Source organism: Sorex fumeus, unplaced genomic scaffold, assembly GCF_029834395.1.
Source record: "Sorex fumeus unplaced genomic scaffold, SorFum_2.1 ptg000240l, whole genome shotgun sequence".
Classification (NCBI taxonomy): Eukaryota; Metazoa; Chordata; class Mammalia; order Eulipotyphla; family Soricidae; genus Sorex; species Sorex fumeus.
The window spans coordinates 4065038-5218470 of record NW_026606297.1 but is presented as its reverse complement, the minus strand read 5'-3'; the positions used below and the strand labels follow the sequence as shown (position 1 = coordinate 5218470).

General features: G+C 36.9%; 1 protein-coding gene, 3 non-coding genes and 1 pseudogene across 6 annotated transcripts; 2 read left to right on the top strand and 3 right to left on the bottom strand.

The window, feature by feature from the left end:
• The first annotated feature begins 353524 nt into the window (after window positions 1-353524).
• Window positions 353525-1137932, top strand: CDH18 (cadherin 18). 3 transcript variants are annotated; one of them, XM_056108952.1, is made up of 12 exons: window positions 353525-353564; window positions 781625-782107; window positions 862952-863246; window positions 890598-890717; window positions 1012783-1012950; window positions 1042317-1042504; window positions 1059606-1059859; window positions 1073008-1073144; window positions 1091438-1091559; window positions 1101216-1101333; window positions 1129040-1129291; window positions 1137425-1137932. In XM_056108952.1, the coding sequence occupies exons 2-12, from the start codon at window positions 781880-781882 to the stop codon at window positions 1137913-1137915; spliced, it is 2373 nt and encodes a 790-aa protein (XP_055964927.1). In that variant the 5' UTR covers window positions 353525-353564; window positions 781625-781879; the 3' UTR covers window positions 1137916-1137932. The 3 variants fall into 3 exon arrangements, with proteins under 3 accessions (XP_055964927.1, XP_055964928.1, XP_055964926.1); XM_056108953.1 differs by lacking the exon at window positions 353525-353564 and adding an exon at window positions 383234-383276; XM_056108951.1 differs by lacking the exon at window positions 353525-353564 and adding an exon at window positions 618480-618709.
• Window positions 372979-373081, bottom strand: LOC130018198 (U6 spliceosomal RNA). Its single transcript, XR_008791502.1, has one exon. It is a non-coding gene; the product is annotated as a U6 spliceosomal RNA (small nuclear RNA).
• On the top strand, window positions 459786-459918 carry LOC130018185 (uncharacterized; annotated as a pseudogene).
• On the bottom strand, window positions 827807-827913 carry LOC130018199 (U6 spliceosomal RNA). The gene has a single exon (XR_008791503.1). It is a non-coding gene; the product is annotated as a U6 spliceosomal RNA (small nuclear RNA).
• LOC130018193 (U6 spliceosomal RNA) lies at window positions 1028480-1028585 on the bottom strand. Its single transcript, XR_008791498.1, has one exon. It is a non-coding gene; the product is annotated as a U6 spliceosomal RNA (small nuclear RNA).
• Window positions 1137933-1153433: the final 15501 nt, after the last annotated feature.

Sequence of the window (1153433 nt, the reverse complement as noted above, 5' to 3'; positions counted from 1 at the left end):
ATTTCTATAATAGATTTCACACTTCAATTTATATCTTATGTAAATATATTCTCATTCAATATTTTAATTCAGTATATCAGTTTATTTTTATTCATATTCTTCCAAACTCAAGGCTGTTAATGGTAAAGTCTATAAAGATAAATAAAACTTCAAATTTCACCTTTACTGACAACCATCTTCTTTTTTAAATATATAGCTCTCCTCTTTCTTTCCAGGGGAACTAAAATAATCTTCTAATAGATAGTCTTTTCTCCATTATTTCAGGTCCCAACTTCCCTTTTTACTTCCATAAATGCATAAATAAGAAAAAACTCTATAGACCCACAGAGATAGTACAGGAGGTAGGGGTGACAATCTAGTCCATCCAAATATATATTAGGTGTGTGATAATATTTAAGCTATCATTATAAGCAGAACAGTGAAATTATTCAATTAACATTAGACACATAGCCTGTGAAGTGAAAGACAAAACATTTTTGTCTCCAGTGATTTGGGTCCCAGATCTTACCTTAAATATAAACTAATAGTTGCTAATCTGTAGCCTTTCTGTATACATAAATTAGTAGCATATTTATTTTTTTATTTATTTATACCAAAAATAAGTTCTAGATTATACTAAAATATTATTTAAAATCACATATAAATGTATAAAATAATTTTGTTTTTACAACAAATGCAATAAAATTATTCACAAGTATGTATAAAACAAGGTTCTCTTTCATGATTGTAACATGTAGAATTTGAAAATAATATAAGAGTAATTCAAGTTCCTTTTAATTGGGAGGAATTCTTGTCTTTGACTATTTGCTTCATTCAGGGGGATCACACCCAGTTATACTCAGGACTTTCTCCTGACTCTGTAATCTGGGATCTTTTCTGTCTCAGAAAACCAGGTTTGGTTCCAAGACCAAACCTGGGAGGATGACATGCACGCAAGTGTCCTCCTCTCTGTACTGCATCTCTGTTCCTACGTACCTAACACTATCAGAAAGAATCCTAAATGGTATTACACTAAAGAGCACTTTTTGAGAATCCATTGTTATGCTTATTAAATCTGTTAGGTAATAATTTCTGAAATATATGATAATCCAAATAAGTAATGTGTCTCTTTTCAATCGTATACAATTAGATTTGACAAATCAATATGATGATTCAAGTAAACGTTATTAAAACAACTTCTTTCATGTAGTGGCCAAGGAAAGGTCACTTTAAAAAAATACCTATGCACCTATGGAGTAGAACAATCTCAGAAGAGAATTTGGAGCCAACATCATGCTGACTTGCCCACTATTTCGGCTCTACTAATTACGGAATAAATCTCCCAGAAGACGTATGCCAAACACTTAAAATTCATGGAAAGGCTGAATCTCGCAGCTGAAAACTCCAGCACACCCTCAAGGGCTAGGGAAGCTGAATTACCACCCTTTGGAAGTCTCAGTGGCTGCACCAACACCCAGGAGAGATCTCAACCCCACTGCTTCACTAATATTCTCTGTAGAGACGACAAATATGAATGTTTTCAGGTATTTTGGTGCCCAAGCTAGAACTCTGGGATCATTTCAGAGTTGGGGTATGGAGCCTCCCCTTACAACCTCTTCTCAAAGACCCAGAAGCCATGACTACCTCCCACAATCTCTGTCATGGCAACTCATTGGCCCAGATCATACGTGGCTGAGGGACACCTCCTATTTTCTCTATGTTGAAATTCCAGTAGTAGCACAGTCAATTAGATGGTAAAGTAACACAGAAGCCAACTCAACTCAACAAATAAAACCAGTAACACAAATGGCTCAACTTGCAACAAACTTAATCAGTTCTTAGACAAGAAATCAACAATCCCCAAGATCAGATACAAAAATTTCCGTATAAAATTTGATTTTGTACAGAATTGATTTTTATACTTTAAATATTGATTTTAATATTGGAGCTTTGTTAGCTAATCAATTTCAACTCTAGATCTGTATCAACAGCTGTATCTTTTATCTACATTAAAATAAGTGAAAAAGAAAGAAAAACTTTGTAAATTTCTTACCCCACTAGAAATTTTCTATCTATCTTAAAACAAAATCTTGTAAACTTCCCATTAATAGTGGGCAGAATCACACTGTTTCTATTCTTAAAATAATAATAACCAAATAGTACTTTCTGAAAAATAATAGATATGTTATTCAACACCATGTGGGCTCTAATTGACCTGGAAAGTGTCACATTTAGTTTGAGTGTTTCAAATATGCACTTACTTCAAATAGCTGCTTTGTAGTTTTGTATATTTTTGGAATTATGGGCACCTTAATATGCTTTTGAATTTGAACAGAATATTTTTAAAAGACTTTTCTCCCCTCTCTCCTTCTTTTGACTGTGGTTGATGATGGTGGTGTTGTAGAGACTGGAAGTCACATAGAGGCCTGACTGTGTTGCTTGTGCATTTGGAGCTGTGTTGTCAACTGAAGATTACACATCAGGTTGTGGTGATCACACAGTCACCCAGTACTTGGGTTTGCACTCTGGAGTTTGTACTCTTGAGTTCTGGTACTCATGCACAGTGTGCATGTCATGGAGTACATAGATAATAAAGAAACAAAAATGAAAACAAAATGGCCTGTTTCTATTTCGCTTCACCTCATCATCCCTGGTCAGGGAGAATCTAACTACCACTTAGATATGGACTTGCATGAAGACTTTGGGAAATTGTAAGTCTCCCCATTTGATTCTAATAGAGAACTAAAACTCAGTGGGCTGAATTTTCACTAAAGGTCATAACCACAGTCTTCTGAGAGAATATGAAAAAAAAGTAATATTAATCACCAAAGTGGACAAATTTCTCTGCGAATAATGATTAATCAAATTGAACAAATAGAACAGAGATTTGGGGAAAAATCATTTTTAGTGAAGAAAAGTGCAAATTGAACAGGAAATAAAATACCTAAAATGTTATTTGAGAAATTCAATAGATCCGACTTTTTCCTGTCATTTAGCAATTAAGTCAGGCATTGGAGCCTTTATGATCCTGTGAAAATGATGTTCAATGATAATTAGATTAAAGTAATTTTTCTCATTTCCTAAAAATGACTTTGTTGCTTAAGTCATGTCAGAAAAATTTCAGTTACTAGAAGAAAAAAAAACTGTTCCCTTGAGCAGGTTAGTAGTAGATGACTAGATTGTCAGGAATTTAAGAGAAAATATTATGTATGAATTATCTATATGACACCATACTTAAGGGTAAAATTGGAGAGGACATAAAATTAAACATAGAATTGTTGAATGACTGAATTAGTCAACTTAAAGTCTGAGTTTATAACTTTGATGCTTTCGAGAATTTCATCATTATGGAGCAAAGGCTGAGTAACAGAAGGCAAAAAATGATGGCTATGAGGTTTGAAGCTAATTTTGAAGTTGATTTTGTAGAGGAGGTAATTCCAAATTCTAAAATATAAATCAAAGAAAAAAAGAAAGAAAAGGCTATTTAGTGGTTCCCTTGCCTGTTTATCTCCTTGTCTTTTGACAAAGACCTAAAAATAAAAATACAACCAATGGTGTGAAATTGTTAGCTTGGAGTCAGAACTGGCTTCAGTTGGAGGCTTAAAGATGTGGATTCATGGAGAGTAGAAACATACCTTTTTTGCTCTAATGAGCCTGACAAATGCCAATTCTGCTGACCAGATTAGATTACAAAGACAAAATGTATGTTAATACATATCTCTAATTAATACATAAATTCACTGAATATTTCATAAACTATAGGATACTTGTTTGCCTCTCTTTTATGTCCTTCAGAGAAAGAAAAAATCGTAATTTCCAAATTCTTGCAACATACTTCTGATTTCAGTCCTCAGAAACACTGAGTATAAAAATCAGGGGTGGAACTTTGTTGATTAAGCAATATAGGGATAAAACAAATCACTGAAATTCAAATTGGCTCTTTCCTAAGGGTATTATACTGCAGTTAATTCCATTGTTTTGCTGCATCATTAGCCTTTTTTTCCAATACCAGGATAATTAGCATAAGAAATACAGAAGCTGTTCAAAAGATTTCTTATTCTACTAAGATTTTCTATACGTCTTAAAACAAAATCCTGTAAACATCCCATTAATATTGTGTGGAAGCATACTGCTTTCTATTCTAAAATAAGTATTCTAGGGGATGGAATGATAGTATGAGGCATACTTACTGTCTAGCCAGGTTCCACCCTCTGAACCTCTTAATATTCCCTGAATCCATTGGGGATGATCCCTGAGCACAGAGCTAAGAGTAAACCCTGAGTTCTGGGTGTGGCCTCGAAGCAGCACCTAATCAAAAACTAAAATAAAATGCTATTCTAAAATTAACTTTTTTTGTTATATTTGTTTATTGAATCACTGTGGGAAAAGTTACAAAGCTTTCAAGCTTAAGTCTCGGCCATACAGTGATCAAATAACTTTCCCTTCACCAGTACTTATTTTTCACCACCAAGAAACCCAATATATCCCTCTCCCACCCCACCCAATGCCTGTGAGGCAGATGATTTCTACTCAACTCTCTCTCTCTACTTTGTAAAATTAGCTTTTTTTTAAGCTATGGACTAAAACATTTTTCATGATTCCAAGATTTAGAAAGTCAAACACTTTTTTATTTAGACTATAATAAAACTCTTGATCATAGATTTTTGTTTGTTTGTTTGTGGGTCACACGTGTGGCATAGGTTACTCTTGAATCTACACCCAGAAATCACTCTGGTGGTACTTGGAGGACAATATAGGTTGCCGCGATCAAACCTGAATGGACTGTGTCCTAGATAGTACATTGACTGTATACTATCTTTCAGGCCTCATCCATTTGATGATTTATTTTTGATGGAGGAAGCAGTAGCAGATGTTGCCTGCTTTATAAAGCATAACAAAACAAATGTATCTAGAAAAACCAAGTGAATTAAGTTTTAAGAGTTCAAGAGCTAACATGTTAAATTATCATTTTTGCCCATATCATACACAGGCACTGTCATTTCCACTCTCTTCTCTCTCCATAGCGGACAGAAAGATTTCGTTTATTTCCTTTAAAAAATTCCTGAAAAATTGAGTAGACATATACTGCAATTTGAAGACACTATTTTAAAAAAGTATGGAATAAAACCAAAACCTAAAAACCAGTGCTAATTGGCATCCAAATATAATATTATAGCAAAGTTTCTATAAGCAGGTGACTAAGTGATCCTGTTACGTTAGGCAAATTACCCAATATTTAGTGTTTGATTTTCTTACCTATATATGGTCAAAATCATAAAACTGCTTCATATTGGCATCGAATTGATATTTTCAAAGTACTTTGAATATCTCAAATCCAGAGAAATCACTACAAAAATATATGTCTAATATGTACTGAAAAGAACATATTGCATTACAATATTTTCCTTTATCCTGTCTGCATTTCTGTATTAATAATAATAATAATATTTTTGCTATCTTTCTGTGCAGTATGAGTGATTGATTTTTATCTATTCATTTTATACACAGATGAGCATGTCAACACTCACTAAATATAGGTCAGTAATGTGTTGAGGATAATGGCTTGTTTAGAATATAAAGCAATGGACTTCTATTCAATAATCTAGAAAGAGTCCAGTAATGGTCACCTCAACAAAGGCAAGTGCACATGTTCCTTTCTCCTATTTATTTATGCAAGAAAATTAGGAACAATCATAGCTTTTTAAAAATAAAATAGTTACTTCGAATGTACATTTGCTTGGTAAAATAATTGAACTATGCAAATACAATTTTATACCTTGAAATCATTTGCTTCAATTCAATTTTATATAGTTGTGTTACTAAGTAACTTTCTACTATTGATATAGCATTATTTTGCTGTTATTGTTATTTGGAGCCATACCCGGACTATTAACTCATCTGTACTCAGTGATGTCTCCGTATGGGACTTGTGGAACCATAGGCAGTACCAGGAAATAAACCGAGGTTGTTCATATAGAAGGCACTTGCTTTATATGCTGTACGTCTCTCTGGTTCTATAAAATAGTTTTATTTCAGAAAGCATATAACCAAGAAAATTCCATAAAGACAAAACTTGGGAAGCATTTTATTGTAACTAGTACTTTACTTGTGTCTTAACTCTAATAATTGGAAAATTACAGACACTCTGGGTATGTAGAAATGGTTTGTCAAATAATCTATAACATATTAGGTCTGTGAAGCTGAAGCTAGATTTTACTTCAAATCAAAACAAGGACAGAGCTTTAACATTAAAAACATCTCAAGATAATACTGATGGCATTTTGATAGTACTAATAAGTTGTTTTGTTCTGAGAAATCACTCTTAAAAGTGTAAAATTTTAATCTCTAGGCATACACTCATGCATAATAAGAATTTGGAAATATTGCTGAGAAACATTCAAAGTCAGCCTTACTTTACATACAGTGAACCTTGGTTATTTGTCAATTCTGGTCTTGTAAATCTTTCTACTAACTAAAATGTATTCATAACCTCCAAATAATTACTCACAGAGTTTTCACATTAATTTGAAGATAAAGCTCAGAAAGGCATAAAGTTACAATTTCTGCAGTTCCATGTTCCTAATGAGGCCATCTGGTTTTCCTTTCAGCTCTCACCCTGTAAACAAATGCCCTTTTCACTATTTAGTGCCATAGCTTCTGGACTTCTGTTAATCATTTTTAAAATTTTAAATAAACACCCAGTCAAAGAGCTAAATTTTTTGTCAAGTGTTCTAAGAAATAAGATGGTTGAGACTAGCATTTTAATGAAAGTGTCTTAAACAAGTTTCTTCAGCTTCTATCATGGTCACACTGAGTTCAATGTTTTTTTCCTATTTTTTTAATTAAAATTTTCGGTTTTTATTCTATAAGGCGGTTTATAATATTTGATTACAGTTAATATTCAAACACCAATTCTACCACCATTAGACCTTCCCACCACCGAATTTGGGAATTTTCTATCCCAAACCCCAATTCCTGTATCAAAGCACACCAAAATAATATACTTTGTATTGTCTGTTATGGAAAGCCGCTGAAAATGCTTCAAAAAATATCCATAGATGAAACAGTGTAATGATTGTTCTATTTTGGCAGAGGCTGTTAAGAAATTCTTCAGACTATCACTAACATGTTGTTAACGTTTGAGCAATGTGAGCTTTCATATATATATAAATATATATATGACTCTATGTATATATGTATATATGCATATATATACACTTGGATGAGCCTCACGCATAAAAGAACTGGCAGAGGAACCCAGGTGTGTGGGACCCGGGGCTGAGATCTCCAAGCCTGCACGGTTTGGGACTGGACCTGCCAGTAACTAGACAGTTACACCCACCAACTGCCGTGTAACTCCAACAACGGCCAGGATCCAGAGATTATCACACTCAGCTCCCGGAAGCGCGCAGCTGCATTTGCGGCCACGTGACATCTTATTATCTCATTCCTACTTTGGACAAACTGGCAGGCTACCAAATGTAACCTGCCCACATGGCAGAGTCTGGCAAACTCCCCGTGGTATACCCAATATGCCAAATACCAGTAACAATGATGGGTCTCATTCTCCTAACCCTGAAAAAGCCTTGAATATGGCACTTTTAAAAAAAATCTCAGGGCTAGGACGAAGAAGACGTTACTGGCACCTGCTTAAGGCAATCGACGAACAACAGGGTGGTCATGATCGTGAATGTGTATATATATCATAGAGGGAAATGTATGTATGTGTGTGTATATATGTATATATATATATTTCTTTTTCCTCTATGATTTGTTGCCTACTATTTGAACCCCATCAAATGTGGTGTGGTACTTATGGAGAATGTGTAGGAAGTGTCTTACGATGTGGGACATGGCAGTGAATGTGGCTGCACAGTCCAGGGATATGTTCCTTCTTACGTAAGGATATACTTGACCATGTGGAGAGTGGTCTTACATGTAGAAGTGGTTGGGTTAAAGAGGTTCTCGGCTGCCGGGACTGGGTTCCTTGGGATGGGGAGGGCTCTCACCCACCCCACTCTGGGACACCCCAAGTGAAACAGCCTGGAGCAGAGTCCGGTAGCATGGCTATCACAGGCATTGTGTTGATCCCTTCCGGGAGAAAAATCTGGGTGATCCAGATGGTGCACAATGAGGTGATTATCTGGCGCCGGAAGAAAGTGGCTTATGGGTGTGACCTCTGTGTTGCTAGACACTCTGAGTTCAATATTAATGAATCAATAGCATTATATATGTACATGTATATATATGTGTGTGTATAAATATATATATGTATATATAAAATATATATTCCCTTTTATTTTGGGGCCACATCTGGCTGTTCTGAAAATTTACTTCTGGATCTATACATAGTGATCACTACTGACAGGTTCTGGGAATTGAACTCAAGTCAGTCATGTGCAAGGCAAATGATTTACCCTCTAACCCCTATAATGAGTTCTAAAGAGAAAAAAATTTAGAACTCCTCTGTACTGATTTGACTGTCAGGAACATCCTCTCTCTATATATATATACATACATATGCATAGATATGCATATATATTTGGCAGAGGGGATATAGCAGAAAGGGATTCAGCAGGGTGATACCATTTCACCGAAACTCTTCAGTGCCACCCTCGAGAACGTCATGCGATGACTGGAATGGGAAGGAATGGGAGTGAAGATAGACGGTTGGCAACTATACCACCTCCGCTTCGCTGATGACATCATTCTTTTAACACTGAACATCAGCCAAGCAGCACAAATGCTGGCCAACTTTGACCATGAGTATGGAAAGGTTGGACTACAGCTGAATCTCAGGAAGACAACGTTTATGAGAAATGGTCTCGTTCCTGATGTTCCATTCACTCTCAATGGGACAAACATCTCCGAATGCAACAGTTGTGGGTACCTAGGTCGAGAAGTCAACATGATGAATGACCTGGCATCTGAATTGTGCAGGAAGAAGAGAGCGGCTTGGAACGCTTTCAAGAACGTCGAAGAAATAGCTAAGAGGAAAAAAAACCTCCTGCTCAGAGCACATTTCTTCGATTCCACTGTTCTTTCTGCATTAACATATGCCTCAGAGACCCGGGCCCTATGAAAATAGGATGAGAACGCTATTCAGGTCTCCCAAAGAGGAATCAAAAGAACTATGCTTGGAGTTTCACACTTTGCTCAAATGAGAGAAAGAATCCAGAGTTCCAACCTCCCTCTACAGTCAAGAATCAGGGACACTGTCTCATTTGCCAAGGTGTCGAAAATCAGATGGGCTTGACTTGTAATGAGATTTGGAAATGACCACTGGACGAGAGCCATTATCAACTGGATTCCACGGGACATCAAAAGATCACATGGCCACCCACTTATGAGATGGTCAGACTTCTTTCTCAAGACCCTAAATGATTGGTTTGAGGCTGTTTGTGTTCCTTGAGCAAGCAGACGCCATTGACCTACCTTAGCATGTGACAGGGACAAATGGAGACTTTACTGATGCCTGTTCTAGCGACTTGATGAGTAACAGGATGTCAAGTGATCAAGTGATCAAGATATATTTGGCATGTGATTGTATTCCAGAAAAAAATAGAAAATACATTAAATGTGTGGATTTACCAGCTGATAATCAATGTAAAATGTATAATGGATAGCAATGATATAAAGGCTAAAAACCAAAATATTTCAAATATTTCAGTCATTTATTCAGGGATAGAAAAGTGTTAGGGAAACCTGATGATCATTATAAAGAGAACGTGTATTCAATTATTTGCATCACGTCTAATAAAACCTATAATGAATATAGGGCTGTCTATTCAAATTAAAACTCCTTATCAGTAAAATACGTCCAACAAAATTGTGTAATTGGTGAAAATACATCTAAGACTGACATTTGAAGTGTATTAACCTTGCAGTTCTTGTAAGAGTGATGCCTCTGTATGCACCAAAATCTACTAATCCTTATTAGTAGGATAAGTAGGTTTTATGCTATGGAATTCCTCTTGGTCAAACTCAGGGAACCACACATGGTTTATGGAATCTAACCAGGGTCAAGCCATTCAGCATAGGCATCTTATTCCCTGTACTCTCTCCAATCCCTGTAATATTTTCTTGATCTGTCCACTTGCTAAATTTTGGAGTTATATATTGCTGTTTGACAGAGAAGAGATGATGTGGGATGCAGAGGTCAACTCATGGCAATATATGCACAACAAAGCAGTTCAATGATAGGCCCCCAGAATGCAGTGCTGTTGTAACCCTGTGGGTTTTAGTCACATCATGTGATAAGCGTTTGAGGACTGGGAGTTCCTCGGGATTGCACTGTTTGATGCTTAAGAGGACGCAACATGCCACAACTAAACCCAAGTCACATGTTCTGAATTTTATTGTATTTCCTAACCCAATTTGAGTAAGTATATTCTAACTAAAATCAAGAAATATTCTACTAAACATTGATTGCTTGATGCCAGGGGTCCGTAGAATTCTCTCTTGCCTGATTTTCTTGTTTCCAGCCACTTTTCTTTCAACCTAACTCTCTTGCCAAACAAAGAGATCTGTTTGTTTGAATTTATTCATTTTTAGTGGATAAGCCAGAATACAGCTTTATTTGAGTACAAGAATGAACATCTGTCTCTCTGTCTTCAGAATTATGCTGCAAATTGCAATTTTATGTAGCTTAGTGATACAAAGATGTGTTTTGATATTTTCATGTATTATTTTCCAATGCGATGTATTCTATGTATTGAGTAATACTTGAGCTAAGAATTATTTTAGAATCAAGATTTCTCATTGAATTAAATAGAAAATCACCCTTACCTATTTTGAGTTTAATTATGTGTAAGTGCTCTGTAGAATGATGACAGAGCAAATTATTTGCTTTCAAATTCAGGAAAAATAAGAAACACTAGTTTATGATATACCCAAGAGAACTTAAATAAATCAGTCCTTTAACAATGAGAATTGTGTTTTCTTTCCACAGATATTTGCTTTTATTTGATGCTGCATGATTTATATTTTAGCCAATATCTGCTTTACTGAACCATTTCTATTGCATTATATATTTGAGAAAGTTAAAAAATACTTTATCCAAGATGTTATAAAATTCATAAATAAATCATGACTAAATATTGCTTCTTAAATAAAATACTAGTTCATATCCATTTACATAGATTTTTGTATATCTGTACATATACAGATATACATATATCTATATACATACTTGAATATTTTGATTGCTTTAAAGTAAAAATTATTCCTGAAATTTGACTTTAAAATATTGTTATATAAAGCTTTCTGTATAAATAAGAATACATATAACTTCAATCTTTCTAATAAGTAGCAGGTCTTAACAATAAGATGGAATTTTAAACTGCTTATTTTTAGTTCTCTAATTTACTCAAGAACTATAATTTAAATTATATGCTATGTAGCAAAAAAAAATCTGAAAGCTTCCTTTCATAGTTTACTTTTAAAAGCTTTTGTTCAGCATTGGAAACCATAATTGACAATTAATACACTCAGAGTGCTATTCTTCAGCCTATAGTCGAATAAGTGGCTTTTTTGTGTGAATCATTATCCATGCACAATTTACTAAAATGTGTGAGGTGGCAAAGGAGATGGGAAAAATGCATATGAGAACACAGGGAGGAAAAGTGCTTTTAGATGACAAATAAATGAGTTCACTTAATCTTTAATTTGTATTTAGGAGACTTCCAAAGTAACTTTGAGACACAATCTATCAAAGGATAAGGGTTATATTTATCCCTTTATAGGGTACTGGATTCTTTCGGTGGCATGAATAAGGATTTAGGTCCATCCGGCAGTGCTCAAGGCTGACTCCGGACTCTGTGTTCAGGGATCATGCTTGGCAGTGCTTAGGGAAACTTATTTGGCTCCAGTATCAAATGGGCACCATTGCATGCAAGCCAAGCACCTTGTAGCCTGGGCAGGTTTCTTAAGTAGAAATTTCATATCATCTTATGGTAGATCCAGTACATTGCAGATGGCAAAATCATAGTTTATATTCAAATTACCTTTCTATCCCTCTTTTAAAGCAAGATGTGGAGTGGAAAAATGTTGTTTTTGTGAAACAAAGCACCTTATATCAAGAAGGATCTTCATACATAGCACATGGAAGATAGGGGAAAATAAAATAGGTTATATGGGTAGTCTACTCAGTGACACATGCCAAAATAATACTGACTCAAATTTATTGTGTTTTTGTTTTAAAAGGGACACATGTGAGGATTTGAGTTTGTTACATAAAATCATCTGGTGCTGGAATGGTGGTACAAGATAAGCCATTTGCCTTGCATGTGATCAACTCAGGGTCAATCCCCACATGCCAGATGGTCCCCAGAGCACCACCAGAAATAATTCCTTAGTATAGGGCTGAAGTAACCACTGATAATTGCAAGAGGTGCCATACAAAAAATATAAAAATGAAATCAACTATATTGTATGTTTGTTTTAATAATGGTTAAATGACTAACATCTATTTGGGTGCACTCAAGTAAGAATTCAAATATATTAGCTAGGGTGATTCAGGATTTGTGGAGCTATGATGAACTACAGAATTCAGGGTTCAAGAAAATATATTTTAGTCAGCAAGGCTCTATTATTTATCATGAATACTTGGATCTTATAAATGAATTCAGTCTTATTTGACAGTTGCATTTTGTAATCTTTCATTGGGTGTGGTCAGTTGAAATTAGGAATTTAATTTCAATATGAAGATATAAATCTCAAGAGTTCCAATGGAAAAAGACAATAGAAATAAAATGTATATTCATGGCTAAATTTACAAATATATTTTCATTCTACCTAATTATCTTTAAATTATAATTATAACTATTAAGTATATATTTTATATGAGTAAAATTTTCTCAGTTGTTAACAGACTATGACTGAAACTGTACCATAAACAGCTTTGTAACTCTCTATCTCACAGTGATCAAATTAAAAAAAAACACTAATTCCACAAGACTTTGAAGAAATAGAATTAACAAGTCTCACAATGGAGATGTTACTGGGCCCGCTTGAGCAAATCGATGAACAACGGGAGGACAGTGCTACAGTGCTTGGATAAAGATTAAATAAACTGATTATACACACACACACACACACACACACACACACATACACGTGCACACACATATCCACACTGTTTCTATAGGATCCAGTGTGACAGTGAAGTGGTTCAGAAATTTGCATGCCATCCTGCCCACTCCTGTATCCTATAAATTCCCTTGAGCACTACGAGGTGATTAGTCAGGAGTAATATTTGAGCATCACCACATGTGCAACAGGCCTCGTCCACCCCACCAAAAAAGTTTATATCATAGGTCTGAGTGATAGTACATCGCCTTGCATGAAACTGATGCGTGTTCCAGAATCCTCTGATTCCTGCCAGAAGTAGTCCCTGAGCACAGAGCCTGGAGTAAATCCAGAGTACCACAAAAGTGGGCCCCAAACAAGACATTTTTATATCATAGGGTTATGAATAATAAATGAATTTTCAGATAGAAAAATTAAAACAAATAATATACATAGAACTTGAGAAGTATTATCTATAGTTTAAAAAATTGCTCCTATATCTCTCTTGAAAAAATTCAGTACAAAAGGAATAGATACATTCTTCTGTATTAAACTTTCTAATTTTCTCATTTGAATGCAGAAACTTTATTTTTTAATATTATGACCATAAACATTTGTTTTATTGTGTGCCTTATATTATTATGATAATCACATTATACTGTTAAAATTAACATTAGATTATGTGTCTAGTAAGTTCCATACAGCGTGAGATTTTATGATTTTGTTTTTGTTTTTCCCCACTAAGCTAAAACACTTATTGACTAGGAGATTAGTGTATCAACCATAATATAAAGTCATAAATGCTACTGGTTTTATTAAATTATAACAGTAAAATTAAATTTTGTTGGTTGTTTGGAAATTGGCTAGAATTGTTTTAAATGTGCTTTATGTAACTGCTTTTAGCTTCTGGATGGAATGTATGCTGATTTTGTTTATAATATATGATTTCACCACCAGTATGAAGCCTAGTCAGTTTAGTAGATAATGTCATTTAATAAATGAAAAAGTAAAAGCACATTTATTCATTATTTTATATAAAAGATTAACACTGAAATCACAACACTGTGTCTTCTCTAGGTGCATGTAATATTTCTTAATGTTCTTGTAATATTTCTGTAAAATGCTTCAATCAACTTTTATCTCATACTTTTCAGAAACTTGTGTATGGTATATAAGCTGATTGTAGAAAGCTTAATAAAATTAAGTTGTGTGATCTGAGTTGTGTGTGCATGTGTGTGTGTCTGTGTGTCTGTGTGTATGTCTGAGTCTCTGTGCATCTGTGTGCATGTCTGCATCCGTGTGTATGACTGTGTGTGTGATTGATAGAAAAAAATTAATATATTTTCTACTCTTACTAGTTACCAGTTTAAATACTTTAAGACCTAGGTATTACAGAAAGAAGTTTTCATAGAATGTCAAGACTTAAAGAAGTTTGCCTTATACTTTAGAATAAAGAACAATTAGACCTATCTACAGTCATAAGGAAGCCTTAAGAAAACAAATTTTCCTATAAACACTTCCCTGAAGATGAATACATTTTTGATATCCATCTTCCATTATATTTCATGTACTTTATACAGTTCAGTTATTTCAATTATAGTTCCTATAATGCCTACACCAGAACTGCAAGGGAAATAATCAGATCCCTTGTATTTAAAGAAAATTACATTCAGATATATTATAAAATTTATAAAGCTCCCACATTAGTAACTTATGGCCCATGAATCAAACACTGAAATTAAAAAAAAAAAACTCTTTCTTCCTCTGACCATAATAAGTTTTTATTTGAGAGTAACTCTCGACACAAATTTTATCATTACTTTGACACTATTTACACCCTATTATTATTTCAATAAAGTGGTAAGTGCACTCTTGCTTTGAAACTTTGTCTAATAGATCTTTTAAAAATATTCATGAACATAATACTATGCTCTAAATCTAGGAACATTTTAGCGATCAGTACTGTGTGGTGATAGTTTTTATATTAAAATGAATGTTTTTAGTATTATAACTAATAGTTTTTTCTTAGTTTATAAGAAAGTGATTATATGAAGTTAACTCTACATTGTCATACAGGGGACAGAGCTCTTTCTTTGTAAACAGTTAACCAGGATTTTATCCCTGGTATCATATTTCGTCCTCTCTAGTAATGATCCCTGAGCGCAGAACAAAGAGTTACCCCTGAGCACTGCCTATTGTAGCCCCAGAACCAAAGCCAAAAAGATCCATATAAATAGAAGCATTTGATCTCATAAAGTGTTCAACAAATTAATTAACTCAGAATAGTAAAATGACTTCAAAGTATCAATAAAAGTAGTATGATAACACAAATGGGATATGTCTATATTTAAATTGTGAACGTTAAGTAACAGGTATTTTAAGTACAGTAATAATTTACATGTTCTGACATAGCTTTTGTGTAATTCACAGTATAGAAAACAAATCCCCCTAGTCATAATTTCATTCAATTTTACTCACATATTCCATTTGAGACACCAACATACTCATGCATAGTGAGTAGTAGAGGTTCATAAATATTTTAAATTAAGTACTATACCCCATTATCTCCTACCTGCACTCAGAAAATATATTTCTTGTTTCATTCATCTTATAAAATGGGAATGTTTTTCAGATTACACAGCATTTATTTCATCCAATTGATGAAAGTTCAAATGATCTTGCATTTATTTTTTAAATGGTTGAATATTATCATTTGCATTTTACTGCCAAAGGTAATAGTGAAAATTGCATAGAACTTGGAAATAATTAGAAATATATGAATTAAAGGAGTTCTATGTCTCTAAATATGGTAATACTATGGTCGCAAACTGCAAAAGAAAATATAATGTTCGCCTATTGCTATTACTAATTTTCTTTATAGCTATAGACTAAATTAGTAAAGTTCCCCTAATATCATTTTATATGAAAAGAGAGTACAAACTGATAGGGAATTTCCTTGCATGAGGCTGACCTGAGTTTGATCCCAAGCAAGATGCAGAATTTTCATTTTTTCATCATCATTTCATCATCCTGTTAATCGTCGATTGCCTTGAGCAGGCCCCAGTAACGTCTCTTTCATCCTAGCCCTGAGATTATATTCACGGCTCTTTAGGAGAATGAGACCCATCATTGTTACTGGTATTTGGCATATTTGGTAGGCCACGGGGAGTTTGCCAGACTCTGCCCTGTGGGCAGGCTACATTCGGATAGCCTGCAAGTTTGTCCCAAGTAGGAATGAGATAATAAGATGTCATAAAAAGATGTCCTGATAAGATGTTGTGCGGTTCCAGGACCTGGATTTTATAGTCTCTGAGTCTTGGCCGCTGATGGGATTACACGGCACCAGGGGGCCAGGTGGTGGGTGTGACCCCCGCCTACTGGAATTTGGAGGATCTGGGTGGAAGATGCTCGACTCCAATCCGAGTAGGCTTGGAGGTCTCGGCCCCGGAACCCGCGTGGCTTTGTCCCTCTGCCAGTACCTTCATGTGTGCGGAGAGTGGTCTCAGCATGGTGGTGGCTGGTCCTGGAGGTCTTCGGCTGCCGTAGCCCTGGCCGGGGCGGGGAGGAAAGCTCAACCCGCTCCCCTCCAAGGGACTCCGGGAAGGAACACCGAGGCGCGGGGGCAGAGACTGCACTGGTCTCGTCCGGGATCTGGATTTTATAGTCTCTGAGTCTTGGCCGCTGATGGGATTACACGGCGCCAGGGGGCCAGGTGGTGGGTGTGACCCCCGCCTACTGGAATTTGGAGGATCTGGGTGGAAGATGCTCGACTCCAATTCGAGTAGGCTTGGAGGTCTCGGCCCCGGAACCCGCGTGGCTTTGTCCCTCTGCCAGTACCTTCAGGTGTGCGGAGAGTGGTCTCAGCATGGTGGTGGCTGGCCCTGGAGGTCTCCGGCTGCCGTAGCCCAATCAAAGCATATAACACCTCAGAAAAGACTTTTGCAGAATTTTGGCAAATGTAAAAACCTTGTGGGTGCAGAACGTCTTCCCCAAGTAGAAAAATAACAATTGAAAAATCCTATGGAACAACATTGCAAATGATATTTAAACAGCAATAACAGAACAACACAAACAGCAATTTGTGGTGCCGATTAAGAAGATCTAGGTAGTTTTGTTTTTGTGCTGCGGACTAAGCGATAGCACAGCGGTAGGGTGTTTGCCTTGCACGCAGTCGGCCCAGCCTAGCGGGGTTCGATTTCTCCACCCCTCTAGGAGAGTCGGGCAAGCTACTGAGAGTATCTCGCCCTCATGGCAAAGCCTGGCAAGCTACCTGTGATGTATTCAATATGCCAAACACAGTAACAACAAGTTTCCAAAATGGAGATGTTAGTAGGCCCGCTTGAGCAAATTGATGAACAACGGGAGGACAGTGACAGTGACAGGTAGTTTTGTATAAATCTTTCAAAACTTATTAAAAAACCTGCTTTCACTTTAAAATGGAAGTCACTGACCCAAGCAGAAAGTTCTAATGATATAAAATTTTGTTGAAATTTTTTCTTCCCTCCTCTTCTATCACTCTTCTTTCTTTGTCTCTACTTCTTTTCTTGTTCTCTTTCTCTATTTCTTTTTCTTCCTCTCTCTCACTTTTCATTCCCCTCTTTCTTTTTTTCTCTTCTTTTTTTCATTACCTGAGGAAGAAAAAATGTTTTCCAGCTTTAAAATTGCCACCCTATCTAATGGGAGAAACATACCAAAGACTGATAAACTGTTGAGGAGCATAAAATTCAACAAAATCTCATAAAATACAGGTCATGGCAGTTTATTCAGAAATATGCGATAACTTGTCATCTAAATGGATTGGTGGAAATTAACATAGTGACTAAAAAATGATCATTTCTAACAAATAGTGTGTGTGCATATGCGCCCACATGCTCACACACAGAAGTGCACACAAACCAAAAAAAAAAAATAATAATAATGAGCACAGTTTTATTTAATATATTAAGCTTGAAGATCAGAACCCTCTTAGTTGCATGTTAAGAAAATGCACTGCCTTTTTCCCCCAAAATCACATAGCATCTCTTAAAGTTTGGGCCATCCGCACTTTCTGAGGCTATTCTTTTGTTTTTAATGCCATCATGAGATCTTTGCACTGTTCCTATTTATTTCAAGACAAATCCAATTTCTAGGCCCCCTTGTCTCATTACAGTATGCAGATCTAATTAATCCTGAGTTCTCGATAGCAGCATGTTCCTCATTCACCCCTGCTCTACTAGGTAATTCTTACACTCTCTCAGCCTCATCCCAAACTTTAAACTCCTCTCCTCCCTCTCTATAAGGAGGATTTCAAAGCTCTACAAGGACTGGGATTCATGCATCACATCAGTAAGTCTGTTTCCTTCAAACTGAAGGCTTAGATTTTATTTTCCTTGAAAAGAAAGATAGGAAAGTAAGTAGGAAAATTGAAAGTGATCTTGTATCTCTGGGTAACATAGATCCGTGATAAGGACATATGCTAAATACCCACATTTCAGATTTTAATAGATTCTATATCACTAACATTGTCATCAAGGGTAAAAAAATAAACGTTGCTTGGCATAATTTTATTTTTAATGGATAAATGATGGCACTTTTGAGATTTGTTGTTATTTAGTTAATATACGCAAAATGATTATAAGACAATTATACTGCTTGCAGTATATGTTATGGCAAGAAATTTAAGTCTCTTTTTTAAGCAAAGGGTACTAAAATCAATGTGTTTAATACAGTCCATTAGGTACTTATGTATTAGAAGTATTTAAGAGAGTATAAAGGAATACCAGCTAAGTGTCTGTTCAAATAGACTTCATGGATAATGAAAATAGATAATGAAGGCACGTCAAGGCAAATAAGTTGAATAAGTAAAATATTTGGGATGTAATATCACTTAGACCTTGGATTACATATGCATGGTGTGACAAATGTAACTTTGATTATGTACAACATGCAATTATACAGATTGAAATTCATAACTGCTTCAAAGTAAGTTTATTTAAAGCATCCTAAAATACAAATGGTTGGATGCTCTATAATACTTTTATAAACACCAGTAAATTTTACTGTCAATTAATTTTCTTTCATCACATGAATCATAGGAGTAAAAACAGAAAAATGATACAACCAAATTTACTGGGAATTATAGAGAATTCTGAATCTTATTTTATAATGGCACTTAATGCCCAGAAACATATATAATGTGTAGATAATTAAATGTGTGAATGAAATTTTAATATTTGTGGTATTTGGAGATTGTTAAGTGATGGAATCCTGAGGTAAACTACACATCTACACCCAGCACCGGAGTGCCTACTTTCCTCCACCGTTGTTCTATGGATGTGTCCAATTCAGGTGAAAAAACATTGGGGTTGGGATGTTGTATAGCTGAAACTCAATCATAAATATTTTTGTGATTCATGGTGATTTAATTAAAATATACATGATTTATTTAAAAAGAAATATTTCAGAATAAACCAAAGTATATACAGAATTCACATTCTGCTAGCAAAAACATACTGATGACAAAAAAAAAAAACTCCGAGTTTTGAGTTTTTATAGACTCAGAGACTATAAAACCCAGCTCCTGGCCGTGAATGCGGCCACACGACATCTTATCATCTCATTCCTACTTTGGACAAACTGGCAGGCTACCGAATGTTACCTGCCCATACAGCAGACTCTGGCAAACTCCCCGTGGTGTACCCAATATGCCAAATACCAGTAACAGTGAAGGGTCTCATTCTCCTAACTCTGAAAGAACCTTGAATATGGCACTTTAAAAAAAAAAATCTCAGGGCTAGAACGAAGGAGACGTTACTGGGGCCTGCTCGAGGCAATCGGCGAGTAACAGGATGGTTGTGATTGTGATTGTGAAAAAAAAACTAAATAAATGTACATTCCATGTTGCTAAAGGAAATGATACCACAAAATAAATTAATTAGTAAACTGAAAAAGGCTAATCACAAGGATTGGAATCATATTTGCAGAGGGAGAACAGGGCAGATTTATTGCTGAATCAGCCCAAGCCAGGTTATATCTCTGGCACTACATAGCCTGTGGGAATTACATAGCATAGCTCTATTTTCTTCCAATAAGTGCAGGTTGTGGCCCTGGGGGACCTATAGGATTTTATAGTAAGACCTAGTGGTCTGCAGCATAGCAGAACCTAAAGAGCATCATATCTATAGGTGGTAGCACTAAGATGCTGGCTCAGTTTTGCCTAGTGTAGCCCTGTTATAACACATGGAACACAGCAAAACCAACACCAACAGGGATGTTGGAAAACAAACCAGATTTCTTTCACAGGTGTATAATTATATAGCCAACAACTTGAATCAATTCTCAAAATATGGGATACTGGGTGAATAAAAAACCATATCCTCCATGTTACAAACCATTATTACACATATGCTACTCTTTGGAATAACAAATTGTATAAATGAAGGAGGGGCTAAGCTAAAGATGGAAGGGGGGCAGAAAAATGGAGTGGATAGATTGTGGTGGGAGGGGCCAGGGTATTTATAACTCTAACAGAGCTATATATGGCTGCCAGAGATAGCACAGGGCTAAGACGCTTTTTTTGCATGCCTCCAACCTTGGTTGGATCTTTGTAAATTTCCCCAAGAATCATTAGTTATAGACACTTCCGACCCCCGGCACAGAGCCAGGAGCACCCCTTGGTGTGGCCAAGCACTCAAATCATACAAACAACTTAAATTTGAACACAGACATGATACAGATGTCAAGGGGCTTGCCATGCATGTGACCGACCCTGCTTCAATCCCCGACACCACCAGGAAAGAAAGACCCCTGAACATAGAACCAGGAGTAGTTTCTGAGCATTTCTGTTACGTCCCCACTGCCGCAACATACACATACACACACTAATAACTATATTAATAAGCATAGAAGATTTGCCTTTGTATTAAAGATTTTATTAACTATTTAAAAATGTTGGCTATCGACCATACCCAATAGTACTCAGGGCATATCCCTGGCTCTGTATACAGGGTCAATCATCACGCTCATGCTCAAGGGACCATATATGATAACAAGAATCACATCAGGCCACTTGCATGCAAGTCAAATGCCTTAAATCTTAATACCTTAAGAAACTTGACTCTTTAGTATCCGTCGTCATGGACTATTTTTCCGTTTATATAAATTCCTTCCTTCACCTTCTTGCTTTTTACAACATTGAACTCCTGCACGTAGTTCTTTTAGTTCAGAGCTAAGTCTTTCATTCCAGAGACACTATTGTAACAATGATGGAGTGCTTAGAGAAAGGAGGAAATAGGTTGTGTGAGAATAGAAAGACTGTTCCCAGAAAAAAAAATATTCTGAGTGGAATGTCCAAAGACATGCACCCAGGATACATAGTTGTTAATATTCTCAAACATTCTCCTCTTGACTAACCCCTTCATCAGAATCTTGCATGCTTTAAGATTGATACAAAATGTTCATCCATTCCCTAGTTAAGAAATGACAAAAAGAAGATTTGCAACTTTTCTGGAATCCCATTGATGGTGACCCCATATTTCAACCTCTCCAAAATTCTTTCCTTTCATCAATTCAAGTTTCTACCAAATTAAATCACTTTTTTACCCCCTGGGGTCCTCTGCTTTCAACCTTGACTATCAGTGGATAAGAACTATAAAATTACACATATATAGCTATAGAACTACTGCTATAAAAACATATTTCTACATGTTTCAAAAACCTACTGTCCATGCATATAAAGGAGAGCAATTTTATTTGTTTAGCTACGATATATTCTCTGTCTTATGTTTATTCTCTTTTTAGTTCTAGAAATTATTGGTATGTTCTCTGATTTCCTCTGGAAGAATTATAACATATGTCCATAAAACAATGTTATTTTTCCTTTTCAAAAGAACATGCAACTTTTATGTTCTTTTGAACTCACAAGCACACATATCATTTCACACAATATATAAAGCATTTGCTTGTGTTTTATATAATGTGGAAAACCTATCTACCACTGAACATTAGGTGCTATATATGCAGTGGGAATTCTGTGGCAACATAGTTTTAAAGGTGAGGATTTTGGGATATATTTTTAGTTGGTGTTGGTACAAAATGTTTAATTTGGTGCCAGTGTGCTTTAATGAATTCTATCCTTTGGTAAAGAAGTAAATAAACTAGGGGCCAACACACAGAGGACATCTTAATTTATTTATATAATAGGAGAAAATATATACACATTTATCTGTAGTTGAGATAATCAATAGGATAGTCAAGAAGAAATTGGAATAGTGAGAGTAATATGGAAACAAGCATCTTAGAGAAGTACAACTTATATATTATGAATCTTTCAGAAAGAAATTATCTTCTATAAATGCCACTTAATATTATTTATAACGCTATCTCTTCTTTTCATTCTTTTACTCAAATATAAACCTATAATATATAACACATCTAGTGATTAGCACTCAGAACTCTAATATATTGTGAGTGTGCATTAGTGAACAGATAAAAAATAATTAAGTGTCCTTTTTTTCTTTTTCTTTACTCATACTATATTAAAAATATAAACTATAAAATTTTAATATACTTGGAAATTCAATGACTTAAATCTATTCAAGTGGAATCATATTATTTTCTAATTCACAAGAAAAAAGAAGTGGTGGTCAAGAGAGACTGCACAAAAGGCTTAACTAATGTGAAGTGGAAAGCCCAGATCTGGTTTTCGGAATTTGCTTGGTCGCTCACCACATCAGGAGAGATTCCAGAACACAGAGCCAGGAGGAACTCCTGAATGCTACTAGGAAGCCTGCCACCCTCTGCCTCAACTTACACACACACACACACACACACACACACACACACACACACACACATGCATTCAAAATAAAATTGCAATATAGTATCTCCAGCATATATAGCTACGGGAAACTAAAATAAAGAACTTCACAAACCATATTTTTCAAAAACATTTACAAGACACTACTAATTTAAATCTGTATTTTTAGGTAAGGACCACAAAATAGTGATCCATAAAAACCATGACATTTTGATGTTAAACACAGAAAATATGCAATAGTAGAAAAATATAGCCACATTTTTCTTTTTTTTTAACAATTTTTTGTGGTACCATCATATTATGGGCTGAGCGATAGCACAGCGGGTAGGGCATTCCTTGCATGCGGCCAACCTGGATTCGATTCCTCCACCCCTCTTGGAGAGCCCAGCAAGTTACGGAGAGTATCCCACCTTCACAGCAGAGCCTGGAAAGCTTCCCATGGCATATTTGATATGCCAAAAACAGTAACAACAAGTCTAACATGGAGCCCTCTTGAGCAAATCAATGAAAAATTGGAAGACAGTACTACAGTGCAGTGCTATCACAATTTTTTAATACTAATAATGAGAGTTTTATGCACACATTGTTCCACATCCACACCCGGCAACAGAGTGCCTACTTTTCTCCACCATTTTTCCATGGATGTGCACAATTCAGGTTCAATCCCAGAACCAAATATGTTCCCCCAAGTTCAACATTATACCTGAGTACAGAATTTGGTGTAAGACAAAAGAGACTTCTGTGAGTGACTTAAAAACAAACAAAAGGAAATTATGATTATCTGTATGCTAAGAAAATATTCTAGTAAAATATTACATTTTAATGTAGCACAGAAGTTAATTAAATTTCTGTACCAAATTATGAAAGTAAAGCAAATGAGACTTTTGTATTTGTTGATTCCTTAAAGTAAGCTCTATTAGTTTTATTGTTTAAAAGCACATGTGACATAATCACATCAATTAAAAAAGAACACTCTATTAGTAATATTTGTTTTTATTTAGTCATCATGGTTTAATTTGAAGTAATGTAACATTCTTGTCTGTTGGTTATTTCTTCCACAAGAATTTGAAGTGGAGAAAGAAACTGATAAATACTAAAAATTATAGGAGTAGCAATCATAGAATAAACAATATTGGAGCATTTGAAGGGCAAAAATGACAGAGGCTTACAAATTTGAGCACTGAAAAAGAAGTCCAGATGTCATAGCAAAGATGGCTTGTGTTATTGAAGAAAACTACTTAACCTTTTTTACTTCACTGAATTATTAAAAAGTTAAGATGACTATTTTAAACTTTACCAAACCACTTTTATAACAAGGTATTTAAAAACTTTAATAATCAGATAATATATCAATTTTAGCTGTCTTAGTGATTGAATAGTATTCATATAGACATAATGAAGAATAGGTCCAGTAGTATTCATATAGGTATAATGAAAAATAGGTCCAGTAGACTTACAACACAATGGATGCTTCTTGAAGCCTAGGGCACATAGAGGAGTCTTGCATATATACGTATGAATGAAATAGCTGGAATGAAAGGATATATATCTACTTTGAATCAGACAATGCTCTCTTAAGAGGCCATTCAGAACATCTTTTCTTATTTCAACACATTGAAAGTTAACAGCCAGCTTAGTTCCCTCCAATTGTGGAAGTAAGAAAAGTGTCCAGACAATGCGACTTGTGTGTGATTTAAAGAAGAGTAATTGACTCCAGTTGTAAGCTACTCACACAAACTGACATGCATGACCTGCTGATGGAAAGAAGGGTGTTAAAGAGAGGTGGAAGGGAAACTTTAAATCACACATTCTTATAGTAACTCGTTTGTCTAGTTTCAAGTTAGCTTTTGTATCTTGCTCTAATAAAATTTAGAAACTAAAAAAACTAAATAAAATAAAATAAAAAACTAAAAAAAGCAGAGAAAAAATAGTTTCTTTTGTTAATATAAAGTTATATAATAAACAAATTCCTCATATATATGTATATATATGCCATTTTTATTTCCCTTCAAAACATTCACAAAACAAGGATATATGTCCTATGATGTACCACGTTAGAAATTTATGGAGGTCCATAGCCTTCATTTTTGGGGAGGGGAATTTGGGCCATACCTGAGTAAGTTAAAGGACAGCAGACTAAATAAATTGTATTCCCTAATTTATTTTAATTCAAATTGTCAATGTGTTCTCAACAGATGTTGGGAGTGAATGTGTTATCTGAATTGAAGTTATAAGATGGAAAAATAAAATTTTGGTAATTTTATAATTGAAAAAGACTTATTATAGAAGCTAGAAAATGCCTAACAGTACAAAATTGCTCTAACAAGGAAGTATTTAGTCTGCAGTAACTACTATGCACCAAGTGAAATATCTACTGCTACACACTCATTGTATAAACACTCTCTCTCTCTCTGGCTTTGTGGTTTGAGAGCAAATTACTTTGTACTCTTATTTTCCATTATTATGACTCTTATGATTTACAAAAAATCACAGAGTATATTACTTAAGCAAAAAAGAATTGATTTTACTGAAATTATGGAAGATAGATGTTCAAGAAAAAGGCATTGGCAGTTTGGTGTCTCTGGAAACTTTTATTGATTTACAAATGGTTTTTGGTGTGCACACTCTTGGTATTTTGTTTTTTGAATAAAGACACTGATTATATAGGATCAGGCCCTACCCTGATTCATTTAAGGATATTTTTGTATTTAAAAAACATATCTCTAAACAAGTTTATTCAAAGATGCTTGGGGTCAAAATCTCCACAGGAAATTTTGATGGGGACATAATTATTCTCATGGCACATTTCAAAAGTGTTGTTCTATTATCTGAAAATTGCAATATATTCAAATTCACATGGCAAAAATTTTTTAAGTTTCAAATGAAACATAGTAGATAAATTGCTTAATGCTATACCAGTGACATAGGAATATTCCATTTTGTTTGTTTTATTATTAACTACAATAATACCTTTATCACAAACTTTATTTTTTGGTTAATTTTAAAATTATATTATCTAGTTCCATGTAATCACCATGTTATTCCATTAATGCTTTTTAAATTATTGCCGGGACACTAAATTTATTCTCATTGTTGATAAGAGAGATTAGGGAAATAAAAAATATTCTTGGGCTGAACACAAAAATGGAAAATATTTCTTAGGTATATATGTAGCTTTGAACCTTAGACTATCACATTTAATTTTGAATTATTTTTCATAGTAAATAATTTTCTATAAACATATAATATGCCTATAGAAAGAGTGAAATTATTATGTAAGACAGAATAACAGACTTTATTTCACAATAATCAAAGAGTGGAAAAAATGATAACTTCTTTTGGAATGAATAAAATTATAAATCATTCCAATTAAATGAAGCTATAATAAGGACTGTCTTATTATATTCATCCAATTGACACTGCAATCTAGCTGGAAATGACACACCTACATTTTCCATTTTTTTTTACCCTGAATAAAACCATTTTTCTTCTATAATAAATGAAAGCTTAAATGTTTTAGGTTAACGGTCTTAATACAATAAAATATCTTTCTTGTTCAACTGCATGCTTGCCGTATATTGAAGAGACTGGACCTGCTCATTATAGTCATTAAGAAATTGGAATTATGTACCCACCTTATCTCAAACTCTGCCAGACATTGTGGTCGAAGTAAAGAAAGCTCTGAAAATCTTTACTCTTCAGGTAAGGGCAGTGTCCTTTAGATAAAATTTTCTCTCCATTTATAGCGTTTTAATAAGAATTTGTGATATGGCTGCACAAATCACGTAATAATCATGGTCACGGTCCTCCCATTGTTAATCGATTTGCTCGAGCGGGCCCAGTAACGTCTCCATTGGAGACTTTGTTGTTACTGTGTTTGGCATATCGAATACGTCATGGGGAGCTTGCCAAGCTTTGCCGTGCAGGTGAGATACTCTCAGTAGCTTGCCAGGCTCTTAGAGAGGGGCGGAGGAATCGAACTTGGGTTGGCTATGTTGGCTGCGTGCAAGGCAAACGCCCTACCCGCTGTGCTATTGCTCCAGACCATTATATTATAAATCAATTATATTACAAATCACGTAAGAGTCAGGAAATATATTCAGAAGTCAGAGAAGTAAAAATTCTTGAATATTTCATAAACATCACTGATATTACAAATTTCCTTTCTTTATTCTTCAAAATACAATGCATTTAATTAGAACAATTGCATATATATGCATATATATGTAATATCACAAACACATGTGCAGAATAAAATTTATTAGTGTATGAAGATTAATGAATATCAAACCTGTAGCAGGAATCTTTAAGGAAAACATCTACTCTAATACTTGTAACATTATTCACAAATCACAAATCACAAATCATCCTGTTATTAGTCGATTGCCTCGAGCAGGTCCCAGTAACGTCTCCTTCATCCTAGCCCTGAGATTATATTCAAGGCTCTTTAGGAGAATGAGACCCATCATTGTAACTGGTATTTGGCATATTGGGTACGCCACGGGGAGTTTGCCAGACTCAGCCGTGTGGGCAGGCTACATTCGGTAGCCTGCCAGTTTGTCAAAGTAACATTATTCATGTAAATTAAATTTAATGTATTATAACATGTCATTGTTACCAAAACACAGTTATTATCAAGCTAAATATTATAAACCTTCTTTGAGGATAATTAACAAAACATCACATTGCAAATTATCTGCCACACAATGGAGTTATTATCATACAAATTCATAAATTTTTAGCACTTCATCAGCTTGTTAAAAATGATGGATACCGTTAGAAATAAACCAATATTAGTAAATAAGATTATTGATTTACACTGTGCACCATTAATAACATAAATAGAACTGGTTAAATAAATGACACACATAAGCTTTGTAGCAAAACATCATTATAATTGAACCAGTATTATTATATACATAAAGCCCCTCCTTTCCAAGAAAAACGTATTTTAAAAAGGATAATATTTTCCTCTCTTTTGAGTCCAAAGTTATGATTATTATAACTGATAGAAAATTAATTAAATAGAATAATAAATCAGTATCTTGTATCTGTCAGGTAAATGTATGTCCTATAAATTCTCCATTCTGGTATGTAGCAATATTTGCACAACTGAAGAAAATTTATGAGGAAATAAAAGAAAATTAGTTCTCTTAAATTTTCAACCTAAAAAAAGTCTTATAAGTATTAAACAGTAATCAAGATTTTGCATGCATTTTCATATATTGTTCTACCTCCTCAATTTATGAAAATTATGTGACGTACTGTAAAAAACAGGAAAAACAAATGAAGGTTATATATGCCTGTTGGGCAAACAAGAATTCATTGCCTTGGAAAATGCACAAAGTCATATTTTCCACAGTAATGAACTCAGAAATTGAAGGAAATACTTAAATAATAAATTATCTTTTAAATAAAGATCTTTTGAAAATACTACTTATATCATCTTTTGAATAATTAAAATTATTTATACTTCATGGTCTGGACCAATAGCATAGCGAGTAGGGCATTTGCCTTGCAAGTGACTGACCCAGATTCAATTCATCCGCCCCTCTTGAAGAGCCGGGAAAGCTAACTGCCTGCACAGTGGAGCCTGGTAAGCTCCACGTGTCATATTCAATATGCCAAAAACAGTAACAAATCTCACAACGGAGATGTTACTGCTGCCCACTCGAGTAAACTGATGAACAGCGGGAAGATGGTACTACGGACAGTGCTATTTATAAATCAAAGAGCTGGATCACTACAATGCAAACAAATGCTAAAACATAAAATTTTTAATTTTTAAAATTGAAAATATATTATTATTTAATTGCATTGTCTATTTGGGATATTGAGGTATAAAAGAGAGAGACCTTGAAACAAATGAGCTTCATTACTGTATACTTTCAAACATTAAAATAGCATTGCTTATGCATAATTAATATTATTTGAAGATAAAAAGACAGATAACAAAAAGAAAAGCATTTGGCATGATTTAAAGTAGTTTTAAATGTGTCAGCTATATTTAGACCTTGTATGTGTGTGCATATATAAATATACCTAAATACATATATTTCTTTTTAATTCTTTATTCAATTACTTTGATGTCTTTAATTTGGTTCTCATTTATCCACTGAGACTGATCTAACAAAATGTCCTCACATCTTCATGTTTCAAATGAATTAGTCTATTTTATAATCTATGTCTGTTTAAAGAACCCCCAAGGGAACCTGTAATGGAATCTAAAAATACCTTTGTGGGAAACACTGACAGAAAAGAGCACGCTAACTTTTTATTCCATAATCATACATCTGTTTCACAGAGTTGTCGTAATCTAGTGCTGCAACTTGGATGATTTAAATAAAAATTAATACTATCAAAATTTGATAACCACAAGTCCTAGCCAATAGCATGGCAAAGTTAGTTTATCTAAAAACTGGGAGGAATGCTTGCATTTTCCATACTAGTTTCTAGCAGATTGTCTGCTACATTAAATGTCCTTCCTTGCATCATCTTCTTCTTGTGGTCTTTTCACACTGTGACAAACTTCCCTCTATTCAGAGACCAGTAAAACTAGATTTGTCCTCATTCTTATGATAGTATCCTAATTTAGTTTTCTTTTTTAATGTCATATTTCCAAACATAGCCACATTCAAAGGTACTAAGGGTTAGTCTTTAATAGTTTTTTGTGAGAACACAATTAAAATTTTAACAGAAAAGTGGAAAATAGTTGAGTATATTTACATTTTAAAAATTTTGAATGGGTCAGTTAGATCATTCCAACAGTTATCATGAACTTATCCAATGAGCAAACCGTTCCTCTCTACTGGAGAGCTTCTCTGTCAGGCCCTAAAAAATGCCTAATTAGGTTCTGTTGAGTAGGAGGGTACTGAGAGGCTTGACTTCATGCCCTCACACTAACCCCAGTGCACTCAGACTCTTCCCCACCTGTAACCTTCCATTTGACCCCCACTGGAGATTCAAAAAAAGGTATTATATTGCAATCCATGTGATTTTTTTAAAAAATTTCTATGTTACTATTTTTATATTCTTTTTTATCTTTGGGGGTCTAGCTAGATGCTTGGGAAATATTGCCTGTCTCCCAGCTAATTGATTCCTAGAGATTCATCAACTTTTTTTAGTGAACATTTCTTAAATACAGATTCCAACAAATTCCAAAGCCATACTCCTAAAGACCTGTTTCTCTATATTCCTTACATGCTTTATCACACTTTATCCCACAGATCAACCAAGGTACAGAGAATGAGGACAATCTCTCAGTATTTGTGACATATTAAAACCCATTAAATTATATAAAAATATTCATAGATAGTTTAACTTGCCCAGTCGTGCCTTTCCCTCAAAAATCCTCTAACACTACATGTTAGGTTTTCCTTATATGCTTGCTACCACCTCCTAAACAAATACTACTTTTTTCTATAACTCAACTTATAAGACATAGCAAGCCCCTTTCTTTTGGTAAACGTGACCAACTTCCTCTCTTACTGCAAAACCATTGAACTTTCTGCAGTCATAAAGGTAAAGGTAAAGGCCCTCCCGTTGATCGTCGATTTGCTCGAGCGGGCCCAGTAACGTCTCCATTGGAGACTTTGTTGTTACTGTGTCTGGCATATCGAATACGTCACGGGGAGCTTGCCAGGCTCTGCCGTGTGGGCGAGATACTCTCGGTAGCTTGCCGGGCTCTCCGAGAGGAGCGGAGGAATCGAACTCGGGTTGGCCATGTTGGCCGCTTGTAAGGCAAATGCCCTACCCGCTGTGCTATCGCTCCAGCTCTCTGCAGTCTGCTATCTGCAGTCATATGAGCAATTTAAAGATCCATCAGGTACAACCAGGACACAGCTGCTGAAAAGATTTACACAACAAATTATCTGCTAAACTCTTCTAAGATTTTTTTGTTCTGTTTTATTTTATTTGCTTTTTGTTGTTTCTGTTGTGTTTGGAGGCCACAGTATGTGGTACTCAGGGCTAATTATTGGCTGAGTTCAGAGGTCACTTTAGGCAGGCTCAGAGGACTCATATTGGTGCTGAGGATGGAACAGGATTGGCCACAAGCTATGGCAACACCCTAATCCCTACTCATTGTACTATCATTCTGGTTCTCCTCTAAGGTTTTTTTTTTAATATATCCATTGGCTTATTTACTTGATTTCTTTTTGTAACTCCATCTTATTTCATCACTGCAGTAGAGTGTTTGCTCCTCCACTTACAAATACTATAATTTTTGACTCATTTTAAAGTTTGCTATCTATAGAGGAAATTTTCTATTTATTCTTTGAAATCAGAAATATAAAAGAAAAGGAATAAAATGAAGACTGAGGGGCTGGAGCGATAGCACAGTGGGTAGGGCATTTGCCTTGCATGTGGCCGACCCGGGTTCGATTCCCAGCATCCCCTATGGTCCCCTGAGTACTGCCAGGAGTAATTCCTGAGTGCATGAGCCAGGAATAACCCCTATGCATTGCCAGGTGTGACCCAAAAAGCAAAAAAAAAAAAAAAGAAGACTGAATGGTAAGAAAGGCTTTAAACTTGATATTAAAGTGTATTAAAAAAATTTAGTAAATATTAAGGTTGAATGCCATGGATAAAAGACAAATTGATATCAAACATAAAATTTAGAATATATTCAACAATATGTGAATAATATTTTTAAATTTAATAGAACAAAATTGCAAAGCAATTATATGGGCTTCTCAATTACTATAATTAGTATATGAGGATAACCATCATATGCAAAAATATACTGTGTTGAAAACAAAATTGTGAAAATATACGGGTCATTTTTGTATATATTTGTAATAAAGATCAAATAATGCAGTGTTATTTGTCGTGCATGCATTTGAAAACATTATTACTCATTTCAGATAAGAGTTAAATATGTGATGGTCAATTTAAGTAAATTTGGGAATAAAAAAATCTTCATATTAGTGATTCATTTTAAGACTTTTTGTTTGTTTTTTTTTTGTTTTTATTTTGCGTTTTGGGTCACACTTGGCGATGCACAGGGGTTACTCCTGGCTTTGCACTCAGTTGTTACTCCTGTTGGTGCTCAGGGAATCATATGGGATGGTTGGTAAACCTCCTGGTACTTATCTTTAAGACTATTTTGAAGGAGACTTGGACACTTATTGTCTACAAAGACATGTATAAATCATTTATAAGGGATAATTCTATTAATTTTGACTCGTTTATGAATTAATGGCCAGTAAAATATTTTAAGAAAATAGTGTATATAGATTTGAAAAAAGTCTATGGCATATCATTACATGAAATATGAAACCCTATGTTAATAGGTTTCTTATTTAGGATAAAACTGAATGAAGATAATATATTATAAGCCAATAAATTATGCACCAAGTAATTTTAATATAAATTATCTTTAATATTCTGACTTGCTGTCATAGTATTTTTATCCTTGATAAAATGTGTATTTTCTAAGCTTTGCATGATTAATATTCATTTTTAGTGAAAAAGTGACTAAATGTTATTTAGTGGACATATATTGAGTGTGGATTTCAATAATATTAAATATTCTAGTTTTCCAAATATCAAAATAAAAAAATACAGTTAGCAAATCATTTTAAAAGATGACTGTAGAAAGTTGAAGTAGAGAAGGGAGAGTGCAATGTGAAGGTAAAATATTCATGAGGCCTTGTATGAATGCTGTCTCTATTCAATGCATATGATCTGATCTTTCCTGAGCAGACCTTATTTCCACGGGCCGACCTTTACCCAGTTTTCACATTCGAGTAAATTGCTATGCTTCTGATACAATCCTTAGGGTCAGGAGGGAAACAGCGAGGGGTTTCCATATGTTCTGGAGTAGACAAATTTATTCAAGCTAGCCAATCCACAGCAAGCATGAGAAATTTAGCTGACTCTATTTCATGTGCCCCCTGAAGGCTTCAACGTGTCCTTCGGCCCCCTTACCTGATGTAATCTCACACAGGGTCTTGAGTTTCATCTATGTGAGTCCTTGTGTACAGACTATGATCAAAAGAACCTTTAATTCATCAGGAAATGTAGTTTATGGGACCGGAGTGATAGTACAGTGGATAGGGCATTTGCCTTGCACATGGCCAACCCGGGTCCAACCCCCAGCATCCCATATGGTCGCCCGAGCACTGCTATGAGTGATTCCTGAGTGCAAAGCCAGAAGTAAACCCTGTGCATTGCTGAGTGTGACACAAAAAGAAAAAAAAAAGAAAATGTTTATAAGTCTCTCTGGTCTCAAATGCACATATATCTTTGTAGAAGGGAAAAATGCCCATCTTAAAATCATCATTATCTATATGTTGAATTATTACACTTTCCTAATGAAAACTAATTTTTTTTTGCTTTTTGCGTCACACCTGGCGATGCACAGGGGTTACTCCTGGCTTTGCACTCAGGAGTTACTCCTGGCGGTGCTCAGGGGGCCATATGGATGCTGGGAATCAAACCCTGGTCGACCGTGTTCAAGGCAAACACCCTACCCGCTGTGCTATCTCTCCAGCCCCAAAATTAATTTTTAAGGGAGTGGGGAACCCAGAAATACTGAGAGGTCACACCTTAGGAATCACTCTAGGTGTTGCTTTGGGTCCTTTATAGAACGTCCTTTACAGTGTGTCTTATCCTATCAACTCCAGTCATAAACGAAACTATCGATGTTCCAAATAAGGACACCACATATTTTTCCAAAAACAAATGACATCTGTAGGCCTTCCCTTAACATTCTCTGTTCAAACATAGAAATCCATTTTTTTTTAAGGGATTTGAGTTTTCACATCTCTTTCACACTTTTAGATATCGAACTACCAGCCCATTTGCCCCAGAGCGAATCACAGAATACCAGTTTTTGGACAAAAGAAAATAAAAAAGTTATTTGCAACAGAATATAGAGCCAAGGGAGATATTGAAAATTCAAAGGCAAGTCCCCCAGGCGGGTCTTTTAACAGCTATTTCTAAAGTAAAGACTCAGAAGGGAGAAGCCGGGAATTGAAGCACCAATAGCACATCCAGAAGCACATTTGCCTGCATACTGCTGAGGGTTCGATACCCGTTTCCCCTAGCCTCCTAGCCCCTGCCAGACTAAAAGATACAAGAAAGACCTAAGACAGCTAAGTGTGGCCCCCAGACAAACAAACAAACAGAAATTAGAAGAGGGATACATTCTCCATTTAAATTATACCTGACATTTGATAGATTTGAGAACCGTGTCTGGCACAGGCAGAGGAGCAGATATGTGTAAAGTGAAGGAAATGGAGAAGTTTATTGGGGTGCGCTCACAGACATAATTCTAGGAACCTCTGATGAATCTGGGGTCCAGTTGCGCCCTGGGAGAGACAAAGGGGGCTTTTAAGTTGTCTTGGGTGGGAAAAGGTGAGAAGGGAACAAAGACCAGTGGAACCCATGTGCTTGGTCTTCCCTTTTATCTGAAGGGGATGGATGTAAGAAAGCAGAGGATGCAGCCTGGTGGCTTCCTGTCGCCAGGTGACCCATAAACCCTGTTTTTTTATGCTGGAAAATCTTTGATTCTGCAAATGTCACTCTTTCATCTGCTGTCCACCATTCAATATGAGCAAACTTTACAACATCTAACTTAATTAGGTTAGGATAGATGTTTGAGAGTCTGTATGCCACAAAACAAGATAATCTAGAAGAAATCGATAAATTCATGGATTCGTATAATCTCTCAAAGCTGAGTCAAGAAGATATAGAGTACCTGAATAGACCTATTCACATCAAGGAAATTGAAACTGTAACCAAAATCTTCCCAAAAACAAAAGCCCAGGTCCAGATGAATTCACTAGCAAATTTTTATGATCATTTAAAGAGGACCTACTGCCACTCCTTCTCAAGCTTTTTCCAGGAAATTGAAAAAACAGAAACTCTCCCAAACAGTTTCTATGAAGCCCATGTCTCTCTAATACCAAAAGGAAACAAAGACACCACAAAAAAAAGAAAACTACAGGCCGATATCCCTGATGAACACGGATGCGAAGATTCTGAACAAAATACTAGCAAAAAGAATTCAACAACTCATCAAAAAGATTATACATCATGATCAAGTGGGATTCATCCCGGGGATGCAAGTATGGTTTAACATTTGGAAATCAATCAACAGAATCCATCATATCAATAAAAGAAAAGATAAAAATCATATGATCATATCAATAGATGCAGAGAAAGCATTTGACAAGATCCAGCACCCATTTATGATAAAAACCCTTGTCAAAATGGGGATAGAGGGGACTTTCCTCAATAAAGTTAAAGCCATCTACCACAAGCTTACAGCAAGCATCATCTTCAATGGGGAAAAACTGGGAGCCTTCCCCCTAAGATCAGGGAGGAGAAAAGGATGCCCACTCTCTCCACTACTGTTCAATATAGTACTGGAATACTTGCAATAGCGATTAGGTAAGAAAAAGATATTAAGGGCATCCAAGTAGGAAAGGAAGAAATCAAGCTCTCACTATTTGCAGATGATATGATACTGTACTTAGAGAACCCTAAAACCTCTACCAAGAAACTCCTAGAAATGATAGCCTTGTATAGTAAAGTTGCAGACTATAAAATCAATACCCATAAGTCCATGGCTTTCCTATACACAAATAGTGAGAAAGAGGAAAATGATATGAAAAGAACAATCCCATTCACAATTGTATGCCAGAAAATCAACTACCTAGGAATTAGTTTAACTAAGGAAGTAAAGGACCTGTACAAAGAAAACTATAAAACCCTTCTTCTTGAAATAAAAGAGGATGCGAGAGAAAGGAAAAATATCCCCTGCTCATGGATTGGGAGAAATAATATTGTCAAAATGGCAATACTTCACATAGCACTATACAAATTCATTGTGATCCCTATTAGGATACCCATGACGTTATTCAAAGAAATGGAGCAAACACTCCTGAAATTTATATGGAACAATAAGCCCCCATGAATAAATAGCTAAAGCAATTCTTGGGAAAAAGAAAATGGGAGGAATTAACCTCCTGAACCGTCAACTCTACCACAAAGCAATAATAATTAAAACAGCATGGTACTGGAACAAAGGCAGAGCTGCAGACCTATGGAACAGGGTTGAATATACTGACATCTCCCCTCAAACATATGATCATCTAATCTTTGATAAAGGGGCAAGAAATGAGAAGTGGAGTAAGGAAAACCTCTTTAACAAATGGTGCTGGCAAAACTAGATGACTACATGCAAAAAACTGGGCTTAGATCTCTGCCTAACACCATGTACAAAAGTAGGATCAAAATGGATCAAAGACCTTAACATCAGACCAGAATCCATAAGGTACATTGAAGACAAAGTTGACAAAACCCTCCATGAGAGTGAAGCTAATGGTATCTTCAAAGATGTTACACCACTGGCTAAGCAAGTGAAAACAGAGATAGACAAATGAAACTATCTTAAACTAAGAAGCTTCTGCACCTCTAAAGAAACAGTGAACAAAATACAAAGAAAGTCTACAGAATGGGAAAGGATATTCTCCAAATACACATCTGAAAGGGGGTTGATATCAAGGATATACAAAGTACTGGTTTAACTCCACAAGAAGAATACATCCAACCCCATCAAAAATGGGGCAACAAAATGAACAAGACTTTCTCAAAGAAGAAATCCGAATGGCTAAAACACACATGAGAAAATGCTCTACATCATTAATCATCAGGGAGATGCAGATCAAAACAACAATGAGATATCATTTCACACCACAGAGACTGGCCCACATTCAAAAGAACAAAAGCAACCTGTGTTGGCGCGGATGTGTCGAGAAAGGGATCCTCTTTCACTGCTGGTGGGAATGGCGACTGGTTCAACCCTTTTGGAAAACAGTATGGACTACTCTCAAAAAAATTAGAAGTTGAGCTCCCATTTGACCCAGCAATACCATTCCTGGGAATATATCCCGGAGAGGCTAAAAAGTATAGTCAAAGTGACATCTGCACTTGTTTGTTCATTGCAGCACTGTTTACAACAGCTAGAATATGGATAAAACCTGAGTGCCCGAGAACAGTTGACTGATTAAAGAAAATTTGGTACATCTACACAATGGAGTACTGTGTAGCAGTTAGAAAAAATGAAGTCATTAAATTTACATACAAGTGGTACTACATGGAAAATATTATGCCAAGTGAAATGAGTCAGAAAGAGAGGCACAGATATAGAACGACTGCATTCATCTGGGTAACATAAAGTAACAAAACAAAGGACTAACACCTGAGAACAGCTGTGATAAATACCAGGTTGTGCACTCCATGGCTTAGAGGCCAGCCGCACACTTTAGGGGTAAAGGGCAGCTCAGATAGAGAAGGGAGCACCAAATAAAGGGTACTGCGAAGATCTGCCCAGGATGGGAGATGCCTGCTGAAAGTAGTCTATGGACTGAACATGATTGCAACCCAATGTCCCTTCTGCAGACCACAGCACCCAAAAGGAGAGATAGAACAAGAGGGAGGTAGGTTGGGATGGGGGATGCGGGGGTGGGAAGGATACTGGGATTGGTGGGGATGGAGAATGGGCACTGGTGGTGGGATGGGTACTCGATCATTGTATAACTGAAACCCAATACAACAACTTGTAAGTCTACAACTGTACCTCATGGTGTTTCACTAATAAAAAAAAATCCCAAATAAATAAGTAGCTCTGTAGCACTGTCATCCCATTGTTCATCGATTTCCTCCAGCAGGCACCAGTAATGTCTCCATTATGAGACTTGTTGTTATTGTTTTTGGCATAACAAATATGTCAAGGAGAGCTTGTCAGGCTTTGCCATGCATGCGGGATATTCTCGGTTGCTTGCTGGGCTCTCTGAGAGAAACAGAGGAATCAAACACGGACAGGCCACGTGCTAGGCAAATGTCCTACCCACTGTGCTATTTCTCCGGCCCTGCTAATAAATAAGTAAAAAAAAAATATGTATATATATATATATATATATATATACTCTAGCCACAAATGATTCAATAACTAGAAATGTATGTATATTATAGGACAAAGATGTGTAAAATTTTATGCATAGAATACGCACTTTACCAAGTTATTTACAATTTTTTGATATATATTTGACTCAGTTTTCTAATTTTTAATATCCATTTTAATCACCACCACTTTTAATTCTTTAGTAGGAGGATATGTACTATATAAAACAAACTGACACTTGTGGATGCAGTGTTGCTGAGGGTTCAAATAAGTAACAATCTTGATCACCATTCTTTCTTTATAGAAAAATCAGGTCATTCAGATAACACAACCCACTTTTTTTACCCCAAATTGAAGTCATTAAAAATTCAATTTGTAAATGTATTCTAATTTATTAAACACAGTATTCAAAGTTAACCACCCTCCTAACACACATCATTCTCTCTAACTCCTAAATAACATAAAAACCGAACACAAAAATAATTTTGACCTCATCCTGCCCTTTCTCAATATTCTTCACAGGTAAAATTTGTATGCAATACAGTTATACCTTGGCACATATGAAAAAAATGAACACATTAAAATCATGAAATCACATTTGCAAATAATGTTGCTTCTCCCTGGCAACTGTTTCCTTACACATTAGAGCAACATTTGACCAGAGGCAGTTTTTAGTCCAAATCTCTGAAGCATACTCCTGCTATTTGCAGTGAGAAAAAGGAGAGAGTAGCTCATTTATCAGTGGCAAAGCAATGAGACTCCAACATGTTTGTTTGAATTACCATTTCTGGGCTTTTTCTACCATTTATTTTATAAAACACAGACATCCAGTTCAGAGAGACCTTATGTTAAAATTCCCTAGCTATGAGTAACAGATGGTAGCTTGTGGGGTGTTTGGGACATGGGAAGTTAATATTTTGTATTTATTCATTTTTGGAGTCCATACATATTTAAGAGACTGCATTTTACAAATTGGCACAAGCAATAATGAATTATTTTAATAACCAGCTTTTATTTTCAAATATATTCTGAGTCATGGACTCAGGGTATCAAAAATACCAAAAACCACATAGCATGCATTTTGTGTACCTATCAATTTAATAAAATGTTCACAAAAATAATTGAGCATTTTCTATGATTTTCAAAGACAAATTTAAAGAATATAAATATGGATTCTAAATTATAGCACAGCGGGTAGGGCGTTCGCCTTACAAGCGGCCAACATGGCCGACCCGAGTTCGATTCCTCCGCCCCTCTCGGAGAGCCCGGCAAGCTACCGAGAGTATTCGATATGCCAAACACAGTAACAACAAAGTCTCCAATGGAGACGTTACTGGGCCCGCTCGAGCAAATCGACGATCAACGGGAGGGCCTTTACCTTTACCTTTATTATAAAATAAAAGGGAATATTTCAAGACATGCATTTAGTGCCTCCTAATTATATTAATAGTTAATGACAAAGACAAAAATACTAAATAGAAATGACAATAAAATCATTAAATATTTATTTTCAAGGACTAGAGAAAGTACCACGCATACGGTATGTGTCTTACATGCAGCCAACCTGGGGTCAAAACTCAGTAGTTCCTCTAGGGTCTTAACCTCAACAAGAATAAGCCCCAAGAACAGCAGCAATGGCCCCAAAACAAGCCAAAAATTGCTTTCAAAATGATACATTCATCAACCTTCATTTGAGGGTTTGTGTGTGTGTGTGTGTGTGTGACTAAAAATTAGCTGTTTATCTTTAGCATCTGTTAACAATCTACCTGTGGATAAGAAGGAAAATAAAGTGTCTTACTGACATTATGTCAAACCACAATTATCTGAACATTTGCACACAGTTAATTTTGTTTGTCTTCACTTAGAAATACATGCTGGGAAGGGATTATTATTATAGTCAGGAATGCTTCATATGCCAAAAGTCCAGAATTATTACCTAAACACTAAATCAACAACTGAAGTATATTTAGAAAGAAAGGTAATGAGGCATCTTAATCATTTTAAGGAAAATATTAGATAATTTTAAGTACCTACTATACATGAGTTGATGAGACAATTTTAATATATTAGATGTTGTCTTCGAATCATGAAGTGTAATACCTACATAATTCTTTTAAAAAGTGAGAGAGAAAAATATGATTGGGGTTCTGTTTCAGCTAATTTTCAGAGTGTGCAAACCCTCGCCCCCCTCCATAGTCTAAGAAGGATTATAACAATTTTGAGCCACTGTGAGATACAGTTATAAAGCTTTCATGTTTGATATTCAGCTATACAACGATCAATCACCCATCCCTCCACCAGTGCAAACTTCTCACCACAATATCCCCATTATCCCTTCCACTTCCATCCCAGTCCTTACGGCAAACAATTTCTCATATTCTCTCTCTCTAGTTTTGGGCGTTATATTTTGCGCGGATATTCCCAACACCATTCATGCTTGCCTTTCAGAGGCAGATGCTAGATCATTTATTTTCCATTGTTCACTTTGCATATCAGGAAAGGTCGCCGCTCACTGCAGTGGAATAGTCCCGATAGCCGCATACCGGAGCCATGCTTATAGAAGCTCATGGTCACCGGGATTCCATCTGAAGGTGGGATTATAACGATTTTAGGCATTAAGTAATATTAAGAGCCATCATCTAATCTAATGTTATCAAAAAGTTGTAGAAAGTATTATTTCAGGAACATTTAAAAAAATAAATATGATATATGTCCACAGTGTGAGAAAATACCCTTGGAAAGCTCTCATAGTCGTTAAGGTTAGTCAGGGTGGAGCAATAGTCCAGGGTGTGGGTTGCTTGACTTGCACTCAGCTGACCTGGGTTGAATCCCAGGCACATAGAGTCAGGCAGAAGCCCTGAGCACTGCCAGGTGTGGCCCAAAACCAAAATGAAAATAATCTAGTTTGGTTAATATTTAATTCTAGCTTTGTGAGCTCTGTGCCTATTGAACTTCTGACCTGCAGAGCAGTGAGAAACTAGGGTTGTATTGGTTGAAGCGATGGACTTCTAGCGATCTGCTAAAGCAACACTGAGAACCAATATATTCACCCCAAAGAGCCCATGTGCTGATGAGAAAAGCTGTGGTATACAGGGAGAAGGGAACAGTACTAAGTTACAAGAAAGGGTGAGTTTGTTGCAGGTAAAGAATGTGAAGTGGGAGGAAGAAAGCTGGCAACCTCGAAAGGCAAGTGTTTGACTCTCCACTCGCTCTGGTCGCCCAGGACATGCCTGGAGTTTTAGAAGTCATGGTGCTTATTTGAAGCATCTGGATGGACAGACTACATCTTCCCAACTCCACATAAAAGCTGGGAAATTGCCTGCCTTCCGCTTGCCATAGTCTGAAAATGAATTACCTCCACTTGGTTTCTTATGGGGAGCAGGAATACTTAGGCTGGAACAAGGAATAGCTCTTTACAGGAAAAACAAAATCAGTCCAGGTCTCTGCTCAGTTCATTGTCCACCAGTGCAGAAAATAATTTCAAGAAAGAGACAAAGGATGAAGTAAAATAAGTCCATGTAGGGATCATGAGAAGAGAAAAAAATATTAGGAAAGCTAACTTCTCCAGAGTGAAGAGAGCCTAATATTCATTCCAAACAGAACCGTGAGCAAATTCTCAGACTAGAGAAGGTGTCCCATAAAGTAAAAGAAGGTTCCTATCTCAGGCAGAGAAGCAGACATCCTCCAAAATGGGGAAGTGGAAGCTTTGCCCTGGCTATATTAGACTTTGTACAGTTTTCACAAATTGCTGCCAATGTCTGTTGCTAGGCTCATAGGCAAAGAGGAGAATTTAGAGCTATTGTTAATATTCTTTCATAATCTAATAATTTCTTCCTCCAATTGCAGCCTTTTTTTCCCAGGGTATCTTGTGGATACTCAAGCCTGAAATGCTGCAACTCAATTTCTGCATCTATGGGAAGGTCCTCAAATGGATTTCCTATTTCTAAAATCTTCTTGCCTTTGGTCTGGTTTTGTCTAGACAATGCTTTACCCATTACCGAGACCTTCCCCGGCCCTTTTAATATTATCAAGCACTTCCTTCTTCTACAACATAAAGAAAACTAGAGATTATCATACTCACTAAATAAATCAACAGAAAAAATATGTGTATTATGGCAAGAAATAAGGCAAGAAAATAGAGAATACCCAATAAAAGCAGACATTTGACTGATGGCAGAACTGGGATTACAAAGATATATGATTGGGAAAGCTGAAATAAATGCTAATATGGACACTCTGGTAGCGAAAAGATTGTTTTTTTCTGTTGTGGTCATACTGTGCCCTTTAAACATATATCTACACTTGAAAACCAATGTTGCAGCACTACAATTTTTATAAAAATTGAAAAGATTGAATTTTCTATTTTTTATCACAAGGACAACAGACCCTATTGCAGTCTCTTTTTCTCTGACTATAAAGTTAAAATATTCTTTTGCCCCTCTCAAGAGAGCCTAACAAGCTGCCAAGAGTATCTTGCCTGGACCTCAAAGCCTGGCAAGCTACCTGTGACTTATCCGATATGCCAAACACACTAACAAGTCTCACAATGGTGACATTACTGGGCCCGCTCGAGGAAATCAATGAACAACGAGAGGACAGTGCTATACATATATAATTTTTATTATTTAAATTCTGCAATCCACAGGTAATTTTTGATGGGAATTCAAATATCATACTATTTAAAAGTTGAAGTTATACCACTAAAAGAAGGCTAGATTCCAGACTAATGTGTGCCAGAATGGTAGGGCAATATAATGTTAATTATCTGTTCAATTGAAAGCAAGACAAAGGCATCATTTGATAGCACAGCAGGTAGCGTGCTTGCCTTACATATGACTGACTTGGGCTTGATGGTGAGCACTTCCCTTGGTCCTGCAAGCATCTCTAGTGTGATCCCTGAGCACAGAGTCACAATAATCCCTGAGCACCACTAAGCATTTCCACCTGCTTTCAGAACCCCCCCCCCAAAAAAAAAAAACCCTAAAAATGATAGTAAACTAAAACTCAATAACAGAAAACTACATTGTCCTTGTACACACACAAAGATAATAGCTCAATTTACCTCAATTTACTCTTCCTCCAAAGCCTAACCCTTACTTTGTTTAGATCCGTACAAACAATGCAGTGTTCCTTGGGGTAGTCGAAGAGAGCATTTTGGTGTTGCTTCTGGCACACATTAGTCTGAAATCCAGCCTTCTAAAGGCAAAATATGTTGCCTTGTCCACCTTCTCTATGAAGCCCTGTACTTGTGCTTTGAGGACATAAATCTACCATCTTGCATCATGCCAGCATATTGCAAGGACTCTCCTTTGATAACCTCTCCAGGGGCAATGGGGTCAGTATTTCAAGGGCATATAATTTACTTTTTTGTATGAGAAGGTTAGTGATTATCTTCAGTAAAGGTTAATTAGCAAAACAAAACAAAACAAACACAAAAACACCTCCACACACAAAAAACAAAACCTTTAGGTTATGTAGTCCAAATAATGTCATAGGTGTTCAACTTAACATTCCAAGGCAATACAGGTATATTTTTTAGTGAGAATGGATGCATTGTTATGAGAAATTGATTACCAATAAAATAAAAATGGAATAAAAAGTGGTGGAATTTGGTCTAAAGTTTGTAATTTATGAACTTCAGCTCTCTATTTTGTGACTTTATCCTGAATGATCTCCGTGCTAGAGCAAAATATATAACATATTTATAGAGCAAATGTATAAAACATGTAATAAATTTATAGATGGTACTGATTTAGTTGAGCTCTTCCCCTACTAAGTCGATAATTTGAAACTGAAGTGCGGTGATAGGAGGGATGGGGATTGTCAATGAGTTTTGGGAGGTCATAATATTATTGACTGTTAAGTGATGGGTGAGAGATTTGCATGGAAATCACAGATACTTGTGAAGCTATAACTATTTATTAGTTTCGAGAAGGTAGTTTTGCCTCCACTAATGTTATATGTCCTCACCTTGAAGGTTCAATTAAGGTCATGATGGTGACCATGTGAAGTGCTCACCATCAAGTCCAAGTTAGTCATGTGTAAGGCAAGTATCCTACCTGCTGTGTGAACATCAAGGTTCACACTTGTCTTTCCTGATTGTCCATTAAAGCCCTCTGCTAGGGGCTGGAACAATAGCACAGTGGGTAGGGCATTTGCCTTGCATGTAGCCAAAGAGTGTTTGATTCCCAGCATTCCATATAGTCCTTGAGCACCGGCAGGGGTAATTCCTAAGTGCAGAGCCAGGAGTAACCCCTGTGCATTGCTGGGTGTGACACAAAAAGAAAAAAAAAGTCCTCTGCTGTGGTCTTGAACTTTCGAATCTTGCTAGGGTGGCAAGGGGTATTTATTCAGGTGGCTGCCCAGCATGTCTCAGTACTAGTTTTTCTTAATTCTCTGGCCACTACCAAGTGTGCATGGGTGAGAACCCTACTGTGCTCTGATCAATTCAGGTGGGACAATGGGGTCAAAAAGAAGTTGCCCTCTGTCTAGGCATGTGCAAGGTGTCAAAAAGGGAGTTTTTTTAGCTGGAGGCTCCTTTATGACACTGATTCCTACCCCTAACCATTCCATTATCAATTTTGACTGGATACCTTTGCTGCAACATTTGAATTGATAAATTCAATAAATTCTACTATCAGGTGCCAACCCTGTCATAACATTCAAACCCAAATGTGATGTGGAATCCCCAATTCTAAAGGAAATCAGTTTAAAGTCCAAGGTTGTATCCTTCCAGGAAACTGCTAAGCGGGAACAGAAGTCCCCGATGAGACGGAATGAAGACTGGAATGTTTTTTCTTTCTTCTGAATGCCCGAGAATGGGAGCTTGCAAAAGCATGCCTTGCGGAAGCTCTCCATGCAGGGTCACCCGCACCCTAGCCGGGGGTTCACAATTCCTTTCTTTTGCTCTAGAGAATTCTTGCTCCACTTCATCTTCTTTCAGAGCTCCTAAGTAAAAACATTTTTTTAGTGCTTATGTTCTGAAGTTCCTCTTTTGTGTGGGTACAGGCAGCAAATATAGAAATGTTGGCAGAGTTCTGAACTTTAAAGTCTCTTTCTGCTGAGGTTGTGCAGATATTTATGAGGTCTTTTTATCCCCTGGGAACTTCACTGCAAAGGTATTCCTATGTTGAGAAGAGGGCTCAGAGCACTCTTCATTGTGGTTTCCTCTTATGGCTCTTCTGCTCTTCACTCACCCAACCAATAGCAGCTATTTGCATTTAAAAAAGTCTCAACTTAAAATTAAAATTTGAGATTGAATCATATACAGCTATTTTTAAAAGAGTAACAAAACATGATTCAAATAAGCTGAATTTATTTTGTTGTAATTTATTCTATTGCCTTTCACAATGAAATCCTATTTAATTCATCGCTCACTGACAGAGAAATGAATGATAGAGGAGGAAAAGGAAGAGATAAAATTTGGTTAACAACACTCTATACTCTATACAAGACAGAAATGTGTGAATTGGAGGATTAAACCTTATTACCTAGATGACGAGCAGAACATATATTTTGGAAAAACTCTGGAGTTGATAAGTTTGATGATTTGTCATTTTATCCAAATCTGTCTATCTTCTATCCTTTAGTTTTGTATTAGAATGTGTAATATCCCCTTATGACAAGTTTGATTCTATACAAAAATAAGCACTGAGCAGAGAATACAGTTTTGGAAAATAAATTTATAGAAAAAATTAAATGGAATTCTGAAGGTTATATCTAAGAAAGTAGCTAAAATGAAGATTGAAGTCGCAGTAGGTTGAATCTGGGGCAGAATACTGGTCACACAGGAAATCCTTATGTTAAACAATACCTTACACTTGGCTACAAGTTGCTTTGCATGCAATTCTTGTAAGGAAAAAAGTACTTACCAAAGGGTTTCTGTGTCTTTTCTTGTTGCGCGTTTTTGAGTATCGTATATTTCCTCTCATTACTAATCTATGTTTAGCATAAGGGAGGAAGGCATTTTAAGGTATATACTAACACAGCTTTAAGATATTACATATATTAAAAATTGAATTAAAAATTTTGGTCACACACAGCAGTGATCACTGCTGAACTCCAGGATCATTCCTGGCAGACTCAGGAAACCATAAGCTTCCAGGAATGGAGCCCGAGTTAGACTAATATCAGGCAAGAGAAGCACCCACTGTACTAGCTCTCCAGCTCAAATTAATTATCATAGATGTAAATATTTCAATTTTCTTGATTCAGATATTTTACCTCTCTTCAACTGAATTTTGACTAATTGCTCTCCTTGATTTAATATCAATGTAATATTAAAAGAAATTTAATATCATTGGCAAAGTCTGAGTCAGTATTTGTTAGTAGCATATAAGAAACACAAAGCACAGAAATCACAATTGAAAGCACAAACATTTACAATTTATGACTTCATGATTTGTTTCACATTTCAAACTGTTTTTGTTATCCTTATTTGCTAGGTAAATAGTATAACACATCAATTTCTCCTTGGTGATGTTCTTTATAGTAATTTAAATTAAAATTTCAGAGAACCATGTACTATATATATTCTCTTTTGCAATAAAATGTGGCATTGAGCATAATTATAAGAATTAATGACCTTGAATTACTATAGCTTTAAATTAAGAAAAACCTGTAAATTATTTTAACTGTAGGATCCAGTTAAAATATTTTGATCGATGAGCCTTTACAAATTGTATTAAAATGTGCAAAAATAATTTTGCCATGTCATATGTTATACAGTCTTCCATTCATGCTTTTATTTTAGAGTTATGTATTAATCATTTAACTCTGATTTGAAGACCGTCTAACTTCAAACTCTCTTGAGTCTTAAAAAAAAAAAGGAAAAGCACTGTAAATTCTTCAAAAATCTCTCCTGTTACTAGGTCAAACTACCCTCTTTGCCTGTGCTACTATGCACTGGTTGAGTTACAAATTACCTCATTTAGCAGTTTAAAAAATACATTTATTATCTTAAAGTTTTCACAGATGACAAGTCTAGCACATTTTGTCCTCCATTCAAAATTTTAAATGGCTCAAATCAAGATGTCAGTGGGGTCATCTCTTTTAAAGATGCAGTACTTTTCCAGACTGGCATGTTTATTGGCATAATTTATTTACTTTTTGCTTATTTTGAAGTTCACCAAGTCATTTTTTTGTTTGCATTTTTTCCTGTTGGATATTAACAGTCCTAAGAGATTACTCATAGTTCTTGCCGTGTGACTTAGAACATAGAAACTCTACAGTCAGAAGAAATTCTCTCTGTTCTGCCACCCAAGACAGTGTATTACAGAACAAACCAGAACAAGACTGGTATTCTCATCTTGTTAAGATTCAGCTTATACTCAAAAAGTTAGGAACGAGTGTCAGGGAAAGGCATCCTGTAATACATCTTAGAATTCTGACTATGCTAATTCCCAACCACTTTTCGGCTTCAAATAGAAACTGACCTTCTCTATCCCCCCACCCAATAATTCCATGTTACAATCTACAACCATAAAACTCATAAAATTGTGAGCATTCATTCTGAACGTTTAGAATTATCACCATGAGAGTAGAATAGTAGTTAACGGATTAAAATTGTTGCATATTCTCTGCTATTTTCTGCCCATGAAATCATTTTTCATGTACTATCCCTTCAAATTTTGGTCTAGATTTATTTTTATATGTTAAATCATATCTTTCATGAAGATATGTACACAACAGCATGAAAACATAGCATTTTCTCTTATTAATGAGTTAAGTTGGAGTCATGAGCCAAAGTAACTGATAAAATGACCGCATAGAAACTCAAAGAGCAACTTTGTATTTCATTCTTAAATTGCCCTCAGAGATTCACCTCATAGATGTTATGTGCTTGAAATTATGAAAATTGGAGGATTGTTCTGACATCCCTCATATTCTGAACATATGTCTTGAATAACGGGTATCACTACAAGAAGATTGATCACTGAAGAAAGAAAACACAGAACCAAGGTCAGAACCAGAGAGCAAGATCCTTCCTTCTGCTGTTTTTACTCTGTAAGCTATTTGACGACGTTACAAATGTAAATCAATCAAGCCAGAATATTTTTATCAGGTATTTTATCAGGTATGATAAATTGTGTTTGACCTACTGGTACCACCCGCTGAATACTTAACTTCATGTATTTCAATAACTTTTCTGATAATCAAACACCTGGGCAACATTTGCAGTTTCTGAGGCTGTCACTTTGGGACATGAATTCATGTTAGCATACACATAAATCATTGCAGCAATCAAGAGGAACTGAAGCAGAGAGCGCTGCTAGCTTTGAAACAGTCGTATCACCAAATACACTAAGGTGATGCATTAATTTAGTCATAACAAATTGGTTCTGCTTGGAGCTTAATGTTGACTATTTCCTTTTTTGCTAAATTCAGCCCCAATTATTGTTCCTAAGAATTAAAACCATAACTGTTCAAGTGAATGGATATGTATCATTAAAATTAAAAAAGAGAAGGTCTGTGAAAATAAATCTGAAGAACACTCAGCAATGAGGTGCTAGCATACTGAAATATCAAATTATTAAAAGTAGGGATGATTATAATTACAGGCTAACGCTGTTCTCTCGCTCTTTCTGTGAACCTTTGAACCATCCATTTCGAAGGACAAGAAATAGTATAGGAAAAGATGGAATAGCATCTTCTTTATTTCATTGATTTTAAAAATGTATTAAAATAATATTGAGATTCTACTTTAGAAGCCTGTTTTCTCTTGGGCATGTATTTCTCTTTTTCTTTCCTCTTACAAACCTCAAAGTTCATTTCTCTTAGTAAAAGTTTTGCTTCACACATACAGTCATTTTGAAACTTTGCATCTTTGGGAAAATACTCTTTTGAAATGAAAAATTTAAGTAATTTTCTAAATAGTAACCTTTACTAGAGTACTGGAAAGAGAGTTGATGTTACAAATATTTTTTTAAAAAAATTAGAGTTCACATCTTCTATTTATACCTTATTTCAATGATATAATTTCAATTTTTTCCATAGTTAGCAATAAAAATATCCACAAAGACACTGTAATGATTAAAATTATTCATCTCTGACTTAATTTCATAATTTTATTTTAAATGATATAACACTGTCAAACACTGTCCTCCCGTTGTTCATCGATTTGCTCGAGCAGGCCCAGTAACATCTCCACTTTGAGACTTGTTGTTACTGTGTTTGGCATATTGAATAGTCATGGGTAGCTTTCCAGGCTCTGCGTGTGGGCGAGATACTCTCGGTAGCTTGCCGGGCTCTCCGAGAGGGGCGGAGGAATCAAACCCGGCTTGGCCGGGTTGGCTGCGCGCAAGGCAAATGCCCTAGTGCTGTGCTATCACTCCATTTATTCTAAAAGGGATTTCTGTTTTTTTTTGAAAGACGTAGTTATTTTCAGTTGCCTTTTTATGTAATTTTTCTGCTCTAATTGTTGTTATTTCAATAAAGAATTATATAAAATTAAATGAAACTGATTATCAAATATAGCATTTAACTTGAGTTAAATGATGAAAAGGAGGGAAGGATCTTCCATAAATAAATTATGCCTTATAGTTTGTACTGGAAATATGTGGTAAACAGGAAACAAAATAATAACAATGACAGCTAATTCTCAGATCCACTCAATTTCTTAGAGATAAAAATAATAGTAAAAATACAATAAAACTACACTCAAATTAGATATGTTTACCGAATCTAGTTATATATTTTTCTTTCTTATATTTTTCTTGAGGACTGTACTTTCTGAGACCCTACATAAAATGTGCAGATGAATAAAGTTAAAAAAGGAAAATTGGCATAATTTCTGGAGATAAAAGGCAGGACAAAAGTCATAATGATAACAAGCTAAGCACAGCTTAGAAGATGCCTTTGCTCTGAGCTCAGAATATACAGAGACAAAATACAAGAGAAAAGCAGTGATTATAATGCATGTCTTTAGATGGTTATAATGCTTATAAGGCTAGTAGGACAGAGACGATAAGCTCTTTAAGGAGAAGCTGTGTTAGAGGTTCTACTTGTAGACAAAATTTAGTGAGAAAGTGACCAGCAGAATTGATAAGCATAGAGTATGCTCACAGATTTCTAGGAACCCAGGGAACATTTAAATCTTTAACATTTAAATATTCTGATGCTACCTTCTATCACAACATTGTGTCTTATTCAATTATGGTTCATCAACTTCAAAACAATTTAGAAAATTATGAGTGAGTTGACCACTCTCTTTTGGAACTTAGATCTTCATCAGAGGAGTCTGGCATATATCACTTAACATAAAAATACAATAGTAATAAATACAGCTAGAAATAAATAGATGTTGAGGAAATTGGAAGACTTAGTCAAGGATCAGGAGAAAAAAGAAATCAGTCATAATTTTGATTTTACAGTCCAAAGGGGATTACATTGAAAAGTTGAAAATCAATCCTTGATTTGAAAATTGGCCATATGAGTTTCTCAAAGAGGAAAGTGTCAGAACAGAGAATGATAATAAATTGACAAAGGAGAAGGTACTTAACTATTCTTTTAAAAAGGAACACAGTCATATACATATATGTGTGTGTATGAATTATAAATACTTTCCGGTAAAAAGGCAAAAGTAAAACCTCTTGGTTTTAAAGTCTATCAAAAATTGTATCCGTTGATGGGAGAAAACAGCAGAAGCAGTTTAATAATAACAAGATTTGCCTACACGGAAAAGTTCCAAATCTCTATAAGACTGAATCTTTATATAACTATTTTGCATTGTTTCTGATATGACGTACTGCTGTGAATCATTATGGTAGCACTGCTTAATGAAATAAATCCATGTTTCATTTTTTAAATATTAACTCTCTGTATTATCTCTTCTTTTTCCTGCTAGAAAAATGATATTTCCCTGCAACAATATGTATGATTAAATTATGATCATCAGGATAAGAAGAGGGCATAGCAACCCCCCTCCCAAAATACACACACACACACACACACACACACACACACCACTCCACCACCCCAAATACTTTCTATTCCATTTCTTCCAAGGTTTTGAATTCAACAAAATCTACTGATAACGAAGCACATAGAGGCCTAAATATGTGTTCAGGTGAAGAACCATGTGAAGGATGAAGGAAAATACAGTATATAGTTGATGTACAGTATATTGTTAATAAAGAAATATAAGGCCCATTGGGTATTAAAAATAAATTTATCCTAAATCCTGTGTCATGGGATACATTAAGCTTATTTTGATACAGGATTGTTCTAAAACATAACTTCATTGTAGACATAGTAAAATATAAATCATCCCTGAAGTAGATGAGTCTATACTGCAAAATGATTATTGATGTCCTTATATAAAGGCAAATATGGAAAATGAGAGTAGGAAGAATATTGGCTAAAGATAGGAGTTTTGATTCAACAAAAATAGCACCAGGAAAAGTAGAAGTCAGAAGCATAAACTCCACTAGCACCTAGGAAAGTGTACATTCGTTTGGAAATTTTATCTAAGACTATTATTCACAAATTTAGCCTATTGCTTAGATAATGTGATGGTGAGTTTCTTGTCAATGTCACTAGGTCCTAGTGCTCAGATATTTAATCAAACATGAATGTACTTCTTGTGAAATCATTTCATGGATGTTGATAGCTATGTCAGATGAATTTGGGTTATTCACATATCAGTTCCTTTATCTTTTTCCAGAAGCTTAGAGGTAAGATAATTGAAAAGTGAAAAGCTGCTGTTAAAAATATCCTTAATTACAAGTATAATTTTTTACTCTTCAGCTATAAATTTTGTAACCCCATTCCCAAAGAGTTATGCAAACAAAATATCTTGGCAAGTATTGACAATTATGGCTTACAGTGATATCTCTCTCAAATTTTATTATTCTTCTTAGTTTAAAATTTTCCCTTGGGGCTGGAGCGATAGCACAGTGGGTAGGGCGTTTGCCTTGCATGCACCAACATGTCTGATCCAAGTTTGATTCCCAGCATCCCAAATGGTACCCCGAGCACCACCAGGAGTAATTCCTGAGTGTATGAGCCAGTAGTAACCCCTGAGCATCGCCGGGTGTGATACAAAAAAAAAAAATGTTTCCCTTAATTCTAAGGACTTCTAATTTCTGAGTAGACAAAGACAAAGTGATTATTTATTTATTTTGGGAGCTATTGGATGTGGGGCTTCTCCCTGCAGTGTTCAGGAAACCGTGACTTCTTCTGGAGGGTTTTTTAAACAATTGGGACCAGTGACTCAATGTAATGCCCTAATTGGATTATTTCTTGAGCTCTGAAGCACAGGGACTACCGAAATCAGCCCGGAGAAACTTAGGGGACCATGTGTTATCAGAAACCAAGCCATAGTTAGCCATAAGCAAATCATTCAACTTTACCTTTTTTTTTTTCTATTTCTTTAGTCAAGAGATAATGTCTCCTGCGCATCATACAGTACCTAGTAATCCTGACGTAATTTATTTATTTATTTCCTTTTATTTGATTGTTTTATAATTGGCTTACCTCCTTCCGTCAGGGTTATTTCACTGTTTTTCTCTTGCTCAATTATACTCAATTGAAAAGCAAATAAGTTAAATTTATGGATAATAGTCTTAGATAAGATGTACATATTCCATACATTTAACAACTAGAAAACAAAGTTGTTAAATATGTAGATATACACCCAGAGTCCCTGGTAGCAAATATAAAAGAATCATGAATAATCTTAGCCCCCACACACTATAAGTCTAAAATTACTAAAATTATGGATGTTCTAGAATTCATTTACAAATAGTCAATATATTTTTGGCTCTTCATGGCATAATGGTTGGTTGCATACAGTTGGATGGGCTGTTGCTCTATTCTTCGATCAGTAGCAGATTTTAATTTCATCTTCAGTAGCTTTAAAAATTGTTGACTGTAGGTTTTATATTGAATTATACATTCACCTTTCACTCTTTAAAGGATTCTTAGTAAAATATAGGGCTGGAGCTATAGCACAGCGGTAGGGAATTTGCCTTGCACGCAGCAAGCATGGCCGATTCGAGTTCGATTCCTCCGCCCCTCTCGGAGAGCCCGGCAAGCTACTGAGAGTATTCGATATGCCAGACACAGTAACAACAAAGTCTCCAATGGAGACGTTACTGGGCCCGCTCGAGCAAATCGATGATCAACGGGAGGGCCTTTACTTTACTTTACTTTAGTAAAATATACTACTCAGAAAGGCCAGAGCAACACTACTGCAAGGTAGGGTTTTTGCTCTCAGTGAGCTGGCAGACCAGGGCTTATCCCTGACATCTCATCCTCCTGGAGCACTAAAGGGAGTAATTACTGAGTACAGAACCAGGAGTAACCCCTGAGCATCACAGGGTATGGTCCCGAAACCATAAAAAAAATTAAAAGTTCTACTTAAAATCCGCCCGTCTCTGAGAGCCCGGCAAGCTACTGAGAGTATCTCGCCTGCACGGCAAAGCCTAGCAAGCTTCCTGTGACATATTTGATATGCCAAACACAGTAACAAGTCTCACAATGGAGATGTTACTGGGCTTGCTTGAGTAAATCGATGAACAACGGGAGGACAGTGACAGTGACAGTGATTACTTAAAAACTGAAACACACTCATTTGCTTCATGTCTGTGTAGTGAGTTTGTGTGTGCGTGCTCTTACATGTATCTATATTTCTACATATGCACTTACATGTGTATGGGTGTGTATGGGTGCATGCATCTAGCAGTTCACAGGGATTGTATATTTTGTCTGAATTCCCTCATCTGTTTCCTTAGATGTTTCCAAAAGTCTTGGCACAATGTTCTCTCAGTCAATTTTTTTCTTTTGTCTTATTCTTAGCAGCCCTAAACCGTCTCTTCCTTAAATGCACATTGTGCTTATTATTTTCTTCCTAGCTTGATAGAAAGTGTTACTCATAGTCCTGATTCTTCTCTTTTTGGTCTGAGTATCGATTTTTCTTCTTACTTCCTTTTCACTCACTCCTCCCAACCAGCACTTAAAACTTCAAATCTCACAAGTCCCTTTTTACATCCTGAAAGCTTGTGCTTTTCCCCTCCACATGTATAATTCAAGAGAAAAATGGGGATATAGAGAGAACTCTCAAAGTGTATTTGAAGGGATTCTTAATAAAATGAATATGATAGCAATGGTACCATCAGCTTGAAGTTCTATAAAACTTCATAACTATTTATTAAGAGAGGCAGAACCATTATTTATTTCGATACAGGATTCTTGCTGCGATGGAAAAACTCTCACTGAGGAATTACTGTAATCTTCTCCAGAAAGCAAACGGAGGAAAAAAAAAAAAAGAAAACTCTGAGTAAACATGTCTTTCAGGGAAAGATTATCCACTTTTCTATAAGATAACAACACGATGCTCTCTTTTTCTATATAATGACACACAGTCAATAAGCATTCCCATAGATATTTAACAATCTCACTGAAGCTTCAGCGCTTCTAATACCTGTGTACAAAGCTACAAATCAATCTGTTGCAACACCAAAATGTTTCTTCCTTCCGGCATACAGAAAGGCCAGAACAGAAAGTGCAGTGTGCATTGAAGTAAATTATTGAAAACACAGACTGCAGCAAAAGCAGCAATAACTGAAGATGAACAATATGCAGAATTCAGTGAAAAGCACACGTAAACTAAGAAGCAGGTGCTTCAGCTGCACTTGAAGCTGACGTTGCATACAGACTACATGGAATGCTCCTCTCTGGAGCAATCTCCTCTAACTACTGTCTGCTTCTTAGTAAGCATCGTGGTCCTATACGCCTTATTTCTGAGTATCAGTTCACTTCTGAGTATTAGTGCAGTTCACAGTAGCTGTGCTCCAGCTGGTAGCTCTAAGCGGAATGTAGGCCATCAGGTGGAGGGGACGAATGGTTTATTTTCTTCCACCTGTAGATTGCTAATCTGATTCCTTTTTTCATTTCAGATCTCCACTGGAATCTACCACATTAAACGGTTTACATATCCCTCCCCAATTCCATGTTATTCTAAGGCATAAAACTTATGGCTTAGGAAAATGGCTGTTATATCCTCATACACTGAAACATTTATCACATCTTTGTAATCATAACTATCTTTTATGCATCCAAGGGTTTCTTATAGAAAAACAGAGCAGGGAACAAGGAACTCATTATCTTTTCTACTCAATTGTGAGGTGTTGAAATTCTTGGAAACTTAGCGAAACATTCTGCAACTTTTGAAGAAGTGTTGCGTTATCTCATTCAGTTCATCCAGTTCAGTTAGATTACTTTTGACTTAGTGTAATACAATGAGTAACAAGGGTTAGAAAGATTTTTCCAGAAGAGGTGCTTTAATTTTCAGTGATCATTTTTGACATTCTGATACCAATACCAGAATTCACTTATAGCTCCAAAATACAACGTAATGGGACTGGAATGATTGTACAGCAGGTAGAGAGATTGTCTTGCTGGGATTGAAATCTCGTTATCTTATTTGATTTCCTCAGTTCCTCTAGAAAAAAATTCCTGAGTGCAGAGTAACAACTGAGCATTGTTGGGTGTGGTCCAAAAAGAAACAAATTAGAACTCAAAATATGTCACAAAATATACACTGTGGTTTATTACAGAACCTTTTAAAAATATAATTATTCTTGCAGAATTCTTATTTGCGAACAATACAATATTAGTATGTGAATGAGCTATTCTAGTAGTTATTTTTTTTTATTTTTAAGAAGAAGGAGTTTTTTTTTTTAATTTTTATTAGTGAGACACCATGAGGTACAGTTGTAGACTTACAAATTTTTGTGCTTGGGTTTCAATTATACGATGATCAAATACCCATCCCTCCACCAGTGCCCATTTCCCACCACTACGGATCCCAGTAACCCTCCCACCCCCCATCCACTCCATCCCACCCTGCCTCTGCGACAAGGAGGTTTATTTATACTTGACCATAGTCAGTGCTTAAAACAGGATATTTTGCTCAGGTGTGACCTCTGCTGATCTCGGAGAACCATGTGCTATTCTAGGGACGGAACCAGGGTCTGAAATATGCAAAACAACTGCCTTACCTCCTGTAATATTTCTCTGGTCCCTACTTTTTAAGAATTTATTGAAAATGTTCTTATTACAGACTCTCTAAGAGAAGGGAGAGTTAGGAAAAATATCAAAGAGGAAACAGAAAAAAATTAGAAAAAATTTAAGTTCGAAAAGACACTCTTTAAATGGAAGCATTTCTTTGCCTCACCTCAGAGTCCCTTGAATTAGGTAACACCCTGAATTAGAGGCACCTAATTCAAGGGGCTACTGAGTCCCTCCATAAGCTGTAATCACTGTGATTCTTGCTAAGAGGATGTGTACAATAAACATATTATATTGCTGATTTCCATGTCCAAATCTCAGAGAAACATACTAGATTGTGTAAAGATAAGTCTAAAAATACATATTTTGGGAGCTGGAGAGATAGCACAGCGGGTATGGGTGTTTGACTTGTGCGTGGCCAACCCAGGTTCGATTCCCAGCATCCCATATGGTCCTCTGAGCACAGCCAGGAGTAACTCCTGAGTGCAGAGCCAGGAGTAACCCCTGTGCATTGCTGGGTGTGATTCAAAAAGCAAAAAAAAAAATGATTTTTAGATATTAATATTCTATACTGCATAGAGATCTAGAAAAGAGGTTTGGGTAAAGTCTCAAGTATGATACGCACCACACCATAGATGTCAGCTGTTACTTTCTATAAAATGAGTTTTATATTCATCTGGATTACATCTCCTACCCTCTCCCTTGGGCTGGAGTGACAGCACAGAGGTAGGGCATTTGTGTAGTACACAGCTGCCAGGCCGAGCCAAGTTCAATTCCTCCACCTCTCTCGGAGAGCCCGGCAAGCTACCAAGAGTATCTCACCCTTTCGGCAAAGCCTGGCAAGCTACCCATGACGTATTCAATATGCCAAACACAGTAACAACAAGTGTCATGATGGAGACATTACTGGGCCCGCTCGAGCATATCAATGAACAATGGGAGGACAGTGACATTGACAGTAGTCCCCTACCTTATACTCAGAAAAGTTCAGTGGTCCCAGTATTTTGCAAACTGTAAGGGGCTGAAATTTTCTTGATGTATCATGTCCTGAAAAGATTATCTCTGTTTAGCCCAAACCTGAGATTTCCCTTTTTCTGAGCTGAATAGAAGTGAATAGGATTCTCAATCACTACACTTTTAGTGTGTCTGCATTGTAAACAAATATGATATTTTTGTGTTTTGAAGGTGGGTTTAATTGTAGTGTAATCTTTTGGGTCGGTCACTTCTATCAACTTCAGATTTTTTTAACCTCACACCTGTCATAGTGTTCACAAAGCTCTATTTTCTACAATACTCCTTACTTAGCTCAACTTAAACTCATTTTCCTAAACATTTCCTTGGATAATCTTAGATCATTTAAGATACAAGTTGACTTAATCTGCGAAAAAAGATCTCTTTCAAAACAAGAAGGTACATCTTGGAGATAATTATTGGTAATTACTTTTAAGTAATAATATTTTCTAATACTTAGTAATATGATTTTCCACTGTATGGGCATTTTCTGGGAAAGAGTCTGGAAGAAGTGAATTTATCTTTCCTCCTAGGTGAATATTTAAAAATGTGAATATTCTTAACTCTATTTGAAAAATGACATTACTTTTCAGTATAAGGTAAAGGTATAAGGTAAAGGCCCTCCCGTTGATCGTCGATTTGCTCGAGCGGGCCCAGTAACGTCTCCATTGGAGACTTTGTTGTTACTGTGTCTGGCATATCGAATACTCTCGGTAGCTTGCCGGGCTCTCCGAGAGGGGCGGAGGAATCGAACTCGGGTCGGCCATGTTGGTTGCTTGTAAGGCGAACGCCCTACCCGCTGTGCTATCGCTTTTCAGTATACATAGATATTTTTAAATAACACAAATGTTTGTCAGTTTTCATGATATCAAACACAATAATATAAACACAGAAAAATAAAAATAAAGGTTTAAATTCATATTTTTCCATTTGCAGAAGTACATTGTTGAGGTTGTTATTGTCCGTGTTTTGGATCCCACCCAGAGATTCTCAGGGACTATCTCTTTCTGATTTCAGGAATTGTTCATGATTGGCCTAGGAGACTATGCGGGGAAACCAGAGCTCAACCTAGGGTCAGCCGCATGCAAGGCAAACAACCTACATGTTGTACTATTGCTCTGGCCCCTGATATAATATCCAACTCCCTTCGATAGCTCAGCTGGTAGAGTGGAGGACTGTAGACTGTCAAAAAAACCTAATTGAATTAAATACTCAATACTAATTGACTGCTCTCAGCAGAGACTTACTTTTATGTAATATTTTTTGTTCTTTAATCTTGAGATTGCGTTCTTCAACCATGAATTTCTATTTCATCCTAGTATTCCCTGCTGTTGCTCTCATTGAGTTTTCCATGTAGATACTCGATATAAATTTATCCCAAATGTAGTAAGAACATTGAAAAACAATTACCAGTGACTGGAAATGGAGAGGACAATAGCTAATCTTTCTATATGTGTTTTACTCATAAGTCATCTTCATCATTATAGCAGATTCTAATTGATCAAAATGCAATATATATAAATATACATATATATATTTCATTTTTAGAAGCAAGATAAATTTCTGATGTAATCTTTTTATGCTTTACAAAAGTCTGACACAAAAGCTTCTAGTCTCATTGCATAGCTTATCACTATAGATTGCTTTTGATTTTTTCTTAACTCTTTTTATTGACTTATCATTGGCTTGCAGTATTATAGAATTTCAGAGATGCACCTTTGAAATTTTATATGTGTACAGGCTGGAGCAATAATAGCACAGCGGATAGGATGTTTGCCTTACACGAGGCTGACTAGGGTCTGATTCCTCCATCCCTCTTGAAGAGCCCGGCAATCTACTGAGAATACCCCCCACACACACACACACACAGCAGAGCCTGGCAAGATCCCTGTGGTGTATTTGGAATGCCAAAAACAGTAACAACAAGTCTCACAATGGAGATGTTATTGGTGCCTGCTGGAGTAAATCAATGATCAAAGGGACAAAAGTGCTACAGAATTCATCACACCCAATATCAAACTTATCATGTCATCTCCCCATCAACAAGAACATTCTAATTTTCCCACCCCAAAACACCTCCTTTCCCTCCATGATTTTCATTGGGAATAGGAGTTTTTGTGGTTGTTGTTTTCTTTTTGTTTTTTCATTTGCTTTAGATACTTCTAAATATTCCACATATGACTGAAACCACCTAGGAACTTGCTTTTCTTTCACTTGCTGATTTACCTCACTCAGCATAGTCCCCTCAATTGTTAACTAGTTTATCTCCAGAAACATGGTTTTATCTGATGAAACATCTTTTAAAATCCCATCAAGTGGATATGTCATGTTTTCAGTCTGTTCAACAAACATTCAGGTTGTTTCTATGGTGTTATGTTATTGCCATTATAAGCAAAGAATATACAAACGTTTTGGAATTAGTGTTTTCATTAGATATCTTCTTAAATAATAGGTTATCTGCTTCTCTCTTTCTTTCTCCCTCTCTCTCAGCTTTAATTTTGGGTAACACAAGTGTTCCTAAGGACTTATGCCAGGCTCTTCACGCAATGATCACTCATGGTGTTCTCAGAGAACAATCTGTGGTGCTTGATATGGAACATAGGTCATCTGTGTGCAAGAAAAGATTCCTGTACTATTGCCCAAGGCTTTCTATGATTCTGTCTTGAATATCTTTGTTGTTTTATTCTACATACTATTTCTTAATTGTTTGAACTCTCATAAATGAGTTTGCATTTATTAAAATAATTTCTAAACAATACTCACTGCCCCTAACAATTAGAAATCCCTGCTGAAATCTATACCAATTGCAAAATTAAAATCCTTTTAATAATGAATATACATGATAATGCACTACCATCACTCTTTATCAAAACTGATTCATAAATTATCTAATATTAAATAATTGATCAATCTCATCAAAACTTAGCATCTATGAACTCTCATTTTTCTTCTCTTCCCATATTAGTACTTTTGTAAAACTCCTCTTACCTTGTTCTGACTCTTGAATTTTTCTCTAAAACATTACAACATTCATATTATTAATAAACATCCTTTTTTTCTCATAAGACTCCATTTTAAAATAGTGTTTCTAGGGGCAATAGCACAGTGTGTAGGGCGTTTGCTTTGCACACGGCCGACCCGGGTCTCAATTCCTAGCATCCCGTATGGTCCCCCGAGCACCGCCAGGAATAATTCTTGAGTACATGAGCCAGGAGTAACTCTTGTGAATTGCCGCGTGTGACACACAATAGATAAATAAGTAAAAATAAATAAAAATAAAATAGTGTTTCTAAACTATGCTAGCTCCATTTTAAAGATTATTTTTAATACGTTTATAAAATTATATGGAAGTGATATAATATCGAAATTTAAAAAAATACATTCACTGTGCTTTTCTCCTCTATCAACAACTCTTATCATAGAATGCAAATTAATACAGATATTTCTCACTTTAGTAATGATCCCTTTGAGTTTACTTCAGGACACTATTCATTATCCTTAAAAGTTGGTAAAGACAAGATTAAATTCAAATTTTCTCCAATTTTTTTACGGTTTAAAAATGTTGGGGTCTCAGTAGCCTGCTTGAGACTTTGACTAAATCCCCTGCCCCTAAAGAAAGAGCTGGCTCTGTTTACAGGGGCCCAGGGTTTTGCTTCAGCACTCCACACATGTAGGCACTCTGATTGTGAACAAGGGGTGTAATAGTTACCATCTGCCTGAGCTAATACACCTGGCCCTGAGAGGGAGAGATGCAAATCATTAACATCTGCATTGAGCTTGACAAGGTAAATGTGATACACGTGGATTTTCCCATGAAATGGATGTATAAAAACCCCTGAGTGAGAGCTAATAAATGGATTGCTGCTTGACCACTAATTTTTCCCCCCTCTGCATGGTTCTTTCTCAGTGGTGTCTGGAGTCCACCTTACGTGGAAGGCCAAGGCAAGAGGCCCTCCCTCTCCTATAGGGAGTTAAGTCCTGCGAGCAGGGGAATCGTCCTCCAGGTTGCAGGGGTTGACTGGCCAGGACACTGACATAACAATATATTTTCTCCTTGAAATCTTACATAATTTATAAATTTGTCAGCCAAGTTAGTATGCTAAATTTCCGACAGCTATTATTTTCCCATATTCATGGTTCTGGATACCAGTGTAGAATTTACTTATATTAATTTTAATTATATAACCCCATAAAGTTATATATATATGAAAATATGCATGGATAAATTTTCATTTTTCATTTCATTTCATCATCCTGTTATTCGTCGATTGCCTCGAGCAGGCCCCAGTAACGTCTCTTTCATCCTAACCCTGAGACTATATTCAAGGCTCTTTAGGAGAATGAGACCCATCATTGTTACTGGTATTTGGCATATTTGGTACGCCACGGGGAGTTTGCCAGATTCTGCCCTGTGGGCAGGCTACATTCGATAGCCTACAAGTTTGTCCAAAGTAGGAATGAGATGATAAGATGTCATAAAAGATGTCCTGATAAGATGTCGCGCGGCCGCGAATGCAGCCGTGCGGTTCCGGGTGATGGATTTTATAGTCTCTGAGTCTTGGCCGTTGATGGAATTACACGGCGCCAGGGGGGCAGGTGGTGGGTGTGACCCCCGCCTACTGGAATTTGGAGGATCTGGGTGGAGGATGCTCGGCCCAAATCTGAGTAGGCTTGGGGATCTCGGCCCCGGAACCCGCGTGGCTTTGTCCCTCTGCCAGTACCTTCATGTGTGCGGAGAGTGGTCTCATCATGGTGGTGGCTGGTCCTGGAGGTCTTTGGCTGCCGGAGCCCTGGTCGGGGCGGGGAGGAATAAATAGATTATGAAATTTGAAATTAGGAGAAGAAATTGATCTGAGTTCTGTTTTTATAATAGACAAGTTATTGAACACAACTATTCTCTCCCATTTTATGAAACTGAATTATGCTAATTTTCTTTTATCAAAGACATACCTTATTATGTTTTTTCTTACTAAAATAAATTTTCTTTTATGATAACAGATACAAAGAGAATCTAAGTTTGTTTTTGTTTTTTGCAGTAGCTGGTAAGAAAACCAATGTGTTAAAGTCCTTCCAGAGAATAACTATAGAGGCTGCATGTTAACCATGTCACTGCTGTCCTTGATATGGGGCAGTGCCATTTTAATGTCAGTGCCAGTTTAAGTTCTGTAGTTACTTCTGTAATTCTGTGGAATAGTGTGAGTATCTAAAAACATTTGATTTTTGGGGGGTCAGAGAGAAAGCAAGGGTGTTGGAGGGGAGGGCAATGGTCTTGCATGTGAATGACCATTGTTTGATCCCTGGAAACACATTGGATCCCTTGAGACTTCCAGGAGCAAACCCTGAGCTCAGCTTCAGGTCTAAGTCCTGAGCCCTATGACTGAAGCTCCAAAACAAAAACCAACATAAAATTCAACATTTTATTTTTCTTTTTAGTTAGTCTGATTAGTTAACTAATTAGTTAACTGATTCTTAGCTTCATGCCATTTCAATTTACAATAATTTCATAGAAATGCTTTACTTGGGGATGGAGTGATAGCACAGAATCTGTTGATACCCCCATATTTATATTTTTGTTTGTACATATTTCAACAGGATTATTGACCTCTCCAAGTTTTCTTTGCTTTGGTTGTAAAATAGGATAAATTTTTTGACCCCTAAGCTCCATAACATTTGCAAAATTAGAATTTCATAAAATTAGAATTTGTTACGGCAGATAGAAATTATTTCTTTTTTTATCATTTAACACATAATATAGCACAAGTGTTATTCTGAAAAAATGTGAGGTTAAAAGGTTTAAACAAATCCAATTATTTTCTCTTCCTTCTGTCTTTTTTTAACCTCCTCTCAGCCCAACAATTTCTTTCTTTTCCTGGTCTTTGCATTTCTATAGTCTGGAGTCAAGGATTTTTTGACTCTTACTATCTTGTTTTCTTGTCATGTTGTTCTATATATCAGAGATAAGTGAGATCATCCAGTATTTGTCCTTTTTCTGACTTTGCTTAATTTCCATCAGTTCCATAAATATCACAGAAGATTATATGAATATCTTATCTTTCTTCTTCTTAAAACACTTAAAAGGTGCCTGATTTTACTGAGACTAGCACACATGAGGCTTACTGAGGCTTAATATGTATCACTTTCTTCTCACTGATTTCTTTTTAGTTATTATGAGTTCCAGAACCTCTCCGGCTTCATTCTTGTCCAATATTCCTTTCTGCAGCTGTGTGTCTATTTCCTCTCCTCTGTTACCTTTTGCTATATGCTTCAAAAAAAAATTCTTCAAGAACTGAAGAGATAGTACAATGGATAATTCTCTGGCCTTGCATATGGCTGTCCCAGGTTCAGTCCCCAGTATCCTGAATGTTCCCCTGATCCCCTTCAGGAGAGATTCTTGAACCAGAGCCAGGAGTAAGACCTGAGTCCTAGTGAGTGTGGACAAGTCCCCTAAATTTAATTTATCTCCGCAATAAGAGTCTCTCTTGAGTTTCCCTCCCTGCGCCGAGCAGAGCCCCAGCAGCCGAAGACCCCAGAACCAGCCACAACCATGCTGAGACCACTCTCCACACGCAAGAAGGTACCAGCAGAGGAACAAAGGCATGCATCTCAAAGGGCTGAGATCTCCAAGCCTGCTCGGATTGGGGCTGAGCATCCTCCACTCAGATCCTCCATCTTCTAGTAGACAAGGGTCACGCCTACCAACTGTCTCTCACCCTCCCCCCCACCCCCGTGCTCTGTAATCCCATCAACAGCCAAGACCCAGAGACTATAAAACCCAGCTCCCGGAAGCACGTGGTCACATTTGCAGCCGCACGGCATCTTATTATCTCGCTCTTACTTTGGACAACCTGGCAGGCTACCAAATGTAACCTACGCACATAGCAGAGTCTGGCAAACTCCCCATATTGTACCCGACATGCCAAATACAGGTAACAATGATGGGTCTTATTCTCCTAACCCTGAAAAAGCCTTGAATATGGCACTTTTTAAAATCTCAGGGCTGGAGTGAAGGAGATGTTACTGGTTCCTGCTTGAGGCAATTGACGAACAACAGGATGATCGTGATCTGGAAATATCATGATCAAGAGATTTTGTTGTCATAGAAGAAATATAATATTATTATATATCTTTTTATGCACATGGTTCTTTAAATCGCTGCTCTAGAAAGCATTGATCATTAATTAGCCTTTGCAATTCGCTTACCTGAGAACTTCTTATCTCAATACCAGCTTGTGAACTCTGAGAAGATTGACTACTACTACAATACACAGGAAAACAACAGAAACAAGAAGCACCTGTTATTTCCTTTACTTAATTACTTTTCTACTACTGAGAATCTAAGACCTGATACAAAGACGCGCTCAATAAATATTTGCTGAACTGAGTCAATTGAGTGAGAACATTTTCCTCTAATAAGTGTTACAACACTTTATAATTTGGACTTTAATTGAGTGTAAGTCTGTGACAGAAGCGACCTGATGGTTTTTGCCATTTTCACTTCCAAGCAGCTTGAAAAATGGTTTTATTTTATGTCTAGATTGAGACCATGATGACTGACCGCCCTCCGGAGTTGAATTTTCACCAGGGAGGGCGTCAACTCTCAGTGAGACACTTAGTCAACATCTTACTGAGAAGACTTTTCTTTCATGAGAGGAGTAGTTAAGCATGTGCATACAATTTACTTTAATGAGCAAAGTAATTCCTTACTAAAAAAAAAGTAAATAAAAGGTTGGTTGACCAAGCAAAGTGAGATGAGATGACTAAAATCGTTCTAATTAGAAACTAAGAGAGGATGCATTATGGAGGAGATCAGGCAGATAGACTCTAAATATCCTTTTTCTTAAAAAAAAAATGATTCCACAAAAGCATGTTGGAATTTTGTGTTTTTTTCAATCTGGTTTTCAATACTTTGTGTAGTGCATTAAAACAACAACAACAACAAACTGTGGGCAGTTACAGCAGTTGAACAGTGACCATGCCACCTTAAGAAGAAAATCTTAACCTTGAAGCAATGAAATCAGGTGTGAAAAGCTTAGTGGACACATTCAGGTGGATCCTTTTGTAGATTCATGCTTTAAAATTGAAAAACATTTTATACTGAATTCTGACTCATATTCCTGTTAAAAAAATATACATCTACAAACATTACCCCTTTCCTGAAGAGAATCTAAGATATATATCATCCTCTTTGGAAGTGAAATGAGTAACTTTAAACTTTGATCAATGCAATGGGGTGTTCTGTAATTGATCTAAGTCCAATAGGAAACTGAAGATATTGATGCCAGTTTAAAAAGCAATGGCCAGGGCATTTGTGTTTCTTCCTAATATTTCTTTAGGTATGCACATGTGAGAGTGTGAATTATAAACCTTGTCACAACTTGTGATAATTGTGCTAATTCATACATGGTGATGGGTAGGATGATGGCTTATTGTACAATTATAAACTAGTATCACCAGACTACAAGGGTGGGTGTGCAAATTATAAAAAAGCAAAAAAAAAAACCTGCCATAACTCTAGACTTGCTTTGAGATTTTTTTGCTCTCTCCAGCCCTACCATTAAAAATATAAAATAATGAAAAATTCTTGGCTGAACTGCTGGCAAAACTCTTATTGTTTGTACCACTCTTGGAAAAGACTCTTGGGACTAGCAGTGGAATTGGAGCTATTGATTGGCTGGTTAAATAGAGGACTATTAGCTTCAGACAGGCTAGATTGATTATACAGCAGCAGCAGGAGCTGAGATTCAGAGCCGAGTGAGCGTCAGGGTAAAACGGAGAGAGAGGGAGAGAGAGAGAGAGAGAGAGACGCAGGTGGAGAGGGAGGCCGAGCACATTCCATAGCGTCGCTGACTGCTCATGCTGATTACCTTGCGTCCTCCCTCCGTCAACAACTTACTGAGGAGCGGTTTCTTGCAGGAGAGCATGTCAGCTTCGAGCCCCAGCAGGAAATAACAGACTTCACCTTGGAATAGTTCATCTCACTCCTGCGTTACTAAGGGGGATTCTGCAAAGAAAACAAAAAATCAAGTCCCCATTTCAGCTCCACTTTGTTCCAGAATTGAACAGAAACAGTTTCATGCCAGGTAAGAAGATTAAATGTTTATCTCTGGCTTCCCTTTATTTATTTGCAGCAAAAAACAAACTGCATCATAGCTTTGCATGCTTTAAAAACTGAGTTTGCAATGACGTGTTAAAGTTAATGCAGTATTCATGCATGTGGATTTAGAAATGTGCGTGTTAATAATAAATATATGTTCTCTTTACCATCAGTTACATATGCTTGATTAAAATATGAGGTTTAAGTTTACATGGTAGAATAATCTATTTGAAGAGGAAAACTAAACATGCACATTAATAGAAGCATTTTGGCAAGAACCTTAAAATATGTTTATATTTGCTGTGGTTAACTGTTAAACAACTTTGGGAAATAAGAATCTATATGGGAAGGACCAACACTGTATTGTCTACTGTCGTATTTCACACATGCATAAGAGCTACTGTAATTTTCAGAGGTTGTTAGTAATCATTTTTATTCCTAAATCTGTCTTTTGATTGTTATCTTAACTCTTCAGCATAAACATGATGCATCTTAAATGCTGTAATAGTACACCTTCATCTTATTGTGGCTAAATTATTCATGACTAGCATTTAAGAAAGTATTAAACTAAAGCAAAAAAAAAGACAGTGTTTAGCTATTCCAGAGTTCAGAATATGATCTGCAGTTGCATGAATTAATGTCTTCAGTGTCTGTATTGGTATATGCTTGTAAAGCACTGTGAATATATAGGAACTTCGCATAGTTTAGAATCCACTGGGAACAGGAGATTGTTTCTTTTTTTTTTTTCTTTTTTGGAGGTAAGCAGTTGGGTGCAGTAGGAATGATGAGTTGGAGCAATGCAGTACTGATGTACTTTGCTGACCTGAGGTTGGTAGGACACAGATGTCAGCTGTAAAGAGACAGCATAGTGATAGACAAAATAAAACAAATCAGCAAAAAACTTGTTTCATCCTTACTGGAACTAACAGAGTTTATAACATTCTCTATGTCATTACTTCTGCTATTCCACCAATAAAGTGATACTTTTTCCTGAGGGCTATTCTAACTGTGCTTTTGAATGAGGTTCCCTGAGTCACTCCTAGACTCAAAAATCAAAGTACCTTGTCTGTGATAAGTCTACAAAACTTTAAAATATTTTACATACATTTAATGTTCCAAATAGGATATTGCCAATATTATTGGGTGGTAATGTAGTTAGAAGTTAGGAATAGTATAGTCTCTGTATGGCTGTTTTTGTGCATTTCATCCTTCTTCTAGTTTAAATATACCTGAATAACTGAAAACCATCATTTTTGCACACTGTTTCTATTGTCTTCAAAATGTGAAATGACGTCTAATGATATGTAACAATATAAATATAATAACATGATATTTTTATTTAACTAGCTTATAGGGAGTGATTGCATTCTATCATTTTTTTAAATTACAGCATGTCAAAAGGTATGTACTAGAGGACATTTTAATATTTTGTTTGAATGAAGGAAATTGAAAAACGTGTGGGGGTGTGTATGCACACAGATACTTATACTTCTCTTGTGAGTATTGGTATCTTATATTATCTAAGTGTTGAGATGCATAAATTACATTAGTTAAGCTAGTTTTACACAACTTTATAAAATTTGTGTGCCTTTAGTTCTCCCATCAGATCATTCATAAAATTTAACACACACCATAAAAGACATAATTAAGTTTTAACTCATCTAATCATTTAAAGATTTTGGTTTTTTAGTATTCAATAATTTTTTCTTTATTTTGTGAATATATCTTATTGATAAGGCAATTTTTTCTTATCTATTATAGGTAACTTTATACATATACAATAAAGAAAACTAATAATCATTTGCATTATGCATTTTTATGAGACCATTTTTAGCATCAACAGATGCAAGCATACCTACTACTTTTATGAGTGTGCCTTTCTCTTAAGAGGACAACACAATATCTCAAACTATGTGCCCCTTTCTCCCAGGACCCATTTTTTGCTTAATTTTCATATTACATTGCTCTTTTGTTGTTATTTTTATCTTACAAATTTTGTTATTACTCTTATGAGGAGTTGGTTTCCTGATCTTAAAATATTTTCTCATGATTGTAAACCAAGCAGATTTTTTTAAAAGTAACTTCATGCTTTCAAACTATGTAATTGATATGTCTCTGAATTCCATATCAGCGCTTTTCAGAAAATATGAAGATGGAAGTCAGGTGGCTGAGTTGTCATGTAATTAACATTAATTCACTTACACAGCAGCAGATATCTATTGCATGGAATCATTTTAGCCATAGTGAACCAACAAGGATTGAGAAAGTATATCCTCTTCTTTTCTAATAGATATCTGCACCATTAGGGGGCTCTTTCTTCCTATGTTATACTAAGTTAACCTAGGTTATGCTGTTTTCTGAAAATAGTTTCCTTATTTTTATATGCTGAGTATTGCTTGAAGTAGCTTTTATTTCTCTTTTTACCCACAAAAGAAACATTTTAGATCAATGAGAATTCTCTGTCTCCATAGAAAAGTGATTTTTCTCTGCTGTGTAAATTTATTCTCTTGAAAAATATTCCTGCATATGAACTGTTTAATCTTTGAAAATGATAATGTTTGGAATACTAAAACATGCAATTTGAGGTAAATTTAAAGATTAAATGTTAAGCAACTAGTATTATAAGAGGTGTTTTTTTTTAAACTTCCTTTACAATCATTTGCAAATATCAGGGAATAGCAAAGAATGAATGAGCGACTCTGGGCTTATATGTAATTTTCTTTCAAGAAAAAAGAACAGCAGGTATATTAAAGAGATGATTAGTTGCTTTCTATAAAACTTACTTGAGGGAGTTAAAAGAAGAATGGTAATACTATTTGTACACACAAAGAAATATATTTTAAAATATAAATAATCACATGATAGGAAGCTTTCTTGATAGTTTCATATACAAAGGGAGATAAAAGACTGATTGTAAAAGAGAAGAGGGTGTTACCTGGATCATTTTTAAAAGTTATGTATATTGAACAGCACTGAAGAATTTCTTATTGAATGGAAACACATTCCTCCCTCTCCACGGCCAGCAAAATATACTCTCTGACTGCAAAACTTGCTTGGGAAATAGTCAATATTTAGTAATGCCTTCATGAAAAAGCAATTAATTTAGTAGTTCTAGATCAAATGACAGTCACTCCAAGGAATGACAAAGAAGTCACATATACCTTTCAAGAGAGATTCTTTTGGGGAAATTGAGGAAAAGAAAAGGATCCTGAGCAAGAAAGTATGGAATGTCCATACTAATTAAATGATTCCATCATCAGTGTAAAAAATAGTTGCTTCATTATTAAAATAGGAAGATGAAAATAGTACAGTCACTTATTTTGCTGATATTTTGAATATAAACATACAGAAGCATTATGCTGTGAAATGTGCAAACCTTGAGATGAAAATGAAAATTCCATAATTTTTGCTAATATTGTGATACTTTAACAAAAACATCTCTAGAATAAGTTAAAATTCTTGAAATATTTTATAATCATTTCATCAAACCTGCTGCATGATTATTCTCACTAATCCTCCTTACCAAGTTACTAAAAACCTACTTTGTGAGAACTAAATATGTTAGAACTATATACCGCGTGCTCCAGAATAACTTGGGAAATGTATTAACTATGAATTATAAATAATATGTTGGACTAAAATTACAAATTCAGAGTCAGAAGATAACTCATTCTGATTGCTTTAAATCCAATAGGCTGACTAATATTTTGCAAGAAATTAGAAAGCATACATCTAAGTATATTTGTAGATCTTGTTTCTATTATTAAGAGTCGAATTGTATACATTATAAAGACAACCTTGGTCCTGTTTATTGTGTGTGTGTGTGTGTGTGTGTGTGTGTGTGTGTGTGTGTGAGTGCCCATGCGCTTATCTGGTGAGAAGAGATTTGAGTTAATTTGGCTATACCTGGTGGTACTCACCACCGGATAAGCATGTTCCTGACAGGGCCCTTAAAGAAGCAAGTGCTGTTTCAGAGATGGAATCAGGATCAGCAATATGCAAGGCAAGCACTTTAGCAGCTATACTGTCTTCCCAGTTCCTACTAACCTTTGAGCTACTATGTGTATTATGGCTGACTGAGAATATCTGCATGAGTATGCATTTATTTTCCCACTATGTATTCAATATCTGACTTAATAAATTAACTTCATTGTAGTTAATCCTTTCCTCATCTCCATATATATATATATATATATACACAGACATGACAATGTATGTATACATATAACACATAAATGTACACTAACATGTGCATATAATATAGGCAATGCATATATAGATCTGACATATTTTTTTTTTTATTATTTATTTATTTATTGAATCACTGTGGGAAAAGTTACAGAGCTTTCGGGTTTAGGTCTCAGTCATGTAGATACCGAACACATTTCCCTTTACCAATACTCATTTTTAACCCCGAACCCCAATAGACCCCCACCTCCCACCCCTCCCAATTCTTGTGAGGCAGATGAGTTCTAGTTAATACTCTATCTACTTTGACTAGATAGATTATTTCGATAGAAGATGCACAACTATTGTTTAGAGCTTACGACCCACCCCCCCCCCCAATCAGACATGCAGATCTGACATATAGATCTGACATATTTTTTATTTGAAAATTTGCTTACCTATTACCTAAGATTGTCCAGAGACAAAACATTATTCTATATGAAAGATCAGGTTGTGTAATAGAACCCTTGCACCTGCTGTTTGCTCACTTATTACTTTAAAGTATAATATGTAGAATTTTGTCACATTATTATTAAGACTCATCGATGAGAATTTGATAGAAAACTATGTATATTTAACTTATAATACAATAATAATATATAAGGAAATAAAAGTAAATGTCTATGGATCTATGGATCTTGGGTTATTCATTCTCAGCCATGATTACAGAAATGAAAATAGAAAATGATACTGCAGAGCACATAGCATATAAAGAGTGACATTCTGAAATAGTCATGGAAAATGGACATCAGACACCCAGGGAGTGTTTTAGTTTTTAAAAAATGGAAAAAGAATTAGATAATTTTTCTACTTGTCCCTAAAGAAATAATATAGACATTTCATACACCACCATCTTCTACTACACTGAAAGTGTCCCTTATTAATTAATATCATCTTGCATTAATGTGGGCTGGAGTGATAGCACAGCGGGTGAGGCGTTTGCTTTGCACACAGCCAATCCAGCCATCCCGAGTTCAATTCCTCTGCCCCTCTCAGAGAGCCCAGCAAGCTACCAAGAGTATCTTGCCCGCACAGCAAAGCCTGGCAAGCTACCCGTGACATATTTGATATGCCAAACACAGTAACAAGTCTCACAATGAAGATGTTACTGGGCCCGCTTGAGCAAATCGATGAACAACGGGAGGACAGTGCTACAGTACTATTGCATCAATGTGGTATAGTTTTGAATGAAAATTATTGATAACAAACTCCTTATTCCAAATAAAATGCAATTCTTTATTTCATATATTCTTTGGATCTTGACTAGGTTTTAATTACTTGCATACAAAGCAGTTTCAATACCCTACAATCTCTGTGCTCCAGTTCTTAATTCTTCCCCTTCCTCTCACCCTCCCTCTGCCCTACTAAATCCCTGATATTTTTAGTTTTCACACTTTTAATAAGAATACCATATAGTTGTAATTATAGAATATGTAATTTCATCAGACTGCCTGTATTAACTCACAAATATGACATTAAATTTTTTATTTATTTTGGACAGAGCAATAGTACATCATGTAGGGCATTTGCTTTGCACACAGCCATTCTGGGTTCAAGTACCAGCACTTCTTGTGCATCCTGAACTCACCAGGAGTCAGCCTGAGTGTGGAGATAGGGTGATCCCTGAGCATCATTGCATGTGGTTCAAAAACAAAAACAAGAAATTATTTCAGATAGTTTGAAGGCTTGATAACTTTCATTGTTGAATAACATCCCATTATGCATATTAATTACGAGGGCAGAGTCTCCTGCCCCTGCGCCAGGCTGTCCTCACCAGGCCCCCTTGGAGGGGGGAGGGTTGAGTTTCCCTCCCCCCCTCCACCCCAAGTGGAGCCCCAGCAGCTGAGGACCTCCGGAGCCAGCCATGACCATGCTGGAACCACTTTCCACATGTCTGGACAGGCCTCATGCGTGAAAGAACTGGCAGAGGAACCCAGGCATGCGGGTCCCAGGACTGAGTTCTCCAAGCCTACTCGGACTGGGACTGGGCCTTCTCTAACCAGACCCCCCCCCCCCATCTTCCAGTAGGTAGGCATCACATCCATCAGCTGCTGCCAGCGCCAGGTTGGTCCCATCAACGGCCAAGATGCAGACACTATAAAATCCAGCTTCCGAAGCGTGACATCTTATTATCTTATTTTTTCCTTTGGAGAAACTGGCAGGCTACCAAAAGTATCCTGCCAGCACGGCAGAGTGTGGCAAACTTCCCGTGTCGTACTCAATATGCCAAATACCAGTAACAATGACGGGTCTCATTCTCCTAATCCTGAAAGAGCATTGAAATGGCTCTTTTAAAATCTGAGGGCTAGGAAGAAGGAGACGTTGCTGGTGCCTGCTCGAGGAAATCGACAAACAACAGGATGCTCATGCTTGTGATACATATTAATTATAATTTGCTTATCGATTTTCTACTTAAGGATTTAGATGTTATCAAGTTTGGTTATCAAAGTTAAATTACTAAACATGTGCAGATTTTATTTTGTGAACATAACTTTTCTAAATATTTGGGTAAGTGAACAGCTCAATTTCTTTTGCATGTTGTAAGGATGTTTAGTTTTGTGAAATTCTACCAAATTGTCTTTCAAAATAACAATATTTTTTTATTTCACATAAATATTGAGTAAAATCTTCTCTTGTCCTACTTTCTTGTCATAATTTGGTATCAGTATTTCAATTTTTAGCTTTTCTAATAAGTATTAGTGTGTTGCTTTTTTTTATGACCACGCCCAAATGTCCTTGAGGATTTTCAGAGACACACTTGCAGTTTTGTGGAGGGCATGAAGGAGTTGGGAATAGTCCCAGGGCCTCACACGCGCAAGGAATGTAAAGTAAGTAAAGTAAAGTAAAGGCCCCTCCCGTTGATCGTCGATTTGCTCGAGCGGGCCCAGTAACGTCTCCATTGGAGACTTTGTTGTTACTGTGTCTGGCATATCGAATACTCTCGGTAGCTTGCCGGGCTCTCCGAGAGGGGCGGAGGAATCGAACTCGGGTCGGCCATGTTGGCCGCTTGTAAGGCGAACGCCCTACCCGCTGTGCTATCGCGCAAGGAATGTACATTACCAAATGAGTCCCATTCCAGGTCTCTTTCTGTCATTTTTGATTGTAAGAGTTGCTTGTGTTATGTTGAGAAGGATTCTGAGACACATAAGGTATCTTCAGAACATAGGCCCCCACTTAATTGGCTTGATTTCCTTATCATTGCTCTCCCTTTTGAGAGTAGGATGCTTGTGGAAAGGCATAGTAATCCAGTTCTTCGACTACAGGTAACTCCTAATGTAGGGGTTCCAATGGAATGGGTGTATAAATTAAACAAAATAACTCAATCTCACATCTGTCAATGTGCAAATAGTAAAATTTCCTATTTTGAAGCACTATTAATTGAATGATGGCTATAATTTAGTCCATTTGGTTCTATGTTGTATCTTCTTGTATTATTGATCACATATCTAGATTCTTATGACAAAAATTAAAAATTCTCAGAAAAAAATTCTTCATAAGCTGACTTCGACCCATTTTTTGATATCATGAATAAATACTCCACCTTCAAACTAAGCAAAATTCCTCCCAATTCTATAAGGGATTTCCCCTTTTTTCTATATTTATTTACAGCATTTGTTCTTTGGTTAGCCTTTACTTTTATTACTAATTTAAATACTACAGATCTTCCCAAGATCCTAATTGAAAATTCTGTAACTATTAATTGTGGAATAGTTTATAGCATTCAAACCTTTATTAGGCTGCCATCACATATCCTCATTTAAAGAATAATCTTTGAAAAGGGAAGGAAAATCCTTTCCACTTATTTTTTTGAGCCCTCGACATGCTATTCAAGAAGAAATGACCAACCTATACCTTAGTATTGTGAGAATGGAAGTGATTTTTGAAAAAGATGCCATGCCAAAATCCTCTTCCATCCTCTCTTTTTTTTTTTCATTTCAAGGTGATTCAATCTAATTGATAGATAGGTTTTGTATTTATTTGCTTGCCTGGAAGTAGATAGCTTCATAATTTGAAATATGTGCCAGTTAACTATTTCCCTTCTACTCATTGATAGCGCACAGTCTGTTGTAAAATCTATTTAAGCAAATTGGTTTAATACATTACATATAGAAAGCTCTATAAATACATATAGAAAGCTCTATGGATAAATACTGCATAATATGACTACATATCCCCTCAGAAAACACAATCTAAACTTAAAGTGAAGGAAATCACTTTAAGGCAGAGAGTGCCAGGTGGAAATTTGTTTATGCTCCCTTTTGGGGCTATTGATTTGAATTTTAAATATGTTCAAATGAGAGTCAAATGATTGAACTATTTTGCTAACATGCTAATTAAATTTTTGAAGGTCTCTTGAAACAATGAACAGATAAAGGTGTCTGTAGCATAAACAAAACCAACAGGCTTTAAAAGATATTTAGAGAGACACTATAAAACAATAGGTAGACAAGTAGCTAAAATGCCATTGTCTTAGGGGCCAGAGAGATAGCAGAGACAATGAAGTGTTTGCCTTTTATGCAGCTCACCTGCTTCAGTCCCAGCATCCAGTGTATTATCCCTCACCTCCCACCCAATCAATCATGAGTGATCCCTGAGCACAGAACCAGAAGTAATCCCTGAGTACTACCAGTATGACCCCTAACCCAAAGTGCCCTTGTCTCTAGATTACTCTCCACTACTTTAAGCATGGATCTTTGTAGTTCCACACTCATCCATACTGTTAATGGACGTATCATCTGAAATGCGTTTCCTGACCTACCTTTAATAATGCATGTGTTTCTCCTATTCTTTTTTTCATAAAGTTTAGTTTGGAGCTGATAGTGGAGGTATCTAGGGTATTATTTCTACAGCCTAGTTATCAAGTGCTTCTATCATAGATCAATATTATAACTTTAACTTCTAGACTGAAGCTAGAAAAATGGCTGATTCCTTGCCAAAAACACTTCTAAACATTGCTCTATATATTTACTATGCATAGAAATTTTAGCCATAGGAACAATATTTTCACCAAGGATGCTAAAAGTTTTCAATTAAATTTCTAAAACCTGATTTTGAAATTAATTTATTAATCGGTAAAGAAGACTAGAGTTAGACTTTGAATTTAGACTTTCTTTCCATAAGGCTATTTTTAGCTTTATGTACAGTAACTATTTTCACCCTACAGAACTTTCCTCTTTGTTTTTGTTTGCCTTGAGTTTTTGCATTTCAATAACAAAGACAACTATGGAATTTACCTTCTAGGGATTATCCAAAGGTTTAGTGGATTTTTGCCAGTGAAAGGGTTGAAAGAATTTCTGAAACCATAGACATGAGACAACAAGGAGAGCATTGATTTTTACATAAAAATGTATCTAAATTTACAGGTGGTTTAAAAACTGCTCTAAACACCTTCTTATCATTCATTGAGTCAATAAGCAAATGTTGCTGGACTGCTAAAATAAGAGTTTATACTGAGCTATTCTTGCAACTAAAAATCAAAGAACAGAAAACAGCTTAAGGGTTCTTCATTGAGGACAACTAAACTTCTGTTTTTCGGTTTTGAGTATATACCTCTTTATTTGTTGACCTCTTTATTGTAAAACATGGGGGCTGCATTTAGGAAACATTTTTACCTTTTCTTTTTTGTTTCATTCCTTATTTCTGGATATGTTCTGCCCAGAAGTTCTAGACAGAGCTTGGTGAAAGAAAGAAAGAAAGGTGGGAAATTTCCTTTGTCTTTTTTCTTCTTTTTAATTTGGAAATATGTTTTCTCTTTATTTTTATTGAATCACTACGAGCTACAGTTACAAAGCTTTTATGTTTGAGTTTCAGTCATGCAATGATCAAATACCCATCCCTCCACCAGTGCACATTCTCCGTGACCACAGTCCTCAGTATATCCCTTCCTTTCCAACCCTCCCCCTGACTCTATGAGATATTTCCTCCATGCTCCTTACTTATGAGCATTATGGTTTGCAATACAGATATTGAGAGGCTATCATATTTGGTCCTTTATCTACTTTCAGCACACATCTCCCATCCTGAGTGAGTCCTCCAACCATCATTGTCTTAGTAATCCCTTCTCTATCACAGCTGCCTTTTCGTATGCTACTCCACGTAGCTCATGGTTACCCTGGGCTCCTCACATCCACAACAGGATTACTGTGATGAAATTTGGTTTACTTTTTCTAGCTGCTTCTAGTCCGCCTAGTGGATTTACTTTGCTCATACCAGCGGGTGACTCTCCACTTTTTAGCACTTTTTCTTTTATGGTGCAACATCTGAGGGGGTTGGGCCACACCCAGTGCTACTCATGGGGACGATATGGGAACCTAGGTTAGCTGCATGAAAAGCCAAAGCCCTGTCCTCTGTGCTATTGCTCCAGCTCTACATTTTTCAGGTTTCTAATGCCTTAAGTAACTATTGGGTCTAGAGAGCACATTGCAGTGAGTATTTGCCTGGCAGCAAGTGCTGATTTGGCTTAGATCCCAGGGCTTAGATCCTAATTGTTCTCTGGACACTACCAGGAGTGATCCCTGACTGAAGAGACAGGATTAAGCCCTAAGTACCACAGCTGGGTGACACTCAGAAAGTCCCCTCCCCACCCCCCAAAAATATCATGAGAAAAAAATGTTTCCAACGTCAATATTTTTTAAGTGGTGGGAAAATTCTTCCATCCAGAGTGTACACTAACCTATTTTTCAAACAATTTTAAAGGCATTTATCTTAATTTGAAAGATTACGGAAAAAATAATAGACGAGAAACATTCCATTTTCCCCAAAGTCAGTTCTTAAGAGTAGCTGCCATCTTTTGCATCTCTAAATTTTTTCTTATCTACTTTTTATCATGCACTTTCAGTATTTGAAGATAAGTGCTCATCTTTGTGTTTAAAACAAGCAAACAAACAAGAAGACAAACAAAAATTTTATGATTTCTGCTTTCCTGACTCTGCAGACAAAAATGAAAAGTTGACCTGAAAGTTGAAAGCAGAGAAATGGAGTGAGAAACCACTGTTGAGTGCAGGAAATTGATTTTATCTTGTCCTTGATCATGAGCGCCTTACCAAATTATTTGCTAATGATAAATGGGACAGAGAAAATCTATAACATTTGGTGGCTTTCATTTAAATAGCCAAACTTGTTTACTTGTGATGACTGGTTTTCTGGCGCAAAACTCTGGAAATCAAGTCTCAACTAACTTCACTATGTTTTTACTGATTACTGTAAGTCTTTAAGGATATGAAGGTTGTTTTAACTATAAACAGGAAATTACAGATAATTTAGAAAAATATATATTCAACATGTTACCCTATATCGTTAGACTGTTACATCAAAGAAAGCTATAGAGCTTCTAAGACCATCTGAGAAAGTTATGGAATTTAGTTCCCTGAATTTTTCCAAGCCTCCCTCAACTGCCATAAGAAATTCCCTTCGTCTGTTTGAAAAAATTATTCTTCACATACTGAAAATCTCCAGATAATTTACCTGAGGATCTAGTCTGGAAAATTTTCTTTTCTCAAGTTTTACTATCTCTTCTGAATTACTTCAAAATATCTTCTTCTGAATTACAATTTGTGTGAGAGCTCTTTTTTTCAGCTCAGCATTTTCTAGATCAAGATGTATGAAATCCAACTTAGAAGAAAATAACAGACTTCAAAATAATTACAAGATATTACTTATCATATCAAAAATAAGTCAGAAGTATATGAAAAAAATGCATTCTAATTAACAACGGACAACAAAATATAATGGAATGCTTGAATTCATCAATAAAGTACATGAAATGGGGATTTTTAAATTTTATTTGTTTGTATGGAGGTGTATAGCACCCACACCTGGTAGGACTCAGAGTTTATTCCTGGCTCTGAACTCTAGGATGATGCCTTGCAGGACTATGGTGGATGTAGGGAGTCAACTTGGGCTAGCTGTTATTCTATAATTCCAACTCCCAAAAGGGAATTATGTACTTAATAGGTTTGATTTCACATCAAAATAGCAGTAGAATTTACTTGGTAGTTTAACTGGACAGTTTTTACAACAGGGCCCTATATTCAAGGAAACTGAGATGCTATAAGTATGTTAGTTATTCTAACTTGCAAAAAATATAAAGGCTTGGAAATGTAAGAACATAGGAGCATATTTATTATGTACCAACTGTCTTTTTACTCTTCTTAACCTCAATTCCAGGTAGTAGAATCATAGCATACTCTTTTCTCGGATTCATTGAAAATTAAATAAAAGGGCAGTATGAGCTTATATTTCAAGGGTCACTTGAAATATTTTGTGATGGTTTCCATTTTAATTCAGACATGCAGGTGTTTTTTTTGTCATTGATTCTTCATCTTTTATTATTGAGGTGAGCTTCCTGATATAACTATATCAAATAGATTCCAGAGGAAATGAAGCCAAGTAGATCTTTATAGGAGCTAAAATGATACACTTGTAAAGTTAACAGTCGGGAACAAAGAACAAATCGGAATGGTTTTCTTCACAGAAGTTATTTACTTTTAGGCAATTGTGCTTATTTTTGTCAATAATCTAGAAATACCAATAACACATTTTATATTTGCCACTAGAAGACAGAATTGAATTTTGACAAAAGAGAATTACCAACTCTCACCCCCCACCCCCAAAGCTAGCTTAAATATCTGAAAGAACTTGATTGACAGCAATGGTAGAATCCTGAGTAAAACCAACTACAATGCAAATGTACATTTGCAATGTACATTGCAAATTTCCCACCATTATTGTTTCAGAAGAACCTACAATCTCTCACAAAGGGGATGATAGAGGAGGAAGCTGAAAACTTACCCACTAGCTCTGGAGTGACATTTATTTCAATTGACCCATAATGATAGCCTGCCAATGCAAGAAACTATGCAGGCCAGACAATGAATGAACTTTTGAACTAAAGTTGAATCACAGCAGGGCCAGTTGTTCTAATAACCCATCTGGGAGTAAAGCCCTAATTGGATAAAGTGAAGTTGAGATACAATAAATTGACTAATGGCAGCATCCTTGCCTTTGGTTGAGGTCTTGAGAGTGCAAAAAAGAGGGGGGAGGGAACGTAGTAAAATTTTATCGTCTCCAAAGTGGCAAGTAAAGGTTCAGGGAAATAGCTCAGGAGTCAAGTACAGGGCTTAGAAGTGCAAAGTCCCCATTTTGATCCTCCGCATCAAATAAGCCTCTGAATATTACCAACCTGTTGCTGCTGGACCCCAGAACTACTGAATTTGAACATCTCCAACTTAGTAGGCCCGAACATTGAACTATCTCACAAAGTTGGCCAAGTATTTACTGAAAGTGAGTCCATGTTTCCTAAGCTCTGTATGGGAGGATCCTCCTAACCCAGAAGGCAAAAGTCACTTAGTATGCAATACTCACGATGCTTCTTCAGTGGGTGGTGCTTTCCCACGTGAGCAAAAGTTTCGAAAGAAATCCATCTAATTTCTCTTTTCGGGTCTGGAAAGGGATCTCAGAATACCTATTATCTGAGTTGGCTCTAAAAGGTGTGTTGTGTATGAAAGAAGTCTGGGCAGAGTAAAAATACTCAGGACGACCATGGAGTGGGAATGGGAGATGAAGGAAAACGTCAGGTATAGAGATTTAGGGTTCTATAGGAATATGGGTAGTATTGGCCTGGAGAAATAAGCACGTTAGTCTAGCATACTATACTTCATGTTTTTGCAGATAAAAAGCATTTATCAAGATCACAAGCTCAGAGTGGTTGGTAGGAAATGGACCTGGGAACACCAGAGGAAGGAAGTTGACACTGGTAGCGGGTTTGGTGATAGAACGTTTTATGACAAAAACTCAACTATGGACAACTTTGCAACGCACAGTGCTTTAACAAAATAAAATTTGCAAAAATGAAAGAAAAAGGAAGTGCCAACGTACATTCATTAAATACAATTTTAATAGCTCCATGATAAAGAAATGCACGTAAGCATAATTATTGAGGTAATGTGATGTGATTTGCCTAAAAGTTATAAGCAGCTATCAAACAATAACTGAAAATACACCATTTCTATCTGGATTATTTTAATAAACATGGAGAAAGGAGGACAAATATTGGTCGAAGAGTGCTGTAGTGTTTTCTCACGCTTAAAATTTCAGCCTGAGTTAGGTTAAAGATCCATTTTGTTCTGGCTAATAGCAAGAGCTTAAGGAGCTCTGTTGGGACCACTACTGTACTAGATCTAATATAAACAAATGAGTTGCCTAAAGCAATAGAACTTCCTCAACATACCAGTTAGCGTTTTGTGCAGGGTAAGCACACTTTAGATCTGTCACAACCAGCTGTTCAATTTAAGCTCTTGACTGGGTATCTGAACTGCAGTAGCAAAAGATTTTCAAACCCAATGAACACTAATTACAAAACTATTCACTAGTTTTTAAGTAGTTTCCTTTTTATTGCATTTATTATTTATTGAAAGGAGTTGAACTATTTCAACCATCAGTTGAAGACATATTAAAAGAAAACATCAGAAACATATCTCGCATATATAAATCTTATGAAACATACTTATTATGCTATGATAGAAGTGATGTCCAAAGTGACTATAAAGCAAGAGAATTGTTTTGTTTAGAATAATTTAATTTATAAATTTTAGTCGTTGTTAAGGTTAGATATCTTCATGTAGGTGTTCCTAAAAAAACTCAATATAAGGAAACATTTTCTGCTGAGAGAATATCACTTTTATCACTAATAGTATTACCCTGGTTTTTAACTGTTTGGTACTTTGTAAAATACAGTAGTATATGTTGCATAGTCACATATGAATTTATTTTAATGCCAATAGTTCATAATGAAAAAATATTATAAAATTCAGGCTTCCTATTTCTATCTCAATTGTATAGTTGGATTTGCGTGTACTGTTCAATGTTCCAAATCAAAGAAGAAATGAGCATACCATGTTTTGTAAACAATATTGCTTTTTAAAGCAGTAGAATTGATGTTATCTGGGAATTTGTTAGAGAGTAGAAATGCACCAGGGACAACTTAATATAAATGTCTTAATAATATTTTCAGCTGATTTATAGTCTTATTTATGATTGAGAAGTTCTAAGCATAATTTTCTATTCTATGATTTAAATTTAATTATGTTACTGATGATATTTTCAAAATTATTATGTATATTTGACTTGAATTTATTTTTGTTAACTACACTTTTCATAATGCATATTATTAAAATACTAATTGTAATATTCTCGCATATATTGCTTAGTAACTGAGGTTACTTTTTTCTAAAATGTTTTCTTAAATATTCACCTCCTGTGATTCTAGAGAGAATCTTTAGACAATATTGAAAAATATCTCTAATATTCCTTCGTGCATAGAAATAAGCATATGGTTCTTTGCCGCCAAGCAATTTTAAAACTCTTGATACTAATTTCTATTTTTTGAATAGGGTTTATTGCGTACATTAATTATTTTAAGTGAAAGATCAATTTCCATCATTTCTTTTGTCCTTTGGATTTGTGAATGTTCAAAGTAGGTCACCTATTTTCTCTCTAGAGCTCCAGGTTTTTTGATTGATTATTTTTTAAAAATTATTAAAAAGCCATGATTTACAAAGTTACTGGTAGATGTGTTTTAGGCATACAGTGATTCAACAATAATCTCTCTGCCTGTGTCAATTTCCCTCTGCCGGATTCCTTTCCCGTCCTAGTTATTATAAGACTATGTCATATCTATTGATAGTTTAATGTAGTCTAATTTTATTATAAAGACTTTAAATATTGTTGTTAAACATTGTATCCCTGTGTGTGCTTAAAGCTGATTTGCCACTTGTACAAGTTTTGACTTCATATCACAGAATTCATAAATAAAAATTGTATTCTTTTGATTAAAAATCCTCAAGGACAGCAAATAGGGCATTTGCCTTGCACGCAGCCAATCCTGGTTCGATTCCCAGCATCCTGTATGGTCCCCTGAGAATTGCCAGGAGTAATTCCTGAGTGCATGAGCCAGGAGTAACCCCTGTGCATCGCCAGGTGTGACCCAGAAAGAAAAAAAAATCCTCAAGGAAACATTTTGATAACAAAAATAAATTAGCAACAAAGATATTACAAAATTAGTATGAGTGAATGATATTCCTATGTAATCCATTTCAACTATAAGCCACTCGGAGGAATCGATTCCTCCGCCCCTCTCGGAGAGCCCGGCAAGCTACCGAGAGTATTCGATATGCCAAACACAGTAACAACAAAGTCTCCAATGGAGACGTTACTGGGCCCGCTCGAGCAAATCGACGATCAACGGGAGGGCCTCTACCTTTACCTTATAAGCCACTAATGTATACGTTAGGTACAAATTTTTATATAAAACAGTTTTCTTTCTTAAAGTTACCTCTGCTGCACATCTTTAGTTCTCCTCTCCCCTAACCCCTTGGGACCTCTACTCATTTTTTTTTTTGCTTTCTTTTGACATAACAACTGCTTGCCATCCATACTTTTGGCATTATCTCTACTTTTTACTTTTTTTTTAACTAATAGCATCTAGGTAAAATCCTGGTGTGTATCTTGGATGTTGTTTCACTTAGTAATACACATTTAATATTGTTTTATTACTGTAATATTTCACTTTTCAGTGTGCTACTGTTTATTTTGTTTTAGGGCCACACCCAACATGCTCAAGGTTTTGCCCAGGCCCTGCAGTCATAGGTCACTCCTAGCAGGGCTTGGTGGACCATTTGCATTGGTGGGGATCAAACTAGGGTTGACTACATACAAGACAAACCTTACTCAGAGTACTAGCTCTCCAGACACCCTCCTATTTCTTTTTTTTTTCTTGATGTAGAAATGACTGAGTCACGTATCTTATATTCAACTTTTGGCAATGATGAGTAAAGCTTTAAACATCTATTTGAAGATATATTATGGATATGGGTCACCTCATTTGGGCAAGTTTTCAGGAAGTTAATCGCTGAATTATATATAAAAGTAGTTTACTCTTGCAGTAAATTTCCAAACTTTCTTCTAAGTTGACTGCAGCGTTCTGTAATTTCTACAGATCATGAAACATTTCTTTAGCTCCACATGCTTGCCAGATTTCAATATTTTTGATAATTTGTATTTGAGTTTGAAGTACTAACATTGTTTTACTTTGCACTCTCTAATAGCCTACTATGTGATGCATCTTTTCTTGGTATATTCTACTTAAGGGCTTTTTGCAGTTTTCTTTGTTGATGTCAATCAAAACGTTGATGTTTGGCTGAGGACAGTTCTCTCACTAGCAGTATTTGGGAGCGCTGGAGTCCTTCCTACTCTACTTGTCCTTCCGTGGGCCTGATTCTTTCAGTGCTCAGTGATTGACCTGTGTTCAGGCCAGAAGTTCTGGGAGCTGCCAGAAACACACCTGGCAGTGCTCAGAGCGTGAGAAGCCATGAGTTGTCTGGGAGCACTCCTGACCTTGTGCCTGAGAAATCTGTACTCTAGTTTTTGCTTTAATCCCCTCCCCCCTTTCCCAATCAAATTGTTTCTCAAGTTATTGAGTTTTAAGAGTCCTTTGCATATTCTTAGCTAAAATTACTTTGTCAAAGAGCCTTTCTATTTTCTACTATGCTACAATTCCTTTTCTCATTCTGTCAATATTGAACATAATTTTAAGATTTCCTTACTCAGCAGATATCCTTTGTGTAGCGATAACAACAATAAAACTGTCTTACCTATTCCAAATTTAGTCTAATTGCAGAGACAGAATTCTTGCAAACTCATCTCAATATCTTGGAAGCATCCAAAGTAATTTTGAATTCTGGACTGTTTCTACCACGGATAATGTGTTAAAGAAACATAGTGGGTGGGAATGGGGCGGAGGGTTAAACGTGGCAGATGAGATCTGTTTACACCTCTCTGTGTTTAAGTTTTCTTTGGCCTAATAGATATTTATTTTCTTTTGTTCTTCAGTGTTTAAAGGTATCTCATGAATACTGAATTGTTACATCAGCACTTAAATATCGAATGCTATTTTATCAAATTCCATTTGGATTAAGATTTCTAAGGACATATAAAGCACCACTGAGAAGATAGATTCTGCATATAAAATGCTCTCTTCGAAAACCTAATGTCATGAATGTCCATTGGAAAATGCAATGTTGTAGGGAGATCCCATTTAAAAATCATGCCTGCCAAACAAAAATTCAGCTGACAGCCCAAGAGGCTGATGGTAGAGAGAATGCTGAATCAGTCCTTGTGTCTCCATGATGACTCCTCACCTGCGTTTAGCAGCTGTTTGTTGCGTGGTTCACTGGAGCAGATGATGCCGAACCACACCACGGGTCAATAGAGTCATTTACAATGATCAACCCTCTGAGTAAAAGAGGTGATGAATCAACCAAAATCCCTTTAGGCAACACATCTAGCAGGGAGATTTTGCACGTTAGGTAGAAACATATAATCAGGTGAATCAGCAACCTGTGTATCTCCCTAATTAATTTTACTGCCTTTGGAGAAAATAAGAAACAAACTTTTAATGCTTTTCTGCTTTAATAGGGATATTGTAAGGTAGGTTTCTACCTCTACAAAAAATAAAATATAAACTATGACCTTACTAGAACCTTTGCAATTATTTCTTGGATTCCATACCTGTTTTCAGTTCAATATTAACTTTTTGTATTTTTCACACTTCCATGTCAATTTGCTATAAGATTAAACTAAAACTATATAATTTATAAATATAAAAATTCATGAGAACTCAGTAAATCCAAAGATTCTGGTTTTCTCTGAGTACATAGTAAAGACCAGGAGTCACATGTTTTATTTACTTTCTATTTTAAAACCTTTTCAATTTCACTGTAACATTGTTATCCTGTTGTTCATCTATTTGCTTGAGCAGGTGTCAGTAACTTTTCCATTTGTCCTAGCGCTGTGATTTTATGGTCTCGTCTTACTCGTCCATCCCAACAGTGCCATATTGGAATCTCCTTCAGGGTCAGGGGAATAAGGCCCTTTATTGTTACTGCTTTTGGCATACCTAATATGCCACAGGTAGCTTGCCAGGCTCTGCCGTGAGGCTGGGATTCTCTTGGTAGCTTGACGGGCTCTCTGAGATGGACAGAGGCTTTTGGAAATACTGGGGAGAAAAAAGGAATGGATTTCCATTTTCTTTTTTTTTTTCCAAATATTTTTTAAATTTTTTTTCTTCCAAGTGGTTTTATGTGTAAACACACAAAAAAAGAGCTGGCAAAGGGATGGTAGCAGTCTATCTCTTCCACCACCTGCGTTTGGTAGTCTCAGGCCATTTCCCCACTCCAGGGAGGTTGATGGTGATGGGCAGGTGAAGGAAATGAGGGCCGGGCTGGTTGGTCTTAGTAGCAGTTTATTACAAGGAAGAAACTTACCTTATGGAAGGCCCAGGATCTCTCAACCACGTACTCTTTTGTTCTCTCAGCTTCTGTCCCCATTCTCTCAGACCTGTCTCTTCAGTTCTCTCAGCACATCACCCCCTAAAGAGCCCTCAAATCTCCTTATATAGATCATGGTACCTCTAAAGGGCGCAATAGAGTGATGTCATCAAAAGGAGTTACAGAAAGAACATTGAGGAGGCAAAACACACATTGCTTTTTTACATCTGCAGGCCAGTAATTTTTTTTTCCCCTTTATTGTATTTTATTTTTTTTTAAAGTTGTAGATTTACAATTTTTTGTGCTTTGGTTTAAATTATACAATGATCAGATACCCATCCCTCCACCAGTGCCCATTTTCCACCACCATGGATAATATCCCTCCCACCCCCATCCCCCCATCCCCCCTGTCTCTGTGGCAGGGCAATCCCCTGTGTTCTCTCTCTCCTTTTGGGTGTTGTGGTCTGCAAAAGAGGCATTGAGTGGCAAACATGTTCAGTCCATAGTCTACTTTCGACATGCATCTCCCCTCCTGGGAGGATCCTCCAAACATCCTTTATTTGGTGCTCCCTTCTCTATCTGAACTGCCCTTTCCTCTAGGATACCCGGCTGGCCTCTAAGTTATGGAGTAATCCTCCTGGTCTGATCTCAGCTATTCTTGGGTATTAATCTCATACTTTGTTACTTTATATCCCCCAGATGAATGCAATCTTTCTATGTCTATCCCTCTCTTTCTGACTCATTTCGCTTAGCATGATACTTTCCATATTGTACCACTTGTATGTAAATTTCATGACTTCATCTTTTCTAAGAGCTACATAGTACTCCATTGTGTAGATGTACCAAAGTTTCTTTAACCAGTCATCTGTTCTTGGGCACTCAGGTTTCTTCCAGTTTCTGGCTATTGTAAAGAGTGCTGCAATGAACAAACAAGTGCAGATGTCACTTCGACTATACCTTTTTGCCTCTCTGGGATATATTCCCAGGAGTGGTATTGCTGGGTCAAATGGGAGCTCAATTTCTAATTTTTTGAGAATCGTCCATACTGTTTTCCAGAAGGGCTGAACCAGTGGACATTCCCACCAACAGTGAAGGAGTGTCCCTTTCTCGCCACATCCACGCCAGCATCGGTTGCTTTTGTTCTTTTGAATGTGGGCTAGTCTCTGAGGTGTGAGATGGTATCTCATTGTGGTTTTGATCTGCATCTCCCTGATGATTAATGATGTAGAGCATTTTCTCATGTGCTTTTTTGCCATTCGGATTTCTTCTTTGAGAAAGTTTCTGTTCATTTCATTGCCCCATTTTTGGATGGGGTTGGATGTTTTCTTCTTGTGGAGTTTAACCAGTATTTTGTATATCCTGGATATCAACCCCTTGTCAGATGTGTATTCGGTGAATATCCTTTCCCATTCTGTAGACTGTCTTTGTATTTTGGTCACTGTTTCTTTGGAGGTGCAGAAGCTTCTTAGTTTAAGATAGTCCCATTTATCTAGCAGGCCAGTAATTTTGACCTCCAGAAAGGAGATACAAAACCAAGACTGAAACCTTTCACAAGCATTTTCACAAGCTACAAGCCCTTGCATCCCAAAGACCAGTCTGCTAGAGCTTGGAATCTATATCTCCAAGACAAGTATCTGAGCTTTGCATCCAAAAGACTAGCCTGCCTAGACCCTGGAATCTTATCACTTAATCACTTAATCCCCGTTATTCATCGATTTATTCGAGCGGGTGCCAGTAACGTCTCCATTCATCCCGGTTGCGTGCTAGCGTAGCCCAATGGTATCTGTTCGTTCTAGGAACATGCAGAGCTTCAAACCGATCATTCAGGGTCTTGATGAAGATGTCTGACCATCTTGTAGGTGGGCGTCCACGTGATTTTTTGATGTCCTGTGGAATCCAATCAGTAATGGCTCTAGTCCAGTGGTTGTCTGTAAACCTCATTACGTGTCCAGCCCATCTGATTTTTGATGTCTTGACTTTTGATGTTTTTGGTGTTTTGATGTTTTGGCTAAGATCAAGTGTAGAGCCTGGAACCTACATCCCAAAAATCAGTCCTGGCTAGCACCTGAGATCTGTGAGAAAAGGAAAACTGCCTCTTACAATATACTGAAATTATTTACTCAAGGCAGTTTGAAGGGGAGAAATGTTCCGCCTCATCCAAACTAGTAAGGACACACGGGAAAGCCGCTTCTAGGACAGATTCTCATTTAGCAGATCAACTCACCCTGGAACGGAATCCCCTGGGTATGTTTCTCCTCTCCTTGTCCAACCAACATATAAGCATACATAATATAAATAATTTTGTACGGACATAATAAGAAATACCTGAAGCTTATAAAATTGCTCTCCTAGGGCCATCTTGATCTCAGACTACAGTACTCAGGCCAGATAGTCTTTCCTTTCCCTGCAGGGTCCTAGTCTCGACATTACTTTTGGATCATGACAGCATTTGTCTATGATCAAACTCCTAACTTATACTTAAGAATCATGGTGCTTTTGCCTGGCCCATCTCAATGCCAGGGTAGCACATAGCTTACCTACTTGCTCTAGTTCCATCCAGTCCCTCGTCGGGACCCTACTTTTGGGGGCGCTAGGAAGTGAGGGTAACTGAGGCTTAAACTGAGAAAGCAAATGCCCAGGAGTGAATAATATTCAAAGCCAGTTTAATCCTAAATTACAAAGCATAATATTAATTGTCTTCCTGTATCTATAGAAAAAGGGCATTGAATTAAACTCTTCAAAAGACATAAGGAGAGGAGAAAGGCAATATTAACTTACAATAAAAGTTCAGTGTCCTAGAAGGATCTGACCTTACAAATTAACAGATTCTGATTGTGGAAAAGCTGATTAACTGGTTGGGGAAGAGAGCATAGAGAAGTGGTTACAGATGAACAAAGTAATGGGAATGACTTGGGAGCACTGTGATGGGTGCAACCTGATAAACCTAAGCTCCTTGTATTCTAACAGTTTTATTTTTTTGTTTTAATTTTTTTATTAGTGAAAAACCATGAAGTACAGTTGTAGACTTACAAATTTTCATGTGTGGGTTTCAGTTATACAATGATCGAGTACCCGTCCCTCCACTAGTGCCCATTCTCCACCACCAATGATCGTAGTAGTCCTACCACCCACATACCCCATTCCCCCACCCCACCGGACCTCTGTGGAAGAGTATTCCCTTTTGCTCGCTCTTTCCTAAGGGTGTTGTAGGTTGCAATAGAGGTTTTGAGTGGCCATTGTGTTTGGTATATAGGCTACTTTCAGCATGCATCTCACATCCTGAGCAAGTCCTCCAAACATCCTTTACTTGGTGTTTCCTTCTCTATCTGAGCTGCCTTTTCCCCAAGCACGTGAGGCCAGCTTCCAAGCACCTGGATCAGACCTCTTGGTACTTATCTCAATTATTCCTGGGTGTTTGACTCCCATTCTGTTCCTTTATATTCCACAATGAGTCTATGTCTGTCCCTCTCTTTCTGACTCATTTCACTTAGCATGATACTTTCCATGTAGAACCACTTGTAAGTAAATTCCATCACTTCATCTTTTCTAACGGCTGTGTAGTGTTCCATTGTGTAGATGTACCAAAGTTTCTTTAGCCAGTCATCTCTTATCAGGTACTCAGGTTTTTTCCAAACTTTGGCTATTGTGAACAGTGCTGCAATGAACATAGAATTACGGATGTCATTTTGACTGTACTTTTTTGCCTCACTGGGATATATTCCCAGGAGTGTTAATGCTGGGTCAAGTGTGACTTCAATTTCTAATTTTTTGAGAATAGTCCATACTGTTTTCCAAAATACCGAACGAGTCAGCATTCCCACCAGCAGTGAAGGAGGGTTCCTTTCTTGCCACATCTGTACCAACACCAGTTGCTTTTGTTCTCTTGAATGTGGGCCAGTCTCTATGGTGTGAGATGAGGTCTCATTGTTGTTTTGATCTGCATCTCCCTGATGACGTAGATCATTTTTTCATGTGCCTTTTTTGCCATCCGGATTTCTTCTTTGAGAAAGTTTCTGTTCATTTTGTCACTCCATTTTTGATGGGGTTGGATATTTTCTTCTTGTGGAGTTCAAACAGTGTTTTGAATATCCTTGATCAACCCTTATTGGATGGGTATTTTGCAAATATCCTTTCCCTTTATGTAGACTGCCTTTGTACTTTTGTCACTTTTTCTTTGGAGGTGCAGAAGCTTCTTAGTTTAAGATAGTCCCATTTGTCTATCTCTGTTTTCACTTGCTTGGCCAGTGGCGTGACATCTTTGAAGATACCATTTGCTTCAATGTCGTGAAGGGTTTTGCAAACCTTGTCTTTGGTGTACATTATGGATTCCTGTCTGATGTTGAGGTCTTTAATCCATTTTGATCTTACTTTTTTGTACCGATGTTAGGCAGAGATCTGAGCCCATTTTTTTGCATTTAGCAATTTTGCCAGCACAAATTGTTAAAGAGGCGTTCCTTTCTCCACTTCACATTTCTTGCTCCCTTATCAAAGACTAGATGATCATATATTTGGGGGCATATGTCAGTATATTCAACCCTGTTCCATTGGTCTGTGGCTCTGCCTTTGTTCCAGTACCATGCTGTTTTAGTTATTACTGCTCTCTAGTGGACTTTGAGGTTGGGGAAGTTTGATTCCTACCATTGTCTTTTTCCCAAGAATTGCTTTAGTTATTTGTGAGGGCTTACTGTTTCATATGAATTTCAGGAGTGTTTGCTCCATTTCTTTAAAGAATGTCATGGGTATCATTATAGGGATCACATTGAATTTGTATAATGGTTTGACGAGTATTGCCATTTTGAGAATATTAATTATCCTGATCCATGAGCAAGGGTATCTTTCCATTTTCTTGAGTCCTCTTTTATTTTCTGAAATAACATTTTGTAGATTTCTTTGTTCAGGTCTTTTACTTCCTTAGTTAAGCTGATTCCTAGGTACTTGATTTTTCTGGGGCACAGTTGTGAATGTGATTGTTTTTTTCATGTCACTTTCTTCTATCTCACAATTTGCATATAGGAAAGCCATGGACTTTTGGGTATTGATTTTATAGCCTGCAACTTTACTATACAAGTCTATTGTTTATGGGTCTCTCTTGGTAGAGGTTTTAGGGTTCTCTAAGGATAGTAACATATCATCTGTGAATAGTGATAAGTTTATTTCTTCCTTTCCTATCTGGATGCCCTTAATATCTTTTTCTTGCCTAACAACTATTGCAAGTACTTCCAGTGCTATATTGAACAGCAGTGGAGAGAGTGGGCATCCTTGTCTAGTCCCTGATCTTAGAGGAAAGGCTCTCAGTTTTTCCCCATTGTGGATGATGCTTGCTGTAAGTGTGTGGTAGATGGCCATAACGATATTGAGGAAAGTCCCCTCTATCCCCATTTTGGCAAGGGTTTTCATCATAAATGGGTGCTGGATCTTAAATTCTTTCTCTGCATCTATTGATATGATTATATGGTTTTTATCTTTTATTTTGTTGATATGATGGATTCTGTTGATTGATTTCTAAATGTTAAATCATCCTTGCTTCCCCGGGATGAATCCCACTTAGTCATGGTGTATGATCTTTTTGATGAGTTGTTGAATTCTTTTTGCCAGTATTTTGTTCAGAATATTCGCATCCTTGTTCATCAGGGATATTGGCCTGTAGTTTTCTTTTTTTTTTTTTGTGGTGTCTTTGTTTCCTTTTGGTATTAGAGAGATATGGGCTTCATAGAAACTGTTTGGGAGAGTTTCTGTTTCTTCAATTTCCTGAAAATGCTTGAGAAGAACTGGAAGTAGTTCCTCTTTAAATGTTTGGAAAAAATTGCTAGTGAATCTATCTGGACCTGGACTTTTGTTTGTGAGAAGACTTTTGATTACAGTTTCAATTTCCTTGATGTTAATAGGTCTATTCAGGTACTCTAGATCTTCTTGATTCAGCCTTGGGAGATTATAGTAATCCAGGAATTTATCCATTTCTTCTAGGTTCTCTAGTTTCGTAGCATAAAGAGTTTCAAAGAAGTCTCTGATGATCTTTTGAATTTCTTCAGTTTCTGTTGTGATATCCCCCTTCTCATTTCTGATTTGGTTTATTAGGCTTCTCTCTCTCTCTCTCTCTCTTTTTCTCTCTCTCTCTCTCTCTCTCTTCTCTCTCTCTCTCTGCGTATTTCTATTGGTTTATCTATCCTGTTTATTTTCTTGAAGAACCAGCTCTTGTTTTCATTGATCTTTAGGATTTTTTTTCGGTTTCCATGTCATTGATTTCTGCTCTAAGTTTTATGATCTCTTTCCTTCTGCCTGATTTGCACTCCTTTTGTTGATCCTTTTCTAATATCTTAAGCTGTGAAGTTGAGTTGTTTATGTGTTCCCTTTCTTCCTTCCTGATAAATGCTTGCAGAGCTATAAATTTTCTCCTTAACATGGCTTTAGCTGCATCCCATAGGTTCTGGTAGCTCATGTCTTCATTCTCATTTGTTTTCAGGTATCTTGATTTCTTCCTTGACTTCCTTCCTGACCTACTCATTGTTCAGCATTGAGTTGTTTAATTTTTAAGTGTTTGATTTGTTTTTCCCTGTCTATGTATGATTCACCTCTATTCTCAGTGCATCATGGTCTGAAAAGATTGTTTGTACTATTTCCATCTTCCTGATTTTATTGAAGTATGTTTTGTGGCCTAGTACATAATCTATTTTGGAAAATATTCCTTTTGCACAGGAGAAGAATGTGGATTATTTCTTTATGGTGTGTAAGTCCCTGTATAGGTCTATAAGCCCTCGCTCTTCTATTTCTTCCTTCAAAGCCAATGTTTCCTTGCTGAGTTTTTTTTCTTGTTGATCTAATCAGAGGTGATAAGGTAATGTTGAACTCTCCAGCTACTATTGTGTTGCTAGCAATGTCCTCCTTAAAATCTGTTAGCAGTTGTTTTAAATATTTAGTTGTTCCCTTATTAGGTGTGTATACATTTAAGAGTGTGATTTCTTCCTGCTGTACTTATCTCTTGATGAATAGAAAATGGCCTTCACTGTTCCTTTCAATCTTTCTCAACCTGAAATCTGTGTTGTCATATACTAGTATGGCCAACCCAGCTTTTTTGAGGGAGCTGTTTGCTGGCAGGATTATTTTCCATTCTTTTAACTTTGAGTCTGTGTTTGCTCTGACTGTTCAGAGGAGTTTCTTTCTTGTAGGCAGCAGAATGTTGAGTTCTGTCTCTGAATCCATTTTGCCACTTTGTGTTTCTTAATTGGCAAATTTGGACCACAGACTTTGAGAGAGATTATTGTTATTGGATTTTGTGTCACCTTTCTGTAAGGGTTTGTTGTGCTTGTAGTTTTGTCTTATCTTATAGTAGCCCCTTTCACCCTTCTTTTAGTTTTGGTTTTGAGTCTATGAAGCTGCTGAGCTGCTGTTTATCCACAAAATAGTGTACCGTTCCTTCGAGTTTGAGTGAGAGTTTAGCTGGATAGAGTATTCTTGGTGAAGCGTTTACTTCAGTGAGTTTTTTCACTACATCCCACCATTGCTTTCAGACTTTAGGGTGTCCTCTGATAGGTCCGCTGTAAATCTGAGGGGTGCTCCATGGTATGTTTTTTCCTTCTTTGACCTTGCAGCTTGCAGTGTTGTGCCTCTATCCGCAGCATCCATCTTTCTAGCTATGATATGACTTGGAGTGTTTTTTCTTAGGGTCTATTTTAGCTGACACCCTTTGGGCTCCTTGGATCTGAATGGCTGCATTGTGCAGCCCTGGGAACTTTTCAGCAACGATTTGTTTAACCTTGGCTTTTTCATTGGTATTTTTTCCCCTGACCTTCTGGTACTCCAATGTTTCTAAAGTTGTTCCTCCTGGAGTTATCTCCTAGGACTCTGATTCACTCTAGAGCTATTTTGAGACCTCTTGCCATTGTTTGTTGTTGCCTCTTGGCTTAGTGCAGCTGATCTTCCAGCTCACTGATTCTGTCTTCAGCTATGGCCATTCTACTGTTGAGGGCACAAACTGAGTTTTTTTTTAAATTTTATCTACTGAATCTTTTGCTACTGAGAGTATACGATATGCCAGACACGGTAACAACAAAGTCTCCAATGGAGACGTTACTGGGCCCGCTCGAGCCAATAGATGATCAACGGGAGGGCCTTTACATTCTTTTACATTTTTACTGAATCTTTTATTCATGACATTTCTGTGCGGAGCTTTCCAATTTCTGCTCTCATTTCTTTCTGTCTTTTCTCGATTGTTTCTTTCATATCCTCCTTTAATTTACTGCCCTCCTTTAATTTACTGGATATTGTCTTACTGTTTCTATTAGTTCATTGAACATCTTCATTACTTCATATCTGAATTCTTTCTCAGAGAGGGTCCCTTAGATATGTAGCACCTAGTGAGGCTTCTGAACTCTTTTCATCATCCTCCCCTTGTGGTGGGGATTTGCGTTGTTTCTTCACGTTGGTATGGAGGTATGGTGACTTGAGATGGTACACGAGATTGTTGGGTATGAGTTAACTACCTGTGGCAGTATGAGCATTGGCCAGCCCAAAATTAGGCCACGCCCACTTCTACAGAGGACATACCCACTTCGGAAGAGGCCATGCCCTCTACAGGTACCTGGTGTGGGGGGACAGTACAACCTGGGGGAGGAAGAAGTTCGGGCACAGCACTGGGGATGAACAGGAAGAGGGCCAGGGATAGTGAGCAACCCAGTGTTGTAGAGGATGCCTGGGGCACAAATTCAGGGAAAGCCAAGTCCCGGGTTTGAATCTGTATTTCCATTTTCAATTTAAACTTCATAAGCATCTATAAAGCAGATGATGTGTTCATGTTTATTTACAAAATGTAATCATAAAATAAATTCAACAGTATCCCTAAAGTTGTTGATTTCATCGATAAACTAATTTAATTATTTTTTATTGTGTGTGAGGGAGTGGAATACACCCACTGATGATCAGAAACTATTTCTACTTCTGTGTTCAAGAGTGATCCCTCATAGGGATGATTTGCAGTGCTGGGATCAATCAAAGGTTGATTTCTACAAGGCAAGTGCCTCTTTTACTATTTCTCTGACTTCCTGAGAGCCGTAAACACCTCATGTTGAATAAAAGTTGTTCAGAGTTAGTCTTTTCTCTAATTACTGCATTTGGTGCAAGTAAGTGCAAGAGTTTTATTTAAATAATATGTCACCAATAATTTTATTTAAATAATATATCACTATTTATCAGGTGACACATACCATATTATTTTTGAAATTACTCTTCCTGCTTATGAAAAGTGATTATTTTCATTTTATATGACATTTTGAAATATATGATATGTGTATTTAATATCTTTTACTAATATTTTAGTTATATCTGTCATTTATTACCAATTAATAATAACACACATTTTTTAGAGTCCAGGAAAAATGATATTATAATATCACTTGATCACTTAACATCCCATTACTCATCCATTTGCTTGAGTGGGCACCAGTAACATCTCCATTTGTCCCTGTCATGTGCTAGTGTAGCCTAATGTCATCTGCTCACTTCAGGAACGCTAAGAGGCTCAAACAGTCCCTTCATGGTCTTGACAAAGAAGTCTGACCAACGCGGCCACGCCATCTTTTTACATCCCGTGGAATCCAGTCAGCAATGGCTCTAGTTCAGCAATCATCTCCAAATCCAATTACCTGTCTAGCCTATCTGATTTCCGACACCTTGGCATCCCTGATTCTCGATCATTGATGGAGGTCAGAACTCCAAATTCCTTCTCTCACTTGAGTGAAGCATGATACTCCAAGCATAGCTCTTTCGATTCCTCTTTGGGAAACCTGAATAGCATTCTCATCCTGTTTTCGTAGGGTCCAGGCATATTACAATATAGACAATTTATATGATCCAGCTTAATCTTAATCATCTTCACATTGGAGAGGAAGGGACTATCCGAATGAGGTAGTACTGTCCCTGAGATAGTATATTTAAATTTAAACAAAGATAATAAGAACAGAACTCCACAATTTTCCTGTATAAACACCATATATATTCATATATATATATCAACAGAAATACATTTAATACTTGATATTGTTAAATAATTTTTATTTAGGCACAATTGTGAATTCCAAAGATAATAAGGTGATGGATTCAAATCTTTCCCTCTAGTGATCTAGTCTAACCATTAAATTACTTTTAGTTTTGCTACCTATGCAACTCATCAATTCAACAAGTATTAGTTAGGGCCCCTTTGGACAAGTTGTTAGGTTATATATAAGGTGAAAACATTTTGGAAATGAACTCTCTCTGCAATTCATAAATATTTCCTTTGGTATAATATAAGCATGTACAAATGCAGAGAATGACAAGCTCCTGGCAGAGCCTGGCAAGCTCCCCATGGTGTATTCTATATGCCAATAACAGTACCAACAAGTCTCACAATGGAGACATTACTGGTGCGCGCTTAAGAAAATCGATGAACAACTGGAGGACAGTGCTACAGTGTAGTGCTATAAATGCAAATAATGCCACCCTAATTAAATCAATATTTAAAGCAACAAATTAAGGCATGATGATTGTTAAGTAAATTGAGTTCAGAGAACAGAGGGATCACTTAGGGTTAATGTAATACAAGAAGACTGTGAAAGGCAAACACTAAGGTGCTCTGTATTAAGCTGCTGTCATCTGGGGTTTCCTGTTCTCTCTCAAAGTTCTATTATTTTAAACAAACACAATTTCTATAGTACTAATCACTGAGAGAACACATTCTTCCTTATAAGTTTTATAATTTCTAGAGAAGCATCAGACATCCTCTGTATGATTATAGTGCTTTGAATCCACTAATATAGCCACCTCTGCTGATGATCACAAAAGCGGAATGTGTGTAATTAAATGTTTAATACTTGGGTCTTATGAATCATTTGAGCCGTTTGTATATATTTAAACCTTCAGTGTTGCAGAGCAAGGCGAGATTATTTATTCCTAAATATTTTGTGTCTTCCCTACACAAGCTGTCTTCCCTTCTAAGACAGCTTATGCTTCCCTTTGAGATACAGTGTTTTATTTATGATATGTGGGGAAACAAAAGACGGTAGGACATTTACAAAGAACCCAGAGAATCAGCGGGTGAGTGTAATATGGGATGAAAGTGTAAGGGAAATAGAGATAACGGTTATTCCATATTTTCTGGCACGAAAATTAGGTAAGTGATTATTTCTCTCTATATAGGTATACCTGTATGGTGATCTGTACATCTATATATACTATATTTATGATATGTGATATGTAGAAATTCCATGTGAAGAAAGGAGACATTTTTGAAATATATTGAAACTGGAATTGATGAATTTCTTCTGAAATATTATGAACTTGTGCTAGACAGAGGAATCAAATGTAAATGTAAATTCAATTTTGGGAATTTGGTCAGACTCTGAAAATTTAGTAAAAAAACAATAATCTATATTTGACATATGTGACCAATATGTTGGCTAATAGCAGCTGAGAACAGAACTTCAAAGAATACCCAATGAAATATCAGATTATGTAGGACTAAAATGCTGTTATTCAAAATGATTGTTAGGAAAGTAGAAGAATATTTAGTCAATAACTAAGTGTCAAAAAAGATCAATTAAAACAATAATTCTGTTACTTATTATCTTTTGACAAATCAGACAAAGAGCTCAGGGCCTGAGAAACCAGAAATCATTCAGATATTTGTTAGTTTCTTCTTTCCAGGAATTTGGGGCAATCATGAAGGATGGATTTAGAATAGTCGAACTATTCACATGGTAGCATGGATTTCCTGGTATGACAGCTGCTTACATTGTCTATTATAAGTTAGCATTTGAAGACATAAAGTTCTGTTTCTGTAGATATCTGGCATTAATAAATGCATACAGTGTAGATTAAATATTTGATTATGGATCTTAATGGTGGCCTGGCAAGTTTCTGGAAGATCTTTGGGACAAACAATTGCTCTTATGCATTTTTTTTTATTTTAATACAACAAGCAACATAAAGAAATAACATATATCATCATATCTGGGCTGGAGCGATACCACAGAGGGTAGGGCATTTGCCTTGAATGCGGCCGATCTGGCCAACCCGAGTTTGATTCCTCTGCCTTCGATTCCTCCACCCCTCTCGGAGAGCCCGGCAAGCTACCGAGAGTATCTTGCCCACTGGGCAAAGCCTGGCAAGCTACCCATGACATATGCGATATGCCAAACACAGTAACAAGTCTCACAATCTTACTGAGCCTGCTCTAGCAAATTGATGAATAATGGGAGGACAGGGACAGAAACAGGAATCATATCTGTGGAATGTATAAAGTATGGCAAATATGTTCATTAGATTTTGTCATAGAAAGGAGACTCTAGAGCCAGAATTCTTGTGAACCTATGGTTCCAGTTGCTGTAAGAATTAAATGAGAAATCAGGGAGCAGAGAGAAGCCCTAAAATATTCATTTTTAGGATTGCAGAGATAGTGAAAGGGATAAAGTAGTTGTTTTTCATTGCAGCTGACCCTGATTCTGTTCCCAGCAACTACATGGTCAGAAAACCACCTCGGGGTTGAGCATAGTGAGGAGTATTTCCTAAGTACAATTGGGTGTAGTCATTCATACATTTAATGGTCACCATCACAGTCCTCCTGTTATTCATCGATTTGCTTGAGTGGGCCCAGTAATGTCATCATCTTGAGACTTGTTACTCTGTTTGGCATATCAAATACGTCACAGGGAGCTTGCCAGGTTTTGCCGTGTGGGTGAGATACTCTCGATAGCTTTCCGGGCTCTCCAAGAGGGGTGAAGGAATTGAACCCGGCTCAGTCGGGCTGGCTGCATGCAATGCAAACACACTACTGCTGTGCTATCGCTACATACATTTAAAAATAATACAAATTAAAAAATCATAGGGCAGGGGGTATGGTGCCACTAGCAGGTCAATCTGTACCTGTGAGGCGAGTGCATCAGCAGCCTGATGGCGCCTTCAGACTTCCAGATACCCCAAAATTGCTGCTATGCCTTTGGCCAGACCCCAAAAACTTGGGACAAAGTTTACCAAGAAACTAAACAGCCAAAAGTTATGTATGTGGGAGACACACCCACAAACCACCTTGGCCTCCTCTATATCATTGGAGTCATGTCCTCTCTGGCTCCTAATCAAGCCGTTTAATGACCAGGATCCCAGAGACTCAGAAAAAAATCTCAAAACCCAACAGCTTTTGGCAGAAATGGGTCCGGTTCCTTCAGTAAGTTATCGGTGCTGGGCCACCCCATGTGGGAATAAGTTTCATGCCTTGGCCTGTGTCCCTGGCGGTCTGGTGGCTGCCATCCTCCAGAGGCCACTGGACAGTCAGGTTTGGTCTTCGTGATGAGACACACAGGGCCTCACGGGTTGGAGGTAGACCCACCCCTCTCCTCCCCACCCCAACGAGACCCCAAGTCGCCGTCCACAAATGTCCTTTCTGGCTCCTGATCAAGCTGCTTAACGGCCATGATCCCAGAGACTCAGGAACAAATCTCAGAACCCAGCATATTTTAGCAGAAATCCCTCTAGATTTAAGTGTTAAAATTTCAGAATTTCAAAATCACATAGCCACTACTACAGCCACATGACACCATGTGTTATTCTTAACCAACAATAGAAAACAAATTGTCTACTGTTGCCTTTTCAGCAGATACTAGTGTTGGTGTAAAATCCAAAATGATAATGATTGGGCTAGTGTCAAATTATTGAATGCAATCAAAGAATAGAGAGAGTAACGTCGAAATCATCTGCCCCACAGGTAGTAGGAGGGTTTGGATGGGGGTGTACTGGAGATTTTGGTGGTGGAGAATGGGTACTGGTGAAGGTACTGGTGTTTCATTGCATGGCCGAGACTTAAACCCTAAAGCTTTGTAATTTCTCTCATGGTGATTCAATAAATAAACAGTATAAAAATGTAAAAACATCATAGGACAGGATCTGTAGAGATAGTACAATGAGTAGGATTCTTTCCTTGCATGCAGTCAGCCAAGTTTCTATCCCCAGTATCACATAAAGTCTTCTGTGCAATACCAAGAGTGATCCCTGAGTACAGTGATCCCTGAGTACAGTGATCCCTGAGTACAGAAACAGGAATAAGCCCTGAACATCACCAGGTGTGTCCCCAAAACAAACGAAAAGAATAAAAGTTAACTTAGTAAGGTAAACTTTTCAAAGATAGGTGTTACATATGAGAAAAACTTGGGTATATTTATATGATGAAGGGAATTTATGGAACAATGTTTGAGAAGTGATGGCCCTTGGGGACATCACCTTTTTTCGTAAAAGAAGTTTTATTAGAACACAGTCACATCTGTTTTACTTTACTGGAGATTGAACACAGGCCTCATTCTTGCAATGTTTATACTTTTCTCTTGAGAAACAAATCTAGCAATGCCTTTGAACTCCAACATCAGAAGTGAATAGTTATGCATAGAGAAGTATGGCCCCCATCAGCCTAAACACTTAAAGTTTATCACTTCACAGAAAGCATTTTCCAAACCATGGTATTCGAGGACATGCACTGTAGCACTGTCCTGTTGTTCATCAATTTGCTCAATCAGTCCCAGTAATGTCTCCATTGTGAGACTTATTATTACTGTGTTTGGCATATTGAATACGTCACGGGTAATTTGCTAGGCTTTGCCATGAGGTCAAGATACTCTTGGTTGCTTGCTGGACTCTCTGATTGGAGCAGTGGAATCGAACCCCCATTGGCCCAGGTCGGCCGCGTGCAAGGCAAATGCCCTGCTGCTGTGCTATTGTTCAAACCCATGATAAAAAATAAATTAAAAAAATAAATAGGTGATAGTTGATGAAGCAAGATTTCCGAAGAGCTGAAATTCTGTAGATCAAACAGTTGCTGTGTTTGTTCTAGTATATTGTGTCCAAATTATATTAGCATTGTAAACTCGTAAATATCTGTGGAAGTAATGAATATATGCATAGCACCCACAGCTTTACTAAAAACTCAGTTGTGCCTTAGGATTGAAATAAAGAATAATAACTGCTGATCCATATATACTTCCATGTGAATTGTGGTACCAAAAATTGTATTGGATATTAGTTATAGTTAAGTGCCCATTTTCAGGGCTGGAGTGATAGCACAGCGGGAAGGGCATTTGCCTTGCACATGGCCAACATAGGTTTGATTCCCAGCATCCCATTGATGTAGGCAGGTAGACAGGGAAGGCCCCCTCCCAACGCAATGAAGAATGGGGGTTTAGGTGTGGTGTTAGGAGAAAGAATGCTGCATCTCTATGTCGATCACACAGGTGGTCTGTGACTCCATGGCCAAGCTCCAAGAGGGCCTTGAGCAGCGCCAATGAGAAAGGAAGGCCTGGGAAAGCTGGTATGAGTCCTGGTTTAACCAGTCTCCTTGGCTACCTTGGAGAAGATGACCATCAGCTCCCGCTGCTCTAGCTCAGCTCAGCATCCTCCTCAAATCCCTCCATGTCCTTCCCCAGGAACACCTCCTAATGGAAGTCCTCGTTGAGGTGCCCATCAAACCCGAGCTTCACCCCGTACAGGTGGTTGGGGGCAGGTTCTCGTGCTCATCTCTGCTGGCTCAGTCCTGAGGAGAAGAGTGGTTGGCAGGCCGTGCAAAGGTGCGCATCAGCAGCCTGAGCTCCAAGAGTCAGAGGCAGCGAGGAGCGGGCTGCTGAGCGGGGCCGGTCTGCATGCCATTGACTGGCTGGGTCCGGCAAGAACTGTGCACCCGCAGTCCCCCTGCAGATGGTGAGTGGCCCAGAGCCACTGTCCAACAATGCCGCTGACACTTCTGGAGAGATGGTTTCACGGCAACCCCGACACCAGGCCGGCCCACTCTGGCCACCGCCATCCTGCTTCCAGGCCGACTAGTTGTCATCCTCTTGCTCTTGGTGACTGTTGGTCCCTGGGTCCTCAACTGCTTTGTGAGCTTTGTTAGGGACGAAATTAACACTGTTCAGTTACTGGTACTAAAACAACAGTATCAGATTTTACAGCCCGCTGAGGGACATTCCTCAGTATGAAGCAGAGAAAGGGAGGAATGTGAGGGACAGGCCCAAAATGGACTACCAGAATTAATTTAGCTTAGCTTAATAGGAACCCGCATTGCAAAATAACTGTTTTTTCTGCCCCTGAACAAGGAATTCAGATACAGGTGCTCTGAGTTGCAAGTCATGAGAAGGGGGGTGGGGTCAGATCAGATAACCCGATGTCTCTCACAAGACACATGTCACAAGATTCAGGACTGCCCTATAAACCAGGACGTTTCTAAGCACTGATCTTTAAACTATAAGCTAAGAAGTGATGTAAACTTAATTGGATTGGTTAGGAAAGTGTCTGTTGTTACAAATCTATTGGCTATGAAATGTGTAGGCTCTGCTGTAATGGCCGGTGAAGGACTATATAAGACCCCTTTGAAGAAATTTGGGGTTTTGCCTGATGGCTTGACCCTGACTAGCCAGCTCAATAAATTTCCTGATTGCTGATTGCATTCCTGCGTGGTCCTTGCTTGCGGTTGGAGATTCAGTGTTGTTCCCTAACACCATTTGGTTCCCTGAGCACCTCCAGGGGTAATTCCTGAGTGCAGAGCCAGGAGTAACCCCTGTGCATCGCCAGGTATGACCCGAAAAAGAAAAAAAATGGCAAGCTACCTGTGACATATTCAATATGCCAAACACAGTAACAACAAGTCTCACAATGGAGACATTACTGGGCTGCTCGAGCAACACACAGCAGGAAAACAGAATTATAACAATATCAGTAAGGATTCAAATATAATAAATATGGGGCTGAAGTGGTAGTGTGTCAGTTAAGAAATTTAACTTTTACGTAGATGACACAGCCGAAGACCTCCAGAACCAGCCACCACCATGCTGAGACCACTCTCCACACGCATGAAGGTACCGGCAGAGGAAAAAAGGCATGCGGGTCCCGGGGCTGAGATCTCCAAGCCTGCTCGGATTGGGGCTGAGCATCCTCCACCCAGATCCTCCAAATTTCAGTAGGCAGGGGTCACACCCACCAACTGGCCCCCTGGCCCCGTGTAATCCCATCAACGGCCAAGACTCAGAGACTATAAAAACCAGCTCCTGGAAGCATGCAACCACATTTGTGGCCACGTGACTTCTTTTTATCTTATTCCTACTTTGGACAAACTGGCAGGGTACTGAATGTAACCTGCCCACACGGCAGAGTCTGGCAAACTCCCCATGGCGTACCCAATATGCCAAATACCAGTAACAATGATGGGTCTCATTCTCCTAACCCTGCAAGAGCCTTGAATATCACACTTTTTAAAAAATCTCAGGGCTAGGACAAAGGAGACGTTACTGGGGCATGCTCGAGGCAATCGATGAGCAACAGGATGGTCATGATCGTGATCATAGATGACACAGATTTAATCCCCAGAATCCATATTACTCTCTCAGCACTGCCAGGTGACATCTCTGAGCATAGAACCAGGAGTAAATCCTATGTACTGCAAGGTATAGCGACAAAAACAAAATAATAATTATAGTGATGGTCATAAAATGACCTAGGATTCCTATCATTAGGTACAAGTGATAACACAACTTCAAATAAGCTAATTCTAATCCAAATTAAGAGTAAAAAAATAAACATGAGATAATAAAGTAAAGTAAAGTAAAGTAAAGGCCCTCCCATTGTTCATCGATTTGCTCGAGCGGGCCCAGTAACGTCTCCATTGGAGACTTTGTTGTTAAGGTGTCTGGCATATCGAATACGTCACGGGGAGCTTGCCAGGCTCTGCCGTGCGGGCGAGATACTCTCGGTAGCTTGCAGGGCTCTCCGAGAGGGGTGGAGGAATCGAACTCGGGTCGGCCATGTTGACTGCGTGCAAGGCAAACGCCCTACCGCTGTGCTATCGCTCCAGCTGATATGAGATAATAGAGGAACACAATATGGCAAAAAATCTCTCAATCTTAGATCACTTAAATCACTTAACTTCCCGTTAGTCGTCGATTTGCTCGAGCGGGCGCCAGTAACGTCTCCATTTGTCCCTGTCGCGTGCTAGTGTAGCCCAATGGCATCTCTTCGCTCCGGGAACATGGAGGGCCTCAAACCGATCGTTCATGATCTTGACAAAGAAGTCTGACCATCTGGTAGGTGGGCGGCCACGCGGTCTCTTGACATCCCGTGGAATCCAATCAGTAACAGCTCTAGTCCAACGGTCGTCTTTAAATCTCATTACGTGACCAGCCCATCTGATTTTCGACACCTTGGCATATGAGACAGCGTCCCTGATCCTTGATCGTCGACGGATGTCAGAACTCCGGATTCGTTCTCTCATTTGAGTGAAACGTGATATTCCAGTAACTACAACTGGTCTCAATCTTAGAAGTGGACAATTTTGCTTCTGTGTTTTATTATGTATGTAAAAATTTTTTTGATATTTTGTTAGATTGGTATCTATAGTAGTCTAAACCATTCCGATAAAAGCTATCAAAATGAAGCTGGATGATCCATTGAAAGAAAAAAATTGAAAATGCGTGGGATATCTTGTTTTTCTCCCAAATAAAGAGGACTGTTAATGATTTTAAGTGAAAATTACAAAGAATAAATATTGTGTACCATTGTGAAATCTATAAAGTTAAGAATTATATTAACAATGAAACTTTATTAAGAAATATTATGTAGCACTTATAATCATAAGGGATAATATATTTCAGAGGCTCTTTTTTTGTAAAAGAATTAACTTTGAGGAATAATTTCAAGGTCATATTGGAATGTTTTCATTAGAGATCATTAGTTTATATAGCCCTATACATGTATTAACACATCAATATAATGCTGCATTAATCATTACTAAATGAACAATTTCTTTAGGAAAACTAGAAAGTGTGATGACCAGAAATACCTGAAGGTACTGTTAAAGAAGAATCTCCTTCTTGAGAAAATGAAATTTCTCAGTGACTAAATCCTTCTGTAAGGGCCTAAGCTGATTATCTGATTGAGGATATTTCTTTGGTTAATTTTTGATCATTTTAGTTGGAGTATAATTTCTATTTTATGAGACAGTTCAATCCTAGCAACATTTGAAATGATCAATATTTATTCTTTAATTATAATTCCCAAATATAAACATGCAGGAAATTCATATAAATTAGTGCAGAGGTGACAATTTTGTCTATTTTGGGGTCTCTGATGGTTAGGTATGGGTCTTTTTGTAATTTTTTCTTAATTTGTAAGCATAACACTGACATGCACTCTATTGCCTGTTATTCTTTAACTTTCAGTGACATACTTTGAAGAAAAATAAGTCAATTAATTTATTCATAGAATGTCATGTTATTTTATGATTCTGCCCTTTAAACATTCACACTTATGGTTCGGATGAAGCTGAGGAATGTTGATTCCTTGTACCATGCATGGTCCCCTGAGCACTGCCAGGAGTGATTCCTAAATAAGTCCTGTGCACTATTCTGTGTGTCCCCAAAACACACATACTCAAAGGCTCTTGTACTAATTACTGGTGCACGATGACCAGTTTTAGCATTTGAAAGCAGCAGGGCATTTAGAGACTTGCTCATATCACTCTGACAATTACACTGTAGATAACAGTGTACAAGAACTAAGATTCTGGGGGAGAAATAATAAGCATCCTGTTAGTGTCAGAGCCAGTGCAGATATACTCCAGGATTGAGACAAAGATCAGCATTAGCAAAAGCTGATAAGCCAAGTAGGGCACTTCTCTCTTTCTGTTTTCATTAAAGTGAGTGGAAATAAAACAGAGGATCAGATCATGGCATAAAATGAAGAAGGGCAATTATAGCCTTAACTAAGAGTAATTAGAACAATTTCTTCCCTGGCAGAGCTGTAAGGTATCAGGTAGAGAGGTACTTAACACTTCTCTTTGCAGAAGTAAAACTGCAGTTAGGTCTATTTTGACACCTTTTTAAAAGTCAGGAGCTGGTTGAGCATCAAAGATCATTCATGAGCAAGCTTATTTCTTTTCTTAACATAAGTCTCTTCAATGAAGGAAAAACTAGAGGTTTGTTTTTAAGGAAGGAAGAAAACGGATTCTATCAAAAATGATATTGTTAGGTTTTACAAACCTCTTCACATATTTTCATGGAAACGTTCATGAAATGAACACTTAAATGTTTGATATAAACTCAATATTTAAATGTTTTTTTTCTCACATTCATTTATTTATTTTTCCGGTGTGCACATATGTAGTCATGTTTGAGTTTCAGTTTTCGCTATAATGACTTACTAGAAACAGGATCTTGAAACAACAGGCATGCATAATCTTATAAAATCAAAATCAAGGTGGCATTCCTCTTGGCAGTCTCTGTGGAGAATTTCATTTCCTCGTGTATTCAACTTTTGTCAAAATGAAGTTTCCTCTGCTATGGGATTGTTGCTCCAGATATGTTGTAAGCTGGTCTGAGTCAGCTGCTATTATCTCCCAAGGAGCCCACATCTTCCTCTCTCTCTGCATCTACCACACAAATCCAAACATCCCAAACCTGTCTTTTCACACTGGGCATCTGCCCTCCCCCTGTTTTCTCTCACTCTCTCTCTTCTTCAGTATTCATAACCTTTATCCCATCTTCAAATTACACTTTCGGCTTAAAGTAACATACGTTCTATTTTCAGACATCCAGATGTTTAAGATAAATCCCCATCGTGACATGGGCCCATCAGTAAATAGAAAAGAGATAGGGTCACTATCTTTATTATTATATTCTGAAGGTTTGGATTCAATTGCACTTCCTAGGTGAGCTCTATCTCTATACCCTCTGCCTTGTTTCTCCCACAGAATGTTGATTAGAAAGGATGTCATCCACAAATTACCTTGCCTTCTGTTTTCTATGAAAATTCAGATAATATGAATTCCCTTTACAAAAAGAGTGAGGAGAAAGAAGTTGGGATTTATTAGATTTGTTTTCTTGATATATTAGGCTGGAGTTATAGCAGAGTGGGTAGGGCATTTGCCTTGCATGTGGCTGACCTGTGTTTGATTCCTCTGTCCCTCTCGGGGAGCCCAGCAAGCTATCAAGAGAATCCCACCCTCATGGCAGAGCCTGGCAAGCTCCTCGTGGAGTATTCGATATGCCAAAAGCAGTAACAACAAGTCTCACAATGGAGACGTTACTGGTGCCCACTCAAGCAAATTGATGAACAATGGGAGGACAGGGCTACATCCTTTGAAGCTTATGTTTATTTTCTCAAAAGACCTGCTCCTTTGAGGCATAAAATATTTGGTACATAAGTACATTTGTATTCAATGAGATGGAGGGTTTTGCCTAAATTTCCTTTCATGTACCTTATGGACTCAGTTCTGATGTTGAGATCTTTAATCCATTTCGATCTGACTTTTCTACGTGGAAGTATAAGGAGAGCTGAGTTCATTTCTTTACATGTAGCTCCTCAGTTTTTCCAGCACGGCTCTTTGAAGAGACTTTCCTTGATTCACTTCATACCTCTTGCTCCCTTATCATAGATTAAATGAACAGTTATTTGAGGGTCTGTGTCAGGATATTAAATTATTTTCCATTGGTCTGCAGGTCAGTTTTTGTTCCAACACCATGCTGTTTTAATTACTACCTCTTTGTAGTACAGTTTAAACTTGGGGAAGGCAATGCCTTTCATCTTTTCTCAAGGATTACTTTGGGTATCTGTGGGAGTTTATTATTCCATAAAAATTTCAGGAAAGTTTACTCTAATTCTTTGAAAAAATTCATGAGTATCCTTATAAGAACTACATTGAATCTGTATGATGTTTTGGGGAGTATTGCCTTTTTGACATTGTTAATATTCCTAATCCACGAGTATGGGGTGCATCTCCATTTCCCCTTTTGCTCTTCCAGTATTTCTTGAAGTGGCATTTTTAGTTTTCTATATAAAGGTCACTTTACCTCCTTAGTTAAGCTAAAGGCATCTTCAAAGATGAAACGCCATTGACCAAGCAAGTAGAAACAAAGAAAAAGAAATGGGATAACATGAAACTAAGAAGCTTCTGAACTTCAAAAGAAATGGTGTCTAAGATACAAGAGGGCCCACAGAATGGGGGAAATTATTTAACTAATACCCACTGAAAAAGAGAGTTAATATCAAAGTTATATAGGACACTGGTCCAACTGTACATGAAGAAAGCATCCAACTCCATAAAAATATGGGCAGAGGGAATGAGCAGAAACTTTCTCAATGAAGAAATGAAAATAGCCAAAAGGTAGATGAAAAATGCTTTAAATCACTAATCATGAGGGAGTTGGAAATTGAAACAACAATGAGATAATATCGTCTATCACAGAGGCATCCAAAGAAACAAGAGGAACCAGTGCTAGTGTGGATGCAGGGAGAAAGGAAATTTCTTCATTGTTGATTTTTCATTACTGACTAGTCCAGTCTTTTTGGAGAACAATATGGACATGTCTCAAATAAACTAGAAGTTAAACTCCCATTTTACTCAATAAAGACACTTCTTGGAATATACCCTATGAGGCAAAACACAAAAACAAAAACAAAAACAAAAAACACACAGATACAGCAGAAACACCATCTGTACAATGTTCATTGCAGCATTATTCATAATAGCAGAATCTGGAAAAAAGTCAAGTGCCTGAGAACAGATAACTGGATGAAGAAACAATGATAATTCTACACAATGGAATACTCTGCAGCCCTTAAGAAGAATCACTGTATCACTGTCATCCTGTTGGTCATCAAATGCCTCGAGCAGGCCCCAGTAACATCTCCTTCGTCCTAGCCCTGAAATTTTAAAAAGTGCCACATTTGAGGCTCTTTCAGGGTCAGGAGAATGAGACCCATCACTGTTACTGGTTTTTGGCATATTGAATATGCCAAGGGGAGTTTGCCAGACTCTGCCATGTGAGCAGGATACTTTTGGTAGTATCTAAGGAGAATAAGGTTATGAAATTTGCTTATAAATAAAAAGGAATGGAGAATATCATGCTGAGTGAAACGCATCAGAAGGAGGACAGAGATAGAAAAACTGCACTCATTCATATATATATATACATATATATGCATACACACATACACACATATATATATATATATATATATATATAGAGAGAGAGAGAGAGAGAGAGAGAGAGAGAGACTTAGATCTAAGGCAAGAGTAAACAGGTTCCAGGAGGACTGGTCAATATTTGGAAGCTTGCCGCAGGAGTGTGTCTGCTGAAGGGAAGTTGGGATAGAGAAGGGATCAGCATGACAACAAAAGGTAAAAGGTAAAGACCCTCCCGTTGATCGTCGATTTGCTCGAGCGGGCCCAGTAACGTCTCCATTGGAGACTTTGTTGTTACTGTGTCTGGCATATCGAATACTCTCGGTAGCTTGCCGGGCTCTCCGAGAGGGGCGGAGGAATTGAACTCGGTCGGCCATGTTGGCCGCTTGGAAGGCAAACACCCTACCTGCTGTGCTATCGCTCCAGCCCAGCATGTTGGAAATAATCATTTTGAACAGGTATTGAGTGTTGAAAGTATGTAAAGGGATGTAACTGATATCCTTTATATATATTGTAAACCTTAAGGCCCAAAATAGGGGCGAGAGGGAGAGGGAGAGGGAGATGAAGAGAGGGAGAGAGGAAGGGAGAGAGAGAGAGAGAGAGAGAGAGAGAGGCCTGTGATAGTGGGTGGATAGGGAAACACAAGGATCATTGATTCATTGATGGTGGGAAAACTACACTGGTGAAGGGACAGGTGTTAAAATATTGTATGACTAAAATCTAATCATGAGTAAAGTAAGTAAAGGCCCTCCCGTTGATCGTTGATTTGCTCGAGCGGGTCCAGTAACGTCTCCATTGGAGACTTTGTTGTTACTGTGTTTGGCATATCGAATACGTCACGGGGAGTTTGCCAGGCTCTGCCGTGCGGGCGAGATACTCTCGGTAGCTTGCCGGGCTCTCCGAGAGGGGTGGAGGAATCGAACTCGGGTCGGCCATGATAGCTGCATGCAAGGCAAATGCCCTACCGCTGTGCTATCGCTCCAGCCCTAATCATGAGAATCTTTGTAAATGTGTTACTGTGATTCAATAATTTTTTTAAAAATAGTGCAGTTGATATCACCATTGCTTTACATGATTCTGACCACCTTGGTTCTATTCTGGGCATCCCATAGGGTTCTTTGGCAAACTCCAAGAGTGAGTTCAAACCTCAGAAGTATACCCTGAGCACTGCTGACTGTGACAGAAAACCCAGTAAAAACATTAAGGATGTTTTGTGTAAGGAACTTTCATACTGGGTTTTATAAACAGATCACCTGTTTTATAAACAGATACTTTCCTTATCTCTTCAGGTCCATGGGAGGCAATCATTGAACCCACCCCCCCCCCCCCGCGCACACACACACACACACACACACACACACACACACACACACACTCCCAACTTTTATTTAAGCTCTGGGAGTTACAAAGTTATTCATTGTTGGGTTTTTGACATACACTGTTCCCTCACCAGTCTCACCACCAGTGCCAACTTCCCTCTACCAGTGTTCCCGGCTTCCCTCTCCTACTCTCCACCCACCCTCAGCCCCCATCTTAACAGGCATCATTGCAGTTGGGTTATTACTGTTTGACTTTGTGATTTGGCTATTATATTTAGCACTAATGTTCTTCACCACTACTGATGTCCCTGCAACTCTGTCACCCCTGCCCCCTCTGCTTTTCATTTATCTCTTCTCTGCTTCCCCTTCAATCTATTTCTTTGGGAGGCAATGACTTTATAATCATTGATTTTTGTCCAGGAGTCTCATTGATCACCCAGTGTATTTTCTAAACAATGCATTTTCTAAACACAGTCTAATTTAAAATGTGCATTTTTCTAACAGTGAATTTTCTAAACATAGTTCAAATCATTGCTACCGGGTACTAGCTGTTATATATAACATATATTCCTCTGTACCCACAGCAGGTAGGGCATTAGCCTTTCACGTAACCGACTGGATTTGATTCCTCCACCCCTCTCAGAGAGCCTGACAAGCTACTGAGAATATCCCTGCAGCAAGGCAGAGCTTGACAAGTTACTCAAGACCTATTCTATATGCCAAAAACAGTAACAACAAGTCTCACAATGGAGATGTTACTGGTGCCCACTCAAGCAAATCCATGAGCAATGGGAGGACAGTGCTACAGTGCTACATATTTATCTGTTAAAACTCCATTTCGTTTCCAAAGCAGTGTATGAAATGCATGTGTTCGGCAGATATTTCTTTGATATTTTTATATTGTAGGACTGTAGCACTGTCCTCTTGTTGTTCATTGATTTGCTTGAGTGGACAACAGTCGCATCTCCATTGTGACACTTGTTGTTACTGTTTTCGGCATTATATTAGCATTATACTAAATTGATTATTTATTTAATTCAATTAATAAATTAACAAAAATAAATTAATAAAAATAAATTTATTTGATTTAATGATTTAATAAAATATCATTATTTAATAAAATAGCATTATATTAAATTGATTAATTTAGAACTAAATTTCAGCTCTAGAGAAAGAGCATTGTTTTCCATATTAGTATTAAGTTTTTAAATTTTAGTTGTTATATTGCTACGGCCATAGTACAGTGGTAGGGCATTTGCCTTGCACGTGGCCCACCCGGATGGCCCAGGTTCCATTCCTCCGCCCCTCTCAAGATCCCGGCAAGCTACCGAAAGTATCTCTCCCACACGGCAAAGCCTGGCAAGCTCCCCGTGATGTATTCAATATGCCAAACACAGTAACAACAAATCTCACAATGGAGATGTTACTGGGCCCTCTTGAGCAAATCAATATTAATATCTAGATACTTATATTATTAAAATCCCAAAGAAATAATGAAAATTTTTATATAATTTATTTAGATTACATAGTTTTAACTCATTTTTCATAAGTGGTAGGGTGCTACTTTTTAAATTTTGTGTTTTGAGTAGCAATTTTTCAAATATAAGTGGTAACACGGCACTGTAGCACTGTCCTCTCGTTCATCGATTTGCTTGAGTGGGCACCAGTAACATCTCCATTGTGAGATTTGTTGTTACTGTGTTTGTCATATCGAATACACCAAGGGGAGCTTGCTAGGCCCTGCCATTCAGGTGGGATACTCTCTGTAACTTGCTCGGCTCTCCAGGCACATGCCAACTTAGGGTACATGACGCCCTAACAATACTCTCAACTCTTCCTCACATTTCCTAAGGAAAATTCCTTATTTGGCTTCTCTCCCTTATTTGTCTCCTTGGGACACCTTTTCTGTGAGAAGAGTCAGTGGGGCCTAGAAAACTTGTGTAGAAGTCAGGATTCTCATGGGTCAGGTCAGGCAAGAACTCCCACTTTTGTGAGTCCTGAACTCCCAAGGGATGGTCCTAGCACATATGGCATCTACCTTTCTGTTTTTCTATACAACCACCACCAGTAAAAAGATGACTTTCATTTGTGACTCCTTTAAATAGTATCATTTAATAGGAAATTATTTTAAACTCCTAATATCTCAATAACAAATTAACTAAAGCAGCCAGCAAGGAAGTAAGCAGAAGAATGAATAGGCGATAAGAGGAATAATATTGTTATTGGTATTTATTATTGTTATAATAATATGCTCGAGCGGGCCCAGTAACGTCTCCATTGGAGACTTTGTTGTTACTGTGTCTGGCATATCGAATACTCTCGGTAGCTTGCCGGGCTCTCCGAGAGGGGCGGAGGAATCGAACTCGGGTCGGCCATGTAGGCCACTTGTAAGGCGAACGCCCTACTGCTGTGCTATCGCTCCAGCTCCAGCTATAATAATATAGCTGCTTATAGTTGATTTTGAGAGCAAATTAATATTGGCCAAATCCTTCTACCAAAACTTAATGATACCAGTGATCTTTCTTCAAAGTGATCAGCATAAATAATCTTACAATTCAGCATACTATTTTATACAATGGGCTGGAGTGATAGCACAGCGGGTAGGGCGGTCGCCTTACAAGCGGCCAACATGGCCGACCCGAGTTCGATTCCTCCGCCCCTCTTGGAGAGCCCGGCAAGCTACCGAGAGTATTCGATATGCCAGACACAGTAACAACAAAGTCTCCAATGGAGAAGTTACTGGGCCCGCTCGAGCAAATCGACGATCAACGGGAGGGCCTTTACCTTTACCTATTTTATACAAAATAAACATTGCCTTCCAAATATTTTGATTCGTTGATAATATTTTATAGTGAACATTAAGGGGTAGATAGTTACAGAAGATTTTGTGATTGCTTGCACACATTAGACACCTATTCAATACCCAACACTGCATGTGGTCCCCTGAGTACTGCAAGGAATGGTCTGTGAGCACTCAGTTGAGAGTAAATTTGAGCATTCTGGTGGGTGTAGCCAAAAAATTAAATAAACGTGAGCTTTACATGAGGAAAACATCAGATAATTTCAAGGAGTTTGTATGTGTTTGAAAAGATCTGAAGATTTATGAAAAAATTACAATTTAGTGGCTTATATTTAGTGTGACAACACTTATTTTTTAGACCTTTCAACTGCTAAAATGTGACTGGAACTGTAATTCCAATTAAAACAGTGGTCTTGCATATGCCAGGCTCTGAGTTTGATCCCTAACACAAAAATTAGGAGCACTATGCTTGGAAATATATATTCACAGCATATTTTGTCTATAACACCTATTACTCCATGCAGAAATTATCTTCCAAAATATTCTTTAATATTTTTCTTAAGTAAACAACATACAGACAATGGAATACAAATGTTATAATTGACAGACAACTTCAATATCTGTAATTATTTTGAAAAAGGTTATTATGTGTTGCTAAGTTTTTGTTTTGATAGATAAAATCTCTCCTGAGAAAGCTTCATGCCAATAGGTGACATCAAATAAGATTGTTTAAAATATATTTTAAGTTACCAGCTCTTTACAGAGCAATAGGTAAGGGATTATTAATAATCTAAGTTAAAAATAAAAAAAATTAATAGTCTTCTACATATTTCAAAAACTGTCACACTGTCCTCCCATTGTTCATCGATTTGCTTGAGTGAGCCCAGTAATGTCTCCATTTTGAGACTTGTTGTTACTATGTTTGGCATATTGAATACTTCATGCGTAGCTTACCAGGCTTTGCCGTGTGGGCGAGATACTCTCGGTAGCTTGCCCGGCTCTCCGAGAAGGGCAGAGGAATCTAACCCTGCTCGACTGGGCTGGCTGTGCACAAGGCAGACGCCCTACCCATGTGCTAGTGCTCCAGCCCAAACATTCACTTTTATTCTTTAATCATAGAGCATATGAGAAATTTCTAAGATGTATTGTTAATTTTATAGTTAATATATACATCATATTTTAATATACACATATTGTTGTCTTAAACTGTAGCCCACTTCACCCTACCTCCGTTATCTTAGATCTGTTGAAAGAGATGGGTTTGGCTATCATTAGGCATAATAAATATATTTGGCTTCCCAAGAAATATAAAAACCAAACACTATCTAAAAGAATAAATATGAAATCATATACTGAAATCTTCCTGAATTCACTTAAAACTTGACATTTATATAATATAAGGTAAAGAATTCTGCCAAATATTATGCCTATTTCACTGTTACAGAAAAACTCAGTTCTCAGTAAATATCAGTTCTTTCTTGGATCTCATAGACTTCATTTTTAAGATACTTGTTTACATGACTTGTCCTTTCATATATCATAATATTCCTTTCATCAATCATTTCTTATTCTGCTTTTTGTTAGAAGTTGGGTCGATGGATAGCTTATGATCCTCAAAGAGTTCATACTGAAGAACCACATGCTTTTTCACCTTGGTTAAAGTTATTTGTCTTTATTTTACTACATTTCCTTAGGCTCTGCTTTGTCTTTTGATAGAAGACGTTTATGAGAATACCTGAGAAACTTCCTTGTCAAACGCAGGCAGAGCGTGACAAAAAGCATAGTCACCAAAGGGTAATACTTTTCTTCCAGTGGTTTACTAATCTTGCAGTCACATAATTGGCCAAGTGGGTATTCTTCAGGCAGCAGAGAATTTAAAACAAACAAAACAGTTCTTCAACATGTCGGTAAAGGACTGATGTCTCTTATTTATTCTAATGCTTTTATCCCCATTCAGCATATTTGAATCTAGCTTACATTTTTAACGTAACCTGCACGCTCTCCCAACAGTGCTGTGTGCTTGTGAATACTTTTCCAATTTGTAAATGTCTCTTTGAATTAGCATCTCTCAGTTTCTAATATGTTTGGCCACAATCAAATCTGGCAGGGCAAAGAAGGAAATAGGTTCCGCAATAAACCTAATCACCTGTGAACTGTAAAGGTTTGCAGATGGTTGGTCTTGATCATGACAATGAGGTATTAACGTGTGTTTATGGAAAATCTGTGAGAAGTCATTTCAGAGATAGTTGAAAGAAAAAATAAGGCAAGATTTTTATTCCAAGTGTACTTACAAAGAAAGCAGAATAACAAATAGCTTTAACCTTTTAATTCCTCTGAAAAAATAGTGCTATCATCAAGGTTAAGTTTCCATTCCTTTTATATTCATTCTGCAAAAAATTTATGTCAAACTAATGGCAAATATTATAGTTATAAAATTGAATTTAAGTATAAATGATTACTTGATTTACTTGTTAGATTTTTATTTCCAAAGTGACAAATGATGAGTAGAAAGCCTAAAGTTTCTAGAGGGCAAAGTTTATGGAAGACAATATTTTAATCCCTTTCCTTTCTGGAATGCATTTTTGAAGTATATATTAGTGACCATGAGAAAATCATGTGGTATTTGAAGACCAGTGAGAGTAAAATATAGAGCAATATTACATCAGGCACATTTATTTCATTTGAAATCATTGTGAAGTCTTCGATTCATGAGAAAAGAACTAAGAGAATTTTAATGTTAAAGGTATGAAGAGACTTCAGATTATCAAATTTTATCTACTATTGGGGGTTGGGTATTGGGCCACAGCCTCTGTATCAAGGTATGCAACTGGCTGTGTGTTCAGGGATTACTCTTGGGGGATCTCAGGGAACAATATGGAATCAAATTAGAACAGGCTGTATGCAAGGCCTTAACCTCTGTAGTATCTCTTTGACCCCAGATAATAAAATTTTAAACCCAGACTTGAGTGAAGTCAATACAAGTACTGGTTAAGTAAAATAATTAGAGTTTAATACAAAACTACTTTCATAGACATGACAGTTGTCTCATTGCTGACTTAAAGATCAAATCATTAACTTTGATTTGAGAAAGCTATTATATTTATTAAACAATTGAAATAGAATATATATCATGGAAAATGTGAAATACAGAAGAATTTTTTTAACTATCACATATATTACTATAAGAAGAATTGTACATACCAATATGAAAAAAATTTATTCCCATTAATGTATGGTGCACATAATGTATATATAGACTGTGCTGTGTTTATCATAAAACTTGTGATAAATATATATGGATAGATTATTGAGAAGTTAGATTATTTATTAAAGCAAATAAGTTTTTTGCCATTGAGAAAACCTACATTTTCATGAATGAATTAATTTTTAAAAGGTTTCTCGAAATAGTCTCTGAGTCTGAGTCTTGGCCGCTGATGGGATTACATGGCGCCAGGGGGCAAGTTGGTGGGTGTGACCCCCGCCTACTGGAATTTGGAGGATCTGGGTGGAGGATGCTCGGCCCAAATCTGAGTAGGCTTGGAGATCTCGGCCCCGGAACCCGCGTGACTTTGTCCCTCTGCCAGTACCTTCATGTGTGCGGAGAGTGGTCTCAGCATGGTGGTGGCTGGTCCTGGAGGTAGTCGGCTGCCGGAGCCCTGGTCAGGGCGGGGAGGAAAGCTCAATCCGCTCCCTCCAAGGGGCCACGGCGAGGAACAGCCAGGCGCGGGGGCAGGAGACTGCACTGTTCTTCCCTCCGGGATCTGGTTTTTATAGTCTCTGAGTCTTGGCCGCTGATGGGATTACACGGTGCCAGGGGGCCAGTTGGTGGGTGTGACCCCCGCCTACTGGAATTTGGAGGATCTGGGTGGAGGATGCTCGACTCCAATCCGAGTAGGCTTGGAGATCTCGGCCCCGGAACCCACATCGCTTTGTCCCTCTGCCGGTACCTTCAGGTGTGCAGAGAGTGGTCTCAGCATGGTGGTTTCTGGTCCTGGAGGTCGTCGGCTGCTGGAGACCTGGTTGGGGTGGAGAGGAAGGCTCAACCCGCTCTCTCCAAGGGGCCACGGCGAGGAACAGCCAGGCGCGGGGGCAGGAGACTGCACTGTTCTCCCTCCGGGATCTGGTTTTTATAGTCTCTGAGTCTTGGCTGCTGATGGGATTACACGGCGCCAGGGGGCCAGTTGGTGGGTGTGACCCCAGACTCAGACTACATCTACACAATGGAGTACTATGTAGCTGTTAGAAAAGATGAAGTCATGAAATTTACATACAAGTGGTACTACATGAAAAGTATCATGCTAAGCGAAATGAGTCAAAAAGAAAGGGATAGACATAGAAAGATTGCATTCATCTCGGGGATATAAAATAACAAAATATGAGATTAATACCCAGGAATAGCTGAGATCAGCACCAGGAGGATTACTCTATAGAGGCCAGCCGGGTGTTCTATGGGAAAGGACAGCTTAGATAGAGAAGGGAGCACCAAATAAAGGGTGTTTGGAGGATCCTCCCAGGAGGGGAGATGCATGTTGAAAGTAGACTATGGACTGAACATGTTTGCCAATCAATGCCTTTTTTACAGACCACAACACCCAAAAGGAGAGAGAGAACAAAAGGGAATTCCCTGCCACAGAGGCAGGTTGGGATGGGGGGGATGGGGGTGGGAGGGATAATATCCATGGTGGTGGAAATGGGCACTGGTGGAGGAGTGGGTGTTTGATCATTGTATAGTCGAGACCCAAGCACAAAAATTTGTGGATCTACAACTGTACCTCATGGTGTTTCACCAATTAAAAAAAAAAAGTAACAAGTGTCACGATGGAGACATTACTGGGCCCGCTCAAGTAAATCGATGAACAATGGGAGAACAGTGACAGTGATTGTGCTTATGTTCACAATATATTTAATTCAGGTTTATAAGCTGCAATGATAAAAAAATAATTTTCAACTGCTGGAGAGATGGTACAGCTAATAAGATGCTTGTCTTGCACACAGCTAACCTGAGTTCAATTCCCAGCATCTCATATGATCCCCTGAGCTCTGTCAAGAGTGATTACTGAGTGCAGAGCCAAAAATAATCCCTGAGCATCACCAACTCTGCCCCTTGCAAATATTTCTCACTGCAAGTATTCGGTGTCAATCTTTAATATATTTCCCATATTTTATCTCATGTCCTTTTAAATGAATAAACAATTGATAATGAATGAAAATACTTTAATGAGTGAAAATAATTAGCATTTATTATTTTGACTACCTCTTTAATTATAGTTATCACTGAAATAATTTAATACTTAATGTTTGCATTGTATTTGCTAATTATTTTACAAAGCAATAGATAGATGCTATGTGTGAACTGAATTTTGAACCATTCAATGACATACTTAATAATATGAAGCTCATTAATGTTAAAATTTGGATTTAAAGTAAACAATGAATTTACACATCACCATTACATTATACACCTAATCATTACTTCTATGATTCTCTTATAGCAGATCATAGCCCGTTCTATGTTTTATTGGCTCAGTTATATTTTACTTTTCCTATTTAACAAAACATTTTTAGGCAAACTCCATGCTGAATCAATAATTGAGATCAAACTTACTGACAAATCGAGTCATCACTTTGAAGTTCTCTGAAAGTTGCAGATTGACTGGAACATAAGCAAAATTATCACAAACTTCTAGGCTTCATTTCATTCAGTTCCAAATGAAGGAAAAACTCAAGGAATGACATCAATGACACTGCTGGGACTTTCAAATCTGCAGTGTCAAAGTTACAGATTTCCTGCCATTTTATGAATTGAATTATAATAATTTCATTCTTGGATTTGAACTTATTTTTGAAAGGTAAATATTTTAAAAATATTCAACATGGAAAGTATCATGCTTAAGTGAGTTGAGTCAGAAAGAGAGGGACAGACATAAATGGGCTGCACTCATTTGTAAAATATAGAGTATCAGAATGGGAGACTAACACCCACGAATAGTAGAAATAAGGACCAGGAGGATTGCTTCACAGCTTGGAAGCCAGCCTTACATGCTGTGGGAAAAGGCAGCTCAGACAGAGAAGGGACCACCAAGTAAAGATGATGCTTGGAGGACCCTCTCCGGATGGGAGATGCGTGCTGAAAGACTGAACTATAGACTATAGACCGAACATGATGGTCACTTAATACTTGCATTGCAGACCACAACACCCTAAAGGAGAGAGAGAGGGTAAAAGAGAATGCATCTGCCACAGAAGTGGGTGGGGTGGGGTTGGGGAGAGATACTGAGAACATGGGTGGTGGAGAACGGACACTGGTGTAGGGATGGGTGCTCGATCATTGTATGACTGAAACATAACCATGAAACTTTGTAAGTCTGTAACTGTACCTCATGGTGATTCGTTAATTTTTAAAGTTAATGAGATAAAACTGAGGAAAATAATGAAAAGCAAGAAAAACAAGATTATATATTATTGATCCTAATTTCCCTTTTCTTTTTGGTTGTAGCTGTTGTTCAGATGACCAGGGGTATGTTTTAAATTGCAGTGAGGACCCTGCTTTGGGTTGCTGTACTGGCCAAGTTTAGATAATGATTGGACTATAAGTCACACTGTGACTATAGTCCAGTGATTATTCGCTTTGTTGTGATGCCTGAGAGCACAATGACTGGGCCACCAAATTTCACTTGGTTCAGGAATGTTCCATGGGATGAAACTCATATACTCACAATAGCATGGTTAGTGGTTTGCTAAAGTTTTACATCTGGGTCCCAAGAATCCTTTCAGTACTGGTGTCATTTTTTTCTCAAGTTTGAACTTTATAATCATACTATCTAATCCAGCAGAGGTATTATCACTAATTGAGTAATAATTCCTAACCCCACTCTAATTGGTTTAAACTTATATTTGAAAATATATTAATAAAAAAGAGAAAAATGATAACACAAATACACTCAGCACAGAAACTAGCTGGTCTCATCCTTGGTGAGTAATGAACATCTCTTGGGCTGGTGAACACAGGCCTTTGATTCTAAAACAACGAAATGGAAGTAAGAACAAGAACCCATGTTGAATTGTCAGCAATGATATAAAGATAATAAAGAGTGGATCACACCTACCATGCCAAAAAGCTGCATCTTTTCCTAGGAAATGGTTACTCACCATTTTATTTTTTCTAAAAGGAGTGAGCTAACTTTTTGGTTTGTTTGTTTAATTGGTGAGTTTAAAGGCCACACCTCTAAGTATTCAGGACTTATTCTTAGCTCTGAACTCAGAGATCACTCCCAGAAGTATTTCAGGGACCGTTTGTGGTAACAGGGATTGAACCCACGTCATTTAAGTGCTTTACTATCTCTCCTCTGGCCTCACAGTTAGTGAACTTTGGTAACTGTCCTGCCAGCACACGCCTCGCCCCAGCACTAAAATGAAGAGGGTCTTCTAAAGTTTTCCCCAACCCAAACCCCAATCCAGGAAAAAAAAAATAAGAAAATCCACTGTCCGCTATCAATTTCTCTCCTCTCATCTTTCATACTTTAACGCTTATGGACATTTATCTAGCTGAATCATTGAAACAAATTCAACATTGTCACATCTGAAATGAGAAAGCTGATACTTAGATGAAAGTAACTTGTCTGAACTCAAATGAAGGGCAGATTAAGGTCTTTAATGAGGACATTTTTGAGTTAAATTGTTTTACTTCCATAAAGAATTTCTTTGCTACTGAGTTTATTCTCTTCTGGTGATTGTGTTCTTTAGGGTGGTAGTAATGGGGGGGGGGATAATTACACGTAACATAGTTATTTAAAATGATTGTATTGGATATGAATATTTAAGTTAGATATTGACAAAGTCAAATTCCTTCCTATGATTTTACAAAATGCCACCCCCCTCCTCTTTAAAATACTCACACAGTCCTATCAAATTTTATTGCCTTCAAATAGAGTAACTAATTCCCCATGACTTCATTATGGAAAACATAGTGTTGTTGTATATAATTCCTAGTTTAAATGAAAAAATAAAACACTTTTTGCTTCTTTTTAAGAACATGATCAATGGCATTTTAGAGGCAGCAAACTAGCATTAATGCCTCAAGAGAATAAACAGTGATCTCATCACTGAGACAATATTAGAAAGGCAGATAGGAATTCAAAAATAATCTAATTTATCTTTAGTTGCATAAATATTTCTTTTAGGGCCTATAGACATCAGGAAAATTTGTCTCCTGTAACTGCATTTCAGATGCTTATAACCAAAGACTTTGATTATCAGGAGATGAAAATGTACATATAGATTTATTGACTCTTAAAATCAGATCAATAAGTAAAAAATTTCTCTGTTTCACAGCTGTATTGATCGTCCATTTCCTCCAAGACGTAATTTTAAATTAGTTCACATGCAATATTCTTTTTCACTTCCACTAAGAAGCTGAAAAGCTGATTTGAGATTCATTTATATTCTGTAAACAAAAATAAAATATATTTCTGTCACTGCTCTCATGCCCAAAGAATGGAAGAATGTGGCGGAGATTAATGGTCATGATTAACTCCCTACAGGTTGTGGTTCCATGCCCCAGTGATTATTCTGTCGTTATTCTGCATGAGACGCCACTAGAACCACATATGCTTTCAGCCACAAATCCAGACAAGACCAAAAGGTCAAGATACTTAGTAGCTTGATATTCCCTCATTCTGGCATGTGTACTCTTGGCAAAAATCATTGCAATTACATAATTATAGTGTTAACATAGATATATTGGTTTATGCAGTGAAGTCTATCACGGAGAGTAATAAACTAAAACCAAGAGATGAAAGCACCATTTCCTTTAATGCATTCAGTTTATCTGCATGAAAAATGGATTGGAAGCTAGCTTTGATCAATTTAATTAGGAGTAGTTTTCAAACCTGCTTTCACTCTGACCCTTCCCCAATCATCTCATTTTAGACCATTCTGTTTTGGAAATTGCAGCTTTTTCACTAATGTACATTTCTTACATTCAAATTTATTGTATATTTTAGGGAAAATGGGGCATTAAGTCTGGCATCATTTTATGTCTTTCTTTCTGTTGGCAAGTCAAATCATATAATTCTGGTCTTTTGGTTAAAAGTCTTGGTATATGTTCTTCACATAAGTGGGATAGTAATAACCTTAAAACTGATAAAACACAAAGAGACAAAGGATTTTTTACTTTATTGGTCATGCATGTCTATTTTATTAAGGGTGTACATATATTTTTAAAATATTCAAATGAATTTCTATTACATATTATTTTTACATTTTTCAAATATACAGATATATTATGCTTACAGTCCACAATTTTGTGTGGCTTTAATTAAATGTAGCCAGATTGTGATGCCACACCAAAGAACTATAAAATATTTCATAAAGAAACTGAACAATTTTTCTCATATGCCCCAGTCATTAAAAATATTTTAATTTTTTTCTCCAGACATTGGGCTGGAGTGATAGCACAGCAGGTAGGACATTTGCCTTGTATGTGGCAGACCCAGGTTCGATTCCTCTATCGCTCTCAGAGAGCCTGGCAAGCTACCGAGAGTATTCTGCCCCCATAGCAGAGCCTGGCAAGGTCCCTGTGGCGTCTTTGATATGCCAGAAACAGTAACAAGTTCCACAATGGAGGTGTTACTGGTGCCCGCTCAAGCAAAAATTGATGAACAGTGAGAGGACAGTGCTACAGTGCTCTAGACATTAAAAAATATCATTAAATATTGTTTTCTTTTTTGTGTGTAATTTTTTGGTGAAAGATTGTACATGCTTGTCATTTTAATTATAATTATTATAATTCAAAATTCTGATTAAAACAGTAAAAAGCAAATATTACCTGTAGAATAAAACACTTTTAGTTTTCACAGTTGTTATAAGGATATCATTTGATACTCATCAATACATTTTATGCTACTTTTAATTCAATTTTAATGCTGGTTGTATAGTTAATATATGCTCTAACGCATATATATATATATATATATATATATATATATGAAACCCTTGCAAACATACGGTATATAAATACACTCTAAACAATTCCTGTAATTAATTTTGCTAGTTATTAGACAAATACTGACTTATAAAACTAACTGAGTATGAAAGTTTAGTATCTGGAATATTCTTTCAATTCTATTCAAAACCTTTACTGGAAAGATGTAATTGCCTTTATAGTGATGCAAACCATTTGAATGCCGTGCTGTGCTGTGCTCTCTACATAAAAACACAATATAGGAAAATCTCAAAATTGCCAAAGACAATTTTTTTGGTCTAGTTTTCTTTTCAAACATGAATATTAATTTGTTAGCAGTACTCATACTGTATTGTCTAAATCCATGAGTTTTTTTCATAGCTGGTGGAATATGGAGTAAATGCCCTCAATAGGTATGTAAAGAAGGAGGAAGTGAGTGGGTGAGTCAGCTAAGAGATCAATAGGGTGTAGCCTTTCCATCATTTTGTTAGTTATAGAGATAGAAAATAAAAATATCACATTGTTCGCAAAAGTCTGAAAATGTGCAACAGTAACATTAAAACACATGTGTGAAAAAATTTAATAGATGGTTTAAACTTAGAGTTATCAACGTTATAGTTTCTAATGAAATCATGTGAAAGAGAAACCAGTGAAATCAACTCAAAGCTGTGCACAAGTAGGTTCTGAGACAGACAAATGGCAAAGTAGAAGAGGAAAGAAGAAAAGGACTAGCAAGTACAACCTTCCATGCATGGGACAGTCGCTCTCCTGACCAACTATGATCTCCTGAAGGTTTAGAATAAAAGCTCCAAATGATGGGTTATTGCAGAAGAAGCTTTAGTATCTCCCTCTCTGTGTCCTTTGTAAGTCTTAGCCCTTATTATGAAAACTATCATATGTCTTTGAGACAGAATCAAATCATAACCAATGGACATTACACATCCTAAACTGCTAAATCCTATCAATTCAACCTTTAACAACATGTTAGTGATCTCTTATAGAAGGGCTTAATGGCCCCTTGATGATATACAGCAATCTTCACACTCTTTCCTCTAATGATCATTTTTTGTAGCATTTTCAATGGTATTTCATAACAAACAATACAAAATGCATTATTTCAGTTCTGCTTTGGGACAGGGATTGGGAATCAGAATGGAAACATACAAAATATGGTGGTGGGAAGCATAATGGTGGTGGGATTGGTTTTGAATATTAAATGTAATCAAATATTGTGAACTAATTCATAAAATAAAAATTAATTTAAATCATATCATTCCGGGCTGGAGCGATTGTACAGTGGGTAGGGCGTTTGCCTTACACTCAGACAACATGGCTGACCCGAGTTCAATTCCTCGCCCCTCTCGGAGAGCCGGCAAGCTACCGAGAGGATCTCACCCACATGGCAAAGCCTGGCAAGCTCCCTGTGATGTATTTGATATGCCAAACACAGTAACAAGTGTCACAATGTTACTGGGCCCGCTCGAGCAAATTGATGAACAATGGGAGGACCGTGACCATGACCATATCATTTCAAATTCTTTTTACTTTATCCATTTTTGTGTGGTCTGTCCTGTCAGTATCCTCTAAGCTCAAAGCCTTCTATGACACTCACTACTTGCTGCAACACTTTGTGGTGGTTTAAATGATCTCAGCTTTATAAAGCTCTTCCTTAAACTATTATATAATCATTTACTGGTCCAACTACTATAGATTTTGCAGAAACAGTACTTCTTTCTGGTTCCCACTCAGATCTACATAATGAAAAACATTCAGAATGTTGATTCTTTGTGAAATGTATCTCAATTTTTCTTTCGGATGCTTTGGGGAAAAGCGAATATATTCATGAAATATTGAAGAGTAGAATAGCAGAACTGTGCCAACAATAGTAAAATGTAAGGGGAGAGCAGAAAAGAGGAGACCTGGGATTCTTTCTGAAAAGATTTTATTGCCAGCAGAATGTTAGAACTAATTTTTCATTTCTTTATTTTTTGCATTTTCACTATTTAATTATTTAAGGTAATTGTTTTATGAATATAACTTCTATATAGATTCAGGATAACAATTTTTAATTTTAATATTATGTTTCTGTTTGATTTATTACTACCAAATATCTACTAGAGTATAGTGTTCAGAATGGTATCTGAATACTTGCAGGGCTACATCTGTCACTGCTGAATATTTTTTATGGTAACAATATATTGAATCCAGGTACATTTTCAATTTATATTAAAAAAATAAAACCCACTCCAATTACAATTTTATATGTAGTCTATAGAATGCTCAGAGGTTACAAAAGCCGCCATTTAACTTGAAAATTAGTTCTAAAGGCATTTTTTTTTCTTTTTGGTTCATACCTGGCGATGCACAGGGGTTGCTCCTGGCTCTGCACTCAGGAGTTACTCCTGTAGGTGCTCAAGGGACCATATGGGATACTGGGAATTGAACCTGGGCCGTATGCAAGGGAAATGCCCTACCTGCTGTGCTATCTCTCCAGGCCCAAAGGCAAAAAAATTAGCAATCATAATAATTATTTGTCTCCCTACTAACAAATCAGTGTACTGTAAGTTTTGCCACCAGTCAAGAATTAATTAAAATTTTTAGCTCTTTACATATCTTACATACTCAGTATAATCTTTCATTTTGGTTTGGTAAATTCATGGCTCACTCCTGACTCTGTGTTCAAACATCTCTCCTAGTGAGGCTGGGGGATCATGTCTGGCATCGGGAATAGAACCCAGACTGCCCACACAAATAAGACAAGTGCCAACGAATAGGATGTTTGCCTTGCACACAGCCCAACCCAGGGTTCTATCCTAGGCATCCTATAAGGTCCTCTGAACAACACTAGGAGTTATTCCTGAGTGCAGAACCAAGAGTAACCCCTGTGCATCACCATGTGTGACAAAGAAAGGAAAAGAAAAGACAAGAAAAAGACAAGTGTCTAACCTCTACTATTTTCCGGATGGTGAACCCAGTTTTCAGCATTTTCTACAAGGAACTTTCATTTTTCCTATGGAAAGCTTGTCTGGCAAGACCCTCATCTGTAATCTCAGGTGATTCTAGGGAGTCGAATTGTTGTATCTTTCCGAGATCCCAGAGCTGTCACCAGAGAGCTTCAGTATGTCATGCTTCATCATCCTCATATCGTTCCCAGGGAGGAGGTTCAGGAGATACATAAACTTTCAGGATATGTTTAAGGACAGAACATGGTCTTTAACCCAGGCAAGGTCCTACAGAAGAAGAATATACTGTGGGTCTAAGGAGTTTATGCTCTTTTCTTTCATATTTTCTTGACTTTGAAAAGCAAGTTATTGATGAGTAACAAGCAACATTATGTTCCATATGAAATCATGGGTTTGAGACCTACACGATTAGATGCTGATAGCCTCAAGAATAATAAGAAATTCGGAGAGATAGTAGAGCCAGTAGGACGTTTGTCTTGCACACAGCCAACCAAGGTTCAATCCCCAGCATCCAATATCGTTTCCTGAGCATCTCCAGAATTAATATCTGTGTGAAGAGTCTGAAGCAACCCCTGAGTATCATCAGGTTGAGAATTACCTGATCATGACCCCAACAATGAAAATAATAATAAGTCAGGATCAAAACTGCTTTCTTTATCATGGATAGTTGTAAAGAAAAAAAAAGAGCTTGCTCATTTTTAATAGCACATATGTTCTGTACATGGAAAATTAAACCAAAAAATTGTGGCATCTTAAAATGCATTAAAAATGCTGTATTTTTGCATATGTTGGTGAAACCTTGTTTTAAAGTGAAGTAAACCAGCCACAAGAAACTCAACTGTCAATGTGCAGAATTTATACTATTTTCTGTCTGCTGATAATACATTGAAGTAAGAAAAATTCGAGTAACCACCATGTAGTTACTTCTATATAACACTACAAGAAAATTAAATCCTAATTTTTTTTTGAGAAATGGGAGTTTTACCGAGAAAAGAAAATATGATCCCTAACTTGACATACATATATGCAACAGTAAATGCTGCACTCTAGGAAATTATTTGTCAGATATAAACCAGGGTTTATGAATATTTAGTATTTATTACAAAAATTATCTTTCTTGTTTTATAAAAATCAATTGTTACTGTAAAATCAACCTAGACATTATAAATGAAGTGCCTATTCATCTTTTGCAGAAATACAATTTGCATGCAATCATCAGATCTTGTGTTAAATCAAATATATCAGTTTTTATATGAAAGTCTGAAACTGAGAAATTAAAAAAATATTTATCATGAAATTTTGACAACATAGACAAAGATGATAAAAATATCAATGCCCTAATCTTTACATTATGCTGAACTTATAGATTATTACCTATTTTTTTAATCAACGTGAGATATTTTTGCAAGCTTTCACGTTTGTGTTTTAATCTTACAAGGATCAAACACCATCACTCTACTAGTGACATTCTCCAATACCACTGTCCCCAGTATATCTCCCCTTTCCAATCCACCCCCTGCCTCCATAGCAGACAATTTCCACCATACTGTCTCTCTACTTGTCTCTCTACTTTTGGGCATTACGGTTTGCAATACAGATACCATGAGGTTATCATGTTTGGTCCTTTATCTTCTTTCAGCACACTTCTCCCATCCTGAATGATTCTACCAACCATCATTGACTTACTGATCTCTTATTTATTCCATTCTTCCTCAGCTCATGAGACAGGCTGTCAACAGTGGATCAATATTCCTGCCTATGTGTCTGTCTACTGCCCTTGGGTGTCAGTCTCATATAATGTTATTTTATATTCCACAAATAAGTTCAGTCATTCTATGTCTGTCTCTCTCTTTCTGACTCATTTCACTTAACATGATACTCTCCATGACCATTCACTTATAAGAAAATTTCATGACTTCATCTCTCTAACAGCTGTGACCTATGCTTTTTTGAGGGTCATATTTAATTTACTGAGTCTTTTGTTCCTCCTTGAATGGGTGTTATATTTGAGACTGTATTATTTAATGTTTATATTTGTGATATTTATGGAGCACTATTTCCCTCACAGAGATATCGAACACATTAGAACAGCATTGTTACTAAAAACAATATTTTGCTTTTCAAAAATAAGTAAATATAAATAATTTTGAAGACAGAAGCATTCAGATGTTATTTATGAATACTAAACTATGGTAAGGCATGATATTAAGTTACTTTTCAATCTGTGAGAAAATATAATATTATTTGGAGAAAGTAATTAAAACACACACCAATACACATACTCACGAATAAATAAAATGCAATACAAGTTACATGGCACCAGAGTTATAGTACATGGGATAGGGTTCTTGCCTTGTACACAGCTAATGGGCTTCAATCCCTGGCATTCTGAAAGGTTCCCTAAGCCCACCAGTAGTGATCTCTGAACCAAGAGCCAATAGTATGCCCTCAGCACCTCTGGGTGTGGCCCAAAACACAAAAGTAATAATAATAAAATTTTTAAAGTTTATAATCTCATATTTTTGTTGCATAAACTAAAACTTTAGTTCCATGGGTGCACATTAATATGTCTGTTGTTCTTTATATTTTTGTCTTAAAAGATATGAATATAAGTTATTAGTTTATTTGGATTATCATTGGTGCCTTCATTGCTTTTGGAAACTCTCTGCTCATTATTTTTGAACAGTCTCCAAGACTTAGAAAAATAGAGGATTTTGCATAGTGTTGTTGAAAGCAGCCCCTGTCTCATGAAACCCATTTCTACACATGAGCATAAGTGGACTTACACATTCTGTGTTGGTGGATTTTTGACAATCCTCTCCTGATAGTTTATGTACTAAAATAATATAAAATTAATAGTTTTTTTAAAAATCAGTAAAAATTGACTTGGGATAAGAAAAGTGCAAAATTTAAAAACATGAAACTGTTCATCTGTTGTATTTAAACACTTTTCAAACTCAGATAAATTAGTCTCTATATAAATCTGTAGATAAGTTAATTTGGAAATTTATACTCATTACTCTTCATAACATGAGTCATGTATACAATGTTTTGAGACTTCAGTTAATGATCTTGATATACACATTGAACTGATAGGGAAGTAGTTATTAATACTTAGGACTAAATATGGAAAGAAATGTGGTCTCCAAGATTATAAACGACGGATAAGATAAAAATAAAATTTCATTTTTAGCCTTGAGTATCATTTTTCACAATAAAGTTTTGCTCAATCCATTGCTAATATTAAAAATGCTGACTTTATACAGGTGGAATTCAGAAATACTTGATCAAAATTTATTTCAGGAGGTCAATTTTTAAATAAAGCTATATAAATTTATGGTCAGACTTCTTAAATACACATTTTTAAGTCGAATCACCCTGAGTTACACAGTCACAAAGTTATTAATGGTTGGATTTAAATTGTACTATGTTCTAAACACAAATGGTTTTATTTTACTATCTCCTGCTGTTTTTGCTAAGGACATTTGTAAACATACTTTTAAAAAGCATTTAGGTTAGGTTTCTTTATTATTCCATAACATATTGTTACCTGTATTTCCACTAAAAAAGTAGATGATGTAAAAGTATTTTTTATAAATTTCTATAAAAATTTTATTGAACAACAAAATTTGTCTTAGTTGATTACTATAATAATTAAAGTATAACGTTCCAAAACTTAAATTCAAATTCCAAAGGGTCAGCACACAGCCTGATATTAGAAGGAATAAAATGCCTGAGAACATGCTTATTTCTCTGCAAAAAAAAATCTTTACACCAATTAAAATGTCAATTCAGTGGATGGCAAAGAATAAGATATAGCAAAATGAATATATGAACTAATCTGCTTCAAGCAACATTTTTCTAGCATTAGTAAAAATTAAAGATTTCAGAAACATAACACTTAGAATGTGAAATGCTGTTGCCAAGATAGTGACTTAAGTAACTGCAAAGAAATGAACACTCCAGTGTATTAAAATGAAGGATTATAAGAATGTTCTCAGTTAAATTCCTACATCATGTGGTTTCATGCCTAGAATAAAGAATGAGGAAAATTGCTACTTCAAAGATGGTAAAAATGCAAGAACTTTGATTCATTGGTTGCATATTAATCACTATTGAGTTAGAAATCATACCCAATGGAATTATTGATATGAGAGTTATTTGATTTTTATTCCTCAGCATTCTTTATAGAAGACTTACAAGTATGTGTACATAAATTAGAAATAAGATTCTTTTAAATCATGAATCATGTTTGTAATGAAAAACACTTCATGAAAGGTTTTCAACTAATCTAAGAACATCTGTTCGGAGAGGGAATTTTTTAGAAAACATTAATTTATTGGTCCTGAAAGGTTTCTGAAAATCGAAAAAATAAGGTGCCGTCTTGCCGTGAGGGAGAAATATAACATTTCAGATTCATCATATGCTTCTACACATCAATATTATTCAACTTTCAAATGAAAGAAGACCCCATCTGTTTCCGTTTGGATAATCTATATTTCATCCTCACCACCATAAATATGTAAGTACTTTTGTTGCTTAAGAACTATGTTTGGGAGCATTGAACTATAATTAAAGTAATGCACATAAAACTTATGTGTTTTTTTAATATTTAACTTCATCCATCTTAGCAAGTCATATTATACCATATCCATTAAATGTCTTTGATTGCAATTTCTGGACAGTCTGAAAATGAAAATAAGGTAGTTATAGACATCAAATGACTTGTAATCCTTATTAGTTAGCTCAAGCTCTATAACAAAACATTATTACTTGCGGGCTTAAGAGATAGTACTTTATCATTTATTAAAACTACAGAACTGGATATGTTGGCAGATTTGTTTTCTTCTGAGGAATCTTACGTGGCTTGCAAATGGCTAGCTTCGTTTCTTCATGTCATCTCCAAGTCTGAGGCCATTTTGGGTAACTTTCAGTATCCACGTTGCCTCTTCTTATAGGAATATTATTTATATCAGATTAGTGTCCATGCTGAAGAACAAAGTTTTGCAAAGTCACCATTTTTAAGGCCTTGTCTTCAGATGTGGTTATACTGACAGAGTTTGGTAGCTGGCATATTCATCACGTGAGTTTAGTGGAAATACAACTTATCCCAGAGCACATCTTGTGTTGGGCTGGAGCGATAGCACAGTGGTAGGGTGTTTGCCTTGCATGCAGTCAATATGGCTGACCCGAGTTCGATTCCTCCACCCCTCTCAGAGAGCCCGGCAAGCTACCGAGAGTATCTAACCCACACGGCAGAGCCTGGCAAACTCCCCGTGATGTTTTCGATATGCCAAACACAGTAACAACAAGTCTCACGATGGAGACGTTACTGGGCCCGCTAGAGCAAATCGATGAACAGCAGGAGGACCGTGACTGTGACATCTTGTGTTATTCTGCTCAACCACACTGATTATGATTGTTTCACTAAAGAAGTTTCATTTCAGTTTTTCTTTTGGTAAAAATGTAACTTGAAATGAATTTAAAAAAATAAATGGTCATGGTGTCTGAACTATGCATGTGTCTGCAACTTATAAGAAGACTGATCTACTCACGCTGACCCCAACCCTGAATGATCTTCTCTCGAAGGTCATCTCAATATATTTGTTATTCTTTTAAATGTCATCGTTTAGCTAGTTGCTATATATTTTAAACTAAATTAGTGCTTTGACAAGGCACTTTTATTTATAAAGTTTTTCATGATTTTGTTTCAGGCACACAATAGATGAGCACCAAACTTTTTGATCACGATAGCTTTATAGTATAGTTTCAAGTTAGCCTAATGGGACAGGCTAATTTCTTATTTTTCAGTATCTTTGCCTATTCCTTGTCTTTTAGAATCCCATACAAGCTTTGTTATTGACTTGAGTAGTGTCTAAGTTTAGTTGTGACTGTATGAAATCTATATAACAATTTAGGCAGGGTTGTCATATTAATAGTATTGATTTTCACAATCCATAAGGATGAAATATTTTTTCCAATTCCTAAAATCTTCCTTTTTTTAGAGACTTAAAATTTACATGGTATATATTTTTTTGTTAGTTGTTTCCTAGTTACTTGATGTTTTTGGATGGTATTTTGAATGGAATAAGCTCTTTGATTGTTTTCTCCTCTGATTCATTTTTTAATAGGAGTTTGATCTATTTTTGTATATTGACTTTAAGTCAGCCATTTTGCAGTATTGGTTTATTGTTTCAAAGAGCAATTTTGGTATAGTCTTTAGGGTGTTCTAGGTATATTATCCTGTCATCTGCAGAATGTCATAATTTTATTTCTGTTCCAGTTTAGGTTCCTTTAATTTATTTTTATTGCCTAATTGCTATAGCAAGGAGCTCTAATATTATATTGAGTAAAGGTGAAGTGGTGAACATCATTCCAATGCCTGTGGGATTATTATAGGTGGACATCTTCATCTTGAGGAACATTCCTTCCAAGCTGTTTTATTGAGGAATTTTTTATGACTGGATGTTGAACCATGTCAAAGTTTTCTCTAAATTAATCATAATTTAGCTGTTATATTGTTCAGCTCCAGAGTGTTGGACGTTTGCCCCATTTACTTTTTGCAGCTAATTTCTGTGTTTGTGGCATTCTTATGTGAGAGGTTATTTTGCATGATTTCTATATTTGTACATTTTTTTATGTTTGACTTATGTTCTATTCTGTAATTTATCCTAGAGAATATTACTTGCTCTCTAAAGAATAATGTGTATGTGGATTTGGAGACATAGTGAACCCTGAACAAATTAATGAATTCTAGTTGTTTAATCTCCTTACTAGAACTCTTGTATCTATACAGATTTTCTCTCTGGTTGATCTCACCAGTGGTAAAACTATTTGTCAAAATCTCCCACTATTGTTGTGTTTCCATCAATATATCTCTTTAGGTTTGTGAGCAGAAACCTTATGAAATTTTAGATCCATTATTTGGTACACATGTTGGTACACATCTTAGTGATTCTTGATTTGTTGTTACCTATTATACTGTTCATCTCTGTTTCTAATTACTTGTCTTTCACTGAATCTATTTTGTCAAATATAATAAAGGTGCTCCAGCTTTTTATTCTTTATGTTCAAAATATTCTAATAATACTGTTTTCCAGAATTTCACTCTGACTCTGTATTAATCCTTTGAGATTAGATGTATTTTCTATAAACAGAAAGTAGGTGGGATGATTTTCATCATTTAATTACTCTATGATTTTTGAGAAAAAGTCTGTTGACATTCAGAAATTATCAAAATAAAAAGTTGTATTGTGATTTTGTTTGTGCGGGGGGTATTAATTATTTTTGTAAATGACCATTTGCTTTTTATAGGAAGTGTTTTCATAATTTTTGTAGAATTACTATAGTTGAAGCAAAGTTTAGAGCTTTTGTATATATGAAAAAGATTTTATCACCCACTTAAATCTAAATGAAAACTGTTCAAGGAAAAGAATTTAGGTAGAAAAATCATTTTTCATTCAATAATTAGAAAAGTTATCTGGCTCTTTTTTTGCTTATGATGATATCTATTGTGTTATTTTTTTTGTGTTATGGCTCTTTTTTTGCTTATGGTGATATCTATTGTGATATCTATCTTTGTTATTTCCCCTGAATATTTGGGGTTTTTCTTCTATCTTGATGCTCTAAGTAGGTTTTTTTTGTCTTAAAGTGCATTAATTTGGTTCTGTGCATGCTGAATTATGTTGATGTGACTTACTACTGTATTACTTAACTCCTTTGATTCCATTTGTATAGAATTTTCAAATTCTGAATCAATTCATCCCTGAGTTGATTGAATTCATCTTTCAGTAATTACTAATTTTCATTGTCATTGAATAAACTGTTGAATTGAAGTCCTCCTCATTGCTCTCAAGATTTGTTTTGAGCTCAAGGATATTTCTGGATTTCTGTCTCTGAATGTCAGTGCAGGTTGATTTTCTTTGTTTCCCATTTACCTTTAGAATTTTGTGGGTGAATTAGAAATATACATATTTATTAAATGTGAATATTGTCACTTTCAAATTTAATGATTATAATGTTTGCTTTGAATTCCCAATTACTTTGTATTTAAAATCGGTGGAAGGAATTTAGTGGTGCTTCCATTGAAAATATTTTTTCTCTGAAATATAATTTTAGTTATTTAAATATTTGTTTTGAATTTATTTCATTTTCTATAGCATCTACATTAAAGAATGAAGGTTTTAGACTTGAATCACTCATTGAACCAATTGAGTTCAATTTCTTTGCCTTTTTTTGTCTTTTTTTCTATTGCCTTCCTATTCTTTGTAGAAAGAAAAGATGGTATACAAAATGATTCTTTAAGTACAGTACAGTATTTTATGATAATATTTGTGTTACATATAGATGCTCATCAGTTGTTTGTTGTCTAATCTCATCCATTCGAAGTTAAATATTAATTATTACTTAGACATTATTCCTAAAACTGCACCAAAATTGATGCCTAAATTCTCTAGTTTTACAATAAAGATCTGCAAAGTGTGTTTAAAATTCTATACATTTTTGACCAGAATATTGTATAGCAGCAAGATCTCCACATAATTTCCTCAAGCATCATTATGTGCAGACCTGATGTCCTCTGAGCTCCCTTAGGTATGGGTCCTAAAGGGCCCTGAGCAACTTCATAGAGACATGGGTGATCCCCAAAACCACAGTCCTGAGGAGCACCAGGAATTGCATCCTCAGTTCCTTATATTGAACTGCTTACCTGATTGCCTTAGGATTGCATGTAGCCCCTGGCCCTTAGGAGCACAATTTAGGGGCCCTTATAAAAAAAATTCCACAAATATTTGATGCATTTCTGTTCTGTCCAAATTATAAAAGTATCGTTTTATATTAAGGTAAAGGTAAAGGTAAAGGCCCTCCCGTTGATCGTCGATTTGCTCGAGCGGGCCCAGTAACGTCCCCATTGGAGACTTTGTTGTTACTGTGTTTGGCATATCGAATACTCTCGGTAGCTTGCCGGGCTCTTCGAGAGGGGCGGAGGAATCGAACTCGGGTCGTCCATGTTGGCCGTGTGTAAGCGAACGCCCTACCCGAAACGGTAATTAATTACACCTAAACAGATTTTCTGGATTTGGCGCCAGGCTGTGGGGTGGGTGAAAGCCCTCCCCACCCCAAGGACTCAGCTCCACTGCTCAATGACCGCCATGCTCCAGGTCACTTTCCGGACTCTCAGGCCAAGCCTCACTCATGAATGAAGTTCCACGGAACCCAGATAATGTGGAACTTTATGACCTTGGAATCTGGATTCAGTGGAACCCGGAACAGAGTTCCTCTGCCTGCTTCCCCCAGTCTCCAGTGACTCAGGGGTGATGCCCATAAACCACACATTGCTGGCACCAGATAATCTCATTGGCCACCCTTCAGAACTCATGGATGCTCCTCCCAGATGGGAGTATAAAAGGACCACGCCACCAAACTCCGTGCCAGGCTGTGGCACAGGTCAGAGTTCTCCCCACCCCAAGGGACTCAGCTTCAGCAGCCAACCTCCACTGCCCAGGCATCTCCATGCTCCAGGCCACTTTTTGGGACTATGCGGCCGCAAAGCACCCACGTGACATATTATAAGATACTTACTGTCCATTTTTGCCTCTTGGAGAGCCTGGCAAGCTACTAAGACTATCCCATCCACTCAGGCAGAGCCTGGCAAGTTCTCCGTGGCATATTCTATATGCCAAATACAGTAACAACAATAGGTCTCATTCCCCTGACCCTGAAAGAGCCTCCGATCATTGGGAAAAGACTATTAAGAAGAGGCTGCTAAAATCTCAGGGCTGGGAGGAAGAGAGACATTACTGGCACCCACTCAAGTAATTCGATGACCAATGGGATGATAGTATAGTGAAATAGATTTTTAAACATACATATATATTATTTGTATGTTTATACTTATATATAAATAATTATATACGTAATTATATATACACAACTCTGAGAATCAATAAAATTTCTAATTGTGTTTCCAGTCTATTGCATTAGAAATCTTTTCGGCAGATAGAAAATACATCAGCATAATATTCTAACTTGATATATATTATGGCTTTTTCCCATAATAATAGTATTAGAATTTCTATTAAAGTTTTTAGTTTATAAGCTAATGGAGGACAGTGAAAATATTATTAGAATTTCTATTAAAGTTTTAGTTTATAAGCTAATGAGAAATGAAATTTAGAAATTAGTGGAAAATGTAACTTTTCTTCATTCTACCTTCTGTGCCCAGCTACTCCCACCAAATCCCTGATGCCCCATCACTTTCTAAATTCCAGTGAACAATAGCTTCTCCTAAAATTGGGCCCAATGTTAACTTTATTACTATAATTGTTCTGATTTTCTGTTTTCTGCTTCATTTGCAATTTTACATTCCCTCAGAAACATGAAAATTGTTTACAGTGAATATCTTCACTAAATTTTTATTTGATTTAGAACCACATTTTATTTTCCCTTATATGCTTATAAAATCCTTTCTAATGTTTTCAATATTACAGAGCTTTTCTAAATTTATTTTACCTCTGTGCATACAGAAAGTCATAAATGAAACAAATTAAGATGTTAATGAAACATTGCCAACAATGAATTTCTCCATAGCTAATTATACTTTTCATTAATGTTCTATGAAATAAACGAATCACATGTCATTATAGAGCTACCATTATGAGAATTGTGAACTTCTTAAATAATCCTTCATAGTTAAATGTATAATTTTATGATGGTATTTAAAAGGCATCCATATGTCAAAAAATTTGATAATCATAACTTTGAGTGGTGTTGAGGCCATTATGTTAAAGACCTAATGACAAATTAACAAAAATGAACATACCAGTCATTAAAGTCACTCAGTGGCTATCAATGTGTATCTTAATATGTTTAATTACATTAATGTCTGTCAATTAGTCAAGCAGCTTAACTTCATCTTTTTTCTAGTTCTGCTGATGATAGAATTACAAATGTTTGTACATGAGGTAGTGATAAAGTCGGCAAACACCCATCAAAAGAAAACATGGAGTATCACTGGCTCCTAAAAATTAGTATCAATTTGGATGAAACTACTAATATTGGTATTGCATATGCCATATTGTCTATTAGTCATTATTTAAATGCATGTAAATTGATTTCAAAGACGAACATTTGTTTAATGCACTGCTGAGTAATATTTTCTAGAACCATTTTATCACTCCGATTTTAACCTTTTAAAGTTGTTCAATGGGTAAGGTTTGGTGCATAATTGATTGAAAGAAATAAATAACATTGGTGGCCATGTTTGTTGTCTCTATACTATTTGTGAAAGATAAATTTTTACTTCCTACCAGTAATATTATCAAAGTATTAGCATGCAATCATTTTCAAGGCATTTATATAATGAAATGTGTGTGATAAAGTACATAGAAAGATAATAGTCACTTAATATGTGTGACCAGTCTATGTGGGGGGCACCAACATTCTTGATATTTATAGAATGCCTGAAAAACAGTTCAAACTAACAAAAGTATTTTAACCCTCTTCTCTCTCTCTCTCTCTCTCTCTCTCTCTCTCTCTCTCTCTCTCTCTCTCTCTCTCTCTGTTTTTACCTTTTACCCCACTCTATGCAGAGTCTTACCCACTGAACTATCCCTCTAGCCTTCATTCGTCACTTTCAAGTTCCATGATGTTCATGATGTTTATTAATCCCATTGTCTTCAGCAATGTATTGTCATACTGGTTTAATATGACTTAGAAACACTATGTTTCTGTTCAGCTGTCATTAAACAAAGGCCTGAACTGCTTGCTTTTTCTCTCTAAATGACTTACTGAAAATAAGTGGCAAGATTTTGACATTTTCTTTAATCTTGAGGTATTTACTGTATATTGATGTGATAACAATAAAAAGGTGATAAACTACCGATCTGGTGCAAGATACATGTGTATTCTCTATGTCCAGTCATTATAATGAAGATTCTGTGATTCTCTTGACATGTGATCCGGAATTCCATTTCCCTCAGTTTGACTCAATTTGCATGTGTTAGTTAAAGTGTCAAGAAATATTTATGGGAAGAATTACATTAGTTGGACATTTTTAAAATGAGTAGCAGGAGATACATTGGAAAGTACATGGGAAATTGGATGAGGGTGAGAGAGAATATTGCTTTAAAAATGCTGAAGAGAGCTGGACATATATAAAGGTAAACAAATTAAATTGCAAAGTATATAAAATTGAAAACTTCCCTGTCTTCTAGAACTGGGAAAATGTTTTAAATTATCATTAGTGAAAATGCTTTATGAAGAGTAAAGCCCTATGTAAGTGCAATTATATTGTGAATGATTCATGAATGCCTCCAGTATATAGTTACATACTAGAGTTTAAATATTAGTTAATTAAAATGCAGCTAGATTTTTCCCTATAATTTTATTTTTTTAAAAATTAAAAGGCCAAGTTAATTTTAATGCAAGGTTTATTATTATACTGATACTGGGAGAGAGAGAGAGAGAGAGAGAGAGAGAGAGAGAGAGAGAGAGAGAGAGAGAGAGAGAGTGTTTGTGTGTGTGTGTCTGTAGAGGCTACTCCTAGTGTGTATTTTAGGGTCCCTCCAGTTGACCACAGATGCCAGGGATCAAACCTGAGGCTCCTTCTTAGAAGACATGTGTTCATGCAATGAAATACCCTCCCTGTTGCATTAGGTTTATAAAGATGGACAAATGTATATGTTCATTTAAACAGTACATACTGTTATAACCATATATTTCAGGACAAAAAATTTTAGTTACCTGAATATCTGTGCTTATGATACATTTGTATTATTTCTACAACTGATGTAATACAGAATGGTGGCAATTGGCTGAAACTTCTATGTCCATTTCTCCCCGTGGGAGGTTACAAATGCACTATGATCAAATTTAACAAGGCAAACCATTTTAATTTTTAAAGTATTGAGTTAATATTCCATGATATTACATATAATTTATATGTGCATCGTAAACAAACCCATTAAAATATTTATTTACACTACATTAATTTCACCACTCTAAGTACAACCCAAGGTGAGTTTTAGAATAGCATTTCAACAGAAAGTGGAATTTTCTTGGTTAAGTCAAGAAAATCACTGATCCGTTGCAGGTTTCAGGAATTGTTTAGTCATTTTCTATTTCTATTTTTGATATAAGACTTTTATGTTACTTTATAACACACGTGAAATAAAACTGAGGTTCTTTATGTACAGTGGCCTCTTAGCATTTAATAAGCAGTTCGGTATTTTTACGTCATCCTAATTTTATTGACATTTAAAGACTGGATCCCAAAAGATAGTAGAGTTGGTAGGACACTCATTAAGTAAGCAGTCAACCCAAATTCAGTTCCCAACACTGCAGATGGTACCCAAGTTCCACCAGGAGTAAAACCTGAGGTGTACACCACAGGTGTGGGTCAAAATAAACAATTTTGCTGCACATATTATTTGTTTAGATGTAACATATAAAGTATACATGTATATATACTTGTATGTGGATGTCACGGTCACGATCACGGTCCTCCCGTTTTTCATCAATTTGCTCGAGTGGGCCCAGTAACGTCTGCATCATGAGACTTTGTTGTTACTGTGTTTGGCATATCGAATACATCACGGGTAGCTTGCCAGGCTCTGCCATGTGGGCGAGATACTCTCGGTAGCTTGCCGGGCTCTCTGAGAGGGGCGGAGGAATCAAACTTGGGTCGGTCATGTTGGCCGCTTGTAAGGCAAATGCCCTACAGCTGTGCTATCGCTCCAACCCTATGTGTGTGTGTGTGTGTGTGTGTGTGTGTGTGTGTGTGTGTGTATAATTTATATATATATATATATAATTTATATATATATAATTTATTTATGTGTGTACAGAAACACGCTCGGGCTGAGCCTCAAGAATGATCCTCTGCCTGCTTTCCCCAGTCTCTGGCGACCCAGGGGTCACACACTTGTGCCACCATCTACCAGTGCCAGATAATCATGAGCTACGCTCCAGAACTCACGCTGCTTCTCCCAGAAGGGAGCATAAAATGAAGCCCCCATAATCATGCCACCAGACTTTGTGCCAGGCTGCTTTAACTTGGGGCACCCCAGAGGGGGGTGGGCAAGAGTCCTCTCCCCCCGAGGGACCGAGCCCTGGCAGCTGACCTCCACTGCCCAACTGCCACCATGCTCCAGGCGGCTTTCCACATACTCAGCCTGAGCCTCACTCATGAGTGAACATATTCCTGACCAGTTTGGCTGTGAAAGTGAAAGCAGCCACTCAACACATCTTAATACACTCCCTATCCATTTTCCATAATTATCCCATCATATTTGATGAGGTTCAGACAGTAGGTAACAAATCATAGAGGGAAATATGTATATATATGTATATATGTGTGTATACACACACTATATATATATATATATATATATATATATGCCTCTCGGAGAGCCTGGCAAGCTACTCATGGCATATTTGATATGTCAAAACAGTAATAATAATAGGTACAATTCCCCTGACCCTGAAAAGAGCCTCCAATATGGCAGCATTAGGAAAGACAAGTAAGGAGAGGCTGCTAAAATCTCAGGGCTGGGATGATTGGAGAAGTTACTGTTGCCTGCTCGAGTAAATTGATGAACAATGGGATGATAGTGACACAGTGATATGTGTGTGCACACAATTTCCATGGCATTGATGTTCAATTTGTGATCCTAACCAAATATATGAAACAATGTATATGGGATTATTGTAAGCAGTTCAAGAATAAAAAGAAAACTATAGATTCAATATTCTGTATGGTACATGTATTTGCAGTAAGGTTGAGCCACTCCAGGGGGGCTCAGGAAATACTCGTGCATCTGTGAACATGAAAGACTTTCTGTCGGTGCTTGGGGCATTATATGTGGTGCAGGTTTAGAGTTATGCAAGGTAAGAACCTTATCTGTTGTAATATCTCTCCATCCATAATGAAACATTTTATCATCTTTAATTACCATCGCCTTCATGTAGGCATTCTTTGTCAAGTTTCTAATTCAATATTCTGTTTAAGACCCAGTAGATCTTAAAAATAAAACTTGTCTGTAGAGGTTGAAATGAGTAAGTGAGGATTATAAAAGTCAGATATATCTATCATTAGAAAATAATTCCAAACCTACCTACCAAATGGGAGGATATAACATTTTTAACATGGAAAACTTTCTAATATCTAGGCAGATAGATACTTATGCAATAATTGAGAAAATTATTTTAAAATAATATAAAATATTATTTATATTATTTTAAAAACACTAAAACTATATTATTGATTTTTATTTTGAAAGTTATTTTCAGAACGTTATAATTTTTAAAGTTATCTAATTTTACTAAAAAAAATAGATTCATAAAGTAGTTTTTATAATGATCTCAATAGAAGAGTTACCTGAAAGTTTTTTTTTTAATTCAATCCATGCATTTTTGGTGAATTCTGCTCATCAATTTTTAATTTCAAAGTAATTCTCATCTAAAGTTTTATATTCATAGTACAAAACATAGATGATGATCTTTATATAACTAAATGTTTTCCAACTATAGTACATAAAATATGTGAACATATTGGATTAGATATTTATTACTCCAGAACTTCACAAATATATAAAATACAAGTTGAATTTAATCACTCTAGTTCTCGAGGTAAATAAATAATTCCATACCTAAAACTACATACATTTTATGTAAGTATCAAATGTAAAGAATGCACTATATCAAAATATCAAACAAACTGCCAGGTATTTGTGGAATTTTTTACTCTAATGGGTAGTGTGTTCTAGGGAAAGTTTTTTAATTCTCACAGACGTGAAGATATTTGTAAGTGGATTTTGGAAAACAAACTTTGGAGATGGATTTATAAATATAGAAGCCATATGTCCTTTAATCTCTCATTTTATTAAATATAATAATTTTATGGTAGTGACTGTTGACAGTGCTTCATCTGATGTTTTCTTTATAAGCTGAAAATGTCCAACATGTCTAATTATTCTCATACAGGAGACATTTGCTATAATAGTTAAGAATATATTGGTGGACGAGAAATGTGTGTAACTTAGAGGTTCTTTGTATTCATGAGACCTATATATGGTCCCTGGCACTACAGAAAAAAAAATTAGATTGCTGTCTGAAATCATCTAAATTAGTATTCTCAAAATGCCTTAAACTATAGTAAATATTACATACGGAGTAAATATTATGTTTTTCTTTATTCAAACAAGTTATGTTTTATATTTCTCAGTTGGATTTTCCAAGTACATTAATAATACATCCTTTAAAAATGAAGATAACCTAGAATTTAGAATTTGTAATAATTTTCTGGCCTAGAGTGATATCACAGCAGGTAGGGCATTTGCCTTGCATGCGGACAACCCAGGTTCAATTCCTCTACCCCTCTGGGAGAGCCCAGCAAGCTACCGAGAGTATGTCGCCCACACAGCAAAGCCTGGCAAGCTCCCGTGACGTATTTGATATGCCAAAAACAGTAACAACAAGTCTCACAATTTGTTGTGAGACGTTATTGGTGCCTGCTCAAGCAAAACAATGAGCAAAAGGAGGCCAATGCTACAATAATTTTCTGAAAATGTGACTTATGTTTAGTTTTCTTTATTTCCCTAACATTCTCTTATTTTGGTTATTTCTGGTTTTGGACAACTTAAGATCTTTCCTCTTTACAGAAGTAATCTATGTTCCCTAATAAAATCTTATAAAAATCTATATCCAACACCGATAAGGTAATTGCTATTAAACTTTAGATGTTTAGTATTTTATCAATTTCCATTGAGAAGATTCAATATTAATGTTAACCTCTTTAAAAATATAGGTAGTTCACTTAGTATGCCAATTAAGCCTATCAATCCTTAGTAAATGCAGTGTCTTTGATACTTTTCTTTTCTGTAGTATAGCCTGGTTGTCCAATATGTGGAGAATTAAATTAGGAAAGTCATATTTATAATGTTTCTATGTATCTTATCTCCATGAAAAATGTCATCATCTGGGCTGGCTCAACACTGATTTGGAAGATCCACAGGAAAGATAGCTCTCTGGGTAACAAAGATTCTCTGCCAGAACTATTACTCGGGGCTCAATTTTTCTCTACAAATGCTTCCACCAAGTAGTTTGACTTCCATGAAAAAATCAAAAGGGCTGAGAAAGGAATCAGAAAATAGTGATATGCTCAGCATTAGGTCTGTCTGGGCTGAAATGCTTCAATTATTATCTACAAGTTAAAGTCAAAAGCAAAGGCAGGTGAAACGCAATGGGAAAACAAAAGTCAAAATGACAAAACCAAAATTTACAATTTGGTGGAAGAAGTCAGTAAATGTTGTATCTTTCATTCAACCTTCTGCTATATGCTGAAGATAGCTGGCATGTGTCCAATGAAAAAAGCCAAATGCATAAAGGTAATTATCAGTTACCTTTCATAAGGTATATAAATAATTATATGTCATAACCAATAATTTCTCACTTATTTGCATAATTCTGTCAGGAATGTTAACATCTCTAGAGTATAAAATAGAGGGGCGCACATTTTATTGTTATAAAAATAAAACTCTGAGTAATTGTTTAATAATCCCCAGGCCTCATTACTCTCTCAATGAAATCTTTTTTTTTTTTTTTGAGAAACCATCCTCAATTGAGAAGCAATTTCAAACCTATGGTCTTTAACTGAATTTTTCAAAAATTCATAGAACTTAAGGAGAAATAAATAGCTGAAATCATTTTGTGTATCTTTCCCCAGATATAATTATGCTTCTCCTCAAATGACCCAGTATTCTAAGGTAACATGTAAGATGAATTCATTCATATTATGTATGCAGTATTTTTCCTATAAGGATTAAATGTATGTCACACAGATTAAGTTCAGTAAATGTTAACCCTTATCTTCATTACTATGAAGGTCAAAGACTAATAGAATAAATATTTAAATACATATAGGCCCATTCGCTTAGTTTTCATCTTCATTAATATCATCGATGTTTAAAACTGCCATTGTGTCATTGGTGAGAAAAATGAACCAAAATTAATATAAATTGTTAGATTAATACTAGTTTATATTCATCAGTTTATGTGGTTTATGTCTGAAATTCCAGGTAAACATACTTCCTTATCACTCAGATTTGGATTAATATAAAATAATTGTTTAAAAAAAACACTGCTATTCTATCATTACTATTTCGATTTTTTTCACCTGTGAATGAATTCTTTTTCTTCCCCAAGACCAGGATTACACTGACCTTTTTCTCATAAAAGTAGAATTTATTCTCATTAAGTTTAATCATGTAGTTAATATTTTCATTAGGGTGCCTATTAAGCTCATATCTGACATTTCTAAGATCACTTAAGGTTCTGAACTTGTCATGAGAAAATGTCATCCATCAAAATGCCCAATACTGTTTTTTTTATACTGGCCTTCAATGATTTTCCTATTTATATTAAGTCACTTGTGAAACATGTTCCACAGACTTGCTTTGGTTATTTCATGTTATTATTGCAAGAGATTCACATTTTTATCCTATGCTTTGTTTGTCAAACATAAAATTCACATCATACTTATAATTAGAATTCAAAATATGTATAATTATTTGTTTTTAGTCTAAATCTTGCATTTATCAAGCAGGTTCTTATTTTAGGATAAAAAAGCATCTATAACAATTGTATTATTTTTTATCATCTCCATTTATCTTGTCGTTAGAATTAAACTATTGAAGAAACATTAACTATAAATTCAGATTTATTGTCCTCTAATGCACTGTGCATCAGAACACTGGGCATCAGATAAGGAGTTAATAAGAAGTATAGCATAGGCAGTATTTTTTAATTGGGAGAGTGTGGTGCTTTTTTCTTTTTTTTTCTTTCAAATAAAATAATTTTATTAGGGGAATATGAATATAAGGCAGAAGAGATATATGTTTTTAACAGAGAATATGAACTGTGAATAAAGACTATTCTGACTTGGCACATGGAAAAATTGCAGAAAATCTGTAGGTTTGGAATGAGATCAGTGAGTCTGTCCAAATGATGCACTGAATACAGACGTTTACCTCTGCCCTTTTCCCAAATTTCTTAGCATAAAATACAGTCATGCCATAAGAATTATTTTCTTCTTTTTGTCACACGTGGCAGTTTTCTGGACTTCCTCCTGGTTTTGTGCTCAGGGAGCACTGCTGTCTTTGCTTGGGGGCAGCTATGTGCAGTGCCAAATGTTATACTGGACTGGGAAGCATGCAAGGCAAGTACCTTATCTCTGAACCATCCTCTGACACTGGATTTTTTGGGGGTAATCATACCCATGGAGACCAGGAGTAACAGCTGGCCATGTTCTTGTAGCCTTATGTAGTAATGGGGCTTTAGACAAGTTGGATTACACACAAGTTAATCACCTTACCTCCTACTCATGGCCTCTGAGGCAGTTGTTTGTCTGTCACATGCAATGGTTCTCAGAGCATAATCCTGGTTTTGTGCTAAGGGATCTCTCTGTGCATCACTCCTGCACCTCTGGTCACAGAACCATACGGAATACGAGGGATTGAACCCAGATACGTTGCAAGAAAATTAAGCTCCCAATTCACTTAACTATTGCTCTAGCCCTCCCAACTTGATGCAGGTTTTTATTGCTACTAATCAACTCTGACTCTTAAAGCACCTTCTTCTACATCATTCTGTGTTGCATAGTCATAAAGTATCCATATACTAAATTTAGGGAAAACAAGTAATCCATTGTACAATGAAATGCTTGTCCTTGGAATAGAGTTATCTAAGAGGTATTATGGGAATTACAGCTGAACATCTTTTAACACTCCATCCTTTATTTCAGATAGCTAGTCCAATCAAAGAGTAGATTAATAATATTTGAGATAGTCTGCTAAAGACTTGTATAAATGTCAGAAAATCTTTTCTCAAATGATATACTCAGTCTGTTCTCTACCTCGGCCAAGCCAATAAATTATTCAAGCTACCAAGTTAATGCTCCATTTTTACTAATACCAAACTGTTATTTGTAATTTAATAATTAAATACAGTTACTATTTAATTAATAAGACATATTTCAATTAATAAGACATTCAATTATTGTTTCAATTAATAAGATACTTATTTCAATTAATAAGATAGTTATTTAGTTAATAAACAGTTTTTTTTCAATTAATAAGATACATAAATCACATCTGTGCAAAACGATGAACACTTTAAGCTCAACTTCTTTATATAATAAATCAAGAAGTTTAAATTTTGTGATTTTATTTTTGCTTTTTGGGTCACATCTGGCGATGTACAGGGGTTATTCCTGGCTCTGCACTCAGCGGTGCTCAGGGAACTATATGGGATACTGGGAATCAAACCCGGGTCGGCTGCGTGCAAGGCAAACACCCTACCCACTGTGCTATCTCTCCAGCCCCAAGTTTTGTGGTCTTGAATTATTTGAAAACTGGGCAGTCCTATTAGGCTATCTTCAATTTTTTAATGTTACCTTCAATTTTTTAATAAGTACCTAGAAGTATCTGTGCTTTTATATTTTGTTAAAACTTGAAAATACATCATGATAAAAAGAGTCAAATTCTTGTCTATAAATAGAAATTTTCAGAGTAGCCTACAGTCTCAGAACATTCATTTAAAATGCAGATAATAGTGCTAGAAAAACAACATTAAAGTTAAGGCACTAGGTAGACTTGCATGCAGCAGGGAATAAACCTGGTCCTTAGTACTGTTTTGGGTTCTGTGAGCACTACCAGGAATGAACCCTGAGCATAGATCCAGGAATAAGACTGAAGAACTGAGGGTAAGACCTAAGTCCCTCACCTTAAATACGCAGGTATTATAAATACACAACAATATTTGGTTCAGCTGTTCCATAAATTTTTAGATCTATTTTTAAATATTTTACTGCTGAACATTGTTTTGGAATCCGATTAAAAATGTAAAGAAATTGATTTTAAGCCTCTTGGCCGTGCTGACATTTCAAATAGGTCTCCGCTGTCAGAATCACATTTGAGAACTGGCAGAAACTACACAAAACCTTAGGAAAGTTATCTCTTTACTGTTGAATTATTACTCCAGAGCAATTGTGTATAGATATATTCAGTTTGCATCACAATATCATTCTGAAATTTTTTTAAAAAATCAACATATAAATTCTATCTTTTCTAGATCTGATTAAATATAAAATGAAATTAGTAACAATATTAATATTTTGAAATGCATGTAATTAAAGAACTAAAAATAAAACACACAAAGTACTAATGTGTTATTGTCAGATGAATGTCACTGTAATTACATATCTGAATTTGATCTAATAAACTAAGCTATGTTGTTTTTCTAACACAGTTGCACAGCAGTAGAAATTCCCATTTCATTGCAGTTGTTTTTGGATAGTCATTTTTCCTAACTGTGCTCTAATATTTGCTTAATGATCCTTTAAATCCATTTACAGCAAGACTTCTGAAGGAAAAGCACATGTTCAAAAATATCTAAGCCTCCCAGTTCCTTTGATAATGAATCGTAAGTTTATTCTCTAGACCAGATGCAAGCCATTATATTTTTTCCCAGGTGTTCAAGGTAATTTATAGGAGAGATGAGTTGCCAAAATTCCTAGGTAACCCTGGCCGATTCATTCCTATAATTACGGTTACTGTCCAGGGAAATTCTAATCTATACAAGATTAGATTTTTATTTCATTGAAATTCAGCATTTATTAGGAGACTATGCAGGATATGACACATTAGTAGCTACTCATTTGCTCCTGAACAACAAAAATAGTTTTTTGTTCCTAAAATTCACATCATAATTGTCTTAATAAATTACATCAAAAGAACTAGGGTTTCAATGCTAGTCGATAAGACATGTGACTAGTGAATTACTAGAGAACAGATTTTAATGTACTTTTCTACAGTACATCAACAATAGCTTATAAATACAGAGCTGAAAAGCATATTTATTAGAATTTTGTAGTGTGTTCAATATGAAAATGTTTATATTCAGCATAACGAAATCGCAGTATTTTTTTTCAAATGTAGCATCTAGAATAAATGTATAAATTAAGACTGAGTTGATGTAATTACATACTCCTTGCAGACTAGCAACTTGAAACCCTTAAAGCTAGTCGTGATGGTCAAACTTTTAGTCTTACAATATATTGCTTAATTTATTCATCAATTTATCTTTAAGTGTTAGGGCTATGGTTAATTTTTGTTAGCTTAAAGCAAGCTGACAAAAAACTAGGAAGAATTTGAAATGAAATTCTAAGTGAGACATCAAATATTGCTGTTAAATCCATGAACCGAACTTGTGTTTGTTACAAAAACATACACATATCCAGACGTTTACAAACATTACACAGCACACAAATTTTTAGGCATTTTACTTGTAGTAATATGGAATAAGAGTGTGGTGTTGGAACATTGTACACATGACACAATATGATTACTACACTGTGAATCATGGTACTTATATAAAGAACAAAAACCAATAGGAATGGACATACCAAAATATTCATACAGTTTACTTTGGCTTCTTAATATAGAATATTAAAAAATTACACCCACCAACTGCCGTGTAACCCCATCAACAGCCAGGATCCAGAGACTATAAAACCAAGCTCCCGGAAGAGAACAAGGCCAAGTCTCCTGCCCCGATGCCTGGCTCTCCTCACCCAGGCCCCTTGGAGGAGGGTGGGTTGAATTTCCCTCTCTGCCCTGAGCAGATCCCCGGCAGTTGAAAACCTCCGGGCCATGCTGAGACCACTCTCCACACACTTGAAGGAGACTCACACATGAAGGAACCGGCAGAGGAACCCAGGTGTGTGTGTGAGATTCGGGGCTGAGATTTCCAAGCCTGCTCAGATCAGGACAAGGCCTCCTCCACCCAGATCCGCGACCTTCCAGTAGCTAGACAGTTACACCCAAAACCAAGCTCCCAGAAGCATGTGGCCGCGAATGCGGACCTGGACCTCTTATTCTCTAATTCTCGCTCTCAGAGAACCTGGCAGGCTATTGAGAGTATAATGCCCGTATATATGCCTAACTGGGAACACCTGTAAAGGTGATTAGAGGCTGCCCCAAAAGCCTCCATCCCTCTCGGAGAGCCCGGCAAGCTACTGAGAGTATCTCACCCACACGGCAGAGCCTGGCAAGCTACCAGCAGCATACTTGATATGCCAAAAACAGTAACAATGATGGTCCTCATTCCCCTGATCCTGAAAGAGCCCCCCAATATGTCACTGGGATACAGTAGCACGTGACAGGGACAAATGGAGAAGTTACTGAGCCTGCGCGAGCAAATCGATGAACAACGGGGTGATAGTGATAGTGATTTTAAAAAAAAATTTAAAAGATTTACACATCTCTTGATTCATTGAATTGTTTACAAATGCAGGATGGGATAGCAACATGAGGGTCCATTGACATATTAATGCATTAATATGTTGTATTTGTCACAATAAAATACTAATCAGCTATATGACAGAGTGATATTATTTGCAGTAACATATATACCTATTGAGATGATCTTTTTCTTTTACTTGTTCACAGTAATTCATTATATTCAATATTCCAACATCAATCCCAGAACCGTTACACCTTCCCACCATCATCACTTCAAAAATTTTCATGACCACCCAAGCCTGCTTCAAAGGCATATGTGTGTGTGTGTGTGTGTATAAATACATACACACACACACACACACACACACACACACATATATATGTCACTGTGACTATCCTCCCATTGTTGATCAATTTGCTCGAGCAGGCCCAGTAACATCTCCATTTTGAGACTTGTTGTTACTGTGTTTGGCATATTGAATACATCACGGGTAGCTTGCCAGGCTTTGCCGTGCAGGCGAGATATTTCCGATAGCATGCTGGGCTCTCCGAGAGTGGCAGGGGAATTGAATCCGGCTCTGTATGGCTGGCTATATATATATATATATATATATATATATATATATATATATATATATATATTGGAGCCTTAGCACAGCAGCCAACATGGCCAACCGAGTTCAATTCCTCCGCCCCTCTCGTAGAGCCCGGCAAGCTACCGAGAGTACCTCACCCGCACGGCAGAGCCTGGCAAGCTACCCGTGACATACTTGATATGCCAGACACAGTAACAACAAAGTCTCCAATGGAGATGTTACTGGGCCTACTCGGGCAAATCGATGAACAATGGGAGGACAGTGGACAGTGACAGTTATATATATATATTGTCACTTGTCACTTCTCATCCTGTTGTTCATCGATTTGCTTGAGTGGGTGCCAGTAACATCTCTATTTGCCCTTGTCGCATGTTAGTATATCCCAGTGGCATATTGGGAGCTTTTTCAGGGTCAGAGGAATGAGGCCTGTTATTGTACTCTTTTTGTCATAACGAGTATGCCACAGGTAGCTTGCCAGTCTCTGCCATACAGGCAGAATGCTCTTGATAGCTTGCTGGGCTCACTGAGAGGGACGGAGGCTTTAGGGGAAACCTCTAATCGCTTTTACAGGTGTTCCCTGGAGGAGGCCCAGCTAAAGTATAAGAAGTCACTCCAGGAAATACGGCATGGCTCTCTTCTGGGAGCTTTATAGTATCTGGATCTTAGCTGTTGATGAGATTACATGGTGCCAGGGGCAGTTTGTGGGTGACTACCAAGCTACTGAAAAACTTGGGGTCTGGGTAGTGGAGATTTAGCCCTAATCTGAGCAGAGCAGGCTTGGATATATATATATATATATATATATATATATATAGTTTCACTAAACTATTGATGTATCTCACATAATTTAACTTCTTCCCCATCGTTACTCAAGGAAATCGATGAACAACGGGAGGACAGTGACAGTGATAGAGTTGGAGTTAAATTTTTAACTATAAAATAAAGATACATCAGATGATGATTTGGGGGTCCAGTGGCATTTCAGCAGTTTGTGGCTCTCGTCTGAGACTTATTTATGAATTCTGGATCATGACTGTTAATCAGCTTATATTCCACCAGAGGCTTTTCATTGGTGTGACCACCAGGCTCCGAAATCACAGGGAGACGTGGGGAGGGCATCCCGACTCTGCATCTGGAGATTTCAGTCACGAAACCTGCATACGTGAGTTGTCGAGCAGATTCATTCTCATGAATGAGGGGTTCGTCCTGAACTTCCGAAGATTGGCATGAGGATGGTAGTGATTGGGTTCTGGAGGTTTTTGGCTGCCGGGACTCTGTTGGGCAGGCGCTGTGCTCCCTCTCCCTCTCAGAGGTGCCACAGTTGAATAAAGATGGGCAGTGAGTGGGGAGATATCTCTGCAGCTTGTGGCTCTCTTCTGAGATATATTTGTCTCTGGAGGAGATGATCTTACGTGCAATGAATCAGCTGAGATAAATGCTATGTGATTTCGCTTATATATATGACTTATAATGTTGCAAAAAATAAGGAAACAAAACAAAAACAAAATTTTAGACTTTAAGAAAAAACACCGATTATCAAATGGGAAAGAAGTTAAATTATATGAGATATGCCAATAATTTAGTGAAACTAGGTTTACAGTGACACTCACAATGCATGTAAAGATTGGCGAGATTAAGGTTCTCTATATCTCGCTCCTATCAGAGAAATAAAGAGTCATGATAAAATCAGTTTGCAAACCATACTGCCAACTTTTTCAAAAGTAATTAATAAAATTCTGTACACCTGAAACATATAAACCAATTTATACTCTAACAAAGTAACTGTAAAATCACAGCAGCAAACTTAGATCTACATTCAAAATCTAACATAGAAGTATATGACTGACATGAGACTGTATTTCAATAGTTCATACCAGAAATGATTTTTGTGAAAAGTCATAAAAACATTCCCTTCTCATGTACTTTTTTTACTATCATATTTTGCTCTGAATTTTGAAAGCTTCCACTTTGGAGAAAGATTTTGAAGTTTGGATCTTGAAATTCTTGCATGTCACATCATGCTGAATGAGCACAGTGAAAAGGCATACTGTGTCAGAAGAAGCATCTTTAAAGGATGTGTGAAAGGCTTCAAGTGCTCTATCTACAATCAAAGTCTTTTGAATATCATTATACTATTGTATATGCATAGGCTTAGTTTTAGCTGCAATTCCATTAATGGCGAAAAGATTGTAAGTGATACAAAAGTATTTCAAAAGACAGATAAATTAAGTATAAATACTTAATTTTATTTGTTAGAATCCTGTTAATATATATATTTTTATAGGCTATATCTTTTGAAATTCCACTAACATTTTGGAATTTGAAAAGGATAAAAACATCCGATTTGCCTGAAAGAAAATTATGACATTTTCAGAAGTGCGAGGTATGAAGAAAGAAATGGTATCCATGGAAATGACAGGCTGGGCAGCCAATCAGAAATTGAGAGATATGTTATCACTAAAGTCAAATTAAAATTCACCAAACAGCTTGAATAGAGATTCTTACAATGTCTTATGCTCAAATTTGGCTTTAGAATCTTAAAGTGAGTTTGAAAATAAATCTATAAAAAATAAACATGTTTTATTTGTTTTTATACTATTGAAACCTAGAATATTGCCAAGGAATACTAGTTAGTTTGTTGTAATGATGTTTAAAAGATGGTGTAAATTTCATAAAGTAATTCCATAGGTACACAGAATTCATAATTTCATATTTATGTCTTCTTACTACCTGAGATATAAAGTCAGCAAGCTTTTTGAAATTTTTCTTAGGCTGTATCTGTCTACATTTTAAAATACTGTCAGCCTTTTGATATATTATGCTTGTATGTAGAGATGTTACAAACATCTACATTCTGAAATCTATCAGATGGAGTATCATATTCAGTTTTCAAAAAATCTCCCATTTATTATCATCTGTAAGACAAATATTTTCTGTTGTGCTACACCTGTGATGACAATTAATATTTTTCATGGCAAATGAATCCTGAAACCTCTTGATATATGTGGCATCAGAAAATATATAAATCCTTTTTCAGTAGGGCTGGAGCAATTGCACAGTGGTAGGGCGTTTGCCTTGCGCGAAACCAACTTGGCCGAGCCGGGTTCGATTCCTCCGCCCCTCTCAGAGAGCCTGGCAAGCTACAGAGAGTATCTCACCCACACGGCAAAGCCTAGCAAGCACCCGTGACATATTCAATATGCCAAACACAGTAACAACAAGTCTCAAAAATGGAGACATTACTGGGTCCACTTGAGCAAATCAATGAACAACGGGAATATAGTGTTTCTTTTCTTATTCAGTATAAGAAGTAGAAAAATTTTGAACTTCTCATTTTGTTTTGGAATTGGTCATGTAGGATAGAGCACAGAACAGGGAGCAGGGCTTTTGCATTGCACAAGGCTGACATGAATTCAGTCCCTGTCACCACGCACTCCTGGGAACCACCAAGAGTGATCCCTGAACACAGAGCAAGAAGTAAGTCCTGATAACAACAGGTGAGAACCCAAACAAACGAAAATGGATAAACTTATAGTAGATAAGTCTATCTGTATCACTGGAGCTGTGGGGACAAATCTCAGAACTACGACGAAACCCTTTATTTCCAAGCATGGTGGTGAGGTGATGGTCCTGTGGTTCCAAGAATACATAATCACTGACGCCAAGAGCACCTTTGTCCCACCGTCTTATCACACGAAGACTGAGTTCCAGATCTCCCACCCTCTTGACCCTCAAGCACAGTGATCTTGGAAGCATGCCCTCTATATCACTACATATGCACCAGGTATACCTCTCAACATGTCATACAGACAATAACTAAATACTGTCTGGAAAATGAATGCCAGATTCTAGGCAAAACAATATTTCACTTTCTGGAAGTGGATATGACAAAGTCAATATAAAATGAATAAGAAGAAAAAATAGCCATGATTCATCTCTTTGCTATTTAGTATCATGGATGTATACAAAGTTTACATATATTTAATTTTGAAATCAACTACAGGAAAAGCAAAACACCTATATCTAATGTAAGCAAGTTTCATTTGTATTAAGGGAAAGAAGAAAGAGAAAGACAGAGGTTTCATATGTAAATTTCTAGTTCACTAAAACTTCTACCAACCAATGTGCCTCTTTCGTAAGTTTTTCTGTATCATCTCTGTAAGAGAGAAGCTTCCAAATGACACTCTAACCAAACACTGGACTAGAGGAACTTTTACTCATCTAACTCAGGCTGGCTGACTCTACTCCTAGACAGAAAGGAAGTGGAATCTTTTTTTTTTCTTTTCATAAGGCTACTGTATAAAGATCAAGGTACTGGAGAGAGAAGTTTCATTTCATAGGAGTCTATTAGTGACATATTAAGAGGAATGAAGGAGAGAATGCCGGTGTACATGGTAATAGATGCATAGATGTGAGGATAGAGGGTGAGACTTTATTCTCAGCCAGTCCAAGAGTGAGTTCATTCACAAGCATGCGACTGAGGAAATGGATTATGATTTGTTTGAGGAGAACAGAGAAAGTAAAGAATGGTATTGGAGAGAATAAGGAAGAAGAAAATAGAGACATTCCTTACCATAAGTGTTATAGAGAATATAAAAATGAAGAAGCATGGTTATATAATTTTATCCAGTCCTCTCCGTGTTCAGCTACTGGACAAGGAGAACGAAGAACTACTTAACTAGATTTGCAACATAGCTATGTGATTAAAATTAAAATGTCGGTGCTGAAGTTGAGAATAAATGCAAGACAATCATTAAAACAGACAACTCTAAAACTTAAAATTGGCTTTGGTATGAAACAGAACTAAAGTTGATGAAGGAAAGTGGGACCAACCAATGTGAAACCCCATGGTAAGAAGGAATATCAGAACGTCCATTTGCAAAAAAGGCCAAAAGTATTCAAAAGAAGTCAGGAAATCAGGCTGACACGGTATGATGAATGAAATCAAGAAAAATTCATGGAAACTCAAAAGCCAAAGTGTGATTAAAGAAATTTATTCATTGAAAGAATGACAATTATCTCAAATTTTGACAGGAAATTGATAAATTGGAAGGGATATGAGACATCAAGAATTGGGAGGAAATAGATGTATCAGTAGATGATATATTAGTAGGAGGTCTAAGTGATAACGTCACAAATAGAATTTGAGCCATATAAAATGAAGAATATATTGGAAAATCAAGGAGGACAAAGAAGAACACAAAACCCCATCTTTCTAACTTCAATGATAAGAGAATTTTTAAACACTTATAAGACACAAAAAATACTCTACCACTTGGGATCCCTGCAGAGGAAATAATCAGTTTTCTCAAAAGAGATTCCAGAATCCATTAGAGTGTAATTGTGAAGGCCATTTTTAGTGAAAACATTGATGAAAGAAATTCTGTGCTGCTAAACCTTCTGTAGAAAACTAGCAGCAATCTCTAAGGAATTAGGAAAAGCATAGGCAAGGACCTTTCATAATTATTTCAATTAAATGTCTGTTTTAGAAATAATCTTTCTTGCAAGCTAAAATTATGTAATGTGTTTTAATTTTCAAGACATCTAAGATTGAATAGAACAAGTAGACTTTTCCAGACAAGTAAGGTTCATGATCTCTAATAACTGTCGTTGGCTCACGACAAACAATCCAATTATTATTGAAAGGCCTGAGGGTCTTTTTATCACTCTATATCCATTTTAATAGCTCTCTCTTTTCATTTTGGAATAATTTTTTTCTCTGATTTATTGCCATATAGTTGCCACCAGTTTTGTTGCATAATCGGTTGTAAAGAAGATATAAAATAATGCATTAATGGGAGATTATAAAATCTTTCTTAATATGACTAATTTCAAATATTTGTGAATTATTGATTCATATAGGCCTAGTACTACTTTTCAGAGGTATAGCATCTCTATTTGCATATTTTAAAATTAAAATTTCTATTTTTGTTATGCTTATTCAATGTTTTTATACCAGACTTATTTTTCTATATACACTTAATTGGATATTTCTTTTTTTTTTGCTTTTTTGGGTCACACCTGGCGATGCACAGGAGTTACTCCTGGTTCATGCACTCAGGAATCACTCCTGGCGGTGTTCAGGGAACCATATGGGATGCTGGGAATCGAACCTGGGTTGGCCGCATGCAAGGCAAACGCCCTACCTGCTGTGCTATTGCTCCAGCCCCTTAATTGGATATTTTGTATATCAATATATCACTGTCATCCTGTTGTTCATCCATTTCCTCTAGCAGGCATCAATAACGTCTCCATTTGTCCTAGCCCTGAAATTTTAGCAAGTGCTACATTGGAGGCTGCTTCAGGGTCAGGGGACTTAGACCCATCATTACTATTGGTTTTTGGCATACTGACTATGTCACGGAGAGCTTGCCATACTCTGCCATGTGGGCAGGATACACTCGGTAGCATGTAGGGTTCACCAAGAGAGAGACTAAGACATGGCCGTGCTTCTGGGAGCTGGATTTTATAGTCCCTGGGTCTTGGCTCTTGATGGGATAACATGGCGCAGGGGGTAGTTGGTGGGTGTAACGTCTAGCTACTGGAAGATGTGGAATCTGGGTGGAGGAGGCCCAGTCCCGATCCGAGCAGGCTTGGAGATCTCTGCCCTGAGTCCCACACACCTGGGTTCGTCTGGCAGTTCCTTCATGCCTGACCCTTGTCTGAACATGTGGAGAGTGGTCTTAAGCTTGGCTGTTGCTGGTGCTGGAGGTCTTCAGCTGCTGGGGCTCTGCTTGGGGTAGAGAGGGAAACTCAACTCGCCCCCCCCCCCCCCCTCCAAGGGACCCCGGTGAGGACAGCCAGGCACGGGGGCAGGAGACTCTGCACTGTTCTATTTCGGGAACTAGGTTTTTATAGTCCCTCGGTCTTGGCCGTTTATGGGATAACACAGTGCCAGGGGCAGTTGGTGTATATTTTGTATATGGCATTAGTAAATTCAATAGTCTCTGAATTATGTTATGCATCTACTTTTTATATATTTAGCCAAATTTTCAAGAAATTTATAAGAAATCTTGTGAAATCACGATGTGACAGATGTTCTAAATCTTGGTTTTGAAATTTTAGGAAATTTTTAAAGGAAACAAAATGAACCTATTTTTACTGGGTATATAAAAATAATTTGAGAATCTTGGGATGAAATATATAAATATATGTTCATGTTTATTATGTGGTTTGAGTTTTGTGTTTTATAGAACAATGTTGGTGCATGTTTAATTATGAAATAGAGAAAAATCTAATGTCTCTGGTAAAATAATTCAAAAAGATTGGAAGATGCAAAAGATGGGCTGAATATTCTAATAAAAGCCGTAAAATGTGTAACTATTTTCTTCTTCCCTTTTAATTAGAACACATTTTATTAATTTTATTCTTTAAATATACTTGATTATGCAAATTTAAGATATAAAACATGTTATTTTATGTCATTTATATTTTAGTATGATCAGCATTGCATCAATAATTATGGGTTCTGATATTGTGTATAATTATTGTTGTTCTTTGAGATTTGCATAATTATGTTCTAGTTTCTTATTAAGTCTAATGGCTGTAATATATAAATTTATCAATACCCTGTGGATTAATCATCTCATGTGCACCACTGTTAATTGTAAGGCTATACCCTTTAACACATGCTTTTATCTTAATTTCTGTCTGATTTACTCTCCTTTTATGAGTTTGAATTTTTTTCATATTTTACTTATAAGGAATCTTATAGTTTCTCTCCTTGCTTCTCTGTCAACCACATCATTTAACACCATGTGCTCAAAGTCTATTCAATATGTCTTAAATGGCAGGATGTTCCTTCTTCCTTAATTTCAAAAATTTGGTTGTTTTTAAGTCACACCTGGTGGTGCTTAGGGATTACTTCTGGCTCTGCACTCAGCAATTACTCCTGGTGATGCTCTGGGAACATTTGGAATGCTAAGGATTGAACCTGGTTCACCTCTGTTCAAGGCAAATGCCCTTGCCATACTATCACTCCAACCTAGAATATTCTTTCTTGGGAATGACAAAATATTACACGAGTATGTAACAACTCTTCTTTAACTATTAACTCACTGATGGGAGTGTAGGATTTTATTTCATCCTATTTTTGCATAACAAGATTCCGATAAGCATGACAGTGCATGTATCTATTTGATAACTTAATTTCATTTTTCTTCTTTAACTTATTTCCATTTTTCTGCTTATATGCAGACTTGGAATTGTCAGATTATATGCTAAAAATATAAGCACATATGTGCATATATATGTATATATATATGTTTAATGAACAAGAAGCTATTTTCCAGTATTTCTTCCTCCAATAGAGAGTGCTTCTTTTCTCCATATCTTTGCCATGTCTCACTACCTTTAATATTCTTGGTGATAACAATATTGACAGGAATAAGGGTATTTTTACTTTTTGTTTTGTTTCGTGGACCATATCCAGCTTTGCTCAAAGACTGACTCCTGGCTCTGTATCTGGGCCTCAGAGGCTACATGGATTGCTGGGGAATGATTCTGGATTAAATGCATAAGAAAAGATCCCTCCCAATGTGCTGTGGCCCAATTTCTTATTTGGATTTTTATTTGTATTTACTTCCAAGTCTACTTATCATCTTTGCATACACCTACTTGACATTTGCTTATGCCTATATTTTGAAATGCTTAATTGCCATTTTTTTCAATGGACTGCTTATGTTTGTTCTATTTTTTTATATGTGTGTGTCACTAAAATATTTTGATATTACCCATTATTTCATATGTGTTTTTTAAAAGTTTCCTCTCCTTCTCAAGATTTCATTTTTAATTCTGTAACTTTTCTTGTTGTGGCATTTTTTTAAAAAGTTTGGTGTATTGTCATTGACATAGGTTAACCATAGTAATGTACTTTGATCTTATCTGCTATGAGATATAACTTTTTAAAACAGAAATTGTGAAACATCATATGTCAAATTAATACAAAGTAAACAGGAAATATTGATAGTAGGATATTCATTCTTCGCCCTAACCCCATAACAAATGTCTAATAATAGACATTATTTTCATTTTTGTTAAATGGCACTAAAATTTAGGCTACTTAGACAAAAAAAATCAGACTATTTTTTCCTTTTTTATGTTGTATAAGTTCACTAAATAACCTTAAAATAATTGTATTGATTTATTGACTAATTCATTCAACAACTTTATACGTCAGTTCATATTGCAGTGGTAATAAAAGGGAAAAGATCTTTTGTTCTATAGACCAAAAGTTTTATATTTCTGAAATACTTGCACATCTTTCTTCCTAATAATTTCACTCTAAATAACTTTACTCCAAATACAGTTTTCCTCACCTGACCACCTGCCATAATCTCTTTGGAAGTTTATCTTCCTGCAGCAACTCATGTCTTCTGTTCATTTTGTACCTATATATCAAATATACAATTCATTTATAATACTTTACATTATGCAGACTCTTGATTTGTAAGTGAAAGGCCAATGTTTAAATTGTAAATGGTATTTTCTCGGGAATGTATGAAAAAGTACTGTTTTTGTATTTTGTTAATGGCTCTTACTTTTGGATCATTATGCTTTTAATGGAGAGGAATCTCTTTCTGTGATTATTTGGTGTCTATAAACATTAAAAGCTTATAAGTATGTATATTGTAAATAAAAATTGTTTTAGAATTAGGGCTGAAAATGCTAACAGTCACTACTATATTATGCACAGTAGTGAGCTTGAATTATATAGGAATTGAACCAGTATTTCAATTAATTCTATTTTCATGCACTTTCATGAACAGTGGTCACTTTTTATACTCTGAATCTATAAAACATAAGCATGCTACCTTTAATTCTGAAAATATCCTCTTCATACTAACCCACTCCCTGTTCTGCAACAAATAAAATTTACCTTTCTTTATTAACCATAATTTTGTAATATTTATGAAGTTCTTATGTGATCACTTTAAGAGTGAAGAAAATGTGAGCAGTTCCTTCATAGCTTCCATTAAGATTAAAATTTGTTATTATAAACATGGTCTTTACCTTAAGTTGAGAACAGATTTGATGAAAGAGCAGAGCTAAGATGTACATTCCTCTAGAAATACTAAAACTCCATTCCTTATGTGACCTGCAATCAGGAAAGACAATTGTATTAAGATTGGAGTAACTGATGATGCATTGCTTCTTCAAGTGAAAAGACACCTTATAACAATGAAATTGCCCTAACACAGCTAGAGCAAGAGAACAGTAAATTGCGACTTATTTTCTCTATAGAATTCATACAAAGGCAAGTTTAGAGGTTGAAGATAGAATAAAAATTCTGACACACGCTATAATGATTAATCCTCATCTTGTATGTGTTTATTTAATGCTTACAAAATAATTTTAGGCTCTAAATGTTTTCTGAAGAATAGTTTCCACTAATAATTTTATATAGTCACAGAAAAGCCAGATATAAATAGCACTGCAAGTCTGCAAGATTTTATTGATTTTCTGATAAAGAACTTCCCAATTTCATAAAACAATAGAAATTATGTACCACACATTGTATTCCTATATTATAAGTGATGCCCTAATAAATCAGTTCATTTACAGTAATTACCTGGAAATGATCTCTCCATTCCTGATAGTCATTAGTCACGGAAAAAGAAAATGACAGGAAAACCAATTGTGCCTAAGTTGGAAGATTTTTTTAAGTGTTTATAGATTTTTAAGGATGATTAGAAAATGGCAACACTGCTTCTACTTCTGGGTAATCAATACTGACACATATTAAAAACTGGAAATATGGTACTCAGGGGCAATGATTTAACACTCCTGCAAGTGTGAATGAAACCATGGTTTTCTGATATTTTTAACAGATGTTGAAACAAAATTGCAGATCTAAAATTAAACATGCATGATAAAATAGTAAATCTAGAGCCTGAAAAAGTGTACAGCAGGTAGGGCTCAACCAGCTCAGAGTTGATGCTTGGAACCCTGTATAGTCCCCCAAGCCCACCGGGAGTGATTCCTTAGTACAGACAGTGAGGCAAACCTTGCTCACAATAAGCTGTGGCCCTCATAACAATAACAAAAAACTAGGAAACTGAAAATGTCCAAAAATGGTAAATCTACCAATTTGGTCTGTTACCTTAATTCAACTTATCTAACGTTCAATTGGCCTACTATTCTACAGTAGTAATTAAATTCTAAGAATCTTCCACTTTTCTAATCCTGTTAGCAATTCTCTCTGTGCCTCTGAGTTGACTATTAAAATTATAACTTTATTAAGAAATCTTCATTTACATAGAATTATATTACACAAGCAAGCAAACAAAATAAGATTCATGTAATGGCAGCAAAACATGCATGCGCATATATATAGTGTTCCAATTGCATGTGAATCTTCTCTAATTATAATGTGACTACCCTTTAATTTGGAGAAGTCTCAAGCAAACTGTTTCTCTTTTTTCTTGCCAGGAACATATATTTTATAATTTTGTCACATGAAAATAGTGATTTTGGGGGGCTACTTAATGTTCATAAAAGCACACCACCAAATCATGGTTAACTTTTTCTGGAAAATGTTTTAACTTCAAAAGAATATGTGTATGCTTATCCAAGTAATTTTAAGCGCTCTATTTTATTTATCATTTACTTATTTAGCCTGTGGGCACAGAGAGCACACCTGGTAGTACTTAGGATTTACTCCTGACTCTGTGCTTAGGGATCATTAAGGCAGTTTCAGGGGACCTTATTGGTTGCCAGGGATCAAACCTGGGTTGGCTGTGGGCAAGACAAATACTCCGCCAGCTGTACTATAATTCTGGACCCATAAACACAGTTTTTAAATGTTGAACCCATGCAAATACATTTAATCGGAGCATGTGACATGGTAAGATGCTATTTTAGAAATACAAACAAAAACATCCTTAAGATTCAAAACAGAGTCTGGGGTCTTAAAAACAGTTGCCAAGGAAACAGAATATTTAGTTACATCTTTAATATCACCCATTTTGACAAATATCTTTCTTTCCTGTCTCAGTATCCTCATCTGTGCAACATGGATTAATTTAGTACCTATTGGATAGAATTATTTTGATAATAAATGAGAATCAAATCATCAAAGAATGCATGCACACAGTTATCATTACTAACTTCTTTTTTTTTTGTTTTTATGTCACACCCGGCGATGCACAAGGGTTATTACTAGCTCTGCACTCAGAAATTACTCCTGGCGGTGCTCGCGGGACCATATAGGATTCTGGGAATCGAACCCGGGTCAGCCGCATGGAAGGCAAACACCCTACCTGCTGTGCTATCCCTCCAGCCCCATTACTAAACTTCTTATTATTGTTTTTGCAGAATTATATCTATTCTTGGGACATATCAAAAAGTCAAGGTTAATTAATTTGCAAGTACTAGATTTTGTTGTAAGGAAAATGTTTTCATTGGAATTTCAAAAGCCAGGATTTTTAATCTCCAGAGTAAAATTTAGTAGATTGAGTATACATATATGTGCATACATATATAAAATATTTACATAGTGTAGTTTATCTGATTGTGAAGATTGTACTAATAAAGCAGAAAGAGCAGGTTTGGAAGTTGAGGAGAGTAAAACCCCGAAAAGAAACAATACCTTGATTTTTATCCAAATAAATATAGGAGAGGTGTTAGCACTGAACAGCTTTGAAAAGTTCCAGAGGAAGTATGTTTTTAACTGTCTTCAGGTTATAATCTCAGTAGATAAATTTTGCTAGAACTTCTTTGACTACGCTATGGAATGGACTATTGCTATTTGAATTAGCATCGATATTACTGAACACTGCCTAGAGATGTAGAGTTATTTTTAAATAATAAACATCTGATCTGAGAACTAGTAGACAGGGAGCTCTCCTTGCATGTGGCTGACCTGGGTTCTGTCCCTATTCCCTATATGTTCCATCCCCTCATATCCACCCTTGCTCTGCTAACTGATTCCTCAGCACAGAGGTAGGAGTAAGTTGGGTATCATTGGGTATGGCCCCACTCTCAATTTCAAAAATAGCAATCTTATAACTAGGAAATGAAGGAAAAGATCACCAAAAATATTTTATTTTTTTCACTTGGTCATCACTTGATCACTTGATCACTTGATATTCTTCCGTTACTCACAAATTTTCTTCAGTGGGCACCAGTAACACCTCGATTTGTCCCTGTCACGTGCTAGTGTAGCCCAATGACCTCTGCTCATTCTAGGAACACAAAGAGCCTCAAACCAATTATTCAGGGTCTTGATGAAGAAGTCTGACCATCTCGTAGGTGGGTGGACACGTGATCCATTGATGTCCCATGGAATCCAGTTGGTAATGACTCTAGTCCAGTGGTTGTCTCCAAATCTCATTACTTGTCCAGCCCATTTGATTTTCAATGCCTTGGCAAAGGAGACAGCGTCCCTGATTCTTGATTGTGGACAGAGGTCAGAACTCTAGATTCTTTCTCTCACTTGAGTGAAGCATGATACTCCAAGCATAGCTGTTTCGATTCCTCTTTGGGAGACCCTAATAGCGTTCTCACACTGTTTTCATAGGGCTCAGATTTCCGAGGCATATGTTAATGCAGGAAGAACAGTGGAATCGAAGAGATGTGCCCAGAGCCAGAGTTTCTTTGTCCTCTTAGCTATTTCTTCGATGCTTTTGAAGGCATTGCAAGCTGCTCTCTTGAGTTGTACAACTCAGGGGCCAGGTCATTCATTATGTGATTTCGTTCCATTGAGAGTGAATGAAACATCAGGAATGAGGCTGTTTCTCATACACTTTGTCTTTACGGGATTCAGCTGTAGTCCAACCTTTCCACACTCATGGTTGAAGTTGACCAGCATTTATGACACGTGGCTAATATTTGATGTTATTAGAATGATGCCATCAGTGAAGCGGAAGTGGTGTAGTTGCCCACTGTCTATCTTTACTCCCATACCTTCCCATTCCAGTTGTCACATAACCTTCTTGAGGGTGGCACTGAAGACTTTCAGTGAAATGGTATCACCCTGCGGAATCCATCTCTTGACATGGATGATCACTTCTTTGTAGAATGGTGAGATTCTTGTAGTGAATCTGTAATACAGCTCACGGAGGATCTTGATGTATTGAGTTTGAAAGCCCTGTTTGACTAGGGCCTCAATGACTGCTTCAGTCTCAACAGAATCAAAAGCCTTCTTTCAACAAGCAATATGTAGGAAAAAAGTAAAACTGCATTTTCAAATATTCCCAAATATGTTGTGATAGCATGAAACAGAAGTTAATATGGCAGAATTACGCTCTTCTCCACGAAGCAACCACACAGAGGAACTGGGAGATCACAGGATGGTCACACTGAGCCCTCAGTGTCCTTGACAAACAGTTTCAAAAGTTTGGTTATATGGTATAGAACTTAGGGTGTTTGACATTAGGAAAACTGCTACCAGTTAAATTATTTATGCTTTTTCATCATATTTTCCATTTTAAGGTATTTTCACCCATTCATATTTATTTTATTTTTCTAACAATTTCAGGATTGTGTTCATTTTCTTAATGTGAAAAACATCAAGTTAATTGGCTGACTCAGATTCGATTCCTCCGTCCCTCTCAGAGAGCCCGGCAAGCTACCAAGAGTATTCCGCCTGCACAGCAGAGCCTGGCAAACTGCTGTGGCGTATTCAATATGCCAAACACAATAACAACAAGTCTCACGACAGAGACGTTACTGGTGCCTGCTTGAGCAAATCGATGAACAGCAGGAGGGCAGTGCTGCTAATACAGTTGGATAGAAAGATGATTTTTTTCCCTTACACTATTATATCTAGTCAGTAATTATATCTTTGGTTAATAACTTATCTATCTATAATTTCACTTCCATTTCCCATTGCAAGTTTATTAGATATAGTCTGCATTTGCAAAATGTGGGCCTCTGGGCTTTTGTATAACTATGTCTTTTTTACAAACTAAAGAAGAGTCTTTCAAGACTGCATATAGTGAATTAGAGATCTACTGATCCATTGGTATGTTTTTAGACTTGGAATACCCTGAGGATTTTAAAGCAATATCCATCATAAACCCAATTATACTTAACTAATTTCATATTTTGACTATACTCTTTAATTTGAAACATAATTATGAAATAGTTAAAACCAGTTGTGTGCCACCTTTATGGCCTTCAGTTACCATCTCTATAACTAAATTAATTTGGATAGCCCGATGTTAGTAATTTTTTTTTAAATTTTTTATTAATGAATCACTGTGGGGTACAGTTACAGACTTACAAAATTTCGTTCTTGCATTTCATTCATACAATGATCGAGTACCCATCCCTCTACCAGTGCCTGTTCTCCACCACCAATGATCCCATTATCCCTCTCATAACCCCCACATACCACACTCCACCTCTGAGGCAGGACATTTTCTTTTGTTCTCTTTCCTTTGGGTGTTGTAGTTTGTGCTACTGGGATTGAGTATCCATTGTGTTTGATGTATAGTCTACACATGGCTGGCATCTACCAACCCGAGCTGGTCCTCCAAATTCCCTCTAGTCGGTGTTCCCTTCTCTATCTGATTTGCCTTTTCCCTCAGCATTTGAGGCCAGCTTCCAAGCCCTGGAGCAAACCTTCTGATCCTTATCTCTTCTATTCTTGGGTGTTAGTCTCCCATTCTGTTACTTTATATTCCATAGATGAGTGCAATCTTTCTATCCCTCTCCCTCTCTTTCTGATTCATTTCACTTAACATGATACTTTCCATGATGATCCATTTATATGCAAATTTCATGACTTCATCTTTTCTAACAGCTGCATAGTATTCCATTGTTTAGATGTACCAAAGTTTCTTTAACCAGCGATCTGTTCTTGTGCACTCAGCAATTCTGCACTTTTGTATAAAATGAAGATACTATTACAATACCTCACTGAGGTTTTATGTTTGTTTTTTCTTTTGTTTTACTTTACACTACACTTTGCTTGGAATTACTCCTGGCTCTGTGCTCACGGATTATGATCGGTGCTGGTCAAAGTCATAGAAATCAACTTGGGTCAGAAAAAATAGAGGCACGTGCCCTCACATGCTATATTATTACTCTAGCCCCTCACCAAATATTGGAAGCACTGGGTAAATTATGCCATAAAAACATTCGAAAAAAGTGCTGGGCACTTAGTAAATGCTCAAACAATTAGCACCCAAAAGTTTGTTCCATTTAATATTGTCTCCTTTCCAAGTCAAAATGGTGAAAATCAGCCTCAAATCGTTCGTTTCTCTTTCTGCAATTACATTGCCCTTCATCTCTCTTTCAGGGTAAAACTTTAAGGTCTTTTTACATAAAATAAGAACTTCAACACTATTTCAATAGTTTGACATTTTGATCTGTTTAAATATGAGTTTCAGTGTTAGAGCAAGAATTCATGGTTTCATTTACCAAATCTGAAATCCAATAGTACTTTGAAGTCACTTGATCTCAGTCTATTGCCACAGTGAAATTATTTCAACTCCTGAAACACTACAAATGTCTTTAAGTTTGCGTAATGTTAGCACATGTACACATAATTCTGCAGAACTTTTTTAAATGTCAAGACATATCAATTTTGCAAATGTCAAACTTGTATTCATAAAAACTCATTTATCTCATAAAATATCCTCCCTTAATTCATAATAAAAGTTATACCATTACTCTTTGCTGCTTTCTTGAGGAGAGAAACACAGCATCTTCTTTCTTCATTAGCTATTCAAATTTTTATTTCAGACATTATCTGTAAATGTAGGCATTATCATGATAAAACCATATACATATTACTCTGTGTTTGCTAAAATTATTCTCATTAGTGATATGTGTATGCATATGTTTCAGTTTTCTTAAATTAGTTTAGACATGATATGCATGACTCATTATTAAAGGTACACTTTTACCATTTATAATCTTGCAAGAATTATTGATATTCAGATTTTTTGCAAATTTTATTTTGTTTACAATCACTTAATCACTTAACTTCCCGTTAGTCGTCGATTTGCTCGAGCGGGCGCCAGTAACGTCTCCATTTGTCCCTGTCGCGTGCTAGTGTAGCCCAATGGCATCTCTTCGCTCCGGGAACATGGAGGGCCTCAAACCGATCGTTCATGACCTTGACAAAGAAGTCTGACCATCTGGTAGGTGGGCGGCCACGCGGTCTCTTGACATCCCGTGGAATCCAATCAGTAACAGCTCTAGTCCAACGGTCGTCTTTAAATCTCATTACGTGACCAGCCCATCTGATTTTCGACACCTTGGCAAATGAGACAGCGTCCCTGATCCTTGATCGTCGACGGATGTCAGAACTCAGGATTCGTTCTCTCATTTGAGTGAAACGTGATATTCCAAGCATAGCTCTTTCTATTCTTCTTTGAGAGACCTGAATGGCGTTCTCATCTTGTTTGCGTAGGGCCCAGGTCTCTGAGGCATATGTTAATGCAGGAAGAACAGTGGAATCAAACAATATTGTAAAATAGTGTTTACAATATTATACTATTATTAATACAAACTGGCATATCCTATAACCACAAGCAAAATATATTTTATTTGAGACTGCTCTATATTAGAGGAATGATTTTCAAATACTGTCAAGTTGAACATCACTTGATCACTTGACTTCCCGTTAATCGTCGATTTGCTCGAGCAGGCCCCAGTAACGTCTCCATTTGTCCTTGTCGTGTGCTAGTGTAGCTGAATGGTGTCTGTTCACTCTTGGAACATGAAGAGCCTCATCATGGTCTTGATGAAGAAGTATGACCATCTGGTAGGTGGGCGGCCTCGAGGTCTTTTAAACATGTATTATTAAAATAATAATAAAATAATTATTAAAAAATAATAAAATTATTAAAATAATAATTTGGTATTGATATTCAAAATATTTTTATTGATATTCAAAATATTTTTATTAGTTGATTTCTTGCTTGACTAAGGAACAGACTCTCCTGATGTGATAAATATCATACAGTTAAAACACTCATTACAGCTTAAATACAAATTCTCTGAAAGTTTCTATCTGTATGTAATCTAAAATCATCTCAATATGATAAATACAGTAACTCATTAGTAACATCTCATATTAGATCATTATTTATAAGGTCCTCAAATTGTTTTGGAAAAATTAGCAAAACGTGCAAATATCAGATTCTGTAGTTAGAAAGAGGAGAATCTAATTGTATCATCTTTGTATTCAGAACTCTTATTACTGCGTGTGTAATGGATAATCTGTCAATCCTCATAATCTATGTCCAAAGCTTCACAATAGTATTTAGTAAATTAAATACTAATTTACCATTTATACAGACTCTCATTGGATTTTCATAATGTTAGATTCAGTTATTTTTCAGATTTTACTTCAGAGCTAATACATGCTGAGGTTATCATTAGTTGAGAAACAGAATATTGGTTAATTATGTTTATTCAAAGAAAATTTGAATAATACTACATAATGATCTTTATAATCTATCTTTATAATCTATCTATTGGTGTATGTGTGTGTATTGTTATACACACACAGAAGCTCCTATATTTTTGAAAGACAAAAGTAAGTTTTAGGCTTAAGTCTTGCTAAAAGTAGAAATGTAGAAGAAATTTTTTTTAAATTTTTATTAGTGAAACCCCATGAGGTACAGTTGTAGACTTACAAATTTTTGTGCTTGGGTTTCAATTATACAATGATCAAATACACATCCCTTCACCAGTGCCCATTCTCCACCACCACGGGTCCCAGTATCCCTCCCACTCTCCATTACCCCATCCTACCCTGCCTCTGTGGCAGGGCATTCCCGTTTGTTCTCTCTATCCTTTTGGGTGTTATGGTCTGCAAGAGAAGTATTGAGTGGCAATCATGTTTGGTCCATAGTCTACTTTCAACATGCATCTCTCATCCTGGGAGGATCCTCCCAACACCCTTTATTTGGTGCTCCCTTCTTTATCTGAGCTGCCCTTTCCCCTAGCATGCCTGGCTGGCCTCTAAGCCATGGAGTAATCCTCCTGGTACTGATCTTGGCTATTCTTGATTATTATCTTCTATTTTGTTACTTTATGTCCCCAAGATGAATGCAATCTTTTTATGTCTGTCTATTCCTCTCTTTCTGACTCATTTCACATAGCATGATACTTTCCATGTAGTACCACTTGTATGTAAATTTCATGACTTCATCTTTTCTAACAGCTACATAGTACTCCACTGTGTAGATGTACCAAAGTTTCTTTAACCAGTCATCTGTTCTTGGGCACTCAGTTTTTTTTCCAGAATCTGGCTATTATAAAGAGAGCTGCGATGAACAAACAAGTGCAGATGTCACTTCAACTATACATTTTTGCCTCTCTGGGATATATTCCCAGGAGTGGTATTGCTGGGTCAAATGGGAGCTCAATTTCTAATTCTTTTAGAATCATCCATACTGTTTTCCAAAAGGGCTGAACCAGTCGGCATTCCCAGCAACAGTGAAGGAGTGTCCCTTTCTCGCCACATCCGCGCCAGCATCGGTTGCTTTTGTTCTTTTGGATGTGGGCCAGTCTCTGAGGTGTGAGATGGTATCTCATTGTGGTTTTGATCTGCATCTCCCTGATGATTAATGATGTAGAGCATTTTCTCATGTGCTTTTTTGCCATTCGGATTTCTTCTTTGAGAAATTTTCTGTCCATTTCATTGCCCCATTTTTTTTTTATGGGATTGGATGTTTTCTTCTTGTGGATTTTAACCAGTATTTTGTATATCCTGGATATCAACCGCTTGTCAGATGTGTAGTCGGCGAATATCCTTTCCCATTCTGTAGACTGTCTTTGTATTTTGGTCACTGTTTCTTTTGAGGTGAAGAAGCTTCTCAGTTTAAGATAGTCCCATTTATCTATCTCTGTTTTCACTTGCTTGGCCAGTGGCCTGACATCTTTGAAGATACCATTAGCTTTAGAAGAAATTTTAAAAGCCTGAAACCATGAAAACAATGGAAAGACATATTATCCTTATGAAAGAAAAATACCAGAAATGTGCAAATATTTATATGTTGCTTAGTGATAATTTTTGCGTCTATATTTTCTCAAAACTCTCCTCTTTAGGTGTTTTATAAAACAAATAAAAATTACCTTTTGTTAATATTTGAAAACCTTTACAATATCAGGTTGATAGTCTGTTATGTGATATAATAGAATATCTTTGCATAATATTTCCAAATATTTAAAAATACGAGAAATGTGTTTGATTTTGTTTACATCTAAAAGTATTTAATAGCTTATGGAACATAATAGAACATGATCTTCAAAATTTCAGAGAAAATATTGCTCAAACATATTCTTAGTGGATCAATATAATTAATCAAATTAATCAATTAAAATAATTTTTAAAAACAATGAAGTATTTAAAGATTAATTATTTCAAGGCCTTGGAAATGTCATGACCTCCAACTCAGACTTGGCACATCTTTAATATCAATTATTAAAGCAAAGTAATGTGTGAAGTGATATAGTTTTTGCTTTTTATTTTAATGTGTATTGGTTTTTATTTATTTGTTTTTTTATCTTTTTCCATCCCCTCTCACAAATTTTGGGGTTCTCATATACTCATAAGACAGTACTCTCAGAAATTAGAAGTAGCCAATGATGATCAGTAGATGCAGCAGAGTGAAATTCAGATTTCAAAGAGTTCCATTCTTTATAAATTGCCTATATTTGAAATTTTTCTTTCTGGAGAAACCTCATTAACAAAACGTACTTGTGTCTGCCCCTGATTCTCTCCAGGTAGAAAAAGACATGTAATCACTGTCTCAATTAGAACTGCCAAAAAAATCCATCACTTGATCACTTGACTTCCCATTAATCGTCGATTTGCTCGAGCGGGTGCCAGTAACGTCTCCATTTGTCCCTGTCGTGTGCTAGTGTAGCCCAATGGCGTCTGTTCGCTCTAGGAACATGAGGAGCCTCAAACCGATCGTTCATGAGCTTGCTGAAGAAGTCTGACCATCTGGTAGGTGGGCAGCCACATGGTCTTTTGACATCCCGTGGAATTCAATCGGTAATAGCTCTAGTCCAGCAGTCATCTCTAAATCTCATTACATGACCAGCCCATCTGATTTTTGACACTTTGGCAAAGAGACAGCATCCCTGATTCTTGATCGTCGATGGAGGTCTGAACTCCGGATTCTTTCTTTCATTTGAGTGAAACGTGATATTCCAAGCATAGCTTTTTCAATTCCTCTTTGGGAGACCCTAATAGCGTTCTCAACCTGTTTGCGGAGGGCCCAGGTCTCTGAGGTGTATATTAATGCAGGAAGAACAGTGGAATCAAAGAGATGTGCCCGGAGCCGGAGGTTCTTCGTCCTCTTAGCTATTTCTTCAACGCTCTTGACGGCGTTCCAAGCTGCTCTCTTCCTCCTGCACCCCTCGGGTGCCAGGTCATTTGTCATGTTGGCTTCTCCACCTAGGTACACATAACTGTTTCATTCGGAGATGTTCGTTCCGTTGAGAGCGAATGGAGCGTCAGGAATGAGGCTGTTTCTCATAAACATTGTCTTCATAAGATTCAACTTATGAAATAGTAGTAGTCCGACCTTTCCACACCCATAGTCGAAGTCAGCCAGCATTTGTGCTGCTTGGCTAATATTTGGTGTTATTAAAACAATGTTCAGGTGTTGCTCCTGGCTATACACTCAGGAATAACTCTGGTGGTGCTTAGAGAACCACATGGGAGGGTGGGAATAAAACCCGGGTTGTCTACATGCAAGGAAAACACCCTCCTTTCTCAACTATCACTCCAGCCCAACAATCAAAGTTTTAAGAGAAAAATATGGGAATTAAAACTCCATACTGGACTTACAAAAAGGTCTGGAAACTTCCTAGGTATTTTTGTGCCTGACTAGAGGAAGTTACAGAAACACAAAACTATAGGCATGGTTAGGAAACAACTGAGAGGACCTGGCTACTTTTACAGCTCACCTGAATGAAGTTAGAAATGAAGGCTATGTCAGAGTCTTAGGTATCTAAAAGCTTTAGAAGTATGTTTTAGCATGCAGTATTTTAGAGATGCATTGCTTTAAGGCACCTAAATGATATTTAACCTAGTCATTGATTGTAGAGGGTTGCATAGCAATAATGACCAAGAACACAGGCTTCTAGAATCCGTTGGAGGAGTAGAAAGTTACTACGGTGGGCAGGACACTTGCCTTGCATGTGCTTGACTCGGGTCAATCCCAGACTCCCCATATGGTCCTGTAAGACCCACCAGGATTTACCACTGAGCACAGAACCAAGAATCAGCCCTCAACACAGTCAGGTGTAACCGCCCCCCCCCCCTCCAAATAAAATAAACAAAAATTTAGTTCAGCAAATAAACTAATCAAGAAGATATCATCCACAAGTAAAACAAGAGTCATTAATAAAATCAAATCCGGTGAGGGTTCAGAGTGTGAGTAAAGTGGATAGGACATTTGCCTTACACAGACCAAATAGAATTGCATGCCAGCATCCCAATGATCCCCCCCAAACGCAGCATGAATGATCCTTTAACAAAGAGCCAGAAATAACCCTTGAGTACTGCTAGGTGTTGTCCCACAAAATTAATAGCACTGTAGCACTGCCTTCCCGTTGTTCATCAATTTGCTTGAGTGGGCACCAGTAACATCTCCGTTGTGAAACTTGTTTCTGTTTTTGGTATATCAAATATGCCACGGGTAGCTTTCCATGCTCTTTTGTGTGGGCGGGATACTCTTGGTAGCTTGTTGGGCTCTCCAAGAGGGACCAGGAATTGGAACCCAGGTCAGCCACGTGCAAGGCAAATGCCCTACCCACTGTGCTATTGCTCCAGTCCCCAAACTTAATAAATGAAATAAAATCAAGGGAAAGAGATGTTATGACTTCTAGTTTCCAAATTATGTTATTAAAATATATTTATAATTAAATCATTTCAGAAATATTTTGAAAAAATGGTTATCTGAGTCAGACTAAGAAATAGTAACGTAAAACCTATACACAGACAAAAAAAAATCTTTGAACTTCCTTTGAGGTATGCATTTGAGAATTACTAAAAATACTTTATCCTAGTTATTACTTCTTCCTATCATTATTATATTTTGATGTTGTTGGGGGGTGCACTCCCAGAAGTGCTAGGTGTTGTTCATAAGAGGGCTACAGAAAGGCAATGCTCAAGATCAAACCCAAGGCCATGAAGATGCAGTGTCCACCTGTGTTATATTCCTCGCCCTGAAAAAACCCTGGAAATCAACCATGAAATGTGTCCACAGAAGACATATCTAACATATTACTAGAAAGAATAAAAGTATCTCATGTGATAAATCATATCAATAAGGACATATAAGAACAAACTAGAAGCTTTTCTATTAAAATCTAGAGCTGAAATTTAAAATTTAATAAAGGAACCCCAACAATGAATGTGTGCTGCAAGAAAAAAGCATCTCTAAATATAAAAAATATATGAATTGCGATTCTACAGCACCACCAGATGTAGTCAAGCTCCCCTCCCTCACAAAAATAAAAGAGAAAATTTATCCATTCACAGAAGCTTGAGGGTTTTAACAAAGTAATATAAGTCAAACGTTAAAAAAAAATGATTTTACATTACACTTGTTTTCAATTTAAAGAACAAAACTCTGACCAACAAAATTATACAAACTATGTAAATAATAACAAACTTTGTAAATAGACCATGGTGTGGTACAAGACATGGGAAACAGAAAAAAGAAAACATGCCATGGATTTTATTCGCAAAAAAAAAATAAAAGATGAGTTTGAAGTATATGAAAATTTCTTTAAAATTGCTTCAGGTAAAAATAAGACTTTTGAGTCCTTTGATTCCAGATGAAAAAAAATACAGAAAAAAATGAATATAGTTTTATTAGGGAATACTATTTTAAAAAACAAAAATATTCAAGTTCTAAATATTTTTTGTCTATTTTTTCTACTTTCACATAAAAACTGGAATCTTGAAATCTTTAAAGCTCCCTTGATTTGATAAGTTGATCTCTTTTGTTTTTTTCCCGCATAACCTATTGGGATTTTGCCGAGTTGCATATTATTTATGTCCTTCCTAGTGCATAGGATTCTGCGTTTTTAACCCTTCATTTTTTGTGTTTAATTTATTTCAATCTTATTGATCAAAATATTTAATATCAACCCCATTGGCAATTTTTTAAATATTGATACAGTTCTGATAACCATACATACTATTGTGCATGCTAAAAGAGTAATACATTTTCTTTACCATCAATAACTAAAGCCTTCACATGACCCCCTCACTCCCAGCCTTTGATAAGCACCATTCTATCCTATTTTCTATAATTTGACTAATTTTGAATCCTCATGAAAGTGGGATAATATCTAAGCACTTATTCTACAATATTAAAGAAAATGTCTTTTAAAAATCTCTTCAATCACATGTAAAGAAAATTGGTAATATCTTTTTATTCTTATGGATATTATGCCCATGGTATTGACCTTGTTAATGGTTCCTTCCTTGTTCATACACATATTTAGGTTAATTTTTTAGACACAATAAACATGTTCCATATTCTTGTATGTCAGCACACCTCAATTAAGTAATTTAACATAAAGGGGGGAAAGTGGAAATTAGAAAAAATCTAATGATAGCACAGTGGCTAGGACATTTGCCTTTCATGAGGCCAACCAGGTTTGATTCCCAGCATCTCATAAGGGCCCCCGGCAGCGCCAGGAGTAATTCCTGAGTGCAGAGCCAGGAGTAACCCCTGTGCATTGCTGGGTGTGACCCAATCACGAATCATGAATCACGACCATCCTGTTATTCGTCGATTGCCTCGAGCAGGCCCCAGTAACGTCTCCTTTATCCTAGCCCTGAGATTTTTAAGAAAGTGCTATATTCAAGGCTCTTTAGGAGAATGAGACCCATCATTGTTACTGGTATTTGGCATATTGGGTACGCCATGGGGAGTTTGCCAGACTCTGCCCTGTGGGCAGGCTACATTCGGTAACTTACCAGTTTGTCCAAAATAGGAATGAGATAATAAGATGTAATAATAAGATGTCGCGAATGCGGCCACAAATGCAGCCACGCGGTTCCAGGAGCTGGGTTTTATAGTCTCTGACACAAAAAGAAAAAATAAAACCTAAATGTATTCATTAAATGACAAGAGTAAATTGCCCTAAATAGAGAGCTAATTGGTGAATTTGACCACACATTGAATTACCTATTATCACATCAAATCCCAATATCCCAGTTACTCCTAATGTCAGTTAAAGTAAAATATATGAAAATTTGTATAGAAGTAATTTATACATATATATACACCTATACGATACTATATTAGATATAATTCTGTACATAATATATAGTCTACTCATCATGTAGCCAAATTTGACACATTGAGACACACATAGGCTTTTATGTGCAAGTAAAATGCCAATTCTTACAAGATATGTAAGTATTCTAGAAAAAAACATTAATTCTTAATGATATCTTTAGCCAAGGCACCTGGTATTCCCCACCCTCTTCCCCACGGTACTGTTTGTGGATTTTGTGCTAAGTGAATGTGTCGTATATAAATACATTATGGATGCAGTATGTGTCTATTTTCCTATTTTTTTCTTTTATAACTGAAGTGGGTGTACTGCTCAAGGGAAAACATTATTAAGTTGTTTCTAGGAGTTCTAGGCAGAGAAAACAAAAATTGCTTCCTAGTAAATATTTTAATGCATAGAAGTTAAGTAAAATGTTGTTGACTACTACAATAACTTAATAGATGATTTTATGCCTTTTATTTAAGTTATTGGGTACCTTAGATATCGTAGAGAAAAATGTATTATATCCATAAAAAATCTAAGAACAGTTAAGGTAATTTATTCTGAATAAATTGCATTATTATGAAGCATTTTATTTTCTTCACTGTGTTTGTTTTTCATCTGGGGAGAGCAGAGGGTACTAGTAGCAGGTATCAGGATGTTCAACTATTCCTCATCCAAAGCCTTAGTGGATCAATATGAGTGTCTGATGATGTGGTATTGGTCACCTCCAATGGTGCTTGAAGGATCAAGTGGTTCCAGGTGGGCAGGGCACATGGAGTGTACCTTAACCCCGTTCTCACTCTCTAACTCCAAGAAACATCATGACTATAATGCCTTAATTGGTAAAGTCTCGCTATTGTAAATAGGAAGTGCTACAACTGAAGGTGTATTCAGGTCTTCAACGTGATATCAAGTGAGAAGATTTGGCTTTTAGGTTTTAGTTCCCAAGGTTTCAGGTAATCTCAAAAGTTACTAAATCATGAGTACAAGTTTCTGTTTCTGTTAAGACTGATTTTACATTTTTTTGGGGTACATTACTGTTCTTTTTTAAAAGTGTCATTGTACATGTGGATTATTACTAATCAATGTTTCTGTCTATCAAAAGAATTTGAGTTTTTATGAATAACTTATATCTGATTCTATGAACAAAGTGTCCTTGATTAGTCTGATTCAGCCCAGTGTGTTCATTCAAAATAAACCTCATTTTGTGCTGATAGAGTAAAGTTTGGGGTTCTGCTTAATGTTCCTTACCAAACAAAACCCATTAAAATTTAAGTATGGCTAAAATTTGCTTTCCCAGATTATTAGCTAAAATTCATTTCAGATCAGAGGTTTTCTAAAACTGTAGACGTTTTTAATATTTAATGCTGCATTTAAGCCAGAGATAGTTCAGCAGATAAGGCACTTGCTTTGCATGTGGCCAACCCAGGTTTGTTCTTGACACCACATATAGGCCCCTGACACCACCGGCATGATCCCTAAGCAGAACCAGGAGTAAGTCCTGAGCATCACTGAACATAATGAGACAAAAAAAAAAAAAAATGAAACAAAACCATACTCACATGCACACATTCATACACACAACCAAAAACACTAATTTGGAAAAAATATTTGCTTATAGAACATTGTTAGAACATGGTAGAAAATAGCTAGGTATAAATCTTGTAACTGATCTCTCAGTCACCTACAAATGAGGGTTTAATAACAAAAGGATTATCTAATCCTAACCCAAGTCTAAAAAAAATAGCTTTCTTTTAGATTTTAATAATTATTAAAATATATTAAATTGAAACCAAATCCATGCTTAGAACCAAAATTCCCTTTACTTTCCCTTTGTTGCTAAAATTAGAGCATATATTTATATTTTACAATTTAGAACACCATTTTGAAACAAACCAGCATGATTTTTTAAAGATTAAAAATATGGAAACGCCCTCTCCTCTCTGGAAAGAAAGATGGTGGCCGCATGGGAGCCTTGTGGAGAGCAGGTATGAGCCGGGGGTGAGGGGGCGACTAAAACCTCATGGGACGGGGGGCGTTCCGGCCCGTCCTTCACGCCCTACCAAGGTCACCAGTTGCCCCCCACAAGCGGCTCTCCGGCATGGCCATGGCCCCAGAAGCACAGAAACCAATCTCTTAATTATCTGACTCTCAGTAGAAATACTTCCAGGGTTAATAAATAAAATAGCAGAAATCCAAAACCATTTAATTCATTTAATTCTTGAAGACATCATTTAATTCTTGAACCCAGCTGTAGAAAGCAAATCGTTTCAGAATGCTTTTTCAGCATGGCTGATTTGGGGAGGGGTAAAGTCTAAATAATAATGGTGCAACTTTTATCGAAACAATGAAGCTAGTCAAAGTAGACAGAGTGTTAACTAGAATTCATCTGCCCCACAGACATTGGGGGGGGGTGTGGGGGGTTATTGGGGTTCTTCGTGGAGAAAAATAAGTATTGGTAAAGGGAAATGTGATGGATATTTGCATGACCGAGACCTAAACCTGAAAGCTTTGTAACTTTTCCCACAGCAATCAATAAATAAATATAAAAAAATGTGTAAAGTTTACTTTTGTTAAATTTGCTTCGTAAAACACTTTATTAATGTTAGAATTCAGAAAAGCATATCAAGACAAACGATACATTAATGGATTCATTAACAATTGTATGGGATGTTTATGTAGCAAATGGCCATGTTATGTTAATATTCCTGTTTTTTATATCTATACACACATTTATATATACATATATATATGCAAGCTTTTTTTTAACCCAAATTTTTCAACTTTCGGGGATGTTTATTGGCTTTCTCCAGTGACATATTCTTATAGATATTGTTAAAATTTACCTCGTGGGGCTGGAGAGATAGCACAGAGGATAGGGCGTTCGCTTTGCACACGGCCGAACCGGGTTCGATACCCAGCATCCCATATGGTCCCCTGAGCACTGCCAGGAGTAACTCCTGAGTGCAGAGCCAGTAGTAACCCCTGTGCATCGCCAGGTGTGACCCAAAAAGCAAAAAAAAAAAACAAAAATTACCTCCTAATCAAAAGAAGAAATTTTTTGTCTTAAAAAATGCAGTATAAAAATAATTTATTGAAGCCAGTTACCAGATATATAGTCTCTAATGAGTAAATTCCTTACATAGTAAAGAATCATTAACACAAATGAAGAGCTTTCCTACTGTATGATCACAGACATAATTTTTAGTAACTGCTAAGAATTAGTGTGTTTCCATCGCAGAATTCAGTTTTAACAAAGTAGCTTTATGATCTAAGAAAGATAACTCCTACAGAAAAAAAACAAGGAGCGATAGCACAGCGGGTAGGGCGTCTGCCTTGCACACAGCCAACATGGCCGACCCGAGTTCGATTCCTCCGCCCCTCTAGGAGAGCCCGGCAAGCTACCGAGAGTATTCGATATGCCAGACACAGTAACAACAAAGTCTCCAATGGAGACGTTACTGGGCCTGCTCGAGCAAATCGACGATCAACGGGAGGGCCTTTACCTTTACCTTTACCTATTACCCTTATAGAAAATAGACAAAGATAACATTTAAACATTTAGTTGTGTTTTGGGTATCACAACCAATTGTGCTCAGGGCTTACTGCACTCACAGATCTCTTATGGCAGAAGAACAATTTGGGAAACAAAAAGTATATTAACTTTTAAAACCTAAAGGTGTAATTCTCTAACTCTTCTCTTTCTAGGGCATTTATCAGGTTATATAATTTTTGCTGAGGGGACCTTATAGGGAGCTGGGAATGGGATCCATGAGGGTCATGTCCACAGGATAATACAGCCCCACCCACTGTAGCATTCCAGGCCTAAATATATTTTTATATTTATTTTTGGTTATTAAAAATTACTTTATATAGAACTATTTGTCAAACTTAAATTTTTATTTAAAATAGACTCGCTTGAATGAATTATTACTAAATCTTTCAGTACTTCTGAGTCCTTTTGTTCTTCTTGCCGCATATATACTCAGTCTCAAGTGAGGGTATGATAATTTTTTAAAATTTCTCCCTCATCTCCCCATCTACAAACATTAAGTTTATCTGAGTGTTCGCTAATTCTAGGTTAGACCCTTAATACAACCTCCTCCTTATATTAAAAAAGCTTGCTAATTTTTCCTCCTGATGTTGTTTTGTTTCATTTAAATTCCTTGTCATAGTCCAGTTAAAGCAGTTGTCAAAAATGCAAATTTGACCAAGTCCTTTCCTTACCTGCACTCTTCAGAGGTTACTCAACTGAGACCAAACCATTAAATTGAATTTAAGATACAGTATGTACCCTACTGTTGCTAATCAAATGCAAGTCCAATGGTCTTCAATTTAGTCTCTATGTAGCATGCTATTTACTTAATTGGGCTAGTCACTGTTTCTTATGATGGAGATAAAAAATAATGAGTGAATTTCCTCCTCTTCCAGCTCATAGTTTTCTTTATACTCCTAGTTTTGTTTGGAAAAAGAAAAATCAACCTACAAAACCTACAACTGGCTGACAGCTGACAAACTCTCCCTAAGTGTAACCATGATATCGAGAGACCTGTGTTTGTCTCAGTCACCAAAGTAACTTCCTTCTAGGTGTGAGACAAAAAATCCAAACCATTTTGCCAGTCCCTGTGTACTGTTACTGGGTCCTATGACACTGCAGCAGACATGAGATCTGTGGTACGAAGTCAGGTATGTGTGTACCAGGACCATTGTGTTCAACTTCCCCCTGAATAATGCGACAAAAAATATGTGTGTGTTTGTGGGTACCACAGCCATAAGTGTGACTCCCAGTAAACACTATAACCAAAATATGTCTAAACACTGTAACCAAAAGAAGTATGGCCTGTTCTGACTACCACACTAATAGTATGAGTATTATATCCAATCAAGTATCGCTACCAATGTCACAATAGGAAAGGGAAGAAGAACAATTTGGGAAACTAAAAGTATATGAACATTTAAAACATGAAGGTGTAGTTCTGTGACTCTCCTTCCTGGGACATGTGTCAGGTTATATAATTTTTGCTAAGGAACGTGAGAAATTATATGACTTCTTTTCCTAGACAGAAGACTAATTTTCAATTGTAATATAATCAGTTAATTTCCAAATCTCTTACTATTCTCCAGAAACCTGAATGTTTCTGGATGTTCAGTAACGTGGACTGAATATTCCTGTCTCCCAATAGTTTGTTTGTGGAAATACTAATCCTCAATGGAATGATATTTGGAGCTGGAGTCACTGGGGAGGATTTTGATTCTGTACAGTCATTTGGGAGGGCTGGAGCGATAGCACAGCGGTAGGGCGTTTGCCTTGCACACAGCCAACAGGGCCGACTCGAGTTCGATTCCTCCGCCCCTCTCCGAGAGCCTGGCAAGCTACAGAGAGTATCTCACCTGCACAGCAGAGAGTATCTCAAGCTACCTGTGACGAACTCGATATGCCAAACACAGTAACAAGTCTCATGATGGAGACATTACTAGGCCTGCTCGAGCAAATCGATGAACAACGGGAGGACTGTGACCGTGACAGTCATTTGAGAGAGAGCTCTGTAATGGGAGGAGACTTTTCAAGAGAGGAAGAGATGCATACACACTCATTCTCACCAAGAATTCAATCAAGCATCTTTTTTGAAGTTATTAGCATATAAAACATAAAGAAAACAAAAAAGTAGATCTTCACAGCTACCACTTTGCAGTAAAATGTTATAGTAGCTTTAATGAACTAAGATGGGAGTGACCTTTCATGGGCCCTACATTATTCCCATGGTCACAAGGGAAAACAAGTACTAGGAGTGTGAAGTTCTGGTTATTGTTTTGTACTTTGTAATGAAGCAAAATATCTTACTCCCAGAGCTTCAGTCTGCTGCCAACCTCAACAAAGTAGAAACTTGCCAGCTAACTTATGATCTAGAGAGTAAGGAGATATTCAAAACTATAATAGTCCTTGATAGCAAATCCTCTTTATGTTCTTGTTCTTCCTATGTTTGGAATAAGACAGAATACATTGCTTCTAAAACTTAACTTGCTTCCAAACTTTACTTCTGAAACTTACATGACAATGGAAATCATCTTTTATTGCTACTGATTTACTATTGTCTATACAAAAGTTCTGAAAAAATAGGAAGATTGCAAGGCAGCTGTGATTCTATTGACTTAAATTATTTATATAAATATCTTCATTGTTCCATCTGAAAGCTACACATGATGTGAATGGGATAGAACTCAACCATTCACATATGAAAATTACAGTGAATAAATATAATAATGGTATAAATAAATAGAAAACAAATTTACCTCTCACAATTGGCGAAAAAATGAAAATCCTAAAATATTGTCAACAAAACTTACACTATAGAAGAAAACTAAAGGTAGAGTCTATATAAAGTAAAATTTCTTTTTAACTAAGAAAATATGAAAATTATACCTCTCAAAGTCAACAAAAATGTTCAGTTTATACAGACCACTCATGAGGCAAAAGTTTATGATTTATTTTTATCATATTTGTCTTGCTTCCAAAAATTTTCTTTTTCATTCTAATATTCTGAATTGATTTCCATATTGAAGAGTATTTTTTATTCTCTCTGATATAATAGTCACTGCTTATTCACATCAAGTTCATTTCTAAGGATTTTGCAATTATTTTTTTCAACTTATTACAAGTTCTATGGACCTTGGATCAATTATTATCTCTACTTTTTAAATGAGTTGATTAAAGTTTAACAGACACGTTAATTTCCATAAGAAGATAGAATCTGATGACTAACACAATGTTGGGTATTGAAAATAAAATTCCTGATTGCAGAATTCAATATTTTACATTAAAAGAAGTAAAAACAAATATGAAGAGATTCTTCCATTAAAATGGTGGGAGTAAGCCAAATGAGCACTTGCTTTAACTCTGTATTCAAGCTAAAGCAAAGAACAATCTCTCTTTATCCAATCTCATATGAAACTTATCATTTATTACATGAGAAAAATAATTATAAGAAATCACAAATTACTGTACTAAACTTATAACCTAAAAGTAGAACACGAGGAGAAATATTCCAAAGGTCACAGACCAGAAAGTATGACAGAATGAAGTACAATTCATTATTCAATCAATTTCAGCAGGAAGAAGTAAAAGGGACCGGGGGACTATATAAATATTACAAGGGTATGACACTTGCCCCACATTCAGGCAACCTGGTACCATATCTGGGAACTAATGTAGTATCCAGAGAAACATCTAGAACGACCTCTAAGTTCAGAGATAGGAATAGCCCTGAAGAATTATCTAGTTTATTTCAACACCCCATCCCTATATCGGTCCCTAAACACACACACACACACACACACACACACACCCCACACGCACGCACGCACGCACGCATGCGCGAAAATGAGGACAGTGAGTAGTGGAAGTAACATTGAGATCGGGCACCTTGATTATGCTGTATTAATCTTTGGAATTAGGATAATGTGATACTGTAGTAAGGAATCTTTCAGCTAATGACACAGATTCTCTTGAATCTAAAGGTATGGCACAAGTATCCTTGGCCATAGCTGGTTTTCTCAAATATGTTTCTGGTTTAGGATGACAGAGTAATCTGTCTAACAAAGATCTGGCCATTTCTTGAATTTCTTAGTCTGCTTATCTGTTATATTAGAATTATCTATATTTATCTATATTTATATTTTGATGCTAATATTTAATAACTCATAGAAATACTGCTCATGTCTCAAAAACTCCTGCTTGCTTCTTTTATGTAATTAATATATTCAAGTAATTATGAATACTTCTTGTCTCATATTTGCTAGATACATTTCACTCTAAAGTAATTTTTATTATAACTTTTTTAGAGAAAAGCAAAATATATTGGCTTTGAAAATGTAAATAGTCTAAAAATAATGCTAAGAATGTGCATCCATGAGCGTTTTTAACATATTGAACATTTTTAACCAGATTTCATCCCCTGATAATATTCACCACTTTTGGAAACCAATTTATATATTGACTTTATATTTTTTATATATTACAAGTGCACTTGCTGTCTCAAACTCTGAATTTTTTTTCTTCAGAGATTCCAAATGATTTCCAATTTTCTACGGAGCAATACCTTAGTACCTTTATAACCTTTGCTTTGAAAGCATTGCAAAATGGTTGCCCTAAATGGAAGAGCTAAAATATCTTTTTACATTGCTTTCTTAGTAAAGTACATAAAGAAATAAATTGAGAGTAATTCATCCAATCAATTATGTTTTATGATCTTATAGATCTTTCATGCTGTAACTTTTGTTGTGCTATAAAAATTTTATCTTCATTGACCCAATTTAGAGAAATAAAAATGTTCCATTTGAAACTTATTAATATTGGAAATATTAAATTTAAAATTAACTTGATAAGTCAAACACAATAACAACAAAGTCTCCAATGGAGACGTTACTGGGCCCGCTCGAGCAAATCAACGGGAGGGCCTTTAACTTGAATTTATATATATTGATATATAGGGGACATTAATTTTACTTTGATCAGTATTATGATTAATTAAATCATAATAATTTAAGGTTCAAAGCATGATAATTTGGTATATATATATTCAAAAATGAGAATAATATATTAATCACCTCATGTAGTTACATTTTATAGTAAGAATATTTAAACTATACTATTTAATGCTATTACTATACTATTACTATTTTATTTAAACAGTCAAATTTTAATTTTAGTCACCCCGTTGTTCATTAGAATCTCAGAATTCATTTATCTTGTGATGTCAACATTTGTTTTCATCAACATAAGCTCTCCGTTCCCCCTAAACTCCTGACACTGAAAATATTTCTTGTTTTTTTATTTAGGACAGTATTTTAGAATCCACAAGTAAGATTTTATATATATATATGTATATATATATGTTCATCATTATAACTAATTTCACTTAGCGAATTGATTTTAAAATCCATTCTGAGAGGACCAAATGGAGAGATTTTCTTCCTTTTCTGTTAGTTCAATACCATCCCATAGTGTGCAATATACCTGTACCACACTGGTTTAAGAAAAACTAACACCCAAGAATAGCCAAGATAAGTACCAGGAGGATTACTCCATGGCTTTGAGGCCAGTCACAAATGCTAGGGGGAAAGGCAGCTCAGATAGAGAAGGGAGCACCAAATAAAGGGTGTTGGGAGGTTCCTTCCAGGATGGGAAAAGCGTGCTGAGAATAGACTATCGAACGAACATGATTGCTGCTCAATGCCTCTTTTGCAAATCACAGCACCCGAAAGGAGAGAGATAACAAAAGGGAATGTCCTGCTACAGAGGCAGGGTGGGATGGGGGGATGGGGGTGGGAGGGATACTGGGATCAGTGGTGGTGGAGAATGGGCACTGGTGGAGGGATGGGTATTGGATCATTGTATAACTGAAACCCAGGGACAAAAATTTGTAAGTCTACAACTGTACCTCATGGTGTCTCACTAATAAAAATGTTTCAAAAAAAGAAAAATAAAGAAAAAGTGCCTCAGGTCCTTGCTCTGCCTTGACTATTACAAATAAGACTATTAAAACTATGGAGACTCAAACGCCTCTTTGAGAAGGTGAAGTCATTTCAACTGGCAATTCTAATTTTAATAAGTGGGTACTTTCATGCTATTTTCCACAGTTGTAACTACAATCAACATTTCCATTCATTCTTTAAATTGCCTGCCTGCAAAGTTAGGTTGAATTTTTATTGTCTCTCCAATACTTTCCTCGGGGCAAATCCAGCTTCAAATGTGTGTGGATTCTCCTAATCCTGTACTGTCCAGACTTTCTGAGTATACTCAATAGTCAAAGGCAAGTATTTGCTTGTGTTCTTAAGAGGTGAAATCAAAGAAATACGTCTAGAAAGTATAGGGTGCAGTGGTGAGGTACTACTTGACCAGTTGAGGGAATACATAGACAATACCTTCAGCAACTCCTTCGTAAACTTCCTGTTGACAGGCATTCTGTTCAACCTGAGGCATGCTGAAGAGACTACAGTACTTTTTGATCCATTCCATTGCAATATGGTTTCCATTTTTAAATACTCACATCACCAGTAAGTTGCTCATGTCGTACCAGATGCAGTTTAAAAAAGAGAAGTGTCTTTTTGGCAGTGGCTTCCACAGCTTGGGAAACAGGGTACATCTATTAACTTAGTGGGGGAAATCACAGGCTCAGATGTTTATTTATTGACTTATATTTGAAAAGTTGTGCACCTAAACAAAATTTATCATGTCGCATGAATTTCAGTTTAATTTTTTTTCTCCATCAGCTCAAGATTTCTTCCCAAGATTCTGAATGGCAAAAGTGAACTCTAATCCTACATTCAGTTAAACAAAACACCAATTCACCAGCTGTTATAGGCTGTGATATATGATATGTACTAAAACATTGATCTAAATATGAACGTGCCCTACTCCCAAACATCTTTCAAACTAGTTTAATAAATAAATATATGGTGGTGATATAGTAATGTGGATAGGAAGCTTGCCTTACATGTGTCAAAATCATATTTTATCCAGAGCACCACTTATGTACACCTGATCAGTACCATGAGGGATATCTGATCACAAAACCAGGAGCAAGGTCTAAGTACTGCTGAGTGTCACTCCAATAACGAACAATAAAAAGAATATAAATATTTTTAGTAACTAAATTTTTAAAAAATAATGTTTCTTTTAGGGCTAACAGGAGTTTAGGCTACACTAATTACACTAAGAACGCAACAGATTTTTACCTTTTGATGATAATTTGCCAATAAATTATTTAGGTTTTACCTGATCATCACATGATTTCATCTCTGTTTGGAGATTCGTAAAATATATCCAATTGTGATATGAAGTATTCCAATGCCAGAAACTCCATCATAAATGAATCTATTGGTGCGGAGAAAGAAAATACCCCATGACTAACTGAGTTTCATCATTCTCCGACAGATTATCTCAAAATCTCATAGTTTATGTCAGAAATTATGTAACCAACTATAAAATAGAATTTTGTCAGAAGTTAAAGATGTTATATGAATAAATGAAGTGATACTGTTTTCAACTCCAGTATGTTTTCAAGTCCTGTATGTTTTTATCACTCTTAACAGAGAGTGATATTTGTTTAGAACTTATTATTAAAACACATATAAACACTATGTAGGAAACAACAGTTCTTACAGATTCTCCAATCTAGCAGAAGATATTGGGATGACCAATAGCTCAATATACTTTTGTTTTCCAACGGTAGCAAATTAAAAATCTTATACAGATGTGCTTTATCTGAATCTAATTCTTACCTATAAAACACAAAATGACTACTCAAATGGATTATTTCAATGCAAAATTATCAGAGAAAAATATAAGAAAATGTCTAAATTAACCTTAATTCTTTCTGAGTTGTATAGGGTTCTATACTTGATATAAAATTCTACTTCCCCTTGGTTATTTGTCTGTTCTCAAATCTGTCATCACGGTATTAAAACAATATATTATTTACTTTTTTACTTATTATTACATGCAAGGCTGTGCTAAGTTTATTTGAGTTGAAGGCTTTATGGGTGAAGGAAGGAAGATTTTTATATCTACTGTTCCAGATGTGGTCATTGAAAGAAACATTAAATGCTATTTGAACCCTTTTCTTAAAGCTGTTTGCAAATTGCTCCCACCCACCAACACTTTCTCAAAGGCTCTTATCTTTGCACCCAAATGGTTCCTTCTGTCTCAAATGACCAGTGATTTATGTCTTTTCCTTTTAGTGAAATGAATCATCTGATTGCTTCCAGGCATTTTTCTATAATCTCCAACAAAAACTGAGTTGTGGGAATTCTTTCTCTTCATGTTACAAATTTCAAAAGTCCTTGGTTTGAGTAAAAATGCTGTGTATGCTTTGTCATAGGAAACCTGTATTTTTTTTTACATTTTTATTAGTGAAACACCATGAGCAAAAGTTACACATTTACAAATTTTTGTTCTTGGGTTTTGATTATACAATAATCAAATGCCCATCCCGCCACCAATGCCCATTTTCCACCATCATGGTTTCCAGTATCCCTCCCAAACCCATCCCCCCATCCCACCCTGCCTCTGTGGCAGGGCATTCCCTTTTGTTCTCTCTCTCCTTTTGGGTGTTGTGAAACCTGTATTTTTTTACTTTTAATTAAATGGTGAAATTTTTCAAATCAAGATAATGTGCAGTGCTTGCAAAACAAGTGTAGCTTAATAATGAGATTACCATAGATTTGATACACAACATTAATTATTTTTTTGTTTTACATTAGCTCTTGATGATTACAGATAAAAATTATTCTAGTATTTATCATGAAGAAATCATTCCAGATACTCACATATTCAGCTTTATTTTCTATATCACTAGTATAATGACCAAGTGTAATATTGTATAGAAATCCCACAAACATTTATACTACAATCAGATATTTTTTGCTCTCTCTCTTTAAAAGAAAAATACAAACTATTAAAATTGATAAGGATTCTAAATAAATTGTAATTTATCTTGTTGCAAGTATAAAACTTGTGGACAGCGAAATTAAAATGGTCAATACTTTATCTTTGAATTAATTTCTCTCCTGAAATATAAATTCTGTCTTATGTAGTGAGTAGATTTATTTAGTGCTTCATAACAGAAGACAAAATTTGATCTTTATCCTAATTAGGGGTTGGAGTGATAGCACAGTGAATAGGGCATCTGCCTTGCAAGCGGCCAACATGAGCGACTAGAGTTCGATTCTTCTGCCCCTCTCGGAGAGCCCGGCAAGCTACTGAGAGTATCTCGCCCCCACGGCAGAGCCTGGCAAGCTCCCCATGACGTATGCAATATGCCAAACACAGTAACATTTGTCACAATGGAGACGTTACTGGGCCCGCTTGAGCAAATCGATGAACAATGGGAGGACAGTGACAGTGACAGTGATCCTAATTAAACATGAATTTTAGGCATGTACATTTACAGGGGAGAGAGAGGAAATTAAAGTGAGAGAAAGAGAAACAGATTTTACAGTCATTGAAAATATCATCTCTAGATCTCAAGCTCAATAATATAACTACTAACATATATATATGATTATGTAATATTGTGATTACAGTAAAAGTTTTAAATTTAGAGACGGATATATGATCATACAATTAACTGACATAAAATAAACAATATAAATGACTAGAATTATGTGAAAAGAAAATATTTAATAATTAATACACATAACCTATAGGGATTATTCTCAATGCTTCTGAATGATAGTCTAAAATATTTATATCATATTTTATAAAAGATAAGGTTTCCATAGATATTTGTCATTATTTTTTATCAAATATATTTGAAACCACAGACACACATACATCAATTGAGCATATTAGGGTGGTCCTAATATATAATATTATGAGAAAAGATAGAGATTCTATATACTATAGCAATAGATTATGTCCTGCCTGATCATGATCTGTGATAATTTGATTTTCCTTATGTACTCTTAAATGTAATTAATAATTGCCAAACATATCATTCTTAATGATTCCTCTTAATTCAAAAGCATGGGGGCCAAGAGACAGTCCAAGCAAGATTCTTGCCTTACGCCGGCCAGCACTGGTTCAATCCCCCAAGCACTACCAGGAAGAATCCCAGAGCACAGAGCTCTGATTAAGGCTGAGTACCACTAGGTATAGCCCCCAAACAACAGCAAAATCAAAAAGAAACTACCTCGCCTCTTAGTTTTGAGGCACTTTAACACATTGCATTCAGTTTGAAGGTATTTTCTTAAAAAAATATGATATAATTGGGAAGCAACAGTAGCTATGTTTTTGACAGAATCGGATTATTTGTCCAATTTACCACCCGGTTCATTATTTATCATATGACATGGATCATCATAGGTATAAAATTTGCTTGTGTGGCTTCTTTCCCCGTAACTGTCAAGAACTGCTATACCAATTAAACCTTGGTAAGCGGCAAGTTCTTGTTCTTAGTTTAGATTTGTTGGTTTGCTTTTCTCGCATTCAGCGTTTGTGAAAAATGACACTTTCAGATGATGTAACTTATTTTTATCCCTTAAATTGCTTTTCTATGTATTTGAGCTCCAAGCACCATATGTCATCTGACTTTGTCATTTGATGTGGCAGAGGATACGAAAGTAAATTATGACCACCATTCAACTTATATTGGAAATGCAAATGTTCAGTCACTTCCATAAAAGAAAGTAAAATTTCCATGATTTTTAGATAATGGATTAGAGGTCTATGTGTTTCGGTTGTTGCTGTTCTGTTCCATTGGATCTCAGTCTTTCCTTCTTTTATGGGTGGTTGTGGGGGATCAATCCTGGAACTGCTCAGGGACATTATACAGTTCTGGGAATGGAATCTGTGTTAGGTCCTACCTGTACTTTCTCTCCAGTCCTAGAGATCTATGTTAGCTTTGTCTGTCTATGCTTCTTGTCATATGTCAAAGGTATTCTCACTTGATTCTGTTTAAAATGTTTAATTATGTAGCACAAGCATGTTCATTGTGACAGTCATCAACAGCTGTTCCTATAAAGCTGTTTATATGATTATCTTCTCTTTACTCAGTGTCTATTTCCAATGGTTTCCAATAATATTAAGTTTATGACCATGGACATTTAATTTATTCTTTCACTTACTCACAAATCCAGGAACACAACCATTACTCTTGGTCTTGAACAATTATGAAGATAGTTCTCTTTTTTTTTTCTTTTAGCATTCATCAGCTCCACTAAAATTTTGCATTGGCTGTTTCTATTCTGGGTGTGGGAGCTGTATTTCTCTTAATACATACATGTAAATTGTTATTTTACTGATAACATGAACCTAGAACGCCCCAGATTTAAAGTCCTTTGATTCAATAGTAACATAATAATTGGTTTTAACAACATTTCTTTCAGCAGTGCCTCCAATTCCTGTATAATAAGAAGATGCAGTTAATTTATGTGTAATCTCTGACCCCAAACAAATATGATGTATCTTTAAATTGATGGAATAATCTTATGTTGATTATCAAAATTTTACCTTATTCTATTTTTGATAAAATATGAATATACTGCTTGAACAAAAAATAAGTACTGTTTGAAATGATTAAGTTTAGTTAATTAACTGAAAATAGTTAAATTGAGTTATCAAGAGTTTTCATACTGTTTCAGTATAAATATTAAATTGTTGATACAAAAAATAAAATCTTGAGATGAGAATTCACATTAAAATATATTTAACATTTTTTCCCTTTTACCAAGGAGTGTTCTATCTTATTTCCCATTATTTCAACACATACTGCTATTCTCACAGTGAAGATTTGGTAAATCTGAATAAAGGAATGAATATTGCTTTAGAAATAAAGTTTGTTGCAGAAATAAATACACTAAAATACAAAACACATTAAATTGTCACAAAAAATCAATCTGTAGAAACACAAAACATATAAAATGTTTTTCACATTATTGTCTTTGATTAAAATCTTGGACACCTAAAAAATATGAAAACTGAAGTTAAATTTTCTAATCTTTTAAATTTTTCTTTATTCCCACTATGTATTTTCTCATTCTTCTCTGCTTTACAGATGTCATCATCCTTCTCTCCTGGTATATAGCACATTTTTACAGTCTGAATTTATTCACTACTAACTTGGTTGTGTCTAAAAAGGTTTAAGGAGAAGTTTTCCTGAGTTCTTGAAGGAATTTGCACTTTGTGATGGCTTAGAAGCAAATGATACAAACCCTTATGGACAATTTTGTAAGGGCCTATCTCACAGTGATTCAATAAAAAAAAATTAAGGTGTTAAAAAAATAACAAAGTAAATAAAATAATTCTAAATTTTACTTTAAAATGAAGGCCCATGAACTAGGAAAACATCTAAAGTCTATGGCATAACAATCTATAGGTTTCCCTAGAAGTTTAGGAACTTCATGAATGATTTCTTATATCTCCCTGTTTATTTCATTTTAAGACAGTGGTTCACATCCTACAAATACAAGAAGTTAGATATAGGTATAAGCTTACTTAGTCCCTAGAATCTTGATAACCGATAAAGTTAATTGCTTGACCATTGTGGAAAAAGAAAGTACTTAATCTATGTATCATAATCTATGTCAATATGAAGCATTATTGTATATGGCATGTTAATATAAACATGCTAATGAAGTTTAGAGCAAATTGAAATATGTCTTGAAAAATAAATAATTGATTTTTAAAATGTCAAGATATATCTTTTATATCTACTATTGTTTTCAGTTATATTTATATTTATCCTATGCCCTAGGACTTACTTAGTTTTATAGCATGACCTTAGCCAGACTGGGTATAATAATACTATGGGAAGTACCTATTGTATGCTTGTGTACACTGGAATGGTCAAATATATGTTTTTATCATCAAGTAATTAATCTGCTTTTCTCTATTCCCTACCACATTTATTCATACTACCATGGAATGTGAATAAAACTTATCTTTAATCAAAAATAAAAATTAGCAAAATTATTTGTCTTGGACATTAAAAAATCTACTATATTTTATTTAAACTAGTTCACTTGCAAAATAACAGTTTCAAATGACACATTTTTCAGCTGATGTAATTCTGATGAAACTGACAAGAGCAGTTCCCCTTGTAAACAAGGGATCGTTACAAATGACAGAAGGAAAATCTGTTATTCCATTTACTCTGAAGTAAAGTCATTCTACCCATGCATTAAAACATTATCTTAGGCATAAATTATCTTTCAGCAGCTGCTTCTTTTAAAATATGAAATACTTTATAGTACAAAAGGAAACATATTAATATTTTCTTAATTGTGTGACACATTTTTAAGAGAATTATCTATTTTCCTGTACTTGATGACATACAGGAGTCAGATAGAGAGAGAGTCCGGGGTTAGGACTCAGGTTTGCATGCCCATGATTTGGATTCGATATGCCAAAACCAGCATTCCCAACTTGCCTTGTCTTCCCAGCACTAAGAGTTCCCTGGAACTCAGGTACCATTGCTGCCAGCACTACATATTTTAAGCAAAATACTGAAGCTCTGACTTGGTTGCCCAATCAATGGTTGGGCAGGATTGATTGTTAGTCTCCTTGAACACAGCTTGGGAGTCTCCTCAAATGAAAAAAGACAGAATAGAGTAATTCAGAAGTGATCCTTTAAGGCCAGGGCAATTGTACAGTGGGGAGAGCATTTGCCTTGCATGCGGCCAACCCGGGTTTGATCTCCAACATCCCTTAAGGTCTCCTGAGTACCACCAGGAGTAATTCAAATAAAAAATATCTTCCTAGAGATCACCTTCAGTTCAACGTTTTAACCTTTATTTTTTTTTCACTTTTTTAAAAATGATTTTAGGGCAACTAAAGAGACTCAATGTAGATTATATAAAAAACTGCAATTGCTTTGTTCACAGGACAAATTTTAGCAAGAAACTGAGGATAGATAGATTTTTCTATAATCTTGGCAACGATGCATGGATTTTTTCAAATTTGTCTATTCTGTATTTAGGTTTATTTATCATGTAATATTTTATCACTTAATATTTAACTTGGATTTTAGTTAGTTAAGTTAGTTGAAGGTACTGGCAGAGGGACAAATCCACACGGGTTCCGGGGCCGAGATCTCCCAGCCTACTCGGATTGGAGTCGAGCATCCTCCACCCAGATCTTCCAAATCCCAGTAGGCGGGGGTCATACCCACCACCTGGCCCCTGGCGCTGTGTAATCCCATCAACGGCCAAGACTCAGAGACTATAAAATCCAGCTCCCGGAAGAGACCAGTGCAGTCAGTCTCCTGCCCCTGCGCCTGGCTGTTCCTCGCTGGGGTCCCATGGAGGGGAGCAGGTTGAGCTTTCCTCCCCGCCCCGACTAGGGCTCCGGCAGCCGAAGACCTCCAAGATCAGCCACCACCATGCTGAGACCACTCTTCGCACACATGAAGGTACTGGCAGAGGGACAAAGCCACGCGGGTTCCGGGGCCAAGACCTCCAAGCCTACTCGAATTGGAGTCGAGCATCCTCCACCCAGATCCTCCAAATTCCAGTAGGCGGGGTCACACCCACCACCTGGCCCCCTGGCGCCGTGTAATCCCATCAACGGCCAAGACTCAGAGACTATAACATCCAACTCCCGGAACCACGCAGCCGCATTTGCGGCCGCGCGACGTCTTATCAGGACATCTTTTTATGACATCTTATTATCTCATTCCTACTTTGGACAAACTTGCAGGCTATCGAATGTAGCCTGCCCACAGGGCAGAGTCTGGCAAACTCCCCGTGGCGTACCAAATATGCCAAATACCAATAACAATGATGGGTCTCATTCTCCTAAAGAGCCTTGAATATAATCTCAGGGCTAGGATGAAAGAGACGTTACTGGGGCCTGCTCCAGGCAATCGACGAATAACAGGATGATGAAATGAAATGAAATGAATATAGTTAACTTAGAAATGAATATTATTTTTATTGTTCAATGAATTCTTTTTTATAAGTTAATTGTCTTCGTTTGTGCTCTAGACGCACAGCTTTCTCCAAAGTTATGCATTTTGAAGTTTATTTTTTCTCACCTATTTGTCATCTTTCAATTCTGACAGAAACTGAAAATAGCATTAAAGTCATACCTTTAAATGGCAAGAAAAATAACCCAGGCAAACTCATCAATAAATAGTATGTATGGGTAGACTCCACACCAGGCTGCTTCCACTCAGGACGCCCCAGAGGGGGGCAGTCAAGAGCCTTCCCCACCCCAAGGGACCCAGCCCTGGCAGCCAACTTTCACTACCCAACTACCGGCATGCTCCAGGCCACTTTCTGGACTATGCAGTCACGCGACACATCATGGGAAACTTTCTAACCATTGTCCATGATTACCACACCATGTTTGATGAAGTTCAGATGGTACGCAACAGAACATTAAGATATATATATATATATATATATATATATATATATATATATCACTTCAGTTAATCACTTAATCCCCGTTATTCATCGATTTACTCAAGTGGGTGCCAGTAACATCTCCATTCATCCCAGTTGCGTGGTAGCATAGCCCAATGGTATCTGTTCATTCTAGGAACATGCAGAGCCTCAAACCGATATATATATATATATGCCTCTTGGAGTCTTGGAGTGCCCAGAAAGCTACCGAGAGTATCCCTCTCTCTTTGGCAGAGCCTGGCAAGCTACCCGTGTCATCATATTCGATATGCCAAAACCAGTAACTATCACGGGTCTCATTCCCCAACCCTAAAAGAGCCTCCAATCATTGCGAAAGATGAGTAAGGAGAGGTTACTAAAATCTCAGGGATGATATAAATAAAGATGTTACTGGCACCCTCTTGAGTAAATTGACAAACAACAGGATGACAGTGATACAGTGACAGTGTAGACATATATAGTATAATTACATCATTGCTTCATGGGCACATTTTATATAAATATATATATATATATGGGCTGGAGCAATAGCACAGCGGTAGGACATTTGCCTTGCGTATGGCAGGCCCAACTGCGCCGGGTTCGATTCCTCCACTCCTCTCGGAGAGCCCAGCAAGCTTCCGAGAGTATATTGTATGCACAGCAACGCCTGGCAAGCTACCCGTGATGTATTTGATATGCCAAACACAGTAACAACACGTCTCACAATGGAGACATTACTGGGCCCGCTCGAGCAAATCGATGAACAATGGGAGGACAGTACTGCCTATATACATACAATTTTGCTCTCAGCATCTTATTTTAGAATTACTGTGTTCTGAAATACATATGAGATATTGTGTCATTTTTGTTTTGTTTCAATTTGATTCGGTTTTGTGGGTCACAACCTGTGGTACTCAGGGCTGACTCCTGGCTGTGCATTCAGGAATCACTTTTAGTGGGCTTAGAGAAACATTTAAGGCAAGCATCTTACCCACTGCCCAATCTCTCTGCCTCTGGTATTGAGTCACTTTTAGCATCAATTATATTTGAAGGTACTAGCCACATTTATTTTCACTGCAACACTATAAAGGGATTAAAAGAATTTAGGTAAGCTGTTGCGTATACACAATGGCTTAATAGTGGGAAGTTTGGTTTCAGTTTCAATTTAAGAATTCATGAATCAAATAGTGCTCACTTTACAGTGCAGAAGGGATAGGAAGGCGAACTTATTCCCACAACAGAACGGAATAATCAATGGAAGCAATTAACAACAAATGTTTCTGGCAAAGTGAAATGTCACTTCCTTTTCTGGAAGTGGAATAAAGTCGCCCCTCCCCCTCTTTCTTCCTCCCACCTAATTATTTATGTTTATTAAACTGTACACAATAGAACCTCAAAGTGCGGGAAATGTGAATTACGTACCATGCATCTATCAAATATTTATGAAATTAAAATATCTGCTTGGTTAGTTTCAGATATTACATTTCTCTATATTCCAGTTAGTTTGAAATACTTTACAGGATCAGGGTATTTCACTAAAATGTAATTTTAACAATAATAGTATGATTGAGAATCATGATAAAAAATATAAAAATATAATATCCAAAATCTATCAAGAACTTTTGCTTGCCAAATATTTCACAATTTCTTGAATTTTATTTATTTTTAAGTTGTTCACAATAATTTATAACAATCACTAGTCCAACAGCAAAACCAGCATCTTTATACCACCCAGTGCCATTATTCTGAATTTTTCCACCACCACACAAACCTGCTTCCAAAGCACATACTAAAGAAGTTATATTACATTGCTTGTTGTGAATAACCTGCTAAAAAATGTCCAAAAAATTTTCCTTAGAGGAAAGTGTGTGAAGAGTGTTTTATATCACCCAGGAAACATTAAGCCCTTGTATGAGTTTACTAACATGTTGTTACAGGTTGTCCTTTGTGATATATAGATATATATATATATTGTGATATATATATTTATATATATGCACATATATTTATGTATACCTATGAATCGAAATAGGTGACCTTCTAAATTATACCCCATCGAATGTGGTATAGTACTCTCGTTACATCAGTGGGGCAGAGTATGAGATATTGCACCAGGAATTCTAAAATTTTAAATAGTTGATACAGCTACAGTTAAAATTTTAACTGTATAGTGACTTTGGTGTGAGGAAGCATAGCCCTGGCAGTTGAGTATCTTAGATTGTGTAGTTGCTATCATTATAGTTCAGAATTCACCCTGATTTTAATTTGCATTGTTTGGGAGTTAGGTGAATGGTAAGTCTGTCTTCTACTAGTGCCCATGCTCAGGGCCCTAGTGGGGAGTGTATGTCCAAGGATTTCCCAACTTGCCTTTCCATGCTTTTGTTGTAGTCCGTGATAGGTTACTGAGCTGTCTAACATTGCAGCATAATCAAATGAAGGCCTGCGTTAGCCATGCTTGAGTCAGGTGATTTGCAAAGCAATGATAGCTTGAAAAGTTAAGGGTACAAGTAAAGAAAACATTTCATTATTAAAGTATTTGGACAAGAAATCTTTGATATCAAACATTATCTTAGTATTATTCATTAATTAATCCTTTGACTCATACAGTCTCTACTTATTAATTTTTGCCCTGGAGATACAAAAACATGAGATAATATTAGTTCTTGACCTCACAGAGGATGAATGAATTTAATAGGCACCGACTTGTTAACCATGGTTCACTCTCAGCTACATTGGATAATAGGAAGTATTGACATTTTTATTTGAATTAACAAAACACTCAGCGACAGATAATAGAGTCCATTCTAGTTGAATTAGGAAAAAAAAATTCTATTATTCCTTTTCAGGTGCCAGGAATTAAACCCAGGGAATTATCTGTGGGAGGCATGTGCTGACCATAAAATCACATTAACATGAACACAAAAATTAACATTTTTGATGGTGTTCATTTTCTTACAAAATTCCCAGGGTTATGTACTGACGATTCCAGTGGCACACCTCCTTTATGACCCAATGGCTCATATGACACACTTAGGCTCATGTAATGTGGTGTTCAGTGGAAAAAGGGTATCATGATCCTGGATTGTTTGCTTCGGCTTTTGAACAACTTGTGTTGTAGCTAAACTGTCCAAGTGCTTCTTATTAAGATCAACGAATATTGTCAGCAACCTAACAATGACAAAAACAAAGCTTCATTACTCACAGGTCCAGAAAAATATCTGGTCCCTGTGGGCTGATGAATCATGAAAGGGAGAATGGAATTCAGCTTCAATTGAGTTTGATAAAGGTGGCATCAAATTTAAGGGCCTATTTCTTTTTTGGTTATTTTAAAGCTATAGTGGGAATTAAAATTTAAGGAAAAGGGAATTGAAATCAAGTGGCCCAAATGATCAACTATCTAAACCAAATATTGAAGTCCTGACTATCTGCAAATAAATGGCAAAAAAGAAAAGATGAATTTGAAATCGTTCATGCACAGTGATGATAAGATATTGGCACGTGATGTTGGTGTGGTGTGGTGACATTGTACCCCTAAAACTTACATGAGTACGTTTTATAGATAATGCTATTTCAATTGGGAACATGTGATATAGGGACAGGAATGAAATCAGTGTAACCTATCTTGCATATCTAATGCGCTGAGTTAGATCCTAGTACCACACACACAATGTGGGTGAGTAGCAGCCAAAAATGTACCTTATCTGAGGGTGAAGAGTAGTACAGAGGGTAGAGCAATTTCCTTGTGTGTGGCCAACCCAGGTTTGATTCTGAGTATCCCATATTGTTCTCCTAATTCCATCAGAAACAATTCCTGAGTAGAGATCCAGGAATACCCCTTGAGCCCAGCCAGGTATAGCCCAAATATCAAAATATCAAAGCAACAAAAATGTGACTTATGTGCTGTATTTCCATTTTCTGTACTAGAAGAAGGAATTTTGCATTTTGTATATAATTGCAAGAACTAGGAAATATAATATCAAGAAAAACATCATGAAAACAGCTTCTCACACAAAGGAAGTGGAAAGTGGCATTCCAAGGTAGAGAGAATCAAATGAGAGTGATTATAGAAATGGTAGAACAGGAGGCGAAGAAGTTGTTCTGAGTTGTTAAAATTTGTATGAGTAACAAAGGACTCAGTTTCTGGGACTAGGATAGTACCAGGGGAGCTGATACTATGATACTGAGAGAAGATGGAAATAATCAGATCTTATCATCTGATGAAGGGTGGGGACGCAACATCTAAATTATAGGAACACAAAAAAGATAATTCACATTATAGAAATAAAGTGACAGGAATCTATGTTGCAATCTGATTCAGAAATATAAGTCTTGTTCAAGGGAAAGAATAATTTTCCTACAGAGTTAGAAACATTCTGGCAGAAATTTTCTATTGGGATTCAACATGTCACTTAGCATAGGACTGATATTATGAGTTGTTGTGTTCCCCCAAATACCTAAAATATGGAAAAAAGATAATATTGGGGAATAAGTTGCATATCATACATGCAGACAACCCTGGTTTGACCCTCAATATTGCATAGCCCCTGAATATGGCTAAGTTCAAATCTGGATGCTCCTGAGGAATAGGAATCCCTAGCATGTGTGTGTGTGTGTGTGTGTGTGTGTGTGTGTATTCTGGCTCAAATTCCTCAGGCTACTACTCCATTGGAATAGCCCTTTAAAAAGTAATTAAAATAGTGGTTCCAAATCTGGAATAACTGCACTCTTATGGGGACAAATTAGAACACAGACAATCCAAACCCCAAGGCAGAAGAAACAAAGGGTAGAAGATCTGTTCCTTAGTAAGAAGGACTGCAGTTTTGCCTTTGTGGGTGGAGGGAGAAGAAGGGGTAGGGGGAACAAGGACAATGATAGAGCAAACACTTTACTCAGGAGCAAAACTAAGTGCTGAAAAGAGCTAACGCAGCATGCATGGTTTTCTCTGAGTCACAGTACTGAAAAACACAACGTCAAAAATGAAGATGCGTGGGAGAAAAATAACAACAAGAAGAAAATGCCTGTCATAGAGAAGGCGGAGGTGCTGGAGAAAAATTGGACGTTAATGGAAGAACTGGATTCTGGTGATGGGACTGTTGTGGAAAGAGTGCATGCCTAAAAACTCCCTCTTAAAGAACTGTAACTTTATCATTTATGGCAATTCAAAAAAGGTTTTAAATGACTATATGTAGATGGGAAGGGATGGAGCGATAGCACAGCGGTAGGGTGTTTGCCTTACAAGTGGCCAACATGGCCAACCCTAATTCGATTCCTCCGCCCCGCTCGGAGAGCCCGGCAAGCTACCGAGAGTATCTCGCCCACAGGGCAGAGCCTGGCAAGCTACGCGTGATGTATTCGATATGCTAAACACAGTAACAACAAGTCTCCTGATGGAGACGTTACTGGGCCCGCTCGAGCAAATCGATGAACAACAGGAGGACTGTGACCATGTAGATGGGAGGTGAACGGGGAATCTTAAGTTTGATCCTCTGGCACTGCAACACCGCTGAGTTCTGCACAGTGGCACTGCATTGTCCCAGTAGCTTTGGGATTCTGGAAACCCATCTCCCAAGGAACTGCTTTGGAGCCTTTCTGTAAGTAATAAGGAAGATGGACAATGCCAGTCAAGGAAAAGGACCTTATAATGAAACCTGCTGAGCCTCTAGATCTGTGAGAGAATGATTTTCTTTTGCGGCTAGCTTGAAGATTTATGGTGGCAGCCCAGAAAATTTTCTTGCTGAGTTTCTCTTCTTAGGGATTCTACAAACATTTGTTACAAGTCTGTACCTACATCCAATGTGTAATAAGCAAATGTTTCTCTGTGCCTACTGCAAGCTCATTAGCTACTCTCCTAACTTTCCTACCTGATTACCAAGTTGTGTATCTTTTTCACTGGCAAATTTGGATTAGGTGCTGAATGAGATCTAGTGGTGGAGAAGAATAATTAGTAGTTTAGGGAAATTAAGTGTGAGTAATTAAGGGACTAGCACCTTAACTAATTACCTCTCTAACCCTCCATCTGTTTCTTGTTCATTGTGGCTCAGTAAACACCCCAAGCATCACGCATGTGCAAGGAAATCAGAGTGTATTTGCAATTGTTGTGTTGTCACAGATTGAGTTCAAGTGCATCTTTATGGTATATACTTAACCTCTGCCATTTTAGTGATTGCAAATTTGAGCATAATACTTTCTTACCTTAAAACTTATCTACTTTCTTTCTAAAAATGAGACAAAAGTCATTACCGGAGTTGATGTGATTAAAAAAAGCAACAGTTTTAAAGATTGTTGCATAGAGCATGCTATTTGAGGATGTTCCTACAAGCTCCCACTTTTTACCATATTGTTCCCAAATGATTTTCATTTAGATTTGGAGTGTTGATTCTATTCTTCAATGTCATATACAATTTAGGTTTTCCACATTTTTAGCATTGGTTTAGAATGCACTGGAATATTAAAAAATATATACCTTGTTTTATCAATAGTATATTACTTCTTCATCAGTCTGAACTGTGAATTACATCTGGGTTCATTCCACATCTGTGATGTTCAAAATACTTAGAGAATAATCTGTGATGCATGGCAGGAACATTTATAAAACATGATATATGTCACACATTTATGCAAACTTTGAGAAATGTGTGCAAACTATTAATATTACCTTTGTCACATAACCATAGAATTTTATTACATGAAAAGTATATAATATTTTTCTTCATGAGCATAATTACCAAATGTTCAACTTTGAGTATGAAATTATAAATTCTAAAACATCTTTTGGTAGCTGGAGCAATAGCTCAGCGGGGAGGGCATTTGCCTTGCACGCAGCCAACCCAGGTTCGATTCCCAGCATCCCATAGGGTTCCCTGAGCACCATCAGGACTGATTCCTGAGTGCAAAGTCAGGAGTAACCCCTGTGCATTGCCAGGTGTGACCCAAAAGAGAAAAAAAAAATACAAACTTGTAACAACATAAGAGACTAACACCCAAGAACAGCTGTGATAAATACCAAGAGGTTCACTCCATGGCTTTGAGGCCAGTTGCACACTCTAGGGGTAAAGGCAGCTCAGATGGAGAAGGGAACACCAAATAAAGGTGCTGGGAAGATCCTCCCAGGATGGGAGATGCATGCTGAATGTAGACTCTAGACCGAACATGATTGCCACCCAATGCCTTTTCTGCAAACCACAGCACCCAAAAGGAGAGAACAAAAGGGAGTGCCCTGCCACAGAGGCAGTACATCATGGGGGATGGGGGGTTGGGAAGGATACTGGGATTGGTGGGGGTGGAGAATGGGCACTGGTGGTGGGATGGGTACTTGATCATTGTATAACTGAAACCCAAGCACAAAAACTTGTAAGTCTACAACTGTATCTCATGGTATTTCGCTAATAAATATAAATAATAAAATAAAACATTTTTTATCTTAAAACCAATACATACCCTGCATTGTGTGCAGTCATTTTTATCTCTAAGAACACTAACCCACATTATTTAAAAGTTTTACAATATTGTGTCTTCTTGGTTATTTTGTCTCTCCATGTAGTTATATGACCTTAAAATGATATTTTAATAAAATTATACTAGGAATGAAAATATTGCAAAAAATTGATGACTTATGTAAGAAATACTTAATTAATATTTTTATGAAACCAGATTTCTTTAAGAAACAGTCTTATTAGAAAATGGCTTTAATGGAAAAAAAATTTTGCTGACTCAGCATAATTATTTCACATAAAGTAAAGTAAAGTAAAGGCCCTCCCGTTGATCATCGATTTGCTCGAGCGGGCCCAGTAACGTCTCCATTGGAGACTTTGTTGTTACTGTGCCTGGCATATCGAATACTCTCAGTAGCTTGCCGGGATCTCCGAGAGGGGCGGAGGAATTGAACTCGGGTCGGCCATGTTGGCTGCGTGCAAGGCAGACGCCCTACCCTCTGTGCTATCGCTCCAGCCCTAATGCTTATTTAATATGATAGAAAATGTTCTCTACACAATGACTGTCTCAACGAGGCCTATAGAATGAACAGTTTCTTTTACTTTTCTACTTGAGTAAGCATCACAGTTATCACACACACACAAACACAGACACACAAAGTTCTAATTATGTTAAATTCTATGCATAATATGATTCATATTGTCCTTCCAGATATGGCCCATTTGTAACTCAGTCCTTTTCATATATCTTACTGGTAGACAAAAAAAATTACATTAACTTTTTGCCTTCCACTCATATTAGTTAGAGTTGTTAGGAATTTCAAAGAAGTTGAAGAAAAGGTGTCAATGCAACATCACACCTAAGGTCTTTCACTTTCTCTGTGACTACAGATATTATTTGTTTATCACTTATTATTATTATTTCCTTATGAAATCACAAAGTTTAATTTCATAAGGAAACCTCTGATATAAGTTGCCAGAGTAACTACTCAAGGAAAAGACGTTCTTCTACCAAAATAGACTGTGCAGTGAGTTCATTCCTGTAACACAAAAGGATTCTATTATTCTCGCCTCTTACTATGCCCCACTTCTCTTAAACAGCAATTGAAAATCCAGAGTGCGGTTACTGATTAAATCCGGTTTACTTCCCATCCTTAAATTGACCCTGCCACCCCCCTTCCCTAGAGAGGAAAAGTTCTTGAATGAAATAGCAGAGAAATTCCACTTGAATGAGAGGCCAGCTTCTACTGGAATTTGAGAAGAAAAAAAGGGTGTCAGGGAATGCAAAGGAAATTATCACAGTCTCCCTGGAGGAGAAAAATTGGATGAGAGCACATTCAGAAGAAGGAAGCAAAGCAATTAGAATGAAACTTTTGTGTTATTTTATACACCGCACTGGAACATCAATATTTTATAAGAATCTCCCTTGGGAAATGATACAAGATTCTGTCTCCACTAAGTAAAATTGTGCACTGCTGCCTTTGAAAAATTTCAAACTGCCATCTCCTTGGTGGAAAAATGACTAAAACTTGTGCTTTGCAAGAAAATTCTTTTTATTTTTCACTACAGCTGAGGAAAAATGTCAAGGAAAAAGAAGTAAGGTATATCAAATAGTACACATCTGTCATCCATATGTTTCTGTGTCATTTCTACCTGTTTCACATTGGATTGGAAAAACATTTTGGAAAATTTGCTGATTAGGACCGGAGTGATAGTGCAAGGAATAAGACACATAGCCTGCATACAGCCGAACTTTGGGCATTGGCATTGAACCACTGGTTGAAATTGGGCGAGAAGTGTGAGAGAGGTCTCCTGAACACTGCTGAGGTGTCCTAAAAATAAAATTCAATGAAAGTTTTATAATTATAAAGGGAGCGACTTTCAACTAATACATTTTCAACTGCTAAGAAAACATGTATATCACTGAAGTATACTTTTCTACTTCTAAAACAGAAGAGTTGCTTGAAAGTGCCACCAGATTTGATTTATGGCTTTGCATCATAACATTAATGATTTTGTAAATTAATTTCATTTTACATGCTTTCTAAAATTAATGGTGCTGTGATGGTACGGGGAATAAAAGAGTTAAAGAACAAAGAATGGAACAAAACAAGGAAAGTAGAAAGGATTATAAAGTAAGAAAGTAAAACGTGTAATTATTCAATAAAATCATATTGAATTGCACTTCAGTTTGAAAATTAGCATTATAACATGTGAGCATTATAACATGTGAGGATAAATTATTTCAAAATTCTCAAATGTATATTTTGTTGTTATAGCTTCAGTTTCCTGTCACACTATGCTTTGTATTATATTCTTGGTCCAATACATATAAATGTTGAGCTTTCCTCCCCGCCCCGACCAGGGCTACGGCAGCCAAAGACCTCCAGGACCAGCCACCACCATGCTGAGACCACTCTCCGCACACATGAAGGTACTGGCAGAGGGACAAAGCCACGCGGGTTCCGGGGCCGAGACCTCCAAGCCTACTCGAATTGGAGTCGAGCATCTTCCACCCAGATCCTCCAAATTCCAGTAGGCGGGGGTAACACCCACCACCTGGCCCCCTGGCGCCGTGTAATCCCATCAGCGGCCAAGACTCAGAGACTTTAAAATCCAGAACCCGGAACCGCGCGGCCGCGCGACATCTTAACAGAACTTTTTTTTTATGTCATCTTATTGTCTTATTCCTACTTTGAACAAACTTGCAGGCTATTGAATGTGGCCTGCCCACAGGGCAGAGTCTGGCAAACTCCCCGTGGCGTACCAAATATGCCAAATACCAGTAACAATGATGGGTCTCATTCTCCTAAATAGCCTTGAATATAATCTCAGGGCAAGGATGAAAGAGACGTTACTGGGGCCTGCTCGAGGCAATCGACGAATAACAGGATGATGAAATGAAATGAAATGAAATACATATAAATATTTATAAGGAAGCCAAGATACTAATATGTGTCAGCATATAAGTATATATTAATACTTTTATATAAATAATACTTGTAAAATATAAGTATAATACTTGTAAAATAGTACTTATAAAATACTTATGTTTATATGAAAACAATAAAAATATATACTATTAATATTAAATTCATCAGCTGGAGCAATAGCATAGAGGGTATGGCGTTTGCCTTGCACGCGGCCAACCCGGGTTTGATTCCTCCGCCCCTCTTTGAGAGCCCGGCAAGCTACAGAGAGTATTCCGCCTGCATGGGAGAGCCTGACAAGCTACTCGTGACATATTTTATATGCCAAAAACAGTAACAACAAGTCTCACAATGGAGACGTTACTGGTGCCCACGCGAGCAAATCGATGAAAGGGAGGACAGTGACAGTGACAGTGATTAAATTCATTATTATGAATTACCTTCATTTATTTTATTTTAAAATGTCACTGGAAGTTTTCTTCTATAGACCTGTTCTAAGTTGAGATGGTATATATTTCTTGTCAACAATAGTCAAATCCCTTCCTACATATTTATTTCGCTGGAACTATTTTTTAATTTGCTCTTACTGATTATAAATGCCAAATCTTTGGAATAAAAGCAGATTAGTTGAGATGGTAGCTTTTGTAATCTGTCTCCTTTATCCAAATACAAATCCATGGTTATTTTGTTGGTGCCATAGATTAATTTTACTGATCTAATGTTTCAAATCAGTTAACATGCTCATTTCCTTTAATAATTTGAATTTAACTTGTATCTCATTAGTATTATGTTCAAGTGTTTTAGAGTTTTTAGATAGTATTTGCCCAAGTAATTGGTATTCATTGTTCTTATTAATATACAGAAAGTCAGTTGAAAGAAAAAATGTAAAATATTTCTGTTCAGGTAACTGTCAATATCGGCATTTAGTGTACTGCACAGTTCTACTTCTGATTTGTCACTGATTTTATGTATCACTAACATCAGTTTTTTCTTTAAATTTTTTTTGTAGGAGTACTGCTATTTATTCAGCCACTGATTAGCTGATTGAATTGGGCATGAACTCCACCTTAATTTTTTTATTTATTTTCTTTTTATATCTATTTATTGAATCACTGTGGGAAAAGTTACTAAGCTTTCAGGTTTAAGTCTCGATAATACAATGATCAAACACCTTTCCCTTCACCAGTACTCATTTTTCACCACCAAGAACCCCAGTATACCGCCCCTCCCACCCCGCCAAATGCCTGTGAGGCAGATGATTTCTACTTAACTCTTCTCTACATTGATTACATTCATTATTTCTACAAAAGATGCACCATTATTATTATTTAGAATTTCCCACAAACAATCAGAATTGCTGAAAAGGCATTGTGAAATATTTTGTTTTCTATAACTGGTTATGAAAATCATATAATTTCACGTCGCCATGATTTTGGATTTCTGCAAAGAGCCGGAAAATTACGAGATTGGTTTCTGTGTGTCTGGTGTTATGTCCGGGCCGGAGAGCCGCTCATGGGGGGTAACTCGTGACCTCGGTAGGGCGTAAAGGACGTGCTGGTACCGCCCCCCTTCCCATTAGACTGCAGTTGCCCTGTTACCACCAGCTCCTACCTGGCTTTCCTATAAGCTCTGAGGTGGTGGCCACCTTGCTGCCAGTTGGGGAAAAGGCGGAAGGGAGCAACACCCTTTCCCTCCTGGGGAGGCATGGCACCGTATTTTGATGCATGGTCTATTCACTTTTCTTCTGCAAGCTGCTGGGCTCTGGATTAAATCCCTTTACCTCTGAAGCCATGGCCATGCCAGCGAGCCACTTGTGGGGGGCAGCTCATGACCTCAGTAGGCCGTGAAGGACGAGCCAGTACCATCCTCCTTCCCATTAGACTGCAGTTGCCCTGTTACCACCGGCTCCTACCTGGCTTTCCTATAAGCTCTGAGGTGGTGGCCACCTTGCTGCCAGTTGGGAAAAAGGCGGAAGGGAGCAACACCCTTTCCCTCCTGGGGAGGCATGGTGCCGTAGTTTAACGCATGGTCCATTCACTTTTCTGCTGCAAGCTGCTGGGTTCTGGATTAAGTCCTTTGCCTCTGAAGCCATGGCCATGCCAGCGAGCCACTTGTCGGGGTCAACTCGTGACCTCGGTAGGGCATGAAGGATGAGCCGGTACTGCCCTCCTTCCCATGAGACTGCAGTTGCCCCGTCATTGCCGACTCATACCTGGCTTTCCAATCAGCTCTGAGCCAGCGGGCACCTTGTATGCAGTCCAGATGCATTTCTGCCAAAGCCACTGGGTTTCAAGATTTGTTTCTGAGTGTCCGGTATAATGGCTGTTAATCAGCTTGATCAGGAGCCAGAGAGGCCATTTGTAGGCTGCGACTCATTGGGATGGGGACAAAGAGTCGGCTCCACCCCCAGGTGGTGAGGCCCTGTGTCTCGTCACTGCAGGCCCAAGCCTAACTGTCCAGTGGCCTCTGCAGGATGGCGGTCACCAAGCCTCCAGGGGAACAGGCCAAGGCACAAAACCTCTTCCCACCTGGAGTGGCCCAGCGCCAGTAACCTACTTCAGGAACAGGACACATTTCTGACAAAAGTCTTTCGGTTCTGAGATTCGTTTTTGAGACTCTGGGATCATGGCCATTAAGCAGTTTGATCAGGAACCACAGAGACCATACCTCCAATTAAATAGCTGAGCCGGAGGTGGTTTGTGGGTGTGTCTCCCACATAGCTAACTTTTGGCCGTTTACTTTCTTGGTAAACTTTGCCCTAAGTTTTTGGGGTCTGGCCAAAGGCACAGCAGCAATTTTGGGGTATCTGGAAGTCTGATGTTGCCATCAGGCTGCTGATGCACTCGCCTCACAGGTACAGATTGATCTGCTGGTGGCACCATACCCCCCCCCATCAGTTATTTTTTGTGGAATAAATTTAAAAAAAAAACTACTGTAATAGCAGAGTGTATTTGACACTGATTGAAATAAAGAAATCTTCAAATTTTGACTGATATATTAAAAGGTCTTTATTGAGAGCAATACATTATTATGTTTTTATTTTATTTTTACTTATTTAGCTTTGGAAGTCTGCGGCCACATCCAGTAGTGTTCAGGGATCATTCCTCATTATTTTCTCATCTTTAGTCTTGGTCTCATTGGCTTCCCCCTACTCGCCACCTAAATTCCTGCTTAATGTATAACCCACGTGTGTTTATTTATATCTGTTTATGAAGATATACATGCATGAATATATAATATATATTCTACAGTCTAACCCTCCTGCCCTTAGCTGTTTTTATTATCTCATCAAATGCACGCCAGTGCCGTTTTAGCAAGATTTAATATAACCAATCATGGAATTGAAATATAGTGTCGTGCATAGGACATTTGCCTTGCCTTGCCTTGCCTGTGGTTGATCCCAGGTTTGATCCCTAGCATTCCATATGCTCTTCCAGAACCATTGGATGTGATCCTTGAGAGCAGAGCCATGGATCAAGTCATGAGTACCACTTGGTGTAGTCCAATGACTAAAGTAAATTAGAATAAAATTAAGTAACCAATCCAAAGTTTGAATCATCTAATTCCTCTTCTCTCACTTACAGTCTTTGTTCCCTCCATGAGTAGGTGTCTAACATGCATTTAGGGGTCAAGTTCGTTCTTCTGAAGCTACTAGCTGCTGAATGAGGGAGTCATGGACTAAGAATCCGTATGCCAACAGGGAGCAAACTGAAGTCAGGAAGGCACTTTAAACACTCTGCTATTTTCCTAACCCCAACCCCTACACTTAATTTTTTTTAGCAACTGTACCATGATCACTTGTGATGAATTTTAACTTCCTTTTCTAACTTAAGCTGAAATATTTAAGGGAATATATATGTTTTTAAAACCCACTCAATTCCTAGCACTATAATTGTATTGTTGTTCTATTTTAGTCTATCAATTCATGAATGTTAGTGCTAACTGGACACTAGTTAAGGCAGTTCAAGCACTAGATACTTGGGAGGGAAGCATGGGGCCCCCTGAGTGTCTGCGAATTTGCTCAGGAGTGCTCTCAGCATATTGCTAAGAGTCAGGGTCACTCAAGTCACTATCAGCAGATCCTGTGGTGCTGAGAATGGAAGAGGTCTCCCGCATGTACAGGAGACCCTCCAGCTCTTTGTGCTATCCCTCTGACCCCCAGCTCATCTTCACATCTGAGAGAAGCATCCAGGATGCAAAAGCAGATGCCAGTATTTCTTTTTGTTTTAGTTTGATTTCAAGTATAGCTCATGTTTCCAATTTTATAAATTTTTTTGAGTTTGTCATGTCACAAATGTGGGGAGGCCATGACAACACAGATTTAATGCATATACACATGTGCACATATGTATCTGCCTAGCATGCATTGGCATGTAAGTCTACACATATGCAGTTAAGTATAAGTCATTTTATGATTATTTAAAGTACATGATGTATTGCTGAAATTATTTAAAATTCTGAAAACTTAAATTTTTAAAATTTTTTTGAGAGTTCTATATTTGTGTCTTGTGGTTTTGTAGGTTACCAAGAGTAGCAACATTAAGTAAAACTAACCCAAATATTTTGTTAGTAATTTTCTATATAAAAATTAAAAACTTTCTATTGACCTACTTACAATTGTGTGGGTGTATGTGTGTGCATGTGTGACTATAACATGCACACACATACACACAGACTCTCCCTTGGATGATATTTATCTGAAGACTCAACAACATCCTGCATGTTAAACTGTTGAAACTTCACACTAGCTAAGTCATGCATGAAAATCTCCAATCTGTGCCTCTTTTTATTTTGGAATGTGTTCCAAAGGAGAAAACCCTCTACATAGGGTCATTGTGCATGTTTAATGTATTCACAACATGAAAAGGGCTTAGGATAGAGGCTACTAGATCTTGAAAACTTAATAAACGTCAGCTCTGATCACTATCATTGTGTAATCATTGTCTGGGAAATGTTGAGATTTGGTGTCTGTCTCTAAATTGGATGCTCCAAGAGTTATTTTGCTAACCTTCAGATTACTAAGGTCACTATGGCCTTTCTTTCTCATCTCCAGAACTCGGATATGGGATGGCACAGGCAATTCACTCTCATTTCAAGTGACTTTGGTACTATAAAGGCAGCTGTGATTCCTTATGTCACTGCACACTCTCCTCAACGTTTCCACCATTTTTTTAAATCTATATATTGAAATCAACCGCACGTTCTTGTTTACTAAAGCAGTAGGTTCTTCTGCTTAGCCTATTTAAAAAAAAAACATGCTGTGATTTTGCCTCATTTATTTAGTTGTGGAATACATTCAAATGAGTTCAGGTTGATAACAATAGGGGTGAGTGTGTGGGAAATATGTTGAAACTGTAAACATATATGGATTTGAATAGTCATCTATTCCATCTGTGCTGAACTAATCTGCTTTTGTTCCAAAGATTTGGCATTTACAATTAGTAAGAGCAAATTAAAAATTAATTCCAGAGAAATAAATATGTAGGAAGGAATTTGACTACTGTTGACAAGAAATGTATACCTCTAGACCTCCAATTATATTTACAATATGTACTTTGGAACAACACATTTAAAGGGCCAGAGCTATAGTACAATGGGTAGGGTGTTTGCCTTGCAAGTCATCAATCAGCATCACATATGGTCCCCTGAGCACCACCTGGAGCAATTCCTGAATATAGTTCATAACCCCTTTAAGCATAACCCCTTAAACATGACTGGCTGCATATCTCCTGAACGTACAAGCATGCACTAAATTAATAAGAATACCCTAAAAACACAGTTAAGTTATGTAATATGCATCATCACTTACAAAGTGTCAGATAGTAATGCTTTAAATAAAATCTCTAATAGTAATAATTCTATATTTTTCCTTTGGTATTAGAGAAACTTTACAAATTTACGCCTGGCATATTAAAAATCAAGTCATTAGTTATTTTAAGATATGAACTATATCTAGTATATGGAACTAAATATATTTGCTTCTCTAGAGTTGTGCAGATATATCACATTTTAGTACAATGCTTACGTTATTGAACATTTTTAATCAATTTTTTGTCTTCCCTCATGCTAACATATACTTTTCCCTTGAATTGTTCACCTTGAATTGTTTACTTATGCATTGGGGTATGCCTCAGATGTTAAGCTTTAATAAGAAATTAATATACTAATAACATTCTTTTATAAAAATGACTTAAGTGTATAGAGTTCTTAATGCTTTTAAAGCCACTATTTCCTATGTACTTGATTTAAAGACTATGCTATCTCAATCTGTCACTAACTTCCTTTTTTAAAAAAATATGAAAAAATGGAATTTTATTTTATTTCCGGATATTAATTTTCATATGTGATATGATCTCTCTGAAATAGACTCTATTAACTGTATCAGCTGCTAAGGCCGTTCCTTAAATTATTAGTTTCCTCCACCATCATTATATATCATGTACTTTCACCAGATATTTTTGTTTCAGATTTTAGGATTTTCTTTGAAATTGTGAAATTATGTTATGGTTTTTTGATACAGTAATATAATTTCTATTTAGAGATGCAATAGAATAAGTTGTTTTCATCAAATCTGATGACAAGTTCTGGTTCTTTTAAGTATTTGTAAATTTACATTTTATGATTATATTAGGCTTTCTTTTCTTTTACAATTTGCTATTTATTTCAGTAAGAACAAGTCCTTATTTTGTTTTATAGTTGTTTATAATTTTAATGATTAATAATTGATGTAATTCAATAAATATCTAGGAAATATAATACATACTTTAAATTATACCGAAGTATTAATTTTGAAAAATTTTATTTGCTCTTTTTGGTCACACTTAGTGATTCTCAGGTATTACTCCTGGTTCTGCACTTATGAGTTATTCCTGAAGGTGCTTGGGGAATCATACGGGATTCCAGGGTTCAAATATGAACCACGTCCAAGACAAATGCCCTACCTGCTGTATTATTGCTTTGGTCCCAAATTGTATCCAATTATTATAATTTCTATCATTTTTAAATAGTAAGTTTCATTATGGGCTGGAGTGATAGCACTGCGGTAGGGCGTTTGCCTTGCACGCAGCCAACATGGCCGACCCGAGTTCGATTCCTCTGCCCCTCTTGGAGAGCCCGGCAAGCTACCGAGAGTATCTCGCCCACACAGCAGAACCTGGCAAGCTCCCCGTGATGTATTTGATATGCCAAACACAGTAACAACAAAGTCTCCAATGGAGACGTTACTGGGCCCGCTTGAGCAAGTTTCATTATATCTCTTTCTATTTGGGCTTTGTGTTTTAATTAAATTAATTCCCCTTGCTTTTTTAAATCAGTTTCAATGAAAATATTTGGAAGAATATGTTTTTTATTCCAACTTGCTTCTATAAAACACATCTATCATTTGTGACATCAGTAAATGAGGGAAACATTAGCCTTGAGCTTTATTTCAGAAGTTGTAATGAAATTTTATTGGAAACTTTAGAAACATTTTTGTTTATTTTTATGTGATTTTTCATCATTATTGATAGTTGATCTTTTCCTTTTAGTTAAACTATTTACAAAACAATCATCCTTATAATTCCTTTTCCTCTCATGTCTTTAAGTTATATCAAGTTGCAATTACCACCATAAATTGATGGAGAAAGTCATGCAGACATTATCTTTACTTTAGAAATTAAATGGTTATCTATATTGACCACAAAATTAAAAAGCAAGAGCCTCATAGCAGTTTTATTAGGAAAAAAAATGAGTACCAGTGAAAGAACATACTGTATTTGAGGTCACTATACAAGACTATCAGGCATTTTTACTTATGTAGGTATATTTTTAAATACAAAAGCAGTCTTTTTTTAAAAAATCAGAGTTTTTCCAGTAATAATTGATGTTATTTCAGAAAATAAGTTGTGTTTACTTAAATTAAAAAATGACATACATATTGAGAGGGAGTCTTGGACATAATTTCTGAGAGATTATGGTTTTCAGTGTCACTTTTGTTCTAGCGTTCTAGTTACATTTTTTTTTATAATTGACTTATTTATTGAATCACTGTGGGAAAAGTTACAAAACTTTCAGGTTTAGTTCTCAGTCATGCAAATATCAAACACCTTTCCCTTTACCAATACTTATTTTTTACCACGAAGAACCCCAATAAAATCCCACCCCCACCCCTCCCAATGCCTGCAAGGCAGATGAATTCTAGTTGACACTCTATCTGCTTTGATTAGATGCATTGTTTCAATAAAAGATGCACCACTATTATTTAGAGTTTACCCTCCCCCCCCACATCAGACATGCTGAGAAAGCATTGTGAAGTGATTCGCTTTCTACAGCTGGGTTCAAGAATTAAATGTTGGTTTTGGGTTTCCGCTATTTTGCTAATTAACCCTGGAAGTATTTCTACTGTGAGTCAGATAATTAAGAGATTGGTTTCTGTGCTCTGGAGTCATGGCCGTGCTTGAGAGCCGCTCGTGGGGGCAACTGGCGGCCTCGGTAGGGCGTGAAGGACGGACGGGAACGCCCCCCTTCCCATGATGTTTTAGTCGCCCCCACGCCCCCGGCTCACACCTGCTCTCCACAAGGCACCCATGTGGTCGCCATCTTCTTTCCAGAGAGGAGAGGGCGAATGGGGCAACACCCTTTCCCCTCCGGCAGACTTGATGGCCTGGATTAACGCGTAGTCCGTTCACTTTTCTGCTCCAAGCTGCTGGGTTCTGCATTAAGTCCTTGTGCTTCTGGGTCTGTGGCCGTGCTGGAGAGCCGCTCCTGGGGGGCAACTGGTGGCCTCGGTAGCGCGTGAAGGATGGACAGGAACGTTCCCCTTCATAAGGTTTTAGTTGCCCCCGCACCCCCGGCTCATACCTGTTCTCCACAAGGCTCCCATGCGGCCGCCATCTTCTTTCCAGAGAGGAGAGGGCCAATGGGGCAACACCCTTTCTCCTCCGGGCAGACATGATGGCCTGGATTAACGCATAGTCCGTTCACTTTTCTGCTCCAAGCTGCTGGGTTCTGCATTAAGTCCTTGTGCTTCTGGGGCTGTGGCCGTGCTCCAAACTTAACTCTGATTTTCAGGGAGAAACGTTGGGTGATTTTCTTCCCATTGATCACTTTGTATATACAGAGAGCCAGGGTGGTCCCGGCAGTTTGGAGGAAAAGTCCTAGTTCCCGCATACTCGAGCTATGCTTGTGGAGGCTTCTGGTCACCGGGATTCCATCTGGGGGAGGCGGGATGTGGCACCTACCCCATCTGGGACTTCCCGGTGATCTCGGCTCTTTTTGGAAGCTGGTGCCTTCTCCGGGAGCTGTGGAGCCAGCCCTCCATGTGGCCCTTCTCTGAGGCTGTATGCTGTAAAGATCTCTAGTTACATTTTTAAACTTTACTGTTTGATTCTCTGGCATGATCCTTATGCTTATAACTTAATGTAATATGAATATATGTATGGTAAATGATTATGTGTAAAACCCTCTAGAATATATTTTCTTGAATGAAGTTTTGAAAATAAATTTCTCATTCGTCCAGATGTATGATTTAAATGGCTCTTTTCAACCAGATACACTGCAAAGTGATCTGATAGCATAAAATCATTTGAATTATATAACGACAACAAAAACTACAGATTTCTTGAGTGTGTGTTACTTTTGTATGCCCTGTCAAAACTTAACAAGCTATCCACTTGATAATAGATGAAATATTGATTTTTATTTTGAAATTCTATGCAAGTCTTCACACCATAAACTAAATAATGCAAGTTATTTATGAATCTGTTTCTGTATCTGAAAATATGAAAGAAAATAGTGTCAGTAGGAAACATTATAGTTACACAATGTACTTCCATTAGCAGCAGTACTTCTGTGGATATTGTGTGACTGTATATTGTACTGTACAAGACATCCCACATTCTCTAAGTAAATGCAGCTATCTGAAGTCCACAAGCATGCAATAGAACCTACCAGGTGTCAAGCCCTGCTCCCAGGGTCATGGAAGAAGGCATACATCCCAGATATATATTCAATCCAGTAAGAAAAGCAACCATGAGCAGACACAGAAAGAGGCTATTCCACATTGAGATTTAACTGTGAAGAAAATGACACAGAGGGCTCAGATGATAAATAAGGTCAAACTAAAAAGTACACTTCTAGTCAATGACAGGTGAATTGCACAGATCTGAAATTTTACAAGGGCCTGTACACAGAATTTAGGGAAAAGGTTTTCAGACATAGGAAAATCCAATGCCAACGTCCTGAGATAAGGCAGAGCTGGGCTTATTATCAAGAAAGACAGCAGAGATAAAGGGAATAATTGAGGTTAAAAAATAAGTAAAAAGGAGTGAGAGAGAGAGACAGAGAGAGAGAGATAACAGTACCAGGTGAACATGGGAAGAAGGCAGTGTCAAAGGAAGAGAGAAGCAGTTTCATTTAGTACAGTGAGATCACATACAGGGTTCGAAGCGAAGAAATAAACTAACCTAATTTATAACCTAATATAGTGCTCTAAGCAATATAAGCAGATGTATTTTCTGTAATGACTTGAAATGTTTAGACAATTTTGGAGAGCATACCTGATTGATATATAATGGAAGCTAAACTTTGAGTTTTCAAGGTAAAGAAAGAAGCAAGTAACTGGGGATTCTGTAGTAAGATCGATCAAATTTGGAGAACAATAAATATTGGGAAAGGACAGAAACAACTCCTTGTTATATGATGTAGTAAATTGAATAGATAGATAGATAGATAGATAGATAGATAGATAGATAGATAGATATCACTGTATCACTGTCATCCCGTTGTTCATCGATTTCCTCAAGCAGGCACCAGTAATGTCTCTATTCGTCCTAGCCCTGAGATTTTAGCAAGTTCCACATTGGAGGCTCTTTCAGGGTGAGGGGAATGAGGCTCATCATTGTTACTGGGTTTTGGCATATCGAATACACCATGGGGAGCTTGCCAGACTCTGCCATGCGGGCAGGATACTCTCAGTAACCTGCCGGGTTCTCTGAAAGCAAGAACTAGACAATAAAAAATCACAGCCACGTGCTTTCAGGAGCTTGGTTTTATAGTCTCTGGATCTGTCTATCTATCTATCTATCTATCTGTCTGTCTGTCTGTCTGTCTGTCTGTCCGTCTGTCTGTCTGTCCGTCCGTCCGTCTGTCTGTCTGTCTATCCGTCCATCTGTGTGTCCGCCCATCCATCCATCCATCCATCCATCCATCCATCCATCATCCATCCATCCATCCATCCTTCTATCTATCTATCTATCTATCTATCTATCTATCTATCTATCTGTCCCTCTGTCTGTCTGTCTGTCTATGTGAGATGGGTGAAAGGCTCATGATCTGAGACATTGAAACTGAGATTCTTCACTAGTCACATTTAGAAATCAAATGGAGGAGAGAGAGAGTGAACTAGAGAGACTTATGAGGCCATCCAGGCATTCATGCAACATTTTTATGAAAAGCACAAGTTTAGATTGAAGGGGGAAACTTTCCAAAACCTACAAGTAAAATAATCCTCAGATACTTATTTAAGCTGTATAAGGTTTCCAGTTCTTGAGTACAACAAATTTGCATGTATTGTACACAAAATATGCGTCTAATTAATATCAATTCAAGACTCTTGAACATTTAGTGAAAATGCTGCTATATTCTACATCAGAATCGGGGAAAAATAGCGTAACATTTGCTCTTCTGGGTCAGAAGCACAGTAGAGTGGGTGAGATGCTTGTCTTGCATACACAGTCAACCTGGATTTGAGCCCAGCAATCCGTGTGGCTTTCCAGAGCAGATTCAGGAGTGATTCCTTAAGATAGAAACAGTATGCATAAAAAAACTATGTTTATAAGAATTAATATTTTCTTATTAATAATTTTTACAAATCTGATTTCCATCGATCTAATAACCCTATAGTGTCAATACAATATATGAATACAATGATCGGTGCAAATATTTAAACAAATATATTATTAATAATGGTGAGCAAATATTTTCTGCAACATTTTTCCACTTAAGCCAATACTACAAAACAGATTTTCTATAGTAAATTCATTTAGGCTATGCATAGGACAAGTTATTTTTTAATCAAACATGGTCAAACACTGTCCTTCCATTGTTTATTGATTTGTTCGAGCAGGCCCAGTAATGTCTCCATTTTGAGACTTGTTGTTACTGGGTTTGGCATATTGAATATGTCACGGGTAACTTGCCAAGATTTACCGTGTGGGCATGATACTCTCGTTAGCTTGCAGGGCTCTCCAAGAGGGGCAGAGGACTCAAATCTGGCTTGGCTGGGCTGGCTGCACGCAAGGCAAATGCCCTGCTGCTGTACTAGAATTAATAATTCTTATATAAAAATAAATTCTTCAGGGCAAAGAGATAATACAGGAGGCAAGGCCAAGCCTAATTGCACCAGGAAGCTGATTCTTATTCAAATAGTGTCACTGATTATGGTTCCCTGAGCACCTGTAGGCGTGTTCTGGTTTTATAGAATCCCTGAGTACATCTGGGTATGACCCAGTGCGTTCCCTTAAATAAACAACTTACTACCAAGTTGCATCATGATGTGTAGCTTAGAATCAGATTTCTGATTTCAGATTTCCCATTTTGGGGTTTAAGTTTTTTTGTTTTATGTTTGCATCTCTTTCTTGGGATTTCAGGTCAATTCAAGTGGGACTGGAGCGATAGCACAGCGGATAGGGCGTTTGCCTTGCACGCCTGTGACCCAGGTTTAATTCCTCCATCCCATTTGGAGAGCCTGGCAAGCTACCAAGAGTATCCTGCCTGCACAGCAGAGCCTGGCAAGTTCCCCATGACGTATTTGATAAGCCAAAAACAGTAACTACAAGTCTCACAATGCAGACGTTACTGGTGCTGCTCAAGCAAATGATGAACAATGGGAGGACAGTGCTACAATGCCCAGTGGTGTTCAGGCCCTACTACGGGCTCTTTGCTCAGTGATCATTCCTGGTAGAACACGGGGCACCATAAATCATGACAGGGATTAAAGTATGTCAACATGCGGAAGGCAGGCATCTTACCCTTCTGCTATCTCTCCAGCCCCAGGGTTACCTGAATTTGATTGTCCCTGCTATACATTTATTGATAATTTTGTTCTCATACTTTTTATCTGTGAGAAAATATTTATATGTCTCAAGCAAATAACTTCGATCTCGTGATCTATTTTTAAAAGATAGAAGAATCTACAGTACTAGATAATTTCAGATATGTAGTTAGAAATCTTTTCTGGGAGCCAAGACTGATATTAAAGTTGTAATATACAATATCCTATATTCTTTTACTTAAAACATGCTAATTTCTGTTAATACAAGTTGCAGTGGAAATGTAGTATCATAGAGACAGAGTGGTGAATTTTCAGTGCTGATATAAGGTAATATTTGAATTAAGATATTTTAATTGAAGCATAGAATTTTTCTTTCCATCATATAATTTAAGTTTTTGAAAATAGTATAGCTGCATGCATCTTTTCACACTTTGATTAGATAAAATTAGGGGTTGAATTTTCTATTCCATTCACCTCCTACTAGCAATTTATCAATTTGGTCTCTTATATTGCCATATTCTGTTTCCCCATTATTATTTTTCATTTATTCTGATCTAAATTCATTTAATAATTTGCTGTCAATTTGTGTCTTTTCAAAAGAAGTTCAACTAATTCAGGAAGGCACTTAATAATGGAACGGCAAATAGAAATACTTTTATATTCATTTATTTAAATTTTAATTTTCTGTTTTCCTGATCTTAGCATTAGTTTTTCCTTCAAACTAAGAGTTCATATCAAATACTTGTATTGTTTTGATAAAAAAAAAAAAGGATGCTGTGATCAGTGAGTTTTGCGTGATTTGTTTAATTGCTTTTCATGCTAGCTTCTATGATTTTCCCTTCTGAGAATCTACTAATCTTCTTTTTATACAAAGCAAGACTCTTGGTTCTCTGCTTCTATGATATTACAGTATTAAAATTGTGTTCTTTTGTTCACTGAACGTGACCATCTTGAGGATTAAGTTTCAGAATAACTTTGTTAATAAATTCTAAATTCTTTCTGAGATAATTAAATTAGTGACTTCAAAAATGAAAATTACTTAGCTGTATATATTTTAAGAAAATAAAGAATATTCTGGCATCACACTAATTTTTCTAATTCATGGGGAATACTAACCAGTAAATATCATAGTGGCTGCTAATTATAATGAATATTGATGCATTTTAGAAGCTAACAGTGTATAAATAGGGTGTATTTTTCAATAGAAACAAACATTCTATTTAAGATTTTTGAAAATTTTAAATAAAAATATAATTTAAGAACTTGACTCAAATGCCTGATTTGTTGACTACTTTAGATATCTGTATTGTAGCATGATAGCAAATAACACTAGGAATATGTATTACTGAACACTGTACTATGACAGGTCATGGTAACATAAGTAGTTAATTTAAATTAATGTATAGCACAGTGGGTAAGGTGTTTGCCTTGCATGCAGCCAACATGGCCGATCTGGGTTTGATTCCTCCGCCCCTCTTGGAGAGCCTGGCAAGCTACCTAGAGTATTTTGCCTGCACGGCAAAGCCTGGCAAACTCCCCATGATGTATTTGATATGCCAAACACAATAATAACAAGTCTCACAATTTGTTGTGAGACGTTACAGGTGCCCACTCGAGCAAATCAATGAACAATGGGAGAACAGTGCTACGGTGCTCTACTAAGTAAAACTTTTTACACAGTTGATATGTGAAATGGTACTCTTTTGGACAGAATTGTTAAAATGCAATGGCAAGCATCCTCACTATTCATTTTACTTGTTCATTTTGATGAAGGGCAAAAAAGTGTTAAAAATGATAAATCTCATTGGTTCTGCTAGAAATATGTCAATATGAAGAAATCATTTCTAAACAGACTTCCATTTGCATCTATAAAACCCTTTAGCACATATATCTATATGAAATAGTTTTAGTTCTGAAAACTACATATTGGTCACTTCCTGAGTAAATTTACTCAAAATATCAAAATGTATATTATGATCAAATAAAAATGTATATTAGTAACAAGTGTTCTCCTTGAAACACAAATTAAATATTTTCCTCTTATCTCTTAGTAATAATTCCAGAATTTTAAATCAGCTAGGCATGTTCCCATTGATATGGAAGCTAGATAAACTATTAATTTAAGTAATGTAAGGATCATTTTGATTAATAATAAAAGTAGCTCTCTTTGTATATTTACTAAATTGTCAGAAGCAGTCATATTTAAACGTCTCACAACAAAACACCCATCCAATTTTTTATAAAACTGTTATGGAATCATGTTATAACATGCCCAGTGCAAGAAAAGAAACGCTGAGGTCGAAATTTAAATTATTTTTAAATGAATTATGAATAATAGTATAGACCTTAAGGTCTATGTGTCACATACAGCTGATCTTAGTTCGGTCCCCAGCACCACCTGGTCATTTGAGCGCTGCTGGGTGTAAGCCCGCAGGCCTCCAAACTCCACCAGATGACTCAGGTAAACCTCAGCTACACAGAGTCTAGACAGCTTATTATTCTCTGATTGTTAATTGAGTCACTAATGTGGTTGGCCCAGCATAGCTGGGAGGGGTCAATGACCATCGGAATTTTGCTTAGAAACAACAATTCCCCCAAATAAGTTGCATGATTATTTTAGACAATTCAGTCATCACAATGACATTTCACGAGGGCATTGTAGCACTGTCCTCCCATTGTTCATCGATTTGCTCAAGCAAGCACCAGCAATGTCTCCATTGTGAGACTTGTTACAGGTTTTGGCATATCGAATAAGCCACGGGGAGCTTGCCAGGCTCTGTCGGGCGGGTGGGATAGTCTTGGTAGATTGCTAGGCTCTCTGCGAGGGATGGCGGAATCAAACCCTGGCCGGCCTAATGCAAGGCAAATACCCTACCCTCTGTGCTAACGCTCCAGCCCCATGAAGGCATTAGGCAAGGAAATGTCTTACATTGTATCTATAGTAACATTTTATGAATAAATTAATATGTCTACTTTAAGTTGCTTTTGCTAAATTATTTAAATTATGAGACTGAAATTTCTATATTAATTAGTCAACAAATACTTGCTTGCTATGACTATTCTGGTAAAAGGTAAAGGTAAAGGCCCTCCCGTTGATCATCGATTTGCTCGAGCGGGCCCAGTAACGTCTCCATTGGAGACTTTGTTGTTACTGTGTCTGGCATATCGAATACTCTCGGTAGCTTGCCGGGCTCTCCGAGAGGGGCGGAGGAATCGAACTCGGGTCGGCCATGTTGGCCGCTTGTAAGGCGAACACCCTACCCGTTGTGCTATTGCTCCAGCCCTAAATAAGAATTATACTAATCAATTACTATTGAGAAAATAATATCATGAGAACTTCCTTTTGATTCTTTGGATAGATGAGTTGCATACCTTTATACCTGAACCACAGAACCAACAAAACTGAAAGCTCATGATCCAAACTACAACCACCAAACTTAGAAATCAAGGAAACAGAGAGGAAACTGTAGATACTGGTAGAGGAAAGTTGACACGGTAATGAAATTGCATGTGTTGGAAAACTAAATGCATAAATCTCAACTATAAAAAATTTTGTCAGTCATAGTGACTCAATGTAATTTTTTTAAATGGAGACATTTTGGTAAATATGCTGAAAATTCAAGTTATCAGATTATAATTTTACTATAAATTTAGTGCAGAATTTTGACCTACCACTACAACATGTGGATCTGAACACTCAGATTTTTGAGTTTGAGATCCTTACAACTAAGTCTATTAAGTTAGCAACTTACTATCACAACAAATCAATGTAGATACTGGCTGAGCAAGATACTACATTTAAATTAAAATAAAAAAATTGAGGGCTCATTTACATCTGTGGTTAGAACACTTTTCATGTTGTAAAGGTCATTTGTTAGTGTGTGCTATATACAATGAAACTTTGAAATACATTGAATTGTTTCATAAGTGAACGATTGAGCAGCTCATAATGAAATATACTTAGAGTGGCAGTGCAAAATAATTACGACTTAAAAATATATAGATTATAAATCATCAAGACGTCAAGATTAAATTATCTAGATTATATGTGATTTGACAACTCCATTTACTTCATTGACTCTTGAAGTCTCTGTGTCATGCTTTATGTCCATCAGATTTACCAGGCTTACATTTATACTTGTATACTTAAGATTAATTACTATATGAATATGATTCTTGAATTTGTATGACCAAAACATTAAATGTTGTCCCTGTATAGTTGAATTTCTTAGAAAAAATATTTGCAACTGTGGCTGTTTGTTTAATCTCTCAGAGTTTTGAAAGGCTTTATTGTAAATGACTATAGAATGAAACATAACAGGAAAAGTTCTAAACTAAAATTGAATGGATTCATTAGTTTTAATTTGGAATGATTCGTTTTCACTCATGACAATGAGTGCAATATTGTAAACTATTCTTTGTAAAAATAAAGGTTATCTATTCTATTTATTCCTAAGAAAAATTAATTGTAGTAGATGAAAATGTATTAGAATAAAAAATCTGTAGTAAAAAACCTGTGTATGTCCTGACCCCATTCCTATGGAGATATATGCTTCTTAGTTTCTCTAGGTTTCAGTAGTTTTATACATAAAAAAATAAAAATAATGTTTACATTATTAAAATAAGTTTCTTTATTTGCACACACACAAAAATCATATTTTAGGAAGTGTTTCCTGTTGAATATAAATATGCCCTAAAAAGTTCCACAAGTAAAATGAAAAAAAACAAAGAACAGGAAAATTGAATTCTTAGAACTTAAGGGACAGAGAAAAATAAATTACATAGTTATAAATGTGCATTCTAATATAAATAGCAATATTATTTATCTCACAAAATTCATCCTCGACAGCCTTGTAAAATGCTATAGTCTGTACTTCAAATACCAGTTTTACTTTCTTTGTTTATTCTTCGGTCCTTTTTAATTTTATCTAATTAAAAAATTAAATCTATTACTGTTCATATAGTAAAACCCATACTGTCCTTTTTTTTTGGAGGGATCTGTAGAAAAGCAAAAAGATCGCATAATATTTGTATACTGCAGTGTTACTCTCCAATGGAGATAATGAACTTTTTAATATAAAGATGTTTTTATTAAATATAAGTACTGCAATTTACAGCAATAAATTGTGCATCATTGTTTTGGAAGGTGACTCATAATAGTCGCCTTGGATTTTATCTAATAGCTATACTTTTACTTGCTATCTAAATATATTGAATATCTGACTTTTTATTACTATCATAATAATTAATAGTTTTTGCTACTCTCTGTCCCTGAAAATTGATGCAGTTTTGCATCACTGCAGAACTTTGAACAGATAGTCATTATAAATGGAGCCGCTTCACACTGAAGAAAGATTGGTTACAGGAAGTGATAAAATGATAGAAAGTTTATAAATTCAAGTTTGTTCCTGTTGTGCATAAGCAGAGGAAGGTTAACAGATAATTCGGGAGTTCTATGCATCAGCATATCATTCCTAACCAGTTTTCTGTGAGGCATTTAAGTGTAGCTATCCTTTACAATGTAAATCAAATTTTTAATGCTATAACTCCCTTTGAATTTATACGAAGTTATTCTACCTACGGACTTTGGTAGTGAAAAGTTAATTATATAATATATATTATATATAACATAATATATAATATATATTTAATATTGAAAGATTGAAAATGAAAAAACTAATAATTATAATAGCATTTATAGTACCATATACTTATGTATTCCATTTATGTGTACACTACTCAGTAATTTTATATAATCTTAGAATTCCATCTATATACACATATTTGCACATACAAACTTGAGATGAAATATAATATTTAGAAAACCATTATTATATCTACTTTAAATATTGTTATTTCTATGAACTTGAGGGAAAAACTGTTGGGGTACTTTTGCCAATAAAGCATAAAAAATAAAAATAAGAGTTTTTATTAACATATAATCTATTTAGAGCTGGAGCGATAGCACAGTAGGTAGGGCATTTGACTTGCATGCAGCCGACAATGGTTCGATTCCTCCGTCCCTCTCAGAGAGCCCAACAAGCTACCGAGAATATCCGATATGCCAAAAACAGTAACAACAATCTCATAATGGAGATGTTACTGGTGCCTTCTTGAGCAAATCCATGAACAATGGGAGGACAGTGCTACAGAGCTATAATCTATTGTGGTTTCATTATTTGTTTATAATGGTAAACTATTGAAGAAATTGGCCCCCTGGCGCCGTGTAATCCCATCAACGGCCAAGACTCAGAGACTATAAAATCCAGCTCCCGGACGAGAACAGTGCAGTCTTCTGCCCCCGTGCCTGGCTGTTCCTCGCCGAGGTCCCTTGGAGGGAAGCGGGTTGAGCTTTCCTCCCCGCCCCGACCAGGGCTCCAGCAGCCGAAGACCTCCAGGACCAGGCACCACCATGCTGAGACCACTCTCTGCACACATGAAGATACTGGCAGAGGGACAAAGTCACGCGGGTTCCGGGGCCGAGATCTCCAAGCCTACTCGGACTGGAGTCGAGCATCTTCCACCCAGATCCTCCAAATCCCAGTAGGTGGGGGTCACACCCACCACCTGGCCCCCTGGCGCCGTGTAATCCCATCAACGGCCAAAACTCAGAGACTATAAAATCCAGCTCCCGGAACCACGCGGCCGTGCAACATCCTGTTATGACATCTTATTATCTCATTCCTACTTTGGACAAACTTGCAGGCTATCGAATGTAGCGTGCCCACAGGGCAGAGTCTGGCAAACTCCCCATGGCGTACCAAATATGCCAAATACCAGTAACAATGATGGGTCTCATTCTCCTAAAGAGCCTTGAATATAATCTCAGGGTTAGGATGAAAGAGACGTTACTGGGGCCTGCTCGAGGCAATCGACGAATAACAGGATATATGAAATCAATTATATCCAAAAATATAAGGCAATTTTTTTGTTATCCTCATGTCTGATATATTATGTAAAATCTTTGTGTATATATTTTCTCATTTATAAGGAGAAGTAGAAACTATATTAGCAATTTATTGCAGGACTTTTGTTATACCCAAAATGGTACTTCTCAGTGCTCTGATTGTAAGTCGCACAAGGAAGATCTGATATGTTATGCATACATACATACATATATATACACATATATGCATATATACATATATAAACACACACAAACTTATTTTTTGATATTGCATACAATTGTTTTATTTTTAATTTTAATTAGTAAAACACCATGAGGTACATGAGGTTGTAGACTCACAAATTTATGTACTTGGGTATCAGTTATACAATGATCAAGTACCCATCCCTCCACCAGTGCCCATTCTCCACCACCATGGGTTCCAACATCCCTCCCACTCCCCATCCCCCCATCCTACCCTGCCTCTGTGGCAGGGCATTCCCTTTTGTTCTCTCTATCCTTTTGGGTGTTATGGTCTGCAGGAGAAGCATTGAGTGGCAATCATGTTTGGTCTATAGTCCACTTTCAGCATGCTTCTCCCATCCTGAGAGGATCCTCCCAACACCCTATATTTGGTGCTCCCTTCTCTATGTTAGCTCCCCTTTCCCCTAGCATGTGTGGCTGACCTCCAAACCATGGAGGCCGGATACTAATCTAGTCCACTCTTGGGTGTTAGTCTCCTATTTTGTTACTTTATGTTCCCCAGATGAATGCAATCTTTTTTTTTATTTACCTCTGATAAAAATAACAATTCTGAGTTAAAGAGCTAGAACAGCATGTAGGGCACTTGCCTTCTATGTGGTTGACCCAGCTTCAATTTCTGTTTGCTCTCACTGGTATCATGCATGTTCCCCCAACCCACAGCAGTAATCTCAGACCAAAGGCCAAGTCCTGAGCACCACCAGGTATGACCCCAAAACAACAAATAGATCAATCAATACAATAAAATAGCATTACCAAATGTAGCTGATTTTTAATTGATTTGAATTTCTATGATCATGTCTCTAATTGGGCAAGACTTACTGATTGGGTGGTAAAACCTCAATAATTTTCCCAATAAGGGGCAATTATATGTTCCTAAAGACAGCATCGATGAGATAGGCAGAGAAACAGATGATCACAACAGATCATATAGGTCCAACAAGAAAAGTAAAAAGTAGTCTGAACACCAATGTCTGTATGCTTTATTACAAAGAATCAGTGAGACTAATTTCACTCTTCTTCTTTTGTTGGAAAATGAATGGGAAGAAAGCAAAGAAAGCCAAAGACTGTTATAGACAGAGCTTTCCTTACCTGAAGTGAATCTGATAATCACAAATCACAAATCACAAAATCACAGAACATCCTGTTATTCGTCGATTGCCTCGAGCAGGCCCCAGTAACGTCTCCTTCATCCTAGCCCTGAGATTATATTCAAGGCTCTTTAGGAGAATGAGACCCATCATTGTTACTGGTATTTGGCATATTGGGTATGCCACGGGAAGTTTGCCAGACTCTGCCGTGAATAATCACAAATATGTGGAAATTAACTTCAAACTATGTATGAAATACTTCTGGAATTGAGTGATATTTTATTTAAATTATTTATTTATTTTAAAATTTTTGTTAGTGAAACACCATGTGATACAGTTGTAGACTTACAAGTTTTTGTGCTTGAATTTCAGTTATACAATGATTGAGTACCCATCCCTCCACCGGTGCCCATTCCCTACCGCCAATGCTCCCAGTATCCCTCCCACTCCCCTATCCCCCCACCCCACCCCACCCCTGTGGCAGGGCAATGAATTGAGTGATATTTTAATGTTTACTTTTACATGACTATTTACATCTATTTCTGTATATTTTTAAATACTTGGAATATTTTATTATGCAATTCAAAACAAATCACAAGATCCACCTTGGAAAAATTTAAGTGCACAAGTTCAATGTACATAGATAGGCATATAATTACCATTTCTCATACCTATAATTGTAGTTATATTTCAACAAAATTTTCCTCTATGTAGCAAGAAAGGTTTTATACATATTTGTGTATGCAAAAGTGAAAAAGTGAGAACTGATTATTTTCTCCATTTCACTAAAATTTCCCGTAGTTGACCTTCCAATTAGCACAGTTTGATGTGAGTTTTTACCTAGTTCTATTATGCACAACCTTGTGAAAGCCACAGTATTTTTCTCTTGTACTAAAAGAGAGTGGAAGCACCAATTTCTTTGTTGTTTCCTCTACAAAAGCAAGACTCTAGTTTGTATTAGGATTCTAAAAAGCCTATTAGCTTTGCCTGAAGCAGTCAAAAACCTCACTCTGATCCTAAGCTGATGTTAAAGATTTGGGGAATTGTTTGATCTTAATCTTTTTGGGAGATATAAGGGCACTGGAGCTCAGGACTCTTATATAAGTATTCAAAACAATTAAGATTTCAAATTTTGCACAAGGGCCTTTACATTTATTCTCTCCTCTAGCTACCCATGACATATTCAATATGCCAAACCCAGTAACAAGTCTCAAAATAAAGACGCTACTGGGCCCGCTCTAGCAAATCGATGAACAATGGGAGAACAGTCCAACACAGTGCTACAGACTTACCATAAGGCATGTGTTAATGGTATTCTCTAGCATATAAATTTCAAGGGCATATAATACAAGAACTTCTGTCATTTTTGAGATATACTGACCAAATATATGTCATCGATATAAACTATATTTTTCTGCTGTCACTGTCACTGTCCTCCCATTGTTCATCGATTTGCTCGAGCGGGCCCAGTAACGTCTCCCTTGGAGACTTTGTTGTTACTGTGTTTGGCATATCGAATACATCACGGGTAGGTTGCAAGGCTCTGCCGTGAGGGCGAGATACTATCGGTAGCATGCTGGGCTCTCCGAGAGGGGCGGAGGATTCGAACTCGGGTTGGCCATGTTGGCTGCGTGCAAGGCAAATGCCCTACCGCTGTGCTATTGCTCCTTTTTTTCTGCTATTTTTTCTATTTTTCTACTTTTTCTCCTCTTTTTCTGCTATTAACTAAAATTAATTAACATTTCATTAATTAAATATTCAATTACATGAGAGAAAGCACAATAGCATTCAATGATAAAATGGTCATGGTTTTTCTATAATAGTAGGGACTTTTAATCATCTAAAACCTTGTTTAACGAAAATAAAGTGATTTCCAGACATTTCAAATAAAACAACTTCCCAAAGAATTTCTATTTAAACTTTCAATTAACTTTCAGTTTAACTTTTATGTACATTGTCTCATCGATCTTAATGAATTGTCTTGGCAGTTTATAATGCTGTCACTGACACTTTGATTTCTGGAATAAAATGTCCTTCACATCATGATTTTTAAAAAATAAAATGAGTTTATTTGAAAAATAAAGGAAGGGAAGGAGGGAGTTAGATTGAGATGCACGCTAAAGAGAGAGCACAAGTTTCCCTAGAACGAATAAAAATTACAAGTATACATGATAAACACAGATACACCAGTAGGCTACTTGCCCCTACTAGAAAAATACATACGAAAATATGAAAGCACACATCTCAAGAGCAGGATGCTGAAGGCATAGGTGCCTCTTCCCTTGTTAAATTAATTTCTATAGTGTTTCTAAACTGGCCTATTCCATTGCTAGGGTGCCTGGCACGTGGGAGAACAGAGAGCAATTCCTTAACTTTTAATATTTTTCCTGTGACCTTTGTTTCAGCTGTGGCCCTGTCCCTCCTGGGGCTCTAGCCTTCTCTCCTCTGAAAATCTCCTAGCACTAGGCCTGGAAATCTGCATCTTAATGCTCCTTGCTCCTTGGAGAGGTTTTTTTGGGGGTCAAAGGCCTCCATGCCTCCAGATGCTGTAGTTTTCAGACAATACTTTTTCTTTTCTTTTTTTTTTTTAATTTTTATTAGTGAAACACCATGAGGTCCAGTTATAGACTTATAAATTTCTGTGCTTGGGTTTCAGTTATACAGTGATCAAGTACCCATCCCTCCACCAGTGCCCATCCTCCACCACCACGGGTCCCAGCATCCCTCCCACCCCCCATCCCCCCCACCCCATCCCACCCTGCCTCTGTGGCAGGGCATTCCCCCTTGTTCTCTCTCTCTTCTTTTGGGTCCTGTGTTTTGCAAGAGAGGCATTGACAATACTTTTTCATTGACAATACTTTTTTCAAGGTGTATTACTTGAGTCACTCTTTCTTCCTGCTTGAAAGAAACTTCCCCCTGTACATTTCACCCCTTAAGCTGTGAGGGATGAGTGGGTCAAGGTCCATCTTCTGGAACTTCCTGCTGACAAAAGGGCTTTCCTTCTGAGGGGAGGGAAGTTTCAAGCTTAGTTTTAATGGGCACAGGTGTAGATTTCTAGCTGGGTTGATGTCTCCAGGATAAAACCATCTCCATAAGATATTGGCAGGCAGATAGAGAGAAAAGGACCTCCAGGACAATTGAATTCCTGTGAAATGATAAAACCACTAGTTCCAAGGCTGCAAAAAGCCTACTTTACAGAAACAGGAACTAAGGCCGAGAAACTTCACCTGGCACTAACAGAGTCAGAGAAGGCTCGACCGCCTCCAGGCATAGCTCCTGCAGGAACAGAGACCAGGAAAGAATCTCAAAGACTATCGATCACTTCCAACTCTACCCCTAGGCAACTGTTTTAGCAACTGAGTTTTACCAAGGTAGAAGCCCCAAGTGGGGGCAGGTTGGAGAAAACCTGTGAGTCACCTTGATCAAAGGAAGGGTGCACATATGCTGTGGGAGCCCATGTGCAGCTTGCACCCATGTACCCAAACACATGTGCCACCCACATCTCCCCCTTTAAGGCATATGCTCTACTGGGGTTCTGTCCACCTTTGGATTAGTCCATGCTCTCTCTTAAGCCCATTGCGCGCTCTCTCTCTTCCTTTCTCGTCCTCCTCGCCCTTACTAAAAACCTCCAAATAAAATCTGTCTTTCCTTCTCTGCCTGTCTACCCCTGAAAGTCCTCTCTGGACCAGGTACCTGAAAACTCTGGGAAAGGCCTAGATCTTTCCTGCAAAGTGCAAGTCCTTGCTCCAACCTGAGTCCATGACTTCCTGAAAAATTGGGAGGTGTGGATTACCTCTTAGGAGAAAAGTATCAAGTGGACGTGAGGTGTGGTTTGATGGCAACCCAGTGGGGCTGGCTATGCAGGGCAGAAGCTCAGGGCTCAGGACCTCATCACAGACATCAGTACTAGCCTTCTCAGAGGCCCAAGGGTGGCAGAGGTTGATGGAGAGAAAAGGACCCTCACTCACCTCTCCACCTCCCAGAACTCACCTGTGAGGGCCTTCGGACTTCACATGTACAGTGTCTAGTGAGAGATTACACAGTAAGTGAATTGAAATGCTGTGCTCAACCCACTGAGGACTTGCGACTATTTTTTTTTTCAAAGAAACCCAACACTGGAAAGTTAAGTTATATCTGTTCACTTTGAATATATTTTGTTGTGCATTTTTTTTGCTTTTTTGGTCACACCGGCGATGCACAGGGGTTACTCCTGGCTCTGCACTCAAATATTACTCCTGGAGGTGCTAAGGGGATGATATGGAATGCTGGGATTCGAACCCCTGTTGACTGCATATAATGAAAATGCCCTCCCCGCTGTGCTACTGCGCTAGCCCCTATAGTGTTTTGTTTTTAAACAACTCCTTTTGCAACAGAAAGTTTGCAAAGAAGGATGCCAAACTGGCCCTAAGAGCCACTTTCTAATTCAAATCTCTGTCTTCTGAGGACAGAGAAAAGACCTCTGTACTCCTCCATTTCTAATCTCCCCTTCAGACTTTCAGACTGACAACTCTGTTATCTAAACAGACATTTCCCTTTCCTCACTGTAGCCAACATACTCATCACTTATTATCTCACAAATGTATTTCCAATATGATTATATTCCATAATAATTTGACATATCAACAAATTTCAATAAATTGCCCTTTAGGAATGAGACAAAAGTGCATTGAAATACAACAGTAAACTAAAAAAAGCACTTGCATCACTTGATCAGTTCGGGATTTTTCTTCATCCATTAAGTTATGAAAGGAACTGGAAACCCAAGACAACATAAAACAGAATTGCTAGATAGTTTGTATTTCAAAAGTTTCTGAGAATCAGTAGCCACTTGTATATGAAGCAGTAGTTTTTAAAGTACATCAATGACTGAAAATGTAACTAGAACTTTGGTTTGAACTTTTTGTCCCCTTAAAAACTGTAATTCTAAATCAGATGATCCAAACAAAAAATTATACAGTAATATTCTCTATCATAATAAAACATTTGAAACTCAAGTATATTTTAGAAATTGATTATGATATAAGGAAAGGCTATTGCAACTTGGTAAATAAAAGTATTATTAAATTAACAAAATTTATATATAAATTTAAGGTAAAGGTAAGGTAAAGGCCCTCCCGTTGATCGTCGATTTGCTCGAGCGGGCCCAGTAACGTCTCCATTGGAGACTTTGTTGTTACTGTGTCTGGCATATCGAATACTCTCGGTAGCTTGCCGGGCTCTCCGAGAGGGGCGGAGGAATCGAACTCGGGTTGGCCATGTTGGCCGCTTGTAAGGCGAACGCCCTACCGCTGTGCTATCGCTCCAGCCCGTATAAATTTAATACATAAAATTCTCATTTCATGTATCAATTTTACAAAATTAATAAACAAAATGTACTCAATTTGCAAATAATAGCGATAGCACAGTGGATAGGTCATTTGCCTTGCAAGAGGCAGACCCAGGTTCAATTCTTCTTTCCCTCTCAGAGAGCCCAGCAAGCTGCCAAGAGTTCCTGCCCGCACTGCAGTGCCTGGCAAGCTCCTGGTGTTGTATTCAATATGCCAAAAACAGTAACAAAAGTCTGACATGGAGACGTTACTGGTGCCCACTAGAGTAAATCAATAAATGAAGGAAGGGCAGTGCTATAATATATATTTATAAAACAAGGGTTTTAGAGGAAAATGCTGACTAACATCTGAAATGAAGCATAGGCTAAACACATTTTCTGGTTTGCATGGGATATTACACTTTATATGTGCAAGCAAATATAATAGAAGAACCTCTTTGTATGGAAAATTAAATTGGTGGAGATTTAAAAAAAGAGGAAGTATTTATTATTGTTGTTCATATCACTTGTATCACTTCTCCTCCCATTGATCTTCGATTTGCTGTAGTGGGTGCCAGTAACGTCTCCATTTGTCCCTGTTGTGTGCTAGTGTAGCCCAATGGCATCTGCTCACTCCAGGAACACGAAGAGCCTTGAACCATTTGTTCAGAGTTTTGACAAAGAAGTCTGACCATCTCGTAAGTGGGGGGCCACACCTCCTTTTGACGTCCTGTGGAATCCAGTCGGTAACAGCTCTAGTCCATCGGTCGTCTCTAAATCACATTACATGTCTGGCCCATCTGATTTCCAATGCCTTGGCAGGCGAGACAGTGTCCCTGATTCTTGATCGTTGCTGGAGGTTGGGACCCCGCATTCCTTCTCTCACTTCAGTGAAATGTGATATTCCAAGCATAGCTCTTTCTATTCTATTTTGGGATACCTTGAATAGCGTTCTCATCCTGTTTTCATATGGCCCAGGTCTCTGAGGCATATGTTAGTGCAGGAAGAATGGTGGAGTTGAAAAGTTTGCCCAGAGCTGGAGGTTCTTTGTCCTCTTAACAACTTCTTCAAAGCTCTTGAAGGTGTTTCATGCCGCTCCCTTCCTCCTGTGCAATTCTGGCGTCAAGTCATTCCTCATGTTGAGTTCTCGACCCAGATACACATAGCTGCTGCATTCGGAGATGTTTGTTCCATTGATAGCAAATGGAACATCAGGGACTAGTTCGTTTCTCATGAACATTGTCTTGGTGACATTCAGCTGCAGTCCAACCTTTCAACACTCATGGCCGAAGTTGGCTAACATTTGTGATAATTGCCTAATTTTTGGTATTATTAGAACGATGTCATCAGCAAAGCAGAGGTGATGTAGTTGCTGACCATCTATCTTGACTCCCATTTCTTCCCAGTCCAGTCATTGCATGACATTCTTGAATGTGGCACAGAAGAGTTTCGGTAAAATGGTATCACCCTGCCAAACCCCTCTCTTTTTTTCTTAAATTTGGAATCAATTTAAAGGTCTTTCAAAATACTTTTTAGTCTCCTCAGACAATAGAAAAGTAATAGCATGTTCTATAGTTTAGGCTTTTAGTATTTTTTTATTAGTGAAACACCATGAGGCACAGTTATAGACTTATAAACTTTTGTGCTTGGGTTTCAGTTATACAATGATCAAGTACCCATCCCTCCACCAGTGCCCATTCTCCACCACCATGGGTCCCAGCATCCCTCCCACCCCCCATCCCCCCATCCCACCCTGCCTCTGTGGCAGAGCATTCCCTTTTGTTCTCTATCTCTCCTTTTGGGTCCTGTGGTTTGCAATAGAGGCATTGATTGCCAATCATGTTTAGTCTATAGTCTACTTTCAGCATGCTTCTCCCACCCTGGGAGGATCCTCCCAACACCCTTTATTTGGTGCTCCCTTCTCTATCTGAACTTCCTTTTCCCCTAGCACATGTGGCTGGCCTCCAAGTCATGGAGCAAAATTCCTGGTACCAATTCAGGCCATTCCTGGGTGTTAGTCTCCCATTTTGTTGCTTTATGTTCCCCAGGTGAATGCAATCTTTCTGTGTCTATCCCATTCTTTCTGACTCATTTCATTTAACATGATACTTTTCATGTAGTACCACTTGTATTTAATTTCATGACTTCATCTTTTCTAACAGCTACATAGTACTCCATTGTGCAAATGTACCAGAGTTTCTTTAACCAGTCATCTGTTCTCGGGCACTCAGGTTTTTTCCAGATTCTGGCTATTGTAAAGAGTGCTGCAATGAACAAACAAGTGCAGATGTCACGTCGAATATACTTTTTTGCCTCTCTGGGATATATTCCCAGGAGTGGTATTTCTGGGTCAAATGGAAGATCAAATTCTAATTTTTTGAGAATCGTCCATACTGTTTTCCAAAAGGGATGAACCAGTCGGCATTCCCACCAACAGTGAAGGAGTGTCCCTTTCTTGCCACATCCGCGCCAGCACCAGTTGCTTTTGTTCTTGTGGATGTGGGCCAGTCTCTGTGGTGTAAAATGATATCTCATTGTTGTTTTGATCTGCATATCCCTGATGATTAGTGATGTAGAGCATTTTCTTATGTACCTTTTTGCCATTCAGATTTCTTCTTTGCGAAAGTTTCTGTTCATTTCATCACTCCATTTTTTGATGGGGTTGGGTGTTTTCTTCGTGTAGAGTTCAACTAGTATCTTGTATATCCTTGTTATCAACCCCTTGTCAGATGTGTATTTGGTGAATATCTTTTCCCATTCGGTAGACTGTCTTTGTATTTTGGCCAGTGTTTCTTTTGAGGTGCAGAAGCTTCTTAGTTTAAGATAGTCCCATTTGTCTATCTCTGTTTTCACTTGCTTGGCTAGTGGCATGTCATCTTTGAAGATACCATTAGCTTCAATATCATGGAGGATTTTGCCAAATTTGTCTTCAATGAACTTTATGAAATCTGGACTGATGTTGAGGTCATTAATCCATTTTGATCTTTCTTTTGTGTATGGCGTTAGCTAGAGATCTGAGCCCACTTTTTTGTGTGTAGCCGTCCAGTTTTGCCAGCACAATTTATTAAAGACGCTTTCCCTGCTCCACTTTACTTTTCTTGACCCCTTATCGAAGATTAGATGATCATATGTTTGGGAGGAGATGTCAGTATATTCAACTCTGTTCCATTGGTCTGCAGTTCTGCCTTTGTTTCAGTACCATGCTGTTTTAATTATTACTTCTTTGTAGTAGAGCTTGAAGTTAGGGAGGTTGATCCCTTCCATTTCCTTTTTCCCAAGCATTGCTTTAGCTATTCGTGGGGGCTTATTGTTCCCTATAAATTTCAGGAGTGTTTGTTCCATTTTTTTCAAACCTCTCTCTTGATGTTGATGATATCTTCATTGTACAATGGCGAGATCCTGGTGGTGAATTTGTAAGACAGCTCACAAAGGATCCTGATGTACTGAGTTTGAATGCCCTGTTTGACTAGGGCTTCAATGAGCACTTCATTCTCAACAGAATCAAAGGCCTTCTTTAAATCGATGAACATTAGCCAGAGTGGCATATGCAACTCCGGAGAAATCTCAATGAGTATGGTCACCGTGCAGATTTGTCCAATCATGTTGAATCCTTTTTGGAACCCGCTTGCTCCCATGGTTGTCCTTCATCTAGTGTTCTGTTCAGGATGACTCAAGTGAACAACTAAATTGTAGACAATGGACTACAATCATTGTTCTTAGTAGTGGGAGAAAAAAAAACAACAGTTCAAATTTGTAATTTTAATGTAACTAGCAGTATACATTCCTGGTAGATGATTTGAAAAACAATAAAGCCAGAACTGTTTCAAGTTGTCACTTTCATTGCTCCAATTTATTATTTGATCTTGAGGACAATAAATGGGCACTGCTACTTTTGCTTCTATCATGACGCAGATCTCTAAGTGGATTTCATTTCACTCTTTTATTTCTTTTATTCTCATTTGCCTTTGTAAGATAGGATGACAGGACCAGAGGTAGGGCCCGATGCAAGCGGCAACCCAGATTTGATCCCTGGCACCCTACATGGGACCCGGGTGCAACAGAATTGATCCTTGAGTTCAGAGCCAGGAATAAGCCTGGAGTGCTGCCAGGTGAACCCACACCTCCCATAAAATATACAACAACAAAAGGATGATTGAGTGGATGGAGGGTCCCTAACACCAAGCAGGGGCTAGAAGATATGAGTTCACCTGATGATTATTGGGCAGCCTGGTAATCACTTGGCATGGCACTATGCATGGCACTAGTGTCTCAGTTACCATGATGCATGAGATGACTGGGGTTGTCCTAGTGGTCCTTGCAGGGGCACACAGGAATGTACCTCAACAATGCTCAGGAAACCACAAAGCTCTGGGATCCACAAGGTGTTGCCTGCATGTGAGGATTTTGCCTTAATACCTCTACTATTTATTTGGTGCAAGTTGATCGTTAATATATACATGTATATGTATATATGTACATATATATATATATATATATATATATAACTATCACTGTCATCCCGTTGTTCATCGATTTGCTTGAGCAGGGGCCAGTAACATTTCCATTCATCCCTCTCACATGCTAGTATAGTCCGATGGCACATTGGGGGCTCTTTCAGGGTCAGGGAAATGAGGACCATTATTGTTACTGTTCTTGGCATAACAAGTACATCATGGTTAGCTTGCTAGGCTCTGCTATATGGGCGGGATACCCTTGGCAGCTTGTTGGACTCTATGAGAGGGATGGAGGTTCATATATATATATATATATATATATATATATATATACATAATTTTATATATAAATCTATAAATCAGAATGAGGCACTACATATATATATATATAGTATCTTACTATGATTTATTCCTTTAAACAAAAATGTATAAGTTTTTTTTTATTTTTTTACTAAGAAAATCAGAATCTTTACTGAATTAGTAATCGATGAGCATTTGACATCACTGTTTTCCAATTCAAGCAAACCAAACACTGTTATGGACCCATAACAGTCCTTAGTGCTGGATTTCAAACTTTACACTGTTGATAAGGAGGGTACGGCGTACTACAAGTAACAGAAGGACATAGGTGGAGAGTCTTAGACAACTTGGTAATGGTGAGGTACAGAAGCTCTGTACATCAAAACCAGAAACATCAACACTATTTTAAGCATGTTATTTAAATGATAATAAGAGTAATGCAACAACAAAAAAAATTGTACCTAATTCACTTGCTCCATAATAACCCATTTCCTTTCTCCTCTTTATATCTTTGACCAAGTATTTCTTAATGCTTATCCAAAAAAAAGACTTTAATTGCCACTTCTCTGATAATGCAGCAGATGATATTGTCTTACAACCAAAGAGACAATTTCTGAATTTTTATATTGCCTAAAAGATTGAGGTATTAGATAGTAATTTGCTAATTACTTCGTTTAATTTCATATCAACATATTTGCTGTTTTGTTCATCTCCTTAACTGGATTAAATTTTGAGATTGAATGAACATTCATAATATGGATTCCATTTTTGCAAAATTTAAGTTTACATTATAAAAATGAATATATTTGCAAGTATTAACATAATATTTCAGTTGACATATTTTTATTTCATTTTGCATGTTTATCTCATTTTTAATTATTCTAATACAAACCTTTTTATAAATCAGAAAAGTGTGCTTAGCACCAGTAATTAGGTGAGGGACTAAAACAATTGCATGCAAACACATTTTTAAAATCACCTTTAAATAAAATAGTACTTTCATTTCTCAATTAAGAATTTTGTAATGAACCTGTACAATGAGCTCAAACCAGTTTCTCTCTTCAAGGCCATTTTCATGCTTTAAATACAGTATATTTTTAAAAAGTAAGTTGAAAATACTTATGGATAGCATGAATTTGCATGTACAAAGATTTTATTCTGCACCAGATAGTGAGCTTATACAGTAGTGAGCATATACATTTCAGCATTCTAAATCTCACAAAATAATTACACAGTATTTAAATAAAGGCATTATTTATTCATCAAATAACCTTTTAAGGTATCTATTATGATTCTAATTTACAAATGAGACCAGAGCTTCCTAATTTTAGATGCATAGAAACTGATTTGAACCCTGATTTATCTTTTTTTAAGAGCTTCAGTGCTGAACAGCAGCACAACTTCCATTCCAAGATTAATTTTTTGCACAATTCCATTCATCCATCAAAATACTATTGCACTGACAAATATATTTTTAAAAGATGCTACATTTTAGATTCCACTATTTCCTTGGTGTTATTTCTTCCCTTATTTTGCAGATATCCACTTTGTACTTTTAGCCATCAATCATTAGAAGCCACAGTCCATCTTTCCCAGAAAGAAAACAATAAAACACTTGAGATACTTTATGGAATTCAGATATTGGAACATTTTGCAATTGAACCATCGTATTACCTTGGTGTTTCAGTATCCATCCAGAAGGCCAATTTTGCTTCAGTGATTGGGGTCACCACCTCAGAGGATGGCTAGTTCCTCCCTCTTTTTTTCCCTTCTTTTCGCATATTGATTCTCAACAGTGTTGATATTCTCATATATATTATAAATTCTATTACTAAAATCCTACACCGACATTTTATTGACTAAAGTTTAATAACTATCTGTAGAATTTGCTCTTTAAAATAAAATTCCACATGCAGGAGTATATGTATTATCAAGGACTCACTAAAGTGATTTCTTTAGTGTATGTTTATATATATTTATGTTTTATACATAATGAAATATATACTGAATATATGTACTCAGGATTTTGTTGAATATATCTCTGATATGTAGAGTTGTTTTTGTTTCGAAATGCCTATGTTACTTGGAGTGAAAGAAAGGTCTGGGAATTTTTTTCTGTGAGTTGATAGTACTTATCTTTGCCATTTGAAAATTCTGTTATAATATAGTAATATCTTATCAGAAATAGAATTTTTTGTTTGCAAATTTTACAAATGATTCTATCTAAAATTACACTATGTGATTCTGTAATATACAGACTATTATACTCTACTGATAGAAGAACTCTAGTTAGGAGAGTAAGTGGTATTAAAAATAAATCTGTACAACAAAATTACCCCAAAATGTACCTAGTACCAAAAAAGCAGTTGTTATTTACACAAAATATTTTACCACTGATCTGTTTTTTTCAGTTCATAAATTCTGATTAAAAAAATTAAGTAATCTTATAAACAAAATCATCAGGCACGCCTCCAGAGTTAATAGCACTTAATAGAAATCTGCTCATATTGAATAATTTTTTTGATGTGGAAAATATCTTACATTAGCTCCACAATACCCATTTGTTAAACGAAGCACTGTTGACACGCAGTCATACTACTGTCATCCAAGAGACATGCCTAGAAGGCTCTTGCTAGCTTAGTATATTGGATGCTGTGAGAAAGCTAAGCTAAGAAGGGTTTCTGTTGTTTTAAGTGTGTTACAGGTCATCTCAGCATCAGTTATTGGATTTTTACGAGAATAGCCTGGAGCTAAAAAGAACACCTACTTATTAAGTAGTGGTACCAACTTAGATCTGCATCTGTGTGGAGACCTAAGCTCCCATAACTGTTGCAGTACCAAATGCTATAGCATACTCTTATTTTTAATTTTACTTATATTTAGATACTATGGCTTATAAAGTTGTTGAAAATTGACTCCAAGCATACAATTTCCTATTGTCAGTCTCACCACCAGTGACTACGTCAATCCACTAATCAGCCCCAAATACCATTCACTTCCTGTCTTTCTACAGACATATTTTTAAGAGCAATTATTGTAGTTTGGATCCTTACAACAGTATTGGCTCTAGATGTTTAGCTAGACACAATTACCTTGCTTCATACCGCAGGTGAATCCAAGGTCGGTAGTTATAGCTCCCGTATTAATTCCAGATAACCTCTTTTAGACTCCATTCTCCATTTCACTGTCCTTTATAGTTTCATTTCTGTAATCCCAGCTAATGGTTGCATGCCTTTTATAACTTTCATTCCCCAAATGTTAAACAATATGCCTCAGAACAGTGAAAACCTTCTGTATACATCTCTGTCCTTCTGACTTCACTCAACAAATCTTCTAGCTCCCTACAAGTTGTAAGAAATTGTGTGATTCCATCATTTCTTGTGACTGCATAGTATTCCATCATGCATGTATACCATAGCTTCATTATCCAGTCTTTTGTTGTTCAACAGCTAGGTAATTTCCATATCCAGACTATTATACTAAGTGCTACATAAACAAAAGTATATATGTATATATACACATATATACATATATATATTCTAATGAATACTTTTTTGTCATGGAAATAGATATCAAGATGTATAATTGATTATAAAAACATTCAAATCATATTTTTTATAAATCTTCATGTTCTATATTGTTTTATTATTAATGACATAAAAATTGAAATTACCCACCTGCATTTAATTTCCAGGATCTTAGGGGTGGGTCTGAGTCTTTGTAAAATTAACTGAACATATTATACATTATTTATAATAAGAACCAATTACATTTCTATGATAAAAAAAGGAAGACAATATAAAGAAAACACCACAATTTTAACCTAATACAGTGTTTCACATTTATAATACTGCAAGAGTGTGACAGGGAGAGGAAGAAAGGGAATGGAAGGAAATAAAATGGATGGGAAGGAAAGGGAAAAATGGGAAGGGAGAAAAGAGAAAGGAAAGGAAAATCTATGATTGAAATGTTAATATATGGTGATTTGTGAGCCTTAATATTAATCTAATACTGAGTCATCACAGCTTGCTTAGTAATTATGCTCTTCACTGGAATTTTTAAATAATATAAATTCTGAATGTTCCTTTTCATATTTTTAATATTTCCATCTATATATTGAAAATATGGAAATGTTATACTCTTAGGTAAACTGCAATTTTCACTGTGGTAACTTCTAACTCAGGTTTGATGTTCTTTTTTGCTCACAGTTAATACATTAGCCAATCTTGAGCATAAAACTCAGTTCCACAAAACTGCTCTTTTTACAAATAGTATCTTCTCGTATTTATTAAACATTTCAATCATGGTGTTAATTTAACATTTTCGTGCTTCCAAATATGAGGAACAGATCTTGATTCATCTAAGTCAAGATTCAACTCTTGACAGCCTATAATTAATTAAAATAAAGGCATATCTTTAATAAGAAAAGTACAACTAAGAGTAATCTTCGGAAAGTCAACTACTGTAGTAAATCTATTTTCTACATTTTTTAAAGAGTGGATTTATACTCAAATGTCTTTGCATAAATAAGGATAAAGCAAATTTACATTGCTGATTTAAATACATGTCCTTTTGCAGAGCATGGGTTTAGGAATCAATTTTTAGTCTTTTTGTTGTTGTTGTTGGGTGGGCTTACTAGGCAGTGCTCCGGTGTTCTTCCTTGATATGACACTTCTCTTGATGCTAGAGTTTGTTCCAGACACTGCTGAAGATTGAACAAGTGTCAGCCATGTGCAAGCAGACACTAAATCTCTACACACTCTCTCCAGCCCCTCAATTTTACATTTTACCCCCCAGTAGGCTGTCAACATCATATTGGCGAACAATCATTTAAAAAAGATGAATGGTGATGACTATCTTCTGTTTTATTGAAGAGGAAACATTGTTCTAATCGGGAGAAAAGAACGTTTGGAAGAGCCAGATTTGGGGGCATTCTGCAAAGTGTGACATTTAGAGAAACACCCATGAAGTCAAGAGCCACCAAAGAACACAGTGAGGGAAGTATTCTAGAACACAGAGGAAAGTCAATGCCTCCCCACCACCCCCCTTAAATTTTAATTAAGCTCAAAGGCAGCCTGTCTTTGTTTTTTTTTTTTTTAAATCACCAGAATGGGTCTTTCATATCTCTGTGCGAGGTGCCTTCTGGTGGACTATGTTTTCACTGACATTAAAATGTAGATTGGATTAAAAAATAAATGAAAAGAGAAAGAGAAATATTTCAAAATAATGATCTTGGTTCGTATTGAGCCAGGAAAATATATGTTATACAAATCCAAATTATCCAGGAGTTGTTCCCGTAGAGGAACCCCAAAGTGAAGACAGACATCATCTTTCTGTCCGCAGCACAGCAGAGTGTGATGCTTTGTACCCAGGTCCGCACTGATCTCTCTAGCATGGGAAGAGCAGTGCTGGAAGCAGGGGCCCTTGAGCACTGCCTGAGAGCATGCACCCCTCCCCAAATATAAGTTGTTTTAAAAACAGAACAAAGTTCCCGAGAATTCTGATAAGCAAGATTTTTTTTCTTAATGTCTTAGTCTCAAACCTCTTGTAAACATTTTTGAGATTTATTTTTGCTCAGCAACGCCAGTCTAAGATTATAAATCGCACTGTAACACTGTCCTCCTGTTGTTCATCAATTTGCTCGAGCAGGCACCAGTAACATCTCCATTGTGAGACTTGTTGTTACTGGTTTTGGCACATCGAATTCGTCTTGGGGAGCTTGCCAGCCTCTGCCATGCAGGAGGAATTCTTTCGATAGCTTGCCAGGCTCTCAAAGAGGGATAGAAGAATCAAACCAGGGTCGGTCTCGTGCAAGGCAAACGCCCTACCCGCTATGCTATTTTAGTTAACTACTACTAGAGACTGTTTTAATTTTGTGCCTCATCTTTTCTTACCAAACAGCATAGTAGATCCTTTAGAATTATCATGCCTAGTGACAAGATTCAAAAACTGCAAAGAGTGCTTAAATTAATTTATAAAAGCATACATTGAAAGAACTGTGTTTGGACTTTGAAGTCAGAATAAATGGGATTAAGATATCCTGGAGAATAGTGCAGTTACAGGGAATTTGCCATATATACAGTGAACTTGAGTAGATCCCTGGCACTCCTTATGGTTCGCCCACCACAAGGACTGATTCCTTAGAACAGAGGTAGGAATAAGCCCTGAGAAGTACTGGGTGTAACCCAAGGGGTGTGGGGGGGGGGGCGGTGACAAAACAAATGTAGAAAACAAAGATGGTAAGGATTACTCACTGAGATTCATGTTACTGCAAGACATTTGAGTAGTGCATGAAACTCATATTGCTATTCAAAACTTATTTTGTTGATTGAGATTTGGTCACAATAGTGTTCAGGACTTGTAGCTCTTTTTTTCAGGAAATGATCCTAGAAAGTTTTAGGAGACCATGTGGACTGCCATGGATCAAACACCGGTCAGACACGTGCAGTAAAAACTCCTTACCTAGTATAATATGTCTATCTCTTTACCCCCAACATATCATTTCATCCATTATATATGTATATATCTTCTGCCAACTGCTAGCTCTAAAAACAATCCCATTCAAGATTGACTTTTTTTTTCTTTGTGTGTATCTGTAGAATTGAGCTCTGTTTAAGATATTGAAGGCAATGACAGGATATGAAGGTGGTAAAGACTCTTAAGTCAGCTGATATTGGTATTTTGAAATGAATTTTAAAAGCGATTAAATGTTGACTCTTTGGGGGGCTGGGCAATGTCTGATATTGCTCAGGGCTATTCTCACTTGATGTTCAGAGGCCACTCCTGGCTCTTGCTCAGAGTTTAGTCCTGCTGCAGTTCCAGAGACCATACAATCCTAGGGATCAAATCAGGGTTATCCATGTGCTAGGCAAACACGTTAGCCGTTATACTAATTCTCTGAGCCCCTAAAATATTAGTTTAAATTTTTCCTTCATATTCATCAGCCCAATAAATAAATCCTTCTTTATAGCACAATTGTAAATAAAATAAAATATTTTTAATCAAGTCACCAGGAGATACACAGTTACCAAGTTGTTCATTATTGGACTTCAGTCACACACTATTACAACACCCATCACTTTACCAGTGCAAATTTTCCAGTATCAATGTTCCAAATTTCCCTCCCTAGTTCTTTTCCTCCTCTTCCTCCTCCTCCTCCTCCTCCTCCTCCTCCTCCTCTTCCTCCTCCTCTTCCTTCTCCTCCTCCTCCTTCTTTTCTTCTTCTTTTCTTCTTCCTCTTTCTCCTTCTCCTCCTCCCTCTCCCTTTCCTCTTTCTCAGCCTTCTTCTTCTTTCTCTTCCCCTCCCTCTCCCCCTCCTGCCTTCCTTCTCCCAGTTCCCTCCCTCCCACCTTCCTCCCCCCACCCTTCTTTCCCTTCTTCCTTCTTCCTTTTTCCTTTGCTCTCATGAACACACTGCATGGTACACTGCATGATACATGGGGAGACAAAATTACTTTGTACAGTTGGCATGATGATAATATCATAGATATGAACTTTTTCTAATCGCATTTTATGCACTATTTCATAAATATCTCAAATTTAGGAATTAATTATTCACCTCTGACTTGTCTGGTTTAAAATTAATTTTACAAATATTTCTTCACTGTATCACTGTCATCCCATTGATGATTGAATTACTCGAGCGGGCACCAGTAATGACTCTATTCCTCCCAGCACTGAGATTTTAGCAGCCTCCTTTACTCATCTTTTCTCAACAACTGGAGGCTCTTTCAGGGTCAGGGGAATGAGACCTATTGTCATTGCTGTTTTTGGCATATTGAATATACCACAGGGAGCTTACCAGGCTCTACCCATGTGGGCTGTATACTCTCTGTAGCTTGCCATGCTATCTGAGAGGCATATGTTTGTATATTTCTCTCTAATAAATATTTCTTAAGCCTCATAATATTATTTTGTAATGTGTATTTAGGGCTATTTAAATGCTTTTAACAGATTATACCAGCTATCAATTATATAATTATGAAACAGCAAATCAGATATTGGTTGATCTGGCCTTACATATCTGGATTTATTTACTTACTCATAATTATATTATTAGTAAAGACATGCAAATAACAGAAAATAACAGAATTCCAAACAGTCTTGGATACTAGATTTTGATTTATTTTATGAGATGTCAGTTTCATAATTTATTATAAAAGTAATGTTTTATTATAAATGTAGAAATGATGAATGTGGAATATTAAAATTGATGAAATTCTAAGGTTATAAATAAAAGGGAAACTAACACTATGAGACAGAAGGAATCATTGAATGTTACTTAACCTTAGTATATTTAAAGTACACAAAGAAAGAATAAAATATGTACAATAGTAATGATGGTAACAACTGGGATCTGGGTATTGTAAAACATTCTGTGCTTATGCCACAGATTATGAAAGGCCCTGGAGGTTTAAGGAACTTGAAACATATAGGATAAAAATGTCTACTGTGAAAGCAGAGTAATTAGAATATTATTTTGATTGGGTCTAATATCTATAGATAATATTTATCCTGGATTCTAGATTGACAGGAATAAAAAAACTACTAAATTGCTTTAGGTATAGGGGTGATGAATTTAATGTAAATTTATAAAATATAAGTTGTTTAAGGGAACTAATTGAGGACTGAACAAATATAGAAAATTATGAGTCTGAATCTTTTTTTAATATCTTCAAATACAATATAGACTTTTATACCTACTTATAATGTCTGTCATTTAAATATTACTGATATGTAGTGCTAAACTTATGTTATTATCTCACTTTGAGCAACAGATTTGAATTTAAAATATCTATCTAAAATTTCTAGAGTATAGTGATATCATGGAAGTCAGTTCCCATTTAACTTGAGAGAAATTAACCCAGGGTAAAAAAAGAAAATTTTTAAAGATGTTAAAATGTGTTATTATTTTTACACCATTTTAATACTAAAAATCAGCAAATATAAATAAATATCAGAAAAGATTATATACTGTCTTATTTATTTTAGCTCATTCAAATCAAATATTTGTTTTTATACAAATATTGGCCATAAAATAAATTACAAATACTGCCTATAAAAATAAATGGATTATATACGTGTCACGTGTAATCATCGCTATCCTGAATTATTAATTGATGTCCAAATGAAATGTTTGGCTTGTTCCAACAATTTGTTACTATAATCTAATGTCTTTTCATTTTATTTTAAAATGTCATTGTGACTTTTAAAAAATTCCAAATATGAGTCAGGGAGATAGCTCATAATGTTAGTGCATATGTCTTCATAAAAAACCCCTAGTTCATTATTGGCACCAGTTGGAAGCATTGCTAAGGGCAATCCTGAGCTGGTAGTGACTCCCTGGCACCACCGGGTCTGGCCAACTCCCCTCCCCAAACTGAAAAACAGAACTCAAATATTTTCTTTGCTCACAAGTACCTTTGTTTCTGGAAGTCATATATTGAATTAGAAGAGATAGCACAGCAGTAGGGCATTTGCCTTGTGCACAGCCAGCCTGGCCATGCCGAGTTCAGTTTCTCTGTCCCTCTCAGAGAGTGGGGTAAGCTACCGAGAGTATCTCACCCACACAGCAAAGCCTGGCAAGCTACCCATGATGTATTCAATACGCCAAACACAGTAACAACAAGTCTCAAAATGAAGACATTACTAGGCCCACTTGAGCAAATCAATAAACACGAGACGATAGTGTTCAGTGTTCATTAGGTATCAATTAAGTGACATGCTTTCAGAAGATAAAAATTTCTGTAATCTTGCAAAGCCAATATTTTCTGTGCCAATTTATTAATTGATTGAAGAAAGTTGTTCCTAACATCTTCCTCATAGAGTTAATAACGTTTGCAAAGCATTTTAGATAGATGACTGTGATTTGGCAAGTGTTCACTACATTCCTGGTTATTAAACACTAGCTACTGACAAAATTGAAGCTCTCCTCATATTTTAATCGTGAGAATTCTAAAATATACTCGCATGCACCTTTTTACTCTTTGGTTTTTTAATCATGTAAGAATCCCCCTGCCAAATCCTATATGTATACTCTGCCTTGTGAAGCCAGTAACTTTTTTCCAAAGGTACCCCCTAAGTTTAAAAAGAATATTCTGTGTTATGCATATATTTTCCACTCTACCAAATCATTTTTCTTTAATAAGCCTGTGTGCATGCTTATGGTTTTTCATCTTATATCTAGCATGACACACTCTTGTCATTCTCTACTCACTGCATTTCTTTGATTTCCACGGCAAGTGCATTTCTATAAAGAGTTCTATCTAGAACTTTTGGTTGAGTGTTGCCCATTTCTGCAAATATCAGTCACACCAATCTAAACAGGCTTCACCCACTGCTTGTCAAAGCATACTTGTCATTTCCCAGCTTGTTAAATTGAAAGATTGCCTTGCATTGTCTCATAATCTAAAAATGCAAATATGTGTTAAGCTCTTCTATTTCACCAGGTGTTCAAGATAATTTATAAGCCACATAATTGGCATCTCAACTGGGAAAGATGTCTCAAAAATAGGAAATATGTACTACAGGAAAGGACAAATGTACAACTGAGCCAATGCATAATTCTATAGGCAAGATCCCAGTCATATTTATTGATTTTACTTTTTCTATTTTAATTCCCTACTCCTTCTAACACCTTTAAACTTTTATTTATTTATTTATTTATTTATTTATTGAATCGCTCCAATAGCACAGCGGGTAGGGCGTTCGCCTTACAAGTGGCCAACATGGCCGACCCGAGTTCGATTCCTCCGCCCCTCTCGGAGGGCCCGGCAAGCTACCAAGAGTATTCGATATGCCAGACACAGTAACAACAAAATCTCCAATGGAGACGTTACTGGGCCCGCTCGAGCAAATCGATGATCAACGGGAGAGCCTTTACCTTTACATTTATTGAATCACTGTGGGAAAAGTTACAAAGCTTTCAGGTTTAGGTCTCAGTCATGCAAATATCAAACACCTTTCCCTTTACCAATACATATTTTTTACCATGAAGAACCCCAATAAAACCCCACACCCCACCGCTCCCAATGCCTGGGAGGCAGATGAATTCTAGTTGACACTCTATCTGCTTTGATTAGATTCATTGTTTCAATAAAAGATGCACCACTATTATTTAGAGTTTACCCCCTCCCCCCAAATCAGACATGCTGAGAAAGCATTGTGGAGTGATTCGCTTTTTACAGCTGGGTTCAAGAATTAAGTGTTGTTTTTGGATTTCCGCTATTTTGCTAATTAACCCTGGAAGTATTTCTACTGTGAGTCAGATAATTAAGAGATTGGTTTCTGTGCTCTGGAGTCGTGGCCGTGCTGGAGAGCCGCTCGTGGGGGGCAACTGGCGGCCTCGGTAGGGCGTGAAGGACGGACAGGAACGCCCCCCTTCCCATGAGGTTTTAGTCGCCCCCACACCCCCGGCTCACACCTGCTCTCCACAAGGCACCCATGTGGCCGCCATCTTCTTTCCAGAGAGGAGAGGGCAAATGGAGCAACACCCTTTCCCCTCTGGGCAGACATGATGGCCTGGATTAGTGCATAGTCTGTTCACTCTTCTGCTCCAAGCTGCTGGGTTCTGCATTAAGTCCATGTGCTTCTGGGGCTGTGGCCGTGCTCCAAACTTAACTCTGATTTTCGGGGAGAAACGTTGGGTGATTTACTTCCCATTGATTACTTTGTATATACAGAGATGTCGCGCTGCCGCATAAGCGGCCGTGCGATTTGGAGGAAAAGTCCTAGTTTCCGCATACTTGAGCTATGCTTGTGGAGGCTTCTGGTCACCGGGGTTCCATCTGGGGGAGGCGGGATGCGGCACCTACCCCATCTGGGTCTTCCAGGTGATCTCGGCTCTTTTTGGAACCTGGTTTCTTCTCCGGGAGCTGTGGAGCCAGCCCTCCATGTGGTCCTTCTTCTTTCTGTATGGCTGTGTGCTGTCACACCTTTAAACTTTTAGACAGTTTTCTTCCTTCTATATGTCACTGAGAGCAATCTCTTGAATAATTATTATTTCACCTTTATCTAGACCAATATGGAGCATGGACTAGTTTTCCAGTCTTCTAGACCTCATAATATCCCCTGCCCTTATCATTCTCCAGACTTTCCTTCACAAAGTTGTCTGAATGATATTTAGAAAATATTCATTCGAGTATATTATTTATAATTATTATGGAAATTAATTGTTGAATGTAAGCTTCATGTGCATCATTTCAGCATTTTATACCTATCACCTTATACAGAAATGAGTACAAGAAGACTCCTTATGAGTGCGTAAGTAAAGTGGTTAATTTAGTTTACTGACATAGTTAAAAATAAGACTATCTATATGATCCCGGAATGATAGAAAAAAAAAACCTCTCATTACTTTGTCTTTTTAGTTTCCTGATCATTTTTCTTAATTGCTTATATAATAACTCTAAAACAAATTTATAATGTCCTATCCTGCATTGAAATAGGAATCAAGTGCATAATTAGATGCAAATATTTTAGTGTTGTACTTGTTAAATTATGATAACTAATGATTATAATTTTTATGATGTTCTGAGACTTTGAATATAAACCTTTTTATACTGTTTTAAAAAGAACAACAGTTACTTATTAGAAACTTAAAAAACTCGGTCACAGTTACAGTCCTCCCATTGTCCATCGATTTGCTCTAGCGGGCCCAGTAACATCTCCATCACGAGACTTTTTGTTACTGTGTTTGACATATCGAATACATCACGCGTAGTTTGCCAGGCTCTGCCGTGCAGGCGAGATGCTCTCGGTAGCTTGCCGGGCTCTCCAAGAGGGGTGGAGGAATCAAACTCGGGTCGGCCATGTTGGCCGCTTGTAAGGCAAACGCCCTTGGATATAGAAAATTCAACATGAAAAGGATATTTTAGTTTTTCATAAATTGTTTTAGTGCATTCATTTGATTCTAAGTCTAACATCTAATAATTTCCAAGGTTCATTAACAACCAGGTGCGTGCATAGCACAAGAAGTTTTCAAAAGCTCTAACCTAAGAGAGGATGGGGGAAATGGAGTTCTGAGTGAAATGTAAAAAAATAACTATCCATTCTGTCATTAATCATCTATTCTAATAATTCCTCCACAGTGAGCTCCTTAACATACCTGGATACATCAGGGTACATAGACGTGGCATTAACCATCTAAAAAAACAGCATAATAATAGTGTGTTTCACAATCACTTAATCACTTAATCACTTAACTTCCCGTTAGTCGTCGATTTGCTCGAGCGGGCGCCAGTAACGTCTCCATTTGTCCCTGTCGCGTGCTAGTGTAGCCCAATGGCATCTCTTCGCTCCGGGAACATGGAGGGCCTCAAACCGATCGTTCATGACCTTGACAAAGAAGTCTGACCATCTGGTAGGTGGGCGGCCACGCGGTCTCTTGACATCCCGTGGAATCCAATCAGTAACAGCTCTAGTCCAACGGTCGTCTTTAAATCTCATTACGTGACCAGCCCATCTGATTTTCGACACCTTGGCAAATGAGACAGCGTCCCTGATCCTTGATCGTCGACGGATGTCAGAACTCCGGATTCGTTCTCTCATTTGAGTGAAACGTGATATTCCAAGCATAGCTCTTTCTATTCTTCTTTGGGAGACCTGAATGGCGTTCTCATCTTGTTTGCGTAGGGCCCAGGTCTCTGAGGCATATGTTAATGCAGGAAGAACAGTGGAATCAAAGAGATGTGCCCAGAGCCAGAGGTTCTTCGTCCTCTTAGCTATTTCTTCGACGTTCTTGAAGGCGTTCCAAGCCGCTCTCTTCCTCCTGCGCAGCTCGGGTGCCAGGTCATTTGTCATGTTGACCTCTCGACCTAGGTACACATAGCTGTTGCATTCGGAGATGGTCGTTCCATTGAGAGCGAATGGGGCGTCAGGAACAAGGCTATTTCTCATAAACATTGTCTTCGTAAGATTCAGCTGTAGTCCTACCTTTCCACACTCACGGTCAAAGTCGGCCAGCATTTGTGCCGCTTGGCTGATGTTTGGTGTTATTAAAACAATGTCATCAGCAAAGCGGAGGTGGTGTAGTTGCCGACCATCTATCTTCACTCCCATTCCTTCCCATTCCAGTCGTCGCATGATGTTCTCGAGGGTGGCACTGAAGAGTTTTGGTGAAATGGTATCACCCTGCCGCACCCCTCTCTTGACATCAACGATCACTTCTTTGTAGAATGGTGAGATCCTGGTAGTGAATCCGCAATACAGCTCACGGAGGATCCTGATGTATTGGGCTTGTATGCCCTGATTGGTTAGGGCTTCAATGACCGCTTCCGTCTCAACAGAATCAAAGGCCTTCTTTAAATCAATGAACGTTAAGCAGAGCGGCATCTTGAACTCCCGAGAAACCTCAATGAGTTTGGTTATCGTGTGGATATGGTCGATGGTGCTGAATCCTTTGCGGAACCCTGCTTGCTCACATGGTTGTCCTTCATCTAGTGTTCTGCCAATCCTATTCAGGATGACTCGAGTGAACAACTTGTAGATGACAGACAATAGGCAGATTGGGCGATAGTTGCCAATGTCATGGATGTCTCCCTTCTTGAACAGTAGTACGGTCCTGCTGGTTTTCCATTGAGATGGAACCTTGCATTCAGACAGGTAGCGAGTGAAGAGCCGAGCCAGTGTATTGATGAGTACTGACGGCAGGTTCTTCAGGTGTTCAGGTCTGACCTTGTCTGGGCCGGGTGCTGTTTGCTTCTTTACTGACGAAATGGCGTGTCGGATTTCGGAAGGGAGAACGTTGGGAACGACATACCCATCCTGTGGAATTTGGTATGTCGGCAAGTGGACATGGCTATCGAAGAGATTTGAGTAGAAGTCATGGATAATCTTCTCCATTGCCGTTCTGGAGGATGTGATGGATCCATCAGGACGTCGGAGGGCAGTCATCTTGGTCTTATAGTTGGCGAAGGACAGGCGGGCGTTACGAATACTTTTCCCGGCTTCTGCCGCATCTACCAGTACTTCTGCTCTTCTCTCTTTGAGGTCTTCCTTGATCGCATCTCTGCACTGCTTTGCAAGCTCGTACGTTAGCTTGCGGTTGCCTGAGGCATGCGCCAAACCACGCTGGCGAATTAGCTCAAGAGTTTTCGAAGATAGGCGACTTTTTGTGGCTATCTCTCTCTTGGCGTTCCTCGCACATTCATGGAGGTGCTGAACCAGTCGATCGTATTCCTCGTCAATGTTGTCAACAATGGCATCTTCCCATGTTGCCGCAATAGTACCAAAGAGTTCCCAGTTGGTGGTCGTTCTGGGAGTTCTCTTTTTGAACTTTGCAGCCCTTTCTCCCCGCTCTGTGAAGTAGAATTTTGCACGAAGGAGACGGTGGTCCGATCCCGTTCGAAATTTTGGGACAACAGCGACATCAGTCAGGCAAAACCGTCGATTGAATATGATGTGGTCTATTTCGTTGTGGAATCGTCCACCGGGAGACTCCCATGTCCATCGTTTAGATTCTGCCTTCTGGAACTGTGAGTTACCATGAATGGTCTTGGTCGACATGATGAACTCAGACAGTCTCTCACCCTGTTCGTTCCATTCTAGGCCATGGGTTCCGATGTGAAGTTCTTCAGCTGATCTTCTCGGTCCTATCTTGGCATTAAAATCACCCACAATGATCTTGTAGAAGGTGTGGTCTTCTTTATAGAATTTCTCTAGCTCCATGTAGAACTTCTCGATTTCTCTTTCATCATAATGAGATGTTGGTGCGTAGACAACGAAGATAGAAACTGCAGGCAGTGAGCCACATCTATTCAAATGTAAACGTCCGATTCGGGTTGTTAGGCATTCGAATGAATCAATGCTCTTGGCCAAGTTTGTGTTGATAAGGACACCGACGCCTCCAACACCTCTTTTATCGCATGTTCCGAGGAACAATTCTTCTCCAGTGTCGAAAATGGCATGGTGAGATTCGTGTCTTCTTGTCTCGGTCAGACCAATGATGTCGTACTTGATCATTCGCGCTTGTACCATCAGGTCCTCGATGGGTGCATCTGATGCTAGCGTACGTGCATTGAAAGTACAGACGATCATTTTTGTCTTCCTTCGTTGTGGCAGCCTAGGTCGGCCTTGAGATTTTGTCGGCCTCTCCTTTCTCATCCTTCTCAGTGCTGCCATGTCGGTGAAGCCTTCAGGGTCAGGTGAATGAGACTAGTTGTAGTTACAAGGGTGTTTCACAATAAATGAAGTAAATGAAAAAACTGGTGTCTGACTTTGAAAGATGCTATTATCTTTAAAGCAAGCAACAGCTTACTGCTGCAGGGATGTCAAGTGGACTATCCCATGGCCTTTTATTGAGATAACATCTTGCATTTGTTTGAGTTTTATCCTTGCTTTTCATCTGGTTGTAATTAATATTGGCCATTGATACTGACATTTGAGAGACAAATGTCAGACTCTTTCTCTCTTTCACCTCTGAGTATAAAAGCCAAAATAAATTGGATTGAATTTAGTCAAAGTTGCATTTCTCTTTTAAAACTTTAGCCATTTTATTCCACGTTAGGGTTTTAAAGACCTGTAAGTTCTAAGTCTCATCCAAATGGTGAAAAAAATCAATTTTGTGGGATTTCTAAAGCAGGTTTTTTTTTTTTTTTTGGTTTCCATAGCAGTCAAGGGCAAGCTGAGAAGAAGGAGGGGGGAAAAAAAAAAGATTTATTTTCAACTTGGTGAAAGCTGAGTCCCAAGATAAAAGAAAAAGCCAAACATAATGAGAAATGGGGAAGTAAAAGAAAGCAAACTCCTATAGGTCTGAGCTGAATGTGACCTTTGTTCTGAAAATTCAGAGTAATAAATTATAAGAGAACATAGGACATCGTCTGTGTCATTGAAGCTCTACCTATTGCTTGACTAGGGATCTGAGTGACAATACACAGATGGAGGGCAATGAATTTATGAAATTTTGTGCCAGCTCCCAGGATAGGACTTGAAATGTACACTAGCTGTTGGCACTAAAATTGGGGCTTTGTTTGCTCTAATGCCAGTACTACACGCTCCCACTCTGCTTTTCATGCCAAAGTTAGATGCTCAGATTTGAAAGCTAAAATTTATCAAGTTTTAGCACAGCCTTTCCCAAGCCAAATCGTAATGGTATAAAAAGTTACTTTTTAAAAAGTCAATTTAAAAGTAGAGCTGCCACATTAAAATAGATTCACACACACACACACATCAAAAATTTTGGATAAAACATTTTCCTGTCAATGGGCTCATTTAAAAAGATACTCGGAAGCCTTTTCTGTCTACTTCTGTTTTTATATTGGGTAGTATGGCACTGTGTCAGTTTTCAGTATTAAATTTAAGGTATGTCTTGTTCTTTGTCCAAGACACTAAGCGTCACACTTGATCTTCAAACATATTTTAACAAAGACATTTTCCTAAAGAAAAACAGGGACCGTATTTATTAAAACAATCTCTAGCAGTTGTATAAATTATGATTCCTTTAAAAGTCACAAGCACAATCTTCAGTTCCATCCTGGGGACACAAGCTTATTTTGAATTTTTTAGCACTGGAGTTTTTGCACATCCTTTTTATTTTTTTCTGTCTTTCATAGTTTTATGGAATCACACTGAGATGCACAGTGACAAAGTTGTTCATGATCGGGTTTCAGTCATACTGTCCCAATACCCATCCCTTCACCAGGCACATTTCACATCATCAATGGCGTCCCCACTTTCCCTCTGGCTACCCCCACCCTTTAGAATATCTTTAGCATATCTTTAATGAGGCAAAGATATGCTAATGTTAAAATAATCTACTACATGGATGATATGTTATTGCTCCACCACAGAATTATTTGCAAACAGCTTTTAAAGATGTGATCCAAGAACTAGAATATTGGGGCTTAAACCTTGTAGAGGATAAAATTCAACTACAGGTTCCTTGGGAGTTTTTGGTCAGATTATTTGGGAAAATAAATCACACTCCAGAAAGTGCAAATCTGCAGAGATGATTTGAAAACTTTGAATGACTCTCAAAAATTGTTAGGCAATATTAACTAGCTGGAGTGATAGCACTGCGGGTAGGGTGTTTTCCTTGCATTTTGTCGACCCAGGTTCAAACCTTCCCTCCCTCTCAGAGAGCCAGGCAAGCTACCGAGAGTATTCTGCGCACACGGCAGAGCCTGGAAAGCTCCCTGTGGCGTTTTAAATATGCCAAAAACAGTTACAAATCTCACAATGGAGACATTGCTGGTGCAACGCTTGAGCAAATCAATGAACAATGGGAGGACAGCGTTACAGATCATGCAGTGCCATCCGCACTTTCCAGCCTGCTTTCTCTTGCTCTCTTGCTCTCTATCTTTGGGACATTATGGTTTGCAGTCCAGTTATTGCAAGGTTATCATGTTTGTGCCTTTACCCCGATTCAACACCCAATTTCCCCCTCCCCCCCATGGTTATCATTTCCAGCTATCATTGTCATAGTGATCTCTTCTTTGTCCTAACTCCCCCCTCCCAACTGCCACTTATGGGAATCTTCCAACCATGGACCATGAGACCTCCTGGCCCTCATTTATACTGTTCTTTGTTCCACACATTATATTTCTGAAGCTGTAAACTCTGTGTCAGCTGTTCTCATTCTCTATTGGATGTAAAAGGAACAATATACTAAATCCCTTTGCCCTTGCTGCATCTCTGACCAATTATGTCTGAAAAGAGAACTTATAGGTTAATGCTTTTTAAAGTTCCCCAGTTGATGCTAATGTATTTAGAATTAGGAAGAGTTTTCTAGTAAAAATATTGTGGAGGCAAGCAAGAACTTCCTGGGGATGTACAATCAAGTCAGAAGTAATAATAAATTACTAATCCTAAAAGAACGGTGGCATATTACACTTCCGGTTCATTCTCTAACTTTCGCAAGATGAGAATAAAGGAAACTATAAAGATTCTCCAGATTTTTTTGTCTTCTTACTACAACTTTGACTAACTTTTAACTAACTCGATATATATACTTCTTATTAGGAACATCAATATTTGCAAATGTGAGTATAGGTTTTACTTGTATGTAGGAGGAAAAATGAAATTGTGACATTTGTCTTCAATACTGTCAATAAACAATTTGCTAAAGAAAAAAATGTAACTTGAAATACTCATCCTTGTTGTACAGAGATTACATAAATTGAAGTCACTTGAGACCTTCCAGAAAAACAATAATAGTGACAGATTTAAGCTACATAGGCTGACAGGACCACCATCTCCTTTGTGCAAAATTCTACTTCACAAAGTGGGGAGAAAGGGCTGCAAAATTTAAGAATGACCACCAACTGGGGGATCTTTGGCACCATTGCGGCAACTGGGGAAGATGACATCATTGACAACATTGATGAGGAATACTATCAACTGGTTCAGCAGCTCCATGATTGTGCAAGGAACTCCAAGAAAGAGATAATCACAAAAAGATGTCTGTCTTCGAAAACTCTTGAGCTCATTCACCAATGTGGGTTGGTGCAAGCCTCAGACAACCACAAGCGAATGTCCGAGCTTACAAAGCAGTGCAAAGAAGCAATAAAGGAAGACCTCAAAGAGAGAAGAGCAGCAGTGCTGACAGATACAGCAGAAGCCTGGAAAAGCATTCACGATGCCCGCCTGTCCTTCGCCAACTACAAGACAAAGATGACTGCCCTACGGCATCCTGATGGATCTATCACATCTTCCAGAAGGGCAATGGTGAAGATTATTCATGACTTCTACTCAGATTTTTTCGATAGCCACGTCCACCTGCCCACATACCAGATTCCGTGGGATGGATATGTTGTTCCTAATGCTCTCCCTTCCGAAACCTGACAAACCATTTCGTCAGTAAAGAAGTAAACAGCACCTAGCCCAGACAAGGTCAGACCATAACACCTGAAGAACCATCAGTACTCATCAGCGCACTGGCTCTGCTCTTTACACACTACCTATCTGAATGCAAAGTTCCGTACCAATGGAAAACCAGCAGGACTGTACTACCATAAAAGAAGGGAGACATCCACAACTTAGTAACTATCACCTGATCTGCCTGTTGTCTGTCGTCTACAAGCTGTTCACTCCAGTCATCATGAATTGGATCGGCAGAACACTAGATGAAGGACAACCAAGCAAGCAATCCAGTTTCTGGAAAGGATTCAGTATTATCGACCATATCCACATGTTAACCAAGCTCATAGAGGTTTCTTGATAGTTCTTGATGCCTCTCTAAATTTCATTGATTTAAAGAAGGCCTTAGATTCTGTTGAGATGGAAGCAGTCATGAAAGCACTAACCAAACAGGGCGTTCAAACTTAATACATCAGATCCTCCGTGAGCTGTATTACGGATTCACTACCAGAATCTCACCATTCTACTAGAAAATGATAAACCATGTCAAGATAGGAGTTTGTCAGGGTGATACCATTTCACTGAAACTCTTCAGTGCCAACTTCGAGAAAGTCATGTGATTACTAGAATGGAAAGGAATGGGAGTGAATATAGATGGTCTGCAACTACACCCCCTCCGCTTCACTGGTGGCACCGTTCTAAAAACACCAAACATTAGCCAAGCGGCACATGCTGACCGACTTCAACTGTGAGTGTGAAAAGGTCAGACTGTAGCTGAATCTCACGAAGACAATGTTTATGAGAAACAATCTCGTTACTGATGTTCCATTCACTGTCAACGGAATGAACATATCCGAATGAAATAGTTATGTGTACCTAGGTCGAGAAGTCAACATGATGAATAACCTGGCACCCTAGTTGCGCAGGAGGAAGAGAACAGCTTGCAACACCTTCAAGATTATTGAAGAAGTAGCTAAGAGGATGAAGAACCTCCTGCTCCGGACACATCTCTTCGATTCCACTGATCTTCCTGCATTAACATATGCCTCAGAGACCCTGAAAACAGAATAAAAATGCTATTTGGGTCTCCCAAAGAAGAATCAGAAGAGCTATGCTTGGAGTATCTCGCTTCACTCAAATGAGAGAGAGAATCCGGAGTTCTAACCTTCCTAGACAATCAAGATTCAGGGACGCTGTCTCCTTTGTCAAGATATCAAAAAATCAGATGGACTGGACACATAATGAGGTTTGGAGATGACCGCTGGACTAGAGCCATTACTGACTGGATTCCATGGGACGTTAAAAGATCACATGGCCACCCACCTAAGAGATGGTCAGATTTCTTCGTCAAGACCCTGAATGATTGGTTTGAGGCTCTTCGTGTTCCTAGAAAGAGCAGACACCACTGGGTTACACTAGCTTGTGACGGGGGCAAATGGAGATATTACTGGCACCCGCTCGAGCAAATTGGTGAGTAACAGAATGTCAAGTGATCAAGTGATCAGGCTGATTGCATTCCCTGTGCCCAGTCTGGGGTGACACCACAGCCAGTATATACTCTGCATGAGCGATCTGCTCCTTTTCCAGAGGTCCATATAACTGCACAACTAGAGGAAGTTTGATCACCTCTTCTTGGATGACCAGTTCCATGGTACAAATGCCACGGAATGCCAAAAAGAGTAATGTGGCCTAGGAAAGACTTGGATGTTCCCTATTTTCATAAACCAGTATTAGATATTAGTTAGGGTACCAATAATATTTTCTTTCACTGGTGTCCAATCCACATGGTCACATCCTATGATGTGCTGTAAGGGCTGGAGTGATAGCACAGCGGGTAGGGTGTTTGCCTTGTGCGTAGCCAGCCTGGCCGAGCTGAGTTCGATTCCTCCGCCCCTCTTGGAGAGCCTGGCAAGCTACCGAGAGTATCTCGCCCGCATGGCAGAGTCTGGCAAGCTCCCCGTGACGTATTCGATATGCCAGACACAGTAACAACAAAGTCTCCAATGGAGGCGTTACTGGACCCGTTCGAGCAAATCAACGAACAACGGGAGGGCCTTTACCTTTTTACCTTTTATAACTTGCGATGGTGGCTATTGACACTATCCAGGGTGCAGGCAAGCTTAACCTCTCCTCCCAGTTATCGATCCTGAGATATTTGAAGTTTAGCCAAGACTGATTATTTTGAACACAAAACTTCACTAGTTTTTCCCCTGGAACTTACTGAATATTCTTTACGGAAAAGCTACTCAGAAGAGTAAGATGATAAAAGCTACTTATTTACAGAGTAGATTGCTCTCATTTTAAGAAAACACCATGCCACATATATTATGAATCTAGCTACTAGACAGTCAAGCTGACTTGAATTTAAGACTTGAGAGATACTAGAAGCCACATAATAATTAGTTAAATAGCAACCTGAGAATAGTGATCTTGAACACCTAAGATATAAGACTAATTTATGATAATGCTTATGTGCCTGCGTCTTCTATTATTGGAAGTATAAAATTGTTCACCTTTAGTTTAAGGAAAATCAGCACTTATAACCATGATCCAAGAAAACTGCATTTTCTAGGAATCTTAACTCATCTGGAAGAAGGAAAAGCTATTTTGTAGCACGTTTTTAGATGCTATTCAAATATTTTTTCTAGTATAATTAAATTAAAACTTCAGCTAAATTATTATGTTGGATAAATTTAATATGTTATATCTTTATATGTCTTATGTATAATTCTACAATGGAGTGATACTCAAAAACAAAATAGATAGAATCCTCCTATTTTCAAAACTATGTGTAGACCTACAACTTAAGTGACATATGCCAAAGTCAAATAATATTCTATTATTTCACACATATGTTGCATGTGAAATAGATAAAAACAACAGTCTGGTAAACTACAATGTTAATTTTTAATATAAGACACCTTTTTGGGAAGGAGATTAGGTAATGGGTAAAGTGAGATGAAAATTAAATTTTATGAAGGATGTAAATGTATTAAAATGAATTTATTGTTTTTAATTTGGTTTTGGTCCACTCCCGGTGGTGCTCAGGGGATGCTCCTGGTTGTGTTGAACAATTGATCAGATCCAGTCACATGCAAGGACTTCACCATACTTCCTTAATCTTTCCAGTTCTCCAAGTTTTGATTTTCATTATGCTTATTATTATGACATTTTACTTGGGCAAAACCTGGCAGTGCTCAAAGGTTTATTTCTGATTCTGTGCTCAGAAATAATATCTGGTGGTGCTTTTGGTGCCCAGAATTTAAACTTAGATCAGCCACTAGGAAGGCAAGTGCTTAATCTCCTAAATTATCTCTTGGGGCTTCACAAAGCTGATTCTTATGTTATGCACATAAATATTGCATAACGTCATAATTCAATTAAAGATTATACAGTGTAGCAAAAATTAATGAATATTTATTGAGAGATTTATTTACTTAATTAATATTTATTATTAGGAACCACTTGATGTATTTAACATCATGTTTTATTATTCTGCAATCCTATAAAATACAATTATTACAGTTAGTATAAAAAGCATTAACAACTGAAAGTACTAGCCAAAGATTACAAGGTATTAAAGTCTTTGAGCGTTAATTTAAAACTAGGCAGTGTGGCTCTAAATTTTACATCAGTGATTTTCACCAGCATGAATTAACTTCATATTCTGGATAATGGAATATTGAGGAATTCTATTGATGGTGGAAAACCTCATAGGACATTATTGTAATAGTGTGACTTAGATGAGGATGCATCATTGAAACAGAAGTGAGTAGAGAGATTTAAGAGATATTTAAAGTGATTGAAAGAGCACGACTTAGTGACCAAGAGGTTTCCTTTGGTAATCAAGAGGAACTCATCAATCACTATTCTTGTTTTCCACCTACTAAAGTCAGATAGTGAGGCTTGATAAAAAAAGAAATGTGATTGAAAAATCATAAATTTTCTTTGGACACAAAATATTTAGGAGCAGATTTTTATAGCACTTAAATATATTTAAGTTAGAAGATTCAAATAAGTTTTAGAGGTTATTATTTTAAATTAATTTATTTTAATTAGAAAACTGTTTTTTACTAAAAGCCTGTGCTAGAAAATAAAGTGAAGCTATGGAAGACAAATAAATTACAGGAAAATAGGAATAAAATATTCATAAAACATAGTATACAACATGTAATCAGATCTCAAAGGAAGGGCACTTATTTTATTATTATTATTATTATTATTATTATTATTATTATTATTTGTGGGGGAATTGGGCCAAACCCAGTGGTGCTCTGGGGTCAATCACTCTATGCTCTACACCAGGAATCACTCCTGGTGGTGGTAAAAAAACCATATTGGGTACCAGGAGCCAAAACTTGCTCAGCTGTGTAAGAGGCTAGGACCTTGCCCATTGTTCTCTCAGAACCCAAAACACTTTGCTAATGGCCTTAGTAGTAAACAAGGAAATATAGCTTCAGCAATGAAAAGCAAATAAAACTACTCATACCTTTCTTATCTGTATTTTGACTTTCTCCATTCACCATTTTTATGAGAAAGTTTAAAATTAAGCTGTTTAGAGCCAGAGAGACATACAGTGGGTAAAGTGAAGGTAAGGCATTTGCTTTGCATGTGGTAGACTGAGTATGGCCTCTTGAGCTGCCCAGAATGATTTCTGAGTACAGAGTCAAGAGTTAGTTCTGAGCATAGCAAAGTATGTCCCCAAAATGAAAATTAAATAAAAACAATTTAAAATAAAACTGGTTTAATCATTTGTTTCGAGTAGACCAAAGTCAAATATTTAAAAAAAATAACTCTGTCCTTACCTAGGATAGACAGGTTCAACATAATTGCATATGATTTTCATGTTTTTTGTTAGAACATACATATTAAATGGAAATCTTTAAATTATTAACAAAATAAAGTATGGCTATTGCAAAAATCTAGTTTAGAATATTATATTAGGGAATAGCACAAGTAATGCATTATAATACTGACCAGAATTTTAAATGATATTTGATGGGAGGGTTATGGAGCATTAATTCAGTGGGCAAATTACTGTGATCAACCAGGGTTAAATTCTTGGCACTCCGTATGGTTTCCTGCACACCAATTAGAGTTATCCTTGAACAAAGAGCCAGGAATAAGTTTTAAGCAATGCTGGGTGTGACCCAACCCCCCATACTCCTTAAAAAAAAAAAGATATTCTGTGGTGCTAGAGAGCTAATGGAAGGGTTAAGTAGTTGCCTTTCACGACATTGTCTCTATTTCTAAATTCGTAATTCTTGTTGGTCCTTTGACACATGTAGGGTTTATTTCTGTGCACTAAGCTAGGAGTAAGCCCTGAACACTGCCGAGTGCGATCCCTAAATAGAAATGAAGTAAAATAAAGTAAAGTAAGTAAAGGCCCTTCCGTTGATCATTGATTTGCTCGAGCGGGCCCAGTAACGTCTCCATTGGAGACTTTGTTGTTACTGTGTCTGGCATATCGAATACTCTCGGTAGCTTGCCGGGCTCTCCGAGAGGGGCGGAGGAATCGAACTCGGGTCGGCCATGTTGGCTGCATGCAAGGCAAATGCCCTACCACTATGAAAAGGGAGAAAATAATAAAAATTGTTTGTTTGTTTTTTCTACTTGGTTTTTCAGTATTAAGTTCAAAACAGAGATTCATGTGTTTTTAATTTAATTTATCTATTTATTGAATCTCTATGAGATACACAGTTACAAAGTTGCTCATAATTTGTTTTTGGTAGGACAATGTATTAGAGTAAAAAACACTAGTAAGTCATTCAGTTTCTTTATAAAGTTCTTGACTTGATGACATTGTTAACTCAAATTTACTGATATTTAAAATTAAGAAGAAAAGAAAGAAGAAAAAACAGGAAGGGATTAAGAAGGAAGCCATGAATGAAAAAGGATTTGTATGGAAGTTTCACTCATGAAAAGAAATATAGCACAATTTGATATCACTGATTTTCTATTAATATTGACATTTATTTACTCTTTAAGTACAGTTCTATTGATAGATGAACACTAAAATGTCTTAATATTTGTTTTAATGATTATGTCTCGAGTAATCCATAGCTATATTTTGAAAATGCTTTGCTTTTGAAAATTTTATATCCCTTTAGATTTTAAATTCCTGGAGTTGAAGGGCTAATAAAAATATGAAGTTGTTGCTTCTTTTTATCAAACAAAACAAATATCTTTCAATTTCAGTAGCTTTATCAATAAAGGTGCCATGTAATAATAATATAACTGTCAAAACAGTCCACTCTACAAATGACAATATCTTGACAGATATAAACATGATATGAGCATGTTTAATCTGCTAATTTTGTCATCTTGGCCCCATGCCTAACTGTTTTAATGGAAGATCAAACCAGGCTTACCCAATTACTTGGATTGAGTGATAAGGGAAATTATACCCAGAACAAGGAGACATTGTATACGCTGTCTTATTTAAAATATTGCCATTTGGCAACTAAGCCCTGAGGCAGAATTCCAACCAAATTGTAAGTAGGAATGATGCCAACGTAACAGATGAGCAGAAGGGTCCAAAGCCAAGAGTTCATGTTCACATATAAAATGTGTTTACTTAGGGCAGGATTCCCAGTTGTAAATCTTCAAATGTGTTCAGAAACACTGTGGCAACATGAAGGAAGTGGCTGCCCCATCTTTAATCCATCTCAAACAAAGATTAACCTTGAATTTATTTTTAGAATTGCAACTTGAACACAAAGGTCTAGTATCAATTTTAGCTGGATAAAGAATTGGTAGTGTTGGGTGCAAGCGTTTAATAGCCCGGACCTTGTATATAGCATGTCAGGTGGTTTACAAGAGCGATGATCACTTCAATAGAATCCAATAAAAATTTTTATATTAATGCAGACAGGTAAATCCATTCTTTATGAATGATAAAGTGATATGCCATAAAGGATGGGTTTGCAAGGAAAATGCTTGCTGATTTTAATATTCTTATGAATCAATAGTTATTTTTGAATATTATTGAGAATTATTACTCAATACTCATATAATTAACCTACATTTGAGTTTACAGGAGAGTGAAAATGAATATTTTAATAGATAAACTGACAACTTCTGAAAGGCACAATTGGAATAAATTGTGAACATTTTATTCTGCTAATAAAATGTATGGTCTCTAAGAGTTTTGGGATTGTTTTTTAATATATAACAGTGGAAGGTTTAAGAGTAAACTGTTGCAAAATCACTGAGTTTAAAGAAAAGGGCCAGTATTTATTTATTTATATATTATATGTAATGAATATACTATAAAACTTGCTGCAATTGACCTTGGCTCCCTAAGGTAGTTAAAACACAGCATGGTGTTCTCTTCACTTTGCAAAGGACAGTACCAACAAAATTCAAGGAATGCTACACATTTAAAGACCACAGTTTATAAAAAAAGGGATGTAAAAATACTTTTGCTGTTTCCATGGTGAAAGCAACTTCACCTCTTAAATGGGGAAAAAAATCCAAAGACTGAAGAAACCAAATATTTGGTTTCATTTTTCATTTCATCATCCTGTTATTCGTTGATTGCCTCGAGCAGGCCCCAGTAAAGTCTCTTTCATCCTAGCCCTGAGATTATATTCAAGGCTCTTTAGGAGAATGAGACCCACCATTGTTACTGGTATTTGGCATATTGGGTACACCACGGGGAGTTTGCCAGACTCTGCCCTGTGGGCAGGCTACAGTCGATAGCCTGCAAGTTTGTCCAAAGTAGGAATGAGATAATAAGATGTCATAAAAAGATGTCCTGATAAGATGTCGTGAGGCCGCATTCGCGGGAGCTGGATTTTATAGTCTCTGAGTCTTGGATGGTGATGGGATTACATGGCGCCAGGGGGCCAGGTGGTGGGTGTGACCCCCGCCTACTGGAATTTGGAGGATCTGGGTGGAGGATGCTCGACTCCAATCCGAGTAGACTGGGAGATCTCAGCCCCGGAACCCGCGTGGATTTGTCCCTCTGCCAGTACCTTCATGTTTGCGGAGAGTGGTCTCAGCATGGTGGTGGCTGGTCCTGGTAATACATATGAAAGTCAATTTAATCTCCAGATTTCTTTTTACTAGTTTGCCTCAACATAACATATAAATCTGTCATATTCTTCTGTTTATGTGTCATATCCAGCTGTGCTCAAAGGTAACTTCCTCTGAGCTCTGAGCTCAGGAATCAATCTTGCTGGACTCTGGGAATCATATGGGTTGCTGGGTATTGAATTCAGGTTGGTTGCATAGAAGGTAAGCTTACTACTTGCTGTACTATCAATTCAGCCCAACATAAGACACAATTCTCATGAGTAACTTTGTGATTTTATTAAATATGAAGAAGTGAGTTTATTATAAGAATATTAAAGAGCATATAATACGCACATAGAACAATATCTGAAAAATGATTAAAATGAAACATCAAGCTGAAAATTAAAATATTGTATTCGCAGTTGTCAATGTTCTGTGTGCATTAAGTTGAGGTCACTAAATATGTCATATTGAAATCTATTTTTATTTTTAAAATAAAGTGTGACTCCTAAGTTTTTAATGCACCTCCCTATGCATCAAACTATCTCCACTCAGATCCCCCATCTTCCAGTAGCTAGAGAGTTAAACTCACCAATTTCTGTGTAACCCGATCAATGGCCAAGATCCAGAGACTATATAACCAAGCTCCTGGAAGACAATTGACCTCTTGTCTAGTTCTTACCCTCAGAAAACCCAGCAGGATACCAAGAATCTCCTGCCCGCATATATATCTGACTGGAAACACCCGTAAAAATGATTTGAGGCTGCCCCAAAAGCCTTCATTCCTCTCAGAGAGCCCGGCAAGCTACCGAGAGTATCCTGCCCACACAACAGATCCTGGAAAGCTACCTGTGGTGTACTCAATATGCCAAAAACAGTAACAATGATGGTCCTCATTCCCCTGATCCTGAGAGCTCCCAATATGCCATCAGGCCACATTAGCACGTGTCAGGAATGAATGGAGACATTACTGGTGTCCACTCGAGCAAATCCATGAACAACGGGGGTGATAGTGATAGTGATGCATTCACTTCAAGAAAATAGTTTATTTCAGAACATTTAAATTGTTTCCATTTTGCACCTTACAAAATTGTATAATTTCTTTGAAAATACAGGTAGAAGCACATCTATGAGTGCTTATTCTGGTTCTGATAATATAATTGGTGTTGTCTGACCAAATACTGCCCATTTTTCAAAATATTCCAAATTATCCTCTGGAAAGTTAGCTAACATAAAAATTTATATTAAAAAGTTACATAAGCGCATGCCAATACCAAAAAAAAAGCACCCAAAACTTGCTATAGTCAGAATTTGAGAAGCAATTGGTAAGTTTTATTTTAAATATCTTTATTTGATCTAAAAATAAATTTGAATGATTTACCCTGGATTTGATTGGTCAGTTTTATATCATCTAAAATATAAACTCAATAGTTCAAGGGTCACTTTATTTGATTTCTATTTCTAGAACTTAAAACAATTTCTGTTGGGGCCGGAGAGATAGCACAGCGGGGAGGGCGTTTGCCTTGCACGCGGCCGACCCGGGTTCAATTCCCAGCATCCCATATGGTACCCTGAGCACCGCCAGAAGTAACTCCTGAGTGCAGAGCCAGGAGTAACCCCTGTGCATAGCCGGGTGTGACCCAAAAAGAAAAAAAATACAATTTCTGTTGCACTGAGTACTCATCTTTAACGTTAGGAACTAATTATTTAACATTCATAAAATGTTAAATAATTATGTTAAATAAAATAATGTTAAATAAAAACTTATTATGTATTTTAATAAGCTTTTTTCTTTATACATTTTTATTTTACAATATTTGCATGTATAATTCATTTTTCCTAATCATTATATACATGTTTATAGTAATGCATATGCCTGTATTTATCCCTAATTTTTATTTTTGAGTATGTTCTATTAAATGGCTTACTCTATTTCTGATTCTGGAGTCATGATTGTGATTCTGCATTTTACCTAAGTTAATGCAACATTATCCATTCTACTTTGTATATATACATGTATATCCACAAACATATATATAAAATTCCAGTTGGAATATTTAACTCATGGCATATTGAATAGATAATTTCATCCTTCATAATTTCTTAATATTATACCATAATGAATCAGTTCCTTTTTCCTAAAATTTAGTTACATATTTTATATCATCTCTATATAACTGTGTTACATGTATGAACATATATTTTAAAATATGTTAATATATATTTTTATTACCTCTATAAAAGTGTGTTAAATTTGTGAATATACAGGTATATGTATGCATCTGTGTATATATATAAAAATCATATGTTAAAATTATCTGAGTAGAAGTCATGAATAATCTTCTCCATTGCCCTTCTGGAAGATGTGATAGATCCATCATGATGTCGGAGGGCAGTCATCTTGGTTTTGTAGTTGGTGAAGGACAGGCGGGCATTACGAATGTTTTTCCCAGCTTCTGCTGCATCTACCAGTACTGCTGCTCTCCTGTTTTTGAGGTCATCCTTGATGGCTTTTCTGCACTGTTTTGCCAGTTCGGACGTTTGCTTGTGGTTGCCTGAGGCACGTGCCACACCACGTTGGTGAATAAGTTCAAGAGTGTTCGAAGAAAGACGGTTTTTTGTGGTTATCTCTCTCTTGGCATTCCTTGCACAATCATGGAGGTGCTGAATCATTCGATCGTATTCCTCATCAATGTTGTCAATGACGGCATCTTCCCATGTTGCCGCAACAGAGCCAAAGAGTTCCCAGTTGGTGGTTGTTCTGGGAGTCCTCTTCTTAAACCCTGCATTCTTTTCTCCTCGTTCTGTGAGGTAGAATTTTGCATGAAGAAGACGGTGGTCTGATCCCGTTTGGAATTTTGGGACAACAGCAACATCGGTTAGGCAAAACCGCCGATTGAATATGATGTGGTCTATTTCATTGTGGAACCGTCCATCGGGAGACTCCCATGTCCAACGTTTAGATTCAGCCTTTTGGAATTGTGAGTTACCATGGAAGGTAACTTCTACTCAGATCTCTTTAATAGCCACATCCACTTGCCCACGTACCACATACCACATGATGGATATGTCGTTCCCAATGTTCTCCCTTCCGAAATCCAACATGCCATCTCGTCGGTAAAGAAACAAAAAGCACCTGGCCCAGACACTATCAGACCTGAACACCTGAAGAACTTACCATCAGTACTCATCAATACATTAGCTCGACTCTTCACACGCTACCTGTCTGAATGCAAGGTTCCATCCCAATGGAAAACCAGCAAGACTGTACTACTATACAAGAAAGGAGACATCCACGACATTGGCAACTATCGCCCAATCTGCCTATTGTCTGTCATCTACAAACTATTCACTCGAGTCATCCTGAATAGGATTAGCAGAACACTAGATGAAGGACAACCATGTGAACAAGCTGGATTCTGAAAAGGATTCAGTACCATTGACCATATCCACACAATAACCAAGCTCATTGAGGTATCTCGGGAGTTCAAGATGCCGCTCTGTCTAACGTTCATTGATTTAAAGAAGGCCTTTGATTCTGTTGAGACGGAAGCGGTCATGGAAGCCCTAGCCAATCAGGGCGTACAAACTCAATACATCAGGATCCTTCGTGAGCTCTATTGCGGATTCACTACCAAGATCTCACCATTCTACAAAGAAGTAATCATCCATATCAAGAGAGGGGTTCGGCAGGGTGATACCATTTCACCAAAACTCTTCAGTGCCACCCTCGAGAACATCATGCGACGACTAGAATGGGAAAACATGGGAGTGAAGATAGATGGTCGGCATCTACACCACCTCCGCTTTGCTGATGACATCGTTCTAATAACACCAAACATCAGCCAAGCGGCACAAATGCTTGCGGACTTTGACCGTGAGTGTGGAAAGGTCGGACTACAGCTGAATCTTACGAAGACAATGTTTATGAGAAACAGCCTTGTTCCTGACGCTCCATTCGCTCTCAACGGATCCACCATCTCCGAATGCAACAGTTATATATACTTAGGTCGAGAAATCAACATGATGAATGACCTGGCACCTGAGTTACGCAGGAGGAAGAGAGCGGCTTGGAATGCCTTCAAGAGCATTGAAGAAATAACTAAAAGGACAAAGAACCTCCAGCTACGAGCACATCTCTTTGATTCCACTATTCTTCCTGCATTAACATATGCCTCAGAGACCTGGACCCTACGAAAACAGGATGAGAACACTATTCGGGTCTCTCAAAGAGGAATCGAAAGAACTATGCTTGGAATATCACGATTCACTCAAATGAGAGATAGAATCCGGAGTTCTGATCTTCGTCAACGCTCAAGAATCAGGGACGCTGTCTCATTTGCCAAGACATCAAAAATCAGATGGGCTGGACATGTAATGAGGTTTACAGACAACCGCTGGACTAGAGCCATTACTGATTGGATTCCATGAGACATCAAAAGATCACGTGGATGCCCACCTATAAGATGGTCAGACTTCTTCGTCAAGACCCTAAATGATCGGTTTGAGGCTCTACATGTTCCTAAAACAAACAGATACCATTGGGCTACGCTAGCACGCAACCGGGATGAATGGAGACGTTACTGGCACCCGCTCGAATAAATCGATGAATAACGGGGATTAAGTGATTAAGTGATAAGTGATGTTAAAATTATAAGTACTTGTAACTGCCTAGATATATTTGACTCATTCTTGTTTGCTTGATGTGAACACTTTTCATTTGAGTTTTAGCTCAATTGATGATGAATTTTCATTCTAATAACAAATTAACCTTCACCCCTGGTTTTTATGTTTAGTTCTTAAATCAGTTGTTCATCACCAGGAGTTATATAGAGGGGTCTAAGTGTTCCCAAGGTGTGTGAAGTGAATGCATGTAAAATTTCAAAAATGGGGTAGAGGTATGAGACTAATGAATCAACTGCTACTTTGAAGAACCACATGTAGACTATAGATTGCCAAAATTTATGCTCAGAAAACTGTTAAAACAATGGTAGAAAACATTTAAATTTATAATAAAATTTGATTCAATTCTTCTTCAACAATATTTCTCCAGACATATTAACCATTTCAATTTCTACATGTATTTTGAGATTTATTTGGGGGGGTTGACTTTTAATTCCTAATTGCTTTTTAAACATAATGCCATGTTTTGATTAGAGAACTAATGCCCTGATAATCCCCTTTTACATATGAAAATATATTTGCAAGTAAAGCCTGTTTTATATTTAGGTAGGGAGTTCGGCTCATATTTGTTTCATGGAAATATTCTTTTTCAAATGCATCTTTACTGAAATTTCTCTTTTGAATCATGATTATTTAAAATGATATGGGTCTTGCGTTTTCATAAGTTTCCATTTGGTCTTGCTTATTTATGATTAAAAATGCTCTGGTGGGCCTGGAGCAATAGCACAGTGGGTAGGGCGTTTGCCTTGCATGCGGCCGACCTGGGTTCGATTCCCAGCATCCCATATGGTCCCCTGAGCACCGCCAGGGGTAATTCCTGAGCACAGAGCCAGGAGGAACCCCTGTGCATTGCCGGGTGTGACCCAAAAAGCAAAAAAAAATGCTCTGGTCCAGGCCATAGTAATGATATAGCAATTAACCTTTTTCCTTGTATGTGGTCAACCTAACTCTGATCTCTGGCACCCCAGATCATTCCGTAAGCTGTGCTGGATGTGTACCCCAAACCCATATATCTAAATAAAACTAAAATGCATAGACCAGAAATGACTTATAGGAATAGACTTGTTGACTATCTACATATATGTAGGCAAAACTACAGCTACATGCATTGAGCTCTAAATACTCAAAATTAACCTATTCCTTTAGGATATTGTCTTCCAGTCAAGAAAATGGATTATAGGCAAACCTTCTCACATAGCAAAAATCATTTTAACAATTATTAACAGGCAGTATGAACTTACCGAAGCCTACTCTAGCAGTCCAAAACAGGATATTCTTGGGAAAGAATAAAATGTCAAGGCAAGCAAGTATAAATCTTATAGGGCCAACACATACCTTTCAGGCAACATTATTGTAATTGAAAGAGAAATAACCTCTAGTTCATGTACAGTTTCACTGAATCCCCATGTGAAATGCAGTCAACAGATGAAAATGACACATTTGAAGAAGCTTCGCCAAGCTTGTTAAGACCAGAGTGCCAAGTTGAGCCTATCATAGACATGCAGTTGCTTGATTGGAGAATGGTGTGTGTGTGTGTGTGTGTGTGTGTGTGTGTGTGTGTGTGTGTGTGTGTGTGTGTGTGTTTGTTGGGTGAGTTTCACAGCCTCCCATATTTTTAAAGCAAATAAGACTGTTTCTCACTTTTTTTTTTAGTGTTTGTTTGGAGGTCACCCCTTGCAGTTCTCAGAACATACTCCTGACTTAGTATTCAGGATCACTTCTGGTTAGACTCCGGGACCATACAGGGTTCCAGGAACCCATGTTGGTCACATGCGAGAGAGATGAGAGCCTTATTTGCTATACTGCCTCACTGTTTCTCAGTACTTTCTAAGGATCTTTAAATAAAAAAATAATTTAATCTTTTGGGTTGGTTTTGAGACTACACTCATTGGTTCTCAGTGTTTCTCCTCACTAAGTGCTCAAAGATCAGCAGTGCTCAGGGGAAATGTGATCTCAGGGATGAACGCTGTGTTTCTGATTTATGAAACATTCCAACAGTACTTTATGAGCTTTCTCCAGCTTCCATTTCTTATATTTACATGATTAATCATGTTACCACCACAAAAATCTGTTATTTATTTGCCCGGGTTGTTTGAAATATAAGCATCAATAGGAAATTAAATGTGCAGAGCATTTGTCTGGGTGAAAGAAAAAGGAACTATGAAGTCTTGAGTACCATTACTAAGGAGATATGAACTCACAAAGACAACACAGAAAGTTCGAGCTAAGAACATTTCAGCAAGCATATTGGATAGTCCATCAGCCAATGTCACCACTTAGAGGACCGTTTACCAGAAATGGTCTTTCTTACCATCATTATCATGAACAGTGCTTGACTGGGAGGAGCTGTGGGAAGTAGAACTCCCATGAAAACTGGTTCTGGATCTCAAAGGTCAGTGATGGAGACTTCTGGTCAATTATGTGGGATATCCAATAAGCTTATAAGCTTTTTGTTATAGTAACCAAGGCATTCGATCCTAAGATTTGTCCTTCCAAAGAGCATATCTGAAGTACGTTTTCTATAGAGAATTTCAAATGCACAGCAGGTAGGGTGTTTGCCTTGCAAGCGGCCAATATGGCCAACCCGAATTCGATTCCTCTGTCCCTCTCGGAGAGCCCATCAAGCTACCCAGAATATCTTGCCTGCATGGCAGAGCCTGGCAATCTATCTGTGACGTATTCGTTATGCCAAAAACAGTAACAACAAAGTCTCACACTAGAGATGTTACTGGGCCAGCTCGAGAAAATCAGGGAACGGGAGGACAGTGATAGTGTACTAAAAGTCAGATTAAAGAGCTCAGTAGTCAAGAGATAGAGTAAATACAATATTACATGATTTCTTGGAGTTTTTTTTTGTTTGTTTTGTTTTGTTTTTAGAGTTACAAAGCTTTCATGTTTGAGATTCAGCCATACAATGATCAAACACCCATCCCTCCACCAGTGCACATTTTCACCAACAATGTCCCCAATATCCCACCCCCACCACCCCACCACCACACATTGTAGTCCTCACCTTGCCTCTATGGCAGACAATTAATAGTATAATAAGACTTTCAACAAGTCTTCCAAAATATTGACAAGACAGATATCCTCCTTTAACAGTTTCTATGAAGCCAGTATTACACTAATAACAAAAGAAGAATGATGTATGACTATAAAAGAAAATTACAGGTTTAATACCACTGATAAACATCACTGCTAAATTCCTCAACAAAATCTTAGAGAACCAAATGCAACAATTTATCACGAGGATTAAGCACCATGATCAAGTAAGATCGATACCAGGGATGCAAGGATGGTTCAATAGATTTAAATTAATGAATTTAGTAGGTAATAGAAACATTTTTCATTTCAAAACTGCTCTTAAGTCCATCTATGATATAGGATATAGTGTGCCTATTTTCTTGGAATGGTTGTGTCATTTAATCTGTTTTATATGAATTATCTTAAAAATTCATATTCTCTTAAATAATGCCAAGGCTTGCCCTGATTTTTTTTCTTTTTGGGTCACGCCCGGCGATGCACAGGGGTTACTCCTGGCCTTGCAATCAGGAATTAACCCTGGTGGTGCTCAGGGGAGCATGTGGGATTCTGGAAATCAAACTCAAGTCAGCAGTGTGTAGGGCAACTGCCCTACTGTGAGATTGCTCCAGCTCTGGCTTGCCCTACTTTAAATGGTTTCTATATTATTTAAGTATTCTTCATAAGAATTACGAAAGTGAAATAGTAAATGATTAGTGAATCAACCAGAGTTCATTTTTTTTCACTTTTTCTCTGTCTTGCTATTTTTCTCTCCATTTTTAGTAACTCAACCATGATACATTCTTCCAAATATAGATATCACTAGATATATTCCTCAGATATGAAAATGAGTAAAATTATACTTCAGTAAAAAGAGGATGATAAGCAACTAACTGCAATATTGATAAACAAATGTATTTTATAAAAACTGTTGAAATAACTAAAATAAAAGGAAATTAATGTTAAGAAATACACCAGGAGTCAGAGCTGGAGTGATAGCACAGCAGGTAGGGCATTTGCCTTGCATGCGGCTGACCTGGATTCAATTCCAGGCATCCCATAGGGTCCCCTGAGCACCGCCAGGAGTAACCCCTGTGCATCACCAGGTGTGACCCAAAAAGAAAAAGCAAAAGAGAAATATACCATGAGTCTTGAAAATGCATTTCAAAAATAAAGCGTAAATAAATCACAATTATTAATATCCATAATGAATTGAGAAAATTACCTAATTCCAGACTGTTGGCCTTTCTCTAGCTGAGAAGCACATACTTTTGGCTTGAGTTTGATTTTTCGTTAAGTGTAATTTAGTCCATGATCGTCGCATATTTTCTTTAATTAAGGAAAACAAGATGCATTCTAAAGTTTGATATACTGCTTAACAAATCATGTTTACATAGAACACAATACTCTCCTCGGTACTGTCTCTCTACTTTGGGGCATTATGTTATACTCAAATTTGCCCACTGCTATTCAAGCCTACCTACCGGGCGCTAGATAATTTATTTTTCATTACTCATTTTGAATATCGTGAGAGCTCACACAGCTGCAAAAGGGGCCGTGTACTTCTGAAATTCTAGATTGTAGGTGGTTGGGTCCTAGAGACATCTCTTTAGGGCACTAATCCATTTTGGTATTCAATTGGGAGTCTCTGGACCAGGGTTATTGGTTGCACTATGATGGCACCCCGAGGCAAATTGTGGGCTTCACAACCAGTCTGCTGCGCAGGTGGGGAGCCCGGGAGGGACAACCCTGCTCCTCTGTCACCAGTGGCCTGGAGATTTAGTTCTGGAACCCTCATACCTGGGCCTTGCATGTGGAAGCTCTTGATCAACGGGTTTCCATCTGGAGTAGACAAGTAGAGTGCCTCTTCTCCATCTGGGGTACCCTGGTGAAGTTCGGCTCGTTATAGGACCTGGAGAGATATTATATGATTAAGTTCATCCACAGTTTGAACAATGTAATCCATCATTTGGATAAATATAACACATATGGTCTAAAAATTGTCAAGAAAAAAAAAGAAGCATGCTCAGTTTAAATCAGATAATGTAAAGAAATGTAGGAGTAAAAGCTCCTTACCTAATTGGTTAGCAAAGTGCCACTATCCACTTTTATGTTACATTTTAAGATACCTCTTTTTAATGTATTATTTATAATGCTTCATTCTTTGCTGAGAATTTCAAACTCTCTCAGAAACTCTTTAAATGACTCTGGAAACTCTCAGGAACAAAGTCTGGGAGCTACTTTCACATCTGACAAGAATGTAGTTAGACTTGCTTTTAAATAAGAATTTCAACACTCCCGCTGATGAAAGGCACAAGTTAAAAGGGCTTCTCCTGGAAAAGAATGATTTTTTTAAAGCGCATTGACCAAGAAACTTTTAAGAACAAGAGACTTCTAATCAGGGTCGTTAGGGGACTGACGCTTTTGGTTTTGTGCCCATTGTTCTGTCCTCTGGGAGGAAGGGAGAGAGGATGCAGAAACTCTTGAGACTCAGATGCTCCAGCAGGTCAGAAAAGACAAATTATAGCTTTGAGTATCTGGGAAAGAGTCATAGAAATATATCCCCCTTGTGAAGGTGGCTATGGCTGATTGTTTTGTGATAAGAAACTCCAGAGGGACTTCCTTGCCAACAGCCTGCAGATTGAGGAGAGAATAGGACGGAGAACTTCTGAGTGACAGCCTGGATTCCTAGTGAACTGGAGAGCCTGTTCTCCTAGAGGAGGCCATGTCTGATCGATTAGGGGAATAAGCAGTCAATAGAATTTAAGATTAATGGACTATATTCAATAGCATTTAAGATTAATGTGCTAGATAATGAAATGTTATCTTCTTATTATTTCCAGGGGACCGATGTTGTCTCATTAACTTGGGGTTCACTTTTCATATAGTTGCATTAAAATAGAATGGAGTATAGCATGCGCTATTGAAATTTAAAACATGAGATGGTCACATATATTTCTTCTTGAATGGCAGCCTCGGAAAAGCCTCATACTGGCAAAATGTAATATTGAACACACATATGTCACCATTTAGAAAGTAACAAAATATAAAAAAGGAAATTAAATTGAAATTGGCTAAAGAAGATGAAATATGGAGACATTTATAACAAGTTCTAGCATGAGTTTATATATTCAGTGAAGACATGTGAAGCCAGGATAAATCACAATATTGTTATTTATGAACACTGAATGTTTAGGAAAAAATTATCAAACTCTGAAACAATCTTATTACTACTTCTGGTATATCCACAGAAGGAAAAAGCCATGGATTTTATATAAGAAGTTTACTTCACATTAGCATTTATAACTAGATGTTTTATGTGCTTTTTTTAATTTTAGAAATTCTAACTGATTATAGCCTAAAATGTTTAGCAATCACAATGCATGTAAAATAAATTGTCAATATCATCAGGATAAGAATATCAATCTCAGATTACTATGTGGAAATTATATTAAATGAAGATTGTAACACACTATATCTCAATTCTATTAAATTGAGATTATGCTCATTTGATCATGTAATACATACAAATGTAGCATTGGCTGGACCCAGATCATCTTGTGAAGTCTGCTGCCAGTTGTGTGGCTTAGGGAGTGCAGGTATACCCCAGGAGTTCATAGATTAATTCTCTCTCTTTACCATGTGTAGACCAGCCAATAGGTCCAACCCTAGAGTCTGGAACTGGGAGTCAAAGCTGGGTGTCAAAAGATTAAGTGTTTCCCTGCCAGTTTCCTCCTGGAAAAGAGGTCTGTAAATGAATATCAAATAGTGTTCCTGAAGAATGTTCTTCATCGGCAGGTTAGCAAGTCCTCACACCTTCTTTCTCTTTCCTTAATGCTTTACCTCCTTTGCATTACCTTCTATTCTTAGTGTGTTTACTTATATTTTAAAACTTTTTTTTCTCTACATAACACAAATTCTCCTTTCCCCACTTTCTGCTCATAGAAGTAAGTGCTCATACGATTTATAAAACACTCACTTATTCAACATTTCCGTCTTTACTGCTTTGTTTTTGTTGTTTTGGGGCCATGCACTTCAATGCTCAGGGCCTTATTCTGATTGATACTGGGGACTCTATGGGGTTCAGGGAATCAAACCTGGTTGCCTGACTACAAAGCAAGTGCCCTACCCACTGTACTATTGCACCAGCTCGCAACGTTTCTTTCTTAGTGTTATTTAACTTCAGGATTTTTCTCTCATTGTTGCAGAAACAAATCATTTCCACCTCTCCCAACTCCCCCTACACACCTATTTCTGTCTAAGTAGTTTTATGATCATAGCTGATATAAACTGAAAGGATTCGTTACATTCCTTCCTACTGGCATTAAGACTTCACTGATTTTCCATGAATAGATCTGCTGTTCTGATGTCCTGCTAATCCATTTTACCACCAGCATTTTCTCTTAAATTGTAATCATCTGCAACACAAAGACTAGCATAGGTGTTTGTCTTGACTACTGGAATCAAGCATTTAGTAGATATTTTTTGTTGTTAATAAACTGTCACTCCATGCTGTCATATCATTTCTTATAAAAGCTGGCTTGAAAAGGAAGTTCCTTGTCAGAAAAATATAATGTATAATTTGCTCAGAGTCATATATTTTTAGCAGATCTAAAGTAACTGGGTGGGGGTTCCTTTCATTCTTGTTCCACGGGGATATGTTTGTGCTCGAGGAAACATTGATAGTACATCACCTCATTCACTGTGCTTAACATTATTATATGTTTTATTTAATCCTTCCTTCTCTAACAAGGTTCTCTGACAGATCTCTAAGCTCCGTGTTTCAACATTTTCATTTCTGGAATAGTTACATGTTAATGACAATAAGTTTATTCATCCACAATTTAATATGTCATGATATAAAATAATATATGAAGGGAAACAGCTGTTAATATATTTTCTTATGATTCTTATTGGCCATTTTTCCTACATACTTTTCTGTTGCTTGGTTACACAGTATAATTCCCATTTGTTTTCTGAACAAATATTTTCTAATATTCCTCTGGATTCTAGGTTCTCCTGGGGAATAAGAATATATCAGTGAAAGGCTGAAAAATTATCGAAAAATTCCCGTTATTTAGTCATCAGATTCAGAAAAATATGTTTATAAACCTAAGTTTAATGATGCAGATAACACATGATGAACTGAATAATAAGTGGCTGTAAGTTTTAGAGAGTGATGGGGGGGGGCAGTGTTTTTATTTCTTTTTTTTAATATTCTCCAAATAATGTTCACAGTGCCCAAGGAATATTTCCTGGGATTGTGGCCATCCTGGCTAGCACTTTTAGTTTGGACCTATGGATGATATGTTGCTAGAATTCTGTAGTCCACTAGTGACCCAGGTCACCCTCTCACACCACCTAGTACCCACTGGTGGTGATCAGAAGGTCATGACATTTTGAAGATCCAAACAGGAATGGGCAGATTGAAATAAAAAAAAAAAAACTTAAGGGGAATAAGAGTGACACATACACTTCTAGATAATGAAAGCTGGAAAACAAAACTGTCAGTCAAAATCTTTTCTGGCATTTGGCATTTGGGCATATTTGAGCAACAGCAGCCTTGCCTAGCAGGGAGTAAGAGCAGCGAGACAGGTTGGAGCAAATAGTCTGGTGTGTAGGGTACTTTTCTTGCATGTGGTTGACAAGGGTTTCATCCCCAGCTCCTCATATGGTCAGCTGAGCCCCAGCAGGAGTGATTCTCTAAGCACAGAGATAAGAGTACGCCAGGAGAACCATCAGGTGTGGCTCAAGGCATAGTAACGACGATGGAGTATCAGAACAAATAAAGTCAGAATCTTAAGGTAGGAAATAGGGCTAATTCAGAGAAGGACTCTATGGTATGAACTGTGGCACTCTGAGTGTGATGATGGAAAGCCAGGGGGGTTGAGTACAGTTATCTACCGATATCTGATCAAGAAACCAAAGAACAAGAGAAACAGTAAGGAAAACATTAGGAAAGCATTATAACCAGAGGCTGGAACAATAGCACAGCGGTAGGGCATTTGCCTTGCACGCAGCCAACATGACCAACCCGAGTTCGATTCCTCTGCCCCTCTCGGAGAGCCCGGCAAGCTACCGAGAGTATCTCGCCCGCACGGCAGAGCCTGGCAAGCTACCCGTGAGTATTCAATATGCCAAACACAGTAACAACAAAGTCTCCAATGGAGACACTACTGGACCCGCTCGAGCAAATCGATGAACAACGGGAGGGCCTTTTTTACCTTTTATAACCAGAGGCAAGGAGAAATAGAAAGGGGGCATTGACCCAGTGACAGTAGAATCGATGACAAAGGCAAATTGTCTTTGTATTTCTAAGATAGAAAATCTATATTATATGTTGAATTTCTTATTGATGAAAGAAAAAGAAGTTCTAGAAATATCTACAATATTTTTGTATCAGGTAAAATGAAAGTTTGGATTTACTCTTTATTAAGATGTAGAAGGAGGTGTGTGTGTGTGTGTGTGTGTGTGTGTGTGTGTGTGTGTGTGTGTGTGTGTGTGCATGTGTGTAGGTCTTGGTAGAGTTTCCTAAATGATAACCTTGGTCCATTTGTTAGCTCTATTAGGTTGTCTAACCTGGACTGCCACATTATTCCTCTCATACAACTTTAGATGTCAGTTTCTGCTATTTTCACATTTTTCTTATCTCTGGAACCATTTCCTCTCTCTCTTCACTGACTGACATCATTCCTCAGCCTTTCCTGCATCAATTGTTACAAGACTTTCTGAATCTATGCAGTGCCTCTCAGTCCCTGACATTAGGTGACTCCTTTTGAATTGCAGAAGCAATCGCATCACTGTTCATCGCAGACATAAAATCTTCCCATTCCTCTCAGCTCCATTTCCTATCTTGGGTCTTAAGATGTCAAAATGTTCCAGTGTCTACTGCACACTCTCTTATTTTAAAATTCACTTGACATCCTAACTCATCATGCAATAAGATGGTATAAATGGCATTTCTTGCAATAAGAGTGACTGACTTCTCCCTTCACTTTCTTTTTTTTAATTTTTATTTTATAAAGTAGTGCATAATATTTCATTATATTTAATATTCAAACACCAACCCCACCACCGTTAAACCTTCCTACTACCATATTTCAGATGTTTCCATCCAGAAACCCAATATTTGCCTTAAAGCAGAACCTAAATAATTTATATTGCATTGTTTGTTATGAAAAAACCTCTGAAAATGCTGTAAAAAGAACTATCCTTAAAGGAAAGACTGTGGAGATTTTTGTATTTCACCCAGGGGCCATTAAGCCCTTCTATAAGAAATCATTTACTTGTTGTTAAAGGTTGAACCTTGTTTGCTGTATAGATAGATAGATAGATAGATAGATAGATAGATATATTCAACATATCAGACATAGTTGACTCCGGAGAAGATCTGGTTCCCTTGAAAAAATCATCCTTTAAGAGGTAAATGGATTTTACATCAGGTATTCGCATTGCTTCATAACATTATAGAAAACATTATTAAACAATAGTTTACTTAAGCCTGACAATCCTTTAACATATTGAGTGCATTTGTGTTTGTATTTGATTTTTGTTTGTATTTTGGATTGGATTTTGCGGTACACCAAGTAGTGATGCTCTGGGTCTACTCCTGCTAGTGTTCTGGAGTAGAGTGTGTCCTGGGGATTAAATGCAAATCAGCTTCGTGTAATTAAAGCACCCTTCCCAATGTGCTACTGCTTCTGCTCTGTTTTCATACTTATTTGCCTCATTTTAATGAAGAAATTATTCTTCCATATCATTAATGAGACAAGAAAAATTACAAATTTGATCCCATATACATATGGGTGTATCCATATACTGAAAAATTTCCTATTACTGTGGCTGTAACTATGTCTCAGACAAATCCTTGTATCTGTTAGATAGTGCTATAACGAAAGATCGTGGCAAATTGTCTTTCTTAACTAATAATCTCACTTATCAAAAGGGATTGTAGACCAAAGTGTTTACCAGAAATCACATTTTACTACAAAAATGATATAAAATGCCTAGTTTAAATACAAAAGATTTAGTTGAAAAGAAATAAAATCAATAACCACATTAGAAATTATGAAAAGACAAACTAGATGACAAATTTGCAAGAGCTGTGAGAGATGGAGATTGTGATAATTATGATATTAAAAATGTAGAGTGATAGCACAACAGTAGAGCATTTGCCTTGCAGTGTTGCCAGCCTGGCCGAGCCAGGTTCAATTCCTCCACTCCTCTAGGATAACCAAGCAAGCTACCCAGAGTATCTTGCCCACAGGGCAAAGCCTGGCAAGCTACCTGTGACGTATTCAATGTGTCAAACACAGTAACAACAAGTCTCACAATGGAGACCTTACTGGGCCCACTTGATCAAACCAGTGAACAATGGGAGGACAGTGCTACAGTGAAATGCAGTTCTATAGTTTTAAATGCTATTAAGACCAAATGTGAAGATATGACCTTAGTCAAAGTTCAGCTTAAACACACTCGCTTAAAAATATAATTCTAAGAATAATTGAAATGAATGTTAGCTGGACATTTAACAAACAAAGAAAAAACAAACAAACTGTCCTCCCGTTGTTCATCTTTTATTATTTTCTTTTTCGGTCACACCTGGTGATGCACAGGGGTTATTCCTGGCTTTGCACTAAGGAATTACTCTTGGTGGTGCTCAGGGAACCATATGGGATGCTGGTAATTAAACCAGAATTGGCCATGTGAAAGGCAAACAACCTACCCACTGTACTATTGCTCCATCCACGAATTTAACAGTCATTGGGGTTGAAGAGATAGTAATTGGCTTGGAAATTTTGACCCCATTGATAACCAAATCTTGGGTTAAGATAATGTACTTGGCTTGTAAGTGGACTAGCTTGGGTTGAAGATATGGTACTTGGTTTGCCAGTGACCAGCTTGATCCCAACATTACGTAAGATCTCCCAGAGAAAATAGCAAGGTGTATGCCCTGAGTGCAACTGGGTGTGCCCCCAAAAAACAAAAAGTAATTGATCTTAGATATAAATTTAGATAATAAAATGCCATTTAAGAACTTGAGTAAGTAATACTAAACTGCAGAACAAGGACTGGAAAACCTCAAAGCTCATTTTTCTAGAGCCCTGTGTTTGATCTGCAGCAATATTGGAAATATTATAGAGAGGGATATTCAATTGGCTTGTCTTCCAACAATTTTTATTTTCTTTTATCTGATCATTTGATTTTTATAGAGCTCATTCAAGGATGTTTTTAGTTTCAAGACAAAACACAATACAATTGGGTACCAAATATACTGAATTGAGAAAAAAATATTTTCAAATACATTACACACACACACACACACACACACACACACACACACACACACAATACCTGAAACTTAAGATTTCATTTTAATGTGTCATTTTACAAGAATGTGGGAAGTTCAGTTCTAACAATTTTTAAATAAAAGGAGGAGAGTGCTTCCATTTTCAGCTAACTTATTATTAAGGAAATTCACTGGTAGTTCTTCCTGGACAATCTACCAAATCCTTTTTGTCTATCTACTAAACACCTCCTAATAAATGTCAAAAGAAATTACTTGATAATTGGTAATTAATGCAGATGAAAGCCACTGGTGTTATGTTATGGAATATCAAATTTTTGACAGCTCTTTCAAAATATATATTTCACACCTTTATAGGTTCAGAGAGGTGAACAACCTTGCAAAAGGTGGCTGTATCACTGTCAGAGTAAAGACAATGAGACATTCTTTTTTGTTTATCTTCTGGTTCTTCAATGAAATCTTGGAGAAACAAACTATGAAAGTAAAGCTAGTGTGGAAATCGTGGAAAACAAAGAAAAAAAGTAAGACAGTAATTCAGCAGAAAGATCAATGTTCATGCTAAAGAACCAAATATATTATTTTTAATTTTAAAATGTATTGGCTGGAGTGATAGCACAGCGGGTAGGGCGTTCGCCTTACAAGCGGCCAACATGGCCGACCCGAGTTCGATTCCTCCGCCCCTCTCGGAGAGCCCGGCAAGCTACCAAGAGTATTCGATATGCCAGACACACAGTAACAACAAAGTCTCCAACGGAGACGTTACTGGGCCCACTCGAGCAAATCGACGATCAACGGGAGGGCCTTTACCTTTACCTTTACCTAAATGCCCCCCAAACCATGTAAATATTAAAAAGAATATATGCTCTACCTTAATTTTTTCACTTATCCTATGCTTAATTATTAGACTTAACTCAAGCTTTGATTATTAATGGGTCAAAATTTCCCAAAGTACATTGTATAGAACATGAACTTATGATATGTCAATATTAATAATATATTCTCATAAAACAGAATCTGGAAAACTCTTGGAAAGCTCATACATCACTTAAGTATTGATTTCCCAAATATACTTTATGATATATTGACCATTCCCCAAAAGAAGAAGGAACTTTAATCATCTGTATTCTTCCTATTTAAGACATGTTAGTAATAGGACTTCTTTGAAAAATGCAAACATTTAATGTAAGGAAACACTAAAACATAATAATTTTACTTTTATAGTGATATATAAATATTGATGTTGTACGATAGACATAAAGTCAAGATATTTATTTATAATTGTGTTTTAAATAATTTTTGCTTTGAGTGATTGGGTACTGCTATTTTACATTATTTTAATGAAAATACATTTGAAAGCTTTGAATTGTTCACAAGTGGTATTAATTTTAACATATCACTAAACAAATATCTGGAATCTATTTTGAATTAAGCAGCATGTGTTATCTGAAATATGCATTTATTAGCATTGCAAAGTGTGTTAACTACTCTGAAATTTTCATAATTATCATTTGATCAAAATTCAAGTCTCACTCTTTTACAGTATTATTTACTATAGCTACTTTGGAGAAGGTTTAGTATATTTGTTTAGTGCAGTATCAATTTTTTCTTTTAGTGTTTTCTTTATGTTCTGTCTAATAGGTAGGTTGATCAAACAGAAACTTTTCTGAGTTGAAAATTTTTAATTGAAGATATTGGAATATCTAAAATTCACTGCAACTTCAAAAGGAAGTAGATCATTAATAACCACTGTATTTATTTCTTTGTCTATTCACATCCTGTTATAAAAATTCAGTGTTTCCAGTGTGTCTTATCTGCTTATCCATTGCTTAATGCATTTATGAATACTGAAGTCCTCAATGATGTTTTCTAGTAGGTTTTTTATTGCGTGTGTGGGTTGTTACTGAAACAGTTTATATTTTTAAAAATAAATGTTCTATCCTAAAAGTTGAATAGCTATTGTCACTATTTCTAAAAATTATAAAATCATCTGACTGAATCTGTCTTTATCAAAAGTATAATTAGAATGTACATAACCCATAGCTATTTAAATATTGATATAAAAGGAAGGTAATCATTTGTGGAATAGTAAGTATAATATATTAACATTCATTCATAAAATATAGTTAAAGAGTATCTAGTCTACTAAACATAGTAGTTCCGATATTATTTTATATGCACTAATTTGTTATCCCAGATGTTCATGTATAGAACTTGAACTTACATTTAATTTTTTTTTAAAACAGCCTACTTTTTATTTTCACTTTCAAAATCAAAATGAAATTGAGCACTTATCTATGAGAATTACTACTATCACTTTTTGAACTAAAGAATTATTCGATAGATTCAGAATTTCCTACATAACTATATTTTCTTTGCTTTTAACATACTAGTATGTAACTAAAGTTAAATGCAAATTTGGAGATTGGTTGTGGTATTAAAATAAAGTTAAATACTGTTCCACTTAACAAATCTATTTTAGAAAATGTAGGTGGCATTATTGAATATGTAAATATTAACTAAATTTCTTATAGAAATTTTGTAAACTCAGGACTTCCATTTGTGTTTGCATGTTTGAACTGTTGGAGGTATTTTAAATATATAAATATGTATTCTGTATTTAGTCTTTAAGGAACCATGAATAAGTATAAAGTGACATCTCAAATAATTGCAATGTTTAGGTAAAGTTCAAAACCTTTTTACTTGGGTGAAATCATACATAGAAATCAAAACTTTGACTCTAGCAAGATACCATAAGAACATATAGAATTAAAAAAGAAGAATGCTTAATAATGTACCTTAACATATGAAATATATATAGTGAAAAATAAGTCAGTATGAAGATGAATAAAATATTCTTTGTGATATATAATAAATCTCGGCAAGCTACCGAGAGTATCCCTCCCGCATGGCAGAACCTGGCAAGCTACCCGTGGTGTATTCAATATGCCAAAAACAGTAACAATTATGGTCCTCATTCCTCTGACCCTGAAGAGCCCCCAATATGCCATCGGGCTACACTAGCACGTGACAGGGACGGATGGAGACATTACTGGCACCCGCTTGAGCAAATCAATGGACAACAGGGTGATAGTGATAGTGATAGTGGTAGATAATGAATCAGCGTGAATAGCACTCAGGAATCTAAAGCAGTGTATTAAACATATTTGTCAGAGCTGAGTGCTGCAAGAATGCTATTAAAAGCATACAATATAAATGGACCTTGAGATAACTGTACTATTGGGAACAGAAGCAGGATTGCAAAGTATGTAATAGACAATTGATTAGCACATATGAACAACTTTCCAGAAGGTTGATTGTAAAAGGATGGAAGAAATAACATGCTAATCAGTTGAGAAAGTAGTTGAATTCCAAATATTTTATTTTCACTTTAAAGATGGGAAGGAAGAGCATGTTTCATGTTGAAGCATTATAATAAGGCCAAGACAAAAGAAAGTAAAATGATAGTACAAATAATCCTCTTCTATTTTTTTTTTTTTTTGCTTTTGGGTCACACCTAGCAATGCACAGGGGTTACTCCTGGCTCTGCACTAGGAATTACTCCTGGGGGTGCTCAGGGAACCATATGGGATTCTGGGAATAGAACCTGGGTTGGCCACGTGCAAGGCAAATGCTCTAGCCACTGTGTTATTGCCCTAGCCCCAATAGTACAAATAATCCTACGAAAACAAATGGATATAAGTTTTCAATGGATAAATTTAGAAACAGAGAAATTTTTGTTTGTTCTGAACCTTATTTTTGTCATTTCAATGTTTCACTAACTGACTATTAATCTATCTATGGCAGACTGTGTAAACGCAATGAGAAATACTTTCAAAAAGTGAGACATTGTCTCAAGTCTATATAATATACTAGAGAATGCAAATACCTTACAAGTTATTGTGAAATGTCATAGTGGCTAAGGGATACTACAGAAAACAAGGAAAAATCTTGATAATTATGAAGGAATATATAAATACTCTTACTCCCAATAGCATATCAAATATGTATGCATACATGGAAAAATGATTCAAAAAAATCTGAAAACTGGATTAACATAGCTTCCAAAACCAAAAAAAATAAAGGAAACAGAGATACAAAGATAAGTTCACACAGCTCTTCATACCCAGATTGTATATAGGAGCCTTGAGTTCAATTCTAATCATCACATTGTATCCTGAGTAGTGCTGGGAGTGAACCCCAGTACTGAAATGAGTAGCCTTTGAGTATCACTAAGTGTTGCCAGAAAAGAAAAATAATAATACAGGTAAAAGACAGATAAATGAGCATTCTAGATGTTGGGTAATTTCTCACTGGGGAGGAAAACTATATCTGCTCTTGCACTGGTAATTGAACCCAGGGATTATTCACAGCATAAATGATACCTTACAACCCAGGATTTGAGGAAATTAAGTTAATATGCATAACATCAAAGAACTGTGGTACCAGTTAGCCCGTCTGCAAACTACACAAATGAATCCAGCAGGGGATTCAAGACTGCAGTGCTTGTTTGAGGATTATTCATAACGGAGGTGAAGGAAGGGCTACCTTGCATTCCGAATAGAAAATAATCCTCTGAGTTGATGTCTGTATTGAAAACACTGGTGAGTTCCTTTTCCTACCTCACATACCTTAAAAATATGAAACTTGCTCCACCTATTTGAAGAATGTCATGCATGGGTATCCTCACAGAGATCGCATTGAATTTGTACAGTGCTTTGGGAAGTATTGCCATTTTGGCAATGTTGATTCTCCCCATCCATAAGTAGGGGATATTTTTCCATTTCCTCGTGTCCTCTTTTATTTCCTGAAGTAGCGTTTTGTAGTTTTCTTTGTACAGGTCCTTTACTTCCTTAGTTAAGCTTATTCCCAGGTTCTTGATTTTCTGGGACATAATTGTGAATAGGATTGTTTTCTTCATGTCACTTTCTTCTCTTTCACTATTTGCATATAGAAAAGCCATGGATTTCTGGGTATTGATTTTATAGCCTGCCACTTTACTATACAAGTCTATTGTTTCTAGGAGTTTCTTGGTAGAGGTTTTAGGGTTCTCTAAGTATAGTATCATATCATCTGCAAATAGTGAGAGCTTGATTTCTTCCTTCCCTACCTGGATGCCCTTAAAGAGCGGGATAGACACAGAAAGATTGCATTCATGTGGGGAACATAAAGCAACAAAATGGGAGGCTAACACCCAGGAGTGGCTGAGATTAGTACCAGGAATTTTGCTCCAAGACTTGGAGGCCAGCCACACGTACTAGGGGGAAAGGAAGCTCAGATAGAGAAGAGAGCACCAAATAAAGGGTGTCGGGAGGATCCTCCCAGGATGGAAGAAGCATGCTGAAGTAGACTATAGACCAAACATGACTGCCACTCAATGCCTCTCTTGCAAACCACAGGACCCAAAAGGAGAGAGAGAAAGAGAGAGAGAGAGAGAGAGAGAGAGAGAGAGAGAGAGAGAGAGAGAGAGAGAGAGAACAAAAGGGAATGCCCTGTCTCAGAGGCAGGGTGGGATGGGGGATGGGGGGTGGGAGGGATGCTAGGACTCGTGGTGGTGGAGGATGGGCGCTGGTGGAGGGATTGGTACTTGATCATTGTATAAGTGAAACCATGTCACTGTCACTGTCCTCCCATTGTTCATCCATCGATTTGCTCGAGCGGGCCCAGTAAAGTCTCCATTTGGAGACTTTGTTGTTACTGTGTTTGGCATATCGAATACATCACGGGTAGCTTGCCAGGCTCTGCCGTGCGGGCGAGATACTCTCGGTAGCTTGCCAAGCTCTCCAAGAGGGGCAGAGGAATCGAACTTGGGTCGGCCATGTTGGCTGCATGCAAGGCAAACACCCTACCGCTATGCTTTCGCTCCAGCCCAAGCACAAAAATTGGTAAGTCTATAACCTCATGGTGTTTCACTAATAAAAAAATATTGAGCTTCCTAGAGTCATGTTGGAACATTCCCTTAGCCTAGGGGAGTGCGGCCAAATTCTGCTTAGCATTTCACCTATTCCTAGAGCTCTGAATCTATACCAAGTCTTGTAGATTCACAAAACTCTTTCTATGATAAATTCAGTCATCATTGCCCAAACTAGTTTGATTGTACTACACAGCCAACTGGAAGAATGGGAAAAAAGAGAAATGTTTCCTGAATGAGAAAACAAAACAAAGCAACATAGAAAGAAATTTAATAAATGGAGATAACAAACTGTTAGAGAGATCAAAGTAACTGCTGAAAACTTGTTCACTGAAATCTGGGGAATAAATAAGAAATATAGTAAGATCAGAATTGGGATAGGAATTTGGTACAGTAGGTAGGGGTAGTTAATATCATGTTGGTGGTTGGAGGATATACTTTTTGAGGTGATCATAATGTTGCAAATACAGTTAATATTGAGAAATGAGTGAACAAAATGTAAATATTTAATTCAAAGATGTGTTCAACATAACCATATAAAGTAAGTACTTTACAGGTTTAATTCATAGAATAAAATGGTTTAAGTGTTGTTCTAAATACAAATTCAGTAAATTAATAGCACTGTAGCACTGTCTTCCCATTGTTTATGCAAATGCTCGAGTGGGTACCATTAACATCTCCATTGTGAGATGGGTTGTTATTCTGTTTTTGGCATATCAAATTGGTCAAGGATAGCATGTCAGGCCTTGCCGGGCGGGCAGGATACTCTCAGTAGCTTGCTGGGCTCTCCAAGAGGGGCAGAGGAATTGAACCTGGGTCAGCCACATGCAAGGCAAATATCATACCTGCTGTACTATCGCTCCAGCCCATAAAATTATTATCAGCTGAAAATTAGTTTTTAACTTTTTAGTAACACCCAATGATGCTCAGGGTTTACTGCTGGGTCTGTACTTGGGAATTACTCCTGATAGTGCTTGAGGAACCATATAGGATGCCACAAATCTAAACCCTGGTCAGCCACATGCAAGGAAAACATCCTACCAGCTGGACTGACAAATTTTCTTATAATTGAGCGAATAGAATATATTAAAATAAATAATCAAAAATTTTAGATATATTCATAGACTAAGAGCTTAGAAATAACTGTATGTGCTAAATTGACTTTGTTTCATTTCAGTAAGTGTCTTTTTTGTTGGCAGATTCTTCCTCTCAGACAAAAAGTGTGTACTTCTGCAAAATAAACTACCTAGTTCCCCTGAAACCCAGCTAATAAAATCAATTATTACACTGTGCTTGATTTCCATAAGAAAATTCTACTTCTTTAGAAGACTGTCATGTCTTCCCCTCTAGACACACATTAACCAGTGTTCAGAGATTTGAAGGTCTCTCCTGGAATTTAAAAATGTTAAAGACTCATATTACAAAGATCACTCAACATCAGGGGTGTATGCAAATCAGTGCAGGGCCCTAGGTTTGATCCTGGACATATGTGGTCCCCCCAGCAAATGTAAGAGTCCATAGAAACCCCAAACAGCCTGACTTTGGTCCTGGTGTCCCATCTCACTACTGGGCCACATTCAATAATTCCAGGCATTGAACTGCCTTGCCTGGTTGGCTGTGTATCTCTGGCAGTAACCTTTAGCCTCCTCGGGCACTGTTTGGGAGGCCTTCTACAAAATTCAAATTAGAATCTGCGAATTTCTCACTCAACATTGAATTGATTTTCTGTCATGCATGTTAAGGGGTTAAGGATTTGACTTTTATTTTTAAATTGATGTAATATATGTAGACACTAGCTAGTTGGTTTTAAGCATGAAATTACCTATCATAGAGTTGTTTCATTGACAAAACTCATAGGGCTGAATGAGGGTCAATGCTGCCACCTTATCTCATTAGCATGTGGCTCTAAAGAGACTATTTGGCATACTCCCCTTTAGTTTATCTGTATCAGAATTTCTATAGAATTTTCCTTTATGAATACTCAGGTGAATTAAAATATTGATCTACAAGTCTAGTAGGTACTTTGAAAGAAAAGTGAATTCTTATACATCTGTTAAATATACATTCTAGAGTTCCTACTGCTTAAAAAAGTTATGAAAAAATATTGAGAATTATTGCTTAATATAGAATTTAGAAAAAAATCGGGAAGCGTGTGGAGGCAGATCATATTTATAAATGCGAAAGATATTAGTTTATTGCAAAACTATATCATTAAAGGTTTTTGAGGGAAAAAAAATTATCTCTGAATTTTAGTCTATCAATTAGCGGAGGTGTGGGAATGTGGATAGTGGGTGTGATTTTTTAATTTAAATTGAGTTAGAAAACATTACTGTCAATGCACCACACTGGATTACCAGCACATGAAGCAAATAAAATGCAACTCCTAGTAAAATCAGTTCATGCACAATTTACTGCTGAGTGCATTCTCATGAAACAGAATGAAATCGCATGCTTTAAAAAAAAAGGCATATGATCTCTTTTTAAAGGCAAATCTGTGCTATTCAGGTGAATTATACATGAAGAATTGAGTTAAGGACTAAAAAAAAAATAGGTATTGAAATTCCATTCACAAATAGCACTCTTATATCTAATTCATAGTTCTATTGACTGGGCACATCCTATGTGTAATACTGGCTTAATGCTCTTCAAGATGTACTGCAAAATTTTATTCTAATGAACACATCTAGGATTTAAGATATGTCATCTCAACGATTATAGCTAATCTTAAAATATGTTAAATTTTCCCATGCTTGACTTGTTTTCAAGTGCTTGATCCTTTCCATTCACCACATGAATTACCTTTAAGTACTTATGCACATCTGAGATTGAATGCAAGACTCTATGACAAAGATCATCGGTGTTATCATTTCAGCCTGCTTTTCTTTTTAACCTGTTCTATTAATACCATGATCCTCATGACCAAAGATCTCTCTCCATTTTCATATTAATTAAAATAATGATTTACCTTTAATGTTTTGGCTTTGCAGTGTTGCAGGGTAATCAAGGTCATGGGAAAGCATATCTCAAATTGTCTCAATTTTTTATTATGCTACATAGTTTAATGCAACACATTTATTTATGAAAACTGTAATTTCAAAGTGTCACAATAAGCAAAACAGAGTCATTAGCATAACTTTGGCAAGCTACTATCTGTCAATTCATTTCATTGTTTGCCTTAGACTCAGTGTAGAATCTCAAATTAATAGCTCAAAAATTTCCAGGTTGTCTTATTTGATTAAAATAGACTAAATGGATTGAGATATTTTATGCAAAAGCCAACTTAACACTTTCCTTAAACATTCGATTTTATCTTGTTCATGTCACAGTGTTGCAATGTCAACTTGTCCCCTGACAAAGAAAGAAATGGAAATTTCAAAAGTGTAGAATATTAGTTGCAAACCCAACTTTCTGCCATATGTTCTTCACAACAAAACATAAATAGATTTTAACTTCATCATATATAATAGTTATAAGAGAGATAATACATGGATTAAAAAATAATTTCCTTTCATGGGATGGGGGATGGGTGTGGGAGGGATACTGGGATCCATGGTGGTGGAAAATGGGCGTTGGTGGAGGGATGGGTACTCGATCATTGTGTAATTGAAACCCAAGCACAAAAATTTGTAAATCTACAACTGTATCTCATAGTGTTTCACTAATAAAAATTAAAAAATAAATATAATTTCCCTTCATGAAGTTAAACTTGGCTTGCTACTCCCACCACACATGGTTCCCTAGGATTATCCATGAGCACAGAGTCATGAGTAATACCCGAGCACTGCTAAAGCATTAAATTACATTGATCATTCTGTATACTTGTCTTCTTTCCCCACCAGGTTTTTGTTCCAAGACGTCCACAGGACTGCTGAGACCATACATAGTACCATGCCGTTTTTATATTTACACATAACTATAGTTAAAGCTTAATTTATAATCAACCAAGATTTACCAATAATAAAATAAATAGCTACAACATAATTATAATACCTGTAAAAAATGCATAAACATGGCTCACTTATCTCTGAAAAAACCTTGTTGTAAGTAATATTTTCTAACTGGATAACAGAAATTCAAGCAAAGCCACCAATTTGGAAACATCAAAGAATGGTAGTGAAGGTTACAGGGAACTCTATCTCATCAATTTCCATCTACTTTTGACAAGCCATATAGGTGGCTTAAATTTTAGTTTTCATTCTCCTTTACAACGGGGAGTGAATAGTTATAGCAATCGTTAGTATTGCTGTGACTAGCAAGTCTTTTTACCGCCTGACTCTGTTGATGTGAACTCAACTCAAACTTTCTATTAGGCTATTAAGGATAGAGCATCATAACCTTCGACTCTTCCTGATACGATCCACCTTCCAAACAGATGTTTGTTTGCTTTCATATATATGCTTCAGTCATGGGAACTTTTGTGTCTGCATCTCTGCAGTCAGGCTCTTAACCACAGATATAACCAGATATACAGATATTGGTATATCTGAGAAAGAATGAAATATGCATCCGATGAATTTTCAAACCCGGATGTGTGAATAGAATGTTTGTTTGAATTGATAAAGGTAGAGATTTATTTCATTGTGTTAAGAATGCATGAAAAAGTTGAGATCCACAATATAGTCAGTGACTTTTTTTTTGTATTCATTTATTTTTCTTTTTGGGTCACACTCGGCAATGCACAGGGGTTACTCCTGGCTCATGCACTCATGAATCACTTCTAGGGGTGCGCGGGGGACCATATGGAATACTGGGAATCGAACTTGGCTCAACCTCATGCAAGGCAAAAGCTCTACCCACTGTGTGCTAAGACTCCAGTCCCGAGTCAGTGACTTTAATAAAATTTGTACTAATGTTGTTGTGTGCATCTATTTCACTTGTACTTTCTCTAAAGGATTGGGAACCATAGGTATGAATCTTTCGAGTACAAATCTAAAGGAAAAAGTTAGAAAGGAATGAAAAGTAGCAATGAAGAGGAAAAGAAAGGAGGGAGATGAGGAAAGGCAATGATACAATTTTTTTAGGAGAAAGGAAACTTGAAAAAAAATTTACAGTAGTCACAGAAAATGATATCAGAGGGTTTTACATTTTGCTTTTGCTATAAAGCTATTTTTATTAAAGTGAGATGGTACTTCTCTCTGAAGGGATGCTTTCTTTATCCCTGAATTTCTGTTTTACTTTTCTTGTTCACATTTGTCCCAATGAAGTGGCAGTAGGTAGCAGGAGGTAGCCGATAGTTAAGGTTAAATATACTAAATCCAAAATATCAACCTGTTCCTAGAGTCTGATATGCTGATTTCATCTAGATTTCCAAAGTATATCGAAGATGGCAGGGGGATCATGGGATTTTGAGTCTTTAGCAGACTAAGGTAACTGTTTCAGAAAGTGGTTCCCTCCTGTACTCTGCTGGGGAAAAGCTCCAGGAAAAAATCTTACTTTAACTTTAGAATACAATTCTACACATAAAGAATTAGTTGCTGAGTGTGTTGAACCTTTTTACCTTGAAAATCGCTTTGATATTTCCATCACAAATGGGTAAGCCAAAAAAAAAAGAAGGAGCAATGAAAAAATTGTGAAACTAACATTCCAGGCTGCTACAATCTACAAACTTCCATCACAAAACTCTATTAAAAATAGAAAAAAAAAAGATAAGTGAAATCAATTTAGGTGATATAAAGAAAGAAACATTACCTGAACTGGACAGTGTCAAAAACTACAAAAAGAAGCATAAGTCTTGAAGTCTTCATACAAATAAGAAAATGAAAGAGAAAAGATGATTGAAAATATCACATTGGCTTGCTTCTGTGGAATTACCTATTTTCTGATGAGAAGGATTGTACATTCAACTGCATCATTTTCAGTCAGCTTCTCTGCATTGGGGAGAAGATTTTCAACTGGAAATCAAAAGGGAAAAAAGTTATTACAGAAGTTCATGTTCTTTTTTATGCTACTGACTTTCGTTCAGATATTTAATAGAACAATACTAGGAGAAATCCCTGAGCACTGAGTTAGGAGTAAGCCCTGAGCACCACTGGGTATGATCACCCATCCTTGACCAAAAAAGTAGATAATTAAAAGATGTGAATATTTTTGACGTAAAACGTTCCACATTCAATATACATGTTTTAGCGAAGATGGTAGATAACTTGTTTTCTTTTTTAAAATTTTTATTAGTGAAAGACCATGAGGTACAGTTGTAGACTTACAAATTTTTGTCCTTGGGTCTCAGTTATCCAATGATTGAATACCCATCCCTCCACCAGTGTCCATTCTCCACCACCAATGATCCCAGTATCCCTCCCACCCTTCCATCCCCCCCATTCCACCCAGCCTCTGTGGCCCTTTTGTTCTCTCTCTCTCTCCTATTGTGTGATGTAGTTTGAAAAAGAGACATTGAGTGGCAGTCATGTTTGGTCTATAGTCTACTTTTAGCATGCATCTTCCATCGTGGGAGGATCCTCCCAACACCCTTTATTTGGTGCTCCCTTCTCTATTCGAGCTACATTTACTGCTAGAGTGTGCGGCTGACCTCCTAGCCCTGGAGTAAACCTTCTGGTACTTTTCTCAGCTATTCATGGGTGTTAGTCTCCTATTTTGATACTTTATGTTCTCCAGATGAATGCAATCTTTCTATGTCTGTCCCTCTCTTTCTGACTCATTTCACTTAGCATGATACTTTTCATGTTGTACCACTTGTATGTAAATTTCATAACCTCATCTTTTCTGACAGCTACATAGAACTCCATTGTGTAGATGTACCAAAGTTTCTTTAACTAGTCATCTGTTATTGGGCACTCAGGTTTTTTCCAGATTCTGGCTATTGTAATCAGTGCTGCAATGAACAAACACGTGCAGATGTCATCTGGACTGTACTTTTTATGCCTCTCTAGGATATATCTCAGGTGTGGTATTGCTGGGTCAAATGAGAGCTCAATTTCTAATTTTTTGAGAATCATCCATACTGTTTTCCAAAACATCTGAACCAGTTGGCATTCCCACCAACAGTGAAGGAGGGTCCCTTTCTTGCCACATCCGTGCCAGCATCTGTTGCTTTTGTTCTTTTGGATATGGGCCTGTCTCTGTGGTGTGAGATGATATCTCATTTTTGTTTTGATATGCATCTCCCTGATGATTAATGATGTAGAGGATTTTCTCGTGTGCATTTTTGCCATTCAGATTTCTTCTTTGAGAAAATTTCTGTTCATTTTGTCGCCCAATTTTTTGATGGGCTTGGATGTTTTATTCCTGTGGAGTTCAACCAGTATTTTGCAATATAGGTTAGGCAAGAAAAAGATATTAAGGCCATTCAAGTATGAAAGGAAGCAATCAAGCTCTCAGGATACACAGATGATGTGATACTATCCTTAGAGAACCCTAAAACCTCTACCAAGAGACTCCTATTAACAATAGACTTATTTAGTAAAGTTGCAGGTTATAAAATCAATACCCAAAAGTCCATGGCTTTCCTATATGCACATAGTGAGAGAGAAGAAAGTCACATGAAATAAACAATCCTACTCACCATTGTGCCCCAGAAAATCAAGTACTTAGGAATCAGCTTAACTAAGGAAGTAAAAGACTTGTACAAAGAAAATTACAAAATGCTACTCCAGGAAATAAAAAGAGAACATGGGAAAATGAAAAGATATACCCTGCTCATGGATTGGGAGAATTAACATTGTCAAAATGGCAATACTTCTCAAAGCATTGTGCAAATTCAATGTGATCCCTATTACAATACCCATGACATTCTTCAAAGTAATGGAGCAAACACTCCTGAAATTATATGGAACAATAAACCCCCACGAATAGCTAAAGAAATTCTTGGAAAAAAGAAAATGGGAGGAATCAACCTCCCTAACTTCAAACTCTACTACAAAGCAGTAATAATTAAAACAGCATGGTACTGGAACAAAGGCAGAGCTGCAGACCAATGGAACAAGGTTGAATATACTGGTATCTCCCCCAAACATATGGTCATCTAATCTTTGATAAGGGAGCAAGAAATGTGAAGTGGATCAAGGAAATCCTCTTTAACAAATTTTGCTGACGAATCTAGACAGCTACATGCCAAAAATGGGCTGAGATCTCTGCCTAACACCATGTACAAAAGTAAGATCAAAGTGGATTAAAGACCTCAACATCAGACCATAATCCATAAGGTACGTTGAAAACAAGGTTGGCAAAACCCTCCATGACACTGAAGTGAAAAATATCTTCAAAGATGTCACACCACTGGCCAAGAAAGTGAAAACAGAGATAGACAAATGGAACTATCTTAAACTAAGAAGTTTCTGCACCTCAAAAGAAACAGTGACCAAAATACAAAGACAGTCTACAGAATGGGAAAGGATATTTGCCCAATACCCATCTGACAAGGGGTTGATATCAAGGATAACTCATTTTAGTTCAAAAATGTTAGCATTATGTGACGAGTGTACTAAGGACTTTTAAGGGCTTGATTGATCTTCCAATTTTTCTGTTTCTGACTTTGAGTTTCTACGTAATAACAAATAAATGATTCCTTCACTGAAATATTTCCTTACAAAAGCAGGTATCTTAAAAGCTTTAAAATGTATGAGTTTCTCTTATCTCAATTTTCGTTTTGACAGCTGTGAGAGTCTTAATTTTCTGTCGTCCTTCATTTTTCCATGTGACTTACCCTCACTGTTTCTACTGTGGGCTTCCTCAAGGTCTTCAATGTATACATGGGGATTCCCATTAGCATAATAGCTAATAATATCTAATCCCAGAGTCTTGCTAGGAGCTCACTACATTTATGGATTATGTATAGATTTTATTTGTGTTGGAGAGATCCAGGACATAAGTGAGTTAAAAATTAAAAGCAAATTATGGTGTGGTTAAGAATAAGACAAAAAGTGAACTCAGAGAGCGCATATCTCATTGACCCATAGTTTCTTAGCAGGCAGCTCCATGAACTGTATGCTTCCATTTCTGCTAAACATAATAATTAAAGAGGAGAATTGTTAGGATCAAATGAAACTTTTCATGAGGAAAACAATACTCCCTAATAAAACTGCAGAATAGAAGGCTGAATGGTATTTTTAATATACAGAATCTTGCATATAAAATGCACTATAGGACAGTCCTCCCTTTGTTCATTGATTTGTTTGAGGGGGCACCAGTAATGTCTCCATTTTGAGACTTGTTACTGTTTTTTGGCATGTTGAATACACCATGGAGAGGTTGCCAGTCTCTGCTGTGTGGGCGGGATACTCTCTGTATCTTACCAGGCTCTGTAAGGGACAGAGGAATCGAACCTGGGTTGGCTGTGTGCAAGGCAAATGCCCGACCCCCTGTGCTATTGCTCCATAGTGGCATATAAAATAGAAAACAGAAATTAGCTGGATGCTGAATTACCCCAGTCTGCAGGAAAAACAAAACAAAAATCCAAAATCACTGGACACTTGTGGATAAGCCAGGTAGTCCTGCATTTCTGGGTGGATAGGAAACATACAGAATTTTAGACTTACGGTTATGTTTTTGGATGTGGTGTTTCATCAGAAACAACTTGATCTTGAATTTAGAAAACTGATCCAAATTGGCTACTTTCTAGCAAGTGCTTTAATCATTACACAATCCCTCTGACCCCCAAACCCCAGCAGCATTAGGAGGATTCTCAGCAAGCAAAAGATACCCATTTGTACGCAGCACTGGCCATGAACATTGCCAGAAGCAGAAACTTGCAAGAGACAAGTGCGTTGGATCTTACAGTTTGCTATCTGGCAGATGTCTTAGTGAGGTGTGGTTCTTCAGAAGCCAACAAAGTTCAGGATGGGATCTGTCATAAAATAATTCCAGGGGATGATGATATGTTTACCTGATTTATCAATTTCAAATGAGAGCTACCAGATTATTTTACGGAGCAATATTAAGTTTTTCCCTAACCTACAGAAAGGGGTCTCGAAAAATCAGACAAGTTCTGTTAAGGAAGCAATTTTATTTTTCAAGCTTTATGTCTATGGCAGTGCAGTTCATCTCTCTAATATTCATACATTCACTACATCCAGACCCATCTCAACAAAGTACTTTCTCTGTGAGAGTGGAAACATATTTTTATTTGCATCTCCAATATTACAGAAAATCAAGATGTATTTAAGGAAAATAGTCTGCAAGTAAAAAATCACTAAGGAAATTTCCCATCAGTCTAGGTTCTGATCCCTAAATATATTAATTTCCATCAACACTAACTCTACTGAAAAGCATGTTCAGATTCTTAGGGAGAAGCAAAGAACATAGAATCATGCTATAATTTTAATAATAAACACCAAAGCATATAAAGATATATTAATGGATTACAACTCCTAACAAAGAAGGCTCTTCAACTGTCCTCAGTAACTATAACGCAATGAGATGCTAATATTGAAATTTGAGTAAATATCACACTCATACACATAGGAAGAATATTATATACATACACATACACATTACTACAATATTACAATATTATATACACATAGGTAAGTAAAGAACATTATATCAAAGATGAAATTTGGAAGAGAAATGATGCATATAAGAAATGGGGTATTTGATCATTGTATAATTCAAACCCAAGCACAAAATTTGTAAGTCTACAACTGTACCTCATGGTGTCTCACTAAATAAAAAAAAATAATTAATTAAAAAAATTTTAAAAATGTAAAAAATATAAAAAAATAAAAAAAGAAATGGTATGAGGAAACAAATGCAAGTATTGAGTATTAAAGTCTGGTTAATTTCTGAATGCATATGGAGCTTTAAAATGCAATCAGTGAGGGCGTTAAAGAGAGTTCAGTGATCAGGGGTACTTGCCTTGTATGCACAGTGATCCAATTGTAAATTTCAGCAATGCATGACCCCAGAGCAACAGTCAGTATTAGCCTAGAGGCACCTAGAAGTCTTGATATGTCCGTGATAGCCTCAAATATGGTGAGGTCCAAGTATGTCCTCATCACTGGTTAGATTATGTAAATATCCATTGATTCTTTGCATCACTAGTGTAAGCCCAGATCCTTCTTAGCACCGTTTAGGACCCCCTAATCAAAATTGGAATCCACATAGATGACAGAGTTGAGCACACGATTGTGTTGGGGTGAATTATTGTTTGGTTTTTACTTGATCATAGAAAACTGAAAAGCAAATCAAATAATGATAAAACAAGTAAGGCTTCATATTGATATGCCTGATTAAGATATATGTCATAATGTAGCAAATGCAATAATAGAAAAGTTTTGTAGAGGAATTCCTAAATTGACTGCTATATGCCTTATTAATGTAAAGGGTAAAATAAATAAAATAAAGAAATTTGAAAAAAGCATAGCAAGTTCCATTGGAAGTTCTAAAGAGAATAGGCAAATTAGTAGTAAGATGAAAAGTAGAGAAGGTTCTAGACTTCACTGTGCTATTTCCAGGGTAGCAGCTGAAACTCTAGAATGACGCTTCTCAAGAGTCCCAAACTTGTGTGTAAAAGAACCCTGAAAAAATTGGCAGAAAATAAATGGAAGAAAATCACTTTATATGCATTTCATTGATTTCTGGTCTTGTTTTGTATCCCTGGAAAATGATTTATTTTATTCTAATTTTATTTAAGAAGTGCTAGTGATTGTGTTAGGAGCATGTAAATAAACTCCCACCTTAGTAGAATTTAGAAAAAGAAAAGATTAAAGATATACATTTTCCCAGACTTCTCTTTCTCATACTGCTCTGAGTATTGTGAGTATTCTGCTTGAATTTTCCACTTCTCACTGAAAGTTTGATTAGCATTTCCCAGATGTCCAATAGTGGTCTACCGAGTGCTAATAGGTGTTAAAATATAAAGCGAATCAACAAAAGTAAAGCTTCAATAATAATAGCACCTCCATGACCAATAAAATTTTGAAGATTGTGTGTTGAAAACTGGTTTCTGTTCCTGAGGTATATTCAATTATTTTAAATGAACCATATTCCATCTTAAGGTCCAATCATAGAATCTGCTTCATAGTGTTTGCCAAAATTATTTGAATATAAATGCATTTGCTTAAATTTTTAGAGTTTTTCTTTGTGAAATTAGAAATTCTCAAAGACTTTTCTGAAGCACTAAATTAGAAATGTGTGTAATCCCATAATTCCTAAAATCAGGTTTCCTTTGTGAGTATGCTTATAAAGTATACAATTCAAAATATTCCACATATCTAACTCTATATATTGCATTATAAGTGAGATATATTATCTAAGATTACCCTGTTGATATATAGATTAAGCATAGATTTATATTAACACATACTCTAAACATGATTCAAAAGTAATTTAAACTAAAACTAGACTTGTTACTTTTTTTGGTTGCTTGGGGCCACACTCAGAAGTATTCGAAGTTTGCTACTACTTCTACCTCAGGGGTAACTCCTGGGGTACATAGGGAAACATAGGGAATGCTGGGTATCAAATCTGGCTTGACTCCATGCAAGGCAAGTATTCTAGAACTTATATAATCCCTCTAAATATGGTTTGTTAATTAAAGAACATATATATCAATGTTATTTCAATTTAGCTGGTGATTGGTTAATTAAATGAATGGATATTATTTTGTATGCATTGATATTAACGACATTAAAATTTAATTTTGATTTATTTTGGAGGGGTTGCTGACACACATGGTGATGAAAAGTCTTACTCTTGGTTCTATGCTCAGGAATCACTCTTGGAGGGCTGGGAAGATCATCTGAGGTGCTGTGGACAGAACATAGATCAGCTATTTGCAAAGCAATTGCCCTGCCTGCTATGATATCTCTTCAGGCTGTTGAAAGTTTAATGATTACAATTTAATTATTGAATACATGATGTCACTCATCCTTTTTAAGAGGCAAAATACAGAAATCGTTATTCTATTGAGATATAGTGAAATCAAAACAAAATATTTAGAGTTTAATATGAAATTTTAAAGATTTATATTATTTTAATACTTTCAATTGTTTTTTTTTCTAGTCAAGGTGCCTTTGAGTGGTTCTTTACACAGCTGTCAGTAAGGTCTTATGCTTCATTTAGAGTTTATTCTGCTCTGAAATTTCTTGAAATTTAAACATATATCTGGACATTTCCTGTATTTTTTCATGGGTCGCAGTTATAGAAGATGGAATTCTAAAATCAAGATAAAAATATTTTAATTGATATAGTAGGATAGAGTATCTCAGACATACAATATCAATAATTAACTGTTTATAGATATAATTATGAATTCTATGGTATAAATATTGTTATATTATTTTTAAGTTGTAGCTGATTTCTGATGTGCCCAGTATGATATTTTTCCTCTTTGTAAAACTCTACATTGAAAGAAGAAAAACATTTTCCAAAAGCTTTATCAGGGCCAGAGAGGTCATAGGAATATCGCTTTGCATGTGGCTGACTCGGGTTCAATCTCTTGAGCATCCTGTATGATTTCCTAGTGTGCCACCAGGAGTTAATTTCTGAGTGCAGAGCCAGGAGTTACCCCCTGAGGGTGGCCGCCAAACCAAAACAATAACAATAAAACTTTATTATGGAAGAAGAAAGCCTTAGATCACAAAAATATATATGTAAGGAAATATGAAATATCATACATATCCTAATGTTCTCTTTTAGGGTGATCACAAATGCATATTCAAAATAACATGCAAAATCTTAAAGTTCAGAAATAAATTCTATTTGTTCTTTCATTCTTCTTTATTCATGCTCTTTCTTCTATTATATTTTCTACTATTATCTTCTTTCTTTTATTTTTCTTCTCTATTTTCCAGGTCCAAATGCACACACAACAGTGTTACAACTACTACCTTCTGAACTTATTATAAAACCAGACTATTCCCTAGTAAATGAAATTTAATAAATTTGACAGATCCAATGAAGAAAACTTTCTTATATTACCACCAGATTTTTCATTAAAATTAAGTAATTATGTGTACTTTATAAATTAAAATGTACTTCTTAAGAAGACAGCACTAGCTAGTTTGGGGATAATACAAATACAATAATATTACAAGATTCCTTTGTAACTACAATGCCGTAATCACTGAGCAAAAAGGTCGTAACTAAATCGGCATTATCAGTTATCTTTTAATATCATGTGTAACTTTTGTCAATGAATATTGCATACATTAAATTTCTCTAATCATATGTAGATCAACTAACATATAAAGCAAAATGAGTAGTCACTTTGAAAATGGAAGATAAAAAGCATGTTACTATTTTGAAAAATATATTACGTCTTAAAGCGGCTATATCAAAAATCGCATATTTTTTTAAAATTTAACGGACACCCTGGAGAATCCCTGTGTTTTGCCAAAGTTGATGCTTTCAGGTCGAATGTTCGAATTTGAGAGAGACCCTCCCGATGCATTTTAATGGTCTCGTTGCAGGCTGAGAGAGAGAGAGATTGCCCAGGAAATCTTGAAAGTACTATTTTGCAGAGGTGCAAAGTCTTAACTAACCCGCAGGGGATGCTGCGCCTGTGAGCCACGGTCTCAGCTCAAAGTACCACCTTGAACCTAAGTCCAGGCCAAGTTTAAACATTCCTTATGACATGCAGTTAACCTCCATCCATGAACTTTCTCATTAGCTAAGCAATGAATCAAGCTGGACCTCCGTGGTCAGCCCGAACAGTTAAAATATTTAACTTGGGAGATGAAGAGAGTCATGTGTGATAGCTACTTAGTTTAAACATTTGCTATTCTGGGGAAATCCTGTCCCCATGTCCTTGGGGTTTGTCCCTCTCCTTCCTACCTATCAGCCGCCACCTGCTTTTCTGCTAACTTTGGGTCATCTCATCCCAGTGCCATGCTTTTCCACATGTTATTTATTCACTAGGCATGTATGTATTCAGACTTTAATATATTGCCAGATACTATCCTCAGCTCTGGGAACAAGAGTCAGGGAAAACAAAGCAAAATAAAAATAAATACAAATTCTGCCCTTGAGGAGATAACATTCTTGCCAGAGGCAAAGATCTAGAATAAACAGATCAACGCCTAAAATGCTGTTAGAGAGTTTTAGTGAAAACTCAGGAGCATATCTCTATGTCCACACTTCGAGAGGGAGTCAGACACAGATTACGGGTGATTGAAATAGTCTCTATAAGGAAATGTTAGCTACTTGAGAGCAGAATTGGGAAAAATATATCAGATCTCAGGATGAAGGTTGTCGGCTCAGAAAATTGCAAGCTGTAAGCTAGGAATAGTCGTTGTATATTAGTTTCAGAAAAACCAAAGGTCATTAACTCTAGTAGAGTGGGTTGGAGAAAGATATTAGATAGTTTTTATGCTAAGTGAGGGCATAAAAGTTAAAGAATCTAGTATTGAGTAAAAATACAAAATGCAGAGCGAGGCAATAAAACAATGTTTTTGTTTTGTTTTGTGTTTTATTGCTAGAAACACTTTTATTAGCAGGGTGACTTCTCAGTAGAATTTATATTGGTGGAAGAGATGATTAAAAAGCTATTGAAATTTGATGGCAGCTTTGGAGGATGGTAGTACTGATGAAGGTTAAAAATAGAAGTTGGAAGGGAATCATCAGAAAGTGTGAGTTGGTAGAAAAAGAGAAGTGATGATTACCTGGGGTTTTGCCAGAAAAAAAATGGATAAGTACTCATATTTTAATAGTGCTCGTTTAATACGCTGTGTAAGCAAATGAGTTTAAAACAATACTCAAATTTGTTCATTTATTGCTATTTTTGTGTTCCCAGACATACCAAAATAATTTCATATCCGCACATTGGTATGCAAAGTTTCTGTGAAATTTTATGACTATGTTTGGATTGGCATGCTTGCTAAAGTTAAATATTACTGTGATTCACATTACTTTGTGAAGTTAACAGTCATTTTCCTTGAAGAATAACATTGTAAAATACTGTTGTTCTTCCTCTATGTTTCTCATCATTTCACTGTAAATTCTCTAGGGACCACTAGATAGTAATTGAATGCTGTATTTGCATATTTGTTAGTAGAATTAAATTTAATATATTCAGGGAAGTTATACAGTGATACAAAGGTAAATTTAAAGCCCATTGATAATGCAGTTTCCATATTTTAAGAGGTTTGACTGGTTTCTTTCTCTCTTATCTTTTATTCTATTGGGGGGTTCATGCCTGGCTCTTTTCAGGAATTATTCTTCACTCCATGCTCTGGTTTCATGTCTAGCTGAGCTTAGTGTACCGCAAGTGATGCTAGGTATCAATTGAACCAGTATCCCCCACATGTAAGGCAAGTACCTTGCTCACTCTACTCTCTACTATAACTACAGCCAAATGTTTTCTAATTTTACATATATCTTGAGAGTAGCTATCTTTTGGTGTCTCCCTTCCCAGGAGGCTGCAGTTGCCCTATCATCGCCGGCTTTTACTGCTCTTACTGGAATGTAAGTTTTGTGGGAATTGGAGTCGCAAGGCCAAATTAGATGGGAAAGTTACATAGAAGGCAACTCAACTCAACAAAAACAATAACACCAAAAGCTCAACTAGCAACAAACAGATTATTAAGTACACTGATAGACTTAACGGCCATGGTAAGATAAGATAATTTCTAAAAATTTTCTTTCGCTCACATATTTTTGATAGTTCTATTTGCTATTTCATTGTAACACACAGTATAATATAAATTATTATGTAGGGGTCAGTTGGGAAAATGGGGACAATAGTCTAGGAAAGGCCACTCTGGTGATGGGAATTGTATTGGAACACCCCATGTCTATTATTTTATTAAATTTATTTATTGAATCACCGTGAGAAAAGATACAAAGCTTTCAGGTTTAAATCTTGGTCATACAATGATCAAACACCCCTCCCCTCACCAGTAATTATTTTTCATCAAGAACCCCAATATAGTCCCTCTCCCATCCTTCCCCATGCCTGTGAAGCAGATGATTTTTACTTAACTCTCTCTCTCTACTTTGATTACATTCATTATTTTGACAAAAGATGCACCATTATTGTTCGGAATTTCCCCCCAACAATCAGAACTTCTGAAGAGGCATTGTGAAATGATTTGTTTTCTATTAGTGCTTATGAAAATCATATGAAGTTGCATGGCCGCTATTACGGCCACACAATTTTGGATTTCTGATATTTTACTAATTAAGTCTGGAGGGATTTCTGCCAAGAGAAGAATAATTATGAAATTGGTTTCTGTGCTTCTGGTGCCATCTCCGTGCTGGAGAGCCGCTTGTGGGGGGCAACTCATGGCCTCAGTTGGGCGTGAAGGATGAGCTGGTTCTGCCCCCCTTCCCATGAGGCTGCAGTTTCCCCATCATTGCCAGCTCTTACCTGGCTTTCCAATAAGCTCTGAGGCGGTGGCCGCCGCACTGCCATGGGAGAAAAAGGCAGAAGAGACAGATACCCTTTCCCTCCTGGGGGAGGGCATGGTGCTGGAGTTTAACGCATAGTCCATTCACATTTCTGCTGCAAGCTGCTGGGCTCTGGATTAAGTTTGTATGCCTCTGATCCCACGGTTGTGCCAGAGAGCTGCTCGTGGGGGGGGGGGGGGCAACTCATGGCCTCGGTTGGGCGTGAAGGAATACCTCATGTCTTTAGCAACTGTATTATGAACAAATTTGTAAACCAGTGTTTAAATAAAGAAACTAAGAAACAAAATAAAAAGAAACAGTAAGAGAACAACGACAACAACAACATTAAACATAGACTTCTTGAAATATTGCAAAAGATAATCTTCTCAATAAATTTTGGGTAGTTTAACAGCCATGATCCCGGAGACACGCAAACACATCTCAGAACCCAGCTACTTTTGGCAGAAATGCCTCTGGACTTCGCATCAGTTTTCTGGTGCTGGGCTACCCCAGGTGGGAAAAGGTGCCATCCCTCTACCTATTCCCCCTGATGGCTCAGTGGGAGCCATTTTACAGAGGCCACTGGACAGTCAGGTATGGGCCAGCAGTGATGAGATACAGGGGGCCTCACGGGATGGTGGTGTAGCCAGCCCTTGTCTGCCTCTGCTGCAATGAGACCCTTAATTGCTGCCCACAAATGGCTCCTCGTGGTACTGATTAAGCTGCTTAACAGCCAGAATCCCAGAGAATGGCAAATGAATCTCAGAACCCAGCAGCTTTTGGCATAAATCCCTCAAGATTTAATTATTAAAATTTTAGAATTCCAAAATCACGTTGATACAAAAACAGGTGTATGGCACCATATTATTTTTAATCAGCAATAGAAAACAAATTGTCTAATGTTGACTTTTCAGCAGGTCTGAGTATTGGGAAAAAATCCCAAATAATAATGGTGGGTCTGGTTTCAAAATATCGAGTATAATCAAAGAAGAAAGAGAGACTTATGTGGAAATAATCTGACACACATACACACACACACACATATATATATATTTTTTTAACATAAAATGCATGAAATCCACCCAGAGAGCCCAGCAAGCTACCGTGAGTATTCAGCCCACACAGCAAAGCCTAGCAAGATACCCATGATGTATTTGATATGCCAAACACAGTAACAACTCTCACAATGGAGACATTACTGGGCCCACTCGAAGCAAATTGTTGAACAATGGCAGGACAGTGACAGTGACAGTAACACCAGTATCTTATAGTTTCCCAAGAACTAGCAGATGTGCCCCCAAAAGAAAACAGAATTATAAATTCAGCACTGCCAATGGCACCCGAAAATTGAAATTAAGTTGAAAATGAGTAAGTTATTCTTCTAAATTGCATGCAAAAATAAAGTAAATAATAAATGTATATAGAAAAATGAAAGATCCCCAATCTGGGATGGCAGTAGCTCAATTTTGCAAGTGTAATTTTTTCTTTATGAGGCCTTCATCTTTCTCCCTTCTGAAGCTCATATTTTCTCTTGAATGTATAAATCTGTCACTTTTTCTCAATAGCTTCTCTCCCCCAACATTCTCTCTCTGTCTCTGCTTCTCTCTATTTCAGTCTCTCAATCTCAATCTCTCCTATATCCTAATGAATGTACTTTAGTTCATACAGAAAAATTAACAGTGAATTCACAGAAAGTAAAAGGAAGTTCTGAAATTGATATGCAAATCTAATATTATTAAATAAACTTAAGAAAGAAGAAAATAAGCTCACCCCCCCACCCAATGACCATGTGCATTCTTACAAAACTGAAAAAGAAACTAACTTAATTTAGCACTGACAGTTTTTATATCAATGGAGTCAAATAATTTCTAGAACAGTGACAAAGTTATTATTAAATATCTTCTTATGGGGCCAAGATGATAGTACTCTGGGTAAGGTGTTTTTCTTGTGAGTTCTTGACCTGGATACAATCATTGACACCACATACTGTACCATGAGACTCACCAGGAGTGATATCTGAGTTCAGTGCCAGGAGGAAATTCTGAGCACCACCAAGTGTGACTCCCCCTAAAATATAAATAGCTTTCTTCTTAGGACAATACTCAATAGGGGCCCTATATGACAATAGTAATTGTTATGTATGTATATAAATTCTGGAAATCTTATATAAACATAGTGTGCATGTTTTAATATAATTAACATATTTTACCATATTGTTTCTATTTTTATCCATTTTTTTTTCTTTTTTTATTGCTGAAACACCATGAGGTACAGTTATAGGCTTACAAATTTTGTGCTTGGGTTTTATCCATTTCTTAAAGTAAGTTATGCTGCATTATAGTGAACACAAATACACCGGTGCTTGAAAGTCCCTAATTCATACTCTATTATATACAAGGCATCTGTGTCTTTGAATATTGACTGTTAGCTAAGAAAATTTGAAAGTTTAGACATAGTGCACATGTGAATAATATATACATGCATTATCATTCACATGTATATAGAGAGAATATATTCAAATATAACATATTTATATATGAACTACATATATAATATTCATGTGTGCATAGATGCTTTCACATTTTTGTATATATATGCATACATATTCATGATATAGTCATGGTATCAGGAAGATTAAGGAAAATTATAATCCTAGACACCCTTCCTCAGTTCATGAATGGGGCAAATGCTAATAACCAAATTGCTACGGTTGGAAAGGTAGTACAGGATTAGGCCTGTATTTACCCCAAATCTGAGCCCAGTTCGATCCTAAGCATAGGCAGATGTTATACTGTACAGCCTTATGAACCTTCAAGATGAACCCAGTGATCACTACATCTACAGGGTTGAGCATGTCAGACTCCTTGCATCCTGATATTTAATCCTGTAGCCCAATTATTGCCCTTTCTTCATCCTCCCCCAAAAATACCCTTTATCATTCACTCAAGTATCCTACAAATCCTAAAATATAAGCATATTATTTCTTTAACTTACAGAGTTCTTTTTTTCTGTTACATCTCCTCGCTTATTATCTAAGTTAAAATATTTTAGTTTACAAACACATACACACATATCGTATTGCTAAAGCCTTTCTCAGAATCTTCTCTTGGGATGTTTCATACTGTTTTCCTGAAAACATTAAGTATGCTCCATTTCATATAATGGACAATTTCAGGACAAATCTAATCATCAGTGATAATTTTTATTCAAGATCTGTGATATGATTTATTTTAAATGTGATTTAGGAACACCAGATATGTGATCAGTAATATGAACAAACTGAGATTATTTAATTTCATAAAATAATGAATGCAAAATTTACTTGGGACTGTCAAAATGAAAAATAGAAAACAAATTGTGTGATCTTGTTCTGCCATTAGTGCTACAGAAAAAGAAGTGTTAGGAAAAGGACAGAGGCTTGATGCCAGAGAGATTGTACAGGGGTTATGGAGTGTTCCTTGCTTCAGCTAACCCCACCTGGAATCCTGGCACTTCATACGGGACCCTGAGTACTGTCTAGAGAGTCCCTGTGTATAGATTCAAGAGTAAGCATGAAGAACTTTTGAGTGTGCCCCCAGGAATCTGCCCTTTGAAAAGGAGAGATGTAACAATTAGACACAATATTGTTTAGTAGAGCAACCTTCTGGACAATGTGAGTAAATAGGAAATGCTTTCCATGACAAATTAAACTTAGTAATATTTAAAATTTATATTATTAGATTTAAAAAGTATTTAAGATGAAAACTTTTCTCAATGAGGTTAAGCAATTAAGTATTATCAGCATAAAATTACTAATATTTGATAAGTATATACTCATGCATCTTAGTCTCCTAAAGCATAGTACGAATTGATCCTTGTGTCAGTATAAATGTATATTTTTGCTCTATTGTTGGGAAGAGTAATAGTGAAACATCAAAGTCAGCAGGGCTAAAGGATTGCACCATGAATGAAAATGTGACCAAGAGGTCATGCCTTCATCCAAATTCATAAACGAACAAACAAAAACTAGTAAATATGCAAAGTCAACTGTCAGGCTGAGTAACTCTGTCTTTTACTTTCCCTCTGCCTTTTTTTGTTTGTTTTGAACATTGATGTTAAAGTAAAATAGCAAAGCACCTTGCCATTCAATAATCAAAACTGTCAGAAAGAATGAAAGTCAAGAACGGGTATCCTGGTGTTATGCTGTTCGATCACACATCAACGATCCAATAATTTACTCTAATGTCAATGTTTTGTATCTTGCTTACTTGAATAGCATGTCACTAGCTGAAAACTGAGTTTTCTCTGTTCTGCTTTTACCTGTGCTAATGGTGTAGTCATTAACTCCCGAGTTGACAGTTATAGCACAGGGAAACAGAATAGTGACAATCAGTTACAGTATGGCATATCTACTCAAAACTTGAGACGCAGCAAGTTGACAGAAACACTCATGAATAAGGGAGAGAAAAGCATTATCCCACCACCTTTTCAGTTTACACGGGACTGTAAATATTTTCCAAAACTTTATAAGGAGAAAAAGACAGCTTAAAAAGAAATGTGAAGTGAATGGACTATGCATTAAACTAAGGCACCATGCCCCCCCCTTCCGGGAGACAAAGGGTATCTGTCTGTTTTGCCTTTTTCCCTCCTGGAAGCGTGGTGGTCGTCACCTCAGAGCTTATTGGAAAGCCAGGTATTAGCTGGCGGTGACAAGGCAACTGCAGCCTCATGGGAAGGGGGGCAAAACCGGCTCGTCCTTCACACCAGAACGAGGCCATGAGTTGCCCCCCCATGAGCGGCTCTCCGGCACAACCATGGCACCAGATGCACAAACACCAATCTCAGAATTATCCGTCTCTTGGCAGAAATGCCTCCAGACTTAATTAGTAAAATATCAGAAATCCAAAACCACAGTTGCGCAACATCATATGGTTTTCATAACCAGCAATAGAAAAATCTTTTCCAGAATCATCGTCACATTTAAATTATCAAGTCAGATGTGTATTTTGATTATATAGTTTTTTCTTAGAATTAAAAAATGTGTATATAGTATATATATAAAATTTTCAAATATATATATTTATTATTATCATGGATAATAAGGGCTGGAGCGATAGCACAGCGGGTAGGGTGTTTGCCTTGCACGCAACCAACATGGCCGACCAGAGTTCAATTCCTCTGCCCCTCTCAGAGAGCCCGGCAAGCTACCGAGAGTATTCGATATGCCAGACACAGTAACAACAAAGTCTCCAATGGAGACGTTACTGGGCCCGCTCAAGCAAATCGATGATCAACGGGAGGACCTTTACTTTATTATTATCATGGATAGTACCAAAGATACAAATTTAATTTTTGACTTCTTTGCTCTTGTTATTCCATTGATGACCCACAATAAGAACTAGGAAAGAAAGATTTCTAGACTATTTAAACAGGCTTGAAGAAGGTGCAGGGGCAGGAATTAATGCACTGTGGAAGGATATCTATTGTCCACTTTAATACCCTCTTATATCCCATAACTATTTTAGCATTTACAATATTTTTCCTTATATAACTGTGTGAGAAAGAATATTATCAGGAAAGTTACCCTGTCATTATTGTTAAATTTTTTTCCTGTGCAGCTAATTCTTGTGAGTACATATACGAGTGTAGTTTAATTTTTATAGCACTTAGTGTTTTATAATTAAAAGCTCTTTAACAAGTATCAATAAAGTACATAAATATCCCATTTTAATTTCTCCTGTTTAAGTGATAACGCAAAAGCAAAGGAAACTTATCACTAGCCTGAGCCATAGCTAGTTTGAGGTAGAGTCCAAGTCTCATCCAACGCAGTGGATTCTTGACAAGCACCCCTAATCCAAATCTCAAGAATTTTATATAGAATTCATAGTTCAGAAGCAATTTATATACTGGTCTATTTGTAACGTCAGCCATAATACAACAGTGATCAGCAATTTGACAATAGTTTCTTCAGTAATAGTAACAGTTTCTAAGGAGGGTACCGTGAACCCTCATGACTGGTCAGACCCAACTGCCCAATTCCTTATCTAGGTAAGTAACTCAACCGGGAGTTTACCAGAAACTGCAAGTCCTGCTCTGGAGAAACAGAAACTGCTTAGTTAGTTGAAATTAAATTTGTTGGGACTTAATTAAATCACATTAGTTGAGACTTAATTTTAGCTGCAGCTTGTCATGGCATCAGTTTTGCCCTCATATAATGAGGCTTCTTTACTTAAGTACTTTCATACTATTTTAAATATTTCTTTAAGTTTTAAACTTATTAAATATCTGCAACTATTTTCCTTTCTGATTTCATTTCCACATACGCCAGGGACCAGCCCTGGGTGAACAGGCCTGACAAAGGTTTCACCGTGAGGCTTAAGAAAAGAGACAGAAAAAAGAGAGGAAACATGGGATGTGGGCTATGAGCCTTTTGGACTAAGATCCCACCTGTCTTCTGCTTACAGTATTTGTTGCTTAGAACCAGTAACTATCAGAAGGTAAACAAGCATTATTTGATTGGATTAGACTTTGTCCTATCTGAGGGCATTGGCTAAACATAAACACAGATGGAAAAGGCTTCTTTACAGGGAAATTCTCAAGTATACCACTGGCCAGATCCCGGACGAGAAAAGTGCAGTCTCTGCCCCCGCGCCTGGGTGTTCCTTCCCGGAGTCCCTTGGAGGGGAGCGGGTTGAGCTTTCCTCCCCGCCCCGGCCAGGGCTACGGCAGCCGGAGACCTCCAGGACCAGCCACCACCATGCTGAGACCACTCTCCGCACACATGAAGGTACTGGCAGAGGGACAAAGCCACGCGGGTTCCGGGGCCGAGACCTCCAAGCCTACTCGATTTGGAGTCGAGCATCTTCCACCCAGATCCTCCAAATTCCAGTAGGCGGGGGTCACACCCACCACCTGGCCCCCTGGCGCCGTGGAATCCCATCAGCGGCCAAGACTCAGAGACTATAAAATCCAGATCCCGGAACCGCGCGGCATCTTATTATCTCATTCCTACTTTGGACAAACTTGCAGGCTTTCGAATGTAACCTGCCCACAGGGCAGAGTCTGGCAAACTCCCCGTGGCCTACCAAATATGCCAAATACCAGTAACAATGATGGGTCTCACTCTCCTAAAGAGCCGTGAATATAATCTTAGGGCTAGGATGAAAGAGACGTTACTGGGGCCTGCTCGAGGCAATCGACGATTAACAGGATGATGAAATGATGAAATGAAATGAAAAAAACCACTGGCCAGAGGCCATACACCCTGGGGATGTTCCGTCACCAGCTCCAGCATTCTGGATTCTGGTCCCCAGTACACATAAATTCTTTAGTAATAGAACTGGAATTCTCATTTGACTTTAGAACCACAACCATTTAAGAGATTTAAAACCTGTAAAGAATTTCCTATGACAAAGTTGAATATCAGTCAAGAAAAACAAAAGTCTTCAGAGGCAAAAGCAAAACGAAAACAACCACCCCTCTGCAAAAAAAGAAAACAAACATCCCAAGTACTTATGAAGGTAGAGAGAAGAAATGTCTTTTCATCCTAATAGGCATTTTATCTAAAAATCCCAGTTCTCAAACACAATCTAAATAAGTCCTTTGCACTGAATTAAATACATGTCATTTATGTTGTTCTTTATATATGCAAAACAAATATATTAATGTTTGTGGATAATGTAGAACTGAAATTCTAGCACAGACTTTCCATTGTTCATTGATTTGCTGGAGCGGACACCAGTAATGTCTCTATTGTGAAACATGTTGTTATTGTTTTTGGCATGTCAAATATATTAGATTTTATCAGTGGTAGGGCTGGAGCGATAGCACAGCGGGTAGGGCGTTCGCCTTACAAGCGGCCAACATGGCCGACCCGAGTTCGATTCCTCCGCCCCTCTCGGAGAGCCCGGCAAGCTACCGAGAGTATTCGATATGCCAGACACAGTAACAACAAAGTCTCCAATGGAGACGTTACTGGGCCCGCTTGAGCAAATCGACGATCAACGGGAGGGCCTTTACCTTTACCTTATCAGTGGTAACTGCCTTAGAGAAGAGTATTTGGTATTAGTATATGTTAAGTAGTTTTCACCAAGTATCCTATTTTTCTTTGGTTAAATCTGAAACATTCACTATTTAGAATGATTTTATGTGAAGGAAAAGGTAATGTTGCTGAGTGTCTTTCTGGCTTCTCTGCCTACGTAATTTTGTCCTCCTACTAGTAGGCTATGTAAATGGACTGCATTGCAAACTGTTGACTTTAGTCCTTTCCGAACTACTGGTTTCCTCACTTTCAACATATGTGGATTAGATAATGTCTTTTCCAGTACTCTTATCTCCTGTGTATTCCTGTTTAGGGTTTTGTTTTCTTGGCAGTGAGAGTAAATCTGCAAAACTCATGATCCACGTCAGATTTCTCACATTGATAAAATATCTGAGACTAAGCTATTATCATATCTATCCTGAACTACTCAACAGGGTATTTAGGAAGAGATTTCCATATGTTCAGTCTCTCCCTTGAGATCCGTTCTCAGTATAAATGCCCAAAATATCACTTTAAAACCTAAATCCATAGAATTACTCTTTTATCCAAATCTCCTTCATAGATTTTTCCTTAAGGAAAACCATTTTCTTAGGGAAACATTTACTGTCATTCCCAAACTCTATCTCCAATCACAGAGCTTCCTTCTCTTCTGTTTTCAAACTTCTCAAGTACCTCCTGCCTCAGGACTCACATGTAAATTAATGACATTGTTTTGCCTGGAATTTATTACTGACTCTCAGGTTTGGAATGGGTTCCAGTTCCAAACAAATCTATGGGACAAAGATAAGGAAACTCGAAAGGATGACTCTTATCTATGTGTTTATTTTCGAAAAGGCTGTGGTACTCTCTCTCTCTCTCTCTCTCTCTCTCTCTCTCTCTCTCTCTCTCTCTCCTCTATCTCTCTCCTCTATCTCTCTCTCTTTCTCTCTCAGAGCCTTTGTTTGGTGATCTCACACTGCTTCCCAACCCAGGGATGGCCAATGGCAATGGGTGGATGAAGGAGAAAACGAGGGCCCAGCTAGTTCATGTCAGGTGCAGTTTTTCCAATCCCATCTCCACTCTCCTCTGTTTCTCCCCTTACTTCTTCCTCTCCCATGCTACTTCATTCTCCTTCTTGATCCTCTTCATTCTACTTCTAACTCTCCTAGCCCACTCTTAGTCTTGGTCAAACCCCAACCCTTGAGGAGTTGTGGCTTACACATAGGCGTGAACACACAATCAACAGAGGTAAAGTCCTTCCCCTCAGGAGAAGCTTCTTCTAGGACAGATTCTCATCCAGCAAGATGATTCTCCCAAGACTGAAATTCCAGTTGTGGTTGTGTTTCTCCTCTCCTTAGTTAAACAAACATACGATCATAAAATTAATCATTTTGTATGGACACAATAAGAGATACATTACGTTTATAGGATTGCTCTCCTGGAGCAAGCTCACTCTCAGACTACAGTCATGGTCACGGTCCTCCCGTTGTTCATGACTTGCTCAAGCGGGCCCAGTAACATCTCCATCATGAGACTTGTTGTTACTGTGTTTGGCATATCGAATACATCACGGTAGCTTGCCAGGCTCTGCCATGTGGGTGAGATACTCTCAGTAGCTTGCTGGGCTCTCCGAGAGGGGCGGAGGAATCAAACTGGGGTTGGCCATGTTTGCTGCGTGCAAGGCAAATGCCCTACCGCTGTGCTATCGCTCCAGCCCCCAGACTACAGTGTTTAGGCCAAATTAGTCTTTCCTATTCCTAGCAGGGTCCTAATCTCATCATTACTTTTTGGATCATGACAGCATTTGTCCATGACCATGCTTATAATGTAGAGTAGTGCTTTGGCCTGGCCCATTTCGATGCCAGGGTATCTCACAGCTTGCCCTGGTCTATTCAGTCCCTTATTAGGACCCTGCTTTTGGGGTAATAAGAACTAAGGGCAACTGAAGCTTAAGTCGAGAAAGCAGATTCCTGGGAGTGAATAATATTCAAAGCCAATTAAATCCCAAGTTACAAAAGCATAATGTTTTAACTGTCTTCCTTTGTCCATACAAAAAGGACATTGCTTTAAACTATTCAAAATATATAAGGAGAGGAGAAAAGCAACATTAGCTTATAATACAAGTTCAGTGTCCTTAGAAGAATCTGATCTTATAAATTAACAGAGTCTGATTAGGGGATAAAGGTGATAGACCAGTTGAGGAAGAGAGCACAGAGAAGTTACAGATAAGCACAGAGGAATCGAGTGAATTGGGAGCACTGTGATGGATGTAATCCGATAAACCTAAGCTCCCTGTAGCAAGGAAAAAAGGACAAACCAATGTTATCCTACATCTAGGTATGTACCTTAAACATTCTTTCCCTGAAGTTTTTATATATTTGTGAAGGATAAATCTGTTGGGGCTTCAAAGACTCGATTACGATCACGATCATCCTGTTGTCTGTTGATTGCCTCGAGCAGGCACCAGTAACGTCTCTGTCTTCCTAGCCCTGAGATTTTAAAAGAGCCATATTCAATGATCTTTTGGGGCTAGGAGAATGAGACTTATAATTGTTACTGGTATTTGGCATATTGAGTAAAACATGGGAAGTTTGCCAGACTCTGCCATGCAGGCAGGATACTTTCAGTAGCCTGTCAGGTTCTCCAAGGTAAAAACAAGATAATAAGATGTTGAGCAGCCGCAAATGCGGCCGCACACTTCCGGGAGCTGGGTTTTATAGTCTCTGGGTCGTGGCCATTGATGGGACCACCTAGCTCCAGCAGTAGCTGGCTGCTGGGTGTAACGCCTACCTACAGGAAGATGGGGGATCTGGGTGGAGAAGGCCCAGTCCCGATCCAAGCAGACTTGGAGATCTCAGCCCCGGGACCCACATCCCTGGGTTCCTCTTCCTGTTCCTTCATGCACGAGGCTTGTCCGGACGTGTGGAGAGTGGTCTCAGCATGGCTGTGACTGGTTTTGGTTGTCTTCAGCTGCCGGGTCTCTGCTTGGGGCAGGGAGGGAAACTCAACCTGCCCCCCCTCTAAGGGGCCCCTGTGAGGACAGCGAGGAACAGGGGCAGGAGACTCTGCAAAGGCTCTGCAAAGGCTTTCTCTCAAAGGCTCAAATTTTTTTTTAAAAAATATATTTTCCATCTTGCTCTTACGTATTCCCATTTTTTTGAAGTAAGATGTTGCAAATAAAAAATTAGCTAATGTTACAAAGAAATATGGCATTGTGGAAAAGAAAGACTTTGTTATGTGAAGGATTACTTGGATCACCAGTTTAAAATTGTAAGATATCATCCACTGTCCACTGTCCACTGTCCTCCCATTGTTCATCGATTTTCTTGAGCGGGCCCAGTAATGTCTCCATTGTGAGACTTGTTGTTACTGTGTTTGGCATATCAAATACGTTATGGGTAGCTTGCCAGGCTTTGCCGATGAATAAGATATCATCATATATTAACTAAATAATTAAGCATGTTTGAACATGTCCACTCATGTTAAATGTTCAAAACCATATATTGGTGGTGGAGGATCATGGACCTTCTAGTGGTTGAGGTGTGTATTAAATTTTTGTATCATTACTATAAACTAAAACACTATTGTAACCATATTGTCTAAACTACCACAAAATACTAACAGCATCTAAGAAGTCTGTTATAAGTATTTTTCAGACCATGGAAATATAATAAGCCCCAAATGATCAAAGTTTATTAGTAACATGCAAATGTGACTCTAATTTTGCATGTTTTAAAATATCTTCCTCTACCTTGACTGCTTTAGACCTCTAATATTGAGAATATAGTGAAAATATAGTTGATATAAAGTAAGAAAAGAATCACTATTTGTCTTTTTGTGTGAGTTCAGTATATCCCAAGTTCACATAGTGTGAGAACAATTTAGGGTCAAGGTCGAAGGGCTCCTACTTATTAGGGAAGAAATCATCCACATATAAGTTCTGTTTCCCTGTTTTATGTTATGGAATTTTAATTTCAAGCTCAAACAAGCAGCAGGACTTGAAGTAATTTTGTGATAGCATCTTGTTAGCTTTGATTAGACCAGAACTACTTAAATTTTAACCAACTTACTACCTCTTTTCACCTGAGAAATTTTTAAACAACCAGGGATAAAAATAACAAGTATACACATCAAACGGTTTTTATAGTAAAGGCTAAACTTTCCCCAATTATTTTTGTGAACTTTAAATCCGGTAGTTAATTACATAGCAAATCATGACCCAGAGTTTATCATATTGAGATTAGACCAAGAGTCTAAATGTAGAAAATTCACATTTCCAAACCTGCTCTAGACAACCTTTTCTGTTTACATTTTGAAATATTGTTGGACCATCTGGCTTTTGCACAAAAACAATGGGTGATGTTACTTAAGCTTTGCCACTTCTGTACTTGATCTTGCATATGAACTTTGCATTGTAGCTTAGAAAGGCAGAAGAAACGAAACATATAAATGAGATGGAATTTAGTGTTTCTATTTTATTTTGTTTTAGTTTTTAGAAAACACTATCAAAACCACACATTTTGTTTTCTTCTCATTGGTCTTGGGCAGGGATCTGTGAAATTGTCCCTGCAGGCACATTTGAAACACCCATAGTTTCGTTGTCTCCCCAATTAGGATTTCATCAATATAGGCATCGTATTTGATTGATTGGAATGATTTTCTTCCTGACATTCCATATCATTCAAGTCTCCAACTAATTTACTGTTGAATCAAAGTGTCTACTCTCTAAACGTACATAGCAATTAGATGGATCAAATCGTCCAATTATTGAAATCTAAATGTGCAAAGAAAGATACAGTAGGCAAACAAAACTCAAAAGATGTTTGCTTCGTGAGTGTGCATTGAATGTGTGACTTTATTGATCAAACAATTGTAAGAATCTTTCTTAACCCTACTACTATGGGGCTGGAACGATAGCACCACGCAGCCAGCCTGGCCAAGGCAGGTTTGATTCCTCCACCCCACTTGGAGAACCCGGCAAGCTACTGAAAGTATCTCGGCCACACTGTAAAGCCTGGCAAGCTACCCGTGACGTATTGGATATGTCAAACACAGTAACAACAAGTCTCACGATGGAGACATTACTGGGCCCGCTCGAGCAAACTGATGAATAACAGGAGGACCGTGACCATGACCGTGACTACTATGGTAGCTGCTACTGCTGCTGCTAACAATTTCTTTCTAGATGATAAATTAAACGTATAAAAAAATGCAAGCACTTGATTATGATCAATACCTTATAAATTTGAGTGGTTTAACAGTCAGCATTTCTAGTGTCACAGTCACAGGGATATACAAATTTTTTTCAAGTCACTCCTTTTCCTACTATTGCTGTTGTTTTTATGATAATGACTCACACATTTAACTTTGATCCTTTGCTGGGGTCATGCTAATTGTTTGTGATGATCTCAGAGAAGTTTGATAGAGAAGGTAGGAGGGGGTGATGTTGCATTCTGGCCTCGTTTTAGTTTCAAAGAGTGTTTTCTAAGTTCAAGTGTGTTCTGTATCTTTTTCTTTACTTCCTACTCCTCATGAGCCAAATTTACTACAAGTCTGAATTAAACTTCAGGAACCAAGGTTCTCCATAATGGACTCTGAATTACTTGATTATACTCATTCTTTCATTTAATCAGCAAGAGATTGAACATGGTCCCCAATATGTGTATTTTGTGATGATAAATAATATATATGCATGGTTATGCTAAAATATTTTGGAAATTAAACATCAGAGACTTAAATAGAAATGTTGGAAAAACGAATTCATATAAATATATATTGTTATAGTGATTTATTTTCTGACACCCCAGTGAAAAATTTTACTATGATTTTCAAACACTTTGAAAAATTTTTTGGGTACTGACTCAGCTCTATCCTGGATGAAAAAGTAAGTATGGTGTGTCTCAAAAGAACCTTCTAGAAGTCAGTACAGTGAAGTGGGTAACCCTCCATCAGAGTTTTAGTTTATCTTGAATCAATTTATTGTCTTACTCTCTTTTATTATCAGCCTCCTAACATAGTCTTCTAATGTTCTTGGATTTTTTTCTTAACAATTTTGTTTTTTCTTTATTTCACAGTGGTAGGGCATTTGCCTTGCGCGCAGCCAGCCTGGCCGAGCCAGGTTTGATTCCTCCACTCCTTTCGGAGAGCCGGGCAAGCTACCAAGAATATCTCGCTGGCAAGGCAAAGCCTGGCAAGCTACCCATGACGTATTCAATATGCCAAACACAGTAACAAGAAGTCTCACAATGGAGACGTTACTTGTCCCACTCGAGCAAATCGATGAAAAAATGGGAGGAAAGTGCTACAGGGCTACAGTGCTTCTTTTTTTAATTTTTCCTTCAGTATTTTGGCTATAGCCAGTTGTACTTAGGAACTACTCCAAACTTGATGCTGGGGGTCAATTTTGACAGTAATCAAGGAACCATGCAAAACTGGCTATCAAATTCTGACCACCTATATATGAAGTAGGTGCTCAATGTCTTGACCTACATTTCAAAAACAGTATATATATATATATATATATATATATATATATATATATCATGGTCACGACCACCCTGTTGTTCGTCGATTGCTCGAGCAGGTGCCAGTAACATCTTCTCCATCCTAGTCCTGAGATTTTTTTTTTAAGTGCCATATTCAAAGCTTTTTCAGGGTTAGGAGAATGAGACCCATCATTGTTACTGGTATTTGGCATATTGGGTATACCACGGGGAGTTTGCCAGACTCTGCTGTGTGGGCAGGTTACATTTGGTAGCCTGACAGTTTGCCCAAAGTAGGAATGAGATGATAAGCTCTCGCTTCCAGGAGCTGAGTGTGATAATCTCTGGATCCTGGCCGTTGTTGGAGTTACACGGCAGTTGGTGGGTGTAACTGTCTAGTTACTGGCAGGTCCAGTCCCAAACCATGCAGGCTTGGAGATCTCAGCCCCGGGTCCCACACACCTGGGTTCCTCTGCCAGTTCTTTTATGCATGAGGCTCATCCAAGTGTGTGGAGAGTGGTCCCAGCATGGCTTTGGCTGGGCCCCGGTGGTCTTCAGCTGTTGGGCCCTGGTGGAGACAGTCAGGCACAGGGTAGGAGACTCTGCCTTGTTCTCTCCCAGGAGCTGAGTGTGATAATCTCTGGATCCTGGCCGTTGTTGGAGTTACATGGCAGTTGGTGGGTGTAACTGTTTAATTACTGGCAGGTCCAGTCCCAAACCGTGCAGGCTTGGAGATCTCAGCCCCGGGTCCCACACACCTGGGTTCCTCTGCCAGTTCTTTTATGCGTGAGGCTCATCCAAGTGTGTGGAGAGTGGTCCCAGCATGGCCTTGGCTGGGCCCCGGAGGTCTTCAGCTGTTGCGCCCTGGTGGAGACAGTCAGGCACAGGGTTATATTTTATTATATATATACATATATAATAAAATGATGTGCGTGGTCTAGAGCAATAGCACAGAGGTTAGGGCTTTTGCCTTGCACGCGATTGACCCGAGTTCTATTCTCAGCATCCGATGTGATCCCCTGAGCACCACCAAGGGTAATTTCTGAGTGCAGAGCCAGGAGTAACCCCTGTACATTGCCAGGTGTGACCCTGCCCCCCCCAAAAAAAAGGAAAAAAGTATATGATGTGTTAATTTGAATCTTGGAGATATAAATTTTATTTTTATAAATATTTTGGAGGAATACTTTGGCAATATCTACATGTAAAAAGATAAAAGACTTCTGAAATGAATTAATCAAAAATTGATTATTTCCATGAAAAAGAGTCATCATAAATGTCGGACTAAGCAAATTTAGAAATGCATTTGGTAAGGACCACATCCATTGCTCTGACATTTCTTAGCTTGTCTATTCTATTTGTTAGACCAAAATTATTTGCATTTTGAGAAGATGCGATCTAAGGAGATTTGATATAGATATTTTATGACTGACCTAATTTTCTTAGTTTTACTTAAAGACATATAAAATATCATTTCTCTCTTTTTCAACATTGGTATCTTAAAACAAGCTCTGTTTATCACCATCTCTTAAAAGTATGTGAATAACTGTCCTCCTAATGACAAGTGTGACAAGATCTTCTGAATAAGAAAAATAGGTCGTTGCCTTACCTTTTGGGGGTTTGCTACCAGAAAATAAATGGGGAAACAGCTGATGTTCAAAAATTTTATTTTCTGTATAGAAAATTGTGGACATACAATTTAATTCATTTGATCACTATATCATTTGACATCCTGTTACTCATCAATTTGCTCTCAAGTGGGCGCCAGTAACAACTCTATCTGTCCCTGTCCCATGCTTGTGTAGTCCAATGGCATCTGCTGGTTCTAGGAACACAAAGAGCCTCAAACCGATCATTCAGGGTCTTGATGAAGAAGACTGACCATCTCATAGGTGAGCAGCCACACGTTCTTTTTACATTCTGCAGAATCCACTCAGTAATGCCTCTAGTCCAGTGGTGGTCTCCAAATCTCATTACATGACCAACCCATCTGATTTTTCGACGCCTTGGCAAAAGAGACAGCATTCCTGATTCTCAATTGTCGATGGAGGTCAGAACTCTAGATTTTTTCTCTCACTTGAGTGAAGCATGATACTCCAAGCATAGCTCTTTTGATTACTCTTGGGTAGACCTGAGTAGCGTTCTCATCCTGTTTTTGTAGGGCCCAGGTCTCTGAGGCGTATGTTAATGCAGGAAGAATGGTGGAATCCAAGAGATATGCCCAAAGCTGGAGGTTCTTCGTCCTCTTAGCTATTTCTTCTACGCTCTTGAAGGCGTTCCAAGTCACTCTCTTCCTCTTGTGCAACTCAGGTGTCAGGTCATTCATCATGTTGAGTTCTCAACCTAGGTACACATAACTATTGCATTCGGACGTGTCTGTTCTGTTGAGAGCAAAGGGAAAGTCAGGAATGAGACTGTGTCTCATAAACATTGTCTTCATGAGATTCAGCTGCAGTCCGACCTTTCCACATTCACGGTCGAAGTTGGCCAGCATTTGTGCCGCTTGGCTAATATTTGGTATTATTAGAACAATGTCATCAGCAAAGTGGAGGTGGTATAGTTACCAACCGTCTATCTTCACTCCCATTTCTTCCCAGTCCAGTCATTGCATGACGTTCTCGAAGGGGGCACTGAAGAGTTTTGGTAAAATGGTATCACCCTGCCAAACCCCTCACTTGACTTTGATGATCACTTCCTTGTAGAATGGCAAGATCCCTGGTGGTGAATCTGTAATACAGTTCATGGAGGATCCTGATGTATTAAGTTTGAATGCCCTATTTGACTAGGCTTCGATGACCATTTCATTCTCAACAGAATCAAAGGCCTTCTTTTAATCAATGAACGTTAGACAGAGCAGCATCTTGAACTCCTGAGAAACCTCACTGAGCTTGGTTATCATGTGGATATGGTCGATCGTGCTGAATCCTTTTCACCTACTGAGATCTCTTTGATAGTATTGTCCACCTGCCCACATACTCAATTCCACAGGATAGATATGTTGTTACCTATGCTCTCCCTTCCGAAATCTGACACGCCATTCCATTGGTAAAGAATCGAACAGCACCCGACCCAGACAAGGTCAGACCCGAATACCTGAAGAACCTGCCATCAGTACTCATCAATACACTCGCTCGCCTCTTCACACACTACATCTGAATGCAAGTTTCCATTCCAGTGGAAAACCAGCAGGACTGTTCTACTGTACAAGAAGGGAGACATCCACAACGTTAGCAACTATCACCCAATCTGCCTGCTGCCTGTTGTCTACAAGCTGTTCACTCGAGTCATCCTCAATAGGATTGGCAGAACACTTGATGAAGGACAACCTTGAGAACAAGACAGGTTCTGAAAAGGATTCAGCACAATTTAATTAATTAATTTATGAATTTATTTTTTTACTTTTGGGTCACACCCAGTAATGCACAGGGCATACTCCTGGCTCATGCACTCAGGAATTACTCCTGACAGTGCTTGGGGGACCATATGGGATGGTGGGAATCGAACCCTGGTTGACCACGTGGAAGGCAAACACCCTACCTGCCTATGCTATTGCTCCAGCCCCTAATTTAAGCAAAAAAAAAGGTATGAGTGACTCTGAAACTCATGCACAGTTCTGTGTGATGAAATTTGTATGAATGATTTTGGGGAATCAAAGGTCTATTGCTCACCAGGGAACTTAAATTTTCCTGCTGGAAACTGAGATTCAATTCTCAGAGCAAGAAAAGACCAGGGACACTGCAACATTATCTTGCATCAGAAGAACGAAATCGCAGATATATTTTGAATTCTCCATTTTATGAAACAGTGAACTATAATTCCTTACAATTGAGTGTTTCTGAAATCACATGAAATAATCTTTTCTGGAAAAATTCCAATTGTAAATAATACATATTTATCCCCCCCCCAAATATGATACTTTTTATGGTAGTTCAAATAAACTATATTCCTTACTATTTTTACAAGTAAGGTTTTCAGGTTTTATATGCCATTTTAATTAAAACATATTTCTTAACCATGTATGAGCATCAGGGTTCCCGAGTTTTTGTTTCATAGGAAAAAGTTTTGAGTCACTAGCACAAGAATTCTGCTAAAATTTTTCAGTGTTTTCTTGAACAAAAATGCATGAGAACTAAGTTTTTTTTTTCTTTGTTTTTGTTGTTTTTAAAACTGTGGCTTTTGCGGACACTTGGTGGCCTTCAATTTAGAAATTCTTGTCCTCTCTTAAAGTTAGTTGTGTCAAGAAGCTTAAACTCATTCCAGTTGTCTAATTTCCATGCAAAACCATATCTGATTTGTAGACAGTTTAACCGTACTTACTCCAGGAAGTCGATCTGTAGTGACATCATAAGCATTTTTCACCTTTAGAATTGTGCCTCCTCTGAATGGACCCATACATTTTCTTCATTTCTTCCTTTCAAATGTTGATAGCTGTTCTGCTGTTTCATCTAACCTGATTTCTGGCCAGCAGTTGTTTTACTCAAACCAGAGAAACTATTACAATCTCTAAGGACAACTCAAAACCTGTCACACATTTCATTATTGTCTACATTGCTTTTATCAACTGGCACGTACATATTAAGTGAATTCTATTCTTTTGCTGTAATTAAAAAGATAAATAAAAGAAACAAAAAGTATTGAAGTTGTGCCCCTTCCTAGGAAAACAGTTTGAAGCTCTTTGTAGCAGTTGGGGTTATGTTTTGGCGCCAGGTTTCCTGAATTTAAATGCATTTTCTGTTGTTTATTGGCTGGACCTCCATGACTCAGCGACATTATATTTCATTTTCTTCATGGTGAGGGAGAATAACCATTAGTTAGGAGAGAAATTACCATAGGAATATGTGAAAATTCATTAAAAGTGCTTAAAATTACAATCTATTAGCATGAAAATGGTATGACGCGAAAAGGAAAATAAAATTATATATATATATATCACCTATCTTTTTTTACTTGTTCTGCTTTATTTACCTCTTTTAAAATATTTTGTCTTCAAAAATTAAAATATTTGCTCATTTTATTCTTAAAAGAAAATTTGCTTCTATCAGCTGATAAAAGTATCAATAAAAATGTAGAATGGAATGGATATAACTAGATATATCAGCCTATTCACCAAATCCTCTATCCATCTCACATGAACATAAGTTCCTAATGTATAATTAGTAATAGTTATTTAAGTAATGTAATCTTTTATATATTTTGTGTTTATATAATTTTAAACGTATTAACTTATCTTGCTGTAAGCAAAGTTGATTAATATTTAATATTTAATAATTATTAAATATTTAATATTTAATATTAATATTTAATAATTATAGAGGGACAAATTTTTATTCAAACTAGGGGAAAATGTAGTGTTCTATAAATTATACCGTAGATGAGAAATGTTTTAAGCAAAAGTATAAATGAATTTAAAATGTTTGAATATCACCAAGGAATAACATATAACATATAAATTATAAATCAGTTGCTTTGAATTTGAGATAGTAATATCATATCTATCAGTAAAAACTTAATGGGAAAGCTGTAAATTAAGTTGAAGTCCAATTAGAAATTTGTCAGGAGATTGATGTATTCCTGTCAGATTCATTTTAAACAAATAACATAATATATATAAATGAATATTCAATATATTTAATTATATGTGTATATGTAGTAGTGTTTAGATTTTTCCAAAGCTCACTTTATCTTGTGATCTTTAAAAAACTGGTGATCATCTACAAAATTATATTAAAATTATTTATTTTCTTACTGTCAAGTGTTCATTGGCAAAATATTTTGTATTCATCACTATGTGAGAAAATAAGATGATAGTCTACATTCAACTTCCTCTCCTAAACCAAAATATCATGATACTAAATTTTGATGTTCACATTAATACAAATAAATGCAAAATTATAAAGCATGTTGTTTTTGTTGATAATCTACTATTATTCTAGTAACTGAGTATATGCAATACCTGAGAAATTTTCATTTCATTATCCAAATAGTAAAGAAAACATAGCTCATAATAACTTTATTTAGAGGACAACTAAAATGTTATGTAAGTTTCAATGATGGATTCAATGATATTCTAGGATATATATATTTTGATGCTTAATTAAATATAAAGGAGGTATAAATAATTTAATAATAGAAATCAGAATACATGGCCAAAGCCTTATAGAAAAAAGTAATAGCTAAGCAGCTAAGCATTTTAGCTGTTAACTAATAAAAATCACTATTGTTTTGAATTTGGGGATTTGTAAGCCTGTTCATTTTGAAATATGCTTTAATGTCCTATTTTAAGTGCATACTAAATAAAATAAAATGTATATAATTTCATAAATAAAAGGTATATAATTTTGTATTTCTGTTAAATTTTATGAAAAATGTATTTTTATAAAAATGATCAATTTAAATTATGCTGAGAACTAAAGTTTCATTTTTTATATTTCAAACATCACCATGTAAAATTTTCAACCTATCATAGCACCTACTAGGCTTACTTGATATTTCTTATGTTTTTAAAATTTACAGTTATTATAATAATGTCAATTAATAGAGATATAGAAAATTAGTCTATTAATATTTCAACTAGACTTTAACTTTAAAACAGTATAGAACATTGGGCTTGAGAAATATAAAATAGTGGACAAGATAGAACAGTGTACTGCATAAGTCCATCCAGATTTGATCATTGCACCTCAAATTGCCCATGACCACTGCCAGGATTTGTCTTTGATCAGTCCTAGTTTATCTTTTGTTCAGGAATCAGTCTAGGAGTAGTCTCTAAGAACCCTTGGTTAGAAACTTTAAACATTAAAAAATAATAACTCAGTAACTTTTTTTAAATTTACTCAAACTATACTTAGAATTTTTTATTACAAATTAAGATTAAGGCCTAAAAAACTGAAAAAAAAAATAAAAAAAAATGAGCTGAAGTTAGGTGAAACATGCTTCAGTTTAAGCAGTTAAGTGTTATCTCTTAAGGAGACACCAAATCAAATCCAGTGAACTGCACTACTGAACACAATATCTTATTTGTATCTTCAATACAATATTGATTTAGAAAACTGTGCACGCTGAAGGTTGTGTGTCCACGTGCTCTCAGCGTGGCTTTATCTCACCTGCACGTTCTGTGCTCTAGAGCCGTTGTGTGTGGATTGGATCGGGACAGTTATTGGCCAAGGGCAGGTGAAGGAAGGAACGTGGGCTGAGCTGGTTGATTGATCAGATGGCTTTTATTCTAGTCTCTCCACGCACCTGCGCCAGTCTCTCTAAGCCTCCCATTCTAGTCTCACACTGCCCCTCATTCCCTTCTTCACTCCCTTCCATTCACCTCTCCGCCCTCCATATCACAGCCTGGGCTCTCTCTCTCTCCCTGTACCTGCTCCTGTATTCTTCTACATTCTTCTCTCTCTGCTTCCCTTGCTATTCTCTCTGCACTCCATCATGTTGCAGTGATTTTTCTCTCATCTCTCCCCTGTTCCCTTGTCTCTCCAACTCCCCAGCAACCTGTGCTGACACAGCACTCAGTCTGGTAGCCAATTCAACATAAGAAAGCCCTTCCTGAGGGCCCACCAGGTTCAAAGGGAACACCACCAAAGAGGTATTCCAAAAATCCTTCCTGACTGCCTCAGGCAAAATACCTCTTAAGGTGCTTTTCTCCTTTCCTCAGTTCAAAAACTCAATCAACATCTTAATACTAGTTATCTTTGTATGGACACAGCAAAAGATACATTGAAGCTTGTAGGACAGCTCTCCTGAGAACATCTTGCCACAGACACAGATTACAGTGCTCAGGCCAGATTAATCATTCCTAATCCGAGTAGGGCCTGAGTCTAGTTATTGCTTTTTGGATCATGACAGAATTTGTCCATGTACAAGCTCTTAACTTATAGTTAAGCATTATGGCACTTTGGCCAGGCCCATCTCAATGCCAGGGAAGCAGGTAGCTTACCACTTGCCCTGGTTTCTTCCAGTCCCCCGTCGGGATCCTGCTTTGGGGGGTGATAGGAAGTAAGGGCAGTTGAGGCTTAGGTCAAGAGAACAGATGCCCAGGAGGAAAATAACACTGAGAGTCACATTTCCAAAGCATAGTATTTACTGTCTTCTTGTGTCCATACAAAAAGGACATTGCTCTGAATAAACTATGCGAAGGACTTAGGGAGAAGAGAAAAACAATATTTACAAGTCAATGAGGAACAAAGAAAGAAGTTACAAATAAACACAGAGGAATGGGATCACTGTGATGGGAGCAACTCAATCAACTAACTGAGGCTATGCAGGAAGGACAAGAGTATTATCCTACATATTGGCATGCTTAAAGCTTTTTTTTCATGATATATAATGATATATAAATTGAATTTGATGTTTTTAAAGGCTCTTGGTGATAAGAGTATTCATATATTTGATAATGTATCAATTTGGGATAGAGAAGAGGGTCAATAATGAATACTGAAATATTTTCTTTACTTAAAGTGGGAGTGGGAGTGACATGGGTCACACTGATACCCTTCAGGTCACTGTCACTGTCACTGTTCTCCCATTGTCCATCAATTTGCTTGAGTGGGCCCAGTAACATTGTGAGACTTGTTACTGTGCTTGGCATATCGAATACATCACGGGGAGCTTGCCAGGCTTTACCGTGCAGGTGAGATACTCTTGGTAGCTTGCTGGGCTCTTTGAGAATGGTGGAGGAATAGAACTCAGGTCAGTCATGTTGACTGCGTGCAAGGCCAACACTCTACCAGCTGTGCTATGGCTCCAGCTCATTTTCTTTACTTATACACCAAAAAAGTTAACATATGTAAGATATAAAAGTGATAGAACTATTTGACTCCAGTGAATTGATAGTTTGCTAAAACTCAAATTATTCATAAACTTCCTGTTCTTTTATTTAACAGTCATCATATTTTAATGAAAATACTTATTGATAGTGTGTAACATGCCACACATAGGGAGATAATTTGCATTAAAGGTTTGAAAGTAGGCATGTATTTAAAAATGTTAAATTGACCTTAAAACACCATAAATCAAAAAACAGGAATTTCCAGTAAATTGATAAGTATTGTTGGGCTTGATAATGCATGTGATTTTGAATGTTCAGATTCAAATTTTATAATATAATATTTTATAATATAAAATCCATCAAACATGGATTTTGTGTGTCTTCAGCTATATTTTATAACAGTATTTGCATAATATAAAATCCATCAAAAGAAATGGTTTTTATGCATTAATTATTCAGGAATTTTTTATTAAAGCCCAATATTTTACAACCATATTTACTCATTTTCTTAAGTATGTCAATTTATTTTCTAAAATTGACTTGAAATATTTTAATGAACTTTCTTCTATTTGCTTTTTATTGGATAAAAAATGTTAAGATTTATTTGCTATGCAAGCTTGAATTCTAAGGCAAAAATGCATTATAATCTTGGCTATTGAACAGCTTCATTTTTTTTTTTTGCAAAACTTTCTCTGTTACATGTTAGCACTATTTCTTCTTCCTTCAGTTCACTCCTCTTCTTTATTAAAAATTATTTGTTCTTTTGAACAGCTTTATTTTTTATTTATTTTTTATTTATTTATTTTACCATTTTATTCATTTTTTTTCTGTCTTCGGAACATTTCTACCAACTCCTTGCACAGCTCTAACTTTATATTTACCTTACAGATCAAATTATTTCATGTCCTAATGTTCAATTAGTTTGAATGTGACCTAATTTGAAAATAGTCTTGTAGATGTAATCAATTTTAGATGATAAATTAAGAAGATAAACCTTAATCTGGTATGCTTGCATAATAACAAGAAAATGAAGATATTGAGAATATAATATAAACAGTTGATGGGCATATGATGACAAATACAAAGAAAGTATAATATTTTTAATATTTTTACAAAGCAAGGAATGCCAAGAATTGTGAGCTATAACACCACGGAGAGCAAGATACGAAGGTTATTCTTTTCTCAAGGGCCTTCAGAAATGGCATGACAATTCACTCCGGGTCATTTAGCATTCAACTTCTATCTATGGCTAAAAACTCTAAGGCAGCCAGTACCTGTTCTTATAATTCACCCCCTGGAAGGGTTCTTTGTGATGACAGCCTGGCCTAAGTTACCAATATAACTTCCACTAATGTCAATACGTCACCAATCAAAATATAGAACCCCTTCAAAAACAACAGCATGGAAAACCGAACTAACTTTAACGACAACTAATTTAAGGCAATCTGGGCTCTTGGATACTATTTTATCCATTTTTTTTGCAGTACTTTTGGTCTTTACTTCTCTACATCAGCTAATTTCTGACCCCCCCAAACCCAGTTAAATTTTGCAAAAATGTTTCCCCAATGTTAAAAATCAATCTGGCAAAGATGGATTCAGTACTGTTCCTTCATCCACAATCGTGCTTTCAATTCACACACAGCTAATTTGAGTGAAAAGCAAAACAAAATGACATCTGTTGGGGAGTTAGTGGGTGGGTGCACATTCTGATCTGCTGAGGCTTTGTGCTAAGAAATAACTATTGGCACACTTGAAAAAACTATAAAGAATATCAGGATAGAACCTGGGTCAGCCTCGTGCAAGACTATCAACCATACTCCCTAGGCTATCAGGCTCCAAAACAACCTCTTCTTATTTTCTCCTTAAAAAAAGTGAGTTCAGGGGTCCAAGCGATAGTACAGTGGGTAGGGCATTTGCCTTGCATGCAGCAAGCCCCGGTTCAATCCCTGGCATCCCAAATGGTTCACCCAGCACTGCCAGGAGTAATTGCTGAGTGCTGAGCCAGGAGTAACCCCTAAGCATCGCTGGTGTGACCCAAGAAGCAAAAAAAAAAGTGAGTTCATTCATATTCTGAAACAACTTCTGTATTTGTATCAGAGCCCTTACCTGGACCTTTGCTGTTGTTTTGGTACTGACTTTAGTGCATGTAAGCTAAGGAAGATGTTTAATAGCTTCACAATGATATTGAAATGAGTGTTCTTAACTGGATGTGATTCCATATCAGAAAGAAAGCAACACTAGAACAGAGAGGAGAGATCAAATTTTTTATAGGAAATAGACTAGAAAAGTCAAGTGAGCTAGAAGAAGTATAAACATTGGAAGACTTTTTAAATGGCTATGATGAAAATGAAGCTTCCTTGAAATCAGTGTTTACCTTGGTAAGTGTCTTAGGACTGTTTTACTTTGAGGACGTAAAACCACAAAGTATCAAAGCTTTCTTTTTCTTTACTTAATCTACTTTGGCTGGGGAGCTCTCAAGTGTTTCTCAGATTGGGGACCATGGTTGGCAATTTTGACGAACCAAGAAGAGGGTTCAAAAGTGGGTTCAGGGACATGGTGCTGCTCAGGGCTGCCCCAGCTGTATGACCAGACGCTTCTGATGTCATAACTGGGAAGGGCCAGTAGCCTCCATGTTGGCACTGAGTGATGCTCCAGAAACCATGTAGTGACCATGTAGTGCCAAAGATTGAACTGAGGTGACAACATGCAAGACATGAACCTTAAGCCCTGCACCAGCTCTTTCGACTCCTACAATTCATTTCTAGGAGGGTTTTATACTGGTGTTTTGTTTCCAGAATGAGGAAATGATTAAAGTTATAAAACACAGTGTCATAGTGGTCATATGACAATAATCTGATAAGTAACATGAAAACAAATGTTATTGCTAATGATAGTTATGCTGATATTGAAACCTGGTATGTACAGCTCTGGTACCAGAGTATACTAGGCGATGATGCGTAATCATTAATAAGAAAGAGGGCAACAAATTGAGACAGAATATAATGTGCTAATTAGATAGAATGTTGATAAAATTAACACACAGCAGATATTGTACTCAAGAAAAATGTTATGACATTGATAAAATAATTTTTATGAAAAAATTCAATTAAAAAAGTTGTTTAAACTGAGAAACTAAAATTGAGTCTATGAAATGTGAAAAAAATCGCACTTTAAAATCTGTCCTAATTGTATTTTCAAATATGTTTTTCACCAATTTCCATTCTGTTCTAATGTAATATATATATATTTAAATAAATCTGAGCTCATATTCATATCGTATTCTGTTATTTTAGAGAAACAGTATACTCTATAAGACTATAAATCTTTTGGTGGTAGTTTCAGATCTCTCCTTAGCACCAGGAGGAATGAACTGAGTGTGAAGTTTGGAAGCAATTACAAAGAACTGATTAGTATGGACAAAGAATCAGTTCAAACACCCATGCCATATTTTTTCCCCACACATTATACACCATGAAAGTAAAGTTACATTTGCTCATACTCTAAAAGATCATTTTCTCCCTCCAATGAATATCTTATTTCCGGGATCAGAGTACAAGGTCTTTCTTTCGTGTAGATCTATTTCTTGCTTTGCTGCTTTCTGTTCTTTATGTGAGTCTGATCGCTGGATATTTGTCTTTTTCTTGACTTCATTCACTTAACATCATGCCCTTTAGTTCCGTCTATCTTGTCATAAAACACAAGATTATCTTTTCTTACTCAACTGAATAATGTCTCATTGCTCAGACAGAAGAGGACTTCACCTAACCCTCTGCCATTGGGCATTTGGCCTGTTTCTGTAACTTGCCTATAGTTAATCAAATTCTAATGAACTTAAGTGTGCATTTATATTTTTGTTCATTTTTTGCTTACATTGGCAGTACTGCTTGTTTATACATAATATTTAAGATCAAAATATCTCTTGGGAAAAAGAATCTCCCAGTGAAAACTATATTGCATCACTAGACAATTTGTTGTTTTGCACTTTTGTGTTGGGACCACACCCAACAACAGTAGCAACTCCTGGCTCTGTGCTCAGAAATTTCTTCTGGAGGGCTTGGAGAACCATATGGGATGCTGGCTCTACACTCAGAAATTTCTTCTGGAGGACTTGGGAGAACCATATGGGATGCTGAAAATCAAACGGGATTGACTGAGTACAAAGCAAGAACCCTACCTGCTGTACTACTGTAATGCGACTCACTGGACAATTTGTTAAAACTTATAAAACTTAAAATTTATATTCGGGTATGAACAATGATTAATTATGGGTCCAGTTTGAACACTATATCCATCTTCAGAGTCCCTGTCTCCAAGCCCTAAGGGGCAAAGCTCCTCTCCCTTTCCCTCTCACCATTCATTTGTGTGAATATGTTGCACATTATGTTGCGTTTGGATCTCATTGTGCATTTTTAGCTTCTACATATAAGAGAGAAAATCGTTATTTGTCATTTTTATTCTGACTGGCTTACAAGTTGCATGATATCCACTAGTTCTATTTATGTTGCTGAAAATTGCGTGATTTTGTTCTTTCTTAAAACTAGATCGTATTCCATTGAGTCTATATGCCACAATTTCTTGATCCATTCACCTGTAGTTAAGCAGGTGAAAACTTGGGTTCTTTCTATATCTTGGCTGCTGTACTAAGTGCAATGGTGAAGATTAGTATGCATATATTCGTTCAGATTCATATTTTTGTGTCTTTTGAGGATAGATAGCAAGAAGTGCTATTGCTAGATCATATGGCAATTCTAATCAACACCCACAGTTGGCGGGAATGGCATCTGTTTTAACATCTATAAAATGCATGCATTTTTTTTAAAGAGCAATTTTTCAGTCTTTGGAACAATACATGGAATTGGAATTCCTAGTTCTTGTGGTAGATCTTTCTTTAAAAATGTTTGGACAGGTGCTCAGCCAATAGTACAGTGGGTAGGGCACGTGCCTTGTATGCAAATGACCTGGGTTCAGTTCCTGGCATGCCATATAGTCCGCCGAATCTTTAATGAGTTATTTCTGAGAGCTGAGTCAGGTATAAGCCCCAGCACTATTGGATGTGGCCCCCAAACAAACAAACAAAAATTTGGCGGGGGAGAAATTTTCAAACTGCTTTAAATTTCTGTAAATGAATTAATCATTTTTTCTCATCCCTTACCCCATCAACAGTGATTTTGAACTTTGTGATATAGGCTTTATATGGTGATGTAGTGTATCATGTTTTTTTTTGAATTGTATTTGTCTAGGGTTTTCACATGTACCACTGTTTTTTTCACATAGCGTGAACAATTAAGGGTAAATAAAATTTGCTGTCAGTGTGCATATTTGTGTGCACATGGTGTGTGTATATTTATGTGTGTGGTGTAAAGCTTTTTTATAGACCTTAAATAATTTAATTTAGATATAAAATATCGATATAGGAATGTTTCCCCTTTTGCCACATAAAAATATTTTTGAATGTTTATTTTTTCCTCTTAAATTTATTTTTAATGGCTTCTCAGGATTTATGCCAAGGCATTTCTCATGCCTTATACCTGGCAGGCTCAAGGGCAATATTGGGGGCTCGATATTTATCCTAATCAGTGGCATGCAAGTCAAGTACTCTGTAATATCTCTCTGGTCCCCTGAACATCCTTTATTTGTTAATAACAAAATTTTAATATAATAATACACCGATTTATGTGATATAAAATTAAAATTGGATTCTGGTACTCTTGACATAAAAATTTTAAAAGTCTAATCATGAGGGGGAAAAGAATCTCCTAGTAACAATCATGTTGCAATGCTGGGCAGAGTTGTTTTATTCTAAATTTAAAGGAAAAAAAATACTGTTTTTATACAAAGGTATTTCACTCCAAGTAAATCTTCTCTACCATATTTTTTTTTACTTGTATATTCACTTTCACAGACATGTTCAAATCCTTATAAGTGATTTCTGTTAGAGTTAAGGATTTCAGTCGTGTGAGAAGATGCAATGCAGTGAGATTCTGCATTTGAATTGGCAGCAGTTCATTCTTGTATTATTGCAAAGTATATTCTTACAGAATCAGAATTTATACCATCACTTTCTATGTTGGTTGCGAGGCATCTGATTCACAGTGACAGGAGAAAAAATGATTCCAGAATATCTGCAGTATATTTTGCTGAGTGTTAACAGCGGGTTCAGATGTTTTATTTCTGACCTTGTGAAATGCTTTCTTGCTTATGCAACATTTTATACATCAAATACGCAAACTGCTGCGAGGACTCCAGCTGGTTGCTCAAGGGTAAATTTGCGAAAACAAATGTGGTTCAGGTCAGTTTCACTGAAGCCATTTTTCTTCTATCATTCCGTGGCATGAGAAATGTATAGTATATTTTATTGTATTTTAAATGTGATAAGACAAGTCACAGTAATGATTTATTTTATGCAAATGCTTTGTAATCTTTACTAGTAAGAAATATTTACTACAACTCAAATCTAGAATATTACAAACCAGACTTATAAAATACTGTTTTTATTATTCTTTCATACTGAAAATTTAGAATTTTTTTGTGTATTTGATTTCTTTTGGTGTGTGTTTATGTGTGTGTGTGTGTGTGTGTGTGTGTGTGTGTGCATAAAAATGTTCTAATTCGGAGTTGAAAATCCAAGTTCTAATTGAAAATTTAAGTATAATCAAGAATGTGAGCTTTTAATGTCTGTGTAATATTTGCAACATTTAGATTACACAAATTGAGAAAATATTTAGAGTGTCAATAAACAAAAAGTTCCTGAATATTTCTGAAATTCAAAAAATTAGATAACAAATTAAATATTATTAGAAACAATGTGAAGAAGTATACTTTTGTATTTAATTTAATTTGTATTAAATATTTAAAAATTTATTCCATCTTTTTCTGTGACTTTCATTCTGAAGTGTGTGACAGATACTATGCTCAATTTTGACTCAGTGATAGTAAATTATAAAGGAATGTTAATTTATTTTAAAAATATTTTTTTTAAAAGTTGACAAGATTTTCTTATTAACAAATTAAAAAGTTATTAGACAATCACAATTTATCTATATAAATTTTCTTATTGACAAAATAAAAAGTTATTAGACAATTACAATTTATTTATATAAGTGTGACAGAGAATCACACTTCACATATGATAAACATAAATTGAACTTTACAGAAATTATAGTTCTCATTAGGCAAGACATAGGATGAGATTTTGATCAACTTATTTTGAAGGAACCATATTCAGTTTAAGTGGGGAAAAATGTCTCTGAAATGACTATAGTCTTACTGTAGTAACTAATTATCAGGGTTTATTACAGGTTGGAACGTTTATGATTAATACTGAGACAGGTGAATGATTTGTGCTTTGTTTGATGCTTAATGGGCAATGTCAAGGTACATATACTGCAAAACATTTTTATGGATGGCCAATATCATCTTAAGTGTCAGTGAGCTGTATCCTGAACTTCATCAGCACGGATGAAGCAAGAGACAGAGAGACCAATGATCCACACTGGTCTCTGAGATTCTTCACACTCTGGTTCCCAAGACAGTAACCATTATTTTGCTGAAAATGTAGTAGATCGATTGTGTCAACACAGTCTTAGGAGATAGTTAATACACACATTTATTTTGAACATTTTCTCATACAACAATGAGAAACTTAGGCTAACTTTCTATAACATGAAGTATCCCCAAATAGTACAGTTTACATTTCATCTATCAGTCATTCTCATTTATATCACATACATTATTTTTAAAATTGAATAGTACACTATTAAAGATTAATTATGCTGGGCCATTTCCTTCCTAGCTTTTTTCCCTACATTTGTTCCATTATACATGAAAATTCTATGAACGTGTTTATAAGTATCTGGTAAGAAAGATACTTTAATTTTCATTTCTTTTGAACTGGTCCCCAGGGTGGGAGTTTTGCACATTTTAACAAACTTTTAATTGTATTAAAGAATAACTCTGCCTCATGGCGTTTCACTAATAAAAATTTAAGGAACAAAATTAAAATTATATCGAGAGCTTATGTCCATCATCTATTTCAACCATAGTTTTTCTCTTCAATAAGTAGGTTTTGTTTTCTGATCTAAATTAAAAAAAATAGAATGTTTTTATTCTTGTACATTCCCAGTAATAATGTAAGAGAATTCTTTTTTTCTATTCATCTTTACCAACAGATACCAGGACACAAACTTTTAGTTTTAGTAATATGGATATAAATATAATTATAGATAATTATTGCTGATATTTGCATGTTATTAAATATTGATATTTCTGGTTCTATGTATATGTATCTTTGGAGTTACTTTCATTTCTATTTATGTTTTGTCAAACTGAGAGGTCCTTTTTTTCTTTAAAAGTTTCTACAAAAGTTATTTTTATATATTTTCATGAGTTCTTCTCTTTTCTTTTTTCTTTAAAGCATGGCACATATGTGCATATGTGGGCAAAAATGTATTTTCAGTGAAGTTTTACTTACCTATTGGTTAAGAATACTATAAAATTTGGATGTGAAAATACAAATTCAGTTGTATGGCTGCAGACTTTATCTGTAAACAAATTTCACCACTAGTTTTTTAAAGTGAGTTTTTACTTTCCGTACTATGAGTCTGTCTGAGTTTTTATTAGTTTATATTTCTTGATCACTTGATCACTTGATATCCCATTACTCATCAATTTGCTCGAGCGGGTGCCAGTGACGTCTCCATTTGTCCCTGTTGCGTGCTAACATAGCCCAATGGCATCTGCTCCTTCTAGGAATATGAACAGCTTCAAACCTTATTCAGGGTCTTGACGAAGAAATCTGAACATCTCATAGGTGGGTGGCCACCCGATCTTTTGACGCAATTAAGTAATTAAGAATTATATTTCTTAATTACATTTTTCTTCATTTATTATTCAATAAAAATTAAACTGGTACCAACTGGACAAAAGTTTTAGGATGAAAATTGTCTTGACATTTATCTGCAGAAAGCATTCTCTAAATGTTTGTTTACCAAAAAAGGTGGTGATTAAGTCATATGCCCTAGCAGTTACTTATCTCACCTATTATCATTCAAAGACAAACTAGAATTTGTTGGTGTTTTTGGCTTTTTCGTTCACACCCTGCAATGTTCAGAAGTTACTCCTGGCTCTGTACTCACGAATTATTCCCATATGTGCTCGGCGGCCGTATGGGATGCCATAAATTGAACCCGGGTCAGCGCATGCAAGGCAAATGCCTTAACTGCTGTATTATCCCTCTGGCCAGGATAAACTAGAATTTATCTCTTACTTACGTCTTTTAATTGTTATATATGTGATTCATAAATTACTTAGAAATATACACTCAATTTTCTAAGTATTGAGCATATTGGGGAAAAAAAGTTCACCCACATCCTGCTATAGGCTAAATCCATATTTTTTTACTTCCAGTAATCTATTAAATCCTTTTCACTTATTTCCTTACTATGCTTATTCCAAATACTCTGTCAAATAGAAATAGTGTATTCCAGGGTATTTTAGAAAATTGCACAAATGCCTCTAAAAAGATCGTTCTATAATATTTTATTTCTCTCTCCGGAAAAGTGAAAACATAGCTGGAATTCACAGTGCAAGGAGATTTTATTGGCCTCAAACTTTTTTTCTCTTCGCTTAGAAATATTATTCTATTAACAAAAAAATGCTCTTTTCTTTGTAAACACTCTGTAAATATTTGCCTTATAAAGAAATATTGGGCTGGAGTGATAGTACAGTAGGTAGGGAGTTTGCCTTGCATATGGCTGACCCAGGTTCAGTTCCTCTGTCCCTCTCAGAGAGCCCAGTAAGCTACCAAGAGTACCTTGCCAACATGCAGAGCCTGGCAAGCTCCACATAGCATATTTGATATGCCAAAAACAGTAACAAGCCTCACAATGGAGATGTTACTGGTACCCACTCAAGCAAATCATTGAACAAGGAGACAATCTTGCTACAGTGCTAAAGAAATAACAATCTAGGGGCTGGAGCTATACCACAGCAGGTAGGGCATTTGCCTTGTATGTGGCCAACCCAGGTTCGATTCCCAGCATCCCATATAGTCCCCTGAGCACCGCCAGGAGTAATTCCTGAGTGCAAAAACCAGGAGTAACTCCTTTGCATTGCTGGGTGTGACTCAAAAAGGAAAGAAAAAAAATATCAGTCTAAAAGAGGGCTAATTAGGGAAAATATATGCATTAATGAAATATATATATGAAGATTAATTTAATAAATTTCCTGTTAATATCCTTTCCCATTCTGTAGACTGACTTTGTATTCTGGTCACTGTTTCCTTTGAGGTGCAGAAGCTTCTTAGTTTAAGATAGTCCCATTTGTTTTATCTCAGTTTCCACTCACTTGGTCAGTGGCATTTTGTCTTTGAGGATACCTTTAGCTTCAATATCATGGAGGGTTTTGCCTATTGCAAAACATAACATAATACTCAAAATGAGAGAGAGAGAGAGAGAGAGAGAGAGAGAGTAGAGAGAGTTAAAGGGGGTGGGGTGGAAAGATGGGGAATGGGGGGATGGGGTGGAGTGGAGGGAGGGATACTGGGAACATTGATGGTGGAGAATAGGCACTGCTGGAGGGATGGGTACAGGATCATTGCATGACTGAAAGTAATCACGAAAGTTTGTAAGTCTCTAACTGTAAATCACGGTGTAGCACTGTAGCACTGTCCTCCCGTTGTTCATCAATTTGCTCAAGCAGGCCCAGTAATGTCTCTATCATTGTGAGACTTGTGATTACTGTGTTTGGCATATCAAATACATCACAGGTAGCTTGCCAGGCTCTCCAGAGGGGCGTAGGAATCGAACTCAGGCCAGCCTGGCCGGCCGCGTTCAAGGCAAATACCCTACCACTGTGCTATCGCTCCAGTCAAATCATGGTGATTCATTAAAAATATTTTAAAAAACAAGTTTCCAGTTAAATATTATGTAATGTAACCAATACTGTATTTCTTTAGGTAAGTTTAAGCTAACAATGACATTGACTAAGATTTAACTGGATTTACTTTGATCTTATCTTTAAGTCACAACAGGCTCCTTTATTTCAACACTCTCCAAATATATCCGCTTATCAATCATTTCTCTATATCGTTCTTCATATCGCTAGCAAATCATTCTTAGGAGAATTAGACATCCCAATAAATTTGTCAGCCACTGAAATGGAGAATTGAGACACTTTTTGATGAATATCTCTAGTACTATCCTTGCTGAGCATACAAATGCCCATAAGATAGACAAAGATGCACTCAAACTGGGTCTTTGTAAAGTCACACATTTTTAATACTGTACATTTTAAGGTTTAAATAAAGTACTCATAAAATTATATTTCATATTTTATAATTAATAGTTAATTCAGAATTTGTTTTTCTGGAAATTTTAAGAGTTGTAGAGAGTTCCATTTTTGATGGTTTTAATGTCTCTTTGATATGATGCACAACAATTAAAATAGATTTATTGACAATTGTTGAAATTATGTCATACAAAAGGACTCAAATCTTAATGGGATTTAAATGATTAGGAATGGTTACTTGTTATTGTTACACTGATGCATGCATAATTTAGGTGAGCATTTAAATATGTACTCCCATCTGATTTTTCTACTTAATACTTGTTATTATTGACTGAAATATTTGCTAACATTCATGTAATGCCTATATTAATGTTCAGAAATTTTACTCTGAGATTTAAAATTAAATTTTATCTTATAAACTATGAAACTTCAATATAGAAATTAATAAATGCACAAGAAACCAGTGTCATCATTGGTGATACATTTAATTGAATCTTGATGGATTCAAGCACAAGAATTAACATATCTGTGATTAGCTGAAAGATTTTTATTAAAAAAATTCTTAATGAACTAGCATTTGTTTATGAGTTTAAATCTTTATATGTATAAAGAAGATGTTAGTTAAGTCTAGACAATGACATTATATGAAATTAGAGTGTCAACGAACTTAAGGAAGAATTATTTTATTTGAATGCATTTTGTGAATTTCATCCCGGACTTTAAATTTATTTGGTAAAAGACATAGTTAATTTTAAAAGATAGGCAATTTTAGGACCTAGCTCTTAGAAAATAAGATTAATATGTACTTGATTTTGTGTAATGCTAATATTTTATTTATATAGTTAGGAAAGGGGCTGGAGCAATAGCATAGCGGGTAGGGCATTTGCCTTGCATGTACCCACCCGACTGACCTGGGTTCAATCCCTCCACCCCTCTCGGAGAGCCCGGCAAGCTACCGAGAGTACCTTGACCACATGGCAAAGCCTGGCATGCTCCCCATGATGTATTCAATATACCAAACACAGTAACAAGTCTCACAAAGGAGACATAACTGGGCCCGCTCAAGCAAATCGATAAACAACAGGAGGACAGTGACAGTGACAGTTAAGAAATGAGCTATGTCCTTTCCTTTATGAAATAGTAAAAGACCATGAAATGAATCATACCTGATAAAAATTATAAAGTTTCCTGATCCAGAATATGGATAATCAGATGGGTAGTTTTATGATTCAATAAGCATGAAAGATAATCAGAAAAAATTAATCATATATGTATAGTAAAACAGAGATTACATTTTAAATACATTTAAAGACATATAGAAAATCAAGAGTATAAGAGGAAGCAGTTGTAGAAATAGGATTTTTAAATATCTCTTTAAAATTAATTTCATCAATTAAAGGTTTATAAGATCAGCATGTATTTAGTAGAAAAAGCAAGAAATACCTGAACATTTGATTTAACTTTTAACATATATATTTAACAAATGGGCTGGAGTGATAGCACAGTGATAGGGCATTTGCCTTGCAGCGTGGCTCAGTCTGGCTGAGCCAGGTTTCATTCCTCTGCCCCTCTCACAGAACCAAGCAAGCTACCGAGAGTATCTCGCCTGCATGGCAAAGTCTGGCAAGCTACCTGTGATGTATTTGATATGCCAGACACAGTAACAACAAGTCTCACAATGGAGACGTTACTGGGCCTGCTCGAGCAAATCGATGAACAATGGGAGGACAGTGCTACAGTGCTATTTAACAAAAAAGAGTCTATGGTCTCTCAGAGGTGAATAGAAGAATGTAAATATTTATAATTATAGGAGATGAAATTTGATAATATATGATAAAAATTGTTTTTCCATGTTCTTATAATATAGCTAAAAAGGAAAATTGGACTAAAATGTGACTTTCTGGGAATAGGATTAGTATATTTATCTTCAGATGGCATGAATACTTCTACTTTCCTAGTTTTAAAATTATCTTACTTATCTTCACTGAAAAGTGAAGAGTCAATTTGACAACAATATTTTGGCAATGTAATTGTTCTAAAACATTTTATGTAGAACATTAAAAAGCTTCATGTTATATTGAAAGCCACCCTTAAACATAGAATTTTCAATCCTTACTTATTTTTTGTTTATTATTCACTGGAATTTCACCTTTACAAATTATAGGAACTCAATACAAAAAAAAGAAAAAATGAAAAATGAAACTGGTTGGCTGTGTTTTTACTTCAAATCCAAAATAAAATCACTATAATATCCTCAGCTAAACAGGAACTTTCTGGAAATGACTACACTTATGGAGTATTATTATTTCAATGGAATCATATTCATGTTAAGAGAAATCCCCATTTCTAATCCTTAGAAATTAATCATGGATAATTTTCATATCCAGAATTATATTGAAATAACTCACTCACTTATCTTTTAAAGTTTTAAAACAAAATATTTGTAAGTGAATACCTTCAACAAAATAATGAAGAACACTAAGTTGGTAATTCATATAACCACTTACATACAGAATCTAAAGACTTCTGTTTAATCTTATTCTGCCGCCTGGCAAGCTCCCCGTGACGTATTCGATATGCCAAACACAGTAACAACAAAGTCTCCAACGGAGACGTTACTGGGCCTGCTCGAGCAATCTTCACTGAGTAAGCAGTAAATTAGTTTCTGTTTAATTAAAGCCTTTTTGTATCTATAGGCTTGTAAGAAAAGTATCTGAAGTCAACGTTTTGAAAATGTATCTAAGAAAGTTCGACTAAGAATCAATTGATAATCTTTCTTTTTTATATTGGTGTATAAGTACACTTTATTAATTTTTAGTGTTATATAGCAATGCATTTAATGACTATATATTATAAACACATAATCCATCTGGTTGGTCTCCACTACAATTGCTTTTTCTGTCTTGGTGAACTTGTATAAATATTTCTGTGGGTAAATAATGAAAATGAATTTTTCTAAATAGTATAATTTTAAAATATATATATATATATAAAGTAAAATTTATGTAATCTTTAGTTAGTCTTTCTAACCCCAGAATTAGTTTATGCTGATTGCATAATTGATATATACAACATAATTTTTTCATTAAATATATGAGCAACCCAAAGACTAATATTTTTTCATAAAATTGTTCACAATAATAGAGTATATTCAATATTCTGACACTAGTCCCACCACCTTTACAACTTCCCACCACCATTATTTTGAATTTTCCTGCCAACACTCAAACCTGCCGAACAGGCAGATGCTAGATAATTTATTTTGTATTGCTTATTATGAATAGCATAATAGAATTCTAAAATTTTATAGAATTAGTGTATGGAGAAATCTCTGCAACGAGATGCTCAGTTCCAGGATTCTTGTATGTGTCTCTGGATCATTACCATTAATGCACTTAAATAGCACCTGGAGGCAGCTTGCAGAGGTGACATCCAGGATCCCATATTGATGGGGAAATGGAAAGGACCAGCCCCTCCCCTATCCATTGAGGCCTGGAGTTTTCAGTCACTGCTCCTGTGTACCTGGGCTTTTCAGTGGGTTCTGAATGTTGGAGGATGCCAGGATTTCTAGGGGGGAGGTGGAGGGACGATGCCTGCTCCCATCTGAGGCATCCCAGTGAAATCAGGCTGGCGCAAGGTTTGAAGACATCTCTGCAGTGAGCTGCTCAGTTCTGAGATTCTTTTGTGTGTCTCCAATGACTAATGTTTTAAGAAAAAAATTTTAGTTAGGATTTGAAGTGTGAAGTACACATTTGTGGCATATTACAAAAAAAAAAATAGTACCCAAGAACAGTAGAAATAAGGACCAGAAGGATTGGTCCATGATTGAAAGCCTGCCTCAGTTGCTGGGGGTAAAGCATTTGGGATAGAGAAGAGACCACTATGACAATGATAGTTGGAAAGGATGGCTCTGGATAAGAATTGTGTCCTGAAGGCACATAAAGGATCAAACATGATAATCTTGAGAGTTTTAGTTTGCAATACCTGCACTGCAAACTGAAATGCCCAAAAGGAGAGGGAGAGAGAATAAAAAAGTGCCTGCCATAGAGGTAGGCTGGGAGGTGGGGGGAAGGTTGGCAGGAGAGAAACTAGGGATATTAATGATAGGAAATGACACTGGTGGAGTGATAGGTGTTGGAACATTGTATGCTTAAAACCCAACCATGAAAAGCTTTGTAAATGTGTATCTCAGTGATTCAAAAAAAATAGCTTTTATAGTAATGGTTTTAAGTGATAAAATTCATATGTTTTGTTCCTGTTTTTTATTTTCTGAGAAAATATTATTTTATAGACTGCATTTATTTTAGGTGAAGAGTTCACACATTATCAAAACAGATATTATGAATTTTTTACCTTAAGTACTAGTAGAGATACTCAATATAAACAGTAGTATACAATTGATCATTTGTCTACATCATTTCTGATATTTCATGTAGTTTTTTTTGTTTGTATTAACTTAAATTATTGATTTACTAATGAAAATCAAAATTAATATCATTTGCATGGAATACTATTTCCTATTCTTTAAAGTGCCCTCCCAGAGCATGTGCACCCGCCCTTTGAACTGTCTCTCAAGCTTGTATTTCTAGTGATTAATATTTTTCAGAATTAAATTCACTTAATGATCATACAAGTGAAAGTGCTATCATAACTATGTTAATGTTTCTCATTAATGGCCAATGCATATCTGATTTACAAATAAGGTAAGAAGGAAAAAAATTTCGAAAACTTAAAATTAAAATATTCTTTTTTTTACATAATCTACATAAAGTCAATATTATCTATACTAAAAATGATTCATGAGATTTTTAAGAAAATAATTTTGCAAGTAAGATGATATTGAAAATATTTCATTCCTCAATTTCTTTATTTTATTTAAGATACATAATTAATCTGAATCAATCTCTCATAACATCACTGTCACTGTCACTGTCCTCCCGTTGTTCATCGATTTGCTCGAGTGGGCCCAGTAATGTCTCCATTGGGACACTTGTTACTGTGTTTTGGCATATCGAATTCTTCACGTGTAGCTTGCCAAGCTTTGCCATGTGGGCGAAATACTCTCGGTAGCTTGCCGGGCTCTCCGAGAGAGGCGGAGGAATCGAACCTGGGTGGGCTGGGTCGGCTGCATGCAAGGCAAATGCCCTACCTGCTGTGCTATCACTCCTGTAAAGAAAAACTTTCCTCACTCCAATATATAGCTATGTATAATAATTTATATTTTTCAGATAACTGAATTTTTAATAGTACACCAAATTTATAGTGATGCTGGGATTTACAATGTGAAACATATATATGGCCTTCACACTTTTCCTTACACAGAGTAATTGATCCCCTTAGAATTTCCTGCACAGTAAGAACAATAAAGACGCTATTTAGTGTTTTAAGAGCTGGAGCGATAGCATAGCGGGTAAGTCATTTGCCTTGCATGTGGCCAACCTGGGTTCAATCCCCCTGCCCCCACCGAGAGCCCGGCAAGCTACCAAGAGTATTTAGCCTGTATGGCAAAGCCTGGGAAGCTCCCCGTGATTTATTCCATATGCCAAAAACAGTAACAACAAGTCCTACAATTTGTTGTGAGATGTTACTGTGCCTGCTTGAGCAAATGGATGATCAATGGGAGGACAGTGCTACAGAGCTACACCAAATTTCAACAGATGAAAAATTTAATTCTATAACATTGTGTGTTCATCAATTGATAAATATAATATTGCTGGTAAGTAGAGATCATTGAACTATTAACACATCATAATATAAAACACACTGGTTAACGTTATTTATTTTTTTATCAGAAATGTCTTTACATATTGGAAGGCCGAGACATTTACATAGTACAGGGGTTCCTGGATTTTCATCGTCAGCATCACTTGGTCCTCTGAGCAACATCTGGTGTAGCCTCAAGGCCTTCAAGCCCCACCAAGTATAGTCCCATGGCTCTGACAGCGTGATACTGGTAGCACATTGCAGAGCAAAAACTGAGCAGCAATGAATGTATCCTTGGCCTTTTGCACTGAATAGCTCGTCGAAATGACCAAGTGATGCAGGGAGTAACATCCAGTAAGAACCACATCGAAGTTCTCCACAAAATTCTAATGATTGGAAATCTGTAGAAATCATAAAATAGAGATAAAGGTTCTCAAATGTATACATTTTGCATAAATTATGGAATCATTAGAAACAAACAATGTCAGTTCTATTCATTGAAGTGTCAGGCTTCTGTTCTCGGTTTAAGGAAATGTTTACTCCAAATAGCCAGACCTCGGGAGCTACAATTTCCAGAGTCTATATACAATTCAAATTATATTCTGTGATTAGATCATCGAGTTCAACCTACAGTTTCCAGCTCAAACCACACATAGCTTTCATGGAGAACAACACTTGTAGCAAAGACAAGAATCACACAGACTATAGACATGCTTCTTCTGTATCTACTATTCTTTCACACACACTATAGAAATTATATTAAGAATGCATACTTATTCATATATATATATATTTATCAAGAATAAATCGTAACTTTACCTTTATTCTGTCCATCTCACCTTCTCTTCCACTATCTCTCTTCTTCTTCCTTTCCTCCTTTCTACTTTATGCCCCCAGCGCCCCCCAGCCCAAATAAGTGCACAGTACTAAATAATACAAATTAACAGTACTATTTGGAGCCCCAGCCTTGATATGTTAGGAATCAAGAGAATAGTATCTACCTTTTCCTATACCATTGTGTCACTATGAAGAGTGAAAGCAATACATGTAAATATGACATCCAATTACTATGAATAGAAAATTAATATGGCATTCTATTATTGACTAGAACAAAATCCTTTCATACCTCAGGCAGGGTTTTGGAAATTTTCATGGGTCTTGAAACCACACTTCAAAAAGTATAGCCTCAAAGCCATTTCCCACACTTAGGAATTTTCAGGGACACAATATAGAAAAAATGAACATAATATCTAACATAACATGTATATACATTTTAAATGAAGAATTCTATACCAAAGCTAATTATGACTCTTTATTAATATATCCTTCTAACCCTATGAAAAAACATTGAAGGGGCTAATTATTGCTTTGTGAGTCTTTCATCACCAGCACTACTAAATCATTGTCATTTAAGCACATAATTAGCGCATCTCATTAGCTAATGAAGATAATGACCATTAAAATTCTTTCCCAATTTATGGTTTTCTCTTTATCACAATTTGGCAATGTCATTTCAGGATAACAACAAAAGTGGCTTACAAATGACCCTTCTTAATGAACCAGCAACACCTTGTATCAAAGAGCAGAGGCTTATTTACTTACTGCACTTCTAATTACTTTATCCTGTCGGTTGTATTGCTGATGACTCCCAAATACAGTCAAACGATCTTATTTATGATTAAATGTTGGAAGCATAAAGCAAAGCTATACAGTGTGACTTTTTGTTTAGCTCTCCTTGTTTACAGTGTAGTTGTGTTAGATTGTAAGTGCTAAATGATGAATAATAATACAAAGAGGCCATAAAAACATTCAATAGGTAAGACCAATTTTAAAATTCTAGATGCTCTATTTGACTTAGTTTTTGAAAATATTAGATTTTAAAATGAAAACTTTTAAGATTCTATATTTTTAATATTCATTGAAAATGCTTGAAAATTGATATCATAGAACAAAATGCAATGTTAGATTACTAACGGCATCTGTAATTAGCTGTAAAAATCAAGAGATTCAATGTTAATCTAATGATACAAGATATCATTTTTACAATGTTGTTACTTCCCTTTCTACTGCTTTGTAAGGTTTCCTCCTAAGATCCAGTGTCTTTTTATATCATTCTTACTTGACTGAATTTGGCTCTATTTATTTGTTGACCTATGACCTCCCTCTTCTTGCTGACGAACAGGTGTCTGTCTCTCTGGCTACCTGAAGTTAATATTTATATCCCAATCATATATGAGAACTTGTTGAATATATATCTTGGAGAAAATATTCTTATGTAACAAAAAAATTACAGAGTGATGACTGATTATCTTTAAGGTACTGCCTACACAGAAGGGGGAATTTAAAGTAACACATATACCAGGAGGTCTGAATCTGCTACCTCACCCCCAAATATTTTAATTATTATAAAAGAAAAGAGTATGTTTGCTCCGGTTCAAGAACCTTCTTTCTCCATCTGTAAGCCTGGGGAAGTAGAGGGACGTATTATTAGCTCCCAACATTCCTGAATTCCAGTAACATGAATGAAACAGGAAAATAGCTATGAAAAATTAATTTTGCTTTTTTCGGCTGCCAGAGCCCTGGTCGGGGCGGGGAGGAAAGCTCAACCCGCTCCCCTCCAAGGGGCCTCGGCGAGGAACAGCCAGGCGCAGGGGCAGAAGACTGCACTGTTCTCGTCCAGGAGCTGGATTTTATAGTCTCTGAGTCTTGGCTGCTGATGGGATTACACGGCGCCAGGGGGCCAGGTGGTGGGTGTGACCCCCGCCTACTGGGATTTGGAGGATCTGGGTGGAGGAAGCTCGACTCCAATCCAAGTAGGCTGGGAGATCTCGGCCCTGGATCCCGCGTGGCTTTGTCTCTCTGCCAGTACCTTCATATGTGTTTAGAGTGGTCTCAGCATGGTGGTGGCTGGTCCTGGAGGTCTTCGGCTGCCCGAGCCCTGGTCGGGGCGGGGAGGAAAGCTCAACCCGCTCCCCTCCAAGGGGCCCCGGGAAGGAACACCCAGGCGCGGGGGCAGAAGACTGCTTTTTTACTCACACCCAGTGATGTGGTTACTCCTGACTCTGCACTCAAGAATTACTCATTGGTTATGCTGCTCAGCGGACCATGTAGGATGTTGAGGATCAAACCAGGGTTGACCGTTTGCAAGGCAAACACCCTCCCCACTGTAGTATCACTCCAGCCTCAGTTATACAGATTTATTTTTTTAACCAGAAAAGGAAAAAATGGTAGCAGGAAAAACTGGCCCGTAACAATTTTGAAATTGGTTGACAAGAACTTGGGAAAAAAGATTTCTTTTTTTTACTTAGATATTTGAGTTAAGAAAAATCATAAGACAGAGGATTATTGTCCTTAAAGAAAAATAGTGATTAAATGCTTAAGCCTTTTGATTTTTCTAAGGTTTGACTGAAAGTCTATATAGGTCACCCTGTATTTTTTATTATATCATAATTTTAGGAACCATTTATGATTTTTATCAATTTTGTACATTTGTATTAATCAGTGGTATTCAAAGCATTCCTTTATGCTTAATTTGTTCATAATTATTCTCAGCAATTATTTTTCTCCTTTAATATTTTATTGTAATTTGTAAGGGAAAACGAGTATATTTGTGCTTAACTAACATATTTACATTGACACTGTCCTTATGAACAGCTTCTAATTCCCACATGTCAAGACCCAGCTCAATTTTTGTCACTATATTACAGGTATCCCTGTTATTCTAGTTTCCAAAACTGTGTTCCTTATCTCCACTTGAACTCTTCCCAGTAGTATCTTTCAAGTTCAGAATTCTAACATTTTATTAAAAGGAATATGGACTTTTTCTCTCATGCTCATTAAATACTTCTAGTCTTCACTAATTTCCAGTTTATATCAACACACATCTGAGTTTCTTTTATGATTTTTATAGTATCACTTTATTTCCATGTACCCACGTCTGTATTTTCTGTCCTCTGTTCCATATTTCAAAGTGGCAGGCTTTTGAACATTGCTTAATTAATGTTTACTTTTAGTTTCATTATACAAAAATCAAGACTTTAACTAATCCTTAATTTCCTATGAGTATCAAGATCAAAATAAAACAAATTTACTTTACTGACTTAGAAGGACGACACAGAGATTTCTAAATTGAAAATAAGTCAACAATCATTTCTTGACAATTCAATGATCCCTGAGGTTTCTGTTTCTCTCTCTAAAAGTCAAGATATCAGGTTAATCGTAATAATAATATTTACTTTAAATTATTTAAATTAAATTGTAGTACTTAAGAAATACTCATGCATGAATTTTGTATTGATAAATAATTCAAAGCTACTATAACCATGTGCATTTTTTCCTGAATAACTTAGTGGACACGTGATGATTGATATCATGTTTGAAATATCCATTTAGAATTTAAACACAACATTTATATAACATTTATATTTATATTTTTATATAAGTTTAAAGTAGTTTTAACATTACACATACTTAGTAGTATTTTCACATAGTGTATTTATTCATTCTGCTCATTGAAATCAGTTAATGTAGTGATCACTGAAATAAATGATGAATCGTGTAGTGAATACAGATAACAAATTGAATAAGTAAATAGTTGATGAGGATATATTCTAGCCTTTCTTCTCCATTGAAAAATTTATAGACGTAATCTATTTATCACATATATGAGTTTTTCATTCCTAAAACTTCTCACTTGGCAGTTTAACTGACAAGTTGCCATCCTAATGCAACATCATCTAAGAACACTTACCTAACATTTATTGTTATAGTCTTCAAGCACTGTAATTTATTTCCTTACTTAAAATAATTAATTTCCTTGAAAAAGTATTCTGTAATATCTTTCTTATATGTTTGAACAATAAAATTTACCATCTACAAAATATTTTAGCTATGTTATTGAATGGATAAACAGAAAATTATACATGCACATATATTATATAAACCTAGTTGCTTTTTATGTTCAGAAATTAATTTGATAAGTAACAATGGTCTATACCAAAATCTGTTATAACTGGATATATTCTCATTAACTTGAGCTTTCAAATGTACTAGCTATTTTGATCACTAGGTGTTCTCTCCCAGAAAAAACAATGTACCTTAATTTATTCTCTAATTTACCATTCAACATTTAGTCTCTATTACATGAATGTTTCTCTAAGGAAGGTATTTCTAGTCTGTTTTTTTTTTAGCTGTTCAACTGTTTTGCTGGTCATATTGTTGTTTTCAGTTCGATTTATCTCTCACTATATGCACACATATATCAATCAATTTATCAGTCACCTTCATATATGTATATGAAGATTCTTTAGTTGTGAAATCTCTCATTACTTAAAAACACACTCAACACACACACACATATCGCTCAGTACATCTAGTCTCATTTTTTGTTTTTGGTTTGGAGGCCACATCTGCTGATGCTCAAAGGTTACTCCTGGCTCTGCACTCAAGAATTAGTTGTGGCTATCTTCAGGAAACCATCTGGGATGCCAAGGAGAGAACTTAGATTAGCTGCATACAAGGAGAGTACACTACCTACCCTACCCACTGGACTATCTCTCCGGCCACTTACATCTTATTCCATAACTAGTCACATTCTTTGTTTTATGAAATGTTAATTTGAAAAGTCATGAATAAATATAAATTTACAAAAAAAATGAATGTATGTATATACGACCTAACCTGAAAGTTAGCCCCTTCCTGCTATTATTCAAAAGTGAATATAATATTCTAACTAATAATATAAGGGAATGAATAAAGTCTGTGCTTGTATGTGTGTGTTTTTACACTCACACACATATATACACTTATATAAAAAATTGTCTTTTATTATATAAACTGTATCATTGCTGACCTCAAAAATAAAACAAAATCACATAACCTCCCCAAAACTTCTAAATCTGTATTAAAGAAAGTTGTAATATTTAAAGTTATTAAATAAAAATAATATGTTCTTATTTTTGACCAAACAGTATTTGATATTAAAAAACTGGAGAGATAATGCAAAATGTTATGCTACTTTTTTTACAACTGAACTCTTGTTAGCATCACTGGAAACGATCTCTTAGAACAGAAGTGCCTTTAACTCTTAGTCTGAAAGTGCTTTTGTCATGATTTCAAATCTGAGCGATAACTCGGCAGAATAAAAGATTCTTGGTAGGAGAGTCATTTCATTCAAGACTTGATCATATGCTTCTATTCCATTTTTGCATTGAAGATTTCATTTGAGAAATCCAAAGTGAGTTTTATGTGGTTCCCTTTATATGTGAGTCTTTGTTTCTTTCTTGCTGCTTTCTGAGTCCATTTTTTTCTTTTGACATTTTTTTACATTGTGGTTTGGAGTTCTTCTGTTTTGGTTTATTTAGTTTGGACCTTTGGATTTTGTGATTAGGACATATAGATACACCTCCTCAGATTAGGGGTGCTCTGCTATTATTTCTTCTGCCATCATGCTTCTTCCCTCTCTCTTTCCTCGCCTGTAATTCTTTTAATGTAGAGTTAATTTATCTTAATGCTACCATAAATATTTCTTTGTTAAGGTAAAGGTAAAGGCCCTCCCGTTGATCGTCGATTTGCTCGAGCGGGCCCAGTAACGTCTCCATTGGAGACTTTGTTGTTACTGTGTTTGGCATATCGAATACTCTCGGTAGCTTGCCGGGCTCTCCGAGTGCATTTAAAAAATCTTTCTTGTTTCTGTGAATTTATTAATGATAAGTGGTGCCTTTTCATCAGGTCAATAGTTTACTTTTTAGCTCCTATTCTACCGTCATTAACTGCTGGCATATTTTTAGCTCGTCTTCTGTAACTGAAACACCTTCATAGCTATTGAAGTGAGCTTTTCCACCTTTGTTTCTCTCAAACATGCTCTGAACTTATTGGTGACCACTTCCCTGATTTCTTCAATTTATTGAACAATGGAAGGATAACTGCTTTAAAGTCTTTCTTGGACAATTTATAAAGTTCCAAAGTCCTTGAGGATTTCCCTGGGCTTTTGTCACCGTCCAACAGTGTCGCTGGATTCTTTTTATTTTATTTTTTTATTATGCCTGGTACTGTAGAAGTGCTGGGGTTGAGTTCTAAGTCCAAACTGACTTGAGCAACTGTCAGCAACTATTCAGGTTGGAGAAACTGAATGGGTGTCTGCCCTTCTAAGTTCGTTTGAGTGTGTTTGACCACTATGGATTTATGATCAGAAGTTCTCTGCAACTGCAAGCTGCAATAGTTGCCAAGATCTAGCTGGCCTGTGCCCTCATGCAGCGTTAAAGGATGCTAGTATCTGGCAAGTGATGTGGAGTCAAATTCTCCCTCCCTGAGAAGCAAGTAGGGGATTAGGTCACACATGACCACTGATATTTCTAGAGTAATTTGGTATTAGGAGTCACTGTGGAGTCCTGTGTCTCAATTCTTTGCCTCAACAGTCAAGCCTAAATTCAGCAGAACTGTGGTAATCTGAGTTAAAATGCTTGATTGTTTCATTGCTCTGAGGCACTGTGTTTAAAATTGCACTTTTTGTTGTTGTTATTGCCAGATACATTAACTCATGTATATCTTCAGGTGCTTAAGTGCTATATTTAAATGGGTTTGAAACCTGACAAAGGGCTTCATTCCTGATACCCCACTACAAGTCTATGGAAAGTTTGCTGTGTTGTTTGCCGTATGAATTTACTTGAACACGGGTTGGTTGTTCACTAGTTTTAAAGATCCTTGGTGGAACTAATCCCAGAATTTAAGCTTTTTTTAAAGTCCAGTGAGAATGATGAGTGAGTTTCATTTAACTTTAGGCAATTGGGCTTCAGATCAGAAATGTCCAACGTACCCAAGTGATTACGTTGAGATGGCTTATCTATCAGTACGACTTGCCTGACTGAAACGTGAGTGGATTGATCAGATACAGTTCTCTTGTTTAGAACTAGCATGTGAACAGGACTGATCTGGCCAGTAATCTATCAAGGGAAGCTGATCAGGGGCAAGTTAACATATTTGGCTCAGCAATTATCAGTGGGACTGAGTCAGTAGCATTGATTAAGCATTTTTTTCAGTCGATCAAGATCTTTCTGAGTTGCAGACCTTATAAGGTTCTTACCTCTATCATTCCCAGGCACCATCAGAGGCAATAGAGATGGCGAGCACTGCTCCCTGCTAGTTCTGAGATTTCTCGCCTTTCGATGAATTCAAAGCACAAAGCTTAGCATCTGTGGGAAGCTTCACATAATACTCCCAACCTCATCTCTACCTCACTTCTCAGTATCATGGGAAGTGCCAGACCGAGGTCTGTTTCCAGATAAGTTTGATCTAAAATGAGGGAGATGCAAATCAATAACAGGATATCATCTTACACCACAGAGACTGGCACACATCAGAAAGAATAAGAACAGCCAGTGCTGGTGTGTATGTGGGGAGAAAGGAACTCATTTATTGGTGGTGGGAATGCTAACTGGTCCAGTATTTTTTGGAAAACAATATGGGGATTCCTAAAGAAATGAAAAACTAGAAATTATGCTTCCATGTGACCCAGCAATATTATTTCATCGAATATACCCCATGGTGCAAAGGCACACAAGCAGAAATTACATCTGCACTCGTATGTTCATTGCAGCATCATTTACAATAGACAGAAACTGAAAACAATCTAAAGGTCTGAGAACAGAAAACTGATTAAAGCAACACTAAAATAGTTCCATACATCTACACAATGGAATACTATGCAGCTGTTAGGAAAAAAATAAAATTGGAAATTCACTTCTAAAATCATGGACATGGAGAATTTTATGCTAGTGAAATAAGTGAGGATGGAGCTATATAGCACAGCGATAGGGCATTTGCCTTGCACATTGCCAGTTAGGCGGCCGACCTGGGTTTGATTCCTCCACTTCTTTCGGAGAGCCCAGCAAGCTACCGAGAGTATCTCGCACGCACGGCAGAGCCTGGCCAGTTAACCGTGACGTATTCGATATGCCAAACACAGTAACAACAAAAGTCTCCAATGGAGACGTTACTGGGCCTGCTTGAGCAAATCGATGAACAATGGGAGGACAATGACAGTGACAGTGACAGAAATAAGTCAGAAGGAGAGGGCCACACATAGATTGACTGCACTCATTGTGAGATAGTAAAAAAACATACTATGAGACTAATGCCCAAGGAAAGTAGAAACAAGGGCCTGGAGGATTAATTAGTCTACAGTTGGAAACCTGCCTCAAAGGCTGCACACAAAGTCATTTGTGATAGAGAAGGAACCGCTCTGACAATGACAGTTAAAAGGAAATGCTCTGCATGGGAGATGTGTGCTTAAATTGGTTAAAGGACCAGACATGATGACCTCTCCTATCAGTATTGCACACCATAATGCCCCAAAGTAGAGAGAGAGTCTGTCAAAGAGGCAGGATAGCTGGGGTGTTGGTGTCAGAAAGGCTACTGAGAATATTATTATGGGAAATTTACACTGGTGGAGGGATGAGTTTTGGAATTTTTTTAAATTTTTTAATGAAATACCATGAGACACAATTACAAACTTACACACTTTTATGATTCCATTTCATTCATGCGATAGTCAGGTACCCATACCTGCACCAGTGCCCTTTCTCCACGACCAATTTTCCCAGCATCCCTTCCACCCCAACTCCATGCACTTGCCAAAGGATTTGTATCTCAAGGTGATTCAGTTAAAAAAAATAATGCTTCTCCAACCTACCATTTTCTATAGATCCTCTATTTTCTATTACTAATAATTTTTATTGAAGTATTACGTATGTGTTAGACAAAATACAATATGTATTTAGTCTCTTATAGCACTAAAACCAATAGTGAGACCTCTATGAAGGATATATTATCTCTTTCTAAATCAGTTGTTGTAGAAGCAGATCAGAGAATATAAATAAAATCACAGAATAAATAACAACTAAAATTTAAGATTTTAATTGGAGACTATGACTAAAAACATCATGCGATAAAGCATAATAAGTTTTATATAACTCAATATTTCACTCTTCCCAAAAGTGACTGTGCTCTCCAGTCTTATTCAGTTTACATAAGTCAGATGCTTGAATTATATAATGGGATTTATATTAGCTGTTTTATGTATTTAAAAGCATGTACATGTTAATACATTAAAAAGTTTTTTATACATTTTATTTTTATTCCTTTCAGGACCCCATCAGAGTAATATATAAGAAAAAACTTTACCACCGAACATTTGCAGAGTGAATTTTAAGGTAAATTATTCTAATTTCTGTTATATTTAAAAGTATTTTGAAAATGTCAAAATTGTTGCCATAGCATTTGTCTTAAAGGTATTTTAAAACCTTATTTATAACTAAGCTATTTGGAAGTTTGGATGAACAATTTTCTAATTTTTTAAAAAGTAATTTGATTAAAAGCTATGTATTCATTATAGTTTCTGATGAATTTTGGAACTCTTTCACTGAAGCACAATTTCCAAATGTCATAGAACCAGTTACAGTACATTGGGACTTGGCTGACATTTATAGGTCTTCTAAAGGTTCTTAAAATAAATTTTGGACTGGAACTATAGTACAGTGGTTAAAACACTTATATTGCATATGGGTAGTCCTGGTTTGATCCTCACTACCTCATATGGTCCCTGGAGTACCATTGAGGTGACCCCAGAGAACAGAATAAGGAGGAAGCAAAGAGTATATCAATTCCTCCTAACCTCATAACTGATTCATGGATAAATATGTCAAATGGTTTACTCACAATGAAATGGTACTCTGTTTTAATATTTTAAAACTTTTTCATACATTTTTGTAGTTGTGATATATATACATATATATAACCAATGTATATGCAGCAAAATCAATTTACTTATCCTTTCACTTACAGTTTTGCCAGCTGTGTATCTCTTCGTCATGAATGCAAACTTTATGTTTTTAACATATCTGAAATGCAAACTTGTATATATAAATGTTTCTGAATATTTATTAAACTTTATTTGAGTAACAGCTTATAGGTGAGATTTATTAAAACAAAGACACTTATATATAAAAATATTTGTAATAACCATAGGTATTAAAAGCAATAACTAAAATAGATGGATTTTGATGAGTGATGTGAAATAACATTGTCTAGCATTAAAGATTTTGAATAATTGAATTTCAATCAAAAACATGAAGTATAAGGAGGCACATATGAATTGAGAAGTGCTGCTTTATTTTGTGTAAAACTTCACACTTTGTCTATAGTTACACTTAGTATTGCTGTTTCAAATAAATGGAGACATTTGAAATTAAAAGCATTTGATACTTTATAATTCAAATTGTATAATATATTGCTTTTTTTGGTAAAACAGCCAGGACCTGAATTTGAATTAGCTCTTGAGATGATATATTTAATTTACAAGCAAATTACCCAATTATATCAAATTGCATTCGTTTTGATTCAAAGTTTCACGTCCAAGAAGTGTTATACTTATTTCCATCATCTTAATGTTTTCTGAGTTCATTCAGACACCATGTCCTTGATTATGTTTGCAACCCTCAGCAAATTTATATAACATAGCTTCAGAAGTTTGTGTTGTAAGATGAATTTCACTTGAAATGACTTTTAGTGTTCAGGAAACTGAAGAAGTAAAATAATCGAGAAATAAAAATTGTGTTATGAAAGATTCTGTGACATATATAAATTAATTATCTTAACATTCAATAAATTAATGACTATAAATAAACAAGATTAACCTAGCTTCACAAATGTACTTTATCATTACAGGACAAGTACGGTGTGTTTATAAAGGTATATGTGTTTGTCAAAATATTTGCATCAATTTTCACACTTCAGGATGTGAATTAAACATGCATAAGTTTGTAACTTAAATATTAATGCATAATTCACTATTGAATATTTATTATGTTTATATATCACTTTACAGTATCCAAGTTGTAGATAATTATAAATAGAATTATATTTAACAGAGACTCATTTGCCTAGGATGTGGGAACTAAATTCTATAATTCAGAAATTATTATGTTACAGTAATTACAAATTTTAGCAGTTACGAGGTTAAAAAGAAAACTTATTTTTTGTGTTAGTCCAAGCTTCAATAACTTCAGGTCAAGTTTAAACAAAGTTGTATGCAATTCAAAAGGTGGAATAAACTGTTAAGCAAGTGTATTTTGATTTAATAAAAAATTGTGAATTTCATGGTGATTTAATTTTAAAAAGAATGCAAACTTAATAAAAACACATTGTTCCAAAGCTAACATTACTTTGAGTAAATAAAGAGAAAAAAATTGAGAATGTTAGAAGAGCATTTTTTTTGTCAATTGCCTCTGCCAGATAAGCAATTTCTTGATTTGGTTTTTGTGCAAAAGTGCTTTTAAATAGACTCTAATAAGGCATTCCTGAAATATATTCTGAAATAATTTTTGTGGGGCTTACATATAAAGACAATATTTCTGTAAAGAATGACAACTTGGGATCAATTTCCTTGAAAAAGGAAATTTTTAATCACATTTTCTAGTATGTTGTTAGCTGTTCTCATATATATATATCTTAAAATATATATATATATATCTGGTTTGCAACATATGTAAGGACTTTTATTTTAGAAAATGTTTATAAGTTAAAATGCTCTAAATTAAAACAAAAACTTCTCCACCACAGTTTTATCAGAAAACAATGATCAGATAATTAAGTTCATCTGAAGTAGACTGATATCAACTTCAGTTGAACTGAATGATTTCTACAACAAAATTTAAAACATACCTCGCTGTTTAATGGATGAAAACAAAAACTAGATGCTTAGTTCTACCATGCATAACTTTTAATTTAGAACAAATCATCTGAAGTTTGAAAATAAAATTTTATTAATTTAAATGAACCAAAGTTAGGTACCTAATTTATACCCATTGTCACTGAAATTTACTCATAGCATTTCAATGAATTGATTGTATTTGTGATTAGAACAAGAGAAAAGTATACCATATAATACTTGCCAATTTTCTAACATTTACTCATATTTTTGCATAAGATGGATTTACATTCTCTTGATTTTTGCTAATATTACCATGAGGCTTGTATTATAAATAATTAGGACATATTGCTTGTAATTACCAGTAGTAATTACAGGCTTTTGTTGGTTTAATTTTGTGTGCCTTTATGTTGTTGCATTTAAAAATCAGTCGTGGATCAGAGAGATAGTACTCTGATTGGGGATTGGGCCACTATTTTGTATGTCCCCAACCCTAGTTTTGTCTCTTGGAATTACATAATGTTCCTCAGAGAAACCAAAGAAGTTCCCGAGTGTATGAGTGTGCCTACCATAGCCACCCAAATTAATTGTATACGTTATTTAATGTGCTGAACAATTATGAAGCCATTAAAAACCCATGATATCACTAAACTTTAATATCCAATATGTTCAGGAAGTGAGTGTCTTTACACTCAAAATACTCCACAATAATAAACATTATTTTACAGAAGACGAATAAAATAAAACCTTTTGGGGTTTAGTAGATTATAACACAACAAATAAATGTAAAATGGGATTAGGTTGTTCCTCATTTATTGTATTTTATCCTTATTACTATAAAGTAATGAGATTTAAAATAATAGAAAACTATTAGCTTGGGTCTTTGGATATAATTATTTGGGATTTACTTGCATGTGGATGTTTAGTTTAAAACTGGTAAAAACTAAGGTTTCCGCTTGCAGTTGCTGAGATGTATATATTTCTGTATTGTAAAGAAGCAATTTAGAAAACAGATATCCAGACCATCCTGTTAGGGAGAAACAGCCCCAAATTCATTCAAGATTTCACTGCTCCTTGTTTGGATGTTATAATTCCAAGCAAGCATAATTTAAGCTTATGTATCTATGATAATTTTTTTCTCAGCCAAGTCTTCTAACCTGGGTAGATTTATAAGCGCATCCTATTCGCTGGAGGATAGGATCAAACGAACAATAAGACAGAGTGTTAATATGTGCTTTAAAATGTCTTGCTCATTTGCCGTTGATAGCAATACTCATGCTGCAGAACATCAAAGATATATCCTTTTTTGCCTCCTTAGAAGTGTCCTATGTTAGCGACACAACTCACTAAAGAAATGACCTGCATTCCATGTGCATTCGATCCATTACTCCTATATTTCAAATCATCCAACTTCTTAACAACTTCATTAAGAAAGCCATTTTAATTCAGTGATGACACACTTGACTTTTAGTTCGCAAAAATCCACAGAAAAATTAGAGTATATTTATAAATGGATAATTATATTTCCTTAAGAGACAAAATTAGTAAATATTAAAAATAAAGTCTTTGAAATGTAATTCTAAAGTAATTGCAAAGTTTCTCAACATTTCTAAATATTCTATTTTCTGTACGTTCTGCATTCTTCCTTTGGTTTTAATTAAAGTTCCTTTTCACTAATTATCTTCTACACTGTACATTTTGCTTTAGAGTATGTAGTATCCAGATACTGTGACAAACTACTAGAATTGACATTTTTTCCCCCAAATTACCTTTGGCTCATCTAGTTGTTTTGTACTCGGCTGTCTTTAGAGTTAATGCTAGCTAATTTTATGAGCACATTGCACTTAACTTACTTCATTTATATCTTGCTTATTCTGCTCCCTATAGTGCTACTTCATTCTCAATGGTGAAAATTTATTAATTGGCTCCAATTCAATGTGTAAACATTAATTGAATTGAACTAAAGAGGCAAAAGTAATGAAAAACTAGATTAATAAAATATGTATCCTAAAAATAAGCAAGCCAAAAGATTTATTAGAAAATAAATGTTTGGTAAGGTGAAGGACCTCATTAACCCCTGACTCAGGACAAATTTTTTGGATTAATGTGTTGTTAGCCTGGATGATTGGGAAGATCTGGGTTGTAAAGGATTGGTCTATAATTGTCACTGATCCATAAATCTGGAAGGAGAAAGTGGAGAAAAAAAATCAGAAGGATGTAGTGATTCATCTGAGTTGAAGAAAACCAGCTCACATATAATGTGCTAGTTAATGTACAGGATCCATGTGATCCGTTCTTCATTAAAGAAATCCTGGATATGCCCTCTTTCTGCACATAAATTATTGGCTGTCCACCATAGGCGAGTTATTGGTAATTGGAGTACATAATTTGACATGAGTTTTAGAATCAACCAATTGTTTTGGCTCTATCTTTTTTTTTGGCTTTATTTTTTGTGGAGGAAGTTAGACACAAAAAATTATGGATCCGTTTTTGATCTTTTGCTTTTAGTCATTAAGAATATGGGGTAGTATAAGATCTTATTCAGAGATTGCATTGTTGAAGAATTATGGTGTTCGGAATTACTGATTTTTGTCTAATAATGGGTTGATGATTAACTTCTTACATTTTTAAAATTTGTATTCTATAAAATATATTTAATACCTATTTCAAATCCTTTTTGAAAATATTTGTGATATTCTTTTTCTTTAAACTCTTTTTCTTTTCTCTGTATAGTTTGCATTAACTACAGAGTGATTGGAAAATCACACTTAGTTATAACTTCTTAAATAGAGGTGCATCTCTAGTTAAAATATACGATCATTGAGGTACACAGATACTCAAACTCACCTGAATAGCTTGTGAACTTTCTCTAAGGAAGTTTAACTAACGCATAAATATTGCTTCATACATTTCTTTTGACTTAATTGCTAAGTATATGATTCTTTATAGAGGTAACCCCAAACAAAAATATTTAGGAAACAGCCACCATTTTGAAATACTGTCATTATCTTTAATACCACTTCTTATAGATCTATAAAAATTCTCCATTATTCCAAATATTGCTGCTTCAACTTCCCCAAATATTTCTATTTTCCATTTAGTCATCAGTTTCTCTTTATAACTCATATTAAGTTTTTTTGTTTTCCTGAGTCTTATAGGAACCAAAACTCGTGAAAATAATGCCTATTAACATAGTAGTCATCAGTTCTTTCTGAATTATGATTCAAAAATGTGGTGAAGATTCAGAGCTTCTTAACAATTTTAAAGAATAATGCAATTAGTGAGGATTTTAGGACTGAGTACTTCTATATTCTACTTTTTATATGTATGTGTGGTTTTGTTTGTGGTTTGATATAAATATATAATGGTTGCCTATTTTTAATCAGATTGTTCAATCCCGCCAGCAATGTTTTATTTACAGTAATGAACTGCTCAAAGCTATGTGAGTTAGTTAATAGACTGGAGGTTCACAATGACTAGGTAAATTAATTCTTAATATTTTCAAATCGTCAAAGAATTATTAAGGAACTCCTACTAGGATAGTAGAAAATTCATACTTAAATTTCATGGCTATAATTTTAGAACATTTGGATCACAATTAGTTTTAATTTACTTTTATAAAACATTTCTGTGACTATGAATTTTATTTTAGCTCAAAAAAACTGATGATCACTTTTGTTTGAATTTAAATCCAGGTATATCTATGGGAATACAAAAATGTTTTATGACCTATTTTGGAACAGATTTACATACTAAAGTAGAATACACTATATGGTAATGTAATTTATTTCAGCATTCTTGAAAAGAGTAGTATCTACATTGTTTTGTAAGAAGGTAAAATGAAGTCTGGGGTAATTTTAAAGTGAGTTCAAATTTTATTTATTATTCCTGTCCTGCAAGGACAAGAAAAGCCATTTGCCAAGCTGAAGGCACATCCTCTAAGAAATTGCCATTTAGCTGTGATTTAATACAGATCTTAGGGACAGGTAAATCACCTGATGTGTACCAGGTCAGAAGATCTTTAAATTTTGAAGTTTCTAGTGAAGCTTCTGCCTTATGTAGTTAGATACAGGCATTAAAAATGTTGTTTAAAAATTTAGTCAGTTATTAGATACTGAGATATGACTCATTTTTCTTTAGGATTTATTTAGGAGATTCAGTAATTTATCATAAATTATGATTTCCTCAGTAATTCCACTGGATTTTGACTTAAAAAGTTGGCTACAGAGAAAAATCCATAGAACTGATAATACATATTTTTTGTTAACTCAATGTTTGATGACAACAAAATAATGACAATTTTAGGAAATTAAATTTATTCTTCTTATTTCAATTCTAAAACTTTAAATACTAAGGGACACATAACAGTCATAGATTTCTGTAAACTTCATTTCTTTATCTTTATTCTAGTCTAGATAAAATTCTTTCAATTTCTTATAATTATATTAATTTCCTAAATCTTCTAATAGCCATCAAAATCTCAGATTTTCCTTATCAATGTTGAAGGAAACAATTTGTCTAAATATATTTTTTGTTGTTCTTTACTATTGATGAGTAGGTAAAGTTATTTTGTGAGTAGCAAGCCTAATGTACTTGAGAATAACTGATGTCTATATTGGAGATATTCTTTTGAACATAAAATGTTAGACATATTCCTGTCCTGTATGTCATATAGTCGATCACCACTTAATTCTAAAACCTTTGTTGTATATTTACTTAGGTCAAACAAAATGAAATTTCAATTGTAATATTCCATTCTTCTTAACATAGGTTGTTACTGGATAACCCCTAAGAGAAGATATTTTATTGTGAATCTAATTTATATGATTTCTGTCATATGTTGATTTTGGATCTTATTAACATATTAACCTAATATCTATATTCTGCTGTTTTGGGCATATCAAATATGCCACAGGTAGCTTGCCAGGCTCTGCTGTGTGGGCGGATACTCTCAGTAGTTTGCTGGGCTCTCCAATGTTGGGAACGATGAGAGGAGAGGCTGTTCAATTCCCAGGGCTGGGACAAATGGAGACATTACTGGCGCCCTCTTGAGCAAGTTGATGGACAACAGGATGGCAGTGATAGTGATGCAGTGATGCAAATTCTGTGTCATGTTTGTTTTTAATTTTTAAATATGAATTTTAATTTTTTGTTTGTTTGTTTTGGTGTTACATCTGACTACACTGGGGCTTTCTCTGCCTCTGGGCTCAGCCTGGCATGATTCTGGGGATTATGTGTGTTGTCAGCCATTGAATCCAAGTTGGCCAGTTGCAACACAAGGCATCATAATCATCTCAGAACCTAAACATGCATAATAATCAGATAGGGATAAAATTTGTGAGTGTCCACTAGTTGGTTCAAGCGTTACTAATTAATTTATTTATTAATTTATTACTATTATTTTTACCCTTATTTGTTACATAATTTTTTACTATAAGGATAATTTAAAGTAATTGCTGATAGAATATGGTTAAAGTTTCTGAGTGTCATTCTTTATCTTTGTGTTATAAAATTTTGTTCATCATCCCAGGTTACAGAGATAAATATAAGTACAGTTTATAGCAATCCCACCTTTCTTATCACCTTATCATGAATTACATAACAATAAATTTTTGAGCTTCAATCTGAAAAATTAATTAGAAAAATATGTGTATGGAATTTGCTATAAATTAATTCATTAAATATACATCTAGAAGTACTTGTCAAATTTATAATCATTTTGAGTAACAATTATGAACTTAACATGGCATTCTAATAGTAATCCATATGTCACCTGTATCATTAGTTGACAACAGTATCAAATTTAGGAACATACATTTGTGTCTTTCATATCTAAGAAAGATAAGTCTCATTGTACTGACACCAAACTTTGTGTCCTCTGACCCCAAAAGGATACCTATACTCATTCCTGGCAACTCCCTTCCTTATCTCTCATCTAACCACCACAGTATTTCGCCAAGCCAAGGGAAAAATTTTGATGGTTTCATTCCATTTTTTTATAATTATTTCTAGTCCACATTTTAGTAATATACCTTAATAACTATCTTGATAGCCCTACTTATTTAAATTAGCATAATTACCTCAAGTACCATCTATTTGTCCCAAAAGGCACAGTCTTAATATATTATTATTATTATTTTGAATTAGAAGAGATTTTATTTGGAGGTTTTTGAAGAGGTGAGAGAAGAGAAAGTGGAAGATAGTGGAGAGTAACGTGCCCAAGAGAGAACTCATGCCTTTTCAAGGGCAGAAAGAACCCCTACACGTATCCAAAGCATGGAAGTACACATGTCAAGAGCAGAGAGGCGGGGTGTTGGGGTCTTCTCCTAGCCTCTGTTCAGCGTGATCCCTCGTCCAGAAAGGGGCTGCTGCTCAGGGTCCTGAGGACAGGGCCAAGATTCCCTCCAGCTAAGGGGAGGGATCCGGGGAAAAGAGCAAACTTTGCCACTGCCTCCTCCAAGAAAGAGAAGTAAGCACAGGAGCATGGTGGGAGTCCTGTGACAGATCCACTTCATTGAGGGACTTCAAGCCTTTATATAGGTTGAGGTGGGTGGTGGGAGAGTGCAACCGGTCATGTACACAGAGTGTTCAGAACATACATATTTCCTTCACCACACACTTGCCAGAAACATCCTGTCCCCGGGTAATGTTGAACTGTGATATGCATTGCAACAGGCTTCCCTACAAAGCAGACCAAAAGGTGTTACTCTCCCAACAATCTTCCCACTGAGTCCAGGGATTAGTGTTACACTTCAAAGAAGGCCAAAGGGGGCTTTTGTCCAAACAGCAGGGGATAGATGTGCTAGGCACCATATGTTCTTGACCACTTGGACACACACAGCACATGGGCTCAGGCAGCATATGCATTATATTTTATTATTGAAGGACAGAATGCCATTCAGTATAGATACCACAGCATATCTTCCACGATTGCTTGGGCCTTTAATTTTGATTTCATATTTATGTCATTCTACATAATCTTTCTAGCAACATATAAACCAGGATCACTATCCAAATTGTATTTTCATGTATTTTGCATAATAGCCTACTATGATATTGAAGGATTAAATAATTCCATTTTTATTTTTTGCGAGTTTGGAGACCATACCTGCTGGTCACCAGAGGCTACTACTAACTAACCGAATGTTGGCTACATGTGAGGTAAGCACTTACCTCTGATACACCATCTGAAGTCTCCAGGTTTACTTTTTTAATGAGTATCATGTTATATTCCACAGAGGTTGTGCTATTTTCCCAACATTCTTCATGATACATTACCTCCGATCTTTTTGATATATTTTCACTGATGTTATATAATATCTTATTTTAGTTTGACTTGCATTTCACTATTAATTATTTATTATCCATATATTTTTTTAAGTGGGCTGGAGGGATAGCACAGTGGGTAGGGCATTTGCCTTGCACGCGGCCGACCCAGGTTCGATTCCTCTGCCCCTCTCAGAGAGCCGGAAAAGCTACTGAGAGTATCTCGCCTGCACTGCAAAGCCTGGTAAGATTCCCATGATGTATTTATATGCCACAAGTCTCACAATGAAGATGTTACTGGTGTCATCTTGAGCAAATTGATGAACAGAAGACAGTGCTACAGTGTTATGGTTCTGTTTTTTTTTTAAGTGGGTCCTCTGTATTTCCTCTTTAAAACTGTTCGATTCAGTTATTTTGCCCATGTTTTGACTAAGTGCATGAATTTTTGTTACTCCCTCAATTCAGAGGGAGTTTTAAAAACAATTTTGAGCACTCGTTCGACATGATCTGTGAATATATTCTTCTAACCTCTATTTTGCTTTATGGTTTTTGGTAATATTTTTTCATTGTATAAATGAATCCTAAGCTGATGCATTCCCATATAATTAGTCTTTATTTGATATCATTTGGCAATAAAGATTAATCTCTCATTTGCCTCTGGTATCATGATTCTGTACGCTACTCTTATTTTGTTTTATGTATTTTATGCTTTTAGATCTAGTACACAAGAATTTCACCTGTTTTGCAGTAATTTTGTATAAGTAAATAATAACCTAAATAGTATATTACTAGACATAAAAAACCAAATTGTTTTTTGGGGGGGAGTTTTGCTAGAACCTTTGAAATTAGAGATTGCAATCACAAATTTCTGAAAATTTTAATGTAGCACTGTAGCACTGTCCTCCCATTGTTCATCAATTTGCTCAGTAATGTCTCCATTGTGAGACTTGTTGTTACTGTGTTTGGCATATCGAATATGTCACAGGGAGCTTGCCAGGCTTTTCCATGCAGGCAAGATACTTCCGATAGCTTGCCGGGCTCTCTGAGAGAGTGGAAGAATAGAACCTGGACCGACTGGGTCAGCCACATGCAAGGCAAACACCCTACCCCTGTGCTATCTATAATTTTTTTTTATCCTATACAAAATGAAGTAGACTGTTGTCTCAACTTTTGCTTTATTTCATACATGCATACATTCATGTTTGGCATATCGAATACGTCACGGGGAACTTGCCAGGCTTTGTCCTGAGGGCGAGATACTCTTGGTAGCTTGCCGGGCTCTCCGAGAGGGGTGGAGGAATCGAACTCAGGTCAGCCATGTTGGCCGCTTTCAAGGCAAACGCCCTGCCGTTGTGCTATCGCTCTAGCCCCCCACATGGTAACAACAAATCTCACGATGGAGATGTTACTGGGCCTGCCTGAGCAAATCAATGGACAACAGGAGGACCGTGACCGTGACAAACATTCATGCATAGCTTCTATATACTTGTTAATTATGAAAAATTTGGAAAGCTAGAGATGTTTGATTTTGTGGGATGTGACAGTAAAACACCTATATATCTTCATCTATAAAATGCTTTCTCAGCCTGTAATACATAACACACACTCTCACACCTTTGTCAAGGATTTAATCAAATTTCTCATCTGCTTTTGCTTCAGACCAAATGCAAAAAATATGTGCTTACAAATGAGTTTTTGTGCCAGAGAATTAAAAGTTCTAATGGGTCTAGTAGTTACAAGCTCAAACCTTAGTTCTGACACTTATGAGCTATTAAGATTAACAAATTCTCAGGGCTGGAGCAATAGTATAGCAGGTAGGGCATTTATTTGCCTTGCACTCAGCCGATCCGGGTTTGATTCCCAGCATCCCAGGTGGTCCCATGAGCACTGCCAGGAGTAATCCCTGTGCATCTCCGGTTGTGGCCCAAAAAGCCAAAAAAAAAAAAAAAAAGATTAATGAAGTCTCAACGAGTCCATTTCGTAGCTGCAACCTCTAAAGCAAAATATTACTTTAAAAATATGAATTTTAATGAACATTTAACAATGCTCATTAAAATAGCTAGGAAATAAAAATAAATAAAATGTCCAGTGATGTGACATGAATGGATAAAGAAGTTGTGGAATGGATGCACAAGGGAATATTATGTAGCAATAATGACAAAAATCATATCATGCTATTTGCTTCGTGTTGATGGAATTGCATGGTATCATGTTATCAAATCAAATCAGAGGAATAAGAACAAACGCTGAATGCTATCTCTTAACTGTGAAATGAAGAGAGAAAACAAGGAAATAGAGAGTAGATGACACTGACAAAATCTTGGCCTAGGGTTACAAAATTTAAGAACAGTGGAAGGAGCGAAGTGGATGTGAAAATCAGAGGTAACAAGAGGAAGCATTAAAAAAGGGAACATGGCCATGGATATATTGGTGATGATAATGATAGTCATGTGCAATAACTTTATATATGGATACCATATACTTGAAAACTATTTTAACCATTCTATCTCAATGACAATGAAATACTTAGAATAAAATATGTCAGAGTCTTGAGCATTTATTGTTCTGAGTACAGTGTGTCTTGGGGTTTTTCTATTTATTTTCTCTGGGGCCCTGAGGTCTCTAGTACCTGAGGGCCTGTATTCTCCAACTCCAGAAAATTCTCATTTAAATTTCTTTAATTATTACTTCTTCATGAAACATATTCCAGTTCTTAAGGAATCTAAGAATACTTACATTCTTCCTATTGATAACTGAAAACAGCTAGACCCAAACAAATGAGGTCACATGAAAAAGGGGCTCTAAGATTCACAGCAGATTTATCCAATGAGAACTATGTGCTACAAGAAAATGGAAGGATGATGTTACTAAATAAATAAACAAATAATAAAACAAAAAACCCTCAATCATTTCGACTGTACTTTTTTGCCTCTCTGGGATATATTCCCAGGAGTGGTATTGCTGAGTCAAATAAGTCTACAACTATAACTCATGGTGTTTCACCAATAAAGAAAAGGCCCTCCCCGTTGATCGTCGATTTGCTCGAGCGGGCCCAGTAACGTCTCCATTGGAGACTTTGTTGTTACTGTGTCTGGCATATCGAATACTCTCAGTAGCTTGCCGGGCTCTCCGAGAGGGGCGGAGGAATCGAACTCGGGTCAGCCATGTTGGCCGCTTGTAAGGTGAACGCCCTACCCGCTGTGCTATTGCTCCAGCCCCAATAAAGAAAAAAAGATTAAAAAATCCTCAATCACATTAACACTCTAGTGAGAATACTCTAGCTAGAAATTCATTCACATTTGAAGAAATAGTACATAGCTTCATGGACAGACAACAATTTAGGGAATACATAGCATTGAAATCAGTCTTGCTAAAAAGGTTCAAGGCGCTTCTTTAAGAGACAAAACAAACTTCTCAGCACTGGCATTATGATGGCATTCACTGATAGTGTATATGGTTAAGAAAAGTTTGGAAAGGTTTCTGTCTATTCCTACCTTACTAAAGGATTTTACATACTCTTCATAATAATGTGTCATATATTCTTAATGTTCTTTGCCTGATAAGTGTTTTATCTCTATAGAAATTTTAATATAATATTCACTTATTGCAGATTTTTAAGCCTTAGCTAATAAATAATATTTTCAAACATAAAACAACCTTCCTTTTCTTAGGATAAAACACATTTATGTTTTGATAGGCATACTCAGATTTTCCATTTAAAATTCTCTTAATTCTTCTAACTCTTACTAAAATTTACTTTTGTAGAATTAATTTATTTCATGTAAATTTAAAAATGTGGTGGCATAGATTATTCATAATATTTACTTTTGGAAAGTTCTGTGCCCATAACAATAAAAGATTATGTATTTTGGAAAAGTATTTTTATCAATTTATTGATTTATGGGGGCTGGAGCGATAGCACAGCAGAAAGGTGTTTGACTTGCACACAGCCAATATGGCCTACTCGAGTTCAATTCCTCCGCCCCTCTCCGAGAGCCCGGCAAGCTACCGAGAGTATCTTGCCCACACGGCAGAGCCTGGCAAGCTACCCGTGATGTACTCGATATGACAAACACAGTAACAAGTCTCATGATGGAGACGTTACTGGGCCCGCTCAAGCAAATCGATGAACAATGGGAAGATCATGACCGTGATTGATTTATGATTCTGTGAGTTTAGGGAAATTAGCCCGATATACCTATATTATATAGATATCACTAACCCTCATTAAAAAAGAACTATCTCATATGTTTTGTAGGAAGGTGCTCTTTTATGTGCTGTGTGTTGGGATGATGTATGGATGAAAAGTATAATTGTACTTCAACAAAATTTATATGTATTTTTAATTACCTATATATTACCATGTTAAGCAAAATAAAGAACCAGCATTGCAAAAGATTTTTTGAGAAGTTATAAAAGTTGATAATGTAAATATCTAACAAAAACATTCTTTATAGCATTTTTGTTGCATGTCGCCCAAATGTGCAAATGAAGTGTAACAAAAATTTTTCTACCTTAAAAATTTCAATAAAAAAGAAGAGGGAAATAAAACATGACTTCCAGTCCCACTGACTAAATTTTTTAATCAGTCTATAATTTCATTGTTACTTCTTATACTAATTAATTTCTGTAGATTGACAAACTTTTTTAAGGTAGTAGATCATAGCTCTTTTTCTCCCCAATAAGTAGCAAGAAATCAAAGTTAGAATTTGAGAATAGAACATTAGCTCACTGAGTACTTAATAGATTACACTTCCTCATCCTTCACTGTGTTAAGCCTCTAGGAATGAAAGACAGCATGAATTTAATGAAGCTTTACAGATGTTAAAGTGGAACCAAGTAGAAAGAGCATAATTAGGGACTATTGTTAGTATTTTGTCTCAGAATTTAGAACATTTAAATTGCTTCTGAACTTGTAAACTAAATTTAAAGATTTCTACATACTTAGTGTAAATTTAAAGCATAAAGGTAGTTACCATATCTTATATGGTAGAGTTAGTAAGCTAATAATTCAGTCAATAGCTATTTTAAACATTTATATATAAAATAATTTTCAAAATAATGTAGAAACACATCCCATAATCATCTTTGACAAATAAAAGTTTGCTTCACTAGAACTATATATAGCTTGAATGAAGAAAATATATTAAGCATATTTTGCACTGCTAAATTTATAAGTGATCACTTGGTTTTAAGTGTTAATGGAAATAAGAGCATAAAATATCCCATCGTTCAAAATTGCAAAAGTTTAATTACATACTGGACACATGTTGTTGCTTTTCCTGAATTTAGTGAGCAGTTTTTCCCTTTATTGTATTTAAATTTACATATAAACACTAAAATTATATTTATTTTATTGGTGTATTTTATAACTTAATTTAGGCTAATTCATATAAATTTTCCTTTAGTAAATTCCTTTTCTTTTTATTTTAACTTAGTTTTACTGAACAATTTTTGTATAATAATAACCATAAGGGGAAAATTAAAACTAGAATATTATCAAGTATCTTTACTTGTTTTATTGAATGCAAAACTTTTATTGTTATAAACATGAAAATATGTACCTATTTAGAACAGAAAATTTGATATGAGATAAATGTACTTGTATGTTGCAAAATGTTATATTTATATATTATAAAATCAAAAAATCATGATAGAAAATAGTTCCTATAAGTAAAAAAACTTTTTTATTCTATTACCTAATGTCATCAATGTCATATCTATCAATATTTTCTTAATAGAGATTTTGTGTGTTTTAGATATTTTATGAATATTTCTTTGAACTTTTCCTAGCTAAGCATATTCATATTTAGATTTGTATAGATTGAAGGCTATGGCAGCAGTTTACAATTTTAATTATCACATTGCATTTAATGTATTCATTTATCATAGTTTTCTCATAGTTCCTTTATTGGGAGGCAATTAAGTGTCTTTGGACTTTGGCTATGAAAAACCAGGTGCTTAAAAAATTTATGTAGTATTTTATGGCTATGAATTTTCATACATTTGTTGGTAATTGCCATGGTTTACAGTAGCTGAGTTGTATAGAAAGCATGTGTTTATATATTTTTCAAGAACTCATGCAATTTGACATTACCACCAGTAGGATATGAGAATTAAACTTCCTTCAATACTTCTCATCATCTGACTTGTGTTTAAAATAGGTATCACTGTCATCCTGTTGTTCATCACTCTCCTCGAGCAGGCACCAGTAATGTCTCCATTCGTCCTAGCCCTGAGATTTTAACAAGTGCCACATTGCAGGCTCTTTCAGGGCTAGGGAAATGAGACCCATCATTGTTAAAACCAAGTGATGAGGGTTTTGGCATATCAAATACACCAGGGGGAGCTTGCCAGACTCTGCTGGGCATGCAGGATACTCTCAGAATCCTGCTGGGTTCTCTGAGAGTGAGAATTAGACAATAAGAAGTTGTGTGGCCGCACTTCCAGGAGCTTGGTCTCATAGTCTCTGGATCTTGGCTGTTGATGGGATTACACAGTGCGGGGGGTAGGGGAGGGGTCAGTTATGGATGTAACTGCCAAGCTTCAGCAAGATGGGGATTCTGGGTGGAGGAGTCCCAGTCCCAATCGAGCAGGCTTGGAGATTTCAGCCCCGGGTCTCACACATCTGGGTTCCTCGGCCGTTTCCTTCATGCATGAGGCTCATTCGAGTGCGTGGAGAGTGGTCTAAAGCATGGCTGTGGCTGAGTTCGGGAGGTCTTGAACTGCCAAGACTGCTCGGAGTGGAGAGGGAAACTTAACCCGCACCCCTCCAAGGGTCCCCAGTGAAGACAGCCAGGTGCAGGGGAAGGAGACTCTATGATGTACTCTTCTAGGAGCTGGGTTTTATGGTCTCTGGAGCTTGGCCCCTGATGGGATTACACAGTGCCAGGAGCAGTTGGTGGGTGTAACACTAACAACCACCAACTATTCCATTATATATTTCAAAAATATAAATACATCTTATCAGGTTACTAGACTTTTTTTAACTTTTGATATGTATCAAATATTTTTCTTACATAAAGTCACATTTAATCTTATCTTGTTCCATATATTTGACTGTTAATTTGGCTATTTTATGCCTTAACTTTTCCTTGCAAATTTTAATTTAGGTTTTGTATTTTTTAACAAAAAGCTTACTGAGATTAAAACCAAATCTATGTTGATTCTTTGCACATTTCACTTTTGTATGCAGACTAGTAAATAAATAGTAAAATATATTCCCTATATATTAATAAAATATATGCATAGTGACCCTTAAAATGCTCTCTCTCTCTATATGTGTATATGTGTATATGTATATTTACATATATTAGTGTGTGTGTGTGTGTGTGTGTGTGTGTGTGTGTGGGTGTGGGTGTGTGTGTTTAGCTCTTGGACCATACCCTGTTATGCTCAAGGCTTTCTCCTGGCTCTGCATTGAGGCATCACTTATGGTGGTGTTTAGGGGAACTATATAGGATGCCAGGTATAGAACCCGGTTCAGTATCATGTAAGATAAGTGCCCTCCTAGTTGTACTCTAGTTATATTACACTAATTTTACATTACTATTTAAAAGAACAGTATATAGGTGAAACAAAATTCCATATTTGAAAATGAATTTTTCACTATAATGATGATCCTGTTAAGTAAATAGTTGATGTAAGCAGATTTTCCCCATCAGCAATTGTTAATACAGTCAACTTTTTCTGAGAAGAAAATTTTAACATATTATACATTCTTGGTATTTTACTTTATTTTTTTTCCCTTCTTAAATTTTTATTAATGAAACACCATGAGGTACAGTTGTAGACTCACAAATTTTTGTGCTTGGGTTTCAGTTATACAATGATCAAATACCCATCCCTCCACCAGTGCCCATTCTCCACCACCACTAATCCCAGTCTTCCTGCCTCCCCCTGTTTTGGAGAGGGGGGTCACACCTAGAAGGGCTCAGGGCTTACTCCTGGTTTTGTGCGCAGTGATTACTCTTGGCAGTGCTCAGTGAACTATATTTTTTGGGAGATAAAACCCCAGGTCAGCAGTATCCAAACCTAGTGACTGACCCACTGTATTAGCTCCCCATCTTGAAAATAATTTATTTGCTGAAAACACGTTTGACGTGTTTTCAGAAAATTTTACAAGACATATTTACAAAATATACAAAATATATTTAGACATTGTCGTCAAATATTAATATGATGTAGAACATATATCCATGTATCACTTGTCACTTGTCACCTGTCATTCTGTTATTCTGTTGTTCATTGATTTACTTGAGAGGGCACCAGTAATGTCTCCATTCATCCCCGTCGCATTATAGTGTAGCCCGATGGCGTATTGGGGGCTCTTTCAGGGTCAGGGGAATGAGACCCTTTTTTGTTACTGTTTTTGGCATATCTAATATGCCACAGGTAGCTTGCCAGTCTCTGCCTCACAGGCGGGATACACTCGATAGCTTGCCAGGCTCTCTGAGAGGGAGAATCTTGCTTTCTTCCTGGAGCTTTGTTTTATAGTCTCTGGATCTTGGCCATGGATGAGATTACATCACGCCGGGGGTGCGGTTTGTGGGTGTGACTCCAAAATACTGGAAAATGGGGGACCGGCAGGCTTGATCTCAGCCCCGGGTCCCGCATACCTGGGTTCCTCTGCCTGTTCCTTCCTGTGTGAGGCTCATCTGAGCATGTGTGAGAGTGGCCTTGAGCATGACTATTGCTGGGTTCTGAAGGTTTTCGGTTGCTGGGACTCTACCCCTGGCGGAGAAGGAGACTCAACCCTCCCCTCTAAGGGGCTGCAGTGAAGACAGCCTGGCATGGGGGCAGAAGGTTCTGCTATGTATACATACATATATTTGTATGGTATTGTATTGATATTTCTTTATATATCTACATACACAGATGAGAAAACTAAAAACAATGAAAGTTTAACATTGTGATAATAGAAAGTTTTACATTGTGAAAATATTAAGAACTACTTTCTTAACTTGGGTGTCCAAAAAAATACAATGTTCTTGGTATCTGAAAAAGGAAGTGTGTTTTTTCATTCTTCTGGAGGTTAGAAGTTAGACCATGGAATTGGTAAGGTTGGTTCTGAAAATGCCACTCTTGTTAGATTTTGATATATTTCTTTCTGGGTCTTGTTCTTACATGACACTTTGCATCTCTCTTTATAAATTCATCTAATCCTAATTTTCTCCCTGAAACTCGATATCCATGTTTAGGAATAGAATTCCACATATCCAGTGGGGCAAGGTCAGAATTTCCTGAGTCAAGTTTTTAAATTTGATTTAGTTTTTTTTTTGTTAACATATGATAGGTTTATTTTCACTTCTACTTAAGGATTCTTAAATTCCTTTGTTATTTTTATGGACTGTATAATGTACCCATTCTAAATAAAATTTCAGAACACTTTATCATAGTTAAAATTGCAAACATAATAGTATCATTTACCTTAAACTATGTTCTCCAAAATAAGTAAAGTAAAAAGTAAAGGCCCTCCCGTTGATCGTCGATTTGCTCGAGCGGGCCCAGTAACGTCTCCATTGGAGATTTTGTTGTTACTGTGTTTGGCATATCGAGTACATCATGGGTGGCTTGCCAGGCTCTGCCGTGTGGGTGAGATACTCTCAGTAGCTTGCTGGGCTCTCCAAGAGGGGCAGAGGAATCGAACTCAAAAAAATATGGAACGCTTCACGAATTTGTATGTCATCCTTGCGCAGGGACCTTGCTAAGGTTCTCTGTATAATTCCCATTTTAGTATATGTGCTGCTGAAGGGCTGGAGTGATAGCACAGCAGTAGGGCATTTGCCTTGCACGCAGCCAACACGGCCGACCCGAGTTTGATTCCTCCGCCCCTCTTGGAGAGCCCGGCAAGCTACCGAGAGTATCTCGCCCGCACGGCAGAGCCTGGCAAGCCACCCGTGATGTATTCAATATGCCAGACACAGTAACAACAAAGTCTCCAATGGAGACATTACTGGGCCCGCTCGAGCAAATCGATGATCAACGGGAGGGCCTTTACCTCCAAAATAAGTCTTTGAATTAATGTAGCAAATACAGCTGAAGACCACTTTCAACTATTGCACAAATAGAATATTATTACTTTTTCTCCTTTATTCTCAGAATGTTTCTCTACTCATGCCATAAAACATATTAATGTGACATATTTTTATCTCAAAAGAGTTTGAGTGAAGGTCAGGACCAAGTAACTTCCAATTTGCATGATGACTTAGAAGAAATAATGTCTTGGTAGTAACAGCAATAGCCATAGCTATGTAGAGATTGTTCAGTCCAGAAAGCTTTAAAATAATTTTGGTGCACATTTTATACAAACAGAAATATATTTAATGTTATATCTGCAAAGCTCAATAGCTGTAATTTAAATTTAATTAGACACTGATTTTCTGTCTGCCCTTTTCCCCAATACATCACACTTTCATTGGTATTATAGTAATGTTTAATTCAAATATGTAGGCCTAAATTATATTTTCTAAAAAAAAATCCACTGCCTGAGGATTCAAGTTCATAAAGTAATGAAACATATAGATCATCTGTGACAGTAAGAAAAATCATCAAGTTCAATTCTAAAATTGCCTTATTTTCTAGTCCCATTTGCAAATGGCAACAATAGAGATTTCTTTTAAAAATTCAGAGATAAAAGACTCAATATTTTAAATAAACTTCATTTAGGTTTTTATTTTTAATTTTGCTACTTAGTCTTAAGGACAGTAAGTTTTTATGTTCTTTGTTCTTATGTTCTTATATTCTTTGAAAGTAAATTCAGAACAAACACTTAGGAGAGTTTAAGGTTTTATTCTGATTGGGCTAACACATTAATGTACTTTCAGTCTTTGTATTGTAGTACCCAATAATTTTTAACAAAATAGATCTATCTATGTGTTTAATAAAGCTGTCACCATAATTTTATTGTATTCACATATAGTGGGCTGAAGTGATAGCACAGTGGGTAGGGCGTTTGCCTTGAAGGCAGCCGGCTGACCCGGGTTCGATTCCTCCATCCCTCTCAGAGAGCATGGCGAGCTACCAAGAATATCCGCCCACACGGCAGAGCCTGGCAAGCTCCCGGTGACATATTTGATATGCCAAACACAGCAACAAGTCTCTCAATGAATACGTTATAGGTGCGCTAATCCATGAACAACGGGAAGACAGTGCTATTCACATATAGTAAAACTAGAGTATTGAAGAATACTGGAACTGGAAAGACAATGCAAGTTGTTCCTTGCTTTCCATGCAGATATCCTGGGTTCAATCCCTCCCATCCCATATGGTCCTCTGAGCACTTCCAGGCATAGTTCCGTAGTGCAGAGCTAGAATTAATCCCTGAACATTGCTGGATGAGCTCCCCCGAACTCCTGCCTGCTCCCCCTACCAAAAAAAAAAAAAACCCTGAAATGTCTTTAGTTGACATTTAAGAAAAAAAAAGCAAAATGATCTCATTCACTCTCAATAACCATTACAGCTTTATAAGCTAGCATGTATCTCATTATTATTTGAAGCCTTTATAATGCTCCTAAACTTGTTTCAAAGCTTTCATTTATTAAATTATCAGGTGATTTGTAAGTTGTTTTGAACTTACTTTCCTTTCCTTTTTCATTTTCAATTGAACCACATGAATTAGAGAGTTATAAATATATCCATTATCTTCAATCTTACAATGTTGCACCACCAGTCCCTTCACAGCTCGCTGTTTACTTCTTCCATAAATATCCCAGTTTTCCTTCCACACTGCAGCCTGCCCCTATCAAAGACTCTTTTCCTCCCTACCATTGTCCTAGTGTTCCCTTCCTTAGCATATCTCCCATTCCTAACCCCAGTGGCAGTCATCCTACTGAAGATCAGCTCTCTTGCTCTTCATTTCTAATAATTTTGGGCATGTTCTATTCCCCTAAATTTCTTTATCTCATATCAGAGAGATCATTCTGTATCTGTTCCTTTCTCTCTCTCTCTCTCTCTCTCTCTCTCTCTCTCTCTCTCTCTCTCTCTCTCTCTCTCTCTCTCTGGCTAACTTCGTTCAAGTTAGTCAAAGGGAGACTTTCAGATCCATTCATGGTACATTCAGATCCATCCATGCTTCAGCAAATGCATGGCTTTATCTTTTATTCTGGTGAGTAATATTCCATTATGTATGTTCCACAGCTTCTTTACCTAGTCCTCTGTTCTTGGGCACCTGGATTGTTTCTGGATTTTGGCTATTGAGAACAGTGCTGCAATGACTATGGGAGTGCTGATGTCTTTTTTGCATTGTGCTTTTGGATGATTAGGGTCTATTCCAAGGAGTAGAATGGCTAGCCTTTCAAATTGTCAATTGATAGTCTTTTAAGGAATAAACATATTGTCTTCCAAAAAACACTGGACTTGTGAATATCCCTCCAGCAGTGAGTTGCGGTCGCTTTTCACCCACATCCTCACTGACACTGGAAATTTTGATTCTTTGTAATGTGTGTAAGTCTTTCTTGTGTAACGTGATATCTCATTATTCTCTGTATTTGCATTGTTCTGATGATGGGTGACATATAACTTATTTTCATAAGCTTTTTGGCTACTTCTATTTCTTGAGAAAGTTTTTTCATATTTTCAATCTATATTTTGAACTTACTTTCTTGAACATTTTATGAAAATGGAAAATCTATCACTAGAGGAAAGAAGATAAAAATGGAATAATGACCAGTTAGAGAAATGAAATGCCTTAAAGTTTAAATTTTAGAGTTCTTTTAAGCTATTAGATTTTTAACATGTATTACTTGGGGGGGGGGGATAACTGGCAGTGATCAGGGGCATTTCCCAGCTCTGTGTTCAGAGGGTCACCCCTGATGATTCTTGGATGACCATGTAGAGCCCAGGGATTGAAATGGTCAGTGACTTGAAGGGCAGGTGTGCTAACCTGTGTTACTTCTCTATTCTTCATGTCATTAGATATATAAAAGTATAACTGAATAACTAAATTTAAAATTTTATATACATAAAAGACTTTTTTCAAGATACAATTTTTAAAAATTTTTATTAGTGGAACACCATGAGGTACAGTTGTAGACTTACAAATTTTTGTGCTTGGGTTTAAGTTATACAATGATCAAATACCCATCCCTCCACCAGTGCCCGTTTCCCACCACCATGGATCCCAGTATCCCTCCAAGCCCCCATCCTCCCATTCCACCCTACCTCTGTGGCAGGGCATTCCCTTTTGTTCTATTCTTTTTTTATTAGTGAAACACCATGAGATACAGTTGTAGACTTATAAACTTTCGTGCTTGGGTTTCAGTTATACAATGATCAAGTACACATTCCTCCACCAGTGCCTATTCTCTACCACCAATGATCCCGGTAGCCCTCCCATCCCCCCACCCTAATCCACCTCCACCCCATCCCGCTTCTGTGGCAGAGCATTCCCTTTTGCTCTCTCTTTCCTTTAGGGTGTTGTGGTTTGCAATAGAGTGGCCATCATGTTCGGTCTATAGTCTATAGTCTACTTTCAGCACACATCTCACATCCTGAGCGAATCCTCCAAAGACCCTTTACTTGGTGTTCCCTTCTTTATCGAGCTGCCTTTTGCCCCAGAATGTGCTGCCAGCTTCCAAGCTGTGGAGTAGACCTCCTGGTTCTTATCTCAACTATTCTTGACCAGGCTGGAGCAATAGCACAGTGGGTAAGACGTTTGCTTGCGTACAGCTGACGGGGTTCAATTTCTCCGTCTCTCTCAGAGAGCCCAGCAAGCTACCCAGAGTATCCCACCTGCATGGCAGAGTGTGGCAAGCTCCACATGACGTATTCAATATTCCAAAACAGTAACAAGTCTCACAATGGAGACATTACTGGCATCAAAGGACAGTGCTATTATCTTGACCAAGAATGAATGGGAATTACATCACATTTACTAATGCCAAGAAAGGAATGACCTGAACTTCAAATCCAAATCATTTGTAGGTAGGACCGTGTGTTGCATACCTGTTGTTAAGTGGATGATGTCTTCACTCTGCATTAGTGGCTGTTTTTGTAGTATAACTTTCTCTGGCTCTTTTTAACTTCCTCATGTATATTTGTATTAGAAGGATATTTTCCCACTGAAACGTAAGGCTTCTTAAATTGCCTATTTTCCCCCTCTATATGTTGAATTAATGAGATACATTTCACAAACTGTTTGCTCTATTATAGTCCATTAAAACAGAATACAATTGAAAATAGAAAAGCTATTCTTAGAAAACCTAGAATCATCAAACTTATCTAATTAAATCAAACAAACAAGAGCAAAATCATTAATCTGTAATTTAAAAATAATAATTAGAATGGAAAATTCTAATGTAATAGTAGTAATAATAGAACACATGCACATAAAATGTATGTACAAAGGACAAGTATACTAAGAAAGATCTAGTAACCGCTATTGATAACTTAAACATTATCAATCAACAGTGATAAATTATAATTTATTTTTCTTTGCAATAAAATAGTTTGGTGAGTAATAAAGTATTCTATTAGAATGCCAGATCTCTAATTTCTGATCTGGAGATTTCATTATGGGTTTGGGTATCAAATGAATGGGCAACATTTAATTTAGAGAATAAATTTAAAATATCTAGTTTGATCCAGACTTATTATTTCTATTTCTTCAATCCTGTTAATTCATTGCTAGGTGGTGACAGCATCTCAGATATCTGGGTTTTAGTCTAGAGGATCTCCCAATGCTTTATACTTCAACTGATAGTCTTCAGTTTTATAAATAGAGTTTTATCATTATACTGTAGGAACATTGCTCTCAATGAATGAGCCATCAGATGTAAGAATTGCAAAGAATTATCACTTAAAGTGAATTTAGATAAAACCCACTAATTCTATTTAGCATGCCTAAAACTATGATATGTTTGACTGAAATACAAAAGAAAAAGAAATTAAATCAGATTCTTACCCTGCAATGCCTGAAAAACAACCAGACTGGATTCTCATTCAGAGCAAACTACTGCAAATAATATGCCTTAATGTTCTGGATTCTACAGAAAATAAATAATGGAAGTAACACTGTAATCATATTATTAATTTACGACTATTCTCTCAAAACAGAATCTGGGACACTATGCAAGGAACAAATAAAAATTACACCAATCTGGGCTCCTTGCCCAGAAGTACAACAACACACACACACACACATAAACACACACACATACAATACAGAACTAAAAAAAATCTTTTCCAAGGAAATCACTATTGGAGAAAATAATAACTTAAAAAAATTCTAAAATAAGAAGGAATATACTTCCATTGAAAACAACAGTAAATCTGTTTGGACTATCAAATTTGCCTATAGTTATGTATATTACTGGCAGATAATATGATGTTACTGAAATAGAACTACAATTTTATAAGAAAAATGAATAATTCCTGAAGACCTCTAAAATCACAAAATTCAATGATTGTAGTTCTCAAATTGCCAGTAATAAAGCGAACATCATTGTGCTTCTGACTTTATCTTCTATATGAAATACTTCCTCTTCTTAAATGGAGTTGCGGGGGACATAGCCCTCGTTTGCTAATCAGAGCCAGTCTATTACTTTAGGGTGAGTTTCTGTAATGTTTGAGACTCTCCAATGAGATTGAATACAAAGTTCTCTAGATGAGGTGGATGCAAAGCCTATAACATAACTCAGATGTTGCATGAACTGTGTCAGGATTGGCTGGGTGGGTGTTCAGGCAGCTGCATGGAGCTCTCCATTTGGACTACTTGATTTATCTTCTACTCCCAATGGACATTGCAGTTAATCATGATATTCACCTCCTTATTACTCTCTCCTTCTACACTATGGCCACAAAAGCAAAGGAAAACTGACACAAAAGTAACTGCAAATCAACCATACTATGAAAAAAATTCACCTGTCAATCATTGTTAAAACAATTTTTAATCCTATAAGAAAAATAATGAGCTACTGGAGGGAACATTTTAAAAAACAGAATGAGATGCAAAATTTGAGGAAAAAAATAATAAAACTAATCAAAGTTGAAAAATACTATGATAAATATTTGACTCCATTAAAACAATATATATATTTGAGAATAATGGGTATTTCAGAATGTGAAGATAAGGGAAGATAGGGACTATATTCAAAGAAGTGCAGCAAACAAAATTTCCCAATCCTAAAAAAAATAACCAAATAGGTTCAGGAAGTTATGAGAATTCCCAAATTTTGTCACCCAAAGTAACATATACCCAAACATATCATAGTTAAATTATTAAAAGTAAATATCAGAGCCGGGTTATTACAGTTGGTATGGTGCTTAACTTGCACGGTCCAATTCTGGTTTGATCCCCGGCATCTCATACAGTCACCCAAGAACTGCCAGGAGTGACCCTGAGGGCAGAGCCAAAAGTAGGTCCTCAGAACTAATGGGTGAAGTTCCAAAAATAAAAAAAAAGTTGAATTAAAAAACACACACACACATATACACATACATACACATTTACACACAAACTTGTGATGGGAGAAAAGTGACTTCCAATTTACCTCTGTCAGATTTTGATGAGATAGTTTATTTATGATTCTATGGCATAGAATGACTGTTCATAGAATGACATGACAAAAAGGTAAAAACACTTTCCATCAAGAATATTTAAATGCTGAAAAAATATTCAAATATTATAGAAAAATAAATGCTTTTCCAAAGAAATTAAAGTTAATAGAGTTTTTCATCAGTAAAGTCGTTCTATAAGTGTTTAGCGTCAGTGAAATAATACAAGGGTAGGATCATTTCCTTGTACACAGCTGAATGTTATTAGTAACCTGGGTTATTTCCCTGGCATCACACATCGCCTCCTGAGCCTACTTTGAGTGAGTGGTCTCTGAAGCCAGAGCCAGAAATAAGTTCCGAGCATAGACCAATGTGCTACAATAACAAAACTGAAAATGTATAAACAAAGAAAATACAAGAAGTATTTAAAATCCCTTTACGTGAAAAGCAAAAACAGCACTAAAGAAGTCTATAAGTAAAAATATGGCAATAGTGATATGGAAATATAAAAAAAGGAAATAAGAAAATGTCAAAATTTATAAAATGAACAGCATAGAGAAACAAGAGGGGGGAAGTCCCAATAGTAGACTTAAATAAAACAAACGACAGAGCAGCAACAAGTCCTATAAATAATCATTTAAGTGGTCTAAGCACCCAAACTGAGACACAGAGTTGCTGGATGGGTGAACGATCTAGGTCAGGAAATAGATACAAGAAGTTATGGGGCTCATGGAGCAATAGCATAGTGGGTAGGGCATTTGCCTTGCATGTGGCCGACCCACGTTCAATTCCCACAGTCCCATTTGGTCCCTTGAGTTCTGCCAGGGGTAATTCCCGAGTGCAGAGCAAGGAGTAACCCCTGTGTATTGCCAGGTGTGATTAAAAAAAAAGTTATTTCCATGAGTTGTCTTCTACAGACGCTATCATCATTACGAGGATCACCACCATCACCAACACATTCCCTCCTCAAAACACAAGCAGACATTTATGGAATAAATCTTGAGGTACAATAACTTGCAAAGACACGACAGTGCGTAAGTGTGAGGAATGCGAGATGTTGCAAAGGTTTTGGCCTGAGTTTTCTGTAAAGATTTGGGCAGACATAGACACTTGGAGTTGAGTATTTTCCTCTTGCACTGATAGTGTTTTACGTCTACTTGAGAAGCAGGTGTACAGAGTAACTGTGTTGAGTGCTTTTCATTCTCTCCCAGTTGCAATGTTAACAAAGATACTGAAGTTCCTTGTTAGCAGGAATCAGTATGGAAATTACTAAAACATGTAAGGGAGATATCATGTAGCCCAGAGCAATACTCCTAGGCATGTTTCCAAGAAGTACAAAAACAAATCCAAAAGGATACCTGCAATGGTACATTCACAACAGCATGTTCACAGTAGCCAAAATAGTGAATGAAACTTATGCTCCTTTGACTAAAGATAAAACTATGTCTAGGGGAATGTAACTTGAGATGATTTTCATGGAGAAAGTTGAAAATGACAGTTACTGGAGGATCTCACCCATAAGTGGAATTTAAACAGCTGAAACAAACAACTAGAAAAAAAAAATTGAAAAATGGAAAACTGACTCCTACCTGGGTGAAACCAAAGCAAATAAAAGGAAGAATTATAAAGGAGGGAAATATAAAGGGTGAGTTAATTGTTGTTCTAGTGGTGGGACAATTGTACTAACATTGGTGATGGGTGTGGTGACTCATAGAAATTGAAAACTATATTTCTGAAATTCTATATATTAACTGGTAATAAATCAGGGAAAAACAAAAGAGAAGGAAAACAATGTGTGGGATTGTAACGTTTTTGTGGACAAAATTGTTAACAGAAGGTGGCACTACCCGAGCCACTTTTGTTCGATGGGCAAAAAGATTTGTATTATGGTGCTTGTCTTTCATCAGCTGCAATCCTTGACACCACATAGAGTCAGCTCATCACCACCAGGGAGCACTTCTGAGCTCAGAACTAGAAAGAGCTCCTGAGCACTGAAATGTATGTTCCCAAGTAAATGCAAAATCAAAAACAACAACAAAATCACAGTCACGGTCCTCCCGCTGTTCATCAATTTATTCTCAAGCGAGCCCAGTAACATCTCCATTGAAGACTTTGTTGTTACTGTGTTTGGCATATTGAGTACTCACAGGTAGCTTGCCAGGCTCTGCCGAGAGTGGGCGAGATACTCTCAGTAGCTTGCCGGGCTCTCCGAGAGGGGCGGAGGAATCGAACTTGGGTTGGCCATGTTGGCTGCATGCAACACAAATGCCCTACCACTGTGCTATCACTCAGTCCAACAACAAAATAAATAAAAGAAAATAAAAGACATTGGAGCCTAATATTTTTAAAAAGTCTTTTAAAAAAGAAAAGTCAAATGTTAAAGACAACTGCAGCATCCACTGATTGTACAAATAATCACTCTGCCCATCAAATCTGATTGAAGAGAATATTTTTAGAAACACACACAGCAGAAAATGAATCATCTTAGTGAAAGTTGAAAACAGCATTTAGAATAAGCTATCACAATTCCAAATGAAAACAAAGTTATATTTTACAAAGTTTTAACTGCACCTTAATGTTGGGTGATTATTATAATTAAAAACAAATGAGCAGTATGCTAACTTCAATGGTACATTGTTTGTTCAATGAAACACTTCTGTATTATTTTTGTCATAGATACACTGATAGAACATTTAGTTCTTAATACAGTTGATGGAAGACTTTTCAACAGTGAAGCAATTATAGTTTTACGGAAAAATCTCAGTTAAAATATAGTGTTCTAAAACATATATATTGTTCTAAAACATACCTTATAAAGTCATCTTAAAAATGTCAGATTTTTAATCAGCTATATTGGATTCTCTATTAAACTGAGAAATCAATATCAAATATACAGATATTATAGTTCCTTAAATAAATAATATGTCATAAGTTGACACCATTTGAAATAACTGTACAATACCATAAACATAATCTTAAACCACCTGCATTACCATAATTATCTAACTTTTCAGGTATTGTCAGTAGAAGAGACATTTGATATGAATTATAAAAACTATAGTTATATCTTGCTGAACAATTATTTTGACATGCAAATATTCTTTGACTTGTGGTGAGGCATTATGCAGAAAACTCCATCAATTATAATTATTGTTCAAATATGTATTTAATATACTTGTTAAAAGACATCATCTCTCAAACACGGTGACTTTTTCTAGACTACTATAAACATGCTTACACATATATAATTTTTTCCCAGTGGGCACAGTCATGTAATACAAACTTATTTTATAATAAATTTTTGAAGATCTCATGTGATTTATTGAACTTTACTGAAAGTGAAAAATAGTCTGTTGAATAGCAACTGTTTACACTCATGATGGTCTGCCATCATTGTCTGGTATCAAGAGAAGATACCAAAATGTATAACTAGCTTGGAGAAAGATCAAAGCTCAAAGTAAGTTTCTTATCTGAAAGTGTATTTTTTCTCCATAAATTGAAAAATTATATATGAAAACTTGTCAAATGTGAGGTCACATGTATATCACAAGTGTGTTAAATACATTTGACACATTTAAATAAATTTCACTCCTACAAACAATTGGAAAGTAGTCATATTTCCTAATTTACAGTAAGTGAGCTATTTGTCCTGTTACAATAATTTCAGTTAAAAATCAACACATTACATTCTTAAATGTGTTCATTATTTAACATGCAATTTAATTTCTTTATTCAGTGAACAAAGTTAATTTTATTTAACAAATATACAAATTTGATATTTAATATGGTATCCAATGTATCTAGAAACTTTATGAAACATAAAGAATATGAATGAAAATGAATAAAATAATACATACCTTGAACACTAAAAAATTACTGAAACATACATATGCTTTTCCAATAAACATGCAATATTATTGAAAGAAATTATTCATTCAACAAAATTTAAAAATATAATACATACTATGCTACATTAATATATGAAGAACTGTAAATAAAAATTAGTATAAATGTATATATACCTGTGATGTAACTGAATACTTTTAATATTTCCAATGAAGTGAAATAGTACTTTACTTAAGACTTTCTTAGATTATTATATTTTCTCTATGAAAAGCTACTTCTTAGACTTCAGATGCTTCAAGTTACCTTTTTTAATCATTGAATTATTTTAAGTTATGTTGTATTTGAGAATATACAATAAAAGTGTGCATGTTATTTCATCAGAGACCTTTTCTTCTTTAGCAAAATATTTTTATTATTTAATTTTTTCCAAAGTTTTTATTTTCTTTGTTTAGTAGTGTTATAAAATGATTAGTGATATAGAATTTCAGTAGTAAAAGATTGCCATGCTTAAACTAGTACATGTAACTGTCATATTCTCTGCTAAAATTCATGGGCTGTCAACCACCAAAAATACTCCTCTTCACTAATTCTTCCAATCAACCAATCAATGCCCCCCATTACTCTGAGTAATCTGAAAGTTAGCTTTGTTGAGTTGTATTTGTAGTAGTCATTTGATCCTATACATATCAATTCTTTGCTTTTTTCATTTTTGTTCCTGTCAAGGAAGGTTTTCTTCGTTTTCTTGATCAGTCTAGTGAAAGATTTGCCAACTATATTGATCTTTTCAGTGACCTAAGTTTTGACTCCATTGCATCATGATTATTTTTCTATTTATTAATTCTGTTTTATCTGTGTGTGTTTCTGTGTGTGTGTGTATGCATTTACGTGTGTGTGTTTGCAAATTCTTGTTTCCTTGACCTGCTAACTTTTGTTTCTTGATTTTCTTTTTTCTCTACTTCCTTTTTTTAAATTAAATAATGTAGGAGCACTGTATTTGTTCAGCCATTGATTCAGCTAATTAAATTGGGTATGAACTCCACTCTCTACTTCTTTTATGTCTAAGTTTAAACTGTGCCTTCTTATTCACTAATGTGGTCCTGGTATTATTATGAATGACTTCCTTCTTAATTTTTCTTTCTCTATATGTATTAAGAAAGAAAATATTATTTCCATATTTATGTGCTTCTCCAGTTAAGTTTCATTTCCCCTTTGATTGTTTTCATTAACTCAAAGTTCATGGTTAGCATGATGCTTAGTCTGCCTATATTGATCTTTTTCTGGTATTCTTTTGTCATTTCCCTTCTGACCTCAAAACATTGTGACCAAGAAGAACGATGCTTCATATGATATGAGTACTCACAAATCTTGTTGAAACTTCTTTGGGACAATGGTTGAGGGAAGTGTACAAAATGCTGAGTACTGGTGTTGATAATCTTCATGCATGAAACCCTACCCATTAACCGTTTTAAAATTCACAGTTCCTAAAGTTTTTGTTTGTTTGTTTTGTTTTTTGGGTCACACCTGGCGATGCACAGGAGTTATTCCTGCCTCTGCACTCAGGAATTACTCCTGGTGGTGCTCAGAGGACCATATGGGATGCTGGGAATCAAATCCAGGTTGGCCGCATGCAAGGCAAACTCCCTACCCACTGTGCTATAACTCCAGCCCATAATATTTATTTTTTTAGAAAACTTTTTTTTATCCTGACATTGAATATATCCTTTAAAATGTTTTATGCTGTATGGAGATGATTGGACATTCATTTGGGAGAGAATAGAAAATTCAGTGCATAACTATAAATACTCTTTGTAGATGAAGTGCTTATGAAAAATCTGTATGTCTGAGAGCAGGAATAAGTGAGCAAGGAAGAGAATAAGAGGGAAAGTGAAATCACAGAATAAATATACAATTGTGTGTTCATGTATTTGAATGGATGTGACACAACAGAGTATTTAGGAGCATTTCTGTTTCCTCAGGAAATGCAGCATAATTATTTCAAAACAAGCACTAACAAATTTAAAACCACAAACATACAATAGAAAAGTTCTGGCAAGATTTATGTCATGAACTGAAGCATTCTTGAATTGAGTTAAGAGAGAAACACTCTTTGTTTTTCAATTAAAAATAATGCATTTCGTAAGGCAGCAAAAGTCATGTGGATAACCTAAATTTAAAATCAAACAATAAATCAACATTAATGATAAGAAGGGAAAGTTATGTTCAGGATTCTGCATAGGTCAAATCCAAGTTTAGGTATAGAAAAGTATGACAACAGAATATTTATATTTTGTTTAAAAGTCTAAAATGATAAATAAAAGTGTTATAATAATGGCCCAAGTACAGCAGGAATTCAAATAAAATAATTCACAGCTACTTTTTAAATAATATAGTCTGCTCTATTACAAAACAATTCTAAGATTTTCTATTATCATGAAAAATAAGAGCCTATTAAATACCTGCAAGAAGCTTGATGATTAAGGACTTGACCTATATTTCCGGAAACATGAGAAAGGCAATATCTACCAAAGTAATTTCATGTGCTCAAAATCAGAACTACATTTGAGGGAATCTGAAAGCCATAAGGCCCTGGCTAAAAAGACCCCTCAATTCATCACGAAAGACAGTATAGAGTTTCTGCAATTACCAGCTGAAGCAGTTCAGGACCAAAAAAAAAAAAGTGCATTGTTTCCTGGAATTAATAGAAAAAGAGAAGCAAATCCTTTTGTGATATAATGGTTTTTCTCATTCAGATATAAGAAGAGAAAGGTTGACTCTAGCTTTTTCATCTGGAAATCACCAGGAGAAAGATTTTCAATACTTAGGCTAGATTGCATTAATTAAATTGGGAGAAAGTAGGGAGTGTGTTTGGACCTCAGTCTGGCTTCACCCTGGAGCCCATTGCCCTTGCTAATATTGCCAATGAAAGGCTTAGTAGTATCATTTCTGATCTACTTGCCAGGTATGATGTTTATTTGCAACGGGAATTTGGCAGAAGGCACCCAGACTAACGCAAACCGATGCCAAAGGAAACCCCTGAATGAGCTTTTCCCCCATTTTAGCTCTACTTAATACTGAATATCTCACCCAGCAATGCAGAGCTAGTGTCCAATGAGATATGACAAGCATAAAGTACGTTCTCTTTAATGTGCCAGATCGTTTCTTCCTATTTAAACCTCTAAAACTTACTCCTCCTTCACACCCAGTGCTCTTTTTATCTTATCCACGCCTGTGTGCTGAGGGCAGAATCTGGTACTCTGCCTCCAATGCACACACTTTTTCAATAAACTGCCTTGAATCTCTTGGCATCTTATTAATTCCTATTGACATTAACATCCAAAGGAACCTGGGCTCTAGTAAAACCACAATGATGGGGGTTTGTTTATAAATTATTATCTCGTTGTTTTTATTTACATTTTTATGATGATAAGGGATGCATATTGATAACCGTGCCTTTTGGGCATTTGTATGTCCTTGAGGAACATTTTGTTCATTTCCCTACCGTTATTTTTTATCACAGAAAAACAAACAAAAAAAACAGTGTTGGAAGGATGTGGGGAAAAGGGATCCTTGATCACTGTGGGGTGGGGAGGTATCAACTGGTTCAACTTGAATATGGAGACAGTAAAGAAGAAATGAAACAAAATTGAGCTTCCATTTGACTCAGCAATTCCATTTTTTTTTTTGCATCTATCCCAACAGTCCTGAAATTCTATTCAGAAGACAAAAAATGACATCCCTCTATTCAGGACACAATATTCACATTATCCGAAACCTGAAAATAAATCACGTCCATGAACAGATGAGTAAATAAACCCTGACCCAGGGCTCAGGGTAATAGTACAGCAGGTAGGGTGTTTGCCTTACACAAAACTGACACAGATTTGATCCTCAGCATCCTATATGGTCCCCTGAGCCCTGCTAGGAATGATCACTGAGTGCAGAGCTTGGAGTAAACCCTGAGCACTGCCAGGTGTTGCCCAAAAAAATCAAATAAAAAAATCAAACAAACAAAAAAACACTATTGTACATATACACAATGGAATACTGCTGTAGACTACTTCCTGTAAGAAGATACTGCGTAGCATTTTTATATTTACATTTTATATTTGTATGTATTTCTTATGCTTTCTATGAGAAAATGCTGTATGGTATTTTCTATAAGAAAAGACAAAATCATGAAATTTGCTGCTATGAAGATGGCTCTGGAGAGTGTCCTGCTGTGTGAAGAGAGAAGTGGAGAGACAATTATAAAATGATTTATCTCATGTCTGGGATATAAAGAAGTGAGGTAGTCACGTAATAGATACCCAAAGGCAAAGAAATGGAGCACTGAGCTCTAGTGAGAAGCTGCCACAGGAGTAGATGGGGCAGATAAGGCATGGAAATAGGACAGAGGCACACTGGGTTAACGGTGGAAGGTAGTGATCTCTGGTGAAGGGCATAGTGCTGGAATAGTTTGTGCAGGAAACCCTGCCATTAAAAAGTATTGTAAGCAATGTTGCCTAAAATAAAATCGTTTAGAACAAAGTTATTTTACATAAATTATATAGTCATGATAAAGCTAAAGGGAGTTTTCATCTTCATTATTTTGTCCTGTGCAAGACTTATATTTAACTTTATTTTAAGTCTCTGAGAATGAGAAAAATAAATCTTAAGAGTAAACTATTGTAAGGAAATTGAATTTATGGGAAAATGACAGAAGAATGTGGCATTATAGTCACTTCTAGGTCACAGTATTAAAGGGATATATCTGAAAGCGAAGCCATTTCCCCCATCAAATCATATTCTTAATTATATTGCTGACAAGCCATGCTACTGAAAAACAAAGTACTGTAGTTCTTGAAAATTGAAATAGGCCAGCCAAGCAGTTTCAGGAACTTTAATATTTTGTTCTCTTTGTAGTCATCTTTCCCTTTGCATCTGTTACTTTTTGCTTCAGTCAAAAATGAAACAAACATTTACATACAGTTTTATTGGGCTGGAGCGATAGCACAGTGGTAGCACGTTTGCCTTGCGAGCAGCCAGCTCTGCCCGTCAAGCCAGGTTCGATTCCTCCGCCCCTCCTGGCAAGCTACAGAGAGTATCTCACCCTCAGACCAAAGCCTGGCAAGCTACACATATGTATTCAATATTCCAAACACAGTAACGACAAGTCCCAAAATGGAGACGTTACTGGGCCCACTGGAGCAAAATCGATGAAGAATGGGAGGACACTGCTACAGTTTTATATTTCTAGAGACTGTATTGCTTAGAAGTTATAGCCAGTGGATCAAACTTTATGGATAGATATCCCAATTCTGTATATGCACAATCTGCATGAATTGGACAAGTTTTGAAGCTGTGATACTAATTATTCTATGAAACGGGGATAATCATCATAAATTTAAAGCACAGAGGTTATGAGGACTCAATGAATTTGCATTGACATACTGTATTTATTATCCAGTCATTTTTCTTTTCAAAGAATTGTGTTTTGGGGATACACTTACCTGTACTCAGGGCTTACTCCTGGTTCTGTGCTCAGGCATTGCTCATGGCAGCCATGATGTCACTATATCAGTTACTGGAGAGCAAATGAAATAATAACTAAAGAGGAATTTTTTTTCAAATATTTAGTAATCATTTAAAGAACCAAGATAAGCGAGATTGTATATGTGTAAGGCACTTGCCTTGTATGCAGCTGATGCCAGTTCTATCTCCAACTCTACATATGGTTCCCCAAGTACTACACAGAGTAATCACAGAGTAGAGTCAGGAGTAAGCCCTGAGCATAGCTGAGAATGGCTTGATGCCCACAATTAAAACAAACAAACAAAAACAACTCAAATATTTGGAAAGTCAAATTGTATTAGTAACTGTGAAGAGAAATAATGGGGGGAGCAAATTTCTATGTATTCAAACTATCACTGTCACTGTCCTCCCATTGTTCATCTTTTTGCTAGAGTAGGCCCAGTAACATTGTGAGACTTGTTACTGTGTTTGGCATATTGAATACATCACAGGTAGCTTGCCAGACATTGCCGTGTGGGTGAGATACTCTCGGTAGCTTGCCGGGCTCTCTGAGAGGGGCAGAGGATTCGAACTTGGGTTGGCCACGTAGGCCGCGTGCAAGAAAAACACCCTACTGGCTATGTTATTGCTCCAGTCCATTCAAACTATATATAACACATATATTAATCTACCCTAGATTTATAGAGCATAATTTTCACTTCTTATTCCTATGAAATGATTTATAAGGTGTCCAATTGTTGGGTACAGCAGGTAGGGCGTTTGCTTGCATATGGCCAAGCCGGGTTCGATTTCCATCATCCCATATGGTCCCCTGAACACTGCCAGGAGCAATTCCTGAGTGCAGAGCCAGGAGTAACCCCTCTGCATTGCCGGTTGTGACCCAAAAAGAAAAAAAATGTGTCCAATTGTTCTTGGAATCAATAACTTAAAATGTATTTTATATTTTAAACATGAAAATTCCTTAAAAATAGGTAAATCTAGATCATAAAATAGCTTGTATTCATCATGTATATTTTTATGACTGATATCAGCTATGCTTTTTCTCTTTTTTGTTTTAATTTTGTTAATGAATCACCATGTGATAGAGTAAGAGTTTTGGAAACTTTCTTGATTATGTTTCAGTCATGGCATGATGAGTACCCATCCATCCACCAGTGCCCATTTTCCACCACCAGTGTTCCCAGTATCTTTCTACTACCCTCCTCACCCCCCCAGCCACTTCTGCCTCCTGGCAGGTGAATTCCTTCTCTCTCTCTCTCTCTCTCTCTCTCTCTCTCTCCCTCTCTCTCTCTCTCTCTCTCTCTCTCGCTCCCCTTTGGTGTTATGGTTCACAATACGGATAAGTGGCCATCATGTTTGGTTCATAGTCTACTTTCAGCACACATCTCCCATGCTGAGCGAGCCCTCCAAGCATAATTTATTTGGTGGTCCCTTCTCTATCTCAGCTACCTTTTCCCCACAGCATGTGAGGCCTGCTTCCAAGCCATGGAGCGATCCTACTGGCCTTTATCTCTGTGATCCTTGGATGTTATTCTCCTATTATGTTACTTTATGTTCCACAAATGAGTGCAGTCATTCTATGACTGTTCCTCTCTCTCTGACTCATTTCACTTAGCATGATGCTCTCCATGTTGAACCATATTTATATACAAATTTCATGACTTCATATTTTCTAATAGCTATATAGAATTCCATTGTATAGATGTACCAAGTTTCTTTTACCAGTCATCTGTTCCTGGGGACTGTTTTTTGCTTCTCCAGATTATGGCTATTGTAAATAGCACTGCAATAAACATGCAAGTGCAGATGTCATTTCTACTGTATGTTTTAGAATCCGGGTATATTCCCAGAAGTATTGCTGGGTCAAATGGGAGCTCAATTCATATTTTTTTTAGAAACGTCCAAATTGCTTTCCAAAAAAGGTTTAACCAGTCTTCCCAACAGAAGTGAAGGAGAGTCCCCTTCTCCCCACATTTATCTTCCCATTTTCTGATGGGATTGAATATTTTCTTCTTGTAGAGTTCAATCAGTGCCTTGCATATCTTTGATATTAACCCCTTATCAGGTGGGTATTGGGTGAATATCCTTTCCCATTCTCTAGACTGTCTTTGTATTCTGGTCACTGTTTCATCTTGAAAGACACCGTTAGCTTCAATCTCATAAAAGGTTTTGACAACCTTTACTTCAATGTATGGTATGGATTCTGGTCTGATGTTGAAGTCTTTAATCAATTTGCATCTGATTTTTGTACATGGTGTTAGGTAGATGTCTGAACTCATTTTTTGTTTTATGTAGCTGTCCAGTTTTGCCAGCACCATTTGTTAAAGAGGCTTTCCTTGCTCCAATTTACTTTTCTTATTCCCTTATCAAAGATTCAGATCACAGATCACACAGATCACAGATCATCCTGTTATTCGTCGATTGCCTCGAGCAGGCCCCAGTAACGTCTCCTTCATCCTAGCCCTGAGATTATATTCAAGGCTCTTTAGGAGAATGAGACCCATCATTGTTACTGGTATTTGGCATATTGGGTACGCCATGGGGAGTTTGCCAGACTCTGCCCTGTGGGCAGGCTACATTCGGTAGCCTGCCAGTTTGTCAAAGTAGGAATGAGATGTCATAATGACTGAATGCGGCCGCGCGGTTCAGGGAGCTGGTTTTTATAGTCTCTGAGTCTTGGCCGCTGATGGGATTACAGGGGGCCAGGGGACCAGTTGGTGGGTGTGACCCCCGCCTACTGAAATTTGGAGGATCTGGGTGGAGGATGCTCGACTCCAATCCGAGTAGGCTTGGAGATCTCGGCCCCAGAACCCACGTGGCTTTGTCCCTCTGCCGGTACCTTCAGGTCTGCGGAGAGTGGTCTCAGCATGGTGGTGGCTGAGATTAATCAAAGATTAGATGATTATATATTTGAGGTTGTGTGTAAGGATATTCAACCCTTTTCCATTGGTCTGCAGCCTAGCCTTTGTTCCAATACCATGCTGTTTTAATTAATACTGCATTGAAGAAGAGTTTGAGGTTGGGGAAGGTGATGCTTCCAAGAATTTTTCCCCAAGAATTTCTTTAGCTATTCATGGGGGTTTGTTGTTCCATATGGATTTCAGGAGTGTTTGATCAATTTCTTTAAAGAATGTCATGGATATCCTTACAGGGATCACATTGAATGCTTTGGGGAATATTGCCATTTTGACAATGTTAATTCTCCTGATCCATGAGCAGGGGAAATCTTTCCATTTCCCCGTGTCCTCTTTTATTTCCTGGAGTAGCGTTTTGTAGTTTTCTTTGTACAGGTCTTTTACGTCCTTAGTTAAGCTGATTCCTAGGTACTTGATTTCCTGAGGCATAATTTTGAACGGCTTTGCTTTTTTCATGTCACTTTCTTCTATCTCATTATTTACATATAGGAAATCCAAGGACTTTTGGGTATTGATTTTATAGCCTACAACTTTACTATATAAGTCTTTTGTTTCCAGGAGTTTCTTGGTAGAGGTGTTAGGGTTCTCTAAGTATAGTATCATATCTTCAAATAGTGAGAACTTGATTTCTTCCTTTCCTACCTGAATAACCTTAATATTTTTTTTCTTGCCTAACCACTATTGCAAATACTTCCAGTACTATATTGAACAGCAGTGGAGAGAGTGGACACCCTTGTCTCATCCCTGATCTCAGAGGGAAGGTTCTTATTTTTTTCCCCATTGAGGGTGATGCTTGCTGTAGGCTTGTGGTAGATGGCTTTGACTATATTGAGGAAAGTCCCTTCTATCCCCATTTTGGCAAGGGTTTTCATCATAAATGGCTGCTGGGTCTTGTCAAATGTTTTCTCTGAATCTATTGATATGATCATACAGTTTTTATCTTTTGTTGATATGATGTATTATATTGATTGATTTCTGAATGTTAAACCATCCTTGCATCCCCAGGAGGAATCCCACTTGGTCGTGGTATATTATCTTTTTGATGAGATGTTGGAGTCTATATACTAATATTTTTTGAGCATCTTCACATCCGGTTTCATCAGGAATATCAGCCTATAATTTTCTTTCTTTCTTTCTTTCTTTCTTTCTTTCTTTCTTTCTTTCTTTCTTCTTTCTTTCTTTCTTTCTTTCTTTCTTTCTTTCTTTCTTTCTTTCTTTCTTTCTTTCTTGTCTCTGTTTACTTTTGGCATTAGGTGATATATGTCTCATAGAAACTGTTTGGGAATGTTTCTGTTTCTCAATTTCCTGGAAAAGCTTGAAAAAATCTGTCAGTAGGTCTTCTTTAAATGTTTGGAAGAATTCGCTAGTGAATCCATCTGGTCCTGGGCTTTTGTTCTTGGGGAAGAATTTTGAATACAGTTTAAATTTCCTTAATAGTAATAGGTTTATTCAGGTATTCCAAATCTTCTTGGTTCAGCCTTGGAAGGTTATAGGAATTCAGTAATTTTTTCCATTTCTTCTAGGTTCTCTTGTTTCATGGCACACAGACTTTTAAAGTAATATCTGATGATCTTTTGGATTTCTTTTCTTTCTTTTGTGATGCCCCCCTTTTCATTTCTGATTTGGTTTAATAGGGTTCTCACTCTCTCTCTCTTTGTGAGTTTTGCTACTGTTTGATGAAATCAGTTGTGTTTAAAAGTTCATTCTGTGTGATCAAAGTAGAGAGAGAGTAATGTGGAAATCATCTGCCTCACAGGTAGGGGGAGGGTGTGGAATGGGGGTATACTGGGGTTTTTGGTGGTAAAGAATGGGCACTGGTGAAGGTAAGGGTGTTTCATTGTATGACCAAGACTTAGACCCGAAAGCTTTGTAACTGCTCTCACAGTGATTCAATAAATAAAATATAAAAAATGAAAAAAAAGTAAGGTGGAGTTTGTGCACAATTCAATCAGCTAATCAGTGACTGAATAAATAACAGTACTCCTAAATTAAAAAAATTAAAAAAATAAAAGTTCATTCGGATATTAAATGAATAGTTGTAATATTTAGTTTTAGAAAACATTAAACTTTTCTATTAGCCTTCAATCATGAATAAGAATATTGAAGGCTAGTAGAAAAGTTGAAATATAGTACTGACAATGATATTAGAGTTTAAATAAAATAATGTTAAAATAAAAAATAACTGCAGGCTAAGGAATAATAATCACTAAGGAAAAGTTAGATATGACCGAATTTCAGTAAAGTGAAAATTCTTTAGACTTTGCTATATAATCACTCACTGGCAAAAAAAAAAGAGACTTTGGTGAGTTTTATACTAAACATTATAGCATAAAATTTAAAAATAAGTGATGATAATTAAAATCAAAACAAAATAAAAGAATGTGTGTAAAATTTGCAACATTACAGATAAAGAAACAAAAAAACATATTTTGATATTTTGTAATTTATTAAAGTGCTTGGGATTCTTGACCTGTTTTGGTTCATGCTTATATTAGCATCTTAGTACTTTTACAGCAGCCCAAGGTCAAAATTTAATAGTACTGTTCATTAAAGAAATGTGCCCAACAGTCTAATAGTAGTAGAATATTGGCTTTCTTACAGAAGTCCCTCTGGTATTTCCCTTGAAATTTAAAATATCCTGGGGCTTCTACTGTTCATTGGCATTTCTGGAAAAAAGTCTGCACTCTGCAAGCCTGTACCAACACTGGGACATCTAAAACCAAATTAATACAATAGCCTCATCATTTTATGCATTCCCAAATAACTAAAGTAATACTGACTTATTTAAAAATAAACACCCTTAATTTAGTATGTAAAATCTAAATCTCTACATTTAGTATGTCTCACCCCTATGTATACGCAAATGTGTTTTAAAGTTTATTTGTTTTGAAGATTGAATTATGTCCAGCAGAAGGTTTATTATTCTGTTAACCTCTTTAATCTAAGATTATACTAGATATGACTTTAAGACATTGGTGAAAGGTCATAGACACAGTGGTGGTGGAGTAACTTTATATATCAATTACATAAAATTTAACACCATTATAACTAGGCTCTCTAAAGTACAATGACAAAAATAATTAGCTGATTCTGATCTGACTTTAAAAGCTGGCTTTGCACAGAGCTTCATCAATAGCACTGTACTGAGATATGAGAGGCTTTGGATAATGGTTGAAGGATCTTGGCATTCTGCCGGTAGGCATGATATAACTACACTGCTAGCTTAAACAATAATGTTGGCACTATTGTAAAATAATAACAATTGCATTACAAAAGAAAATAATAGTGTAGCTGCAGATGTTATCAAGTTAGAGGTGTCAATATAGTGTGTGACTGACTTTCTGATGAGAGGTGAATAGTTTCATATCAGGACACTGGTACACCAGGGCTGGAGCGATAGCACAGCAGTAGGGCATTTGCCTTGCATGTGACCTGCCCGGCCGACCCAGGTTTAATTGCTCCGCCCCTCTTGGAGAGCCCAGGAAGCTACCAAAAGTATCTCGCCCTCACGGCAAAACTTGGGAGGCTCCCCATTACGTATTCGATATGCCAAACACAGTAGTAAGAAGTCTCACAATGGAGCCATTACTGGCATCGTTATTTGCTCGAGCAAATCCATGAACAACAGGAAGACAGTGGTACAGTGCTACACCAGGGTTGGCCACTAGTGATAGAGGCTGAGAATAGTCCATAAAATAAATAAATAAATAAATAAATAAATAATAACTGACAAACATCAGAAGCTGCAGAGGCAAGGGTAAATTCTTTCCCATGGGCTCCAGAAGGAGTCTGGCTCTACTAACACCATGATTCAAGATGCATAGCTTCCATAATTATGAGACAATGCACTTCTGTCTTAAATGGCCAAGTTTGGGGAACTATTTCCAACAACTGAACATGAAACAAGAGTAAAAAATGAATTTAATTATGCTTCCTTTTAATCAACAATTAAAGAGTACTTTCATGACAAATATTATTATATCCAGTTCACAAGAGAGGAGAGGAAATTCTATTAGTCAGACACTAATAAATACATTTAGACCACTGATTTCTTCTAAAATTTGTAGCTTGTAATAAAATGATCAATAAAATATATACCAATTGCTGATTTGAGTTTAATGTTTGATCCATATTATGCCTCAAATATTATATTCTCTTTAGATATATTCTGTCTCCCTGATCCTTAATTGAAAGCAGGAAAAAGGGTGAAGGATTTAATTTACTGCAGATACGAATACGTGCATGTTTGGAGAAATGTCCGATTTATATGTTTAATAATGTTCATCATTAGATTTGTAAAATTAAGTATTTGTTCCTTCAGGACTGCTGAATAAGTTATCTGATCCCAGAATTCTGCTACTACTTTGCATCTTTTAACATCAAATATCCTCTTGTAGATCCAACCTACATGTAATACAGTTTGCTCTCTAAATAGTCGTACAGTTTCGGCCTTTAATAGTTGCCAGAACTAAATGTCATTCCAAAATTTTAAAATTCAGCAATAGCAAATAGCAAGATTGGCTGAATGTTGTAGGACAAAATAACGATCGTTGTCACTGTGAATGATATTTCTCACGGAAATGTTCTGTTTTTTTTTTTCTATAAAATAGCAACCTAAGTCTATTTTCATATAAAGTGTATCTGGTTGGTATTACTGAGCATGTATACAACCCTTAAATTTTAAACCAATGGAAAATTGTTTTCTTAGAAACTCATCTTCCTCGATGCATTTGAATTTATTGTCTAGTATTATTTTCTTTAATTTGCTGCAAATGCTAGACACAGAAGTACTACAAAGTGAAGTAGAAGTGAATGAGTGGGATCTCAATATTTTAGCACAGCGGGTAGGGCGTCTGTCTTGCACGCAGCCAACATGGCCGACCCGAGTTCGATTCCTCCGCCCCTCTCGAAGAGCCCGGCAAGCTACCGAGAGTATTCGATATGCCAGACACAGTAACAACAAAGTCTCCAATGGAGACGTTACTGGGCCTGCTCAAGCAAATCGATGATCAACGGGAGGGCCTTTACTTTACTTTACTTATCCATCACTTACATGGCTTTATTTGGTTTATGTGGCAGCATTTTAGATAACTGTAAAAGTGTGGTAATTCAGAGCATTTTGTGTATGAAGGTACTTGTGAACTGAGTGAAAAGGTTTGTGCACCTGAGGACCTTAAAGAATCTAGAACTCAAACTATATTTACAACTACTTACTACTAATTATTTTCTGACCAGTACTCAATACATATTGAAAATAAACATTTTCTTCTAGAGCTTTGTCTTTTTATAAATTCTATTTAATATGAAATGTTATCTATCAACATAAATATAAACACATATACAAAATCAGATCTAATTTATTGATATGTAGAATATATTACATATATAATTCTGATTTCAGTTAAAAACTCTTCTCTGAGTTGGCATAATTAATTTGATTCTGTCATGACTGATATTTAGTATTTCTTAATATGAAGAGTTAAATAACGGAAAGCTTAGAATCCAATTAAGTTATTCACATTACATTTTTAACTCCCCATATATTATGTGTATGAACTTAGATAAGAACTCGATATCTCTGTGCCTTATTTTCTTTTGTAAAGACAAGAATAAAGACTTTTGCTTTTGAGTAGTTATTTGTGATGAAATATTTATATAAAGAATGCAGAAATTTTGCAGATTAATAAGCATTATAAATGACGTTCAGAATATATTCTGTAATTTTCAAAAAATTTTATGAGTGAAGATCAGAAAGAAAAAAAGTAAGTCACCAAAACCAATCCCAGAAAACAAACTTCTTGATAATCTCTCACTTTTTCTGAAAAAATACAGTCATCTCACATTGCCTCACTTAGAAGATGAACAGATGTTCATATCTCACAGAAAGAAAGCTAAATTTTATGCTGTGTCATAATGATCAAGTGTGTAAAATATACTATTTTAACATATCCCTAAAAATGGTTTCAAATGCCTGAAATTTTAGCAAAGTATTGGAAATATGGACTCTTCAGTTTCTGTATTATTCACAGTTCTCTTTAAAAAGTTAAGTATGAGTGACTCAATATACCCAAAGACCCCCCAAAATTATCAATTACATGTCTAAGGGAATAGTGTATATTTGAACCTCTGGAGAATATTATGATTTGATTTGTAAAATTAGTACAATTAAAAATGATATATGAATGTATGTATACACACATACATGCAAAACATTATCTCACATCAGAAATTAAAGACATAATATTTTGTCATTCCTAGACTTTGGAGTAAAAGCAAATTATTTTAAACATGATGTGTTTGTTTATTGGCTGAAATACACCAAATTTATATACTCAAGCATAGAAATTCCAGAGAATTTATCTATAGAGTCAAGGAATTAGAACATCGTTTATAATTATAAGTAATTATTTGCTTGCATTGATTTTATCTAACAAATGATGCTTCTGGGTGATATAATGTGTAATCTTTTGGATAATTATCTGATTACATTGTTAATAAAATTCTATGACATGCAAAATTGATTATTATACAATAAAATATTCATAACTAAGATGAGGAAAGTAATATCTATGTTAGCTGAGTTTAGACATCGTGGAAGATCATTTTAACAAATAGATACAATACAATTGTATTCAAATAGTTCATAAATTTACATATCTAATTAAAATTCTTAATAACAAAGATAAACAATGGATCATATAAAATAATAGAATTTTCTATTTTACTTAAATCTAAACTGCTCATGAAATGAAGTTTAGTGTCATTTGTGTCTACTTGGCTGTTTTTGAAAGACATTAACATCATTACACTTCTGTATTTTATTTATTTGATAGCCTTTTTAAGCACTATTATGCAATGTATCTACTTATTATGCTAGGTATCTATTTTCTATCATAATCAAGTCTGAAAATCAGATCTGTACAATTAACTGACCGGATCAAGCACATACTTTTAAATTAGCTTGGTGAACATAAAACTTTGAAATGGAATCAGGCCATTTTGACTAGAGGTAACAAATCTAGAGGGAAAAAAATTAGATCAGCCGAAGTTCTGGTGATGAAACACAAATCTGAAATTACCTTTCAGTCTCTTAGGAAAACAAATCCAAGTTATGGTGATGAGAGGGAAAGAAAATTGCCGCTTCACAGCCCAGATCAACGTAAACACCTCTAGTACCAAGGAAAAGTTGAGTATTTCAGAAGTTTTCCTACATTAAGAGTAGTCAAAGGAAAAATTACCATTCCTTTTTTGGCTTCACTTCGACATTTCATAACGTTAGAAAGTATAAATGGAAAACTATATAGAATGCAACAGTAAGCTTCATGCATAGTTTGTGCTCATTCCTTCTGGTTCTTAACGTGAACATCCATAATTCTGTGTTGTTTCTTGTACCAGCCTCTGTCTCTTTGACAATTATTTCATCAGCAACTTTTAATTTGACACGCATACACACCCCTATAATTAAAAAGCAATACAGAAAAGATATGAGTAAATATTGCTGTGAAATTTTATACATTTCATCACCTGTAGTGTTTCATTCTACAGCGTCATTCTGGTTATTTAAATCCTTGGATAACCTAATAGAATATAGAATTCAATTCAATACATAGAAATGATGTTAGAAAAGCTAGAAAGGTAAGGGAGAGGTAATACATACAAATAATGGTATTTAATTATAGCATATAACTTTTAAGGTGTGTTGTGGTTTTTAAACATTAGTTTACTCATTTTGAAAGTACTGAATAAGAGTTTATACACTTCAGCAGCATAAAGAGAGCTATTTTATCACAAATTTTCTCACTGTATTCTTTATTCCTCCATCCATGATTAGTTATTACAGCCATCTAAAGTGCTAATTGATTCAATAAAAAACATCTTAATCCATAAAATGTGCCAGAAAATTTCAGGCATATACTAGGAAAAAATGTGTAAAGTATCCTTATTGAGATCATAGTGAGATATAGATTGAAAACACAAATGTAGCAAGTCCAAAAGGAAAGACTAATAAGGAAATGAAATGGCCAGTGTTAATGAATATGACCCCAGATACTGGCCTATAGAACTAAGCTTTCTAAGACTGGGTCTAGGAGGGGTGGCAGGACTTCTAACGAGTAACGGACAGAAAATGTGTTTAAGGGGATGGTGTGGAATTACTGCATGTCTTGGAGCACTGAGTATGCTAAAACTATGGTGCCTGATGATGATTGAACCAGGTGTCTTAGGACAAAAGTTAGGGGCTGGAGCAACAGTCCAGCAGGTAGAATGTTAGCCTGAGTAAGATACCCAGCATCCCTTTTGGTTCTCCAGCCAGCCAGGGATAATTTCTGAGTGCAGATCCTGGAGAAAAGTATTGTTAAATATCAGGAGAATCAGAAAGTGTATTACTGAGGGATGTGAAGGAAAATTTAAAAGGAGGCTCATGATTTTTAATTGCCAGTTTTCAAAAATAGATGAGAAGTATATGTAAAGAAGGGGGTTTTGACAATCCTTAAAAACCTTTAGGTGGAACTGGCAAGTCTTAGCAGTGAGCTGAGTAGGACATTCCAGGATTGTGGTATAAAATAGGGGATATTCCGTTCCTGAAAACTAAGACAGTTAGCAATAGAGACAGACTAAGGTACTGAAGAGAGAGGAAATAAATCAGATGAATGGATGGCCAAAGGATTTGGAAAGTGACAAAGAACTCACCTTGATGGCTTTACAGAGTTGAAAGTGCCATGTCTTTCACAGACAGGAGGATGTATTTATCAAAGAGAGGGGGTAAAATAAAGATAGACTTGTGAATTTTTGCTTTAATTGCTTTCCAAATGAGAATTTTAACAGAAAATCAAACAAATGCAATAACAGAGTTTGTAAACTTGTTTTAAACTTGGGTCAAATGTCTAAGCAAGGAAATTGAAGCTTCAGAAGAGAAACTTGCAGTGAATTAGTGAAAACTGGATCAAAATGTCATGCCCACAATTTACCATCTGCCTGATTTTAAGCAAGCAATTTAAGCTCTCTGAGGCGGCAGTAAGAAAATAATCATTTCTTTCTCATAGGAAGATGGAAAGTATGCAGTACAGTCCTTGACACACAATAAGTGGTCCATTTAGAAAATTATGATGATGAAGATAATGATGATGGTGGTGCTGATGAAATAGCTAATGATTAAGGAACTGCAACTGTCAACCATGTTGCTAATATAGCAAGAGAAAAATCTAGATCCCAAATGAAACTGATTAGCATAAATTGGTGGTGATCAGTGGGGTGAAGAATGGTCTAATATGCAAACCATTCTTTAATACTTATTTGGCTAGCTAACTTTTAGTTATATGCTTCACTCTTCTGAAACACATTGGCTTTATATCATTTCAAATGGGAATCTGACATTACCATGATCATGTGACATTTTCCATTTCCATTAAATAAACGAAGAATACAAATTGACCACAGAATTAATATCATTTAGTTCAATGGTATTTTAATATATATTATTAGAAAAGTTCTAAGTACAAAATGAAGTTAATAATACAGGGGTACATTGTATTATATAAACTTAATAAGCTCTGATAACCACCGGGGGTGCCCTCCCAAAATAAAATAAAAATAAAGATTTTATTGTTTGACTCTTAGAGTTATGATTTTATTAATGTTTAACCTTTGTATACATAGTATAAGGTAGAGGTACAACTTTATATGTAGGTAGTAAGTTTGGTTAGAAATCTGTTAATTCAAGTTCCAATATATGCATTTTAACTCATTTCAGTTTCTTTTCTATTTGCTTTTTATTTTCTATTCAATTTTAATTTTTCCTTTTATTTAAACTTCAATATGTTTGCCTGGAATAAAATGCATATTTATTGTTCTTTAAACAAACACATTTTAGTTTTCTGTCTTGGTTGTTATTTGTGAGACAAATTCAGACATGCTCACGGGCTAGTCCTATTTCTGTGCTAGGGGCTGATGAGTCATTTCAGGAGGTGCTCAGTGAGCATGTGATGTCAGGGATAGGACTTTTACCCCCTGCATCAAGAATTCATGGTCAGCTCCTTAAACAGTCTCCTTGTTCTCAGGCACTAAATTAATCAATGAGTGTACAATAAATCAGAACGTAAAATTTGCTTCAAGCATGGGATTTGTTATCTCACTGAATAGACAAACGGTGAGCACAATAGTGTGTCTGTGTGTATGTGTGTGTATGTGTGTGGTGTAGAATGTGTAACTTATAAGATGGTTTATGCAATTGAAAAAAATAATGACATTATTTAAAAAATAAAACGATTGGTGGGAAATGCTCTCCTTTGCATACAGTGACAAGAAGCATCTTAGTAAAATTAAGTAATTAATATTTGAGTATAGAGCTTAAGAGTATAGAGCTTAAGCAATTAAGAATGTGTTCAGATAATAGTCATAGAAAGTTCTGAGAGTAAAGATGTCAGGTAAGAATGGAACTTCTGAGGTCCAGTGGAGGGCTCTATGTGATTGAAGTGATCAGAGGAAGAAGTTGGCATGGATAAGACATAGAGAGATCAAGGGGCTGGAGTGATAGCACAGAGGGTAGGGCGTTTGCCTTGCATGCAGACAAACCGAGTTTGATTCCTAGCTTCCTATATGATCCCTTGAGGACCACCAAGACTAATTCCTGAGTGCAGAGCCAAGAGTAACCCCTATGCATTGCCGGGCGTGAACCCCAAAAAGCAAAAAAAAAAAAATACATTGATAGGTCGAAACCCAGAGGTATGTTTTAGTAGTCATAGCAGGGATATTGGCTTTTATTCTTGATGAAATGGACATCTGTGGAGTACACGGTACAATCAAAACCAAACCAAACAAACAAATCTACATTATAATCCCCTCTTTGCTTTCATCAGAACACCTCCATTTCTGTAGCTGAAGCCAGAGGTGTTGGGTAGGGCATTTGCCTTGTATGCAGCTGACCCAGGTTGAACCCCAGTAACCCACAGGAGTCCTGAGCTCCAGCAGGAGTGATCCCTGAGTGCACATGGATGAGCAAGGCCTGAGCACCACAGTTTATGGACAAAACAAAACAAATTTTATTTGTTTCTGCTTTGACACTATGAGTGGTTCCGGAGTGCCGACCCAGTTGCACACCTGAGCACCTCAGTGTATGGCTCAACAAACATACAAAATCATCAGAAAAGATGTGTTGTGAATTTATCGGGTGAATTGGTAAGATTTCACCTCCTAGGCTTGTAGTTAATATAGCTTGCCTAATATGGTGGATTGGGAAAGATAATGTAGGTAGTGAAGGGGACAAGAAGTAACCTGTTTCACTGTGTATTCTGAAGACGGAATTGATGGAGTTTTCTGTTGAATAAGAAATGAAGTGAAAGAAGAAAATTTTTCAAGAAGAGGAGAATCAAAATTTACTTCCAGAATTTAGGATTGATAACACTGTCACTGTCCTCCCGTTGTTCATCGATTAGCTCGAGCAGGCCCAGTAACGTCTCCATTGTGAGACTTCTTGTTACTGTGTTTGGCATACTGAATACTCTCGGTAGCTTGCAGGCTCTCTGAGAGGGGCGGAGGAAGCGAACCTGGCTCGGCCAGGCTGGCTGCATGCAAGGCAAACGCCCTACCGCTGTGCTATCACTCCAGCTAGGATTGGTAAATTGTTGAATAAAGATTGTTTAGTGTATCTTGGAAAATCAAAATGAAAGAAAACGTTTTGCATGACATTGATGGATTTAATTATAACCAGAGTTATAAAATATATTAGTCTTACTCAAATTAGTATAATTTGGAGCTAAATGTAAACTTGTGAGATAGGATCCAATAATTTGGTCACAGGTAAGGAAGAAATAATTTAACAAGACACAAGAATACCATGAAGGTTAAGATGTACAAGAATTCAAAACTCTCTGAAAAGTTTAAGGAATGTAAGACAATTACTCCATTAGAACATAGTTGATCCTGTTTCTAAAATTAAAATGACATTTATTTCTGATGTTGTTATTTTAAAAGAGAAATTATTTGGTGATTTCCCTCAGCAATCAAAAAGAAAGTAAGCGTCTTGAGTAGACCAACTGGTTACTAAAATATAAAAGTTGGTAAGGTAAAAATTGGCAAGGTATGAGTTGCTGAGAGAATTAGAGAGGGTCAGACATAGAACATCATACTTCTTGTTTTTAATATCTGTTTAGACAGAAGCATATAATCTCTCAAATACAGTTGCAGAATGTTAGTTCTCTTTGCCTTAGATTTAGGCAAAATGAGTTTTCTATGTTGCGAAGAAACTAAAAAAAGTATTTTAATCACCAGAGGAGATACCCCCATATTGCATGAAAAACATATAATAAATAAGATATTTATATAATGATTCCATTATTCAAATAAAGGAAGTATCATAGCTCACAATTGATAATATTATGGATACCTGGGCATAAATTTATAATCAAATAATGTTTGGAGGTTCTAGCAGGGGAGCGCAGCTACTCGTATACCCTCGACCGAAGACCGGTCCGTCTCTATCGGGGAAGGCCGTCCTCTTCGACCGAGCGCACAGCTTCGGGAGGGACGCACATGGAGCGGTGAGGGAGGAAGGGGACACCCGCCTAGCCAGCCAGATCAGCCGAATCAACCCTGGCGATCAATGGGGTGACAGATGTCACAGCCAGATCGCCCTCACATCACATGTAATTTTTTCTTTAGTTTTGGGACATCATTGGGTAGAACTTGGAGCTTACAACTCTGTAAGTCATAAGAATGGCTCCTGAGAACAATGACTTATTGTGAGAAGTCATTCTTCAAAGCTGTCATTCCTGGTGGCATGCAGGAACCATGTATGGTATCAGGAATGAAACAGTGTCAACTGCATTCAAGGCAAGTTCCTCCACTGCTGTACCAACGCTCCTTTCCCCATTGTCTAGCCTGGTATATCAGTCCCCATTTGTTAAAACACCTTCATTAAATTTTCACATTTAACTGTGGTCATTTTGTTCTTACTATTTTTGAAGACTGGTGTTGCTCGATAAGGGTTTTCTTAAAATTAAAACCAGGAGATTTTATAAAGTTATCATTGGGTAGTGGAGGTTAGCTGCCAGGCCTGGGTCCCATGGGACAGAACCAACAAAATGAACCCAAACCAAGCAGGAGGAAAGGAATAGGAAAACTCAGCGCAGAAATTAACAAAATAGATTAACAAAATAAACATTTTATTTTATGTTATTTTATTTTATTTTTAGGGCTGGAGCACTAGTACAGCAAGTAGGGTGTTTGCCTTGCATTCTGCCGACCTGGTTTCGATTCCTCTGCCCCTCTCAGAGAGTTGGCAAGCTACCTAGAGTATCTAACCTGCATGACAAAGTCTGGCAAGCTCCCTGTGGTGTATTCTATATGCCAAAAATAGTAACAACAAGTCTCACAATTTGTTGACTTGTTTGGTGCCTGCTAGCAAATCAATGAACAACGGGAGGACGGTGAACAGTGCAATGCTTCCATTTCCATTATCATTTGACCTCATGGAATTAAGAATATTAGTTTACAAATTACACTCAAAGGAAAAAAAAGTACACTTATAAATGTTGGATATTTTTGGCATATCAATCTTTTATTGGGTATTATCACTCTCATTGATATAGAAAATTTAAGAATGGTTTGTTAAGTAAAATGAATATGAAACAAAGTTCAATAAGTCATACAGCTTTTATTTATGCAGGTACTTGGCAAATATCTTTTGAACTGACACAGTCAAGCAAGCATTTTGACAAAAATAGCAGTATTAGATAAACAGCTTTTGGACTCAAAGAATAAGTAGTCAAGTTAAACTGTAATTGTATGCAAATGAATCTTTAAAATGCAAAGTGCTATATAATTAAAGTAATCAGACCTGTGATAAAACAGATGAAGAAATAGCTACTTATTTGGAAGGTGATGTAATGTCAACCAAAACTGCTGTCTTTACCTCTGTTTTTAATTGATAGTATTTTCTCTTTACTATTTTCTTTAGCCTTAATTTCATTCCTTTTCATTTTTATTTGAAAAATATCTTTGCTCTTTGGGTTTAGGACTAGGATGAATTTAAAAGTTAAACTATAATGCATCAATTTACTAAAAGTAAATTATAATGAAAGATTTTGTTAAATAAAATAGAACATTTTTTTTCAAATAGGTTCTATTATTATGCAAATGTTTGGAAAGTAAGTTCTAGAACCATTTCTAAGAGTTCTTTCTATAAGTATGCAAGTTTATTTTGACTTCTAAAACAAAATTACTAATTAAAATAAAGAAACTAAATACCCAGAGTATTTAAACAAGAGTAAGAACCAGAATTAACCTTGTTTAATTTATGAAGCTCTTCATTTCTTTAGACTATGCTATTCAGTACTGTGGTATTAAGAATATTATGCCAAGGAAAGGTTTGCATTTTTATTTCTTCACTCTTATAAACAAAAAAGAAATCAAACAGTGTATGCACATTACTAATACTTTGTGCCTAAAAAGTACAGTATTATCTCTTGGTTTACCTATTTCAAGATCATTATTAATGTGAAAAGTTCAGAGTATGACTTTCACATGTTCATTCTTTTCCTTTATAGATGTAAAAGATTGAAAGACAGTTTAGCAAAGGCTAGTCGCCACATAGAGTATCTTTGCCCTTACTGATGTGACAAGGCTAAAGACAATTACTGCTGTTATGTTTCACCCTTTGTGAAAGGGCAACGTTTCTTCCAAATCTCTCTTACCAAAGAAACCCTTACCTTGATGGGTGTGTACTTGGCCTCCTTAGTCCCAATTCCCCTTTCCATGAGCAATGTAATTCCCTAGGAACGCTTTCTAATCAGTCTCCTCCAGATCAACCCTGTCTCAAGGTCTCACTTAAAGAGAATAAAATCTAAGAGAGTAACTCACAGCAAAACGTGATTTACTTAGTTCTTACTTTTCTTTGGTAAGCTCTAAATATCAATTTTCTAGAAAATATGAGACTAGAATACTTTGCAATTTCTTTGATAATTTTGAATAGTTTAAGAGGTCTGTTAATTGGTTTTACTTTCATCCTAGCAAAATTTTATGGATTTTGACATAATCCTTTCTTGATGTCACAAATCAATCACCAATCATCCTGTTAATCGTCGATTGCCTCGAGCAGGCCCCAGTAACGTCTCTTTCATCCTAGCCCTGAGATTATATTCAAGGCTCTTTAGGAGAATGAGACCCATCATTGTTACTGGTATTTGGCATATTGGGTACGCCACGGGGAGGTTGCCAGACTCTGCCCTGTGGGCAGGCTACATTCGGTAGCCTGCCAGTTTGTCCAAAGTAGGAATGAGATAATAAGATGTCATAATAAGATGTCCCTCTGCCAGTACCTTCATGTGTGCGGAGAGTGGTCTCAGCATGGTGGTGGCTGGTCCTGGAGGTCTCTGGCTGCCGGAGCCCTGGTCGGGGCGGGGAGGAAAGCTCAATCCACTCCCCTCCAAGGGGGCCAGGCGGCGAGGACAGTCAGGCCTGGGGGCAGGAGACTGCACCGTTCTTCTTCCCGGAGCTGGTTTTTATAGTCTCTGAGTCTTGGCTGTTGATGGTATTACACGGTGCCAGGGGGCCAGTTGGTGGGTGTGACCCCCGCCTACTGGAATTTGGAGGATCTGGGTGGAGGATGCTCGGCCCAAATCCGAGTAGGCTTGGAGATCTCGGCCCCGGAACCCGCGTGACTTTGTCCCTCTGCCAGTTCTTGATGTCACCTAACTTAAAAGGACTTTAAAGGGGTTACTTAATCTCTCTCTAAGTTTTATCAACTTTGTTAAATTGAGGCGTGCAGCTAAATTATTTTTAGGACTGGTAAAAATTCCTGGAAAGCTCTTCAGATTTTACATGTTTTAGTAAATATGGGCATTTGCTACCACTGTGGTATTATTTTTTTCCACTAATATACTTATTGAAATCCTCTTCCTCTGGAGTGTATGTATTAAGCACCTCTTTGCAATGACCTACAACTCACCCTGCCATACTTTTGCACATAGCTATTAGTTTCTGTAAGTTTTAAATCATCGCTTTTGCCTTTTGAAGCGGAAATCCACTAGGTCTTATTTGTCCTTTCTCTTGTGAGTGACTGTCAACTCCTTCTTGAAAGATATAATTAATGCTGTTCTGTCCACCAGCAGAGTTATTCGGTTGTAAGAGCACTTGATTTATTGTCTGAAGATCCAGGTTGAAATTTCAGTTCTGTCACTTACTTTTTCTTTGTAATGACTCCAGTTTCGCATGTGGAGAGGATGAAAATATCTGCTCTCCCCACCCTATAGATATTTGGTGTGACTCAAGTCTTAGGAATTGCATTGGAAAGTAAAAATGACAAAGCAGCGGACGACGCTATTTTTTTTTTCCTGCACACCCCTGCTGTTCTTAGATATTTTCACTCACTTTTTTTTGCCACCTGAAGTGTGAGAAAAGCAGGACACTTATTTCTTGAGGAAAAAAAAGTGAAACTCTATTTACACTAATTGTCGAAGGAAGATCTCCTCTCACACCTGCTCTAGGTATTCTATGATATCTTTTGTTGTTATTAATTAGAACTTAAAAGAAGATGCTTCATTTATTTCAATTAGCTAAAAAAAAGGAGAAGAAAGTGGGAACTACTAATTTTTAGAGCAGTAGTGGGATTATAGGTATAGACATATTAATGTTCTACTAATCCTAGTCTTCTTGTCTAACTAAGGGACAAGGGGTGGCAAACAAAACTACAAATTATGATGCTCACAGCATAGTGGAAAACATCCACTTAAGAGTCTGAAGTACAGTCATAGGACCATCAAACACCAGACCTCGCTTCACAACTCAGCATCTCATCAATGAAGACCTGCTTCCTGCAGATCTTTTTTTTTTTTAAGCACATTACATCCTGCTGTCATGAAGCAATCATAAGGTAGGTATGTAGAAAAGAGAAAAATCAGGCATCAATGGAGTACAAATCAGTATATTTAAACATATCAGTCCAATAAAATTAAATTAGTTTATTAATATTCAAAGACTATGGGAACTGAATGGGGTAAAAAGAAAAAAAATGAGGGAAAAGTAATAGGAAAGGTATTTAAAATTGTGATGTCTGAATTTACGTCCCCCAATTGATTTCAGAGACTGAAGCATAAATAATGAAACCCAGAGATTATTAGTCAAAACAAATGCTTAAAATCTGTATCTGTAAACCCCTTCTCAACTCTCAGAAAATCAAGATTATATAAAACTATGCAAGATAGGAAAAACTTTCTTATTGAAGAAGAAACAAAGCTATGAAAACTAAAACAAAAATAGTTATCACAGGCTGTGGGAGAGATGGGAGGGAGGATTAAATAGAGTCCATAAGGTATTTAGGTGACTGAATGTTCTTTGTGTGATACCATAATATTATATGTGTATATATATGTACATATATATGTACGTATATATATAGTTATATAATTATATAATTGTCCAAATTCATATGAAGTGTGACCCCAAGAGTATTTACTGTGCAGTATCTAAACTGGGGTTGATGTTCATAAGTCAATGTAGTTTAATCAGTTGCAATAAATAATTCTGGTGAGAGATCTTGACAGCATGAAAGGCTATGTAAGTGTTGAAGAAAGTGTTATACAAGAAATCTAAGTGCCTTATTCTCATTTCTATCCTAGATAATAATTTACAAAACCCTTTTGTAGCAAAATATCACTAAAGAGAATATCTCAGGTGTTTTGTTCTATTTTGGGAGAGGGTCAGTCTGTTTTCTATTTTGATTACAAGTGATTGACACCCTACTATACTGAAAAATACCATTAAAATTTTAACTGCATCCAAATATAGCCTCAGAGACCTATGCATAAAAGTGTTTCAGGACATATATGTGTATCCTATGAGGTGGTCAAAGGATGTACATTTATCTCTCCAACATGTGAGCAGAGAAAGTAAAACTAGATGCAATGATGCAATAATGTATTGTTCAATTGGCATAGTTTTCTTCAGTACTCATATTTTCATATTAACAATTTGTTCTTGGATTCACAAATGAAAAAAAGAAGGAATAATTTCAAAGCAAGAACAAATCCCCCTCATTGTTATTTTCAGCAGCTTATCGCTAGAATCAAGCACAATAAAGTTAAGTCACAGCTAATATATATTCTCCTTTGTCTTCTTAATGCAACCACTGCTTTTCTTTCTACTAATTTCTATCCGTTTGCAAACAAGTTCTTCATAGAAATAGACTTATGAAACAGATACTCTTATTATTTCAATTTTAAGAAAATAAAAATTTAATACAGTGTGAACTTGAGCTATCTGATCATTATCAAAAGTTCATTATTTGTAATGATATAATTTGGGATGATTTCAAAGTAGCACACAGGGTATCTGGAAGACACTCCAAGGCTATTTATTGAATCAGATAAATGATTCGATTTTAGGGCCCTCAAACTGGATGCTCATAGAATCCTGCAGTACCAGAACCTTATAAGAATGCTTGTGGCTTTCAGGGAAATGTCCAGAAGTACTCACAGGTTACTTGGTGCTAAGAATTGAATCTGGGTCCTATGTGTATGGAGAATGCTGCTAGCCTCTGTGCAACCTCTCCAGTCCAATCTTTATAAAAATTCAAAATTCATTTTTATTAAAATAAGAAATGGAAATACACAAGGTAAAATACTGAAATAAACTCAAGTAATTATTTAAAGGGATGTTTATTATAGTAGCAGAGAAAATATGGTGCTTCTGTAAACATATAAGTTGATATGTTTCTAGGGCACTGCAAATATTCTGCAAATTAACTTACTATCATATTTTCATGCTGGAAAGTTCATTTCCCCCAAATAAGTTAGTCTAATGATTTAGTTAATAGTGATGGAATCACCGAAACAAAGGGACTTTTTAAGTTGTTATTTTAATCATTTCATCACCACGTGGAATACTTATACCTCACTTATAAGTTTACATAAACTGCGAACCACAATAAAATATATTCCAAATACATCCATCACAACATTTTAAATTTACTTCATTTAAAGTTAGGGTATAGAACTTATTAAAATACTCAAAAGGTGCCAATCCATGGTTCACTGTAATCCTATGGGAGAATGATAATACAACTTATTAAAATAATTTTATCTATGAAAAAGTAATAGAGAGTAAATGTATCACTCACACTTTACTTAACAGATGCACTACTTAGAAACATAATTAAAGAAAAAATACTTTGTTGATGAAAATCAGAAAATAGTGGTTGTTTAGTACCTAAGATAAAATTTTTAATTACAACAAAAAAATAATATCAGATATCAGAAAAAATAAATAAAAAATTATATTGATTTTATTTATTAGTTATGGCGATATCTCAAATTGCTTTTTTTCCTCTAACTAAGGGGTTCTTAAGCTGCATCCTCTAATCCTTCTAACATCTCTAGTCTTCCTCTAATTTCTAAGACTCTAATTGTTCATGTTGAGAACTTCCATTCAACAATGAATATTGCTTAAAGAAAAGCCACACATATTCCTAGTCTATATTCACTTTTTAAAATATTCTGCTCAGGTATTCTTTCCCTTCCCTCATATTCTGGGCATTTCTCTTAGGAAACAGGGAAGTTAAGCAGGACTTACTGCAACTCATTTCACAAAAAAACCTCTGCAGACTAATATGTTACACTTAGAATTCTGTCCTTTCAACTAAATGGATCTCAGAGTACTCTAGACACAGTTTCAAAGATGTTTCAAAATGTATACTCCACAGCTGGTTTAGAAATAATAACAATTTAAAAATACAAAAAGAAGCAAACATGTATAGCCTGACAAGGAGGCCACAGAATAGGTACTGATAAGGCAGTCTGCTACTCAGTAAATGTTAAATATTAGCTTCTTGGTGTCTAAACTCAAGAACAGATATTTATACAACGAATGTACATAATTTGATTACTTGATCACTTGACATCCCGTCACTCATCCATTTGCTTAAGCGGGTGCCAGTAATGTCTCCATTCATCTCTGTCACATGCTAGTGTAGCACAATGGCATCTGCTCATTCTAGGAACACGAAGAGCCCCAAACTGGTCATTCAGGGTCTTGACGAAGAAGTCTGACCATCTCACAGGTGGGCAGCCACGCGATCTTTTGACGTCCCGTGGAATCCAGTAAGTAATGGCTCTAGTCCAGCGGTCACCTCCTAATCTCATTACATGTCCAGCCCATCTGATTTTCGACAACTTGGCAAATGAGACAGCATCCCTGATTCTCGATTGTCGACGGAGGTCGAGACTCTGGATTTTTTATCTCACTTGAGTGATGCATGATACTCCAAGCATAGCTCTTTCAATTCCTCTTTGGGAGACCCGACTAGCGTTCTCATCCTGTTTTCGTAGGGTCCAGGTCTCTGAGGCGTATGTTAATGCTGGAAGAACAGTAGAATCAAAGAGATTTGCCAGGAGTGCAGGTTCTTTGTCCTCTTAGCTATTTCTTAGATGTTTGTGAATATACATACAATACAAAAATGAACATACAATACAGAAAAATGTTTGATCAAGATTTATTAATCAAAAAAATTCTCAATATACTTTTATTAACTATGAGTTGAAAAAGCAAGTGACATGCATGTGGTGCATTAATTAAATTGATATTATTCACAAAAGTTCTCCTTTAAGGGAATGGGGGAGTTGGGATACATCCAGTAGTGCTCACTCAAGTGCTCTTTCGGGTTCTGTGCTTGGAAGTGACTTCTGACAGTGCTCAGCAGAACAGATGTGGTACCCAAGATTCAACTGGCATTTTAACTGCTGCAGCTGCATGCAAGATAAGTTCTGTACCTCCAGTACTCTCTCTCTCCGGTTATTGCAGGTCTTCTTTAAAACAAATAAACAAAGCCGAGACATATCCATGTGCGCTTAAAGGCTCATTAATCGAGGGTCCATGCCAGCAATGGGTTCAAGAATGGAGCTTTCATCTCCTAGAGAGAACTTCTGCCAGTTAAACTGTGTCTTTGACCCTCTTGTTCTTTGTAGAAAGGAAATCTAAACCATCACTTAATCACTTAATCACTTAACTTCCCGTTAGTCGTCGATTTGCTCGAGCGGGTGCCAGTAACGTCTCCATTTGTCCCTGTCGCGTGCTAGTGTAGCCCAATGGCATCTGTTCGCTCCGGGAACATGAAGGGCCTCAAACCAATCGTTCATGATCTTGAGGAAGAAGTCTGACCATCTGGAAGGTGGGCGGCCACGCGGTCTTTTGACATCCCGTGGAATCCAGTCGGTAACAGCTCTAGTCCAGCGGTCGTCTTTAAATCTCATTACGTGACCAGCCCATCTGATTTTCAACACCTTGGAAAATGAGACAGCGTCCCTGATCCTTGATCGTCGACGATGTCAGAACTCCGGATTCGTTCTCTCATTTGAGTGAAACGTGATATTCCAAGCATAGCTCTTTCTATTCTTCTTTGGGAGACCTGAATGGCGTTCTCATCCTGTTTGCGTAGGGCCCAGGTCTCTGAGGCATATGTTAATGCAGGAAGAACAGTGGAATCAAAGAGATGTACCCGGAGCAGGAGGTTCTTCGTCCTCTTAGCTATTTCTTCGACGTTCTTGAAGGTGTTCCAAGCCACTGTCTTCCTCCTGCGCAGCTCGGGTGCCAGGTCATTCGTCTTGTTGACCTCTCGACCTAGGTACACATAGCTGTTGCATTCGGAGATGGTCGTTCCATTGAGAGCGAATGGGGCGTCAGGAACAAGGCTGTTTCTCATAAACATTGTCTTCGTGAGATTCAGCTGTAGTCCTACCTTTCCACACTCACGGTCAAAGTCGGCCAGCATTTGTGCCGCTTGGCTGATGTTTGGTGTTATTAAAACAATGTCATCAGCAAAGCGGAGGTGGTGTAGTTGCCGACCATCTATCTTCACTCCCATTCCTTCCCATTCCAGTCGTCGCATGATGTTCTCGAGGGTGGCACTGAAGAGTTTTGGTGAAATGGTATCACCCTGCCGCACCCCTCTCTTGACATCAACGATCACTTCTTTGTAGAATGGTGAGATCCTGGTAGTGAATCTGCAATACAGCTCACGGAGGATCCTGATGTATTGTGCTTGAATGCCCTGATTGGAAAGGAAATCTAAACCATATACAGTTTGTAAGATAAGTTCTATTTTTTGTTTATTTTATCATGTCAATCAATTTGAGCCATATGCCTGAAAATAGTTGCAGTTATATTGGCTAAAGTATTTAACACAAAGATGCGTTCTGCTGGTAGTTTGGCCAAGATATAATTGATTATATAAAAAATGTGTAAATATGGATTAAAATGTGGATTGAAGCATAACCCAAAAGCAATTTACTCTCGAAAGTTTATTGCTCCATACCCAAGTTATTATTTCATGGAACACATTCTTTCCAAAGAGATTTTACAGTGTTTATAGTTGTTACCTTACACATAGCCAATCCCATCACCATTTGGTCCCCGAAGCATAACTAGGGGTGATCTCTGAACACTGAACTCGGAGGAAGCACTGAACACTGCCAAGCATGGCCTATAAACAAAAAGTAAATAAGTGAAACATTGGGCACAAAAAGCAGAATTTAAGTAAATATGCTCTTCAACTGGGTTTCACGGGGCGTCAAAAGAATGCCTGGCCGCCCATCAATTTTAGAAGGTGGTTAGACTTCTTCGTCAAGACCCTGAATGAACGGTTTGATTCTCTTTGTGTTCCTGGGGAAGCAGATGTCACTGGGCTACACTAGCACACGACAGGGATGAATGGAGATGTTACTGGTGTCTGCTAGAGCAAATCGATGAGCAATGGGAGGACAAGAGATACTAGTGATACAAGTGATGTTCTTTAACTTTTCTCTTTGGTTTAAAGCACGGGAGATCCAGATCTGGCTATGCTCAATGCTTACTTCTGGCTCTGTACTCAGATCACTCCTTGTGGGGCTCAAGGACCATTAGTTGAAAAACACCACTAACTTTAAATTTTATTGATAACTTTAATTTAAGTTATCCCTGTTTAAGTGTATGGTTGCAATCATGTTTAAAGTTTATAGTATCGCTGTACAAAGGTAATACATAGCAGCTCTAGAAAAGGACCCCCCCACCACCACTATCTTTATGTCTCCTTCTGGTCCAATTTTCATGCCTTTGGGCTAGAGCGATAGCACAGCAGTAGTGCATTTGCCTTGTGTGTGGCCAGCCCAGCAGAGCCGGGTTCGATTCCTCCGCCCCTCTTCACCAATTAAAGTCAGAAACATAAAATAATAGACTTTTGGTGGCAAGTTTCATAACACGTACATACCAAAATTTAATATAACCCAATATTTAAAAAAGTGAGGGCCGAGGCTTTTTTAAATCTAAATTTATAACAATTTAAAAGTTTAAGTGTTAACTATTGAAATAAACTCTGACAAATATGTATCACAGTAGTTTCCCAAAGACAAATAGAGTGACAGATAATTTATTTCAGAAGTAAACAGTTTCCACAATCGTTGTTTACTCACAAACCATCTGCAATAAATCAAAACTTTTTGTGATGTTTCACTAAAAATTTATAGTACAGATTCATATTCTTGACGAGGTATTATTGTTGAACCTTCCCCAAATCTATTTTATTATTTTTTAAATATTAAAAGCATCACTGTCTTTTAACATTACATATATTTCGGCTACATAACATTACTTATTTTATACATAATGTATCATATATGTATTTTGTCTTGATGCCTATACTCTGTGCACACATATATACAAATAATAGATACAGGTGAGTTAAATCATGTATGAGGCATAGATGAGAGAAATCACTTGAACTCCCGCATGTTAAGGTAAGTTTAAAGATCCTAACTACGGCCTCAGTGGATACTATGCTGACTCTGCTTCTGTTTCAGTTAAGCCAATCAGAAGCAGGAGACCAGGGAGTATGTAGAGGAAGGTCAGTGTTCCACCCAGGACCTGAGCGAGTGCTCTGCTTGTGTCTTTGTCTTTAGACTAGGTATAAACTCCATTAAGAACACAATGATTCCAACTTTGGGCATCCATTCTTTTTCCACTATGCCTAAACAAACACCATTTTCTATATGCACAAGATATGGCTTTTGTTAATGGTGCGAAAGTGCTCTTCTGCTTAATTGTGTATGTCTGTAGATTTTATAAATTTATTCACTCAGTGATTTGTTTATTTTAAATTTTAGTCAGGACAAACACCTTGAATTTATTTTCTTGTCTCTGTAAATGAAATTGTCTCCAAGTAACTCAATAGCTGTCTTCTATCATGTCTGTCATTTTAATCATTCAATATACTAATCCACAAAAGCAAAACCACAAAAAACAAAAACCACAAAAGCTTCTCAATGTTACAGAATTAAAATGGTAGGAAATAGTTTACATAACCATATCACTTTGTAGAAAAACTCTGCAAAAGTGCAGTGTCTTTTCTTATTACATTGTGTTTACATGTATTGGGCTAGAATATATTTAAGAATTATGCTTATTATTATAAAGTTTTAAATTAGCAAGCAATAAAGGAGATTGTTAAAAATATGTTGTCGGGCCAGGAAACTAGAACAAGGATATAGGTGCTTGAACACAAATATCAAACTCCAATTTATGGCGCTCTGATATTCTGCACATGGCCAGGATGGAACCCTGAGCCTAAAGACAGGAGTGAGACCAGAGCATAAAGAGAGGAGTGATTCAAGAGTGCCACTGAGTTTGAATACTCCCGCAAAAACTGTCTTTGTATGTGGTTCAGACTTTTAGATCATTCTTCACTTAGAGGAAAACAAGTTTGATTTCATTCCACTTTTGTTTTAATTTATTATTATATGGTCCTTCTATATGTTAGTTGAGACAGTTTACTACTAAAATCATATCATTTTAAAAGTTTGAGTTTTCAACAAATTCAAATAACAATTTAAAATAAAACATTCTTGTAATACCGAGGAAATATTACAGTGTTTGGGAACACGTACTTCACATGCAGGGAATCCCAGTTTGAGTCTGGTACCATATAGCCTCCTAAGTAGGCTTGGAGAACCTGATCACTGTGTGTCTTTGTTGGCGCCAAGAAGAACCTAGTCCTTGGACCCTAGTATTGAACTCTCCAGCCCAATTGGACAAGTATTGCAGGAAGTCATCCTGGATCCTCTGAGCAAAACTTGGCAGACCCCCAACACACCCACACATAATTATATATATACACATATACAATTTTATTTTATTATTATTAACTAAATTAATTTTTAGAATAGCATCTCTAAATTTTATGTAATCATATAAATAACATATGACAGTTATATTTTATCATAATCCTTATAAGGTAATTTAAATAGAAAATCATGGGACTTTTTTATTTTAGCATTTTATTTAAGTATTATACCTTAGGTTCACATATTTCTAGTAGTATTCAATTTTGTGCGTTAATATATATTTTCCACACACCACAATCACCAAAGTTCTAAAGTCCTCCACTTATATTACTTTTATTTCAACACTTTAATATTTCCTACCCTTCATCTTCTTGCTTGATAATCCGTGTTGTAATAAGAGGCCTAAAAATTCATCATCACTTGACACATGTTCTTGTCTTACTTCTCTATAAAACATAGATCAGTAATAACATCCAGTGTTTGTTCTTCCTAAACCTATTTCACTTAACATGAAAACTGACAATTCTATACAAGTTCCAACAAACTAAAATTTTTATCTTTCCTTAGAGTTGCATATTAATTCAAATACCACTATTTTATATTTTGCTGTTGTTGAACTATTGGGTTAAATAAGTTGGATATTATACTAAGTAAATTGATGAATAGAGATGTGTTTTATATACTAAAACTTAATGTTTTTGTTTTTTGGGCTAAGTGCCAAGGAGAAACTGCGGCTAATGTGGGAGTCTATTTTTACTTTTTCTTGTAAGGAAATTATCCATATTGTTTCCTTTAAAGGTTTAACCAATGGCATTCCCATTCCCATCAACAGTGAAGGAGAATTCCCTTCCAATCACAACCCTGTTAACACACATTTTTCCAGTATTTTGATATGTGCCATTTTTACTGGTGAAAGATAATATCACATTTTCATTTGGATTTTCATTTTCCTGATAATAAAATTGAAAATACTTCCATATTCTTCCTGGAAATCTATATGTTCTCTTCAGAGAATTGTACATCTCATTATCAAGTTTTAGGTAGGCTTATTAGATTTATTATAATTAAGATGTGTGAGTTTATTATATGTCTTGAATATTTGCACATTATCTGAAGTTTAGTGTGAAAATTTTCTTTCACGTTCAGTAAGGTGTGTTTTATTTTACCCTGTGGCTATCTTTTAAAACATTTGAGCAAGTTTGATCACTTTGTTATATATAAAATAAATACAATGAAATAAATATATTATAATAATAATAATATCTTTCGCATATATATACAATTGAATCGCCGTGAGATATATAGTTACAATGTTGTTCATGATTGAGTTTAGGTCATACATTATTTCAGCACCCATTCCTTCATTAGTATATATTTTCCAAAACCAGTGTCCCCAGAGTTCTTCCCTTCTGCTACCCCCTCTGTTGTACCTTCTCAGCCTGCTTCTATGGCAGACACTTTTCTACTCTCTCATTCTCTCTGTCGCTGTCTCTCTGTTTCTGTCTCCGTCTCCCTTCCCCCCTCTCTTTCTCTGCATCAGTTTTTCATTTTAGGCTCCAGTGATTCTTTTGTTAAGTATAATATTAATTTGATTTAGCCCCATTTGTTCATTTTCTTATTTATTGTCAATGGAGCAAAGTCATCAACCTTAAGGTTCACAACCTTAAGATTCGGCCCTTTTCTTCCCTCAATGTATTTCACAATGTCCAATCTAACCTCAAGATTTTATTTCATTTTGATTTAATTTCTTTAATAGTATAATAAGACTTTCAACCTATAAATCTAAAAGTCTTCTAAAATACTGACAAGACATATCCTCCCTAACAGTTTCTATGAAGTCAGTACTACACTAATAACAAAAGAAGAATGATGTATTACTATAAAAGAAAATTACAGGTTTAACATTCCTGATAAACATCACTGCTATATTCCTCAACAAAATCTTAGAGAACCAAATTCAACAATTTATCACGAGGATTAGGCACCATGATCAACTAAGATTGATACCATTGATGCAAGTACGTTTCAATAGATGTAAATTAATGAATTTAGTAGATAATAGAAACATTTTTTATTTCAAAACTGCTCTTAAGTTCATCTATGATAAAGGATATAGTATGCCTATTTTCTTGGAATGGTTGTGTCATGTAATCTATTTTATCTGAATTATCTTGAAAATTCATATTTTCTTAAATAATGCCAAGGCTTAGCCCTGCATTTTTTTTCTTTTTGGGTCACACTGGCAATGCACAGGAGTTACTTCTGGCTTTGCATTCAGGAATTACCCCTGATAGTGCTCAGGAGGGGACCATATGAGATGTTGGGAATTGAACCTGGGTCAGCCGTGTGCAAGGCAACTGCCCACTGTGCGATTGCTCCAGCCCCGCTTGCCCTACTTTAAATGGTTTCTATATTATTCAAGTATTCTTCATAAGAATTACTTAAGTGAAATACTCAATGATACAAACCACTAATCAACCAGAGTTCATTGTTTTCTTTTTCAATTTTTCTCTGTCTTGCTCTTTTTCTCTCCATTTTCAGTAACTCAACCAAGATACATTCTTCCAAATATAGACATAAATATATTCCTCAGATATGAAAATGAGTGAAATTATACTTCAGTAAAAAGAGAATGATAAATAACTAACTGTAATGCTCGAGCTCCAGCGGGCCCAGTAACGTCTCCATTGGAGACTTTGTTGTTACTGTGTCTGGCATATCGAATACTCTCGGTAGCTTGCTGGGCTCTCTGATAGGGGCAGAGGAATCGAACTCGGGTTCGCCATGTTGGCCTCTTGTAAGGCGAATGCCCTACCGCTGTGCTATCGCTCAGGTAGGGCATTTGCCTTGCACGCGGTCGACCCGGGTTCGATTCCCAGCACTCCATATGGTTCCCTGAGCACTGCCAGGAGTAATTCCTGAGTGCAGAGCCAGGAGTAACCCCTGAGAGTCACCGGGTGTGACCCAAAAGAACAACAACAACAAAAAAAAAACTAACTGCAATATTGATAAATAAATGTATTTTATGAAAGCTAATGAAATAACTAAAATGAAAGGAAATTTAGAAATATACCATGTTAAGAAATATAACATGCGTCAGGGCTGGGGCGACAGCACAGCAGGTAGGGCATTTGCCTTGCATGCAGCAGACCCAAATTCAATTCCAGGCATCCCATATGGTCCCCTGAGCACCACCAGGAGTAATTCCTGAGTGCAAAGCTAGGAGTAACACCTGTGCATTGCCAGGTGTGACCCAAAATGAAAAAAAAAAAAAGAATATACCATGAGTCTCTGCCCCCGCGCCTCGGTGTTCCTTCCCGGAGTCCCTTGGAGGGGAGCGGGTTGAGCTTTCCTCCCCGCCCCGGCCAGGGCTACGGCAGCCGGAGACCTCCAGGACCAGCCACCACCATGCTGAGACCACTCTCCGCACACCTGAAGGTACTGGCAGAGGGACAAAGCCACGCGGGTTCCGGGGCCGAGACCTCCAAGCCTACTCGAATTGGAGTCGAGCATCTTCCACCCAGATCCTCCAAATTCCAGTAGGCGGGGGTCACACCCACCACCTGGCCCCCTGGCGCCGTGTAATCCCATCGGCGGCCAAGACTCAGAGACTATAAAATCCAGATCCCGGAACCGCGCGGCCGCGAATACATCTTATTATCTCATTCCTACTTTGGACAAACTTGCAGGCTGTCGAATGTAGCCTGCCCACAGGGCAGAGTCTGGCAAACTCCCCGTGGCCTACCAAATATGCCAAATACCAGTAACAATGATGGGTCTCATTCTCCTAAAGAGCCCTGAATATAATCTCAGGGCTAGGATGAAAGAGACGTTACTGGGGCCTGCTCGAGGCAATCGACGATTAACAGGATGATGAAATGAAAAAATGAAATGAAATGAATACCATGAGTCTTGAAAATGCATTTCAAAAATAAAGTGTAAATACGTTATAATTGTTAATATCTGTAAGAAATTGAGAAAATTACCAAATTCTTGACTGTTAGCCTTTCTCTAGCTAACAGCACATATTCTTGGCTTGAGTTTGATTTTTTGTTAAATGTAATTTAGTTCATGATTGTTGCATATTTTCTTTAATAAAGGAAGACAAGATGCATTCTAAAGTTTGATAAACTGCGTAACAAATCATGTTTACATAGAACACATAATGAAAAAGCATTTTCTTTATTTATTTGATAATTTTTTTCTCTTTTAAATATTTATTTTTTATTAAAGCACCATGATCTACACAGCTATTCACAGTTGGATTTTTGATATATAGTATAGCAGCCCTGATCTGCCACCAGTGTCTCCTCCACTCCACCACTGTTTCCAACTTCCCTCTCGTATAGCCCCCACCTCCCTCCAGCCTGCTTTCCTGACGGGCACCTTTCTGTGTTCAGTTGTTAAGGTTTGGATCTCTTGATTTCAGTGTCATTGTCTCTAAAGTTTGGGTATGTGACTCCATAATTCCTGAATACCACCTTTGTCCGTGGCTCCCTTGTTACGGCCCTGTTCCTTCTCATCTGTCTCTTCTCCACCTTACTTTCACTTTTTCTTTCCTTCTCCTCTGTATAGCCTGGGGCCAAGTTAATCTAGGAAACCCCTTTTCCCTTTATTCTAAATATCCTGTATGAGTGATAAAATCCTGTGTTTATCCATGTCCTTCTGACTTGCTTCCTTTAACGTAATTGTTCCATCTATGTTGCAGTAAGTTGCAAATTTCATCATTTTTTTAGAGACTTGTATTATTCCATTGTGTAATTGTATCACATCTTCATAACCAACTTTATGATATGTTGTACATATTGGTAGATTCTTAGTTTTAGCTACTGGATTGAGTTCTGCAATGAAGAATGTTGTGCTTACGTCCTTTAGAATGAATATTTTTCTGTCTTGGGAATAGATGCCCTAATGTGGAATTGGTGGGTAAAATGGGAGCTCAATTATGAATTTACTGAGTGACCTCCACACTCTTTTCCATAGGGTTTGGACCAGACAACATTTCCAACAGCAGCGATTGAAGGTTCCTTTTTAACCACATGTCCACAAAGAGAAATTGTCCCTGAGATTTTTGATATGTACCATTTTCACTGGTGTAAGATGGTATCACATTGTCACCTTGATTTGCATTTTCCTAATAGTGCCTATCAAATCACTGTTACACTGAAAATGTTAAAAAAAAAGTTTCCTTTCAAAAATTTCTAATGTGCTTTCCATTTTCATTGACCTTATATTTTCTAGACAAACTTTCCCTTAACCAATCCACTTATCTAGCATGGATTTAAATTGCTTGTCAAAACTCTATTTTTCAAATCACTTTTGGTTCAAAGCATGTAAAGACAGCTAAACTCTGAGAAAATTCATTGTTGCATTCCATTTTATTTTATCTATTCACTGGGGAAGAAATCAGGAGGAAGAGAGACATCTGCAAAGGAAAGAATGGAATAAATGAATCTGACATTGCACTCAGAAAGTCAACACCAAAGTGATATAGTAAATGAATAATAGATTTCTATTCTTTAGTTAACTCTAAATTTTAAAAAAACTAGTGCATATTACTCGTTTAGGTAAATAACTAAAACAAGTTATCTTAGTGATAATTGCATTCAGTGTTATTAAAGAATCACATCTAAAATATGGTATTTTAACTCTACACTTTAAAAAATGGTTGTGCTGAGATTAATTTACTCAAAACATTTAGCTATTCAATTTTATCTACCAGAGTGCAGAACTGATAATAGAAGATTAAAAAATCTACTTAGCAACCATTTAAGAAAAACTTGTTAAATTAAACGCAGCTTCCATTGAATAAGAAAACTCTCAGTTCTACATTATAAATTATTATTATCTTTGGTAATGAAAATGTTTCTTTAAGTTAAATAACATGAATATCACAAATTAACAAAGACTTGATGAAATCTATTGGGATTTAAATCTGTACCTGCCTCTCAATATCCCTTTAACCTTCGATAAGTTCTTTAACATTTTAGAACTCAGTCCTGTGAAAACAATTATTATATTGTTAAGCTATTGACCTGCACTTGTGTATCTATTACTCTTTTCAGTAAATTATAACTTTATCATTGTTAGTTTTTTGTTTTTCCTCTTGTTCCTTTAGGGATTCGGGTGTCGGGGCCCCACAGTAACTAACTGCTCAGGTCTTACTCTAGTATCTGTACTCAGGGATCAATCCTGTCAGTGCCAAGGGTACCATATGCAGAACCACATTTGTTTGCATGCAAGACAAGCACATTATTCTCTATGCCATTCCTCCAGCCATCAGCTTTACCTTTTGTTCAAAGTTCAAATGAATAAACCAGTACAAAATTTTCATATTTAAATATTTTTATATTTCATATGCAACATAAATCCTTATATTTAAAAGGGCTAGTCACAAAACTCGATGAAAGCTAGTATTTAGGGTGCATAATAAACTTACAGAATTCAGTAAAAGAAAATAATCAAACCCTATTGAGGGAAAATGATAGAGATAAATGATTATACAAAGAACACATATGTATGGCCAGCACACACATGATAATCATATTTTTCAGAATTATAAAGGAAATGGGGCTGGAGCGATAGCACAGCGGTAGGGCATTTGCCTTGTATGCAGCCAGCCCGGCTGAGCCGGATTTTATTTCTCCACCCCTCTCTGAGAGGCCGGCAAGCTACCGAGAGTATCTCGCCTGCACCGCAAAGCCTGGCAAGCTACCCGTGACATATTCAATATGCCAAACACAGTAACGAGTCTTATGATGGAGACATTATTGGGCCCACTTGAGCAAAATCGATGAACAATGGGAGGACAGTGCAGTGCTATCATAAAGGAAATGCAAATCATAATGTTGAGATATATACCCTACACCTATTAGAGTGTCTACTATCAAATATGCATAAATATCAAATACTTGTGTATATGAGCAAAAAATAAGCAATGATTCATGCTTGATGGTAATATAAATTGTTCTACTCTCTAGGTAAATTAGTAAGGAAACATCTCAAAAATTAAAGATATAATAATAACATAATCTAGCAATCTCATATCTAATCTCCATCCCAAGAATATATGCAAAGAGATATTGCACACACATGACTAAAGCACTATTTACAATTACCAAGATATGTGTACAATAAGGGCCCATTAAGAAATGAGTGAATAGGGGCCATAACAATGGTACAGCAGGTGGAGTGTTAGTGTTGCATTTGGCCATCCATGGGGTTTAACACTTCATCACATATGGTTTCCCAAGGACTGCCAGGAGTAATTCCTGAGTGCAGACCCAAGGAGCCAGGAGTCACACCTAAGTATTGCCGGGTGTGGCCCAACCTCCTCCCCCAAAAAGAAAGAAATGAATAAACAATGAAATTGTGAACAATACACATAATGGAACATGACTCAATGCTAAGATGACATCTTGCATTTTGCCACAACACAGAACTAGAGTGTCATATTAAACAAAGTAAATTAGAAGGATAAACATAAACACTGAATGTTCTCAATCACATTTAAATAGAGAAAACATATGTATGTTTTATGCAAAGAAACAAGAAAAAAAAAGCATCGCCCAATGCAAAACAATCATTACACTCTGAAGACAGAATTGATGTTACCAAGCATGTTTATATGCTAGGGCAAAGAAGGAAAGTGCCTGCCATAAAGGCAGGCTGGTGGTGACTGGTAGTGGGTAACTATAAGGAAAGAGAAACTGGGGACATTGATGGTGGGAAATGTACACTGGTAGAGGGATGGGAGTTGGAACATTGTGTGACTGAAACCTAATCATGAATAGTTTTGTTACAGTGGATCTCACAGTGATTCCAATTTTTAAAAAGGAAGAAAGAAAAGGAATGTGAATGGATATCTGGATAGTGGTGGAGGATGTTAGTGCTGTGATGGTGGGTGCATTATACTCCCCACATTAACAGATACTTTCACCATTCTAAATACCAAATAAAAATCAATTTATAAACAGTAGTTACGTTACCTATTCAAAAAGCTTCTCGAATTAAAGCCAGAAATAACATCAGGGAATTTCTTCTTTATTCTTCTTTTCTTCTTCTTCTTTCTTTCTGTCTTTCTTTCTTTCTTTCTTTCTTTCTTTCTTTCTTTCTTTCATTCATTCTTTCTTCTTCTTTCTTCTTTCCTCTTCCTCTTCTTCTTCTTCCTCTTCTTCCTCTTCCTCTTCCTCTTCCTCTTCCTCTTCCTCTTCCTCTTCCTCTTCTTCTTCTTCTTCTTCTTCTTCTTCTTCTTCTTCTTCTTCTTCTTCTTCTTCTTCTTCTTCTTCTCTTTCTCCTTCTTCTTCCTCTTCTCCTTCTCCTCCCCCTCCCTCTTCCTCCTCCCCTTCCCCCTCCTTACAAGTTCACTTTCATTTTGAGTTCTGTGCTTCCATTTCCATCTGACCTTAGAGTTAATTTTTCTATAGAATGCCTTCAGATTATGAAACAGTGGCCCGAGTCAGGGTATTTACATTTTGGGTTCAAAGAGCTCAATAGTTTCTGGTTTAATTTTAGTTTACTTGACACAATTTGCTTCATTTGTAAAATGGAGCAATGATACCCAAAGGTTTTATGAAGCTGCTAGGAGGATTAAATGAGATTGTTATGTGGAAACATTTTGGAAAAGGATAAAAATACTCCCTGATTGGAAAGTATTATTAAGTTCAAATTTGAAGACTGTGTTGGGGAAAAATGTTAGAATGAAGAGAAATAAGGGTTTTCCGCTGAAATCATCAATTTGAACATAAAACCAAACTTGAAGAAATTAAGCATTTATTTGTATTTATGGGAATAACTTAAGATATTGAATTTATCAGTGAAAATTATAAACACTACTACTGAGCTCAGAGGCATTCTTTTATCCAGTGTAAAATGGGAAAACTATATGCCTGAATATTGGAAGCTTAATAGAAAAACTAAAAATAAGCAAAAATTTATTTATTATAAATTCAATTGATCTTATTCACTAATAATTTAAGGCTGGAGAATTAGTACAGCAGTTAAGGTGGCTGACTTATCGTACCCTATATGACCACCCAGATCTGCTTGGAATAATCCCTAAGTACAGAGTCAGGGTAAGAAGTACAGAGTCAGAGTAAGCCCTGAGCACAGCTGGATGTGACCACAAAACTCAATATCAAAGAACAAAACAAAACAAAAGAGTCCAAAAGTTGTGGGGTCAGAACGCTAGTACAGAGGTTCACAGATCACAGATCACAGATCATCCTGTTATTCGTCGATTGCCTCGAGCAGGCCCCAGTAACGTCTCCTTCATCCTAGCCCTGAGATTATATTCAAGTACAGAGGTTAAGAGCTATATAGAGATGAACCCCAGTTTGATTGTCCCCGGAGCATTTCTGGTATTAAATCCTGACCAAAGACCTGGAAATATCCCCAAACACAGTCCAATGTGGAACAATATCCTCCATCAACCCCATAGGAACAAAATCTAAACGTATGAATAAGGTTAAGTGCCTTTTACTGACAAAGTAAGCACAAATCCTGCTTAAGGAACACTGCGTGCCTGAACATATTCTGACAGGAAAGTCTCACAGTTTGAAATCACAATAAAGGGGGCTGGAGTGATAGCAGAGCAGGTAAGGCATTTGCCTTGTACATGGCCGACCCGGGTTCTATCCCCAGCATCCTATATGTTCCCACGAGCACCACCAGGAGTAATTTCTGAGTGCAAATCCAGGAGTAACCCCTGAGCATCGCCGGGTGTGACCCAAAATTTAAAAAAAAATCACAATGGAACCAGAGAGAGGTCAAGGAAGAAAGGCACTTGCCTTGAATATGGCCAACCTTAGTCCAATCCTCAGCACCATATACCCCTAAGCACTTCAGGAGTGATTTCTGAGCATGAAGCTTGGAGAAAGCCCTGAACACAACTTGTTGTGACTCAAGACAAAAAAGCACAAAAAATATAAACATAAAATTATCGAGAGATGATAGGGATGACAGAACTTTGTAACATACCCTAAACGTTTGCAATATTGAAGCAAAGAGAATGAGTTTCTAACTTCTTTTAAGGACCCTCAAATTGGGAAATATATAAACAGAGTAAATAAAACTCAATTGAATAGAAGTGAGCTGTACCTCTAACTGTTTACTTTTTTAAATAATTTTCTTGTTGACTTCATAACTTGATGCTTTTCTGGCTTTATTCAATAGGAAAATAGAAAATATGCATAGAATATTTGTAGTATATTTGAAAACACTTGAACAATCGTCATGTTCTCTAGGAATGTTCAAATTTTCATAAATAGCCTCCATGCTGCAAAATGGAACATGCTGATACTTAGAACTAAGAATATCCATACAAAGAATGTTCATGAACTAAGAGTACTAAGAATATTCATGAACTAAGAATACTAAGAATGTTTATGAACTGAGAATGTTCAGACTTAGCTTCCATGTTGCAAAATGGTTCAGAAACTACTGTTAAATTAGGATAAGCAGCACAGACAACCATGAAAATTTAAGGAACAACTGTTTATCTTTTAGAACCAGCCAAGCATCTAGTTCAAGTACAGCAAATAGCTGAGCAATATCACATATAATTTAGCCAAATGTATATATAGTTACAAAATCTTACAAACCCATATTGTTTTAAACCAGTGCCTGAAAGTGTTCAAAGGCAAAATTCTTTTCTGTAAAGGACAAGATAGCATGGATGCAGAAATAGTACAGGGAGTAGGGTACGTTCCTGCATGTGGCCAAATGGGTTTTGATCCCCAGGATCCCCCAAGCACCAGCAGGAGTGATTCTGACTGAGTGCAGAACAAGTAGGAATTCCCGAGTGTCACCAGGTGTCACTGTAAAATAGATAGAGAGATAGATAGATAGATAGATAGATAGATACTAGATAGACAGATATAGAGAGAGAGAGAAAGAGAAAGAGAGAGGTCAAGATAGATAATGGTTTTGAATGGCGTATGATTTATTTCTCAACTATTCTGATTTTATTGTTGTTGTAACATGAACATGTAACATGAAAGTAGCCCCAAATAAAATTTAAACAGGTAGATATGGTAATTTTCCTATAAAATTTTATGAATAGATATTGAATTCGAGTTTGATATAATTTCCATAAGCCTTCAAATAATATTTTTCATATAAGAACTCACTCTTGCCTTGCACTGTACTGACCCAGGTTCAATCTGAGGCCCCCCCATAGGGTTTGCTGAGCACCTCTAGGAATTAACCCTTAGCAAAGAGTCTGAAGTAAGCCCCAAGCACCCATTAATATGAAACCAAATCATTTTTTTAAATAAACTAAGCATTAATCTTGGTCTGAAGTATAAAAGTACTATTTTGAACTTAATTTTACCTTTAGGCTGTACTTTTCTGAGCTGTGGTTTAACTAATGAACGTCTCATCAATTTGCTGCGTATCTCTCAGTTCCTAAAATAAAGCTTGTTACTAGAATGAGTCCTTATCTTAATGCCATTGCTACGTCAGCTTTATTTCCATTTCAACTATGCAGTAAATTGTCCTAAGGACTGCCCTAAGATACACCAAGTTAAAATGAGTATTATTTGTCAAGGTATTAGAACAACAACAACAAAAATATATTCTACATAGCATTTTTCAGTTTGTAATTCCATGTTTAGGTAGCACATTTTATTTAAGGAATAGCAAAGGAGGGTAGGTTCTTGCATGTTAGTGGGAAATTGAGTTGAAAATACTATTTAGGTCTAGCAAAATGTACCATTCTCCTGTATGTGTTTGTGTGTGTTTGTGTGTGTATGTGTATTGATGAGTGGAGGAGGGGTGGGCCACACTGGGCTGTACTTAGACTACGTTTGTATGCAAGGCAAAAACTTAAAGCTCTGAGCTCTCTTCCTAGCCCTCCCTTTTTCTTTAAGAAAGATATCTATAAGGGTATCTCTCAAGGTAAATCCCCAAACGCTATAAATTCATAAACAAGTAAATGTATCTTCAGAATAAAAAATTCAGCAGTTCATAGCTCCGTAGATCACAACATAGGTTGTGAACACATAATTTAAATATATTCATATATATAAATGTGTAGGTATACATATCTAGCTTTAGCTCTGTCATTTAATATCAGGAGATACAAGTAAGCAAGTATGTCTTATGAACAAAAACCCAAATATCCACTCATCCAGGAACCTGCTCAGCAGCAGGGTTCCTGCCTAGGGCTGGCATCTAATTAGACCCCCGAGAACGGCCAGTTTTCATCCTTGGTCTGTGGGGAACAGGAACTGAAGCACACGGCACACACCCAAAGTTGAACCGTTCAGGCACCCTCTGCTCACTCATCCAGGTACCCGTCCGACCACAGGGCCCCTTCCTGGAGCCGAGGCACTAACACGGTCACAAGTTATTCTCCCCCTACATATCCCATAGGAATCATAAGTTACCCTCTTAGATGGAACTTTCACTAGGTTAGCTTAACCACCAGAAACACATTAGCCAATAATTCATTAAGGTAAAGGTAAAGGCCCTCCCGTTGATCATCGATTTGCTCGAGCGGGCCCAGTAACGTCTCCATTGGAGACTTTGTTGTTACTGTGTCTGGCATATCGAATACTCTTGGTAGCTTGCTGGGCTCTCCAAGAGGGGCGGAGGAATCGAACTCGGGTCGGCCATGTTGGCCGCTTGTAAGGCGAATGTCAAGTCCATGTCAATTAATTCTGCATCATAAGCTGAATAGTAACAGTGAGTATGAAGGTCTAAACCACACAGGTCAAAATGGTAAAGCAACGCAGAAGCCCACCAAGATTACTTATTGAAGAGGCTAGCCCAGAAGACCCCAACAGTAATGAAGTGCTAGACAACTCTCTGATAAGGAATTTAGAAGGGAGCTACTAAGGATGCTAGGCATCTGAAAGAAACAATGGAATGCAATGCCAATAAAAGACAAGAAGATTTGAAGGTAGAAAGGGGGAAAATGCAAAGAAAATTACAAACAGAAATGTCAGACCTGAAAAACCTGGTAGGCGAATTGAAAAACTCAGTGGAAGGCCTCAGCAGCAGAGTAACAGCTGCTGAGGACAGCATCAGCGAGCTTGAAGATGAAATCCAGAGACTCTTGAGAAAAGAGCAGAAAAATGGAAAAAAGACTCACAATCTGGGAACATATGGCAAGAGAAAATCATGATGAAGCCAAGAGGAGTAACATAAGAATCACTGGAGTCCCAGAGAGACAGAGGAAAACCCTGATGAAGAAGAAACTGTCAAAGACATCATTGCTACAACGTTTCCAGAGCTGAAGAAAACATAGGCCACATTCAAGAGGCCCGTTGGGTACCAGCTAAAAAAAATTTGAATGAAAATACCCCAAGTCATGATCAAGATCATGATCATCCTGTTGTTTGTAGATTGCCTCGAGCAGGCCCCAGTAATATCTCCTTCATCCTAGCCCTGAGATTTTAAAAAGTGCCATATTTAAGGCTCTTTCAAGGTTAAGAGAATGAGGCCCATTATTGTTACTATTTGGCATATTGGGTATTTGGCATATTGGGTACGCCATGGGAAGTTTGCCAGACTCTGCCATGTGGGCAGGTTACATTTGGTAGCCTGTCAGGTTGTCCAAAGTAAGAATGAGATAATATGATGTCGCGCATGCAGCCTCGCGCTTCTGGGAGCTGGGTTTTATAGTCTTTGGGTTTTGGACGTTGATGGGATTACCTGGCAATGGAGGCAGTTGGTGGGTGTGATCCCTGCAGACTGGAAGATGGAGGATCTGGGTGGATGGAGGATGCTCAGTCCCGCACCTGGCTGTCCTCACCAGGGCCCCTTGGAGGGGTGCGGGTTGAGCTTCCCTCCCTGCCCTGAGCAGAGCCCCGGCAGCTGAATACCTCTGGAACAAGCCACAGCCATGGTGAGACCACTCTCCACCCCAAGACACATCCTGATCAAAATTACCAAAACCTTAGATGGAGACAAAATTCAGATAGCAGCAAGATCAAAGAAAGAAATTTCGTATAAAGAAGCATCCTTAAGACTCACAGCCGATTTGTCTGATGAAACCCTCACAACCTGAAAACAGTGGTGGAATATAGTGAAGAAACTCAATGAAATAAATGCTATAACAAAAATACTTTACCCAGCGATATTCTCATTCATAACTGAAGGAACACTACAAATTTTCATAGACAAACAACAGCTCAGGAACTTCATAGACAGGCCCCTCAAATACACCAAATTTTAACAGAAAAGTGGAACAAAATCCCATGACAATAATCTCTCTCACTGGCAATGGACTAAAAGCACCAATTAAAAGACACAGAGAGGCGGAATGGATTAGAAAATTGAACCCAACATTCTGCTGCCTGCAAGAAACACAACTCAACAGTCAGAGCAAACTCAAGCTCAAAGTCAAAGGCTAGAAAACAATTCCTACAAGCAAACAACTCCCATAAAAAAGCTGGGGTAGTCGTCTTAGTATCAGACCACATTGATTTCAGAGAGAAGAAGGTCACAAGAGACAGTGAAGGCCATTTCTTATTGATCAAGGGATCTGTACAACAGGAAAAACTTACAATACTAAATGTATATGCACCTAATGAGGGACCAGCAAAGTACTTAAAACAACTACTCATAGACTTGGAGAGAGACATAGATAGCAAGACAATACTAGTGGGAGAACTCAACACCATGTTATCACCTCTTGATTGATCAATCAGACTCAAGCTTAGCAAGAGCATACTTCATCTCAGGGAAAAAATGGGAAAAAGGGACTTAGTATACATATAGAGGACACTTCATACTCAAAAAGCTGAATACACATTCTTCTCAAGTGTGCATGAAACATTCTCCAAGATAGACCACATGCTGAGCCATAAAACATACCTCCATAAAATTAAGAAGATAGAGATTGTATCAAGGATCTTCTCAGACCACAATGCACTGAAATTAGAAGTAAATAACACACACAAACAGAAAACTAAATTTAATCACCTGGAAATTAAACATCTCACTATCAGACAACGAGTGGCTTAAAAAGGAAATTAAAAAGGAAATCAAAAGATTCCTGGACATACGAAAATGAGGACACAAGTTACCAAAACTTATGGGACACAGCAAAAGCTGTGTTAAGAGGAAAGTTTATAGCTCTACAAGAATTCCTCAGGAAGGAGGAGCGAGCCCACATAAATAGCCTAAACTCACAGCTTAAGAGCTTGGAGAAGGACCAACAAAAGGAGCACAACCCGAACAGGAGGAAGGAAATAATGAAACTCAGAGCAGAGATTAACGAGATGGAAACCCAAAAAATAATCCAAAAGATCAATGAAACCATGAACTGGTTCTTCGAGGAAATTAAGAAGATCGATAAACCTCTAGCAAAACTCTCAAAGAAAGGGAGAGAGAAAACCCTAATAAACCGAATCAGAAATGAAAAGGGGGTCATTACAACAGAAACTACAGAAATTCAAAGGATCCTCAGGGAACACTTTGAGAAACTTTATGCCACAGAACATAAAAACCTAAAGGAAATGTATAAATTCCTAGATTCCTATAGCCTCCCAAGGCTAAACCAAGACCTGGAATACTTGAACAGGCCTATCACCATCAAGGAAATTGAAATGGTAATAAAAAGTATCCCCAAGCACAAAAGTCCTGGCCCAGATAGATTCACTAATGGATTCTTCCAAATCTTTAAAGAGGACTTACTCCCAATCCTCTTTAAGCTTTTCTATGAAATCGAAGTGTCAAAAACACTTCTGAACAGTTTCTATGAAGCATATATCACCCTGATACAAAAAGCAGACAGAGATACCACAAAAAAAAAAAGATTTACAGGCCGATATCCCTGATCAACTTAGATGCAAAGATCCTCAAAAAACTATTAGCAAATATAATCCAAAGACTCATCTAAAAGATCATACACCATGGACAAGTAGAAGTCATCTTAGGGATGCAAGGAAGGTTTAACATTCGGAAATCGATCAACGTAATCCATCATATCAACAAAAGAAAAGATAAAAATCATATGATCATATCAATAGACTCAGAGAAAGCATTTGACAAGATCCAGCACCCATTTATGATGATTTACGGCAAAAATAGGCATTGAAAGAACTTTCTGACATATAGTCAAAGTCATTTACCACAAGCCCACACCAAGTATCATTCTCAATCGAGAAAAACTAAAAGTCTTCCCTCTAAGATTGGGTACAAGACAAGGTTTCCCATTTTCGCGAGTCCCATTTCGGAAGTCCTGGCCATTGCAGTTAGGCAAGAGAAAGGTATTAAAGGAATACAGATAGGGAAGGAAGAGGTCAAACTATCACTATTTGGAGACACTATGATATGATACTATACTTAGAAAACCCTAAAGATTCTACAGAAAAGCTCCTAGAAACAATAGGTCGGTTTAATAAAGTGGCAGGCTACAAAATCAACACCTAAAAGTCCATGGCTTTCCTATATACAAATAACAGAAGAGAAGAAATAGACATTTAAAAAAATCCCATTCACAATAGTACCTCAGAAAATCAAGTACCTCAGAATCAGCTTAACCAAAGTCATGAACTAACTATACAAGGAAAGTTACAAAACATTACTTCAAATAATAAAGTAGGACTCTAGGAAATGGAGACACACCCCTGCTCATGGATAGGGAAGATTAACATTATCAAAATGGCAATACTGCCAAAAGCACTATACAAATTCATTGCGGTCCCAATGAAGATACCCATGACATTTTTCAAAGATGTAGACAAAACACTCCTGAAATTCATATGGAACAATAAACCCCCACGGATAGCTAAAACAATCTTTGGGAAAAAGAAGTTGGTGGCATCACTTTCCCCAACTTCACACTGTACTACAAAGCAATAGTAATTAAGACAGCATGGTACTGGGCTCATAACAGACCTGTAGACCAATGGGACAGAATTGAATATTCTATCACAGACCCACAAATATACGATCACTTTATCTTTGACAAAGGAACAAGAAATATGAAGTAGAACAAGGAAAGCCTCTTCAACAAGTGGTGCTGGAAAAACTGGATAGTTACCTTTAAAAAAATGCACTCTGACTTCTGTCTAATGCCAAGCATAAAAGTCAGATCAAAGTGAATTAAAGACCTCAATATCAGACACAAATCCATAAGGTACAGAGAGGAAAATGTAGGCAGAACTCTCCACGACATTGAAGCTAAAAACATCTAAGGATGAAACAGCACTGACCATGCAAGTGGAAGCAAACATAAACCAATGGGACTAAATCAAACTAAGAAGTTTCTGCACTTTAAAAGAAACAGTGACCAAAAAACAGAAAGTGCCCACAGAATGTGAAAGAATATTTACCCAATATGCATCTGATAAGGGATTAATATTCAGGAAATACAAGACGCTAGTAGAATTTTACAAGAAAAAAACCTCCAACCCCATCAAAAAATGGGGAGAAGAAATGAACAGAAGTTTCCTCAAAAAAGAAATATAAATGGCCAAAAGGCACATGAAAAAATGGCTAGCTCCAAATCGCTAGCCATCAGGGAGATACGAATCAAAACAACAATGAGATATCATCTCACACCACAGACTGGCACACATTCAAAAGAACAAAATCAAATAGTGCTGGCATGGATGTGGGTAAAAAGGGACACTCTGTATACAGTGTTGGTGGGAAAGCCTACTAGTCCATCCATTTTGGAAAACAATTTGGACAGTCCTTCAGAAACTAGAAATTGAACTTCCATATGACTTTGCAATACCACTTAGAACATATCCCGAGGATGCAAAAAACCACAGTAGAAATGACATCTGTACCTAAATGTTCATTGCAGCACTGTTCACAATAGCCAAAATCTGGAAACAACCCAAGTGTCCTAGAACAAATGACTGCTTAAAGAAACTTTGGTACATCTACACAATGGAATACTATGTATCTGTCAGGAGATATGAAGTCATGAACTTTGCTTATAAATGGATAGACATGGAGAGTGTCATGCTAAGTGAAATGAGTCAGAAAGAGAGGGACAGACATAGAAGGACTGCACTCATTTGTGGAGTATAACATAACATAACATGAGGCTGACACCTAAGGACAGTAGATACATGGGACAGATAGATTGCTCCATAGCTGGAAGCCTGCCTCATGAGCAAAGGGGAGAAGGCAGCTGGAACAGAGAAGGGATCACTAAGAAAAAGATGGCTGGAGGAACTGGTCGGGATAGGAGTTGTGTGCAGAAAGTAGATAAAGGACCAAACATGATAACCTCTCAGTGTCTGTATTGCAAACCGTAATGCCCAAAAGTAGAGAGAGATTATGGGGAATCATATCTGCCATGGAGGCAGAGGGAGGGTGGGAAAGGGGGTTTATACCGGGGATATTGGTGGTGGGGAATGTGCACTGGTGGAGGGATGGGTATTTGATCATTGTGTTATTGTAACCCAAACATGAAAGCCTGTAACTATCTCATGGTGATTCAATAAAAATAAAAAAATATATCCCTGAAGAAACATCTTATCTAAAATGGAGAATCAAAATTTGCTTTGAATACTAAAATAAGAGATCTATTATATTTACTGGTAACAACAACTCTCACAATGGAGACATTACTGGTGCCCGCTCGAGCAAATTGATGAACAATGGGAGGACTATCAATATCACTATCACCCCGTTGTTCATCGTTTTGCTCCAGTGGGCACCAGTAACGACTCCATTCATCCCTGTGACATGCTAGTGTAGCCCGATGGCATATCGGGGGCTCTTTCAGGTTCAGGGGAATGAGGACCATCGTTGTTACTGTTTATAGCATACTGAGTATGCCATGGGTAGCTTGCCAGGCTCTGCTGTGTGAGAGGGATACTCTCGGTAGCTTGCCGGGCTCTCTGAGAGGGATGGAGGCTTTTGGGGCAGCCTCTGATCACCTTTACAGGTGTTTCCAGTCAGGCATATATGCAGGCAGGAGACTCTCGGTAGCCTGCTGGGTTCTCTGAGAGCGAGAACTGGACAATAAGAGGTCACGAGACTGTTAATGCGGCCGCACACTTCCAGGATCTTGGTTTTATAGTCTCTGGATCTTGGCTATTGATGGGGTTACACAGCAGTTTTGGGGGATAACTGTCTAGTTACTAGAAGATGGGGGATCTGGGTAGAGGAAGCCCAGTCCCGAATCCAGCAGGCTTGGAGATCTCAGTCCCGGGTCCTGCACACCCGAGTTCCTCTGCCGGTTCCTTCATTCACGAGACCCGTCCTAGTGTGTGAAGAGTGGTCTCAGCATGGCTGTGGCTGGGTCCCAGAGGTCTTCAGCTGCCAGGGCTCTGCTCAGGGTGAGAGGGAAACTCAACCCGCCCCCCTCCAAAGGGCCCCGGTGAGGAATGCCAGGCGCAGGGGCAGGAGGAGAGTGCTACTGAAATAAGAACTGTATAGATCTGAGAAATATTTTATTAACATTCAATTATATATTACAAATCTGTAATTTATAAAAAAAATGACCTCTTAAACTATTAAGATCAGAGACAAGAAGCTGAAATTTGATATGATGGCATGCCTATGATGGCATGTCACAGTGTCATCTATCTGACCCTGAGCATAAAAGATTAGTCAAAGACAATTTCATTAGTAATCTCTCCAATTTTAATAAAAAGATGAAGATTTGGTAGTTGTAATTGATTAAAGCACATATTTTTCACCTTTTTATGAACTGTCTAATATATGAGAATTTTACATTAAATGCTAATAATTCTTTGGGACATTAGGATAAAGCAGTCAACCACAGAATGGCCATCAACTCTTTCTAAGGTCATCTGTACTAAGTGAATGTCACTCAGAACAAATGTTTTTGACTATTACTGCTTGGCAGAGGAGAGAGTAAAATGGAGATTGAGGTAATAAATGTGTGCATGTATATATGTATATGTTTTAAGGCTTCTTATGATATGTTATATGGGAATAAACTACAAATACACTGAACTGTGTTCCACTTAATTTATATTTTGAAACCCTGTACTTCAATGAAACTATATTGAATAAGACATTTAAGGAACCGAATAAACTTAAATGAAGCCATACAAGTGAAAACACTGAATCATTCTCCAAATAAAACATTAAATGTTCAGTAGATATATGAAATAGAATTCAGCGGCCCAGGGTACTAGAAAACTGAAGATAAAAAAAAAATAAAAAGAGGTATCATCCTCACCAAATACCTAAAAAAACGCTGATTATAAAAATGGTAAGAAAAAAGTGTTAGAATGTATATAAATTAGCACCAGGGCAGGCTATTGGTGGGAATGTAAATTGCTATAACCATTATGTAAAGCAGTTTTCACTTTTTTCAATTTTATAGCAGTTATGGCATTTTGTTTTGCATATGGCAAACCCCAGTTTTATCCCCAGCATCCTATATGGTATCCCAGCACCACCAAGAGTAATTTCTGAGCTCAGAGCCAGTAGTAACCCCTGAGCAGTGCCAACGGCTCAAACAAACAGTGTAACTCAAACAAACAAACAAAAAGCATCCAAAATAGGAGGATGGATACACCTCAACAAGCTGGATTGCAGGCCCCACTTTTGGAGACCCAAGGGTGAGTCCCAGGCACTATATGGCCATTCAAACTTCAGACTATGATCGTGATGGCACCCAGAACTGCAGGGCTAAGTAACATTGCATCGGGGCCTATGTCACCACTAGTCTCTATGAATGCCACCAAAATAAAATTAGAAATTTCAAATGATTCATTTATTTCACCCTTGGATATTTACCTGGCATCACAGATATAAAAACACAAATTGAAAGCCTGTGAAACAATTCAGTGGTCAGGGGCACCTGCTATGCATGTGTTCTGAACAAGGCACAATGTGGCACCCAGGTATAAGCAAGTGACAGTGCAGGGGTCCCCAGGCATATGAAAGGTGATCACAGGGTCTCAGCATGGCACACTTTCAGAAGCTCCTCATTATTGGGTCCAATCTTTGAAAAACCAAGTTTTGTTATCTGAGTATCTTGGGTATTGGTCTCCGACCCTATGAACAACTGCTTTAGAGGATTCCCTTCCCCCAAACACACAAATCCAAAGTGATACACAGACACCAATGTGGTTTCAGCATGGTTTTCGGTAGTCAAGGACTGAAAATAAGGGCCGGAGCGATAGCACAGCAGGTAGGATGTTTGCCTTGCACGCGGCTGACCTGGACTTGATCCCCAGCATTCCATATGGTCCTCCCAGCACTGCCAGGAGTAATTACTGAGTGCAGAGCCAGGAGTAACCCCTGAGTTTCACTGGGTGTGACCCGCCCCCAAAAAAGGAAAAAAAGGACTGGAAATAACCTAATTGCCTAGTGAATTATCAATGAATAAAGAAAATATTGTATGCTTGCACCATGGAATGCTGTTAAGCTATAGAACTGATGGAATCTGGCACCAGATAGAAAGTACAAAGGGTGTCGTGCTTGCTTTGCTGATGGCCAGTGCAGGTTTGATCTCAAGCATCTCAGTATTTTAAACGCCGTCAGATATGATCTCAAAGCACAGATACAGAAGTATGCCCTGATCAATGCCAGGTACTGCCCACCCTGTTCCCAAATTAACATAAAGCAATGAAACGTAAGCATTGGGAACAATCCAGGCAGACCTAGAAGGCATAATATGGTATGTGAAATGGGCAGATGGAGAAAAAATGATATGAGCTTACACATATGTGGTGCATATATGCATAGATATATATGTGTGTACATGAATAGGGAGAATATAAACCAGGTAAGGTAAGAAAATAAACATTGGACTGTAAGAGCACTTAAGGACTTTCAGAGAAGTAGAAGTGAAGCAATGAGCATATCAGGACAGTGGACAAATACATGTTAAAGGAGAAAATTGGTCTTGCAGTGTGAACTTATATAGGATACACAGCAATTAACTTAATGCTATAGTACAATGTCTTCAACAAAAATGTAGGAACTTAATAGATAGAAATAGTATCATATTAAGAAAACATGGAGACACCCAAAACCTTTCTTTTCTCAAACACTGAGTAAAGAAGTAAAGTTTACATTAAATTAAAATGGGAGGAGGTCACTGCTTTCCTGGAGCCAGAAAAAGTGCTCATCAAAATCCAAACTTCATGCTTCCTTGATCTTGAACTTCTAACTTCCACAATTATGAGAAATATAAGATCAAGTCCTTTAAGCTACCCAGTCTTTGATGTTCTTTTATCACAACCTAAAGAGGTAAAGATTCAATCTCTCATCTTTTGCTGTCACTAATATATTTTCTTTGCTTTGATGGCCCCCAGATCAGCCAGTATTGGTGCTCATAATAAAATGTAACTTTAGTGACTTTAGCGGATGTGAAGTCAATGTAGGAATGTAGACATTTCCACAATGACTGCAAAGGCTGGAGAAGACTCTATTTGTAGATTGTATAAATACTCAGTGAGTGGCATCTGAAATTGTTCTGAAGGATCTGAATATCACTGATTTCAAAAAAAGCATTCTCAAGAACTGGTTCCATGATTTCTTTCAACCATAACCTAGATTCAGAAAATTCTAGACTTTCAGTGAATGTGCTATTTTTATAAATATCTTTTATCTCCCTTTCCATACTGTTACTAATAATCTGAAGGCCTAGAAATCCATTCAGCTCCTTACCTGGCTTATATGTTTAGGTTATATGAAAACACATGGTCAAAGTTATCTAGGATTTGAGTTGCAAAGGACTGTCAAAACTATAGATGCAAGGTAGTTTGACAGTTGAGTTTTGATTCTAAGGATTCTTGGAGGATGGAATCAACATGGTATCAGTCTCTCCTCTATGTAAATAGGAAAATTGCTACCTTTAATTATGTAATTTAATATTCCTCTTGATTTTATAGTCACTTGTCTAAAAGAAATTTTCATTTGATATGATTTCTAACAGAAATTTTGCTTGATACAATGGCCACAAAGAGAAGCTGGTGTTGGGATAACATGCAACAAATTGCACACAGATTTGTTACTGTTAGTGCTCTAAGGATGTATATTAAATATTCTTATAAGATAAGCAACAATCCAGGATGCTATTCTTTGCAAATTTACCTAGGGAATTCATATAACTGTCTTGATTCCAGCTGCTAACTTCTAGAGAATATTGCCTTATTAAATCTGGTCATGTATGAAAGCCTAAGGGTAATTTTTGAATTAAATAAATCAAACTACAGAAAACTCCTCCTTAGGTATTTTCACAATTAATGTCCAAAAAAAACTCTAACTCTTCAATAACTTCAGTGATAATTTTAAAATAATATATGAATCACTCCACTTCTTTTGTGGAGTGATTTGCACAAATTTGCATCAAATTTCAAATTTATTTAATTTTATTTTGTTTTCCCACATTGAGTAAATTTTCACAAAGTACTGAAATCTTAAAAATCAGGCATTCATGCATGGGATCTAGAGCTTTATGGAGGTATAAACAGCTTTATACACTATTCAGTGTAAGTTCTAGGCTGAGTACTACAATGCTTATTAGATCATAATTTGAAATCTAACAGCCCCAAAGACTTAGAAATGTCCAACTTACACAAATCTAGCAGAAATTATTTCACCTATTGCACGATACAAATGACTCTTACTCATCCAAATGTTATCCCTATTTAAATAAGTTAACATGAATAATTTCATGTTAAATTAATTAACTGTTTGGCAATCTCAACTCCACACGATTTGGGTTTCACAAACAATATTCTCCAGCAAAGTTAACTGGAATAGCATGATGATCTCAATCCAGTACTCATCTTTCTACAACCATCGTGTTTTTATTTATTTATTTATTTATTTATTTATTTATTTATTTGCTTTTCGGGTCACGCCTGGCAATGCACATGAATTACTCCTGGCTCCGCACTCAGGAATTACCCCTGACAGTGCTCAGGGAACCATACAGGATGCTGGGAATCGAACCCGGGTTGGCTGTGTGCAACAAACGCCCTACCTGCTGTGCTATTGCTCTCGCCCCCATCATGTTTTTATTGAGAGAAATTTTACATTTAATTTCATTTATATGAACATTTCATTAGAGTAAGTTTCCCCCCCCACCTCCTTCAGGACTCAGAATTAGCCCTCAGTGTAAAGATAACATTTTTTTATCTTATTTTAACAAGCTTTTGATTTTTTGTGGGAATTGAAATTCAACAGTAGATTATAAGGATTAACCACCTAAAATTGCAATATTCACACTGCAGCCGTAAGAGAAGATTTTATTCTACAAACGGAAGTGCTCTGAAACTCTGCACAGTTTATTTTTGATATTAGATTCTTTAAACAAATCACTATCACCGTCTTCCCAATATGCAGGACAATAAAGGCAATGAGGTTAAAGTTCAGTGTTGAGATTAGAATGTCATAGAGAAATTAATCTTTCTTTGTTCCTGAACTTAATACAAAAAGTTTCTCATAGATGCAAAAGAGTTTTTAGCCCTTAACATTTGATTCTGATCTCTGGATTTTAAATTCTCAGTAATATTTTAAAGACATATTTCTAAATAACTACAATTTTTTTACTCTGTATAGGATTCATAGAAAATTTAATTACTCTGTGTTGTATTTGTAGAATTCTTGGCTATTTTAATGAACTAGTTAAGGGACAAGAGAGATAGTACACCGGGTAAGGTGCTTGCCTTATAAGCTGCCTGCCAGGGTTTGATTCCCGCAACCCATATGGTACTTCCAGAACCCCAGAATGGATCCCTGAGTGCAGAATCAAAGGTAAGCCTCAGATTTCCCTAAGTGCTGCCCCAAAATAAAAGACAGACAAAAAAAAATAAATATTTACTCTTTTGAGATGATAATGTTTATCAGACCACATTCAGTTACTTTCTCAGAGTGATTACAGAGATCCTATCTTTTATCAGTTTATTTCACCGTCACGGTCCTTCCTCCCGTTGTTCATCGATTTGCTTGAGCAGGCCCAGTAACGAATCATGAGACTTGTTGTTATTGTGTTTGGCATATCGAATACATCATGGGTAGCTTGCCAGGCTTTGGCCATGTGGGCAAGATACTCTCGGGAGCTTGCCGGGCTCTCCGAGAGGGGCGGAGGAATCGAACTTGGGTCGGTCAGCCAGGTTGACCGCTTGTAAGGCAAACGCCCTACTGCTGTGCTATCACTCCAGCCCATCAGTTTATTTATTAAATTAAAATATTAATCAATCTCGGGTGGCTGAACGCCACTTGTCCCTCTAAGAAGTTGGGGGACGCCGACCGCTCGGGGGTCGCGTAACTAGTTAGCATGCCAGAGTCTCGTTCGTTATCGGAATTAACCAGACAAATCGCTCCACCAACTAAGAACGGCCATGCACCACCACCCACGGAATCGAGAAAGAGCTATCAATCTGTCAATCCTGTCCGTGTCCGGGCCGGGTGAGGTTTCCCGTGTTGAGTCAAAATTAAGCCGCAGGCTCGAGCGATAGCACAGCGGGTAGGGCGTTCGCCTTACACGCGGCCAACATGGCCGACCCAAGTTCGATTCCTCCGCCCCTCTCGGAGAGCCCGGCAAGCTACCGAGAGTATTTGATATGCCAGACACAGTAACAACAAAGTCTCCAATGGAGACGTTACTGGGCCCGCTCGAGCAAATCGACGATCAACGGGAGGGCCTTTACTTTACTTATTAATCAAGTAAAAAAAAAAAGGCCCTCCCGTTGATTGTCGATTTGCTCGAGCGGGCCCAGTAACGTCTCCATTGGAGACTTTGTTGTTACTGTGTCTGGCATATCGAATACTCTCGGTAGCTTGCCGGGCTCTCCGAGAGGGGCAGAGGAATCGAACTCGGGTCGGCCATGTTGGCTGCGTGTAATGCGAACGCCCTACCCGCTGTGCTATCACTAGCCAAATCAAGTCAATGACTTTAAAAAGTGGACATCTAGATCACATGGCTAATATCTATAGTTAGGAAAATAAAATGAATAAAATCACTTCTTCTGTGACACTGAAAGTATGGTATAATTATTTCAAAAATTATAAGAACTGCACAGAATTGTTTAGGATATAAAACCTTAGGTTCACATGTTGATTACAAGGATTACAATAAGAGCTCCCCATAGAAAATACTCATGGATGCTGATGTTGAAGATCTTACCAATAGTCAGGCATTTTTGTTGCTAAATATTTATAATATGCATATAATCACATAAATATTTATAGATCTTAAAAATCTTATTTAGAAAAACTATGGCCACTAATACATGATAGCTTGTTACCTTGTAACCAGCACCTAAATCAAGAAATATATCTATGGGAAAAATTAATGCTGCTCTTTGCCCATAACAATATATCCCTTCTCCTCTCATATCCACATTTCCATAATTTCAATCAATTCTTGCAATTCCTGTGTTAATGACCATTATAATGTGTGTTGAAGATAATTTTTTTTTTTTTTTGCATTTTGGGTCACACCTGGCAATGCACAGGTGTTACTCCTGGCTCTGCACTCAAGATTCACTCCTGGTGGTGCTCAGGGAACCATATGGGATGCTGGGACTCGAACCCGGGTCGGCCACGTGCAAGGCAAACACCCTACCCACTGTGCTATCTCTCCAGCCCCGGAGATAAAAATTTTAAAAGAAACTGATTTCATTGTTTTGCAATGTTTAGATCCAGTAATCATTTTCTTACATAATGTGAAATATAACTTTCCATTGGGCTGGAGCTTTGCACAGTGGTAGGGCATTTGCCTTGCACACAGCCGACCAGGTTTTCATTCCTCCATCCCTCTCAGAGAGATGTGCAAGCTACTGAGAGATTCCCACCCTCAGGGCAGAGACTGGCAAGATCCCTGTGGTGTAGTCAATATGCCAAAATCAGTAACAACAAGCCTCACAGTGGAGATATTACTGGTGCTCGCTCAAACAAATCAATGAACAACAGGAGGACAGTGCTTTACAGTGCAGTGCAAAGACTGAATCACAGTGCCTAGAACTTTCCGTTAGAGTTAAAATTTGCTGCAGTACCCTTGAAACACACTGTTAGTCCATTATTTTCTCCAGTGTCAGAGTTTCAAGTAACTTAGGAGGTATCGCAAAGACCCACCCAACAATCATATGCAGGTTTAATTTATAGTACTCTTAACATAGTTCTCAAATTAAAGCCCCCAACTATGTCCATGAGGTCACCCATACACAGGTTATAAGTGTCTATTCTTAGCCCTTATTCCATGACTACTGAACTAAAAACACCAATTACAGGATACAGTCATCATTCTAATTTAGCTAACTTCCAATAATTGCACATTCAAATTTTTCTAAAACACTATAGGTGGGCAACGGTTGTTAAAAAGACAGCAGGGATAAGAATAAAATTATTTATAACCTTACAGGTATTTTAATCGTACTGGTATCTTGGTTCTTCCTTCCATCCTTTGTCTTTTATAATGGTTAAAGACTGTTTACAAGATGCCAAAGAAATCCTTAAGCATATGTTAATGGTAAGGTTTAATACTTTGTACAATAGAAACCATCTACCTAGTGGAATAGATTTATTAAAATAAGAAGGGTAATTCTAATTTTCTAAACTTTATTGAAAAATTCATATTCCACAAGCCCTTCTCACATAGCAATTAAAGAGAAAATGTAAGCTATCTTAAGAAAATTCTACAGAAATTACACTGATGAACAACTTCACTCTTTGTTATTCTTACTGTATTTAAATGTAAGAGATTACTAGTAAATTAATATTAGCAATGTTATGTGTCAAACATTTTTATCTCTACACTTAATATTTTTAAAAAATCCCCTAAATGAAGAGACATAAATCCATGTCATACAAATTTAATATTGTTTAAATTACAATTTAAAAACGGGACTATGAAGTTTTAGAGATAAAAGATACTGTTACAGTATAACTTGAAAAAAGAAAACTTTTTATGTGGTCATCTGTTTTGCACTTGTGCTGAGAAGTGTCTAATTTTGTTTATATAAGAATATGAATATTTATATGAAAATATTTGATATGCAAAATAATGTTAAAGTTGAGTAATTTAAGGAGTTCTTAGTTAAATGTGTTTATAGAAATCTGTGATGGGAAAATTACTTTTTTCACTTTGTTGAAGCTGGTAGAGACTATCAGAGATAAATAAAACTTCAGATGAGTATTAGAAGCAGCAAAAAAAAAAAAGAAAAGAAAGGAATAAAAAGAACAACTCCCACCCGAGAACAGATGACTGGTTAAAGAAACTTTGGTACATCTACACAATGGAGTACTATGTCGCTGTTAGAGAAGATGAAGTCATGAAATTTACATACAAGTGGTACAACATGGAAAGTATCATGCTAAGCGAAATGAGACAGAAAGTGAGGGACAGACATGGGAAGATTGCATTCATCTGGGGAACATAAAGTAACAAAATAGGATACTAACACCCAAGAATAGTCGAGATGAGTACCAGGAGGTTCACTCCATGGCTTGGAGGCCAGCTGCACATGCTAGGGGAAAAGACAGCTCAAATAGAAAAGGGAGCACCAAATAAAGGGTGTTGGGAGGATCCTTCCAGGATGGGAGATGCATGCTGAAAGTGGACTATAGACCGAACATGATTGCCACTCAATGCAAACCACATCACCCAAAAGGAGAGAAAGAACAAAGGGGAATGCCCTGCTACAGAGGCAGGGTGGAATGCGGGGAGGAAGGGAGGTAGGAGGGATACTGGGATCAGTGGTTGTGAAAAATGGGCAATGGTGGAGGGATGGGTACTAGATCATTGTATAATTGAAACCCAAACACAAAAATTTGTAAGTCTACAACTGTACCTCATGGTGTTTCGCTAATAAAAATTTAAAAAACAACTTTCCATTTGATGTTTTCTTTTTACTCTGTTAATCGGGAAGAGAGAAGGTTTATAATGGAATTGAGATGGTTTTAAATTTCTATTTCCATGGATGATACTAAGAATTTACCTAGAAGAGTGTAAATTTTAAAAAATTTATAATGACAATTATCTGTGTCAAAATTATAATTTTATTGTGAAATAGACTAAGTGGATTCATATAGATTTGGAGTTCAGATGGACTTAATAAACCATAAAATGATAAAAATTAATAAAATATTAGGCAAAAATGTATATGTAAGATTATAACAATAATTATCATTTTCAGAAATTAACTGAAAGAGCTTATACCTGAATCCACTGTAAGGATACTAGATTGTTTTACAGAAAAAAATAAGTGACTTAATAATTTTATCAGCAGAACACTCTTTGATCCTGTATAATGAGAGAAACGCTGATCTTTAAACTACTGTAGTCAAAGAACTCTAATTCAAGATGTTGGTTGACTCACCTGAGACAATACCAACAATTTTAGTATTAATGAAAACTGAGATCAAGGACATGTAGCTTCACAAAATGACTCAATGAAAAAATGCAGAGGAGAATAATAATACTTAGGTGATAAGATTATCAAGATATAAGTAAACATGGTGATTTTTCACGTTTATTTTTTATTTCCTCATTGATTTAGCTTTTTCCTTTCTTCATTATTACCATACACATGTCTATATGTATATGAATGTTATATTGTTTTATGTACATGTCTATATACTGATTGGGGTATTTTAGCTACTTTTTCCCTTATGTTTCATTCAAGCATCACTATGTGAGCGAGCATCCCTGGAGGCCCTCAGACTCTCATTAGCCCAATATTTAAAGTTCTTCCCTTTGTTATTGGTGTAAAAAGTATTAAGACTTTTTCTAAGTCCTATACAGAAGATGATTAAGAATTTTCTTTAAGGCCTGAGAGATAGTAAAAATGTTATGGTAACAGCTCTTTGAACCCCCAAATTGCAACCACTATTCCAAATATTACCAGGTGTGATCCCTAAACATAGAACAAGACAAGCCTTGAACAACTCTTAGGTGTGGACCCAAACCCTATCCCTACAAAAAGTTCCTAATGATAATTATGAATCAATTCTTTTTAATTATCTTTGGATATATTTTTATGATAACAGCTAAAGCAAATACAGACTCCCATTTCTAATTTCAGTATAACATTACTTATTTATTGTAAAATACATCTAGACATTTTTTCCCAAATAAAAAAATAAATTCTAGGAATAAATGACAAGAATAATGTACACAGTAATACAAAATATAAGGAGTAAATTAAAAATAACATAATGGAAAACAGGAAAAAAACAAGCAAAACCAGAAAGTTTTGATACATGTGACTTTAATATTGACATGCTGTTTTATATTGGTTGTGTATTTATACTAGATACCTTTAACTTTTATTTTAAATGATAAATTATTTTCTGAGGGGGTCACACCCCGTGATTTACAGGGGTTACTCCTGGCTCTGCACTCAGGAATTACTCCTGGCAATGCTTGTGGGACCATATGGGATGCTGGGAATCGAACCCAGGTTAACTGCGTGCATGGCAAATGCCTCACCCGCTGTGCTATCACTCCAGCCCCCCAAATGTTACATACTTTAACTTGTGCCAAGTATATTTTAAAAATTAGACTTATATAATATATAGGGGAAAAACAAAACAACTTATTTAAAACCATATTTTAAAAACTATAAAATTTTAAAATCTCAAACAATAAAATGTTTTCAATTTTAAAATGCTTTTTTCTTTTTAATTTTTTTTTACTTCTGGTTTCTCCTTAATGAATCAATTTATCTTATCTTTAGCAGTGCAATCTAATAATACTTCTAGCTAAACTGAAGGGAATAAAAATGCAATCAGCTTATTTCTGCTTTATAACTGTTGAAATGCCATGTTTTAAACACTGCTTATACTTTTTCTATACTTATGCTTAAAAAGCCAAGCAGAAAATAAGCAATCTTTTTAATACCAAATCCCCAACCACTCCTTCTTTAAATCAACTTATTAAATATACAACATATGCAAATTGAAGCAAAGCTATATTTGTAAATATAATATAATCATTTATGTTTCTCAAAATTAAAAATGAAACAGAAGAATTTTCCCTTTAGCAATGTTTCCAAAGTTATGATTTTATTTCATTTTAGGTGCTTTTAACTTTGTTATAGACTCTATAATGAGTGCTTTTAAAAAGCAAATTTTATAAAAATATGTGCACACTCTTAAAAAGAGAATGAATGAATGAATAAAAGGGGATGAATGAATGAATAGCCTTGTATGTCTGATTTTTTTTAATCAAAGAGGTTAAGAATAGAGATAATGGACTTGGAAATAACAGCAAATAATGCTTATGCAAAAGAAAAAAATCTATTTATATCAGAGTACTAAAAAGCAATCCTCTTGACGATTATGTTTCCAAAAGGAACATTATCACTTGTTTTAAATGAATTATTAAAAAGTAAACTGCCTTTAGAATATGGTATTGTTAGTTAATACATATTTAATTAACTGAAGTTTAAGGAGCTTGCTTTTTTTTATTTCTACCATTTACTATGACTTGCTGTATAGAACATCTACTTTTAGCTAAGTAAATTTTGGTAAATGGCAGCATTTTAATTTTATTTTATTGTTGTTCAGGCATTTATTCATTCAGTGGTTCAAAATATATTCGAGTATCTACACTTAAGAGCTACTTAAAGAGCTACAGAGAGAAGAGTATATATTTAAAGAAGGCTTTCTTTTACAGAGTTTACTTAGAGTGATATCCATAGCAATAAGACAGTGAGTAAAGAAACAGATCAATTAATTTAACATCACATAATAAACTCCAAGTTGGCAAATAGCTGGAGAGTTTCAGTTGAGTGCATTTGTTTAGTATCTTAATGAGAAAGTAAACAAAACACACACACACAAAAAAAAAACAAAAACCAAAAATTCTTGACTGTCAAAAATATCAACAGGTTGACAGGAGAGATATGTGCTGAGAACAGGCTTTGCATGTGGAAGACCCTTGTTTTATGTCTCACCTGACCCTAGAAAGCCATGAGCCACTTTTTATTTTATTTTATTTTATTTTTATTAGTGAGACACCATGAGGTACAGTTGTAGACTTAAAAATTTTTGTTCTTGGGTTTCAATTTTACAATGATCAAATACCCATCCCTCCACCAGTGCCCATTTCCCACTACCACGGATCCCAGTATCCCTCCCACCCCCCATCCCACCCATCCCACCATGCCTCTGTGGCAGGGCATTCCCTTTTGTTCTCTCTCTCTTATTGGGTGTTGTGGTTTGCAAAATAGGCAATGGGTGACAATCATGTTTGGTCTATAGTCTACTTTCAGCATGCTTCTCCCATCCTGGGAGGATCCTCCCAACACCCTTTATTTGGTGCTCCCTTCTCTATCTGAGCTCCCTTTTCCCCCTAGCATGTGTGGCTGGCCTCTAAGCCATGGAGTAAAATTCCTGGTACTAATCTCGGCCATTCTTGGGTGTTAGTCTCCTATTTTGTTAGTTTATGTTCCCCAGATGAATGCAATCTTTCTATGTCTATCCCTTTCTTTCTGAGTCATTTCTCTTAACATGATACTTTGCATGTAGTACCACTTGTATGTAAATTTCATGACTTCATCTTTTCTAACAGCTACATAGTACTCCATTGTGTAGATGTACCAAAGTTTCTTTAACCAGTCATCTGTTCTCGGGCATTCAGGTTTCTTCCAGTTTCTGGCTATTGTAAAGAGTGCTGCAATGAACAAACAAGTGCAGATGTCACTTCGACTATACATTTTTGCCTCTCTGGGATATATTCCCAGGAGTGGTATAGCTGGGTCAAATGGGAGCTCAATTTCTAATTTTTTGAGAATCGTCCATACTGTTTTCCAAAAGGGCTGAACCAGTCGGCATTCCCACCAACAGTGAAGGAGTGTCCCTTTCTCGCCACATCCACGCCAGCACCGGTTGCTTTTGTTCTTGTGGATTTGGGCCAGTCTCTGTGGTGTGAAATGATATCTCATTGTGGTTTTCGTCTGCATCTCCCTGATGATTAATTATGTGGAGCATTTTCTCATGTGCCTTTTAGCCATTCAGATTTCTTGTTTTTGAAAGTTTCTACTCATTTCATCTCCCCATTTTTTCATGGGGTTGGATGTTTTCTTTTTTTGGAGCCATGAGCCACTTTATGCAAAGACAGGATTCACAGTCCAAACATTGCTGAGTGTAGCTCCCCCCCCCCCCAAAAAAAAACTAAGCAAAATACAAGGAAAGCTCTTAAGCTTTCCCAGTACTGCTTGTTAAAGAGGTTTTACTTGCTCATCTTCAAGTTCGTGCTCCCTTTAGATGGGATTTTTAACAAAACATTTTACCAAAAGCCAAACAGATAAACAAAAAGGAGTCTAAAGTTGGATTCTATATAAGGAGTAGCTTAATATTGTTTTCTTTTAAGGATACCCAGATACATAGACTGTCAATGTGCAATTAGAACTATTTTAGAATGCTATAAAAAGCCTGAATATTGGCTAATTTAACAGCAACACCAACTGATAAAAAGGAACCCGCCCCCAAAATGAAACAGTATTATTATTATATATAAACTCTCAAACAAGTGATATAAAGAGTATCTATAATTCATATAGGCAAATTACAGTGAAACTAGACAGTTGTTGAAGGTAGTATAGTAAAATATCTCTGCTTTTATTACTTTTTAATATTTAAGAGACCATATATTATAATTTAAATATACTATTTTATATAATAAACTAAAATAATTTTTTTCTTTCATTTCCTAAAATAAACTATCACATCTTATTCTCTTTATTGATTTTCATTTTAAATATTTCAGGTTTTGCTTCTGTTTTGAGATAATGGTTTGACTCTAACAATCTAACCATCATTTGGCTATAACAAATAAACTGGGTGATTTCAACATTTGATGCAAATTATCTTACAGTTCTTGATGGTAGAAGTCCAGTAGCAAGCTGTTTACAGGAATGGTTCCTTTTGATTATTTGTTTATCTTCTCCAAAACTTTGGATAATATGCTTGTGGTCATTGATAAACCTTACCTTGTATGCCATCAGCCCAATTTCTGTCTTTTTTGCTATAAGGCAACATTGGTGTGCATCTATACGAAAATATCACCCTTTTGAAAGCACATTATTCATATTATATTAATCTCTCTCTAGAGAAACCCAGTTGAACTGGGTTACTTCTATAAGGAGAAAACATTAAATTAAGTCTATATTTGAGTAACTAAAATGAGGACTTTAACAAAAGAAATTTCAGAAGATACAGTTCAACCCAAAACAATCTGCCATCTGGTATCCTAAAATTCATGTCTTTTTCATATGCAAGATATTCATCATATGCCAACTCTCCAATGTAAGAACTCTTTCTCATATCTAAGTTTTAAAAGTGTCATATAAGATCAGGTACAAATGAAATTTAGGGTATGATTCATCCTGAAGCAATGCTGTTCTCCATATGTGAACTTGTAATAGTCTTTCTAGAGTATTTTCATTCAGAAAAACAAAGCTTGAAAGGAAGAAAGAACAATAACAGATCTCAAACAAATTCAAAATATAACATGACATATTTCATTTTATTTAAAATTTTGCAAAAGTATCTTTGAATTGATGGTCCCTTATTTCTTAGATGCTTAAAAGAGGTAGTGAACCCTCTCATACTTTGGATGCATCCCATAACCTTGATCCCAAAGTCCTCAATAACAGTCCTCTTAACCTCAGAAATGAGATGACACTCTTCAGTTCCTTCCAAGAATTTACGTGCATAATAACTCATGCTTGAGTCATTGTTTTCAAAGTGTTTCTTCTTTTGTTCTTCATAATTGTCCCATCTTTGACAGTCCAGTTTGGCAGAATATGAACTTGTAAAAAAAAATTAAATCCTCTTGACTTTTAGCGAAATTCAGAGGGTTCCAGGATATTCTGCATAAATATCCACCATAAATATTTCTTGAATACTTTCACTTCTGTTCCTGACTTCTATGAATATGGATAATTGGATCATGCGTCACATATAGTATCTTTTGAGCAAATACTTGTGTACTTCATAGTAACGATTCAAGAACATACTGTGTGAATAGTTTGAAGTCTTTCAGATTATTCAGTGTCTTTCTTTTAACTCAGTCTTCTTAGTAAATGTATACCTTCAATTATTTTATTACTAGTAACAAGAACACCCAAGCAGTGTTTATACACACTGCATAGAAATTTTCTGTTATGTATTCCAGTCAGTCACTTTTTAGGTCTCAGCAACATCCAGCAAACATCAAACATTTAATGTGACATTGTATTGTTGTATTTTAAGGTTCATCTTTCCAAAACTTTTCAGTACCATTTTCTTTGCTTCCATCTGAAATATCAAAAAATTTATACTTATATTTCTACTGGTACTTTGTTTATGATAATTTAAGTTCTAAGGCAATAGGAGGGTTCTATAGCCATTTTATTCTTTTTGTGTGTGTGCTTTCCCCAGAATCACCTTTAATATTCACATGCTTACAAGCATACTTTTCAAGTCAATCTAGACATTTTCAGAGAATATCCTTAAACATTTTCCAATCCTATTCTGAAACCAAAAAAAAACATTTTTAGGCATTTGTTACAGCAACACACCATGTTTGGCACCAAACTATATAGAGCTTGCTAAAGTTATCTTAGCAATGAACTGCAAATTTAACAGCATCGCCAACATGAATACATTATCACAATTCTACAGGCTAGAAGATCAACAAAAATGTGGCCTCAGCATGTGTTCCTTCTGGGAAATGTGAGGAGCTCTAGACTTTTGCTCTCACTTAGCTTCTGGCTTTATGATATCTCTAGCATCCTGCGGGCATATAAGATATGACCCAGATCTCAGCCTTCACAGACACGTGGCTTTTCTCTCTGCACGTCTTTGTCTGAACATCTTCTTTGTATGTTATATCCTACTCGAGCCCCAAACGATGACTTTATGTTTATCTTGTAAGTGGATTACCATTATGTCACATCCGTAAGTTCACAGCAGGTAACAATATTATGAAGAAAATTCTCTGCATTCATGCTCTCATTACCTTTGGCATAGTCCATTCCACTGTAACAGATCAGATTGTCCTTGATTTTGTTAAAATTCCAAATTACTTGCTTCCTCTTGCACTATGGAATCAGAAAATTTAAAAGAAAAATTTCCAATGATGCTGTATATGTATCTATTCTATAGGTTTCTTACTGTCCGCCACAATGATTCTTTCATGAAAATGTTACTATTTCCTGCATGATATTTTAAAAATTACCTTTCAGTAGGTAAGAGAGATAGTACATGGATAGACACCTGTGTTGCAAGTGGCTGACCCGGGTTTAATTACCAGTGCCGCACCATCTACAACCGGTGTACCACCAGAAGTGAACCCTAAACACATACCTGTAGTATGTTCTGAACACAGATGATGTGGATCAATAAAAAAATTACAATAATTGAAATTACTTTTGAATTTTGCTAGGCTTAATATGCTTACTTACATTGTCCTTTTATGTAATAATTGCCTTTACTAATAACTTTGGAGCAATAACACAGCATCAGGGCATTTGCCTTGTGAGCAGCCGACCTGGCCGAGCCGGGTTCGATTCCTCTGCCCCTCTCGGAGAGCCCAGAAAGCTACCGAGAGTATCTCGCCTGCACGGCAGAGCCTGGCAAGCTACCCGTGATGTATTCAATATGCCAAACACAGTAACAACAAGTCTCACAATGGAGATGTTACTGGGCCCGCTCGAACAAATCAATGAACAATGGGATGACAAGTGCTACAGTGCTACTAATAACTTTAGTGGCATCAAATGATCGTAGATTTTTATCTAAAACCTCCCTTTTTTACAAAACTCTATGTGTCAATTTTCGTCATTAGAAACTTTGCTATTTCCTTCTCTACCTTGTTATATCCCATTTAACTTGTTCCCAAAAGCCATCTGCTGCAACGTCTTTTAAAAATTCAACTCATATCCGGATCTTCAGATTCTTGTAGTTCAAAAGACTGGTAAAGATTTTATCACAAAGTGGTTCCTAATCTGGCATTTCTTACAAAACTTCCACATATCAATTATTTCTCCCTTTTACAATGTGGGTCAACTAATTTTATTCTCAAAGCACTTACATTCTTCCATCTCTATTTTTCTATAAAATATTTCATCAACACATTAACTTATTCTCTATTTAAAAAAATCACAATTTCAACTTCACTCCTTAATGCATTAATAAAATACTAGTTTCGTAATTTTATTCATATGCTATGGTATATTACTTTGAGTATTTTAATATTGTATCTATTTAGCTCCTAATCTGTTACTCCTCACCCCTCCTTATCACCACCATCAGGTCATTTTAATAAAACTTTATGGCCTGAAAGAACAAGGTGCCAGTTAGTTGATGAGGTCCAATTTCCCAATTTTTAATTTTTAATTTCCAATTTTTAAGAGACAAATTTAGTGAGTGATATTTGCTTAAAAGTTCATGTATTATTATTTGTAACTACTAAATTTTAATTTTTATAATGACTAAATGGCGTGTCGGATTTCCGAAATCCGACACACCATTTCGTCGGTAAAGAAACAAACAGCACCCGGCCCAGACAAGGTCAGACCTGAACACCTGAAGAACCTGCCGTCAGTACTCATCAATACACTGGTTCGGCTCTTCACTCGCTACATGTCTGAATGCAAGGTTCCGTCCCAGTGGAAAACCAGCAGGACCGTACTACTGTTCAAGAAGGGAGACATCCATGACATTGGCAACTATCGCCCGATCTGCCTATTGTCTGTCATCTACAAGTTGTTCACTCGAGTCATCCTGAACAAGATTGGCAGAACACTAGATGAAGGACAACCATGCGAGCAAGCCGGGTTCCGCAAAGGATTCAGCACCAATGACCATATCCACACGATAACCAAGCTCATTGAGGTTTCTCCGGAGTTCAAGATGCCGCTCTGCTTAACGTTCATTGATTTAAAGAAGGCCTTTGATTCTGTTGAGATGGAAGCGGTCATGGAAGCCCTAGCCAATCAGGGCATTCAAGCCCAATACATCAGGATCCTCCGTGAGCTGTATTGCGGATTCACTACCAGGATCTCACCATTCTACAAAGAAGTAATCATTGATGTCAAGAGAGGGGTTCGGCAGGATGATACCTTTTCACCGAAACTCTTCAGTGCCACCCCCAAGAACATCATGCGACAGCTAGAATGGGAAGGAATGGGAATGAAGATAGATGGTCAGCAACTACACCACCTCCGCTTCGCTGATGACATTGTTTTAATAACACCAAACATCAGCCAAGCGGCACAAATGCTGGCCGACTTTGACCGTGGAAAGGTAAGACTAGAGCTGAATCTTATGAAGACAATGTTTTTGAGAAACAGCCTTGTTCCTGACGCCCCATTCGCTCTCAATGGAACGACCATCTCCGAATGCAACAGCTATGTGTACTTAGGTCGAGAGGTCAACATGACAAATGACCTGGCACCCGAGCTGCGCAGGAGGAAGAGAGCGGCTTGGAAGGCCTTCAAGAACATTGAAGCAATAGCTAAGAGGACGAAGAACCTCCGGCTCCGGCACATCTCTTCGATTCCACTGTTCTTCCTGCATTAACATATGCCTCAGAGACGTGGGCCCTACGCAAACAGGATGAGAACGCTATTCAGGTCTCCCAAAGAAGAATAGAAAGAGCTATGCTTGCAATATCATGTTTCACTCAAATGAGAGAGAGAATCCGGAGTTCTGACATCCTTCGAAGATCAAGAATCAGGGACGCTGTCTCATTTGCCAAGGTGTCGAAAATCAGATGGGCTGGTCATTTAATGAGATTTAAATACGACCGCTGGACTAGAGCTGTTACGGACTGGATTCCACGGGATGTCAAAAGACCGCGTGGCCGCCCACCTACCAGATGGTCAGACTTCTTTGTCAAGATCATGAAGGATCGGTTTGAGGCCCTTCATGTTCCCGGAGCGAACAGATGCCATTGGGCTACACTAGCACGAGACAGGGACAAATGGAGACGTTACTGGCGCCCGCTCAAGCAAATCGACGACTAACGGGAAGTTAAGTGATTAAGTGATAACGACTAAAAACATGCCTACTTATATTACAATTCCAGGCAGATCAGATTTCTTCTTGATAATTCAGAATTAATTACACTGTAGAAATGTAAATAGAGAGTAAGTGGTAAATAGGTTGTAGATAAGCACATACCAGACATAAGAAAAAGTGATTGCAAATAATCTCAGCATTGAAAATGTGGAAATTTAATGAGTGGCAAAAGGTTGTTACTGAGAGAAAGAACCAGAGTCTAAATTGGAAAACAAGCCAAGTTTTCTGAAAGTTTGGTAAAAAATATCTAAAACTAAGAGATGAGCCCAGTGAGGGATAAAGGAATGAAACATAATTAACCCACTGTAACCCAAGGAAGAGGTATTCTTTCAGTAGTGGCCTGAAGGAGTTGACATTCGTCACTTATATCTTTCAGAGTAAACCTCTGAGGGCTGGAGAGCTAGTATAGCTGGGTATAGCTCTGCACAGCTTTGTACACAGCCTCTCAGTTTGATCCCTGCATCCCACATGGTACTGAATGCAGATCCAGGAGGAAGCCTGAGCACCCTTGTGTGTGGGTCCAAGATGAAATAAAAGGAAACCGAAACAAAAGCAACAACAAAAACAACAACAAAACTAAATAAGCTAAAGCTAGCTGGATTTATTAGGTTCATCACAGATTTGAGGTCATAGAGCACCTGTAACCGCAATATCTGAGAGTTGAGCAAATCCAAGAGACACACTTGAGATGTGTTCATTTGAGTAGAAACTGCTAGAGCCTAAAAGTGGTTGATATGCTTAAGTGGTGATAAGGCAGACTTGCTGAAGGCTGAAATTGGACAAGCATGAAAGTATGGAAAACCTTAGGGGCACAGATAGAGAAAAAAAAACACACTTATGTGACAATTGTCCCAGGGAACTTTAATAGTTTACATGATAAGGATAAGAGAAAAAACTTGAGTTACATATGATAGAGGAATAATAATAATTATTATGTATCTCTCATGATAAAGACTCACTATTTAGGATCAACTATTTTAGCAGAAATCTAGCCTTTCAAGTATAAGAATTCTCAGACCTTCCTAAAGGTAAAGAAACAATAGACTGACAGACAGAAAATAGGCAATGGAGTTCTTCATTACATAGAAAAATATTGAAAATCCTACACCCACTGAAGTTAGTATGAAGGAAATAAAATTATTTCAAACACATTACAGAATGATAAATACTTTAAATATTTAAAAAGTTTCTAAGATTCTATATTAGATAAAAGTGCAAATTTTAGAATGAATCACTTATGGCTCAAGGATAAAATATTTCAGTTGGACCCTGAAAGAGGACAAAAATATGCTATGGCACAAGAAAAGTATTCTTGGTTGACAGTGTCAAGAACTGTATTTAGTGGAGATAACATTCTGGTTATTGGGGTGTGTTAAGAAAATACAAACCAAACTTCAATGCATTTTAGAAAATCAGACATGTGTGCATAAAAAGTATTTAGATATTATTAAGGAAAGTCAGTAAAAGAGAGAAAGTAAATCAAGAGAAAGATTGAGAGCAAGATAACAAGAGCTAGAGTGAGACAAACATACACACAAGCACAGAGAGAGAGAAAGAGAGAAAGAGATAGAGTGAGTGAGAGAGAGAAAGAGAGAGAATTACACACTTATTTAGGTGCCAAGAGCTAGGAAAGAATCCAGAGCCTGGATTACACAGACACAAGCTCATCAATAAACTAGAAAATATTTCTTTTTAAGATTAGACTCATGATATCAAAGGAAGTGACAGTTTTGAAATCTGAATAGCAGGTTGGGGAGATGCATGTCCAGAGATAAGGTAATACTTGATTTGTATTTCTAAGACCACTCAGGGTACATTATTGTTCCCCGGAGTGAAATAGCTTGTAATTTTCTTTTTTTCTCCTCATATTTCCAACTGACGAGAATAGTTTCAACAATTTTATGGCAGTTAATTCTGCTTTAATCAGATTTTACTGAGTCAAGTATCTCCTATCCAGGTACTAAGCATGCCTGACCCTGCTTAACTTCCAAGATCAGAGATTGGGCACTGAGTCAAATGTTAATCTCATGTCTTTAAGGTAGCCTATATAAACCACGTGTCTGGATTTTATCACCTAGCAGGGCCTAGTCATGCTAAGATCCATCCCAGTGGGCTTTTGGATTTTTTTCCCTTTTTGTGTCACATACATTTCTTAGTCAACTAGTCACAGTCACGGTCCTCCCGTTGTTCATCAATTTGCTCGAGCGGGCCCAGTAACGTCTCCATCATGAGACTTGTTGTTACTGTGTTTGGCATATCGAATACATCACGGGGAGCTTGCCAGGCTCTGCCGTGCGGGCAAGATACTCTCGGTAGCTTGCTGGGCTCTCCGAGAGGGGCAGAGGAATCGAACTCGGGTCGGCCATGTTGGCCACTTGTAAGGCGAACGCCCTACCGCTGTGCTATCGTAGTTTAATAGAAAGATCTTAGGATCCAGTTGCTCAGGCCCTACAATCCTGAGGGTGGTGATACAGCAGGGCCACCAATGCTGTAGCTGGGGATATTCAGGGAACCAGAAGGGAGTTTGGGGGACGCAGGGAAAGTACAGTACAGTGGGTAGGGCACTTGCCTTGCACACAGCTAACCTGGGTTCGACGCCGGCAAACTTCACGATGCCCTGAGTTCTCCAGGAGTAATTCTTAAGAACAGAGCCAGATTTTGCACATGAGTACTGCCAGGAGTCAAAAATCTAAAACAAAAAAATAAAAACTAACTTGTTTTAGTCTAATGCCAGGAATGTGCCTTTACCCTTCTACTTTCTTTCTAGCTCCTCAAAAAGTTGCTTTACAGATTTGGGTTATTTATGAAACATAATTTAGGAAAAAGTAAAATGCATCATCGCATCCTATAGATAAGAGAGGCGAAGGATCTAGCAAGCTTTCTAAATATGATCTCTTTTCATCTTCACAGCAATTGTGTTTTTTCTCTGAGACTGGTGTTCAAGGTGATTCTTCACAGCTTATACCAGATGTAACTGAATTAGAGTCCTTGTTTCCTTGTTTCAAATTCAGTTTCCTCAGATGGAAGGGCACACTGATGGCTGTTTTTAGCACAATTCTTCCGTTGGATCACGAGAGAGTTTCTGAAAGTTATTGATCTACTTTTCTATATCAATTTACAGTACTCTTTCTTACATATTTCCCATGGGACAAGTAAAACATAAAACAAATGGGCCATGTCCAAGAATAAATTTCTTTCTTCTTTATCGAGACTGAATTATTCTTCTTGTATTTCTCTTTATTCAGTATCTTCCGCCACTTCCTTAGAACTAAAGGTTTTCTGGATGCATTGTCCTAACACGGTGGATTATCTATTCAGAAAGGAAGGGTGCATTATTTGATTTCTATTTCTACATACAATCCTACAGAGCGACATGCTTGTATTTTTCTGGATGTTGTTAATAAAATAAAATTGAAGTTTTCTCCTCTTGATATCACGAAGGTAAGTTAAAACATGGGACTGATTGGTCAAGGAACAGCACAGTAGCTGAGATGTTTGCTGTCTGTATATGCAGCCGACCCAGATTTTATTCCTTGAGCTGAATCTGATTCCCTGAGAACCTGAGCAGAGTACCTGGAGTAAGACCTGAGCACTATGTCACCTCCAAACCAAAATAAATCAATTAATTTTTTATAACGATCTTGCTTTTTTCTTAGATTTTACTGTGGAAGAAATACACATTTCATAAAACACTGCTTTGCGCAGTGGCAGTATCGTAGCCAATGAGGTTTATCCGAGGCGCGATTATTGCTAATTGAAAACTTTTCCCAACTTGCATGCAATGGAACATAAATGCATGGCAGATTCATAAAGCACACCTCTCTTTTCAGCCTTTATTCATAAGAAGCAAAATAGTATTCTATGTCCTAGATATTTGGGGGGTAAAATGCCTGTAAGCAAGAAGAAAGGAATACTTTAGGAGAACTCTCAGTCTGGGACAAGGATTGGATCCCTGTGCAGAAGAGAAGTAAAGAGGGTGTTAATAGGTAATTTTCTGCAAGGTAGTTAGGATTCGAAGTTTCCCTCAGGACTAACTGGTTTAAATACTACGTCCTCTCAAGCACTGCCCGGAAGCTACCACAGAAAAGAATTTCTCCAGCAAGAACACGACATGGATGTTACAGCACAGCCACTGGCACTATTGATCAGTTTAATGCTTTGAAATAGGACTTGTGAGAGCTCTTTTTGACCATGATTCAAGATTCTAAACTCATCATGGTCCACTGTAATTTTGGGTTCGTTGTTTTGTGTTTGAGTGAAGAATGGACGCCCAGCAATGTTCAGAATTTAATCCTGGTTCTGTGCTCACGGATCACATCTGTAGGTGATGGGCCGTATATGATGCTTGGAATCGAACCCCAGCTGCTACATGCAAGACCAGATGCTTCCCAACTGTGCTCTCTCTCTGACCAACATCCATTCTTTTTGTTTGTTTGTTTATGGAGCGGGGAGGGGTCACGTTAAACCATGCTCAAGGTTTACTCCTGTCTCTGTATTTAGGGATCACAGCTGAGAGGAAAGGGAGGGCCATAGCAGTACTGTGGACTGAACCCTAATGAGTGGTGTGCAAGGCTAGTGCCCTAACAATTGTCCCTTATCTTCCACTCTTGAGTAAACCTCATCCCTTCCTTATACATGTGAATTCCTTCATAATGACTTATTTTCTCACTGTGTAAAAGACTGTTTTAATGTTTTTGTAATATATAATATTTCAAAATATGTAGAACTTTATTTTCATTCAATGAAAAATATAATTCATGTTTTTGGATAGATGCTACTAAATTTTAGCACTTAGTAACATTAGAATTTGAAGAATATAAAATACCCAATAATGACACTTTCTAAAGTTAAATATATTAGAAGAAAAAATTACCTTCTATTCATGTAGAAATAGAGAAATGTCTTCATATTTTATAAGGTATGAAGTGTTTCTAAAATAGCATAATGTCTGCATGTAATAAATGCAAACATGTGTTTTGCATGTATGTAACATCATAATGGTATATCTGCGAAATATATATAACACCATATATGATATTACGTATGTCTATATGATGTCATTTGAAATCTGTAGAATCATCTAAAATTTTGGTCACTGTCACTGTCCTCCCATTGTTCATCAATTTGCTCGAGCGGGCCCAGTAACGTCTCCATTGTGAGACTTCTTGTTACTGTGTTTGACATACAAATATGTCATGGGTAGCTTGCCAGGCTTTGGCATGTGGCGAGATATTCTCAGTAGCTTGCCGGGCTCTCTGAGAGGGACAGAGGGATTGAACCCAGCTGGGCCGAGCCCAAGGCAAACACCCTACCGCTTTGCTAGCGCTCCAGCCCAAAACAGTAAAAATAAATGCTTCAGAGGAATCAATTCAGTGAGACTCACTATAAATTAAGTCATAAAAAGATTATTATTAAGCACAATACAATTCAATATTAATAATCACATAGAAAAACTAGATTTCTCTCACACACTTTTCTGCAATTCAAAAATCCTCTTTGTTTTCTGAATTAAGAGTTTCTTCATGTTTAGGTGAAATACTGACATAGCTACATAGACAGGGAAATACTTACACGGGGATTCCCAAAATTCTGAAATGGAGATGTAGATTATAGAAATTATTCTCCCCATCCCTAAAGCATAAAAACTAGGTCCTTTTGATATGCAGAAAATAGGCCTGATAATAAGATTCTAATGGGGGTCAGCACTTCTCAGAGAAGATCAAACCCCACTCAGCCATGGGATTTCCAAGACTCAGGAGAAGTTTTTGTGAGACTATGAAAGGCCAAAAAACTTGCAAGACTCATCTCCCTTGACAGGTCTCTGATTAAATATTACTCATGATGATGTCGTCAGACAAGGATATTTGGAAACTATCCATATGTAATCCATTCCCTGGAAGCATTTAGGACTGTTTCCATACCATATATTCACTACAATCTCTCTGCCTTGTTCTGTCTCTCTGTCTCTATACATATCTCGTTCTGTGTCTCTCTCTCCCTCCTTCCCACTTTCCCTCCCTCTCTCTCTCTCTCCATATTGTCTATATAATCATATTCGACCTCACTATTCATCTCCTTCTGAAATAAAGTTATATGATTTTAAATGACAAACCTGGGAACCGAGGCAGCTCTCAGGACTGAGTTCCTTGCAAATAGAAATCTCTTGCTCCAATGTGAGTTCAGGGTTCCCCCCAGAACTTGTCTGATGAGGACCACATCCACTGCAATGAAAATCAAAGTCAGATGCAGATTAATGGATGCCTTGTTTGTTTGGTGGTGTGCTTCAATCCACATACACAGTGGCTCGTCTCAAACATCCACAGTCCTAACACCTCGGCACATCCATGAGAACCCAAAATGGGTAGAGTGGGAGGCACACAACATTTTTTTCTGTGGATAAGCTATTCCTTTCCTTGCTCTCCATTTTTCCTATCAATGTCATTTGGGAAACTGAACCGGACTCCGACAGCAGTATCTATTTTATTTTCTATTCATTACCTTATGTTATTCAATAAAAGGCAATGTCTTACATGCCATTCCTAGACAGTCTCTATTATTCCATTAACAGCACTCACATATTATTCTCCCAAGTCTTTAGAAAGACATGCAGAAAAACAGCACGGCAAGTTAAAGAAAAGCGATTTCTTCAACTTTCAAAGGCATAGATCTAATGACTCAGTTTAAACCAGAAGCGTGTAGGTGTTCGCTTTGCTGGTGACAAAGCTGCATATTTATGGAGTGTTCCCTGAAGTTATAAAGCCAGGAACATGTGGAGCAGATTTGTTTGAGATTTTTATACAATGTGGGAAATACAAGGAAATATTTTACCCTTTACACTCCCACTTTTTTTTTTATCCAAAGAAATTCCAATTTTTAGATGTTTCATTGTGGGTGGATTGAGGAATGATAAGTCATGCTGTTTCACAGATTTCTGCTGACAGCAAAGTTACAATAATGACCATGGACACTCTTTTCAGATGGAGTTTAGGGTTTGTAAAAAGTCAGGCATAAACAATGATAGTATTGACCTTTGAAAACATATTTTTGAACCTATCATTCTCGCTGCTTTGTTTAAAATTTTTCAGTTCATTTCATCATCCTGAATATTATGTAGCAGTTTACTAATAGGAGGAAAAAGAAATTCTGCCTTGCTATTCAGCATCTAGTTTTCAATCATTCTGTTTTTTGTCTGATCATCAGAGTTTTCTCCCCATAACTGGAGACCTGCTGAGATGGGTTTTAAGTGCAGGAATGCAATATTAGCTTCAAGTAGCAGGAAGAAAAAAACTGTAGCTTTTTATGAATTTAAAGTCTTTTCTTCTAAGATGCTGATTGCAAGCTAACGGGTAATAATTTTCATCTGGTTGTGTCTTGCACCTGGTTTCTCTCCCCCTTTTCTCATCCTTTTTCTTTGAGGAAAAAAGTTGTTTTGTTGTTGTTGTGGTTTGCTTGGTTTTTTTTTCTATTTCTTAAAAGACTTCTTAATACCACCATACAGATAGAAAAAAAACATTGTAGGCTCACAAAGTTTTCAATAAGAAATATGGTTTAATTAAGAAGCTGTTGACATTAAGATCGCTACTTTTTAAACTAGAAAACAAATATATTTAAAAAAACCCTTCTGAGTTAATTTAATTTCATTTAATCTTCCCTTCAGCATCAATGATTCTTGAGAAGGGTTTCAAAATATTTTACAAATTCAACCAAGTTGCAGTTTATATCCTTGGTAATAAATACTTTTTGAAGTATGATAAAAAAAAAAAACACCTCGGGGGGAAATGTGCAATTTTGCAATTGACTGATGTTCTTTGCTTGTGTCCACAGTGTGCTTTGCCCAGATAAAACATTAAAAAATGTCCAATTGCCCTTCAATTTTCGGTGGAATTATATAGTGTACATGGTGAAAGACTATATCTAGGCTTCTATTCATGAAAGCACAAATGTTGCTTTTCATATGAATCTTGTGAGAATATATCGACACCTAAATGTTTGATATGCAGGAGCACACAGTAGTAATTAAAAATATCTGTCACGTTGTATGCAACAATCCAAAATTGCTATGTGAGAGACAATTTGGAGGAATACCAGTAAAGTAGGTAAATGACGATCAGTTAATGGTGAAACCCAAGGAAAACCAATGTCATGAACACGTTGAATAGAATAGATTCTCTTTGACTGAAAAGCCTGTTTTCTTAAAAATCTAGACTGGATCTCATCCTTTCACAAACTCTAGTTAGAACTCATTAATATCATTCAGACTATTCTTTCTTATGTGAACATATCGGAAAAAAATAGAGTGATTTCAGAAGATATCGTTCTTTTCAAGTGGTTATACTACAGTTAGACTCTAATCTGCTACTACAGTGAAATTAAGTGATAACTTCATGAACTTCTTACACATGTGTAATTCCTTAATGACTATATTTTCTCATAGTTCATGAAAATCTTGCCTTTTATCTCCACACCTCGCCAGTATCTGGCAGAGTAGTGGTTAAGCAAATGAATAAATATACACTAGCAAGCATGTTTTTGTTTGCTGTAAATTAAGGTAAGTTTATAGATAGTTAGGAGAGCCCGGCAAGCTACTGAGAGTATCTCCCCCAAGCGGCAAAGCCTGAGTCACATATTCAATATGCCAAACACATTAACAACAAGTCTCAAAATGGAGACATTACTGGTCCGGCTCAAGCAAATTGATGAACAACGGGAAGACAGTGACAGTGAAAGTGATTATAGATACTATCAATTGCCATATTTTTCCTTATGGGGGACATTGTGTTCTACTGCTCCATATGGTAGCTGTAAATCTCTGTATTTTACCTTTTTATGCATTCACTCATTCATTCAATTCTCACTTATTGCTTTCTAAATAAAGACAGGTGTGTGTGTGTGTGTGTGTGTGTGTGTGTGTGTGTGTGTGTGTACGTATGTGTTTGTATGTGAGAGAGAGTGGGGGAGAGAGAGAGAGTTTAGACAGAGAAAGAAAGGAGAGTGAAAGGTATTTATAGGGTATCTTTCTCGAGTTTTCAGAGTCCAACTTCATGTAAGAGAAGACACAAAAATAAATGCATTTCTAGTGTTAATATTTTGAATGAACTTAAAATATCAGGACAATGTATCAAAAACCCATCATAGATATTATTTAAGAATGTCTTATATTTAAAAAAAAGATTCATATTAGGGTATCAGAGTAAGTAAAGACCAGAGGTAAATGTGACTTAAATTCTGTTTTCAGGATGGAAGCAGAAGCAATGCAAAACAATTTTATTTTTAATCATTAGATATATCAACAATACGAGACATTTCTTTAGGTTTTCATAGCTGCTGCTTGATACTTTATAGGCTCAGAGTGGAAGATATCATAAAAGCAATTTTTTGGAAACTGCAAAAGGACGGACAAACAACCTGTGGCACTGTTCCAAGATCACTAGGATCTATACTTTTATGGAATAATTAAAAATCCTCTACAGGTCTTTTATTGATTTGTTCTTTCAGTAAATCTAAGTGATACGATAGTATGTGAAAGGATAACTTATTATTACTACACTAATAATACTCTGGTGAATGACTGTATGTAGCTAGCTAAAGGTGGCACAGTGAAAAGAATAATTCTGACTAACATAGTCTGAACACATATTTTGCTTTCAGCATTGAATTATGGACTATGAGTTTCAATCCCCAGAACCACATATGGTTTAACAAACACTGCCAGAAGTCATCTCTAAACACAGACACAGTAAGCCCTGAGCTCTGCCCATTTGGCCTCAACTTAAGACTGCACCTCCCCCAGACCCCCACCCAACAAAAAAAGCAGATAAACAAAGAGCTATTTCTCGAACTGGAATCTGAACAGCATATCATGATTCTTTTAGTCTATCAGCATCGTATTTCTCTTTTTCTTTTCCTTTGTTTTGTTTTGTTTTAGTGCCACATTTGGTCATGCTCAGAATTCACTCCTGGCTTTGTGGTCAGGGATGACTCGTGGCAGGGTTTGGGGAACCATATATAGTGTCTGAAAGTGAAGCTTGGTAAGAGGCAGGCAAGGCTGAGGGCCCCCACTGTACTATCCCCCTATCCCTCAACGTTATTTTTCAAACAAATAAACAAACAAACAAACAAAGTGAAACAGTAAGAGATAAAGTCACAACAGGCAAAAGTTTTCCATTTCTCTATTTTAATCTAGTGCACTTTTGTGACTTGCTGAAAGGTACACTGTAGATGGATGACTTTCATTTTTTGCCCTCTTAATTCTTAATAAGTTGATCCTTTCTGGGAATTATTTGCATAAGATAATGAAGTAGGATTACAGAGGAATTAGCAGCAGTACCATTAACATATCCCCACCCCCACACACCTCCTGTGGCCTCACACTTGACATCAGGGGGAGCATTTATTTTCCTTCACTTCAAATTAAAAATCAAAAGCAGCAGGGGGGAATGGTGAGTTTCCAGCATTCTTTAGAAAGTTGAATATATGTACTTTAACTATTTCTATCTAATGAATGAAAGCTACTTTAGTGCATTTCATAAAATGCTTTAAAATTATTGTTGGGTAAAGAATCAAGGGCACAATCATCAGTTAATCAAAAACACTTAAAACATTTAAAATCTCCCAATAATAGTATATCTTATCATTCTGTTCACTGCACTCCTAAACTATCTCCCATTTTGATTTGCATTTACTTCTTCAACATCAATATGTTTTGATATTGTGCTAAATGTTGTTTATAACCTGAAGGTGATTATAAAGTTACAATCTACTTATTACTTAATAGATCTTCAATTTAGAATCAGTGCACTCAAACTATCTGTACTAAAATTAAACAGATGTTATATTATAAAGGTCATAATTTATTGGCATAACTAAACAAAGATTTTTAATAAAACTTCATTAAGAGGAAACTTTCTACCTTCAGACTTTTGAGTGAAACTTTACTTAGATATGATTAGAAAGAATGAAGTTATATTTTATTTTTCTTTGTATGTCTTCCTTGGTGGCTGGAGTGATAGCACAGCAGTAGGACATTTGCCTTGTATGCAGCCAGCCTGGCCAAGCCGGGTTCAATTCCTCCTCCTCCCTCGAGAACCCGGCAAGCTACCGAGAATATATCACCCTCACGGCAAAGCCTGGCAAGCTACCCTTCACATATTCAATATGCCAAACACAGTAACAAGTCTCAAAATGGAGATGTTACTGGGCCCACTCGAGCAAATCGATGAACAATGGAAGGACAATATATGTTTGTTTGTGTTTTTGTCTTCCTTGTTGAGCAAAATAGTTTATTTCAATGAGGTCAAGTAACATAATTATTCTTTATTTGGGGCCACACCTGGAGTTACTCCTGAATCTGAACTTAAGAATCATTTCTAGCAGTCCTTCGGGGACCATATGAGATGCTGGGAATTAAACCCAATTCATCCACATGAAAGACAAGTGCCCTACCCAGTGTACTATCAGACTATTCTTTTTTTCTTCATATATAGCACAAACATATTTTATTTTCTTTTTATTTATAACTCTACTTGGAAAAAATCATACACTGAAATCTCTAGAGGAATTTATGAGTACAAAAATGTCATTCGTCATACATGAGTGTTATGCATGTACATTTAAATGTGAACCATTTGACTGAAAGATAAAATTGAAGAAAACCAAAATCAAATAACATCCCATGTTACCATACTAAGAAATGAATGATTAACTAAAATCCCCAACTGAAAATATAATTCTAAATAACCTGTTTAAAATATTTCGTTTGGGAGTTTTAGAGTTAGTACAGTGTGTAACATGCTTACGTTGAACATGCAAATACTATGTTTAGCACCATCCTTTGAAACCTGAGCTTTGAAAGGAGTGATCCCTGAGCACAGACCCAGAAGTAAGTTCTGAACACTACTGACTGTGGCCCCAAATCTCTCTCTCTCTTTCTCTCTCACTCTCTCGCTCTCTCTTGCTCACTCTCTCTTGCTCTCTCTCTCACTTGCTTTCTTGCTCTATTTCTCTCTATGTATGAGTGTGTATGTGTAGAGATATGTGTATATAGATATATATATTCATATATATAACATATTATATATATGATTGTTAACTCACCGTCTTGGAGCTCATGTTCTACATAGTGGAGCTCCAGATTTGAGCTCCAGGACCATATGGTGGCCCAAGCACCACCAGGAGTGATCCCAGAGCATTAAGCCTAGAGAAGCCCTTGAGTAGCACCAGCTGTGGTCCAAAAACAAAAATAAAGTTTGGAAAATTAACACAGCGGGTCGGGCATCTGCCTTGCACGCAGCCAACATGGCCGACCCAAGTTCGATTCCTCCGCCCCTCTCGGAGAGCCCGGCAAGCTACCAAGAGTATTCGATATGCCAGACACAGTAACAACAAAGTCTCCAATGGAGACGTTACTGGGCCCGCTCGAGCAAATCGATGATCAACGGGAGGGCCTTTTTTAAAATAAATAAATGGTTTTGTTTTTAGGTAAATTTTGACTTTACTTAAAAATCTCCTTTCTCCCTTTGCAAACAGATCCACAAGTATAACTATGTTGCCACTTACCCACACAAATGTACTTTTTTGTTGTTTTTGGGTCACACTGGCTATGCACAGGGGTTACTCCTGACTCCGCACTCAGAAGTTACTACTGCTCAGGGGACCATATGGGATGGTGGAAATCAAACCCGGGTCGGCCGCGTGCAAGGCAAACACCCTACCTGCTGTGCTATTCCTCCAGCCCCTGAGGCTTCATTCTGTCATATGGGGTAGGGAGAAACAAAGAGAGAAAGAAAGAATAAGAAAGAAAGAAAGAAAGAAAGAAAGAAAGAGAGAGAGAGAGAGAGAGAGAGAGAGGGAGGGAGGGAGGGGAGTAAGGAGAGAAAGATAGAAAACAAGTGAAAGAAAAAGCAAAGAGAAAAAATAAACAGAGAAAAGAAAGAAAGAAAGAAAGAAAGAAAGAAAGAAAGAAAGAAAGAAAGAAAGAAGTTGGAAAGAAAGAGAAAGGAAAAAAGAGAAAGGGAGAGAGTGAGGGAGGTGGGAGGGGGGAAGGAAGAAAAGAAGGAGGGCTGGAGCGATAGCACAGCGTAGCACAGCGGGTAGGGCAATTGTCTTACACACAGCCGACCCGGGTTCAATTCCTCTGTCCCTCTTGGCGAGCCCGGCAAACTACGGAGAGTATCCCACCCACAAGGCAGAGCATGGCAAGCTCCACGTGGACCTTAATCCTAACCAGGTGTGGTCCTTGGGTGTAAAGTGAGGAGCAAGCCCTGAACACAAGGTTTAAACCCCAAAATCAGAGATAAAAGTCCTACCTCTAATTGAAACAGCTCACCCCAATTAAATTTTAATTTCCAAAGGTTGCCCTCTTTGAATTGTAGTCATCATTTACCTTCTTCCATTTGTCATGCAACAATGCATGTAAAGTTGTTTTTGTTTGTTTACCAGTTCTCTGCTGTGTTTCAGACAATTATTAATTTCATGGACTTCTAGAGAAGAAATAATTGAGAAAGATAAATTTAAAATTTGTGAGTTGAACTGCTATTGGCGAAATTTTAAAGTTTCTTATTTTTGACTTTCATGATCATAATTCAATGTCAGGTGAATAGTAGAACTGAGAGTTAAAAAGAATGGAAGACAAGGCCTTCTGACCTAATAGCCCAAGATAGGTGAAATTCTTCAAGAATCGAGTGGGCTCAATGAAATTGGGCTCGAGAAGTATTACAGCAGTTAAGACCCTTGCTGTGCAGTAGATTTCACCAGATTTCACCCCCTACATCCCAGAGGACCCCTGAGCATAGCCTAGAGAATTTCCTGAGCGCAGATCCAGGATTAACACCTGAACATCATCGGATATGGTCCTCAAAAACAAATTTTAAAAAAAAGAAAGAAAAAGTAGAAAGTAGAAAATACTGGACACCCTCTATACAGCCTCCGAATCACCCAGTTCAGTACCAAAAAAATGTATCTTCAGTTACTTTTAAGATAGGAAGCTTCTGGGCTTTTTTGGTTGTTTGTTTGTTTTTGTTTTGTAGGTCACACTTGGTGATGCACACGGGTTACTTCTGGCTCATGCACTGAAGAATTACTGGTGGAGGGGCTTGGGGAACCACATGAGATTCTGGGAATCGAACCCGGGTTGGCCGTGTGCAAGGCAAACGCCCTATCTGCTGTGCTATCCCTCCAGCCCCTGAGGCTTCATTCTGTCATATGGGGTAGGGAGAAACAAAGAGACAAAGAAAGAAAAAGAAAGAAAGAAAGAAAGAAAGAAAGAAAGAAAGAAAGAAAGAAAGAGAAAGAGAGAGAGGGAGGGAGGGAGGGAGGGAGGGAGGGAGGGAGGGGAGTAAGGAGAGAAAGATAGAAAACTAGTGAAAGAAAAAGCAAAGAGAAAAAATAAACAGAGATAAGAAAGAAAGAAAGAAAGAAAGAAAGAAAGAAAGAAAGAAAGAAGTTGGAAAGAAAGAGAAAGGAAAAGAGAGAAAGGGAGAGAGTGAGGGAGGTGGGAGGGGGGAAGGAAGAAAAGAAGGAAGGAAGGAAGGAAGGAAGGAAGGAAGGAAGGAAGGAAGGAAGGAAGGAAGAAAGGAAGGAAGGAAGGAAGAAAGGATGGAGGGGTGGAAGGGAGAAAGGGAGAGAGGGAAAGAGGAAGGAAGGAATCCTGCAATGAAGGAGTTGTAACTGACCATCATTTGAATTATGGAGCCATTTATTTCAACTGCATCATGTAGCATCATGTTTTCTTTTCCAGAACAAGATAAACATCAATGGGGGTTTATAGAGTCTCAACATTTACTCATCTATGTAGAACACAAAATGCTTATTTGTCTCTTCAATGCTCCTTTCATTTTCCTTTCCAGAATCTACATCTATCTTATTCCAGGTATCCTAATTCTTTCTCACTAGGCATCTTAGCTTTACCCATTTTTCTTAAAAACAAATCTTTTTCATCATCCTAATAAGCATTTCATATAGTAGTTCTTCCAGGATCCAGGCTACAGAGAGGCTCAGTTTGGTGCTTAAGATGTGGAGATACAGATGTGCGTAGGACGGAGAAGTGCTCAGATTCCCACCCTTCTTCGCAGGAATTAATGCAGATTTCCCGCTGAATTTCCGTAGACATGACTGACACAGTTTTATATCCAAAATATGCATTTGCCTTGGAAAAAATTAGAACTTACTGTATATGAGACATTTTAGTTTACTTACTAGCTTTTCTACTTGATACCTATCAAAATAATTTCTAAACTTTCTGACATCAAATCTGCAATAGATACAATATTTATTTTAATTTCTTAAGGCAAAATGTGCTTATCCCCCACACCCCAAAATTCTCCTACTTCCCAGAGAGAATTCAACTTTCCTGTTGAATTAGTCATTTCTTCATAGTCACCTCACTAAATTATTTTATTTTGCATTTTCTTAAGTGTGTATATCATGGAGTCTCAAGTTCAGGTTTCTTAATTCGTCTTAATCTGTCACATTTTAAAGGTAATTTTATATAAATTCATGATTTTCCTGTTTCCATATTTCTTTTCTCAACTTCTCTGTGAACTGTCCATATTCTTCTAACATTTTACTAGTTCCTGCAGAAATCAATGTTGTAAACGTCGATATTTTACTTAAGTGCTGACTTCTCATATTCTTTTAACAAGAAATCGTCATGAAAACCTTTTCATCATTACTTTCTACCTAACTCTTGAGGTTAGTTTGCCATTGCTAATGTCTTTTAGTGAAATGCTTTGATCAAGAGCTACACGGAAAATTTGATTTTATATCTTTATTATCATGCTTATGTATCATAGCTGAAATCTAAAACCAGTCTCCTCATGGAAATGCAATCATTCTCCCAGAGATAGAAGTGTGAAGTGGTTTGTTGTTTTTGTTTTGTGGAAGGGAGGGAAGTCTCTCATGTTTTGAATTCAAAATGCTTTAAATAAAGTTTGCATATTGAAAGTATGCTTCTTTATGCACAGGGAATACAAAGATAAAGGCTAAAAACTATTGACTGAGAACAAGGCACTCTCAACCTGAGGACATGCTCTATAATTAAATTTCCAAGATTCTAATAAAGGTTACATAGTGGTTTATCATCACTTCAAACAGAAGTTGTAGGCAGGAGTGATAGTAAGTACAGTGGTAAGGCCTTGCATGCATCTGACCCGAGTTCTATTCCCAGCACCTCATATAGTCCCCCAAGTCCACGAGGAATGATTCTCAAGCTCAGAACCAGGAGTAAGCCCTGAGCACCACTGGTTGTTGCCCCAAAATGAAAATAACAGCAAAATAAAATGGGAAGTTGTCTCAATTACTAGAATATGATTAATTTTGACTCACTGTGTTTCAGAATAAAATACAATATTTAATAACATTATTTACTAAGTTAAAATGATGAACTATACATATATACATATACAGCAATGTAATCATCAAAATTTCAGCAGACAAAATATACAGAATATACATATGTGTATGTGGGGAGAGCAAATATGAATAGTTTGCATTAAGAAGAATACTAGTCATGATTTAAAATAAAGCGCTTGCAACATAAATAAAATCTACATATTTATCAATTTGCAGTAGTGGTACTTTCTCATTTAGTGTAACTCAATGTTTAATATTAAATTGATTCACTATCCATTGCCATTTTAATAAATAATGACATGTCTTAAGAAAAGAGACAGTTGAAATTCCACTGAAGTCCTGTATACATCCAAAATCTGTGTGTATACTCTCTCCTTTGCTTGTCAGAATTCACCTTAGGTTGCCAGTGGGCCTGAAGTTAGGGCATACATTTCTTTACTTTTGTTTTTTTCTCCTTGCATAGAGAATTCCATGCTCTCCTTGTAATTAGTCTCCTTCTCCAATAAGACTATTATATATAGATATATGTAAAACTGTATGTGCATATGTTGTATGTGTGTGTTTATATGTGTGTGTGTGTGTATTTGTGTGTGTGCGTGCACACATTTACGGTTAGGTCAAGATTAGAAAAATACATTGTAATGTTTGTCCATTATAAATTTCAGTAAACATTTCATGTAAAATACATTTCCTTTTCGAAGGTGATTTCTCTGACCTTAATCTCTATATCTATGTTTTACTGATTAGAATTCATCTAATCATGAACCATGCTACCCTTAAGCATTGTAATGTAATAAATAGCTGTTATGAAAGTATAGAAATCAGATCCTATCGAAGGAAATTGCTATGTATTTATTATGACTGTTTCTCTTTAGTTTGTTTGTTTGTCCCTAGTGATGCTCAGGACTTACTCCTGGCTCCGCAGTCAAGGATTATCAGATCACTTCTGACTGTCTCTGGAAACTTGTATGTGGTGCAGGGGATTGAACCAAGATCTGCCACTTGGGGGTCACACCCACCACCTGGCCCCCTGGCGCCGTGTAATCCCATCAGCGGCCAAGACTCAGAGACTATAAAATCCAGATCCCAGAACCGCGCGGTCGCATTCACGGCCGCGCGACATCTTATCAGAACTTTTCTTTATGACATCTTATTATCTCATTCCTACTTTGGACAAACTTGCAGGCTATCGAATGTAGCCTGCCCACAGGGCAGAGTCTGGCAAACTCCCCATGGCGTACCAAATATGCCAAATACCAGTAACAATGATGGGTCTCATTCTCCTAATTCATTTCATTTCATTTCATCATCCTGTTAATCGTCGATTGCCTCGAGCAGGCCCCAGTAACGTCTCTTTCATCCTAGCCCTGAGATTATATTCACGGCTCTTTAGGTGTGACCCCCGCCTACTGGAATTTGGAGGATCTGGGTGGAAGATGCTCGACTCCAATTCGAGTAGGCTTGGAGGTCTCGGCCCCGGAACCCGCGTGGCTTTGTCCCTCTGCCAGTACCTTCATGTGTGCGGAGAGTGGTCTCAGCATGGTGGTGGCTGGTCCTGGAGGTCTTCGGCTGCCGTAGCCCTGGTCGGGGCGGGGAGGAAAGCTCAACCCGCTCCCCTCCAAGGGACTCCGGGAAGGAACACCCAGGCGCGGGGGCAGAGACTGCACTGGTCTCGTCCGGGATCTGGATTTTATAGTCTCTGAGTCTTGGCCGCTGATGGGATTACACGGCGCCACATGAAGGTACTGGCAGAGGGACAAAGCCACGCGGGTTCCGGGGCCGAGACCTCCAAGCCTACTCGAATTGGAGTCGAGCATCTTCCACCCAGATCCTCCAAATTCCAGTAGGCGGGGGTCACACCCACCACCTGGCCCCCTGGCGCCGTGTAATCCCATTCTCCTAAAGAGCCATGAATATAATCTCAGGGCTAGGATGAAAGAGACGTTACTGGGACCTGCTCGAGGCAATCGACGATTAGCAGGATGATGAAATGAAATGAAAAAAAATATTCTTTGCTTACTGCAGTGTGTCTTGCCAATAAACCTTCTAGCTGGCATGGTTCTGGAACTATTCTACTTTAAGTGATAAATCAGGCAAGGAAGCTTCCTTCATTGGACTGGTTTGCTATTTCGGGATGATATGCTTCCAACACTTGGATAGACTCAGAGTATCCAAAACAGTTCTAAGGGTAGAAGAAGAATTGTATTTCAGGTCAGTTCATGTGGTTTGGCCATCACTGTGTCATACCCGAATCCAGGCCTTGTAGGTCTGTCAAAACCAGGACTTGTAGGTCTGACCTCCCTATGTTCTTGAGGAAAACAAATTAACTAAGTAAATATATAAATGGTTCCATCAAAACAAATACATATTTTGAAAGAATATATATAATAAGTATTATATGTATGCATATTAGATAAGGCTTCCATTCAATATTAAAATCACAGTAAGACATAAACAACATTATCACCCCAGGAATAAGTTCTTTGATGGTTCTTTACTATTGCTCAAAAAGAGAAGATGGATTAGTACCATATGGTAATAAAACAGAAAAATATGACTGCTATGTAAATGACACTTGTATAGAAATTGTTTTACCAAAAACTTAAGCTTTTTTCTTCACTGTGTAAGCAATTGAATATGGTGAACAAAAATAGATAAATTCTAATTTCTTGGAATTTCTAATACTAAAGTTAGATTGTTGTATCCTTAGCTATAAGAAAAAAATACCCGATACAAAAGCAATACAATATACAATCATATAGTTTTCTATTTGAAGAAAGTATATATGACAGTATGTTCTTCTTATTTATAAATAGACTGTACTGATATAAATAGAAACTTCATTTAAATATGCTCAATACTCAATTTTTTTATAATTTTATTATTATTTTGGGAATAAAGTTAATAAAATATAAAAGCTAAATTAAATGGTTTTAAAAGTTTACATTCAAAACCCAAATAGCCATTGAAGTAATCCTTGAAAAATCTATTTACTTTTTTGTTTATTTGGGTTTTTTTTTTTGGTATTACCCAGAGGTGCTCAGGCATTTCTCCTGGCTTTGCACTTAGGGATCATTCTTGGTGCTGCTCAGGGACCATATAGGGTACTGGACCTTGAATGTGGGCTGACCATGTGCAGCAAGACAACTACCGTACACACTATACTGTTGCTCTAGCCTCTATATTTAATTTTCCTCAAACATTTAACTAAAATATTTTAATCACTAGTGTATAACCTGAGTGTATAAAAGCATACATTTCTATTATTTGGTAAAATTTACTAAGGGGCAGCTCTGATAAGCAAGTGTGGATATATAGCTTATCCAAGATTAACAAGAAAAATTTGGCAAACATTGATAAACACAAAATTATAGTTTCACAGCTAGCACTGTAGCACTGTCCTCCCATTGCTCATAGATTTGCTCGAGCTGGCAACAGTAACGTCTCCATCGTGAGACTTGTTGTTACTATTTTTGGCATATCGAATACGTCATTGGTAGCTTGCCAGTCTTTGCCATGCAGGTAGGATACTCTTGGTAGCTTGCCAGGCTCTCCGAGAGGGATGGAGGAATTGGACCTGGGTAGGCCGCATGAAAGGCAAACACCCTACCCGCTGTGCTATTGTTCCAGCCCATAGTTTCATAGGTATGTTTTCAAATATAAAACCCATGGGGAGAAATGTAGGTAGTTGACATCATTTCGTGGAAAATATGTTATTTTCCCTATGTCTTCCAAAAGGCATCTCTAAAGCAACCCCAAATAAAAAGTGTGAAGATTTAGATGGAATGCAAATTTTTTTGCATGATTTCTCTTTTCCCATACCCCTGCCTGAATAGTATTTAATAGTATTGATATTAAATATCTACATTGTATTTTAATACTGAGAAAGAGACTTAAATGTTCCTTCACTTTCTAAGAAAAACATCCGTTATCTACTGATTTTATCTACTTCACATTTAGGAATACCTAGAAAACATCTTAGCCAAAAGTTTCCTTTGTTTTATTCTAAAAAAAAAAGTTCTTGATCTTCCACAAAGCTCTTAGAAGTCAAAAAGGGCAAAGCAGAAAGGAAGAATCAAGTCTTCAAAAAAAACCAGTTTTTGTTTCTGGAAAAAAATAAAATAGGACAAGCTAATATCAGTATCACTGTCTTCTAAATTACCATACTAAGAAGCAGACACAGAAAACGGTTTCCCAAACTACCCTTCAAAAACAATGGGAACCTGGCTTGAGCTAGGCTTCCATCAAACCATATTATCCCCAAGTGAGTCACATGCAATAGCTCAGCTGGTACAGCCGTGCCCCTCATGCCTTTGTTTCACGCTTTTCCACTGATTTGGTGGCATATTGTGGCAACATTTGTGTCTGCTGTTTGAAATGGAAAAAGCTTTATCAGTACAGCACTGTTGACACTTGAATCTTTTTTTTTTCTTGCCAGTACACATCTTCTGGATTCTGGTGCTTTGCAAATAGACAGTTCTTTGAAATGTGATGACAGGTTTTCTCCCTGATTCTCTGAATCGAAAGGGGGTATGGATCCTGTCCAGTCAAATGATGCCCACCCTTTATTATTCCAGGGCTAGTCTCAAGGACATTCATTAGGTGCCTTATCTCTCACTCCAATGATGGACATTAGACTTCTGTGAGAGCCATGAAGCCACATCTGAGGTATTCAGGATGGAGTAGATAGCAGAGGAAACCACCATCTCTGCTTCATGAAGCTTACAGTCTCAGAAGAAGATGGAAGATGAAATGAGTTCTACTGAATCAACCTTATTCACATCTAATTTACTTTGAGATAGAGGACTCATCTGGGTTCAGTCAAGAGAATAGTCAAGTTGGTCTAAATTGCAAAGCTGCCTAGGTGAAGCAAATCCTGCATGGGACCAGGAGGTGAGTATGGTTTCAGAGACAGTGGTAGGCTGGAGAGTTTGGGCAAGGCTATGGAATCCCTGGACTCAAGTCCAGCTCTTGAGTCAACAGGACTTTAAATTCTATCATTCACCTCTTCCAACACCTAAGAAAGCTTTGACTTATGTTGGAATAAAAGATATAGACACAAAGGTAAGGGGAAATGGGATGCCAGCAGAAATAGAAGAGAGGACATCACCTAAGATTGTTAGGACATTCTAAAACCCAAAATTTTTCTTGTTTCATATTTTACTTGCCATTCTTAATTATAGTTTAATTAATGGAGCACTTAGCACTGTCCTTCTGTTTTTCATCGATTTTCTCGAGCGAGCCCAGTAATGTCTCACAACAAATTTTGAGACTTGTTACTGTTTTTGTCGTATCGAATATGCCACGGGAAGCTTGCCACGCTTTGCCATGCGGTGAAGATACTCTCAGTTGCTTGCTGTTTCAATTAATAGTGTTAATTATTAATTATATTGTACAGTATATTGTAATACTGTACAATAGTGTTCACATTTATGCTTTGTATATAAAATTACTGTACACCACTGCCAGAGCGAGGTGCCCAGAACCTCCATCCTATGACAGGAGGAGGTCTGACATTCTTTTTCTCCCAACTTTTTCTCCATTATTTGTTGACTGACAATTATGATTTTTTTCTGTCTCTGACTTATTTCACTCTGAGTGATACTCTTCAATTCCATCTATTATGCCAAAACTTGCATGACTTATTTTTTTCTTGTAGCTGCATAATATCCCATGATGTATGACACAATTTCTTTATACACTCATCTGTTTTGGACATTTTGGGTTGCTTCCATATTCTGCCATCAGTACTAAGGGCTCTAATAAACCCAAGTCTACATATGTCTTTTCAAATTAATGTTTCTGTGTTTGGGGTTAAATAGGTAGAAGTGGTCTAGCTGTGTCGATAGGAACTCCATTCTTGTTATTTCAGAATATGAAAATTGTTTTCTATAAAGACTGGACCAACAGCAATGAATGAAGGCTCTTTCTTCACTGCAATGTGACAACACGTTTTTTTTAAAGACTTTGTTTTTAGATATGGCATTCTCACTCGCATGAGATTATTCTTCACTGTTATTTTGATTTGTGTTTCCCAAGTGCTAAGAGACAATGAGCGCTTTTTCATATGCTTATGGGCCACTCATACGTCTTATTCATGGAAAGGTTTGTTCATCTCTTCTCCCCATTTTTGATGTAGTTGTTTTGTTCTTCATTTTTGTGAGTGTTTTATAGCTTTCTTAAGTTTTATTTTAAGCACTTTGGCTTGCAAAGCTATTATTGGCAATAGTTTTATATATAAAAATTCAGCATCCCACTTTCTACCATTGTACCTACCTCATTTCACGATCACCCCACTGTTTTTCCCCTGTTCCCCCAGCCCCAGAGAATATCCTTCTGGAAATCAGTTCTCCGGTTCTATTTCCTTTCTGCATCTGTTCTGTGTCTGGTCCTTTTTTTCTGACTAACTTCCCTCAGCATGAGACTCTAGATCTATCCATGGGTTTGCACATTGCATGCTTCTATCTTTTCTTATAACTGGTAAGTATTTAATTATGTAGAAACACTGGCCATTAATGAAGCTCTATATCTGTATGTACTTTATAATTTGTATCTATTACTGCCCATGTTCTCGAGGGCCAGAACAATAGTTCAAATGTGGAGCACGTATAAAGGCCCTGAGCAGTACTGAGTCTCAACCTGTAGAGTACTGCTGGTCAGTATTCTGTTTGAAACACTGCTGGCAGTGGTTTCTAGAAAGAATGAGAAAGAAATCTTAAAATGCTTCAAAGGTCTCAAATGAAACTTAGAATTAGAGTTCAGGAATTGGGTCTTATATCCATTTCAATGGACACTTTCCCAGAAGTACTTAATTTGTACAACCTTATGAAAATAAAATAAGTACCCAGAAGTACTGCCCAGTGGATCTAGTGCCCACTTCTGATGTTTTGCTCAACAATGGTGACCTGAAGGCTTGATAGTACTTAGTAGCTCAGTATATTCTAAGGCTCTATTCAGTGACAGGGGTCAAACTGAGGCCTTGTGCATGCCATGCATAAGCTCTGCAACATCAAACCATCTCTCCAAGTCCCATTAAGTCTATTTGAAGGTGTAATGGGTTATAATTTGCCTTTATAGCTATATAGCTGTTCTATCACTTCCTCATGGAGAGATGGAGAGGTAGCAATCCACTGACTGAGGTTAAAAATTAAAAAAGAAACAGCTTCATACAGATTTCTAATATTATAATTTTAACTTTATTATCCTCTTGTTTTGTTTTTATAAATTTATTTATTGCCACAATAAATTGTTTATTAGAGACAGTTTGTATTTTCCATATGTGTCTGTTGAAGATCCTTTGCCTACTTCCTCTTTGATTTGCGTGACTGCTTTCCATTCCAAATGAAATCCCACATGCTGCCTTTGATAAACACTTTTGGCCAATGATATGTGAGTTGGATTTACTTTTCAAGAGGACATGCTGAAAGCATTTCAAACAAATTGTCTGTTCTGAAGAGCTCGGCATTCAACTATTGCAGAAAGAGAAGACTAAAGAGATAGACATATTTCAATACATTGCTTAACAGCCAACAACTTAACAAGGACTGTTCACAGAACGCCTGTCTGTTCTGAATGGACACATGCCATAGCAAAAGGGAACTGGGATTTATTGAAAAGGCATGTTCTGGAGAATTTTACTCCTGGACTGCTCAATCAGTGTCTTAGTGTAAATGTTGCTTTGTAGTAGTCTGATTGAAATAGACTTAGACACGGGCAAGATTTTATGTTTTATATTATTAACACTGGAAGATTAAAAATTATGTACTGACTAGAGCTCTATTATAGGCAGAAAAAATAGCTCTTTATTGTGGAATGGACATAACTTTTCTGAGGTAGAGGGTACACTTGGAGTACTTGTAGGTATTCTCAGCTCTGTTTAGAGCTTGTTACTGCTATTACTTTAGGGACTATGCTGTGTCAGGTATCAAACTGAGGCATTCCACACACAGAGCATGCATTCGGTTTAATGCGCTACATCTCTAAGCCTCCAAGATGCTCTTAATAAAGATTAAACTTATTTTTGTTTGATATTATTTTTTTAAATTTTATTTTCATAAGGTTGTACACATTAATTGATTACATTTGATATTTCAACACCAATCCCACCACCAATACACCTTCCTACCACGCTTATTTTAAATTTTCCCACAATTGTTCAAGTGTCCTTGCAAGGGAGAAATGCTAGATAATTTATTATTTATTGCTTATTATGAATATCATGAAATCTTCTGTAATTCTAAAATTGTAAATGGTTGGGTTCCAGAGACATCTCTGTAGGGAGCTAAACCATTTTGAGATTCATTTGAAAGTCTCTGAATCTAAGCCTTTGATGCACTGAAATAGCTCCCAGAGGTAGATCATGGGCATGACAGCCAAGACCCCAAGTGAGTGGGGAGATGGGAAGGGATGGCCCATCTCTGCTGCCACCATGTGGCCTGGAGTTTTAGTCCTTGAAACTGTATGCCTGGGTTTTGCATCTGGAAGCGCGTGGTCACCAGGGTTTCATCTGGATTGGGTGGACAGGGCACACCCATATTTGATTGTATTTTTAAAAATATTTTTATTGAAGTACGGAAATTACAATAATGTCAATCACGCTTTCCATAGTTTCATTATTCCAACACTACACCCATCTCAGAACACATGCTTTGAACCAAGCGTGTTGAACCCCTGAATCAAAGGTCCCTCCTACCCCAACACACAACTAAACTCAGTTATGTAGGCAAAAATATTCAGTTCTTATTACTGTTATTTGTTGTTCCTTTACTATGCTTATTTCATATTCTCTCTCTCTCTCTCTCGTGGTTACACCAACACATATAGGTAAATAGAGTTAGTATCTTAGAATTACATCAAACTGAAAGTCAATGATAAATTGACAACCTAATAATAAATATTTACAGACAGGCAAATTTTAGAAATTAATATTATAAATAATTCTGTGCTGGAATATTTTAAGATTTGCACAAAATAGGTAAATCCTACAAGTTTCAGAGCGAATAATATTAAGGAAAACATAAGGAATGAATCTGTAAAAGACTATAGAAATAAAAAGAGAATGTTTTATACTAAGAAAAGGAATATTGGCTTCATGTTAGAAATTATTATAATTCTACTTCATTATCTGCATCAATAAGTAAATATAACCCAAATCTCTATACATGAAAAATATGTGATCGGGTATATAACATTAAATATAAATTAAATATCAAATATGGGGGGAAAGATAGGCAATGTCTTTGCAAGAGAAGGGTTAATATATCTTTAGTAGTCTAGTAGAAGTTAGTCCTAAATATGATGAGCCTTTGTCCTACACAATGCCAAGTGCTGAAGAGTTTATCTTGCTTTTTAAAGAAGCTCCTTTAATGCTTCTTGCAGGACTGATTTCAAAGTTATAAATTCCCTAGTTATAAATTCCCTAAATTCCCTAAGTTCCCTGAAGCTTTGTGTCATCCCTTCAAATCTGAAAAATAGACTAATAGAGGAATTTTTATAACATGTTTATTGCACTGAGTTTCTGTATTATATCCCTCCATTCTCTTCTGGTTGATAGTCTCATTTGATAGATCTGCTGTGAATCTTACTAGCTTTCCTTTGTATGTAAAAGTTCTGAGCATAGAGCCCAAGCACTGCTGGATATGGTGTAAAACAAAACAAAATAACAACAACAACAAATTGGCCTTACTGAAGATTAATCTAATGTCCACACACATATAAGCGATGTGCTAACCACTGAGCTATTTCTCCAGGTTTTACTTATTTAACTATTCATCTTGATTTTTGGGTCACACCTGGCTATGCTCAAGGGTTACTCTGGTTCTACTCTCAGGATTTACTCCTGGCAGTGTCAGGGTACCATATGGTATACCAGGGATCTAACCCTGGTCAATCCTAAGCAAGGCAAATATCCTAGTGGCTGTACTATCACTCCTGCCCCTATTTCTCTGGTTTTGTTGATTATTTTAAGTATTTTTCCATTTTTTTCTATTTAAAATTTATTATTGATGCAATATGTGTTAGTGTTTGAATCATGAATTAATGAATGAATGATCATAATTTTACCTGTATTTTTCTAAGGTACATTCTTTTTATTTTAATCACCATGAGATAGACCTTTAATAATTTCTTCATGATTAGATTTCAGTCATGTATTATTCCAAAACCCATCCCTCCACCAATGTCCCAGGTTCCCTTCCGTCACCCCCACCCCCACAAATGCCAACCCCTACTGGATTCTATGGCAGGCAATTTTTCTTCTCTCTGTCTCTCCTTTTGGCTTTGTGGTTTGGAATATTGATACTGAAATATTATCATGAATATTCCTTTACCTACTTTTAAAACTCAAATCTTGTCCAGGGTGATCATTCCCAGCAATTATTGTCACACTGGTCTCTTCTCTATCTTATCTAAATATTTAAAATATAATTAATACTTTCAAAAAGTGTATAAAATAGTTTTGTGAATAGAAAAAGATGGATAATTTCATCATGAAATAAAGTTTATTTTTAAAAGAACAGCACATTGGGTAAAGTAGGTAGCTTAAATGGTAGCACACATGCTGATATGCCTAACCCGTATGTTTAATTCCTGACACTCATATGGTCCTTAGAGGAGCACTGGAGATAACATGAGCTTATTATGCCCAACTACATAGCACTGCATATCTGGCACAACTTTATTTTGGGTCACATCAAAATGATTATAGCACAATACTTCTGAAGATGTCATTGTTATCTAATTCAGTCTTCGCGAAAATGGCATAAGCTTTGAAATGACTAATGAATGCTCTATCGTGATCTGTTCTTGGAAGGCAGGATTGATAATCTCTACAATCACCTAACCTGTGATTATGTCCTCTCTGAAAAAAGAAAATTGGAAATCAGTGAAAAATAGCATTTTGATGTAATTGAGATTATGTTTATTCACAGAGTGTTTTGTTTTCCTTATGTGCTGCCAGACATCTGGATAAAGACTGAAAATTTGAGCAAAATATTAACATCTTTCCAAGTGTCTAAATGCTGATTGCATTTTATGTTTCACTCCAAATATTTGATGAATTTAGTTTTAGCTAATATATATATATATATATATATATATATATATGCTATTGCCTTTTATAGCTAAAGTTGCTTCTAATTTTAACAAAGTAAAGTTAACATTTTCTATGATTTGGAAAAAGTGCAAATATATGATGGATTGTTGTAAGAGAGAGAATAAAATAGTGTTAACCAATTTCAGTTTTTTTACACTCTTGGTTTTGAGAATAATAAAAGCCATTTTTTCATAATATAAATATTCATTCTTTTTTCAAAATATTAAAAAATTCCCTGTACTATTTGATGAATGACATTCATTACCCCTAAATTAGAAATTCTCAATTGGTAAAATTAAAGATGAAATGAGAAATAATACAAATGATTGCTCACCTTAGCATTATGCAGAATTTTCTTTGAGTCATGATTAGAATAATTAACATTTACATAGTAAAAAAAAGCAAAGAATGTGAATATATCTTTGAACTTGGTTAAATCTTTTAGGATAAAATTCTATTTTCGGGCAGGGGCATACCTTGTTGTACTCTTGTGTACTCATTACTCATACCTGGCTCCATATTCAGAGGCCACACCTGGTTGGTCTTACAGACCTTATGAAGTGTTGTGCATTGGTCCTGGGTTGGTGGCATGCCAGGTAAACATCCTACCAACTCTAGTATTTATTCACCCATTCGAATAAAAATATTTTAGGAAATGTAGAAAATAATGAAAAATAAATTGAAAAATATTCTTATTTCTATATAAAATAAGTGAATATGAAAATTATATTCCTTTGATTGCAAAAATAAGATGAAATGAAATTATGGGTAACAATTATCAGAGAAGCAGCAAACACACAAAAAAAAAACCATAAGAGAAAATATACAATACTAGATCAGCATTGTAGCACTGTAGCACTGTTCTCCCATTGTTCATAGATTTGCTCAAGCAGGCACCAGTAACGTCTCCATTATGAGACTTGTTACTGTTTTTGGCATATTGAATATGCCACGGGGAGTTTGCCAGGCTCTGCTGTGTCGGTGGGACACTCTCAGTAGCTTGCCAAGCTCTCCGAGAGGAACAGAGGAATCAAACCCAGGTTGGCCGCGTGCAAGACAAACGCCCTACTGGCTGTGCTATCACTCCAGTCCTTATAATATCAGAAATACACATTTTGCTATCATAAAAGTCCATATCCCCCGATTTAATATATAAACCACACATCAGAAAATACAGCAATAAATGATCTTTAGATTAAAACTAACTGCGTGTAAAATAATATCTTCCTAAAAGTCAATACAAGACCTTGAAGAGTGATTCTCAGCAATATTTTATTGGTCATCACACATATAACAATTGATCATTTTAAGAGCAATATTTCATTGGCAAGAAACAAAAGATAAAATAGTGCTACAAAATAACACCTTCAAAACTGGATTAAAAGAGGAACAAGAGAGAATGCAGTTAGTAGTGTGCCAACCTTGCACTTGGCCAACTGGTAATGAATACAGGGCAACCAGGAATGCCTTACTTCTTCATTGCCAGTACTGACCCTTGAGTGCACAGCCTGGAGGAAGCCTTGAGCCTTAAGGACTTCATTCCCACCCCCCCACAAAACAATAGATTAAATTAATGCATAACCATGAATAAGAATAGTGTAATTTTTATGTCATAAAAATAGAGCTTTTGGTATAAAAAATATAAATAAAAGTGTTTCTGGTGACCCTGAGGTTGATATTGCAACATTGTAGGCCTATTATGAACATCTTTGTAAATCATGGTGTCTTAATTTTTTTTAAAAAAAGTGATCAAAGGAAATTAGACACAAATACTACCACTTCGGAAAATTTTGCAAAAGATCTTGATAGTGCACGCACAACGTGAAATAAAACTTGAAAATTGGAGACAGTAATAAAGATATCTTCAAGATAATGTAAATGAAATATGAGGATTTTTAGAATTATTTCTGTGTTCTTCTCTTGTTTAGAGATTTGGTGTATAGAAATGGTGTCATTAAATTGTTTGTTGCTCCTTTTCATAATTCGGGACATTTTTTGATTCTGTTCATGTTAGTTGTTTATTCTGATAGGTATCGTTGCTTCTTAGAAAATAATATAATATATATTAGACATTGCTCCTGGATCACTGTCTTAAAATTTAACTACATGTGCTCACAGTCTGAATATATATTTTGCAGCGGTTTTCATTTCTCTACTGTCATTCTATTTCCAAGTTGTGATTAAATATCCAATTTAGTTCTTAATATAGTTTACTTGATTGTTTATTTCAGGACTGCCTGTATAATTATTTTGTATCTACTTCAGTTCTCTGGTCTTCTGGCCAAATTTTATATCCCTTTCAAGAATACTGAGCACACTTTAAGCAATTAATTGAAGTCTATTATTAATAACTTTAATTACAGAATCATATGTGTAACTATTTCTAGTCCCCATTATTCTTTATTTCCTCTGTAATTCTAGAAGTGTTAACTGCATTCAGTGAACTTGTTTTCTGAGGAAATTTTGTTTATTTTATTACTTTTTAATCTCCCTTACTTGTACATAGTAGTCCTTTGCTGTTCTAGAACAACTGGTCATTTAACAGGAATCAAAATTAGCAAGAGTTCTGATGAAAGTAGTTCACTGCATCATGATTAGCCAATGCAGGTAACTCTTGATTGTTTCAGTTTACTTTTTGCTTCGCCATACCTCTTTTTGAATTCTTCACATATAGTGCTACAATTCCAATCATATAAGCAAGATACTATCCTAACCATTGGTATTTAAGTTTTAGTACTTTTTGTGATGATAGTCTTAGTTGAAAGTAATATCACAAACCTGTGCAGTTTGCCATAATATCATTATTGTTAACATGACTTTAAAACAGTGTTATATCCTATCACTTACACTAACTGGTAATATTTCTATAGCTTTATTTTGCTTTCATATTCAAATATCTAGTGATGATAATTGAAAAGAACATAGGGTGCTTTGTTTAATTGTTCTAGCATTTTACTTGGGAAGATAAAAATTTTTATAGCTAATATTTATAGTTGCTTAGCAATATTAATGCCAAATTCTAATTAAAACTATTAAAATGATACACTTTAAGAATATTAATATATATTATTCTAATAAAGTGTCCCAATTTTAATAAACATTCAATAAATTTTAAGTTTTATTTTGTTTTATATGAACTAGCAATGGATTTTAGTTAAAGATTCCCTCATCATTAATAAAACATGACCTGTGCTTCATTTATATTTTAACATTGATCATGTTTCCTTATTTTATCCTTAAATATAAGTATTTTTATTTCAAATTAAATATAAAAAGTTTGTTCTGTGGTTTGATGAGCAAAACGCATCAAATTTCACATCACTTGTTAAAATGTGGTAAGCAAAATAACAAAGCCTGTTATGAATGATTCAGAGCAAGAGAAGGTCTAATGTGAACATTTCCTTAATTTGAATCTGTAAGGTTGGTCATCTGAGAAGCCGGTTCCCTTCAGTAATGGTGTTAGCAAACATGAACTCTCCTGTTTCCTATTTCTGAAACACTTAAAAAGCATCTTAGAGAAATTTTAACATGCCATTTCACCACTCAGACTTTTTCTTTAAAGCATTTTGCCACTTCGCAATTTCAGCTAAATTGTATGGCTTTCCTGACCATCTATTCTTCAGAGATAAAGCTTCCCACTCCACTTTCCTGATTCAGCAAAGTATAAATTCCAAAGTGCAGCGTGGGAAAGAGAATCTGATGCCAGTTTCTAAGGGAGCACAATCTTTCCTTCTACAGCAAGTAGCTTAGTTTGCATCAAGTGGAACCATGTAGAGTGACAATCTATGATTCCTGGGCAGGTGGGCATATGTTTTTCACCTCCTTGAGCGTTTCCAGGTAGTTTTTCATGCCCCCCGTTGAAATGATTCCATGGTATTTTAAACTGATACAGCACCTTGTACTGCAAGAAATGCAATCTTCTTCATAATAAAATCACTTGACAGTGTTTCAATCAAGTAGCAGAATCAATCGTTCCTATACTTAGGGTTCCAAAATTACATGGTGAGGCTTCAAAACAAAACCTACTGATTGGACTCCGAGCTTTCACCTAATCATTGAACGTTCTCTCTTGCTGTATCTTTCCTGGGGGTAGTATTACATGGACTATCACCCAGGTGAAACCTGGATAAATTTCTGTTGAAAAGTTCTATATTTTTTAAGTATCATCCCTATATTTTATTTTATTTTATTTTTGCTTTTTGGGTCACACCCGATGCACAGGGGTTACTCTTGGCTCACGCACTCAAGAATAACTCCTGGCGGTGCTCAGAGGATCATATTGGATGCCGGAAATAGAACCCGGACGGCCGAATGCAAGGCAAATGCCCTACCCGTTGTGATATTACTCCAGTCCTCTATATTTTAAATAAATTAAAAAAAACGAATTGTCTTCCTTCAAAAAAGATAGAGAATACTTATTGATTTATGAGATTCTTTAAAAGATCAACCTAACAAATTAAAGTACCTGGTGAATAAAGAGGTGAATTGCCTGGTTTATAAATTACCTGGTGAATAAACAGGTGAATTACCTGGTGAATAAACAGGTGAATAAATAAATGGTTCTTGATTGATAATTGGAAATTGGTAAGATATAAGAGTTAGTGACTATAAGTTGAAGTAGATCTAGTAGTGCATTAAAAGGATCAAAACTATTAAATAATCAATACTTTGAAGTCATATTTAGGTCATTAAGTGTTTTTTGCATATTAAATTAATTTAAAAATAAGCTTACTTTTGATTTTGTACACACATTATGATCCGTTAACATCTTTTGATTTGGTTTTGTTTTGGGGCCATAGCTGATAGTGCTCAGGACTGACTCCTGACTTGCCATGAGGGATCATTCCAGGCAGCGTTCAGAGGACTTTATAGGGTGTCAGAGATCAATCCTTGGTTGCTGTGTGCAAGTGAAATACCCTACTTATTATAGTGTCGCACCAGACCCAAATCCTTTAATTTTGTGTAATAAAAGTAAATTTGGCATACATTCATGAGTTTGATGGAAGTTCAATCATTTTGCCCATTGTTTTGGATGTGTTTTATTTGCTTTCCATACAAAAGTTCAAATTCATTTTTCAGCACATTGTTAGTTCATTCAGAGTGTGACACACCCCTCATCCTGAACTCTTTGAATGTACTATCCAAGATGAATAATTCTTTAAAAAAAAATTTTATGAAGTCTAACCAAGTCCACCTCTTGTCATTTTAATGGCCATCTTTTTTAAAAAAATATTTTTGTTTTCTTTAAATATTTTAAAAATTATATGACATAAAAATAGTAAAGATTGTATGCAATAAATTAGTTAATATATTATACGTAGAACATTAGAAACTAGTAGAAAAGAATTGTGGCTTTTTTTACAATGATACAGTCTCATTGGTGAACAAATAAACAACAACAAAACAAAAAATAGAAATAATCAAACAGAACTACATCAAACGAGTTGCTTCTTCTCTAAAAAGAATTGAGGGCTAAAATAGAAAGATATTCCACTAATTGTATAGAATATTTGCACATCATGCTTCAGACAAAGGACAAAAGTATAGAAAACACTCTCAAAACTCAATACTAACAACAGTAACAACAGCCTAAGAACTTCAACCAAAATGGGATACATTTCCTCAAAGGGTACATAAAGGTTTTCTGAACAATCATATGAAGAAAATGTTCATGATCATTGATTATCATAGAAATGCAAATCAAAACCATAATGAGAAATCACCTTACACTCTGAGAGTCTGATAACAATGTCTTTTGTGGTACTGTTGTGTGGCCCAGCCTCTTTAGAAAATGGTCTAGAGGTATATCAAACTGTAATAACAGAACATCCTTATGCCCCTATAATTCTATTCATGGGCATCTACTCCAAGAACACAGAACAATAATTCAAAATAATATATGCACAACTATGTCCATCACAGTAGTATTCACAAGAGCCACAATCTAGAAATAACCCAGGTGCCCAACAAGAGGTAAGTAAAAAAAACAAAGACACAAAATGTGTTATCACTCAGCTATAAGTAAAGAGGAAATTCTTTAGTGGGCTGAAACTTGGATAGAATTGAAGTATGTAATATTTAGTAAAGTGTATCAGAAAGAAAAAAAGACAAATAACAGTCAGTTAATCTCTCTCTTATGCAGAAAATGAAGAGAAAAAGCAAGGGATTAGATAATCCTTAATGGAAACAGACTCTTAGATAATGTCTAGCGAACTGCAATCAGAGGATTTTAAGGGGCTCAGAGTTGGACTGAGGGTCTTGATATAGAGGTAAAGTGAATGATACTCTGATGGTGGGCCTGGTATATTTATCACTGCAAATAGAAAACAATAACATAGTGCTGCTCTAAAAAATAATTGAAAATAAAACATGTTGTGGCAAAAAAATAATATTTTAATGATAAGAACACATCAAAGATGTTATAGGTAATGAACTCTAAGTAGTTGAAATATTTAAATTTCAACTAAGATTATTTGTGTCACTGTTATGCTCCAGAAAAATGTATAACTATAAAATTCTATAATTCCAAATATTACTTCTTTGCTTGCCCTTGAAATTAAAAAAAAAAATTTGAAACCCAAGCACAAAAATTTGTAAGTCTACAACTGTACCTCATACTGTCTCATTAATAAAAATTTAAAAAAATAAGTAAATAAAGATTATGGGGAAAAAATTGAGATGAGAATCAGACTCAAATGAGAAAATCTGTAATTTTTTATTTTTATATATTTTACTGTGATTGGAATTATTTTCAAAGTTTGAAAAGATAATTTAAATTAAAATGGGACTATTGTAAATTAAGTTGCTAATTGAATGGGCTTTGGGTCTCTGTATCTTGCAAAAACACTGAAGGAAACATTTATGTAGATTAACTTCAGCTATTTTCTTAATAATGAAACTTTGAAGAATAAGTAAGGGAAACTTCCAATGACAAATTAAACAACTTCACCATCTGCTTTTTGACTGTGTGATTTATATGTAGTTTAGAAAAAGAGATACATGATTCAGGGACCAGAATAGAATTCAAAGATTTTAGTTTATGCTTTATTTTTTTAGAGACAACGAAACAAAAACTATTACTGAATTATTTTTTATATGTTCAGTTTATTATTCAATGATATTCTTCAACGTCAAGAGTATATTTAAGACCAAAAAATTTCTGATTTATTATTCTTTTTTTCTTTCTCAAAAAATCTTTGCATAAAAAGTCTCTTAGATATGGTTAATTGCATACCATAACAATAGTTATATAAAGTTGTTTTCTTGTTTTATATGTATATATTTTTTTCAAAAGTCAAGAGGAGGAACAGATTCAATAAATCTAAATGTGTTGCAGTTTTAGTTTCAATTTTTCTTCTTATGTCTTTGCTGAAAGGAATAGTAGTGAGTCATGAAGAGTAGAATCAGACAGTGGACTAGCCACTAGCATTGTAACGTTGGACAATTTAACAACAGTGATATTTAAAGTAGTTTTTATCGTGTATAGGATTTATGTCATTTTAGTTGTTGCATTGCTTTAAATTATAGCTACAGGTTATAGAAAGCCAATGTAAATAAGAACTTGATGTTAAGGATCTTTATTAACTCACAAAAGAAAAGATTTAAAGGTATATCAGATTCTTCCCTCAAGCCATTCTCTGTTCTGGCCCTGGAGTTTTCCTACTTTCCTCTTCTAGTTCTTGGCTGTGTCCATGCAGACTGGTTTTCTTCAAGGATAGAAGCTTCCTTCCTGCAAGAAACCCTTCCTTGGCCAAATGAGTCCTTAATCCACGTCTAGAAGAAAGAAATAATGTGTGCCTTTGAGGGTTTTCTTTGTAGGACTGAGAAAAATGTTCACAAAGGATCTCAAGCAAAAATATCTCTAGGATTGTGGGGTAGGGTGGGGTTGGGACCAGACCCAGATTTGTTTAGGGTTTATTCCAAGCTCTGTGCTCAGAGGTCAATCCTGGAGGGTTCAGGGGACCTTATGGAAAGTCAAAAATTAAATCCAAATTAGGTGCATGCAAGGCATATGTTCTTCCTCTGTACAATCACTCTGGCCCTCACTGAGGATCAGAATTGAGTGAAATGGCCATATGCCAATGCCTATTACTGAAAGAGAACATAATATCATTATATCATTCATTTATATGTTTTTGTCAGTTCCATCAGCACTGAAGGAGTCAAATGTCCAACAAGTCTAATACAGAGAGCTGTTTTAAGTGGAAATAATCATTAAGACTATAGTTCCTGCTGGAAAACAGGAATTCAAAAGATTAGATGCTCACAGCGAAGGTAGCCATTGTTGATATTTCATAAACTTTGTGGTTTATATAATCTCCATTCCTATTTGCCAACATTATTGTTCCTCTTAGAAGATTCATAGCCTCCCCCATGTTAAATGACCTGGCTGTTATTTCTGGTTTTCAAACTGTAGCCTTCACTAAGTTAAAGTGGCCATTAAATTACTGCTGCAGATTATATGTGCATAACTCTACTTAGGACATCTTCATTCCATGGATTCTAATAGTGAAATGTAGCAGGATTGCAGTTGGGACTCTGTCCTTCATTCTGTGGAGGTATGTAGGTATTTTTGACCTTTGAGGATGTTGCTTCCCAATTTAAACTTGATCAGCTGAAGGCAATCGAGATCATGGCCTGTCCCTTCGGAATGGCATGCACCCATCTCTCAGGACCGACTGACCCATGTTCAACTACTGTTCACAGGGAACCCTACTCCATTTCGGCCTTCAAAGCTCTTGTTTGAAATTGGGCTGTAGTTATAGCACAGTGGGTACAGTATTTGCCTTGCACATGGTCTACCCGGGTTCGATTCCTCCATCCCTCTTGAAGAGCCCGGCAAGCTACTGACAGTATCCCGCCCACACTGCAGAGCATGCCAAGCTCCCCATGACGTGTTTGGTCTGCCAAATGCAATAACAACAACTCTTACAATGGAGACGTTACTGGTGTCCACTCGAGCAAATTTTAGTCTCTAAAGATGAATCTATGCTTATTTTAAGAAATTATCAAAAAAAAAAAAAAAGAAATTATCGCCCTGGCAGCAAGATGGCCACTGCCTCAGAGCTTATTGGAAAGCCAGGTATGAGCTGATGGTGATGGGGCAGCTGTAGCCTCATGGGATGGGGGGGCGATAGCGTCTTGTCCTTCACGCCCAACTGAGGTCATGAGTTGCCCCCCATGATTGGCTCTCTGGCACGGCCATGGCTCCAGAGGTACAAGGACTTAATCCAGAGCCCTGCAGCTTGTGGCAGAAAAGTGAATGAACCATGCGTTAAACTACGGTGCCATGCCTCCCCGGGAGGGAAAGGGTGTCTCTTCCTTTCACCCTTTTCCTCCCCGGTGGCAAGGTGGCTGCCACCTCAGAGCTTATTGGAAAGCCAGGTTAAGCAGGTGGTGATGGGGCAATTGCAGCCTCATGGGATGGGGGGCGGTACTGTCTCATCATTCACACACTACCGAGGTCACGAGTTGCTTCCCACGAGCGGCTTTCCGGCACGGCCATAGCACCAGACACACAAAAACCAATCTCTTAATTATCTGGCTCTTGGCAGAAATCCCTCCAGACTTAATTACTAAAATATCAGAAATCCAAAATCAGGTGGCCGTGGTAGAATCATATGGTTCTCATAACCAGCTAGAGAAAAAAAAATTATTTCACAATGCCTTTTCAGCAGTTCAGATTGTTGGGGGGCGGGGTAATTCTAAACAAGAATTTTGCATCTTTTGTCAAAATAATGAATGAATCAAAATAGAGAGAGGGTTAAGTAGAAATCATCTGCCTCACAGGCATCAGGAGGGGTGGGAGGTGGGGTATATTGGGGTTCTTGGTGGTGAAAAATAATTACTGGTGAAGGGAAGTGCGTTTTATCATTATATGACCAAGACTTAAACCTGAAAACTTTCTAACTTTTCCCACAGTGATTCCATAAATAAACATCACAAAAAAAAGAAAGAAATTTTATGTCCCATTGAAAATATTTGGCTATTAATGAATATTTCTCTAAATGATCTGAAATTATAGCTGGACACAAGTAACAGTGCTTTTTTGTGTGAAATTAAGCAGCATTGCAAAATTATGATTCGACTGCTTGTAAATATGTACTTAAATTTAGTTGATTTTGTAAATTTTGTTTTTGGTTATCTGCTTCTTTACCTGGATTATCAGAGCTAATGTATATATACATATATATGTACATATATATATATATCAAAGCGATAATTTATAATGCCAATCTCTCAGTGCTTGACAAATATGACAAAATACAAAAGGCAGAATATTAAATTCTGTTTCCCATTTAAAAAACTATACATGCACATATCAAATACTGTGTAATTCTCCATGACCAGAGTAAATTGTAAAGTAAAAAATTAAAATGTTGAACTTAATGTGCATACTATTTTTGAATCATGATGAAATTGACATACCAATTAAAAATCATTGAATAAAAAACAGTAATATGAAATCAGAAACAGCATAGTAAAAATTTGTGGTTTTTGCTTTGATGTCTATCGAGAAAAACTTCAAAACATCTTGATGAAGTTAGTAATGAAATATAGTAGCATTGATTAAATCCCAAAATTCTCACTATTTCTATTTAGTAATAAAGTTTTTTTTTTAATGGAAGCTGGGAACTGGGTAGGTTTGGGACCACTCGTGGCTGTGCCAAGGGTGACTCCTGTGTGTGTTCAGGTGTTGTTCCTGATAGTGTTCAAACTACCATAATTTGAATCAGATGTGGCTATAAACACAGTATGATTCTTACCCTTTGTACTATTTCTTCAGCACCTTAATAAGACATTTTATAAATAAGGATTTATCATTTGTCTATTAAAATATTGTCATAGCCCTATATGTTTTCTAAATAAATTAGAATTACTCCTCCCTTCACACCAACATAAACCACCTTTAAGAGTAAAGTTTATTTTTGAAAGTATACTCCTTTTTGTTGGGAGTTCTATCTTTGTCATTTCACACCCTGTAAATCAAAATCCTTAAGGGAACTCAGCCATCTCAGCCCGGGGAAGTGATTTGGAGTGCCCTGAAGTTCATGGAGGGGGTCTATTCTCCCAGCTGCATTGGCACTTTGCTGTGTCATCAATCTCCTTCAGCTGAATAGCACGACAATTTGTCTGGACAGCACTACATAAAAGATAGCAAAAGGTTATTGTTAGGTTATGAAGTTTTTCTGACAAGTGCAATACGCCAAGGTTTATATAGGTGTACAACAAACCTTAAACCTCGGGATTGAATTGTAAAGGAGTCTTCTTTTTTGTTGACAACTTTGATTTTAAATATATAGATTCCAATTTACTCTGAGTTTCAGGGATATAAATTGAGCTACTAAAAATAGGAGGTCCAAACTTCAACAACCAAATGGGAAAAATGTGTCTGTAAAGGTGGAAAGCCTGGGGGTGAAAGGCAGATGGGAAGGAATCTGGGAACACTGATGGGAGAAAAGTTAACCCTGATGGTGGACTGGTGCTGAAATATATATGTAAAACTCAACTATGAGTAACTTTGCAAACCATGTAGCTTTTTTTCTTTTTCCTTCTTGGGTCACACCCAGTGATGCTCAAGGGTTACTCCTGGCTCTGCATTCAGAAATTACTCCTGGTACTAGGGGAACCATATGGGATGCCTGTGATCCACCCTGGGACTGCAGTGTGCAAGACAAATGCCCAACCTGCTTTTCTATTGCTCTGGCCCCAAACCATGTAGCTATAATAAAAGAAAAAAGAAAAAAATGAAAAGATCCTCTAATGCAGTTTAATGGAGCTGAGAATGTGGGGTAAATCTTCTGTGAACTCAATGCTCATGGCAAAAAAACACCAATGCACTCTTTGAGGTAAAAGTCTATCTTGTATGGAATTAGGGGTATTCGTGGTATTTGTTACAAAAATGATTTTTATTTATTTTTTATATGTCAAACACCATGAGGTACAGTTGTAGACTTACAAACTGTTGGGCTTGGGTTTCAGTTATACAATGATTAAGTACACATCCCTCCACTAGTGCCCATTCTCCACCACCAATGACCCCAGTAGCTCTCACACCCTTCCTCCATCCCATCCCATTCCCCCACCTGCCTTTGTGACAGGGAATTCCCTTTTACTCTCTCTTTCCTTTAGAGTGTTGTGGTTTGCAATAGAGGTATTCAGTTGCCGTCGTGTTTGGTCTATAGTCTACTTTCAGCAGGCATCTTGCATCCCGAGTGAGTCCTCCAAACATCCTTAACTTGGCATTCCCTTCTCTATCTGAGCTGCCCTTTCCCCCAGCATGTGCTGCTGGGTTCCATGCCACGGAGCAGATCTGCTGGTACTTATCTCAACTATTATTGGGTGTTTATCTCCCATTCTGTTACTTTATATTCCCCAGATGAGTGCAGTCTTTCTATATCTGTCCCCCTTTCTAGATCATTTCACTTAGCAAGATACTTTCCATGTAGAACCACATGTATAAAAATTTCATGACTTCATCTTTTCTAACAGCTGCAAAGTACTCCATTGTGTAGATGTACCAAAGTTTCTTTAACCAGTCATCTGTTCTCGGACACTCGAATTTTTTTACGAATTTTGGCTTGTGAACCGTGCAGTAATGAACACAGATGGACAGATGTCATTTCGACTGTACTTTTTCATCCATATTGTTTTCCAAAATGGCTGAACCAGTCGGCATCCCTATGAGAAGTGAAGGAGAGTCCCTTTCTCACCACATCTGTGACAACACCCATTGCTTTTGTTCTTTTGGAGGTTGATTCCACATATTTTCTTTTATTCACACAGTCTTTGGTATGAGATGATATTTTCATTGTTTTGATCTGCATCTCCCTGATGATTAGCTATGTAGAGCATTTCCTCATGTGCTTTTTAGTCATTCAGATGTCTTCTTTGACACAGTTTCTGTTCATTTCACCACCCCATTTTTTGATGGGGTTAGATTTTTTTTCTTGTGGAGTTCAACCAGTATTTTTCATGTCCTTGATATCAACCCCTTATTGGAGGGGTATTGGATGAATATTCTTTCCCATTCTGTATGCTCTCTATTTTGGTCACTGTTTCTTTTTAGGTGTAGAAGCTTCTTAGTTTAAGATATCCCATTTGTCTATCTATGTTTTCACTTGCTTGGCCAGTGGTTTGACATCTTTGAAGATACCATTAACTTCAATGTTGTGGAGGTTTTTGCCAACCTTGTCTTCAATGTACCTTATGGAGTTCAGTCTGATGTTGAAGTCTTTACTCCATTTTGATCTTACATTTGTACATGGTGTTAGGTAGAGATATGGTGAGCCCATTTTTTCATGTAGCTGTCCAATATTGCCAGCATCATTTGTGAGAGGCTTTTTTTGCTCCATTTCACATTTATTGCTGCCTTATCAAAAATTGGCTGATCATATATTTGGGGGAGGGGGGATGTCAATATATTCAACCCTGTTCCATTGGTCTGTGGCTCTTACTTTGTTCCAGTACCATGCTGTTTTAATTATTATTGCTTTGTAGTAGAGTTTCAGCTTGGGGAGGTTGATTCCACATATTTTCATTTACTCAAGAATTGGTTTAGCTATTCGTGAGGGCTTATTTTTTCCTATGAATTTCAGGAGTGTTTGCTCCATTTCGTTGAAGAATGTCATCGTTATTGTTATAGGGTTCACATTGAATTTGTACAATGCTTTGGGGTGTATTGCCATTTTGACAATGTTAATTCTCCTGATCCATGAGCACGGGGTATCTTTCCATTTCCTCGTGACCTGTTTTAGTTACTAAAATAGCGTTTTGTTGTTTTCTTAGTATAGGTCTTTCACATCCTTAGTTAAGCTAATTCCTAGGTACTTGATTTTCTGAGACGTGATTGTGAAGGGGATTGTTTTTTTCATGTCACTTTTTCTCTATCATTATTTGCATATAGGAAAGCCATGGTCTTTTGGGTATTGATTTTATAGCCTGCAATTTTACTATACAAGTCTATTGTTTTTAGGAGTTTCTTGGAAGAGGTTTTAGAGTTCTCTAAGTATAGGGTCATATCATCTGCGAATAGTGAGAGGTTGATTTCTTCCTTTCAAACGTGTATGCCTTTAATATCTTTTTCTTGCCTAACCACTATTGCAAGTACTTCCAGTACTTGTTGAGAATCTTCACATCCAAATTCACCCAAATTCATCCTGTAGCTTTCTTTTCTTGTGGTGTCTGTCTTTATTTGCTTTTGGTATTAGAGAGATATGCGCCGCATAGAAATTGTTTGGGAAAGTTTATGTTTCTTCAATTTCCCGGAAAAGCTTGAGAAGAACTGGCAATTGGTTCTCATTAAATGTTTAAAAATTCACTAGTGAATCCATCTGGACCTGGGATTTTGTTTTTTGGAAGACTTTTGATTACAGTTTCAATTTCCTTGATATTAATAGGTATATCAGGTATTCCAGGTATTCTTGGTTCAACTTTTGGAGACTATACGCATCCAGGAGTTTATCCATTTCTTCTAGGTTATCTTGTTTCATGGCATACAGACTTTCAAAGTAGTCTCTGATGATCGTCTGAATTTCTTTGCTTTCCGTTGTGATGTCACCCTTTTCATTTCTGATTCAGTTTATTAGAGTTCTCTCTTTCTCTTTCATTGTGAGTTTTACTAGTGTTTCATCAATTTTGTTTATTTTCTCAGGAACCAGCTCTTGGTTTCATTGATCTTTCAAATTATTTTTGGGTTACCGTGTCATTGATTTCTGCTCTAAATTTTATGATCTTTTTCCTTCTGCCTGGTTTGGCCTCCTTTTGTTGGTCCTTTTCTAAGATTTTGAGCTGTGAAGTCAAGTACTTTATGTGAGCCCTTTCTTCCTTTCTGAGAAAAATGGTTGCAAATCTATAAATTTTCCCCTCAACACGACTTTAGCTGCATCTCACAGGTTCTGGTAGCTCATGTCTTCATTCTCATTTGTTTTCAGGTATATTTTGATTTCTTCCTGGATTTCTTTCCTGACCCACTAATGGTTCAACATTGAATTGTTTAATTTCCAGGTACTTGTTTGGGTTTTCTGTGTCTGTACATGATTAACTTCTATCTTCAATGCATCTTGGTCTGAGAAGATGGTTGATATCTATCTTCCTGATTCTGTTGATGTATGCTTTGTTGCCCAGCACATGATCTATTCTGGAAATGTCCCATGTGAAATGGAAACAAATGTGTATTTTTTGGGAGGGGGATATAAAGTCCTGTATTGATCTACTAGCCCTCTCTCTTAGATTTCTTCCCTCAGAGCCATTATTTACTTGCTGAGTTGTAATCTACTTGATCTATCCAAAGGAGATAAGGCAGTGTTGAAGTCTCCAACTACTACTGTGTTGCTCACAATGTCCTTCTTAAGGTCTGTTAGCAGTTGTCATAGGAATTTGGCTGGTCCCTCATTGGGTGCATATATATTTAGGAGTGTGATTTCTTCTTCCTGTATATATACCTTGATTTATAAAAAATGGCCTTCACTTTCCCTTCTAATCTTTTACAATCTGAAATGTATGTTGGACAATACGAACAAAGGCCACCTCAGTTTTTTGAAGGGGTTGTTTGCTTGAAGGATTTTTTTCCATCCTTTGACTTTAAGTCTCCATTTGTTCTGACTGTTCAGATGTGTTTCTTATAGGCAGCAGAATGTTGGGTTCTGTCTCTGAATCCATTTTGCCACTTTGTGTCTCTTAATTGGTGAATTTAGACCATTGACATTGAGAGAGATTATTGTCATGGAGTTTTGTGTCAACTAAGGATTTGTTGTGCTTTGTAGGGGTTTGTCTTGTCTTATAGTAGCCCCTTTAGCCCTTCTTTTAGGTTTAGTTTTGAGTCTATAAAGTTCCTGAACTGTTGTTTATCCACAAAATAGTGTATTGTTCCTTCAAGTTTGAGTGAGAGTTTAGCCGAATAAAGTATTCTTGGTGAAGCATTCATTTCATAGTTTTTTCACTATATCCCAACATTGCCTTCAGGCTTGAAAAGTTTCCTTTGATAGGTCTGCTTTGAATCGAAGGGGTGCTCCTTTGTATGTGATTTCCTTCTTTGACCTTGCTGCTTGTAGTATTGTGTCTCTATCCGTGGCATCCACCATTTTATCTATGATATGTCTTGGAGTGTTTTGGTTAGGGTCTCTTTTAGCTGGCACCCTTCGGGCTCCCTGAATCTGGATGCCTGCATTCTCCAGATCTGGGAATATTTCAGCAATGATTTCTTTAATTGAGGCCTTTTCATTGGTATTGCTTCCCTGACCTTCCAGTACTCCAAATATTCCAGTGTTGTTACTCTCAAAATCATCCCCTAGGACTCTAATTCTCTCTAGAGCTATTTTAGGTCTCTTCCCATTGTTTCTTGTTGCCTGTAGGCTTCCTGCAGCTCATCTTCTAGCTCACTGATTCTGTCTTCAGCTGTAGCCATTGTACTGTTGAAGGCACACACTGTTTTTTTTCTTCTTTTTTTTTATTTCATCTACTGGATCCTTTATTTGTGACACTTCTGTGTGGATTTTCAATTTCTGCTCTCATTTCTTCCTGTAATTTCTCAATTGTCCAATCCATTGTTTCTTTCATGTCCTCCTTTAATTTACTGGATATCTTTCCAACCATTTCTTTGAGTTCATCGAACATCTTCAATAGTTAAACTTTTAATTCTTTATCAGAGAGCTCACACTCACGAGTAACACGTATTGAAGATTCTGGAATCTTTTCATCGTCCTCTCCTCGTGGTGGGGATTTGCACTGTTTTTTTCATGTTGTTGCGGTGGTATGGAGACTGACATGTGACAGCAGATTATTGGGTATAGGTAAAATAACTTCATCACACTGACCCCAAAATAGGCCATGCCCATTTCTGCGGAGGCAATGCCCACTTCTGCAGAGACCACGCATCCTATGGATACCTGGGAAGGGAGAAAACTGGGTGCGGCATTGGGGACGAACAGGAAGGTGCTCGGGGAGGGTGAGCAGTCCAGGGTCTGAGATGACACCTGTCACCTGGGCGTGGGGGTGGTGGCATCCTAGGTTCGATTATTCACTGACCTCACAAAAATAATTTTAAAAATGCAAGTAATCCATTTTGAATCCATTTTGAAAGGAACTATATTGAGAGGCTGAAGAGATAGAACTAAGGGTAAAGTGGCTGCCCTATGTAACTGTTCCTGGTTCAATTATGGCAACACACACAGTCCCCTGTGAGCCATCAGGAACACAGAGTCAGGAGAAAGTCCCGAACACTGCTGGGCATCGCTCCAAAATAAAAATATAGGGGCCTGTGTTACCTAACCTACTGTGAAATTTTGCAATAATCTATTTTATTGATACAATATTCTGAATATAAAGCACTATAGCACTGTCCTCCCGTTGTTTATCGATTTACTCGACTGGACACCAGTAATGTCTCCGTTTTGAGACTTGTTACTGTTTTTGGCATTTCGAGCATACCACAGGGAGCTTGCCAGACTCTGCTGTGTAGATAGTATACTCAATAGCTTACGGGGGTCTCTCAGAGGGACAGAGGAATTGAAGCCAGTTTGGCCGCATGCAAGGCAAACACCCTACCAGCTATGTAAAGTGGACTACTGTCACCCAGTTCTTCTAGTATTATACTGTAATGGTCTCCTGTTATTCATCAATTTGCTCAAGTGGGCAACAGTAATGTCTCACAACAAATTGTGAGATTTCTTGTTACTATTTTTGGCATATTGAATACATCATGCGTACCTTGCCGGGATCTCCAAGAAGGGCAGAGGAATTGAACCCGGGTCAGCCACCTGCAAGTCAAATGCCCTACCCGCTATGGAAAGTGGACTATTGTCACTCAGTTCTTCTCATAGGTAAATACATTTGAATATGCTCTCAAAAATGTTCTCTCTAAAATATATGTAGGAGAAGAATTTGCATAAGAGCATTATAAAAATATATGAGAACATCAAATGCAATCAAGGATATTTTAGATAACCCAAAATTATGTATAATATCATAGGAATGTCCTACCTTTATGCCAATACTTAGCCTTGCTTTGGCAACCTGAACTATTTTATTTTAGATTGCATTTGAAAAATTCTATTTAGATAAGTACTTAGTGTAAAATAATGTTTTATGAGAATGAAAGTGAGCATATATAGGAATACAATGTTACCTTACCAAATCAAACACCAAAGTGCCAAAGTCCCTCCATAGAGATTTATAGTATTCTTCCATCCACCTTTGGCACACTCCTTGCTACCTATTTGGTATGATCAAGAATGTAGTCGTAGTCTAATATCTTATTTTGTGAAATATTATTCCCTTTCTATATGATAATCACATGTGAAATAATGACATGTAAAATCCAAATACATTATCCTGTATTTGTTTGTCTCCTTTTAAATTGCTTTCTTGAGTTTACTTATATTGTAGAAAAAGGCAAGACTTTATCATTTTCACACCTATTACTCCACTGTGTTTATATACAGAAGTTTAGTTTTTGAATACTTTAAGTTGAGATCTCAAGAAAGGCAAGATCAGTTATGCAGGAATTTTAGAAATTCTGAAGAACATATACCCAAGAGAATCCTTTTATAACTATATATATAAAAGGGTAAATTATATTTTGTAGGCAATAAATATGTGATGCTTTGTAATATAAACCAACGCTAATGTAAAATAAATTACATATATTAAATAAAAAAAGAGTGAATTCATGTTTGAGGAATTTAGGTCTTATTGCTATGCTTTATTCCATACTGAGAGGTAAAGAAGTGTTTACATATATTATTTTTATATATTTAATTCTTTTTGTCTTTGAAAATGGCATGCTGTAAGTTAAAATTTTAATGTAATCTTTATAAAATTTTAAAGAATATATATTTTATAGTGGTTTTTCTAAATTTTCATCACTACAGAGAAACTGTATTGGAAAGGGATAAGAGTTGTAAGAAACATACAGGTTGATTCAAGTCCAGTTTTGAACACTCTATTTCGTTTTTTCTTAAAAATAAATTATTATAAATATTCCCTACCCATTTTCCATAAGAACCACACCACATTTGATGGGGTTCAAATATTAGGTAACAAATCATAGAGAGAAATTTATATAGATAGATAGATAGATAGATAGATGGATGCATATATACATAGTTTCATATATATATGAAAGCTCACATCACTCAACCTCTAACAATCATCATCACTATCATCACTGTCATCCCGTTGTTCTTCAATTTACTCGAGTGGGTGCCAGTAACTCTCTATTCTTCCCAGCCCTGAGATTTTAGTAGCCTCCCCTTACTCATAGTTCCAAATTATTGGAGCACTTTCACGCTCAGGGGAATAAGACCTATTGTAGTTACTAGTTTTGGCATATCAAATATGACATGGGTAGCTTACCAGGCTCTGCCCGTGTAGGTGGGATACTCTCGGTAGCTTGCCAGGCACTCCAAGAGGCAAATATATACATATATATATACACATATATATATATATATATATATTGTGTTTCCTACTCTCTGAACTTCATCAAACATGGTGTGGTATATATAGACAATGGGTAGGAAGTGTCCCATGATGTGGCCGTGCAGTCCGGAAAGTGGCCTGGAGTGTGGCGATAGTTGGGCAGTGGAGGACATCTGCCAGGGATATTAGTGCTATGTTAACAATATGTTAGTGTTATTCTAAATAATATCTCAGTGGCCTCTGCAAAATAGAACAATCTTCATACTATCTCCTCTATGGATACTTTTTTTGTAGCATTTTCAGCAGTTTTCCATAACAGACAATACGAAATATATTATTTTGGTTGTGCTTTGGGAAAGAGCTTAGGTCTTGGGATGGTAACATACCAAATTTGGTGGTGGGAAGATGTAATGGTGGGGTTGGTGTTTGATATTAACTGAAATCAAATGTTGTGAACCACCTTAAAAATTAAATAAATAGAAATTAAAATAAATAAATAAATAATTTAGACTTATTAAGAAATAGGCATGGGAAGTAATACTCTTACATTGTTGTTTAAAATTTTCTTTGGCTTATACTCTAAAGATATAGCCTGAAATTATGTGGGTTATACTCTGCATTGCAGAGTTGTACCATTGTCTAGGGTTTAATTTTCCTTCCATCAACAGTGTCCCTGGACCCAGCATTTAATAAGAAATGCAGTTTATGACTTGTGTATATTACTGATTTGATCCATAGAATCCTAAGTAATGGTCTAGATAGACTAGAAAAGTGAAAAATCAGAGATTTTGCATTCTAGCAAAGCTATCAGAAGTGATTCATTACCTTAGGTTTTTCTTTCCAAAGAATTAAAGTAAGTGTATCTTCTGAATAAGTAAAAATCAAAACTATTAGTATTACTTAACTGATGATAAAAATATTTTCAGATAACACTGTATTTTATCATTTTTCTAAAAGCATGTTAATAGTTATATATACTGTTATATATTAAAATGACTTTGCTATTTAAGTGTTGAAGGAATCATTTAATATACTTTACTAAAGCAATTATATATGGGAGTAAGAAATTAACATGCAGATGCAAAAACTTTGAGTAAAAATGCATTTAAGCATTCCCACATGGGATTATTTTTCCATCATCCTAAATATAAGGGCATTCATATTTCTACTTAATTTTAAGGACATTAATATTTCTACAAACATAACTGTCATGTATTCTAGAAAAAGATATTAGAACATGTATTCTTATTGTTTTGGGGGGTCACTCCCAGTAATGCTCAGGAGTTCTGGCTCTGCACTCAGGAATCACTCCTGGCGGTGCTCAGGGGACAATATGGAATGCTGGGAATCAAACTGGGGTCAGTCACTTCGAAGGCAATCGCCCTACCTGCTGTGCTATTGCTCAAACCCCATAGAACATGTATTCTTATGACTACTTATTACCATCATTTACAATTTATTTTAAATTCAAGTGCTTTATTTTGTGAGCATTAATTTGGAATGTTTCTTTATTATTTGAACTTGGTATTTCAAACAATATTTAGACATTTTATTTAGTTATATTGTCCCAAAAGCCCCAAGCAATTATTTGCAAATCTATACACAAGACAATATTGTTAAGAATGAGTAAATAGAGGGCCAACAATAAGTTTAAAAGTTCTATTATGCAAAAATTTCACCTTGATCTAATTAAAAATTAAAACCATTAAAATAAATTCAAAATTCAGGTCATGTGAATATTATGGATATATAATAATTTAGACATTGCATCAGCAATGCCATCTGAATATAAATCCATAATTTCTGATGTCTGTGTTTCCATGAATAAATTTATTATTTTATATTTTAATCATTTCTGGAAAAGAAATATTTACATCCAATTATCATAATCAGACTACATTTTATTTGTCATTAATTGAATGATTTTATGTTTTGACTTGAATGAGATTTTTCTTTTGAAAGATTTTTCTTTGCAAGCTATATTTATATTATTAAGGTCAAAATTATTTCATAAACAGGAGAACTGAATAAGCAAAAACACATCATTACCTTTAAGGTACCTTCAATGATTCACAAGAACATACATAGTTAAATGTGTTAGAGCTGCAATGTTGTCACTCCTCATCCATCACCAGTGTGTCAATATTCCTCTAACACAGATTAGTGGCCACATTCAGTCTAATTCCCTCTTGCTAACCACAATTCTGTGGTCAAAACCCACATTATTCCTCCCACCCATTACACAGAATCTCTCCTTACTTCATTTCTTCCTATGCTAAATATGAAAGGATATTGTCCTACTGATCTTCACATGCTTGTCAGAAAAAAAAATGAAGCAAAGGGGATTCTTATCAAGTGTTTCTATAGGGCCAAAGGTACCAAAATACCAAAACCAGACTGATGGGACAGAAACAAAAATATAGCAAACACCTAATGAATATTGTTTAAACAAACACGCACTGTCATTACTCATTACTGTTTATGAATATATCATTATTACATACATCATTACTGATTATAGGTAAAATTCAATTAACGGTGTTGGAGATGAGGAGAAACAAGAACCTGCAGGGGCCAGGGTGATAGGTTTCCCAGTGAGCACTTGCCTTGAACATGGTGGATCAAGTTCCATTCTTGGCATCCTGTCTGATCCCCTGAGAACTTCCAGAGAGTAGAGCCAGGAGTATGCCCATCACCAAGTATACATTGCCCCACTCAAAAGGAAAGGGGAAAAAATGCTCACTTTCTGTTGGTGAGAAAATGGTTTATCCAGGCTTTATGGAAAATTGAATGAATATTTGCTAACGAAACTTAAAAATAGATCTTTCATATGGACCATCAATTGCACTCTCTAGTATCTATCTTAGGAACGCATACACATTGATTTGAAGGAAATGCACATCCCTGTAGGTTTGCTGCAGTGCTATTTACAGTAACCAACACATGAAAGCAATCTTTGCAACCAAAGACATAAAAGGGTAAAGTTTTGATGTATGTGAATAGCAAGAATACTACTGAGTTGGAGCTGGAGCGATAGTACAGCAGGTAGGGCGGTTGCCTTGCACGCAGCTGACCCGGGTTCAATCCCTGGCCCTCCAATATGGACCAATCCCATATGGACCTCCAAGCACTGCCAGGAGTTATTACTGAATGCAGAGCCAGAAATAACCCCTGAGCATCGTTGGGTGTGACAAATAAGTCTACATATATATGTATATGTATGTATATGTATATATGCATATATGTTTATATGTATGTATATATGTATATATACACACACTGCCAAAAAATATAGGAAAAGAAGAAATGTGTGTTATCTTGTCTTAGACATTTCTTATAGCGAAACCTCTTTTTTAATACTTTTCTAATATTTTGTGGCAGTGAAAAAAAATTTCACTTCAATATAAACTGAACTAGATGTCACAATCGAATAGTTCAAAAGAATAATACAAATACAAAAACAGGAGCACTCATAATTTACATATATTGATAAAATTTATTCAAAACCAGACAAATAAAATCTATAGTATGACATCGTTTTTATGCATGTAACTATTTCTGTATGTACATATTGCAAAGAAATTCTGTTCAACATTAATGATGATGCCAGAAAAACTGTCCAAAAAGGTTCCTCACGAAAGGTAATTACATTGGTACAGGACGTGATGTGTTTTAATACAAGTGGTCATATTAGTGCAGAAGAGATTGCACAGGAGGTAGGGTGCTTACATTGTATGCATCCTATTAGGGTTTGATCCCCAATATTCCATATGTTCTCCTACCCCAGCTTGCCAGGAGTGATTCCTGAGTGATATTCAGAAGTAACCAACTTGTATGTGACCCCAAAGCAAAAAAACACACAAAAAAGGTCAAATTAGCAAGACATTCACTTGTTCTCAGGATAAATACCTTTTTTCTTTGCCTATAGGTGAGCCTCAAATTAATGAGTTATTTTTTAAAATACTATGGTTCATTTCACATATTTTTAATTTTAAGATTTATTCATTGGTTTTCTCTTTTTCTTCTTATTTACTCATTCCTTTTTTTTTAGTTTGCCACAATAACAGATATTTGATATATGGTCATTATTGTATATTATAAGTAGGTAAAATATTAGCTTGATTTATTAGTATATCTTTTCTTTCCCTTTTATAGACAGCTTCCAGTTTTTTTTCAAAACTGAAAATTTCTATACATCTCAACACTTAGTATTATTCTGATGGCTCAGTAACACTATAAGCAAATTCAGTTTATTCAAAAACAGCTTTTTGGTTAAAATATAGTGAAATTTTTTACTTGGAAATACTTTTAGTTGTTCTACAGATTAAATAAAAATGAGAATTTATTCAGAATATTTTAGTATACACAGATAAATATGGTATTACGTGCTCATCCCCCTCTGGACAAAGAAAAGAACAGAGCAATGGAAACTGATAATATAAATTATCTTTAGAAAAATCAATAAGAAATGTTGGCTCTGTTATAAAATGTTTTTCAAATGGCATAACTTAATATATAGTTACCTAAGAACTTTCTACTCAAATTTCAGAATATGAATGTATATTTTAACTTTAGGGTAGATTTAAATTCAAATGATATTTAAAAAGTTGGGTATTTGAAAACTATGAAATTACAAATTTATCAAATGGGATTCATATCTATTCAATAGTGTTGGAACTCATAGCAGAGGAATTGTATAGATACATTAGTGTTTGAATTCTGCTCTCATTTAAAGTTCTAACTTTAAGTAATATGTTTTTTTTAGTTATTATAGCATTATGAAGTTGATAACTAATGATCCTGAACTGTTGAGAAATACATTTTAATATCCTCAATAATTAGGAAAACACTGAAAGTATGCTTAAGAGCTAATGACAATTTTTGTCATTCTCATATTAGTAAAATTATGCACATCATGTTCTGACCCATCATCTGTAAAACAATAACTAGATGATCTACAATATGGTTTCATTGCAACAGTCTAAAGATACATAAAATGATAAATCTTCCCTGTCAAGATTTTATAGGATTGTGTATTTGACTCAAATTTTAAATATATTTAATAATCATAGATATGAACTTGACAACTTCCCCATTTACTTTAAGAAATTATACAGTTTGAACATAATAAATCATTTATATATATATTTACCAACATAATTCTCTGAATAATGTTTCTTTCAGAACTATTGTAAAATACTAATATAGCATATTTATGGTACATTTTGGGGTAAATTTTGTGAGGAATATGTCTTTTTGGGTAAAGAAAGTCGACTTGAATTTAATCATCTCTTAGTTATCATTGCACTTCTCTTTACCTTTGTCTGGACATTTCTGGATCTCTGTGTCCTCGTTAAACTCATTTACATTGTCACTACAATTAAAATTGAGTTTCTAGAAGTCTTTAATAGGTGTGAATATATAACCTCCCAGTGTATTAAAATTGTCATGCAATTACCTCCCACAGTACTCTCCAAGAAACTGAATGCATTAAGCAATTTTAATCCAAAACATACCATGGAGTGGAATAATCCTATTTTAATTGGGCAAAAGAAACAGGAAGAGAAACTTGTGGAGTGCATAATTCAACACGGTTAACAGCTTTTAAAAGTAGGTTCCTAATATCCATGACCCAGCTGAAGCCTCCATTGTTTTGTAATCTTCCTAGAATATCTTGCTGCCCCATTATTCCCATTCCATATGAAGCTGTAGTGTAGTCCTTGGGACAAAATAACATAGGAACAAGAGTTATGAAAACAGAGAGTATTTTTTGAGTCTGTTATTGTCTGTTTCTTGCATTTATTTGTTGTTGAAAATAACAAGTTAGTTAATAAGAAGATGTATTAGCTATGAGATTATTTTCTGAAAGCCCTTAGCCATAGTGTGGACTCTTGTTGACTAAATTATCTTGGGAGTTATCATATAAAATGTCTTTCAGAAAGAGTGAAACCTAGGACTAATATGCTTAGAGCATATAGAAAACTTGTTTTATAGTTTCCAAAATACAGAGAGAGCCTACAGAGTGAAAAAAAAATTTTACCTAATGCCCATGAGATCAGGGGTTAATATCCAGAATGTACAAGATATTAGTATAATTGTACAAGAAACAAACCTCCAACCCTATCAAAAATAGAGAGAAGAAATGAACAGAAACTTCCTCAAAAAAGAAATACAAATGGCAAAAAGGCCCATGAAAAAATGCTCTATTCTGCTAATCATCAGGGAGATGCAAATAAAAACAACAAGAGATATCATCTCACACCACAGAAACTGACATACATCAAAAAGAACAAGAACAACCAGTGCTGGTGTGGATGCGGGGAGAAAGGGACTCTCTTTCATTGTTTCTGGGAATGCCTACTGGTCCAGCCTTTTTGGAAAACAATATGGGTATTCCTTAAAATACTGGGCTGGAGCGATAGCACAGCGGGGAGGGCGTTTGCCTTGCATGCAGCCAACATGGCCGACCCGAGTTCGATTCCTCCGCCCCTCTTGGAGAGCCCGGCAAGCTACCGAGAGTATTCAATATGCCAGACACAGTAACAACAAAGTCTCCAATGGAGACGTTACTGGGCCCGCTCGAGCAAATCGATGATCAACGGGAGGGCCTTTACTTTACTTACTTAAAATACTAGAAATTGAGCTTCCATACGACCCCAGAATACACTTGGGACTATGTCCCAGGAGTGAAAAAAATCACAGTAGAAATAACATCTGTACCTTTATGCTCATTATGGCACTGTTCACAATAGCCAGAATCTGGAAACAAGCCAAATGCCCAAGAATAGATGATTGGTTAAAGAAACTTTAGTACATCTACACAATGGAATACTATGCAGCTGTTAGGAAAGAGAAAGTCATACAATTTGCTTATAAGTGGATGGTCATGGAGAGTATCATACTAAGTGAAATGAGTCAGAAAGAGAGGGACAAACAGAATGACTGCACTCATTTGTAGAATGTAAAATAACATAATATGAGACTAGCACCCAAGGACAGTAGAGACAAGGGCCGGGAAGATTGCTCCATGGTTGGAATCCCGCCTCATGAGCTGTGGGAGAAGGCAGCTGGGATAGAGGAGGGATTACTAAGACAATGATGGTTGGATGAATCACTTGGATAGGAAGTATGTTCTGAAAGTAGGTAAAGGACCAAACATGATGGCCTCTCACTATCTGTATTGCGAACCATAATACCTATAAGTAGAGAGAGTAAGAGGGAAATTGTCTGCCATAGAGGCATAGGGTGGGGTGGGATGGGGGGGTGACACTGGGGACATTGGTGATGGAAAATGTGCATGAGTAGAGGGATGGGTGTTAAATCATTGTGTGACTGAAACTCACACTTGGAAACTTTGTAACTATGTCATGGCGATTCGATAAAAAAAGAAAAGAAAACTGGATTTCAAGTTGAGCGTGTCACTGCTTGTAGTTTAAGGAAATGCGAAGTCTGTGTGTGTGTGTGTGTGTGTGTGCGTGCATGCAATTTGCAAAATGATCTTAAAATCAAGTTTATCAAATAAATAGTAGTTTCTGGAATACGTCATCAGAAAGCATGAAATAAATCTATGTTTTCTTTATTTTTCTGAATCATTTGCTAAATATTTAGTTTTTTAAAAAATATAATTGCACTGTGTCAGTAGATTAAAATATATTCTCAATGCATATATTTAAGGAATTCTTATATATAAAATGCATATTCTTTCATAAAGAACAAATTTCATTTAATATATTTAAATAACTGAGATGAATTATTTCACTTAAATTCAAATCTCAATTGCAATTTGGTATGTTTATTTGACTTCTTAAAGTTATAATTCTATTATTCTCCATAGAGACAGGATAAATGAGTTTATTAAACTTGTTCACTCCACATTTTAGGGAAGGAGAAAAAGGTATTTAAGTATTACATCATCAATTTAGCAATATCTTTGTTAAAATTAGTATTAACTACTAGACCAATAATTGATAAAGTATTTTGTGATATAATTTTGTGTCATTATTTATCTCACCATTTATTTCCATGAATTATATATTTAGTACTTTAAATAGGTTTATGTGAAAGCATATACGTGTGTTATACAGAATTACTTTCTAGTTTAAAGTTCAATATTTACATTGATTTTGAACAAACTCTTTGTTCTTCTCAATATACTGCAACTATTGTTAGAATGAGGAAGGAATAATCAGACATCAAAATCTTGGTTTAGTCTTTGACTTAGCTTAGTATAGAATTATCCAAAGAGAGTCTCTTATCAGTTTCATGTTCAGATTTACAACATTCATTGCTTCAGTTTGATATTCATCATCACACTTATTTAATATATGTTTAGTCTTTCATTTATGGTCAGCAATTATCTTCTCATTCCCTGGTCCAATAGCTGTTGATTAGTTTCCTATTAAACGATGAATGGCACTTAGTCTTATACTTTGATTAACAGAAACTTAAGTTTTATCTTTTACTCCATTTTATTGGTGAACTTACATTATCCATCATTTCATAGCTCTCCTTAATTTTGCCTGATAGGAATATTCTCTCAGAGGATCTCTTTTATTTCCCATGATCTGCAATACTCTATATTTCAGCACATCTAACATCTTTACCCTGCTCTAATTAACTTCCAAGACAGCAATCCAAGAATCATAAATGCATGTTTTGTAAATTATCCTTTTACTCATCTAACATTGAGGCTAATATAAATGATTTTTATTTACTTCCATAATGTTAGAATTTTTTTTGTTACGTGGCGCTGCTGGGTTGCTTCGCTGAATGATATACGTAGCAAAATATTAACAAATAGGAACAAGAACTATATGTTTTTTATTTGATTGCACCAAGATGAACTTTTATTACATTTTTGGTTCTGTCCTCTTTTATATAAAATATAATATTGAAGTTTCCATTTACACATTGGGGAAGGGGATAATTTGTCATTTGGCCTGACCTGATGGTGCCCCTAGCTTTGTGCTTAAGAATCATTCATTTTTGTGGGGTTCAAGTATATGAGATGCTGGGGATAAAACGCAGGTCAGATTCACATAATGCAAGCACTGTCCCACTGTACTGTCTCTGGCACCTAGTATTGACTTTTTTTTAAAGCAAATAACATATGTTGTACAAAAATTCTAGACTATTTACTTATATCGAAAGCCAGAATGATAGACTTTCTTCAATTATTGATTGTATTTTCTATTGATGGAAGAAAAATAAACAACAAATTTATATCAATGAATGTGAATGTATTTTCAAGTTAAAATTCTAAGATAATTTAATAGGCTAGTTAATGTAGAAGATTGGCTAATGGTAAAATATTGACTCAGCAAGAGTGCTTTCTAAGAAAATAGCAATTAAACCTCCCTTTTTATAAAATGTAGTATGGCTTGGCTTGAAGAGTCAGAATAAGTATCCTAAAAGAAGGCAGAGAATGTCGAAGTATCAAAGCTATGGACAAAGGACAATTGAATAGTGAAAATAATAATCTAATTATTTCTGAATGAGAAAGTAAATGATTAGTATTAAATCCTTTCCTTAAAAAAGTTTTTCGAGGCTGGAAGGATAGCACAGCGGGTAGGGCATTTGCCTTGCACGTGGCTGACCCAGGTTCGATTCCCAGCATCCCATATGGTCTCCTGGGCACTGCCAGGAGTAATTCCTGAGTGCAGAGCCAGGAGTAACACCTGTGCATCACAGGGTCTGACCCAAAAAGCCAAAAAAAGAAAAATTTCAACAATCACTGTCACTGTTACTGTCACTGTCACTGTCCTCCTATTGTTTATTGATTTGTTTGAGTGGACCCAGTAACATCTCCATTGTAAGACTAGTTGTTACTGTGGTTGGCATATCGAATACATCATGGGTAGCTTGCCAGACTTTGCTGTTTGTGTGAGATACTCTCATTAGCTTGCCGGGCTCCCCAAGAGGGGAGAACAATATCAAACACTAAATCTATTATAATGAGAAAAAAATGAGTTGCATTTTAATATATACACAGAAATACGGAAGGGTATATTTATGAGTATTGATTAATCATTTTTTAATTCCAAGCTTATAAGTATTGAAATTATTTTATTTTTATTTATTCCTTATAATGTTTCAGCACCATGCTATCAATCAAATCAATGAGCTACTATTCCAGTCAGTGGTTAGAATGGCAACATTTATTCAATTATGTCCTAGATATTTGAATTGTTTTAATGATTGCTTAGTCACACATTTGTTGATTTGAGATAATCTTGTAATCAACAAATTGATCAGGAAATCAAATTGATTTCCCAAACCCATCTTATCTGCAGTCATATAAATTTGAAATAACTAGTATTTTATATTTGTTTTAAATTGTTAGTTAAAATATATATCCATACTAAATATGCATCTAAAATTCAATGCTAGTAGTCAATTATTATGCATAAAAGAAGAGATATTAATTCTTTTTAATATGCTTTAGGTCTCTCCTTGGGACAAGCAAATATGCAGACAATTCCAAGTCCTTCTCCATTTTTATGCCCATTTTCCTAGCCTTCCTCTGTGGGTATCACCACTATCCTGTTACACTTATTTCTTTTTTGACATTTTCAGCATATAGGTTGCATTCACGAATTGTATATTATGTTAACTTTTAATGTTTGCATCTTGCTCTTTAAATTGTATACTCTTCAATGTTATTTTACTTGAAATATATATATATATACTCTTTAGATATAACTCATTATGTAGATGGAAAATTTAAATGAAATTCGTATAAAGAGAATAATGCCTCAAAATGGGTGTGATCCCTGAGTCACCAGAAACTAGGGAAGTAGGCATAGGAACTCTGTTCCGGGTCCTGTTGAGTCCGGAGTCCAAGATCACAAAGTTCTGCATTATCTGGGTTCTGTGGGATTTCATTCTTTTGTGAAGCTCGGCCTGAGAGTCAAAACAGTGGCCTGGAGTGTGGTGGTGGTTGGGCAGTGGAGGTTGGCTGCTGGTACTGGGTCCCTTGAGGTGGAGAGGGCTGTCACCCGACCCACAGCCTGGCACAGAGTCTGGTGGCATGATTCTGGGAGCCTCCTTTTATACTTAGGTTGGGAGGAGCATCTGTGAGTTCTGGAGGGTGGCCAATGAGATTTTCTGGGGCCGCAGGGTGTGGTTTATGGGTGTGATCCCTGAGTCACCAGAGAATGGGGGAAGAAGGCAGAGAATCTCTGTCCCAGGTCCTGTTGACTCTAGAGTCCAAGTTCACAAAGTTCTGCATTCATAAGCCATACCCATAAGCCACACCCTGCAGGCACCAGATAATCTTCTCATCATCCACCCTCCAGAACTCATGGATGCTCCTTCCAAACGGGAGTATGAAAGGAGGCTCCCAGAACCATGATACCAGACTCCATGTCAGGCTGTGGGGCAGGTGAGAGCCCTCCCTACCCCAAGGGACCCAGCCCTGGCAGCCGACCTCCACAGCCCAACCACCACCACGCTCCAGTCTGCTTTCCAGACACTCAGGCCAAGCCTCACACAAGAATGAAGTCCCACAGAACCCAGACAATGCAGAAATTTGTGACCTTGGACTCTGAACTCAAGGGCACCTGGAACAGAGATCCTCTGCCTGCTTTCCTTAGTCTCTGGTAACTCAGGGGTCACACCCATAAGCCACACCCTTCGGCACCTGATAATCTTCTCATTGTCCACCCTCTGGAAATCAGGATGCTCCTCCCAGATGGGAGTATAAAAGAAGGCCCCCAGAACCATGCCACAAGACTCTGTGCCAGGCTGTGGCGGGTGAGAGCCTTCCCCACCCCAAGGAACCCAGTCCCGGCAGCCGACCTCTACTGCCCAAACACCACCACACTCCAGGTCGCTTTCTGGACTGTGCAGCAGCAAACACTTCCTATTTATTTATGCCTCTCGGAGAGCCTGGAAAATTACCAAGAGTATCCTGCTTGCATGAGCAGAGCCTGGCAAGCTCACCGTGGTGTATTCAATATGCCAAAACCAGTAAAGACAACAGGTCTCATTGCCATGACCCTGAAAGAGCCTTCAATATTTGGGAAAAGACAAGTAAGAAGAGGCTGCTAAAATATCAGGGCTGGGAGGAATAGAGATGCTACTGGTGCCCGCTTGAGTAATTCGACGACCAATGTGAGGACAGTGATGTCTCAAAATAGCATTGTTAAATTATTTTTCAAAATAATAAAATTAAACCTTGCTTTAGAGTGAAATAGAAAATTTTTGATATTACATGATATATATGTCATTGCAATGAAACCAATTTTCCAAGTGAATAGAGGACCTTTTATTATAGTAATTTTTAAAATGTGTGTGAAAAAGAGATTTATATTTCACTGCAGATCAGAGAGTGGACAGGATTTGGAGGTCATAGTATCATTATAAAAATGAACCCACTTTCAGTTTTCCTGATTTCCAAACAATGTCAGTACAGCATTAAAAAAAAAATGAAAAAGAAACACGGAAACAAAAAAGTAAAAAAATCAAAATATGTTGAATCAATGTAGTTTATTCTTATTTATTTAGTAATAAAGTAGTTATATAAAAAGCTTCATAAATATATAATATAGAAATATTTATCATTACTAAGCCCCCTTTCATTTATACTTGGCATAAAATTAATTTTATGCCTTTGATCACTGGAAAAACGACATTTAATTAAAAGCAACTAATGGCCTGAGCAGCCTCGAGACAGTACACAATGATTATAAAATCGTAATTAGTTTGACATTCTAAAGAGTAGACATCATTAAAATATGATCAAGTTTGTCTAAGTGAAATTATTAGTGGCTAGTTTAGTCTGACCATAAGGATCATAGATAAGTGTGTCCCATTCTACATCCATTCTACATACCACATGGGTAGTACTAAAGCATTATGTTCTATTTTGTGTGGGCCACACCCAGTAACATTCCTGACCCACTCCCAGAATTGCTTAGGGAATTTTCCACTTTCAGAGTTCAAACCTGATGCTTCATGTTATAAACATATGTTCCAGCCATTTGAGCTCTCTCCAGAGACCCTATAGAACTGATATGGGGGAGGCGGATTTTTTTCCTTTCTTTGCCTATTTCTTTTTGTTTTGTTTTGTAATTACTTTTTGGGTCACACCCAGCGATAATCAGGGGTTACTCCTGGCTTTACACTCAGGAATCGCTCCTGGCGGTGCTCAGGGTATCATGTGGGATGCTGGGAATCGAACCCAGGTCGGTTGCGTGCAAGGTAACATCCTATGAGGCCAACCCAGTTTGATTCCTCTGTCCCTCTCAGAGAGCCTGGCAAGCTACTGAGAGTATCCAGTCCACACAGAGGAGCCTGGCAAGCTCCCCGTGGCATATTCGATATGCCAGAAGCAATGACAAGTCTGACAATGGAGACGTAACTGGTGACCGCTCAAGCAAATCAATGAACAGGTGCGAGGACAGCGATAGTGATACAGTGTCTATTTGTTTATAATGCTATATTCAAAATACAGATAGAAAACGATTAAGGGGAGGCTGGAGCAATAGTGTAGCAGTTAAACTCATTTGCCTTGCCCACGGCTGACCTGGGTTTAATCTCAGCATGCGATATGATCCCCTGAGCATCACCAAGAGTAATTTCTGAGTGCAGATCTAGGAGTAATCTCTGTGCATCACCCAGTGTGACCCAAAAAGGAAAAAAGGGAAAGAAAAGAAAAAAAAACTATCAAGGATTCCTAAAATTCTTGGAAAGTATTTATTATGGCATCAATAAAATATCAACTTACTTCTCTTTTTTGTTTAAAGAATTAAAAATAATTTTCAAACTGATGTTGTTATGCCATTTTAACCAGGAAGTTTCTAAATGGATTAATCATCACTACTTTTAAATTTAACTCAATGTTCTGTAGTATTGTTACAGCACTTTTAGAAAATAAAATTTAAGGTGGTGTAGAGGTATGGTTACACACACACACACACACACACACACACACACACACACACACACATATCTGAACCACAGAACCTACAGAATTGAAATCCTGATATTCAAAGTAGTATACAAATTTTCCTATCAAAGAGGCAGCTGAACAATGGAAAAGTAACTAGGAAAATTAGAGCAGGAAAGTTGACACTGATGATAGCCTTGATTTTTGAAACTTGCATGCCAGAAACTTAACTATGGATAACTTTGTACATTATTGTCCATTAATATCTTTTTAAAAACTTTAGGGTCAGATTGATAGCTCTGAGCTTAAGGTACTATTTTGCATGCAGTCAACATTTTTCAATTTAGCAGTTCATGGGCTTCAGACTCAAGATAACAAAAACTTCCTGCTGACTCAGGATTTATCATTTATATTTAAATTTGGCCTTTCAAAATTTATTCACGATCCATAGAGGTTTTTGTTAGTAGCTCTAGCCTGGCCAGGATTATAATACAGGTTTTACAGTATTAATCATCATTTTTACATCTTTTATAAAAATGCATAAACTTGGTGCTTGTATAGGGAGAGTGAATACCTGGTGAGCAACTGAACCAAGTTCTATCCCCAGATTGTTTGTCATGGTCCTCTGAGTACCTCTGAGTGCAGTCATGCTGGTCCTGAGAATTAATGAATCTAAATACCATGGCATCTTCTATATGGCTATTAGTCTGGATCTGACATCTAACACAGTGATGCTGGGAATGGCCTCCTATTCCCTGGGAACTGTTTCAGAAATGTCCTCTCTCAAAAACAAACAAAAACTGATAGATGGACCTTCTGTGAAAATTTAATTGAGACGCAGAATTTCCATTGAAAAGTTGATTCTAGTTCATTTCATGTATCTACCTATTCAATACTTTTGAAAAATACATGAATTAATGGTAAGCATTATGTCTTTGGATCTAGTATCTTTTTGTAGATGCTAAGAAATGATGGGCTTGGAAGATAGGAGTTAAGGAGCTTGCATGCACCAAGCCTAGTTCTGTCCACAAAACTCAAATGGTTCCCTCAGCATAGATCCAGGTGAGTCCCAGAGGACTTCCAGGTATGTATGTCATAACCACTGCCCAAAGTAAATTATAAAATAATGAATATATTAGAATGTTTCAGAAAATTTCTGATACCCTTTATTCTATTCAACGTTATGTATTTGTGTTTTTATTTCTTTGGGAGTGGCATGCCTGGTGGTGCTAAAGGGTTACCTCTGGATCTACACTGTGAAACCACTTCTTGTGGTGCTTGTGGACCATATGGGTTGCCTTAGATGGACCCCAGGTCGACTGCATGCAAGGCAAGCACCCTACCCTCTGTACTATCTCTCTGGTTCCTATTTCAAATTTACAAATATCTATCACTCTGTGCAAATTCTTAAAAATATTCTTGTTTTTCTGGATAAAATCAGTTATTATATTTAATAAAACCACTCAGATGACAGATTCCATAAGTTCTATCTTCCTAAGCAAACTTGTATTATATAGTACTGTTTGAGAATTTGTTTATAACAAAGGTATAAAACAAAGTTTTTTTAAATCAATGAAGTTTATTATAAAGACAATTAAAATTAAAGAAGACAGATTTTTCTAATGTTCTGCCAAAAATTTAAAGTTCTAAATGCAGGAAGAATATCATAGATGCTACTAGAACAATAAACGGTATATTTGCTAATTGCTAACAACATTCAGATTGTTAAAGTCAAACTCGATGGCTATTTGTATAAGATCTCATAAAACAGCGACAAGGATTCACACTGGAGGAATTAATATTCTACATTAATCTGTGGAGTCTATGGTTCAGACAGCCCTAGAAGGCTTACATGGACCAACAAATTGCATAGATGCATAAAAAATATCTGAGAGTTCTCTGAAAATTATGCTGACACTGCAATTCTAAAATATATCAACATTTATACTCTCATAAACCAATGTCATAACAATTAATTCATCAATCAAAGTTAATTTTTGTATCTGAATGAGAGTACAGCAGAGGCACTGGCCTTGAGTTTGTCCGATAAGGGTTCAATCCTGACACCATGGTCTCTAAAGCTGCCACAGGTGGGAATATCTCAACTCAGAGGAGGATCCAGCCCTGAGCTCCACCGATTGTGGCCCCCAAACAAAACAGCAGGACAAAAAATGAAGCTCCTTTTGGAATACAAAACTTTCCGTAAATATCAAAATATCAAAACTCCCTATGCAAACATGTAGAATTTTAAAAATTAAATTTAGTGTAGCAGCATTGCATGTCCAAAACATAAAAGACTATTGTAAACTGTGTTACCTCAATAAAATAAAATGACACAGTGAAAAAAATACATCTAAGAATTTCAAAAGAATGCATACATTTCTAGGGGCAATTATGCTGTATTTTTATATCTTGAATGTACAGTTATTTTATAATTTCCAAAGACACTTCCATAGCTTTTATCTCAGTTGGCCCTAACTATAGCCCTATGCTTAAAATTGAGCATCCACAATGTCTTTATTTGAAACAGTTCACCCAGAAACTAAGGATCAGAATTTGATTTATTATTATAAGGTTAATAATAGATTGACCTCCATTGACCAGCCTCTGTCATAAAACAATCCTTTTTTTCCTGGAAAGTGATGTTCAGAATATAGATATGCGAATACCCAATCAATAAAACTGAAAGTTTTTTAAAAATCTAGTCAAGTTACTTGTGAGGTAAAAGTTCAAGTATAAAATTGTACAGTGATTAAACTTGACATAAAATGATATTTTTGCCCATAATAAGCAAACCAAGGTTGTTGACACACGTAACTTATTAAATAAGCAAATGTGTGGATTCTAAAACAACAGCTCAATTAAGTGCAAGAAACACAAGAATCAAATAAGCAAAAGTGGCGAGGACTTTTATTTGACGACTTTTCCTGATAAAGTCAATTCATTGTTTTCAATTTGTCTTAATATGAAATGAAAAAATTGTCATCAGGATTTTGTGTTAGATTCTAAATCAAATAGCTATCTTTCCATCCTGGTTTTCTCAATTTATGAAGTGTTGGGATAATTTATCACTGACACTTCTTGTGTGCAATGCATTTTCTGAAGCTACAAGTCTTAACTGGTGGCAAATGGTGTTTCTTCCAGTAAGACGGTAAGGCTATGTTTAAGTTGTAAATAACCTGCTTAAATCCTAGGTTATGTCATGTTTTTGGTGTAATATATAATATATATAATATATATAATATATATACACACATGGGCTGGAGCGATAGCACAGCGGGTAGGGCGTTCGCCTTACAAGCGGCCAACATGGCCGACCCGAGTTCGATTCCTCCGCCCCTCTCGGAGAGCCTGGCAAGCTACCGAGAGTATTCGATATGCCAGACACAGTAACAATAAAGTCTCCAATGGAGACGTTACTGGGCCCGCTCGAGCAAATCGACGATCAACGGGAGGGCCTATCTCTCTATCTCTATATACACACATATATTATCATATACTATAGCATGAAGCCCCCCCAAAATGAAATGCAGGTATAAATCATGCTTGTAATTTCTTGCAAAGATTTGTCATGTGTATGTGCCAGCATAGATCTTTAATCTAAGAAACATTTCTAGCCATGAGGGGCATGGAGTCTACTTGTGAGGATAAATGTACAAGCTACATGTATTCAATGCTGTCTGGGGAGCAACTCATGCTAGAAGGAAAATGTTTGTGCTACATTTATAAATAAATATATTTCAAAAATAGAAGTGTCTAGATCTTAGAGAGAAAAAAATGTTTCATATACATTTTACTCTGTGCTAACCAGCAGAGTATCCAGTACTTACAAATAACCATTCTATTTGCATTATCTGAAAGGTACCTGAAACAATGATTAAAGGTGTATTTTGACTTAGTGGACCATTCAATTTCTAGCTTTCTAAATTCATGATGGGCAAAAGGAATAGTACAGCAGGTAGAGTGTTTGCCTTGCATGCCTATGACCCTGGTTTGATCCCCAGCATGTCTTATGGTCCCTATGCCAGGAGTAATCCCTGAGTACAGTGCCAGAAGTAAGCACAGAACACCAACAGGTGTGTCCCCAAAACAAACAAATCTAATGAAAGATTATTTTGCTTACAAAATGTAAAATAAATTAAAATCCCACATGGACCATTCAAAAGTGTTCCTTCTTTGTGGTTCATATTAAAGTAGTGGCTGTTCAGAATGTAAATAACTGCATATCATAATAATAAGTAAATAGAGATGAAGAGAATTACTGCTTAGTTCAGAAAAACTCACAATCTGCCGATACAGTTGATAGTTCCTGTCATTGCAGACTTTATAGAGTTTATTATTGTTAATAAAAAATAGGATCATCTGAAAAAGATGAGAAACACATTAAAAAGTAATACTCTGGTTTCTGCTTTTATTCTTATTAGCACCATTGCACTGAGAATGCTATTTGATTTTAATATAATTATATAAATGTTTTATGAGAAATTTATCCAGAGTACCTACAAGATGATTTCCAGGTAAAACAAAACTTTATAAGTGAATGGACTCCAGCAATAACACAGTGGGAAGGGCGTTTGCCTTGCATGCGGCCAACCCGGGTTCGATTCCCAGCATCCCGTATGGTCCCCTGAGCACTGCCAAGGGTAATTCCTGAGCACAGAGCCAGGAGTAACCCCTGTGCATTGCCGGGTGTGACCCCCCCAAAAAAATCTTTATAAGTGAAAAATTCTCATAAAAAGCACCTGTATTTAATATAACTCTTGTTAATTGTATCTTGACTCTTGACATTTGGTACTTGAAAACCATTGCATCAAATACAATTCTTTTTATTTGATGAGAAGAAAAATTCTCGTTGAAGTTCAATGTAATATTTACCATAAAACAGATATATTAGAAATAATTTTTAAAAAATTAAAGAATAAATTGGTGATAAATCAGTTTTTTATTTTTCACAAATTATGTTTCATTATTTTATACTATTTAGTGTAAGGTTTATTTTTTATTGGATAAACTTTGAATAATGGTCAAATGTTACATCTTTTTTGGCAATATCTTTTTAAAGAATAAAAAGCAAAAGGAAATGCCCTGCCACAAAGGTGGGGTGGGGTGGGGGGTGGGAAGGCTACTGGGATCATTGGTGGTGGAGAATGGGCACTGGTAGGGATGAGTACTTGATCTTTGAATAACTGAAACCCAAGCACTAAAGTTTGTAAGTCTACAGTCTACAACTGTACCTCATGGTGTTTAACTAATAAAAAAAATGTTAATCTTGTCTTCCTTTGGACAATTGTCCAAATTAATGGTGGGTCATTTGCCTAAATATAGAATTAAATCAATGCTTTCTTCATTTAGTTACTAGTAGATTATCTAAAAAAGCATAACAAGCCATGAGGTATTTTAGTATTTTATAGCTTGATTATTATACGTAATATTTTTGTAAACTGCAAGTATTGTCACTGATTAAAGTGTCATTAAAATGAATCACATGGCAATTTCTCACCCTGCAATTTCTCAAACTTTCAATTCAGTAGTCATTGAAAGAACCAAGTTGAGACCTCATAGGTGGGTTCAGATTGTATTAGAACTTCATTGGAACAGAACTAATAATATTATAGAATTCCCTATATAACCATTTCTGGGCCTCCATTTTCTCTGACATGGTAGGAAAAATATCAAAACCTAGTTATATTTTGCAAGAACTGCAATTGTAACCATATACTACAGAGTTTGAAAATTCTTGTGATTGAATATCATAGAAAACATTGATATTTAACCTCCTAAAGATCAAAATCATGAACTGAATCCACAGATGTATAATTGTCTATAATGAGTATCAGGTTGAAATCAATGAGTAAATGTCATACTCGTTGATTAAAGGAATTTTTTCTTAGCACTCAGAAGATTATTTATTAAAGCAATACAGTGCCTTATATGTCAAATATGTAAGAAGGATAAAAATAGTTTTAGTTATATGCTGATTTACATTATTTCACCTAAAATCACTTCAATATTCTATTTTAAGATTTTCTAATATTAGTCTAATCAATTCTCATGACACATTAATAATAATAGTTATTGGCAATATTGACAAATATTTTGCTATAGGTGCATCCAAATATACACTTAAATTCACTTAAAACAGGTCTTTTATACAATATAAGATTAGTAAATGCAAAATTAAATATAGATTTAATGCCACTATCTACAGATTATAGATAACTTTCTTTTTAATGCTTATTTTTGTCAGTATCAATTCCTAATAAATATGTCCTAATTTTAAGTTAAAACAAGTTATAGTATTTATCATAAGAAGTCTAACCTTTATCTTTACTTATTACAAATTTGATGTTTTGTATTATAATTATTGAGTCTGAAACAGCTTTGAGATATAATTGACATAAAACATTGCATAAACTTAAGGTGACACCATGTTGATTTGATACTTAGATCTTGTGAAATTATTATCATCACAATCTAAGTTAACACTTGGCATCACATGACATTTTGTGTTAGTGGTGAGAAAATTTAGAAAAAATATTTGGAGACTTGTCAAAGCGTTATGAATCGAGCTTCCATATGTCTCCACAATTTCATTTCTGGGCATCTACCATCAAAGCACAAAAACACTGATGCTGGAGGAACAGAGAGTAGAGAAGGGGCTTGCCTTAAGTGCAGCTGGCCTGGGATTGATCCCTTGTCCTACGTATGGCCAAGTCCTACCAGGAATCAACCCTACGTATCACTGTGTTCGGACCAAAAAAATAACCAAAAACAAGAAACAAACAAAAAATCCAAACACAAAAGAATTAATTAAAAGGAAATACACGCATATATATTTTAACTATTGTTTGTATTAAGCTGGTTCTGGAAACTAACCAAGTATCTGATAACAAGAGGATACAATTTTGTCTCACACAAATATACATGCACATACATACATACATACATACATACACACATAATGGAATTATACACACAATGGAATACCAAATATAATGACGTACTACTCAGTTGTTAGTAAAGTTGCTGCAATGTAGTTGGGCTTGGAGAACATCATTCCAAGTAAAATGAGTCAGAAAGTAAAAAGCACTTAATTGAAAAATTTGGTTTGTATATAAACTAGAGAGAAACAAAGTGAAGGGGTAGACAATCTCTAATCTAATGACAGGATTAATGAAACTGGGAACAGAGCAGGCTAGAGAAGTTGGGGGTAGGCACCCTAGGAAAGGGTGATATGGATCTAACCACAAGGGTAGAGGGCCTGGGGCAGTAGTCCTGAACGTATAGAATTGAGGCTTCAATACTACTTTAAACTGGGACACAGCAATACTAAAAACATTAAAAATGAAAACCAGTGCTCTCCTTAATTTGCATGAATGTGAGACAAGGTTCACCATAATGCCATGATGCATGTTACATTTCTAGAATTTAATTAGTTTATAGCCACAAGTTTGTGCTCTTTATGTCTGATTTATGCCCATTCCAAAAGTCAGTTTTAAATATATGTCCCTTATATGAATAATGCATACAGAATTTTTATTTATCTTGATGACATCGTTTACTTAGTATAATGTCTAAATTCTCTGTTTATATGCCAACAATGGAAGGATAATGTTCCCTTTCATAGCGGAGTAAGAATACATTGCATTTGTGTGTGGATGCCAACAGTGATACATCCTCATGCATAATATCTTTATTCTTTCATCTATTGAGGATATTTCATTATTTTTATGTCTTTTCTTTCATATTACGAATAACATTGAAATTAATATAAGAGATTTGGTATCTCCTCCACTGACTATGTGTCATTTTGTTTGTTTGGGGGAGACACACCTGGCACTGCTCAGTGCTTACTTTTGTCTAATGTAATAAGGGGTCACTGCTGGCAGTGCTTAGTGGACGATACAGGGTGCTAGGGTTTTAATCCAGATTGGCCACCTGCAAGGCAAATGTCCTATCTGCTGTACTGTCACCTAGACCCTCTATCTATCTATCTATCTATCTATCTATCTATCTATCTATCTATCTATCTTTTTAATTTATAATTTTAGTTTTTTGATTTAGGAGTCATACCTGTTGGTGCTCAGGGATTACTCTTGGCTCTGTGGTCAGGGTTAAATTCTGGTGTATCTCCTAGGACTATATTTGGTGCTAAGGGTCAAATCTGGTTAAATTTTGTGCAAAGCAATAAGTCCTATCTGCTGTATTGAATCTCTAACTCTAAAAAATTATATATATACATATATATTATATATTTACACAAATATGCATATATTTAGGCACTGTATTTTACAGTACTGATTATAATATTGTTTTGTGCACACAATATTCTCACAGGAGAGTTTTGTTCCCTTTACCGTTGCTTCAGTGTTGTTGGACCCTCAGGTCCACATTTCTCCTTCCTTCTGCCATGGTCATTTGTTTCAATACCACACTGTTTTGAGTACTATAGATTTATGATATAATTTTAAATGAGTATGGTAGCCACAACTTCTTTTTCCTTAAGATTCATCTGATAATGTGGCATTTTTCAATGACATAGAAACCTACTGTTTATGCCATTTCTGTGAAAAACAGTGTGGCTATTTGAATAGGGATTGTATTAAATCTCTATGGCTTAAATAGTATGGGTGTATTCCTAACATTTATTCTTTTAATCTATGAGTATGGAATGACTTTTGATTCATTTCTATATTTGTCAAAATTTTCATGAAGACATTATTGTTTTCAAAATACTGTTCTTTCATTTTTAATTAATATTTAAAGTATTGCATTCTTTAATATGCAATTTTATTTTATTTTATTAAATCACCATGAGCTACACTTACAAAGCTTTCAAGTTCAAGTTTCAGTCATACAATGATCAAATAACCATTCCTCCGCCACTGTATATTTTCTACCACCAACGTCCCCAGGATCCCTCCTTCCCCCATCTTCTATCTTTACCTGCCTGTATGGAACACAATTTCCAACTTTCTCTCTCTCTCTACTAATGGACATTATGGTTTGCAATACAGATACTGAGAGGCCATTATGTTTGGTCCTTTGCAGTTTTAAAAGGCATTTTTTTCCTGGATAGTTTGTTCTTTTCAAAAGACTATTTATATGAGGAAAGCATGGGGACAACTATTGAGAGAAGTGGACATTCTGGTGATGTGATATGAAACTATAAAGTTATTGGTTTTATAATTTACTGCTTTTTAAAAAATTATTAGTGAAACACCATGAGGTACAGTTGTAGACTTACAACTAGGTTTTCAGTTATACAATGATTGAGTACCTAACCCTCTACCAGTGCCCATTCTCCACCACCACTAATCCCAGTATCTCTCCCACCCCATCTCCCCATCCCACCTTGCCTCTGTGACAGGGCACTCCATTTTGTTCTCTCTCTCCTTTTGGGTGCTGTGGTTTGCAAAAGAGAAATTGAGGGGCAATCATGTTCGGTCTATAGACTACTTTCAACATGATTCTCCCATCCTGGGCGGATCTTCCCTACACTGTTTATTTGGTGCTCCCTTCTCTATCTGAGCTGCCTTTACTCCTAGAGTGTGCAGCTGGCCTCCAACCCATGGAGTAAACGTCCCGGAATTTATTTCTGCTATTCATGGGTGTTAGTCTCCTATTTTGTGACTTTATGTTCCCCAGATGAATACAATCTTTCTATGTCTGTCAGAAATTGAGCTCCTATTTGACCCAGCAATACCACTCCTGGGAATATACCCCAAAGAGGCAAAGTATAGTCAAAGTGACATCTGCACTTGTTTGTTCATTGAAGCTCTGTTTACAATAGCTAGAATCTGGAAAGAACCTGAGTGCCCGAGAACAGATGACTGGTTAAAGTAACTTTGGAACATATACTACATAGAAAGTACCATGCTAAGTGAAATTTACTGCTTTATTTTTAAGGTAACGTTTTTGCTTTTTTTTTTTTCTCTTGCTTTAGGGGCATATTAAACTGTGCTTAGGGCTCACACCTTATTGGATTTGGGGGATCATATATAGTGATAGAAATTAAACCTGGTTCATGTATGTGCAAATCAAATGCCTACCCACTGTACTATCCATATAGCACTTTTTTATATTAATTTTGTAACTATATCTACACTATATATTATAAATTCATCATGACAATATCTATGCTAAACATTTTATAAATTTTATCTCTGTATATGAATTATATATTTTTATATATACTCTATTGATTAGTTCTAATACTTCGCTGTAGTAAAGTTGCTTATATAGAATTCTATGTCAACCAAAAGAATGAATTATAAGGTTTTTATTCCTTTCTGATTTGGTTGCTTTTTCTTTGATTTTCTTTATTTAATTACTCTTGTTTTCATTACTCTTCTTTAAAAAGGTACTTAGAATCGACATCCTGTCTAGTGTTTGATTTTACTTTATTATTTTGAGATTAAAAAGATTTTATTTTATTTTATTTGCCTTTTTAAAAAAATTTTTATTAATGAGACATCATGAGGTACAGTTGTAGACTTACAGATTTTTGTGCTTGGGTTTCAATTATACAATGATCAAATACCCATCCCTCCACCAGTGCCCATTTCCCACCACCACGGGTCCCAGCATCCCTCCCACCCCCCACCCCCGCCATCCCACCCTGCCTCTGTGGCAGGACATTCCGTTTTGTTCTCTCTCTCCTCTTGGGTGTTGCGGTTTGCAAAAGAGGCAATGGGTGACAACAATGCTTAGTCTATAGTCTACTTTCCGCATGCTTCTCCCATCCTGGGAGGATCCTCCCAACACCTTTATTTGGTGTTCCCTACTCTATCTGAGCTCTCTTTCCCCCTAGCATGTGTGGTTGGCCTCCAAGTCATGGAGTAAAATTCCTGGTACTAATCTCGGCCATTCTTGGGTGTTAGTCTCCTATTTTGTTACTTTATGTTCCCCAGATGAATGCAATCTTTCTATGGCTATCCCTCTCTTTCTGACTCTTTTCGCTTAGCATGATACTTTCCGTGTAGTACTGCTTGTACGTAAATTTCATGACTTCATCTTTTCTAACAGCTACATAGGACTCCATTGTGTAGATGTACCAAAGTTTCTTTAACCAGTCCTCTGTCCTCGGGCACTCAGGTTTTTTCCAGCGTCTGATTTTAGAGAAAAGGATTTTATTTTTTCCCTATTGGGTGTGAAGTTAGTTACTGACTTCTCAAAGAGAGTCGTCATAAAGTTAAAAAACATTCTCTCAATGCTCAATTTATTTATTTGGGATTTTTGGGAGCACACCTGGTCGAGTTCATTGTGTTCTGAGTTTCCTCCTCATTCTCCCACAAAGGGATCACTCCTGTACACAGGTTTAGTTCGGTGTCACATGCGGTTCCAAGGGTGAAAATCAGCCTGGTCACATGAAAAGCAAGAAATTTACCTACTCTATCATCTCCCTGGCCTGTTTATTTTTTAATCATATCTGTGTTATTTGTCTCATAAAATTGTTTTTATCTGTGAATTCGGATGATTATGTAACTTTTATTTTTAGATGTTTATATCTGAATATCATTAACAGATATTAAAGCGTGTTTGTAGTTATGGGGAAAAATCCCATTTCAACACAGGCAATAATCCCATTAGCATACTTTAATTAATTTTGTTTTGCTAACTCTGTGTGTGTACGAAGCAAGATAATTTTTATTGAATAGATTTTACTTTCAAAAACATGAGGGTAGAGAAATAAATAGGTGTTCAAGAGAGAACAGAGAATGGAGAAAATAAGGAAGCAAAGATGTTTGTCCAAGGAAAAATATGGGCTTGAAAGAGCAAAAGTTTTGCTAATTTTTTTAATGTTTTTGTATCTCTATCGGCTATATTAAAATGATTTTCTTTCTGTTTACTGTTTTTGTTTGCTTTAAATATCAGGAGAGAGAATAGCACTGTAGCACTGTCCTCCCATTGTTCATCAATTTGCTCCAGCAGGCACCAGTAACGTCTCCATCGTGAGACTTGTTTTTATTGTTTTTGGCATATCGGACATGTCATGGGTGGTTTGCCAGGCTCTGCCATCAGGAGAATGTTGGTCACAAAATTAGTCTGGAGGTGCTCCTTTTGTTTTGTTGTTTGGAAGAATTTGTGGGTTAACGTTGCTTAAGTAATGGGTAAAAAATTACCAGTAACGTATTTGGACTTTCGTTTCTTGTAAAGATTTTTTTTAAAATTTCTGTATATATGCATTACTAGTAGCAATCAGTAAGTTCAGATTTTCTGTTTCTTTGAGTTAATCTTGTTCATTTCTGTGAGTGCATTTTCTCAATCTAAATTGTGCTCTGTATTGTTATGTAATTATTTATAGCAAGTTTCTTTGATCTTTGAATGTGTGGGTTGCAGTTTGAATATCTCCTATTTATTTAAATTACATTTTGTTCTCCTACTTATTTTCCTAAACAACAACTATAACAAATAGCAGTTAATTTCATTGGTCATTTATATTGTTTAACTGAAATTAATTTATTTCTGTTCCGGTCTTTAATCCTCTGGTTCTGTCAAATTTAACCTAAATTCCTCCTTCGTATAGTTACTTGCACTGTACTGCTTAATTGTGAGAGATCATTGTTCCTTAATATAATTATTTTTTAATAGTATAAACTTTTTTCTTCAAACTGCTTTTCCGCACCCTATACGTTTTTATGTATTCTGTAATTTATTTTTATTTATTTCACAATTTTTTTCATTTTCTTTGACTTCTGGTTCATTACTTTAGAGTATAATCTCCAGAGATTGTGGGATTTTCCATTTTTCTTCATTTCTTATACTTTGTATGAGGTAAATATTCTCTAATTTACTAAACCTGATTTGTGGAACAATGTGTGATTTATTTTGGAGAATGTTTTGTGTGTGCATGAGAAGAATGTGTCTACCATTGTACACGCATTTGTCTGCTGATAACCTACACTTCAGAACTTATAGCTTAAGTTTAATATTATCTTATAGATTTTCTGTCTACTAATCTATTCATTGTTGAGAATAAATTAATTCCAATACTATGAAGTTTCATGCTATTACTATTTCTTATTCTGTTACTATATTTAGATGCCATGAGATTTGTGCTATTTACTTTTATAAAAATTTGATATTATAAATATCTTTTTCTAAAATTGTCTAGGTCTTCTTTGGCGGAGCCACATGTGATGTTTGGGAATTATTCCTAGTGCTGAGATCAGGAATTATTCCTAGTGTGTCTTAGGGGAGTATATGATTTGTCATGGATGGAATTTATGTCAGCCTTTACAAAGTAATCTTTGTACCTGCTGTGCTATCTATCCAGGTCTAAATTTTCCAAATATTAGATTAAAAAATCATTTATGATAACTCTTTTTATTTTTTTTCTTTTTGAGTCATACCAGGCGATGCTCAGGGGTTACTCCTGGCTCTGCACTCAGAAATTACTCTTGGAGGTGCTCAGGGGACTATACGGGATGCTGGGAATCGAACCCTGGTGGGCTGCATGCAAGACAAATGCTCTACCCGCTGTGCTATCACTCCAGCCCCACAACATGGTAATTCATTAGAGCTAGGGGAGATTATATAGTTAATATTTTCTAAATTTCTATTATTAAATATTTATCAATATATCACACATAATGATTTGCTTGAGCAGGCCCAGTAACATCTCCATTCTGATACTTGTTGTTACTGTGTTTGGCATGGCGAATACATCACAGGTAGCTTGACAGGCTTTGCCATATGGGAGAGATACTCTTGGTAGCTTGCTGGGTTCTCCAAGAGGGGTGGAGGAATTGAACTTGGGTCAGCCAAGTTGGCTGAGTGCAAGGCAAATTTGTCAAATTCAATCCATTTACTAAATTACTATTCATGGACACAAAAGCCTAGTATATTTTCCTAAGTGTTAAAACCTGAAAATATTTTGATATATCATTATTTTTTTTTTAAATTTTGACTCAAAAATTGACTTCTGAAAAATTTTTGTCAATGATATAATAAACAATTTTATTTAAATATTTATATACTTTCACAGCCATTCATTATATCTTAAATATTATTATGAATAACAACTAAATTATCTTAACAAAGAGAATGAAGCAGAATCAAATACAATTGCCAATTAAATCATATAGGTTTGGCTTAAGTCAGCTTCTTAAAGTTACATGGTCCACTACTCCTCTTTTTGAGAAAAAAAAAAAATCAGCATGTGTCCTAGTAATCTGGACCTTTTCCTTTTTTAAGCAAACAAACAGAAAGTGAACCCAAACTCTATCAAAGGCTGCTACTGGCTCTCCAAATCTTACTTTCCCACCTCCAGGGAACTCTCACCTCCAGTCGTGGGAAACACTAATTAGACTATTACAGTATCTCCTCTAAATTCAAATGCATAATTTAATCACCAATGTAAATGATGTTTAAATTAATGTCTTTTATTAAATGAGTATATTTTGTGTGTGTGTGTGTGTGTGTGTGTGTGTGTGTGTTGGTTTTTAATTTTGGGGTCATACCCAGTGAAGCTCAGGAATTACTCTGCACAAAGTAATCACTCCTGGCTGGGCGCAGGTGAACATTTCTGATCGGGAGATGTAACTGGTGTTGGCTGTGTGCAAGACACGCACATTACCCATTGTACTATTATTCTGTCCCCCTGTATTTTTCTCATAATAAGCTCAGATCTTATGATTTTTCAAAATTTTATAATTTTTATGATGACTTTTATGGCATAGACTGGTCTCTTTGTGTGCTGTGATTTGATTTGTCTGTGGCCATAACTAATAATGCTCACACACTGTTCCCAGCTACTTCAGTGCTTGGAGATCAAACCCAGAGTAAATAGGGTTAGGAAGTGGCCATGATGAACTAGAAAATAAACTGGGCCTCTGAAAGGCAAAGGATGTAGTAAGTTCCCGATTTGGTAGCTTTGCAGAACTAATTAGTTGTTAGTGTAGAATACCAACTGTAGTAATTATTAATGTTTGTTAAACTATAATTTTTAGTTTATTGATAAGAATATCTTAATTTAACAGGAAAAAGATTGTTCTAACAAATCTTTATAATTTTAATTGTAACAGATTTGTGAGATATTTGAGTTGAAGATATTGTGGACCATCTTCATGATCTATTTAACTTCTTAGTAATATTAGTAGACTCATAAAAACCTGAGGATGGACAAATTTAAATGCAAATGCGCACCTCTATGAACTACTTTCCAATTTTTGTCATTTGTATTTGTTATTGTATTCTGACTTTATTTTTGATCTGAATGTTTTATCTTACATTATTATCCTTCAGCCAAGATGAAGAAGTGATACAGGATGTTCTCACAGTGAGAGGAACATACTCAGTCTCTTATGTAGCGGTTAAAATTGCATTAAATGACTGTAATTAGACATCTTCAAATATAATTAGATTTTTTTTATGATTTAAATATAAGTAAGATATTTTTATAATTCTTCATGCTCTGAGTTAATAATACCGCGCACTATCCTGAAAGCTAGCATTCTCTGTCACTGTCACTGTCCTCCCGTTGTTCATTGATTTACTCGAGCGGGCCCAGTAACGTCTCCATTGGAGACTTTGTTGTTACTGTGTCTGGCATATCAAATACGTCACGGGGAGCTTGCCAGGCTCTGCCGTGCGGGCGAGATACTCTCGGTAGCTTGCCGGGCTCTCCGAGAGGAGCAGAGGAATCGAACTCGGGTCGGCCATGTTGGCTGCGTGCAAGGCAAACGCCCTACTGCTGTGCTGTCGCTCCAACCCAGCATTCTCTAAGTATTATTTTTATGGAAGAGAGACTGGTAATACGATTGCATCTACTTCCCTTAGAACATGTATTAAAAGTAATGTGAACACAACCATGTATTTTTTAATATTTAATATTATAATATTCACAGTTGTTTATATATGATGAAACTCAAATTGCTGTATAATACAATTTAAAAAGATGAACATGTGGCCTGAGGCATTTTTTATTTGATGATTTGATTAAATTACAGGTTTTTAAAATTTTAGTTCATTTTTATTAGATATTTAGGTGCCAAAATTTACATAGTTATACTTGGGCTGGAGCGATAGCACAGCGGGTAGGGCGTTCGCCTTACAAGCGGCCAACATGGCCGACCCGAGTTCGATTCCTCCGCCCCTCTCGGAGAGCCCGGCAAGCTACCGAGAGTATTCGATATGCCAGACACAGTAACAACAAAGTCTCCAATGGAGACGTTACTGGGCCCGCTCGAGCAAATCGACGATCAACGGGAGGGCCTTTACCTTTACCTTTTACCTATACTTAGATAAGTTTCAGTTATGCGGTATTCCAACACCTAACCTATGACCATTGTCAACCTCCCCCCCTCCACCAGTCCCAGGTTCCTTCCCATCTGGTAACCTGCCTCCTTGACAAACACATTTTTAAATGAGCTTGTTGTAGGTTGGATTTCATACTTCGAGCATTGGTGGCTCCGCAGTTCAGATCCATTCATATTCTACACCTCTGCTTTCCAGTGTCTCCTGAACCTCCTGTCATCTCCTGTCACCTTCTGTCACATACTGCCCCACCTCCATTCTCCCTGGTTTCATTCCTCCCCTGTGCTACTCATTTCTGTGTTCAAGGGTCAAGGACAACCTTGGGAACCCCTTGGATGTCATGTATTCCTTCTTTTTTTTCTTCTATCTGCCACAAATAAGAGAGGTTCTCTTGTACTTATCCTGGCTTCCATTCTTCTGCTGACTCACTTCAGTGAGCATGGTATCCTTCAGTTCCATCTCAGTTTCACCAAATGAATGAATTCATCACCACTTTCAGCTTCACAGTATCCCATTGTGTATCTCTGCCATGCTTTCATTATCCATTCATCTGTTTTTGTGTATCTAGGTTGATTACCCAACCTAGCTATTATGCTCAGTGCTACCATGAATGATGTTGCACATTGTCCTTTTGAATGAATGTTGTGCACTGGGAGTAAATACCGAGAATTAGAATTTTGGTGTCCTATGGTAACTCCATATTTGCTTTCTGAGGCACTTCCATGCTGTTTTCCATAGGTGTTAAGTCAGACAACGTTCTCACCAGCAGCGAATGATAGTTCCAACACTGATTATTCCCAGTTTCATTAATGTGTGCCATTAATATGGTGTTGGATGAAATCTCATTGGCATATTAATAAGTGATGATGAACAATTTTTAATGTATCACTGACCATCCATCTTCTTAAATGAAGTGTATATTCATTTCTTTCCCCCTTTTTTGATATAGTTTGTGATTTCTTTTGTTTTTGTTGATATTAAAACCTTTTATCTGATTGCTGAGTACAAATATTTTTCCCCATCTGGTAAAAATACAGATTTGTTAGGACAGAGAGATATAAAATAATTTTTAGTCTTATATATCATGGACTTCAAAAATTCTTATTTGAAGTTATAGAATGTCATATAAAGACAGGTAGTCTGACCTGAGAATTAAGATTTTGAAGTATTCTTTCTACTTAATTTGTCTCAAAAATTTATAGGAGGATCCTATTAAATTCTTATCTAAGAAAAATAATGTCTATGGATGTATGCACTTAGGAATTGTTAACATATTTACTAAAACAAAATGAGCTGATACTCTTAAAACATAAATAGGCAAAAATTTAATATCTAGGAAAAAGATTTATTTTTTAAGAAAAAGTTCATCTATTTCTTCCCAATAAAAATATATATGAAAATTCAGAACATATAGAAACCTCTTGACTCTAAATTTAGCAATAAAGCACAACTTTCAGTATGCCAGCCCTACTTAATGTTGGCAAAAAGCCAGTTTCTTTCTCCTCCAGATAGTCCAAGCTATTGCTAATGTTCTCAGAAGCGAGTACTTATACATCCTGTCATCAGAATAAAGGATTTTCTATTTCAGTCAGGTGATAAAAAAGAAAATCTAAATGTCGACTCCAATGCCACGGGATGCCTTCCACAAAGGAACCTGTACGGTACCTCAGTAGGGGATGAGTCACATAATTTTCTAAGTTCACTCAATCCATTTCCTTCAGGAATAGAAACTACATCTCTGATATAGCAATAGCTGAAATTGGGGACATTTTTCAGAGAAGTCAATAAATGAATTAGTTTATGTATTGTATAAATAAGAAAATAGGAATTTAACCAATCTCCCTGTTCATAGGTGCAGAATAAAAGTATATAGTTTTGCTGAAATACAACTGATGCTTTGTACTTTGGAAAAATTTCAAGCATTCTTGCAGAACTCATATCATTTGCATATTGATAAGCTCATCCTTACCAGGCAATCTATCTACTTATCTTACATTTATGAGGTGATGCTATAAAAAATTCAACTGAGAGATTAGGTGTTTTTTGGAATTAAGTAAGTGTGAATTTACAACTTATTTTATATTGCTTCCAAGCTTGAACATGGGGGTATTTCACAAGTAAAGAATATTTTGCTCTTTGGTTTATGTGCCAGTAGTCTTGAACCATTCCCTAAAGGGATTATATTCCCCCATTGAAAAGTTGTTGGAAGTAGATCCCAAATAGACCTAAATAACTTTCTTTTGAATATTTTATAATATTATAGTAGTTTTGATATTGCATGACATAATAATTACTATTATTATAATTGGTTATATAAAATTGCAGTGCATTTGTTCAGAATGTAGGAAAAATGAAATTAGAAAAACATTCTCTTTTCTTTAATGTGTCTATTTACTTACTTATTTTGACAACACTTGGCAGTGCTCAGGCATTACTCCTGCCTCCTAACAGGAGATTTTTCTTGGGGGGGTCTCAACGGACCATATTTCTGGGATCAAGCCTGGGTTGGTGTCATATAAAGCAAGGGCTCTACCCTCTGTATTATTGCTCTTCCCTTCTGGCATCTGTATTTTATAAAGTATAAATGCTGGTGCTACAGAAATTTCTTTCTTTATAAAGATATCGTTGCACAATCCATTGTCAGCATGTCTTATTGTAGGCGGCCTTCTTTTACTCATGATCTAACCTCAGATGCAGTATTAGACATTCAGATTTAGATTTGGACCACCTGACCGTTTAGGGAAGATGCGGTTGATTGGATTGAACAACACACCTATTCAAGTGTGGCAATTTTTAACAGGATTGCTAATACGAAAAATTCAGCAAGGAGGATGACTCCAGGGTTTCCCTAAAACAGCCTGAGAGGGAAATTGAGTTTTCTGGGTTGTAGTCTATCCTGTATTTGAGAAGATGCAGCTGTGTCATGAAAGACAATGAATGACTAACACTCTGAAGATTCCTGAAGTGAGGATGCAGAACCTATAAGAAAGCATGCACTACATGAAATTGGAGGGTTAAAAAGTCAACAGAATCTTCTATCTTTATAGTGAGAAAGACTGAGTAGTAGTGATAGCACAAGAAATAGAGTACTTGCCACTTGTGGCTTACCCAGGTTCAATTCCCAGCACCCGGTATCATCTTCTAAGCACTGTCAATAATGATCCCTAAACACAGAACCAGAAGTAAACCAGTGTCATTCAACTTCCATCTCCAAAATAAATTCATAAATACACAACACTCCTCTTATAAAATTTCTTCCCAAGGAAACAAAATTTTCTTGACTACAAAAAAAAAAATCTTCGTGTCTGCCTAGCCATACAGCCAATAATACTGCCTTAAGAACAAACCAAAATTTTATAATCAAAGGAAGGCTTTGTTAAATGCTTAAGTACCATATACATGGCCATTTGGCCTGGAGTGCTTCCATCCTCAATTTGGTCTCTTACTTCTATTGTTTAACTCTTAAGGACTACATGGCATCATTTTTCCGAGGATGTGCTATGTGTTCAATATTTGGAAAATGTAAAATACCATTGGAAGAAGGCTTGTAATGGAGGATATACACAACCAATATGATGCAGAGGACACAATTCAAATACATGCTCAATAAGTTCTAATACAAAAATATCATCTGAAGAAAGTTTATTTAGGTATTCCACTGTTATTGAAACAGTGGGCTGGAGGAGGAAAAAATTGAATTAAAGGAGAGGAATTTAAATTCACAATTGTTTTAACAACAGGTCTCATAGAAGCTTTTGGGGATGGCAGTGGGGGAAGAAATGTAGCTTAGAATATCTTTCGAAAATTGCTCCAATTTAAATTAAGGGTCCAAACTTTTATTTCTTCCCTTTACTCATTACCATCCAAATAATGTGGGCCTCCTCCAGGGAAGAATAATGACATGGGCCAGATACTGTGTTTATCCAAACACAGTTCCTGGAGAGGAATTAGTCAGAGCTACTGACTGCCCAAGCTCTGAGACTTTGCAAAAGCATACTGAATGGAAATCTGAATGCCAAAGAATACAGTGCAGTATATTAGAACATTGGTGACATTGTAAAATTATATTTGGCTTAGTAGAATCTAACTTATTTAACTTATTCCCTATTTATTTGAAACTTGAGTACAAAGTCCAGAGTGAGATGCTTGAGCAAAGAGTCGGAGGAGGTGAGACAGTGCAAGGAAAACCAGGTGGAATTCCGTGCAGAAGGACAAAGCAAGCCAAGACACACCTAGTTTGATGACGCTAGAACAAGGAACTCTTTGTTAAATCATTTGTTTAAAGTTCTTGGAGTTTGGGTAGGAAGAAATAAAATCAAAGAGGGAATCTTGGCACACAACATCTGGAACAATATAGGCCATGGGGAAAAAAAACTTAGGGTTTTAATTAGACTGAAATCAAGAACATCTAAAAGTCTGGTACGGTATTAATAATAACTTCACTTGAATAGTCATATTATATAATATATAATATTATATAATAATAATAACTAAAAGGACAAAGAACCTCCAGCTACGAGCACATCTCTTTGATTCCACTATTCTTCCTGCATTAACATATGCCTCAGAGACCTGGACCCTACGAAAACAGGATGAGAACACTATTCGGGTCTCTCAAAGAGGAATCGAAAGAACTATGCTTGGAATACCACGATTCACTCAAATGAGAGATAGAATCCGGAGTTCTGATCTTCGTCAACGCTCAAGAATCAGGGACGCTGTCTCATTTGCCAAGACATCAAAAATCAGATGGGCTGGACACGTAATGAGGTTTACAGACAACCGCTGGACTAGAGCCATTACTGATTGGATTCCACGGGACATCAAAAGATCACGTGGACGCCCACCTACAAGATGGTCAGACTTCTTCGTCAAGACCCTGAATGATCGGTTTGAGGCTCTGCATGTTCCTAGAACGAACAGATACCATTGGGCTACGCTAGCACGCAACCGGGATGAATGGAGACGTTACTGGCACCCGCTCGAATAAATCGATGAATAACGGGGATTAAGTGATTAAGTGAAGAAGAATAGTCATTGGAACTGAAGAATCACAACCAAAACACTTGGTAAGAATAGAAGAATTGACAATGATTTAAGAAGTGGTTGCTCTTGGTAATCTGTAATATATTATCGTACCCTGTGTTTATTTTGTAATAAAACCAATGACAGTAGCACTACACTGCAGCACTGTCCTCCTGTTGTTCATCAGTTTGCTCGAGTGGGCACCAATAATGACTCCATTGTGAGACTTGTTACTGTTTTTGGCATATTAAATACACCACTGGGAGCCAGTGACATTACTTCTAGTTTATGTGAAAAAATAAATTCAAGAATGTTATCAAAGATTTCTCTAAGATATTCCACACAAAATACTGAAGAGATATGGCTAGAATTTGCTGATATAGGAAATTCGAGTAATGGGAAGTTTATTTCAGAAAGAGTGGAGTGTTGGTGGGGGGTGAATATCATATTGGCAATTTAAACCAATTGACTGAATGAACTTACGGAGGGAAGATGGGAAATGTGTATAAAACAGAGACAGATAATGATACTAAAGTGTGATCAATTATATATATCTACAAATGCATATATATATATATAATATTTATCTTAATGCATGCTTGAGGAATTCAAAACAGTAGAAAAAAACTTAGTGGACTTAGCTATTTTACTGAATGGCAATCATTTCACTCTTTTCAAAAGATTTTTCTTAAAGATTTTTGGCAGTCTATGTTAGAGAAATTTAGCATTCCTGGGCTGGAGCGATAGCACAGAGGGTAGGGCGTCTGCCTTGCATGCAGCCAACATGGCCGACCCGAGTTCGATTCCTCTGCCCCTCTCGGAGAGCCCGGCAAGCTACCGAGAGTATTCGATATGCCAGACACAGTAACAACAAAGTCTCCAATGGAGATGTTACTGGGCCCGCTCGAGCAAATACACTCATTGTAAGCATAAATGTGGCATTGTTTAAACATTTAATAAGTTTACTCTACTGTATCTCCTTTCAAAATTTTACAATAGCTATTTTTTTCTTTTCCATTCTAGTTAGTAAAAATATAATCCCTAGAGTCTGATTAGAATATGGGACTTTCACATACATTTTTAAATTTTCATTCATCTAGGTACATGTACCAATCCTGGTTCAATCCCCAGCATCACATATAGTCTGCTGAGCAGTACCAGGAGTGATCCCTGAGTCCTGTTTGAATCCCAGATGTACTCCAACCCAATATAGAGAAGATACTATTAATTTATTTTGAATGTCTTCAGGAAAAATATATTAAGAAATTTAATATAAATCCCAAAAAACATTTTTTAGGAACTGTGTATAAATAAATTATATCCCAATTACCAAAATAATGAATTTTGTGAAGGTTGAAGACTTTATACTACATATATGTACATACACATGTATACACACGCAAATATATAGTGTGTGTATGTGAGCACATATGTGTATATATATTATGTGTGTATGCATTAGGTATGCTATGCAATCATCTGGGTTATTATAATTGTGTACATTTTGTATAACATAAAAATAAAATGTATCATATTTGCATAGTAAATAAAGACTTTGGGCTACACCCTAACTATATTCTTCTGATAGTATTCCTTAAGATACATTATTTGAAAATTTTTGTAACCAGATTTGTAACCTACAATGTACGCTTTGATTAAGAATAAGTAAGAGATAAAATAAATTTTATTCCTGGTGCACACTTTAAGTATCATTTTCCTTTCAGTTATGAGATATTATTTCTTGAGGTTTCAGGTAGAAGTATGAAAGCAACTATGACTACTTCCCATTTCCATTTCTATACATCTGAGTAATTTTAAAATATTCATTTGTATATCTTTCTCTTGCTTTCACCCCATCTGAGTCTTGGGCATGAACTTCTTTTTTTTTTTTAACGTAAATATATTTTATTTGGGGGTTTTGGAGAGGAAGAGCATGAGAGAGTAACATACTCAAGAGAGAACACAGGCTTCTCCAAGGGCGAAGAGAGCCCCTACACACATCCTGGCATTAGACACGAAAGCATGAAAGTACACATCTCAAGAGGGGAGAAGCAGGGGACACATGTGCTCGGGCACCACATGTGCTCGGCCACGTGCGCGCAAGCAGCATAGGGGCTCGGGCAGCATATGCGAGGGCATGATCTTCTTGATAAAAACTATTTATAAACCATTGTATCTTTATTTTCAGAATTAGTATTTATTTTTATAGAAGATAGGACGTTGTTATTTTTATCAGCGATCTAGGAGAAAATTTAGAAATCTTTTTCCAACCTGTTCCCTTGCGCTTTCCAATAAAGAACCATACAAATTATATTGCTAGAACATTGAATTTTTAAAGATCTAATGTGAATTTTTTATTCACAAATTATATGTGAATATAAACTCATTTGTGTATATGTATATTTATTGTGTATAAATGTATATACAAATGCATGTATATTTATATACATATATAACTACACATGAATTTATATGTATATTTATATCAATATACATATATATTTGTACTATGTATATAAATGTATTTACATAATATATGTGAAACATATATATGAAATGTCTGTTTTATGAAATATATGAAATGTATGTTTTAACAAAATCATTAGTCAAGAAATGTTTAACTATTTAAAAATATTCAGAAAAAAATTATAGTAGTTGAAATATTATAGAAGATATAGTACCTAAATTGACTGTATAGTCATCGTGATTACATTGAAGAACATCTTATAACACTAGACTCTTTAATGTCACTGCAGAAAAACTTTGAATTCAGTAGGTATGATCATTCATAGGCATTTCAAATTTGAAATTAGTATAATACAGCAGATTAGTATAATACCTTCTTTATTAAGGTAAAAATGTTTTGCCCCCACTATATGAGAAAATATTTTATTTTATTGCAATTAATTATAGTCACACTCTTCTTGTCCGTTAATAGTGAAAATGTGTAATGTATTTTGATCGCATCAGTTTTTCCTAGTTAGTGAGCAAGTGTTGCAAAGTCAAAGTGTATTTTTATTACAAAACTCCATTGCCCTTTTCTGACTCTTGATCTTTTAAATTTATATAGATCACTATAAATTGCAAGAGTGAGCTCTACAGAGCAAAGGCTTTCCTAAAGATAATTCTACCCAAAAAAGAAATATAGACATGGTTTCCAAAGAGATAAATGTCAGACTATGGCCTGACATTCACAGGTTAAAAATAAGCCTGCCTTGGTTAGAATCAGTAATTATGTTGTTATTTTGGATACTATGGGACTATCATTATTCTGCTTAGCTGACATTTCATCCAAAGTACACCTAAATCTTGGTCAACTTAACCTTCTTGTTGACCTTAAGAAAAATAGACAGTAAGCTAAAGCGTCTTAATCCTATCATATCTGTAAGATATTCATATGTATTAGAATAAATGAATATTCAGAATTATGGGAGTTTTTCCTTCATAAAAGTCTATAAAAATAAATGGATCCATGTTGGATAACATTGAGTCGTCCTTGATCATTCAGCAGGGAGCATAGGTTTATTGGGCTACTCCCACAACAGTGCCTTGGAGGCACATCAAATTCCATCAAGCACTAATAATCCTATATCGCTTTCCTCTTTCCTTTATGTCATTTGTATGTTTTTTTCAGCAATGAACTTTTTGTATAGACACAGGAAGACAATTGATGCTATGCTATGTAAGATGGGACTTAATAGACTCCAAATAATATTTATTAGTAGACATGCGTCATTTTTCCTTGTCTTAAACCATAGTTACCCTTACCTCTTAATGCTACCCAAAGGAGGGTCCCAACAAAGGGACTGGATGGACCCAGGGCAAGCTGTAAGCTACCCTGGCAGCAGAAAGTGACAAGCTGAGTGACATAAGAAGCATAATAGTTAAGAGTATGGTCATGGGACAAACTCGTCATGACCCAAAAAGAAGTAACTGAATAAGGACCCTTCTGAGGTTAGGAAAGGCTAATCCGCTCTGAGAACTGTGGTCTGGAATATATAGCAAGAAGTCCCTAGGGAGACTAGTTAAGATTATGACCTTTAAGCTTTTGATAACTGTTACTGTGCTCATACAAAATGACTACAAATATTATAAGAAGAAAATTTACTATGCGTGTTTAAGTGGATTAATAGCTGAGGTAAGGAGAAAGCAAAATATCTTAGATGGAATCTCACCCTTGAGCAGATCTCTTAGTGTTCTAGAATCCTGAATCCTCAAATGAGATTTTGTCCTTGAGTTAATCTCCTAGAACTTCCCCTGAAGGAGTGACATTGCCTCTGTTGTTATGACAATGTTCAACGCCACCTATGGGTACACCCACACTGCATGATTTCTATATAGCTATGCAGTAAGATAAAAGAGGGGACTAGAAAGATAAAGAAAGTTAAGGACTCAGAGGAGACTAGGATGATGAAACTATGATGACTGGGACTATGACCAAAACCGCAACTACAATTATGTTAAGGGAGAGATTGAACTACACTGGGGAGGAGAGAGAAATGAAACTAGCAGCAAGTCTGTGGCCGTTTCTCTGTCCCTCAATCCTTTGTCTGTCTGTCGCCATGGGCCGAACAGGTGAACGGCTCATGGCCACTGAAAGCTCAAGTTCCACATGTGCCTACACCTTCTTTAGAAACTCACACATCCATTTATAGCAAAAATCAAAATGTGAACTAACAGTTTTGTGTACAGAATTCTGTCTTCTAGCAGACGGTAATTATAGCTTTCCAGAAAGAAATCCATGGAACGTGTATAATTGGGAGGGACGGCCACTGAAACTCTTTCTTTTGTAGTATCCAAGTTCTTGAAGTAATAATGGTTAAGACTGCACGGAGTCTTCATAAGGACAAGTTCAGAGAACTGTGTAACAAAATAATCTTTCAGCATTTTAGATATCAAAATTATATGTCTGACAAAAATGCAGAAGAGATCTTAACAAGAAGAAAAATTCCTATGTCCATTTTCACCAAGGGAGAAAGTATCTAACTGTATATACTCTATCTTGGTACTTGGTAAGTGCATTCTAAGCACTATGAATGAAATTTTATACATACATAAAAATACATATGTACATGCAGAATAATGCACTAAATTTTTAATTAAGTCAGTGCACTCAACTTGCTTTCTGCTTTGAATAGGGAAGGGCACTTTGGGCTGAAGCGATAGCCCAGCAAGTAGGACATTTACCTTGCATAGGGCTGACTGGGGTTCAATTCCCAGCATCCCATAAAGTCCCCTGAGCACTGTCAGGAGTAATTCCTGAGTGAAGAGCCAGGAGTGACCTCTGTGCATCATCAGGTGTGACTCAAAATGCAAAAATAAAAAAAAAGGAGAAGAGTAATTTTATTCTATATTTTATACTCATATTTACCATATTTCACAGTTATTTTTCTTCTTGAATTGCATTTTAAACTTTTATTGATTAATATGGATAAATTGTTTTTTGTCCTTCCTGATATTTCTACAGTATCTCTTATTTTAAAGTAATTTTACCATGTCTGTACTCATAGCTTTCTGATCATTTTAGTTGCATTTTTAGATTTCTTTTGGTAAGCATAAAAATAATATTTTCTTTTGTATAATCAAGTGTGAATACATTTTTATTATTCCATAATTAATAATCATACATGATATATGTGCACTGGAGCGATATCACAGCAGGTAAGGTGTTTGCCTTGCACACAGCCAACCTGGCCAACCTGGGTTCGATTCTTCCGCCCCTCTCAGAGAGACCAGCCAGCTACTGAGAGTATCTCTCCTGTACAGCAAAGCCGGGCAAGCTACCCGTGCATATTCAATATGCCAAAAACAGTAACAAGAAGTCCCACAATGGAGACATTACTGGTGCCCACTCGAGCAAATCTGTGAATAATGGGAGCACAACTAACATGAAATTCAGATTAAAGACCATTTTCAGAAATGCTTTGACAACTCCATTTTATTATGTCATAGACCATTTGGGTTATGTTTTCCAATAACATTATACCTATTTTGAATTGAAAAAAATACAGATATGTGGAAATTATTTTATAATTCTGCTTAGAAAATGAACACTGTTGTCATTTATGTTTTTATTTAAAGGACTCTATGACTAAAAAATTAAAGTCCTACAACTAAGAACTTACTGGAGAATAAATGTGTCAGTAATAATTTATGTTGCGTATATTAAGAAAGTAATGGAAAACATAGTTTCTTTGATTTTTCATAACTAGGATCAAAGATGAAAATGACAAACATATGCTTATCAGTTGACAATACTAAAAACATACAAGATAACCAAAATGTAAAACTTGACTTAGACTTAATAACTTAATAAATGTTAATAGTTAACACTTTGAGGCTGAGGGATAGCACAGCTTGCAGAGTGTTTGCCTTGAGTGCAGCTGACCTAGTTTGGATCGCTGGTACCCCTCGAGGTCTCCCACACCCCTATTTGTGATCGCTGAGCAGAGAAGTCCTGAGCAACACAGGGTCTGGCCCAACCCACCTCCATACACACATCTAATAATTAACATTTCTTTGAGTTTGCAATTGTTAATCAATCAGATTATCACTAGTGAGGCTTTTATAATAAAACCCCATCCCTACCGCACCCCTGTCTTCCACCTGAAGAAGGTGCTTTTACTTGGTAGAATTCCTTTGCTATTAACCTTGATCTACCTTTTTTCTGACTATACCAGCCTTTCGTTTGGCTCAACATGTCATAAAGCTGTTTAAACGGCTGGACAAGGGGCTGGAGCAATAGCACAGCGGGTAGGGCGTTTGCCTTGCACGCGGCCGACCTGAGTTCAATTCCCAGCATCCCATATGGTCCCCTGAGCGCCACCAGGAGTGATTCTTGAGTGCAGAGCCAGGAATAACCCCTGTGCATTGCCGGGTGTGACCCAAAAAGCAAAAAAAATAAATAAATAAAAAATAAACGGCTGGACAAGATTCATGAATCTAATCAAGTCAATTAGATCCCCTTCTTTGTATTTCATTTTAGCATTCATAAGACAAAGTGTAGAGAGAAGAGTCAACTCGAGTCCAAATCTGAGTTCTGTCTTTTAATTTGCAAGGAAGTTCTTGCCAAGAAACTTCGACTATGAGACTCATATACCCCTGAGAAATGGGTGATTTAACATCTGTTTCTGGCTAATATTAAAATCCAAATGTGACAAAACTTACAAATAATCTAAAAAGAAATTTGGTATCTAGCACAGAAACTAACATTTATGCCGAATACCACTATTACCAACAAAGAATAGTGAAATAATTAATTTATTGTTATGTTTCTGTCCTCGGTAACTAATGAATTGAAAATATAACAGTTTCAAATCTGGAAAGGAAGCGATTTAAACTTTAGTGTTTATTTTTATCACATTCGATTACTTCAGCCTATGTTTATGAAACCGATTAAGCAAAAATACCATAAAACTTTAGATAATTTCTTGCTAATGAAATAGACATGGGATTATTTTTAATGGTATTTAAAATATCAAGCTATTAGCACATAAGCTGATTTTTACAAGTGTTGAGAAATGTTTTAAAAGTTGAATGCTAACAGTAATGCTAAAAGGGACTGAAAATAAAGTATCAATAAACATCCTTTGTTTTAGATAATGGTTGTGATGAATGCTTTTTAAGCTTAAAATAATAATATCGTGCTGAAACATGCTCAGCGATTTAATAAGGTACTTAGGAAACTGTTTAACTTCAATCTTAACTATATGTAGAAATGGGACTTTTCACATCTGTAAGGTTGACAGTAAATATTTATTTTCTGAGTGATAGTTACCAAGACTGTCTTCTAATTGATTTTCTGTATTGAGTAACAGACTCAAAATCAGTTTGAAGAGACTGTGCTTTTCCTCCTGTAATCATAGATTATCTGAAAGCAAACATTTGCTCACTTGAATGCTACAGTTCTATTCAAATGACTTTGAATCGGGGCTTAGGAGACTGCGAACCCTCACTGTCAGCATGTGTTGTAGTCAACGGTGTCATAAGAGTACCGTATTTCTCTTATTCCTTTCTAGGATTGCCTAACTCACTTTTAAATGCAATACTTTGTTTCAGTATTTAACAATGAAAATAATACTAGAGTTACTTGAAATTGGAGCACTATTTTCATATTTACTAGATATTGGCAAATTATTGTTTCCTATGTAAAACATATATTTCTGATTTTTTGTAAGAAGGCTTGGATGTTCAGGAGTTTATATTGACCATGGAATTGCAGAAACCAGCTCACAGGTATCTGCGTAATTGTTTTTCATTTCTCCCCCACAACAGTTAATTCTATATCCTTCCATTGTGTGTCTCTTTTGTTTCTAACATTACTATTACATTAATCTTATTATCTTATTACAGACACAATTTACAACTCTTTCTCAAATTCTGTTCTATCTTTAGGGACGTTTTCCATTTACTTTTCTTCTTTTTTTTTTTTTCCATTTACTTTTCCTTGAAACAAATTCCCTTGAGTGACTCCTCATTGCTATTTCTTTACCTTCTATTTATTTATTTATTTATTGCTTATTTTGGCTCACACCCAGAAATGCTCAGGGGTTACTCCTGGCTCTGCACTCAGGAATCTTTCCTGGCCATGATCGGGAGACCATATGGGATGCTGGGAATCGAACCCGGATCGGTCTTGTGCAACGCAAACGCCCTACCCACTGTGCTATTGCTCCAGCCCACCTTCTATTTCTTTTTAAGAAGAAAATGTAAGTTATAGTTTCTTTCTTAAAAAAATAAAAAGTTTAACAAAGCTGCACTCAAGAACCACTCTGAATTACAGTAGTCATTTCATCATTATTATGGTCTTTCACCTACTGACCCCGCTTGGAATATGTCTTGATTCTTCCTGACCTTTTTGTTGCTAAAGTTTAGTTTGTTTGGCCCTTTGGACATTTTCCTTTCAGCTCACTGACTTTTCTTTCAGTATCTTTTCTGTGTCTTCTTTAAAATCGACTTCTATTTACAGTTGGTTTCCATATAAGTGGTAATTATATAAAGGTAAAGGTAACGGCCCTCCCGTTGATCATCGATTTGCTCGAGCGGGCCCAGTAACGTCTCCATTGGAGACTTTGTTGTTACTGTGTCTGGCATATCGAATACTCTCGGTAGCTTGCCGGGCTCTCCGAGAGGGGTGGAGGAATCGAACTCGGGTTGGCCATGTTGGCCGCTTGTAAGGCGAACGCCCTACCCGCTGTGCTCTCGCTCCAGCCCAGGATAGTATTAAAAATATTTATAATAGTATATGAAATGACTCCAGTGGAGAAAACTTATTCTGCAGAAACCTACAAATGTTTTGCCATCATGAATTTCTCTGGAGCCTTTAAAATTTATATCATTCTCAAAATGTTCCATGGTTACTCTCTTCAAAGTAGTTTTAAATTCTGACATCTTCTTATGACATCAAGTCACTGTAATTTCTATGCTGGATTTTAAAAGTAGTTTACCAACCTTTCTACCTTTTCTAGTCTCTTTCCTAAATAGTATGTATCCATCGAATAACTAGAGTGATACTTCTATTTTTTAAATGGACCAACTCTCAGTTCTTCTTCAATACAATCACATATTTCATGTGGTATAAACCTAATCAAATCCAGTTTCCTAGGGATCTGGAGTAATTGTGCGCTGGGAAGGGCACTTGCCTTTTATGTGACTGACCAGGATTCAATCCTGGCATCCTACATGGTGCCCTGAATACCACCAGAATTAATTTCTGTGTAAAGAGCCAGGAATAACCCCTGAGTTTCATTAGAAACCCAGTTTCCTTCAAGTGATTTACAATTATAAACTACTCTGGCATTCTAACTACTTGGTATTTCCTGCTTTCCTCTGACCTCTTTGATATTCCGTAAAGATATTAGAACGATTCCATCTTGGCCTCTCCATCTTTTTTTTTCTTAATTTTATATTTATTTGAGGGCTCCACCCTGCTGTGCCCCAGAATTACTCCTGGTTCATCTCTTAGAGATCACTCCTGCCATACTTGCAAATTAAAGGGAGTATCTAGGGGTGAACCCCGGTCAGCAGCATGAAAAACATAAATTACCTGCTTTATTACTATACACAGTCTCCTTCTATAGTCTCATTAACTCTGACTTAATTGTTCTGTACCACGTGATTAGTTCCTTTTTAAGGTTTACTTAATCACTTGATCACTTGACATCCTGTCACTCATCGATTTGCTCAAGCAGGCGCCAGTAACGTTTCCATTCATCCCTGTTGTGTACTAGTGTAGCCAAATAGTGTCTGCTCGTTCTAGGAACACGGACAGCCTCAAACCTATCGTTCAGTGTCTTGACGAAGAAGTCTGACCATCTCGTAAGTGGGCAGCCACGCGATCTTTTGACATCCCATGGACACCAGTTGGTAACAGCTCTAGTCCAGCAGTCGTCTCCAAATCTCATTACGTGTCCAGCCCATCTGATTTTCGATGCCTTGACAAACGAGACAGCATCCCTGTTTATTACCATTAATGGAGGTTAGAACTCCGGATTCTTTCTTTTATTTGAGGGAAGCATGATACTCCAAGCATAGTTCTTTCAATTCCTCTTTGGAAGACCCGAATAGCATTCCCATCCTGTTTTCGTCGGGCCCAGGTCTCTGAGGCATGTGTTAATGCAGGAAGAATAGTAAATTCAAAGAGATGTGCCCGGAGCCAGAGGTTCTTCGTCCTCTTAGCTATTTCTTTGACATTCTTGAAGGTGTTCCAAGCTGCTCTCTTTCTCCTGCACAATTCAGGTGCCAAGTCATTCGTCATGCTGACTTCTCAACCTAGGTACACATAACTTTTGAATTTGAAGATGTTTGTTCCGTTGAGAGCAAATGGAGTGTCAGGAATGAGACCGTTTCTCATAAACATTGTCTTTGTGACATTCAGCTGTAGTCCCACATTTCCACACTCATGGTCGAAGTCGACCAACATTTGTGCCGCTTGGCTAATGCTTGGTGTTATTAAAACAATATCGTCAGCGAAGCAGAGGTGTTGTAGTTGCCGACTATCTATCTTCACTCCCATTTTTTTCCCATTCCAGTCCTCGCAAGGCGTTCTCAAGGGTGGCACTGAAGAGTTTCAGTGAAATGGTATCACCCTGCCAAAACCCTTTCTTAACATGGAAGATCACTTCCTTGTAGAATGATCTACAAGGTTCACTATTCAAATGTATTTTCTTTAGGTGTGATAAACTCAGTAGTACTATCTTAAAATCATCAATATCATTAGCTAGTCTTCTATCTGGAGTTGAATCATTGCAAATGCTATGTATTATTTTTAATTTTTAGGTATTAAAATTTTCCAGACTTCCATAAAACTCTCTTTAAACATATCTCTAAGTTGGACTAAATCAGAAGTAATTTAATGTCTCTTCTAAAGCTATTTATGTCTTAACAGGAGTGATATTATTAGAACAGATAAATTAAGAAGTGCCCAATACAACATCAATCACTTAGAAGAGTATAAGTACAGTGAAGTATGACTCTGAAAAAAAATACTTCAGCTATAATGCTTTGTACTTCACATTTTTTCCAACCCTGACTTATTTTTGACATAAAGTGAACATTTAAGGCAAGGGACAATTCTTTGACCTCTAATACAGCCTTTGCATTTTCACTACTGTACACTTAAATCTGGAATTTAGAAACTATAAAGGCATAAGAGTGGTTTTCCATCAGAACCTTTGATATTATATTTTCTTTTCTATTCTTCCTACTAATGCCTATAGCTGGCATGAGGCAGATATTGATGTGTTCTGACTTGAGGAGAGCTGGGAATCCTACTAATAAATGCTATTGCTTGATCCATTGGGGCTGATGCCTGGAAATACCAGCTATTGTGACTCATTTCATAAAAATATTCTATAAGAGTTCTTCTTTCAAATGGTTTTATCATCATCAACACTATCGCCAGCATCATCATCATCATCATCTTCATATTTCTTGTCTTCATCATTGTCTTGTTTTTTCCTCCAAACCTGAGGTGCTCAGGCCTATAGCAGGGCTATATCATCCCTGATATGTGCTCAAGGATATCTAATGGCAGTATTTGGGGGACCATGTGGGGTGACCAGAATGGAACTTGAATTGAATGAATGCAAGGCAAGTATTTTAATCCCTGTAATAGCTCTCTTTTTTGTCATAGTATTGGCACACAGATTTTGGTTAATACAAGGGAAGGTTTTTTAGAAGGATTCAGTAGATTTAAGGCATTATCATTTTTACATTATTTGGCAGATATCTAGAAACCATTTTTATTTATCTATAAAGTAAGGTTAACATATCTGCATTGGAAAACTGTATAGTATTTGGACCCATGTGGCTAAGACACAGTGAAACAACAACAACACGGTCCTCCCGTTGTTCATCGATTTGCTCGAGCGGGCCCGGTAACGTCTCCACCATGAGACTTGTTGTTACTGTGTTTGGCATATCGAATATGTCACGGGGAGCTTGCCAGGCTCTGCCGTGCGGGCGAGATACTCTCGGTAGCTTGCCAGGCTCTCCGAGTGGGGCGGAGGAATCGAACTCAGGTCGGCAATGTTGACTGCGTGCAAGGCAAACGCCCTACCGAATTGGAAACACAATGTTCACTATTTAAAAAAAAAAATTAGGTTGTGCTGTGTTAGGTTCAGTGGAAAAGCACAGACTCTTCATGTCTAAGGCCCTGGCATGCCAAAATGAATAACAGTACATAACAAATAGAAATTTAGTCATCAGAACTATCATTTCAGTACCTCAAACTAAATACTTGGGTCAATGTGCAGAGACACATGGGTGACATTAAGAACCTGATTCATGAACAATGTGCTTCACCAGTATAAGGGAAAGATTTATGGTTTGGGAATTTATTTCTTTAAAAATAGCACTGTAGCACTATCATCTCATTATTCATCAATTTTCTTGAACGGGCACCAGTAACATCACCATTTTGATGTCTTCATGTTGTTACTGTTTTTGGCATATCGAATACGACCCGGGGACTTTCCAGGCTCTGCACTGTGGGCTGGATACTATCAGTAGCTTGCCAGGCTCTCTGAGAGGGATGGAGGAATCGAACCTGGGTCGGCAGTATGCAAGGCAAAAATGCCCTACCTGCTGTGCTATTGCTCCAGCCCATTTCTTTAAAAAATACTTACATTTTTTCTTTCTCACCTTTCTTCTATTACATGACAGGAAAACTACCACAATATACAATTTGAAGTCACACAGAATTAAATTTTTAAATACAATATTGCTCTCATTTAAGGATGGTATATAGTTAATCAGTATAAATATATAGAGTCCTTCAGAATATAGCAGAAAAGGTTCGTTTTATCAGCACACAGGGTTTCTAACAGGCCAGAACATTAAAGTCAGAGAAGAACAATTGTGCTGTGTTTGGGCCAACACTTCAGAACAAGCTGCTGAAGAAAGGTTTTTGCAGATATCATACCCATTCATTTAGAGATCCCTGGAACAAACCACACACCATATTTATAATAATAAAAAATCTATACACAAGTCAGAGAGAATAGGAGTGAAAGCAGCTGTGGTGCATGTGGCTGACTCCAGCATTATATTTGGTTTCCTGAGCACCAAAGGGCAAGAGTAGTGGAATCACTGGAAATAACCAAGCAGAATATAATAACTATGAAAAGTGAATTTTCTCAGTTATAGAATCTTGTGAGTTGAGCCATTGTCTCTAACTTTTTGTAAAAATAATTGGACCTATTACCCTTTTTTGCAAAATATTATCGAGGAGATAAAGATGCATTATACAATATTGGATTTTCAGGACAAATGCATACATCCAGTCCAAGGTTTTCTTCTTATTTATTAATCACATTTTTAAGGTAGGGGTAGCACACATAGCTTTATTAGAATTAGGTTAAGAAGATATTTTGTATTTTACTTTAAATAGTTAATAAGTCCATGTAATGCTTAAAATCTCTGTTCTCTTTGGTTGAATTAATCTTCTCATTTCTGTTTTGCCTAATTAGCATATGAGAAAAAACTACTTGGGTGAACATGGCATAATTGAGTCAGTCACACTTAGATGGACTATAGAAGGTGAAAAAGATGTACCCGACTCTCCATGTCTCTCATAATTATTCACAGAGCAGGGCTGAAAATAGAATCTTTCTCATTGCCATAAGTCCTCCTCTAAATTAAAAACTCTCCTCAACGTGTGAATCATGCTTTGGCCTCCTGTGTGGTCACCCTCACACCTGGCACAGTGATTAATATATTGACCCGCTTGTTGAAATCAAAAATGAGGAGAGAAGACAGAACTTTAGATTATAAAACATATAATTTTAAATCAGGGTGAACACATACAGTCAAATAGCATGTACTCCCTTATTTACTGTTCTTTATTTTATATACAGAACTAGAGTCTATATGGTCCTTTTAAACAGGTATTTATCATATATATGTATAACAGTAACATGTATTTAGAGACATGAAAAGTTTCTCCAAGATTAATATCTCTCAGTAAAACAGCTTCTATGTTTGAAAAAAACTCATGCAGTTATTTTAGTGACCCACACATTATACATTATATACAATGTATTAATTCATATTTATCTAATATATAACACATATATTATCATATATATTGTACATATATGATGTCTCTAGATGGTCTAGAGATATATGATATATTATCATATATTATGCTATCTATATCGTATCTATGTACATTGTATATAATATAAATATAGATATATCATATATAAGATGTATAATCTTTAGGTAATATATATCATGCATGTATATATTGTACATACATATATTTATGTGTTAGATAAAATATATGGTATCTATACATATTATATAATACTATATACATTTTAGATATATATGAAATACAGATATACTATCTAATTATATATTAGCTAATATATAAATGAATATATATAATGTGCAAAACATATAAATACATTTTAGATAGTTGAATAAGTCACATGTGCACCAAAAATTAAAGTTATATATTTTTTTATTTCTAAGTGGATCCAAGGAAAGAATCTTAACCCTCTTCCTGTTTCATCTTTTTTTTTAATTGTACCACATGGTTCTTAGAATGGAAGCAATTTCCATTGATCACTGTCAAGTGATTTGTGGGAGAATTGAATCTGATCTTGGAGTCCAGAAACCCTCCGCTTGTTGCCAGAATAGATACTTTAGTTTCTGAGTACTGTAGATTTCATCCATAGATGTCATGTTTATAGACAGAGTTCCACAGAACTGTAGACACCTCATGTCATAGTCTTCCTAGCTTAGCTGGAGAAATTGTGATGGAGAGATGCAATTCCTTCCCCAAACTGTCTCATTCAAAGGCCATTATAGCATTACAGCATAGGGAGAATCATGGCATAATGCCTTTACACCCATGTTTATTGAAATTTTATAGGAAAAAAAGTAAATGATTAATATTGTAATGAAGAGACATAGAATGGGAAGAAAGAACAATGGGGAAGAATAAGGATGGAAAATCCCCCCTATAATAAAGAAAGGTGTAGTTTATGGTAGCCTCCGATTTCTGGCTCTCAGAAATTGAGTGTTAGTGCAACGGGTCTAATTCATAACTGTGACGATAGGAGGCCTTGGTTCAATCTGTGGCATTCCTGTATGGTTTTCCTGAGCACCACCAGGAGTGACCTCTAGCATGGAACCAAAACGAGGAGTAGCCAGAAGCACCACCAGATGTGGCATACACACCCTCAAATTTGTGAGTCTCAATCACATTATATTTGAGTCCTTATGAAACTTTGGAATGCTTGCAGTTGTTCTGACAAGATTTTCACTAGCATCAGGAGAACAAAAAGTGCTGCTAAACACCCCAGAATTCAGTGGGAAGCTTCCCAAATCAGTTCTTCGAGCTTAGATGTTAATTAATGGTGTAAGTTACTATTAATAACAGAGAAACTTTTTTTAAAAAGATCTAAATGTTAGAAATAAATAAAGGTTGGTAAGTTATTGACCGCTAATATTGGACATAGTCTGTTGTATTATATTTCGAGAAAATTGGATGTTTATAATCATTGTATACTGGTATTGAATAAACAATAATGTAGTGATTTTACATGAAAGACAAAAAATGTATCCACACATAATTTTCACTTTATGTTTCCATAGCTGAGAATAAGATTATTCTGACTTCCAATATTGAACATCAAGATTTCAGCAAAGGTTTTCCAGGAATAATTCTATATAAGTTATCTGTAGATAATTATATTAAGAGAAAATTCTCCTGAGATGCATAGTTGATAGTTTTACAGTACTCTTAAAAATTAAGTACTTTAATTTAGATGTAATCTATTAATTTATGAGAAAGAAAATTTTTAATATTTGAAAGCTGAAATTATTTGCAAACAAAGTTTAAGTCAATCAGCTTAATTATAAGGTTTTTATTTTATCTGTGGTAAAGTGAATATCTGATTTATGCAAAGAAAAAGTGAATTTTGGCTGGAGTGGAACATATATTTGCTTTAGAACAAGAAAATAGGAAAAGGAATTATGTGCCGTGAACTCTTGCATTGTTCAAGACATCATTTCATTGTAACTGTACACTTGAAATAGTTCCAACTGTCTTCAAAGTGCTGTATATTTCTTCAGGCTGTTTCAATAGATAGGTGCATGTTTTATAATCTTTTTTTCTAAATTACATAAGTGATTTATTGCTAAGTAGTATTTTGCCTACTTGGTTATGTTCAACAGAATTAGTACTATGCTTCTTTTCATCTTCAAAATGTTCTTTAATGTACTGGCATCATATAGCTGACTAATCAGATGAATATTACAACATTATGCCAACAGTTAAGAAAGATTTGCTGTCTGAAACAAAATTATGAGTGTCTCCAAATTTAGAGGGCACTGTAACAATATTAAAGTGCCAAATATAATATCTGGGATGATTTTTTTCCAAACTCTGTCTCATTAACTTCCATGAGAACCAAATTTACAATGTTTCATCAGATGAGTCAAGTATCTTGGGCATTCTTTTTCTTTCAGAAACAAAAGAAAGGAAAGCATATTTTGAAAGTTTTGTTGTTTTCAAAAGCAAATGCTTTGCTGCTGAGTCATCTAATTCTAAGAGAGAATGCTGTGAGATATCAGTGATCTGTGATAAATACCTGATAACATTTAAACTAAAGTTTCCTAAACCTTGAGACTGATTCTACTATTAACTTTTCACATTTGGGTTCCATAATAAGTGACAATATAGTAGTAATAAAAAGTTATTGAATTGAATTGAAAATGTGAATTGAAAATGTGTATTGTGTTCTATTGGTGTACAATGCCATTACAAATCACTAAAGCAATGCAGTATCCCTGTTTTGTGATACTGAAAATTCTGAAAGAGAGTGAGAAAAAATGGAAAGTTTATGTACTCTAAAGATAAAAAGGCAAATAGGTAAGGTAAAAGGTAAAGGCCCTCCCGTTGATCGTCGATTTGCTCGAGCGGGCCCAGTAACGTCTCCATTGGAGACTTTGTTGTTACTGTGTCTGGCATATCGAATACTCTCGGTAGCTTGCCGGGCTCTCCGAGAGGGGTGGAGGAATCGAACTCGGGTCGGCCATGTTGGCCGCTTGTAAGGCGAACGGATGGGGAAAAATCTTGATATTACTCTCAGCTACTTATATAAACTCATCATTTAATAAATTATAATCATATTCTTTAAAATGGAATACTAGGCAAGCACCCCAGGCGTCCTCTAGGACCCTGGATCGCCCAGCATCCCTGAGCCTCTTCCTGCTCTCCCAATTGCTGTGCCTGTCTTCTTCCCCTCCCTGCTGGTACCTACCCCTACAAGAGGTACCTGTGGGGGTGTGGCCTCTTCATAAGTGGGCGTGGTTTTGTTAGAAGTGGGCATGGCCTGCTTTTAGGCCACAGGTAGTTTAGTCATACCAAGAAATCTAGTGTAACATCTCACTCCCCATACCCCTACACCAACATGAAGAAACAACGCAAATTCCCACCACATGGGGAGGATGATGTAAAGAGTACAGAAGACTCAGTACTTTACATGCTACTCACGTAAAGACCTCCCTGAGAAAGAATTCAGATATAAAGTAATGAAGAGGTTCAATGAACTCAATGAAAGACTGAGACAGATATCCAGTAATGTGAGAGAAACAATCGAGAAATTACAGGAAGAAATGAGAGCAAATTGGAAAACTATGCACAGAAATGTCATGAATAAAAGATTCTGTGGATGAAACAAAAAACTCAGTCAGTTCCCTCAACAGTAGAATGGCAACAGCTGAAGACAGAATCAGTGAGCTGGAATATCAGCTGCACCAAGCCAACAGGCAACAACAAACAAAGGCAAAAGACCTCAAAATAGCTCAAGAGCGAATCAGAGTCCTAGGAAATTATTCCAATAGGAACAACATTAGAATAACTGAAGTACCAGAAGGTCAGGGAGACAATCCCAATGAAAAAGCCACGGTCAAACAAATCATTGCTGAAAAACTCCCAGAGCTGGACAATGCAGCCATTCGGATTCAAGGAGACTGAAGGGTGCCAGCTAAAATAGACCCTACCAAAAAGAAGGGACAGTGAAGACTGTTTTCTATTCATCAAGGGATATGTACAACAGGAAGAAATCATACTCTTAATTGTATACACACCTAATTAGGGAACAGCTAAATATTTAAAACAACTGCTAACAGATTTTGAGGAGGACATTCTTAGCAAAACAATAGTAGCTGAAGACTACAACATCTCCTTTTCACCTCTGGATAGATCAACAAGAACAAAACTCAGCAAAGAAACATTGGCTTTAAAGGAAGAAATAGAAGAGAGGGGGCTTATAGACCAATACAGGTCCTTACCCCCCCAAAAGAAAGAATACACATTCTTCTCCAGTGCACACAAAACATTTTCCAAAATAGACCATGTGCTAAGCCACAAAACATACCTCAACAGAGTCAGGGAGATAGAAATAGTATCAACAAACTTTTCAGACCATGATGCACTGAGAATAGAAGTGAATCACACACAGACACGAAGAACCAGATCAAAAACCTGGAAATTAAACAACTCAATGTTGAACAATGATTGGTTCAGGAAGGAAGTCAAGGACGAAATAAAAAGATACCTGGAAACAAATGAGAATGAAGACACAAGCTACCAGAACCTATGGGATGCAGATAAAGCCATGTTAAGGGGAAAATTTATAGCTTTGCAAGCATTTCTCAGGAAGGAAGAAAGGGAACACATAAACAACTTGACTTCACAGCTCAGGATCATAGAAAAGGATCAACAAAAGGAGCTCAAATCAGCAGAAGGAAAGAGATCACAAAACTTAGAGCAGAAATCAACAACATGGAAAGCAAAAAAAAAAAAAATCCAAAAGATTAATGAAACCAAGAGCTGGTTCTTCGATAAAATAAATAAGATAGATAAACCATTAGCAATACTCACAAAGAAGGAGAGAGAACTCTAATAAACCAAATCAGAAAGGAGAAGGGGATATCACAACAGAAAGCAAAGAAATTCAAAAGATCATCAAAGAGTACTTTGAAAGTCTGTATGCCACGAAACAAGAGACCCTAGAAGAGATAATTAAATTCCTGGATTCCTATAATCCCCAAAGGCTGAATCAAGAAGATATAGAGTACTTTAATAGAGCTATTAAGATCAAGGAAATTGAAACTGTATTCAAAAGTCATCCCAAAAACAAAAGTCCATGTCCAGATGGATTCACTAGCGAATTTTCCAAACATTTAAGGAGGATCTATTGCCACTTTTTCTCAAAATTTTCCAGGAAATTCAAGAAATAGAAACTCCCCCAAACAGTTCCTATGAAGCGCATATCTCTCTAATACCAAAAGGAAACAAAGACACCACAAGAAAAGAAAACTACAGGCTGATGAACACGGATGTGAAGATTCTCAACAAAATACTAGCAAATAGAATTAACAATTCATCAAAAAGATCATACACCATGACCAAGTGGGTTTCATCCCGGGGATGCAAGGATGCTTTAACATTTGGAAATCAATCAACATAATCCATCATATAAACAAAAGAAAAGATAAAAACAATATGATCATATCAATAGATGCAGAGAAAGCATTTGACAAGATCCAGCACCTGTTTATGATGAAAACCCTCAGCAAAATGGGTATAGAGGGGGATTTCCTCAATATAGTTAAAGCAATCTATCACAAGCCTACAGCATCATCCTCAATGGAAAAACTGAGAGCCTTCCCTCCAAGATCAGGGACGAGACTAGGATGTCCACTCTCTCCACTGCTGTTCAATATAGTACTGGAGGTACTTGAAATAGTGGTTAGGTAAGAAAAAGATATTAAGGACATTCAGGTAGAAAAGGAAGAAATCAAGCTCTCACTATTCACAGATGATATGATACCATACTTAGAGAACCCTAAAACCTCTACCAGGAAACTTCTAGAAACATTAGACTTGTATAGTAAAGTGCAGGCTATAAAATCAATGCCCAAAAGTCCATGGCTTTCCTATACACAAATAGTGAGAGAGAAGAAAGCGACATGAAAAAAACAACCCCGTTCACAATTGTGCCCCAGAAAATCAAGTACCTAGGAGTCAGAATGAGAGGGACAAACATAGAAAGATTGCATTTATCCGTGGAATATAAAGCAACAAAATAGGAGACTAACACACCCATGAATAGCAGAGATAAGTACCAGGAGGTTTACTCCATGGTTGGAGGCCAGCCGCACATGCTAGGAGAAAAGGCAGCTCAGACAGAGAAGGGAGCACCAAATAGAGGGTGTTGGGAGGATTTTCCCAGGATGGGAGATGCATGGTGAAAATAGACTATAGACCGAACATGATTGCCACTCAATGCCTCTTTTGCAAACCACAACTCCAAACAGGAGAGAACAAAAGGGAATGCCCTGCCACAGAGGCAGGGTGAGATAGGGGGTTTGGGAGGTGGGATGAATACTGGGACCCATGGTGGTGGAAAATGGGCACTGGTGGAGGGATGGGTACTCGATCATTGTATAACTGAAACCCAAGCACCAAAATTTGTAAGTCTATAACTGTACCTCATGGTATTTCACTAAAAAAAATTTTTAAAAATTTGATTAAAAATTTTAATTTTAGACACCATGATTTACAAAATTGTTAATGGTGATGCTTCATGAATAAAACATTTCATACCCATCAAAAATAATGAAATACCATATAGCGGTTAGGAAAAATTCATTTATGAAATTTGCTTAAAAATGGAGGGGCATGGAGAGTATCATGCTGAGTGAAATGAGTCAGAAAGAGAGGGAAAGGTAGAATGATTGCACTCATGTGTGTGATATAAAAAAAAATCATAATATGAGACTAATACCCAAGATAGTAGAAAGAAGACCAGGAGGATTGTCCAGGGTTGGAAACCTGCCTCAAGTGCTGGGGAAGAAGGTGGTTGGGATACAGAAGGGACCATTATGGCAATGATATTTGGAAATGATCTCTCTGGATAAGAACTGTGTGCTGAAAATGAGTAACATATCTCAGTATCTGTATTGTAAATCTCCGAGAAAAAGAGGGAGAGACAGCAGACAGACAAAAAGACAGAGATAGAGAGACAGCGAGAGACACATAGAGACACACAGAGAGAGAGAGAGAGAGGATATGAAAGTGCCTGCCATAGAGAAAGGCTGGGAGTGTGGTGGCAGGACGAAAATTGGGGACATTTCTGGTGGAAAAATGTGCACTGGTGGAGAGATGGAGCATAGTGTGTTGGAACATTGCATAACTGAAACCTGACCATGAACAACTTTGTAATTTAATCTCAAGGTGATTCAATTAAAAAAAAGATATTTGTACAAATACGCTTTTGTAATGAAATAATAAAGTTAAGTATAAAATTATACTACTTTTAAACATCTTTATACTTCACCTCTCTAGTTTTTTAAAAAGTTAATGATATCTTTATGGATGTAAATTAAGTGAACATTAAGTAAGCTGACAGCCTTACTTGTAGTAACTGCTAAATAAAACACATGAAAGGTCTGTAAGCAGTGTGAGACAAATGAACATGAAAAATGAATCAGACCATTTTATGTTTTAAGGATCATTAATATCAAATACTCACACTCTGCCAATTACCCTATTCATTTTGTCTTAAAAGAGGAAGAAATAACCATGTTTATCTGAAGATGATAAGAATGTTCACACCAGGAAACATTGTATCTTGATAACCATTTCTGTGATTCTGTGATTCTGAGAGAATAGTTGTAGAGTATTAGCTATAGGAAATTTTAGAGAGATATTCTCCCGTTTAAGAAACATTCCTTTTGAATAAACAATAAACACCACTCTGATAACTGTTTGTTCATTGAAAGCTAAAGAAAATGTCCTATCTTTAGAATTTTTTTTCAGTATCACCACATTCAAGTCTTTCCTGACACTTCATTGGAATTAAAGATTTCAAATTCCTGGGGCTAGAGCAATTGCACAGGGGGTAGGGTGTTGCCTTCCACGTGGCCACTGGGTTTGATTTCCAGCATTCCATATGGTCCCCCAAGGACTGCCAGGAGTAGTTCCTGAGTGCAGAGCCAGGAGTAACCCCTGAGCATCACCAGGTGTGACCGAAAAAGCAAAAAAAAAAAAAAAATTCAAATTTCTTCCTCATGAGAAATTCCAAAATATTACAAAATTTGTAGTGTTTGATAGCCCTTTTGAAGCCAAACCTGTTTTAGTGGACACAGCATTTCTGTTATGTGAGAAAACCAGTGTACTGGAAGAACCATTTCTTCTTTTCCCTAGGGCTCTTCTCTCCTGCAGATGTGCATCTCGTTAAGTGGTGTTGTTTTTGTGTTATTTAATTGAATCACTGTGAGATACACATTTACACAGTTGTCCATGTTTGAATTTCAGCCCTACAATGTCAAAACACTTGTCCCTTCACCAGTGTACATTTCCCACCACCAATGTCCCCAGTTACATCCTACCATCCTCACCCCGGCAGTGCCTCTATGCCAGACATTTTTCTTTTCTCTCTTCTCTCTCTCTTTTTTCTCTCACTGTCTCTCTCTTTCTGTCTCTGCCTCTCTCTCCTGTGGGGCATTGTGGTTTGTCTGCAGGGACTGAGTTTGTTGTGCATATCCCTTTATATCCTTTCACCACTAGGTTCTAGCTCAGAATGATCATTTTCAACTGTCATTGTCATAGTGGACTCTTGTCTCTCCTAACCGCCCTCTCCCCCCAACTTGTGGCAAGCTTTCAACCATGAACCAGTCCTCATTGATCTCGTTTCTACTATCCTCGGGTATTAGTCTCATACTGTTTTTTTTTTATACCCCATAAATAAAAGTAAGGTAAAGGCCCTCCCGTTGATCGTCGATTTGCTCGAGAGGGCCCAGTAACGTCTCCATTGGAGACTTTGTTGTTACTGTGTCTGGCATATCGAATACTCTCGGTAGCTTGCCGGGCTCTCCGAGAGGGGAGAAGGAATCGAACTCGGGTTGGCCATGTTGGCCGCTTGTAAGGCGAACGCCCTACCCGCTGTGCTATCCCTCCCCATAAATAAATGCAATCATTTTGTGAATGTCCTTCTCCCTATAACTTCTTCCACACAGCATGAAACTTTCCATGTTCATCCATTTATAAGCAAATTTCATGACTTCCTTTTCCATGGTGGCTGCATATTACTCCATTGTGTAATGTATCATTGATTCTTTATTTACTCATCTATTCTCAGGCATACAGGTTGATTCCATATCGTAACTATTGCTAATCACTTAATCACTTAATCACTTAACTTCCCGTTAGTCATCGATTTGCTCGAGTGGGCACCAGTAACGTCTTCATTTGTCCCTGTCGTGTGCTAGTGTAGCCCAATGGCATCTGTTCGCTCTGGGAACATGAAGAGCCTCAAACCGATCGTTCATGATCTTGACGAAGAAGTCTGACCATCTGGTAGGTGGGCAGCCACGCGGTCTTTTGACATCCCATGGAATCCAGTTGGTCACAGCTCTAGTCCAGCGGTCGTCTTTAAATCTCATTACGTGACCAGCCCATCTGATTTTTGACACCTTGGCAAATGAGGCAGCGTCCCTGATTGCTAATAGTGCTACAATAAACATAGGAGTGCAAATGGCTTTTCTGTGTTGTGTTTTGGGGCCCCTAGGTTGTATTCCCAGGAGTGGTATTGCTGGGTCATATAGAAGCTTAATATCAGGTTTTTGAAAAATACCCACATTGTTTTCCAAAAAAGGCTACACCAGTCAAAATTCCCACCAACAATGAATGGTCATCTTTCTCTCTGCATCCACGCCTTCACTAATTGTTCTTTTTTATGTACGCCAGTCTCTGTGGTGTGAGGTGACATATTATTGTTTTTATTTTCATCCCCCTCATAATTTGTGATGTAGAGCATTTTTCAAGGATATCTTCAAAGATGAAACACCACTGACCAAGCAAGTAGAAACAGAGCTAAACAAGTGGAACTGCATTCAACTAAGACTCTTATGCATCATAGAGGAAATAGTGACCAGGATACAAAGACAGCCCATGGGATAGGAAAATGTATTTACCCAATACCTATCTGATAAGAGGTTAATGTCAAAGGAATAGAATACACTGATAAAACTTTGAAAAAAGATCTCAATTCTATTCAATAATGGGGAGAAGAATTGAACAAACCTTTCTCAAAGAATACAAATGACTAAAACGAACATGAAAATAAAATAATCTATTTTGTGTTTTGGTTTAATTTGGTTGTTACTTGCATCTATTTAATTATTTTGGCTTAATTTGGTTTTGTTATATTTTTGTTGTGTTGGTTTTTCTGAGTCAAAGTTCTTCTGCTCCCTCTTACATACTTGAATATTTATTTAAAAAAAACTGCACATTCGCATACCAGTGGCTATTCAAAATATAATGCGGAAGATCTAATTTTTTGAAGGATTCTTATATAGTCTCTTAGAAGTCTTGGGTCAAGGCAGCCCCAAAAGCATAGCATTACTTTCTTCTTTTGTTTTCTTCTCTTTTATGTATTTGTTTAATATATGTCCTGAACAATTTTTGAGGACATTTTTCCTTCCAGGATATATTACCCACATTTTAATTTCAAAATCCAGACATCATATAGACAAGGACTTACAATTTTCCCCTTTGCTAAAGACCATATCTAAATATGTCAATAAATTGTGTACTCTCAATCAGTCAGAACAGGTGGAACTGAAACTTTGGGGCAGACCTAACAATTCTTTTGTTCAACTTTTATTAGTCTACATTTTTCCACTACAGTCACAAAAATTCACCACATTCTAATAATGACTTTATCTAATGCCTTGGTGACTCTCTAACATACTATTTCTTCAAATTGCCAAACTCATTTGGCAGCTCTGAAAACACAACCCAAATAACTAAAACTACAACTGAATTGAAACTACAACTGAAATGAATGTTTATTCAATCATAAACATTTTGCTGGATTATAAAGTGAAGCTCAGGCTCATAACAAGACTGATGAGGGATTGAGAGAGAGGACATAGTGTGTGGTACTGCCCTTGCTCATGGTTGACCAGCCTTTAGCCTAATGACCAGTATGGTCCTCTGAGACCCACCAGAAGTGAGACCTGAGAGAAGATCCAGGAATCAAGCCTGAGCACAGCTGAGTGTGGCCCCAAAGTGAACAAACCGAAAAAAATATTTATTAGGCCAATAAATATTTAATAGGGGAAAGTAGAAAAGGCATTAAGCAAGCTGCTGAGTTTAGTATCTACCTCTGCTTCCTTCACTAAATCACCCTAAATATTACTTAAAATCATTTTCTGAAAGACGTAATGTCTTGTGTTATCTGCCCAACTCCTACCAATAGTGCACATTGTTCAGCACTGTTAAAATGAATGATAGCCAGGCAAGCGTGGCCTAGATTGCAGAGCATGCTGGGAAAGCATCGGTCACTGTAGGCCAGTCCGTTCTGTCATGACAAATCCCCCACTTCCGTGACTAACACTGTACAAATGTCGCAGGATATCTAATATCATGTGTCTAATGTGGGTTGGTCGGGGATATTACTCACTGTAATCACTCACAAGCCAAGGGTCACAGAGGGTACGCCCACATACTCGCCGGATTGCTGAAATAGAAAAGAAAAATAAAATAAGGAAAGGAAAGCTCAATTCCAATCGGGTGATGGATCTTGCACTTTCCATGAGGAAGAAGATATTATGTGGGATTTGTCATATAAAATTGATATCTTCCCTCTTTTGTTATGGAGTTATGGGAAAGCAAATGAGGCTGATCCTCATGTTTTTATTTTGTGTGCTGTATAGAAAATAACTGTATACAATTTTAATTGCATGCTGGAAATTCATACTATATCCATTTTTTTTATGTTCGAGCAGAGTCACAATCCTTTCTCCATTCACACTCCATATTTGCATCCACATACGTGTCTAACACACTTCTGCAATGATAGCAGGCAGCTGCTTCTGCAACCATCTGTTTGACTGCAAGACCTTCTTTACAATTTTATGTAATTTCGGAAAACTGTGTCACTCTTTTATGAAGTTTCTTTTTTTACATGTTATGCCACTCTGAGATCAGGGTATCTGAACATTAATATACGGCAAACTTTTATGCTGCATTTATTTATATTTTCACTAGAATATCATCTATTCACAGGAATAGCTTAGATTTGCAAAGCAAATAATTGATGTTCATTCATGGAATATAATGCCTATTACCCAGGCACCGACATGAATGCATTGAATTATGTAAGCATTATTAATATTAAAAATAGATCGGTACTTATGCGAGCTAAAATATTTTTATACCTGGGTCGCTAAGGGTATGGGAGAGAATGAAGAACTCTTTAAAAGACACATTGCAAAACGTTTTTTTTTTCAAACTTGATATTCAGTTACTCATTCTAACCTCAGCAACAGAATTGCACAAGTAAAAGGAATATGTACAGAACCCTATTACATCTAGAAATCTATAGAATCTGAGCACCAAAGTCACTTTATTGCAGGTAGTAGAATCCTGGATACCTGAACTTCAGTGTTTTTGGAAAACCCTAACTCCATCTCATTTGATACTTCAAATTAATATTGCCATGGTCAAAATATTTTGGTAGAGCTGCACACAATAGCTGTACTCTGATTGACTTAGAAGAACACCTTTACAAATTCTCTGATAATTCTCTACTAATTTCCAATATTCTCTGATATTTATGTACTGAAAGAGAATTTTTATATTAAATATATTTTAGAGAGTGCTTAGCTCCTTGCCATCACTTTGTAAAAGAGGAAATATTTTTTTAAAAAGAGACAGGCACATCTTGTCACCATCAGAAATATTATTGTTCTTCTTTCTGAACCTATAACAGAACATGTACTGAGTGTAAAGTAAAGGCTACTTAATTACCTCTGGAAGGTTATAGGTTTATGTGGGGTCTTTTACATGAATGACATCCAGGGAAAATGTCACATGTGCTCTCTTATCATACTTCAACTTGACATTGGTAATTTCTCAGGATGGGACTTCATTTGGTACAGCTCAACAGAAGTATATCAGAAAATTAACAGGCAGTCAAAATTTAGATAAAACCTTAAGATTTTGCAGCTTAATATTAATATTTTATTTTATCTTGGGAAATTAATCTAGAACTTTCCTGCTCACTTGATAAAGGCTGTATTATCAATTTTTTTTTCTTGAATGTAGGAAACATAGTGTTTTAGAAGATTCTTTGCAGTGAAACAAGATTTTAGAGAAAGGAACATTTCCCAATTCTTAAATATCAATTAATTGTCACATTGGAGTGTGATTCTCTCAAAGGGCATACTTAATCTCTAAGAGCAGATGGATCACATGTTGCTATAAATTGTATAACACTTGCAAAAAAATAATCTTTAGCCCTGGTAAATTTAATTAAACGAAATAGGGAGAAAATTATAGGATTGTACACACACACACACACACACACACACACACACACACACACACGCCTCTTGTCTTAAATTCTTACAGGGAATTTTGCAAATAATACACCATCTGAACTTTGACTTCTTATTTCCCATTTTTATTTATTTATTTCTTTTTTTTTCTTATTAGTGAAACACCATGAGGTACAGTTATAGGCTTACAAATTTTGTGCTTGGGTTTCAGTTATACAATGATCAAGTGCCCATCCCTCCACCAGTGCCCGTCATCCATCACCACGGGTCCCAGCATCCCCCCCACCCCCCATACCCCCCGTCCCTTATTTCCCATTTTTTAATACAGAATTTTGTGGCACTGGGTATCAAAATAAGGGATAGGCAATCCTGTTGCTGAGCCACCTTTTGCCTAAAAAAGGCAAAATGCACTGTTAGGAGATCATTATTCTGCCTATTGCGCTAACCAATTTCTTTTGAGGAGAAGACTGGAGAATTGAGCCACATCTTGTGATTCTCAGGGGCTATTAGTGACTCTGTGCTCAAAAGAGTCTCCTGGGAGTATTCAGGGGACTATGTGTGGTCATAAGGATCAAACCAAGGTGGGCTGCATGAAAGCAGTGCCTTGCCTCCTGAAAAACCTCCTTTTGGACACCCAACATCTTTTTTGTATGTGTGTTTGTTTTTGTCTTGGGGTTGCACTTAGCAGTGCTCAGGACTCCTACCTCTGTGCTCAGGGATCACTTTTGTTGGGACTAGATGGACCATCTGTACTCCCCGGGATGAGCCACGTGCAAGGCGAGCACTCTACCTATTATTATCTCTCTCTCCAAACATTTCCCTTCTTATGAAATGGCTAGAACTTCTTCTTGATCTTCAATGGCTAATTTTATCCCTTCTCTGAAATATCGAGTGTGTCTATTCTTGCTGGATAAAAGCTCAATCTTCATGAGCTCTTTAATAGAAACTGCCATCTGATTCTAGTCATCAGAGTCTTTTCTCCAAACTTAATATATTAGTCTAAAAGCTTTTAGATTTATTTGTTTTTCCTATGTCCTACAGTCATGTTTTCTAAGAATTCAGGAGTGATAATTTCTTTAAAAACACAAATATTTCCCAAAGCTAAGGGCTTATGCTCCCAGTCTAATGCATAAGAAAATTACTCATATTATATGAATTACTATGTATGGTTTTATCCTGCTTATGTTTTTGTCTCTTAATATCAGTCTCCCAAACTCCCCATATATCATATTTCCTACCACAGATACTTTTCATGTGTGTCTATGTTGTGTGTGCATTGATTTTTGTAATAGGAAAACTTTTATCTCTCTGTATTATAGGTAAGAGAAGAATCTTCACCCTCTTCCCCAAATTATATGTCTGCAATTCATATTTAATTACAGATTGCTCCTCTGTAGGACTGTTCATGGATTGAAGAATCGGAAATATTTATTTTCTGCCTTAACTATCCTAATGTTATCCTACAAATATAAGGGAAGAAGGTCAAAGACTCTTCGAGTTGTGGCTCTGGATTTTTTTGGTTTAGCTTTTTATTTGTGAAACACAGGTATTTGCATGAGTATCCTGGATTCCCTCTGCAATTAACGTCACTATCTGCCTTTCCAATTAAAGGAGTTAGAAGTAGGAGCAGAGGGATTAGCTGGGGTGAAACCAAGGTCTCACTTTATGAGGTGTAAGTGAGGTAGTTAGCCAATTCCCCCAGTGCTCTCCGAAATTGCATAAGTTCACTGGGGAATTCTTCCCTCTTTGTTACGTGCCACTTTAGAATTACCAATGCGTTTTATCTGATACCATAAACAGGAACCTGTGATTGCATCAGCACTTTCGAAATAGAATAAGACACGGACATCTTAAACCTTTCATTTTCCAATCCATCTTTTCTTCTCAATAAAGATAGAGAGTCCTTCATCCTCGGGTCATTATTGCCATAGTTTTTCAAGGGCAGCTCCTCTGTTATAAGGAGAAAATTAAATTCAGCATAATTCAGAGTGATCAGAGAAACGAGTGGCTTATAGATTACCAGAGCTATTCAGCTGTAAACAGTTCCTTAAATAAACTTGGAAAGTTAATGCAACAGTATTGTTATGAGATACCTAATGTCTCTTACTGCTTTTCTTGGCCTGTTGTGTAACTTTTAGGAATGAAAACACTCAAAGACTCTCCGATGCTATGCAATAAAGGGAGTGGTGCGCCAATTATATATTTTGGTGTTTTCATATAAGTGATCAGTACTTCCCATTGCTGGAAAAATCAATCTAAGTGCAAATATGATTAATACATCTCCATAAGTTCGCATGTATCTGCAAATCTATGTATCTATGTAAGTAAGGCTTGTTCATAAGAGCAAACAAATAAAAATATGGTTATTTTTCTTATCAAGAATATTTTATAGTAGGGCTAGAGCGATAGCACAGTGGGGAGGACAGTTTCCTTGCACACAGTGATCCCGGGTTCCATTCCCAGCATTCCCAGATCCCCCGAGCATCGCCAGGAGTAATTCCTGAGTGCATGAGAGCCAGGAGTAACCCCTGAGCATTGCCAGGTGTGACCCAAAAAGAAAAAATGTTATTTTCAGTGCATATTTCCCAGTATATCCTCATCTTTCCCACCCTCCCACTGCCTCCATGTGAGACAATTTCCCCCACACTCTCTCTCTCTCATTTTGGACATTATGGTTTGCAATGCAGGTAATGAGAGGTTATCATGTTTGTTCCTTTATCTATTTTTGGCACACCTCTCACATCCAGATTGACTCCTCCAACCATTGTTTTCTTAGTGAACCCTTCTCTATTCCAACTGTCTTCTCCCACCCACTCAGGAGACAGGCTTCCAACTAGGGAGCAATCTTCCTGACCCTTATTATTGTCCTTGGGTGTCAGTCTCGTGTTGTGTTATTATATACTCCACAAATGAATCTGCACCACTTTTAATGGTTATTATATTTGTCACTAAATTCCTTATGTTCTCTGGATACACATTAAGAGCATATTTGCATAACTCAGGCCAACCATTTTCTTCTGTTTACCACCATTTTCCAATCTCACAATGAAGTATAGTCATTCCTGCAGCCCTTCTTTCATACGCTAGGATAATGATTTTCTGTTCAATCTGAGTTCTGGTCTTCATTTATTGATGGGAATTTGCAAAATTATGAAACTGAGATCTATTGCTTATTACGATGCACTGCTCTTCCTTGCATTGCTTTACTGTTTCTGTGTTGCTAGAGAAGACAGACTTAGGGGAACTACCATGTGTACAATTTACTTTGTTCTGAAAATTCCATTCAGAAAGTTTTCCAGGAGTGGGGTTAGATGACAGTCTCCAGGTAGTAACAGCTAAAGAAAGTGACTCATCTTTAGAAATGAAATTAGACTTCTCTAGGGTGGCATCAGCCAGTAGAAGGGTAACTGGTAATACAGGGACCTAGATGTTTCGACACAAACATGCATTAATTTATTGGTGAGTCTTTGCTTGGAATTTCCTCTTGGGCTGGAGAAAATTTTGCCCAGAGGATTATCATATCTCTATTAGAATAAGGATTCATTAAGGCAGTGACAAATAGAGTGCCCCCCTAGAGGGAGAAACCACAAACAAAAATAATTTTATGAAGAAGCTACTAACCGTGTTTATGGAAACAATCAGACTTTTTTTGGTTTGTTTAATTTGGTTTGGGTGCCATACTCAATAATGCTCAGGGATTACTCTTGCTCTGAACTCAGGAATCACGTGTGCCTGGCTTGGGAGACCATATGGGATCCCGGGATTCGTGTCTGGATTGGTGTGGTACACCCTACCCAGTGCACTATGTCTCTGGCCCCCCAAAATCAAACATATTTTAGTAAGGTCAATGACTGCAGAATTAACATAATTATTACTAGAGTTATGCAATAGTACAGCAGGTAGTTTATTTGCCTAACTGGCAGCTGACCCAGACTTAATCCACATCACCCCATATTGTCCCCTGATCCCTGAGAAACCCTGATTCAAAACTAAGCCCTGAACACTGCCAGCTGTAGCAGATAAAACAAAAGAAAATGATTATTAGTTCTGTTTATTTTTGGTTTTTTTTTTCACATACTTTGTTATAAGACAAAGTAAGTAAGTAAGTAGGGACTTTTTTTCTTTTTCTTTTCTTTTCTTTTTTTTTTTTTTCGCTGTTTATAGAGTATCTATTGGCTAGAGCAATACAATGACAAAGGGGTTAAGGCACAAGTCTTGCATGTACTGAACCATTCAATCCCTGACTATAGTTTCTTAATCAACACCTGGAATGATTCCTAAGGACTGTGAGGAGTAAGTTCTGAGCTTCTCTGGCTGTGAACTCAAACGAAGAAAAATTAAAATGTTGTCTTTTCTCTCTCTTTTTTTTCTGCTTAGTGCTGGGACAAGTACATAAAGCATATGTAAAATATATGCCATTATCATCCATTCAAATCTTTAAAAAGTTCCTAAAACGACACTTTATGAGTAGTTTACAATAATGTTTTACTTTTAAACATTGTCTTTGTAAAGCATCGACTTTGAGATGATTTGGATTTTTGAGCAGCTCTAGAAATTCTATGAATTGCTTTTTTATGCAAGAGTTAAAGATACCCTCAAATTTCCATCTTTATTTTGTTGTTTTGGGTTCTTTTGTTTTGTTTTGGGTCCACACCCAGCGGTATTCAGGAGTCACTCTTGGAGGAGCTCTGGGACCCTAAGGCGTGCAGAGGATCAAACCCAGGTCAACCACAGCCCAAGCGCGTGCCCTATCCACTGTACTGTCTCTCAGCCCCAAATTTCCATCTTTAGATATGGCATAAACAATACCAAGCACAGTGAAGACTAAAGTTTCTATACATAATAAGGTTATTATTTTTCTGAGAAATTTTATTGAGATTCTTCGGTTTACAATGCTATTATTAATGACGGCTTTACACAAAAATAATTTCAACATCACACTCATCAACAGTGTAATCCCTCTCTGCCTCTCCCCAGTCCCACAAGACTCCTCCCACTCCCCACATTCAATTGTGTGTGTCACTTCTCCTTTTGGACATTGCCTTTGGACATTTGTTGCTACCATGCTGTGTGTCTTCATGTGTCAAGGTTGTGTTAAGTGCCAGAAAGACAGACCTAGAGACAGACTGCAGTCATGACAGACTACAGCTAATAATACGTTTTGATTAGGCCTGAGTTTCTGTTTCCCAGAAACCAAACTTGCCCAAGGAAGAAACTGCTAGATTGTCTGACTGGTCATGAGGGGTCACTATGTCCATTTTTTTGGAACAACCACAAACTTACTAATTGTTACTATGTCCATTTTTTAGAATAACCAGAAACTGACTGTTATCAAATGTTGACTAATCGCTGACAACTGTTGCTTGATCACTGTTATTATAGTGCTTGTTCAACCTTGGAACCTATATAACTACTTGCATGTGGATGTCGGGGTTGCTAACAAGAGACCACTTTGTGTATGAGAGTGTTGACCCCAGTTAACTGGAATAAAACTCCTTTGCACTTTCATTATTGTCTCTCTGACTCTGTGTCCATTCATGCCATGACTGAAAACCCGGGGACAACAGTCGACCTTCTGTTAGGGAGGAAATCCAAGTAGATCTCAACTCTACATGGATCCTTTACAATCAGGCAGTTTGCCACAATTGGAGGAAAAGAGGAATATATTAGAAGCCAGGGAAAGTGTCAGACTGTTCTTTGGATTGTTGATGTCTCAGTTACAAGAAATGGAGGCAGCTTGGAAGTTCTGAGTATGCATCCAGCTAAAGATTATCAAGTGGCGGGAGGGGGGTGGTTATTATTCCATAGTTCTATATCAATTTTGATGACCAGATTCATTTGTATTTTGAGGTAAATTTTCCCCTACAATCTCCAGATGAGAACTCAAACTACCAGTCCCTTGATTTTACCCTTATCATACTTTGAGCAGAGATCTCAGTCATACCATGAGTCTACTTTTTTCTAAGCAAGAATATTTCTGATTTACAGTCATAACACTTTGAAAAGTTATTACACAACAGAACAAATACAATTGTGTTCTTTATGATGTGGAAATAGTGCTCTCAGAAAGAATACTCTTTGTGAACTCAGCAGTTTTCATTTAAAATTTGTTATTTTGTTTCACAAAGAAGCATGCTAAAATATTAATCATTAGTTCCCTTTACAAATAAATTATAATTGCCAAAAGTTTTATAATTACCTGGAAACTGCCTCATTTTTTATAAGCATCAAAGAACTTTGATAAATTTTCTACAAACTTTGAAATTCAGCCATAATTGAAAAATGAATTCTGAAAATATAAAGCTTTTCTGGAAAGATAGAATGTATTTATTTGACATTTTCTAATAAGAATTTTTTTAAGAAAGAACATTTTTCTTAATTTATAAAAAATGTTTTCACTATATCACTCATGGTAGGACATAATATAACATTTCTAATCCTGATTATTTAGGGTAGCTTTTAGGACAAGGATATTGGCTTTTGACCCCATCAAGATTCTGATACACTTAATAACAAGTGTCTCATTATATAATACTTTTCTGTAACTATTTTTTAATTCATAAAATTTAGATTTATAAATATAAAACATGAATAAATATATTAATTAATATAAATAAGCAAATCATAAAAATCTGGTTTCTCCTATATAACATACTCTATTATTAACAAATTATGCGTCTAAGGGTTATTGCCCAGAGGTTTGAAATTTCAATATCGGATTAAAAATATATTGTTTAGGGGAGGAGTGAGAAATCATTTTTCTCCTAACATCATTTAGATATTTATGACATAATCTGTGTGTCTGTGTCATACAATCAGCAAGACGGACAGGGTGCAACTGATGAGAACCAAACATTTTTTTTTTTTGCTTTTTGGGTCACACCCGGCGATGCTCAGGGGTTACTCCTGGCTCATGCACTCAGGAATTGCTCCTGGCGGTGCTCGGGGGACCATATGGGATGCTGGGAATTGAACCTTTGTCGGCCATGTTGACTGCGTGCAAGGCAAACGCCCTACCCGCTGTGCTATCGCTCCAGCCCCAGAGAATCAAACATTTTCATCATGCACCAGAGTCAGACCATACTATTCTGTTGTCCTTATAAGGTCCTTTGGCTGAAAGTTCTTCATCATTGATTTTGGGCAATGTATGAATGTTTTAAAAAATTCAATAACATAACTCTAGAAAATCAGACGTGCCTTTAATTTAAATTATTATCATTATTAATGAAATAGCAAAATTAATTTTATCATGAAATCACCAAGAACACCATATTTAGTAGCTGTAAAAGTTTGGAATTTACATTCATCTGTATGGAAATATTGTTTGCTATTGACTTAACATTTATATGTCCATTACTATGCTTTTTATACGACATTTATTTTTGCTACCTGATAAAATTCTAGAAATAGTATTCATATACTTGTTCATGAAGATATCTCAAAATATTAGATGTGCTTTATATTCAATTAATATATGCTGGCTAAATAAATTTTATGTATAGTATTATATACAATATGTATAATATATATGATAATCCATACTTGACAAATTCACTGAGAAAGATGTCTTTTGATTCTTTATTTACATTTCAGAGAACTAATGGTGAGAAAAATCTAAACAATTTTTCTGAACAATTTATTAGTGCCCAGCAATCAAATAATTTGTAAAATAATGAGTTGATTGTAGGGTAGATTCAACTGGTCTCAAGCCCCTTCATATATTCTCATATAACAAATATTTTTATTATATTCTTTTATTGTATAAAAGCAAATTGTTTTTATAGTGTATCATTTATTTCTAGGAGATATTTTATTTATTAATATAATCAATTTCTAAACATTAAGAATATTCATTTCTTAATTCCAGGTAAGGTTGCCAATGTAAACAACAAATATTCCACAATTTAAAGAGAACATTTATATGAATATTAAATTTATATAATAATATAGAATAGAAAAAAATGGAAATGGATAGGTATATTTTGTTCTTTGAATCTCTTTTATGAGGGAAGTTGTTGAAAATAAAATTTCTTATTGGACTATCATCTGGTGAGCTTTTAACAAAACTTATTTTGTAGCATAAATTACAATTTGGAAGAAGAACTAGTAATAAATGGGTTGCAATGAAAGGAATTTGAAAAGAAAATTGTGAAATATAAAGAATTTGTTGGGTGGCTAAGTTAGAGATCCCACATGAACATTTTTATTTTGAGTCAGTACTAACAATGGGGGAAATCTGAAGTGATTAAAAGCAAAAGAAAATGGGATTAGGACAAGAAAACTTTATTTTTCTTGTAATTAAGTGATTAGGAGGAAATTATAGTACTTAAAAGTGACCTGGGACTAATCCTGGTACTATTTCTTTTGGGATAAAAACAAAGCTGCATTTGGGAACCATAAAAATGATCAGGTAAGTCCAAATACTAAAATAAAATGATTTACATTTTCCAACTAATCAAATGATGAATCTGTTGTTATTTTAACACTTACGTGTTTTAAAGTATTTTGATCTATTTTATCTGTTTACATGTCATTATCCATGAAGTAGAAACATTACCAATTAATTATTTTAAAATTGTAGAGGTTGAAAACATTTTGTCATATCATTCTTTGAGTGTCCCTGTAAGGGATGGGATACATAATTTCCACAACTTATAAAATTATTTTTCATTTCTTAAAAATCTTGCCATATGTGGGGCTGGAGCAATAGCACAGCGGGTAGGGCATTTGCCTTGCATACGGCCGACCTGAGTTCGATTCCCAGCATCCCATATGGTCCCCTGAGCACTGCCAGGAGTAATTCCTGAGTGCAGAGCCAGGAATATCCCCTGTGCATTGCCAGGTGTGATCCGAAAAGCAAAAAATAATAATAATAATAATAATAATAATAATAATAAAATCCTGCTGCATGCTAAACAGAAGACATAGTCTCTGTCCTTTAGAGATTTACAGTCAAATAGGAATCTAAATGCTAAAAAAAAATTACTCTCTATATGAGATCTATACTTAAGTTTAGAGAAGACAGAATTATCCAAGCAGTAGAGAGGCATGTCCATCACTGCCTCTTATTCTGAAAAAATGTTTATAAATGTCACAAAGACTCTAATCGTGGTCTTATTAGAAAAGTGTTCAGTGAGGGAAAGGAGTGACCAAAGGCATAAAATAAAGATAAAACCCCAATAATAAGACATAACAATGGGTAAGCCAGTTTTTTTGAAAATAGTCAACCCAGGTTTGATCTCAGGCACCCCACAGGTCCCTCAAACTCCACCAGGAGTGATTTCTGAGGCTAAAACAGGAGTAATAAATGAATACATATGGCTGTGCCCCACCACCAAAATAATAAATAAACAAATAAATAAATAAGACAAGCACCAGGGTCCAATAAAATAATTTAGCTTTGAATAATTTTTAATATGTACATTTATGTCGACTTATGATGTCATCATATCCTCATTTATTTATAAAGAATAGGCAATTACTAATACACAAAACTACTTCCTAAACTTGAATCTGGTCCTAGAATAATTTGTTCTGAAGTTTCTATGTGATTTTACACTCTCTATTTTTGTTTGTGCGTTTAGTGTATTACACAGCACTCACACAGAGAAAACATAAGTTCGTATCTTTGCTACAATTTCTTCTTTGCAATAGATTAAGTGTCCATATGTGTGATTCTTTATCTCTGAGGTCTCACTTTCATTCCATTGGTCTAAGGGTTAGCTTCTGTTAGAGTACACAATGATTCAGTTTTGATTACAATAGCTTTATGGTGCATTATCAAGCCAGAAAATATACCAACTGTCCCCATTTGTCCCACAAGAATTTCTTTAGCTATTCATTTTCATTTCATTTCATCATCCTGTTATTCGTCGATTGCCTCGAGCAGGCCCCAGTAACGTCTCCTCATCCTAGCCCTGAGATTATATTCAAGGCTCTTTAGGAGAATGAGACCCATCATTGTTACTGGTATTTGGCATATTTGGTACGCCATGGGGAGTTTGCCAGACTCTGCCCTGTGGGCAGGCTACATTCGATAGCCTGCAAGTTTGTCCAAAGTAGGAATGAGATGATAAGATGTCATAAAAGATGTCCTGATAAGATGTCACGCGGCCGCGAATGCAGTTCTGGGAGCTGGATTTTATAGTCTCTGAGTCTTGGCCGCTGATGGGATTACAGGGCGCCAGGGGGCCAGGTGGTGGGTGTGACCCCCGCCTACTGGAATTTGGAGGATCTGGGTGGAGGATGCTCGACTCCAATCCGAGTAGGCTGGGAGATCTCGGCCCTGGATCCCGCGTGGATTTGTCCCTCTGCCAGTACCTTCATGTGTGCGGAGAGTGGTCTCAGCATGGTGGTGGCTGGTCCTGGAGGTCTTCGGCTGCTGGAGCCCTGGTCGGGGCGGGGAGGAAAGCTCAACCCGCTCCCCTCCAAGGGGCCCCGGTGAGGACAGCCAGGCATGGGGGCAGGAGACTGCACTTTAGCTATTCAGGTAGATTTATTTTTGCATGTGCATTTTAGTAAATTTGATCTAAGTCTTTGTAGAATGTCACCAGAATTTTGAAGATAGGTGTATTGAATCTATATAATGGTTTATGTAAGATAGTCATTTTACTTTTAAGTCTTTCATTCAATAAACACAATATTTTTACATTTCCTAGTGTTTTTTAGTTCTTTTAGTGGTAACACATAGTTTAGACTCTGGTCTTTCACATTCTGTGTTAAGTTGATTCCTAGGTAGTTGATTTCTTTGAACACGATTTTAAACAAAATTAATTTCTGATTTTTTTAAATTTATTGTCTCTGTAAACAAATGCAACAGTTGTGTGTGGGGTTGTATTTTTTTGAAGCCTGCCTCCTCACTTTATTGGCATATGTTGAATAATATTCGGTTGTCCTTGTTCCTCCCACGGGGAATTTGGGTTTATTGAGTTCTTCCCACAACAGTGCTCCTGAGACACATCCAATTCTATCAAACACTAATAAGCCTATATTGCTTTCCTCTTTCCTTTATGTCATTTGCATGGTTTAGCAATGCCCTTTTTTTATAGACACAGGAAGATAGTCGATACTATGCTTTTCCAATATTGGAGTTAATTGACACCAAATAATATTGACTCCTGGGCATCCATCATGTTTACCTTGTATTACACCTTAGTTACCCTTACTTCCCAACACTCCTCAAAGCAAGGTCCCAACAAAAGGACTGGGTGGACCCAGGGCAAGCTACCCTGGCAACAGGAAGGGACAAGCTAAGTGCCATAAGAAGTATAATAGTTAAGAGCATGGTCATAGGACAAACTCTGTCATGACCCAAAAAGAAGTAACTGAATAAGGGCCCTGCTGGGATTAAGAAAGTCTAACCTGGCCTAATTACTGTGGTCTGGAATATATAGGGATAAGTTCCTAGGAAGAGCTAACCTTTAAGTTTAGTATATCTCTTACTGTTTTCATACAAAAAGACTAGAAATATTATAAGAATACATTTACTATGATTGTTTAAATTGATTACTAGCTGAGGAAAGGAGAAAGCAGTATGCCCTAGATGGGGTCTTGCCCTTGAGTGGATCTCCTAGTAATCAGGAGTGCTGAACCCTCAGAGGAGATTTTGTCCTAAGTTAACCTCCTAGAACTTCTCCTCGAGGAGTGACTTTACTTCCGTTTGTTGTTATGACAATGTTCAACCCCACCTATATGTATCCTCACACTTCATGATTTCTATATAACTGTGCTGTATGGGGAAACCTGAAAATAAAAAAAAAAAGATTAGAACTATGACTACTAGACGAGAGCTAAGAACAACTCTGGCAAGGACTATGGGGACGAGGGACAGAGAAGGAGACTAGAGACAAGAGAGATGAGGACTATGAGGACGACTAGGTCTAGGATGATGAAACTACAATGAGTGGGACTACGACTAAGACTACAACTACAATTGTGCCGTAAGGAAGAGATCAGACTACGCTGGGGAGGAGAGAGAAATAAACTGATTACCTGAGACCCTATTTCTCCGGTCCCCCCGGTCCTTCACTTGTCCATGGCTGTGTGCTGGCAAGGGAAATGCTCTAGGCCACCGAACACTGTAGTCCTTGGGCCCCCATCCTTTCCTTGAAATTCACGGGCATATTGCTTCTAAGAATTTTGTAGAGGAGTTTTTAGGGTGACGCTATGTTTATTTCGCTATCTGCAAAAGGTATTATTTCAATTTATTTTCCAATTAGGATGTAGTTCATGTATAAATGCTTTAAAAATTATATATAATTTATGTATAATATATAATATATTGTGGGCTGGAGCGATAGCACAGCGGTAGGGCTTTCGCCTTACAAGTGGCCAACATGGCCGACCCGAGTTCGATTCCTCCGCCCCTCTCGGAGAGCCCGGCAAGCTACCGAGAGTATTCGATATGCCAGACACAGTAACAACAAAGTCTCCAATGGAGATGTTACTGGGCCTGCTCGAGCAAATCGACGATCAACGGGAGGGCCTTTACCTTTACCTTTACCTATAATATATTACATATAAATATATAATATATTTTATTATATAATATATATTTTTAAATATATAATACATAATTTATATATAATATATTATATATAAATATAATATATATATATTCTCAGAATTTATGGGCGTTAAGATGCATACATTCTGCCCGACTCCACTTTCTGGAACTAATTTCCCCAGAGATGTCAAACTGCGAAAAATGCCAGGTACACCGATCTTTATGCTGACAACTCTGGGATATTCCTGGAATTGTGGTAGCAGCTTCCCCACACTCTCTCCCATATTTTGAGAAGATCCATCATCTGTGCTCGAATTCCACAACCACCGCCATGTAAACCTAGCTTTAGAGACACAGTTAAATCTTGTGGGGAAAAAAAAAAATGAAGCAAGCCACAAAACATCATGGGCACATTGGTTTCCTCTCTGAAGACTCCGTAGCATCCCCAGGAGAGGAGCAGACTGGGACTCACTCTGTCAAAGCCCCAACACCCCCCCCATCCCCCCACACACCCAGAGCTGTCACCGTACCACTGGTCAAAGTCTGCTGTCTCTTGACTAACTTCTGCAGAGATGCAAAACTATGGAAAGTCCCACGATACAGGTCTTCAGGCTAAGAAATCTGGAGTTTTTTCAGAGTGAAGAGGAAGCCCCTCCCGTTATCGCAGAAATTTCCCGGAGCCCTAGTATCTCTGCTCATATCCCACCACTAATTACAATGCAAAATCAAATCCCGGTTACATTTCCTGGACTTTCTGAAGTGTTCCACTCCAAATTCTATCATACTGACATCCTAGTAACAACACACCAAATTAGATAAGAAAATAACATAGAAGCCAACTAAGCTCAATAAATAAAAACAAAACACAGAAGGCTCAACTACCAACAACATCTTATTAAACCCTCAGACAGAAACTTAATGACTTCATGGTAAGATATAAAAGTTTTCTCAATTGTTTATTTACTGGGGGTATTTTTTAATCATTTCATAAGCCATTTAATTGCAACAAGTGTATGAAATAAATTATGTTGTACTTGCAAGGTGGCAGGTTTGGGGAGTGGTAGGAAAACTTGGGAAGGGATGATGATTGAGGAAAGTTTACACTGATGGTGGAATTGGTTTTGGAACATTGCATGCCTGTAACAAATGTATCATGAACAACTTTGTAGACCATAGTGTTTAAATAAAGGGGGAAGACACATATGTTATAATCCTCCTGGTTGTCAGAGAATATTTGATAAGGTTCCCTATGCTTCCAGATTACTACCTAATGATGAGTATTCTCCAATAAATAATTTATTAAATAAAATTTTAAAGCAAAAAAAAAGCCAGAGACATTTTACAAGGTTTAAAGAATTATATCGAATTATATTCGATATGCCAGACACAGTAACAACAAAGTCTCCAATGGAGACGTTACTGGGCCCGCTCGAGCAAATCGACGATCAACGGGAGGGACTTTACCTTTTACCTTTACCTAAAGAATTATTAACTTTGCATGTGACTGACACAAGACTTTTCCCCAGACCACTTAGGGTCCCCAGATCACTGCCAGGATTCATCACTCCCCACATCACTGGCTTTTCAACACACATATCAAAGCTTTTTCAGTGTATTTTTGATAACTTAGAGGATACAATCCTCCACTCCCCTCGGAGAGCCCGGCAAGCTACCAAGAGTATCTCGCCTGCAAGGCAAAGCCTGGCGAGCTACCCGTGATTTATTCAATATGCCAAAAACAGTAACAACAAGTCTCACAATTTGTTGTGAGACGTTACTAGTGCCCACTTGAGCAAATCGATGAACAACGGAGGACAGTGCTCCAGTGCTCCAGTGCTAGAAGACACAATACATTAGTTCAGCAGAGGATAATATTCTACATTTGCTCATCTTCTTATTATGAAAAACCAAATTTTGCATATTCTGAAGACTTAGCATTTTTGCTCTCTCATATATATCACGGTTTCAAATCTTTATACAGGTCTATAAAATTTAGTTTTGCTATGCAATTAGGTCATTTGCTTGTTTGGGGAATACAATCAGTGATGCTCAGTGTGTAGTCCTGAATCTAGCAGAATTCCAGGGGTCTAAATGGGGCACTAGTGATCCAACTGGGGTCAGCCACATTCAAGGCAAGCATCTTACCCAAGGTAATATCTATACAGTTCCACCCTTTATTCACAGAGAAACAATCAAGCCAGTACAGCTAACATGACACCGGTTATTTGAATAATTTGGTCAATTCAATTCATTTCCATATCAGGAGATACTTTGATGCAGCATCACCATGTCAACCCAGTTCATTCTTCCTAACACTTATTAAATATGGCATCCCATTTGCAGTTGAAACTCTTGGATAGGAGGAAGTAATATATTATTTCTTAGACAATGAGTCTAGACAAAAACTAGGTAAAAACAAATGTCACAAAAAATTTCTGGAAAAAAATAATTATCTGAAGAGAAAATATTAATGAAGTTTGTATTGTAGACTTCAGGCGATGATGGTTAATGAAAATATTTTGGCAGAAGAGTATTCATGAGATTAAGTTTTTCTAAATATAATTTTGTTTGCCATGTGTGAGAAGCATTGTGAATTTGTTGGTTCAACATTTACTCCAACTGGCACTTTTTCTCTCCAACTGCATCTGTTGGAATATTAAGGATGGGATTCACAAGTGCTTTTGCAATGAGTTACAGGTAAAAGTAGATTTCTCTAATCAGTTTATTAATGAGTGGCTGTGCAGGATTATGTTTGTTAGGGAGACAGGCAGTAATTAATTTTACTAGTCATTTTTCTTTTCCAATTTATAAAGCATTTTTAAAGAATGTATAGTCCATTAATAAACAAGATAAAATATATGTAACTTAAAATGCCTCTTTATAAAACTTTGGCAATTTGACTTTTATTCTTAATTTTATGTTTTTTTTTTAAATATTTGCTTAAATTCATATTTCTCTTTTTAGGTGAAGCAATATTTTAAATTACCAAAGGGGAAATATTGTACTTACAGAGTTACCTAAATAACTCTTCAAATTAACATGGGAGTCTAACTAACATATGTAGAGAAGGCTGTCTTTTAGTTAAGTCATTCGCTTTTAGCCAAGTCCTGTATGTTTATTCCAGACCTTGATTAATTTCCTTTAAATAGTTCTAGTAGGCTCTCTCAAGAACAGATGGTAAATCAGTCATTTAAACAATGTAGAAACACAATCAGGCTTAGATTTTATAAAAGCAATCCACTTTATAATCCATTGGCTGGAAAATTAGCTCCCAGATCTTGCCCACTATTTCCATATTTCTCAGTAAATTATTTCACTAAAACTAGCAAATGAAAAACGTTCATTGTAGCAAAAGCAGGTCCTTGCTAAATAAAAATTCAATGGAGAAGTTGATAGTCTGGACATGATATTACAAAAATCAAATGTTTACAGAACTACTAGTGAGTAGTGGAGGAAGACACTAACAAGAAAAGAATAATGGATGTCCTATGATTACTGCTTCGCAAAAGTAATCCTTTTTCATGCAATGTGTTAAATGTCTTTAGTCTATTGTATCCCTGAAGTGATTATTTTCTGGGTGTAAAATTCCCCTTATACACATAATTTTATGAAGCAAGTGTTTATCAACTGCTGTGTGCATGGATTGTTTTTATTGAAAAAATACGTGAATTTACTCTCAAAGATCTATAAGCAATAATTTGCTATTCACTACAATTTCATTTAGTTTAAATTCCCAGAAATCCCGCAGTATTTTATAATATTATATTAGTATGTATTATCAGTAGTAAGTATGTTTATTTTAGTAGCCATTTCTTTGTGCTAATTTTAAGAAAACGTTGTTTTGCTTTGTGTTTTATACTTCAAGTGTCACAATTATTCTATTTTATTGTCCAGATATAATCAGTATAATATGCTTTGTTTAGTGATATTTTCGTAGTGCTTAGTACCATGAAAATACCAAGGAATTGTTTACCTCTTCAAATTTATTAACAATGCTTTATTTTAGATGACTCAACGGTCTTATAACTTACATGTCATAAATTGCTTTACGTTGGATATAAATATTTCTGTTTAAATATGCACTCAAAGGAAGATGACTCTTTCTCACTTTCAGTGTTTTATTATATTTTTAAATTTACTATATTTATTTTTCCCTGAAATATCATATATATACATATATACGTATATATACATACCCACACATATATATCATACCATAAATTTTCTTGATTCCTCACATCCAAATATTAAAAGCATAATATAAAGTCCTTCAATCTATTTCATATATTAAAAACCGTATTATAGTTATTCATGCAGTACTCAAATAGAAATTCCCTAAGGAATATGCTTTCTCTGTTTGTTCTACTATTGGCAGCAGAAACAATGTTTTTCCTTCTTCTTTTTTATTGTATATCCATGTGACGGAAACTGGAAGCTGTAACTTTACTTAAACTCTTTTCCAGTCATACCTAAGTCTGTCTCAACATGTAGCTGTATAATCAGTGTCCAACAGTAGAGGCGTTAGATGTACAGATGTTTGATGCAGATGCTTAAATTAGTTACTTGTGTTTGTATCCATGTGAAATTGATGTTACTTTGCATTGCCTCAGTTTCAACAATAACTAGAATGAGCACAGTCCTTATTTTGCAATGATAAACAATGCAAAATGTTTAGGAGTATTCCGGAACACTCTGAATATTTTACCTTCTTCTTTCTCAAATCTCTCTAGTTCTAACCTTTGAGCCCGTGACCACTCTTGTCTTAAAATAAATCCTTGAGTCAGTCTCTTTCTTACTGAGATTAACTAATTAAATTGAATTCAGTGATCAGACCTATATCATTTATTTCATGTCTTCTAAAATAGCTAAATGTAAAGTTTAAGCATGACACCTCAGTCTGGTTCTAAAGAAGTGCTCATATCAATAAGATGCCTATGGAAAAAACATGATTTTGTTTGCTATCTTGTTCTACTTTAAAAGGATATTATTTACATTTCAAGACCTACAAAGAATTGCCCATCTCTTATTTTAAGATTAAATAAACAACCATGGGGTTTGTTCACTGTACAAATTACGTTGTTCACTATTCATTGTACAATAAAAACAAGTTACATTAATCACATATGGTATTTTTACCAAACTGCTTGTTTTCCAGTTATTCTTGTAGGCTGAACCAATCCCTGGCCACTAGAAGTGAAATTACTTTTCTCTCTACATTTGAGAGTTATTCTTAGAATAATGTAGTCACTCAAAATCATCTGTCCTCTGGAAAATTTAATGACGTGTTTCATTTAAAAGACATTGTAAACTACACAATTAAAAATTATTTTCATATCAAACTTAACTATGCTCAGAGAACTGTGTGTGGTGCTCAGGTCTCTGGTAGCTTTCTCTTAGACTAAAAAAAAAAACAATTGGATATTCACCTGTGGATTTTGACAGTTTAAGCTTTTTTTTGAACATTTTCTTCTAGCAATGAGTTCACCTTCCACGATTTGCAAGTTTTTCATTGTCAAATTGGATTAGAGTTCACTCAATACTTTAGCCCAATATCAACCACAAACATGTATTTTTTCCTCTATGCCAAAAGAAGTAGAACAGATACCTTAAATAAAACAGAAAATAAATTGTGCTTATATTATGAAAGAGAAGGTAAAGGTAAAGGTAAAGGCCCTCCCGTTGATCGTCGATTTTTCTTGAGCGGGCCCAGTAATGTCTCCATTGGAGACTTTGTTGTTACTGTGTCTGGCATATCGAATACTCTCGGTAGCTTGCCGGGCTCTCCGAGAGGGGCGGAGGAATCGAACTCGGGTCGGCCATGTTGGCCGCTCTTAAAATATAGTTTAAAGAGAAATTTACCTCCCTGGCTCACGATATAAAGCATAATCCTTTTAAGTTGCTAAAATTAATTTTTCAAATAATGCTACAGCTATGTTATATATTTGTACTACATATTTAGTTCTTCAAAAGTAAAATCGGTAACTATACCAATCAAATATATTAGAGATTTTATTTGATTTTTAATAAAAAATCAAGTCGCCAGAGCGATAGCATAGCAGGTAAGGTATTTGCCTTGCACGCAGCCGACCCGGGTTCGATTCCTCCGTCCCTCTCAGAGAGCATGGCAAGCTACCAAGAATATCCCACCCACAGGGCAAAGCCTGGCAAGCTACCTGTGACATACTCGATATGACAAAAACAGTAACAACAAGTCTCACAATGGAGAGATTACTGGCGTCTGCTTGAGCAAATTGATGAACAATGGGAAGACAGTGCTACAGTGCTAATAAAATATCTATTATTTTTCACAAGAAATTTTGAAAATGATTTTTTAAAATTTTGAAACGTGGATTTTTTAAAAAATTTTTATCAAAGAGGCTTGATTTACAGAGTTAATGATCTTAGACAGGTCAACTAGACAGAATATTAGTAAAGAGACAAAAGTCCTAAATGGATATATATTTTTGACTGCTTTTTTCTTTTTTCACAGAGAAAGGAACATGGAACAAGACAGAAAATAAAAAGGCATTGTTATTAATTGTTACAATTATCATATTCTTAAGCTCTTATATTTTTATTTTGCTTCACTGGTAGGCCATGTTAATGTTACTTAGAACCTAAAAACAACTGGTACAGAACCAATTTTACATTTTATGTATATATCTATATATGACAACTAAATTACAATGCAACTTATTCCTCTTGTAATAAAAGTTACATATTATCTTATCACTTAAAATTGAGTGATAAATGGTAATCTTTCTACATCTTCTTTCATACATTCTGACTAAAAATATACAATATTAACCTTTTGTTATAAAATTTTTCCTTTTGAGAAAACCTCAGCCTGAACAGGTAGTGTTCACTAACTCCCCCCATAGTTTAACCATAACCTGGCACATTTCTTTCTTCTTAAAACAATTAATCATTTGATTTCCAAATGTCATCTCTTTCCTTTAAGCCCTTTCTAAGACCTCAGTTCTCTATGATTTCAATAATTCTCACTGTCATTGTCACTGTCCTCCTGTTGTTCATCAATTTGCTTGAGCGGGCCCAGTAACGTCTCCGCTGTGACACTTGTTACTGTGTTTGGCATATAGAATACGTCACAAGTAGCTTGCCAGGCTTTGCTGTGATGGTAAGATACTCCCGGTAGCTTGCTGGGTTCTCGGAGAAGAGCAGAAGAATCGAACCCGGGTTGGCCGGGTCAACCGCATGCAAGGCAAATGCCCTGCCTAATGTGCTATTGCTCCAACCCCAATAATTCTCACCAATGCCAAATTCTTTGCCTTCAAAACAACTACTTGCCAATTTGTCAAACTGTCCATTTTGCTAGTGAAACACAGCCCACAATCTCCAATGTATACTAGATTCTTGCAAAAATTTCTTAAACTGTTCCCATTTAATTGTCTCATTATAAATTGAATTCTTTATTTTGCCCAATATAATGGAGATAATTGACTTGTGAATGTTCCAAACATATTTAGTAAGTATTCATAATGAAAGTGCACTTATTAGTTACTATTTTGAAGTAACATTTTAACTTAACTCTAAATCCTTGTTTGTCTTTTCTACATGCCTGAACATGACATTAGGTTTTTATCTTATCCTAAATCCAGAACCCTGGTAATTTACAGGCTTCCTTTTGGACTCTCATACATGACTGCTTTCCTGTGTCCTTATTATTTGATATTTGGTTCATGCCCTTCAGAGAGTCAGAAATTAGTCACTCCATTTTCAGGAAATATACCAGATCTTATTTTCTCTTATTTTTTTAAGTTTTTGTCATAAATCACCATTTTTTTTCTTTATCAACTTGGAGTCGACAGTAAAGTAGATGTTGGGAAATTAACTAATTGCCTTATAGTGAAATATTTCCTATACCAAATTCTGGACCAGATTTTATAAGCATCATCTACAATTCTTAAAAAATCCATTAGCAAACTTGGTTTATTCTGCTACTGTCCCAATCTACAAAATCCTGTTCTTACTCTTGTTAACTCTTTTATTCCAAGATACATACTGTTTTTTTGATGGTAGGGGGCAGTGGTTGTGGGGGTGAAGCTATCTCATTCCTAGTAAAAGAGGCATCCAGATCCCTTCATTAGAAAAAAATGTCCATATGAGTTATAGAGGAACAATGAACAATGTTACCATAAAAAGAAATTGGAGTCCAGACAAATATCTTTTGTAACCAAATGACCAACAATTAAAAAAAAACATTGTTGCCAATTACTTTACACGTTGTCAATACAACAGGTTATGTAATATCTTTTTTTCTCCCCTGGGTCATTGATGCTGGAATCAACTGCTTATTAATATACCCTACCTCTTCTCAACTGCCCTATCCAGCACCTTCTTAATCTTTTTAAGCATTAAGGGAGAATTTATTCGTAAGAATATGACTGAATCTTACTTTCTCCTGCTTACTGTTTGTGCTTGACTACAAAGACAAATTGTGGCATAGCTGTTGCTGATCAAAACACAGCCCTGGGGGCTGGAATGATAGCACAGCCAGTAGGGCATTTGTCTTGCATGGGGTCCGGTTTGATTCCCAGCATCCCAAACGGTCCCCTGAGCACTGCCAGGAGTAATTCCTGAGTTCATGAGCCAGGAGTAACACCTGTGCAACGCCAGGTGTGACCCCCCCCCCCCAAAAAAAAAGAACACAACCCTGAACTCACATTCACTTGCTGGCCTGAAGAGTTTATACTGTCTTATTCACTTAGAGCATAGCTATCTCATACTTCCTCTTCATGGATGATCACCATATAACTTCTCTGATATGATTTTTTTCATGCTTCACAAATATTAGATATAATTCCTGGAAAAGTTCTCATGTTGATTTTATACCATGCTGACAATAGTTCTCACAATGTAATATTAAATCTCCGACTTTTGCTTTCTTCTCTTCTTGAACATGCTTTCCAAAGCTTGAGAGAGAAAAAACATAGCATTTTTTTCTCATATTCCAAAATAATAGGTGCTCTTAGTCCAGAGTCTTCCCTTGTGGAAATTTTGAAACACAATTGACCATTCGGTAATGGACTTGGCTAATTTCACTGAATTTGAATGAGTGACAGTCTTTCTCATATATCTGGAGAAGTTCCACTCATATCCTCTCTAAGCATGATCGAAATATTGTGAATATTCTGCCGGTGGCATTTTTGTTCAACCACACTGCTATACTTTCTCGAAAATGGCACATTAAGCTGCAGGATATCTATTGACTTAAATAAGTAATCTAAAAATATTTTGGATCTCACCGTAAACTACTTTCCTCACTGCTTACAGCATTTGGGGAAAACATATCAAAAAATACAGTTGGCTGCATAAAACAAAATGACAGTCTAATTTTGGGTCTCAAAATACAGTTATAATAAAGTAGTTACAAAGGGAAATTTTGGTTTCTTTAAGGTTGGTATGTAAAAATGGACTTATAGGCGTGAATTTAAATATCTGGGAGGTATTCTGAGAATCCTTAGTGGTGTCTATATTGAAGTGCATAAGCCTAATTGAGGAAATAATGAAAGAGAATTCTTAATTTCTTTTGATATGGATAGTACCTATGAATAAAATTTCATCATAGAATTATCCAATGAATAGAAATTAAAAAAAATAGTGACTAAGAGACACTGCGAAGAATCTTGATCTTCCCAATGTTCCAAATTGTTCCAATATCAATCTAATAAATTAAGCAGTTTTTTTTTTGAGTTATGATAGAAAACTCATCAGGGCCATAGCTGTGAACTTACTAATATAAGATGTCCTTAGCAAAACATAAAAGAGCCAGCTAGTAGATGTATTGAGAGGTAGGTCACTGAGATATGGGCATTGGACGCATTCTCCATCCTAAGAACGAGCTTACTGACCCATGTGGACTTCCTCAGTCATAGGGTCAGTATAAAAACTTTGTGAATTAATGTGGAGTTGCACGGATATAATGTCTTTGCTTCTTAATAAAGCTCAACTTGTCGAAGTGAACAAATGATTACTTTTATTTTTTATGATTAAGTTATAAGATTAGATAAAACTTTCTCTTTGATTAAAAAGACATTTATTTCTAGTATCATTTCAGAACATTGTAGTCATGCATATATTTTCAAAATTCTCCTCTGGATGTATTATTATGTCATTCATAATAAAACATGGTAAAAATGTTATCTCTGAATTAAATAAAAGCTCTGTTCTCTAAAGATGCAAATATAAATGAATATTATTTGCTAGTTATGGAAAGATTCTTGATAAATAATATTAAAGATGAATATGCCAATGGCTAGAAGTTATTATTTTAGAAAATATCAAAAAAATGTATTAATATAGTTTGATAAAGTTAGTAAATTAAGGTGATCATCTGTATTTCTTAGCCACAAATAATACAGCTCAACTCCTTATGAAGAATTATCCCCAACCCTACTTCCACATAAAGCAATACATTAAGGTTTGATTAATAAAACATCTTTAATGAGACCATTTTTCATTGAACATGTTAGAATAATATTACATTCGGTGATTTTACTAAAAACGTGTTTATTATCTACAGAGTTTTGGAAATTCACTATGGGTTATTATCTTCTTTGTATCTTTTAAGAAAAGTCTCTCTCCTTTTTCTGAAATCAGAGAGCTTTTTCTGAACTTATTTAAAAAGGTGAGGGGAGAGAAAAAGAAAAGTATGTATTTAAGAGAGAACACAGTCTCCTCCAGAGTGAAAATAGGCAAGCACAAAAGCAGAGCTAAGCAAGTGAGTTATTTATTCACGGGAGAACATGGGCTAGAACCATAAGTCTTTGATTAACTTCTAGGGACAATATAAAGATGTAGAATAACACTAGTAATATTTATCTGTTATCCTGCTTCTATCTATTGGACATAAGAAATCTCATATTTTTAGACAGAAAAGTATGGTTTATACCACTGAAAATTCAAAGAATATTAGAACTTAAGTACAGACACAGGTATGAATGACAAAGGAATCTTTGTGACATTAATTTGGTAAGATTGGGTTCAAAATACTCAAATAAGGGCCTAAAGAGAATCTAGAAAGTAAAATTACACTTAAAATTTCCATATGTGTGATTAGACAAAGTATGAACAACGTTTCATCTTTTATTAAAAAACTGGGTTTGGGGATCAGAGCGATAGTACAGCGGGTAGGGCATTGACCTTGCATGTGGCCAATCCCAATTGAATACCCGGCATCCCATATGGTTCCCCGAGCACTGCCAGGAGTAATTCCTGAGTGCAGAGCCAGGAGTAATCCCTGAACATTGGTGAGTTTCATCCAAAAAGCAAACAACAACAACAACAAAACCTGGGGGTTTTTTTTATAGTGTTCAAAGGTGAGTAAATAATTCATAAGCATTATAGTTCTTTTTGCCAAAATTCAGTATCAGTGTGACCAGCATAAAGATAAACCAACCGAACATAAAGGGTGTGACCAGCATAGCGATAAATCGACCAAACATAAACTCAAACAACAAAATATAACCTCAAGCATAATAAAATTGTTAAGTTTAAATTTATAGTATGTTGTTCGTAACGGAGCATACTGAGTGCTGGAGAGAGAGAATAGCAGAGAGATATTCTCTCTATTACCTTGCCTACAGTGGATCAAAGTTTAATCTCCAGCACCACACATGCTTCCCTGAGCCTTGACAGGAGTGAGCCTTGATCACAGGACCAGGAGAAGGTCCTGACCTTTGTATGTGACCCCAAAACAAAGGCAACAACAACACAACATATAGAGTGTCTCCTGTTGTGGAAACAAGGAGCTAAACCCCCAAATTATTATCATGATCTCACCATGAAACAATTGCTCTGCTTTCATATTTTGATAAAAGAAAATAACATTGTCATAATCTGTCACGAAGTATTTAATGTTACGAAACTCCATTGTTTTCCGTCTTGCAGAAATATCATAACAATTTGGCTTCTCTCTCAAGAGAAATTGCATTCATATGTCAGAATCCTATTTTCGTGTCTTGAACAGTTAGTTTCTGATACGGATTAGCCCGTCGCCATTCTGGTTTCATATATCAATCTTTCGTGCCTGTTTAATAGCAGTTTGGTCTTGATTAATAGACTCGGTATTAGTTGATATCAGATTCTGATTTCTGAGTAGGCACAAATAATGGGAGATTTGGGAATCCAGTTAGCAGAGTTAAAGATAACCTTTCAGGAAAATGGATAAGAAAAATGTCATTCTGACATATAGAGCTTTCCATTAACATCTCTCATTGGGTATTAGATTTTCTTTATTTTCTGTTTCATGTTTACAAGTCTGTAACTCATGTATCAATATTAGTACTCTGTGGGCAGATATCATTTATTTTCCACCGCACCTAGCAAATTACTGTAGACACATTGACTACTGAAAATAAAAAAATTAAATTAAGTGTTTGTATAATTTTATTGATATGAATTTGAGCATAGAGCATTATTTTCTTGGCAGAAAACTGTATTTGATATGTACTATCCTTTCACTAGTGAAATCTCTTGTGCGGGAAATTAAAAGCCAGAGGAGTAGGCTATTAACATAAATATAAAATACTTTCAAGATCTTATATTTTCCCTATAGATATTAGTGTAGAACATGAAGAAAAGTTCAGAATTTTAGTTGGAATTTTTTGCAGAATTAGCATTCATGTTAAAGATTGCAGTCATGTACCCTCAAAGAACAGATTGCCTATAACATGCTCTGTTTGTGATGCGTTATTAAAGACCAACATTCATAATTTTTACTTCACATTTATTGATTTTTCTGCTGACAGAACATTGGTAATGTAATAGAATGTTTAGCTTAATTAAAATGGAATATATAAAGCCATTTTATCAGATATTCAGTAGAATACCTCAAGTAACAAACATGAGTGATTTTATCAAAATCGTGTATACTGGTATTGTAATGTTTATATATATATATTTTTTCAAATATTTACTATAATTAAACTTTTGTATCATCTGATCCACAAAGTAAAATATATCACCATGACCGGAAACAATGTGCACATACAGAATTTATAAAAGGTTAAAAATGGGAATTGGTCAAGTTTTGTCTATCAGATTGATGGAATGTAGCAGATATAGAGCCAATCTTTCAGTGGAAAGCCAGCTAATAAACGTTTCCAGCTTTCTGGACCATATGGTTTCTGTCAAAAATACTCTGTTCTATTGTTGTGACATGAAAACAATCACTGACTTCAGTCAAATGGATATGGCTAAGTTCCAATAAATCTTTATTTATGGATACTGAAATTTGTATTTCACACAATTTTCACATTTTACTAGCCTTCTGACTTTGAGTTCTGTTAGCTATTTTAAAAAATATTCTTAACATAACATAAAAAAATTGGGTTGACATAATTGTTTCAGCAAGAAGGACCTTTGGTCTACAAAGACAGAAACACACATTAGTTTCTATTCATTTACACAAAGACCACTCTTTGCAATAATGTCAGTTGATCACTGGACATCCTGTTACTCATCGATTTGTTCTAGCGGGCACCAGTAACGCCTCCATTCATCTCTGTCGTGCACTAGTGTAGGCCAATGGCTTCTGCTCAGTCTAGGAACACGAAGAGCCTCAAACTGATGGTTCAGAGTCAGGATGAAGAAGTCTGACCATGCTGTAGGTGGGTGGCCACTCCATCTTTTGACATCCCGTGGAAACCAGTCAGTAATGGCTCTAGTCCAGCGGTCTTCTCCAAATTGCATTATGTGTCCAGCCCATCTGATCTTCGACGCCTTGGCAAATGAGAGAGCGTCCCAGATTCTTAGCCATCAACGAAGGTCAGAACTCCGGATTCTTTCTCTCATTTGAGTTAAGCATGATACTACAAGCTAGTAGTATCATTTCAGTTCCTCTTTGGGAGACCCGAATAGTGTTCTCATCCTGTTTGCGTAGGGCCTGGGTCTCTGAGGCGTATGTTAATGCAGGAAGAACAGTGGAATCAAAGAGATGTGCTCAGAGCCAGAGGTTCTTCATCCTCTTAGCTATTCCTTCAATGCACTTGAAGGCGTTCCAAGCCACTCTCGTCCTCCTGCGCAACTCAGGTGCCGGGTCATTTGTCATGCTGACTTCTCAACCTAAGTACAGATAACTGTTGCATTTGGAGATGTTCATCCCATTGAGAGTGAGTGGAACGTCAGGAACGAGACCGTTTCTCATAGACATTGTCTTTGTGAGATTCAGCTGTAGTCCGACCTTTCCACACTCAGGGTTGAAGTCAACCAGCATTTGTACTGCTTGGCTAATGTTTGGTGTTATGAGAACGATGTCATCAGTGAAGAAGAGGTGGTGTAATTGCCGACCGTCTATCTTCACTCCCAATTCCTTCCCATTCCAGTTGTTGCATGATCCAGTAAATACAAAGGGTCTCATTCCAGTAATATACCTTACTGAAATGCATTAATTTCTCTGATCTTTGCTACTGTTCTTCTCTGTCATGGTTAATCTCTTTTATTCATATGGTATAATTTTTCCTCCTCTTATTTGTGAGTGATAGCACAGTGCATAGGGCGTTTTCCTTGCACACAGCCAAACCGGCCGACCCAGATTCAATTCCGCCGCCCCTCTCAGAAAGCCTACAAGTTACAGAGAGTATCTCATTCACACCGCAAAGCCTGACAAGCTACCTATGACATATTTGATATGTCAAACACAATAACAACAAGTCTCACAATGGAGACGTTACTGGGCCCGCTTGAGCAAATCGATGAACAATGGGAGGACGGTGCTACAGTGTAGTGCTATTTGTGAGTATAGTTTTATCCTTAATTTTGAGGCATTCTTAAGGATACTTTCCACAAATATTTTGTAGATATCAACAGCACTTTTCTCATGGTCGTATTCAATTTTCAGAAGACCATTTATTTATTTACAAATGCATACATGGAGAGATATCTAAGTTAACATTCTAATGTTAATTACTCAAAGTGAATTTTTAGTATGTGTCTCAAAATGAAATCAGGATTTATTTCATAATCCAATAAAATAAAATGGAATCAGTTGACTATCTAGTGACAAAGAGCTTTGGGAGGTGAGAAGAGCCAGAGAATAAATTCCAAGATTCTCGCTCACTAGGTACAAACCTTATCACCTGAGCTATCTATCCTGCTTGTGACATAGGTCTTTAAGTTCTATTCACTAAGAAACTTTCTAATATAATTTTAATGCTATCAGCTATATCGACCATGCCACCCATTTCTATTCCAATTTATCTTATAACAGAAAATTTTACTTTTTGACCACCTTTACTTACATATTACATATAAGCTATATTTAAATAATTACATCCAAAACCCAGTTAAGTCTAATATAGTCAATTTACTAGAACTTCCCCTTTCCCGAACTGTCTTGTTTCTTTCAGTTACTCAGTTTCAAAGGGAAATAAGTTTTATGCAGTAATTTTATTCTTCTTTGTAATCATGGAAAGGGTATCTAACATCATTGTAAGTCCTGATACTGCTATAAGATGGTAAAACATATTTAAATATTGCTCATGGTCCTGTACCTTATTAAATATTTCACCTGAAAATTGAAACTTTAATTTTCTCACACAAAAATGGTGAAAAAATAATATGTGTCTTATAGGAGCTTTCAAATATGTTGCATTTTTTCTCATCAATTGAAAAATCTCCTTTGGTCTATGCTTTGTGATATTTTGTCATGTTTTTAAAAGAAATTATCTGTTAGAGAATATTCTCTTTATAATATTAGAAATGTTGTCATAGCATTTTCCAAAATATTTGTCATGTATTTAGAAACTAAATTCTTTATTTTGTGAAATAAATAATATCTAAATAGCTTATATTTTAATTCTTAAACACTTAATGTTACTTGAGGAATATTCAATAATAAATATGAAAAATAGAAAATTTAAAGTAAATGCATATTTTGTCAATCTGAACTTTGTCTTTAAATTTTCACTTTAAGATATCTTTAAAGATATCTTTAAGATATCTTTTTCACTTTAAGATATCTTTAATATTACACAAATTAGAAATGTTGTCAAAGTTAAAGAAATATTGGAATTCAGTATGTTTAAATCAAAGAAAATTTTATTCCTCTAAGTGCTATTTCTATTTTTAGTTGTTTTTATAGACGATGTTTTCATACTTATGACCTAAGTCTATTTACTCTCAAATGCTAAATCATAAGCAATTTAACACACTTCGGACTTCTGGCTTCTTCCTCTTATATCCTTTAGTTCTTTAACTCTACGCTTTTCTGTCTTAATTTTTTTTTTTAGTTTCCTAAGTCTAATTGCTATCCATTTATAACCCGCCTTTACAGATATAATGAAATTTATATATCTGTCCAAAATTCATTTTGCCTATCAATCATTGCTTGCTATTTTTGTTTTGTGTTGTATGTCATTTAATTTTGTATTCATTTAGTACAAATCACCATCCCTCATGCATTGAGAGCTTATTAAACAAAAAAATTCATAGTTTTTGTCAACTTCTGGAATCCTTTGTTTTTGAAAATGTTGTTCAAATAACAATATTTCAATCCAAGCCCTAATGATCATTTTCAAACTTGCCTAATTAGATATATAAATGAATTGACAATTTTTAAGTATCTAAACTCCTTGGCACCCTCACTGAGAAATCTTATATAATTTGTGTGGGAAGGCCCAATGTTACTCTCATAATAAGAAAAAATTGACTCGATAATTACTTTGTAAGATCTACTAAGTCTGCAATTTCTTGGCTTCTTATGCCAGTGTTTCCCCTTTTATACTCATTATCCATTGTTTCTATGATGCTAAAAGCCCACCTCTAACCTAACATATGTATATAGTTACCTTGTGAACAACATAGATTTGAATTGTGTGGGTCCACTAAAATATTTGTTTTTCTACCTGTGGTTTCACACTCACTGATTCAAGCAAGCAATTCAGTCTCCATTCATTAGACTGAATCTACAAATACAGAAAATGTGTGAAAATAAGCATGGCCAAATTCATGTGAACTTGTATTAACTACTTGGTTTTACCACCACTAATTCCGGTCTCATTCACGGGGTTATTATTATTTATATACATGTATGGGAATGTTTGTATGTCTACTTAGATATATAGAGATGTGTGTATATGTTTTCTTATAAATGTATAGAAAATATGTGTGCATATGCAAAATATAAATATTGGAACAAAATTTCATTTTCTATGTTTCTCATCACTCCTGTCAGGACTCTGAATATTATATATCTTGCCTGTGAACCCACTGTACACTCACCCCAAACTCAGCAAAACTGTTCTTTAATCCTACTTATAGACCGAAGTTTTTAAATGTTCATCTTTTTCATCTCTAAATGTGTCCTACCATAATTTTATCTATAGTTTCTAGAATTACTTAATCTTCTAATTTTACTTGTATTGGCTTTAGTTCTCTTCAAATACATTGTGATTTTGATAAGGTATTCATAGTTATGAAGCACAGGGGTGAATGAGTGAATAAAACATGCATTTTGTCATATAATTGGGTAAGGAGTTGTCTTCAATATGCTTTTCCCTTTAGAGGGAGTACCAACTATAGTAAATCACTTAATCACTTAATCACTTAATCCCCGTTATTCATCGATTTACTCGAGCAGGTGCCAGTAACGTCTCCATTCATCCCGGTTGCGTGCTAGCGTAGCCCAATGGTATCTGTTCGTTCTAGGAACATGCAGAGCCTCAAACCGATCATTCAGGGTCTTGATGAAGAAGTCTGACCATCTTGTAGGTGGGCGTCCACGTGATCTTTTGATGTCCCGTGGAATCCAATCAGTAATGGCTCTAGTCCAGCGGTTGTCTGTAAATCTCATTACGTGTCCAGCCCATCCGATTTTTGATGTCTTGGCAAATGAGACAGCGTCCCTGATTCTTGAGCGTTGACGAAGATCAGAACTCCGGATTCTATCTCTCATTTGAGTGAATCGTGATATTCCAAGCATAGTTCTTTCGATTTCTCTTTGAGAGACCTTAATAGCGTTCTCATCCTGTTTTCGTAGGGTCCAGGTCTCTGAGGCATATGTTAATGCAGGAAGAATAGTGGAATCAAAGAGATGTGCTCGTAGCTGGAGGTTCTTTGTCCTTTTAGTTATTTCTTCAATGCTCTTGAAGGCATTCCAAGCTGCTCTCTTCCTCCTGCGCAACTCACGTGCCAGGTCATTCATCATGTTGATTTCTCGACCTAGGTATATATATATTCACCATTTATTTACTTTTCTCTAAGTTTTCACTATAGTAAATAGAGAAGTAAATATCTAAATACCCAGAAGACAAGAAGACAATCACAGCCATACTCAAGTACTCAAATACAAGGTTTTTATTCTAAGGGAGTAGTCAGATATGTTTGCTGTACAATAAATAGCCTATAGTTTAGGAGCTGAGTTGAAATCTTTCTGCTAGAGAATGACAGTTGAAGTGTTAATTTGGTGAGAAACAATCCAGCTAGATTCCAGACAGCTTGTGGGTATGCTTATGGCTTAAAATATTTAAGGTCAGAAATAAAAACCTTTATCTGGTACATTGACAACCTGGCAGGCTACCGAGCTCAGCCTGCCCACGCGGCAGAGTCTGGCAAACTCCCCGTGGCATACCCAATATGCCAAATCCCAGTAACAATGATGGGTCTCATTCTCCTAACCCTGAAAGAGCCTTGAATGTGGCACTTTTTATAATCTCAGGGCTAGGATGAAGGAGATGTTACTGGTGCCTGCTCGAGGCAATTGATGAACAACAGGATGATCGTGATCATGATCATGATCTGGTCTATTTATATACTATTGTACAGGTAGAGATTCCATGATACAATATTGTTAATGATGGTTTGTCATGCACCTAATTCCAACCCTGCATCCATCACCAGTGTACTCACCTCCCTTCCCCAGTGAATACCAGACCTCTGCTTTTCAATATCCCTCACCCCAAATCAATTTTATGGATTAGTTCTCCTGTTGTTTTTGGCTTTGTTCCTCTTTGCTATATGTCTTTAAGTCCCATATATGAGAGAGATCATTTTATATCTACCCCTTGATTTCTGCCTGACTTCACTCAGGATGATATTCTTAAGTTCCAACCATATTAATATAAAATTTATGAATTTGTTCTTTCTTAGAGCTTGATAGTATTCTGTTGTGCATGTATACCTCAATTTCTTGATCCATTCATCTGCTTTTGGGTTGTTTGGCTTATGGGTTGTTTCCATATCTTGATTAATTGTACTAAGTACAGCCATGAACAGAAGTGTTCATATATCCTTTAAAATTAATATTTTTATGTTTTAAGACTATATACCAAAATATGAGTCATATGCTAATTCGATTCCAATTTTTGGTCAAATCTCTGTATTGCTTTCCATAGCAGGTCAGTCAGAAAACATTCCCAGCAACAATGGTGAGGTAGTTTTTTTCACCACCTTACCAATACTGACTATTTATAGACTTTTTCACATGTGCTATTATCACTGGCATGCTGTGATAGCTAATTGTTTTGATTTGCATTGCCATAATCTTGAGTAATGATGAGCAATTTTTCATATGCCTCTTGACCATCTGTATTTCTTCTTTGGGAATAAATATTTGTTCATCTCACCCCATTCGAAGATTTGGTGGTTGGAATCTTTGTTGAGTTTTGTATGTGCTTTATGAATCTTGAATATCCAGAATATTTGATCAAAACCAAAAATTTCAGAGTATACCTAGAATTGGAATATGGAAAAAAATGTCAAGAGCATTATATATTGGATTAATGTGGTTTGTTTGGTTATCTTACAAGATAAGCATGCTTTGTTGATTTCTTTCTATTTTAATATTTATTAAGGTGAAACAGATCTATGCTAGAGAAGAGATAGGAAATTGAGAAAACATTATCTTGAAAAACTTAAAAATTAGTTGTGAAATACAGTAAAGTTACTTTAAAAAACTAAATGTCAATTCATGTTTACATGCAACGCGTAAAAATAATGAGGAAATGAAATATTCATGCAACCACTCTGATATATAATAGAGAATGCTTATTTTCATCTTCAACCTATACATACAGATACACAGAAGCTAAATACTGACATTTTAATAGGTTGTGTTTTAATTAAAGATTGCTGTTTTTTGGATGTTTGTGTATGAAGCATGCTTTCACTGTGAAAGCATGCACAAAATAAATTTTAAGGAAAAATGTTGATCATTTGAAATGGTATCAGTACACATTATCTTTCCATATGTAAAAGAAAATTAAAGTTTGGTAGAAGCGACTTTTTTTTTCTTTTTGGGTCACACCCGGTGATGCACAGGAGTTACTCCTGGCTTTGCACTCAGGAATTAACCCTGGCGGTACTAAGGGCACCATATGGGATGCTGGGAATCAAATCCTGTCAGCCGCGTGCAAGGGAAACGCCCTACCCACTGTTCTATTGCTCCAGCCCCAAGAAGCGACATTTATAGTGTCCTAAAATGATTGATTGCTTGATAATTTAAGTGTGAAACGACACAACTTAGAGGATACAAACTTAACATATGAGCGATTTTATGCCCCTCCTATGGGTTCCTTTAAAAATCTTTCCTTCACACACTCATCGTTGTGCTCTACAAGTTCTGTGATTGGCAAACCAATCCCCTTTATCTCTAAACGCTTTGATTTTTGTCATTTGGAATTCTGAAATAGGGAAACTGTGTATCTTCCCTGAACAGACTTTGGATGGCCGCAAAGATTTTTGTCCTGCTTTTCACATATCAGAGAAGCAGATAATCTCAGTAGCACATGATGTCAACAAATGAATCATATGGCTATCAGCCCAAATCACTCTCTGTTTTGTTCTTTTTAAAATGTTTTCTCTTCTTTAGTGTAGTCACTTAAAGCTTAGGAATGTTTAGTAGAATGCAACATATACCCATACATATATTTTGGTAAAATTTTAATAGCAAAGAGAATCTGAATCTATTGTGACAGCTGTTATTTACATGGAATACACTGTATATTAGCTATTAGTATGTGAATTATATAAATTTTCTCTGTCACTGTCACTGTCACTGTCCTCCCATTGTTAATCAATTGGCTCGAGTGGGCACCAGGAATGTCTCACAACAAATTGTGAGACTTGATGTTACTGTTTTTGGCATATTGAATACGTCACAGGGAGCTTGCCAGGCTTTACAGTGCAGGCGAGATACTCTTCATAGCTTGCCCAGCTCTCAGAGAGGGGTGGAGAAATCAAACTCGGGTCAGCCATGTTGGCCACATGTAAGGCAAACACATTACCCACTGTGCTATCGCTCCAGCCCAAACGATCTCATTCAATATATATTGGTCACGACATGTCCAGAAGTTAGGAAAAAGTGACTTACCGAAGTTAACATACCAACTAAATGTAAATTCCCAGAATTTGATTCATTTAGCATCTTTCTAAAAATCTTAGCTTTGGGTTTTTAACCCCACCTCCCATCCCACCCAAAAGAAAATATATAACACAATGGCATATACATTTAATGGGGAAAAATCTCTGCTAAACAATAATTTCATGAGTAAAATCAGAAATAATTAACTAAATTGGACAAATACCATTTTGATACAAAAGTAATAATATTTCTGTATCCTTATTATGCGCAGAGTAAAATTCAAAATATAGCACAGATGTATCATAAATATCTAGAGGATTTTACAAAGGAGAGATACTGGTTTGAGCTGATAATAAAGAAGTTATTGATATCCTATTAATCATAACTAATTAGTAATAAAGTGTTGAACTTGAGGTTTATTTTCACACATCAATGTTTGGACAGTATGTATGAAAATGCCAGTAAATATAAAGTATGTGTGTATGAATACTGGTATCTAGGATAATATTTATGTATTAAAGACAGACATTGACAATTTCTTTTTTTCAGAAAAAATGAGTCACACATAAATATGTTTAAATAGAACTGTTTGAATAGACCTTCGGTACTTTGGGAATAACTGCCTAATTTGTGGTTTAATATTACTACTCTGAGGACCAAATGCAGAGCAGTTCAATCATTTTCAGTCATAACTTTGAGATTCCTCTGAGCCTGATGGGTGATTCTTATAGTCCTCTGTGACTAGAAGTCTCTAGCCAATATAATGGAAGAGACTTGCAGAAAAATTGCTTCAGGATACCACAAGTAATCATCTTGCAGTGTGAAAGAGAAATAATGATAAGACATCCAGAAATATAAGTAAATCACATTCCTTTTGATGTAACTAATCCCTTGAATGCTGATTTAATATAAATGATAAGAAATAATAATTATTTTGTACAAATATTCTAGACAGTGTTTCAAAGACACTATTATTTCTCTTGCTTCTTTTATTTTTTACTGAGCTAAGAATTTCTTTCTATCATTCTCTAAGTAAAAAGTAGTTGAGAATTTTTTATGAATTTATATATTGACCAAAGTTTTCTCTGCAGATAAAAATATAACTGTTAATATATAGCAGCTACCCTTATAATTCTGTGCTCGAGCACATACGCACCTATGAAGTTCTGGTAAGGGAAGGTGATAGAGATTGCATTTCACTTTGAGTACAATCTTTAGTTTCCTTTATGAATATTTATACACGCATACTTGGAAATCCTTTGTAAAGCAAATCTGAATAAGCAAGGAAATGGACAAGTATAGCTAATCACACATTTCCAAACGAAGACCAATTTCCTCAAGTATTAAAATAAAAAGAAAGTATGAGATTTTGCTTAACAATCTTGCATGCTATATAGAATTTGAAAATCTCTAATATATGAGACATTAACTTGGGCTATATATTTTTCACAGTGGCCAAAATTGGTAATGCATTCCTACATTTTCACAGGTCAGATTTTGCCAAGATGAATAATATTTATTAGGTAATGAATAGTTCTACTTACTTAAAATAACATTGAAGTCATAAAACTTAAAATACTGTCAATTTTTGGTCATGTCCTATTGGCTTAGACTCTTCTCTCTTTATTTTTCCTCAAACCCTCATCCTCATTTCATGTTTTCTCTCCTTTTACTCACCTTGACTTCATTTTTGTTCTTATGTAAACTCTTTTATGCTTTCGGAAAATAATCATTTATATAAACCAATTGTTTGTAGATGACACATAAAATTGTCTTCCACTGAGGACTATTTCCTTTGCTGTAGTAATATTTTGTTAAGTGACGCCTGTATAATTCCCCATGAATACTAGCACACGTCCGTCTGAACACTTCCTACACCTACAGTAGTATTTTCATTCCCCTCCTGAGAAATGATATTGCCATTTCCCCTCCAAATCATGTGGCTGAGAACGCTGATTCATTGTTAGCTCATACTTTATGAGTAGTGCTTTATCTAAGTATCTCCAACCTGTAGACCCTTTCCTTCCTGTTCTTATACCCTGCTGGTATAATTTAATAAGCCAAATATATAAATTTTAGATATAGCATCCTTTTCTAGTCTAATTTTTTTTCATTCTTCTTTCAGAGCTCACTAGAGACTGTTATATCCCTTAGGTAATGTAAGTTGGATTATTCTTCCTATACAGCTCATTCTTTTACACAGAAATGTAGTTTCCCCTCTTACCTTCATATCATTATTGAGCAAATAATGTCATTGAGCGAATGACTGGAGCAATAGCAGAGTGGGTAGGGTGTTTGCCTTGTACGCGACCAACCTGGATTCGATTCCTCTGTCCCTCTCGGAGAGTCCGGCAAGCTACCGAGAGTATCCACCTGCACCGCAGAGCCTGCCAAGCTACGATGATGAATTTGATATACCTAAAACTGTAACAAGTTTCACAATGGAGATGGTTCTGTTGCCCGCTCGAGGAAATCGATGAACAATGGGAGGACAGTGCTGCAGTGCTATACCATGCTGGAGGCAGTCACTGCACTTTTATAGTTCACAACTGAAAACTTTAAATCACTGTTCGGGGGTAAGGATGGGGGTGCTCAGAGCTTAAGGGTTTATTTCTGGCATTGAGCTCAGGGATCACTCTTCTGGACACCATACATTGCGCTGGTTATTGAACCCAGGTTGGTTGCAGGAAAGACTCATGAGCACTCTAACAATTGTACTATCTCTTCAACCCCTCAATACAGCATTTTATTCTTAGCGTTTAAGATGCATAATTAAAATTGTTAGATATTCATCCTATATCTTTTGGACATCTGTTAAGTCTGATATACTATGTGCCCATCAGAACAAAACATTTCTTATCCTGGGGTCTGTTCTGATTTTTCCACATCACCTCTAATGTAAAAAAATCTATAAAAAAAATTGACTACAACCTGTTCCCTCACTATGTAGTTTGGTGGAATCTCAATAGCATAAAAGTGAAACATTCATGCCAATTGATGCTCATCATATTTCTGTGATTATTAAAAATACACAAGAGACAATGGTGGAATACTGAGACTATTGTGAATGTGGAAGAGTTTGAAACAGAGGTTAATGGAAAACTGAAGGAATATCAATAAAATTCAGATAAATTTAACTTGGTTTTGTCATTTGATGATACTAATGAATCTGATTAATGAGCATGTTACCTATATAGTTAGTTGCATATGCATCCACATTCATAATGACTCATATTGGTTTGATTGCTTGCTTTGATAATCTCAATATATTAATTTTAGAAAGATAGTATGCATATTTTAAATGTTCAGACTTTTTCCAATTGAGTGTCTGGTCCTTTGTAGTGAGAACAATATCATCCCTCCAAAAATAAATAAGTAAATAAATAAATAACCAAAAAATAAATAAATAACCAACAAAACAAGGTTAGAGCCCAAGCAATACTACAGCAGGTAAGGCATATGCCTTGAACATGGCAAAAACAAATTCCAATCCGGCACCATATATGTTCTCTGACCCCCACTGGAGTGATCAGAGAGTGCAGAGCTAGAAGGAAGCCTTGAGGACCACTGGGTATGCCCATCCTCTCCACCTGCACCAGATTCCAAGGTTAATAGTAGAATTTGATTTTGACAAATGTTTGTAGATGAGTGTATATGAATACGGATGTGTATCTGTCCTCATTTATTTTAAACTTGGCACGGCTGAAAGAATTTTATTGACATATAAGAAATAGTGTCCACATATTTCTCATGAACTTTATAGTTTTGAATTTATTTTAGTAATTTCTGTCTAAATTTTGGTGTTGTGAAGCTTAGCTTAAAGCCAGGAAACTCTTCTTATTTCTTGCAATGGAACCTACATGAATGCCATTCATATAGGATGTTTAGTATGCATTTACTTTATTTTCATCATAGTTTATGTAAGGTGGTTACAATAAAACTAAATTTACAGTATTGATCTATAAAATCACTGCCCTACCCTTAAGTCAAAAACATTCATGGCACTGTCCCTAATTTAATTCAATTCTTTTTTTTTAATTGAATCACGAAGACATACAGTTACAAAGATTTCATGTTTGAGTTTCAGTCATACAATGATAGAATAGCTGTCCCTCCATCAGTGTACATTTTCCACCACCAATATTCCCAGTATCCTCTCCTCATCCCATTCCTCACCTGACTCTGTTGCAGAAAATTTCCCTCCTACTCCCTCTACTTTGGGACGTTATGGTTTGCAATACAGATACTGAAAGGCCATCATGTTCCGTCCTTTATCTACTTTCAACATACATCTCCCATCCCAAGCAATCCCTCCATCTATCACTGACTAATCTCTTCTCTATCCCAGCTGCCTTCTCCCCCAGCTCATAAGGCAGGCTTCCAACCACGGAGCAATCTTCCTGGCCCTTGTCCCCAATCTCCTTGTGAGTCAGTATCATTTATGTTATTTTGTATTCCACAAGTGAGCGTAGTCATTATATGTTTGTTCCTCTCTTTCTGACTCATTTCACTTACATGATACTCTTCCTGTCTGTCCACTTAGTAGCAAATTTCATGACGTCCTCTTTCCCAACGGCTGCATAGTATTCCATTGTGTAGATGTATCAAGGTTTCTGTAATCAATTGTCTTTTCCCAGGCACTCAGCATGTTTCCAGATTCTGGCTATTGTCAACAGTACTGCAATGAACATAAAGGTGCAGATGTCATTTTTACTGTGATTTTTTTTCAGCCCTGTGATATATTCCCAGAAATGGTATTGCTGGGATAAATGAAAGCTCAATTTCTAGTTTTATGAGGAATCCTCATATTGTTTTTCAGAAAGACTGACCAATTGACATTCCCACCAACAATGAAAGAGAGTCCCTTTCTCCCAACATCTGTGCCAGCACTGGTTGTTACTGTTCTTTTTTATGTGTGCCACTCTCTGTGTGGTGATATAATATCTCATGTTGCTTTGATTTGCAGTTCCCTGATGATTAGTGCTGTGAAGCATTTTTTCATGGGCCTTTTGACCACTTGTATTTATTTTTCAGGAAGTTTCTGGTCATTTCGTCTCCACATTTTTTGATGAGGTTGGAGTATACATATTTTTTGTACAGTTCAATCAATGTCTTATATATCCTGGATATTAACTCCTTATATGATGGGTATTGGGTAAATAATTTTTCTCATTCTGTGTGCTCTCTCTATGTTTTCATCACTGTTTCTTTTGAGATGGACAAACTTCTTAGTTTAATGTAGTCCCATTTCTTTATTTTTGTTTCCACTTGCTTGGTCAGTGGTGTTTCATTCTTAAAGATGATTTTAGCTTCAATGTCATGGAGGGTTCTACCTACATTTTCATTCATGTACCTTATGGATTTAGGTCTGACAATGAAGTTTTTAATCCAATTTGGTCTATTTTTTCTCTTTATTCCCTTCACCTTCTTTCTACTGTTTGGATTCTTAGTTTTGTAATTGAAGCTAATAGTTTGTCATTGATTGATATTATTTATTCCTTTGTTTTATTTCTATATATTCCACAGTTGATTTAACCTATATTTTTTCTCTCTCTCTTAACATGATACCCTATGGTTCCACCTACATTGGAGTGAACTTCATGTTTTCATTTTTTCTTAGTTTCATCCTTAGTCTGGCTGCAAACTATATAGCAGATAGGCTGCTTGCCTTGCATGTGGTTGACTCTGATTTTATCTTGGACATACCATATCTTCCCTCAGCCTGCAAGGAGTGATCTCTGAGCATAGAACCAAGAAGAAACCTTGAGGAGAGCTGTCTGTGACACAAGATTAACTAAATCAATCAATCAAACTCCATAGTATTTTATTATGTATATTTAGTATAGCTATCCACTCATACTCATCTGATTTTGGACAATTGGAATATTTCCATATGCTGGCTATGGTACAAGTGCTGCACTGAACATAGGTGTGCATACATATTTCCAAATTAGTAAATTGATGGTTGGGAGTTAGGTGTCAGTAGGTGAAGTCACTGTGTCCTTTGGGAGTTTATTCTTTATACGGAGAGTTTATAAGTATGCCTGGGATACCTTACATTCAAGTTTTAAGGGATTTTTGGTGTTTGTTTTTCTGTTGCTTCCGCTTTTAATTTTTTGTTTGTTTTTAACCATACTTACTGGTACTCAGGGTTACTCCAGGGTTTGCACTTGACACCACTATTCCTGGTGGTACTTTGGGACCATATAAGGTGCCAGAGTACCCAATCTGTGTGTCCTGCATGCAATGCAGATGTCCTATTCACTGTGCAATGGCTCCAGCAACTGTTCCCACGCTTTTTAATATGTGTTGTTATTGTGTGATTGTACATTGTTGCCTGGGTTTGCATTTCCCTCAAAATATGTCACAATGAATACCTCTTTCCTTTTTTTTTCTATTGATTGAGATTATGTGTCTTGAACTACTGTTAAAATGGGTTGTTGTGAATATCATCCCAACACCACTTGCGGAAACAGTGAATCTGCACATCCCTGAATGGAACCCTGTTCCACACCCTCTCAATCCCTCTTCTGCCCCAGCAGCTCAGTCATGAGGATCATTTCTCCCAATAAGCTGCCTTGGGATTTTAGTTGTTACCTTGCTGTGTATCTGTAAATCCTTAAGAATAAGTACCATTTGATATACCTACTTCCCATCTGTAGGTCTCCTTTGTTAGAGTATTTTATTCTCATCTCTCTCCATTTCTTGATGAATTAATTATGTTTTTGTTATTATGTTTGTGTGATTGTTTATGTATCTTGGGTAGTAGCCCTATATTTGATATGTCACGTGCAAATATTTTCCCCTCATTTCATAAGGTGCCTTTTTTATTTAAGCCTGTTTCTTTTCATATGGAAGCATTTTAATTTTATGTAGCCATATTTGTTTATTTTCATTTTTGTTATCTTTGTCACTGGTATTCAGACTCTGAAGTCATCTCTGAGGTTCAAATACTGGAGAATATTTTCTGTCTTCCTCATTGCCTTGTACGGGTTCTGGTCTAATCCTGAAGTATTTATTCCACTTTGAATTAACATTTATTACTAGTGGAAGACACAGTTCCATTTTCATTTTAGTGTATGTGGTGATTCAACTTTTTCCAACTCCATTTACTGGGAAGTCCTTTGTTGCTCTACTTCATGCATCGAGCTCCAATATCATAGTTTAAATGTCCACAAATCTGAGGGATTATTTCTCTGAACTGACACTTTTGATTTTGGATTTGAGAAACGGTCTTAATTTATTGCACCACAGTTTTAAATACTATAGCTTTCTAGTATAGTTAAAGTAAAAATTCAATACTTTCTACCTATTTTCTCAGAAATGCTCAGGGGACAATATGGGATGCTGGGAATCGAAACTGGGTCAACGGCATGCAAGGCAAAAGTCCTACCCTCTGTGATCCAGCCCCTAGACAATAATATTTAAAATATACATTGATTCATTCATGAAAGCAATTTTAATTCAGTATGTTTCTTAGTTAAAATTAAAAGTTAGAGAAATCGACGTAAGCAGAAAATGAAGAATACTTGCAAATGATCCATAAATATTTCGACAATTGCAAAAAATAAAATTTTTAAAAGAAATTATAATGTTTGTCATTAAACAAGCTGATTTTGAAAGAAAACGTTATTTTTAAGATGTTGTGAGATGTCTTTCGTCTTCTCCAAGGAGAAAGAATGTAGTTCTGTGTTTCAAGAAATGCTCATATCTTCACCTTAATAGTTGTGCTTCCAGGGGCCTATCAGGGTGAAAACATCAGAGATATATTGAAAGTTTTATAGAAATGTACATAGACACATTATTTATTATGTCAAAAACTTGTAAAAATGTCTATGTTTGATGCTAGAAAAAATTTTCAACATGATTTTTATTTATATTATGTAATATTTATATTTTATTAAAATTGCTGAATAAAATTTTTTATTGAATACAATCATAAGTATTAGCATTTAAATTGATTTTCTATTAAACTATAACATATAGTATATAGGCACATATAGGTACATAGGCCTATATATAGGCACATATAGTATATAGGTCTATATATAGGCACATATATATGATATATGTATATCAATTTAAAATTTGTATATGCATTAGTTTTCATACTGTCCTAAGACTTTTCTTAGTGAAAGCATTTATAATAGTAATAATTTTTACTGAATGTTACTATCTTCTCTAGTCACATGAATATATGTAATTGTAAAAGGAGGAATTATTTAAATGTTGAACATTAAATAAATTTATAGATTTAAATTATAAAACCATTTGTCTGTTTTTTATCATTCTGGAGCGATAGCACAGCGGGTAGGGCGTTTGCCTGGCACGCGGCAAACATGGCCGACCCGAGTTCGATTCCTCCGCCCCTCTCGGAGAGCCCGGCAAGCTACCGAGAGTATCTCGCCCGCACGGCAGAGCCTGGCAAGCTCCCCGTGACGTATTCGATATGCCAGACACAATAACAACGAAGTCTCCAATGGAGACGTTACTGGGCCCGCTCGAGCAAATCGATGATCAACGGGAGGGCCTTTACCTTTACCTTATACATATTATATATTGCGGTGCTTGGGGGTACCTGTCAGTATTTTCCTTGTGAAGCTCTATAAAAGGTAAACAGATAGAGATGAGAGATTGGAATGTGTGAGTGTTACTACCAGGATAGTACTTAAAAATTATTTCATAATTGGGGCTGGAGCACTAGCACAGCGGGTAGGGTGCTTGTCTTGCACACGGCTGACCTGGGTTCGATTTCCAGCATCCCATATGGTCCCCTGAGCACCGCCAGGGGTAATTCCTGAGTGCAGAGCCAGGAGTAACCCCTGTGCATCGCCATGTGTGACCCAAAAAGCAAAATAAAAATTATTTCATGATAATAATTTTAAAAAGCATAGCATTGTTATAAAGACAGACCTGCAATCCAATGAAATATGGTTGAATAACCTGACTCACACCGTAATATATATATATATATATATATACGTAATCAGTTAATCTTTATTTACATATAAATACACACACATGTAATCAGTTAATCTTTGATAAGGAAGCAAAAAATATGAAGTAGAGCAAGGAAAGCTGCTTTTAACAAGTGGTACAGGGGAAAATGAACCACTTCATGAAAAACAAAACGAAGTCAGACTTCTAACACCATGCACAGAAGTCAGACCAAAATGGAATAAAGACCTCAACATCAAACATCAACATTTCCTCCCTGTATATGGGAGGAAATCTAGTCAAAACCCTTCACAATATTGAAACTAAAGGCATCTTCAGGTATGAACCGCCAATGACCAAGCAAGTGGAAGCAGAGGTAAACAAATAAGACTCCCTTAAACTAAGAAGCTCTACAACTCAAAAGGAACAGTGACCAGGATACAAAGACAGCCTATGGAATAGGAAAGGTTATTCACCCAATATCCTTCTGATAAGGGGATAATATGAAAGAGATACAAAGTACTGATAGAACTTTACAAGAAAAGAACACCCAACCAAATAAACAAAACGTGGAGAAGAAACGGGAAGAAATTCTAAAAGAAGAAATTTGAATGGCCAAAAGGCACATGAAAAAATGTTCTTCAATACTAATCATCAGGGAAATGCAAATCCAAATAACAATGAGATATAGTCTCAGACCACAGAGACTGACACACAAACAAAAGAAAAGAGTAACTAGTAGTGGCACAGGATATGGGGAAAAAGGGACTCTCATTCACTGCTGGTGGGAATGCTGACTGGTCCAGTCTTTTGAAAAACAATATGGTCATTCCTCAAAAAACTAGAAATTGAGCTCCCATTTGACCCAGTGATATCACTTCTGGGCTTATAACATGGAGGCCCAAAACTGTATCACTGTATCACTGTCATCCCATTGTTCTTCGATTTACTCGAGTGGGTGCCAGTAAGTCTTCATTCATCCCAGCCCTGAGTTTAGCAGCCTCTTCTTACTCGTCTTTCCCGACATATTGGAGGCTCTTTCAGGGTCAGGAGAATAAAACCGGTTATTATTACTGTTTTTGGCTTATCGAATATGCCATGGCTAGCTTGCCATGCTCTGCCATGTGGGTAGGATACACTCAGTAGCTTGCCGGGCTCTCCTAAATATATATATACATATATATGTGTATATATATATATATATATATATTTCCTCTATTATTTGTTTTGGGGCCCAAAACACATGGCAAACATGTCATGTGAACTTCTATGTTCAATCGCAGCACTATTCTTAATGTCCAGAATCTGGAAACAACCAAATATCCAGGGACAGATGAAGGGGTAAAGAAATTATGGCACATCTACACAATAAAATACGATGCAGTTCTTAGAGAAAATGAAGTCTTTAAATTGGCCTATAAATGCATGGACATGGACCACATCATGATGAATGAAATGGATCAGAAGAAGAGCGTCAAATATAGAATGACTGCATTTATACACACACACACACACACACACACACACACACACACACACATATATATATATATATATATAATGTTAAAGACTAGCAAGCAGGGACTAGGAGGACTGGTGAACAGTTGCAATCTACCACAAGGGTGTGTGGGGTAGAGGGTAGGTAAGACAGAGAAGGGACCAATATCACAGTAATAGTTGAAAATGATCAAGGTGGACAGGAACTGAGTGGTACAAACCACAATGCCTGAAATTAGAGAGAGAGAGAGAGAGGGAGAGAAGGAAATTATCTATCATCTATCTATCTATCTATCTATCACTGTCACTGTCCTCCCATTGTTCATCAATTCGCTCGAGCGGGCCCAGTAACGTCTCCATTGGAGATTTTGTTGTTACTGTGTCTGGCATATCGAAGACTCTCGGTAGCTTGCGGGGCTCTCTGAGAGGGGCGGAGGAATCGAACTCGTGTCGGCCATGTTGGCTGCGTGCTAGGCAAACGCTCTACCGCTGTGCTATCGCTTATGATAAATATGGAAGTTCACATATTACTTCAAAGAAATTTTTCTATAACTTTTCATGAAATACCTAGAAGTGGGATAACTGGGTAAAATGGAATATATATGGATATATGCATATGTATGTGTATATGAAACATATGATAATTTTCAGAATGCTTTGCAAAATGATTATGTCAGTTAATTTATTTTTTCCACAAGAGCATTAAGATTTCTGTCTATATATTCTCTATCACTTTTTCATAATGGCTTTTATTATAATTTCATTATTGTTTTAAATCGCATTTCAAAGTTAGAAAAGATGAATATCTTTCTACATGTCATCAGTATGTCTTCTTTGCAGGCTAATAAAATTAGACCCTCATTTAAAAATCGGTTTTTTCTTTAATTGCTGAACTTTATGAGTGCTTTGTATATTTTGGGCATTATCTGCACATATACTTTAAGTATATGATGTGAAAAATGTTCCTTTCAGTAGAATATGTTTAAAAATTTCATTTCATATATCTTTCACTGAAACAATTTTTTGTTTCATGTTTTGTTGATTTTTGCTTTTATGCTACTCACAATTGAATCTAAAATCCCCAAGACATCTCTATTGTTGATTTTAAGAAGCATCACTTGATCACTTGACTTCACTTAATCGTCGATTTGCTTGAGCGGGCACCAGTAATGTCTCCATTTGTCCCTATCCCTTGCTAGTGTAGTCCAATGGTGTCTGTTCGCTCTAGGAACCCGATCGTTCATGATCTTGATGAAGAAGTCTGACCATCTGGTAGGTGGGCGGCAACGCGGTCTTTTGACATCCCGTGGAATCCAGTTGGTAACAGCTCTAGTCCAGCGGTCGTCTTGAAATCTCATTACGTGACCAGCCCATTTGATTTTTGATACCTTGGCAAATGAGGCAGCGTCCCTGATTCTTGATCTTTGACAGAGGTCGGAACTCTGGATTCTTTCTCTCGTTTGAGTGAAACGTGATATTCCAAGCATAGCTCTTTCTATTCTTCTTTGGGAGACCTGAATAGTGTTCTCATTCTGTTTGCGTAGGGCCCAGGTCTCTGAGGCATATGTTAATGCAGGAAGAACAGTGGAATCAAAGAGATGTGCCCGGAGCCGGAGGTTCTTCATCCTCTTAGCTATTGCTTCGACGTTCTTGAAGGCGTTCCAAGCTGCTCTCTTCCTCCTGCGCAGCTCGGGTGCCAGGTCATTTGTCATGTTGACCTCTCGACCTAGGTACACATAGCTGTTGCATTCGGAGATGGTCGTTCCATTGAGAGCGAATGGGGCGTCACGAACAAGGCTGTTTCTCATAAACATTGTCTTCGTAAGATTCAGCTGTAGTCCTACCTTTCCACACTCACGGTCAAAATCGGCCAGCATTTGTGCCGCTTTGCTAATGTTTGGTGTTATTAAAACAATGTCATCAGCAAAGCAGAGGTGGTTTAGTTGCCGACCATCTGCCTTCACTCCCATTCCTTCCCATTTCAGTCGTCGCATGATGTTCTCGAGGGTGGCACTGAAGAGTTTTGGTGAAATGGTATCACCCTGCCGAACCCCTCTCTAGATATCAATGGTTACTACTTTGTAGAATGGTGAGATCCTGGTAATGAATCCCTAATAGAGCTCACGGAGGATCCTGATGTATTGAGTTTTAATGCCCTGATTGGCTAGGGCTCCAGTGATCGCTTCCATCTCAACAGAACCAAAGGCCTTCTTTAAATCAATGAACATTAGACAGAGCGGCATCTTGAACTCCCGAGAAACCTCAATGAGCTTGGTTATCGTGTGGATATGGTCGATGGTGCTGAATCCTTTGCGGAACCTGGCTTACTCGCATGGTTGTCCTTCATCTAGTGTTCTGCCAATCTTATTTCATTAATTTAAGAAGCATATGCTTTTATTATTTAAACCCTGACTTTGAAGCATTTAAGCTACTTATTTAATGTGCTTGACATATTAGTTTCTCTAGTTTCATTCCTTTGCATCTGTCTGTGCAGTTTTTTTCCAGAGTCATTTATTAAATATATGGTCTAATTCCATTTTATTCTTTAGTTTATTTTATCCAAAATTATCTGTGCAAACAGCTAGGGTTTATTTATAGGTTTCTATTCTATTCCTTTGATCTGCTTTTATTATAATAACATGCTCTTTTACTTCCTAGGACTTTGTAGTATAGTTTGAAGTAGAGTGTGTGATGACCACATTTGGTTTATTTTTTTCTCAAGATAGATTTGGTTACTTGTTTATTTTCTGTTCAGGATTATTTAGTTTAGGGTTTATATCATATTTTTGTTTTAATATTTCTGGGGACTGTCATTGAGGCTGTTATAAGAAATGCATTGAGTCTATCTATGGATTGAAATAATACACATTTTAATGGCAATAATACTTCCAATTCATGAGCACAAGAAGCTTTCAGTTCTTTTGTTTTGTTTTGTTTGTTTGTTTTTTTGTTTTTTTTTTTGGTCACGCCCGGCGATGCACAGGGGTAACTCCTGGCTCTGTGCTCAGGAATTACCCCTGGCTGTGCTCAGGGGCCCATATGGGATTCTGGGAATCGAACTCGGGTCAGCCCCACATGCAAGGCAAATGTGCTACCTGCTGTGCTATTGCTCCAGCCCCAGCTTTCATTTTTTCAATTCTTCTACTTCAGTTGCTTTGAACAAAATCTTACAGTTAGTTATCCCTGTGCAGATCATTCTCTTAAAGGACTAGAATTAGCTATGATTTACATCAAATCCAATATTCTTGATAAATTATGAATATTTTAGCAATAGATCAATAATGCAACTCCACATCTTGAGTTGTTCGTTCGTTTTAATCACAACTGTTTATATTGACATTCTGATGAGTGACAATGATGCACACTAAAATTATTGTCAATAAAACTCGGTTAATATTTATGAGTTTTAATTCACAAGATAGTCCTCTCTACAATATACTAACAGACTCAATATTTTGAACCCAATGATTCTATTACATTTGTTAGACAAGATAATGCTTAAGTCTTTTCAAATCTTAAAAAGAAATACAAATTTCTTATCCAAACATACCATTTTTTTTAATGTATGAAGTTTCTATAAGTGCCTTCAGTGCTCATAACATTGATGAAAGCAAGATTATGGGAATGTGAGTGGTAGCTCTACATTTTTTATCTTATGTAAAATCCCTCCTCCAGCTAAGAAATTCTAAATTTCTAAACTGGTAAGCTGGTATATTTACCAGGTGCCACTCCAAATAATATTTTTCTACATATCTACTATAATAAAATTATAAGACCTCCAATGATACTGGGCTGGAGCAATAGCACAGTGGGTAAGGCATTTGCCTTGCATGCAGCCGACCCGGGTTCGATTCTTCTGTCCCTCTTGTAGAGCCTGGCAAGCTACTGAGAGTGTCGCACCCACACAGCAGAGCCTGGCAAGCTCCCCGTGGTGTATTCAATATGCCAAAAACAGTAACAGCAAGTCTCACAATGGAGACGTTACTGGTGCCCGCTCGAGTAAATTAAAGAACAATTGGAGGACAGTACTAGAGTGCTACAATGATACTAGATAGATCATTAAAATTAATCGCTTCTATTCTAGACAAACACAGTAACAATTGTCACAATGGAGACATTACTGGGCCCGCTTGAGCAAATCGACGAACAACGAGAGAACAGTGACTGACAGTGATTCTAGTCTATATGTCACGCAAGTGAAAGCCTAAATTGAATTCTACACAGACTTGGATGGTTCAGTTTTGTCTTTCTCTATGGGTCCACTCACTCAAAACTATCAGCTTCTGTCATTCCCAAGTTTCCCATTTAGTTTGGTAATTTCTAATATGTAGACATCAAGTTCAATAAAGTTTTCAGAAATAAGAAAATGTTTATTTTTAATGCATCACTTAATGTTTATATTTTAATTTAGTATTTCATGTAACATTTGGTATTCTAACCAAATCTTCAAAGTTTACTGAAAACATTTCAGATGTTAAAAAATAATTCTGATGTGAAATTTTCACTATATTTATCCAAAATATATATCACTGAAAATTAACGTCCATGAATAACTAAATGTTGCTACATTTTAGAATCCCATGTTCTCATAATTTATAACATAGTAACTCCAAGTTATTAAACATAAATAGAATCTAGAGCGTTTTGATCATGTCAATCATGAATAATGTCCCATTAGATTAAATCATCCACGTTAACTTTACAATTAAATAATTTTAAACACTCTGAAGAAAACTATGCATGTGTTTATATACACATTATATACACATATGTATTTACATAAAATTAGTTCACTCTGAGTAAGGAAGATAGACGTTATTAAAAGGGCTACATATGCAATTAGCTTTAAAATAATCTTGTTACATCTTCATTTTTATGCTTAGGTAATTTCTTAATATTCTGAAATTTTTTGTCAAATAGTCACTGTCACTGTCACTGGCCTCCCGTTGTTCATCAATTTTCTCGAGCGGGCCAGGTAAACATCATAGCTCATCTTTAAGCTTACAATAAAAGATATTATTTTTATATACATTCTCTCTTTTATCTCCTTAATAAAAGTATGAGATCTTTGTCATTAATTACTTGAGCACATAAATAGTTGCAAATTGTGCATTGCTTCCCATTTGCACCAGCTCTTTTTCTTTGCATAAAAAACTATACCACTCTTAAAATGTGATAATTATCATTTTGATAATTATTGCAGTCAAAAAACTCAGGTTTGTATAGTTATCTATCTTCAGCACTAAATTGGAACATGGTGCATCCCTTCATTTTCTTTACAAGCCTCTATTGAAATTTGCAAACATTGTGCAGTCTCCTGAATTTCCAGGGTAAAATTGAGCATGAGATGACATCTAAAGGGACAATTTCCTGAGTCTGTCTCTTAGAGACTGATCACAGTTTAGCATTACAATTTTATCTTTCCAGTCTCTGTATTCTGACCAACATCAATCGTGTGTGAGATGTTTCTCTGTCTCCAGTGAAAATGATTCTTATAACTCTCCCAAAGTAACCTAAGAGACGACTCAGGATCAGAAACGTCCACGTTTTCTATTTCAGGGCTTAGCTCTCTAATAAATTCTGCTGACTGATGCATTGTCCAGTTTGTTGAAGTAATCTTTGACATAAGGAAAATATAACTACCTGCCCACTGCCTGACTTTCCCCAAACAGGATGCTCTGCTATGGTTCATTTACATTCTTTTAACCTGAAAATATAAGACACAGAGTAAATGTATGACAGACTTGCTATTGAAGGGCTAGAGAATGATGACACAGTTTCAAAATATCAAACTTTGGAAGTCACTTTAATTCAATGAACACAGCATCATTGGGTTATGGTGACTCTTGGGGCCCTGAGTCTGAGCATAGTTTCAAAGATACAAGTTCCCCATGCTAAATGGATTTATTTATTTATTTTTAAAAAAACTGGATTGCACTGTGGTTGATGCTGACACATCTCTCTGCATGTTATCCCACTCAGGAACAAGTACCTATTGACTTCCACTCTGTCTGTCCAATAGATGTGTTTATTACTCATGGATCCAGGGAAAAAGCAAAAAGGAAGGTGAGCAAACACTCATTTTGTTTTCAGGTGTGGCCCTGAGGATGTGTGTTGCTAGTGTCTTAGCCAAAGCCACAGCAGCAGACTGGCAAAAACACATTTTAACTTCATTGAGCTAGAAGTAGCCAACAAAATAGAGTTAGGCATCTCTTGAGAATACTCATGTGAACATTTAAAATTAAACTACATGACCTCTTACAGAACAAAAGTAGCTCTTGTTATTTTCTCTCCCCTTAATTTTTCATAACTATCATTTTTAGAGTGCCCCCAGAGCTGCTTCTACGCACACAACATGCCTGAAATGAATTCTGTTCAATGAGAAAGAAATGAGTCAGAACTTATGTTTGGTTACAATACCACGGAAATCTCTTTGAAGTCAGGAGTTGCATGAGAGAATATACAAAATATAATAGAATATTGCCTCATTATCTTGATACTATTGTTTCTGTTCCACTTTGCCCTGAGAATTTAGATTCTGGAGATTTCTAATTTCTAATTGGCTTCTAATAGCTTCTCTATGCCTCCTAACACCTTCATGTGCAATTTCTTCACAATTAGAAATAATTCAAGCACTTGTTTTTCATTGTTGCTGCCGGGTTGATCAGACCCAAATCCCAGACCATATTAAATTCTCCATCATTCACATTACTCAAAGATAGTCAATTATAACTCTAGTTATAAAGACAAAAAATATAGCATTGCTATGCTGTCCTTCAAGATTCATTGCAATACCACTTACCTCATCTTTTCAATCTCTTTGCCCTTTCTTGAGGCATGGAGAAAAGAGACCAATGATGAAGAATTAACTAGCGAGTATGAAAATTCACAGCAGATCAGGTGCAATTGCACAGATTTTCATGTGATCATTGTAGAAGACCCTGGAAAGGAAGATTACTATTGAGCTTTTAAAGAGAAGCCACCTCCTGAGGTTCAGAAGTGAAATGGATCACTCGGGTTTAGTCTAGAAAGTCAGAAGCCAGGATAAAACCTCTGCCTGCTCCAGCATCCCTTCGACTTCTCTAGAGAGGAAGCCCTCTTGTTCCTCTGAATCCAGAACACTGAACATTTATATAGAGATAATGAACCAAAATAAGGAGCACAGCTTGCCCAGTGTTTGCCACATGCCAGGGTCTTGTATAATTATCAGCGTCTCTTGCAAGTAACCCTCGGGATGGGGAGATCTTGTAGACATTCTCCTCAGATTGACTACACGATTTGAAGTGGGAATTCTTGACGCTCTCAATTAGTGTGGGCTGACTCTGGGCTGGGAGGAAGCGCTCAAGTTATTTTAGCTGATCACATCCATCTGGAATTTACATATGAGGGCTGAAATCCTGTTGTTCAAAGCTATGCATATTACACATCATTTTAATTGATGTTGGAGTAATCAAACGTGAGAACTTCCTCTGTGTGTGTGCGTGCGCGCGTGCGTGCATGCGTGTGTGTGTGTGTGTGTGTGTGTGTGTGTGTGTCTTTGGCGCCAACGAAAGGCATTGCAGTTCCTATTTATCTTCACCAATAGAAAGCTAACCTCGCAAGGAAAGTTCTATCTTCTCGAAACCCTGCCTGCCTTAGGTACTTTGGGGGAAGGCATTAAAGGGCATCGCTCAAGCTAAAATCTCAGGGCTACCACCGGGCTATGGATCACTGATGAATGAGCCAGCACTTGAATGTTTAGCAGCCTGTGACGACTTTGCACGGAAATAGGAACATTTATTACCAGCCTGCCACATCACTGCCTGCCCTGCCCGCTCTCTCTCTCTCTTCCCTCTCGGCACGCCGTCTACCTCCCACTCCCAAACCACAGCCCCGGTCCCTGTCCACCTGCCCTCGGCGCCCCTTCCCCCGCAGACACAGTGACAGAGACGAGAGAGACAGTACTCTCAGCTGTCCTGCCCATCATTTGTCGAGCAAGAGCTCCAAAGCTCCCAAAGCCGAGGATGCCTCGCGTCCGGGCTTTTGTTTTTCTTTCCTCCTCTTGCCGCTTCTGGTTGGCATCGCTTTGCCGGTGACCTTGCTAAAAGAGGGTCTCTCCGGCGGGTCTGCCGCGGGGGCTACGCCAGGCGGGCGAGCCACAAAGTAGACACGATGGGGGATATGAAGAGAGGGAGAGAGGGAGAGGGAGAGCGAGGGCAGGAGCCAGGCAGCGGCGGGCGCGCAGGGGAGGAGAGGAAGGATGCGAGGGGAGAGCATCAGGCGCACGGGCGGCGGCAGCCAATCAGCGGCGCGCTCGGGAGCTGCAGAGACAAGCCGCGGAGCCCGGGGCTGGACCAGCGCGGGGCTGAGTCTGGGGTTCTCGGCGCGGGCTGCGGGGCCCTCGGCGCTGGCCAAGTCCCCGCTCGGCTTCTAGATTAAGTTCCTTTCCACCAGTTAGGGTGAGTCCGCCAAGGTAAGGCTGCACTCAGTGAACACTTGACTCTGGAGGGGCATGCAGATTTTTGTGTGCAAATGGGCTGCGTCCCCGGCGGTGAATCAAAATAATATATGAATATTGGGGAGAGGGGTGGGGAGGAGGGGGCTTCCTCTCTCCGATTGGTTTGCAGTAGGAAGGGGAAAGTTTTTTTTTTTTTTTTTTTTTTTTTTTTTGGTTTAGGGATGCAGGAATGTTGCCACTGAACCTAGGGAATGCGAGTGTAGTAATCTAGCTGGGTCTCTATTTCTGTGTCTCTGCATCGGCTGGGTCTGCCTTGGCCCTAAAGAAGTTGCAAAGCTACTACTCTGCAAGGCACGTTGGAAATGAGGCATGACACCAGCCTTAGCGAGCACCGAGGTGTCCCCCGGAAAAGTGAGGGACTTGGGAGTCAGACGCGAGGACGGAAGGTGGAACAGGAATTTCGAGAGTGCTTGTAAATGATTGCCTTTTCCAGATTCCTCTAAAATTAATGATATCTGCGATCTGGGGCTGTAGCATAGCAATTCTGGTTTTCTCTTTTCTCTTCTCTTCTCTTCTCTTCTCTTCTCTTCTCTTCTCTTCTCTTCTCTTCTCTTCTCTTCTCTTCTCTTCTCTTCTCTTCTCTTCCCTTCCCTTCCCTTCCCTTCCCTTCTCTTCTCTTCTCTTCTCTTTTTTCAATTTCCTTCCTTCCTTCCTTCCTTCCTTCCTTCCTTCCTTCTTTCTTTCTTTCTTTCTTTCTTTCTTTCTTTCTTTCTTTCTTTCTCTTTCTTTCCATAATTTGCTTCCATAAATGCTTACTGGAGCTTCATATGAAACTTTTACTTCCTTAGAAAGAGCATTGTAAATGATGCATGAAAAGAAATTAGATAGGGTCTGAGATCAGACAACACACTTTATTTAGCGTCCTCTTTTCTGTTTGTTAGCTCTGATTCATTCCCCTTTTAAACTTCTGAAGCCAGCTTTAAGTGTAGGTTGGGGGAGAAGCTAGTATTTCGACTTTATTTTTATGGCTTGATGTAAAATTATGCCTGGGGCAAGCTTATTGCATGGATGTGTTGTGCCTACAGACGTTGAACTCGGAAAACCTTTCATACGTAACAGGTGAAAACCAGAATTTTATTAGCTGATTATAAAAGTATTTTTTCCTTAATGCCTGTTATATTTAATGAACTTTCAGGTTAATCAAGAGCAAGGGTTTCTATTTGCCTTCTGAATAGAAGAAATACACAAATAAAAATCCCAGTCAAAATTATTGTGGTTTTTGCTTCGCTCAGGTGATGGCATCATTGCTTTGAGCCAGGAGACAGATCTGTGAAAGATTTTAAGATGTAGCTCCCCCCACCCCTAAAAAGGGAGGGGGACACAACAACTCTAGACTGTGACTGTATTTTGGAACCTTTGTTTTCTACTCTGGAATCACACACCTTTCTTTTAGAACAGGAAGGAAGCTTTCCGTCTGCAGTAATAATTGTTCTCCTCTGAGTGTGCTTGTCTTAGTGAAAATATTTCATTCTAAGTTGAGAGGTCCAGACTAGATTTCATATCTCGTTAGATGTGGAGGAAGAAGGTAGATTCAAATACCAGTGGAGAATTGGTTCTGGTGTCCTAATGCTCTGGGCTAAGACCAAACCATTGTTTCACTTTCAGTCAAGATTCCTGCTATGAATCTAAATCTGCATTTCCTGAGAATAAATTAGTCTAGCATAGGTCCAACTCATGTATTCATTTCATAAGGTATTTATGTTATGGACCTTGGGAGATACGTGTTTTGTAAACTATAGTGCCCAAGCTCTTTCCCAAAGGTAGCTAACTTAAGGGAAGGGAGAGGGGGGTTGCAATTAAAATTATGTTAATAATTCTGTGATCCTGTTGCCTAATAACAATGATAAGGAAACAATGCAGATTTTTCATCTTATTATTTTATTTCTATTTATAAATAAATTTATTTCTATAAAGCAAATTCTCTGGGTAGACCACCCTCCCTCTACCCAGAGAATTTGCAATTTTAAGGGCTACAGCAATGTTGAATTGAATCTAATCCAAAAGCATAAAGGACTAGAATAGTAGAAGGATGGTAAGTGGCAAGTAACTTGAGCTGTAACTCTATCTACTATGTGTGGAATGTAATTAGCTAAAACATTGCAAACTTTGTCAGTGGCAATTTGTGCTTGAGTTAGATATATATTTCATGCTGGTTGGAATTTTAAATATATATAGTGGATTCAAGCAAATGAACCTGAATTCACATAGTTCAAATGAATTCACCTAATTCAACTAGTTGAACTCACATCCATTCTTCAGATGAATGGGGCTATTAATAGTAAATATAAGACAATTTGTTTATTATCCTTTATAAATATCATGATTATGCTTATCTTTAATTTTGTATCTGATGAATATTGCTAGTGATTTTGTCCACTTGTCCCTTTGACTTGTTGATTACTGAGTGTAACTAACCTATTCATAACCTGATATAAATTTATCTTTCATATCTAAACATGCATATAGCAGATCTAGGAGAGTATCTTGAAGTTACTGACCTGGAAAGTTTACTTATCTTGAATTTATGTATCTGATCCAATATAATCTAGTGAAAAGTGAGAGAATGAGATTAAGAAATTAAGACAGTAGTTGTTGTTTTAATAAGCAAAGCTCTTTACTTGCTGAGGTATATGGCTTTCTTATTGTTGCATTACGTATGTGCATTGGACTTTATTTCAATAAAGTATACTAAATCCTGGTTTATTGAAAATCTAACCTGTATACATATGATGGTGGCATTTGGAGGGAAAGGTGGTGTGCATTTTCTTTAGAGTGTAGCATGCTTGACTGTTTCTTATATCCTAGAGATGAGTGAGAAATGTATCCCCAAATAGAAACAACTTAATTATCTCAAGACCTGATTAACTTTTATCTGAGTGGGAAAAATCGTACCTTCTCCCACTGAATATCATTGTTCTGCGAAATAGCAAAGTATGTGTGTAGACATGGATGTGTACTACAATAATTTGTGTAGGCACCTTCCCACATACAGTTCAGTTCAGGCGCTCTGCAATTGTCTCCTCCTCTTATTTCACATGAATTTCTATTTGCAGATGTCTCTTTAGGCCCTACCCACAAAATTACACAACACTCTATTATATTATTTTTTCCTCCAAAAACTCAGAGAAACTAAGATGTGTGGGAACTAAAGGAAATAGAACCTGAGAAAAAGGGAAATGTGGGTGTTGAGAATGACGGCAAATTTCATTCCATTTATGTTTCCAAATGTACTTTTACTATAAATATTCCATAAGATATATTGATGCTCTCTAAAATTGTTTTCACTTTCTTTTGGAGTAGAAGAAAATGTTTAAGGTTTCAGGAAAAGGTATTCTTGCTAGCAGTTTCATGTTCTTGACATAGTTTATAATGTTTGCAAACAAAATTGCAGAAGTAAAAGAAAACTGCTTTGACTTACAAGGAATATTTTTAAGTGGTGATTGTATATAGCACAATAGGAAAAAAATAATGAACTCGGTTGTGTCAGACAGTGAAATATATGCATGTATATATGCCTAATTATAATGTTTATAATTATTATCATAATCATCATATAATAATTATATAATATGTACCATATAATATATGCATATGTTTGTAAATGCAACGTACACTTGTATGGTTATATACGCATTCCATTTTTCTCAACCAAAATAGAGAAATAAACATTGGCATGACAAGCAAATAAAACTGTGTTAAAATGTATTTGCAATTATATAAGATCTAGTCCCTTACTGAAAAATTGTCATAGATTCAATTCTCTGGTGACTCATTTGATGAGAATTGACTCAGTCTGCTAAATTTCCAACTCTTCGAGAGTGGCTAAAATTTATGTAAAAATAATCGCAGCATTGGACTAGAGAGATAGTTCAGAGGGATGAAGGCATGGTTTGCATTATGGAGGGCCACACCAGTCCCGACACTCTGTATTTCCCTGGAAAACCCCAGTATTGATACTCAAGCTGAGAGTCAAGCATGGCCCCGAACACTTTCAGGTATGATTTAAAAATGGAAATTTGAAAAAAAAAGGTATGGCAGGTGGGGTTGAGATACATTAATAACTCTTATACAGTTTTCTGTAAATGTATCTGAACACTTATTTGAAATATGTATATTAATATACAGGTAAATGTGAAATTAATATAGGTTTAGTTATAGTTATATGGAGGCATGCATTCATATAAGCATTTACACAGTCTTCATTTAATAAAATTTTGTATCATATACAACTAAGTAATGGTATATATATTCCTCAATGTGAGAATATAGAGATTTCATGAATTTTTTTTACAGGAATTTAGTACACCATTATGCCCTGACCTTATGTTTAACTCTGGGTTATTTTTAAGAATACGTACTGATTTAGAACCAAATATTCACTTTATATTAGGTTAATTTTAGATGGTTGATGCATCTGTCATATTGTTACATAGTTTGCATATTTAATATAATTTATGATATACTATACTATCATGCAAGTAATGCCAAGTGTTTTTTTTTATGAAGAGTAAAGGAAGACCACACAAATGAAATAATACAGAGACTTTATAATTGTTGATAATATTTACACTTTTCAATGTGCACAGATTTCTAGAAGAGATTTCTAAGAACATAAAAAACAAACAAATGAAGAAGTAGATGATATAAAGAAAATTGTGGTGAAATAAACCCTATCCCTGCTATTACTTTACAGATATCAGAAAACTCTGATAGGCAAACATCTGCATAACTAAGCTTATATCAATTCAGGAAATAATTTGGAAATTTGAGAATATAATTAGAATTATTGTCCTCTTAAAACAAGAAAATGAGTTCCTTCAAATCCAGGATTATGTCTTACTCAAAATTCTACTAAAACTGGGATGGAGAGATAGCACAGCGAGTAGGGTGTTTGCCTTGCATGCGGCCGACCCAGGTTCGATTCCCAGCATCCCATATGGTCCCCTGAGCACCGCCTGGAGTGACTCCTGAGTGCAGAGCCAGAAGTAACCCCTGTGCATTGCCAGGTGTGACCCAAAAAGCAAAAAAAAAAAAAAAAAAAATTCTACTAAAACTCCAGGGAATGAGATTGATGAATGTTCCTGTAAATGAAACTATATTTCACAAATGCCTTCCCTGAAAACAAATATCTCTAATACATTCCATTTCCCTGTTTATATAGTATTATTAATTATAAACTGACATAGAATATATGGTAAACAATGAGTTTTGCAAGATATAAAAATGCATATGCTATATAATATGATTTTTCACTCGATCCCGTCACTTTCCAGTCGGTCTACTTGTGTCAAGGATTATTTTGAATAAGACTACCTAGGTTAGACTCATAGTTATCAATAAAACTTAAATTAGAACATCATATCAGTTGAATCTTTTTTATTTTTTCATTGAACAACAAATAATCTTTGATACCAATAAACCATTGTTGATATCACTGTGACTGTATCACTGTCCTCCCGTTGTTCATCGATTTGCTGTAGCGGGCCCAGTAACATCTCCATGTTGAGACTTGTTACTATGTTTGGCATGTTGAATATGTCACGGGGAGCTTGCCAGGCTTTCCCGCCCAGGTGAAAATACTATCAGTAGCTTGCCTAGCTCTCTGAGAGGGGTGGAGGAATCAAACCGGGCTAGGCTGGGCTTGCTGCATGGAAGGTAAATGCCCTACCGCTGTGCTATTGCTCCAGCCCATTGTTGATATAGGTATGGTAAATCTTCTATTTTTTATTTACTTTTGATGAAGTTAATAGTAAAATTAATATTTATGTTTCAGAAAATAATTTACTTTGCTGGATACAGAAAAAGACTCTCGCATGCAACTTCTGTAAATATATCATTAGTGTATAACTCAAAATATAAAATAATAAAAAGTTTTCCTCAAGAACTTACAATAAATTTATAAATTTGAATGTCATTCAGGGATGGGGAACTTGACTTTTAAAGGGTCATATGGATATCTATGACATCATTCACTGACAGTATAATACAGGTATACTGGACTCAGGCAGCCAATGAGAAACATTCGTGTCAATCAGGAGGTACCAGGGCAAAATCTTCATCATTTTGCAGCTCATAGAAGACTAAGGGCCTAGCATTCTTTGACCCCTGATCTAAGTTTGGATAAATGTGTATATATTTAATATAACATTAAATTATGCATATAAATGTATGTCCTACTGTGATTTTCTAAAGGATTTAAATAACTCTGTTTTGTTATGTAATATATTATGACACAAATATGGAACTCTTCCATTATAATCTATATTATTTAGATTATTTATACTTCACACTTATGCAATTGATAATAGCTAATTGCATTTGTGACAAAATTTAAATGATCTGTAGAAACCTTTTGATTTATGCAGTTTGGCTTCTTTTATAGATAACCAATCTATTGAGTGATCGGTTTAGTTTAACTTAAATACATATATATGTATATAATCAATTACTATTTTTGAAATAATAAGCACATATTCAAAAATACCTAATATTGATTGAAAAATACCCATTTTTAAATGCCCTGTTTTAAAAGTTAATTCAGTAAACCTCAATTCCATTATTAAGATGCTGTTTTTAAAAGTTATTATATTTTTCACAAGTAGAGTCACAAAAATCTAGGTTATATTTTACTGTATTGAGTATTCAATCATTATATAGAGATTGCATTCCAATTGGAATGACAGTTGGCATAAAAGGAAATATTTTCTGTGGAGGGATGAAGAGATAGTACAGATCTAGGACTCTTATCTTGCACATTGCCAGCCCACATTCTGTCCCAAGCACCCAATATAGTCCCCTAAACTTTGCAAGGAAGAATCCTTGACTGCAGAGTCAAAAGTAAATCCTTAGCACTGCTGGTGGGGCCCCAAAGCAAAACCAAATCAAAAGTTCTGTGCACAAGAGCAAGAGATACCTCAGTGGTCTGGGCAGGTTCTTTGAATGTGAATGGCCTGCATAGTGGCCCTAGGCACTGCCTGGATTAGTCTTTAAATCACAATCAGGATTAAACATCTAAATCACAATCAGGATGAAAACCTGAGTTCTCTTTCCTGTGGGCCCAGAACCAAACCACTCAGAAACTGTATTTAAGTCACTGGTACAAAATTATCATTGTTAGGAACAAAAATAAAATGGGATTGCAAAGGAAAGTTTCAAATGGAAAGTTGCCTGACACTTTAGCTAATTTATAGATGGGAGCCCCTCTTTGGGAAGGCCTGTGAATTGAGCAATGAAGACAGTATGTATGCCAGAGACACTGATACCAAGAATACCATATCTCAGGGAAAGTTGCAAAGAAAAAAAAAAGATTACAACTCCTAAGATGTATCACTGGCCCATTGGAAGAACCTTAAGATCATCAACATAACTGGAATGAAAAAACAGACTCATTATGTATGATGTTGGTGGGCCCCACTGGTGGTTTATGTGAAGCAGGAAGGATAAAGATGGTCCCTTTCTCCCCATCTGCCTCTGCCACCCAGGACCCAGGGTTACTGGGTTCTTGTCTCTCCTCTGAGAAAAGTATTTCTGAAGAAGACAAGCTGTGAAGTGAAACAGTTTTTATTTACAGGTTGAGGGAGAGAAAGTAGGAGAGAGTGGAGAGTAACAACACTCAAGAGAGAACTTGGGTTTCTCTGAGGGCAGAGAGAGACCATACTCACACCCCAGCATTAGACATGAAAGCATGAAACTCCTTTTCTTGACCTTTGGTCCAGCTCTATCTTTTCTTGGAGGATGGGTCCAGCCTTCTCTAGATAGGGCTAGCTGAGGGTTAATTGGATCAAAGGAAGGAATTGAAGGTTCTCCTGTAATTTCCTTTAGAGTCTTTCTGTAGGGAGGGGTCCAGTCTCCTCAGGGTCTGCTGCTGGAGGTCTTATCTGGTCTTGCTTTCTGTATACACAAGGTGAGTCAGATTTAGGACTGCTAACTTTATTACTTCAAGATATTTCATTGCATTCATGTGGTGTGGGGCCTTCCCTAGCCTATCTGCCTGCATCATATATATGAAGTGTTAACAATAATGGAATCATGATCATATGTGTATATTTTATTTTAGCGGAAGACCTTTGTGTTACTTCTCCTAAGTGATACTTCTGAGCAAAGAAATAACTTGGACGTATTCATGATTTTTTTCAAGAAATTTTGGCTAATACGTTGGTGTAGACGGAAGTGGGTGAGTGCAGAGAGAGACCACATAGAATGCTATTCCAGTAAATGTTGGAATTGTGCTTCAGACCTGAATGAAAGCAGTGGGAATGAATAATGAGGCTAGCTGCTCTAAGGGCGAATCTGGCAGCAGAAATCAGCAAAATCATCTAGGCTTCAGGTTCAGTTACAGGAATTAAAACCGTTTCAGTTTCACAGCAATAAAACAATGCGTAACTAGCCAACCTGAACCCACCTGGGAAAGTTCTTGGGCCCAACAAGTGGGCCCAATCAATCATTATACCCCCAGTCAAAATGCCCCAGAAACTGTCTTTTCTTAACCCTTAAAGAATGAGTAGTTTATGTAACCATGAACTGTTACTGGAAACTATGGTTTAACTATTTCCTAACCACTGTTACCCTAGACACTTGCCAAAACACCTTTGTTTGATAAGTATGTAAGTTTTTTCTGAAACAATAAGGTGTGTGCTGCTTATGTAAACAAACCCTTCATAAACTGCTTGCTGACTGAAGTTGGGGTCACTCTCAAGAGACCACTCTGTGGGCGATAAAGTTAACCCCAGTATACTGGAATAAAACTCCTACAGCTTTTGTATTATGGAGTTAGTATTTCTGTGTCTCTGACTGATTGGGAACTCATAATCCTGGGCTTAACACTGTCACAGGAGATGAAGTTTAACAGGAAGTGAGAATATAGTGGGTGGCAGATGGAGAGTTAGCAAATAAATACAAAAGAGTAAAATAAATTTTATTTTTGTTCTGTTCTTAAAAATGAAAGGATGGGATCATTGGTCCCTACGACTGGGTTACGCAATTTTAGGAGAAAAAGTAACTGATCTCAAGAGCAGGGTTTTGCATTTTTTCGCGTTGACTTGTCGAGAGATAAACCAGCTAGATGTCATCTTGTCAACAAAATATGAAAGTTTAGAACTCAGGAGAAAGTCAGGTGCTTGCGGATTGATTTATTCTACATCCAGGAGTAATCCCTGAATATCAGTCTTGAGACCAAAAACCATGTGGCTCAAAAACCAAAACCAAACGAACCAAAAATAAATAAATGAAACTTCACTGCTCAAGGACCTTATTATTGCAGTTACTTTTTTTCAGACCATCTATTTTAAGTCCTGATCTTGGATTATAATGACATAATGGTATAACAATGACAATAATTTCGATGTGAGCTTAGGAAGAACTGCATAGTTTATTATTGATACAAAATATTTGATTTATTAATCTGTGATTTTATTCATTAATATAGCTCTTGCATTCTAATATTTCTTATTGGCTTTCCCTAATGTTTCTTGGTGAAATTACTAGTTTGTTTGTTTGGTTTTTTGAGGGGTAGGGGGGAAGCATACCTGATGGTGCTCAGGGTCTACTCACTCAGGGAATACCCCTGATGGGCTCAGTAGAACATTTGAGATGCTGAGAATTAAAACCTGCTCAATTGTGTGCCGGGCAAGCTGACTAAACTCCAACCCCTGTAATTACTGATGATAAGCTTGATAAATTTACCAATATAAACTATACTTTATTCAGAGACATTTTTTGATAATGTTTCTCTTTGCCATCTCTAAAGCTTTCCATAAATAATTATAGTAAAAAGAAAGAGATATGAAATATGCTCTACAGCCAATATTCCAATTAAGTGATTGTATATTTTTACTTTATCTTCCTGCTAGTGATTTGCATCCATTGAAGTGGAGGGCAAAGCATGAAAAATTGAGATATAAATTTGTGCGCTCTCTGTCGGTATGAGGTAATTATAATGTTGGAAACTTGTTTTTCAGCAAATGGATCTCTGCTATTCAGTGTTCTTTCAGTGTGCTTCCAAGGCAGGAACGCATACACAGAGTCACACTCACATCCAATGTTTTTTACTGTATGATTACATTCTGTTTCTTTATCTAAATGGATAGTCGACTCCAGTAATAGGTGCTTTATCAAGCAAGTTTCATAATGAAAGGATTTATTATTTCAGATCAATTGCAGCACTGTAGCTCTGTCCTCCTATTGTTCATCAATTTGCTCGAGCGGGCACCAGTAATGTCTCCATTGTGAGACTTGTTGTTACTGTTTGTGGCGTATCGGATATGCCACGGGTAGCTTGCCAGGCTCTGCCATGTGAGTGGGATACTCTCGGTAGTTTGCTGGGCTCTCTGGGAGGGACGAGAGTAATCAAACCTGGGTCCGCCATAAGCAAGGCATATGCCCTACCCACTGTGCTATCTCTCCAACCCCTTCCGAATGCTGAAACTCAGTTTTATGACTATTGTCAATTATTTGAGGACGGCGGCAATAGCACAGCAGTAGGGCGTTTGCCTTGCATATGGCTGACCCAGGTTTGATTCCTCTCATCCCTCTCGGAGAGCCCCACAAGCTACCAAGAGTATCCCGCCCACACAGCAGAGCCTGGCAAGCTCCCTGCATCGTAGTCGATATGCCAAAAACAGTCACAACAAGTCTCACAATGGAGGCGTTACCGGTGCCCGCTCAAGCAAATGGATGAACAATGGGAGGATAGTTCTAGTGCTGTAGTTAATTATTTGAATCATTTAATGTGTGGGGCTGGAGATTTATATGCCTTGAAGAGAGTGCTTTACACATGAGGGTCTCTAGGTTCGATTCCCTGTACCTCATGGGTCCTAATGATTCCTCCAGGGATCGTCCCGATGGCTCTAGAGCAATACAGAGAGTGACCCCCAGAAAAATAAACAAATAAGAAATCGAAGGGTGAAGAAGAGTTGGACTGAAAGCAATAAGGAGCAGGGGTCAAGGAAATCCAAATATGTCAGTGGTGTACAAGAATGGTGTTGCTAAATATCCCAAACACGCTACACTGTCAATAAGAGATCCAAGCTTCAGTGGTCCAACTGTCAACGGGGCATGCTGGCGCTGGGGACCTGGGTCAGTGGGAACTTGGGAACCTTGGTGGAGCAAAGAAGAACGCCACTGGTGAGATTGATGATAAAAGAAGAGAATATTTCCAAAACCCAACGATGAATTACTTTGTCTAACATGGGGCTCTACTGAAATGATTTTCAAAAATGAAGGCAAATGTGAAAGACAGCAATTTATTCCCAAAAATGTCGCCTTTCTTGATCCTGAAATTTTTGAAAAGTGAATTCCACAGAATGGGAGATTAAGATTACAGATAGATATAAGCTCACTGACCATGAAATTTAAAATAGGGAGATGACCCTGCTTCATTCCAGTAGCTTCATTGTAATCAAAGAATGGAGGATATAGCATATTTTAGATTTCTAAGATTTAGCATGCAAACAGAATGCAATCAGATGTTGCTTCAGTGAAATATAAAAGAAGAGGACCCAATTCCTCCAGAAGTGAAAATGGCAAGAAAACAAATGCTTCCCCAAGAACCTCTAGAGAGAACATACCTTCAACTCCTTTCAGACTTCTGAACTGACCTTTGTCAGACTTTTGACCTACAGAACTGTGAGATAAGCTTTGTTTTATGGAAGATGCTGGTGTGCTTTGTTAAAGAAGCAATGGGAAATTCAATTATGAATAACTCTGTAAATCATCGTGCTTTAATAAAATTCAATAAAAAGAAGCAATAGGAAATTAATGTTACTGACATTAGGAGGTTATTAACTTTATTAAGTTTTGACTTCTTATAAATAACATATCATGAATTTTCCCAGAATAACAATATAGAAAATTGAATATAAAGCAATTATACTATTAACCCTAGATTGCTATATTATTGCATGTTAAATTAGATTTAAAAATCATATAAAAACCTGAAAGATATTTTCTAAAATAAAATGTAAACTAACATCCACGGTGGTTTAAAAAAAATGTATTGGATGTTTTTTCTTGTCCCCAGTAAGTATGATACATGATAATTCTTATGAGATTATTGAACTTCTCTTTCCTGTGTCCAAATTTGGTTTTCAAAACATCATACATTATCTTGTATGATTCCTTTCATAGAGTGTTTATGATGAAAAATTCAATATTAACATACAAAGTGCACAAGTCTTTGACAAAAGGAATAACCTTTTCATAGGCAGGACATATTTTTTCATCTATTTAAAGAAAAGACATAGCTAATTACAACAGAAAATTCTGTAGCTGGGAGAAAATAAAGAAATAACTTATCTTTACCTGGTATAATTAACATAGATGGATTTAGAAATTCAATAAGGAGGTCTATATTCTTTCACTTATCTAATCACCTTCTAAATAAATGACTGGGAGGCAGCTTACATGTCACAAAACTATTAAATACAGAAACAAGTTATTTATCCTTCTGCCTTGAATGGCTCATTCCCATATTCAAGACATACCATTTATGAGAATGCTTATATAAAAATGTCAAGCAAATTCTAAATACATAGAACAATTTCTAAAGATGGGGTAAGACCAATGATCTGCTAAAATTTGACTAACTGAAATTTGAATTAAATCTCCATAATGTCCCAGGTAGATTGTTTTTGTGTACCTGGTTGTAAAAGGCCTATGCAGTGTTTATTTCCAATGTTGGAGTTATAAGCTTCCTCTGAGCCCACCTAAGCGAGTAGGGAGAATGCAAATAAGTCACACACACCAGCCTTCTCTAATGTGATTACTTGACAGGCAGTGGGAAATATTGCTCATCTCAGCACCCGTAGTCTTGATCTTAGATTTGTGATCTTGCTTCCAAAGAACTTGTATGTGTCTTTAGAGATAGGACCGACTGCTAGACACATGTTTGACCCTGATAACAAAATTAAGTGACATTTTAATTTTCTTTTGCTAATTTATTGTTTCTCTTTTCTAATTTATTGTCTATTCATTGTCTATTTTCTCTTTTCTAATTTATTCTCATCATTGCTTTAATTCCTTAAGAAGTTGCTGAGTACAGCAAGTTAAATAATAAAAAAGATCAGATAACTGCTATTTCCTTTCTCCCCTCCCTATTCAGCTGAAATATTCAAAACGTATAAATGTTTATCTGAGCCTTTATTGATGCACTGATAAAGCATGTATGTATTAAATTTCATGCAAACACACTCACTCACGCACACGCGCATATATATATATATATACACTAACATATACAGAGAGATAACATATATATATATCAAATATATACCTAGCCTTCATTTATTTTTCTTTTTTAGGAGTACACTTTATTTTATTCAACTTAAACCTCACACTTTTGTATTCGACCAGTAAGTTGTCTACAAATCAATTTATCAGCCCAATTATTCTTTATGTTTAATTTTTTGTTTCATATTTTGTGGAATGATGGGTGACACTTTACTGTGCTTGGGACTTACTCCTCTTTCCATGCCCAACGATCATTCCTGGCATCTCAGCGATTGTTAGTGGTTTGTGACCCAGGTCAGCTGCAAGCAAGGAAAGTACCTTAATGGCTGTAGTATTTCTCCAACCCCCACTTCTTGATCATCTTTTAGCTTGTGTTCAGCCCGATTTGTGGTTTAATGTTCTGTTGTAGTGCATGTACTACAAAGAACTTCAATATTACCGATACGGTCTGTGTGTTTTCCAGTATTGGTTGATTTGCACAGCCATAATAAAAATACCATGGGCTACTCTGCTTAACAGGATTTTATCTCTAACAGCTCTAAAGACTAAGAAGTTCAAGATGGAGATGGTGACCAGGTTTATTATCTTTGATGGCTCTTTCTCTGGCTTCTAGATTGTGTCAACATGACAAAGAGTCAGCAAACTACTGGTGTTCCTTTTCTAAAGGACATCAATTCCTTCTTGAGACCCCAGTTCTATGGCCTTGTTTAAAGAAAATGGTGTCCTTGAATTCCATCCTTGACATCTTCATATTGGAGGAAAGGGATTCAGCATACAATCGTGGCAAAATTATGTCTATCTCTTTTTTTTTTTCCTATATTTTCTTTCTTTTTTTATTTTAAATTTTATTTTATTTTATTTTAATTTTTATTAGTGAGACACCATGAGGTACAGTTGTAGACTTACAAATTTTCATGCTTGGGTTTCAATTATACAATGATCAAATACCCATCCCTCCACCAGTGCCCATTTCCCACCACCACGGATCCCAGCTATATTTTCTATTATGACCAACACATTACTACTTATAGTTAGTGATGCTACTACTAGAATTTTCTCTATTACTGTTATAACAAGGGTGTGACTTCTTTGTCATCATCTATTTTGACAAATTCCATTTTGTTTACTGGATTTTATTCTACCAGTTTTTATCTATTCTGCCCAATTGCTTCCTGATTCATCTCCGCCAAAGCTATGTTGTATGATATCAAAAGAATATTCTTGAACATTATAATTATTTATTCTATTGAAACCATCAAATAACAGTTTAAGTTCACATTTTTTTCCTCTAAGGTTGGGGTGACAATTGTCAACTCATTCTTCTATGTCATTTATTTATCAATGAAGTTACTTCTTTGAGGAATATTTTGGCCACATATGGTGATACTCAGGGTTCTACTTCCTATATGCTCTTATGTGGACCATGTAGTGCCAGGGATTAAACTCAAGGCCTCTGCCTGCATAACATACAGCTCTTTGAACTATCTGTCTAGTTCTTTTAATAAATACATTCATTTATGTACATATATATTTGTGTATCTTATAGAGTACACAAATAGCGATGTTCTTTTTTCCCCATTTTCCCTTTTAAAATGCAGTTTCTAAAATCTGTGACATTTGACTTATCTATAATATTAGAAGATTTTTTCTGAATTTATTGTGTTTGTTATGCAGTATAACATATTAAACCGATAGCTTTAGATTTTTTAAACAGAATCTTGGAGAGTTTATTAAGAAAAAGAAGTCACTTAATACTGACTTGGGTAAAGAAAAAGTAACACAAAATGATGAGCATCAGAAGACTATCAATGTCACTGGTTCAAAATTGCTGATGCCTGAATCACCCATTCAGATGAGATATCCTGCCACTTCAAAGGCAGCTCTTTGTAACTCTAGAGAGATACAATAGTTAAGGATAGCTTGTTTGTCTGAGAACTTCATTCCATTTCCAGCTCAGTGCTTAAGAATATTTCTTGTATATGCAAAGCGGTATTTTTAACACAAATTTTGTATTAGCCTCATGGAAATGCTGACTCTTCTGTGTGTAAAATCGTGACTTTCAGAGGAATTAAACTAGGACACTGTCAGCATCCTGGAAATGATACACATTCTTTTACTAACGGAAATGATAAACATTTAAAATGAGAAACCAGCACATTAACTCAATAAAAAAGCTACATTATTCCAATCAATACACTCTATAAGAATCGTTATTCTTAGTTAATACATGGTTATGCCTCATTTACTAACACAGAAGGGAACATTTTTTGGTCGAAAATTGATTTTCTAAGATATAAAATATTTAAAATAATAATTGCTTAAAAGCAAATAGTGTTCAATTGTTATTGAACTTTCTTTCTAAATGTTGAATCTGTGCCTTAGATATTTATCACAGAACTCAATTCTCCTGAGAAACCCACACTTCACTTTTCTACAGATTAATTTTTTATTGAAAGCCTTCACAGTTTCTTCCATTCATAGTAGTTTGTTGCAATATTGTTTTGAGAAAAGAATAACAACTTTATAAAATTTGAAAATACATTTGGCAAAATGTTTCAGTGGCTACAATATGAATTTGCATATTTTAAAAACTTAGACTAGTTATTGCATATATGTCTCAAGCTCTTCTATCAACAAATTTATTCAAGTGAATTTATAGATTTATAACTTATTATTTAAAATGCATGCTTACTTGGCCATATTTAGTGGGAATCCTTTCTACAAAGAGTCAGTATTAGAGTGACATTGATTCTTCTTCTATAAGCAAACAAACTTGAAGAGGTTTGTGTATCTGCCCTGTAGAATAATTTTCTTAGCTGAACTAGAATGTGAATGCTGTATCCAATGTGATTTTCCAAAATATTTTATCCCTTAATATTCACATCCCCTTGATCCTATGATTTTTGTCTTACATTTCAATTAAAATTGATAGGTCAGTTACTATTTTATTTTGTCTTTACCAATTCTGTACCTGAACTAGTATCTATAAACCAACCCCTTTGCTCTTGTTTTAATAAAGTATGATCCTCTCTATTGTATACAACTTGTTCTCAGAATTTTTCTCTGGGTCCTGTCCTCCAGTCCCCTGGGCATCTGCCCTTAATTGGGCAAGCATCAAATTATCCTATGCAAATTAAATGCTACCCTAAGTATACTATAAGATTTCTCATATAACAAACAAAAATGTCTCAGGACTGTTCTATTTAATCACTCTATTCAAATAAGACATGCTGCTGTGAATTTTACAAATGATACATGGTATGTGCTAATCAGAACTGTGACAGATATCATTTATACCTTATTGTAATTAATGAAATAAATATTAAATCATGCGTATTCTCTTGAATATATTTAAAATATGCTCATTTATTTAAACTCTTCTGCCAACATATTAGTTCAAATCATTATGATTTCTTTAACAATGAAGTTCTCGAATACGCTATTATCATCAAATGTCCTCACACTATTTACTCTATAGTATCCAACAGAATTTTTTTAACATACAGGGACCTGGAAAATATAGGGATTGAGTCATTTACCTTATACATGTGACCAGCGTACATTGAATCACTCACATTCCCTAAGGCTCTGAAACACCACCAGGAGTTTACTTGACACATGGCCAGCAGTAAGTTCTTAACCTGGTGGATGTTTTAATAAAGAAAAAAGAAAGAAAAGAAGGGAAGGAAAGGGAGAGAAGGGAAGGAAGGAAGGAAGGAAGGAAGGAAGGAAGGAAGGAAGGAAGGAAGGAAGGAAGGAAGGAAGGAAGGAAGGGAGGGAGGGAGGGAGGGAGGGAGGAAGAAATAAAGGAAGGAAAGGAGGGAGGGAGCAGAAAGAAAGAAGAGAAAGAAGAGAGAAAGAAGAGAAAGAAAGAAGTGAAGTGAAGGCAGGCAGGCAGGCAGACAGACAGGAGTTACAATTTGTGTTATTCTCTACAATATACTTTTTTTCCCCTTTGGCAACCTCTTTATCCTTCACACTTAATCTCATCCTATTAAAAATAATGTTCTATTCCTTAAAGTAACTCTCTGAAACTAGCCATTTTCACATGCTTTCCAATAATGATGCATGTTGGTGTTCCTTTATTTTTCCTCAATTTCAAGTTGAATATAGACCCTACTTGAGCAAGGATTTTATCTCCTCATTCACCTTTGTCTGCACACCATTTAAAATTATACTTGGCACATAGCCCAGAATATATCCTGGAAAATATAAGATACATTTATTCGTAGGCTAAAAATTTAACAGTGAATTTAAAAATGCTTTATAATATAAAAATTCTTCATAATATAAAGATGCTATATAATATAATTAAAATGATTGATGATATGTCCCACAATATAATTCATCCATATGTAGAACTTCTCATGGCATTGAATCTAGAGGTATGCTCAATGATTTTGTTTCATTTTCCAAGCAAATGGAAGCTGAAATAAGCATGTCACTGTGCAAAAATGTAATGTAAAAATGTCTTTCTCAAAGTAGGCTGGGAAGCAGAGCCTGGGTGGGGTCAGGGCATTAGCGGAGAAAAATGGACATTGGTGAAGGGATTGGTGTTGAAACATTGTATGCGTGAAACCCAGTTATATATAGTTTTGTAATTTCCCAGTATCACTGTATCACTGTCATCCCATTGTTCATTGATTTGCTTGAATGGGTGCCAGTAACATCTCCATTCATCCCTGTCACATGCTAGTGTAGCCTGATGGTATATTGGGGGCTCTTTCAGGGTCAGGGAAATGAGGCCCACCATTGTTACTGTTTTTGGCAAATCAAGTATGCCACGGGTAGCTTGCCAAACTTTGGACGGGATACTCTCAGTAGCTTGCCAGGCTCTCTGAGAGGGATGGAGGCTTTTGGGGCAGCCTATAATCACCTTTACAGGTTTTCTCACTCAGGTGGGCAAGACATTTTCGGTAGCCTGCTGGGTTCTAAGAGGGCGAAAACTAAACAGAAGAGGTCGCTTCCAGGAGCTTGGTTTTATAGTCTCTGGATCTTGGCCATTGGTGGGATTACACGGCAGTTGGTGGTGTAATGCCTAGATGATGGGGAATCTGGGTGGAAGATGCCCAGTTCTGATCCGAGAGGCTTGGAGATCTAAGTCCCGGGTCCCAGACACCTGAGCTCCTCTGCAGGTTCCTTCATGCATAAGGCTCATCTGAGCATGTAGAGAGTGGACATTCAAATTTCCCAGTAACTAAATAAAATAATATATATTTTTAAAAAGTGACAAATAGGGGTATACCAAATTAAGAGGATTCTGTTTGGCCATAAACAATGTCTAGAACAAAAATACTCTCAATAGACAGGGAGAAAATATTTCCCTACCACTCATCTGATACAAACATAGTTTCCAGGATATATAAATTACTTGTAAAACATAATAATAAATAATAAACACCATCCAAAGAAATGGGAGAATAAATCAAAACAATTTCCTTAAAGAAGACATAGAGATGGCAACTAAGCATATGAGAAAGTATTCTGAATCACTAATTGTTAGCAAGATTCAAATCAGAGCAGTAATGAGATATCAGCTCACATCAGCAAGTTGGTTCATATCAAACAAAATAAAACCAACCAGTCTTGGTACAGATGGGAAAAATTAGCCTTCATCCATTTCTGATTACAATGTTGACTGGTCCAACTATTGACTGTTTTGGAAATAATGTAAACACGTCTAAAAAACTAAGAGTTATGCAACCATGTGATTCTGTAATTCTACTTCTTAAAATCTACCACAAGATAAAAAAATGATTTTCATAAAGACATGTGTGCTCCTATGTTCATTACAGTTATATTCACAATAGATAGCCAAAATGTGGGGAAAAAACAACAAAAATTTAAGTTTCCAAGAATAGATGACTGAGTAAAAAAACAAAACCTAAAACAAAACAGAAATCATCACAAACAGTGGAATACTCTCCAGCTATAAAAAGTCTCATTCTTGCTGAGAGACGTAAGTCAGAAGGAGAGCGACGGATACAGAATTATCTCTGTCATAGTTGGAATATAAAGAAGGAAAAAGCAAAGGAAGAGCAAATTGTCCAGGCAATGGAGCCTGAGAACTCGTCCACAGAGCTGACCTTACCGAAGTAGATGGTAGGATGGGTGGGTGGGGCTAGTTATTATTGGGGGAACGCTGGTGGAGATTGTGGTGTTTGGAAATTGGATGCATGAAACCTTATGATTAACAATATTTTAAGTTATGGTGGCTAAAATTTAGGAAAAAACTGCTGTGTTTTAGAAAGATAGTCCAGAGGATGAGACAGTCACCTTGTATGTGGCCCATCCCAGTTCAAATCCTTGAGACTATATATATTGCCCCTTGAGCCAGTGGTCACTCCTGAATACATAGCCTGGAATTACCCCAATTCCCACAGCAACCTAACCCCAGGAATAATTAAAATAAATACAACTTTATATTTTAAATGCTTTAAATATAATTAAAACATAGGACATTTAGATAATAGTGCACATTCTAAATATTAAGATAAGTAACAACTGGAATCTGATTACTGAGGTACCTAGGTAAACATATGTACTTTCATAGCCCTTCCATTTACCAGATGTGATCTTTCTCTCTTATTTTTTACTTCTTATGACACAGATTATTATGCCTATGCAGTGTATGTATATAATTAGAATTATATGATATCAGCCAGTTTTGTTTGATCCCTAAACAGCACTTTTGTGAAAATTGCTGTTTCATAGTTCATATAGTCAATAGTTTATGGCATTGTGTCAATGATCGCTTTGTAGCAATAGACTACAAATTATCCATTGTACTATTCAAGGGATTTTTGAACTGTTTTCAGTGACTTCCAGTGATGCAAAGTACAAATATAAATATTAATGTGTTTGATTTCTAGAGAGTGCATTGTGCTATTTTCTTGATTCTATGAACGGAATGCCATATTATGGGGGATCTGTCTGCAATTAATAGATACAGCCAAATAATTTCTCAGAGTGCTTATACTAATTCACACTGTGATGCCATTGTGTGCGTTTATATTTGCTTTAGTTATTATTGTTGATTTTAGTCATCCTGACAGGTACATAAGACTAACTCATTATGTACTTGCCATAGCTCTAGTTTTACTCTTTCAAACTGACATGTGATCTAAAGAAAAGCGGCATTAACACCTGTGTGCTACAACTTGTATCATCTGTTGATTTCCTTTGTAAACTTTGACTTATTTATAACTATTCTTGTTTACTTTCTAAATATTTTAAAACATTTTTCAGACATTAAATACAGGATTTTATTAGTTGAATTTGAAGGGCTTGCAGAATTTATGGACATAAAAGTCTTGACATTCTCAGATTTTCTGGGTTAATAGTTTTCCAACTGTAAGATGCTGCATAAATTCAATCACATTTAAAATAAGTATTCTTGTTCAGATACCAGAGAAACAAATTATACCTTGCCACTTGGGGTATAATATATAAATGAGAAAAACAAAGGCCATGCTAAAAATAAAGGAGCTCATTCATTTTGCTCTTATTGAAAGCATGAATCAAATTTAAAATTGTTTTCAAATAATGCCACTCCATTGGTGGAGGGAGGTGTTACCTTTTCATTGTATTATACCTCTTTAACAAATAAATAGTTCTTTACCAGCAAAGATTGGTAGATTAAACTCCAAGAAGCACATCTCAAAATTTTTCTAAACGTAAATACTTTTCTCTTTTTTCTGTAATCTGGCAGAAAAAAGACAAGTAAATAGTTGTTCCATGCATTCCTGTAAAAGAATTTCTAGTAATTAAATCTGTTTTCAACAAAAACTTTGCCAGTCACTGAATCGTATTTCTTTCCCTGATCGAATTTATAAGTTACTTTTATTACAGTTCCCTATATGTAAGCTCTGCTGTTAATGAGAAACTCCATTGGGCTGGAGCGATAGCACAGCGGATAGGGCGTTTGCCTTACAAGCGGCCAACATGACTGACCCGAGTTCGATTCCTCCGCCCCTCTCGCAGAGCCCGGCAAGCTACCGAGAGTATTCGATATGCCAGACACAGTAACAACAAAATCTCCAATGGAGACGTTACTGGGCCCGCTTGAGCAAATCGACGATCAACGGGAGGGCCTTTATAGTCTCATGATATTATGTTCCAAGATCAAACTCTCTACCCAAGTTCCTCCCCATTAATTCACCTCCCCCAACATCTGTCCTCCATCACAATTAGCTCAGTTCCGGAGACCAATTCTACAGCTCTATTGCCTTTGTCCATTTGTTAGCTACCTTCAGTATTTATTTATCTTTCTCACTTGAGAGCGATCTACCCCTCTCCTTCTCATTTATTTCACTCAGGATGATACTCTCCAGAATCATCGAATGTAGTAACTATCACAGGTTTAATTCTCTTTTACAGATGAGTAGTATTCAGTTATATATAAATACACATATCAGAGTTCATATATCCAGTCATGTGTTCTCAAATACTTGAGGCTATTATGAATAGTGCCACAATAAATATGAGAGTGTAAATGACTTTTCTAAATACTGGGACAGGCAGTGCTATGATACTTTGAGCGGGCATTTGCCTTACACGTGGCTGAATCATGTTTGATCCCTGGCATCTCAAAACTGCATTTATTTTTAAAAGTCTGTTTGTAAAACACTATCTTAGAGGTTTTTATTAGGAGGGAGTTTTAACACACTTGGGGATAGCATTTTGGAAGGTGTATTATGCAGGATGAGCATCAGAAATATATTTTTGTCTGATTTTACTTTAATGCATTATCTTAAAATCAACATAATAAGATATATTTCTTATAGAATAAAGCATAAAATTTAGAGACATACTTGAGTGGAGATAGAGTGCAATCATGCAAAATATTACAATAAGCTCTTTGATTTTACTATAAATTAGAATGATTCCATTTTCAATATCCTTAATGCTTGCTATAATTATAAAGTTGTTTTCTTTGCCTATAAATATTAACAAGTTTGCTTTATTAAAAAGTGTAATTTGACATTTTTGTCTTTTTTCTAAATCCCCAAATCAACTATATTTGGTAATTAATCTATTTAACATACTAATTTGTGGCTCAAGCTTAAACATAATTGTCAAAGTGTTGATAAATGTATTAAATTGTTTTCCCTGCTAAGAATTGTCAAAAACGTTGTTATAAACCACATTCCCATTAGTGTACTGAACTTGTTATTTTAATTTGTATTCAGTTAGAACTCTCATAGTTGATGTAATTTATCAGCAAAACTGTATAACCTTATTAGAAATAATATGATATAATTTTAAAATGCTTAAATTTGAGTTTCTTACATACAAATTTACCTTATGAGTTATATTTTAAAACTTTCATATTTTCCTTTTATTTTGGTACCTAAAGAAAAATAGTCATGTGGAATGGTAAAATACTGAACATCTTGGAAAACTGAAAGTACCATTCTACTGAAAAACTCAATTTTATCTATGTACTTATATTCATTATCTGTTAATTCTAAGTTGAAAGACTGCAAACCATAGCAATTTCTAACTTTTATATAACTTACCATTTCAATTTGTTTAATTTTGTGTGCTTTATTTATAATATATACTATAATTATTCATTGATCTGTTTATTTTTATTTCACCGTTGAATTACTTTTATTCTTACTCCCTTGGATTGTACGTTCTTACTAATGCTTTATTATCAAATATGTATGTCTATATATTCTCACTCCCTTATTAAGCTCATCAACTTTCATGGGTATCAATCATGTAATTTTATGACCCTTTGTGTCTGGCTCAGTCCTTTAACCTTTCATCTAGTCTTTATTTCCAACAATGACCAGATCTTCTCCACTATCATTTTTTTTTCTTTTTGGGTCACACCAGTGATGCTCAGGGGTTACTCCTGGCTCTACACTCAGGAACCATTCCTGGTGGTGGTTGGGGGACCATATGGAATGCTGGGAATTGAACCCGGGTCAGCCACGTGCAAGGCAAACACCCTGCCCGTTGTGCTATCGCTCTAGCACCCGTTCTCAACTATCTTGACCTGCTTTGCTTTTCGTATTAGACAAAACTTTTATATCTCTAAATACTTAGAGTACTCTAATGAGTTATTAACTCCTGAACTATTTCAATACCTCTTTAATTATACAAGAATACATATCTTAATATTTTATTACAATTATATGCACTTTTGCTTCTATTGTTGTTGTTGTTTTGAGACAAATAGAATGCATAATAAAGAACATGGACTTTGAATTCTTAATCTTTGAAGCTTGATTGCATTAATATTTACTTCAGTGAGGATATATCTTTATTTTATTATTTATATAGCATACACAACACTAAATGAAAGGATAAATATCTGCTTTTATCTAAGAGAGCAGCTTCGAGCATAATGAAGGTGCTCAGAAAAATAAGTTTTCCCCTTTTTTAACAATTTAATAGATTTTTAGATTTGCCCTTTAAGTAGAGTTACAATGCCATGGTTCACTCAGGAACATGAATCTAAAATAATAACTTGAATATTTTATCTCTAATATGTTTCCAATTGCAATTTTTTGTTCTTGAAATTTTCTTATAGGTAACTGATTTTATATTTTAATGCCTAAGATTATTATCTTTAATTTCTTTATAGATTTCATTGATTTGGTATTTTTCCATTATTATTGTTGTTTTATTTTTTAATCTATTTTTTAGTGTTTGCTTGTTTTATTTTGGTGCCAATCCAGCTGTAGCCAGGGCTTACTCCTGTCTCTGAGCTCAAGTGATCAAATAGAGAGTGGAGGTATTCAAAACCCACAATTCTATATCCATCCTACCTGCTGTACTAATTGTTTGGCATCTTGCATGTATTCTTTTACACAACCTTGAGAGTTCTACAGATTATACAAAGAGAAATATTGAAATATTAATTTGTCTTATATGTCAACTCTGCCTGGCAGTGAGTATATTGTGGACCCAATAGCCATTTTAATCAGTTTGTTTAGACTTAATGAGTACATCTAATTTCACTTTGACACTTATATGTGATACAACCTTAATATGTTTTCCCTACTCTTCTTTGTTGCCTACATACATTTTATTACTTTAAAATGTTCTCTCAAAATGAGAGGATATTCAAACATAGTATGTTGATAGCTAACCAAACTCTTGTCTTTGTTTTTTCACTGATTGTACTAAACAACCCTCCATATAAATCTTGAAGATAAATTCCAGTTTACGGGTGGAAAGGAATGTTTATTCAGAAAAACTATTGCTTGGAAAAGAGAACTCAGCAAATAAAGAGTTTGCCTTTGTCTTACATGCGGCCAACCTAGGTTCAGTCTTCAGCTTCATATTTGGTTTCCTGAGCATTCCCAGGAGTGATCCCTGAGAATAAACGCAGGAGTAAATGTTGGGTGTGACATAACCCCTGCCTTCCTCCACCAAACACACACAAACGAAAAAGACTATTCCTTGAACTTATTTCAATAAGTAAACTGTTTAACAACTAAAACATTTATATTAACAAAGAGAGAGTTGGTTTGCCATAATGATAAAGCAGTTTTTAGAACTGTTGATTAATATTTATTTAGTGCATATATCATTTCAATATTTCAGATAATATATTGGGAAAATAAATCTATCTTATGAAATTTAGGTAGACACTTGTGTATAATCAATATAGTATTGAAAAGTATGAACTTCCCCTTCTTAACCAAATTTGAATTTTTCTCCATGTTTTTGTTGTCCAAAAACAAAAATTCAACTTTTATATATTACATATACGTATATATGACATATTCTCTCTTAGCAAGAGTAGATTATTGCATCCACTACCTGACTCTCACTGCAATTTTATGAAATAATTTGAACAGAAGAGCTGTCCAGAAAAAAAGCACAGCATATGCTTGTTTGTTTATTTGTTTATTGTTTTTGAGTTTGCTCCGGGCCACACTGGGCAGTGTACAGTGCTTACTCGTGTCTCTACTCATTGGGGTCACTTCTGGTGTGCTCAGCAGAGCATATGGGGTGCTGGGGATTGAACCAGGTCAGCTATGCAGAGGGCAAAAAGCCCTGCCCACTGTACTATCTCCTATGCCCTGTGCATAGTGTATTTTTTAATCACCAATGAGTGACCTCTACTTAGTTATCAGATTTCCAAGGTGACCTGGACTCTGTTTTTCTCTATATAAAACAAATGCAAATGATGTACAGTAGGCATTTCTAGGTCACAAAATCAATTTAGTTTTATTTCTGAAAGCAAGCTTATTCTGATAGACACATACCATCTGTTTAATATTTACTCTATGTTATTGTCATTGTAAAAAAACAAGAGAGAAGAATGCATTCCTAGAAGCACCTTCTCTATCATGAACTATCATAAAAGAACTTGAGCCATTTATCAATTTGGAGGTACACTACATCAGGTAAATGTGTTCTCCATCAGATAATATTCTTCTCCCCAAAATTATGTGAAACAGACTCTGTGTGTGTTTCTCTCTGTTCTCTGTCTGTGTCTCTGTCTCTGTTTCTGTATCTCTCTCTCTCTCTCTCTCTCTCTCTCTCTCTCTCTCTCTCTCTCTCTCTCTCTCTCTCTCTCTCTCCCTCCCTCCCTCCCTGGTTTTGTAATGCAAGTATTGAAAGATTATTATGTATATCCCTTTACCTCCCTTCAGCACACAGTTTCTGATGTGTGTGTGTCCAAAGTGATCTAAACCACCTATTATTGTTTTATTATCATTGTGGTGTCTTCTTTGTTCCAGCTCCCCTCCACCCCCAAATTGTGTCAAGCTTCCAATCATGAATGTGTTCTCCTGGCCCTCTTTTCTACTCTCTTTGGGTAATCTACTATACGTTGTTTGTTTGTTTTTGTTTTTCTATCACTCTATTCCTTCTTCACCCTGTATCATCCCCTTCTCTTAAACCTAACCAAAGGGCAAGGATGTCCTACAGCATGGCAAGTCTGACGATATACTGTACAGTTTTTGTCCCAATTTTCATAAACATAAAACTTTTAAAAATTTTGAAAGGTTATCTCACAGTTCTCATTACTCCAGTTCATTAGTTTGTTCTTGTTTGCCACATTTAAAATTCAGTCTATGAATACAAGTCATCTTGGTTGTGGTCATCATCTAAATTGGAAAGACTTGTCATTTGACTTTTAAAATATCCTCAAAACAGACAGTCATCTAGAGACATGAAATCACCTGAATCAAGTTTGTACTGAGCAGAATTCAGAGTTAAAGGTTTTCAATGTGACTGGATTAGCAAGAGAAATGTCTGCTACCAAGAATCAGTATTAGAAGGTGTTTGATTACTGATTCAATTTCTTATCAGTTTAAATTCTATTTTTGCCTAATTCGGTTTTGGCAAACTAACTCCTATGTGTTTCTAGGAATTAATCTAGTTTTTGCTACGTTATGTAATTTGTTGGTATATCACTAATAGTAGGTTCATGATACAGTGTGTTCCGTAGCACCCGTTATGATTCCTGTACGTTTATTGTAACTTGTTCTGGACCTTCTCTTAAAAAAAAATAATATATTTAAAAAGTTGTCAATTTTTATTTCACTTTTGATGAAAAAACTACATGTTAGTTTTGTTGATATTGAGAGAAAAATCCTCAGTCCCAGAGATAGCATAGCAGATAAGGAGGACACATGTCTTGCAAGCAGCTGACTAGGTTGGATCTCTAGAATCCCATATGGTTCCCTGAGAACCTCTGGAAATGAGCCCTGAGTACAGAGTCAGGAGTAAACCCTGAGCATCACTATTGTGGTACAAAGACAAAGCCAAAACTTTCCCAGACCTGTCCTTCATTTATTTCTATTCCCATCTTTCTTATTTCCTTCTATTGTGTAACTTTGGGTATAAAGTACTAGTTTTCTATTTCCTTGGTGCATTAAGTTATATTGCTTGTTTGTGATATTTCTAATTTCTTAATAGTATTTATATTTTCAAAATTAGGCAGAGAATTGTAAGTTCTGACAAACTTATATTTTATATACCTTCTCATTCAAGTATAAATAGGAATTTATTATAAAATTTTTAGAGGATAGAGTTTTACTTTTGTAGAATTTGCTTTGGGCATTAAGTTACAACTGTTTCTTTTTTAGTTCTGTGTAAAGTAAAAACAAACTTTGTTTAACACCTATTTAGAAAATGCACCAAGTATAAAACAAAGAACCCTCTACAATTTTAACACTTGAGTATAATCTCTGTAAATGCTATTAATATTTTAGAAAACACATAAGCAGAATCACTTTTATGTGTTGAATATGGATACATATATTGAGTTAAGTGCTGTTTTACATCAAATAATATACCATATTTTCTAATACCTTAATATCTGTAAAGTAAAAAGGGGCTGGAGCAATAGCACAGCGGTAGGGCGTTCGCCTTGCACGCAGCCAACGTGGCCGACCCGAGTTCGATTCCTCCGCTCTTCTCGGAGAGCCCGGCAAGCTACCGAGAGGATCTTGCCTGCACGGCAGAGCCTGGCAAGCTCCCCGTGACGTATTTGATATGCCAAACACAGTAACAACAAAGTCTCCAATGGAGACGTTACTGGGCCCGCTCGAGCAAATATCTGTATATAGTAAAATTTATTTCTATTGTATTTAATTGGTGTAAAAGAATTCACATATCCAAGCAATTATATTTGACTCTTTAGTATTTTTCTATTGCTCCTGTGACATTAAATTGGTATTTTTAATTCCATTCTTTAATTTGCATTTCTGATTATTTTCTTAGTATTGTCCCTATAATGAAAATTAAATGAAATATTTTGTTTGTAATATTTTACTATGTGTGCTAAGATATTTTAATTAAATTTATATACTTTTATAAATACTTTTATACTTTTATATTAAAATTTATATAATTTTAATTTAAAGTTTTAGTTAACATATAGCACAGCGGTAGGGCATTCGCCTTACAAGCAGCCAACATGGCCGACCCGAGTTCGATTCCTCCGCCCCTCTCGGAGAGCCCGGCAAGCTACCGAGAGTATTCAATATGCCAGACACAGTAACAACAAAGTCTCCAATGGAGACGTTACTGGGCCCGCTCGAGCAAATCGACGATCAACGGGAGGGCCTTTACCTTTACCTTTTATTATATTTTCAGTATATTTTACTATATATTTTATTATGTGTGCATTTTACTATGTATTTTACTATGTGTGCATTTTGTTAGAGAAACAACAGTCACGGTCACGGTCCTCCTGTTGTTCATCGATTTGCTCAGAGCAGGCCCTGTAACATCTCCATCGTGAGACTTGTTGTTACTGTGTTTGGCATATTGAATACGTCACAGGTACCTTGCCAGGCTTCGCCGTGTGGCTGAGATACTCTTGGTAGCTTGCCGGGCTCTCAGAGAAGGGCAGAGGAATCGAACTTGGGTTGGCCATGTTGGCTGCGTGCAAGGCAAACGCCCTACGAGTGGCGCAATTGGTTAGCGCTGGCAGTGCGAGCAGAGCAACGCTGACGTTAGAGAAACAACAAATATTATATATTCAGGCTATATACTTTTAAATTTGCAGCAAGACTTCAGAGACCTGAAGTTAGCAACATGCACAAATGATGCTTGAAAAATTTCTTTTTGAGATTCTTGAAAATACTCAGCACTGGAGCAATAGCGGAGTGGTAGGGTATTTGCCTTGTCTGCAGCCAACGCAAGTTTATTCCCTGTGACTGACCTCTATGACCCCCAAATCTGGGCAAGGAGTGATTCCTGAGCTCAAAGTCAGTAGTAAGCCCTGAGCACTGCTAGATGTGACCTGAGAACAACAACAACAACAACAAAATTATAATACTCTAATTCATGCTTGGTTAATGTTATAAGATAGGCAATGCGAGAGAGAAGAAATATCCAATGTTTATAATGTGGAAACATTAAATTGGGCTTTTCAACTCATTAACAAGAAATGAATAAATTTGATTTTCACTCAGACTATTCCAGGTACATATTAAGGGAGCAATAGAATCTAATTTAATGGGGGTAATGCAACTAATTATATGTATATAAAGAATTGTAGGTTTTATTATATCAACAGGTCAAATGGATTTATAGTCACCTTTATTACTTGAGGTTTTACTTAGGTATTCTTAGTTCACAGTTTTCTGCTCTTGAGAGTCTTATATGAATTATGTATGACAACTGAAAACAAGAATTGTTGAAGTGTGAAAGTCTCTGAGAAGGATTAACACCCATGAATAGTCTAAGGAGAGAGCTGCATATGATTCTCTACTCTACATCAATATTTATCATATTTGTTAAAGTTATACAACTTCATGTTATTTAATGTCAAATGTGCTTCACTTCCACACATTAGCAGATATATGAAAATATGTCCTTATATCTCCTCAGTTCTGGCCTTTGTTGTACTGGAAGAAGAATACAAAATACCTACATAACATTACATTAGGAAGTTTCAAAGACGGACTGTCAGCTACATAAGGTTATGTGTTAACCAGATAATATACTTCTGTGTCCTAAGTGAACAAAACATGTCAGGAACTTAATAGTTGATGGTCAATATTGAATATTTGAACATACAAAAAGATACATCTAGCCCGGTAGAAGAATTCTCTTGACATACAGAGCCTATTAGAACCCTACAAAAATCATCCTTAAATAGTAATTTGACTATACGTGAAACAGATTACATGAGTTTGACAATAGGGATAGTAAATAGGATATGAAATGTATTCATGATTCATGAATTCTCTATTTTGTACCATATTTTGTGTTTATATTTTATGGAAAATAAAGCACTGTAGCACTGTCCTCCCATTGTTCATTGATTTGCTCGAGCAGGCCCAGTAACATCTCCATTGTGAGAATTGTTGTTACTGTATTTGGCATATCTAATACATCACGGGGAGCCTACTGTGCGGGTGAGATACTCTTGGTAGCTTGCCGGGCTTTTCAAGAGGGACGGAGGAATCGAACCTGGCTCAGCCAGGCTGGCCACATGCAAGACAGATGCACTACTGCTGTGCAATTGCAAACATCGCATATTTTATAGCATAGTATTACTTTGTCAGATTACTGTAGTGTTGACCTTAAAGAACAATGTTAACGATCCTATTAAGTGCCCTAACTGCCATGACCTTTTTGCTATTCCACAAAATAATCCTTTTTTTATTGAGTTATTAATGTCAGCATCTGCTATTCTTGTTACTCAAAACTACCAGAGAAATAGCTTGATACATGCTTTATGCAAAAGAGATCAATAAATTAAGTACATTTTTCTTACAATTACCTATTTCCTCTATTGTGGAATATAAACTATTGCTTATTTTACAGAAAACTTTTGCAAGATATCCTGTGCCAAGGTTTATAGAGAGCTTTGCAATGTAATTTATCCAATTATTTACTATCATTAAATGCATTTATCTCTAACTACTGACAGTAGCACTGTCCTCCCATTGTTCATTCATTTGCTCAAGCGGTACCAGTAACGTCTCCATTGTGAGACTTGTTATTGTATTTGGCATATTGAATATGCCACAGAAAGGTTGCCAGACTTTGCCATGGGGGCGAGATACTCTCAGTAGCTTGCTGGGCTCCCCAAGAGGGATGGAGGAATTGAATTCGGATCACCTGCATGCAAGGCAAATGCCGTACCCACTTTGCTATCACTCCAGTCCAAATACTGATAGTAAAAAATATTATGACCTCCATTACTTTTCTAACACATATAAGTAAAATATTAATTTTTAGAATTCCCTGTAACAAAATACTGTAAGAGTGAACAAGTAAAAGGGATATAAATTGTTAATGGTTTGTTATATGGTAAAATTTTATCAGTAGGGTTTATGGCTGACATTTTATTTTTTAAATTTTTTTAATTTTTTTTCTTTTTGGGTCATACCCAGTGATTCACAGGGGTTACTTCTGGCTCATGCATTCAGGAATTACTCCTGGTGGTGCTCAGGGAATCATATGGGATGATGGGAATCAAACCTGTTATGGTTGCGTGCAAGGCAAACACCCTACCTGCTGTGCTATCACTCCAGCCCATATAGCAGATATTTTAAGTTTGATTTAATTTGGTATTTACATTTGAGAGTTTCATACAAAGCCTGAGATATATTTGTGTGTATATTATTTATTTACTGTGAGAATTAGACAGAGCGGCATCTTGAACTCCTAAGAAACCTCAATGAGCTTGGTTACCTATGTAGATATAGTTGACCATGCTGAATCCTTTTCGGAACCTGGCTTGCTTGCATGGTCGTCCTTCACCTAGTGTTCTGCCAATCCTATTCAGGATGTCTTGCATGTGCAGCCTGTAGATGACTGACAACAGGCAGATCGGCGATAGTTGCCAATGTTGTGGATGTCTCTCTTCTTGTACAGTAAATGGTTCTGCTGATTTTCCATTGGGACAGAACCTTGCATTCAGACAGGTAGCATGTGAAGAGCTGAGCCAGTGTATTGATGAGTACTGATGGCAGATTCTTCAGGTGTTTGGGTCTTACCTTGTCTGGGCCGGGTGCTGTTCATTTCTTTACCGATGAAATGGCGTGTCGAATTTCGGAATGGAGAACTTTGGGGACAACATATCCATCCTGCGAAATTTGGTATGTGGCAGGTAGACATGACTATTGAAGAGATCTGAGTAGAATTTATCAATAATCTTCTCCATTGACTTTCTGGAAGATGTGATAGACCCATCAGGACGTTGGAGTGTAGTTCTCATCCTTTTTATACTGTGAAAACAGGACAAGAACTCTATTCAGGTCTCCCAAAGAGGAATTGAAAGATTTTGCTTGGAGTATCACGCTTTACTCAAGTGAGAGAAGGAATCTGGAGTTCTGACCTCTGTCCATGAACGAGAATCAGGGACGCTATCTCGCTTGCCAAGGCATCAAAAATCAAATGGGCTGGACACATAAAGTGATTTGGAGACAACCTCTGGACTAGAGCACTTACTGACTGGATTCCACATGACGTCAAAAGATCGTGTGGCTGCCCACCTACAAGATGGTCAGACTCCTTCATCAAGAACCTGAACAAACATTTTGGGGCTCTTCATGTTCCTGCCATGAGCAGATGCCATTGGGCTACACTAGCACACAACAGGGAAGAATGGAGACGTTACTGGTGCCCACTCGAGCAAATTGATGAGTAATGGGTTGTCAAGTGATCAAGTGATATCATTTATATATAGGAATCAAATTTTCATCAAATTACTATGCATTTGAACTGCCTCCTGGAATTCTTAAATTTCTGGAAATTCTGGAGAACATAATTCTATAAATTCTAACATGGAAAGTAGGTTCTTTAGGTTAATATCCAACATCTGTTATACACTGAGCCTCAAAAGAATATTGGCATGATCATATCAGAATGATTGTGCAATAGGTACTCGTGAACATTCTTTGCTTCTGTGGTTGTAAATTTTTAAGTGAGAAGTAGTAATTTGCTTTTGTATTTAGAATGTGTCATAGCTTTTGACTTTAAAATGCTTCAGATTCCTAAATATTTATAACCATCTGGATGCCTTTGAATAGTGAGAAGTCAAAAGCCAAGTAGATAATGATATAAAACAGCTGGAACCTTGCCCCCAATCTACCCCACCTTCTACCCTTCCATACAGAATTGTCAAATGGTGAGTACCCAACGATGCTAATGTGTATTCCTATGAAAACTGTCAGAGTGCCTTCACAATGCAATAACGTTAGGAAAAAAGAAAAAAGTGTCAACACAAAATTTTATGTGCTGTAAAATAAAGCAGCAAAATGAACTCATTCTTGTGATATCAGATTCCCCAATGAATCACTGAACAGATTTATCAGACAAATCACACATCACTTTAAACTTTGGGAGGCTGCTTTCCTGTGCTTCCAAAATTAATTTGATGGTGGTACTTGGGTGTGTGGAACTCTTACAAAAAGTGCACATGTGAACTAGGGGCCACTGCAGTGATACTTTGGCCAAATGGGCCAGTAGTTCAGTGCAAGAACCTGGAATGTTCAGGGACCACTGAGGCCACATCTGGGCATGCTGAGAAACCAACTGATGGTGTCAGGATCTACCCTAGTTCTATCCCCATCCATGATTTATTAAATTCACGTTTACATTAAAAGTTTGGTACTTCCTTTCAAAATGTTAATTCATCACTAATATTTCAAAAATCTAAGCACTTGATATCACTGTATCATTGTAGCACTGTCATCCCATTGTTCATCGATTTGCTTGAGCTGGCGCCAATAACAACTCCATTTGTTCCGGTCCTGAGATTTTAGCATCCTCTCCTTACTCATTATTCCCAGTGGTGCCGAATTGGAGGCTCTTTTAGGGTGAGGGGAATGAGACCCGTTATTGTTAGTGTTTTTGGTACATTGAATATGCCATGGGGAACTTGCCAGGCTCTTCCCTGTGGGTGGAATACTCTCGGTAGTTTGCTGGACTCTTCAAGTAGGACCCTCTTGAAGTACTTAATATAATAATGCATAGTAAGTCATTTATATATTTTTTTTGGGCCACATACAGAGGTTTTCAGGGGTCACTCTTGGGTTATGCTCACGAGATCGTGGTTACATCAGGCACTGAACCTTGTCCAGCTGTGTGCAATACAAGTACCTAATCGTCTATGTTATTTTACGCGCAAATAATCTTAGAAAGGTGTTCTTGTTCTGGTTTTCTGCTTTATCCATTTAAATAAAATGAAGCTGTCTTTGCCATGAATACACATTTTTATTCTCACTGATATTGATAGCATTTAAGTGTCAAACTCAAAGAGGAAATTATATAAGAGGTCTGCCAGCACCCTTGGAAGTCTCAAATTTTTGGAAAGCATCACTAGCCATTCTCAGAAAGACTTGAATTTCTTCTCCACATTTGATTCAAAGCTGCCAGAACCAATTAAAAGGAGCGGGCACTGAGGTTGAAACCTGTTTGTATCGCAGCTGATCAAATAGAGCTGGTGCATAAGAGCACTAGTTGAAAGGATGCATTCTTCAAATAACCACCTGCAGTCACTGAAAAAAAGCAATGAATAAGCTCAAAGTGAGGCAAAAACATCCTTATCTTTTTAATTAGCTCATAGTGATAACATTTTAGGACTGCATGCTCCGTTGGCTTGCAGATAGTTGTGGGACACAGTCCAGCTATTAGGGTTCATGCATTGTATACAACTGATCCAATTCAATCATCAGCACCAAATCATTTCTCGAAATGATTTCAAGAAATGAGCATTAGAAGGCATAGCCTATAAGTATTGCTAGTATGACCATAAGGGGCCTTCTGAGGTTAATCCCCAGCACCAAAGGGCCTGCACAGAACCATCCTGGAATCTTCCTAATGAATCAATAGGACTGGCTTTCTGGACCTCTAACATTGTTTGTGAGAACTTCCAAAACAGACTTTAAAAAGTAAATGAATAACTGACTGATAACAATATGCAGAAAGAGAAATATTTTATGAACATTTAAGTTTATGTGAAAGAAATAATTTTTTGCCATGTGTTACTATATACACAATATAAAATAACATTCGATGTCAAATATTTGTTTTTTTAAATCACTTTAAACTGTGGTCCTTAATTTTATGCTTAAGTGGACTTATTTCTTTATATAATCTGGTAACTTAAATGGCATACTGTAGTGAACATTTATAATTAGGACAAATCATTGATAACAGATTTTATTTAAAATATATTTAATTATATTTTAAGCAAAATATTCTATTGAAATCTGCTTTTTAAATATATTTTAAACTTAGACTTTTTAAAAAAAATTTTGGAAGAAGCACTGATTAGTATTTTCCCTTATGTTTGTAAAACCTCCATTGGGTCTTCTGGAAGAATGCAGGGTTAGTAAAAGACTGGGGTATAGTTGGAGAACACTTTTTGTTTGTTTTCTTATAGGAGGTAGACTTTCAGGATTGAGAGGCACTGAGTAAATTCCTCCTGAATAGATGATTATTTAGGATAAAATTGGGAGCCTCTGTAAATATTATACCGTATATATTATATATCTATATACTTATGTTATTTGTATATGGTTACACTTGTATATTTTTTCAGTAAACAATTCCATGCCATTTCAATACTCAGGTTTGGTTTTCTTAAGTAATTCCAGATAGTTAATAGTTATTTGACTAAAACTGAAGTGATCACCATATTTTATTAAGTAAACATGATAACCCTTTCTGACTTACAAAAAAGGAAAGATAGAGTTACTTATATTCTCTTTATAATTTTAAGGTAATTTATTTTAAATCCAAGCTTCTGTGTGATTTCCAAATGGATAACACAAAGCTCATATCTTGTTAAGTGTTTGGGAATTGGCTTGGGGAAACACAACTTTACTGTTCTGTCTCAGATTATATCAGGGGTTGGTTAATAGTCATCTACTCAAATCTGTCTGATGCTTTAAGTGCAGTTTGTCTACAAAGCATTAAAAGGAAAATATTCACATATCTCAAGACGTGCTGTCCTTTTCTAAATACACAGTTTGGATCAAAGTACAAGACAAGCAAAACTCACTTTGAGGTACAGTCTTTGGGAAGATGTTAAAAGTGACTTAATGTTACTTCTTTTATGCGTAGGGAAGGAAAATCCTGAGATAGTTAATTGATTATCATTAATTTAATCTTTGATTCTACATGTGTAGCTATGCCTACTTTTATTCGACAAGCAGAAATTTTCATCTTCTTTTTGATTAGTAATTGAGGTAAAATTTGTTTTTAAGAGTGCAAATGTTTGTATGTTTTAGGTGCATGGTGTTACAATACTGCACTCTCCACCACAATCTATAAGACTCTCACTGCTTAGGAACTCAATTTGTTGTCAGAGTTTGCAGATTTAAACATAATGATCTTATTATAGTGCATCATCTAAGACATGTAAAGATGGAAACATTAAGTCACACCTTTGCTTAGATATAATAAAGAATAGTAGTCCTTAATCATTTTAATGCAGATGACTTTTCCCAAAGTCCACTTTTGTAATCTTGCATAAGGGCTGAGCATATTTGATCACTTGATCACTTGACATCCTGTTACTCATCGATTTGCTTGAGCAGGCACCAGTAACATCTCCATTTGTTCCTGTTGCATGCTAGTGTAGCCCAATGGCATCTGCTCGTTCTAGGAACATGAAGAGCCTCAAACTGTTTGTTCAGGGTATTGATGAAGAAGTCTGACCATCTCGTAGGTGGGCGGCCACGTGGTCTTTTAGCATCCTGCGGAATCCAGTCGGTAACGGCTCTAGTCAAGCGGTCTCTCCAAATCTCATTATGTGTCTTGTCCATCTGATTTTCGATGCCTTGGCAAACGAGACAGTGTCCCTGATTTTTTACCATTGACAGAGGTCAGAACTCCAGATTCTCTCATTTGAGTGAAATGTGATACTCTACGCATAGCATATTTGGACATGTAAAATATTTTTCTGTACACATTTATATTGAAATATTTATGTGATCACAGGAGACTGTTTTTACAAGTGCAGAATGATCCCTTATAGTTTTTACTCATCTCCCACAAACTTAGTTACTGGTATAAATGTAGTATAACAAAAAATTCATATTTGTACTAGAAAAGAAACCTGTGTAGATGTGAACAGGTATATATGCCTGTAAGTATTTGTTTGTTTCTATGGTTAGTTGCAAGTTTATTACTTGTAATAGATTTTACTAACAGTGAAAATCAAGATGCAGAATTGTTCTCCCAGACAATTTCTCTAGTACTAATACTAATACTAATACTCTAGTACTAATACTAATAGACAGTTGACAATTATAAATCAGGTCAACCATTCATATGTTTTCTATGTCTGTAATTATTCGATTACACAGGTGTTATATAATCCCTTTGGGTTAACACAAGTTGTATTTATGAACTTTTTTCTTTCTTTTTTTGCTTGGTAGTAATCCAGGATATGAGTAGCCCTTGCTTTCTTTAGCCATTTATTCATTAAAGACATTTTTGCTGTTTTCTCCTGATTGACTATTATAATTAAAGTTTCTCTAGACATGAGATATTTTCATGAACAAATGTTTACATTATTTAGTAATATTGGTAAATGTATACCTTGAATGGTGGATTTGATTATAATTTAAAAAAGAAAAACTGTAGAATTATTTTTAAGACAATTTCTTTTTTTTTTTTTTGTATATCACTGTATCACTGTCATCCTGTTGTTCATTGATTGCCTCGAGCAGGCCCCAATAACATCTCCTTCGTCCTAGCCCTGAGATTTTAAAAAGTGTCAGGGTCAGGAGAATGAGACCCATCATTGTTACTGATTTTTGGCATATTGAATACGCCATGAGGAGTTTGCCAGACTCTGCCGTGTGGGCAGGATACTTTTGGTAGCCTGCCAGGTTCTCCAGAGTAAGGACTAGATAATAAGATGTTGGACGGATGTTGATGAGATTACATGGCACCTGAGATGGTGTAATGCCTACATACTGGAAGATGGGGGATCTGGGTTGAGGAGGCCCTAGTCCCAATCCGAGTAGGCTTGGGGATCTATGCCCCGGGTCCCGCACACCTGGGTTACTCTGCCAGTTCCTTCATGCGTGAGGCTCGTCCAAACGTGTGGAGAGTGGTCTTAAGCATGGCTGTGCCTGGAACCAGAGGTCTTCAGCTGCCGGGGCTCTACTCAGGGTGGGGAGGGAAACTCAACCCACCCTCCTCCACGGGGCCCCATTGAGGACAGCCACGTGTGGAGGCAGAAGACTGTGCTGTTCTCTTCCAGGAACAAGGTTTTAGTCTCTGGGTCTTGGCCATTGATGCGATTACACGGGTGCAGGGTGCAGGTGGGTGTAACACCTACATACTGGAAGATGGGGGATCTGGGTGGAGGAGCTAAACTAAGGCTGTTGAATATATTTTTAAGTGTTTATGTGCTATGTGCATATATTCTTTGAAATATCTTTCTACTTATTTTATATGTTTTCTAATTTGTTTTTGTTTATTTGCTGTTTGGGCCAGAGAAAACTTTATATATTTTATACACGAGGTCTTTGTGACATATGTAGTTGGAAAAATCTTTCTGATAGTTTGTTATTATCTTTTTAGCTTGCTAAGAGAAATTGTTATAGAGCATACTTAGGATGAACTAGTATAAAGGTTAATACACTTGTATTGGTGATAGTTCATTCTTTTTTTATCTCTGACAATGCATATATTCCCCTGAGTCCCACCAGGAATGGACCAGAAACAATAAATCAGGTGTAGCCCCTGAGTACTGCCAATTGTGACCCAGCCAACCACCAAACCACATTCCTCCCCCAAGAAGGAGATCAAATTTATCAATTTATTATAACGTATCTTGTTTGGGGAGTTCTATATAACAAGGCTTTTCTATCCATATAATAAAATTTCTCCATTGTATTCCCATGAGCCTATATATATATATATATATGTGTGTGTGTGTGTGTGTGTGTGTGTATACACATTTGATTCATTACAAATTGAGTAGTTTTGAAATTTAGTTACATTCAGTATTCATTCCTTTAATTATTATTATTTACAATCATTAATTATTATTAGCAATATTTTCTTCTTTTTCTCTATAACACATCCAGTTTTATGTTCAACAAGTGGTGAAAGCACGCCCTTTTCGCATTTTCCTGATCTTAAGATCACAATATTGGGTTATATATATCATTTTGCATATTAAATGTTGGAGGCCTTATAAATGTATTTTATTTAATAGAGTAAGTATCCAATAATTCTTCATTTCTAAAAATGTCATGATTCATGGTTTTATTTTTGATGAAAGGATGTTGTGCATCAATTGATATCCTTATCATTGTATAACTTTTAAAATTTTATATAACCTGTTAAAATGATGGTTACACACGTATGTTTTTTTCAAGTTTATAAGTATGAAAGTTTGCTGCTTATTAATAACCTTCACATGTCCTAAATGAACCCCACTTGATCACTGTATATGGACTTTTTACATATATATGTATATATATGTGTGTATATATAATATATCTTACTACTTTGTTTTGGAGATCAGTGGCATGTTAATTTACAAAATACACTGGGAAGAATTTCCTTTTCTTTCATTGTCTGAAAGAAACTGCATAAAACTAGTATCGATTCTTTACACATTTGCTAAATTTCCTTGTGAATTCTTCTTGTCTTGAATATTAGGTCATTGGCTTGGAATAGAGTTAATCACTTACTTGGCTCCTTCATTGTTATAATACTTTTCTATTTTACTGATTTGATGCTTAAGCCCCTTAGGCTTCTTATTTCCAATGTGTCAGTATCTTTGTTTCTTTACATACAAATTGAGCTGCACATTGGGTGGTTATTATTTTGAATCATCAAAGAAGTCATGGATTATAAAGGTCTTCAGTAGCATGGTATATTTCATATATCTTTTATTTTACCTCTCATTGATTTTTATTTTCTATAAGGAAATAAAATATATTATATATAATATAATATCTAAACATATATTTATATGTTTATATGGTAAAGGTAAAGGTAAAGGCCCTCCCGTTGATCGTCGATTTGCTCGAGCGGGCCCAGTAACGTCTCCATTGGAGACTTTGTTGTTACTGTGTCTGGCATATCCAATACTCTCGGTAGCTTGCCAGGCTCTCCGAGAGGGGCGGAGGAATCGAACTCGGGTCGGCCATGTTGGCTGCTTGTAAGGCGAACGCCCTACCACTGTGCTATCACTGAATAAACATAAATTTTATATATGTTTATTTGTATACTTAATAAATAAATCCTCTTGGAGAGCCTGGAAAGATACCAAGAGTATCCCGCCCACATGGCAGAGCCTGGCATGCTCCCCGTGGGGTATTCAATATGCCAAAAACAGTAGCAACAAGTCTCATAATGGACATGTTACTGGTGCCTGCTCGAGCAAATCGATGAACAAGGGGAGGAGAGTGCAACACTGCTACAATGCTCTATAAGGAAAGTTTTTTTTTGACAATGTTTAAATATTGGTTGATAAAGAAAGTAAAAGGTAAAGGCCCTCCCGTTGTTCATCGATTTGCTCGAGTGGGTCCAGTAACGTCTCCATTGGAGACTTTGTTGTTACTATGTTTGGTATATCGAATACATCACGGGGAGCTTGCCAGGCTATTGATGCCTTTTACGTCTTAGAGAATGTGTTCAATTCCCTTTTAGGATGGGCAGAGTTCCACCAAATATTGACTTTACAGCTGTCATTTCTTATATTTTAGTTTTTAAAATATGTTGAACTATCTACTTCAAGCCCTTCTAGTTTTAGGTGCTATATCTGCTGTCATTCATTTGTATTTTTTTCAAACTTGAGGTAAATAGTAATTTTTCTTGTCTGTTTGACTTTAAGATTTTTCCCTTTTTTTTCTAATTGTTTAATTTTGATGTTTTTGTATGATATTATCTCCAATTGTTCTAGATTTATGTTATGTAAGTCTCTTTATGTTCTTAAATCATAATTACTGATTGTAGTAACTTTTTTAACTCCATACTGTTTCTTTTGATCAATATTAGATCTTTCTTTATTGTCTCCTGAAGATATATAAACATGTTAGTCACTTTAGCGTGTAGTAGTCAGATAGAGTAAACTATTTTCACAAGTCCTATACTTCACTTGTTCTTTCTTCTGTGATTTCTCCTTTACTATTGAGGACATCTGTATATTTTATCATTGTTATCATTTTTTCCCCATATAAATTCTAGTTGTTACTTTTTTTTACAGCTACTACTTGTTTGCTGATGTTTTCTTCCTTCCTTCCTTCCTTCCTTCCTTCCTTCCTTCCTTCCTTCCTTCCTTCCTTCCTTCCTTTCCTTCCCTTCCCTTCCCTTCCCTTCCCTTCCCTCCCCTCCCCTCCCCTCCCCTCCCCTCCCCTCCCCTCCCCTCCCCTCCCCTCCCTCCCTCCCTCCCTCCCTCCCTCCCTCCCTCCCTCCCTCCCTCCCTCCCTCCCTCCCTTCCTTCCTTCCTTCCTTCCTTCCTTCCTTTCTTTCTTTTTGTTGGTATTGATGATGTTCTTATTGTTGCTTTTGGCTATAACCAGTAGAGCTCAAGGATTACTCCTGGCTTTGTACTTAGGAATAACTCCTTGTGGGCTCTGGATTCTTTATGGGATGCTGGGGATAGAATTTGGATCGGCCACCTGCTAGGCAAGCACTCTACCCACTGTACTATCCCTCTGGCATTGAAATTTTCTATAGTTTCAGTTCTAAGAGAAACATATTCACGAATCACGAATCACGACCATCCTGTTATTCGTCGATTGCCTCGAGAAGGCCCCAGTAACGTCTCCTTCATCCTAGCCCTGAGATTTTTAAGAAAGTGCTATATTCAAGGCTCTTTAGGAGAATGAGACCCATCATTGTTACTGGTATTTGGCATATTGGGTACGCCATGGGGAGTTTGCCAGACTCTTTATGTTCATGAAAAAAATAGGTTTGATGGGCATCAAACCTAGGTTAGCCAACTGGAAGACAAACACCTTTTCGATGTACTATCTCTCAACCTCCACCAATTTTGGACAAGCTTTGTTTTGCCCACCTTTTGTGGGCTGTTGTTCCAGTGGAATGTTCTAGCCCCTTGAGCTGATTTCCTACTTCCTTTATTTTTGGATTAAGCTATGCTTGGCTTGATGCCTGATGATGCTTTTTACATGGTTATATAGGGTCAATGTTCTACCCTCTGCAGGCCAAGAATACGGAATACAGAAGCATTTGTTTCCTTTCCTTCACTGTTATTGATCTGGAGGAGGTTGAATCGGGGTCCTTTATTGGTTCTAGGTGGAGATAATGAGATCAGGTATATGTGTCACTGTGAAAGCATCAGTCTCACTGGTCTAGATGGGAATTGACATGACGAAGGTGGATTTCTGTTGGATTTCTCATTGCTTTGTTTTTGGCCTGAAATGCACTTGAACATTCTTGAGATTTGATGTTGCTCAATCAGTTCCTCTGTCTTTTAAGTACCATAGTTCTTTCATCACAGTCTTTTGGATTTTATCTAAAGTACTTCTGTTTAGAATAAAAGAAGTGGACAAATGACTAAACAATTTCATTCAGGCACAGATACTACACAGTGAGCGAATTGACATGTATGTGTCCTTATCAATTGATATACCAATTCAATATACAGGAGAATATTCAATACATGCTAATGCAGGCAATACATTTTCAACAAAGATGCTGATTAAATTGCAGATGAGGGGCTGGAGTGATAGCTCAGCAGGTAGGGTGTTTGCCTTGCACGTGGCTGACCCGGATTCCATTCCCAGCATCCCATATGATCCCCCAAGCACCACCAGGAGTAATTCCTGAGTGCAGAGCCAGGAATAACCCCTGTGCATTGCTGGGTGTGACCCAAAAAGCATAAATAAATAAATAAATAAATAAATAAAAATTGCAGATGACACCAACATAAACTCTATAGGTAGAAGCTACCAGCATAAAATATAATATATTTTATAAATGTGTACATTGTTTCAAAGTGCTTGAACATTCATGGTGCTAAACCAATTAGACTAAGAAGTGACCCCAATATAAAATTCTCCTTATTTGAATGTATTAGTCTGATAAATCTATTAAAATGTGTGCACACTTTAGATACTCATACATGAGTATCTGATATATAAATAATACTTTGTTAAATATAAAGTGTTTTATGTTTTTTTCCTCCAGTTCTAAATTTGGATTCATTGGTGAACTTTGATATTTTGGTTTTTATTTCAAAGTAATACAAATGAAATTATACTTAAACCTTGTGTAAAATATAAACAAATGCTTAAAAAATATCTTTGAGAATATTCCATTATTAAAATATTAGATGGTGCAGTAATTACATAGAAAGTTAAGAACCAAAAGGAAAATATTATGAACTAACTCATCTTCACTTATTCACTATGCTTAGATTTTAACTTTTAGGTCAAAACATTTATTTTATTACTCGTATTAACTAACCGATAGTGGTCATGAGAATAAGTGGTATAAAATGAATGCATGGAACTACTTCTTCTTAATGCACAAAATCCATTATAATGATTTCCTATATTTCAGATCTTTTATATTTTTTCATAAATTAAGGAATATAAGATTTCTACAAATGCCATAGTCTTAGAGATTTGTCTTTAACGAAAAGGTTTGAATGTTTGTTTTGCTTTCTTTCTGTTAATATTTAATTACAAACAAAGCATCCTAATGCTCTAAAGAATTAGGCATCAGTAAATGAAAAAAATTAAGTATTTACAGGAACCCTTAGTTTCTGATTATGAAACTTTAATAGGAGTCATAGGATATTATATAATAAAAGTTTTATGTTGGCATAAAAAAAGGGTTAAGCGTATTTGTTTTTATTTTCTCTAAAATTACATCTTAAAATTTATGACAGATGATGGATCAGAGGACTGCTATTCAAATATGACATTTAAATCACATCTCTGTTTAGACCTGGGGATGGCTTTTATATCTTGACGAGATTGCTTATTTACAATCTGAGCTCGATCTCAGGATTCATAAGTTTGGAATCATTCTGTATCTCCTTGAAATATTACATTTAGCTTCATGTTTTCATCCCATTCACTTTGAGAACTGAATTACTTAGATTGATATGGTATAGTGGAATGAAAATGCCATTTCTATTCCTGAGACCACATTTGAATTCAAACCACACAGAGCAACTGTATATGCTTGTCAAAGCTTTTAACCTCTCTGATTCCTTTATTTCTTACTGGAAAATGAAGGACCAGTCTTTCCGCCTCGTGTTAGTTACCTCAGGGACTTACTGTGAGCATCACATTGTGACAAGATAAGACAAACACACTTTATAAATCATTGTGTTGGGAGCATTGTTTTTCAAACCCTGTTTGCAAGAAACTCACAATTATCTACTGCAAACTGAAAGGGACACCGCACTCTGCTAGAATTTGAGGGTCATTTCTAGAAGAAAGTACAAGTCAGGCAGTGTATCTGTGGAGTGATGAGTCGTTCAGAACTATCTCACGGTTGGTCCTGCATTTAGAGCAGGGACCTATCTATTCCTAACAGTTGAAAAATACATTTTCCAAGTGGCCTGGCTATTTTTTTCCTCAGGGCAAGGCCTTTTCTTGAGAAAATGGCTAAATGTCTCTAACCTGAAGGGTTCTTCTTTTTAGATTTCCTCCTTTACCTTTGTTTTCTCAAACTTCACTTTGACTTTGGGCCTCAAGCTTTCATCCTTAATCTAGCTTCAAAGAGAGTCCAGTAGCAAACATTAAAAAAATACACCTGAAACTCAGCTAAGATGAACTATGTGAACCACTATACTCTGATATCTCATATATATGTATAAAATGTATATATATATATGTTTTTAATAAGCACCGTGAAGAAAGTGATGTTAGCCACACCTGTGAGACCCATTTGAAAGGTGTCAGCCTGGGATTTGACTTGTTTCAGAGAAATATGGAAAATTGGAAATCACAGATCATAGCATCTTTCTGGGGAGAGTTAGAATTTGCCTCTTTCCCTGAACAAATTTTCCTAAGGTAGATAACTTAGGAAAATCTAGCTCCCTATGTTGTTGTTGTTTTTGCTTTTTTAGGTCACAATGCACAGCTGTTAATCCTGGTTGGACACTCAGGAATTACCCCTGGCGGTGCTCGGGAAACCATATGGGATGCTGGGAATCGAACCCGGCTTGGCTGTGGGCAAGGCAAACGCCCTACCCGCTGTGCTGTCACCCCTAGCTCCCTTTGGTGAGAAGAGATATTTGAATGTGAATTCAGAACCAGAGTGTCACTCTCCAATGACAGGATTCTATATTGGACCATAAGGGATTTTGTGGGGAAGGAGACTGTGTTTCTTTTCAAGTGTCAAGGCTGGAAGCAGTTTGAGGTTGATTTAACTTAATCACCCTACAAGGATGAGGATCTGTCGAAGAGAAATCTTCTTGGCCTCAATTCAGGAGAAATGGCCTTACTGAACTCCGAAATTCTTCTTCCAAATGAGCAGTCTGTATCCTCTTGAAACGTCAGTACTCTTTGGCCCTGGATCGCTGCCAGTGCTGTGTGCCTAGTAATATTGATCTCTCATTTAATATACTTCTTCATGCTGCATCATTATTAAACAGCTTTCTGTGTCTTATTTGCTATTTGAAATTCACTTTCCTCATCTTGCTATAAGACCCTTGGCCTGAACACAACTGACACACTCTCACAAAAGTACAAGAGTTGAGTTTTATCCTGGCAACACTAAACCACACACACACACACACACGCACACAACACACACATACATACACACAGATACATGCGTATTATAAAAGGTAAGCATAATCAAATTTGGGTGATTAAGAAGACAGGATATTTTTTTCACTCAGAGATTCTCAAGGAGCTTAGAATATTTCTTAGAAATTGAGGTTAGTAACTTACCTCTTTTCTACCTTGTCTAAGAAGTTAGACAAGATGACTGAGGACATTCTGAAATAGGAGTAAGAGAAAATTCAGATCTGATATTCTGATCATCTGCAGTTAAGTTAGACCACCTATTTTCAACCCTGTCTCAACAAAGTGCTTTATAACCTTTGCCACATTGCTTCCTTTGTCTAAATAAGAGATTCCCAAATTCATTCAAACTATAGCCCACGTTACAGGATTTTTTTTAAAGGAGACACTCAGCAGCTCCATGCAAATCTAACGTCCTTGTGAATTAACAGAAGATTGCCCAATTACACCTGATGCTACTGTGAATCCTGTGTGGAACATTCTAGCAGCCCTGTGGTTGGTTCTTGCCCACTTTGAGACTTTCCTAAATCTTATTTCTACCTTTTCAGTTATGTGGACAGTACATTGAGGTTAATATTTTTGAAACTATCATGCCTGTGGGGTGAAAAGCAATCCCATGTGTTTCTACTGATCGCTGCGGGGGAGGGTCCACTGAACATTCCCCATTATCTACACACCAAAGGCATGTTTTGTAGGATAAAAGTGTCCCACTGCTTAGTCTCTCTGCATGTAAATTTATTTTTTATTATAAATTTGAAGTCAAAAGGAATATTTGAAATATTTACATATTTCCTCTGGCACGCTTCAGGCTTCATTTTTTATAAACATTCTCTGGGGAAACCTGCGTTTGTGAAGTCTTGCCGTCTATGGATAAAGTGAACAGAAATGCATGAATATCTAAACATTTAAAGAAGGTTAAACTATGGCCACAGTGTTATTGAAATCTCTGAAGAAGAGCAGTTACTTCTAGGAATAGAATATTCCTCTCTCAAAATGACCTCTAGGAACAATATAGAGACACTTTTAACGTGATAAACTTTCCCATATAATGTTCCGGAGGTCATTTATTCATTCAGTGTTTTTGTACATAACATACATTTATACTGTCTTTAAAGACATTTTAGTCCTGTTAATGAGGATTTTGATAGTTGGAGCAATAGTTTCTTACTGAAAGTGTTTATGAATTACTATTTACTCATATAGTGAATGATGTTAAAGATCTTAGCGTGGTAAGACCTAAAAAAAATTTCAATCTTGTTAGATGGCCCATTGGTAGATGGCGCTTGACTATGGTCCCCTGAATATTAAACATTTTAGTTCAGTTTAGGAGACAATTCCACATAACGGCTTAAATTTGGCAATGCAAAACTTGCAGTGATAGTCTAGTTTGCCTTGTTCACAGCCCAATACAGTCCTGTCCCCTGCACCTCATTTGGCTCCACAAGCCCATGAAGAGTGACCCCTTGAAAAAGAGTAACCCCTGATCACTTCCAGGTGTGTCACACCTCCCTCCAAAATTGGTGAGGCAATCATGCATATTTATTATTTTCTAGTCATGAAAGTATTTCTGATCTCTTTTATAGATTATAAAACAGTGAAGAAATCCAAACTTTGCTCCACTTCAAAATGACAAAAATAAGCAAAGCATAAGAGAAAGCAGACTAAGAAGAAACACTGGGGAGGGTGTTAGAAAATCCCCTGGACCATTAAGATCTTATAAACAAAAATAGGAGAAATGTGAAGTAAAAATGTATAGTCAGCTGTAAGTTTCTGATTTTCCAGAAAGTTAGAACCAATCCTATTCTTGTATTTGACAATGTGTAAATTATTGATCCTGTCAAGAACAAAGGACTTGAGAGAAATTATTATTGCAAAATGCTGATTTACTTGGATACAAAAGAGGGAAAAGAAATCAAGACACACAGAGGGGGACAGGAAGGAGAGGGAGAGAGAAAGAAAATAGTTATGTAGCTCATTCTTAAGGATTACTTTCTAGCGAGTTGAGAATGGAAGCTATTGGTGAGAGGAAATTTAGATGAATGTTGTGTATATGTTGTATATATTCATATACTGTAGAAGTTTCTAAAATAAGGTAGATAAATAATGATGGATAATTATAATATAATATTTGTCTTGAGTATAAAATAGATTGAAACTTGCCTACTTGGCATTTAAGTGGAATAGAGATATATGTATTTATCACTTTGAGAGAATATATAAAAATAATATGAATTTATAGAAAATTTAAGCAGAAGTTTATGAAAGTCTCTAAAATATATTTTTCATTTTTCATTTCATCATCCTGTTATTTGTCGATTGCCTCGAGCAGGCCCCAGTAACGTCTCTTTCATCCTAGCCCTGAGATTATATTCAAGGCTCTTTAGGAGAATGAGACCCATCATTGTTACTGGTTTTTGGCATATTGGGTACGCCACGGGGAGTTTGCCAGACTCTGCCCTGTGGGCAGGCTACATTCGATAACCTGCCAGTTTGTCCAAAGTAGGAATGAGATGATAAGATGTCATAAAAGATGTCCTGATAAGATGTCGCGCGGCCGCGAATGCAGTTCTGGCAGCTGGATTTTATAGTCTCTTAATCTTGGCCGTTGATGGGATTACACGGCACCAGGGGGCCAGGTGGTGGGTGTGACCCCCGCCTACTGGAATTTGGAGGATCTGGGTGGAAGATGCTCGACTCCAATCCGAGTAGGCTGGGAGATCTCGGCCCCGGAACCCGCGTGGCTTTGTCCATCTGCCAGTACCTTCAGGTGTGCGGAGAGTGGTCTCAGCATGGTGGTGGCTGGTCCTGGAGGTCTTCGGCTACCGGAGCCCTGGTCGGGGCGGGGAGGAAAGCTCAACCCGCTCCCCTCCAACGGGCCCCGGCGAGGAACAGCCAGGCGCAGGGGCAGACTGCACTGTTCTCGTCCGGGAGCTGGTTTTTATAGTCTCTGAGTCTTGGCCTTGACTAAAAAATTTTGGTTTGATGGAAACTCCTAAGAAAAGTTAAGGGAGTCTTCTCCGGTGTTATTTAATCAGCCAAGTCAGTAAAGATAGGGTGTAAAGATAGGTTGATGCTGTGTTATTTATCAGTCACAAGTGGCCCCCAGAGGTTTAAAAGCCATCAGGGATCTTCTTTAAAGTGCTCACGAGGCTGTGTGATTCCATGTGTCAAACTCTAGTTCTTGCATAAGCAAAGCCTGCGCTCCTGGCTCCTGAGCTATCTCGCCAAATCCTGAATGTTTCTACTTTTCTTTGTTAAATAAAAGGTTTGATCATCATGATACAAAAGGAGCAAAGGTACAGTTACATTCAATATTAGATAAAGAATCTCTTGTAGATGCTAGAGAAAGCTAGCTTGTAAAGAAAGGTATTAATAGAGATATATTCATGAATTTCTATAGCATTTGAAGTCCATTCTGTGGACATTACAATAAAAGTTTGGAAAACCTAGAAAAAAACTGTAAATATCTTTTCAGTAATTTAGTGACAAGATACAGAAATTGAACAAAGAGTTAAATTTAATCCATTTGACAGTTTAGTTGAATGATGGATAGTCTTAAGTATTTAATGAAGCCATAATAAGTAAGACTAATTTGAGTGAGCAGGTATGCAAGAAAATACTTCAATATGGTACATAGACTTCATAAGAATATGAAAAGATGGGAGAATTTTTTTGATCAATAGATTCAAGAATGATTAAGAGCTTTTAATATTAATAAAGGATCCCCAAAACTCAATAATGAAAAAATACCCATGTTTTTGAATTAAAAGAATAGAATTTATTGTAAAGACAGTCTAATGGTCGATTTTGTCTCATGAAACAAATTGAGGTATGATGGTTTGATAGAGAATATTGTCATTGAAGAAGAAGAAAATATAGTTTAAAAAATCTCAGATTAGTATATCGGCTAACTGTAGATTCGTGAAAGGTACCTTACAGAGAACAAGTAACCACAATTGAAAAAGGGACACCCAATAGTACATATACTTTCAAAAAGAGAGATTTTATAAAAATGTCTGTATACATGGTTATTTTAGTGAGCATTACTATGTCAATATTTTCATAACTTCTCAATGTAATCCCAGATTTTCAGACTTACCTGTCTGTATCCACTGAGTCTTTCTCTTACAGATTGTCTGAGAATTCAGCATTCTTATATTGAGATAGACAATTAGAGATTTGCAAAAAATGGTGTATTGAACCCATATTTGCTCCATACTTTTTAATCCATACATCCTAACACCCACACCCAATGTATTTTCTTTACTAATTGGAAGAAGATGAAGGGAAAAAATTGGGAGGTTAGAATTATCTTAGGATAATACAGAGAGAAAGAGACAGCATAGGTCGGAGAGAAAAGGCAGGGAGTAAAACTTTAAAAGTCAAATAAAGGCTAGAAAGTATAGCTATGTTTTTATAATACATATATTTTGTATTATATATGTATGTTTGTATATATGTATATTTGTATGTTTTGTACACACATATATTTATATATAAATACATATATGTATATAGGGAGATACAAGTGAGAGATGAAAATAAGAGATTGTGTTCAAAGCAGAATAATATACAGAGCACTTTAAGAGAGAGAGTAAAATGTATTTTGTTCCTACCAAGGGATACTCAATTATCAGCAGTTCAGTACTCAGATCGCCAGGAATGTGGTCCTGGTCAGTCCTCCATGATGCTCAGGACAATTTTGGCCACCCCAGCTATGCTGAGAAACATCCAGGTCTACATCTAGCACTGCTGGGAAGACCATATAGCAATATGGAATGAACTAGGTCAGGTGCCTGCAAGACTGTGTTAAAATAAATAAATAAATAATAAATAAAAAGCAGGGAAAAAAAACTTTTGTCATTAGATATTTTCTTTTATGCAGGTCTTAAAAGCATTGCCATTTAAAAAATGTATTTGCCCCTCAAACAATGAGAGAGAAATTAATTCTGATTTCTGGTTGGACAACACCAATTGAATGTAGACTTTCTACTTCAAAACATTCACCACTGCAAATGAAAAGATTCCAATACCCATACTCAGTACCTAAATCTGGACCCGAGAGATCCTGTAGGGGTGAAGGTGCTTGAATTGCGTGTGGTTGACCTCAGTTCAGTCCCTAGAACTGAGAATTCTGTAAGTACCACCAACAACAATCACAAACAGGATTAAACTGGGAACACTGACAGGTTTCAACCATCCTTCCCCCTCTTATGTATACACAAATATACTTTAAAGATCTCTAAATGTAATTAGAAAACAATATCAGTAGTTCTAAAAATAGGACTTAATTTTGATTAAATGTCTGTATTGAGTGCATTTTTATAAGTGCACCCCAATTTCAGAGGTAAAGAAAATTTCATTTTTTGAGTCAGGAATGAATTACTTTTCCTTTTAGAGACCTATAAAACAGAAAGAAAATTGTAGGAATGTTTTAACATTGTAGGTATAATTTAGCTTTAGCTAAATTAAAGATATTTTGACAGATGAAATCACAACTGATATTAGATTTGGAAGATATAAAATTATCATCATAGAATCTTGTGATTGAACTAACAGGAACTATTTTATTAATCAACCAGGGAAAGAATTTTTATATTCTTAAATAATTTGTAAGTGTGACATGAGTATTTTATCTCAATGCTTCATATGAGTTTATTGGTTTTATACCTAAGACTTTTTGTCTAAGTGAATACTTCCCTGTTTGAGCTCACAATGAACTGAACCATGATGACATTATATACTTAAATTACTTCTGTTAAGAAGTATTACCTCAAAAACTCAATGATTTTTTTTTATCAACAGATGCAGTCTGCATTCTAGGATTTACTTACCACCTTCTGCCTTTTGGTTTTCTCTGAGACTTTTTAAAATTTATTTTGAATGTGTCTTCTTATTAAACTATAGAAGTATCTGAGAGTGGATTTTTGTCTGATCATTTTATTTCATTCTGGGTTTATTTTCATTTGGAGAAAATGGCAAGTGTGATCTTCAAATCTTCACTCATATCCTCTGTGCTTAGAATTGATTCCTAGCTTTGTGCTTAAGGATCACTTCTTATGGGGCTTAGGGACTAGATGTGGAAATCAAACCAGGTTCAGCTCTCTCCTACCTCTCAGGCTGGTCCTTAACTATGATGAAAGTTACGTAACTTGAGTAAGGTTTATTTTATCAGCCACTTCTGGAAATATTATATCCATTACACTCTTTGTTCCCTTAAACACATTCTAAAGTCATAAAGAAGGTCTAAAATAGTTTCACTTACAATCACTTCTCCTTTTGTTTCTTTATTTCTATTCCACTCGCAAATCTCCTTTGCAGCTTTATGGTGCCTCTCAGGTAATATCTCGATGATCAATATGTCCTTCTTGATTCATAAGATTACAGAGCACAATATTCTGCTGTGAAAAATCCAGGAGCACCTTCCCTAATATTTGCTTATTTTTGTAGGGGTTAGAAGATTTTCCATCTTTAATATTAGATATACTCCCACTATCAGATTATTGGGCTGGAGCGATAGCACAGAAGGTAGGGCATTTGCCTTGCATGTGCCCAACCTGGATGTGATTCTTCCGCCCCTTTGGGAGGGCCTGGCGAGCTACCAAGAGTATCCCGCCCACACGGGAGAGCCTGACAAGCTATCTGTGGTGTATCCGATATGCAAATAAACAGTAACAACAAGTCTCATAATGGAGACGTTACTGGTGCCCATCGATGAACAGGGGGAGGACAGTGCTAGAGTGCAGTGCTATCAATTTTTTTCTCTTTTTGTCTTTTCCTTTAACTTTATGTTGTGAATCAGTTGTGTGTGTGTGCGTGCGTTTCTGTTTTCATGCTCAACTTCTAGTTTTTTTAAATTTTTTTTAATAATGTAGGAGTACTGCTAGTTGTCCAACCATTGATTAAGCTAATTTAATTGGGCATGAACTCCACATTACTTTTTTATTTTATTGTATCATTATGAGATAGAGTAACAAAGCTTTCATATTTGAGATTCAGCATGCAATGATGGAACAACGATTCCTCCACCAGTGCACATTTTCTACCACCGATGTCCCAAATGCCCAAATGCCCCCCTCAAGACACACCCCAGTCCTCACCCTGGCTCTTAATCACTTCACTTAATCACGTAATCCCCGTTATTCATCAATTTATTCGAGCGGGTGCCAGTAACGTCTCCATTCATCCCGGTTGCATGCTAGCATAGCCCAATGGTATCTGTTCGTTCTAGGAACATGCAGAGCCTCAAACCGATCATTTAGGGTCTTGACGAAGAAGTCTGACCATCTTATAGGTGGGTGTCCACGTGATCTTTTGATGTCCCGTGGAATCCAATCAGTAATGGCTCTAGTCCAGCGGTTGTCTGTAAACCTCATTACGTGTCCAGCCCATCTGATTTTTGATGTCTTGGCAAATGAGACAGCGTCCCTGATTCTTGAGCGTTGACGAAGATCAGAACTCCGGATTCTATCCCTCATTTGAGTGAAACGTGATATTCCAAGCATAGCTCTTTCGATTCCTCTTTGAGAGACCCGAATAGCGTCCTCATCCTGTTTTCGTAGGGTCCAGGTCTCTGAGGCATATGTTAATGCAGGAAGAACAGTGGAATCAAAGAGATGTGCTCGTAGCTGGAGGTTCTTTGTCCTTTTAGTTATTTTTTCAACTCTCTTGAAGGCATTCCAAGCCGCTCTCTTCCTCCTGCGCAACTCAGGTGCCAGGTCATTCATCATGTTGATTTCTCGACCTAGGTATATATAACTGTTGCATTCGGAGATGGTGGTTCCATTGAGAGCGAATGGAGCGTCAGGAACAAGGCTGTTTCTCATAAACATTGTCTTCGTAAGATTCAGCTGTAGTCCGACCTTTCCACATTCACAGTCGAAGTCAGTCAGCATTTGTGCCGCTTGGCTGATGTTTGGTGTTATTAGAACGATGTCATCAGCAAAGCGGAGGTGGTGTAGTTGCCGACCATCTATCTTCACTCCCATGTTTTCCCATTCCAGCCGTCGCATGATGTTCTCGAGGGTGGCACTGAAGAGTTTTGGTGAAATGGTATCACCCTGCCGAACCCCTCTCTTGATATGGATGATTACTTCTTTGTAGAATGGTGAGATCTTGGTAGATAGACCCTGGCTCTATGGCAGACAATTTCCCCAATTCTCTCTCTCTCTCTCTCTCTCTCTCTCTCTCTCTCTCTCGCTCTCTCTCTTTCTCTCTCTCTCTCTATTATGTTTTGCTCGAATTTTCTCACCACAATTCAAGCCTGTCTACCAGGGACAGACAGTTGATAATTTATTTTCCATTGTTCATTTTGAATATCATGAGAGCTCATGTGGCCATGATTGTAAATGTAAATCGCTAGATTATAAATAGTTGGGTTCCAGAGACATCTCTTTAGGACACTAATCCATTTTGGGATTCAATTGTGAGTCTCTGGGCCAGGGCTGTTGGTGAGCTAAGATGGTGCCCCGAGGCAAATTGTGGATTTGACAATCAGTCTGCTGGGTAGGCGGGGACCTGGGGAGGGACAATCCAGGCCCTCTGCTGCCACATGGCATGGAGATTTAGTCCTAGAACCCGCATACTAAGAGCCTTGCTTGTAGAAGCTTTTGGTCACTGGGATTTCATATGAAATAAATGGGGAGACTGCACCTACTCCATCTGGGGTGCCCTAGTGATACCAGCTTGCTATGTGGTCTGGAGAGATCTCCAGAACTTTGGTGTCTTCTGGGTCAACCTTTAGTTTTTTAATATGCTCCTTAAGCAATTAAGGATGAGCACTTCAAAGAGATCTCCTTAGGCTAAGTGCAAGTTTTGGCTATGAAGCCCTGGATTTGATCCTTGATGTTGCATGGACACCCAAGTATTGCTGGGAGTAAGCCACTTAACACAGAGCTGGGAGCATCCCCTGAGCACCACATGTGACCCCCTAAACCAAACAAAGAAAAAATGCATTCTTTACCTTCAGGTTCCCTGAGTTGAAATTGCAACATTATTATCAGAGGTGCATTTATATGACCTTAATGTGTCTCTTGGATCTCTGTTATATTCTATTCAGCCATTATGGGATGGTCATTATGGGATGTTTTAGAATAAATTAATGTCTTTGTAAAGAACTTTGGATAATGTCAAAGTTGCACACTAAATGTCTAGTGGCTTTTGGTCACCATTCTTGTCTTTTCTCTTGCTCCTTCTTTATACATCTAAAACTTTCTTCAGTCCAAGTTTCCAATTCAACAGTGACTTCTGAATGAGGCAGCTAACTAACAATATCCAGCCACAGAGAGCTGGAACGCTTAGAGTTACAGTAAAGGACAGGCAAATGGAAAACCTAAGATTAAGAAGTATGAATATAATATAAAAATTCAATATAATACAGTTGGTTGATTGCATAGGCAGCAGAAAAAGTATGAATAAGTGATAAGACCTCGGGTACAAAAACTCATCTTAAAGCAGTCACACCAAAATGTCAGGCTGAGAAGTCACGCCCTTTCTTGATTTGAAATTCATGTCAACCCCACACCAAAAATCATGCAGATGGTCCTCAATTTCCAACTTTCAAAGTCTAGGAACTGTGAAGAGAACTAGTCAAAACACTGAACTTACCTGTTATTTATTCATTCATTTATTAACTAGTGCTTTTCTGCTCTTGGTAAGTTAGACAATCGGACTTGCTGTGTACCTGAAGCTTAAGCATGCTAATGGAGATCTAACATATATCCATCAGAATTGAAAATAGATTGACAATGAAAATAAACATGTGAGAATTCTCTAATAAATTTTGCAATTCCTCCTGTCAACTGTAGACTATTGCATCTTAAGCATCTATCTTAAATTCCCACCATATCTCATTTACCTGCTTTCCTACAATCCCTTCTATGCTAAATTTATCTCTTCTAAGCACTTGCTTCCATTCTCCTTAGGAACTATGTGAGCAGATCTTAGGAATCCATGATGTTTCTGTGCCTTGATTTTGCAGAACTGTTCTTTATTACATAATAGGGAACATTTAGGTAATCCCATTGGCTCTGTCTGCTGCCACATTAAATCTAAGTAATTAAGTAATTTGTTTAAAAGATGGATTTTTTAAAAATTGTTGAGTACTTGTGAAAAAATCAGTGATGATCACTATTGCACTTTTATTTTTTGTCATTTTATTTTGTTTGGAGCACACTTATCTGTCCCTAGTACTTTTGCTAGCTCTTTGCTCAGAAATTACGTCCAGTGGTTGTGTGTGTGTGTGTGTTTGTGTGTGTGTGTGTATGTGTGTGTGTGATGGTGGGGAGGGAAATGTGGTTCCAGGGATAAAACCAGGGTAGTCTGCATGCAAGGCAAGTACTGTCCTCACTGTATTCCCTGGCCCAAGATTAAGCCATTTTCATCACAATGATGAGTCATTGTGATCCTTTTCCTTATCCATCTATCACAAAAATATCAACACTAACTTTGCAGGGCTGGAGCGATAGCACAGCGGTAGGGCGTTTGCCTTGCATGCAGCCAACATGGCCAACTCGAGATCGATTCCTCCACCCCTCTCGAGAGCCCCGCAAGCTACCGAGAGTATCTCGCCTGCACAGCAGAGCCTGGCAAGCTCCCCGTGACGTATTCGATATGCCAGACACAGTAACAACAAAGTCTCCGATGGAGACGTTACTGGGCCTGCTCGAGCAAATTGATGAACAATTGGAGGGCCTTTATTTATTTTCATTTTTTAACTTTGCAGACATAAAGACTCTCATCAATACAATATGTTAGAATATATTTTTCTAGTACTGACTGTCATTCTTTGGAATGTTATGAAAATTTACTTTTGCTAGAGAATAAAGAGTGAGTAGCCAATATTAGCAGGGGACTAAGGGGGCAGGGGTTCAAAAAAGAAATGTAATTAGTGTCTTTTAAGCCCATTTTGTTTCTGGGGCAGGCTTGTGACTAAATATATCTTCTACCCTATAATGGGCCAGGAGTCCCTATACACTAGTTTTGGAGAGACTTTCGGTTGCCAATGGGAGCAACATCGCAGAGTCTTACCCACATTAGGGAATGACTTTTCTCAGGTTCATAGTTGACATTTTCTAACAATGGTTTACTTTAAAATTAGCTTCAAAGTCCTATCTCTCCATTCCTATTTTGAATACCTTACACATGCTTGTGCTCTCTTGCTATCTTTGTGATTCTTCCTTTCTTCAAAAATCTTCCATTGCTTGTATGTAAATATCATGTATCTGGGCACATGCCATCCTATGTCCAATAGAGCAGTTAGAAAAAGGAGTTTCTTTTATAATGTAAAATGCACATAATGTTTGACAACTTCGAAATCAAATTCAAAAGTAACTACCCTCCTTGACCTTGCCTCAGACCTCTGTCATTTGTTCTATTTAACAAACTCAAACCCTTTAGATAATGCCTCTGTGACAGGCTCTGTTTTTAAGTACTTGGAAACACTAATTTATTTGCACTGAAAAAAAAAAAAGATAAAGCATTAGTGGGCAACCCATTTAGGAGAATCCTATTCCCTCAATATTTGTTTTAAATATTTTGAGTGCAGTTTAATTTGATTCAAGTGTCTTTGGACTGCAGGCACTGGAAGCCATGGGGGGTTCTTTGCAGGTAATCTGGAGAAGCTTTTGTCCTCTTAACAGAGTTTGGCTATTGCTGTGCTTCTCCATGGAAATAAATCATCCAACACAGGGCTTGGCGTGCTGTGTTTTTAGGAGCACTGCATGATCAGAGAGCGAGTTGTGTAAATAAATAGATTTATCTCAAATAAACACAATAAAATAAAAAAGATTTAATAGACACGAATCTCTTGTAGGCTTAGCAGTGAAATTCTCAGTTTAGAGGCTCAGACTCACAATAAAGCAGAATTTAAAAAAGGCATTCCTCTCCCGGGACAGAGACAAAACAGACTTGTGTTTTATTTCCAAACAAAAAAATACTTGTTTATACGCTACCAATGGATCAGAATTGTTCAGGGATAAATTGAGAATCCATTTTCTCACCTATTTTCTTATCCACAAAAAATTCATAAATATTTTCCCTAAAACCCAAAATGTTTCCCCTAAAAAAATGAAAATGATGCATACCTAAAATTTGTGACATTTTATTTCTGTTATAGAATGCACTGACTTTGTTACCATCTCCAAACTATGAGCTTGGTAAAATATCATATCTTAATAGATTTTTATAAATGTATTTTTGTGCATTACTTTCGAATATACATCTGATTAATGAAAATGATTTGTGATATTCTTATTGTGAGATGCTAACTGCATATATAAGAGTTTAAAGAATCAATCTGACAGTGGCTAAGAGTTTACTATCTGGTATTTTGCAGAACTTTTTAGTTCTACTCAAGACCCCACTACTAAATGACCTTCCAAATTTGAGAATCATATACTGTCCTCTTAAGACATGTACAAGATTGGGGCTGGAGTGATAGTTCAGCGGGTAGGGCGTTTGCTTTGCACACGGCCAACCCGGTTTCGATTCCCACCATCCCATATGGTCCCCTGAGCAGCACTGTCAGGAGCAATTCCTGAGTAAAGAGCCAGGAGTAACTCCTCTGCATTGCCGGGTGTGACCTAAAAAAATAAAGATACAAAGAAGACGTGTACAAAATGCACAAGATAGGCAAACCTATCTCAGGCTTCTTAGATTGAATGAATTATGACATGTAAGTCTAGCATGATGCCAAGGAAGTAAATTTTTTGCATTATGTTTCCACACAGTTCCTAGTTATCTCTGGCATCTTTGTCTAACCCACAGAACACACTAGTTGGAGTTAAATGAAACCATTGATCAAAAATTCAATCTCTTTTCAGGGAAGAGTCATGATTTATTTCCTGGTTAGATCGAAAAATATAAAATCTCTATTCTGGGAGAAAATTGCTGCTAGGAACTGACTTTCAAAGATTAGGGTTCCTGAAAGTTCCTTAAGTTTAAGCTTCCTATTTGTATAAACATTTACAGCATATATGTAAAATGTTCTGGTTCCGAGACCTGTGTGGAATAAGTGAAACTAATGTGAGCTTGCAACTCATGTCGCCTACTGTATCTTGAGTCTTATAACTCTGAGAGCATACATTTTATAGAACCTCATGAGCACCTTGACTCAATTTACCTACATGGTAATATGAGAAACCTTTTACATTGAGAAGCTTTTTGGTCAATATCCAGTGGAAACAAACTATTACTATTACAACTGATATATATATATATATATATGTATATACATATATATGTAATTTTTATTAGTGAAACACCATGAGGTACAGTTGTAGACTTACAAATTTTTGTGCTTGGGTTTCAATTATACAATGTTCGAGTACCCATCCCTCCACCAGTGCCCATTTTCCACCACCACTGATTCCAGTATCCTTCCCACCACCCTGCCTCCCATCCCACCCTGCCTCGGTGGCAGGGCATTCCCTTTTGTTCTCTCTCTCTCCTTTTGGGTTCTGTTGTTTGCAAGAGATGCATTGAGTGGAAATCATGTTTGGTCTATAGTCTACTTTCAGCATGCATTTCCCATCCTGGAGGGATTCTCCCAACACCCTTTATTTGGTGCTCCCTTCTCTGTCTGAGCTGCCTTTTCCCCTAGCATGTGCCATTGAGTGAACTTCCTGGTACTTATCTCGGTCATTCTTGGGTGTTAGTCTCCTCTTTTGTTACTTTATTTTCTCCAGATGAATGCAATCTTTCTATGTCTGTCCCTCTCTTTCTGACTCATTTTGCTTAGCGTGATCCTTTCCATGTAGTACCATTTGTGTATACATTTCATGACTTCATCTTTTCTAACAGCTACATAGTACTCCATTGTGCAGATATACCAAAATTCCTTTAACTAATCATCAATTCATGGGCACTTGGGTTTTTTCCAGATTTTGGCTATTGTGAATAGTGCAGCAATGAACATAGAAGTGCAAATGTCATTTTGACTGTTATAAGAACGATGTCGTCAACGAAGCGGAGGTGGTGTAGTTGCCGACCATCTATCTTCACTCCCATTCCTTCCCATTCCAGTCGTCACATGACGTTCTCAAGGGTGGCACTGAAGTGTTTTCGTGAAATGGTATCACCCTGCCAAACCCCTCTCTTGACGTCAATGATCACCTCCCTATAGAATGGTGAGATCCTCGTAGTGAATCTGCAATGCAGCTTACAGAGGATCCTGATGTATTGACTTTGAATGCCCTGTTTGGCTAGGGCCTCGATGACTGCTTCCATCTCAACAGAATCAAAGACCTTCTTTAACCAATGAACGTTAGACAGAGCGGCATCTTGAACTCCCGAGAAACCTCAATGAGCTTGGTTATCGTGTGGATATGGTCGATCATGCTGAATCCTTTGCGGAACCCAGCTTGCTCGCATGGTTGTCCTTCATCTAGTGTTCTGCCAATCTTGTTCAGGATGACTCGAGTGAAGAGCTTGTAGATGACAGACAATAGGCAGATAGAGTGATAGTTGCCAATGTCATGGATGTCTCCCTTCTTGAACAGTAGTACAGTTCTGCTGGTTTTTCATCGGGACAGAACCTTGCATTCAGCCAGGTAGCATGTGAAGAGCCGAGCCAGTGTATTGATGAGTACTGATGACAGCTTCTTCAGGTGTTTGGGTCTGACCTTGTCTGGGCCAGGTGCTGTTCGCTTCTTTACTGATGAAATGGCGTGTTGGATTTTGGAAGGGAGAATGTTGGGAATGACATATCCATCCTGCGGAATTTGGTATGTTGCCAGGTGGATGTGGCTATCAAAGAGATTCGACTAGAAGCCATGGATAATCTTCTCTATTGTCCTTTTGGAAGATGTGATAGATCCATCAGGATGTCGGAGGGCTGTCATCTTGGTTTTGTAGTTGGCGATGGACAGGCGGGTGTTGTAATGAATTTCCCAGCTTCTGCTGCATCTGCCAGCACTGCTGGTCTTCTCTCTTTGAGGTCTTCCAGCTGTCACTTCAACTATACTCTTTTGCCTCTCTGGGATATATTCCCAGGAGTGGTATCGCTGGGTCAAATGGGAGCTCAATTTCTAATTTTTTGAGAATTATCCATACTGTTTTCCAAAAGGGCTGAACCAGTCGGAATTCCCACCAGCAGTGGAGGAGGGTCCCTTTCTCGCCACATCTGCACCAACGCTAGTTGATTTTGTTCGTTTGAATGTGGGCCAGTCAATGATATCTCATTGTATAACTGATATTAAATCCAAATGACTGCTACTATTTCTAATTTTTCTGCTGCTGCTATTTCCACCACCATCACTACAAGAAACAGCAACTACTACTAAAGGTAAAGGTAAAGGCCCTCCCGTTGATCGTCGATTTGCTCGAGCGGGCCCAGTAACGTCTCCATTGGAGACTTTGTTGTTACTGTGTCTGGCATATCGAATACTCTCGGTAGCTTGCCGTGCTCTCCGAGAGGGGAGGAGGAATCGAACTCGGGTCGGCCATGTTGGCCGCGTGTAAGGCGAACGCCCTACCTGCTGTGCTATCACTCCAGCCCTCCGCCCCTCTCGGGGAGCCCGGCAAGCTACCGAGAGTATTGGATATGCCAGACACAGTAACTACTACTACTACTGACATAATAAAACATTGTGCTCAATATAACTTTCCAGTACAATTAACATCAATATATGCCCATAGTAGAGGATAGTCTGCCATAGTCCATTAAATATTTATTTTACATTCACATATTTGTATAGTATATACAATTTCTAAAGCAGACCATGGTCTATTTTCTTAACTTCCTCATTTAAATATATTTTCTATTATTCCAGATGCTATTTACACTGAAAATGAGTTTTTTTTCATATTTTTTGAATTCGCGATTCATATGATTCCTTGTCACAAAATCTTGATATTCCTAAACATAACTTCTTCATAAGCAAAACCAAAAAAACTCTTTAAGTTATAAAGTCCATTACATTTTCAAATTGTATAAAATTTTTATTTTGCAAAGAAAACTTCATGCTATGCCAACTACTTTTCAGACTCTACATAAAAAGTAAACCAAAGCAATAAAATAGTACTTGAAAATCAATGTTAGTAGCGATAATTTGCAGTCTTTCCATGAGAAAAGACTTGTGGCATTCACCAACAAAGAAAACTTGTGTTCACTAATTAAGATGTCAGTTTTACATTGGCACCAGTCTTCAAGATAGACTTCTATTTTGGTTTTATAAAATTAAAATCTAGATTCTGGAACTTAAATCCACATTTAGAAAGCTGGGGGTACATTTTAGTTGTGCAGGAATAATCGTAGCATTTATATTCTAAGGTCACTGTTAGAGGAAGTTGAATAGACAATGCAGTAAATTAATAGTGATCCATCTATTATGTTGATCTAAGGTATTTTATTAAAATGCAAAAATTGATTAAAATCTTAAAATTAAGAGCAAAGATTTGAATCTTTGTTGTTCCAAGTTTATGCAAAATTTATTTTAAAAACCATTATACAGAATACATGATGGTGGTAGTATTTAAGTCGCAATTCATATGAAGAGTTTGTGGGTTTATCTGTCTTTAGGTTCTGTATGGATTCCCAGATCTCCTTATAACCTTCCTTTTCCTCATCTTTAGGAACACAAAACTGCTTTCATATACACATTCTTGTTTCACTTTTTAATCTTACACTAGATTACATCCTATCAAAATCTGAAAGACTAAGCTTTTTAGATATGGAGAAAGGTGGGTTATAAAACAAAAACAAAACAAAACAAAAAACTAGATAATGTGAGGGACTATTTTAAAAGTAGTGAAATTGAGTACCAGAGAGAAAACACATGCTGGGCTATGGATTTAGGAATAAGAATTGGTGTTCAAAGAGAAGCTTAAGTGTGTGAACAAACATGTCTGTAATGATTTCTCTCATTCCAAATACGTATGCGTGTTTCTATATACATAAATATATGTGCATATATATACAAATATATACACACTGTAGCATTGTCCTGCCATTGTTCATTGATTTTCTCCAGCGGGCCCAGTAACGTCTCCTTTGTGAAACTTGTTACTGTGTTTGGCATATCGAATACATCACAAGTTGCTTGTCAAGCTTTGCCGTGCAGGTGAGATACTCTCAGTACCTTACCAGGGTCTCGGAGAGGGGTGGAAGAATTGAACCTGACTTGTCCAGGCAGGCAGCTTGCAAGGCAAACATCCTACCGCTGTGCTATCGCTCCTCATATATTTTAATACACACATATATTAAGGTATAAGAATCAAAAGCGAAGCTTAACTATAGAAACATGCCTCTCCTGTAATGATTTCTCTGATTTCATATATGTATATACATACATATTTCATGTATATATATATGCACACAATTTTTATTGTTGATTTTTAAATGTTATTGAAAAGTCATTATGTTTATGACTGTATCCGATATATAACAGTTGTAATTCATGAGATAAAATGTAAATAATCTATGGCAATGTACCAAGAAAATAATTCTTGTCTAATTATATAAAACACTCTCTTACTTGTTCAGTGCATAATGAAACTCCTGCCATCACTGCACCCCGAAGGTGATGGAAAGGCCCTTGATCTGCAGAGGCTGTTCCTTAAGAGAGGTACAACAGCTTGAGGCAGTGGTCAGGATTTCTGCAGTCTAAATATAAATCTTTAACCAGCTATCCTTTGAGAAGAGTGCATTGTGATAATACGGGAGTAGTTTTAAGTATGGTGTCAGACTTTTATGGACTTTGAGCAAATTTAGGGCTTTACAAGTCACTGTATTGTCATTTTTTTTCAGTTTATGTCTTATCCATACCAGTTATTTGGCTGAGAGAGATTTGATGATAAGTACAAAGAAAAGTATGTTAAGCTTGCTTTCTTCCTTTCTTTCTTCCTTTCTTTCTTTCTTTCTTTCTTTCTTTCTTTCTTTCTTTTTTTCTTTCTTTCTCTCTCTCTCTCTCTCTCTCTTTCTTTCTTTCTTTCTTTCTTTCTTTCTTTCTTTCTTTCTTTCTTGTAACAGTATTAAAAACAGTCCCTTAATATTTCATGAAATCCAAAGTTTCTAGAATCATAGACAATATGTGTTTCCATTATATGGGTGAAAGTGAAGGTAAAATAACAGTGGGAAGCAAATTCAACCCACACATAAATGATAACAATGTTTAAGGGAAATAATCTCTTCCAACATAGCCTATAGGTATATAACTTAATAAGTCATTTTTATTGAAAACAAAACTTTATCAACCTTTATATGAACATTTTATCAAAGTAAGCAGAAAGAATGCTGTTTGACTCTGTTCTGTGTGTCTTGCAATGCTAAGCTTGAAAGCATTGGGATTTGTACCCAGTTAGCCTTTGAAACCATTTGACCCCACTTCAGTCATGTTCTTTTATGACTGAGGTTGAAGATACCTGAAGAATAGGCTCGCATTCTGGAGTGCCTATATTTGGGCTTGTCATGAGTGTTGGTTGGGTTTTTTTACAACAGGGCAGTGTAAGGATCCACATGTTCGTTCAGGGGTCAAAGAGTAGAGAAGATATTTTATAGTTTACCTAAAATTTATTCTTATAATTTTCAGTTTCAGTTCTGTTGTACCCCATTGCTCAAAGCAAACATCAGTCTATTCATATCTGAATAACAGATATAGAGAGTCCTCTTTGCTATAGGAAAGCTGTTCCAAAATTCATAGAAAAACTTCCACCAAATTTTAATTTTAAAAGGAAAGAATGAAATGGAGGGGAGCGGATATATAGCTTGCTAATGACTTCAATAAGATACAATGCAAGAATATCTTGATATTTTAATGATACCAACAGGAGGTTGGAAAATAATTTTTAAGTTCATTTTTTAAAATCCCTTAATGATTATGCATCTATTCTTCAGAAGAATAATAGCTAAACATGTTTAAAAGGAAAATTAAATTAAACAGTTAAAAAAATTCCAAGTGGAAGGAATAATCCTAGGTAGTAGAAAAGTAAGATTTAAAGTAAGTTCATTCATTGCAGTACTCTTTACAATAGCCAGAATCTGGAAAAACCCTGAGTGCCCGAGAACAGATGACTGGTTAAAGAAACTTGGTACATCTACACAATGGAGTACTATGTAGCTGTTAGAAAAGATGAAGTCATGACATTTATATATAAGTAGTACTACATGGAAAGAATTGTGTTAAGGATCCTCCCACAATGGGAGAAGCATGCTGAAAGTAGACTATAGACCAAACATAATTGCCACTCAATGCCTCTCTTGCAAACCACAGAACCCAAAAGGAGAGAGAGAGAACAAAAGGGAATGTCCTGCCACAGAGGCAAGGTGGGATGGGGGGATGGGGGGTGGGAGGGATGCTGGGACCCGTGGTGGTGGAGGATGGGTGCTGATGGAGGGATGGGTACTTGATTATTGTATAACTGAAACCCAAGCACAAAAAATTTGTAAGTCTATAACTGTACCTCATTGTGTTTCACTAATAAAAAAATAAATAAAAAAAGTAAGTTCAGGGGCTGGAGCAATAGCACAGTGGGTAGGGCGTTTGCCTTGCACGTGGCCAACCCAGGTTCGATTCCCAGCATCCCATATGGTCCCCTGAGCACCGCCAGGGGTGGTTCCTGAGTGCAGAACCAGAAGTAACCTCTGTGCATCGCCAGGTATGACCCAAAAAGAAAAAAAAAAAGTAAGTTCACCAAGGTAAGAACACTTCAGTTGTTTTACATTTTTCTGCCACAAGTAAACAGATGTCTTGTTCACAGCAGACAGAAACTGTAGGTTTGGGTTGATTTTTATGTCAAAAACATAGATCTGACAGGGATCAAAGACACCATGTTAAGCTGCGTGATAGCATTTGGATGCTTATTTGACAAGCTTGATCTGTAATATCCACAAAATTCTTTAACTGAAGAAAAAAAACCTGGTTGCTTCTACATTTAGCATTTGTGACCATTTTGATCATTTTTAAAAGCACCATTTTGTTGTAATTTCAAGCTCATTTAACCATGTCACAACCTGATGGAAAGAAGTATTAATACTGCTTCAGTTGACCGAACTAAAGCAGAAAACATGAAACATGAGTAGAACAGAAATAGTTGTGTTTATACTTCTTTATTAATTTGTTTCAACTCTAGTTTCATTTTATAATGAAGGGAGGGGATTAACTTCGGAGTTAAAAGAGCAAATGTATACCTTCTTTGGAAATTTATTTTAGTTGTGATACAATTCACTGAGAGTAAAAGTCTTTATCTGTGTAACTGGATACATTCATCAACATCTTCCTACCTTTTATCCCTTACATTCTTGGAATTACATATCTACTTATGTAATTTAAAAAAATTAAAGGTAAGAATACTTTTGTCAGAGTTACATTGTCACAGTTCTTTTATTTTAATACAGCTTGTAAAATGATCTTTGCTACTTAAAATATAGTTTTATTTTTGTATTTTTTTTACAATTTGAAGTTGCATAATGCATAAAAAGCTTTATATGTTATTTTTATACTGAAATACTTATTCTTTCCATAATTTTATTTTGCTTTTCAATTTTTCAAGATTTTTTCTAGAATTTTCTTTTACAACAACTAGCAATTGGTGATACGAGCTGCTTTCAATAGTCTGGTAAATGTGTTCTTATATTTAAGTATATACTTTTATTTGTATACTTGTTTTTTACAAAATTTTCTCCCATTGCCATTTTAAGCAAATTTGTGTGTATGCAAATGTTTAATCTTTAGAATTTATTTAAAGATATGCGTTATGTTTGGGGTTATTTTCTAGATTGCTACTTGTATCAGTACCATTTTGAAATGATTTATCATTTTCACATTTATTTCAAGAAAAATTGACCTTTTTCTAAATTCTCTTGTGGTTATAATTATATGTGTGTTACTTTTTTCTTCTGTCCATAATTTCATAAACAAGAAACAAAGCTATTTACTTTAATATGTATCATTTGACAAAGAACATTTTTTTCCAATCTGCTTCTCCAAGATATTCTGAACAAATGGTGATTTAGGAGAATAGTTTTGGTACTACCAGCAATAGGAACTACTGTAAAGCTAGGATCAAAACTGGTGTCTCTTCATATCCAATTTATAAACTATACTTACCATACTGGACTAATAATTACTCATCCCTTTCTTATTTCTCATGTTGTCTGTTCAAGGTGACTTCAATCCAAATTTTTTTTGAAAATTATATTTTCACAGTGTCACAGGAAGCTGAGCCCCTGGTTCCTTAAAGTAGTTTACATCTTCAAGGACCATGTTCTTAAAATAAATTTTAATTATCTTGAGTGGGGAAAGGGAGTTTGGTCAATACCTAGCAATCCTCAGGGGTTACTCTGAGATCCCTTTATGGGGTCAATTCTGATGCTGCTGCTGATTAAACTCTGGCATCCTACTTGTGAATATGCAGTGAAGGTCGCTGAGCCATCGTGTCCACAAATGTGACTTTAAATTCTCACTGCCAGGAAAAGAAAGAGAAATAGAATAAGACAAACCCAATTTCTATTTGACACAAAAAGTTCTCCATTTTATAAAGAGCACACAGACTGGATTATAATTACTATATATCAGGCTTTTCAAAATCTAAAGTTAATTTATGAGCTAACAAAAGAAAATTTATCATTTGTAGAAGTCATCAAAAATCATAGTAATAAACTGTGTTCTTAAAATATATGTTTTTGTGAAACTAATAAAAAAGCAATTAAACTTAATGTAGACATGGTATGTTTATTTCAGTCATGCACTTGACAGATTTTTCTCAAAATAATTTGTGAACATCTTAATGAACTGTGAATTGTACTGATTATTATTTTAAAACTGCTTTAGTAGAATATTCATAAATATCACTTGTAGAGATCAGTTCCATCTTTATTAACATGTGCATGTTACACTGTTCTGGTTTTGGCTTTGAGAAGCAACATTCTTAGTAGCAAATTCTGTTTTAATCATATATATGAAATATTCAAGGTAACAGGATTTAATTGCCTGGATGATTTCATATTTCATGATAAGACAAAAAGAGATGTCCTGAACTGAAACTAATTGTTAGTTCTTGACAATAAGACTATATACTGAAAAATGAGAGACCCATACAATAAAAGAAGCAGCTATTGTGCATCTATGAAATTTCAGACTAATTTAGAGATTCAGACTAATATAATGGCATATCCTTTTATACTTCTATCCTTTTATTCATGTATCTTGATTTTTTTTGCTCTTGCTGGAGACAAAATAATGAATAAGCATAGCCTATAGCATAATCATAATGATTACATTTATCCATTTATATATGTGGGAAATATAGAGAAGAATTAGAGGGGTGGAGTTGGGGATTATTTTAAGGACAAATTCCCAGACAGTTGTATGGTACAGTGGTACATGTCAGAGGTAGGGAGTGAGGGAAAAGTTGGACAGAAGAAAGGACAATCCATGTGGGTATTTGAAGACAAAGTGTTACAATTCAAGAAAGACTAAAGCTGGAGAAGGAAGGGACAAAGGCCCGGTGATTCTGGACTGTCAGCTGAGCAGAGAATTAACTGGAGTTCAGATTCTGCCATGCCCAGTGAACTAGCGTAAAGGATTTTCAAGTTTGGGATATTTTTATCCAAGGAATGGTATTATCTGATTTGTGCTTTAAACGTATCTGTGGAAACTATTAAAATTAAAAGTTGAAAGGTACATGGGAAGTGACTGGGAGATAAAGCTGAAGTCCCTCCCAGTGATGTCAGTGCATCTTGAATCTGTAACCTGATAAACATTCAGAAATTCAAAAGAAGGGGAAGAGTAAATAATTAAATTCATGCAGCTTTGGGCCAGAGATATAGTACAGTGGGTAAAGCATTTGCCTTGCACAGGACTGACCCAGGTTCAATTTCTAGCACTCTATATTGTCCCTTCAGTCTGCTGGGAGTCAGCCTTGAGCACTCAGTCGTAAACCCTGAGTATTTCTGAATGTGGCCCAAATACTTTTATCTCCCAATCACTTTCTACATAGCTTTCGCCTATTTAATCTTAATTCAGTTTCCATAGATCCTTTTAAAGCACAAATTAAGTAATACCACACCTTGGATGAAAATCTTATATATTTGTATATATATATAATGATTTCGTATATATATACATATATAGTTGCATGGTTTTATTATATACATTATGATATGACTTTGCTATATATTATATATGCTTACTACATATAATATATTTTGCTCTATGTTACATATTATATATTAAAATCATGCAACTTAATTGCTTGTAGGCTTAAAGCAAAACTTTTATTAATAGGTGAAATAGAGTATGAATGTTTAATAAGTAATAAATATGGTGCACGTTATTGGACCAATAGAGGTGAAACAGCAATTTTTTCAGTGGATAAGAAAAAACATTTTTAGAAATCCACAAAAATTAAAAATCTTATTAAAAATGCAGGTAGTGCATGAATGTATGTGAACATTTATAGATATATTTGAGTATACATCTAGATGCATAAAGTAGTGCATATCACCATGCTGTCTAATTAAATTGCTGCGTGGAAGTAATATTTTCTCTCAAAGGATGGATGATATTAAAAGCAACATTAAGATACACATAAATAGTAAGTTCCCAGTAGTAGTGGACAGTCTCCGTGGTAGAAAATTAGAAATGTCCTATCAAATAGTACATGCAGTTCTTGGGGATATAGAGAATCATTTGAACATTCACCCTACACTTGTAAGATTGCTTCTTTCAGTAGTATATTCAATGATTTGCGTATTCTGTGCCTGTGCAAATTCAGAACAGAATCTGGCAATTTATGGTCGATCTTTTTCAAATAAAAATAAAGCTCAGATGTGCGCAGCCCACACAGTAGACTCAAAAACTCCTCATGCTGGCTCATCTTCTGCAGCCTTTGCCTGAGGTTCAGAGCACATAGTCTCCACCCTCCCTCCAGGTGCTCCCCTTTCTCTGCCCTGCAACCTACAGATACGCAAAGCCTGCTCCCAGCATCTGCAGAAAAATCCTATCAAATCCTTCCCATTTTTAAATCAAGGTAGGGTCTTCTGAAATGGGGCTAGATCTTGAGTATGTGTGCCCTTGATGGCTCATGGATTTGCTTACAAATCACCAGATGTTGATGAAGTTCTAGTTCACTGGACAATTTAAGTAGGGGATTCTAGCCCATCCCCAACTCCTAGTTTCCTTTTACCAGTGTATGAAGTTGCTTGTTTGTTCTATTCTTGCCAGTGATGGTGCTGGTTCTTCCTTTGCCTCAGCCATTCTCTCCTCTCCAGCATATAAGAAGGATTTCCTGTCCCACACTGTCCCAGTAGGACCCATGCTGGAGTCTGCAGCTTCAGCCTTGGAATCAGTGTTTGCTGGTTGGTGAAGGCTGCTCTGTCACCTATGGCTGGGGATCCCTCTGCTCCTCAAGACTGTAGTTCTTGACTAGTCCTTAAGAGTTTTGACGTCTTTGTTCTTCAGCTTCAGGAGCTAGGGTATGAACTCTTGTAGAGATGGCTGATCTTACAGGCATCTTCTCCTCTCTCCAGCCTTTTCCGTTATTAAGTTAATGGAAACCATTATCTGGTTAGCTCTTAAACAGGAGAGATTCAAAAGGAACAAAGAAATTCACAAGATTACCTGGCCCCACTCCTGGTTCTCCCATTTTCATCATAACTGTCTTATTTACCATTTGTGAACCCAGATTTCCAATAAAATGAGGGCGCCATAATATAACAGGGAATAAAGACAATATTTTTTTTTTGCAATTTGATCTTCTAAGAACTTCAGGTTTAACTGATACTAAACGAAATAAAAGGAGGACAAAGAAATGGATTATGTGTGTAGAGAAATAAAAGTAATACCCAGGTCTCCAACTTTGTATGCAGACTAAGCTTAAGATGTGGTGGGGCTTGGCATTTTGGTCATGGTGTTGGAGGTGTCATATAGTGACTTTATATAAAGTAAACAATCATTCACAATTTGTACCTTTGTTACCTAAATTATCAAAAGAAAAATATGTTTAAATGTTATTAAGGGAAGAAAATACAGATATGAGACAACATCTAATAGAGTAGAAGTCACTGAAGGCATATAAATAATTTTTTTCAAACGAAAATTAATATGGGCTATGTATATTAACTCAGAAATTAAAATCAGATGCAGGCAATATTGACACCATGTTTGCTTTCTTGTTTCCTGTTCTAGTTTCAGTACAGCATTAAAATTTTCCTTCACCTCTTATTTTTTCTTAAGAAGGCATTTACTCTTCTAATAGATGGGTATTTTTTCCTGAAAGAACCCCTACAGAGGTCAGATGAGTAATTTTTCTACTTTATCCCCTTCGTATAGGAAAAGGTAATTAAGATTAGTAAGGAATCTCTCACTTTCATAGTGTCATAAAAACATATGTGCGCATTACGCTTTTATACCTGTATTACTCATTTTGGGTAGAAAATATGACTCATTTTTTGTATATGTTTGTTTCCAAAGGTATTGATTTCAGTTTTGATGAAGGATTATAGATTTGGTCTTTTATTTCTTGTGGTAAATGTGATTCCTGAACCCGAAAAACATACGGTAGTGAAAGTTATTCAAGTGTAGCATTCAAATTGCTTTTTGCATATCTGGCATTCTCCTCTAATGTCCTAATTGGCTATTTACATGTTGGCCACTTTTTACACTTATAATATCACACACTGATTTAAGTTCATGTGCATGTATATATTTAGATGATGGCTATGTCCAAATATGAAAATTCATATTTGATGACCTCAGCTATTAATATTATATGCTGCTTATATATATTAACAGAGAGCACAGAGGTCATAAACTGAGCAGAATATATAACTTTGTATGATTTATTCAGATCCAACACTTTTGTTACTATAAAACCCATATAATAGGATGACTTCCCCCAATCCCACAGCAATATATACTAAAGGTCATAATTGTTTTGCCTTATAAGATACTATCAAGTATTATATCCAATATTAATGTATTACAGGCATTTTCTCCCTCCACAGACACGAAAATTCTATCTTATTTTACATTTTACTAGATCTAGTTACTGATGTGTTTCATTCCCTCAATGTATTAAATAGCCTTTGACACAGATCAATGCCTATTTATAATACGATATTATAATGTTCTCATGGGCTGGAGTGATAGCACAGTGGGTAGGACATTTGCCGTGCATGTGGCAGATTTGGGCCATCCCTCTCGGATGGTCTAGCAAGCTACCAAGAATATGCCAAAAACAGTAACAACAAGTCTCACAATGGAGATATTACTGGTGCCCATTTGAGCAAATCTATGAACAACGGGAGGACAGTGCTATAGTGCTACATTTTATTATTATCTCTATAATATTGGCTTAGGACATTTCATAGTTGATCCAAAGTATTGCATATAGTTTTTAATCCTCTTTCTATGACTGACTTAGAATATTTTATATACAAGTATCTGACCAAGATGGTCTTATCCTGCCATGCTTTTGAAATGGGGAATGAAACTAGACATTCTTTTTAGGGGGGGTTGTGCTACATCAATCCACTTTTCCCACTCAATTTTTTCTCTAACGCTTAGAAATAACTTTTATTTAAGCAAATGCATTGCATGCCTCAAAAATTAAAAAAAAAGAAAATAACAAACACATTATCGTAATTCCAGTTTCTTTCATCTTATATCACTTACTCATATTTAAGTAGCATTACAATAGTGACATGAGAGCCTGATTTTGTTTTCTGTATAAAATAGCAATTTATGTCTGTGCACAATCCATGCATTCTATTCTATTCATTTCCTGTCATTCTCCTGATTCCCACTTTCTCTTCTTTTAAGGGAGACAATGGAACAAACAGATTTCTTTCAAAGGCTTGTATTTTTCCTGCTACTTTCCAAATCAAATCTGTCATTTGCATCATAACTACGAAAAGTCTCAAATGCTTTGCCTGTGATTCAAAGCACTAGAAAATCATCAGATCTAGCTAGTTCCTCAGGGTTCAGTCTTGCTTTTGAGTAGGTTGGTTCAGCGTCTAGAACAATTTCCAATGTCTTCTCATTGTTAGAAACAGACTCTTCTCCATATGCCTAATAATATCAAGTCCTTTTCTCCTCCCTCTTCACTGCATTTCTTTTGATGCCACTTATCCTTCTTAGCTCAAACAAATATCTTTGCCTTTTTTTAGATTTTCATCGTTCTGCTCTGAACATGTTATTTTCCCATGGCATCTGTTGCCTAGGAATTCATAATACAGAATAGGTTGCTTGGAAAATAATTTAGCTTTATGTTTTTCTCACTTGCAAGTGGAATCATATTTAAGCAATGAAGAAGAGTAGTAAAATGAGAAACTGCTAGGCTACTATAAACTTAGATGGTACTAAAAAATTGCAAGTAGAACAGGAAAAATAGTATGGGGGTAATACACTTGAGCTGTCTTGGGTTCAATCCTCAGTACTGCTTATGGTTTCTTGAACCAAACCAGGAGTAATTCTTCAATAAAGTAAAAGGTAAAGGTAAAGGCCCCCTCCCGTTGATCGTCGATTTGCTCGAGCGGGCCCAGTAACGTCTCCATTGGAGACTTTGTTGTTACTGTGTCTGGCATATCGAATACTCTCGGTAGCTTGCCGGGCTTTCCGAGAGGGGCGTCGGAATCGAACTCGGGTCGACCATGTTGGCCGCTTGTAAGGCGAACGCCCTACCCGCTGTGCTATGAAAACACAAAACAGAGCTATGTGAACCCCAAAGAAAACCAAACCAAACCTTAAAAACAAAAACAAGAGTTCAGATACAAAGTTCAGTGGTACCGATTGAGTATACTTTGTATGTCCAAACTCTTGAGCTAATTCGCCAGCGTGGTTTGGCGCATGCCTCAGGCAACCGCAAGCTAACGTCCGAGCTTGCAAAGCAGTGCAGAGATGCGATCAAGGAAGACCTCAAAGAGAGAAGAGCAGAAGTACTGGTAGATGCGGCGGAAGCCGGGAAAAGTATTCGTAACGCCCGCCTGTCCTTCGCCAACTATAAGACCAAGATGACTGCCCTCCGACGTCCTGATGGATCCATCACATCCTCCAGAACGGCAATGGAGAAGATTATCCATGACTTCTACTCAAATCTCTTCGATAGCCATGTCCACTTGCCGACATACCAAATTCCACAGGATGGGTATGTCGTTCCCAACGTTCTCCCTTCCGAAATCCGACACGCCATTTCGTCAGTAAAGAAGCAAACAGCACCCGGCCCAGACAAGGTCAGACCTGAACACCTGAAGAACCTGCCGTCAGTACTCATCAATACACTGGCTCGGCTCTTCACTCGCTACCTGTCTGAATGCAAGGTTCCATCTCAATGGAAAACCAGCAGGACAGTACTACTGTTCAAGAAGGGAGACATCCATGACATTGGCAACTATCGCCCGATCTGCCTATTGTCTGTCATCTACAAGTTGTTCACTCGAGTCATCCTGAATAGGATTGGCAGAACACTAGATGAAGGACAACCATGTGAGCAAGCAGGGTTCCGCAAAGGATTCAGCACCATCGACCATATCCACACGATAACCAAGCTCATTGAGGTTGCTCGGGAGTTCAAGATGCTGCTCTGTATAATGTTCCTTGATTTAAAGAAGCCCTTTGATTCTGTTGAGACGGAAGCGGTCATTGAAGCCCTAGCCAATCAGGGCATTCAAGCCCAATACATCAGGATCCTCCGTGAGCTGTATTGCGGATTCACTACCAGGATCTCACCATTCTACAAAGAAGTGATCGTTGATGTCAAGAGAGGGGTGCGGCAGGGTGATACCATTTCACCGAAAATCTTCAGTGCCACCCTCGAGAACATCATGCGACGACTGGAATGGGAAGGAATGGGAGTGAAGATAGATGGTCGGCAACTACACCACCTCCGCTTTGCTGATGACATTGTTTTAATAACACCAAACATCAGCCAAGCGGCACAAATGCTGGCCGACTTTGACCGTGAGTGTCGAAAGGTAGGACTACAGCTGAATCTTACGAAGACAATGTTTATGAGAAACAGCCTTGTTCCTGACGCCCCATTCGCTCTCAATGGAACGACCATCTCCGAATGCAACAGCTATGTATACCTAGGTCGAGAGGTCAACATGACAAATGACCTGGCACCCGAGCTGCGCAGGAGGAAGAGAGCGGCTTGGAACGCCTTCAAGAACGTCGAAGAAATAGCTAAGAGGACGAAGAACCTCCGGCTCCGGGCACATCTCTTTGATTCCACTGTTCTTCCTGCATTAACATATGCCTCAGAGACCTGGGCCCTACGCAAACAAGATGAGAACGCCATTCAGGTCTCCCAAAGAAGAATAGAAAGAGCTATGCTTGGAATATCACGTTTCACTCAAATGAGAGAACGAATCCGGAGTTCTGACATCCGTCGACGATCAAGGATCAGGGACGCTGTCTCATATGCCAAGGTGTCGAAAATCAGATGGGCTGGTCACGTAATGAGATTTAAAGACGACCGTTGAACTAGAGCTGTTACTGATTGGATTCCACGGGATGTCAAGAGACCGCGTGGCCGCCCACCTACCAGATGGTCAGACTTCTTTGTCAAGGTCATGAACGATCGGTTTGAGGCCCTCCATGTTCCCGGAGCGAAGAGATGCCATTGGGCTACACTAGCACGCGACAGGGACAAATGGAGACGTTACTGGCGCCCGCTCGAGCAAATCGACGACTAACGGGAAGTTAAGTGATTAAGTGATTAAGTGATGGCCCTGTGTTTGATTGCTGGCTACACAAAAAACAAAGTGGAAAAAACCTCTGTCACATTTTTTTCTTTTTTCAAAAGAAAACTGTTTTACTTTTTAGAGTTTACTATTCCCAGCCCACTCCCATCTGTCACTGAAATTATTCCAGTACTATAGTGATTCCATATAAGGCACCCTGTCTTCTGCTGACGAAACAGGGACATTCTTCAGTTTTGATCCCCTGTAATCTCTTACCGTCTCGATGTTGATATATTTGTCTACGTTTTTCAAGAAAACTCCCTGTAGACTCAATAAATCTACCTCTTCCTTTGTCCCTTCCTCTGTGTCTACTCGTTTCAATTTACTTTTGCAAAGCTTTAAAATGGTATAGCTGGTTAATACATTGACAATCCTTTGTGACTTTTTTTTTTTTGTAGTCTATACTCTTCCTGAGCACTCTCACACGTGCCTTTAATTACGATCTAAAATCGATGATGTGCAGAGAGTATCTCTAACCAAATGTCTCCCATGATTTCCAGAGCTGTAAATCTAACTGCTTAGCTGACACCACTATTTAGACTTTCAAAGGCAGTTCAAGTTCCACCACATGTGAAAGTGTGGTTACCGCCCTCCACCCCCCAGTCTAAATATAGACAGTTCCACAGTTCTTTCTCGATGGCATCTATTGCTCAAGCAAGTTATTTTAAACTAACCCTCAGTCACACCTGCTGTCTACATTCAGTTAATCTCTTTCATGGGTCACTGTCACTGTCACTGTCCCCCCGTTGTTCAACGATTTGCTCGAGCGGGCCCAGTAATGTCTCCATTTTTTTGAGCCTTGTTGTTACTGTGTTTGGCATATTGAATAAATCGCGGGTAGCTTGCCAGGCTTTGCCATGCAGGCTAGATACTCTCGGTAGCTTGCTGGGCTCTCATTGTCTTGAATTTCTGGTGATCCTTGACTAACTGTGCCAGATGGTTCAGTGCGGCTGTGCAGGTGGTGCTCAGAAGGTAGTGAGGTGTTGGGGTTTAAACTTAGGGTCCAGCAATTGCAAAGTATATGCTCTTGACCACTTAGCTATCTCTCTAGACCCCAGTTTCATGATTTTGCATGATTACTATCAGTTTTCATTCTATTGAAGAGTTCTTTCTTGTAGCCTCTTGGCTTCTTTGTTACAGTTTAACTGTTTACCTGTGTGGTTTTATTTGTTCTCAATTTTATTCCATTGAGCCATGTTTATTCTGTTTATCCCAATACCATATATTTTTGGGTTACTTTTAGCTATAAAGTATAGTTTGAAGCCAGGGACTTTGATGTCTCCACTGGATAGCTTTGGCTCTATTTAGGGTCTTTTGTAGCTCAGAAGGTCAGTATTATATTTCCTTGAAAGTGCCATTGGAATTTTGTTGAGGATTATATTGAACCTCTATATTGCTTTTGGTAGGATGGTCTTTTAACGATGTTTTTACTTTGTCCATGAGAATGGAACTCCTTTCCATTTCTTTCTGTCCTTTAGTTCTTTTAACAATATCTTAGTTTTTTTTGTTGTACAAATTTTTCACCTCAGAAATACTTAAATGTTTTTGAGGTTATTACAAATACATTTTGTTGGGTTCTTTCTCTTCTGGTTTATTGTTTTTGATTGGAAATGCAACATATTTCTGTTTATTGATTTGGCAAGCTATCGCTTGATTATTGGCTTATTAGCACAGCGGTAGGGCGTTTGCCTTGCATGCAGCCAACATGGCCGACCCTAGTTCGATTCCTCCGCCCCTCTCGGAGAGCCCGGCCAGTTACCGAGAGTATTCGATATGCCAGACACAGTAACAACAAAGTCTCCAATGGAGACGTTACTGGGCCCGCTCGAGCAAATCGATGATCAACGGGGGGGCCCTATCTTAAAATATTTAGAGTGCAAATTGTCATCTTGATAATAGATGTTCCCATTTATGAACATTGGGTGTCTTTTCAGTGTTTAGGCCTAAGCCACTTTTAGCAACGTCAGTTTTCAGTATGCAAATGGTGTGTCTCTTGTAAATTTGTTTTTGAGAATTTCATTCTTTCTGATGCTCTTGTAAATAGATTATATTATATGCGATTTATGTATGTAATATATATCCATACTCACATGAATAAGTAATGTATTTCCTAGCCTTTTAAACTGGGATGTGCCACTTCTTACTGGGTCATGTGATTGACTATATGGGTCATGAGAAATTGGCAATTGTAAAAAGTTTTCTGCACACAGAAATAATAAAAATAATTCAAAATAAAATATGACAGATCTGAGGGTTTTGTTGTTGTTTTTGTTGTTGGCTTGGAAGGGGGACAGAGGGACTACACTTGGTGGTGCTCAGGCTTACTCCTAATTCTGCTCAGGATCACTCCTGGGGGGCTCATGAAGCCATATGTGGTGCCAGGAATCTAACTCAGGTTGGCCACTTGCAAGGCAAACACTTTACCTGCTGTACTATCTTTCCAGCCCAGAAAACAGTTGTCAATGTTGCATTTCTTGGGCCAAAAGAAACCCTGGTACGTGTCTTACATATATACATTCCTATAAATCATATTTGTTTATGATAAATATTATGTAAATTCCGTGTATGTGCTATATACTATAAGCTGGAGCCATAGCACAGCAGTAGGGTGTTTGCCTTGTGTGCGGCCGGGCCGGTCGAGCTGGATTTGATTTCTCTGCCCCTCTCGGAGAGCCCAGCAAGCTACGGAGAGTATCTCGCATGCATGGCAAAGCCTGGCAAGCTACCTGTGACATATTCAATATGCCAAACACAGTAACAAGAAGTCTCACAATGGAGACGTTACTAAGCCTGCTCGAGCAAATTGATGAACAATGGGAGGACAGCGCTACAGTGCTACAGGTTATGAGAAAATACTGTGAATTAGGAAAAAAAAACAACATGCATTCATTTCACACAGTTCTGGAATTTGGGGAGTCTAGGAAGAAAGGGCTGTCAGATTCTGTTCCTGGGGGGAACCTTCATCCTCTGTTGCAAATAGCTGTTCTTTCACAGGGGAAATATCCATTTTTACTTCCTTCGGTAGGACATAATTTTGTTGGCAGCAAATGCATTGGTAACCATTGAGGAGGAAAGTAGCCCCCTTGGCCAACTCCAACATCACCAAGGAGGTGTTAGGAGAGGTCACAGTCACAGAAACTCAGAGAGGCTCCTGCGTGATGAGGACATTCAAATCTCAACCTCAACCAGGTTTTCTAGGCTCATTTTCAGGCACAGGAAAGAATTTTAGTGAAGCAGATTAAGAAGGTTGGAGTAGTCTGTGCTCATTCACACCCATCACTCTTTGGTAAATATGTACTTTAAGTTACTTTATTTAAATAATTATTATTCAATAAGTACCTTCTTTACTGATATATTTACCATTACTTCATTAATATTAATATACCTAGAGAGAGGTAGTATGGGGGGAATTGTCAACGATAGAGGCAGGGGGGAATATGGAAAGTGGGGGGTTACTGGGAGTATTGGTGGCATAGAGAATGTGCGCTGGTAGAGGGGTGGGCATTTAATCTTTGTATGACTGAAACTCAAATATGAAATTTTTGTAACACTATCCCATGGTGATTCAATAAAAAAAATTAAAAAATAATTTTAGGAGAAGAAAGATGGTGAGGAGGAATAAATTTTATTGTTTGTATTTATTTTTCTTTGTTTAGGGATCACACGTAGTTTATTTACTCAGGACTTACTCCTGGCTCTATGTTCAGGGATCACTCTAAGCAGGAATAACAGTCTATATGAGGTCCTGGGGATTCTGCATGGGTTGAAGAGAGGCAAGGCCCGTTTCCTGCCCTCTATACTGTGTCTCTAGTCCCCAAAGAAATTTTATTTAGGAAATGCGAAGGAGGACAGAGAGAGCCAAGAGGGAATGAAAAGCTTTCCTCCATGTTAGCATGTAGATAACTATCAGGAGGAAGAGCACCCCATGAAATAAATAGGGGAAATTCTACAACAGATTAGAGAAGAGTGGATGGCTCTCTGGCAAGTGGCATTTCTTCAAAGCTGGACTTCTGGGAAGTTTTCCAAGTTGTCCACACTTGGGGACTGTTTATAGGTCACTGTCAAAGAGGAAATGCTGAACTGTCCTTTAGTGAGTCCTGATCTATCTTCGTTGGAGTCTGGCTGGTTCTGATTTTATAGATTTTATGCAAAATTCATTGCCAGTGAGGACCTCTGTCTGCCTGCCTTGGGTGATATAAGCCATCCACATGAGTTCCATAAAAACCCCACTCCCAAATGTCACACTGGAGAAGAATGTTAATATAAGAATGTGTATGTCAAGTGGTACAATATGGAAAGTATCATGCTAAGCGAAATGAGTCAGAAAGAGAGGGATAGACATAGAAAGATTGCATTCATCTGGGGGATATAAAGTAACAAAGTATGAGATTAGTACCCAAGAATAGCTGAGATCAGCACCAGGAGGATTACTCCATAACTTAGAGGCCAGCCGGGTATCCTAGAGGAAAGGGCAGTTCAGATAGAGAAGGGAGCACCAAATAAAGGATGTTTGGAGGATCCCCCCAGGAGGGGAGATGCATGTCGAAAGTAGACTATGGACTGAACATGTTTGCCACTCAATGCCTCTTTTGCAGACCACAACACCCAAAAGGAGAGAGAGAACACAGGGGATTGCCCTGCCACAGAGTCAGGGGGGATGGGGGGATGGGGGTGGGAGGGATATTATCCATGGTGGTGGAAAATGGGCACTGGTGGAGGGATGGGTATATGATCATTGTATAATTGAAACCAAAGCACAAAAAATTGTAAATCTACAACTTTAAAAAAATATAAAATAAAATAAAGGGAAAAAAAAAAGAATGTGTATATGTGTGTGTGTGTGTGTGTGTGTGTGTGTGTGTGTGTGTGTGTGTGTGTGTTGGGGGACTGATGGGGGGGTAGCTAGGCATACAGTCATTCAGGTCTTCATGTTTATTTATCCTCATCTATTATTCATGGAAAGTTTAAATTTTTCTACATTTCACCATTCAGTCTCTTTAAAATCAGTCATCTATTTTATATAGGTTTGTCATTCTCTCCACCTTGCAGAGAGAACAAGGAAGTTCATACAATTCTGGATGCGCATTGATGTATCTCAGCTAACAAATGACTTGAGAAGGATTCTTGCTCTTTAGGAATGGAAATGAAAAGAATGTCTTGAAGACAGCAATTTCTTAGATATCCAATGTCTATTCTCTGACCTCATAGCCCCACATCCATTACTATTGTTTCAAGAACCATATTGTCTCATTTCAGTGCTTTATAGTCTTACAGATATTTAAGGGTATTTTCCTCTCTGAATTCTGAATTTTATTTCTTTTTCAGTTTTTTTTTGGGGGGGGATTAAACCTAGTGAGATTCAGGGGTTACTCATGGCTCTGAACTCAGGAATTACTCCTGGTGGTGCTCGGGAGACCATATGAGATTCAGGGGATGGAACCTGTGTTGGCCACATGCAAGACAAATGACCTACCCACTGTACTATTACTCTGATCCCTGGAATAGTCTTTGTATCTTCAGTCTGTTTACTTGGTGGAAATCTATATTTCTTGGACATACCAGTTTCGATGTCTTCCCCAGACCCTTGTGCACCTGTGTTAGTCATCTTTTATGTTGCCACTGTATAATTTTTTTCCCTAGAATTCATATTTTCTAATTGTTTGCAGGAGTACTGGGATAAACTGTCTTCATTACAATTTTCAGTAGATGATCTGAAATAGGGTCTTCTTTGACATTCAATCCTTAGGACACATATTGACTTTTTAAAAATAATTTTAGATGTAGACTTATATCATATATTGTTTTCATGTTTATAATTTTATTTTTTATTTGTAACAAAATGCATTTAAGTATTTATTTTGCCCCACTAGCTTTTCTTTCCACTATGCCTACAGTTTATTAATTATCAATACAGGAAAAGGAATATCGATCTATTGCCTATAAATATCTCTGAACATATTCATTTGTATTCTAAAATAAGTGAGCTTCCATATGACTCTTACATCTGCAAGAGTCAAACTCTGAAGACAGGAAAAGCAAATAAATTCCCTCCACATCAGTTCATAATATAGAGCTTAATGGAGCGCAGAGTACTCTTCTGTATCCTTAAGGAAATGTGCATGTTTGCTCTCTGGGGTAATTTAAACTAGTACAGAGTCATTTTTATTTAGGTAGCTTAGACACTTTAAAAGAATTATTGTGGTGTTGCTGACTAATTTGGTTTCCAGTTCACTAAGATGTATTTCATCCTATACTCTATTTCCTCAATAAATGTAAATAATACCAGTTTATCTCTCCCTTTTATTATGTCGCATTTTGGCCACAGATATTGAACAATATTGGGATTGATTTATTTCCTGCAAATAAAATAAATTATCCACATTTTTAAGGTTAACTGATACATTAACAGGAGAGAAAATCTATTTAGTGGACCTCTAAAGGATTCTGGCTATGGAATGAAAAACATTGATGAACCAAAGCCAGTTTATATGCGAACAAGAGAAAGGGGAAAGGCAATAAAATTTGGCACACATATTTTGATATTTAAAGTATAGTAATTGTCCCCAAAAGAAAGACAGTGGAAGGAAAAGGTTTCATTTTGCCCTTCTCATTTTATTTGAAGTACAGATTGCATTTATATTTAATAAATATAATAAAATAAATGTGATATATAAAAAAGGAAGTGAGCAGATGTGTCTGCTAAAGTTGTATAGACTGACGATAGATGGAAATTATATCCATTCTTTCTTTCAATGAGTGTTTAAATAAAAATAAATATACCATTAATATGTACTTCCTTCTCAGTCTCATTTTCTAAAAACCTGATATGAAAATGCAAGATAAGAATAAATATTGTTAACAAATAGCAGCATTTTTTAAAAATTTTACCTATTGCGGGGCTAAAGAGATAAGACAGCAGGTAGGGCGTTTGCCTTGTATGCGACTGACCTGGGTTCGATTCCCAGCATCCCATATGGTCCCCCGAGTACTGCCAGGAGTAATTCCTGAGTGAAGAGCCAGAAGTAACCCTACATAGATGGGTATGACTCAAAAAGCAAAAAAATAAAATACTTATTTCATATCGCTGTAGTAGACTGAAAATAATAATTATATAAATCATAATAACAGTCATTAAACTGTTCCTGTATAACAGAATTTTTTTTAATTCTTTTACTTGCATTGTTTAACTTCCTCTCACAATCTATAAAGTTGTTATTTAGGCGACGGAGATACTTTTGATAAAGGAGTTTGGACTTGCTGAATTGTTTAATTCCACTTCACAAGAACGGATGTCACCATTTCTTCAGTAGTATTGACAACACCAATTCTCATCTTTGCCCTACTATAACACATTTATAGAGTAAAGCTGATGTTTCTGAGAAAGATAATGTTTTTGAAATAACAACTTTGAACTAATATATGGCTAAGAAGCCTAGTTGAAATAACAGACAACAAAGACCTGCTGCATTTATCCAACATTGATCATAAATATTAAGCATAATTACTAGATACTAATATTTTTAATGCTTTGGTGATCTAAGAATACATGTTCTCTAACAGCAGTTTTCATTATTAGATTTTGTGCAATATAGTTTATTTAGACTGATAAAATATAATTAAATTTATAAAATAAAGTAAGTAAATTTACTTACTTTTTTACAGTTTACTGTAAAAAATTTACTTACAAATTTACAGTTTTAAATTTGCAATTTAAAAATGTAATTAAATTTATAATTGTGAATGATTGTTCTTATACCTCAGCTTACTTGGAAGCCATGTAAATCACTACTCAGATAAAAATAGGTCACACTGGTTGAGTAAATCTTTGATATGAAAGGACATTATCTTATATGAGGAAGAGCTGTCAGCAACTAATAGAATAAAAATGTGTTCTAGAATATTCTTTTTAATATTCCATTGTCCTCCAAATGGCACAAACGACTTAATGTGCGATTATACATATACCTACATATAATTTAATACTATGTGTAATTTTTTGAAGAAAATTGCATTTTAGAATAATATTAATATTCCTTATGATTTATTAGTATTCAAGTTCATCTATATTTTTCTGAACAGATATATGTATATATGCTTATTCATGTAAACAGATTTTTTGCATAAATTTTCAGTGTATAAATTACTTTAGATCATGATTCTGTAAGATGCTCAAGATAAAAAAAAGTATTTAATTGAATAAGATTAAACGTTTTAAGTTTATGTCTAAATAAGACGCATCATCATTGTCATCACTTATCTTACTTAATCCCCATTATTCATCGATTTACTCGAGCGGGTGCCAGTAATGTCTCCATTCATCCCAGTTGCGTGCTAGCATAGCCCAATGGTATCTGTTCGTTCTAGGAACATGCAGAGCCTCAAACCGATCATTCAGGGTCTTGACGAAGAAGTCTGACCATCTTATAGGTGGGCGTCCACGTGATCTTTTGATGTCCCGTGGAATCCAATCAGTAATGGCTCTAGTCCAGTGGTGGTCTGTAAACCTCATTACGTGTCCAGCCCATCTGATTTTTGATGTCTTGGCACATGAGACAGCGTCCCTGATTCTTGAGCGTTGACGAAGATCAGAACTCCGGATTCTATCTCTCATTTGAGTGAATCGTGATATTCCAAGCATAGCTCTTTCGATTCCTCTTTGAGAGACCCGAATAGTGTTCTCATCCTGTTTTCGTAGGGTCCAGGTCTCTGAGGCATATGTTAATGCAGGAAGAACAGTGGAATCAAAGAGATGTGCTCGTAGCTGGAGGTTCTTTGTCCTTTTAGTTATTTCTTCAACGCTCTTGAAGGCATTCCAAGCCACTCTCTTCCTCCTGCGCAACTCAGGTGCCAGGTCATTCATCATGTTGATTTCTCGACCTAGGTATATATAACTGTTGCATTCGGAGATGGTGGTTCCGTTGAGAGCGAATGGAGCGTCAGGAACAAGGCTGTTTCTCATAAACATTGTCTTCGTAAGATTCAGCTGTAGTCCGACCTTTCCACATTCACGGTCAAAGTCGTTCAGCATTTATGACGCTTGGCTGATGTTTGGTGTTATTAGAACGATGTCATCAGCAAAGCGGAGGTGGTGCAGTTGCCGACCATCTATCTTTACTCCCATTCCTTCATTCTCATATTAGAACTTATCAAAAATGTTATGCTTTACAACGTATAATTACATGAATTTCATTGTCCAGTATTCTGGTAATCATTTAAGTTCACTGGTCTGTCAAAACAATTAATGATTGATCAAGAATTTCTGACAATTTTTTATAATGATAGTAAATAAGCCATTTGAAACAAGATTTTTTTTTATTTCCTTACCAAGAATAGCAGATAGCAAGGAAAAGACAAGTCTTTCATTGTTGCTAGGATACATCATTGAGAATAACAAAAGCAAATTATACATTAGTCAGACATTTCTAATTAATATAGCCTTATCTACATTCAGACTTTAAATCATACCTATCATGTTTTCTAAGTAGAAGATAGTAATTCATTTTGTGTCAAATTTTGAAATCATTGCTCCTAAACATTGAATGATTTTCTAAAAGTTAGGACATGGTCAAATTCAAGAAATATGATTTTTAAACTTACAAATTAATGATGAAATTTAAATAAGGCAAGCTAAAATGATATAATTCTATAGACACATTTTTGAAAATATGTTTTCCTAACTTCAAACTATAATTAGTTTGGGTTAAGAAGTAAAGAAAACTAAAAGAAAATAAAGAAAAAAAGTCTAAAAAAAAAAGAAAATGTCTGTCACTATGATTTACTCAAAATGTACCTAGACTTTTATAATGCTATGATTTCTAATCAAAATAAATATATATGCCTTATCATATGAAATTTTGACAATGTGTCTCAAGCACACATGACCATCAGTTAAACATAGTATTGATAGAGAGATATCATTCTATATTGCTATTTTAAAATTGTTATTAATATTGGTATTTTAAGTGGCTAAAAAATGTTTGCCACAAAAATAAATATAAAATATTAAATTTATATATAATTAGTAATTATAGTTAACATTGTTTCTTAAAATTATAGCATAATTGTGGTAGATAAAATATGAATTTTTTATTAAACTTCAGTGAACATTGAAAATTCTCAATGCTTTTTTTCTGTGAAGTTACGTACCACTAAGTTTTTACTTAACAACTTCTGATAGCTGGTGGACACAAAAGCTTAAAGTGAAAGCTAGTGAAGAGATGGGGAGTTGTTTGTTGTTAATTATTGCTTAATTTATTTGCTTTTTCCTTGGAACAATTAGAGCTGTGCATATAAAAACATAAAACCTTTGAAAATTGACATGGAAACAGTAAAGAGTTGACCAGATTTTTGTTTATGTCCCAATATAACGTCAATAGGCCAATGAGCTAAGAACTCATTTTTTTAAATTGAGATTATATTGGTTTACAAGAGTAAAATGTTGGTATGTTTCATGAGTACAATATTACTACATCAAGCTACCAGGAATGTGCCAATGACTCTCCACCAGGATCAACCCCTTCCCTTTCTCCCGATCCCTCATAACTTAGGACCTATGGCTAAAGAATTTTTTTCTGAATTTGAGTTTAGAATCATACTAGTTTGAACACCACTTAAAAATGACTTTTGTAGGGTTTTAGAATCTTGGATGATATAACCAGTTCATTTTGACATGCTATTTGCAGAAGCAGCTTAAGATAAAGGTCTTTAATAAGTGTGTTAACTTTTCAGTAATGATTTGTTAATGAGAAATGCTTTGAATGGTAAGCCATTATTTTTTTCATTCTCGAGATATATACATGTCAATATAAGTATCATTAATTTAAGGCATTCTAAAAAAATGTTTCAATGGAACTGAAACCCTTTCCATATATTAAACATTGAAATACTAGAGAGCAACAAAGTTATTTACTTCAAGTTTTTAAAATTATTATGACCATCTACACAGTTAATGACTAAAAAATAAAATGTCCACTGACATAGAATCTATGCCAAGTATCATAAGTTGTGCTTATAATATTACTAGATCTGAGAGATTTTGGCATTCTATTTTTATGTCTCAGATATTTTACGTTCATTAGTGACTTATTTCACTAACAGTAAGTATATTAACTTGAGTTTTAATTTTTAAATTTACACATTTTTGAAAGCATGTAATAACTGGTAGATGGAAACTATAGTTTGTTAATTAATTTAAATAGGACTATCAGTTTCATAATGGAATGTTTTTCAACATAAAGGTAGCATGATTAAGAAAAGTTAATCTTATTGCCACATACAGTTTTTGCCACTTGGAAATTGTTTGGAATAATACTAGTTGTAGTGAATATATCTAACTGCTATGTTTTCCCCTATCACCTCTTTCAAACTTTATATTTTGTATTGTAAATATACTGTTTAATTTTTCAGTTTTTATGGTATAATATTAGTTGTTCCATGTTATAATTCTCATCACCTAGTAATATTTTTGGTACAGTTAAATCATATACAGAAAACATAAAGAAATATTATCATCGTTCAAGCTGTTAATAGCTATAAAATGACCAACTGTTTATAGTTAAAGAAGATCAGAAAAGAAATATCTAAAATGCAGCTGCAATACTAAACTAGATATAATTCTAAATATATGATAACTCATTCCTTGTTCTATTTCCAGTATTTTGGCACTCTTTTAATTAAATGAAGTATTACAAGTCATTCTTAAATTGCAAACAGGTTGTGCTCTACAAGTTCATTTGTTAGCCAGAGTGAGGATTTAGAACATATTTCTCCATAAATGCTGTGTGATGAATGTGGAGAGGACTCAGTTCCACCCTGCAAGATCTACCTAAATCAAAATGTAATTAAAATGTAGCACAGGTATTACTGTAGAAGATGGCCATTATTTATACAACAGCTTCTTTGAAAACAATTTCTAATTTCTAACTTGCAAATTGGAATTCTGGAGCTTCATCCTTTTTCTCCATATCTTCGATTGCTTGTGAAATTCTCCCTGAGGCAGCCCCTCCTTTAGAAGCTACTATTCCAATAATATAAATTGAGGACCTTTATCAGTAAATAGAAACATCGCTCAATGAGAAACCATTTTCAGTTACAAGAGCTTCATAAATTCTGCGGTTATCTCTCAGGCCTGTCTTTAATGTTTTATTGTTTGGTAGTCATTTATTGTATATATTCTTTTCTTACATTTTTAAAAAGTCCCTGAGAAACACCCAGCAATGTTAAGAGATTATTCCTAATGCTGGTCTTAGAATCAATCCCAGGGGGTGCTCAGGGGACCATGCAGCACTAGATCAAACTAGGGTCCCCTGCAAATAAAGCGTGTACTCAAGCCCTCCTACAATACCTCCAGGGACCCTGCATATCTGCCTTGAGTACACACACACAGAAAATCGATAATATGAAATTATTTTTATTATGCATTTGTAAAACTCATCCGTACTATAGATAATCAAATTCTCTCTGTGCTCACATTTGCTATAATATAATAGAGCTATGCATAAGAAAATACCCCGATATCACTAGTCAAGGACTTTGTTTATTAGACAGGAAACACTAAGGCCCAAGGTAGTAAACATTTAGCCAAGCTTGCAAGGTAAGCTGATTATTGCACAATTGGAGTTAGCCAGGTAGAGATGTCCTGTCACATTGCCTAGTGTACAAAGACATCTTTGGGAGACTTATTCTAGAATAATATTTTCTTTTCATTTTAACATTTTAAGCAGCGTGACTTACAAGACTGTTACTGGTATACATTTGTATATAAAAATTCAAGCAGCACATCGTTCACGAGAGTGTCCACTTCCTCCAAGTTTGTCCTTGTACCCATGTCCCTGACGCTCCTCGTAGCTTCTTCCCATTCCTTCCATCCTATAGTGAGTTTCCTGTTGGAAACTAGGTCTTAGATTTTATTTCCTTCGTGCATCTGTTACTTCTTACCATATTTCCTTATTCCAGATAAGAGATATATCATGTTGTGTCCACCCTTCTCCTAGTTAACTTCATCCATTATGGTACTCGCCAGACTCTCCATGTGGTGGCTAATTGCATGATTATATGTTTACTTAGCTCCATTGTGTGTTCCTACTACACTTTGTTTACCTAGTCAGCTATTCTTGGACATTTGAATTCTTTCCAGATTTCATTATGAATAACGCTGCAGTGATCATTGGGGTGCAAATATCTTTTCTGAGTACTCTGTGTTCCCTTGAGGCATATGCAAAGAAGTGAAAATTCTTGCTCATATAAAAGTTCAGATGTCTGGGCCAGTAGATATTTCCACCAACAGTGAGTGAGGCTCTATTTCCCCGTATCCAATCCAACACTGATTGGTTTAGTTGTTTGTGATGTCCGTGTCGGCAGGAGTCCAAGGCAAGAAACGGGGCTTCACTGCACTCCCCCTTAAGTGAAACTATCACCTTGGCCGCACCACTGTCCCATCAAGCCCCTGACAACACCTTGGGACTGGTGGGCCCCCCACTACCTCCCCTGTAGCACATCTGTGTAAGCTGGGCCCGGTGACTAGTCAGCCGCAGGACTGGGAGTGGTCCTGGGGGCCAGGTTGGTGAAAAGTCCTCCGTGGGGAACCCACACGCATGCCCCAGGTCACTGCCCCCATCTTGAATTGGGAACTTGAACAAGGTCCAGAACCAGCCACCACCATGCTGAGACCACTCTCCGCACACATGAAGGTACTGGCAGAGGGACAAAGCCACGTGGGTTCCAGGGCCGAGATCTCCAAGCCTACTCAGATTGGGGCTGGGCATCCTCCACCCAGATCCTCCAAATTCCAGTAGGCGGTGGTCACACGCATCAACTGGCCCCCTGGCACCGTGTAATCCCATCAACAGCCAAGATTCAGAGACTATAAAACCCAGCTCCTGGAAGCGCGCGAAATCTTATTATGACATCTTATCATCTCATTCCTACTTTAGACAAACTGGCAGGCTACCGAATGTAGCCTGCCCACACGGCAGAGTCTGGCAAACTCCCCGTAGAGTACCCAATATACCAAATACCAGTAACAATGAGGGGTCTCATTCTCCTAACTCTGAAAGAGCCTTGAATATGGCACTTCTTAAAATCTCAGGGTTAGGATGAAGTAGACGTTACTGGGGCCTGCTCGAGGCAATCGACGAATAACAGGATGGTTGTGATTGTGACTGTGATTGTGATGTATGCCAGTATCCTGGGAAAAGAGATATAACCTCACTGTTGTTTGTATTTGCATTTCCCTGGTGATAATTGATGCAGGACTTTTTTTCAAATACTTTTGGTCATGTGTATATCTTCTTTGAGGTAGATTCTGTTCATCTCTCCCTACTCTATTTTTTGACATGATTGTTTGATTTTCTTGTGAAGTTCTACCAGTGCTTTTTACATCTTAGATATTAATTCTTTACCCATTGAGTGATGGGGAAATATTCTCTTCAGTATGTGGAGTTCCTTAGGAAATATATATTTTTTTTATAATTTATTTCTTTATTGAATCATTGTGGGAAAAGTTACAGAGCTTTCGGGTTTAGGTCTCAGTCATGTAAATATCAAACACATTTCCCTTTACCAATACTTATTTGTAACCGCGAACCCCAATAGAACCCCACCTCCCACCCCTCCCAATTCCTGTGAGGCAGATGAGTTCTAGTTAATACTCTATCTACTTTGACTAGATACATTGTTTTGATAGAAGATGCACAATTATTGTTTAGAGTTTACGATCCCCCCCCCCAATCAGACATGCTGAAACAGCGTTGTGAAATGATTTGCTTTCTACAACTTGGCCGCGCGGTTTTGGATTTCTGCTATTTTACTTATTAACCCTGGAAGAATTTCTATTAAAAGTTAGATAGTTAAGAGCTTGTTTTCTGTGCTCTGGAGTCGTGGCCGTGCCGGAGAGCCGCTCGTGGGGGGCAGCTGGCCCCCCACCTCGGTCGGGCGTGAAGGACAGACCAGAACGCCACCCTTCCCATGAGGTCCCTGCCGCTCCCCAGCAAATATATTTTTTAAAGAAGATTCATGTAGCTATGCTCTCTAGTCGCTCCCTCAGAATCTCAGTTCTAACAATTTTAATAGTCTCTAGTGATACATACAAATCACTTTGCTTTCTAGTATGTTAGTAGATTTTGCTCCTTAGTTATGTGGACACTTATACGACACACCTGCTAAATTATTTGGCATAAAAAGACTCCGATATCTGTATATTTCAACAATCTTAGTTAGCAAAGACAAATAGAAGTTTGTGCCATGTCATTTTTACTCATTTCACTTAACATTCTAAGTGATTTCTTCATGCCAGTACATGGAGTTATAATCAGTTCATTATTATTATTTCATATACAAATGTAAGAACATTTACTAACTTGAACATAAAAGAATAATTGGATTGATCCCAGTTTGCTGGATGTATAAATGAAGGTGCTATAAGGATAGAGAGAGAGAAAGAGAGAGATCTGTTATCTATCTGTTATCTATTCTCTCTATATGGGTATTGGATATTGAATGACTGTATGTATTGATTTCTGTTGGATTGTGTGTGTTCTTAAGTCCTTTATTGAGTGTATCTATAACCAACTTTATAGATGCTACAAAAATGGTTATTTAAATGAATGCACTCAATTTAAGTTCATGGCACTCTAAGAGGATTTTTATTTGTTTGCAACTTAATTACTGTTGTTGTCTTCCTTGGGGTCAGGGTTTGTGGGGATGTGGGGACACATCCAGTAATGCTCAGGGCTGACTCAGGACACTACCTCTGTGCTCAGTAACCATTCCTGGTATTTGTGGATCATATGTGGCGAACGGATTTAAGAAGGATTGTCTGAGTGCAAGGGAAGTGCCTTAACCCCTGTGGCTTTACCATTGTCTTCCTTTCTAATAATAACCACTCTTCTGTGTAGAGTGATATCACATTGTAGATTTTATCCCATGACCTCAAAAGCTAATCTAGTCATTTTTCATGTGTTGTCTTAACCTATTGAATGGGCTTCATTAGAAAATAGAGTATTAAGTTTTTTAACATTTCTTTGTTCATAGTAGCTTTTTATTTTTACCGATATAAATGGCAAATACTCTCCCACTCAGTGGATTGTCTTTTTTCTCTTAATGTGTGTGTTCAGTGATACATTTATTAATTTTAATGTATTTCTTTGTGATTACTGAGAACTTCTCTTGTGTTTATGATATATTTGCATATGCAGAGGTAATTATTAGTTTTATTTTCCAATATTCTCTAGTGAAACAGTTCTATATTTAAAAAAATCTTAATATTTAAATATGTGTAGTTTCATATGCACATGCAAGATTAAACAGAGATGGGCCATATATAGTGCAGGGGTTAGGTTTTATTCTATGCATGTGACTGGGATCCCCCAGTCTCTCAGGCAACACCAGTTACAGCCTTTGGATGTCACCCTGAGCATCATCCTGGAAGGTCATGGGAACCATTTTGATGGGGAAGCACAGCTGGCGGATATGCACCCACAGTGCTCCCTGGGTCCCAGAGGTACTTCTTGGGAGACTACTGCTCCCCCCAGATTAAAAAAAGATTATACAGAGAGATCTCATGCACTCTAAAACCCATTCCTCCATGGCAACAACTTGTAATATTTTGGTGTAATATCAGTTATAGGGTGGAGCGATAGTACAGCTGTAGGGCATTTACCTTGCACGTGGCTGGCCAAGCCAAGCCGGGTTTGATTCTTCCGCCTCTCTTGGAGAGCCCGGCAAGCTACCAAGAGTATCATGCCCACACGGCAAAGCCTGGCAAGCTACCTGTGACATATTCAATATGCCAAACACAGTAACAACAAGTCTCACAATGGAGACGTTACTGGCCCCGCTCGAGCAAATCGATGAACAATGGGAGGACAGTGCAACAGTGACAAAATCAGATACATACATTAAAAATGATAGAATTCATAATTAGTTCTTAGATTTCTTCATTTTTGTACAGCCATGGACAGGATCCTATGCATATGATATATGTATATGATAGCACAGCAGGTAGGATGTTTGCCTTGCATGCGGCCAAACCAGGTTCGATTCCTCTGTCCCTCTCGGGGAGTCTGGCAAGCTACCAAGTATCCCGCCTGCATGGCAGAGCCTAGCAATCTCCCTGTGGTGTATTTGATATGCCAAAAATAGTAACAACAAGTCTCACAATGGAGACATTACTGATGCCCACTCAAGCAAATTGATGAACAATGGGAGGACAATGCTACAGTATATATATATATATATATATATATATATATATATATATATATAATTAAGGTAAGGTAAGGTAAAGGCCCTCCTGTTGTTCGTCGATTTGCTTAAGTGGGCCCAGTAACGTCTCCATCATGAGACTTATTGTTACTGTATTTGGCGTATCGAATACGTCACAGGGAGCTTGCCAGGCTCTGCCGTGTGGGTGAGATATTCTCGGTAGCTTGCCGGGCTCTCCGAGAGGGGCGGAGGAATCAAACTCGGGTTGGCCATGTTGGCTGCGTGCAAGGCAAACGCCCTACTGCTGTGCTATCGCTCCAGCTATATAATATATATATATATATTATGTCATATTTCTATAACATGTACTAGCTTCTTTTTTTGTTGTTGTAGTTGTTTTAATTTAGGGGGGCAATACCCAGCAGAGCTTACTCCTGACTGTGCACTTGGAGTTCACTCTTGGTGGGCTCAGGGGACCATCTGAAATGCCACAGATGAAATCTGGGTTGGCCAGGTGGAAGGCATATGTTCTACCCACTATGCTATGTCTCTTTGGCCCCAAGCAGGCAACTTTTTCATGCTGCTAAAATAATTTGTTAGACTTTAGTGACCTAACAGAAAAGAAATTGAATTTGCAAGGATAAGAAATCCCAAAATCAATTGTTCTAGGGTAAAACCCAGGCAGTCTGCAGGAACATGATATTTCCGGAGGCCCTGGAGGAGAATGGGTGAGTGGGTTCTTGGTTCTTTGAGGTTTTGGTGGAGGGTGTCTTTTTCTGACCTGTGGTCATGATTTTTAGATCTGTTTCTGTGGTTACTTGTGTCTTCTTTGTGTGTATCATAATACCCCAATCTCTACGCCCTCACTTCATTTTGTAAGAATATTGGTGAGGCTGTGGATTTTAGGACCCTGTCAAATAATGCAGGACAATATATTCATTCGAATATTCTTTATTTAATACCATTTAGGTAAAAGAGCCTCTACCCCACACCCTATAAGGGAAATGCCCAATCTTTGAAGCTGGACCATTGGTGTCTTTCAAATTTGACTTTTAGATCTGCTACATGTAGGTGTTTGTGTTTATTCCCAAAAAGCAACATACAGATAAATCACCTGAAAAACCAGATTCCTTCAGCTAACTTTTTATAACACCTACCTTCATCTTGCCCTTCCCTATGTCTATGTCTCACCCACTCCCGATTTGGTATTTTTCGACATATTGTTGAAGCTTTTAAAGTGCATACTATATGACCATTGTGGATTATTGTTATTTTCCTTCAGTCCAATTCCCTGGAATTTGTTCCAAGTGTGTCTCTAGCAAGCCTCTCCCTCACTCTGAGCTATTTTCCACAGTGTGGCTTTTCCACAGTTTCCATAACTGTTCACATATCAAAGTGCATCGGAGCCCTTTCCAGTTCAGTACTACAATAACTCTGCTATGGAGACATATTTTTCTATGAAAAACCTGAGATCAATGTCCAGGAGGATAATTTCTGTGTCATTACCAAACTACCAGATACTGGAAACTTCATTATTTTAAAAGTTTGCTCTTTGCAATTTGAAATTTTAGAGAATAGTCAAAGTCAAGTATTTCTAATGTTTTCTAAAGATAACCTACTCCCTTATTGAAATAATGACCTTAATAAAATCAAGCTCAGCGTTTGTTTCTTCTTCTTCATGAATTTTCCTTGGAACTGCTGCAAATGGAGTTTTGAGTTTGTTGGAACTCATGTGAGTTTGCAAGAGTCTATGAAAATCTTTCTAGTACAACTAAATTTCTTTGTCAAAAAGAAGCTCAAATGCATTTAACATATTGCTGTCTTTCATGTATCATTTCCAGCAGTTCAGTAACATCTGTAAAGTAAACTTAGAGTAGACTGAGATTAGAGTGACATGCTAATGAATGTATCTGAGGTTTCATTAAGATGTGAATGTTCAGTAGGATACTTGTAGCATATATGTTGGCAAGGAGAACAACACTCTTAAGAAAATCTTCAGCAAAACAGATGATCTGTGTATTTTAGAGAAAAATTCACTTTTAGAATTTGGGGAGATTCACGACTAAACTCATCATTCTTCTTGAGCCCTGAAGAGGTTCCTGAGTCTTGTGTGACATAGTGATATATTGCCTTTTATTTTCACTAATATTAGAAGTACCTAAAAGAAGATAAAAATGTGCAGAGTTCAAATGTAACTGACTTTCTATCCCCCAAGTGTTAGAACAATGAGTTCCAAAGATAAATGGGATTTTGTTTGGGAGAAAAGAAATTGTATGTTAACAGAAAAATTTCTGTTTTCTTTATCTAGTATGTGGTATGTACATTTTCCTAATAATGGAAATATATTCATAGGAAGAGTACCTTATGGGAATTAAAGAATATATATTATAGTAATTAAAAACAAAAGCTATGATTTCCATAATTTCTATTCAGATAACCGTGTGTGCATGAGTGTGTGTGTATGTGTGTGCATGTGTATGTGTGAGTGTGTGTTCATCATTAGTGTAGCAAGTCATTTAGTTAATTCTAGAGACCTAATATTTACTAATTTCATTAAAATTCATTTTAATGAATATACACTCTTACTGGATGGAAATCAATATAATAAATCGACACACAGAAATTGCGTACTTAACTGATTAATAGCAAGGCCTCTATTCACATGAAAATGTTCTTTCTTACTGAATAATTGCATCAAGTTATGTAAATAGTAATTAATTTTTATGCAGATATCTTGGCCTATCACTGTTTCACTTTAAATTGGAGGTTACTTGAAATAGAATGGAGCATTTTGGAAAGGCCTGTGGGAATCCCTTCTAGCAATCCTTGAATCTTAGTGTTTTCTAATAACTTTAAATAGAAACAGCTTGTACCTCTCATTTTATAAAAGTAAAGATAAAATAACTTTATTTAGAATCTAAGTTATTTTGTAAAAGTCCCAAATAAAAAGGAAATAAAGGAAAAGTAATTGTGCTTCTGATATTCAAACATAAGGTGAAGTCTAGTAAAAAGACTAGATAGAGCAGATTGTGTCTGAAATGTTATATTTGTGTCAGGAGAGTGTTGTGAGGTTGGAGAGAAAATATGTTGATTAAAGTGCATGCTTTGCATGTGGCCAACTTGGTTCTGTCCCTGTATCCCATATGGTTCCCCAAGGTCTACAGAAATGATTGCTGAGCCCCGAGCCAGAAGTAAGTCCTGAGCACTGTCAGGTGTGGACCAAAGCATCCATCTATCTCCCCGCCCAGAAAAAAAATGGATTTGCTTCTAACTCTTTTATTGTTTATCATTAATTTCATTAACATTTTAATGAACCGTTGAATATTCATTATGTCATTTCAATACACATTTGAATATTTCCAGAAGAATGTATATTAGCATTCATTTCCCTTTCCAAAGATGAAATAGTACCATAGCTCCAGAAGCACAAGGACTTAATGCAGAGCCTGGCAGCTTGCGTCAGAAAAGTGAATGGACTATGCGTTAATCTACACCACCATGCCTGCCTGGAAGGGAAAGGGTGTTCCTCCCTTCCACCGTTTTCCCTCTAGACAGTAAGGTGGCGGCTGCCTTCGAGCTTTCTGGAAAGCCAGGTATGAGCCAGTCGTGATGGGGCAACTGAAACCTCATGGGAAGGGGAGCGTTCCTGGCTCGTCCTTCACGCCCTACCGAGGTCACGAGTTGCCCCCCACGAGCGGCTCTCTGGCATGGCCATGGCTCTAGAGCCACATAAACCAATCTTATAATTATCTGACTCTCAGCAGAAATACTTCCAGGCTTAATAAAATATCAGGAATCCAAAATCACGCGGCCGTGACATCATTTGGTTCTCGTAACCAGCTGTAGAAAACAAATTGTTTCACAATGTCTTTTCAGCAGGTCTGATTTTGGGGTGCAAACTCTAAATAATAATGGTGCATCTTTTGTCGAGGCGATGAGTCCAATCAAAGTAGATGGAGTGTTTACTGGAGTTCATCTGCCTCACAGGCATTGGGAGGGTTGGGAAGGGGAATGTATTGGGGTTCTTGTTGGTGAAGGATGAGTACTGGTGAAGGAAAATGTGTTTGATGATTGCATGACCGAGACTTAAACCTGAAAGCTTTGTAACTTTTCCCACAGTGATTCAATAAATAAATAAATTAATTAAAAACAAACAAACCAAAAAAACAAAAATAAAATAGTATGATCTACAATAATTTAAAGATACTTTTGTTCTTTCTATATTAGCATTGATGACTGTATTAAATGTGAAAATTGATGTTTATTTTGTCCTGTAGAATCCTCTCAAATTCAAATTTTGCATTTTCTGCTTATTCATGTTTTCTAAAAAAATGTCATTATCAATTGTGCAGAGAAGTTAGTTGGAAACAGCCAAATTATATGCTGGTAGGAAAGGGCCATTAACGCATAATTCTTTTATAACTCTTCATTTTAGCCTTCTTTCCTTTAGATAAACATCTCTCTGTCTCTCTACTTTGCTCCTAGGACACATGAAAATGAAACATGAAATTGCATTCTATTCTCTGGTGAATGTATAACATAGTTAGAAATAAATTTAAGTATAATAGGGAGATGAGATATATCAGCTATATGTTTGTCTCTTTCGAGCTGTTATTTTTATTCTGATAATACAGCACCTCAGCTTTGGGAAAACAATTAAAGGTTAAATGCACCTCACACCAATCTGCTCCCAGAATCTTTTTTATTATCCATTTTCGAAATACCATATAATTAGTGTTTCAAGGCATTGAATCACAGGGAATTCACATATCTTCTGAAAGAATATTGTGCAAATTATAGATATTATAAGTTGTTTTGTGGGTTATTTTTATATGAAGTCAAAATGACCATTTTTCATGTGGTATTTTTTTAATTTCGATCTCCAAACCAAACCTATCCAAATTTATTATAGCAAATTCCAAAAATCATTTTTTTTTGTGAAAGAATCAGGTGCTTTTGTTTTTCTTTGGAGTCACACTGTCTTGTGCTCGGGATTTGCTCCTTCTTTTTTCTGTACGCAGGGATCACCCCTGGACGGGTTTAGGAGACAAGACACACAGCCCAGTTATGGAATCCTAATGAGGCATGCTCAAGGCAAATAAGTTACCAGTGCTCTTTATCTCTGTTCACATGATAGGAACTTCTTGCTTATACCCAGCCCTGTCCCTTCTACTCTACCAAGAAATCTGTATAGATGGCATTAGATTGTCATTAGAATGTAAAACTACAAATTCTCATTTAATAATAAAGGTAAGCTTTGATGAGAAAGAAGTGTTTTCAGAAGAGTTTAAACTACTCGAGACGAAAATTTAGAAGAGAATTGGTTAAAGGAATAACACAGAAAGTAGAATCTGGTGTCACAGGTTACCTGAGTCTATGGCATGATTTAAAAAGAAAGGGACTTTGACGAGCCTAGATATTTTGATATTATTGGGGAGTCTATCAACTGCTTGGCAAAGGAATGATGCACTGTATAAGTTCCCATTAGCAATAAGTTTTTCTGTTATGCATTAAATATGTGTTACATTAAAAAAAACTATGATTATAAATTGATTTTCTATAGTAGTACTTAATACATAAAGAATGTACAAGGTTTCCTGGGGGCCTGAAAATTAGTATAGACCATTAATGTTTGGGACAATTCAGGTTTGATCCCTGGCTCTTAATACAGTGCTCCAACACTTCCAAGACGTATACCTAAGTATAGAGGCAGCACTAAGCCCTGAGCATGACTGTGCCTGATTAACCCTCACATCCCCAACTAAGTTTCCCTGGAAGTACTTAGCAAAATATAAGTACTATATTTTAGGTATCTAAAATGATTTTCTGTACAGCAATCATTTTCAGTTTGACTTGTGCCATGGCATCATTTTTCTATAATGACAAAATTATGTTATTTCTTACTAAGACAATACTTTTACTCTGATGTTAGATATTAGGTTTTATATATTAAATGATTATATTGTGGTAAACGGTGGTTTTTCCACATGCTAATTCCCAGGATATAAAAATATATTACTTGGTACAAGGAAATGTAAGCTTTTCAGGTGCTCAAGGGTTTTAAACTGGAAGGATTTTCCAGAATTCCAGGGTATAATTATTATCACCAGGATCCCTGTAAAAAGTAGCAGAAGGGTAGGAATCAGTGAGAAAATTTTGACAGTAGAGCCCATCATTAGATGAGTTCATTTTGAAATGATAGAAGTTATGAACTCAGTACATGATATTGATTTAATTCTGTGAGACTCATTTTGGACTCTATAAATATAAAATCATAGATTTGTGTTGTTTACATCATGAAGTTTATGTTACACTGTTATAGCAGAAATCAATTAGAAATAACATAAATTATTATTTTGAATTCTCTTACTTGATACTTAATTGATATTTTTTGGTAATAATTCTCTCTTGATTTTTAAGCAAATTTCTCCATTAATCCTCCATATTTATATTTTATCTATATAATGTTTCATGGGCTGGAGCAATAGCACAGTGTGTAGGGCATTTGCTTTACACAGGGCCAACCTGGGTTTGAGAACCTGGCAAGCTGTCAAGAGTATCTCGCCCACAAGGCAAATCCTGGCAAGCTACCCATGACACATTTCATATACCAAAAAACAGTGACAAAAGTCCCACAGTTTGTTGTGAGATGTTACTGGTGTGCGCTTGAGCAAATCGATGAACATTGGGAAGAGAGTGCTACAGTGATATATAATAAAATTGAGCTCCCATTTGACCCAGCAATACCACTCCTGGGAATATATCCCAGAGAGGCAAAAATGTATAGTCGAAGTGACATCTGCACTTGTTTGTTCATTGCAGCACTCTTTACAATAGCCAGAAACTGGAAGAAACCTGAATGCCCAAGAACAGATGACTGGTTAAAGAAACTTTGGTACATCTACACAATGGAGTACTATGTAGCTCTTAGAAAAGATGAAGTCATGAAATTTACATACAAGTGGTACAATATGGAAAGTATCATGCTAAGCGAAATGAGTCAGAAAGAGAGGGATAGACATAGAAAGATTGCATTCATCTGGGGGATATAAAGTAACAAAGTATGAGATTAATACCCAAGAATAGCTGAGATCAGCACCAGGAGGATTACTCCATAACTTAGAGGCCAGCCGGGTATCCTAGCGGAAAGGGCAGTTCAGATAGAGAAGGGAGCACCAAATAAAGGATGTTTGGAGGATCCCCCCAGGAGGGGAGATGCATGTCGAAAGTAGACTATGGACTGAACATGTTTGCCACTCAATGCCTCTTTTGCAGACCACAACACCCAAAAGGAGAGAGAGAACACAGGGGATTGCCCTGCCACAGAGACAGGGGGGATGGGGGGATGGGGGTGGGAGGGATATTATCCATGGTGGTGGAAAATGGGCACTGGTGGAGGGATGGGTATCTGATCATTGTAAAATTGAAACCAAAGCACAAAAAATTGTAAATCTACAACTTTAAAAAAAAAATAAAATAAAGGGGAAAAAAATGAAAAAAAAATTTCATAGTTTCATTTGTTTTCAGTTAGGGTGGGTGATTTGGACCAAATATTACTATGACCAGAGCCTACTCCTAGTTATGTGCTCAGGGATCACTTTCTGGTAGTGTTTGAGGCCAAACAGAGTGCCATCTGTTGCACTAGATTAGCCTGATGGCAGGCATGCAACTTACCCAACACAATCTCTCTCCAGCTCAACAATACACAGTCAACATGTTGTTCTTTCAATTAAGTTTCACCCTATGTGTACATTTAAAAAAATAATTAACTTTAGTGTTTGGTTGGCACAATTAAAAATCAATAAAAATTGCAAATATCCTTATTTTACTTATTAGTTAATATGACAGACACCATTAATTTTGTGTTGTCTAAAGAAGCTTAGGGATGGTAACGCGGTTGTGAAGGCTGTTATGTACTTATTGTTGAAATAAAAATAATAGCACATATGTAATCTAGAGAACAAAATAAAGGGAAAATGAAAATGTTTCACTGAGATTAAACAATGGTACAACAATGAAAGAAAAGCACGAGCATTACAACTAATTCAAAAAATACTAAAAATAGCACAGCAAATTAAACAGAAGTGTTGCTTCAAAACACATGGTTGGTTGAACTATGAGACTAAATACATTTCAAACTGATTACAGAATACAGGAGACAAATTTCACGTTTGATTAACAGAAAGGTTTATAAAATTCATGCCAATTTATAATAAAATTAGAAGACTAGGTACAGCATTTTTTACCATACAAAAATACTTAAAGAAAACATAATTAGGGACTGGAGAAATAATGCATCTGGTTAAGGACTTTCTTTGCATGGAGTGGACCTAAGTTAAATCTCCAGCACTCATGTGGTCCCGTTACCTTCCCTAGGTATTTTCTGCAAGTGTAGAGCTAGGAGTATGTCCCAAGCATCTCTAAATATGGCCTAATAGACAACCAATACATGTATGTATAAATAAATAAGTAAACAAAGGAAGAAAATATAACTTTTTTACAAGCCAGCAGATAAAGAGGGCGAAACAAAGAGCAAAATTAGTTGGAATATTTCAAGTATTCTACTGATCAACGGGCTGGAGTGGTAGCACAGTGGTAGGGCATTTGCCTTGTGCTCAGCCAGCCTGGCTGAGCCGGGTTCGATTCCTCTGCCCCTCTTGGAGAGTCTGGCAAGCTACCGAGAGTATCTCGCCCACACAACAAAGCCTGGCAAGCTACCTGTGACGTATTCAATATGCCAAACACAGTAACAAGTCTCACGGTGGAGACGTTACTGGGCCCGCTCGAGGAAATCGATGAACAACAGGAGGACCGTGCTACCGATCACTATGTGTACTAGAGAAATTATTTATATACATATTTTCACCAAAATGCCAGCACCTACATGCTTATTATTGAAGTGCCAAAGAGAAGCAACCTAGCGGTCATTAGCAACTGTAGGCATCAACCATTATTATATTCACCCAGTGCAATACTGGGAAGCATAAACAAATAAATCACTGGGTTGAAGGAATATGGATGAATTAAAGCATTGTCTTACCTACAGCTAACCCTCATTTGATCTCCGTTGCTACTTATAGTAGCTAAACAACACCAGGAATAATACCTGCATGCAGAACGATGAGTAAGAACTAAGCATGCCAGACTGTAGCCCAAACAAGCTTGCTCCTATTAATGTCTACATTCAAAGATAGTGAAAAATTAGATAAATATATATATATATATATAATGTAGAAGCTGCATACAAAAGTGAACATATGCTTTTTCATTTTTCCAACTTCAAATGCAACTAAGGTAATCTAGAGAAATAATGGTTAAAAGACATTTTGTTGTAGGGAAACAGTGATCTGAAATTTTGTGGATATATGGACAGTGCACCTGGAACTTTCTGTAGTGTTCATATTTCTGAGCAGGACAGTACCCAAACAATATTTCACATATAAAACATCAGGAATTCACATATTTGATATATGCACTGTGCTACAATTGTTATAGATATTAATAAAATTTTATTTTAAAAATGATTGCATTTTCAAACTGTACTCAAAAGAGAATAATTAAGAGGAAATATAACCAATCTCAGAAATGTTCGGAGTCAGGAAATGAAACTTAACTGGCCCATGGAAATTGCCTCTATATGTTAGTAATAAAGGTTCCTTCTTTTGTGTATTGCCTCAAATTATTACCTGCTGTTTATTTTTCTCTCTTCAGTTCCTATTCAGAGTTTTAATACTATTTTCCAGTGAACTTTCTTTACTTTCTAATATTCTCTTGCTTCTGCATAAATTTTGGTTTGCAGGTGGTTTTGGTTTTCCCCATTATGATTATTAGATCATATACTAGGTGAGGTGTTTTTTTTTCTCTTCTTTTATCTTCTCATTTTCTTCTCTAATCTTTTTTCCCCCTTTTTTTAATCTTATCTTTTTTTTCCTTTTTTTCTTTTCTCCTTTTTTTCTATTTAAATTTTAAAAGAAAAACAAAGCAAGATAGATTTTTATTGAACAAAATTGGCTTAGAAAATGTCAGATGAGGTGAAAGAAAGTATTTCAAGAGAAAACACTAGCTTAAAAAAGCAAGTAGAGATGTATAGAGACACAGAGAGAAAAGCAAGTAATGTCGGTGTTAAGGGAGAACACTGCCTTGAACAACAAGCCCTAATGATGGTTTTCAGAAGGAGCTTTATACTCCTCCTCCAAATGCTGTATCTCTCTTCCCCCCACCCCCCACTCCAAGTTCTCCCAATGCATAGAAGTCCATCTGGTGTTATCACAGGAAACTTGTTCAGAGTACCACACTCTTTATGGTCTTCTCATAATCTCATCATTAACACTGTTGATGCTCACTTCATTATCTCAGGTATTTCTGTAGATTCTCCTTTTCTTAGGGGTCCAACCATCTCTAGGAGGGGCCTGGGGTTTCTGCATCTGGGTGATGCCTCCATTTCTTCTCTCAAAAGAGCTCAGGCTTTGCATGTTAAAAGGATGTAGTCTTCATGCCTTTGGGCTATTTATACTATCTCTTCTTAATTTTTATTATTTCCCCTAAGTACATAAATGATGCTTCCCCATTAACTCCATTAACTGCCTCCTGTTCACACCCCCACCCCTCTCATCTGACTGCAATATTCCACTCCTAGAGGGTTCACTCCCTCAAATCTGTAACAGATAATGAGGCTGACACCCAAGGACAGTAGATACAAGGGCCAGGAAGATTGTTCCAGAACTGGAAACCTGCCACGTGAGGGGAGGGGAGAATACAGCTGGAATAGAGAAGGGTTCATTAAGAAAAAGATGGCTGGAGAAATCGGTTGGGATGGGTGACGTGTGCTGAAACTAGATATTGGACCAAACATGATACCCTCTCAGCATCTGTATTGCAAACCATAATGCCCAAAAGTAGAGAGAGTATGGGTAATATTTTGTGACATGGAGGCAGGGGGAGGGTGGGAAAGGGGGGGGTATACCAGGGATATTGGTGGTACGGAATGTACACTGGAGGAGGGATGGGTGTTTTGATCATTGGGTGATTATAACCCAAACATGAAAGCTAGTAACTATCGCACAGTGATTCAATAAAATTAAACAAACAAACAAAAAAAAGTAAATACTTTAAAAAAAAACAATGCGGGTAAAAGTCTGTGTCTTGTAACTTCTTCATGCTGACAAATGAGCACAGACCCTGCCTATGCAAATTTCATGCTAATTTGCATTAAATAGGGCTCATGCAATGGTTTATTTGGTTTCAAATCTGTCAGTCAGAAAAATAAAATCAGATTCAGACAATGTTTAAAAACATTAGATCCTAGAGGAGAAAAGCTTCCTTTGGTTCTAAGGGAGGTTTAATGAAAAAAGCAATAGCTATAGTTGGGAATACGGAGTCTACAGAATTCTGTCATTCCTCAAAAGATTCTCACTTCCTTTCTCGTTAGAGATGCTGTGAGCTCATCTGTTGTGCTCAGGGTTTAATCCTGGCTTTGTGATCAGAAGCCACTCCTGGTGGGTAACTGGGAATCAAACCCAGGTAGATATATAGGGCAAGTGGCATACACACTGCACCATCTCTCTGGGTCCTGAATTTTCATTATGAGAATATGCAAACTGATTTCACTTTTCAGTCCAGAATCTAAAATTGATGATCTCTGAAAATAATACGATAAATTAGCTTTATTCAGGTTCCTGTCCTGGACGAAATTTGAAATGTTGAAAAAAGAAGAATAGCATAATCATAGATCCTTCAGCGAGTTGTTTTTAACTTTAAGGAAAGCATAAATTAGCATAAAAATTGAAATATAATTTTTCTCTTGCTGCTGTTACTGCAAAATTGGATTTACCTGAGCTGGTGGGTTCTTGCGTCCTGTAGTATGAAATATTGGCGTACAAAACTCAAACAGTTAAGATGTGAGTTAGAGAGAGAGAGAGAGAGAGAGAGAGAGAGAGAGAGAGAGATTCCTTTTCTGATATAGAGACAGGTATAGGGGGAGGGAAATGGAACGTTAGTGTTGGTACCTTACATTACTGAAACCCAATTCTGAACAACTTTGTAACTGTGTGTATCATCTTTACTCAAATAAATAAATAAATAAATAAATAAACTACTTACAGTTTCTTGTAAATTTCAAGAAGTATCTAGTCCCTCCCCAATGTTCTTTCCCCCATATACAACATCACTTATCCTGTTGCCCAGAGCCCAGCTCAGTGTACAACTTCCTAAATCCTGCCTTTTGCCATCTGCCTGTCTGTTGGGCCCTGGTCCCCACTGAATCTGCCTCTTGTCCCAGTTCACAAGCCCTCCCAATTCTGCAGTCTGTCTAGAAAGAGCTCACTGTGTGAAGAAAAAGAGGAAGTCCAGCTGGGGGGGTTTCTTTCTTCTGTTTTCACCTCCCAATCTCCAGTCACCCCATTATCTATTTTGATTTTATATCTTTTTCAATAGATGAGATTGAAACTGGGCAACTAAATTAACTAGATTACCGGGCACTCCACCCTTCCTCTCCTGCTGTATCAGCCGCTTCGTGGGTGATGGGTGCCAAAGACTATTTACAGTGAGTAGCACATAATGCTGAACATCTCATATTTTTACAATACTATATTTCAAAAAAGGTTTTCTTCAGTGGATTATATCTTTCAATGTTTTTCAGTGCAAGAAATTAAATTGGATGAATTATGAGCATTTATTTTAATTATAAAATACAAATTGCTGCATTTTAGCGTGACTCCAGTTTTATAAACAAACAAACAATAAAAATCTACATTCTTTTGAAAAAATAACATAGAGGCCAGAACATTGTAAAGCAGGTAGAGCATTTGCCTTGCAAGTACTAATCCAAGTTCAATCCCAAATACTCCCATATGGTCCACTGAGCCTGCCAGAAGTGATCCTTGAGTGCACAGCCAGGAATAATTCCTGAGCATTGACAGGTTTGGTACAAAAACAAAAACAAAACAAAACATCAACAAAAATGAAAAAAATAGTGGTGGGATTGATAGCTTAAATTATGATACAATGCTGAGATTGGCCCTGGGTAACTCCCTCTACAACCCTATAAAAATAAGAGAGTGATATTGTTGTCACAATTACCTTCAATTTTGCTTTAATAGAGGGCATCTCCTTACACTCACACATAGACACACACATGTGAGTTATGTGTGTGAATGTTCATAAATTATTTCAATATCACATCATTTTCCGAGAAGTTCCATATACGTTCAAGTGGGAATTAAAGTGAAAAGGGAACATAACGTCTTTATCCAGCAAGTCCTCGCATCAATTGGTTCTTAGGAACTGCAACTCAGTGAAACGGTTTGTTGTTTCATCCAGTGCAGAGCAGACTTTTTGTTTCTTTCTTTTCTCTTCCATTCGCAGCAAAATTACATTAAATAAAACCATTTTACCTGATGCTATATAGTGTTGTGAAAAAGATTTGATTTCTCACATCCCTCCAGGGGGTCTCCAGCATCCCAGCTACTCTGAAATCCACTAACATGATGAAGAGTGAATATCTCTGGACTCAAATGAACCTGAACTCAAATTCTGTTTGAAGCAGTGCTTTCTTTTACTCTGAACCATGTATCTTCAACTGTCAAATAGTTCTCCCCCACCCCGGGGTTGGTGTTGGGAGATCTCCCTAAAAGTACTTAGTAGGCTTGAGGGTTCCTCCTAGTGGCAATTGGTCAGCTGGGCTGCTGGTTCCATGCAAGAGATCAGAGACATGCTTTGCATACCTTTGATAGTTCTTAGTCACCCAGGCTTGCTCTGGTACTTTCAGGGTCAACAGTGGTATGTGGGGATATTTCCAGGGCTGCATCTAGTGGTACTTAGGGGATAATGAGTTGCTGGGGTTGGAGCCTGAATCCTTATATTATCTCTCTTTAACTAGACCCAATGGCTTTGTCAATACCACACAAAATTCCAGGAAGATGATTTTGAAAGTGGCATGAGCAAAAGTATTTGATTCTAAAAATCATTTCCTTTTCACTGAAGCGTCACTGTAATTCACATGATCTGTTATTTCATCACAGAAAATCTATGATGTCAGATTTGTCGTGATTTGCATTTTATGGAGAAACTAAGACAACCAGATTCCCTCCTTAAAATAACAACTAGTTGGTGAAGGAATAGGGAATAAACACAGAATTCCTAATCTTGTTCTTAGCCATGACATGCTGTTTCTGAAAATGAAGAGACAATGGCAGAAGTTAGTATGTGTGCTGAGTTGACATATTTTATTCTAATACTGAAACTTGCCCGTTAATTTTGATCTAAAATTAGCATCACTGATGATTACAAATTATGTCCTCCTTAGACTTGCGAAATCCAGTAGAAAGTTTCCTCTCTCTGGGTAGTTTACCATACACAGCTCTGACTTGCTTGCTAATAACTAATAATTGTACAGCATTTAAAATTAGTGGAGCATCACTCTAATCAAATTTCCACAGTAATCTTTCAAAGTTCTGGTAGGTTGTATTAATATACAATTTACAAGAGCAGAGAGAGGAATCGAATGTTAAAACCTTGTTCACATAAACACTTAGCCATGTATAGAACCAGAGTTAGAGTTCAGGTATTTTATTGGAGTCTACTCACAATCATTGGTTTAGCTTTCTGTGATCTACATTCTCCTAGGTTCTATGGAGCATAAGAAAATACTAAAAAAAAGGCTATACAAATGTCTGAGTACATTTTTTTAAAATTTTATTTGAACTGCCACCTCTCAGGGAATCAAAATCACATAGCAACATTGTATAATGTCATTATGTTATGGCATGTCAATTGCAAATTATCCTTTTAATAAACACTAAAATTTTCAGTGTTTATTCATCTAGAAATTTTGTACTTGAAGATACTGTACATAGTTGCTTTTAACTGCTTTAGTGTTAGAATTTTATTGGGATAGATGAAAATTGGGATAGGAAAAGAGATACTGGGACAAAAAAGTGATTTAAAAATAGGTAATTGCCGTGTTTTATAAAACACGTGTTAAAGGTTTTTTAAAGTTATGGATGTGCTCTAGAACATTATATTATTACTTATATATTTTTTAAGGTGAAATTCTCTGACAAGTGTTCTAGAATGGTTAAAAACAATAATTTTAATAGATACGAATTTGTATTTTTATTTTCAGCACTGCTTAGCATATTTAAGATCTGGAAACAACCCATGTGTCCAAAAAAAAAAAATAAAGATGAGAGAGGAAAGAAGTTGTGGTACATACACACAAAAGAATATTACTAATGCTATAAAAACAGAAAATATTTATTTTTACTGCAGCAGTTTCAAAACTGCGAGGGGTCATACTAGCAAAGTGAGTCAGAAGGAGAAAGATAAATACCAATAAACTCATCCATATGTGATATAGAACCCAAGCAAGGGGAATGTTAATGTTCAATGAAAACAAACCCTTGGACCTTACTTAGGACTAATATTTGGGGGAGAAGATGGACTGGAGAGTGAAAGGGACAGAGGTGGACGGATAGTGGCACTTGCTGGGGGAGCATGCTGTGTGGTCAGATTGCACTTCTAAAACATATATAACGTAATATTTATATTTAAAATAGATTTATTTTATTTGTACTATAACATTGTACTAAAATATGTTTACACTCACATTCTTATCTTTAATATTCTGCTTTATTAAGAGTAATGGGCTGGAGCCATAGCACAGCAGTCGAGCGTTTTCCTTGCACACAGCCAGCCCGTCCAAGCCGGGTTCGATTCTTCCACCTCTCTCGGAGAGCCCGTCAAGCTGCCGAGAGTATCTTGCCCGCATAGCAATGCCTGGCAAGCTACCTGTGATGTTTTCAATATGCCAAACACAGTAACAAGTCTCAAAATGGAGATGTTACTGGGCCCATTCAAGCAAATCAATGAACAATGGGAAGACAGTGACAGTGACAGTGATTAAGAGTAATGATGTCCCACATTTTTATTCTTCTTTGAAATGTTATGTGTTATGATAACTGAAGATGAAGGAATTCCCAAAGGTCAGATGGGATAAGGATGAATAAGAAGATAAATACGGGAGAGAGAGGGTGGAAAAGGTGTCTGAATTGCTGCTAATTTTGAGTCACTAATGAAACTACTAATGTATCTTCCCCAAGAGTTGGGGTCGAGCCCATAAAGAATATCTGACTGTCATTGCCAGATTTTTATTTGTTTATTTATATTTTTTTAAATTTTTTTTTATTTTAACATTTTATAAATTTGACCACTTTAGGTAGAAACACAGTGATAGACTTCAGGTTAAAATAGGCCTTGGTCTCAAGGGACGAAAAAGAGTTGCAATGTTAGACAGCAATTAGTAACTTTTCAGATTTCTAACTTCTTTCAGAACTGTTTAGCTTTACCATTATTATTCTAACTCCGTTCCATTAATAGACCTTAAGTTTACCTGAGAGGCTCAACTGCCAAAATCATCAAAGGGTTAGTGAAAACGATTTTGTTAACAGTCTTACAGCACAAGATGATCTGAAGCACGCATCTTTGCCGAAGCATTCCCCCCCTCCCAGACTTCTTAGTAGAAAAAGGGCTCCAACTGTAGCTGTAATTTTAACTTCCCATTGACTGTCAGTTGAAAATATATAGAAAAAGACGTGCTATTCACGGAATTCTCTGTAAAAGGTTTAAAGATTACACATTTCAGCATATTCCACTGACAACCTGTGCTTTACTGCACATAAAAATAATCATATACTGAAAAGAAATAAACACTTTATAGACTATAAAACACAGAGAACAAATTGTGTTCCTGAAGCCATGCTTCAGAAAGCCAAATGAAATTTAAACAAAGATGACATAAATATGGCTTAATCTCATGTATTATAATGACATAGCATAATATTAAGCAATAGAATGATTTTAACATTTTAAAAAGTAAGCAGATTTCTGCAGTAAACTCTAATCTATTCTGGTATATTTATAAGTTTAGACTATTTTGGCGTTTAAAATTAAAACTCAACTTTACTACACAAATATCCTGAGTATTAAAGTGCTTTTATTTCAGATCCTGAATTACCATGGAATTTTTTGAACCTTAGTTAATGTTAAAAACAAAGCCTTATATAGGCATAATATAATATCACAACTATATGAAAGTGATTATTTTGTTAAAGCTTTACAATTTAAAAACAAAAAGATCATTTCAAAAGGGATAACATACAGAAATAGTGCACCTAAATCGGTGATCTAGATGTTTGTGTCTCAGTATAGTTGGTTCATTGCTCTACATAAAATCAATTGGTGTAATGCAGAAAAAAAATAAATGATTAAAAATTACAATAAACAAAGAAACTTTGATCTTTTGTTCTCTTTAGTAGTCAAAAATGTAAATGAAAATTCTGTGCTGAGAAGTCACATAAATTACAAAGACAATATATAGAAGAAAACAATATATAGAAGAAAGCTGTCGGTTTGTCACCCATTGCCTCTTTTGCAAACCACAACACCCAATAAGAGAGAGAGAACAAAAGGGAATGCCCTGCCACAGAGGCAGGGTGGGAGGGGGGGGATGGAGGGTGGGAGGGATACTGGGATCCGTGGTGGTGGGAAATGGGTACTGGTGGAGGGATGGGTACTTGATCATTGTATAACTGAAACCCAAGCACAAAAATTTGTAAGTCTACAACTGTACCTCATGGTGTCTCACTATTAAAAATTTAAAAAATAAATAAATAAATAAAATTTTAAAAAAAGAAAGCTGTTGGTACAGTCATTGAGTGAAATACTGTGTGCATTATTCTTGGCTATAGACTCTTTTACCGAAGTTTTTTCTTTTTTTTCTTTTTTTTTGAAATACTTAAATCTAGTGACCTAGCTTCAAAACCTTTAATCATATAACCTCATTAGTTTTATGAAATTGTTTATGCAATTATTCAATATCAGTGACTCAAAATATAATTTCCAAATATCTCCAGAATAAGCATTTTGAGTTATTTGAAATATCTTTATAATTAGGTAAGTTTACAGGTTAGTTTTTTTCTCAACTAAAAATTAAATTCCTTTGAAAAATTAAAGAACATAGTTAATTTTATAGTATTAAATTCTGTCAATGACATGTCAATCTTATTGTCATTTTAAATGTGATTTGAATATTTTTGTAGAAGTATAGTTTTATTAAAATGAAATATACCCAAAATTAATGAATAAATGAATGGTATAATATACTCACCACTTGTAAAATTCAGTTAAATTTCCCTTTCCTACCTGATTTCATTTATTGCAGAATACAACTGTAGCACTGTAGAGCTGTCCTCCCATTGTTCATTGATTTGCTTGAGCAGGCATTATGAGACCTGTTGTTACTGTTTTTGGCATATTGAATACATCACGGGTAGCATGTCAGGATCTGCTGTGCGGGCGGGATACTCTTGGTATCTTGCCGGGCTCTCAAAGAGGGGCGGAGAAATCAAACCCAGGTGGGCCGTGGGCAAGGTAAATGCCCTGCCCACTGTGCTACAGCTGGCCTATAATAATATATACTTCATAATAATGCATATATATCTTCTCTTCTGTCATTGTCCTATCAGTATTTCTTAGATGGAAGAAATTGCATATTAATTAAAAAAAAGTTCCTTTTTTTAAAGTTAAGATATCTTCAAAATTATAAAAATACATATTGATGTCCTTTTTTCAAGGCAATACTTGAGGGAGTTTAGAGGCAACGTTCTTTCGCATACCAAAGTGAAACAGTGAAACGAATCTTCGTATCTTGAATTTTATTGATATATATTTCACTGGTGCAAGTTATAACAATACTCAAATGTGTAATTCTAGTTCACAAAGTACCCAAGAAATTCATATATATGGAATATTTATAACCTTAAACAATTTTAATTATCGTAAGAGAACCTTTGAAATAAGTTTTGAAATCAAATAGCACCAAGATCAACTATCAACTGGCTTATACAGTTGTCATTATAAAGTATAAGTGTTCAAAATATATAAAGTATATACATAAGAGTACAGTAAATAAAGTATATGTATGTGTGTATTATTCATAAATATCAAATATTTTTTGCTTTGTCTGGGTTCACATTTCATGGTTCTCAGCACTGACTCCTGGCTCTGTGCTCAGGGACCACTCCTGGCCATGTTCAAGAGATTCAATCCAGAGTCAGGATTGTAAAGATCAAGCACATTTTTCTCTGTACACACTCTTGGGGCCAATAATAAACATATATTTTTACTAAATATATATCTACCTCATTTTATATGCAATGGAGGGTGGACTTGGGGGTTATTACTATACTGTACTAAGAATGTTTTTAAGGTGAAATAATGAGATAAAAATGTTGTAGTGGTTAGAGGCTATAGTGGCTATTGTTTACAATTGTCGTGTCAAAGATAAAATACCTTTAGAATAATACGTAGTATTGGTATATTGATGATATTTGTCATAAGTAGTTTAAGGAAATAAAACACGGATGACCGTAATTTATGGGCCAGAATTCCTAGGGATGCAGTTTATTGGTATAGGATTTACCTTGCACTTATGAGACTCCGGGGTTTATATTCCTAAAATAAAGAATTTTAGGTATACATTAAGATATGACATCATATAAATTCAGATATTCATGAACTCTATTAAAATACTAATGGAACACTATATATTTAATTCAAAAATACCCAAAACTTAGATCCCTCATACTTGCTGTGATATACTGCACCAAGATTTCATTTAATATAAAAGATATAAAAATAGATTAAACTCATAATTAGGAATGCAGCCAAATAAATGGCCCCAGAAAAACAAACAAACAAACAAACAAGTTGGACTAAAATAAGATTGCTTGGTTGAGCATAAAACTGATTGCTGTTTATTAGGGAAATAAAATAGAAAAACTTTAATGTCTTCTTTCCTCATAGATAAAACAATTTATTTACATCGAATGTTAAAAAGTTGCAACAAAAACGTTTTGTTACTACAGAAAAGAAATTTGCTGTGTAACTTGTCAGAATAGTGAACTTTAATAAGACATAAGACAATTCATAATTGGTAACACAAGAGACAGAGATTCAGTATTCAATATTTGTAGATAATTTTTCAGTATTTTATTAAATTAAGACATTTAGAAGTGAATTTATCTTCCAGTTGGTTTATTTCCAAATTGTATTTAATCACTTTCTGAACAATATACCTTCTTTCCTCTCTTATACACACCTCTTCTATAATATTACTATCTAGCTTATGGCATCACTTAATAAACTCCCCTCTCTTTCTGTCAGAATAACACTTCCCTGGAGAGAAGGAAGTAATTATGTGTGTGAATTCAAAGGGATTCCCTGCAGAGCTATAGGCATCATGCTAAGTAAAAGTAAATAGAAATTGTTTGAGATGTCAACAATTAGAGCAGACATAGTCAATAAGAATATTGAGATAAGATTAGCAATAGATAAGCCACTAAATAGAAAATATTCCTTCGGAGAGCTAATGGAATCTTTATTTGGAAATTTCTGAAATACCCACGTTTCTCTGTAAGCATACAAATGTGTCAAATAGGTTTTTTATTCTGATTTTAGGTATTTTATATGATACATTTAAAATTCCTTCAGGTTTTCAACAGATATAATTAAATGCTATTTAGTGTGCCCTTCAAAAATGAGACACTTCAGTCATTTACTGTACTTCATTGCATAGTGCTTCAGTCCAGGGCAATGCTTATTCCAAATTAATCTCTTGACATTTTTCACAGTACTTCATTTTCAAGGTAGTTGGTCTTGTACACATGCTTATCAACCATGTGTTACAATTCCAAGGAGCTCTTCAACAAAACTGTCAAATAAATCTATCCTTCTCCATTGCATAATTCATTCCAAAGCTAAATCCTATAGATTTGATGGTTACTTAAATGAGTTTAATCACTCTTCATTTTAGGGCGTCTAAAAATGCTTCTACTTGCTTAAAACGCTCAGTTTGTATTCACCTCACTATGTGTGGATGGTATTTATTGTTTGGAAGCCTAATTTAAATAAAATTTAATTTAAGTGCTTATATAACTAGAGCTATGCTTATGATAGCATGGATATTAAAAAAATAACTTCTGATTTATTTTTTGTTTCTTTGATTTATTTTGGGGTGGGGTTACATCCATAAGTACTCAGGGCCTACTTTTGGGTCTGTGCTCAAAGATTACTTTGTGTGGGGCTCAGAGAATTATATACTGTGCTCAGGATAGAAACAAGCACAGTTTCAGTGGAGGTAAGAACCCTAACCCCTGCACTATCTTTCTGGCCCTCTGATAAGATCATTGAGGTGATCTAAAAAGGGGGGTGATTGGAAAGAAAGGATCACGTGGACTGTGGTGGAGAGACAGACTGGTGAAAATGAGTATGGAACCATTGTCCCCTTAAAATAGATGAACATTTACACTCTTGTAACAATATAACTAAATCATTTGCCTAAAGTCAAATGAGAAGAAAATTGTGAAGCAAGTTAGACATCCGACATCTGACTTGCATCCTAAGTATTTGTGGACCCTGTCAGCAGCATGCATTTTCCATTTTCTTAAAGAACATCCTAAGTATTCTGAATATTCTGACATTTCTAGCTAGCTCTATTTAGCGGATATTGGCTACAAACACTCTTTTTGCTACAAAACACATAATTGCTACAAATATTTGCTATTATAACTACAGAAAATATCTTATATTTATTGTTCTATTGTATGCTCACAACAATTCCATGTTTTAAATTTATATTTACTTCAAATCTAAAGAAATAAAAAATCAGGTATCCAGAAAAAGTTCCTGATGCATGTAATAAAGGGTAGAACCAATTGAAAAAGTAATCTGAAACTTTTAGTGTCTTTTTTTGTTTGTTTGTTTTGGGTTCACACCCAATGATGCTCAGGGGTTGTCACTGTCACAGTCACTGTCACCCCATTGTTCATCAATTTGCTTGAGCGGGCCCATTAATGTCTCCATCATGAGACTTGTTGTTACTGTGTTTGGCATATCGAATACGTCACGGGTAGCTTGTTAGGCTCTGCCGTGCGGGCGAGATACTCTCGGTAGCTTGCCAGGCTCTCCGAGAGGGGTGGAGGAATCGAACTCGGGTCAGTCATGTTAGTTGCATGCAAGGCAAACACCCTACTGCTGTGCTATCGCTCAGGGCTTACTCAGGAATTACTCCTAGGGGTACTCAGGGGGCCGTATGGCATGTAGAGGATAAAACTCAGTCCTGCAATATGCAAGGCAAGTACCCTACCCGCTGCACTATCTCTGCAGTCAATGCCTTTATTCTCCCCCTATCTCATCATTTTCCTTAGAAGTGAGGGGACTTTTATAAGATCAGTATTTAATGTACCGTTCTTATCCCTTATATTTGAATTTATATATCACTTATCACTTAATCACTTAATCCCCGTTATTCATCGATTTATTCGAGTGGGTGCCAGTAACGTCTCCATTCATCCCGGTTGCGTGTTAGTGTAGCCCAATGGTATCTGTTCGTTTTAGGAACATGTAGAGCCTCAAACCGATCATTTAGGGTCTTGACGAAGAAGTCTGACCATCTTATAGGTGGGCGTCCACGTGATCTTTTGATGTCTCGTGGAATCCAATCAGTAATGGCTCTAGTCCAGCGGTTGTCTGTAAACCTCATTACGTGTCCAGCCCATCTTATTTTTGATGTCTTGGCAAATGAGACAGCGTCCCTGATTCTTGAGCGTTGAGGAAGATCAGAACTCCGGATTCTATCTCTCATTTGAGTGAATCGTGATATTCCAAGCATAGCTCTTTCGATTCCTCTTTGAGAGACCCGAATAGCGTTCTCATCCTGTTTTCGTAGGGTCCAGGTCTCTGAGGCATATGTTAATGCAGGAAGAACAGTGGAATCAAAGAGATGTGCTCGTAGCTGGAGGTTCTTTGTATATATATATATATATATATATATATATATATATATATATATATATTTTAATTAAGCAGTTAGTTTAAAAGAAATGCTTAAAAGTTACAAGTCTTTTTATTCACTCTTAGAATTCACACAAAATCATTTCATGTAGGGCATTCTACCACCCGCTGAAAATTTCTCTTTACAACATTACACTTTTCTTTGGTTTTGTTGATTCTGCTTGAACACTGTCTGTATTGAGCCAGTAAAACTAATTTGGTTAAAATAAGGTTAAGTCATAATGTTATTCATTGGGTCTGAAAGTAGCACTATGGAATCCAGGTTTATATTTCAGCAATTCACAAAAAATGAAAGATATCTATAGTATATATTAGAAAAATAATTTAAGTGATAAAGCATAATTACAATATTTTCTTCTTATCTAATATCCTGGAATGACTTTTTAAATTGTAAAATTGTATTTTAAATGAGAATTGCATGTCTATATTTATACCTATATAGATATCGATATTGTTTCTAAGCATCACCAGTTACCCCTAAGTACAGAACCAGAAGTAAGTCCTGCTTGGTGTGACCCTAAAACAAACACTTTAAAAATAGGGAAATAAAGAAAGGAAGAAGGAAGGGAGGAAGGAAGGAAGGAAGGAAGGAAGGAAGGAAGGAAGGAAGGAAGGAAGGAAGGAAGGAGAGGGAAGGAGAGGGAAGGAGAGGGAAGGAGAGGGAAGGAGAGGGAAGGGGAGAGGGTGGGAGGAAAGGGAGGGGAGGAGGAAGGGAATTTCCAGCAGTACTCAAGGATATAAATACTGACACAAAGTCATCATAAAACCAATTTGGTTTAGTTGTAAGGCAACATTCATCATAGACACTTAACAAAAATTAACTATTACCATATCAACTGTACCAATTAATGCCAAACAATCCTGTTTAAATTTCTTAACATAAAGAAGTTTGGAGTTTTTATTTCTTTCAAGGGCAACATGAACAAATTATTCTCCCTTGTCTTTTAATAAATTGGGAAGTAACAATAAAAGGATCATTTTCTAATGGGGCGTTGAGTATACAGTATAAACTTGCAACTTTATTTGGGTCTATTAACTCTTCCCTTTCAGCTATAGAAATAACTCAAGAAACATGACAATATTCATAGCTCAGTTTATTATGATGGAGCCAGTCTATAAGCCTGCATGAAGGTGTTCTGCCTGAGTTTTAGTGATATTTTCCATGCTCAATTTTTTTTTGTGGGACTGGAGCGATAACACAGTGAGTAGGGCGTTTGCCTTGCATATGGCTGACCTGGCCGACCCAAGTTAAATTCCTCTGCCCCTCTTGGAGAGCCCCACAAGTTACCAAGAGTATCTTGCCTGCACAGCAAAGCCTGGTAAACTCCTCTCTCAGAGAGCCTCACAAGCTACTGAGAGTATCTTGCCCACATGGCAAAGCCTGGCAAGCTACCCATGAGGTATTCGATATACCAAACACAGTAACAAGAAGTCGAAGGAGACGTTACTGGGCCCGCTTGAGCAAATCGATGAACAATGGCAGGACAGTACTACGGTGCTTTTACGACAAATAATTTGCATTTGTTATTTATAGGAGATGCTCTAATTATTGTATTTTATAATTATGACTAAAGCACTGCCATTTTCTTTGTGTTAGGCATATGATTTTTAAAATCATAATCTGCTAATCATAATATTATGTGTTTCGTTCTCTCTCAAAAACAGTACTGGTTTAAAATACTTTAATTAAATGATAAGTAAGAAGTTGGAATCTACCACCCAGCAAGCTTCTTTTACAAACAAAAAGAAAAGTATAATTTCAAAGAATTTGTCTTATCTACATACACTTACTAAAATGAGCATATTGTTCATGCTGCTCTGTAATTGCCTGCTTTCATACCGTTAGTGTGGTGTACCTTGTTTTACATGGCAATAATGGACAAAATTAATAATCTCTTGTAGCATCTACTATTGCAGATACAGTATGATGTCTTCATATGTGCAATGATACTAAGATTTTATTTTCAGATAAACTATCATTTTAATTATCTATTACACATCTTGTACCCTCCTTTTGGGGAGGAGGCACCCCTAGTGATACTCAAGGGTGTCATCCTGGCTTTGTACTCCAGAAACAATCCTGGTGGGTTTGGGGGGTCCCTATGAGCTTCCAGAATCAACGCTGGTTTGCCCATATGCAAGGCAAGCAGCCTACCTGCTGTACTGCTGTCTTTGGCCATACTATGGGCAGAAGATTCCAGGTTTTAATGGGTACAGAATTAGGTGAAGTTACCAACTCATGAGGCCACCTATAACTTTATGGGACGTTGGTAACTTAGCCTAATTCTGTATCCATTAAAATCTGAAATATACTTTGAGCAGAATTAGATAATTCCGACCAGAGTTTTCTTTTATCACTAAATATGTCTTAGCCTTCCCCTTCCACATAAAATAATACTCATTTATACCAAAAAATACAATTTTGCATCCCAGCTTCAAAATATCTGCTATGTCTTGATAATAAATATTCTCTAAAACATAAAGCCCTCAAGGGAGAATCAAAGAAGAATCAACTTAGAGAAGAATAGGAGGAGAGTAACCAGATTAAAAATTCCCTCCTGGGTTAAGCAATGAGTAACTGTGGAAATGATCCCTGAAAATAGAGTCCTTGGGAAAAGTAAGTACGAGAGACAAGCAGAAATTCCTAATTCATCTTGCTTTCAAAATACTTCTTGTTTTTGTGTTTATTTATTTGTGGCGGGGCATACTAGGTGTTGATCAGGGCTTAAGTGCTCAGCGATGCTTAGAGAACAATTTGGGGTAACAGAGTTTAAACCCACATCATTTGATATAAGGCAAGCACCCTATCTACTCTACTATCACTCTGGCCCTCTGATTGAAATGCTTCTTGGGATAAAACTTGCATTATATCAAATGAAAGGAAATTTTTAATGTTTTATTCTATACAAATCAACTGGACTTTCCTCATTCATGATAATTGTTCACTTTGGTTCTCAAAAATAGATATTTTACTAAAGAAATAGCTGAAAACTTGGAAAATCTGCGAGTTTTTTCAAATGAAGCTGATTAAACTATCTTTTAATTAGCTTCATATTTTTTGTTTTCTCATTTTCATAAGTTTCAGTCATTTAATCAGCTTACTTGAGTTAAGCTGTCATTTGACATTAAAGTTTTTTGTGTTAAAATCACAAGTTCGATGACCACATATAGCATATCAGCATAACAGAAAGTTGAATATGTTATCCCCCATAAATTACCAACCTGATAAGTTTATTGCTATTGTGATCACTTACTCTAAAAAGAGAGAATAAATATGAATATGTGTGTTTATGTATATATACATAGTGTGTATAGATGTGTGCTATATATATGCATATACACAGAAACCCACACACTTTATAAAAAATGTAAATTCTACATATGACACTTGCATTTCCCCAGTTACATGAGATGGCAAATTAATGGATGGAATTAGGTACTTCTCTTTCAGTAGCTAAACTTCCTATTAATTGAGAATCCTTAGAGCCGTATTTGTCAAATATTATTATATCACAATGCCAAACACTAATTTCTCCAGTATTTACATATTAAGCTTTCCTTGTTTATTCGACAGTACAATTTAATGGAAAGTAATGGACAAGGCATGCTTCTACCTTAAGATCCTTGGAAGATTATAGCAGGGTATGATTATTATCCGATGACATTTTAAATTAGGTAAAATAAGCATTATCTTATCAACATATTAGATAAGCAAAGTTTCAACATGTACCAGAATATTTTTTGGGGGAAAGGTGGTGTTGGAGCACACCTGGTGTGTTTATTGCTGGCTCTAGACTCAGGGATCGCCACTGGCGGGCTCAGGGGACCATAATGGGTGCTGGGGCTTGAACTCCGGTTCGCCGTCATGGTCACGGCCCTCCCGTTGTTCATCAATTTGCTCGAGTGGGCCCAGTAACGTCTCCATTGGAGACTTTGTTGTTACTGTGTCTGGCATATGGAATATGTCACGGGAGCTTGCCAGGCCCTGCCGTGCGGGCGAGATACTCTTGGTACCTTGCCGGGCTCTCCGAGAGGGGTGGAGGAATCGAACTTGGGTCGGTCATGTTGGTCGCTTCTAAGGCAAAAGCCCAACTGCTGTGCTATCGCTCCAGCCCAGCTCCGGTTCGCCGTAAGCAAGGCAAATGCCCTACCCTCTCTATTATCGCCCTCTACTAGAAATCTATCAATAAGCTTTCTGGCTGACTCTTATATAAATTTTATATTGAATATTAAAATTTTGATGAGATAATTTAAGGGTTGTTGCTAATTTAAGGATCGTTGCAATGAGCGAAAGTAATACTACATTTCTAACTCTAACTCAGTCTGACCATTTTTCAGAATTACAACAGTAGTAAGATCTTTTAAAACTAAACATCAGCATTTTTGTTCTACTTCCTGATATTATATCCTATATATAATATTCACATTATAAATTTAAGCTATTTTTATAAATAAATAGTGCTTAATAAACAGATCATTAAAAATAAAATAACTAAACTCAGATAAACATATTTTTATTTTTCTTTGTATTAAATCTCCTTTTTCCTAAAATAGATCGAATACAAATTTGATTGGGCGTCTATAGATTTTTATTTAATAAGGAACAAATAAAAAGAGCATGATGATATGAGCGCAAAATTAAGCCTATTAAAATGATATAATAACTTTATGAATAGACCAAAATAGTTTTTGGAGTATTTTATCAATTGAATCATAAAATTATTCAAAAATAGTCACAAACAAGGTCTTAATTTGTTATTATATTACTCATTGAGCATGAATTCTACATAGAGAATTTTAAAAATATAATTCCATATTTATTCAAAGTAGCAATGGGGTGAACCCTAGGGCTGTGTCACTTTCTACATTCTCATTCTCTTAGCTAACTTATTTCAGAATAACTGGCTGGAAATTTAAAAATTTCAGTCATTGCCTTTGAAGCAAGAGCAATCAATAGTTTTTACTAGTGGCTAGACTTCTAGTACAATGAAGCCATAAACCTGCCCAGGGAAAAATACAATTCTAGTTGAAGAAAAGTTACTCTCTACAAGCATTTGAGTTAGTTTTAGAAGCATAGAACCTGTAGTAACCAAGTTAATACAGTGTCATACTATAAAATTAAAATTTACTCTAGCTAAAACTCTTCTTTTTTGAAAGAATGTTAAAAATACTCAAAATTTCTCATGGGATGAAAACCAAAAATTTGATCCGGTTTTGAAATAGCAAAACTAAGTTCTGTTCTCCCCCCAGTTGTGTTGAATAGCACAAAATAGATCTGTCTAGAGAAGTGCCTGTTTACAAGTGATAATCTTTATTTGGACAGTAAAATTCAACTATTTTACCATCCAAATAAAGTCTACATGATCTTGAAGGGAATAAAATGATGCTGCTAGTCCTCATTGTTGTATACATGATGTGACATGCTGTGCTTTGTTTACCAAAAAGAGCTAGGTATCAACTTGTCTCATTTACCTACATTCAAAACATTTTTATGGTAGAACTGGATTATCATTTAGCTTTGATCAATTTTTCAACTTTTTTTGTGTAAAAAACAGTTTGCTAAAATGTTTTTTTGCCATTTAAAATCTGATGTTATTTTTCAATATGAGAAATTTAAATGATTATTGTAACTTTGAAGTTTAAATTGATATGTTGCTTGTTTTGCTATTCTTAAAGGAGTCACATCAAATGATATAAAAAGTGACAAGAAACCCACCCATTGATCCTAAGAATCACTTTATCTCTGTATCACTTTCATCCTGTTGTTCATCGATTTACTTGAGCGGGCAACAGTAACCACTCCATTCGTCCCAGCTTTGAGATTTTAGTTAGCCTCTCCTTACTCATCTTTCCCAATGATTGGAGGATCTTTCAGGGTCAGGGGAATGAAACCTGTTAATTGTTACTGTTTTGGGCATATTGACTATGCCATGGGAAGCTTGCCAGGCTCTGCCCATGTGGGCGGGATACTTTCAGTAGCTCACTGGGCTTCCCGAGAGGCATATATATATATATATATATATATATATATATATATATATATATATATTTGTTATTATATTATTCATTGAGCATGAATTCTACATAAAAATATACATTAAATTATTTGATTATTTAAATTATTTAATTATATATATATATATAATTTGTTGTCTACTGTCTGAACCGCATCAAACATGGTGTGTATGGAAAATGGGTAGAAAGTGTCTTATGATGTGTCCCGTGGCCACAAAGCAGCCATGCAGTACAGAAAGCAGCCAGGAGCGTGGCGGTGGTTGGGTAGTGGAGGTCACTGCAGGGTCTGGGTCCCTTGGGGTGGGGAGAGCTCTCATCCACCCCCGCTGGAGTGACCCTGGCATGATAGATCATATTTCAGCTCTCTGCTCTTAACAGTGTCTAGATTTGGGAAATCAATTACAGAGTCATACGATTCAACTGGAAATGCAAATATACACTGAAGACATTAAAAAAATATAGTAAATATTCATCCAACCCTTCAAAGAAACTCTCTCTATGATATGATAGTTAATCCTTCAGAAATGCTGGGGAAGCTAGTGTTACAGATACGATATTCTAATTTCTTTACATGATTGATGATTTTTGTGTTTACTGAAGAAATATTTGCGAGTAGGAGGAAATTTTGTCTTTCCTTCATCAGCTAACTCTGACAGAAAGCTAGTCGATGCAGCTTATGTTGATTTTATGTTATAAAAAATAGTTTTTAATAAGTGAAGAAACAGAAATTGAGGACATAATAGAGTATCTATATATCTTTAAATATATAAAATGTTTCTACATATTATTTTTTCTATTTGTGATATTTGTCAGGATGTCAGAAATAAAAGAGTTTGTACAGGAAAACAATGGAATATGGAGACCACATTGAGAATCCCATCACCCAAGATACGAAGTTCTGTTTCAATTTGTTTTATGAGCGTTTTTTAGAAACACCTGATACTTCGGGCTTTGGGCTCAGGGATCACTCTTGGTGGTGCTCAAGGGACCACATGAGGTCCCACGAATGGAACCTGGCTGGCTGTACAAGGCAAATGGTCCTTCTCAGTCTACTCTTGTTTCTCCCCAATACAGAATTCTTTCCTATTGGCTTCTTCAGTATGGGCCAAGTCTCTGCTTTAATTATCTTGTCCTCTCATTGGCTGTGCTCTTCTCCTCTCCATCACTATTGGACTGGTTTTGGTTGAATGCCCTCCTCCTTTCAAATCTTTCCTTTGACCTTCCCCCTTCAAACGCCCTCCAGCGCGAAGCTGCATCTCTCTGCATTAAGGCTAGGCTGAGCAGTCTCTAAGATGTCCGCTGGGTTTTCCTAGATGCCGGGTTTTTGTAAGGATACATTTCCTTCTTGACAGGATAATAATTTGATTATACTGATTATGTGTTCTTCATGCACAAGCCCCATTCCAGGCTGATTGCTCTCCGAGTTTTATTATAGAAACGCCTCAAGGCATAGTTAGTTGTGTAGAGAGAAAATGCTTTATGTGCTTTAAGAGCTTTGGGTCTTGCTTTCAAGAGCAATCCTGTGAAACTCTAATCCACAAATTTATGCCTGCAAAAACATATGAGAAGAGTTTTGTTTTGGGTGTTGTTTTTCCCACATACCCAGACCTGAAAAAGTTGCCGCTGGCTATGAAGGAAAGGCATGCCATGTAGGAAGCGTGGAATTAGAAACTGGTGGGCTCTCTAAGACCATCCGTTATTCCCAGCCCCTGGCTGAGAAATACAGCTGAAACCAGCAATGTGCAGAGGCAGAGAAGTTTTAACCTGCCTCCCAGTTAGGAGAGCAGGAGCTCTGTATTTTCTTTTAACTGTAAAAGTGTTATAGCTATACAACAGTAACACCAGCCATGAATAAAGAGCAAAAAAGTGGAATTTAACCCTTTTCTTTTTCCGTTACAACGTTTAACTGTGTCAGAAATCAACCAAATTTCCCATAGCCCAGAAACAAAGTGATGTCGCTGGAGATGCTGATGAGCATTTAAGAAGTATTGATGACTGGGGGTGGGGTGTTGAGGGGATGTGCAACCTGCAAGCGAACAGGTCTGGAGACCTGTTTTGTGACGGTGGGGTTAGGGGATGGTATAGGTAGTTCCTTGGTACCACTAAGGGATAGTTAATTTCCCCAGTTTAAAAGTGAACTCTAAGCGACATAAAATATTCCTCTACAACATCTAACTTTTCCCAGAGCAGGGAAAAATGCGGAAAATACCAACTTAATTTTTTGAAAAGACTTTCCTTGGATTTGACTAAATTCAGTATTGAAATACAGATCGAATTTTCAAAAATGTTCATTAAAATATTTCAGTTGCCCAAGCTACCGTATTTATTATTAGGTATTAGCACAGCTGGCAGGGCATTTTCCTTGCATGGGCCCACCTGAGTTTAATTGCTCTGCCTCTATCGGAGAGCCCAGCAAGCTCCTGAGAGTATCCTGCCCACATGGCAGAGCCTGGCAAACTCTATCCCTGTGGCATATTCAATATGGCAAAAAAACAGTAACAAGTCTCACAATGGAGACGTTGCTGGTGCCCGCTCGAGCAAATCAATGAAAAACAGGAGGACGGTGCTACCGTGCTACAGTGGTATTAAACTAGCTATGGCGAATGCATCAAGGTACCTTTGCAAGTTGAGTAGGAATGGCTATCTAAGACAATACACACTTATCATTTGTCATATAGTTATAATTTACCAGATGCTTGTATTTAATTAATATACGTGCAAAACCTGGCAAGCTACACGTGACGTATTCGATATGCTAAACACAGTAACAAGGGTCACAATGGAGATGTTACTGGGCCTGCTCGAGCAAATCGATGAACAACGGGAGGACAGTGACAGTGACAATATCAATTAGTGTTTAAAATATTTCTCTATTTAGAGTTGAATCCAAATTTTCTGGCAAACAGAATGCGATGCGTCTCTATTTGATCCCTGAGCAGAGACATATTGACTTCCGTAAACACAGTTAGTCGGAGAGAAGAGAGGGAAGGCAGAGGCAGAAAGGGAAGCCAGTGTGCTAGAATATGTCTTGTTGGGCTTGGATTTGGAGCGGTGGTGGCCTTTTACACATGATTCTCCAGCTTTTCCAAGATGGGAGTATTTGTCCTGAATCAGCATTTCCTCCTCAAATGTGGATTCCCTTACCCCCAGTGTATGTGTATCAGACATTTGGTCACATGTGAAGACCACACAGCAGGTACAATACAAGTAGTTTCAGAAGACATTAGATATGACATGAAAGTTGTTCCAAAGATTGACAGCCATCCTCAGGAAGGTGCAAGTAGGGCAGTTCCTCAGGCCCTGTGCCTGGAAGGGCCCTTGAACTCTAATGTTCAATGAAATTCTTCAGGATATATCTCTAGGATTTGTTTCAAGAAATCCACATATTATACATTGATCTTGCCTCCCACCAGCTCCCATGTCTTTGACTTCCTGGTTGGTGACTGTCTACTCTCATCCCTGTCATTCCCTGAACTCCACCAGGTTTTGTCCCTGGTTTCCCATCATTGAGACTACTGTGGTCTTCTCTCTGGGTCAGCGACCATCAGGTTGCATGTTGGTGAAGAACCTCTCATTGCTGTCTAGCCCTTTGCAGTGGGAGGGCCACCTCAGTGAGAACAGGGAGTTTTAATGTCACATCCTTTGAATGACCTGTGGGTACAGTAGGGAAGAAGCTGTAATCATTTGTGATTCACCCTCTGCAGTGATTTGAGACATCAAAGGAGAAATCGATCCCCTGACAGCATTATTATATGTTCTACTCTCTAGAGCTGCTAATTTTGGTGTCTGGTGCCTTGCTGAGAGAGAAGTTGCCCAACAATAGCTAGTCCCTAGAAATAATAAAGAGCCTCTGTTCCTCCGGCTAAGCCAGATTCTGATAAGCCAAATGTGGGCATATTTGGGAGTCTGAAAAGCCAGGTTAGCTGCTACGAGACTAGAATCCTTACCTTGGAATTGACATTTGATAAAAAACTATTACTACCATTTGCATCTGGAGAGGCAGTACCATGAAGTGTTCATATTTTTTGAGGGGGAGGGACAGGAAGGTGCAGGGACACGCCCAGATACTCAGGGATTATACCAGGCTCTGTATTCAATGATCAGTCCTGGAGATGCTCAGAGATTCATATGGGATGCCAGAGATTAAATTACATTGGCCATGTGCAAAGCAAATGTCTTATATGCTGTTCTATCACTCTGGACCTGATGATCTCATTATCTTTGTATTAAAAGAAGACCACTCCTTCTCTTGGCTTATGTTATAATCTTTAAGACACAGTAACTGGATGGGTACAGTTTATACTAATTCTGTTTCACTAGCATAAAATAGTTAAAGATAGATAGATAGATAGATAGATAGATAGATAGATAGATAGATAGATGATAGATAGATACAGATAGATAGGCTGGAGCACAGCCAACCCAGGTTCGATTCCTCTGTCCCTCTCTGAGAGCTGGACAAGCTACTGAGAGTATAACCCACACAGTAAAGCCTGGCAAGATCCCCATAGCATATGTGATAAGCCAAAAAGAGTAACAACAAGTCTCTCAATGGAGACATTATTGGCCCACTCAAACAAATTGATCAACAACGGGAGGACAGTGCTACAGTGCTACATATATGTATCTGTGTACATGTATGTATATATGTATATGTATGTCTATATGTGTGTGTGGTTTGTGGATACATGCACACATATGTGATTTACGGCTCACATCCTCTATGTTCAGACCTCACTCCTGCCTCTGTCCTCATGGATCACTCCTGGTGGGGCTTGGGGGACCATATGGGTTGCCATTGATCAGATCCAGGTTTTCTGCACAAAAGCCAAGTGCCCTAACCAATGACCTATCCAACCCAGGTACAAACAATTTTATATGACTGACATTATCCTTTTCTCTTATAAGCAAAAATATCTTTTCTTTTTTTTAAAAAAATGCTGTTTCCCTATTCTCTTTCCATCCTTCTGGTTATTTTTGATGCTTCTGTAATTTATGAATTTTAGTAGGGAACACTTCTGGAGATGCTAGGTGGATATTACCTTACTGGGCAATTTGCTCATCTTAGGCTTTGCCAAGAGAATTACCTTCCTGGCCTATTTAATTTTCTTTATAGTTTTCTTTTAATGTATATGAACATTTCGATGAAGTTTCCAGAACATCAAGTTTGAAATAGTGACCACTTTCCTCCCTGGAACATTCTTCTCATGGAGTTTGTAGGATCTTTGATTTACACATTTCTGCTGAAATCACTCATATCTCCTCTTAATAGAAGCTCTCATTTTTTCTTTCATTTAAATATAGGACACACTGGGAAAGCAATGTGGCTAAAGTCATTTTTCCTTTTTCAATTATATTTTATAAGGTTAAAGTATATTTTATGAATATTTACGTTCATCTTTTCCCCTGCAGTAATTTGACATGGTTAGTCTTCAAAAGTATCATTTTTATAAATAAATTAATTTCTTCCAAAATTTAAATGATCGTTTTTGATGACATGTTCATGCATTCAAACTCTAAAAGTACCTAAGTCTTTGAAATCATTATGTACTCAGAAACTCAGTAACAGAGTTTTGAATCATAAAATTAACTATATGCCATCAAAGGTGTTATGTACTTGGAGGGACAAATTGGAACAATATAAAAATGATATAGTCTACTCTGAAAGCAAATGATAGAAATGGAATAAAACTACCCGCAAAGATGTGTAAATTCTGTAAAAGCGCCACGAAGGTGAAGAAGAGGGCAATGAGAACTGAACAGGAAGGCAATGAGAAGGGATGGGGTTGAAGTAGACCTTGAGAGATTTATTAAACTATTCTCAGATGGGTCCTATTGTGGAGATTATTTAATTCAGGCAGGATGTCTTTGGCTGTAAATAATTATAATCAGAGTGATAGAGTATATGATGAATACAGAGATAATAAAGTTTCACTAAGGAGTAAAACATAAAAAAATACCTAATTGAGCATATTATTAACAATATATAATGGATAAGAATATTTTTTCCTTTTGGAGTCTGGAGCAATAGAGGACATTTGCCTTGCAAAAAGCTGACCACAGTTAGATCCCTGATACCCCCTATGGTTCCCTGAGCGCAGCCAGAAGTGATCACTGAGTACAGAGGCAGGAGTAAACCCTGAGCATGGCCAGGAGTGCCCTCAAACCGAAAGAAAAGAGTATTTTTTTCAACTTGTGTCTGCAATATCACAACAATCTTTTGCTTCTAACAAATACAGAGTTTTAAAGTTCAGTTTGCGGTAACATGTTTAACTATGCCATTTTGTTAAGCCATTGTAGACAAATTACACAATTGATTCACTTATAAGAGGACATTAATTTTAACCTGTTTTAATATTTACTCTGTTGGCTCTTAGAAATTTCATTTTATATTAACACAAAGTGAGAGACCTGTTTTCAGGGTGTGCCTCCCCCATTCCCCCAAGTTTGTAGCAATAAGAACTTTGAAAAATTCACAGAATTTTAGCACCACTTCATTGTACCATAAACTTTACCACTTATTTGAGCTGACTTATTCAAATAGCCTAATATTTCAAATACAACAATGGTAGGAGAATAAAAAAGAAATACACACACAATTACACACACACAGAATATCCTATATATCTATTAGACTCTCCCATCTGTGTGTGGTGATAGTGGCTGTCTCACAGTTGTTTGAGTATTACTTGATTTATAAGAAAGGTCCCTGGCCAAGTTTATGACAACCCTAAATGTCTTATCTGTTCAGTGAATGTAATGCTTACATGTGAACATTATTCTGCTCTGGAAATGTAGTCAAATATACATGAAGATTTATTTTTAAGAAGCATTATGTGATGATTTTACTTCTTTTAGCTATATCTCATGGTGCTCAGGGATTGCTCCTGACTCTGTGCTCAGGGATTACTCCTATACCATAGTCTGCCTCATATAAGGCTGTAAAATCTTATCACACCGAAGGTTGTGTGTTCACGGGCTCACTGGATGGCTCTTTCTCACCGCCCTCGTTCGGTGCTCTTGAGCCCTGTGTGTGCCTGGATCAGGACGGCTGTTCTTTCTCTCAAGTTTGAGCCCCTCTTGCTCTGACTCTGGATCTCAGGAGCCCGAGCTCTCTCACTTCTGACTCTCCTGTCCCCGAGCTTACAGTCTTAGTTTATATAGCAGTCACATAAGGCGGTGACATAAAGGTGGGTTGAATATTGATGAATCAACAAAGAGAGGTAAAACCACTCCTCCAGGAGATTAACTCAAGGACAAAATCTCATCTACAGAGATTACTCCAGATTACTAGATCTGCTCAAGGGTGGGATCCCAACAAGGGTCTGTTCTTCCCTCAGTTAGTAATCTACTTAAATAGTTGTAATAAATCTACTTCTAATATTTCTAGCAATGTCATTCTGTATGAGCACAGTAAGAGATATAAGCTAAGTTTGGTTCTTCCTGAGAACATCTCACTACACATTCCGCAGTCCTCAGGCCAGGTTAATCTTCCTAGCTCCAGCAGGGTCCTAGTCTCGTCGTTACTTACTTTTGGATCATGACAGCATTTGTCCATGATCATGCCTCAACTTACAGTTGAGTATTGTGACTTTTTGGCCTGGCCCATTTCGATGCCAGGGTAGCTCACCGCTTGCCCTGGGTCCATTCAGTCCCTCATCGGGACCCTGCTTTTGGGGTGCTAGTAACTAAGGGCAACTGAGTCAAGAAATCAGATGCCCAGGAGTAAATATTATTTGGAGTCAATCAACTCCCAAGTTACAAAGCATAATATTAACTGTCTTCCTGTGTCCACACAGAAAGGACATTGCTTACAATACTAGTTCAGTGTCCTTAGATGGGTGTGACCTGACAAACCTAAGCTACCTGAGGAAGGACAAAAGTATTATGTACTTAAGGACAAAAGAGTGTTATTCTACATAACGCAAGCATCCTGTTCGCTGTACTATTATACTGACCCTAGCTCATAATTTTTAACTTCTACAAGAAAAACATGTGATAGTCTTGTAATGAATGAAACAATGATTATGTGGCAATTCCATGAAAAGGCATTTTTTGAAAGATGGAAATTGTGTTTGTGGTCTGTAAAAGAGAGATTATTCCCAGTTATGCATTATCCTGAATTTTAAAAAAAGCAGAATTTTAAGGATCAGGCAATATTAGGGTCTCTTAGTAGGTCATATTCTTAAAAGTACTGGTATTGGGTTTTTTAAAAAATATATTTGTCCATCTGCTGGTTGTGTAAGTGTCCAGACAGAGGGCTATAGTGTGGGTTGCTGGGATTGTCAGTGCATGATCTCTGGGCTACTCTACTTTTCAAATCACTGCATCAGGTTGCTATTTTTTACCACAAAAGGTCAGAATTGCAGAGACAGGCCAGAAGACTCCAAACAGATTCTGTGAATGCCATTTCAAATCATATCGATTCTTTAAACATTTATTTATTTCTAGTCTCTAAAAATAAATCACTTTGAATAAAAAATAGATTCTAGACTTCAAATTAGTTTCCCGGGACTGTGGAAATTAAAATCTTCCTCATAGTGAATTTTTAATTCCCCAATCTCACAAAGGTTTAAGGTGTATCATTGAGTCTGAATTCCTTGAGATTTCTCCAGAGATATTTACAGGTATTTTTGGAAATTGCCTTAGTGGCAAAGATTCTATTCTTATTTAGATGCTTAGGTTAAGTGAGTCAGACATTAAATTTATATCTACCATTTCTCATGAGGAAAAATAATTTTCAAGTTATTTAAAAGTCTTGATTCTGAAGGTTCTTTTCTAGTAGCTTGACTTATATTTGTCCTAAACACTACCAGGCAAGCCTATTTATAAATGTTTTTTAACATTTCTATCTCTCAAACTTTCAGGCTTTTCTATAAAGTCACTTCACTTAATCACTTAACTTCCCATTAGTTGTCGATTTGCTCGAGCGGGCGCCAGTAACGTCTCCATTTGTCCCTGTCGCGTGCTAGTGTAGCCCAATGGCATCTGTTTGCTCCGGGAACATGAAGGGCCTCAAACCGATCGTTCATGATCTTGACGAAGAAGTCTGACCATCTGGTAGGTGGGCGGCCACACGGTCTCTTGACATCCCGTGGAATCCAATCAGTAACAGCTCTAGTCCAGCGGTCGTCTTTAAATCTCATTACGTGACCAGCCCATCTGATTTTCGACACCTTGGCAAATGAGACAGCGTCCCTGATCTTTGATCGTCGAAGGATGTCAGAACTCCGGATTCGTTCTCTCATTTGAGTGAAATGTGATATTCCAAGCATAGCTCTTTCTGTTCTTCTTTGGGAGACCTGAATAGCGTTCTCATCCTGTTTGCGTAGGGCCCAGGTCTCTGAGGCATATGTTAATGCAGGAAGAACAGTGGAATCAAAAAGATGTGCCCGGAGCCGGAGGTTCTTTGTCCTCTTAGCTATTTCTTCGACGTTCTTGAAGGCGTTCCAAGCCGCTCTCTTCCTCCTGCGCAGCTTGGGTGCCAGGTCATTTGTCATGTTGACCTCTCGACCTAGGTACACATAGCTGTTGCATTCGGAGATGGTCGTTCCATTGAGAGCGAATGGGGCTCTATAAAGTCATAGTATTAAAAATGTTCACAAGAGTCAATTTATAATAGCTATACATAGTTTTATTCTACAGAAATTGAGTTAGGAATGTTAATTTACTATAGCAATTTCATCTATATTGTAAATGGTAGGTTTGCCTTCAAAAACAATATTCTTAAACACCAAGGTAGACACTTTACATCTTACTTACAGTATGCTTCTCGTTGTGAACAGAAGTAGATTAAGTCCCCTCAGCTGGTGAACATTATTTTGCTACTTTTCGGAAAACTATGCTGGTATTTAAATGACTTTTTTCTTGGGCTTCTATAATAAAAAACTATAGACATAAGTGCCTTAAACCACAACATATTTTTATTCTTTAAATTCCTAATGAATGGAAGTGCAGTGAATTGCCTCGTAGAATCTTGTGTTTCCTGTGGCCTCTCCTTGGCTGGCAGATTGCTAATCTCTGAGCTGCCTCAAAATAAATGAAATACAGTGTCTTCTTGTCGCTAGTCAGACTAGACTACTGTTAATCATTTTATCAAAAATTTTCCCTCGAAAATAGTGTCAGAACTTAGTATGTGAATTTGTGGTAGTCGGAATTTAATCCACTTCACTAGTCCTGCAATGCGATTTTTAATTTATTAGCACCGTAGCACTGTTCTCCCATTGTTCATCGATTTGCTTGAGTGGGCACCAGTAACATCTCACAACAAATTGTGAGACTTGTTACTGTTTTTTTTTTTTGGCATGCAAAATTAGAACTAACTAGTATTAGGACAATGTATAATATGTCATTATTACAAAGTGATAGTGCATATATATGTACATGTGTATATATATGTCCATGCATATACAGGATAGAAGTATTCATTCTTGTAAAGTTTCCTTTGAGAAATATTGATCATAAATTTTCAACATCATATGTGAAAAATACTGTCATTTCAGGCATGTGATATTTGAGGACAGGGCTTCTTAACCATATAGAGTTATGAGGATCGTATGTGTAAACAGACTTTGGCCCCATCTCCAGAAATCTGCTAGATCTAGTGTAGGATCCAATGACTTAGATTTGGATAAGCTTCCAGATAAATAGGTGCTGTTCATATTTCAAACACAATTTAAGTAGAAAAATTCTAAGACATGCAACCTGACTTCTTTTATTGTTTTTGTTCCAAGAAATGTCATCAATTCTCTTAGGTTATTTATTGAAACAAAGTGCACATGATTATTAGGAAATACATTTTGTTGTGAGCATTCTTTTCTTTGATTTTAAAGCAAACCCAATCAACAAAAGAATAGCTTTGCCTTCAGTGTGTTTCTTTAAATTTTCTCTTTGTCTACAAACTATTGCCAACATATCTCAAATGGGTGATCAGTTTGAAATAGATGCATTTTCTTATTTTTTGATTTTACAATCTGGCTTTCCAAAAATAGTAACTACTTAATCTACATAATAGAAGATAAGCTCTTATTTGTTTTAGTGGCATTAAATCAACATGCGATTTTATCTGTTGTAGCTAAAAAGGATAGTGATTATTAAAACATTACTACTGGAAAACATATTGTGTTTTGAAGATCAAACACAGCTGGGAGCGATGAACCACCTCAAGGACCAGATGCTCCATTTGCTGTCATTTGTGTAGAATTATTTACACAAATGGGTGCATGATCAGAAGGGTGAATTTTTATCATTTCAAATTATGTTTTTATAGGTTATCTACATATACTAATATATACATATATGCACATGTGCACGCAGGCATGCATCTATGTATATATATACATATAGATATATCTACAAATCTCTCTACACACATACAAATTTAGTCACTTTGCATTACAAAGCTATTCATTTTTTGGTAATAGACATAGAATGCATAGGATGTTTCAACACCTACCTCCTTGCCAGTGATCACTTCCTTCCATAAACTTCATCCCTGTTCTCCATTCCATGCACCAGTCTGCCTCTAAGAGAGATGCTTTTTTTTTTTCACTTTTTGGGTCACACCCAGCAATGCTCAGGGGTTGTTCCTGGCTCTGCACTCCGGAGTTACTCCTGGAGGTGCTCAGGGGACCATATGCGTTGCTGGGAATCGAAATTGGGTTGGCCATGTGCAAGAGAAATGCCCTACCTGCTGTTTTCCAGCCCTGAGAGATGCAATTTTTAGGTTTGGATGTTTGGCATGGTGGTGTCCAGTACTGTTGCTTATGGGTTTCATTCACTTCATCACCTTCCAGTGCTCCATCTTCTCGTCTCATTGAACATTTCCTTCCTATTGTTTTAGAGTTCTCTTTTTATTTCTCTTTGCACCCATTTCTACTCCCACCAGTAAAATGCTTCCTACCTAAAAACAGTTCTCATGTTCTTTGTATCTGTTGCCTTTGGGCACTTGTTATTCCACTACCGTGTTTTTTTTTATATCCCTCATATGAGAGATATGATTCTGTGTCACTCTCTTTCTCTCTAACTTACTTTACTTTCGTTTACTTACTTAATTTACTCAGCAAGTAACTCTATAGTTCCATCCATATAGCTATAAAACTGAATGATTTTACCTTTTTTTAAGGCTAAGTGATGTTCCATTGTGTATATTCATGATAGTTCTTTTTATCCAGTCGTCTGTTCTTGGTCACTTGGATAGTTTCCAAAATTTTACTATTGTAGACAGTGCGGCAAGGAACATAGGGGTGTAAATTTCTTTTCTCAGTTGGGTTTTGGGAACTTGGGGTATGTGCCAAGAAGTGGAATTACTGGGAGCTCAATACCCATTTTTTTAACAATATCCATATCACTTTCAAAAAAATCTGGACAATGTAAAATATAAATGCATGTAAAATATATAAATACATAAAACATAATTTTTAAAGTGTGTTATCCCTATAGCATTCTACTCTTCACATATTCACCAATAAGTGAGAACTGTAATTTTATCATCAACTTTGAAGATTTTTTTTCACAAGGAAGAAAATATCAATGTGAATGTAGTCATGATAAAAAATGCTCTCTCTCTCTCTCTCTCTCTCTCTCTCTCTTGCTCTTAGATTGTTTAACTACAACTGGCTATACTCAGGATTTATCACTGGCTCTGTGCTCAGAGATTACTTTGGGAGTTGTCTGTGGGACCATATCAAGTGCCACAGGTTGAACCCAGGTCAACCAAGTGCAAATCAAATGCCCTACCCAACAGTCTTCTGACCCCTTTATAAATCTTTATATATATATATAACTGTATTTATATATCTAGATATATACTATTGGTCTGGAGCAATAGCTCAGTGGGTAGGGCATTTGCCTTGCACATGGATGACCCGGGTTTGATTCAATGCCCCTCTCAGAGAACCCAGCAAGCTACCGAGAGTATCTTGCCCACACAGCAAAGCCTGGCAAGCTACACATGATGTATTCGATATGCCAAAAACAGTAACGAGTCTCACAATTTGTTGTGAGACATTACTCATGCTTGCTTGAGAAAATCAATGAACAATGGGCAGACAGTACTACAGTGCTATATGATTATGGAAATTACCTTTTGTCAATAAATAATTTTGGATGTTGTTCCCTATTCATATACAATAAGTTTTATAGGTTTTGAAGGCATGAGTTGTTAACTAGAAATTTGCTAACTAGTCATTTGCTTTTAATTAGTCATTTGCAGAGATACACTAACAAGTAAATGTTTCCAGGTATAAATTTATTGTCAAAACATGTTTAATCTAGTATTAAGCATTAAAGTGACATTTTTCAGATAATTACTTTGTAGATTATGAAATTTTATAAGTAGGGTTTCTCCTATAACAAGAAAAGAATATGCTGACTACCTCTCTCATTTTTAATTTTAAATTATGCATATAACTAATCAGGAAGATAAATTGTGGAGTAGAATTTAGAAGTCAGGAAGTGATAAGCTTTATTTATAGTAAGTCATAAGCTCACTGTAATGATAGATGATAGATAGATGAATTGATAGATAGATATAGATGTGTGTGTGTGTCTGTGTAAAAATTATACCCAAAGATTTGACCTGATGTAGCACTGTAGCGCTGTCCTCTCGTTGTTCACTGATTTGCTCGAGCGGACCCAGTAACATTGTGAGACTTGTTGTTACTGTGTTTGGCATATGGAATATGTCATGGGTAGCTTGCCAGGTTTTGCTGTGAGGGCAAGATACTCTCGCTAGCTTGCTGGGCTCTCCGAGAGGGGTGGAGGAATCGAACTCAGGTTGGCCGCATTGCCCACGTGCAAGGCATATGCCCTACCCACTATGCTATTGCTCCAGCCCTTGACCTGATGTAAATTGCCATTAACAATTTGTATGATTATACATTTATTTGGGCTGGAGCGATAGCACAGCGGGTAGGGCGTTTGCCTTACAAGAAGCCAACATGGCCGACCCGAGTTCGATTCCTCCGCCCCTCTCGGAGAGCCCGGCAAGCTACCGAGAGTATTGGATATGCCAGACACAGTGACAACAAAGTCTCCAATGGAGACGTTACTGGGCCCGCTCGAGCAAATCGACGATCAACGGGATGGCCTTTACCTTTACCTTTATACATTTATTCACACAGTCTTGCAAAATGAGTTAGCAAGCATGTGAATGTGCAACACTCATTAAATGAGAAACTGGGTGTCAGAGCAATTTTAATTTCCATGTTTCTGCTTAGGAGTGAATTTGGTAAAATTTTGAATATGTGCAAATTTTTTCCCTCTCTTTTTCTTCCTTGAAAATTGTCTGATATATACATCCTCAGATTAGGGTGTGTTGGTCTATGTGTGTTGGGGGTAGAAACATAATTATATATTATGGCATTTTAAGCACTTTAGTAATTTGGCTGGAGTGATAGCACAGCGGGTACGGCATTTACCTTGCACGCAGCCAACATGGATGACCAAAGTTCGATTCCTCCGCCCCTCTCGGAGAGCCTGGCAAGCTACTGAGAGTACCTCACCCACCGGCAAAGCCTGTCAAACTACCCGTGCCATATTCAATATGCCAAACACAGTAATAACATATTCTCACGATGGAGATGCTACTGGGCCTGCTTGAGAAAATCAATGAACAACAGGAAGACAGTGACAGTTCATTCCATGCTGGGATGTTTCCATTTTTATGATTTGATTTCTCTAATCTTTTGTTCTGTGATTTTGAGAGTTAAAAATATAGTCTCTTCATAAGAGGCCCTACTTCTTTTGTGGGGCCAGCACTATTTTTCTGCAGAATAGCTGATGTATGCAAGTTGAGACAACCTTCTCTTACCTGAGTGAAGATGTTTTCACTAAATCTTCTGTGCTGGTGATGTGGATGTAGGCTTTCTTCACTGTCCCCGGTAGAAACTAACACAGTGTGTCCTGAGAGGGGGGATGTTTTCAAGTAGCAAGAAAACTCCTTCCTACCTAAGAACCCATGCTTATAAGGTTTGAAATCTCGGGATGCAATGCACTTAGTAGAAAGCTTTTTCTTGCGGAGATTTGATTCTAATGACTCTTTTACTCTGGACTCTCTTTCATTGTTCTTAGCCTCTATTTCTCTCTGTGCAGTACATGGAATTTATTTTGCTTCATTTCTATAATTTTGGGAGATCTTATACATAATTATATATTATGGATTTAATGTTATTAGTAAATGAAAGCCATTATTTTGCTGAAATTCCTATTTTTGAATTCTTAGGACACAACAGGGCTGTATTGAAAAAGAAGATCTCTAGGGAAATAATGAAGGATAAATAAGATCATATAGCTGAGAACTTGATCTGATATAACTAGTATTCCCATAATATAGACATGGGAGCATTGATTCTTGCTTGTCTCCTCTTTTCTTTATTCCTCTTTCACCAACACTAAAGAAAGTTCACGGGAGACACATGAAGTAATGAAGTTAATTGGCAGAAAATGGACAAGAGCTGTCCCCAGAAAAATTATATCCTGGCATTCTAGCCTACAGAATTATGGACAGGAACAAGAGTTTGTTGCTTAATACACTAGGCTGTGGTAAATGTTATAATAGTAAAGCTGTATTTATACATGTGCTAAGTTCGATGGGAAACAAACATAAAAAAAGTTGTAATGTTCTTTGGTGATGGGCTGGAGCGATAGCACAGCGGGTAGGGCTTTTGCCTTACAAGCGGCCAACATGACCGACCCGAGTTCGATTCCTCCGCCCCTCTCGGAGAGCCCGGCAAGCTACCGAGAGTATTCGATATGCCAGACACAGTAACAACAAAGTCTCCAATGGAGACGTTACTGGGCCCGCTCGAGCAAATCGACGATCAACGGGAGGGCCTTTACCTTTACCTTTTATGGAAAGACTGCTTAAATGAGTATCTAACATCCTCCCAGGTATTTCTGTGATGATTCTATTTAGAAGCACAATTTTAAATAGTTTGTAGGTTCTATTATGTGAGTTATCTTGACTGAAAGACAGCGTATTTTCTGATTAGCACAAATGGCATTGTAGGCAATCATTTAAAGATCATCACTAGCTCCAATGGCATTGTAAGAAATCATCTTAAAATAATCATTACTGTTTACCAAGACTTGGATGAAATATTTAATAACATGGATTATTAAATGTTTAACTAGTATAGCTTATTTTTAATTGTTAAATGGGATGATGTAAATAACATATTTGAAAATTTCTTAATTTGGTACCAAAGCTGCAACATAATAGACTGTTGTGGTTTTCAATATAATTGCTAGGAAAAGGTTTGTGATTAATATAGAATATAAACTATGTGTCTCATACTTTAGGGTGTCATGGTATTCCTTTTTTATCTCTCCCCGCCCACAAATGCACACACATATATACATAAATAAATATATATACACATGTATGTATGTACACGCACACATATATATATGCATATGTATATATGCTTTATTTTAAATTTGCGGATGTCACACATTGTTATTCACAGGGATTTCCATGTGCTCTGTATTCAGGGATCAATCTTGATGGGGCTCAGGGGATCATATGTGGTGTTCACCATCCAAACCAGGTCAGCTGTATGCAAGACAAACTCTCTATATGTTGTACTATCACTATAGGCCCTGATCTTCTTATTTGGACATATGTACTCACATATAAACTCATAAATCCACTCTGTGGCATTTGTCTTATATCTCTTTGACTCCTTTCTAAATTAATATTTAAAAAAATGTTTTAGATAATATGATTTCAATGATATTATTTTAATGACAATTGTTATAATAACTAATCATAGTTGCAATTGTACTACAGGGCAGGTTTTTGGAGCTATTCCTCACATAATGATTTGTGGATTCATGAGGAACCATTTTCAAGGATATAAACTTGATGTCTAGAAGAAGTTTAGTTTTCTGAACTAGCCATTTTTAAATTTTGAGTGTCGAAAATAAAAAGCTTTAAATTCATCCAACCTGAATCTTTTAAAATCTATCATGTGGATAATTTTAATAGCTTCTATATGAAGAATAGGTATATAATCACTCATTTTCTCTCTATTTTTGTAGGCAATAGTGATGTGAAATATCTTTACTGTTTTTGAAAAACACAACTGAAATGATTTTAGTTGTTTTATTGACCAGACTATGCTTATTAAAACACATTGACTATTTAGAAAGTAACCATAAATGACTTTTAAATATCCCTAATAAAGATGATCAACTGAAAGCTTTTACTTTTATACAAACACAAGTTAGCAGCTATATGAATAATATGTTAAATCTCACATTTAGAGATACTGACAGGTTATCAATAACACTGCAGAAAACTTTGCACATTTTTTCCAGCATGATTAAACAGTTATAGTTTACTACATATCAAAACTTAACCAGGATGTCCAAAGGGGCGTTACTATAACCAAGAGTCCCTTTTTAGATTTAGTGTCATTAATGATTATTTTGTATAAAATTAAGCTGGAAAGAGAGCACAGTGGTAGGGCATTTGCCTTGAACGCAGCAGGCCTGGCTGAGCTGGATTCGATTCCTCTGCCCCTCTCAGAGTGCCAGGCAAGCTACTGAGAGTATCTCGCAAGCTACTCGTGACATATTCAATATGCCAAACACAGTAAGAACAAGTCTAAAATGGAGATGTTACTGGGCCTGCTCAAGCAAATTGATGAACAACGTGAGGACAGTGCCTTATATAAACTTGTTACCTACTTTATTCTCTAATTTTTTAAGCTATAAATTACCTACCTAGGATAGTGCATTAACTTGGAAATATGTATACCAAATTTCAAATAAAACTTTAATGAGTTTTAGATAGAACATTGGGCTGGAGCGATAGCACAATGGAGGGTGTTTGCCTTGCACACAGCTGACCCGGCAGACCTGAGTTTGATTTCTCCGCCCCTCTCAGAGAGCCCAGCAAGCTATTGAGAGTATCTACCCCGCACGACAAAGCCTGACAAGCTACCCGTGATGCATTCAATATGCCAAACACAGTAACAACAAGTCTCACAATGGAGATGTTACTGGACCCACTCGAGCAAATTGATGAACAATGGGAGGACAGTGATACAGTGACTGATAGAACATTATCCTTTACTTGTAAATTTGGAGAAAAATAAGGTATTTAATATATAATGATATTAGTTTCTTAAAATTTACTAGCACCATGAATATGTTAGTTTTAATTTTCATTTTATATGTCTGACAGAATAATAGAGAAACAGACTACAAAATATCATACTATCCTATGTCCTTCTCATTTACTAGATACCCATATCTGAAATTATATATATATATTTTTCAATTTAAAACAACAGCAACACTGTGCAGAGATTGTTCCCAGCGCTTATCCCAGTTTGCAAGGGCATAGAAAGTATACACGTTTAATCCGTAAGCTCCTTATCTTATTGAAGCTGTTAGAAGACATTTGAATATTTATGACTTTAGTTATTTCTAAGCTGGTGGAAAGATAAATAATTTTAATGTGTTAGGAAAGTCTCATTTATAGAAAATATTAGGTATAGTTGATTATCAGTGCATGCATTTACTTTTAAATTTCAATATAGAACATTAGATAAAAGGTCTTTCTTATATTTTAAATTTTCGTATAGAAAAAGCTACATAATACGATTTTTGAAAAGAACCAGATGATGAACTAGAACACTTATATATGAAAAAAAGAAAAGTACTAATACTAACTCGTTTTAATCAAAAAGCTTTCTCACTGCTTTAACTTCTCTTTGCTCATGCAATACTCTCTACACCTAATGGGGAAGATTCTGTAATCATATTCATTCAACCACCAGGAAACTAAGACTTCAAAATATTATCTCTTATCTCAAGAGCCAATGGCAAAGAATAACAAAACCAAAATGATACAAGTCTCTTAAATCAAGGTTGAGAAAAAGTCATTCAAAGCAAAAACAGCTGGTTTTAAAGCTCATCTGTCAGGCAAGTCATTTCAACACTGAGTCTTGGTAACATCAGAGAGAAAATTATCATAAAATAGTTTAAATAAAATTATGGGTTTAAGTATATTTTTATTATAGAGTACAGACTATATCTGTTCAAATGCTAATTTAGGTAGATCTATACATACATATTTTGTCTACGTTCACTATGAAAGTCTCACAAGCATTTTGTTACACAATTTAAAGTCAAAATGCTTATATAATTAAAACACATGTATAGAATTTAAATGCATATATTCTTATCCTTTCATCAACTCCCTTGAGGATTCTTTTTCAAATTAAGATATAACTGACATGCCTATAAAATTATACTAGTTCAGCATGATTGAATATTTGTATGTTGCCAAAAGATCACCACAAAAGAATTATTATCTTGAGAGCATTTGTTACCATGTAGAGCTTCAAATATTTGTTCCATATATAATTACAAAATAGCATAGCATTGTTAAGTACATGACAGTTCTGTATATAACAAGATGTTTGTGACTTTGAACTACTTTTAAATATTTTAGCCAGTTGTACCCCTTGCCTTCAACCACTTTTTTTCTCATGTGTCCTTCTTTTCTAGTTTCTTCTATCTCCTGTCATGCCCTCCTCTCTTTTTTGCTTCTTACTCCTTAATTTTTCCTACCCCTCTTCCTTTCCTCTGCAGATCTTATTTTAAACCACATGTTGTTTTGCTTCCTCTAAATGCTTTCTTCTAGAAAAGGGTACTCAAGGTCCATCATTGTTGTTGCAAAAGGAAATATTTCCTTCTTTTTTTTATAAGTACTATTGCATTGCACTGGAAAGCAAAACTGAAGATTGAAAAATTTTTAGAACAAGCAGTTGGTTTGGCTTTAAGGTCTTTGTACAAAGTCCCCCTATAAAACATGAAAGAACCGAATGTTGCTTTAATTGTATAGATACTGACATAAATGTAAAACAATACATGCAGACAATGAGGAAAGGCCTGAAGAAAAAGTTAAATATGAAGAAATTCACAGTAAAATATTTGAACTGTATGAATTACTTGAAAAATAATTAAAAACAAAATTGTCACAAAGTTATCCAACAGGATGAGGAAAAGAATGCATGATAAAATAAAGAATGAATGATAATATAAATAAAGATTTAATAAGGACTTATAAAATATAAAAGAACCGCTCAAAAATATTGGCGCTGAAGATTATAACAAAATCTTTCACTGCATGATTCAATAGCAAATTTGATCAAGTAGAAAGGTAGCAAGGATCACAATAGAATATTAAACTATCTCAACAAATTGAAGAAAAAAATGTAAACAACACTTGTTTTTAAATAAATAAAACTGACCAACATTGACCAGTATAAGGAAAGTTGTGCGATAAATATGCAACAAAAATAAATAGTAAATCACTTGATCACTTGACATCCCTTTACTTATCGATTTGCCTGAGCGGGCACCAGTAATATTTCCATTCGTCCCTGTTGTATGCTAGTATATACCAGTAGTGTCTGCTCGCTCCTGGAACACGAAGAACCTCAAACCATTCATTTAGGGTCTTGATGAAGAAGTCTGACCATCTTGTAGGTGGGCACCATGCAATCTTTTGACCATCCGTGGAATCCAGTCAGTAATAGCTCTAGTACAGCAGTCGTATTCAAATCGCATTACATGTCCAGCCCACCAGATTTTCAACGTCTTGGCAAATCAGACAGCATCCCTGATTCTCGATCATCAATGGAGGTCAGAAATCCAGATTCCTTCACTCACTTGAGCGAAGCGTGATACTCCAAGCGTAGATCTTTCAATTTTTCTTCAGGAGACCCGAATAGTGTTCTCATCCTGTTTTCATAGGGCCCAGGTCTCTGAGGCATATGTAAATGCAGGAAGAACAGTGGAGTCATAGAGATGTGCCTGGAGCCATAGGTTCTTCATCCTCTTAGCTATTTCGTCGACCTTCTTGAAAGCGTTCCATGTAAATATTATAATATTAGTAAATATTATAAATACCAAGTGATATTAGTAAATATTATAATCAGAACCAATAATATTCATCATTAGTCACTAGTCAAATATTATAATAAATACCAATAATGTTAGTAAATATTATAATCAATACCAAAGAAAGAATAGGACTAACAAAATTACTAGGAAATATCATTCACCAACAAACTGAATAGCTAAGATGGACTAGACAAATTCCTTGAGACATGAGACCAAATCAAGAAGAAATAGAAAATTCTGAAGAAAAAAAAAACTTGTTGACTAAGGGGAATAAGTAATCAATACCCCACTGGCAAAGACTGGCGATTTGAAATGCCTTCATGGTTAAATTCAACTCAACATTTAAAGGATAATTAATGGCTCTACTTCTAAAAGTCTTCCAAAACTAAAGAGGGAGAAACACTTCACAACGCAATCTATTAAGCCAGAGAAGGGTAGTGCAAGGTGGGAAGTCTAGGGACCACAAGGTATAGCCAAAGGACCAGAGGGCTGATGAAGAGGCATCATTGTTATTAGACTCAGATTCCACTGGCACTGCATGGGCTTCTGAGTAGCACTGAATGGGGTTCCACTGACCCAAGCATTGATGTTCTTGTGCAGCACCATATTACCACATGCTTATTGAACCTTCTGTTTCACAACGCTGGTCTGAATATCATCCAGATTGGACCATGGACCAGTGAGCACTTCTTGGGAGACCCCCTCCAGCACATGTCCTCACCTCCCCAAAAAGAATGAAAAACTGGATAACAACATCTCTGCTTCACACAGATGCCAAAATCCTTATCAATAAGAAAAAATAGTATAGTAAAATAGCATATACCATGACCATATGGGCTATTTTTGTGGTCTGTCTCAACAGATATACAAATCAAATGGATCAAAATTATATATTACAGTCACTGCATAAATGAAAAAGACATGATTTTCTTTATGTGCAAAAGATCATCTGACAAACTTCAGTAAGAGTTGTTCATGACAAATAAATCTAAAATACAAGAAAGTTTCTTCACTGTAGTAATGACATATAAAGATGGGAAGACCACAGTGGATATTGAAATGATGAAAAGGTAAAATATCTCCCTATAACTTAGGAATTGTACTGGAGCGATAGCACAATAGTAGGGTGTTTGCCTTGCATGCATCCCGCTGGTCAAGCCAGGTTCGATTCCTCCATGATTCTTCTGCACCTCTCGAGAGTTTGATATGCTACGAGAGTATCTCGCCCGCAAGGTAAAGCCTGGCAAGCTACCTGTGACGTATTAAATATGCCAAACATAGTAACAACAAGTTTCACAATAGAGACATTACTGGGCCCGCTTGAGCAAAATCGATGTACGACGGGAGGGCAGTGCTAAGTTAGGAATGAAACAATGATGTGTACTCAAATCAAGTGCTACTCAGCAAAGTGAAGAAAGGCCCAGTTCTAACCAGAACTCAACTAAAACAAAGAACATCCAAAATGCAAAGGAATAAAATACCTCATCGGTCTCAGGGTTTATATATATAGGAAAACTAAAAATGTTCACAAAGAATTGGCAGACTAATGAATAAAAATCTATTCATTAGATACCATGACATCAAATCAACATGAAGAAATCAACGATTTCCTGCACTGGCAATGAACTACATGGAAAGTCAATTATGTAAGCAATAATTTCTAATAACATAAAGGAAGAGTATAGTTGGAATGTATGAAACCAAGGAGATGTAAAAAAAACTTTTAAACTGAAAGAGAAAAGACTGAGAAAAAATCAGTACACAAACACAAAGCTGTATCATGTTAGTACAAATATACATTCACGTTAGAATATATATATATATATATGGTTAAGATGTTCATACCAATCAAAACAATGCATGTGCCAATATTATTCTCATACGAATATCAATGTCAGTTTTTAATACATGGTTAAAAAGTCTTAAAACATATGCATTTAAACTCTTCAAATATGGAGGCTGCTCTTGTTCATTTCTACTCCTGTAATTAGCACATTTCTTACTACATTATCACTTCAGAATTACCTCAATAGATTCCAGTGAAAATTGAATAATAAAGAATATGGTAATTCACTTATACATTTTAATGTAGCATGTACATTTTTACAACAATGATGTATGCTCTTTCATTTTTGTGCTTTCGAGTACTCATTTTAGTGTCTTTTAATTCTAGAGATTCCTACATATATTTTTAAGTTTGCTAACATATAAAACTAAAGTACCACATATATTCTACATTTACATATATTAGAAGTTGATCTAAATAAGTGATGAAATAGAGACAGGGATCACAGATGTGATTCATAGTGGCGGGGTACATATTTGGCACAGTAGGTAGTATTGACCTCCTTGGTAGAACCCTCCTGACTACAACATCTAAAGACCAAAGGAGAAGGACTCTTTCGGTAAAGCACTAAACCCTCAGACCCACACAACGTTATGATGAGTGTCTCTAGGAATAAATTCACCATCACCCTCTTAATCACTGTCATAATCACAATGATGAACAAAGGCAGCAAATAAATCAGCAATATTTCATCTGTAATAATTTGCTTCATATTAGCAATGAAAATTATAAATAGCTTATCTATATCAAAATTTCTAATTGAAACATTGATTTCAATCTGTTAAATTATTATTTAAAAATATTTTTAGTACATTAATCCGAAATTCATTTGAAGGATTTTTTTCATTTCTTATGATTTTATTTATTGAATCACCATGAGAGCAGTTACAAAGCTTCCGGGTCTAAGTCTCGGTCATACAATGAAACACCCATACTTTCACCAGTGCCCATTCTTCACCACCAAAAACCCCAGTATACCCCTATCCCACACCCTCCCCCTACCTGTGGGGCAGATGAATTCCACATTACTTTCTCTTTACTTTGATCACATTCAATATTTGATACCAGATCCACCATTATTATTTGAAATTCTACTCCAACATTCAGATCTGCTGAAAAGGCAACAGTAGAAAATTTGTGTTCTACTGCTGGTTATGAATAACATACGATGTCACGTGGCTGCAGTAGGGCCATGTGATTTTGAAATTCCAAAATTTTAACACTTAAATCTGGAGGGACTTCTGCCAAAAGCCACTGGGTTTCGAGATTTGCTCCTGAGTCTCTGGCATCATGGCCGTTGAGCAACTTGATAAGGAGCCAGAGAGGCCATTCGTGGGCGATGACTTGGGGTCTCACTGGGATGGGGAGGACAGAACTGGCTCCGCCCCCACCCCATGAGGCCCAACAAGTTTCGTTACTGTGGGCCCAAGCCTGGCTGTCCAAAGGCCTCTGGAGGATGATGGCCACCGAGCCGCCAAGGGGGAGCAGGAGGAGGGACAACACCCTTTCCCCTCTGGGGTGGCTGGGTGACAGTAACCTACTGTGGGGTCCGGACGCATTTCTGCCAAAAGCCACAGGGTTTCGAGATTTGTTTCTGAGTCTCTGGGATCATGGCCGTTAAGCAGCTTGATCAGGAGCCAGAGAGGCTGTTCGTGGGCGATGACTTGGGGTCTCGTTGGGGTGGGGAGGACAGGCCTGGCTCCACCCCCATTCCGTGAGGCCCTGCGTGTCTCATCACTGGGGACCCAAACCTGATTATCCAGTGGCCTCTGGAGGATGGCAGCCACTGGGCTGCCAGGGGTAACAGGCCAAGGCACGAAACCTATTCCCACCTGGGTTGGCCCAGCACCGGTAACCTATTGCAGGGACCAAATGCATTTCTGCCAAAAGCTGCTGGGTTTTGAGATTTGTTTCTGAGTCTCTGGGATCATGGCCATTAAGCAGTTCAATCAGGAACCAAAGAGGCCTTGCCTCCAATTATATAGCTGAGCTGGAGGTGGTTTGTCGGTGTGTTTCCCACATACCTAACTTTTGGCAGTTTATTTTCTTGGTAAACTTTGCCCCAAGTTTTTGGGGTCTGGCCAAAGGCACAGCAGCAATTTTGGGGTATCTGGAAGTCTGAAGGTGCCATCAAACTGCTGATGCACTCGCCTCACAGGTACAGATTGACCTGCTGGCAGCACCATACCCCCCATGAAGGATTTTTTGTTTTTTTGTTTCTTCTTTGTGTACTCCAAAATTTTAGAAAGACAGCTGAAAATTTGACTAATTTATAGGAAGTTTTTAGTTTAATTTGAGAAAATAAAAATGATGAGGAGATTATTTAGAATAAAATGAAATATGTGTTGTGCTATGTTATGGATAAAGAGAAGAGGAAGTATATGAATTAGATTATGGAGATTAAAATGTTAGAGATAGATAATAACTGCTACTTATGTTTGAAAGATGAATATAAAAGTTTCAAGAGATAAAGTATTAGCTTCCTCTTAAAAGAAGAAGAAATAGATGATGGAGCGGTTTTGACCCCACGTTGAATTTGAAACTGGCATTTATATGGCATGAAAAAAATATAATAGTTGCCTTTTAGTAGAAGGTATAATGTTCTGTACTATATACTAAGCCATTGTATTTTAATCAATAAATTTTCATATAAATTAAGACAGTTATTGTAGAAAAGAGAGAATTCTATTTCTACTTCACTTAATCACTTAATCACTTAACTTCCCGTTAGTCGTCGATTTGCTCGAGCAGGCGCCAGTAACGTCTCCATTTGTCCCTGTCGCATGCTAGTGTAGCCCAATGGCATCTCTTCGCTCCGGGAACATGGAGGGCCTCAAACCGATCGTTCATGATCTTGACAAAGAAGTCTGACCATCTGGTAGGTGGGCGGCCACGCGGTCTCTTGACATCCCGTGGAATCCAATCAGTAACAGCTCTAGTCCAACGGTCCTCTTTAAATCTCATTACGTGACCAGCCCATCTGATTTTCGACACCTTGGCAAATGAGACAGCGTCCCTGATCCTTGATCGTCGACGGATGTCAGAACTCCGGATTCGTTCTCTCATTTGAGTGAAACGTGATATTCCAAGCATAGCTCTTTCTATTCTTCTTTGGGAGACCTGAATGGCGTTCTCATCTTGTTTGCGTAGGGCCCAGGTCTCTGAGGCATATGTTAATGCAGGAAGAACAGTGGAATCAAAGAGATGTGCCCGGAGCCGGAGGTTCTTCGTCCTCTTAGCTATTTCTTCGACGTTCTTGAAGGCGTTCCAAGCCGCTCTCTTCCTCCTGCGCAGCTCGGGTGCCAGGTCATTTGTCATGTTGACCTCTCGACCTAGGTACACATAGCTGTTGCATCCGGAGATGGTCGTTCCGTTGAGAGCGAATGGGGCGTCAGGAACAAGGCTGTTTCTCATAAACATCGTCTTCGTAAGATTCAGCTGTAGTCCTACCTTTCCACACTCACGGTCAAAGTCGGCCAGCATTTGTGCCGCTTGGCTGATGTTTGGTGTTATTAAAACAATGTCATCAGCAAAGCGGAGGTGGTGTAGTTGCCGACCATCTATCTTCACTCCCATTCCTTCCCATTCTAGTCAACGCATGATGTTCTCAAGGGTGGCACTGAAGAGTTTCGGTGAAATGGTATCACCCTGCCGCACCCCTCTCTTGACATCAACGATCACTTCTTTGTAGAATGGTGAGATCCTGGTAGTGAATCCGCAATAGAGCTCACGGAGGATCCTGATGTATTGGGCTTGAATGCCCTGATTGGCTAGGGCTTCAATGACCGCTTCCGTCTCAACAGAATCAAAGGCCTTCTTTAAATCAATGAACGTGAAGCAGAGCGGCATCTTGAACTCCCGAGAAACCTCAATGAGTTTGGTTATCGTGTGGATATGGTCGGTGGTGCTGAATCCTTTGCGGAACCCTGCTTGCTCGCATGGTTGTCCTTCATCTAGTGTTCTGCCAATCCTATTCAGGATGACTCCAGTGAACAACTTGTAGATGACAGACAATAGGCAGATCGGGCGATAGTTGCCAATGTCATGGATGTCTCCCTTCTTGAACAGTAGTACGGTCCTGCTGGTTTTCCAGTGGGACGGAACCTTGCATTCAGACAGGTAGCGAGTGAAGAGCCGAGCCAGTGTATTGATGAGTACTGACGGTAGGTTCTTCTACTTACTATTTTTTTTCCCTTTGGGACACAACTGGCTATGATCAGGGCTTACTCCTGGCTTGAAATTCGGGATCACTTCTGCCAGAGCTCAGGGGACCTGGTGTTCTGAGGATCAAACCCAGGTCTTTCCATGCAAGACAGGTACTGTCCCCACTACTATCTCTCGAGTCCCAGTGTTTCTTACTCTTTTAAATACAGAGTAAACCAGTTTACTCTAAAAATAGTCGAAGGTATTAAGAAGTTAAATTATTTTAATTCTTTTGATGACTTTTACTTTATTGCTAAGTATCTTCTGGTGTAAGCAATCATTAAGCATCATTTGAACACTAAATAATTTTAACATTCTTACTTTTAGAAACTTTTAAAAATTATATAAAAAATTTCTTCACATGATTGCATATATGTCTTGAAAGGTGGCTTAGAGAAAAGATATTAAGGGCAATGATTATCAAGGCATTATACACATACCCTTTTTCTTAATGCCTAGCTTTAATTTATTTTTAATAAATATAGAAGTTACATTTTAATAAAACATTTAATACAACATTTTATTAATCAGATCATGAAAAGCCATTTCAATAATGCATGATGTTGACAAGAGTATATTCTTTCCCATAAAGTGTGTTCAACGTTACTCTTAAGAAACACATTTTCATTTTTATTCTCCTAGAAGTGGTGTGCATTTTGATTCTGCCATCTTCATGCTTGTGATTAATCATCTGATTAATTTTTTATGGATATTCCTTGAGATTACTGGATGCATTTCTTATACAAGGAAATTTAACTAAGGTCCCATGGCTAATAAGTGAGACACTCAAAACAGTTACTGGTGTGTCTTGTTTCTCTTCATTCATCTTGGTGAGTGTTGGCTTGGAACACTGGCTCAGGATAATCAGAGGATTTAAAAATTAGGATTAAATGCTTGCAGTAATTCACAATTTGTTTTAGAAAGTAGCAAATTAATGCATAATTCCCGTGATGAATGTGACAGTACGTGTAGGAAAAAAAATCCTTCCTAACCAGTTAGCTTATTTTTTTTTCTCTTTTACCTGGAATGCTACAATAATGTAGTTGGAAAGGAAAACCATCTGAATTTATTTGTTCTAAATTGTGGATTTTGTTCAGTTAATGTTGTTTTGTCTCCCAGTCAGTGCTCAGTGGACTGGGGCATCACTCTCAATGGTACATTGCTAATTGGCTAGCAACTGGCCACCAAGTGATGCTAGAGATTCATCCCCGATTAGACTGCATATGCATGTGAGCACCTAACCATGTACTCTCTACCTGGCCCTTTGATGCATTTTTAACATAACCAGAGAGTCCTCATCAGGAATTGAAGCCCCAAAGAAAGAGTTACATTCAGGCACCTTTTTATACTGAGCTAGACAGCAGTACATTTTGAAACTGTGAGGAGGCGTCACTACTTCAGTAGTTTTTACAAATTTTACGCAAATTTGCCAATTTTTGTGCAGATTTCTCATCTTGTCAACTTTCCATCCTTGCTGTTAGCAGTGTTTCTGTCCTGATATCTGGCAGTCAAAGAAATCCTCTAGATACTGTTGTGTCATACTTCAGAGTGATGTGCTTATTCCAAATGCATTCAAGGTGATAGAGAGAACAAGGTAGCTTGTGAACAAAGTAAGTGGACTCAAAGATTTGGTTATTTTCTATCTAAAAATGTAATTTTCATTTAAAACACAATACCAGAATAAATTCACTGTGTAGCATAGCCTGCTAAGCACTGAGGACGAAAGTGGACGTGAAAAAGCACAAAATATTGAAACGCCATGATTCTCCTGTGTTTTGTTTGTTGTTGAATCTGTGTTAGGAGCGGTGAAAAGACATGGATGACCGTCAAGGAAAGGGAAGAGAGATGATGTGTAGCTAGAGTACTAGAGGATTGAGTCCACAGAGAGGCATTTAGGGAGCTCTCCGGACACGCATCATTTCTTCCTCGGCATGGCTGGGTGCTCTGGTACCACAGATGACATAGATGAGGCATAACACATGGTTTCTGACTTCAGGGAAAAGGATAGTAATCAAACCTTCGTGTTTTCATATTTGTAGTGGAAACAGCAGAGCAGACTGTCACTGAAAGTTCTGTGACACCGAGAGCACACTAGCTGTCTCGTTCTTGTGGTTCCCTTTGTTGAATTTCTTTTCTGCCTATATTATTTCACAAGCTCTCCCTCAAATCAAAGGCCTTGAGAGTAGAGTGTTTCAGCTCAGTGATCGTTAAATTTGGGTTAACTTTAGGTTTAGAATAACAGAAAAATCAAACATCTATAGCTTTGATAGAACTGATAGGTTTTCTCTTTACAGTGAGCTCAGAGGAAGACAGTCTAGGCTCACAGAGCAGCTCTGCCTCGCAATGCTACTTGGGAAAAATTTGCTTCTTTTTCTCTCTCTCTAGAAAGGGATGGTCACCTTTGGGGTTTCCCAAGGAAGCTGGAAGCATTGCATTTGGAATTCAAGTGATAAGATGGAGGGTGGGCAGAGAACTGATAAGACACACATTGACACTCCTCTGAAGAAATATCCAGGGAAACTGCAGCAATAGTTATCTCCTTATATTCCATTGACTAAAATTTAGCCATTAGGTCACCTTTAGCTACAAAAGAGATTAGGAAATTAATTCTTAGTAGTGGGATATAGAAACTCATGATTTGTAAGACATTAATGCTATCTAAATAGCACAGTAGTTTACTCTGAGTCTGCATAAATAAGAGTTTAGAAATAAATATTAAGAGTTTTATCAAACTAGTCATTTAAAAATTTTATTTCATGGCCCAAAGAGTGTATAGTGGGCAAGGTGCTTGCCTTGTACACTGTGGACCCAAAGTCAATCCCCAGAACTACATTTGTTCCCCCCCGTCCCACCAGAAAAGATCACTGAATGCAGAGCCAGGAATAAGCCCTGAGCACTATTAGGTGTGGTCCCCAAACAAAAAAAAAATAATTTCATAAATTGTACCATATTAAATGAAACATGATATATATATATATACACAAAACGTGTGTGTGTGGTATGTGTGTATTGTGTGGTGTGTGTGCGCATGTGCATTTATGTGTTTGTATAAATAAAGCAGGACAACAGAATAGAGTGTTGAATTAGTTTTAGGTGTACTACAAAGTTCAAAACACCTGTCACTGATCCACAAAGATAGTAAGAAAGCATTGCACTTTGTCCCATTACCTTTACCTTTGGGTTTTATTTTCTATATTTTAAAAATGACATCCACGAGAAAATTTGATGGTTGAAATCACCACATAAAAATGGTATATTGTCCTATGTTAGGTTTATGGCCAACTAGGTCAATTTAATGATGCCATAAAATTTTAATGTGGATATATTTTCAAAATTTTATTCTTTTTAATTATACGTAAAACTTCAAGGCCATTTGAAATATTAAATTAAATAAATAAATCATTGTGTTTATGTTAAATTAACAAAGTTGATAAACAAAATAGCTTTATATGCATTTATTTGTTTAATCTAAAAAATTAATAAGTCTGACATATGGTTTACAAATATATATTAACTCCATTGCTCCAGCCCTGACTGGACTGGAGCGATAGCACAGCGGGTAGGGCGTCTGCCTTGCACGCAGCCAACATGGCCGACCCGAGTTCGATTCCTCCGCCCCTCTCGGAGAGCCCGGCAAGGTACCGAGAGTATTCCATATGCCAGACACAGTAACAACAAAGTCTCCAATGGAGACGTTACTGGGCCCGCTCGAGCAAATCGATGATCAACGGGAGGGCCTTATATATTAACTCCATGCAGGGAGTAAGGTATTAGGACTAATGGCTGTCACTGTCCAGTGGTGACCGGGTTCCCTGGTGCATTCAGGACCTGTGATCAGTCTCCAGCTGGAGGCCAGCAGCTGATGTCTTGTTCAGGCATCATTTGTAACCAACTTGTGATGATCGGGTCCCCTGGTATGTTCAAGACCCATACACATTCCCTTGGCTGATGGAAGAAGAATGGGTTACAGACTGGAGGCCTGCAATGCTGTTTATTGGGATCAGCCAGGTCTAATGGAGAATAAGAAAACAAGCTTTTTTAAGGGTGGAGGGACAAGGATTAGCATGGATTGGATTAAATTTAAATATAAGCATGGTTTTAATTGAACATAAACATGCTTGGCTTGGGGTGGGGGCAGGCAGGAGTTCTAGCATTCTGGATTCCGGTCCTCATCAAATGGCCAGATTATACATGTTTTTCTAACACTCAATCATAAATATTTTAATATTTGAAATATTTCACTTATGCTTTTTTATTTCATATTTTAATTGAAAAATTCTAATAAACAATTTCAGGCTCTCAAAATATATTTTTTGTAACTTGTAATTTTAGTTGAAACTTAGTATGTTAGTACTACTAGTCTGTGTAAAACTTTAATTAATTCATCTATTCCAACTTTTTTATTTTTTCATTTATTTGATTTTTACTATGCAACATACTTGACTAGCTAGCCAATACAGAAGATGAAAATGTAAAGATATTGTGTGAGAATTCAAATAAATCTGGTCAGATGGAGAATCAGATAGCACCCACATACTTTTGAATAATTACTCTGTGATAGAAAGGGAGATTCTATAGAAACTATTATGATTTAGAGAAGCAAGCATTAACGCAATGATGCCATCTAGACTTTCAACTAAAAGGACTGAGTCATTTCCCCAACCATTAAGCTAATGAATTAGGCAATCGCAGCTTTATCGATGCTGCATTAGACATAAGACAGAGTCAGTAACAAAATACTTTATTGTGCATTATTAAAAGGGTCTTATCACAAGCTCAGTGCTATCACATTCATGTTCCCTCATATCCTCTGGGAGACTGTGAATCAGTACACCATGACGAAGTCTTCTCTGCCTCAGGAACCCTGGGGTTCAGAATCCTCCTTTTATATAGGATGCCTTTTTCTTTCCTATATGATTTTGGGCCACATATGGCTGTGCTCAGGATTTGTGCCTGAGTCTGTGCTCAGGAATCACTCCTGGCCGTGCATGGAGGACCATATGTGCAGCTGGGGATTAAAACCAGGTAGGCTCTAGGCAAGATATGCCCCTTACCTGATATCTGCTACTCTCTCTCTCTCTTTCTCTCTGCCCCCCCCCATAAATACATGTTATATTTCTAACAGGCAACTCCAACCTTTATCCTAGAGGAAGACACTATTTTTATAATCCAGACAAAACAGAAATCTGTCCTCTGACCCCAAGGAAAAAACCCAAGAGGAATTTGCCCCCCAGATAAGTTTTTGAGAAGAAATACCATTTAATCTAGGCCTGGAGTGTAGGTTTTACTAACAGGAGTTTGGAGAGTAAGGCTTTTAAGGCAAATGATTATGAATAATGTAAATCAGGGTGTGATAGGTATATCTTCACTATTTCAACTGTCTTCCTGTGACTTAATTGAATACTTAATTCAAAACATAGGTGGGTATAGTCCACCGAAAATTCACTGTACGGAAAAGGTAATATACTAGATCTGTGTATCTTTCAGGTATTTATTATATCATAGAGACACAATTTAAGCTTTGAGTATTACTTAACTATATGTCTGTATATACACATGCACGTCTACCTTAAGCAAATGCAATTTGTTACATGCAAACCTTGGGACTACAAGAATATCTTGAAATGATAAGATCAAAATCGAAAGCATGATTAGGGAATTGATCTAGAAATAAAACTTGCAACAAAATTAAGTGAAGCCTTTCACATTTCCTTGATTTTAGTAATTATATTTTGACTCTAAGCAAGTGCTACTTAACCCAATAGTCAAAGATGTATAAAATTCAAATGAAATAGCTGAGGGAAATACAATTACAGAGAAAAGAGTACAATAAACCATAGGGGAGAAGTGGATAAAATTGAAATTCATAAAGCAATAGAAAAATAAAAACCTTGATTGAGAGTGATACATTCATACAGATATTAGAGATTTTTGAATCTGAAATATTAGAAACCTGAGCTCTGAGGTCACATGACTGGGGATGATCTTGTCAGAAAGGGAAGTTGGACCTATAATTCCCGTTGGAGATTACTTACACATGTCAACCTATAAAGACTTAGTGATGGAAAAATGAATGCCATAAGGCTATGGAAAAAAAGAACTTGACAACTGGCCTTTAGTAGAAGCATGCTACTCAGTGTGGTGGGGTGTAGGGTGTTAGGACACAGAAGGGGCCGCAGCTATGATGGAGAGATGCATTCGACTGGGAGGAGAAGGAGGAGGAGAGGAAAGGGAGTGAAGTTCTGTGCCTAATGCCTTTTTGGGGAGTAGTGCTGTAAACCTTAGTGCTAAAGGTTATAAAAACATACTTTGAGAAAGAGGCAGGCTGGTGGGTGGGGTGGAAGAGTGGAGGGGTTAGGCATGAAATGGACACCGTAGGAGGGATTCATGTGGAAACCATGTATGCCTAAAATCAATCATAAATAACTTTGTAATTCGTGGGGAATGTATAAATGAAAAAAATTTTACCCTAAGATGGAGAAATAGTATGGATTGGGCTAGAGTGAGAGCACAGCAGTAGGGCATTTGCCTTGTGTGCAGTCAGCCCCGCCGAGCCAGGTTCGATTCCTCCGCCCCTCTCAGAGAGTCCTGCAAGCTACCCAGAGTATCTTGCCCATGCAGCAAAGCCTGGCAAGCTACCTGTGGTGATTCACATGCAGCAAAGCTACCCGGGGTGAATCAACATGCCAAACACAGTAACAACAAGTCTCAAAATGGAGTCATTACCGGGCCCGCTTGAGCAAATCGATGAATAACGAGAGGGCAGTGTGTATGTGTGTGTGTGTGTGTGTGTGTGTGTGTGTGTGTGGTGGTGGTGGGGGTGGTTTCAAGAGGTTGAAAAACAGGCTGCATTTAGACGACCTTGATTCAATACCTGTCACCACAGATCCCCACTATTATCCCAAAGACCCGAAAAAATCCCCTTAGGCAAAAAATTAGGCATGAAATGGACACCGTAGGTGTCCACCTGATAAGTTAAAGTTAAAGAAAGGGTTAGCTTTGTGGGAAGGACCGAACAAGAGGCACTGTTTTTACCCACAGGTTTTGAAGAAGGTTAAAGTCAGGACAAATTACCCCTTTCTTTCAGTTTAAGGGCCAAGGAGAGTTGTCCTTGTCTAATATTGATTTTTGGCCCAAATTCAGTTCCCACTGTGCAAATTGTAGCATTGAGTTCAAACAGGCTGCTTCCAGCTGAATTAACCTTTCCTCTATTTTTCCAGGGATTCCAGCATAAAGTAAATATTACATAGGAGCCATTCCCCTCTCAGGTGAGCCCCTGTAGTTCACACAGTCAGATGATCACTCTAGGGGTTTGGAGAAGTCTCAAATCTGACTATTCGTGGGTCCAAAAGGTCATCCTGAGGAATGGTGAAATGGAACAAACTGATTACATTGGGAAATTATTAATCATGTTCTATCATTAGGGCCTCTCTGACATAAGCTATCTTCTACCCATGACATAACACTAAGGTGGAGAGTTTAGTTTTTATATAGTTCCACTTTGAGAAGTTCCCGAATGTAGTTGTCTTGTCTAAATATTTAATAGAATCAGTCTCTCAGCACAGAAGACAGATTGGTCCATTAAAGGACCTGTGTCTAATTCCTTGACAAAATAGAAGAAAACAACTTAAAAATGGAAGTGCACTGGGAATCCAGTCAAATTTGCCCAGAGCTGGAGAGTGAGTCTGGTAGGGTCCTGGGCCTGCAAGTGGTCAAGCTGGTGTCATCCCTCGAGTCCCCATATTGTCCCTGAAGTTCTGCCAGCAGGAGTGATTCCTGAGCTCAGAGCCAGGAGGAAGCCATAAGTACCACTGAGATCTCCAAATAAATCAATTGATGAATTAATTGATAATGTAGAGCTCGTAAACCTTCTGCTTCCACATCACTGTGTTTTAGTGAAAGTTAAGGGTGAGTGTGGCCACATTTGACACTTCATAGCAAAAATTCTATCCATATTCTATATTCCAAGGGTATCACACCACATTTGATGGGGTTCAAAGTAGGAGGCAACCAATCTTAGAGAGAAATTTTTACATGTAATACGTATATATGTATGTATACATGTATATGTATGTATACATATATGTACATACACACACACACACACAAGGCTCAACTTCTAACATGTTAGTGATCTCTTATAGTTGGCTTAATGGCCCCCTTGGTAGAATACAACAATCCCCACCCTCTTTCTTGTAGAGTACTTTTTTCGTAGCATTTTCAACGGCTTTTCATAGCAAACAATACAAAATATATTATTTTGGTTCTACTTTGGGACAGGGTTTGGGGTTTGGGATGGAAACACCAGAAATATGATGGTGAGAAGGTGTAATAACAGTGGGATTGGTGTTTGAATATTATATGTAATGAAATACTGTGAACTACTTTATAAAATAAAAAAAACTAAAAAAAAAAGGAAGTTAAAGGTGAGGGAGGAGGCATGGGGAAGCTGATTAATCCTATTGGTTATTTTCAGTCTTACTTGCTCTTCAAAAGGCAATTTAAGAGCAGAAAATATCCAAGGGCAAGATAAACATTGTATGAACACTAGCCAGAGGGACCTCTCGCTCTCACAGGGGTGAACAACAGTCAAAAAGAAACCCCTGTGACCCTGAGCACCCAGAGGCCTGCTTTGGAGCCACAGCAGCTGGAAATGAGAGTCACAGGCAGGATGGAGAGAATCTGTCCAGTCCTATTAAAAGCAGTGGACCTCCACTGTGGACAGGGCAAACATCTAGGAGAATGGAGATCAGATGTGCAAGTTTGGTTTTCTGTGGCTCTGCTGTCTGCAGGGATAAATCATCATGGACTGTTAAGTAGAGAGCTGCAACACTGGCCTTGGCTTAAACTTACATATATCGCCCACGAACTCAAGGCAGCCAGCATTGGCTCTAACAAATTGTTATGGTTTGCAATATCTTTGATTTCCTTGTGCATTCATGGGAGGGGAAAAAAAGAGGCAGAATCAATTGGCAACATTTCTGCCTTCTCTAAGAAGCTCTTAGCTTACTCTTTCTTTAGAAGACAACTATCTGAATTGTTAATCAATATGAGTTCATTAGCCAAGAATGATAAGATACATGTTACCAGCTTTCTAGAGGTCAAATATATTCATTTTCAACAGCCATTCAGACCTCTGTAGAAGTCTCTCATTCCCTGAAGGTTTTAAGTGTTTTGTTTGGTTGTTGTTGCTGTTTGTTCGCTTGTTTTTTAAGATTTTCAATTTTATCTTTGGTTCCATGGCAAATCTATACTTTGAAGTGTTCCCAGATAGTTCTCTAACCCATAGGGAGTTTTATAAGGCAGTCAATATCATATCAGGATAAACTAGGTCTCGTTAGTTTCAAGAGCAGTCCTTGTCTTATGAAGAAGCGCTATCTGGTGAATTTACAGGCCTGTGGAAGGCCTTATGTATTGTAAACATCATGCTCATAGTCACAATGACTTTTTCGCTCAAGATATCCTTACATATGTTATAGGGAAGGCAAATTATAAGATCATGGAAAGTTTTAGTGTAACATCTTTTTAGACTAGCTCTTTCCAGTCAAATTTCTATCCAATCATATGAAGCTTGGCTTTCTGAAATTGGTGGCAATGGTTTTAGGTATATTAAAAATGGAAAAACTATTTACACCATTCCACATATATGTGAATGTAAAATAAGGTCAACTAACATTTTTTATAGATGTTATCAAAATAATAAATAGTTGAGGAAAACATTTTTTAACACAAAGTTTTATTTAGATGCTTTAGAGTCCAGAAGTGATAAATTGAAAGCCAAATGGTAAAAAACATATAGTCATAGAGTTTTTTTATAAGCAATAACATTCAATATAACTGCCATAATCCTTTTCATTGAAAATGTTGTTTACTCTAAGCTCTCTTAAGGAATTTCTCTATTGAAGAGCTCTAAGATGGCTAATTATTTAATCTTGAATAATATGAGTAACAGCGAAGTACAGAAAAGTCATTTTTAAATAATACAAAGTTATTAATTCATAAATAAACAAATTATATAGCAACATGATTCAATATAAGAAAACACCTTTACTCATGAATGAGAAATATGAGAATTGAAGAATAAAATGCTCAAAAAAAGTGTACTAGCTTGCTACAAAATGAACACTTGGGATCACGTCTCTTGACTCGCAATATAGAACAATGTTATTAACTCTGAAACAGGAAAGAGAATAACTACAGATGCAAGGGACTAGTCAAGGAAACACTGCCTACTTAGATTAAGTGTTGTGCAGAGGAGAGACTCAATATTGTATACCATTGCACCCAGTGTGTTATTTGTAAACTTCTGCTTTGAATTATTAAAATGATTTTTCTAATAAGAATTTTATAACTTTTAAATGGCCAAGAAAAACAGCAAACAACTAATTTGGAAGGCTATCGTGTAGCCATCAGAAATGACTAGCAGCCTTACCTCTCAGATTTAGTGATAAGCGGGAAACAGCAGAAATTAAGGAGGAGGACCCTCAGTGCTTTATATTATTAATATTTACATTCTAACTATGCAAAGATGAACTCTTTAGTAAAGAGGGAAGAAAATATATTTGGCCTCTGTCTTTCCATTATTTAGGCAATAAAATAATTTAAAGACATAATAGTGCTTACATTGCTCTTTTATTTCATAAATCCTTTATCATTTTTCACTTTTCATAGTATAAATTCATAGATGCACACTATATAAGTAGCTTAAATAAATTGATGTATTTCGGAATCACATAAAAGATCATTAGAGGAAACACTCATTTACATATCTATAATGTAGTACAAAAGCACTTTCTTCACCTTTACTCATGAATTATGCTTTGTTAAACAACTTAGCATAAAGGGCAAAGATGCTGATTTCATTTAAAAATCACACCAGGTCTTGTGAAAGTATTAAGATAACAGCACTACATATATATATATATGTATATGTGTATATATATATATCACGTCATCATGTTAACTTAAAAAAACTACTTTCTTTTTAGAAATTTATTACTTGACAATTAAGAATCTTTTGACAATAAAAACTAATCTTTAGCAGAAAAATCATTAAAGTAACTGAGAAGATGGACTGAAAACAGTACTAGAAGCTCATTAGTCAAGTCATAAAGTGTAGTTAATAAGAACACTAAAATTATAATATCACATTTGCTTTAAAAAATTTGGCTAAAAAAGAGAAAAAAAACCTGTAGATTTTCTGACATATTAGGTAGAAGGCACATTTTATGTTAGGGTTGGTAGCCATTTTAGATGAAATAAGAAAAAATAGATATAATTTAATAAAGTGGTACAAACTTAATTTTTATTGTTATAACCATGGTTTACAAGAGTGTGTGTTTGATTAAGGGGTGCATCGTTACTATATCACTTCACCCACCCCCAAAGTGCCAATGTCTGTTTACCACACACATCCCATAAGAATTTTCCCATTCACTATCTCCACTATTAATCTAAAACCTTCATCAGAGTCTAAGGTGTTTTCAGCTATTATCTATCCCCCTTCTCTTCTTCTTTATATACCACATATGAGGGACATAAGTTGGTATTTCTCATTCTCTTTACCATTTCTCTTAACACAAACCCCTTAGTTGTGTCCATGTTACAGTTAGCAAAATGCATAATTGTATATTTTATTACAACTGAAAATATTTAATTTTGTCTTATTAATCCACTCATCTGTTGTTGACACTTAGCTGTTTCAAAATTTTGGGTACTTTAGATAACACTGCAATGAACATTGCTATATCACAGATAGACAGATATTGCTATATATACATACAACACAATAAAAGGTAAAGGTAAAGGTAAAGGCCCTCCCGTTGATCGTCGATTTGCTCGAGCGGGTCCAGTAACGTCTCCATTGGAGACTTTGTTGTTACTGTGTCTGGCATATCGAATACTCTCGGTAGCTTGCCGGGCACTCCGAGAGGGGTGGAGGAATCGAACTCGGGTCGGCCATGTTGGCCGCTTGTAAGGCGAACGCCCTACCGCTGTGCTATCACTCCAGCCAATACAACACAATATTCATATATATATATATATGCGGCAATAATTATATGAGCATTTCTGTATGTATTTAGCAATATATATGTATACATATTTATACACACATAAAATTTCTAGTTGATATTGTCATTGTCTTGGGTTAGCTGCTGAAGGGCTTAAGTCTAGAATCTTTTGGGAGTTTCAGTTTAAATTTTGTTAGAAATATTGATACTGTTTTCCATTGGAATCAAATTACTAAAGACACCTCTGATGTCAGTATAATAAAGCAATTTGTCTATGTTTTCCTTAATGTATTTTATGAGGTTGGGTCTAACAACAAAACTTTGGTGAAGGGAATTTGACACTGGTACTGAGATTGGCACTAAATCATAATATGCTTAAAAATAAGCTATAAAGAACGTGTAAATTAAAGTGTCTTACTAGAAAAAATTAATAAAAAATATATTTGGGTTGCCTTTCATGCAACTTGTAAGATAGTGGCCCATTTTGTTATTTTGAATGAATTTAACTAGTTCTACTAATATTAGTTATGTATGTTTTTCGTTATGCTCTTTTTCCATTTATCTTCACCTGTACATATATATATGAGTCATAATTTATAACTTCCAATACAAACTTTAATTTCTGTGTGACAGATTTATAAGATGGAATTCTAACTCTAATGCAATATGATATTTTTGTGCGTGAATTAATCCTAATTATTAACCTATAATTATAGGAAGAGTTACTAATTAGAAAATATTCCTTGCTATAGTTCTCATATTTTTAAACTCATATTTAATACGATGGCTTTTATACAGGAACAGTACAAAAAACACTTTGGTCATAGTTGGGTGCAATAACTTTTAATACAATTATAACCGTGTAACCTAAACTACAATAAAAATTATAACTAAGAATATTTTTCACAATGTATAATACAATTATGCCATCACATGTTGTTTATATTTAGTTTTTAAAATACTTCATATTGCCGTGTTTTCCACCTTGTAATTTATTCAGACCTACATTTATTTGTGATGATTTATAAGAGTAATATTTATGGAACGACAAAGTGATTTATCTAATGTTTTTACAACATGGAATAGTCAAACTCTTGAATCAACATAATTTTTCCAAATTATACATACTTGTATATATAAGATACAGCAAAACTTGCTCAGTGTTTTGCTTACAGTAGGCTAATGATGTCTGCCATTTCTTTTTCTCCCAAGTTTCTTCTTTTGTTCTCCTGAAATGTTTGTTAAGTTCCATTCTCTATTAAACTAAAACCTAAATTCAATTCACAATATTTATATTTTTAAAATAAAAGTTTTCCTTCTATTTCTCTGTGCAACCGTTATTTTTATCATCTACTTTACATGGGCTAGAGTGATGGCACAGCGGGTAAGGCCTTTGCCTTGCACACGGCCAACAGGGCTGACCCAGGTTCAATTCCTCTGCCCCTCTCAGAGAGCCTGGCAAGGTACCAAGAGTATCTCGCCTGCATGCCAAAGCCTGGCAACTCCCAGTGATGTGTTCAATATGCCAAAAACAGTAACAACTAAGTCTCACAATTTGTTGTGAGAGTTACTGGTGCCCTCTTGAGCAAATCGATGAACAACGGGAGGACAATGCTACAGTGTTACTTTACATGGTTATTATACTTAAGGTGAATATCATTTCCATTTATGTGTGTTCCTTGTGTTTTTTTCCCAGTACTTTTCTCCCTACATTCCTTATTTAGTTCTATGCATTTTGTCTATACTTTCTGTTTTATTATTTAACTATTTGCCTATTTCTAATTTTATGGATTTATAATATCCACGACCTCTAATGATTTCTGTAGGTCAGTTAAAATCAGTTGCTGCTATTGCTTGGATTAAAGTATGCCAGCCTGCTTACCTATCTCTTCTGTGAAATTTTATTTTTTCACATCTTACTTGGGCTGGAGCGATAGCACAGCGGGTAGGGCGTTCGCCTTACATGCAGCCAACATGGCCGACCCGAGTTCGATTCCTCCGCCCCTCTCGGAGAGCCCGGCAAGCTACCGAGAGTATTCGATATGCCAGACACAGTAACAACAAAGTCTCCAATGGAGACGTTACTGGGCCCGCTCGAGCAAATCGACGATCAACGGGAGGGCCTTTACCTTTACCTTTACCACATCTTACTTAGCGATATCAAGACCTCCTTTATTCTTGTGATGTCTCTAGCAAGGTTTCAATCCTCTGGAGGATGTTGTTGAGTGTCCATGAGTCACGTAGAATATGAAGTCATTGTGTAGTGAATTCATATAATATCCAGAAAAGCAAAATGAAAACAGAAAAGGGCACAAAAAAGATAAACAAAAATATAGGCATTAGCACTGAGTCCCTAATAAATGGCATATTTAAGAGATCACGCTGCACCTTGGCATATGAACACACTCTTTGTTCGGCTCTGCGCATTTCAACTTTCTGTAGGGGTTGGTCTTGTTGTTTATAGAGATTCATACTGACATAATATTGAGAATTTACAGTTCAGATATGGAGGTTTGTATAAAGATGTGTTCAGTGAGAAGAATCCTGTTTGCATGATGCTTTAAAAAGAATATCCATAGAAATGTGAAAAGATGTGCCTATTGAAATTTTATTGCAAAATAGTAAAATCTATGTTCAGAAAAATACGTTTAAGGATACTATTTTTGTAATGTATATATATATCATCTGCTCTCTTCCCTTTAGGTAGAAAATGCTTCCCTGTGTTCACATACTGTGAAGACTTGGACTCAAACAACTCCAGTTTGTATTCTGCAACTGCTTCAGGATGTAAATGTAGTTTGACCTTTCCCTGATGGGCAGTTAAATCATGGACATGCTATACCATTTATTTTGGACAGTCCTTCCAAAAATGCTTTGGCTTCTCTCTTGAATGCTCACTAAGCATTTGTAGCTGACAAGGACAAGGAAGAAAGCCGTGAACTGGAAAGTTATCTTACAATGAAAATTACGAGCACATCTTGCATCTGTCCAGTCCTAGTGTGTCTCTGTTTTGTTCAGAGGTGTTATGGAACAGCTCATCACAGCTCCATCAAGGGAACCAGAAACCAAACCAAACACATTGAAGGGGAAACCGAAGTCCATCATCGTCCCAAAAGGGGATGGGTTTGGAACCAGTTCTTTGTTTTAGAAGAACACATGGGACCAGATCCACAGTACGTTGGAAAAGTAAGTCATTATTCTTTTGCATCTTATTTCTTTTTATGAACAATGGAATGGAATTAGGCTCAGGACTGGGAGACATTATATGTCTCCATGATATTATACATGGAGACATATATATTATATTTTATACATATATTATACATATTATATATTGTACGTATATTTTGTATGGTATTATACAAAGTTCCTTCTTATAATAGACACTCCAAATACCATGAACAATGAACTTTATTAGTTGGGTGACATCTCCCAAAAATATTGTTTTGTACATACTGGATTCAGAGATGTTTGCCAATATATATTGCTCTTTCTGTTCTCTGGTGAAAAAATAAAAACGTTTAAGCATAAAATTCAGTCATGTTATTTTAATATGATGGAGATATGCTAACATTAACATCACTGATTGATAGATGAATATTTAATTGTTATCAATTGCTTCATTTATTGAAGCTAGAAAGAAGATCCTATGTCATAATCATTTATAGAGTTCTGTTCAGTATTAGTGACAGCATTCACAGATAAGCCATCCTTAAGCATAATCTTACTCTGGGCCAGGGAGATGATCCAGAGCCTAGTTGGATAGCAGCCCCCATACCACATGTCCCCACCCCATGGCATTGCAGATGTATATTTGAGGGTACCTGTGTACTGACCCTGGTCACTTTTGCTACTCCAGGGCTCCCAGCAGAAACACATCCTTGGGATCTAGAATAAAACCATCTGCCCCTTTAGCAAAAATGGGCTCATTTATGCCACTCCCAGCAATAATTTTCATTCATATGTGGATACATTTTCAGTGAACTCTACACTGACAGTACAGGTTTTGTGCAATGTCCATTTGGAAATAATTAACCTCCAAGACTGAAGTTTGACAAAGGGCTGAGTGACTCCACACCAGCATCCTTGTCAAAACTCTGGACAAGGCATCCCAATGGCTTCTCATACCCTTGAAATAGTGTACTGGGGAATTGGGACCATTTCAGTATGTGTCACCTTGACTGGTGGGAGAGGAAAAGCTGTGAGGTGAGGCCCGCGGGGTCACAGCCCCAGAAGCTGGACTGTTGGGCCAGTGTGGCAGATGGGAGACAGCCAGCACCACGGGGGGTGGGGGGTGGGGGTGACTTCCTTTTTCTTGGCTATTTATTTTCACTTTAGCACTTTAGCTCAGAATAAAATGCAAAGAAAAAAGGAAAGATAAAATGAGTAGTCTGTACAAGCCAAGGTGACTCCCTAAGGCGTGGGAAGAACAGGTTCACAAGCCATCTGGTCCACAGTGCTCCAACAGGGAGCACTGCCACTGTACTTTCCCAATACAGAAGCTGAGTCATGAGAACATGGAACACACACGAAAATAGACTAGAGCATTTCTGGCATTTTCTTCTCTGCATATAGCAAAGAGGCAAAGGACGCACAACTTCATCCCCCCCCCCCACCATACACACACTGTAGAATGTCCATTCCATTGAGCAACTAGAGAGGAAAAAACCTAATATTAAAAAGTGCTTAAAAGTACAAAATTTATTTTTGTCATAAGCTCCAAGATATTTTTCTCTGTAATTGTGAAGATCCTTTAAAAAGAAGAAAGAGGAGAACAGAAACAGGTTTCTTTTTTTATTCTAAAGAACAATATTTTATTATATACATTTAAAAAATACTTATCTGTGGAGCTGGAGCAATAGCACAACAGGTAGGGCATTTGCCTTGAATGTGGCCAACCCCACCAACCCAGGTTCGATTCCTCTGCCCCTCTTGGAGAGCTTGGCAAGCTACCAAGAGTATCTTGTCCACATGGCAAAGTCTGGAAAGCTCCCCATGACATATTCGATATGCCAAACGCAGTAACAACAAGTTTTACAATGGAGATGTTACTGATGCCGCTCGAGCAAATCGATGAACAACAGGAGGACAGTACTACAGTGCAGCTTCTCTGGGATTCTGAAGGTAGCACAGGGCATTCCCAGTTCAATCACTGGCACTGCATGGACCCCAGATTCACAGGGTGGTGAACATCACTTAGGAGATCCTCCCAGCCCCAAAAGGCTCTGTTAAATACAGTCATCATTTTAATTTGACTTCAAACCGAAGTCAGTACCTTGATCGAAAATGGAAATGGGGGGCACGCTTTCATTTTCTCCTTGATTTCTAGTCTCAGGGAAAATGAACTCCATTAGGTCAGCTAGTAATTCTTTTCTGGACTTGTGTGTCAGTGTATCAGCCTGAGAGCTCAATCTCCAAAGGCAGCCCTGAGTGGCTTTGAAGTGGTGCAAGTACATAAGGTTCTTTGGAAATCGGTCTCTAGGCTGCTCTTTATGGTTTGAGTGGGTAATTCAAAAGGGTCACCCACAGGGTTATGATTCTCTTATTTTCTACCGATCTGGGTTCTCGCCCAGCCTGTGTCTTCCTCTCTATTCTAATATGCCTTTGTGTACAAACCTAAGAAATAGTACCGATTCTATCCCCTTTCACAGCTTCTCAAAACATATCCATATACAGAAACATCCACCCGGATACCATACATTATGATGAATTTTCCAGAGGACTATGAATATTAATGATCAATATATTTGAAGGGTGAGAGAGAACATTCAAAAGATCAAGCATGGGCTATCCATACGATGCTGGTGCCCGGGTTTATACTTCAACATGGATAATTCCCTGCATGCCATGGGAGGTGACCTCTGAGCATGGAATGGGTTGCTTCCCTGAGATCCAACAACTGTGCCTTTCCTAAATACATATATGCTTCAAATATTAACTCTCTTACTCAGGGTTACTCCTGGCTCTGTGCTCAGTGATCACTCCAGGCAGTGCTTGGGGCATCATAAGTTATGTGAAGTATTGAAGCAGGGTCGGTCATGGCCAAGGCAAGTTCCCTGTTCTGTACTGTTTGTCCAGTATCTGCTATTCTTTTTTTTTAAATTTATTTATTGAATCACCATGAGAAAAGTTACAAAGCTTTCAGGTTAAAGACTCGATCATACAATGATGAAACACTCATCACTTCACTAGTGCTCATTTTTCACCACCAAGAACCCCAATATCCTCCACTTACCACCTCTCCCGATGCCTGTGAGGCAGATGATTTCTACTTAACTATCTCTCTGCTTTGACTACATTCATTATTTCGACAAAAGATGCACCATTATTATTTGGAATTTCCTTCCAACAATCAGAACTGCTGAAAATGCATTGTGAAATAGTTTGTTTGCTATTGCTGGTTATGGAGACCATATGATATCACGTGGATGCTATAGCGGCCGTGCAATTTTGGATTTCTAATATTTTACTAATTGAGTCTGGAGGAATTTCTGCCAAAAGCTGGATAATTACGAGACTGGTTTATGTGCCTCTGGGGCCGTGCCGGAGAGCCTCTCATGGGGGGCAACTCGTGGCCACTGTAGAACGTGGAGGCCGTGCTGGTTCCACTCCCATCCCATGAGGCTGCAGTTGCCCCATTACCGCCGGCTCATACCTGGTTGTCCAATGAGCTCTGAGGCGGGGGCCACTGTGCCGTGGGAGGGAAGGGGGAGGTGGAAGAGACAGACATTAATTCACTCCCAGGGGTGGGGGCACGGAACAGTGCCAAGTTTAACGCATAGTCCATTCACATTTCTGCCACAAGCTGCTGTGTTCTGAATTACATCAGTGTGCCTCTGGCACCATTGCCGTGCTGGATAGCCTTTCATGGGGGGCAAGTTGTGGCCTCGATAGGACATGAAGCTTTTCTGTTTTTTTTAAGAATAAATTTATAGGTTTGGAGGATAGCATAGTGGGTGGGGAATTTGCCTTGCACGCTGCTGACATACCCAGGTTCAATCCCCAGAAGCCCATATGGTTCCCCAAGTATTGCCAGGAGTAATTCCTCAGTGCAGAGCCAGGAGTGACCCAAAAAGCAAAATAAACAAATAAAATTATATCTCAAACAGAAATACATTCATAATGAAGAATACATATATGCACATATTTTCACAGCAGTCCTGAGTATAAGGCAGCACTCTTATGGAAATGGTACCTTCAGAGATGGTCCTAGGCAGCGTGCTGAAAATCATTGCCATCCTGGGGTAGTGGGGTCGGGAGAGAACTAATGCATGTTTTTTAAATTCAAATATATATGATTTTATACACATATACACATATATGATTTTCTACATATACACTCATATGATTTTTTTCAAATTTTTCTTGATTATAATTGGATATATCTTACAAAAAATTAATATTTTACATTATAAATATGTTTGGTGAACTTTGAATAAGAACTCTCAATATTTAGTTCACATCTAGTTCTTTGGTGCATACTAATTTCTATCACACATTTAAGAATTATTTTCTGAGATTTTCTTAGTAAAGCTTCATTAGGAGGGAATTTATCTTACTAAAATATTTACCATTTAATTTTAAAGTGTCTGGGGGCTGGAGTGATAGAACAGTGGGATCCTTGGCTTCCCATATGATCTCCTGAGCACCTCCAGGAGTAATTCCTGAGTGCAGAGTCAGGAATAAGCCCTGAGCATTGCAAGGTGTCCCCCAAAATCAAACATAACGAAAACTTTATGTTGCTAAAGCCATTCATAATGATACACAAAACCTCTCTAACATCACTAAACTCATCGCTTTTATTGTGTACAGTATCTTTTAAAGAACTGTAATTTATTTCTTTATGGCATTTCTCTCCAAACAGATATTTTAATGAACAATTTCTCCTTTCCTTGATGCTTCTTGTTATTTTGTTACCATATTTTGTTATCACATGCAATACTGCAATGTTCTCAAATATATATTACTGGATATATTTGGATATATTTAGATATTATTTGTGATGGCAAAGATATCCAGGGCTACAATGAACTTGGTTTACCTATATCTTCTCAAATTGGTGTTCTTGTTTTATGTGACTATGCAAAAAGATATCAAGAAATGGAGTTGCTAAGTCATGTGGTAGCCCTACTTTTAAGGTTTTGAAAATTCTCTATAGTGTTTTCCTAAAAGGCTGAACCAATTTCGCCAATAGTAGATGAGGGTTTGTTTTTCTCCGTCCTACTACCAAAATTATTTCTTCTGAATTCTGATGTGTGAAATTCTCACAGGTGTGAAGTGGTAACTCATTGTAACTGTTGATTTGCATTTATCTGACAATGAGAAGTAATATATATTTCAGACATGTCTGTTGTTTATTTGGTAGACTTATTTAACCGATGAAAATTATCTCTAAGTTAGCAACAAACACATATAAACACACACATGCATATACATAGTAATATAATATTTTTGTGAATAAATTGATGAACTTTGCAGATAAAATATGTTTATTTGAATTAGTGATTTAGAAAATATTAGTGTAACACTTGTAAATTAATGATTAATTTAAGCATTTTTAATTTTTAACTAAAATATAACAAATGCTCGATTTTTACTTTCTTTAGAATAAAAATCTAGAAAAGACTTAAATGATATCTTAATGGGGTTCTATCCAGTCTTAATTTTATAAATTAAGCATTGTATTCAAAGGGAACATAGGGCTTTATTTATTTGCCAAAGCTAATATTAATTTGTTTATTACTTTTATAGTATTTTTCAGTGGAATAACTGTTTGGAAGACTATAGTTTTAAAAGTTTAGCTTTACAGCAAATCCAAATATTTTGATTATTGATATATTTTCACTTTTCTTGAGATTGTAATGCAAATCTTGGGGAGACTTTTTTTTAAAATTCTGAAATATTAAGCTTAATTTAGTAGATGAAAATATGCACTTCAGTAAAGATTCAATTACTCTTAAAAGCATCTGTATCTAAAAGTATAAAGTGTTTTTCAATTTTAATTAATGTTTTTATAAATTACACACAAATGATGGCAAAATTGACCAGCAAAACATGTATCCCTACTGCTTTCATGATGCTTGTCATGCCATGTGACATGTAATGATATTTGACAATCCTCAGTCAAGTGCTCTTGGTTTTTTATTTTCCTTAATCTTGCAGGAAAGATTTTTATTTTTGCAGCAGCAGTTAATATCTAGAGTCTTGTTAGAATGCTGACAAAGATTTTCTTTTAGACTTCAACTAAATATCTACAAGCACCAATACAATTCCTTTTCCATATGTTCATCAAAGAGTAAGAATTTCAAGAATACCATTTTTCATTGGAAGATAGATCCTTCACACATAAATGGGTCAAAAATATCTATGAATCCTAATGGCAAAGTAGTTTTGGTTGTGACAAGTAGGAGCGTGGTGTTATTGGTGTTTAGTTGTGGATATAAAGGCTGCTACTAACCATTCTCCACATATAGAATATCTTTTTTTCAATAATTAGCCAACATACGTGGCAGTGGTGCCAGTATTAATTTCAGTCACAAATCATACCTCTTTACATCAAAATTTTCGAATAAATGTCTCCTTATATCATAATTGTGATACTTTTGTCATACCATCCAGGCAAGTATGAATTTTAATTTTAAACAAGATTACTGAATTTCCCAAGCAGTACTAAAAAAAAATTTTCTTTTGCCCGGTGATGGGATTCAAATCCAGAATCTTCCAGGTATGAAGTATATGCTTAACCAGTAAGATATATCTTTGACTCTATATTTATGATTATCTAATATGTACATCTACTGCAAACTGCAAATTTATTTTGTCTCATGATTGCAGTGTTTTTTTTTCTTTTTGTGTCACAACTGGCAATGCTCAGGGGTTATTCCTGACTCTGAACTCAGGAATTTGTCCTGGTGGTGCTCAAGGGACCATACAGGACACCAGAGATAGAACCTGGTTTTGCTTCATGCAAGGCAAACATCCTACTCTCTATACTATCACTTTGGCCCTGCCAATGTTTTTTTATTTCATTTTGTTGTTGTTGTTCTATTCTAATGACTTCTGGAGTTTCTGTGTGTTTAGCAATGTAACGTTTTATGTTTACTGTCATTATTACTCACTAAGTTCGCTGCATGAATTCCTGATGTTTGCTTTTTTATCAGATATTTTATTGGTTCCATCTTTCCGTTCAGTTTTCCAAGATCTTTTGCTAAAGAGACTGTCCTTATAACATTTTTTTGTAAAATAATTCTTTATGTATGACCAGCTTGCATGGATTAGTTTGGGGAAATCTTATTATGTTTTATTCATCTGTTTCTGTTCATATCACTATATTTTTATTAATATAGATTTGGAATATGGTTTGAAATCAGGAAATGTGGTTGTACGCAACTTTGTTCTTTCTCAAAAATTCTTTGGTTATTGATAAATGCATTTGTCTTGTGGAATAACACAAATTTTATGATTTCTTCTATTTATGAGAAAAATACTTTGGGGTGTTTATAGAAATTGCACTGGTTATGTAGATAGCTTTGAGTAATGTGTGTATTTAAACAATATTAATTTTCCAAATTGTGAGAAACTATTAATTTATTTGTGTTTTCAATTTCATCTGTTTCATTTTTTAAGCATGCATTTCAATTATCTTCCCAACTAAAATTTTTCTAGGTAATTTCTTTTTTTTTACACAGCTATGAGATTATCTTGTCACCTATTTTATTATAATAACTTGCTTTAGGTATTTCTTTAAACAAAACAAAGTTTGTATTGATGATATAAATATCTCCATTAGATATAAATAGTAGTACTATTTTCCACAAACCAGTACTTTATATAGAAGTACAGATGACAATCCAAATATTCAGAGAATGTGAAAGTAAAAGCATGCCTTCCAAAATTTCTATTGAACTTCATAACTAATTATAGAATAATTCATTTCACCATGTACTTGCCCTAAGGAAATGAATAGTCTTAACATTCATATTAAATTATTCTGAGGAAATCTGTTTCATTATTTTATTGATTTTTATCCAATGAATATTTGAACATTTAATTGCATTGGACCTCACATAACAAAAGCTTTTAATTTAAAATTAGAGCCTAGAGGGTCTTTGGATAAATTTAGGGTTTATTTTTTTAATTCCATTAATAAAATATCAAGCATTTGTCATGAGACTATAATAAAATGTATATTCATCATTCTCTATATTTTGTTTCCTACATGTGTCACCATCTTTCTTCAATAGATCTTATATATTAATATAAACTGGCTCACTGTATATTGTTATTTTTTATATATATTGACAATACAAAATAAAAGAAAATACTACAGGGCACTGTATTGACAAAGGAATATGGCAAAGGAACAATAATTATGTAAGAACTAAAAATATTATAGAACATCTTATCAACAATAATGTTTCATAAAAGAGAAAACAAGAAAATAGTAGTAATAGCAATTTCTTCGATAGCACAGTGTGTAGAGGGTTTGCCTTGCACATGGCCAATCCAGGTTCGATTCCTCCTCCCTATTGGAGAGCCCAGAAAGCTACCCAGAGTATCCCACCCGCACGGCAGAGTCTGGCAAGCTCCCTGTGGTGTACTCAATATGCCAAAAATAGTAACAAGTCTCACAATGGAGATATTTACTAGTGCCCAATCTAGCAAATTGATGAACAATGGGAGAACAGTGCTGCATTATTAAACCAAAGTTTGATATCAATTTATTTTGGAGATTATTAATGCTTTTGAAGGTATTTATTTATTCAGCATTTATTTTATACCGCCTGTTTTGGTCGCTATGCTAATTGTTAATATTATGTCAAATGCTGAAAGCTTGAACATTGAGATATATTGGCTTTGAAGAGAAAGAACAATTGAGTTCTGCATTTTTAAAGGAGTTGTAAAAGAACAGTGATCTTGCTTCATGGTGTACAACCAGTATTAGTGAGCCACCCAATATCACCAAGTGATAGTGTTGAGCCAAACCAACAGTGATCCCTGAGCACATTTGGACTAAGAAAAACAAAGCCAACTATAATTGCTTGAAGTTGTGCTAAAACATATAGGGATGCCTGATCTAGAATAGAATTCTGGGAACAAAGAGGTTTTAAAAGGAAGTATAAAATAATGACTAAATGTTTGAAAATGGATTTCAACACAGGAAGAAACTGCACAGAAATAGAACACTAGGGGAGAAAAAAGGAGAAAGTTTCCAGGATTAAGGATTAAGTAGATATTGCAATCTGATACTTGATTGAGAATAAAGTTATATTATAGTATACACATTCTTGTAAGGCGTTCGCCTTACAAGCGGCCAACATGGCCGACCCGAGTTCGATTCCTCTGCCCCTCTCGGAGAGCCCAGCAAGCTACCGAGAGTATTCGATATGCCAAACACAGTAACAACAAAGTCTCCAATGGAGACGTTACTGGGCCCGCTTGAGCAAATCGACGATCAACGGGAGGGTCTTTACCTTTACCTTACCTATAGTATACATATAACAACTACTAAGAAATAACCCATCGTTCCTTTTTTTTTTTCTTTTTTGGGTCATGCACAGGTGTTACTCCTGGCGCATACACTCAGGAATTACTCCTGGTGGTGCTCGGGAGCTGATATGGGATGCTGGGAATCAAACTTGGGTTGACCATGTGCAAGACAAATTCCCTACCTGCTGTGCTATCGCTCCTGCCCAGTAATTCATCTTAAGTGTTTCTGTCACATATAATAATAATTCTTTACATTATTTTTGGAGCATGCCAGCAGATGCCAGAGCAGACAAGATCTGTCCCTACACAGCAGCCCAGTAGGGAGTGTCTGGGCACATTTGACAAGCACCAGGTATCTGGCCTTGAGTCTCGCCCAACCTCCCAAAAATTGTAACCTATGCTTACTGAGTCATTCTTAACTGCAATACATAGCCCTAGTTGGGATAAGGCTGGGGCAAAGCAGAATTAGAAAGGTGATAGGGCAGTAATGCTAAACTTTCTGTGATTGGACCAACCTCTTAAGCCAAGAGTCTCTATAACATATATGTGTATTTGGCAATAAAGCGAATGACCGAGGAGATCTCCTAGAGTGGTTCTCTGGGTGCCCTTCATCCTTTGCTTGACGTCTGCCTGGACCCAGTGTGCAATGTGCCTGGGCACATTGGAGAAAACTGTTCCCCAATAATTATTATTATGTGAAGAGAGAAGGCTCAGCTCTTCACACGCTACCTGTCTGAATGCAAGTTTCCATCCCAATGGAAAACCAGCAGGACTGTAGTACTGTACAAGAAGTACATCCACGACAAGACATCCACGACATTGGCAACTATCGCCCAATCTGCCTATTGTCTGTCATCTACAAGCTGTTCACTCGAGTCATCCTGAATCAGATTGGCAGAACACTAGATGAAGGACAACCATGCGAGCAAGCCGGGTTCCAAAAAGGATTCAGTACCATCGACCATATCCATACGATAACCAAGCTCATTGAGATTTCTCGGGAGTTCAAGATGCCGCTCTGTCTAACGTTCATTGATTTAAAGAAGGCCTTTGATTCTGTTGAGAGGGAAGTGGTCATTGAAGACCTAGCCAATTAGAACATTCATACTCAATGCATCAGGATCCTCTGTGAGCTATATTACAGATTCACTACCAGGATCTCACCATTCTACAAAGAAGTGATCATCGATGTCAAGAGAGGGGTTTGGCAGGGTGATACCATTTCACCAAAATTCTTCAGTGCCAGCCTCAAGAACGTCATTCAACAACTGGAATGGGAAGGAATGGGAGTGAACATAGACGGTTGGCAACTACACCACCTCCACTTTGCTGATGACATTGTTCTAATAACACCAAACATTACCCAAGCAGCACAAATGCTGGCCAACTTTGACTGTGAGTGTGGAAAGGTCAGACTCCAGCTGAATCTCATGAAGACAATGTTTATGAGAAACAGTCTTGTTCCTGACGTTCCATTCACTCTCATCAGAACAACTACCTCCAAATGCAACAGTTATGTGTACCTAGGTTGAGAAGTCATCGTGACAAATGACCTGACATCTGAGTTGCGCAGGAGGAAGAGAGCGCCTTGGAACACCTTCAAGAGCATCAAAGAAATAGCTAACAAGATGAAGAACCTCTGGCTCCATGCATATCTCTTCAACTCAACTGTTCTTCCTTCATTAACATACACCTCAGAGACCTGGGCCCTATGAAAACAGGATAAGAACTCTATTCAGATCTCCCAAAGAGAAATCCAAAGAGCTATGCTTAGAGTATCACGTTTCACTCAACTGAGAGAAAAAAATCTGGAGTTCTCACCTCCATCGATGATCAAGAATCAGGGACACCGTCTTGTTTGCCAAGAGGTCAAAAATCAGATGAGCTGGACACATAATGAGATTTGGAGATGACTGCTGGACTAGAGCCGTTACTGACTGGATTCCACAGGATGTCAAAAGACCACATGGCCGCCCACTTACAAGATGGTCAGACTTCTTTGTCAAGACCCTGAATGATCGGTTTTAGGCTCTTTGTGTTCTTACAACGAACAGACGCCATTGGGCTACACTAGCACATGACAGGGATGAATGAGATGTTACTGGCGCCCATTTGAGCAAATCGATGATTAACGAGAAGTCAAGTGATCAAGTTATCAAGTGAAGAGAGAAGAGGAAACTGATGCTGATCAATCTGTTCTTTGAACGGTTTTAGTGACTGTGGTGACAATGTATCACTGCCATCCCATTGTTCATTGATTTGCTTGAGTGGGTACAAGTAACATCTCCACTTGTCCCAGCTCTGAGATTTTAGCAGATTCTCCTGACTTGTCTATCCCAATGCTGTGGTACTAGAAGCTCTTTCACGGACAGGGGAATGAGACCCATTATTGTTACTGTTTTTGGCATATCAAATACACCATTGGTAGTTTGCCAGGCTCTGCTGAGTGACTTCATAAAAGAGGATATTTATATCAAAGTCTAAATTGGACACATCAACTCTGTGTAGCCTTATATCTGCTATACTTCAACATAAAAAAAGTAAAAGCACATCTTCTAAAATTTCTATTTCTATGTGATTTTAATAAGTATCAATAATGATATAATACTTAGAAATGATCAAAAGAGTAACTATATTTGTCACAGTTTTTCCTTTTTCTTAAGAAGTATTTTCTTCCAGGACCAGAGTGATAGTAGTGAAGAGTCCTGGCCCTGAATATGCCTCAGCCTAGCTTGAGCCCAGGTCCAGCCAGGAGTGATCCTTGAGCATAGATCAAAGATTAATCACTGAGGGGCTTAAGTGATAGCACAGTAGGTCGGGCATTTGCCTTGCATGCAGCTGACCCGGGTTCGATTCCCAGCATCCAATACGGTCCCCCAAGCACCACCAGGAGTAATTGTTGAGTGCATGAGCTAGGAGTAACCCCTGTGTATTGCTGAATGTGATTCTACAAGCAATGAATAAATCACTAAATAAAAAGATTAATCACTGAGCACCACTGTGTGTGGCCAAACCCTCGAAAAGGAAATTTTTTCTCCCAAATAGTGTTCAATAGTTTCCAGTGAACTGACCCATTTGCAATAGGATTGAGGATAGATAGAGGCTAAAAATTAACATGAATCCATTGATCACTCGCTTATATCTGTAGTAGACTCATTTATCTTTATTTCATCGGATAACTGTCTGTCTTCCATTGGTAATTGAGGAAACATTTTGACAATTTCTTCAACTTGCTGTTCCTTCTGAATTCTCCTTTATTTCTGTGATTGACACAATGTTCGTATTTGTTAGTATTCTCCTGCAGAGTATTGTAGAGGATCACTTGAAACTATTTTTATAATAGAAGGGAATGTACTAGCTTACATACCTGAAGTATAAAACAGGCATAAGGCATAGGTAGTATTAGAAATACAAATGATGTGATTAAAATTCTAATTCCCTAAAGCTGCAAACTCATAAAACACATGCATGCCAAGCCCTATGATTTGCATGAAACCGGGCAATCAGTTTTTATCCTATTATACAAAGAGAGTTCTTTGCTTTGGGCAAGATACGGATGGTTTTAAGTGTCCATTACATGTTTTAGAGTTTTATTTTTAAAACCTCCCATTTCTAAATAGCAGTTTATCTACCAGAAAAACTTCCAGTTAAAAATAATTTATGTCGGCTAGCGAGCCAGAACTCAAAATAAAATAAGAAATAAGACAAATCCATATCATAAAAAGATTATACATAATTTATTTGAGACTTATTGAAGCAGTCTTAAATATCCAGGCTGGACAGATTGTGCCAAAAAACATGTACCGGGGAGGATGAGTTATCATAACGAGTTGAAACTACTGCTTTCTAACAGACTTTTCTGCAGTTACGGTTACATACATGTGCAGTCCATGATCATAGCTGCTAGTCACACATTGCTATATACATCTGAAATAGAGCTAGTGTAGTTCAGAAATCGTGTTTACTCCGTGAATTTAACTGCCTGCTGTTGTTAGTTACAATACTACATTAGAGCAGTTTTGATCTTTTTATTGAGATACTGTGATACATAATCGTGTACCTATTAATGTTTCGGGGAAACAGCGTTACTACCCCATGAGGCCTCTCACAACAGCAAAGCTCTAATATCCCTGCACCACTGTCTATGTCCTTTCTTAGTCCTCCAATGCCCCTTCCTTGCAGGATTCCTGCCAAGAGATTCTGTAGGCAGAATCTCTTTTGATTGACCACAAACTATCCCCTTCCTTGTTTCTTTAGACTCCACTTATGCGTGAGATCAGCTGGTTTTGTCCTTTTTCTGTCCCTTTCCACTCAGCATGATACTCTCCCAGTCTAACCTGGCTGGAGCAAAACCCAAGATTTCAACCCTCTCTGACAATGGTCCTATTTCGTTGTGTGTAAGTAAAACTCATTTAATTAGATGCTGCTGAGCTCTTGGAAACCCTGTCTCTTGGGACTGATGCTGTGATGAATAAAGGATGCAAACATTTTTTTCAGTTTGGTGCTTTTGACATAGAAACCAAGGAGTGGGACTGTTTGGGAGTTCTTTTGAGCTGTTTGGAAAGGGCTGCACGGTTTCCCACAGAGGCTTACTCAGACAACAATCTGCCAACAGTGAATCGCGGAGGGTGCTTTCGCTCCAGGACCCTCAGATTCTTGTAAGCCCTGGGAGTTCCCTTAGTTTTAAAATTGTTCATTATTGTTGAGGTGATGTGATAGCTCATTTGTCAATTTGACTTGCGTTTCCAAGGTGATCAATTTTATTAACACGTTTTGTATGCACATATCCTATCTGCATGCCTTTTTTTCTTTCCGGATCGCACCCAGCAATACTCAGGGATTATTCCTGGCTTTGCACTCAGAAATTACTCCTGGAGGTGCTGGGGGACCATATGAGATGCTGATGATCAAACTTGGGTCATCTCTGTGCAAGGCAAACGCCTTACCCACTGTATTATTGCTCCGGCCCTTGTATGTCTAAATTTATAGAATGTGTCTTCTTGGCCTATCTCCTAGTTTTTTGCTTTGTTTTGTTTTGTTTTGCATTTCCAATATTGAGTTTTGTGAATGCTTTATATGACTTAGATATTAGCTCTTTCTCAGATATATTATGTGATTATCACACCCCCCATTTAATAGGCTATATTTTATATCACTGTCATATCTTTCGTGATACAGAAACTATTTAGTTAGCTGTAGTTGCATTATTTTTACTTTCATTCTCCCTGTCAATTTAAGTGAAATCATTGAAAACACTTCTGAAGTTTGTGTCTGGTAAGTTCTACTTGCATTTCACTGTTAATTGGGAGGGAATCTAACTTCATTTGCAAACTATATACTAAAAGTCTGAATCTATGAAGGTCATATAACACCCTAGACTTAAAGGTGGTAATTAAAATCTCCAAGTAAACATGTTACAAAGACTAGGTGGAGAATGTCTGATGTACTGTGCCTTGGTTTCAGGTGGCATTAATGAAGCATCATTATCCTTCAACTTATTTGTATGTCGGGTGTGGAGTATGTGGTTGTTTGCCCTTTAAGGTAGAATTTTTGTAGCTCACTCTCCTGATTTATTTATGAAATTGGAATAAATCTGCATGATTTAAGCATAAAAGTAGTTTTCCTGATGAATATTGGAAAGCACACAGAATTGACTAAAAGGTCAGTGAGCCGGTGTTGAAAGAGAAAGATGAATCAAGAAAGGTTGGTTAACTAGAAATGCATCCAAGTATCAACTCCAGGAATAATAGAGGCAAGACAGTTCCTCTGACACATCCGTCTTTGAACTTGCACTGCTTGAGCCCCAGTGTTCCAGATAAATCAGTTTCGAATAATATCTGAAATGTCTTTATACTTTGGGAAGACGAAATTCTTTTTTCTACCAAAGATCTTACTTAGACACACACACACACACACACACACACACACAGAAAAATATCTCACAGATACACACACATGCATGCAGAATTTTCACACACATAGAAACCATATCATTTTATATAATACTAAACTATATATATATGGTAATATATTGCTTTGGTTTTAATCTTTTAATTTTGGTGCTTCCAAAACACTTATGATAGTATCTATCCTATTAGTTACTGTGTTTGGCATATTGAATACATCACCGGTAGCTTGCCAGGCTTTGCGGTGAGGGTGAGATACTCTCGGTAGCTTGCCAGGCTCTCTGAGAGGGGCAGATGAATCGAACTTGGGTAGGCCATGTTGGCTGCATGAAAGGCAAATGCCCTACCCGCTGTGCTAACGCTCCAGCCCATCCTATTTAAAAGTAAATAGAAACTCATAATGAATAAGAGTTTGGTATCTTTTCTACTCGAATCCAATGCACACTGAACTTTTTTAGAAGGAAATTATTATATTACATAATTACATATACATAAGCTAAACACAGTGACTCAAATACGTGTTCTGGAACATCTTGTCTGCTTCGTAATTGTTCAGCTCATTAGCTACTTTGCATGCATGGGTTCTTTCTGTTGTTATATCAAAATTATGAGAAGTATTAAACACATCTAGAGTACTCAAGGCAATAGAAACTACTTCTAATTAAAATAAGAGGACACTAAGCTGAAAGGAAATGCTGTTAGAGAGACATATATTTTTTTACTCGTAATTGCATTTTCAACTTCTGCATTACGTGCTATGAGTTTGCAGTTGGTTTTCTTCTGTCATTGCCATTGTGACTCTTGTTTCTTGAACCTTGTTATTACTGTTCCATTTAATTAAATTGACCATAGGAGTTTTCCATATTGTTATTACTTTATAAGCAACTAGATAGAGACGGCAAAAGGAATACATAATTACCATCAATTGTTGGTACAAACAATGTTAAGTAAATGTTTGTGTTTTGGTGGGGGAGGACCAAAATATATTGCAGCTGAGGAAAATTCTGGAGTGAGGTTCATTTGCATCTTCGTCATTTCTCTTCTGTACTTGCAGCTGCATCTTTCTTAGTGTCAATAGAAATGTTGAAAATAGCAAGAGAAGTCGTGCTGAATTTAGGTTAATGTATTAAAATAAAAATTTTGACCTGATATATATTATGAGGTGGTCGATATTAAAAAGAAACAAGATTCATATATATTCATATATATGTATATTAAGTTGCAATGTTACAATTGGGGAAGCTTTTTTTTTAAATCCTCAAGTCCAGATTGCAGGTCAGATCAATTAAGTTAAGAAACTGATGATATAAGCATTTCAAAGTTTTAGAGAGGCAATATTGATGGTCTTGCCTTTCAAAACACCATTTCGAATGGTGTTTGTCAAGAAAGGAAAGGCAAGTATTGCTCAGAATTAATCTGGAGCTTTTTACAGCTCAGTATGTACTCTACTTTGAGAACAATTTCACCAGGCCTCTATTCCTTAAAGTTTATGAAATGATCCTAAATGATTATAATTCAGAACCACTGATTTCTAAGCTCATTTTGATAACACCATATAAATATACCTTCACCAAACGACCTGAATTTGTAACTGCATTGCAAAGTGCAACAATTTTTTAATAACTGACATCTCTAAAAGAATCATGTTTGGGCAACATGTTTTTATTTGTCTTGCATGGTCTTGTAAAGTATAAAAAAATTTGAAGTGGAATGTTCCCTCTTTTTAAAAAAAGATGTCAAAGGAGAAAATGTTTTGTTTCTACATATATGTCTTGATGTCACCTTCATTTTTTTAATTGATATTTTTAAAATACATGTGGGGATGCTGAAGCAATTGTGATGTGGGTAGGCTGCTTGCATTATATCTGGCTTGTCCAGGTTCTGCCCCAGCACCCAATATGGTCCTTCAAACCTCATCAGGAGTAATCTGTGCACAGAGACAAGAGTAAACCATAACAATTAGGATGTGACCCCTAAGCAAAAAGAAAGAAAGAAAGAAAGAAAGAAAGAAAGAGAGAGAGAGAGAGAGAAAGAAAGAAAGAAAGAAAGAAAGAAAGAAAGAAAGAAAGAAAGAGAGAAAGAGAGAGACAGAGAGAGAGGGAGGGAGGGAAGGAGGAAGTAAGGGAAAGAAAGAGAGAAAGAGAAAGCAAGCAAGCAAGCAAGAAAGAAAGAAAGAAAGAAAGAAGAAAGAAAAAAGAAAGAAAAAGAGAGAAAGGAAGGAAGGAAGGAAGGAAGGAAGGAAGGAAGGAAGGAAGGAAGGAAGGAAGGAGAAAAAGAAGAAGAAAGAGAGAAAGGGAGAAAGGGAGATATAGAGAGAGAGTGTGTGAGAGAGATTCATTTGGGAAGAAAGTAGTGTAAAGCAAATATTGATCGTTTTCTTTCCTACAACTCACCCCCTCCAATCTTAATTCATAAATATAAAAATATCTATTGGACCTGGAGTTATAGTCTAGGCAATTGGATTGTATATGGTCACCACAGTTAGAAGTCAGACACCTTATATGGCCCTCAGAGCAGCACCAGGGATAATTCCTGAGCACAGAGCCAGGAATTACCTTGAACTATTTAGAAACCCCCAGTCCAATAAATATATCAATGTAATATTTTTGTTTAATTTACCCTAGTAACAGCAAGAGACTGACCCTGACTCTATCCACAGCCACACACAGACCTGCAGTTCATGAGCACTTGTAAGAGCCTGCATGATTGTTGGCACTGCAGGTCCAAGTGCCCCTCATTCCTAGTTCCTCATGTTCTCACACTGAATGTCTCAACAAGATGGGAAATCCTTGGGAGTGGTCATTAGATTCTGGGGCATCAACTGGGAGGGTCCCCCAATATAGTTTGGGAAGTGATAACTTGATGATGGTAATAGTCTGTTCCTTCTTTCAATAATGCCTTAGCAGATCATTATCATATCATGTGTTTGACATAATAAGAAGACATGAGTGGGATCAGAAATTGTGGTGCATATGCTCAATGAAATCTTGCTTGCTTTAAGGAAAGGTTAAATCACACCCTTTGCCACTGTGTGGATGAAAGAAGACAGTATTGTCCTGAGTTATGTCCATCAGAAAAAAAGAGGGACATATACAGAATGAATTTTCTTATATGTAAAATATAACAAAATGTACCAAATGAATAACAAATGGCGGAAGGCAACAGAATCTGAGAATTAACCTATAGAACTGAGCTTACCAGGAGGTATGCGTGTGTGTGTGTGTGTGTGTGTGTGTGTGCACGCTAGCATGCACTTGTGTGTGTGTATGTATGTATGTATGTAGGTGTTGAAATCAGGGTGGGCAGAAACCACAGAACACAGTTGGGGCCAAGCTGACACTCTAATGGCGAGCACGGTGATGTGTGTATGACACAATCACAATAGCACTGCAATGCAGCACTGTCCTCCCGTTGTTCATAGATTTGCTCAAGCAGGCCCAGTAACGTCTCCATATTGAGGCTTGTTGTAACTGTGTTTGGCATATTGAATACGTCATGGGTAGCTACTATGAAAATAGCATATAAATATTTATGCATCAATAAAACTGGAGAAATTAAATGGATATTTTTGATGTGTATAAATTATAGATCTTAATCATCAGTCACTAATTACTGTCAGGATAAAAATACAGCTTTAAGACACTCATTTTTTGGCTTTTGGGCCACATCCAGTGATACTCAGGGTTTGCTTTTGGATTTTTGTTCAGGAATCTCTACTTTTGGGGCTCACAGGTACACGGGATCAAACTTGGGTTAGTCACATGTAAGGTAAGCTTCGTACCCACTGTACCTTTTCTCTGGACCTAAGACTCCTTGTTTTATATATTCATTTGGGGAAGTGTTTAAATTTATTCTCAACACTTTATAAAACTTAAAATCAATTCTCATAAAAGCACAGATATCAAATGGAAAAGTCTTTAGACATTTTCTCTGAACTTACTTGAAGATGTGACATGTGGTAACAAAATTAAGGTAAAGGTAAAGGCCCTCCCGTTGATCGTCGATTTGCTCGAGCGGGCCCAGTAACATCTCCATTGGAGACTTTGTTGTTACTGTGTCTGGCATATCAAATACTCTCGGTAGCTTGCCGGGTAACAAAATTATTTTTATTTATTAATGCAAATAAGAGAATATCATTTTGTCTATGCTTTTCTTTCCGTACCAATTAAACAACAAAATGCTTAAGATTTCAGAATATTTCCAAAGCTATGGCTATTCAAAATCAGTAAAATGAAAGACACTCAGCTTATGGGAGATAATATCTGCATGGAACACATCAGATAAAGATTTTCTATACGAGGTATATAAATAACTCACAAGAATCACCAGCAACAACCAGAGCCCCTCCCTCCCCCCCAAAGAAACATATCTAAAAATCCTGAGAGGAAAAGAAAAGACTTCTCTGAAGAAGGTGGATGAATGTCCATTAGACGTATTTAAAAGTGCTCTTATCACTTTTTATCAGGGAAATCCAAATAAAGAGGATGATGAGATATTATCTCACCCCAGTGAGAATGGCACACATCAAAAAACCTGGGAACAATCTCTTGGCAGGGGTGTGATGGAAATGGAACTCGAATTCTGTTTTGCTGGTGGGAATGTTGTTTTCTTTAACCCATGTAGAAAAAATGGCACAAAACATGGGGGATAATTTTACCACAAGAAACTGATTCAGATCTGAACTCAAACTGCTTTCTCCAAGTTGACATAGTGTATTTACAGGCAAAGTCATAATTAGGATGAAGGGTTGTGAACAATCAAACATTTTGGGATCCTGTTTTATAGTAAACATAGCAGTAATTTTCCGATAAATATCCCTTATTTATTTCTGGTGGCATATATTGCAGCATTTCTAAAGCTTTCGTTATTTTCAATGGCATGCTATTCAAATAACAGTGAGATAAATTTCAAATATCATGCTTGTTATGTAATCTTTCTTTCACTGAGTTGTAAGTGAGGTTTTACCTTTGGTGGATCATCTCTATTTAAGATTTTAAGTTTTATTTTCACAAGGGCAATTTTTATGTTAAATATAAATCTATGTTCTAGAACAATTTTATTGACTGGGGATTAAACTCAGGACCTCACATATACAAGGCAAATTCTCCTTGGGCCACCTCCCCAGCCAAATCACTATTCTAGTATCTATTGTCATATTTTTTTGTAGATACTTATCAAATCAATACAAATGTAATTTATCATGCACATGCCATCATATTTGCTTTAATTTAGTAGCAAAATTTCTAAGGGGCCTGTCACAGCCTGCTTTCCTTAGTTTCAATCAACAAAAATTATTCAATCCACAACTGAATAACAACTGACACAGATCTGCTTTTCCATTCCGTGTGTTTAAAAAGACACACGTACAATTCAGATTCCTTAATACTTATCCTAGAGGAGTTAGTTGTGGAGCAGAACAAAACCAAATGAAGATGGAACAAGAACTGAGGAAAAGCAGGGAGCATCTTGCTGAATTTTTCAGTGGATTGACTCGGCTTCAGCAAGTGAAAAATGTATAAGTAAGTTAAAGTAAATCTATTTCTTTTCCTTGCATTTCTGTCACATTTCTTGTGAGAATCTGATTCACATTCAGAGTTTGAAATGGAAAATAAAAATAGAGCATGGGTTGGCTTCTGCTGTGTCAGATAATTACTTTCAAAATTCTGTAACTGGAAGCCAATTGGGACTGGAACGGTGTTTTTGTTCCTGTGAAACAGAAATTCTGTCATGTGCAGCTACAGGATTTGACTGATACAGCTGAAGGTCCCTTTTTACTTTCTGAGTCTAGAGACTCGCTTTTCTACTTAAAAGATAGGGGAAAGCTATTAAGAAATGAGACTCCTCAAAAGTTTCAGACAAAAATATAGACAGACAGACAGACAGACAGACAGATAGACAGATAGATTCACATTGATTGATTCTACTTTTCATCTAGAAAACAAAATAAGAAAGTTTTATCAGAGAAAGATTTTTCTCTTTCTCTAAATGTATATTAATAACCTAAGCCTGAGAAAAAACATCTGATATTTGTGCTGTGAACTTGTTAGGTGTCTGATATCTTGCTTGTATGTCCTACTTTCTACTGTCACACACAGACACGCCCTTATTTTCAAAGAAGAAACCTAATTTGATTCATGTTTCACATTGAGACAGATGCACTAAACTCCTTTTGGAATTATAAACTTTACACACACACACACACACACACACACACACACACAAAAACCTGAAAAACTTCTCATCTCAGAATGCATGTGTACAAGGCCTCCCCTAAGGTCATCCCTCCTTGCGCTTCAGAATCTTCTTTCTCATAATTATATTTCCATCGATTCAAGTGTTCCAGCAACACACGGTAGGACCTTTCTTGATGCCTGTTTTATACCAACTCTCCCTCAACCTAGTCTATTTTGAGGCCACTCAACTGCTGCCTATACCATAGCCCATGTCCGTTAGATTCTCTTATGTGTGGTCCTCTCCGCAGTGATTTATTTTGCCATCATCTCTCACTGCAACTACTGAGACCACTTCCTAATTGGCAGCCCCCCACCTCCTCCTACGCTCTAAGCTCTTCCCTCTCCAGCAGCGAGATTGATCTTCTATAAACAGAAAACAGATTCCATCAGTCTAGGCTTTTAAAATCCTTCAGTGCCTTCCAAATGTATTGAGATAATTCCAAATCTCTAACGCAGACCAAATGAAAGACTCTGGCCTCTGGACACATTCCCAGATTTTACTATTGCTACTTCTTTTAGTTTTTCTCAGCTCCACGTATTTTTTTTTCTTGTCATTTCCTAGGGGCTGGAGCAATAGAACAGCGGTAGGTCATTTGCCTTGCACACGCTGACTCTGGTTTGATTCCTGTCTATCAGAGAGCCCAACAAGCTACCGAGAGTATCATGCCCACACAGCAAAGCCTGGCAAGCTCCCCGTGGCATATTCAATATCCCAACAACAGTCACAACAAGTACTACAATGGAGACATTACCGGTGCCCTCGAGAAAATCTGTGAACAGCAGGAAAGTGCTACAGTTCTACAGTCATTTCCTAGAAATCTCTAGTATTCCTTTATAGAGCTTTCCATATTAGGACGTTTTAATGATCTGGCTAGGCATTCGCCACTGGATTCTAACTCCTACCATCTAGGTATGATAAATACTGTGTTTACCATGTACTTTAAATTGCAGCCAAGCACAACTTCAGCACTCATCAAGGAAGAGGGATATATATACTTTCAGAGTCTGTGACCATTGTAAGGGAAGGACTGGAATACTTGTGTCCTAGTATCTCTTGTTTCTGGTTATAGCCAAGAGAAATATTTGATACTAAGTATTTTTAAAAAATAGGGCTTTTTTTCCCTCCCCGTCCCAATGAGACCCTGAGTCACTGCCCACGAATGGCCTCTCTGACCTTGATCAAGCTGCTTAATGGTCATGATCCCAGAGACTCAGGAACAAATCTCGGAACCCAGCAGGTTTTGGCAAGAAATCCCATCAGATTTAATTGTTGAAATTTCAGAATTTCAAAATTGCACGGCACTACTGTGGCCACATGACATCCTATGTCATTCATAACCAGCAGTAGAAAACAAATTGTCTAATGTTGCCTTTTCGGCATATCTAAGTGTTGGGGTAAATTCCCAAATAATAATGGTGGGTTTGGTGTCAAAATGTTGATTGTAATCTAAGTATTGAGAGAGTAATTTGGAAATCATCTGCCATACAGGAAGGGACAGGGGGTGCGATGGGGGCATACTGTGGACTTTGGTGGTGGTTAGTGGGCACTGGTGAAGGTACAGGTGTTTCATTGTATGACCGAGACTTAAACCCAAAAGCTTTGTAACTGCTCTCATGATGATTCAATAAATAAAATTTTAAAAAACGGGAAAAAAAGAAAGGCTGAGTTCATGCACAATTCAATCAGCCTAATCAGTGGTTGGATAAATAGCAGTACTCCTACATAAAAAAAAAAAATAGGGCTTTTATAATTACCTGATGAGGAGACAACATGAGGCTGGTTTTTCCAGGGTGAGTCTTGGCTTGTCCATTGCACCCTGGATTTGCTGATCCTGGCAATTGCCCCAAATGTGGGAAACACAACTGCATAGTTTTGGATAGTGGAGGACTGTATTCATGCTCCCTTGCTGTAGGCTGGGATCAGAAAACAAAACAAAAAAAAAATTAGGGACTTTCAGAAGGTGGGAAGATAATTTGGCAGAATGAGCAAAGGTTGTCATTATTCAGCCATGAATATAGTTTTTAAAGGTTGTTAGCACCCAAAAGAGGGGAATGTACCTTACTATGTTAGCACTGATGGCATGTGTGTACATAAACAGAATGATGATGATGGTGTATAATTATGTCAAAGGCTTTTTCTGCACTGATTAAAACAATTTTGGTATTTATCCTTCATCTTTTTAATGGGATGTCTAACACTGTTTGATTTGTATATGATGAAGCATTTGTAAACCCCAAATTTGCCTTTACCTGTTTGACTGTGGTGTTAGGGTTAAGTCGATGATTGACAGATTTATGGCAGGGGTTTGACTACTGAGTCAACTCTATTGCCTTTTATTTCCAAACTTTTTTGATTTTTGATGTGGTCAGTTTCTGCCAACCAATATCAGAATCAATTACTACCAACACAAGAAAAAAAGCATCACAAGTAATGGCCTTTATGAATCCCCTCAGATGCTCAACGTAATATTATATATATATATATGTATATATATATATGTATAATGTACTTGGGAATGGAATTTCTGTAGTAGTTGTATAGTTCTATCTAAAGGTATAAGGTAGTGGGTCTGGGGGTAGCACAGGGGGTAGGGCATTTGCCTTGCACGTGGCTGACCCGGGTTTGATTCCAAGCATCCCGTATGGTCCTTTGAGCACAGCCAGGAGTGATTCCTAAGTGCAGAGCCAGGAGTAATCCCTGTGCAATGCCAGGTGTGACCCAAAAAGCAATAAATAAATAAATAAAATAAAGTTATAACATAGTAACATTTATAAAAGCAATAGGCAATACTAGCAATCACAAGTATATGAAGATAATATGTGCATCTGATGTAAACTCTATTATATGTGCATATATCATATACAACATTGTTTATAAAATATTGTATGTGACTCAATACCTCTGTAAATTATATAGTATGTAGTAAGCTATACATGCATATATTTAATATATTTATGTATGTGCATTGCATATGCTTATCTATTTGTATATGCTACATACACACATATGGTTTCTTTAAAGATTTTAAGCATTTATTTTGTGATTCTAAAATGGGAAAAATTTAACATAGATATATGCTCTCCTCATCATAGCTTGTCGGGTGTGGAGGGGGCTCTCCCAGTATATTAAAATAAACTTGTCTACAAGCTTTAAAATTTTCAAATAATATTTATTACTTACATTTAAAAGTTACAGGTGAGCAAAAGAAGAAAAATATAAATTATTCAAATTCTCACCTTTCAGAACAAATAATGTAACCCATTTAACAGGATCATTTCGAACATACACTTTTGTAACCTGTTTTTTTCACATACTGGAAAAATGCTGAAAAATGATTTACTTTCATGAGGTAAATCTCTTGTTTTTCAGAAATTTTCAAAAAGGTTTAATCATTTGTATTGTGGTTTTGGTTATAAGATATAACAAAGTTGCTTTGTAAAGTTCCTCTTGGAACTGTTTTCCCACTACTGACTATCATAAACTGTAAGTATGAATGCAATATTATTAATCACCAAAGTGTTTGTTAAGTAATTGTAATCACTGCTCATTTTATATGCATTCATTTTTGTGCATCAGTTCATGCCCAGCCCATGGTCACACTTCAAGGAAGTCTGTATCATTAGCACTGGCCCTGACGTTAGCATTGCTTTAGTCTTAGAATTACATTAATGTTCAAACAATTCAGGCTCAAGTCCTTCAGTGATTAAACTCACAAGTAACACTCCCTTTTAGAGCATAGGACATGACGGACATATCCAGGCATGAGTGTTTCTTATCTCCAAAGCAAACTATAACCCTGCAATTTTAAAATGACTACTACACAGAGAAAACCTTTAAAATTACTACTACTACACTGCTGGGCTGGGAAAGAAAGTAGAAAAGGTTCTTTTGAAGGCAGCTTAGATAGAGATGGGACCATCAAGTAAAGAATGCTTGGAAGACTCGCTTGGGATGGGAGATGTGTGCTGGAATTAAACTATAAACTGAACTTGATGACCACTTAATATATGTATTACAAACCACAACACCCAAAAGGCGAGAGAGAGTAAAAGGGAATGTGCCTGCCATAGAGATGGAAAGGGGGTGGCAGGAAGAATACTGGGAACATTGGTGGTGGAGAATGGGCACTGTGGAGGGAAGGGTATTCGAACATTGTTTGACTGAAACGCAAGCATGGAAGTTTGTAAGTCTATAACTATATCTCATGGTGATTCATTATTATTAATAATAATAAACTAATTTTATATATAAAGAATAAAAGAAAAGGCTCTTTTGAGTTCCCCATTGAGACAGTTTCAAAGAAGTTTCAGGGAGTTCAAACTTGCTGATGGTCAGTTTTTCAGCTTGTGCCTCGGATCTATTCCAAGTTAGATGCATAACTATTTATGTATGGGGTGCGTGAACTTCCATTTATTCTACTAATCGTGCAGATATTTTGATTACACAAAATTATCAAAAAAGAAATGGACATCTACTTTGCACATGTCAAAGCGATGGCATATAATAGTCTGGCCAGAAGGTTCTCTTTCTAGATCCAAGCCAACAGCTGAGATGAATCTCTTTACTGGGGATGTTAAGGGTGAGTTTGAATCAATACAAATTATGGTAAATTAGCAGCATCCATTTTTTTCAGTCAAATGAGCATATAAGACAATTTCTGGAATATGCTGTCAGACTAAAATGCTGTAAGAACACATTTCTCTAGTTTGCATATTTTGCATTTTTTTCACTTGAAATATTCTATATTTATCCCAGGAATTCTCATGATATTATAGACGCAAAGTTCAGCAAATATTTTACAAAACTGAATCTGACTTTTTGTCTCAAGTCATCACAGTGATAGCCTCTTGAAAAGTCCGATTCTCCAGCCTGAGCTATAGTTGCTTGGCTACCAGTTCTAGCATCCAAAGTGTAACAGAGTATAGAAGAATTTGAATGTAATAAAGAGGGGTTTAATTTCAACTGTTTGCTTCATAATCCTATTATAAATCAAATGGTAAGTAGCATGTAATTGGTTTTACCAGTAGAATTAGTTCATCATAAGCAGTGAGAAGTAGAAATTCAGTAAGAATGATGTGGGCACAAGCTTCCTCAGCCATTAGCATGTCATAATTCATTAAAAAATAAATGGCACTTTAGCCATTTGTGGGGACTTGCTGTTCCATATGAATTTCAAAAGTCCTTGATCAAAGTCTTTGAAGAATGCCATGGGTATCCTTATTGGGATCACATTGAATCAATGTCTTTGAAGAATGCCATGGGTATCCTTATTGGGATCACATTGAATCCACTTTGGGGAGTATTGTCATTTTGACAATATTAATTTTCCCAATCCATCAACAGGGGATGAGTTTCAATTTCCTCAATCCTCTTTTATTTAATGAAGTAAAATTTTGTAGTTTTCTTTGTACAGATTCTTTACTCCTTAAGTAGGCTGATTCTGAGGTACTTGATTTGCTGAGGCATGATTGTGAACAGGATTTGTTTCTTTATATCACTTTCTTCTCTTTCATTATTTGCATATAGGAAAACCTTGGCCTTTTGGGTACTGATTTTATTGCCAACAACTTTACTATGCAAGTCTAATTATTTCTAGGAGCTCCTTCGTAGAGGTTTTAGGGTTCTCTATAGTATCATGTAATCTGCAAATAGTGAGAGCTTGATTTCTTCCTTTCCTATCTGGATGCCCTTATTAACTTTTTCTTGCCTAACTGCTATGGCAAGAACTTCCAGTACTATGCTGAATAGAAGTGGTAAGACTGGGCATTCTTGTCTTGTACCTGATCTTAGAGGGAAGACTTTAGTTTTTCCCCATTGAGGATAATGCTTGCTGTGGGCTTGTGGTATATGGCTTTGACTATATTGAGGAAAATTCCTTAAATTCCCATTTTGCTGAAAATTTCATCAAAAACAGTTGCTGGATCTTATCAAATTCTTTCTCTGCATCTACTTATATGAACATATGGTTTTATCTTTTCTTTTATTGATACAATGGATTTTTGTTATTTGACCTGTGAATATTAAACCATCTTTGCATCCCTGGGATGAACTCAATTTGGTCGTGGTGTATGAAGCTATTCTTGGGGACAAAAGAAAAAAGATGGAAGGCATTATCTTCCCCAACCTCAATCTGTAATACAAAGTGGTAATAACTAAAACAGCACAGTATTGGAATAAATATAGATAGAGTAATAGACCAATGGGATAGGATTAAATATCTTTATACACATGCTCAAATATATGATCATCTAATCTTTGATAAGGAAGCAAAAAATAAAAAGTGGACAAGGAAAGCCTCTTTAACAAATGGTGCTGGCAAGGAAGCTCAGATAAAGAAGAGAGCACCAAATAAAGGGTGTTGTGAAGACCTTCCCAGGGTGGCAGAGACATGCTAAAAGTAGTCTATAGACCAAACATGATTGCCACTCAATGCCTCTCTGGCAAAACACAGTACCCAAAAGAAGAGAGAGAGAACAAGGAGGAATGCTCTGCCACAGCGGCAGGGTGGTACAGAGGGGGGGGGATAGGGGGAGGGATGCTAGGACCCGTGGTGGGGGAGGATGGGCACTGGTGGAGGGATGGGTACTTGATCATTTTATAACTGAAACCCAAGCACAAAAATTTATAAGTCTATAACTGTACCTCATGGTGTTTCACTAATAAAAAAATGATAAAAAAAAATAGGAGACTAACACCCAAGAGTGGCTGAGATTAGTACCAGGAATTTTACTTCATGACTTGGAGGCCAGCCACACACGCTAGCGGAAAAGGGAGCTCAGATAGAGAAGGGAGCCCCAAATAAAGGGTGTTGGAAGGATACTCCCAGGATGGGAGAAGCATGCTGAAAGTAGATTATAGACCAAACATGATCGCCACCCATTGCCTCTTCTGCAAACCACAACACCCAGTAGGAGAGAGAGAACAAAAGGGAATGCCCTGCAACAGAAGCAGGGTGAGATGGGGAGCATGGGGGGTGGGAGGGATACTGGGATCCGTGGTGGTGGGAAATGGGCACTGGTGGAGGGATGGGTATTTGATCATTGTACAATTGTAACCCAAGCACAAACATTTGTAAGTCTACAACTGTACCTCATGGTGTCTCACTAATAATTTTTTTTAACTGGACAATAAATTTATAAATAAATAAATATTGGCATGGGTCTGGAAAAAAAAAACAAATGGTGCTGGCAAAACTGGAGAGCCAAATGCAAAAAAAACAAACAAACAATGGGCTCAGACCTCTACCTAGTACCATGCACAAATGTCAGATCAAAATGAATTAAAAATCTCAACATCAGGCCAGATTCCATAAGGTACACTGAAGAAAAGGTTGGCAAAACCCTCCACAGCATTCAAGCTAAAGGTATATTCAAAGATGAAATGCCCCTGACCAAGCAAATAGAAACATATGCAAGGCACTGGTTGAACTCTACAAGAAGAAAACATCCAGCCCCATGAGAAAATGGAGCGATGGAATGAACAGAAACTTTCTCAAAGAAAAAATCCAAATGGCCAAAACGCACATGAAAAAAATGCTCCTCACCACTAATTTTCAGGGAGATGAAGATCAAAACAATAATGAGATATCACCTCACACCACAGGGACTGGCAAACATTCAAAAGAACAAAAACAACTGGTGTTGATGAGGATGTGGGGAGAAAGCAAATCTCCTTCACTGCTTGTTGGAATGCCAATTGGTCCAGCCTTTTTCGTAAACAATATGGGCGTTTCTCAAAAAAACTAGAAATCGAGCTTCCATTTGACCCAGCAGTACCACTAATGGGAATATATCCCGGAGATGCAAAAAATACAGTAAAAGTAACATCTACACGTATATATTTATTGCAGCACTGTTTACAGTAGCAGATTTGGAAAAAAACCTTGGTGCCTGAGAACTGCTGACTAGTTAAAGAAACCTTGGTATATCTATACAATGGAGTACTCTGCAGCTGTTAATCACTTATCGCTTAACTTAATTCCTGGATGGTTCTCTGTTCTCTACTTCCGGAAGCTCAAGTGTGAGGGAGATAAACCTGCAGGACATCAAGGAGGATTCGGAACTGGATCCTGAGGAGAATAGTATCATGCTAAGCAAAATGAATCAGAAAGAGAGGGACAGACATAGAATCACTGCATTCATTTGTGGAATATAAAGTAACATAATAGGAGTTTAACACCTAAGGATAGTAGAGATAAGGCCAGCATGATTATGCCATGGCTTGGAAGCCAGTCTCATGTGATGGAGGAAAAGGCAGCTGGAATAGAGAAGGGACCACTAAGTAAATGATGAATGGAGGACTCGCTCGGGATAGTAGATTATCACTGAAAATAGACTATGGACCAAACATGATGTCTGCTTATGACCTGTATTGCAAATCATAATACCTTAGAGAGAAAGAGAGAATGTGTCTACCACATAGGCAGGGTGTGGGAAGGGATGGGGGTGGTTGGAGATATACTGGGAACATTAGTGGTGGATAATGGGCACTGGTGGAGGGGTGGATACTCGAAGATTATATGACTGAAATGTAATCACGAAAGTTTATAAGTCTGTAATTTTTTTAATTTAAACAAATTTAAAAAATAAATGACATTTATTGAGGAAAATATATGTAAGCTATATTTATTAACATTCAAATATTCTGCAAAAAGCTATTGGCAATCATTGGACTTATTTCATAGACAGCTTAAATCTGCTTAATTTTTTTGCTTTCCAAACTTATCAATACACTTTATGTTCTTTCCTTGCTCATTTTCTAATACCTTACTAAATAAGTTTCAAGGAACCCTGATGGACTTTTACCTTACTTTTTGATGTGGCCTTAGGTTCTAGCTCAGGTCACAAAAAAAAAAAATGTTCTCTTGATTTATCTTCTAAGTTTCACTTTCCTCAGAGATGTCACTATGTGGCGGTGGCATTATTTAATCATCCGAAAGAAAAGATTCTTAGTAATAATGACAAGAACTAAAGAACTACTATTAAAATTAAGAGTAGTTATTAAATTTAAGTTTGTGCTAACAAGTAGTAGTTCAGAGTGGGTTTGCTCTTGCTTTCAACTCTGAATGACTTCATGGGACCTCAGAAAAAGCACAGGTCTGAGGGGTTCAGTCATGCTTCTCCCACATGTGAACCCTATTTAATCCCTGAAACCTTAGGTTCTCCATTGTATCACAGATAGTGGCCTTGGATGCCTGGGTGGAGCTGGTGATCCATGGCAGAGCTTAAGTAGCATCCTATGTTAGGGCTAATACTGAATTGTCTGGCCTAGTAACAAAGCTTCTCCGGGCATAGCCTCTAGACCTCTGAGCACTGTTTGGAAGAACCTTGCCCCATGATATTTATAATTTCATGCATGGAAATCATGGATGCCCATATATTTTGTATGCGGTACGTATTTTGATCTTCAACTCTCATGATACACTGATGATTCTTTTTAGAAGACATATGGGATATTTTCTTAAAATATTTTATTTCATTTATATCTCTAATGTTTAAACTATTGGATTTCTATATCCTGGCTATCGTACTAAGTGCTGTAATGAACACAGGGGTGCATATATTTGTATTTGGGAGATACATGTAAAGGGCTGGAGCGATAGCACAGCGGTAGGGCGTTTGCCTTGCACACAGCCAACATGGCCGACCCGAGTTCGATTCCTCTGCCCCTCTCGGAGAGCCGGGCAAGCTACTGAGAGTATCTCGCCCACACGGCAGAGCCTGGCAAGCCACCCGTGATGTATTCAATATGCCAAACACAGTAACAACAAAGTCTCCAATGGAGACGTTACTGGGCCCGCTCAAGCAAATCGATGAACAACAGGAGGACAGTGACAGTGATGTTAAGTAGAATCATGGGGTTGTTTGGGAGTTCTATTTGCTTTTTAAAGAAATCCCTATTTTGGAGCCAGAAAGAGAGGGACAGACCTAGAAAGACTGCACTCATCTGGGGAATATAAAGTAACAGGATGGAAGTCAAACACCCAAGAATAGTTTAGATAAGTACCGGAAGTCTGCTCCATGGCTTGGAAGCCAGCAGCACATGCTAAGGGGGGAAAAGGCAGCTCAGATATTGAAAGGAATACCAAGTAAAAGATGTTTTGAGGACTCACTCGGGATGCGAGATGCATGCAAAAAGTAGACTATAGACGGGACACGATGGCCACTCAATACCTCTATTGCAAACTATAACACCCTAAAGGCAGGGAATGCCCTGCCACAGAGGCGGGGTGGGGGTGGGTGCTGGGAGGACTACTGGGTTCATTGGTGGTGGAAAATGGGCACTGGTGGAAGGATGGGTACTTGATCATTGTATAACTGAAACTGAAGCATTAAAGTTTGTAAGTCTACAACTGTACCTCATGGTGTTTCACTAAAAAACAAAAAGGAGAGAGAAAGAAATGCCCATTTTCTCTTCTACAGAGACAGAAATAGATGACGTTCCTCCAATGCTGACTGATGGCCTTTTTTTTATCACATCCCTAACATCACTGTTTTTTTTGCCCTATCTTTTTTGATATACCCCATCCTCACTGGAGTGAAATTATATTTCATTGCTTGGATTTGCAATTCTTTCATAAAAATTTCATAAACACTTTTTAACATATTTGCTAGTCATCTACTTTAGGGATGTTAATCTCTTGCCAATTTCTGATAAAATTCTTGATTTTTTTGTTTTATTGAGCTTATTAAGCATGTATTGAATGTTGAATTTTTATTTGATATATGTGTGACAATGTTTTCTCCCATCCAGTAAATTATCTTTCTTACTTTAGACTGAGTTTCTTTGGTCATAGAAGCACTTTTAACTTTTGATGTATTTCTACTTGTTTTTTTTTTGTTCTGTTATCTGTTTCTCTGGACTCAAGTGATTGGACCCAAAAACCTGTTAAATATCAACAAATGGAGGAAATATAACTGTGAGAAAGAAAGAAATTCTACAACATCGTTGGAACTGGTGTGAAAATAAATAAATAAATAATAAATGAAAGAAATCAGAGGGAGAAGAAAAAATGCTAGATTAGCTCAATCATATAGTAAGGCAACAGGAATAGACAGTATTCAATAATGGCAAACCCCTGGTCTTGGATTACAAAAGCAGTTATCAAACGGGAAAATTGAGAAGAAATGAAGCCCAAACTAGAATGGAAATAGAAACAATGGTGAGAGTCATGGGCATTTTGAACACAATACCAAAAATTATATGATATTGTATACATATAAATTTATATGTACCATATGAATGTGTATACAATACAATATACGTTAAAATTCTTATAATAAAAACAAAAGTTATTAAAAATTAAAACTGGAAAAGTATTGAATTCATATCATCAGTTTATTTGAAACAATAACTCGGAAACTACAATTTATTTCAATATTGGAATTTTAAACTTTTCAGTATCAATATTAGTAGAATTGTGTAAGATTTGATGGGTAGCCAAACTACAATATGACTCTGTAGCACTGTTCTCCCGTTGTTCATCAATTTTCTCGAGTGGGCACCAGTAACTTCTCACAACAAATTGTTTGACTTGTTGTTACTGTTTTTGGCTTATTGAATATGTCAGGAGAGCTTGCCACGCTTTGCTGTGCAGGCGAGATACTCTAGGTAGCTTGCAGGGCTCTCCAAGAGGGGCGGAGGAATCGAACCCAGGTCAGTCGCATGCAAGGCAAACACACTACCTGCTCTGCTATTGCTCCAACCCCAAACTAAAACATATATTGTTAAAATATCATAATTTTCAGGGAGCCAGAATAATAGTCGAGAGGTTAGGATGTGAGCCTTGAACTCAGGTGATCTAGGTTTGGTTCTAACACTTGAGTCCCATCAGGTGATTTCTGAATGGAAAATCAGGAATAAACCCTGAGCACTACAGGGTATGACCTTAAAGACAAAAACAAGGGGAAAATGTTTATATATATATATATATATTTTTATATAAAATTTAACTATTATTAACTATTATAAACTATTATGTTATTATAATAATATGCATTTATATTTTTAGAGTGGAATATCAATCTTATCATACACTTAAAAACTAATAATACCAGACACCCAACAAATGGAGGTAAATAATAAATATTCCATATGTGACCCTTAGGCAATTCGGTGCTTACATGGAAATTATATAGCAAAGTTTCTGCACTGAAAACTAAGATTTTTCAACAATTTCTATACTATTTATTTATTCATAAAAAACGCTGTCACCGGGGTTTGCTGGATTACATCTTTTTAATTTTTAATATTTATAAACACCGTGTATTTTAACTCTTGGTATGGTCTTTTTTTGTTGTTGTTGTTCTTTGGGTCAGACTCAGCAATGCTCAAGTGTTACTCCTGGCTCTGAACACAGGAACTACTCTTGGCAGTGCTTGGGGGACCATATGGGATGCTGGGGATTGAACATGGGTTGACTGCATGCAAGGCAAATGCCCTACCCACTGTACTATTGCTCCAGCCTCTCTTGGTATGATCTTATATGTGAAAATATGCACCTAGGACTTTCTGGGTCCTAGGTAAGTAAGGTGTTTGTCTAATTTGAAAGCTAAATGTGATTTTTCACTTCATTTTCTATTGATAGTGGCCTACATATTTCTTTAAAATAGTAAACCATTCAAAAATTGTAAATAAAATATAGCAAATAATGTATATACTATATATAATTATATTATCATTATATTATATATACTATATGTTAAATATTAATCATGATCACAACCATCCTGTTATTCATCGATTGCCTCAAGAAAGCCTCAGTAATGTCTCCTTCATCCTAGCCCTGAGATTACTTTAAAAAGTGCCATATTCATGGCTCTCTCAGGGTTAGGAGAATGAGACCCATCATTGTTACTGGTATTTGGCATACTGGGTACGCCACGGGGAGTTTGCCAGACTCTGCCATGTGGGCAGGTTACATTCGGTAGCCTGCCAGTTTGTCCAAAGTAAGAATGAGATAATAAGATGTCGCTTCTGAGAGCTGGGTTTTATAGTCTCTGGGTCTTGGCCGTTGATGGGATTACACAGCGCCAGGGGGCCAGTTGGTGGGTGTGACCCCCGCCTACTGGAATATGGAGGATCTGGGTGGAGGATGCAAAGCCCTGATCCGAGTAGGCTTAGAGATCTCAGGCCCGGGACCCGCATGCCTTTGTTCCTCTGCCGGTACCTTCAGGTGTGTGGAGAGTGTTCTCAGCATGGTGGTGGCTGGTTCTGGAGGTCTTCAGCTGCCGGAGCCCTGGTCGGGGCGGGGAGGGAAACTCAACTCGCTTCCCTCCAAGGGGTCCCAGCGAGGACAGCCAGGCGTGGGGGCAAGAGACTCTGCGCTGTTCTCTTCCGGGAGCTGGGTTTTATAGTCTCTGAGTCTTGGCCATTGGTGGGATTACACGGCACTAAGGGGGCCATTTGGTGGGTGTGACCCCCGCCTACTGGAATATGGAGGATCTGGGTGGAGGATGCTCAGCCCCGATCCAAGCAGGCTTGGAGATCTCAGCCCTGGGATTAATATTATTAATATATAATATAATATATTATAATTAATATATAATATAATACATCAGGTAGGGCATTTGCTTTGCACACAGTCAACATAGCCAACCTGAGTTCGATTCCTCTGCCCCTCTCAGAGAGCCCGGCAAGCTAATGAGTGTATCTCACCCGCACAGCAAAGCCTGGCAAGCTACCCATTACATATTCGATACGCCAAACACAGTAACAAGTGTCACAATGGAGACATTACTGGGCCTGCTCAAACAAATCGATAAACAACGTGAGGACGGTGACAGTGACATTGTAATATAATATATAATTAATATTATATTGATATAATTATATATATATATGCAGAGGAACCCAGGTGTCCGGGACCCGGTATTGAGATCTCCATCTCTAAGCCTGGTCAGTTCGGAACTGGGCCTTCTCCTCCCAGATCCCCCATCTTCCAGTAGCTAGACAGTTACACTCACCAACTGCCATGTGTAACGGTGTGTAATGGCCAGGATCCAGAGACTATAAAACCAAGCCCCCCAGAAAAGAACAATGCAGTCTCCTGGCTGTCCTCACTGGGGTCCCTTGGAGAAGGGTGGGTTAAGTTTTCCTCTGTGCCCCAAGCAGAGCCCCGACAGCTAAAGACCTCTGAGACCCAGCCACAGCCATGCTAAGACCACTTTCCACACGTTCGGACAAATCTCAAGCATGAAGGAACCTGAAGAGCAATCCAGGTGTGCAGGAACTGGGTCTGAGATCTCCAAGTCTGCTCGGTTTGGTACTGGGTTTCCTCCACCCAGATTCCCCCACCTTCCAGTAGCTAGACAGTTACACCCACCAACTGCTGTTGTAACCCCATCAACGGCCAGGATCCAGAGACTATAAAACTTAGCTTCCGCAAATGCGGCTTTTCGACGTCTGATCGTCTAGTTCTCACTCTCAGAGAAACCAGCAGGCTACTGAGCGTATCCTGCCTGCTCATATGGCTAACTGAGAACACCTGTAAAGGTGATTAGAGGCTGCCCCAAAAGCCTCCATCCCTCTCGGAGAGCCCGGCAAGCTACTGACAGTATCTCGCCCACACGGCAGAGTCTGGCAAGCTTTCCGTGGCATATTCGAAATGCCAAAAACAGTAACAATGATGATCCTCATTCCGCTGACCCTGAAAGAATTCCCATTATGCCATCGAGCTACAGTGGCACGTGACAGGGACCAATGGAGACGTTACTGGCACACACTTGAGCAAATCGATGAACAAGGTGATAGTGATAGTGAATGTATATACTATATATAGCATAGTATATCTATGCCTATATTCCATGGGCTGGAGCGATAGCACAGCGGTAGGGCGTTTGCCTTGCACGCAGCCAACATGGCCGACCCGAGTTCGATTCCTCCGCCCCTCTCGGAGAGCCCGGCAAGCTACCGAGAGTATCTCGCCCGCACGGCAGAGCCTGGCAAGCTCCCCGTGACGTATTCAATATGCCAAACACAGTAACAACAAAGTCTCCAATGAAGACGTTACTGGGCCCACTCGAGCAAATCGATGAACAACGGGAGGGCCTTTACCTTTACTATATATATTATATTTCAAAGTACAGGGTCTGAATTATAGTACAGTGGGTAAGATGCCTGCCTTGCATGAAACTGGCCCAGGTTTGATGCCAGGTATCTCATATGGTTCCCTGCATTGCCCCAGGAGTGATCCTGAGTACAGAATCATGATCAAGAATTGAGCATAGCTGGTGTATCCTCGCCCTCCCCAAAAATACACATGCTTTTAAACACATAACATTTGACAGCTAATATATTTCATATGTTTTTATTTAGTATGTCATGAGTTTTACATTTATTTTTTTTTCATGACATTTGTTTTAATTTTTGATGTATTATTTGTAGTTAGTTTGATACATTCATCTTTTAAATATATGTAAATAATAAATTTAAAAAAAACTTTAACTTTATGGTTGCTTTTACAATTTCTCTTAGAATAAAAAGTGATTTAGTTTGTTCAGTGTGTATTCCATAAATTAAAAAAAGTAACTGATTTTTATACTAGCTTTTATTTTAATAGTAGTTAGTAGTAATAATTCTTTTTAATCTTAAAAATAATTGATGGTATGTATTAATTTTTAAACTCTCCTTGATATGAATGAGAACTGCATGATATTGTTACTTGAAGAAATAATTAAAATTAATATTTTCCTAGTGATGAATGCAAAATATTTGTTGTCTTACATAGCATGGTATTATTTTTCAATGATTCTATTGGTATCTACCCATTGACAGAAATTATTGACGTATATGCATGTTATAAAAAGAAAGCTAATATGAATAATATTCTTTGGTTTTTGAATTAGTTATGTATTGCACATGCAAATTATGCTGCATCCTAACAATGCATATCCATAAGTAAAGTAGCTTTTCTTCCCTGCAGGTCAGGTAAAATAGTAAAGATCTGAGATCTGTGAAGTAGTGTCTTAGAAATTCAAAGATTCTAGTTTTCCTCCCAGGAAGGCATTACTCTTCTATTTGTATTGATTTCACGTAGATAAAGTAAGATTAGAAGCGGTGAATTCATGTTTATCCACAGTGAACCATGCTTCTTTCTTTTCATTGTGATTGCCTGTGAAACATTTGGGGTTCATCAGAGGACCGTGGAGGTTACAGGTGAGGAAAGAGCTGTAACAGGGAAATATCTAGGGTCAAATTCATTTTCTCCTATTCTCCAACTTATGTCACCCAGAAACTCAACTTTATAAGAGCTGGAAATATGCTTTCAGTTGGTAAGCCCCTGGTAACCGAAGGTTAGCATTTGCTATATCGCCCCTGTATGTAGTTCATCCTCATTACACCTAATTACCTGTCCAATGCTAATGATATTGCTAAGGTATCGACTTCATTGAGGCTCGGAATGGTTAGAGTTTAAATGTGTACTTCCAGAGTCAGGTTACTCTAGATTTGCACTATTTGTCCCCACCCCTGACTTAAATTTCAGTCTCTTTTTTTTTCTATTTCTTCTTCTTTAAACTCAGGGTCTATGTATTTATGAAGACGAGATAAAGGTCAATAATTTACAGTGCTGACTGAAGAGTGATTGAATAGTAACTCCAAATATTATAAACAATCTAGAAAATATTTTTCTCACTCTTATAGTTTCCTTATAAAACTATAGGTGAGAAAATTTCTCTACATTTTTTCCTAAAATAAAACTCAAAATAAATGAGCACAGTTATTAGCAATGTAATATACTTTTAAAAACAAAAACAAACAAACCAAAAAAAAAAAACAAACCTTTCAGTTCCTGCTCTTGTCTGTTATGTTGACAGTTTTAAATCAGTGTGAACACACCAAGGTTATCCTAATTTATAAATAATAAAAGCATCTTATCTTACTTTTATCATGCTTATTGATTGTTGTTTCTTTTTTATGTCATTGATTGCTTTGCTTTAAAATATTTTTAGAAGTGTGCCTTGAAGAGAAATCTGAGTTCAAAGATTTTAAAAGCATTTTTTATTTCTTTAAGCACCGTGGTTTACAATGTTTTTCATGATCATTTGTTACCGGCATTTAATATTCCAGTACCAATCCCACCACCCCTATCACTTTCCCTCCACCATTGTCCCATTTTCCATCAATCACTCAAGACTGTTTCTGTAGAATGTCCACCATAATTTATTTTATATTTCTCATTACCTCTAAATGGCAAATGATATGATTTTTAAAAAGCTTCAATAAAATAAAATTTGTGAAAATTGTATCTTACCGAAGAAATATTAAGTCCTTGTCTGAGGGTTCACTAAGTAGTTGAACTGTTGCTAGTTGAACCTTTTCTGTCAGTGTTTTCATTCATCAAGTTTACTTAACTCCTATGTTACATCCTGTCCAATCTGGGATGTTACTATTGTAGATTTCAGAGATATCACGCCAGAAAACTCAGAATATCTAAGAGGGCAGAGAGCTTATGTGGCCCCTATGAAGTAACCTGGGTATGTCTGCCAGGCTTCTGTAAGTATTTGGATGTAGGGGGAAGCTGTCCACCCTACTTCGAGAAGGCTTTCCGTTTTTAGCCAAACAAAACAAAACAAAACATGAACACAGTGTACCTGAAAATTTATTCAGTTTGACATATCTGTGGAGCTCAGTCATGAAGCAGTAGAGCCTGGCACTAGGCATGGTGGCAGCTGTTGGGGTGCAATAAACTTAAAGATGTTGTTTTAAATCATTTTGTTGTTGGGGCAGGGAGGTAATACGGATGGAAGAGCACTTGTCTTCCATGCAGTTGACCTGGGTTCTTCACTGGCACCCCAGAGAAATCCCGAGCTCTGCCAGGAATGATGTCTGTGCACAGTCAGTTGTAGTTTCTCCAAAAACCACAGAAAAATAGTTTTGTTGTATTGTTATTACATATGTACCTGTTAATGAACTTCCAGGTTGCCTCAAAGTCTTGGTTCTAGTGAATAATATAAATAGCAAAATAAACAAACTAAAACCACAGAGATAGAAAAGAAAAAATATGACATAAAGATAGCATAGAAGAAAAAGAAATATAATAGAAATAGTAAAAAAGAAAAATGACATGACATGTAAAAAGTGAAAGGGAAAGGATATGAAGATTTGTTAAAATTAATAATCCCCCCAAAAAATCAAAGTCAAAGTCACAAAAAAGACATTATTTCATATATGTTAGGGTGGTTATTATAGCACTGTAGCACTGTCCTCCCGTTGTTCATTGATTTGCTTGAGTAGGGACAAGTAACGTCTCCATTGTGAGACTTGTTGTTACTGTTTTTGGCATATCGAATAAGTCACGAGTAGCATGCCAGGCTTTGCCGTGTGGGCGGGATACTCTCGGTAGCTTGCCAGGCTCTCCAAGAGGGGCAGAGGAATCAAACCCGGCTCAGCTGTGTGCAAAGCAAATGCCCTATCTGCTGTGCAATTTATATCAAGAATAATTATAGAAAAGGAAATTTTGGTACAATATTATAGGAATGCAAATTTGTACAGCTGATAAGAGAAATGTGGAGAAAAAGGAATGTCAGATTCTAACATACCAGCTTTTGTGCATATATTCCAAATAATTTATATAAATATATTGGAGAGATATTACATTCATTTTTATTTTATTTGTTCTGAATTATCTATAGTGAGTACCAGTTTCCTTTAATTATTTTCCTAACCTTATAAATACTCAAGACATTTTATTATTCTTTCAAAAAAACACCTAATTGACTTTGTTAGTTTTCCATACAGTTTCTTGATTAAATTTAGTTCTTTTGCTAGCTTTTTAGATGAGTAACAGATCACAAATTTTAATACACTTTTAAAATGTTAAGTATTGAAATAAGTTTACATGGGAGAACGATTAGTAATATTTGTTTTATTATTATTCAGTTAAAAACATTTGGGGTCAGAGAGTAACGTCAGCGAAATGCTCTATCGCATATATAGTTTCAGTCTCCAACCCCAAAAAAGTTCCCCCAAACCCTCACCTTGAGGAGGGATTCCTGAACAGAGACAGAAGCAATCCCTGAGCACTAGTTACTGTGGCCCAGAACACAATCAAAGCAAAAAAAAATGTTATATATACTGAAACAAAGTTGGAACAAATACAGCTCTTTGACTTTTGAAAATTTCTTTAGATAGATTTTTCTATTTTAGAAGTCCAAGAATTAGCCTCAGAAAGTGCCAAATGCTTCTGGATACTGTTTCCCAACGATCTGAAACACTCAGATGAGATGAAGCCTGGGGACAGTCTTAATCCCCTAGTTTCTGGTCCATGTTCTGTGTTTCACCTACTGCACAAACAAGATCCCTGGCTCCCCTAAGCTTCTGTTTATATTTTATGCTTATGGTGGTTGCTGTGTTTTCCTTAGTCATGACAGTTGTTTCTTAGTGAACTCAAAACCAAAACTTAGTGAACTTAGTGAACTTAGTGAACTCAAAAAAATACTTAGTGAACTCAAAACCAAAACTGAAATCAAAATCAAAACCAAAACCCATAACAGAGTTGAGTTTCTGTCTTCAAAACAAACCAGTAAATAAAATAAAAATGCTAGGCTCACTAGAATTCTTAGTCACGTTAAGTATGTGGAGATTGATTTCAGTGTTGAATTTTTGGTTACAGGTTTACAGATTTTTTTACATTCACACATTTCTTAGCCCAATCTCTGGAAAAATAGAAGCATAAGCCAAGGTACATTTCACATTTTAATCGGAATTTTTTATCTAGTCAGTGAACACGAGAGAAATATTTTGAACTAATTTTGCCTAATACACCTAGCTCCGTTGATAAATTCTGCTGCTACTATCAAAATTGAACTTAAAAAAGAAGGATTTATGTTTCTAGACTCTTATCTTAGTGTCATTTCTATAATTGCCATCACAACACTAATTTATACGATGTAGAAATTTACTCAATATTTTTTTTAACTTTTGCAAGTTCCAGACTTTAATAAAATACAATTTTACCATTAGTGTACTGGACAGAGCATCCATGACACTTGATAATACAATAGATGGGAATTGCAGTTTTTAGTATTATTTTTGTTTACTTATTCATCATTGTTCTTTATAGTGTTACAAAATCTCAGAGGTATATGACTTCCAACCTCTGTGCAAATTTCAGCACTCTCAGCACTAAAACCCCCATGCCATCCTGCACCCTAAGGATCTGTATAATTGTTTCTCTTATTTCTTCCCTTCTTCCCAGCTAGTACTAATATTCTTAGATAGTCTAAGAAATCATTTTGTTGTTTTCTGTCCAGATTGCTTTTTTCATATTATGCATATGAATGAGACCATTAGTTTTTATTAAAACTATTATATATTTATAAACTTATTTATATGATACTTATGATTTTAATTTATATTTTATCAATTTATTTTTATATATTATATAAAGTTAATATAATTATGCTATATTATATGGTATATAATCATTAATTTATATGACCTATTTATATGAATTTAAAAGTCTGAGATATTTCACTAACACTTCAAGACCCATCGGATTTAGGGATGGAGAGATAGAATAGAAGTCAAGGCACATGCCTAGCTTGTAGGCAAAATACTGGGTCAGAGAGATCATACAGATGGCAGAGCACTTTAATAAAATTGTATTTTATTAAAGTCTGGAACTTGCAAAAGTTAAAAAAAAATATTGAGTAAATTTCTACATCATAGAAATTAGTGTTGCGATGGCAATTATAGAAACGACACTAAGATAAGAGTCTAGAAACATAAATCCTTCTTAAGTTTAATTTTGATAGTAGTAGCAGAATTTATCAACGGAGCTAGCTGACTCAAATTCACTCCTTGTACAGTACTTTGTGGTCTGGGTATCACCCTACGTGATTGCCTAAGGGATCCAGGACTAACCCAGTACATTACCGAATGTGTGCCCAAAACAAAAACTTAACAAACACAAAATACCCATTGACTCACTGTGGCATTACATAATTTCTCTGAAATAACCAACACTAGAAGACTATGAGCTCTAATGGGTTTGTCTCTGTAGGTCTCTGAGCTCCTTTTGGAGACCCCTGAGCACCTCTGGTGTCCAAACTGATCACGGTTCTCCCGTTGTTCATCTATTTGCTCGAGCGGACCCAGTAACGTCTCCAAGATGAGAATTGTTGTTACTGTGTTTGGCATATCGAGTACATAACGGGTAGCTTGCCAGGCTTTGCCGTGCGGGCGAGATACTCTTGGGAGCTTGCTGGGCTCTCCAAGAGGGGTGGAGGAATCGAACTCGGCTTGGCCATAGTGGCTGCATGCAAGGCAAACGGCCGTCTGCTGTGCTATCGCTCCAGTCCTGTCCAAACTGATGTCTGATGTTATTTCTTTCTTATCTCTGAGCAGTATTCCACTGTGTGTATGCACCATAGGGGACTTTTTGTTATTGTTTTTTTTTTTTTAATCCAATGATCTGATCTTGGATATTTGGGTTGTTTCCAGATTTGGGCTGTTGTGAATTGTGTGCACTGAACATAAAAGTGCAGATGGCTTTTCTAAGTTGAGTATTTGGACCTGTGGAGTAGATGCCCAGAAGTGGAATATCTGGGTCATATGGTAACTAAATTCTTAGTGTCTTTTTTTTAATAAGTGTTCTATTTAAAAGGTTTTATAGGGCGTTTGCCTTGCACGCAACGCACATGGCCGACCTGAGTTCGATTCCTCTGCCCCTCTCGGAGAGCCCGGCAAGCTACCGAGAGTATCTCGCCCGCACGGCAGAGTCTGGCAAGCTCCTCGTGATGTAGTCGATATGCCAAACACAGTAACAACAAAGTCTCCAATGGAGACGTTACTGGGCCCGCTCGAGCAAATCGACTAACAACAGGAGTGCCTTTACCTTTATCTTTTTAATTATTTTTATACATAGGGTAACACGAACATTATGGTATTAATATTTATGGTTTTGATGTGCAAAGTTACTACACTGCACCACCACCAACCTGCCAAATATGCTCCAAATTCCCTAGTTTCACTTCCTCCTGCTGCTTCCTTCCCTCTCTGTCTGTCCTCTTACAGTTTGGTAACCTGAGTTTTGCAATCCAACCCCAAGATTTTGTCGTGTTTTATGCTCTATGTCCCGCTTGCTTAGTCTCCTTTACCTAAGAATATGTGAGAGGAGTGAGAATCCTTCTTTTGTCCATATTTCGATTGGTTTATTTGGAGTTTTTGTCATTGAGTTTTGCAAAATCTTTATGCATTTCATATATTAACCCCTTGCCAGATGTATGATGTGAAAATGCTTTATCCCATTGCTAGATCACTATTTGGGGTCGTGGTGATTGTCTCTTGGATTGTTCTAGAGCTTCTAACTTGTTGCAGTTCCACTTGCATATTCTTGCTTCTGTTTCCCTGGTCTTTTGAGTTTAGCTGCCAGATATAGATCTCTGATATAGGGTCCCTCATTGTATTACTTAGGTGTTCCTCTGTGTGTTTTATTGTTTTGAGGCTAATAGCCAAGTCTTTAATTAGTCTGCATGGATGTGTGTGTGTGTGTGTGTGTGTGTGTATGTTGCCAGATATCATTATTTAAAAAGAATATTTAAATGCAAATCATTTGTCACCACAAAGAATGCTATTGTTTTGGGTGTAGAGTCATACCCAATGGTAATGAGGGACTATTTCAGGCTCCATAGACATAGGTGACCCTTGGAGGTTTTCAGAAGACCATGTGTTACTATGGGTTCAAACCATGCTTACTAGTCTTTAAGGCAAGTTCCTTAAAACCAAAAGTTCCTATTCTCCATAAAAGTAGGCTTTTGTTTTGCTTTTATTTAAAGTATTCAAGAATCATTTTAATTCAAATTAAACTTGGTGGAAGGTACAGGAAGACTGTTTATTAAGAATTTTTTTCCTCCAAAAAGGGCAAAGAATGTGAAGGTTTGTACTGACTTAGGACAAAAATAAGTGACTTGGAATTAAAAAAAAAGAGTAGCTGATGAAAATGATATGGGTGATATGGTATTCTTTATTTTTTGCATTTCAGATTATTGTACATTATAGAAAGATATTTAAAAATTTTAGTTGAGAAGTCAATGAAAAGTTTTATTTTCTATTACCCATAAACTTTCCTTTTTAGATTCAGTAGTTAGTTCTTTGTTTTCTAAAAACTATTTCTAATATTTCTTCAGTATTTTATTACTTTCCACAATTTCTTGTCCTTCCTTCCTTCCTTCCTTCCTTCCTTCCTTCCTTCCTTCCTTCTTTCCTTCCATCCATCCATCCTTTCTTCCTTTCTTCCTTTCTTCCTTTCTTCCTTTCTTTCTTCCTTTCCTCAGTCCAATAACTCTATCAACATCTTAATACTAGTATTTTTGTATGGACACAGTATGGACACTAGTTATTTTTGTATGGATACCATTGATGCTTATAGGGCTCTCCTGGGAAGCATCTTGCCACAGATTCAGACTATAGCACTCAGGCCAGATTAATCACTCCTAATCCTAGCAGGATCTGAATCTAGTTAATACTTTTTGGATCATGACAGCATTTATCCATGACCAAGCTCTTAACTTATAGCTAAGCATTATGGCACGGTGGCCAGGCCCATCTCAATGCCAGGGTAGCGCATAGCTTACCACTTGCTCTGGTTCCATCCAGTCCCTCATCAGGATCCTGCATTTGGGGCGCTAGGAAGTAAGGGTAGCTGAGGCTTAGGTTGAGAGAACAGATTCCCAGGAGGAAAATATTTTTTATAGTCAAATAACTCTCAAAAGCATAGTATTTACTGTCTTCTTGTGTCCATACAAAAAGGACATTGCTCTGAATAAACTATGCAAAGGACTTAGGGAGAAGAGAAAAACAATATTTACAAGTCAACAGAGCACAAAGAAAGAAGTTACAAATAAACACAGAGGAATGGGAGCACTGTGATGAGAGCAACCCAATAAACCTAAACTACCTGAGGATATGCAGGAAGGACAAAATAGTGTTATCCTACACTTTCTTTCTTTCCTCCATCCTTCCCTCCCTTCCTCTCTTCCTCCCTCCCTCCCTCCCTCCTTTCCCTTCCCTTCCCTTCTCTTCCCTTCCTTTCCTTTCCCTTCCCTTCCCTTCCCTTCCCTTCCCTTCCCTTCCCTTCCCTTCCCTTCCCTTCCCTTCCCTTCCCTTCCCTTCCCCTTCCTTCCTTCCTTCCTTCCTTCCTTCCTTCCTTCCTTCCTTCCTTCCTTCCTTCCTTCCTTCCTTCTCAGTATTCCTTATAAATCAAATCATTTAGGGTTTTCAAGATAGTGAATGTGACCACCATTTAGTAACTGACTGATCTGGTCTAGGTTTCACAAATTTATGTGTTTTCCTTGCCCATGAGTTATGCTAATTTTCTCTATATCATTTCAATTTTATTGTATGTGCTGCCAAAGTGAGCACTGGTCTAGTTTTGTTAAGTGGTTATATAATACTCCATATATTTTGTTATATATATACTTTTTAAAATATCCATGAAAACATAGTGTATTTTAATTTGCATTTAATACATTATGAAATACAAGTTGAAATAGTATTCTTTATTTATTCTCCAAATTTCTGTATGTAGCTATTTTTAAAAATGCACAGAAGCCAGAGATATAGTAGGAAAAAGATAAACTAAGTTAATGAAGGATTAAGGCAGATAGTAATTCAATAAGAAAAATAGCAATACATGAACACACATTGCCATATAAGTGTGTGTATGTGTGTCTGTATGTGTGTCTGTTAGTCTGTGTATATGTATGTGCAATACAGCTATATATATGAGTATTAGAATATGTGAGTTTAAGAATAAGTAAGACAGTCCTTTAATATGATCTTACCTAAGGGAGTATTGTAAGTTGTATCAATGACTCATTCAGCCTTGATTCTAAACTGGTCTTGTGACTCAGCTTTGATTTTAAGCTAATCCCAGCTTAAAACCCCAGGTTATGACTAATGCAATGCAGGAAGGCTGGTTTTGTGTGACTTCTAAGCCAAAGTCCCCAAAGACAATGTCATTTTTCTTTTAGATGTCTCAGGACTCTCTCTGGGACGTGTTAGAGAACATATATCTGTATACATATATTGCATGCACAGGAGGAATATATAGTCTTTTCTATAACATAAACACTTATACTACAGCACTTTTACTTAATAACAATCTAGAAGTCTCTTAATTCCTTATTTGTATTTATTTTCCTGCTGGAAATTTTTCTTGTTTTTTTTCTTTTTTTTAGGGGGGGAGGCAATTAATTCAGTGTGTTTGATTTCAAAGCAGATCAATTCTCAATATGTATATTGAGAAATTACTGTTCACCAAACACTATGCTGAATATACAATAAACATCATTTTATTCAATCATGCTAATTGTATAAAATATTAATCATGAAAACCAGAGTAATTTATTAATTTGTCAAATATTAAATTATGACATATTCCATGACAGGACACAGTCTTGTTGGTGTGAAGTGCCAGAATATCTTAAGTAGATTTGTTTTTTCATTGAAAAGATAAAACAGTAAATAGTCTGACATGTCCTGGTAATTGTTAAGGAGCCACTGAAAGTAAGAAAGTGATAAAGAGAATACTGGGTCAAGAATATTTTATTGGTATGGTAGAGAATTTATTAGCTAATGACTTTTACAAAAACATGAAGGCAGAGTGAAAGAAACTCAGCAAGAACATCACACACACATGAGACACAAGTTGCACATCTTGAAGCAAGATTCTCACTTTGAATACGTGGATCGATAGAAAAGGAAGGTAGAGAGGCAGTATATATCTTTGCTCTGCTAGAAAAAAATGATGGAAGCATGAAGAAAGAATGTACTTTTTTTTTCCTTATTAAAAAAAAAAATCCCACCTACCTACCAGACCTCGGAGTTTAGCTGAAATCTGATGTTTTTAATCTGCTAAACTTCTGAGTTTAGGGTTGATCTTTATGCAATATAGAATCATTCACAGCTTCTCATTGACTGGTGGAAGAAATTATATTCAGGCACTGAAAAGGTACCGCAATAATTGTAAAACTTTGAATGTAAACTGAAGAAGAAGCCATTATCACAAGACTGGTGATCATAGGAGGAGAATGTTCAACTGTGTCCCTAGGAATTCTCGCTTGAACTATGTTAAGTCTCTAAGGAGAATAGTCAATACTTGCAGGTTTTCTATGAGAGTGATTTAACTTGGAATCAGGCTTTTTTTTTCCACTCTGCAGCTTTGAAAGTTGAAAACACTACAGTAATATGGAGATATGAGTTTCACAAATGTTAATTTATGCCCTTGATCATTTTGTTTTGTCTGATCCATTTGATTCACAAGCACTGCGCTCCATTTCAGAGAGGTTAAGAGACTTCTTATCTAAAAGTGCTTAATTAATAAATGATGAAATCAGGATGTGAAACGAAGACTATCAGATTTTCAGTTTCATGTTATTTCCACTGTTGAACCCCAAATTCATGTCACATATAGGAAAACAATAGATGAATTTATTATGCTGCTGCATGCACCGGAAAAATATTTCCAGGAGGTTTTATCAAGATTTGTTCTTATTCACTAGTTAGAAGCAAAGTTAACATAGTTTAAAGTATCAAAGATAGATTATTCAAGTACATTTGAAGCATATTTTATATTCAAATATCTCTGATTGTAGAATACTCAACTGTTAACCAAAGCAGGTATGTATAATGTGAAGTTTGATATTTTATACCAATTATTATCAAATATTAATGCTATATATAGAAAACATAAAGTAAAACATAATGATCATCAGTTTCCCTGATCTAAAGAATAAAATACTAAGTTGTAGAAAGATTTAAGATGTCTTCAGAAATTGGACAAAGGATTAGTTATCAGTATCTGAAATATACAAAGAATTTGAAATATTCTAAAACAAATATGTCTTAAACGTGGGTAGAAAATCTTGTATTATTTTTATTCTAATTTATTCTCATTTGGGTATTGCAAATAAAAACAACAATGACATGGACGTACAGTGCCTCTAGCAGGTTAAACTGTACCTGCGGGATGAGTTCATTGACAGCCTGAGGGTGCCTTCAGGCTTCTTGGTACCCCCAAATTGCCTCTGTGCCTCTGGCCAGACCCGAACAACTTGGGACCAAATTTCCTGAGAAACTAAATGGACAAAAGTTAGGTATGTGGGCGTTATGCCTACAAGCAACCTCCGGCTCAGCTATATAAACTCACTTTTTGGCCTTGCTTTAGAGACTCATTAATAACTCTCGAAAGAGATCAAAATCCACAGTTAATCTGGGACCCTTGTGAGACTGAACAGATCGGGGTATATTGGAGTTGGGGCAGGTCAGCCTGGTGCCTGGACATGCATAATCCCCAGCAGCCACTTCCTTCCACAGTCCAAATGTATCGCTATGCCCCTTACTCCACCATCTCGGAACGAAACTCACAGAGATATAATCTGGTGAAAATCCAGGTATGCGTGTTTTGTGACTGATATCTCCAGGCTTTCTTTTGGTCAGTATGGGCTACCGGCCCCCACCTCCCTGTACTTCCAAAAGCCTCAGCAGTCATATCCACATCCCAAAAGGCACCACCCTGTTAAAAATCTACTCCAGCATTATCATTCTTGTAAACATAATAGATCCCCTGAACAAATATGATGAACACTTAGTAGCTGTATTATAAACCATAATGCACAAGAATACAGGGAGGCTGGGGACAGGGGATGGGGGATGGGGGACGGTGGGAGGGAAATGGGGGACATTGGTGGTAGGGGACGTGTACTAGTAGAGGGATGGGTGTTGAATAATTGTATGACTGGATCCCAATCATGAATAGCTAGGTAATGGTCTATCTCATGGATATCCAATAAAATATTTTTTGAAAAAACAAATACAATGGCATATTTCCTGTGAAAATCGCTATCATGCCAAACAAAGAAAAACAAGTGTTGGGAATATGTGGAGAGAAAGAAACCCTCTGTATCACTGATAGGAATGGAAGTACAACAGTTATTATGTAATCAGTATGGGGCGTCCTCAAAAAACTTAAAGAATATAAATTCCACACAATGCAGTTATTTCATTTCTATTTAAATATTTCCAGATATGTAGCTGAAAAATTTTAAAAAGACAGTAATTTGAAGAGATCTGTGGATTCACTTTTATTTAGGAATGGATTAGAATGGAAATGAATAGCCATCACGAGATGAATGGAAAAAAAAAGAAATATAGTATATATTCAGAATGGAATAATTTTAAGCTATAAAAAAATTGAAAACCTACCAATCAAAGCAGCATGGATGTATATAAATAGTAGATAGAATCCTTCTTAATGAAATTAGTGAAAGTTAAACATTCACTGTATCACTGTCATCCTGTTGTTTGTCTATTTACTTCAGCAGGTGCCAGTAACGTCTCTATTTGTCCCAGCCCTGAGATTTTAGCCGCCTATTCTTACTCGTCTTTCCCCGTGATTGGAGGTTCTTTCAGGGTCTGGGGAATGAGACCTGTTATTGTTACTGTTTTGGGCATATTGAATATGCCACGGGTAGCTTGTCAGGCTCTGCCCATTTGAGCGAGATACTCTTGGTAGCTTGCTGGGCTCTCCAAGAGGTATATAGACATATATATATATATATGTGTGTGTGTGTGTGTGTGTGTGTGTGTATGCATACATACATATATACATATATACATATATATTTCTCTATATGATTTGTTGCTTAATGTCTGAACCTCATCAAGTAATTATGAAAAATGGGTAGGAAGTTTCTTATTATGTATTGCACAGCTGCAAATTGGCCACATGGTCCAGAAAGTGGCCTGGAGTGTGGCAGAGGTTGGGTAGTGGCAGTCAGTTGCCAAGGCTGGGTCCATTGGAATGGGGAGGACTCTCACCTGCCCCACTCTGGGCTCCCAAAGTGAAAACAGTCTGGCACTGTTTGCATGTTTTATTTAAAGAAAGCAAATAGATAAGCTAGATAAAAAAAATGAACTTTAGACTATAGAAACAAAAGGTTTACTAGAAGTGAAAGGGTATAGCTGTGAACTGAAACAGAGAATGGAATTTTTAATGATAAACTCAATGTTGATTTCTATATTTACGTGTTGATTGAAAAGATTCATACTAAACAGCTATTATTCTAGATAATATTACTTCAATTTAAAAATAAGAAAACAATTTATGATAATTTATTTATGGAGAAATCATATTGAAGTTAGGAGAAATAACATCATTAAGAAAGAAGTTTGGGCCAGAAAAATGAATTCGGGACAATTGCAGAATTCTCTCTTTACTGTGCAGGGGGGACAGAGCCATTGAGAGTTTAGAAATGTGACCTGTGTTATAGGTCAAAGAATAGTTACGAAAATTTAGAAATTCTGCCACTAAAATTAGTCTTGGACCACCAATCAGTTGTATTGTCATTGTTGCAGTGTATCATACCTTAGGAAATTATTTTATTTTACATACTTTTGCAATCACCTCTGTTCTTATCATCACAGCCACTAAGGAAGACTACACAACTTTAAAAGTCCAATTTCTGTCCACTGCGGTATGCTCACTTATTTTTACATTAAACCCTTAATTAGTATGCCCCAGTATATCTTTGTTATTCTTGAAATATATTTATAGTTCATGATACATACTCCATTTAAAGAAAGAAGTTTAACTATTACAAAGAGGTGATACATTCATTAGATGGTAGAAATATAAAAGATGCATAAATTAGCCAAAAATATCTAGATTCAGAAAAAAAAGAAAAGGTTACCAAAAGTTTAGGCACGTATGTCTTTGGGCATCTTTGGCTTTTTCATGTTAAATGAGACATTGTCACCATTCTTTTCTTCTTTCACATTGTGTTTTCCATTTTCACCTCAACTCTCTTTGTACTTAGTCTATTTTGAGTATTCAATTTGTATGCTAGAAAGGAAGAGGAAGAAAAAATTGTGAAGACATCAAATCAATTTTTAAAATTAATTTTTTATTCTGTAAACCATTATTGCAAAGCAGTTTCAAGTTTTTTTAATGAATAGAAGAAATTTAACAATGTACTGAATTCGAGCAAGTCGATGAACAACGGGAGGACCGTGACCGTGACCGTGTACATAATATTTCAGAGATGTTAAGAAACTTGACCCATGCTATAGGCCTAAAGAATATTTAGAAACAATTATAAATTCTGCCACCAAAATTAGTCTTTGGACTCCTGGTCAGTTGGGCGTCCCTTTGACACTTCTTACTAGCTGATTTTAAAGAAGTTTGGTACTGCTTTCCCTACTTCTGTCAACATCATTTTCATTTTTTATGGTACTAAATATCCAAGAAGGATAGAATTTACCCATTTATTTATACTTTGATATCTTTCATAGCATAATAATTCTATGGGCTGTTATATGTAATTTTTAAATCATTTTATGAACTATCACTTTAGTTCATATAGAAATTGAGCAGAATTTGGTGATTTTTAATAGTACAGTACTTTATCAACATTCAATCTTTTAGTTTCTTTGAAATAAAATTATGTTCCCATATATAATAAAATACATTCATGATGAACAATTGTATTAGAATTTGGGGCCTATATTTGTCAGTTTTGTTTTGACTCTATAGATATCAGGAGCCAAGTGGAAATCCCTCTCCATTACTTCAAATTGGTTGTAGAAACACAAATACATGCATCTTATATTTGTTAAATACCATATATGTGCTATTATCTTCTGAGGCATTTTAAATATTTGATTTATTCTAATTAAATATATATCACTCAATAAGAAAGTACCCTAGCATATCTGATATAATCACTTGCAGTACTTTCTGTGCTAGAAACTTTGAGTTTCTTCATGCATGCTATAGTGTTGGAAAAACCGTTTATCTAAATCAAATGAAATATATGACATGCCAGTAACTGTATACCATATTTTAATTTAGAAGAAAAATTAAAAACGTAGAAATCTCGATCTTTTCAAAACCAGAATTACAATAAAGCTGGGGAAAAGCAGACACATTTAGTCTCTAGTGAATTTGTGGCTGGTGATAGAAAATCATTTTATTCTTAAGGGAAATTATTAAAGCAGAAATAAAAAAAGTCTATACAAACTAGACTTTTCTAAGGTTTAGATGTTTAGATAGTTATGAAACAAAGATGTCTATGATAAGTAAATTTTTCTTATAATTTCTAAAATAAAATACATGTATACATACGTTGTTATGAAATAGAATACAAAAGTGAGAATGACTAAAGAATTGAACATAACCAAGATATTATAACAATAACTAGGGAAAAGGAGACAACATAGATTTATAACGAATAGAAAACTATGTCTAAATTATTGTCATAATAAAATTTCACAACATTTTATATTGTCTGGGAAGTGTTTTATTTTTAAAATTAGCTTCAAGATTAAGAGTACTGTAGTGGTTAGCATATGTGATAGCATTCTTTTAAATCCTGAATACCTTCTGTGCTTATGAAAATGAATGTAATCCAAAAAGACACATGTGCATTCAATCATGGTTTTAAAATAATAGATGTTTTATTATCTTAGATTTTTGCTATTTAAATTTTATTATTTTTACTAGATATTTTATTTGTAAAATTTAAATAGTAGTCTCATTTCTAATAACAGTTAGTCACATTTTTTTTCTGATCAGTCTAGTTAAAACTTGATAATTTCTGCAACTGTTATTTTTCTCGATTCATTTTTTAAAAGCCGGAATGTGTTTTGCAAAACATTTCTTATTTCATTTTTGGGAAAGAGAAAGAGAAAGATAGAGAGAATTGACTTTGAAAGAATGTAGAATGTGTGTGTGTGTGTGTGTGTGTGTGTGTGTGTGTGTGTGTGTGTGTGTGTGTTTTGGAACCACAGAAATCTGTGCAGAGAGCTGACTCTTGACTCTGCTCAAGGATCACTCCAGAAGAATATAAACTGTTCAGATTTTGAACAGGGGTCAGTCATATAGAAATCAAATGCTTTAACTTCTACTGTCTCTCCAGAACCAACTTTCCCCCAAAACTTTATATAAAACCTTACTTTGCTTTAAAAACAAAGAAAGTACTCATGATCTGTCTCCATGACAACACAGAAATAGTTTTATCTAGAAATTCTCGATTTTTTAAATTGGCAAGACAGCATTTTCTTTATAAAACCATTCGGTCAATTTATATTTTTGTTAGTAACACTTAGAAAAAGATGTGACTACTTAAGTATTATGTCATTTTAAAAAAAATATCATGTACTTTTGAGGCATTGTTTTTATTTCTGGGTATCATACTACATAATTGAATCTCATTTTGTTGCTATGATGATATAATTGCTTTCCATTATTATTTCCACTCTTCAGAAGAGAAAATCAAAACCTGAAGAATGTGTTCATTATTCAGTACAAAGAAGTTATACTACTTCAATGCTTTTATTTATATAATCATATTTTTATCTGCTGTCATCTAACAAAGAAGAAACATCATCAGCTTGTCATTTCTGCCTCAGCAGAAAGAATATATGTGGTCGACAGCTGGGCCACAGCTTATGCTCAGGACTAGCTTGTGGCTGACTCCAGTTCTATTCCAAGCACAGCTGGCCGCAACCCTGGTGGTCCTCAGTGGAGCCGGGTCTGGCCTGGGAGGTGCTGAGCCCAGTCAGGATGAGCCAGAAATTCCCTGGTCACAAAGGACCCAATAACACCCCAGCCGCAGGCCCTCACGTTCAACCACTGGTCCAGTTAGCCAAGAATTACTTTGTAGGGCTCTCATATCTCCAGACAGAAAAATAAAATAATTTTGTAAAAGTGAATAGAGTACGGTTTTGGTTTATGTAAACAGAACCCCGAAACCGATGTTGTATATTAAATTATTCTCTTATATGACCCAAGGATAATATGTGACAATGACTCCATTTTATTTTTCCTGTGTTCTTTTTTTTAAACTTTGATCTAGGGCATTATGAGTTTTTCAATTCATTTCTTCCCTTTGTCTTTCTTAACATCATTTTTTTCTCTCCTTCCCCCGCCCCCCCCAAGATAGCACAGCGGTAGGGCGTTCGCCTTACACGCGGATTCCTCCGCCCCTCTCGGAGAGCCCGGCAAAAGATATTAAATACTTATAAATATGTCTTTTAAGTAAATGAATAAATTAAACCAGGTTATGTGTTTTTGAATGGTTCTACATTCCCACAATAGCAAAAGAGAAGCCCATCTTTGTAAAAGTAATATTTTTTGAAATATGATAAAAACTTGTTGTGTTTACCAGAAGTTAAAGATAAATTTCAAAGTCAGAAATTTGATCGTACTTTCTTTGAACCTCCTCATTTCGTTCATACATTTACTTCCATTTCAACTCTAATTTTCAATACTATGTGAAATCTGTTATGTAGTTTCTCCAGTAAAATTTTTTATTCCTATGATATATATATATATATATATATATTTGTTTCCAGATGGTATTTTTTCAGATGTTTGTTTATTCTTGATAGTTTCTTGTTGCATGAACATCTTTGTAATTGCATCTTTTATTTCTCTAATCCTTTTGTGTGTAATATAATTATTCCGCCGTCTGATTGTGCATCTGTAGCTTTTATCATGAAGAATCTGTTGTTTCCCTACTTCACTTCTCTCCGCCAATGGTCTGCCTTTTCATGCGTTCATATTTTTTGCTGTTGTTCAGACATGCTTTTTTTATGGATAGTATTCACATGGCTCTACTAGGGGAGTGGGGAATCTTTTCGAGAGAATGGACATATGTCTTTGGTAATAAAGACATGTCCGTTCCCAGATCATTTCAACTCAACTGTGCTCCTATCATTTAGCAGATAATGAGTGTAGTGGCTGATCCAAGCTTGGTTATTCCAGAAGTTTATCTGTTGTTCTGCTCTGTCTCTGTTCACTGCTACTTCAGCTTGGACTCCGTGTATCTGTTGTTGGGCTCTGAGTGATCTACCATGAGATCTGTGTATTCCCCCCTGGGCTTGTGGGGTTTGAGCCCTATTTACTGGACTCTAAAATCCATGTATGTTTCTATGTTAACTTTCATTGACACTCTCTTGCCTGGCACCAACCCAAATTCATGTTATTTTGGAAAGATTCTCAAAGGTCACCAATAACTCTGATAGTACTGACATCTAGGATCTTGTAATGAAGTCAAAGGGGACAAGTGAACTCAATAAAAAGAATCCCGTTCTTCTGTTTTTTTTTTTTATCATTATCTTTGCTGTTGAGTATTTATCTCCCCATTCTCATAAATGTTGATTTTTTTTCTTTTTGGGTCACATCTGGCCATGCTTAGGGGTTATTCCTGATTCTGCACTCAGGAATTATTCTTGGCAGTGCTCAGGGGACCATATGGAATGCTGGGAATCGAACCCGGGTTGGCCATGTGCAAGGCAAACGCCTTACCTACTGTGCTATTGCTCCAGCCCCAAATGTTGATGTTTTAAGGTCTTAGAAGCATTATTTGTTCTCTTACTCCCCATTTTTTCTGGATTTATTTGCATCTATAAAATAGTGTTATAGGCCAGATGTTTTGCTTATTTTATTGTTTACCCATCATTTATAAGAAATCTACGTATATACTATAAATGCCTCAAAACAGAATTGACCATCTATCTTATTTATTTCATCTGATATTTTAAGTCAGAGATTTTTAATATCTCCGTTTACTTTCAGCCTCTAAAAGTGATAGTTATATCCTTAATATACTGAAGATAGTAAATAAATTGCCATGCCCTACTCAACCTTTTCCTATTCAAACTTTCTAAAGTCAATGTGCATCGTAGTTTTCAATGTGATGCCTACTTTCTACTGCCTCCCCAATCCCCCTTTATTTTGTTCCTTTGCATCTTTTTGACTTCCTGTTTTTTTTTTTTTTAGTCTCACCCATCTCAAGTCAAATTTCACCATTGCTTTATGTTTCTCAAGTCAAGTTCTGTTTCGGTCATGTGTTCTCCCTCCCTCTAAATTTCCTTCAACGTGTACATAATTGCATCGCCTTTTTTATTTGCTTCTCAATAATTATCTTTAATCTCCTGAGATGTCATCAGAAAATCCAAGTTCTATCTTGGCTTCAGTTTTCTTTAATCTGCTTATGCTCTGTTGACTCTGGAGATTATTACCAAATACAATGTTATTTGTTTCTGAATTTGCACTTACTGGTTCAAGTACATATAATGATAATGACCAGTCCTTGATTGTGCTTCAAGATATTTGGCTAATTGAGAAGAGCTAAATTTATAACTACTAAAATATTAAATGCTATGGAATCACTTAATCACAAATATATAGATTACATATATATGTATGTATACACACGCACGCACACACACACACAGACACACACACACACATAGATACATGAATCATTAAAATAAAGACCAACATGGTTTAATTCCTTTGTAAAACCCAGAGGAAAAAAATTTTTTAAACTTCTTAGAAGCTAGTTTCATTCATTGGCTTGTAGTCCATCATTTCATCTTCAATCAGAATAGGATTATTGAATCTTGTCATCACTCTCTACCCTCTTCCTCCCTGTAGCACTCTCTCTAAACCTCCCCCCCCCCCACTCTCTCAGTTATCAATTCTTTTTCTGATCTCCCTGATGTTCTTTTAAAAATGTCAAGTTGCCTTGGGCATGCCAGGATAAATTGTGAATAGCTCTCCTTGAATTATCCACATAAGTAATGCCATAGACTTTCACTCAAAGGTGAGAGATACTAAGACAAAAATAAATGTGCTGTTTTTAATCCACTGTCCACTCTCCTCCCATTGTTCATCAATTTGCTCGAACAGATCCAGTAATGTCTCCATTGTGAGAATTCTTGTTACTGTGTTTGGCATATTGAATACATAAGAGGTAGCCTGCCAGACTTTGCAGTGTGGGTAGCTTGCTGGGCTCTCAGAGAATGATGGAGGAATCAATCCCAGGTTGGCGGGGTCCACTAAGTGTAAGGGAAACACCCTACCCACTGTGCTATCTCTGCAGCCCGCTATTTTAAGTATGGGAAAAACATCAATAATTAAATTCTACAATTCCAAAGTTCACTACACATATTATCTTATTAATTACAGAATTTCAATTTATAGAATAGCTATAGAATACATGAAATTCTAAATAGATACCATCCATAGAAAACTGAATAAAAAATAGTGACAGTTTCTTATCCAGTTTCATATAGAAGATTATAAACCTATGCTTTCAAAGGTGGGGTTCTGTCTTCAGGTTTGAAGTAGAAAAGTCCTACAAGACAATTTGAAATAATTTATTGTCCTTACAGAATTTTTAAGTGTTCTTATCAAACATAATATAATTTAGGAGAACATTTGAGTAAAAGAGGACATTATTAAATAGTGTCCCAGGATTTTTTTAACATTGTACCTTAAATGATAGTTCATTCTGTTTCACTTGTTTAGAAAAAAATAACAATTTGTCAGATCAAACAGTTTCATAGTAGATTTTTTTCTTTTTCTGTTTTATTTTTTATTTTGGCTTAGTATTAGAGACACTATATTGTCAATTATTTCTTTAGGATTGCAACTATTGCAATATAGTACTAGTGCTTAATATATGTTCATAAACAAATAGTATATAACTATAATGATATTTTTATAATATATAATATAAATAATATATAAAAATTATAATAATACAAATGATGTATAATACTATAATATATAACATACACATAATTGATAAAACTAAAAATAAATAGAAGTACATGTGATATAAATTGAACATATGTTCAGTGAAAATTTAGATTCTTGATACTTCAAAATTCTATGACTTTGCATTCAGATAATAAAAACTTTCAGTCAATCGCTTGATCTCTGATGCTAACCACTGATTTTATTTCTCTAATAATACCTTAGTTTAATCTTAAGCATCTTCTCTGGTTTATTTCATTCGGGATACTGTTTTGAGATAAATTTTCATGAATTTCAAGTGTGTTCATATTTTTCCAATACTCAGTAGTTTAAAGAGACAAATATTTATTATCTCAAAATTTCTATGAATCATGTTCAGGCATGACTTTTCCTTTTGTAATCACTCACAAATCTATCATCAGATTGTATTCAGTCATTTCAAGGCTGTATTTTGCACAATACCTATATCTGTCTTGTTTATTAACTAGATTCAGGATCAGAGGGACTCTCAGCTGGAGACACTAATTTCTTGCTCTGTAATTTTCTTTATAGATATTTTCAAGCCCAGCAGCATGCTTTTTTTTAAATCTTAAAACATGGAAAGAGAGCTAGATGTCAAAAATGGGCACACATAAAGAAGGCAATTATTTGTGTCACTTATTTTTCAGAATTTTCCAAAAACTTATCCAATTTGTCTTAGTGACAGAGAAATATTACAGCACTTTGCATATGCCTGACCTGGGATTTATCCCTAGCACTGCATGGCCACTAAGCATTGTTGGGTGTCTAGGTCCCCAAGAACTTAGGGCTGTAGCTCAGGTGGCAGCTGAGCACCACTTGGGTTGCCATCATGATCCTGGTATAGAAATACTGATCAGTAACACATTTTTTTTTGTCTTAGCATTCAACCATCTGATCTTGTTGGCTGCTAAAGGCTGCTAATCACCCCTTGGGGTCCTGAGCACTAGTTGGGAGCCCTACTGCAAAAAATAAAGAATTTTATGCATGATTAAATAGTAGGACCGCTGTGGGAAGTAGGAACTTGAGTCCGGCGCCTTAGACCACTCGGCCATCCTGACACACTGGCTGGAGCGATAGCACAGCGGGTAGGGCATTTGCCTTACAAGCGGTCAACATGGCCGACCCGAGTTCGATTCCTCCGCCCCTCTCGGAGAGCCCGGCAAGCTACAGAGAGTATTCGATATGCCAGACACAGTAACAACAAAGTCTCCAATGGAGACGTTACTGGGCCCGCTCGAGCAAATAGTAGGACCAATTTATATTTTATAATTTATATTATGAACACTTTTTATTCTTATTTTTAATTAAATCACCATGAGATTGAGTATTACAAAACTGTTTATGGTTGTGTGTTGGTCATAAAATGTTCAAACTCTCAACTCTCCACCAGTGTAATTTCCCAGCACCAATATTCCCAGCCTCCATCATACCCACTGTCCTTCAAGCCACCTCCATGTCCACCTGCCTCTATGGCAGACACTTCTCTCTCTCTCTCTCTTTCTCTCTCTCTCTCTCTCTCTGTTCTCTCTCTCTGTCTCTTCTGTCTCTCCATCTGTCTTTCTCTTTCTCATTTTAGACAATATGATTTTCGATATAGATGCTGAAGGCTTATTATGTATCGTCATTTACCAACTTTAAACACTCAGTTCCTGTCCAAAATGATCATTTACAACTATTATTGTCGTAATTAGCCTCCTCTATCTTAACTACCCTCCATCCCCCACACCTTTGTGGTAGTTCCCAACCAGACCTCCTGGCCTTGGATACAAGTTCCATATTGTTTTTAACTATTTTTTTTAATTTTAGTATCTTTTGCTATCCACTGTGCTATCGCTCCTTTTTAGCACAGAGAGTAGGGCATTTGCCTTGCATGTGACCGACCGGGATTTGATTCTTCCATCCCTCTCAGAAGCCCGGCAAGCTATTGAGAGTATCCCACCCGCACAGTAGAGCCTGGAAAGTTCCCCATGGTGTATTAGATATGCTAAAAACAGTACAACAAGTCTCACAACGAAGATGATACTGGTGCCCGCTCGAGCAAGTTGATAAAAAACAGGATGACAGTGACAGTGACAGTGATGGTATCTATTGAGGACAATTTTAATACTTCATAGTAACACCACTCTGATATCACAACGCTTCATATTCACAAAATGCAGTTATCCCTACCATTTTTGTCACATTATGTGTTAATTCAAAATGTGTTATACAATTCAATTCCAAAATAGATGGATCTTTTGAGTATAGGAGCGTAACTCATTATTTATCTCTTTCTATTTTTCTGAAATTATAGTGACATATTGTTGTTCCACCCAGATCCTCCATCTTCCACTAGGCAGGGGTCACACCCCCCAACTGACTCCCCAGTGCTGCGTAATCTCATCAACGGCCAAGACCCAGAGACTGTAAAACCCAGCTCCTGGAAGCGACATCTTATTATCTCATTCTTACTTTGGACAACCTGGCAGGCTACCGAATGTAACCTGCCCACACGGCAGAATCTGGCAAACTCCCCGTGGCGTACCCAATATGCCAAATACCAGTAACAATGACAGGTCTTATTCTCCTAGCCCTGAAAGAGCCTTTAATATGGCTCTTTAAAATCTCAGGGCTAGGATGAAGGAGACGTTATTGGGGCCTGCTCGAGGTAATCGACAAACAACAGCATGATCGTGAACTTGATTGTTGTCTGACAATACACACAACGTGAGAGTGTCTGATAAAAGCAATATGTTTCCAAAAGGGACAAAATAGATACATAAAGAAATTAGACCATACTATTTGAAGTATATTAAATAGATTGTAATAGATAGGAATCCGCTTCATGGCTCTATCAATTTAGCTCAAGTTTTTGATGGCAGATTCATTTTCCATTTTTTGTGTGAAAGTTAGGAAGATTTTTCAGCTGAGCAATTTAATTTACTGGTTATCTTGCAATCAGAATTTTCAAAACCTTAGTCTCATTTCCTATATTTTAAAAAGAGATGCTCCTATTAAAATACATCAAGTTTTGGGACTGAAGCAACAGTATAGCCAGATTCAATCCCTGTTATCCAATATGTTCCCCCAAGCATTGATAGGAGTAATTCCTGAGTGCAGAGCCAGGAGTAACCCCTAAGCATTGCTGGGTGTGACCCAAAAAGAAAATAAATAAATAAATAATAAAATAAAATACATCGAGTTTTTTTAAATCATACTAAATTGCATTAAAACCCATGTAAACATTCACCTTAATCACTTAATCACTTAATCCCCGTTATTCATCGATTTATTCGAGTGGGTGCCAGTAACGTCTCCATTCATCCCGGTTGCGTGCTAGCGTAGCCCAATGGTATCTGTTCGTTTTAGGAACATGTAGAGCCTCAAACCAATCATTTAGGGTCTTGACGAAGAAGTCTGACCATCTTATAGGTGGCCGTCCACGTGATCTTTTGATGTCTCGTGGAATCCAATCAGTAATGGCTCTAGTCCAGCGGTTGTCTGTAAACCTCATTACGTGTCCAGCCCATCTGATTTTTGATGTTTTGGCAAATGAGACAGCGTCCCTGATTCTTGAGCGTTGACGAAGATCAGAACTCCGGATTCTATCTCTCATTTGAGTGAATCGTGATATTCCAAGCATAGTTCTTTCGATTCCTCTTTGAGAGACCCGAATAGCGTTCTCATCCTGTTTTCGTAGGGTCCAGGTCTCTGAGGCATATGTTAATGCAGGAAGAATAGTGGAATCAAAAAGATGTGCTCGTAGCTGGAGGTTCTTTGTCCTTTTAGTTATTTCTTCAATGCTCTTGAAGGCATTCCAAGCCGCTCTCTTCCTCCTGCCCAAATCAGGTGCCAGGTCATTCATCATGTTGATTTCTCGACCTAGGTATATATAACTGTTGCATTCGGAGATGGTGGTTCCCTTGAGAGCGAATGGAGCGTCAGGAACAAGGCTGTTTCTCATAAACATTGTCTTCGTAAGATTCAGCTATAGTCCTACCTTTCCACACTCACGGTCAAAGTCCGCAAGCATTTGTGCCGCTTGGCTGATGTTTGGTGTTATTAGAACGATGTCATCAGCAAAGCGGAGGTGGTGTAGTTGCCGACCATCTATCTTCACTCCCATGTTTTCCCATTCTAGTCGTCGCATGATGTTCTCGAGGGTGGCACTGAAGAGTTTTGGTGAAATGGTATCACCCTGCCGAACCCCTCTCTTGATATGGATGATTACTTCTTTGTAGAATGGTGAGATCTTGGTAGTGAATCCGCAATAGAGCTCACGAAGGATCCTGATGTATTGAGTTTGTACGCCCTGATTGGCTAGGGCTTCCATGACCGCTTCCGTCTCAACAGAATCAAAGGCCTTCTTTAAATCAATGAACGTTAGACAGAGCGGCATCTTGAACTCCCGAGATACCTCAATGAGCTTGGTTATTGTGTGGATATGGTCGATGGTACTGAATCCTTTTCGGAATCCAGCTTGTTCACATGGTTGTCCTTCATCTAGTGTTCTGCTAATCCTATTCAGGATGACTCGAGTGAATAGTTTGTAGATGACAGACAATAGGCAGATTGGGCGATAGTTGCCAATGTCGTGGATGTCTCCTTTCTTGTATAGTAGTACAGTCTTGCTGGTTTTCCATTGGGATGGAACCTTGCATTCAGACACGTAGCGTGTGAAGAGTCGAGCCAATGTATTGATGAGTACTGATGGTAAGTTCTTCAGGTGTTCAGGTCTGATCTTGTCTGGGCCAGGTGCTTTTTGTTTCTTTACCGACGAGATGGCATGTTGGATTTCGGAAGGGAGAACATTGGGAACGACATATCCATCATGTGGTATGTGGTATGTGGGCAAGTGGATGTGGCTATTAAAGAGATCTGAGTAGAAGTCATGAATAATCTTCTCCATTGCCCTTCTGGAAGATGTGATAGATCCATCATGATGTCGGAGGGCAGTCATCTTGGTTTTGTAGTTGGTGAAGGACAGGCGGGCATTACGAATGTTTTTCCCAGCTTCTGCTGCATCTACCAGTACTGCTGCTCTCCTGTTTTTGAGGTCATCCTTGATGGCTTTTCTGCACTGTTTTGCCAGTTCGGACGTTTGCTTGTGGTTGCCTGAGGCACGTGCCACGCCACGTTGGCGAATAAGTTCAAGAGTGTTCGAAGAAAGACGGTTTTTTGTGGTTATCTCTCTCTTGGCATTCCTTGCACAATCATGGAGGTGCTGAATCATTCGATCGTTTTCCTCATCAATGTTGTCAATGACGGCATCTTCCCATGTTGCCGCAACAGAGCCAAAGAGTTCCCAGTTGGTGGTTGTTCTGGGAGTCCTCTTCTTAAACCTTGCATTCTTTTCTCCTCGTTCTGTGAGGTAGAATTTTGCACGAAGAAGACGGTGGTCTGATTCCGTTTGGAATTTTGGGACAACAGCAACATCGGTTAGGCAAAACCGCCGATTGAATATGATGTGGTCTATTTCATTGTGGAACCGTCCATCGGGAGACTCCCATGTCCAACGTTTAGATTCAGCCTTTTGGAATTGTGAGTTACCATGGGAGGTTTTGGTTGACATGATGAACTCAGACAGTCTGTCACCCTGTTCGTTCCATTCCAGGCCATGGGTTCCGATGTGGAGTTCATCGACTGATCTTCTTGGTCCTATCTTGGCATTAAAATCACCGACAATGATCTTGTAGAAGGTGTGATCTTCTTTATAGAATTTCTCCAGCTCCATGTAGAATTTCTCAGTTTCTTTTTCACCATAACTGGATGTTGGTGCATAGACAACAAAGATAGAAACTGCCGGTAGTGAGCCACATTTATTCAAGTGTAATCATCCGATTCGGGTTGTTAGGCATTCAAATGAATCAATGCTTGTGACTAAGTTTGTGTTGACAAGGATACCGACACCACCAACACCTCTTTTATCACATGTTCCAAGGAACAGTTCTTCTCCAGTGTCGAAAACAGCATGATGGGATTGATGTCTTCTCGTTTCGTTTAGACCAATGATGTCGTACTTGATCTTTCGTGCTTGTACCGTAAGGTCTTCAATGGATGCAGCAGATGCCAGCGTACGAGCATTAAAAGTACAGACAATCATTTTTGTTTTTCTGCATTTTGGCAGCCTATGTCTGCCTTGGTGTTTTATCAGCTTCTCCTTCCATATCCTTCTCGACTCTGCATATTCAGGGTTAGGGAAATGAGATCCATTTATTACTGGATTTGGCATATCAATTTGGTCTATTTGGCATAGACCATGGATAGCTTGCCAGGCTCTGCCGTGTGGGTTGGATATTTAAGGATATTTAAGGTATCCTGAAAATTTAGAGAAAATTAAATAAATAGTCGCGCGGCCGCGAATGCGGCCGCACGCTCCCGGGAGCTTGTTGTTATAATCTCTGGATCCTGGCCTTTGTTGGGGTTACACGGCAGTTGGAGGGTGTAACTGTCTAGCTACTGACAGGTCCAGTCCCAAACCGTGCAGGCTTAGAGATCTCAGCCCCGGGTCCCACACACCTGGGTTCCTCTGCTAGTTCTGTTATGTCTGAGGCATATTACATTATTACATAATAACATTATTATAAATTATAATTATTATTATTATGTTATTACATAATAACATTCACCTTATTACAAATAAATGCCTGGGATATTATAACTTTAATCTCTGTGTCCAGAGACAAACCAGTGTCATTTTTGTGAAGCCTGAAATCAATTGGTGTAAATATGTTAAAATTTTTCTTTTTTTTCTAAAATTCTGTAGGCCATTATAAGTCATTGAAAATTTTCATATAATTTCTAGAATCAGCTTGCTAATTTTTGCAAAAGAAGATCATTGTGATATTGTTGAAATTTCATGCGCAGTTCATGTCAAGGAAGGGGTAATTATATCTTAATTTTGTAGATGCTTTCAGTCTATGGATATGAGACATACATCACAAATCACAAATCATCCTGTTATTCGTCGATTGCCTCGAATAGGCCACAGTAACGTCTCTTTCATCCTAGCCCTGAGGTTATATTCAAGGTTCTTTAGGAGAATGAGACCCATCATTGTTACTGGTATTTGGCATATTGGGTACGCCACGGGGAGTTTGCCAGACTCTGCCCTGTTGGCAGGCTACATTCGGTAACCTACCAGTTTGTCCAAAGTAGGAATGAGATAATAAGATGGAGCTGGTTTTTATAGTCTCTGAGTCTTGGCCGTTGATGGGATTACATGGCACAAGGGGGCCAGTTGGTGGGTGTGACCCCCGCCTACTGGAATTTGGAGGATCTGGGTGGAGGATGCTCGGCCCAAATCCGAGTAGGCTTGGAGATCTCGGCCCCGGAACCCGCGTGACTTTGTCCCTCTGCCAGTACCTTCATGTGTGCGGAGAGTGGTCTCAGCATGGTGGTGACTGGTCCTGGAGGTCTTCGGCTGCCGGAGCCCTGGTTGGGCCGGGGAGGAAAGCTCAACCCGCTCCCCTCCAAGTGGCCCTTGCGGCGAGGACAGTCAGGCACGGGGGCAGGAGACTGCACTGTTCTCTTCCGGGAGCTGGTTTTTATAGTCTCTGAGTCTTGGCCGTTGATGGGATTACACGGCGCTAGGGGGCCAGTTGGTGGGTGTGACCCCCGCCTACTGAAATACATAGATATCTAATATTCATCTAGACTTGCATATCTTTTGTTTTAATTTTATTATTTTTAAAGATTGCAGACTTCAGGTAATATATGTTCAGAAAACATTTAAGACATTTATTCATTGCCATAAAACAGTGTTGCAAATGTTGAGTTCTACCTCCAGATTCAGCAGGTGTTTAACCTTCCATTGTCTCAAATTCTGAGTGCTCAAACCTTATTTCACAGGAGGTGAGACATTGCGTCCTTCTGTGTATATTTTTCCTGACATGATCCCTACCTAGTTGTGATTTAAGAACTGTATATGTGCACGTGACATTCTAGGACTCCAAAATTTATAAGAGCATTGGAGAATTTCCTTATATCAATTTTCTCATTGTTCTTAGATCTTGCTATTTATTTAATGTTTGTTTCATCTGTTAACTATTATGTCGATAACTTAAAACATACATGAATGAAGCTGGAGAAATAGTAGAGTAGGTAGGGCATTTGCCTTGCATGAAACTAACCTGGGTTCAGTATAGGCACCACATATGATCCTTTGAGGATGAACTGAAGTGATCCCTGAGCACAAAAGCAGGAATAAGCCCTGAGCACAGCCAGATGCGGTCCTCAAACACACACACACACACACACACACACACACACACACACACTCACTCACACTTGTATATAGTATATACATATATAATATTTTATTACTTTTTTAATGTTCCTGGGAAAAGTTTGCTTGTACAAGGGGAGCTCAGAATTAGTATAAATTATGACAACACAAGTGTATATGGTTTTTCAAAGAACCACCAGACTGAAGAATTGGTTAGAATTTTCTTGGAATGTTGCTTAAAGGAACTTTATCCTATTTACTCTCTCTTACTGTACTCAGAATGCTGGCTTTTACTACCATTTCAAGATTATTTTTTGAAGACTATGATGAAATGTCAATGATAAAGGAGAAGAATAGTGAATGCGTGAAACACAAAATTGGTCACACTAAAGTTAAGCCATTTTTCTGTTTTATTCACATTTTATACATTTTTTTAGAGCTTTCCATTCTTGAATTTCTTGACAATATTCTCATTGTTTTCATGAATCACAAAATTTTGGATGTTCTTATTCCATGAGTTTTCTTATATGTTTATACATTTATTTTTATTGTGATGATTGGGCTGGAGCCATAGCACGGCAGTATGGTATTTGCCTTGCACGCAGCCAGCCTGGCTGAGCCGGGTTTGATTCCTCCACCCCTCTCGAAGAGCCAGGCAAGCCACCAAGAGTATCTCGCAAGCACGGCAAAGCCAGGCAAGCTAGCTACCCGTGATGTATTCAATATGCCAAACACAGTAACAACAAGTCTCAAAATGGAGACGTTACTGGGTCTACTCAAGCAAATCAATGAACAATGGGAGGACAGTGTTTGTTTGTTTGTTTAGTGATAATTGGCGAAAATTGGTGGAGAATGATAAAGTGATTTTTTTCTTCTTATTTTGTCTTATCAGTATGTGATCTCTAATATCCATTTCTACATTATCTTGGGTTATTCCATTTTGCAAATCATTTTTCAACTGACTTTTACATTACACATTGGTCTTTTTTTAATAGCAAAATGATTGCAGCCCATTTTTCCTTTCATTATTTTCTGCTTCTATCATAGCTTTTAGTCAAAAGACCCTATAAAACCATCCTACAATGCTGTTGTGTTGAAAGTAGTTGAAAGTTCTAGTTATTTTATTTCTACTTAATTTGGGGCCACACAAGGCAGTACTCAGGGCTTTCGGCTTAAGAATGACCCATGGCAGTGCTTGGGAGACTATATGTGCTACAGAGATGAGTCCCAGGGATGGAATCTAGGTCAGTAGTGAGAAAGGTTAACACACAGCAGGCTATGCTGTTTCTTTGGACCTCTAAGGTAATTTTTTAAGAACATAATTTGACGGCTGAAGAGACATTAGAGTGAGTAGGGTACTTGCTTTGTAAGTAGCTCATCATGGTTCTATCATCTGCAACACATCTAGTCTCATGACCCCTGCCAAAATTCATGCCTGAATGCAGAGGCAGGTATCAGCCCAAGCACCACTTCATGTAGAGCATCATTTTTTCAAGAAATGATAAAATGCAGTTTGTTGCAACCCTGTTGGACATGGAAGCTGTCATTTAGACTGAAGTAAATGAAGAAAAAAGGAAGTCATGAAATTTTCCTATAAATGGATAGACGTGGAGAGTCTTATGCTGAGTAAAATAAGTCAGAAGAAGAGGGACAGTTATAGTATGACTGCATTCATTTGTGATATATATGTATATTTATATATTTTTAAAAAGTGTGAGACTAATATCCAAGGCAGTGAAAAACAGGGTCCAGAAAGACTGATCAATGGTCAGAATCTACCACAAGTGGTGTTGTTGTTGGTGGTGGTGGTGGTAGTGGTGTTGGTGGTAGTATGTGAGTGTGGTGTGTGTGTGTGTGTGTGTGTGTGTGTGTGTGTGTGTGAGGTAAGATAGAGACCAGTATGGCAATGATAGCTGGAAATGATCACTCTGGACAAGAACTAAGTATTGAAAATAGGTAGAAGCAGGTGTGGGTGGAGATAGAGGGGGTGCAGCAGATTTGGGGAGCAGTGGGAGGGAAACTGGGTACAGTGGTGCTGAGAAATGTACACTGTGGGAGCCATGGGTGTTGAAACACTGTATGACTGAAGCCCAATCATGAATAACTTTGCAATGATCTATCTCATGGTAATTCAATATATTTTTAAAAGGACAAACCTCACTTATCGGTGGTGTACACAATAAGTGGATGAAGAAATATAATGTAGTAAAGGGAGTTGCCCAGATCACCCTTATTTCAGAGTATAGAAAGGAAAAGGATAAAAGAGGGATGAAATCCCGGGGAGAAGGAAGACATCAGAAAGGCTGGGTGCAGCAGTGGATTATGGGGAGGGCAGCCAGGCTTTTGGCAGGTACAGACTCAGCTCTTTCCCCACAAAGGAAGCATTTTAATTTGAACACAAGTTTCAGAGATAATTTCATTGAAAACTGCATGTTTTGGGACTACAAATAGAAAATATTGCAACTTTAAAGGTTTCCGATGTGATAATCTAACATTTTAGGAGTCAGTTTATGTAGCTAGCTTAATTACATAAAATTTTATGTGAATAAAGATGCGACAAGAAGTTTAAATTAAATTCTTCCTGGATCCAGTTTGAAGACATATTCAGTCTAAAGTTCTTCCAGGTATTTTATTTAGAAAAGAATCAAGTTCGAGTTTTAGAAGTAATGCCCCATGCTATAGTCTGGGTGGACTGCAGATGGAAGAAAAAGAGAAACAATAGGGATAATGGTATTATTTAGGGGATAACTATACTAAACCACCAGGAAAGTGTATAAAATAACTCAGTGGTTATGATGATAGGGATAAAGGGAAGAGATTTGGGAAGCTCTAGGCAGATAGAATCATAGGAACTTAGAAAAATTTTAGTGGGGGGAAATGGAGGATGAAATTTTTCCTTAATATATACAATTTTATCTTGGATAACTGAAAGGATGGGTAAATCACTCTGGCTATTAAATCTGTTAACACAGGAAACAATAGAGAATGTCTTCAGGCTTGCAAATGAGTTACTGAACTTTAAGACCAAAAATTTCCTTTCTTAGCAAGCTGTACTGAAATTCCTTCAGACGAGCAGACTGCATAATTCTTATTTCAATATGCAGTTATGTGGACTCAACTTTGAGTGGAAAACTTCATACTTTGACATAGAAAAACATAGGAAGATGCTTCACACTGAGATTCAGTACCATGCCCTAATTCTGTTCCTTCCACAAAGAAAAAGAAATATGATTTCCATTATTTCAGTTCCCAATATGTGGACCCAGAATCTGTGTTACACAGATAACATTACACTCTCTACATTTTGAGTTAGATTTATCATGTTTTTAATTTGTCCTTTTAATATATAATTTCACTGTCACTGCCCTCCTATTGTTTATCGATTTGCTCGAGTGGGCCCAGTAACATTGTGACACTTGTTATTGTGTTTGGCATATTGAATATGTCACAAGTAGCTTGCCAGGCTTTGCCATGCAGGCAAGATACCCCCAATAGCTTGCGGGGCTCTACGAGAGGAGCGGAAGAATCGAATTCGGGTCGGCCATGTGGACCACATGCAAGGCAAACGCCCTACTGACAGTGTTATCGCTCCAGCCCAATATATAATTTAATAACTAAAATATCTGTGGTCTTTGGAACAATATCTTTTTTGTTGTAGTTGTTGATTTCTCTTTATTTTGTCTTTGTTTTCAGTCAAAATAACTTCCATAAGTTTAGAAACTACCATGAACTAAAGCATAACTTTATATACACAAAATAGTAATCCAAAATGGATGTATAGCATTTAGGTGTATAAAAAGAAAGATACTCATTACCACTCACAGTAACTTGAGCTTTGTGGATTAGTGTTGCCTCCATGTAGATTTCCTCAATTGCAAAAGAAGAGTTGTAGTTATTAATTCCACTCTGGCCACATTAATTCACTAGAACTTCTGAACATCAGTATTTGACAACATGAAAAAAAAACAGAATTTTTTGAAAATTTTTATTAGTGACACACCATGAGTTACAGTTGTAGACTTACAAGTTTTGTGCTTGGGCTTCAATTATACAATGATCAAATACCCATCCCTCCATAAGTGCCCATTTCCCACCACCACCACGGATCCCAGTATCCCTCCCACCCCCCATCCTCCCCATCCCATCCTGCCTCTGTGGCAGGGCATTCCCCTCTGTTCTCTCTCTCATTTGGGGTGTTGTGGTTTGAAAAAGAGGCATTGAGTGGCAATCATGTTAAAACAAAAACAGATTTTTGTGCATTGAAGGAGCTATGGAAAGAACTTCTTTTTATTTATTTATTTTAAATGTAGGAGTACTGCTATTTATTCAGCCACTCATTAGGCTGATTGAATTGGGCATGAACTCCACCTTACTTTATTTTTTTCTTTTTTATAATTTTATTTATCGAATCACATGAGAGCAGTTACAAAGCTTTCGGGTTTAAGTCTCGGTCATGAAATGAAACACCTGTACCTTTACCAGTGCCCATTTTCCACCACCAAAAACCCCAGTATACCCCCATCCCAAACCCTCCCCCTACTAGTGGGGCAGATGATTTCCAAATTACTCTCTCTCTCTCTCTCTCTCCTTTGATTACATTCAATATTTCGACACCAGACCCACCATTATTGTTTGGTATTTTACCCCAACACTCGATCTGCCGAAAAGACAACACTAGACAATTTGTTTTCTGTTGCTGGTTATGAATGGCATATGATGTCATGAGGCTGCAGTAGTGGCCACACAATTTTGAAATTCCAAAATTTTAACAAATAAATCTGGTGGGATTCCTGCTGGGTTAAGAGATCTGCTGGGTTCCGAGATTTGTTCCTGAGTCTCTTGGATCATCACCCTTAAGCAGCTTAATCAGGAGCCAAATAGGCCGTTCATGGGTGGCGACTTGGGGTCTCATTGGAGTGCGGGGGAAGGGCCGGCTCCACCCCCATCCTATGAGGCTCTGCATTTTTCTTCACTGAGGGCCCAAATCTGACTGCCCAATGGCCTCTGGAGGATGCACCCACCGAGCTGCCTAGGAAGAGCAGGCAGAAGGACAGCACCCTTTTCCACCTGGGGTGGCCCAGCAACAGTAACCTACTGTGGAGTCCGGATGCATTACTGCCAAAAGCTGCTGGGTTCCAAGATTTATTTCTGAGTCTCTAAGATTATGGTTGTTAAGTAGCTTGATCAGGAGCCAGAGAAGCCATTTGTGGGTGGTGACTCGGGGTCTCATTGGAGTGGGGAGGAAAGGACTGGTTCCACCCCTGTCCCGTGATGATCCGCATGTCTCATCACTGAGGGCCCAAACCTGACTGTCCACTGGCCTCTGGAAGATGGCCACCACCAAGCCTCCAAGGGGGAGCAGGCAGAGAGACAACACCCTTTCCCTACTCTGGTGGTTCGGCATTGACAACCCATTGTAGGGACCAGACACATCTATGTCAAAAGTCATTGAGTTTTGAGATTTGTTTCTGAGTCTCTAGGATCATGGCCATTAAGCAGTTTGATCAGGAACCAGAGAGGCCTTGCTTCCAATTACATAGCTGAGCCGGAGGTAGTTTGTGGGTGTGCCTCCCACATAACTTTTGGCTGTTTACTTTCTTGGTAAACTTTGCCCCAAGTTTTGGGGTCTGGCCAAAGGCACAACAGCAATTTGGGAGTATCTGGAAGTCTAAAGGTGCCATCAGGCTGCTAATGCACTCGCCTCACAGGTACAGATTGGCCTGCTGGCGGTACCATACCCACTGGAACGAACTTCTTTCATAATCAAGTTAACTAAATTCTCTCATAACCCAGCCAACCTATTTAGAACTAGGGCATCTTTTTTAGATTTTACATTTTTTAATTAAATTTACATTTTATTGTATGGTGGGGGTTTGGGACACACTCAGAACCTCTAAAGGGATCTCTGCAAGCTCAGGAGTGACTACTAACAGTTGTCGGAGGACATTATAAGCTGGAGGGAATGGAATCAGGGTTATCTGCACAGAAGGCAAGTGACTAACTCCCTATACTCTCTGATTGATCTGAGGAAAAATGTCTCTTGAATGAAATGGCTAAAACCAGAACACAGAAGACTGAATAAAAATCTTTGAGGAGAAACTTTTTGAAATCATGAGTAATTTTCATTTTTCACAGCAATGGAAAAATAAGATTAAAATGAAACTCAGAACTCCATTCTATGTAAAAAATATATATATATCAGAGAAGTTTCTACCACAGGCTCTTATTAGACCTTTAAATACTTTGTGGATCTCTTTATTATTTACTGAGCTAAATAAGGCAATGGATCCTGTCTGTCCTCCCTCTGTACATTGCTTGATACATAGTATCACTGTATCACTCTCATCCTGTTGTTCATCAATTTCCTCAAGCAGGCACCAATAATGTTTCCATTCATCCTAGCCCTGATATTTTAGCAAGTGCCACATTGGATGCTCTTTCAGGGTCAGGGGAATGAGACATATCATCATATCATTGTTACTGTGTTTGGCATATTGAATACTCCACAGGGAGCTTGCCAGGCTCTGCTGTGTGGGCAGGATACTCTTGGTAGCCTGCTTGGTTTTCTGAGAGCGAGAACTAGACAATACATAGTAGGAATAGACGGGAATAGATGGTACATAGTAAGAATGTAATTATTTCTTGTTCTCAATCAAGAATTATTGAGATTATTGATATTAAATTGGTTTTCAATCTATAATACATAAAAGTTTATCACTGTATATACCAGAATGCTAACTGAATAGAGGTGTAAAAATTACAGTTCTTAGGTGGCATGCAGAGATACAAGATTTTTAAAAAGCCTAGGCAAGTTTCAGCAGTAGAGTTGAGCAAGGAGTAATTAGACATCCCTCTCATTTTATTCGAATTGAGCGAAGAATTTAGCAAACTAAAACCAGTCCACGAGAACAATTAAAATAATGTTTACAAAATGATCATTCTTGAGGTAACATTGATGCATACAGCAGCATCACTTATATCACTTGTCATCCCGTTGATCATGATTTGCTTGAGCAGGTGCCAGTAAAACCTTTATTTGTCCCTGCTGTGTGCTAGTGTAGCCCAATGGCATCTGCTCTCTCCAGGAACAAAAAGAGCCTGAAACCATTTGTTCAGGGTTTTGATGAAGAAGTCTGACAATCTCACAGGTGCATGGCTATGCGTCCTTTTCACATCACATGGAATCCAGTCAGTAACAGCTCTAGTCCAGTGGTCGTCTCCAAATCGCATTATGTGTCTGACCCATCTGATTTTCAATGCCTAGGCAAATGAGACAGCATCCCTCATTCTTGATTCTTGACCGAGGTCGGGAATCCAGACTACTTCTCTCACTTGAGTGAAGTGTGATACTCCAAGCATAGCACTTTTGATTCCTCTTTGGGAGACCCAAATAATGTTATTGTCCTATTTTCGGAGAGCCCAGGTTTCTGAGACGTATGTTATTGCAGGAAGAATGGTGGGGTTGAAAAAATGTGCTCGGAGGCAGAGGTTCTTCATCCTCTAACTTTTTTGACGCTCTTGGAGGCAGTCCATGCTGCTCTCTTCCTCCTCCACAGTTCTGGCACCAAGTCTTTCCTCATGTTGAGTTCTCAACCTAGGTACATATAGCTGCTGCATTCGGAGATGTTCTTTCCATTTAGAGCAAATGGAACATCAGGGACTAGTTTGTTTTTCATGAACATTGCCTTAGTGAGTTTCAACTGCAGTCTGACCTTTCCACTCTCACAGTTGAATTCAGCCAGCATTTGTGCCACTTGGCTAATGTTTGGGGTTATTAGAACGATGTCATCAGCAAAGTGGAGGTGATATAGTTGCCGACCATCTATCTTCACTCCCATTCCTTCCCATTCCAGTCATCGCATGATGTTCTCTAGGGTGGCACAGAAGAGTTTCGGTGAAATGGTATTAACCCGCCGAACCTCTCTCGACGTTGATGATCAATTCCTTGTAGAAGAGTGGTGAGATCCTGGTAGTGAATCCGTAATACAGCTCACGGAGGATCCTGATGTATTGAGTTTGAACACCCTGTTTGGCTAGTGCTTTGACGACCATTTCATTCTCAACAGAATCAAAGGCCTTCTTTAAATCGATGAAGATTAGACCGAGCAGCATCTTGAACTCCCGAGCAACCTCAATGAGGTTGGTTATCATGTGGATATGGTCGATCTTGCTGAATCCTTTGCAGAACCCGGCTTGTTCACATGGTTGTCCTTCGCTCTAGTGTTCTACCTATTCTATTCAGGATGACTTGAGTGAACAACTTGTAGATGATGGACAACAGGCAGATCAGATGATAGTTGCTGATGTTGTGGATGTCTACCTTCTTGTACAGCAGAACAGTCCTGCAGGTTTTCCACTGGGATAGAAACTTGTATGCAGACAGGTAGCATATGAAGAGCTGAGCCAGACCTAAACACCTGAAGAATCTGCCGCCAGTACTCGTCAATACAACAGCATATGTTTATAATTTTAAGCATTGTAATATCAACACACTATTCTTAAACACCATAATGTCTCTATATTTGTCAGATCCAACGGGATGCATTCAACCCACTACCCAATCCTACTGACAGTTATGTGCTCAGCGTTTAATCATTTGTTTCCATTGGACAATAGTTATCCTTTTCTCTTTTTTCTATCTATATTTCATAATATTTTATATTATAATAGATAATATTTTATAATATTATAATATATAATATTTTCCTACATCTGAATATTTTGCTTAGAATCATGACCTCTTGTTCATCCATGTTGCTAAAAAAAAAAACCAAATTCCATTTTTAGTACAAAGTTTAGATATTTATTCATTCTTAGTTAAAACTAGTGATGATGTATTTCTCTTTATTGCACAGAGAAACTTATTTTGTTCACATCAGTGGACTTTTGTTCTTTATGTACTTAAGCTAAAATACATAATACACTCAGATATAATGACTGCAGAGATAGTCCAGTGATGTTTTTCCTATGATATTTAAATTTTGCCCACATTTTATCACATTTGTGTGCTGGCGACAGTTTTATTAGTAGGATTGCTATATACTTTGGACTTTTTCTGAACTATACTGTAATAATGTAAGTATAAGTCTACTTATAAGTATAAGTCTACTTATAAGTATAAGTCTACTTATAAGTCCACAGTAACAACTTATTATAAGTACATAAATAATGAAGTACAGAATATTATAATATGAATTAGTGTGTTAATGTTAGGATGTAATGTCCTAATTTAAAGCAACATTCAAAACCAATCAGTGTGTAACCCTCTTCTTAAAGTTAAAAAGAAAGCCCAAGAGTTAAGACATATGCTTTCCACAGTCGACCTCGGTTCAGTTCCCAGCACCACCTGGTCCCCCAAGCATTGAGGGATGTGACCCCAGAGGTCCATTAGCAGCATGGACACTGCAGGTTCTCTTATTAAATCTCTGTGTGTGGCCCGACTGAGTATTTCTTGGGAGCTCTCCAAAAATAACAAAATAAAACAAAACTTAATTTCATTAAGTTAAAAATACAAACTATTCTTTCCCGAGGACAGCATCTTTCTAAGGCATCCTACATTACAGTGAAAGCTACAAATCCTTAATTTGTGATTCTAATATGATTCAGAGTGAAGAAGTCGTTTTTCCAAGTGAGTTCATGTGAGTCACATTAGTTTCCTCTTTTTTAATTATTTTTTTTCTTTTTGGGTCATGCCCGGCGATACACAGGGGATACTCCTGGCACTGAACTCAGGAATTACTCCTGACAGTGCTCAGGGGTACCATATGGGATGCTGAGAATTGAACTTGGGTCGGAAGCATGCAAGGCAAATGCCCTATCCACTGTGTTATCGCTCCAGCCCTTAATTTATTTTTTTGGTTTGGGTAATCAGACAGTGCTCAGGGGACCCTATCAGTACACTTGATTACACTTGACAAACTTGTGCCAGAACTTTTAACGCTCAGGGCTACTCAAGACCAGAGACACAAAGCACTGCCAGAGTCACCCAGCAGGGCCCAGAGCTTCAGGTGCTACGAATGGGTATAGATGCTCAAGGGACCAGGCACTGACAAAGAGCAAACTGGGAGCCCCTGTGCTTGCAAGTATTTACTTTGGATTCCAGGACTCTCTTTGGAGCTCTGCACTAACTTTCAACGCAGTGTAGTTTAACATGAGAGATGACTTCTTAATTAATGCCTAAGCTTTTGTTGTTTTCTTCCTTTTTAATTTCTTTAGAGCCTTATGGTAGCTTTGACTTTTCATTTTTTATTAAGATGTCCTGCCTTACAAAATCTTTTACAGTAGGATTTCAGGAATAAGGATGTGGATTTTCTTTCTCTCTCTCATTTTCTGGCCCTTTCCTGTTCACATAGCATTTAATTATCCCAGTTTTCTTAGTTTTCAGTTAAAAATTGCATGCGAAACTTATGTATTACTAAATTTAACACCATTATAGTTTTACATAATTCAAAGTAAAAATAATGGAAGTCACTAGTGTTATCTAGTGAGATAACATAGCAGATAAGGCGCTAGCCTGTCATTCGGACAACCTTGATTCAATTCCCAGCACTGCATATGATTGTCTGATCCCTACTACAGTGTCAGCTATAAATCCAGAGCTTTACTAGATATGGCCTGAAAACAAACAAAAACAATTAAAATCACTCTAAAATAGTACAATACCTAATTAAACTTGCAATATATCTTATCAGCTACTAACACTCTGCATTAATAACACAATGTTATTAACACAGATTTATTAACATTCTGCACCTTCTATTAACAGTTTTACCATTTGATGTCTCATTGCTGCCTACAGTAAGAAAATAAATTTTTGATATTCTGTATTGGCTGCATATTTGTATTCCATTAATTATTGTCAACTGCTCCAATGATTTCAACACTATTCTTCCTTCCTTCCTTCCTTCCTTCCTTCCTTCCTTCCTTCCTTCCTTCCTTCCTTCCTCCCTCCCTCCCTCCCTCCCTCCCTCCCTCCCTCCCTCCCTCCCTCCTTCCTTCCTTCCTTCCTTCCTTCCTTCCTTCCTTCCTCCCTTCCTTCCTTCCTTCTTTTCCTCCTTCCTTCATTTCATACTTCTTTCACTTTCTTTTGCATATCCTCAATATTTGCTTTATAAAATTTAGTACAAAGCCCGTGAATATCCAGAGTCTTAAATCTCACTTTAGTCAAAGATGTTGTTAAGTGGCACCTCTGTTAATGCATTTTACAAACAGTATGGATATTTTAGAAAAGGTGTTGTGGAAAAGGTATATTCTGAGAGAATTTTGCTCTGTGTTTATATACTTCTATAGTGTACTACGATAAAACACACAAGGTATTAAAAAAGTCTCCTTTATTGTTATCTTATTGGCACTGACCTAGAAAGAGTAAGTTCAGAGAGATGTGATGTTGAGAACATGATCCAGGGTAATATAGTGATGATTTATATGTGCCTGCTTTATGGTTAATCAGTCTTTTGTTCTCAGTGCCCAAATGCTCTGTCAACAGGGAAGAAATAGTAAACACATTTTTATAATGTTTGCGTGACTGTCTCCACACAAGTCATTTTACATTCATCTCTAAAGCGTTGCTTGTGGACAACTCCTGTTTCCAAGTCTGGTGGTCATTCTGGCGATGCTTAAGGGCCCATGTGCTGTTGGGAGATAGAATTCAGAGCTTCTATGTTCCAATAATGCATTCAAGGCCTTTGAACTTTCTCACACTCTGCATAGTTTTTTAACAGTTAATTTACTGATAAATTAATTAGAATGTTTGAAGCTAAGGTTTTATTATACCCCACCCTTTTTTTTGGAACTCTAAAAAAAGGGGACTTAGAATTATTTTTGGGAACATAAACAATACTCATGAGTTACTCCTGGTTCTGCACTCAAGGTTCACTCCTAGTGGTCTTTGGGATTTGGAGTCCATATGGGATATCAGGCATCTATCCACCTACCAGCTGTACTATCATTCCAGCCACTGGTAAAGCAATTTTGAAATGCTTTAATTTGTTGATTCTTTGAATGATTTCCATCAGAATTTAATGGCTTTTTATGTAATGTGTTTTCAAGAAATTAAACTCATTTATCATGTATTATCATTTATGTTCCAATTGCTTTTATTGTCCTATAAAATAGTTCTTCCTTTGTATTGTCTTTTTCTCTATTTTGCTTTTTAAAAATATCTTCTAAGAGTTCAGAGACTTTAAAGTAAACCTTGAAAATTTTCACTTTACTTTGACAGAAATCTAAATGCGATGTGAGCAAGGTTATATTTTTTAAAACGTTTCCAAGTGTCAGAACTGAGCTAAAGGTGAGTAGTCGAGGTTATGTGACCAAGAAGGTTACGGAGGAAGGATAACTGCTCAGATCTCTTGGGAGAAATAATTCTTTAAAATGTACTTGTGATTTGAAAGGCACTGAAGATAATTCTGTCCAGAATTGTAGAAGTGATGCTCATACATATATATAATAGAATTTTGATGCTATAACATAGTAGAATATTAAGTATTAACAAAATTTAAAAACATTTTTAAAGTTCAATTGATAAATAGTTTGTAAGTAAATAATATGGTTTTAATTAAATTATATTCAAAATTGAAGCATACTTTTTCTTATATCTACCCAAAGGTTTGATGGTTATTATTTAATAAGTGATAATTTACAAGCATAGTTAAATTAATTGAAAGATAAGATCTACTTATTATATTTGAAGTCAAAATTTCATGATTTTTTTTAAACACAGACCTTTTTTTAAAAAAAAAATTATTAGTGAGACACCATGAGGTACAGTTGTAGACTTACAAATTTTGTGCTTGGGTCTCAATTATGCAATGATCAAATACCCATCCCTCTACCAGAGCCCATTTCCCACCACCACGGATCCCAGTATCTCTCCCACATCCCAGCCCCCCATCCCACCCTGCCTCTGTGGTAGGGCATTCCCCTTTGTTCTCTCTCTCCTTTTGGGTGTTATGGTTTGCAAAAGAGCCATTGAGTGGTAATCATGTTTGGTCTATAGTCTACTTTCAGACATGCTTCTCCCATCCTGGGAAAATCCTCCCAACACACTTTATTTGGTGCTCCCTTCTCTCTCTGAGCTGCCTTTTCCCTTAGCATGTGTGGTTGGCCTCCAAGCCATGGAGCAAAATTCCTGGTACTAATCTCAGACATTCTTGGGTGTTCGTCTTCTATTTTGTTACTTTATGTTCCCCAGATGAATGCAATCTTTCTATGTCTATCCCTCTCTTTCTTACTCATTTTGCTTAACATGATACTTTCCATGTAGTACCACTTGTAGATAAATTTCATGACTTCATCTTTTCTAACCACTACATAGTACTCCATTGTGTAAATGTACTGAAGTCTCTTTAACCATTCATCTGTTCCCGGGCACTCAGGTTTTTTCCGGATTCTGGCTATTGTAAAGAGTGCTGCGATGAACAAACAAGTGCAGTTGTCACTTCGACTATACTTCTTTGCCTCTCTGGGATATGGAGTGGTATTGCTGGGTCAAATGGGAGCTCAATTTCTAATTTTTTGAGAATCATCCATACTGTTTTCCAGAAGGGCTGAACCAGTCGGCATTCCCACCAACAGTGAAGGAGGGTCCCTCCCTTTCTCACCACATCTGCACCAGCATCGGTTGCTTTTGTTCTTGTGGATGTGAGCCAGTCTCTGAAACACAGACCTTTTACTTTATTATTTATTTAGTTAATTTTGGGTCACACTCAGATATGTACTCAGGAATTACTCCTGGTGGTACTTAGGATGGATTTCCTGGGATTGAACCCAAGTTGGCCAAGTGTAAGGACCTTGGCCACTTACTATCCCACTGGCCCCAAAGTTTTATGATTTTTATTTTGATTTTTTATTTATTCATTTATTTTCTTTTTGAGTCACACCCAGCAATGCACAGGGCTTAATCCTAGCTCTGCACTCAGGAATCAACCCTGGCAGTGCTCAGGGGACCATATGGGATGATTGAAAACGGCCTGGGTTGGCCGCGTGCAAGGTGAATGCCCTACCTGCTGGGCTATCACTCCAGCCCCCAGTTTCATGAATTTTTTTAAAGGAAACCTCTTCTAATATAATTACTTTGTACTCCAAAAGTTAACAAAAATAATTTTAACTCTAAATAATCTTGAGAAATATATTTGTTTTAAAACCAGTGTGTCTGTGACTAACATGATTTGCTTAAACTATAAACATTAATTGAAATCTCAACTTTTCCTATCAATATTTTTCTAATTTAAAAGTTGAAATTTAATGTAAACTGTTTTATGTAAAAAAAATAGACAAACATGTTTGGAATGGGACATCATTTTTACTTTTTATTCCTAATTCTAGTCTATGTCATTGACTAAGTGTTGAGATTATAGAAATACATCAAGGGTAATTGCTATAAACATTTTCTACCAATTTCTCTGAAATCAATAATTGGATCGCTCGTCATAATAACAAAGGTATTCATTTTAAGACCCATTAGAGTACATGCAGAAAAATAAATGGTACAGTAACAGAGTGCAGAGTTAAGTAAAGAAAGCCATGAACTCAATATTAAATACAGATGAGCAATTTTCTGAGAATAACTTGTGAGGGTGGAGTAGTATCACGTCTTCAATTATTCCACTTATGTTTTACAGCTGCACTCCAATTCTGACAAAGGGGATGGGTCTGTCAAGTACATCCTTACTGGAGAAGGTGCCGGGACTATTTTTATCATCGATGACACCACGGGTGACATCCACTCAACCAAAAGCCTAGACCGAGAGCAGAAGACGCATTATGTGCTTCATGCCCAGGCAATTGACAGACGGACCAACAAGCCTCTAGAACCTGAATCCGAGTTCATCATAAAAGTGCAAGACATCAACGATAATGCGCCGAAGTTCACAGATGGGCCCTACATTGTTACTGTGCCTGAAATGTCAGACATGGGTAAGAAAAATCACCTTTCTATATTAGTGCTTAACATGTTTGAGGGCCCCAAAGTTATTGTTATACGGCTGTCAAAAGTTGTGTACATGGAGAAATTTGCAGATAGAATGTAAAGTTTTCGTACTTCACTGGTGGTTTAAAGAGTTTAGAATATTGAATCTAGCTATTATAATATAGATCAAGAGTAACTTCTGATCATATAAGTGCAAGTTACAGTTTCATCTCAAGGGGAAAAATCATTAATGGGAAAACACCTGCAATTCTTGCCTAATTATCACAGTTCTTTGAAGACATAAATTCTTCTTATATATTGTATATAACAAACTAACAAATTCAGGATGATAATTTGCATGGTAAAGAACAGAATATCTGAAATATTTTGCTGCCTTAAATATTTGGTAATTGATAAAATATAATAACTTTTTGTGTAGGCAATATATATATATATATATATATATATATATATGGGCTGGAGCGATAGCACAGTGGGTAGGGCGTCTGCCTTGCACACAACCAACATGGCCAACCCGAGTTCGATTCCTCCACCCCTCTCGGAGAGCCCGGCAAGCTACCAAGAGTATTCGATATGCCAGACACAGTAACAACAAAGTCTCCAATGGAGACGTTACTTGGCCCGCTCGAGCAAATCGATGATCAACGGGAGGGTCTTTACTTTTACTTTACTATATATATATACATATATATATATATAAAAGCTTTGCCCAGAATATCACGGCCCTTTGAGCACTTTGAAGGTACTCCACAGAGTACTGAAACTGGAGTATCCTTAAAGCACCACTTAGTGACACCTCTAAACATGATTTCTGCACAAATATTTATATAATAACACATAGTTCCAATAATAGCTTCAATAATCTGTAAAATCCCTGATACTCTTGAACACTCATATATTATATTTACTTTAAAATGTACAACACTGTGAAGAATTTTGAACACTGCTTTAAAGATGTGCAAACAATACTTCTGTAGTTTTTCAAAATGTGTGCTTGATAAAAATATCTGAAAGGCATTAATCTGGAGTCTCCTAATGCAAATGCAAATTTTACACTGTTTAGTCTATCACTCTTTTGATCTGGTACCCTTGACAACTCACAGATCCCTACTCATTTATTTTTATCTCACAGGATGAATTTCATAAATACAAATGAAATACAGTTGTCAGGGTTCTAGAATAGGAGACCTCCGTGCCCCCCTGCCTGGGGCCGCCCAATGTGTCCAGACAGTAATGCAAGCCACGCGTGGAGTTTATTCAAGCCAGCTAGCTGGGGTCGAGCCGTCAGGCACGCAGGCCAAAGCAAGACCCTGTATCAAAGAAACTTCAAATCTTATAGTTGCTGTTTTTGTCACTGTTTGCATTTCTGTGGGTTACACACTACAGAGAAAAATCATGTTGGTGGGTTCTATAACTAGGTTGCCCAAAGGTGCCATCTTACTTATCCCAGGATGTTCTAGTGGTTTCTCACCCTTCTTCTCAATCCTAGATATCCTCAAAAGATAGCGATTGCAAAAGAAAGAGCAAGTTTGCATGTTTTCTCTAGCTTCTCCTTCCTGCCCAGGTGGTCCAGAAGGGTGGGTGTGGGCATCTATTACTGCAAGCTGTGGGGTCTTGTTGGGCATAGGCTCTTCCTGAGCCAACAACGGTTTACCTATGATAGTGGTTTTGAGTTTATTAGTCTCTGGATTAAGAGAGTAGAGTAAAAAAATAATACATTTAAGTCAGCTATGCATGCGTTATTTCATATGTGCTTCATTATAGGCCTTACTTGAATAATTCTACTTATTTTGGATGTAAACATGAACATTTTATGTTCACTCATATAGAGTAATTTGGGTTTGGGGCTGGCAGACAGGAGAGAGAAATCTAACAGTCTGTTCATTTTTGTAAGTATTGGTTACTAGAAAAAGACAAGTTCAATTTTAATATTGCCTATGGTAGTTAATGCATTGCAACAAAAAAGTTTCATAGTTATAAGCAACTGCACAGATTTTTGTGTGTGCATGTGAAGCAAAATAGTTTTTTTGTTGAAATAAATGCAGAAAGAGAAGGAATTGTTCAAAACAGAGCACAGGTGTCTCCGGAGCAGATTAAGTCCGGCCATGTGAAATATTTAGTACACTGTGCCTACAATAGAAGAAGTCTGTCAATGTCCACTGCAAGTGTTTTAGGGATGAGGTCAGAAGCAGGGGACAAAATTAGGGGATAACTTTATAATCCTGCTAGATAACACAATTGCTGATATAACACTTAGTGTTCTTCCAACCCTGCTATCTATGCAAATATATGGTGGCATTTGCATAAACACATAGACTCATGCTGTTTCCCTTTGAATGGGTCCACTTACTCATCTACTCTTCAGTCTATATTTGCAGTACTAAAAGATCTCGGTCGTGGTTGTTTTACCCACCAAGACAGTGTTCTGAGTTATTCATCTTTCAGCAATTCCTTGCACCTAGATAGGGCCATGGTACCAAACTATAGCCAGTGGTAATGAAGAGGTCAATGGTATAGACTTTCAAGGGAAAAGTGCAGGTTTTCTGACTTGAAAACAGAATTGGTCCCCATTTTGCATTCACTGCCATTTTTCGTTCTCTCTGTTTATTACATGGATATGATATGGAAATGCAGCAGCCGTAAGAATGAATATTTATTTCCATTTTAGATGGACAGAAATAAAAAAGGTCTTTCTGAAATATTCCATCACTAATAGCCATTCCAGTCCTATATTTCTCAGACCAAGAAAGTAAGCCTCTTCTTATTTACTGCTTTTTTTTACATAAACATAAAACCCTGTTTTGTCATTTTTTTAACACTGACCTCATTATTCTGAAAGCTTCTCATAAAGGTCAGTACCATTTTTTCCTAATGCCCCTTGCTCCAAGTGGCATAATGTCTACCGTGTCATGGTGAAATAAGGTAAGTTCACTGTTAGATTTCAGTCATGCATTTAAAATAAATCTGAGCTTGTATTTAGGTAATTTTCAGTTTCTAACATTTAAGAATATAACCAAGGAATTGAAAAAAATAACACAAAATGAAAAGGAAAAAAAGACAATCTTCAGAATCTCTGCAAGTTCCCTGATTTGGTCATGATGTATTTTTTAAATCATTGCCCTTTCAACATTCAGTCTGTACTTGTATTGCTAGATCATTTTCTATGTTAATATATTCCCTTTATGCTTGAAGTAGAGCAAATATTTGATTTTCAAAATCTTATTTTTTCTTGGAGCGATAGCACAGTGGGTAGGGTGTTTGCCTTGTACGTGGCTGATCTGGGTTCGATTCCTCTGTCCCTCTCAGAGAGCCCCCCAACTACTAATAGTATCTTTCCCGCAAGGCAAAGCCTGGAAAGCTCCCCGTGAAATATTCAATATAACAAAAACAGTGACAATTCTCACAATGGAGACATTACTAGTGCCCGCTCATGCAAATTGGTGAGCAACGGGAGGACATTGCTACAGTATCATTTTTTTGTCATCAAATATAATACTAATTGTATTCATACACATTCTGATCGACATCACGGTCACGGTCCTGCCATTATTCATCAATTTCCTCGAGCGGGCTCAGTAATGTCTCCATCGTGAGACTTATTGTTACTGTGTTTGACATATTGAAAACGTCATGGGTAGCTTGCCAGGCTTTGCCGTGCGGACGAGATACTCTCGGTAGCTTGCCAGGTTCTCCAAGAGGGGCGGAGGAATCGAACCTGGCTCGGCTGGGCCAGCTGCTTGCAAGGCAAACGCCCTAACGCTGTCCTATCGCTCCAGCCCCTTTGATCAACATGCAGAAGGAAATTACATGTTTAAATGTGGAATTAAAGTCTCCCAGAAAACAAAACAAATCAAAAATGATAGAATTAACAATTCATTTTTCTAGAGCCTAATACCATAGGAAACACAGATGCTGTTACAATGATCATGGTGTAGTAGCACTGTAGCACCGTCCTCCCATTGTTCATTGATTTGCTCAAGTGGTATCAGTAACATCTCACAACAAATTGTGAGACTTGTGGTTACTATTTTTGGCATATCGAATACGTCAAGGGTAGCTTGCCAGGCTTTGCTGTGCAGGCGAGATACTCTCAGTAGCTTGCTGTGCTCTCCAAGAGGTGTGGAGGAATTGAACTTGGTCGGCCATGTTGTCTGCATGCAAGGCAAACACCCTACCCTCTGTGCTATTGCTCCAGCCCATGGTGTAGTAATGAACACAATAAGACATTTTTTTGTGTGTGTGTAGCTCTTATTGTCCGGAATTGCGTGACATTCGGACAATTTATGTTTATGTCATTAGGAGGTTAGTGTGAAGATTCATGCAGGGTGAAAAGGATACATCAGCTTAAGTAATTTGTGCAAGACTCAATGGGAGTTAAGGACTACAACTGACAATGTTTTTTAAGTTAAGCACATCTCAAGTTATGAATTTCCTTTATTTTGTATATTTTTTAAATTTATTTTAATTGAGACAAAAGCCGTAACTGTTGATGCAGTTCTAGAATTAAAATTAATTAGGTAACAAAGTTTTAAAATTAAAATTGATAAGTACTAAAATCAACTTTTAATGTGAAATTTGTTATAATTCATCATGGACGTTTTAAGTCCTTATCTAAGAACTTACAAAATTTTTTGTTGCAAGTTTAGCCTTCTCTGTTATGATTTTTGTTTGTTAAGTAGAGTTTGCTTTTATGCTTTTATTTTTGTTTCCTTTCCCATCTAATTTGGTATCCTCCAACTGGAATTTCAGCATTGAGGAATTAGGAGATGTCCAGAGACTGCCTATGAGCTGCGCTGTTCAGGGACTTACTTCCATGGTATGGGCAAATGAGTTGACATGGCAGTGGATATAACCTTGAGTTTCCTTTTAAAAATGAAGCTACATGGAAAGTATCATGTTAAGCGAAATGAGTCAGAAAGAGCGGGATAGACACAGAAAGATTGCATTCATCTGGGGAACATAAAGCAACAAATAGGGAGACTAACACCCAGGAATGGCTGAGATTAGTACCAGGAATTTTGCTCCATGAATGGAAGGCCAGCCACACGTTCTAGGTGAAAAGGAAGCTCAGATAGAGAAGAGAGCACCAAATGAAGGGTGTTGTGAGGACCTTCCCAGGGTGGGAGAAGCATGTTAAAAGTAGTCGATAGACCAAACATGATTGCCACTCAATGCCTCTCTTGCAAAACACAGTACCCAAAAGAAGAGAGAGAGAGAACAAGGGGGAATGCCCTGCCACAGAGGCAGGATGGGACGGGGGGGATGGGGGGTGGGGGGGTGCTGGGACCCGTGGTGATGGATGACAGGCACTGGTGGAGGGATGGGCACTTGATCATTGTATAACTGAAACCCAAGCACAAAATTTGTAAGCCTATAACTGTACCTCATGGTGTTTCACTAATAAAAAATAAAATTCAAAAAAAAAAAAAGAAAAAAAATGAAGCTACAGGCTGGAGCGATTGCACAGTGGGTAGGGCGTTTACCTTTCATGTGGCTGACACGACCGACCTGAGTTCTATTCCTCTGCCCTCTTGGAGAGCCCGGCAAGCTACCGAGAGTATCTCATCTGCACGGCAAAGCCTGGCAAGCTACCAGTGATGTATTGGATATGCCAAACACAGTAACAGGTCTCACAATGATACTGGGCCTGCTTGAGCAAATTGATGCACAACGGGAATACAGTGACAGGACAGTGACTATTAGGCCCTTGAGCGATAGTAAAAAAGGAAGGGCCTGTGCAGGGCGTGCAGGCAACCCAGGTGCAATCCCAGTACCTCATATGGCCCCTGAGCACTGCCTCTATTGATTCCCAAGTGCAAAGCCAGTAATAGCCCCAGAACATTGTAGGATCTGGTCCCCAAACAAAACAAACACACAAGCAAAAATATAACAATGACACTGAACACTTAAAACCAGGGCCGAAGTAATAGTACAGCTGGTAAGGTGCTTGTCTTGCATATGACCAACCGGGTTTGATCTGAGGCATCCCAGATGTTCTCCAAGCACAGCGGGAGTAATTCCCTAGAGCACCGACAAGAGTGTTCCACGAGTACCACTGGGAATAGGCAAAAGAAAACCAAATAAACAAAAAATCAAGCAAACAGAATACTTAAAATCTTCATGTAATTTATCCCAGGAGTGAATTAATACAAAAGATAGATATTCTAAAATCCTTTTAGGTTTTTATTGCCAGATGCCGGGGGTCTTACTCTTAATTTACAGAAATATATTTTATGTTATTATAGTGTTACCGATATCTAAGAAATAAAATTTGGCTATGAATACTTATGTAAAGAAAATTTATCTTAAGTTGACTGTAAAAAAACAGCAATTTATTTCTAGTAGAACCTATTCCCTATAGAGTAGCACTGTCCTCCCGTTGTTCATCGATTTGCTTGAGCAGTTACCAGTAGCATCTCACAAATTGTGAGACTTGTTACTGGTTTTGGCATATCAAATACGTCATGGGTATCTTGCCAGGCTTTGGCCTACAGGCGAGATACTCTCTGTAGCTTGCCAGGCTCTCTGAGAGGGGCAGAGGAATTGAACCAGGGTTGGCCACATGCAAGGCAAACACCCTACTCGCTGTGCTATAGAGTACAATGTGCTTTTGCAAACAAGATTTCTTTTTCACTAATGAGTCCCAAATAAATACAGCATAGAGAGTGTGGAGAAAGGTAGTGACCATGCTCCAGGGAAGTAGATATCACAGCCATTCTGAACTAGGTGGAATAAGCAGGGAAGCAGATGGGGAAGTGGAAGGATATTTTCTGGAGTGGTAAGTAATTGTGCGGAATGTAGTTCAATGGAATATATTTAAGAAAATGAAGCAATATGGAAATGCATTATCATTATTATTACTATTAACAAAGCTATTGTTAATAAAAGATGAAGCCCTTTATCTAATTATAAAAATCACAGCCAGTTAAAATAAAAATATAATACAAGCAGTGTAAACACTTCTAAATATCAGATATGAATCCTTGGGATCCGGAGGATAGTAGAGTGGGCATGGCACTTTCCTTGCATACAGCCAGCTGTGTTTGATCCATGGCACCCCATTGGGTCCCCTGAACATTACTCAGAATGATCCCCAAACAGAGTCAGAACTAAGCTGTAGCACCATGGGTATGGCTCAAAAAGAAAATAAAAAACACATGCCATTACTCTCAATAGTCAGTTGAATTACTATCATGTAATCATGCTAAATATAAGATCAAGGATAACTCAGATATTTGTAACTATATATGGCAAATTAATCATTTTGCTACATGAGGAACTTTATTTTTAATAAAAAGTACACAATCGTATAAAGCTAGATAAATTAAATCTGCAACATTTTAGGGGAAAAAATGAGCATGCATATTATGCCTGAAGACACAAACTTGTGAGAGATTTTTAAAATCATGAAGAAAACCAATATCTGACTACCCATTATTCAAGTTTGCTAATTCATGAGTTTTGACAATGGAAACACAAAGCAGAACTTTGGATGAAGAAACAGAGAATATATATTTGTATGTGTGTGTGTGTATGTATGTGTGTATATGTTCTTCTGCAGAAGAGAAGTTATATTATGTGTTGTGTTAAAAATTATAGAACTATGAGAAAAAAATTGTCAATTCCTATCATAAATTTTAAAAGATCATATTATTTTTTTGGAAATGGTAGAAAATTACAGTAGAAAAAGATATCATACACTTGTATGGTCATGCGAAATGATGCTCACTACAATATTATTCATAATGTTAAAAAAGTTGAAAACATTGATAAGGATATTTTCAAGTAAATTACTTTACAACAGAGCCCTACACTAGTTAACCTTACAATAAAGATAAAATGGTATATCCAGGTTTACAAAAAGTCAGAAGAAATGAAAAAGAATCTTTGCAGACACATATGTGTAACAGTCTCCAGTGATAATAATCAGTCTCCAGTAGGAAACTCCAGTAAAAATCATTGAAAATTAGGATATGTTGCAAATTATGGATGCACACATAAGAAATATAAGAAGAGAGTTCTTAATGGTAGTTACTTCTGAAAATTGTGTTGTGATTTTATAAGAGAAATGAATCCATCATTAAATACATATGCTATTTATAAAATGAGCATAGGAAATGAACTTCATTTATGATAAAACAAAAATTCTAGTCACACTAATGATGAATTTAAATGTGCTTTTTTCTGATATGAATAAAGATTGTTGTGTGAGTAGGTAGCAATTTTTTTCTCATTGAATTTCCTGATAAAATTACTATTTTTACTGTACTTTCATTATTGAAGTTTCAAGCATCTTGTTGCTAAGGAAAAAAAAAAAACTTTTTATATACTTCCAGTTCTTCCGCTGGAAAAGGAAAGCGAATGATGGCATTTTATACACTGAAAACTCTGATAGTGGCCAGTAATAAAATAAAACAAGGTTCCTAATTTGAGCAGAGTGTAGACACAGGAGAAATTTTAATTTAGTGTTTCACAAGCAAAAAGTAAACAAATAAACAGATAGAATAAAGTGGCCAGCTTGTAGATACGAGAAGTTGTTTTTGATGAAACTTAAAAATTACATAGGGGCTTTATGTTAGAAAAGATTGAGGGAGCAGCTGTTCTCTTCCATATGGTATAATGATAAAATACATTTCTCTATATAGTGTGAGATTATGATCTACTTAGGGAAGTGTGTGTGTGTGTGTGTGAGTATGTGTGTGTGTATATATATTTGCATGGTTAAAAAGGGATACTGGGTAATTTATGGCTAGATTATAAAAATACATCTATATTTTTACATACACATGTGTGTGTTTGTGTATGTTCCTGAGAGAATTCAAAGACAGCAACAGAAAAATTTCCTGGATGCACAAACAATTAAAATACAGTTCATTGTTTCTCCTACTTCACAATGATAGAAATAAACAAACAGGAAGCCTCCCAAGAAATTACTGTGAGTTCTATTGCCAGGGAGGAAAGCAAAAAGGATCTGTGTATTTTCTACCAGTAGGTCATAATGGGGAAATTATGTGGCATGGTGGATGATTTAATATGAAGACATGTAAGACAAACTGTTGTATGTTCATGTATTAAAATATGGCTCAAGTCTCTGCCGTATAGTATCAAGTTTCACTGACTATTTATGGAATCTCACCCCACCTTTGATAGAGTTGGTTTTGCACACTAGGCTCTATCGGCATCCATATGCTAGGATTTAGTCATGGTGGAAGACTATTGTGCCATGTATTGTGAGATGTTTAACAGCATCCCTAGTCTCTGCTTATCAGAGGTCAATCTTATCTCTCCCAATTATTCCAATTATTCCTGTACTCCACATATCTGCAGAAATTGCCAAGTGATCTATTGGGGAACAAGAGTATAACCTCTCAGTTAAAGCGAACAGCCTAGAAATTGAGCAAGATAAAGAGAATGAAAATATATTAAAGCAGAGCTTGAATATGAGCGTATGATACTGGTTAAATAGATAGTTTCTTCCAAAGAATATCCTGAAGTGCTTGATATCCTGACATGCAGATTGTCCTGAAATTTGTATACGCTATTTTTCAGGGCCAGAGCAATAGTGCACTGGGTAGGATATTTGTCTTGCATGCAGCCAACCCAATTTTGATCTCCGCCATCTTATATGGTTTCTCCAAGTACCACTAGAAGTAATTCCTGAGGGCAGAGCAAGAAGTAAGCCTTGATCACTGCTGGGTGTGATGCCAGAACCAATATACACATGTATTCATTATATATAATATATATAATCTACCCAAGTATATGATGTTCAACTTAAATATTTTATGCTTGAATGCAAAAGTAATGGAGGAAAGCACTTGTGCTCACAGAAAAGAAAGTACGGAACTTGGAAAGCCATTGCGGTGCTCATGTAAAAAACACAAAATTTATAGAATTCATTTAGAAAAAGATTGCTTGAATTATAATAGAGAGATGCCTAGTAAACTATCGGCCATAATTTTGCTTCTCTGTTAAAAAGTTTTTCAAAGATATGATCACCCCCGGCGCATTAACATATGTGGACAGCATGGCTTTCAAACATTAGAAAGGAAGATAACAAGATTTGGATAGCTAAGGCAATGACAAGATTTGTACAATTTATCAGTTTAACTTCTTTTACTTCATTCTATTGATACAGCAATGCCTTTACCACCTCCTACCAATCCATTTTATGCAAGCACTTCATCAATTTTACTTTCTAAATTGTATTTATAATTCCTTAAGATTTTTAGTATTGAGATGTAAGAGTATAAAATAAAACTTAAGATGTTGTTTTCATTGCACAAATATGCACATAATCATAAAATAAAATGATCCATCCCAAGGCATTCAAGCGCAAGGGTAGTATTTTGGGCATGAAATTAGGATGAGTAAAATTGTATTTGAAACAACATTGTCATTATCAGCTGAAATGAACATTAAAAATATTTTAATATTTTCAGTAATCTTACATAAGAAGGTAAAATGATGTCTTTTTAATTGTAAGTATTTATATATTGATTATACTTAAAGTGATTAAAGTATTTAGTCTCTTCTATCTTTTATTCAATAAAATACAGATTTCTGTGCCTATAGGTTTTTTATGCAAAATTCAGATGTTACAAAATTAAAAATTTGATTGTATTTCAGTCACTTTAATCATAAGAAAGTTTTTTTATATTTACAAACTATTTAAAAGAAAAATATACCAAGTTATCTATTTTCTTTTAAAATAATTTTTCATCTTGCTTTTATTTACAGAAACATGTTGATAAACATTAAAGTACCTGAGTTCCTGTCTATATATTAATAAATGATACTAATAGTTTACAAGTATTAATGATCACAAGTAATAAAACCAATGCTTTTAATTATTTGGAAAGAGCCCACAATAAAATACATATATAAAATTAATAAGTATGTAATTTGTAAATATTGCTTTCAATGTGCAATAAAAACATAGTTTCACAGAAAGAAACTATATGGCTAACCCTTAGTTTTTTCAAGGCCCCTTGTCCTTGGAGATGCATTAAAATATCTCTAATCATCTTCATATCTTCTTTGTTCTCCTTCAATCTCTAATCCCCACACCTATTTCCATTGCAGCTGTGTTCTTTGTCACAAAGCAACATGAAAAGACACCAGCTGTGCTTACTTTATTGCACTGCTTGTTGGGGGATTGATTTATAACACCCAAACATCATGGGAGCATGAACCTGGATATCTTCCAAGATTCAAGTAGCAATTTTAAAATCATTACCCTGGGAATAATCTTTAGAACTAGATCATTTCAATAAAGTGAAGCTAAAACTATAATTCAGCATGGTAAATTAGAGAGGACATGTATAAAGTTTTCATAGGATACTTGATAAATCAGTAATTGGTGAAATATTTATAGTTCATGTGATTTTTCTTCTTTTCTTTCTTCACATAGCATTTCTGTTTGTTTTCTATCATTTCATAAAGATCATCCCATAAGTTAGTGACTCAAGCATCAGTTTTACAATGCACTATTGATGAGATTTATTTTAATGGACAGTAGCACAATAAGAAATTAAAATTCCAAATTACAAAATGGAGATGGAAGAATTACCTCCAAAAACTCATGAGGCATAGATTAAAAAACTGAAGAGTACAGAAAAATACGGAAAGTTATTTCCTGTTCATGAATTGCAACAATCTATATTGTTAAATTATCCTTACCACAAAACAATATGTTGTTTTAATAAATATCCTATCAAAAATCCAATGCAATTTTTACATAAATTTAAAAAATTTGTACAGAGACAGAAGAATCCCACAAAGTTAGAGGAAATATTAAGGATATTAAGGAAATATTAAGGAAATATTAAGTATTATTAATATTAATATTAAATATTAAGGAAATATTAAGGATGTACAAAGCTCTGGGTAATAAACATCCTGATTTTAAACTGTATTAGGGTCAGAGTGATTAAAACACAGTTATTAACATAAAAACAAACACATAGAATTAATGGAATAGAGAACCAAGAAGTAAACCCATGTGGTCAGTAAATCAATGACACAAAAACACTTATATTTCTCTGTTCCTTGAAATAAGCTATTTGGAAAACTGGACAGCAGCATGTAAGAGTGAAACTCTGTTCTTATCTTTCATCATACACAAAAATCAATTTAAACACTTAATGCAAGAGTTAAATGCAAGAGTTAAAAACATAAAGCTCTGTGAACAAAATATAAAGAGTAAATGAAAATGAGATCAATGATGTTGCTCTTGGAAATTATTTTCTTTGTATTTGATAATAAATACAAGGATAACAAATGTAATGGCCAAGATCAAAGAGAGAGATTGGGAGCTTTAGAGGTAGGATGGGGCAGGGGAAATTTGGGAAACTGAGGGCATTGATGATGGGGAATGTGCACTAGTGAAGGGATGGGTGATGTAGCATTGTATGAGTGAAACCCAATCACCAACAACTTTGTTACTATGTATCACATAATGATTCACTTAAAAAATGTATAACAAAAAGGAAAAGTGAATAAATTGGATTATGTAAAGCAATGAAATATAGCTGTGTAATGAAAAACATAATCAAAATTAAATGCCAACTTATGGAATGAGAAAAATAATAAAATTGTACATTTATAGCTGCTCTTAACGAAAATAATAGTAATATGTTGAACGTTTTTTAAGAGAAAGCACAGAAAATCTGCTACTTCTTTTGCTAGTTGCTATTATTAAACCAGGTCACTTCAATATATACTTAAAAATATTTATTTATATTAAATATTTGTTTATAATATAATACTAAAATTATATGCATTCTTCCAACAATTATTATTTATGGAAAGGATTTATTAGAAACAGACTTTTAAAAAATATTCTTCTAGTATCTGGTAAAAAAAATTCTTTATGAGTAATGACATATTCTATTTTCTTCTATATGACTCATTTTTGCATATACTTAAGAACAATAAAAGACAACTCATTTTTTCACTTTTGTTTACCACTTGTTATGATTTAGTAGATTGCATTTGATTACAACCATTTTAAATCTTTAGTTTCCGTGTAATATTTATAAGAATAGACTAAAAATGAAATAGTTCAATAAAGATGAAAAAATTTAAAACGGCATTTACTCAGTAGAATATTTAAACTAGTTCACTATAAATTATATCTAATTTGCAAAAAAATAAATCATTTGCCGTTTTTAGATAATTGTGTCCAAAGAATACTTTTAACCTGAAAGTTGTTAGTCCTCTTTGTTAATTCTGTGCATGGTAACTTATGTACATAATAACTTATGTTACTAAGTTACTTATGTAAACTGTTAAATGCAACCTATTATTCACCTTCTAATTAGAAGATATTTTCAGAATATATATTCAAATTAATAGTATGGTGTACTATTTTCTTTAAATTGTGATAGAAGAACACATTAGGCATATTAACATGAACAAATAAAATAGCCACAATGGCAAAATAAAAATGTAACTTAAATTTACTAATTTTATTTTTAAAATATTGTTTGCCCTTTGAAATACTTAGTTTTTTAATATTTATTAAGTGAAAATTGATCTGTAAACATATACGACTTTAAGGAGAAAAATAAAGATTAGATGCTGAATCAAACAAACAATCATTAGTGAAATAAATAATGTGAGGGACATAGCTGAAGACTGTAATCTAGAAAATTAATCTAAGAATATTTCCCTTTATGTCAATAAAGAAGGCAAAATACAACCATGACAAGTAGATGATAGGTTTGAAATTTGTTAACAGAAGACTTAAAAATCTACTCCTAAAACGATAAATTATCCTTAGAAAAACAAAACCAGGAGATAGAAAGACATGGATTACTCAAATCAAGCATTTTTAAATTGTTGAAATAATCATCCTACCCAAAACATTGTTCAAAGCTAGTGAAATGCTTATTAAAATCACAAAACAATAATCTCCATGTATGAGAGAATAAATAGTTCTAAAATTTGGATAGAACTACATAATATTATGGGCTAAAAGATGGGTGGAGACTTCACATTCACCAGTTTCATACTCTATTGCAAAGATGTAGTGATCAACCAAAATGATAGTCGAAATAAAACAGACACACAAGTGGGTAGAATAAAATGAATAAACAAAAACTCGAAAACAGCTAATTTGTGATAAAGGAGTCAAAAGCATAAAACATAAAGTCCTTTTAATTGGTAATTCCAAGGAACTAAATCAGTTGCTCACACTAAGTTAACTCAATTAATCCCAGCTTTAGATTTTATGCCTGAAATCATAAAATATATAAAGTAAAAGTAAAGTAAAGGCCCTCCCGTTGATCATCGATTTGCTCAAGCGGGCCCAGTAACGTCTCCATTGGAGACTTTGTTGTTACTGTGTCTGGCATATCGAATACATTCCATAATACTTCTCATTATGGAAGTGTTATGGATACTTTAGGGGTTTGACTTTAGTGTCAAAGAAAAGTGTGTGTGTGTGTGTGTTGGGAGTGGGGGATGGGGTTATATCAACCTAAAAACCTTTTGACTGCAAATTATCTATCATTCATACACAAATTTCCCTTATGGATTGAGACAAATATTTGCACACCATGAATTTGATAATGAAATAAGATCCAAAATATATAGTGAACTCAGTGTGTAACACAAAAAATTTAAATGAAAACAGTTCGTCTCACAAATGTTGACCAACAACTACATGAAAAACCTCGTTATTAGTCAATAGGGAGCTGCATATTAGAGCCTCTGTGATAAATCATCTCGCACAGCTGTAAATTTCCTGTATCATAAATGTTACAAGGAACGGGTGCTTACTGGAATGCAGAGAAAAGGAACGCTCATACAGTTGGTGGGAATGGATTGGTACAACCTCTATAAAATAACAAATTGAGAGTGTGAAAAATCGATCTTCCATACAGTCCAGCAAATCTGATACTATCTATCTATCACAAGAACACAGACACCAATTGAAAAAGCTATATGTGTACTTTCATTTGCTGTAGTAGTACTTACATAGCAAAGTATGAAAACATTACAATTACTTAGCAAAAGATGAGTTAACAGCATCAATGGAAGTGATTGGGTGATGCAAAAAAATGATATTAGGAGAAAGAGAAATATGAGTGCATGAGAAAGATAGCAGACAGGGTAACACACTTGTTTTGGACTGTCGACCCCACTTAGATGCTGGCACCACAATTGGTTCAAGACTGACCCAATAAGGTTGGCCTTTGTGTACATATAGCCAGGTATAAACCCTAAGCACAGCTGGGTGTGGTTTTAAAAGTGAAAGAGGGAGAGAAAGGAAGCTGGTGAGAGAGAGAGAGAGAGAGAGAGAGAGAGAGAGAGAGAGAGAGAGAGAGAGAGTCAGAGACAGAGAGACAGAGACAGAGACAAGGAGAGACAGAGATAGAGACAGAGGGAGAGAGGGAGATACAGAGAAACATAGAGACAGAGAGAGACAGAGAGAGACAGAGACAGAGGGGCAGAGGGAGAGGCAGAGAGACAGAGAGAGACAGGGAGAAAGAAAGGAGAAAGACAGAGAGACAGAGAGAGACAGAGAGACAGAGAGAGGGAGAGAAGGAATGAGAAAAGAAGTAGAAGTTGATCTCAATAATTTGGGGGCTATATAAAATCAGATAAAAATATCAGATAAATCAGAATCATAGTAAACTTTTGGATTTGAAGTAAAAACTGAGCTTATCTGAGAGAAGGGTCCAGTGGACTCCGGTGGAGGGATATCAGCATGTGGGCAGTAAGAGTGCTATATTCACAGATTTTGAAGGAGTGTGAAGTTGTACCCTAAATCATATATAGTTTTATAAACCAATATTAAGTCATTTAGAAACAAATTTTAATGAATAATAAAATATAAAAATAAACTAAACCAGTTTTGAGATTTCAACTTAAATGAGAATTAAGCAGGAGAATTCATTAATTGAAGACATACAGATTAATGTTCTTGGATGTTACATAGATTCTAAAATATAACAATAAAAGTTAATTTTTAGGACAAATGTTTGTTCAATTGAATTTTTATGAACAGAGATAAAAATGAATAAAATGTCAGTATACTTGTAAACCTAATTTGGTTCCAGCAAGATATAGTTAATCATGTATTATGAAAAAATATTTTTCAAATGTAAAAGGATTCAGAATTTTTAGACATCGGAAAGCCAATAAAATGTTATCAAAAACTTATAGTATATACTAAGTCTATATACTAAAAATATTTACATAAACATCAGAAAATAATGAAGAATTTATATAATAACATGCTGAATACAAAAACTAATATATAAAAACTGAATATTTTAAAAACTAATAAGTAAAATGCCAATATATAAAGACTGAGTCATTAGTAATGATACTCAAAATACTCTATATTGGCGATAGTACTTAAAAATACAGAAATTTGCAGTCCTTCACGCCCAACCGAGACCATGAGTTGCCCCCCATGAGCGGCTCTCTGGCATAGTCATGGCTTCAGAGGCACATGGACCCAATTCATAGCCCTGCAGCTTGTGGCAGAAATGTGAATGGACTATGTGTTAAATGGCACCATGCCCCCACAGGAGGGAAAGGGTGTCTATCTCTTCTGCCTTATACCCACCCCCTCACACACCAGCATGGTGGCCGCCGCCTCAGAGCTTACTGGAAAGCCAGTATGAGCCGGTAGTGACAGGGCAACTGCAGTCTCATGGGAAGGGGGGTGGATCTGGCTCGTCCTTCACGCCCAACCAAGGCCATGAGTTGCCCCCCACAAGCGGCTCTCCGGAGCGGCCATGGCACCAGACGCACAGAAACCAATCCAGTAGTTATCCGGCTCTTGGCAGAAATCCCCCAGGTTCCATTAATAAAATATCAGAAATCCAAAATCATATGGTTTTTATAACCAGCAATAGAAAACAAATTATTTCACAATGCCTTTCTTTTCAGCAGTTCTGATTGTTGGGGGGGGGGGGAATTCCAAACAATAATGGTGCATCTTTTAGGGCTGGAGCGATAGCACAGCAGTAGGGCGTTTGCCTTGCACGCAGCCAACATAGCCTACCGGAGTTCGATTCCTCCTCCCCTCTCGGAGAGCCCGGCAAGCTACCGAGAGTATCTCGCCCTCACGGCAGAGCCTGGCAAGCTCCCCGTGACGTATTCGATATGCCAGACACAGTAACAACAAAGTCTCCAATGGAGACGTTACAGGGCCCGCTCGAGCAAATCGACGAACAACGGGAGGGCCTTTACCTTTACCTTTTACCTTTTGTCGAAATAATGAATGTATTCAAAGAGTAGAGAGAGTTAAGTGGAAACCATCTGCCTCACAGTCATCGGGGAGGGTGGGAGAGGGTGGTATATTTGGGTTCTTGGTGCTGAAAAATAATTACTGGTGAGGGGAGGGCTGTTTAATTATTGTATGACCAAGACTTAAACCTGAAAGCTTTGTAACTTTTCTCACGGTGACTCAACAAATAATTTTTTAAAAAAATACAGAAATTTTCATATCTTTTCATAGTTGAATCCAGATTAGTTTTCATAGGGAATTATTATTTGCATAATAAAATATTACTCAATACTGCTTTTGAAAAAATAAACCTATAAATGTAGAATAATCCTAAAATACCAAGAATAAAGCAAACTCATCATTCAGAGTTTATTATAGCATGAATGTTAGCTAGTATCAAATGCATTTTACATAGACTCAAAGGGAGAGGAAAGACCAAGAAAACTTTAAAATGATGAAAAGGAAAAATAATGAGGATGCTCTGAGTGGAAGCTCTTGGCATGAAGAAACTGCTTCTTTATTAACTGAGAACAAAATTTTTCAGTATTGAGTACTGAAGGAGACATGTATTTCTTAACTCATTGGTGTCTTAACTCATTGGTCTTAAGTTGGAGTAGAAAAAATTGAGAGTAATTCTAAGTTATTAATCTACTCCTGGCTTTGACTTTTTTTTTGACTTTGTGAGCTGTTGTTATTAAGTGCAATTTGACTTCTAACAAGACTAATGTAGAGAGGAATATGAATTCTAGAAGGTTATGGTAAATATCCTTTTGATTTCCTTAGTTGTTTGCAGCAGATTGTAGGGCAAGTTGTGTTTTTCATATGATATGTGAATTATTTGTTTTATCACTGTCACTGTCCTTGGTCACTGTCCTTTCGTTGTTCATCGATTTGCTCGAGCGGGCCCAGTAACGTCTCCATTGGAGACTTTGTTGTTATGGTGTTTGGCATATCGAATACATCACGGGGAGCTTGCCAGGGTTGGCCATGCAGGCGAGATACTACTTGTAGCTTGTTGGGCTCTCTGAGAGGGGCGGAGGAATCAAAATCGGGTTGACCAAGTCACCCACGTGCAAGGCAAACGCCCTACCCCTGTGCTATCGCTCCAGTCCATAAATGAAGTTAATATGAAATAATGCTAAACTTAATATTGTTTAATTGATTCATTTATTGTCCAATTTGGTGCTACATCTGGATTGCTCAAAGATTTGTTCATTGTTCAGTGCTCAGGGATGACTCCTGGCAGTGTTCAAGGAACCATATGTGGTGACAGTTATCAAACCTGGTTCGGTCATATGTAAGGTGATTGTTTTAATGGCTGTACCATCTCTCTGACCTGATGTTTCACTTATGATATTTCTAGTATCAAACCACATAGAAAATTATTCATCTTTTCTTTCCTTGACTTGAAACTATAAGCATTTCTCTATATTTGGTGAAAAATCTAGAAGTCGTTTAAAAAATTAAGCCCTATTTGAGATCACACTATTTGTATTTGAAAGAAATTAAAACACTGCCCTGATCATTAAAATAAAAAAAATATTTAACATCACAGAAGCAGGAGCAAATCTTTGAGCACAATTGGATGTAGCTCCAAATCAACCAAAAAGTAAATCAATTAAATAACATTCAATAATATTAAAAGCACCTTATTCCACGTATAACATTAATGAACTAATTTATTTTAAATTAAATTCATTTTATATTTTATATAAAAAAACGAGGCAGTATTCATTCAACAAACTATTGAAATTATGGACCAGCAATGAATTTTTCAGCTTTAGCAAAAGCAGAAAATGAGTCCCAGTTTAATTAGTACACAACCGGAAGATAGCAAGAAAAAAAAAGTTCTATTTTTTAATAGAGGATTTGGTTTGACTAGGTATGAGAACTTAAAATCTGCACTGCACTGTAGTACTGTCCTCCCGTTGTTCATCAATTTGCTCTAGCGGGCACAAGTAATGTCTCCATTGTGAGACTTGTTGTTACTGTTTTTGGCATATCGAATACGCCATGGGGGAGCTTGCCAAGCTCTGCCGTTCCAGGCTCTCTGAGAGTGGCGAAGGAATCAAACCCAGGTCGGCCGCGTGCAAGGCAAATGCCCTACCCACTGTGCTATCACTCCACCCAATGACTAAAAATTAACAATAGTTTTAAGTTTATATCTATACTGTTTCATTTTTTGTTACATTGAAGTATATAAAGATCATGCTGTGATAATTTATGAATAATTTCTAGCTAATTGGTACAAAATAAATCAGATATTTTCCCCAATGTTGTGTCAATATCTGAATACTGGTTGTAGGTGTATATGTATATGCACACTTTTATTTAGATAAATATAATTTGTATATGAATATGGCATTATATATGAACATATATTATAATTGTCTGTAAAGTCCTCTGAATTATTATCAGCAACTTCTGTAAGCTTTTTTTTTGGGGGGGGACGGGCTTGGCATCATATGCAATGTTGCTCAGGGCTTAACTCTGTACTCAACGATCACTGCCAGATGTGCTCAGGGCATCATGTGAATAGTCAGGGAGTGAATCTAGGTTTATCATTTGCAAGGAAACCACCATAACCCTTGCATTCTCTCTTTAGCCCTCAATACAAATATTCCATCCTTAGTATTCTCTTCTGTAATCATTTGTATATAGCTTTCATATTGTTAATACTTTTGTTGTTTTGTTTTCTGAAAGTTCAGTTTACAACACTAAAAGAGCTGGAGTGATAGCACAGCGGTAGGGCGTTTGCCTTGCACACAGCCAACATGGCCAACCCGAGTTCGATTCCTCCGCCCCTCTCAGAGAGCCCGGCAAGCTACCGAGAGCATCTGGCCCGCACGGCAGAGCCTGGCAAGCTCCCCATGACGTATTCGATATGCCAAACACAGTAACAACAAAGTCTCCAATGGAGACGTTACTGGGCCCTCTTGAGAAAATCGATGAATGGGAGGAGAGTGACATTGACAGTGACAACACTAAAAAATTCAGAACAATATTATTCTCTAATAACTTTTACATTCAAGTTGGAATCATTTCCACAAAGTGAAAACTAAATCAATATATACATATAAAATCTAATTTTTTTAAGAAATTACCATAGAATCAGAAAAGTTTCAATGAACTAATCTTAATTAATCATATGCTAATTTAACAAATGATTGGCATGTATTTGTATTAGATAGATGATGATAAACAGAGATGTTTTGTTATAGAGTGTATAACAAAAAACATGGTGGTGGCTGGTCCTGGAGGTCTTCGGCTGCCAGAGCCCTGGTCGGGGCGGGGAGGAAAGCTCAACCCGCTCCCCTTCAAGGGGCCTCGGCGAGGAACAGCCAGGCGCGGGGGCAGGAGACATAAAACATAAGCAGACCTGAATACATTCATCTTGAATTATCAGATCCAAGATTTCTTAAACTTTTTATTTTAATTATGTCATAAAATGCAATAATTTCATCTCATTATTAATCAAATGGCATATAACTATCGGTTGGTCCTCCCGTTGTTCATCGATTTGCTCGAGCGGGCCCAGTAACGTCTCCATTGGAGGCTTTGTTGTTACTGTGTCTGGCATATCGAATACGTCACGGGGAGCTTGCCAGGCTCTGCCGTGCGGGCGAGATACTCTCGGTAGCTTGCCGGGCTCTCCGAGAGGGGCGGAGGAATCGAACTCGGGTCGGCCATGTTGGCTGCGTGCAAGGCGAACGCCCTACCGCTGTGCTATGGCTCCAGCCCCTGCTATTGCTCCTCTGTAAGTAAATAATGCATATATATTCTAAATATACATTAAGGAAATAATGCGTATTTACTCTTGAGAGATTCAATAAAGTAATGATTTGAGTTATGTAAAATTTACCTTACCAGTAAGCCACAATATTATGAGAATCTAAGTGAAAGTATGTTGACATTAAAAATAGTCATGACTTAAAACATGTAGTGAGAAGAGCATTCTTGAATTTTGTATTCTGTTAAGCAGATGTCTCTTAAGTATTCTTGCAACATTGCAATGACTCTTAGTTGAATACTAAAAGAAAGTTTGTTTTTTTTTTTTTTCAAATGAAATGATGGCTGGAAGCCTTTACTATATCTATGCTGGTGAAATTACAATTCTCCAGGGTAGAATGAAATTTCACTTGTATCTTGAAAAGTATTGCTTTTTCACATTCTAGAATATCTTTTGAGAATTAAGCCCTGAGAGATCCCTTCAGAAAGATACCCTTCACATTCATAAATCTTTAGCTTATTTTTACTCAAAAGTCTTGCTAACACTGATTTCACTTGAGAATTTAAGGAAGCTATGAACCTTGACAAGTCATGCATAATAATTTGCAATCTAAGAGAATATTTTTTCGGTGTTAAATTGCCTTATTAAATATTTCAAATTGGTCTTTAGGGATTTTCAAAGAAGTCAAATCTTTCTCCTCACTGCTATGATAACTTTAGAAAATATTCACTATGTATAAAGCAATGTACAAAACGAACCAAATGAAAAGATTGGCAGAGGACAATCCACAAAGAAGCCACACTTTTTTATTGTAGAAAATGCACCTTCAAAGATGTTATTGTTTGTTTTCTTCTTTATTTGTTTGTTTGCTTATTTATTGCTAAACCCAGCGATGATGTTTAATGTTGACTTCTTTGCTCTATGCTCAGGGATCACTCCCGGTGGGCTTGGGACACCTGCGAGAGTCTAGAATTAATCCCATATCAGCCACATACAATAATAGCACCCTTCCCACCCTGCTATCCCTTTAATCCCAAAAAGCATTTTTATTCATTTACTCTTTCATGCTTGTGTAAATCATTGACAGAGGTGCATTAATTTCCTGCATGGCAAGTGTGTACCATCAGAAATATTTAAGGTGAAAATAATGTATATGAAGTAGTGGATGAGACTTTAAGATAGAGTGTTTCTCCAATTATTGCTGTTATATACACAACAAGAAATTTAAAAATCCTATACAGCCCCTTAGAGGGTTTTCTTGGGTTTTGTTTGTTTGTTTTTATTTATTTGTATTGGAAATCTGTTGTGTAGGTAACCTTAAGTTGTTGATTTAATATTTACTGACCAATTCCATATAACTCCATAAAAAGTAGACTCATCTATTTTATTTTGTATTTTGTACTCAGGACAACTCAGAGATCCATGAATTAAACTCAGAAGTTGGTACATATAGCCTGTGGTCTAGTTCTTTAAACAATCTACATTGTCCTATATTCTTATGTTTAATTTAAAAATGATTTTTAGACAACATTTTGCATGTTTTTTGTAATTTAGCATTATATCATAATCATACATTTCTTTTGTGAAGTTAAAATCCGTCCCATGAAGAAATTTAATTGTAAAATCTTGCATAGATTCATATACCCACATATATGTTACTCTAGATTTTTGCATCATATATATTCATACTGATATAATTTTTTTAATTTAGCCAGAATTTTTTAAAAAACTAATGATCAGGGCAATGTTTTAATTTTTTTCCAAATACAAATAGTGTGATATCAAATAGGGCTTAGTATTTTTAAAGTAGTATACATTCTACTACGTTTTAATTTTCCTACATGTGAGATTACTTTTTATACTGCTTAATTACTTTAATTTTTGGTTATTTGATTTGGAGCTATCTCCAGCTGTGCTCAAAGATAGGCTTTTGGTTCTGCACTGATGACTTCTGGCAGTACTCAAGGGACCCTAGGGGGCAGGTATCAAACCTGGCTTACTCATACACAAGGCAAGTTAATGGCTGTACTATGTCTCTGCCTGATCTCGGAGAGCCCGGCAAGCTATCGAGAATATCTTGTCCGCACGGTAAAGACTGGCAAGCTCACCGTGGCGTATTCAATATATCAAAAACAGTAACAACAAGTCTCACAATTTGTTGTGAGACGTTACTGGTGCCCGCTCAAGAAAATCGATGAACAACAGGAGGACAGTGACAGTGACAGTTCTAGCTACTTATTACAAGATTTAAATCACACACACACACACACACACACACACACACACACACACACATATTTGCTTTTGGTCCTTATCACAGTGCTTAGGGCTTGCTCCCTGGCTCTGTGCTCACAAATCACCTCTTCCAAAGTTCAGTGAGGGGACAATACAAAGTTTCAGAGATTGAACCCAGGAGTCCCTTACAAGGTAATTGCCTTATGCACTGTAGTATCAGTACAGCCTAAAGGATTTCATAATCAAATAAGATTCCTACAAAATGCTTTCTACCAAAATTTCTAAAATTTTGACTAATTTATCAACATTAAGCTATAGTTGGTTTGATTATTTATATGTATTTAGTGGCATGCATCGAACATATCAACTAGATGCATGTTTGGTATGAGGTAAGATTTGTGATATCACAGAAAGAAAAACATTGCATTCTATTGTTATTTGAATGCCTATAACACTTAATGTTGTAAGATAGTCTACATGTGGTTAACATGCAGAGTTTAATTAAGCCAGAATACATGGGCTGCAATTCATGGCAGTCACAGTACATGGAATCCTAAATAAGTAGCCTTCAGCTAAGATGACTTTTATGTGACTGCCTTTTTTAATTATCTGTGTTTTTGTTTGGGAGTGCTTGGGTGTCATACTTGGTGATAGTAAGAGTTTATTACTAGCTTTGTGTTCAGAAATCACCCATGATAGTTTTGGGGGGACCATACATAAAGTCAGGTATCAAATCTGTATTAGTCATCTATATGTCAATTTCTTTACCAACTAGATTATCTCTCTTATCTCTACATCTCATGTGTGTTTTTATTTTAATTTTAGTTCATCATAAACCATGAAGCAATAAGAAATATTATTTTTATACCCTTTATTTAGAGCCATCCTTGGGAAATAACCAACATAACTAACATATCCAGGTTACTGAACTTATTGATTCTAGGTTCCCTCAGTTTTACTTGTTTGTGTGATTAAATTTTTCAAATGATCCAAAGTGCAGCATCCTTTCTTTCTTCTTATTATTTATTTATTGGCTTTTTGGGTCACACCCAACGATGCACAGGGGTTACTGCTGGCTCTGCATTCAGGAATTACTCCTGAGGGTGCTCCTGGCAACTATATGGGATGTAGAGGATTGAACCCGTGTTCTGCAGTGGGTAAGGCAAACGCCCTACACACTGAACTATTGTTCCAGCCCCAGTAGCCTCATTTCTATACTGGCATAAACAAAAAATGAACCTTTGTAACATCAAGAGGATGTGTCTGTGGCCTTCTGTAACGAAATCCATTTTCCACTAGTCTCTCTCTAACAGCAACAAATCTGTTCATCCTCTCTAATATGTTGTTATTTTAATTGTGCTCTAAAGTGTAATCATGCCATCAGAAAGTGTAAATAACTTGCTTCCTCTAGCGGGGTTTAATTACATCATCCAAGTTGTTCCATGCATTCTGTCTGATCATTTTTAATGCTGAGTTGTTTTCTCTGAATGTGGTACATTTTGACCATTTCCCCACTGAAGGACAGAATTACTTATAGTTTGAGACTACTATAAATAATGTTGCCATGAATATTTATATCAGCTTTTATGTTAACATAAATGTTCATTGCTTTAGAGTAAATGCCCAAGAGTACAATTTCTGGGTTATAGATCAACATGTTTTCAGTATTACAAGAAACTCCTAAATTTATGCCAGCTGTGTGTGAGTGACATAATCACTCACATTCTTACCAGATTTGCGAGTTTCTGATGTGTTTTATTTCCCAGTCTGAGAGTTCTTTCAGACATAAAATGATCAATACTCTTTTCCTGAATATGCAACATTGTTAATTATGTCAATGTTAAATGTCTGAGTATAAAAAACACTATCTTAGGGGTCTGAGAGATGGCACAAGTATTAAAGGCACTTATCTTGCACGACAAATCCTAATTTGATACTTAGAACCACGTGGTCTCTGAAACAACTTGAGAAGTGACTTCCAAGCATAATGCCAGGTATATCCCCTGCATTTGGATCAGTGTGGCCATCTGCTGATAGAAGTCAGGTGAATTAGGCATATATCTTTGACTAATTTTTCTAGGATTCCTTGAGGGCATAGGACAAAATTTGCTTCAATAAATATCTAATTTTCATAGAGAAGTAAAAAACTTACAGCTGAACAGACACTATTCTTAGAAGTATAGCATGCCTAAGTATTTTAGGTAATTCAGAAATTACAATTTCAAACTGAAAATAATTTCTAATGTTTAAGTATAAAATGAGTGCAGAATTTTATCAGGCTCACTTAACTGTGGAGATATTTTTATTTGTATAGAGTATACATTAGTTGACAAGATTTTTTTCCATTGGACAGAATACGATTAAATGTGCAGTATTAGATGATTAATTAGGTTCATTTCATGAATAATTGATTGCTCTTAACCATTCATTCTATAATGAAGCAGCAAAATCCTTAATCGGAGGCTTTCCTGTTACATGTTGATTAGTTTTCTTTCACGACTAATGAAAATATGATACAGATATGTCTAATTATGCAAACACATGTAAACATGGATAAAAGAGCATGATGGGTTCACTAATTTAGTACCCAAAGCATAAATTTTAGTATTTAAAAACAATGTTATGAACACTTGGTGATTGTTCTCACAAACATATAACAATGAGAACAGGGGTAATTGAGGATCAGTAAAAAGACTATTACATAGTCCATGCATGTAATCATCAGGGAAATGGAAACCAACACAACAATGAGATATCGACATACCACAGTAGGGTTTAAATTTTGCACCTGTATGCAGCCCACTTGGGTTGGGCGCCCAGCTTTCCATATGTCACACCAAGCCCCACCCGGAAGAGAGATCCCTGGGAACAGAGCTAGGAGTAAGCCTTTAGCAGGGCCTGTAAAGCCATCAAACAAAACAATGGGGAAAGCAGAGCTCGCATGGGTGCCAGAGCTTAATAGTTGCTTATGTGAGACTCCAATTTAATCGTAGTTTCTTTAGGAGCCCCTAAACACATCGCTTAGCCCTAGACTCCCTGAGTTTAGCTTGAGAGACCCCTTAACGTCACTGGAAATGATAATGGTCCCCAGCACAGAGGTCCAGAGTGGATCTACAGGCTTAAGCTGACATAAAATTCTCTGCACTGCTTGGGGAAGCAATGGCTTCCTGGCTCCAGAAGATGTTTCTTGGGCTTCTCACTCCACTCCCTCCCCAGTAAATTATGTTGGTCCTGTGTAGAACAGCCTAAAGGGATATGGTTTACTAGTTGACAACCAGTAAAAAAAAAAACTAATACATTGTACATGTGCAATTGTACTCATCAGGGAAATGCAAATTACAGCAGTGAGATATCAACTCACACAACAAAGGTGGAGGGGAATATTCAACTGGGAAGAAGAGAGGGGCTGAAAGGCAGTGAAATGTTAAGCATGATACCCAGTTGGCAAAAGTACTATAAAGAACAGTGTCAAAATTATACCAAAAATAGAAAAAGTGCTGGTCCTAGAGTGACACTGGTGGGAAGAAGGGAAATTGGAAGCATCCACTAAGCTAAGCAGACACTGGAGAAGGGATTGGTGTGGGACCATTGCATTCCTGAATAACTTTGTGATTCTCAGTGACAAATAAAAAAAAAGTAAATTAAATTTAACACAGGCACGAAGTGATAAAAATAACTGAAATGGGCAGTTTAGATGCTGATGATCGTTTAATGTCAGCTCCCACCTCGAAATATCAAACAAGGAATTATCCTGCTTCCATATATCGTCCAGTGATGTAGCAGGACACATCGGGAGACACTGACTCTACCCCACAATTAGCACTGATGTGACTTCTGAGAGTCAACCCACCCCAGCGGTGATTATGTAAGCATTTTAACATTTTAACTCTTTTATTATAATACATTAAGAGCCAAATGGAACTGTCTGACACTGGATATTCTATTTTCCACTCTCAGTGCAATTGATGCCAAGGAAAGAAAGCAAACATTTGATAGATAAATCTAAGGATAAGAATTATAAGATGCTTGCTCTAAAAATATTAGTGTAATCTTTTTCTGTGCAAAAATGAATCATATGCCAACCATTATTACACACTAATATGTGTTTTCCTGGATGTTTAGGTACATCTGTTCTACAGGTGACAGCTACTGACGCAGATGATCCTACCTATGGGAATAGTGCTCGGGTGGTTTACAGCATTCTCCAGGGTCAACCCTACTTCTCCGTAGATCCAAAAACAGGTTAGTGCATTTACGGATAATTTGTGTATACCTTGCTTTCTTGTGTCTTTGTACGCTTCGACATCAGACATTGATAGAAAATGTGATAACGCCTTCACTCAAACAGTCTGATTAAATAACTGAAGATAACCTCACTGTATCACTGTATTACTGTCCATCCAGTTGTTTGTTGGTTGATTTACTTGAGCGGGCACCAGTAATGTCTCTATTCATCCCAGCTCTGAGATTTTAGCAGCCTCTCTTTACTTGTTTCTCCCAATGATTGGAGATTCTTTCAGGTCAGGGGAATAATTATATTATAATTATAATAATTATAACCTGTTATAATTACTGGTTTTGACATATCAAATATGCCACAGGGAGCTTGCCAGGCTCTGCCTGTGCCGGTGGGATACTCTCGGTAGCTTGCCGTGCTCTGTGAGAGGCACTGTAGCACTGTCCTCCCCTTGTTCATCAATTTGCTCGAGTGGGCCCAGCAATGTCTCCATTGTGAAACTTGTTGTTACTGTGTTTGGCATATTGAATACATCACGGGCCAGTTGGGCGAGATACTCCAGGTAGCTTGTCGGGGCATATATATATGTATATATATGTGTGTGTATTAATTATATATTAATATATTAAACCCTTAATATTTTGAATGTGTATTATTAGTGTTTATACTGATAATAATTTAAATTGATGATAACTTTCATTTATTTGTGTATTCCTTTTGATATGTTCAAACTTTATGGGTTAAGTGTGACACATTACATAAAATGAGATTTCCAAGGATATTGTATTTGGAGTATAGTTTTGCTTGCTAATGTAAATGATCCTTTGATTTTCTTCTATAATTAATTTGAATCTGCTGTGCGGGCAAAATTGGAAAAGTTTTTTATAGATACGATTTTCTGAGAAATATCTTGAATTGACAGTCCTTTCCTAAGAAGAGAAATTTTTAGCTCTCAAATATTTTGTCATATTAAAGAATTTGAACATAAAATGATGTAAAGGCAAAATGCTTTAAGGAAAAAAAGTAATAACATTCTGCTTTTACCTGACAAGAAGACTAAACTGTATTATGATTATGTGATGTCAAATTGGAATGATTGATGAGAACAATCGCACGTAGGTGGAACTCTTGCCAATTTTGGGTTGATCTCCAGTACCCCATATATTCCGCTGGGCCAGCCAATAGTAATCCCAGAGCACAAAGTAGAAGCAAGCCCTGAACACCTCTTAATCTGTCCCCAAATCAACAACAACAAAATGATGGAATGAATAATGCTCAATAATATATGAGAGATTTGTGTTTCTAATTGTATGATTTAAAGCACAAAAATCCTATGGATTTGCTGACAATTTATTAACAAAATGTGAACAAAATATGGCAAATATTAATTTTAATTTTATTCTAGTCATATATTCTGTTGCCTCTTACCTGAAAAATATAAAAAATACAAAAGTATAAAGTATATATCATTTAAAGTAGAAGATAAATAATATTATTGACTTAATGTAAAAATGACAATGTATACCTAATAATTAGGATAATCTATTGTATTTTTTTAATTTGTGTTTGAGTAACAACCAAGGGTGCTCAACGTTTACTCCTGACACTGAGCTCAGGATCACTCCTGGCAGTGCTCAGGGGATTATATGGAGTCTGGTATTTAACCCTGGTGGGCAGGCTGCATGCACTTCAAACGACCTAGCAGCTGCTCTATTTTTCTGACCCTGGAGAATCTGTTTTTAATTATTACAAATTAGTAAATTATAATAAATGCATTAAATATTTATTTTAATTTAGCAACATGCCATTTTTTTAGTTAATGGAGATGCTTCCATTATGTATACAGTATTTTTATTATGGTGCATGGATTTATAATATTGAATGTGGTTTGTAGGCACAAGGCTACACTTCTTCAAGAACACACAATTATAACAGATTATAAGAACATGTTATAAATACCACCCAATATTCATCTATCAACAGCCAACCACCAAGCTCCATTGAACTGGTTCTTCTTTCTTGTCTAACTCTTTCACACACTGCAGTTACCTCAGAAGGCTCTTCTCATGGATTCTGAAACCTGAGTGAAAGCCTATGTGTTACATATGAGTGACACCATCTAGTTTTCGGTAGTTTGTGATTATATTGGTTTGGTATAGTTCTTTTTAATTTTTTTTAAAAAATTGTAAGTTGATTCACAACATTTGATTTCAGTTAATATTCAAACACCAATTCTACCACCATTGTACCTTCCAACCACCAAATTTGGAATGTTTCCATACCAAGCCCCAATCCCTGTCCCAAAGCACAACTGAAATAATGTATTTTGCATTGTCTGTTATGGAAAATAGCTGAAAATTCTACAAAAAAATGTATCCATAGAGGAGACAGTGTGAAGATTGTTCTATTTTGGCAGGGGCCATTAAGACATTCTTTAGAATATCACTTTGTATATATATATCTGAATTTATGTATGTATGTACAGGTGTATATATGATGTGTTGCCTATTATTTGAACCCCATCAAATGTGGTGTGGTAGTTATGGAGAATTGGGTAGGAAGTATCTTATGATGTGTCATATGGCTGCAAATTCAGCCACGCAGTCCATGAATACGTTCATTCATGAGTGAGGCTCTGTCCGAACGTATGAGGAACAGCCTTGAGTGTGGCAGTGGTTAGGTTCTGGAGGTTTTTGGCTGCCAGGGCTGGGTCCCTTGGGGTGGGGAGGACTCTCACCTGCCCCCATCTCATAAACCCCAAGTGAAGTAGCTTGGTACGGAATCTGGTGGCATGGCTATGGCGGGCATCATGCTCCCTTCCAGGAGAAAAAGGGGTAGTGTAGGTATATTTGTTTATTTTTTCTCTTGCTGGTTTGGCCTTTAGAGTGGAATTTCTGTTGTCAATATTATGGCTTCATCACTGATGTCAATATCACATACTGTTTGGCCCATGATATTGACAACAGAAATTCCACAGTCAAGTTAACAGAGCATCAGATGAACTAAAAAACAAAAGTGTGTTCAAGATTTTTGTTTGTTTAAAAATTACATAGTTTCTCTCAAGTGGTGATAACTGATGATAAAATAAGTTCCCTCCACCTCTACCTCAATATACAGAATATGTCATGTTTCTTTTAAGGATTTTGGAGATAGAGTGATGCATTTATATAAGAAGTCATTGCAGAGCATGGATATTTCTTTAAAGTCAGAGCTCTTAAAATTAGTTGGTGACTCTTCAAGATAATTCATATTAAGAAACTTTGAATTGCTTCATGTTTCATGTTATGTTATCTTCCCATGCATGAGTCTATGTTGGTGTCTAATAGAAAGACCTATGCTAATTTTCCCTGATAGTAAATTTGGGATACATGAAAACCTGGATTAAATACCTGTTATCAGTGGGGGGAAAAAAGGATATGTTAGTTTACACAATTGGTTTAGGTTTATTTATGATTTTTAATAGTTGTAATGCTAATAATGATGAAATACAAGCTTTTTTGATGGTAATTAACCCAAATCTTTTATCCTCAGTGATTTTCTATGTGTGTGTATTCATAATGTGTATAGTCCTTTCTGTCATACATTTGCTTTTAAAATTTCTGTTATACATTTTGTAAAAAGTTGCACTTATCCTACAATTTACACGCTATTTTTTCAAAATCTCTATTTTTTGACTCTAAAAAATGTAGAACTGAAAAATTTAGTGGCGAAAATATATTTTATTACTCAATTCTACATTTACTTTTTAATCCATTACAATAATGAAACAAAAATGCTACGTTTATATTATCCACCCTGTACATAAATCACGGCAGGGCATTTTGCCTTGCAAGTGGCTGGCCCGGCCACCCAGGTTCGATTCCTCCACCCCTTTTGGAGAATCCCGCGAGCTACCGAGTGTATCTCACCTGCACGGCAGAGTCTGGCAAGCTACCCGTGACGTATTGGATATGCCAAACATAGTAACAACAAGTCTCACAATGGAGATCTTACTGGACCCGCTCGAACAAACCGATCAACAACAGGAGGTCAGTGCAGTGCAGTGCTACATATCAAATGTTTTTTTCTTCAATATCCTAATGCATGCTAAAGCCTGGAATCATATTTAAAATGCTAGGCATTGGATTGCAAATCTTAAGTCATTAAACTAAACTAATGCTACTAAACTAATCTGCACTAGTAGCATCTAATACGTAGGGAACAAAGAGCATTACAACATTTGTTGGAATCAAATAAATTGTTCACCTAGAAAAAAACTTTCAGCTTTTCAGGCACAGGTGACACTATTAGTTCATTAGTTATTACAGTAAATATAATCAAGACATTGCTTAAGTGGTCTTCCTATAGAAGGATGGAAAGTTACTTATGTTATTGTTTAATTGATAAGGTAAAGGTAAAGGTAAAGGCCCTCCAGTTGATCGTCGATTTGCTCGAGCGGGCCCAGTAACGTCTCCATCGGAGACTTTGTTATTACTGTGTCTGGCATATCCAATACTCTCGGTAGCTTGCCGGGCTCTCCGAGAGGGGCGGAGGAATCGAACTCCGGTCGGCCATGTTGGCCGCTTGTAAGGCGAATGCCCTACCGCTGTGCTATCACTCCATATTGATACATGTTAATTATTCAGATTTGTGTGTTTTTCTTCAATGAACTTAGTCAACTGCCATTGTTATTGATAATTGACAAGTAGTTGCAACAATGTATTTATGTTGTTTGTTCACTGTGGTACTTACTGATTGTTTTATCATATTTATTGGAGATCTCACATTTGGTTGTGTGGTGCTTATACAACAGAAGCTCACACAGTTCCCCTCCTATAGTTCTTGCACACGTGCTCACCAATGTTCATACTCTTTAGTTCAGACACATGAGTTATGGTATGGGCACATGACAGGGGTTTAAAGGTTGCTCAACGTTCACCCAAAGTCACACTTATAGCCATAAGACTCTTGCCTCATGTACAATAAGGGGCTCTATTGGGGTTCATAGCACTTTATGGATTGCTTATACAAAAGTGTTTATAGCAGCTGGAAATCCATCCAGAGATGATGAATGAAAAAATTGCCCAGAATATGCGTGGTCCATGTGGGGTGCTGGATATTTGAGGTTGTGACCACACACTTGAAAACAGGTGCTCTAAGCCCTTGGGCTATTCATCCCCAGGCCTCATATTTATTTTTCTTCAAACACATACTTTATTCCCAAATTTGCTCGAGCGGGCCCAGTAACGTCTCCATTGGAGACCTTGTTGTTACTGTGTTTGGCATATCGAATACGTCACGGGGAGCTTGCCAGGCTCTGCCGTGTGGGCGAGATACTCTCGGTAGCTTGCCGGGCTCTCCAAGAGGGGCGCAGGAATCGAACTTGTGTTGGCCATGTTGGCTGAGTGCAAGGCAAATGCCCTACCGCTGTGCTATCGCTCCAGCCCTTATTCCCAAATAACAGGATGTATTCCCCAATATGTCATGGTCACATTGCTAAGTATTGTGCAATACTATAATAAATTGATCACATTACCATATTTTATGTTCCTCGTTGCTTGTGTCAATTTTATAAATGGCATCTGCATTCAATGAGGAATTTTATGGAAGGTTATTAGTCCTTGAGAAACTGGAGGTACACTATAGTCATCTTGTTCTCCTAAGTCTCTGATTGAAACTAATACCAAGAGTTACACAGTGAGAGTGAGAACAAGATTTCAAAACAGCGCTGATTCCCAAAAGTAACCTTCCATTAAGAACTTGTGGCTGAAATCAATCAGCTTAGAACTCACTTAATGATAGGCCCCAGTGAGTTTTGTGGAGCACATTAGTTAGGAAAAAAGAGTTTCAGCATTCTTTCTATAGTCTGCATACTATAATTGATTCATTAGCAAATTTGCTTCTATTAAGCCTCCTCAAATGTATCCACTTGAAACATTTTTAAATTGTTACAGAAGATCAGTTTATATGTTTGAGTAAATGAAGTAGCACCTTTATAAGTTTTATAGATATCGATACTACTTCAATATAGAAGCCTGACTAAAATATTAATTCTGTGAAAGTACTTCAACATTGCTTAGTTTCACAGTGAATTTTTAGGGAGTATTTTTTTCATAATACTATTTAACATCTTCTTTTTTCCAGTCTTTGAAAATAGAATAATGGCTTTTTCTATTTCCATCAGTCATACAATCTTATAAATTAGGATTACCTCGAATTATTGTACAAATAAAATATTAAGCTACTATAATAGATTTTGTATTTTTATTTATTTTTTTTATTTATTTATTGAATCACTGTGGGAAAGGTTACAAAGCTTTCAGGTTTATGTCTCAGTCATGCAAATATCAAACACATTTCCCTTTACCAATACTTATTTTTTACCATGAAGAACCCCAATAAAACCCCACCCCCCACCCCTCCCCGTCCCTGTGAGGCAGATGAATTCTAGTTAACACTCTATCTGCTTTGATTAGATTCATTGTTTCAATAAAAGATTCACCACTATTATTTAGAGTTTACCCCCCCCCCCCCAAATCAGACATGCTGAAAAAGCATTGTGAAGTGATTTGCTTTCTACAGCTGGGTTCAAGAATTAAATGTTGGTTTTGGATTTCTACTATTTTACCTATTGACCCTGGAAGTATTTCTACTGAAAGTCAGATAGTTAAGAAATTGGTTTCTGTGTTCTGGAGTCGTGGCCGTGCTGGAGAGCCGCTCGCGGGGGGCAACCGGTGGCCTCGGTAGGGCGTGAAGGGCAGAGCGAAACGCCCCCCTTCCCATGAGGTTTTAGTCGCCCCCACACTCCCGGCTCATACCTGCTGTCCACAAGGCTCCCATTTGGCCGCCATCTTTCTTTCCAGAGAGGAGAGGGCGAATGGGGCAACACCCTTTCCCCTCCGGCAGACTTGATGGGCTGGATCAACGCATAGTCCGTTCACTTTTCTGCTCCAAGCTGCTGGGTTCTGCATTAAGTCCTTGTGCTTCTGGGGCCATGGCCGTGCTGGAGAGCCGCTCGCGGGGGGGCGACTGGTGACCTTGGTAGGGCGTGAAGGGCGGACCGAAACGCCCCCCTTCCCATGAGGTTTTAGTCGCCCCCACACCCCCGGCTCATACCTGCTGTCCACTAGGCTCCCATGTGGCCGCCATCTTTCTTTCCAGAGGGAGGAGGGCGGAAGGGAGCAACACCCTTTCCCCTCTGGGCAGAAATGATTGCCTGGATTAACGCATAGTCCTTTCACTTTTCTGCTCCAAGCTGCTGGGTTCTGCATTAAGCCCTTGTGCTTCTGGGGCTGTGGCTGTGTTGGAGAGCCGCTCGTGGGGGGCAACTGGTGACGTCGGTAGGGTGTGAAGGACGGACCGGAACCCCCCCCTTCCCATGAGGTTTTAGTCGTCCCCACACTCCCGGCTCATACCTGCTGTCCACAAGGCTCCCATGTGGCCGCCATCTTTCTTTCCAGAGAGGAGAGGGCGAATGGGGCAACACCCTTTCCCCTCCGGCAGACTTGATGGCCTGGATCAACGCATAGTCCATTCACTTTTCTGCTCCAAGCTGCTGGGTTCTGCTTTAAGTCCTTGTGCTTCTGGGGCCGTGGCTGTGCTGGAGAGCCGCTCGTGGGGGGTGACTGGTGACCTCGGTAGTGCGTGAAGGACGGACTGGAACGCCCCCCTTCCCATGAGGTTTTAGTCGCCCCCACACCCCCGGCTCATACCTGCTGTCCACAAGGCTCCCATGTGGCCGCCATCCTTCTTTCCAGAGAAGAGAGGGCGAATGGGGCAACACCCTTTCCCCTCCGGCAGACTTGACGGCCTGGGTTAACGCATAGTCCGTTCACTTTTCTGCTCCAAGCTGCCGGGTTCTGCATTAAGTCCTTGTGCTTCTGGGACTGTGGCCGTGCTGGGGAGCCGCTCGTGGGGGGCAACTGTTGACCTCAGTAGGGCATGAAGTATGGACCGGAACGCCCCCCTTCTCGTGAGGTTTTAGTCGCCCCCCACATCCCCGGCTCATACCTGCTGTCCACAAGGCTCCCATGCAGCCACCATCCTTCTTTCCAGAGAAGAGAGGGCGAATGGGGCAACACCCTTTCCCCTCTGGGCAGAAATGATGGCCTGGGTTAACTCATCGTCCGTTCACTTTTCTGCTCTAAGATGCTGGGTTCTGCATTAACTCCTTGTGTTTCTGGGGTTGTAGCCGTGCTCCAAACTTAACTCTGATTTTCAGGGAGAAAGATTGGGTGGTTTACTTCTCATTGATCACTTTGTATATAGAGAGATGTCGCGCGGCCACATAAGAGGCCGCGCGGTTTTGAGAAAAAGTCCTCGTTCCCGCATACTCGAGCTGTGTTTGTAGAGGCTTCTGGTCACCGGGGTTCCATGTGGGGGAGGCGGGATGCGGCACCTACTCCATCTGGAACTTGCCGGTGATCTCGGCTCTTTTTGGAACCTGTTTTTTCTTTTTTTTTTTTTTCCCCTCCGGGATCCCGCACCCTCCATGTGTTCCTTCTCTTATGCTGAACGCTTCAAAGATCGATTTTGTATTTTTAAAACATTATAATTAATAAACTATAAGTGACAGCACAGCGGTAGGGCGTTTGCCTTTCAAGCAGCCGGCCAGGCCGACCGTGTTCGATTCCTCTTCCCCTCTCGGAGAGCCCAGCAAGTTACCGAGAGTATCTCGCCCACACAGCAAAGCCTGGCAAGCCACCCATGACATATTCGATATGCCAAAACACAGTAACAACAAGTCTCACAAGGGAGACGTTACTGGGCCCGCTCGAGCAAATTGATGAACAACCAGAGGACAGTGCTACAGTGTTTATCAAAACAAAAGAGCATTGTAAGATCACAAAGAAAATTTCCTGCATCCACTCTCAGAGAGCCCGGCAAGCTACCGAGAATATTCGATATGCCAGACACAGTAACAACAAAGTCTCCAATGGAGACGTTACTGGGCCCACTCGAGCAAATCGATGATCAACCGGAGGGTAAAAAAAAAAAATTTAAGAAGGGTATGAAAAATGAATTTCATGGTATGCTAACTCCCAAAGAATGTGCTTTGCCTAGAAAAAAGCACTTACGGAGAAATAAAATATGACTTGGGGGATGGCTTCCAAACATCAGTTTCTGGTGTTAATACTATTTGATTTTTATTTTTCAAAATGTTTCCCATATTTCAGATAGTGAATTTTGACTATCTAAAAACCTGAATCAGAAAAAAATATGAATTTATGTTTTAAGATGTCTTTAAATATTTTTCCCTTTTAATTTTTTTCCTTTGGTCTTATTTCTTTAACTCATCCAATTTTTGTAAATAAAAATCCTTTGGTACCCATATTGATGGCTCAAATACTCATGCTATAGAATGAAAATAAAATAGGGAAAATAAAAAGTATTCTCAGTAATCCGAGAGCTTCTGATGTGGGGGAAGATGCAGAGAGGAAGCCTTCTCCTCTGCTTGCCAAATTCTCTCTTCCAAACTTGATCTCAAGATCTACTGCATTTTCTCTACTTCTCTTAAAGATAATATCTTTGTCCATTCTTTCTCTCCCTCAAATGCTACCTTTTGGCCCAACGTCTGTGATGATCAGAAATTTCCAAGCCTAAAGAAGTGTGGGACATAATTATGACTTTTACTAGAAGGAATCTGTTTGAAACAGAAAATAAAATGTCCAGAGTTCTTCAATAATCTCTCACATAGGACACATCTTATGCTATCTGTTTTGGGGGTCCGGAGTTGGGGAACTTTTGGCACTACTAAAGTCCTTTGGTGACTCTGTGTGTAGGTGTGATGCTGGCAGTACTCAGAGGAATATATGTGGTGTTGTGCATAAAACCAAGGAGAGTTTTAGAGAACTTAAGGGTCTTAATCTATATACTATTTCTCTGGATGGGAGAGTCATAATTTTTAATCATAGCTTCCTTCACAGTTCAGAAGCTTTCAACTTCTTGGGTGGAGTGTGTGTGTGGGCGGGGGGGGGGGATTTCTGTCTTCTAAATTGTTCCCATTAGTTACTTTCTGTTTTTATTTACTCTTTGTTTGATTGGGGGCCATGCTTGGCTGTGTCAGGGTCACTCCTTGTGATGCTCAGGGAACATACCTGGGGCCAGATTCAACTAGGATTTGCCACATGCAAAGTGAGTGTCTGACCCCTGTACAGTCTATGTGGCCCACCACCTGCTTTTATTTTAAAAAAAATGTTGTTCTATTTAATGTAACTTTATATCATATTTTAAAGACAGAACATATGATGGCTCCTATTTTTTCTCCCCCCCCCCAGTTTACTTTGTTTATTTGTAGGGTTATAGTAGTACTGATTGTGATAGCCTGTGTTCTATGTATTAGAATTTTAATAGCTGTTGCATTGAATTTGTACAAATATCTACTTAAAATTATTTTCTTGTTGTTTAAACATATCAGTCTGTGAGATGCTCAATTTCTCTGTTTTCTATATCTTCTTGTACTATATATATATATATATATATATATATATATATATATATGTATTTTATTAGTGGAACAACATGAGGTACAGTCATAGATTTACAAAGTTTTGTGCTTGGGTTTCGATTATACAATGATCAATTACCCATCCCTCCACCAGTGCCCATTTTTTACCACCATGGATCCCAGTATCCCTCCCACACCAATTTCCCCATCCCACCCTGCCTCTGTGGCTGGGCATTCCCTTTTGTTCTCTCTCTCCTTTTGGGTGTTGTGGTCTGCAAAAGAGGCATTGAGTGTCAATCATGTTCAGTCCATAGTCTACTTTCAACATGTATCTCCCCTCCTGGGAGGATCCTCCAAACACCCTTTATTTAGTGCTCCCTTCTCTATCTGAGCTGCCCTTTCCCCTAGAGTGCCCGGCTGGCCTCTAAGCCATGGAGTAATCCTCCTGGTACTGATCGTGGCTATTCTTGGGTATTAATCTCCTATTTTGTTACTTTATGTCCCCCAGATGAATGCAATCTTTCTATGTCTATCCCTCTCTTTCTGACTCATTTTGCTTAGCATGATACTTTCCATGTGGTACCACTGGTATGTAAAATTCATGACTTCATCTTTTCTAACAGCTGCATAGTACTCCATTGTGTAGATGTACCAAAGTTTCATTAACCAGTCATCTGTTCTAGGGCACTCAGGTTTTTTTTCCAGATTCTGGCTATTGTAAAGAGTGCTGCAATGAACAAACAAGTGCAGATGTCACTTCAGCTATAGTTTTTTGCCTCTCTGGGATATATTCCCAGGAGTGGTATTGCTGGGTCAAATGGGAGCTCAATTTCTAGTTTTTTGACAATCGTCCATAAGATTTTCCAAAAGGGCTGAACCAGTCGGCATTCCCACCAACAGTGAAGGAGTGTCCCTTTCTCACCACATCCGCGCCAGCAGCTGATCCTCTGGTACTATTTTTTAATAGATACTTTCTGTTTCATTGGATATATCATTTTTTTCAGTTTGAAAATTTCCTAGGTTCTTATTTTTGTATATAATTATATATAAAGTGGCATTTAATTAGTTCAATTTTGATGGATAAAGACTGTCTATTTTCAATTTTGTCTATATTGTGTTTTGTTTTGTGCCATTCTACCAAAATATAAACTGGATTTAGATTAATATAATTTACAGTTCCTGTGCCATGGATTTAAATATTTTGCTATTAAAAATGTTTAAAAGATATTAAAATAAAGTAAATTAATTTTTTTCATAATTTTTTTTCTTATATTTATTTATTGAAACACTGTGGGAAAAGTTACTAAGCTTTCAGGTTTAAGTCTCGGTCATACAATGATCAAACACCTTTCCTTTCACCAGTACTCATTTTTCACCACCATGAACCCCAATATACACCTCCTCCAACCCTTCCCAATGCCTGTGAGGCAGATGACTTCCACTTAACTCTACATTGATTACATTCATTATCTCGACAAAAGATGTACCATTATTGTTTAGAATTTTCCCCCAAACAATCAGAATTGCTAAAAAAGACATTGTGAAATACTTTGCTTTCTATAGCTGGTTATGAGAATCAAATAATCTCGCATGGCCGCAATAGCAGCCTTGCGATTTTGGATTTCTGCAAAGAGCCAGATAGTTACGAGATTGGTTTCTGTGGGTCTGGTGTTATGGCTGTCCTGGAGAGCCGCTCATGGGGGGACAACTCGTGTCCTCGGTAGGGTGTGAAGGACGAGCTGGTACCACCCCCCTTCCCATGAGACTGCCCTGTCAATGCCAGCTCATACCTGGTTTTCTTATAAGTTCTGAGGCGGCAGCCACCTTGCTGCTGAGGTGGGGGGCGGGGGGTAGGCGGAAGGGAGCAACACCCTTTTCCTCCCAGGGAGGCATGGTGCCATAGTTTAATGCATGGTCCATTCACTTTTCTCCTGCAAGCTGCTGGGCTCTGGACTAAGTCCTTTTGCCTCTAGAGCCATGGCTGCACCAGAGAGCTGCTCGTGGTGGGCAACTTGTGACCTCGGTAGGGTGTGAAGGACGAGCTGGTACCACCCCCCTTCCCATGAGACTGCCCTGTCATCACCAGCTTATACCTGGCTTTCCAATAAGCTCTGAGGTGGTGGCCACCTTGCTGCTGGGTGGGAAAAGGACAGAAGGGAGCAATGCCCTTTCTCTCCCAGGGAGGCATGGTGCTGTAGTTTAACGCATGGTCCATTCACTTTTCTGCCACTAACTGCCAGGGTCTGGATTATGTCCTTTTGCCTCTGGAGCCATGGCTGTGCTGGAGAGTCGCTTATGGGGGGCAACTCGTGTCCTCGGTAGGGCGTGAAGGATGAGCCAGTATTGCCCCCATTCCCATGAGACTGCAGTTTCCCCATCACCGCTGACTCATACCTAGCTTTCCAAGAAGCTCTGAGGTGGTGGCCACCTTGTATGTGGTCCAGATGCATTTCAGCCAAAAGCCGCTGGGCTTTGAGATTTGTTACTGAGTCTCTGGGATCATGGCCATTAATGAGCTTGATCAGGAGTCAGAGAGGTCGTGGTGACTTGGGGTCTCACTGGGATGGGGAGGAAAGGGCAGGCTCCACCCCCATCTGGTGAGGTCACACGTGTCTCATCACTGCAGGCCCAAAGCTGACTGTCCAGTGGTCTCTGGAGGATGGTGGTCACTGGGCCACCAAGGGAAACAGGCCAAGGCATGAAACCTATCCCCACCTGGAGTGGCCCAGCGCCAGTAACCTACTGCAGGAACAGGATGCATTTCTGCCAAAAGCCTTTGGGTTCCTCGATTAGTTTCTGAGTCTCTGGGATCATGGCCGTTAAGCAGTTCAATCGGGAACCAAAGAGACCTTGCCTCCAATTATATAGCTGAGCAAGAGGTGGTTTGTGGGTGTGTCTCTCACATACCTAACTTTTGGCCGTTTACTTTCTTGGTAATCTTTGCCCCAAGTTTCTGGAGTCTGGCCAAAGGCTCAGAAACAATTTGGGGGTATCTGAAAGCCTGATTGTGCCATCAGGCTGCTGATGCACTCGCCTCACAGGTACAAATTGACCTGCTGGCAGCATCGTATGCCCGTAAATTAATTTTTTATATAGTCATGGCCCATATGCAAAGTGAAAAATTACTTTCTTGAAAACTTTACATTGTAGTCAGTTATCTTATATTGTATTATTCTCTGTCTTTATTAAACTATTATACAATGATCAATAAGATAATAGTAGGCTTTAAATGTCAACATACAAAGTATACAATTCTCACACAATTCTTACAAAAAATGAAACACATGATTTGGTTTTACAATATTTTTATATTTTAAAATGTAATCCACATAGATTATTTCTGAGGATAAACACACTTTTGAGACTATAACTATTTTGTAAGGGAGGCTAGATTTTTTTTGGGGGGGGGGTTCACAAATGAATATAGTTCATTACACACTAATAAAATGCATCCTGGATTTTTTAAGACAGGCATATGTAGACAGATATAGGTGAATTTATCTGAGATTGAAAAGTTGCAGCACTGAGAGTATCTAAAATTGCTCTCATTTGCCAGCATCAGGAAAAGGAGTCCTCATGGATTCCCTACGGCTGCTTTAACTGAGAGGGATGAGGCCAGCGAGGCTAGAAACTGCAAACTGGAAGCCATCTGGGGCAGAGCAAGGCACATCCTGGGCAGACACCGTGAAGACTTAGATATATTGACTTTGTCTGTGAGGACTCAGGGAATACACTTCAGTCTTTCCGCGTAATTTCTTTTTTCTAATCTTGATAAGTTCTCTTTAGTGTCATCACTGGGGATCTTAAAGTAAAAATTTTCTATTTTCTTTCTTGTGACCTTAAAACATATTGTTACAGTTGTTGTTCTCTGATTCCTAGATATTACTTTCCTGCTTGCATGTCATTGCTTTGTTCAAAATCTAGAACTTTTTTTCAGTTGTATTTAATCAAGTCACAGTGTCAAATTTTCTTTTGATGTTTCCTAGAGTGTGGTAAAATTTTTCAGATTTGTGAATATCCACTGGGGGAGAGGGGAGATTCACAATTTACAGTGCGTTGATGTCCTGACTACTGCAATACAATCTTGTATCAAGTATTAAAGATTCAAATACAAACCACTTATGCTAACCAACATGCCTATAGCCAAAATGAATGCATATTGAATACGGGATTTTATACTTAAATACCCAGCTTGCATCATGGAGCCATTTTTTAAAAATTTTATTAAATCACTCCAGCCCATAGTAAAGGCCCTCCCGTTAATCACCGATTTGCTGGAGCGGGCCCAGTAACGTCTCCATTGGAGACTTTTGTTGTTACTGTGTCTGGCATATTGAATACGTCTCGAGGAGCTTGCCAGGCTCTGCCCTGTGGGCGAGATACTCTCGGTAGCTTGCCGGGCTCTCCGAGAGGGGCGGAGGAATCGAACTCGGGTTGGTCATGTTGGCTGCGTGCAAGGCAGACGCCCTACCCGCTGTGCCCTGGGCTGGAGTGATAGCACAGCGGTAGGGCGTTCGCCTTACACGCGGCCAACATGGCCGACCCGAGTTCGATTCCTCTGCCCCTCTCGGAGAGCCCGGCAAGCTACCGAGAGTATTCGATATGCCAGACACAGTAACAACAAAGTCTCCAATGGAGACGTTACTGGGCCCGCTCCAGCAAATCGGTGATCAACGGGAGAGCCTTTACTTACTTACTTACTTTATTAAACCACTGTGAAATAGTTACAAGCTTTCATGTTTGGGTTACAATCACACAATGATCAAACACCCATCCCTCTACCAGTGCACATTTCCCACCACCAATATCCCTGGTATACCCCCCTTTCCCACCCTCCCCCTGCCTCCATGGCAGACAATATTCCCCATACTCTCTCTCTCTACTTTTGGGCATTATAGCTTGCAATACAGACACTGAGGTGTTATCGTGTTTGGTCCTTTATCTACTTTCTGCACACAACTCCCATCCCGACCAGTACCTCCAGCCATCATTTTCTTAGTGATCCCTTCTCTATTCCAGCTGCGTTCTCCACTTTGCTCATGAGGCAGGCTATCATGGAGCCATTTGAATGATGGGAAATATTACAGTGGGTAAGAAGTTTGCTCTGCATGCAGCTTTCCTTGTCCCAGAAAGTCCCAGTCCCCACACAAGGTGCCCTGAGCCCTACCAGTTGTGATATCTGAGCACAGAGTAATCCTGAGCACTGTTGGATTTCGCCCCAAAACAAATAAAAATAATTGTATGTAACAGTTTCCCTTGATATCGCTTAGAAGATTTGAATTATATTAAACATACTGCTGAATTTTATCTATAGATGATATCCTCACTTGAAATAACAATATTTTATTTTATTTCATATTTAGTAAGTCACAGAATCACCTATAGTAGTTATTAAATATTAAAAACAGGAAACAGCAGAGAAGTCATGCTGTTAGAAACTATAATGTGATCATTTATATTTATCTGTGCATTTTCTCCCTTTGTCTTTAAGCAGGAATTATAGCATTCACTTGAATAGAGACTTCCAACTATTTCTCCAAATCAAGAAAAAGCAATATTGCTCACTGTAATATTCACTTGAACTGATTCATCAGTAAATATTTATTGCTTACTTTCCACAAGTATAACTCCGTGAAATGTTACATCTCAATGAATGCAAAGAATAAATTAGAATCTAAATCATTGATATATTCATAATAAAATTCTAAAATATTATTTAGAAACTGAAAGAAAACTTCCAAACTGGCCCTCACAATTGATAAAGATAACATTTTCCTTTAAGTATTTCCAGCGAGATATGCCTACTTTTTTGATCTCATTTAAAATCATTTTTTTTAAAAAAATTGTGCATCAAGATTCAGAGAGACAGTACAGTGAGTAGTGGACATTTTTGTTCAGTTCCCGGCACCCCATCTATTGCTCTGAGCCTCTCTAGGCATGTTCCCCGAATGCCCACCTAGTAGTACCCGAGTTCGATTCCTCCGCCCCTCTCGGAGAGCCCGGCAAGCTGCCGAGAGTATTCGATATGCCAGACACAGTAACAACAAAGTCTCCAATGGAGATGTTACTGGGCCCGCTCGAGCAAATCGACGATCAACGGGGGGGCCTTTACCTTTAGTAAGACCTGAACACCAAAAAATATACAGCTTCCCATCATACCCCCACAAAAATAGTGTATTCAATATTTCTGAAATCGAAGCAATAGGCCCTATAATCACTTAATAATTGATAAATCAGGCTCAAAACACAGTTCAATTGAAATAATGAATTATCTTCAGTGACAACCAAGACAAGTTTCACTCTCTCTATCATAAAACTTATGCTGATTAAGTAATATCCTTGTATCTTCTGTGGCATATCTTGCCAATAAAGAATAGTGACACAATTCCTTCTAAGGTAATGGTGAATATATTTTAACCTCTACATCAAGATGCATATTTGAAAAATATAAAAGGTTTTCAAAGAATATTTGAAAAATATATATCTACACTGAAACTTTAGAAGCATGGAAAGATATTTTTAAGTTAGTGATTTTTTTTATAATTTGTTTATTTATTGAATCACTGTGGGAAAAGTTACAAAGCTTTCAGGTTTAGGTCTCGGTCATGCAAATATCAAACACATTTCCCTTTACCAATACTTATTTTTCACCACGAAGAACCCCAATAAACCCCCACCCCCCACCCCTCCCAATGCCTGTGAGGCAGATGAATTCTAGTTAACACTCTATCCACTTTGACTAGATTCATTGTTTTGATGAAAGATGCACCATTATTACTTAGCGTTTACCACCCCCCCCCCAAATCAGACATGCTGAAAAAGCATTGTGAAATGATTTGCTTTCTACAGCTGGGTTCAAGAATCAAATGATGTGTGGCCGCAATAGCGGCCGCGCGGTTTTGGATTTCTGCTATTTTACTTATTAGCCCTGGAAGTATTTCTAATGAAAGTCCGATAATTAAGAGATTGGTTTCTGTGCTCTGGAGTCGTGGCCGTGCTGGAGAGCCACTCGTGGGGGGCAACTGGTGACCTCGGTAGGGTGTGAAGGAAGGGCCGGAATGCCCCCTTCCCATGAGGTTTTAGTCGCCCCAACACCCCCGGCTCATACCCGGGTCTCCACAAGGCTCCCATGCGGCTGCCATCTTTCTTTCCAGAGGGGAGACGGCGGAAGGGAGCAATACCCTTTCCCCTCCAGGCAGGCATGGTGGCCTGGATTAACGCATAGTCCGTTCACTTTTCTGCTCCAAGCTGCTGGGTTCTGCATTAAGTCCTTGTGCTTCTGGGGCCGTGGCTGTGCTGGAGAGCCACTTGTGGGGGGCAGCTGGTGACCTCGGTAGGGCGTGAAGGACGGGCCGGAATGCCCCCCTTCCCATGAGATTTTAGTCGCCCCATCACCTCCGGCTCATACCTGGCTCTCCACAAGGCTCCCATGCGGCTGCCATCTTTTTTTCTAAGTTAGTGATCTTTATTAAAAATTAATTTAATTCCATGAAATCATATACCACAGCCTATTAAATTATTTTTGATTGTAACAATAGAACACTAAGATACACTGGTGCAGGGAGATATTTATACGGTGCAAGTAATGTTGTTACTATAAAATGAGAACTCTATCACAATTAACCTTACAAATGGTCTATAATTAGGCTAATCCTTTAAATCTATAAAAAAGAATTGAATGATTTTATTATTAAGTTTCTCCTCTGTAACAACAAAATAAATGTCTCTTAGTGGAATTTTATTAATATCAGATTTTCTTCTGGGGTCTTAAGTTAAAGTATGACTATCTGAATGAAATGGATCTTCTTTCAAGCAGGGTTTTTTTTCCTTTTATAATTTTGGGGGGCATGGGGCCACACCCAGTGGTTTTCAGGGTGTAATACTGGCTCTTAAAGATCTCTCCTGTCATGGCGTGAAAAAACATATCAGAAGCCTGATATTAAACTCAGTTTGGCCAAGTGAAAGGCAAATGCCCTACCCTCTTTAACATCTCGTTAGTACCTTTCTTTGGATTTCAAATGTGATTTGAAAACATGCATATGCATGGGTGCATGTATGTGCATGTTCAAACACAGAGAGAGAAAGAAAGAAAGAGAGAGAGAAAGAGAGAGAGGACAGAGAGAAAGAAGTAAATAGTTATTAAACTCTAGAAACTAAAGTTGATACAAAACACTGGGACCAGATTCCCAAGACCAGATCACATGTCTGCCTCACCATATACAGAAGTGGCCAAATGAATCACAACCACGATCCCGAGCTTTATTTTTCTCTCCTGTAAAATACACATATTGTTCTGTGCCCTCATCGCCTGTCAGAAAATCTGTGAATATAGGCATATATGTACATAGGCAAACAAATTCATCCATCATGTGTCATACAGGGAATTACTATTTTAATAAAATTGCCACTAAGTTGTTATATATATACTATACTATAAGCATGTACATCAAAATCAACTTGGGTCACTGTTGATAACAGAGTAATGCAATCACCCCCTTTACAGTTCTTTGTTTGAGGCTGTATTCCAGATTTTGATTGTGAATATTAGAAAAGTATTTATTCTGGAAGTTACTCACACTATTCACATGCATAAGGTTATTTGACTCTGGTTATACTAGAGGCAACCATCAACTGTTACACCTAGAGCTTGCAATAAACTGTGACTCCAGACTCTTAGAGTTAAAGATACATTAAGTGTTCAGCAGAGGGAGGAGCTGATTGCAAACCCCGGGATGCTGATTGCAATGTGGAGTCCTGTGTAAAGGACGAACCTGTATGTTACTGTGAGTCAGCTTTAGAACAATACTTGCAAATTGATGACTTCTTCTAACTGACTCTATGACAGGCAACATACATGCATATATATGTATATATATATATATACAAATATATGTGTGTGTACACACATTTTTCCCTTCTTTTAATGTGTTTTAAATTTGAACTAGACTAATCATGCATTTAGTCTCCTTTTGGAGAGCGAGATGATCTTTGCTTTTTAAGAGCCCTACTTCCTTAGATTTATTTAACACTGCAGTGTTATTTTTTATTTTTTAATTATTCTTTTTCATTGACATACAGCATACACACAATTTATGTCCCTATTGTGTACTTGTTCAATAAACAAATCATTAGTTCGGAAACAGAAGGTCAGCACATGAAAAAATTACGAGTCTATTCTTCAAGCAAACTGCTTCATTGTTTTATTAGCATATATACAAATCTGTAAAAGGTAAAGGTAAAGGCCCTCCCGTTGATCGTCGATTTGCTCGAGCGGGCCCAGTAACGTCTCCATTGGAGACTTTGTTGTTACTGTGTCTGGCATATCCGATACTCTCGGTAGCTTGCCGGGCTCTCCGAGAGGGGCGGAGGAATCGAACTCGGGTCGGCCACGTTGGCCGCTTGTAAGGCGAACACCCTTGGGCGTTCGCCTTACAAGCGGCCAACGTGGCCGACCCGAGTTCGATTCCTCCGCCCCTCTCGGAGAGCCCGGCAAGCTACCGAGAGTATCGGATATGCCAGACACAGTAACAACAAAGTCTCCAATGGAGACGTTACTGGGCCCGCTCGAGCAAATCGACGATCAACGGGAGGGCCTTTACCTTTTACCTTACAAATCTGAAGTTACAATTCTATTCCCCATCTGTTTCACACACACACACACACACACACACACATACACACACACATGCATGGACACGTGCACACAGTCCTGCACCAGTAAAAGAGAAATTGCACTGTCCCACAGGCAATCAAGTGGAATCAAGGGCAAGGTTGGAATTCATCCAGCACTAATTATCTGAGCCCTGCTCTTGCTCAGACTCCTTTCTAGGGATTGTCATAAACTGTTCCCCAGTTGTCGCAAACACTTCTTTCCTCTCAACATCATTTCTCTTCAAGTTAGTCTTCTTTAAGTGTCACTGGACCTTCTTACCTTATTTCACTGCATAATTCATCATGCATAGTTGTCCTTGTCATGTATTCAACAAATATGCATTAACATGCCATAAACTTTCATTACCATTCATCTGCCCCAGAGTGCCTAAATTAGCATGCAAAAAGATAAGTGATAAAGGTTGCTCCTCCCCAACAACACATATACAAAGATTAATTATCAATACACTTGAGATGCTTTGTACTGGACACTGAAGCAACATTATTTTAAGGTACTGAAATGCAGATTCAAGAATTCCAAGTACCTAATAGAATCTCCATAGTGTGTATGTTGCCATTGTTGGCACTTTTAAGTCTGTCTTAAAACATGTCCAGATTATTTAAATTTTCTTGTTAAACAATTTACAAACAAAAAGTATATGACTCATGGAGACAATTTATTTTTTTCTATAAAATTTTATTAAAATTATTTTCAGTTTCTTTAACAATACTCTGATTTTCTCCTCTCACAATTTCAGTTATAATCCTTAGAAAGTACTTTCAAAACTTTGAAGAGTTACAAGTGAAATGTGCAGCTTGGAAAAAAAGCCTGAAAATATAAATAAATTAAACTCACAATAATGGACACATTGATGTGGTAAAAATACCTTTTCATTTCTAATGCCAAGTTTGTATTTGTAACTCTGCTTTTGTATATAAATCATTATATTGTTTATATCATGAAAAATGCAAAATAGATAAAAGTACAAGTTTCCCCATCATGAAACAGATTATATAAAAAATGAAATATAACTTTACCCTAATAGCTTAAATTCATTTCCTAATATTTTCTAGGAACATTGGCCTATCTGACTTGTAATTGCTTACAATGTTTATTTTGTCAGAAAATGAAAATACAGATTTGGAAAGATTAAAATAGAGTACTGGGCTTAAAAAAATAGCACAAAGAGTAAGTCTTCCATGTAGAGGACCTCAAATAAACCTCTGACACCAAATATGGTGATCCCTGAGCCCAGAGTCAGGAATAATAATAATTTTCAGAATACATGTAGCTGGGCTAATAACCAATTACATAAAGATAATAACATGTTTCTAATAGACATTCTCTAGAAGAATCACTGTATTTTAGATGGCTATGATTGTTTTAATTTTTAAAACTAATTTATAGTTGGAGGTGTTGGAGCCTATGAATCAGGGGTTTGGTAGCTAGAACAGGTAGACATAAATATAAGAAGAAAAGTATTATTTCTTTACATGCGATACAAAAATTGTGGTGTGGAAGTACAGTTCTTGGCAATAATATTTTTCAAATATCATCATTTTGGCTCTGCATAAAAGTCAAGAGCCAGGGACCTTAGATATGGAAACCAGAAAATTCAGAGCTGATCTTTCTGAAAATAAACATAAAGGTTATTTCTACAAAGCAACTCTTGAACCAATGTATCCTGGATTATGTAGTTTTCAAGGTAGTCAAATTCTGCTGAGCGGAACATTGTCCTGAAGAGCTATCTGATTATCACTCAACTGTGCTCAGCCAACACTAGATATTTATGTTTTGAAGCGAACTTTACTTCAGAATAATTTTTTTCTTGGTTGTTTATAATTCAAAAGATTTCACTTTATTTAGTGAGCATTTGTACTTGTACCCTCAGCATCGATATCTGAAAGAAGTTTCCTGAAATGAGGCCGGTTTCACTTTGGTTCTGGGAGTGGAGATGGAACCAGTACCCTATGTAGTAATGGTTCTTCAGGACCTTAACGAATCCGAACAGAAGATTTAGGGCATTATGTCACAGAAACAAATTTCGCTTGAATTCGTTTCTATAATTAGCCTTAAACAGACTTTCTTGTTGATCATAGATGGAAAAATCTTAATTATCAGAACTACCTTTGAACTGATTTTAACTCATATCAGTAGTCCATAAACCAAATATCCTTTCAACCTCTGTGCCATTCATATAACAATAATTAACTGATGACCTGTATAGTGATGCAATTAGCAATAAGAGAGGAAGGTATAAATGTTGGAAATCTCCATTTAAAGAAACCTTTTGGACAATAGTTCAAAACACTGTTGAAAAACATTATTGATCACTTCATATCCTGTTACTCATATATTTGCTTGATCAGGCGCCAGTAACGTCTCCATTCTTCCCTGTCACGTGTTAGTGTAGAACAATAGCGTCTGCTCATACTAGAAACATGAAGAGCCTCAACTGATTGTTCAGGTTCTTGACAAAGAAGTCTGACCGTCTCGTAGGTGGGTGGCCACATGGTCTTTTGATGTCCCGTGGAATTCTGTTGGTAACAGCTCTAGTCCAGCAGTCATCTCCAAATCTCATTACGTGTTTAGCCCATCTGATTTTTGATGCCTTGACAAATAAGACAGTGTCCCTGATTCTTGAAAATCATCGGAGGTCAGAACTCCAGATTCTTTCTCTCATTTGAGTGAAGCACGATACTCCAAGCAGAGCTATTTCCATTTCTCTTTGGAAGAGACCCGAATAGCGTTCTCATCCTGTTTTCATAGGGCACAGGACTCTGAGGTGTATGCTAATGCAGGAAGAACAGTGTAATCGAAGAGAAGTCCCTGGAGACAGAGGTTCTTCATCCTCTTAGCTATTTCTTTGACGTTCTTGAAGGAGTTACAAGCCACTCTCTTCCTCCTGCACAACTGAGGTGCCAGGTCATTCGTCATGTTGACTTCTCAACCTAGGTACAAATAACTGTTGCATTTGGAGATGGTCATTCCTTTGAGAGTGAATAGAAAGTCAGGAATGAGATTGTTTCTTATAAATATTGTCTTTGTGAGATTCAGCTGTAGTCCAACATTTCCACACTCATGGTCGAAATTGTCCAGCATTTGTGCCGCTTGGCTGATGTTTGGTGTTATTAAAACAATGTCATCAGCAAAGCGGAGGTGGTTTAGTTGCCAACCATCTATCTTCACTCTCATTCCTTCCCATTCTAGTTGTTGCATGACCTTCTCGAGGGTGGCAATAAAGAGTTTTGGTGAAACGGTATCACACTGCTGAGCCCCTCTCTTGACATGAATGATCACTTCTATGTAGAATGGTGAGTAATACAGCTCACAGAGAATCCCGATGTATTGAGTTTGAATGCCCTGATTGGCTAGGGCTTTGATGACTGCTTCCATCTCAACAGAATCAAAGGCCTTCTTTAAATCAATGAACATTAGACAGAGCAGCATCTTGAACTCCAGAGAAACCTCAATGAACTTGGTTATCATGTGGATATGGTCAATCGTGCTGAGTATCAATGGCAGATTCTTCAAGTGTTCGGGTCTGACCTTGACTGGGTCAGGTGCTGTTCACTTATTTACCAGTGAAATGGCGTGTTCGATTTCAGAAGGGAGAACATTGGGAACAACATATCTATCCTGCGGAATTTGGTATGTGGGCAGGTGGACATGGCTATTGAAGAGATTCGAGTAAAAGTCATGGATAATCTTCTCCATTGCTCTTCTGAAAGATGTGATAGAGCCATCATGACGTCAGAGGGAAGTCACCTTGGTCTTGTAGTTGGCGAAGGACTGGTGGGCATTGCGAATGTTTTTCCTGGCTTCTGCCACATCTACTAGCACTTCTCTTCTCTCTTTGAGGTCTTCCTTTATCGCTTCTCTGCACTGCTTTGTGAGCTCAGACGTTCGCTTGTGGTTGCCTGAGGCTTGTGCCAAGTCATGTTGGTGAATGAGCCCAAGAGTTTTCAAAGACAGGTGTCTTTAAGTGGATATCTATCTCTTGGCATTCCTCACACAATCATTTAGGTGCTGAATCAGTTGATCATATTCTTCCTGAATGTTGTCAATGACGGCATCTTCCCATGTTGCCGCAATAGTGCCAAAGAGCTCCCAGTTGGTGGTTCTTCTGGAATTATTAGAAAGACCAAACTTTTAAACAGATTGTGAATGAACACCAATTGTTTTCATTCTTCTCCATTTTTATTTTTGCATCTTCAGTTAAAGTTGGTTGATTTTCATTAAATAATTCATAAAGACCAGGGAGATTGTGCAATGGGCTTAGTGCATGCTCTGTCTGCGGAACCGTAGCTTTGATCCTCAATACTGCATGGCCCCTAATAATGCATGATCCCAGTCACACCTGCAAATGAGCAGAGCACAGAGTTGGATGGATCCCAGAGCACACCTGGTTATGGTCCCGAACAAAGCATACTGGTGAACACAATGCCTTGTGAAAATTATTTTTAATAGTTCCTTCATTTTTTTAAATCAACTTTTATAACCAAACTTTTATGTTTGCATGTCATTCAGGAGGATATATTTTACCTCGATTCATTAAATTGAATCTTCTGTTCCTTACTAAGTTTGTCATGAAATTATGAGTTTAGTGTTGTTTCTTTTGCTATCACTTAAGGTTGATAGAGACTGCAATCCAGAACTTTAAAAAATGTTTGCCTTTTCTAAATTCAGGATTTTAGAATAATAAAATTTAATTTACTAGATGAGTTTATGATTATCAGATCAATTAGCTTGCACTCTAGGATGCATTCAAGTTTCTGACATTATAGCTTTGCAAGCAATTCTAACCTAGCAATGGAATTGGTTTGGAAAACAGTTTCTAAGAGCAATTCTCTTATTTAATCTTTGTGACAATTCCTGTGATAATAATTTCAAAGAGTTTATTGCATATTAAATTGTCTAATACAACTTCCTTAAACAGAGAAGAAAATATATATTTATAAAATTTAAAGAATGAAAAATACATAAAATTTACTAAAAAATGTGAGTCAAATTAAAGATATGTCCAACACATTTTTCATAAAGATATTTGAATTAAATATAAAAACAACTATCCAAAAAATAAGATAATTTGTATTTTCTCTTAAATTTTTGCTTAAGTTTAATATGCAGATTAAGAACATCTTAAAATGACCTTCGTGTGATCCAGTATACAGCAGTTTAAAATTATGCTCCTCCAGGTTCATCAACACAATACAACTTTATTTATAAACTAACAACAACTTCAACAATTTTAAAAATTGCTGCTTTTTCTTTTAACAGTCAACAAAAACAAACACTGTCCTCCCATTGTTCATCAATTTGCTCGAGCGGGCCCAGTAACATCTCCATTTTGAGACTTTTTGTTACTGTGTTTGGCATATTGAATAGTCACTGGTAGCTTGCCAGGCTTTGCCGTGCAGGCGAGATACTCTTGGTAGCTTGCTGGGCAATTCAAGAGGGTCGGAGGAATCGATCCCGGCTCAGCAAGGATAGCTGCGTGCAAAGCAAACACCCTACCACTTTGCTATTGCTCCAGCCCTACCAGTATATACTGCATAAATAAAATTTATATCTTTAAATATGAAACTATTGATTGTTACTCATTAATAAACAATCTAATTTCTGACAGTTTTGAACAATGACAAAATCTTGATCTGGATTGTAAAACATAGAATACTAAACAGTGGGAGATGCAATGGTTGAAGGAGGAGGAGGATGGATTAGAGGTTCCACACGACAGTGGTGGAAGATCCTGACTAATCTGGTGATTTTTCGGGATGCAGTAATTTTGTGCATTTCCAAAAATAGTAACTATCGTAGTCAAGTTATTTAAACCACAATGATGATAATTTAGTTTCTGAATATATTTAATTTAATTATATCAAATTGACAGTTAATGATAATACCTAGCAGTATAAGTAAAGAATGACACTAAAAGAAAAAAATAGATAATAAGAAAAGCCAGCTCTCTGTGCATTAGTTCCTATTCTAGTTGGTCTCAAATTGGAAGAAAACAATCAATTGATGTGAATAAATAGTGTCTGTTTATAAAAGAATGAAAATTTATATATTTATAAATGTTTATATATTTTAAAACATTTATATATTACGTAGTATATTATATATAAATGTATATATTTATATAAATATATATAAATGAAATAATACTTGTTCTTGGTAAGTACAGATCGGAATCATCTACAGAATTCCACTTTCATCGGGAGCAATGTGTCCTAAGAAAAGTTATATACAATTTAACTGCTTAGTGCACCAGAATCTGTGTCTTAATACACATATTGTAGAATAATACTCAAAAAATCCTATCTTTCTATTAGATAATAACCTGTGTTCTTTGCTCATTGCTGTTCTTCATTCATCAGTACTCCTGTAAAGTTAATCTTTTATAAAAACTTGTGAATTTCAGAAAAATTTTAAGGGGATTAACACCACCAACCAGTAAAGAAAATTGCACTAAAATTACTTATCCTTAATTAACATTCCTGAGGATTAAAATGCTTATAGGACTCAAACGTAGAACGTTGTGAGCATACATCAGCTTACTTTAGAGGAAATTATGATTTATGAGTCACTTTTTCAAGTGACCTTTCTCTAGGACATCAGTAGGGTAATACAAGAAAATTTGTTAATTTACTGAGAGAAACGAATCTTCGGGGAAAACAAAGAAAAACTAGGTATTCTTCGGGTGCTTTAATTTAATTATCAAAGCAGATTTCTAAGTGTTAGAATTTTATTATCTGTATTTTGATCACAAGTAATTATAGTGAATGGAAATGAAAACCCAAAGTCAAGTTTATATGGAAGGTTTAGGGTTTGAAGTCTGCATGTTGATTGTCTATCACTGGTTGATATTGGTACTATATTACCATAGGAATTATTGTTCCTCTTTCTGGAGCGATAGCACAGCGGGTAGGGCGTTCGCCTTACAAGCGGCCAACATGGCCGACCCGAGTTCAATTCCTCAGCCCCTCTCGGAGAGCCCGGCAAGCTACCGAGAGTATTCGATATGCCAAACACAGTAACAACAAAGTCTCCAATGGAGACGTTACTGGGCCCGCTGGAGCAAATCGACGATCAACGGGAGGGCCTTTACCTTTACCTTACCTTTTTTCTGGATACCGCTGTATGGGTACCGGTCCAACAGTTAGTATCTCAACATTTTCACTGCCCATTCTTTCCAAAACAATCAACTACTAGCTTTTAAGTCAAAGGAAAATGAATCTACATTATATAATACTAAATCATGTGATGTGATAAATTGTAAATACTCAATGGATGTTTCTACATGGTATCATTTATTTCATTACTAGTGGTGATTACATTGTGCTGTAAAAAATTATTATGCATATTTGTTATTGGCTAACCAAGACATGCTATTTTGTGTGTGTTTGTTTTGATTGGGTGCCATACCTGCCAGTGCTCTGAATCTGTGCTCAGGAACCAATCCTGATAGGACTCAAGGACCATAGATGGTACTCAGGATTGAACCCAGGTTGACTGTGTACATGGCAAGCACTCTATTCACTCTACTTTGGCTTCTGAGTTGTTCTCTTCTACCTTTTGATGGGAGCCAGTTGGACACCTAATTCACTACAGGCATTTTTAGTTACAAAATGAGGATTTTTTTCCCCCTATTACACAGCTGACTCTTTTGCTTTAACTTTCTCCTACTATTTCTTTGTCTTCTGTATAAACTGCAAGTGTCCATCTTATTATTTACTTTCTTTAAAAAGGCAAGTATAGAAATCACCCTTATATTCATATTGATTTTGTTATTAATTTTGCAGGAACAAGTCCCCATGTCAGAAGAATGAGACCTGACACTAAGAATTTCGGCCAATATATTCAAAAATTTTAATTAGGCAAACTTTCATAAATGTGAAATGAGGTTACAAATGTGTCATGTACAAAAGACAGCTCAGTTCATATCAATGGTAGACAGGGGCTATTCTAATCTATCAAAATATAAAATTAACAGAATTCTAAGTGAATAAACATGGTAAATGTTGAATAGCTGTTTTAAATGTGTTAAAGCAGTGTATGTATACAGGACAAATTATGGAACTGTCTCCTGAAATATTTTTCACTCTAACTGGAAGAGCTAATTCTATTTAAGTAATCTTCAACTTGAAACAGCAACACAAGTTACAACTTGAGAACATATTAGTTCCCACTAGTGTTCTCTGTAATTGACTGCTCAGTCCCTGAACTTGACCTGCCCCTTCCATTTATGAATTACTCAAATAATATAATTTACCCTTTACTTTTTTAACATAACCTTATCCCTTGACTATAAATTTTCAACAAATCAAAAACTATTGTTTCTAAGTACTTATTAGATATATTTTTCTACCTTTGTGTTACGCTTGAGATTAAGAGTAAGACACTCAATATTCCATTTTCCTTTATTTTCATGACTTGCTCATTTGTCAGAGTTAGGCAGTAAACCTGATATACTAGGTTTTTCCTTTCCTATAAACCTACTTATAATCAAATCTCTTTTTGAGAAACATTAATATAGGCTCACAGTTCTTTTTTATTCCCGTTAGTATGATTAGATTACTCAACATTTGTCACTTTTAACAAAGTGCTGCAAGTTTTTCATCTGAAAAGTTCTTTTATTTTTCAGGTCTACTTACCCGGATAGTCTCATAGTTGTATTAGATGTCTTGGTATATGTGTCAAAAAGTATATGAATACTTTAGCAAATATCACATCTACAAAACCCAGTCTTCAATATTGACATAGAACTAGAATGGGTGTTTAATTATATGTCTAATCTATTGTGTCATGTACTTGCTAAAAATTCTTCAATAACCTCTGCTTATTGAAGATAAGTATTTAATTTGCCATATATGATACAGAAGCTCAAACAAGTCCTTTTCTTTGCATTAATCTTCAGCATCTGTGAATAAACTCACAAAGTTTGAGATTCCATTCTGAGGGCTCCCTTATACCAAGTGTCTGTGATCTTTAAAAATCAAACCAGATATACTCATTCCTCTATATACTCCATTCCTCTAACAGAAATTGCTATTATAAAAATTCTATTTTGAATGCGTAACTCAGCTGTATCATTGAATTGTTTTAATCTATTAAATACTATCATGATCACTATATCACTGTCCTCCCATTGCTCATCGATTTACTCAAGCGGGCCCAGCAACATCTCCATTTTGCGACTTGTTAATGTGTTTGGCATATTGAATATGTCATGGTAGCTTGCCAGGCTTTTTGTGCAGGCGAGATACACTCGGTAGCTTGCTGGGCTCTCTGAGAGGGGCGGAGGAATCAAACTCAGATCGGCCAGGCTGGCTGAGCACAAGGCAAAGGCTCTACTTCTGTGCTATGGTTCCAGCCCACTATCATGATACAATTTTTAAAAAAGTAACATTAAGGGTGGGAGATCACTAAGCACAACTGGTAGTTCAATGTTCTGGCCCAACAATAAGATGCTGATCATGCCGATTCCACAGGAGACAAGCAGGTGTGACATGCAGAGACTGATATATCTCTATTTCAACAGCAATAATATCAATGGCATTAGAACTGGTAGAAACTTAAACACTTTCAAGTTCTATTCCAATTCCAATATGTTACAAGACAATACAAGTCAGAAGAAAGAAACAGAGTCTTTCTGAAAATTGAGGGTGTTGCTTTTAGCCCTTCTTTGGTACTAAGCCTGGCAAAAACTGAATATTTGAGCAATATATAGAGTATTTATAAAAGGATAATTTGTTGTGAATATACAGATGAAGACATACCAGTTTTGTTTCGTCCCTTGTTTTTCTTATCCTAAAAGTTAGTTACTCTGATACACACATATATACCACACAAGTAATTGAGATATTCTAAATGTCACAATAAAGCATAGTTTCTACCCTGATTCCAGCAACACAATCAGTTATGAGATTACTCAAACAATGTAATTTTATGTTCTGCATTTTTTCTTTGTGAATATTTATATAAGTTTAGGATAGCTCATTCAATCTTTCATTAAGAAAAAAGCAGCTTAGCAGGAAAGAAATAAAAACAGTATTTTAGTTTTTAATATATTGTTTTTATTTTGGGCTTCCCTTCAAAATCCATGGTTTTCTCAGCAAAATAAAGTTGTTAAAATACTATTAAAATATTTGTTTTTATAAAATCAGTATTAACACTGGAATAAAATGAGTGTATTGGTTTGTATTTTCAAAGAGTATAATTATGGTGTACCCTAGAGTCACCTTCATTTCTTTTGAAAATTAATTAAAAGTATCATTCATTATAGACCATTTTCTGTATTAAAATATCCCTTTATCGCTCTCCTAAACTACACTGAACTCTTTTGCTATTTTATTCAAAACTGAGCCTAGCTGATAAGTGTTTCATTATTTCATATAATACTATAATTCTCTGAAGTTATTCTTGATAGACAGTTATCTCATTATTAATTAAATGTATAGAATTTACATTTTAAATTACTATAACAAGTCTTTTGATGATATTGGTCTAAAGTCCTAGAAGAATAGAAAAACATTTAAAATAAATGGAAGGCCATTACCATTTTAGTTGTTTTTCAAATGCTGATGAAAATTATAGGAGCTAATAGTCTATTGATAAGAATTATTTGTCAGTTTAAAAGTCTGAGAGAACACAATGGAAAAAGGAAAGTGTCTTCAGCAAAAATTGTTGGGAATACAAAATATTCATGCCAAAAGTGAAAGAAAGAAACCAAGCTTAAAAAGAAAGAGAAGAAACAAAAAAATTATCTTACTGCATAATTAATATATTAAGGATAAAATGGGTTAAGGATAAAAGTCTTAGATGTTGCAACTCAAAGAATAAGATACATGGAAAAATAGAGGTATTTTAATCTAGGACATCAATTATCAAAGATATATTTGGATACTTACTCCAGCAGTAAGAGAAACCAAAGCAAACATAAGCAAATGGAAAACGTCAAAATTAAGAAAAAATCACACTGCAAAACAAACTGCCTCAGAAGCTGGAGCAATAGCACAGCAGGTAGAGTTTTTGCCTAGCACCCGGCCAAACCAGGTTTGATTCCCAGCATCCCGTAATGGTCTCTTGAGCACCGCCAGGGGTAATTCCTGAGTACAAAGCCAGGACTATCCCTTGTGCATCACCAGGTGTGACCCAAAAAGAAAAAAACAACTGCCTCAGGAATATTTAAAAAATATTAACTATTGAAGGACACCAGTGCACATATCTGAAAAGTCTTCATATGCAAAATATATAATTTACTCATATTTCAAGAATAATCACCAAAATAATCATAATAATTAAAAATAAAAACCAAATAATTTTTTAAAAATGACATAATGGCAACATGAAAAAAATGGTTATATTGTTGGGGACATATCAGCCAAAATATGATATCACCTTATGACTGTGAGAATGTTGTAATAAAATAAATTAAAAATTTCAGGTCTGGGTGATAATTTAAACTATATGATATATAATCAGAGGAGTCTGAGAGAGAAATCTATTATCTATATAATATCTTCATAAATCTCTATCTATATATATAGCCTATATATATTTATGTACATATTTAGTCTGATATCACTCTGCCTTTTAAAAATCATATTGTATCTTTTAGGACAAAATTAATAAAGCTTTCACTTTTAAATGAAATATATAAGGACAAGGAAAACAACTTATCATCTAATTCCACTTGCATAGAATATAGATAATTAAAGGAAACTTGTTGACCAAAATAAGACAGTGAACTCTAGGCTAATGAAGACCAGTCTAGACACCAATGAGGAACCTAAAATTGTCATTGGAACAAAAAGAAAAGAAGATAGGAAGAATGTTAGCGGGTGTATTTTGAGTGATCACTTTCACCGGAATATTGATGATGACACGGCAACTCTTACACATACAAATGTGTAATCACTTGATCGCTTGACATCCCATCACTCATTGATTTGCTTGAGCGGGTGCCATTCATCCCTGTTGAATACTAGTGTAGCAAATGGCGGCTGCTCATTCTAGGAGCACGTAGAGCTTCAAACCTATCATTCAGTGTCTTGACGATGAAGTCTGACCAGACTTCTGGTAGGTGGGCAGTCATATCTTTTGACATGCCGTGGAATCCAGTCCATAATGGCTCTAGTCCAGTGGTCATCTCCAAATCGCATTATATGTCCAGTCCATCTGATTTTTGATGTCCTGGGAAACAGGCAGCATCCCTGATTCTTGAATCATTGATGGAGGTTGGAACTCCAGATTCTTTCTCTCACTTGAGTGAAACGTGATACTCCAAGCATAGCTCTTTCTATTCATCTTTGGGAGACCTGAATAGCATTCTCATCCTGTATTCATAGAACCCAGGTCTCTGAAGCATATGTTAATGCAGGAAGAATGGTGGAATCGAAAAGATGTACCCAGAGCTGGTAGTTCTTAGATACTTGGCTAAAGTTTGGTGTTATTAGAACATTGTCATCAGCAAAACAGAGGTGGTATAGTTGCCAACCGTCCATCTTCACTCCCATTCCTTCCCATTCCAGTCGTCGCATGATGTTCTCAAGGGTGGCACTGAAGAGTTTCGGTGAAATGGTATCACCATGCCGAACTCCTCTCTTGACATGGATGATTACTTCTTGTAGAATGGTGAGATCCTGGTAGTGAATCCGCAATACAGCACATGGAGGATCTTGATGTATTGGGCTTGAATGCCCTGATTGGCTAGGGCTTCAATGACTGCTTCCGTCTCAACAGAATCAAAGGCCTTCTTTAAATCAATGAACGTTAGACAGAGTGGCATCTTGAACTCCTGAGAAACCTCAGTGAGCTTGGTTATTGTGTGGATATGGTGGATTGTGCTGAATCCTTTGTGGAACCCGGCTTGCTCACATGGTTGTCCTTCATCTAGGGTTCTGTCAATCCTATTTAGGATGTCTCGAGTGAACAACTTGTAGATGACAGACCACAGGCAGATTGGGCAATAGTTGCCAATGTCGTGGATGTCTCCCTTCTTGTACAGTGGTTCAGTCCTGCTGGTTTTCCATTGTGACGGAACCTTGCATTCAGACACGTGGTGTGTGTAGAGCTGAGCCAGTGTATTAAGAGTACCAATGGCAGATTCTTCAGGTGTTCAGATCTGACCTTGTCTGGGCCAGGTGCTGTTTGCTTCTTTACTGATGAAATGGTGTTTTGGATTTCGGAAGGGAGAATATTGGAAACAACATATCCATACTGCGGAATATGGTATGTGGGCAGATGTATGTGGCTATCAAAGTGATCTGAGCAGAAGTCATGGATAATCTTCTCCATTGCCCTTTTGAAAGATGTGATAGATTCATCAGGGTGTCGGAGGGCAGCCATCTTGGTCTTGTAGTTGGTGAAGGACAGTCAGGCGTTGTGAATGCTTTTCCCGGATTCTGCCACATCTACCAGCACTACTGCTCTTCTCTCTTTGAGGTCTTCATTTATCACTCCTCTGCACTGCTTTACAAGCTCAGACATTTGCTTGCAGTTGCCTAAGCCTTGCATCAAGCCACATTGATGAATGAGCTCAAGAGTTTTCGAATTCAGGGGTCTTTCATTAGCTATTTCTCTCTCTCAGCATTCCTCGCGCAATCATGGAGGTGCAGAACCAGTCAATCTTATTCTTCATCAATGTTGTCAATTACATCATCTTCTCTTGTTGCTGCAATAGTGCCACAAAGCTCCCAGTTGGTTGTCGTTTGGGGAGTCCTCTTCTTAAACTTTGCAGCCCTTTCTCCCCACTCTGTGAAGTAGAATTTTTCACGAAGGAGATGGTGGTCCAATCCCTTTTGGGATTTTGGGACAAAAGCGACATTGGTCAGGCGAAACTGTCGATTGAATATGATGTGGTCTATTTCATTGTGGAACCAGGAAACTCCCATGTCCAATGTTTAGAGTCGGCCTTCTGGAATTCTGAGTTACCATGAACGGTCTTGGTCGACATGATGAACCCCAATAGTCTCTCACCCTGTTCGTCCCTTCTAGACCATGGGTCCTGATGTGGAGTTCTTCAGCTGATCTTCTCTATCCTATCTTGGCATTAAAATCACCGACATAGATCTTGTAGAAGGTGTGGTCTTTTTTATAGAATCTCTCCAGCTCAATTTATAACTTCTCAATTTCTTCTTCATCATAATTGGGTGTTGGTGCTTAGACAACGAAGATAGAAACGGCCGGCAGTAAGCCACATCTATTCAAGTGTAATTGTCTGATTCGGGTTGTTAGGCATTTGAATGAATCAGTGTTTATGGCCAAGTTCTTGTTGACAAGGACACCAACACCTCCAACGCCTCTTTTTTCGCATGTTCCAAGGATCAGTTCTTCTCCAGTGTGGAAAACAGTGTGATTTGATTGATTCCTTCTTGTTGCAGTCAGATCAATGATGTCGTACTTGATCTTTTGCGCTTGTACCATCAGGTTCTCATGGATGCATCGAATGCCGGCATATGTGCATTGAAAGTACAAACAGTCATTTTTGTCTTTCTTTGTTTTGGCAGCCTAGTTTGGACTTTAGATTTTATCAGCCTCTCCTTCCTCATACTTCTTAACGCTGTTTCAGGGTCAGAGGAATGAGACCCATTGCATTTACTGGTTTTGGCATATTGAATATGCCTCTGATAGCTTGCCAGGGTCTGCCATGCAGGCAGGATACTCTCCGTAGCTTGCCAGGATCTCCGAGAGGAATCGAGGATTTTAGGGCAGCCTCTTATCCGCTTTGCAGGTGTTTCCATGGTTCAAACCTTATTTGAACCTCATCAAATATGGTGTGGTAATCTTGGAAGATGGATATTAAGTATTTTATGATATGTAACATTATACCTTAAAATTATATATTAATAAACAGTGGTAATAAAATAACACTATAGACATATATCACTCAAGAATGAATAACTATTATCAGGTTAAGATAATATAAATTGCAGCAGTGTCATTAATATGAATAGATGTGAGGTAGAGAGATAGTAAAGTGGTAAAGGCAATTGACTTAATTACATTAAATCCTGGATCAATCCTCGATAATAGATTTCCAGAGTGCTTTTAGAAGTGAATCCAGAGCACAGAACCAGAAGTAAACCTTGACCACAGCTGATTGTTAGACCAAATTTCAAAACGTTATAATAAAAACAAATAGAACAAAATGAAAAGTTTAGAAATAAATTCATGTAAAGCTTTGTTTTATTTTTCAAAGAGCTAACAATTTTTTTTGAAACCAGAATATTTTCAGTAATGGTATTATAGCCCTTGGAACTATAGTAGCTAGAACAATGAAATCGCTTGAAAAAATAAAACCAACAACCTATACATTCCTTTCCATCATAACAAAATTCAATTCTACAGGAAACAGAAACTTAAATGTAAAATAAATAAATAAATAAATAAAAATTTATGCAAAAGTACTCTATTATTACATATTCTAATTTTTTCATAAGGGAAGTTAAAGAACACATATTCACACATATATTCACAGAGATTATCTAATTCTATTTCATTCAAATTTCTCAGTGAAAACAAGCTATCCTTTGATACATTTTTCAAAAAATTTGTGACTCCGTATATACTGTGGCACTGTAGCACTGTCCTCCCATTGTTCATAGATTTGGTTGAGCAGACACCAGTAATGTCTCACCACAAATGGTGAAACTTGTCGTTACTGTTTTGGCATATCTAATTATGTCATGAACTTTGCCAGGCTTTGTGGTGCGGGCGAGACACTCAGTATATTTTAGATAATAACATATGCCATCTTAAATGTTTTAATTTATATATTTCTATATCAGAAACTGACTTCAAATTTAAAAGTTTTCAAAATTAAAAGTCTGGTAAGGGACCAGAATAAACATTAATATATTACTGAGGGATGTATCAATTAAAAAGGACTTTTCATCCATTCAGATAAATGGACCAAAAAAAGGATTATGAGAATTTATAAAACTGCTAAATAAATCAATATAAGAATTGAAAATATTTAATGCTTCTATATCACCACTGGATAAATAAAATAATCTTGTAATTAATAAATGTTGGTTATAAAAATTGAAAATATTGGGCTAATAGACATGCATAGATCTTCACCCCAAGAAGTCAAGTATATAGGTCACTTGTCTAATGAATATGGTCAATTTCCCAAAATAGACTACATCTAGGGACACAAAATACATCTCTAAAAATATCAAGAGGCTGGAAATCATTTTAAATTCCTTCCAGTTTTTCACGATCCTCAGAACTGTGCTGTTTCCCTTAAGTTCAGGTAAATGTCAACTCTCCTTCCTTTGACAAGCTCCTTTGCTCAAAAAACTGTGTGGGGAAGAGTTTGGGCTTTTCATAAACTGCCTAACCCTGTGAGTGCACTTTATTGCAAGGAGATGCCGAGCTAGGAAACCAAGTTGCATGGTGTCTGGTGGGGAAGTAGTTCCATAACAGATATTGTTTGCTGTCTTGTCAATGTGCAGGGCGTACATGGGGAGGTAAGGACGAGAAGCTCTTTGTGAGTTACTGAGTGGCAGGGAAACAGAAGTGCATCCTGCCTCACTAATTCAGTATCAGGCTGCGCTTGAGAGCTACTGGTGACCTTGGAGTAAATCTCCACCACCTGTTCTTTGGGAAAGGCACAGTTCTCAGTGTCTTACAAAAGAGAGGACACATTTTCCCCAGGAATTGAAGAGGTCAGCCTCAAACTCTACTCCGAGTTAAAGACTGTCTTTCATTGTCTAAGAAATTTCAGGAGAAGACAAACAGTAAGTTTTATTATAGAATAGGTTATGTCCAAGGGAGAGTGAGAACCACTTTAGAAAGATGGATAATAAAGATAAAGATAAAGAAAAGACTGAGACTGGAAAGTGCAGTGAGTAAGGACTTGCCTTGCATGCAGCCAACCTGGGTTTGATTCCAAGAATCACATATGAGCCCCCGAGCCTGCAAGGAGTTATCCCTGAACACAGAGCCTAGAGGAAGCTCTAAATACACAGACAAAAATAATCCCTCATGGGTTTCGCTCATGATCCTAAATAAATAAATAGAATTGATGAGTTGCTCATTCTCAAGACAACCTACATAAATTCAATGTTTCTTTTACACCCCCCTCAAAGAATTATGCTAAGAGTAAGATACACATTTCAGGTTTGTTTTGAGAATGAACTGATTTACTGCAGTAAAATTACTGCCCATGTCTCCTGTATAGGATGTATCATCCATATGTGTCCTTTTATAAGATGCATTCAGTTATTTGAAGGCAACTAAGGATGACATCAGTATGTTTGATAGTCATATCATAGAAATTACTGACTTCAGAAACAAACATACACACACGCATATAATGATATGTGTATATATAATAATTCTAAATGTCTGAAAATATTTTGAAGGCATCTCGATAGCAAAGCGGTAGGGCATTCGCCTTACAGGCAGCCAACATGGCTGACCTGAGTTCGATTCCTCCGCCCCTCTTGGAGATCCCGGCAAGCTACCGAGAGTATTCGATATGCCAGACACAGTAACAACAAAGTCTCCAATGGAGACGTTACTGGGCCCGCTCGAGCAAATCGATGATCAACCAGAGGGCCTTTACCTTTAGGGCCTTTGAAATAAGATTGAGTTCTTGTACATAGATTTGGAATGTCACAGTACTCCTATTTGTGTTTGGGGCCACATAGCGCAGTGCTCAGAGGCTGCTCCTGATTCAGAGCTTGGAGTCACTCCAGGTGTAGCTCAGGGACTATGCAATGCCCCAGAGACCTGACAGCTATGTGCAAAGAGGTGGCAAACCCCACTGAGCTATATTTAGGACCTCAAATTTTATTTATCATTTAGTTCATTCATCAACCTAAATTGAATATTAGCTTTTGTAAACTTGTTGTTTCAATTTTCCATAGTCAACATATTTGATTGACTTTGTGTCTATATCAATATACCAATCTAAACGACAATAATAAACTTTGTAGAATGATAAATTCCCTTCAAAATGTTGAAATTAATTTTTTTGAGTTTCTCATATTTTTCATAACAAATTTTGGTTTTCAAAATCAACATATTCCATTTTCTGTTTCTAAATATTACTTTTATTGGGACAATTGTGTTGCATAAAACAGAAATTATTTTAAGATAAATTATATATAGTGATTATATCAACATCACATTGTTCAAATGCATATTTTTAAGAAATCATTTTTGATTGTTACTAGCATATTTTTCCACGGTGCTATATATAATCCCATGTTATATTCGGTATGCATATTATACAATTCATTTCAAGAATTAAACTTGTCAATATATACTGATCATAAATATTTTGAAAGTATGTTCCTGTCCCAGTAGTCCATCAACTATTGTCAAATAAAGACATACAGAATATTTTTTTCACTTTGAAATTTCTTATTTGATTCTAAAGATAATCCTCAAAGCATGTTTTATTCTGTTTCATATAGTGTAAAATCTCAAAGTATTTCACCTGAGTAATAATACTTCATTGAAACTGAATGAAATAAAAAGTTTTTGATGGTAAAATAACTTGAGAATTGATATCAAGTAAAATTATAGACGTATTTAGGGAAAGATTTACAATATGTTTATCATGTAATGCAGAATGAAAGAGCTCATAGGAATATTGGTAAATTCTATGTCTATAATCTTTCAACTTTGTTCATGAAAATTACTTTCTTCAGATACTATCTTTCACAAAACTTTCAAAAATTTACTTAGAAAATTCTGGTTATGAGTATGGTAGTGTAATATTGTTTTCAAACCTACTTGGCCAATTAAGAATTCAGGGCATAGTTATGCTTCATGGAGAATCAAAAGACTTCTGTGCCACATACTTAAAATAATTTAATTATTCTCATTGAATTTGAATAAATAGGTGATCAGATGTAGATATGTTTTAAATACCAATTGGTATCATGTATTATGCAGTATAAAGTATAACAGCAAAACACAAAACAGTAAAATTAAAAATTTTCACATTGCTATAAAAATTGTATTTACTCAGTAAAGTCATTTTCCTATGATAAAATGATGTCATTATTTAAAAGGTTCCCAAAATATTTAAGTGTCTATTGGACTGTAGCACTGTAGTCCCATTGTTCATCAATTTGCTCGAGTGGGCACCAGTAACATCTCCATTGTGAGACTTGTTATTGTTTTTGGCATATCAAATATGATACGCGGAGTTTGCCAAGCTTTGCTATGGGGGTGAGATACTCTTGGTATCTTGCCGGGCTCTCCGAGAGGGACGGAAGAATTGAACCCGGGTCAGCCCATATGCAAGGTAAATGCCCTACCCACTGTGCTATCACCCCGGTCCTAAATGTCCATGAGTAACATAAAAGGATACATTTTTGAAAGTGTTAATGTTAATTTTATCAACTTTAATATATAGATGAATTATTGTAATGCAAAATATCTTTGGGAGGGAATCCAGAAGACTGCTAGAGTATTTTCATGTAATTTCGGGCTTTTCAGAGTTTTCTGCAACCATTTCTATCAATGTCACAATAAAATAGGAAATGAAAGGACATACATTCATCTGAAAAATTATTGCATAAATCTTCCCAAGTCTTCTTTATTCAGTTTATATTGTTCTAAAATCATACCAACTAGATAGGCCTACCTACTTATTAAACACTGAACAATGTTTTATTTCTTATGGAAATGAAATCATGGGTGCAGTTTGTTATGATTTTAAATACAGTCATACATTTTTCTGAACTTGTGCATTAATTTCACATTGTATACATGCCACTGTAAAGCAAAAAAATCATAATTTAATACGTGGATAGAGAAAAATGGAACAGATGGAGTAGAATTTGCTTTATGGCTCATTACACTGTTATGAATTTTATAGAAAAGGAAGAATACATAGCTAAGTGACATTATAAAAATTTTATCAAACATAACTGGAGACCCCAAGTTTCTAACACTAAAATGTGAAGGTAATGCAAGCTGTGCGATTATGTACTCTTTAGGTGAAAAACTACATATCTCTGACACCGAAGCATAAAGTCACAGCAAGGATTCTTGTATCAAGATATATGGTTCTATTATGCACAGTCAGAAGCAGTATGCCAGGAGTCTAGATGACCTATTTATTCTTTTTTCCTCACACATCGACATGGCACTTCTCAGCACCCCTATTTCAATGAGCATATCTTAGCATGAAATAAATGTCAGCATATCAAGATAAAAAATTTAAAACTTAATGGTTAGCATCTTGAACATTCTGGGTAAGTGCCTATGCTTCCATGTATAAATTGATAACACTCTTTCTTTATAAAAGAATAGAATATGCAGTGTTGCATAAGATTTTAAATGTTTATTTTAAGGAGTGTAAAAAAAGTTGACTTCAAAGATAATTTCTTGAAGTACCGTGAAGAAGGAAAGTCATGTTGGCTACTGCATTTTATTATATCAAATATGGTTTTATTTTTTTCCAACAAGTCTCAGGATATCAACACACATGAATTTTAATTTGAAAAGTAAAAGTAAAAAGTAAAGGCCCTCCTGTTGATCGTCAATTTGCTCGAGTGGGCCCAGTAACGTCTCCATTGGAGACTTTGTTGTTACTGTGTCTGGCATATCGAATACTCTCGGTAGCTTGCCGGGCTCTCCGAGAGGGGCGGAGGAATCGAACTCGGGTCGGCCATGTTGGCTGTGTGCAAGGCAGACGCCCTACCCGCTGTGCTATCGCTCCAGCCCAATTTTTTGTTCTGATGAGGTGAAGTAAATGGAAATTGGGACTCAACATATATCTGAACCTCAACCCCTCTTGCTTTGTTTCCTCACAAACATACAATGTTATCTCAGATTTGGGGGGATAAAGTGTTTTACAGCCACACCCAGAGGTGCTCATGGCTTATTCCTGGTTCTGCATTCAGGGATCACTCCTGGTAAGGTTTAGGGATCAAATAGGGTTTTGAGGATTGAACTCTAGATAACCATGTACAAGACAAACACCCTGCTTGTTCTACTATTGCTCTGGCCCTTGCTCCAGTTTTTGAAAGGGTAGGAGTTTGGGGAAGGAACTTGCAAGCGTTAAGTGCTTCCTGAACTCAATATATGGATGAAGTTCAATACTCATTATCTCATTTGAGCTACTCACTTTGAAAGCACATAATTAATCTGTTACAATTTCCTTCTTTATCCCTAAAATACCATGTCCACCCCAAAGTATTAGAATATATTTGATAAAGTAGTTACATTTCATGTGTTCTAAAAGTTATTTTGTGTAGTCTAGTGTAATTTTACTTCATTTCATAGTTACAAAATAATTGTATTTTACAAAATGCAAGTTGTATTTTTCAATCACGCAACTTCCAATATAAGAATACATTTGAAGTTTTTTTGTTAATAAGCATTTTTACCTATTATCTGATTAACTTGACTGAATTAATATGGTAAAAGAAAAAAAATAAGTGCTGTTTTGAAAGAAATATTGTCTGGTATCTCAACTACTTACCTATTTTAGGATATAACTTTTCTTATCAATTGTATGAAGGGGTATATTTTGCTGTAATTTCTTATTTTTCAAGCATTAAAATGTTATTTTTATTGAGTAACATTGAGTGTAAATGCCAATAAGTTTTAGGGGCACATTGTTATCTACCACTGTATCACCAGAGTTTCTTGAGACCATCACCACTGTTCAATAGATCCTCTCAGTTCACTTGTTCTAACAACTTTACGAAAAAGTTAATAGAAACTAATACCAGTCATTTAAAAATTAGCAGTAGCATTACCTACTGTCATACTCAGTCATGCTTGCTATAGATAGGAGAGAAAGCAGTCGGGCTAATTTAGTCCCTGGTGGTTGTTGTCTGGAGTTACAATCTATTTTTTAAAAGCATTTGAAACTGTATTTATATTTACACATTGTAATTCTCAAAGATGTTCTAAGCATTCAATGTTCCAATACTAATCTCACCATCAGAGTGACCATCCCACCAAGCAGTGTTTCTGGTTGAGGTGGGAGTGATATCACAGTGGGTAGGTCTTTTGTCTTGCATGCTGCCGACCCAAGTTCAATACCTGGCATCTCATATGGTCTCCCCAGCACTGCCAGGAGTAATTCCTGAGTGCAAAGCCAGGAGTAACCCCTGAGAATCATCTGGTGTGACCCAAGAGAAAAAAAAAACTGTCTCTGGTTTCCTACCCATAAGGCAAGTCTGCCTCCAGAGCAGACACAAAAATAAAGTAGTTCTATATTCCTTGTTACAACAAAATACAAATGTAATTATTAAAATCTAGTTCAGTGAAAGAAAATTTGTGAAAACTCTTATACCTTCCAATGATGTTACTAGACTCATTGAGAATTTACTGACTTGGTTGGTGCTAGCTGGGCCTTCTGTGTTACTGTTTTGGCTGACTGAACTTAGTGGGCTTCTATGCAACCTTCCCATTAAATTTGTTGTGCTTTCACTGAGCTGTCAGTACTGTGAAATTTGGAGATGTCTCATGGTTGCATATGCCTCTATGCACTAAGGTTGTTGTGTGGCTGGGATGATTCAGCAGTTTGGTACTTTCTCTGAGATCAGCTGTGGAGCTGTGAAGCTGAGGGCCATTTATATGTCACAGATACTGGGTATGAAGTTGGGCTGCTAGGCCTTCCGGGAGAATGGGGAATCAGTCTGCACTCATTCTGAGAAGCTCCCAGAGTCCTCAGCCTGGAGACCATTCCACTTGGGAGGATGCAGTGCCTTGGCCTCTGAGATTAGTCCTGGAGCTGTGGGACTGAGCAATTTATATGCACAAGAAGGTCAGGTGTGTTTTTGAATGCTGTCTTTCACTGGGTAGAGAATTAGCCTACTCCATGCGGAGAAGGCCCTAGAGTTCTCAGCCTGGAAACTGGGATACCTGAGAAAATTCAATATTAGTCACTGGTGCTGTTGTTTCCTTTACCTTTTTCATTTCTTCTTTTTCTTTTGGACTTGGGGATAAGCCCTGATGCTGTGCTCAGACTATTCTGGCTCTGTATCCAGGGATCTGTCTGGTGGGCTTTGATCACAGGCATTGCCAGGGTCCTACGGGGTCAGTGCATGCAAGGCAAGTGCCTACCAGTAGTGCTATCTATCATCTTACTGCATGCAGTATAAAATATATCAGGGATATGAAATTAGAAGCTCAAAAATACCGGAAATAGGGACTATAAAATTAGTACTCAAATTGGATTTGTCAATGCAATAGTCACTACTTGTAAAGCCTAATGCAGAATGAAGTCAATAAGCTTGTCAAAAATATCAAGCTTTTTTTTTAAGTTTTATCCCCAAGAGTAAAACATCGTTGCAATCACTTTTTCTTTTGATAATTGTTCAATCAGTAGTAGCTTAAAATTGCTATTTAAGAAAACACCTAAACTAAGGTGAGGTGCAATTGCTGACAGAATGGCAATGCGTGACCTCACAGCTCTAAACGTTGGTCAGTTTTGTTGATTTGTTTTGAGGCCACACTCAGCAGTACTCAGGAGCCATTAAATTTTGAAATCAGAATTCCACTTGTGCTAAGAAGAATTTTCAGGTTGATTTGCCAAAGTTGATATCAATGCAGCTTGACAGGTGGCCAGATGCTTTGTGACTCTGGGAAGGGGCTTAGTTAGATTTTTGGCAGAATTCATATCTAAGCAGTTGCATGCCGAAGAGCCATCCATCCTTTAGAGGCATAGGTCTGGAGTGGGTGGGAGTCTGGGTTACATTCTGGGATGCTTTGGGAAGCCTTTCTCTGTGCTTCTGTGCTCCAGGTACTTTCCTCGAAGTACTTGTGAGTCCACTGCATGCATGACAAGAATGTGAACCCCATATACTATCTCTCTTACCTAACCCTGATTTCTTACTATAGATAAATTCTGGGAATGCACAGCTCTGAGGTTGTTGCTACACTCCTTTTTTCTGAAAATGTCCCTTCCAACTTCTAATCCAGCAACAAAATACTTTTTTTTGTTAATCTTGAACTTCAGAACAAAGATACCAGTAAAAAAAAAAGTTCTTCTTTAAAAAGAAAATGTAAAAATGTTCAGTTTCAGTGGACTAGATTAAGTCAACCTGTGTAATACTTATATTAGAAGGTCAAATGTTTATAAGCCTTAATTAAACCTACAAAATCTTGAAAAATGACATGATCACAAGAATAGCCCCAAAGAGCAAAGTTCATGTTGGTCATATTAGAAACTTTATCTCAAAGTCCAAAGCTTTAAAACACTTAAAAAATCTCTTTATCTTCAGTTACAGTTATATGTGCTCTGCATTTTTATTATTTAAAGGCACCGTCAAATGGGGTTATAATCACTTGCACTCATAACTTGAGAAAATGCTTCAATAGTACATACCTGGAAATCAGAAGCTGATTGGTTCAAAGCTTCACTAGAGAGTAGTGGACATTAAGATTTTTCTTGGTAAGCCTGAACTAAACAACTCCTTCTGGAGGCAAAATTTGCTTTGCTTTGTTTGAGAAAGAAATCTGAATAAATATTTAAAATGTTGTTATTGACCAAAGCTTTATAATGGACATTGTACTTCTGTATCAAAACATGTACCATTATTAAGAAAACAGTTAAGATTTGTTTTGTTTGTTTAAAGTGGTCAAATAATGAGCTAGAACATGTGCAAAAGGGAGGCTCTTGACTTAGGTGTGACTGACCAGAGATTGAAACTTGGAACCACGTATTATCTCCTGCCAGGAGAAAGCTAAAAACCAGGAGAAAGTCATGAGTACTCTCAGGCAGTTCCCCAAAAATATATAAATAGAAGTGGTCAAACAGCAAGATCATATAATATAATGTATTTTTCTTTGTAATTAAATCAATGATTTCTTATTTAGTGCCTTATAACATGCCAGAAGCAACTTTCATTTTTATGGTGAAAAATAAGTTCTATAGTTGGCCTGCCTTAAATTTACTTCAATGGGAGAAGTTCTGTCATTGTCACTGTCACTGTCCTCAGGTTGTTCATAGATTTGCTCAAGTGGGCCCAGTAACATCACCATTGTGAGACTTGTTGTTACTGTGTTTGGCATATCGAATACATCAAGGGTAGCTTGCCAGGCTTTGCCCTGTGGGCGAGGTACTCTCAGTAGCTTGCCAGAGGGGCGGAGGAATTGAACCCAGTCAGTCATGTCGGCCAAGCGCAAGGCAAACAAACGCCCTATTGCTGTGCTATCACTCCAGGGAGAAGTTCTAAATGAAAAAAATATTTTTTCAAAGAATCTAAAGCTCAGAAATTCATCTTTTGTGTCTAAATCCAGAAAATGGGACACTAATTACATCATATTCCAAGGGTTTATTAAGGGGATTCCTCTAACAGGATTTATTCTTTATTATGCAATTTTTGATTTAATTAGAATGAATACAAGATATAAGACACATCATGTTATTATATCAATGTAAATCTAAACATGAGGTACCACTTCACACTGTTATAATGAAAAAAAATCTTGAACTCCAACACCAATTTCAAAAAAAAGAGATTTACCATCATCAGGCACTTTCTAAAATTGATGGTGACAATTTTAGATTGATACCATCACTTTGCAAATTATTTTGGACACATCTTAAAAACTAAACAAAGCCCAAGATCCCGTACTGCATTTCTTGCTATTTACCCAAAAGAGTTGTAAATTTAGATCCACACAAAATTTTTTATAGCATGTTTAGTATATTTTCACTCAAATTTTTTAAGTTGGGAGTAACTAAGATGTGCTTCAATAGGTGAATGTATTTACCATAATGCATCCATACAATTGGAATATTATTCACTGTGAATGAATAATGATCAACAAATTCATGGAAAAATGACTAGAAAATGAAAATGCATTTGTAAGTAAAAGAAGCCAATTTGAGATGAGTACACACTACTCAATTCCAGTTAAAGGGAGTTATCAATTTACATACAAGTGGTACAACATGGAAAGTATCATGCTAAGTGAAATGAGTCAGAAAGAGAGGGATAGACATAGAAAGATTGCATCCATCTGGGGGACATCACTTAATCACTTAACTTCCCGTTAGTTGTCGATTTGCTCGAGCGGGCGCCAGTAACGTCTCCATTTGTCCCTGTCGCATGCTAGTGTAGCCCAATGGCATCTGTTTGCTCCGGGAACATGAAGGGCCTCAAACCGATCGTTCATGATCTTGACGAAGAAGTCTGACCATCTGGTAGGTGGGCGGCCACGCGGTCTTTTGACATCCCGTGGAATCCAATCAGTAACAGCTCTAGTCCAACGGTCGTCTTTAAATCTCATTACGTGACCAGCCCATCTGATTTTCGACACCTTGGCAAATGAGACAGCGTCCCTGATCCTTGATCGTCGACGGATGTCAGAACTCGGGATTCGTTCTCTCATTTGAGTGAAACGTGATATTCCAAGCATAGCTCTTTCTATTCTTCTTTGGGAGACCTGAATAGCGTTCTCATCTTGTTTGCGTAGGGCCCAGGTCTCTGAGGCATATGTTAATGCAGGAAGAACAGTGGAATCAAAGAGATGTGCCCGGAGCCGGAGGTTCTTCGTCCTCTTAGCTATTTCTTCGACGTTCTTGAAGGCGATCCAAGCCGCTCTCTTCCTCCTGCGCAGCTCGGGTGCCAGGTCATTTGTCATGTTGACCTCTCGACCTAGGTACACATAGCTGTTGCATTCGGAGATGGTCGTTCCATTGAGAGCGAATGGGGCGTCAGGAACAAGGCTGTTTCTCATAAACATTGTCTTCGTAAGATTCAGCTGTAGTCCTACCTTTCCACACTCACGGTCAAAGTCGGCCAGCATTTGTGCCGCTTGGCTGATGTTTGGTGTTATTAAAACAATGTCATCAGCAAAGTGGAGTTGGTGTAATTGCCGACCATCTATCTTCACTCCCATTCCTTCCCATTCCAGTCGTCGCATGATGTTCTCGAGGGTGGCACTGAAGAGTTTCGGTGAAATGGTATCACCCTGCCGCACCCCTCTCTTGACATCAACGATCACTTCTTTGTAGAATGGTGAGATCCTGGTAGTGAATCCGCAATACAGCTCACCGAGGATCCTGATGTATTGGGCTTGAATGCCCTGATTGGCTAGGGCTTCAATGACCGCTTCCGTCTCAACAGAATCAAAGGCCTTCTTTAAATCAATGAACGTTAAGCAGAGCGGCATCTTGAACTCCCGAGAAACCTCAATGAGCTTGGTTATCGTGTGGATATGGTCGATGGTGCTGAATCCTTTGCGGAACCCTGCTTGCTCGCATGGTTGTCCTTCATCTAATGTTCTGCCAATCCTATTCAGGATGACTCGAGTGAACAACTTGTAGATGACAGACAATAGGCAGATCGGGCGATAGTTGCCAATGTCATGGATGTCTCCCTTCTTGAACAGTAGTACGGTCCTGCTGGTTTTCCATTGGGACGGAACCTTGCATTCAGACAGGTAGCGAGTGAAGAGCCGAGCCAGTGTATTGATGAGTACTGACGGCAGGTTCTTCAGGTGTTCAGGTCTGACCTTGTCTGGGCCGGGTGCTGTTTGTTTCTTTACCAACGAAATGGTGTGTCGGATTTCGGAGGGGAGAACGTTGGGAACAACATACCCATCCTGTGGAATTTGGTATGTTGGCAAGTGGACATGGCTATCGAAGAGATTTGAGTAGAAGTCATGGATAATCTTCTCCATTGCCGTTCTGGAGGATGTGATGGATCCATCAGGACGTCGGAGGGCAGTCATCTTGGTCTTATAGTTGGCGAAGGACAGGCGGGCCTGACGAATACTTTTCCCGGCTTCTGCCGCATCTACCAGTACTTCTGCTCTTCTCTCTTTGAGGTCTTCCTTGATCGCATCTCTGCACTGCTTTGCAAGCTCGGACGTTAGCTTGCGGTTGCCTGAGGCATGCGCCAAACCACGCTGGCGAATTAGCTCAAGAGTTTTCGAAGATAGGCGACTTTTTGTGGCTATCTCTCTCTTGGCGTTCCTCGCACATTCATGGAGGTGCTGAACCAGTCGATCGTATTCCTCGTCAATGTTGTCAACAATGGCATCTTCCCATGTTGCCGCAATAGTACCAAAGAGTTTCCAGTTGGTGGTCATTCTGGGAGTTCTCTTTTTGAACTTTGCAGCCCTTTCTCCCCGCTCTGTGAAGTAGAATTTTGCACGAAGGAGACGGTGGTCCGATCCTGTTCGAAATTTTGGGACAACAGCGACATCAGTCAGGCAAAACCGTCGATTGAATATGATGTGGTCTATTTCGTTGTGGAATCGTCCACCGGGAGACTCCCATGTCCATCGTTTAGATTCTGCCTTCTGGAACTGTGAGTTACCATGGATGGTCTTGGTCGACATGATGAACTCTGACAGTCTCTCACCCTGTTCGTTCCATTCTAGGCCATGGGTCCCGATGTGAAGTTCTTCAGCTGATCTTCTCGGTCCTATCTTGGCATTAAAATCACCCACAATGATCTTGTAGAAGGTGTGGTCTTCTTTATAGAACTTCTCTAGCTCCATGTAGAACTTCTCGATTTCTCTTTCATCATAATGAGATGTTGGTGCGTAGACAACGAAGATAGAAACTGCAGGCAGTGAGCCACATCTATTCAAATGTAAACGTCCGATTCGGGTTGTTAGGCATTCGAATGAATCAATGCTCTTGGCCAAGTTTGTGTTGACAAGGACACCGACGCCTCCAACACCTCTTTTATCGCATGTTCCGAGGAACAATTCTTCTCCAGTGTCGAAAACGGCATGGTGAGATTCGTGCCTTCTTGTCTCGGTCAGACCAATGATGTCATACTTGATCATTCGCGCTTGTACCATCAGGTCCTCGATGGATGCATCTGATGCTAGCGTACGTGCATTGAAAGTACAGACGATCATTTTTGTCTTCCTTCGTTGTGGCAGCCTAGGTCGGCCTTGAGATTTTGTTGGCCTCTCCTTTCTCATCCTTCTCAGTGCTGCCATGTCGGTGAAGCCTTCAGGGTCAGGTGAATGAGACCAGTTGTAGTTACTGGTTTTGGCATATCGAATACACAGCGGATAGCTTGCCAGGCTCTTCCGTGCGGGCGGAATACTCTCGGTAGCTTGCCAGTCTTTCCGAGAGGGATAGAGGCTTTTGGGGTGACCTCTAATCACCCTTGTAGGTGTTACCATATTTGAACCCTATCAAATATGGTACGACAATTCCAGAAGATGGGTATTTAGTGTCTTATGATGTGTCCGGAAAGCGTCCTGGAGTGTGGCAACGGCTGGGTAGTGGAAGTAGTGTCGAGAGTGGAAGTCTGCCAGTGGGGTATTTATCTGGGTAGGGTGGGTCTCCTGTGCACAATTCGATCCCTGGGTGGTTGATGGAAGCAGACAGGGCAGGGTAGGGTGGGGCTCCTGATTAGAATCCCTTTGTCACCTGTGGTGGTGGGAGCAAGCAGAGAAGCTCTGTCCCTGGGTCCGCCGAGCCTGGAGTCCAAGGTCTCAGAGAGTTCCGCTTATCTTGTTCTGTGTGTCTTCAGTTGTGCGTGGGTCTCGGCCGGAGCTGCCGCGCGGGTCCGGAAAGCGTCCTGGAGTGTGGCAACGGCTGGGTAGTGGAAGTAGTGTCCCTGGGGGACATAAAGTAACAAAATATGAGATTAATACCCAAGAATAGCTGAGATCAGCACCAGGAGGATGACTCCATAGCTTAGTGGCCAGCCGGGCATTCTAGAGGAAAGGGCTGCTCAGATAGAGAAGGGAGCACCAAATAAAGGGTGTTTGGAGGATCCTCCCAGGAGGGGAGATGCATGTTGAAAGTGTACTATGGACTGAACATGTTTGCCACTCAATGCCTCTTTTGCAGACCACAACACCCAAAAGGAGAGAGAGAACACAGGGGATTGCCCTGCCACAGAGGCGGCGGGGATGGGGGGATGGGGGTGGGGGGGGATATTATCCATGGTGGTGGAAAATGGGCACTGGTGGAGGGATGGGTATCTGATCATTGTATAATCAAACCCAAGCACAAAAAATTGTAAATCTACAACTGTACCTCATGGTGTTTCACTAATAAAAAAAAATTTTAAAAAAACCATATTTCTTCTATTGTTTAAATATCAGTAATTTCTAGGATTTGAGGGGAAAAAATAATGGATAAGAAAATGCAGAATTTTAAGGCAGCTAAATTTTTCTCCTAGAAACTAACGTGATGGATATTTTTCCATTACATAGAACCTACAATACCAAGACTGAATTCTAATGTTGATTATATAATTTGAGCACTAAAGCTGTCTCACGGTAGTCTCACAGCTTTGAGCAAATGGACCAAACTGGTGGGAAATGTTGATTGTGGATGACTAAGCATGAGTGAACATAGGGAATGTGAGAAAAAATATACACTGATATCCAATATTTTGAAAATGCCCTAGAGGGTCTATTGAACATAAAATTTAAATATGCAATGAAATTGGTTGCTTTGAAGAACATAGTATTTTTAAAAGCTTGACAATTAGTTATATATTATTCAATATAAACGATAAAACTGCAGATTACTTCTATTTTTTTGAAATATAATTACCAGGTAGAATTATTTTATTTGTATTTTTTTTTGGGGGGGGTGGAATTTAAGCCATACCAAGAAGGATACAGGGCTAATTTTTTACTCTGTGCTCATTGTCACTCATGGAAGTATTTAGAGACCACATGTAGGCTTTGAATAGAAATGGGGCCAGCCTTGAGCAAAAGAAATGTCTTAACATCTGTACTGTACCTCTGACCCTTATTTTGTTTGTTTTGGTGCCTCATCCTTCAGTTTTTAGGGGCTTATTCCTGAGTTTTTGCTTAAGGATCACTCCTGGAGGGGCTGTGAAAACCCTAAATCTTCTGCATTTGTTAATAGTCGTATTGTTGCTACATGGGATTTTTAATAAAGTGGAATAAATTGGTTTTATAGATTGTTTCATTCCTGATGATGTTTACTAGTGGATCATTCTCTACTCTTTAGGTTCATGCTTATAATTTTTCTGAAATGATGAAAAAGTATTATTTGTTTTATTGGTCAAAAATCTGGTGAAAGTGGCAACGGTGAAAATGATATTGTTTTTAGCTCTCTTTAGCTTGAGTGAAGTCAGGAAGCCCAATAGCATTTTAGGAGAAAGCCTTTTCACTTCTACTGCGTGGACTAGTTGTTTGTAACTGCTGCATTTTGAAATTCTTACTAATCCACTATCTGTATCCCATGGGAATGAATACGATATTCTCAACTAAGTTGAAGATCATTTTATTTTTACTTTCTTCTAACAGTAAGAAGTAATGGATAAATAAATATCCTACTACAATCCCTATGAAAATTGTGACATAAAAAGACTGTGAAATTAAAGAGGTAACCTTCCATACTCTTGGGCTTATTCCATGCCTGGCACTCAGGAATTCCCTGAGCTCAAAGCCCGGAGTTTCCACTGAGCACAGCTCTGTGAGTCTAATCCTACTTGTCACCCAATGAAAAGAGAAACTAGAAACCTTGCATTTATATATGCCAGCAAGCATTAGAGTCAAATGATATCATTTTAATCTGAGATTTGTTGTATAATTCTCAAATGCTCCTAACATGATCTTGAAGCCTGAATGCATTTAGTAAAACATTTGGTAAAGATTTAGTGTGCATGTAGGGAACAGAAGAGTAATAATTTTCAGTAGTTAAAACTATATAGATATTTTTTCTAAACATAAGAAAATCAATGTCAGACTAATGAAACTTTCAATTGTTTTCTTATTTCCTCTTCATCTATTATTGTTGTGAAGAAATTCTAGTTCACAACCAGACCATAAAAATCGCTGAAGAACAACTTACTGAGAAACATTTTAGAAGCTTGTGATTATCAAAGAAATATACTGGGAAAACAAATTTTCTCATCTTTAGAACTGTTTATGAACACTAATTGTATAATTAAAATCATTAATAAGACCACCAGGGGGGCATGCTATATTTTAAAAATTATACTATTTGCATATCTTAATTAAATATTACTAAAGACTTGGGAAACAAATATTGCGATTCCCCTTATAAGCTTGAGAAACTAGCTCTTATTAAGAAACTCACATAAATACCCATGGCTATCAGGTCCAATATAGGTTATAATTTGTTTTAGTCAGTATTTGTTGGTACAGTAACTCACCTCCTTAACAAAGAAAAGGAGAAAACAAAACACCAATGTGTTCAAATGCTGAGTTCATACAATGCATGTTTTCAGTGTACCGAGAGCACATATAAAAGTAATTAAATGAATAAATGCACATGTAAATTCTCAATATTAGTGTAAGAAAATTGAATAAAACATCAAAAATATTTAATGCAGGAGAATATTTTCATATTATTTTAGAACTATTTGCCACCGTTGGTTCCACTTCGGCTTTGGTTTCTGTATTCTGGCCACTTCGTTTGTGCTAAGATCTTTACTCCAGCTATGTGCCCAGGAATTACCTCTGGAAGTGCTCAAGAGATCAAATTCAGTTGGGTACATGCAAGGCAATTGTCCTATCCACTCTACTATATTGCTGGCCTCTGTAGCTTCTTTTTGAAAACAGGAACATGGTCTATTGATCAGAGAGATTACTTTTAGATGCAAAGTGTTCACCATGAGCTCTCATGTCCTTTATCTGAGGTAGAAATCTTCTACCCATGATAAATAATATATAATAGTATAGACACTCTGCTCAATACCACAGTTGACTGACACCAGCTCCAAATGCAAACTTTCTGTTAAAAATGAGCCAGGACATGGGCCCAGAGCAATAATACAGCCAGTCAGACTTTCCTGGAACTTGGTAATCTGAGTTTGATCCTGGACACCGCATATGGCACCCTGAGCCTTGCCAGGATTGATCCCTGAATTGCAGAGGCAGGAGTAAACCCTGAATACCACTAGCTGTGCCCCCAAATAATAAAAACAAAATTTTGCAGGAGAAATTACGATTTCTTACCCAGTTCAAGAAGCATGAACTTCCAAGAGAGAAGTGAGTATTTTTTTTTATCTTGTTTAGAAACATAGGGCTTTTTTTTGAAGATGAGAAGATTTATCATTTAAATAGACGATAGTTTGTTTTCCAATTGGAAAATTTCTTTAAAGAGATTCAATTAAAGTAAAATAATATTGTTCTGATCAACTATTTTACTTATTTTTTGGGGGGTACACCTGATGATGCTCAGGGGTTACTCCTGGCTCTTCACTCAGGAATTATTCCTGGTGGTGCTCAGGGTACTGTGTGGGATGCCAGGGGTTGAAGCCTGGTCACCTGTGTGCAAGCCAAATGCCCTCTCCATTGTACTATCACTCTGGCCCCAGATCAATTACCTTAAAGCTGCTATAATTATTAAAAAAACGAAAACTTTACATTTATTTAGACACAGTGGGATGCTTTTCACTTCACTTAAATCACTTAACTTCCCGTTAGTCGTCGATTTGCTCGAGCGGGCGCCAGTAACGCCTCCATTTGTCCCTGTCGCATGCTAGTGTAGCCCAATGGCATCTCTTCGCTCCGGGAACATGAAGGGCCTCAAACCGATCATTCATGATCTTGACGAAGAAGTCTGACCATCTGGAAGGTGGGCGGCCACGCGGTCTTTTGACATCCCGTGGAATCCAGTCAGTAACAGCTCTAGTCCAGCGGTCATCTTTAAATCTCATTACGTGACCAGCCCATCTGATTTTCGACACCTTGGCAAATGAGACAGCGTCCCTGATCCTTGATCGTCGACAGATGTCAGAACTCCGGATTCGTTCTCTCATTTGAGTGAAACGTGATATTCCAAGCATAGCTCTTTCTATTCTTCTTTGGGAGACCTGAATGGCGTTCTCATCCTGTTTGCGTAGGGCCCAGGTCTCTGAGGCATATGTTAATGCAGGAAGAACAGTGGAATCAAAGAGATGTGCCCGGAGCCGGAGGTTCTTCATCCTCTTAGCTATTTCTTCGACGTTCTTGAAGGCGTTCCAAGCCGCTCTCTTCCTCCTGCACAGCTCAGGTGCCAGGTCATTTGTCATGTTGACCTCTCGACCTAGGTACACATAGCTGTTGCATTCGGAGATGGTCGTTCCATTGAGAGCGAATGGGGCGTCAGGAACGAGGCTGTTTCTCATAAACATTGTCTTCGTAAGATTCATCTGTAGTCCTACCTTTCCACACTCACGGTCAAAGTCGGCTAGCATTTGTGCCGCTTGGCTGATGTTTGGTGTTATTAAAACAACGTCATCAGCAAAGCGGAGGTGGTGTAGTTGCCGACCATCTATCTTCACTCCCATTCCTTCCCATTCCAGTCGTCGCATGATGTTCTCGAGGGTGGCACTGAAGAGTTTCGGTGAAATGGTATCACCCTGCCGCACCCCTCTCTTGACATCAATGATCACTTCTTTGTAGAATGGTGAGATCCTGGTAGTGAATCCGCAGTACAGCTCACGGAGGATCCTGATGTATTGGGTTTGAATGCCCTGATTGGCTAGGGCTTCAATGACCGCTTCCGTCTCAACAGAATCAAAGGCCTTCTTTAAATCAATGAACGTTAAACAGAGTGGCATCTTGAACTCCCGAGAAACCTCAATGAGCTTGGTTATCGTGTGGATATGGTCGATGGTGCTGAATCCTTTGCGGAACCCAGCTTGCTCGCATGGTTGTCCTTCATCTAGTGTTCTGCCAATCCTATTTAGGATGACTTGAGTGAACAACTTGTAGATGACAGACAATAGGCAGATTGGGCGATAGTTGCCAATGTCATGGATGTCTCCCTTCTTGAACAGTAGTACGGTCCTGCTGGTTTTCCATTGGTACAGAACCTTGCATTCAGACAGGTAGCGAGTGAAGAGCCGAGCCAGTGTATTGATGCTTTTAATTAAAAAAATGTGAGCATGCTTATTAAAACTAATTGATAAAGTACTAGTATAAATTTAAAACTGTTTTGAATAATGCCATATTCTATTCTATTCAGAGTATGTGAATTTTTTAATCTTCTTTATAGATTGAGGTTCTGTGTTTGCAATACTGTTAATGACGGTTTTCCATTCACATCATTTCAAGCACACACATCCCTCTTCCAAGGACACCAACACCCGTCTCTTTCAGCCCCCCTCTTTCAGCCCTGACCCATTCTGTTGTGGGTATCAGTTGTTCTGCTGCGTTGCCTTGGGTCCTTCGTGGTTCTCCTACTGTGAATCCTACATATGAGAGCAAATATTCTGTTTCTATCCATTTCCTCTGGACTGACTTCACTCAGTATATCTGTAGTTTCATCCATGTTGTAATGAAGTGCCTGATTATTCTTCCTCTAATCTCACAGTTTTCCATAACTTCTTGATCCATTCATCTGGAGTTGGGCATTTTGGTTGTTTCCATATCTTTATTACTGTATTCAGTGCCACAATGATCATTAGTGTACATATATCCTTTCAAATTTATTAATTTTAGAAGATTTCTGTGTGAAGTCATTGAAGCTACCAATACTTTGATCATAGAATTTGAGAAATTGGAGATTTTGTTATTATGTTATTTTCACTTTTTTTCTTTCTTTATAAGAAAATACAGATTACTTTCAAAACATTTAAATATTAATAATTCTTTTTATCTTTTCATGTTAATATAATTCTGATGACCTAGTTGCAGTGTGGTGAGAGAAGTTTCCACACTATGAAGCAACTTACGTATCACTATGTCATTGTCACTGTCATCCCGTTGTTCGTCAGTTTACTTGAGTGGGCACTAGTAACATCTCTATTTGTCCTAGACCTGAGATTTTAGCAGTCTCTCCAGGGTCAGGGGAATGAGACCCATTATAGATACTGGTTTTGGCATATCAAATATGACACGGGTAGCTTGCCAGGCTCTTGGTAACTTGTCAGGCACTCATATATATATATATATATATATATATATTTCTCTCTATTATCTTTTGCTTACTGTCTGAACTCTGTCAAATACAGTGTGGTAACTATGGACAATAGGTAGGAAGTGTCTTATGTAGTGTCTCAAGGCCACAAAGCAGGTACGGAAAGTGGCCTGAGCATGGCAGTAGTTGAGTAGTGGAGGTCGGCTGCCGAGCTGGCTCCCTTGGGGTATGGAGAGTTCTCTCCCACCCCCATCTGGGGCTCCCCAAGTGGAAACAGCCCGGTGAAAAATTTATATATATCACCTCTATATCCGGTAATTAAACAAAATTCTGACATGGTCTAGAGACAGCTCCACAACTCATAATTAAGGGCTCATTCCTAAAATAATACTATTTTCAAATGCCAATTTAAAAAAAAAAGTCGTTTCCTATGTACATCATCCTATTGTTATGCACTAGAAGTTTTCACAATCCTACTGGGTCATTGTTGGATATAAAGAAATATAAATGAATGTCAAATGCTAGGAACACAATGAGTCAATTCTTACTTAGTTCTTATGGTATTAATATCAAACTTGCTTAAGACATCTGTAAGTCATTCTATATATCAATATATCTTTAATTTATAGATTTAGAATTCTACCTTAAACATAGGCTAGTGCTACTACTCTTTCAGTACTCTGAAAACTAAATTTTATTGAAGTATATACTTTGTATACATTTCAAATTATATATTTATAATTGTATGTTTACATCTTTATTTTAAATTTATATTAGTTGTATACAAATTTACATGGGTTAGAACGATAGCACAGTGGGTTGGGTGTTCACCTTGCATGTGGCCGACCCAGGTTAGTTTCCTCCACCTCTCTCAGAGGGCCCAGCAAGCTACCAAGAGTATCTTGCCTGCAAGGCAAAGCCTGACAAGCTACCCGTGATGTATTTGTTATGCCAAAAACAGTAATAGCAAGTCTCACAATTTTTTGTTAGATGTCACTGGTGCCTGCTCGAGCAAATTGATGAACAACAGGAGGACTGTGCTATAAATTTACACATATTTCTATTATATACACACACATATATAAACATTATATACAAAATGCAGTGCTTTCAATAATGTTACTTTTTAATTTTATTTATTATATCTTTTCTTTTTTGATATCCTATATTCATTTTTACTTCACATTTATGTAGCAATGTGCATTCCTAAACTGTGTGTATGTGTGAATATGGATATGATCCAAGTGCACAGAGATTATTCCTAGATTGATGCTCAGAAGACCGTGTGGTATTGAGGAATGAGCAAGGTAGTGCCTCACGTATACAAAGTATATTTCAATCTGCTGAACTGTCTCTCATCGTATTAAAATGACATTTTAAAAAGGAGTGAAAAAATTAACTCATCCTTCTGATTCTCTTGCTTGTTCTTAATACAGAACAGAAATTAATGATCAGTGGATTTCAGAGGAAATGGTAAAATAAAATTAGACCTGGTTTCCTGCTATCCACTCTAATTCAAATATTGAAAATAATTACTACTTGTTTTTAATGTGCTTGGAAATAAATTCCTCATAAATATATTCCTGGATTATTTATATGAAAGGAAACTCTAAGGGAAATTGCATTCCTGTGGGTGATGCCTTAGTGTATTTCACAGCTAAGGACCTTATATTGGTGAGTCAGAGGATGTCTGTCAGTAAAATCTAAGTAAGTGACTCAGTAGGCTGAAAGAATCTCACATGTTTCTATATATAGGAAGAATCAATTTACCTCATCTTAATCCCAAGTAGAAGGAGCAATTGACTTTGGGGAAATCCTGTAAAATATATTGCTGACAGCATATTAAAGAGTACTTTCTAAGGATGACAGAACACATGAATTGATTTTGCTTCCAGTGACACCAGGATAACTGATTTTCTCAATCACACAGTGTAGCTCTGGGGTTTGTTGTCGTTTTCCCCCGTCACTGTGGAAGATTTATATTAAATACGTGGAAGAAAATTTGAAAGAAGATATCCAGCACATTCTTACTTGCTGTGATGTATTCAAGTGCATTGCCAGTATGTAGATAATATAAAAATTTTATTCCTGAAAAAGAATGAAATAATTTGATTTAAACATAACAACAGGATTTAAAGATTATTAAACATATTAATGAACAGAGTTTAGATTCTACAAATATTCAAAGCAATTTCAAGAAAGATTTGCTTTAGGGAGAGAATCATATGTGAGCATGAAGTTTAACATTTCAAATATATGGAGGCATCAGTGAAATTTGAAAAAGTATCCTGAAGAGAATTAATTTTGAATAAGTAATGTTTATACCTGACAGCTGCATAATATATGTATAGCTACATATTTGTATAAAATATTATGCATCTACATATAGACACATCTTCACACCTGTATGAATACTTTAATATTATACATTGAAACCTACACATTTATGCTTATATATTCATAAGCTGTCATCAATTCACATACACAGAAAATCTATTACATATGCATATTTGATTATGCATTTAAAAGACTTTTAAATATGGCTGATGTGGGCAAGAATAGTTGTAAACACATAATGCATGGAAGTGTAATACAATAATATTGCTGTGGTATTACTTGTTATGACTTCTTGTTCTCTGCCCCTCAATCCTTGCCTAAGGTCACAGGCATCAAGCCCAAGAACAAAATACACTGGATATATTTTAACAATCTTTCATTCAAGTTATAAATAAGGCCCTATTTATTCTGGCTAGAGGGAGGATTCAATTTTACACCCAAGGATAGCACAATAGAGTTCCCTAACATGGAATAGGAGTGGATTACATATGACTTCCTAAAGGAGTGTCTCTAAATGGGAGCGTTTATCGTCATAAAACTTTCTTATCTTGGAGAGGTGATGGATAGAAGTGTTCAAGAAAAAACCATTCACAGGGTATTGACAGAATACTGTCCATCATGAACTTCCTCTGATCCCTTTTCTGGAAAACATATGGATTACCTTTGTTCACCTTAAGTCAAGCGACAGTGAGGGACGTAGTCAAATCTAGATGCAGTATATCCAACGGGGACATTGAGCACCCTAGAGAACTGTGGCAGAGTATATATAAGTCTAAGAAAAGATTCAGAGAACGAAAGTCAGCAAAATGAATGCATTCTGTGGATAGTTACATTAGACAACCGTGAGGAAGACTTCCAAGAAAATGAAAATATCCTAAAACAAAAGGAGAGGCAGGTTCCTTGTTCCACGGAAGGAGAGATATTTGTGAAAAAAAATATGCCAGGGAACACTGGGGCATGATCTGTGTCAGGGTGATGGCTAGCGCAGGCTGTTCGTGGAGAGTCTGTATTCACCAAAAATAGGTCCCACAGAAGGATCCAAGAAAATGTAACAATAGAGGGTGACTGTATCAGTGCTACGGTTAAATTTGACAGATGTGCATGTGTGACTTTTAACACATTCTCTTTGGGAGACATTTGAAATTACCTTCTCACAGGGATTCAAATAACTGCTAAGTAGGGAGCAGAGAAGTGACACAGCAAGGAGGACCCAGCTAGCTCTATTAGAGGTTAACAAGGTGGGAGATGTTCCAAGCTGAGAGGTCGTTGCTCTGAAGAAGATTGCTTTGACTGAAGGACTATCTGCATTTAAAATTTTAGTACCAAAGCAAGGAATCACTTAAAATGTATCACCAACAATGTCTCCAGTTTCTCTTCCATCACTTGATCCGCCCCCAGCCTGCCTCTGTGGCAGGCACTTTCTCTCTCTCTCTCTCTCTCTCTCTCTCTCTCTCTCTCTCTCTCTCTCTCTCTCTCTCTCTCTCTCTCTCCTTTTGGGCATACTGGTTGGCAATACAGATACTGAGAGGTTATCATTCTCTCTCTCTCTCTCTCTCTTTCTCTCTTCTTTTGGACATACTGGTTTGCAATACAGATACTGAGAGGTTATCATGATTGTTCCTTTACCTACATTCATCATGCAGGTCTAATCCAGAATGATCATTACCAACTATCATCGTCATTGGTGGTGGGAAATGTACACTAGTGCAAGAATGAATGTTGGAACTTTTTTTGACTGAAAGCTGTCATGAATAGCCGTGTAACTGTGATTTCATGGTAATTCAATTAAAATAAATGAATAAAATAAAACAAAAATAATGTACTTATGGTGCAAATGTATATTCACTAGAGTTCCTAGATGTTTAAGGGACTTGTCTGAAATTTTATCACAGGGGATAAAAAGTGATTAATCCACAAAGCATATGGTAGAAGGAGAGTTTGGTTTAGGGTTTCAAATCAAATCCAGGACATCAGTGTATCCAACAAATGTTCAAATAGTTTAAAAACTTCAGTATGTAGTTATTTCCACAGCTAAACTCTGTGTAGAGATTCATCTTTTGAGCTCAACTTAGAGGACACACACATACTGCATCATAATTATAGACAGTTCACCTTCTCTTTGCTACTTCCAATTTTACTCTAGTACATACATCTCCTTGATCTATTATCTCCCTAAGCATTTTTGTGTCCATGCTGCTTCAGAATTCTCAGCCTGGACTCCACACTTCCTGTTGACCTGAATTTCAGAAGCTCAAAAATGTTATTTTAATGTTTAATTCATAAATTCTAATCTTACAGCCACCCCCAATACCCTCAAAGCAAAAGAAAAACTTTCTGGCACATGTCAAACCTTCTTACAATGTCTCTTTCTTGAATTTCAGGTTTCTCATTCCTGATTCATTATTTCTGCTCTAATTTTTTTAGCAATATTGTTCTTGCATATTTCCCTATGAATTGACAACTCCATTACCTAACTTTTTCTGACATGTTTTGTTTCTGGACAATGCCTACTTTTTTACCATCAAAAAGAAGTCAGAGTCTTTTCCTTGAAAGTTCTCCCTAACTGTGCCCAGCTGTCAATCTAAATGAAATCTCCCTACTTCTTATACGAACTTCCAGCCAATTTCTATCATAGCATATGTGTCATATGGATATAATTGATTAAATTGGCATTCCTAATAACAATAGGTGTTCTTGTGGAGCAGAGAGATAGACAGCAGGCAGGGAACTTCCTTAAAAGTCAGATGACCAGGGTTCTATCCCTGATCCCCATATGGTTCCCTGAGCATTTCCAGGAATTGTCCTTAAGCAGAGTGTCAGGAATAATCTCCGAGTACCACTGAGTCTGGCACAAAGAGTAAACCAAATCAAAACAAACATATGTTCCAGTAAAACAAAACACCTGAAAAAATGAATACTATAATAATTTTGTTTGATAACTACCATAAATTTTAAACATTGTGTTCATTCTTAATAATTGCTTACGATCTTTGACATGAATCAAGCACTGTATATAAAATGCAGGTTCCCATTAGTTCTATTCCATGCTATAAGCCCTCGAAAGAGCAATGATTTTACTTTGGAGTATAGCTCAATTCAACTGGATCTTTTTGTCCCATTCTATTTTTTTTAATTAAAATTTTATTTCTAGGGGTGTAAGGGTAATACTGGTACATTGGCAGTGGTAACTGTACACTGGTGGAGGGATGGGTATTCGAACATTATATGACTGAAATCCAATCATGAAAGCTTTGTACCACTACCTAACAGTGATTCATAAAACAAATCAAAAATAATTATATAAAAAAATTTTAAATTTCAAAATAAGATTTTATTTTGTATTCAGGCGCATAATTATTTCTAGTTGAGTTTTAGGCATTCCCACCACCAGTGTCAACTTCCTTCCAAAATCTCTATTTCACCTCCCAGGTTACCTTCGTAACATGTGCATTTTGATATCTTGTTTCAGTTTGGATCTCCTTTTTTTCTGGTATTGTGAACTCTAGAGATCTTATGATCTAGAGCTGTACCACTACTGTACAATGCTGATATGCCTGATGCTGTCGATGTCTGCCCCACTCAACCTCTTTTCCTATATTCTTGGATGAAGGGGAATCAAGTTTCCCCACCTTTAATAATTTGCATTCCATTAACAGTTATTTTATAAACCACAGTTAGATCATCCCCTAGGATAATTGAGATCATCCTGTGTTTGTCTATCTTCTAATTTCACTCAATTTGATATCCTCCAGCACCATCCGCGTTGCAACAAATTGCATGGTTTAATGATTCTTTGCAGCTACATAATATTCCACTATGTATATATAACAGATCTTCATAATCCATGCATTGACCCTTAAAACCTTAGTTGACTCCCTTAGCTTTAATACTCAGTGTTGCAATGAATAGTGGTATACACAAGTCAGGAATGGAATCACCCAGCCATAGAGAAATCTAAATAAATATGGCAATGAGATATAATCACACACTAGTGAGAATGGCTTAATCACTTAATCACTTAATCCCCGTTATTCATCGATTTATTCGAGCAGGTGCCAGTAACGTCTCCATTCATCCCGGTTGCGTATTAGTGTAGCCCAATGGTATCTGTTCGTTCTAGGAACATGCAGAGCCTCAAACCGATCATTCAGGGTCTTGACGAAGAAGTCTGACCATCTTGTAGGTGGGCATCCACGTGATCTTTTGATGTCCCGTGGAATCCAATCAGTAATGGCTCTAGTCCAGCGGCTGTCTGTAAACCTCATTACATGTCCAGCCCATCTGATTTTTGATGTCTTGGCAAATGAGACAGCGTCCCTGATTCTTGAGTGTTGACGAAGATCAATTTATTTACTTTTCTCTAAGTTTTCAGGGTACCTCTAAGTGAGAACGGCATGTGTCAAAAATACTGGGAACAATCAGTGTTGGCATATATGTGGTGAAAAATGAACTCTCATCCATTGCTGCTGGAAATGTTGTCCGGTTCAACCCCTATGGAAAAAATCATGGAGATATTTAAGGAAAGCACAAATTTAAGCACATGCATTTTAGGAATAAAGTGTGTTGCTTTCGTAAAGTCTGCACTGCCACAGAAGTACCTTAATAATCAAAGAAGCAGTATCTTTCCACCACAATTGGGTCCTTCCATTCCCTTCTCCTTCTTGCTCTGGGATACTAAGTCCTTTGGTCCGAATCCATGCCTTTGTTTTCATTGATTTTGTCCTTTCCATGCTTTGCTTTTATGTTCTACTTACATAAGATATACTCACACATAGGGTCAAAATCCTCTTTTTCCTTCGAATTTGTTTTACCTAACATGACATATGGTAATAAATATTCCAAAAATTTTTAATTTGAAGACTACAACATTTGGTCTTATTGGGTCAGTATTGCCTCAACAAATTACTAATTCAGAATTCATATTTCATGTGATTTGTTAAGAAAGTATTAAAATTCTATTAGCAGCTTTTGCCAATTAAATAGAATAACAAATAGGTATCGCTATCTATGCTGACATCTAAATAATAAAGATGCTGACACCAAAGACCACTTTTTTATGTTATCTGTCTGAATACTTAAAAAATTAGAGTGACATATGCAGTAGGTACAAAAAGATTTATATTTTTATTCAGATTTTTGCTTTTAGGGCCTCACACCCAGCAGTGCCCAGGGGCTACGCCTGTCTCACCTCTGCACTCAGGAATTACTCCTGGTGGTGCTCAGGGGACAATATAGAATGAAGGGGATCGAATACAGGTTGGCCCCATGCAACATAAATGCCCTACTCGATGTACTTTTGCTTTGGTCCCCAAGATTATATTTAATAAGTGAGTCAATTGAATATATTGTAATACAAAGGTATTTTCTAGCAATACTATTGCTACAACCAAGTTTCCTAACACAGCGGTAGGGCATTTGCCTTGCACGCAGCCAACATGGCCGACCCGAGTTCGATTCCTCCGCCCCTCTAGGAGAGCCCAGCAAGCTACCGAGAGTATCTTGCCCGCACGGCAGAGCCTGGCAAGCCACCCGTGACATATTCGATATGCCAGACACAGTAACAACCAAGTCTCCAATGGAGACGTTACTGGGCCCGCTCGAGCAAATCGATGAACAACGGGAGGGCCTTTACCTTTACCTTTTGTCCCAAGTAATAGTACAGTGGGTAGGGTGATTGCCTTGCATGCAGATGACCTGGATTTGATCTGTAGCATCCCATGTGGTCTTCCAAGCCCTTCCAGGAGTTTCTCCTGAGCATATAGCCTGGAGTAAGTCCTGAGTACAGCTGGGTGTAGCCACAACATCCCCCCACACAGACATATTTTCTACATTGATAAGTTTCTGCTATTAGTTTTGTTTTTCCACAGTGACTGAAGAAATATATAGGCATAAAGTAAACAGAAAGATTTTTAGCTGAGACGATCTGGCTTTGCAGACCAGAGCAGGGTCATTCAGCTATTCCCTACATCGTTATTGCTTCAAGGAGAAAACAGCTGCTTCTACTTAATAATCTTGATCTGAAGACCTGTTTTATTTTAGTCAGAATGTTTTCTCCTTCATATCATTTTTAACCCAGTGTTTTGCATTATGCTTTATAATTTTTAAAAACTGAATTGTCATATTTTTGTTTGAGAGCAGAGCAATAGCAAAGTGGGTAGGGTCTTTGCCTTGCACACATCCAACCCAGTTTCCATTCCCAGCATCCCTTTGGGTCCCCAGAACATCCCAGGAATGATGCCTGAGTACCAAGCCAGGAGTAACCCCTCCTATTGAAGGGTGTGATCCAAGAAAAAAAAATTACTGTTGTTTGTCCTTAGAACAGTTTTCTCTTATTGTCTATGTTCAACTCTCCTCAATAAAAAGGGTTAATACATTTTCTCAGTCATTTATTTGATTTTTACTTTTCAGTATCATGCTATAGATCATTTTGTTGCTAAAGTTTTGGTTTATGTCATGATGGTTATCATTTTTGTGGGGTTTTGGAAGCACAAGTATTTTTTGATTACATACAGTTGTGCTGAGAGAATATTCCATACTTTGTACTTGGCATCACCCTGGCAGTGCTCAGGAGCCAAACATATGAGGGATTTAACCAGGGCTTTTCTCAGTCATTTAACCACCCTCTTTATTTTATCAGTTTGAAATTTTAACTATATTTTCTTGTGTGGGAATTGTAAAACTTATACTCAGTCTTCTCCATTTCAATCAATATATACATTCTTTTATTTGCTTTAGGTTAAACAAACAAAAATTTCACTAACCTTTTCTTCACTCTCACATCTTGAAGTTAATAATGCATCAGCAAATCTTATCAATTCTGCATCCAATGTATCTTCAACTTCATATCTGTTTCTAATATCAAAGAGACATATCACTTTAAATTAAAGATTTTGGTGTGTCATCATAAAATCAAAGGTAAAGGCCCTCCCGTTGATCGTCGATTTGCTCGAGCGGGCCCAGTAACGTCTCCATTGGAGACTTTGTTGTTACTGTGTCTGGCATATCGAATACTCTCGGTAGCTTGCTGGGCTCTCCGAGAGGGGCGGAGGAATCGAACTCGGGTCGGCCATGTTGGCCGCTTGGAAGGCGAACGCCCTACCCGCTGGAACAGTGGAATTTCATTTAAAACTCACAAGATTAGATTAATCATGGAAAAATTATTGTTTGAAACCATCTACTTTTGTCCTATAAAGTCTATATTACCTGTCCTATTTTGAAATTCTCAAGAGAAAAAAGTAAAGCCCACATCCTCCTTATGGAGAATCTTGGCGTTCTGGCTTGTAGGGTAATGAAATCTGAATGACAGAGGTTTAAATCATTTCCCAGCAGAAGTACTTGCATCTCTGTTAATATTCTTTTTGGACATCATCCTTCAGAATGGTTCCCAGAATAATAAGACCTGTACCAGTGCCAGAACTGATAACGAGATAGGTAAAGAGAGCAAGAAATAAATCAACACTCTTCATGTCAGAGCTCATCCTGTACACACAGATATCTTCTCTCCTTTGCTACCCAAACCCACCAAGTGTTTCCTGCAAAATGGAACCCAACTCTTTTTTGTGGATCTGCAGTGCTTTGGTTGATGTTGACCTCTTCCTTGATGTTTCCCTTTTCGGTTTCTTTCATTTATACATATACTCGCTGTATGGACTCTGATGGTCTTTGAACTCCTTTGGCATGTTCTAGCCTTGGATGGTTTGCGTTTGCTTTCTCTATTTGACTTTTCTTTAGAAATGCACAGGATTCATTTCTTCTTTTCATACTTATTATTAAGCATTACCTTTTATTAAGATTTTTTACAATCACTTGATGTAGTACTCAAATGAGTCAAATTTTGATCTCTTCCCTTGAATTTTTACTCTTCATAAAACCAACAGTCTTTATCCTTAGATGACAATAACAGCAGTCATGGTACGTTTTGAGTATTAGGTAATGCAAGCTACTATTCCAAATATTTTTAATTTAAACTCCTTTTAACTCTTTAGTACTACTATTATTACAGCAAGTATGATATTTTTAAATTGAAAACAAAAAAGATGAAATAATTTTAATAAGTTTATAAAGAGTTCAGTGAGGAAGAAAAAAAAGACACTAACAATCTGAAAATTTGCATTTTAGAGAATAAACAGAGTTCTAAGCCAGTCCACAACCCTCTCAGGTATATGGTATCTTTTCTCTGGGGCTACATGTCATTCATCAAAAACCTATTGAAATGCCTTGCCAAGATGAGAAGTTGAAAGCAGGTTTAGTGGAACTTGCATTATTTTAGAGGCTCAGCAGAATTAAAGAAGTAATAATAGTGTTGAGTACATAGCAACCACAGAAAAGGGACTAGATATTCAGTTTATTTAAATTTTTGAACAGTTGTAATATGTCTCAGGATCAGCAGACTGAAGACTTGCATTTCTGGATCTCATTCATCATGCCTGTCTCTGAACAATAGTATCCAAACTGCTTCCTTGCTAAGATCCATAATGTCTGAAAAGAACCTTGAACTTCACCAGATAAGGAGAAAGAATTATACTAAAAATTAGTTACCTGTGTTGTATTTAGTGAAACTTTGCCTGCTCTAGACTTTCAAACATTGGAAGTATGAGATGATGTAAACAAATAGCATAAGGAACTGCTTTTGAGCTCAAGCTTTCATCTGATTTATAATTTACAGAATATATTGCTGAAGTAAAACTGAAATGGCTTTTATGAATTTTAATTTTTTTAATTTTTATTAGTGAAAGGTAAAGGCTGGAGCGATAGCACAGCGGATAGGGCGTTCGCCTTACAAGCGGCCAACATGGCCGACCCGAGTTCGATTCCTCCGCCCCTCTCAGAGAGCCTGGCAAGCTACCGAGAGTATTCGATATGCCAGACACAGTAACAACAAAGTCTCCAATGGAGACGTTACTGGGCCCGCTCGAGCAAATCGACGATCAACGGGAGGGCCTTTACCTTTTACCTTATTAGTGAAACACCATGAGGTACAGTTGTAGACTTACAAAATTTGTGCTTGGGTTTCAGCTAACAAAGATCGAATACCCATCACTCAACCAGTGCCCTTTCTCCAACACAATGATCCCAGTATCCCTCCAATCCCCCAATCTTCCCCATCCCACCACACCTCTGTGACAGAGTTTTATTCTAACTACTCCCTTCTATTCTAACTCTCCTCTTGGGGGCTGTGGTTTGCAAAAGAGGCATTGAGTTGCAATCATGTTCGGTCTATAGTCTACTTTCAGCATGCATTCCCATCCTGAGAGGATCCTCCCAACACTCATTCCTTGGCGCCCCCTTCTCTATCTGAGCTGCCTTTTCCCCTAACATGTCTGGCTGGACTCCAAGCCATGGAGTGAACCTCCTGGAACTTGTCTCAGCTATTCTTGGGTGTTAGTCTCCTATTTTGTTACTCTATATTTCCCAGATGAATGCAGTCTTTCTATATCTGTCCCTTTCATTCTGACTCATTTCGCTTAGCATGATCTTTCCATGTAGTACCATATGTATGTGACTATCATGAATTCATCTTTTATAACAGCTGCATAGTAGTCCATTGTAGAGATGTAACAAAGTTTCTTTAATCAGTCATTTATTCTTGGGCACTCGTTTTTTTTTTTTCCCCGATTTTGGCTATTGTAAACAGTGCAGCAGTGAACATACAAGTGCAGATGTCATTTCGAATGTACTTTTTTTGCCTCTCTGGGATATACTCCCAGAAGTGGTATTGCTGGGTTAAATGGGAGCTCACAAATCACAATCACAAATCATCCTGTTATTCGTCGATTGCCTCAAGCAGGCCCCAGTAACGTCTCCTTCATCCTAGCCCTGAGATTATATTCAAGGCTCTTTAGGAGAATGAGACCTATCATTGTTACTGGTATTTGGCATATTGGGTACGCCACGGGGAGTTTGCCAGACTCTGCCCTGTGGGCAGGCTACATTCGGTAGCCTGTCAGTTTGTCCAAAGTAGGAATGACATAAGATGTCATAATAAGATGTCCGGGAGCTCATTTTTATAGTCTCAGAGTCTTGGCCGCTGATGGGATTACACGGCGCCAGGGGGCCAGTTGGTGGGTGTGACCCCCGCCTACTGGAATTTGGAGGATCTGGGTGGGGGATGCTCGACTCCAATCCGAGTAGGCTTGGAGATCTCGGCCCCGGAACCCACGTGGCTTTGTTCCTCTGCCGGTACGTTCAGGTGTGCAGAGAGTGGTCTCAGCATGGTGGTGGCTGGTCCTGGAGGTCTTCGGCTGCCGGGGCCCTGGCCAGGGTGGGGAGGAAAGCTCAACCTGCTCCCTTCCAAGGGATCCCGGCGAGGAATAGCTAGGCACGGGGGCAAGAGACTGGAGCGATAGCACAGCAGTAGGGCATTTGCCTTGCACGCAGCCAACATGGCCGACCCGAGTTCGATTCCTCTGCCCCTCTCGGAGAGCCTGGCAAGCTACCAAGAGTATCTCGCCTGCACGGCAGAGCCTGGCAAGCTCCCCGTGACGTATTCGATATGCCAGACACAGTAACAATGGGAGCTCAATTTTTAATTTTTTGGGTATCATCCATAATGTTTTCCAAAGGGACTGAACCAGTCGGCATTCCCACCAGCAGTGAAGGAGGGTCCCTTTCTCGCCACATCCGTGCCAACACAGGTTGCTTTTGTTCTTTTGGATGTGGGCAAGTCTCTGTGGTGTGAGATGATATTTCATTGTTATTTTGATCTGCAGCTCCCTGATGATTAGTGATGTAGAGGATTTCCTCAATTGCCTTTTAGCCATTCGGATTTCTTCTTTGAGAAAGTTTCTGTTCATTTCATCACCCCATTTTTTGATGGGGTTAGATGTTTTTTTCATGTGGAGTTCAACCAGTGTTTTGTATATCATTGATATCAACCCCTTATTGGAAGCGTATTGGGTGAATATCCTTTCCCATTCTGTAGATTGTCTGTATTCTGGTTAATGTATCTTTTGAGGTGCAGAAGCTTCTTAATTTAAGATATCCCCATTTGTTTATCTATGTTTCCACTTAATTGGTCAGGACAGTGTTGTCTTTGAAGATACCATTAGCCTCAATATTGTGGAGAGCTTTGCCGACCTTGTCTTCAATGTACCTTATGCATCTTGGCCTGATGCTGAGAATTTTTAATCTTTTTTATCTGACTTTTGTGCATGGTGTTAGGTCAAGGTCTAAGTCCATATTTTTTGCATGTGGTTATCTAGTTATGCCAGCACCGTTTGTTGAAGAGGCTTTCCTTATTCCACTTCACATTTCTTGCTCCCTTATCAGAGATTAGATTTTCATACCTTTGGGGTTGTGTGTATGGATATTCCACCCTGTTCCATTGGTCTGAGGCCCTGCCTTTGTTCCAGTACCATGCTGTTTTAGTTACTATGGCTTTGTAGTAGAGTTTGAAGGTGGGGAAGGTAATGCCTCCCCACTTCTTTTCCCCAAGAATTGCTTTAGATATTCATGGGCGTTTATTGTTCCATATGAATTTCAGGAATGCTCGATCTATTTCTTTGAAAAATTCCATGGGTATCCTTAAAGATGTTGAATCTGTAACATGTTTTGGGTAGTATTGCAATTTTAAAGCTGTGAATTCTTCCTATCCAAGAGCAGGGGATATTTTTTCATTTCCTCTTTCCTCTTTTATTTCATGGAGTAGTGTTTTGTAGTTTTCACTGTACAGGTCCTTTACCTCTTTAGTTAGGCTTATTCCGAGGTATTTGATTTTCTGGGGCAAGATTGTGAACGGGATTGTTTTTTTATATGTCATTTTCCTCTCTCATTTTTATTTGCACATAGGAAGGCCATGGATTTTTTGGGCATTAATTTTATAGCCTTAGACTTTACTGTGCAAGTATATTGTTTCTAAGAGTTTCTTGGTAGAGGATTTATCATTCTCGAGATAAAGTATCAGATCATCTGCAAATAGTGAGAGCTTGATTTCTTCCTTTCCTATCTGGATGCCTTTAATGTCTTTTTCTTGCTTAATCAGTATCCAAGTACTTCCGGTCTTTATTCAACAGAAGTGATGATAGTGGGCATCCTTGTCTTGTCCCTGATCTTAGAGGAAAGGCCCTTAGTTTTTTCCCATTGAGGATAATGCTTGCCATGGGTTTGTCATCAATGGCTTTGACTATCTTGAGGAAAGTTCCTTCAAAACACCATTTCATCATGAACTGGTGCGGGATCTTCTTAAAAGCTTTCTTTGTGACTATTAATATGATCATACAACTTTTTATCTTTACTTTGTTTATATGATGGATTATGTTGATTGATTTCCGAATGTTAAACCATGCTTGCATCCCCGGGATGAATCCCACTTTGTCGCATGTAAAATCTTAGCACTCTGAAGGTTGTGTGTTTGTGGGCTCTCTGGATGGCTCTATCTCACCACCTGTGTTCATTGTCCTTGAGCCGTTGTGTGTGGCCAGGATCAGGACAGCTGTTGGCCAAGGGCAGATGAAGGAAGAAACAATAGCCAAGCCGGTTGGTCTTACTTGCAGTTCATTCCAATCCTCTTCACTCCTGTCTCTACTCTGCTTTTTTCTCTCCTGGGCCCCAATTTGGAACCCTTTCTCCTTCTAGCTCTGACTTTGGATCTCTGGTGCCCAAGCTTTCTCACTTCTTACTCTGCCCCCTTTGATCTTACATTTTTAGTTTATATAGCAATCGTGTAGGGTGGTGACACAAAGGTGGGTTGAACATCACAAATCAACAAAGAGAGGTAAGATCACTACTCCAGGAGATTAACTCAAGGATAAAATCTCATCTAAAGAGATTACTACAGATTACTAGGAGATCCGCCCAAGGGTGGAATCCCAATGAGGGTGCTTTCTTTCCCAGCTAGTAAAAGGGTGGGATTCCAATGAGGGTGCTTTCTTTCCCAGCTAGTAGAAAGCTGGGATCCCAATAAGGGTGTGTTCTTTCCTAGCAAGTAATCTACTTAAATAGTTGTAGTAAATCTACTTCTAATGTTTTTAGCAATGTCATTCTGTGTGAGCACAGTAAAAGATATAAACTTACAGTTTGGTTCTTTCTGAGAACATCTCACTATGCATTCTGCAGTCCTCAGGCCAGGTTAGTCTTCTTAGCCCCAGCAGGGTCCTAGTCTTGTCGTTACTTACTTTTGGATCATGACAGCATTTGTCCATGATCATGCCCTCAACTTACAATTAAGTATCATGGTGCTTTGGCCTGGCCCATTTCGATTCCAGGGTAGCTCACAGCTTGCCCTGGGTCCATTCAGTCCCTCGTTGGGACCCTGCTTTTTGGGTGCTAGGAACTAAGCGCAACTGAGTCAAGAAAGTAGATGCCCAAGAGTAAATATTATTCATGGTCAATCAACTCCTATGTTACAAAACATAATATTAACTGTCTTCTTGTGTCCATACAGAATCCATCTGGGCCTTTATGGTAAACTATTCAAAAGACATAACTTACAAGTTCAGTGTCCTAGAAGGATCTGATCTTACAAGCTAACAGAATCTCTATTGGGGAGAAAAGGTGATTAAACTGGTTGGGGAAGAGAGCATAGAGAAGTAGTTACAAATAAACAAAAGAATGGGAGTGACTCAGAGCATTGGGATAGGTGTGACCAGATAAACCTAAACTACCTGAGGAAGAAAAAAACAGTGTTATACTACAGTCCTGGTGCATGAACTTTTTGATGAGTTGTTGGATTCTATTTGCTAATATTTTGTTGAGGATCTTTGCATCCATGTTCATCAGAGATATTGACCTTTGTTACTGTAATTTTATTGTATTGTATTGTTATCGCTGGAGCGATAGCACAGCGGTAGGGCGTTCGCCTTACAAGCAGCCAACATGGCCGACCCGAGTTCGATTCCTCCGCCCCTCTCGGAGAGCCCGGCAAGCTACCGAGAGTATTCGATATGCCAGAAACAGTAACAACAAAGTCTCCAATGGAGACGTTACTGGGCCCGCTCGAGCAAATCGAGGATCAACGGGAGGGCCTTTACCTTTACCTTTATTGTTATTGTAATTTTCTTTGTTATTGGTGTCCTTGTTTGTTTTTGGTATTAGGGAGATATGTGCCTCATAGAAAGCCTTTGGGAGAGTTTTTGTTTTTTCAATTTCCTGGAAAAGCTTGAAGAGAACTGGCAACAGATTTTCTTTAAATGTTTGGAAGAATTCATTACTGAATCCATCTGGGCCTGAGCTTTTGTTTTTGGCAAGATTTTAGTGATGGTTTCCATTTCCTTGATATGAATGGGAATACTCAGGTATTCCAAGTCTTGGTAGATTATAGGAATTCAGGAATTTATCCAATTCTTCTAGGTTCTCTTGTTTTGTGGTCTACAGACTCTCAAAGTAGTCTCTGATGATCTTTTGGATTTCATTGGTTTCTGTCATGATGTTCCCTTTTTCATTTCTGACTCAATTTATTAGGGTTCTCTCTTTCTCTTACTTTGTGAGTCTTGCTAGTGGTTTATTAATCTTATTTATTTTCTCAAAGAACCAGCTCTTGGTTTTCTTGACTTTCGAATTGTTTTTTGAGTTTCCATGTCGTTAATTTCTACACTAAGTTGTATTATTTTTTTCCTTCGGCCGGGCTTGGGTTCCTTTTATTGGTCTTTTTCTAAGATTTTGAGCTGTGTGATTAGGTTATCTATGTAAGTCCTTGCTTGCATCGCTATAAATTTTCCTCTTAGCATGGCTTTAGATTCATTCCATAGGTTCTGGTAGCTCGTGTCTTCATTCTCGTTTGTTTCCAGGTATCTTTTGATTTCATCTTTGACTTCCTTCCTGACCCACATTGTTCAACATTGAGTTGTTTATTTTCCAGTGTTTGATTTGTTTTTCGATGTCTTTGTGTTATTCACTTCTATCTTCAATGCATTGTGGTCTGAAAAGATTGTTTGATACTACGGAGTGTGATTTCTTCCTGTTGTATGTATCCCTTGATAAATAGAAAATGACCTTTGCTGTCCCTTCTCATCTTTTTTCAACCTGAAATTTATGTTGTCGGATACTAGTATGGCCAACCCAGCTTTTGTGAGGGAGCTGTTTGTTTGCAGGATTGTTTTCCATCTTTTAACTTTGAGTCTGTGTTTGCTCTGATTGTTCAGATGGGTTTCTTGTAGACAGCAGAATGTTGGTTTCAGTTTCTGAATCCATTTTGCCACTCTGTGTCTCTTGATTGTTGCATTTAGACCATTGATATTGAGAGAGATTATTGTCATGGGGTTTTGTACCATATTTCTGTATGGGTTGGTTGTGTTTATAAATGTTTTCCTTCTTATCTTACAGGAGTCTCTTTAATAATTCTTTTAGGTTTGGTTTTGAGTATATGAAGTTCCTGAGCTGTTTTCTGCAAAATGGTGTTTAATTCCATCAAGTTTGCATGAGAGTTTAGCTGGATAAAGTATTATTGGTAAGGTGTTCATTTCATCGAGTTATTTCACTATATTCCACCATTGCCTTCGGGCTTGGAGGGTTTCCTAAGATAGGTCTGCTGTAAATCTAAGGGGTGCTCCTTTGTATATGATTTCCTTCTTTGTCCTTGATACTTACATTATTGTGTCTCTGTCCACAGCATCCATCGTTCTGACTATGATATGCCTTGGAGTGTTTTAAATAGGGTCTCTTTTAGCTGGTACACTTCTGGCTCCTTGGATCTGGATGTCTGCATTCTTTAGCTCTGGGAACTTTTCAGCAAAGATTTCTTTCACTGTAGTTTTTTTTTTTTTTGGGGGGGGGGGTTGCTATTCCTGTCCTTCTGGTACTCTGATGATTCCAATGTTGTTCCTCTTGGAGTCATTCCTAATTCTCTGATTCACTTTAGATCTATTTTGAGGTCATTTCCTATTGTTCATTGTTACCTGTACAATTTCTGTTGCTCATCTTCAAGATCACTAGTTATGTCTTCAGCTGTAGACATTCTACTGCTGAGGGCATGAACTGAATTTTTAATTTCAATTACCAAATCCTTTATTGGGACACATCTTTTTATAGCTTTCTTATTTCTGCTCTCATTTCTTCCTGTATTTTCTCGACTATCCATTCCACTGTTTCCTTCATTTCTTCCTTTAATTTTCTGGATGCCTGCTCCATTGATTCTTTGAGTAGTTCCTTGAACATCTTCAGTATTTCATCTCGGAATCCTTTATCGGAGAGATCGTATTTGTGGGTAACCCCTGTTGTTTCTCTTTGTCGTCTCCTCTTAGTGGAGATTTTTCCCTGTTTCTTCCTGCTGTTGTGGTAATATGGAGGTAAAACCTTGAATTTCACTAGTAGTGTTCCCTTTTATTGTGGGAAGGAATTCTGAATAAGGTTGGTCAATGGTGCCCAACTTTCTCCCCTTCTAGAATATGTCCTTCCTCTCAGACATTAATCTGTGGCTTATGATAGGACTCTAGTAAAGTGTTGGAGGAGGTACTCTTTTATATTGGGCTTGAACAGCTTCTTGCATCACTGTCACTGTCACTGCCCTCCCGTTGTTCATCGATTTGCTCCAGTGGGCCCAGTAACGTCTCCATTGTGACAATTGTTACTGTGTTTGGCGTATCGGTTACATCAAAGGCAGCTGCCAGGCTTTGCCGTAAGGGTTAGATACTCTCTGTAGAGGGGTGGAGGAATCGAACTCGGCTCTCCGAGAGGGGTGGAGGAATCGAACTCGGGTCGGCCATTTGGCTGCTTGCAAGGCAAACGCCCTACCAGCTGTGCTATCACTCCAGCACGGCTTCTTGCATAATGGCCTTTTGTGGGAATTAGGGTAGGCCAGTGGATTATTGTTGTATTGTGTTTGAGGTGGTCAGGACTTTTTCCAAAGAATTAGGTGATACAGGTTCTGATGTGAGTCGAGAGTGCTGGGGGTGGGAAATATATCTGCGGCCTCAGAGAAGGCATGGCCACTTTTGAGGAGGCCATGCCCCCTAAATGGAGGCCATGCCTCCAGCCTGTCCTGATGCTAGTCCACAGAACTAGGCCCAAGGGCCTTGAGGAGAAAAGGTGGGTGCTGGTCGGGCACTGCGAGGAAACTCCAGGGAGTGCCCTCAGGTCACTGTCCAGGTGGCAGGCAAGTGGGATAGCAGGGCTGGACGGGACTGGGGGTCGCCCAGGGGGATGCGCCTGTGTTCAGGAAAAGCTGGGGCTGGGTGGGCTCAGGTGCTGGAACTCCAGGGGGGTGCCCTCAGCCGCTCTCCTGGTGCCAGGTGAGTTGGATTGCGGGGCTGGATGGGACTGGGGGTCGCCCAGGGGGATGCACCTGTGTTCAGGAAAGGCTGGGGCTGAGTGGGCTCAGGTGCTGGAACTCCAGGGGGTTGCCCTCAGCCTCTCTCCTGGTGCCAGGTGAGTTGGATCGCGGGGCTGGATGGGACAGGGGGTCGCCCAGGGGGACGCAACTGTTTCAGGAAAGGCAGGGGCAGGGTCGGCTTGTGTTTTATGAATTTTCTGTCACATATGTCACAGTATTAGAAAATGTTTTGCTCTTCATCTTTACATTTCCCTATGATTTTTCTTACAAAATTAACTACCAGATGCTTATCTATCTTCTTCGGATAGCATATTTACAGTGCTAAGCAGAGTTTTTTCTACTAGATTCTTTTTTATGAATTGTTTTGTGTTCTTAAGGACTGGTTTCTTTGATGGGCCCTCATTTATAAATGACAAATAAAATTTAGAATTTATTAATGAAAACAAACGTGATCAATTATCTTACCTGACAAATTAAGGTAAGTAACTATTTTGAGAAAAGAAGTTTATGCAAAATATGTAGTTAATGTGTGAGCATTTGAATGTACTATAGAAATATTTTCTCTGAAGCACTTGATGCAATTTTGAGGGGAGAAGGTTGGGGTGGAGATATATCACATAATATTGAGTGAATGTAATTTCCATTAGCTGATATTCAGTTAAGGTAGAGAAACTTTGTAAATGAAAATGTCAGAGTAGAACAGATAACTCTGGGTCTGTATTTCAGCTGCAGACTCTTGGAATACTGACAATGGTATTCCCAAGTATTACTCATCTTACATCAAAGGTTCAAGAGTTTTGTAGGAAATGATAACACTTCTATTTTCATAACATACAAAGTATCAATCACCCTCTTTTACATTGCTTTTATTTTTTCTTTTATTTTTACATGTTTTTAAACTTAATTTGGTTTTTATTTTACTTTTGCATTTTTATATGATTTCCGGTCATAGCTGGCATCGCTCAGGCCTTACACCTGATGTTTTTCTCAGGAACTACCCCTGTTGATCTCAGGAGACCCTTCGGGGTGCCAGGGATAGAACTTGAGATGGCCACATGCAAGGCAAATACCCCATCCACTGTACTATCTGTATAGCCCTCTTCTTTTCTTTCACTGTCTACTGACAGTTTGGCATATGTCAAGCATTCATTTAAAGAGTTTGAAATACATCAGCAAACAAAACAAGCCCATATTCATGACCACCTGGCTTACACTCTATTTGTCAAGGGTGGTGAGGGAAATATACAATATGCAATAAAAGCATAATAAAAATAACATGACAGAGAATGATGAAAGATGGAAATTGCATAGTATAAAGCTAATATAATTAGTTTGGGGAATTAAAAGAATGGGAATTAGGACAAGATCAAGTATGATATTAGATAAGGGGTTGGTTCAAGGATCTTTTCAGTGAGTACTTTCCAATTTAAAGAAATAAAAATGATTTATCTGCGACTTTTTAAATTTCCCAAAAGTTCTACTTCAATTTTCCCCAAAGGAACAAAACTCCATTAAGGGAAGAGGGACAGATGGTTTTGATTCAGTTTTTCTCTCAGTTTTGCTTGAGAGGAGATGATATTTATTCTGTCATTTCTGGCAAGAAAAGAAGAACTACATTGCTTATAAAAGGTAGATATATAGTTATGTAAATATAATTAAAAAACCTTCTGCTTGCAAAATAACAATAGGAGTAGAGAACTGTGTAAGAATCAGTATTCTATAGTTTGGGCTTTTAGTATCTGATAGCTATGGTTTACTAGCTTGTAACTTTAAACATCACATGATAAAAGACATAAAGAAAATACTGTAGAATTATTTTCTTGTATTTAGAGATGTAGATAACTTCAGATACGGTGCTTTTTTAATATAAAAGCCTTTATGAATGTGTTTTTTTAGATCTTAGAGTTTGGAAATATCAAGATTGATATGAAGATTGCTAGTCAAATATTTTTAAAGTAAATCAATAAATGCATTTATTTTTACCTTCGAGATCAAGTAAATTAAACATTTGTAAAACATAAGAAACATTTCTAAAATATTTGCCACAAGTTTATTTGAAAGCAATAGTGTGTACTTTGCTTGAAAAGTGTTTTGCAAATGGTTTTTGGATCATGAGGCAAAACCATAAAGACAATTAATATTCATTAATTAAACTCTAGAATTAGGTGTCCCTGTACACCCACAGTTTATAATCAGTTTCTTTAGTTTTTATTGCCCTAAGTGAATCAGACTGTATAAAAACTGGAAAGGGCTTTTTAACCTAGTAATTGAAAATCATTGATTGAGCCAGGTCTATTTCAGCAAATAGTGGTTTTATGGGTTATATATCACAATTCATTGGCACTTTACGAAGGAAAAAATCCACTTTACTTTGAGGAATCTTTCCATTGCTGCCATCCTCTATAATAAATACATATTTTCACTAAAAATTAATGGGAATATCTATTTTTCTCTGCCAAAGTACATCAAAATAATTGTGATTCTTTAAAGCAATTACTTTGAGGAATTATTTTTTTTGTACTTCTGCGTTAAACTTGTTAAACATGCTCCTATGCTCTCAAAATCACAGAGAGATTTTTATGCAAAAAATATCAAACAAAAAATGAAAGGGAGATACTAGGAACACAAATTTATTTAGTATCTATGTAGTCTGCTTTAAAAAGTACACAATGTCTTTTGGAGTCTAAATATATCATTTCCCTAATTATTGATTTTAACTTCAAATTGCTGAATACACTTCCAATCATCAAATGCAATTCAATAAATCAGGAAATTTATTACAGAGGGCTTTTTTGTTTGTTTATTCTTTTGGTTTATTACAGTGTAATAAAACATTTTCCATTTTATACGTTTAGTATTGTAGTAATTTTGTGGGGACTATTTTCTGTTTATTTATTTAATGTTTTTATCCCAAGCATTATTTTCCTCAGGAAAGACTATGTCACACCAGGAGTCTATGTATTTGGAAGTATAGTCGGGAATAATGCGGTAAATACAAACTTGTTTGCTTTTTATGAGCTTCACCAAACACCTCTCTGATATGATAACCTTTCCCACGAAGGAATCCTGTTTTTAAGCAAATATTATTGATTTGCAGTGCTTTATAAAGCTATAAAATTTTAGTAGTACATTACCCTGTATGTGTGTATGTGTAATGCTTTCACAGTGAAAAATTAACCCCTCTATCCATTTATCTTCTTCACCTATCACACAATATCTGATAGATAACCATGTGTTCACACATATTGAGACTTATTTTGTTATTTTGTCAGTTCCTTTATTCACTGTGCGTTTGTATAAGTGAAAATATCTGGCAATTGTCTTTCCCTGTATGACTTATTTCACTTCATAAAATAACCTCAAGATTTGTTTCAAAAAAACCTAATCTCACCTATTTTTTTTTTTGTGGCAGCATAACATCCCATTGCATATATCTCCCACCACTTTTGTTGCTTAATTATTTACTTTATTTGGGGGGGGCACACCTGGCAATGATCAGGTGTTACTCCTGGCTCCACACTCAGGAATTACCCCTGGCAGTGCTGGGGGACCATGTGGGATGCTGGGGATTGAACTTAGTTGGCTGCATGCAAGGCAAACACCCAACCCGCTGTACTATAGCTCTGGCCCCTGTTGCCTTTTTTTTTTTTAACATTCTTGATGCATTTTTTTATGTTGATCATTGTCAGGTACGCAGAATTTTATTTATCTATTATAATGACCTTGTAATATGATAACATAACAAAAATTTTCTAAAGGAAGAAGCCAAGTTCTAGAGCAGAAACTTTGTTGCTATTATAAGGGAAATTGGTAAACATATGATTTGGAATCCGTTAGTCTGTCTATTATGCACATTATTAATCAATACATTTTCAATACTGCTTTTATTTCTAGAGTGGGGGAAGAACAGAAAATGCCATCCTGCCTATTAAATAGCAACATTCCAATATATCAAAATAAAGCTATTTTTATATTTTCATGCATTATAAATAGATCTGCAGAAATAATAAGCCATTAGATGAGAGAAAAATCGAAGCTTTTTGTTAACTTAGATTCCTGTATATGATTAGAAATACACTTCAGGGAAAAGTACTTTCCTTTAATTCACTCACCATTTCTAAACATTAGGTTGAGAGTCAAAACAAACTTCTGTTTATAAAGTAAATAAGGCATCAGGATACAATGTGCAACATAGTGACCATAGTAAATATTACTGTAACATATATTTGAAATTCATTACAGAGTATTCTTAATATCTCTCCAAGAGAAAAGGATTATGCACAGATTGCATGTACAAATCTTTAACTAGAATGAGTAGTAATAATTTCACAGTATGTAAAAATATTCTTATTGTTGGGGCTGGAGCAATAGCACAGTGGGTAGGGCGTTTGCCTTGCACGCAGCCGACCCAGGTTTGATTCCCAGCATCCCATATGGTTCCCTGAGAACCGCCAGAAGTGATTCCTGAGCGCATGAACCAGGAGTAACTCCTGTATATCTCCGGGTGTGACCCAAAAAACCAATATATATATATATATATATATATATATATATATATATATATATATCACTGTCCACTGTCCTCCCATTGTTCATCAATTTGCTCGAGCGGGCCCAGTAACATCTCCATTGGAGATTTTGTTGTTACTGTGTTTGGCATATCGAATACATCACGGGTTGCTTGCCAGGCTCTGCCGTGTGGGCGAGATACCCTCGGTAGCTTGCTGGGCTCTCTGAGAGGGGCGAAGGAATTGAACTCGGGTCCACCATGTTGGCTGCATGCACGGCAAATGCCCTACCACTGTGCTATCGCTCCAGCCATATATATATATATATATATATATATATATATATATATATATATATATACTTATTGTATACCTGAACCTAACACAATGTCGTACACCACTTATACCTCAATAACAATATTAAAGTCCAATATTAAAGTCCAATGAATCTTCAACAACATAGTTAAGGAACTTGGCTTTATCTGACAAACATAAAGACATAAAGACATATGGAAAGGAATTTGACTTTATCAGGCAAGGATTTCCAAAGTAGAAGTTGCTAAGTACATCTAAAATCTTCTCCTTTACAATAAGACCTACACATCATGTTGGGGTCTCTGTTTACTGCTCATCACTGCCAGACTGGTTCTACAAGCCCCATCCAACCAGTGCAGTTGTTGTCAGGAAATGAACAAGAAGTATCCAGTAACTATTCAAGGACAGCTTCTCCCTGTAGAGGGTGGAGGTGGGCAGGCTGGCCTTTTACAAAGCACAAAATTCACTTTCTCATGCTCTTCCCAACACAGGAGCCATTGTTTGAATTAGCAGGTACAATGAGGAGAATTGTTAGGTCCCTTAAGGGTTAGGTACTTAATGACTTAGCAGCCATATTAGGGTCAGAGGCTAGGATATCTGCACAGCTACAGTAATAGAGGAATAAGCAATTGGCCAGCAAATTGAAAGTTACAGAATTAAAATCATGGCCACTTCTAGTCTATTCTGCCAACCTCATTGTTCAAACAATGTTCAAGATATTTCACCCAGGGGCTTCCCAACATGAAGGTTTTATTAAGAGAATGATTTCTCTTATACACATTTTGTGAATGTGTATAAGATCACTTGATTACTTGGCATCCTGTTACTCATCGAGTTGCCTGAGCGGGTGCCAGTAACGTCTCCATTTATCCCTGTCACATTCTAGTGTAGCCCAATGGCATCTGTTTGTTCTAGGAATGTGAAGAACCTCAAATCAATCATTCAGGGTCTTGATGAAGATGTCTGACCATATCATAGGTGGGCAGCCACAAAAAGGTTTTTAACATCCCATGGAATCCAGTCTGTAATGGCTCTAGTCCAGAGGTCATCTCCAAAACTCATTAAGTGCCCAGCCCATTTGATTTTTGATGCCTTGGCAAAAGAGACAGCATCCCTGATTCTTAACCATCAACAGAGGTCAGAACTCTGGATTTTTTCTCTCAGTTGAGTGAAACGTGATACTCCAAGCATAGCTCTTTGGATTCCTCTTTGGGAGACCTGAATAGCATTCTCATCCGGTTTCCATAGGGCCCAGGTCTCTGAGGCATATATTAATGCAGGAAGAACAGTGGAGTCAAAGAGTTGTGCCTGGAGCCAGAGGTTCCTCGTCCTCTTAGCTATTCCTTCAATGCTCTTGAGGGTGTTCCAAGCCACTCTCTTTCTCCTGCTCAACTCACGTGCCAGGTCATTTGTCATGTTGACTTCTCGACCTAGGTGCACATAACTGTTGCATGGACCATCAGGAATGAGGCTGTTTCTCATAAACATTGTCTTTGTGAGATTCAGCTGGAGTCCAACATTTCCACATTCACAGTCAAAGTCAACCTTGAGTAAATCCCTAGTACTGCAGATGGTTTTCTGATTACCGCCAGGGTGCACTCTTGAACACAGAGCCCAGAAAAGCTCCTGGGCACTACTAGGTCTGGCCCAAAGCACAATCACTCAGAGGAGCAAAAGATGGAGGGAGTCCTTCTATGTATTACATTTGTTTTGGGATTGTTCTCTTTTGTATTCTGAACAATTAAGAAGTGATAATGCAAAAAATACTCACTGAATTAATTCATTAACTTAAATTATTGGATTATCAGGTGGATTCCTTATTTGTTACAATTCAATTCTATCAACATATAAGATGAATAATATTGTCATGGTTATATAATGTAACTTCATATTAACAATGTGCAATATTGCTATTTCCGTTTTGGAGTTGAGGAATTTTAGGTTAGTATATGTATGTTGGCAACTGTCTCCAGACTCCCCTGACCCTCATCGTTACTATATACCTAAATAACATCATTTAGTAAATTCATTTACAAATGCAGTCAAGGGGAAATCTCAATGTCAAATACATCCAATGAATGCCAATAATATGGAATTATAATAGTAGAAAGCTACAGTAAATCTTTCAAGTTATTAAGAATTTTAAAGAATATGGTATTTATTCTGGAGGCTGGAGCGATAGCACAGTGGTAGAGCGTTTGCCTTGCATGCAGCCAACATGGCCGACCCGAGTTTAATTCCTCCGTCCCTCTCGGAGAGCCCGGCAAGCTACCAAGAGTATCTCGCCCGCGCGGCAAAGCCTGGCAAGCTACCCGTGACGTATTCGATATGCCAAACACAGTAACAACAAAGTCTCCAATGGAGACGTAACTGGGCCCTCTCGAGCAAATCGATGAACAACGGGAGGACTGTGACTGTGACTGTCAATGTTATTTATGTTTTAGTTATATCAATAGCACTGTAGCACTGTCCTCCCGTTGTTCCTCTGTTTGCTCAAGTGGGTCCAGTAACATCTTCATTTTGAGACTTGTTGTTACTGTGTTTGGCATATTGAATACAGCACAGGTGGCTTGCCAGGCTTTGCCGTGCAGATGAGATACTTTCAGTAGCTTGCTGGGGTCTCCGAGAGGGGCAGGGGAATCAAACCCAGCTCTGGCGGGCAAACACCCTACCACTGTGCTATCAAGTTTATATTAAATGTGACTCTCCATCAAATGCATTACTTGTTCACTTGCTTTTCGGTTTGTTCCTTTGAATGTTTAGGGTGCCAAGAGTCATGACTCTTAGTGATAACTCTGGGTCTTCCTTGGGGACCCATGTGGGGATGGAGATTACACATACATCCATTTGTGCAAAGCATGCACTCTGGACTTTCAAACCATCTCTCCAACCCCTTGTCTTATTTATATCAAAAAATGGAAGTATTCTTTTGCTTTGGGAGGAGGGGGCTAGGGAGCATACCAAGAGGTATTCAGAGCTACTTCTTGTTCTGCACTAACTGATCACTCCTGGTGGTGCTCACGTGACTGTGAAGTGCTGGTGATTGAGCCCTGTGATCCACATAAAAGGCAAGTGCCTTCCCTGCAGAACTATTGCTCTGGTCCCTGTGAGTTTGTTTTTTAAGGCACTTCCTAAGTCAATTAGAAAAATTGATTTTTTAAAAATTTTTATTACCGAAACACCATGAGGTACAGTTGTAGACTTACAAATTTTTGTGCTTGGGTTTCAGTCATACAGTGACTGAATATTCATTCCTCCACCAGTGCCCATTCTCCACCTCCAATGGTCCCAGTATCCCTCCCTCCACCCCCCCTCATCCCACACCACCCCTGTGGCAGGTCATGCCCTTTTGTTCTCTCTCTCCTTTTGGGTGCTGTTGTTTGAATCATGTTCAGTGGAAATCATGTTCGGTCCATAGTCTACGTTCAGCATACATCTCTCACCCTGGGAGGATACTCCCAACACCCTTTACTTGGTGCTCCCTTCTCTGAGCTGCCTTTTCCCCTAGCATGTGCGTCTGGCCTCCAAGCCATGGAGTGAACCTCCTGGTACTTATCTCGGCTATTCTTGGGTGTTAGTCTCCTATTTTGTTACTTTATATTTCCCAGATGAATGCAATCGTTCTATGTCTGTCTCTCTCTTTCTGACTCATTTTGCTTAGCATGATACTTTCCATGTAGTACCACTTGTATGTAAATTTCATGACTTCATCTTTTCTAACAGCTGCACAGTACCAAGATGTATCAAGTTTCTTTAACCAGTCATCTGTTCTCGGGCACTCAGGTTTTTTCCAGATTTTGGCTATTGTGATTAGTGCAGCAATGAACATAGAAATTCAGATGTCATTTCGACTGTACTTTTTTGCCTCTCCGGGATATATTCCCAGGAGTGGTATTGCTGGGTCAAATGGGAGCTCAATTTCTAATTTTTTGAGAGTCGTCCATACTGTTTTCCAAAAGGGTTGATCCAGTTGGCATTCCCACCAGCAATGAAGGAGAGTCCATTTCTTATCGCATCCATGCCAACACCGGTTGCTTTTGTTCTTTTGGATGTGGGCCAGTCTCTGTGGTGTGAAATGATATCTCATTATTGTTTTGAACTGCATCTCCTTGATGATTAATGATGTAGAGCATTTTCTCATGTGCCTTTTAGCCATTTGGATTTAATCTTTGAGAAAGTTTCTGTTCATTTCATCACCCCGTTTTTTATGGGGTTAGATGATTTCTTCTTGTGGAGTTCAACCAGTGTTTTGTATATCACTGATATCAACCCCTTATTGAATGGGTATTAGGTGAATATACTTTCCCATTCTATAGATTGTCTTTGTATTCTTGCCACTGTATGTTTTGAGGTGCAGAAGACTCTTAATTTAAGATAGTCCCATTTACTTATCTCTGTTTCCACTTGGTTGGTCAGGATAATGTTGTCTTTGAAGATACCATTAGCCTCAATATTGTGGAGAGTTTTGCCAACCTTGTCTTCAATGTACCTTATGGATCTTGGTATGATGTTGAGATCTTTAATCCATTTTGATACGACTTTTGTGCATGGTGATAAGTCAAGGTCTAATCCCACTTTTTTGCATGTGGTTATCCAGTTATGCCAGCGATATTTGTTGAAGAGGTTTTCTTTGTTCCACTTCACATTTCTTGATTCCTTATTAAAGATTAGATTTTCATAACTTTGAGGTTCTGTGTATGAATAGTCCACCCTGTTCCATTGGTCTGAGGCCCTGCCTTTGTTCCAGTACCATGCTGTTTTAGTTACTATGGCTTTTTAGTAGAGATTGAAGTTGGGGAGGGTAATGCCTCCCCACGTCTTTTCCCCAAGAATTGCTTTAGCTATTAGTGGGCATTTGTTTTTCCATATGAATTTCAGAAGTGCTTGATCTATTTCTTTGAAGAATTTCATGGGTAAACTTATAGGGATCTCACTCAATCTGTATAATGCTTTTGGGAGGATTGCCATTTTGACGATTTTAATTCTTCCTATCCACGAGCAGGGGATATTTTTCCATTTCCTCTTCTCCTCTTTTATTTCATGAAGTAGGGTTTTGTAGTTTTCATTGTAGAGGTCCTTTCCCTCTTTAGTTAGGCCGATTTCGAGGTATTTGATTTTCTGAGTCACGATTGTGAACAGTTTTTTTTTTTTATGCACTTTCTCATTGTTTGCATACAGGAAGGCCATCGATTTTGGGGCATTAATTTTATAGCCTTTGACTTTACTTTACAAGTCTCTCATTTTTAGGAGTTTCTTGGTAGAGGATTTAGGATTCTCGAGAAATAGTATCATATCAACTGTGAATAGTGAGAACTTGATTTCTTCCTTTCCTATCTGGATGCCTTTAATGTCTTTTTCTTGCCTAATCTCTATTGCAAGTACTGGAAGTACTATGTTAAACAGAAGTGGTTATACTGGGCATCCTTGTCTTGTCCCTGATCTTAGGGGAATGGCCCTTAGTTTTTCCCCATTGAAGATAATGCTTGCCATGGGTTTGTTGTAGATGGTTTTGACTATCTTGAGGAAAGTTCCTTCAAAACCCATTTTGGTGAGAGTTTTCATCATGAACTGTTGCGGGATCTTCTCAAAAGCTTTCTCTGTTGATATGATCATATGGTTTTTATCTTTACTTTTGTTGACACAATGGATTATGTTGATTGATTTCTGAATGTGAAACCATCCTTGCATCCTCGGGATGAATCCCACTTGGTCGTGGTGCATGATCTTTCTGATGAGTTTTTGGAAATTCTATTTGCTAATATCTTGTTGAGGATTTTCACATCCTTGTTCATCAGGTATATTGGCCTATGATTTTCTTTGTTGGTAGTGTCTTTGTTTGCTTTTGGTATTAGGGAGATATGTACCTCATAGAAGCTATTTGGGAGAATTCTTGTTTTTTCAATTTCCTGGAAAAGCTTGAGGAGAACTGGCAAAAAGTCTTCTATAAATGTTTGAAAGAATTCACTAGTGAATCCGTTCTGGCCCTGAGCTTTTGTTTTTGGGAAGCCTTTTGATTACTTTGATTTCCTTGATATGAATGGGTCTATTCAGGTATCCTAAGTCTTCCTGGCTCAATCTTGGTATATTATAAGAATCCAGGAATTTATCCATTTCTTCTAGGTTCTCTTGTTTCATGGCATACAGATTCTCAAAGTAGTCTCTGATGATCTTTTGAACTTCATTAGATTCTGTTGTGATGTGCCCTTTTTCATTTCTGATTCAGTTTATTAGGGTTCTCTCTCTCTCTTTCTTTGTGAGTCTTGCCAGGGCCTTATCAATCTTATTTATTTTCTCAAAGAACCAGGTCTTGGTTTCATTGACCTTTCATATTGTTTTCTGGGTTTCCAGATAGTTAATTTCTGCTCTTTGTTTTATTATTTCTTTTCTTCAGCCAATTTTGGGTTCCTTTTGTTAGCCTTTTTACAAGATCTTGAGCTGTGTGGTTAGGTTATCTATGTAGGCCCTTTCTTCTTTCTTTAGGAATACTTGCAATGCTATAAATTTTCCTATTAGCATGGCTTGTCTGAGTCCCATAGATTCTAGTAGCTCGTGTCTTTTATTCTCATTTGTTCCCAGGTATCTTTTGATTTCGTCTTTGACTTCCTTCCTGACCCACTCATTGTTCAACATTAAATTGTTTAATTTTCAGGTGTTTGATATTTTTCTCGATGTCTTTGTTTGATTAGCTTCTATCTTCAGCACGTCATAGTCTGAAAAGATTGCTGATACTACTTCTGTCTTCCCGATTCTATTGAGGAATATTTTGTGGCCTAGCCTGTGCTCTATTTTGGAAAATGTTCCATGTGCATTGGCGAAGAATCTGTATTCTTTCTTTTTGGGGTATAAAGCCCTGTATAAGTCTATTTTCCCTCTCTCTTATATTTCTTTCTTCAAAGCCAATGTTTCCTTGCTGACTTTTGTTCTTGTTGATCTATCCAGAGATGATAAAGGGATGTTGAAGTATACAACTACTATTGTCTTGCTAGCAACACCCTTGTTAAAATCTGTTAGCAGTTGTTTTAAGTGCTTAGCTGTTCCCTCATTAGGTGCATATGCATTTAAGTGTGTGATTTCTTCTTGTTTTGTGGATCCCTTGATAAATAGAAAGTGGCCTTTGCTGTTCCTTCTAGTCTTTTTCAACCTGAAATTTATGTTGTCGGATACTAGTATGGCCAACCCAGCTTTTTTAGGGAGCTGTTTGTGTGCAGGATTGTTTTAAATTTGAGTCTGCGTTTGCTCTGATTGTTCAGATAGGTGTCCTGTAGACAGCAGAATGTTGGTTTCAGTTTCTGGATCCATTTTGCCACTCTGTGTCTCTTCATTGGCATTTAGACCATTGTCACTGAGAAGATCATTATGGGGTTTTGTGCCATTTTTCTGTAGGGGTTGGTTGTTTTTGTAAGTGTTTACTTTCTTATCTTAAAGAGCCCCTTTAATCCTTCTTTTAGTTTTTGTTTTGAGTCTATGAAGTTCCTGAGCTGTTTTCTGAAAAATGGTGTATAATTCCATCAAGTTTGCATGAGAGTTTAGTTGGATAAGTATTATTGGTGAGGCATTCATTTCATTGAGTTTTTTCACTATATCCCACCATTGTCTTCGGGCTTGGATGGTTTCCTCTGACAGATCTGCTGTAAATTTAAGGGGTGCTCCTTTGTATGTGATTTCCTTATTTGACCTTGCTGCTTGCAGTATTTTGTCTCAATCCATGGCATCCATCATTCTGACTATGATATGCCTTGGAATGTTTTTATTTGGGTTTCTTTTATCTGGCACCGTTCTGGCTCCTTGGATCTGGATATCTGCATTCTTTAACTCTGGGAACTTTTCAGCAATGATTTCTTTTGACTGTGGCTTTTTCATTGAGGTTTCCTCCCTGTCCTTCTGTTACTTCAATGATTCTAATGTTGTTCCTCTTGTCATCATCCCCTAGGTCTCTAATTCTCTTAGAACTATTTTGAGGTCTTTTCCCATTGTTTGTTGTTTCCTATGTGATTTCTATTACTCATCTTCAAGCTCACTGATCCTGTCTTTAGCTGTGTTCATCCTACTGCTAAGGCATCTACTGAGTTTTTAATTTTGTCTACCGAATCCTTTATTTGTGACACTTCTTTTTGTAGCTTTTTTATTTCTGTTCTCTTTTCTTCCTGTATTTTCTAAACTATCCATGCTACTGTTTCTTTCATTTTTTCCTTTAGTTTTCTGGATATCTCCTCCATTGATTCTTTGAGTAGATCCTTGAACATCTTCTGCATTTCACCTTAGAATTCTTTATCAGGGAGAGCATGTTTGTGGAAAACCCTGGTTGAAGATTCAGGAATCTTTTCTTTCTCTTCTCCTTGTAGTGGAAATGTGTGCTGTTTCTTTATGATGTTTTAGCTGTCTAGTGGTAAAACCCTGGAATTCACTTAAACTGTTCCCTCTTACTGTGGGAAAGTATTCTGGATAAGGTGGGTTGATGATGGTCACCCTTCTCCCTTTCTAGAGTCTGACCTTCCTCTCAGGCATTATTCTTTGGCTTATGACGAGCATGTAGTGAAGCTTTGGAGGAGATGCTCTTTAATATTGGGCTTGTACGCTTCTTGCATACTGGTCTTTTGTTAGAATTGGAGTATGCCAATGGATTATTGTTGTACTGTAGTTGAGGTGGCCAGAATTTTTTCCACAGAATTAGATGATAAAGGCTGGGATGAAAGTCGAGAGTGCTGGGAGTGGGAAATGTAGCCTCAGAGAAGACCACGCCCACTTTGAGGCAGCCAAGTCACCTACAATGGTGACCACGCCCCCAGCCAGTCCAGATGCTAGTCCACAGACCTGTTGGGGGGGCCCTGACTTGTTGAGCTGGAGCTCGCTGCAGAAGTGCTGGCAGGTGCCCCAGGCCAGGGTCCCTGCAGCAGCTGGATTTCAGGGTCATGAGTTTAGTTGGGCAGGGGTCGCCAAGTGGGTGCATACCTGCTGTCACTTGCTGCGGAAGTCTAAAATTGATTGTTTTTTGTTAAGGCAGTTTTATGCAACCTATGATTTGAAAATTGCCTTATCTGGTGACATTGTCAATGTCAAAATATAGTCACAGAGCATATAATGAAACAAATGATATTTTAAAAGTCAAGGGCTTAATATGAGGCTGGAGTGATAGCATAGCACATAAGTTTCTTGCCTCGCTGATGGCCAAGCTGAGTTATATGTTCTATGATACAAGCCTATATAATTCCCAAACAAGTCAGGAGTGTTCCCTGAGCACAAAGCAAGGAGTAAGGCCTGAACACTGCCTGGTGTGCCCCCAAATCAATAAATTAATAAATATTGAGATAAAAATATATGAAAAAGGCTTAACAAGTGGAATGGAAATTTAATAAAAGGATTTAAAAATCTGTTACAAAATGCGGAAAAAATATGGCAGATTAGTATTAATTTGGGTTTCAAATTACACGATGGAATAACATTGGAACAAGTTTTTGTTTATGTATATTATACAGCTATTATGGGAGTATTTTAACATCTCTCACTACGACCACATTCTAATTATCCATAAGCACAAACTATTTTTAACTTATGTTTTGCCTGTATCCACATTTGGTGTTCAATCCTATTTAATTCCTTTACGAATTATCTTTGAAAGAGAAATACCACAGAAAACGATGCTTAAAATCTTTCCTGGTGAGCTTGTGCAATAACTTTGATGAATGGTGTTTGAATCAGTAGAAAGACATTTATAGGTTCTCTGGAACCCTAAGAGTGAACAGCATTAAAATAAGCAGTGAAAGGTGTTAAATCACCAAAAGTGATACTATTTCTGGGTTTATTCTAATAGAAAAAAGTCTTCAAATATCTAAATCAATGCCTTGTTTAGGCTTTCTTCCTCAGTCTTTATTTGCCACATTCTTTTCCTCGTTTAATCCTTGTTTCATACTTATGAATTATTATTCTCTTGCTTTCTAATGTATATCATTGCTCAGAATTTCAATGTAATAATGTTTTATAAAGAAGTCATCAAGATTTCCAGAAAACCACATTTCTACATGGACTGGCAATACATTTTTATGCACAATTAATTTAATACTAACAGTGCTTTCATATTTCCCTCATTTATTTTCTGCCTATATGAGAAATAAATTTAGAGTTTATTGAATAGAAAATATTTGGGATAGATTAAAATATCAGTGTAAGTATTAGAAAGCTGATACTCCCAAATTGTAAGATCCTAATTCACTTCGCCAAATATATGAATTATTTGATGCAAATGAGCAATAAAACAAAATAATTTGAAATATATGCATATATTTCAATATATGTGTATATATTGAATTCAGATTCTATATGTTGCTTTAGAAAAATATATAAAACTACCTGGTGTGAAATTCGTAGGATAAAGATTCACAGAACAAAGGTCATGTTATTAATAAATGAGTGGCAGATAGTATTCTAGATGGACAGGTTAAATTAAAATATTAATACATTGAGCTTGGTTACCGTGTGGATATGGTCGATGGTGCTGAATCCTTTGCGGAACCCTGCTTGCTCACATGGTTGTCCTTCATCTAGTGTTCTGCCAATCCTATTCAGGATGACTCGAGTGAACAGCTTGTAGATGACAGACAATAGGCAGATCGGGCGATAGTTGCCAATGTCATGGATGTCTCCCTTCTTGAACAGTAGTACGGTCCTGCTGGTTTTCCATTGGGACGGAACCTTGCATTCAGACAGGTAGCGAGTGAAGAGCCGAGCCAGTGTATTGATGAGTACTGACGGCAGGTTCTTCAGGTGTTCAGGTCTGACCTTGTCTGGGCCGGGTGCTGTTTGCTTCTTTACCAACGAAATGGCGTGTCGGATTTCGGAAGGGAGAACGTTAGGAACGACATACCCATCCTGTGGAATTTGGTATGTTGGCAAGTGGACATGGCTATCGAAGAGATTTGAGTAGAAGTCATGGATAATCTTCTCCATTGCCGTTCTGGAGGATGTGATGGATCCATCAGGACGTCGGAGGGCAGTCATCTTGCTCTTATAGTTGGCGAAGGACAGGCGGGCCTTACGAATACTTTTCCCGGCTTCTGCCGCATCTACCAGTACTTCTGCTCTTCTCTCTTTGAGGTCTTCCTTGATCGCATCTCTGCACTGCTTTGCAAGCTCGGACGTTAGCTTGCGGTTGCCTGAGGCATGCGCCAAACCACGCTGGCGAATTAGCTCAAGCTAATTAACCAAGCTCATTGAGGTTTCTCGGGAGTTCAAGATGCCGCTCTGCTTAACGTTCATTGATTTAAAGAAGGCCTTTGATTCTGTTGAGACGGAAGCGGTCATTGAAGCCCTAGCCAATCAGGGCATTCAAGCCCAATACATCAGGATCCTCCGTGAGCTGTATCGCGGATTCACTACCAGGATCTCACCATTCTACAAAGAAGTGATCGTTGATGTCAAGAGAGGGGTGCGGCAGGGTGATACCATTTCACCGAAACTCTTCAGTGCCACCCTCGAGAACATCATGCGACGACTGGAATGGGAAGAAATGGGAGTGAAGATAGATGGTCGGCAACTACACCACCTCCGCTTTGCTGATGACATTGTTTTAATAACACCAAACATCAGCCAAGCGGCACAAATGCTGGCCGACTTTGACCGTGAGTGTGGAAAGGTAGGACTACAGCTGAATCTTACGAAGACAATGTTTATGAGAAACAGCCTTGTTCCTGATGCCCCATTTGCTCTCAATGGAACGACCATCTCCGAATGCAACAGCTATGTGTACCTAGGTCGAGAGGTCAACATGAGAAATGACCTGGTACCCGAGCTGCGCAGGAGGAAGAGAGCGGCTTGGAACGCCTTCAAGAACGTCGAAGAAATAGCTAAGAGGACGAAGAACCTCCGGCTCCGGGCACATCTCTTTGATTCCACTGTTCTTCCTGCATTAACATATGCCTCAGAGACCTGGGCCCTACGCAAACAAGATGAGAATGCCATTCAGGTCTCCCAAAGAAGAATAGAAAGAGCTATGCTTGGAATAACACGTTTCACTCAAATGAGAGAACGAATCCGGAGTTCTGACATCCGTCGACGATCAAGGATCAGGGACGCTGTCTCATATGCCAAGGTGTCGAAAATCAGATGGGCTGGTCACGTAATGAGATTTAAAGACGACCGTTGGACTAGAGCTGTTACTGATTGGATTCCACGGGATGTCAAGAGACTGCGTGGCCGCCCACCTACCAGATGGTCAGACTTCTTTGTCAAGATCATGAACGATCGGTTTGAGGCCCTCCATGTTCCCAGAGCGAAGAGATGCCATTGGGCTACACTAGCACGCGACAGGGACAAATGGAGACGTTACTGGCGCCCGCTCGAGCAAATCAACGACTAACGGGAAGTTAAGTGATTAAGTTAAGTGATTAAGTGATTAATACATTGCAAAAATACTTGCTTATTTTATAAAAGTGTTCCAAAAATATCATTTTTCACAGTTGAGAACATGTTTATTTTTCTTAGTTTTTAAATGATATTTGTATTATGCAAAAAAAATAAAATTAAACAAGAAAAACAACCAAAAAATGATCGTGTTTTCTGATTAAATCTTTCTGGTGTACCTTGCTCACATAAAGGAGTAAATTTAGCTGAACCTCTCATCTTAATAGTCTTTTGTGGAAGAAACGGAAGAATAATCGATTTGATTAAACCAGAGTTTTATTGTTTTACATTCAATAATATCACAAACACTAAAAGCATCTCACTTGCCTAACCTTAACTAATGTGCTTCTGTCTTGGATACTAGGTTGTTGTTTTTTTTAAGTACATTATTCAAGACTGAAGATTTTATAAAGTACACTTCAGACTTTTCATTTTAACAAATGGCAGTCTTCTTGTTATGTTGAACAAGAATGAGTTTAAACCCATTCTTCTTTTCATAGATATCATTGTTTTCCTGATTTGTCAACCTAGATCATTCAAGCAAATGTTATTTGTTCAGCTATCCATTTTAATTTTTTTGTGTATAGAAAGCTCTTAAGCACCTCAAAACCAATATCTGGCAGTTCCCCTTCCCGGGGTGTCCTTTCGGACCCTGGGCCACACACCATCCCTGAGCACCTACCTCTCTGCCCCCAACACCGCACCCGCTTTTATTCCTCTCCCAGATCAGTGAATAATTTGACCTGGGATGCACTCTAAAAGGAGGAAAAGGTAACCACCATCGACTGAATTCATCTAGAAACCTTTCTTGCAACTAGAAGGGGATTACTGATAGCGAACTGGTAGGTCCCACCTCCATACTACTACAAAAACTTGAAGAAACAGTGAAAATCCCAACCATGAGGAGAGGATGATGAAAAGGGTTCAGATACCTCAATATGCATTACCCACAAAAACAGTCTCCCCAATTAAGAATTCAGAGATGAAATGTTGAAGATGATCAATGAACTCAAAGAAACGATGAAACAGACATCCAATAAATTAAAGGAGGACATGCAAGAAACAGTGGAACAGGCAACCAAGAAAATACAGGAAGAAATGAGAGCAGAAATTAAAAAGTTACAAAATTGAAGTGTCATGAATAAAGGACTCAATAAATGAAATTAAAAACTCAGTGGGTACTAATCTGGGCCATTCTTGGGTGTTAGACTCCTATTTTGTAACTTTATGTTCCCAGATGGATGCAATCTTTCTATGTCTATCCCTCTCTTTCTGACTCATTTCACTTAACATGATACTTTACATGTAGTACCACTTATATGTAAATTCCATGGCTTGGAGGCCAGCTACACATGCTAGGGGAAAAGGGAGCTCAGATAGAGAAGGGAGCACCAATTAAAGGGTGTTGATGGGAGAAGCATGCTGAAAGTAGACTATAGACAAAACATGATTGCCTCTCAATGCCTCTTTCGCAAACCACAACTCCCAAAAGGAGAGAGAGAACAAAAGGGTATGCCCTGCCACAGAGGCAGGGTGGGATCGGGGGGATGGGTAGGTGGGAGGGATACTGGGATCCAGGGTGGTGGGAAATGGGCACTGGTGGAGGGGTGGGTATTTGATCATTATATAATTGAAACCCAAGCACAAAAATTTGTAAGTCTACAACTGTACCTCATGGTGTCTCACAAATAAACATTTAAAAAAATCTCAGTGGGTGCCTTCAATAGTAGAAATGGCTACAGCCAAAGACAGAATCGGTGAGCTTGAAGATGAACTGCAGGAAGCTTACAGGCAACAACAAACATTGGGAAAAGACTTCAAAATAGCTCTTAGGCGAATCAGAGATCTAGGGGATGATTTCAAGAGGAACAACATTAGAATCACCGGAGTACCAGAAGGACAGGGAGGCAATCCCAATGAAAAAGCTATAATTAAAAATATCATTGCTGAAAAGTTCCCAGAGCTGGACAATGCAGGCATCCAGATCCAAGGATCCCAAAGAGTGCCAGCTAAAAGAGACCCTGGTAAAAAGACTCTAAGACATATCGTAGTCAGAATGATGGATGCCATGGATAGAGACACAGTACTGCAAGCAGCAAGGTCAAAGAAGGAAGTCATGTACAAAGGAGCACCCCTTAGATTTACAGCAGGTCTATCATAGGAAACCTTCCACATCCAAAGACAATGGTGGGATATAGTGAAAAAACTCAATGAAATGAAAGACTCACCAAGAATACTTTATCCAGCTAAACTCTCACTCAAACTCAAAAGAATGATACACTATTTCATGGATAAACAAGAGCTCAGGAACTGCATAGACTCAAAACCAAATTTAAAAGAAAGACTAAAGGGTCTACTGTAAGAAAAATAAAAGAAAACCCTACAAGCACAACAAACCCTTACAGAAAGATGGCACACAACCCCATCACAATGATCTCCCTCAATGTCAATGGTCCAAATGAACCAATTAAGAGACACAGAGTGGCAAAATGGATTTGGAAGCTAAACCCAACATTCTGCTGCCTACAACAAACACATCTGAGCAGTTAGAGCAAACACAGACTCAAAGTCAAAGGATGGAAAACAATCCTGCAAGCAAACAACTCCCTCAAAAAAGCCGGGATGGCCATTTTAGTATATGACAACATAGATTTCAGGTTGAAAAAAGACTAAAAGGGACAGTGAAGGCCATTTTTCACTAATCAAGGGATATGTACAGCAGGAAGAAATCACATCCCTAAACGGTTATGCACCAAATGAAGGACCAGCTAAGCACTTGAAACAACTACTAACATATTTTAACAAGGGTGTTGCTAGCAACACAATAGTAGTTGGAGACTTCAACACTGCCTTATCACCTCTAGATAGATTAACAAGATTAAAACTCAGCAAGGAAACATTGGCTTTGAAGGAAGCGACAGAAGAGAGAGGGCTAATAGGTCTATACAGGGCTCTTCATCTCAAAAAGAAAGAATACACATTTTTTTTCCAGGGCACATGGATCATTTTTCAAAATAGATCACATTCTGGGTCACAGAACATCCTCAATAGAATCAGGAAGATAGAAATTGTATCAACTATCTTTTGAGACCACAATGCACTGAAAATAGAAGTAAATCACACACAGACACGAAGAACCAAATCAAACAAAGTTAGAAATTGAGCTCCCATTTGACCCAGCAATACCACTTTTGGTGGAGATGCAAAAAAGGTAAAGTAGAATTAACATCTGCATTTATATGTTAATTTCATTTGTATATGTTCATTGCATCACCAAAATTGCCAAAATCTGGAAAAAATATCCTAGAATAGATACATCTCCAGAATGTTACAGTTTCTTCAGTTTTGTATCTTCTCAGAAATCACTGGTTATCTGTTGCTATTCCCTTTTCTCCTGTGCTCAGTGTCATGAGGCAGTGTTGGAAGTGTCTAATCTCTTATACACTCATAGCTTTGTCTATATAGTCAGAGTTAATAGTTCAAAATCAGGGGGTCGGAGTAATAGTGCAGCGGCTAGGGTGATTGCCTTGCACACAACCTACCCAGGTTCGATTCCCAACATCCCGGATGGTTTCCCAAGCATACCAGAAGTAATTCCTTAACATAGAGCCAAGGGTAATACCTAAGCATCGCTGGATGTGACCCAAAAAGCAAAAAAAAAAAAAAAGTTCAAAGTTCAATATTAATGCTGAGTTGATTTAAATGCTAGTATACACGGGCCCTCTTAGGATCCACATGATGAATGCTCTGTCTAAAATTCTCATACAGATCACAATAAAAGGTTAAAACTGAAGCTATATCTCTACACAAACCACCCTCTCCCTGATGCGTGAGAGTTCTCTCTAATATTCTGTATCTCAGTCCAAAAGATCACCATTGTACTCCACTATTTTTTTGTTCCTTAACACCATCTTTCCAGCTCTTTCAGCAAACTCCCTTCCAGTCATACTAAGTGTCTGACCACATTTCACATTTCTGTGTAAATTTTATTGTATTATTCCTTAACCTAGCGTCTTGAGGCCCTCTTTTAAAAAATCAATACATCTATTAGTTCATTTTTTTCTGTGTGGCATCATAATTTACAACACTGCTACCAATAGGTTCTCATTCATACAATATCCCAACCCCACACTCACCAGTTGAGTGTTTGCTTCCCTCCAACAATGTTTAAGGGTTCCCTCACAGCCACCCTCAACCAATCTGCCAACCCTTGATAAACTCAGCATGTAAACAAGTTTCAAGGTTCTATTGTCTCTGAACACTTGTTATTCCCATAGTAGGGGCTGGAGTGATAGCACAGCAGTAGGGCGTTTGCCTTGCGCGCAGCCAGCTTGGCTGTGCCAGGTTCGATTCCTACAAGAAGTCTCACAATGGAGACAGTACTGGGCCCACTCGAGCAAATCGATGAACAGCGGGAGGACAGTGACAGTGACAGACATATTTCTTTATACCAAACATATGAGTGAGATCATTCTGTTTCTGCCTGTCTCCTACTTGCTGACGAGTATTCCGCCCTCCAGTTCCACGCACATACCCAAATATTGCATTATTTTGTTGTTTCTTTTAAATTCCGTCCATTCTAATATACACACAAAGACTAGGTCACTTGTGTTCATAACCGTTTTTATTGGCTTGGTATCATTGTTCAAAATATCCAAAATTTCATGTATCATATATGGCAAATCAAAAGCATTGGGATTGGGTTCATTATATATAATTTAATTTTTAGCTCTTTTCATTGTTCTTGCTTAAGAAAGACATAAGTTTCACGTATTTCCTCAACTATGATAAAGAATACCCCATGAGAAAATTTGCAAATTTTAATCCGATCTCTTTTCTTTCTATTATATTCATCCCTGGACTAGAGCTATAGCACAGCGGTAGGGCATTTGCCTTGCACGCAGCCAACATGGCCAACCCGAGTTCGATTCCTCCGCCCCTCTCAGAGAGCCCGGCAAGCTACCGAGAGTATCTCACCCACACGGCAGAGCCTGGCAAGCTACTTGTGATGTATTCGATATGCCAGACACAGTAACAACAAAGTCTCCAATGGAGACGTTACCGGGCCCACTCGAGCAAATTGATGAACAACGGGAGGACAGTGACAACAGTGATATTCATCCCTAATAGTTAGCACATACATATGCTACTATCTCAGAAAAAGAAATATATGATTTGTGTAATATAAAGATACACAGTAAAATAGAGAATAAAAATTATAGATTCTAAAAACTGAAAGATGGTCGCCAGTGAGGAAGAAGTATGGAATAGAAGTGGAACCAGCTAAGGACTTATTAGATAGTTGTTGATAGTTGCTAGAGCTTCAGTGGCAGGTATTGTGTGCCATACACAGTTTTTGAGCTATTTACACTTATACTGTGTTGTAAATGCATATCACCTGCACTGTAGCACTGTCATCCCATTGTTCATCGATTTTCTCGAGCGGGCCCAGTAACGTCTCCATTGGAGACTTTGTTGTTACTGTGTTTGGCATATTGAATACGTCACAGGTAGCTTGCCAGGCTTTGCGTGCAGGCGAGATACTCTTGGTAGCTTGCTGGGCTCTCCGAGAGGAGCGGGGGAATCGAACCCGGCTCACCGGGCCAGCTGAATGCAAGACCAACGCCCTACCATTTTATTTATTTCTCTTCAGATCATACAAAATAAATATCACCTAAATAAAAATAATGCAAATAAAATAAATATGTATTAAAATATATAAATAGATATAGATTATCATTCTTGCCAAAAAAAAAAGATAAATAGCATCACTTTAAAAGAATTGTGAAATACACCATTGATCTAAATTCCTCTGGGCCTATTGATAGAATAATGTCTTGATTTATTTCAAACTCATGAACACAGATGAGGCTGGTTACTGGTGGTGGTTGAGAAGTAGAAATGGGAGAAGTAGTAGCCCTGAGAATGAGTGGTACTACTCCCCTGTACATAGGATACAGCCTATGCTAATAATACTCAGAAAGTTCTTAGAGGTGATGAGTGTGGGTTAGGGTTGGCATTCTTCCATAAAAACTGCATCACATGCCAGTTCCCCAAGGCAGCAATTAATCTTCAAGCTTCACGTTGTTCATTTGATCTAACTAGCACAGGACCCCATCGCTAGCAACTGAGTTGATCCTCCAAAGAGCAGAAATGTGGACATAGAATTACTCAGAGATGATTTGGAGATACAGGCAAAACACATTATGAACATGAGAGTGCTGTCTGTCAGTCATTATGGGATATGATTAGATCTCTCTCTCTTACACTCCGTGAGATGGAATCTACACCAAGAATATGTTGATTTCAGGTTTTTAATCCGCAGAACTGTGGGGCAAGACATTTTCTAAAGCTACCAGTTTGCATTATTTTTTTCTATGAATCTTTCCAAGTTAACACTTTTAATACCCCAAAAAATAAATTGATTTTGTTACTTAATTTATTGCTATCCAATCTCTTTTGAATTCTGCAGAAACCATGATATTTTGATGCATTACTAGGGATCTTGCAGTGTTCCCTTAATCCAACAAATATCCTATGAGGTTATATGATTGTGTGCTGTGATATATCTTAGGCAAACAGGCACAGCAGCAAAAGCGCCATAAAATTCCTTGACATATTAGAGCTTTTAGTCCATGGAAAAGATAAAGAATTTTCAAAAGTAATAAATTAGTTTTTGCAATAACATTAGATTGATGGCAAAGCAAAACTAATGATGATAAACAGGAGGTATAATAAAAGAGTTTTTTTGAGTAAAGCAGATGGCTTAAAGGTCTGGAATCATGAGTTTTGCATGAGATTACTAGTTTGATACTCAAGATGATCTGGACCCTGAGGACTTTTTGAGGTGACCCTCACCTCAGCAATGTGCCATGAACATCCCTGAGTATCAGTTGGTGAGCCTTTCCTTCTCCCAGAGATAGTCTTTTGGAAGGAGAAGATAGTTTATTCTAAACAATTTGCTAATGTGAAGTGTGAGATAGCAGGCGATAGAATTCACAATAAGACTGGTGAAGGTCAATTTGTGAAAACTTTATCCTTGTAGAAAACAGTTTCAATCAGACTGGTGAGGATGGTACGGAAAATGGTGAGAAAGTAAGGTTTCTGTGCATTAGATATTAATGAATGACCCTGAGCATCGTGGAGGAAAAGATAAAGCCACGTGTGGAGGAATCCTCACTCCCCCACTAACAACTGAGAGTTCCGTTGGAAGTTATCTCAGAGGCTGACAGATTTCCTGCACACCATTCAGTATCTGAGTGAATTAGGATGTATAAAGACACAGCTGTTTGGACCCAAGTATTGATACTCCCAGGGAACTTAATGCCAGTTGCATTAACCTAGAGTTTTTGATTTGCATTTCAAACTGATCTTCCTTTTGTATGGTTTCCCACTAATGCATTCATGCTTCATTCTCATTCCCTTTACTATTTATCTCTGATAAACCCCTGCAATCAAATCCCCACTACCAATCTTTGTTTCTATATATAGATAGAACTACAGAGACAAAGCTACATAAATTGATAACGCTACATAAATTACAGATAATCATGTTCTATATCTGTGTTTGTGTGTGTGAGAGAGAGATAGAAAGAAAGAGAGAGAGAAAGAGAGAGAGAGAAAGAGAGAGAGAAAGAGAGAGAGAGAGACTTTGTCACACCTCACAGTTCTCAGAGTTTACTCCTGACTCTGTGTTTAGGGATCACTCTTGCTATTTACTCATCTCTAGGAGAACCATACGTGGAACCAGGAGATTGAACCTGGGTTGGCAATGTGGAAACCAATCACCTTATCTCCTGCAATCAGCAGTATACATACATAATATATATATATATGTTAGATACCAAGGATAATCTATACAAATATTAAAAAGAGTTCTTTATATGAATCACAATAAACACATGTGGAAACCCAAATATTATGCCTTATTATCGTATCCTTATTATAACTGAAGAAATGAGGAGAAATTAGCATGTATCTACAATTTTACTACTAAGTGGATGATTTACAGCTCTTCTCAACATATTCAAGTTATGTTTTTTCATATTTCTCTTCCTTGGTACAGATTCTCAGTAAATCTTTTTAATACAAATTCTTTTTTCTGAGAAAAAACTTTTCATTATCCAATATTCTCAGTGATCGATACAATAATATATTTAGTCATTTCTTATTTTTCATGGTTGTCATTTATGCGATCAATCACATATTGCTCTACAAATCAAATTATCAGAAATACACAGTAATAACTCTATAGCCAGTTAGAGTAAATCTATTATTTTTCATTTTCTCTCTATCTTGTTTTCCCAAGAAATCCTTTGCGACAAAGATTTTCAGACACTCAGTAAAATCCGAATTCAACAAATGATATCAGACTAAACATTTCAGTAAAAAAATCTTTTAAATATTAGGGATTTTCTCTCTTTACCCTCTTTAGAGGAACAACAAAAATTTGTTCATGCAATGATTTATTGAAATCTTGTTCCTTGGGATATCAGTTAACAATGTGTCCTATGTAAATTTCTATCACAATAAATAGAAAAAGTGTGGATTTTTAATTATACAAATCAATAAGCACTTAAATCTTTGATTTCTATAGCATTCAAAGGAGAAGACATAGCTCTTCTATGTATACATACTGTTTTAATAATTTAACTATTATCTAAAAATGCCAAAATATTATCTGAAGCAATATTTATAATATAATATTTATTATACTATAAAATATAATGCATATTTTTAATAACTAAAGACAATCCACCACTTATATTTAGCAGATGTTATTCTCATGCCAAATTACTACTATTCTTCACCATTCAAGTTTGTGACTAAATAGTCTTACTGAGGGCAAAAAAGTCTGACGAATGGGATTCTTTAGAGAAAATGCTTGTGTTTCTTGGAATGATTTATTGTTGCAATTTATGTGACTTGTACATCTGTGCTTGGAGAATTATTTGTAAGTTGTTTCTTCTTTCACTTTGTTTTACATAATACCTCCCGATGTAATGGGTACTCACTAAATATTAATTAATCATGATTTTATCTGGATGTAGCACTGTCACCCCATTATTCATCAATTTTCTTGAGTGGGCACCAGTAATGTCTCCATTGTGAGACATCTTGTTACTCTGTTTGGCATATGGAATATGCCACGGAGAGTTTGCCAGGCTCTGACATGCTGGCGGGATACTCTCAGTAGCTTGTTGGGCTCTCTGAGAGGGATGGAGGAATCGAACCCTGGATGACCACGTGCAAGGCAAACACCCTATCTGCTGTGCTATTGTTCCATTATGATCCACCAAATGTTGGTTCACTTGATCACTTGATCACTTGATCTCCCGTTATTCATTGAATTACTCGAGTGGGTGCCAGTAACGTCTCCATTCATCCCTGTTGTGTGCTACCGTAGCCCAATGGCATCTGCTCGTTCTAGGAATATGCAGAGCCTCAAACAGATCATTCAGGGTCTTGACAAAGAAGTCTGACCATCTTATAGGTGGGCGTCAACGCGATCTTTTGACTTCCCGTGGAATCCAGTCAGTAATGGCTCTAGTCTAGCAGTTGTCTGTAAACCTCATTATGTGTCCAGCCCATCTGATTTTTGATGCCTTGGCAAATGAGACAGCGTCCCTGATTCTCGAGCGTTGACGAAGATCAGAACTCCGGATTCTATCTCTCATTTGAGTGAATCGTGATATTCCAAGCATAGTTCTTTCGATTCCTCTTTGAGAGACCCGAATAGCGTTCTCATCCTGTTTTCGTAGGGTCCAGGTTTCTGAGGCATATGTTAATGCAGGAAGAACAGTGGAATCGAAGAGATGTGCTCATAGTTGGAGGTTCTTTGTCCTTTTAGTTATTTCTTCAACGCTCTTGAAGGCATTTCAAGCCGCTCTCTTCCTCCTGCGTAGTTCAGGTGCCAGGTCATTCATCATGTTGTTTTCTCAACCTAGGTATATATAACTGTTGCATTCGGAGATGGTGGTTCCATTGAGAGCGATTGGAGTGTCAGGAACGAGGCTGATTCTCATAAACATTGTCTTCGTAAGATTCAGCTGTAGTCTGACCTTTCCACACTCACGGTCGAAGTTGGTCAGCATTTGAGCCGCTTGGCTGGTGTTATTAGAATGATGTCATCAGCAAAGCGGAGGTGGTGTAGTTGCCGACCATCTATCTTCACTCCCATTTCTTCCCATTCCAGTCGTCGCATGATGTTCTCGAGGGTGGCACTGAAGAATTTTGGTGAAATGGTATCACTCTGCCGAACCCCTCTCTTGACATGGATGATTACTTCTTTGTAGAATGGTGAGATCCTGGTAGTGAATCCATAATAGAGCTCACGAAGAATCCTGATGTATTGAATTTGTATGCCCTGATTGGCTAGGGTTTCTATGACCGCTTCCGTCTCAACAGAATCAAAGGCCTTCTTTAAATCAATGAATGTTAGACAGAGCGGCATCTTGAACTCCTGAGAAACCTCAATGATCTTAGTAATAGTGTGGATATGGTCAATGGTACTGAATCCTTTTCGGAATCCAGCTTGTTCACATGGTTGTCCTTCATCTAATGTTCTGCTAATCCTATGCAGGATGACTCGAGTGAACAGTTTGTAGATGACAGACAATAGGCAGATTGGGTCATAGCCGCCAATGTTGTGGATGTCTCCCTTCTTGTACAGTAGTACAGTCCTGCTGGATTTCCACTGGGATGGAACCTTGCATTCAGACAGGTTGCATGTGAAGAGTCGAGCCAGTGTATTGCTGAGTACTGATGGTAAATTCTTCAGGTGTTCAGGTATGATCTTGTCTGGGCCAGGTGCTCTTTGTTTCTTTACCGACGAGATGACATGTTGGATTTCGGAAGGGAGGACATTGGGAATGACATATCCATCATGCAGAATGTGGTATGTGGGAAGTGGACGTGGCTATTAAAGAGATCTGAGTAGAAGTCATGAATAATCTTCTCCATTGCCCTTCTGGAAGATGTGATAGATCCATCAGAATGTCGGAAGGCAGTCATCTTGGTCTTGTAGTTGGTGAAGGACAGGTGGGCATTACGAATGCTTTTCCCGGCTTCTGCCACATCTACCTGCACCGCTGCTCTCCTGTCTTTGAGGTTTTGTTTTAATGTTGGTTGAATTTACAAAATCAGTTTCTTTGTAAACACTGTCAAATTTTTACTTTTAACAACAGTTTACTTTATCAGAAAAATATAGGCAGTTATCAGGAACTTCTACGGCTAGAGCGATAGCACAGCGGGTAGGGCGTTCGCCTTACAAGCGGCCAACATGGCCGACCCGAGTTCGATTCCTCCGCCCCTCTCGGAGAGCCCGGCAAGCTACCGAGAGTATTCGATATGCCAGACACAGTAACAACAAAGTCTCCAATGGAGACGTTACTGGGCCCGCTCGAGCAAATCGAGCAATCAGGAACTTCTATCCAGTATTTTTAGTGATATTTGTACTTATTTTATGTTGCTCTATGCATGAATTATAATCCTCTTGACCACATTCTAATTTTCATTCACAAAATCTAGCCACTTGAATATTCACAAGTGATTTAGGAATTCAATTTTAAATTATCTGTCCAAATCAATGCATCGAAGAAAAAGTATATATAAAATATTATATGTCATATTACATGCATATGACATATACTATTTTATGTATATGACATTTGATATTCTATCACCTACAATATGCATACAGATATATGTACATATGTAGTATAGATGATATTACTGATTTTTTTAAAAAATAGAATGCCCTGAAGCCAGAACAATGGTTCAGTGGGGAGGGTGTTTGCCTGCACATGGCTGACTGGATTTTATCCTTGGCACCACATATGGGTCTGAAGCCTACCAGGAATGACCCATGACCACAGATGCAATGCCAGATGAATCCCAAACTAAACAATTTTCTTTTTTTAGATTACTAAGGCAAAATAAGTGTAAAATGACATCAAACCGTTTAAGCAAAATCTTCTACAATTCAAGAAAGCAGATGAAGCCATAGAGATAGAATAGCATGTAAGATGTTTGCCTTGCAAACACTGACCCAGGTTCAATTCTCAGTACATGATACATTGCCCTGAGCCCACCAGAGATGATCCTTATATGCAGAGCCTGGAGTAAAAACTGGAAACATGAAAACAGCCATGGGTGACCAAAAACATAAAGAAAAAATCAAGAAATTATATAACACTATATTTAGTAGAGTAGAACTTATGAATTTTAAGTTGTGTATCGGGTCTACATGGTAAGCTATAATATTATTGATACAATTATATGATCATTATAATATTGCTTCTATTTATTAACAAACTCTTTGGAGTTTTTTAAATTAATTAATTTATTTTTGATTGTTTTAAATTAAGATACCATGATTTACCAAGCTGTGTGGAATTGAATTGCTTCAGTCATTGAATGTTGCAATGCCATGCTCACCAGTAGTGTCCTCAGTGTTCCTTCTATCCCAAAGCCCAGTCCTTGGCAAGCATATAATAAATTTATTTCATGTTTCTTCCTCTAACAAAAGTTAAAGAAATGGCAAGTACAATTGTCTGAAGATAAAACAAAAGTCAATTTGTAATGATTAATTGCTGCCTTATTATGGCCTATGTAAATAAGAAAATAAAAGGCAGTTAATAAAATACAGTATACTACCTACTCTATATATATATATATATATATATATATATATATCTAAGTTTTCAAATCCATCATCTGGAACATTGCATTAAATTTCATACTTAAAATTTATTGCAGTCACTCAATGCCTCTTTTGCAGACCACAACACCCAAAAGGAGAGAGAGAACAAAAGGGAATGCCCTGCCACAGAGGCAGGGTGGGATGGGGGGATGGGGGTGGGAGGGATACTGGGATCCGTGGTGGTGGAAAATGGGCACTGGTGGAGGGATGGGTATTTGATCATTGTATAATTGAATCCAAAGCACAAAAATTGCAAATCCACAACTGTACCTCATGGTGTTTCACTAATAAAAATTTAAAAAAAATTATTGCAGTAACCACCATATCTTTCCTGCCATAAATGATGTTTCTAATTTTAGTCCCGTGGGAAGCATATAACAAACTTATTTCATATTGCTTCATCCAAAACACATAAAAGAATGGCATATAGAATTATTGGAATATCAATCCACATATGTCAATGTGTAATGATTAATTGCTGTATGTTTTGGACCCCTCTTAAGCTAGTAGGGGACAACCATATACAATATTCGTGAACACCACATTCAATACCACATAATGGGGGATGCAACACTGCAGTCTCTATACCCAAACTGCACCGTAGTAAGGGCCCACACCCCAGCTCCTGCCTGACCTGCTTGCTGCCCTGCCATCCTGGTGAGAACTCACGTCTGACTGATATCCTGGACATATTCCAAAAGTGAGGCAGAAACTGCATTCTCCCAGGATGGTTCTGGCACCCTCATACCTAACCTGCATTATATTAAGGACCCCCGCCACAGCTCCTAAAGTTATAGATCAATTTAACAAATAACATGCTAATCAAAATTATCTTCCTGCCTTTCTGGAAGCACAAATGGAGAAGATAGCAACCTCTGACTAATGTCTCACACCTTTCCAGCGGGCTAACTGCTTTAGGAGGTTTGAATTAATTTTCTGGCATTAAATTTAGCTGTCTCAATAACAAATATCCTATATGGACTTATATGGCCAAATTAAACTGTTACTCAGTTTAAAATGGAAAGATTCCTTTCCATAAAGAGCTCATATGTTATTTTATAAAGTATTTTATTCTTTGAAAATATTTTAAGAGAGTCAGGGAGATATGCAGAGGGCAGGGCATTGTCCTTGCATGTGAATGATCCAGGTTCTATCTGTAGCAAACATATGATCTCCCAAGCACCGACAGGAATATTTCTGAGCACGGAGCCAGGAGTAAACCCCAAGCAAAGACAAAAAAAAAGTGCAAATCAAATTTTATAAATAAACAAAATAAAATTTATTTAAGTAGAATAAGTAAAAGATAAAGATAAAATAAATGGTAGCAAATTAATTTTATAATATTAAACGATATGCTTTAAAGACAGTATAATATCACCAGGTGGTTTTATTTCTTATGTTTGCCTTGTTCTATTATTATTTAAACGATGTTGGTTTCCTTGTCACTGCACATTTATTTATTTCACAGAAGTTAGTTTCATTTTCTTCTATTTATCCTTTAAATACTATGTTTCTTAACCATTGAAATATATTTGCATGTAGTATAGCTAAAATGTGAGCTTTTTCATAATAAATAAAACTATGGAGAGGAGCTTAGAGTAGGGAGAGAAAGAGAAATATTTTTAGAAAGAGCAAAAAGAGAATTTATTTAATATATGAATTTGATTTAAAAATATAAGGAGTAGATATGGAAAGTCAATATCTAAGTATTTTCCTTTGTGTATAGATGCTAGCAACATGGATATGCATACATATCTATGTGGCTGACTGTTATATGAATATATGGATTTATCTGCATATATATGTGATATATCCACCCAGTTCCCCCACCTTCCAGTAGCTTGACAGTTACACCCACCAAGTGCCGTGTAACCCCATCAACGGCTATCCAGAGACTACAAAACCAAGCTCCTGGAAGCACATGACTGCAAATAAGAGGCTGTAGGACTTCTTATTCTCTAGTTCTTAATCTTAGAGAACACGGCAGGCTACTGAGAGTATCATACCCACCTATATGCCTGACTAGGAACACCTGTAAAGGTGATTAGAGGCTGCCCCAAAACCCTTCATCCGTCTTGGAGAGCCCAGCAAGCTACCAAGAGTATCCCGCCTGCATGACAGAGCCTGACAAGCTACCCGTGGTGTACTCGATATGTCAAAAACAGTAACAATGAATGGTCCTCATTCCCCTGACCATGAAGGAGCCCCCAATATGTCATCAGGCTACACTTGCACGTGACAGGGACGAATGGAGATGATACTGGGCCCGCTCAAGTGAATTGAAGAACAACGGGGTGATAGTGATAGTGATAGTGATGTGCATATATACATATACATATATATATATATATATATATTCCATTTTGAATTTGAATGCCATTAATGAGTAATAGGCTAGCCAAACAAAGATTTTAGAAGCAAAATATTCACAAGGTTTATCTGGACAATTTTTTGACTCATTTGACAATAACTTAGATTACTTGGTAGCACTCAGCAAATATTTGGACTCATGTAAGTTTAAAGTTGTCATTTCTTGACAACTATTGTCTTTATTAAGACAAATTTTAAAGGTAAGGTAAAGGTAAAGGCCCTCCCGTTGATCGTCGATTTGCTTGAGCGGGCCCAGTAACGTCTCCATTGGAGACTTTGTTGTTACTGTGTCTGGCATATCGAATACTCTCGGTAGCTTGCCGGGCTCTCCGAGAGGGGCGGAGGAATCGAACTCGGGTCGGCCATGTTGGCCGCTTGTAAGGCGAACGCCCTACCGCTGTGCTATCACTCCAGCCCTAAGACAGACAAATTTTAGCATTTAAAATTGGGACTAGAGTGATAATTCAGTAAGTAGGGTGCTAGCCTTGCATGTGGCTGACCTGGATTTGACCCCCCAGTTCCACCTGGTATCCCCGAAGCCTACCAGAAGTGAACCCTCACCACAAAATCAGGAGTAACCCCTAGGCACCACTAAATGTGACCCCAAAACGAAAATAAATAAATTAACAAGTAAAAAACATTAGTAGCTTCTCATTTAGTATAAAAAGAGCAGGGGGTCCAAAAGTATTCCAGTGACTCAGCTGAAACTGTTGGGAGACTCAATTTCAGATTGGATTCATTGCCATTTCTTTCTCAGGACCTACCCTCCAGCAGTGGTCTTGTAAGAGAATAGTTGAAGTACTTCATATGAGTATCGTATCACCCAAAATTGAAGATTGGATTAGAAAGAAGTTATGTATAGGAAATAAATTATAAGTGTCCTAAATGCTTATTTGTGAAAAAAAAATCAAGTGGTCATGTAGCAGTGATGATAATAATAAAAGAGAATTATTTAGTACTTATTTTTGTTGGGGGTATAGCTAGCTATAGTAAGGGATTACTCCTGGCTTTGTACCAGGGATCACTAGAGAGGAAGTTCAAATGGGAGAAGTTCAAATGGACATACGTTCGAAACCTAGCATCAAACCTGGTTCCCTGAGCACTGCCAACTCTGATTCCTGGCCCTGATCATACCTTTATTATTGTGGGATTAATCAAAACAGCCATAAACCAGCCCAGAATAGTGATACTCGTATTTCGTTTCCTGCAAAATGAGTCAATAATCAACTAATAGTCTTTTGGCAGTGAGAAGAATCTTCAGCTTTTTCAACTGATCACATATTCTAATGTATAAGAGCCAAAATCTGTTTGTTGGTTCGGTTTAATTCTGTTAAGCCAGTTCTTTTAGTTATTCTGCTTTCCCCACCATGAATTTCACATCTCCTTGATTATAATTAAACTTTGATTCCAGTGACTTTAGAATCTAATTTGGCCGAGAGCACCAGATATTACTTCTGAAGCCACATTGCCAACACACAGACATCCATCCAAAATCTTATTCAGATTCTTTACAATGTTTTTCCCAGTTTACTCACAAAATATTAAGAATTTAGAGGGTAATGATTATGACCACTGACTTAATTTTATTTATTGTATTAAATAACCCCTTTATCATACCCATAGACACTCTTGCAATTTTCTTAACCTTTTTGTTCTTGTGATCTCTATTTGAGAAAATGTAAAGAAACTATAAAAAACTCCAGCATACCTTGGTGAGAATTTAAGGAATTCTTACAATACTTAACATGTTGACACCAAGAGTGCCACCAATGACTCACAGTTGGATGTTATTTAATTAACACTAATTTCGAAATTGGAGTCAACATTTAAATACGTCATAACCTGGGTTTGTAGAGAGATGGTACAACAGGTAGGATGCTTGCCTGCAGGGAATGACCTAGGTTTGATCTCTGGCACACTATGTAGTCTCCCAAACCCTCTCTAGTGATCCCTGGTACAAAGCCAGGAGTAATCCCTTACTATAGCTAGCTATACCCCCAACAAAAATAAGTACTAAATAATTCTCTTTTATTATTATCATCACTGCTACATGACCACTTGAATTTTTTTTTCTCAAATAAGCATTTAGGACACTTATAATTTATTTCCTATACATAAAGTAATGCCATCATACTTTATACACATCAAAGCTACATTCATACATTCAATTAAGCAATGAAAAATACAGATAATCTGAAACTATTGCCTATAGATTCAAGATCTAATAAATATATATATCATATATATATTCATGTTCAAATCAAATGAATACTTAGTGGAGCCAATTGTCTTTATAAAGTCATTGGATAAAATTCAGAATGCACATCTTAATGAACATAGCTTATTAAATGTTGAAATCAATGGTACTTGAATAAAATAAACAAGTGATTATTGAAGAACTAATATAAACAATATTACTGGAGCCCAACTACCAAGATCATACATTTGTAAAGATGTAACAGTCTTGGTAACAATTCTTATTGACAGGACTGTTCAGTGTCATCACATGGGATGTGTTTTAAGAAATATAAACACTTTTAAAACGCTCACAATTCAAGTTAATTAATTGACTAAATAGATTCTGAGGCATGAGTGCCTTGACTCGAGGTCAGGTATTATGTGCCATCAACTCTGATGTCTGTTATTTCCTGGCACTCCAAGGCTTATGTTGTCACAGAAACTGATGCTTTGGTCCACTCTTCCAAATTTGGATTCAGTAGATCTCAGTGGGGGCCTTCAGATAGCATGAAAGTTGGTACTCCATGTAATTATGTTATTAAGTGGCCCTTGTGTCCCATTCTAAAAACACTGTGAATTCAGAGCATTTTAAATGACATCCCATAATGACATAATAGACATTAAGTGAATGAATGAGCAATTGAGAAAATTAAGAAGCAAAATAAGCAATTGAGCCAAAGTGCTTTTGTGTTGTTCAAATATGGAAGAAAACTTACCAGAGCCGCTTTTAAAGGCATATGCACTCACTGGAAATTTCTGTAGAAATTCTGTGTTTACTTACTTGTTCTAGCCTTTGAGGGATTTTTATTTTGTAGTCTTCGGTGGCATGGTCTAATGAACCAAATTTGTTCACATTCATCTAGATTCTTATTAGGCGGTAAAAATACAAGAAAACATTTTAGAGGATCTGTTGCTATATACAAAATCTTTAGTCAGGAAACAGAAACACAAGGTGTGCTTGTGAGTCGGCTCAACGAGTAATGTTCATCACCGTAGATGAGTTTTCGATGTTATGTACTTGTATTCAGCGGAGAGTAATTCCCAGTTATAAGCTCCTACATATCAAGGTGATTGGGAAGCAGTAGTCAGAAGGTAATTTGCAGGCAGTGGGGCACCAACAACCGTTTACCAGGAAAGTAATAAGAAATAAAGTCAAATGATACAAGGGTAATCACATCCTGTTGATTCAACATAACATCACAAGAGAATAAGACTCAACAAATCCATTAAAATTTTGAAGTAAACATTGCTAGTGAGGCATATTCAACAAAATTTCAGAATATACTTCAGCTATTCACCTAGAATATATTGAATAAGAGGTTATTTCCTACATTTAAAAAGGAGAAACAAAATGAATTCTTCTGATAATTTTTACAATCATTGAATGATTTTATGCCATATTTTAATTGAAAGATAAATGATGCTATCTTATAATTACTTTGGATAAAAGGATACAGGAAAAAAATCAAAGCATTTTTTACCTAGACTACATAAACATAGATTATCCTGGAATTTTTAATGGTTTAATAATTTTTAAATTGTATATTATCATGGAATATTTTTGTTGTATATGCACATACATATGTGTGTGAGTATCTCCTAATATATTTATTTACATGGAAAATTTGAGATAAAATGTGATCATATATATGAATAAATAATAATATATGAATAAATAATAATAGTATATAATTCTAATTGTGGCTTTGCAAAGTCTGATCTTGACACAATTACATAAAAATTGCCTATGATATTTATTATCCTTTCTGTGTATTCCCAAGTTGAAACCCCTGCATATGCTCTGAATGAACTAAAGAAAGTCAGTAGGAAGTTAAAGTGATAGATTATCCTCACACTGTCCAAAAGAGTTCCCATCACAAAGCAAGCCAGCTAGCATCTTTATCTTATAAGTCTGAAATTTGTGACAAATCATCCTCAGTTATTTGAGCCAATACATTTAGGATACTCAGTATCAGTACCATCAATACAGTAGGTGACTAGAGTTATCAGTAGTCAAGAAACACTTCAAAGTATTAACCATGCCAGTTAGAGTCTGAATTTCAGGAATTTCCTCTGTAAAGAGATGTCTTTTTTCCTTTCTTCCTTCCTTCCTTCCTTCCTTCCTTCCTTCCTTCCTTCCTTCCTTCCTTCCTTCCTTCCTTCCTTTCTCTCTTTCTCTTTCCTCTCTCTCTTTCTTTCTTGCTTGTTTGCTTTCTGTCTTCTCCCTCCCTCCCTCCCTCCCTCCCTCCCTTTCTTCCTTCCTCCCTTCCTTATCCCTCCCTCCTTCCCATTCTCTTTTCCTTCTTTTCTCCCTCCATTTCTCCCTTCCTTTCTCCCTCCCTTCCTTTCTTTCTCCCTCCCTCCCTCCCTCCCTCCCTCCCTCCCTTCCTTCCTTCCTTCCTTCCTTCCTTCCTTCCTTCCTTCCTTCCTTCCTTCCTTCTTTCCTTCCCATTTTTTTCTCTTTTTTCCGATTTGGTTTTTGGATTACACCCAGTGGTTCTCTGGGCTTAATTCTCCTCTGTACTCAGGGCAGAGTTGATGCTTAAGTGGAGACTCCTGGCAGGCCCTGAGGACCGAATGGGGTGATGGGGTCTGAAACCTGGTTGGCTATGTGCAAGGCAAACACCCTAGCTGCTGCACCATCAATACAGACTCTATACAGAGATTTAAAGGTGCTTAGTGGTAGGGTACATATCTTGAATGTATGAAAATTCAGGTTCTGACACTAAAAAACTTAGATCGATAGACGGGATAGATAGTTTAATCGATTAAATAAATAGATCTCAAGATAATGTATAATCACAATTAAGTTTGGAAATCTCTAGAAAATTCTGTAAATGAAGTGAGTGAAAATTTCATCACTCAATCTGTTGCAGGATTCAGAATGAAACTGCATGGTTAATATTAAGCAAGAATAGGAATAACCTGGAAATTGTTGTGGGAAACCAATGTCTAAGCAATTTTGCCCAGAGAACTTAACAATTGTCTTATATCTCATTTGTTTGTTTTGGTGCCACAGCTGGCAGTGCTCAGGGATTATTTTAGGGATGTCTCTTGACACTGTTTTGGGAACTATATGTGGTGCAGAAATAAAACTGAGGTTGACTATGGACAGGGCAAGCATTAGACCTCTCCCAGCACTATTTCTCTGTCACTTATATACATTTTTTAAAATGTATTCTTAATCATTTTTACAATGATGGTTAAATTATCCACTCGATAAATATGATGAATTAAAATGATAATAATGAGGCCACTTGCAGCACAGGAATAAAATTTACTTCAGAACAAGGATGAAGCATTGGGAATATTTGAAAACTGCTACAATTTTGGAAGAAAACACTTGTTTTCTTGTAATCCATCTGGGATCCATCTGTTTTAGATAATTTGTAGTATATTAAGGATTTGAACCCTAATGATGTAAAGGATGTATGTTTTTACATTCACATTTAAATTTTAGCAGCCAGTTGAAAGACAATTGAAGAATAAAATAAATGTACTTGTGACATTTTCCATGTATTTTTACTGAAAAATAATTTGAAACAGAGACAATACACACCTTAAAAATTCCACAAATTGGGGCTGGAGCAATAGCACAGCAGGTAGGGTGTTTGCCTTGCATGCGGCTGACCTGGGTTCGATTCCCAGCATCCCATAAGGTTCCCTGAGTACCGCCAGGAGTAATTCCTGAGTGCAGAGCTAGGAGCAACCCCAATGTATTGCCCGCTGTGACCCAAAAAGAAAAAAAAATTCCACAAGTCTCTTTAGCTAAAAAATAGTACATCCCAATTTTCAAAAAATAAACAACTACTATTGGGGGCAGTATGTTGATTTGTTCACAGGTAACATTTTCTATGAATAATTTCAAATGAATAAACAACAATAAAACATTTTGGAACCAGTCAGGAATTACAGCACAATTTCATATTGCAAAGTTTATATATAAAAAGTCTTTCACTGTAAGCAAAGAATGTTTAAAGCATACTTAGGTGTGTATTTTATTCGATTCCTCCGCCCCTCTCGGAGAGCCCTGCAAGCTACCGAGAGTATTCGATATGCCAGACACAGTAACAACAAAGTCTCCAATGGAGACGTTACTGGGCCCGCTCGAGCAAATCGATGATCAACGGGAGGGCCTTTACTTACTTACTTTACTTATGAAAACTATATGGTAAAGTCATTAAATTAATGAGAAACTTTTAAAATTAATAAATAGTTATGACATATCCATTAATGATAAATAAGTACTGCTAGCATAGCTGTCCTTCAAAACTTTACCTGTAGAATCAATGAATTATCAGAAGACAAGCAAGTTCTTCTCTAGATGATGACTAATGGATTCTGACATTTACTCATATAGACAAAAAGGTCCTCCAAAGATCACTCAACTTGAAGAAGAATAAAATTGGATGGCTGATATCATAAAAACTTGACTCACTACACAATTATATCGAGGCAATGTGTATGGTGATGAAATATTAAGTAAATGCTCTAATGGAATATAGTCAAGGACCCAGAAAGAGACTTTGCACATAGTTAACTAATTTTTGTAGAAAGTAAGTATGATAAAATAGAGGGAAAAAAGGTGCTATTTTAAAATGGTGCTGTTGGAACAAAAGGACATCTAAATAAAATGTTTAATGAACTAGAAATTATATCCTTAACAAAAATATGGAGCTCAAAATGGATATCAGAGATTAATCTAAGCATAAAACTGAAATTCCTAAGAGATATCAAGATGGCTTTAGACATGTCAGTGTCTAGGTAGCTTACAAAATCGTCAGTCAAAAAGAAATATTTGATAAGATGGCCCTCAAAATTATTTTTTAAAAATCTACACTGTGAAAGACACTCTCAAGTGAATAGGAAAATACGTTTTGCCCTGAGAAAAATATAAGTAAATCCATCTGATAAAGGACTGTAAGCTTATAAATCAAAAAGAAAATAAGCTGTTTAAACAGGCAAAGTATCTTTACAGATATCTTTACCACATAGACATATGAGTGGCAAATATGCATAGAAAAAATCTTCAATATCAACTGCCATTAGGGAAATTTAATAAAATTTTAAGAGTTACTGTACACACAATACAGTAGTTTAAATCTGAAACACTGACCGCAACAAATGCTACTATGTGGTACACTAGGAAATTCTTCAGTATGCTCCTGGTGGCAGTGCAAAATGATATAGCCCCATTGTCTAAAAGTGGGCTTTTTAAAATCATAAAAAGAAATAAAAATTACTCCCCCCCACACACATATAACATTCTTTTTTAATTAAAGGGTAAAGATGCATTATCTAGCCAGTGGGACAGGAATGTCAATCAAATCATCGATGCTCCCAGCCCTTCTTTTGGAGGAAAGACTAGAATCTAGAATGACTTGTAGGAAGGAATGGGGAAGTGGAGGCCTCAGTATTTGATTGACTAAGCCACTTTGCATAAGTAAACCTGAAAGCATCTCTTGTATCCATTTGCATGGTGACACATAGCAAGATACATAAGGTAGAATTTTAATCATTCATGTATGTCTGTGGAATGTCTGTCTGTACATTTGCATGTATGTATATATCACGATCACGGTCATGGTCCTCCCAGTGTTCATTGATTTGCTTGAGCGGGCACAGTAATGTTTCCATTGTGGGACTTGTTGTTACTGTGTTTGGCATATCGAATACATAACAGGTAGCTTGCCAGGCTTTGCCGTGCAGGCGAGATACTCTCGGTAGCTTGCCAGGCTCGCTGAGAGGGGTGGAGGAATTGAATCCGGCTCGGCTGGGCTGGCTGCATGGGAGGCAAACTCCCTACCACTGCGCTATATATATAAAGATTATGGGAGAATGTTCACCAAAAGTTTATTCTGTATAGTAGAAATGTCAAATTATCTTGTATTATCTTTGCTCTCATGTATCTCAACGAATAATCTTTTACGTTTAAAAAATAAAGTTACATTAAAATTGACAAGGACTGAAGAGGTAAAATTGGCAAGAGATTTCTTAGGTTTCAAGTTGCTGTGAGTAGACCACAAAGTTGATATCTTGAACTATGGTTAATATGGAAATAAAAGATATTAATTCACATATGCCCTTAATTCCTTTCTTATTCCTAGATATAATGTGACATGTTGGGGACCTGGAGCGATATAGCACAGCTGTAAGGCCGTTTGTCTTAGACACAGCCAACCCAGGTTTGATTCCTCCATCCCTCTGGGAGAGCCTGGAAAGCTCCCCGTGGCGTATTCTATATGCCAAAAACAGTAGCAACAAGTCTCACAATGGAGATGTTACTGATGCCCACTCTATCAAATCGATGAACAATGGGATGACAGTGCTACAGTGCTACAAAGCAGGATGAAGTTTTTTGTACAAACGACTGTACAAATAAGTCTTCTTGAACTTGAGGCTGTGATGTCTTTCTTGAATTTTTTTTTATCAGAATCCTAATGTGCAAGGTATTTTCCATTCTGTGTCTTGATGGATTGTGACAATTTGAAAAGTTAACAAGGACTGGGGCCAGAGAAAAAAAATTTTCCATTACAAAAACATTAACTTAGAGGGGCTGGAGGGATAGCACAGCGGCTAGGGCATTTGCCTTGCATGCAACCAACCCAGGTTCGATTCCCAGCATCCCCTATGGTCCCCTGAGCACTACCAGGAGAAATTCCTGAGTGTAGAGCCAGGGGTAACCCCTGTGCATTGCCGGGTGTGACCCCAAAACAAACAAACAAACAAATAAAAAATTAACTTAGGAATTGATAGGTCAGAGACCTTACCTAGTAAGATAGAGGGTTAGAGATGAGTATAGTGAAAGAATAGAAGTTTATTGGGGTGCACTCCTGAGTGGACCCGACCAACCTCTGGCAAGGCTGGGGAAGAGCCGCACCCTAGGAAAGGCTAAGAGGGATTTTAAGTTGTCTTGGGTGGGAAATGGAAACAGAGACCAGTGGGGCAGGTGCTTTGGTCTGGTCTTCTGTTACCTGTAGGGCTTGATGTGCGGAAGTGTGGAATGCAACCTGGTAGCTTCCTGAAGTCAGGTGGTCCACAAGCCCTGCCTTCTGTGCAAGGGGAAGGGTAGCCTTTGATTCCAGGAATGTGTTATCTTATCAGCTGGTTGCCATGTTGCAACCTTACATATAAGGCAAACCTTATAAGGCAAACCTTACGGGAACAATAGTTGAAAAATACAAAAACCTGTCAGAGCAATATCTATAAATTTCTGTTTGTCTACAGAACGACACCCTGCAAAAACCTCAGGAAAAACAGTCTTTGACTCTTAAAAGAGAAGTGCATGTTAGTTGGCTTCACTTTGTAGACTCCTAGTGTAATATCTGGCAAATACACTGTTTTGCACTAGTGCTACTTGATGGATAGCGTCTGGGGCTACAAAAGCCACAGGCATCCCCACATTAAAATCACTACTAGGACTAAGTGATCCTTAGTAGTTCCTGTTAGGATTGAAAGAAGCCCTTTGGCAAACAAACCTTAAGGAAATTTAACAGAAGAAAAGAGTTTATTACTTAAATGCCTTCTTCAGAGTACAAGTCATGCCCCAGGGAGATATTTGGGTTTCCTGGATGTAGTGGTAACTTTAAGACATAAATGATAACGAGTCAAGTCTTGAAAAAGAAAATAAAGAACAAAAAGAAAAACCTGGGGGCAACTGGAGTGGTAGAAAGAAATCAGCCACAACCTGCCAGTTAGAGAGATACACAAGTTTAAGTAGAACCAAAGGAACTTCCATTGTAGGAGCCTGGTAAACTACTTCTGATCAAATATTGAGTCAGCCATATAAACCATAGCACCCAAAAGGAGAGAGAGAGTAAAAGGGAATGAGCCTGCCACAAAGGCGGTGGGTAGGGGGAGGACGAGGGGGGTGGTGGGAGGATTACTGGGAACATTGGTGTTGGAGAATGGGCACTCCTAGAGGGACGGGTACTCGATCACTGTATGACTGAAATGTCATCATGAAAGTTTGTTGAGTCTATAATTGAGTCTCACCATGATTCATTAAAAAATATTTTTAAAATCACTGTATCACTGTCATCCAATTGATCATCTAATTGCTCGAGCGGGCGCCAGTAACGTCTCTATTCCTCCCAGCCCTGAGATTTTAGCAGCCTCTTCTTACTTGTCTTTTCCCAACAATTGGAGCGTCTTTTAGGGTCAAGGGAATGAGACCTGTTGTTGTTACTGTATTTGGCATATCAGTTATGCCACGGGGAGCTTGCCAGGCTCTGGCCATGCAGGCAGGATACTCTCAATAGCTTTCTGGGTTCTCCTAGAGGCATATATTTATATATTTTTCTCTATTAATTGTTGTCTACTGTCTGAACTCCATCAGCTATGGTGCAGTAACAGGGGAAAACGGGTAGGAAGTGTCTTATAATGTGGTCTGGAAAGTGGCCTGGAGTGTGGCAGTGGTTAGGTAGTGGAAGTCGGCTGCCAGGACTGGGTCCCTTGAGGCGGGGAGGGCTCTCATCTGCCTCACATTCTGGTGCAGAGTCTTGGCACAGAACAATATGAAATTGTTTATCATCAAAGAAGCACCATATTGTAAGTAAAACATCTAAATCAGTGGAATTCTGATTATGAGATTTCAAGAACCAATATATATTTAATGGGTTGACCTAGTGTTGCAATTTTTAATTTTTACTTTCATAATAAAAATCTGTTTAGAGCTAAATAAATAAATAAGTAGATAAATAAACTAAAATTAAAAAAAATAAGAAATAAAGTGGGTTCCTCCAGGACAATTTTATTGCAAAAAAAAAGTCAACTTCAGAAGCTTACCTGAATTGAGATTTTTAATCTGGACCCAGTGGAGTTGAAGTTTGACATGTACTCAAAACTTCCCTAAACACTCCAAAGCTTAGAGTGGTTTTATTCCTAATCTCCCATCTTTGGAATCAATAATTGCCTCTGTGTGTAAATGTAGAAATCCATTCAGATCAGGGAATGTTAGAGTTAGAAATAAAAGCATAGGCAGGAAGGGTCCTTGGATATCACTATATATCTTAGAACACTTCTTCCTATGTGAAGAAACCGATCTAATTCCAATTATATGACATTCTGAAACAGCAAGAAAAGGCATGCTATAAAAATATGAGCTGTTGTAAGAGGCAAGGGAGGGATGAATAGACAGAACAGAGACATTTTAGGGCACTTCAACTATTCTCTGTGTTGCTATAGTAGTAAATATATATATAAAAAACATGTATTATGCACTTATCTAGTGCAATAGAACAATTAAAATGGTTAACTGTAGATTTTAATACATGCTTGTATAGACACAATAGTGATATCATGAGAGAAAATAAAAATAAACTCATTTTAATTAAGAACATCTTGAGATTAGAAAAAAATCAGTCAAGGAGTTATTATGAGTAAAGAATAATGAAACTCATTGCTAGTGATGGTGTTAGATAATAATGGTCAATGCATATGCATCAGTTGTAATAAATACAGTTTCCCAGAACTGTGTCCAGTGGAGGGGTTGTTGAGAAAGGGAGTGTTTGTAAGTGGTGAATGTACTTAGCAGGCATGAAACTGCCCATGTAACTCTGTACTTTCTTTTTAATTTTACTGCTCTAAAAATAAATTGCTTAGAAAGGGGGAAAATGGTGCTGCATCCATTGTGCTTGCGGCCACCCCATGTACAAGCATCCGGGAGAGGTGTTATAAAGAGATTATTGTACACTGGGATCATGTTGCCATGGCAATTTGACTATAAGTTCCCCAGTTACTCTGATGGCCACAGGGGAGGTCAGAGCTAAGCACATGTAAGCCCCTAGTCTCTGGAGAATTAGGGAATGTTTAAGTGGATCCCTGAACAATTGTTTGTGAGCTCTGCTTGTCAAATCTGGAAAGTCTCTTTTCTTTCCTTAAGCAAATGCATCTGACAAGATTCATTCCATTTTGAGTTGGAAGTAACTGTAAAAAGAAATGGAGAAAATATGTCAATGCAATAAACTTATCAAAGTCTGTTCTAGAAATTACGTATGATACTTTTCACTGAATAGCATTTAAATTATATAACATTTTATGATCCTTTTAACTGAATGACATACAAATTATCTAAGAGGTATCTGTAATTCACTTATCCTGATTGATTTGATTTTTACATATTGATACCCTGTGAAATAGCACTTTAATGACTTCATTGTAAAACATTATCTTGGATTTGTCCAAAAGTCTCATAAAATATTTTCACAAATCCTTGGCTTGTTCGTTACTTTATATATTGAATTCCCTTTTATATAATTATCAATGTGATAAAACATTGTTCTTTTTAATAAGGATGCTTGAGGCTTATTCATATGCATGAAATAGAGGTATCATTTATTATAATATTATTATAATTTCCTTGGATATAAATGATTTTCACTTCTATTTAGCTTCAGGAAAGTTTTCCTAAATCCCCTCAACTATATATCTTCAAATTTTGAAAGTTATAGGCTCTTTTTCTTTCAGTGCCTGAGGTTCTCCTTTCAAAGCCATTACACGTACAATCAATTCAGCTTTTTTGTAAATGTGGTTCATAATTCCATATTCAAAATACTTCTAAAATAATTCTTCATAATTTCAAGATTTTTTATTTTCTCTCAGTTTCATATAGTGTCTATAATCGTGTTTGTTAAATTCTGCAGTTAGCAATTGTAATTGTTATTATTCCATGAATTTTACTACTAATAATAAAGTATGTTGCTTGTTTTTATTTGGTTGTTTGTGGGAGTTGGTACACACACACCAGCACTGTGGACTACCCTTGGCTCATTTCTCAGGAGTGACCCCTAGCAATGTGCAGGAGAGCTAGACTTGATGCTAGGTACAGCAAGCACTTGATGCAGAAGGTACAGAAAACACCTTACTCCCTGAAGTTTCCTCACCCCTGACGCGTATTTTCAATTGAATGTATGATGTATTTTCCCAAAGTGACATGGAGAAAATATTTATTACCAAAAAATGGTGGTTGTTAAGAATGGATCAATGTTTAAAGTAGCAAATACGTTTATAGTATTTATGATATACAATGGGCTAGAGTGATAGCACAGCAGTAGGACGTTTGTCTTGCAAGCCGCCTGCCCAGCCCAGCCGCGTTTGATTCCTCAGCCCCTCTCAGAGAGCCCGGCAAGCTACCGAGAGTATTTCGCCCGCATGGCAAAGCCTGTCAAAGTCTGGCAAAGCCTGGCAAGTTACCTGTGACGTATTTGATATGCCAAACACAACAACAACAAGTCTCACAACGGAGATGTTACTGAGCCCCCTCGAGCAAATTGATGAATAATGGGAGGACAGTGCCAAGTGCTATGATATGCAATGCAAATGTATGCATATATCAGAATATGTACCTATATTATGGTCCATTTACAGAAAGACACATTTTATCAATTTTATCATATTTTATCACATATTTTATCATATTTTATCGAGACAATTTTATGGCAGTTCATAGCCCATTGAAAAATTGTGCCTGAATATATGTTTTAGACTTTTAATTTTGCCATACAGAGCTACATGCATATATGCATGAAGGATATAAATTTTGATTTTACTCTTAACCCTAAATATTAATTCATGAAAATGACCGTTTGTGTTAATTTTGAATTAGTCCTATCACATAATTTTGCTTATAAATGCTTAAAAATAATGCTTATTGCGTTTAATTTCTGACAAAATGGCTTCTTCATCTTGATTAATGTTAAAATTCCAATCTTTGTGATCTTTGTTCAAATGCCCACACCCCTTCACTTTACATCATCAGACTTTGCAAGCCCTATTAGAAGTTATGTATATTTTCTGCAAGAGAAAAACGAACCCCTATTCCAGTCAACTCAGCTGATACTTGTGAAGAACGCAAAGCAACCTTCCTCAAGCCCCAAGTTTGGGCTCTGGGACACCCTCCATGGGGCACCCGCCACAAGGCCCTACAAGCAATGGGCAACTTTCATTTGCCACTTATAGAATGACTGGAAACTTGAGACTATAAGCCATACACTCCAATGAGGTCATTTGAACACACTCTAAAGACAATATTTATCTCATCTACCTGACTCAAAAAAATATTTACTAAGAATTTATTTCTTTAAAAAATAACAATCTATGAAACTTCTCATGATGTGTATGTAAAACAGTTTTGTTGTATTTGGTTGCAGGAGTTATTCGAACTGCCTTACATAACATGGACAGAGAAGCCAGAGAACACTACTCAGTGGTCATTCAAGCCAAAGACATGGCTGGACAAGTTGGAGGCCTTTCCGGGTCCACCACAGTGAACATCACCCTGACTGACGTCAATGACAACCCTCCACGCTTTCCTCAGAGTACGTATCAATTTCCTAGAATCCTGGTTTTCATTATTCACTTATGCAAGAGAAGTTCTTTGATAGAGAATGCTCTGTGACACTTACCGTCAATACCTAATTTTAGTTTTCTCAATATGGTGTTCGCTTTTTATTTCCTTTTCTATATTTGGTTTTAAGGGCATGCTTAGTGATTCTTGGGGCTAACTCCTATCTCCGCTCAGGGATCCCTCCTTGCAGAGCTCAGGGGTTCATATGCAGTACTAGCGTGGAACGGGGCCATCAAACCGGAGAGGCCTAGTCAAAGCAAGTGCTTTAATATTTGTACTATCTCCCATTCTACAGAAGGTCCTTTTAAAAATATATATTACTTTTTTGTTGTGTGTATCTGGGCCACAGTCAGCACAGCTCAGGGCTCTGTGGTTAGGGAGCATGCCTGGTGACACAGGGATACTAGGGGTTTGAACAGGGGTTGACTACTTGCATTGCAAGTGTCTTTCCACTGTATTATTCTCCAGCCCTCAATTCCTTTCATTAAATAATGCTAAAGAAATTTCTGCACCTATGTCTTCTGATCCTAGTAGAGAGCTGTCACTGAGTTGAAGGTTAGCACATCACTTGACATCACAGTAAAATACTAAAAATGATATAGAGGTACTAAGCAGTTATAGCCTGCATTTGCTGAAGTTGTGTTTTACAAAGGTGTCCATGGAAGTATTCCACTTCTCTTTTTGTACGGTGTTGTCATATAAATAAATGTTCATGTCCTCTTTGTCTTGTATTTTTAAAATCCTTCATACCACCATGCATGCTGGGCTGGAGTAATGGCACAGTGGGTAGGGGTTCAAATTCCTCCACCCCTCTTGGAGAGCCCGACAAAGTACCAATAGTATCTCGATGCCCACCCAGCAAAGCCTGGCAAGCTACTAGTGACATATTCAATATGCCAAAAACAGTAACAACAAATCTCACAGTCTGTTGTGAAACGTTCCTGGTGCCTGCTTGAGCAAATTGATGAACAATGGGAGGAGAGTGGGAGAGTGCTACCTTGCAGTGCTACCATGCATGCTGGCATCTCGTTGCTTTTCTTTTTCTATCTATCAGTCTCGCACACAAGCATACATGCACTGAAGCACATACCCCTCCAGAGCAGAACAGGTACTCTACTATGGGGGTTCTCCATGTACTATCCGATCCTTTAGACGAATACAAACCAGCTATACACTTAGAGAGAAAAGGTATAAGTTGTGATATAAGCAACCTTGGTCATTTCCAGTATGTAAAATGAATACATCTAATCATGTTACATCCAAGCAAATAATTCTTATTATTACTCATAATAATATGGCAAAAACTATGTATAACTTTATATAGAATAATTTTAACTGTGTACAAACTCTATTTTCTTCTCTACACATCATGCTTAGAAGCTAACTGATACTGTGGTGTGTTAATAACAGCTCTTCACAAGCTGGCGTAAAATGCTTTCCACACCTTTATCTCTCAATGTTGTGTTCAAAGTACTCAAACCTGTCTTCTATAATATAAAACCTGTTCCGTAAGCCGAGGGACATTTTTATCTTCTTAAGTCAGCTTAGAATTCTCTGTATTCATATCCCTTTGTTTAAAGGCCAAGACATAACTTCTCAGAATTTTGATGAAGGATTAGCAGAATTAAGGCTGGCTTGGATTGTTTTTGTGAACTCAAGTTTTCCGATGAATCCTTGAGAAATGAGTATTAAATGAGTGAGTCATATGAGTCGAATCTAAATCTCTGTTTTACTCTCATTATCAAAAGCACTTTGTTAGGGAGTAAGCATGGCAGGTTTATCATTTTATACAATTTATTTCTTTTTACTTTGGGGGACATAGTCACACCCAGCTATGCTCAGGGCTGACTCCTCTCCCTGCACATATAGTGGTCACTCCTGTTGTTGCTAAGAAGATCAGATGGGGTATCTGGGATTGAACCTGGGTCAGCTTTGTGCAAGGCAAGCGCTCTAACCACTGAACTCTTTCTCTGACACCTCAAAAAAACCTTAAGTATTGGTTTCAAAGATATGACTATGTGTCCTGGTCCATTTTCATGGTTGTGACTATATGAAAAAAGTATATTTGAAAAAATTATATGACACTGGTTAGCCCACATTAAAGTAAGAGATATAATTTACTAATAAACCATTCTATAAATGATGAAGAATTTTTGTATTCATGTTTCGCTTATTTGATACTACATCCCTGTGTGTACATATTGCCATGACTATTTTTCACATAATGAAGAAAATGAATCTCAAATATTTTAAAAGCATAATATGTGACAATGCAAAACCTAACGGAACACAACTTTATTATCATGAATCTTTGTTTAGACAGACTCTTCCTCCACTCCATTACTTGTTCTGTTAATATAATCTCAATATCATTCCTTAATCTCAAATATAAGCATTTGGGGATCAATAAATGCTGAAAATGCTACAAATGTGTCACATTCACTCACCCTCCTCTCCATAATAAGTCCATTAAAATGATTTTAGAAATCAGCAGGAAATTGGGGCTCTGATGAATATAGAAAAAATTATCTGTGATTTATTATTTTGACTAATCAAGTATTATCCATGAAGCATCAGTTTATAGTAAAACAACTGCTGTCCTGACAAGAAAAAAGAATTAATCTATAGTGTCTGGGTGGGTTATTGTTTCTAATGGAAGCTTCTTTGTCTTTCTTCCATAGCAGTTTACATAACATGACCGGCAGGTGTCAATCACATTACACTTCCAAATGCACTTAGTGTTTTTTTTTTTTTGGCTGAAGGTGGTAAACACACATAACCTAAAACTGGATTTTTGAAAGATTCTTTATTTTATTTGGACAAGATTTCATAAAAACATAGATGCTTTCAGAATGACTGAGGCTTTAAGAAGGATGTGTTGGTCAATTTGACATGAAGTAACACATCCTTTATTTACCCATAACATTATAAGATCTTTTATGCATATGTAGGTATACAGGTGCATATAATAATGCATATGTGAGCTGAAGAGATAGTACAGTGGAAAAAGCACTTGGCTTGTGCATGTCTAGCCCATGTTTGATTTTTGGCATCCTACTTGATCCCCTTTGCACCTCCAGAAGTAATTTCTATAGTTTCTCAGTCTTTTTGCTAAGAAGTAATTCATGAGTGCACGAAATAAGTAGGAACTTAATACCACTGGTGTGACCCACATTTTGGCCCCCAAAACAATTATATTCATATATATATGTATATATATGAATATCTGTCACTGCCATTGCCCTCCCGTTGTTCATCGGTTTTCTCGAGTGGGCCCAGTAACGTCTCTATTGTGACACTTGTCGTTATTGTGTTTGGCATATCCAATATGTCACGGGTAGCTTGCCAGACTTTGCCGTGCGGGTGAGGTACTCTCGGTAGCTTGCCAGGCTCTCCAAAAAGGGCAGAAGAATCGAACCCAGCTCAGCTCTGCACAAGGGAAACTCCCTACCCATTCCAACCCATATAAACATATAATAATATACATATGTGTGCACATGACTATATAATGAACTTGATGATATCTATTTAATGTGAGAAACTTTTGTAACTGCTTAGACAAAAAAAGTGATACTTCAGGAGACTTGCCTTCCTAAGTACCATAAAAGGTACAAATCTACACGCGATTGATATTGGAGGAAAATCATTGTCAGTTACCAAATGATTCCATTACTCTTTTTCATGTAACGCCTTGGCAGTTCTGAAATCCTCTCTCTTTAGCTGAGAGAAGCTGTCTTTTTCACACCAAAGCTGTTATTGACTCCGGTATAAACATCCATCACACAACGCTTTGCAAAAACATTCCCAGAAAGTGTTCTTAGCCCCCTTTCTTCTATTAATTTGCTAATGCCCGTGAAAGTGACTCACGTTGTTGCATCTTATTATATTTTAATTTAAGGCTGTCACTGTACGCTAAAGTGTCTCAGCTTTTGGTGAGTGAGAACTAGAAAGTGAATTTCACAAAGAAATTGCGTTACCTTCTCTGTGGAGTTGCAAATGCAGTGACATAGAAAATTAGGGGCATAGTGGTCCAGGCTGATAGAGACTGTTTGACAATATCATAGAAGCTGTAGGGAGGCATGCAGAATGAGAACTGCTATAGTTGAATTCCAGGTAGTGCTTACGTATGGGCAGGGAAATGCTAGGGTGGACGGTAATTGTAAGACTCACAGTAAGGGTTTGGATGGATAGTCAAGGGGTGAAGACACTTTCCCTGCATATGGCTAACTCAGATTGGATCCCTGACACCACACATGTTGCCCTGAACACTGTCAGGAATGATCCCTAAGCACAGAACCAGGTGTAAGCTCTGGACACCGCTGAGTGATATTCCATATAAAAAGCAAACAAGAGCTGGAGCAATAGCAGAACGGGTAGGGTGTTTGCCTTGCACGTGGCCGACTGTGGTTCAATTCACAGCATCACATATGGTCCCCTGAATACCACTGGGAGTAATTCCTGAGTGCATGAGCCAGAAGTAACCCCTGTGCATTGCCAGGTGTGACCCAAAAGAGCAAAAAATATATATATATATATTATTATATACATTATATATAATAATATATTATATCATATATAATATGTGATATATGATATATTATATCATATGTGTGATATATATTAAAAAAAGTAAAGGCCCTCCCGTTGATCATTGATTTGCTCGAGCGGGCCCAGTAACGTCTCCATTGAAGACTTTGTTGTTACTGTGTCTGGCATATCGAATACTCTCGGTAGCTTGCCGGGCTCTCCGAGAGGGGATGATATATATAATATATATAATTATATATATATCATATATATATGATATATATCATAAAAGCACACGATTTCTTACTTACTCAAATGATACAAAGAATGCCTGATATTTAATCTACTCTACTTAAGATTGTTTGTATTTATGATTCTGCTTTTAATGATATTAATGGTATTTTATTGACATTATTTTGTTTTTTGAGAGAGAAAAATGCACTGACAGATATTTCCTATATAAAGCATATACATATAAGTTCAGTATCTTGCATAAAGTTTCATAAAACAAATTTTTGTCCTAAGTGACAGCAATTATATTTTGAGAAAATTTCTGGTAAACAACTAATTATGAACAGAAAAATGCACTACATGGCACAATGAAGAAGAAAGATTTACTTGCTTACCTTAGAAACATCTCCATCAACTTGAAATATTTGTCAAATTTTAAGTGTTACAGCTTCTGTACAGCCTACTTAGGGTCTGAATCTGTCCTGGGAAGATCAATGATTAATAGTTCAATAGATGGCAGTGTTTTCCACTGCTGAAAATACAGTTATTTCCTGGTTCATGTACATTTTAAAGGTAGTAAGCACAAAACAACAGGGATGAAAATTGTTAATTATTTTTATTTTCAGAGCAAAATATTATAGAGAAAATGCCAGTTTTCTAATATATTTATATTTTCATGAAAACCAATCTAAATGTTACATATTATATTCAGCAATGATATTTTATTTAAGGTTTAAGTAAAAGAAACAGAAAATGTTCTTCAAAATGTGGAGTCAATAGTTTCCTTAAAAGCAAGTTAGAGTCACTTTAATAAGTTTTTAAAATGATATATGGGGCCAGAAAGATAGTACAGGGCTTATGGTAATCGTCTTGCATGCAGGTGGCCCTAGTTTGATTCTTGACACTTAATAATGATCCCCCTAATTGCTTAAGACTAGCCCCAGAACTTTTAGAGCACTGTGGGTAATTCCCAGAAACACATGTAGAAACACCATATCCTCAGGTTCTAACATTCTACTTCTGACTCAATTAGCCAAGAATTTCTAAGATGAGCATCAGCTCTCCTGAGCACTCCTTGGGAGCCCTACAAAACCATTCCCCCAAATATTATTTTGACTGTAGACAAGTATTGCTAAATGTTTTGAAAATTTATATAACTATAATCAGGCATTGTATTTAGATGAGCATTCATATGATACACTTTAAAATACAATAGATTCTGTATTTACATGCTTTGCTGCCTACTAAGTTCAATAGTATGTATTATGTCATCTATTTGATAGTTTTAACACATTTTAGTTTTTAGCTTTCTAGAGATGTATGCAATATATCTCATTATAATACTGGATTTTTCTATTATCCTTTTAGGTTTGTTTTGTTATATTGGCAATTAATTATTGAATAGAATTCAGATTAAAATATATGCATCTTTCTATATGACTGTCACTGTCCTCCCATTGTTCATCGATTTGCTCAAGCGGGCCCAGTAACATTGTGAGACTTATTACTGTGTTTGGCATATCGAATATGCCATGGGCACCTTGCCAGGCTTTGCCATGTGGAGGAGATATTTTCGGTAACTTGCCAGGTTCTCTGAGAGAGGATCTTTCTATATATTATAAACAAAAGTTTTCTTTTTAACGTTAGTAACAAAAGTTCATTTTAGTCTTGTAGTCCAGTTTGCCTATCTCAGTATAACTCTTTTAGCTTACTATATTTACACATTCTCTTTATATCTCCAAGCCGTTTTTGTTCACTTTCAAAAATACAATAAATCATGTATTATTAACATAATGCACTGCCGGGTTTTATCAGTTCAGGCAAACAGTATTGAAAATCAAATCTGACCTTTGACCTGCTTTTTTCCATTCAACCTCCCAATTTATCCTTCTCCTTTGTAAACAAACTGGTGTTACTAATAGTTGAACAGGGATTGAAAATAACCCTGTTCATTTTAAACAATAGAAACATAGACATGTTACTTTACATATATATATATATACATATATATATTTAACTTTTTTCAAAGAATGTTTTTGTATTTTACAGATAGATACCAAAAGGTGAGGTAACTACATCATACAGAATTCCTACTTTTAACTTTTGAGGCAACACTATAATGTTTTCCTTAAAAACTATAACATTTACCTTCTTGACAGTGGCATAGAATTACCTCATTTTTTATTATCTCCAAACCTAGTTTCCCATGTTTGAATAAAGAATAACTTTCTTCACAGGGATATGGTAATATCTAATTATTGTTTTGATTTGGACTACCTTAATAATAAGAGATGATGAATAAATTTATATCTGCCTATTTGGTCACAAAATGCAATAGCTTGACCTCTGTAGTGGAATGACATTTTTTTTTGACACAAGCTTTCGTTTCAATTTTTTCAGTCTTATGCAATTCAATTTTGTTATTCTTATTTTTGTTTCTTCTGTCATTAAAATGAAGTACACAAATACAACCCAAAAACTAATGTCAAAGAGCGTATTACTCATGTTTGCTTCTATTTATTCTATAGATTCAGATCTTATATCTAAGTTAGTATTGAATGTATTTTTAACTAATTGTTGTATGTTGTATTATAAAGCAGTCTATTTCAACCTCTTTTCATCTGACTATGCAGTTCTGTTGAAGACTTTTCCTGCTCCATTGTATGCACACAGTACCATTATTTTAAATTTAAATCATATTCATATGTACATGGTTTTATTTCCACACTCTGATCGCTATTCTAACAGACTGTGGGGTCAGTTTTGTTCTAGCTCATTACTGTTTTAATTACCATCATTATATAATATATTTGTAGTAAGCAGTCTTTAATCATTACTTAATCTTTTTCTTCTGTAGCATTTTCTATGTGACATATGTTTTCAATCCCAAATGGAGTTTTACTTTGTTCTATTTTTATCAAGAACACTGTTTGGAACCATTCTATTGTATTTATATACTTCTTTAGGTAATGCTGCCAACCCTTTTGTTTTGATTTTATTTTTTGTATGAAACTTTACTTAAACACTGTGATTTACAAAGTTGGTCAGAACACAGTTGTTTCCCCTGAAAAACTTATTCCAACAGTATTCCAACACCCAGTCCCACAACCAATATATCCTTCCCTCCACCAGTGTTCCAGTTTCCTACCTACTGCCCAAGCCTGCTGCATTAGCAGGCAGAAAATATTTTCTTATACTGCTTGTTACGGCGTATATCCCATAATGATGTTGCAAAAGGCATGGCCAGAGGAGTCACTGAAGTATTAAGTTAGAATGGAGCCTTCTGTGTTTTTCTTTTTACTCACTGAGCTTAGTGGGCTTCTATTCAATTTTCGCTTTTAATAGCCTGTGCTCTTACGGGCCTGTCAGGTCTGCGAAGTTTGGAGGTGCTGGCTTTAAGAAACTTGGAGCTGAGTTGGTCTGCCACTGGTGTCTCCAGCATCTCTCTGAGATCAGTCCTGAAGCTAGACCATATCACTGACAGCAGCAGGAACCAGATGTGGATGTGGAGGGTGGAAGACTGGACCTTTGGCAGGGAGAGGACGTCATCGTCCCCTGTCCTCTAAGGCTCCAGAGATGTGATGGGCCTGGCCATTCTGGTGAACCTGTAAAAACTCAGCTGCTGGCATCCCTTTGAGATCAGTCCTGAAGCTGAGCTGTTTCATTGGCAGCAGTGGGAAGTATTAACAAGTGTTGTGTTTTTCTGTTTTTGTTTTGTTTGAGTTTGATTTTGGTTTCGGCACAGCGTATAGTCTGTTTAGTACTTATTCCTGTTTTATGCACAAGGCTCACTCCTGGCAGTGCTTTGGGAACCATTTGCTGGGGATCAAACCTAGGTTGGTGTGGACAGTGCAAGTACCCTAACCACTGTTCTCAGGTCTCTGGTCTCTTACAAAATTTAAATTCTGTTAATGCTGTTAATCCATGAGCACGCTATTTCTTTTGATAGAACGTGTCTTCCTCTATTACTAAGAAATTCTTATTGCCTTATGCCTAAAGATTTTTCACTTCCTTGGATATTTCATAGTATTTTATACTATTCAATACAAGTTTAAATTAAATTTATTTTACTTTTTTTTTTTTTGGTGGTGGTTTAGTTCGGGGCCTGAAGCTGCTCCATCCCGGCTGGCATAGAGGTCAAAAGGTCACAATGGTGAGGCTCAGAAGGTGCTAGGGGTCACGGCTGGGTAGATCCTTGCATGCGTTTGAACTCTTATATCCCCTTGATATTTATTACTTGATATTTATTACTTGATATTTATTACAATAGCTTCTTGCTATATAGTCTTTGGGGATTTCTATGTATATTTTTGTGCAATCAGTAAAGACCATATTGATTTTTTCCAATTTTTTGATTACTTTCATAAAAATTTTGTTCTCATTTCTCATTGTGTTACTTCCAATATTACCTTGACTATTGGAGTGAGATTGGACAGCTTGTCTGATTCAATATCTTGTGTAATTTTAATTTTTTTCCACTGGGAAACATGCTGGCCGTGAGTTTATCAGATAGTCTTGGTTATCTTGATATCATTAATTCCAAAACCATTTTTGTTGAGGTATTAGATTATAAGAATCATAAGAATATGTAAACAAGTCAAATAATTTTAATTTACTGAGATGATCATATGATTTTTATCCTTCCTTTCATTTATATGGTGTGATATGATTAGAGATTTCTTAAGTTGAGCCATTTTGACATCTCAGTTGATGGTAGTGATTTATTATTTACTGATGTATTTTTACATTTGCTTTACAAGTATTTTGCTCATGATTCATGTATATGCTTCCTTAGAAATATTGGTATTTATATTTTGTGTGGGTGATGTCTGGTTTTGAAATAATGGCAATGTTGGCTTTAAATAATTCTGAAATATTTATTCATCATTTTTAGTAGAAAATTTAGATAAGAAGTATAAATTATTCATTGAAAATTAGGTAGATTTCACCCTAGGTACTGAGATTTAATTTGGGGGGCAGGCTTTTGATTCCAATGCAAATAATATCATTAATGTTTTGGTCTATTGGGATTTTCTAATTTGTTCTTTATTCAGTCTTAAAATGAGTCAGAGCGATAGCATAGCAGGTAGTAAGCATTTGCCTTGCACACAGCCGACCTGAGTTCAATTCCTCTGCCCCTCTTGGAGAGCCCGGCAAGCTACCGAGAGTATTCTGCCCACACCGCAAAGCCTGGCAAGCTACCCGTGATGTATTTGATCTGCCAAAAATCAGTAACAAGTCTCACAATGGAGATGTTACTGATGCCCCCTCAAGAAAATTGATGAACAATGGGAGGAAAGTGTTACAGTGCAGTCAGTTTTGAAATACTGTATATTAAAATTTAATCATTTATGTTGGGCTGGAGCGATAGCACAGTGGTAGGGCATTTGCCTTGCACGCTGCTGGCCTGGCTGAGCTGGGTTCGATTCCTCCATCCCTCTCGGAGAGCCTGGCAAACTACGGAGAGTATCTCAACCACACGGAAAAGCCTGGAAAGCTCCCCGTGACGTATTCAATATGCCAAACACAGTAACAACAAGTCTCACAATGGAGACGTTACTGGGCCTGATCAAAAAAATCGATGAACAATGGGAGGACCGTGACTGTGAATCATTTGTTATATTATTCAATTATCTTCCATATGTTAGAGTTGATAATGCCATCTTCTGATACCTTGAATTTCTTAGCTTTCTATTTTTGATTTCTTAGCTTTTCTATATATTCAAATTTATTGTACTTAGCTACATCAGCTAAAAGGACAATTGCATTTTGATTTGGAGGCTAATTCCTTGAAAATTACTTCTTCATGTCTTTATTGCTATTTTAAATGGCATGGCACCTCTGCAATGCATCATCTTTCTAAATAGATGATGTAATTTCAATTTATAATCTTTTCCTAACACCAAATACTAAAGCATACCTCATTCATTGTAAATATAAAACTCATCCTACTAAGTTTACTGAAACAAAGGCAAAAAAAAGTTTTCTAAAAAAAATTAGTATCAATATAAGTATCAATACTGTGGAAAAAGTATATTAAATGGAACTACTTTCAATGAGTAAGATGCATTTGCATTATTAATATTCCCACCAATTTTTTCTTCAGTATATTTCAGCTTACCATTAGTGTAAATTTAGGATTACAATGCTGTTTGAAATAATAATGGCTAACATGTATGAGAAATTATGGTGAGCTCAGAAAAATATATTAAATGTTGTTTGCTCTATACTGAGCAAATCGCATAATTTGAAAATCAAAATATGCACTAGAGCTATTGAAGTGCTTTCTTTAAAACTTTATTCAGGGATCGGTGGGGCGTTTGCCTTGTATGCAGCCGAATTGAGTTCAATCCTTGGCATCCCATATGGTCACCTGAGCACCGCCAAAAGTATTTCCTGAGCGCAGAGCCAGGAGTAAACTCTGAGCATCACTGAGTGTGACCCAAAAAGCTAAATATAAAAAAATAAACAAAACTTCACCTAAGGGCTAAAAGGACAGTACAGTAGATAACGTGCTTGTCTTGCATGCAGCTGAGCTGGGGTTGATGCCCATCATTCCACATAACCCCCTGCAACTCCCAAGAGGTGATCCCTGAGCATGGAGCCAGAGTGAGTCCTGAGCACTTCCGGATATGGCCGGAAAAACAAGCAAACGAAAAAACTTATTTAAGAGAATGCTCTAAGAGAAGGTAATGGGGCTGAGTACCTGCTTTGCATGTGGATATCTGCAGTTAATTTTCAGCAAACCGTGGTCTAATTCCAGGCACCAAAATGAGAGTACCAACTGGGCACTATTGAGTATACCTTCCTCATAACATAGGGAGAGCAAAAAACAAATGTTCTCAAGAAGGAAATTATAGCAGATACTATTCGCAGATAATCAAATGAAGAAAGCAAAGACTAAAATAATATATAAAATATTCTTTGGTACCTAAAAATCAATAATGCATTTCCATCACCTATTTCCACTAGTCTAAGATTCATATCCAGAAAAGTATAACAGAATTAACTTTTAGTTATAATTGTAGTTTCTGTAGGAATATTAAATTCCTCAATATTTTAATTAGATTGTTCCCATCATTAGGTATGCGCTAATAATTCTAATGATGTGGCATCACTTTTTAATTCTCTCTTTCTGCTGATTCAGGTGTTGGTTGATTAAATTTTAATCTTATCTACTGTTATTCCAGTAAAATTGATATATATAAATCATATTAACTATTTTAAGAATGCAGTTTATACCCTTATGAACAATCTTATAGTTGTACAACCATCGTCTCCATCCATCTCCAGAATAACTTTTTGTTTACAAACTTAAAGTGATATGACCAATAAACACTAGTGTTTCCTGTCTTCCTTCCCCATTGTATCTTATAGCTACTATTAAACTTTTCCTCTTTATGATATTTCCTATTTAAGTATTTTATTTGGAATCATACAATATTGTGTTTCAAGATTCATTCATGCTTTAAAATGTGTCAGAATTGTGGTCTAATTTTATGCTATATTCTAAGACAATTATTTAACTTAATTGCCATTGAACCTGGGTCCACATTTTAAATGTAATGATTAATACTTCTATTATAATTGGTATATGCACATATTCTGCTTTCAATTCTTTTGAGTGTATACCTAGAAATTTGTTGATAATTAGCCTGATAATTCAGTGTTTAATTTTTCTGGGATGGGGGGCTGATTTCCAACAGTGCTCAGGAGGGCCCAGGTCTCCTTTCACTTCTCTGCCAACCAGTCATTGGTTCACTGCAAGGACTCAAGGATGAGGTGTAGGTATTGACTGGCCCCTGATAGCCCAGAGATCACCAGGGTCACCCCAGTCTTGGGGTTCATCTAGGGCTGCACCCGTTGATGTTTAGTTTATGGAGGAAACTCCATACTATTTTCCATACCACCATCACTGTGCAAATGTTCCCAATGCTTCTATTCTTACACCCTGTTCTAAAAGAAGCCAAAATTTTATTTTCTTCTTGATTCACTAGTTACAGCGTATTTGGTTTTTTTGTTTGTTTGTTTGTTTTGCTTTTTGGGTTAGACCTGGCGATGCACAGGGGTTACTCCTGGCTCTGCACTCAGGAATTACTCCTGGTGATGCTCGGGGGACCATATGGGATGCTGGGAATCGAACCCGGGTCAGCCGCGTGCAAGGAAAAAGCCCTACCCGCTGTGTTATTGCTCCAGTCTCAGTGTATTTTTTTAAAGAACTTCTTTGTTTACTATACCTGATAACAGTTTTTGCGTGTGTTTTTGTGTGTAGAATATTTCACTGGATTCCCTGCTAGGTATACTAGTCAGTCAGAATCAACAGCTATCGTTTTAGAATATATGGAACTACTCAACAAATTGTGTCCTTTTAATGAGGACTTTGCTAATTTCTGTACCCACTTGGGGTGGGTAGGTTTACTCTGTTCTGATTTTTAGTATATGTGTATCTAAACAAGCATGTCTTTCCTTTTTATCCTCTCATAGAAAGAATTGGAAAGTAACTCCTTACCTTTCACTGACCAGACCTATTTAATCTGGGTGGGGGAGAAGGACAAGAGAAAACAGCACACATGCATTTATTTTTCATACTATTTTTATTAAGGGTCGGGCAGTTTTTATGTGCTGTCTTTCTGTTACCACCACCCCTGCCCCCCGGGCCACATAGATTTAGTGTCCTTGTTTTTAAAATTTTTTTTTATTCCTTTAGACCTTTGACATTAAAACAGAACTCCTAAATATTGGTTTAATTTCTCATTGTGATAATTTTTCCATAACATATAAAGATCTTGGAGCTTCTTAATCAGTCAGATTTCTGTTATCAATAAGGGAATTGTGTTTTTAGGGTTTAAATCATAATTGGTCTAATAAAATAAACTTTTCTAGGTAAGAGAAAATATCACCTGGAATCAAAAATGGAATGATACAAAAATGGAAACAAAAATTCTCTTTATTATGCAGCAGACATGTGTTAATAGACCTTTTATATTTCTGAATAATTTCCTCCATGTCCCCCTCGCCCCTGCCTTTCTACAAAAGAAACCTAGAAGTTGACAAGACTGAAACAGACATCACTATAACTACAGGGAAATAAATTTAAGGTTCTTAATGATCAATATTTCTTAGCATTTAAGTACATAACAAACATTGGAAATTGACTTTAGGTGAATGAGAATAGACCAGGTAGAGTAGATCTAAAACTTTTCTTCAGTCATTCAGAAAACAGTTGACTTACTACATAAAGATTAGTTCTATTTTGGTCCTTGACAACACCCACTATAAAGTTCCAAACATTCTTATCAAAGTCACCTTTTAAGCAAGGGGACATTTACAGTCTCATATTTGCAAAGGATCACTAGCACTTCCTGCCCTGTTGACTGTGAAGATAGGATGAGGGTAAAGAAGTCAGAAAAGTTTATATATTTATGTTTTAAATATTTGTGAAGACCATGTCATACTCTGGAATAATGTGAGTTTACAGAATTTTATGTATTCTGTTCATGAAATAATTATAAGATTTTTCCCCAAGAGACATTACTTTATATATTCATGTGGCTGTGGTTTAAGTATATCTGCAGAACAAGTGACAAACTGGCCAGCTAATGTCCTGTAAATCCTGAGAGGAGATAATGGACCTAAGTATGTTGGCCACAGGGAGACAGGAAGCATAATTTTAGGTATTTAACATGCCCTACCCACACACACACACAAAACAACATATAGTTAGACATTTTCCATAAAACTAAATTTTACTCAAATGGAAAATGAAAAACCCACATAAATAAGTTAGCAGAATTTATGACAGCTATGTCATCACTAAGAAAGGTAAATGAATAATGCAAATACGGGGCCAGAGATAATACACGGGCTAAAGGCTCTTGCCTTGCACATGGGTGACCCCATGGATTCCAGGTTGGCCAATCACTGTTGTTCTGACATGTTGGGTCCATAGACCCAGGGGGAGAGCTGGTGGTGTCAGTCTCCCAACACCCTCACCCCATCCCGACAGGGAAGTACAGTGCTTAGAGGGAGAATGAGTATGAGGAGGGATATGAAAGACAAAATAGACAAAGACAAGACATGTGCTCCTGAAGCCTTTGCAGGAAGAAGACTCACTTTATTACAGTCAGGCGTAGGCTTATATACTTGAAGAGAAATGGGAGAAAAAAGGATGAACACCTTTCAGGGGTTTCCATGCAAGCCAACAAGCAGTCAAAAAGGGTGTTCTGGTTCTTCCTCTCCCAGGCTGGTGTCAATTAGCTTGCTCAAGGGTCCCTGATGTTTTAGCTTTAGGCATAGTGACAGACACTGCACTCTGCCATCTGAGGAGAGAAGGAGGAGTCATTGCCAGAAAGACAAGGGACCCCTGCCGGGGGCTCAGGGACCCACCCCTGAACCCAGTTGTCCCCATAATTATTCCCTGCAGCACCTCATAAATCTGGAATGATCCCTGAGCACAGCTGCCTGTGTGTCTGAGGCCCCCTACCACAACCAAATGAAGACAGAGTTTAGTGAGAAAATTGGAAACCGAGTGTGAGGAACAATGCATAGTATTGATTTAGAATTTAAATAGGAATATGAAGACTTAAAATAAGAATTATACATATATAATATTAAATTAAAAATTAGAGTGTTTTGGTTAGGGTCCCTTTTAGCTGGCACCCTTCGGGCTCCTTGAATCTGAATGGCTGCATTGTCCAGCTCTGGAAACTTTTCAGCAATGATTTGTTTAACTGAGGCATTTTAAAAATATGGAATGCTTCATGAATTTGATGTTGTCATTGCTCAGGGGCCATGCTAATCTTCTCTGTATTGTTCTAATTTTAGTATATGTGCTGCCGAAGCAAGCACTTAAATTAAGAATTAGAGATCAAAATGCACTGCACCGCACTATCCTACTGTTGTTCATGGATCAGCTCAAGCAGGCACCAGTAACGTCTCACAACAAATTGTGAGACTTGTTGTTACTGTTTTGGCATATTGAATACGCCACGGGGAGCTTGCCAGGATTTGTTGTGTGGGCGAGATACTCCCTGTAGCTTGCCAGGCTCTCTGAGAGGGGTGGAGGAATTGAACCCGGGTTGGCTGCATGCAAGGCAAATGCCCTACCCACTCTGCTATCGCTCCAGCCCATCAAAATGCATATCAATGAAAAAACAAAGTGACAGTTTATATCAATGAAAGACCAAATTACAGTATCTGTAAATGAAAAGCCAAGTTAGAGTAAATATTAATGAAAAACAGTGTATGTTAACAGCTTAGGCTGAAGGTAACAAAAGGAAAGATAAGTCAGTACACAAGGAAACAAGTGAAACTATTTGAAGAGTAAGTATAGAAAGTAGTTTTTGAGATGAAAAATCTAAAAAAATCTCAAAATGCAGGCATATTAAAAAATGCTTAGATTTTATTTTGAAATTTAGAATTTCAAAACCACTGTTTAGGAAGAAGAGATAGTATAGCAAATAAGTTGCTCACCTGACACACTGCCAACCGAGGTTGGAGTCCTAGCATCATACAGTCCCCTGAGCACCACCTTGAATAATCATTGAGCACCGATTCTTACTGATGCCAGGTTTGATCCCCAAAACAAAACAAACCAGAGAGAAGAATTCGAAATAACATAAGCATTTCATTAACTATAATAAAAGAAATAAAAATATGTCTTTAGAAATGACATTAAGAGGAAAAGTATTACTCTAGAAATCTTTAAATTGTATTAAAATGAGGATAAACTAAATATCTGTTAATAGAATAAGTTCACTCTTTAAACAGCATATCTTGAAAAGTATATCCAATGTTTATGACTGAGGCTGAGTCATAGAATATTTATTCAGTTTGGATTACCTCTTGAATTATTTGAAATCGAAAGTTGCTAACTTTTATCCTTAAGTTGCTTGATATCTACTTAAAAAAATTTATCCCTTTAAGATTTACTCATGTGTACACATTTTTTTTTTTTTGCCATTTTTGGCGATGCACAGAGATTACTCCCGGCTCATGCACTCAGAAATTACTCCTGGCGGTGCTCAGGGGATCCTATGGGATGCTGATGCTGGGACTAGAACCCAGGTCTGCTGTGTGCAAGGCAAATGCCCTACCCGCTGTGCTGTTGTTCCAGCCCCCACAATTGTTCTTACTGTTCCCCTGTCATGTCTGCCATATCTCCATCATACAAGATATTTGTCTACTGCATTGGGAATTGGCCAATCAGATGCATTTGGATTTGGTCAATGATGCATGATGTGTTTGTGGTTTAAACATCTGAGTGGTTTAAAGAGTTTCTATTACTTGGCTCAAATGTTCTTGTCCTGGGTTCTACTTCGAGAAAGAAAGAAAATACTCTTTTAAACTTTTAGTGAAGACATGGATTTTAATCATAGTGAATATGTCAGGTTGCTGCTGAACTGGTCCCAAGTTATATCTGCCATGTATTGTGAGAAAAAAAATACGCTCACAGCTATAAATTATTGATGTATAAGATTTATATGTTAATTTAATAATATAACTGATAAAATGTTTATGGAAAAAGTGATTGTGTATGCTATATTATCTCTCATGGGAAGGAAGATATTTTTACTAATACAACAGCCATCACGGCAACAAAGTAGCACCATGGGGTTTGAAAAAGAAAATAGTTTGAAGTCATTTATGAGATGTTAGAAAATGGCTGTGGTTTGCTTTCCTAGATAATTTTCTGGGATAACTTTGTAGCATCAGTGAATTTAATGAGCCGTAACATTAGAAGAAGTTTGAAGAGAAAATGTTTGTAGTGCAAGTTGATTGTTTTTAGCTGAATTTGACAAGACACTACAATAAAAAGATGAGCTTTGAGAGAAACCGTAGCAATGTGTTTTCTAATATATGTGAAAGAGAAGAAGAGGAAAACAAAAATGTATGTCTTCCGAGGATAAAAATACAAGTATAAAGGGTATATTTATCATATAAGTTAACTTTATTCCTGAAGTTAGAAAAGCATAATTACTGTGCAAAATAATTACTAAGTTAATTGCTAAGGGCCATTGATTTGTTTCCAAATATGATGTTTTCTACCATTTTTGGCCATATTCATTTCTAATTTTGTATCTGTAATTTTAAATTGGATTACTATGTGTTGAGGAGAGTTTGCTTAAATTCAAAACTCAGATTCTAATAGGATTCTACCATAATATCTTGAAATTCATATCATTTTTTGGATTAAAAGGAGTTTCAGTGAGCTCATGAGTATTCTCATAAAAATTAAGATGGATTTGTGAATGAAGTTTGAACTGTGGCATATTTTGCTATTTAATCAAAGTTGTTTACTTCTTTCACTCTTTATCATGATTTCTGGTAGGTGGATCTTTTGTCTCTGTTCTAACTCTGGGCTTTTCCATTTACATTTGCTAAGCGAATAGAATGTTAAGAGACGTGTCACAAACCAGACTTGAGAAGATGGCTTAAATTAGCTTCACTGTTTTAACTCTGGGACTCCATGCCAGGCTGTGGGGTGGGTGAGAGCACTCCCTGCCCCACGGGAACCAGCCCCGGCAGCACACCTCCACTACCCAACCACCCCCACGCTCCAGGCCGCTTCCCAGACCACCCAGTCACGGTCACATTATAAGGCACTTCCTTCCCATTTTCCACTATTACTACACCATGATGGGGTTCAGACAGTAGACAACAAATCACAGAGAGAAATATATAAATACATGCCTCTTGGAGAGCCCGGCAAGCTATCGAGAGTATGCCGCCTACAAGGGCAGAGCCTGGCAAGTTCCCTGTGTAGTATTCGATATGCCAAATACAGTAACGACAACAGGTCTCATTCCCCTGACACTGAAATCATCATTGGGAGAAGATGAGTAAGAAGAGGCTGCTAAAATCTCAAGGTTGGAAGGAATAGCGATGTTACTGGTGCCCCTCAAGTAATTTAATGATCAGCGGGATGACAGTGATACAGAGAAACAGTGATTTTTAACTCTAGATTTAAATCATGTGCTCCAAATGACGACTTTAGCACTCATATTCTGTCATAAATCTTACTTGAAATGAACATACTAAGACACATGATACAATAATATACATCCTAATAAGAACACAGTTTAACCACAGCCTTTGTGCAATGCAAGCTAGAATTAAATATTTTTTGTTATATTGAATGGAATTATTTTTCTAGTAATGAACTCACTAAAACTGATTTAACAGACCTGCTTTCTCTTTTTCCTTAACATTATTCCTTCATAAACTACTGTACATTTCAGTCATATAGCTTGCCAATTTGTTCTTTCTCATAAGAATATACATTTGGGGATATTATTTTGTTTACTGTATTTTCAGTGCATGAAATTATAGAAGATATATATATATAAGATATATTCAGTGGAAAAATTAATAAAAGAGCACAAGCATTTTTATGAATGATTACAAAACATAAAAATAGGCTGACCCCAAATTTTAAATAACTGACTTCAAATTCATATGGAAATTAACAAAAGTTAGATAATAAAGCATATAGAGAATTTGAAAATGGCTGAGAAAACTCACGCCAGCAAGCATTTCGGTTTTACCAATAGATGTAATGAACTTGTAAAGAAACATAGAAAACAAATCCAAGTTTACTCTGGAGCATTGTGTGAACTCAAAAAGGCTGTAGGAACAGTGCTCTGTTTCTCCTGCCACCTGAGTTTGGTAGTCTCAGGCCACTTCCCCCACATGGTAATGAGCAAACGAAGCAAAGAAATGAGGGCAGGCTGGCTGGGGTCGGTTGCTTTTTATTCCATTCCCATCTCCATTCTCCTGATTTTGCTCTTCCTTCTTCCTCCCTCACACTACTTCATATTCTTTCTCGATCCCACTTCATTCTCCTCTGGCTTTGAATCTGGATCCCCTAGCCCACTCATACAGTCTCGATAAATCCCCCCGCATGAGGGGTTGGTTCTTACACCTATGTGTGGTCACAATCAACAGGGGTAAAGTTCTCTCCCTCCAGGAGAGCTGCTTCTAGGACAGATTCTCATTCAGCAGACTGACCCACTAGAGTGGAATCTCATGGGTGTGTTTCTCCTCTCCTTGTCCAACAAACATATAAGCATTCATAATATTAATCATTTTGTATGGACACATAAGAGATACATTAAGCTTATAGAATTGCTCTCCTGGGTTCATCTCAATCTCAGATACAGTGCTCAGGCCAGATTAGTCTTCCCTATCCCTAGCAGGGTACTAGTCTCATCGTTACTTTTGGATCATGACAGCATTTGTCCATGATTAAGCTCTAACTTACAGTTAAGAATTGTGGTGCTTTGGCCTGGCCCGTTTCGATGCCAAGGTAACTCACAGCTTGCCCTGGATCCATTCAGTCCTTCGTCAGGACCCTTCTTTTGGGGTGTTAGCAACGAAGGGCAACTGAGGCTTAAGTCAAAAAGCAGATGCCCAGGGTAAATGATATGCAAAGCTAATTAAATCCTAAATTACAAAAGCATAGTATTAACCGTCTTCCTGTGTCCATACAAAAGGACATTGTTTTAAAGTAAACTATTCAAAATATATAAGGAGAGGAGAAAGGCAATATTAGCTTACAATACAAGTTCAGTGTCCTAGAAAGAATCTGACCTTACAAATTAACAGAGTCTGATTAGGGAGAAAAGCTGATTGACTGGTTGGGGAAGGGCGCATAGAGAAGTGGTACAGGTAAACGCAGGAATGGGAGTGACTCAGAGGCGTTGTGATGGGTGTGACTCAATGAACAAAAGCTCCTTGTAGCAAGGGGGAAAGGACAAACCAATGTTATCCTACAGAGCATAGCATGAGTAAGAAACACAAATTATCTTAAGAAATCAAAAAAATGGAGAATTTTTTTTAGGGTGCTGATTGTGTTAGACCCCCAGCAGTAATGCCCACAGAACACTCCTGGTGGTTCTCCATGAACTATATGCACTATTGGGATTTGAACCTGGGCTGACCACATGCATGGCAAGCTCATTAACTACTATCTCTACAGCATTAGGAATACCAGTTATTACTTTAATTGTGCATGTACATATAATTAATAACTTTAGATTATTCACAACATAATATTATTATGGGCTGGAGTGATAGCACAGCGGGTAGGGCGTTTGCCTTGCACGCAGCCAACATGGCCAACCCGAGTTCGATTCCTCCGCCCTTCTTGGAGAGCCCTGCAAGCTACCGAGAGTATCTCGCCCGCACGGCAGAGCCTGGCAAGCTCCCCGTGACGTATTCAATATGCCAGACACAGTAACAACAAAGTCTCCAATGGAGACGTTACTGGGCCTGCTCGAGCAAATCGATGAACAATGGGAGGACAGTGATACAGTGATACAGTGAATATTATTATGTACACCCTGGAATTTTTATTGAACAGAAAAACTATTGAATTTTTATCTGAATAAAAGTCATATTTTTTAGAATATCAATATGCATGGTGAAAAACTTAATTTTATTATTACTTGGTAATCATTCTCTCTGAAAAAATAAAATACACATCTTATTTTTTTCATTACAATTGAATTCCCTCTCGGAGAGCCCGGCAAGCTACCGAGAGTATTCGATATGCCAGACACAGTAACAACAAAGTCTCCAATGGAGATGTTACTGGGCCCGCTCGAGCAAATTGACGATCAACGGGAGGGCCTTTACCTTTTACCTTTACCTTTACAATTGAATTAACATTATTCTGTTGCCAGAAAATAACCTACTGTCTATTAGGCACAACTTTACAACCTTAACCCTCAATATATTGCCTATCTATCCTATCACATTTTCATTATGATGCTATTAACATTGGGTGAAAACATAAAATTATCATTCCATAACACAATTTTTGATAATATTTACTATTTAAAAATACTTTCCTCTTCCCCTCTCGGAGAGCCTGGCAAGCTACCAAGAGTATCTTGCCTGCAAGGCAAAGCCTGGCAAGCTACCCATGACGTATTGGATATGCCAAACACAGTAACAAATCTCACAATGTTACTGGGCCCACTCGAGCAAATCAATGAATAAGAGGAGGACAGTGACAGTGACAGTGATTTAAAAATATTTTTAACTAATTCCAACAAAAATGCATGCAAACATGTAAGATCAGTATACATGCCTACAACAATCTTAAAGATGTATAAACTGATGATTTTTCTAAGAATTTTGATGACACAGACATAAATAATTAGAACTTTCATAAATAATTAGAACTTTTGAATAACAATGCTAGCACACAAATATTAATTTCACCTTTATTTTATGAATTGGAATTATCTACATATTTGAAAAACATGGGAACATTTTGAAGCATGGTTAAAATACATGTTTAATTCATTGATTAATAATCTGAGTTTTCCATTTCTATACTGAATATGATTAAAACAGAAACTTCTTGAGGAAAACTATTCAATTTAATCTTAAAAATTAATAAAGGTCAGAATTTATAGAATATTGATATACATGGCGAATAACTCATTTTTATTTTTACTTGGTGATTCTTTTCTCTGCAGAGAAAAACCCACATGTCTTACTTTTCCATTACAATTGAATAAGAATTCTTCTTTTGGCAAAAAAGTAATGTATTTAGTACTTTGGCTGGAGCAATAGCACAGCAGGTAGGGCATTTGCCTTACACACAGCCAACCCAGGTTTGATTCCTCCGCCCTTCTCGGAGAGCCTGGCAAGCTATCGAGAGTTTCCTGCCTGCACAGCAGAGCCTGGCAAGCCTGTGATGTATTCGATATGCCAAAAACAGTAAGAATAAGTTTCACAATGAAGACATTACTCATTACTTTTTAGTTTTATCACAATTCCTGAGGAATAAAATGTTTAGCACTCTTGAGATTGTCATTTTACACGCAAATTTTCCAAACATATATAAACATATACATCTACATAAACTATATATAATATATAAAAGCATATATTATATATGAAAACATGTATATTGGTAAAATAATATATACCCATATTACCTTAAAAATGAATATTTCAATGGGCATACTCCTATCTAATGAGTAATAACGTAACAAAAATATCTTCCATTTTTCTGGTAAATAATCCTGCTTAATAATGGCAAGAGTTCATTTCTTGGAGCCAATGAAACCACAAAATGAGAAGAGTCAGTTTCATATAATGATTGATGTCCTATTGAAAGATAATGAACAGAAGTTCTGCCATCAGAATTTGATTATTCGTCAAATGGTCAGCCACCAGAACTAAAACATATTGTCTTTAGGGCTGAGTTTATATGGTGTGGTTGGAGATTGCAATTTGTTCTTGAGACAGTTAGAGGGAATCTGGCTTTTAATGCTGAGTGTGATTTAAAAAAAAAATGTTTTATTAAGGAGTGAAATAAACAGTGATATAAAATGATGCAATTAACAATTTTCTCCTGAATTAGTACCCGTATTTTCATAATCCAATACTATGTATTGATGATGATATATTCTGATTAAAAAGAAAATTGTGATTTTATTAATTGTGGTTTATTGCCATGGTGCTATATTTTACTTTCATAATTTCACATATATATTAAAATATTACCATCAAAGGAAAATTGGTGCTTATATTAGACTTAACTCTTGTTTTTCTAACATCTGTAGCTATTTTTTTAAATTTTATTGCAATTCTCAGAAAGATTGTCCCATAGCTTGATTTCAATAAATACTTTGGTAAAGGTAAAGGTAAAGGCCCTCCCATTGATCGTCGATTTGCTCGAGCGGGCCCAGTAACGTCTCCATTGGAGACTTTGTTGTTACTGTGTCTGGCATATCGAATACATCACGGGGAGCTTGCCAGGCTCTGCCGTGCGGGCAAGATACTCTCGGTAGCTTGCTGGGCTCTCCGAGAGGGGCGGAGGAATCGAACTCGGGTAGGCCATGTTGGCCGCTTGTAAGGCGAACGCCCTACCACTGTGCTAAAAAAGGTAAAGGCCCTCCCGTTGATCGTCGATTTGCTCGAGCGGGCCCAGTAACGTCTCCATTGGAGACTTTGTTGTTACTGTGTCTGGCATATCGAATATTCTCGGTAGCTTGCCGGGCTCTCCGAGAGGGGCAGAGGAATCGAACTCGGGTCGGCCATGTTGGCCACTTGTTAGGCGAACGCCCTACCCACTGTGCTAAAAGTGACAATAATTAATGATCTGACACTGACATATTCATAGAAATATATATCAATGCAGAAAAAAGCTTAGGAAATAAACTTATGTATATATATACATATGTATATGTATATGTTCAAAACCCATGTGTATAAGTCTATTAAACGTATATAAGTCAAATAATTTTTTTTAATTTGGGGCTCATACCCTGCAGTGCTCAGGAGTCACTCCTGACACTGATTTACTACGGCTCCTTGTCATATCTCAGTTTTGCCTCATGCAATTATGCCCTTTTATTAGACTTACATATTAAATAATTATTAGATATTTACTGGGGCCGGAGTAATAGCACAGCGGGTAGGGCGTTTGCATTTCAAGTGACCAACCCGGGTTCAATCCCCAGCATCCTATATGGTCCCCCAAGCACCACCAGGAGTAATTCCTGAGTGTAAAGCCAGAAGTAACCCCTAAGCATTTCTGGGTGTGACCTAAAAAGCAAATAAATGAATAAATAAAGGTCAGAAAAACTTTAAAAATGAATAAATAAATAAAAGTAAAGAATTATTAGATATTTACTGATGTTCCCCTAGTCATTATTTAATGACATCCCTGATAACTTTCTTACTTTTAAGCCTCTATGCATGTTAGTAATATAATTATTTCTGTTTTTTAATATAAATGTGCTTTCAGAATTTCTTTTCCTGTGTCTGTTTACCATTAATAGTATTTTTAATTTTAGTTTTAGTGACCTTTATATCAGAAATAAGGGAGGGTGGTAATAAGTTAAAATTTTTCTCCAAGTGCAAAGAGATAGTCCAGGACGTAGGTGCTTGCCTTGCAATCAGCTGACCCAAGTTAGATTCCCGGCATCCCAGACGGTTCCCTGATTCCATCAGTAGTGATTCATTCGTGCACAGCATGACCGTGGACAGAATGAGCTCTGAACACAGAGGCATGGCCACTTAAAAAAAAAATATTGCCACTCAATGTCTCTTTTGCAAACCACAACACCCAAAAGGAGAGAGAGAGAACAAAGGGGAATGCCCTGCCACAGAGGCAGGGTGGGCTGAGGGGAATGGGGGGTGGGAGGGATACCGGGATCCATGGTGGTTGGAAATGGGCACTGATGGAGGGATGGGTATTTGATCATTGTATAACTAAAACCCAAGCACAAAAATTTGTAAGTCTACAACTGTACATCATGGTGTCTCACTAATAAAAATTTTTAAAAACTGTTGCCTACCAACTTTTTGGATGACCCTGGTCATCTCCAGCACAGCCAAGCTTGAACACAATGGGTTTTTCATAGCCTAGCACTGAGCGAGCCACTGGCCCAGATGGTTGAACAATACCAGGAGTGACTTCCAGGTCCCTGGATGCTGCTTGTCACCCACCCTGAATTACATGGTCACATTTGATTTATTCAGCTTTCAAAACCTTCATTATTTATAAATTTTGAAAGCAAAAAATAAAAATATTCCACTATCGTTCACCATTATATGGAATGTCCCTCAGTGTTCAGTGTCTTAAAGACCACTATTGGCTGTAGTCAGCCTATAGAGCTAAATCCCGAGCTTGATAAAATGTTTCCATTTGATAGACGAGGCATCATATTCTGACAGCCATTGTTCATTTAAACACCATAAAAGAAAATCATCATAGAAATTATGAAATTATTACAACAACCAATACTAGTTATCTCACTATTTCTGTAGATTGGAGATTTGTGTACGATTTAGCTAGGTGTATGGGGGTTTGTGTTCTTGAGATCAGAGTCACTGGATGGGAACACCTGTTCTGGCTTGGTGAGGTTGGTTTCTGCTTCATGCTAACTTGCAGGCCTGTTATAAAGCACATTAATTTTGCCATATGGTCAGCTCAGCCGGGTTTTCATCAACTTTGTAGCTACAGTTCAGCGGAGCAATCCAATGAATAACTGGAAAAGAGAATTCAAGATTTTAAACTTGTTATTTTCATGACCCAAACATGGAAGGATCATTTCATTCCTCTTGCTGTATAAAATTAAAGAAAAAACTATATAATCTTAAATTGTGGAGTCCACGTACTTCAGCTTAAAATTTGGGAATGTGGCTATTGGCATAGCCCTTTCTACCATTTTATATAACTTTGCCAGAGAAGAGAAATTGAAGTTTCTTTCAACTGTCAGTTTGAAAAATTGGGGAAATATGTCCATTGGACAGTGTGATTTGGCCAACTGTAAAAAGAACAACATATCTTTTTAAAATCCTAAATACAATGCTTTCCAATCAATCTGAAAGCATAGTGGCTTTGCAAATATGGGAAATGCTATAAAAATGATTATAAAATGATTACATACAATTATCTAGGGTCTTGTTTTCACAGAAAAGGAGATGATACTTGTGAATTGTTCTGTTAGTAAAAACTATTGGCCATAAAGTAATATTTGATATCATACTGTATCTGAAAAATTTTTTAAATAAATGAGAACAGGAAAAGATCTTAGTTGAATACTGATAAAACACTGCTGCTCACCATTCAGTCCTTGATAGCTACATATGCAAATCCATGTATCATATCATAACATATCAAGATATACAGTTGTATCTAAAAACAAATGAAAATAGAGCCAGGCACTTGAAGGAGATAGTAACTTTAGGGCTAGAACATGTACAGCATGTATGGCATTTGTATTGCATGCAACCACCCCGGGATCGATCCCCAGCATTCCAGATGGTTCCTGAGCACAGCCAGGAGTAATTCTTGAGTGTGGAGTCAGTAGCACTGCTGGATATGACCCACATGCCAAAAAACAAAAAAATAGAAACTTCAAGACTATTAGGAAACTACAACTAACAAAATATCAGCTCTAAGAAATTATTTTTATAACGGTTCTGCATCCACTTGCCTATCTAACCTAGCTATTTATGTATGTCCTGTTAAATTCTTGATTTATTTTGACATGAAACTACTTAAAATTGTATTTTAATTAAAGGTTTATATTGCTAATGGAGAGTTTCTATAAAATTACCACGAGACATTCATGTATGGATATTTCTACCAATAAAATAATTGATGACATATTTATTATACACCTTTATACGTATTTCTTAAGTTTTATATACTCTCTCATAATTTATTCTAAGTATAAACCAAAAATTTCATGCTTTCAGTGTACATATTTATTGTCAGACATTTAAAATAAATTTCTAAGTACCAATGAGACTTACAGAATGTATAGTATTTTACTGTTTGCCTGTAAGGATCCATAGTATCAAAGATAATAAGCACATAATGTCCATAAACTGGTTCTGGAGGTCTTCGGCTGCCGGAGTCCTGGTTGGGGCGGGGAGGGAAAGAAACTCAACCCACTCCCGTACAAGGGGCCCCAGCGAGGACAGCCAGGCATCGGGGCAGGAGACTCTGCACTGTTCTCTCCTGGGAGCTGGGTTTTATAGTCTCTGTGTCTTGGCCGTTAATGGGATTATACAGCACCAGGAGATCGGTTGGGTGTGACCCCTGCCTACTGGAATTTGGAGGATCTGGGTCGAGGATGCTCAGCCCCGATCCGAGCAGGCTTGGAGATCTCAGCCCCGGGACCCACATGACTTTGTTCCTCTGCTGGTACCTCCATGCTGAGGCCACTCTTTTCCCAGAAGAGAACAGTGCAGAGTCTCCTGCCCCCGTGCCTGACTGTCCTCGCCGGGGCCCCTTGGAGGGGAACGGGTTGAGTTTTCCTCCTTGCCCCAATCAGGGCTCTGTCAACCAAAGACCTCCAGAACCAGCCACCATGCTGAGACCACTCTTCACACACATGAAGGTACCAGCAGAGGAACAAAGGCATGCGGGTCCCGGGGCTGAGATCTCCAAGCTACCCGGATCGGGGCTGAGCATCCTCCACCCAGATCCTCCAAATTCCAGTAGGCAGGGGTCACACCCACCAACTGCTCCCCTGGTGCGGTGTAGTCCCATCAACGGCCAAGACTCAGAGACTATAAAACCCAGCTCCTGGAACCACGCAGCCACATTCCCAGCCATGCGATATCTTATCTCATTCCTATTTTGGACAAAGTGGCAAGCTACAGAATGTAACCTGCCCATACGGCAGAGTATGGCAAACTCCCTGTGGCGTACCCAATATGCCAAATACCAGTAACAATGATGGGTCTCACTCTTCTAACCCCGAAAGAGCCTTGAATATGGCACTTTTAAAAAATCTCAGGGCTAGGACGAAGGAGACGTTTCTGGGGCCTGCTCAAGGCAATCGACGAATAGCAGGATGGTCATGATCATGATCGTGATCGTTCATAAACTGCTGAAGTCATCATTAAGTTTTCATATTTTAGTCATTTATTTAAAACTTTATTGGTTTTATCATATTTTATTTTCTTTTTATTATTTATTTTATTGTTTTATTATTTATTCGGGACCTCTTATTGTTTCGTTCTCACTCTTGGAGAACACGGCAGGCTACCAAGAGTATCCTGCCCACATGGCAGAGCCTGGCAAGCTCCCCGTGGCGTATTCGATATGTCAAAACCCAGTAACAACGATGGGTCTCATTCCCCTGACCCTGAAAGAGCCTCGAATGTGGCACTTGCTAAAATCTCAGGACTAGGATGAATGGAGACGTTACTTGTGCCTGCTCAAGAAAATCGATGAACAACAAGATTACAGTGATTTTTTTGGGCACAACACCCTGCTCTGACCAGTGCTTCACCCACCTCTGTGATCAGGCTCTTTCATGGAGGGTCCCATGGGTTTTACACAATGAGGGCCATCAGCCCCATGTGAGATAGACACAAGGCACGATCCTTACTGGCTACACTATCTCTCTATCCCAGATTCATCACTCTCCTAAAGTACTTTAAATTCCTTCTAGAGAGTGGTCCAGAATATATGGTAAATAAAATTGTGAATACATTCACTACCTTTGTCATAGATTACAGCTTTTGCTAAACTTAATTCTATTAGTAAAAAAATAATAATCTTAGTTATAGGTTGACTAATTCTTTTCTTTCATTTTTAACAGTTGTCTTTGAGGTGCCAAAGATTGATCTGAGGGCCTCTTGCATGGAAAGCAATCCCTCTACCATTGAGTTAATTATATGATTTTCTTTACATTTTGAATTCCAACACACATGTATTAAACTCAAAGGTAATTTGTGGTAGTGGAATCTGTTGGTACTTATAGAAATATTTGGCAATTTCAAGTTATGTTCAATATAAAAATATAAACCTAATCTTCCTATTTTGCTTCTTTCAGCTATATTGTTAATAAGACATTTTATATTCATATATCTGTAAAGTGTTCCCATGTAGGATGCTTTATATATACTTAATTTTTATAATATACTATTTTGTATTTATTAGTATATAACATTCAAAACTGAAATAAACTGCATTGTATATATTATTATAATGCTCATTTGTGTATGCAACTTACATAGCTTAATTTTTATTCTAAGTCTATCACTGCACTGCCTTATGAAGCAAAATTAATATAAAATGTTTTTCAGAACACTATCAGTTGTATGTTCCTGAGTCAGCTCAAGTTGGTTCAGCTGTTGGGAAAATTAAAGCAAATGATGCAGACACTGGTTCAAACGCTGACATGACATACTCCATCATTAACGGTGATGGCGTTGGAATATTCTCTATCTCCACTGACAAAGAGACGAGAGAAGGAATCCTTTCCTTGAAAAAGGTAAAGAACTTATTGTTGGTGCCTTATCTATCTCACCCAGTTTTCTATAAATAGAAATTTGTTGGAGGCATGAATAATATATCGTTTAGGCCATTAAAAGATTTGCTCTTACACATAAAGTTGCAATTTACTTACAGTTGTATCTGACTCTTTAACTTTTAGGAAACACATCATGGTGTATGATAATAGCATATAGTCTGATATATAAGCACTGTGTTGTATGTAATACCCATCTTTGTTTTCAGATAGCAAATTTATTGTAAATTCTACTTTATTAATTAAATTATCGTAAAATGGTATCATTCCATAAAGTACTATCTAAGCAACGTGAAGAGATTTTCTAATGTAAAAATCTTGACCATATTTACTAATACTCATTAGGAGATAAATTATTCCTTGAAAGTAATGAATTCATGAAACACATTTTTTGAAACAACTAAGTCATTTATTCATTTTAATATTTAAACGGTTTTTCATTGGACTGACACTGTGACGATTTTTTAAATTTTTAAGTGGATCTGTTGTGAAAATGAATTGGAATACAGACAATTAGATATGAATTTTTGTGTTAGTTTGTTTTGGGGTTACACTGCCAATGCTCAGGAGTTACTCCAGGCTTTGTACTCAGGAATTACTCCTGGTCTGGAGGACTGTATGGGGTGCTGGAGATTGAACCTTGGTCTGCCAAGTTCAAGGCAATCAATCTACCCTCTGGCTCTCACCCCAGACAGGAAGACCTATATTTTTTTTTTCAGAAAGACTAGAGTAATGCAGAAATTTTTGTCATTTAAATAAGTACTTTCAGGATGGTTTACTAGAATGTGTCAAAACCCAGTAAAAAATTTGTGCCATTTTGTTTTTATATATATTGGTGTATATCTGTCTAAAATTAATTAAGTTATCTGTTTGGTTTTTTATAGTATTTCTTAATTACATAATATGATATCTCATTAATTATTTTGTAATCACTGATGCTACATTGACTTAAAGTGAAGGCTTGCTTGTTGTTTTTATGCACACATATTTCCAACAAACTAGAATATACAGTCTGGAAATGTAGTAAAATAATCATCATATGTCTATGTAAAATTTTATTATCCTCATTTATAAATTTTTATCATTTTAATCTTTCTATCTGAAGATAGTCAAATATGGGTAAATGGGTGATATTTTGATATCTTCATTTAACAAACGTGTGTGTTTTAAGTGCTTCTTATATACCAAGTTCTGTGTTCCATGAGTGATACAAGGATGAGCAGAACTGAAATTAGTTTATTCAGGGCGTACTCCTGGCACTGACCTTAGGGATCACTCCTGGTGGTGCTCCAGGACCACATAGGGTGCCATGGATAGAATCCAGATCGACAGTGTACAAGGCAAGCACTGTGTCTATTATATTCTCTTGCTAACCCTAAACTTTTTTCTATCTGCATAAATCTTCCAGTATGTAATAACATTCAGACATCACGTTCATCTCTACATCAATTATAACATGCATTTATATGAAAGAGTAATATACGGTGCTATTAGAGAAATATATAGCGTTTTGTTATTTTCTAATTTTTATTGGTGGATAATTGAGAGAAAACTAGACGCTGGTTAAATAAAATAAAGTATCAAAGGAGAGCCTAGAGAGAGAGAGAGAGAGAGAGAGAGAGAGAGAGAGTACAGGGATGAAGGCACTTGTCCTGTGTACAGCGGACCCACGTTTGATCGCTGGCACCACTCTGGTTCCCAGTGAGGAAGAGCACAGAGCCAGGAGTAAGATCTGAGCATCACCAAGTACAACTTATGTCTGAGCATAACCAAGTACAACTTATGTCAACTGCAATGAATAAATCAATGCACAAATAAAAGGGGGAGGGGCCAGAATTTATTTTTAAGTTAAAATGTAAAAGCATTCTGTGAAGAGAAAATAAAATGCATCAATATTCTGAAGTGGACAGGACACGGCACATTTATGGAATTAAACAATATTCTTTAATCCTTAGCCAAAAGAATGAGGCGTTAAATAATTTAATGATCTAATAAAGACTACACTAGACCTTGTTCAGTTTTATATGTTGGAAAGCCTTTGATTTGTCTGTTTGTTTGGTAGTGGGGTTGAACATGACTTCTCACACATGGAAAATATGAACTCCACAACTAAGTCACAGTCACAGTACCCTCTTAAAGACTGTTGAAGGAATCTTAAAAGGAAGTGATTAGCTCCTAGTAATCTCTCTGTGCATTCATATTTATATCCATTTACCTATCTATAGATATAAAGGTGATGTGTTTGTTTTGTAATATATGTATAGTTATCCAATCATTCATTATCCCAATATTTATCGAATGCCCACTTTGTATTAGGAAACATGATGTTTCTGTGTGTGTGTGTGTATATATATATATATATATATTGAGATATATATATATAAATTGGGCTGGATATATATATATATATATATATATATATATATATATATATATATTGGGCTGGAGCGATAGCACGCCGACCCGAGTTCGATTCCTCCGCCCCTCTCGGAGAGCCCGGCAAGCTACCGAGAGTATTGGATATGCCAGACACAGTAACAACAAAGTCTCCAATGGAGACGTTACTGGGCCCGCTCGAGCAAATCGACGATCAACGGGAGGGCCTTTACCTTTACCTTTTTTATAAATTGAGAGAGGTCAACAATGAAATAATCACTTCCAAATCACATATATATGTGTACATATACACATATGTGTTCATATACATGTATATTGCATGAAGGAAGCAAGATTGCTTTTTTGAAACTTGCTTAGAAAAATAAGAGAGGTGAGAAAGTGGGAAAATGTGTTTAACTGTGAACATAGCATCAAAGAGTAGAAACAGAGAAGCACATGAACAAAGAGACAAGCAAGAACACTATGTGTTCAAGGAAGAACATGGCCTTTAGAAGAAAGCAAATGTCAATTATTCTGATTAGCTGTTGATAAAATTACATGAAGGTAGGCTGTATTATATTCATGTATTTATTCGTCTATCAACGATGCTTGGTTCAGACATAGAGCTCCTGCAAGGCAAGTCTCCTGCTGAGGTATATCCCTGAACTAAGATGACTTTTTCTTTTTTAAAAACTGGGTCTCTGTGTTCTAAATTCTATCATGTTTTCTAATATAAAGTGGGAATTAGATAAGTATTGGAATAATGAGTGATTAAATAACTATATATATATAAATATATATGTATATGCGACAGCACAGTGGGTATGACGTTTGCCTTGCACACGGCCGACATGGGTTCGATTCCTCTGCCCCTCTCGGAGAGCACGGCAAGCTACCAAGAGTATCCTCCGCAAATGGCAGAGCCTAGCAAGCTTCCTGTGGTATATTCAATATGAACAGTAACAACAAATCTCACAATGGAGATGTTACTGGTGCCCGCTGGAGCAAATCGATGAACAACGGGAGGGAGTGTTTCAGGGCTACAGTGCTACATTATTAAATAAACACATCACCTAATGTTCATTCTCTGGATGGCTTACCCACTTGGGTAGATTAAATAAATGACTAATTCTTTTTTATAAAGGTAATCTTTGAATTTTAAAACACCAGATAAAAAAGAAAAAAAAGGACTTGCCAAAATAGTTCTGAACTAAATTTAATAAAATAGGAAAGATAGGAAAGTAGTTTACCAATGAAGGTAAATTTAGCAAAAGAATGAGGTGTAAAATAATGTAACAATAGATGAAGGCCTACATTAGACCTTGTTCAGTTTTATTTGTTGGGAAATTAATAATTAAAAAAAAACTCTATCAAAGCCTGGCAAGCTACCCGTGATGTATTTGATATGCCAAACACAGTAACAAGTCTCAGGATGGAGATGTTACTGGGCCTGCTCGAGCAAATCGATGAACAATGGGAGGACAGTGCCACTATAAAAGTGAATAATTAGGTTGATATTATTTGGATATGGGGAAAAAGGAAACAGGATGATTATCTTCTTCATCATTGTTAAATAATCATATAATAACAGAAACTAATATTTACTCTGTTAGGCAGGGTTTTTTTGTATTGATTTAGTTAGTAAACATATTATTGTGTCTTTAAATTGCACCAGGATATTATGAATTGGGGATTGTTACTGGTTTCACTAATAAAAAGGAAACAATTACAGTGAAAGATAAATAACAATCGACTGATTAAAAATCAAATTGAACTCAACAAGAAACTGTTTAAAAAAATGAAACTGGGAAGTGACATTTCAGTCTCTACTTTTTCATACTTACTACTTTTTCATATTTTATTCCTGGAAAGAAAAACAAATCTGCGTAACACAAAGTGACAAGAAAATGAAGGGGGGGCGGAAGGAGAAACATAACAATCCTCTTTTGCAAACTTATGATGGGATAGAGAAAAGATATGAAAGAAATACATTTAAATACAATAAAATAAAGATGCAAATTGTTGAGAATATGAAAGTGTTTTGAAATGAAAGAGCAAAAGGTTAATAGATATTTAAAAACAAAAATAAAGTATGATTGAATTTACAGCAATAGCACTAAGGAAGAGTCTGCAAGTATGATCTTAAGAAAATCAAAGAGGAGATAGTAAAAGCTAACAGTTTTATATAAGTTTGTAATAATCTATACAATTTACACTTGATTGCTCTCAATTACAATGTGGAAAATTATAAAGTATTTGCAGAGTAGCAAAGATAAAAGATGGTGTGAGCATACAATGGACCTAAAGTACTAGTATAAAATATGAAATTAAGAACAATGTGAATCTTGCCAGTCACATGTATGCAATTAATTTTAATATAGTCTGTAAAAATAAAGGTAAAATATTGACATATACAGTGCACTCATATATAAACTTATTCATGCTATATTTCTTCAAGCATGATGGGTATTTTAAAATGCGAATATTTCAATTGCTTGAGTAGTAGTAGATGTATATCAAATGAAAATTTTTAATGAATGAATTCAAATTGTCTTTCACACCTTTTTTCCCCAAGAAAATCAATGCAGTCTATACTGCCTTGGGCATTGATCACATACTAAATTTGCATTCATCTTAATTTTTTGTCATTCAGATTAATATCAACAATATAAGAATTTCTTAACTGGGTAGGTGCTTTGTAGTCAAAAAGAAATTTAAAATTCAGCTATAAAATTTATACTATTTTATCAAATAAGAGGCCATGATTCAGATGGTAGAAAATGGATAAACCAGTGCTTTAAAACTTGTGCCTTATTTTATCCCTGAGAAAGCTCACCTTAGCCAGCAAACAGAACAGCTAAATCTTTTCAAAGATCAAAATCAGCACTGCTCTATAAATCAACTTGCATGAGTGTCTGCACATTTCTGTACATATCATTCCTTCATCAGAAAATTGCCAAGTTCAATTCACTGGTCCATGGTGTGTTACATTGTAAATACACTCTGATAACTTTCATTTGTTGTTTAATGGAGCCTGACTGGGTGGAAAGGGGGGAAAAAGATAAGGATGGATGCATGTTGAGCATATTATTTTCAATTCACATAAACCCCTGTCGCTTGGGCAGTACTATTTCTTGGCAGACTCTGCCTGTGCTTTCTTTATAAATGTATGTTATTTGCAGTAGTGTTTCCATTCTTTTTCTCTAATCCAAGATCATGGTATTTATTCTCCTTACTCTTGAAATATGCCATTTTTAGTATTCGTTTCCTTCCAGGTTCATTTAATTCACTAAACACAGGCCTACTGACTTAAAGCCAAAACTCTTGAACATGGCCTTCAAGGTAAAGTGCTATAGTGAAAGCATGATCTTTATGGTCAGGTAAAACATTCTGCACTTGAAAGATTTACACCTATCAATCTCAATCTTCTGTCTTTATAGTGAAGTACTTCATGAGAGTTTCAAAAAGTTAACAAATCAAAGTGAAAAATGAGGAAATAAGGTATTTCTAGATAATAGCTACCTTATTAAATCAATATTTATTATTTATTTTTTATCTTCTGTTCTTTTCTATCTTCTATTTGTCATCAATTTTCACAAAATTTAAATGACACTTTCCAGAGCATTCAGTGTGGTTATTTTACTTTCTTCTTATATTTAATATTTTCCAATTTTCCTATAAACGCAATAAGAAGAAAATATTCTTCGCATTATGATATATGTATATGTTCATCGTGATTTTTGTAATCTTTTGGGTTTTTTCTGAATATTTTTCTGCATATTTTTCAATATAAGTATAACCTTTACAAATATATTTTAGCTACACATATCTTTTTTGGCAATTATTTTTTCTGTTTTAAATATTGTGGTGGACTGGAGCAATAGCACAGCGGGTAGGGCATTTGCCTTGCATGCAGCCAACATGGTCGACCCAAGTTCAATTCCTCTGCTCCTCTCGGAGAGCCTGGCAAGCTACCAAGAGTATCTCGCCCGCAAGGCAAAGCCTGACAAGCTCCCCGTGACGTATTCAATATGCCAAAAACAGTAACAACAAGTCTCACAATTTGTTGTGAGATGTTACTGGTGCCTGCCCGAGCAAATGGATGAACAATGGGAGGACAGTGCTACATATTGTGGTGAACATTTCACTAATTTACTGGGGTGTTTTTGAGCTTGACCTAACATTTATCAGGGTTTAACCTGGCTATTCATGGTGGGCATGCACCATAGTGCCTGTAAAATCTCTCCAGCCATATCTTACAAGTTTTTAGAAGTAGAACACATAACAATTTAATATCCTTTTTAAATACGTTTAGATTTTTAAGGAAACATTTTTACTGTGGGCTGGAAGGATAGCACAGCAGGAAGGGCATTTGCTTTGCATGCAGCCGACATGGCCAACCCAAGTTCAATTCCTCTGTCCCTCTCGGAGACCCCAACAAGCTACCGAGAGTATCTTGCCCACATGGCAAAGCCTGGCAAGCTACCCATGATGTCTTTGATATTCAAAAAACAGTAACAAGTCTCACAATGTTACTGGGCCCGCTCGAGCAAATTGATGAACAATGGGAGATTAGTGACAGTGACAGTGATAACTCACAATAAATTCACTTAAAATTTTCATGAACATATAGCTGTCCATTAGTGTATCCTGGTTGACAATGATATTTGCAACCAAGAAATTTGAAATTTTAAAATTTCATATTATAAATTGTATAAAAATAATGGCGTATTTTATTTTTCATATTATTTGTGACATAAGAGTAAAAATAAGAAGTTGTCAAAATGTATTTTAAAATTTAAGAAGGCATTCAAATCTGTATCATCTTTCTTATGATTTGACAAAATGCTAAACTTTAAAATACTAATTTTTAAAATAGAAAAATAAATAAGTTCTGGTACAACTCCAGGATTTGTCCACTTTTTTTGGTATGATATTAGTGATATATTTCATTTATTAAAAGGTTTCTGAGTTTTGAGTTCTGTTATTATTCCCTATTCCTACACTTGAAACCCTGAACGCAGTATAAAGTTGGATCAAAAGAAGCTCATGAAGGGTGTTTTTCTTCATTTTATATAAATAAACTTTTGAGAAACTTCTTGAAAATCTCAAAATACTAGAGAAAGTTTTTTTTTCAATGATGTTTTTTCAGTATTCTATATATCATGGTTATATAGTTTCAGAAGAGGAATACTGTAGTGTAATTTAATGAATAGTAAAAGTGATTAATGAGAAACAATTAAAAAGTTACAAATCTGTAGAGCTGGCTGGAGAATGATTGATAGGAAAGATGATAACTATCTACAGTAATATGAAATATGTTCATATTAAAAAGGGGTGAGTATTATTTTATAAGTTAGAAAGAGTAATGATATGAAAAAGCAATTACTAAGAGTAATAGGATGAAATTAAGAAACTAAAATTTAAGATGAAATTTGGAGTCAACTTCCTGATAGTGAGCTACATTAAAATACCGAGCAGTAACTAAAGAAAAGTGAGAGTCTCCTGCTGCTGGTGGAAGTTAAAATGATACCAATAAAGGTCCTTCTAGGAGAGGCATATTGTAAAGAACTTTGAACACACATGACTACTTCATAGCTATGTGCTTCTATATATTAAGGAAACATCTGAAGATATTCAGAGATTTAGTAACCTGAATTAATGAAGTTATCAACTTATTTTTCAATGTTACAAATATTTGAGTAGATATAAATGTGCATCTTTTAAAAGATGGGCATTATATTTAATAAAATACATGCACCAATTTGATAAGAAATAGCTTATATTATTCATTTTCCATATTTAAGCCTCTATGGGCTGAAGCAATCGCACAGTGGTAGGGCATTTGCCTTGCATGTGGCCGGTCCAGCCAACCTGGGTTCGATCCCTCTGCCCCTCTTGGAGAGCCAGGCAAGTTACCGAGAGTATCTCACCCACACGGCAAAGCCTGGCAAGCTACCCGTGACATATTTGATATGCCAAACACTGTAACAAGAAGTCTCACAATGGAGACGTTACTCGTGCCTGCTCAAGCAAGTAGATGAATAATGGGAGGACAACGCTACAGATCTAAGCCTATACGGCACAGTGCTTAACCACACAACTTATAGAATCTTACTTCCTGTGTTCAAATCCCATGTGTGCCTCTTATAGTCTGCGCTCTGCCAAGTTACTTTTTTATGGATGGTTTCCTTTTTTTTTTTTTTTGTAACTCTGGAGGAGTTTTACATCACTGTGATGATTGTGTGAGCCAATGTGTGTTAGTTAGTTTACACATGTTAACTTTTGATATCATAATAGAAACAATATGTAACATATCTTTTTCCAATTGTGAACTATGTCACAGAATCAGTATATACTGTAAAACCAGCTACATTTCAGATTTAGGAAAGGATATTAATCACACCATGAACTAGAAATTATGCCAGATAACCAATATATGAAGATGGATTTGGTAATATTCTTTCTCTCGGGCAAAAATGCGCAGACATGAAACATTGGTATATTAAGAGATGTCAGAGTTCAGTGCTATGGGATTTCTTAAATTGTCTGAGCTCACAGTTTAAAAAAAAATGGTAATTTTTTCAAACATAGAGGAAGACTAGGATATTTTTTTTTACTTGAGATTAAAAGCAGGCATAGTATAGTATGTGTTGAAAACTCTAGGAAATTAGCATGAATTGAGTTCTTACTATCTTGATATATGTTCTTTTTGTATGGATAAGGCAGGTATACAGGTTTGAATATCAAAATGAAGGACTATTTTCCCTGGGAATCCATCATTTAGCCAACACTAAGAGCAATGCTGAATATGATTAACAGAACACTGAGTACATTAATAATCTCACCATAGCAATAGATCACAGTATAGCCAGGGTTGATCCTGGAAATGTAGAAATAGTTTAACTCTTATACATTTATGTGTGGAATAAAATTGAGACTCTTTTACTAGTATCCAGAAATCAAAAATTATACATCAGAGTCAATAAATCAAATATTAGCTCTATAAACATATTTGGTGCTGGAGCCAGACTCACCCTCGATTAATATTATTAATTCTTGTATTGGTTATTTGATACATTTAATGCTAACTGGGCTGGAGCGATAGCACAGCGGGTAGGGCGTTCGCCTTACACGCAGCCGACCCGAGTTCGATTCCTCCGCCCCTCTCGGAGAGCCCGGCAAGCTACCGAGAGTATTCGATATGCCAGACACAGTAACAACAAAAGTCTCCAATGGAGACGTTACTGGGCCCGCTCGAGCAAATCGATGATCAACGGGAGGGCCTTTACTTTATTTTACTTTTACTTATAAACATATTTGAGACTATAAGACTTAAAGTGCTATTATTATATAAAGGAAGTTGGAAAAACTAGAAATACTCATTTTGTGGTGGAAAGAGGTTGGGCTATACTTGACTGCATTCAGCAACTCTTCCTGACTTTGTACTGAGGAATGACTCTATGAATTGCTTGGGGGACCATTTTTGGTGCCAGGGGGTCAGAGAGAGGGTCAGAGAGAGGGTCAGTGGCATGGAAATAAGTTTTTTAACCCTTTTTCGTCCCTCTAGACTAAAATACTCATTTTTATTTCCTGCTTTATGAAAGTACTTATAATTGCTCTTAAAAGAAAAATATTAAACATCTATATTTAAAAACCATAGAGGTTATCACTAAAAAATATAAAAATTATAAATAGAAGTGCAATAGCACTGTATAGCACTGTCCTCCCATTGTTCATCGATTTGCTCGAGCGGGCACCAGAAGCATCTCACAACAAATTGTGAGACTTTTTGTTACTGTTTTTGGCATATCGAATATGGTACAGGCTTTGCTGTGAGGACGAGATACTCTTGGTAGCTTGCCGGGCTCCCTGAGACAAAAAAAAAAAATAAGAAAAATATGTCATCGGAACTTGAATGTACAGAATGACAAGATAGAATCATAATACATATCCAAAAAAAAGAAAGAAATGGCTTTTTATTCTAAGGGGAGGTGTACACAATGTATTATCCAAACATATGTATGTAGTATATTACACTGCAAGTTCTTTCATTAAGAAAAATTTAGTGAAAAGATGAAAGAAAAGGAAGAAAGATAGAAAGAAAGAAAAAAGAAAGAAAGAAAGAAAGAAAGAAAGAAAGAAAGAAAGAAAGAGAGAGAGGGAGGGAGGGAGGGAGGGAGGGAGGGAAGGAAGGAAGGAAGGAAGGAAGGAAGGAAGGAAGGGAGGGAGGGAGGGAGGGAGGGAGGGAGGGAGGGAGGGAGGGAGGAAGAAAGAAAGAAAGAAAGAAAGAAAGAAAGAAAGAAAGAAAGAAAGAAAGAAAGAAAGAAAGAAAGAAAGAAAGGGGAGGGAGGGAAGGAAAGAAAAGGGAGGGAAGGAAAGGAAGGAAGGAAGGAAGGAAGGAAGGAAGGAAGGAAGGAAGGAAGGAAGGAAGGAAGGAAGGAGGGAGGGAGGGAGGGAGGGAGGGAGGGAAGGAAGGAAGGAAGGAAGGAGGGAGGGAGGGAGGGAAGGGAGGGGAATAGAGGGGAGGGAAGGAGAGAGAGGGAAGAAAGAAGGAAGGAAAGTAGAATGATAAAATGAGACCTAATAATATGACTAAGAATTGAAAATGAACAATAAAAGCAGAAAGGTAATTTAATAAAATGAAAAATGCATATTGTGTTATACTTTTAAAAGAAATAAGATAGCAGATATTATGAAACGATATGAAATCATATAAAGCAATAAAATTTAAAGAAGTGAAAAGAAATCCCACTAAAAGTTGTATTTGTGTGTGTGTTTGTGAGTGTGTGTGTGGGGGTTGCCAATGCATATTTAAAATGGGGGAAAATATAAAAATGATTTCTGTTTCAGAAATGATGATGTGGGAATAGTAATGATTCCAGCTATATTGAAATCAGTCACCCACTATGAAATCTATCAAATTGCAAATAAGAAATGATGTAATACTACTTAAACATTGGAACACATTAAAAGAAAAACATGACTTCTAAGTTTAGCAATTAGTTTTGTTAGTTTCCTGTAACAGCTCTAACAACTTCTCATAAATGGCTTAAATAGTATACGTACATTATTTTACACACTGAAGTGCAAATGTTTGAAAGCAAGCTAGGTGTGCCTGGGAATGTGCTTCCTCCTTAGATTCTAGTAAAATATATCCCTTGTTTCTTGAACCTTCTATTGACTCCAGGCTTTCTTTGGCTTGTCTCCACACTTCCCCAATTTATCTTTCCATGTTCTCAATCCCTGTTTTCTGTTCATTTTTTTTAGCAGTGGTGTGGGTGTTTGTGTGTATGTGTTTACGTATGTGTGTGCGTGTGTGCATGAGTGTGTGTTTGTATACGTGTGTGTGTGTGTGTGTGTGTGAGGGGGATTGGCACAACCAGCGATGCTCAAAAGTTATTCCTAGCTCTGCACTCAGTTATAATTTCTTAGAGGTGCCCCGTGGCCCAAGTAAGTTGTGAGGATCCAACCCTGGTCCACATGCTCTACACACTGTGTTATCTCTCTGCACCCCTGACCCCAACCTTATCCCGTTTCCTAAATATTCCTTTGCTTCCTTCTAAGAAAACCTGTCATTCAATTCAAAGTCCATTTGGATAATTCAAGATAAATATCCTTTGAATATTTTACTCTATAAAATATTTTAATCTTTTGCTATATACAAATGTTTGGGAAAACTATAATTCAGTCAACTATATTTTGTTTCTTGAGATTCAAGTATTTATATTCATCATATTATAATGTATATTCACTTTATTCTATTATCTCCCAAAGTCTCACTCCATTAAAAATTTGGTAATTCCAGAATCTCAACACATCATCTAAATCTGTTTTTAAAATTGTTTTATTTTTTAGATCATCTAAATCAGGTGAGTATCATACGTGATAGCAAGTGTTGAATAATGGATATCAAACATTTGTATTTCCCGAGGAAAAAAAGGGGAAGAAATAAAAAAGTGGCCAATCACAAATTAGTTTCTCATTTACTATTGGGCTTCCTGTTGTGAAAGAATACATTGCTGTATTTCAAGCTATTAAGTGTATGGTAATTTGTTATGGCAGCCCCAGGAAACTAATGCAATGATGTTAGCACACAACCTAGTGAATTAATAGACAATTTATGAATAAGTCTAATGCTACCTAAGGAAAGTGAAATCCCTTAGAGTTCTAAATAATTTCTCAAAACACAAAATTACTAGGAAATTATTGAAAGGTTCATTTAAAATATGGAGATTATATTCCATAGACAGTTTTGCCAGCATTGCAATAATAAAAAAAACTAACCATAATAATCCAGATAAAATATTTACGATTATAGCTATGATACAAATTTATCTATTGCATGTTGTCTATATAATATGCAATCTCATGAAAAAATAATTGTTCATATTCTTTCGAGTTCTTTTGTACTTATAATACAGCACTGTTTATTTCTCTTCATAAATGAGGTTGTTAAGCTTTTTCCATTTACATTAATTCATCTGCTTCTAAATTTCTGTCATAACCTTAAATAATACTCTCATTCTTTAGTAGCTCCAGATGGGTTCTTATCTGCCCAATCTGTCAGTCCTGGCAAACAAATGATTATCAACATGATTATCCCTGCTTGGGGGCAGTTAAGTATATATTTGATAATCACATGCATAAAGCTATGTGTCCATAGGAACAGCTTGCACCATAGCAATAGGTAAGTTAGTGTTAAGACCCAAAGCGTCTGACTTGCCAAGGTACTTAAAAATAAAGCAGAAAAGAAGATGCCTCTTCTATTGAAGGCACAGCTTGACAATAATATCTCCTAGGATAGAGGCAGTCAAAAGGAATCTACAATTGTTATTGAAAGACACAAGAGTCCACAACAGTGAATACATGAAAATTTTGTTTTAAAATCCGATTTATTCATTAGAAAGGAATATTGAGCACTAATAATAAACAAACTATCTGCTTCCTTTTAATTTTTAAATGCGTGTGCTCTAACAGATGAATCATAGACATTGTAAAATCTACCAGATGCGGTAGGTTGAATAAAAAATTGCTTTTATCCTAGAGAACAATGATTGTCCCAAGGGTGCCTCCCCCCCCCCCCGAAACATTACCCCTTGATTCTGAAAATTCATGCTTCTCTGGGGTAAGGAGGCTCATTCATGTATTAAATTCATGAAAGAACACAAGATATAACACTTCCTGGATCATTTAGTTAAATTTGAATATGATTTATTGAATTACTTAAGATAGATGGTCATCTTCCAATGTTAAGGAGGAAGGAATAATGGGAAGAAACAAAATGCAATTTGTAGGTCAACTAAAGGATTTCTGTATCTTCCCAATCAGGATGAATTAGTAATATTGGCAATTAATTTCTATTTATGTTTCCTCAGAAGGAAATAGCTTTAAATTAGTGAGTCATCAATTAAAGTATCAATTAATCTTTAATATATAGCACAGCGAGTAGGGCATTTGCCTTGCACACAGCCAACTTAACCAACTCAGTTTCAATTCCTCCGCCCCTCTCAGAGAGCCTGGCAAGCTACTGAGAGTATTTCGCCCTCATGGCAAAGTCTGGCAAGCTACCCGTGACGTATTTCATATGCCAAACACAGTAGCAAGTGTCACAATGCAGATGTTACTGGGCTTGGTTGAGCAAATCGATGAACAACTGGAGGACAGTGACAGTGACAGTGATATATATGTGCATGTGTGTATATATGTATACATCTAAATCATATATAATAATAATACATATACAAGGCATGCATGTTTTAGTTTGGTGTTTGAGTTTTCAGATTTTTGTATTTTTAAGTTGTCATATTGAGCTTGTAAAATATTCTAAAACTCCGTTTTACCCATGTTCCTGAAATGTTTTTAGTTTCTGAATTCCTAATATACAGTTGAAAAATTAGTTGTTTGCATTTAAGTGATATCCTATCTCTTGGAAGGCTCATTTTCCAAGGCAATTCAGAAGAGATTAGGGAAATGATCATTATAGGTTTGATCACTCTGTTTACAAAATCCTGCTTAGGACACTTTTTTTCTAATAAGTTTCTCTCCCCAGCTCTCTTTAGGGTAGAGCAAATGTCTTAGTTTCTCTATAGGGAGTGATAACTGTCTGATGCTGCCAAGAAAAAATGTTTCACAATTGAAGAAGGGTAGTACTAAGTCAGAGGCAAAAGTAGGGAGAAAAAATACCTGTTCTGCATCTTACCTTAGTGTTAATAAGCAACACCAGCATAAAGTGAAGACCACTAAGGCGTTAGAGGGACTCTAGACCACTCCATTGCCAACTTAGTGGGGATATTTAACTCTTGTTTTTCCTAAACCAGAGCCTATTTTGGATCAGAGTACGTATTTTGTGAAGCATATTTAAGATTTTTCCAATATTAATTTCTCGATTGAAAAGGTACCTGTTTTAATAAACAGTAGCTGATCACATGCAGCCCTGCATAAGAATGTATACCCTTATTATTAATGCTTTTCATGTTTGACATTTCTTCTAGTACTCAATATAACATGCTTCAATTTTGTAATTTAAATTTTTTACTATTCCACATTTGTTCATAAAATATTGGTTGGCAAAAATACAGGACTGAACTCACCCACTCTTATATACTATTTCAAAGTTATATTCCCAGATTATCAAGTAGAAGAAACATGAATATTGGTTGAACATTTTTATAGTAAAAGTTAAGAAACTCTAAGAAAGTAATAATTAGTTACAAATACTAAAACAGCATATTGTATTAAAAAAGCACAAGGAATATAACACTCAAATAACAAGGTAGTATAAGGGAAATGAAATATAAGATGATAACATGAAATAGCACTTGAAGAAAAGCGTAAAATAAATCTTTATAAATACAGAAATGAGCCAGAGAGGTAGTAGAGAAGGTTAAGCTCTTGCCTTGTACAAAAGTGATCTCTGTTCCATCCCTGAGCACTGCAAGGAGTGACCCCTAATCAGGATGCCTGGAGAAAGTTGGGTGTGGTCATACTTGGGTGTGTTCTAATACATAATCCCCTCCCAAAACCATTACAAAAGTAACTTGTTGAAATTTCAAGATATTACTGAATTGGAGACTGAAAATGTATCACATTAAAAAAAAGTTAAGAGCAGATTTAAAACTAGCAATGTAAAACATAATGGAAGATAGAAGTGTATACAATGGGATAAATTGCTGAGTGAAAACTGCAAAAAAAAATCCTTTCTCTTTTGAAAATCACAATTTTTTTTTTTGCTTTTTTTTTTTTTTTTGGTTTTTGGGTCACACCCGGCAATGCACAGGGGTTACTCCTGGCTCTGCACTCAGGAATTACTCCTGGCGGTGCTCAGGGGACCATATGGGATGCTGGGAATCGAACCTGGGTCGGCCACGTGCAAGGCAAATGCCCTACCCGCTGAGCTATCGCTCCAGCTCCCTGAAAATCACAATTTTTTAAAATGTGTATAATACTAATGTAAGTTGAGGAGACTAGGTAAAGAAGAAACTGGAGGAAACTGAAAGAATGTCTCAAAAATCTTTCTTTTAGGCAGAGAACACCTTTTGTATCTAGTAATGTTTATTGCTAAAACATTGCAATTGACTGATATTTGACTTTCATTAAACTCTCTATGAAATTTGTTTTGTTGTGGGGCTGGAGGGGGAACCCTCAAGTAGGACTCAGAGAAGTGTGGGAGTCTCTCTCAGTGATTTTCACTCATCGTGATAAGACCTGAAGTTGTGCTGCTGCTCTGGGCTTGGGTCTCTCTCTGTCTGAGTTATTTCACTCAGCATGATACTCTTCAAGTCCATCCATTTATAGGCAAATTTCATGACCTCATTTTTCCTAACAGCTATATGATACTCCATTGTGTAGATGCATCTTAGTTTCTTCATTCATCCCTCTCTTCCCAGGCACTCAGGTTTTTTCCAGGTTGAGGGTATTGTGAATAGTGCTGCAATGAACATTAACATGTAGATGGTGTTTATGCTGTGTTTTTGGACCCCAAGGGTATATGCCCAGAAGTGATATTGTTGGCTCATATGGAAGCTCAATTTCTAGTTTTTTTGAGAAATAACAATATAGTTTTCCAAAAAGGCTGGACCAATTGACATTCCCACCAGCAATGAATGAGGGTCTCTTTCTCCCTGCATCTGTGCCAGAACTGGTTGTTTTGTTCATTTTGGTATGTGCCAGTCTCGGTGGTGTGATATGGTATCTCAAAAATGGACCAGGAAAACTCATCAGTGGCTGGAAATTACCAAAACAGAGTGGGAGGTGAGAGTAGTCAAGATAGAGGAGGGTCCTTTATGAAAGAGTAGTCAAAATGATCACTCTGGAAAAGAACTGAGTTTTGAAAGTAAAGAACTAGACATGATAACCTCTCAGTATCTGCTTTGCAAATCATAATGCCTAAAATGAGAAAGATAAAGAGAGAGAAGGAAGAGAGGTGCCTGCCATAGAGGCAGGCAGGGTTGGGGAGTAGCTTGGAAGGGTGGGAGGGGACACTGGTTCTGGGAAATTACACCTGTGGAGAGACAGGTCTTGGAACATTGTATGACTGAAACCCAATAATAAGCATCTTTGTAATATCTCATAGTCATTCAAAAAAAATTGAAAAATAATGAAACAAAAAAAATAAAAAAGAAAGTGTTGAAAAAATAATGGCCTTTGTAATATTGGAAACATCTTATTTTTATTTTTTTTTAAACAGCCACTGAATTTTGAGAAAAAGAAGTCATATACCCTCAACATAGAAGGAGCAAATACACATCTTGATTTTCGCTTTTCTCACTTGGGTCCTTTTAAAGATGCCACCATGCTGAAGATCATTGTCGGAGACGTAGATGAACCTCCACTCTTCTCCATGCCTTCCTACACCATGGAGGTCTATGAAAATGCCAAGATCGGAACTGTTGTTGGCACTGTTTTGGCACAAGATCCCGACATTGCTAACAGTGTTGTAAGGTATAGTATCTCCTTTAGAAAAATATTGATTAGAATCAGTGATATATATATATATATATATATATATACTAAGTTTGAAATGAAAACAACAATTTTCCAAATATTAACCTTAAAGTTACTCTGTATTAAATAAATTATATTAACTAATTCTCCAATTAGCAAACTATTTTTTACTTTTGTGAAGTATGTCCATATTCCTATGATCACATTGTACCTGCAAATTATACCAATTAACTTAATAATTGAAAATAATTTTTGAGACTCCATTTATACATTAGAGGACTCTTTCTTTTTGTCTTGCTTTACATTTATTTTTAATATATTTTGTCTTGTTTTCTATTCATTTACGTAAACATTTACAGAGTTGTTCAACACACAGTTGTTATGGAAATCCAATGTTCCAACACCAATCCCACCACCAGAGTGATGTCTCTACCTTTTATCCTCATTTTCCCATCACCCCCAACTTTTAGGACGCATAAGAAAATATTATATTGATTATTACAACTAAATGGCTAATGGAATTATCAAAAAATATTCCAGTCAAAGAAAATTTGTGAAAATTGTTATATTTGAATTTATTATTTCAATTATTTATTTATAAATAAATAATTATAGCCCAGTTGTGGGGCATTTGCCTTGCACGTGGCGGGCCTGGTTGAGCCAGGTTCAATTCCTCCGCCACTCTTGGAGAGCCCAGCAAGCTACCAAGAGTATCTTGCCCTCACAGCAAAGCCTGGCAAGCTGCCCATGATGGATTCAAAATGCCAAACACAGTAACAAGTCTCACAATGGAGACTTTACTGGGCCCACTCGAGCAAATCTACAAACAATGGGATGACAGTGATTATTTCATGAATTATTTTATTATAATATTATGCTTCTTTTTATTATTTTATTATATTATATATTTTATTATCACAATCACAATCACGATCATCCTGTTGTTCGTCAATTGCCTCGAGCAGGCACCAGTAAAGTCTCCTTCTCCCTAGGCCTGAGATTTTAAAAGAGCCATTTTCAATGCTCTTTCAAGGCTAGGAGGATGAGACCTATCATTGTTACTGGTATTTGGCATATTGAGTATGACACAGGAAGTTTGCCAGACTCTGCTGTGTGGGCAGGATACTTTTGGTAGCTTGCCGGGTTCTTCAAAGTAAAAACGAGATAATAAGATGTCGGGACTTAATAATAATAAGCACTTCTGGGGGCTGGGTTTTATACTCTCTGGGTCTTGGCCATTGATGGGACCAATAAATTATAAATTGATAAATAAATTTATAATCAAAGCCCAGAAGCACACTCACATCCCACAGCTGCTGCCATGCTGGCCCAGTAACGTCTCCACTGTGACACTTGTTGCTACTGTGCTTGGCATATTGAATATGTCATGGGTAGCTTGCCAGGCTATGCCGTGCAGGCGAGATACTCTCAGTACCTTGCTGGGCTCTTTGAGAGGGGCGGAGGAATTGAACCTGGGTTGGTTGGGTTAGCCGCATGCAAGGCAAATGCCCTACCACTGTGCTATCGCTCCAGCCCATCAATCAATTTAATAACAATTAATTTAATATCAATATGTTGGTTATTTATTATTTAATATTATTATTTAATATTAGTATTCATTATTATATAGCGACATAATTTATTATGTTATATAATAAATTGATAAAATTTATCAACAGTGACAGTTATATTTCACCATGAGGTCACTGATTTCTTGTCTGAAGGTTGACATAGCTGTGTGTTGTGTTGTCATTTTTATTGACTGAGTTCAGTTGGCTTCTATGTTACTTTTTTTCAATTTGACATGCTCCTATTAGGATGTCACTATTGAGTGATGTGGAATTTATAGGTGTTGTGTGGCCACATACGCTGCTGCTCACTCCAGGAGCTCCAGGATCTGTAGATCTGGATTGGTGGATGAGTTTGCCCGGTGGTGTGGAAAGTGAGTGTGATTGTTGAGGCTTCCGGAAGTATGGAGAAGTGGGAGAAGCAATGAACTTGGGCTACCATCATGGCAGCAGCTGTGGGATGTGAGTGTGGCTTGTGGGTTTTGGCAGGGCAGGAACTCAGCCAGGGGCCCTCCCAGGAGTGCACCAGAATTTTCAGGCCAGAAACATGCCTGCCCATGAATCTTACCTCCTTGGCTTGCACCTCTTTCAAGATTTAGTCTTGAATCTGTCTCACCTTAGAGATTGTTTTTTCTCTCTCAGTGATAAGAAGTATAGATAAGTGAGATAATTGAGGCTCAGAGAAGAATGAGAATATCAGGCTCAGAGAAGAATGAGAATATCAATGGCTGCATGCCCTTAGGAAATTACTCACCTTTTCTGAAATAGAACAAAACTAGTCTATTTTAGAGTTATGATCAGAACCCAAAGAGCAGTGCACTTAAGGAACAGCGTGGTCTGGTGCAGTTGCGTAGGGAATGTGAACTCGTCTAAGACAGAATAGAATGAAGACTTAGAGACAGGAAATCCAGTGTGGGAATTTTGGAATCTTGGATGATTTCATGCGTACTCTAACATATCATTTAATCCTGCTCAATATCAAATTCTGAATGTGAACAAAAAAACAGTAATGCTGAGCAGACATATATATGTATGTTTGATTAAAATTTAAAAAGCACACTCACTCAAAAATGATATTTTATTGTTTTGTGCATCCTTCAGCAAATATAAGTAACTTTTTTTTTTGCATAACCAGAAAGAAAATTTTTCCCTTGAATATGGCATATATCAAACTATCACAGAGAAGTAGTTACCTGGGATTTATAATTTTGGACAGTCTTAAGGCTTTAAAAAATTTTAAATCCTTAACAAATCTGTCTGCCTTTTCTCAAGTTCTTTTTCACATTCGTTTTTGCACATTTAAATGCGGTTTCTTTTTATATAATCATGGTCATTTCCATTTTTGAATAGAAATTGGTGTTGCATACAATAGAAATACTTTTTATGGGCACAAACGTTTCTATTCAATAATTTTGCTCTACCTATGAGCGCCCAAGCATAGCCTTTCTATTAGTAATCCTTGTCACACTGGAACTGAAATCTGGACAGTTTAAGCAGCAGAGTGGACAAAGTAGTAACATTGAGTGCATATTACAAGATTGAGAATTCATTCTCTATATATGAAAGGAGTTGATACAGTTTGCTGTCCAACCAGAACGAAAGCTTATGAAAATCCATTGAGATATTCTTTTTAGAAAGAATCCAACAATTTTTGAGAATAAAAATAGTTGATATTGAATGCGAAATCATTTGATGAGCATCTGTGACCGGAAAGATCGTAGTGGGGCTCAGGTCCTTCCTTTACATCCTGCCATCCTGGTTTATATCCCAATACCGTATATGGTCCCCAGAGTACCTCCAGGGGACACTACTGGAGCCCAGAGCAACTAGCATCTGAACATCACTACCATATGTGGCCCAGAAACCCCCTCATATCAAAAAATTATGAAGTTTTCATTTAAAATTCAAGTTTAATGTTAATACGCTGTCTATGAATTTAATTGAAAGGTAGAAGGTACATTTATGTTTTAGTTTCATAAATTCATCAATCATGAGACTATATTAAAATAGTTCTCATGGTAAAGAAATTAAATACCTGTATGCACACACAGGGTACAGTTTGAAACATATTAGGGAAGTAAATTTAAGTTGTTATCTCATGGATGGAGTGATAATATAACAGATAGGGTGTTTGCCTTGCACATAACCAACCCAGGTTTGATCTCAGTACCTCATAAGGTCCCCGGAGCACTTCCAGGAGTAAATCCTGAGGGCAGAGCCAGGAGTAACCCCTGAGAATAAATGGGTGTGGACCCAAAATAAACAAAAATGTTGTGTCCTCTGATTAGGGTGATAAAAAGCTACAGTTGGGTATATGTAAAATTAGTTTTAATACCTCCATGGGAACAGCAAGTAATACGTAGGAATGGGATAAGAAGTGAGAAAGGAACCATAAAGAGACCTTGTATTAAACCTATATATTTGAAATAGTCCATGTATTTGAAACTTATCCTAAGAACATCAGTAGAAAGGAAAAAGACATAGTTAAGTAATGTAATTCGAGATAATGAGAAAAGGATTTTATTTCACAAAAAAAAAAAATGGTAACAAGCGTTTAAAATGCTATTTGATGTGGGATATATGCACCTTAAAGTACACCAAAGTAGGAAAATTGAATTTAAGGTGAAAAGAAGAAAGACCTATTTCCATGTTACTTTGCATATTCTATACATGCAAGTATCCATTTATAGAAAAGTGAGTATCACCAAAGAGTAATAGTTCCAGGACCATTTGACAATGTCTGACGATGTGGTTGTGACATCCTCAGAACAAAAAGTTCTAGTGCTTGTTAGAAAAACCAGGACTGGTTAAGAGTCAACACACACAAGAGAGTTTTCAAGTATTATCAGGTCCAAACTGCTGAATATGAGACTTCGAGACTTTACGATAGATTAAACCAAACTGATTGGCAAAATAATAAAATTGGAACATTGATAATGCTCAAGAAAAGAAATTCTGAAGAAATATTTTGGGGATGAGTAAATTTCATAAATATGGTTCGTTGGGGTGGAGCCATAGCACAGCTGGTAGGGTGTTTGCCTTGCAAGTGGATGACCCCTCCACCCCTCTCGGAGAGCCCAGCAAGCTACCAAGAGTATCCTGCCTGCACAGCAAAGCCTGGCAAGCTACCCGTGACATATTCTATATGCCAAAGACAGTAACAACAAGTCTCACAATGGAGAACTTACTGGTGCCTGCTTGAGCAAATCGATGAACAACTGGAGGACAGTGCTACTGTTCTGTGCTTAAACACGTGCATGCTTCAATCTGTGAATTTAATTTAATAAAAGACATATGTGTACACAATTGCTTATACCATAATATTTCCTTGCTAATTATTCTCTCTTATTAGGATCATTTAATTCATACTATATCTAAATAACAGGATTTCTTTCAGTTGTTAAGACTTAAAAATGGGTCTCAGAATAAAGCATAAACTATTAGCTTATGTATTCTTTCTGCTTTTTTTTTTTAGGCAAATAAACGGAACTTAGAAAGCTGCCTTAATATAATTAGATGCAAAAGATGTTGTTTGGGGGCATCATTTGCATAATATTTATTCTTGATTTTAATAAAAATGTGTCAGTCACATGAGCCTTTAGGTGCCAAGCATGAATAAAAAACAAAACAAAAGAAAAAAAAAACATTAACAAACACAAAAGCAAGCCTAATACTTCTACCTTTCTCAGGGACCAAATGTTTGTACTAATTAAGGAAAAGCACCTTGAAAAGATGATCCCTGCAATGTGCCCTGAAAAGCAATTACCTGCAAATTTGCAGAATTGATAATGAAAGAGAGTTTGAGTCTTAAAGGCATTTGTGCAAAGCTTCCCAGCTTCAGTCTTTTGTATTTCAATTTTCTGAACTATTAGTGAAACTCTTCAGATTTCTAAGAGCATCCTATATTGAGCATTTGCCTCTTTCAATTCTGAAAAAGAGAGTGTAATTTGCGGCAATAGTATTCCCACCTTTAAAAAAAAAATCAGAATCAAACTGTTTACCAGAACTTTAATACAAACAAACAAAAAAATGCCTTGACTTTTGCAGGCTGTGCTCACTGCTTGCTCTCTGGCATCCTGGAATTATAATTCGTGAGTGTCCTGATTAGCTACCAAGTAATCAGCTCTCCCAGAGTAGATACCAGAACCAGGAAGCTTGTTGGAAACATAGCCTTTTGCAAATGATAATATAAAACACTTCCTATTCATTGTCTTGTCTATGGGTCTGAAGCTTTGTTAAAAAAAAAAAAATCAACTTGTTTTAACCCTGAAGAATCTGTAGTGCTGGTACTAGTTTTCAGATGAAAAAACTGAGACTTAGAAATTTGAGTCAAGTTCAGTTCAGTTTTGCTTTACTACTAAGTCTTTTTGTTTGTTTTGTTTTCGATTTTTTTTTAGTATTTTTGGTTGGGGGTTGTTTGTCCATGCTTTGAGGACACACCAAGCTGTGTGCAGGATTTACTCCTGGCTCTATGCTCAGGGCTAACTCCTGGCAGAGCTCAGGGGTCCATGTGTAGTGCTAGGGATTGAACTTGGTAGTTCGCAAGACAAATGCTCTCTGTTCCCAATCTTACTTTCTTTAAGTCACAATATAGGGCTTATCTCACAGTTCATCCATGAAAAGAAACCTGAGTTTATATATTTTAAATGTCACAAAGTAGAAAACAAATGTGTTTTACAACTTCAGAATGCTACGCATTAGAAGCCATTATCCATTTGTGTCACACATTGGAATAAAAGAAAGCAGAGAAAGTCATCCTATGTAATTATAGGATCTTGAATCAAAATATTCTTTAATTTTATACTTTCTCTATATTATGTAGCTTAATACAAAGCTTCTTTACTTTATATAAAAAAACATAATTGAAATCCCTGAGCAATATTTCTCATAGAATGAGAATGTTTAGCATGAAAATATCTCCCTTTAAATTTACTCTATTCCCTAATCTGTATTTCATTTTCATTTTGAATAAATCAAATATGTACTCCTTGTTAAAATTGTTAACATTTGCTTTGCTTAAGAACTTAAACAGTGCAGAATATATCTTAAATATTTTGGAAAAAAATATATTATTTGTATGCCAACAAAAATTATTAAGACAAGTTGTGAAATATTTTCAAAATTAAGATATAATATATAGAGAGCGATATAGAAATAATATATCTTTTTCAAAATTGATGATTACAGAGAATTAAAGGAGCTTACTGGTTCATTTCAAGTTTGATTATGGACTTGGAGAATAAATATCCTTGTGTATTTTCTGCATTCCTACTGATGGCTTAGATTTGCTTTATATCTTATGTAGTCAGAAATTTTTACTAAGCTGGAGTGATAGCACAGCAGGTAGGGCGTTCGCCTTACACGCGGCCGACCCGAGTTCAATTCCTCCGCCCCTCTCGGAGAGCCCGGCAAGCTACCGAGAGTATTCGATATGCCAGACACAGTAACAACAAAGTCTCCAATGGAGACGTTACTGGGCCCGCTCGAGCAAATCGACGATCAACGGGAGGGCCTTTACCTTTACCTTTTACCTTTATACTTTCGGTATATTTCAAAAATATGCATTTCCAAAGAACTCAAACTTTCAAAATGGAGGCTAGATAATAAGCATAAAATGCTTCAAAATCTATCCTGTTAAAGATCTCAGCAGATCTGCATCTCTTTGCCACATTTTCTAATAAAAGTTTTGCTTACTGAAAACAAACAGGAAAAGCTTGATTGATTCGTTAATGACAAACCACAATAGAACCTCCTCAAGTTTGTAATCTGCTAATCCAGAAGACACAATTTTTTAGGTTTGTGAAGGATGAATCATTATGCCCCTAAAACTAAAACGTGTGTGTCTTTCTCTTATATTTTGAAATATCATAGGTGATCTATATTGAAGTTAGCACATTTATTAGTGCTAATAACATTGCTCTTAAATGGTATGTGAGCATGGCATATGGAATTATAAAGGGACCTAAAAATGATAGAGACAATTCTAAATAGCTGTAACTTAAATGAATCAAATGAAATGTTCCAAGCACACACATAACTAGTCGTGAAGATTAGTAGAACATAATATAAGGCAGCCACATTCACAATGCTTAAAATCAAATATTTTTTGACCTTACAAATATTTCCAGTTCTAGGCTCAAATTAATCTAATAGTTTAACACGTATTGGTGAACATTCTGGAGATAACCTGATCCAAGGGGAAATATGCTTTCTGGATGTGTATATACAACCTATTTAATCCTGAAATTAACCTGTAAACTCGGGCGTACTGGTATTGCTAGCCTAAGTGGAAACTCAAATTTTAAGTTCTTTTCATGAGGATATTCCCAAGGGGGGAAAAAAAGAAGTAATGTTTAAATTGTTTCCATAGCATTTCAAGAGCTCAGGGTAGTTAAGATGGCTGATATCTTGGTTCCTTTAAGGAACAAATAACAGGAAAATTCATATCTTTTGTGGTGGCATTACTTCTTAGATATTTTTTTCTTTATTGGATGGAGAGTTGTTGCTCATCCTATTAGACACAATACATTATCAAGTGACAAATGATCCTTATATTTAATCTTCCTAGAGAGATTCTTTTCTGGATGCATGGTTTATGGAAAAAAAAATGCATCTCCAATGTGAACCAAAGACAATTTAACTTTTAAAAAAAATGAGTATGAGCTAGGCTACAGATGTGATAATTTTTGTTAATTTTGTAAGGTCCCTTGTCCCATGGGTCTCCGAGGGAAATTCCAGAGCTAAACTCTGCTAATTAGTAACTCTTCCTTACCTGCCCCCTCCCTGGTAAAGCCTTGAGATGTAAATTCTGTCTCCATTTGTTGATCCTTCCTTATCTGTTCCTCTGTTAGTAACTTTTCCCTTATCCACCTCCACTGGAATGCAGGTACCATGAGCTGTAAATTAAAGAGAGCCGGGTAAACATAGAAGATAACCAAATGTCTGAGTTAGGAGATACCCCCTAGCCGCCCATGAAATGCTCAGGCTCTGCTGTAATGGCCAGTGAAGGCCTAAATAAGATCCCCTTCAAAGAAGTTCGGGGTCTTGCCTGACGGCTCGACCCTGGCTAGCCAGTCTTACAATAAACCTTGCTTGCTGTTTGCAGTCTCTGGAGTCTCTTTGTCGTTAAAGGGAGATCACGATCCACATCTGTGTCCTAACAAGTTCAAACAATACTGCACTACTGTAATATCCTGTGGGTGTACATTGATTAAAAAGTGTTCCATCCATATCTCATACTCAGTAAAACTCCCCCAAATAGCAATTTGGGAAGCCAAATCTCGAATTTACCTTACAACACACAGCGTGTGTGTGTGTGTGTGTGTGTGTGTGTGTGTGTGTGTGTGTGTGTGTGTTTACGCGGATATCTAAAGTGTGTAACTGAAAGAAGTCCCCTATGCTTTAAGCAACTGATGTTTTTTCCCAAGCAAATCACTGTACTAATAGATTTCCATTACATAAGTTTTAAATTAATTTCTTGCAGTGAAATGGACAGACAATAATGAAAATAAGTGCTCTGGGGACTAAAATTTTGTTATTGAAATAAAAAAAAAAGAGCATGTTTCAATGCACTTTAACATGACAGCAATTATCCTTAGTCTATGCCTACATAATCAAAGGGAAATGGAGTGCCAGTGATGAGCTGAGTAATTTGTTTAAAGTAGCTTCTGTTGAAGAAAATACATGAGTAAAGGTAATCATTATTGATATTGAGTGCTTGCTTTGGTCATAACTTGCCTATTCGTTGGTCTATAAATTCTAATTTGAATAATGAATTTCAGCTTCTTTCAACAAAATGCAATTTCTTTTTACTTTTTCTCAGTGTATTAAAACTTGTTTACTAGAAATAGGAGGGAAAGAAAGATGGCGGCCGCATGGGAGCCTGGTGGAGAGCAGGTCTGAGACGGGGGTGGGGGTGCGATGGATACCTCATGGGACGGGGGGGGGGGGCGCTCCGGCCCGTCCTTCACGCCGGACCGAGGTCACCAGTTGCCCCCCACGAGCGGCTCTCCGGCACGGCCACGGCCCCAGAAGCACAGAGACCAATCTCTTAATTATCTGACTCTCAGTAGAAATACTTGCAGGGTTAATAAATAAAATAGCAGAAATCCAAAACCTCATTTAATTCCAAAACATCATTTAATTCTTGAACCCAGCTGTAGAAAGCAGATCATTTCACAATGCTTTTTCAGCATGGCTGAGTTTGGGGGGGGCGGGGTTAAAGTCTAAATAATAATGGTGCAACTTTTATCAAAACAATGAAGCTAGTCAAAGTAGACAGAGTGTTAACTGGAATTCATCTACTCCACAGACATTGGGGGGGGGTTGGGAGGGGTTATTGGGGTTCTTCGCGGTGAAAAATAAGTATTGCTAAAGGGAATTGTGATTGATATTTGCATGACTGAGACCTAAACTTGAAAGCTTTGTAATTTTTCCCACGGTGATTCAATAAATAAATAAATTAATTAATTAATAAAAAAAAAGAAATAGGAATTGGTGCATATATTCTGTGACAGAACAGAAAGTAGTTTGGATAATAAACATTACAAACCAGATTTACTACTTATATGGCAATTTTGCAAGACCTCCGAGCTACATGGGCATCTTCATATGACAGAGTAAAATGATCTAGGTTTTACTAGAAGGCACTAGTTCAGTCCAGGGATCTGAAGGACCATCTAGTAAGTACACATCTGGGCTGGGACAACTTAATTCACATACTGGAAACTTAACCCAGGTGATTCCTTATACGGGAACGTCCCGCTGTTTATTGATCATACAGGTTTCTCAGTGGCACTTAGTAGAAATGATATTTCTGTTTGTTTTGGGACCACACTCGTAGGTGTTTAGGGCTTACCTCTGGCTCTGCGCTCAGGGATCACTCCTGGCAGACTCCCCGGACTATATGGAGTACATGGGATCGAAACTGGCTAGGCCATGTGCAAAACAAGCACCCTGCCTGTTGTACTATGCCCCTGTTCCCTACTATGGTGATGCCTTGACATATAATTCATGCTGGATGTAGTAAACATGAGAAATCAATGGTTTGAATCACTATATTAGAAATCCCTGGAACATACATCTACATTTCCTTTCTTAAGGGTACCCTTTATATGTTCACCTATGTGTGCCAAAGCATTAGTAGGGTGTACTCTGGTTTGTGTGTTTCCTTAAGTTAAAAATACAGTATTAAAAATGGCATTTAAGGATTGATAATTATATTGCATATTTTTTGGTACTTTGTGGTCTGGAAAATAGAAGCATTTTTAAATAAAGTATATTTTATATGTTTTATTTTGTAAGTATATTCTTTGCCCAATGGTTAGATCATCTCTCAGTGAAGGAGTAAAATAAGCCTAGCACATGCTAATTTTTTTTCAGAAGTAAACTAACATTTGACACATCATATTCAGAATATATTTTATAATGTTAGATAGATATTGGGCTGGAGCAATAGCACAGTGGGTAGGGCGTTTGCCTTGCACGAGGCCAACACAACCAACCTGAGTTTGATTCCTCTACCCTTCTTAGAGAGCCCAGCAAGCTACTGAGAGTATCTCGCCCACACAGCAAAGCCTGGCTAGCTACCTGTGATGTTTTCGATATTCCAAACACAATAACAAGTCTCACAATGTTACTGGGCCCGCTTGAGCAAATTGATGAACAACGGGAGGACAGTGACAGTAACAGACGTAAAAATATCTCCATATGAATATATACTTCTCTAAATAACTAAGACATGACTTATTGGCCTGATTAATTCAATAAAAATATTCACAAAACAAAAAGCTCACCATGGAAAACATTATTTGATTTCACATTACTGTAAGGTAAAGGTAAAGGCCCTCCCGTTGATCGTCGATTTGCTCGAGCGGGCCCAGTAACGTCTCCATTGGAGACTTTGTTGTTACTGTGTCTGGCATCTCGAATACTCTCGGTAGCTTGCCGGGCTCTCCGAGAGGGGCGGAGGAATTGAACTCGGGTCGGCCATGTTGGCCGCTTGTAAGGCGAACGCCCTACCTCTGTGCTATCGCTCCACATTACTGTAAATAGCCTTTTAAAAATAAATACTTACTTAAATTTCATTGTGAGCTAGAGCAAATGCACAGCAAGTAGGGCGTTGGCCTTGCACATGACTGACCTGGCCAAATCAGGATTTTTTTTTTTTATTAGTGAAACACCATGAGGTACAGTTATAGACTTACAAATTTTTGTGCTTGGGTTTAAGTTATACAATGATCAAGTACTCATCCCTCCACCAGTGCCCATTTTCCACCACCATGAATCCCAGTATCCCTCCCACCCCCCTCTGCCCTATCTCACCCTGCCTCTGTGGCAGGTCATTCCCTTTTGTTCTCTCTCTCCCCTTTTGGGTTCTGTGGTTTGCAAGAGAGGCATTGGGTGGCAATCATGTTTGGTCTATAGTCTACTGCTTCTCCCATCCTGGGCCAAACCAGGTTTTGATTTCTCCTCCCACTTCGAAGAGTACCTCACCCGCATGGCAAAGCCTGGCAAGCTACCTGAGACGTATTCGATATGCCAAACACAGTAACAAGTCTCAATGTTATTGGGCCCACTGGAGAAAATTGATGAACAATGGGAGGACAGTGACAGTGAACAGTGAATTTCATTGCATTTTATTTTGTTTTACAATCTGGGGCACTCTAGAAGGTGCTCTGGTCCTGCTCCTGGCTTTGTGCTCCAGGACCACTCCTGGCTGATCTCAGGGGACTGGATATGTTGCTGGGACTGACGCGAGGTCAGCCTTTTGCAAGACAAGCACCCTACCCACTATAGAAATGTTCCATCCCTTCTTGAATTCTATGTTAAAGATCTCACATGTCATATGTAAAAGGGTCTATAGAATGTCCTATCAACAGGAAGAGTAGCTTGCCAGAGGTTTTGCGTTTCTTGAAATTTATAGTTTTGAAATGTATGGAGGTAGCAATATGTACCTTGATTTTTGTGCATTTTTTCCTTCAGATTGTTGATTTCTTTCCTTTCTTTCCTTATTAATAAGCACTACCTGCCTTGTAAACACATTATTGATTTTCCAGCAGTAGTATTTTGTCTCTCCTTTTTTAATTGCTATGTTTCTAGTATCTTTTATTTAGCCCTTCATGGAACCTGTGTGTGGGGAGGGGGGTGAGGGGGGTGTTTAGTTTATAATTCTAACTGTGTATGGCTTTAAAATTCACAGATAAAAATAATTGTTTCTACACATGAAGTTTGCAAAGTTTGCAGGTAAATCTTATGAGCAATATCTAGAAACTAAAAGTATAATTTTTTTTTCTTTTTGGGTCACACCCGGCGATGCTCAGGGGTTACTCCTGGCTCATGCACTCAGGAATCACTCCTGGCGGTGCTCGGGGGACCATATGGGATGCTGGGAATCGAACCTGTATCAGCCATCTTGGCTGCGTGCAAGGCAAATGCCCTACCGTCTGTGCTATCGCTCCAGCCCCAAAAGTATACTTTTAAGGATATTGACATACCATTTTTTAGAGCCCTTCCTTCAAATTCATTTTCATTATTTAACATCAAGTAAAAAAAAAATCCATCTATCTTTTTCTCTAGATACTTCATTGACTACCATGCTGATGATGACAGATCTTTTAACATCGATGCTAATACTGGAACCATTAAGACTGCAAAAATTCTTGACAGAGAAGAAACCCCATGGTACAACATCACCGTTGCAGCTTCAGAAATTGGTAAACTGCTTTGCATCAAGTATCATAAAGAAAGATGTGTTTGTATATGAAGATGTTCTGAGACTTTCTCAGGAGTAGGGTTCCCATGATTTTATTTTTAATGGCAGGATATAGCAGAGTGAATCAAAGACATAGATAAAAATTAGTCAGGGCCAGAACGGGTAAATAAATCTTATCTCTTTCTTTTTCATTCATCTCTATTTAGTGGAGGAAAATTGACATCACAGGACAATTTGTCTTCATTACTAAATCAAGGCATTTGTTTCACTCTATCATGTGTTTATGACTTTTATAGTCAAGAAGGTGTAAGAAGAGTAGTTCACATGTGTTAGCATCATTAAAAAAGAAATTGAAAATATATCATTGTTCTTACATACTGATATCAGTGTCACACTCAAACCCAAGCTTAAGTTAACATACATTTCCTGTTAGCTTTGAGAAATGAAATTTTAATATGTAGGTCTAAACTCTTGAGAAAAAATTATGAGATATGGGTGGGTGAGACCCATCTGAAATATTGCACTGTGAAAAACATATAATTTCTGAGCAAATGCATAGATATCAATAAATATCTCTGATTTTAAGATATATGTGTATGACTACATTCTAATGAGTTAAGAATAGCACTATGAAAATGGATTGTCATAACAATGAAGTTTTTTAATACATAGTTAAAAATAAAACCAAAGGTACCAATTACATCAATTTTATAATTACATTCACAGTTGTACATACATTTAGTAAAGATTCTAGTGTACTTATGAGAAACTATTACTGTATTAGGAATTCAAAATATTTAATTTATTAAACAACTATATGAAATTAAATTATTTTTATTTTGCTCTAAGCATAAGACATTAAAATAGTTTGAGATATGATTCACATGTTATAAAATTTATATTTTAAAATATAATGCAACATCATAATTTTCACCTTTTCTGAACTCCGATAATTACCAATAGTTCTGTTCTTATTTCCCTAGGGAAAATGAAATACCAAACTTTATAAATAAATAAACTTTATAAATAAAACATTTATCTCATAGAATTTGTTGTTTTCAAAGTTGTATATCAACAATATACTCAAATCTATTTTAGTATATTTCATTACTCCAAAAATAAACCTTCTCCAGTCCATTGATAACATGAAGTTCCTCGTTTATATGTCCCAAACAGGTTAGCCTCTCTTTCAATGTTTGTTACACATAGATATCTTATTTTTCTCAGTATAGCAAATACCATAAACTAGGTACTTTCAACAGTATACATTTAACCCTCACAGTTCTGGAGCCTGGGAAGTCTAAGATCAAAAGACCAACAGATTTGGTCTCCCATTTAGGGTCTGAGTGTTCATTTATAAGCCTCTCTTTCCCAAAGACATTTAATAGGATCAAAGTACAGAATTGTTCAGGTGTCTTATTTTGCATAACAGATTTATTCTCTTTCATAAAAACTTCATCAGGATGGAGCTAGAGTGATAGCACAGCTGGTAGGACATTTGCCTTGCACACAGCTGACCTGGGTTGGATTCCCAGCATCCCATATGGTCCCCTGAGCACTGCCAGAACTAATTCCTGAGTGCAGAGCCAGGAGTAACCCCTGTGCATCGCCCGGTGTGACCCCCCAAAAAAAAGAAAAAACAAACTTCATCATGATGACTTTATCATCTTTGATGCTGAAGATAACTCAAAGAATTGAAGTGCATGTATGACATGCACAGGGCCTGGGTTTGATCATAGCCACCACATATAGACCCAGGAGTCTAGGGACAATATATAGGTATTGACCTACTGACTCAGTAGTATTAATGAACTCCACAAACAAACAAATAAGAGCTAATTATCTCCCAAAGTTCCCACTAACTGATATAAAAGAACAGGAAAAGGGGATTAAATTTTAATATATGTATGAGAGGGTGCATGAATCCTCATTCTACAATAATAGATTTGCATATAATCATCATTTGATATAAAAGAAAAATACAATATGTGATATGTTGTCACTTGATTATTTTGCTTAGCACATGTTCCAGGAAATGTGGTATGTATCATCATTTGAATTTTTCTTCAGTGTTAAAACTTATCCATAGTATATATGTGCATATTTCATGTATCCATATATCATTGAATAAGCATTTGTGTTATTTTTACTGCTTGCCAAGTAAGAATAATAGGCATTAATTGGTAGTTTTTGTGTGAAGGTGTTTTCATTTTTCCTGGGTATATATCCAGGAGTACTTTTGATAAATTATACAGATACTCAATACTTAACATTTTACCAATTACCCATACATTTTGCTAAGTAGTACATTTATATTTCAATTGGTAATTCTTCAGGATTCTAATATTTTATGCAATTCACAATAATTTTTATTTCTTATCTCCTTTTCTTTTTAGTGGGTATGAGGTCACAGATAACTGTGATTTATTAACTTTTATGATAATCTTGTTACAACTGGAGCAATAGCACAGTGGGTAGTGCATTTGCCTTGCACACGGCTGACCCGGGTTCGATTCCTCTGTCCCTTTTGGAGAACCTGGCAAGCTACTGAGAGTATACTACCTGCATGGCAGAGCCTGGCATGCTCCCCATGGCACATTTGATATGCCAAAAATAGTAACAACAAGTCTCACAATGGAGACGTTACTGGTGCCGGTTCGAGCAAATTGATGAACAATGGGAGGGCAGTGCTACAAATCAATAAACAGATTATTCCATTTTAACCTATTCTATGTGAATCTATCATGTTTTTTGCAGAATTAATTGCAGAATCAGCTTAAGTGATTTTCATTCAGACGTTTTCAGCCTAATAGTCTCTTCAAAATAAGCGTTCATTAATTAGTTTTAAATTCTAGTTATAAAGAATCCATGAGTGAATTTGTTTGTGATCATTCTAATCAATGGTAATTTTAAAAAAATTACATAAAGTGCATATTTCTACTCACACAAAACTAGTCTAATTTGTCAGAATAGAATATTTAAGAATATTCTACTCTATCTGCCTTTATGGTCAGGTGATGTTTGATAAAGGAGTTGAGAACATAAAATAGAGTTAAGGCAGTCTTTCCAATAGCTGGTGTTGGGAGAAGTACATAACTACAAGCAAGAAATTAAAACTGTATTTATATCTCACATCTTACACCAAAGTCAACTCTGAGTGAATCAAAGGACTTGAGATCAGACCTGAATCTATAAGGTACATTGAGGAATACATAGGCAGAAAGCTCCAAAAACTAGACCTCAAAGGAGTCTTCAACAATATGTTGCCATCAACATGGGCTACAGACTTAAAACTGAACATAAGTTACTAACTCAAACTTTAAACATTTTATATTGTAAAAGAAACATGGGTTAAAACTAAACAATTGCTGAGTGGTAAAAATCATTCCCCCACAACATATCAGATAAAGGGTTGATATCTGAGATCTATCAAGTCCAAGATCAATAACAAAATCTAAAAGCCCCATCAAAAAATGGGGAGAGGAAATGATCAGAAAAATCTCTGAGGATGATCAAGAGGTGGCCAAAGGGCACATGAAAAAGAGCTTGTCATCACATTTTTGGAAATCCAAATCAAGAGACCAATTAGGTATTATTTGACATGAGTAAGAAAGCTCTCTATCAAAAACACTGGGAGCAATCTGTGTTGGCGAGGATGTGGTGGCAAAGGAACCCTCAAACACTGCTGGTGGATATGTTGTCAGTCTAAACCCTATAGAAACCATTATGGAGGCTGCTTAGTGAACTCAGGATTGAGCTCCCTTATGACCTAGCTTTCCCATTTTGGGGTATCTCTGCCCAGGACAGAAAAACATTCATTCAAAAAAGAATATACACACACCATTATTCATTGCAGAATGCTAATCTTTTAAATCAACCTAGATGATCAGATCATGAAGATGTGGAATACATATGCAATGGAATATCACCAGCTATAAGGAATGATGGAATCATTCAGTTCACAGAAACTTGGATAGAACTGGAAGATATCACGTTAGATGAAGTAAGCCAGAAGGATAAACACAGGATGATATCACTCATATGTGGTATTTAAAACAACTGGATGAGGGAATGCAATATTTTAAAGGGAGGATTCCCTAATCAGCCTTAGCCCAGGGTATAGAGAAGAGAAGGAAAAAGAAGCATGTGCTGGGGTGGAGGTTTGAAGGGAATTTGAGGACATTGGTGGAGGCAAGTTGACTAATGTGGCAGAATTGTTGTTTTAATATTTCAAGTCCAAAACTCAACTGTGGGACTGGAATAATAGTACAGCAGCTAGTGCGTTTGCCTTGCACAGTGCCAACCCAGGTTCAATCCTTGGCATCCCTTATGATCCCCTGAGTACCACCAGAAGCAGTTCCTGAGTGCAGGATTGAGTAGTAACTCCTGAATGTCGCTGGTTATGGCCCCCAAAAAATAAATAAATAAATAGAGCGCAACTATGAGTAACTTTGTAAATCAAGGTACTTTAATTTTAAAATACCAGACACAGTAACAACAAAGTCTCCAATGGAGATGTTACTGGGCCCGCTCGAGCAAATCGATGATCAACGGGAGGGCCTTTACTTTACTTACTTTTTTAATTTTAAAAAGTGTAGAAAAATAGCAATGACTCATTGAAAATCAGTTGAAAAAGGTAAAGGAATAAATAGGTTAGTATATTTAAGAAATGATGAGGACATTGGGAAGATTCAGGAAAAAATTGCGCCATTTTCCTAAGGAATAGTCTACAGTTGTAAAAGATGAACGGAGGGGCTGGAGCAATAGCACAGCGGGTAGGGCGTTTGCCTTGCACGCGGCCAACCCAGGTTCAATTCCCAGCATCCCATATGGTCCTCTGAGCACCGCCAGAAGTAACTCCTGAGTGCAGAGCCAGGAGTGACCCCTGTGCATTGCCGGGTGTGACCCAAAAAGCAAAAAAAAAAAAAAAATGAACTGAGGTACAGAAAGATAATGCATATATACCTACACTTAACTTGCATGTGGTTGACTGTGGTTTAATCTCCAGCACCACTGGGAACCTCCAAACACTAATAGGGATGGCCTAGAGGTACCTGGGCACTGCTGGGGTGCTCACTGGTGTCTGTGGTACAGCAGAGGCCAGCCTAAATCTAGCCCTAGACACCAGAGACCGGCTTGGCTTAGAATCACTTGGACAGGACTCCAAGCTCCTGAACACAAATTGGGGACCCTTTTTTAAAAAAAATGCATGGGTTGTGTCCATTAAGACAACATTTATCTAGCTGAAGCTCTCACAATTGATTTTTCAATAAAATCAAACCTAGAGCTATTTAGGAATGGCGCTTCTCATTCTTACTTCAGATATATTCTTATCAAGTAGAAAGTAACTTATATGTGGATTCCTGTTTATAATGGAAAGGATATTATTTGCAATCATAGCTAAGGAACTACCAAAGTTTACCTAATTAGCATCTTAAGTATATTCTCATTAATTATCACTTTTACTTTACTATGTGCTAGTATATCATATGGGAAGTGAGTTAATAAATATCTAGCCTGTAAATCTGTGTAAAAATCGCAATAATCTTAAATTTTATAGATGGTAATAAAAAAAGTTTAGAATCATCTCAGCCAGGCTTACTAAAATATAATTTAATTCATACTGTCATAAACAAGTAGTTAGAAAGAATGAGCACTTGTTAAAACTTCATAGCTTTGGGACCAGAGTGATAGTACAGCAAGTAGAGCAATTGCCTTGCATATGACTAACCCAGTTTCTATCCTTGACATCCTAAATGGTCCCCTACTCGGAGAGCCCGGCAAGCTACCGAGAGTATTGGATATGCCAGACACAGTAACAACAAAGTCTCCAATGGAGACGTTACTGGGCCTGCTCGAGCAAATCGATGATCAACGGGAGGGCCCCTACACAGAACAGGAGAAATTCCAGAATGAATAACCAGGGACATGGTCATATTGAGCACTGCCTCGTATGTCCCCAAATCAAAAATAAAATCAAATAAATTCATAACTTCATAAAATACTGTGTAAATTTGTGCACCAATTGCTTGATCTAAGTTCCCACATACAATTGGTAGTAAGCCTTAGTCTCAGCATGAGTCACAATGTCAAAGTATTCTACAATATATCCTATTAGTTAAATGTAGTTAATATTACTAAAATTTGAAATACTTTCAATATTTTATTTTCTTAAAACTTTATTAGTGTCACAAATGAAGGTATGAAAGTGTAATGAAATGTCTTATATATCCATGTATGTGGATTTGGATACCTATGCATATATACATACATATATATATGCACATATCTATATACATGTATGTCTTGTGTGCACATAATATATATCTTGCATATCCATACATCCATACAGCAACTTACTTTGCTGTAGTCATATTTTTAAACTTGTTCATACTTTTCATATTCATATACATATCCCATATATATCTTATATATCCACATGTATACATATATAAATCTTCAAAATCCAGCCTATTCCACTATTGTCATATTTTGTTTATAGTTGGGCCTTTAGTAGCATAGCAAAAATATTCAAATATCCCACCTCAGAATTTAAATGAGGATGGCTCTTGATGTTCTTCAGTTGTGGACAAGAGTACAATCATGTGTCTATCATTACAGTATCATGCAGAATATCTTCACTGTGCTAAAAAGCCTCTATGCACTGCCCTTTCATTTCTTCTCACTCTGACTCCTGAAATTCCTGAAATCACTCAAATTGTCATTGGTTTAGTCAACTTTCTTTTTCAGAACATTATATAGTCAAAATCAGGTAACGTGAAATTCTCTCACATTCGTTTCTTTTCTATTGTTACATGTATTTAAGGTTCCTACTTGTCTTTTCATTACTTGACAATTCATTTTTTGCATCCCATGGTAATTGTCTGATTACACTACAATCCGTTTATCTATTCACCTACTGAAAAACTTCTTGGTGGAGTTTAGACGATGGCTAACAAGCATGAATACCCAACAGAAGACTTAGGATAGGAATTGATATTTAGCTTTAAAAAAAACACCAAGGAATTTGATTATTTGATTATTAGTTTCTATCGCAAGGGTTTGTTTTGTTTTTTGAGTAATGTAAACTGGCTTCTAATATGACTTTTCAATTTGCACACCCAGCAACAATGAGTGATATAACCATCAATAATTCCATATATTCTCTCTTATTTGGTCTTGACTTGTTCTAAATTTAGACTAGTCTCATAGGTAAGCAGTTGACATTTCATTGCTTTGCATTTTCTTGAAGGCATATATGTGGAGCATGCTTTTTTGCTATTTTGCTATTTCTAAATCTTATTTTGTGAGACATACTAAGATTCTTGGATTATTTTAAGACAGAGATTTTTTCTCTGTTATTATTGATTTTTAGTTCCCTGTTAATTTTGGATTGCAAGACCTTGATAAAATGTAATTTTATTAACATTTTCTTTCAGTCTGTTTTTCCCTATTTATCTTTACATTGATTTTGCTGACTTGAAATATTGAAAAAAATTCCTAATGAAAGCTTTTGAGGACCTTGTTGTTCTGAGGAATTACGTTTAGAAATTAATATTGTAAGTTATTCTTAAAAGCTTATCTAGAGTACTAGGCTTGTAAGAAAAATGTACTTCCTCGGGGCAGATGAGACACTGCACCAGAAGTTAAGAGGGAAATAAGGTAGGAAGGAAAGGAGGGAGGGAGGGAGGGAGGGAGGGAGGGAGGGAGGAAGGAAGGAAGGAAGGAAGGAAGGAAGGAAGGAAGGAAGGAAGGGAGTTATGGAGGGAAGCAGGGAGGAAAGGGGAAGGAAGAAATGTAAATAAAGAATAAAGGTAACAAAAAAAGAGGGCTGAACCAAAATAGAATGGGTGGGGTGCCCTGAGTAACAACAGGAGTGATCCCTGGGTACATAGCTAGGAATAAATTCTCAACATATAAACAAAGGAGGAGAAGAGGATAGAGGAGAAGAAAAGAGTTTTGACCTTTGCTCTAAATTCATTGACCTCCTATTATGGGAATAGAGATTATTCAAGGAAGGACAAAATAGAGATAACTTCAAAAATGCAGTTAAGACCCAGTGGCAATGTAACTCTTATTACATCATAAATGACTCTATTTATTACTTCTATTTGGTATTTTGGTCACACTTGGCAGTACTCAGGGCTTACTTCTGACTCTGAGCTCAGGGCTCACTCCTGGTGGGGTTCACGGGATCTAATAGGTTGTCAGAGGTAGACCCCAACTTGGTTGTGAGCTAGGCAAACACTGTATCTACTGAACAAGAGCTCCAGGCCCCAACTCGACCTTCTTTCAGCCTATGGTTTTTAAGCCAAAGTGATTATTCAGCTGCCCCATCATCATACTGTATAGACATGTGTTGGATATGTGACATCTTCTACTACTATTTATAGAAATACAACGTACTTTTATAGAAATACAACGTACTTTATAGAAATTGTCCTAATAAAAAAAATTGTCAGATAAAAAGGACAGACAATATTCTCACCTTATAGATAAGGAAACTGAGACACACGAAATACGAATAAATGTTTTTGATCTTGAATCTATGTTCCTTCTGATATAGCCCTCTAGAAAAATTGATATTCATTGAATCAACCATCAATTAAGTATTTTAACTGAATGGAGTTTATCTTATTTTATATTTTAAAATTCATTCTGTGGCATATGTTTTTTCACAATTTTATTTTATTGTATTTTGTGTTGCCAGGGATTGAACCCAGATCTCATGTATGTATGGCACACACTTTGTCACTGAGCCACATCCCTGGACCTATTTTCATGATTTTAGAGAAGACAATAAACATCAGATAAAGTCAGTAAGCTGTATGTAATCAGGTAAATAGAAAGTGTAATATTCTCATCACATATCACAGTTGCTGGGAACAGTGCTTTCTAAAGTCTAGTGGAACTTCTGGGTTGTGGTAACAATGCCTTTTTTTTTGCAACCCACGATGTACTATTTTCTAACTTTTATCATTTTTCTACTATTATGAAACAAGTGATCATTGTTCTAAAACATACATAGATTCATCTGTATTAGTTCCTTAAACCCTGGGAAGACTGAATCATTTCAGCTGGGTAAGCTTATCTGGAAATTCTGGAGAAAATTCTGAATTTAGGCTTATTCTTGGCAGAATTCCACTGAAAAAAGGGATTTTTTAAATTTTCTTTCTGGTTGTCAGTGTCAGAGGTCCCTGGGAAGGGAGTTCTCTGTGTTTCTTACATCCATGGTACCACAACCTGGCTTTCTTCTAACAAGATAAAGGCATCACATTTTGAGTCTCTGATTCCTCCACTGGTAGCAGAAGGAGAAAAATCTATACTTTCAGTATCACCCAAGCAAATCAGATCCACCTAGATATTCTCTGTAAAAAAAAAATAAGTGAATAAATAAATACATAGATAAAAAAGAGGAGTTTTTAATTATGCAGAGTCCTTTCAAATTAGTACCTGTTTGACAGAGTAACCAAAGGATGATAATCTATGCTTTCTTATTTAGAAGTTTATCTACCTTGACTCTAAAGCATCTGTCACTTTTCTTGTGGGGGAAGGAGTGCTTATTTATTTTACTGAGTAAGAAGAAGTGGTCCAAACTTACATCCCATGGCTTACTCTCTCTCTCTCCCCCCCACTTTTTTTTTGAAAATTCCCAGTAAAGTATTAACACTAGTAGGCCAACAAAAAGGTTGTAATATATTTTTCTAGTCGATAACTTCTATATCCCTCCATTTATTCCCATTGTGCTTCAGAATTTGCACAATGGATTTTACTTTCTAAGAACACATTTACATCATTCAGTTTTTATTTGTTATTTGTTCGTGACATATGATTGCATGAAACATTCCCTTTCTTTTGGAGATTGGCTAGTTCCTTAACTACTATTCTAGCACTTTTAGATTCTATATTTTATCATGTCTCACTTTATGCATCGATGTATAATGTGTGCATTTATTAACTCAGACTGCACAAACAATGATATTTTTAAGTAGTGTCGTATTTAAAATGCTAAAGTTATTCAGGGTCCTTATTTATCTTTAAGGAATTTAAGAGTTTATCACAAACGGTAAGGGAAACAGCAAGTAGCATTGGACTTATTATTGTGATATAAAGTCTTTAGGAACTAAAAAATATGAAATCATAGTTTAATCCTCCCCAAGTGGAGCTGTGAAAGTCTTATTGAAAGAATCACACATGAATTCAATTTTCAGGTAAAGAAAGAATAAAAGGTTAGTCTACATTCTATTATTGTCAAAAATACTCCCAGTAATTTGTCTATCGAAAAATAGAACAAGTATAGAGAATTTATTTCTTTAGTTAGAAAGAACCAACATAGAGAACTGGTTCCTAACTATAAGGAATTGCCTCATGCACGTAGGGAGTTTGTGAAGTCTACAATCTTCTGAGCTAACGTCTCAGGTCTAGTTTAAAGTTCAAATCCAGGAAGAGTCAAAGATTGTGAATTTCATTTGAAGACTACAGTAAGGCACTGCTCTCTAACCTGAGGGTCACTAACATGGAGAAACCTTCTTCCTTTGAACAGTCAGGAGTGATGTTGATCTTATGCAAACATTTTCACAAAAACACAAAGAAAGATGCTTGAGCAAATGAAGTCACTGAATTAGAAATTGGATGTGGCCAGTATGTTAGATTTCTACCAGTTCTTTGAGGGCAATCTATGCACCTCAGTACTAATGCCCAAAGTGAGCTCTCTCTGAATCTCTCCTTTCTTCTTCTCCCTCTTCTCCCTTTCTCTATCATCCTCATTATTAAGAAAGCGATTCTACAAAGGGACTTAGTCTCAGACTTAGCTTTATAAAATTTTAGGTGACTGACAACCTGCATATCTCACTTTTATTTCAGTCATAGGTCCTCAGACAGGCCATGAACTTTCAAGAATTCAAAATCCGTCCATTCTGTTCTGCTCTCTTTGTTCTGTCTTCTCTCAGTTTGTTCTGCTTTCCAAACAGCCCTTTGCTTATAAGATCTGCATCTGTGAACTATTTCTAAAATCAGGTAATTTTGCTCCATCCTTTCTGTATTCTTTGTTCACATCTTAAATATTAACTTTTACCATGAAACTTCACACATGTCATACTCATGTTTTTCACCTCCACTAAATTTTGAACAATTCAACCTTATTTTTATCAGAGTATTCCTAAATATGTAATTGAATGTCCTGTCATAAAAGTTTGATTAGTAAAATTTGTTAAATGTATGAACTTTCTTTGCCACAGATTTCTCAATTGACCTGAACTTCCTATCTACCACTTAGTAACACACAACATGATTCAGTGGTTACTAAACTATGTATTTCCAGGTTTGACTAAGTTAACCCACATTTCCCTGCACTAAATGAGGGAATTTATTCGACCTGATATGGGAGTACATCATTCATTGCATGCATGAGAGTTATATTTCCAAAGAGCTAAAGTGGTAATTTTGCTTATTTCATGCTTGTGCAGACAATAGATTCTACTGTTTCCTGAATTATATATTAGAAAGTACAACTGTGTGCTGTTATACGAATATTTGGCTGAACAGTTTCACCTTTTATATGGAGCTACTTAAGTAGATCAGTCTGGAAAACAATTTTTGATTTTTTATATTATTCATGGACTTTTTTTTTCTCTTGACAGGATCACATATTGGAATCCTAAGACATATAAATGTCAAGTTTATTCCAGTTGTTAATGTCAGGAGATGAACTTATTTCTTATTACCTTTAAATCTGATATTTTTGTTAGCTGCTAATCTAAAAGCACAAAATCCTATTGCTGAACAGTGGTTGGTTTTAAGTTCCTTTAGCTTTTACGTATCATTTTGCTGTTGTCAGTACACTTATTTTAACACATGAAATCTGCTCTCTGTAAATATATTCATAGTAACAATTTCTTTTTGCCTAATTGTTAAATTTCCTCACACAGAAAACTCACAAAGAAAATTGCGTTGATTTAACCAATGATCAGAGTAATAAAATACTTCTGAAATATTTGTATGCACATGTTCGTGTGTATGTGTGTGTGTGTGTGTGTGTGTGTTTATACTTGTTCTTGGTGTATTAGTTGCCAGTTATCAAAAAGTCAAATGTTGCAGTGTATCAAGAAATAATGTATTTTTATAATATTTAATAAAAATTTATTGAATTTCATATCTGTCAATATTTAAAAGAAACTTATTGGGTTCATGCCTATAAATTACAGAGAAAATTTAAGTCTCAGTTTACTTTGATATCTCAATCTTTTTTGCACCTACTTTTATATTCCATATCTTGCTTTGATGCTCCTATATTAGAACAAATAGCAACAAATACTGTATTATTAATGCCTATCTTATATATATGAGTGCCTCCTTCAATTGGGATTCACTTCTGTAATCCCAATTGATTATAATCAATGTGAAATAAGTAATCATTTTGACAAAAGTTTTAGGTCATTCATACTAATTTAAGATCAATAAGTCACATATTTTTATCTTCACTTGAAGTCAAGTGTTTTCAAACTTCCTTTTACACATTAAGAGAAGATTACTGAGGCAATTCCCATTAGTGAGACAATTTCCATAAGGTATCATTGTCTTCTATTTCCTGTCCTCATTTTTGTCCAATTGTTTAATCCAAGATGTTGTTAACATGCAATGATTCCTAATTGCCTTATCCTAATCCCAATACCAAATTGTAGAACAATCCTTTTTATTCAAAAGAAACTCATGTAATTCAATTAGATATAACATTGCTACATATAGTTTTTAACTTACACAAATGTTCAGCATTTTTCCCATTACTTTTCATACAGTAGGTATTCTAACTTCTCTAATGATTTATAAAATAAGAACATTTCAAAAAAATTTTTAAAATTTTCTATCATCAAATACACCAACTTACCCCTATCAAAGGTCCTAATCACCCAGCTTTTCTTTCTTCAGGTTATGCAAATGAACTGCTCAGCATGACCCAAAACACTCACAAAAATACAAATTGAAAAACTACCTAGCCTATTGTTTATTTTCCTATATAACTGCAATATTGCTTTAACTAATGATCAGCAGAGAAAAATACTTTTTCACTAGGAAGCCACAATTGCTAAATCTTTCAAGAAACTTAATATTTCTTTGGTTTGATTATGCAGCATCTTTCAATTATTACCTTTATCTTTTCTAAGAGAATTTGCTATTCTGTCTAAGTTTGCTGCTAAGTTCTTCCCTAGGAAAAGTTGTTGGGATATGCTGATATACCATATGTGTTATACATCTTTTCGGTTGCAAATGTGAATATATATTCATTACATACACTGTAGTACTGCGGTAGCACAGCGGTAGGGCATTTGCCTTGCACACAGCCAGCCCGGAGAGCCTGGCAAACTACTGAGAGTATCTTGCCCACATGGCAAAGCCTGGCAAGCTATCCATGACGTATTCAATATGCCAAACACAGTAACAACAAGTCTCAAGATGGAGATGTTACTGGGCCCGCTCAAGCAAATCAATAAACAACGGGAGGACACTGATAGCACTGTAACACTGTCCCCCCATTATTTATCAATTTGCTCAAGTGGGTGCCAGTAATGTCTCCATTGTGAGACTTGTTGTTACTGTTTTTGGCATATAGAATACACCATGGGTAGCTTGCCAGGCTCTGCCACGCGGGGCGGGATACTTTCGGTAGATTGCTGGGCTCTCTGAGAGGAATGGAGGAATCAAGCCCAGGTCAGCCACATGCAAGGCAAACGCCCTACCCTCTGTGCTATTGCTCCACCCATTATATACACATATATGTGCATATATATATATATATACATATACACACACACATATATATATACATATAACTATGGTAGAGCATACAGTTGTACAAAATACATACAAAGTATTATACCCAATACTGTCCTCAAGTATTTATTGTGAAAACTGATAGGAGTCCTCTAGCTACATTCTGTGTATCACAAAATGCATTCTTAAAATAGTCTCAAATGTTTTATAAAGATATAATATTTAACTTGTTGTAAAAAATATGTGTCTAGTCGCTGATTCATCAGAAATTACTATGTGTAATTTGTTTCACATAAGTTCTTTCCACAGTTTTTGCAATTTCCACAGCTTATTTGTAATTTCGACAAAGATTTTGCATATGAACCATAGATTTGTTTTTCACTTTACATTTTTTATAAGTTCCATGCTTTTTCTGCCTAATGACACTGATGATATATTCCAGGGTTCAGAAGAAATCCTGAGGACACACATCAATACATGTATTTGATCTTTAATTTAAAGCACTCGTTTGTTTATATTTGTTTTTGTTTATTTATTTATTTTTGAACCATACACTTCAGTGCTCAAGGGTCACTTCTGGAAATGCTCAGAACATCTAAGGTGTCAGAGATACAATCAGAAATTGTATGATGCAAGGCAAGCTCATTATCTGTTATATTATTAATGAAGTTATTTTATTTGTTTGGGGGGTCACACCAGATAGTGCTCAGAATTTACTCCTGTATTTTCTCTTATGCATTCTTCTGGTGAAACTTATGTGATCATGTGTCAAGATCAACTCCTAGTCATTCGTGTGCAAAGCAAATGCCCAACATACAGTACTATCTCTCTAGCCATAAAAAATTTAAACTTTCCCTAATGAGAATTAAGATCAATAGTAAATTTATGGTACATAAATTAACCAAATTGAGGAAGTTCTTTCTTTTATTAAATTCTCTGTGCCTTCCAACTCTTCAAGTTCAAAACAGGTCCTTTAATGATTTTCCACCTATCAAATTAATTATGGTGTGTAGTGTATAGTGAATTGATTATTAATTAATTGATCTTAAGATCAATTAATTGATTTTAAGGCATTATGTTACCAACCTTTTCTTTTTCGATTATAATCTATGTTGTCCTCAAGTATTCATTGTGAAAAGTGATAGGAATCCTCTAGTTCATAGTCTGTGTCTGAAAGTAATGGTTTGACATATCATTTTCATTTTTATTGTTATTTATAAAAGCTCGTTGGTTTGCTAAGAGCTACTGTTTTCTGAAAAAAATTAGTTTCCTTTCTTGGTTTCTATTTCAAAATCAGTTGTTAGGCATTTTGTACTTCTGTAACTTATTTAAATCATAAAATTGAGATTGTGACCTCTGTGCATAGGGGAATCAGATAGTATAAATGGAAAGCTTCTCTAATTGACAAAAGTGAATCACTACAAAATATGCTGCTGTGTCTTAGGGAAAACAATAAAAAATTATAAAACTTCAGGGAATTACATAAAATTTTGCTGATCTTATATTGTTTGAAGGTATTTTTATTGTTTCCCTTCTTTTGGAATGAATCACTGGGCTCATAGGTAATGTAATTTTTTTCAAAGCTGTTGAAATTACCCCTAAGTAGCAGCATATGAAATCTTAGAAATAAAGTTTTTTTTCTCTCTAGCCAGAGACAGGAGATTGCTAAATGACTTTACATTCAAACATTTTAATAAGAATGGTCAAATATGTATATATTATTTTCATGAAAGACTCGTACTTATGACAGCTGTCTTGCTGTTATTAATTAAACCATGTTCAGCTGTTGATTATTTCTAATAAGAAAACTTTTATTATTCTCACATCATTTACGCAGAAAAAAGGCAGTATAATGTTAAACATATCTGCTAATGAGTATCTTGGGAGCACAAAAATATCAGTGAAAATATAAGTTCAAAGAAAAGTACAATTGACTGTTCCAAGCTGAATTATGGACCTCTATTCAAAAGAAAATTAAAAGTAGTTCGAGGGTTTATGGATAAACGGAATAGGATTTATAACACATGTTTAAAATGTTGAAGTCTTTAAAATTAATGTATATGTATATTTTTAGTTTTTGTTTCTATAATTGAAGGACAAATACATATCTTAGACAACTAGTATTTATTTTATAATCAATAGCAGGTATTATCAACCTGAAGAAACATTTTGCAGAACAAAGACAGCCTCAATTATTGAAACCCAAGTGAAACGTAAACTTTTGAACCTTCCAAGTTATGCTGGTCTTAAAACTATAATATTAAAGACATACAGAAAATTAGTAGATGATTTATGGATAAATGTGAATACAATAAGTCCTTAGGAAGATTAGGATTAACTTTATAATTGATTCTTATCTGGAATCTCTTAGATAATTTGAATGAGATTATATCCTAATATGCATAAACACATTAACTGAGATATGGATGATACCTTTCTAAATGTCTGTAATTTTTAAAAGTGATCCTAGACCTAGGTTAATTTAAATAAGTAATAAATGCGTGATCTAAAATATATTGGACTCACTTTTTGTTTTTCTTTTTTTCTTTTTAATTTTGAGGGCCAGGCTCAGCTCTGCACAGGACTTACCTATGGGTGGGTATGCGGTAACCTCTCCTAGGAATGCTCAGGTCATATATGAGTGTTAGGATTTAGCCCAGTGCCAGCTGTGTGCAAGCTGTTAATCCATGTGCTAACTCTCCAATCCTGCGTTAATTTTCTTGTAATACAAAATAAAAAAAGTCATAGGATGTTTTATTTTAAGCCGGGTCATTTGACTACAAGAGGTTTAGTAATTTATAAAAATGATGCCTCTTTATTAATTCATTATAAAATTATTTTAAATATATTTGATGTCTTAATATTCAAACTGAGTAGAAAGAAAGAGATGTTAAGAATGCCAGGAATGCACCAGGCTTAGAGATAAAATTATCCATGAATAATTATCAAAAATATTAAATATATTTAGGAAGCAATATCTATCTGTTATTTATTAATCATTTCTTCTTTTTATAATCAATATTTTAAAAGTGGTTAAATATGCAAAAACTTTATCATAGAAGAAATATTCTGAGAACTTCTTTTGAAATCTATTAAATTCCTTTAGTACTCAGTGCTCTATAGTAAAAAACACAATTTAGATTTTTAGGAGGACACACACATTTAAATTATAGCAGTTTTAGCTTAAAATTGTTAAATACTTAACAATTAAGGAACACAAAAAACTAAGGAAGACAAAACAATAACATTTAATTTTCTTTCTCGGTATTGGGAAGCATGAAAAAGGGTCATATTTAGTGGTCAGCATCTACTGGCTTCTCTAGTGCCCATCAGTGATATGTGCATATTGAAGATTTCATATCCTCTCCCTGACTTATTGGAATTCCTCCCCTCAGTAGAGAAATTGTCTAAATGTTTTATTAATATTCTGATGCATGTGATTTTTCACTCTTTTCTTAGTATGGTGGTCTCTCATTTCATCATGCTCTTCATTGATAAATTGATGAATTTGTTTAGCTTTTATATTATATATATATATATATATATATATATATATTGCTTTTTGGGTCACACCCGGCGATGCTCAGGGGTTACTCCTGGCTCATACACTCAGGAATCACTCCTGGCGGTGCTCGGGGGACCATATGGGATGCTGGGAATTGAACCTGTGTCAGCCATGTTGGCTGCGTGCAAGGCAAACGCCCTACCTGCTGTGCTATCGCTCCAGCCCCGAGCTTTTATATTTTTAAAATTTATTTTCCAATGCATTAGTCTTATTATAATTTCAAGTTTGAACTTGGATCAATTATAACAGAAGCAGCATCAATAAAATAAAATTACTTTTCCATAGTAAATTCTGCGTTTAAACCTTTCAGTGTCATCGGATCTAACATTTGACTTAATCTCTTCATTTTCATCATTAATAAACTTACTGAAAATGCATTTCAAATATTTTAAAACGTTGAATGACACATTTCATCAATTAGTTTTGTAGATTTTATCCAAGTTTATCACTAATTTTTTTCAAGTATTATTTTCCCAGAATTAAACTTATTACCTCTTACTGCATATACCTTCCTTTAAGAAGAAAATAATCCTTTATATAAAAAAAATTACTTTCTATTTTCTCCAAGTTTATTGAGCTTGAGCTTTATAAACTGATTTTTTTTAACAAATTGCTGTGCTTTTCTTAGATTTATGATGAAACCAATTGTTCATCCCTTGGATTCTGACAGTATACAATGAATTCTGACAACTTTCTCCCACTCCGGTTCCTGAATAACATGTAATTTCCTTGATATGACAAAATATCATATTAGCATTCATGTCATGCCTTAGTGTTCATTTTTCATTTTTCTGTAAGCTAATGAGTTCTAGAAAGGGTGTCTTCATAAAGTTGTCTGTTGCCAAACGTCCTGCTATAGCATATGGAGCTAGCGACAAGCTGCGGTATTAAGGAGATTTGTTTTAAACCAATCCTCAAACGTGTGCACAGAAATGCTAAATCCGGCCCCATGTGTTTTGCAGACAATCCTGGTTTGCTGAGTCATGTCACAGTGGGTATCAGAGTTCTGGATGTCAATGACAACCCACCCCAACTTGCCAGGGACTATGATATTGTTGTCTGTGAAAATTCTAAGCCTGGCCAGGTAAGTGAATTGTTTCCTTCCTATCATGTGAATGGAAGAAATATAAGCAGTTCTATTTCTGTTCTTCTTAGGGATAATCCTCAAAATCTCCAGTGTTATTTCATGCTCAGTGAAAATAATTGGATAAAGCCTTAACTTGAAAATAGATTTTCCAAAGAATCATAAAAAATATTGTGCTCTAGATACTAAGCATAATCTAAAATAATAAATTCATTTATATAGACATTCATCTTACGAATATTAGTTCTAACACTTTGTCTATAACCCTGCATTAAGTAAGGAGGAAACAGATAATGAAGCTTGGGATTTCTTGGGGAAAAGACCCCGACTTGGTTGGTGTACTTTGTGTGGCGTGAGGAAGTGGTAAAAGTTCATTCAATGACATTGTTACTTAACGTGATTTTGGTGTTAGTGTGATGCCAAAATACAGCAGGTCGGGTATTTGTCTGGTGTGTGGGAAACTTGGGTTCAATCCTCCCGCCACATATGAATCCCTGAACCCTGCCAGGAATGATCCCTGAGCACAGAGATAGGAGTAAGCACTGAGTAGCTTTGGCTGTGGTCCAAAATAAAACAGAAACAAATAAAATGTGATTATTTATGTTTTAACTATGTGAAGGTAGTTTATGAGAGGCAAGGAAATGAGAGAAGAGAACGTGACTGTGGAACATGAATATGATTGCAGAATGGCAGCCAGACTGGCTTTTCGGAAGACCAGTAATTATGAATAGTTGGAGCGATAGCACAGCGAGTAGGTTGTTTTGCCTTGCACGCGGCCAACCTGGGTTTAATTCCTCTGCCCCTCTTGGAGAGCACAGCAAGCTATGGAGAGTATCTCGCCCTCATGGCAAAGCCTGGCAAGCTACCGGTGATACATTTGATATGCCAAAAACAGTAACAACAAGTCTTACAATTCTTGTGAGATCTTACTGGTGCCCGCTTAAGCAAACTGATGTACAGCTGTGAGGTCATTGCTACAGTGAGGCACAAAACGTTATGGGAGTCTGCAAAAAGTATACATTTTGGAATGGTATTCTTTTCACTGTGGAATAAACTACATGAATTTATGTAGATAAACTTACATTTATTTATCACCTTGAAATTTCTGTAAGTAAGATATTTACAATTTAGCAAGATTTTTTTTAACCCCTCCCTCCACCAGTGTCCATTCTCCAAAACCAATGCTCTTACAGGGATCTCTAAAAAGAGAAACAAGAGCATCGGGACTGTTTTTGATTGTGGCTTGAGGCATATTCTACAGCATTCATTGTTTTCAGTTGCACACAGGAACACGTAAAGAGTTTAATGGTCACCACCCACATAGTTTGAGATTCTTCCCTTATATTTGTGTCACATTGTATCCACCCATATGTTTATGAAAAAGAAAGAAAGAGAAGGAAGGGAAGAACAAAGGAACGAAGGAAGGAGAAAGAAAGGGAGAAAGAGAAAGGAAGGAAGAGAAGGAAGGAAGGAAGGAAGGAAGGAAGGAAGGAAGGAAGGAAGGAAGGAAGGGAGGGAGGGAGGGAGGGAGGGAGGGAGGGAGGGAGGGAGGGAGGGAGGAGGGGAGGGGAGGGGAGGGAGGGAGGGAAAAAAAACAGTCTTAAGAAAGATGATAAATCTGGATACTGTTTCACATTTCCACCTTTCTTAGGTCATTCACAACACAGGTTCTTACTCCTGCTCAGAGGAGGAATTCTGTGGAAGTGAGTTTTCTTATTCTATGGAGAACATTGAAAGTTTCTGCCACTAGGAAGGAAGAGAAAGGGTCTAGGTCTCATTGAATCATATTGTATCATTTATTATTATTGGCAATATAGAACGATTATTTCATTCAAAATTATTTTAATTATTTTGTAGATTGTGATGACTGAGAGCCCATTGCTTGTATATGTTTATGTAGAGAAAATAAAGTGGATTCCAAAAGTAAGCCATGTTTATGAGATTTAATATCCCTGGAACGATAGCACAGCGGGTAGGGCGTTCGCCTTACAAACGGCCAACATGGCCGACCCGAGTTCGATTCCTCCGCCCCTCTCGGAGAGCCCGGCAAGCTACCGAGAGTATTCGATATGCCATACACAGTAACAACAAAGTCTCCAATGGAGACGTTACTGGGCCCGCTCGAGCAAATCGACGATCAACGGGAGGGCCTTTACCTTTACCTTTAATATCCCTGGAAATATACATATACATACATATAGATGTGTGTATATACATATACACATGTATATATTTGGGTGCAAATGCACTAAATATTAGATGTACATATAATATATTTGCATGTAATGTTGAGAATTATATGCAAATAAATTAAGAACTTTAAAAATTTTTTTTCAATATTCTTTGAAAAATTAGAAAATTGCCCAGAAGAAAATTTGAAGTTAGAAGTGAGGAAGAAGGGGAAAGCTTTACATCAAGAACTATGAGGATATTTCAAGACCTTATCACGTGCCGGGCACTGGACTTAATCTCTGTCACTGTATTGTTCCCAGCACCATTAGGATGATTCTGTGAGCCCACAGTAGCAGGAGTTGAACTTGCTACAAAGAGCAGAGCCAAGAGAGCCCTGGGTTGCCTGAGTAGCACTGGTTGTGGTCCCTTTAAATTTATAGTTGTTTCTTAGAGAGATAGTAAAGACATGGGGAATTTACCTTCCATGCAGTTGGTCTGGGTTCGATCCCTGCTACCCATATGTTGTCCAGAGGCCTCACCAGAGATGGTTCCTGAGTGCAGAGAGAGGAGTAAGCCCTGAGTACAGCATGGTGTATATCCCAAACCATATATATATATATATATATATATATATATATATATACCATATATGTATATATATAAAGTAAAGTAAAGGCCCTCCCGTTGATCGTCGATTTGCTGGAGCGGGCCCAGTAACGTCTCCATTGGAGACTTTGTTGTTACTGTGTCTGGCATATCGAATACTCTCGGTAGCTTGCCGGGCTCTCCGAGAGGGGCAGAGGAATTGAACTCGGGTCGGCCATGTTGGCCACTTGTAAGGCAAACACCCTACCCGCTGTGCTATCGCTCCAGAGATATAATATATATATCTTAATATATATATATATATCTTAATATATATTAATATATAATATATAATAATATATAATATATAATAATATATATAATAATATATTAATATATTTATATATCTTTTTATATATCTTTATATATATCTTAACATCTTAATATCTTAGCACCTGATTATAATCTTTATATATAAAATATACAATTAAAGATAATATATTATAATATATTATATATTATTACATAATATATAATATATAATATTATATATTAAGTAAGTAAGTAAAGTAAAGGCCCTCCCGTTGATCGTCGATTTGCTCGAGCGGGCCCAGTAACGTCTCCATTGGAGACTTTGTTGTTACTGTGTCTGGCATATCCAATACTCTCGGTAGCTTGCCGGGCTCTCCGAGAGGGGCGGAGGAATCGAACTCGGGTCGGCCATGTTGGCTGCATGCAAGGTAGAAGCCCTACCCGCTGTGCTATTGCTCCAGCCCATTATATTATATATTATTATATATTATATATAATATTATATATTATGTATTATAATATATTATAATATATTATCTTTAATTGTTTGTATATTTTATATATAAAGATTATAATCAGGTGCTAAGATATTTTTCTAAGTAACTATTTTATTTTATTTTTTGGCTTTCATCTCTGGGTTTATTCCTAGCACTGCAGTCAGGATCCTTCTGCTGGGCTCAGGGGACCATACGGGATGCCAGGGAATGAACGCAGGGCAGCTGCGTACAAGGCACACGCTCTACCTGCTCAGGCTCCTATTCAGCTTTAGTTCATATTCAGCTATTTCAGCCCTAAGTGCTGTGATATATCCTTGTCCCAATAATAAAGAATCTCATGGCGCAGATATGTAGAGATTCACTTATAAAAACCTTGTAGTAATTACACATTGCTACAAATATTTTATATTACAAGTGGGTGCTTAAATCTTAATGCTATTTTAACATATACTAAAAATGTACGATTGATGAATAAACTTTTAACATTCCATGAAAACTGAATTTGAAAAATATAGTCACTGTGTATGAGATCACACGTTTTGTTATAATCACCCAACTTAGATATCGCATTGTATCACTGTCCTCCTGTTGTTCATCAATTTGGTCGAGCGGGCACCAGTAACATCTCCATCGTGAGACTTGTTACTGTTTTTTGGCATATAGAATACGTCACAGGGAGCTTGCCAGGCTTTGCAGTGCGGGCGGAATACTCTCATTAGCTTGCCGGGCTCACCGAGAGGGACGGAAGAATCAAACCCAGGTTGGACGCATGCAAGGCAAACACCTTACCTGCTATGCTATGGCTTCTTAGATATAAGTAAAGAGAAAATGAGTGAATTGGAAAGTAAGCCAAAATTAAATATCCTACTAAAGCATGAAAAACAAAAGAAAATATAAGTGAATTGGTGGCATATATATATATATATATACACAATAGATGATAGATTCAAATGAATTATCAAAGTTAAATTTTATAAAAAAATATAAAGAATTTGAGAACAATTTCAAATGGGAACAATTCCCAACTCAAATTTATGACTAATATTAAAGTAAATATTCAATAGTATGGTAAACATTATATGACATTATCTTGTGGAAAACAAAACATAATTATTTAGACTCACTTCTTGAGCAGTTGTGTCCACATCTTTCACCAAATGGAATTTGAACTTTGCATTGAGGGGATTTTGAAAAGAATTTTTGTACTCCTATTTAATACATCATTGTCAAACAGTGATCAGTTTGACAATAACCCATTTAGAAGGAAGAGTGCTCTGTCCCTCCCATCTGTTTTATTTTGTAATCTTTGGGTCACCCTAACCTTATGTTTGAGAATTTCTGGTGATGCTCTGTGCATCGTGATGTGGAGTTGTTATTTGGAACTCTATTTAATAGTGATTTGTGAAACAGGTTTTTTCAAATGTATCTGTATTGCCTAGCTGTATGATAGTTCCCCTTTTCATGGCAATTGCTTTCAGAAGTACAGATATTTTCTATTATGGTTTGTAAGCATCTCAAAATAGCAGCATTTGACTATGGCCGACACCACACTTTTTATGAAAGCTCAAGTTCAAACCACATATAACAGTGGAGTTCAGGTGAATTTAGGTATCAAAACAAACAATATATTTTTCTGACTTAATTTATTTTCTGTTCTAAAACAAACAAGCAAACAAACAAAAAGCTCTGAACAATCTGGCATGAAGAAACTAATAAAAAGAAAGTGATGCATGAATGTAATTCAAAAACAAATTTACAAAGAAGAGCGAATTCAGAATACTTTGATATTCCCAAATAAAACATGGGAAAAGAAAGAAAAAAATTTTCTACTCTATTTATAGTGTATATTTTCTATGTGTTTTGGGATTTTTTTCTTTTGAAGTGGATTTAGAAAACAATATATAAAAGGAATCATTGTATAATATATCACCTGCCTCTACCACAATCACATTCAATTGTTAACAATACAATGCTGTATCATAAAAAAATTTTAAAAGCTTACTATATCAGAAAAAATTTTATACCAAATTTGCATCAAGCTTGTTTACACCTAGCAAACATTAGCATTATTATCAAGTACATTTATGATTTCACTTGAGGTCATATTATAAAGAAAACACAGTTTAAAGAGATGCAATGACTTTAATAGGATTTCTCTTTTCATTTTAAACATTGGGTTAAGCTTAGCTTGTTTATGAAATAAAATATTATTTTATTTGTATAAATTTTGACATTCTTCCTCTATTATACTGTTTTGTGATTTTGGAGAATCATTTAAATAAGGCAACAGTTACTGATCAAATAAATACAGAATTGACTCAAGTGTGTTCTTGCCCAAAATTTAGCCTTATTGAGGTATTCATTAAAAATATTCTGGAATTATTTATCAACCCCAAATACCAGTGTGGATCTCCCTTCATAGGTTGATTACACCTGATTGTAATCCTCTCATAGTTTTTAAACGAACTAAATATATTATGCATCAATTGTATAAGGTATATAAGACAGAGACAAAGCTCATATAGAATGAGTGAAAAAATAAATTATGAACTTGAATGCCACAAACCAATTGCACCAACAAAAAGGAAGAGAGCCCCCAGAAGTCACACCTTTGATAAAAATTTAGAAAATATTAATATGAGTGACATGACTGTGATCAACTCTGCCAGAAGTTTACCTGTTCTATACTGCTTAGAAACAGCCTTGTTCCTGACGCCCCATTCGCTCTCAATGGAACGACCATCTCCGAATGCAACAGCTATGTGTACCTAGGTCGAGAGGTCAACATGACAAATGACCTGGCACCCGAGCTGCGCAGGAGGAAGAGAGCGGCTTGGAACGCCTTCAAGAACGTCGAAGCAATAGCTAAGAGGACGAAGAACCTCCGGCTCCGGGCACATCTCTTTGATTCCACTGTTCTTCCTGCATTAACATATGCCTCAGAGACCTGGGCCCTACGCAAACAGGATGAGAACGCTATTCGGGTCTCCCAAAGAAGAATAGAAAGAGCTATGCTTGGAATATCACGTTTCACTCAAATGAGAGAGAGAATCCGAAGTTCCGACATCCATCGACGATCAAGGATCAGGGACGCTGTCTCATTTGCCAAGGTGTCGAAAATCAGATGGGCTGGTCACGTAATGAGATTTAAAGACGACCGTTGGGCTAGAGCTGTTACTGATTGGATTCCACGGGATGTCAAAAGACCGCGTGGCCGCCCACCTACCAGATGGTCAGACTTCTTCGTCAAGATCATGAACGATCGGTTTGAGGCCCTTCATGTTCCCAGAGCGAACAGATGCCATTGGGCTACACTAGCACGCGACAGGGACAAATGGAGACGTTACTGGCGCCCGCTCGAGCAAATCGACGACTAACGGGAAGTTAAGTGATTAAGTGATTTCATTGAAGTCTGAAGAAACAAGATATGGAATTCTGTGAGAGAGAAATTCCTGATGAGAGAGAAGACTTGACTAGTTGCAAGAGAAGAATGAAATCTCTCTGCGCGGGTCAATAAAATGGTTGTATCTGTATGCAGGCCCACCAGAGATCCAGGCTAACTCCCTGATTCCTTTCTTCCTGCATGTCGTGATGGATGAACAGAAGTTGGCTGCACACTTGGTTATGGCACTCATACACACTTATACACTGAATCACTGTTTTTGATGGAGTGCTGGGATGGCAATGGTTGCACAATGGGATCGCCCTTGTCACACGGGGCAGTGCTTGCTCAAATCCCATATATACAAGGCAGATTCTGTACTGAGAACCTGATCTATCCCTAGCCCCCAAATAATCACTCTAACTTTTTGAAAGCACATTGAAATATTGCGAAAACCAGTAAAAGAACATGACCAATAAGTTCCTAGGAGTTCTAAAAAAGTGAGAGGAATTAGAATGTAAGGACAAACTCATCAACTGTAAGTGCAGCGATGAGAAATCTCTTGGGAGGAACTAACTTGAATACAATCACTATGGTATTTTGATAATGATACAATAAAACGGTAATTACAATAAAATCTGTTATCTCTTGTTTAATAAATAAAAGGTAACATTAAAAATTAAGACTATAAAATCGCTTCAACATGAATTTTTTGAAATGTGAAGAGAGAATATAAGATAATAAAATTTTTTGTCTGATTTAAATTTCTTTTTCACTGCACTTGACACCAGAGTTGCATCCTAGAATGGAAAAGGAATTTGAAATGAGTTAACATCAAGAAAATAGATTGTTTATTGGATCATCATAATGAAGAATAGGGATGAAAGAGCATTTATTTTCCGGAAGTAAACATTTATTTTACTGATCCAAGAAAATCACCTTGGAAAATGGATGTTTTAAAGTTTATATTATGTAACTAATATATAGAGAACGTAAATAAGATTTTTAGATGTAAACACTTTCAGTGTCATCGAGTGCTTTTATACACCCGAGTAAACTTCGGAGATTATTTTATTATCCAACACTTTCTTCTCTACTTCAGTCCAATATCCATAATAAGTGAATAAAAGATGTTTCCAGAGATTTAAAATAAATAGTTAAAATAGTTAAAAATAGGGGCTGGAGCGATAGCACAGTGGTAGGGCGTTTGCCTAGCAGGCAGTCAACCCGGATTCAATTCCCAGCATCCCATATAGTCCTCCAAGCACCACCAGGAGTGATTCCTGAGTGCAGAGCCAGGAGTAACCCCTGAGCATCGCCGGGTGTGACCCAAAAAGCAAATATCAATAATAATAATAAAACAGTTGAAAATAAATAAATCAAGCATTAACCAAATATCTAACTCACATATGGTCACAAATAATATGGAAGTAAATAAAGGATGGAGATTTCTTGGAAAAAGTCAAAAGAGGGAAGGTTTTCACCTGGATTCTCTCCCCCAGAAAGAACGTTTTGAGTGGGGATGCAGAGAATCTGAAGCCACGTGCCCTAGGACTGGAAGGAAGCCATCAGTCCTGCATCCGCAAGCACTCTCCTCACTTTGACTTCATCCACGCGCCATATGGCAAAGTCCTGTCACACTCAGGTCTCCGTAATGAATTATTTTCCATTGCTTCACCTCCTAACAGACTTAGTACATGGAGGGGAAAGAAGTTTTAAGTGTTGCATTTAATGCATTGTTTCACTGTTGAAGTAAGGTGATGTGGAATAAAGTTTTTTTTTTTTTTCTAGAAATCAAGTTTTTGAAACAAACACATATTTACATACAGGAAACCCTCTTTGATGCCTTTACTTTTGCTCTTGGATCTTGGCTTATGTGAGCAAAGCGTTTCTGAAAGCGAGTATCCACTCATGAGAATATCCATGTTCTTAAGGAAAGAAATAGGGCCGTATTTATTTATTTTCATTTTTCCTTTTTGCATAGTGTAGATGGTGGTGACAGTTGGAATTTGTATTCTTAGGTCACCTGGGATGTTCTGTTTGTAGCTTCTAAACTTTCTTTGTTTTTGAATGTCCATAAAATACAAACTGTAGAATCATGTCTCAGCCACCAGAGAGAAGATAGTCAAGAACGGATGGAAAGGGCCTGAGTTTACCTCTGACACGCGGCTACAGATTGAGACAAGTTACAGACCTGGGTGGACACAGGTGTCTCATCGCTAAAATTAAGAGCCTCTATCCTGATCTCAAAGCTCTCTTTAAAGACTGTAAAGACATAGGATTTGACTGCTTTAGCATTTACAATTCGGAGATGAACATTTATGGTGATACTATCCTACATCAACACTGGGATATTTATATTTGTGAAAACAATACTTCACATCTCCCTGAACAGGTGTTCCTACAAAATCTTACAAGTAATTGGCCTCCAAGGTACTGTGGTGATAAAGGGGCAAAAAAAATAAATGTTTGTGCTATGCTAGAAAATAAAATGTGAATGATTACATATTATACTATTGTATGTTTCTTTAAATGTAATGCAAAGGAGAACAAGATAGAAATTTATAATTTGTAATTTTAATGAGTGAATATGAAAATATACTCGGTGGGTAAAAAATACTTCTAAAATTTCTTTTATTTTTGTAGCAATTGAAATTGTTAGAATCATGGGATTTAGCCAACTACTATGTTGTTTTTTTTTTTTTTAGGTTATCCATACTATCAGTGCCATTGATAAAGATGATTTTGCCAATGGACCAAGATTTAGCTTCATTCTCGATGAAAGCCTGTCTATAAACCCAAACTTCACTCTAAAGGACAATGAAGGTGAAATGAATACATATATGTTTTAAGTTTGTGTGGTATTTGACTTGATATAGAAAAGTCCTGAGAAGTTTTGACACTTATCCTTATACGCCCATGAACAGCTTGCAAATCAGCATTCAAAATCAGTTTGATGTTAATGTGTTATGATCTGTGAAGAGCTTGTATTTAAAATTGAGCCATATGTACAAATAACTTTCATTGAATTTATTCAGAAGCATCCCTTTAAATAAGAAATATACTGGTAATACGCTATTGGGCAAATTTTAAGAGAAATCTTAGCTGACAAACATGTTTCTGAAAGCTGCTGCAACTGCTAGGAGGTAGAAAAACATTTAAATTAGGAAAAATGAAAAATATATCCTGGGGACAGTCAGTAAAGGAAATGGAATGTTTGAAATCAACTTGCATTTGCAAGACTATCAAGATGCGCTGTACAAATTATATTTCCTCTTGTTATTATGAATATTTCAGAATCTGTGTCTAGCTAAATATGCATAATTGCAAAGTATTGTGGAAATGTTCAACTCTTTTATAAGCTCCCTTATTGTGTGATTTTTTAAAGTATCACAATTTAGTAACTTTAGAGACGATTCACCATGGTTTTATTTCTCGGATAGGTAGATTATTCAAGGTTGGGCAATCATCATACTTCTGCATATAAGAAAAACATTAAGCCTTTCAATATGAGCAGGGTACTGATTAGTATTAGTTTTCTTTCTTTCTCCCGCTGGAGCGATAGCACAGTGGGTAGGGCGTTCGCCTTACAAGCGGCCAACATGGCCGACCCAAGTTCGATTCCTCCGCCCCTCTCGGAGAGCCCGGCAAGCTACCGAGAGTATTCGATATGCCAGACACAGTAACAACAAAGTCTCCAATGGAGACGTTACTGGGCCCGCTCGAGCAAATCGACGATCAACGGGAGGGCCTTTACCTTTACCTTTACCTTTCTCCCCAAACTGTCTTTGCTCAAGCTTAACAAATTAGTTACCTATCATCTAACCATTGCCTCAGAATAACATGAAAGAGGCAAATAGTTTGCTGTAAATTGTCTCTATCATGGATAATCATTTTTAAAGAAAAATAAAAATCAGTATTACTAAATAGCAGCCCATTAAAACTTTCCCCGTCATTCCAGAGTTTCTTTAATTTACACTATCAGACAGACCAAAATAAGCACACTTTTGTGATATAAATCTAGTTATATACAAACGTGGTAAACTTAGTTACAACTTGTGAACTATGAGTGGACCAGAGCAGTCTCAGAATGGAAGGTGATTGTTTTGCACGCTACCAGTCCAGGTTTTAATCCCAGGCTCGCAGAATACTTTCAGCAGTGATCTCTGAACAGAGAACCAGGAGTAAGCACTAGCACTATGGGTGTGTCCCTAAAACAAAATATCAGAATCCCCACAACCAAAAAAAAGTGTAAGAGAACTTTATCTACAGTTGCATATGAAGTTGTATAATGATGGGTATCATTTCGTGCATTTGCAAGACTTTTATTTTAGAGAATTAACATTGTGCTATCAGTTCTCATACAGAAATATACAAATATAGAAACAATATGATATCAAAATAGATTTGAATAAAGTGTGTAGTTATATGTCACTGTCCTGTCCTCCCGTTGTTCATCGATTTGCTCGAGCAGACCCAGTAACATCTCCATTGTGACAATTGTTACTGTGTTTGGCATATCGGATACGTCATGGGTAGCTTGCCAGGCTTTGGCGAGAGGGCAAGATACTCTCGGTAGCCTGCCAGGCACTCTGGGAGGGGCGGAGGAATTGAACTTGGGTCAGCCATGTGTGCTGCGTGCAAGGCAAATGCCTTACCTGCTGTGCTATCGCTCCAAGCCCATAGTAGTTATACATAAATCACATAAATATTGAAATGTATCTCTTTAATAGGGAAAATACACTTGATTCTCTGAAAAAAAAAGGAGAATTAATGCATAGTTGAAAGCCCTTATTTGAGCATACAAACTTAATTGTGCTAGATCAGATAAGCCGGTTCATTTTACTCTCTATTACAATGACAGGTTGTGATTTGACAAACCAACTTTACGGTTTTGAATAACGTTAATGACCCAATCTGAAAAAAATGCATTTTATTCATAAATATTGAAATACAAGGTAATTTTGGATGATAATATATAAAGAATGCATGAAATTGCAATGAAGATCAAGCTGGAATAAATGCATGCATACATAGACATACATGTGTGCAAACATACATGTACAGAAGCATAGAAATAAGCACTTCCAGACCTGCTATGTCCTAGAACTTGAACACTGCCTGGTAGTTAGTAGACATTTACATAAATCTGGAAGCATGAGGAAATAAATCTTGAAGAAGAACTAGAATATTTGTTTCTCTTGCTGATTCTTACATGAAAGCACATATTAAGGGAACAATGGAAAGCAGTTATTGGTTTTGCATCAAGATGATACATCAGGAAGCCACTGGTTCAGAGGGATTTCCAAAATTGCTTTTTTTGGCAAAAGATAAAGAGGAAATGAGATTTTGAAAAATCTATAGAAATGCATGTTGTTAAGGCCAGAAAAATAGTACAGAGTAAGGAGTCACCTTGCACACAGTAGACCAACATTTAGTCCCTGGCATCTCGTATCATTCGCTGAGTCCCACAAGGAGTGATCCCTGAGCACAGAACCAGGAGTAAGCCCTGAGCACTATCAGGTATGGCCTACCTTTATCCCTCCAAATAAATGCATGTTGTTGTTTATAAAAGGTAAAACATAACTCAATGGAATAAAAAGTCACTGTCACTGTCACTGTCCTCCTATTGTTCATCGATTTGCTCGAGCGGGCCCAGTAACGTCTCCATTGGAGACTTTGTTGTTACTGTGTCTGGCATATCGAATACTCTCAGTAGCTTGCCGGGCTCTCCAAGAGGGGCAGAGGAATCGAACTCAGGTTGGCCATGTTGGCTGCGTGCAAGGCAAACCCCCTACCTGCTGTGTTATAAATAAAAATTAAGTCAGAAAATAAATTCTCTGTTAACTATCGAAAACACGTAAATGGTGAGATAAATTCTTTAAAAATTCCCCAAATTCAAATTAATTTTTAAAATAGTGTTAATAATATTAAATATTATTAATAGAATAGAATTTAATAATAATAAAATTATTTAATATTAAAATAAAGCATTTGCAACAAGATTACAAATAATTTAGTATGTTAAAATAGCACTGTATTATAATATTCTGTGAATTCCAGGTATCATCATTGAAAATAAACATACATGTACAATATATCAGATTCACCACCAAAAACCCAATTCTGTCTTCCAGCATAAAATTTGTCCATTTTGTCTCAATTTGCTTTCCCTCTAATAATCAATCCAAAATTTATTTTATTGAGTTCTACTGTTTGTTTTCCATATGCCAAATTTAAATGAAATTTTATGGTAATTATTTTTCTCATTCATATTTGCTTTAACATTTGACATTACTTCTACGTCTTTGTTATTTCAAAGATAATATATTTTTTAATCTTAATTTTGTGAGGCTGGGGCTACCCTTAGTTGTGATCATGTTTACTCCTGGTTTTGCTCTTGGAGGTCACTCACTCATGATTTGGGGGACATATGTAACAAGCACCTTACACACTACACTGTCCTTCTGTCCTAAGAATTTTTAATTTTTAAAAACAGTAAACATTAAAAGAAAAAAACAGAATCTTAATAAGTAAGGTAAAGGCCCTCCCGTTGATCGTCAATTTGCTCGAGCGGGCCCAGTAACGTCTCCATTGGAGACTTTGTTGTTACTGTGTCTGGCATATCGAATACTCTCGGTAGCTTGCCGGGCTCTCCGAGAGGGGCAGAGGAATCGAACTCGGGTCGGCCATGTTGGCCGCGTGTAAGGCGAACGCCCTACCCGCTGTGCTATCGCTCCAGCCCCCTTAATAAGTAGTTTTTAAAAAGATGTAAATACCCAATATACACTATTTATTTATTTATTTATTTATTTTAATTATTATTAATGAAACACCTTGAGGTACAGTAGTAGTCTTACAAATTTTTGTGCTTGGGTTTCAATTATACAATGACCAAATACCCATCCATCCACCAGTGTCCATTTTTCACCACCACTGATCCCAGTACCCCTCCCACCTCCCATACCCCCCATCCCACCTTGCCTTTGTGGCAGGGCATTCCCTTTTGTTCTCTCTCTCCATTTGGGTGTGATTTCCAAAAGAAGCATTGAGTGGCAATCATGTTCGGCCTATAGTTTACTTTCAGCATGCATCTCCCATCCTGGGAGGATCCTCCCAACACCCTTTATTCGGTGCTTCCTTCTCTATCTTTTTTTTTTTTTTACTTTTTTATTAGTGAAACTCCATGTGGTACAGTTGATGACCTTACAAATTTTTGTGCTTGGGTTTCAGTTATACAATGATTGAGTACCCATCCCTCCACCGGTGCCCATTCCTTACCTCCAATATTGCCAGCATCCATCCCACCCCCCCAAACCCCCATCCCACCACTCACCTGTGAAAGGGCATTCCCTTTTGTTCTCTCTCTATTTATGGGTGCTGTGGTTTGCAAAAGAGGCATTAAGTGGCTATCATGTTCGGTCTATAGTCTATTTTCAGCATGCATCTCTCATCCTGGGAGGTTCCTCTCAACACCCTTTACTTGGTGCTCCCCTCTCTATCTGAGCTGCCTTCTCCCACAGCATGTGCAGCTGGCCTCCAAGCCATGGAGTGAACCTTCTCGTACTTACTTGGTTATTCTTGGGTGTTAGTCTCCCAATTTTTTACCTTATATTCCCCAGATGAATGCTATCTTTCTATGTCTGTCCCTCTCTTTCTGACTCATTTCGCTTAGCATGATACTTTCCATGTAGTACCACTTGTATGTAAATTTTATGACTTCATCTTTTCTAACAGCTGCATAGTACTCCATTGTGTAGATGTACCAAGTTTCTTAAACCAGTTATCTGTTCTCAGGCACTCGGGTTTTTTTTTTCCAGATTTTGGCTATTGTGAATAATGCAGCAATGAACATAGAAATGCAAATGTCTTTTCAACTGTACTTTTTTGCGTCGCCGGGATATATCCCCAGTAGTGGTATTGTTGGGTCAAATGGGAGCTCAATTTCTAATTTTTGGAGAATCGTCCATACTGTTTTCCAAAAGGGTTGAACCAGTCGGCATTCCCACCAACAGTGAAGGAGTGTGCCTTTCTCGCCACATCCGCGCCAGCATCGGTTGCTTTTGTTTTTTTGGATGTGGGCCAGTCTCTGTGATGTGAGATGATATTTCATTGTTGTTTTGATCTGCATCTTCCTGATGATTCGTGATGTAGAGCATTTTCTCATGTCCTTGTATTCTGGTTATTGTATCTTTTGAGGCGCAGACGCTTGGTAACTTAAGATAGTCCCATTTGTTTATCTCTGTTTCAACTTGGTTGGTCAGGGGAGTGTCGTCTTTAAAAATACCATTAGCCTCAATATTCTGGAGGGTTGTTCCAACCTTGTCTTCAATATACCTTATGGATTTGGGCCTGAGGTTGAGATCTTTAATCCATTTTGATCTGACTTTTGTGCATGATGTTAGGTTGAGGTCTAAGCCCATTTTTTATTTTTTCTTTTTTTGGGTCACACCTGGCGATGCACAGAGGTTACTCCTGGCTCTGAACTCAGGAGTTACTACTGGCGGTAGTCAGGGGACCATATGGGATGCTGGGAATCGAACCTGGGTCTGTCGTGTGCAAGGCAAATGCCCTACCAGCCTCCTAAGCTATCTCTCCAGCCCCCTAAGCTCATTTTTTTGCATGTTACTATCCAGTTATGCCAGCACCATTTGTTGAAGAGGCTTTTCTTATGCCACTTCACATTTTTTGCTCACTTATCAAAGATTAGATGTTCATACATTTGGGGTTGTGTGTAGGGATATTCCCACCTATTCCACTGGTTGCGGCCCTAGCTTTGTTCCAGTACCATACTGTTTTAATTATTACCGCTTTGTAGTAGAGTTTGAGTTTGGGGAGGGTAATGCCTCCCCGTGTCTTTTTCCCAAGAATTACTTTAGCCACTTGTGGGCGTTTGTTGTTCCATATGAATTCCAGGAGTACTTGATCTATTTCTTTGAAGAATTTCATTGATATTCTTAGAGGGATTGCGTTGAATCTGTATATTGCTTTCAGGAGCATTGCCTTTTTGACGATGTTGTTTATCTTCATATTAGTCAAATGCAAATCTAAACAACAATGAAATATCACCTCAAAACTGTTGAGAGGCTAGAGTGATAGCCCACAGGTAGGGCGTTTGCTTTGCACACGACCGACCCAGGTTTGATTTCCAGCTTCCCATATGGTTCCCTGAGCACCGCCAGGAGTAAGTCCTGAGTGCATGAGCCAGGAGTAACCTCTGTGACTTGCCGGGTGTGACCCAAAAATAAAAAAAAATGCATATTGAAATGGAAGTTATCAAAAATAAAAGGAAAAGAATCATTGAATAAAAATTCAATATTTTGAACAAAAAGAAAGAAAAAGAAAACCATGCATCATAGAGAATGTGACTGAAAGTAAACATTTATTCATATGATTGACAAAAATATAAGTGTATTAGGTCATCATGGAGTGCTGTCTAAATTTTTGTTAGAAATTAATAAAATAGAATCTCTATATAATCCATTTATTCTATTTCTGAGTATTTATGCCCCAAATACAGAAACATTAATTCAAGAAACTATATTCACTTCCCTGTTTATTGCAACCTTATTTACAGTGACCAATAACTGTTAACAACTTAAGTGCTTGTCAATTGACAAATGGCATACACATATAGCCATAATAGATCACTATTAAACAATAGAATAAAAGGATAACAATAGAATTAACAATAAAATTAAACAATAGAATTAAAACTAAATGTATTCTTGATTTAGGAATGTTTTATAGAGTGTGGTTTCTAAAAATCACAATTATGTTTTGTTCAAAATGTTCAAATATGTTCAAAAACATAATTATAATATCTTAGTGCCAACCTTCTTCAGATATATTTAAAAATAGTAGAGTATCTAGAATTAAGAAATTGTTTTTTGTATATGATTTTTGTATATGAAAAGAAATATTTTTAATTTTGACAATGATATTTTCTCAAAATTTATATTTTGGCCTATATATCATTAACATTCACCTTTACAGTTCTACATGATAAAATGAATTAATATTTTATAACATGTTTTAAAATTTGAACAGTAAATACTCAGGGTAAAAGTATCTTTAATTTCCAAACAAGAAAATTTATTTTAGAAGTTAAATTATAAAGCTTGTTTAATAATTATAAAAGGTCAGAAACGAGAAAAAATTGTGAAATTTAAATATGGAGTATAAAAACAAACAAACTAACCGTCCTCCCATTGTTCATGGATTTGCTCGAGCAGGCCCAGTAACGTCTTCATTTTGAGACTTGTTGTTAATGTGTTTGGCATATTGAATATGTTACGGCAAATTGAGTATAAAGTAAAATAAATTTAAATATGCCACTCGTACTGAAATCAATTATCACTCATAGAAAAATATATTTAATTGTATTCTAGGTGTAGCATAATATGCTTCCTAATATATTGCTTCAGAAGAAATCAGTATTGCTGAGAAAAAAATTAAAAACAATGTTTTACACAATGATCTCACTTATCTGTGAAATACAGACTACTGAATGAGAAAATATATTGCAATGAATGGGAAACGCTTAAATCATCCCTGACTCTCTGACAGAGAATGAAAGAAATCCAGCAGTAAGAAGAACAAAAAGTGCCCTGCCACAGCGGCAGGGTGGGACGGGGGATGGGGGGGAGGGATGCTAGGACCCGCGATGGGGGAGGATGGGCGCTGATGGAGGGATGGGTACTTGATCATTGTATAACTGAAACCCAAGCACAAAAATTTATAAGTCTATAAATGTACCTCATGGTGTTTCACTAATAAAAAAATGATTAAATTAAAAAAAATTTAAAAAAATAAAGAATATTTTGGTAAAAAAAAACAATTACAAGTAGAACTGTCACATGTAACATGATTATTCCTTGATATCTATACAAAGAACACAAAACACATCTGAAAGATATATTTATACCTGTTCATTACAGTGTTATTTGAAATGGTCAAATTCTGAAATAAAACATGTTCACAATGGCAGGTGATTGGATAACAAAGATAGGTATAATATATAATAAAATGTTACTCACCAACAAGAAAAAATAAAGCTGATCTTCTACAAAAAAAAGAATTTATATTATTAATATATATACATTTGAAATTACTTTTTCTCAAATTACAAAAATACTATGAACTTGTGATTTTGAAAATAAATAATAGTCAGTGAGTGTATTAAATGAAAAAAAAGAACAAAAAGTAATGGGTTAACAAGCATCAGAGCTTCTGTTAATCCAGTAATGTTGAGTGAGTGGTACAGCCACATACTCAAACCACAGACTCAACAGAACTGAAAACAGGAGGTCTAAGAGGACCGCTGAAACTTCATAATGTTAACAGGGAGGATTGGAGTGGTTGTTGGGATGGGAAGAGAATCTGGAACCACTGATGGAGAGAAACACTAGTGGGGGGATTAGTGTTGAAATATTTTATGCCTAAAACTAAACTAGCATCGACTTTGCAAGTCATCAAAATTGAAAAAAATAAAATATATTTATTTTAAAATAATAAAGGCATTTATCTAGCTCATATTTCGAAGAATCCGAACTTTCTGGTAATGTTTCCTGAATAATTCTGTTCTCCTAATACCTTCAATGACCAAAGCTTACCAGCACTGAACTGAGTATCCTCATTTCTAAAATGCAAGGAAAATAAATAACTATGGTGAAACAATATATAATTTTTATAACTTCCACAAATAAAATGAACACTGAAAATAGAAAATACAGCAAAAAGATAAAAATAAATAATTAACAAAATACAAGTAAAACATATCAATGAATGTTCAAATATATTAAAAATATTAAAAAAAGATATTTTCTAAAATATTTTCTAAAATAATATTTTCTAAAATATTAGAAAAAAGACAACATAATAGTCACATCTATCTCATTTGCAAAAAGAAAAAAAATGGGATTATTAGTGATTCAATGATCCAGTGAGACTTTTTGTTTTTGTTTAATTTTATTTTTCAATTTTAGCTTAACTTTGGAGTAGGTATAAGGTGGACCCACTTAGTTTTGCTCAGAACTTACTCCGGGGTCAGTGCTCAGGATCACTGCTGTTGCTGTTCAGGAAACTGTATAATGTGATGTTGGGGACCAAATCAGAGTCAGTGAGTGTGCTAACTTCTCTACTATAACTCCTGTCCCTTTAATCCTCGATAGTCACCAAAAAGGAGTTATTGGAGATTTGTAATGAGAATATTTATCTCCTAATGCTGAAAAGAAACTATGTATAGATAGATGGTCGCTACTGACACGATTTTGTGGATATGACTGAAGACTCCGCACCTCTACATCACATATGAATGACTTCATACCTCATGTTGTGAAAAGTCGGAGCTTTAGGCTTTCCAAGTCCCGTTATCCTGGGATCTCAAGAGAATAGACCTAGATACATGCTGTTTATATAGTGGGTTGCCTACATAACAGAGAAACATTAGATCACCAACCCTAACATTCTATAACAATTTGTAAGAAAATCCAATCCATATTTCCAAAGTAGTGATTGTATTTATTATATGGTGTTATAAATATTCCTGTCCTCTGTTCTGGAGGGAGATATTCTCTTGCCTAAAAATGTTCTCTTTACAAATATCCTTTGCAATGATCTAAAGCAAAAGGAAAATCACGGTTAGTATTAGTTAGACTTGAATAAATGTAAAAGAATATTGGGTAATTTATCCTCAGCAATGTTTTAACACATATGCCAAAAAACTATTACTATACTTGTTTTCAGGATTGTTCATACAAGAATAGACATTTTATTTATGCTTTTGTACCAAAACTTTAGTGAAAAACGAGATAAAAATCAGACTTTGAAAAACAAAATCACATGGCTTTTTACAAATATATTTTATTTTTTTTTTTTTTGTAATAAAGTCCCGTGAGGTGCAGTTACAGACTTACAAACCTTTGTGGTTATGTTTAAGTCATACAGTGATGGAGTACCCAGCCCTCCACCAGTACCCATTTTCTACCACCAATCATCCCAGTGTGCCTCCCCTCACCCTACTTCGTCCTCCCCACCCTGCCCCATTTCTATGGCAGGGCATACCCTGTGCTCTCTCTCTCATTTTGGGTGTTGTGGTTTGCAATAGAGGTATTGTGTGGCCGTCAGGTTCGGTCTATAGTCTATTTTCAGACTGCATCTCCTATTCCGAGCAGGCCCTCCAAGCACCCTTACTTAGTGATCCCTTATCTATCTGAACTGCCTTTTACAACCCTGTGTAAATCACACAGCTTTTATACAAAGGAAAATATAACAGCTTAGGCTGGATGAAGGAGATTTACATTTGTTTTGCCTGAATCTCAACTGCACACTATACAGTGACACTAACTAGTAATAGAATGATTTGTACCACACATCATTTGTATTTAAAAGTTATTTTCCCCATATTCCTTGTGTTTGAGTTACAGTTAAATAAATATTCAAAATAAAAATTGAAGCATAGTGTGAAAAGAAAGGCAGCACATTTAGAAGAATATTTCAAATAATTGCACAGAAATAGAGTTGTGGAATGAGATGGAAGATATATTGCCGATGTATTTCATAGCAATATGGAGCAGAATGATAGCACAATAGTACAGTGGGCAGGGTTTTTGCCTTGCACGTAGCCTTTCTGGGTTTGATCCCTGGGATCCCATATAGTATCCCGAGCCTACTACATGTGCTCCCTGAGCACAAAATCAGAAGTAGGCCCTGAGCACCTCTGGCTTCGGTCCAAAATCAAAACAAAACAAACATAGATTTGGCACAATCATGGCAGAATACTGTGTTTAAAGTCTAATGTCAAGGAATAAATTCCTATAATTTCTCTGTGTGTGAAAAGTTAACTGAAACCAGTTGAAATTATTTTCTGATGCCAAATAGTCACTTTTTCACCAAAATAAATTTACACACTTTTATCAAGTGTTTATAAACGTAGTAGGTGTCTAAATACTTAGAACTAATTCTATAAGTGATGACTTCATCACAAGTAGAGTTAGGACTCTAGTCCTGCTTTTAAACACAGTTAAGTGTTCTAAGTAAGTGAAATTGTACAAAGAAGCCACATGGCCATCTATATCCTGTTCCTTTCCTGGGGTGGAATTAAGGATGCTTGCCAAATAGATATTGAATCTGATGATGAATGAACTTTAAAATAGAAAAATACATGGCTAAAAATCATAAGTAGAACTTGGAATGGCTATGTCTGAGGTCTAAGGGTAGAAGATTATAGTGAGATTAAGAAAATGGGTGAAAAATGTTCCATATGACTTTAAAGTATCTATTTACAGTAAAAATCAAATTATGAGCTGACCTGGGAGACATGATAGAACTAACTGTAGTTGAGTTTCTTAGATCATGACTTTGTTTCATTTACTTTCTTACCTTCCTCATATTAATATTTTACCTATTATTTCAAAGGAAATATAGAAACTAAGAAGGGGAACTGAAAAATATTCATTTGTGTATAGAATTACAGTTGCTATCTAGATAAAGGGCTAAAAGTGTGGTAGTATTACAATTTCCAATAATAATTATTATAAATTAAATACTCAAAGATCATGCGGCAACTTCACCCTTGTAATAGATATAAGGACACAATTTTCCAAGTGCCTCCTTCGTTTCTTCAGTCTGTCAAGTAGACTCATTCAGTTACTTTTTAAAAAGTTTATACAATAAGGATCAGAGGATCAGCCTTGGAACATGGAGAGAGATGATGTTTCCCTCAAGAACAAAGGACATATTTATTGGTTGTAGAATGCGATAAGGATAATGACTCTCTACAGGGCATATTTGACATTTGTTTGCAGTTATTATAATAGAGCCATGCTCTCTACACTCAGGATTTCTCAGCTGATACAGAGATCAATTTTGAGTATAACAAACACTTGAGTTCTTGTATGTCTCTCTTATGCACCTGACAATTAAGGAATACTAATGTGAATGAATGTGCATTTGCATGCCTTGATGGGCATTTGTAATAGTTGCTTATGTATGACTCAGTAGAGTCAGACCCCTTGCCATAGAACAACAACAGTTTAGTTTGTTAGAATCTAGGTAGACTCAGAGAGCAGACCCTTCAAGACACTTGTCACCTCACTGACTAATTATCATAATGAACAGTTTCCAGAAAACGACGTTTACATATTGTAGTCTATTGGTATGCACATATTAAAATTATTTTAGAGATATATATCATTACAGTTTTTATATCTAGAATAGAAAACAAATGCCTTCATAACAGTTAAGAAGAATATTGTCTTTCTATTTATAAAATGATTGAATTCTAATTATTACCCAGATTTATTTGCTGAGTAAATTAGTGTGACATGCCTTTCCAGATCTTCCTAATGCTCTTTTTAATTCATCTTGCCTACATATTTATACATAATAATTAAATTTTGTATCCTTCATTTATCTGAATCTTCTGATTGATTGAAATATTACAGAATAATTGTTTGCAATTACTTATTCTTTTTATATCATTTTTTCAATGAAGAAAATATTTTTTTATTCAGTATGAAACACACTTTGCATATATTGGTAGAACATATCAACATGTGATTGCATTATGCTCAAGAAAATCAGTCTTACCAAAATACATGTAACTTTGGGTGGTCTGAGCATCTACCAAATCAAATGATTGGCATTTTTTGTTTGTCATATAGAACTCACTATTGTTCTATCATTTCATGTTTTTTGTCTTTTTTTTTTTTGATATCTGCTGATATTAGATAAAGGTGACAGAATTTTCTTTTTCCCAATGAGGATAACTATAGAGGCAGAGTTGGACATACTAGCATTTCTTGATTTGCCTAGTAATTTTTTTTTTACTTTCATGGTCACTCCCAGCGATGCCCATGGGTTACTCCTGGCTCTGACTCAGGAATTACTTGAGGGACCATATAGGATGCTGGGAATCGAACCCAGGTTGGCCATGTGCAAGGCAAATGCCATATCCTCTGTGCTATCACTCCAGCCCCTTGCCTAGTAATTTTTAAAGGTCAGACATCGTGACCACGCTTAGAAGGGTCTCAAATGACAATATACTTCTCACAATTATCTCTTATAAGCAGTTAGGGAAAGAAATATTACTTTAATCTAGTGTTGAGCTCACTTGCAGTTTGTTTGGATGTTTTTATATGTGTATGTATATTTAATGTGGAGTTTTCTTATACATAATTACATATAAAAGTAACGATAGTATAATGAAAAAAATTATGCACCTTAAGAAAAGTTATGTGACTCACTGTAACTATTTTCAATACACTGGGTCAGACCAGGGAGATAGGGCAGTGGATAAAGTGCTTACCTTGCATGCTTCTGACCATTGAGTTATCCTGAGGACCCCTGGAGCCTTACAGAAGTGATGCCAAGCACAGAATCAGGACTGTTGCTGTGAGCAACATCATACGTAATCCCCTGAGGACAGTTCAGGAGTAAATCCTGAGCACTTCTGGGTGTGACTTTAAGACCCCAACCCTTCAAAAATATATATTCACGCTGGAGCGATAGCACAGTGGTAGGGCGTTCGCCTTACAAGTGGCCAACATGGCCGACCCGAGTTCGATTCCTCCGCCCCTCTTGGAGAGCCTGGCAAGCTACCGAGAGTATTCGATATGCCAGACACAGTAACAACAAAGTCTCCAATGGAGACGTTACTGGACCCGCTCGAGCAAATCGACGATCAACGGGAGGGCCTTTACCTTTACCTTATTATAATTTTGTGTGGTATTTGGTGCAATCATACTGATAGTTGCTCATGTCTTCTGCCTGGCTTTATGTTCAGGGATCACTCCTGGTACGGTTTGAGGGAATATATGGTGTGCTTAGGGAATGAGTCAGCATAGACTGCATACAAGGCAAGTATCCTACCCAATTTGATTTTGCTGCAGTTTTAAATTTAAAAGAGCAGCAACATACTCAAACATACATACTTGTGAGCACACACATGCATAGTCACACACAATGACAGACATAGTCCCTGCCTGGCATTTTTCGTTTTCCATTTATTTCTAGTCTTGTCTCATTCTGTAATAGTATTAATCATCATTCTTCCTTTCTCTTCTTAGAAAGAACTTTATTCTCTAAAATAAATTCTGAACTGGAACTCTTGTGTTAGCATTGCTTTTCCCCTATCACCTAATCTGTAAAGTCACATACCCTCCCTGCTGTGTGTATAAGGAGGAATCTCAGGTGAGTAGAACTCTAGAAACTGTAACTCAACAGCACCCACTTTCCTGAGACTGACCCTCTACTTGGAAAAGTAAGGATGGCATAAAGCACAACTTGTATTGTTAATATAGGTAGCATATGGCCAGGCATTAAGGAATTGATTATTTTACCAGGTGGAGAGAAACTACAAATATTTTATAACTATCTGGGGAAAGAATATGTATAGATGGCAGAATGTAACGTCATTTACATGGATGGCAGAATGTAACGTCATTTACATGGATGGCAGAATGTAACGTCATTTACATGGATGGCAGAATGTAACGTCATTTACATGGATGGCAGAATGTAACATCATTTATACTGGTTAGAAAGATCTAACAAGAGAGTTGTGGCAAAACCCAAGCACAAAAATTTGTAAGTCTACAACTGTACCTCATGGTGTTTAACTAATAAAAGTTTAAAAATAGATAAAAAAATAAATATAGACAAACTATTGTATAATTAATCCTTTAGGTCTTTTCTACTAAAGTGTACAAAAAATTTCATTCTCTGCAAAGATGTTAAAGATGTTCAATACTTATCTGGAATTTTAAGACGCTTGTCTATTGATGACTAGACTCTGATTTGGAAAATAGCCAGTGGAAAATCATTCTTCTTCCTCTCCTTCCCCTTAAAAGCACACAAACACACACACACACACACACACACACACACACACATAAACATAATACTGTACACATGTTCATTTAACAATCACTTCAATTTTTCATTGATATATTGGTAATAAACGCAATTTTAGAGTTCCCCAATATATTTGAAGTTACAGTATTTTAAAATTGTATTACTCTAAGACAAGAGAAAATGTATAAACTTTATCTCTTTAAGTTGCTACGGATAAACTGCTATTATTTGACATTAAAAGTTCACTATAAAATTTTAATTTCATCACCCATAAAACTATTGTCAGTGAGCTAAACCGCTGAGTCACAATCTATGATTATTGATGTACACCAGACTATCTATATATAACTTTGTTCATCCACTTTGTATTATAAAAGGGTATTTAAATCCCTTGACATAAAATCATCATTAGTCTACAACATAAATCTGTTCTTCTTTATAATCTTTTTGCTTTCTCTTGAGAGGCTAGATTTTACTTGATGTAAAGGGATTTGTCATTCTAATTCTTAGGTTTAATTCTAATTGTCAAGCGCATGTGTAAATCTTACAAATTTTAGTAGGAGAATGGATCACTTATATGTAAGTATCTAGCTGTAACTCTGTAGCACTTTTTAATGCATCTATCACATTTTAAAATTGTTTAATTTTATTTGTAATTTCTTATAAAAAATTAACAAAATAGCACTTTTTAAAATTTTTTTCTCATGGCTGGAGTGATAGCACAGCGGGTAAGACATCTGCCTTGAATGCAGCCAACCCGGGTTCGATTCCCAGCATCTCATATGGTCTCCTTGGTCACCACCAGGAGTAATACCTGAATGCATGAACCGGTAGTAACCCTTGTGCATCACTGGGTGTGACCCAAAAAGCAAAAACAAAAATAAATTATTTCTCAACTTCTTTTCTTTTTAAATTTTTAAAAAAATGTATATTTTAATATCAACAAAATACCCCAATTATTGATAAAAATTCCAGAGTTGAAATCGATTAAGTGACAAAGCTCCAGTATTAAAATCATTAAGTACTTTTTTTAAAAATCTGTTTTTATGAAAGGTAAAGGTAAAGGTAAAGGTAAAGGCCCTCCTGTTGATCGTCGATTTGCTCGAGCGGGCCCAGTAACGTCTCCATTGGAGACTTTGTTGTTACTGTGTCTGGCATATCGAATACTCTCGGTAGCTTGCCGGGCTCTCCGAGAGGGGCGGAGGAATCGAACTCGGGTTGGCCATGTTGGCTGCTTGTAAGGCGAACACCCTACCGCTGTGCTATCGCTCCAGCCCGAAAAAAGTTTATATCTGATCACGAGTTCTTAAGTACCAGTTTAAGAATTTATTAAGTTACTTGAGCCTTATTACTAATGTTGCTAGTCAAGCCTTCTGTTTTGTTGGGGTTTTTGTTTGTTTGTTTAGTTATCTTCCGTGTTACTCTCCCATCTAATTTGGTGTGCTCCTACTGGAATTTCAATATTGAGGAACTAGGTGGTGTCCGTAGCAGCCTGTTCCAGAGCCTTGAGGATCTATGATCTGGTACAGTGAGTTGACATGGGGGTGGCTGTGTACTGACTGGGCTTCTGAAAGCATGAGAGGCGAGGAGACGCTGCAGACCCGGACTCCAAGAAGACCCCAGAGTTCTAGTCTGGGCACCAGGCTACCTGGAATCATCCACAGTTTGATTCTCTGCAGAGAATGTCAGGGGAGTGATGGATTAAGTCTTTGGTATGACTGAGGCCTTGGGGTGTGGGTGAGACTTCAGGCTGGTGGGGGAGGGGAGGACGGGGATCCTTGGACTGCCCACCTCCTAGGCCCCGGGATTTTCCAACAGCCAGTGTTAGGGACCAGAGGTACCATGAACTGCAGATGATTGGCTCGCATCTCCTCTGAGATTTAATTGTCAATCTGCAGAGCTGCAGAGCGACCAGTGTGCAAATCTCCTTTTTAGCGGCTGTCTCTAGTTCTGTTCGTTATATATGTTTTTCCACTTACCCAGGCATTTCTATTCTTTAAAAATGAGTGGGTTCAAATAATATATCCCTTCTAAAATACTAAGAATTTTACATTGAAAATTAGCATTGTATTCATTTTATAGGAGCTATTCGTTAAATTTTCATTTTATTTCATTTTGGAGATTTTATTTTCCCTAAGCTTTTTATTACTTATTTGCAATATTTATTTCTACTTCTGAAAATGAAGGTAATATTAGCAAAAGTTCCTTTAGGATTTTTTTTTTTTTTTGCAAAATAAATAGCATTCAAAAATACATTTTTTTTTTTTACTTGAGGCTATTAGGATTTTATAAAGAGATAATCTGCTTGATTTACATGGCTTGAAGTTTACAGTGTATGGATATTTTCAATTCTAGCTATGTAGCTGTTAAAGAAAGGTGTCTTTGGGGGCACTCTTTTCAAATTTCACATTTCATGGGTAGTGAAATGCAACTGTTTAGTTTGATATATTGTAAACCATGGGAGACTTTATGTTTATTTGGTATTTCTTTGGCTTTGTCAGATTTGTAGTGCTCAATATTTCCGTAGTTTATTTTTGTCCTTCAAATGAGATCTCACAGCTGGTGTTGTAAAGTGCTTAATTTCTCCACAGAGTATAACCATTTAACATTCAGTTTTTATCCACAGGGCTAAAGAGACTATTTAGCAGTTTTCCTCAATTCTAAGAAAAATAGTGCATTCATAACTTGGTTCTCAGTATATGCTTGAATTGATTGAAGCCTCAAAAGATTTCTAGTTTCAATCTCCTATCATGGGCCCATTTCCAATGCATTTCCTTCCTGTCCCTCCTCACCCCCACCCAGTCTCATGTCATGATTACCCATTTTTTCCAATTATCACTTACCACCTCCTTGGAAAATGGAGTCAGGGCAGACTCCGAGACTCTTTGATCCTGGTTGACAAAGTGGATTTAGCAGCTCTGGGATTGGCTATGTCCTCTGAGGACTGTCCTCTTTCAGTGATGAGATGAGATGAATCCTCTTCCGCTGTTGATTTTTTTCTTCCAGTCAAATCCCATTCTCACCTACTGACTGTAACAGATTTTGATCTCTGCTGCTAAAAAGGTACAGACAGACTCAGGCATTGACTAGGGTGAAAAGAGAGAGACAGGCTGGATGTAGTTTTGGTGTTAAAATGACAGTGTGGCTTGTAATCATAGTGACTTATTGTGTCTTTTGTCCTAGACAAAAAAATTAAAAATATATATGGAAATATATGGAAATATATATGTAATATGTACATATATGGAAATATATATAATAAATTCTTGAGTGCTCTCCTAGGCTATTCTCTGTTGATTTTATATGCACATATGTTTTTCCTAATGATTTAGCCTACCTGTACCTTTTCCGTGTCATTGACAAAAGGTCAGTTTCATATTCATGAAACAAGCAATAAATAAATGAACTGAGAAAAGCAAATGATACTACAGCTTGCTATTGTTGGGTCACACACCACAGATCACAGATCACAGATCATCCTGTTATTCGTCGATTACCTCGAGCAGGCCCCAGTAATGTCTCTTTCATCCTGGCCCTGAGGTTATATTCAAGGCTCTTTTAGGAGAATGAGACCCATCATTGTTACTGGTATTTGGCATATTGGGTGCGCCACGGGGAGTTTGCCAGACTCTGCCGTGTGGGCAGGCTACATTCGGTAGCCTGCCAGTTTGTCAAAGTAGGAATGGGTCACACACCATTGGTGCCCAATTTATTTCTGGCTCTGCACTCTGGGATTACTCTCGGCAGTGCCCAGGGGACCCACATGGGGTGCTGGGGATTAAATACTGGTTGGCTGCATGCAAGGCAAATGCTCTACCTTCGTATTATCTCTCCAACTCTATAATACAAGTTTTAATCAGCTCTAATCATTTTGTTTGACTATCACTTCTTGAAAATATGTTTTATGGTCTACTGTCTTCATTCCATATTCAAGGAAAACCACATGCGATATCAGAAATGGCCTCTTCCTCTTTCTGCCTTCATGGAGGAAGGAAAACTATAATCACTTAAAAATTAATATCCAGTGTTCACTTTCTAAAGTTTTGAGGATCTATCTTTACAATTGATTTAGTCACTAAAATAGTGAAATAGTAAATGTATTGATAAATTGACTCCATATGATTTCTTCAAAATCCTTTCCCTGTTAAAGACAATTGTGTTGGTTATAATAAAGAAAAGATAAAATATCCATTAATACCCAACATCCAATGAATAAATAATGGATAAAAATATTCTCTTGGAATTAATGTTTCTTTTCATTATTTTTATAAATTTCTGGTTTGCGTCAATTTCTACAAATATTAACTTATTTTTATGACTTTTTGAATTTAGATTGACATTTTTGAAAAGTTATTATTTAGCACTCCTTCCACCTGAATTTTTTATGAAAATTAACATACAATTTATGAGAATATTTTCTGATAGACTTGACACATTTATATATGTATGCATTATTATGTATGTATCCAATATACAGTTTTGTACATACTGACATGCAAAATTAATGGTAAAGTTACTCAAACAATTTTAAATTAGGTTTTAATGCATTAATAGAAGAAAATAGTCTCCTTTTGGAAAAAAGATATTTGCATATTGTACTTAATAGAACAAAATCCAAAATAAATGCTGGGAAAAAATCTCTTCAAAGTAGCTTTTATGTGAGTCTGATAGAGCATGGAAATAACTTTTCATTGCTAATCTTTCTGAGTCAAAGTTGGTTTGTCTCTTGGTAGAGTCAACTAAGACTCCTGCAACTATTTCCTAGAATTATTGACAATTGTAAAAGCAGAAACCTTAGAAAGTGAAAAAATCTACGTATCTGGGAATTTTAATATTATCTGGAAAAAATACAACAGATGGCCAAATGGATGACATTCCAGGGTGCAAATAACACAGAATGACACGTTAGGTCATACACTTGTGGTCTGGCAGAAACACAAGTGAGATCAAGAAGATTTTACAACATTTGTAAATAAGCATTTCAGATTCTGGAACCTGTATCCAGTGTATCGATATTATGAAAATTCTGGAATAAAGAGCAGGGGCAGGGGAAATAAGAGAAAACATGTGATAACAAATGAACCTTCAGTTAAAAGCATTAGGAGACTGGCACTGAGGCATTATAAGATATATTACATCAATTTAGTTTTAATTTCTTAGTACATGTCAACATAATGAGGAAACTATAGCAGAAGACAAGTTCCTCTTAGAGTGTAGTTCAAATCATTTTTTATCAAGCACCTATTATGTGAAAGAAGTTTTACAGGAAAATAAAAGAACATTATTTCATGATCTGGCCTGTGATAATAGTAAAATTACAACTGCATCTTATTATTGCTGGAAGCCCAAGAACTATGAAAACAATTTAAAACCTCACATATTTATCTGTCTGATAAAACTTAGGTTGTATTTTCTAACTTTCTTGTCAAACATACTAAAGGGAGTGGGGATGGGTGGGTACCGGGGGCCTATTTTAATTAGAGAGCTTCAGCTGAAAATGTCAAATATTTCTACTGTCAAATAGAGCTGGAAACATGTTAATGGCCTGTAAATGTTAATACTCTTCTAGACTCAGCTTGAACTAAAGTATGTCTTTATGTCTACATTTTCAAACAAAAAAAAACCCATTAAAATGGCAGGAAGTATATGTCTGTTTGATAATTTAATATTATTGAGGGCCATCTAGTTGTAATACTTTCTGAAATAGCAGATAGTTTTAGATTTTAATGTGGAATTCACTTTTACTCCAGCGACTATTTTAAAAGCACCCCTTATTTTAACTTAAGCTATTAGAGCTTGTGAAAAATAAACAGAGATTTGACTGGTTCAAGATTTTTCAAAATGTTAAAGAAAAGATAGGATACATACTACTATTCCATAAAACTTGCAACTGCATTCCAGTATAATCTGCAACTTGTATGATAAAAAACATAAGTTGTTATCTTTCGTTTCTGTAGAAATATAGAGGTTAAAACTGTACCTATCTATCCAAAAATATATTTACTATAAATATTCTTTAACATCACAACAAAATTAGCTATAAAATTTCTGGAACCCTTATATTTACCAAGTTTTTACTGTTTATTATTGCTCTTCAAAGGACTTCACATTTTATTTCTTTTATAGTGAATAGGATTTTTTAGTTTTGACCTGATTCATGGCATCCGCATATCAATTTTTCTGATTCCTGCTGTGTTTTCAGGAGCAAAAATATGATATATATATATATAAAACAAATACATAATGCATTTATTTTGAAAGTAAATGCACTCAGAGTTATTTTTACTTTACATAGAAGAAACAGTGGCTAGGAAACCTGGAATATATTGAAGATAGAAAGACAGTTTTTCAAGATATTTTCGAGATATTTCAGTTACATAAATCTTTCTGCAACAAGTAAGATTTTTATACATTTCTCTTGACATTTCTTTATCTGTCATATTTTCTAATTTCTCAGTAACCCAGTTGAAGCCATCAGAATACCAACCATCAAATTAGAGTATATCATTTACAGTGGTAGATCCAAAGGCATTCCCAGAATTCTAGTAACATTTTCTTAATAAAAAGATACGTTAAAATTTCTTTTCTCTGTTGAAATACATCTGATATGATTTACCTTATTTCGCCTCTCTATTGCCTCATCACTCAATTCATATAGATAATTATAAATATGGGTATAGATGAATGCATACATATGTGCATATGTACGTTTTTAGTTGTAGATATTATTCTCATACATAACACTACAATTTCATTATAGTTCAGAGTTTTCCAGTTCAAGTGCATTAAGCCTCTGTGAAGTACATTTGATTTTTATCATTCCAGTGAGGTACACAATACATTTTGTCAAGTTGCTAAGTCATTTTAAGTAGAAAATTCCTTGTTTCCTGAAGCCTCATTCCTTTTCAAAAGCAAAACCTTCATCTGGGAAAAAAAAAAAAGAATTTTTTTTAAAGTTAGATGCACAACTGCCCCACCCCCGAATTCCATCACTACATTGTCAACATTTATATAAAATGACTTGCTATAAAATTGAGAATATAAGAATGTTGGTCGGAGCTGGAGAGGGAGGACAGGGTCCAAGGCACCTGTGCGCAACCCTGACATCACATGTGGTTGCCCAACCAGCTCCATGAGTGATCCCAGAGCAGAGAGGCAGAAGTAAACCCTGAGCACCACTGTATGTGCTTTCCCAAAGAGTCTCCTTAAATATTCTTATAATTCAAAGGTCAGTCATAAAAGAGAATTGCTTATATCTGCCATGTTATCATGCCACTCTACTCATTTATTATTCAGCGTGGCTGAGATCAGTCTACGCTCTACACCTCTTCTATAGATCTCTGGCAATGAGAATCTCTTCTATATGTTTTCCTATTAGTACTCAGTCTATTTATTTTCCTTAGCTCAAGAAATTGAATGTACAAACAAGTCTAAAAAAGTCTTCATGCAACATTATTTAACAGGTGCATATTCTTATATTCAAGAATCAAATTCTTATTAGCATTCTACCACATACAGGAGGAAATTTCTCTCTTTTCTTTCTCTATTCTTAACCTGTTTTTGGGAGTTGGTTTGTCCCAAGTAGTACCTTAAGCTTCGAAAGCTGTATTCAGTTATGTTCAAAGTACCATATAGTGCCAAGGTACAAACAGAACATGGGCACATACTATGCACACCCCTGAAATTGAATGCATTTACAAAAATTATCTTCTGCTATGAAAATATATATGTCACTGTCACTGTCCTCCCGTTGTTCATCGATTTTCTCCACCGGGCCCAGTAACGTCTCCATTTTTATAGACTCGTTGTTACTGTGTTTGGCATATCAATATATATTTAATTTTTATTAGTGAAACACCAAGAGATACAGTTGTAGACTTACAAATTTTTGTGCTTGGGTTTCAGTTATACAATGATCGAATACCAATCCCTCCACCAGTGCCTATTCTCCACAAACAATGATCCCAGTATCCCTCCAACCCCCTATCCCCCCATCCCACCCTGTCTCTGTGGCAGGGCACCCCCTTTTGTCTCTCTCTCCTCTTGGTTGCTGTGGTTTGCAAAAGAGGAATTGAGTGGCAACCATATTCGGTCTATAGTCTACTTTCAGCATGCATCTCCATCCTGGGCGGATCTTCCCAACACTCTTTATTTGGTGTTCCCTTCTCTATCTGAGCTGCCTTTACCCCTAGACTGTGAGGCTGGCCTACAAGCCATGGAGTAAACCTCCTGGTACTTATCTTGGCTATTCTTGGGTGTTCGTCTCGTCTCCTATTTTGTTACTTTATGTTCCCCAGATGAATACAATCTTTTTATGTCTGTCCCTCTCTTTCTGACTCATTTTGCTAAGCATGATACTTTCTACGTAGTATCACTTGCATGTAAATTTTATGACTTCATCCTTTCTAACAGCTACATAGTACTCCATTGTGTAGAGGTACCAAAGTTTATGAAAGTATATTTTAAGTCTTATTACTTGCTTATGCTCTATAGCAAACCTTGGACAAATCACAATATATGTGTATATATGTATATATGTGTGTCTGGATAGATGTATGTAGATGTGCATATTATATGCATAGTTATCAATATGTAACTTATATAAATTTTTAATTTATATGTTATGTACATCTCACTGAATATTCTTGAAAGTCAACACCTTCCTATTGCATTGACTTGGCAATGCACAATAATTTTAAGGTACTAAATTTAGAATGTCATGATGTATGCTGTGATAAATTTGTGCTTAGTAAATATTGTGCGAGCACAAAAAGACAGCAGTGGTCTATCTCTCCTGCCGCCCGCATTCGGTAGTTTCAGGCCATTTTCCCCACTCTAGTGTGGTTGATGGCGATGGGCAGGCCAAGAAAGGAAATAAGGGCCAGGCTGGTTGGTCTTAGTTGCAGTTTATTCCAACCCTCTCTCCATTCACTCCTGTCTCTCCTCTGCCTCCCCCAGCCCACTCTTACAATCTCATTATACCCCCGAGCATGAGGGATTGGTGTTGAGTGAACGTTCCTTCAGTCAGAGGCACAAAAGAAATTTGTCATGGAGGGCCCATGTTCTCTCAGACCTGTGACCCCAGTAGAGAGCCTTGAAATCTCCTTTTACTGATCATGGTACCTCTAAAGGGCACAATTCAGTGATATCATCAAAAGGAGTTAACAGAAAGAACATTGAGGCAGCAAAACATGCATTGTTTCTTTGCATCTGCAGGCCAGTAATTTTGGCCTCCTGAAAGAAGATACAAAACCAAAAGTGAAATCTTCCTTGGGCTAGAAGCACTTGGATTTGCATGCCAAAGACTAGTCAGCTGGAACTTGGAATCTACTTCCCAAAGACAAGTATCTGAAATTTGCATCCCAAAGACCAGTTTGGCTAGAGCCTGGAATCTATATCCCATAGATCTGGCCTGGCTAGCACCTGAGATGCATGTCAAAGACCAGCCAGGTTTCTGTGAGAAAAGGAAAACTGCCCCTTACAATGTACTGAAATTATTTACTGAAGGCAGTTTGAAGGGGATAATGTTCAGCCTCATCCAAACTAGTCAGGACACAGGAGAAATCTTGCCCATTTTCATGGGTCCCTATGTTCCTGCCCTTTGTGGGGTGCAGTCTACATGGGCTCACCCTGACAGCTCAGCCCAGCCCCAACAGGTTGGGGTAACGGTTACACATAGGTGTGGTCACAATCAATAGGGGTAGTGTTCTTTCCCTTGGGGTAAGCCACCTCTAGAACAGATTCTCATTTAGGAGAACGACCCACCCTAGAACAGAATCCCCTGGGTATGTTTCTCCTCTCCTTATCCAACAAACATATATAAATCATTTTGTATGGACACAGTAAGAAACACTTTAAGCTTATAGAATTGCTCCCCTAGGGCCACCTCAGACTACAGTGCTCAGGCCAGATAATCTTTTCTATCCCTAGCAGGATCCTAGTCTCATTGTTATTTTTGGCTCATGACAGCATTTGTCTATGATCAAGCTCTTAATTTACAGTTAATAATCGTGGCACTTTAGCCTGGCCAATTTCGATGCCAGGGTAGCTCACAGCTTGCCCTGAGTCCATTCAGCCCCTTGTCGGGACCCTGCTTTAGGGTGCTAGGAATTAAGGGGAACTGAGGCTTAAGTCCAGAAAGCAGATGCCCAGGAGTGAGTAACATTCAAGCCAATTAAATCCTAAGTTACAAAGCATAATATTAACTGTCTTCCTGTATCTATCCAAAAAGAACATTGCATTAAATTGATGTTGGTGGACCCCATGGGTGGCTCACTCAAGTCAGAGGAAAGAAAGACGGTCACCCTCTCTCACTCCGCCTCTACCAGCCAGAAGTCCCTGGGAAGACTAGGACCGGTAAAGTCTGCAGTGAGCCCCTGCTCAGCATGGGCCCGAGCCTTGCCAGCCCGACAAGGTGGCCATCAGGCCACACCTGAAGTCCGCTTGGTCTTCTCAGCATGGGAATTGATACCCGCCACCCGATTGCTCCGGGAGCCACGGACTTAGGTTGGGGTGAGGATTTGCTCTTTGCAGGAAAGGAGAGGTCACTCCCAGGACTTACCCAGGGTTTCTAGGGTTCTTGTCTCGCTCGCAGAAAAGAATTTCAGGAGTAGGCGAGCAGTGAAATAACAAATTTTATTTAGAGGTTTTTGGGAGAAAAAGAGAAAGGGATAAGCAGATAAGTGGGGAAATGGAGAGTAAGAGAGACAGAGTAACACGCTCAGAGAGAACTTGGGCTTCTCCAAGGGTGGAGAGAGCCCCAAATGGGCTCTTGGGTTGGCTTTTATGGATCCTTTGAGGCCGTTTCTGATTTGGAATGTTCTGGAATCTCCTTGGGCTGGGTCACTGAAGTTAATCGGATTCAAAGGGAGGTCCGAGGATTTTAGAAAAGAGGAACTTCATGGGGAGGGGGCCTATATTCTCAGGATGGTCTTATCAGTTCTTTGTTTTCTGTATCCACAAGGTGGATTAGTCCTAGAATTCTTCTTCCATGAAACTTTGTTAATCCAAGTTTCATTGCCAAGGGCCTTTCCGTAGCTACATGCCTACCTCAAAACTATTCAAAAGACATAAGGAGAGGAGAAAGGCAATATTATCTTACAATACACGTTCAGTGTCCCTGAAGGATCTGACCTTACAAATTAACAGATTCTGACTAGGGGAAAAGCTAATTAACTGGTTGGGGTGGAGAGCATAGAAGTGGTTAAAGAAAGGATAAATCAATTGTTATCCTACAAACACGAAATAACAGAAATTCAGCTTTCAGAAGAAGGCAAGTCGATATGAGAAAAAAAGTCTCTCCATCAAAGTGGCTAAATTTTCTGATAAAGATGATGTAAGTCATAGATGGTGGATAGATTGTCTGGGAAGCAGTCCCTAAGTTGGAATTTAGAAGGCAAGGTGCTTCTGAGAGTCTATCTCAGGGGCCTTTTCTATGTACTACAGTAAAAAAAGAAGAGTTGGAAAGAGCGAGAGAACCAACCTCTCCATGATGTTATTGGCTCCTTGGCAGGCTCCAAGGGAAAGCTCTGGCACTAAACTTGTTCTTCCACATTGAATGTGCCGACAATGTCTGGATCTTTATAACTTGACAACAATTCTAGTTCAGAAGGGTTGTTACCTTGGGAAGACAGGGATATATTTCTAAGGAAAAAGTCACTCCGTGAAAGAATCTGAACAGCACTTCCAAGCATATCACAAACAATCTGGATTGAAGACTATGCTGAACTAATCATAATGTATGTGCCCTGAGGACATCAATACCAACTGGAAGTGAAATGGTACAATGTTACTCAGTTTTGAGAAGACACCTGGAGTGAATGATAGTATATTATAGCTAGTAACTTTCTAGCCCTTTATTCTGGCATTGACCATCTGATCCATTTATTATTGTATAATTTTGTTACATTTATATATTTATATATATATGTGTGTATATATATATACTAAATTTTTTTCTAAGAAGTTACTTAAAAATTTTACTTCTACATTTTTAATTTAAAATTGTTACTTCTAATAATTAAGCAATTCCATACCCCTCTCCTGAGTCTGTGCAATTGATCAAAATATATTGGCATATGCTAGCGTAGAAAGCATAACAGACAGAAAAATACATTGAACTCTTTTAATTATTATTAAAAAGGCATGCTCCTTTTAACCAGAGTTTTCAAGTTCTTCAACTGTCCTGGAGTTTTCATAAATGTTTTCTAGACAAGTGTTCGTAAAACTATTCTATACGTTAACATGATGTGAAAGGCTTGTTAAAAATAAATAAGTAAATGTTTGCTGCTTTCACTTACAGTCAGCGGGTTGAGAGTAAGAAGCGTTTGCTCAACCACGTTGAGCATTTACTGACTTTAAGCCACTTGTACCCCTTGGTATATTTTGTTGCTGATGTCCATGTCCAAGATGTTTATTGCTTCTTCCCTGCCAACCCGTTGTTTCTTCAGCTTTCACTTGAAACTTTTCTCACAGATTATCCACTGAAGGACTGCTATGAGTGACTGCCTAATAATTCTGTCCCCTTCTCCATTTCACACATTTTTCTCTTGAAAACAAAAAAAGTCACGGTTCCTCTCGCTCTGCCCCCGGACCCTTTTTTATCCATGAAAAGGAAACGGGCGTTTTTGATAACGGCTTGACTAAGTCCATTTTGTTTTGCTTGTGTCTGTCATAGATAACACAGCCAGCATTGTGACCAGGCGGAGGAGATTTAGTCGAAGTGTTCAGGATGTGTATTATCTGCCCATTCTCATCTCTGACGGTGGCATCCCCTGTCTCAGCAGCAGCAGCACCCTCACCATCAGGGTCTGCGCCTGCGAGAGGGACGGGCGCGTGCGGACCTGCCATGCGGAAGCCTTCCTGTCCTCAGCGGGCTTGAGCACGGGAGCCTTGATTGCCATCCTACTGTGTGTGGTCATTCTCCTAGGTAAGTCAGTTGTGCAATGGGGAATGCCATCCGCGAAGGAGAATTTCATGGAATGCATTTGTCTTAGAGATAGGAACATTAAGGTAAAGGTAAAGGTAAAGGCCCTCCCGTTGATCATCGATTTGCTCGAGTGGGCCCAGTAACATCTCCATTGGAGACTTTGTTGTTACTGTGTTTGGCATATCGAATAGTCACGGGGAGCTTGCCACGCTCTGCCGTGCGGGCGAGATACTCTCGGTGGCTTGCCGGGTTCTCCGAGAGGGGCGGAGGAATCAAAATCGGGTCGGTCATGTTGGCTGCGTGCAAAGCAAACACCCTACCGCTGAACATTAATGGGGAGAAAAATCATTTTCTTTTCCCATTTGTCTTGCATTTCAACACTGTCAATGTCACTGTCCTCCCATTGTTCATCGATTTGTTCAAGGGGGCACGGTAACATCACCATCATGAGACTTATTCTTACTGTGTTTGGCATATCGAATACATCACGGGTAACTTTCCAGGCTTTGCCGTGCAGGTGAGATACTCTGGGTAGCTTGCCAGGCTCTCTGAGAGGGGCGGAGGAATGGAACCCGGGTAGACCAGTAGGCTGCATGCAAGGCAAATACCCTACCACTTTTGCTATGTTTAAGAAATAAATTCTTGCTATATTTAAGAAACAAATTCCTTTAAAGGAAACTGCATTTAAGAAAATATTTGAATACTTTCTCTGATTGTTTTTATCACCTTTGGAGTGAAGTTGATGGTATTAGAGAGAGAGAGAGAGAGAGACAGATAAAGACAGAGAGACACAGAGACAGAGAGATACAGAAATAGAGAGAACCAGAGAGATAGAGAGAGATAGAGATAGACAGAGACAAAAAGAGAGAGAGGAGAGAGAGAGAGAGGAGAGAGAGAGAGGATTGGAGTCTGGAGGAGGAATGTGCAGAGCCAAGAAAGGCAAAGAAAGAAGGTCAATCTCCTTTGAGTTAACTTTCCTAAAAGCAGACTGGATCTCAGCCAGTTGAGTGTGATGAAAGAGTTGAACTAACCATTGAAAGACAGACTATTAAATTGATCTTTTTTAAAAACAGCATCTTGTGGAAAGAATTGATGTGAAGAAGTCTGTGCCATAGGGAAAGAACTGGATGGCTTAATTCAAATTATACAGTTAGTTTCATTTAAAATAAATCTTATGCCAAATTAAAGCAGATTTGTATCTGGAAGTGTCTATTAGTCTAAAATATCAATTGTTGCTATTAATTGATTAAAAACATTAACTTACATATTAGGAAGTTACAACAGTGTAAAATCCATGGGATTCATACTCAAAATTTCTATATCCCATCACTGCATGCCTAATCACTAAAGTGAGCATGATCCTTGTCCAATGTCCTCTCTCTCTCTCTCTCTCTCTCTCTCTCTCTCTCTCTCTCTCTCATGGTTTTCCTTCTCTCCTGCCATTTCTACCCATCCCCAGTGTTGGGTAATTGGTTCTGTATTCCAATGTCAAGGGCTAGGCATAGTTCAGTACTGTATATGTTCTTATTTTAATGCTCTATATTCCAGAGGAATAAGAATTTCATGGAAATAATTTCCCTAGAGATATAATACATATATTGGGTGTAAAATTATTTTTTCCATTTGTTTTACATTTCCATAAAATTAAATATTGTATTTTAATACTTTCTCTAAATTTATTATCACCTTTGTAGTCAAGTTGATGATACCATGCACTTTATTTTTCCGTATTGTTATTTAAAACAAGAGAGAAATCTCATTTTTTTTAAAAAGAAAGAAAATGTAAAGATTCTTTCTGCTTCATAGTTCAAAGCGGGTAGATTTTTTCTTTTTTTCAGTGTGTTCATCCTGGGACTTCTGCCTTTCTCTTCACCACCTTTTCTTTTGTTCTTTTCTCAGCATCATGCACAAATGGTGAGACAGATGTTCTTATGAGAATAGTTTCATTTTATTTCCAAGGCAAAAGAGAAATTATCTGTACAAAAGAGTAAATAGAGAGCAAGACGGAATGAAGCTGAAAACTAAAAATTGCCTTGAGGCAGAGTTTGAGACAGTTAGGGACTAGAGAAGGTGGCTTTGCTTCAGGGTATTAACAGGTTTTACAGCAATCAGAGCCTCAACAAGGCTTGCAGTTGAAAAAGAAAAAGGAGATTGAAAGAAATAAAGAAGGATCATACTAGCAGGAGAATATGCAGGAAAATAGATCAGGAAATTACTACAGTCTCCTTACCCAGATTTACCATTGTTTAGATTATTATTGCAGAGATAAAGAAAATGGATAATATCAGATATTTTAAATGAATGAATGAAACATGAAGATTCCAATCCTCATGTGAAACGATTTACGAAAATTTTAGCTGCATAGTTAGTAGCAGTATTTGAAAACTGATATTGATAATTCCATACATTTATGGCACTGTGACGTTCTTAAAATAACATTCTAAGAGTGAAAGTAAATACAATAGGCATTTTTAAAAAAATCATCTGAGCTACATAAGATTTATGGCTAATTTCAAATAGTATCAACTTTTGACCTCTTGTTAAATGCCCATTCCATCTTCCATGTGCTGGAAGGTACAAGAAAGGCATTTGTTGAAGTTAAGACAAGAAATCCCAGGGGAGAGAGAGAGAGAGAGAGAGAGAGAGAGAGAGAGAGAGAGAGAGAGACAGAGAGAGAGAGACAGACAGAGACAGACAGAGACAGACAGAGACAGACATAGAAACAGAGAGAGAGACAGAGACAGAGACAGAGACAGAGACAGAGGCTAAAACTAAGCTGTGACAGCCCATTATGCTCTATGAGTCAGGAAGTAAGATCTGGCAGAAGATGGTGAAAAGTCAGAGAAGGAGGAAAATAAGAAAATGGTGAGAAACGTTGATAAAAGTCATGGGTAAAAGAAATGTATCAAAGAGGACAGAACCTTTAACAATACTTGCCAGGAGTTAAAGAAATTGAGTCCCAAGGAATAGCACATGCCTTTAGCAAGGAAGTTTGATGTGCAGTACAAGGACTTTTCACTGCAGACGTTCCTAATAAAACCACCAGCGGAGACAGAAGTTGAGGAGATCAGAATTTATAAGAGTTTTTTTTCTTGATATATTGATTGCTTGCAGCTGCTATTTTCTTTCAATAGTCAGGTATTACTTCTGTGTCTTTAAAAATTAAAACCAAATACAAAGAAACATCGAAACTCCTGAACAGAAAATTCAGGCTGTGACCATCAATCCCCTAGGATTCTTAACTTAGTACAGAAAGATTTTAACTCAGGGAGTGGAGCAGTAGTACAGCAGGTAGTGGTTTGCCTTGCACATGCCTAACCCAGGTTGGATCTGTCATGGCCCATACGGTCCCCTGATCATGGCCAGGAGTAATTTCTTAGTGTGGAGCTCAGAGTAACTCCTGAGCGCCACCAGGTATGGCCCAACAACTAGGCAGAACAGAACAAAGACAAAAACAAAACTCAGTGATCTGAATCTACCTCCATATCTGGTGAACAGTCTTCAAACACAAATCATTGGGGAGAAGCATTCTAACCTTGGATTTCGTTTCCGGTAACATCAGTTTTTGATGCTAAAATAAAATTCTTAAAAGCAATTAAAATATTAAAATGCAAATACATTTTAAGATATATTATTCACAGTAATGCTTTATTATTCACGAAACTATGCCTCTCTTTAATTATTACGTAAAATGTTTTTTCCCCCTTAGGGGTTGATAAAAGAACATTTCCAAATTTTATCCTAGCCCTCAGAACTAGTAGAACGCAGGTAGGATTTGATATGTGTACACTTTCAATGTATATTGAAAATCAAATGTGTTTTTATAATTCCATCTAAAGGTTGTCAAATGATTTCTTAAGCCGGTTTTAAATGATAATCATTCATCATGTTAGTCATAGTGTTCATGGCATTGTAAAAGTGATTATTGTTATTTAGAGATCTCTAGGCAACAGTCTCAGGTTTTACTTATTTATTATTTTAATACTTTTTGGTTAATGTGTAAACTCATTTTCTTTTGAAAAATATCACAGCAGTAGGGCATTTGCCTTGCACGCAGCAGACATGGCCGACCCGAGTTCGATTCCTCCGCCCCTCGCGGAGAGCCCTGCAAGCTACCGAGAGTATCTCGCCCGCACGGCAGAGCCTGGCAAGCTCCCCGTGAGATATTCGATATGCCAGACACAGTAACAACAACGTCTCCAATGGACCAATGGAGATGTTACTGAGCCCGCTCGAGCAAATCGATGAACAACGGGAATCATTAACAGGGTAGAGAGATAATACAGGTGTTAAGGCACTTGCCTTATATGCACACACTTTGTGTTGTATTTGTTTGAAGGAGGGGCACACCTGGCAGTTACTCTTGACTCTGTACTTAGGAATCATTCCCGGCAAACTTGGGACCTTTGGGATGCTGGGGTTGAACCCAGTTCAGCAGCATGCAAGACTAGCACCTCGCTGACTGTACTACCTCTCCAGTTCTTGCCTCTAATCTGGTTTGAATCCCCAGTACCACATACGGTTTCCCAGTCATGACCAGAAGCTACTCCTTAGCACAGAGCCAGTGATACTGTGAACACCTCAGCTTCAGTTCCAAAGTAAACAAATCAACAACAGCGATTATTATTAAACAAAAAATGTTTAATAGCAACAGTAAAACTATTATAAAACTGATGTTTAATATAACAAACTGAGGTTTGTTATAAACATGAAATCAGTTTTAACATTAATATTTTAGTAGTGAAAACTATTAGTGGTAAGCTGTTTCTATAACTGGCTATTATTGTTTAAATCGAGCCCAAGTTTGAATGCAAGTAATTGGATTCTTAGTGACCTGTTTCAACTTGTTTCCATTTCTAGATCTTTGAAAGAAAATTCCACCTACAAGGAACTTAGACTCACCTGTATGTTTTGTGGGACTTATTTGTCTCTTATTCCAGGTTAAATACAATTTATTGTTTAAAAAATAATGTCAGATGCCATGTGTATACATTAATTATCTGAACATGGTGCTTTGAAAGCCACTTTATATTTTTTCCTTTTTTTTTTATTAGTGAAACACCATGAAGTACAGTTGTAGACTTACAAATCTTTGCGCTTGGGTTTCAATTATACAATGATCAAATACCCATCCCGCCACCAGTGCCCACCCTCCACCACCATGGATCCCCGTATCCCTCCGACCCCCATCACCCCCATCTCACCCTGCCTCTGTAGCAGGACATACCCTTTTCTCTCTCTCTCTCTCTCTCTCTCTCTCTCTCTCTCTCTCTCTCTCTCTCTCTCTCTCTCTCCTTTTGGGTGTTATGGTCTGCAAAAGAGGCATTGAGTGGCAATCATGTTCAGTCCATAGTCTACTTTCAACATGCATCTCCCCTCCTGGGAGGATCCTCCAAACACCCTTCATTTGGTGCTCCCTTCTCTATCTGAGCTGCCCTTTCCCCTAGAATGTCCGGCTGGCCTCTAAGCCATGGAGTGATCCTCCTGGTACTGATCTCGACTATTCTTGGGTATTAGTCTCCTATTTTGTTAGAAAGCCACTTTAAATGGTAAATAAAAAAGGCATGAGTCGAGTGAATTTCAGTGAGGACTTCTATGTTTTGAAATGGACAGAAGGACATTTACTTTGGACCTTTATGATATAATCAGACCATGACGTCAGAGAGAGTCATGCAGTCTTTCACTTTTTCTCCCAAGAACTTGACATTTCTTTCCCTTCCCACATCAATGGGACCAAAGCAATTGTCAGAGAAATGTTTACTCACACTTGGCCTTCAGATCACTGAATAAGCTTCAGATAAGAACACGCTTGCCATCTATCCTTTGCAAATAATGTGTGGGTTTCCCTTGAACAAAGAATTGAATATAATAGAGAAGTGAAAGTATGTGATAGAACACAGTAACTTCAAGAACTACTGAAAGTTACAGTCCTGACTTGGACTGTTTCATTTTCACCAGTACCACTGTAGCACTGTCTTTCCGACAGCTACATCGATTTTCTGGAGTGGCCATCAGTAAAGTCTCAATTGTGAGACTTGTTACTGTTTTTGGCATATCCAATACACCACAGGGAGCTTTCCAGGCTCTGCTGTGCAGGAGGGATACTCGCAGTAGCTTGTTGGGCTCTCCAAGAGGAACAGAGGAATCGAACCCAGGTCGGTCATGTGCAAGGCCCTACCTGCTGTGCTATTGCTCCAGCCATTTTCACAGTAGGGAAGCAAAAACTCTGCCACCTCAGAAATTTACAAGATTATTAGCTATTTCGTAGTATATTCCCCCCCCCCCCCGCCAAAAAAAAATCTGTTTGATTTTGGGAGGATATACTTGATGATACTCAGAGCTTAATTCTGGCTTTGTGCTGAGGGCTCTCTCCTGGAATTGTTCACGAGGCCATATAGGATTCTAGGGATTTGAAAAGGATTTAACCATGTGTAAGGAGAAAGCAGTAATCCATAACACAGTAATTATTTGAATATATTAATTTGATTGTATCTATATGACCATATCAGATCAATTTGATCTCTAATTCATTTCAGATCCCTCGATTCTACTTGATACAGGTTACTCTTAGTCACATGTCCAAGTGTTTATTCATTCCATGTTGCAGAATTTTTAAATAATGAAGGATCTACGGAAATATTATTTGTGGTGGAAATTCAAAAATCAGTGTCCAAGCTCTGAGTGATCTTAGATTTAGGTACTAGTCATTCATGCAATTTTTCTGAGTATTACTTTCCTCATTTTCAAAATAGACTAAGGAGTTCTATTGTGATGATTAAATACAGCAGGTATGTAAAACATTTTATTAAGTGACAAAATCCTCTACAACACAAGTTGCTACCCGTTAGAAGATATCATTTGCAATGTGATGGATAAATGCAATTATTAATTTTCCATAGCATTATTTTAAATGATCAAAGGTAAAAGGATTATCCATGTAAAGTATCACTGCTTTGAATTCCTACATACCATCAAAAGAAAGACCTTAAGGAAGAACTGCTTGCTCCTATCTTACAAAAATTTGAAATAGCAACCTTTAGTGGATCTAGCTCAAAGGATTAAGTACCTGTTGACAGAACCACTCACTCCAGTAATTTTTTTTGTAATTCTTACATATATTTTGTCCGCCCCTCTCGGAGAGCCCGGCAAGCTACCGAGAGTATCTCGCCCTCACGGCAGAGCCTGGCAAGCTCCCCGTGACATATTCAATATGCCAAACACAGTAACAACAAAGTCTCCAATGGAGACGTTACTGGGCCCGCTTGAGCAAATCGATGATCAACGGGAGGGCCTTTACTTTACTTTACTTTACATAAAAGTAGTCCACAGTAGTTCATTACAGGTGAACACCAATCTTACCACCAACCACCTTCCCACCACCATAAAAGGGAAGTGTGTGAAGGTTGTTGTATTTCATTCTGGAGCCATGCAAGCCCATATGTAAGAGAATACAAGCAAGCATGTTAAAACCAATCAGATTTGTGCTACTTTTAGTATGTAAGTGGGCTACAGTACAAGAGGTCATTTGCAGCCATGCTCCAGGAAGTTCTGCAGTGCTCTTTTCTGGGAGCTTTTAGTTTATAGTCTCTGAATCTTGGCCATTGATGAGATTACATGGTGCCAGGGTCAGTTTGTGGTTATGACTGCCAATCTACTGGAAAACTGGGGAGCTGGGGGGAGGAGGACCAGTCCCGGTCCAAGCGGGGTTGGAGGTCTCAGTCAAGGGGCCGGCATACCTAGGTTTCTCTGTCAGTTCCCTCTTGGGTGTCACTCCAGTATTTTTGCAGTTCCATATTGCTCTCTCACCTTCTTTTCCCTCACAGTAAACATTGGCTGTTTTCATAACTGCAGCAAGATTCAAGAATTCTGACCACCTCGCCTGACAACTGAGGGTATTAAAGCATGCTACCAAACACCAGAAATTCTCGATATTTTGTAGCATTGATATTCTTTTTCTTTACATTATTATTAATAGGGAAAAAAAATACTCTGGCTTTATCCAGAGTGCAGAGGTTAGCCTCGGGACCACCAAGGACAATAGGCTGAACATTGATGACCCTTTATCTCTGAGTCTCTCCTTCCTTGGTTTGCCTTCTTCTGGCTCTTCAATCTCTTCCCATTTCTTTTCTGCAGCCATCGTGGTCCTCTTCATCACCTTGAGACGCGGCAAGAAGGAGCCCTTGATCATTTCCGAGGAGGATGTGCGGGAGAATGTGGTGACCTATGACGACGAAGGGGGTGGTGAGGCGGACACGGAGGCCTTTGACATCACTGCCTTGAGGAACCCGTCTGCAGCCGAGGAGTTCAAGTACCGCAGGGACATCAGACCCGAGGTGAAGCTCACCCCCAGGCACCAGACACTGTCCACCCTGGAGAGTATAGACGTGCAGGAGTTCATTAAGCAGAGACTGGCAGAAGCCGACCTGGACCCCAGCGTGCCCCCCTATGACTCTCTCCAGACTTATGCGTACGAGGGGCAGAGGTCAGAAGCAGGGTCCATCAGCTCCCTGGACTCAGCCACCACCCAATCGGACCAGGATTACCACTACCTGGGAGACTGGGGACCCGAGTTTAAAAAGTTAGCCGAACTCTATGGAGAAATAGAATCGGAACGAACAACTTAGGGGGTCCCTTGTGCCCACGCTTTTGGATTTGCTTCCAAAAGGGAACGAGAAGAAACCTCAACACTGACCAAGGACCAAGCGGGGGAGGAAACGGAGACTTGGGTACCAGCGGTCCACTGGCTCCTGTCGAAACAAGTGTCCTTTTCGTGATCCAAACTGGGTTCTTGAGCTGGAAGAAAGGGAATGCAGAAGAATCGGCTCCTGTCCCTGGTGTATATTTTCAGTTGCTCAATAAAAGTCTGTGCTACTCTTTGATTAAGGATATATCTGAATGAAGCCACACATGGATATTTTGTTTCGATTCTCTTTTGTGGTTTTTTTTTGTTGTTGTTGTTGTTTGTTTGTTTGTTTTTCCTAGAGCAAAATGCATAGCAAAATGGTTCAAAAGCATTTCTGATTTTGATGTCTAAGGAGTGGTTCACTGCAAAAAATGAAACTTGTGGGAGTAATGATGACCTCGTTTTCACTGTCTTGGACAGCCCCTTGAGACCCGCACTCAGTTCTTTGGCTAGATCCCATTAGGCGTTGGGTTTAAATTAAGGGAAGCATCCCCAAGAAACCAGGACACTCTGCCATCGGCTTGTACGTATCATTGTTTTTTCTTTGCCCTCCCCAGTTATTTTCTCCATACAAAATTGATGGAGCATGGGGACCTGCTGCTTGCACTATGCTTTATGCAACTCTGCACCTCGTGGGCACCGCTCAGAAGTGCGCAAACCATTGCCTCTTTCACCTGCCCCATTTGACAGTTATTTTGACAAGAAGCCCTTTGAAAAAGAGAGAGAAAGAGTGGTTTGAGGTATGCCGAGATAATATGCTATAGCAGGGAAAGATTGGATTGGAGTAAAAGACTACCAACCTTAGCCTGTGTGATAACTAGGGAAACAGGATTCTCCCCTCCCCCCATTCATGTCATTGCAATGAAATCAGCAGTGTAGACCATTCCCACATCTAAAATCAGGTTTACTATCTTTTTTTTTTAAATCAAATTATCTTGTGGTTATTTTATGCTTCATTCTTATTTACTTATTTACAACCTAGATGTCCTAAAGTGAGGAACTTCTGGAAGAGTTTAAGTGTAGTCTGAAAACCTCAATTCACCTCAACTTAATGGATTTAAGATCAGTTGGCCTTTATTCTTTCCATGTCTCAGGCTTTCCCCATTTCACTGACTGATTAGCCTTTGCTTAGTTAAGGGACTACAGGAATTGGTAGGACTACCAATTGAAAAAAGGAATAAAATGGGGGAAAAAAAGAGATTAGCATATTTTATCCTCTGACATATATCCCAAAGTCGTTGATCTTTAAAGGTATCAAACTATAAAACAGAGATGACAAATAATGCCCAACTCATCTCCTGGGATATGAAGGGGAAGTGTCGGAAAGGAAAGCATCTATAAAATCCTTTATCAACTGCAATATGTTCTGTAATATAAAGATCTGCAGACCCTAATTTTCTAATTCTATTAGACTATAAAATATAATCATACATTTTGAATAATATATATTATTTTGGGAAAACTTTATAAAATCTCCATGGTGAAATAAATAACTACTGAATATATAATATGCAAGTTTAATGATTTTGCTATTTTCCCAATAAGCTAATTTTCTTATAATTTCTAGCTTTTATTCTCCTCAAATTGTTGATATTTTTGTTGTTGTAATTGGTCTTGAAATTAGAATTTATAGCATGATGATTCTATACTACAAAACTGGTCAGAATTATGTATGTCAGATAAATTGGAGTTTTGCAACCTACAAAATGAGAATTCTTTGAAGGGGAAGTTTTCCTTTGCTCTTTTAAGTTATCACAATCTAATGTCTCTAAAAGTTCTATGATGTCTAATGTCTGATTCCACCTATGTGCAACATTTTGAAATTTGCCTCTGTTTGCAATAGCCCTGCACTGTCATATGAGTATTGGAGGTATGAGAAGAAAGTTTTATTTGTATGATTCTTAATTTGTGTTTTCAACCTAAGGAATAAAATTCAATTTAAGTTTTTTACATTTTAACTTTCCAGATGCTGCATTATCAATTTTAATAAAATATAGTAATAGTGCTTACTTGGTATAACACAGTATCTAAGGAGACATTTATGAACTGTGGGGAATAACCTTTGGGATCACATAAACTGCTTCTGCGAATACTGACAACATTTACCTGAAAGAGTAAACATTAGAGAAATCATTGGATACTGATGTGACGTACCTGGGAAAAGAGGACCAAGAAGGCAGTTTGTGGAAGTCCATTAAGCTTTTGGGTTTAGATTTTGGTTGAAATATGCGTGGTTTTTGTTTCATTTTTTTCAAAGAATTTAATATTCACTCTGTAATTCACAGGTAAGGGTTTTAAAAAAAGACCACGTGTGTATGAACTCAATGACTTACATAAAAGCCACCCTCCTCTTGCATGATTTTGAGTACTAAAATATTTTCTGATTTTGAAGAAAAAGTGCCCCAGATCTATCTTACTTCCAACGCACATTATAATGATAATCAATTGCTAACAATCCCCAAATAACATATAGAAGAAGGTAAAATGGAGTGTATTGTCTTAAATTACTGCTTTTGTGCGACTTTAGTTTAGAATTTTGTTAATGAAAGCATTCCAGGTATTATTTTTATATGAGCTCTGAAATTAGACAATTATAGTATTATTAAAAGTATGGTTTGGGTCTCATTTTTCTGCTGAGTAGTTTTAAAAATAACAATAATAGATAAATGCTCTGCAGAGGGACTGAGTCATTCTATACTCCATTTCTGGGCTTTTAAAATCCAATATGTCTATGCTAAAAGAAAATTCCCAGAGTTTAGGAGGCAGAATTTGCACATCAACCCAGAGCATTATCTAGACACAGCTTTGCAACATGTGTGATTCTGAAATGGAATCACTAAAATGTTCGCACATTTTGTAAGCTTTCGTTGATATTTATATCTAAATAAAATGCTCATTCTTAAATGAATTTATTTCTAATAAAGTAATTTTCTACAGACAGACTTAATACAAAATGGTGAGTACTATATTTAAACATAAAGAGCTATGATATTTTTTATAAAAGTTTTTCCTTATGTGAGCTTGTAAATTTTAAATATTCTTTGTGTAATCATTGAGAAATTAATAGGTCTCACAGAAATCACTAATGACCCATCATCAGAAGCATTTTTTAATGGCAAACCATTTTATGAGAAATCTGTTCAAACAGAGATTTGAAGAGGCAATTAAAGAGGGATGATCAATAAGGATCCATATTGAGTTAACTTATGCTTCCCCAATGCAAGATATAAAATATTCTGAAAGAAATTGCCTTCCATATTTACAAACATTTAAAACTCACATTTATCTTGAATAATATTTGAAGAACAAAAATAATGTTAAAGTGGTAACTTGAATATTAATTTAATCAAATAAGTTAAATATATAGACAATACAGAACAGGCACAATTAGTAGAGTAACAAGTCACATTTAGAAATAAATTAATGAAGACTGTGCATCCATTAAATACTTATAAGTGCTTTGACTTAAGTTATTTTGCATACTGTTACACACTGAGATACATACGTGGAAAGAGATAGGTGCATCGAGTGTACCATATTTAGAAAAGTTAAAATATTAAACACAAAATTACTTATTGTTTTCTTTGCTCTTCCTTATCTACATCCAAGTTTTATTATTAATTTAACTGAAAGTGCAAAGAAAATAAATTTAGATAGAAATATTCAAAAATCATTTGAAAGGGTAATTCAACTAATTATGGTGATAGATAAATAGGTATAGATCCAGTACATTGAAGGTAAATTTTTCATTAATTATCACTGAAATAAGTGATTAAAAAAGTTAAATAAGTGATTAAAAAATTAAATGTATAATATGATTTCTCTGAAAGTAGGGAAGAAGCACATTTTTTAAAAATCTAAAGTGTGCTTAGGTAAAAGTTATGCTAATATTCAATTAACTTAATTGACTTTCCACTTGAAGAATGGAACAAATTTCAGAAAACTTTGGAAATATGCGACAAATTTCTTCTTGTCCTTTAGGATTGGAAGAATTTTAAATTATCTGAAAGAAAAAAATGTATTTCAACTTTTATTGCCTATACATGTGTAGAAGTAGAAAATAAAACATAAGGTTAGAATTTTAATTTTAAATAAAAGAAGGCATATAAAAGAGCATAATCTTTTTTAAAGAATTGCTGCAAAAAATCATTCTCTGATGAAAAATGAGTATGCTTATCCATTTTTCAGATCTAAGGAAATGAAGTATTTTTGCTCTTCAGCACTAGAGACATCAAACTTATTTAAGCAATAATTTCATTTCAGTCATAGGTAACACTGAATAGAGAATATGGGCATCCAAGGACTCTTGAAATTCTATTCTGTGAGGAAATATCATTTATAAAGTGGTTCCATCCCTTTGCTTAGTCCCAATTTCCAGAATATTAGGTTTGGAAATAAATAAACCGAGTATCAATAAACATAAAATCTTAGTATTATGTCTATAATTTAATCAAGTCAATGTTTCTATTGCCAAAATTCATCAAACTTCTACTCTAAACCATCTATATTCATTTTCAAAGTGTCATTTAAATGCTTTAGCTTTAAACAGAAATTGATATAATTTAACATTAAGATTTTCTAAACATATCCTAGACAATAGATTCTATTTTTGAAAGTAAGACTACAGAAATGTCCTCATCATAATTGTGATATCTGTGCTGACAAGGAAACTAATCCTATTTTAATGTTCACCTTCATATAAAAATTATAGGCAATATAATAAAAAGTAATAGATGGCAAGTCACTGCTAAGAAATGTTGTAGGTTCATATTATAACTTTAGTAATAATGTCAAACTCTTAAAATGTTTTATAGGACAAAAAGCTGATACAGATGCATAAAGAGCAGTTCAAATAAATATCCAAATATTGATTCTTTGTAAGGTAGTGAATGTTCATGGAGGGACATAAAGATAATGTAAGAAGTTAAGACAATTGGTTATACTTTAACCAACCCACTGCAATTAGCTTTCCCCATAAAGATAGTGAGCACGGAAAACATGTTTATTTTGAAGCTAACTCTTTAAAACATTGAGTAAAGTTAAATAAGAAAAATATAGTATGTACATATGTGGGAGAAATATTAGGATATTTTATTAAACAAAAGATAATTACTTCTTTGATAAATGTATCTGGAGAAGCTTAAAATAATCACAGTAATGTACATTTTGAACTGAGGAGAAAATAGATACTTTTAAGAACAAATTTATTCTTATAAATTCAATCTTAATTAAATACATGTGTCTGTCTTCTTAAATCTACTTTTAAATATAAAAATACTTTTGAACTGAAAACAATTTCCAAGCACCAAAGACAAAACAGACATCTTGTTAAAATTATTAGCTATTTACATAAATTATTTCAATATTTAACACAAAATGTGTCACACTGAAGTTTTATTTTATATAAACTTACATTAAACTTATCCTTAAGAGTAGCTACCATTCAATATTCAGAAGTTGTCTGATTGCAGGTAAACATGATTGGAAATCCCATTTTTATGTCTTCTTTTTCACTTTTTCTTCTTTTACATTTACTTGCCTTTTTTTACAATTCTTGAAAAGTTATGCTGTTGAGGCAATTTTTATACTAAATGTAAATTTGGAGAACAAATTCAAAAAAGTGTTTTTCAGAAATCCGGAGTCATGATGTTGTTATCAAAGTATTGATTTTCAGCACATTTTCTCTCTCTCTCTCTCTGTCACTAATCATGCTCTTCCTCACCAAAAAGTAATAAAAGAAAATTGCATTCAGAGAAATATTCTATAATAGTCAGTTTCCTGTGAGCTGTAGGTGTCATTCTATGATGTGGTTTGATTTTATATTTCTTGCAGTGCTGTATTTTCTATCTCCTGTAGTCATTCTTTTTCCCATACTTTCAAAATAGGTAGAGGTTGAAGGGGTAATTTTTCCTCCTATGAAAGTATTTTCAACACTCTGAATGACTCTGTTAATTCATTCATAAACCATTGAAATTATGTTGAAGCTGACAGTGCTTTATATTTATTGAAACACTTTCAATATTGCACATTGAAGGTTTAAGTGTTTAAGGCATAATTTCAACAAATGACAATATTATAAATATCTTCAAGTAAGATATTTATCTTCAAATAAGGTATTTATCAACATTATTTCACTTGCTCAAAGGGTGTTAGTAAACATTTCCAGAACTTACACTCAATAAATATCCCAAATTTGGTCACCAAGTGATATTTTCTCCTTGCAATATTTTTTGGAAAAAAAAATGTTTGCATAAAATTCACATTGGCTCACACAATGAGAGTAAATGACAATATATCAATAAACTGCTGTAACAAATTATTTTGAATCACATTCTGGTTTAGGTTGATGAATGCTGCAGAAGCCTCTTTGTATTAATTTAATTCAGTTCTCCCCAGAACAGTTTCCCAGGTAGAGAAAAACACTCCTTCCTGCCTTCCACCAATAGTCATTCCTTCCATTTTGCCGGGATCCACAGTAGTTATTTCAATTTCAGCTGGGGAGAAAGAGTTATGTGAAAAAATGCTGGTGATTTACGGCCATTTTTACTCTCACCTGGATCCTTGAGCCACCTGTCCCATCTGAAGTCCCTCACTGCTGCAGCCTCCCTGGGTATCTGCCTGGCTCACTTGACCCCCGCCTGAATAAGAGGAGTCGCTCTTCCCTGCATGAATCTTTGGGATCTGCAGCATCAGAAAGGAGAGACTGGCCTCAGACTGAAGCCTTGAGTCCTAGTGAGCCCTCTTGAGTGGCTAGGGACAATTTCTTTCTTTGCTCTCTCTTTGTTTAGATGTCAACTGCTTTTTATTTATTGTATTCAGGGGCGCTTACTGAGGAGAGATTTGTAAAGTTGTTCATAATAGAGTCTTTGCTGGTATACAATTTTCTATCACCAACCCCACTACCAATGTCCTCTTCCTTCCACCAGTGCCTCTCGGTTCCTGCCCACACCCCAGTTTGTCCCATGAGCAGGCATATAGCAATTTTATTTCCTATTACTGGGTTTGATAAAACTGCAAGGAATGGAAAAATGGAATTATCAGAAAAGAAATCAGTGCAAGTCAATTTGTGATGATTAATTGCTATATGTTTTTAAACCCACTTAATCTAGTAGAGGCCATATGCACCATTGTTCAGAGTCATACACGAGGTTTCCCCTGCCCTTGAAAGGTGCTTTTTTGTCAGAAATATTTATTGAGAAATAGGGATTTACAGTATTGTTCATAATCGACTTGTTTTCAACATACAATCGCATGCCTAAATGGGTATTTTAATACTTCATACAAAAGGGTCTAACAGCTTCAAATTTCATAAACTGTTCCTGATCTATAAAAATCGTGTACTTTCTTCTATTTGAATGATGATCTAGCTAGCCAGACTATTCTTGGTGAGTGTTTATTTGGTTGAATTTCCATTCTATATCTTTCCATATTCTTCAGGCTTGTAACGTCTCTTTTGATAGATCTGCTGCACATATAATGGGTTTCCTTTGTAGTTAAGTTTACTTTTTTGATCTTACTGCATTCAATATTGTACCTCTATCTTTGGATGTTTTTTTCATTTTGAGAATAATCTATTTCAGAATTTTCCTACTGGTTCTGTTTTCACTAAGACCTTTTAGGCCTCATGTGTCTTGGTGCCTATATACCCCAACTCTTGGATGTTCTTTTGATAATTTCTTTTACTGATTTTTCTTCTTCACATTTCCTTCCTGTTCTTTAGGGACTCCAGTGATTCTTATATTGTTCCTCTAAACTCATTTCATCCTTCTCTTTTATGTTGTCCATCTCTCTTCAGACTATTTTCCACCTTTTGGGCTTCCTAGATTTTTCTCCATTTCATCTTGGAGGTCTTTGATTATTTTGCTCAATTTCTGTTATTCTGCAGTTGACAACTTCTACTGAATTTTTTAATATTACCTTCCATGTTCTTTATTTCTACTGTCTCTAACTATGGTGGTTTATTTTCCACCTCTCATACTATTCTCTTGTGCTTTGCTGACTACCTATCATTTCCTTGAACTCATTCAACATCCTCATCATAGTGTCACTAAAGACACTGTCTGAAGATTTACTGGTGTTGTATCTTTATTTTCTCCTTCAGTGATATTTTGCTTGTTAATTGAGCTTCTAGAGGTTCTCCCCGTGTGTGTGTGTGTGTGTGTGTGTGTGTGTGTGTGTGTGTGTATGTGTGTATTCTGTGCTGCAGGTGAATTTTTGTAGGTAACATCCACTGGAAGATAATGAAGGATGACACTGGCAGTTGCTCTCTGTCTTCTCTGCCTGTCATCACCGAATGACTGCATAGCTGAACAGCATAAAAGTGTTGAACAGATCTGTCCTTAGGCCGCATAAGTGGCCTTGCATTTCAGGAGCTGTGCTGTGAGCTCCTAATGTGGTGCAGTTAGAGTGAGGAGGATGCCGAGAATCCCCAGGTAGGGACGTCTTCTGCCTCCATTTCCAGAAAAGGCATAGTGATGTCCCTGCTGGAAGTTAGCCTCATCAGGGGTGCTGGAGCCTCAAGCAGAAGGGAGACAGGGGTTGCAGTGTGGGTACTTAATATGGCACAGGTAAGGTGTGGGAGTTGGTGGGATCCACCCACTAGGGAGGAATGGGGGCACTCTGCCTCCCATTCCAGTGTAGGCCCAGTGATGTCAGCCGGAGGAAAGCCTCACTGGGCATGGTTGAGAGGCACGTGGTACGTCAGAAAAGTGTAGTATTGTTGGGACAAAGAGTCTGGAAAAAAAAGTTATTGATTCCTAGTAAATGGTTTGAATTACAAAATAATGCTGAAAAGCATCATGAGAAAATGTGTTTGGTGTGCGTTTGTATGTGTGTGTGTGTGTTTGTTTGTGTGTGTGTGTCTGTGCATAGCTCGATAGCTCAAACTAGGAAGCCCTTTAGGGTTAGGAGTTTAGGATTCAGAATTTGCAGTCTGGAATTGATGACTGTTATTATTTGTATATGCTGAAGTGTCGACTTAACTATTGCTTAATTTCTCCTTCAATTTAAAATAGAAATAATGTTATCTTTACTTTTACCTCAAAGAGTTATATCTTGCATATGAGTAAATTTCAAAACAAATTAGTAGCAATAGTATTTTGAGTAATTTTCTATTTCTATTTCTCATCTCAGAAACTTGTGACACAGGTTATATATTACATGCATGAAAACTTTGCAGTTTCCACATAAAATAAGAGCAAAAATATTTTTATGCAAGAGGCAAACTTATTCTCTTATTTTTATTTGATTCTTCTTTATTCCATGCAAATAAGAAAGGATGTAATAATTTAAAATAATTATTATATTGAAATAATTATAATTTTATAAGTTATTAAGCTGTATATAACATTGAATTTATACATAAAAATCTATATGTAACATTGAATTTATAAGAATCATGCAACTCATTATAATTTATTTTTACTTTTTGTTTAAAGACATTTATAAAATTTAGTCTCATTCTTTGGAATCATTACTATTTTATTTATTATTATTATTATTATTATTATTATTATTATTTGTTTTTTGGGTCACACCCAGCAGTGCGCAGGGATTACTCCTGGCTCTGCACTCAGGAATTACTCCTGGCAGTGCTTGGGGGACCATATGAAATGCTGGGAATCGAACCTGGGTAGGTCACATGCAAGGCAAACGCCCTACCCGCTGTGCTATCGCTACAGCCCCTCATTACTATTTTAAAGTAAAAATTATTCTTTTAAATCAACATTTTGAGCAATAATATTGGAAATCTACATATGTAAACTTTGAAATATTATATATAATATATTATCTATATAATATATGGTAACTTTGGAGCACTTTAATTGTAGTTGATACAGGTTTTATCACCAGCACCACACAATGTCCCTGAACACAGTCAGCACTAAATCCCAAGCTCAGAGTCAGGAGTAATCCCCAAGCATTTCACTTGGTGTGTCCCAGTCCGTCCAAAATAAAATAAAATAAAGCAAAATATCCCACTAAAACCCTTTATATTTAACATAAATAAACCTATAATCATGAAGGAAACATACTTAGATTATTACTGGGTGTTTTGGGGGGAAATTATGGACTCTACCATGTATAATGGCATGATATTATCATATAAAGGTAAAGGTAAAGGTCCTCCCGTTGATCGTCGATTTGCTCGAGCGGGCCCAGTAACGTCTCCATTGGAGACTTTGTTGTTACTGTGTCTGGCATATCGAACACTCTCGGTAGCTTGCCCGGCTCTCTGAGAGGGGCGGAGGAACCGAACTCGGGTTGGCCATGTTGGCCGCTTGTAAGGCGAACGCCCTACCGCTGTGCTATCGCTCCAGCCATATAAATAGTAGCAAAAATATATAATAAAGACCCAAAATAGGCAAGTGCTTACTTGAGAATTGTTAAAAGGATAGTTGTGTTTCAGGATAGCTTAGCATCTCAAATTCAGTTTTGCCTTCTACTCTGCTAGAAACACAGTGAGTCTGTTGCCTACAAGACACATTTTTATCCTCCAATTTCAAAAAAAACCCCACATTTCTATTTAAGGACGTATTGAGCAAAATAAAATTATTCCTTTAGTGTATATTTTATCCATTTCTCGTTAATAAGTCTTCATATACCACGTATAGGAAAATAAATATTTGATTTTTTTAAAGCATAGCTTTCTTTTGAGAAAAAGAAAAGGTAATTTGGATAGAAGAGCTAAATAGGCTTTAATTTGCTGTCATATGTTTATATGGATACTGGCTAAATACATCCAGTCTAGCACTGTCGCACTGTCCTTCTGCTGTTCATTGATTTGCTTGATCAGGCACCAGTAACGTCTCCATTGTGAGACTTGTTATTACTGTTTTTGGAATATTGAATATCATTGGGAGCTTGGCAGGCTCTGCCATGTGGGCAGGATACTCTTGGCAGCTTGCTGGGCTCTCTGAGAAGACAGAGAAATTGAACCCAGGTCGGCAGCGTGCAAGGCAAACACCCCACCCGCTGTCCACTATGTTTGTTAAATGAACTTAAGAAAAAACTCCTTCAGTCTTACTAGTTATGTCTTTACTTCCTTCCTCAACTACTTCTGCTACAGGCCAGTAGATCTGATGGTAAGCTTTGTCCTTTTGATAGCGGCCAAGGCGGACCAGGCAGGGTTTGAGTAGGAACATGATCCTGAAGAACAGAATTAGCTTCATGGAATGCTCCAAGGTTGGCCTGGGAGCTTCCTTGAATTTTTCCCCCTTCCTTTCTCTTCCCTGAGAATCTTTTCCGAATTCAACCAGTTGGTCTCTGATCCCTTGCTCGCAGTCTTGTCATGGTGGTACCTAATAAGCAGGAAGTACGAGGTATTAGAGAATAAAATGAAAAAGTAAGCCTTTTTATTCTATTCTTTAATAAAGTAATTCGATCAGCCTCCCCACCCCTGTTTCAGTGGCCCAAATTATTAGAATGCAATAAAGAAATGCTCACCCCACACCTTCCGTTCCCATTTCCTTCCTCCTTTCTTTCTTCTTTCTTTCTTTCTTTCTTTCTTTCTTTCTTTCTTTCTTTCTTTCTTTCTCTCCTTCCTTCCTCCCTCCCTTCTTTCTTTCTTTTCTTTCTTTCCTTCTTTTGTTCCCTCCCTCCCTCCCTCCCTCCCTTCCTTCCTTCCTTCCTTCCTTCCTTCCTTCTTTCCTTCCTTCTTTCTTTTCTTTCTTTCCTTCTTTCTTTTTTTACTCTCTCTTTCTTTCTTTCTTTCTTTCTTTCTTTCTTTCTTTCTTTCTTTCTTTCTTTCTTTCTTTCTTTCTTTCTTTCTCTCCTTCCTTCCTCCCTCCCTTCTTTCTTTCTTTTCTTTCTTTCCTTCTTTTGTTCCCTCCCTCCCTCCCTCCCTTCCTTCCTTCCTTCCTTCCTTCCTTCCTTCCTTCCTTCCTTCCTTCCTTCCTTCCCGGCTTTCCTTCTTTGTTTTTTCTCTCTCTTTCTCTTTCTTTCTTTCTTTCTTTCTTTCTTTCTTTCTTTCTTTCTTCCATCCATCCTTCCTGCCTTCCTTCCTTCCTTTCTCTCTCCTTCCTTCCTTCCTTCCTTCCTTCCTTCCTTCCTTCCTTCCTTCCTTCCTTCCTTCCTTCCCGGCTTTCCTTCTTTCTTTTTTCTCTCTCTCTTTCTTTCTTTCTTTCTTTCTTTCTTTCTTTCTTTCTTTCTTTCTTCCTTCCTTCCTTCCTTCCTTCCTTCCCGGCTTTCCTTCTTTCTTTTTCTCTCTCTCTCTCTCTTCCTTCCTTCCTTCCTTCCTTCCTTCCTTCCTTCCTTCCTTCCTTCCTTCCTTCCTTCCTTCCCGGCTTTCCTTCTTTCTTTTTCTCTCTCTCTCCCTTCCTTCCTTCCTTCCTTCCTTCCTTCCTTCCTTCCTTCCTTCCTTTCTTTCTTTCTTTCATTCTTTCTTGTCTTTCTTCTTTCTTCTTACCACACCCTGTGATGCTCTGCTCTTACTCCTGGCTCTGAATTCGGGAATTACTCTTGGTGGTGCTCTGGGACCATATCAGACGCTGGAGATCCACCTTATTTGGCTGTGTGCAAGGTAAACTCCTACCCACGGGACTAACTCTTCAGCTCATCATACCCTTTTATTTTTTAAGGTGAAAAAAGGAAAGATTTCAGCCTTTTCTGGAATGCTTCTTTGAGAGAACCCTTTCATTATCTGGGAGCTTCCATGCATTTTGTCCCTTCCTTTCTCTTCCCTTAAATAAAGTCTATTCTGAATTTAATCAGTGGGTCTCTGGTCCATTGTTTTCAGTTTTGTGTGTTTTAGAACACAAAACTTCTCCCCAGTTATAACACTGTAATCTCCTGATTAAAACCATGTGTTTTAGTCACCCTCTGGCCTTGGATTGTGACTGTTTTATTCACAGTGTTTCCCAGCTTATCCCTTATTTTCTAGTTTATCCCTTCCTTCTCTCTTAGCTGAAATGTGAAGGATCAAATAAATCCTCCCGCTTCATGAAACGCTGCTCTGATTAAGCCTTTTTGTTTTTCCCTTGTTGCAAAGAATATTCTGTGCTTATTTCTAAATGGTAGATTTTCCCTCACGCCAGTAGAGCAAGAAGGAAATGATCCTTGGCTCTTGACTGCAAGAAACTAGAAACTTCCACTGAAAAAAACTCACAGAACTACAGGTTCCTCCAAACTAAAGCTCCAGTGGTGTCTAATGTGGGTTCTAGTCCATACTCAGACAATCGCAACCTGTCAAAATTATTCTGAGTGTCCTGTCCTGTTCCCCATCTGCCACTGCCTCAGAGCCAGGCAAGCATATCTTGCCATTACTTTATAAATGTGCATGTCTTTCCAGACTTCTGGGGGTTATTTTTTTCTGAGGCTGCTTCTGGTCCCTCAGCCCAGCAAAAATTAAACTCTTATTTCACTTCTTTCTTTTTTTTTTTCCTTTGGGTCTCACCTGGTGATGCACAGGGGTTACTCCTGGCTCATTTACTCAGGAATTACTCCTGGCGGTGCTTGGAGGACCATATGAGATGCTGGCAATCGAACCCGGGTTGGCCTCATGCAAGGCAAACACCCCACCCGCTGTGCTATCGCTCCAGCCCCCTAATGTTGCTTCTTACATGTTTTACTGTTAAGAGTGTATCTTCTCCATGTTTGATCTATGCTTTTCAACTGTAGATTTTATTATTTTATTTTATTTTTCTTTGGTCATTTTGGTGTTTGTGTGGACATCTCCATCAACAAGATCCTGGCCTCAGGAATCCGCTGGTGCTGGTGGTACCCATGGGTACCCATGAGCCTGCTATTCTCTGATGTCCTCCTGATCACCTGGGTTGAGGGCCAGGAGCCCTTCCCCACCTCTGCTCCCACCTCACCATGCTCATCGTGCATTATGGATGTGCCTCCATCGACTGCCTCAAGCCAAATCACAGGTGTCCCTGGCGAAGGACCAGGTCATTCCAATGACCTGCACAGTCATCACTGCTATTGACAACCCGTGGGGTCCAGCCTGGGAAGCAGGAGGTCAAGAAGGTGCCGCTCCAGCTACAGGTGCAGCTCGCAGTCGGCCGGACCTGGGCCAAGTCTGCCATCACCACACTTAATAATTTGTAGACCCTCGTGTGGGGTGTCTTACGGGGTTGGGACCCAGGGCCACACCCACTAGGACTCGGAACTACATAAGGGGATTGATACAGCATCAGCTGTCTTATACTGTCCCCTACAGTCCCCAACCCCTACCATCCCACATCCTCAGCCACCCCCAGCCCCGGGCCATCTTCCTGTTCCATACCATCTCCTGGCTCCAGTAAGGATCTTCCAAGCGATTCCATTCACATCTTCTCCTAAAAGACTGGTACTCTGAAGGCTCATCCCAAGGGTCCTCTGAGCTGGGCAGTTCTCTATGCCCATGTCAGAGACTGCTTGCTGGGCACGTGGGCAATGGCTGAGAGGCACAAGCCAGTGGTCATCCTCATCACCACAGTGTCATTGCCAGGATCTGAGTCAGTCCACAGCTCTGTGAGAACAGGCCAGCCCTGGGAACCACCTGGAAGTATCTCGGGGTGCAGAATGTACAAACTCTGGCCCCAGAGAGAAGATGCAGGCGGACTCTCTCTCTCTCTCTCTCTCTCTCTCTCTCTCTCTCTCTCCTCTCTCTGCTCTCTGTCCTGCTCCCTGTCTCTGTCTCTGTCTCTGTCTCTCTGTCTCTGTCTGTATGTCTGTCTGTCTGTCTCTCCCTCTCCCTCTCCTCTTTCTATTCTCTCTTTTTGGGCATTATGGTTCACAATCCAAGTACTGAAGGTTTATCCTACACATCCCTTTCCCTGCTTTCAGCACTCAGTTCTTGTCCAGTGATCTCTATCATTGTCACAGTGGTTCCTTCTCTATCCTAACTGCCCTTCCCTCCTTCCTCTAGCATGTGGCAAGCTAGGAATGGTGGACCAATCCTCTGGGCCCTTGTTTCTACTGTCCTTGGGTATTATTCTTATGCTAATGTTTTTTTTTTGTATATGATAAACAAATGGTCCCACTTCTTAAGATTTTGTGGTGGGGTATTGGGAATTGGGGGGAAGGACAGGGCAGTGAACATCCTGTGAAACCCAGGGCTTACTCCTGGCTCTACTCTCATGGGTCTCGACTGGTGGTAATAGAGGAACAGTGTCTGTACAGTTACCAGTCATCAAAACCTGATTTGCCACAAGGAAGGCAAATGACCTCACCAATATACTATCGCTCAAGCCCTGGTTCCACTTGTTAGAAAAGGTCTGAGATATTTAGACTTATTCAGGTGGTCCATTTCTTAATCACTTAATCACTTAACTTCCCGTTAGTTGTCGATTTGCTCGAGCGGGCGCCAGTAACGTCTCCATTTGTCCCTGTCGCATGCTAGTGTAGCCCAATGGCATCTCTTCGCTCCGGGAACATGGAGGGCCTCAAACCGATCGTTCATGATCTTGACAAAGAAGTCTGACCATCTGGTAGGTGGGCGGCCACGCGGTCTCTTGACATCCCGTGGAATCC

What these genes read in the sequence shown, in the direction of transcription:
- CDH18 (XM_056108952.1), top strand. Translation starts at nt 781,880, where the DNA reads ATGAAAATTACGAGCACATCTTGCATCTGTCCAGTCCTAGTGTGTCTC. An exon ending in CCCTCCACGCTTTCCTCAGA is followed by an intron (nt 1,012,951 to 1,042,316) that starts GTACGTATCAAT and finishes AATGTTTTTCAG; the next exon opens with AACACTATCAGTTGTATGTT. An exon ending in GAATCCTTTCCTTGAAAAAG is followed by an intron (nt 1,042,505 to 1,059,605) that starts GTAAAGAACTTA and finishes TTTTTTAAACAG; the next exon opens with CCACTGAATTTTGAGAAAAA.